The sequence below is a fragment of the Monomorium pharaonis genome, chromosome 7 (genome assembly GCF_013373865.1).
Source record: "Monomorium pharaonis isolate MP-MQ-018 chromosome 7, ASM1337386v2, whole genome shotgun sequence".
In the NCBI taxonomy this organism is placed as follows: domain Eukaryota; kingdom Metazoa; phylum Arthropoda; class Insecta; order Hymenoptera; family Formicidae; genus Monomorium; species Monomorium pharaonis.
Genome location: NC_050473.1, coordinates 8837387 through 9958353, shown reverse-complemented (window position 1 = coordinate 9958353; position 1120967 = coordinate 8837387). Strand labels below are relative to the sequence as shown.

The 1120967-nt window shown below is 43.5% G+C and overlaps 28 protein-coding genes and 5 long non-coding RNA genes across 96 annotated transcripts in view; 17 read left to right on the top strand and 16 right to left on the bottom strand.

The window, feature by feature from the left end:
- LOC105837793 (disintegrin and metalloproteinase domain-containing protein 10) overlaps positions 1-67883 on the top strand; it is a 101368-nt gene extending 33485 nt beyond the window's left edge. The window contains exons 2-15 of one of the 3 annotated variants that reach the window (XM_028188779.2): positions 53165-53428; positions 57490-57684; positions 61928-62229; positions 63284-63430; positions 63519-63667; positions 63745-63979; positions 64065-64239; positions 64365-64533; positions 64629-64806; positions 64885-65118; positions 65206-65322; positions 65394-65558; positions 65674-65806; positions 66594-67883. In XM_028188779.2, the coding sequence (XP_028044580.2) occupies positions 53165-53428; positions 57490-57684; positions 61928-62229; positions 63284-63430; positions 63519-63667; positions 63745-63979; positions 64065-64239; positions 64365-64533; positions 64629-64806; positions 64885-65118; positions 65206-65322; positions 65394-65558; positions 65674-65806; positions 66594-66757 (2627 nt within the window). In that variant the 3' untranslated portion in view covers positions 66758-67883. The remainder of the gene's footprint in view (positions 1-53164; positions 53429-57489; positions 57685-61927; positions 62230-63283; positions 63431-63518; positions 63668-63744; positions 63980-64064; positions 64240-64364; positions 64534-64628; positions 64807-64884; positions 65119-65205; positions 65323-65393; positions 65559-65673; positions 65807-66593) is intronic. The other 2 variants (XM_028188781.2, XM_028188780.2) reach the window with 2 other exon arrangements.
- Positions 897-6417, bottom strand: LOC118646551. Its single transcript, XR_004964089.1, has 2 exons — positions 6297-6417; positions 897-5971 (listed from the first exon to the last, which is right to left on the bottom strand). It is a non-coding gene; the product is annotated as an uncharacterized LOC118646551 (long non-coding RNA).
- Positions 7686-14137, top strand: LOC118646550. Its single transcript, XR_004964088.1, has 2 exons — positions 7686-7816; positions 9782-14137. It is a non-coding gene; the product is annotated as an uncharacterized LOC118646550 (long non-coding RNA).
- A 3025-nt stretch (positions 67884-70908) lies between the features above and the next one.
- Positions 70909-75871, bottom strand: LOC105837794 (membrane-associated protein Hem). The gene is made up of 2 exons (XM_012682876.3): positions 75722-75871; positions 70909-75642 (listed from the first exon to the last, which is right to left on the bottom strand). The coding sequence occupies exon 2, from the start codon at positions 75483-75485 to the stop codon at positions 72117-72119; it is 3369 nt and encodes a 1122-aa protein (XP_012538330.1). The 5' UTR covers positions 75486-75642; positions 75722-75871; the 3' UTR covers positions 70909-72116.
- Positions 75872-146015: 70144 nt separating this feature from the next.
- On the top strand, positions 146016-715146 carry LOC105835899 (CUGBP Elav-like family member 4). Of its 28 annotated transcripts, XM_036289663.1 has the most exons (14): positions 196450-197307; positions 291244-291416; positions 620085-620133; positions 626119-626190; positions 628915-629040; positions 668738-668817; positions 680974-681114; positions 681666-681795; positions 684326-684493; positions 685267-685371; positions 688928-689005; positions 693754-693912; positions 695607-695792; positions 696030-697372. In XM_036289663.1, exons 5-13 carry the CDS (start codon positions 628935-628937, stop codon positions 695732-695734), a joined length of 1095 nt encoding a protein of 364 aa, XP_036145556.1. In that variant the 5' UTR covers positions 196450-197307; positions 291244-291416; positions 620085-620133; positions 626119-626190; positions 628915-628934; the 3' UTR covers positions 695735-695792; positions 696030-697372. The 28 variants fall into 28 exon arrangements, with proteins under 28 accessions (XP_028050958.1, XP_028050969.1, XP_036145545.1 ...); XM_028195157.2 differs by lacking the exons at positions 196450-197307; positions 291244-291416; positions 626119-626190 and adding exons at positions 146016-147443; positions 191207-191289 and having other exon boundaries at positions 696030-697215; XM_028195159.2 differs by lacking the exon at positions 626119-626190 and having other exon boundaries at positions 196448-197307.
- On the top strand, positions 281461-285489 carry LOC105836930 (protein yellow). Its single transcript, XM_012681320.3, has 3 exons — positions 281461-282368; positions 282550-282956; positions 283293-285489. Exons 1-3 carry the CDS (start codon positions 282021-282023, stop codon positions 283774-283776), a joined length of 1239 nt encoding a protein of 412 aa, XP_012536774.1. The 5' UTR covers positions 281461-282020; the 3' UTR covers positions 283777-285489.
- Positions 715147-715479: 333 nt separating the features above from the next.
- Positions 715480-716039, bottom strand: LOC105835903 (E3 ubiquitin-protein ligase RNF181). Its single transcript, XM_012679560.3, has 2 exons — positions 715737-716039; positions 715480-715614 (listed from the first exon to the last, which is right to left on the bottom strand). Exons 1-2 carry the CDS (start codon positions 716037-716039, stop codon positions 715480-715482), a joined length of 438 nt encoding a protein of 145 aa, XP_012535014.2.
- LOC105835902 (carboxypeptidase Q-like) lies at positions 715888-719843 on the top strand. 2 transcript variants are annotated; one of them, XM_012679559.3, is made up of 7 exons: positions 715888-716396; positions 717805-718162; positions 718245-718395; positions 718484-718733; positions 718796-719036; positions 719137-719319; positions 719519-719843. In XM_012679559.3, exons 2-7 carry the CDS (start codon positions 717825-717827, stop codon positions 719787-719789), a joined length of 1434 nt encoding a protein of 477 aa, XP_012535013.2. In that variant the 5' UTR covers positions 715888-716396; positions 717805-717824; the 3' UTR covers positions 719790-719843. The 2 variants fall into 2 exon arrangements, with proteins under 2 accessions (XP_012535013.2, XP_012535012.2); XM_012679558.3 differs by lacking the exon at positions 715888-716396 and adding an exon at positions 716451-716978.
- On the bottom strand, positions 719838-746073 carry LOC105835901 (protein unc-80 homolog). 3 transcript variants are annotated; one of them, XM_012679557.3, is made up of 50 exons: positions 745658-746073; positions 745453-745555; positions 745311-745359; positions 744077-744103; positions 743617-743637; positions 743300-743445; positions 743051-743198; positions 742737-742968; positions 742487-742560; positions 742322-742411; positions 742169-742246; positions 741956-742101; positions 741394-741651; positions 741078-741253; positions 740827-740990; positions 740434-740579; positions 739477-739506; positions 738114-738243; positions 737657-737848; positions 737455-737596; positions 736929-737312; positions 736368-736800; positions 735783-735906; positions 735504-735696; positions 735285-735426; positions 735052-735161; positions 734526-734716; positions 734230-734445; positions 734005-734140; positions 733652-733921; positions 733073-733327; positions 732426-732912; positions 730762-731401; positions 730334-730514; positions 730089-730270; positions 729761-730009; positions 729391-729664; positions 729004-729308; positions 728243-728668; positions 727926-728144; positions 727689-727834; positions 727277-727589; positions 726712-727032; positions 726350-726626; positions 726071-726274; positions 725603-725947; positions 725187-725453; positions 724888-724989; positions 721198-721346; positions 719838-720976 (listed from the first exon to the last, which is right to left on the bottom strand). In XM_012679557.3, the coding sequence occupies exons 2-50, from the start codon at positions 745536-745538 to the stop codon at positions 720389-720391; spliced, it is 10464 nt and encodes a 3487-aa protein (XP_012535011.2). In that variant the 5' UTR covers positions 745539-745555; positions 745658-746073; the 3' UTR covers positions 719838-720388. The 3 variants fall into 3 exon arrangements, with proteins under 3 accessions (XP_012535011.2, XP_036145541.1, XP_036145542.1); XM_036289648.1 differs by lacking the exon at positions 739477-739506; XM_036289649.1 differs by lacking the exons at positions 742322-742411; positions 742487-742560; positions 742737-742968; ... (5 more) ...; positions 745453-745555; positions 745658-746073 and having other exon boundaries at positions 742155-742246.
- Positions 746074-746232: 159 nt separating this feature from the next.
- Positions 746233-752097, top strand: LOC105835908. Of its 2 annotated transcripts, none has more exons than XM_036289670.1 (3): positions 746233-746435; positions 750639-750853; positions 751357-752097. In XM_036289670.1, exons 1-3 carry the CDS (start codon positions 746378-746380, stop codon positions 752074-752076), a joined length of 993 nt encoding a protein of 330 aa, XP_036145563.1. In that variant the 5' UTR covers positions 746233-746377; the 3' UTR covers positions 752077-752097. The 2 variants fall into 2 exon arrangements, with proteins under 2 accessions (XP_036145563.1, XP_012535020.2); XM_012679566.3 differs by lacking the exon at positions 746233-746435 and adding an exon at positions 750295-750406.
- A 585-nt stretch (positions 752098-752682) lies between these two features.
- On the top strand, positions 752683-756652 carry LOC105835909 (myosin light chain alkali). 2 transcript variants are annotated; one of them, XM_012679568.3, is made up of 6 exons: positions 752683-752800; positions 752982-753009; positions 754055-754363; positions 754779-754865; positions 755202-755271; positions 756190-756652. In XM_012679568.3, exons 1-5 carry the CDS (start codon positions 752798-752800, stop codon positions 755231-755233), a joined length of 459 nt encoding a protein of 152 aa, XP_012535022.1. In that variant the 5' UTR covers positions 752683-752797; the 3' UTR covers positions 755234-755271; positions 756190-756652. The 2 variants fall into 2 exon arrangements, with proteins under 2 accessions (XP_012535022.1, XP_012535021.1); XM_012679567.3 differs by lacking the exon at positions 755202-755271.
- Positions 756434-758142, bottom strand: LOC118646549. The gene is made up of 2 exons (XR_004964087.1): positions 757423-758142; positions 756434-757329 (listed from the first exon to the last, which is right to left on the bottom strand). It is a non-coding gene; the product is annotated as an uncharacterized LOC118646549 (long non-coding RNA).
- Positions 758142-787865, top strand: LOC105835904 (microtubule-associated protein tau). 2 transcript variants are annotated; one of them, XM_012679561.3, is made up of 12 exons: positions 758142-758228; positions 768006-770423; positions 770496-770616; positions 777297-777430; positions 778831-780664; positions 781113-781147; positions 781242-781353; positions 782077-782285; positions 782460-782645; positions 783666-783707; positions 784340-784501; positions 785555-787865. In XM_012679561.3, exons 4-12 carry the CDS (start codon positions 777368-777370, stop codon positions 785630-785632), a joined length of 2721 nt encoding a protein of 906 aa, XP_012535015.1. In that variant the 5' UTR covers positions 758142-758228; positions 768006-770423; positions 770496-770616; positions 777297-777367; the 3' UTR covers positions 785633-787865. The 2 variants fall into 2 exon arrangements, with proteins under 2 accessions (XP_012535015.1, XP_012535016.1); XM_012679562.3 differs by lacking the exons at positions 758142-758228; positions 768006-770423; positions 770496-770616; positions 783666-783707.
- Positions 787866-788370: 505 nt separating this feature from the next.
- On the top strand, positions 788371-790443 carry LOC105835906 (proteoglycan 4). Its single transcript, XM_036289671.1, has one exon. The coding sequence runs from the start codon at positions 789052-789054 to the stop codon at positions 789505-789507; it is 456 nt and encodes a 151-aa protein (XP_036145564.1). The 5' UTR covers positions 788371-789051; the 3' UTR covers positions 789508-790443.
- LOC105835905 (cyclin-dependent kinase 2) lies at positions 790415-794149 on the bottom strand. The gene is made up of 5 exons (XM_012679563.3): positions 793591-794149; positions 791404-791599; positions 791048-791320; positions 790761-790964; positions 790415-790676 (listed from the first exon to the last, which is right to left on the bottom strand). The coding sequence occupies exons 1-5, from the start codon at positions 793704-793706 to the stop codon at positions 790566-790568; spliced, it is 900 nt and encodes a 299-aa protein (XP_012535017.1). The 5' UTR covers positions 793707-794149; the 3' UTR covers positions 790415-790565.
- An 8825-nt stretch (positions 794150-802974) lies between these two features.
- On the bottom strand, positions 802975-808444 carry LOC105830317 (tetraspanin-13). 2 transcript variants are annotated; one of them, XR_001138564.3, is made up of 7 exons: positions 808130-808441; positions 807364-807531; positions 807089-807187; positions 806894-807004; positions 806693-806827; positions 806345-806472; positions 802975-806100 (listed from the first exon to the last, which is right to left on the bottom strand). XR_001138564.3 is itself a non-coding variant. In XM_012669565.3 (6 exons), exons 1-6 carry the CDS (start codon positions 808187-808189, stop codon positions 806002-806004), a joined length of 672 nt encoding a protein of 223 aa, XP_012525019.1. In that variant the 5' UTR covers positions 808190-808444; the 3' UTR covers positions 802975-806001. The 2 variants fall into 2 exon arrangements, 1 of the variants encoding a protein (XP_012525019.1); XM_012669565.3 differs by lacking the exon at positions 806345-806472 and having other exon boundaries at positions 808130-808444.
- A 1032-nt stretch (positions 808445-809476) lies between these two features.
- Positions 809477-819275, top strand: LOC105830316 (facilitated trehalose transporter Tret1). The gene is made up of 4 exons (XM_012669564.3): positions 809477-813104; positions 813901-813976; positions 814572-815933; positions 816019-819275. The coding sequence occupies exons 2-4, from the start codon at positions 813925-813927 to the stop codon at positions 816078-816080; spliced, it is 1476 nt and encodes a 491-aa protein (XP_012525018.1). The 5' UTR covers positions 809477-813104; positions 813901-813924; the 3' UTR covers positions 816081-819275.
- Positions 818912-847452, bottom strand: LOC105830314 (putative uncharacterized protein DDB_G0288537). Its single transcript, XM_012669563.3, has 5 exons — positions 846983-847452; positions 843020-844949; positions 842174-842435; positions 838121-838431; positions 818912-824380 (listed from the first exon to the last, which is right to left on the bottom strand). Exons 2-5 carry the CDS (start codon positions 843534-843536, stop codon positions 824301-824303), a joined length of 1170 nt encoding a protein of 389 aa, XP_012525017.3. The 5' UTR covers positions 843537-844949; positions 846983-847452; the 3' UTR covers positions 818912-824300.
- Positions 847453-849568: 2116 nt separating this feature from the next.
- On the bottom strand, positions 849569-856966 carry LOC105836618 (urea transporter 1). 2 transcript variants are annotated; one of them, XM_028188740.2, is made up of 10 exons: positions 856068-856966; positions 855182-855304; positions 854641-854760; positions 854146-854297; positions 853320-853467; positions 851787-851894; positions 851085-851232; positions 850642-850826; positions 850385-850546; positions 849569-849813 (listed from the first exon to the last, which is right to left on the bottom strand). In XM_028188740.2, the coding sequence occupies exons 1-10, from the start codon at positions 856104-856106 to the stop codon at positions 849745-849747; spliced, it is 1254 nt and encodes a 417-aa protein (XP_028044541.1). In that variant the 5' UTR covers positions 856107-856966; the 3' UTR covers positions 849569-849744. The 2 variants fall into 2 exon arrangements, with proteins under 2 accessions (XP_028044541.1, XP_028044542.1); XM_028188741.2 differs by lacking the exons at positions 850642-850826; positions 851085-851232.
- Positions 856967-857098: 132 nt separating this feature from the next.
- Positions 857099-860608, bottom strand: LOC105836617 (DNA replication licensing factor Mcm6). The gene is made up of 11 exons (XM_012680780.3): positions 860467-860608; positions 860191-860334; positions 859850-860114; positions 859563-859765; positions 859288-859486; positions 858679-859206; positions 858311-858616; positions 857907-858240; positions 857718-857843; positions 857482-857621; positions 857099-857401 (listed from the first exon to the last, which is right to left on the bottom strand). Exons 1-11 carry the CDS (start codon positions 860556-860558, stop codon positions 857288-857290), a joined length of 2451 nt encoding a protein of 816 aa, XP_012536234.1. The 5' UTR covers positions 860559-860608; the 3' UTR covers positions 857099-857287.
- A 1281-nt stretch (positions 860609-861889) lies between these two features.
- On the top strand, positions 861890-863820 carry LOC105836619. Its single transcript, XM_012680782.3, has 3 exons — positions 861890-861968; positions 862593-862861; positions 863240-863820. Exons 1-3 carry the CDS (start codon positions 861933-861935, stop codon positions 863784-863786), a joined length of 852 nt encoding a protein of 283 aa, XP_012536236.1. The 5' UTR covers positions 861890-861932; the 3' UTR covers positions 863787-863820.
- On the bottom strand, positions 862791-898417 carry LOC118646433. Of its 2 annotated transcripts, XR_004964011.1 has the most exons (4): positions 897942-898417; positions 897719-897874; positions 864671-864820; positions 862791-862876 (listed from the first exon to the last, which is right to left on the bottom strand). It is a non-coding gene; the product is annotated as an uncharacterized LOC118646433 (long non-coding RNA). The 2 variants fall into 2 exon arrangements; XR_004964010.1 differs by lacking the exon at positions 862791-862876 and having other exon boundaries at positions 863813-864820.
- Positions 898418-898520: 103 nt separating this feature from the next.
- LOC105831332 (collagen alpha chain CG42342) lies at positions 898521-1048051 on the top strand. 16 transcript variants are annotated; one of them, XM_036289317.1, is made up of 26 exons: positions 898522-899905; positions 998683-998762; positions 1000338-1000373; positions 1001706-1001741; positions 1007050-1007121; positions 1009251-1009337; positions 1010245-1010298; positions 1016479-1016658; positions 1018248-1018353; positions 1022312-1022400; positions 1027961-1028087; positions 1029795-1029883; positions 1030832-1030921; positions 1031007-1031051; positions 1032154-1032180; positions 1032354-1032389; positions 1032878-1032982; positions 1033722-1033766; positions 1035458-1035520; positions 1042104-1042130; positions 1042399-1042452; positions 1043119-1043145; positions 1044740-1044775; positions 1046203-1046337; positions 1046888-1047159; positions 1047865-1048051. In XM_036289317.1, exons 1-25 carry the CDS (start codon positions 899536-899538, stop codon positions 1047008-1047010), a joined length of 2139 nt encoding a protein of 712 aa, XP_036145210.1. In that variant the 5' UTR covers positions 898522-899535; the 3' UTR covers positions 1047011-1047159; positions 1047865-1048051. The 16 variants fall into 16 exon arrangements, with proteins under 16 accessions (XP_036145213.1, XP_036145216.1, XP_036145210.1 ...); XM_036289316.1 differs by having other exon boundaries at positions 1046885-1047159; XM_036289320.1 differs by lacking the exon at positions 1000338-1000373 and having other exon boundaries at positions 898521-899905; positions 1046885-1047159.
- On the bottom strand, positions 941148-966418 carry LOC118646434. The gene is made up of 2 exons (XR_004964012.1): positions 962232-966418; positions 941148-962116 (listed from the first exon to the last, which is right to left on the bottom strand). It is a non-coding gene; the product is annotated as an uncharacterized LOC118646434 (long non-coding RNA).
- Positions 974288-1052674, bottom strand: LOC105831336 (putative peptidyl-tRNA hydrolase PTRHD1). 6 transcript variants are annotated; one of them, XM_036289314.1, is made up of 4 exons: positions 1051704-1052653; positions 1050792-1051024; positions 1040779-1040916; positions 1009685-1010089 (listed from the first exon to the last, which is right to left on the bottom strand). In XM_036289314.1, the coding sequence occupies exons 2-4, from the start codon at positions 1050975-1050977 to the stop codon at positions 1009991-1009993; spliced, it is 423 nt and encodes a 140-aa protein (XP_036145207.1). In that variant the 5' UTR covers positions 1050978-1051024; positions 1051704-1052653; the 3' UTR covers positions 1009685-1009990. The 6 variants fall into 6 exon arrangements, 5 of the variants coding, with proteins under 5 accessions (XP_036145206.1, XP_036145207.1, XP_012526846.2 ...); XM_012671392.3 differs by lacking the exons at positions 1009685-1010089; positions 1051704-1052653 and adding an exon at positions 1018360-1019235 and having other exon boundaries at positions 1050792-1051689; XM_036289315.1 differs by lacking the exons at positions 1009685-1010089; positions 1051704-1052653 and adding an exon at positions 1024724-1027738 and having other exon boundaries at positions 1050792-1051689.
- Positions 1052675-1052677: 3 nt separating this feature from the next.
- Positions 1052678-1057593, top strand: LOC105831335 (peroxiredoxin 1). The gene is made up of 4 exons (XM_012671391.3): positions 1052678-1052805; positions 1056192-1056347; positions 1056780-1057088; positions 1057245-1057593. Exons 2-4 carry the CDS (start codon positions 1056214-1056216, stop codon positions 1057387-1057389), a joined length of 588 nt encoding a protein of 195 aa, XP_012526845.1. The 5' UTR covers positions 1052678-1052805; positions 1056192-1056213; the 3' UTR covers positions 1057390-1057593.
- A 151-nt stretch (positions 1057594-1057744) lies between these two features.
- LOC105831334 (synaptic vesicle glycoprotein 2B) lies at positions 1057745-1061974 on the top strand. The gene is made up of 8 exons (XM_036289332.1): positions 1057745-1058806; positions 1059123-1059244; positions 1059748-1059986; positions 1060307-1060470; positions 1060828-1061072; positions 1061355-1061514; positions 1061647-1061762; positions 1061825-1061974. The coding sequence occupies exons 1-8, from the start codon at positions 1058646-1058648 to the stop codon at positions 1061881-1061883; spliced, it is 1266 nt and encodes a 421-aa protein (XP_036145225.1). The 5' UTR covers positions 1057745-1058645; the 3' UTR covers positions 1061884-1061974.
- Positions 1061975-1062282: 308 nt separating this feature from the next.
- On the top strand, positions 1062283-1077156 carry LOC105831337. Of its 3 annotated transcripts, none has more exons than XM_036289311.1 (13): positions 1062283-1065665; positions 1066335-1066486; positions 1067595-1067873; positions 1068262-1068421; positions 1070570-1070910; positions 1071409-1071728; positions 1071916-1072148; positions 1072229-1072402; positions 1072617-1073160; positions 1073245-1073318; positions 1073448-1073527; positions 1073806-1074064; positions 1074484-1077156. In XM_036289311.1, exons 1-13 carry the CDS (start codon positions 1064588-1064590, stop codon positions 1076526-1076528), a joined length of 5739 nt encoding a protein of 1912 aa, XP_036145204.1. In that variant the 5' UTR covers positions 1062283-1064587; the 3' UTR covers positions 1076529-1077156. The 3 variants fall into 3 exon arrangements, with proteins under 3 accessions (XP_036145204.1, XP_036145203.1, XP_012526849.2); XM_036289310.1 differs by having other exon boundaries at positions 1070510-1070910; positions 1071916-1072139; XM_012671395.3 differs by having other exon boundaries at positions 1070510-1070910.
- On the bottom strand, positions 1068620-1070499 carry LOC114255708. The gene has a single exon (XM_028195071.2). It carries the CDS (start codon positions 1069444-1069446, stop codon positions 1068970-1068972), a length of 477 nt encoding a protein of 158 aa, XP_028050872.1. The 5' UTR covers positions 1069447-1070499; the 3' UTR covers positions 1068620-1068969.
- Positions 1077157-1078040: 884 nt separating the features above from the next.
- LOC105831331 lies at positions 1078041-1084542 on the bottom strand. The gene has a single exon (XM_036289333.1). It carries the CDS (start codon positions 1083516-1083518, stop codon positions 1082643-1082645), a length of 876 nt encoding a protein of 291 aa, XP_036145226.1. The 5' UTR covers positions 1083519-1084542; the 3' UTR covers positions 1078041-1082642.
- A 9536-nt stretch (positions 1084543-1094078) lies between these two features.
- On the top strand, positions 1094079-1095669 carry LOC105838414 (POU domain, class 4, transcription factor 1-like). The gene is made up of 2 exons (XM_012683958.1): positions 1094079-1094169; positions 1095248-1095669. The coding sequence occupies exons 1-2, from the start codon at positions 1094079-1094081 to the stop codon at positions 1095667-1095669; spliced, it is 513 nt and encodes a 170-aa protein (XP_012539412.1).
- A 17290-nt stretch (positions 1095670-1112959) lies between these two features.
- LOC105838425 (WD40 repeat-containing protein SMU1) lies at positions 1112960-1116629 on the bottom strand. The gene is made up of 8 exons (XM_012683977.3): positions 1116302-1116629; positions 1116155-1116221; positions 1115935-1116078; positions 1115495-1115609; positions 1114771-1115413; positions 1114586-1114687; positions 1114163-1114499; positions 1112960-1114091 (listed from the first exon to the last, which is right to left on the bottom strand). Exons 1-8 carry the CDS (start codon positions 1116325-1116327, stop codon positions 1113993-1113995), a joined length of 1533 nt encoding a protein of 510 aa, XP_012539431.1. The 5' UTR covers positions 1116328-1116629; the 3' UTR covers positions 1112960-1113992.
- A 30-nt stretch (positions 1116630-1116659) lies between these two features.
- Positions 1116660-1120967, top strand: part of LOC105838424 (adhesion G protein-coupled receptor A3) — an 8207-nt gene continuing 3899 nt past the window's right edge. The window contains exons 1-12 of one of the 4 annotated variants that reach the window (XM_012683974.3): positions 1116660-1116812; positions 1117092-1117306; positions 1117409-1117552; positions 1117636-1117707; positions 1117801-1117872; positions 1117986-1118057; positions 1118437-1118520; positions 1118600-1118929; positions 1119187-1119323; positions 1119392-1120246; positions 1120321-1120567; positions 1120660-1120953. In XM_012683974.3, coding sequence (XP_012539428.2) covers positions 1117116-1117306; positions 1117409-1117552; positions 1117636-1117707; positions 1117801-1117872; positions 1117986-1118057; positions 1118437-1118520; positions 1118600-1118929; positions 1119187-1119323; positions 1119392-1120246; positions 1120321-1120567; positions 1120660-1120953 — 2498 coding nt within the window. In that variant the 5' untranslated portion in view covers positions 1116660-1116812; positions 1117092-1117115. Of the gene's footprint in view, positions 1117307-1117408; positions 1117553-1117635; positions 1117708-1117800; positions 1117873-1117985; positions 1118058-1118436; positions 1118521-1118599; positions 1118930-1119186; positions 1119324-1119391; positions 1120247-1120320; positions 1120568-1120659; positions 1120954-1120967 lie in introns of all 4 variants that reach the window. The other 3 variants (XM_012683975.3, XM_028189067.2, XM_036289367.1) reach the window with 3 other exon arrangements.

Sequence of the window (1120967 nt, the reverse complement as noted above, 5' to 3'; positions counted from 1 at the left end):
AGATTTTATGCTGTTTTTTAAACTTGATAATATAACATATCAATGAGTTGTAATTCACCTAACGGTCTGCGTCGGATCTTAATTAATGATGGATATAATTCTTTTTACTAAATTTAATTTTCTTAGCTTTATTTTAAATATAGATATGGACGCGTACAATAATTTTCTAAAGAGTTCCGGTGATATAATTAATTAAAACATTTTTTAAACAACTGTCGATATTCGACCAGCATCTCATGTCTAGACCTATAAATACAAGTTTTCCATCAAGATAGTTGTTGAAAAATACTTTCTAAATTTTTTAAATTAATTAATTTTGTCTATCTGAGATGCCAGTTACACCAAATCCACGTGCGCAGACGTATACGCATATATACGTATGTTTTGTAACAAAAAATTTTTTTAAATTAATTTAATCATCAGAACTATTGACGTCTTTAAACGATAGAACTCTATAGATTTAGTCTTCTCTGTTCTGTGGTCGTATATTCGAAATACAGTGAGATGCTATTATGTGATTTTGGAAGTTAGCATCTCATTTATAAAAATTTAATTAAAATAAATTTAACGGAACTATTGTTGAAACCTATCGAGAACTGTAGAACTATGCTGGATGCAAATAATTCTGCAGTATTTTTATGAGATGCTAAACTTTGAAATGCTAACTTCACACACGTCAATTCGACCGAGGCATATGGTATTATTCTTCGCAATAACAAAATGATTTACAACTCATTGATATGTTTAACATATTACGGTCGGTTAGAAACAATGTACTAATATTGTTGATAATATAAATTTTATTTTATTTTATTCTTTATTACTTTGACTTGTGGAACTTATTATTGTTCGAAATTGTATTTTTGAATTTAAAAAATTTTTGGAAATACTTGCTATTATTATTTTGTAGTTTTTAATTGTTGACTTAATTTCTGGAATTGACAATGAGAGATTATCCAACTTTGATATGCAATTCTATGCTTTTAGAAGATTGTAAGCATCTAAGATCACATATCTTCTTGCAAGTACTACACTATTTAGGATACCAAGCAAATTTATTCGTCTGAGATTGAAACATTTAGTAAACCAACTCCAATTGAGCACGCAGATTTGTATTCATAGCAGGCAATGCGAATTTCTTTCTCGTTGGGGTAACGTTTTACTGCGCGTTTTTACGACAAGATATAACGCGGATTACAAATCGTAAACGGAGAATAGTGGGCTTCTTCCGTTACGTGCTTCTTGGGAATCGCGTATGTCTATTACTTACTTGAAAAAGAAGAATAATAATTTAGTATTTTGTGTGCGTGTGTGTGAATATGTGTTAAAAAACTGTATTAATTTCCTTTATTTTCTATTGTTTTATTTCCATGATTGAGCATTCGACGAGAGATTTTAGAGTTTATATTCAGGAAATTATTAATTAATATTTTGGTAAATTGTAAAGGTTTCCAGCTTTTACAGAAAATTTTATAAATTATCTTGCTACGTCGGTAGACTTTAAACTACACATTTTATGAACTTTCCTGTATCTAACGTAATAAGTTTGAGAAAGTATTTAACGACGGGTCAGTAGAATAGAGTCAGTTGCGGCCTCTATTTACTTCACCACTTTAAGCTCGCCGACGTGCAACGGTCGCCAATACGACGTTCGTAAAAGAGCAATGTTAGTAGTCTATACGAGACCTGTAGCTTAATTTATAGTTTCGAAGGTTGGAGATGTTTAAAACGTATCTTTTCCGTGCATCGTAAAATAAGAATTCGTAAAGGAGAAATATTGAGATGAGTATCGAATATATATTTTCCATTTTAAATAACAATTTTTTTTATTTATATAGCTAATTTGCAAAATATTATTTGACAATTTCTCATGATTCAAAACTTATCGTTGTTCCGACATTTTTTTATTAAATTATTGAAACTACGAAAAATTAAATTAACGAAAATAAAAATCCTTTATATTTAAGGATAATTTTATCAGATTTTGTAAGAAAGGTTTTTTTTTCCTAAGAATTAAATATTTCGATTATTTGATAAGCTCTTGCTACGCAAGGGTAGGATTTACCTTTGAGTAGAGAACCGTAGATTAAATCTATTAGACTGTCTTGATTTGATCGACGGAAGTGAAGCCGCGATACTCTGCATGGTGCGAGGTTTCGTTAGAACGGCGATCATGTTTTCTCTGATGTTTCTTTTGCAAAGTCTGTTTGATACATAAATTGTTTTTTTATCTTTATGCTTTATTTTTTTATATTTATCTTTTTCTCTTGCTCCACTCTTGCAATAATTGCAAATATGGAAATAGGACATAAAAATAGAATATACGACTAAAAATAGAATATAAGAAAATGGATATTGAACGGGGATCGAGTATAGACGCGAAATCAGCGAATTGATTAATTTCTACGGGATAAAGGTCTATTCTGTATTAATATTCGACTAAATTTCCGGAAAGATTCTCTATTTATTTAATATCTTTGGTTAGAAATCTCTGTGTTTGTTTAATATTGAAGCAGGGGCTTTTTTTTATCGAGAACGGAGAGAAAGAATTTTTGGCAACTAGATTTTTGGTGCGCTATTTAATTCGGATCAGGAAGTCGTAAGAAACAGTAGTGCTGATAGTTGGCACAAACATCATGTCGAAATAACAAATAAATCAGGCTGAATTGCAAGCCTGATCGACTTGCTCTTAATTCAATCTAATTTTACCTTTTAATTCACAAGTTTTTTCCGGATTCTATTTTTTACAAAGGAAATTATGCGTTAAATAGAATTGCATAGCTTTGGAATTAGTTCTTTATAACACACAGAAGATAAATTAAAAGATAGTTAATTTGTAAAAATAACTATTCTTGAAGTAGACATATTTATTATTAGATTAATTAAGTTAGAAATTGAATTGTGTCTTTTTTCGTAATGAGATTACTAGAACGGAATTCTGCGCAAGCTGGCTAATTGCCATATTAATGGAAAATCGTAAGTAACAGGAGTAATATAATAGACTCAAACATCGCTAATTCTATTATCGACTTTATCGGAAACGAGTTCGGGAAGTCTATGGAAACTAAATGGCTCTCTGACTGAAGTGCGACCGCACGATCGAGTTACTTGATTTTAATGACATGTAACAAATGTAAAAAAAGATCTCTGTTTTATTTTAGTATTATTAACTATTTCCGATCACCGAGTTGTTCGATATATTTGAAAGTTTGAAAAACTGTTGTAGAAAAAAACATGTTTAAATACTATAACGATAGATAAAAGGATGAATGTTTTAGAAGGAATGGGACAAAAATGTTGAACAAGATTTCAAGTGTTTTCAAGATTTATGAATCTTTATTTAGAAAGCGGAAATGTCAACATCTGTACATTAAAATGAACATTATTGTTTTCTTACCTTGAATGTACCGCATCCTGAAACTATTTCCTATTATTTCCGTTCTTAAACTAAAATTTAATTATTACTATCACAAATGGGACGAGATTTGTTAATGAATTTAATTTTAATCTATTAAATTTGTGTGATATATATTCTTCTATATAACTTTAAAATGCTTATTTTATAACTAGTAATAAGTAACATATAATAATAAAAAAAGTTTTCAAAATCGTTAGTTGCAATATTGTAATGTTTTGAAGTTGTAAAATACAAGAAGGATACAAGAAAAATATAAGGATAAGGTTTCGAGTGATTTTTTTATTCATGTCGACACGAGAAAGGATGGTTTGTAATGATTTAATGAATGGCCAAATAATGGTGGCCAATTAAAGTCGGCCGTTGGACATGGGATCAAATGTTGTCGAACACGACCATCAAGGATCAACAAATCCTTCCACGGCTTACCGTAGCTTACGACTTTAGACCGTCGTATTAATCTCAAACAACCGTCCCTAGTGCGCCTCAGAGGCGGCATGAATATGTATGCGCGGCACATAACCAGGTCCTCCGTCGAGTGGCGAATAGTGAGTGGTTCCCTGCTTCCAAACCGAAGCAGAAGGATCAACGGGCTAAATTGCAGACATCGACTGCGCTGATTAGGTGGGATCTGGTCGAAGTGACCAACTCTGCGTTCCACGCAAATGTTGATCGCGTTAGAACCAGTCTGATTGTCTCGCCGCTCGGCCGCCGTCCAAGTATGCCAAACTTTAGACAACTCGAAATTGGCCCTAATCTCGGTCATTTGAATCAATACCGTTATAACGAACCAAATATTGTAAAGCCCTTCGCACGACAGATTGTGTGTCCCGCAGAATACATTATAATAATTCTAGAGACGCGATTGTGTATGTGTATTTTAAATGGACTGTATATTTATCGTTAAAATTGGACGTATCAGCATATTTTGTATCACTTTTTTAAATAGGTTTATCGATTTAATTTAAAAAATTTCGTGATTTATGTATCAACGAGATTTATATTCAATTTATATTCGATGCTGCTATAGTTCTATTTTTGTTTTGTTTGATGTGTTTTTAAGTTTTCAATTCTCGCTGATTTGCAATAAATAAACTTGTAAAAAGTGAGCTTACAAAATTCCATTCAATATTTATTTTGTTTGGAAACACGGTTATACATTTGACCAAAATTTTTTCGTGCGACAAGACAGGCAATTATTTTTTACCTAATGTCATTTGAAGCGGCAAAAGCATAAACTGCATGTAGAAACGTAGCGATTGAAATAAAATACCTTTTTAACATGTCTCGTCTGACCGAGAACATTACGCCTTACTGAAAAAGGGAGAAGTTACCTTAAATGTTTAGCAGTCACGCTACGTCCTTAAACAATTCTATTTCGTTCAATCACAGAGTAGTAAATCTCGAAGCAGCCTTCCCACTGGGTTGCATAATTCGGGATCGATTTACTGTCGTGAGATGACTGGCATTAGCCACAGGACATAATTCACGGGCACTCCCCTACCAGGATCATCAGGCTAGTCAGGCACTTCAGCTTAGATTTCTGCCTATATCTATGTCGGATGCCTAATAATCTCGCGCACGGTAGACGTCGATCATTATTTATCGGAGTTTATCGTGTCTCTGGAAATGTCCGCGATCCGTTTTCTGTCAGAGATTATCACCTATAACTATCACATTAAGTTAAAATGATTTATCAGATTTGTCAATAATTTTTTGCTAATGTTATACATTTATTACGAATGTTAACAACCACTAATCTTCCATGTAAAAATTTAGTTTTTCTTATTAAGATAAATTATTTATTATATTCTGTTGTTGCATCTTTTTTCATTTGGTTTTGTTGTTTGCACGGTTAATATGCTTTGGATTTATACTTGCATCTTTATCAGATGTATTATTTTGTTCTAGCAGATTTCTTTAAACCAAATTGTCAAATTTTTGCAGCAATACTTTCCTCGCAATTCCAAGATATCGGATTGCAAAATATATGCCAGTAGCGTACATTCGTATTATCGTATCGAAGGTGGTAGAAAAAGAGGAACGTTGCACAGTTTCGGAAAATCACTTGGGCATATAGATTGCGAGAACACAGAAAGGCGGGAAAGGGTATTTTCCGCTCGATTTCTTTCGCGGCTTTATCGATTCCCTGCTTCCTCTCGCGGAAGAAACACAGGCGCGCATTTGGCCGTGTTTTAAGAGTTCGTTCAACATCGTTTTAATAAGTCTCCCAAACGCCTTATAACTGTGGGGAGAGAAGAGGACGATGGTGGTTTGCGTTTGGCAATGGTTCAAGATGGAGACCGTGCTGTTAATGGCGCAAACACCGTGGTAGCATTATGAATAATGGGCCCGGCTTTCTCGGTACGCCTTGGAACAAACGTAAATGCAAAAAGATGCACGTCGTTGCATAAGGATGCTGCTGTCGGCTCTCGGAGAAACGCGACCATAAGTCAGGGTATCCTTGGTACGTTGGGATTCGACGTGCGAAGCGCTCCCGGAAGGTATTACGAATTTTCCGTTGGTGATATAACATATGCATTCGATGCTCTCTTCCTACAGAGAAAAATAGCTTTTAATGTAATGAAAAATTTGGTACACGCTGGTATTTAAAATACCTGTCTTGAGTTTTGCGATACTAAATATTAATCCTTGTAATACTCAAACACATGCACACAAACTAATAAAATTCTTTCGTTATTAATGAAATTATTTTTTATTATTTAATAAGAATTTTATTAGTTTTTGTTACAATATCTTGAAGGAAAATACAGAACAAAGCGATATTATCTTGAGAAATAAATGCGCAAATTTTTTCCTTACGATATATCGAAATTGTTAGTCAAATTCTATGAATATTATTATCGCAAGCAAACGTTACACTCTAGCCGATGTCCCTTTCCTCCTCTCAGCAAGGAGAGGTTTTGCGGCGTCAGGGATAAAGCCAGCCAATATACACTCAGCAGTCCGCGATTTTGGAGCATGTCTGGCACTCGCGATAGAACTTATCTCCTCTTTATGCGCTGCTGTGTAGATTGTAGCAGAATTTTGTCACCTTTCGCCAGATTCCACCGGAATTTCCTCTCGCCGTTCTATATCTTTTTCCCTCGTCGTCGTTCTCCTCCCCCGACATTTCGCTCCACCCTTTGCGCGGAGTGAACTCTCAAAGCATTCCTTTCTCCGCCTCTGTCCATCTTGTCCGGCGCTTTGTCATCCAGCTCAGCTCGGCTCGGGCATTCGAGCGAGAGCTTTGACCGCTCCTGGAATTCCTTATCGTTCGTTAATTCGCTAACAGTGTCGGTTGGTTATCGGCTTCCTTTCTTCCCCGCGTCGATTCTGAATACATTCCAGTTGGAAAAGCGCGACGAAAAGCCGAACGCGCGATTCGTTCGCGGTCCACCCCTTGGATCTTCTCTTTGGGCTTGCGGGGTTTATCTAGCGCGTTCCGGTTTTATGTGCAATTGGCGACGAGCCAGCGAGATGCACTCTCTGTTCTAAACGCCACACGTTGGTAGAGTGCTTCTGCCTAGGAAACAAAGGCTCTCGCTTTTTGAAGTGCGTCTTTGTTTCCTCGGTGGCAGAGAATCGCGTCATGCCTAAGCCCTACGTTCGATTATTGGTAACGGACGACTTTTTCTATTCATATTAAAATAAGTTGTTGTCGTACATGCCTCTCAAAGTGAAATTCATGCTTCCTTCCACCCGTCGTACCGGCTGTCATCCAAATTTTTCGCCGTGCGTGAAATTCCTTTCGCGCGCAGCCGCGAGCGCCGTGCCACGACCTGATTTCGCGCTCGCATCTAGGTCGTACACTTTAACTTGACGAAGCGGGTTATATCGCGAATTATACGCAGCACCGTTTCACAATTGACAATCATGCCGTACCAGCCAACTAATAAGCATAGATGGCACCCCTCTCGACTCTGTACAGTGATTTCAGCGCGTTATGGAAGTAGTGGAGATCGCGGTTAAGTCTTTCTACGATTGTTCATGTAGTCGCAGTAATGGATAATTGGCCGGGTCAAACGAGGAAGAGTTGAGAGAGTTTATTCCGGGAGGCATTGTCCTAAAGTCGTACGACTGGCGGATGATGGTTGATATAATTGGTATAAGCATCAAAATTTCGTTTGTCGCGCGATTCTGCTCGTGACGTCTGTCGGGGGATTATTCCGCGTTGATACGGACGACTGTCTCAGTCGAGATTTGATCTCCTTGCGATCCGAGAGAACACGAGCGCTTTGTGAGGGAGGAAAGACGTGATTAGACCGCGTAGCTCTGCAAGAGAGATCTAAGGAAGAGATCGGTGTGTAGACGCTACGCCACGAGAAAGAGCCTTGGTATCGTCCAATTCCTGACGTATGCAACCACCTTGATGGATCCACCCTTTGCGCTTCAACCCAGGTAACTGCCTGGGGCCGCGTATGCGCAAAGCCTTTACCCGAATTGGGTAACCACCTCGTATGTAGGTGGCGAGGGTTTCGTAAATCATGAGTGTTCCACGCGTGACGTCAATGTGTAGCGGCGGCGATGTCTGGAATGTTAATGTGTCATGTGTCCAACCGCAAACCTTTGAAACTTCTATATGACTATTTTGCTTTGAGACATTGTTTTACGATCTTAAAAGATGAAATCTTTTTTTCAAGAGTTTTAATTGCTCGTCTTTTATTCGTGTTTATTTTTGCAACGTTTTATATCTGACATCATTGCATAGTTGTGTTCCTTCACGCGTGAAAGCTCGTAGAGTACTTCCATATCTAATGGACGAGTAAACGATCGATACGCGACTCGATACGCGACTCGATAAGCGAGTCGGAAACGAACGGTAGCGGCTCTGTCTGCTGGTATCGATATGTGCCGGGATTTAACGTCGAGTCCGAACGACCAAAAATCGTCCTTGCCTGGACCCGGCATCGGGTTAGGATTTCCGCGCGTAATACATCAACCTTTATTATGCCGGCGCCGAATATCCATCGGTTATGTCAGAGCCGTGAAGTTTTATTTTTCATCGCGTGTCGTATTTTTCCTCTCCGTTCGTTTCGCTACGCTCGATCGAACGCGTCTGTTTTTACGCAGAAATGAAGTTATGAATCGTATTATGAGTCATCGGCGATGAGATAATGCAATAGCAGCATTTGATTTCTGTTACTTGATTTTCCATTGACGAGAATTCCATCTATCAGTTTTCATGCGAAACTTGTTTGTTACATTGAATACGATCAAGAGCCAAGCCTACACGTTTTTGTAATTATCTCTATGAATTTAAAACGAGACAAAATGTTTATATGATAATCGAGGTATGACAACGCTTTTCGAGAATTAAGAATTATTAATAGATGAAATTAAAATTTATTTTTTGTTTAATTGAGTGTAAAATGCATTCCGAAAAACATTCTCCGCTTATTTCTTAATCGGTATATTTATCCGTCAATATTATAGCTTGGCATTAGTCTTATAATAGCTGTATTTGCACAAAAATTTTAGCGTTTGCGAGTATTATTGTTTATTCAAGTTTCTATAAATCCAATTATCGTTTCTTTTTTTGCGCCAATTACCAAGTTATTTTTATATCTGCTGTTTTTGTCTCGTTATAATTTATTCACGTGCGACTTGTCGGGGTCCGTGGTGAACGCGATTTAGCGAGCTTTCATCGATATACCGCGTACCGTAAGTGTAGTCTGCGCGAAAGTACCATGTACGCTGAGTGCTGCGACGTCGTCGGTCTTCCACGCTTCGTCGTCGCCGTCGTCTTCGTCGAATTAGCCGTGCACGAGCGACCATAAGTGAGCCGCGAACATAGCACTGCGAACGAAGCAAAGCAAGTCACCTTTCGCTGTCGTTCTCCGGTAACCCGTTTAATTTCCTGAGTTAATGCGCGACTGACTGCCTGCGCGATGCTCGCGATTACAGCCGCCGTAATGCATCTCGTGCAGACGTTGCGTCTCTTCCGCAGGGAGATATAGGAAAGCTGTCTTGAAAAAGGCGATCCTTTTATTTATCGCTGACGTTCCGAATGATCTTGAAAATAATAGAATTTTCCTCCTGAAATCAATAGTAAATTAATAAATTGATATTAAATTTACATTGTGAATAAATAAATATCTATAAAAGTAATTTTGTAGATCAATTAGGTACGTAGACATTCGCCATTTTATCCTCCGGTCATCCTCGTGACTGTCTCGATAATATTCGTTTGACACTCAGACGATGCTTGCTTATCATTGGCACTCAAGTAATACTCTCAGTCTGCGGGATAACTGCGCGAATGATTATTCATGCCGTGACGTCACCGCAAGGGTTATCTACGGTGTAACGATGGTGGTCGGTGAACCGAAGGCGGGTATGTTTTATGCAAGCGATTGATTTTAGCTTTGCATTACGGGGGTGACTGTGGGAGGAAAGCCGAGGAAGAACGATGGGAGGCGAGTCCATTGTGGGACTGGCGAGAATCGAACGGATAAAACGAGGAAAAGCCGAAGGCTCGAAGAGATGCTGCGGAAAAAACCTATCAGAGTGATTTGTATCCTGTGCAAAATTGATATTCTCGTTCTTCTTTATATTAAAATTAAGTATCTATTGAATTATATATTTATATAGAATTTTTAATTTATCAATTATATTCGTTTTCTATATTATATTAAACCCCTATAATTCATTCATTTTTCATTTATTTTGCTTAAACATCACTTCATGCACAATATATATGTTTACATTTACGATGCCTAGCAGGTCTTTTTACTATGTATCCAGTCTTTATTTTATTCAGATGGCACATGTGACATATCTCATTTTAACGAGATGCCGAGGAATGTGTCTGGCACCATTAACGTCACGGGACAAAAATACGGGCTTTGACGTATAACTTATAATTACGCAAACAGATTTCTTTGCTTTCAATTTCAGGAAAACAAGCTTACGACAGGCCGGGCGTAAACTTTTTCGCTGTATATATGTAATTAGATGCTCGCTCGGTAAGCTCTTGTTGTTTTTGATAATGCTAAAGACCGAGATAATTAGTACAACACGTATAACGAGCCCCCGGTTGTTACGACGAATGGTGTCTTGGGCTACGTCGCGATAGTCCTGGTTGGCCGGCGGCCAAGCTTAACTGGGGTAAGAAGCGGGTTTTGCGTCACCAGGACTCTTCTCTTTGCGACGTTCCGCACGTTTCGCTTTTCGCCCCTGGAAATCTAACACGCAGCAAGCCATTGTGTCTACGTCACCTCTTTGGAAGTGTTCGACGAGAGGCAGGCGTAAAAACTGGCGTAGACTCGGTCGACCATTGAATCCGATAAGGGACTAGGGAAATCCGATAGGGGTTGTGGTGACACATTTTACGCGATTAACTCTAGACAATAACCATTGGATTTATTATATATGACAATAATATATAGAGCTATCAAAAATATAATAGATATATTAAAAAATTATTATTATATGGGTCAAGCAACAGGAAAAGAATTAATGTGATTAAATGGTAGTCAAGTAAATAAAGTTAATAATATAACTCTTATATTGCTTTAAAAATAAAATTGGCTAAATTTTTTATTATGTCAATTAAATTGAAGTGCACTTGAAATTAATGAAATTCAGATCGATAAAAAATTAAAATATTTTTATATTAAAAAAAATACCCTTCTCTCAATCATGAATAAACTGAGGGGTCAATTTCGGCCTTGTTTCGCAAGTTCCATTGTTTATCGACGAGATAAAACCGATGAGATATACGTTTTTTTAATGAGGATACGAGAGAGCGTGTTTTGCGAATAGAAGTGTATCTGAAAACGTCGAGAACTTACACACTACTTTCGCACTCTCGATGACTAGCTCATCGGAGCCAATAGTTCTCGCGACACATTTCGGTTTTCTGGAATTGCCGAACAAGAAGGGAAGACGGAAGCTCTACCATCAATTAATCAGACGTCGGTGCGGTGTTTGTGCGCCTATCTGCCGACGGCCTCGTTGGGATTTGCACTTGAATGCCCATGAATAATCATACGAGGGCATGATCGATCGCCCGTGAATCAGACACGACGACGGCTTCCGTCGTCGTTCCGATTCATCGCCGATTTGACATGACGGCGTCTCTGTCCATGATGGTGCATCGATCCCCCGTACGCTGTAAAGAGAACGCATTATTCCTTTTCTGATTTTCCAGTCTCGCCGTTACACACGCGATCCGTGCTTTGTGCTGTTGATGTAACATACTGATTCAATTTCCATAATTTGAATCGTTTACTCGAAATTATATTGCAATTTATAGATTTAACCGTAGATGTGATTATATGTAGTGGGACGGGGTATAAGAAGAGGGTGATAGAGAGTCGAGAAAGGGAGGGAGGGAGGTGTTAATTGTGAGGCTGCAGATGGCCAGGGCGTGCAGGGCTAAAGAGATATCCTATGTATAGAAAATATGTATATTTTGAAGAGACTGCAAATCCCGAGGGGACGCAGTATAATAAATATCTATCTATAGATTTAACCACCAATTGTCCATAATTGACAAGCAATTGATTTTTTTTTAATTAACGAAGAAATTAATGGCTCTTATGGACTTGTTATTAAAAAAATTGTAATTATTTAATATTTATTTATTATCTGCAAATCTTTATACAGTTATTAATTTTTGATTTTTGGAAAATGTATTGTTACACGAAGATTTTAAGTTTTATTGTAATTTACATTTAAATATTAGTTTTCCATAATTTCTGACGATAAAATTAATGGTTTAGTAAAAAATGGACTATATTCGATATTCATTTATTATTAGAGAATCTGTATAAAATAATGACTGTTGATTTGATTTTTGAAAAATAATTGCGTTGTTACCTGAAGATTTAAATTTTCACATTTTTGTCTTTAGTAACTTTATTATTTAATGAGCATTGAATTTATCGTCATATTTGCTGAAATGTTGCGTAAGATACATCACATTATATATTGTACCGAGAATCTTGTTACGTGACGAAATTGCGAGCCGGAATTGTTCTTTTACTTACTTTACAGCCTGCCACGCATGTTTGTTCGTACTTTTCTCATGTCACACGAACGGAAAGTCGGCGAGCTCCGGCAAATTGAATTACTTCGCGTTTACTCAGGCGTCTCGGCAAACTTCTTGAGGAGGAGGTGAAAGTCTTTTCTTCGTTCTACGTGAGTTTTCTCGTTCACGCGCCCTCCCCTGCCGTTTAGCGTCACGGCATTTTTAATGATCGCGCGGTAAAACGAAGGTAAACTTCGACTCGTAAATGGCAATTCTCGTATCCAAGCCGTGCGTGCGACGCACCTTCGTGAATTACCGAAAGTTCCACCCCTTCCAACGTCGTCTCCCCCATCGCTCGTATTTTGCGATACAATCAGGCGAACGCAATGTTGACTCCGCGTTTAATTTCAGACATTCGCGTGTCCGTGTTGTTTAATGAGCGAGAATTAATCGGCGCTTGAATTTCCGGTCATGTTGCATTAATTGAAGGGTTATTCTGCCACCAAATAACATCGAGCTCTGCGTTGCATGGATTGAGAATTAAAAACTTCTCTGCCTGTATTATATGACAAGCACACCAAGTACGAGAAATATCATAATTTTTCCTACTTTCTCTTTTATTTATATAAATTATATGCAATACATTTCGCGTATTGATTTTTTTAATTCTTTGCAAGTGCTGAGCATTATTTAAAGAATTTTTTTAAACATATCGCTATTTGATTAAACATTTTCAGATAATTTCTATTCAATTTTTGGAAGATGAATCAGTATAAACGCACGTTTGACGTCAAAGGAATGTGTGATTTTGCTTTGTCATTTAGCAACTGAAGTTTAAATTTTAATTTATTTCTTTATCATTCAATTTGCAGTTTCATGAAACTCACGAAGTTTGATCGTTGATTCGAAAAATCGGCGATATACATGTGCGCAGGTATATCTGCGAGCATTGAACGGTATCGAGAGAAATGTTCGTTCTCCCTGTCAGATTTTTCAGAAAATGTAGCACGCGAGATAGAACGAGTGAGCGTACAACCGTGGATGCCAATCGCGTGGGGCTCGAAATGTCGACGTCGACTAAACTTCTCGACAATAGGGACCAGCGAGTGAAATGGAAAATTTTTGAAGATCACGACACGTCGAGAGCTGACGCTCCTGTGTATCGAAGTGTCGTCGGAATGTGACCTGAATCTCGGGATGCGCTTGACACACTTCCGTTGCCAATCCCGCGCTTCGTCGCCTTTACGCGAACTTCATCGGGCAGATCGTTCGATCTTCATGCGAGCTTTCGTGCGAGACGGGAACATGACGAAGTGGTTTCACCTCGACAAATTCGCAAGCTTGTGTCGGAAACGCCACACTCGGAAATTTGCTGTCAGCTGTCGCGGGTGCCTAGCCATGACATCGAAATAGTACCAAAGTACGAAGGTATGCATTTAGAAAAGCACATAAAGGACGGGTGAATCCGCGCTGGCATCTGAAAGCTGAATCTTTCCCTTGAACTTGCTTGAACTTACTACACAGTTGATAACAGCTATAAGGTATTCTTAATAGTATCAGTATAGATGAAAGAAAATTTCTAGCGAGGGAGAGGAGAGGAAAGTCCTGATCGAACAACATTATTGTCGAATGTGCTTAAAGTAATTTGGAATCGGAACGAATGTTAAGAATAAGAGAAATATAAAGGATGGTGCAACGCGAATGAGTAATAAGAGTACGACGGGAATAAAAGAGGGATAAGTCCATAAAAATTGTAAAACGGAAAAGACAACACTATGGTGGGATATGGTGCTAAGGGAAGCGAAGTCGTGCGCGGTTATGTTAGAACGAGAATACCCCACGAATTGCATGGCGCTTCTGCTCGTCCGTCATTGTTACGGCTTAATTAAGGAGCGCCATGATCCTTGGAAATCCCGAATTACCGGAAGATTGCGGAAGTATTTCCCAATTAGTCGGCGTGTAGAGAGGCGTGTCGGGAAAGAATTATCACGAACACGGCATCATCCCGCCGCCGCCGCGCCGGTGAAATTTCGCGCAAAACGATCTCGGCTGCTTTCAACCGTCTGGCAAAATACAATGCCGAGTTATATTACATTCGACTTAGCGGATTGTTTGACGAATCAGGAAAGTTTAGAGCGAAATTAAGGCCGTGTAAAATCTCCGTTTCTAATTAAAACTTTTGATATTGTGCCGAGTCGTCGTATTGAAAGTAAGAGCATTATCGTAAGCAAGAACTCAGTCGCTAATTCGATACAAAAGCGATATAACAAACGGAGGAAGAGTTGAATTGAAGATGCGAATGTCGTGTTTCGAGGGAAAACATTCTTGAACAACTAAAAACGATGGTCGCTTAATTGTTCTTTTGTAAAAGAGTTTTATTATATTTGGAACTATATATATTATTCGGACTATATATATTAATTTATGTTCTAACAATATATGTGTATTGATAGACACATTTAAACGAATTATAAATAATCTTATACATGAAACAACGAGGATATCTATATTCACAATTACTGTTTCATAAAAGATAAAGAGCCACTGAAAATTGGATTAGCCATCTGATAGGAGTTCCAATATTGGAACATCCGATATTATCGGCATTACTTTCTGAGTATTCTCATATTTTACATTATTAACAGCATACTTTAACGAATACTTTACATTTTTAAAGGTAAATAATTAATATTGGATAAATTAAGAGTGACTTAAGAATAAGTTACGGGCACATTTATTTAAACTAGGAACAATTTTGAATTAAAAAATTAAATTTTAATTTTAATTTTAATTTTACTAGACATTTTATGCAGATAAATGTAGAGTAAAAAAAATATTTATGTGCATAACTATAAGCATTTCTTTGCTTCTTTGTTTAAACATTTGTTTAAAGAATTTGTCTGAGAAGTTTTAATATTGAAATCTAAATTTTGTACAATAAACAGAAATTCGCCACTTAAAGTACGGCTTAATTATAATAATTAAATATCGGTACTTTTGGACTTACAATTAGAGAGTGCATTACCATTACAATGTATAACTGTCTTTTTACTTATTCAACATGGTCTACACGCTATTGTCTCTAAAACCTAACTTCGATATTATTTCACATAGTTCTGGAAGCTAGGCTGAAGCGAAACGAGTCTAACTACGGGCCAACTACTGCTTCTACTATACTAATATCATTGGCATATGTCTCTATCGCTGCAACCTGTTTTCAAGCTTCTCGAACTTTATAATGGTTGCATATTCCTCGCATGTTTCTGCGCAAATGTCCGACAGGGGATTAGATTCGAGTATATGCGGACAATAGATAGAGCAGTAACAAGCAGTTAAATTAGAAATTTCATAATCATCGTAATTGGTTTTGACATATGAGTTCCAATTCTAATTATGAATAATGAAGAAACATTTTAATGAATAAACATTCCTTTTGTGACTCAAGAGTTTTAAGAAACATTAAGATTTATTATACTTTATTAATACTATTGTATATAATATCGTTATAATAATAAATTTTTGAATTTGAAAATTTGTGACTTGCTTATTTTTTAAAATTGTTATAGTTTAGTTATTGCAACATTTCTAGAAACTTGTAGTTTTTTTATTATCTCTGGTATTCTTGTGATTGTGTATGCGATTATTATCATACCATGCACGCAAATAGTTGCTGTAGTAATTTATACAGTGAAACTTGAAGTCGCACGTTACTAATCTCAGTAGTTTAAACGTGCGCTTGGTCCGACGTAAGAGGTGCCTTAGAGTTACTGTGCTTAACTGATTCGGAGGAAAGCGACTCTCAAATGGCACCGAAGTGAATAACAATTAACAAGCCAGGTGCGCCCGACTGACTTCTATGCGCGGCTCCTATTTGCAGACCGTACGAAGATACGTTTAGCTCGTGCCATTTCACGTGCCGCCTTCATTTCCATGTGCAAATAATATTTCGAGCCAATTTCCACGAGGCGAGAAAGGGATTCTAGCTGGTGCAAATATCTATGCGCATCGATCCATTTCGAAAAGGGGGAGGAAGGGAGGAAGAACAAAATGTTACGCGAACGACTCGCAATTACTCCATTTTTATATCAGTTTTTAATTATTGTTTGAGGGTGATTGGTTTTCGATATATTTCTTTTTAATCTATGAGTAATTAAAAAAATTGTGAAGGCCTATTGCTCGATAAATTTGAATTCGAACGTCTCCCCGGGGAAAACCTAAGTTATAAAATAATCCATTATTAAAAAGTTGTAATAAATTTAGTTAGTTATAATAAGTGACTAATTTACAACAGTTTATTGTTCTATTTCGAATGTTTAGACAAATTTAATTAAAGTTTTTAGTTTCTTAAATGTTAAAAAAATATTGTTATCATGTTCTACTCACGAAAGTTTTTCTTACCAGAATCTACATATACTTCTTATTTGGTAATGTATTTTAATGTATACAATTTAGTGAATTTGGAATTTGCATAGAATGATTGCGTTTATTAATTTCCACTAAGGAAATATTGTTTTGAGCTTTATCTGAGGACATGTTTTTGAAGTTCGAAATCCTACTGTATATTAAGCTGCTTGGAGTTGCAAGATTGATGCATTCTCTCAAACTTAGAAGCGTCTAATTCAAGCTTGCAGCTAGTTTGTCAAAGTTACAACTCACCTTTGTCACTTAACATGAAACTATTTCCGCAAGATAATAAGCACAGATGTAGGTCGATAGTTTGCTGAGACCGAATACAGAAGTTTCGCTGTGCTCTCTTCTCTTTTTCCTTCCAAATACGAGATACCTCTTCCGTCGGGCGATATCGTACCTCCGCCTGACACGTCCTTTCCTTACACGAGTTTTATTACACCCTAGTGCACACGCATTCGCCAATGTACTTGATTTACGTTTCGTTTCCACGAGAATTCTCACTGCAAACGGTCTGTCTGAGACTAGCCGTCTGGCGCAAATATATATATATATATATATATATATATATATATATATATATATAGTATATAGTGTGGCACTGGAGCAGTCGCGGTGTCCACTAAATCCACACACGTTCGAAACTGAATCGCACCAAACTTGTCGATTGGATTCGCTCTCGGTAGTCTTATTCGCAACGGCGCCTTCCGTAGCGACGTCGCTTATAAAACACGGAATTATGCTAATTTCGATACCGATATGTCGAATGTAACAGGGCCGCCGCGATCTTTTTGCTCTACGCGAAAACGCGGGAGGGAAGCTTTGGAAAGAAATGGAAATACGTAATCCCGAGGTAATCCCGAGAGAATTTCCGCGACAATATCTATGCAAAATGTAACTTTAAGTAATGTCATCTCTTACAATTGGATTCTCTTAAATAGACCGGCCGATCCCCGAGGGAGGTTCCTCCGGCTTTCGGACCCTACGACCCTTCGCGCGAACGTCTTATGAATCCCTTTCCTTCTATTCACATCGGTGATAGCGTAGGTCGGATTACGGATAGTGCGGGAAGCAGAAATGAGAATATGTGAAATGCATAATCAAACCTTGCAAATTGCATCTAGCGACGGCCACATTTTCGAGTCGAGTTCGACGAGGTCGTTTACCCTTTGAAATTCATTAAGGCAAACCATATCAACTATCGTACGAAGTAAGAACGACGAAGTTGTGCAAGTAGGGTTTTATAATAAAATATATGTGATTATATATTTTGCTAAATCTAAATTTTAACTAACGTAACTAATTTTATGTATTGAATATTTTATTGAAATTTAAGAATTAAGCAGAAAATGACACAATTATAACAAGGAAAAAAAATATGTATAAAGCATTAATAAGACTTAGCCCAACAAATTTAATTTCTATATATGGAATAGTTAATTGTCGTTCTTGCATAATAACGATGGCTTTGTTGTACAATCTTGTTTGCTGACTATATCTTCATTCGCGGCGTTATATTCACCACTGCGAAGCTATTACTCACGGAGGAATCTTTCGCGCATTTTCTTTGAAACTTTTCTGCCTTGCAGCTCCATTGCACGTGCCGAACAAACTTAGTTCGGAAAAGTTCTTCCGTCGAGTAATAAGGAAAGGGCAGAGTAATAAGGAATAAACCGCGAGATTTTGTCGTTTGCGAAATATTCAGAATTGATCCTCGACGATTATGCATTGCGAAATTTTAGACGAAATTTCAAGTGTCAGTGGAAATACTAACGAAATTATTTTTGTCTTTTGTTTCAGGTGAGTTTCTCTCTTTCGCTACATCTTTCTCTTTAAACTTCCAAAGCTGTTGAAGAAGTTAGTACGTGGTTAAGGTACGACTTGGCTGCTATATCTTTTCATTTTTCAGCAATTTATTCCTTACGTTAGTTTCTAATTAAAAAAAAAAAGAACAGTCAATATCTGAAGCACATTAGTTATGCTTTAGCATACCAGCATGCGTCAATTTGGGAAGCGCCCTTTTTCACGAAGTCGTATAGCGTGGCAAGAAATAAATTGTCGAGTTTAGTTCCGCATTGAAAATCAGACGAAGTTTTATTCAAGATTTTGAACGAGGAAATTGCACGACAATTTCGCGACATCGTGAGGAAATTTCGCGAGTGCGTTTCAATATCTCGCCGTTGCGGCTTCTAGAACGCTCGCAGCTGTGTCCTAAAACTCGATAGTCGGCCACAAACGTGCCTGAGAGGCGGATGCATTTCCTCACATGTCCGCCCGTTTACTTCTAAACATAAACACACGTATGATAGTTGTACATAATTGCGCTAAGTTACTTAAGAGTAGTAGCCTAGTAGTATTAATAACGCAGTCGACGTATGGCGTAAACTAAACACAGTGTTTCGTTTGAGTAGAACGTACAGCTTTATCTTCCGCGATAGTATTTTTTTGATCTTTTTGACAATAAAATTATTTCTAACGCGTTACAACTATTTGCATACATCTATATTTTCAGTGACGTATGAATATTTAATTTCTTAGTGAAAATTTAATCCTAAAGAATAATGTTTCTCCGTTGGCCGTTTCTGAAGATTAAACTTTTTTTTATTTCTGATAAAAAGACCATCGTGATTGATTCATTGTAGATAATGCTGATCGAGAGAGACAGGTGCTCGCGGAATGGTCGACGAATTGCCGGTCGATTCGAGCCAATATATTACAGTGTGTGCCGAGCTCGTAGACGTATTCATATACGCTCGACGTTCGATACACTATTGATATTCAGATTCCACGAAGGATATCGAGAAGCCGCTTCTCTCTTGGTAAGTAAGCCGATTGGCAGCGAACCGTCAAGCATCCGCATCGTCTACCAATCAGCTTACGTCGAGGCATCGTACAACCACACGTACGCGTGCATTCACATATCCTGCTCTCGTGTCCGGGATCGTCCTAAGACTATCCTAGCACTTCGTTGTATATCGCGCAAACGAAGGCGGCTTTAAAGAAACCAGGCAGGATATTTGTAGCCCGCGAGCACGTGCTGCGAAGGTGTTCGAGCAAGTTCACAACGGTTTGATTCGATAAGCCATAAGCCAATAAACCGCGGACTCAAAAGATCGAACTCTTTAAGGCGAGTGTGAAAGAGCGAGCGATAAATAAGGTCGCGGAAAAGGGAGGAAACCGAGGTTCGCGAAGTTCTAACGGTGTACCGTCAAGTCATTGGCCGTTAGCGAACGAGACACGTGTTGGAAAATGGCAAGCGGGCTGCATTATTCCCAAGCTTCCAGCGAGTCTGGAGCCATTAGCAACGCTAATTTTCCCTATATTTACTCGCAGCCATAGTAAAGAGTGAAGTTACCCTTTGAACATGTGCGCGAACGCGCAACATTCGCTCTTAGACGCGGTTACGATGTACACGCGCAGAGACGAAGTCCGTTTTCCGCGCCTAATATCATGAAATATTACAATGGGTAGTAAGTGAAGAGTATTAAACCTCTGTTCAGTCAATATTTTACTTACTTTATGCATCTATATAGTTTATTCGCGTACTGTTATATTTTATTACGAAAAAATTCTTAGATAATGCAACGATGACTCGAAATATGAATACAGTTAAAAAATAACTACAAAGTTTTGAGAATAACATACGTTATGTGCAATCAAAATATAGATTAGTTAATCCATTAATTGACTAATTTGCGGATTATTCTGAACGTCAGTATTCTTTTTCCTTTTAATCAGCATTATTCACAATGTATCAAATTTATATAATCACGTTATCAGAAATATATATATAAAAGAACTTTAATCTTTTCGAGGAGAGAATCATATTTTTCAAGATTAAATTTCTCAGTAAGAAAATATGAATAAATTATGTAAAGTAAAATAATATGATATTACTGCAAGCACATAGACATTCATTGTGCTCTTGAAGGCCCTGTACTTTACTCGTCTGTAATATTTGTGATGTTTCGTAGAAGATTCCCTCGAGAATGGGTTTCATTTCTTTTCGTGTAAACCTAATCGCGCGCGCGGAGACAGAGCGGATACATAAACACGTGTAGTTTGCACGCTACCGTCTTGCCATTCGATGGCGCAGAATTTTGCATAGACGTGCGAGATGCAAGGGGAAAGGCCAGGGTGAAGAGAGGGTTGTGGGATACGCCTGTTGTAACGTAAAACACCTCCCGTAATATATGTGTACGGAAGTGCAGGATGCTCGTCTGCGCTCGGGCTGCACGAGCGCTCAGCTATTATCGCTCCGAGCTCCTTGCTGCGCTCAATACTCGGGAGATGTAATTACGAGGTCGGAGGACAAAAGAGAGCAAAGAAAGAGAGAAAGAAGAGAGTTTGTCTGCCTCGCCGATAGCCGAAACTCTCTCTCTCTCTCTCTCTCTCTCTCTCTCTCTCTCTCTCTCTCTCTCTCTCTCTCTCTCTCTCTCTCTCTCTCTTTCTCTCTCTCTCTCTCTCTCTCTCTCTCTCTCTCTTTCTCTCTCTGTCTCTCTTCGTGCGCCAGATCAACATTGTGTTCTCGACGAGAAGTGCTTCGACTGCGTTTTCTCCTATTTGCCGCGGCTGCGGTAGAATGCCCCCGGATGGGGAGTGTTGTCCGTATTGCACGTTGGAGCAGGAGTATTCGAGACTTTTCTTTTCCATCTGCCTTTTGGTGGCATTCAAATATGAACGGAACTCTGAGGAAGCGGTGCATCTCCGGTTAATTAACGGGGCCGCGTCCGATGTTTATTTTACGTGAAACCGCCGCGTTGCATTCTCGTCGGCTCCATTGAACGCCCGATTCTCGTCCTCGGACCGTGCGGATCATATTTCTCTTAAATGCTCGGTACTTAACGCGTCGCGCCAATGCAAGATTTATGCGGCCGCGTCCGATTCCATTCGTGCGCTCTCTTTCTCTCTCTCTCTCTTTCTCTCTCTCGCTCTCGGCTCTTTCCGCTCTGGCAATTACCGCCGGGTTTGCCCCAGAGAATGTCCCAGTGAAAATCCCCCGTTCTCGTCAGACTTGCCTCGGGAGCAGCTGCGCGATGGTCAGCCTCGCGGAGGAAATGAACTGGCAAAAGCCGGCCGTATCTCTTGAGGCGGCATCACGTTTTTTTCGAAAATATCCGGTCGATTAATGTACTGTCGGACAGCACGATTCTTTGGAATTACAGATGTAATAAGTCGAATTAGATATTTATAGTGAGATAACAATTTCAGATTCACGAAAATCGGACAAAAAATTTTATATATTATATAAATTGTGATTAAAATTGTTTTTTTTTCCAAAATTTGTTTAATTATTTTGACTATATATATATATATATATATATTTGTCTTGACGTTGATAGATTCATCTAGTCTAACGCGAGAAAAATCTTCGGTAATTTTTCTACAATCTAGCATCCACTGGGCGAACACCGGGAAAAGGAAGGACGAAGCGCATGTGACATGGGAATTTTCTAAAAATTGATGTCTCGAGAAGAGCATGGCTATACAAAACCCATCGCAGGCCCGAACAACGCGGTAACGTCGTTTGCATAGCACCGTCGCGCGTCTGGCACGATAATGTGCAGCATCTTGCAACGCAATCGTCGGAGCCATTCTCTCTCTCTCTTTCTCTCTTCTCCCCCCCCCCCTTCTGTCTCTCTCATCTCGTTCAAGAAAGAGTCGCACGCTCCTGGTTCTCTTCTCTTTCACCCTCTTGTGATAACATCTCTCATTTATCAAGACGACGCTGCATCGTTGTGCAACGACCGCGCCTTAACGTCTTCCGCGCCTTCTCCTCTCCCTGCTCGCGACTTTCAAGCGTCATCCTCGTCTTACCTATCGGAGGGTGGAACCTCGGCGGAGGATCGGGGGTACTTTTGCTTGAGCTTCGCAAAATACACCACCGAGACAGATTCTCCCGAGAGCGCGAGCACTCGCGTGAACTCGCGAAACACACTTGCGCGAAATTGCTGTGATTTAAAGTGTCGCGCCAAGTGGCGTTGCGTCGAATGCCCGCCTCGAAAGCGTTAATTATTAACTTTCCGTTTGCGTACTTTGCTGAAGTAAACAACGATTAGCGAGTAATAACCGGACTTTCCGAAGGTAAAATGCAAGGCGGAGAGTTTCTTCATTTTGCGGACTTTATAGAGTCGATAGTTTTATTTATTTGTAATGAAGTTAGTCATTAGAGTGTTTCACTTGTACAGAAGTAGGTATTATGAAATTTTTAATTTAGTTGTTTTTTAATTTAGTACTTTTATTATATATATAAAAGAGTACAGTAGGTCATTTATTTTTTGCGTGATATGCACCCAACATTTTCTTTCTCTTTCTCGCATACATGCATAAAAATAAAATTGATTTTGATTGATCAAGTATTTTAATAAAATAATATAGCGAATATCCCATTGAGCTTGGATTAAACATGAAATGTTATAGAGCGTTATAGAAAATTGAACATTGGCGTTTATATTAACGAAAGGAATTTAACGTGTTTTTTATATTTAATTACAAGCTATAATCGTATTTAAAAAATATACGAATGCTGATAACGTAAATTTTATTAGGAACACGATGTAATCGAGGTGCATAATGTGACCCGATAAGAGAATCGGGTATCGGAAAGGAACGTACATGTACACGATATATGTCATATAGGAATTTTAAAGTACATAGTTGAACTAGCCTAGGCCAATAAAAGTGTATTGAAGTTCTACCGAGTTGCATGAGCTGCCGACAAAAGAGGATGCAAATGACGAGAATTTCTGAAAGAAGTAGGTCGCAACCCGCCGAGTTAGGGGATAGTCGAGGAAGAGATGAGCCGAAAGTTACGTCGACAGAAATGAAATCCGCAAAATAAGTATTATATAAATAGACGCGTGATTGAAATACGTATCCTTGGGCAGTAAGTTTGTGCTTGGTTTAAAGATTCTTTCGTTTCGGTATCGATATTAAACATGTTTTCCATGTTTGAGAAGAAATCTGTACAAATCGCAAGATAGTTCTGAAGTTACGTTTATAGACGCATTTTTATTGCAGTTTATATGGAAAAACCTACACAATGTTATTTATATCAGGTAAAATGTACTAATAATGTAAATATATAGTATATATATTTTTTTAATTTTGTTTTATCGGACCTGAATTTAATCGCTCAACTTACGCTTTTTAGATATGATACAATTGAATATAAAAATATTTTGGATAATTAAAATTTCTTGTAATTTAACAGTAGATGAACGTGGACATTATACTTTTGATATTTGCATTAATTTACATAGTGCTAATAAGATTTATGCTGTGTACGCGACACTTACGTTTGCGTGAGAAACGAATGTAGGTAGTTGTCAACCTATCACAGGTACACGTGCATTGTGGAGGGTTAATGAACCGATATAATCGAATTCAGCACGCGTCACACTGTTGCTAACCGCACGAGTTTCACACCCTCGCGCAATATACATACGTATAACTGCCCAGATTTTCTTCGAATCGATGAAGATGCAGTTGCTTTCTCACCATAAATTGCTCCCAGCTGGTTCATGTATAGAGTTTGTTACGTTTCTACTCGGTTGCTCTTTTCTCTCCTTCTACTTTCACCCCGGACCTTTTTCTCTCTCTCTCTCTCTCTCTCTCTGTCTTATTCTTTCTCGGTTGCTTTCCGTTTCCCCACGTTCTCGTCCTCGCTCTCTAGAGCACCCTACTTTTTTTGTCGAAAAATCGAATGCGACCCTGCACGTGACGTGCTTTCGAAGCCGCGATAAATTCCTTTACGAGCCTCCCTGGCCGTGGCCACCATTAACTCCCTCGTCTACGTTCGATTATGTCGACATTCCGCGCGGGATAAAAATCCACGTGCGAGAAGAAAGAAAGGCTTTTAAAACTCCGCCGTAAGGAACGGAATTAAATGAATTTCTCTCGAGAATGCGATATAAAAAAAAATTTTATGTCAATACTCGCGCAGGTAATGTCTCGATGGAAGGATATTACGGCGTTGGCCGCGCACGCCAAGTCTGAATCTCCTTCCATGTCGTTTATTGCAGGAGTCATGTCACATTATGGGTTTTAGGCTTGGTGAGCACAAGAGAGATTTTACCGTAAGACGAATTAACAGACCACTCAAGATTGATTCTTTCGGTCAAGACCGATTCTTAACGCTAGCCTTAACTCAGCAATAAATTACTCTTTCCATCAGGTGCTGTAACAAAACTGATGATTGATTATATGTATATTCGAAATTACGTGGTACAAAAGATCGAAACAATATATTGATGAATGGCATAAAAACTAAACGGCAATTAAAAATGTGTTTTAGTCTACATCTCGATCAATTTTTTTTAAATCAATTGTTACTTGGCAATTAAATTGTCGTATTGCAGAAAGAGATTTATGAATCCATGAATTTTTTTTACATCAAATAACAATCGACTACCAGTTTTATCGGGACTGCTATTTCGAGAGAAAGAGAGACGTGATACATATGAACAAAATATTCCTGTCGTTCTGCTTCTGCGAACATGTAATTTTAAGTTAGCCGCGATAAGTATCGCCGACATTTGTTATTTTCCGCGCCATCTAATTCTGGCGTGTATAAAAGTCATTCGTATCTAGCATGCCCAGACCTCGGGATTTCCAGGAGATACAATCTGCACCGACTCGGTACGAACAAATAATTATATTGCGCGCTTGTGGCTAAATTACATCCAACTTCTCTCGAGCAGGCTCGCCTCTGCACGTCCCTTGCCAACGCGTTAAACAATCTGAATTGCATTGCAACTACTGTCTAGTCTACCGTAGTCGGTGTGCGAGTATCCTTCACTGGAGACCGACTCACAAAGCGATTCGCATCGGACTCCAGGGGTCGTCGTTAGGATTCTCGGTTGACGGTCCCTGCGCTACAATCGGAATCTCTTGATCGGGTGTGCGTATCTCAGGAAAGCGGATTCCCGAAATGTGCGAGCCGCATATGCGAGAGAGTCCTTTAGCCGGACATCTGATCGACATTAACGAAACAACGCAATGCGTGTATGTCGCTCCCTCCTCTCTCTCTTCTCTTTCTCGTCTCTGTCTTGTTCTCCTTTGCTCTCTCTCTCTCTCTCTCTCTCTCCCCCTCGCGCGCGCACGTTATCGATTACTCGCAGAGGGGTTATCACCCCTGCCGGGTGCGCTTGCTTGCACAGGCCAGTGCACACGCCTGTGCCGATCACGCGCGCCAGCGTGTCCGTGAAATTACAATGGCCGACACTATGCCTACGGGCTGTATGACGATGGTACGTGGCTCTTCGCCGAACGCCATCGATAACGATGTCAAATTAAATGAAGCGTGCGATCATTTTGTCCCGGTGATCTCCCACCGACGTCGTCGTTCGCGCAGTAGTAGCACATTTACCTCGGCATGACTTATTTTAACGCGCGAACCTCCTCCCTCCAGATTAAATCCGCACGAGCAGACATCTCGTCGCGATCTCGTTTTATTATGAAATTTCATATCCTCTTGCATACGTAATAAATGACGAAAGTCCGAATTTTATAACCGAGCGGAGTCGTATGTTCGGTGCCGTTTGTGCAACGACAGAGTGCGACGATGCGATTGCACTGAACGGATTGACGAGCGTGTAAATACATCATACAGATGGTGTTTTATATGTAATATTTTCTGATTTATTATCTATACCGTTCATCCCGAAAGCGAAGCGAGTGATATATGCTTCAAGAAATGAATTTACACACGCGGCGCGAGACAAGTTTCGATATATACATATTAATTTAGTTATATTACGACATGAACTTTTTATAACGCGGTTTACATCAGATTCGTAAACGTCTCCCAAATCTCCGTCAAACAAATCAATAATCATTCTTAAAATTGATAAAACAATATTAAGCAGGAGTCGAGATATATTCAGTTACAATCGATACGTTCAATTTGCCGTGTGGATCTGTAATATTCGATACCGGAGAACGCGCGTAACTGGACACTCCATTTTGCAGATCCACCAAGTCGCGCACACTCGCGTTCCTCGATAACAGCGTTAAATTAAACGATACACAATGATGCTCGTCAAACGCATAAAATTTATTTCGTACTCGATCATAAATGGCTCTCCGACGATTTATTCAAGCGTTTCCCAAATCGCACACGAAATATTGTGCCGTAATAATTTTATTCGATGACTCTATTATTTCAGCATTAATTATTGTTCGCTTTATTGTTGCCCCACTTATGCATGTGTGTCATTCTCCAAACAATAATCAAAGGGATCCTTCAGATTATTAATGCCTTTGATTTTTTTATGTGTTATGAAACATATATTACCGCTATGGATGTAAATTACGCATAGAAATTACAGAAGGTAAATATTATGTTAATTACTAAATATTGACATAAACATGCTTTCAAGCAGCTGTGTTGCTTATAATTATTTTTAAGATATATGTGAAAGAGAATAATAATTTATTGTAGTTAATTATAATTATAAATATTACGGGGAGAGACCGGGAGAGACGGGAAGAGACGAGGAGAGGCGGGGAGAGACCGGGAGAGACGAGGAGAGGTGGGGAGAGACCGGGAGAGACTGGGAGAGACGGGGAGAGACGGGTAGAGACCGGGAGAGACGGGGAGAGACGGATAGAGACCAGGAAAGACGGGGAGAAACGGGAGAGACCGGGAGAGGTGAAGAATGTTTTTATTGTGTTTAAATTAAGGTAATAAGAAAAATAAAGATGGCTGTTATTTTATTGAAAAAAAAAAGGAACTTATTTAAAACAGTCTTTTGAATGGATTTATAAATCCATGGCAGCTTTTAGAAAAAAAAGTTAGAAGTACGTGAATAAATGAATATTAGATTTTTTAAAGATAGATAAATGCTTATTCAAAAATAAAATAAAAAGAGCAACAGTAAAGCAAGGCTCTTGGAAGTTAAACAACAAAAGCAAAGAAAATTCGAAAAAAACGTAGCATAAGAATAGAGAGCTACAGCAACGCGTGACAGGCCATAGCTAGTTATAATTATAAATATTATTCACAGTGTGTACATCTTTGTATAAATAATGAAGACAATTATTTTTAGCATATTATAAAATTTATTAAGAACTATAGTTTGGCGCAAATGCTTGTGTAGTACATTAAAACACATTAGTATACATTTTATCGCAAAATTACACGCCACGCAATATTTATCAATGTATATATTACATGTTAAATTATTACTTATTTATTCATCTAATGTATACCGCTGATATTTCGGGCAGATCGGATAAATACTTTAACCGCGTTATGCACATTCTACATCATATTTCGCGTAATTATTCGGCATCAACGTTTTGCATTGACGAGTTTTTCACAAAATTCCCGACACGAAATATCTCATTTCCGTCGATGTGCTCGTCGAGTATCTCGTCATACTATCGTAATGTGTGACATAAAATCGAACGATATCGAAATTAAGCAAATATTTGCAGTTTGATGTAGATTTGTAATAAATTTGTAATGACCCGATCAATCTAAGGATGAATATTATCGACAAGTGTACACGATATCACCTATATTCGCGAAAAATGACATTTGAGACAATACAAAAAAAAATTGGGTGATATTTTCCCATTTAATTGTGTATTTTATATTATATAGATTTATATTATAAGATAAATATTGTGGCATGCTTTTATAAAATAGATATTTTTTATTTTTTGTATTATCTTGTATTTGCAATTTTATTGAAATACCTGCAGAGTATGTGCGTAAAATCGTAAATTACGAGAGCAAATCATGCGAATTAAACGTTAATATAACTTATAAAGTCTGAAACGGATTTAATTTATATGAAATTATTATTTAAAAACGATTTTAAAACCAAGTATTACTCGCTACATGTTTTAGAATTGAAATTATGTATCCACGCTGACGTTATTATTACATTTTATACTATCGGAAAATGGTTAGTGGAGCTAAATACAATTGATAACACAGGCTAGTGAGAGTAAACAGGCTAACTGAATGCAAAATAAATTATAAAAGTTTAACTTTATTAATTACAGAACACTTTGACTCGTTTAAAGTCAGCGATCAAAATCTTACGAAAATTCTTCTAGTCTGATATTGAATTATTTTGGGGTTACAAAAATTAGCTTGTTATTTCAATTTATTATTCGAAAAATACAATTCTTCTAAATATTGTCGCATTCGATAGATAGCGTCGATCTCGTATTTTCCTCGTATAAATTATGGAGCATTCGTTCTATTTGTGTTAACGTGGGAATATTGTTTCTTTTTTTCTTTTTATGGCGTGCATAAGTGTCTATATCTAGCGAATGTATCTGCATAAATGAGACTGGACGATGTACGCGCGCGTCGAACTCGTTGTAAACGTGTTTTAATGGTGCGACCCCGACACGTTCGTGAGTTTACTTTGGCCTTATATTCTAGCGCTTCATGGGATTCCCGTACGCGCCTTTCATCCCTGCAGTTACATCGTAAACCTCCGTACGTTCGCCATACTCGCCGGCTCTCCTCGCTTCTCTCAAATAGCATTCTCCTCACGGTTTGCTCAGCATACATCCCTTCCGCGAGGGCGAGCGAGTAGACGCGTGCACGGTAGCATACTGCTCGGCAGACTGTATACCTTCGCGTTCCTACATACGACCATTATGTTATAAATAACTTGACCCATAACTTTTACGCAGAGGTATTCGTGAAACTGCCGATACCTCGAGTCTCCTAGCGCATATCTAAGTCGTACGATTGCAAAAATTTGCCGTATATACGACGTACGTGGTATTTCAGACAGAAATAGTAGATCGAGCGGATTAATGTTGCGGAATAGAAGAATAAACGCTGTACTACTTGAGTGATAAATAGTATTTAAACATGCACAGCCAATTTTTTTTATACAATCGCGACTAAAGAATGGAAACGGCGCGCAGCGTCATAGATAATTGACAAACCGAGAGAATTCGATTTTTCCGGCAATTTAATAAAGAAAGAATTCAAGATCTATATTATTTATTTGTTTTTATTTGAGAGAATTGCTTGAGAACCAAAAGTTTGTACTGCGATATCTCATTTTCAACTAAAAGAGAGAAATGTTGGAAAACACATTTTTAATGAAACACGTATGACAGAAATCTCTCTCTTAATTGAACATTATTTATTAAAAACACGAGATTGTTGCAATACAATTTCGCATTTCGGCGTTCGAGAATTTAAACAAATTTGTTTTTTTTTTTAACGAACCTATTTTGATTATTTTTAAATCATTGATTAATATTAGGTTTCAAGCATTTTTCAGTTATAAAAATAAACTTACTTCTTGTACTCATATAAACGGAACATGACTTTATTCTCAAGTTTCTGCAAGAGGCGTGGTATTTTTTAATATTTCACAAACCGCGGGTTTTTGTTTTCTTTTTTTTTAATGAAACACGCCGTTTTCCGCTGGATGTGCCTTTTTCCAGTCCGTGGAGAATGGTGGTTGAGGTTTCCGTAGTCGACGGTAAGCGATACATCTCGGGGGACCGTAAGAAGACATAATCGTGTTTTGCTACTCGGCAGCCGCGCCCTTTTCATCCCCCTTTAACCTCCCTCCCCTTGCATTTATAATATTCTCGCAAGCGCCCTTAACATGAATGCATTACAGACTCGCTCAAATTATCGTCGCGTTTCCCAGCACTCAGTCTCGCTCGTTTCGCTTTTTTCCGACGTAATTCCCATCATTTTGCGCGTAAATTCCTCTTCTGACTTTTCCTCATTCGTTTCTCGTTCGGCATTTAAGAATGAGTGAATAACTGATTTTTTTTTGTAGTCGAATCGCTTTAGCGCGAATCAAGTTCGAGTAAAAGGGACTTGTCTAGATCTTTACGTCTAAAAAGTTTTCTTGTTCTTATTTTTTATTGAATTCTTATTATAAAAATTAAAAAAAATATTTTTTAAGATACAAGGTATTAAAAATTGAAACGATATTATAGATAGTTACATCTCTATATATAAATATATAACTATGATATACACATATTATAAGTATATATTAATATATTATATTATTTCTGTAATAAGTAATATATTATTTTTGTTTATTTATAAACTTGTTAGTCTCTCTTTTGACAGTTAAAATGATTGGCACGAACGACTCTAAATTTATTTAGGTCAGGTGTCATTTAATGTGCTAAAAAAAAAATAAAATAAAATAGAAAGGACAAAGGTGAGAGAATAATATGCTACACATCACAGACAGCTGTTTGGAATTTTCGTCACTAAAAACGCCGTCCCGCTTAAAATACCAAAGTCATGCAATTTACACTTAACTTCTCTGAATCGCTATATAAATCTTCATAAATTCGATTCGCGATAAATCTCGAATATACTGACAGTAACACGTGCCATGATGGCGTAAACACGTCTGATAGTTCAGCGTCTCGTGTTTCAACATCGTTACGTTATAGTGACGCGGGTGCACGTCTCGTAGTCAAATTTCACGTGACTAAGGAGATTGGGAAGCTTTCGCGCCGTCAATCTTCACTGTACGCGCAGAGGTTGAACCTACTTGCGCGCGGAATTTGACAGCGAAGTCGTACGCAACGTAATGACGCGAGCGAGCGCAAGATGCGGCTCGGGGTTGCGCCACGACAGTAGCATCCGACATGCCAGTCGCGATGGGACGGATATCGATCTTCCAGCCTCCGTGGGTTTCTTGCTCCCAGACACCGCGGCAGGAGACGTGTATCGATCGAGAAACGCGGCGCATATCTCGTGGGCGACCCGCGAAAACGGCACGGGGTGTACTCCCCGCCGAGATAAATTGCATCTCGCGTAGATATGTATTCGGAGGTATTACCTATCGGGTGACGTTAACTTCGTTATCAAGGCGAATGGTCGAATTTCATAAAGCCTCGCAATCCCAGTGTATTGTCACTTATCAGATGGCGAGGGCGGGAGGGAGAAGCGAGGATGAGCGAAACTGGAGAGCCAGTGTCGAAATTAAAATTCATTTCTGGTAACCCCTGGCAACGAGTACGCGCGAATAGATTCCATCTCCACTGTGTTTCATCCCCCCCCCCCTATCTTTGCGCGGCGTCCGTTTATATCTCCTGTCTCCGACTTCTAAAAGCTGAAAATTGACTTTTGTAGCTGTCGGGCCGCGATGAATCAATCTTCCTCTCTGATTTCTCTTCGTAGTCGATTTCGATTTTCACTTTAGAGTTGAACTTTCAGTGTAATAGTATTGTTGTTTTCTAAAATCGGCCCTAGCGACGACGGCTTTAATTGGAGAAAGGTGATCGTTCATTCGGTCGTTGTTGTCTCTGTGCTTCTCGTCGGGGCACGTACGGATCAGATATAGGATATAGAACTGCAGATATAGAACGTGACAGAGAGCCCCAGGCATTTTTTAATTTGTCATCGATTGACACGTGCAAAAAAAGTCCTGATATTTGCCACGTTCATTTCGAATTGTCGAAATTCTAACTCCGTTGTTATATCAGTAACACTTCAGTAAATTTTGTCCCTTAATCACCGACATTAGAGATTAAAATGAAAAAGCTATTCCTCTCGTGAGAGTTATTGGAAAACTATAATTTATATTGGAAATGTTTATAATATTTTATTAAAATATTATTTATGAAGTAAAAATCTGTTAAATTAATTGAATAATTTTAAATGGAAAATTTTAATTTTAACTTTTGGATTAAATATATAATTTCGTTATTAATTAATTTATCTTTTAGCTGCAGTATTAATTGCGTTAAATATTTTATTTTAGAAACATTATTTTCCACTTAGAACTCGATTATTTACATCACAAAAACATGCTATTTTGCACTGTAAGATAGATCGAAATAGAGGAGATGTATGACGCTGAAACTGGCCGCCCGTCGAACGATGCCAGGGGCGTAGCGGAGGCGCAATTGGGGGTTCCTTCTTCGCGCTCTCCTTGTAAATTTCGCTCACGACGGATATACTTCATTTTGGTTTCTGATATTGTTAGCAACCTCTACAAAAAATCCCGCCCTCCTCTGACCCCGCCGAGATATATAAATGGGAGGAAATTGCCCCAAAACACGTAAAAATCCAATTTTTTTAGTTCTTTTACTTAAAATACCTTTTGTGCCACGACGGATGCACTTGATTTTGGTTTGTGATATTGCTGGCAACCTCTACAAAAAATCCCGCCCTCCTCTGACCCCGCCGAGATATATAAATGGGAGGAAATTGCCCCAAAACACGTAAAAATCCAATTTTTTTAGTTCTTTTACTTAAAATACCGTTTGTGCCACGACGGATGCATTTGATTTTGGTTTGTGATATTGCTGGCAACCTCTACAAAAAACCTCTACAAAAATTTTTTGTAGAGGTTGTCAGCAATATCACAAACCAAAATCAAGTGCATCCGCCGTGGCACAAAAGGTATTTTCAGTAAAAGAACCAAAAAAATTGGATTTTTACGTGTTTTGGGGCAATTTCCCCCCATTTATATATCCCGGTGGGGTCAGAGGAGGGCGGGATTTTTTGTAGAGGTTGCCAGCAATATCACAAACCAAAATCAAATGCATCCGTCGTGGCACAAACGGTATTTTAAGTAAAAGAACTAAAAAAATTGGATTTTTACGTGTTTTGGGGCAATTTCCTCCCATTTATATATCTCGGCGGGGTCAGAGGAGGGCGGGATTTTTTGTAGAGGTTGCCAGCAATATCACAAACCAAAATCAAATGCATCCGTCGTGGCACAAACGGTATTTTAAGTAAAAGAACTAAAAAAATTGGATTTTTACGTGTTTTGGGGCAATTTCCTCCCATTTATATATCTCGGCGGGGTCAGAGGAGGGCGGGATTTTTTGTAGAGGTTGCCAGTAATATCACAAACCAAAATCAAGTGCATCCGTCGTGGCACAAAAGGTATTTTAGTTATCAGAACTACGAAAATTGAATTTAGAGGTGTTTTGGGGCAATTTTTCCTAATTTAACTATCCTGGCGGGGTCAGAGGAGGGCGGGATTTTTTGTAGAGGTTGCCAGCAATATCAGAAACCAAAATCAAGTGCATTCGTCGCGGCACAAAAGGTATTTTAAGTAAAAGAACTAAAAAAAATTGGATTTTTACGTGTTTTGAGGCAATTTCCCCCCATTTATATATCCTGGCGGGGTCAGAGAAGGGCGGGATTTTTTGTAGAGGTTGCCAGCAATATCAGAAACCAAAATCAAGTGCATCCGTCGTGGCACAAAAGGTATTTTAAGTAAAAGAACTAAAAAAATTGGATTTTTACGCGTTTTGGGGCAATTTCCTCCCATTTATATATCTCGGCGGGGTCAGAGGAGGGCGGGATTTTTTGTAGAGGTTGCCAGCAATATCACAAACCAAAATCAAGTACATCCGTCGTGGCACAAAAGGTATTTTAGTTATCAGAACTACGAAAATAGAATTTAGAGGTGTTTTGGGGCAATTTTTCCTAATTTAACTATCCTGGCGGGGTCAGAGGAGGGCGGGATTTTTTGTAGAGGTTGCCAGGAATATCACAAACCAAAATCAAGTGCATCCGTCGTGGCACAAAAGGTATTTTAGTTATCAGAACTACGAAAATAGAATTTAGAGGTGTTTTGGGGCAATTTTTCCTAATTTAACTATCCTGGCGGGGTCAGAGGAGGGCGGGATTTTTTGTAGAGGTTGACAGCAATATCAGAAACCAAAATCAAGTGCATCCGTCGTGGCACAAAAGGTATTTTAAGTAAAAGAACTAAAAAAATGGGATTTTTACGTGTTTTGGGGCAATTTCCCCCATTTATATATCCCGGCGGGGTCAGAGGAGGGCGGGATTTTTTGTAGAGGTTGCCAGCAATATCACAAACCAAAATCAAGTGCATCCGTCGTGGCACAAAAGGTATTTTAAGTAAAAGAACTAAAAAAATTGGATTTTTACGTGTTTTGGGGCAATTTCCTCCCATTTATATATCTCGGCGGGGTCAGAGGAGGGCGGGATTTTTTGTAGAGGTTGCTAACAATATCAGAAACCAAAATGAAGTATATCCGTCGTGAGCGAAATTTACAAGGAGAGCGCGAAGAAGGAACCCCCAATTGCGCCTCCGCTACGCCCCTGGCATCGTTCGACGGGCGGCCAGTTTCAGCGTCATAGGAGATGTATAAATTACATAGTTCGGTTTCAACAGTTTCAAATGGCTGGGAATTACCAGCGTCGACAGACGTTACACTAGAAGTTACTGCTTTTAAAGAGATAAGTGCACATACGATTGCAAAGCGCAAATCTATTTTGTGAAAAAGCTATCGTTGCGACAATAGAAATCAGAGCAATTGAAATTTCAATATGCAAACTGAAAAAAAAAAGAACGAAAACCTTGTCATCAGAAAATTCAGTTTGCTGTCCGTCATTCCGTGACAAAGTGAAAATGAGTTGACGGAAAAAAATTCTTTTTGCTGAAGATAAAATAGAAATGCGGATGTGTTGTGAAACCATATGATCGGCTCTTGTGTTTTTTTTACACAAGTGTTATATGCCTACATCTCGCTAATCTTGGGACATTTCGTGTAAGCGTTTATTTGCTTTTAATTAAACGCGGCTGAAGTTCAATTGACGCGAAACCGCAGACATTTGTTACATAGACGCTAACCGTACGGTTTGTGTTTCACGATGCAGCTAGTGGTGCGTTTGATAATCTTCCCTGATGTTTCGTTCCCTCTCGCTAATGACGCGTACTCAGGATTGTTACTCAGCGAGATTACGAAATTCAGATTATTTGTTGTTGAGGGATGAATCCGTCGCGTCATATGTCAAATATCCGGGAGACTTTTTCGCCGCGGTAATCTGCGCGATCAACGAGGCAAGTCGTTGCCGTTTTCCGTCAAGGATCTTTACTTTTCACGGCGATCGCGGAACGCCTCTGAAAGTTGATCACGTAATTTTCCACCTTTACACAGGCGGAAAACCAAAGAGTGAAAAGTTTCACACGTGCTCGCCGAACTTGTAATCACGTAACTTTTCTCGGCGCGATAAAGTTTGATTGGCGCTTGAAGCTGTCAGAGAAGTGAAAAGTAACACTTCCTCTGGAATTATCGGTTTTCCTTAGAATTTTGTTTCTCCGCGATTGCGTAACCGACGCAGCAGTCAGCTGATAGGAGTTGAGCGAAGCTTATCGTCCAAGTTTCCGGAATCTCTTTTAATTTAGAACACAAAATATTTGACGGACTATTTTGCTTTTCGAACATTCGCGTTCTTTTCTACTGAGACATTTTATCGCGGAGATAGATCATCGATGTAAATTTTGTAGCAGCGATCGCAGAATCCGTCTGGTAGCTAAAGGATCGGTTAATTCAGATACTGAAAGCAACAGACTGGATGTAACTTGGCGCAATAAGGAAAAAAGCGTAAATCTAAAAGTAATTTTCTTTGACGTGAATTCCTGCTTTCTCGAGAACGAAGAGGCAGAGCGTTTCTTCAGCTTTATTGTAACTCTTTACGTCATGGAATGTCAAACGATAGACCTCGCTGTTCAAAGTGCATTTAAAGTACTCAGTCATAAAAGCGCGAAAATGCAATCGCACTCGAGTCGAAATTTTACGAGTGACATCAGGTCCGCGGCAAACTTTTGTCTGTGTACCACGCTCGGTGAAAGATTTCTTACGAGGGAGATCGATTACTTGGAATAGAATTTTATTATTCCGGTCTTTATGCCGGGTCCGTTTGCTTTTATTGTTTAGAACGGAAATGCGACATGGCGACTTACATTTATTGTCAGCGAGGTAAAGCAAAAAGGAGACGGAAATCGAGAACTTGCTGTTTGTAGTCCTTTGCTTGTACTTGTTGTTGTTTCTTCGGTTTTTCACGGCCAGAAATTTCATCACCTATCGCGTCGGCTTTCTTCGTGTTTTCACCGTATTTCAAAGAGCAACTATAAAGATCTATCTGCCTTAGAAGAACTAGATAGAAGAATTTATATAAGATGTCATAATACTACCGTTATTTACCGGTCTTCTAACGTTATGTGTGCGAGGATATAGGTTTATGCCTGGGAAATATATAACGTTACATGAAAGTACTATTCTTTTTTCTGTATGAGAATAAAAGTCATATTCTCAGAGATGAAAAATTAACTCGCTTAAAATACGAGACATGAAAAAATTATGAGGATTATCAGTGACTTAATGCTTTCTTTTTATTCTCATGATGTTGCGATTACGGAAAAGAAGCGGAATAATTGATGGAATGACATGCGCTTGGATTTAATAAATATGTTATTTTTTCGTTTAACAATTTAATTGCATACATTACACGATACATTAGTGACTTTTTTAATCTGCAATTTTTATATATTTTTTTGTTTTCGTCTAGTTGATGATTAATATTCAAAAAGTATAAATTTTTAAATTGTGTGACAGTTTTTATCTGCACGTTTAAAAGCTTTTAATTAGAATCGCTAACTTATCTCACACGCCAGCCTTAATCAATTTAATCGAGATACGTAGTCGTTTCACGGGCTGCGAGTCGGTTATATTTTTCGGCTGCAAACCCCTGCTTCACGTTCTCTCACTTCCGCCGGTAATCCGGACTAAGTGCGCCGCCGTCGACAATGTAGCCCTCGAAAAGCATTTCCTGGTATTAGCACAACGCACTCACGAATGCACAGGGTACGGACGGCCAGGTGCTCAAAGGTTAAGAAGGAGTAGCTCGCGTGCGAACAAGGGCGCGCGATGCGGTCCCTTAATTCTCATCGGTAACGAGGGAGGTGTGCGCGATTTTCAAGCCCGGCGTCGCCGCGAATTAACGATCCTTTACGTTTAAGTAACCGTTAATCCGTCAAGGTGCGAAACCGCTACGCTCGCCGATCCCACGGATTTTCCGATCTTACGGTAGAGGCTTACGGTATAGATCGCGCCTGGATCTGGAAAGCGCAAGTGTTGGAAAGCGAATGCGCTCGACATCACAATTTCATGCATTTTATCGTTTTCTTTTTATCGTAGGAGACGTGACGCTTTGTTCATTAACGTTTGATCAAGTTTCTCTAAAAAATAATTACGCGTCAAAAGTCAGCGTGTGAAAAAAGGCAGCGCGAAAACGAGCGCGAAGTAAGTTTGAGGGCGGGAAAGGTTCATTAAACATTTATTCCAAGTCTGGCTTCACAGATGTAATTGCACACAAGCGTATCGTGCGAGCGGCCACGTCTAACAGCAGTTCCGCTTCGTATTGTCTGTAATCGGCTAATGAATTTACATCCCACGCGTTTCGCGTAAAATCTCGTGCGAGGGTGTAATGCGATCATCGACCGTCTAGTTCTGGCTAATGGTGTTGCGAGTTCAAAGTACATCCGTGCCTGTGTTGCTCTGCCGATGGCGGTATAATTGCATTTCCTTCGTGGAAAGCTGCCTCTGTAGGCGATAAGTCGTTAACACGTGTCGGTGAGCGAGGCCCAATACACGTGGAGATTCAAGCCTGTTTTATTGCGAGATGCAAATAACAATAAGCCAGTCGTGCAAAACAACCGGTAACTCTTTCACAGCTATCGATGATTGCGATGAAATATATGCTCGATTAATCTTTTATCGTATAAAGGACGATGACGGAAGGAAGAAAAGCTGGCGTATATAAAATCTGCTCCGTGAAACGACATTATGAAAGATAGATGGTAAATTTAAAATAGCTTTTTCATATCTTTTTATAGCATTTTGTAAACTTTCCGCGTTTCTTTTTATAAAGCTCCTCCTACATTGGATATTTTCTTTCAGTTATAAACATCGCGTAGGAGCTTCGTCAAAGAATATCTAAAATCAAATGGAAGATATCGGGGCTCTTCTCGTTTTAGTTAACTCGGCCGCCTCTACCATTGAAACCAATCGACAATGTTTCACGTTTCCGTCGGGCGTGCTATTTATAGTCCGAGGAAAACGCGCGACGTCTCTGATAAACCCGGTACACGTACGGTCACGATTTACGTTGAGAAGAAAAGTAATGTCCGTCGGATTAACGCCCGGCGACCGAGCTGCAGAATAAATATCGTTTGTTGAGCAGCACACGTACGCGAGGCTAATCGACGTTATTCGCGTATATCGAGCGGCCGAGTGCATCGATTCTTTCGTGATGAATGTGACGCCGCAGATGGCCGGATACCAGCGTCCACCGCTGGGATGCTGGGCAGCAGATTTAATCGTTGCACGTACGTACGTCCTACCACTCGCGCCCGTTATACGCGACGGGGAAATATTTTCGTAATAAAAGTTTGACCTTTAGTCACGCGCCCGCGATAAACTGCACCGTTACGTATCGTTACGCGGAACGACTGGCGGTAATGCCGCTTCTAAATTTTTTGATCCGACGTACGCCTCCAAAGGTGAGCTTTCACAATACGGACTTCAATTTCAGCGATCCTTTTGACGAGGTTAAATTTTCTTAAAGATAATTTCTCGCCTTCCTTTTCAGCATCTCGTTTCCTTCCGAGCGTTGAACTTTTTCCACGTTAAGATATTCATATGTGTCGTTTCGGGGATATCGGGGGATATCAAAACTTTTCTTTTACGAATGTCGATGCGCGGCGAAGTTTCGAATTGCATCTGCGAGCTGTCCGATCCCTGAATTAATTCATGGGTTTTTATTTTTCGAATACTTTTGCGGTCCTCCGTAGTTCTTTCAATATTTTACTCTGACAAATGTAATATCGCGTCGCTCTCTCGCCTACGTTTAGCAGTTCGGCGAACGCTTGTTATTTCTTTATGCCACATAACTGTCCTCTCGCTCGTCCTTGTTTTCCCGATATCGTGACAACTGTGCCCCGTCTGCTCACGTTGTCGCGTCACGGCTCCCACTTGTTTGCCGTTGCCATATCGGATAATCGATAGAGCTGGGCAAGCACTTCAGGGAGCCAAAAGTGACATCCCGCGAACCGTGTCCAAAACTAGTTTCCGCCCGTGTCTCGTTCGTACGGCAATTTACATCGACTACTTACATCAACCGGCTTCCGGTAGCGATGGAGTCTTCCGCGCAACACGCGAGGAGAGTGGAAAAATGCACGGATAATACTCGCGCCTTCAGCGACGTGATTAAGGGATTAAATCCTCGAAGCTTCGCAAGAAGCACGACGCTAATCCTCTCGACGACGTCGGGCGAGCCCGCAAGCCATAAATTCCAGTACGGCGTTCCGGTTACGCGATTGCCTCGCGCAGATTTCGTCGGTTACGATGCAACCCCGTCGCGAAACGGGCGTTTGTTTCCGATAAAATCTGACATTTATAGTTATAAACTCCAATAAATATTGAAGCCCGTGTGTATACATGGATTCATGACATACCGATACATTAAAGGTATGTATTAACGCGAAGGCGGAGCGTGGCCCTTCTTTTTTTTATTCATTTTCTTCGGCATTTTCTTTCCGACGTCAACGCGAGATGACGTTTGTGGGCCAACGGACAGCGGTCCGTGCGAAAAATTCACGGGCAATATTAAAATAACGTCACGTGCCCCCCCTTGTCGATGATTTATGTCGGCAGCGAGGAGCCGAACGGAAAAGGGCTCTTTCTCTCTGTCTCTCTTTTTCACATTGCCGTCTGGCCATTTGCAGAGAGGGAAGCAACCGTGAAAGGCGATAAATCTTGCGTGCGTCTCTCGTCGCGATGCTTCTGCCAGAACAGCACGCATGTTATCTCGCGTTTTTGCGAGCCGAAGCAAGGACCATCGGCGGGGAGGCAGGGGGGGGAATGTATGGTCGAAGTTGCACTCGGCGTTATTTATCGTCAAGCGAATGAGCGCGACTACAGCCCCCTTGATCCACTTTGGTGATATGTTGTAGTCGACAGATATGTTGCGGCTAATTCCTGATATCGTACGATAACGTTAACATTGCAGCTTTAAGGCAGCTTAAATTGTGTTTGAAAGATACGCTACATTACGAGGTGGTTTAAGAAATTATTTATCTCTCGCAGGGATGACTGAGCCGCAAAGTCATTTGGATTTAGGGAACCCCCAGACTAAACACATTGCGGATATTCACATCACCCATATGTTCATGATAAAGACTTTAGGGATAATGATTTCGAGATACGATCTGAGAATTTAAGAACAGTACAAAAAATAAAGAATATATAAAACATTAAATTAAAAAATTAAACAAATATATTTATTAATTAAATACAGTAGAGAATTTAAATTTTTGTTTAAATTCGTTGAGCAGAATAAAGTTATATATTTTTTCATTTATATCCCTTAATTAAGAAACAATTTAAAAAATTTATTTATTAAATAAAACAGAAGAGAAAATAAGAAATTAATTTTGTTAATTATGGTTTTTTTACACAAAGCATATTTCTAAAAAAATTGATAAAGAATTTCATGGTAGAAAGGTGCAGAAAGAGTTAATGATGAACTCTTTAATGAATTATTAACGAATCGTGCTTTTACTTTATTAACGATCAAATGATTAATGTTTATTATATGTCCCGTACGGTATTTTACATGGTATAAATAGCTTTTACCTGTCAAACGTGAAACATAAATGAATTACATTGCCGCTGTATTTCAGCATTTTCGGAACAAGTAGCGTGGACGTTATTACATATTGGGAAAATGTGGGTCATACCGGACGCGTATTTGGAAATTTCGAAAGGATAATATCATTGAAACGCAATTTTGCGGACATCCCGTTTTACTAAATCTCATTTGCAGAGAGAAATAAAGAGAGAGAGAGAGAGAGAGAGAGAGAGAGAGAGAGAGAGAGAGAGAGAGAGAGAGAGAAAGCGGAACATTTAATGGCGATAACAAAAACATGGAAACGCATACTTTGATATATTCTTCTTATTTCATTAACGTGGACGATGAATTAGGTTTTTCTACGTAGTTTTACCTTAAAAGAAAAGCCATTGCGGTCGCGGTTTCGCATGCGCACGCGTGTGCAACGTCAAAGAATCGGTATGCCACACGAACTACATCGGTAACTTTGAGAACTCGTTTTATACGTACGTCACCGACTACACGCAGAAGAAAATTGAATGCACTTCCGGAACATCGGGCATTACTTGTGACGTGCACGTCTCTTTTGTCTTCCCTCTGCGTAGCTTTTACGACGGACATTTGAAGTTTATGTAACGGTTTGTCAGCTGCGAGGACTCGCTACCTTGCGAAACACGTTCGCGAACATCGTAAATTGTTCGAGTTTTAATTGCGACAACGGTAATGATTGTTATTCGCGAGTTTATTAAAACGACCGTCTCGCGGATGTTGGCTTCTCATACATAAAAAGAACATTCAGTGCACACGCAACAAATTATTTTCCATTGTTTCCATTGTTTGAATTAAGTTCATTAGTATCTTGCGTAATTTGCAACATTGAAAATATATGAAACTATATATACTTTATTCTCTTCAGCATATAACAGCCAAGAAGGGGGGAAATATATGAAACTACTTATTTTTATTTTAAAATTATTTATTGGAAAAAATAATATTCTACATGTGATACAGAGTGAGATACATCTGATCGATACGAGGTAAGGTTCAGTTTTGTGCTACATTGTTTGCTTCAGCGGCAATTAATGGGAGAAAAAGGAAAATTTCTCGCACTTATCCGACCGTAACATTAATTAGCGGACTAATGTTAAACTTGTGTTTCTAAACTAATTCAATTAAAGCTCTTCTATAGCCATACTTTGCGCTCCTTACCAAACAACGATAGAGTTTAAGCATAACTCGCGCAACTCTCTTACTGAAACTTGCAAAATCTTGCCGGTATATAATTTTAGACTGATACTATATAAAAATTTATACATTTTTAAAATAATAGTAGTTAAAAGCTGCGTTTTATATTTTTTCATCGAATTATACTAATTTCGTAATTTTTACACACTTTTTTATTTTATTTTTATATTTCAAATTTTGAGATTTTAATTTTTACTTCTATTTTAATTAATCAAAATAATGAGAAAAATAATTATGAGTGTATGTTTGTAAAGAATAAAAATTGTATCTTAATCGGCAAAAAGAGATGTTCACATTTTTATAGATTATTATATACAGCGGTAATCGTAAATGTATAATACATAGCTTTCTATTTATTAGAAATTTTGATAGAAGAATATTGCTACATACTCTGTCATTCGATATTTCTGGTGTATTAAGTTAGCCCCCACACATTAAAATTTGGTAATTCTGATGTGTTTTCATTTCATTTTAAAAAGATAGAGTTCTCTGTAGTTTAGAAAAAAGAGTTCTGTTGATTAACAGTCGGAAATCAAAAAAATGGGGTTCAAACTTTTTTTTTATCTAAATTTTTTTATTCGTCGAGCACTCTTCGAAATAAGCAAAATAACAATAGAAACATCTCAGAACTATTGTATCTTAAAATCAAATTTTTAACAATTTTTACTTTTTTTTAAAAATCAAAATTTTGTTAATGCTTCAGAAACTCTAGATAATTGCAAAATGAAGCTATTGAACCATTTAGAACTATTTGATCTGAAATTTCGATAAGAAGTTAGCACCCCATTTTTTGATTTCCGACTGTTAATCAACAGAACTCTTTATCTCTTTAAAATAAAACAGGGACTCATATTAGAACTATCGAATTTGAATGTGTGGGGGCTAACTTAACACACGCATATCCTTAGATATATACGTAAGCGCACGAGACAGTTTATATTTGGTTGTAAAGTTAATACCAGATCGGTGCCGCAAGCCTAAAGAGGCCGGCATTAATCGGCGGTTCTCGGGTTTCTGCTCGCGCGAAAGTATTATCCTCTCGAGCCTCTATATCGAGGGAGTGCGCGAACAGTTGGCTAAATAGTTAAATTAGATAATGGAGCTAGACAGGGTCGGCACGTGAAATTGGGTCAATTGATTCCTCCTCCACCGTCGTTACGGTCTCTCAGTTAACGCGCTGGATCTATCAAATCCTCCGTGTCCGATGATGCAAATCCATTCTGCATGATATCGGGATCACTTCCGTGGCAGAATCGAATCTGTAGGTTAAGAATTAATTCTCTCCAAGATTTATTTAGACTGTTTGTCTAGGTTATTGTTCGAAACGTTCAAAAACGTTCTTTTCGCTCGAACAGTTCCAATCCCCAGTTGTTCATAATTCAAGTTTGATAAGTAATCAATCGTAATTACGCTCGAGTATTTGGAACGGGAACGTGGACGTATAATTTGCTGTACTTGTATCAGTGGACACTTAATGAATTAAAGCGAATATGTACGTATATTTAAACAGAAAGTAATTGCAAATATCGACTGAGCGAAAAAATGCTCGTGAGGAAAAGTTATTCCTACGGGTCAGCTTGCTCGTGCTCTTTCACTAACTGTCGTGTGCTTTTTTTTTTATTTACACGAAGTTCGCCGTGAACTTCGTGCCAGATGTACTGTCCATCGTTCGTACTATGCGCCAACGCTGCGATATATAATAATGACAAATACTATCGTCCGTCCTACTTTTCGAAGTGACGCTCGCGCTTCCGTAAATTCTGAGTTCGTGCGCCCGGGGCAAATCCCTTCCTTATCCCTGTGCGACGGCGCTTAAATTCTTGACGATACGAATTTCAAGAGCGCGAGGGGCGAGCGGGGGGAAAGGAGGAGATTGTCTTCCATTTTACTTACACGAGATCCTCTTACGACGGGAATCAACACGTAGATCGGGGGAAAACGCGCGCGCGGCGTAGCAGCAGCGGTTGCAAGAAGAAAAGACATTCCACGGGCGCCCCTCGTGGGGCTGATCGAACGTGTACCGAGTCAACCCTATTTTCGCCCCTCGAGTCACGAGGTGGTAAATCCTCGGTCCCCCGGGCGAACTTCGGTAAACATCGACGTTAACTTAGAGGAGAGAAGCGGGCGACAGAGCGAGAGGGTGGATAACGCAGGGTCCTCGCGAGACGAGGCGAGGCGAGACGAATCTTATCCGTGGCGGATCTGATGGGAATTAACGTGATCGAACGTGTGGAGGGGGAGATACGTATCGACACTTTACCACATCGCACTGGTTTCGCGAAAACATCCCGTCGTTGTTTTTACGACAGTGTAGATCTTGAATCGCGGATACGGCGAGAACGGACTTTTGCAGGGAAGTGTTTTTGTGACTGATCCCGATGCGAGATTACAGTGTTTGAAGATATTTCAAAAATGCACGGTGTACTCGTGTTCACAGTAACATATACTCTTGAAAGAATCACGAGACGTTTGAGGAAAATTAATTGAAAGTGGAGCATTAACACGATTTTTTTCGAGGTAGAAATTATCGTCATTTGGCTTTTCTGAAGTTGTACGTTTTATTTTTTAGAAAATAATCTTTGAAAACTTTCAGTTTTTTTTTTTTGAAATTGTCATTTCTCGCATTTTTCTTTATTTTGCATTATCAGGATGTGTGCACTTATCTTGCGAGGTAACAAATTCGGTTGTGCCACGTAACTCTGCAATAAGTGCAGGATAAGTTGGGAAACCGTCGCCGTGAATTCACGGCGCAGTCGAGAGATGGGTAGTCATGCTCTATAAACTCTCTAGTTCCATTAATTAGGTCTCGAACTTTTTATAAGCTTGTTACATCCGATCGATGAGTGTTTACCAAGACGCTAAAGTGATCTGGAGTAGTGTCCGGAATTATCTGACAAGTATATAAATCACTGTCTCTCCCGGGGAAGTTGCAACTGTATATACAAAACACTCTATCTTCGTTTAACTTTCAGGACGTTGATAGGCACTTTTTTGTCTGTAATATTTGTTGCGATAGAGAAATGCACGCAAGTCAGACAAACAAATTTGGGTCGCGTAAGCGTTGCATTGCCGCGAAACTTTCGTTCTATAATATGGAAATCCTTCGTGACGGCGAAATCGCTATAAACAATTAGCAAGCGTCTCGCGTTACACATACTTTATGGCGCTGGTATTACTACGGAGACCTGTTACAATGCATCACATTGCGCTCCATTTCCCCGCGGAGCGATCACGCGATCGTTATATTTAAATGCGAGCGAAACGTGGCGCTTTGCAGGCACTAAAAGTTTTCGAAACGCTCAAGTTCAGGAGCTTAGGAGTTAGTTTAATTTTCCTACGCGGTTTCACTCGTCCGCCGCATTGTTTGAAACTATTTCGAGAATAATACTAATTACACGCGCGCAACCGTTCCGTCGCGTTACACCGTATCTGCGGTATCTGTTAGTAATTCTCTTGACTCTCCTCCTGCTACGTCTGCACCAGAACGAGGACTAAAGAGACTCAGCTGTGAGTTTCTATTTCGCTTTGGAGACTATCGTTCTAAAAGTGGCTACTTCCACCATTGTATGTTAGATTGCAGGCTCCTGCAATTTACATGCGTTGTTAGTTAATCAGTAGAACGTACACATTTACAATTTAGATTTCGCACGCCCGACACCTAAAGTGAATTATTTATACTTACATTGTTACCGAATCATTTTTAATGGATATTAATTAAAATTAGTATGTAGTTACTAATTAATATTTAATATTTAGTTACGAAAACTCTCTTAGTTTAGAGAACGCGGAGCATCTCTGAATTTATCTAATTTAATTTTATATGCAATTTTGATTAAATTTGGCGATGCATAACGTAGATAGTTTAATTAAATTCAATTTAATAATATTTTGTATTTCTCTCTGTTCTTGATATATATTCTGATTAAAATTTATCATGTTAGCATCATCGATCGTTACTTTGACAAGCGTTGTGAAATTAGACTAGACTTTATAATCGATACTCTATCTGGTCCTCGTCCTGTCTGCGATTCTAACGGTTATACTCCTTTCTCCGGAGAGCTTCGCCTTCCTTCCGGAAAACTGTCCCGTTTTTTCGTTTCTGCAAACACGACGCGCATGCGGGCGCATGAAATTGATCGCGAACGAGTCATGTGTCCATCGTATGTGCTCATAAACCATGCAACGAGAGATCCATCGGTCCGTGACGAGTCACGCCCTTCTTTCTATTCCCGGCCCTTTGCGCTACGTTGTTGTTTCCTGTGTGAATGCAGCAGCGGCTACCGGAAGCTAGTTCCTCTCCGCGGGAAAGGGAAGGGGATATAAAACGCGCCATGTCGATAGATCGACGCCAGACGCGATTTGGCAGGAAGTATATACCGAAGATGCATAAATTCGAATTCGTTGGCCTTTATTTGGTTTTTATGGTATGTTCTTCCTCTACCTCCTCCTCCCCCTCCCCCCTTTACCGCGAAAGAGAATGGAAATTGAGTTTTTCATGCTCCTCGTTCAACTTTCTCTATGAAATATTCGGTGTCATTCGTCATTGCCAAGTGGCACTTGGGATTGATGCAGTCAGCCAGGAACTCCGATGTGTTCGAAACGATTGTTCGTAGTTCGAATGAATTCGATTCGGTGACGTGTTAACGAGGAATTTAAACAATAGCTTGAAATTATTTCTCTCTGCAGCTCTCACCCGCAGAGATTTCTTTATCATCAATATATATGCATGACCTGGCGTTCACGAATAATATTCAGAAAGAGTTAGCCGAGATGTACGATTGCTAGAAGTATTGGTATATTACTTGATAAATTATACCTGTTGGATCAGTCACTCGACTGTCAGAGTTGAATTCCAAGACTTGGTGTTTGCGCAGCACAGCATTCAACTCGGTTAACGAAAATCCGATTGCGAAATTGCCGACTTTCCCTCGTGCAAGCGACGGGGATAATAATCGCGATGTGCGGCTTTAACGTACGAAGAGTCGGGCTTGAGTGAGCTTAAAAATATTATCCCCTAAGAAGAGAGAGAGAGAGAGAGAGGGAGAGAGGAAGAGAGAGATGCGGCGATAAAAGGTGAAAATTGAATTCCACGCGCTCTCGGCTTAATTTCATCGTCTACATTGCATGAACGCCATTCGGCGTTTAAAGCTAGTCATTTTAATTGTCGCGTTACGAGCGGCGAGCCCGGACAAGATCATGGCGGGAGAAAAAGCGAGGGAAGAGGACGATCACGGTGAACCTGAAACGACAGTGGGGCGCGGTTATTTCACGGTAATACTACTGCACTGTGCCGAGATGCAATTTCACTTTGAGGTATTTCAAATCGCCGGGACTTTTCCCACTCTCCGAGACGCCGCGCACTCCCCTTCCCGCATGCCGGAGGTGGGCGCAATGTCGCGTTCCGGAAATGAAATCCTTCCGAAACTGGTCGGAGCAGCGGATCAAGGGGATCCCGAGCAGCTTGGAAACTGCTCGGTCGTCGCTTCTATCGTCCGTCTGAAAGCACACGCGGGCTGACCGACCGCGAAAGAGTATCATTCTCTCGCCGCATCCGGTGTCCCGCTATTATTGTTTGGCCGTAGAACCCTAGAAATCCCCGTTGCACCCGTCGCGTCCGTAGCACGCGATGTTCATTAGTGAGATTGAACATTAGCGGAAAGCGGAAAGTACGGATTGCACATCGACGAAATCCTTGATTCTCCGATAGACATACAGTATCGTAACCGAGGTTTCAATTCCGAGTCAATAATGAGTCGGTTTCCCCCCCGCTGCACGGCAATGTCTCGTATGACCCACGACATATAAACGCATACTTGCGTATAAAGGGAGAGACATTTGATTGCGCTCCACTTCATCCTAATAGCGACGCGGTGGAGAGTGTACATGCTTCCCGAAACGCGCGATAGTGCAAAAGCGACGTGGAGCTGCTGGATATTTACGCCCATGGAACGTCAAAGAGCATAATGGCACGTGCGCTGACCCGTTTGCCTCAATAACCACATCTGATACCGCGTTACCTTGAGATTTAATTCTGCTCCGACGTAACGAATGTGACGATCTTCGCGATCACTGCCTGCAACCACTGCGAATTCTGTATATTGTACAATTCTAAAATTGCGCAAAAGCAAAACAAGCCGCAAAACTGAGATAATTTCGTAGATACGTTTTCAAAGTATGGAGACATTGTTAGATTGTTGCACGAAATTATTAGATTGTCGCGAGTTAAAAAGTTATTAAAAGAAATATATGGAACGATCATTATATAAAAGTTTTTGTGTGGAAAAATTATTATTACACAAACTGATTCGCAAAGAAGCTTTTCGTGGAGCGTAGAATAAAAAAAATTTAATTTTGGTAAAATTAAATGTAAAATTGTACGTTGATTTATATCAGAGGCATACAATGGGTTATTTCGAGACTCAAAATATATTAGAGAATTAAACAACGCTTTTGTCGCGCTATACGAGAGAGAACGCCGGCAACGAGAGAGGATTGATGGTTCCCGCCGGGTAGCCACAATTTACATTTTTGTTCTCGGTCCCGCGGCACCTTCATCTTCGTATCCAAATATCATGGCGCTCCGAGGAACGTTTTCGATGCAATTCGCGCGAAAGAAGACACCAGCGCAGAAAATTGCGGGTTAGAATGAGGGGCGGGCTATCGCTCCTCGTTTTCCGATATTGCCCCTCCACTCTCTTCAGAATATTGCTTTTCGTTTTTTCTCCTCGGCGCCAACATTAAAGTAGTTGCAAAACCGACCGACGTCCCTATCGTTCCAGGCTGAGTTTTGTCGTCCTCCCGTGGCTGAAGTTATTTTTTCAATGTTGAAATATTGAAAATGTTCGTCAGGTCGTTATTAAAACACAATTAAAACTTGGATAAAGCGATAAATATTGCTCGAGGAAGTTGCTCGCAATTATAGAAGTGAATTTTATTTAGGAACCGGCTCGTTCTAAATTCATCACCGATCCACATCGATAAATCGAGGATGTCTAATTGTAAGTAAAAACTCTACCGAGTTTTAATTTCACCGTTATACACATTTCGAATATTGATTATTTAACGTAGCGAGTGGAAATAACGGCTATTTTTCAATTTGTTTCTTACATTTATCAGCTTGGACATAAAAAGATTTTTTTCTAGCTGATTTAATTTCCTCGACAGCTTGTAAACCGAGTTTGCATCGAACGCTTTATTCATGTACTATATCCTCTTGAAAATGAATAGAATTACAACGGCGGATGAAATTACATTGAAGCGCGGTAATGACTCTTCATTTCGTAATGTCTCTTTGTTTCTGGGCACGGGATTATGCGGGACGTTACATTTTTCACCTTGTTCGATTTTTGTATTGCGCTACAAACAAACGAAATAGGTTTGACTGTGTGTCTGTCGCCTGGGCCCATCGGACATTTGATCGTACGGTATAGAAGCGAAAGGTGAGAAGATTTATTTCGGATATACCAGCTAAAGTCACATTTGGCAAAGCGTCTCTTGTGCGCAACTGCATTTTAATTTTACTTAATCCTGTCAACGGATATATACGTAATTTTATCAGAAAAACGATTGCAGGCGGAATTTTATTTTCATTGTTACGCAGAATGCGAAACTATTACATTTTATCGCACATTCAAAATATCATCCGTTCGTTACGTATTAATGGAGGTATGTATACATATTTTTTGCGCCGAAAAGATGTAGAGGCGCATTTGATTTATTTCTTCGCGTTACAACTGGCAGAATTTTCACGCTCTGAGATAAACCAGTAACGTTATACGAACGCGTATCGATCCACCTCCCGCTACAATGCATAAAAAGGTACGTCGTCGCAGTCTGTCTCATGCATCATATGCGTCCCTGCAGCTTTAGATGTCGATACGTTTTCATGTTTCGTTTCGAATCCTTCTATTCATTCGAGAGCGGATGGAAATGTGGAAGCGAGTCACGCATCTCGTTTCCCGAGTTTTTATTTGATGCCGGGTATTCGCCGAAATATATACGAGATTTAGTAGCGAGGCAGAATTTATTATTACTTAACGAATCTCACGATTCTGTTTGGTAATAATATAATTACGATATTGTTTTAACATTGAAAATTAACTTAGCGCTTAACGAATCCAATGTAAATAGATCATAAAGAATATGATTCTTCTCCATTCACACGAACACATTAATGTAATTTTAATCTGAAGCTTAATTATCGAGACGTTATAAAAACTTTTGTAATTATCTTAATATTGTTAAAGTTATAAAGTTGTATCGGTGGCACACATTCATTTATTACAATAATTGCATTGCTATAAATTGAGAAACAAAAAGTGGGATTAAAGTTTCATTAAGGAACAATTAGTTTTACATTTATTAAAAAATATAATTTTGTTTTTGATTCTCGTACCTTGATAAATGTCGTGTACGTGATATATTAACAACGTGATATTGAACATATATAAGTTTGATAATAGGTTTTTAAAAATATTTCAATATATTATTAGACAATTAAAGAGATCATTATTATTTCATTAATTACATACTGAACTGACCCAATTTTATTATTATATAACAAATGAACAATAAAATACTTCTTTTAACGAATGAGATGGATAGACGGTTGGTTGATAACGCTTTCTTTTGCTGTTCAGTTTCATGTTTTCTCCGATGGCTTGATTCGGCGGATAAAGACGAGAGTCCTAGGCGAGAGTGGACAATCAGCTTATTTCGAGCTTACCGCGTAAAATTCCTCTTTGTTCCGATACCACTAAGAGTGAAACTTAGAGAGCCTTAACATTTCTTTGTCTCCTTTTTTTTAACTTCTCTGCACTCGAAGCTAAATAAAGTACATCCCGCTTTTTATAAAAATCAATTTTTCTACTCGCAATATTACGTGGAAGCGAAATATCTCGAAAAATATAATTTAGCTACATTATCATTGCAGTATCGGAGTTTCTTTTGATGTCCGTAATTGTAGCACTAAATACATTTCAAAGATGTCATTTTAGTATTATAAAATAAGTGGATGGAGAGAGAAACGATATTCTTGTGCCTAATAAGACGCTATAATTGTACCTCTGAAACGTGCAATGCACTCTTGCATAAGCACTTTTATGATCTCTCAGATACTGAATGCAACATCACGTAATTCCGCAGCGCATAATGAGATTAAATGCCTGACATCAAGATAAAAATGCCGATCGTAAAACAGTTTCATTTCCTTTTACCTTTCTCTCTGGACACATAAATTACTTTCCTCTTGACTCTTCGTAAATTTTTCACGATATTTATGAAATGGTTCTCTTCGTGAATAAAAATTACATCGAACGAATATCGAGTTTCTGGAATAATGAAATGCTTTGTAACTGCGTGTCGTGTAAACATCATAAAGGAAAGAATAATCTATTCCCGTAAAAATAATATGTAAATCTCATGTCGCGCGTAACAGCGAAATTTGCCGCTCCGAATGGAATGTCTTCATTTAGCGCGACGTTAATTGTTCGACACTGCAAATAGGCTCGAAGGCATTAAGAACTTTGAGAATTACGCGCCTCATTTGTCACGATCGGCCTTAAAAGTTACGCAGTCTGATATCGGGCTTACTCATTTGCGCGATTGCACTTATCGTGAATGCGAGGCGGCGGCGGCGGCGGCGGCGCGTCTCGTACGTACGGCGTAATGCGAGGTGTTCGCGAGGCGCGCGCGCCCGCGCGCGCTCTTTAGTAATCGACTAAATGACGCGACGAGGAAAGTGCATTTTTGTCCTCCATAATATTCATACACCACTACAACGACGTTGTTCCGAGAGTAACGCTCTTGCGCCGGAGAGTAACGCGCATCTCGCGGAAAGCGTTTGGGATTCTGGACGGCGGGAGTGCCGGCGCGCACCACCCTCGCACCACCCCGACGGATACGCGAGGCCTGGGCGAGATTATGGCAGCTCTTTACGTATAGCGGTGGCCGTCGCTCTCTCTTTTGTCACGCACGGTTACGCCAGATTTTTTTTCACGGGACAAAATTCGCCTGATATAAATTCATGTTGCGCTTTCGGAAATTACAAGCGATATTAACTCTCCACGGAAGGGAGGAGAGGAACCGTCGCTCCGCGGCTCATTCTCCACGGGATACTTTGTCTCGTTAACATAATTAACGAGGAGCTGTGCAATTCGTGGGGCAATCTCTGGAGAGCTTTTCCGTTCGTTTGGCAGCATGTCGATCGGATCATTCCGTTTTTATCGCCGATATGAGCCGACCTGGGACGTGTTAGGGGAAAAGAGGTCCATCTCTCTCTCTCTCTCTCTCGCCGCTGTTGGGCAAACTCATATGAGGTCCACGTAAATCCGCGTGATGTATTCTGAATTATTCGATCGACTTGATTACGCGAATGTCTCAGGAGTTTCCGACAGTTTTCCTGCAAGTTTGAGTTCAGCCAACCATTATTTACTTGCGATAACTTGAGACTTATTTCTTAAAATAAAATATAACTCGTTATTTGGAGTTTAAAGGAAATGCTTGACATCTGCGACATCCTGCATATATATTTATTTATAGCAATTATTTCTGAATTCATCTACGTTCGGATTCTATAACGAGCTTTCGAATCCTTAGGCTATTTAATATTCTACTGTGACAAGTCGGAATTCGAAATTGGATGAAGTTTAATTTAACGCTTAATTTGTGGAGCTTTGGCGTCATTATAAAATTTATTATAATTTTGTTGCAGCTCGTCGACTGAACGAGTACATTCGTCACTACGAAACGCTGTCATATCCCGTCGAGGAGGTCCACCGAAGTCACCTGAGGGCGAAGAGGTCGATCAACCGCGACACCACCGTGACGTTAAAGTTTCGCGCGCACGGCAAGGACTTCCACATCCGATTAAAGCGGGACTTGACCACCTTTAGCAACAACTTAATCATTGAAGGATCCAGAGGGGAGAGACATTACGATTCTGACGTGTCTCACGTTTATCAGGGCAACCTAGTCGGTACGTCTTATGACAAGTCAAGTATCTACATGAGATAATTTCGAATAAATCACATTTGCTTTACCCTATTCATTATATCTATTTCTATTTTTGAATAACATGCAATTAAAGAGTAACGCAACGGAAATGTCTCAACGTTGTAAATGACTTATATAAAACATGGTACATTGAAAATATCTCGAGATCTTATTTTAAATAAGAAGATTAAAACAGAATGAAATATTTTGTAACTTTATGATATATATTTTTATTTGATTACAAAAAAGTTTCCAGGAATCTCCGTGCTCGATTCGATTTTATTGTTTTAATGAGACAGAATCAAGATTGATTGTGCTGGCAATTTCTACTGACATTTCTGTAAATTTAACATTGCGATTTTATTTTTATGTGACCTATCGAAACAGATCATATATGACCGTGCAACGTTACAATATATTCATTATCGGCCGTGTTAAAATTGCACGCCATCTGTGATTAATTTATCTGTTGTTTTCTTCTATTCAGTGATTTGTATTCGCAATACATTTCTTAGTACAGCATTTTCCAACTATTTTTATAATATTTGTCGTTGAAAGGAAACACAGATATTCAAAGATATATTGTCTATGTACTATAATGCCAGAGGCTTGTAACTTGAACATACATACATGTATGCTCGATGCACTTTACCAAATATAGTACTACGACATGTACTATTATGATATCAAGTCGGCAATCTCCTCGCTGCTCCATATATTCGTATAAATGATGCCTGTAAATGTAAAGCTACATAGAATCGATCGGCAGCGATCGTTCGGACTTTCTGTCTGCTCGCGAGAGGCTCACACGTAGACACTGACTTAAAATTGTATGAGTTTCTGTGTTTATACACGTAGTCGCAACATCCTCGGAAAATATTTATTGCGGGAGAAATGGCGGCATTTGTTTCTGCAAAAGTAATAGACTGCATGCGCGCCGAATGAAAGCAACAAAAGCCACGTGAAGAACTCGAGATCGTAAATATCGAAACGCTGATTTTACAAATTATGAGCTTTAATATTTACTTGCCATGTAACTTGAATATTTATTTGCTATTGTAACATTCATAAGTTCATTTTGTAACAGTACACACATAAAATGGAGATACAACATAAGAAAATGTAACATGGAAAACATTTGTCGTCGAAATTTAAATTAAAGCATAATAGAATATGATTATGTGGCAAATTACCGCGCGCGGGTAGATTAAACGATATTATTATTTTTTTATTTTTTTATATCAAGCAAAGTTAATTTTAATGGAGTTTTGACGTTACACTTAGAATTAATAAGATGTTTATTATTCTAAAGTTTATTATTCTAAAGTTGCAACGAAACATGGAATCTAATCAAATCCCGTTGAAGGAAAGCCGTCTTTAAATCCATTGCAGAATACCTTGGTAGAAGTTCAACGTTATCCTTACGAGACACTCTGCATATTCAAAGAACTTTCGTCAAAATAAACTAAATTTAACAGAAGTAGAGGGAAGTGCTCTCAACTGTACAAACAAAGAGCTATACTTAAATTTATAACCGCGGCACACTCAGCGGCCTGTCCGCGTTCGTTTCGTTGTCAGTACGCATTCTGGTTGCATTCTATATTATGTACAGAGCCTCGACGATGTGATACCATTTCTTTGTACCGCTTCCCGATGCCAGGTGTGGCATGCAAAAGTGCGTGTCAACGTAGATACAAAGTGAAACCTTTAAATTGTCCAATCAAATAATTTATGGCAGTTCAGCAAGCAACGTTTGGATTATGAATCTCAGCGGAAAACGATTTATTTATCATTTCGTATCACGATTTTCCGCGACTTGTTCACAGCTCCGGTTTCCATCGGTTAACATCACGAAGAGGCATATTTCAATTTTATAGGGGGATTGAAGGAATCCCGAGTCGTGAGCTTAGCTATACGAACACTTCTTTACTGCTTCGAAGTATAATTTTCGTGAAACTTGTAAACAATTTTATGATTTAAACGAAAGAAATTCAGATTTGTCTTACTCGTATACGTACTTCAAATTTTTCGAAAAACAAAAAAATTATGCAGTTTTAATTTAAACCGGAGTATTTAAGATTTCTTTAATTAATTTTTAATTTTAGAAAAGTTATTTTTAAAAAAAACTTTCTTTTTTTTTGTATCGTAGAAGGCTCTATAGATATGTAATTTATTAAACATTCTAATAATTTTTAAACGTATTTTCGTATATATGAAAGGTTAAAGAATAATGTTAGTATCAGAAATGTGTATGTATGTGTGCACTTGTGAAAAAGAAACTCTAGGATGACGTTAGAGATTGTCTGAAATGTTTTCCGTATCGGAAGCGAAAGATTCCTTTTACTCTCGCATCAAAAGGAATTTTCAATTGTGATAAGCTTGGCTGTGCGGACGACTCCGCTTTCCTACGATCTATTATCTAAAGGAGAAAAGGAATGTCTGTGCGAAACGCTTCCTGAATATTCTCTCTATTATTGCCATTTATTCGCTATCTGCAATACGCTGAGGTTTTGTCCTGCGCTTTTAATGATTCAATACTATCTTTTCATGTCGAGCGCGTTAGTCGAAAATGTGTCGCAAAATATTTTCCCAACATAATACGTGACGGAGATACGATTCTAACATTTCCTTTAGAACCAAATGTATTTTTGTCGACGAACGTGGCTCCTTTGCACAAAGGAAAATAAAATATTCATTGCACGTTTTATTGAAGAAATTTTCAAATCGGATGACATAACTGTGGGAGAATCTGAATTCTTAAACTTCGCGGATGATTGGCAAAAAGGCATTCCGTTTTTCCATTACATTATCTTCTTTGATATATTAGTTTTACGATATCATTTATATTATGAAAGTTAGCAGGTTCTTACGGAAAATCTAAAAAATTATATGGGTATAACATTTAAATACATACGTTTAAAATATGTTATGCATTTTCAAGAAAATTAAAAATGAATAGTGAGAAATGATTATATTAAGATGAAGAACAATTATCAACAATTATCAATTATAAATAGAAGAAACAAAATTTTATTTAAAAATTGTGGAACAAATTGATTGACAAACAAATAATAGAATTTAATTTTTTATTAAAAAAACCGTTGCTAGAATAATTTTTGTTTAATTTAAACGTGAATTAATTTAAATTAAATTTTATAAAGTTTTTTTATTGTAATGTAAAAATTTTGATATTATGCAGAGTAACTCGTAATTTTTTAAATTTTAGATGAAGAAATCGGTACAAATCATGTATATGCGAAATATTCCCTTACTACAGAGAACATTGTGCGTGTACTACATTTACATACTTATAAATTTTTTAACGCTACGATTAAATCAGGTTTCTATTTTGTCCTGCTTAATTTTAAAAATTTTTTATTTTTGCCAAAAGATAAAAATATACATGCACGTTATTAATTTTCCTACGTGTTTCTCGGTTAAGCGAATAAATTAGACAGCGAGACAGCAGGAGCAAGTTGCTGCGTAAGCCAGCAGTTTTCTGGTGCAAAAAGTTTTGCCGAGAGACGAAGTTTCCACCATCGTCGATACTTTTTCAAGTGAAGCGAGAGTCACATTCGTTTGAACATGGTTTCTTACTCGCATGTGCATTTATCCAAATTATCCGTATTATTTCTGTAATTTTTTGTGCTTTATTCGTAATAGAACACGCATAGAAAAGAAACACAAAAAGAACTTTTTTTTTCAATTTGATTTTAATATTATTTTTTAGAAGATGTAATATATTTATGTAATATATCTTATATATTTAGAGGTTAACACATAATTCTTTAAAGATCCATAAATTTTAATTTAACACATTAGACAGATATATATATATATATATATATATATCGATCTAATATCTAACTTGTTATTAAATAGAAATTTATTTTTTGTTACGTATTATATCTTTATTCGTTATACTCTTTAAATAAGAGGATAAATTTGTGCTCTTGAAGATTTATCGGCAGAATTAAGATGAAAAAAAATGTCTGCAGATATTCTCGACACGCATCTGATCAGGAATATATCTTCCGCTTTCAGGCGAACCTGGTAGCCACGTGTTCGGAAGTGTCAGTGATGGAGTCTTCCACGGGAAGATAGTATCACCGAAAAGTGGTGCGTGGTACGTGGAAAGGGCGCATTACTATTTTCCGCCGCATGAGATAAACGAGACATTGCATTCTGTGATCTATCACGAGAATGACGTCGGTGATCCGTACGTGGATGTTCGACAAGGTAAGATGTAAAAAAAAAGGAATTTCTTTTTTTCTCTACTGATATTATTTCTCAATACTAAAATATTCTCGACTCTTTTTTCACTGATTTATTTTAACAATACACGTTTATTATAAAATATTCAGTTTTAATGAAGCTAGAATTACTTGAATGCAAAACTAAAAGAAACATTTTAATCTTTAAGTTATCTTTTTAAATATGAAAAAACTTACAGTATATTAATTTTCATGAGATTCTGCCATGCTTTTTTTTAATACCATCATTTAATACTATTGCATTTTGTGAAGAAAATTTATAATAAATATTTTTCCGTTATTTTTGTTATTACACTTTAAAAGTTTTCGATTAACTTAGTTAGCTTATTTATATTCGTAAATTTACAGACGCTAACATAAATTGTGCATTGGTCTTGAGTCGCGAAAGTTTGTTTGATATCTGATCGAAACAACTTGTGTAATGACTTCGAACAAAGCTGCAAGCTTCATTATGCACACGAAGAAGCAACGTATACTTAATATTCGTTCGAAGAAAATGATAAATTTAGATTGGAAACGATTTAGTTAACTACCGGTTGCGGTAATAATTGTTATGTCCGTCGTGCATGAAAGATTTACTAATTATAAGGCGGCCGCGCGTCCGAGAACGTTTTAGAACGCTCGTTTGAACATGCTGTTCAATACGAAGACCTCGAAGTGGCGCCTATACGACATCGTGCACCTTCACTTTCCACCCTTTTGTCACGCGATGTCTATCTTCTGGTCTCTTCTCGGAACATCTTCCGCTTTTTTCCTTTAGCGATCGTTCTTAAAATTACGTTCATCCATTCGTCCTAATGAAAGGGTCGATTAATTCAGGATAATAAAAGAGTTCTTTCATAGACGTGTTAATTAGCCTTCTGTTGCATTCCGAGAGTAAACACAAAGTTGTACATGCATCACGTATAATTTTGTTATTATTTACGCATTGATTTATTGAGATATATTCTAATTTTATAAAGTTTCTCCAGCAAAGTACTGTATTTTGAAAATAAAATCTTCACTCAGACAAAATTTGTCAAAGAATTAGCATATTCAGAATTGCCAAACTCTTCCTTGTGTATACGCTTGTGTATGCGGCGGAAACGAAGCAGCGACTAGCGTAAGATTGTGCCGTTTGAGCGTGGCTATGGATATCGGAAAGTCCATGCACCATTTAGTAGAGTATCGTATAGTAGGGAGGAAAGTAGTCCATTCGGATAAGTGCGCGGGGTGGAATTGCCCAGAGTGCATCTCGTCCTGAATCGGGCGTGGATGCTACACGGACGGCCAGCGGATTTCGTGCTGCGCAATCCACGGTCGTCACCGTGCTCGGCAGTAGCATAAACGTTGAAATAAACAGGCCGGTGTATTGCGTGTAATATTTATCGCGCCGCTCACCCATGCATGCTGCGTGGACCGAATCTCTCGTTGTGTTTACTCTCCGGAAACACGTTCAACGTTATGAGTTTGCTACATTTATTGGAGCATTGCGCACGATGACACGAAGGAGATCGGAGTGGAGTGGAGCGAAGTGTTCTTTACATTCTCGGATCGACCCTCTCCCGGGGCGCGATGCATTATTAGATAGATAGTAATAAAAATCAACGCGAGAATATCATAGGAAGAAAGAGCGTGAAAAAGTATTTTTTTTTTTTTAATATAAAAAAGTAAAATCATAATTCATGAGAAGGATTGAATCTTTCTTAACGATTCTTGGATCGCGTGTGAACCTTGAATGGCACAGAAATGTATCGTCCGAATGTTGACGAGTGGAACACGCGTCAGGAAAAATGAGCAGTACGGTCGATCAGTCGTCCCGTCGGCGTTTCTTTCATTTCCACGTCATGAAATGTCTATTAACGGTAGCACGTAGGCGGCGATAATAGACAGCAATAGCACAGACAGCCAATATCGTCACGCCTGAAACGCCGAGTCATTAAAGCTCGTGGCTTATGGTTAACCATCCAATAAAGCCGACAGTCACGATTATCTCGCTGTATCAGCAGCGATGTTATTGATTCGCGTACTTATGCGATTTCGGAAGATGAATTAAGACTGTCTGTAAAAGGATACGACATTAATCTTAATTCAGCAATCAAACGTCAGTAGCCAATCAAACAAAAAAAATGACTCTTTTTGTTTTATATAAATAACATATAAAATGTTCTACTAAGAAAAGAAGTCAATAACTCTGTAATATGTCAAGCAAGTCGCAGAAATAAAAGCTTTTCACTCTACTTTTACTTGGAACGAGTTTATGGAGCTTGTGTCATTTACGATTAAAATTACATAAAAGTAGTGAAAGTTAGAAAAAAAGGTTAAAAAAATTCACAATTTAATTAATAGCTCTTCCTAGCTTTTAAAAAGGAAGAGGTAAGAAACGCTGCAAATTCGTTAGCAAATTCTCGATACTGAGTGAAGAAGTTTTTATATTCGGAATTATCGATCTGAAATCGTGCAAATTGATTTCCGATGAGCTGCGTTCTCGTACGCATATGTAGATATTTTCGTGGGTAACAACGTTGTCATATACCACGATACAGCACCCGGGAGACCGCGACAAGGTCGCCATTAGTCGCCGCATTATGTCCATATATTCGCTTCACGCAGATACCTCGAGCGTATTGCCAGGAATTGTGCCAATGATTAAGCCGCGTACGCCACTGTTTCGGTGACAACACGACTCACGCGATGCAGATTGCATGGTACGTGACCTGGCTTCCGCGTCGTTATTACGCGCTCTGTATTCCCATGCAAAGACACTTTAGAATATAGACTTCGGCCTACCTACAGGGGAACTCGAAGCGCATGTATTCCGGTCCCATCGATGATGTAAGACTCCCACGTGGCCCGTGGATGTTTCGAGTTCCACGACCAGATTCAGAATTAATGGCAATGAACTTTGCCATTAATTAGGAACCTTGTGGCGCTTCCTGGTTTACGATTCACGCTCCCAGATTTTCATCTACTACAGTTCAGGAAGCAGAAATACCATTGGCCTCTATTATTATCCTATTTCCCATTAGGGTCGATTTAATCTACGAATAAATAGGAATATCTCAACATATCAAAATTAATATTAATCTTTATCATTCTTTTTAATTATTTAAAACTAATTCTAAAAATTAAAAATTTTTGTAATAACAAGTAAAAGGCAGATCAAGTAAAAACTGAACTTTTACTCTCTCTCTCTCTCTCTCTCTCTTTCTCTCTCTGTCTTTCTTGTTGCAAATTTTCTTCAGAAAATTTATTAAAACAAGATTTATTATTATAACTAGCTATGCCCTGCCACGCGTTGCTGTGGCTCTCTATTCTTATGCTACGTTTTTTTCAAATTTTTTTTGCTTTCGTTGTTTAACTTGCAAGAGCCTTGCTTTACTGTTGCTCTCTTTATTTTATTTTTGAATAAGCATTTATCTATCTTTAATAAATCTAATATTTATTTATTCACGTACTTCTAACTTTTTTTCTAAAAGCTGCCATGGATTTAGAAATCCATTCAAAAGACTGTTTTAAATAAGTTCTTTTTTTTTCAATAAAATAACAGCCATCTTTATTTTTCTTATTACTTTAATTTAAACACAATAGAAACATTCTTCGCCTCTCCCGGTCTCTCCCGTTTCTCCCCGTCTCTCCTGGTCTCTCTCCGTCTCTCCCCGTCTCTCCCGGTCTCACCCCGTCTCTCCCGGTCTCACCCCGGCTCTCCCGGTCTCTACACGTCTCTCCTGGTCTTTCCCCGTCTCTTCCCGTCTCTACTCGTCTCTCCCGGTCTCTCCCCGTTTCTCTCCGTCTCTCCCGGTCTCTTCCCGTCTCTCCCGGTCTCTCCCTGTCTCTCCCGGTCTTTCCCCGTCTCTCCCCGTCTCAATGTGTCAAAATTTCAATAATATTAATGAAAAACTATTTTTTACACTTAAATTATGATCATCATTTTTGAAACACCGGTATATTCAAAATCAAACCCCATAAGAACACTTCCGGTTACGAATGCAACGTTGTGTCAAAATTTCAAAGCAATCAGTGAAAAACTTACGGAGATCTTAGATGAGGAACAAACATTTACATTTTTATTTATATAGATAAATATTAAAAATAATATATTTAAATAATAAGTTTGCTGGATTTTATTTTAATTCAAGGAAATGAGTTTATTTTCAAAATTGTGTTTCAGCGTAACATACAATACTATGTTTTAATTGAAATGATGTCGAATGATTTTTTTTTCTCAGGTGACGGCGGTGGATGTGGCATTACTAATAGTGACGTAGTAGAGTGGATGGAAATGGTGCAGAATTCCGCTCTACCAGATGAATCGCCTAAGACAGTCCCGTCAACAAACCAGAAGGAGCCAAAACCAAATGTTGCACCTTGGGATGGCGATACCCGGGAGGCTCCAGAGCATAAGTACACTAGAGAAGCTAATGAACCTAGTCATCGCAGGCCACGAAGAGCAACCAGGTCGAAAGAAAACAACACTTGCTCACTCTTCATACAAACGGATCCTCTTATATGGAGGCACATCTCTGAACAGGTACGTTTGAAATTTCTTTTAAGTTTATAGTTTTTATAATTGCAAAATTGCTGGAAAAGGAAAACATTTATTAAATTTATTTAAAATTTATTTAATTAAACATTTTTTATTTATGCTACTTCTTAAGCTATTTTAAAGCTACATTTAAAATTATTATTAAACAAAATTGTTTATCTTTTTAATTATATGTTTTAAGAATATATATTTAAATACAATTTATATTTTAGCCAAAATATAAGAGATATTTCTTATTATTTCTTTTATTTTATTAAGCTTATAATTAACCTTACAAAATTTTTTATGTACGGAAAATGAAAATAATTAAATTTGAAATACATTATTTTGTCTTACACACACAAACACACATTTTCATGATGTATTTATTTTGTGAAGTTAAAAATTGAATCTTTGTTTCCTACACTTTACCTTTTAATTTATTCAGTGATAAAAGTAAAATCCACAAAAAACTAATATTTGTAATTACGTAAAAAAAAAAAGTAAAGGTAGAATAACAGATTGTTAGAACGAATGACCCAATTCTCGCTGGCAATTTGTAACTAGGGAATGCCAGTATTTCCTTACACAATAGAGAAATACCTCGAATACCGACCGTTCTCTTCCTATGGTCACATTCATATGCGTTTTCGTCGGCAGCACGGTCAGTGCAATTCCCCTTTGCATTTTCTCAACAAACTAGACACCATCCGCATTCCGTTCTTCACAAAAAGAATATTCCTATCCTCGTGCATCCTATGTTCCGGCTTTGATATCGCCGTACGCTCGCATAGAGCGCGTTTCACCGAAAGCAATTATAATGATTTTTTAGAATTTTTTTCAAGCTTTTTTTTAAAAAAAGCTCGTAAAGAGTTCTGTTTATAAAAACATTTAAAAAGATATTAACATTTATAAAATACATTCGTATATTAAATTTTATTAAATGCAATCGTTATATACAGTTTTCATAAGACAGTTTCAATATTTAAAATTAGAAGCTGTTCAATGTTGGAAATTAAAAATTGTATATCATATCCAATGTTCGTGTTTGTATTCGCAGCTGCATCACGACGTGGAAAAAACCAGGGAGGAAATATTGTCCTTGATCGCACACCACGTCACCGCCGTGAATTACATCTACAGGGACACGAAATTCGATGGTAGGACGGAGCATAGAAACATCAAGTTCGAGGTTCAACGAATAAAGGTAATGGCATTGCGCCGAAAATAGCACTTGCCACCGATGTGTGAATGCTCGCTCGCCAAACTGATACATTTGCTATATCTGATAACAGATCGATGACGAGACGGCGTGCACGCCTCAACAGCCATACAGCGAACCGAACCCTTTCTGTTTGGAGAACATTGACGTTAGCAACTTTCTGAATCTCCATTCTCTCTCGAATCACGAGGACTTCTGCCTCGCCTACGTTTTCACCTACAGGTAAACGGAGTAATCAAATATCGCACTCTGTTCGTTTACGGCTACTTCGGAAACGTTATTTTATGTTTTGTCGATAGGGACTTTACTGGTGGTACTCTCGGTCTCGCCTGGGTCGCTTCCGCGTCTGGCGCGTCCGGTGGTATCTGCGAAAAATTCAAGACTTATACTGAGACCGTGTCCGGGCTGTATCAATCCACTAAGAGATCCCTCAATACCGGCATCATAACTTTCGTAAATTACAACAGCCGTGTGCCGCCTAAAGTGTCACAGCTGACTCTGGCGCATGAGATAGGTCATAACTTCGGATCACCGGTAAGGCGGAAGAAAAAATACATTTTTCTATAGTCACACGTGTTCAGAACGCAGAGATAACGATAACAATCACCTTTTTTTCCAGCACGATTTTCCGCCGGAATGCAGACCGGGGGGCTTGGACGGTAATTACATTATGTTCGCCTCGGCGACGAGCGGAAATCGACCGAACAACAGCAAGTTTTCAAAGTGCAGCATTGGCAATATCAGCAACGTCCTAGATGCTATCGAGGATAATAAGAAGAGGAACTGTTTTACTGGTATTTTTAAATCACATATTTCTTTTGCTGCAATAATCCTCAGAACGAAATAAATGAGAAATAGAAAGAAACGTTCTAATATTTTTCACTTGCTTGACAAAATTTATTGTATTTATTATTTACAGGAGCGTTTTGTGGAAATAAAATTGTCGAGGCTGGCGAGGAGTGTGACTGCGGATATGACGACAACGAGTGCGTGGACAAGTGCTGCTATCCCAGACAGGTGTCTGAGCTGGATAAGATTAAGAATGACACCGCGAAAGGTTGCCATAGGAAATACGGGACTCAATGCAGGTACGCAATGTGTGCAAGTAAAACGCGACTGAATGCGATATTAACCAGTTCTTCCTCGATTTATATTCCTCACGAATGAAATTATGCGTTTGCAGTCCTAGTCAAGGACCCTGTTGTTCGAGTGAAACGTGCCAGTTTGTGCCCCTCTCCCATCGAGTTCAGTGCAGGGCCGAATCAGACTGTAGTTACAATTCTACATGCAATGGAAAGTCCTCCGAATGCCCATCGCCGTTACCAAAAGCCAACAAGACTAGATGCAATGAAGGCACTCAAGTAATCGCACTTTATTATTCTGTGAATTGTACGATTTAACGGCCGTTGACATTGGTTTTAACAATGCGTTATTTACAGTTGTGCATCAACGGGGAGTGCACAGGATCCATTTGTTTGGAGTGGAATCTGACAGAGTGCTTTTTAACGAGCAACATCATACCGAACATCGACAAGCGAAAGCTCTGCGAATTAGCCTGTCAAAATGGGACTGATGCATCAACATGTCGTGGGACGAGCGAGTTTGCACACATGGTGGGATTGCCCGAGGGTGGAATGAGTCTCAGACCTGGTTCACCTTGCGATAATTTTCAGGTAAATTCTATGTAAGAATAAAATTGTTTATGGAGTATACAGATTCTTACATTTTTTGGAAGTAACATAGAATTTTTTTTTCTTTAGGGTTATTGCGATGTTTTCTTGAAATGCCGAGCCGTTGATACGGAAGGACCGCTTGCGAGATTGAAAAACCTGTTGTTCAATAAAGAAACTTTATCGTCGGTAGCGCAATGGATAACTGTAAGTGTGGCCATTTTGTGATTTCTCTTCTCTGTGTTATCTATTAATGTTGTTTGTGTTATTTGTTTTAGGAATTTTGGTGGGCGGTGTTATTAATGGGTATAGCTTTCATCATATTTATGGGACTGTTTATCAAGTGCTGTGCTGTGCACATTCCTTCTACTAATCCCAAAAAGCCACCTGCGAGGCGTATCAGTGATACATTAACAAGACCGATGAATACTCTTAGAAGAATGGTAAGAAGATATCAATTACATTTACATATAGAAGTTTGCTTGTATCGTAATTTGAAATAAAATATATTTGGAAGGTCTAATTTTCTTGTTTTATTACTTGTAATTTTTATTACAGCGACATCCGCACGGTGGTGGTGGAGCTGGGCCAAGGAGTATACCACCAAGAGGTCCAAGTCAAGGTGGACATGGAACGCGTGGACCCTCTCATGGTTATGGAGAGGGTAGAGGTGCTCAATATTATCCAAAAGGTGAATTAGTTTATTTAAACCTAGTTTATTTAAACTTTCACGCATTTCTCGTTGCTTGAGTTTAACTCCTATGCTTAAACATCAATCAACACATTTCATATGTATATCAAAAAATGTGTTCATTCTAGTATAAAAAAACAATTATTAATTCGGATTAAACTCAAGTTAACGTTGTCCGCGTTTTCTCGTTCCTTGTGTAACCCGCAATTACATCAGTGTCTTTTCCTGTTTGCATCTTCCTCGCATTGACGCGCATCTATGACTACCTGATACTATCGTTCTATGATCTGCAGAGGTGAGCCTGGGGCCTATATTCTTATGCTTAACAGGAGCAAATTCACGAATATGAATATCATTATCATATTCAATGGAACGTAGCTTTTTCTCATTACCATTTATAATAGAAGAATCTAAATATTCATAAAATTCTTGTATTTGCTCCTAGCTCATTGTTCATGGCATTACACTGGATGCTAGCTAAAATACTTTTTTTTTCTTATTCATATATTAGAGCCGAACTCTTCCTTTCTGATGTTCATATCATTAACTATCTCGCTTCTAAATTATAGGTTTTCCAGAATAATATTATTAACTCGAATAACAAAAGTAGCATGCGAAAAATATTCAGAAAAGATAGAGATCACGGCAATCATTTTTCCTTATTCGTTGTATTTTATTTGATTGTATCTTCTACATTCTACACAGTGGCAGCAATCCTTTATCCCTGCATATCCAATGGTTATTTTTGGTTACGCGTTTTGTTTCATTGCCGAACATTTTTCTAAAGCAGGATATCGCTCGGTTCCCACAGCTAGTGCGCCACCAAGTAGCGGGTCAGCAGACAATTACGGGCGTTCCAATCACCCAGAGCTGTATGCCGGCGCCTATTCGGGCTCCGGCGGAGGTGGGAGGAGCACAGCATATGAGATGAGACATCACAACAAGGTGTGACGATCCTAGGATGTCGTCAAGGACGAGGACCATCAATCGCGGCGTTGTACCACGAGTCGTTGTGTAGAACGATTGCCAAAATCGAAGAGAACCGATCCACTCCACGTAAGGGATGCAACGATAACCGAGGTCGAAGCAATAATGACGAGTTACAGCACAATGGTCGAACAGATTGAGAGGTCCGGCGATATATACTCTTTTATCTGAGTTATGTAGAATTCATATAAAGAGACACGCGTAGATACAAAGAAAGTATGCATCGGTGATCAAATCGATCTCTCATTTTGTATCGATTTAGTAGATGTAATTTCGCGGAAATAAACGTTACGAACGACGACTCGAAAGATTGACCAGAATCACGATGACGTATATTGTAGAATATATTACGGAAATCGTGAATACCGAGAATTTTATATGTAATCTTTTTTATGTAGCACCAATGCCGCGTCTTTCGTGTTGTCGTTCAAAAAACTCGTCGCATGATCAAATTTTAGAATGCTTCGCCAATGATGGTGATATTGTTATATGATCAAAGTAATTTAAATCGATCCAACGTGATTCATTTCGCTTTAATAATTGACGCTGTACTCGCAGAGTGACAAACGCGGCGATGTTATAAAGGAAAGCGTGTCGCATCTTTGTCTCTCGCCACTACGAAGACTTAAGGCCAAGATCGTATGGTCTTTGTGTGACGGCGTCCCTCGAGATGTCGATATTCTGTGCATGTCGCTCTCGAAAGTTAGATTAAGAGAATCTCTAAGACCTTGTTTGTTAGAAATCAAATAAGTTTAACGTGGGAAATTGGCAATAAGACAATATGTCCTTTGGTAAACAGCGCATGTAAATGAGCTTTCCAAAGGCGGCTTGTACTCATATTCTATTTATCGACGAGTATAGAATAAAAAATCGTCTTTTTAATCAGATCAAAATTTTATCGTGGAACAATAATGATTTAATTTAGTTTTAAAACTTGATGTGCGATTAAATTTCAGTAGATGCACCGTGATAGAAAATTGGACTAGAAAATTGGAACTATCGCGTATAAAGTATCACCAGATACACACCGTTATGTTTATTCGCAATTTCATTACCTAAAATATTTTTTTAACTGCTTTCTGGAGCGAAATGACACCCTACCATTACCAAACCATCACAGGTCATTTACTTGATCTCTGTACCATTGTAGAATAATATAATTAACGATATGTATTATTCTTATACTAATTTGTATATTAGCCAATTTTAAAGTAAAGTTATGCAAGATTACGAAGGATGTAAAAGCAGCAAGAACAAAATGATGCGTTTCTAGCGATTATTCCATTAATTATTACATGGACAAAGATGATATTGATTATTAAACTATGCTGATTATTATTATTAATTAGTTACATCTTGCAGATGATAATTTATCTCCGCCTATTGCGAATGTTATAAGTTATATTTAATTAAAAAACGAGTTTTATAATATGCTATATTAAGTCGAGGGCTGCACCGTAAACACGCAATTATGCGTATAGCGGACCAAAGATGAGCCCTCTTATCGAAACGCGCGCGAACATGTTACATTATATATATATATATATATATATATATATATATATATATATATATAATACACATGGGCTCACACACGTGCACAGCTGCATACTCGTAAGCGAGATCGGTTCTTATCCTCGAGGTGAATCGTATCTGGTGCTCAAACCGTTGTCGATACGATTAATGCACTTCCCTTCTCCGAAACGCCAAATCTGAACAAACGACTGAGTTCTTTTTCGCTTGTCCTTATCGACGTCTTTATGCAACAGGTAACGTCGAGATTGATGTCCGTTCCTGTTCGTAATATATTCCATTAAAAATGAATAATTACGCGAATATATGCGCTAGTTAAATTAGCGATAACAAATCGAATTGTCTCAGAAAAAAGTTGTGTGCTAGAAATTAAATTTATTTCTTTTTATCTAATTATTATAGGTTTTATGATTTTTTAAAATTACTTTTACAATTCATTTTTTTTAATGTAACGAACAAATGCAATTTTTGCAATATGAGATTAAAAGCAGATTTGTTTTGCAACGTTTCGTCAATTTCCTTATAATTATTATATAAAATCGTTTATATAGCAGAATATTTATCTTTTAAACTTCAGTGCAGATAAAATATTAATGATATACAAATCTATATATTATTTTTAATTATAAACAAATTAAAATTGTTTAAAAATTTAGCATTGATCAATCTTTATTTTTCAGTCATGCAAAAATTCGTAGAGTATAAATAACAGAAATTCAATCGCATTTTCAAATATCAATTGGTGTGATCAATATGTCTCTGTGTCTGTCCGCGATTGAATTATAGCCTCTGCGTTGTAACTTTAAGACTGTGTTTTACCTAGGCAGAAAGTTGGATATAGGGATGCAGGAAACGAAACGAGGAGGTGCCAGCAAAGACGCTAAATACGAGTTTGCGGATCGTGTGGAAATGTACAATAGATGCAATGTGATTAATAGGTGGATCATGCCAGGTTTTGTGAGGAAAAAGCGAAGGAATTACAAGAAAAATGGGACGGAAAGTAAAAGTTTTTTGGGCGCGTGCGAAGAAATATTGTGAGTGACTGCGAAAAAGATAGACCGCGAGTGTGTATATCTGTGTAAATATACTGATATTATAAAATGATTATATAACCATAACAGATGGTAAAGCGAATACAAAAAATACTTGTTTTTATATCAGATCTGTATTATAGCGAAATATTATTCTGTATTTTGTAATCAGAACGGAAGTTTAGGGATGACGTGCGAGTGTCTGTACGTGCGTGTAATCGAGCCTCTAAGTTTTAAGTATGAGTTTCTTTGGCGATCCACCATGGACCGGGGAAATCCGTACGATTATCGTTATTTAGGAAATTTTGAGATTTTTTGCGTATAGGTGCAAAAAAATTGCGTTTGACCCCATTCACAGCCGCTCATAACATTATTAAACGATTTAGTCTGTTTTTATGCGAGCAATCCGTGACGATCTTTTACTGCCAACGAACGTAGCTAGGTGCAATTCCAATTTTCGATTAATTTTAATGCGTTATGTATAATGCATCGCTAGAAATGTTTTTTGCCAATGAATATAAATTACGGTCTTCTAAGTGTATGATAGTGTAAATGCTTTAGAGAGTCAGATAAGACTTTTTATACATCGTTTTTAAATTTTCTTTTACGCAGAAGAGGAAAGAAGCTTTTTTCGTGTGTTAATGAAAAAGTGCGAAATAACGTCGTTCGAGAAAATCTTTGTCACTTCGTTCCGAGCCACTGCCATTTGACGAGCAATCTCGAGGTAGTTAGAAGTGTTAGAACTTGCCTTCGGAACGAGTTGACGTCCTAATCGAACAGTTATCGATGCGCAAAAACTACTTTTGCTTCCATTTCACTGCCACTACCATTTCGAACGACTGAACCATTATGATCAAAGATCGCGGGTACAAATTCGTACGCGAGTACCGGAGTATTCAAAGTATATAATGGAGTATTCAAAGATAAAATAGATAGCAATGCCTTGTTACGTTCCAAAAAAGCCTAAAGAGCGAGCGTGGAATGGGGTCAGGGTGTAGTTACTAGTTGACAATGAAGTCGCTTGCGCGCGAAAAAAATTAATAAGAGATAAGAATAAATTCTCCTTCATCATTTGTCCCAGACCTCTAACTACATATGCTTAAGCTTATTCGTTTTCGCGGCATCTGGATTAAGATGCGATTTCAATCCCCCTTCTTGTGGTAAATGAACTTCCTCTACGTGTTCGTTGCAGTAGCGCAACGCGTCAAGTCGTCGTTATATATCTTGTTGATAACGAGAGTTAAATCTTCGAAGGCCATCGCGATTGGTATGTACTGTATATTGTGTACCGATCTTAATCCAGAACCGCAATACTATGACGCGATGCACACACAACACACTACTCTATCACTTGTACATAATGTTATAGAAGGAAAGAACAAAAAGAAAATCGAAGATTATATTTTTTCTATCGATCCAAAAACGTGGTGACCTATCAACATCGTGCATCCGGGATTATTTAAGCGTAATTTTATGCTCTTTTGTACCAAATTACCTTCGCGAACGAATCGTTTCCTTCTTCTCCCCGAGAGAAATCGTAAGTTTTTTTTATTTTTTTTTTTTTATTTAGAGCGTTACTTGGATATCACCGAACACCAAGTAGCCCTTACGTTCGTGCCGTATCTCTATTTTTAGTCGATGATGCGTTTCTGAGATGTATCTCTTTATTGTAAATTATTATAACCGAGCATGATACTGACCAATCGCTGAACGTAGCTTCAGACCACCACTCTCTCTTTTCCCAAAATGTCTAGAATGCGGCGAGTGTTTTAAGGATATTATAAATAAAAAAATTATGATTGTGAATATCTCTTGTGTTAATGTGATTAAAAGAGAACAAAACATTGTAAAGAATTAAATAAAGCATACATTTTACATTTACTTGCGTGTAATCTCTGGATCTGATATGATAGGGATCGTAAAGATTATGTCATTTTGTACACATAATTTTATTTGTTATATAAACTATTGTAAAAGAGTTATAATTGTACATTAAAAAGTCATAGTGGGTAAATGACGACCTACTGTGTGATACATGAATATCGCAATCGTTAGCTTGAAGTCATGGGAGTCTTACATCATGCATCCCTGTGCAATAGAAAAATTCTTTGACATAAGATATAATACTCGATTGGAATTCAAGATATGCAATTATGTTAGTAACGAATATTTCGAGTCGGATGTCAAATGTAATTGAGAGAATACTGTACATTACAAAAAATGCATATTATATATCACTTTGAGTTGTGAAAATTCGCGAGACCAATTGCCCGTCAATTATAATTTTCCTTGATAAGGAATAAAGATTTTTACAAAGGCAAAATAGAATTATGCGATATCTATTTCACAATAAACAGATTTCAATACGTGATGCGCGTTTTTTGCCACAAGCAACGTAAGGAAATGGCTAAAATGCATTATGCAATGCCACAAACTTGTACTGTTGAAATATCGAGAAATAACTTTTCGATAACTTTACCAACCTTTTGAACAATCGTATGCATTTACCACTCTTTCATATTTTTGCTCATATTTTGCTTGTACTTTTTCACACACACACGCACATGCGCACGCGCATACATACACAGAGCGATACTAACCGAAAACTAATCCCATCCGGAAAGTTATCGCACGGACAAGCGACATATAAAGCAAAGTCATGATTGCCCCCGATGTTACAAGTAGACGTAAAAAAGTGGCCCTGAGTGGCAAGTTATAAATGCAGCACCCTGTTCTCACTCGCAATTTTGTCCTTAAATTTACGGCTGCGAATGCTCGAGCTTATACACATCGTGATATGCATTGCGTATCAGTGCGTACGGGAAACAACTTTCCAGTAAGTCCATCGTCAGGAATGGCGATTCTTGAACTATCTGATCGAGCAGAAGATACACGGATTCTCTGTTTCGAGTTGTCTCCTTGTCCACTTCTTGGCCTAATCTTAACAAGCTTGACGAGGCCAGAGCGAGAAATTCCTTCATCCTATCTTCTATATCGTTCTGTCCGCAAATCGTGAATAACGCTCCGAATATATTGTTTATTGCCGTTGCCATGCAATGTATGTTGTTGGAGTGGCCCTCGAGCGACGCTCTGTAAAAGGAGTTATCGTTCCGAGCCAATTTCGGAATGGAGACCGCCACGAAGACCATCAGCAGGCAAACGAGCAGGTGCTCGTCCTCGTCGACCTCAGCTTTTTGATTTCGTAGTGCGGTTGTCAAAGTGGGATCGACCTTGCAGGTCAAACCTGCAGCCGACGTCATTTCGGAAACGACTCGCATAGGATCGCCGGATGGCAAATGATGTCTGAAGTCCAATATAGAGCTCAGCAAAAACGGTATACGTTCCTCTAGCACGTCGACCAGTGCCGACTGTGACAATTGTCGGAAGCTGAGAATTACGCCTATTATAGTAACTCGTTGAAGAACGTTGTCCACATGTTGCAACTTCTTGAACTGCTCCTTCATCACCTCCGGCTTGTCGAAATTCGTTCTCAGAGCGATCAACACGTCCTTGTTGCCAGCCACCAGTTTTTTCAACTGTTGCACCTGGCTGGCGATGTGCCACATCAGATTTTCGTTCAACATCTTCATACCATACGGTCCTATTAATTCCGCCAATGACCTTAGCTCGTTAATATCGGAGAATTCTTCGGCATTGAAAGGTATGGCACCTTCGACCGACAAGCTAACGAATGCCCGCTGATTCGCCGAATAACAAATATTACCGGCGCTAACTCGCCTCAGCAGAACGTCCGAATACCATTGCGTGTACAGTGCGGCTATAGTCTTATCACCGTGACTATCCAGTTCCTGCGTTTGTTGCAATAAGGCGTTATTAAAGACGCGTGTGATATCTATATGCACGTAATTTTCGATGGTCTGAAGGACGTTCATGTAAGATCTGACGCTGACAAAGAGCTCTGACGGTTTAGCTATCTCACTGGTATCCGGATTGTACATGACCATTCCTACTAGCGCCCTAGCGAATCGCGACTCTAGATGTTGATGCAGATACTCTCTCGGCGCGAACGTGTACTCCCAGACATTAATAGTGGGACAATAATTAATAGCATAGCATAGCTCAGTGAGAGCCATGTGCAACTTGTCCATCGTTGTTAACTCCTCCCGGGTCTTCCGGTAGCTCTCTATACCAGGCTTATGAATCTCGTACATATTCTTCTTATTCTTATCTTTTTTCTTCCGATTAACAACTTGTGAAATTAACAGAGCGCAATGTTTCGGTAATAGTTTGTCGCCCATGTTACATTGCTCGTCGCAAATAGTCGTGATAATGTTCTTAGCTTCTTTAGCCATCTCATCCAGAAACATGTTGACGACGGACAGGCTTCTTTCGCGAATGTGATGACGCTCCTCCGGACAGAGCTCGTGAGTGCAACTCTGGAAGTGGCTGCATATGAGCGGGAAGGCGACGATGTATCGATTCTGAGCAGGAAACTCGAGACACATGTGAAACTGATCCTCGAATATCTTGCTATAGAAGCAGAAAATGGACAAGTCAGACGTTTCGACCAACATCTCATCCAAATTGTCCACCATTTTCGCGTGGAAGATTACTGTGTCCATGAAGGAGGCTAATTCTCTATTATCAGCCAGATTCATATTGCATTTCGCGATAGACATGTAGGCCTGCAGCCTATACCAATCCAGTCGGAAGGCACGGAAATCAAACAATTCATTATCCTCGACCTGCTTCACGGTCAGACTAGCTATAGTTGAACACATATCACTAAGAATAGCTCCCTCGTCCTCTGGGCAGACTGGGAGATTCTGTATCATCTGGTGTAGAGCAGGGGCGTCAAATCCCGCAAGAAACTGGACGTAATACCTTTGAAGCACTTGAGAATATTTCTTTACTAGTGCTCGCAATTCCTCGCAATGGAAGAGCAATTCCGGCAGCTGACGGTCCACCAGATCCTCGCCACCTCGTCCCTTGCTTTTACCTTGAGTAGGCGGATTGTCTCCATGCCTCAGCAGCCATAGTACCTCGTCTCTCGCATGGGAAAGGCCCATCAACACTAGTAGCGCCTTCGGTCCGAGAAGACCAGGCTGATCTGTCAAAATTAAACCTAATTCTTTCAGTGCAGTCCTCAAGAATTTTCTTCTCTCCCTGTGCCTGTAACCAGCCTTTTGTACTGCCTGATTGTAACATTCCTTTACCTCCGACACTCTCTTGCCATAGCCTTTCATACTCTCAAAGAAGGTTTGAATATACTGGTGTATGTAGATTACCTCGTCTCTAAACAACGCCAATACCCAACCAGATTCAAGAGCAGTGATCCACAGTTTGCTTGGCTGCTCTTGACTCAAGAACGTGTGGCAGAGTGTAAATCCAAGTATCACCCATCTTTCGATTCTATCCAGACTCAACGTTTCGCAGGACATTGTATCCGTCGCCGCTGCTTTTAGTATCTGGCCAGGACTGCCAACGAGACTCAGCTTTTGATCGGCCCTCCACGTGTCGGCGGACAAGTTTCTACCAGGATACACAGGCCACAATGAAGTCAGGGCGTTCTTCAGCAATTTGGAGTGTGGCACAAATTCTTCGGAAAGTTTTTTCAATGGAGCATCGTAATCCATGATCATCTGACCTAAACGAGGGAAGCTAGGATCTGATTGACTGTGCACCATCTCGTGAGCCGCGTTGAAGAGTCCCAGCACCGCCTTGCGATCCTCGACTCGTGACAAGAGAATCATCAGGCTGACATACGTGATCACGAGATCCAAGTATCCTTTGGTCAAGTCGAAATTGATTGTGATATCCATGTGGACGCCGCACGCATCCATAGTAGTCAGAAGCTCGCACACGTTGTCCTTGAAATCCAACAGGTCGACAAACGTGTAGTAGTACAATGACAGAGACTTAATAATTTCATTACGTATATTCATGATGGTCTGCAGACCCTTTATGTCGATGTTGGGAAACTTCCTGACGATCGTCTTGATGGAGCCCTCCAGCGCCTTGTCGGAGAGGAAGGCGGGCTTCGATTTGGCGTCGCCGCATGCCTTTTTGATATTGTAGATTCGTGTCAGCATACCTGTACCCCTGTCGTTCAGGATGATCAGCTTCTCGGCCAGCTTCTGCTGGCTCGGCACGATGGGTCGGGCCATGGCCGCGGCGTTTGCTCGATCGTGATCCTCTCACGCGATCGACATCACCTGTCAACTGTGTTGTTGATTAAATGCGAGTGACAGCGATCCCTCGGACCCCACCCCTGGAAGCAGGTAATTTATCCCACCGGATGTGCCGAGTGTTTCCTCTGATTACCTGCAACGAGAAACGGCAGTTGTTTCACGCGTTCTCGGAACAGCGCGGGCACCTTTGTTCTACGATCCGCGTTACTCACCTTGCCGTCGCGATTACATGTTGCACGCGAATCGCAATCGTAATACAACAGGCCGAGGCACAGCTCCTCTCTTTCTCTCTCCCTTTTTGTATGGCACCCGTGCTGTGCTCCGAGACACAGCGCATACCGCGTGCAGTTGGCGCTATCGGCGGGCGCAGCAGTCGTACCAACGTGACGGACGCGGACTCCCACTCATCTATTAAGTGCAGGTGGCGCCTCGGGCAGTGGATTTGAAATCGCAGTGTGCGTTGAGCGAGGGAAGTTTCGCTCGTTCTCGGCGAGTGTGTATTTCCGTATATTTGCATCTGCATGTAGTGTGCGTAGCTGCGAAAAGTGCCATTTCGGATGACGAATCGACGACGAGTCGGATTACCGTTGGAGACGACATGGATCGAGCCTTGGATGTGAACGAGCTCTGGATTACCGAGACCGGACCGATCTGCGACGGAGCGACTGTACGTCGTAGCCGACACGTCATCTTTTCACTCGCGATGCGGCGAATTTCCTCGATTTTCATCGGTAAGTGTTTACGTATTTGCATACTCATTTATTTATTTCAAATCGATAATTGACGATTAAGCAAACGAAGTACATATCGTCGCGATCAAATATTCCGAAATTTATGACCGAATATCAAATATGGCAGTCCTCCGAACGAGAAGTTCGGAGTCCCGATGTCCGATTTGCATCGGCCTCTTCGCGAGTAATGTTCCAATAATCGCGGGTATGACGTACATTTGCATGAGGTAGCGAGAATTTCGCGGTGCAGCATATCGAGACTGTAAGGAGCAGAATTGGAATTACGCGATATTGAATCATTTTTCTGTGGCGGCAAAGCTGTGGAATTTAAAGTTTTTGTATGGGAATGATTTCCCTAATTTATCTTATACTTATGAAATAAATAGACTTTGTAAAGTTATACGTGTTTACTAATATCAAGCTTACAAAAGAATAAATAATTTCTTTTTTTAATAAACAACATTCCTTTTTTTAGTATCTAAGAAACATAAATTGCTTGAAATTAGTTTGATAACAAATAAATAAAGAAACTAGAAAATAACTAAAAATGGGGAATAAATCGCAAGGGCTGCCACAGTACTCCCTCCCCAGCGACGTTCTACGTTGCGAAACGAACTTTCTTCTTGGGACCACAGTATGTTCTTAAAGGTCGAGAAGGCAAAACTGAAGGAATGGATGAAGTGGCAGGAAAAGAAACAGCAAGATGATCCAGAGGAATTTCCTTGGGTAAAAAGGCTGGTTTGAGACGTTCCGTGGAGACGTTAACAATTTTACCTGCAATATCAATAGTAAAAAGGTATTCATTAACACGTTTAACAACACGAAAAGGGCCAGAATAAGGTGGTTGAAGTGATTTCTTTAAACAATCTTCTCTGAGCCAAACATGAGAACAATCAGACAAAGCAGGATGATGAAAAGGAGTAGTTTTACAATGATGAGCAGTAGGTCTGGATTTAATCAATCTCATATGTTCTCTATGTTTTTCAATAAAAATTTCAGGATCCGCAGGCAAATCTTCATCAATGAAAAATTCTCCAGGTAAACGAAGAGTAGATCCATAAAGCATTTCAGCAGGAGAAGCTTGTAAATCTTCTTTAAAACAAGTCCGAAGTCCAAGTAAAACGGAGGGTAAAACTTCAATCCAATTATTCTTAGCATGACACATGATAGCACTCTTCAAGGTACGATGCCATCTTTCCAGAATTCCATTAGAAGCAGGATGATAAGCAGAAGTTCTGACACGCTCACAGCCAATAAGATTAGTAAGAGCTTTAAATAAAGCAGCTTCAAATTGAGGACCTTGGTCCGTAGTGACTGTAAATGGAGCACCGTATCTTGCAACCCAGTGTGAATAAAAGGCCGTAGAAACAATATCAGCAGTGACTTCAGATAAAGGAACAGCTTCAGGCCATCTGGAGAACCGATCAATCATAGTAAGACAATACCGAAAACCTTGACAGACAGGAAGAGGTCCAATTAAATCAAGATGTATATGTTGAAAACGTTGATCTGGAACAGAAATCTTGACAGGTAAATTTTTGTTATGTCTTGAAATCTTGGAACGCTGACAAGAAAGACAAGATCTTGACCATTCTTTAATGTCTTTTTTAATTGAAGGCCAAACAAATTTTTGTTGAATTTGTTTTAAAGTCGCTCTACCACTAGGATGAGCCAAACCGTGAACAATATCAAAAATTCTTCTTCGTAAACGTAAAGGAACATAAGGACGAATATTCTCAGTGGAACAATCACAAAATATAGGTGAAATTGAACCAGTAAGAATTAATTTTTGTAGCTTAAGAGAAGAATTGTTAAAAAGAGATTTAAGTTCTTCATCTTCCTTTTGACAGTTAGCAAGATCTTCAAGAGAAACAATGACAGGCAAAGAAATAGCATTAATTCTTGAAAATAAATCAGCAACAATATTATCTCTTCCAGAAATATGTCTGATGTCAGTGGAAAATTGTGCAATAAAATCCAGTTGACGAATTTGCCGAGGAGAAGCTTTATCCATCTTCTGATGAAAGGCAAATATTAAAGGTTTATGATCTGTTTGAATAATAAATTCACGTCCTTCAAGAAGATATCTGAAATGTTTAATAGCAGAATAAATACTAAGAAGCTCTCTATCATAAGTGCTATAATTACATTGAGTATCATTTAATTTTTTAGAGAAAAAGGCAATCGGTTTGGAAATCCCATCAATAATTTGTTCCAAGGCCGCTCCAATAGCAAAATCAGAAGCATCACAAGAAAGAATAAGAGGAACTGCAGGAACAGGATGAGTCAAAGTAGTAATCTTGGTAAGTTCTTCTTTACAAAAACGAAAAGCTTCCTCCGCTTCAGGTGTCCAAATAATTAGTCTTCTATCACGCTTCTTACTGTCCTTTAAATAATCTGTCAAAATAGCTTGATGTTTAGCAGCATCTTTTAAACACCGGCGATAGAAATTAATGACTCCTAAAAATCTTCGTAAGTCTAGAAATGTTTTAGGCTTTTTAAAATCAATAATAGCTTTAATTTTCTCTGTTGTAGGCTTGATTCCTTGATTAGAAATTAAAAAGCCAAGAAAGGAAATTTCAGACTGGCCAAAAAGACTTTTTGATAAATTAATAGTCATACCAAACTGTTTAAGACGAGAGAAAAGAATTTCAAGATGTTCAAAGTGTTCTTCAACATTATTAGAGGCTATTAAAATGTCATCTAAATAGCAAAAACAGAAGTCTAAGCCAGCAAGAATAATATTCATAAGACGTTGAAAAGTCTGAGCAGCATTACATAGTCCGAAAGGCATGACAAGAAATTCAAAAAGACCGAAAGGAGTGGTTACAGCCGTCTTAGGTATATCTTCAGCAGCAACAGGAACTTGATAATAAGCCTTGACCAAGTCAATTTTAGAAAATATATTCTTACCATGTAATCCCATTGTTAAATCTTGAATATGTGGGAGAGGGTAACGGTCAGGAACAGTAATAGCATTAAGAGCACGATAATCTCCACAAAGTCTCCAGGAATTATCATTTTTAGGGACCATGTGCAGTGGAGAAGACCAACAGCTACTAGAAGGCCTACAAATACCTTGCTCAATCATAAGGTTAAATTCTTCACGAGCAAATTTAAGCTTCTCAGGAGAAAGTCTTCGTGGAGTAACAGAAATAGGAGGTCCTCTTGTAACAATATGATGTTCAACTTGATGTAACTTGTTGGAAGTCAAAGGTGCAAAATGCGTTAATTCAGGAAATCTTGCAAGGATTTTATGGTAAGGTGAGTCAGGAGAAGTAGTGCAAATCGACAAGTGATTAACATTAGACAGTTTCCCTTTAAATGACAATCCAGTAACACTGTCTAAAAGTTTTTTATTCTTGATGTCGATTAAAATCCCGTAATGACTCAAAAAGTCAGCTCCTAAAATAGGACGTTGAATATCCGCGACACAAAATTTCCATTTAAAATTTCTGCGCAGTCCAAGATTTAAAACTAAGGTTTTAACTCCATAGGTATTAATCCTGGATCCATTAGCAGCAAACAGTTTAAAAGATGAAGAAGATTGAGAAAACTGAGCTAATCTTTTAGGAATCAATGAAATGTCAGCTCCGGTATCGACAAGAAAATTGAGTAATGAAGTTTTATCAGTAACAATGAGGCGACTACAAGGTAAACCGTCACAATCTGCCTCATGACTCAACGGCAAAATCAGTTTTCCGGATTTGCAGTAAAAGCTTTAGACATAGCACAAGGTATTGTACATTTTTGAGCTTTATCACCAAATTTCTTATGATAAAAACAAGTAGGCACTTTATCAGATTTATCAGATTTATCAGATTTATCAGATTTATCATTCTTGAAATACTTATTCCGAGAATTTGATCTAAATCTCTTGTTATAATTAAATCTAGATCTCGATCTGCTTCTATAGCGTTTAACTTCTAAAGCGGAAATTCTACGCTCCAAATCAGCTAAACTAGAGGAACCAGATTCAGGTGTAGAAGTTACAGCGGCAATTTGTAAGCCCGAATCTCTCTCCAAAATTTTATCAGCTAATTCAGCAAGCTTGATTAAAGGAGCTTCATCAACAACAGCTAAAGTAGCTTGAACTCTAAGAGGTAATCTTTGAAGCCAGATCGAATGGAGAATATTCTCAGAAATAGCATTTCCAGCTAATTGTTTAAGTTCTCGAAGCAATTCCGTCGGCTTTTTATCATTTAATTCAATTCCAGCTAATAATTGACGTAACCTTTTCTCCTCAGAATCAGAAAATCGATTTATAAGTACATTTTTTAAATAAAGATATTTATCTCGCTCTGGAGGATTTTCAACGATCTCAGCAACAGCTACTAAAGCTTGTTCATCAAGGTGACGTATAACCGAATTATATTTAACATCATCAGAACGAATTCTATATATTAAAAATTCACTTTCCAATTGAGCAAACCAAAGTTTCGGTTTGGAAATCCCATCAATAATTTGTTCCAAGGCCGCTCCAATAGCAAAATCAGAAGCATCACAAGAAAGAATAAGAGGAACTGCAGGAACAGGATGAGTCAAAGTAGTAATCTTGGTAAGTTCTTCTTTACAAAAACGAAAAGCTTCCTCCGCTTCAGGTGTCCAAATAATTAGTCTTCTATCACGCTTCTTACTGTCCTTTAAATAATCTGTCAAAATAGCTTGATGTTTAGCAGCATCTTTTAAACACCGGCGATAGAAATTAATGACTCCTAAAAATCTTCGTAAGTCTAGAAATGTTTTAGGCTTTTTAAAATCAATAATAGCTTTAATTTTCTCTGTTGTAGGCTTGATTCCTTGATTAGAAATTAAAAAGCCAAGAAAGGAAATTTCAGACTGGCCAAAAAGACTTTTTGATAAATTAATAGTCATACCAAACTGTTTAAGACGAGAGAAAAGAATTTCAAGATGTTCAAAGTGTTCTTCAACATTATTAGAGGCTATTAAAATGTCATCTAAATAGCAAAAACAGAAGTCTAAGCCAGCAAGAATAATATTCATAAGACGTTGAAAAGTCTGAGCAGCATTACATAGTCCGAAAGGCATGACAAGAAATTCAAAAAGACCGAAAGGAGTGGTTACAGCCGTCTTAGGTATATCTTCAGCAGCAACAGGAACTTGATAATAAGCCTTGACCAAGTCAATTTTAGAAAATATATTCTTACCATGTAATCCCATTGTTAAATCTTGAATATGTGGGAGAGGGTAACGGTCAGGAACAGTAATAGCATTAAGAGCACGATAATCTCCACAAAGTCTCCAGGAATTATCATTTTTAGGGACCATGTGCAGTGGAGAAGACCAACAGCTACTAGAAGGCCTACAAATACCTTGCTCAATCATAAGGTTAAATTCTTCACGAGCAAATTTAAGCTTCTCAGGAGAAAGTCTTCGTGGAGTAACAGAAATAGGAGGTCCTCTTGTAACAATATGATGTTCAACTTGATGTAACTTGTTGGAAGTCAAAGGTGCAAAATGCGTTAATTCAGGAAATCTTGCAAGGATTTTATGGTAAGGTGAGTCAGGAGAAGTAGTGCAAATCGACAAGTGATTAACATTAGACAGTTTCCCTTTAAATGACAATCCAGTAACACTGTCTAAAAGTTTTTTATTCTTGATGTCGATTAAAATCCCGTAATGACTCAAAAAGTCAGCTCCTAAAATAGGACGTTGAATATCCGCGACACAAAATTTCCATTTAAAATTTCTGCGCAGTCCAAGATTTAAAACTAAGGTTTTAACTCCATAGGTATTAATCCTGGATCCATTAGCAGCAAACAGTTTAAAAGATGAAGAAGATTGAGAAAACTGAGCTAATCTTTTAGGAATCAATGAAATGTCAGCTCCGGTATCGACAAGAAAATTGAGTAATGAAGTTTTATCAGTAACAATGAGGCGACTACAAGGTAAACCGTCACAATCTGCCTCATGACTCAACGGCAAAATCAGTTTTCCGGATTTGCAGTAAAAGCTTTAGACATAGCACAAGGTATTGTACATTTTTGAGCTTTATCACCAAATTTCTTATGATAAAAACAAGTAGGCACTTTATCAGATTTATCAGATTTATCAGATTTATCAGATTTATCATTCTTGAAATACTTATTCCGAGAATTTGATCTAAATCTCTTGTTATAATTAAATCTAGATCTCGATCTGCTTCTATAGCGTTTAACTTCTAAAGCGGAAATTCTACGCTCCACCGATTGCCTTTTTCTCTAAAAAATTAAATGATACTCAATGTAATTATAGCACTTATGATAGAGAGCTTCTTAGTATTTATTCTGCTATTAAACATTTCAGATATCTTCTTGAAGGACGTGAATTTATTATTCAAACAGATCATAAACCTTTAATATTTGCCTTTCATCAGAAGATGGATAAAGCTTCTCCTCGGCAAATTCGTCAACTGGATTTTATTGCACAATTTTCCACTGACATCAGACATATTTCTGGAAGAGATAATATTGTTGCTGATTTATTTTCAAGAATTAATGCTATTTCTTTGCCTGTCATTGTTTCTCTTGAAGATCTTGCTAACTGTCAAAAGGAAGATGAAGAACTTAAATCTCTTTTTAACAATTCTTCTCTTAAGCTACAAAAATTAATTCTTACTGGTTCAATTTCACCTATATTTTGTGATTGTTCCACTGAGAATATTCGTCCTTATGTTCCTTTACGTTTACGAAGAAGAATTTTTGATATTGTTCACGGTTTGGCTCATCCTAGTGGTAGAGCGACTTTAAAACAAATTCAACAAAAATTTGTTTGGCCTTCAATTAAAAAAGACATTAAAGAATGGTCAAGATCTTGTCTTTCTTGTCAGCGTTCCAAGATTTCAAGACATAACAAAAATTTACCTGTCAAGATTTCTGTTCCAGATCAACGTTTTCAACATATACATCTTGATTTAATTGGACCTCTTCCTGTCTGTCAAGGTTTTCGGTATTGTCTTACTATGATTGATCGGTTCTCCAGATGGCCTGAAGCTGTTCCTTTATCTGAAGTCACTGCTGATATTGTTTCTACGGCCTTTTATTCACACTGGGTTGCAAGATACGGTGCTCCATTTACAGTCACTACGGACCAAGGTCCTCAATTTGAAGCTGCTTTATTTAAAGCTCTTACTAATCTTATTGGCTGTGAGCGTGTCAGAACTTCTGCTTATCATCCTGCTTCTAATGGAATTCTGGAAAGATGGCATCGTACCTTGAAGAGTGCTATCATGTGTCATGCTAAGAATAATTGGATTGAAGTTTTACCCTCCGTTTTACTTGGACTTCGGACTTGTTTTAAAGAAGATTTACAAGCTTCTCCTGCTGAAATGCTTTATGGATCTACTCTTCGTTTACCTGGAGAATTTTTCATTGATGAAGATTTGCCTGCGGATCCTGAAATTTTTATTGAAAAACATAGAGAACATATGAGATTGATTAAATCCAGACCTACTGCTCATCATTGTAAAACTACTCCTTTTCATCATCCTGCTTTGTCTGATTGTTCTCATGTTTGGCTCAGAGAAGATTGTTTAAAGAAATCACTTCAACCACCTTATTCTGGCCCTTTTCGTGTTGTTAAACGTGTTAATGAATACCTTTTTACTATTGATATTGCAGGTAAAATTGTTAACGTCTCCACGGAACGTCTCAAACCAGCCTTTTTACCCAAGGAAATTCCTCTGGATCATCTTGCTGTTTCTTTTCCTGCCACTTCATCCATTCCTTCAGTTTTGCCTTCTCGACCTTTAAGAACATACTGTGGTCCCAAGAAGAAAGTTCGTTTCGCAACGTAGAACGTCGCTGGGGAGGGAGTACTGTGGCAGCCCTTGCGATTTATTCCCCATTTTTAGTTATTTTCTAGTTTCTTTATTTATTTGTTATCAAACTAATTTCAAGCAATTTATGTTTCTTAGATACTAAAAAAAGGAATGTTGTTTATTAAAAAAAGAAATTATTTATTCTTTTGTAAGCTTGATATTAGTAAACACGTATAACTTTACAAAGTCTATTTATTTCATAAGTATAAGATAAATTAGGGAAATCATTCCCATAACTGGGGCTGCCACATTTGCTTTGTCGCTGGCGCCATCTGCCGGTGACACTTGAATTATCTCCTCTTACCACTATGGGTAATTTACCAACCTGTCAACAGAATGTTTCATAAATGGATTTGTGTGCGGTGTGCGAGCAACTGAATTTTTAAATATATTTTTAAACATTACTATTTATGGAATAGATGGCATTTCTTCATACAAGTTACATGATGTGAAATCATTTAAAATAGAATATTCATTAAATTATTTAAAGACAGTAATGCTTTTTAAAAATACAAGAGACGCGATTTAAAAATGAAACACATATTTTATTCATATTATTTATTTATACAGAAAATGTGTACAAAGAATGAATATATGAAAAACTATAAAAGATTATATTTATTTGCTACAACAACGTGACTAAAAAAGAATTTATTTTTCAATTATTTGAAATAAAAAAAGAGAATTTTAATGAGAATTCAATACTGAGAAAAGATTTAATAATATTTTTATTTCTGTAAAATTAATAAACTAAATTGTTACATTAAAATTGCATTTATGAATAAAAAGCAATAAAATTTTAATAATTTGAAACATTTAAACTGGAAAATTTCATTGTTTAAATTATTTGCTGTTGTAGCAAATAAACGATGTAAATTTAATATTACATATATCAGCGTAGAATCGAAGTTCGCATAAATATAGCTTTTGAAGAATGACATTATTTTGATTACAGACGTAAATTATTTAAAATGATCGCAGAAGGATTATCAGCGAAGAAAATTTGCGCAATGTTGGCATCGATATGAATCCATAACAAATGTGAAAGAGTGAAAGAAATACATATAGCGTTGCAGCACAGTTTCACGAAATCTAAAGTTAAAGATCGTTTCTTTACTTTGCGGAGTGATTGATAATCCCGAATAGCCGTACATAACTTAGTATTTACAGAGAGAGAGAAAGAGAGAGAAAGAGAGAGAGAAAGAGATAAGATATTATTCTCGTACGCAGTGTAGGATACTTTGCGGGATAGTATCGGGCGAGTAACCCGGAAACCGATATCTGTCATACGTCGGGGAAAACGGCGCTTAGTCAGGCAAAAAGTCCTCCGCTATCTAGATGTATGATAATGGATATAATCCTTCGGGTACCTTATCTCTTATGAGCGTTATTCGTTTATGAGCGCTTTTGGATACCGTTCAATTCTCGTCTCGTCTTCTTTCTCGCCGCCCTCGATCGAATCTCTCTCCCTCTCCCCCTTTCCTTCCTCCTCTCTCGTTGGCTCGGTTTCACTTCTTTCCCATTTTTCATTAGCACAATCAAACTGGCCGTACGCGGAGAAACAATAGCTTCTTGCCGGTCTTCGCCATGGGCGTTTCTCCGCGTGGAAAAAAAGCGTATAGATTATCGACCGACAGAGAGGGGCTTGGCCACTGTGTTTACCCTCTCGTTCGCTTTTCTCGGACGTAAAGGGAAAGAGAACAGAGAGAGAGAGGGGGGGGGGAGGGGAGAGAACGGTTCTTCTAGCTAGGTTTCTCCAGCAAGCGCTTCTGTTGACTGCGAATTCGTAATTGTTTCCTGCTAGGAGGAGGAGAAGGAGGGGAAGGAGGAGAAGGAGGAGGAGGCCAGGTGGAGTGACTAACGACCAATTTCCTTCGGCAGACGAGTCATTCCCCGGTATGATCGATCCGATTATCGCTCGGTGTGCTCGTCCTCGCGATTTCGAGCCGCGTACATCACGACGATTTCCTCTTTCATCTTTGCGAATCGTCAGTCGCACCTCGACGACGAAATCCCGCGTCTTCCTGGAAAAAAAAAATCCGCGCATTTTATTCCCAAAATAACGCGGGATTTTACTCGGGGTTTTACTCGATAAATCGGAATCAGCTCGAAGATTTAGTAAGGATTAAAACTTAGTGATGTGTCTATTATGCGGTTTAATACCTTGAGTAATGCCCCATTGAACAGCGCATCGATTTAGAATCGTGCATGAAGACTGGAAAAAGAACCAGCTATTTTATCTGTGCTATTTGTCATTAAAATTACATTATATATTGCCCTTTTTTAAATCTCGGAATCATAATATTGGCTGTGATATTTGTCTCGTGCAAGAGTATAACAAGTTCCCTAGCTTTGTGTCGCGGCAAGAAAGATCCCGGAGTTTAACGCGGCGAAAAAAAAAATCAGCCACGAGAATATCGCGAGTACCACAGTAAGAGTTAATGATATTAAAGTAACTGAAACGTAAGAGAGTTAATGTGATATTATGCTGAAGTACGTCCGTCTATATAGACTTAAACACGTAACCACGAAGATGTCCAACAGTTGCGTTTCCTAACGACGTATCTGGGGTAAAGGGGAGGCAATTGGGGCGGCTTTAATTATCTCGCGGGCTTCCTAACGTGCAATTAATTCCGAATGCGGTTTAGTTTAGCGAACGAAGAGCAAACAATGTATTACGCCCTAGGCCGTCTAAACGTAGATGGTTACCGCGGAATTGAGGGGACTGGAGGGGATCGGCGGGGGTTAGAGGGGTCGCTTAAGAGGCAATGGGGATAGCGTTAGGCCACTTTACGCAAATAGCATGGATCCTGCAGATAGTGCATACTTCCTGTAACGCGCTACCGCCATACGTATACCCCTTCGTTTACTCGTCTTTCCACCCCCGTCCCTCGCGCCCTTTTCACGGTTTTCCGTTCCCCTCTCACAGCCGCGAATGCGAGGTTAATGCTCCATGAACTTGTGATTGTTTTCAATGTGAAAGCCCACATCGTTTTAGCGAAGGCGTGTTTGCATCAATTTCGCATACATCACACATGTGCCATTATTCTATTCCAGTCAGCGACGTAATTGGAGTCTGTTCATAATTAGAAGAAAAAAATATTTTGACTTTTTTTCCAAATAAATGATTCGTGCATCTTAAGAGTCGTGTTTTTATAAAAAATTTCAACAGTTTGAATTTTCTCTCTCTCTCTCTTTTATTTAAGCCATAGAGAGATCGAAGATTTCTTTGCGAGATTTTATACACGGATCGAAAATTCAATTCGCCGCTCGTGAGAGTGAATTTTTTTTCGAAACGAGGCCGAGCATCGGAAGGTAACTCGTAGCAGAAGGGAACCAAACGTAATTAACTCTGCTAGTGTATTACGAATCAATAGCGTATATTGGATACGTCCTATTGGCATGTATTTGTACGCTGCATGCTATTACGTATCCCCCGCAAGCGATATATATATATGTGTGTGTGTATATATATATATATATATATATATATATATGTAATATGTTGACAATCAAGATTGAAAATGTTGCATATCTCAATTAATGTTCGAGCGATAATTGAGAGTATCAAAACACTTTTCTGCCAATGTATTAATTGCGGTGCTAATAATCAAAGGGAATTTGCATCCACAGTTCATTCGCAAAACAACGAGAATAAATGTTACTATCAAAAAATTACGATAGAATTACAGAGGGTGCAATAAATTCTACAATCTTTTCTTTTCTTTTCTGTTCTCATAATTAATGATTGTAAAATTTTTTTTCTGAGAGTTAGTGATAAATCATCTCATAGAATTTTATATACAGAACTCGTTGCACTCGGTATTCTACTGCAAAACAGGTTTCTTATTTGTCATTTTTCAAGTTAACGTTAATTGATCCTTTCGTTTTGTCAAGTCAAAAATGTTTGAATATTAATGAATATGAATTTCACTGGTTTACCAAAAATTTCCAGAGTAAAGGAAAACTCGACAAATCTAATAAAGCAAAGTAGAAATATGCAAATCGGTAAACGACTAGATAATAACCAGACTCAAAAATGTACAAAATGCATAATGTAAAGCAAAACTTAGTAGTATAAATTCGAAAAGAAAGTAGACAGAGACTATTTCCACTAAAACTCACTAGAGAGAGATAGAGTAAAGGACGAAAAGGATAAAGGGAAGCAGAGGGAGAGAGAGAGAGAGAGAGAGAGAGAGAGAGAATAGTTCGCGCGAAGCGAATGACTGTGATTCGTCCAATTATCGGTTGGCACCAAAAGTGCTGGGTCTGGCTCGCCTGCCAAATGGGAAATAGCCGGCGAACTGCAGAGGCAAGCTATAGCTGTAGTTATGGACCTACGGACTCTGCGCGCGGACTGTATGGATCCCCCCTTTCTCTCTTTTCCTTTCTCTCTGTCTCTCTCTCTTTTCGTACGATATGGACTTCCATGGTACGGAGGCTGCCGGACGATGTAAACGGCAATCGCCGAAAGATAATTTTGCCCCGTAGGATTCGACGATTTTCTGCCGGGATGACTTCGTGAGAGAGCTCGCGCGCTCGCGAACGGAAACCCGAAGGAATTGTAAAAATCCAATCGGAATTAGGACGTCGCACGGCGAGCTATCGGTTTCTCAAATTGCGTTTGAATATTCGTGTAACGCGGCGGGACGGCGGTTACTAAAAAATCGGGAAGCCGTATCGATAATCGATACATGAAGCTAATCAATTCTGGCTGACTCGATATTGCCCCTGCTACGCGAAGCAACGTGAATACGACGATAACAGACCGCTGGTTCGGTCATGTCATCCGTAAGAAAATCAGCTTCGCGGAATGTAACGATATCAAAATAGGACGGTTAATATTTTATGCGGCCGAACACTGTCCGAGTAAAAATTGGATGCCGATCTGACGGCTCCGTCGTGTGCGGGAGGCTAATCGGAGTTTTAATTTCAGACTTAATTATTCATGAATTTAAACCGCATACACCGAAACTCCGTTTTCCACCTATTTGAAATACATAATTCGCGAAAGCGGCGCTTTAAAATTTAAATATTGTCAAGCTAAAACCAGCCGTTTTACCATTTTAATTCTGTATTCATAACATAACGTTATATAACGTGTGTCGTATCGACCTCGTCGCGTTAATATTCAACGGGTGTCGTAGAAAATACCATGCCATCGGTAGACGCAGCGGTCATCGATATATAGGTGGTGCATTCGCAAAATCGCGAACAGCCGGTTTGGACTTTGCCGGTCAATCGCCCGTCGTCGCCGTCGTCGTCGTTCCTTCTTTCGTTGCGCGTTCACGCTCGACTTAGCGCGCCCCGAGACTGGTAAATGACGTCATTAACGAGGGCTAAAGTGCTGACGCGTCGAGACTAACCCCAACCTTTGACCCCCAGTTTACCCCCCCCCTCCGCCGTCCAGTTTCCCTCCACAGCCCTTCGAGATCGATGCGTCGATTTCCGATGCCCCGTACCGTCGTCGTAAAGTTGGATAGAACCTTGCCGAACATTCTGCGCGGCGAACGGGTCAAAGGAACCTCGATCGCATAATATATCTCCATCTCTGGGATAAGTACGCGTTTTATCAACCTCACGTATCTCACTCTCTTCGTACCCTATACAAAAACAGTTAATATATCGAGAATGGCGCGCGGCCGCCGTTGTGCCTGACATTAACGCGCCAAATATATCGAGAGAGAGAAAGGGTGAGGAGGAGGGAGAGGGGGAGGGGTGGGGAAAAAATTCGCGTCGAGCGGAAAGTATTTACGAGCTTATGCTAATATTGAGATATCTGGCGTAGCAATATCAGGGATATATCTCGGGCTTATATCGCCCGTCGCCGCCTCGCTCTTCTTTATGCTAATCCATCAATTTAACCCGATGGATATATCGCAGTTTCATTTTTGGGACATCGCGGATTATTATGATTCGCTCGTCGTATATCATGAGCGTCGCTTTTTTTTTTTACTTATTTATTGATTCGTGACCTTATTTCGTGCCCCAACGAACATATCCCTCCCTCTACCTCCCTCTCTCTCGGCGACACCGCTGTATTTGGAATTTTTCAGAGATAAAACTACGCGAGCGGATTATGATGGATCTTGAGAGAAGTAACGCGGTAAATAACTGTTACGGTGTACGCGCGGTTTTTCGTAATATAAGAGCGAATCCTCGCACAAGTAACCCCAGCCTCGCGTGTTACGCGTACATATAATTACGTATTCCGTTACACATATGCGCGCAACAGGATGAGTTCGTTAGAATTTCATACGCTTCGAAAGATTCCCCGGGATTATGCGCGAATTCGATGTTCGCGCAGCGGAGATGTGTTGGTGCGCCGGATCCCGACAGTCCTGACGGAAGGGGGGGGGGGCGGGAAATTACTCCCTGAATTATAAATACCGACAGGGCGGATTAAGGGAAACGGATTACATGCTCGCTACGTAGTATCTCGTGATTCCTTATCTTTCGCGGGATCTTTCATTTTGTGGCCCGGCACGGTCGAAAGGCGCGGTGGTTTGCGTTATTCGGATGTTCCAACACGCGGACGAACTTGAATCGTGCACGCCTCCTTAATAGTTCTTTAATTGATCTTCAAATGCGCGCGCACGCGATGGACTTTGGATTTTCAAAAGACGAACGTCTCTTCCCGCGCGAAGAAGGGAGAAGGAGAGAGAGAGGAGAGAGAGAGAGAGAGAGAGAGGGCCCGCGACCCCCCGTATAATTTAACGGGCGTACACGATATAATCCGCGCGTAGCGTGAACCGTTCACCGTGCAGCTCTGTACAGATACTGGGAATGGTAATTGGTGAGGTAGGTATGCAGATACGCGCCACATGTATTCTGGATGCGACGGGGGTAACGGGCGGCGGGCGAGTCGCACTAATATACTCGCACGTGTTAGCGATCGTGTCCCCAGGATTTGATTGTCCGTGTTGCCTGGAGAATTATCGAGCCCGCTGGATTCCGCCGCGGCATTTGCAAGTGGAAGTGCGCGCGCTACGATTCAGAAACATTGCCCGCGTTGTCGGGCGCGGCAGGAGGATATGCCGTGTGTGATTGTTTCCCACAGTTGCCAAGTTATATGCGCGTTAACTGTAAAAGGAGCACACAGCTGGTGTGACGAGCGTATTGTGATAGTCGACCATGATTGTCGAGTCGTTATGCGTCGCGCTATATTATAGTCAGTGCCTGGGAGAACATTCGATAGTAACTCGAGACAATGGATGACAAAATAGGTTGTGATAATTTTGAATTGTAATATTCGTTTGTATAATAATCAGTCTTACGGTATAATTTCTTATGCATATATTCTCACGGCCGATATGTATTTTTTGGTATTAATTTTTAATAATAATTTAAGATATTAATTTCTATCGGTAGTATGGTACAAAGATGGTAAGTAAATACTATTTTAAATTGTGCTAACAATAGCAAATCTTGCATGGAATAAATTTCTTTTTTACAAATTTTACATGTTGAAGATATATTTTAACGCTTTCCTAAGCCCGTGCACAGTTTAAACGGGGTGCTTAAACAGAAGAAACAAAGCCAAATAAAATGGTAATTAAAGGCTCGGCACTGGAAGTGTTAACATAATTCTTGCGATGTGTTTTATACTAGAGAAACCACAAAAATAGGTATAGGAGTCTAATTAAAGAGACATAGATTATATGTAATTAATTTTTAATGCTATATGGCACGGTGATAAAATTGATAGAAATTACGATATTCATTAAAACACGGGCAAAGTAGATTAATAACCAGGTGATTCATTTGATCGTCAAAACGCAGAATTAGGAATAAAGGGAGAAACCATTCGCAGAATTCGTACGACCGTAAACAGCGTAAATTCGCGGCGGTTTTCTTAACTGGTCACAGGCAAGTAATTCGAGTGAAACATCGTCGATCATAGCGGCGCCGTCTCCGGCATTAAAGTCCGCTGGCCACATTGGGAACAGTATTCGCTTTTACGAATGGCGCTCGTGATCGCCGCGCGACCTGCTGTCTCGCTAGTAAAAATACTTTCAAGGAAATGAAATTGATATAAAAGACGGATTGTAATGGGGACACTATAAAACACCATCTCCCCCTTGCCTTCATCTACATACGATGCTGCGCGCGCTTCTCGCTTCAGCCCAGGGTTACTGGGCAGGATATCGCTTGTTGCCGTGCCGAACGCGTTCACGATATCACTCTCATAAATGTACATGCATGGAACTTTGTACCGGCTAGTAGATTGCAATCTAATATGAAACTTTTCTCGTTAATCTTAAAGGGCAAGTTAATTTTCTGCCTATACGTGGCTTATGTCCGTTTCGTTGATGAGAATATTGATACTCATATTCACATAAAAAGAAACATGTTAAGTTTTAAAAAGCTCTCCTATGCGTTTTAATTAAAAAAAAGGGACGCGTTACGAGTTTACATTTATTCCATCTCGATCATGCTGTTATAATTGAAAATTCTGTATCGGTTTTGTAACCAAGTTTCACTTTGTGTTATAATCGCTTAGGAAACATATATATTGTAATTGAGAAAATTACTTTTTAAATTTTCAATGATTTGACTGATTATTTGACAGAAACTTGTACGCATTAATTCTTATTCGAATAATAAACGGAGTTTGCATTGTTTGCAAAGGAAAAAAAATTATTTGTGGAGATGAAAGGGTTTCACGCGTAGGAAGACTATACAATACCTATAGGGTCGATTGAAAATTCCCTAAGCTGTCTTTACATTATTCGCCCTTCGCCTAGGCCGGAGAAATATGCTCGCGTACGGCACGTGGACCGCGACTGTATTCGGGAGGGGTGTGTGAGCGCCGGTCACGTATTTATGAGCATTTTCTACGCCGTCTGACTTTAAATTAAGTCTCGCATTTCGAGACACTCCGGGTTAATTCTATGACGCATGAATACTTCAACGGTGCGTCCTCGTTGGAAGCAGCCTGGCTCAGGTTTAGTTTGCGGTCTTTCTCGCCGACTATGACCGTGGATGGAATAACGAGAAAGGAGAGCCCCGAGTCACATTTGAATTAGGGCGTGGTTATTTTTATAAAGTTAACCATGCATTCTGCAACAGAAAAATTAATACTCCTCCTCCTCCCCTCTTTCCCCAGTCGTTTCCAAAAGATCCTCTTACGTATTCACGACCGTTAGAAAATCGAAAATCTACTTCATCTTAATATAGTTAGTACAGAAATATTTAATTTTGAAACTCTAAATGATATCCGATACACTGGATTAGTGCAATATTTACAACGTCGTCGATAAGTTATACGAGGAATGTGAATATATAAGGTTTAATTACTCCAATTAATTAGTTTAACTGCGCTGCTTGATTGTCATCTATCACGCGATATATTGTTCGCAAACGGCGTGAAAGAAAAAAACATACACCTTGGTTTCCGTTGCACGGACATACGTACACCGATATCCTTGCCGATACGATTCTACGCGAAGGGAATAAGCCATCGGCGTTAGCGACCGTGTAATTATTTCGGCTGAGTACTTGGAATAATTAATGTAATTTCTACCGTTACCGCGAGCGGTACTTAATGCAATTATAATCATCAATTAATCATTACTCCACTAATGCTCGATCAATAACTACGGCGGCGCTTCGTGTCCGCCGCGCGGTCCGCGTTCACGCAAAATTAATCTCCGAAGAGTGCTATCGTTGCAATTGGCCGCTGATATTACATACGCGTGCCGCTATAAAGCGTCAGCGGCTCGTTATAAATCACCATCTAATGAAAACTCGCGTTAAATACTCCCATGTTGATTATTAATTGACGTGTAAACAGGAGCCGCGCGCGTCCAAATCGTCCGACGACAACCTCGACGATTTCAATTCGTGTCTATGAATAATACGGGGTGCGACTATTATCGCGGGATCGCGGATTTCCTCGACGATTTCTTTTAGCGAGAGCGGATGAAGTCGTCGCGGTTTTCGCAGAACACGGAATCTGCGCTCGGGGGTCGTTGTCGCGGGGGAGGCAACGGTCCAAGACGAACCACGCGCGCGATCCACGGAGGAGGGTTGCCGCGACACGCCGCGTTCTGCGAATGATGTATTGGAAGTAACTGCAGCCAATAAAAATCAAGCGCTTTCGCTGGCCCGCGTGATTTGTGGCCGATAAATCAAAAGGAACCGCGGCGCTTCTTACGCGCGCCGTTCAAGCGGAAACGCACGGAAGCGGGTTCGATTCGGGCACTCGCGTTTTCATCCTTAATCCGCGCGCAAAGAAAAACTTGCCATTTGTAGTATCAGCTCGATCCAGCATATACGCGTTCCTCTTTCAGTTTTCTTAATTCCAGACCTCTGATTTCCTTTTCGTCAGACACTTTTCAACCTGGTGATATTTATATGTTTATTTATTACGTTATATATTCGTTAATTACGTTACGAAACGTTAATTACAGCACGAAAATGAGGTTTGACAATTCCGTTATAATTATTGATGAATAATTAATATCGGCGCATACATATTCATGAAGTCGGTAGACCATCCTTATTATATCACAGAGTTCTGAAGAAATCAGGTCCACGCTCGAGATACAGACGAAAGAGAAACGTATTAGCATCGATTGGCACTAATTAGATAAATTAATTCAGATATATACATTCGCGCGATACTCCGGGAAACCGGAGGGTTGTCTCTAAATCCGATGGTGATAGAATAGGAGTTTCGCTCGTTTGTATAATATTCACAAGTTCCTACAATCGAGGTGTCTCGTTGCAACTACGTCGTCGCGGGTCCGTCTGGCAGCGCGGCACGATGAATCATTTGATTACCGGAAAACTTATGATTTCTACTCTCAGCGGAAGGCAATTTACAAGATTGGTGGCCCGGCGCTATAATGCGATAGCGTCGGTACCGCTTCGGGGAAAGCGACGGCCGGTATATGGCCGAAGCTCGTAGGGCGTAGAGAACGAGAGAGAGTGAGAGAGAGAGAGAGAGAGAGAGAAGAGGCTCGCTTCGGAAGAGAAAGTGCAGCGCGGAGTGAGGCTGACGAGGGGGGGGGGGGAGAGAAGGGATGAGATGGGGCCACGGGGTGCCTCCTGCTCGCTGTTTGTGTTTTTAATTTTCCCGGGCCGTTTTGTATGCAGATATCTAGCGTAATTTATCCGAGAGCGGTGGCGGGAGGGGGGTGGGGGAGAAGGGAGGAAGGGGATGACGGAGGAGTGTACGTGTGGCGAGTAGCCAGAGCCTCGGCCGTGTACCGGCCGGCCTGTGTTGACGAGGTTTTCGCCACTACCACTGTAGTTGAAAACTTGATGGAATCTTCCGCTCTTCCACGTCGCCGCGATACAGGCGCAAAACGTTTTCGGCAGCTCGCCGCGTCCGAAAATGATCGATGCGAAAAATTTGCGGCACGGGCAGCGGGCAATCTCCTTTCCACCTTTTTTTTTTCCTTCTTTAAATCAGTATTTTCATTACCCCCGTGACAGTTATCAACGTCGTTTATTCTTACGGGTTGGTTCGTATTAAATGAAAGGAATAACTCTGTCAAAGTTACCTGTTAAAATGTCTTTTTCGCTAAATGTCATTAAATCTTCTAAATTTATCTAAAGCAACGTGTCACCTGGTTATCATTGAGGTTTCTTAAAATTGTCATATTAATATCTTTCTCTCTCTCTCTCTTCTTCATGCGATTTGTCACTTATCACACGACCGATCGTGCGATATTATTTTCGTTTGCCGAAAGATGTATTGGCAAAACGAGACGACAGGTCTATATGCGCCGTGCAAATTAGCAGGTGGAAAAATAACGTCAGAAATGATAAATCAGTGGAAGTCAGACAGAAATTTTGGATAAATTCGTTAACGATGGTTCGATTAGGCAGTCGAGATAAATGGCTGGCTTTCTTGTTAAATCGATGCTCATTATTCTTCTTTTCTTCCTTTGCACAGTTTCTTTAACCGGCACTTAAATTTAGCTCTATCATAATAGACCCTTTCCGGCAGTAATTACATTTAGGTGGTTCAGACGATCGACAAGCGGATCGAGATCCCGAAATATCGAGAGTCAGCCTAATTTGCGACATTAGCGAGAGCGTTTCATCAATTTCATAAATCGGCTGCATAAAGAAAAACGTTTGGCTCGTGGTTTCGGTCACAAATCAACGGCAACGCGTTGCCGGGCGAACGAGGACGGAATCGATATCCGGTACACACATACACACACACACACACAGTTTTGCCGTGCGATACTATAATTCCCTCGGGAGAGCGGCCGCGATCGTATTTGCAAAGGGGCAAGCTCCTAATACCCACCTACGGACGAGACCGGCTTACCCGCCTGAACGAGGACGACGGCTCGGAATGGTTTTTCTCCGGATTGGCGAAGACACCGGCGTGGCACGTAGGAAACACCCTGCCCCTTCGGTGCTCCCCGAAGGCGCTTTCCAAGAGTAAGAACTTAATTATCTGCGAAACAATAGCGGCGAATTATGATTATTACCCTCCGAGAGACGGGTCTTACGGGCGAGCCAGGGCAGGCCAGCAACGGGTTGCGCTCTGTATCCGCGGTGATAAAAGTTGCGAGAGCGTAAATAGGGAGATCCGGTCCCGTTTTTCCAAGGTCCCTCCGTGAGCGGAATCACGAGCTACGCCACCGATGAGCCTTTGTCGTCGTCTACCGTTGATCCTGCCGGCCTTCCCTTCCTCCTCTCTCGCTCGCTCGCTCGACGGCTGCGGGATAAGCTGCAAAGATATTCTGTTTTAAGCCCAATCTATATTCGCTCTTGGCTGACATTCCGTCGCTAAGTGGATTTCCATCTTGCCGGAAATTATAAATTACCTCTTACCGTTGAATGACGTCGCGATTCTACGTATATCACGCTATTACGCTAACATCGACTACCTTCGAATTCTTAATTAAGGGATTTAGCTTGATGAAAAAAGACGTACGTTATACATCCACGTCCTGAAACTTCTTGAATATCGATCCCTCATCTGAGACGAGTGTCACAGCAGTCCTGAGACGTCAAGAAATTGTGTGCTCGATAATTCATATCGCGTGGAGGTCGCGTCATCGCGAGCTCTCTGTTTACCACAATCGCGAAAGGGGCGATCTCGTCGCGATAACAGCGACGACGATAATCGATATCGAATCCGCGGATCTACCAGGCCGGGGATCGGCTGAAATCCGGAATCGAGGCACCGGCTCTGCTCCGCGCTAGACGTTATCTTAATCGAGTCCCGCGGTAACTTTTAACGAGTTCGCCGTTGCAGCGCGACGCGCCGGGATAAGAAGCGCGACGCGAGAGACTTGTTTACGAAACCGGCGCGGCGTCGATGCGCCATCGTTGATGTAAATGAAACTCCACGAGAGATTGGTTCCGAGAAGAGAGAAGAAAAGAGAGAAAGAAAGAGAGAGAGAGAGAGAGAGAGCTCATCCGTTTAAGCGGCGGCGGCGGCGTCGTTCGTGCGTGAGGTATCGCTCGACAGGGATCGACTCGAGGCAACCATCTCGGAGGCGGCTGGTCTCGTGGCTGCCTGCAGGAAAATATGATAATGCTCGTGGCGACGACAAGACGGATGGCCCTTCGCGCGATTCCCGCGCCGGTCGTCCCGCTGATTGGTCGTTGAGCCGCGAATTCGGTCGAAACGAATCTTCGGGAAACGGTCCTCTGCGCGCGCGAGCGGCGCTTTTTCCGCGGCGTATCAGCGGCCCGGCTCGTATTTCATCCCTCGGTTGCCTGCCTCTGTTTTTCTGTCTGTTGACTGCGGTGCTCTCTTAAGCGTCGAGCATCGAGAAGCGATAATTCTCGAGAGAAATCGGAACTCGCGGAAGAAGCCCCCTCCCCTTTTCCTTCCTTTTTCGGCGAGGAGGCGAATTGATGAACGAGAGCGATCGACGGACTCTCGAATTCCGCCGCGTTTGCGCAAATAGGATTATTTTTGTTTGCGGCGGCGGAGAGAGGGAGAGGGAGAGAGAGAGAGAGAGAAAAGTCCGGTGGCCCTCCGTGATCGATGGAATCTCGCGGGATCTCTGCGGAGCGCGCCGAGTTTTTAAACGTCGCATCATGAAGGAACGTCAAGTCGCGCGAAATATATTGTTACACACATCAACGAAACTTTTGCACCGCATTATTATTATCTTACGTTCCCGCACGGGGCGGCATCATCAATTTCTTCCGTTAGACAACTTCTCTGACAAGTTGCTGAAGCAAACATCTCATCGCTTAGGTTCCTCATTCTTCGGTCGTTTAGTGAGATTACCATTTTTCGTTTGCGACAAGAAACGGGCTGAGCGCGTGATCAGCGGCACGTTAACGTTGTATTGTGAGCGCGGGAGCACACCATTCCACAAAAATGTCATATCTTTCTAACTGAAACGCAAAAAAATTGAGAATCTAATTCTTTTTTTATTATTAAATAATACACAATGAGATTGCTTCTTCTATTTTGAATGGATATCTTGCTGCATTTTTTAATACGAGTTTCTTTTAGCGATTTGCATGCCCTTGTGCACTTAACTAAATCTTTAACGATACGTACTGATATCGCATTATTAAAAATTCCAGCTACCATCCAGTAGTTTCAACGAGAGCACACGAGGGTGGTTATCGTTGGCTAATTGGCTTTGGCAATCTTGGGAGAGACGAACGATAATCGATATCCAGGGCTAAACCACGGTTAAGCTATCGATGTCGTGAACTCTAAATCAGTCTTATTTCACGGTATTCGCACGGTCTCGGAAGTTCCGTACCGAGCCTGCAGTATATACGAAGAGCGGCCGCGGTCTGTGGAGGTGTACCCTCACCTCGTGTAGCTTCCCAAAGTTTCGTGCACCACGGGAGCCTGCGAATCGCTGACCCGACGGCGTCGCCGCGGGATTTCAATTAATCCCCTGTCCCTTTCCCCCTCCGCGAAAAGCAATCGTGCTATCCCTTTGCCCTCATTGATCCATCCTTAACCTCCCATTCATTCGCTCCGTCCGCTCCGCCCACTCGCGAAGTTACAACTCGGTTATCCGAATCGGCCGGCGCGGTCTTAATTTGCGCCTTTGAGTCACCGGCGCGCCGCGCCGCGACGGCCGCCGTCTAATTGAGAAAATCCGACGCGTCGCGCAAACGCAAACGCAATTATCGCCATGCGGTCCGACGCGCGGCGCAATAAACGCCGTTCCCGCTAAGGTAAACAGCATAAGGGAGATTTACCGACGAGACGCCACGACCCGCGAAGCTAGTAAACGTTCCCTTCCGGACTAGATAATGGATTATATATACGAGAGGTTTTTTTTTTTTATACCGGTCGTTCGATGGCATCAACGACGTTATTCACGTATTATTCGATGCACCGTCGCGTTCCATTTTACGCCCTGCATTTCTCTCTCTCTCTCTCTCTCTCTCTCTCCTTGTCTTTCTCTCTCACTCTCGTGAAAATACGTCTTCATTTACGCTATCGTAACTTTTTAATGGCCGCTCGGCGAGTGGTCGCGCGGTATTTGGTGTACGAGCGCGCTGCATCGTTCCGTCGCTGCGAATATGCATCTCCGTTACGTACCAAATGCGAGATATTACTGGAGAATCGAGGCTAATGGGTGACCCAGTCACAGGGCTACTTCAGTAGGGATTACTGGCTGATGACATAATACGCCGTTCGACAATTGAATCGGATGATCCCTCGATGATAATGGATATTGCCTCTTTACAAAGAGCATCTCGGCAATCGCGTATTTTTTTCCTCCTCGAAAGCGTAGCACTTAGTAGAAGTTAACTTAAAGAAGAACGTCGCTTGTTCTACAGTCGGATATTCAGCGCTAAAGTTAAATTACGTTACGAGCTATTAAGAGGATTTTCCTTCCGTTAATTACAAGCAGAATTCATACTTAAAATTTTTGGCTTAATTTGTAATATAAAGCTCTCTCTCTCTCTCTCTCTCTTTCTCTCTCTTCGCATTTATCGTCTACTCGCACGTTCTACTTATTTTATGATCTTAATAATTTCTTATTCAAAAAGATGCAAGAGGAAGATGTTAGCCCAAGTATACTTCTTTGGAAGTAGAAGCGTAATTTTACGCAGCTGTGGTGAATTTAGCACGACAGCGAGATCGTACATCGTACCTTTTTTGGAACAGCAATTGTCGTAAACTTTTTTAACATTAATGAGCGCGATATACCATGAAAAACCGAGCGTCACACGCTGCGGCAAAAGCGAACAGAGGCACATAAAGACTGGAAATAATTAACATCGCTGGGAGAATGAGAGAGAAAGAGAGAAAGGGTGATAGATAGAGAGAGAAAACACAGAGAGAGGGAGTGAGTTGGAAGACCACAAATTGAAATTTGCGTGCGACTGAATTCGCGCTCGCGCGTATTCGCACCAGATTTTTCATCAATTCATGACACGTATGTACGGCCGTCCGTTCCGCGATCGATGCCTATTAATACTCGAGGGTGATTCGACGTCCGGTCGCTAGAACGACATCGAGCATGTTTGGCATCGATTATTGATTTTATCATGCGGCGGTAATGACAAGCGCCGGACAGGCGCGACGCCGCCTTGTTGCGAATGGTCCTGCTGCGCGAACGACCGCGAACGATGTTCGACGATCCGCGTATAACGGGTCGCATAATGCGCGCAACCCCATTCGTCGCATCCATCTTCGACCGGCCCAGATATAGACGGGCGTGCGTCGCAGTCTCGCACGTTGTTGCGTTAATTCCGCGTCGTCCCCCCGCCGATGATACAGCGTGCGACGATCGCGCGTAACCGCGTCGAATTATCGTCGTCGAGCGAGGCGAACGCGCGCGCGATAAAAACGACGCGCCGCTCTTCCTACCTTAATTTAAAAGCGACATGAGTTTACGCGGAAGTTAATTAATCGCCCGACGTGGAATTTCCCGGTCGACGGGGGAAACAGTCTTTTCGCGCGGATCATCGAGTGGCTGACGGCGACATGCGAATGCCGGCAAGAAAACGAGAAAGAAAACGGGAGATAGGCGGGAATAAATAACACGATCGGGACGGGGAGGAGCACGTCATTATATTCATTAGTGCTCGTCCAAGCAGATAAAAGTTACCGGATATAATGGTGCTCCGCGTTATTAATGATCCCCCCGGTAATCTCTCCGCCTCTTTCCTATCCTACCCTCCTCCCTCGGCCTACCTACGCCCACGACCGAACTTCCTCCCGTATATATTCGCAGCCCCCGAATTTGTTTGAAACCCCATCCTGCGCCGGCATTAAGGTCCGCTCGATTCATTCGGGCTATTATCCTTAACTGCATTCCAGCGGCCACACGAGCCACCGTTTTCCGGGATTGTTTCAATCCTGATATTTTCTGGATATCTTCCCGTACATGCAAACACGGAAGAGGGAAAAATTTATTTACACTTTTATTTTTGCACGAGGACACGAGCGCCTATGTATCAATTGTTAAGACATAGATTTCCCGTATGCAAGACCGAAACAATCTCAGTATGTCGTAACTTTATACACGCACATTTAGTTATTTATTTACAAGTACGTGAAGAGTTTTAAAAATTTAAATATTCTGAAATAAGATTTCTTGTAATTTTACCTTCCTATAAAATATAAAATTACTAAATTTCATAAATGTATCATTTTATCTTGAAAATAATATTCTCAACATTGTTAAAATTACCAATGGGCTTAAAATATACGCGCTTCTCGCACATTATTCCTTTGAATTTACAATAGAGGAATCGTTAGTAGATTTCTTTTTTTTTTTTAAATTTCTTATTCATCGTTTTACTCATGCGACATTGGTATCGCACGATAATTCGTCTCATTTTTGTGCAATTCAGGGGACGGCAGAATAGAGCAGGATATCGTCAAATGGAAATGCAAGTCGTGGATAGGATAACGCGATGTTAATTAAGAAACATAGCAACGGACCGCGTCTTGTCGATCTCATTCGGCATCTGCCTCACGTTTCGTATTGCTCCTGGAGAGTTCTGAATATCTTCGTTACTCGCAGACACTTCCCAGCCCTCGTCCCATCCGGCGGCAGCAGTCGAAGACGAATGATTTTCGTCCTCTATTCCGGGAGGGAGAGAGGAGTCGATCGCGCCGCCGCCGCGTGCGCACCATTAGCATAATCACGCATCTTTGTAAAGTTGGCGAAAATCTCCCAGGTAACGGTCGACAGCTGTAGATAAATGGCCCTTCTTGAGATCTCGGGGACCATTCGTTCCTTCATTCGAACGGCCTATATACCGGCGAGCGCCGCTATTGTAGCGACGAATGGGCGTCGTAAAGAGTTTAACAACGCCGCGTCGAGAACAGAAAGTTTCCCTTAAGACCCTTACGGAATCGTTAACTGCGCGTATTTTAGAGTAGTTGTGAAGACAGTGACATAGGGAGTGACCAGCGGAATTGGAATCAATGCTCAATGAGATCGGCGAGATCAAAGACACGTTAATATTTAGTTTGCTACGTATGTATTAAACACATATCTTACGACACGTTAAATCTTTGATTAATAACTCGTAAATAATTGCTTCAACAGATTATTACACAATAAATACTTTTTTTTTTCAATAATTAATATGGATATGATTATAAGGTATATAGAATTTATAAGCGTTATCAAAACCTTTTACGCTGATATATGCGCGGATAAAAACATGAAATAAGAAATATAATATCTGAAAGATAAAGTGTAACGTAAAAGAAGCTCGAGATTCCTCGGGCATAAAACGTTCGGGAACGTGGACGATATCGTTTCCAATACTTTGCGCGGACTACGGTTGAAATCCGTTTAGAAGTTAGAAAACTTTGCTCCCTCCGCCTTCTCGCCTCGCAACGTCGCCCGGAAGTCGCGCCGGCGAAAGAACAGAAGGGCACCCCCGGAAAAACGAATATTTATCCAAATGGATAGACGCGAGCAAGGATCGTAACTACTGCGGAGCTGTCCTCCGTAGATAACTCCATGGCTAGGCACCCACCAGCAGTCGCGGGCACAGACACATTCGTATTACTTAGCTCGGCGATAAACTCACCCCTGAGACCTGTAAACCCCTAACTCCCTCCCGATGGTCCAACCTGCATTTTCGCCAGCATTAAACTGCCTGATTTGTCGACTTGAGTACAGACTTCCGGAGTTGGCCTCTATTATCCTCTGGGTCCATCGAGACCGGAGGAGGATCTGCATACACATAATGATACTCGAGCTCCTTCGATATAAATAATTTTGTTTCAAAGGGCCCGACAAACGGGTAAACGCTTATTTAAAAAATTTAACAGTCGCACAGTAACAAAATTATAAATTTTGTAAACCACTCCGACTGCAAAATATAAAATTTAATTTGTATTATGATTTAACGATACGGCAGAGTTGATATGTTATTAAATTTATTAAATGTCAATAAGTGACAATATATTATTAAATGTCAACTCTTCGATGTTACGAGTCATTAATCAGTTGATTGTCATCGCGTGCGATTTATTTAAAATCCTCCACGGAATATCCGGTGCTCGGTTCATTAGCGGTTCTTCGCGAAGCGTCGAATGGTCACTATATTGAATGCGTCCGTGCGTGTTCATTTCGCAACTTAATTGGACCAACGGGGAGATCCCGCGGACTCTTGTGCGGTGCTCCCGAGGTTGTTGCTGCGTGCAGTCGTTATTCTCGCGCCGACCTCTTTCCCCCCCCCCTTTTTTTTTAATAACAAAACGTACGTTGCCTGTGAAAAAAAGTGCGCCGCTTCTCGGAGTTGGACGCGTTGAAAGCATTCGGAGCGACGAGCGTAGGTCGATCGCTGCCGGACGTTGTAGCGAATTACGGGAAGGGGGGGGGGCGACATTTTATCAATTTACGAGAAAAATCCGATTTGCGTCACGCGTGACGCGATGCTGTGCGTGTTGGCGGAGGGACAAAGAGAGACAGAGGGTGGGAGGACGGAAGGAGAGGAAAAAGAGGAGAACGGGAAAGAGGATCGCAGAGAGAGAGAGGGGGGGGGAGGGGAGTAGGCGATGGAGAGTACGCGGCTAACGAGTGCTCGATTGTAAATAACTGCTGCAGATTGCCAGCCGGAATGCTGACCGATCGATCGTTGCCGCGTATCCGATCTTCCGCGAAAGTGTATGTATATATCGGGAATGAGATTGCCACATATACCCGCGGACACGCCAGGTGCGTGTGGATTTGAGTCAATGCGCTTTCGAGCAAAATCTCAGGGGAGGCCGTCGCTGCGTGGTAAATAAAATTACGTGACAGCTTTTTCACATATATCTTTATTATTCCGACGAAATGACAGACAATAAATTACACGTTGTATCGATCGAGCATTCTTACCGTTTTGAACACTTTTGGTGAACTATCGAACAACAAATCATTGGGAGGTTTACTCTTGTTAATTAATAAACCGTGCTGTTCGATAGTTCCCTGTTATACGCCATGTTACGCAATATACATGAAACGCAAGGCATTAAAGGGTATTATCCCAAAGTACGATAATTAATTAGCGCGATAAATTGATCTGACCGGATATTATCATATAATATCTTATAATTTTAATTTTGAATAACTGAACTTTATTATTCGTCGAATTTGTATCTGCCATCGATACAAATTGTCCGATTTTAATCAGCAAAATTTCCACGACAGTTGAAATATTTTGCTGAATAATGTTTGCGATATTACTTAATTTGTGCACGCGCGTATATTCGCGGATCGGGCGGGAACGTTTCGAACGGCGACGCCCGGGGTGCCGCGGGTTCGAAGACTCGCGCGAGAGTGGTGGGCATCGCGACGCTGTGCAACGGACGGACCGGGCCGCCGAGACGCCGTGTGGCGTGATACGTGATGTACGAGACGCCCGTTATACGTGGGCGCATATACGCAGGATTCCGGGCGATATACGTCGGTTCATTACAGGAACGGTGCGCGCGACGCTAATGTGACATCAATTATGCGCCAATAACATAACAATACATAACACGTCGCATTGCTTGCATAACAATGCGCCGTGACCTCCCCTTTCCCCCCGCGCCCCGCCACCGGCCCGGCCCGGTACCCGGTTGCCCTACGATTGGTACCCGCATATCCTTCTATTGTGCATCGTGTACGGCCGATTGCCGCGCGTAATACGCCGTGTAATTCTGTCGTCGCGATATTACATTAACGTCGGGTCGCGCGACGGCCCGAGTTTTCGACCACGGCAGCACGGCTTACCCTACGCGTCCGATCCTGCGCGCGCTGTATTATACAACGCGTCGCGATCGTGCGCGAGGTCGTGCATTATTCCACGTTAAATGCGCCCGCTTTTGCATGACCATATACGACGAAATGGGCAATTCATCGTTGCATTCGAGAGGAGATGGCGAGAGAAAAGAGGAACGCACGGGTCATTATAAAGTAATGTATCTTTGTGCGCCGCTGGAATAAATCGATAGACAGACGGATAAACAGAGGCATTTATTTATATCGGTATTAATTGTATATATACGTGAATCGCGAACGAAATTCGCCTGTTGTTATCGCTTCGATTATCACGGCGTTTTTCGAAAATGATTATTTTCGAGGTGACTTTTAGAACGAAACGAGGGGGAAAAAAAAGCGACCTCCAAGGCCTGATTGAAAGCCATCATCGAAATGCAATTTTCGATCGCATGGTGTTCGCGCCGCTACAAGTGCACCCGAGATAGCGATCAATAGGAAATTGTTTTTCCGTGTTTGCTATCGACCGATCAGTGCGCGGGTGATTAAATTAAAATGGTTAATCCGATAGCGACAATAAAGTGGTCGGGAGTATCGAGATACAACATGCACGATCGCGCGATTTTGCGTCATTAATACCATATTTGTTGCCGTTGCAGCGACTACCACGCGTGTTCATCCCCAAAAGAAGATATTGCAATTATTTAGCTATCCCGAACTTTGTAAAAATCGACGATAAATCAGTCGTTGCATTTCGCAATAAATTTATTGTTACTTGATGGAAATTGTCAGTACGTCAATCTGTTTCTCATTGATCATAAAATGTTAAAGAAATGTTCTAATTTTATCTTTTAATATTTCAATAGTTTCAAATATTTATATATATGTATACATTTTTTTATATATATGAAAATATTAGAGACATCTTTTGCTAACGACATTTTCTCTTATTTTTCAGGTTTGGAGATTTCAGCTCGGAGATCTTTTGACTGCAGATAATAAGGTAAGAGGAAAATCTTATTTTATCGCTTTTGTAACGATTCGTTGCTCCTTGCCGTCGGGGAGAATCGTTCGCGGGTTGTGGCTCGTTAGCTTAGCTGCCCGCGGACGCGATTCGTTTGTGATCCGATAATCCGCTCGCAGCTCTGGCATGTGCGCGCACGGGGCCATTCATTATGTAGGACCTGTCAAATGGCCCCGACCGCGAAGCTGCTAAAAGGACCTTCGGTATGAGGCGCAGGGTGTACTCGTTTCTGTCGAGTTTGCGTTACTCGCTGGCGCTTGCGGTGGTTCGGCGTTGCGGTCGCGATTCGATGCCCATTCGGCCGCCCCCGTTTCGGTTTGCTTTGGAAATGACCCAAGCACTCTGTACGAAAAGCCCTCGAACCGGAAAGGCAAACCCCGTCTACCGTGGCGTCGCGTCGCGCTGGGCCGGACCGCGGACGGCCGTGGTGCGTAACGTCTTTCGGTGCCGCCCTGGATCACAGGACGGGGCGGCCGAAATCGAACCGTTCTCGCGCGGTGGGTTGTTTTCGCGAGATCGCGACGAATATTTTCATCGTCGTCGCGCACAAACGGGCATTCGCGTCGTGCGTTAAAGCTCGTAGACGAAAACATCCTCGCGGCGATTGACGGGAAATGAATTTGGTATGGTATCTCTTCGCTGTTTGTTTGTACTACGTGTATACGCTCGAACCACTTGTAAAAGAGTGATTTATAGTCGCCGAACATGGATCGAATCATTGAAAACTTGAGCATATATATTTATACGCGCGATGGAGAGATAAGTTGTTCTATGTTTCTGATAAATTTTTTAACGTTAACTTTGTTACATATTTTTGAAAAATTTGAGCGATACATCATTTAACTAATATCGAAGTCTCTCTCCTAAAATCAGTCCACGCATTGTGATTATTGTTTGAATATATTTTGAGGGAAATATTTTAAAACAACTTCTCTAAGACAGCATTGTGACATAAAAATATATTTAATTTAACAAAATCTGATATCTCTGTATGCTATTGTTCTTTTATAGTACACGAAAGACAAGTGTAAATGATGACAAAAATATGCATTTGAATTATACGTCGTAGCTTTCACATAGACGACGTAGGTTGTACTGAAATCGAGCGTACCGTGAACCCGGTGTAGCGTTTAGCGTATGTTCACACGAGCGAGCGAACGAGAGAGAGCCTTTATGGCGAAACGAAGAATCGGAGTAGATGGCAGGGAAAGAGTGAGCATGTAGAGATGGCATAGGAAACGAGGGAAGTGGCCGCGCGCAAAGAGGGAAGGGACGGACGCGGGGGTTACACAGGGAGCGAGGGTTGTTATTGCAGATTGCGTGGGGTGTGGAGGGGAGGAGGAGGAGGGCGAGCGAGGCAATACTGGAACCGAACGAGAACCACCGCCCGGGTGCAGGTCGGGGCACCGCTCTTTCGTTCGCTGATGCAGGTCTCTCAATAACGAAAATCTATACGGTTTCATTTGTCTGCTAGGCACGACTTTATTTGCGAATCGCCGAGGAGGAGTTCGGCGACCGGTCGCGGCTCGCGCCGCTGCACACTGCGGGCGAAATCGGTAATCCGGACGGACAAAAGCCCGAAAATAAAATTTCACGCCGCGATGAAAAATTTCTCCCCCTCCCCCTCCTCCCCTTTCCCTCTCGGCTAACCTTGCTGGCGCCCGCCGCGCCGAGAGAGGCCGCGCTGAAATACCTAGAGTTTTATGATGCGGCCCCCAATCAATAGGATAAAATGGCGTATATAAATTCTCATTGGTGGAAACTGCGTTTCCAGCTCTGTACGTACATGCATAAACGCAGCGCGGAATATTTTTATTACAACAAATTGCCGCAGTGCGCGTATCGACAACTGTTACAGAAACATGATGACACTTGTGTTAGACTCATGTCCAAATAAAAAGGAGGATTTATATGGAAAAATACGGTTTATTAAAAAAAAAAAAAAATAGTATATTGCGATAAAGCTTACGTACCGTGTAGCGCGTGTAAAATATATATTTTTTTCCTTTTTTTCTAAAAAATTGAATATTCCATAGTGTTCGCGTAGTCAATACCTTTTGCCTTTTTGCAAACATACGGTACAAGGGCGAATTATTGAATAACCACCTCTCGATGACTTTTAATATTGGATAGTCTTTTCTTCGGCGTACACGTGATCGGGTTAAACGCGCAATCGTGCCGCTACAATCGAATCGTTAGCCCGGCCGTTAATGAACACCAACTGACGTTGCTCATATTTTATTTAATAGCCGAAATGGCAGGCGCTGCAGGCAGTCGAACGGCGTTTTGTAACGAGCAATAACGGGCGAGGCATGGTTCGGAACGACGTATCAGACGATAGATGCGTAATATAGGCGCGGATTATTGCGTCCTGCATGCGTACAGTCGCGGCGCAATATAAAACGTCCGCGTAGGCCTGCAATTAATTAAATAATTAATGGATTATACCGCCGTGTCCGCGACGGCACAAGTCGACGTTACAAGTCGATTGCGATTTCAAATCGGAACACGAGTGCGGGGTTTACTCCTTCAAGGTAGAAAAAATATACATACGAGCTGTTGAGTTATACAATGCAGAGCTATACAATTCCGTTCCGCATGATAGTTTTATATGAGCGAATAAAAAGATATCGCATCGAACGACATTGGATGTTTAACGATAATTTCTAATTTGATCCCAGCGAAAGAGAGAGAGAGAGAGAGAAAGGGAAAGAGTAGATATCCCGGCAAAGAAGCGAAGAGCGTATCGAAGACTCGATAAATTTCGATTCACGTGCCGATACCGCGGCTTCTAAGTGTTCGGAGCGCACGTGCCGTAGCCGATACACATATCGCATGCACGCACACGTAACTGTGTGTGCACGTAGCGGACGCGCCACACCGCGGCGAGCGTAATCGCGTACATACGCACACGTTAGTTCCCTTTACTGCACTCTATTCGGTTCTATTCGGTGTTTACGGCTGAAAGCATTAACGGAGAAAGAGCGGAGGTGTGTGTGTGTGTGTGTGTGTGGGTGTGGGTGATGGCAAGAGAGATAGAGATGAGAAGGATAGAGAGAGAGAGAGAGAGAGAGAGAGAGAGAGAGAGAGAGAGAGAGAAGGAGGGAGGAGAGGGGTAGAGGCAGGGAGAATCGCATTATTGCAACTCGCTCGACCGAGCCCCGCCGCTACCCACTACCCCAGCTGCCGTTGCTGTACCAGGGTGTACAGACCCCCCCGAGCCTGGTTCTAGCTCCGAACCAATAAGGTCATTTTTCTCCTGTATAATCCAGCCAACCGGCAAACCGGGTATCCCGTTTGCGCCGAGTTAACGCAGAGTTAATAGCCGGCCCATAATGTATCGAAGCACCAGGAATATTAAGGGATTATGGCGGCGCGCACGGCCGCCCCGCCAAGTCAGCGAGGCAAGACCGACGTATACTTTTCGGGCCGCGTTTTTTTCGCCCTACTTTTCCCGGCTTTACGTAGCCGACTTGAAAGTTTAAGAGAAAAACGATAACGTGAAAGCCGGTCGTGGACGGTCCTGGACTGCCGATCGTAGTGTACACGGGACTGATACGATAATGGCAGTTTCTTCCGGAAAAAAACGTGCAGGCCGGCGATATATCGCGTTTTCGAGGATATCGCAAGGTACTTTGTTCAGGTACTTAAAAACCGTTGTTTGCCTAATTCTTAACAATATTTCTTTTATCTGATTTTTCTAAGCAAAATTGTGACACGTATCTGAATAATTATATAAATAATAAATAACAACAATATATTTGAAAGTAATATATATATATTTTTTTGTTTTAAGAAATACAAAACATGATATTATTTAAAAAATTCCTTTAATTGATTAAATAAAAAAAAAGAACAACATTCTCTTATCTTCCGTTCATAAATCTGCCAACCGGGATGAATATCGCAGACCGCTCAAATTGATTACAAATGAAGTGCATTTCTCTGGAGAGAAATATATCGCAATAATATTATGTAAAAATCGTCGGTGACATTTTAGAGCGCGGTGTCTACGACGGCGGGAGACAGTCTAATCCGGAAAAGAGAAGTGGCTCGCCGGTACTTGCGGTGCGGGTAATGTTGTTTTAAGCGCGGCACTTACCACAGCGACAAATAATCATTAGGCAGAATTCAGGGGCTCGCTGGGAGATTTGGGGAGGAAGGTGAAAGCTCGCGGCTAGTAAATACCCTTCGTTTTCCCGTTGTCGCTCGGAGGCCTCTCGCCATCCGCGCTCGCGCGGATAGCCTATCCCTAAGCCAGATTATCCCCCTCCGCCGAGAGATCGTCGAAATATATTTTCGCCTGTACATACATGCATCTCGACTCTCAAATATATCGGTCAGCCGAGCTTGCATCAACGACGAATATGCATCGCGAATGTGTACCGAGTCGCGCAGAAACGTCACGTGAATACTGTATTAAACGCAACGGAAGTGGAAGGACGATACTCGAGAAGTTATTTCGAAATTCTACATGGGATACTTTAACTGAGAATCGTTTATCTTGGAAGTGGGACCGGTTAAATTTTGAGAACGGGGTGCGTTCTCTCCGGGTAAGATGCCGATATTGGCGACACACCAATTCTCGATGAATTTCCAAAATTTATTTTGTACTATTTTTAAACGGTTCACCTCACATGCCAAGAGCTTCACCGAGAAGATGCCAATTCTTCAATTGCATTTCTCCCTTCATTTTTATTTATAGTCGAGTTTAGCTATCTATTTATTAACTTTTGTAGTGTACGATAGAAAATACACGCATTGGGATAAATAAATTTTCATTGTCAATCGCTGTGGTCAATTGGTTTGACGAGGAAGCGCCGCGGTTTTTCTTTTATGACGATACCTAGAATAAATAATTACGTTTAATCTTTCGGAAACTCCGTTTCCCCGTTTATAATTCACCGGCTGCGCACCCGGAGAATCGCGTCAGCGATTTAGTATCATACGTGTTAACGCGGTGCCCTTGCCGCATCGGGAGCGAGAGAAAGAGACGAAGGACCGAGAGGAAGAAAAAGAGAGAAAGAGCGAGCGAGTTGATACACGAGGGGCGCGAGTTTTATAAACTGGAATGAATGCGCGGGCTCGAATGCAAACTGCGGGCTCGGGCGAGGTCGCGGGGTCAAGGGTTGGAGGTTTATCTTCCCGCAGTTGCGAAGCGATACGCCCGCCATTGAAGTTGCAGCGGCATGCGGGCTGGCGGACGGCGGTACGGGGGAGTATGTGGAGCGCAGGGCACTCCCAGGGTGTTACAAGTCGGGATCCGGGGCAGATTGCGTCACTCACAACGCGGGACAGACGCGGACTGCCGCGCGCTACTGCGCGATTATACACGGCCGCGCGATTTTCGTGGATCGCGGTTGTTATCCCCGTGCTAAAGCGGATATTGAATGAAACGGCAACGTTCATCCGGTTGTCTTAGGACGACGCCGAGTTGAGTGATGATTCCGCCGCGTTCCGCGGCACCCTCGCATCCGGAAAGCATAATTGGAACGAGTTCGCCGTGTTTTAACTATGAGTCTTTCCCTCGCTTCCCCTCCTCTCCCCCGCGGTTCCCGCTGTTCTCGCGTTCTCGTTCATTAATTGGTATTCGGGCAATAATCGTATCGATACGCTCAAATGAGCAGGACACACGGACTTGGGCGGAAATCGGTGTAGAAATGAAAAAACTCCGTGTAATTAGAATCGCGCGCCCGCTCCTTGCGCACCGGGCCAGGGAAATTGGCGTTTCTTTCTCCACCGTTATCCGCGCTATCTGGAATTAATATTCGCTATGGGGCGCAATTTACAATTTGCATATTACATCGAATATTATGTGACCACTGCGACTTTTCAAGGCGCGCGTGTGCTCGCAATTATCGAAATAATATGCGGTTCAACAATTTCGTGATCTATACAACGCGCGATATCGCGCTACGCCCCCGCCCCCCTACGCCTCATGTAATTACATTGAATTTAATTAAATATACGCAGCGCGTGTTTCTTCGTTAGGACAGGGTGCATGCACATCGCATGTTGCGCGGTAATAGCGATGGTGTAAACGAATAGAGCTCGTATTATTGTTAAAGTTTATTTACGTAGAAACGTTTCCAAACGATACATAATTGTTCACGTACAATATTGGCAGCAATCTTCACCTATCTCAATCGTGTTACATTATACACGTTTTATAATCTAATTGATTCATACATTAATGAGTTTACTAATTATCATATTAAACCGCGGGTTAAAAATTCTGTCGATATTATTGATTTAAAATACACATTGCATTTTATTGCACTTTGCTATATATCCTCACTGCTACATTGGAAATTTCTATCGGTTTCATGGCTTGCCGATTATCGATGTGCCTTATATTAGCACTTCGTAAAGCGCGCGCGAAGCCGCGCACGTGGGGGAGACTTAAGAGACGCAACGATCGCCGCTAAACTTTGCAAGGAAATTAAACCGATAGCCCGACGCGGACGCCGGGGCTCATTTGCATCAATTACTGACCCCCGAAGTTTCTTCTACGGCGAATTAGCCGCCGGGGAGCGCGTCGAATGCGAGATAAAAGGAAGAAGAGGTGGCGGCGGGACCTATTAAAATAAAGGAGAAAAACAAGTTTCGAGATAGTTGCGTTACGAGCGACGGGGGACGCATAACGATCCGTGCTCGGCGGTCGGCTGAGTTACGTCGCCCGCCGGGAAGTTATGCTCTCTGCTTATCTTCCGAATTCCGCGCTTGTCCTGCAGGACGTATCCCTTGGTGCTTCCAACGTCGGCGGACCTGGCGAAGCGTCGCGCCGCTCCTGATAACCCTCGATAGAGAGTATCGTGAATCACGGTGAACGGCGGAATTGCTTGCCTTTTCTCTTCGTTTTAAAAAAGAAAAGAAGAATTCAATTAGAATACTTACAGCGGGACATTTTCTATTGGACGCAGTTGTAAGGGGTAAATAATGTTTGTAAGTCATCGCAAAGAAATTCTGTTACATTCCGTTTATTAATTAAAGAGATAAGGTTTATTGTAGCTAACTGTTAATTTCAATTAAAAGAATCTTTATTATTTTAATTTTACATTTATACTTCATTCATATGCGCATGCTACCTTCATTTTACACTTTGCTTCTGCTGTATGTATTTAAGTGCAGGAATTTATTTGTTCAAGAACAAATGCGTTCTCATTACTTGTTATTCTTTACTTGACTTTTATTTGATATTAAAAAATATGAAACATTTTTACATTATTATAACAATAAAAGCACCACGTAAGAGAGCCAGCGCAGCTGATTAACTTATGTTTAACGATTGTTCTTTTGTTTGTCGGAAAAATCGTAACGAATGTCAGATTTCGAGGGCGCATTCGCGGTTCGCGTCGGTGGCGATTCACAGCATCCCGCTCGTCGGCGTTTAACGCCGAGTTCATTGATACGATCGACGCGCGCGGGCGAGCGATTAATGAAAGCGGCTGCTAGCTATAGCAGTCGTCTGGTCGAAACGCGTTTGGTATACGATGGAAACGTGGATCAGTGGAAACGGGGATCGTAAAGAGAGGCTCGCGCGGCAGACGCGGGGGTGCGCACACGGCTATAACATGTCGCGGGAGAGGGCAGCATAGAGAGAGAGAGAGAGAGAGAGAGAGAGTAAGAGAGAGAGAGAGAGAAAGAGGGAGAGGGAGGGAGGGAAGGAGAGACAAGAGGAGGAAAAAAAAGAAAAACGCGAAACGAGCGGCTGAATTCCGCGCTGCAGCCTCGTCGTCGGTGACCGTAGCCGCGCGGATATTGTTGGACATTCCTCGGGTCGTGCGAATGCGGTCATCTGAATGCCGGGCGCGTAAACCACGCCGAATGGCCCCGCGAGTCTGGGTCGTGCGGAAAGGGCAGGGACCACGGGGAGGGTAGAAGCGGAGGACGAGGACGACGAGCAGGGTGGTTAGGCGCGGGATACAGAGGAACGAACTGAAGAGAGAGAGAGAGAGAGAGAGAGAGAGAGAGAGAGAGAGAGAGAGAGAGAGAGAGCCGGTCGGTCGTATCGTGGAAAATCTACCCACCGCTGCCGCAGCTATGCCGCCAAATCGCGTTCGCGCTATTTTAATTAATCGCCGCCGTCCGGGATGCTGATTCTCGCGAGCGAGCAAATAACGATCGAATGTTTTCCGACGGCTCAAAGCGATCGGAGTGGAGAAACCAGCCGTCGCGGGAACATCATCAACGACTTAATTAAATTAGCGGAATTTCTCTGTGGAATATATACTTTTTTCATTATGAAAATACTTACATAAATGACTATCGCTCGTGAAAATATCGATTTTAAAAAAACTTGAGTAATTAAGAGGCCAAGAGGATTTAATTTAATTAACAGAAATTAATTTTTATACCGAATTTTTTATAAGGTGCACAATTATTGGAAACAAAAAGCTTATTAAACCACAAAATGATCGTGCACCATTTTTTTTTGCGTTAAAATACGCTTGCAGCGGGCAACAATTGAATCTTTTATGCGTTTATGTGAAAGATCTAGGTGCGCGATAACTATCCTCGGCTCGACTGCCCTGCCTTCCTATAATCCAGGCGTTATCCCGCAGCGGAGGCACGCCGTGTACACGGATATCGCCGAAGCGCACGGGACGCAACGTAACGAGACACGTCCGACATTTAACGGATCCAAGATATCCCCGTCGAATGCTTCAATCAAGGTCCGGCTATGGCGGCGGCGGGGGGAGAGCGGGCCGTGGGCTTTATACGTCATTCAAGCGAATATACACCGGTGTGTACCTGCAACCGCCAGTAGGTTTAATCAAACACACGGGCGTAGCCGGTGTAGCACGGAAGGGTGCGGCCGATCGCGCTATTGAAACGGATGCCGGTCGCCGCCGCCATCGTCGTTGCCAGGAGTATTTCGTTAGCGCGGCAATTGAAAAATACGAGACGAAGAAAAAGCGTAAAATCGTGCCTGCGCAGCTAGTTATTCGAATGTAAAAAGAATTCGATTCGGTATCATATGTTGTATGTAGATCTTGCTCGCGTGTCAGAGAAATCGGCTGCGATTGGAAAGAATTATTATCGTATTAATATTTTGATCCATATTCAGAACGTGCTTTGAATATGTTAGCCCGCTTTTCCGCTGTTCTATCTTGGAATGACGAAAAATCATTATAAATGCTAATACTCTATTCACTGAATATCGAAAATTTGGACTTTTTTAAATTTCAGATTTCTTTTTCAAATAATCAGGAATTAGCAACGAAACGTAAATACAACTTCATATTTTATGACATGTAAAACCTAATCTTACAACTAGCTGAAAATGTAGTCTTTAACACAAAATAATTTTCTTGCATAAATATTAATTTTGATACTGATTTTTAATTATGCCAAAATGAAAAATATCTTATTGCGACAGAGTAAATTCATCGGTGGAATAAATTTTGCGTTTTTTTTAACCAATAAGTTATTAACCATTTAACGTTTAGTAAATATTGCATGACCGTATAAAACAAAAGTACCAAATGGATTTACTAATGCACCAATTTCGATTGCAAGAACCAATTAAATTCTGGACGTGCTTAGTTTCAACAATGCGAAATGTATTTTAAAAAAGTACAGCGTTTTCATTAACCACCACTTTAGCGAATTGCAGCAAAATGTATGGTATTCACGGTATAAAATTTTTATAAACGACTGTTTCAGTTTTTACATTTGAAAATGTGGTCTCTCTCGCGCTTTTCTCTCTCTCTCTCTCTCTCTCTTCTCATTTTTCAAGCTTTATTATTTATTTTTCGCATTTAGAGGTATAACAAATAAATATATGTATCTACAGATAGTATCGATATCGTATTAAATTATTCGTAAATCGTGATCATTATCGGCTCGATTATCATCCGTTGTTATCTCGCGTCGAACGAGAATCGTAAATTCCTGCCGTAAATATCTCCAGAATGATTTCTGGTCCCGTCACTAAGTGGGTGGATCGGTTCGATTTCTACCACGCCAGCTATGATCTCCGGCTTAATTACAAGCCCATGGTTTATAGCATGGAACAGGCGGGTCAACGTTTCTGACGTGTTACGACACTTCGATAAACGCTTTAGCGTTTCTACCATAACGTGTTACACGCGGCCCTGGTCCTTGCACAAGTCGATACGTGCAACGTTCGTACGGCCTCTCGTTCCTTCGATTTTCGATTGGCAGAGTCGTAAAGCATCATATACAGTTTCGATACACGTCGTTCAAAAATTTGTTTCGTTACGCACAGCAGATGTATTTTCATATTATCTTATATATATCTGGCACTTTTAGAAATTTTACATTTCTATATATCAAAAACATTTTTGACACTTAATTGCCAGAATTCATTTTGAAACATATAAAAGAAATCAGAATTCTATCAATTTATATTTTAAAAATACAGATTGTCAATTTTCCACGGAGGTTTTCACAGTAAAGTTCTATATATTTTCGGATCATATGACATTTATTGTGAGCTGAATTTAAGAATTATATCGACATGGACTCATATCCAAAACGATATGACGGCTTGAAAGGTACGAGACCAAGAATTCCGCGGAAGAGTCTGGCACTTTATCGCGATGTAACCACGTGGGCGTGTACGATATCAGACGTCTAACACCGCACGTGATTACTGTCATAAAAATTTATACGCGTCGTCCATCGGGCATCGGCGACGGTGCACGATACTTGTGTAATAAAGTGAAAACGACCGTCCGAGATTTCGCGAAGGAAATAAATCGGCAACGGGCTAGAACTTGGGAGACGATCGCTCTTTCGTACTTCTCAGTCACCCGTTGAGCCCGCCCGGGGGCCGCGTATATCGCGAAAGTCTTCTGGAAACGATCCCGCAAGTCGTAAACAACCCCGGAGCTCGTCTAGCCTTCCAGATATATGACGTAATATTTTTGTGCGTGACAGATCCCGCGGGCATTTCTACGGCCATCGATCGGGGTCTATACGCAGGGCGCTTACACGCAACGGTTTCTCCGCGTCGCTTCTCAATCTGAGCAGAAACGTAGGCGAGATTATTTTTGTTACGCGAGGGAAATTATTCAGAAATGATTCTGGATACACGTCTCGAAGCTGTCACTCGTAAAAAATTATTTCTACGACCGTTCGGTCGTTTTCAACGAGTTCTTTCGTCTTGTGAAATTTTTACATTATTCTAACTATTCTGGAATACCAGCATGGCATGATAATTAAGCGATATCTAAGTGAATGAAATAGCCGATTTGTTTGTATTTATATTTTGACATCGAGGAGAATGGTCAAGGACTGAAAAGACGTGAGGGTACTAAACTTAAGGAACGGCTTGGTCACAGGAGAGTAAACAGGAAACGGCTGCCGTCGCGGCAGTATATGCCGGTAACAAGATATTGACACTGGCCGATAATGGCTGTTGGGCTAGCTGACGGGCGCAACTTGGCCGAAAAGCCGACCGGCGACTTGAGAAAATGGGGTTGAAATTGGTGAGAGGCCTCTCTCCTTCCTTTCCCCTACCGCCCCTCTCTCTCTTTTTTTTTCCTCTCTTTCCTCTCTCGGGAATAGCGAGCTATCGTTCGGTGCTCCTTCAAGATACTTTTCCGCTCCAGAAATCGTCGCCATCGATTGGTTCTCGGTATCGCAATGTCGACTAACTGGCGACACGTTCCCACAAGATTGGAGTATTCGATTATATGTGTTACCGCGAACAAAAAATCGATTGTGTAATTTCAACGGATTTTTTTGCCGTTTTTTTAAAGCGCTCGTAACTGAATTTGCGATAAAATGGCTATCCTACACATTTTGCTCTGTGGTTGGTAGATATTCAAAATATTGCATTTGACATTTTACAAAGATTTGAAATGACGTGTAATATTTGTAACATTTGTTTGTAACATTCTCACGAAAACATATTGGGTGAAATAAAATTCTTGATTTAGCTTAATTTTTGAAGTGAAAAACAAAAGACAATTTTTTACTATTTGGTCTTCTTTGCGATTCACGTCAAGAAGTATTTGTACCTTGTACAAAGTTATATTGTGTGCAAAGTACGATGCCGAGTGGAGTGTAATATAATTGGAAACTTAACACGCGCGAGACGGACCGGCTTGTTCAATTCCACGATGTTCATATTCGAGTGAAACGTGCTGCATTTCGGAGGAACACGATCTTTTCTCCGGGAATATCGAATAATCCAGGACACATCTGCCGGTTGAGCCGATATCCGTCTTTGTCCCCGCAATAGTTGCCATGTGATTTATACGCTAGAATATTGGCTCCAAGATGGCGTTACATCTACAGTGATGGATCGGCACGTTTTCTGGTACAATCGCCACGCAAAATCACGACTTCCAAGTTGTTTCGCTTATTTCCAATGTACTGCAGCGTGAATTATTCAGTACCCTGTCGTTTATCCCCCCTCTCTCCCCCCCTTCCTACGTTCCCTTCTTCTGTCGTTGGAGTTTCCTAAAAAATACATACCACGTACCAGAGGGATTTTTCAAACGACTTTCAAGATGACGAAATTATGTCGCAGAAATTACGAGGGAGAGGAAGAGAGCTGTCGTTTGATAAAATAGTCTGGCTCCTTCTCCGCTCACTTCTTGTCGAACGAACAGATAGGTCGTCGTCGTCGTGTCCCACTCGAACGAGACAATATTGATGTGCGATGAGTTCAAGAGGTCCGGAGCAGGCACCATGGAACAACTTGCTCACCGCCGAGTGGACGAGTGTCCTCTCGTTTTTCGAGTGGAGATAAATGCGGCGGGGGTCAGTTCCGGTTTTAAGACCGATTTCATCAACGAGGACTGCCGGTAGCATTCTTAATGGAAACGTCAGACGGTGATCCCCAAAGCTACCGCAATCGCATCTGAATCCCCCTTTCCCTCCCCCCCCCTCGTCTTTCACCCTCGGTAGCATCGTCTTGGAATAGATCAAGCTGATAAATCTATCGTACCATCGTGCTAATCGCTTCGTATTATTCGTACTGTGAGTTATCACGATCGAGAAGCTACATTTATCAAGGGTGCGCATCGCGCGATCTTATTGTTATTCTAAAGCGTTGTCTCGCGGCTTGAAGCTTACACAAATATACGGCGTTACATAGTTGGAGTTTCATACATGTTTCATCTTTAATACATAACTATGCCTGGGGAGTAGTGGCGCATGCCTCGTCTAGTAGGCCCCTCGCGAAAATAATACTGCTATGCGCCGAGCAGCAGCAGCAGCAGCAGCAACAGCAGCAGCAGCAGCAGCCAGTAACAACGGGTGCAACTTTGTGCACGTGGCTGCCAACGGCGGCGCGAGATATGTCCGGGGCGCACGCCTTTCGTGAGAGTGCCGCATTTGCAAGACGAAACGGTTTCATTTCCTGGAATCCATTTTAGCGCCTCGCCTTCTGACAGGGTATTAGTAGTACATAGCTAACCCAGAACGAGCCGATTATACGCGCGTGAGCACCGGTGTCTCGTTTGTCGTCTTTGTAGTAGCTGCTATTTTCTCCGCCGGTAATGCCCTCGCGCTGCAGTTTCGAATGCATCGATCTTTAATTGCCATGCGTCCCGCATCGTATTGCGATAGTTAGGTGTTGTAACGGACTTATTGCTGAACCTCCTTTTCGCTATTAATTGCATACCGTAGCATTTACGTGCTGTTTACTTTTCAAGTTCGTAGTATGAATGAATATTTAGTTAAATGTAGCAATTAAGGCTTATTTAGTTGCAGCTGGATCTTAATGCTCTTTCTCGTGCCATTTTATATATACTGTTTTAAAACACAGTTTTAAAACAACAAGTTGAGAATAGTAATATTAAATATACAATTTTTAATAATCATCATATTAATGATGCTAATTAAGAACTCTTCTAAATACTGCAAAGAATTTGTTGCAAATGATAACAGTTTAACTTGTCTTACTGTTGTTTAAATCTCCTCAAGAGCGAAATTCGCCCTAATAGATAAACGGATAAATTAAAATAGTGCAAATAGGCTGCTAATATCACAGAGATATGAACTTAGTCTTACTAATGTTATTTCATCTCGCAGCATGAATGTTGCACAGAGAAATCTTGCTACACGTAGGTAATTTTGTGATTTCTCGACGCAATAAAAGCGAGAAACGGCTCGCGATAAGTTGGCGATATGGAATCCTCAATAGCAAACGTTTAATGTAAGCTCGTTAAAATTAGCATAAACCTGTTAGCCAAAATATACGTCGCGGTAAACGCCTCGTTGGTATTTTTTTTTCCATTGCAATTTTACCCTACTGACAGAAAGATCTGCGTTTTTTCCTCCCTTCGCGAGCAAAACATCGCGGTTGCGGCACCGCCCTGACGCTGCGGGACACGCAGCGAGTCCTCGTATTTTATGCAGTTCACCGCGAAAGCGACTGGCGCACGGCTATAAACCGTAATGTATTAGCAGGGAAATGTAAATTGAGCGCAAAACCACGGCTCGAAACAATGCTTTTAGTCATGGACGGGGTAGGTAGGGGCGTCGGCCGAAGAGCGGGCCCGCGCGCGCGACGCCGGCTACTTCGTAAATTAACATTAACCCATTATAAATAAACGGTAACTCAAATTAATGCTAATGCCGTATCCACGCATTTAAGCCGATAGCGCTGGATGCTAGCTGGCCTGGCTAGCGCGACGTATCGTATCCCACGCGCGTATCAATTGCCGATCGATTGAGACTCATCGGGTGTACTTCGTGCTTTATGCAGAATGTACCTGGCAACGCCATATTTGATCTCTCGACTGACAAACGTCAGCCAAGATATTAAGATCGCACTAATGAGAATGCATTTCGGTTCAACAATGTTTCATTACTTAACACTTGCAAATTGGAAAGTTTCGCGCAATCCAATCTCAGATTGGGAAATAGGTGATAAGATCTTGTGCATTATTTAAATTCAAATGGATTTTACTTTATAGAAGTTTAATTCTAACTTTCTGATCGAGATACTTAACGTTGAAAATGTAGAAGTTACGTAAAGAAAGTGGCGCGAAACGAAAGTTTTGTTAAGAAGATATTAGCACTAAATTTATTAGCCCTGTAGCTGGTACGGATTTTAACGTGCTCGTTAAATATAAAGGACGCGCGTCTGAGTTGTTTCAAGCTCGCAGTCGGTCCTGATATCGGCCGTGTCATGCGTATTTTTACATGGCACTTCACAGCAATTACGGGGGGGGGGGAGGGAGGGGGGAATGATGGAAGCTCGCATCAAATTGACGAGAAGGAATTGGGCGCATACGAGACGCGCGGTGGTAAACGTGAGACGGGAGCGTGTGATATCGAATTTCGATACTAAGACGATTCGGGTGTCGTCATCGCCGGCAACGCTTTCGTATCTGACACGCTGCCTCGGTTCATTATACGGCGACGCTGGCGGCAGGGTGAGAAATGAGGAAAAAGGGAAGAGGACGGCGAAGGGAACGGAAGGGAGGGGGAGGGAGGGGAGGAGAGAGAAAGGAGAGAAAGCTGCAAAAGGACAGATACGCGGGAGGAAGCGAAGATGAGGGCCGAGTACGGGACAAGGATGGCGAAGAAGGGAACGAGAAAGAGAGAAATAGATCGAAGGCACGAGATATGTTATCTGAATTCAAAGCAGACGTTGTAACAATGTTTCGCTTTTGCCACCGCGTGCATAATACAGCTGGGTTTCGAATGCGGGGACATACGAGCATGCATGCAGTCGGATCGCTGGTGGCGTCGCGTCGGTTTGCCGTGATATTAAGAACGGCGGCGATAAAAGAGACAGAACGCAACATGTGGCAACGTGTTACTCGGTTGTCATCTCCCCCGATAATTTTCTTTCTACTTTCTCTTATTAAATAACATCTTTCGTCTACTCTCGCACTGTCTGCTACGTAAGGAAAGAATTACTGGATGTGATATTTCGAGTAACGTCAGCTTTTGCAGAAGCTCACGCGTCGTATTGAATAATTCGCCCTAAAGCGGAAATATAATTTTATACCGCTGTAAGTTTCTAAGAATGTCGAATGTACTCGAGGACGTACTTGAGCAAAGATTATTCGTCGGGTTTTATTCTCTCTCTCTCTCTCTCTCTCTTCTTACGCGTATTCATCTGCGTATCCAACTTGCGTCCGCGTCTTCTGGCGTTAATCCAGTTTCCACTCGTGGCGAATGCAGCCTCGCGAACGAGTTTGTCAGTGAAACGGTGCACTATTAAATCCTAACTGCGTTCGCGAGAGCGTGCAGGGCAGCAATGCGCAGTGAATGCACACATTGAATAAATTAGAGAGCTGGATAAACACACGAGAATCAGCATCAACGTCCTCTTCCCCCCGCGATAGAGAGAACAGCGCGCGCCACCCCTATCTCTGGCCACCCCTCCGCCAGTCGCCTCTTCGTTTAGTCGTTTGCAACGACGTGCCGTTTTCGTCATTGTTGTGCCGGAATGAAAGCGGCAAACGCGCGTTTCTCATTCTACTTCCACTATTCTGGATATAGAGGCACGTCGTAAAACGCATAGAATTGCTCATCCGCGCGCGTGTCTCTCTCTCTCTCTCTCTCCCTCTCTCTTTCTCTTCGTACGAATCTTCCGCTGCGTTCAGCATCATTTTTAAGAAACAACAGTATTATCCGGCTGTTGTGTACAGTTTGTTCGACACACGCGGTGTATTTAGGCTACAAACACGGTGCGCAAACACGGAGTTTGGGTTATACGTGCATAAATACGATGTGTGCGAAATACATACACAGAAGATTTACAATGCATGTGAATCGGGCGTTTTGATTAACGACGAAAACAGCGATGCGTCAGTCGGGCGTGCGGGGTAATTTCTCAAAGCGATTATCCGCCCGCAGGTCGCGACGCTCTGCTCCTGATGAGACTGTACCTCACGGCGGTCCATAGTATTTAGACCGTGGCCTAACCCGCTACAGGTCCCGGCTACAGGGAGAGACAGGGGCGGAGGGGATGGCAGCACAATGTAATTAATAGGGAGCACAATGGCTGTCTTGTGGAGACCGGGACGGATGGGGGTGGTTATACGGAGGCAGGCGGCTGTGGAGCGGCCGCCAAGTAACGCGAGGGGTGGTCGTAATGCGTGCTGACGGATGCCGGTTGAGGGAGGCGACGTCTCCTGCGTGGCGGTGACTTCTGGGTCACAATAGGGTGCTCCTCTTCTGCACATTGTGCATGGCGACGTGCGCGCAAATGTGTACGTACGTCAGGCATCCCGCGTATTTGTTTCGCGTGGAAAACAAGCCCTCGCAGTTCCTCGCCATCGTCCGCTTCCGTTTCCCCTTGTCCCATCGGAACCGCGTTTCGTCTTGCGTCACGTAACCGTTACGTCAGTTTACCTGAGAGAGCTTACGCGAATTTTTTTTCTTTCGATCGGAAAAACCGACGTTCTTTTATAATATAAAGATTATATACGGCGAGGCATGAAAAAGGACGAAAAAAAAAAATTCTCTCTCACTTAAAACTTTGTGATAAATCCAGTTTTCCGAGACGTCATTCACTAACTGATTTTACTTTACTTACTGTTATCGACAGTCCAAACATGGTAAGCTGTAAAAAGCTTTTTTTACATTCTAGCAACCAGTTTGAGCGTCCTACAAACTTATTTTGACGATCTAACGAGGATTATTTTCAGATCTACCTATCTAGTTGAATTTTTTAACACTTGAGCAAAATCGCTCTTCTCATGTAGTTCTGAAAAATCGTCTTCCCCCTTCCTCTTTCTCTTTCTTTCTCTCGGCCAATATTTTTCAAAGAATATCATTTACGATAGACAAGATTTATAGAGGTTGCAAATTTTCTATATATACACACCACGGATGCTCCCTCCGCGTGTAAGAGACTTGCATGTTTTACATTCGTGTCAAATCTTCACATGTCGCGTATCAAGTTATCGCGTTGCCATGCGCTGAACACATAACTCGAGCACGCGACTTGCATCTTCGCTTCTTCGATACGCGCGCGCTTACGGATTCAGGCATCGCGCCTGTGTGTCTTATCGGCGTGCCGCGTTTCGGTTCTCAGTACTTATCGCGGTCACCGGTACACGGTCTACGAGCGTTATCTCCAAACCGGAATTAACCAGGCGGTGCCGATGTATCCTGTTCGTGCCAAAACAACTCGGATGGCTCGGCTGATGCTCTCTCTCTCGCCCTCCCTCCCCGCCCCTAATGGTAATTCTAAGCACGGGCCGAGCTTCCCACACGGCAGTTCCTCAAAGTCTCGGATAGCTGCTGTGCCCTCGCGCCAAGACGAATGTGTAGCGCGATGCGCGCACGAACCACCTCTTCGGTGGTTGTCGCATCCCTCCGCGTCCTCCCTGAGAGCCGCTGCGGTCTATAACGGCTAAGCGTGCACGACTGAGCACGGATAAATGATTCAGAGTTTTAGAAATATGGAAAGTGGAGTGGAGTCAGGTAGATAGGTGGATAGGTCAGAAAACGCGGAGACGGAACGGAATACAGGGGGTTCGGAGATAGGTGTCTGCATGCCTATCGAGGTAGGCGCGCGATTGCCAAGAGTGCTATCTCTCTCTCTCTCTCTCTTTTTCTCTCTTCTTGGATACGACTCTCGAATACGTGTGTACACTTCGCTACCCGACAGTGGTGGTCATCTCCCCTTCATTCACGAGGAATTCGCGACACCCTGTCTTTTTCGGCCGAAATCAGCTCGTGAAATATGCTCGGTTGCTACGCGATCGTACAGATATCGTTGCGATTCACGGCCGGTCGGATCTATTCTCGATTTGTAAACCGGGCGATATTCGGTACTGAATACGGAACTGGGGAATTGTATGGCCCGATGTATCTCACCATCGCCGCCGAATATAACGAAATTTCGCGACGGGCCAACGATTTTGACTAATGGGCAGGAAATTGCCGGGTACTCTTCATAAATCAGAGAGTCTAGACTTCGATTATGCGGTGAAACGTTGAGTGCGAGTCGCTTTATTGATCGCGCTCACATCGATCGACGAAGTTGTTATCGCGTTATAAACAGGCGGCGCAATCGGAACGCAACGATATGTTCAACCTATGATTGAAAGCATGGTCGGGTGTGCAGCATCTAAATATCATTGCTGGAAAATATCACCGATTTATTATTGACGAGGAAAATCTTTTCGTGTCTTTATACATGTATTAATTCAAATAATTACAAAAAAAATCTCGATTTAATAATTGTTTATCATATTTAAATTTTCGTTTCTATTCTGTAACTCATTTTGCGGTCCGTTATCCTTTAAACAAGAAGGGATAATGAGTGGGAGAAATCACGGCTGGCCCGGCTCTTGCTATTATGTTAATTTCGTTTTCCCCGAGAGAATAAATTTTCTTTCAATTTATACCAACGCTGCCTGGCCTGGTTATGACCGACCCAGTTTACTGCGGCAGGATGATATTCCGGCGTTGAGCGCCTTCGCCTCAGTCTGATCCGAGGCTCACCAAACTTACTCATATCACGCTTTCCATCGTAGCCCTTGTATGTACTTATATACGGGGCTTGCGCCCTATACCGGCCGGTCATTTACCGAATTCGGTGTAAGGGTGGGCGTGGAAGCGATCGGAAATTAGGAACCATGTGGCGAGAGTCCCGAGTGTCGGAATTTCAAAACGTTCCGACAACTCGCCGAGCCCTGGAAAGAATGTGAAACTCGCTCGAACTTTACACATACATGTTCGTGTATGCGCGCGCGCCTACATGTGTACGTATATCTATGCACATAGATGTATGTGTAGGTAACGCAAAGGGAAAGAAGGGAAAGGTAATGCCTAGCGAAAAATCTGTACTCGATATGAGGGTTTCGGGAGCGACGCGTTTCTATATTATTTATATCGTAGCGAACAGAAATACGAAGGATCAAATAATTTGGGGGAAAAAAAATAAAGAAGAAACAATAAAGCGGATTATCAATAATGAAAAAATAATTATATCTACATTTACAGTATGTTTATGATGTTCCGTAGTTTGTCAGATGTTGCCTGAAAAAGATGCGATAATGCCTGTAGAGTAAGCGCCGCTCTGATTTATTATTCATAATTCAATGCATAATTCAGTGCATAACCGAAAAACATCGTCAGCCCTGTATTTAGCCTCTGTAGGAGGCGGTCAACAATGATGTCACGCTTCCATTATGGAAATATCCGCTCTAGCCCAATTTTGTTTTCAGTAAGCAACGCTCGACATTTAATCAGTTTCAGCCAAATGTTGTGTAACCGTGTAATGCACGTAACGAAATTCTGATAGTACCCACGGGTGCACTTTTATTTGCAGTTTACGTTATCGAAATAGAGAAAATCAATTTATAATGCCGACGGCGGTTATAGACTGCGTACACGGATTTCCCCACACAATTATATCACGTTACGTTAATTTTACTACAGCCTACAATTAATAGGGGTATTGCAAATTTAATCAATCACTGCATTATAAACTTCCCAGCCGTCTGGCCTGTTACGCATATAAGAATGGCTCTCGCCGGCGAAAATAGCGGAAACGCGCGGGGTCGGGCATTTTAATCATAGAAAATTTATATTAATGGTTTATACGCCATAATTGGTATATTTCATAATTCGCCGACGATGCGGTCGGGTGCGGTCTGACCTGACGTGGGAGAGCCGCGAATCTCTCTTTTCTCTTTCTCTTTCTCGCTTTTTCTCTCTCCAAAAATCAAAACCGCTCTGTTGTCGCACACCGCTCACTGGGTGGTTGCCCTTTTTTTTTCGGCGAAATAACGTTAATTGATTGGTAATCGCTCGCGCGTGGGTCGCTACGTCATCAAGAATGCATAAATATTTGTTGTTCGGGTGCGGCGGGCAGGAACGCCGTTAAATGCCGCCGTCATATTGTGGCCGTACGGTTATTAAAGCGCGCGCGAATGCCGCGCGAATTCGTGGCAGCTTTATTCGAATAATTTTCAAGTGGCCCGGGTATGTATATATGCATTGGCGGGCACGACCGGTTGGAGCGGAAATTTAAATCCGGATGCGTAAGGGCGGCATGCGTTAAAATGTCGCCGGGCGTTTGTAAAAAATTATCCAACTATATTCATTGTTTTAATTCTTGGCGTGCGCGAAATCGCAATCTGCGTGATGTACGAATAAATTGCGGCCGCGCGCGCGCGTACAGCTTTGGAGTTTATTTAATTTGATTTCACGCGGAAAAAAAAATGCCGTAATCGCATACGCGAATGCTCGCGTAACGTGAATTTTCCCCCCATGTGTATTTTTCGACGAGCGATAAAATCACGCGGCCGTAACACATCGAATTCTATGGCTCGGGAAATTGGGATCGGCCCGGCTTTACAGCACGTTCTTGCGAGTAAACCGAAAGAATTACCCGCGCGATACACGTGTACGCCTGTCCTGGGAAACGCGCCGCTGCATTCGAGTTATCGCGCCGGCGTTGGCTCTGTCGCGATTGTTTTCGGTTCGGGTGCCAAGACTGTAGTCGCGCGACCAGGCGCGCGAGTGCCTCCTTTCCTCCCTCCTTGCTTCCCCCCTTCTCATATTTTTTTTCTTCTCCTCGTTGATTTACCGCCGGTAATCCCGTTAAGAGGCCACCGTCGTCGATTTACGACTCGTCGAATGTTCTAATTCACTTTTCCGTCCCCCACCGCCGCGCTTTGCGATCTCTCGCGCGGGATGCGTGCTCTGCCGATATACATCTCGCGTTACTCGCGAACGCGCGCGCCCACGGACCCGCTCTGAAAACTCATCGCCCTGTGGCGCGCGATCGTTTCCGTCTTTCCGTGGGTTATATGTGCGCACGTGTGTGTTGTACGGACAGGGAGCGACGGACGAAGGCGAGCGCGCCCGGTAATTGATTGGCTCTAATCCCACACTCTCGTGAGCATCGGCAGTTCCGGTGTAATGCGGCTTTACGACTTTCGCGATACGCCGCCGTTGAGCCTAGCCTACTGCTCTCGAGAGCGGAGCTCTCGGTCGGATGCGAATCGAGGTAAACGCGATACGAGAACGGGGCGAGGGAGACGAATTACGTCATTTTAATCAATTATTAAACTTGTCGGAAGAAACGGCGGTCGTCCCCGCCTGTTTCATCCGAGAATCCCGGAGCTATCTACCGGGATGTTAAACTTACGGACACTGCCTTTATTTCGATGCATTCAAACGATTCGCACAACCTCATAAAATCGTAATCAAGTTGATGGAATCAATTTGCAAACATCGCGAATTGTACAATGGTGACGACGCGAGCTTCATGTTTTATTTCGTATGATGACAGACAGACGATATGTGGTGGATGGTTATTTGCTAAAGTCTCAATCACAAAATATATTTAAGCGACATGAACGACGCGTATTGCGTTCCATTTTGTAAGCATGCGCGTGTTACTCGGGGTCAAGCTACATTACAGTGATAACGAGAGAGCTACCTCGGTGCGGAAGAGCTGATGGAAGCAGTTTCGAGTCAGATCCTCGTGAAACCTAGGGACGACTACACGCAAAACATTAAGTTGCATCACAGCTGAAGATTTCCCACTTAAAAAACTATTCCTTGTTGGAAAGCCGACGTAACAAATAATCTTGACTAATTCTGTCTTAATTGGTTTTTTCCAGATCGATAAACTATTTCTTTTACTTTTACTCGAAAAGCGTTTTGAAATGACTCGTTATGTAGAATCGAAGACTCGAAGATGTCTTGAGTTCTACATCAATTTATATTTTAATACGATAATTTTTTATTTTTTTTTATACATAAAATTTTTTTATGTCAGTAAATTCAAAGTAGTTGAATCAAGCTTATGTATAACACGCAGTAAAATTTTTTCCTGCAAAATCTTAGAAATAAATTTGAAATTACTCATTAAAATAATTAAAATAGAAAAGAAATTATTTTCGTGTTGGTTTAGCTTTGCATATCTTTTGTGTTTAAAGAAATAATTTCAAATAGAAGCCGAGAAGAAAGCGACAAAGCAACAAATAATTTTTGAAACGTCGCTAGCGAGTAGCATCTTGCTGAATATGTTTGCTAATGTTTGGCGCTAATCCGGTAAATCCCATGGCACCCTCGCGCATTAAAACCGACCTTAGATGAGCCCCGAGATGGCGAAGGAAGAGAGAACGAAGGGTTACGAGAGGTTAGTCGTTAGCTTCGACGGGAAAGAGAGAAGCGGAGGGAGAAAGAGAAGAGAAAGGGGAGAGGACGGGCTTACGGCGGAGCGGAAAGGGCGTTAGATGAAAGAACGGTTTTGCAAAGGGTGGGTTGCGTGGAAACGCTACTTGGCGATGAGGCTAATATGCATGCGCTCGACCCGGCCAAAGTTCACTTAGATCGCATTGCATTGCATTACGCGGTATTACAACGGTGCTCCGTCTTGTACGGTGCGACCGACCGGTGGAGCAGGGGGGGTGAAACAGGTGAGGTGAGGAAGGGAACGGGACCACCGGTGACCTCGTGCGTCCCTTGTCACCATCCTGCGTCCCGCTCCTCCACCGCGTCCAGGGATCCTTTGACCTTTACGTTCTCTCGATGTGGCCAACGTCGTCCCGTTTCTCGAACGGCAAAGGGGCAACGCATGCTTAATAATTTACGCGACACAAGTGGCCCGGAACTTTACCGTGAGTTATGTCATACTTGCCCATGCATTCTCGCGCGCGTGGACACAGGATCGTGTCTCGGCACATACGCGCACACCCACGAAGTTGGCCAATACCGGCTAGGTGATACCGTTTACCGTGTGTGTGTGTGTGTGTGTGTGTGTGTGTGTGTGTGTCGGAGAGAACTGCCAAGGTAACAGCATCCTACGTGCGTGAATTATTGCATGTAGGCTTTCTAGGGCATATGCGCCTCTGATATCGTAGAGTTATATTTTTCGGGTGCCTTTCTCGCGCGTTGAACGTGGCGGAGAAGCCGCCGCTGGGACACGTTGGGGAGGTTGGCTGGTATAAACCGCGGATATACACCATGTAATACTATGACGACGAGAGTAGGCCCCGCGGAGTGTGTCGGCGTAAATCATGCGTGACTTAACTCGCTTTCAACGTATATATCGGGCGGTGAAAAAAGCGGACCGCGGGCTTAAAGTCCGTAATTCCGCTACACGAAAACCGAGCTCCCGAAAACGTTGCAGTCTCTGACGGTCCGAGAGAATACGTCAGATATACATACTCCCGATACGAAGAGAACGCCGTGATTAATTCCCCGGCGAGAGTACTTTTCTCTGAAAAACGGCTGCGTTCCATCTCCCATTTCTGGAAACTGTTAGTTCCCTTTCGCATTGCTCGATTCGTGTGTGTATCGGTTTGCGTAAAACCAATAAAACGTTCTGTATACACGGTGTCTAATTTTCAAACAATTTCTTCTAGACGCGTGGATTTTTAGAAATTTACTTCTCAACTTGCAGGATAAACGTCATCATGCTTATTATATTACAAATCTCGATTAATTAATTTCTGAGACTATAATAAGTTACATTTTTCATTATATATGGATTTCCAGAAAGTCATTCTTTATTTTTAATTGATCTTTAACAGAGTTTAAGTTGATTTTCAAATATATAAAAAGTTATATAAAACTAAGTAATGTACAGTTTGTTAAAATTTTTTGAACTTTGATCAAGAAATTCGTCAAATAAAAGCTTAGTGATTTCGAGACACCATGTATAGGAGCACCGATGATCCCGCTCGCACTTTTTGTCCTAATCGTAACATTATCTACGGACCATAGCGCACTTTTTGCAGATCACATTTCGCATCTCCGCCGTTCGGTGAGAAATTCGTACACTTTCGGGCAATTTCCTCGCTACTATAAATCAACGTCGACGTCGTCGAGTTTATCGCGTGTACGTTGAGCGTTGTCGATGTCGAACATTCTTCGCACCTTTTTCGCCATGGTTTCATTATAGCGAAAAATATAAATCAATAAGATTTACAGGCGGAGTCGCTGCATGTTACATCGAGCGACACGTCATTGATCCTCCAATATTTCGAGATTGACGTTAGCCAAGCTTGTCCCGATGTCAGCGGAATCTCGGCAAGCTTTCCAAACTGCGTGCAATTTTTCATGAAAATACAGTTGAGTCGTGTAACAAAATTACGTTACGCATTAATAATTCCTTTCGGTTTATAATATTTAGTGTGATATTATAAACCGAAAGGAAATAAAGTGACATAAATGAAATTCGTACTCATAGAGCAATTGAATTAGCATTATAATTCTATCAATAATGATTTTTTTAACTTCCTGATATCTCCGTTTGGTGTATCAGAACACGAAATTTTTGAGGACATATTAATTAATAATAAGGGATAATGCAATTTCAACTGGAAATAGAATCTATTGTAACTATATTGAACAGATTAGCACAAAATTTTATTAAGTTTTACAAAAATTATCGGATTTTTTAAATACTATACTCGTTTTAAGATGCCTCTCAATATCATTCTCAGTATTTCAATTGAATTGAACGTAAAGGGGATTAAAATCATTCGCGGAAAGATGCTTGTTTCGTGGCTCTTCATCTCGATTCACTCTCGCGACAGCGTTTCAGCTTCGACGAGCAAGCAAGATAGCTTTTCAAACGGAAACAAAGAGCTACTTCACCCGGTTGGATGAACGCTATGAACGTAACGCTTGGCCAAACTATTGTACTGATCGCATTTTTTCCGAGAGATGGGAAACGATGTTTTCTTTTCACCCTCCTTTTCCCTCCAAACCTGCATTAACCTCGCCTACCCTCGTTTTCTCCTTAGAGAGGAATAGGATCGATAAGCGTGAAGCCTGCACATATGTTCTAACTAAATTCGGAGATACGTGCGCCCGATGTTACTTCTCATGTGTATACATGCAGACACCAAATTCCTGGCAACAATGGCGGCAGCGCCCCGTTGCAGCGAGGACCCGTGATGTTTAAATGCAGGTGTTTTGCATCGCGGATGTTCGCATTTATAGATATCAGCCCACGGCTGGTTGGTAGTCGTCGTTTCAACGAGGCTGAATATTGTAACGTAGGAAATGGAACGAAAAAGCTTGTCGTGGAAAAAAGCCGGCCGTACCACGCGTGTTCCAGCGGCGCAACGTTCAGAGACTCGGATAAATAGACCGTCGCGTAGCTTTGTATTCGGTGGAATGTTTTTGATTTTAATACAGCGAATAAAGTCACGGATTTCGATTTCGCATATATATATATATATATATATATATATATATATATATATATACACACACACACACACACACACACACATACATATATGTATATAACATACACATATATACGCTTTCGCGTGCAGAAATTGAGGGTCATTCACACAGACATACGCGTACGTGCGCGCGCGCGCGAGAGTCATTAATGAGACGTGCACGTTCACACGTACTTGTTCAAGTGTGCGTGCTTACTAGAGGGTCGGTTTAGTACGATGCGATCGAGTATCGCACGAGGCGATGACTCAGCTCGCCAACCCCCGTAAGACAGGGGACCATTATGCCAGGTACCCTTTCCAGCGCTGTTATGGCAAAAGCAGCGCCCATAAAAGCAGCGTAACGCCGATTGTTGTGATATATATTTTATCGAACGTGAGGAGTTGGAAAAGGATCATGCAAACGCATTGACTTCCTGCATTTTATTGATCAGCATATATTGCTTCCAATTAGTATGCCACTGTACCTTTTCCTAGAACCATATCTTTTATATATATATATATATATATATATATATATATATATATATACACAAATAAAGACATTGCTTTAAGAAAGAGTTTAAAATTTTCTACTTTAAGTAATTTTAACAACAATTGTCTTTTCCCGTTTGAAAATTGTAATCCTTAAATTTTATTGTATCCTTTTTACCTTTCTTAGAAAGGCCATCTCTGATAACACCTTGCTCGATGATCGTCGCCAGATCGGCATGATTAGCAAATCCGTTCTGGATCCAGAATCCAATTTCAATGCGAATTCGGGTGAATGGGGCATCAGAGATTAAGGGCGGTTCGTGAAAATGGATGGTGCACATGCTGCTAGGGATGGTGGGTAGGCTAATAAGAGGGAGCAAAGACGCCCTCGCATCGCAAGGTCTCAGCACAAGGGGAAATGTGCCCCCTCGAGCATCGAGATGGGGTGACGTAGGCGTCGTAGGGGTGGCACGCAGGCCAGGAGGGGTGGAACGGGTGTGTGTGTACGTGTGTATGTGTAAGTAATTTCCCCGTGGACGATGGCGTCAGGGTGCGCGGTGCCGATCAGGCCGAGGGTCGTTCAACCATCAGTGTTGTCTCGTGTCTCGTGCAGCGTGTCGTAGTTTCTATTCTCTCGTGATCGTGAACTCTTGTCGTACTTGTGATCGTTTAGTTTAGGATATCATCTAGGTAGGACGGCCACGCGGACCGTCACAGTCGCCGATGTGAACTATCGGCAAACGCGGCGGAAGTAATCTGCGCAACTGCCACCGGGCAGAGAGAGAGAGAAAGAGAGAGAGAGAAAGAGAGATATTCGACGTGATAAACTGGGTCTCGGAAAGTAGATCAACTACGTATACGAAATTAAGAATTAAAGGGGAAGCGCTTGGACAACTACGCGCGCGGGAGTCGTGCTACGAGTTATCGCTGTCTCGCTTTTACGGAAGTTTCGCGATAAAATCACTGCGCGTTTGGCTGATGTTGCAAAATTGCACGGTGGCGGCTGGCGAGACATATATTTTTGCCGTCGCATCTAAAGGAAAACGTATAAAAGTGTCTGTGTTGTTTTGTAAGAGGGTGGCATTGTCATCGGCTTCTTCTGTTTCTGTGGTCGTTAATTTGTTATCGGGTATATTACGTTACGCGTATCTCCGGACTGGTGACGTCGCGGAATCCCGTGCGACATCGAATACGGAAAACCTTCTGTTACCGTTACAAGCGATATGTCCAGCGATACTGGCAGTGTGCTCGTCGAATGACCGCGTGGCGTTCGTGCACATGCGCGCACGTGAAATCGTCTATCTGTAAGCTCCGATCAGCTGTAGGCAAATGCGTGTATGTTAATACACACGCGCACATGAAGATCGCTCTGCGTATCGCTTGAGTCCACAACATCGTAATGCAATGAATTCATCGTCGATAATGGCTTAAGCGAATTCGATCGTATCTGCGCTTTTTATTCCGTGTGGACATTCATAGTGCTTCGGGACAAACACGTATCGTCGCGTATCTAATGCATACAAGTGGTATCTTCAACAGTTTGTTGAACCATCTCGTTATGCCACGTTGCAAAATTCATTAATCGTTGCGTGCGCGTTATTGGACTTCCTTCCTTTCTTCGGCTTTTCCTCCTGTGTTTTTGCTCTCTTTCTCTCTCTCTCTCTCTCTCTCTCTCTCTCTCTCTCTCTCTCTCTCTCGTTCTTGTTAAGTATTTGCTTTCTTGCGCGCTCTCCGCATTAGCCGTTCTCCACCCTCTTTACGGTGGTTCTATCTCGTTTCTGCGTCCCTCTCTCCTTCTCCCTCGTCCCCACGCCACGCTCTGCTTTCCGTTCCTTACGCTATCGTGTATTTTTTATCGAGCTCTTGATTAAAACCACCCTACCGACCGCCCGTTAGCTCCTCGCCGCTCTTCGTGACTACCGTTTTCGGCGAATAACGCCACCGTTTCACGACAACCTTCCACTCCCTCGAAGACGAGAGTTAACGACTACCTCCGTGACGGTTAGTGCCCCTCCCCCTTTCCTTCCTCGGCCCCTTCACGTGTCAAGTACTCACTGGCTCCGTCGCGGTCGTGCTTTATGCGCGTGGCGATAAGTAATCAACGAGCGCCACGTCGCTCGAGGCCACGTGGGTGATCGGTGTCCGCCTTTGAGGGCGAAAGGAAAAAAGAGCGAGGCGAGTGATCCGAGTGCGTTTGAAAGGCAAAATTTGCGATAGGCGAGGTGACTTGGTAAAACTTCATCTCGCTCAAGCTGAGAAATGCTGATACCGGTGTCGACGTCGCCAGCCTCGTCCTCAAGCAACGGCGAGGGCGCCATCAAGCTCTTCGTCGGGCAAATACCACGTCATCTCGAAGAGGACGCGCTCCGTCCGATGTTCGAGGAATTTGGCAAGATTTACGAATTTACCGTCCTTAAGGATAAATACACGGGAATACACAAGGGTAAAGTAGAATTTGTTGCGTAAATAAATTACCGCGCCTCCTCTTCCTTATCAAAATGACTTATCAATTTTTATTCATGCACGAAATGTCCGTCCTTCTGGAAATCGAGTGAACGCCAGCGCGATAATAGGCGAAAAAAAAATTTTTTTTTGTTTCGAAAGAAATATCAGCGACGTAGAAAAATTTTTACTCCGGTTCTTACGTCCGGTTTTAGCGGTGGGAAACTATTAGGGGACACCCGCGTTTCAGCGAGATGTCATTTACCGGCGGCGCGACGTCGCGCGCTAACGTTACAAAATTATTTTTACGAAGCACCGCAGTCGCCAGCCACTAAATCCAAGCGGCCGGGCGCTCATTAATTTTTCAGCCGCGCAAGAACACGTAGAACTCGTTGCGCCGAGTGAAGCGTAATTCCGACGGTAACGATGAGGCAAGCGACGGCACCCTCGGCGGCTTTCGAAGCGCGACCGAGAGATTAATCAGGATTTATTCTTTTGTCCCCCGCGACGTGGTGTATGGCGTCCGGGGGCCGCGGTCAGGGTCGCGTAGAGAAGAGAGAGAGAGAGAGAGAGAGAGGAGAAGGGAGGGACGCGCGAAGGGGCTGTATAGCGGAAGGGAAGTCAGGAAGGGAAGGGATCGTGTGGGTGCGAGAGCGTGCTAAGCCGCGGCGAAACAATAAATTTCGCGGGCATTCACGTCGATCGCCGAGAGGATGAGCCGACGTCGACGATCGACGGCCTTTGTTGGTCGACCGTAAGCCATCCTCCCCGCGCCCCTTTGATCGGCTCTGCCGTCGGTGCAACACCCTACCGCGCGCCGTTTCCTCCTCCCCGTTCTCGGTCGCCTCTCATCCGTCCCCCCCCCTCCCCCCCTCCCCCCGCGCGCAATCCAGACGTCCACGGATCTGATACAATGAGACAGCGCTCGCGGACGCGTTTCGGGCTGTTTCCGCGGCGGAAACTTGTCCCGGAAACGGGGAAACTTTAACACCGACGTGCCCGGTTACCAGTCACAGCCTCTTCTCGGGAACGGGCTATCCAACGCCACCATTCGATCCCCGGTGCTCGAATTACGACAGGAGCGTGTTACGCGATACCATCGTGTGACGCCGGCGAAGAGGTGCGGGCAGGGCGTGAGCGATACGCGCAAAAGAACGGAGAGAGAGAGAGAGAGAGAGAGAGACGCCAGAGGAGGAAAAGCTTTACCGTCGCCGCGCCCGGTATTACGGATACGGTTGGGATTTTAGAGGGGTATTTGGAAAAATGAGACAACGCGCTTCGAGACGCGCGCTCGAATCGTCTTCATGAATTGTACATCAGTCGGAAAGCCGAGCGCGCCGCCGGGGGCGATTCCGCGCGGGAAATTTGGTCCCGGCGGTCCGCCTTCGTTATTCCGCAGCCGATTTTGTAATGGAGAAGTCATGTTATTCGATACTTATCAATAATGGAGGACGCGCGCGATATCGCGGCGAAAATTTCAAACGCTACTTGTCCACGTAGCCGTATAAAGCTTAGCACTCGGGATGCGGCTGCCGCATAAAAATTCGCGGTTAGAAATTCGCCGGTCCTGGAAATAACGGTAGACTTTTGCTCCCCGGGCCGCCGACGTAGCCCTTCGGCGGCCTCCGTTTATTTAATTTGCAGGAAAAATGGCCGCAATCCGCTTGCCTGACCGTAGCGTCAGACCGAAGGGGGGAGGGAGGATGGAAACGTAGGTATTTTACAATAAATATCCGGCCGATAAGCTGCACACAATCCCGGCGCACCATAGGGGGAGGAGGGGGGCTGAGCGCATTTTTATTTTTGTAGGCATGCGGAATTTATGGTTGACGAATGGTCGTTCGAGTTTTTGCCTGGAAATAGCTCGTTAATCTTTCGAATTATCCTCCCTTCCAACTTCGCCGCGCCGCCGCCGCCGCCGCCGCTCGATGTCCACGACTTTCCGTTGTTTCCCGACGGAAAAATCGAGGAAAATTCTGAACGACATGTGCATTACAAAATTCCGTTAAGACGCTATGCATATATTTTCTAATAATGTAAAATTAATTGAAACAGTATTTTTTCTAGAGGTAGAGATTTTCACGGCGGAAAAGCCGAAAGTAATTTTAAGCTGAAAATTATAATCTTTTTCAGATTTTGTAATTTATTTTATAATCGTGATCGTCAAATCAAACCGTTGGCTTTTTAATTAACTTTATTCCGCGTTTTAAGGCGTGTCGCTCAGTAATACTAATTAAATTGCAACTGTGCAGATATATCCTTTAGGAATAAATACTTTTGATGGTCACGGGAAAGTTTTGCACCGAAACATATCGCCGAACCAGCGTATATCGATCTGGCTCACATTCGGTGGAACAAACGGTAGGCGAGGGGAATGATTTTATCAACGTCGAATCAAATGCATTCGCTCGCATTGACGCACGTCCACTAAATCAAATAATCCGTGTCTACATATATCATGCGGACTTAAATCTGCACGGATACGAATCAACTGCACTGCAGTCTCAGTAATTTTGAAAATATGTTGCTGGAAATTTGTATTGCTACAGTGCTACGCGAGATAATATTCATCGTTAAAAAATAAAACGAATGTGCATAGTTGTTTGCGTGATATTATAATAATATTCGTATGTACACACCGTGAATTGACTCGTGGACTAATTTATTTATGTGCCTCGTAATTAGAAAGTTGTAATTGCAAGATTATTTCGATTAATTAGCGAATAACAAGATAAATAATTTAGCAGGGTTTAATATAATAGCTATATAAATTTCAAAATTATTTGTCTGCAACTCTCTAAACTCAACTCTAAAGTTTAATTTCTAATGGCTGATCGGACGTACTCGTATATATGTACGACATTTATAATAAACGGCAAGATGCGCAATCGCAAAAATCGTTGAACGTTGTTGGATGGTGCGTTACATAGTTGTTCCTTAACGACCGTCTGCGAGCGGCGCGGGAAAGTTTTCTTTTTGTTTCAACCTTTCACGGGAGCACCGCGGCACGAAAGTGGGAGGGCGCGAAGGGACGAGGAGAGGCCGGGCCGAGTTAGGGAAAAGGTAATGCTCGACGGTGACGAGGCTGCAACCGACACGGCAGTCTCGCAGTTTCGAAACAGCTCTCCAATTTTAATGAGACCCGTCTATTTCCCCGCGATTCTGTCTCCGTGTTACGGCTTACCTTTGTGTAATTATATTTTGATTCCCCCAGCTGTGCGCGCCGCGTCTCTCCCCGGCTCGCCTCGTTCTCTTACTACCGTCGTCTCTTATCTACCGTCCGCGCCTCGTACACCCGCGGATTTCCAGCTTCTCGTTATTGTTATCAATTTATGCCTCCTATTTAGTCCTCCCTCCCTCCCCCCCCCCCCGTCGTTTCTCTCTCGCTCGCGCCATCCCAAACGCAAGCAAACGTTACGTTCATTTCGCAACGGTGCCATTGTTCGCTCGCTGTCTCGAGACACAGTGACCTACCCTCGGTCTAGTTACTCTCCTTCACCTCGCTCTTTTTGTGGCACGTTCGTCCTTGGATTGAATTACGACTGGGAGTAAATAAAAAATAAAAAAAAAAACCAAAGAAGAAAAGGGAAAAGTACCGCTCCACCTTCGTCGACGAGAATCCGTTTTGCATCTTCTTTATTCCGGTGGCCGCTCCATTGGCCGCCACTTCGGCATCCGTACTTAATTACTGGGTAGTTACGATACTTGGGTGACCTCTCGTCGTCGGTATTCGAGAGGCGTTCCCGTCGTTTCTGTTCTCCCTTGTCCCGCTGCCAGCGTTGCTGTACGTACTAATGAGCGCGCTGAATTGTAGCTCCGAAGGCGAATAAGGAAATAATTCAGTTGTTTCGCCACAATCACGGATATTCGCGCAATTCGTATTACGACTCATTCGCGATTTATTAATCAAGTTACGTATTTTGCCGTGAAAGATCGCTCGGCTAGCTCCGCCCGGGATAAAATCGCGCGATCTCACGATTTACCGTAATCTTTAAAGAGGAAAGCGCTTGGTTCCCAGAGTGGTCAATAGATGAAGATTTCGGTGTTACTGGCAATTCAATGAGGATTCAACAAAATGGGCGCATTTTCTTTCAATTACGAGTACCTCGTCCACGGGGAGAATTTAAAGAGGATGCATTTGAAAGAGAGGAGAGAGAGAGAGAGAGAGAGAGAGAGAGAGAGAGAGAGAGAGAGAGAGAGAGAGATTCGCAGATATATATAGTATATCGATTCGAGTGATAACTACGAGTTTAACTCTCGCGAATGGTTTGCTCGTTTCAGCGTATTTAACAGCAGAGCGTACCAGAGGGCTCAGCTGCCGGGGTGGTTGGCACATGGGGACCATGGCACACGCCATTACAATGGCAACCAGCCCCCACCACCGCGACCCTTCCGCAATCTCCCTTCTCCCTCTTTCTCCTTTTGTCTTTCCCTTTCTCTCTCTGTCTCTCTTTCTCCCTCTCGTTCTCTCAGGCGCGAGGTACACGAGGGCTGTCCGTTCGTCTGTCGGTCTCCCCCGTCGCGTGCACGGACGTATGTTATCCTACTTTTTTGCCGCAGGCTCTCTACATCCGTCTCTCTTTCCGTCCTGTCCGACCGATCGATCGAGAGCACATACATCGCACTCTCGCTCATTGGGAATTGGTGAGATCATACGACAATGTTAGCGTTCATGATGAAACGTTTTATCCGCTTGTCACGTGAAAATCTGTCGACGATATTCTTTGCATGATCAAACGATTCTTATCTGCGCGGAAACTAATGCACGATATAGCGTGTAATACTACGTAAATATTAGAGAGTTGGAATAAAACAAGATTTTATTATGATTACCGAAGCTGGATTCAAAACGAAAGTTTAATATGGAACAACATACTTATAATAAAATCACATTTTTTGCGTGACAATTTTATCCATTATAATTACGAGAATACGAAGAAGAAAAGAATATAATGCCTAACATTCTTTTATCGTCGCATCGCGCTTCACTTCCGCTATGCTTCTACTCTACATATTGATAGTCTCTTGTCCTGTGTGGACATATGAAGAATACGAAAATCCATTGAGAATATAATATGCGAATAGGTTGTTCCGACGTAAACATCAGGTGAGAGAAAGAAAGGAAAGGAGCGAGGAAGCCGAGTGCCCGAGATGGTGGAGTGGGTTATGGGCGAACACTCGCGTAAGAAGGATTTGCACGATAGAAGGGGAAAGACGCTGGGGAAATAAGGTAATACCTGCGGCTTTGTCTCGATCGGGGGCAAGGAGAGTCGCTGTAAAGGAAAATACGGGGGATAAGTAGTGCTGCCTTTCTCTTCTTTCTCTCTTTCTGTCCTTTTCATTCCTCCCTCTCCCCCGCTCCTGGTCTTTCGTTATTACATCGAAAGGAGAGCAGACAGGCCGCACGGCTATTGCGCTGGTATCAAACTAAAATTACGCTCTCGCACGGCACGGAGGAGGGAAGAAGTTCAGGCCGCCCGCCGAAGCCGCCCGCCGGAAAATTCCGGGCCGTCGAACGCGAAGAATGGGAATTCCCATCGAGGCAGCGACGGGAGGTAGGATCTCGAGATGGGAAGCATAACCTGCCGCTGCATTTCCCGCCGTTCGTTGTTCCGGCGGACGCAAAATCCGCGCGCATTGCGGTTGCCAGCGGTACCGTCAGGATTCATTCGCAAGGGAACGGGAACTTTTTAGGGGTTTTTGTTGCATTCAAAACATCTTTTACCTTGAAAATTATTCTTATTTCGATAAGCTTGTACATACAGGTACAATAACATCTTGGATTGTTGAGAACAAAAATAATTAATCATTGAAAGATGAAAAGTAGTTCTTTCTGCATTTCATATAAAAACTTTGCATATATATACATATTTCATAAATATATATATATATATATATGAAAGAATGAATTAATACATACATATACAGTATCTAATATAGTTTTCCAAAAGTAAAAACTAAAATCCATTTTTCCATAAAAGGTTTAGGAATCATAAGCAATCATACTCTGTTACAATAAAACAAATAACAATTTTTATTTATATAAAATATTTTTACATATGCCATAGCGCAAAACGATAAAAGAAACTTTTTCGCTCCTGTACGACACAGGCCAGCGTTATGTGCAGATTAAAATATGTACTGAACTTTTTCCGTGCGCAGCTTTTTTTTTAAGTACCAAATAATGTTTACTGTAATTTGTATTTCAGAAATACGATGTTATCGCGTTTTTGCGCAAAACCAACGAACACTCTCGCCGTTCACTGCACGAACAACGGCTATATTTGTACGTGGTTAAACCTTAAACGTGATAATCACTGCCTACCGAAATTATTTTATACGATGCACGCGAACGGCCGAATTTTCATGCGCAACTTAAATATTAGCGTCGTCGTTTTAGGTTCGCACACACAAAGTGATTTATAGCTTAGTGCATGATATAATTGAGACTGTAGGAGGAACGTCGTACCTTCCCCGGTAGCAAGAGTCTTTTACTCCCTCGTCGCCGTCTATATTCACTCTTCAGTTTAGGACGTGCCTCCCTCTCCTTCCTCTCGCAGTCTAATGTCTTAATCTTCCGTGTGTGAAGAATTGGGCCGGGCCAAATGAAATTTGCATAGTCGTTACCAGCCCGCCTTTACCGAGGGATAGTTCCGTAGAACCGCCCCAAGCTCTCTTTTGGCTTTGAGAAAAGAAGAAGACTAGTACAATGATCCGTTTGATTGCTTAAGATAACATTCTCTCTTTCTCGTCGGTGATCCGAATCTTCAATAAGGAAAACTTTAAGAAGAACTGCACATTTTCATGACGCGCGTGTACCGCATGTAAGAGACAACGCAAGGATATAAGTGTATAAAGAAAATCACAATTTTTCCCTGGTCCATTCTTAATGCGATTACTAGAAAAAGAAGATCTTAATTTTGCATATTGTGGTTCCATGTTCCGACAGGCGATAATAAATATTTGCCATTCAATCGAATCAATCAAATTTAAGTTGCGATAAAAGTACGTGTCGCCTTACTACAAGGCGTCGTACGCTGCGGTTCTCCGAGCAAATAAATTATGTATGTGGCGAGCGCGCCAAGCGTTTCTGGATTTCCAAGTTATATCCAATGCGATAACGCGGATAAAGGACGTCACGGGGCTCTCGATCGATCTTTAATAAGCGCTCTGTTCCGCGGATAAAGATTCAGAGTAGTGTATTGCTAGGGGAAGCCATCGCGTTGTTGGAGCACACGGTAAAGGAGAATGTTGAGGGGGGGAGGGGGATGGGGGTAAAACGTAGAACGTGTTGGCTAGGTCAGGAGGTTTAGGAGCTACGGAACCGATAAGGGTCTGCCAGGCATGCTCGTTAACGACTATGTAAATTGACGGGTCTATTTATTCTAACCATCGTTATCGAAAGCGCTAGATGAAGAAATCAGAGGCCGGTAGTACGGGCCGTCGCTTCGCCGACGCTACAATCAATTACACCGATATTGCATTAAAGCGCGATTATGCCGCAATGAGAGTTTATTATTCGCGATCAAAAATATCGGATTAATTTTTGTAAACTCTTTCCTCCCTCCTTTCCCCCTCCCCTCCCCGCCTCGTTGACTGCTGCGTTTCCGTCGTTGTCGATAATATACGCGTCTCACGCCAAGCAAAATCGCAAATAAATTTAGTGCCGGCAAAATAGCTTTCTCGATAGGTACTCGATAAGAGAGTAGAAGGGAGAGAGACAGCACGGGCGCTATCATAACGCGCTGTCCAACCATTTTATTGCAATGCTAAAGTAGGTATTGATCCGAATCTAGGAGAATCACGAACTAAGGTGCTCGACGACCATCGATCCGTCGTGGGGGGATGAGATGAAGGGGGAAGGGGAGGAGGGTAATCATTTTCCGTGTCCTCCTGCTCTTCCTCCTCCTCCTCCTTCTCGTTCCCTTCCGTCGGTTATCCGAATTGGGTTCGAGGGGGTCTCGTAGCAAAGTTGGGACTAGGAGAGGACACAAACACCTCCGTTCGGGCTGCGAGGAGGAGGAGGAGGAGGAGGAAGAGGAGAAGGGTTCAGTAGGGCCTCCGCTAGCGAGGAGAGGCGAAGAAGATTGAAGGAGGAAGAAGAGGAGGAAAAGAGAGGAAGCGAGAACACCCCATGTCTCTCTCTCTCTCTCTCTCTCTCTCTCTCTCTCTCTCTCTCTCTCTCTCTCTCTCTCTCTCTCGCTCTCTCTCGCTCGCTCGCTCCCCCTTTCTCTCTCGCGCGCGCGCTCCCTCCCGCTTTCGAACGAGAGGATGCATGAGAGACTGCTCCAGACCGTGGAGAGCGGAGAGAGGGTGCTGCCTTGGGGTTCATTATTCAGGGCTATTGATTTCCATCCACCTCCTACCATCAGCCCGCCCAACGCCACCGGCGACCGTGAATGAGGGAGAAAGAGGGATTGAGCGATGGAGATGGAACGAGAGCGAGATTGACGGGTGGCTGTTCTCTCTTGCGAGCTTCCTATCTCTCTTTCTTTTCCTTCCTTAGACCCTCAACATTTCTGCTCCCAGCATGCTGCGTCAACCCACATACTGACTGACATCTGTTTAAATCGAGCTGCTCGCTCATGACGAGCCTGCGTCTTATAATATCGGTACGTTGCTTGTGGCGTCCCGATTTAATTCGTTTATCGATTGGACATTACCTCGGTAAGATCAATTTTGAAGTGGAAAATGGAAATCTGGGAACAAGTAATTGAATTTAATGCACGTAATTTTATTTTAAACATCAGATATCTACATAAAAATGAAATATAATTTGCGATTTATATGAATTTGATTAAGCACAATATGAAAAAAAAACCATCTGTGATATATATATATATATATATATATATATATATATCACAAATATAATTTTAATAGAAATTTAATTTTAAATATGTAATTTAATTAATATATGATAATAATATTACAATAGTATTAATATAATAACAGTATAATAATAATAATTGAAATATGTCGGAATGATTTTCTATACGAATCGCTTGTCGAAAATTTCTAATAGATGCGGCTCGACAATTGTCGCATAAATATAAGTGTCAAAAATCCATGTAGGATAATATTTAGTACCAAATATTCGCCTCTTTTTCTCTTTCTCTTCTGAAATTGTCTACTTTTGCAAATTCTCGCGGAGTCATCTTTGCCGATCCTTCATCTCGGATTCGGACTTCTCCGTCGTTTCCTATGGAGTTGACGGAGTTGGAGAAGAAACTTCTACCAAAACTTTCCACCCATAACGGCGGTCCGATAGGGCTCCCAAGCTTTCTCTTCGGAATTTCATGCCGTGGGTTTCCTGTTTGTGGAGGATCAGTTTGAGGATCATGGATAATACCGCAAGACCAACGGCCAATCGGTTTTATCCCTTTGTTTTCAAATCAGTATGGATAAAATATCGCGTTGTCCGCCCGACAAGAAGTTCGTGCTTTATCGTTCCCGATGATATACGTTATTAAATCTTTTCATTAAATGTATTTCATTCATAATATATACGCGGTCATTTTAACATCATGGTACATTTACAATGAATGATTATTAATTGACGCGAGGATGACAAAAATAATTGCATAACATACGAAATGATTTAATATTAATACATGAACTGTTTTATTAATAATCGCATAAAGTTATAGTCATATATAATTTTTATCGCTCAATAAATTTCGGCGCTTTTACCTTATTCATTTATCTAAAAATAAGATTATATTTATTATTTGTCACATTTATCTTTTTCTCTCTCTCTCTCTCTCTCTCTCTCTCTGTCAAACACATTTTAATAATAAGTTATTAGAATAATTAGACTGAAACGGAATGTACTCGCTGACATGTCTGAGAACATTCCGCTTTTACTACTTACATCAAATAGAATTATGAATTCGTGAAGCTTCCGACAGTTTCATTATTATATATTGAACATTTCATAGATATTTCTGCATCCTGTTAATTTATGATATCTGTATATTGTTTATTAGAATTTGTTTTGTAATTATATATATAAATATTTTTATGACTAATATATAATAAATGTATTGTGCAGCTTACTATCTCTTTACTGTAGAAAGTAATTTCGACTTGTCTTGATTGTGTGACACATTAATGTGTTTACATATCTTGTTTTTTTTATCGTACTGTTCGTATTAGTACTTGTACGTCCCGAAGACCATAAATTACATCTGAATCGCATGCAAGATCAGGCACACTTGAGATTACGATATGCACGTGTTACAATCAATTACTAGTCACAGCGTTCTCGTTTTTCTGTCTCGAAATTGATCCAGTATGCGGAAGCAGCAGCACGGGTTTGTTCTCTTTGACCGTGCCCAACGTGACGTAACGTAAAACCCCATTAGGTGTTAGCTCCTCCGTAGACGGTTAAACCGTTACTCCGTTCGTAGGTGGAACGAGTCGCGCCGATGGTATTGGTAGATGAGATATATACGTAGTCAGTACTGACGAGAAAGAGAGCGAGTGAGCGAGCGAGCAAGAGAGAAAGAGAAAGAGAGAGAGAAAGAGAGAGAGAGTGAGAGGGAGGGAGGGGGAGGGAGAGAGAGAGAGAGAGAGAGAAAGAGAAGCACACTGGCGCGCAGGGTTGTACTGGCACTGTGTGTGCCTATAGGGATTGCAGCCGCCGCGGGCGCCGGCGCGAAACCGTCGCTCGCGAGACCACCTCCGCGTGGTGGGCTCATGACGTCAGCTATTCTCAGTGTGCGGAGAGCGACCGCAGTGTACACCATCTCCACGTTTTGGTAAAGGAAGCGGCGTCGTTTGCCGGAGTGCACGAGTTGTATATCGTCGTTGATCGTACACGACGATCAGCTGAGACACGCAGCTTGTTGTAGCTTTCTCATTATCCCCCCTCCCCCCTCTCATTCCTCTCCGTCGTCGTCATCATCCTCCGTTTCGTGATCCGGAGGGATCTGCGGACGATACCTGGACACGTTACGAGGATCCCGGTGAGAGAGGACGCGTCGTCGTCGCCGCCAGCCGCCAGCAGCCGCTTCGACGAAAACCCGCGCGATTTTCTTCCCGCGGCTGGCCCGGCGTCCGCACGTCACTCTGCTCCGAAGTGACGCGGACCTTTCTCCTTGATGTGTACGACGACGACGACGAGGCGGAGGACGGTCGGTAGCCACGCGAACGACGCTCTCGCCGGCGGTATCAGTGTCTCAGAGTCGAGTGACACCTAGCACGAGGAGCATTCGTTGCGGGGACAACGGGGTGGCGAGTTATTGCGAAACGGTGAAATTTCCCCCGCGTACCGGTGGTGGTGGTGTTATTGATGTTTCGCTCGTGACGTTGGTGTTGAAAACGTAACGAGTACTGACCACGCGCGCGCGCGACGTCGCTGTACCTCTCTGAATTCGAACCGCGAGCTTACGATTCAGTGTGCTGTTTTTTTTCCCCCCTCTTCGTTTCAAGACACGAGATTCGCTCCTTAATCCGGGGCTGCTCCGCGCGTGATTAACTCGTCGTTTTCGCAGGGCCCAGGCCGAGGCCCGGTTCTCAGGATCTCGGGGATCGGGGACACGTGGAGTTGGATCGGATCGCTCTTAGCTCACGTGGTCGTCGGACTGCGTGCCGGCGGCGCTCGTGGTCGTGCTACCCTCGCGTACACTCCGCGCGTAGATTTAGTTTAGACACGTCGGCCGTGTGTGATTCGCACGCGAGTAAGTAGAATTCCCCTCGCGCCTCCGTGACTCCGGTACTCGATATTCATGGTGCCTCTGGGCATCACGCTCGACGTTAATTCGCACGTGAACGTGAACTATATCCGGTGAGTGTTCGCTAATTGTGTCGAGGACAGGCGTGTTTCGTTTGTGCGCGACGACGACGACGACGACGACGACGACGACGACGACGACGACGACGACGCGTTTTCCGTTCCGCCGTCGACGAACGAAGCGTACATGTCGCGAATAGAAGGAGAGGGATGACGACGCACGACCATCGCGACCATTCCGTCGAAGGGGACAACGTGGACACGTTGGAAGCGAACGACTCGTGAGCGCGACTGTGTGACCACGACTGTGTGAGAGGAGAGACACGGGCGGCTCACTCGTCGGCTTACGACTCTTCGTGGGACTTCCGAGATCCGCTGGTACGCGGAATCAACCAGGCAGCGTGGAGCGCTCGGCGATTGTGTGGCCGCGCGCCGCGGACCTCTATCTCTATCAGCCAGGTATCGAGAACGTAGTCCAAAAAAGATTCCATTGGCGGTCTATGCGCGCGACACACGCGTCATTTTCATTAATTTCCGTAAAGTCTAGGTGCAGTCCCTATAGAGATAGAGTTGTATTATTTTCATGTAATTATAGGTACAGCTTCTAATAGTTTTTAAAATAAGAACACACATGTACACGCTGTTTATAAAATTATGAAGAGCAAAGCTTCTTCATATCTAATTGTCTAGTAGAATTAGTGTGTGATTAACAATTAGGCGATCCGTAATGGCATGTGCCTTTTAAATTACTCGTAAAGTATTTTGTTACTCTGCTTCCTTCAGTAGAATCAGTAGAAATGCTTGGGTCTACGTGCCCGAAATGGCAGTGGGATGTTATTTTTCCGCGGGAAGAGCTACTTTGCATCGCTCGCTGTATATCTATTTATGAAGGGCGCGAAGGATGGAAATGAAAAGGGATAAGTTATTGCGTAGATACTTGACACGATTTATGCTCCGTGGGCTAGCCTCGTTTTAATATCCGCCGGCTCGCACGAATTTTACATTTTCTACCTCCACAATTTTACATGACGGCGCGAGCCTCGAAAAAAGATGGCGAAGAACTTCTCGCGGTATGTCGGCCCATTCTTCAGTGACTGCAGCTGCGAGCTTTCGCCGCTTCGCGGGTGCATTCTTGCACCGCCGTCTGCGGGAGCATATTCCAAGTATGCTCAATAAGATTCATATCCGGTGACAAAGGGTGTGCTATTTTTCCGTGACATTGCATGCTTTGAACGTTTTTGAGCGAAACGCGTATTTTTCACGAGTCCGGGGCGTAATGCACGGGTATGTCTTACGACGATAATGAATTTTGCCAATATTATTTTACGAACAACGTTATTACGTGGATGTTCCGTTTGTAAAAATAAGATTTTCAGCAAAACTAATCCTGACGATATTCTAATGGTATATATCAGTGGTATATTTCCATATTTCGCGTAAATACTGTGGGCATAAAATTCGTGCTCCGAAAGGGAAATGGCTAAGTGGGAGAGCTGGGAAAAGTTTAAAGGTTACAGATTTTCGGTCAGATTGAGCAACGTGGTAAGCTATCTTCTTCGGTGCTTCCGAGCAGTGGTGGCGGGAGGTTTACGGATTTCCGAAGGAGCTATATATATATATATATATACATCCTCGCGGTGGAAATTGCAGGATAGGAACGAGAGAATCGGTTCGGCAGCGGTCGATTAAATTTTCGCGTTTTTTCGTCGCGTCGTGTACACTCGGCGCCCGGTGCTACTTGAGTTTTGGTTTTGGCAGCCACCAAAAGTGTTTCCTTATATTTGCAATCGAGGCAGGTTACAGCCTGACCCGAATCCTTAAGCCAGACCGCGGTCACGGGATGCCTCGGTGAGCAGGCACGTAGTAACCTACACGCCAGGCTGTGCCAGGAGCGTCTTCCTTCCTTCCTCCTTTTTCCGCTGTTCGGTTTATTCCATTCTTTCCCATGGCCCCTCGTCTGAAACTTTGCCTCCGAAACGGCCCGCTCCTCACTCTACGCTTCGCTAGAATACTCGATATAAAAGCGGTCGAATCTAGATATTATATGAGCCAAAGGAAAGTTTGAAGCAAGTATGGAATAAGCGTATCGAATGAAAATTCTGCACCCGCCGATATTGTCTCCCCGTATCAAAATTCGCTCTTTCCCCGCTACTTCAAATATTTCCGCGAGAAATGAGGAGCTCTTATTTAAATGGGACTTGACGTTGTACTCTTTAACATCACATTGTTCTCTAGCATTTTACAGCAAATATATATCGGATTCGTTATTTTTACGAAATCTTTAGACTTTTACAAAATATCAAATAACGTGCTTTACCACAGAGAAAATCTCATTCGTATTATCCCCCTGTTCTATCCTCTCTCTAGTTGGTTTTTTTTTTTTTGTAACGTAACATATCCCGCCGCAATACTTGAAGGGGTCTTCAGTATTCCGGACGCATTTCCGACGCGATGTTGGTAAAGAGTCGCACTTGTTGGCGTCCAGGGACATAGAGACATTGGACATGGAACACCGAAGAGCCGGTAGAGAAAAGGTAGTAGTGGTAGAGGGCGAGGATCGCACTCGGAGGGACACTGGAAAGCGAAGCGAGTGTGCGGTGGTCAGCCTGGAGGGTCTCTTGGGAGATTTCTGGACCGCAGTCCTAAATCAGGTTTCATTCCCCTGGCGAGTCTCTGGCACCTCGGAACCCTTTCTCTCTTCCTTTCTCGCCTCTTCCCCCCCCCCTCTCTCTCTCTCTCTCTCTCTCTCTCTCACGTTGAACGTGCTCGCGATATATCGAACAAAGCGTACTCGCTGCAACTGTTTCTTTTTTCTAAGTCTGACAATTTTCCTCTACGTGTCGAGTGGCGTCAAGCGTGGAAGACGAAGCATAACCCGATCCGAAGAAATGCTCAAACATCACGACGTAGATTCGACGATCAGTCTTCTACTATTTCGACTCAATTTTTCGAAATGGACCAAGAAGAACGTTCATTCTCGCGGACTAGCTTCGCGGTCGTGGTATTATCTCGCGTGTGAACGTGTAAAGTCGAAGGTAATGAGAACTATCGCTATATAGCGGGGGATGATTGTTCGACCGGGAGATCTGTACTAGGCACATGCATTATCACAAACGATATCGCGGTAGCGCAGGCGTGGGTTACATACACACACACACACACACACACACACACACCAACGCAACACGTTCGAAGACACGTGCGCGTAATAAGATAGCGAGAACACGCTCGGATCCGAGACATTGCAGGAACGAAGGGAGGTAATTTCTCGTCTTGTGCAAATAACTTCCTCAATCTTCCTCGGTCTTATCGACAGCTTTGCAGAAGGTGGAATTAATCCCGCGCCGCATTTATAAATTCCCCAGGAATTAATAATAATTTGCAGAATTACTTTTGCATGTCTTCTCTTTATTATCACACGTAGTTACGTACATGCACGAACAAATGATACTTTATGGCTGGCGCTAATTAAATTAAAAATATTTAACAGATTAAATTAATTGAAATAATACATGCGTCGGGACATACAAATTAATTAAATTATTTATATCGCACGTATATCTGCGAGCGCAGAGTTGAGAGGCGGAGATAGCAATTTTCGAAACTCGCAGAACAATCCTTGGCACGCGTGTGTCAAAATGTTTCACGTGCGCTCGCAAAGTGCCGCCGTCATACATTCGCGGGCACGAGGGGGGGAACCGAGGATCCGCCTTTGTACTATTACGGCCGGGACATTACAGAAAGAGATACTCGCGCTTTCTCTGTGCTCCGTATGCAACGACTACGACGACGACGACGACGACGACGACTACGAGGAGGACGACGACGGCGACCTACGCCGTTACGCCCATAAACATAGATCAAGCTCAACAATGGCCCGCCGGTAAACGTATTGACATTTTATACTTCCCACCGGGCGCGCTGACTGGTCGCCTCCGCGTACCGTCGGTGTGTTACTCAAACTGCGATACCAGGACAAACTGCAGGATACGCTGTCCTCGCCGCGATTCTACGCACGACGAGATGCTAATGGACGAGAACGATACGGCGGGCAGATTTATGAATCGGTCGCGATCGAAGGCGAGCTCGAAGTGTGTCGTTAGTTTACGGATTCGCGACTCGCGGAAATCGAGATCGGAACGGGCGAAATAAAACTGCAACTCTGTAACAAGATAAACTGACGTCCCGCTTCTGGACGACGTATACATGTACTTTCCGTTCGATCTTTTTAATATTTCTCAACGTCAAATATTCAAGGCACATATTTTTTTTCAAGTCGTAAATTTTTCTCGCGACAGTATCGTGTGTTTACTATTTGTTAATCATTTACTCAATTTACCCGCGCCCGTCTGTAAAAGCTCGTGTAATCTCAATTGGGCATTCCGTGCTATTATTTTGCGTAAGCGGCGCTAAATCAGATTGATGGCCGATAATCCCCGTGCCTCTCTCGACGCAAGGGAAGATACCTCGCTGAACGCTTGTTAACCCGATTCTAAACCATATGGCTGATATTGGGTTAATATGGTGAAAGTTCGCGGAGGGAACTTCTCATAGAAGTGTGTTACGGGAACAGCGACGTCTGTACGTAACGCTGCGTTCTACTTAGGGCACGTGATATTAAAGCGAGTAGATAAGGGCTGCGCATAGTCAGACGCGGCGCATGTTTCTGCGCGACGTGCGTCGCCTCATTCATCTTTTTCTTCTTCTTGCCGGGTTTTTTCCCAGTCACGTCATATTGTCTTTGTAAAACTTTCATTTCTCAGATGTCACACACGGTTGTCATATGTTCGCAATATATCTCTGCGACGACACTTCGATGACATTTCGAAAGAAAATTCAAGCGTTATCTATTTTCCATTCGGGGAATAAAGTCTGTTACAAGCGAATATTCATTAGGGCTGCCATCCCTCTCGCGCGTAATTTTAAATAATCACGCGAAATGTTACTTGGGCGCCAATATGTTGCGAATGTTAGCGCAAGATTGCGTCATTATAAACCTCCCTTAATCTCGCACGGAAGGAAAGGTAACCTGCGCTAGAGCGGAGGGTTAAATATTTATCACAGTCACGCGCACCGCATTATTCACGCTAGACCTTCGGGCATGGTGTTACTTCTTTGATAGACTTAATTTAGAAATAACAGGATTCCAACTCACGAATGTTTAGGAAACACTCTTTAATCGATCATTTTACTCGCGCGAGAGTGCGTTATCCACGAGATGCATCTCCTTGCTCTGTTTAATACGGTATTTTCTTTCTTACACTTTTTTTTTTCACACAAGAAACATTTTTTATATAAAGATTTTAAGATATCGCGCACGCTCGCGACAGCGTCAGCAGAGGGATGGAAAAACGGATGAACGAAGGGTTGCGAAAAGCTCTTATCCGTGTAGACACGAACGCGAGAGAGCTCTCACACATCAAAAGCAATTTGTATGATTATACGCATGATACCTTGAATGCACCTTAATCAAATATGATATACTACGTCGCCTACGTGAAATGAGGGGAAGGATGTCGCGGGAAGGATCGACGCGCGCGTGTTTAAACGCAGCGAAAAATTTTCCTCTCACCCGATCCAACGTGATGCACTGTATATAACGCCACAAAGAAATCACGTTGCCCTTTAACGTTACGAAAAGCACGAAAAATTGCATCCTCCAAGTACTGTATTTGCATTCTATTACCATTTCTTAAAGAGAGAGAGAGAGAGAGAGAGGGAGAGAGGGAGAGAGAAAATTTCTCTTAGTGGAAACAAGTATTACATTGGTTTCTCGATGCAAATATTTGAAAATACGTAAAGTGATATTTGTCGCAAGTCGCTTGATTTATGATATTGTTCACGATACTATCTTCATTCGGAAAACATGAATTGCTAAACGCGGAAAAGATGCGAGGATTACGAAAGTTTTTGTCAGCTGCCTCTTGTTATTCGCGATAAAGGAGGAGCATTTGTGTTGCCGTTTATTTCGGCAGGATTTGATAAAAATCTAACCAATGCGTTACGATAGAATAATGCCTGGAATTTTTGGGATAACGTATCGCGTATTATACCGGGACCGGCTGTAAAACTGTGACAACGGCAGGTGACGGAGGAAAGTTTTCTTCACGCCGTGTGGCCCTTCAGCTGTTCACGTCGGATCCGTTTACGCCGGTCGGGGAAAATGTTTTCGAATACCACAAGTTGGAATAGGCTGCCGTCGACGGTGGAAACGGTGCCAAAATCTCAAGAGAAACGCCGCCCGCGTTTCCCTCCTGCCTTTGGCTCGACGTATCCTCCCTTTCCGACCGCCTCTCACCTCGCCTCGCCCCGCTCGGCCTCGCCTCGCTTTGTTATGTTAATTGTTTCAAACTCGGGGCATCATCGCTACGTTTATTTTCCATTCTCGTCGCCTTCCTGCCTCCCTTCCGCGCGGCACACACTCGCCGGCCTCCGCCGGCACAAAGCCTCGTTTTCGTCCTGGGCTATTGAGCCACGAAGAATACGCCCTTTGTTGAGCAACATCCTCCTTTCGGATATCACTTCTGATGGTCGTTTAATCATATTTTATTCCCCAAGGAAATACCGCCCTTTATATTTTATCGGAATGTAATGTATCTTGGATTTCACGTTTATATTTGGCTCGCGCGATATAAAACGCGTGAATTCGAAATCACTTTGTGCGCCGCCGCGATATACAGATGGTAGGGTTGCGTACGAAAAGGCACAAGATTGTATAAATCGTATTCGCGCAAACACTTCAGATTCCAATCTGATCCCTTTGTTTGACTGCAAATGCGGTTTTTTTCTGTTCTTTTTTTTTCCTCATTCGTTTGGAATTGTCACGGTGGCGCACCCGCGGCACTCTATATATTTTAATGCCCACTCTCTGGAATGCGGATGAAACAGTTATTACAGTTTTAATTAAACGAAAATCATATCATTCCATACATACTTGATAGTAGTCCAGTTGCTGTGGGACCCGCTGATGCATTCAGCGTGTAGCTGCCATAGCGCGCCGCTCAACATCCCCGATGGTTTTCTGTTTCAAATATTGTATGGCTACTATCCTTCGGGAGGTCACCGCTGCCAACTTTCGTAGCGGCTCGGCGAGGATCGTTGGTACGCAATTTTTGTTCTCCGTTTGCAACGGGAACGGTCAGTTTAAATGAACGCGCGAGAAGCGCGTTATTGGATACGAAAAATATTAAGCGTGCCGCATTCATTATAAGATGTATGTCCCATTGAAATTCTCATATGTCGTAGGGTAATATTCATGGCAAACCGCAAGTATTGAAGGAATTTTGTATGTAGCATTCTGGAATATTTTATGTACGCAAAATATGCCGGCAATGGGTCTTTCATCTTTGAATAGGCATACCTCGATATCTTTACGTATAGGAAGGCCTCGGCCGCGGTATGTGGAGTACGGGAGGTATTTACGTTACGGCCATAAATTCAAACGACGTCTCAAAACGAGGTTAGAAATACGTTAGAGACCGTTTTCACATGCATACCGTTTTTCCTCTCGTGCGTAAAACCGACTGAACTATTTTCCTTCGATTCTAAAAGCCGTTGGTTTATTTCAAACGATATTGTAGAAGACCGAAGTTGGACTTAAAAATATTAGAAATATTAATCGGACAACGTGGATATGACGGTAATATTGTAAACAAGCTTTAGTATTTAGAACTTGCGAGTTTGGGCTTCCGAGATATATTATCGGCATGAAACTTAGAGATGGCTAAACAAGATCCTTTGTTACGAGGACGTAAGATTTAATAGCCCTGCGACCAGACGAGGCTAGGACTCACGTCCTGTGTTCTCACGTTGTAGCTTGTGTTCGGTAGCCGCGTTATTTAGCAAGATACACCAAACCCAGGTGCGCTTGTTCCTGTTGCTCGTCTCGTTAATTCGAATTCTGGCTTCTTGGACGAAACTGTGCCGTAATTTGAAAGCTTCGTAACGGGCTTGCGGAGCCTTAGTAAGGTGTAGTATTCGGTCAGTCGGCTTCCTCACAGTCTTCTCGCAAGGTCACGTTGTCTCTCTTCGGCTTCTCTTCCTTCGGATCGTCTTTGCCTCTCTCTCTCTCTCTTGTTTTCGAAGAGTAAGGGAGATGGATAGAGCGAGCAGCTCCTTTGGTCTTTCCCGTAAGGGACGACCGCAGGATCTCGGGCGGACTATCGACTTGGTTTAGGATCTGCCTGTGCGGGAGAAGGGCAAAGGAAGACCAGGGTTTGGTTGGTAGTCTGATGTTGTGTAACGGACGGCCTGGCTAACACCAAAGATGTCAGCACAGCATAATATTATCCGGGATGCCTCACAGTTCGGAATTTACTCCGAAATACATAAGCTGGTGGTTAGCTAATACCGGCGCCTCCTCGACCTTTACATCCTAGAAGTTGCTTACTCGTGTTAGGGGGAGAGGAGAAAATAGTCTACCCTCTCGATATTCGCCCATCTCTTGCATAATTGATCACGACGGCATAGCGAAAACAGCTCGGCGAAACTTTCGTGACCGGTCGCGACGTTACGTGTCGTATGGGACTTAGTGCGTATCGTGAAGGATGTAATATTGATCCTTTCTATTCAGTTCAAGCCGGAATTGCCGTTCCGTCGCGAGAAATGTAATCGGTCCTGTATATCCGCCCTGTCCCCCCATCCATAGGTAGGCTGGCAGAGGTGTTAGGATAAAACTGCGAATTATTGGAAAGCGGGAATGCGGGTTTGTTTCGAAGCGACGTGTCGGGCGTAAGAGTGCACGCAGGACGTATTATCTCGCCCGCAGTTCAATAGAATGGACCGAAACAAAGGGGGCCACCGGGCAAAATAATGCCGACGTTCAGGGGACCAGGAACTAACTGAGAAAAGGGATCTTGGTGCCATTGTGTGTACGGGCGCATAGATATTTATAGATGGCAAACGCGCGTGTTGGTAAACGCGTGAGACCGTGTGAGTGGAAAATGAGAAGGACTACGTGAGGGTGCTACCCACAAGGAGTGGAAACAATGGTAGAAATAAAATGAAGCTTAGGACCCGGAATAGGGAGCAATTGCGAAGTAGAGAGAGAGAGAGAGAGGGAGCTTGAAGATCGGAACGTGCTTTTATTCGAGATAACACGAGAAGGAAATAGAGCCGGAGTTAAATGAAAGGAGGCGAAAGCTAGAGCCGCGAAAAACAAAACTCTCGACTCCCTCTTTGATTTTTCTTTTATCGCGACTAAACTAGATATTACCTTTGAGACGAAGGGAGCGAAGAATAACGCGAGTAACAACTTTTTAATTCATCAAGTCGGATATAATGAGCAACATGCCATCCATTGTACAGCGCGCATCGATTGTATGAATTGAATCGTTACCCTCGAACATTAGTTAGGAATCAAGGTGTGCGGCTGCAAGTGGCGAACACGGTTTACGTGCCGTGGCGCTTTGCTTTCAATTCCACTTTCAAACTTTTCCACCCGCCACACGCCGCTCTCAAACAAACCGTACCGAACCGCCTATTTGTTTCTCGTCGGGACACGACATTCGTGCGGCATGTTTTAATGCGGCAAGGAGATATTCTCGGACACGCACGCGTTCGACTTTATTATCATTGTCAGCGCATGTTGCGATACTTCGCACACCATCATCGGAATTTCGATGACGGAGCTTCCATTCGCGAATAATAGAAATTTGTTTATTATAGATCTCTTATTATCTTATCATCGGGGCATTCGAAAAATAAGTAATCACGGCAAGCTGATGCTTATCTGCTCTCATTGTTATCTTAGAATAGAAAGTTTTATTTCAGTACAATTAAGTTAAAAGAACATTGATGATTGCGCAAAGACACGAGGAGATAGAATAAACGCGAGAACACGTGCAGAAGTAAAGCCGGACGACGACCCCGGTCACCCCATATAAGCTATCCTCCTCCTCCTCCTCCTCCTCTTTCCCCCCTGCCCACGTCACTGACATAACCATCCTTGGCTCCGATCAATCTGGCGTCTGCTCTGCCATCGTCGCCTTTGGCTTCCACTATGTGCTACTCTGCGTCCGACCGAGGCAAGTACCCGTCGTACATCAATGTGTCTCGAACCCACTATGATGATCAACTGTCAAAATCGGTAATCTGCAAGCGGCGTTCCTATCCGTCCACGAAATCGATGACGGATGTTAGGGTCGGCCAAAGATATTACTAAGGACATCCGTATATAAGCGACCGAGATATGCAGATAGATTGCTGTGTAGGTCTGGCGACATCGACTTAATCATCTTCGACAGCGCTTCATCGAGATATATTACCCACGAATGTGAAGTCAATATGTTTTTTGTTTAGTTTAACGATATGCGTGTTACAAAAACACACTGGTCGTGCAAAATAAAAAATTCTACATCTTTCAGTCTTCTGTGTTTTAAGTGTTTTTTTTTCTAATTATTTTTCTTAAAATTTGTTTTACGTACAAATACGATACAATACAAGTGACAGAATTTTTCTCTGTGATCTCTTGCGAAACGCTATTTGAACTGTCTATCAGATGGAAACGAGACCACGATTAAACCGCAGAGAACGTCGTACGTTTTCCATTAGGAACCTCTATCGTCCGCAATGCTTCGATAATGTCTTCGAAGTGCGATCGTTCATTTTCTCGGGGCGCGCGGGTCAGATATTCGATAAAAATTCGTCCGATCCCGTGTGAGTGCGGCCGCGTGCAGTTTGCTAGCACGATAGCGCGATTTCATACGCGTTTGCAGTTGGTGCGAGGCCAGACCGACGTCGGGGAAAGGTTGGCTGGCCAGCCAGCCCGGCCTGCCGCAGTTGGCCATCCGTGAAGCGGCAGTTCGCTTTTTGGCCGGTGCGACCGGACAGAAATGTTGTTTAGCTTGATTGAACTTTCGCGGTACCGGAGGGTTGACTTTCAAAGCAACGGGGCGCAGTTGCTGTCTGTACTGCCACCGCCTATCCACCTGCACAAACCTCTCTGGCCTCTTCTCTACCGTCCGCTCTGCATCCGGTCTTGTCTTCTTACTCTTTTTGCCGCACGCGCATTTTGGAAATCACCCCGCAACAACCGCGCAATTCTCTTGATGTCCTTGCAGGATTGATTACACAACAGCGTTTTCCAATTTCTCTTTACTGTGAATATCTTTCATCGCATAGGAAGCCAGTAACATTATTCTGTAATCTTTCTCTATTTTAATTGGCATATATTTGATAGAATTAACGGTAAATAAAACTATTTATAGTGTAATTTGATCATAAATCTTTACTGAAAAAAAAAATAATATATTCAATAATATATGTTATTGCGGGCTGCCAATTATAGATATACTCAATACAATAATATATGCTATTGCAGTATCAACATTGTACTTGCATTAATAGCAAATATTATTGTATTGAGTATTTTATGTAGTTGGCAATTACATATGTTATTGACTATATTTTTTTTCTGTGTATATACATACGTTTTATATGTTTAATGACTTATAATTAATCAGATTGTATATTCTTTGTTCGAGTAAATTTCTTATTTTCCTTTAATTAAGAAAACTTGATTAACGTGATATTATATCTACACCTGTAACTTTACGAAAACATTATTGCCAAGTACATTTCTTATTTTTATTTCTTTCCGAAAATCTGGGATTATAACATCTTGCTAAAATGAAGTCTGGAATTGCAAAGCGCCCTTCCATGAGCACGTAGCATCCACTATGGCCAGACTTCTCGATCCTTCATACGTGAATCGCATAAAGGGTGGCGATGAGATCGGGATGAAGTTCGCCAAAAGCATCAGAGAGATAGATTCTCCGGGAGGCTCGATATTACTTGCACACTTTACGCATACGAAGTAATCCGTACGCGTGGAGGCGGCATATTGAGCGAGCGCGTCATCCCTCTCTCCTTACTCGCTGGGGCCACAGAGAGATCTCGTCTCGGAGAAGATCTTGTCTCGGTTTACTAAGAAGCGAAGCTATGGTAATCTTTGTCGCTAATACTATTTATCCGGACCACGCGATTCGCCCGGTGCGGTGGCGTCCGCCTCTTGGCGGGCGATGCGTTAACGCAAACGACACGGAGACGCGGCTCGCCAAGATCAACGGCATTCATATTGAACGAGGCGCAGGTTCTGAATATTCATGCCACCGTGTAGGGCGAACGTCGTCAGGCGACAAGGTTGAGACGACGAGAGGGAGGGGGAGGGGGAGGGAGGAGAAAGGCAGACTTAGCCATCGCCGTGCAGAAGGGTAAAACGCGCCTTAATGCCTCGGTGATGTGAGCAAAACATGCCGCGTGGTTGTTACTCATACGACGCAAAGGATTCGCGTTCTACAACATCGTATACAGGGTGGCTGATGCGGCGATGCGATAATCTTTAGCATTCGCCTCGTCCTGGGAGGGAAGTCGAATTGGATGCCGTTCGAATTAATTAAATAATAATTGTTCTTCTCCTAGTTTACCTGACACTTGTTGTACTGTTTTCTCAAGCAGAGCTGGGTGACGTTGCACATCTTCCGTTTCATCGATCGAGTGATTATCTCGTTTAGATACATTATTAGCTGTTATAAAAGCAACATTTATCAGATTAGCATTTTATCGCAATCGCTGTACTCGATATATTCTATGCATATGTAAATAATTAGCAGATTCGATCTGAAACAATGGATGCACCCTTCGCGTGTCGTACACGTCGCCTTGCATGTACGTCCTGCTATCGCGGAAGGGGAAGGGAAGGGAGCGAAATTATCTATTGATTTTGAATGGGTGGCCACTATGGCGGATTAGGCTGACCAGCAGGTTGTGGTGATTGAGGCTGTGTCTGGCCTTCTGCCCCGGCCGTCCGCCAGCTTTATCATGCGCTCCCACCATTGGCGCGGAACACGTGTAATCAGCCGCCGATCAGCCAAACATGAGGGCCAAGCCGGCCGCATATTATTTTGTGGTCGGCCGCGGCTTACGAGTAGACGCGAGAAAAATTTATAGCCCCGGGGAGGAGGGATCCGCTGGAAGAGAACAGCGGGCCGCGATCAAATATCCCGGCAAAACTTCAAGTTTTCCCGGGGTCGAGTTAGATTAAGTTGGAAACATATGGATACTCTATATGAAACTTTGTTACACGCGAGCACTTTAATCAGGAACTTTATCGAGCGAAAACGTGCCTCCCCACAAAATTGATCGCGCCGAAGATCAGGTCTCGTCGTCGCGATCTGTCAAATATTAATCAAAATAGAATTGTATACAGAAACCTTGCAAATGATTTCTCTACAGTTTATCCTAATGTATTTTACATATATTATATAAATATAAATTTTAATTTGGCAATCCGTAGGCAATTTATGGAAACGCGTCACGCAAAGTCTCATCAATTTTCTGACTGACTGATACATTTTAATCAAGTCAAAATTGTCCGGATAGATCGATTTTAAGATGGTGGAAGAAATCGCGGGGGCGGAGAAATGCAGCCGGGGATGTCGCGAAATCGTCCGGGAACGGAAAACGCGATCGGAGACGCGAAGTCACAGCGCCGCGAACAAACCGCACGTGAGATAAACGTTTCCCCCGCCGTGCCCGGGGACTGTCCGCTGATTTATTGGGCAAATTAAAGAACTTTCCAGTCGGCATTCCTAACCCTTCTCGCACTTGTTCTACAAAGTGGCTCTAATTAAAAGACTATAAAGAGTCAGCCGCCACACGTAACAGTGGCGGCGAAAGCTCACGTACGGTAGACACAGGAGGGTTCGATGGGGCAGAGAGCGGGGAGGAGTGTGGGGTGCCTGGGCGAGCATGAACGTTTCTTTCATGTCTGACCGTCGGTGTAACGCGCTCGGATGGAAGGGTTGTTTAAGGGTAGAGCGGCGGGTAGCGCGGATTCCCAACTCGCAGATACGATATAACGAGGAGGGAGTGGCGGGACGCGCGGGTGATGCCACGAGCAGACTGCGCGCACGTTAGCCGGACTCTCCAATTATTTTTACGTCGGTTTGCGAGTAACGACTGTATAACAGGATTCTATTGTTTAACCGTTAATTTTTGCGGCGTGCGACCCGTTGGGAGTTTTCGAGCGACGGCGGCACGCGAGGCATGCTGTTAACTCGGAACGTTTCCTCCCCTAAATCCTAAATCTCTTTCGCCGTTATGCCAGTCGTGGGATATTCGCCATCCCCCTCCTCCTCCTCCTGCCCCTCTCCACTACACGGTATATTTCCAAGATAATTCGTTCGCAGAGCGTATCCCGAGCCTTCCGCGAGCTCACCCAGTGTGGCGTATATCTTCCCTTTTTGCGGGAAACACGTCAGCGAAAAAAAAGGTTTCATAATTCTTAATTCGGTTATCGGGGATCGATATGGGAAAGTGCCATATCTTGTAATGCGTCAGCGCGAGAACAGGGCTGAAAGCTGTCTCATTACAGTTTTATTCGCGCGTCCGCAATCACAAAAAAAAAAAAAATCCGTACGCTGTACAAAAATAATCTGATTGGTGCAGTGTTTTCAAACTACACATAAAAATATAAATTTCTTAATACCCTTGTTATTATCAATATTCTTATTTCTATCATAAAATTTCCACCCGATATAAACAAAACAAAAATACTGTAATTAATTGATTATACTGTAGACCTAAACGATCATTAGATATGAATGGTAATATATGAGGTATAATTGATATAGCGACCTAAAATTTGCAGACGTGTTCTTGCATGAATTTGAAGCCGATAGCTTCTTAGAGGAGCTATCAATAATATCTAAACCAGCTTCCTGTAAATCAAGATATAATGAGATAAGGAAGAATCAATTTCTGTTTTGTGTCTAATTTTACTTTATTGTTGTTGTAATTATACAAGAATATTACAAAATGAAAAGCGACTTGTCGTATTTTTGCTACGAAAACATCAATTCTTAAACAATCGAGGAATTCATCCAAAAATATAATGGTAGTTCAGTTACATCTTGAAGACGACATTACACCGCGACGTTGATCGAAAATGTTGTATCCTGTAGAAACGCGCCGGCGTTGCGACGCTTTTAAGGGCAGCGATCCGACGCCTTCCTCTTTAATGAGACGAGCGACAGGGCTGTGCGCAGAAGAGGGATAGGAAGATGTTCTCTCGGTCGCCCATGTCCCGTGGGGTAGGTTGATGCTGCGTATACCTACTATCTCCTTTCGGGAGCGCCGGGGGAGATGGAACGAGATGGAACAGTCACGACGAGACGGGGACGGGACGAGGCGCGTTGGTTCGAATAAGAGACAGATCTATAGCACAGGGGTCTCGCCGGGGATGAGGGAGGAAAGCAAGCAGGCACACGGGCAAGGAAGCAAGGCAGGCAGGCAGGCAGGCAGGCAGGCAGGCAAGCAAGCAAGCAGGCAGGCAAGGCAAGCAAGGCAAGCAAGGCAGGCTTGCGAAACGTTACCTATAGCAGTAGGCCGTGGCTGTATTGATCAAGACGAGGCGGGACGGCGGAGCCTCCCTACGCCTCTATTTCCGTTGTTGGCCCTGTTCTTGCCTCTCCTCGCGCCTACGAGGAGGAGGGTCTTGTTCCTTCGATCCCCTGTTCCACGCTGCCCTTCTTTTCTTTGGTACTGACCGCAACCTCCGCACTTCCATCGCTTGGGGCGAAACGCCGCCATCACCGATACCAACAGTGGGCAATCTCTCACGATCAACATCAGCGACCGGGGTGGTCTTCTAAAAATCTACTCGTTTTCAGACGCTTAAGTCGCGGGAGAAGGCGAGTGCGGCTCTCTGGCACTCTGTTTTTCCTCGTCACATCGATTTTTCTCGCTCTTGTGTATTCATGCCGTGAATAATTTACAGGGATAATTTTGTAGCGATTTCTTTCCGAGTCGCACCTTCCATTTGATTGCTTAGGTCCTTGAGTCAAGTTTGATGTTTCCGCGTCATTGCGCCGTTTCAGAAGCCTATTATTTATAGATGACCTGTTCAGATAAAGGATCTTCGGTCCGATGCGTCTCCAGCAGAGTGGAGTTTATCAATTTGTCACGCGGAAGAAAGAAGAACGCGCACATATATTTAAAAAATTGCTTTTACAAATTTTATTTTATAATAATTGTATGTCCTGCTGGGTGCAACGAACTTTTCGATGGATATTCTTCCACGTACATACACGTTGGCTTTCTAATATGTAACCATGTATAGATATAAAGAAGCGCGCAGTTTCGTACAAGCATATAGAATGAGCAGCTGTTGCAAGCTCTCGATTCTCTTAACCGAGAGCTATTTTACTCTCAGTTTTCTGCGCTTTGTCGTATCTCATATTTCCTTAAATTCCCTCAGAGCTTCATAAGAATTCGGCCATACGGCAGCTCGCGTATCGCAATCCTCCTTTCGAGACGAGCCGACGAACGAGCGAAACATCTGTTCCGCGGCATTTTATACGTTTTGCGATTACAATCCGCGAATATTTTTGCGGAGGTATATACCGCGCCGGAGCTGCTCGTACAAACTATGATTAAAGCACACGCGTCGAGCATTTCGCGGACACCTATTTCTAGCTACGGTTCAGCCAGCACATCGCGGACTAGGTACGTGTGTGTACATAGTTTTAGCCGGACTTTCCCAGGGAAATACCAGAAAATTTTATTTCGCCCGGTGTCGTGGCAGGCATAAACGGTCACGGTAACGAAAAAAAGAAAAGAACAAATGTACACGGACATCCCGTCGGAGTACCGACCTGGTGCGAACGAACGAGTTTACGTTTCAGCCGTCGCGGATCGAGTAAATGTAGGGAAAGATGAGGGATTGCGGTTTTCGGGTTGGATCTCTCTCAAACTATAGAGAAAACGGGGGGAGGGGGAGGAGGGGAGAAGGGCCGAGGATGGTCGAGGAGGAGGATTCGAGGGGACAGACGACTGCCGTTTGAGGGTGGCGGAAAAAATTTGACGTGTGTCCGTGCGCGCGTGGAAGCGCGCGGGCGCGCGCGCACGGATGCTGCGCCGGCACGTATATTTATGCGATACATTACGTATTCGGGTAAATGACACGTGGCTTGATTTACCGCCGCGTCGGGATACGGCGGCGGAATAAAACGCGCGCGAGCGGCTGGCTCGCTCGCCGCGTGACTCCTGAGTAATGCACCTCTCGCGCAACGTCGACGCGCACGCGCGTCACGCTATCTGCATTTTAATCGTCTGGTTCCGTCGCTAATTAATCACGGCCGCGCGACGCCGGTGCGTTCGCGGTGTATTTTTCGTCGCGATTTATTTACCCGCGCGCGGGGACGAATTATGCCGCCTTATGATCTCGACCGCTGTTCTCTCCGGTTGGCGCGCGCGTTGCCGTGGAGTCTTTTTGCGAGAGGGATGGATGGGGAGAATGGGGAAGCGCATTCGGCGGCCGAAAATGCTGGTGCTACATCTGCTTTGGCAATTGCTAATATGCCATGTTTATATTTTACACATCTGTTGCATTGTTCCGCGTCGGCCATTTGTTAACATAAATGTATTTCCATTGCGATATTTTACCAGCGCCTTTTTTCACCGTGACGAACAAAATCGCGACGATTACGGGAAATAATCACGACCGACCGTAAATAAAAGTTGCTGCGAGGTATTACGCGTTACACAATGGCAGGAATAAAGCGCGTATCTTTTTTAATTTCACCGAATACAACGCGGTAATCGGAGAACATTGTACCTGCATGACCGCAGCGTTGATGAGTTGCGCTATCAGCCTGCATTTTGCTGGAGATGTAATCTGTAATAGCGATAACAGTAATAATTTGCAGAATCCCAATGTTAGCTAGTCCATATCACAGAAATTAATGAGCAACAATCGTGATTTCAAACGGTAATTAGATAGGCAAATTGAAACGCTGCAAATGCTACGTGGGGCATATATTTTGTATTTTCGTGTGCAGGTAAGCGGAACGTTTTACATACTAGGCACAATACGCAATTAATCTTCCGCGCGACAGTAAAACAATGCATTTAAGGGCTAGAAGATATTTCATCGCTCTTGTTCCTGGAATTCAGCTGTCTCTTTAGCCATGCAATTCCGGATCTAGTTCAAAAGTGTGGCGTCACGTCGCGAGATTGTAGTGGCTCACTTTGAACAGTGAACATGGATCACGATATAGCATGCACCAGTTTTTACGACGGACGTATTTAAACGTCGAAAGTTTCGTCCGGAATACGCACCCGGTTTAATTTCCTCTCGCCTTTCAGCCCTTAAAACTCGCAAACTGACGGCCACGTCTAATTGATGTAGTTTTTATCGACTTACGCACGCCTCAAGCGCCGTGGCGTTATTCATTCAATGCTTTTCGAGAAACGAGGGCTGAAAGAAACCGCGAATCGTTTACCGGCTTCCACGGTATGCGTTTTCGCACCCCCATTCTATTCTCGCCGTTTTCTGAATACTTTCTACTTAACGAAATCAATACGCTAAAGTGACTCAACTAGCACGAAGAGAAAAGTAAGTTGTTATAGAGTTTCTCAAGGCTATCAAGTGTACATGTTCAATTCGCAAACTTCTGAATATAAATAAATTACGAGAAAACACAAATTCCCGATGCAAGAATATATATTTGTCCGCATGTAAAATACATATTATAGATATGCTGAAAAAAGAATTGGCGATATACGCAGATGTAATTAGTTTTTAGAAGTTTAAATTTGTTAAAAAAAAAAAGCGTTTATAAATTTCGCAGTTTCTATCTTATATTAGAATATATGCCTCAGCTTTTTCGCACAATCGTTAATTTTTATATTCTCAGAGAGAATTACAGCCAAGCTTACATTAAGCGAGTCACGTGTCAGAATTTTTATCATGCAACATAGGATGAGAGGCGAGGTAAGATGAGAGTGGTCGCCGGAAGTCTATTGCTCCGTGAGAGACCAAAGCGGAGGCCAGAGATAGCGAGATAGAAGGAACTCCTTAGGAAGAGTAGTCCGCTTCCCCGCGATCCAGACAAATGCACTCCAGTTGTTTTCCCCGGGTTCGTTCCGCGTTCGGTCTTTATCAAATCTCCTCTCCCGTAGCCGCGCGCTTTAGGGTCGGGGGCTTTCCGCAGTTTGGAAAACGTGGCCGATAAGGTCCCCCCTCGCTCGTGACGAAAAAAGGACGGAAGGACGGGGGAAGCGGACCGTGCCCGGGGGCGGGAGAAGCCACGATAAATACTTTCCACCACGTCGCAAAACAGAACGGGAGAGAAGCGATGAGGGCGTGGATGACGATAGTAGTCCGCGGGGGCGAAGTGCGAGCGAAGCGAAAGAGGGGGAGGGCAGGAGAGCGAGCTTCTTCACATCTCTCCGCTCGCAGCGGAGTCGAAAGTTTCCACTCTGAAGGAAACTCGAGTAGTTTCACCGATCGAGAGGCACTCTACTTGTGCGTTCGCCTTCTCTCTTTCTCTCTCTCTCTCTCCCTTTCTCTTTGCGAAGATGCTCTCGCGCCAGTTAAAATCGCACTTCTTTTAGTGGCCGAATATTTAATTGAGGCACTTTGCTACAATTAAATAGTTTTAACACGTACGTCGAAGATATATATTAGGTATTTATATCTGGAACGTGTATAGAGAATAAATAAATGATTAATCTGTCACGTTGACGGACTATTGGCAAAATATATACTGTATACAAGTGAGAAATTAATTTTAGTTACGACTTTAATTTTTACGAATCGCCTCAACTTTTACATCCACTTTAAGTATGAATTATACATGCACTGCAATGCTTCATACATTAAGGCCACATTAAGGAACGAAAGGGAAGGTTGTTGATTTACGGATTTTTCGCGACGTGCACATTATTTCATAACTGTACCTTCGCACGAAGGGGGAGAGAGGGAACTTAGCTACGGCTAGCAACGGAGTGAAGTGCAGACTGCGGGAAAAGGAAGTAAGAAGAGAGGAAAGAAGTAGCGGGAGTAGCTCCTAGCAGACTGGCGCGAGGATGAAGCTGTCCCAACGGAGGGGGTGCGGAATATCGTCTCGGTCCTAGCTCTCTCTCTCTCTCTCTCTCTCTCTCTCTCTCTCTCTCTCTCTCTCTATCTCTCTATCTCTCTCTCTTTCTCGCTGCCGCGAGCGCAGCTGCCGTACTTTTAATATTGTTCTACCAGACTTAAAATATGAGACTGCGCCACAACTCCGGCCTCGTTGCAGGCCTTCGAGGTCCGTTTCCGTCCTCCGGTCCAATCCTCCTTATGAAGAGGGCGACGCAGCGCCGGGTCCGGTAATCTACTTGCGCGTAATAGCTTCGAAAAATCTCTCCTCCACCTAACTCGCGACTACCGAGAAATTACGTAGCAGCAATAATCACTAATTACCGAAGAACTTTCTCCGGAGGGGTCTCCTTATTAAACAGCGAGTTTCATTTATCTCCCGGAGGGGAGGGGAAAATGGGCGATCGCCGGCACGGATACGGCGCGGCGCGTACGTTTCCCTCTTTTTGTTACACCGTTGTACGTCGCACCGACGATAACAACTGTATCTCGTGTTGTTTGTAGCCGTCGCGAATCTGCGCGAAGTATCGCGTTCCCGTTATTGAACGCAAGCGCTGACCACTCGGAATTCCGCGAAACTCCGTGAGTGTCAACGCTCAAGTTTGTTTCCAACGTCAATACATTTATCAAGGATATTTTCGCGACCGACCGCAATTCTCAGCATTCGGATCGGTCATTCTTTTTTCCGGCTGATAAAAAAACAGAGGATCTGTGCGGCGCAAAAAAAGCCAGTAGTAGGACGTATTTGTGGCACGCCGAGTGCGCGCCCGGGGCATGAAGTACAACCTGTTTGTTTCGATACGTCCGAACTGCCGTTTGTCTTAATTGTTTACCAAATTTGCTTTAGACCGTGGCACCGCTCTGTCACTCGCCTCGAATTCCCAGCTTCCTTTCTCTCTCTCTCTCTCTCTCTGTATCGACTGCCGGCCCGCGGATTTGTTTGTTCGCAAAGTTCCGGCGCATTACATCAGAGGTGTCCGCCATGGTCCTGCGATTCCGCCGCCGCTCGCGAATTCCTACGTTCGCAACTTCGTAGACGCGCAACACACGCGTATACACATACGTATATACGTATATAATACACATCTCTGTATCTGTGCCGCATCTGCACACTTCACGGAGATCTCTCGCCGAGGTGACTACCGGTCCGACAAGATGCATCGCTCTTCTTTCCGACCGCCGTCGCGCGGATACCAGCGCGGATAGTTTCCGCTCTATATTTTATCGTTATTTTGAAATTCAAAGAGCCGCGGCGTTCCTCCCGAAATTCGAGCCGCGCGGACCCGACTCGCACTTTGAAATTTTAACTCGCACTCGTGCTCGCGCGTACTTGGTGCAGACATTGTCGTCCTCATTCCACTTCAAATGGTGTCTTTCGCGGGTAATAGGACCGGCTCTCTACGGCATGCTATTATTTTATTAGTTACCCTGCGCGCTCGTTCTCCTTATTATAAGTTTTATCATTTAGGATACACCGTCGCGAAACGTGACGGTGAGTTTATGACTCGCAATATCCCTGAAATTCATATGCCGAACGTCCCGAAATGTATACAGAGATCTAGTAGAAGGAATTAATACACGAAATAGTAGCTATACAAACTCCGAATCGACTGGGCGGGCATAAAATGTAGTCCGTTGGAACTCCAAAGTTGTAACTCTAGATGATACTCCGAGGGTTAATATTACATGAAGATTAATATTACGCGTACCAAACTTGACATGAGTCTTAGAATAATTCCCGGCTATTGGGAGAGTAAAAAATTACGAATCACTTGTTCTGACAATATCTTTACTTGATATGTTACAAAATCTACCTTATAACATTTATCTCATAAACGAATAGCACACACTGCTGAAAAAAATTTGCCGTTTTATAATACTTAAACTTTTTAACGGTCGTAAAAATGTATGATAACGCGCGTACTTAAACGCTCTTGTTAAAAATAAATGTATCGTCATCGAATATTAATGTCCTATCGAAGACTCTCGACACAAATGCAACGAAGATCGATGTCGCAGGTTTACTACGCAAACAGGGTTGGCGCCTGCCTCTGCTGCCCGACAAGAGGATCGAAAATCCCCCGATAAAACGCGTTCGCGAAATATTCTGTGTCGCGACACAAACGAAATGCAAATGGCCAGGCTACGCGTCGCACAGACGTTTGGCAACACTGTTTGGGTTTCGTCCGAGGGGTGGTTTTGGCAGTCGGTAGGTGAACATAGAGGGTGTATACAAGACAGATAGAGCCACGAGGACGTGGCTCGAAAGGGAGAGAAAGAAGAAGAGAAAGAGAGAGAGAGAGAGAGAGAGGCCGAGAGAGGACGAGACAGACCGAATGAATGAACATGGACGTGAGGAAAGAGGGAGAGAAAGAGAAAACGAACGAAGGGGAGATGAGGGGCGAGTAAAGGGGAGGGAGCGAGATGAGAGGCAGGCCGCATTGGGTCGTTGTACCACGTCCCGTCCGTCAACACCTTGCCGCCCTCGGCCGGGCGAAACTATAAAATACACGCGACATAACCCACACCGCCGCACTTTTTGGTACAGCGGACGCGACGTTATATCCCGAGCCGATCGGCTACGCTGCCGACTACGCTCCTTCGCTCGGACTTTCGTCGCGTTCGATTCACGCCGTTCCCTTCGAAATCCCTCGTGTTTCCGGATACCGGACCATGATGATTCACGCATTCGGCATACGCATACGGCGGCGTCGATAACACCGTCCGGCTAACTGCCGGATAGTGGATTTACGATGAGTTCCAGATGATTATCTCTTCGCCGCGTTCGGCGTCGCGCGACCGGAATTACTACCCGCCGCTTCGCATTCGCACGCTAATTGAAACGATCCCGGCCCCGCGCCACCGGGATTCAAGCAATTTCCGCGGACGCGTTATTTCACCAAGTAGAATGGAGGTCGCGACGACAGCTCGAGAGGAACTTTCGCCGCGACGCAGCCGCCGCCGCCGCCGCCGTCGCCAATTCCGGGGAGTAATTATAAGTTGGTCGAGAAGAGACGTGGAGAGACACGCGGGGGAGGGGACGGGGAACGAGCTGGTCAAACACGCGGTCCGTTCTGTCCATTCCATTTTTATTAATTGTTTCTAATATCTCGGCGCGTCCGATATACATTTTGCGTGTAAATCCGCGGCCTCGTGCGATACCTGCGCGCGGCTCCAGTTCGTATGGGGTCGTCGCGGGGTGAAAAGGTCGGCATCCACAACCGAGGGGCACGTCGGACCTACAAAATGGGGAGTACGTGTTTTACGACCCATGTAAATCCTCGTGTCTCCGTGTATTTGTTGTTTAATTTAGATGTTTTCTACTTCGCGCCAGTATATTCGCCATATGGCCCATAGTGCTTCTCTCCCGTGGCGCAAACTCGTTGAATGCAGGCCGCTGCAATTAGTCTTTTCAACGCGATAGCTATTGTATATACAGGGAAATTGCGTATGTTGCTACTGATATGTAGCAACTGCTTCTTGAATTGTTTCTTAAATTGTTTGACAGGCTAAAGAACGTAACGAGCGAGTATCATAAGGAATATGAAACATCTATGATGGCAATAACGTATAATTTTTCTCTCTAAAACTGTAAGGCAATCGTAGGTATTAAGCTGTTGCCAAACGGGAGAAAGTCAGAATTGCAGAAATTGCCCGAGTAATAATATATCGGCCGGATGTAACGGCGCGGTATTCAACATTTGCGATTTCCGCGGAGACCAGCAGTGTAGAGACCGGTGGTCTATCGCTGTTGACAAACGAAGGAAGGCTAGGTCGAGACGTCGAATAGGATTTAGACGATCTGAGGATGAAATGGCATCGAGGGTTGGTCCCCGCCCGAGGAAATAACGTCGGCAGCCCGCCGAATGGCAAACGCTACACAGGAGAGAGCGTGGTAGCACAATCAGGCTTGATGCCAAACAGTTCTAGCCACTCCCAACCGGTTCCACCCGTGGGATTGGTTGGCAATTACAAGATGTGCGATAATCCGCAGACTTGGCAGCGGGCGCCGCTTGCGTTAACCCACCAAGATTAACACTTACCTACACGTAACTCTTGGCTCCCGCTTGGCTGCCGCTTGCCTCTGCCTCTTGTTTCTTCGTCACCAAACGCCGCGCCCGTTTCGCCCTCTTATGGATATTAATAACGTATCTTCCTGTACCTCTAAGAGTATTACACCGAGGTGTAGGACCAGCAAGAACCAAGTTTCTCGACCTCACAAAGAAACCACCTGTCTACCGTAATTTTCTACGCATCCGGAGGGAAGCCGGAGAAAATTGCATAAGTTTCGCATCGTGAAGCGTTAATTGCGATTTTCGTCTCGCTCACGATGTTTCATATCGCAGCTCGCGTCAACACGATGTATCTCCAGCAAACTCCGTAGAAAGAATCTTCGATATATATTCCGAAAAGAAAGTTTATTACAATAAGATAAGCAATCCACGGTATTTTACAAGTACACAATTGAATAAGGCACGTATAGTTTCTATATTTTCATGCGACATTTAAAGCGTCCCGCATCGATTTCAACCGTTATCAGGCTCCATGAAGCTGCAGGCTTCCGCGGAGGTGCTCTACGTAACTCAACCAGAGGAGAACTACCGGGGGATTAAAGTTGCTCTGGCAAAAGTCCCTGAATCTTGCGGACTATGTCGGCCGACCCTCAGCAGCAGAACTTAGATTTATGCCGCGAAACCCTTGGAATTACCGAATCGAGGATTTATTTCTCTTTTCGCTCCCGTTCGCTTTCCTCACCTTCGCGTATAGGTGGAACGCATCCCGCGAAGGCAGAAACGCAGAGAGTAGTAAAGTGCAAGTTAATATACATTTCTCTCTCTCTCTCTCTCTCTCTCTCTCTCTCTTTCCTTTCCGTCTTTCTCTCTAAATTATCAGACAATAGCGCGATAATAATTCTCAACTGAAGTCAAGCTTATCTCGACTATTGTTGTCTTTTCTGATACCCTAAGCCATTTTCACCGGGATACGAGAGGTACATGCGATACGACTATTATATCGGTGTGAAGCCAGAGAGACTCATAATCGTTACCACCATTTCCGAGCGTATCAGCGATAACTAAAGAAGAACTTTTAAAGCCTGAAATCCGGAAAGCGGTTTCTGCTGTTTGGCAGCGAAGATAACCGGTTTCTAATTGTGGATTTGCAGTTTCATTTAGCTATTGATTTCCCGCGTTAAGGCCAATGGGAAGGTACTGCGTTATATCGTGTAACCGCATTTGGTGACGTTACATTAGTCCCGTAACAGACAGACCGTGGTTAAATGTCTACTCGACCGGAAGTCAGATAGCAGATTGTCATGTATAGCGCTATAAGCCGTGATTAATTTCCATCCGAGAAACTGTAAGAACTTAAGCGCTTGCATTAACCATCCTATCTTTATCTTCGATTTAAATTAAATCGAATAATCTATCGTGCGTTCCGTGCGAATAAAGTACAATCGTTCGTTAGATTCTCAAATTTTTTTCTGAAATCAGTTCGTGCAATTTTTTTTTAATCCCCGTGATTTCTTCAAAGTGAAATACAATTTGTATCAATTTACTCGTGCATACGAATTTTTTCTGTTCTCCAAACATTAATTGCGTGCTTTTAAAATGGATAACGGTGGTCTGAGGCTGAGGGACGAGGGGGGAAAAAAGCGGACGAGTAACGAGCGCGGAAGGTAGTCTGACGGTACTTTTTACACTTGTCGCACACATCGGGCGTGGTGCTTCGCGAGCCGCGCGACTGCAGGAAACGTTTACGACTAATGCAGACGACCACGTTAGACACCTTAAAGGTTAGCATGCACGTGAGCCATTCGTCGAAGCGTGGCTAACAAGGTGTACCTGCGGCGCGACGCTCGTAAACGGAAACTGTGCCACGGCGACACTTGGAACGCGGTTTAAATTCTATCGGTCGGTGCACGGCAAGAGATGCAAAATATTCAGGGCCTTTCGCTAAATACATGGCGTCGCTCGTCTGCCTCATGAGGATAGAACATTGCAGAATGTCAGAAGAAGCATGATAGATACAGACAGGTAGCTAGGTATTACGAATCTCTGTGGCCCCCTGTCTCTCTTTCTCTCTCTCTCTCTCTCTCTCTCTCTCTTTCTCTCTTCCTACCGTTCTCCGTTAATTTATGCGCGTGCACACCTAATTAAAATGAGAGCGCGAATGGCACTCGCCCTGGTGCATCTGTGTTATCATAACGGCTTGCGCCAGTTTTCCGCTGCTTCACTCGATCGCGAGTTTGCTCGCGGATCTTAGGCAACTGCTCTCTCCTGCCACTTCTCGCTCTTATCTCCCATCCTCTTATCCTCATGTCGCGATAGTTGGAAGATTCCGAAAGACGAGTCGAGCAAATGGAAGACCCTGCAAACGGGGGAAGCGCAAGATGTTGATTTGCGACTAGAAATTTTAACCTGTTATCTCAACGATTCAAAATTGTTTCTTAAAAAAAAAGAAGATTCTGAAAAGATGGTTATTAGATATAGTGATGTAACATTTTAATTCTTGTAATTTTAAGCAGTAATGTAAATACATTTCCATAAATCGATTATTCTGCACTGATAGAAAAGAATGCTTAACTCAAATAAATATTCATTATATTCGAATAGTACCAATAATATATTTTATAGAAAATCAATAATACTTATTTAAAATAAGTAATACTTTCTGTAATTTAGAAAATATTTCTTATTTGAAATAAATATTATTTATTTTCTATAAAATATGTTATTGGTACTATTCAAATATAATGAATATTTACTTGAGTTAAGCATTCTTTTCTGTCAGTGTGCTATATAATAAAAATACTAATATTTAATAATGGACATTTAGTCATCGCACATGTTTAATTTGTAGACATAATAAATTGCAAAATTAAATCTCTCGTTTTTATTCTCTCCACGAAAAAAAGCATTCGATGTCTCTTCGACGCGGACATTGTGATTATCATTCGATATCGAGAAATTGTCGCCACTTCGTCGGGGTTCCCATTGTCATGGAAATGGATTTACCGTCCGTGAAAGAGGGAAAGAAGCCCGTCTCGCGCTTAAGTTCTATCAACAAGGCGGAAAGTCTAACGCCGTCACCGTCGCCGTAACTGACCGAGAGATAGAGCACGCGCGATGCTCTAACGAGATACAGTCATTAGGCGTATTTAGTTTACGAACGTAGCCGGGGCTTCGGAGGAGCGTCCGATGGGCAAAAATTCAATAGACCTCCAAGCGATAGAACACGGCTCGCTGGCGCTGTTAAACGGTCCTCCACTCACGTAATGCTTCGCCACTTATAACCGGCGGAAAATGTAGAAGAGAAAGAAGGAGATTGGACAGCCAGATATTATATAAGTTTTATAACCGGGCCGAGCACCCCTCATGAACGCCCTTCTATCTTCCCGCTGCCGGGAGCGTTGTTGTTTTTGATTTGCGGCGAGACATTCATTATCGTCGATAACTGTTACGAATTTATTTCCAGATAATTTCGAAAAATTTGTGATTATATTATAAATTAAATGTGACATTTGATTGGAGGTTATACTGTCTGGATGGAAATACATATAACTCGCATTCTTCTTATTTAGTTTCATTGAGATCAAAAGTTGTTTTCAAGGAGAAAACTAATTTGAATTTTCAATTTTAAATATTGGAATTTAAAAGAGAGTGAAGCTCAACCCAAGAGAGAGAAAGTACACCAATTACATATAAAAATGTAAAATCCTATATTTCGATATCTCAAGAAAACATGACGTTAGCGGAACCGTTCTGCTGGCTGTACATAAATGAAATAATACACTTGCCGCTCGCAAACTTTTCGCACAATGTCATCTCGATTGGACCTACACCCTCTGGCTCGCCCGGGGGATCGTGAGCGCGACGTCGCGCTCGCCCTACATATATATATCGCTTCACTTTCCTTTTTCTATTCGATTTTCCCTCCGCTCCACTTTCGCAGTTACCGAGCGTGCACGTAACCACGGGCCGGTAATTTGCGAAAGTACGAACGTCTGCTCAGGGTGGAGGGACGACTCGCGGAATATAAGAACGCGGGACTTGTTGCTGGTTCCAAGAGGCAGCCCGGAGTCCCGCAATATACCGGAGGAATTCGATGGTTTATTGGCTTTCCTTGGACGTGGTAGAACAACGGGCGGAAGAAGAGGGAAGAGAAACGACGGCGGGCGGAAGGAGCGGCGAAAAAGAAAGAGAAATGGCAGCGGGAGAAACGGGAAAGGAGAGAAGGAGGATAGAGAGGGAGAGAAGGAACGGCGCGAGGAAGAGAACGTAGAAGAAGCGAGAGACTGGTTGCTATAGACCACAGCGTCGGCTTGTTTATGGGAGTGTCGATGCGCACCATCTGCTCAAAAAGACTTGTTGTTCTAAATGTGTACACTTCGCGTGCACCCCCGATGTGCACGGGCCAGTTGGCACAACGAAATCACCGATCGTATCTCACGCCGCTCTTCTACGTTTCGGTCAGGTAGAGCGCACAGGTCACCGCTCTCTCATTTTTCGACAAACGCCGAGTCGAGGGGGAAACCTCGTCTCGCAACGACGATTAACTTGTCGTCGCGGCTATTCCGGGACTACAAATTTCGCTTCGAAGGCAGATTTCATGCGCCGATTACGAAAAATGTTTATCCTCTCCTCTCGTTTCCCCAACTGCGAACGCGGATTGCGCGTTCAAGCGTGTTTGTGCCAACATCGGACGTGTATAATTGCCGTTAAGAAACCTTAAAAGTAACCGGGCATGTTAAGCCTACAAGCGGGTAATATAAATTGCATTTCTCCGACTGCTTTTGTCGACGTCGTCAGTTCTCCACGTCGAGGGGTAACTTGACGTTTTCATAGTGAGAGCCTCGGGCGCGTTCGGATACAGGCAAGTCCATTCTCGTGGTCGAGCCTGGCGGTTGACGGCAAACGCTCAAACCGTGCCACGCGCGCCTCCGGCGGCGGCGATGGTGGTGTTCCACCCTCCGGGGAAAACAAAGAAGGCTCTAAACAGCAGGTTTGGGTAGAGAGGAGTTTCCAGCGAGCGCCTCGCGCACAATGGCACAGTTAGGGTTACAAGCTTCTTGACGAGTTGCCAAGTCGCGTCGTTGACGGCGAGCCCTCTCCTTTGTCGCCGTCGCCAGTTAGACGTTGCGCGACGGTGACGATCGCTCCTGCGATCGAGCGAGCGAGCGAGCAAGCTACGACGACGACGCGGCGCGGCGGCGGCGTCGACGTCGGGCGTCGTCGTCGCCTTCGACGGCACAAAGTACCCGCTTCCCTTCTGCCTCCTTGGCGAACCAACCACCCGACGACCGCACGTCGGCGTTTGATCCGCTGGCCGGAATTGAAACGGAGCCAATGAATCTGCCGAGCGGGATTGCGACCCGGGAGAAATCAAACCTAGGGGATACCGCCTCGTCCGAGGCGCTTATTCCTTTTCTTGTCTCGCCAGGGGGAGGAAAAAGTTTGCCGACCGAGAGCAATGGGAAGATATATCTTCTTCGATGAGGCGGATTTAAGTACCTTTATTTTCTTTGCTCCTGCGACGGCATTTCTCGTCGGCTTTCACACAGTTCACGCAATTTGTACTGTACGTATCATATATATATATATCGAGAAAACTTGGAATTCTCAGAGAATTTCTTTTTTGATTCCTTGAAAATTATGGATTTCTCTTGGAATTTTACTCTAAATTTCAATTCTATTTTTTCTTTCTGATAAACTAATTTCCTTGATTATTTTTTCTTGAATTTAATTATTTTATTATTTTATTACGTTGCGAATTTTGTATTTCCAAACTATAATAGATTCCTATATTGCGGACAGATCGTTATATGCCATTGCACGATTATGAAACATTAAAAGATATAAAAAAACAAAAATATCTTAAAAAATTCTCTAATCTTACTTGGAATTTTTAATAAAGTCCTTGGAAAATTCTCAAGGAATTCTCTTACAAAATTTGAGTAAATACTCTAGTATCGTACGATCGTATGCTTTGTATCTGATGTAAAGCGAATAAAAGAGGGAGATACACTAAGAGAGGAAAACTACCACTTTTCGAGATTACTAAAATCGTTTTATAAAAGCGACCTACTTGGATAAGATACAATATGATGCATTTGGCCCTATCGAGTATTCGATGAAGTCATCCTATTTTTACACTTGCTACTTGCTACCTTGTCATCTTTTGACCTCGATATGTAACAGTCAATTTCATGGACGTTAAGAAATAATTAAGATATATCGTTATCGATATGCAAAAGAGCAGCGACACCGCCAACGCGAGTTGGAATTCCGCGGCGGTATTTCAGTCGTGAATTATCGAAATTGCACTTTAAGTCGAATCTGATTACACTGGGAGAAAGGAGAGGGGAGGGGGGTGGGAGGTAAGCCGAAGCCCGAGCGATTCCGGAAAACGTGTCCGCTTTACCTTGTTGAGATCTCGCGCCGCCGCAAAAAGAGAATCCCGGCGGTTTATACCCACACGAAGAGGCTCGGGAACACACAACGGCTACACGTACGCTGCGGATGCGGTCACGCGGACATAGGTATATGTACACACGTCTACATGAAGGTACCTGCGGACAGATGCCGGAATGGAAGTCGAGCTTTGGGAAAGCCGCGCACGTAGCCGCGGGGGATAGAGGCGGCCGTAGGTTGGCTTGGCAATGATCGCCACCCGGTGACTGTGCCAGCCATTAACGGACACGTGTCTCTATCTGGTCCTTGCGCTAGAATCGCGAGATTTATCGCCCGGAACGACACGTCGCGCCGCCGAAAACTCGAGTGTATTTTTATCACGCGTCATCGATCGTTCGCGTGTTAGTTTCTAGTCGACTCGTAACGCGCGCAACCCAGTTGATCGTATTTAGAGACTTGCGCCGTTTCGTTGAACGTAAGACACTTGCTGTGCGACAACCCGCGATGTTTTCCCCCTCGAGGGGTTGACTCACCGGGCGCTTCTCATGTGAGTCCTCGAATAGATTGAGTTTATCTTTAATTATCGTTAAACGGTACCATTTCTCTCAAGTACAAGAGACATCTGCGTATTCTCCGCCCACTCCCTCTTTCGATCTAACTCTAGTACAAGATCTACTGGAGCAGCAGATGTTTCCCAAGTGTCTAATGAAGTTACTTTCTTCCACGGTGTTTCAGTATATTACACACGCTTGCGTAGAAGGAATTATTTCGTGCATTTTTTGAAAAATTTCCACGATACCGTATGTCAAATCGCGAATGGATCCTCCTATTTTGCGAGGCGAACGAATTGTGAAATTTGTAGTGGCAGATATGTTCTTTTAAACGGGGCAGGGCTATTAGTAGCATACGTTGCCAAATCTCCGTCAATCACATAAGTTTCCTCGAACCGCACGGCCGCAATCAATATCGTTGGCAATATCAGTTTCAAAGGATACAATCGTATCGGCAAACTTATTGTTATCGCGATAACAGCGTCGCGCTCTCGACTACGCTGGCGGTTTAATGTTATGCGTTCGCAAATAACGGCGCGATTCATTTTAGTGGCAGGACTCCCCCCCCCCCCCCCCCCCCCGCAGTGGTTTGTCAATGGTTCGATAGCGACGTCGGCGCTCGGCTGTTCCGGTCATTAAAACTTGATCCATCGAACTATTTGTCCGTCCGTACATGCTGCAATCCCGAAAGTCTCGTTTTTCACGATATCGCCTCCCCGACGTGGCTCTCGTTCACATTTTTTATGCGGTCGCCTATACATCATCGTAACGGTGAAAGCGAAGCGCGACAGATAATTCACGTGAATCCGGGACAGCGCTCGTAAAGCTGATAAAAGTGGCAGAATGACTTATTTTAATTGAAACGTTCGTAATCATTGCGCGATTGATCTGTGTATACGAGCGCGACACGGAACAAATGGCCATAATATCACGTCTCGTAATAATTGTATCGGAGCAAAAATATCGACAAATTGAACAAAACATAATTCAACTTTGTCGATCGATTTTTTTTTAATAAAAAAAAAACTCGGATTATACTAATTTTATGTTTTGTAATTGTGTGTATTTTTTTTAGAGTAATGAACTTTTAGAGTAAAATGAACTTAGAGTAAAATGAACTTTTGATTGTAAACTGCATTGACCAAAAATAACATCGATATCTGAATAGCAAAATGACGTCACGAGAATTAATTTGTACGATACGTTTTAAAGTGAAATTTGCGGTTTCTATTTCTAGGTCTCGCTATTCCCTTCCTCGTGGCCTCTTTCTCTCTTCGTACGAGTTTTCGTTAGCGATACGAGTCGAACATGCTCGATACTATTGTGGCTTTTATTGTCATGCAAAAGTTCGAGCTTATGCTCGATGTGGAGCAATTCAGCAGTCGGTTGGACACAATAGACCGGACAGTCGGCCCGGTACAAAATATGCAAATTCGGCCGACGTCGGGGCCGGCCTGACAAAAACAATAAACGCGAACGATTGCATGTGTTCATACATCGATGGATTCATAAAAATATCCATACGAACACGGGCATGGATAGAGAGAGAGAGAGAGAGAGAGACGAGAATGGCGGTCGGGATGGGCCAAAGAGGAAAGAGAAAACGCCACACGGTGCGAGAGTGGAAGTACAATATTATTTAGCCGCAGTGTGAAACCGTCCGTCCGTTACATTCTCGTACGGATTGATTACTAGGCGAATTTGCGAGAGACAACGTGGCGTTTTCCTATTATCCAATAGAAATATAGCGATGGAGATGCTTTTACGATCTGCGCGCAATATTTTTCACCGTAGACATGCGAGTAATTTGAATGTTTATTCAAACATGAAACCAACGTTATAAACACAGAATCTTTAAACTTTCCCGTTTGTAACTTTCAGGTGAAACTTTTTTGTAGTTTAATGGCGCCCTTTTTCAGACTTGCTCTCCAAACCGTCTTTATCTTGACGTTCTATTTAGGCCACACTTTTCCAAAAGTGTCTGCCTAAGGCACACTTGCTCCAATTTTTGTCTCTCCGAGACGCAGTTTAACTGTTCGTTTTTCTCTGAACTTTTTTAACGTTCTTTTAAACTTTTCTTTCAATCTGCTAAAGATTTTATCGTTTCCAGACGATATATGCTGGCAAAAATTTACTTTTTGTATTATTAATGTCTTTAGCAAGTTACTGTATAAAAGATTAACTGAATAGATAGCCTAACAGATTTAATAGCAAGGTCTTTGCTGGATCACACAATTATCTTTATCTCAATTTAGCATGAAATTATAAGCTAATTAAAAAGAGCTGAAAACAATTGTAAAAAGAAGGCATTTAATTCAATTCTGTTTTAAAGAAATCAATTTTTTTCTATTCGACGCGTATACATCAGCGGTGTATTGATATCCAATGGAATGTGCGATAGATAGATCCTGTTAGAAGCATTTGACCATTTGTTCCATCAAGTGCGCCGAACCTATCTTTACCTTATCTCGTCGAAAATCACCACCGCCACAAATCGCGTGACGGGCGAGAAACGTTCGACGAGAACGCCCGAGTGAATTCCGAGGATGCAACTACCCTCGCAGCGACGGGCGGGAATAAAAATGGCGCAGATTGGGGAGCGGATAGAGAGAAGCGAATCGTTGCCGGGTCCCACAGGCCGATTTGACGGCTACGTTCCCTTGATGTTTCATCCGTCCGCACTGCTGCATCCTCCCTCTCGCCACTTCGGCCATTTGCTACCGTCGCTTGTAAATATGAGCGGTTCTTCATTCGGACAGAGAGCAATAGCCCTAACAACGTCTTCCTGCCATCGCGCCCGAATGCCCGTTCAGCGCGACGGCGGTTTCCCTCCGTTAGGGAATGTACCGTCATTCCTTTCCTCCGGGGCGGTAGACTGCGGGGAAGGAGAGAAGCGGTGGACGAAGAAAGGGACGCGCGGCGCGAGAGAGAACGAGCGAGAAGGGAAAGTCCCCCCCGGCAATCAACGTCTATGGCGCCGCGCCATCGTTCTTCCCATTTTACGTGGTGTCGTAAAAGATGCTTGTTACGAGCGGCGAACGGACAAAATGACGGATCGTAATAAGTTCTCGTTCGGCCGACGGCGCGGCATTAGGCTCGGTCCGTCTCGTCAAGGTCCGAGACAACGACGGTCGTAAACGGCCGGGATAACCGAAAGATGATAACGAATTTTGCGAATATCATTCGGCCGTTCGGTTGTTACGTCTTGCTGTATTGACTGAATGATACACAAGTGAGTCACGCGTGCAGTCTCGCGTATAACGTACTAGTCGCGGTAGCTTATACGTATGATGTGTCACGATCTGAACATGCGCCAGCTGTGTCCGTTACATTTTAACTCGAGTTTAAAGCTCGCGCATTAAGTGAATTCTCGCAGTTTTAATCATTAGACACTTTTAACGTCGCGAGCCTGATTTATTTTCCATCCGTTTCTTCGCGGCTAGACAAATTGCAGCGTAATAAAGTTTTATAGCACGCCTCGGTTGCGTGCGGTTCCTTCCACGGGCATACGTATACACGCGCCTATAAGGATATGCGGCGTCCGTTGCTTGTGTGTCCGTATAAATTGCCGAGCTCACTTAGCCGGCCAAATTTATTCCAATCCCGTAATCCACGCCTATTCATATAGATGCAAATCGGAGAAACGTGTGCCAAATTCGTACGCATCCTTCTGGAAACGAGATATCTCGTGGGGCGAAGGGGGAGGATAGCCTACCCGTAGTCCACTGTACGGGCCGTGCCGAGAAATGAATTAATCCTTGCTGGGAGGAAAGAGGGCCGGGGAGAAAAGCGCGACCCGAGTAGGAGCCGGGGTGTAATACAACGCATTGTCACGGTGTCCCCACCGGCAACCGGCATTCGGCTTTCGAACATACACCACGCGAAACATTACGCGACGTATACTGGCTCATCCTGGCCATCGTGAATTATTAAATGCCCGAATTAAATGCCGCGCCCGGTCATTAAACTGACATAAGTCACAGTTGCGTTCCACGCCGATGAAATATTAAGCCGGAATTCTACAACGACGAATACATCACGGGCGGCTCTATTATATCCGCAATATCCGTCAGTTTGCGATCTTCCATGTTACTTTGCGCTATGCAAACATTACATACTACGTGTAACGTTCCTCTAAACGTCTGCGTTTGTAGAAGGAGGTAGTGATATATGTATTTTTTTCGATAATTTTCTAAAAATTATATCATCTCGTCTACATCTCAATTTCTTTCAATTAATCTGATATTTACACCAGACATTGGAAAGTCCAACGAATTGCCTGTAAGGCACATTTCCATCGACACGCGGTAGGCGCAACTCAAGACGTCTAGGGAAATGAAGCTATGCGGGTCGGACCCGTTTCATCTTCCTGCAAATAATTTAATCCTGGCTAAGTACATATTTATGTCTGCACATAGGTAACGCGTAGGTAGCGAAGGGCCGTAGGTATATAGTCGAAATACATGGCCTAAGACCATATGCTCGTTCTTCTACATAGCAGAACGCCGCGTCACGCGGCTTGGCGTCATTAAAATTAATAAATGCATTTTTAAAAAGCTTAATTAAAAAGGCAGCAGAAATAAGTTCCAATTTTAATACCAATCGATTTATTTCGTTAAAAGAAAAATTCTTTGTTCGAGAACCATTCGTGATGTTGAAGGTCTCTTTTCTCCTTCGTCTCACTTCTCGTCTCCTTCGTTTCTCTTATCGTCTCCCTCTTCTTCCATGACGATATACTGTGCGGGCAAAGTAGTTGAAATTGGACGTGGCAGTGCATCCAAGACGCTTCTGAATATCCGAGGAGTTTCCTCGGAGATTTTCCGGGCACAGTATTTAATTTGGTCGTTGTGAGAAGAGGCAGCGGACGGGTAGCAAAGGGCGGAAAGGTGAAGAGGAAGGAAAATGGAGAAATACGAGAGATGGAGAAAGATAAGAAATCGGTAGAGAGGAGAGGCTAAAAGAAGGTAGAAGGAGAAAGAGCGAAAGGTCTTACTTGCGACGAAAACGCTTCGGCAAGGTAGCCCTTACGGAGACTTAATAACTTTGTAGGTGGACTATTTTTACATTTCTACCATTCGTGACTTTCAAAACCCAGATTTAAAGTAAGCGTCGCTGCCTGAGCGCCGCGCTTTGAATAAAAATTGCCTTCAATGGAGCATTTTACGTTAATGCTCTGCTCTCTCCGAAACGTATTTATAATGAAGAAAACGGGGCGAAGAAAGCCGAGCAGAAATGCTGAGGGAGCCGAAGGCCAGCAGTGATTTATTAGTGACTATAATAGAGTTAATTACATGAAACTATTGATATTTAAAAAATCATAGACTCTGGATTCTGCAGGGATGACTGATCCGCACAGTCATTTGAGTTTAGCGAACCCACGGACCCGAGCTCACTACACTGCGGACATACGTACACATTTACACTCATACTCATACACTCGTACATATACATACAGTTTTGTGAATATTAATGTAATGGACATTTGAGAGAAAATAATATTATTTTTATTCTCCTTAGCTTAACTTCTAAGTTAGAAATAGGAATTAAGAAATAAAAGTCATTTATATTTTATAGCGAATAAAGCTTAATTTTTTTTAGAATCTTATTTAAAATTCTGAATTTCTTCTTCTGTTCATGATAAATATTAATATTTATAATAATAATCATATATAATCTTACTCATATTTTATGTTATTTTTTTTAGATATCTCGTTTATTTTACAAATAAATTTTACAAATAAACCAGGGCAAGGGAACGATATAAGAAACTCTTGTCACTCGAGGCGCTCTTAATAATTTTCGTAACATGATTCAGTAGAATCGTCGATTTGGTTATTGATTGACTGAAATGTCCGGTCTATTTCTATCCACTGTGGGTCGAAAGCATTTCTCAAAGGCCGACAATCTTTGACCGAGTTCCGCCTTTGATCGGATCCGGAACAGAGGTTTGCGACAAGAACGATTTCACAGGTCGTATGACACTGTATGACACAGTCCCTATGAAGAACCGTATCAATAGAGAGGTATGGTAAAGTTAGGTAAAACGTTAGGCATGCGAGTTCTTTTCAAGCAGGAAAATGTCAAATAGGAGAATATCTCTACTCGCCGTTCGTGATTTTGAGAAATCGTGCCGGAGAACTTCGATTAATCCCCTTTGATTCGACTTTTACGACGCCTTTCTTCGCGAATGTCGCGGTAGACAGTTGTCGCGTAGGTCGACGGCACAGAATACCACAGAACGGGGTTCGTCGTTCCGTTTCCGTGCGACTACTTCACTTATGCGCACTCGTCGGCTTTATGGACCGAGACTTTCGTGGTTACAGTAGCACGAGGTCGTCTTCTTTCTCGCTTCCTTTTCCCTCGTCCTCGCGAGGGAAACTTCAAAACCGTTCCGACGTTACGAGGCTAACTTTTGCCAAGTGCCGAGGAGAATAGAATTAACTCGACGTCTGATAATAGCGCGGTTGCTAATCGCCGGGAACGACCGACAAAGACGAAATAGGAACCGAATGAATATTCATTCGCGTTCAGCGACGCAGAAGTCACTGAGCGTGTGGTCTCGTAATATATGCATTCGCGACGTACGCTTCTCGGTTCGAACCACGGCCCGACATAGAACGCGGCAAGCGTCGTCTCGTGAATCGGACGGATGATCACCTTCTTGAAATAGCAAATACCCCTCGCCGCTATAGTCGGCCAAGCGGATACAACAGGCGCGGCGGATACAACGAGAGGGGACGGGAGAGGAGAGGATAACCTGCTGTTATCGATGTATTCCAAAAATTCCCGTTTTCAACGCAGAGGTATGTCCGGTGTGTTGACGATAAACGCCGATACACTCCGCGGACGAAACCTTTCGCAGAGAGGGGGAGAAAGAGAGAGAGAGAGAGAGAGAGAAAGAGAGAGAGAACGGGTACTACCTAGCCGCGGTTATTTGCATATTTCAATTTCCTCTCGGCGCAACACCGAGGGGGGTGTCGTCGACGTGCGGCTGAAATACACGAATGCTGAAATTCTCTCACACACATTTGCTCTTCTCTCTCTCTCTCTCTCTCTCTCTCTCTCTCTCTCTCTCTCTCTTGCTCTCTCCATCTTTCCATGTTCGCGCGCGTGTACCATTATCTATGTGTGTGCGCGCACGACGGTGTGTCGCGCGAAGATCCAACGGAGAAAATTCCGTTGTCATGGACAACCATTACCACGCCGGGATATCGCGAGTGTAAGTACACACACTGGCACAGAGGGCTCTTTCGTGACGTGTTGGTGTATAAAGTCACGATACGCTTGCACACACATACCCCGGTGCGTGTGTGTATGTGTGTGTGTACCGTCAGTTAGAAACGCTTCTCGTTCCACCGCTGCGGCTATATTACCTGCGTCCCTATTATAAAAGTCATTTCGCAGGACACTCTTCCCTGTCCATTGTACCGGTGCATTTCAATTTTCGCCCAAGATGCAAATTCCACCTCTGCGTGGTTCCCGGCAAGCCGGTCCCGACGCTGGGACGACTTCCGTATACTATAACGGGTGATGTGTGGGTGCGGCCGGTGGGTGAGTCTGCCGGAGGCTCGTTTCGTTTCAATTCATTAGGAGGACCGTAAAATCCTCATTCCTGGACTGCCTAGTACCTGGTTAAGAGCAATTTGGTTGGCGCGACGCGCTCTTTCTTCGACTCCGCGGTCGGGAAACTTTTCATTCTTGTTCACCGTGTCACTTGGGAGCTTTTACTTTCCAATTTTCGACAAGCAGCGCCGGCATGATTCCAGGGTTAAAAGAGTTCGCTCTAGACACCGTCAGATTAAACTTTCACGCGCGTTTCTTTTCACTTTGAAATTTTCAGCTTGCGACAATACGTGCGACTTAATTCGAAACCAAATACTGTGCTCTACTATTCTCTTCTTCGCAGATTTCTCATAAATGTTAATTAATTTCTATTTATAAAGTGCATTACACACACACATGACGGCAGAAAAGGTCTAACAGACGTGTGGAACATCAATAATCGATGTCGAATTATCCCCTTCGAAAGACGCGGGAAAACAAATTGGATTCTTTTTTCGCAGTATTCGAGTTTGCTCGACGTGGACTCGCAAAGCCACCCTTCCTCGAAAGGTACAGCCCGATATAGGGCATCGGCGGGCACATTCGACGAGAGGACAAGAGAGGCGACTGTCGAGAAGTGAGAGAAAGAGAGAAAAAGAGAGAGATCTCGTTGTATCGATCGGCGTCATAAAATCCATTTTATGACTTGGACGCTGTCCAGTGACTGGTGTATTAGCCGTCGCATTGCCTCGCAAATAAAACGCTCTTCTACTCTTGAACCCCCTTTAACCACCTCGCCGTCGACGTCGGACGATGCCATCAACTCTCGTTTGTATCTCTCATCTTGCTCTCTCTTTCTCTTTATCTATACGTCTCGCTCACCCTTTCGCAATACACGTCGGCAGGTTTATGGGCAAAAACTCACAAGCTAGACGGCCCTCCTTCACGGTCTCGTACCTCTCGGAAGGGTTTTGCCAGCCTCCTCGCATACGGTCCACGCGAAAAGAACCACTTGATTATCTACCTGCGTCCTCCATGCCTGTCCGACGACGTATCCGTCCCCACTCGAATCAGCGTAAAACAGTCTATAATCCGGCTCCATTAGATTTGCATGGGCGTATGTGTGTGTGTCCCCGTCGTGTACGTCTCAAGACAAATGAAAGCTTCGCTCCGGATCGTAGCGAATCTGTAACGATGACCTTTTCGCGTATAATGCATGGCACTTTTCCTCGCGTGTTTAAACAATAGGTCCGTCGCTACATGCATTCCCGATTCACTTACATATTGTTACACAAACAATAATAACCGCATTGTGCACAATAATCAATACCGGCAGAGATTTCGCGGAGTCATTGTGAAACTTTAACTTTATAATAATTTTGTACATAAATTAAGCACAAGAGGTATTATAATATTACGAAATATATTATAACATATAATATATTCTGTATTTTGTCGCATTATTCTTGCAATTTTATACTAGAAAGTCTTTTTACATTTTATTATGTTCTATCTCTGGGAGAAAAAGGTACGGTTATAACTCACTTTTGGGTCTACGGATAAGTAATCAAATTATTTGGATTGCTCGTAACCTAATTTTACGTTTATTTTTTCAAATTAACCCTGTATATCTAAAAATTGCAATTAACTATTCTAACCGTTTTAAATATTTTTAAATTATACTAGTCAAATCTCTCAATTAGTTCCGTCGATATCTAGCTACGCAAAGATAATTTTATTTAAGTGGTAGTATAACTTTAAGTAGTATAACTAATTAAAATATTAAGTTACTTAACTACAACAAAAACCGTATCAACGTAGTAACGCGAAAGAAAAGTGGATCGTGTTGCAATAATCATCCTCGCAAATTGCGCATCAAAGCTCAGCGAGGCCCGCGAGGAGTCGCTCGTGATAATTAATTTCAATTGAATTAATTAGATTTGCCCAGGGAAAAGCGCCTACGGGATGTGCGAATCACATCGGAAATGCCGTGTACGTTCGACACTCGAACGGTTTAACCTCGATCCTTTTTGTCTTATATCTTCGTGAAGAAAACTTAACGACAAGACCTAACTTCTATGCCACACTGCATTTGCCGCAGCTTATCGCACATCGTTGTTCGCGACTCGCATATTCGTACGCGTAAGCCTGAATACGACAAAACTTCTCCCATACACGCAAGTGACTATGCGCATACCCGATGACAAGCTGTTTCATTATCTAGAATCAGCGAATTGTTCGCTACACTACCGAATGTATAACTGCTTCATCTGCAATTTGCACGAGGCGGCCGCACCGCCACTCGACGCTTCGCTGTCAGGCTAATCGTAAGCCTTATCGTAATTGCCTATGCTATGCCGCTAGACGCGACATGACTACGTCGAGGAGAAGGCGTGTCAGAATTGCAGTATAATCGTTACCTCTCGTCGCGTTAATTACCTTGCACACAGCTAGAAACCTGAATTTATTTGGAACGATGGATTTTCCCCCCGAGTCCTTTAAACATTCCAACGACTTAATCCAATTGTATTCAAACATTTTGTTATCTGGAAGGCAGTAGTGAAACTAAATTAACTCTTCTTGTATTTTCGACTGGGACGATATCCGGATTGTCCCAGTTCGAAAATAGATACCTCAAAAGCGGCAAGCCTCTTTGATAGCGGAGTAAACAGTAAATTCCCAAAGTCAAACTTGTACGTCAAACTCGCCGGGAACTGTTTACCGCGTTTACAAATGCATATACACATATATATATATCCATTCGTGTACCCAAAGTGGCTCATTTTCCCTGAGTGGACTGTATTGCGTCACTCGCTCGCGCGCTCGTTCGCTCGTAGATTGAATTTAACCCCCCTAAAAAAAAAAAGGACAAAAGCGAGCGGGGAGAGATTCATGGGGAACGCGCGAGAAAACGATTGTCCCTGTTCTTGTCGCGCGTCGCCGGGAGCTAATTCATCCTCGGGAGGCCCGCGGGGCTTGCGATTTGCCGTCGCGACCCAAGTTTTCTATTCCCAGGGCTGGCAGACCGGGACTCGCAGAATAGGGGAGAGCCACGCGAGCCCAGTCCCCAATGCAATTAAGATAAGCGCGACCGCGATGTTTATAAATATTTTCGGACACTTCCGAAATAGCGGGAGCGCGGATTACGGGCGCGTGTATTCCCGTATCTGAACGTCGAGTAGTAGCCTGCGTCGTGACCGGCCGCAGGCTACTATGGTGAACTTTCGACTACCACGGGCGCTTGGTTCTCTCTCCCTCTCTCTCTCTCTCTCTCTCTTTCTCGTTCCTTCGGCGAGGTCAGCCTTTAGGATACACGCGGACTTATCCCAGGGTTAGGTTGGACGTCCTACGTGCGAATGAGGCATTCCTACTGCTAGGAGATAACCGCGCGAGTTCTGGACGCGTGCGACGTGCCGCATGAAAAATTACGAGTGCGCGCAGAGAGCGCATCTCTCGCGCCTCTCTTGCTTCCTCGTTTGCGCGACGTGATTCCTCGGGGTGAGAAAGACCTCTCCGGAAGAGAGGAAAAGAGAAAGATAGCGCATATTCTCCCGCCACGTCGTCGTGAAACTGCGCCGTCGAAGTCCTCTCGCGTGAGATTAAAACGTCTCAAGTATCACGCCGTAAACCAGTATGGCTCGGAATTTAAGTTCCCTTCGCGGAGTCTCGCGGAGTACGAGACATAGTAAACAGTATGTCAATGATGTCGATAGTTTTTGTACCAATCAAATAGTTTCTCAAATAATTCATAAAATTAAACAGAGTGGAGATTGTGTACGTGTTGAATGCTAAACTTAATTAATTTTATAACAATCGAAATGTATTATTACGTGTAATAACGTAACGAGCGATGTGCCTTCAGTCGACGCGGTAATTCTTAGCAAGTGAGACGTTCGCGTGTAATATATTGGCATGAATTAAGATGGAAATGGAGTATGCGAATGGATTCTCCGCACGTGAGTATATTTAATGAATTTAATGAATTCCGTAAGTGACAGAATCGCGCTGATAGAGTCGTGTCATAAATATTTGCGCAATCTCGGCCCTCCGCTCTACTGAACTCTACTCTGTCCGCGGCTCTTGAGCTACGCGTGCCTGCTTACATCCATCTCCGTATGTTGAGATAGTCAAATGGTGATCAGATAGGACCGAGAGGCCCTTTGAATAAATTCTCAGACCGATAGGAAGGCGGTCCCAAGGGGTTTGCTCGACAGTGCGATAGCCGATAATGGTCTGGTTCAGGCACCGTCCAATATTCTCGGGTTAATTACCATCGTTTTAACCCGCCGCGATATCGACGCTATTTCTTAAACCGAGTGTGGTCTACAAGAATTAATTTCGCAGATACGGATTTTTATCTTACGATTTTATCTTTACATTGCCGTAATATTACGCCGTGAATTCTAATTGACGTCTCATTACTTGGGATGACAACAGTTATTCACGTACATTCGTCGTCTTCGAATTAAATCGAAATGTAACAGGTATATTACGTCGCGGTAATAATTTTCATCGAAATTGTGACCCGATTATTGATCTTGATAAGAGACGGTATACTTTGTGTAAATTATAAGCCTGTGTATAATTTAACGCTAACGGATAAGCGGCATATGAACTTTTGAAGTGCGACTAATACAAGGCTATTTATATCAGCCACGAGATAACCACTGAGGCCTGATTCTAGAGTGTTGCGCGAGCGCTGGGTTGCGTGAGCGCGACGTCAGCGGGTTGTGTGGGTGGGTTGCTTCCGTCGCTGCATCGATATTACTATCTGACGAAGATGATAGCGTGGCGGACTCTAAAACATAACGTGTTCCGCGGGGCGCGCGATTAAGCGACGTGTTTTACGAGTGGCGGGCATATCGCGCGTGGGAATCGAAACGCGCGCGCGTCGCGTGGTGGGTGATGAATTCCCCGGGGGTGTCCCTGCAGAAATTATTCTTCCGCTGTTGACAAAATCAATGGCCGAAATCTCGGCGGACGGGTTTTTTGACCGGGACGGTCGGCCGTATGCGCACGAGTCGTCGTCGTCGTCGTCGTCATCGTCGTCATCGGTGGGCAAAGAGAGAAAGAGAGAGAGAGAGAGAGAGAGAGAGAGAGAGAGAGAGAGAGAGAGAGAGAGAACGCGTCAGGTTTATTTTCGCGCGTGACAAACGCAAGACTTGAAAGAATCCGGTCGATTCGCGACTGCGTGAGATCCGTACATTTCCGGGGAAAAGCGGAGGGGGCGCAATCCGAGGGGGTAACTCGCTCCGCTTCGGTCCTCGTGTTCCCGCGCGGGTCCTCGTGCGTCATAAAGATTGCGGCGTGTAAAAGTTTCGCGAATATGTGTGCGCACGGCCGCGACCGGCAATTACGCAGCGAGAACTTTCCACCGGCCTGTCTAATTACGATAACACATTGGCTCGCGTCACGTAATTGCGGCGCGCCGCCGCCGCGAGCACGACGGGAGAGATCGCGTTATCCGCGATCGACCTTAGACTCGGCGCGCCGAGGTGCCGGGGTGTAAAACTTTTATTTCGACGGATCTCAACTATGCCATCTGTGTAAAAAGCTTTTTCGCTTTATGTCGCGCTACCGGCCGATAAAGCTCGCCTCTCTCGCACAAGCACGCCGTCGTAATATTCCCCCTAAGTGATTACCCCGAATTCTCGCGTGTCCGCGCGTGTGTCGCGACCTTCGTGATAAAGGGGTGAACGTAAAAAGAAAAAGTCCCCTCCGCGGATGCTAGTCGTATACGCCGCGGATCTAATCTTTACAAGAGAGATAAGACTTGTAATTTTCTTCTGTTTTCAGGCTGTGCGTTCCTCACCTACTACAGCCGTGACAGCGCAATCAGCGCCCAGAACGCTCTGCATGAGAAGCGGACTTTACCAGGGGTGAGTGTTTACACACGTTTACCGCAAGCGGTTTACCTACTTTTCGACCAATTATATTCCATTAATGCCACCTCATTCCGTGTCGTGTGTCGCCCACTCCTCCGCGCAAATCTTATCTCGCTTAATAAGCGCTCCCTCGTTAGTCCACCATGCTGCGAGCGTGCGCAGGCCTGGGGAGTGGAGCGTTCCGAAGAGGCGATATATTTTTCTTAATCGTCGAGTTCCATCGACGCGCGGCGTATGCTACGCCGTCTCGAATACGGATGGTGTACATACGCGTAACCCAAAATTTCGCGGGGCATTATATACGAATTATATTCCGCGATACGCGTGAATTAGCCGTCGAGAGCTGACGCCGACGCTGCGTTCGTTTTGCAGCGGGACCGTTGGAGCGGCTCCAAGTTTGCGGGCGAGACTTCGAAATATCGATTTATTTAGTCTGCGATTTCCGTCCATACTCCCTCCCCCGCATGGGAATGGTGCCTCATGGAGTATACGCGCGACGGATGTTGCAATTTTTAATCGAGACGTGTTTCGCGGGATGCTGTGCAAAAAGGAGCGTACGCGCGCGACAGTAAGGGATACTTATCGCCGTATGCCCGGCATTTCTCCGACTAATTTCGGCGATTCGAAATATTAAAATGGCTCGACGTGACGAGTTAATCTCTTAACGCCGTTTAGGGGGAACGAAGGGAGACGGTTGGGTGAAGGGAAGGAGCGCGATCGCGGGGGATGGCACTGACGCGGCGAGTCCGCGATGTATCATCAGACTTTCCGTGCAGGATTCCCTACACAAATCCCAGGACCGGATACACACGCATTCTCATACCGTTCCCCGGTAGCACGAGAATTCTCCGCGTTTCTGTCGCGGATGCAACAAAGGAGGGAAGTCGGTTACTCAGGGATACGAGAAATATCGAAGATACGATGCGTAGGTCACAATCGTAGGATCCGAACACCGCGTGTTCTTTCTTTCTCTTTCATCCCTCCATATTTATGGCGAGTAATGTCGTAAATAACGCTGGACGTACACACGGGCGTTATCCCCGGAGTCTGAGTTGCTAACTCGACGTGCTAGCTCTCCCCCTCGTACAATGTTAGAAAGTTACGATATCTTCGGGACGTTCGAGATATTTTCACCGGACATTTATCGGGGTCCGTAGCACGTGATGGTCGGCCTAAAAATACATCGATGCTCCTTTTCCTTCGTGTAATATGATTGATCGCGATTATATCTCTCTTAGGCATACTTTTACATGCTTTTTATAGATAAAGCCTTTCGTGTTGCCTAAAAGTCTCTCGAAAGCCTGCATGGGTTAGGTTGCCGAAATTTTCTATCGATCGTGGCCCCGGAGGCCGAGCCGCGGCATCGCCGGCACTGAATGCTGCTTAACTGCCAGAGCGGTGCCAACACGCCCCTTCCCATTATCCGAGCTACCCCTTGGAAGTCCGTAGCGAGTACTGGCGTTATGTTTCGTTAATCTATCCCCGAAACAACGCTGCTACGGTCTTGGCACGGCTGCCAGCGGAAATCGTTTTAAATGTTATGCCGAGGGATGCGCGCCGGGCGAAGGGCACGGTTGAGTTATGACTTTATGAAGAGGCAGAGAGACGCACGTACGCGCGTACGGGGTGCTCTTTTTTTTTTCTGCCCTCCTCTCCTTTTGCATGCACGCGTGGTTTCCGCGTGTTGGCCGCCCGCGAGATATATCTGAAAAAAATCTGCACGTCCGATTCCCGTGATATATGCGTCGCGGCGAAACCGCTCCGTCCGAAATTGCGCGGTTTAGTCCACAATCCGACGACAGAAATATATATCGGTTTTTTGTTGCGTTAACTTTGAACTCCGATAGTTGGGGTTTTTGCAGTGCCATGCCGTTCGATAACGTATCTTTCAATTAAAATTAGCTAAAATAGAAGATTTTTGCAAGTTTGTAATTCTCGATTGTTTTTTTATAAAATAATGTTGCAAAATGTTGTGTTGTTATAATTTTCATAGAGGCGAATCTCTCCGCACACATTTGTCAAGAACTTTCTATAATTTATTTCAATTATTCGTAAATTTTGGGGCACAATGTATAATATGTAAAGCAGGTTAATGTAAGCTAAAGATTTTTTTATTTTATATTTATTTTATTTGTTTATATATTTATCTATTTTTTTTATTTATACTAATTAAAAAAAAATTGTTGGGAAAGAGATTCTCCAAGATTCGTTTAGACGCGCCATGCAAAATTTGCTATCGCGATATTAAACTAACTAACGCATGTATGAACAGCTGGCCATTGATTGTCATACCATTGGCATGTATTCATCCTGTCACGTTTACCGCCGTCTCGATAAGATAAGGCAGCCTAGAATGATATTTAAACAGATGCTCGACGCACGGGGGCTTGCGTATTTCACTTTGATCAATCGAGTCTAGGATCCGTCAGTTTTCGCTATTCACATTACGCTAATTCGAACTCGTCGCGAGCCTTGTAGAGAGATTGCAATCTCAGCGTGAAGTTGCATAAAGTTACGTAACGTAGCGCTCGCGCTATGTATGCATAAGTCGCGTCAGCCCGATCACATTAAAACACTTCGGCCGAGAACGCGACAGTTATGCAAATCTTAATCTAGCATTTACATTCACCGGGGTGGTTTTACGAGCCGTTCCACGGCAGGACGGCAGGGTGGTTCCACCGAGATGTCGATTTCATTCATTGGCGCGGCTCCTCTAAACGCGACTAAACACCCGCGTCGGCGCGATATGTACGTACGCGCGCGTATTTACGATGCACGCGCTCGTTTGCCAATCGGACCTCTAGAGCCCACAACCCAGTCGTAATATCCGGCTATACCTGAGGCCATAACTCGGTCGGGCAGCGGACCCTTCATAAACACACAGATCCCGAAGCCCGAGCTGCTGCGCAAGCAATAACAATGCCGCCGGTCAGCATCGTCTATACTTAGCTCGCGCGCTCACTGCGGAAGCGATCGTTGCACGTGCGCACGCGCCCGTTCACGCGCACGCGAGAAACAGAAAGTATTCGGGCTCACTGCCCTCCTCCCCCGCTTCCGACCCCCTCCCCCCCCAGTTTCCGTAATACTTCCAGCGCGACTTGACGTGGCGTGTCAAACTTGTTGCTATACATATACGTCCGATGATTCAGATCCCCCGTTCCTTCCTTGAAACGCTAAATTTAATGGCGCGCACGTATCGCCGCTTCGACTTTCTTGCGCGGCACTGTAAACCTCACCGCCGTATTTATCAACAACATCGTCATTAAGCGAACTGCATGTAAAATAACTATTGCGTCACTCGGCGTCGTCGAAAATTCTCTCTCTTTCGTTCTTTTTGCGGAAAGAGGAAGGCGATTCGCTTAATGTTCGGTCTAGATCTAAATGCACGTTGCAGTTAACCGACTTTATTTTGCTTTCTATTTTATTTCCCTCTCGGCTTCATTTGCTGCACCGAATCCGTATAGAAATATCCGAATCTTTTTGCTGCGGTAAAGCCTTCCAGATTTAATTCTTGTTTATTTGCTTTGCCACGCAAGCCACGCCTGAAACTCGGCCGTCGTGTTGGTCTAGGCAGCCCCAACATTAACAGATCGCCAGATGTTCGCTGGTATCTCGCGGGCGACAGAAAAATTCGTATACGTTACAGCTCGTAGATAGGGATTCGATGTTATAATCTCGGAATCCCTCTGTCCCTCTTTCTCGACGATATTCCGACGAATGGAGAGATGGCTGCACATTTTGAGGAGGGGGCTATAAAAAAGATCGATCGAAATGGCAAATTGGTATCATAAGAATCGTCGAAATGAAAATGCAATTTTGAGGCATCGCGCGAGGCGTCATGCTGCACGCGGAAAGTAATGTTCCGCCTTGCGCGTAATCGCTTGGCAGCGGTTCCCTCGTGAGAATTGAAAAAATGCATTAAAGCTCACGTCTGCTTTCCGGCCGCTGCTGCTGGAGACCTTCGTTTTCTGTGTTGAAATCATGAGGGAGGGAGACAGAGAGAGAAAGAGAGGAAGAGAGAAGGAGCTTAAGTGGCGAGGACGTCGAGGTGACGCGATAAGGAACGTTGAAATTCAGACGGATGAATTGCGGGTGACAAATTGGCGGGCCGATTTACGAGGGTGTAATTGGCGGTGTCGCGCCATGAGGTTTACGCCCGAGGGTACCGTGAGCAAAGAAACGTAGGCGCGGCGAACGAAAGGAATAAGGTTGTGGAGAAACGGCGGGAAAAGGAAGGGGGAAAGGGAACGGAGTTCGCACGGATTTGCATGAGGCGAGCGATACTCGCGCGTGCAAAACTCGACGGTGGAGCCCGAAAAAAAAAGGGGAGGGGGAGGAAAAACGACGACGGTCGGGTGAGCTCGTGAACGCGAAGGCCCAAAGAAAAGAACGGAGCTGTCCGAACTCGTGCATTGTTTGCATTCCCTCCTAACGAAGTTTTTGCAGCTGCAGCCCTCGTGCACCTGCGCCGCGCGCACTTGCATTCAATGACGTTTTCAACGATTTCAGTCACTCCGAGCGTCCACCGTCATGCATAATTCACTGTCCGCGAGCGACGTGATGATAAAAGTGGCGATTTTTTCTCCCGATTTGGCCCCTATTGCCGCCTTGGTTTGCACAGAGCCAAAGAAATAATAATATACCGTCGCGTTAATTTTTTGTATTGCGCCACGTATATATTTTTCATTTCATAAGCCATGTACCTTTGCCGTTTCGTGACACAGTAGAATGGGGATTCATCTTTGCAGTGAAAATAGATTTATAATCCGTTAACAAAGTATATTAAAAGTAGCTATTATATTTTGCGTACGCGGCGCAGAGTCTCGTCGTCGGATCGTCGTTATGTAATTGTCGCTTAACTATCACGTGCCGAGAGAGTTGAAACGAGGTCTCAGTCGCTACCATCAAACAATTACGCGGATCTCGCTGCGCGCCGTGGCGACGGGGGTCGTTTTCGCGGGGGCGAAAGATATCGAGATGAGAGAAGACGAAAGAGAGAGAGAGAGAGAGAGAGAGAAGAGACGAAGACGGAGAAACGCGCTAGGAGGGATGGAATGGAAATGGTAGGGGACTGAAACCCGAAGGAGGGGGGGAGTCACTCCCGAGGAGAAGCACAAGCCGAGTGGCGACGCCTCAGTGACCGAGCTTACTCTCCCTTGTGCTTTCGTTCGCAAGCGCGGCCCGTCGGATTCTCGTTTCCTCCGTGTTACACACGCGGTCACCTACACCTACGCTCGAACGTGCACACGTACACGTACACCCTCGCGTTTTACCCCTCTGTGTTCCCCTGTCTACGTAACACAGAGCCGCGCGCACACACAGAGCCGTCCGCCGTTTTCCTACCTACCCTCGTGGTCGCCTCGTGGACCTTCCCTTTCGACTTCCGCAATACAGCCCTGAGAGCAGTTACGCGCGCCCTTCGGTTGTCGTTCGTCTTCCCCGTTCTTTCTCTCCCTCGTGTTCGTGCATTAAATTGTTACGTCCAACACTTATCGAGAAACTATCTCTATCTGGCCCGACGAGAGGAAAAAAAATTTGGAATTTGAAATTTTTTGACAACTTCGTATACTTGGCTTACGCTGGATTAACATGATGATTCTAATGCGCCAAAAATGTCACGTGTGCCGTTCGTGCCGACTACCAAGAACGAAAGTGCTTTAATTCATTAATGAATATCGCACGCGTCTTTTGTGATATAGTGATTAGAGTGTTATATTTAACATTCTACATGATTGATATCCTACCAAAAGTCATTGTTAGACCTTTGAGTGAAGTTATGCAGTGATATCATACTACAACATTAAGTTCGTGATTATGTATTAGAAGAGGGAATTTGTGAAAATTACGCATACTGAGCTGCAGTGACCGTTTACGGTCCGTCGAGTTTTATCTCTACGTGTAATCTCTGGAATTAGTGCTGCGTTATTTGCTATTCGGTTTATACATCGCAACAACATGGTCGACTTCATCGCCTATCCGGAGATCTCCTATCTCTACGATGAATTTATGATGGTACGATAAGCTTCTCTTTTAATTTTACAGGTACCCATTTAGAAAGAAAGACCATAGGTAGTACGTTGCAAAATATCACACATCCCGTTTAATTATACATTTGAAATATTATTATTATTAATGATCACGGAATTACATCAGCCGCTAATTATTCACATCCACCCTGTGTAACAGCTGCAACTCGTTTGCCTTCTATGGCTCATTCGGAGGCTATTAATCGTACAAGAGCTATTCTACCTCTAATATGAAACCATCAGGCTAATATATTATTAACTGTACTAAATAGAATCGTCACATTATATATCTCTAAACATAGATATTAATTTCTACTTTCAATAGAAATAACGTAAATCGATTCTACCTAGTTACCGTTTATATCTTTCTAAAGCCAACAACGCAAATGAACAATTTACGCAATTATTCATGTTCATCGGAGAAAATTATTTTACTCATGTTTGTTCACGCTTGCTCATAGATTCGACTTCAAGATATAAACAACCTTATTTTTCATTTCTTAATATTGACACGGGGAAAATAATTGGAAAACGTTATAAATCATTAATAAAGTTTTATTTTATTTCTTGCAGTTTTAAAGCTAATCTATAATATGTACATATATGCAGAGAAAGAAAGAATTAATTTAAGAAATTAATTTATTTTTTTATTTTTTATCTAGATCTATTAATAAAAAGATTTTGAACAAAATTTTCAATAAATACGATAATTTCACAATACGATACTTTGTTGCTTCAAACTTGATCACTTATCTTAATTAATGGAGTTAATCTTTGCAAAAAGTGGGAAAATATTTTTTAAAGGGAATTAGGAAATGCGCGTGAAATTGGCGTCTTCAGGTGAAGCACGAGGGCGGATTTTTCATTGTTCTTCATTCTAAGCCGTGAGACAACATCTCACAATGACCTTACAAGGTAATTAATCGTTCGTACGACGACGGCATAAAAGATTCACCTACATCTCCAGAGGAAAGTCACGATGTTCTCCCACTCTGTACCACGTGATAGCGAACGTGGAAACGTGTCGAGGGAGGTGAGGGTAGTGGGAAGGGTGAACCCTCACCACCAAGTGGAACTACTTTACGGGAATATCACTTTGATCCGACGCTTAATGAACGATGGACCGAGCTCGGTAAGAGTACCCAGACTGAATTTAATTAGGGCTCTTAACTTGCCGGGTCGAGAGCTTGACGGAATCCCGTACAGGTCCCGATGCGTGCGACAGAGACTGTCGCGGTAACGGCCGGGGTGGTGCGAGGGGGTTTCGGTAAAAAGCTCGGATGGAATACGGCGGTGCGTACGGGCGCGCCCCTCGGCATGGGAATGGAAGGAAGGCTTTTTGCTTTGAGAACGACGGAGCAGATCCGTCACGCTGATGACGACGTCGACAATTCGAATCGAGCCGATTGTCATGCAAATCACGGAACGGAACGGCCCGTTATTGACTCGCGACGGCCGGTCTCGTCGCTCTCCCGCGATTTGCGTTCTCGTCTCCTGAAGAGAGTAGGGAGGAAACCACCGAACCACCCGCCGTCGTCGTCAGTCGACGGGAGTCACACAGCCGCTTTTCCGCTGGCGCGACGGTGCGAACGTAGCGGGTAATTACCCCGGGCTGAGCTAGTAATTAGAAGGAGGGAACGGCTCTGCCACAACGGACCAGATAGGAAAATTGAAACAACGTCGGCGTGACGGCGAAGTAGGCTATCGGGAGGATCTGATCTCGATGACCGGGATTGTCCGCGCGATTTCACGGCGCTTTGATCGTTTGCTCGCGGAAAATCGCTTTCGCTGACGTATACGCGGGGCCTTTTAATTTACCTCCCCCGAGATAAACAGATCGTTCCGTGCGATATTTTCATGCCAGCGCGATTTCTATTTTTCTATACCGAAACAGTTATGTTGATGCGAGCGTAACTGCGCGGAAGAATTACTTGGCAAATTGGTAATTTTATTTATTTATTTTAAATACGCATCAGCGTAAAAACGACACTTTCAGCCAGGCAATTTCATGCCGGCGCGATTTCTACTTTTTATACCGAAACAATTATGTTGATGCGAACGTAATTAGAGTGAAAGAATTATCGTTGCCCCGCGGCAAATTTGTAATTTTATTTATTCTAAATACGCATTAGTGTAAATGGATGTTTATTCCCGTGGCACGGAATAATTTCGCGGTACGCGTTCTGCCTTTCCATTTTCCGATATCGCGCGCGAAGATGAGAGAATCCAAAAACCACAAAGATTATCACAGAAACTAGTAGATACGTCGCGGAAACGTCTCTCTCTCTCTCTCTCTCTCTCTCTCTCTCTCTCTCTCTCTCTCTCCCCCTTTACTTGACTTGTCTCTTTCGGTTTTTCCTTTCTTCCCGACTTATCGTCGCAATTTCTAATATTGCCGGCGACGTTCTCGGAGTGCCTCGGAGACAGGCGCGGACGAGCGCGAAACGGAAATTGAATGCGCCCCCCTCGGCGGAAAAATAATGTCCCAGTTTTAGAAGTTTGATCAGGCGGGGAGCTCGTTTCGCCGCGAGATCACGACGACGAAACCGAGATCGTCGACGTGGTACAGAACACAGCTCGTTCAACACGGATCGACCTTTTTTTTTTTTATACCACGGTGAACGTGCATGGCGCGCGATGCGGCAGCGCATCTCTCTCCTGCTTGCACCACTTGCGTGCGCCACGGCGGCGGCGGCTCGATCTCTCTTTCTCTCTCTCTCTCTCTCCGTGGAAATTGAGAAAACTTTATTTGCCCCGACGCGGTCGTGGAAAACATCGGGGAACGCGAGAAATAGGAATTGCGCGAGCGAACCACCTTACATCTACCCATCGTTTGCCGGGGCGAACAAGGACGCGCCCCTCGTGGCCAGTCCCGGTGTCGAACTTATTTCCACGCTGCGATATACCGTAAGGTAGTAAACCGTTCCGCACGGGAAGTAGGGGAATTCCGTCTGACACGAAGATAGCACGAAGAAATAGAAAGGAGAGCGAAGCCGCGAGTTGTTACTTTCGTGAGGATTAGGGCGGTTAAGGTAAATGAAATTAAATTGACTTGGTGGGAAAGGCGGCTGCTTCATAAATTTCTTTCAACGTGAAATGTGAGGAATAAAATGTTGATATTATTGAAATATAATTACAGTAAAGTTCGCCGGCGAGAGGTCGCGATTTCAATACGCTTCTTTGCGGAACTTGGCGCGAAAGGAGAAACTTGTATACACTTGGGTGGTACGTGGCGCACGGTATGTTGGACGTGGAGGTGTATAGGCAGCTACGAAATTCGCGCTGCGAATACCTAAAAATAGTCGAAGATCGTGCAAACACTCGAGGCACCATTAGCCGTTACTATTTCCAGACAGCCGCTCTTTAAACAGCAGAAGTATTGGAGGAAATATCGGCGAGATTTCGGCGGAAATATCAGCCGGGCTAACTTTCTTTGCTCACCGGCGTTACCATATTTCCGACCGATTTCCCCATCCCCATCCATGTACCGTCCATTTACTTAAATCATTTCGCGATTGCTCCGTCGGCACGTGTCTAATATAAATATTTACGCCGGCCCCAGCCAGCCGGGCTGACATCACGTTCATTTTAGGTTTTCCGACAAAGATCGACTCGCCCGCTCTCAATTCCTCTCGGCTTGGCTAAAATTACCCCGTGGGTAAACGTCATCGTGTAGATAAAGGTACTATCGTGAAGTTACGAGTACATTGTCTCGGATCCACGTGTGTGTTGGTAATACCTGCTTTCCGCGGGCCAACAAGGAACTAAACGTTGTTGTAGTTCCTTGTTGTATTTCATTTAATGGACTTCACCTATCGCGCAGCGCAACTGTCAGTCGAAATGAGGTCAACGGAGCCTCGTGATCCTGTGACGTATACAAGTCAATATAGAGTCAACTTTTTTTTCGTTACGTAATTTACACGCGGGCTTATCGGATTTTTCACAGCCTCCGTCCTCGTTCGCTCGCTTATGCACGGACGAAAAAAAAAAAAACAAAAAAACTGTAGTCATGAAGCGTAGTAGGCGCGAGAGGAGCAAGTGCTAGGAAAATATTCTGGGCTTTTCCAGTGAGTTTTATCAGCGATAGGTCGGCCCGCTTTTACGCGCTAGAGCATGGAAAGAGTGTCCTTCCTCCAGTGCGTTCAGGTATTGTCGACGGTATCTCGACCGGGCAGTGGGCAGGCTTTGTGTTTCTGCCCCAGTTTCCGCCGACCATGCACAGGCAGTACGGGTTTGGTAGTCCAGTGCATTATAGCGAGGGAGGCGAAGGGCCGGGCCATAAAACATTTACGCGTTTTACATGTGTGTCCCGTGTGCTCGGGCGCGCACGTCGCGTTAGGCACGTGTGAGAGAGTGTGTTGCCACCTTGAGTTAAAAATATCCGATATATATCGCGCAACGCCGGTTGTATACGGTTGATTTTCCGTTCGAACGTGGAACCACAAAGCGCGCGCGGTTTTGCGCTTTACGAGACTTTCAGCATCCGCCTCGCGCGCGCGAGGCTCGGTTCCGCTGCGTGCCTCGATCGATCGCCCCGCGCCTACGCTCGCAACACATCGCACGATACATTCTTCTCCAGTTTCGCTGCCATGATACGGTTTGGCTTTCGTAAGAGAATCATTAAATACCGCTGTCCAAATCTGAAACAAGAAACATTTTTCCCCTCTTGACTCTTGTTCTGTCTTAAAAGAGTACAGACACTTAATTAAATTAGAAGTCGGAAATTTTACTTTTATAGACACAAGATTAATTCTTAAATTATTAGCAAGGAGAAAAAAATTGAAACATTAATCATGTCTTTTTGAAATATTTATATATTTTATTACAGAAAATTAAAATGAGAAAAATATGTTCGGTAACTATACAATACAATACTTGCAAGCTCAATTATTTAAAAATCAATGTTAGTTAAGCGAGTATACAGAGTGTTCCAAAACCACTGAATGTTCTTTTATGTATGCTATATGTATATGTATATGTAACGTAGACGAGTATTACTTTGGCGATACGCATTTGCGCGAGTAAATCGGGGCTGAAATTGCTTACTTCTAACGTCTTTGCCCAGGTAGATTCTAGAAGTTCGTTCATTTATATCTAGTTGGTGTAGAAAGCGCTGTCGGTCCAGTCGTTTTGGGCACCGAAACCCCAGGGAGAAAGAAAAAGAGAGAGTTCTCTTTGGTCGCATTCAACTGACATTAGCGTCACGCTCAGCAGCAAAGGAGACGGAAGTCGAACGTGAGAAAGAGAACGTGGGCGTGAAAGGGAAAGAAGAAGGAAGCCCTTTCTATCTCTACGTAGGAAGGCTGAAGTTTGTAACTCCATTCGGCTGAAAGGGTCGCGGGGGGCATAATTCTGGTAGAGAGGCTATGACGAGCCAGCCAAGTTGGCCACCTCCAGGAGACGCCTCAAAGACTCTTCCGCTAATTTGATGATCCTCCAAAGACCTGGGCTGCAATCTGCCGCTCGGCTCGTGCTCCTTCAGACGTGGACTTCAGCCGGTCTCGCTACGTCACTCTAACCCGGAGGGAATGGTTCTCTCCGAGGAGCTAAGCGTTGGATCTCTTCACCTTTCTCACCTACACCCCTTAACCTCCATCTCTGTCCGCAGTTAAATGGACAGTTCGTATTGTGCGTATGAAATGTATATTACAGCAGGCTCGTTAAACTTACATTTGTTCCCATCTACGAAAGCTAGCGGGAAAGAGTTACGTAATCTTTAAGACTTTTGGAGAAAGAGAGAAAGGATTCGAAATATATATATATATATATATATATATATATATATATATATATATACCGTGTTAAATTTGAAAATAGATTATATCGATGATTGACGGCAGAAGATCGCAGAGCAAATATGAATAAGGTCATATGAATTTAATTAAATTATTCAGAGATTGAATACGTTATTGTCGGAATATGGCGCACACAGATTACTTGCTAATAACTGACGGAGTCATCAGTCATAAGTAAAAAAGAAAAAAATGATTATACGGAGAATAATTGTACAGATATCAAGAGTTGTTCCGCTAATCTTAAGGAAGACCATTAATATATCCGTGCGAGTAATTAAGTTTTTCTTTGCTCTTTAATGGAATTACATTGCACGAAACGTTTTTGCAATGGTGTACGGCAGAAACTATCTGTGCTTTCCAAAGAACCCCTCTTCTGCAGCTCGTACGGTCTTACACGTATTGAATGTCTCGTGCGAGCTGCTTAATTCCGTGGGCAATTCGTTCGGGGTCTCGTACTACGGGGATTACGGGAGATCTGATGAGTTCCTCGGGTAGGGTTTCGGCGCGACTCGCCGTAGAGAGAAGAGCCGGGAGAACCTTCCAGAGATTCCAGAGAAGAAAGGGAGGAGTAGCGAGGGCGAAGTAGGCGGCACAGAGGGCCAGGAGAGAAGCTGGGTCAGCGTCACCGGAGTGTATAATTGGCTTGATTGTCGGGTTCTAATCTGGTTCTGCTTCTGCCCCCTGTCGGAGTGGGACGTGTCCAGCCTGCTGCTGGTGGCGTAGAAGGGTCCGGGAAATACGAGCAATGTGGCCCGCTTTTCTGGTCCGTTTCCTTATTTGTAATACGTTCTCCTTCGGGTTAACATCGAGTTAATCTACAACATGCCACGCTACCGTCCACTCGACTAATGGATCAAGGAAAAGGTTTCTCCTCGAGAACCGAGGCCACGCCACGGACAAAGAAAGCTCGCGCATTATACGTAAAAAAATTAGAAAACTAATTGAAAGCCCAGGCGGTTGCGTCAGAGAATGTTATCGCGGTAATGAATCATGACAAGTCATAAAACTGAATTACGGCATCCCTCGCAATTAGGCGACGAGGCATAAACAAGCTTCCTGGCAACGTTGAAAGCGACGTCGCGCAATCGTTCTATGTGCCTTTATAATTTTTGCGATTCTATCGCCGCGGACATTTACGACTACATTGTACGAGCGCTACGAGCAACGAGTGCTTATTGAAAAATTCAGAACATGCGTCACGTCTGTGAAAAATAGCCACCGTATTTTTGCTGCGTAAAAAAATATGAGCAGTAGTTATTATCAATATTTTACTGAAGAAGTTTATATTATCACCGTAAACATAAAATCATGATTAGCACTACTTTATACTAAAGACATTATTTTACGATCTTTTTAACTCTCTGTAAACTCATCTTCTATTAAACGACGTTAGTTGTTAATAGAAAAGAAAGAAATTATATTAAATTTTTATTATCGCTTGACTAGTAGTAACGCGTTCTATATTTTCACTTTCATATTTTGAGATTTATGTTGAAATTAATATTATCGTTTATGTAATTTCGCACTGAAGTCCGTCTACGGGTTTGTACTTAAGATCAACGAACATTCTCTGTTAATATATGATTTTCCAGTATCGTTAAGTTTGCTTTGTACGAACTTAGATAGATCCGAGAGATGAGCCCCGGGGAGTCCGTTGCCGCTGCATAAAGTAGGGATTGGAATTGAGGATAATGAAGCAGCATCGATGGCTAAGATAAATAGTGGCTAAGACGCGCCCGGGGGCATTCCGCAAGGTATACATTCTCCTCGCGAGATAGTTACGTGATAATGAGGAAAATGGCCAAGGGTGGCTTAAGACGAGGCTTGTGCCGCAGACGAGGAGATATTTTCGGAGACCGACCCGGAAATTGCCTGTCCAATTGAATCGCAAACAATATGAAAATTTGTTCGAGAGTTTTGATTATACAAAGGAGGCTACGGTAGACGTTGGCAAAAGCGGGAAAGTGGGAGGACAAAGAGGACGCGGACACATTCCACGGCGGCGGAGCGAGGCGGGGAGTCTTAGAGGCGCGCGGAAACAATGGGCGACCATCAGACTTGCAAAGCGGGATCGCATTTTTACTTTCAAATTAAATTATTTTCTCCGTTTCGTGTACGATTAATGCTCTTCAAATCCCAAGTACTTTTAATCGTCGAGCTCTTTCATTGATATTAGGCCATTAGTCGTTACGTTCATAGACGACAAATTATCTCGCTCGTTCATTTAGTTTTTAATAAAATTCCGTATTGAATTAAATTGTGTAAAGTGAAGATATATATGTAACAAGAATCGATACATATTTCTTTTATCAAACAGACAACCTATATGTACGTAGAAAACGCAACAACAGAATTTTTTTTCATCCACACATATCTACGCAGAATTTAAAAAAATTAATGTTGTGATTAATAAAATTTGATATTATCAAATATATTCGCGTAATGTTGTTGATAGCCAACAAATTATTTATTTATTTATGCATTATGTATTATTTATTCTGACATGAATTATTTATGTTGAATGCAATATTATGCAGTTATCCCTGAAATGCTAATATGCTTCGTTGTAAAATTTAAATTCTTTTAGAATGAAAATTTGTTGTACATTTCGGTGAAACAACAATTTGGTAATAATAATTTCGTAGTATTTGTTTCTCGACATTCGTTGTAGAACTTTTTATTTTATACATCCTAAAGAAACAAAAAAAACCGATTTTGTATTCGATTTGAATCTTAGAAATTGTCTACGAAAATAGCCCCCTATCTCGCGAGGCAGGATCAGGTGTTGCAAATAATTCCATTTCGAAGTCGAGAGAGGTGACGTAATCGCGCGAGTCTGATCGAAGTGGCATAAAATCGATGGCGCGTTCGAAAAGGCGAGGAGACTGACGTGCGAAGATACCGCCGATGTACCCGCTTGTGCGCGTAGCGCACCATTCACGGACGCGCGAGTGTATGACGACCGCGTTATTACAGCGGTATCGAGAATACATGCGGTATATGAAATGTAAAAGGGCTTTCGGAGGCGGGCAGAGGCGGGCAGCCTCCGCGCGTCTCGCTCGCGCGCGAGCCTCTAGGGAAACTGGGTCGCGTATATTTCGAGAATTGTCCCTTATCTCTCCCACGGCGCGTAGCCACGAATTCGTTTCCCCATGAATTTCAATCGAGTCAATCGTGTCGCGTCGATGCCCATTGACGCCACCGTTACGTACGTACGTCGCCGCAGGAGTTGACTTTAAATTCCCCGTGACGATCGACCGCGCGACAGCGCGGCTCCTTTGTGACGCGGATCGGCTAGGAAATGAGAAACGTCGGGAAGAAAGGGAACGGTCCGCGTATTGTTCTTTTTCCTTTTTTAAAAGATACATTGCTTTTTAAAGGGGCGACGCGAAAGCGCCGCACGGTAATGCGACGCTTACGAGCAAGTAAGTGCTGGTATTAATATTGAAACTCAAAACGCTGCCGCGTGCGTTGTGCGCGCAAGACCCCGGCTAAAAGGCGAGCTTTGTACCTCGATACAGGGTTTTCCTTTATGTATGCCGCAGTCAATATTACACACGCTAAATGCGAGCACGAACCCGCTTTATTTTATCATGCATTTTGATCAGACCAAAGCTTCAATTTCGGCCAGGGAAATAATAATTGATCCATTATGTTGTCCCAATTATTTATCATATCGATCGTTTAGATTTGCTTTCTTTTAAACCATTGCATCTGTATTCTTTCCTTTTTTTTTGGTTTTTGTTTCCAAATTGCAAATGTTTACCTTTGTTTTATTTTACGTACAGAAAAAATATAACAGATGAGCGAAAAGAGCAATCCTTTTAATTTACTGAAATTGCGCGGCAACGTTTCGTTGAAATCGTTCGCAACGTGCGATTTTTGAAACAATTTTGACGGACGCGAGACTTTTTATCGGATCGACCCACGCGCGTCACGATAAAGTGGCGTACATATTAAAAAATCAAAACACCGAGGGACGATGGAACGACTGTCAAGATGCAAAAAAGCGATACAGAGGACCGCGGGTTTATCCGGATGCGCGGACGCGAATCGATGGCGACAACTTTGTGTCCCGTGGACCATTCGAGCTCCCTCATCCGCCAGGCGCGTCGAGCGTGCGTGTGCGCCCGTGTGCATGCGTCCACGACACGGAGATACGGCCGCTCACGCGTGCTAAACGCGCTCATCGCGCACGTAGCGCGTGAACGTGCGCACAAACAGCCCCACGAGAAGCTAGCGCGAGTTGAGTGTGTAGGTGAAAGGAGAGAGACCGAAAATGAGAACGAACCGTTTGAAACGAGACAGATAGAAATAAAACAGAGAGAGAGAGAGAAATTAAGAGGGGTGGACGAGAGAGAGAGGGTGGCTGGTCGAACGCAGGAAGAAGAGGAGGGAGGGAGAGAGAGAGAGAGAGAGAGGGAGAGAGAGAGAGAGAGAGAGGCAACATAATGCGCGCGGTATACCGCGGCACTTCCGAATTACTCCTGCAAAATCTCCCCGCGTATTTGCATTCCCCGCGGCGAGCACAGACAGAAATTAATTGCGTACTTGCGCGGGCGACAATGAAACGTCGTTGTGCGCCGGAAATCAAAGGACGATATCCCGGAAGCCTCATCGCCAAAATTTCATTTCCAGCCAACTCGATTGAATCCGAATGTACGCGCGGCGATCACGCAGGCCCAAGGCTCGTAACAGAGAGATGAATTAGAAACATGTCAAGCAACGCCGTTTTGATACTAACTTTGGTTGAGTGAATTTCCTTTCTCCAGTTATATCATAGATAGGATAATTTAGGAAGGAAGGAGGAAATCCGTAAGTCAGCTTAGCTTAATCTAGATCCGTTCGTGCAACCGGAGCTTAATATACAATAGTTCTACCAATGATTCTACATGTCTCTATAACCACTGTCCAATTGTATAACAATAGCCGAACGACAACGAATAAGTCAATTTAAGTTACTAGTAGTAGAATTTTCCAAAATCTGCTGTCACCTCTTAAATCATATTTTTTCTCTTTATATATTGCCATTATTTTTGACATCTTTTCAGTTTTTCAGTGTAATATTGAATGTTGATATTGACATAAAGGAATGTAAACGAATATTTATTAAGCACGTGGCAAAAATAGTTCTGCTAAAGTATTTAAAAATTTAGCTGAATACAGGTATGAAAATAATTTGTGTTACGTCACAAGAATACTCATGTGCAAAAACTTGTGCATGAACGTCGTTCATAATTATTTTGACAGTTTAGCAAAATTGTTTTTAGATCTGTATTTACATAAATTTTTAAATACTGTCGCAACATTGTTCTTCTTATTTTGCTGTTCACACAACTAAACTGAGAATTTTAATTCAACCGTCTACATTGATAACTGGCATATTTATCACTTCGAAGTAGATTCACGCGGTCGTATTCTTGCATTAATTAATTTTGATCGTTAACCATCCTTTTTGCTGTAGATGCTAAAATTGGCAAGTGTTGTATTCCGCAATAAGGCGCGAACGCAAGCTCACCACTACGAAGTACAGCAGCAGGTCGTTAATATCGTGAATAAGCGTTATCTCGCACGACACAATGTGACAAATCGTGCCCGGTTTTGCCGTTGTAGTGGCGTCGAATCACAACGACACAATGCGGAGTAGTTCTCGCGTACTGCGCGCGCGGTCTCAGCATATTCCGCTTCAACTCCTGACGAAGTTCTCGCTCTTAGGTAATTACTTGTCCTTGCGGAGGAGTTACACACCAGCCGTCAGATGTACAAGCAGCGTTACAATGATTGTTCAATCGGCTTAATCGCGGTCCCACAGTCGTGACCACGTGAATGATAGATTCAGGTAAATGCCTGAATATGTCTCCTTTCTATTCTCTTCAGAACTAATTTAAATCCGTTGCACGTATGTGTGCAAACTATTCTTGTAGATGGGCAAGATTCTCGTTATTGTAATACGCGTTTTACATGCAAAAAAGTATCTCGTGAAATATTCCAAGAATATGCGAAATTGACAATTTCACGATAATCGCGCGGAATACTTGTGAACTTTTGTACTTCTACTCTGAACATTTGATATCGACGCGGTGTGCCAACGATATTTTCTTACTTGCATTTTATCGCGTCCATCCTCTCGGCCCCAGCATGCCAGACGAGCCGGAGGGTATCCCCTTCGGCGACTTGTTTCGCGTAATTAAATCCGGGCAACCCGACGAGACGTCGGAGCTTGATAAATGAAGTGTTTCTCCAGGATAGAGTAGATCTCTTCTTCGTCGTGGCTGTGGCGAGCGAATAGAGGTCGACGAAGCAAGGGGTCATGTGAATATTGCAGGATCTCGCACCTCTCATCGCCCGTCGTCGGACTCTCGTCGACATATTATTTAGCATACATAGTCTGTGTAGTTCTCACTCTCTAGACTTTATGCTTTATGGGCAGGATCATTGCGTAATCGTTTTCTCTTCATTGTGACGAAGATTGTCATGTGCGGAAGTTACGATTTAATTTATTTATTCAAATGGCAATAGCGAACTCCAAAAAGTGTAATTGACGAGAAGATAAATATTATTGTATGGAAAAAGATTTTTTTACTAAAGTACCTAAAAATTTAGTAAATCTAGCTAAACCGTGTACACTGTAAAACATTTTTGTAAAGTTACAACTATACACAGAGAGAAAGATTTCTTTAGATTTAATAAACAGGTTTGTTCGGCTATTTTAAAGTATATATTTCTTTGTTTTAATAAATTTTAAACAGATTTCTTTAGATTTAATAAAATTTACTAGAAACAAAGAAATATATGCTTTAAAATAGTCGAACAAACCTATTTAGTAAATCGAAAGAAATCTTTCTCTCTGTGTAATAGTGAGTAATTTTAAGACCCACTATAACAGTTGTAAATTTTTACGTGTATATAATTTTGTATATAAATTTTGCAATAATTTCTTAATTTGTTTTTTTACATTTGTGTATATACACTGTAAACAAATTTATTACAAATTTAATTATGTTTACTTATTGCAAAATTATAGACACGCAAAAATTTACAACTAATATAATTGGTCTCAAAATTACCCACTAATATAGTTGTAATTTTACGCAAATTTTTTACAGTGTAGGTCTAAACTTGTGACTTTAAAAAATTTATAATAACGCTTCGTACGAATTTTTGTATTCATCGTACTATTACATTACGTATTACTATGACGCATGTTCGATACTCTGCGTATTATAGCGCGTCTACCACGTGTACGCGTCTCTAGCCAGTTTCACAAAGACAAATTTCAGCAGTAAACATGCCTGGATCACTGCCAGCCGTACTTTTTTGGGGCAGCTTTATCGCACTTCAGCTTATTCAGCCAACCTCAATTTTCAGAACAGGATTAATGATTCTCTTTATCCGTTACTTCCGCGATAAATAACGCGCGGCGACGTCAAAACAATGCGGGCGCGTATTTCTGAAATTATGGTAATTTTTTGCCGCGCGTAATTTACACGCCGAAAGGTTAATTAAGTAGCAACTCGTTAGAGCGCGAGCTCCGCGAGTGTTTTTCTCGTGAATAATAATTCCGGACTGTCGCCGTCAAACCGTCATCGGGCCCGCCTTTTTCCTTTTGATCGATAACCCCTCTGACCATTATGTTCGGATACGTTCGTACGGAGAGACGTAATTCGAAGGCTCCGCCATATCTCTTGCGCGCGGACATATTTCAGCGTCGTCGGTTCTCAACCCGTGCGGCCTATAATCCCGAAGGATTTGTCGTACACATGTTTCCGCGCAAACTGTCCTCGAAACGTTCGATAACCCTCCCCGGCAACGTGGGGGATCCATGGCGGCGGGAAGATCAATGTCGCGCGTTTGGTTGCGCGGAATGTCGGATGATTTCTGGTTGCACCTGAGACCGTCCGTGAAGTTCACGCTTGTCACGCCGCGTCGCGTGATGCATGCACACACGCCCGCACCTGATACAAAATTTCGCCATTTATATTCGATCGATATTCGCCTGATAGCCGCGGACAGATTACGCGTTCCGCGATTCGACCACCGAACCGTTCTCCCCCTCTTTCTCCCTCCCTCTCTTCTCTTTCTTCTCTCTCTCTCTCTCTCTCTCTCTCTCTCTCTCTCTCTCTCTCTCTCTCTTTCTCTCTCTCTTCCTCTCTTTCTCCCCTCTTTTTTTTTTTTACTAAACTCACCGTTATATCGGAAATATCGATCTCGTCTCTTCTGCGGATGTGTTGGAGCTGCGGGCCTACACGTAGAGCACGTCGCATCGCGAATCCAGACGTCACCATCGCTCTCATCCCGCGCCACCCCACCCCACCCCACCCCCTCGTGTCCCCTATCCCCCTTCTTTCAGCCAGTCCTCAGGGTTTTTGCGCGCCACCACGAAACGTAATATTTCCACCGGCCGCGTCCTGCCGGCTACCAATCTTCGCAGAAGCAATAATAGCGCACCGTTCGTCCGACTGTCCATTCGGACCACCCCCTCCCCCTCTCTCATCTCCCTCGCTCCGTTATTCCCTGCTATACATCGGTAGTCTCCCTTCCCTCCTCAACTTTTACCCGTTCAGTCGACGTCGCCGCGACCGGGGTTGGTGACGGAGACGAAGAAACGGCACAGGGAGAGGAAAAGGAGCGCCCCGTCCATTCTCCATGTGCCACCTCCTTCACCCTCTCTCGCCCTGTGTTTAGCATCGATATTTGCCTTGACAAAACGGAATCGCCTCTGCCATGCTGCTGCGAGTGGTGGCAACGCTCTCGGTGTTTGAACTATAGTAATTTGAGGCAGGCTAATGAAAGTGCTGCGCAAACAGCGTCGCGACGCCTCTCTCCGACGTCAAAGCCGAAACTTCCAGCCGACCATCGACGTTGTTTCCCCCGCGTCGTGACCCTTTCCATCGTCTCTCCCTTTTTCGGTCCTGTCGCCCCGCGCGAATTAAAACTTTTCCGTGGTCCGCCAATGCGTGTTTGCTCTTACGATGAAATGCCGTATTCAGTAACGCAGAAAGTATCGAGCCACTCGTAATTTTTATTGAACTGCGCACAGAAAAAAAAGGGTACGTCTGACTGCATCTCCACGTAATATAAAATTAAGCGTGGACGGAACATTAAACACACGCGCGTACACACATGTAATCCGTTTCAGCTTTTCATTATAATACGTACGAGAGGTAGCCGAGGTATTAATACATTGCTGCCATTATATGCGGTAGAATGCTTCCATAATGCATAAAACACCATGCAATTCATGCTTGATCGACCATTATACGCCACGCTTTGATATTGTATTACGTAAAGTACATATTTTTTGCAATGCTGGTTATTCTTTAGTAATATTATACATAGTATTGTACCGTAAATTTAATTTTAAATGAAAACGATAGAATATTGTAATATAAATTATGCTCAAATTAAATATAAAAAAAGACTATATTACATAAGTAACCAACGGTAAACGAGGATTGATAAGTTTAATTTTAATGTGTAAACGAAAAAAGCTAATTATATCGTTGTTACCATTTTAATTGATTACATATAATTGCATCCGTAATATCCGTATTGTCAGTGAATCTGTTTTATTAAATTGGATATTCTCTTTTTTTTTTATACATTAAAACTTTGCTTAGTGGTTTTTCATACAAATGGTTATTTGCGTTTTCTCACAAAGAGAGATGCGACGAGAAACAAATTCTAAGAGGATATTTATTTGAGGAGACTTGCGAGGAGAACTCTTGTCTGAATTCCAGAAGAAATGTTCGAAAGGGTGAACACTGTTTATTGGACGTTCGATTTTGAGACGAGCCCAGGAGGCGACGGCGACGAATAAAATGAAGCTGCGCGTACTTTTCCAAGATTTAGCTGTCGTGCACACGATTTGCCTCCTCGGTGTTACGCGAAGCCAGATAATCCGTGGATAGCGTGCTAATGCAAGTTTTGGCATCAACGCAAACGCTTCTTCTTCATTTTTGTCGGCGCTCCGCGACTTACTCCGCTGGCATATACCGGATTACAGTGGTATCCGGGCGAGGCGTTAATCTCGAGGAATATTTTGCGCGCGGCGTTTCCCCTTTCGCGCTACATCCGCGTCGCACTTCGCTCCTCGTAACTGTAACCTAATAAGACCGCCTGCCCCTGCGAATCCCCTGCTTTAGCTCGCACGGATCCGGCGCGACAAGTTCCAGCGCGCGGCGCAGTTTCGCAGTTGCCGAATGGTAATTTCAGCTAGTGCCGCTAATGCTGCTCGGATCCGCTCCACGGCCGCCTCTTCTTTTCGACGAGCACGAGACAGCGAGCAGCGCGCCAGCGAATTTATCGCCCGTCTCGTATCTCTACGAAGATTAAATTGCAGCTCCGTTGATTCTCGCGTCGGAACACGTCTTGACTCTCGACTTGAGGGTGATCCGGATCGAAGTTCACGGCGCTCTCGAGAAGACCGAAAATATCCTCGACGAGAGGGGGCTGCCTGTGGTCAAACGCGCGCGCGTCGTCGTCGCCGCCGCCGCCGCCATGTGGCTTCTGGTTTGTAGAGAGGATATAACGCCGCGATATCAGCGAGGTCGGCTTTCGCGCGCTATCTTCCCTTGTCATGGTACTCTCGAACTCGCAAGGCCCCGGCGAAATCGCAGAGACCCGATGGTTTCGTGAACTCGCTCGCCCTCGCGCGGCGGCAACTTTTACGTGTCGGGCACGAATCTCGACGTTCAACTTTGACTTTTCGCGCGGTTACACGGAAAGAAAGTTTCGCAAAAATTTTGAGAGCCATCGTACGAAGGTCCAATCTGATCCCCCGCGCGCGGTCTGCGTCGACGTGAAGTTAATGGTCGCCGATGAGAGCGCCTGGCGAAGCCAGCTTTTAACTTTCTTGTTTTTAACTACGTTGCCAGCGGCCGTAGCGTGAGTCACGAGGCGCACGCGTTTCATTACACGCCAACGATGTAGTTACAACGTTAGTTAGTTGTTATATGTCGTTAAGTCGTTATGGTCGCGACGATAATTATCGTACGTCGGCGAACAGAAGCGCGCGCGCGCGCGCGAAGAGGTTCTAGGATCGGACACTGGTCACAGTAGCCTTTGCTCCCTACGTACACGTTGTAAAAGAGCACCTCTCCTTTGCCTCCGTTCCCCTCCTCCATTGCCACCTTCCTCGCTACCCTCTTCTGTCGTAATTTCGAGATTTCCTGCGGCCGGCAGCAGATACCCCGTATTAATTCGGGGCGAGCTTTCGGGTCGTTTTAAACTTTACGATCCAGCTACAAAGATTGTCTTGACCGATAATTATATAGACGGGCGAAATTGTAAACCGCTATCGTGCGACATCCTTTGCAACACCGTCTCCGAGGAAGCTTTAGTATCTACCATCTTGAGAAAGGTGGGCGCGCAATCAGGGTTATCGCGATTTGATTTACCCTGATTCTCCGTTTGATATATCGTTGATTAGCTTTTGTTCAAGCTTCGTCCTATCGGTGCGCACTGCACACGAATTACAGTACACATCGATTGCTATCTGATACACAATTACACTTATCTGCAGGTCGAAATAAAATCGCACGAGAATCACACACCTTAAAATACACACAACGCGTAGACATTTTTATTTTATCCTTAAGAATCTCATAAATATAAAACCCAAACAAATATCCATTTTTTTTAATCTGAGCTGTGGCGTCAGATCATTCTTCATTAGTAACGTCACATCGCAAACAATCATTTTTCAGCAAAAATCAAACAGAAAATGGGAAATAAGTATAAATAATATAAAATTTTTACAAAGACTAAACAAGTACAGAGGTTTTTATTTATTTTTTTACGATGCCTCACAAAATATCGATTAAAGCACAAAATTTGGGGCTTACACCTATTATGTGCCTGGAAACGAATTACCATATTTATACAATGAACGGTTTACCTTTTAGACTTGTTTGGTTTTTGTAAAAAAATCCATCAATTGTTATCTAATATTTATTTTACATTTTTTAATTATTTTTGTAATACATAATAAAGGGGATTTTTGTAACAGCCATTGATTTAATACGCGGACAATGGCGCGCAACACGTACACGCGTACGCCACTCGTCTCGCGAAAGGTAAACCTCAATGAATTGGCGAGCGGCGAATACCAAACATCATTATCGAAATTGGCGGAGATTCTGAAAGTTATGTACGACATTCGCCGAATTCCCGTGCGTTGCGTAAAAGGCGAATCGCCATGTAGCGCGATCGCGGATTAATACATTTGCCGCGGCGGCTGAAATTCGGTCGATTATCAGGAATAACCGGCCCAACCATCGCGCTTCGGGCTCCAGAAATATTAGGAATGCTTCAGCCCTCCGCGCTCCGCGCTTCTATCTCATTCCAATCTACCACTTCCATTAGCCGGAAATGTAATGCAGCTATGTACAACTCTCCGCACGTAGATATTTCAAAGCGCAAAGCCGTGTATACGTGTGTTACATGCGTGTACCGCCGCGTACTCACGATAATTGTGCGTAAAATTTTTACACGTGCGGCCGTACAAAGATACGCGAGCGTCATCGAGCTCGCTTCTTCCGCTCCCCGTCCCCCCGTTTCCGATACGCGCTCTAGATATTCGACCGAGCTATTGTACTTGAGAAAGCTTTTAACTTCTCGGCGAGTCGAAAAAAAAGAACATCGTAGGGTCGTGAGCGAAAGTGGCGAGGAAAGCTGATTGTCATTGCACGATCGTAAACTCCTTTCAATCCTGAACGAAGCAGTAAAACTTGCTTGCGAGCGCGAGCACAGTTTCGTAGAATGTTTGAACGGCCATGAAACGTGGCGAAAGTTGCCACATAACTCAAAGGGCGAGCTACGAATGTAGTTGAAGACCGTGTAATGTAATTGCTGTTAATTCGACCGCGTCAAAGAAAAATCATGCCTCGTTAGAGACAATCCTTCTCATTAAAAGAGCTCAATCATCTGATAATTGAATAATTAATCATTCTCGTGCCCGCGTCGCGTTTGACAGGAGGGAAAACCTGACGTTCGCGCAGGATCGATGAGATCGATTTTCGCTAAAAATACAATCGCAAACTACTACCGCGGGCGCGGCATCTTTTCCTCCCAAATTGATTTCTTGTTGACTTCGACTACCGGCTACCGGTTAGAGATGCATCTTCGCATATATCTGCATACGTAAGTTACTTACGCGTGATGTAAATTCGGCGTAAGCGACCGACAGAGAGAATGGTCGGATCGCATTTACGTATTATCGGATCGCTGTTGGGTTAATGGAGTTTCCATGATCTTCGGGAGAGCAATGAAAGACGAAGGCCTGACGTTGCTGACACGGGTTACGCTTCTTTATCGCCTCTTTATCCGTTTTGACCCGGGGCAAGTGCCCCGAGCGACGTAAGGTTAGACAGGTTCTCGAAAATGATGGATGTCTCCCTTTCCTGCTCTCGTTTTGCGCAACCGCTCGCCTATGAGGGGGCCATAGCCTCAGCTGCAGCTAGTGCGAATTGATAGTTATTGATAGCACGCTATCCTGACTCCGGTGGGAGCTTGATCGATGTCATGCGCAGTAGCGCGTTCTAATTATGGTCAGGGCGCCTGCAATTACGGTGATCATCCTTCGTCCCTTCGTCCCTCTCCGACGATTATCCGCTAAGTGATGCCGTCGCCGGAGGTTCAGGGCCCTCCAATGACAAGGGAATAGAATTGTCTCTAGCGCGCGCGCGTCATAATCGAGATGCATTCCTCCCCCGTCCGTCGCGAGGTACACATGCTACTTGGTGATTGACGTGTTGTTCTAAGAACGATCGATTCGAGTTGACTCTTTCGCCGTGGTTGGCCGGAAAAATCGGACCACCCTCGGGTCCACGTCTGCGAGCTACTGGAGCGCTTGCTTATGAAGAGCGTTTGACATTTTAGAAATTCGGTATTGATCGACGAGCGACAGCGAAGACCAGATTAATCGCGGAGAAGAAGAGGGAGACGTGGAAATGGACGGAAGAAGAATGGCAGTCGCTGCCAGTCGGATGGGAATAGGACCCGGTAGTGTGTTTGCCGGCCAAATTACATCTGCATAATAGCTACGCGGTGGTGGGCTATCGATCCGTGAGCAGCGTCGCTTCGTCACATCAGCGTCGTGCATCTCGTGCGCGCCCGCATGCGGCGGGCATGGGCACATGCACAAGAATTAAATTTCATCCCGCGGTGGCGCGCCAAAATGGTTTTCGTAGATTAGAGGAACTCGGCCCTCTGCGCACTCGCACTCGCTCGCTCGTTCACTCGGCCGGAATCCGGCCGGCACAATAGATTGGTAAACAGATTTACGTCGAACGTAACTGTTAAGTTCTCGTATCTATCGGCACGAAATTGCTAGTCCTGTAAACCAAATTGACCGTTGCCGCGCGCGGAATAAAGGTTCTCGTGTGCTTTTTTCCCCCTCCCCTCCAACCCCCGTCTCTCCTCCTGCTTCCTATCTCTCCGGTCGTCTCTTTTTCTCTTCTACATTGCCCGTAAACGTGGCAATTTTTTCTGCATATTACTGTCAGCTTTGTATCGCAGCCAGATGGGGGATTTAAAGCGCGACCGTTGCCGGCGCAAATTAAATCTCCGTGCCGCCGTCGCCGCCGCCGCCGTCGCGCGACGATGTCCCAAAATGATTTTTCGTACGCTGGAAGAGAACGCTCTGTGTCGCCCTGCGTTGCGACATCAAAGGCCACAATCCGAACAGCGGGAGAACAGTGCGACGCGACGCGACGCGACGGTCTCCCGCGCGGTCCAAAATCACCGCGGAAAATGATGACGACGCGCGATGGACGCGCGCTAATCTAATTATATGACCATCCGCTCTCCCGCTCGCCCCCCCCCCCCCCCCCCGGCGCTAATAAAGGACGGCTTGCTTGCCGATCGTCCATCATGCCGCGATTGTTGTATTCATCGGTGATTAGGCGTGACTCGCCAGCGAAACGACCGTACGGCTAACGACCCGGGCTCACGTTGCGTCACGTCGTCACGCATGCACCTATATATGCATATTATTACGCGCGCTATATGCGTATTATGCGGCTCGCCACAATTTTCCGAACGTCGCGAACGCGAGTCGTGCCGAGGGAGCGGGCTCTATCTCGATTCCAGATTCCTCGCTATCCATGGGACGTTTAACGTTTCCACGTTTGCCGCGGACGCTTATGAATAATTTCGCGCCATTCGGATCACAGCATCGAATCACGAATCGGATCGTACGTGTGGAAGATTGGAGAGCGCCCTATTTTTACCTCATCGCCGTCGGCGGGGTGATCTGAGAAATTACGTTTGCGAATCGCAGTAAGTGGGGCGCAATTTACTGCAAACGCGCGACTCTGACTTTTCTCCTCTTTATTTCCCGGAGCCGGGTATGGTAATGGTTGTATTCTCCGTCGGGCGAATATCACGCACGTGTAGGATAAGGGTATTTCGATTCGCCGAATACGCAACCGGCAAAAATTCCTTTTCCTTTGCATAACATGACAAACGGTAAACAAAGCGTAAAACACGCTTCTCCGAGCTGGCAAGAATATACTCTATTTGTCACTGTCCAACCGGGGAAACTCCACGATCATTCTTCACGGGTTGTCGACGCGAGAGGAGGCGAGGTGGCGAGAGACGTGGGACGAGATGAGGGACGAAACGAAGGAAGGCGAGAGAGAGGGCTGGCGGATGGGTATCGGGGATCGTTCGGCGAGGAGGGTTGTGAGACGCGTAGCCTACAACAGCCGGATAAGGCGTTCCGCGGATTCGCAATAAACAACTATGTTCGTAATTACGCATACGGAACGCGGGCCGGACACGCACGGCGCGCCGCGGGTGGTGCCGTTGAATAATACATGCTGCATTAAAGTCGCATTACCTACACGTATGCGCGTGATCGGTACCGTTCAGTTGCATGACCCGTGGAATTTTATACTCCGGGGCACCGCCGCCCCCGGGGTTTGTCTCGCCCGCGCACCACGTCTGACGTATCGGTCGTCGTAAAAACGACGCCTCTCTCCCCCCCCCCCCCCGATACATCGACCGCGCGTGGTTTCCATCATCGTGCGCGCTGGCGTAAGCCTGTCGATGCTCGCGTCTCGCGTGATTATTTTTCCGGATGCAAACCAGAATCCCGTCGCGCCCGGTGGATGCGCGGTATTGTGCAACGAACCGGTCGTCGTATGCGACCGCTGTTGGATCTCTTTCATCAGTGTTCCCCCCCACCCCCTCTCAGTCCCTCGGAAATGGAACTGCGGGACATGACGATGTGTAAGTCGCAGACAAAGGAAACGCCGTAATGGGCGAGTTAAGTTGAAGCCTAGCTAGCTGGCAACAGGCCTTGATAAAATCTCCATAATGACTGCATTCGGAGTGGAATTACGCTTCTGTTTCCCCGAGGCCAAGGGACTCGGGCGGCGGAAAAGGAGGGATGTTGATGGGAACCGGGTGGTGTCTGCCATTTCATAATTATATCAAATTCACCAGCTCGATACGAATTGAATAATAACGACGATTCGTGGAAATGATAAATATTAAAGGCATTACAGGAGCAACATTTTTCGTAATGCAGTCGTCGTCTTAAATTTATTGTCTCTTATTAGTTGAGAATTAAAAGACGTTGCAATTTATATGGTACTATAATTTCTGTAAGACGATAATTAATGAATTCAGGAAACGAAGTAGCAAATAGGAAGCCCGCTCTTTTGTTTCGTTTGATAATTACTGCGACGACGCCTATCACGGAACTTTCCCCGCTGCCTCTATCCCATCGACCGCGAGACGTGTTGTACTCGGAAAAGCAATCGCGGAGTAATTCGCGATGGATGCGATTAATTTCTCCGAGCGAATAATAGGCGAGAGCTTGTGTTGCTATCTCGACTGGCGCAGACGATGGCCATTCATGCTAATCCTTCGGCGAGGCGAAGCTTTGGCAGTACTCCGCATGCGAAAGTCCCCGTCCACCATCCACCTATCCGCTCCCTTCTGTACCTTCTACCTTCGACTCCTCCGCATCACCCGTTGGAGCCCAATGATGCTAGACTATCGATCGTCACTTTCGGAGGATGGTAGAGACTTGAACTCGTATTAGAACTGTCGAGCATCAAGGGGAAGTGTCATTCCTGACATGAATGCGTCAATGCGGACTAATGATTATATACGGACAAATGCGTTCGTTTTATACATGAATATTTTTTTAGATTATTATAATCTTTACAAAGTCGTAAACAATTTACTTTCCTACTACTATAATATTATAAAACTAATTATAATTCTTGCAATATTTGAAGAATCAGTAATTTAACGCGGCAATTCGACATTTATTTTATTTGCATTGCAAAACATAAATATTTAAAGATATTCTTAAAAACTATATAGTTGCTTTATACATAAGGAAAAATTACTGAATACATATAGCATACCTCGATACTTTTATAAACTTTATTATACGTCTTAAATTAAATTTTATTACAATATATAATATTACAATATGCAATATATAATATTAATGTAAAACAAATAAATGATAATGGTAATTCTAATAATTGATATGACTAATGAGTGATATGCATAACGAAAAATATATCAAGTGCAACAATAAAACCAAATCTTATTTCGACGTTCTTATCTTTTTATTATTTATTACTAAATATTTAATCCTTTTAAAAATAAATTATTAATAAAATAAATATAAATAATTTTTTATAAATCTAATTATTTGAATTCGATACTTCCAAAAACGATACAACATTTGAGTTATATATTTACATTTAATGTTATTTTAATATGTTGAGAAACATGAGAATCATTACATTTAGCCTTGAAAATGCATTTCTCCGAATTAAATCCAGCAATTAAAGTGTATTATATTTCTATTGTTCTAGGATTATCTACCTGATTCGAGATTTTCTTAACCCTCGTTCTTGCACGTCTTGGCATTCGCCAAACGCTTGAATGCTCGTGATCGTTCACACGTTATGAATATCCTCGTCGGACCAATCACGCGTGCGTTTCCCTTCGCGTGCTTTCACGTTTGCTTGTTCTACCGCGAAATCCATCCCATCGTTTCACGAATCGCAGCAATTTTTCTCTAATCAAAAATAAATTCTAGTGGAAGAATCTAACGATATTATTTTATTAATCAAAGGATATCGCCTTAGATAACGTAAATGGTGTTTACAAGTTGAATATCACAGGCGATACTTTGGATTTCGATTGTCTCGCGATTAAGCGCGAAAACATGCCGCGAAATATCGCATGGAAAGATACGTAGACTACTTTGTTGGCCACTTTGCGAATGCCGCGCGGGGGAAGCGAAGGGAGAATAATGCGTGGAGTAAGAAGAAGACAGCGGACAAAAATCAGGATCAGAAGCAGAGGGTTGCGGGTACCGAGGTTCTTGGCACGGCCTCTCCTTCCGGAGTAAGGGTAAGGGAACAGCCGCCATCCATTACGGGCGGCTCATGACACCTCGAGAGATATATCGACTCACCGCATCCTCGAATTGAATCGAATGCCGCCGGCAAAAACACCAATGAGCAAAATAGAACATTGTGATCGATGCTTCGCCCGCCGAAATTTATCGGTGAATGAGTTACAGCGGCGGACTTGTATACTGCAGCAGCATTCTCGGCGATTCCGCCGATCCATTTTCCCTCCTGGCTACAAAAGTACCGACGATCCACCGACGTTACGGTAAATAGCTGTTTGAGACTGCGGATCGGATTCACGGTGAACACACATATACACACGTATACATATATGCCTGTACATATCCGTTGGAGTACCGGCACGATGTAGTAGGGCTGAAATCTTTCAGACCCTTCCCAACGATCTCGCGTTTCTCCCGCGCTTATTGTAAGTTTTTCCAGACACGTCGATCGTTGCTCAACGTAAACGAGGAAGGACTGTCGTTGGCGAAACCGTTTTTACTATACAATTCGAGACGTGCGAATCAAAGCCGGCGGGATTTTCCCCGTCAGATAGACGTATCGCTTTGCGCTAAGATTGGCTCTTGTCTAATACAAACGTCCGTACGGGGAAACGTGTATTTCGGCCCGGCGCGGCAGTTCGCGAAGCGAAGCTTCTCCTTTGTGAAAACTTCTCCGTCTCGTTCAAGGCGCCGGGGCTCTGCCTTGCTGGAGAGTTCTGAGCATTGGGCCGCCTCCATCGCCGCCGCTGCCTTCCGTTCTCCCGGCGTAATATTCGGGATTAGCCGGAACTAACGTACAAACAGAAGTTTCACTTTCAAACAGCGGGGCCGGGGCACAGTCGAGCAGTCGCGATGTGGCGTGGGGTTGTTGTCGGAAAGCCGTATTAGCAGCCTTGCGCGAGTGTAAACATCGCATAAATCCGCCATGCGCCTACCGACGCCGCCCGCTGCTTCCGCCCACCCCCCCTCCCCCCGCCGTTCTCGGTGCCCTTACGTTGCCTGCGCTTGCGAGTAACTGCAAATACCTCGTACGGCTTTGTAGATTACCGCGATGCCATTAACGAAAGAGAGTAGACCGGGATAATACTTCTCTCTCCGCGCGTTGCTTTGTGCGCGCCTGGAGGCGCGCGTCTCCTTCCCTCGCCCCCTCACCGCGAGGTGATATATTCTCTCATGTGGACCGTGTAATTTCTCTGTGGTTAACTATGCTCGTTATCGGCTCGCGAAACACCAGAAGGCGACGTCGCGCAGTTATCAGAATAATTTATCTGGATTTTCCGGCGAGCACAATAATCTCATTAGACAAACGAAATTTCCTAGCGGTAAGATCTCCGCGAGAAGACGTAGGTAGGTACAATCGATTTTACTCGGATTTCTCCTTACGTACCGTACGGAGACGCGTAGTACGAGCGTAGGCAACGTCGGGCAAGAGCCGTGGACCATGCCTACGTCCACGCCTAATTGAAAATTGAACTGTCTTATCTTCCCGTCATTCACTACCCATATCCTTTCGCTCATATTCTCCGTAACGTAGTCGCGACTGCCTTTCCGGCCTTCTAAATAACCATTTCCAGAGAGTGAATAGTTAATTTCCTAAAGTTTCAGCACGGCCGCCTGAATGCCGCATTGATTGGTACTCCAATCAGTTAGGGGTGAGCGTTAGCGGAGGGGAAGGGGGGGGAGGAGGAGGAGGAGGAGGAGGGAGAGGAAGAGGTCGTTCAGAATAGTCTAGGAGTGAAGGAAGGGGAGAATATAGAGGCGGCGGCGGAGGGCGATGGGATAGGGTAGGCAGCAGGGAGCGGTGGTGACGAAGGGAGTGAAGGATGCAGCCCGCTGTGGCGCTGAACCTTCCGGTGCGGGGCAACGGGGGATAGGGAACGGGTGAGGACGGAGCAAGGCGAAATTGAGTCTCCTAGAGGTGATTATCATTCGAAGTGGATCAGCCAAAGGTAGTGGCCTCATCCCCTTTGGCTCCGGCTTTCGCCTTTTTCTCCTACAACGATCGCTTGGAAAGATTGCCTTTATAAAATTCATTTTTAATGGAGTAGCCATAATCGCTATACGACGACGTCGCGATGAAATTGCGCGATAGGTACGTTTTACGTTCAGCGGGAGATAACGTATAATACCGCTGCACAAAACTGAAAAGTTTTCTCATGGCATCGCTCAAGAAGAATATCTTTGTTTAAGATCTATAATGTTTCTTCTTATTTTCATCATTTTTTTACAGAAATTAAAAGTATAATAGTTCTGGGATACCCTGATAATCAGTTTGTTCACGTTACATAATTGGCAATTTAGGGTACATATTGCAGTTCGTCGTCTAAAAGTTGATATCCAATTTCCGGAGAAACGAGACGAAATCAAGGTGAGACGCTTTCCCGCGCGAAAGATGACCTTCATTTGTTGCCGGTCCGCTAAATCTCCTCCGAGACGGAGGAAAAAGCTTCAATGCGGACGCTAAAAGCGTCCGTCCGATGTAACATCGTCCGCGACGTTTTCCCCGGGATATCTTGACCGATGATCGCCCGTGACGATTTGGTGTCGAGTCTGTTCGAGGAATTTTCGTAGCAAGGGGAGGAAAGGACGGACGACAACGACGATAGGGGAGCGCGAAAGAAGCGACGATTTGAGGCGCTGCCGGAAGAAATGGGTTGAGGAGGGAAATCCATCCGAAGCTTCCCAAGAATGTTAGAGCGATAAACTCCTGTCGGAGCCCGGGCGGTATCTCTTGCCGGCAGTACCTGCTGCAGGGAGGCGCAGGGCATCGCGCCAAACCAGTTTTAAATGCGCTCTTAAATTTCACCAACTTGCGACGAGCCGTAAACCATCTCGGCGGCTCTACTCGAGTTAGGCTGCTGCTCTTGTCGTATTTGGCCGGGCGAAGTACCCGCAGAGTTCCTCCGCGATGGGATCTGCCGACGGGATTCACCGCCCGTCGTCCTGCGGATTACGTACCACCCTAATCCTGATATCCAGATTTGATCTCTTTCCGTCTCGCTCCGGCGCCTCTCTCTTACCTCTTTCTCGTCTCTGACGCGCACCACCGTGTCTCCTCGTCGTCCTTTTTCCCCTCAGACTCGAGTCCTCAAGATGCCACAGTTCGGCGAGATCAACGAACGCGTTACCCCGATTCCCGCCTTGAGAATCTTTTAAGACGCCGGGGCGATCCTCCGTCTGTCTTGATGTTGCGCGATGTTAAAATAAAATATTTACGAGGCGAATCGTTTCACGTGAACCCCCGAGGAGGAGCCGCGCCAGTAAACGCTACACTTACGTCACGGAGGCCATTCAATCGCGTAAATTAATCCGTCTCGTTGGCTTCGTCGGCGATATGAGGAGAGGAGGAGCTGATTTAACAAGGTAGACAATCCCGATTTATCGCGACTGTGAAGATCGCCAGTTATGAAACGGCGTAATGAAATCCGCCCCGCGTATAAGTATATATGCGCGTCGTGTACGGGGCTGATGGTGGTGGTGATGCTGAGTCCCGTATGAGAGTGCGGTGTACATCTTAATGCCGCAGGCCCATAACAATAACCACCATGAAACGGGCGAGTAGCCTCGGCGGCAATAATACCGTCTGGGTTCTCCGCCTGCAACACCAGGCGGCAACGTACGCCGCCGGAGCTCTCCCGGATATCTCGAAGCAATTACCGGCTAAGAGACTGGGGCCTCGTTAAGGTAATAGTGTCCATTATCTCCGGACATAAGGGAAGAAGTAAACCAGACCCCGAGTCCACGGAGTCCAAATAATCAACGGTTCCCCCCCCCCCCCGCGAATAATCCGGCGTCTAGCGTTGTAGCTGTAATTTCTTCATTATCGAACAGAATTTGTTTATACATATGAAACATATATTGTATCTTATCTCGCACGCACGGAATGAAAGATACGTATAACAGGATTTACAATGGATAATATAGATGAATAATACATTTGCTTCTGCGAATTTCTCGAACGCCGCAAGTAACGAATGATGCTGTCACAGATAATTTTGTCGCCGCCGCGCTTCCCTGAACCTGAGACACCCTCATTGTTCGTAGCTCACGTCGTCAAGGCGATCGTTCACGCATTATCATAATCGCAATTGAACGGAATTCAATGAGGTGGATCGGACCCTAGATTCCGTTAATGGCACGAGCTCCGGGTGCCGTTTAGCTCCGGGCGATAGTAATGGGCTTGCATCGTGCTGCGGTTGGAATCGGAGGCGCCATCGAGCATCGACGGACCCACTCTTGTCGTTGTCGTAGTCGTCGTCCTTGTCATTGTCGTCGTGGTCGTCGTCGTCGTCGTCGTCGTGGTCGTCGTCGTCGTTCTCGTTCTCGTCGCCGTCGCATTTTACGGTGCAATCAAGCAACTAATGTCGAATAGATTACGCGCGGCGTCTGAAAGTAGAGCAGACTGACGGCGGTAACTAGAGAGGAGCGGGTCATGATTCGGCTGTGTCCCGCGCGTCGTTGCGCTGCCAGATGCGATTGTCTTTTATGCGACGAGGTTTGATCGCGCGTCTGCCTGAGAAGGCAAAGGAGTCTAGATAGAATAACGGCGCAGTCGTTCCAAGCTTTGGCTGGTTTAAGCTCCCAAAAGACCGGGTAATTAAATAGGAGCCATATTACCGCGACGCGCCGCAGAAAGCCGTCAACCACGAATGGCAGCCTGAGTTGTTACTCCGCGTCTCTCTTTTTAGCGAATAATTAGCAATAACCGTTCCAAATTTGGTCACGAAGCTTTTATAAATTTAATTAGTGTAAGAAATATTGAATTATTTATGCTGCATTGCGCGCTAAAATGGTGCACTCTTTAACAAAATAAAACTGATTATCACAAATCAATGGTAAAAAGAACAAAATGCAATTTATAAAATTTCGCGAAAAGTATCTGTAAAGCTCCATTTTCCCTCTCAAAAAAGGTTTGAAGCCTATAGATTTTGCTTTCACAAACCCGGTCGAGACTTTTTCTCAGCAATACTTCTGCTCCAAGTGGCATTATTTCCAAGTCGATTGTACAACACTGACTTTTTATCTTTTGAAGTTTTCTGCAATTTTTTTTAAACTTCAATTTTAAGATCATGCGAAATTCAAACAAATTGTTTTCAACTTTTGCTTGGAATCTTCTGAAAGCTTGAATCTATCGGCATTATTCCTAGTTATAAAAAGAAAACGTCAATTGGTCATTTCAAATTACGATAATTCGACGAAGAAAAATCGTATTATGAAAGACTCAATTTTTCAAGATGTATTTTAAAGAGAAGATCTTAAACTTTAAAAATTTTTCACTAAAATTGAAAACAAATTTTTTTCCCAACTCCTTGCATAATTTCAAAGTTGAAGTACTTTGTTAACTTTGCATTGATCGACTCGAAAATGATGCCGCAGAACAGCAGTACTGCTAAAGAAAAAAATTTAATAAGTTTGAAAGCAAACTTTTTAAGATGCTTCTTTGAAAATTTCTTTATGGTTGTTTCCTGCAAAATTATAAATCTGCAGAATTATATTTTAACTATATTTGAAAGATTCAAATCGTGCATTTCAAGAAAGTTACACTTTTCTTCTCCGTATAAAAACCTTGCAAAAACGAAAATCTATAATATCGAAATAAAAATTTGGAGAACAGATAATGAGAAAATTTCAATACAAAAAAACCATTTCAAAATCACTATCATTTCTCGTCTTCATTAGCTTCTACGTTTGTCAGGGTAGATACGAAAGAGATAAGAAAGAGTAAATGAGAGAGACAAGAAAATACAACGTGCATTCTTCTGCAGTAACGGCGAGAAATCGGAAGTGCTTCGTAAAGTCTCTCGGAGCGCGAATCCGCGCTACCTTGTTATGAAAAAGCTGAGAGCAGATGTCGCCTAATAGAGATATACATGCGCGTGCACACGGAGAGCAAGCATCGGTGGAAGAAGTTCGTCGGCAACTTGCATTCGATGCACTTGTTAGCGACTGTTCGTGATAGGAGCTGTACGAGGAAAAGATCGGGCCGTCTTGAGGATGGGAGAGGTGAGAGGAGACAACGTCTTGAAAAAGAAAAAGAGCAGCGACGGACGAGGAAGTGAGAAGATGGCACGTTCTCCGGAGGGAAATGGACGAGGGATGATGCAAGCGAAGAAGACAGCAATAAAGAGAGACAGAGGGAACAGACAGGAAGAGAGAGTGTGCTTAAGGAGACGAGAGAATTCGCGGGGAGAAAGGAGTTCTCGCTTTCTCTCTCGCTGCCTTTTTTCTCCGGCTATTCCAAGAGAGAAAGAGAGAGAGAGAGAGAGAGATAGAGAGAGAACCAGTGCGAAGAGGAGAGAACGGAAGAAGTGAGCGAACACACGAGCAGGGGGATGGCTGTTGCTGTTGCGGCCGCGGCATTACCTCCGCACCATTAACTCGCAAAACTTTCCGCTTGAATCTTGTTCTCGACTCGGCTCGTCTCCTCTCTACCTACCCTAACCGACCCGCCTTCCTTGCACGACCAAAAAGATCCGCGATTCCACCCGCCCCCTCCCCCCCTCCTCTGCTCTCCCATACTTTGCAAGTGCTACCAGACCGCTGCCGGACCACCGCCGAACCGCCGGCACTCGGTGCCGGTGTATCTGACTCCATTTCGAAGTTATCAACATAAATAGTGGCACTGTAAACGACCGTGGTCGAGCGTGCAGGCGCGGGGATGCTTTATGCTCGCCGCCATTAACGCCACGATACAACCACGCACGCGAATGTTCCCCCTTCTTTCTCTCTCTCTCTCTATCTCTTTCGTTCTCTCTCCTCCTTTCTCTCGTTCTCTCATCTCGCAACCGTGCTGCGCACGCCACCGAAGCAGAACGGACGAGAGACCGCGGTGCGCGCAGCTGGCCGAACTTTTCCAAGTTTTCGAGTGGCGCTTCCTTTGAGACAGGAAGAAATAACGTTTGCCAAAGTACTTTCTACAACGGCTGTGGAAGTCGATTCGCGCTCTAATTTATCGCACCGCGGACCGGGACCTGTAATAATCATTAGCCAAAATAGATCATATTCGCATTGGCATTGTGTCGAGAAGCTGTGCTGACTTTTATTCGTTATGTACTTGAAGATACAATCAAAAGCATTTTCGTTCTTTTCTCATCCGCACTAGTCCGCTGCGTTCGATTGAATCTACTTTAATATTTGATAATTAGTACTTTTATATGCATAGAAAAAAAAAAATATTCGGCTACACTGGTTTATACAATTTCGTTTTAATTCTAAATTTTTATTCTGAAAATTTAGATACGAAGAAGCATTTTAATTTTCAATTGCGAAATTAGCATTTCGATCCAGAGAGACTTTCTCTTCTTCTTCTTTCTCTCTTTTCTTTCCACAATCGTTTCTGATGGAAAAATCATAAGTAGTTACCGAGCGCAGAGATTTTTAAATATCCTCGCTAGTGCAAAGCCCGGATATACGATGGCGGAAGTAATCGTCGTCGATCGAAGTGGAAGATAATCCAACCGTGCGATCGATACGTGCCACTTTCACGGTACAGACAGTCGGCTGACTCGAAGATCGTCGTCGTGCCTCGAATAATCCAGGACCCCGGTATAGCCTTGGTTTTCCTTGAGATACGAATTCTGAGCCGCTATTCCGCCCTCGTCTCTCTCTTTTTCCCTCGTACCCGCCTCCTTTTTTCGCTCGCTCGTTCTCCTCACGGCACATCCTCCTATCTTCCCCCACGTTCGATCGGACCGGCTCTCTTGTTTATTCTCTGTTTAGCCTTCTTGCTCCCGCGAATCCATCCTATTTTCCGCCAGCGAAAGGATGATCCTCCTTCGTCGGCGCAACGATTGGAGATTAATTTGAAGCCATATGGAGCGTGATCACATTAGCTGGATCTTACCGGGTATTCTCGTAACGGAATTATCGACGTCTGTGTCTTATCCGAGGCTTATCTATTTATCGACGAATATCGGTCGACTATGGAAAGAGTTTCCATCGCGAGGTCTCGAATGCACGATGCTCCCGCGCGACGTGTATGTGCCACTGGAGGGCGGACGAGCAACGACTTCTCCCGCATATCCGTATGAAAAGAACGGTCCTACGTTTCACGATATTACTTCGTGCGAGCTCCGTCGCCGCGAAAGTAGTATTGCATATTCCGGAGCGTTTTACGGCGCATGACGGACTTCTCGTACCTCGTACCTCGCATTGTGCGTTGCACGATCCGGCTCTTCCGCGAGCTTTCATCTTTAAAAAAAAAAAAAAAAAAAAAAAGAGTAAGAGAGTTGGAGATCGATCTATGCCGAAAATATGGCATCGTGGAAAGGTAGGGCGAATGGAAGGAGCCGGGAAGACTCGAGTCGGGGAAATGTCTTCTTCCACGTCGCGGCGGAAACGAGGACGGCGGTAGCGGAGGACACCGCGGAATTGAAAAATAAGTTTACGTCGGACTGTACACGTGTTCTTTCACTTTTAGGAGTCATCAACCTTTATTGTGCCCCGTAGCGTCATAAAGTCGGACCCTCCTACTTTTACTTGTACTTTTGCCTTTGGGAGAGACGAACATTTGGGAGGGGGCTGCGCAGCGTGATTCCTTCGCCGAGTATTCTATCGAGTACAATATCTATACGATCCCGGGCAAAATGACGAACGATACGAGCGGAAAGATGAGACCAATCGCGCCGGGAGGAGCTCACCGTTTCTACGTTACAATCGAAGGAAACGGCGCTCGCCGTAGTGAGAGAAGTTTAAAACAAGTCCCATTCTCCCCCACGAACGCAGATCCCTCTAAGCTTCGCAAAACTCTCGTTATGCCGGCAGGAAATTCAATTTGTATATTTTGAAATAAAAATGAGCGACAAAAGAGGTACAAACAAAATCGCGCAAACTCAGGTAGCTTCGCGTCTTCATTAACGAGCTAATTTGCGAGGTAAATATAAACTTTCGATAATTATGTGTGTACCGTGGAAATATACATACATAGATTGATGCCGGGATTACTCTTCGCTTGCGAGGAGAGGACGGTACTCTTAGGTACTTTGTCGAGAGGGCACTAACTCGACGGCGGCGGGCTACATCCGCGCGAAACTACAAGCTACGTGCTTGTACTTTGAGCCTGCTCATACGGACGTTAATACCTCGGGGGATGGCAAACAGCTAGGTATCCTCGTGCAAGGACGACGCAAGGTGTATCGTATAGTTTCCGAGGCATGACCGCGCGAACTGCGAGGGCACTCGGGAACCGCAACCCGGGCCACGAAGACGAACCTCACCATTCCCGCCATTCCCGGCTATTATGTTGCCTCTAATTAATTTACGGGTGGTCCGCGGATGCCTGCCTGCTTTCTCAGTGTTTGACCATCCCGCCGCTTCCCCTTGCACGCGCGCGCGCGCGCGCCCTTTTTCTCCCTCGATAATTCAACTTCTCTCTGTGAGCACGCTCGTCGCGGCGCGCCGTGTCGTTTCGCCTCTCCGTTACGCTGTCTCTCACGCCGCAACGCAAAATGAAACGGCCGGCCAATTAACAATGCGAACACGACACCGTGGCACCGGGCGGCGCGCCACCCCCCCTAAGCCGAATTCGCCCGGCGGGGATCTGTTTCGCGTATATTTAAATTCCATTATTCATAATGCATGAGCGGCGCGAGGAGGAGCCGGCGGCGGCGGCGGCGGCGGCCTCGGCACTTTTTTTTTCCTCTCCCCCGGGTGAAGTCCCGAATTAAACAGCCGCGTCGCGGATCTCTGCAGGCGCTGTTTTTTGCAGGCGGGGTTTCCTACCACCACCCTTCTGTCACCCCTCCTGGCCCCTGCTGTGTGTTTCCCGTGCCTGCCCAAAATGGCAGGCGTCGTCGTCGTCGTCGCGGTGTTTTGCCTGTGCAGAGGCTCCGCGTGACTCGCCGCGAAAGTTCTCCGTTTTTCTGTTGGTGACTGCCGGCGCGCGATGCGGCCGATTTGCAAGCGTCGTACGCGGCCGGAATGCGCGAGCGCTAAGAGGCAAATCGAAAAAGGGGATTTTTGTCGAGGACGACGCGCGCAATTACGAAAGGAGAGCGGCCATTCGGATACGAGCGAGCGCAAGAAGTAAGAACGGTTTCATCGCGAGCGTTTCACGATTTCTTTCTCTCCTGATTTATTCCGGCTAAGCCGCCGTGTATAAAGCTCGGATTTACGAGATTTTTGTAAAAGTCGTGTCGAGCGTCTGGGCATTTGCTTATCTGCGCTCGCGGTGGTTGATCGCCACGCGGATATAGCGTATTTATGCAATTATGCGAGTACAGGGGACGAATCCCAGCAGTCGAAAGCCGCGTATCTCTTTAGTATGCACGCCGGTAGCTGTTTAACGCGTTTCGTAAAGATGATCGTGCATCGAATAAGTTCTCGACGACGATGTAGTTCGGCTACGACACCGTGCAATAGCAGGTGCAACGCGGATGCATGGAAATAAGGTCGTTCCGATGATGGTGCTCGACATGCCGCGGGAAATGGGTGGCCGTTACGACGCCGATTATCGGCCAGTTACGTTGAATTCTTCAGGAGCTCCGGTCCCCTTCGCGCTATCGAATGTCCGTGAACCTTGTCCGAGAGAACGGCTGAAATAACAATATACCGATCTGGGTAACGAGAAACCGATAGTATCGCGATGTGCCGTGCGCGGGGGGATCATACTAAATTCCACGGGGTTACCCCATTACCGTTCGCGATGGCGGTCCTTTATCGCAGGCTCGTCATTTTCGCGTTTCGAAGGACCTCGTCGCCCGGCGCGTAACTATTCGCCTTGCTTTTTATCGCTCTTATTTCCGGCAGTATCTTACGAGCGTCACGTGTGCCTTTATCTGGATATGAGTAAAGGACGCTTTCGAAAGCATCTGTCGCTCCCGTTATTTTCCGTTTTGGAAGATGACGCGCTCTCTCTCTCTCTCTCTCTCTCTCTCGTAATTTTATTTAAATTAAATTAGAGGCATTTACTATTCCTGCAATTAATACAATTTATATACTTATATATTTATATTTAAAGAATTGAAAATTAATATTGCACATTGCTTTATTATATACATTTATTCAATCGTTGATGATTATTACTAACAATAAATATTTTATGCTCATTAATTATAATTCATTTTTCTTTATGTGCCGCGATATCATCAGTGAAGAAGCATTTATCTGTCAGAATACAACTTTTCTAGATTTCAGTCTTACTGTAGAAACAGACACGCCGCTGTTTCTAATTTGAAGTGACTCAGAATACTATATCGCATGGCTATGAAAGTAAAATCCGGGAATATCGCAACGGACGAAGTGACTTCTCCCAAGACGCTTGGGACTGGCTTGAATTCCAGTATGGGGGAGTCCGCCGGGAAATGAGCCTCGACTCGACCCCCACTACTTCCAATTAAAAGTTACGCTGCTGTTGAATCAGAGTTAATGAAGGAAATAGAGAAACTACAGCACGGCCGACCCTGTCCCCCATCCTGGCCCTTCGCCCATCGTATCACGTTTCCGCTCATTGATTTCTTTTTTTCCCTCCACCTTCCTATCGCTACACTCCTTCTCGTTTCCTCTCTTCTCTTTCGACGGGAGAGAAATAAGAAACGAAAAGAAAACGTCTGGTGAGCGTCTGCGCGCTGCGTCGACACCGCGCAACAATCTTCGAAGTGTCGGCCATCAGATAAATAACGTAGTTCGACTTTCGCTTTCGACGAATTTTCTCTTTCCTCCTCTTTTTTTTTTCTTCTTGCAGTTAAAGTCTCCGTTATCCCACGAAGAAAAAAACTTTTATTGCCGAGTGTACCGACCGACCACCTTCGCGACCGCCTAACTTCCAGCACCTCCTCCACGGGATTTAATAGACCGACGATAAAGCTATTAGTCTTTATTAATTTCTAATTAGAGTGTAAAAGTTTAACGCTCTGAAAGTGGTCTTAAACTTCCTGGTGAACTGTACGTGCTGTCAGTGGTTTAGTATATGGCCGGTCATTTTTTTTAAGATTACTCCCGTCGTATCCGCGCGAGGCGGTTAATGCATGGAGGAAGGGAGAAAATCGACGGCATACTGACAAATGTGTTTTTAAAGTACGTTCCTCTTTTTTTTCGGAGATATAAGACGGATAAAAGCATTGATGGGTAATCTCAAATATTAGTTCGACTTTTCTGATATTTCTTCGCGCAGACTTTTGTTCTCCACGACGCTCCCTCTCCTCTCCCTCTCTCTCGACGTTCTCTCGGAGAAAAGAGGGAGAGAGAGAGAGAGAGAGAGAGAGGAGAAACTTGACTCAACCTTTTCCACTTTCAAGGAGTACGGTTCTTTCCTCCTACATCGTCGAAAGCCTCGGCGATTCTCTATTTATTTAATACAGCTGTGCTATCTACTAGGATTCGTCCAACCTTACTCCGTTCCCCGACCAACTTAGGAGATACGGCGGCAGACAACGCCCAAGGGTACGACTAACATCCACACAGAAGGAAGTCTTTTGTCGTTGCTGCTTTCTTATTTACCTCAGTCCAATTGTACCGGTAGCCGTGCATCAAATAACGTCGCGGATATATCAGGGCACGTCTGCCTTTTGACCGACGCCAAAAAAAATCAAATCCCCGCCGAGTCGCGGGTTAAATTTTCACGCTACGCTGGCGCCCGCCGCGCTCTCTCTCCTTTGTGCTAGGGTCGGAATCGTTGTTTGACTAGGTCAAAGGTACGTATGAATATACAGCAACAGTGAGAGATATCCTGCGCGAGCGATGTCTCCCTCGTGGCCAGATGGAAAGAATCTTCCTGACGATGTTTGTAGACGGTAGACTGTTTGCAGCTACTGCACGAGATGCGCTGTGATTGCTTCCTTTTTTTTTTTGCGTGTTCTACTCGGCGATGCATCGTAGTCGTACCGGGGAAAGACGCATAATGCGAAAAAGAAACCGCTAGAAATGAGCATGGAGCTTCGTGTATTATCTACCAAGAAAAATGGACTTTTTTTTCATGGACCTTTTATTCTTCTCAACAATAAAATCCTTATATTCCATTAAATTTCTCTTACGCGATACAACATTGATAAAATGTTAATCAGGCAAGAATAATTTCTTCTTTTTCACTTTTTATATTCTTACGATATTCGCCTGTCTGTAAATATAAATAATCAGCTTTTCGATTATAAATTACAGAGTTCATTTTTACAAATTGCGACATATGCATAAATATATTTCTCCTCCATAAACAATAATAAACGAGCAAAAAAATTAAAACTTTGACATGCCTTTTTTTATTTTGGAGTATATCCACGTCAATACGGTTACGCTTACGTAACAACGGATAATGAAATTATGAGTTCGTGATTGAACGAATAAATCCTTATTCAGAATTTTTCGGTCGATCTCGCGGGAAAATGATTGAGGTCGCGAATAAACTAAATAAATTTCGCGTTTAAAAGATGGAATTTGTAGTGGATTGTAACTCTCGATGTACGAGTAATCCAGATGGTAGAAAAGATTGAAGCTCTTCGTGCGGTATCAACGAGCTCGTTCAGAGAGAAAGAAAGATGGCAACGTGAGAGGAGGATAGGGAGAGGAATACGAAGAGGTAAAAGAGGTGAAGGATATCGGTAAACATCGTACATTCCTGGCTTTCCTTCCTTTTCGCCGTCGCTATGCAAGGGATTATTCCATAATCCAAATACTATAAATACCAGACTAGTTTCGCTGCGCTGCAACTCATCCCCCCTGGATAAGAGTCTTAAATAAATAGAGCGTGAATGTTGCTCCGTGTTGTTTGCTCTGCACGAACGGGAATCTTATCTACGGGGTTTTAATACGCTACACGTAGACACGGGTGGAAAAACGTAATGCGAGATCCTCGGGTTTAATTGTTGCCCTAAGCGCAAAATTGAGAACGTTAAGTGGAACAAGTAAATGGTACGGCGCTACCGCGCGTATACAAACGGAGCGAAATCAAGGAAATTTAGAAGATGGGAAGGTAGGATCTCTGCCTCTCTTCGCAAACCTCGCGCGTATCGCGATCGATTTCAATGATGACGAAGACGGAGGTACATCTTCATGGTAACTCGATATCGGCCGTCGAATTCGCTTTTCGTTCCGTCCATTATCCGATACCGTTTCGTCGCGGTTAAAGCTGAGTCAAGTGTTCGTTTTCACTGCTCCGCGCTAGTGTGAGTTTCTCATGGATATACATTTCGATTGCGTGCGCGGTTTTTCTAATTTGGCGCCCCTGTCTCAGTTCGCATAAACGCGCGTTCGTGATATTTTTCCGACAGGACTAACCGGTCAAAAGGGAGATACTTGAAATTTACAGGACACCAACGTATACGTATAAATTTCAATTCGTCGTGCAATTTTATCTTAACTCGAAATCCATTTGCAGTAATATTTAGGGGAAAAATTTTCTTCTTTTACTGCGAGGAAGCGTTACGATACGTATACACGGAAACGCAAGTAATTTGGCCTACTTTCACGCTGACGCTTTTTAAGAGTACTACTACTTCCCCACCTGAGACACGCGAGTAGCAATTTTATATCGCACAGATACTAAGTAATGTTTATGGGTCAGCGTGTTACTCCCATAAACGTATACAACCGTATACCTCCCGACGCGTGGGTTACCTCAGCCAAAAAGAGAAAAGAGGAAAAAAAGAATCGTTCCGGAGGCAGTAAATATCCGTAAAGTATGGTCTCATATTTTGAAAGGCGGAAGAAGCCACCGCTCTCGACGCTCCTCTCTCTCTCTCTCTCTTTCTCTCTTCCAGCTGCTACTGCTCGCGCCGTTCTCTTTTTCCACCCTCGAGAAACCAGCAACACCTCCTCCCCGGAATATAGACGCACACACCATGCTGAGAAAGTAGCCTTTAGCTCCGAACTGGATAATGTAGGTTCCGCCCGCGTACCATACCTGTAATATACTCGGGGCTCCGCGCGGCCGCTGGTTCACGATTTCCTACAAAGGCATCGTATTATTTAAAGCTCTTACTTCCATTCTTTGTCCACGGCATTTCCTATTCCCCGGGAGCTGCTCTCCGGGCTTATCGCTAATAATGTATGGCGCGGGCAAACAATGGCCATCAGCGCGCGCCGTGCTCGGGGTCGAATCGGTCACACGGCGCGTTCTTCTTCGTACCAAAAACCATTTCGCCCACCTTCCCGCTTCCTACCCCTCTTAGCGCCGCCGTCGTCGTCACGGCGACAAAGACCTCGAGGGAAAGCGCCGTGCAACATACATACACGGGATGCTCGCAGGAATTGCGATAAATTGCGACATCGGTCCGCGCCGAGATATATCTCATGTTCTTGCAAACGTCTGTGGACATTTGCGATGCGACCACGGTCGCTACGACGCGACGGGGGTAGATAGGTATTGCACGATTCGATTTTGCCGATCATCCCCCGTGTATCAAGGTAGACTCAGCCCTCGTGGGTCACCGCCAACACTAGGGCGAGGCATCCCTGCCAGTATCTGCAGCGGGCTGTAATTCGCCCAAGCTGCTGAGTACTCTCGATAATTCTGGAACGTGCGATGCATCGAATCTCAGTATGCGCGCACTAACAGGCATCTCTCTATGCAACTAGATAAACCTAGTTACACAAGCCCGGAATCTGCGGCATGTACAAATGCAGCCTGCATTCGAAGCGGCCTTGGGATACGTGATTTTTAGTCCACAAGACAACACAGCATCGGAATCGATAAGGGAATAGAATCGAATAGGAAAGTTTTCATGGAAAATTTATTATTCCGCGAAACACATTATTATTTTGCGACGAGTCCAGAAATTATCCGCCTACGCGCGGACAATTTGTTACGCGGGAAATCAATTGGAGCAATTTTTCTGCATCGTTGGCGAGCTCGCCATATCACTGCCGTCGCGGAGAAACTCGCCACACAGATATGATGCCTCTGGTCTGGTTTACCTTGTGTCTGGTGCTTTGTACACCATGAGTGCGCGCGCGCGCGCACGTGTGTACACATATCATTGAGTGTGACTCGAAATCGAAGCAAGGCTCTCCCTCGGACCGCGGACGTGACGCGGCGATGTAACGAATCGGCGAATATTTCCGGGTACGCTTTCCGCCCGCCGCGCCGTGGCTCCCCTACCGCGCGCCCGGTTATTTATTATTTATTATTATTAAGGCTTATCGCGGCGGATTATCTTCCGCTGATGCTACCCCCTCGTAATACGCTGCCATCAATTTTTCCGCGGCACCCGAGATAGCGGAGGGGCGCGCAACCCCGCTGATCGTACGATGCATATGCGATGTCCCTGATAAAAAGCGGAATACCTTCGAAACCCGTTTGCTTTTATTGAGACAGACTGCCGCTGCTGCCGGGCTGGTTTCGGATTTTCGAGCGCCGCACGCTCGTTTCCCGTACCGAAAGGGGGTGGGCAAACGAGGGGGAGGGGGAGCGGAGGAAAAAAAAACCTCGACGTACAATTGACATACCACACGAATGAATTCCGCCGAGTACCAAAAATTCGTGCTCTTGAAGCTGCGCGCGGCTGCCCCAAAAATAATGGAAACATTTATACGCGCGCGAGCGAAACGCGCTACGATAATATTTTCTAACTGTAAAAAATATATACGTGCAGAAAACCCGACGCGGCGGAACGAATATATATTACATTTACATTTTTTTTCCTGCGCTGCTATAAATAGTACCATTGTTGCATTATAATATTATGGCCGCCTAACGTACGTGTTATAATAATTTCGCCCGTGTTTATTTCGCGAGGAGCATACGGATCAGTGAGCTCTTGTCTCCTCTGCAGCAACGGACGGTCGTCCGAATTTGGAATTTGATTAAATGCCTCTTGCGTATATTTAAATACGCACTCGATACTTTCGTGCCAACTAGCATCGCATTATTGCTATTAGCAATTACTTAATTGCACGCTAATCGTCACGGAGCAATCCCCGGACAGTATTTTATGACTGACACGAGGCGAATGATGACTTTTTGCGATGTAATCTTGACGACGATAAAGCGATCAAAATTTATTTCAATTTATATTCCGCGTTTACAATAAATTCTTATTCTGTATGACATTTGCATATTTTCTCAACACAAGACAAATGCAGACGTGACACACGAAAAGTCTGAAGTATCAACTCTCTGATGTTATCGAAACTGAATACTTGTTTCATTTGTTTTGATCTTGCCTCGCGGTTATGCCAGAATATATAAAAAAAAAAAGAAAATTTCATCTCGTCATAAAAAGTTTGACCATGAGAAAAGCTATGTAACTTTTATGGTCAATCTTCCGGTGAAACATCGGATTGCTTTATTTTACGAGTTACAGATATCGTATCGTCCCAAGACTGAGAGAATAGTGCGCGAGGTCTCTTTCTCCTTCTTACGAAACTTCGCCATCTTATTTGTGATACAGCACTAAAGGAAAATTGTCAGTCATTTCGATCTCTTTCGAATTTCATGTTTGTACGCGTTAATATATCCAATCCAATAAATTTCGTTTGCCACGATAATGTCGCATGTTCGCTTCAAAAGTATTTTTCTCGTTCACGTATCAATTGATCGACGTGTCGCTTTTCCATCTTAATCAGACGTAATGAATATTCACGTGTCACGGCGCACTGTGATGTAAAACGTAAATACTCTACATTACATATTGATCACATGTCGCGCAAGCCTCGGGCACAATTTCTCAAATTTGCACGAAATGCGGTCTCTCTCCCAAGCAATGACGAAAAGGGGGAGAGAAGAAGGGGGAGCGATCGCTAAGGCGGTAAAAACCGAATTCGCCGAAGCCGATGGGATTTCACGGACTTTCCGTCGGCGCTATGATAACCGTGTTGGTTACCTTCTGCACCATCTAACGGTACATCCCAGGCACCAGGAACGGCGGGCAGGCGGAGAAAATCCAATTGGCAAATTCCTGAGCGTCACTGGACCGCGAAATGGGGTGGCGGGCGCGGCCCCTGCTACTTCCATCTCTCGGGGTAGCGATTGTGACGACGGTGGCAGTGGCGGTGCTAGATGCGAGAGAAGGGCTTATAAATTGCATACGATAACGCTATCCCGAAACTCCACCGCTCACGTGTGTCCAGCCAAGATTGCGCTTCGACCCCTTCAATTGATTTATTTAATGCCGCGGTTCGCCCCGTCGAAAGGATAGAAGGGAAAAAAAGAGAGGTGGCCGATAGATTGGAAAAGATTTCCTCGAGTTTTCTCGGATGATCCTCCGTTTCAACGGGAAGGATAAGTAGTTGCTCTACATACTCGATAAAACAAGATCGTATAAATCAAATAAGATATTCATACTAGAAAAAAAAAAAAGAGACGCGTACATTTTTTATATTATAACATGTATATTGTGGCGATACTTCCTCTCATAGTTTCTCATTGATATTACACGATCGAGTCAATTAGAGTCTATCACGTACACATCTTTGAATGTTCACTGCCGAAGCAAAAACTTCGATTGTTTCTGTCACGTCGCGTTTTATTCACAACATGGTGAGGGTTCCGGAGCCATTGTATCTTGCCGCGAGATGAAATTTGGCACGCTCTACGAATCTCCCTCCCCTCCCCCCCGAGCCGGCTAGGTGTCGACGAGCCTGTGTTGGTTCCGAAGGAAATATCAAGTGACAGCAAGATGGCAAGAGAGAGGCATCCGCGTCGTGGATTGGGCTGGATAGCTCACCCGCGCCGGGTCCATCTGGAACGGGCTTAAGAGTAACCTGCCGGACAGATTGGAGTTTCTTGGCCCCTTACCAAAGAAGAAAAGCGGAGAGTGGCGGGCGGACGGGAGTGTAGCAGTTGCTGTCGATGTCGGCGATAGTGCTGGCGTAGAAGATGGGCGGAGAGGAAGTAAGTGCGGGGGGAGGGGAGGGCAGGGTTGATAGCGTGGGAGGAGAGGGAGAAGAGACCGGTAGCACATGGCCCGGCGCCTACGTGCACGCCCGGTATCGTTTGGCCCTTGCGGCGACTGGGATCGACGTATTTACCTACATTGAATCTCTGCCAACCTACAATTACCGGTTACCCATCCTTCCACCCGTACGCTCGCCCACCCGCTCGTTCGTTCGACTCTACGCCTCTATGCCAAATTCACGAGACTCGCGTGATGCTAGGTCGATCTGCATAAAGTGTTCATTCGTGGAGTCGGGGTCGGCGAAAAGGACAGAACAAAACGCGACGATCCCCCAGCCTGCTGCTGCTGCTCGCTCGCTGAAAATTGACACACGTGGCCGCGCGCCGATTTTCCGAGAAGAACGAGATACCGGGAAGGAGGGGGAGGAAACCAGACAATGGCGGAAAGTAGATCCGAAACAAAAACGAGCACTCGATCGAAAACGCGAGTCATTTCCGCTGGATTAAATCTGTTCGGCCACTCAATGTAGATTATCGCGGAAGGATACCAGCGGTGAGGTATTAAAAACTTTTAAGCCACCTTTAATCCCAACGACGAGAATCATGACGAAAGAGAGCGTGGATATAACATACTCCGCCACGTTCGAATTAGGTTAGAGAATATCTGACTCGCGCAAGATTGAGAATCTCTTTCTCTTTTTTGCGTATGCGTACCGAGCTTTTACGGCCGGCGAGGGTGAGCCGCGAGAAGTCGAGCGCCGCGAAACGCCGGTGAACGCATTATCAACGCGTCGCCGATTTATCCGCACGAACGGGGCCGCGGAATTTCAACGCCTCGTTTTCGGTTTTATCGACAACCCGGGGTTACTCTCGTCGCGTTCGCGGCCGAACGACGAACGAGAACGCTAAACACGACGCAACAAAGCCACGCGCGCGTTATTCGTGTTCGAGTTCACTTCGTAATGCTAACGCGTTGACCTCGGTCAACCCCCAGCTCTGCCAGACCTCGCCACCGTTTCGGTGATGCCGGACGAGCTGGCGACCGCGGCGACGTCGGAGATTGAAACAAATATTTTACGAGGGCTCGAGAGTTACGCCGATAATAATTAAAAGGTGGTCCTGGCACGCTGTGTCCCCGGCTGTAAAGTCGGGCGCCAGATATTACCGTCCTTCCGACGACGGTGCAGCCTCGAGAGGCTTTGATGTCCGCGGCCTTCTTTCCACCAAGTCCTTGTGCTTCAATTATAGAACGACGAAAAGTCGGAAAAGTTCCAAGTCGGAGCGCGGCCGGGTGAGCTACAGCTTAAATAAATATGCTTGAGATTTTATTACCCGACGTATAGATGTTTTTATAAATTTATTATACGCCCGGATAATAATTTAGAGTTGGCGCGTGGCCCTTACAAATTCATAGTACACGTAGTAAATATTGAAGCGCATATGAATACCGAAACTTAATTAGTACGTTTGTATTTTACGCTTGACTGATACACGAATGAGAATCTAATGATCTGGCCACGGATATAGGTAAAGAAAACACACGTTGATCAAGTTTCTTCCGATTATCCCCTTTTGCATCGTGTTTTGCAACATGGAAATTTCCGCGGAATTGGGTTACGCCCTTGGAAATTGATAGAGCTTCACAAACTCATCATAGGTGGAAGGGTCTGATCTAAATTGTAGCGAAAATCCACCGAGAGCGTAGTGGTAGAACATCTACTAGGCCGACCGTCTACGGGTGACCTGGTTTAAAACTTTTTAGCCTTACTGCACATGAGTGCAGAAATAAAGACTTCTCCACATATTTTATAAATGTGAACGAGAGATTATAATAAGTATAGTTACCGCTATAGCTCATAGCTAACGTCACAGCTAACGTCAGAATGATTAAGTCTTTTTGTTTCGTAATTCTTTATCGCGGATTCTGTTTTATTTTTACATAAATCAAAGGCGAACGTTAATACGGTACACTTATTGTCATGAATTAGCGTTTAATGTGTTTAATGAATTAAAAATTGATTTTATTACATTTCTGTCTCGCGGGAGAATAAATTTGCGAAAGTTATCCGCGGGGACGAAAGCTGCCAGCCAGCCTGACAGCGACCACGAGTGCGATTGAATGTGCAGCAGAGTGATTCATCATGCATCTTCCGTCGTGCCTTGAACCTTACAGCGGAACCTTAAAGTCTCGCACAAACGACCTCACCTCGGCTTACCGCCGGGGACGTATCGTGCTGGTTCCAGTTATCGGGGATCATTTTCAGCCCCCGGGGGGGATCAGGCGAGAGCGAGGGGGCTTAAAGCGAAACGAATCGCCGTCGATACACCCCCATACGTGCACGAGAAACGGAATCCTTTTTGCCCGCGATACAAACGGATACGATCGCGGCCGGCTCGGCGCCCGGCCGGGCAGAGAGTTACGAAATTGCCGCAGAGACGGATTATTTCTCTTTGTTCCGCGCACGTTTCCGCGATAGCGTCGTTATCTCGGTGGCCGCGGAATAATCAGAGGGTAATACGTACGTGTATTAGCCGCAAATAGCCTCTCTTCGCGCGCATTTATCGTGCCGCTCTGTTTCGCCAGCTAATTCTTTTAGCCGTTCCATTCGCACGCCCGGAATATATATTACGTCTTCGTTTATTCCCATAAAATGGATTATTTCCTTTACAAACTGAATTCAGAACGCGGGGATCTAAATCTTTCGCAAATTAAAGCAGCAGTCAGAGAACGCGGCCCCGTGGCTTTATGAGCGCGTTCTCCCGGCGAATTCGTTTTATTCGATTCTACATCTTTCTAATGTAAAAACTTTATTCGACGGAAAAACCTCCGATTTTCGGTTACGAGTTCTTTTAGATAGCGTGATTCTGACTCCTCTGATTTTTAATTTGTAAACTTTACTGTGAGAACAGTAGGGAAAAGATTCGAATCCAAAAGGAGAAGAATATTTTTCCCTTCAAATAAATTTGACAGTCGTCTCTCAGTATAATAGGCACGGCGATAGGACTGTACGCGCACGTTGCACATATTCCGTCGAAAAGCCCCCGTTTCCGTACGGTCTGGAATACGTTAGTCGCGGAACAGATTGTCGTACTGTCGTGCAGTTGCGCCGCCGACATACGGAATTGTTCGTATTTGTCAGGAACCGACGACACGGTAGTTGCATGAAGAGGGCGGAGGGGAAAGGGGACGGGGGGGGGGGGCTCGTTTCGGATTGAAGCCAGCTTTGCCTTAAAGAACACGAATGGAGCCGCGGATTCGTACGGAATTTTAAATCGTCGGACCATGACGGCAGCGACGAGAAATAGTCACAACGACTGCGCGTAAAAAAAAAAAAAGTAGACGAAGGGGAAGAAGGAAGAGAGTTCCTTCGACGTTTCTCACCGAGAGATACGATTATCGGCGCGTACGGGGTAATTTCACCTCGCGGCGTCAGTTTGATACCGTCAGTTTATTTCCAGCGAGGACGTGTGCGCCGTGTCGTACGTGCCCGCGGTATCCACCCGTAAAACATCCCCGCGCGCTAGTATGTATACAGAAGTCATTTCCCCGGAGAATCCTGTTTATGATCACTCTCGAGTTATATACGTCGTATGAAGCATGCCACGTACTTTTTCAGGCGGCGCGGCGCGGCTCGGGGGCCCGCGAGACAGTCAAGACACACGAGGTAGACGCTCGAGTGTAGACCGCTCGCGCAACAACGTTGCAGTTAAAGCCTGGCTTGTAATCGCGCTCTAAAACAGTAGAACGATTCACCCCCGCAAGAGAGAGAGAGAGAGAAAGGGGAAGACCTCGCGAAACACGTACGGTCCGTGCGGAAAGTTATATCGGCGCGTTTATTAAATCGTCACCAGTTGCGCGTGGAAGTCCCGACGCGATCGCCGTGCCCGAAAAATCCGTCACTTTTACGACCGTCGGCGCCTTTTATCGATAAGTAGCTCATACGGGTGTATACGTGCCTCCCTCTCGTGCGCACCTCGCCCCATGGCAATACGAAGATGGGGCCCCGATCGGCGATACGCGAGGAAAACGGTACGTCTCCTGGGCAGGGAAGACGCTCGTGATTATTTAAACGGTTACGGGCCTTTCGGGCGATATAATTTCTTCAATATTTCAGCTCCCATTGGAGCGGGGCGCCGGCCGCTAAAAGACCACCCACCCACGGAGGTTGGCAGACTTCCACGTCGTCACCGCAAAACTCCTTCATCCGGGAGCGGCGCGGCACCAGTGATTTCGAGGAAACCGCACCATTTCGCATGCATAATACATTCTAATAGCCCGGGTACTTCCCCCCCCCCTCCTCCTCCCTCGCCCTCCCCCTTACCATTCGCAGCGTCGAATCAGCCACCGCGACTGAAAAGAAGCAACATGAAACGCGATCATTTCGCTCCCTTGTTCTCTCTCCGGCACGATAAACGGACTTTTCCACTGCCAACGTCGTCATCGGAATGTCCCTGATTCGCGACTACCCTTCGGCATTCTCGTCTTAATCCATATTATGCTGACGTTCGTCGGAAGTCCGTTCTGCCGCTGCATTGTACTTCCTTCGAAGTATACAGAGGAGACCGCCGTCTATCGATCACTCGCGCTCAAACCAGTTCTTAAAGACAGAGCAGTGAACGTCCACGTGTATTGCTTCCTAATCCCTTAATAGTCTTCCTTTCTCTCGATCGTTTTCTCCGGCGATAAACTGTAGAAGTAGGCTGTAAATAGCGGGCGGTTTGTCGCTGTCGCGTCTCGAGTTCCGTCGTACTTCGGCTCGAGATCCCTTACACGAGATAGGGCTTTGTGCACATCATTGAGGATTTCCCTCAGACGCGCTTTTCTCACATAGCCGTCGTTGGCATCAGCGTTACGTAAGGAAGAAAAATGTCACGCTTACAGTTTCCCGCGTATCCGCGCGTACGCGCCTCGCTAACTTTCATTCGAGAAAATTTTCAGCTGTTGGCTTAAATCTTTTAGAATCATGCCTAAAAGATACTATCAGGAAAATGAATAACGTACACGAAAGAGATTTTGCATATCAAGAAGCTGCGAGCAGTCTCTTTCCAAGAAAGTCAAATTTCATATCTGATTTTAGTCTTCAAAATGTCTCCAGCGTAGAAGTCGCGGGCGAACTTCACGGCGGAGGGATTGATCCGCTGTTAGCGACAGCGAGAAAATCCCTTCTTTAAACTTTTAATTGCAAAAAGGCGGCGCGCAAGGGAACAAATCATTCGCAGGGCCAGGAGAAGCGGCATAACAAGGAAAATCATACTAAAGTTTCTTTCCTCGAGTAGTCAGCTTTAAGCCTCACTCTTATTATTTGAAATTAAAATCTGTGCGAAGAGAGCGCCCGGCATTGCCGACCCTAGAAATTCGGTCGGTGCACTGATGAGGAGAGCCTGGATGAAAGAGGTTACTTGGTCGCCTGGAGGCTTAGTGTTTTTTATTATAAGAAAAAAAATATAGCTCGGAGGAACCTTCCTGGAACGGTCCTTTTGTGGCACTCGACACCTACCGTAGGAGAAAGAAAGAGCGAGCAATTCTTTCTCGCTACGATTGTTGCCTTTTGACAAAAGAGAGAGAGAGAGAGAGAGAGAGAGAGAGAGAGAGAGAGAGAGAGAGAGAGAGAGAGAGGAGGAACGCTAGTGTGAGAAAACGTGAACGACGTAGCGCAGGGTTGAAGGAATGGGAAACTTTTAATTGAATAGTAGGATGCCACGTCTCCCGCGATGTTGAAGCATACCAGCTGGAAAATCAATTGGATATCGGAGATTACGACGTGAGGGCTTTGCTGATACGACCTCGAGAGAAGAGGAGAGCGAGGAAGAAAGAAGGAGCTAGGGGAAGGGAAAAAGAGAGAGAGAGAGAGAGATGCTCTCGAGAGCCTTTCAGTTACCCGAAGGCTTCGGTCATTGATCCGCACATAAGGTACACAAGATGCCACAAATGCCTTAACACATGACGCTGCGCCAATTTTTAACCTCGCCTTGTATCAGAGAGCGCAGACTTGAGAACGATTCTTAGTGTATTAATTTCATTTCCTGAGATTCGTCTACCAAGAGCATTGCATTATTTCTCAATCTCATTTTTCACAGACTAAAAAATATATTAAGTGCAATTCGGTTGAAATTAGTTTTAAATTAAATGAAGTATCAAATTAAATTCAACTACTGTGACTAAGAATTACTTTTTTATTAATCTGTTATTTTACTTTCGAATGTCAAATAATCAAGCTGTCGAACTGTTTCATAAACTGTGTCGTTATTTATAAAATAACGGTATTTTAATGAACGTATTATTATTAAATTATTAAATAACGTATAAAATAACTAACATTCGTGATGTACACGCTCGGAGTACGCCAGAAATATATATTTTGCAGTTTGTCTGCTCAAGCATTCGTGGCACTTAGTGTACGTTGCTGACAACCATATTATTGACACTACAAACCTCTTCATCTCGGTAGAGGAAACGATCGGCCGCACATCTATACCACGGACATGCTTACTTCTCGCACGAATGATAATCGATATTTCCTCGTCGTGGCCCCCGACAAACGGTGTCGATAATACATCGGGAATCTGGGCGCGAGAAATAATACGGGGCGAAGTTATTTTCCACTCGAGCGAAAAACGGTCCGGTTCCAGAGATAAGCCACTCTAATTAGAGCTTCGTATTCGGCTGCACCAGCTGGTTAGGTACCGATACACCATCCGGCAAAATTGTAGAGCCCTTTTTCCGGATGAACGATCCGATTTGAATCTAAGGACAGCCCAAGTGTGCACACCGGTATATTATCAGTACGCGCTACGGGTCGGGTTATAGGGTGTCTGAAAACATTGCACGTCGCGGTGCTCGCGCTGGAGGCGGTTCAACACGTGCATCGTCCTCACGGGAGTCCCCGAGGAGAGTCGAAAAGATGCGACCATCGAGGAACGGAAGGAGCCGACGAGGGCGAAGACGAGGGAGAGACGGGCGGCGGTGGTGATGGCGGTCGCAGCAGACTAAGGTGGAGGGTGCTCCCGCGGGAATCCTCTAAATTTAATATAGAGTCAATTGGAGAGAACCTAATAAAATTGCTACCGCCCGAAGCTACAAGGCGGTCGGCTTTTCGTCCCCGATGGCGTCCCAAACGTCTGAGAAATCGCCGGAGATGCAGCGTTAAACATCGTCGCTGCAAATCGATCGAAAAGCATACCGCGGTGAGGAAGCTAAGTTTTTTTTTTTTTTTGTAAAATTGGCGCAAGTCCTGTTGATGTGCGAGGAACAATCGCGTACGTCGCCACTTCAAACTTTCGACAGGAGGAAAATGAGATTTCGTGTCGAGCGTCGTGTAAAAAGTAAAATCGAAATCCCGACAGAGTTGGGAAGATTTAATTCAGGGCATTTGCAAGTTGAGAATTTAGCCAGTGTCATTTTACATTTAGCTCGTTAGACACAACGTTTGCATCGAGTGGCCATTTGTTTCGAAATAACGTCGCGTCGCGGCGTCCGCCGCAAAGCGCGACTATCGTTAACCCTCATTAATTATTCGATGATACAAGCGCGTTAAATAAATTCCGTTTGTCTGTGTAACGCGACATGTATTATGCCGAAGGTAATACAAACCGTCGTACAAATTGTATTTTCAGGATTGTCCCCCTCCCCTCCTCTCTCCCAATGGGCCCCGCCATGATTATTATCACCGTGTACGACAACTGCAGAGTGCCAAATTAAAAAGCGCATTACATCGCGTCCTCGAATAGACGCGCCGCATGGTTTTGTACACGCTCGCGACATTTTCGTATCGCGGCGGTATAATTATTTCGCGTGTAATCATCGTAATATCGTGCATGACTACATGCAATTATTGCGCCGCGTGCGGACGCGATGTTAACAAATTTCAATTAGCGGATCCGTCACATTCCGCGCGGGAACAATAACATTATGCATTTTAAAGGCTCTTCCTCCTTTCTCCCTCCCCTTTTTTCCCTCCCCCTCTCGCATCCCCGGTGTTATTTCGAAAAGGGATTGGACTGCGTCTTGCTAAAAAATCTCGCGCGTTAGCGACGCCCGCTCATTTACATTCGGTTCACGGCGGATAATGAAACCAGGAGAAAAACCGACGGCGGTTTAACGGGAATCAGCCAGCGAATAATGAAACTGCTTAGTATTCTTAGCGCCCGGGGGCGGAGATGAAATAATTAAAACGAAACGGAAGATCGAAAGTTATGGAGCCGGCAAAGGGTGCTTTCTCTTTAAGCGAACTTCCACGTCATCCTGCGCGGGGGCATGACCCGGAGACCTCCTCTCTCCTAAAAGTTTTTTTTTTGTTTCCAATTATGGATTAAAGCGAAGCTCCTTCCGAAATATATGGAATATTTTCCTCCCGATAAAATATTTTCCTTTCCCTCGCGAAATTTAATTTACCGCACACATATGTAATATTTCCGATACCCGTGTCTGTATTTGCCGCGGCAGTCGCGCGCGGCTGCGGTCGAAATCACGGCGTGCCAATTTTTATGAATTATTTGTTTAAATAAAAGCAGCTATTTCGCAAAAATTTTCACTAAAAATACAGAGCTCCGCGCGCGGAACACATTCGAATTATTTAAAATTTACAAATAAATACGATATCCATCGCGTACCACTTCTGCCCGTGGAATATTTATGTTACGACGGATCCGCGAGTGCGCTTTGATACTGCCCGCGGCTCGTCCAAATGGACGAAAATATTTGCTCGGGGTCTGCACGGGGGCTCCCCAATGACGCGGCTATACTACGTACTACGATATTTTATTATATACGTAACGGCACTTCTTCCCCTAACCGGCGCGGCGCGGCGGCGGCGGCGGCGCACCGGTTCCTCGGGATTATTTATTCGGCAGATTTCCGCGGGGGTACGCGAATTCCGGCGAAACCGGATACCGCCTACGGTAATGCACCCGAGCCGACAGGCCGCGCGTGCGAGCGCAGGGAGGGGGAGGGTGGATGAAATAGAGCAAAAAAGGACTGAATAAAACACGAAATAGCAGTTAGCGAAGAAAAATACGTTGCACGGCGTTGGTACGTTGAGTTATTCTCTCTGTCACGAGTTCAAAGCTGCCAGAACGCCCGGCGGAACCCTTTGTGTTCGGCATCGAGAGAGGGAGGGAGAGGGAGAGGGAGAGAGAGAGAGAGAGAGAGAGAGAGAGAGAGAGAGAGAGAGAGAGAGAGAGAGTTTTTCCGTTGCGCCCGCGTCCCATATACTTCTACCTTTTTTCACGATCGGGGATTCCTCACTGTCGCGGATAACAAAGTTGCGCCGGGAACATCGTAGTAGTTACTACTCGCACGCGCGCGCACCGCGTTTGTACGGTATGGTATCGCGAAAAGTGCTTTGTGTCCGATACGCATCCAAGTATTATAACGTCTCTCTCTCTCTCTTTCTCTCTGGCAAAATACGGCTTTCGGCTTCCTTTTTACAGAAAAGCAACCGGTCATTGAGCGATTCAATTTATTTGTAAATAAAACATCTCGGGAGAGATATTTCTGTAGATGGAAAAGGCAGAACCTTTTTCTCTGCGCGCCTCTCCGTCGATATTTTAATCTAAAATTGATATAACAGAACTGCAAGTTTTTGCAGCGAGGATAAATATTTTATTTTTACAAGTTGTGGCGCGCTGATCTGAAATGTGCATTGCGAAGGTGGCCCGAGATCACAGTGTGTGGAGATGGTTTTACGACGTATTAACCCCCTTCCCTCCTCTCCCGCGTTTCCCCGGACTTATGCTCGGTTATCTCGTTTCCACCTGGACCTGAACAATGGCGTACGCAGCACGTCGTCTCCTATCTGGGAGCCAGTCTCTCGCGCGCATTATGACGCGCGCCCTGATCGATCAGAGTGCGTGTAGAATAGTCTGCGTGTTTCTCGGTTCGTTCGTTCACGGGGACGCTTGCATTCCCGACGCATTGCGTGTCCGACCGTACTAATCCGCCGCCCGTTACAACCCCTACTACCTCGACGATAAGCACGCTGACGCCCGCAACTTCGTGCAGCGCTCCTTGTCTACAACTAAAAATGCCCCGATGTGTCTTATCGTCGTGAAACATTACGTATTCCGATTCTCTCGCAGATTCGCTATCGGCCAGCGCTGGCGGTTTCTCGCTACACGGCGTAGAATATATTCTAACGCATCCAGCACGAATTAGTCGAAGGAATTCAAGGAATTCGAGTATTTATGGCGACTGGTGCAAGAAGGACGACTTATATTACAGTTTACATAAATTACATTTTACATAAATGATTTTTATTCCGTCGCTATACGCTTATTAAGTGCGTGCAATTGAATATTTAATAAACGGAGACAAATTAATTAACTTAATCAGCGTGTCATAGGAAAAACAGGTTTAATAACCGCGAACTCATTAGTGCGGAAAGGAAAACGCGAGGTCTAGCTGACGTTTTAATAAAAACGACGCGGATCGATCGCACGTAAGTGATCGCAGAATGAATTTAGAACACATTAGACACGCTATAAACCTTCACGTTCGCATCTCGTATATATTATACGGGAGCATGTATACTTGATAACCACATGCATAAGGCTATATGCGCATGCATGCCGCACAGTCGTTCCCCGTTTCTAAGATAACGAGCAACTTTTTTCCCAATTATTATTGCGCTAGGACGCGATAAGAAGATCTCCACTGACTTGGCTATTAGACCATTATCGTTCGAGATTACGCAGTATACGTACAGATTATGACTGGTTACATTGTCCACGTTCCGGGCTTACAAAAGCATCGACTCACCCTTGTGTGGGTCATGGGGCAACGATAATCGTTCCGATGGAACGGATAAGGTCTCCCGGAGAGTAGTACTTTCCCGTATTTGCGCGTATTTTTCGTCAATTATTTTTAACGTGCACGGAGAATGGAGAAACCAGCCCTATATTTGATACTCGCCCGTAATATTATTTGTAAATTTTCGCTTTTAGTACGCGAACGGTGAAACAACAGTGTGTATATAAACGCCGCCGCTTTTGTCTGCAATTCGAAACGTGAATAATGTTCTTTCCATTAGTTGGACCCATTATGCCGCACAAAACTATATGGAGTGTACATATTTCTCTCCTTTTTTGGTTGAACGCGTCGATATATGGGCGTTGCTCATATAAACCGCCCTTTCTCCCCCTACGTCCCCACCCAAGAGCGTAAATATACTTCACAAAGAGCTTCAAACCACACCGCCCGCCGAAAGTGACAAAGGCATTAAAAGAGCCATAAATTCAAATTAGCGGCCGATTTTACTCAATTTTCGCGAGGACCTGTTACATAACTTTTTGTTAACGGTGGTACGCAACCCCTACCACGATCGTTGCCATTCGCCCGACGTGTCCGAACCGTACCAACACACTCCCCGTACGCCCCCTCCGATGTATCGAGCCACCTTCCCCTTCGTCCCCGGTTTAATTACACATTACAGGCGTCGGCTGTACTATACTTTGTTGCCGGCAAATGCGCGAATAAATGTTCATAAATATGCACGAAGCCCCTGTATCGGGAAAGCATTTCGTTTACTGGCCGCCGCAAGATTATCAAGTTCGCGACTGAGGGGGGAAAGGGGGAAGCGCGCGATAATATTCTACCTTCTAATCCGAAATTCAGCGGTTTAAAATTATCCGCGATCATCGCGTAGACGTGGTATTTTCGGTATATCGCGATATTGCCGCGGGCTATGTGATTTACTTATCGAGAGCTAATTGACAAATGGATAACCGTTTTGAGGGTTTACCGTCACGATATACAATTTAACACCCCGAGGGATATCAATCGATTATTGGGGTTCACCGCAGCGAGCCTGCTTGATTTAATGCAACCAAAAATTTGCATATATAAAATCATATTAAAGATATTAATATTTTCTAATAAGAAACAATTTCTCTCATAGGGCCGTTCGACGTGAGTTACATTTTCGCGATAAAATCACCGGATCTGATATCACTGACGTTCACGTTTTCGGCGATAAAAATTCACAATTGAACGGATTTCAAGCCGGCGGCTGATCCGCAGCTATATGCCAGCGACGATTAAAGATATCATCGATTCATATCGCCGCTTGAATACGAAAGCAGCGTTTACGATATTTCTAATTTATGACGTTGCCTTTGCAATGGTAATGCCCGTGTAAATCGCGGCAATACGTATCGTATACCGGTTCATTCGGATTGTTCGGTAGGAGGGTATGGCTTAAATTCGGGGTTTACGGTTTCTCGGTACATAAATGATCGCACGGAGGACTTCAGGCCTGGCCTCTTCCTTCCTTCCTTCGTTCCTCCGTCCCGCACGTACTGGCTCTCCGCGAAAACCAAAGGGCGTCATACATTTTTGAATGCACTTACCTGAGTGCTCTTAAGTACCGCGCCCGGTATGCGCGCTGGTTTTATGCCGTATGAAATATGACAGAGCTAAAATGACATTTCCAATATTTCCGCGGCAACGAAGGCACGCAGTGTGCCGGGGAAATTTAAGTCAAGAATACCGTCTCTTTTCTCGCGAGAACGTATGTATGACCGCTCGCTATAGAACGTTATATTATATTTAAAATGTAATTGTATTATACTCAAGTTAGAATTGAAAATTGAAACCTAAAGGTCAGATGCAAACGAATCTTTTATACCGTATCTTATAATTTGATTTGCTGCGTAATTCAAAGTCTTTGCGATGGTAACTTGGGTTTGGCAAATTGCCGAATAATACCTTCGTCATTCGCTGGGGGAATTCAGAGACAGATTTAAAAGTTAAAATTAGGTTTTCAAAAGTATCATGGCACATGAAAATCCAGCGTACCCAAATCCAATTTAGATTTTACGATTTAATAATAGCAGATCATTCGTTATTTTAACCGAATAAAATAAACTCTATCTATATCCTGCATTTGCAAACTATTTCAATGGAATGAGCATTTTCACGATGTATTATAAATTTTTTTCAGGGATTTCTGTAGAACGTTTACGAGAATTTTCTAGGCTCCTAGTTTCTTTTCTGTAGAAGAACACCCTCGAATATATTTGATAACCTCTTATACTCTCGAGTACCTCGATGCTCGATTGATTATATGAAACGGAAATCTTATTATATGATTGGTCACGAACGTCTTATTATTTCTTTTCGTGTGGTTCCCTCTTGAAAGCAATATCTTGTCGCGCCGGTTGGTGTTACCGGCAAATGATTTGCGGTCCGGGGCACGGCACTTACGCGTTACACGTCCGTAATTCGCCAGCCGTGATGATTGTAACGTAGGCGGTGTACGTGCTACGTCGAGTATTGTTTACCGTTCGAATTGACATATGCGGCACGCAGTTACACCTGCGTGTTGCCGTTCTCGTTCGGAATACGAGCGACCGGACCGCGCCGCGCTCTGCGTCGCGGGTCAGACGCCGTGCGTCGCGTCGCGTCGCATCGCGTGCTCGCGTGCGCTTCATGCACGTATTATCGCCGACGCAACGCGCGAGAGAGAGAGGACAATAAGTATAATTATTATAAACCTGCCGGCGGCAGCGCGCGACCGCAAAATGCACCTCACGCCGAGTTGCACCGGGAATAGTTGCATGCACGTTAGAGGATAACACGTTTCGCGTTATAATCAAAGGGCGTGGCAGGAAGTTGCATATATCGAGATCACCGTCTGTCGATATTGCTACATTGCATTGAAAACACAGTAGATTTGTACATAATCCATGTTGTGAACAAGACGATTCGTTAGCGGGAGTACGAGTTGTTGCTGTTTGCCGCCAGCAAATTGTGTAGGTTTTAAGTGAAAATTGGCAACTACAGCTGCAGCAAATGACGAGATTAAATATTTTAATTATTTGCTGTAATTACGATATCTGTAAACGAATATTTACGACATTTCAATGACGCGTAATTGATGCGGATTAATTTGTAAGTGCGACACTCTATACAGTGGAAATAAAATACGTTTCCAGCGGCGGTTGTGGCTGTGACGTCATAACTTTAGATTTATTAGGCGAGTTATAAATCTACTTTCCACCGCAGAAGCGCGTTGGTATCCATCATGGCCAGTCAGGCTAAAGAAAACGTCGTTACATTGTAATAAATCCTTGTAAAATAAAAGTGTTCTTTGAACGCGTCATCAATCTTAGTAACGTCAGTTCTTAAACAGGGAAACGAATCAAAAGGACGGTATATAAGACATTCTTATTACCATTCTTATAATTCTTCAGAGAAAAGATCTGTCAGGTATCATAATGTTTTCACTGCATTATACGCACATTTCATGGAATTTTGTGTCTTTCGGAGAAATGTATCAGCGAGCGCGGTGATCAAGATTCCAAGATTCTAAGTACACTTTTTTTTTACGACATTAGCAGTTGTCGTAATCCATTCTTGTTGTTGTAGTAAAATTATTCGGTGATATCTCTCTCTCGCGATGGCTTCTGACATCAGACGAAAAGTTCGAAGATTTCTCTTGAGACTCAGCTGGATTCGTTCTCCCTATTGTACTCGTATTACCAGGTCTCCGGCGTAATATTCCGCCCTCAGTCCCTTTCGCCCTTCATTTTTGCTCCGACCTGCTTTCTATTCTGCCTTTGCTTGATCTTCAATGTTATCCTGACGTCATCGCGAGAAATAAAGCTCCCTCATCCTCCCCTCTCGATCTTCGAAGGTTCTGATTAAAAGCTTGCCGATATTACCATGTCGTGACGTAACTCGAAACTAAATTTAGTCTCGTTCGTCGTAGAAAACGGACAGACGGCGCGGTTGATAATGCCGTCTGTGGCCCCCATCGTTTGAGTGGAAAGTCTGGCCTTAAATTGCGCCTGGCTTAATTTTCATCTTGTTCGAGTAGCGCAACTGCGTTTCTAAGATTTTTTTTTCCTTTCTTTTTTGAAGGACACTTTCGCCACTTCCGAATCCAATTAAAATTTTTCGTTAATGTCAATTTACATGCGATTAAGAGTTGGCGTAATATTGACACATTGTTTTAGACATACGTAAATAAATTTATACAAGCACTTGAATATCTTTCAAATTTATACTAATTTGTTTTTCGTTTCCTCTGTTTCAGGTAAGCACAAAAATCCTATACGAACCGCGTTAGTACCAATATTTTGTTCCTTCGAAATAACTTGACGAGAATCATTTACGATTATTATCGCGAATTAATAAACACACTTGTAACATATGCTCGCGACAAGTAATTTATTTCCATTCTCGAAATCTGACATATTGGACTAAAAAACAAAATATATAAGCGAAATAAAAATCTGCTAGCACTGACATCGCGCGGAGAGGAACAAAACGGCGGTACCTAACGTACGATTTCAGTATGAAGGGAGTGCGCAACCCTTATCCGGGTGGCTCTCACGCGACAGCCAGCTAGTCCGCCGGCTGCGCCGTCGTTCGTAAAGGTGGGTGCACACGACTATGACAAAGTAAAGTATATTAAGCTCATCGGCATGCAGAATTCGCTCGGGCCGGCTTAATACGCGAACCGGGAAGCCCGGGTACATTTACCCTCCCCTACAACCCCCTCTTGCTACCTATCTCACTACCTAGCAGCAGCCCATCCACCGATGCCACCGACCTACGGTTCGCTGAAGTATCTGCCGCGGTGTCTGCAGGGTGCGTGCCTCTCGCGCTATCCTCCTCCACCTCCGTTCTCGACCCTCGAAGCTTCCGAAAGCCCGCCGTTACCCTCTCACCGACCCTTCTCGTCCCGCACGCCGCCTTCCCTCGCTTCACACAACCCGAACACCAGTCTTCTTCTCGAACCACCATCCTCCTCACGGCCCGCACACTTACGGCGAACTACGACGTGCCGCGGGAATACTATAATTCCCGTGGGCGGCCGTATCTTTTTCCCCGTAACACAACGCCGCGAAAAAGCGGCCGTGTCGCGCCGTGAATATTAACGAGTCCTGCGGGGGTGCACTGCGGCGACGTGTAGGGTGGCAGGACCTGCTCGGTTCCACGGTAGAGACTCGAAGGTTTCGAATGGAGAACCGAGGGAGGTTGGAGCGGGTTACTCCTGCGTATATCGTGTCTGACACGTGGCTACTTTTCATTTAAACTGATCTATTCTTTAATAATAATAATACAAAATGAGGAATGTGTATATCCTGAAGAAACTTGTATAATATATACATATGCACTGAGGAAAAAATGTTGTTAATTTGATTAAATTTTTCAACTTGTTTAATCAAGTTGTCTTTAACTGAAATACATAAAATACCTGAACTTTAATTTAACTATTTATATATTTGACTGAAATACATAAATAGTTGAATTGAAGAAATTTAATCAAGTTGAAAAATTTAATTAAATTAACAATTTGTTTTCTCAACGTAGAAATATAAATAATTCCTCGTTAATATAATTTTATTTCTTCTTTCGATAATCTCTTCCAAAATAATTTATCGTTTTTTTTTTATAATAAGAACTAGGACGCACTCAAAGACGTAATCACATTTCTTGAATAGAATTCGATTTCGATTTAAATCTAGAAGTCAATAGTCTCGGAAAACCGTCGAATCTCTTGTCGTCGTGCCTGTCAAAAATCCTTTCTGCAGTTTTAATGAGTTATCCATTGACACGAATAAAAGACCTCTTCGAATAATTAAAAGGAGGTCGAAGGGAGGAAACTCGAGATCAAAAAGTAGACGGAGGTAGGGCGTCAAGTATACGCGGACAACGGCGTCGCAAGCATATCCGCGTTAATAGGACGTGCTAGCATTTTAAAGTTTTCCCTCCGGACTGGGATCAAGAAGATGTGGAATCGCGGCATCGCGCCGCCGCCGCTGCGCTTATGTGATGTGTTGCCCGTCAATAGGTGAGCTATGGCGGGAAGAAAGTTTCGACTCGCCCTCTTTCCCACCCCCTCGCGGCACCCCATCTCACCCCGCAGCCGTCGCGTCCTCAGCCAGCTGCAGCCGTGGAAGTTTTAAGAGAAATGCGAAAGTTGGATAGAGAATGGATAGGGCAGAGTTATCTATCGATAGCACGAAATATCTCTATCACTCCTTTCTGCCTACTCTGCTACCGCCCTCCCAATTTTTCGCGACGCCGCCGCCACGACAGTCTCTCTCTCTCTCTTTCTGTCTCTCTTGCCTTCTTCCCGATGTAAGCGTGATTTTGCGTTTCAGAATCCGACACTGCATTCGCAACGCGATACGTCTTCCTTTGCATAATGATTTTCAGATGCGCGTTAGTATGTCGCGACGGTGAGATAAAAGAGACATTCTTTCGCATTGGGTTGGAAGTCCTACCCACGATTACGAGACATGTTATTTTTTAACGGGAAACGTGAAACTCTCATAAATGGGTGGTGCTTTCATCTCCTCTCTCACCCTGTCGCGCCTTCTTTCTCGCATGGTTTTGCCGCATTTCCCGAGAGAGCGCGGTCTCGATTGCTGCTTCTTTCCCCTTTCCTGCACCCGCCTTTTCCCGCACGTCACATCGTTCTTCTCGTCGTAGAAGCTCGACAACGAGCTCCTCTTCATAATGTCCTGGACGTTCTCGAGCGCATAGGCGCCTTCGGCCTCTCGGACGACATTTTCCCTTCACGGCTGCTGTCCGAAATTAATTGCCACTCCATTTTTATCGTCGTCTATTTATCCCGCCAGTTGCCGCCTCGTCCCTTGTCCCTCGACAACCGTCTCATTAATCAAGCCTTCTTCGTCGCCGCGGTGACGGTCTTCTGCCTCTATTCCTTCGCCGAAAGGATTCGTCGGCTAGGCGGAGCGCCGTGAGCTTGATTGATTATCGTCGCGGAATCGATTGATCCCGCACCGAGTTTGATGAACATTACCAGAAATCTCGTCAGGCGGGAGGAGTCGCAAATATTTCAATCATGTTGCGCAAATACGTTAAATTTTATATCCATTTATGGAAATCATATTATTCACGGGTGAACCGTAGCCCGAACTAAATTAATCGTGTGATCCGAATAAATAATATAGTCCATTTTAATACATCGTTATAAATTTATGTATCGCAATGTCGACAATGTGCCCGCAAAATTAACTTCTTGCTAATGTCCACGTTGCGCGCGTTTACAACGCGAATCAAATATTGAACGGTGTTAACAATCTATAACTATCGCAATTATCAGTAATTCAGTCAATCTCCTGTGCGCGATATAAAACGCGCGTCGTTCTCGTATAGCGCAAAATACCCGGCTCCTCTGGCGGCGGCGACGGCATCGGCCGAGGGATGAAGCGGTCCGGTGATTTTACGCACGGGAAATAAAAAAGAAAATTGCGGGGAGGCCGAGAATGTCCCTGGTACTCTACGCGTGGGGTCCCGCGGGGGGTCGTCGTACGGCGCGCGTGTATCGTTCCTATTTTCACGACACCATTAAAACTGTAACCTCGTCGGGCGTCCTGGCCAGCCTGGCCGAGAGTGAGAGAGAGAGAGAGAGAGGGAGAGAGAGAGCTCCTCTCATAACGCGTTATGATCCTGTCGGCGAGGGCTGATGCGTTTCCTAGGGGTCGCGACGTCTTTGTTACTGGTATTCGTGCGCTCCGCGTCGCCGCGCCGGTCGTTTTGCGAGGCTGGCAGGAAAAAGCGTGGACGTGGTGGTATAATGGTGCCGGTGGCTGGCGATGGTGGCTATGGCGATGGTGGTGGTGGTGATGGTGGTGGTGGTGGTTGCCTTGTCCGGGCATCGCGAGCCGGCATAATCACACGTACGCTTTCCGTTACTCCGCCACGTCCGCTTCTTGCTGCTGCCGCCGCCGACGACGACCTCCGTCCACCGTGTCGCGAACTTCGCTTTACGCCGCGTGCATTAATTATAACGTCGCGTTACACAGTCGCGTGGCACGCGCGAAGGAAATTGGCTCTCCGGCGCGCACAGTAAAAAGGAATTATGCCTCAACCACGTCCGCTGAAAACGTCATCGGCCATGACGAGGGCGAAGCGTGCTAATCGCACACGCAACTATCGTTAAACGACGTCTCGTTATCAACGCCATATGCGCTGTTCCGCATATTTCTCTCGCCACTCGATGATGATCGAGAGAAAACAAAATGTACCGATGACATTTGATTTACGTTACGGCTCGCGCCGCCCGTAAAAATTTCGACGAGGGTAGCGGCAACAAAGGTCGGTTCCATTTTCTCGAATCCGCACTGACAGCAGCGGGCGGGCAAGAGAAAACTGGAGGAGGCTGTAAGATGGATCCTCGAGACAAAGGACGAAATGGATATGGACAAAGGAACGTAATAGGAGGAAACTGTGGTGGAGGACGCCGCGGGAATGCCGTCGCCGCCGCGCGCCATCCTGAGACGCGACTTTGTTGGATTTATGGATTATAAAGAGAAGCAGGACGGCGGAGGTCTGCTTGTGACAACACGACAATGAGAGGACGGGAAAGAAGTGAGCGATAAAGCTGTCGTGGAAATGCATAATTTATACACCACGCCTCGTCCTGCCCCGAGTCCCTTCTTTCCTACCGCCGATCCTTTGCCTCGTAATAAATAATGCGGTACTTCTCGGAGGGACAGGCCCGACGGAAAAAGAGTGGCAAAAAGATCCATGTGTTGTTTGCTGGCTGTCGGACGCGCGAGTCACTAATTAATTAGACTCTGGCGCGCCGAGAGAATTTTGACAATTATATTCACTGCGCCAGGTAATCGATTCCCGAATGAAAATTAGCAGCGGTTATAACCGTATCATTGTAGCCAATTAAATATTATAAGCAGCTGAAAATTACATTATGTTCCAAAGATGTATAAGAAATTGCATTGCGATTAAATTTAATTCTCACTTGTGTTTCCCTCAAAAAGATCCGTAAATCATCTGTATAAATTATATATAAGAAGCGACATAAAATTTCCTCAGTTACAAAGCATTAATTTTCTTATTTTCTTTCAAATGTGACAGATTTATTTAATAAACCAGGGTTATTAAAATAATGTGGTTTCCACTGTCAACATCGTGCATTTAATTTTTCCGACCGACCACACATTAAGATCTGTACGTGTGTACCTCGCAATGCTGGGCTTATAAAGTCACGTCAATTCGAAATAAAATATAAAAGCGTAACCAGCGGAGCAGTCGATACAAAGCGGCACACATCGTCGCCTCATCGATGTATTCACGGGAAATCCGTAAATCTCGTTCCTCCTACGTTCCCTTTCATGCCGTTTTAGAAAACTCCTTTATCAGAAGGACCGTGAGGCTGCAATTCCTTTCGCTTCCCAGTGGCGTCGTAAAGGATTGCTACCGCGCGCAAAAGTTAGCGAAAGAGAGTGGAACAAGAAAGGGGCGGGTGGACGAAGGAGACGGGGACTCCCCTTTACGACGAGCAGAACCCCCCGAAGAAGTTGCGCGGCCTCTTCCTCCGGGGGGAACTGAAATTAGGTTTGCAAAGAGGTAAACATCAGCGGGACTGTACGTTTGCATAAACGGAAGGCGTTGCTCGCATGGGGGGCACGGTGACAAATGCTTGTCGCCGCCGTTGCCTCCGTCGCCGTCGACGTCGTTGTCGTCGTCGTCGTCGGCGTCGTCGTCGTCGTCGTCGCCGTCCTCGTCCTCGTCCTCTTCGTCTTCTTCTTCTTCTTATTCGTTCTACTCGTTCTCCCTTTTACTTATCCCTCTTCTTGGTCGTTGGGAGGTACTTCGCGTCGACCGCGCCGCAACTTTTGCGAGACGGAGTTTGTTTTTGCGCCATTAGGGCCACTTTGTTCGACTGTAGTAGAGCGACCCCATACCTCCGCAAATATTTCCACTCTGGTACCGTGGACACAAGGAAAACTAGGTAGAGCGTAAGAGGGACCGCGTATGATACGGGTCGACGATGTTATGCACATGTAGTAACGAGACGTGTGCTCCATACACCGGGATATAAATCGTCAGCTCGGAAGAAGGTTGTTAAATTCGGAGTTGCCGTTTCTTGCGGTAAGAAGTTCGCGGAGGTAGGAACGGTATCTTTACGACGTTGTGGTAAGAAAGTCACGGTAAACGCCTGCGCGTTGCCTTTGAAAGTGCAAGGCCAGAAATTAAGATAACAGGACAACGATGCAAGAATAAAAAGGACGGTACGATACGAGATTAAAAGTAGGTCCCGGCCATTAGAAAGTCTTGTACTTGCGTACTTGCCGTTTGATAAAGTTCTGCGGTCAAGTGGGAAAGGAAAGATTAAGCAAGCATATAATCGAGGCCGACGAATTAGCGTGGAGAAGGACCGAGGGTATGGAAATGTGGGTGGAGAAATGACGTGCAAAAATGCAAGTTGAGAGGAGAAGTAGCAGATCAAACGAAAGGGAGGGAAAAATGACGGAAGAGGAGGGACGACTTTGGCAGGAACCAAAGTGATGTTCACTTGTTCGAAAGCTGTTTCGAAGCGTATGCATACGCTCCAATAAGCAAGTCGAAAAGGCTGTGGGCTCGGTAAGCTGCTGTCATTAAAATGTTCCGCAAGATCGACTAGGTTCCGCGGTGGCGCGGGCTGTAGTAATGCTCTTTCTCGGTGTTTTTTCTCGCTTTCTCCGTGTTTCTCTCTGTCTTTATATATTTCTTTCTCTTTCCCCTCGCCATCCTCCTCGTCTCGCTTTCCCCGTCGTGCGTTTTATCTTCTCGTCATGATCGCGCAAGGAGAGACGTTGAGAACCCGACAGCGGGATGGGTGCGCTTGATGGACAGTGTATTGTGCTCCTTAATGATGCGTTCTCCAGCCGGCGTAAATCGTATACGTCGACGATGTCGACGACGACGCTCGACGCTCGACGCGTTATTGAAACGTGCATTTTAAGAAGAAAATTAAGCGCACTTATTTACTTGATTTGAAAATAATTTTGAAAGCGAAATGAATTGAAGCTCAGTTAATTGCAAACGATTTCCCAGAAAATTACATTTTATTAGCTTCCACTAGAAATATAGTGAGTATTAAAACTTGTGAAAATAGAACTTTTGTATCGACTATCTTTTTTTATCTCACGAGAGCGTATTTTTAATGTGAGAAAATTTATAATTCGAAATTTTACGTCATTAATCTACACTTAAATTCAGGTTTTAATATTTTCTTCTTCGAAAAATATGAATTCTACATGTAAAGCGAAAGTACATTTCTAATGGTTTAGCAACAAATATTTACAAACTTTTTTTGCTTCTGGCCACGGTCGAGCAAATTTCTTTGATTGAAAAGAGAAACTCATAACTTAACCGATTAGTAAATATCATCCAGTCCGTAAATGTGCTTAGCTTGCGATAACGTAACGTCATGCACAATGATGGACGAAATGCGAAAAGCATCTGTTCGTGACCGAATTATTGCCAAGGATGTCGTCCATCATTCAGGGAATATTTTTAGATGCGGTAACGCAGAGGGATACGTGCGGAAACTCGAAACATTTATTTTGCAGAATGATTAATGTCCCGGCTTGGGAAACGGGACAGTTGACGCAGTGCGGGGGTGCACTCGGAGACTGCGCTGTTTTACTGTAATTAGGGCCATATTCTTCAGGCTTTTTGTAAGATCGCTTAGATAGCCGGTGTCTTGAACCGAGCTCTTTGTTCCCTTTGAAACGTGCTTTTCCAATTATCAGTCTCAGTAATTTTGCCAAGCTTTCACGGTATTTTACTAGGCCATATCTTCGTTATAACGCTTGTAACCACAATGACCGATTTTGACCTGTTCGTATTCATGTTTAAAAAAATGTTAATTTGTCAAATATTAAAATCAACATATAAAGCTAATTAAATAACTCTCAAGTCCTCGCGGTCAATATTCAAAATAGTTACCATCGATAATGAGACATTGTTTTTAAATAATAATTATTTAATTTTTTTTTATCAAATAATGAACTGAAACTGTTAATTATCTTATTTTATTAATACAGGAAAATACGAATTAATATGTATAAAGCTCAACGATAATTTACTGAATGTTTAATAACTTCATGGCCTGATTTTAATACTTTCTCGACAAATTAAAACTTTTTAAAGTTTAGAATCAGATTCAGCAATTCAAAAACTACAAAAGACATATCGTTTTTACTTGCTCACTCCGAGAGCCAAAGTCAACTCATTTTATTCATTGTTCTTTTAGCAGTTATTATACAACAGAAACTTGGTTAGGCAAACCGCCCACTTGCGGTTATAATTAATCTTTTTCATGCAATTACTAGCGCGCGTACTACACAGTTCACCTTCGAGTTTAATATCTAAGTGAAAATCAGCCGTATCGTTTACAGCTGATTAAAGCCACGGCCTGCCGCAGCCGAACAAACACGCTTTCCATTCGGAGGCGCGGAGACGCACGCGAATGGCATTGTCCGTTAAATGAAAAGAAGACGGTAATGTATTCGAATCGCGCGGGGAAACGCAGTTTGGCTGGCCGGGATTTCGAGGATATTGTACGCGCGCGGAAGATTTCTCAGCACGGACCGCAATATTACCATAAAGCCGCCGCCACCGCGGTTATGCATAAGTATAATTTTTCTGGCGGCCGTTGCGCAGCTTACGAGCGCCGCGACGGCGGTCGCCGCGTCTCTAATTGGTCATGCGGCTAAACGTTGCATAAATTCGCAATAAAGCTACCGCGGAACCACGGGCCGTTTCACTCCCCCCCCCCCCCCGACCGTCCAAATTATCCGGGATTTCCTTCACGTGGCGCTAATGCTCGTTCGCCGTCACGGGATTGGCCGGTGGCGAGTTAACACGTGTAGAACACCGGAAGTGCGCCGGACGTCGTGGTCTCTCCGTGAAGAAACTCGTCCGGCGCCCTTGACTTGAGCGCCTCTTGTATAATGAACTTTCCAATCTTACTTAAACGATACGCGGCGATAAGAAAACGAAAACAAAAAAGATCGCGAGAGGGGAGGGAGGAGGATATATTTTTATTATTGCAAATTACCCGCGGAGATGTGAAAAGTACTACCATACACCTGGGGTTGATAGAATAATTGTAATAATTAAGAATTTTTCAGATCGATGCGTTTATGTGGTTTCGATACGCGATAAGCCGCGCGTCACGTGAGCGTTCGTGCGCGAAAGGGGCAATATTTAGAAGCGGCTATAAAAACGATAAAATCGACTTTCCTAAGCGTTACATAGTACAAAGCGTTCATTAAAGCTTTGTCCGGCCGGCCAATGTTTAACTTTTTCTCCAAGTTCATTAGGTCCTCCATTTTTCTTCCGGCTCTTTTCCCTCGCGTTCTTTGTCCGCCGACCTTATTTCTTTCTTTTACTTATACGACATTTTATGCTTTTGCCCTCCTCATCGTGGACTGCCCGCAAGTAGTACGAGAGTACGAGAATGGAAAAGGGTGGGCGGGGGGGAAAGGCAGGAGGGGGAGGGGGATCGAATGCCCAGGGCAGTGCTTCCCACGACGAGTGTCCTCGGTTTCTCTCGGTGTTCTTTGCCACTTCTCGGATCTCCTATCGGACACGATAGATCTTCGCTAATGGTTACTTTTCGGCGGGACAGACGTCTTCCCACCAATGTGATCTCCGACCGCAAGAACTCGATTCACTTTAATGACGACGTTGATTAAGTAAACGTATATCCTACGTAAGATACTTTACAGGTATCAGGGATATGTAATCACGTTGAAAGTATAAAGACGCACACATTTTTTTTTGCAAGCGATTCGTTGAAAAAAAAAATCCATTCGTACGGAAAGGGAAACAAAGGAAATTGATTTTGCAAGCGTACGTCGCTCGTTGCCTTTGCACGTCTGCTTCCTGGTTCGGCGCAAAGAATTATTCGGAAACGATAATTGCTCTATTGTATCGCGGAAAGACGATAGCGCTGCAAACATCGATCGATCGTGATCTAGACAATCACTCGGCATCGGATAGCGAAGCATCAGCATCAGATAGTCTACCGCGCTTCCAGCTAAAGCGTAATCACTTTCCTCATCGAACGCTCGTTCATCGACACACCACGACCGAGTACCGCTCGGTGCATAGGCCAAAGGACGGGATAGAGCTCCTCGTTGCCGCGCTGTAGAGATTAAACGGCATTGTCCGTGAAACGCCTCGTAGACAAAAGAAAATCGCGTTGAAACTAAACGTGGAGCTTCGTTTCTGCTGTTGATTTTTTTTTCTTGCGATAGTTTAATCGGTTATGGAGTTGCAGATGACATTCGTACATTTAAGGATATTTTGGCTCTACATTACCAGCTAAAAGTTATCCAAATTTAAAAAATGCAGGCTTCCTAAAGTTATTCTTTTTTTTTCCGAATCAAAGACAAAAAAATTTTACCGTGAATGCCCGAAAACAGACGCAGTGAAGAATTACTTGACATTAATTGAGAAATGAAGAGTTCTTCTTATTCATTTGCTATTTTAAAATTCTTTTAAAATTCTTTTAAGTGCACGAAAAAGACGATATCTGAAAAGCATATAAAAATTTAATGAAATGCAGATTTAAAAATAATTTTGTGGGACGCTCGAGTAAAATGAAAAAGTTGCAAAAAGTTTCTAGCAACCAATCTGAGCGGCTTATTTAATTATTTTAACTTAACAAGATTCTTGTAGATATTGGAATTTTTTTAAAAATAATCAGTATAGTTTATTTAATAGTCATTATTGAAAAACATTTTTTTTATACAGCGCATCTTAATTTAAGAAATTTTACATGACAGCACAGGATTTGTAACTAGACAATTTCGTAGACTACATTTGTATGTGATGGAGTGAAAATCAATTGATTTGCATTTATTATTATTCTCCAGTAATTTTTACTAGCACGTTTCATATGTTACTTGTTAATCTGTTCTTCCTTCTCCATCCTCTCAGAAAAGATTTCTGATACCAAGCAAAAAATATTCTTATCATACTTAATCTTATTATAATTTCATGTAGTATAAATACAAAATAAGATTAAGATTAAATCAAAATTTTCTATCTTTAGATCGGTCTCTTAAATGTAAAATATCATAAGATGGTCACAAATTTACTAAATCATTCTAAGAAAATTAATAAAGTGCATCAAAAGTCATTTTATTATTAGATTTAAGAACTTTCCATTTAAAAATAAAATATTCCTTCTTTAATAATAAATATGATTGGCGCTATATCGATCCTATTTTATAATAGATCGAAGAGTAATAGCATTAGGTCCAGAAATCTTTTCTATGGGTGCATGATAATCTCGCAGTTCCTATTTCATACGCAGTTGCAAGAAAGGGTAAAAGTTTCATAATCGTATCGACAAGTTAATGAACGCAGATTAAGTTCTTCAGAATTATGTCGCCAGATATGCGTCATTCGTGATAAACGTCCCAAGGTTGGAATGCGCCTCTCTTTAACGGCGTACATAAACGTTTCATTGACGTGTACATACGTTGGCTCGTATGCGGCACCATTGCGCTGGACATTGTTCATCCTACATACATACATTCCGATACCCGAATTCCAATTCACATTGATGCGCGATCGGCGAACACGCGCGCCACTGCGAAATGAAGTTCGATGCGACCTACTCTTATTGGTCCCTGTGACGTATCATCATCCCCCCCCTCCCCTTCCTCCTGAAACTTTCAATTATTCCACCAGACCGGGATTTAATATCGCGCGATAATGTCGTCGCGCGGACGAACGTTTACACGTGTGCACGGTAACGATAGCTGCTCCTCTCGCGAGAGGAGGGAGGGACACATACTTGGGAACGGGTTATTAAATTTTCACAGGAACGAGAGCAGTCTTAAATATCGATTTCGGTCCCGGTCCTTCCACCTTCCTCCGTTCTCTTCTCTTTTTCTCCGGTTCACAAGTTCTCTCCGATCCCCCCTTTCCCGCTTCGCTCGTTTAAAGTCTTCGCACAACGCTGTCTCGCCACCGTACGGCCTATCGACCGAACGCAGCATGATTAAACGGAAGACTTCCCGGGCGCTTCCCGACGAGATAGATATCTCACATTTTTTGAAATTCCATCGGTGACTACGAAATTAGTTCGTACGGGGAAAGAAAGGGAAGGGTGACGAACCGGTAGGAGCATTAATCTCTTGAGGACTTCGACAGTTGCTCCCGGCCGAAAGAAGGAAAGTCCTCGATCTTCGCTGATACTTGGGCTATTTGTTATCGTTCTGGCACGATCTTTTTCGTTCATTACGGCACGTAACAGCTACCGATCGAATTCCGAAATTCGGTATGGCTATGCCGTTCATCATGTTCCTGTCTCCATGAAGATTAATTCACTTCATTATCACGTCTGACGTATAATTTATGCGCGCGAAATTTTCCGCGTTGAAACGCCGAGGGGGGAGTGGGGAGGGGGGAAGGGGGAGGGCAATGCAGCTTATCGAACCAGCGTATGTTTATTATCCGCATTACGAAAACACGCTCCTTTGTAGCCTGCAAAAAAAATTCATAGCTCATCCACTTGTTAATTAAGCGCACCGTTGTGCATTTTCGCGTCTTACTGCGAGGGATATTTTGCAGCAGACAAACAGCCGGCTTGCGAGCCAAGTGCTTCTTTTTAATTTCGTTGTCTCGTCTCTTTTCACCGGGGCCGCGGCGACTGGCCATATCTACTCCTTGCAGCCGCCCCACTGCAGCGGGAAAGTGTGCTGGGCTAGCCGAGCCAGTAGAGTCGCAGCGTGAAAGAAGAATACACGCGAGCGTAAAGTAGGGTCGGGCTTTCATCCTCCCTTTGACGCGAGAGCTGCACAAAGAAATGGGCCAGGCCCGGGTCCGATGTCGCCCGAGGGCTAAGCAGATTACGTTAATAAATCCCTATATGGCGGGGGCGCGCACGTCCATTTTCCGCAGGATCCAAAACTGACGCATCCGGAGCGACCATTATGACGACCGTGTCTTTCCACGAGGTCGTACGTGCCTTCGACTTTCTTCGTGTCCCGCGCTTGACACGGGAAACGCTTTATGCCCGGCACAGTGCGCGAATTTCTGGTTGCCTCCTGTCTGTTGCGGGGTCACGTATTACGTGTGGGTTTCCGTAAATTCATTTGTTACGTGCTCGCGCGCGAGGAAGGTTTACAATTTTAGCTTAACAAACTCCCGGCAACGCGATAATATTGGACGTCTCTTACCTTTTTCACGCTTGTCACAATGTAGACCAGATGATATTCCGTTATTCCGTCCTCTAATAGCGGAGGAGCATCGTAATAACGGAATTATTATTCCCAATTACGCGTTTCTCGCTCTATTTACGTCACGGATGCAAAGTATTCTTATATTAAGTGACCCAACAATTACGCAAAATTATTTTATTAATCGAATTCGGTTAATGTTTCGAATTGTTACTCCGGAATGGAGACATAATTATATACACGCAGGCAACACAAGTTTTCACCTCGAAATATGTGTTACTGGAATATTACATTATTATTACATAGTATTCTCTCGTGCGAGAATCTGCTTAGTACAAAAACATCATACAGGATTAACCAACTGGCCGAAGCGGGAGCAAGGTCGTTGCATAAATTTACGAGGCACTCGCGAACGGAGTTTCTCCGTTGCTTTTCGTAAAGCCTTGAAAGTTATTACGCATTCTCTTACGAAACAGGCGTTTCCCAGGTTTAGTTATAAATGCATACAGCTCTTTTCACGCATATGCTACTCGCCGTAATTATGTAATTATGTGTACGTAATTATCTGCGCGAAAGTAGGATTTAATTATCTTTACGTTAGACAGGCAATTTAGGTCGGTCGCTTAAATCGAAAATAGGCGTGCTATCGCCACGAGTTGCTATTTTTTTAATGTTCTCAGCTTATTACTTATAATCCATAATTGTAATATGTGGCATATTGAAACGTTGTGACATTTTTCGCGATACACAAGCCGTTTTCACTGATAATCTCTGCGCAAATCTCGTGTGCGCAGAGTTAGTGTAGAAGACCAGGGGAGAGGCAGGGAGAGGTAGAGAGGCCGTGCACATCGAGTGTGCTTATCGCGTCGCTGCGCTTCATCGTGCTCTCGTTATATTCTCGATATAAGCTCGACCGCCGGCATTTCAATGGTTACATTATTGTCGACTGCCGAGCGTCAAAATATACATTGATTCCGTATGTGACACACAATAGGCATCGTGTTTCCCGTCAGTCCGCACGGCTCGCAGCCGTCTACCATTGCCGCGCAATCGACTAACTGTCAATCGATCGAGTTGGATTAAGATAATTTCGTTATCGGCTAGCAGGCCTTGGTGTCCGTCAGACAACGAGACCGGCTTTCTGATGAACGTTCGCTTGCTGAGGTAAACATTTTGTTCAACGTAGATAAAAATACAGAGATGAATATGGAATTGTTTTATTCAAACGTTTGCGGTAAAAAACTAGTCCGTTTGAAACATTAAGCTGTCCCGGCGTTAATCTTGTTTACTGGTAGATTAATGAACGTTGCAAGAACGTTGATTTTTGCTTATTTACAATTTTCGTTGTTTTTCTCTAAATTTGAACGTTGATCAAATAGAAACTGAAATGTAACTGTAAAGTTTTCATCTGAAATTCTAAAATTAACTCTCTAAAAAACTCTGTATAAGATAATATTTTTGAAATAAACTTTTTTAAGGTGCTCATATACCATCGTTATTAAATCTGACGTATCAATTTAAGATATTATTTCTAGTTTCAGTTTACACGATTACATTTTAACAAATCATATCAGCACAGAATTTATGAAACTGGAAAATATATTTAATAACCGACATAAAGTGATTAACACCAAGAGCTACTTTAACCGAAACATGTACTTCCTCTTATTTCTCTTAAAATTATTACGAAATTCCAACAGAGGTTCAAGAGCGAATACAGCTTTCTACACGTTTCTCATACATTAAAGGAACTTAAATTCCACTGCCACTTTCCACACGAGAGGTGCTCATTGTTCCCAGTCGATGTGCTCCGGCATTATGAATTCCCGATCTCGGGAACGTCCAAGTTTTACGGCACCTGGCAATAAAGAGCGTTAGCATAATCGCGTCGCCGCTAAATTCAGAAATCACGGTCTGGCTGGAATATTCAGTTTTATCGGTAGCGAAATCAGCACGCGAATACCGTGGCGAGAGAGCCACGGTGAGGACGTTTAAAGGGAAGACACGGAGAAGATCGGTCGAAGTCGAAGTCGACGAACGTCGCTGCGTCAACGATGCGGAAAGCTCGAGGTGAAATTTGGGTCAGCATCAAGGAACGAAAACGATCGTCAATATTTTTTCTCCGCGCGAGCGGCATCGCCTCCGTTCGGATCTCTTTTCTGATCCCTTCGAAGCCCTGTTTTCGCCAAGTCGAACGTCATCCACCTTATCGAGCCTCACCGTATGTCCTCGTTAGGGAAGGCAAAGTCGTTTGCCACAGCGAGCGACGTAAACCCTCCTCTGGAAAGGGTCGGAATCGACTACGACGAAAGTTGCTACCCCCTCCCCATCCCTGTCTCTTTTTTCCGACTCATCTCACTTCAGTTTTGTACGTTGATAAAAAAAAAAAAAAGAGGACAGCATTTGCAAAATGACTTCGGAAGGAATGCATCTGCGACCTGGGCTATTTGCTATTTAGCTGACTACTCGGCCTGAAAGCGCGATATCCGCTCTACGCGTCTTCGGTTTATCTCCCACTGTGCATATTTCACCTTCAGGTGTGCGCGTTGCCGCTCCGTGCAACACTTTCGCTTTCTTCTTCGATGGTGTGTCGAAAGAAGTGTCCGACTACTTGCGGCCCGTGCTACACACGTAGTCTAGTTCACATATTACGCAAACCGCCTTACCCGTTTTTCCCACCGTACGATGATAAATATCCGCTGCCTTTAAACTAGCCCGTCAGCTTTATGATCAGACCTGCCGTTTCGGCTTTCACGCTCGGAAGGCGCCGCGTATCGTGACACCTAATCGTAATATATCGATCACGCGGTTTAGCCTTTCGTGAAAACGTCAATATCGGCGGCCGGCAGTATTGAAGCAGAATTATTGGCATGCGAATATTCCGCGGGCACTACCTTATCATTGCGGTATTCCGTGGCCTCCCGTGAACATCGAAATTCTTTATGTCGCGTTTTTACAGCGCAGCATATCAGTCGTTCGGATATTTCCCGCTTACTGAATAAGCGCCCCTTTATGCTCGCGACTTAAAAACTGCATTAAAAACCTACTCAGACGACCAGAATTTCATAGTAACCGGTTGAGATTGAAATTGCATTTCTCATAAATTGGAAAAAGTAATGTATCTTTGATCAATATACATATAAAAGATTGCGCGTAAAGAAAAGTTAAGATATGATTTCATATTTTTATATTTATATTTTTAACGTTTCCTCATGTCATAAAATGTTTTATATAAAAAATTAACTTGAACAAATTTAATAATATAAAGACAATACAATTCCGTATTACAAATTCTTGTTAATCATAAATTTCAGATTAAGGCTACTTCATTTATACACTTAAACAATAAATTTTTCGTAGCAATATAGTTCTTTTTATTATTATTAAAATTGTAAATTATAAAATACTTTATATAAAATCAAACTGTAATTTATATTTCTTTTACTTTACAAATATTTAATATATAGTGTCATAGAATAATATAGTGGAAGAAATATAACAGATCGAGTAAGAATACTATCTTTTCTTATGTTACATTCTATTTGCGTTTTTGCTTCAATAAAAATGTGTTTTTACATAATGCCATCCGTTCTTCATTGCAAAACTCGATTTATCTCTTGCGTTCTTATCTTTTTTTTTTTTAAGAACGAAATTGGTTCATATTGCGTTTTGTGTTTTAGTTGTAAGATATATATTAATTTGTATAAGAATCAGTTTTCTTATTTAAAAATTAATCATTGAACTATTCGCGTCTCAAGATATCAATCTCTGTTTCGAGCGTGTCTCATTTGACTATAAATATGAAAAATCCTTGTTGCACGTGCCGGTCGAGCTTTAATAAAGAGCGATGCGCGACACTCGAAATACATTATTAAGCGGCTCACGATGTGTACAGGGTGCGTCACAGTGAATTTCGTCGTATTAAATGGGACTTTTTTGCCGGCACGTTTGGCAAGCCGAGACCAACCCTCCGTGTAATAACCGGTGCCGTGGCCAAGTCCCACGAGGGCGGTGAATAAGGGCCGCACCGTGGACTGACTTCGTAGTAGTTAGATCGCGCAAACTTTTCGTACCCTACTCGCGTAATTTTCGAAGTTACGTCGTCGGGCTGCCCGCGTAATTTCCACGGTGTATATTATAAGCCGTTCGTGACCCGACCCGCAATGTTTTTTAATTTTTCTTTCTCATACTTGAGGGGAACGAGACCGGCGCCCGCCCGAAATTACGTCATTCTCTCTCCTAGGCTGTAAACAAAGTTAATGAAGTAATACTTCCTAGATGAAAGCGGGATTATACGACCCTACTTGGTCATCTAGTTAATGAGAAACAAAATGAAAATCAAAAGTAAAAAAAAATACACACGGTAAAATTTATGCAATCGCGTATAAATTAAAAATACATTTTAGGGAGGCGAATAAAAAACGTATGCGTTCGTTGTCAACGTACCTCTTAAGATTGAAGCGTGATTAAAGGAATCTAAGTGAACAAGACCTTCCGCGTCGCTTTCTCGCCCCCACTCGCTCGCTTCGCTCTGTCTGCTTTTTAGAAGGGTAGTTTTGCTCGCCGCGCGCGTCGGAAGCGTATCTCGGTTTCCTCGGAGTCGCCCCGCTGCACACGGGGTCGGGAGAGCCACAGTTGTGCGGAGTGCCCCTTTATTTTCATTTTCGTTACTTCCCCGGCTGTTGGCGCTGTTTCTCCCTATATTTATCTAATAGCACCCCCGGACCCACGAAGTCGCCCCCGTCATCCCCTCTGGGCCGCCATCCTTTCGCCGCGCTTGCATACAGTCGGCCGCGCGTACTTTGCGCCTCCATTATACGGGCAGTTTCCCTCCCCGCTCTGGCGTGTCCTCGAAATAATTAAGAGTTCATTAAGCCAAGATTGATTGCTCTGTTTAGAGTCAGCCCGCGCCGCGACTCGAGCTCTCACCTCCTCTGCCGCTCGACTTGCGAATCCATGAATAGAAGACCGTTGTTTATCAACAGGCATTTCTCTCACATCGCATTTCTCTCCTCTTCGATTCTCGTCGTTTACATTGGACGCCTCGTAATGGATACGGAATATCGAATATATGAATTTAAGCCTCGTCGACAGTCGAATGACGACTTGTCGGGAGTAACTGTCGCGCATTTCGCATATTAGATCGCTCATTCGTGCGGTGTTTCGAGTTAAGCGTTTCACACAGACACTTGATATCAAGATTTTCTTTTTCTTTTTGAAGAAAGAAAAAGGTATCGCGTAACGCCGTGCGACATTATTATCTGATTCCGAGAGGGGTCGCGGATATATAACGCCGTAAAAACTTAATGGAAAAGGATTTTTTGAAGATGAGGCAAGGGCCGTCGCAGTCAAGTTAGACCTTTTCATCCATTTCCGTTTTACGGTAAAGAGGTCTGGAACGTCTCCGGGACGCCCTTAACAATACAAATGCTTGTCGTATTCTCGGCGGGATCCGCGCAAACGATGTCGCTTGGCATTATGAAAATACCGGCCCCGGGCAAAGTAAAGGGGCTCTCGCTGCGCTGTCGTTTCGGAGAGACACGAATTATATTGGAAACAGTTTCTAGCTGAGTCAGAGGCTCACGACTATAACGACTAACTACTCCGTTGGAGATTTCATGCCGGGAGAGCTGAATTTGCCGTGATGTTTATGTTAATATTTACGTATTTAATACAAACTGCGCGAAAGATTTGAAGATCGTTACTATTAATTACCCTGCCTCTCTCTCTCTCTCTCTCTCTCTCTCTCTCTGTTTCTTTCTCGCCGCTTTGTAACATTAATCTTTACGTCAGCGAGTAATTGAGCGAGATATTTAATTAATTTTCACGGAGGAGCGGAAAGTTATTACTTATGCGAACGACACGGACGCGCTTCACGGCGTCAAGCTTTATCCGCACGGAATCAAAATCGCGCGGCGCAGACCAAGTTTAATCGGCGAATCGCTAATCTAAGTTACCCGTCTTGCACGTCTTCTTACAAGTCACGCGCGCGAAATGACTGATTTAAGTATCCAGGCTCTCCCAGGCGGATTTGACAATAAGATCGAAGGAGAGGTTCGAAGGAAAGAATAGTTACCTCCGAAGACCGATTCCCATTACGGTTATTACTCGTCGTCCGGAGTAACAAGAACCCGGTAGATTGCCTCAAATCACCGACTGCGATCCGCCTAGCAATCAAGCCACCCCTCGCTTTTTCTCCATCCCATCCGATTCTAGCCTCCGAACTATAAGTTACCTCCGGAACTCATTATCGATCGTCGCCTCTCCCGTAACGAACTTTAAATCGATGATCGCGCCAACGAGATGTCCAGGCGCAAGAGAACTCGCGCCTCCCTAATCCACGAAACTTGCAAATTATATCGGGTCTCCCACGCGGCTGGAAAAATTCGCCAGCTAGGAGGTGTTTGCCTTTCTGCACCTAATTGCTCGAACTTTCCACTGTCGGAGAGTTTCTATGTTATATTTCTGCCCCGTCGCAATCTGTTACGCTAACAGAGCGTAATTGACTTTCTACTCAGGTGTAGATTAGAGTTATAAATACGAGGCGCGTATTCTCACCTTTTATTTTTTACTTACATTGATTTCCCGCTCGATCCTTGTTGTATGAAGATCGTTTTTCTTCCCCCCCCCCTCTCTCTCTCTCTCTCTCTTTTTTTCGCCGATTGGTGACGTGACTGCGGGTCGCGAAACGTGCCAATGTGAAGTATTATTTTTCGTCGACTCCTCTCGTCATTGGTGGCCGAGATATCATACAAACTGCAAATTGAAAACCGAGCCGAGCAATTTCGAGCAAGCGGCGAAGCGCCGACGATCGGCCGGCCTTTCCTTCTCACCTATACGTCTCCTACTTTCCCCTTTTTTTTTGAACCGCGCTTGAAAGCACGAAAAGCGAGCGGCGTATCGTATTTACACAGCCGGCAGCGACTCTGCTGACAGCCAGACAGCCGAGGGAAAGAGCAGCGACCATTGTGTTCTTCAGTGGGTCACATATGGGAACAGTCTGGACCGTGGTGGTGAGAACGAGAACAAACAGTTGTACACCAACTTGCTCGATTAAGGACGATTGAAACGAATCCCTTTTACCTACGGCGGGAGTATTTCACAGCGAGCTCGGCGAGCTTTACGTTTCGCGTTGGACGTTGCAAATCGACGGTTCACGGTAGGCCAAGGAAAAATGAGCGTGTCTGTAAATGTGCGCGTGCCTTATACTTTTCCACCGAATAAATTCAAACCTGTTTACCGCGAGTCGCGTTGGAACGAAACGCGAAACGAATTAAATCGTGTACGACACGGGCAAAAGGAGAGATACGTCGTGAGTGTCGCGGAAAATACAATCAGGCGAAGGTGATTATACGGCCGTGCCCTGCCGAGCATTCCGAGTGATTGATCGAGTATGCGAAATTGGAGCGGCTCGTTTGCCCATTGCGAATCAAAGGACACGTCCAACGCGTGACGCTGGTATATACCGTGACGCGGTAGCGTAATCGTAAACTCGCCGGACTCGATGTCCGCAAGTCGAGACAAGGAGCGGCAATTTACGATATGCGTTCGGCATGCGGCCACGCGCTTGTCAATCCGATATATCTTTCGAATCGTGGATTCAATTCGAGCGAATATCACGACGACGGTCGATCGGTCGGTCGGTCGGTCGGTGCTTCTGTACAATGCGCACGCCACGACGTACGAGAATACGACGCAAAGAAAGAACAGAAGTGCGCCGGTGTAGGAAAGCTCAGAAAAATACGCGAGACCATGGGTTACGGTGATAAATCACCCTCGATCTTACTCGGGAGATCTTTTCAGGTTCTTGTTAGCGAGACGTCGGTCCACGAGGACGGAGGGTATCCCGGGACGGAAAGGGGGGGGAGAGGGAAAAGCTGACGCTTAGAGGAGGGCGAGTTAAATCTAGCATAGGTACCCACCAAGCCTGACGATAAGATGCAGTTCTTCGCACGCAACAAAACACTACAAGATTCAGGTGACGCTACGGTAATCCTACTTGACTAACATGAGCTAAGCGTCGTCTGGCGGTTCGGAAGAAAAATTGCGGGTAGGAGTCCCCGCCGGTAGGATTTCCGTTTCTCTTCGAAAAAGTAAATTGCGGCCCATGCGCAGCCTAGCACTCCCGATAATTAAAGTGCCGTATTAGGAGCATCCGTTCAGAGGGAGGGGGGGTTGGACGACCGGGGAGGTCGAGGAGCGGGGAATGGGGCTGGACTAAACGGCTCTAATCCCTTTCCCCGATTGTCCTAACAACTTCGGCTCTATTTATTCTCATGAGTTTACTTAAGCCACGATCGAACGGGAACGCGGCGGTTTGGAAAGCGGGAGGGAAAATCGGGTTTAGGGATTCAGCGACCGTATAATACCGATCAGAGGGTAATCGGTCCTGCAAAAACGGTCCTCTATCTGCGAGTTCACGGTCCGATAAGTAGTCCGTGAAAATAAATTATTCGATGGGTGCTCGAAGTCGCGACGACTACGACGACGACGACGACGACGACGACGACGAACGAGGAGGCTCGACAATGACGACGACGACGACGGCGAGCGGCACGACGCACGATCGAGCGATCGTTGAAACGTGAAATATAATTTGCACGCGCATAACGTACCCGGCTATCGGAGGCAGTTAATTGTAATCTTCGGCACATAAACGCCCGAGTCCGTGCCGCGACTCATTATTACTCGGCTTTTACCTCCCGCGCTGCAATTCATATCGCACGCCCCTCTACGTGCCGGGGAAAACTTCCCCTTATCGTCCCTCCGCCTATCCTATCCGCCTATATTTTATTCCGGCCGGCTGTTTCAAGTTCTACATTTGACTCGCGCTCGCGCCGCGAAGCTGCGAATTCTCTCGGCTCGCCGCGAGTCTCGGACGCGTAACGATTTTCAATAGAGGCTGCAAATACCCCTATGTGTGCCATCGTCGTAGACGACACTGATGGAACTCGATGAATGTGCGGAAAATGTGGTATTGTCAACGCGTTCAATCGTCAACCCTCCCTCGCCGGCCGGTCCTCATTGACGATGCGCGCGAGACAGCGAGACTCGCGAACGAGAGTGGGCTAAAAACTTCTACGAAAACTAGGTAGGGTGTTATTATTATTTGGCAGAAACGCGCTCGGGTTGTGCTGCGTACAGGCAACGAGAAAGAGAGAGAGAGAGAGAGATAGAAAGTCGAGTGGAACCGGACTATTCGACGACAAGCAACAACGAGCCCCCGAAATCGAGGGGGAGCCAAAACCGACCCAGCTGTGGCATTCTAATGCGCCGCCTTTCGGAACTCGATTCGGTGAATTGCGTTATTCAAATTCGCGGCCCCCCCGACGCTATTTTTCCGACACGCCTCGCGAAAGCGCGCGTCTGCTGCGGGAAAAGGGATGAGAGACACGAGAACGTGGCAGATCGGCCACCAAATTACAGACAGTCGTTGGTAGTCCCCGCGAGAGAGAGAGAGAGAGAGAGAGAGAGAGAGAGAGAGAGAGAGAGAGAGAGAGAGAGAGAACGAGCGTGGACTCGACGACTTCTCGCATTTTTATCGCTATTGACGATCGCATTAAGGATGCCGGGGACGGGGGGGGGGAGGGGGGAAGACACGGGTACGCCGGGGGAGAAATTAGCGTCGGTGGATCGTACGACAAAACGGATGCGCGCGGAATATAATGAGGCCCCGCGTCGAGGCGGATGCGGCGAACGAAAGAGAGATTAAATATGCGTCTCTTCGAAACTCGGAGGGACGGGGAGGGAAAACGGGGAGGACAGGGTGGAGAAATGTGCCGTTTTGCGTACCGTACGTACGTATGCGACAGTACGTATCTCAGCGGCGGCGCACGTGTGCCGCGGACGCGCGCGTGGACACCGCGAATGTTTCATTTTCTCGGGATTAAGTAACCGCCGCGGCCGTTACGTGCATGCGCTCGCCGCTATTAACGATTTAATTAGCGTAAGTTTTCATCTCCCGGATTACGGCCCGAATAGCGGTGCACCGGCCTCCCCCTTCCCCCGGGAGGGACCGCGACGAGGTCCAGCGTCCGGGAAACGAGGGAGGGCACGAAGGAGAACGCCCGTTTTTCACCGAGGCAGCCGGCTTATTATTGCGTTTTCGCGGATTATGTTTCTCGGACCCGCGGCAATTTGCCGCTTGCGTGTAACGTAACGAGTCGAGAAGAGTGTCATTAATTTCGCGCGGCTCAAGGAACCAAGGAAGAAAACGGAAACGGCGCGAAATCGCCGCTCCGTCGAAAATGGACAAACAAAACATCGTAATTCAATCTCCGCCCCGCGGAAAGCGCTTCTCGATCTCTCGCCGCCTCGTTTCATCCGGAAACTGTAATCGACGTTAATCTCATTCCCATGTCCGAGTAATGAGCCGGGCTGTTTATACCTTTCGCTCGCTCCTCGAACTTTGTTATACTTTTTCTAACTGGCAAACGTTTGCCGTCGGTTCGCGCTCAATCGGCGCTCCTCCTCACGATTCCGGCATCAGCGTTTTTCATTCCGTTAAGTCTTTCGTTTGCTGTTTTGATTTAAGTAGTGAACTCCCGTTCCCCGATAAGAACGACGTCACGTCCGGTGAATCCAACAGACGTGCCCGTGACACCAAACTCGAGTGGATTGGTCGGCGGGTTAGCCGCCAGAGAGACAACCGCGACAGGCGTAGACGTGAGAGAAAGGGGTGGGGCGGGGGGGCGAGATCGAGAGGGGCCCCGGCGCGCGTACTGTGTGCTCTCCTCTCAAACTATTTATTCCGGCACAAATCGCATTACCAACTTCAACTGCAAAATTGACTTCGTCCAACTTTTACGGCGCCTCCGCCTTTACGTCCCTTCGACGCCACCCGCACGGTCAGAACTTCGACTTGTACGAGGGTTTACCAAACTCAGTTTAAGAAGAAGAAGAAGAAGAAGAACTGTTTCAGCCGTAGAAAGAGAGACGCATCTTGCGGGACTTTCCCTCCTTACCTCGTCGATATAAAATCGCACGACGCGAGCTTCTGGCAGGGGAATGGCAGTTTCGAAGTTCGACCCGTCAGGTATAACGAACGCGATAGCGTAATCGTTACATGTTGTTGTTCCCCCCTCATCGACCCCGGGAACAGAGCTGAATCTTCGAAATCTCGCACGCTGTTACGTTTCCACACACGCGAATCCTTCATCTTTCTGCGCCACTGTTCTAAATATTCATTCGACCTGGAACTTTCATTAACGAGCCTTTCCCATATACGTACGCTACATTTTTCCTTAAATTCCACTTAGGCTCCAGGTAATGCACAACTTCAATGACGTCCGTGCTCTCATTTCGCGCGCAAAATCAACTAGAACGTTATGATTACCGACGCTGAAAGTAAAAAAAAAAAAAAAAAAAAAAAAAGAAACACTCGCTTATGAGCTCGCGCTTCTCACTCCGGAATATTGCTATTAGGCGATCTAATTCGCTCGAATAGATTTGCCGCAGTCGGATAGAGGGAGACGGAGAGTGCGCGTTCGTGCTGCCCGTTCTCTTGCACTTTCCCGTTTCCCCCTTCTCGCTTTCATGCTCGAGGCAATTTCATTCGATTTCATGTGCACAAGTTTTACTGTGTATTCGCGCTTCAACTGATGCGTCCAATCGGAAATCCGGCAAATATACCGCGACCACGGCACCGCAATTCGACGGTTATCATCGCGTCGCGGGGAGGAGGGCGCACGGGGCCGTGATTAATCAAAACGATAAACTATTCCTTATTAATAAGCCTTAAAGCGGTTCGCGCCCGAAGAGTGGAGCTATAACTCACGACGGAACAGATACCTTCTGGGCTTCGCATTAAAATTGAAATTAGCCACCCATTTGTCTTCCCGTTTGGCTTAATCGTGACTAGCTAGGTGATTTATGGTTTTCACTTCTGCCGGGCGCGCGAGCGAGTGTAGTTTCTCCCCCCCCCCCCGGATACGGCGCAACGCGTAATGCAATTCAAACCCAAAAGCCGACGTAGAAAAAAAGAAGTTTGGGCGCGATGAAAAGCGTACAGGGGCTTACGGCCGACTGTGCTGTTGCGTGATCGCGCTATAACAGCTGTTGGAGAATAGTTTTGCTCAACTCGCGCGAGCGCAACTCCTTATTACATTCTTAACGCGCGTGGTCGTCCCGCGTGATATAATGCCATCGCGTTACATCAGCCCCATGCCGTGACACTGGCTACTCTGTTTATACGCCTCTACAATCAGTTTATTGCATTTTAATTGGTATTAATCGTTGTAAACTTAGCGCGAGAGAAGCTGAGGCGCTGCGTGTAGCCGGTATGCGGAATCGCAGTTAACACCGCGTTTTCTACGATCTCTATGAATATGCAAAGGAGATCTACTTGCACAAGGTAGCACAGGACGATCGATCGATAATAACAACGGTGACTAACATACTTTACGTATTGAGCATGCATATTCAAGTGGGCAAGGGCGTATTAAATTAAAGGAAGAATTAACTGGTAATAAAAAAAGAATATGTGACATTCGCAGTACACAAAACGCGCGTGTCAATTATAAGTCCATGAAACGGGCAACATCTGGTTGACGGTGACGTGAAAGTTTCGACGTATTGTCTCTCTCGCACACGTAAACTTCGGATATGAAATTTACAGAAAATCTCATTACATAGACACGCTCGTAATAGCTTTCGCAACGCGTTCGAGGAAATGCAACAAAGGTTCCTGGTTCTATATCAGGTAGACGTGCACTGTTTGCGAACACTTGCTCTAGTTTCCGATCACGCGGTGGCTAATGTGTGCGCTCAACCACATTCTGTATTTCATATTGATGTGCAGAACTTGATACCGCCGATTTGCGTAACAATCAGTATACAGAACATGTTTAAATAGATACGTAACGTATATAGTAAATCTCGCGTGCCCATAAAATATTGCGCGGCCTAACCTCAGGCTGTTAACATCATTCATTGGAAATTCTGCTTACTTAATGGACGTATTTACGTCTCTTTTTAGACTCATTGCCGCAACCATAAATTTTCACAGCTTTTCAAACGATTTTCAGACAATAACAGTAGTATACCAACCGTACATTATTGCGTACATTTTTGAAATTACGTGTATTTTATTATCGTTCGCAAAAAAAAATATAATCTCTTCTATTATATTTTTATTACTTATATATTTTTTACAATATACAGATTATATTACAATAATTATAACATTTTATAATTACAATCATATGACGTATATTCGAAAATATAGAATTTAAAAATCTATAGATTTTTCAAGTAAAAAAATATTCTCAAATGTGAGATATCGCAGATTTTCATCGGTCTTGTAAAGTTATTCATAATTTGCATGAGAGAAGGTCTCATTTTTTGAAGGAGACGCTTACTTATATGGTTACATAGTAAGTTGCAGCAGGAAGAAGCAAGCTCTGCTCTCTCGAGGTTCTTCTAGCTTCCTGATTATTCAACGAGTCATGTTACATGGTGTACCTGAAGTATATCCAGTTCAAGGTGAACCACACTCTCCGCCACCATAAATAGCGAAATCGGCGCGATATGGAGGGGAATCGTGACGTAGGCGAAGGTGGGGTCTGTCAGTCGCTGTCGAAAGAACCGATCTGTACTATTGCGGGAATAGGCATGTTCCGTTTCGTGATACAGTGGTCCCCCGGAGTGGTCGCGGACACGATCGAGACCCTGAGGATCGAAAGGGTCCCCGACGGCTGAAAACGCGTCGAAACGAATTAACGGTCAGTCGATCAGTGTCGCGGGCTAGGTCGTCGATAAGCCTTTTCGTTCGCATCATGGAATTGATTTGGGTGTTCGTTCTATTCATCGGGTTCGTACATCCGTCCCAGCCGTCGCACCTCCAAGTGGCTTACCAATGGAAATATCTCGATTGGGTTTGGCCAAATATACATCTGACGGGGAAAAACTATACCCTGGGCAATGCCTTCACACAAGACGTGGATATCGACAGACAGGGCCGCGTGTTCGTGACGAGTCCACAGTGGTTGGCTGGTGTGCCAATTAGTTTGTCCTTGGTGACTAAGGTGCCCGGTCCTGGTGGTCCTTTACTCGTACCGTATCCTAATTGGTCCTGGCATATATCGTTCAGTTGCGAGAGCATCGTATCTGTCTACAGATTGGCGGTAATTTTACAGTTGATATCAGGAATATTTAGATCCAAATTGTAGCACAAAAAAAAAATTTTGAATGCGCGACGCTCACGTCACTGTACGTTTCGTCTGTTCAAAATTTTTTCGCTATCAATTTGGTGTTAAATCTTGCAACGATAAGCGTAGGATTGATGGATTGGTACGTAATCTTTAGATCGATGAGTGTAATCGTTTATGGGTGGTCGATACCGGCAGAGTATCGATGAAAGCGGTCTGCCCCACGAAAATATTGATCTTCGATCTCGCTACGGATCGGCTGATCCATAAATATGTGGTGCCGGATGATCAAGTACTGTACGGGAAGGCAGCATTAGTTACGCCAATCGTCGACGTCGGAAAAACGTGTCTCGATACTTATCTCTACGTGGCGGACGTGGATCAAAATGGACTGGTGATTTATGACTTATATCGCGACCATTCCTGGCGAGTAAACAACACCCGTGGCAACGCGTTTGGCCCGGATGAGGATGCCATGAATATTACGATCGCCGGCGAGTGGTTCGATTTGACTGACGGTACGCTCGGTATGTCACTGTCGCCGTTTGGATACTTTAATCACAGGTACAAAATGCTAATTACTATTATTGCATCGATGCAGAGTATAGGAAATTCAATCGAAATTTATATTTATCTGATGTCGTTTTTTTTAAAACTATAAAAGCTCAACAAGTTGAATCCGAAAATCTTATTATTTGCTCAGCGTAATAAAATATAAAAAGATAAAAATCAATTTGGCCGCTTAAAGGTTTTTCTATATTTATGTAGCTTTTCTGTTTCTACATCGTCGAAAAGAATTTAGAAGAATTTCGTAGTATAAATACGACCGAAGCTTTTGCTACAAGTATGCTAATTGAGGAACAGTCGTTCGCCATCTGTCACGATGTTTACCACTTTCAGATATTTGTATTTTAACTCGCTCGCGAGCTACCATCAGAAGTTTACGGATACGTTTTCGTTGATCCAAAGCGAGTTCAGGGAGCCAGCAATATTTCAATCAAATTACAAACGCGCGAGCCAAGCGGGCGTACAGGCGACCTCCCGAAGAGGCGTAATATTTTTCCAATTGGTCCAATTAACTGCCATTGCCTGTTGGGACATCGGGAAACCATTTACTCCGGAGAACGTCGTGATAATAGCACAAGACGAGGAGACTCTGCAGTACGTGAGCGGCATTAAGGTGATCGCGAATAGAGCCGGCGAGGAAGAATTGTGGTTCAATACCAACAGACTTCAGAAGACGATAAACATGAGCCTCAAGCCGACGGAGACAAACTTCCGAATAATTAGAGGGAAGGTCGACGATATCATTCGGGGTACAAATTGCGAGCCGCATGGCGCGAGACCGGAAGCACCAGATACCGTCTTCTGGCGTCAAATATAACTTGCCGAGATACTTCTTGTACCTTTCATTACCTCACTTAAAACGCTTTCAAAGTGTTCCTGTATGTACATTTCACCTTGCCATTTAAATTTAATTTAACAAAGACTTTTTCATAAATAAACCAGCGCGTAATGGCGCGCCTTTACAAAATTCCATCGTGCTCTTCCTTCCGCGTCGGCTTTCGCGTCCAGAGATGGATTCGTAGCTAAAAGCGACGGATCGTTCGCGTATCCGCGCACAGCCGAATAGAAGGACGGAGTGGCAGCGGGCCCTGCGAATGACAGCTGGAGCGTGTAGCAATTTAGTTAACCGTTTCATTGCTGCCTTTTGAGATGTAACGATGAGGTCTGTCGGTGACACGAGCGCCGCCGCGAGCCCCGAATGTTTCGACAGGGTGGCTTGACGCCGTCAGTAACGGGGGGGGGGGGGCTGTCGAGTTCATAGCAGAGGAGGAGGAGCAGGCGCGGGAGGAAGAGGAGGAGGAGGAGGAGGAGGAGGAGGAGGAGGAAAGGGGGGGAGAAAACGACGCGACGAATTTCTTGTCGACGAAAGTTTTACCGGGCTTTTAGGTGTGCCGCCGCCGATTCCGCCGTTGGTGCCGGATTCGGAATAAATGCGCATTCACGGGGAATTGTTCGCGTTGCCTAGCCCTCCGGGATACCAATAGGGCGCGCGCAATTCCGGGAAATTCGTGTCACCTACTTCTCTTTCTACGGCGCGGTTCGGCGTGTGACTAATGGCGGCATATTCATGGCGCACCCTCCGCGACACCACCTCCGATCCTCCCTCTTACGATGCTCTGGCAGTTAACCTCAGACAACCCCTTCGTCGCGATAATATACGACGGCCCTTAAATTTTCGTTCCCCTCCGGCATGCTTGTTCGGCCTATCTCACCTCGTGGAGCAAGAGCACACTCTTCTTTCCGGAATATCCTCGGTCAAGCCTACGATTATTATTGCCAGGGAGAATCGATATTCTTTCTTTCTTTCCCCTCGGAACGTCCTATTACGTCCGATACGTAACGTAATGGGAGTGTTGTGAAAAATTGTTAATCGTTGATGAGATGTGAACGTGAGATATTGTGTTCTTGAGCTACGTCCGCGCGCGAGAGTACGTGTCTTCCTCCTCTTGAACGTATCGGCCCGTGTTTATCTTCACACCTCGTATGAATACTAATCGGTTACGGTTATGCTAAAATAGCGTATGCCGGTATGCGGAGCGCTCGTACGATAAAGCACACTTTCCGCGGCGTAATCGAGAGGCATGCCACCGCGATCGCGATCGTTACCTTAAGGGCAGAAATTACTTAAGGAGCGGTTACGGAGAGTACGCCACTAAAAAGTAAAGTCTCGCTGCGGCGCGTCCGCGTGTCCGCGACGGCGGTTGACGCGGAGAGGGGGCGTCTCAAATCGTTTTACGAGGATAGTTTTAAAACGACTTTACGAGGGTGGCTTGGAATTTTGAAATAAATTTGCATCAGTTTTAGTACCCCTGATATACATAACTACCGGTGTTTGGCACTGATACTTGCGCGTATACGGGCCTGAACGGCCCAGACCTCGGCGCTCGATATACATCGTGAAATACGTCTATCCTCTCGAAAAAAAAAAGACACGCGTATATGCTCTAGGTACTATTTCTTTTTTTTTTTATTACGCCCAGAACGACAGCCGCGCGACACGCGTTCACGCGATAGCTCGTCGATTCCCAAAGAGAAAAGATATCCGGCTTCGCGAAATCACGATTCTTATTATACATTATTATATATTATATACATTATCGTTGGTAGAATAGGATTTATTGAGATCATTAAATACTCCGTAGTTTACGTCGTCCCCTCCCCCAGCAATTTATTTTTTAGAAGGAAAAACTTTCTGACAGCTTTAAATAATCCTATTACTCCATAAAAAGAAAGTACAATATATCCGTCGGTGTTTCGATCAAGTTATGCGCAGAGCGTAACGCGAATAAGTGCGTCGCGGTACGTCGCGCAGCGGGGGCGTCGGTTCGTAATTCGACGGAACCGTGGCGTTCCGATGGAACGCCGGGCGAGAATTTCGGGCATCCACCTCGTCTTTATTAAGGCCGGCTCGTCTATAATTCATAGGATAGAGAGAGGGAGAGAGAGAGAAAGAGAGAGAGAGAGAGAGAGCGCTTAGCCCTAGGCCGTTCTGACAGCACTCGGACTCACCGGCCGCATAAACACACCGGCGTCTCGCGCAGGAGGTTCGTGCGCTCGCACGGCCGTGTGTGCCACGCATTGCGGCTGTCAGCCCTAGTCAACGTGTAATTTACTAGCTCATCCTCCCGTTCTCTCCCTTCGACACGATGCAGATGCAGTCGTCGGTTTTGGGGCCTCGGTCGGCGCGGCGGCGTCTGGACGGTCGCAGCAGCAACAGCAACAACATAACATCGTCAACAACGGCCGTCGTTACTGGTGCCGCCGCTGCTGCTGCTGCTGCTGCCGCGACTAGTTACGATGCAAATGGATAACGCCGCTGCACCAGCGGGTACTGCACCGTCCTCTGACCACTCGGAACCCGACGACCACAGGGCTGCTATAAACTAGCAGAGTACGCACTACGTTCTCCCGAAACGGCCAGAACTTTCGAGCTGTCGCGCCGAGATGATCGTCGAGATTATCTACCGCTCTCGCGTGTGAGCATTTCTCGCGAAATATTGGCAAACTTTTAAATCCCCTGTGTTTCTCTCTCTCTCTCTCTCTCTCTCTCTCTCTATCTGTTTCTCTCTTTCTCTCCCAATTCACATTCGTATTCTACGTCAATCCTTTATATCTCACGTGTCATATCAATGTACATCAGGAACTGTCAAAATTAACAGGGTTCTTGAAAAGCTATTTCCTCTACAATTATTATTCGCGTCGACTGGTTGACAATCCTACACTGAAAAAAAGTATGATATTCACGACTATAATTAGTAATAAAATAGTTATAATCAGAAATATTATTTTTATAGTAATGATATGCTTATATTGGCGGTTTATAATGATTGTTTCTTTTTTTATTATGGCAATCATAAGGTGCATAGATTAATATTGTGATTTTGAGAGCTTTAATATAGTTCAAACTGTAATTTATATTGTTGAATAACTATAAAAATATAACTGGGTCCAAAAATAACTATAAATTATGGTTACTGCAATTACATTTTTTCACGGTGTATAATTATTTTGATGATCTAAATAGCAAAAAAATATTTCTATATTTATAATAAGCTGAATTTTTAAACGCTTTAGCAAAAAAATCTTTCTTCCCGTGCATGAATTTTAATTACTCCTTTTTTACCTTTGATACTTTCATACAGAGAGAACGTGTTCGAGGTACAAATCAACTCATCCATCCATCTATCCACCTATTTGCCTTCAGTGCTGCGAGTTCTACTCACTCTCTCCTTCGGAATCTCGCAAATAGTTTGCTTCCTCTTACCGCACGTACCGGCGGCGTGCAACGCTCGGTCGAAATGTCGTTTGCCACGGGAACCGGTCTCTTACGTTCGCAACCGTTCGTTACCGTTAGTTCCGCCTGGCGTAGCGCGTTTCCAACGTAAACACGTATGTGTGCACGGTGCCGTAGAGCGAGCGAGCGAGAGAGAGAGACAGAGAGAGAGAGAGAGAGAGAGAGAGGAGGGGGGAGGAAAGAGAGAGGCCGGAGAGCGCGTTTTCGAAGGTGTGGCTGCTTTGCCTTCTGCCATTCGTTACCTTTGCACGCGTGTGCCTGTAGGTAGGAGTGCGACGGTTGTTTACGCTTTTGCAAATAACGAGGGCCGCCGTACACCGGCCGTGGGACATTTCACTTGGTTCCTTAGGCGTTCACGAGGCATTCGCGATACGCGACTGATCTCGCGCTCCGTTGAATATCACGCGGCGAGAACGAGGGACTAGTCATCATCGTTTTATAGTCGGCCCCCGAATAACTTTCGGTCTTCGCGCTAGTTACCGCGGCTTTTATCTCTCTTAGAGAGAAGAAAATAGACCCTCGCGCGTGCAATTAAAATAATTTGCGCCGCTTACAACGGAAAGTGTAACGACCAGCGAGAAGTTCGGAAGAGTTAATTTGTAAAACGGCCCATTCGGTTAAATTACGCGCCCGGATCTTTGTTGTAAAACTTCCTCTCCCGGTACGAAAATTGCCGGGTCATCGAGCGTGTATCACTTGTACATTCACTGCCAAAGCGCCATAATCTCGGCACGGCACGGCTTTAGAGCCCTTCCGCTCTACGACGGGGTAGAAGGATTCATGACGTGCAAGTATGAATGCATAACCCCCTACCGTGCCGCCCGCCAATTTTCGTACATCGATGTATCGTGAAAGGAACGATCGTTGTAGATCGTAATGAATAGCACGGTAGTGGAAATGTACTGGGTCAGGTGCAGGTACCAATGGAAGGATAGCTCGATGAATGTAGCTGGCGCAGCGCGGGGGGAGGAAGGTATAGGTGCAATCAGCGCGATGATAACCAGTATTACCGCCGTCTACCCATCCCAGGCCGCCGATCTCCGCGGCGTAATTCCCGAGGGTTCTATTTGCGACGAGAACAAGCGGCTAGTATGACGGCAATCCGGGGGATGATGTATTCAGTGTTATTTATTTCTAGCGATACCGAGAGCGATTGGCCGAGTGACAAAATAGAAATCAGTTCAGAATGCTCTCGGAAATTCGTGCTCTCAGTCAAGCTTTGTCCCTTCGGCTAGTCTATTCGTCGATAATCCTATTTTTCACGTAAATCGTATTGTAATATTCCTTTCGGGGACGAAAACATTAAAAGATCGCTCGCGCATTCTCTGGCACTAAAATGATTTATACGTCGTCGGATCTACATTTACTTCTCATTTCATAATTATGCCGTAATTATTATAGAATTTTACTTTAGCCTTACACAAAGGTAAAGAACCGCATTTGGTTATTTGCTTTTCACTCGCTTGCACGCGCACGGAAGATGGAAGCTTAAACTCACGAGTGAGTTTTCATCGAGAGGAAAACTAAGGAAGACGCGACTAACAGCTGGATGGAACTTTCTCACTGCGTGGCATACAAAGTAAACTTGCTAACGTTGTCTCTCACTCACTAACCCGCTTTTCTCTCGCCGTCCTCCTCTCCTTCTTTCGGATATTACCCTCTCCCATGCCACGTAATATTTCCGCCTATTCATATCCATACATTCGCCTCGCTGTGTGCGTATGCGCGAACCCATTTTTCGCGTTCCTCGAAAGTAATACAACCCTCTACTCCAGCAGGCACCCTATTTATTTCCGTACGAATTTTAGAAGGCAAACGGAAACAATGATTTTTAATAATACAGCTGTACGTGCTTGCAGAGACAGAGAAGGCAATCTTCTCTCGATTATATCAAATTTATTTCCATCGTAATAGTTTAACGTTCCAAAAACGTTCTAGTTATAATACAGATATCCATCTATTAACAAAGTATATTAAAGTTGCACAAGTACTTGTTAACCAGTAATCCCAATGAAATATTGATTTTATAGAACTAAATATTACATTAAGAATTCTATATATGATTAAGAAAAAAGTCATAGATTTTTAATCACTTGTTGAAATTAATCTCTGTTCGAAGTAAATATTAATTTTATAAACTACTACATAAATTACAATCTTTAAAAAAGTTTTGTTTTATCATTCCCTGAATAGAGGTCTATGTAATTGTAAATAATTAAAATAATTTACTTTTTTATTTTTATAAAATATAAATGCTATTCGACTTATTTATAAATTTGATTTATGAAGTTTGGAACCTGTCATCTCTACTTAGAGAGATACCACTAATTGCTGTATACTCGTTACAAGCGCACATCTGGTGCTATAATTATTTTGTTTTTCCTTCATTCGAAAAATGAATATGTTTTATCATACGGGCGAACATTATCGTTCAACTTATGCCGAGGCACGTTGCGACAATATTTAATCCCCTTACATCGTGAGGGAAACAAGGATTTTTACGATCTTTGCTTAAATACTCGGAGGTAATCGTGATACCTCGCTATCAGCACGCTGGAAACTAAGCATCGCGGAGCGGGATCTCTTTTTAGAATTAAACAAACCTCGTATGTATCGTCTCCTTACTAACCGCGATGAGAGCACAAGCTGCGGATCTCACGAACGCGTCTCTTACGTCACACACAATTTATTCGCTGACGTCGTTGCACGTGTTTCACGCTCGATGGAACGGCCACGTTGGTATAATTTTATAATTCGCGTTGCGAAAAATACAACAGCTTCCTCAACGTGCTACCCGCGTCCGGATCGTCGCGCGAAAATCGTTAATATATCACTTCATGACAAGCGCGCTCGCTCCTCAAGCAAGTGGAAGAGCTGAAGAAACTCCCGCAGTTGTTTCCGAACGAGAATCGGTCAGGTCGGGAATCGGTTGTTTTTATCAGTTGCGTGAGCGCCCTACGTATGAAAACTTCCATCCGCTCACGCCCCGTTTCCTGCCGCGAAGATGACGGCTAGATGGACGAAAGGGCGCGCGATGGAGGGGGGTGGTGAGGTAGGAGCCGGAGAGGAAGTTGTTGGACCATGTCGACTGCTTCCCAAGCCAGCCGAAGTGGACCTATCGACTCGAAACGAGTGTGCTCGACGTTAAAATCCCGGTCGCTGCTCCCGTTTCTAAGCCTCCCCCCTACCGACCGTCATCACTCTCTCTCTTTCTCTCTCTTCCTCTCACTTCGCCAACTTTCTGCCTTTCCTTCACGTACATAGCGCGCGCGTGCTCGTCTGCTCGCTCGTGTTAGACGTAAACGATGCAATAGGGGAGGGGAGGGGAGGGTGGACACGGTCCAGCAAATCCGAAATCCCCTTTTCCTCGATATAAAGCTTCGTCCCTTTTTTCGGCTTCGATCCTCCACATAGCGGGACTTCGCGCCGCTACTCTGTGAGCGAAGTATCGGAGCCACCGATAAAACCGAGTCGTAACAAACGAAATCGACACTGCCAGGTCAGACTCTCATACGTGAAGGCGCGCGACAACAGTAGAATTCAATTTCGAACTAGACGCTAACTTTGTCTGACGTACCTCGATCACTCTAAATGTCGAAGTTGGATCTACATATTTAGTACCGATTTTCGAAATTGACGTATCGATTCTGTATGAAGCTTACGGTTTGCTTCTTTTACTTGGAACGAAATTTTTGAGGAAGACGATACTACTTCCATTTCTTAAGTTTGACAACAGTATATACAGAAATTAGATATTTATTACAATTGTAATTATAAAATTAGAAGTAAATATTTTTACTTGGAACAGTGTGAATAAAATGTCGCGACGATATATCGTGTTAATTACCTGCAATTACGTTTCTCTGATCATCGCGAGATAATCGCAATGTACTGTTAACGAATGAATTGTATTAAACAACGCTTGCAGAGGAGATAGTCGGTAGAGACGGTATTTCTTCGCAGGGGAGTGACAATATTATTCTGTTTCAGGGTGTGACGGGCGACCGGCTGGCCGGGGGCGCCGCACACCTCCTCCACCTCTTCTTCTTCTTGCCACGACCACAACACACAATGTAACAACTACTACTACTACTACTACTACTACTACTACTACTACTACTAGTGTCGTCCGCGCGAACCACGTTCTCAATGTACTCGATGTGGTACGTCACCATACCCCTAATCGGTGTCTCTGAAGATGTGTCATTAAGTTTTAACATACACACACGTGCCTCTCACTTTTACGTTATATATCGTGTCACACAATTAGTATTTCTCGTTGATGTTTTTAATGGGAGAGCTCTGCAAGAGTCAAGATCTGCCTTCGCCCGCCTCATTGGGCGAACGTGGACCCGAGAGTGCTCTGTCTAATTGGCAATCTGGTCGGACTACTCGGTCGGGCATATTCTACACGCGGTATCCCGCAAATTTCGTGCTACAAAATTATCTCGACGAAATTCAATGTCGCGCTGTGGCAGAGGCATTCCTCGTGTGCACGTACGTATTCACGCGTCATTTTAACATTGTGTTATACGGTTTGTATTCTAGATATATACATATATATATTCATTCGTCACACAAACACACACACACATACACACACATATATATATATGTATTGGTGGATTATGTCTTCACTGTTCGCTGAATTCCGTTACAATGTGACTTGTGGTTGGTTAAGTTTCGTTGGTTTATCGATGTTCAATGTTGACTGCTATTGTTGGTTGTTAGGTGTTTAGTGGTCATTCTGTGTTGGTGCTCACCCTCCTCCCCTACCGACTATTCCTTGTATTCGCTGTCCCGGCGACGAGCACCTCACCCATTTCCTACAACGCAAATCCCTAAACTTGATGTTAGAAGTTACAATATCAAACTTGCCTGCCACCATCTTCTCCACAGACGGGCGACCTCCAGAACTTATTGATAGATAGGCGAATGGTAAGATTTCTACTATATTCACTGTTTCAATAAGCATGCTGTTATTCTTTACAGGGAAATTTGCATGATGCGACGTAATGCATTCGAATTTTCAATATCGCAACATCATTGACGATTTAATTTTCAAAGCACACAAGAGAATTTTGAATAAAGTGCCTTTTCAAATTGGCGGATAAGGCGAAAATCGAATACCGTTTCGCTTCACCGTAGAATTTAAATTGATTTAAAGGATACATATATAAATAAAAAAAAATATATATATATTATATATATAAATTTTATTCGACCTGATATATATCTATATACGTCAGGTCGAACAAGGTTTTTATGCCATACGCGCGAGAGAAATTTTTCTGAAAAATTATTTTCCATTCAGCAAAGCGCAGCTTAGGAATGACCGACATTTGATTAGAAAATAGTACGTACTATTTTTCTTCTGTGGCATGCACGTTTCACATTTTCTTTATATCTGTCGAACGTGTCTCCGAATATTGAAGACCTTGAGCACCGCGTTGCAAAATTTTATTTCATTCTTTGTGTCTCAATGCACATTTCAATAACAAGTTATTTTCTCTAGCTTATCTCTATCCGCGAAAATTTTAAATGGCAATTTTAACGTGATAGGGGCACCCTATGGTACAATAAATCGGCACGCTCATACGTAAACACTGTTGCACGTAAATGAGTCGATAATTAACGTTACGTGTAAATATTGTTCTCTAAATATGTTTTACATCTGTAATGATAATTAAGCCGAGAACTCGGTACACGTTTCGGCCATTCTTTTAATGAGCTTGGAAAACAGTAGCAAACACTGGTCCGATGGCGGGTTAATCTGCGGTTGAAACGCTTGAATTCTTAACGAGGACGAACCGAGAAGGGGCAAGAAAGAGAGACATACTTTTTAAAACAATTACACGAGTAGACAGCATGAAATTGGATGCTTCAACGTGAATGCTGGATTCACGTCTTTTTTTCTTTTACGCGATATGATATGCGAACTTGATAATACAAAAGATTACGTACGCTCTAACGATTACAATAAGCTAAAAAAAAAAAGAAAACATTGAAATATGATCTGACGTCTCCGGCTAAAAATCCGAACAAGACACGAGAATGTGCGCGCGCGACAAGACAAAAATATTTATTATACTTTCTTCCCATTTTGTTCAAGTTATGCGATCGATCGTAGCAAATTACGTTCCAAACTTCCCATTTCCTTCGGAACTGGTCGTCGGCACTTTATTCCATTTGATAGCGACAGCGAGCCGTGGCGAGCAAATGGCTCCTAACAACGACGTATGTGAGAAAGGGACGCAAGCTAGCCCGGAAGCATTTATTTGCCAGCGGGAGTTCCTCGTAGTTTTACAATGTGGTCGCGCGACGTTCCGCAAAGGCAGCTCGATTCCAGGCGCTCTCCCCCCACCCCGATAATATTAAAAAGTAATTGGATTGCGATCCGAATGATGGTTGTTGCCGATTCGGCCACGCCGGGGGCTACGTCGCCGAAGGAAGGGTGATGGAAATCGGCATCAAAGGGAAGGGGAGCGAGAGAGGGTAGGCAAAGGCGGGGGAATTCGCAGACCGGAATAATGGACAGTCGTTAAATTTAATTGGCACATAATTATCGGAAGTCCAAGCACCAAGCAGGTCGCCGCGCGCCACCAATCGTCGCGCAGCTCACCATTACTCGGGCTTTAATATCGAGGAAATTCACATGCGATAGAAGGGGAGAACATCCCATTTCGCCCGCACGTAGTAGTATTTGGTAGAGCATGCCCGGCGCTTGCGGTTTGTGCCGGCCTAACGAGTCCGGAATCGACCTGCCCTTCATCCGAAATCGCTTTTCCAGCGCCCCGCGGCTTGCGCTTCCTTCCTTTTTGCCCACCTGGCCTGGCCATCCGCGCGCGCGCGTCGAACCGCGCTCTCCCGCCGCTTTTATTTTCTTTCCGGCCGTACGAACGCGTCCGCGCGCGACTCCCCCTCGACTTCGAACATCCGCGTGACTAGATTGAATCTTCGTAGAATGTAATTTGTCTTGGACGCTTCTCGTGCTAGCATTTTGAGCTCGCTACTAAAAAATAAAACATTAAAATAAAACACTAAAAAATAAAAATGTATAATGACGTCAATGTATAATGTTTCGCAGCCTATAATAAACAAATAATTCTGTAAGTAATTATTAGTTTAGTTAGCAATTTTATCATCTAATAATATAATACCACCTTTTAGAGAATGAGCAAAAACAGCACGTGTAACGGAAAACAAAGAAATGAAGTAGATAAAACGAGTCAACGATTTACTTTCGGAAACGCGAACGATCATCTCGAAAGATCGGCACAAGAGATTCGCAAGATTCTCGCGGAGCGCTGAACAGGGCCGCTAGCTAAGAGCCATAAATATGAGATCGCTCGGACAAATTAATTTACTATCAATTAGCGGAGTAGCGTTTCGGCTACAGCTATCGGGGCGGACGGGAGGGCGCAGCCGTATACAACGTATAACGACAACTCGTGGCTCGGAGCTAAGCGGCGCGTCGGATTATACCACGATAATCATCGTGCGCGCCAATAAATAACCCCGTCGATATCATCTTTCATTTCGATAATTATTATTCGGCGTGGTGTTAATTAATTAAACGACTACTACTACTACTACCTGGAAGTAAGCGCCCTTCCTCCTCCCCGCGCCGGAGTGACAGCAGGTGGGCAGACGAGCCCCGTCCCCGCGCGTGCAAGCAGCCACGATCGCGCCAAGTGATAACTCCTCGAGCTCTCCGGCTAATTACCATCGATGAAAGAGCTATCTGTCGTCAAAAACACCAGCGAGAGCCGGTAAATGCACCCGCCGCGCCATTGTGATATTTTAGCGCGTGCACGGTTCCAAGCGCGCACGATTTCGCGCACAGCATGCCCACGCCGCCACGGTTTCGAGGTATCTAATTTTCATTCGGCGTTTTCAGCACCGTGCACATGAATACCGCGGCCGCGATATACCACGGTCGACGGGATACGCAACGAATATTCAACGTGGGTACGCACGCGGTAAACGAAATGTTATTTCTCCGCCGTCTCTCTGTTCAAATTATTGTTTCCTTTCCATTTCACACGAAATTAAAAGGTGACAGAGGGGGGACGTTTGTTCAATCTCATTAAAAATTAAGGGCGGCAAAATAGATATTTTTCAGACTTTTCGGATATTTTCCACGACTGACCTCCGAATATTCAAATTTACACTGCCGCGCCAATATAAAAAACGCAATTAAAAAATTTTATTCTCAATTTGGAACAAAGCCAGACTTGTTACGTGAGATTGTACAGCATTGTGTATTTTTCTGGTGGATCAAAGCGGTTTTTAAGAATAAAGTAATATATTTGCAGAATACTGCCAACTGTGAAACAAAAGATTCTGAAAATGATTCTTTCGAAATGCAAATCGTTCGGGACGTCAAAGACGCATGCGTGAGATGAAGCATGCACGGGGCAAATACTGGGACTCACGAACGCCGTGCCAAAAGTCGAGGGACGAGAGGGAGAGAAAGAGAGAGAGAGAGACAGCAGATAGGAGCACTTGTAATTTATTAATTTAATGCGTGACTTTTTGGGTCAGAATTGGTATCTGGGTGAAAGGTTCCTGGCGGCGTTCCCGGGTAAGAAAAAAAATATTCCTCCCTCTTTCCCCCCGTGCTCGCCGCGCGTGTTTCTACACACGTAGATGCTCGGTGTCCGCTCCGGTTGGAAGCGGACTCGTCGCAAACAAATAAATAAAGGCAGCATCCGCAGCGCAGCGTCGGGATAGTGCCGCTGAATATTTGATCGTTCTGCAGGACGTTACGTTGACCGAGTACTACCTGGTCATGGGGTTGCTCGGTCGCAGAGGGAACCGCGTTTTTCCCCCTTAACCCAGTATGAGAAGACGGAACGAAAAGGGGAAGTTTTATTGCTGTATTGTGCAAGCGTTCGGCCGGAGGGGAGAATTCCACCCTCGGGGCTGACGAGGTCCAGGTCTAGAAGCAGGCGCGCGCGTCGTTCCCCTTTATTACGTTTCGCACACCGCGAAATCTACGATCATCTAAATCTCGAGAATCTCGTCGACCTTCGCGTCGCGGCGTGTAATTGCGCGCTTGTCGTCACGCTTGATGGTTCAAAATAATGCCCGCACGAAACAACACCGGGCGGTTGCGCGGTACTGGATTCAGCGATGCAAATAGGCTCGATAACGCGTTGCAACGCGCGCGACAGAAATTCAATAGTCGATAGATACACTCACGATGGAATATCTCCGGTAAGGACTAGACTTTTGGTACGGCGTTGAATTGAATGAGTACGAGAAAGAGGAGAGGCCGGAGAGAGACAGAGCGATACCAGACACATCCTATAAAGAAAAGAAGCAGAGAGGAGAGATATGGAGAAGCGGTACGGTTATGAGGAGCCTGCGAGGCGTTGCGCTACTATTGAATTTAGCCGCACCGTGCTACGGATCCTCCACTCTCTCCCTCTCTCTCTCTCGCGTATACTCGTCGGGATTTGATTTACGCATAAAATATTCACGTTGCCCGAGATTTCGTTAGAGTTTCGAAGTTCCGGAACGCGCCGCCACCAGCTGCTGCTACTGCTGTTGCTGCTGCTGTTACCACCGTCGCTGCTGCTACTATCGTCGTCGCGTCGTTGTTGCTGTCGTAGCAGCGTTTGCAGCACAAACAGTGGATACGTAGCCGCGAGAAGAGTAGAGAACGACGTCGCGGGGTAGAGTCGAAATGGGGGAGAAAGGAAAAGAGAGATGCCATTAAGTATATATACGTAAGAGAAGATCTGCGGAGGACAGAGCAACGAAGCTAAGGGTAGGTATGATGCCGGACTGTTACGAGTCCGGGGCGCAGGAGGAGCCACGGCAGGATCCCTGGGTGGAATACCTGCCAGGAAAACTTTGCAGGCATCGAACGAAAAAAGAGCTACAAGTGCTGAAGAAGAGAGAAGGGCCAAGAGAGATTCTGCAGCCCCCGAGATCGCTTCTCTTGGCTCCCTGCCGCCTCCTCTTACCTTTTCCTTTCTTCTTGCGACCGTCCCTTTTTGTTTTCGTTCTATCACCCTGGTCCGTCGTGAAATCTAATAAATCAAGAAGCGGAGGGTATGGAAGTTTCACCGTTGCGATATTCGGAGAGACTTCGCGCGCGCGAGTCAAAGATAGTGGACCACGAGTTTAAGGCGTTTCTGATAACGAATTTCCACCCTGCCGTTGCGTTCTCTCCCCCCCTCTCTCTCTCTCTTTCTCGCTCTCTTTCTACTTCGTCCCTTCGCCCTTAGTGTTTTGCGGACGGTATCGTCTACGTAGAATCGAATCGACGTGTCTGTCGAGCGTTTCGAGTGTATTCGTATACAATGAGTGTTCCTCTTTCCTTGTTCCTCGCAATCTCCTTTTCGTCTGTGTATCAGCTCCTCTCTCTCTCTCTTTCTCTGTATCCTCGCACGCAGACACGGTCGCGTTCAGAAGCTCTTCTTCGTCCTGTACTTCCTCGCTGTCTCCATTGTGCCGGCGTTTCCACTTTCACTGGCATTAAGCCCTCCGAGAAATACATTCGGCCGCCAGGCGCGCGATTTCAGCTCACCCCCCGCGGACTTTTAGGGCGAGACGGCGAGGTGGATGGCTTTTTGGTGCTCGGGCAGCGACAACGAGAGAGAAAGAGAGAGAGAGAGGATGCGGAGATGTGTATGCTGAGATACTTAGCACAAGCCGTTACTTCACTACAGTCGATGCACAAAGTTACACAGCGCACTGCAATTCCGCGCAGTTTTGCGGAGTGCAAAATGGTCGGGAAAAACACTAAAAAAGATACCCTGAGGGTATCGCAGGGGGGGAAAAACATCGCACAGGGAGCACAGATTTGTCGAGGGCACGCTGCGCTGTTTCAATCGCGAAGCGAGTATACGCTCGTGACAATGCCGTGGCAGAAATGTTTCGCTCTCGCGGCCCGTATCATCGTTATAAAAACTACCGCCGAATGTTGTTCGACGATCCGATCGTTTTCCCGGAGAGCTGTGGCTGCTGCTGCGACGACCGTGTCATTTCACAACGCGCGTTGCGTTTGTACGCGCACACGCGCGATGTAATTGTAAAATATTTCATTTCATCCGACCGCGTTATTTTCCATGGAAAAATCCAATTTTACATCCTATTATTTCGCTTTATCCCGCTATTACTCGTTTCTCGCGAAAAATTCTCGCGTATAAAAACATTTTTGCCCGCGCGGACGTTCGTTATTCTCATACCGCAAATAACTCGCGGCGGTGAACATTGCGCGTTTCTACGTCGCTTATTTGTCATCGGCAAAGGGAGCTTGGGGCCCTGTCCGCTTTGGTAGCTCGATCCCTCGATCGAGAACACGTCGTTGCTCGCGGACCTGCACTTCCGGGATTACGCGAGACAGCGAGGGAGAGGGGGGGAGAGAACATCTCAGAGGGAATACGCGATAAAGGACGCTCGAGGAAAAATTTAGGAACACTCCGCTCTCGCGGGCCGTTACCTCGCGTTAAGCGCCGCGTGCAGACCTTCCGGGGCGGTCGTCGATGCGTCTCTGGTGCTCCTCGAGGAAGTTTCGCCGGAAGTCTCGAGAATTTATCCGGCCCGCCGCCCGTCTTCCGTCCGAAAACTTATCGGGGCGGGTGGGAGGCCGCGCATACACGTTGACCATGGATAATGCGAGCGCGATGGCAGAGGCCGTTAGCTTGCTCTATTGGGTACGAAGGACTCACGGCTCGAGGCTCCTCTTTATTCCATTTATTCCGTATACATAATATATCGTTTTGCGAGCGCGAGCGCGGCGGTGGGGCTTGCTCTCACTTCGCGTCCGTCAGCGCCCCGGTAGGTATTCTTATTTTTTTCGCTCGATTTAACGGGCCGCGCGATATAGAAAGGCTCCTCCCTCTTTTCGGCGTAGCCGCCGCGGGGCTTTTTATGCTTAAACGCTTCTTCGCGATCATCAATCTCCGCCCGTAACGAACGGCAGAAGAAACGGCTCCCCTAGAAGAACTGCGGCAGCGGCAGTTCGACGCTCCTCCTAATGAAGAACTTTCTTAATAAGAGAACGCCGCCCCGTGCACGCGCAACTTTTCCTCGATCGGATTGTCGGGGGACGTTAAACAATCGGCGGAGGAAATCTATATATTAACAGCACGTGTAATATTGCTGATAAAGTTGTGCTCTTCTTCCGCGAAAGCGGATTAATGCCTTCGATAACGGGTTTATCTACATGAACAGTAATTCGTATGAGTTCTGTTTATCACAAACTATTAATTTCACCGGGAACAGTTACGATGCCTCGCCCGGTGTCTTAACTTCTAACTTACAGTGTAGCAAGCCGTACACCAAGAAATTTATAGGTATATAAATTCAAGCTCCTTTCATGGGAAAGTTAGCAGGCACCTCTTGACCGGAAAGAACGGAGCGGAATGCCCGCGCCTTTTTCCGGCAGTGGCGAGCATTTTGACAGACGTAATACATGCTTGAGACCATTGCTTACCCGCGTGTATGAAAGAGAAGTTACGGAAAGAAGAGAGAGAAAGAGAGAAAGAGAAGGAAGGCGTACAAAATTTATCGAGATAAATAAAATATTAAACATTGGAGCAATCAAAAAACGATAACGAGACTTAACCAGATTAATGTAACAATAAACTAAAATAATTGTCTCGTAGAGCGTGTCAGACTGTATTCACTAAAAAATTGAATAAAAAGTAAGCGTCAGTGCGGTATAAAATAATTAACTCTATTGAAAAGAGTTGCATGAAAAGTAAACGTCAGTTGTACAAAATTATTTGCATCATGTTGTAGCGTGTATATCTCCCTATTGTTCGGTAAAGGGCTGCCATAGAATATGATAAATCTATCCGTTCTTCCTCTGTCTCTCTCTCAGAAAAAAAGAAGAAAGAGGGCTTAACTCGATGAAATCCGCGACAGCGAGGGCGATAGCCCGGGCTTTCGAGCATGTGCTTCATATAGAATATATACGTTCCGATAATGCACGCGATGGAACGTAATTCCCGTCGCGGTGGTGTGAGCTAGACGGGAGCGCTTCGGTTTCGCGGGGAGGGGGATGAAAATCGCATTCGGCTTGTTCGTCGCTCGCGCCTCGTATGGTCGGACACACCGGGGCGCGAAATTTAGGCGAATCCTCGCTGAATGGCCGGCCGGCGCCGCGCGGTATAGCGCGGATACGGCGCGTAATTACTTTATACGTTTATGGCGGCGACCCTTTCGTCGGGCCCCTTTTGTCGGTGCACCGTGTGATTTATCGCGGTAAACCTACCTACCGCGCCGCGCCGCGCCATCGCCATCGCGCGCTCGCTCTCACCCCGCGTTCTACCCGCCGCGGCGAGAATTTCCAAAGCTCGCGTGGCTCTCGCCCTAAGCGCCGGATCGTTTACTACGCCCGAATTTGTAACTAATTCAGGCGCTTCCGCTTCTAACGTGTATTACCTCGCCGAGGCATTCCGGACGGACAAGTAAAGTACACTCGTCTTTGCATCCTATATTGCACGTTTTCCCTCGCTCAATACTGATGTGTGCAAAAGTAATTTATAATCCGAATAAATAATTTCTAATTCGTTAGTATCCATCTACAATGTCCAACGTTTCACTTGCGGACAAATCAAAGACATATGAAAATTATAATACAAGACAAAAATAACTTAGATGGGACACATTTGGCAACCCTCCCCTACGAGCATTTTCATACGTGAACGGTATCACATCGAAGACTAATGGATCCAATAGCAGATGACGTAAAGCAATCATTGAACGGAAGCAAAAAGCATAGAAATTCTCTATAAATCATACGATAACCGAGGGTCCGTATTTGCATTCTCAAATACATCGGTGGCCTTTGAGCGAGCCTGCAGCATCGTGATCTCCGATGCTAAAATCGTGTTAATATTTGACAGGTATAATTCGGCTTTACGAGCGATGTAAATGCGTCGCACGTGCGCACATCGAGAATTATCGGAAATACTAGTAAACGCGGAATCGATGGCACGGCGATTTCAGCGAGTTCGCGGGGAGGAAGAGAGAGAGAGAGGGGGAGAGAGAGAGGATTTGCGCGCGGCATCATTTCGGTCATTGTTAGCGCCGCTTCGATCGGCGTTGATCGTCGCAAAATACGGGTTTGCAGTGCGAACTGATATATCTCAATTGTGCATAATACCGAGCTGAATACTGTTTCCCCGCCAGCATTTACAGTGTAACAGCGACGGCGTCGTATCACGCGGTTCGCGTTTTTGGCAAATGAAACGCATTATGCATGACACTATGCGCGAGTCGTCTGAAAAGTCACGCGATAATTATCTAGCCATTCTGACCCCACGTCAGATTTATGTCGCGATAATTTGAATATCAGGAGAAGTACAACGTAACGTACTATTCATGTATTCGAAACTTTTTATTTTTCGGGACTGGGACTTTGGACGACACCTTACACGGGGCGCTCCGTGTTAATGGTAGGACGTGAATACATCTGCATTAAAAAATGTGACACGGCATATTTTTACAATTTTTGCGGTTACGAAATATAAAACTCCTACGTATAGGAGCTGCATATATATTGACCTTCCTAAATAACACCGAATTTTTTACTCGTAGTTTCCTTTTTATTAATTTTTACATGCACACACTCGGTGTAAAAGTTTTATTTTTAAATTGAATATTCAATATTCAAGCAATATAATTAATCAACAAATTGTCACTGTATTTTTTTTTTTATTTAAAACATCCTGGAATATATTTCAGTATTTTTACAATAACTTCTACGAGTTTGCTGATGTAATTTTGAGAACAGTGCTATAGGGGGATTATAGTCAGTCTCTTTTAATGGATGTCCTTTGAAATAGGTGGAAATCGTAAGAAAAGAGAGGGAAAAGGTTTCTTTTGCTACCGTAATGGGCGGAGAACTTCGAGTTAGGACGACATCGGGGCTGCTTTAGAAGTGAAAAGACACACAGACCAAAAGATTCTGCTCCAGAACCTTTGGATGTCCCTTCTCTGTTAGATCCTGAATAGTTGCGGGTACAGATCCTTGCTATTTCTAAATGAAACCGGTTTTTCGATTCTGTCTTACCATCGACCCAGCTGTATCTTTCGTGTACTTCAAAAGCAAAAATATTTACTTGCTGGATGACAAATCTCAATGCAGCACATATACAAATACAAATGTATGTAATTCCTATCTCACTTGATTTATTTGAAAAGAATCAAATGCATTACAACGACGTGCAATAATTTTTTCAGATATATATTTCACAAATTAAAATTTAAAACAATACAAAAGATATTTTAATAATGTTCTTCAAATTCAATTGTTTTCGTTCAAAATATCGATATAAAGAAGAATTGAAAATATATGCAGTTTCCAAAATCAGTCCATTCTTTGTTTTTATCACTCTGACGCAAAGCATAAAAAATTTGACATTCTTCCGCGATTCTCTAAGTATCTCTTTCCGAAGACGCCGAATATCTTCGTTGCTGGATAATTCTGTTTCCCAAGGGAAACCCCTTGCAGCATTAGGCTGCCGGTCATACCTTGGCTCGAGGCGCAGAATGGGTTGCGTGGAGATGAGATCTCGGTAGTAAAGAGCGCAAGAGAGAGAAAGAGAGAATACAAGGGTAGAGACGTGGATAGAGAGACAGCTAGGGAGAAAGAGAGAGAGAGAGAGAGAGAGAGAGAGAGAGAGAGAGAGAGAGAGAGAGAGAGAGAGAGAGAGAGAGAGAGAGAGAGAGAGAGAGAGAGAGAAGCGGCAGCGAGAGGGAATTTCAGGGAGATGCGGAGGAGTGGATGTGGGTACAGACCGGCCATGTAAAGCGGAATGAATCTCGCAGCCGCACGTGGCTTGGCCGCGATCCACGCTATCCCGACCACTGCTCGCGTTCTGCAAGCTTTTTATGTCGGGAATTTAAATTAGATACAACTCTACTCTCTCCACCCGCAGCCACTGAAACTTGCGCCGCGCCTACCGAATCACCCAGGGAGAGATACTCCTTTATTTCACGGCACTTTATTCGACGGCGCCACGCAGCTCGTCTTCCTATTTAAAGAGAATCCCCAAAGTTTCCATCGCGCGGAAGCTATCGTGGCAAGCGTGCGAAAATAGTATCGATTTAACGAGATTTCCTATCCGGATGTTACAAATTTTACCTATATGCATCGTCGACGCTTTTCTTACCGAGCTCCGTATATATACATATCCTTGTTATACGCATATACACGTCTTCTCCCTCCTACGTAACCACTTTCTGGTATTGACGTGAATATCCATATTACTGGTATATATCTTATTAGCATAGAAGTGACAACAACGGCTGGATCAATATTCCTCTCTGTCAATGACACGTAATATATGCGGACTATACAGGACACTTGCGTAATACAATACCCATACGTGTGAGGATTTAAAGCGGACATAATAAAATAGTTTCGCTGTTTGTACATGACAGATTTATTATTCGTATCCCACGTACTGTAACAAGCTTAAAAACAGTTAGTGCGCGGAAACGACGAGAGATGGTTATGTAGTTTTTGCCATAACCGTCCCATGTACCTCGATCGTAGCGATTTGATTTTCTCGAGACAATTTTCTCGGACGGCTAGAATTAAATTAGATTTTGCCGTCTACGTTCGAAATTCAATGCGAGATACAATACGTGCGGTCGATTTAATAGGAATGCCAGAAAACTGAGAAGCCGGCGCGGCAACGTGACGGAGAGCAAGTAGATACGGCCGGCTGTATAGTCAGACCCGAATTTACACAGTGGCGAAGAGCCTCCGCTCCCCTTCCATTCTCTCTCTCTCTCTCTCTCTCTCTCTCTCTCTCTCTCTCTCGCGGTCGGCTCGCTCGGACCATCGTTAGACGACCGTTCAAGTTCCGGACGGTCGATACCGGTCGAATTCAACACGGTGCTAGATATCGAAGGTACCCTCTCGCCCCCGGGGAGAAGAGGGGATACGGGGGAGAGGTATCGGTTAGGCAGAGGCGTGCCAAAATGTGATTGCGGCAACATTGCGTCACCGCCACACCGGTCCCGGGATATCTTTGGAGGCTCGTCGTTGGAGAGGACGAAGTAGGATTCTCCTCCTTTCGAAAGCGTCGTTAGAGGCTGCTGGCACCGGGCCAATCACATCGACTAGCTACTGTGTATGTTCCACCCCGGTGCAATGTGCGCTACCTTCCTCCGCACACACCACTCTCCACGGCCCTCGGGGTCTGATCCAGCCTCGGTCTGGCCAGCGCGACGGCAGGGGAGGGGGGGATCGGGGGAAGGATATTCTCGTTTCTTGTTTGCACCTAACGCCCGACTACCCACGCACCGACTGCCCCTCTCTCCCCTTCGCAAACATCGATGTAGCCATCGATACATCGGAATATAACTGGGATATTACGTTCAGATAATCTTTGATATATTCGTTCTGGCCCTCGCGAGAGGTGGAGGAACGGACTTTCTTCCTCGACTGCTAAGTTTCGCAGATGAATCCGGGTAAAGATTTATTACTCGAATACGGCGCGATATTTCAATTGAACGATAAATCCGACCATCTTTTACGAGGTTGTTCAATTATATTTCGTATGCCGTATGATGATGCTGCACGAGGTGGGAATACATGTATTGCACGCGTGATATCTGAACGTTCCCTCGTGGGGTAAGTGCGAATATCTGCTTCGCGCGCATCGCAATTCTCGACATTTGCCACCTGTGATTCAGTTTCATTGGAAGAGAGAGAGAAAGAGAGAGAGAGAGAGAGAGAGAGAGAGAGAGAGAGAGAGAGAGAAGAGAAAGAGGGAAGAAGAGAAAGGGTAGCGAAAGCGCTGAACTCGAACTACGAGGAGTGAAGGGTGCGAGGTAAGGGAAGGAGTTAGTTAGCATACTAATTCCACCGAGGAAACACTTAAACGCATTATACAAGCTACTAATTACCGACATAATGAACCATCGCTAATCAACGAAAGAAATGCATCTCGCAATTACGATATGGAATGCGAATTTCAGACAGAATGCTGAAGTGGAAATATATCGATTCGGATGACCAAGCACATCGCGCGCTAGAGTTTCGCGTTCACGCTCACGTATTCTCGCTTTCGCGCGCGCGCCGGTGAAGAGAATTATATCAAAGAGCGATTTCGATCATTGGCATTCAATGGACGGACGAGCGCGTGAGATCCGGCGCGCGGCCGGGGGAAAAAAAGTTTAACGTATTAATTACGAAAAGTTCCACCCGGCTTTTCCTCTGCCTCGCAAACCGCGTTTTCTCTCCTTTTTCCTGGCTATCTCCTTCGTCTTTTTCGCCAACGAAGCGTATTGCATTACTTAATGCCGATGCCGGCACGGGCTGCCAGCTTTTATATATAACGAAGTGAAACGTTTGACGCCTCGTAAAAGGAGCGAGCCACCTAGCTTTTTTTCAATTTTGTCGAGAAGCCTCGTGACATTTGCGATGGTAAATTGTACCGAGCGAATGAGAAATGCAAAAGGAAGGTAAACGCGCGTCCATAAGCTTAAAAGTTAAAAGTTACACGTAAATCTAGCGAAATATTTTATCATTAATTTAACTATACATTTTTATTATATTTAAAAATATATTATTACTGAGATTATATAGTTCTTCGATATTGTAGCAAATTTTAATATATGTGCAATTAATTTCTCAGTTTCTTTTACGTTATGCAACTGTCGAGCTGCCTATTAAAATTCGTATCTTATAATCGTAATCAATATTAAGCAATTATCAAAATTATTATCAAAATATGCAAAAGTACGCTTTGAAAAGTCGAGAACTTTTTCGTATTTCTTTTATCTCTTCCTTTTCAGAATTTTTGTCTTTTTCTGTATTTTGAGATCCAAGCTTTAATTGATAGGATCTGACAACTAAGTACTACTCCACCGCGTTAAGTAGAATCTGTCAAACACTGGTCCGCCGGTCTGATCATGACTTCAATACGATCAGCAACGGGTTGCTGGGACGAGTGTAGAGAATGGGGGACGTGACTGGCTTACGAGGGGTGGCATTATGCCTAGACGAGCCGGGATCAACGGTATGGCACCAATCCCTAACCAGCCCCGTCCTACGAAGCACGTATATCGTTATGCTCATGACGCGGTGTAGCGGAGTCTATCTTCCTTAGATGTCTACGCGCACCATTATATTCGAGGGTTATATTTCGCAGTGAAATTTCTGTTCTTGTTTCCTCCGTACGAGCAAAAAGGAGATGCTTTTTGCTTCGACTTTTTATACAATTTTTAAATTGTACATAAATTATCATACTTATGTGAAATAAAATTATATAAATTACATAAATATATTATGTGGTCTACGTAATATATAATTGTAATTGTTTTTTAATCATTTAATGAAGTTAATGTATGTTAAATATTTATAACAGCAAATATTACGTTAATAATTATAATTAAAGAAATTGTTTTCTTATTTCCTAAATAAAAGTCTATAATTGCTTTAGTAATAAAATAATTATGATATATAAGTAAAGTTTTATTTATATGAATATAAAAATAAAATGCTATTCAACTTACGATCAATTCGATTTACGGCCGCAATCTCAGAACGTAGCTCCGTCATAGCAGAGGGATACCTGTAATTAAATCGTACGTATACTGTGTATAAATTATATAAATTAAAATATATAATACATTACGATTTGTACGGGAGATAAATATAAGTTGTAGCTCCCTAATGTGTTACACGTGCGTTTTAACGAACGATAAAATCCCAGTGTCGAATAAAGCCCATAGTGAAGTGATTTTCTTGGCAAAGGGCGCTAATGCGAGTTCCCCCGCGCGGGGATCACGTAACTTTCGCGATAAGTTACATATCTTTCCTGTGTAACAGTGCCGCTTGTAATTTGTCGTGAACGAAACGGACACGAGTGCACGGCTAACCTTCGGTACGTGTAAAGACGTCGTTTACATGCAAACAGCGTTCACCCGGTAACTGGCCCCGTAAAGAAGCGGCGCAAGATACGCCGTCCAATGGTAATTTCGATCTCGCAGATAGGAAGTTACAGCGCGAGCGGGCTGTAATTACTCCCGCGCTACCCCTCATACTTCGGCAACGTGTGTACCTACGTGCGAGCGGTCGGTGCTTTAACGTACGTACGTACGTACGTACACGTCGATTTCGTTGATAGCACGGCGCATACAGCCGGGGCGCCGCCGGCCGATTCGGCGTATCGCAGGGACAATACAACGGTAATTGCGAGAGGCGAACGAGATTAGGCGCGCGGAAAGTTTATGAAAGTTGGTTGGATGGTTCCCAACTTGCCAGTTAATAAAGTGCGGAGCGACAGTAGAGCGATATCAGTATTTAGTGTAATGCTCCTTCCCTCAGCGCCTTGAGCGCCTTAGCTCACGCGAAGAGTTTACGATGTAGAAATTCAGTCGAACGAGCATGTAGACAGTGATTAGACGTTAAATTGGTAATGTGCGGTTAATGCGGTTCGAGGTTCGCGCGGGCGTGTAATATAATCAGTTTTGGTTCTACGACCCGCTTGAACTTAAGCCCCTCCGGGTTGAAGTCATACTTAACGTTAAGTAATGAATATGCAGGTATAATGCCAAAGCGGATGGGAAGGGGCGCGGCCACCGTTGAGTTAACGAAACACGGCATAACGTGTAAAACATAATTATCAGTAAGACGTACGGGGTTGCATTATTCATGGGCCGGTTAGCCCGCTTTCAGCGTACGCCGCCGCGCACTGACAAAATTGCAGTCCTTACGACTCTATCCTGATAAAATAACACCGAAATGTAGGCCACGCGCGCAAATTAGATCTCTCCTCCCCCCCCATCGCCCATCCCCGAAATCTGCTGCTTTTGAATCTTTTCAACGGGTTCAAAACTACTTTGTTCAGCGCGCGCGAAGCGCACCTCATATTTCATTATAATAGAAAATTCTAGTAGCAATATTTCATCGCGCCGTACTACGCGTCAACAATTTGCCGGAACTTGATTGCGTTCGCATAGATTGACGCGTCAAATGGAATCCCGCGATAAATAAAGAAAGAACGGAGAAAAGGAGAAATACAAAATCGGCGAAAAGGGGAAATAATAATGATAACAAGAAATCGAAGATGCTGATCCATCTAAAACGATTTCGCAGGCGCTCAGCGATAATTTAGATGGATCGGCACTTTGAATTGTACCCGCTGCTTTACGTCTTCATCACGAATGCCGCACGTCCGATATCGTCGAGCGAAATATATAATTTCGAAACGCGATCCCGCAATTATAATCGAGAAGCTAATTTCCACGATAACAAGCGAATACAAAGATGGATTCGCAGCCCAATATCTTGCGTGCTACGAATCACAAGTAGGATGAGCCTGGTAGGTAGCTCAGGGAGAAATACGCAGTGCAGGGAGGCAACGGCGGTTCGTATGTTTTAGAAGATTAGTTGCCGAAGGGGTGTGTGGAAGGGGGAAGAGGTAAGAGGGAGAGGGAGAGAGGGAAAGAGGCCTCGAGTTGTTCTTGCTGCTAGAGATAATGGGGCCGGGCTGTCAGTCTGTTGGATAACATAATACTTGGACCTGTTTACACTAACCCCCGTTCTCGCACCGGCCCAACCCCGTTCTGTCTTCCCTTAATTAATACCACAAATGTGTAGGAGAAAGAGGAGGGGAAGAAGGGAGGGAGACGTGTATAACGGAATAAAGGAGAAATCAGTCAAACGAGGAGCAAGAATAAGTAAGCGAGAGGGAGAGAGAGAGAGAGAGAGAGAGAGAGAGAGAGAGAGAGGCGAGGAGAGAAGGGGGGACGAAGAAGGGCGGAAGGGAAGAGAAGAAGAGGAAGCGAGAGAGAAAGCCTCGGGCGTCCTAACCACCTAATGGAGCCTGCGCCATCGAGTTCATACTATTGGTTACATACCGCACTGTGTACCTGCGGCACTTTGAAAAGGGTTGGCCTCCTACATTGCGGCATAACGTATGCGCATACTCCATAAAATGCGCCGCGTTGCGTACACATCGAAAGCCATTAGCGGGAGGTGATGGCAAAATAATTGTAACGTTACAATGCGGTTTGTATTAATGAATCAAATTAATTTGATTGAGTCTTATGGAGATTGGTGACGAGATCTGCGCGCGCTGCGTACCGTTCGCTCGTGTAACTGTGAATATGGCTGGAACATGATGTCAAATTGTACGCCAATTAATTATTTATTATTTACGCCGGGGTTACGTGGATATAATTATTTGTCGACACGAAGTCGAGGTCAATTAATGATACGTGATTTTCATCAGCGGTACAACGTGACAAATGTCTAAAAAGCCAAATTCTACAAACTGTAATTTCCACGTGTAAAAGATTACGGCGAGTTCATTATTGCTTACAGCAATTACTTATCTCCACTTCACTTGCCTGACGCCGTAATCTTCGTAAGATTCAGCGCGCAATCTTCTTGTTTTCGTACTTAGAGAGAAGCCTTTTAAAGGAAGATTCCTTAACGGGCGAAGTTGACGTCGTTTCATTATGAGCCGTCGTCTGGAATCTCTGATGTGCCTGCCGCCTCCCAGCTCTTACTAGATATCACTTAATCGTCTGGTTCTATTGTTCCCTTAACCGCGAACGAGTTCCATTACAGTAGACACATCGTAATCGCTCACGAGGTGCGTCGCGTTCACAGCACAGATGAGCTGTTAACCGCGATGCCGGTCCATTGTTCGGTAATGAAGACTGATGACAGGATGTCAGCATGGCGCCGAATGAGCCTTATCCTGCGACAAGAAACCGTCGTCAGTTTATTAGACGTCGTTCGCGATAAACCTACATTCTTTGTTTGGCCGGCTCGTGACGAGCGATCCGCGACACGGCGGATTAATGAACTGGCGTCGCCCTTATAGGGATGGTCACGAAGATGCCTGATTACCTGTACCTCCATTGCACGAGGCGGGTCTTTGTCCCTTGCAAGCTTGCGCATTGTATTGTCAGATATGACCTCGTTGATTTCGTTCTCTCATTTACAATAATTAACTTGGCGTAAGTATAACCAAAATGCTTTTACCTATAAACGTCACGTATAAAAATCACGTATTCCAGACTAATTCTATCATGCCTGTCAACAAGTCACGTTCGAAATTCGTTTACACCATTGTACGTGTTTTTCGCATAATAATAATCTATATTACGTTGCGAGCGGTCCGTATTTCTATTGAGCCGTTACATCGTTATCGGTCTCAAGAATCAGTTTATAACAGATGGGCACAAAAAGGTTGTCATTCCTATTCTCGTCTATAAAAACACATATGTCAATAACTGAATATCGGACTTACATGTGAAAAATGAACGAGAAGGAAGCGCGCGCGCGCCGAGTATATGAGAGAAAAAATAACGGAAAAGAAAGTGGGACGAAAGTGAGTCTCGGTATAGAGAGAAATATACGTATCGATTCCCAATTCTCGATTGAATCTTCGGTAGAACGGAGCTTAAAACGTACATATGTGCGTGACACGGACGACGGTCACACAGAGAAAGAAAAGCGAGATAAAGCACGACAGTGGAAGATGGTAGATAGACGCAACTGATCAGAGAGAGCGGCTGTATAATCTGTCACGTTAATGCGACGGGGAAATTTCCCGTGGAATATACGTAGCTACGTACTTCACCTGAAAAGGGTACCATTCGCTCGGCAGTAATGGCCTAGGATTTTGAATGTCGCCAGCACGATAAGGAACGGAAAGGAAGCCATTATCGTGCTACGTGATCTTTGGCGTACGAGCGGAGCGTGCTCCTTAACCGTGCTCGCGCGCCGCCACCCCGGGGTTCTTATATTTCCGAAATATGCCGTGGACGTGGTCCGGTAAATCCGGCCCGGTAAAAGTCATGAGAAATTGGCCCCGTCTAAGTCTTATTAACGGCATATTTCACGGAGGAAAAATCCCCCTCCGCTTTGGAAGAGAGAAAGAGAGAGAGCTCGTTAAGATTTGTGAATTTCGCGTGCGATCGAAAGACGAGCGGACTGACTCTCGCGTACTATCTCTTACCACGCGAGACTGTAACGAGGGGTCGATCTATTCTCTCTCCCTCTCCCGACATTATTAATATTATATCTCGAAAACGTCAGGAAGAGAGAGAGAGAGGACGGAGATCGTTCGTGTGCTTTATCGCGGCCCCGCAGATCCCGCAGATAAACTTTCCATTTTCACGCCGGCCGGTCGTCCGGCCTGCACGTAAAGAAAAACCACGGCGATAAAAGCGCGCTATCCTGTATTCGGGTCGTCCATTATCGGGCCGGCACGTTATCGCGCCTTATATTTTTCCGAGATACGAGAGAGCGCGGGTGTCGTGCGTAATCACGGTACAGTGTGTCGCCGCGCGTCGTCCGCGCGAGAAAGAGCCCACGAGGGGCGAATTATCGGTCTACCGTAGGACGTTATCGCAGTTATCGTCGCGGCAGAGACGGACCCCCGTTTGCCTAATTACTCCGAGAGGGACCTTTTCCATAGCTATCCTACCCCCTCTCAATCGACATGGTGATGGTTCGCGGGACGGAGACTTGGAAAAGGTAAGAAAGGCCGGTTCGCGGTAGAGGTGTCGACGAGAGGGGCGCGGGGGCGAGGGGAAGAAGGGGATAAGGGAGCCGCTTTCATACCCGAAACGGAGTTGCCCGTTCGCAGCCATTCAACGAACTTGGGCAGTTGACTCTTTATGCGCAAAGTTTCCCGGCATTTCGATTTTATGTTAATTTCAATTCACTACGCCGAACTTGTAGTCGAAAGAGTGTGTTCATCGATGAGTCCTCGCGCGCGAGCGCGCACACACACACACAGCCGCGGAACGCTCGGCCAAGTTTATCCACGGCCATCGAATAGGAATCGACGAAATATCGTCTTCCCACCCTCCCTCGCCACGCTCCTTCCGTCCAATAGTCCGGATTGTAATTCCCTTTAAACGATTCCCCGCGAGCGTGACTCTCGATTCAATTCTGCCTCGCAGGTGAGCGCGCGAACGAGAGTATCCTGTAACCCAGATATGCGAGAGAGAGAGTTTCCAATATTCTGTCAAACTTATTTCGTATGACTGCGCGTATTCTTCCTTTTTATCGCTCGCGAAATAATTATCGCGATAACAAGTGATAGGGGGCGTGTCGTTGAAATCAAAGCAAGCTCGTTTTTTTTTTCAAATTAATAAAATCGAGGCCTTCGATGTTCATTGCTTGTCGTTAACTGTTTAAGTAGGATTTTCATGTGCAATATTTAACTGGCAATCGGTTTACGTGACAACGGTGTGCTCGCTGAAAATAAATATTTTATTCGCAAACCGCAGAAAAGATGTCTGACAGCCCTGTCAACAAAGGACAATTGCGATTTCAATTAAATTAATAACCGAATAACGTGTATTTGTTTCGAGATTATTAGGGAGATAAAACTTAAAATTGCTGCGTCGTTAAATAGACGTTCTTCTTTTTAAGCTCATTTAAACGTCACGCAATACTAATCAACACAGACGATCGTGATATTAAATCAAAAGAATAATTAAATAAAAACAAACTTGAAGATCCCGAAAGAGAAAGAGGGGGAGGGGTAAATGACAAGCTCGCGTGTCGAGTTGAAGAATTAATGAAGCGCCTGCTGTCATTAAAACTCGTAAAGGAGCGAATACAGGGTAGAGTCAGACGATTTTAAGTCGGGCATTCGCGTTCGTTCGACGCGTCTCCTTCTCCTTTCTTTTCCACGAAAGCGAGAGGACGCAGGAGAGGAAGATCGGAGGTGGTCGGCCGAGTTGCAAGTCATCGCGGGGTTATTATTTGCTCGTCTCTCGGAAGGCGAGTAGTCGGGAGAGAACCTCACCCCCTCCCCCCGCAAGAGTGAAATGGGGGGAGAGGAGAGAAGGGGGGGTGGCAGAAAGGGGGTGTATGCAAACAGCTGTGCGTGGCGGGCTTCTCACACCATTCATCCATCCATCCCTCGTAAAACCGGGCGACGCGAGAGGGATAGGCGGCTCGTTCCAAGGGTTTGACGGTAGTTCGAGGCAAAAGGGGTGGAGATCGCGGGACGCACGGAGCACAGCGACGGCGAGTGTAGTGCCGGTGCGACAGTGCGACCCTGAACTTGCCGCGAGTCGGTCGATACCAGGTTCACTGTCCTACCCTCCTGCATCCCATCCACCTCCGTCGCCGCCACCACCCGCATCTCATCTTTCTCTCTCTCTCTCTGTCCTTCTCTTCCTCTCCACCTACGCCTCCTCGTCTCTTTCTCGCCTCTTCCGATCCGAGAGTCGAAGGGGGGCACCATAAAACCCCAAGACGCTTTCCGCGAGGATCCCGTTACACGAGCCCTGGCTCTTAGCTCGGCGTTAACGAAAAGCGCGACCGAGCGTGAAGAGACACGGCCGCTTCGAGAGTCGCTCCTCGTCGCCGTGTGGCGGTGGTACCACTACACCCAGGATCGATACCTTGATATCCTGCCACCCTGTCTCTGTACTTGCACCCCGACGGTCTCTTGAATATTTTTCTTCCTCTCTTGCGCGCTCACCTCTCCTCGCTGGTTTTCACCCCAATTTCACGGAAACGAGATCCACGTTCTTCTTCGCTCGCGCTTCTCTCTCAGCCGCAACATTTTCTCGATTCCCTCCGCACCACTCTCCTTCTATCACCGCCTCTCTCTCTCTCTCTCCGTCCGTATGTTGTCGCTATATTTGGTGAATACGTAAATACAGCTGTTTTTGTTTCATTAATTTAATTGCAGTGGCAGTCATTAAGGAATTATGTGCGCCGACGGCGACGTAACGAGCTGTACGCGCTTTCGCAAATGCGGTACCGAGCGCTTTAAGAGGAAAAGAGCGAGGTTTTAATTAAAGAGTCCTCCCCCTCCTCCCCGTAATCGTCGGACAAACTAGCGCGGAGACAAAGTTTAGTACATTGCGAAGTTCGCGTATCGCGGATGTCGAACAGCGCAGCGGCTGTCTCCCCGCGACACGCCAGCGCGGCGAAATTTAATTAATTAAGGGACGGCGCTATTCGCGAGCGACGTCTTGTGTCACGCGTCGTGAAGTTTATACTGCGCTTCTCCGATACTTTCTAGTGGCTTTAAAGCCGCGCGAGAACTGGGTTACCCAAATATTAAACAACGCGATGTCGATAAGATTCAACCTCGCGCGCGCGCGCGAATTTATTCTCCGTTTAATACAAGCGCGCACATATTCATAACCATCACGTTGAAAGATCGATATTCTCCCCCCCCTCCCTCCCTTCACGTCCTCCCCCTCCTCTATATCTCTCTCCTCTTCTCGAGCCACTCGAAGTCACGTTGCTGTCGTTATCGTCGTCAACGAGATCCGGTCGTCGACGTCGCCGTCCCTTCGAACGGGTAAAGGACGAAGGGTCGAGCGGCTGAATGGCTACGCCATGTGCCGCGGCAGGGACCTGTCGCTTCGCGTAATACGCCGTCCATTGCTCTCCCCGTAATAGCACCCCGAGGAATTAGCGGTAACTACGATCACGTGTCGCTGAGCCTCAGCCGCGACTTGCTGCGTCCAGCTACGTGCCCGATAACCTCGGACTTCAAATCATGTCGATGAGGGCCGGCCTCGTCTCTTTCCCTGGCAACCGTCAGAGAGTTTATTCCCGCGAGCACGTATATCGACGCTTTCGACCCTGCACTCGTCGTGACTCGCCTGCGACTCTAGATCTTTACGTACGTTGCGTGTACAAAAAAAAAGCCGTAAAGAATTGCCGTGATGGATTACGGGTGAGGTAAAGTGTGCGTATTAGAGCGAGTCGAGAAAGTAAACGAAAGTGCGCTAGATTCAGTTAAAGAGAGAGAAAGAGAGAGAGAGAGAGAGAGAGAGATGTGTGTCGTTTGCAAAACGCTCCTCGTAGACCACTTTGGAGTCTATTTCACGGGACATGAATTATTTTCGAAGTATGTCACACCGTCGGCGACATACTTGCACGACGCAGAGTAATATAAAACCGCGTTCCTCTTTCGAAGTTTAAAATACTTAATTTATGAGACTTCAACGTGGCCGATAAAAATAGTTAGGGCGATCCGTGGCCCATTTTGCGAGAGAGAAGACGAGCCTCGCGGCAAACTTTTAGATCCGCTGATACTTTCAAATCGATGCTGAGGGCGAATAGGATTTAAGAGGTAACTGGGACAAAGCGCCGAAATTAGTGGCCGCTGCTCGGCGCTCAAGCACCAATTAAAAAACTGTTCATATTTAATTAAAGCATTTTTTTTTATCAGCTCTCCGACGTGTTGGTGTGTCCGCGAAAGATGTTACACTCGCGTTTTTGTTACGTCCAAGCGCAATTTCGTATATATCGACAAACGTGTTCGACACACATGTGTATCAAATAGACATTACCTCAACGCCGGATGACCGAACATACCTCTCTGCTATATTCTTCAAAAAGCCATTATAAAAACAAGCAGAATTTTGCAGATAATGATCAGCTTTCGAGCGAATTTTTTGAAAGGTGACATCTCGTTTTGCGCCTCGCCATCATGTATTTCCGAGGGAAAAATCGCGGGGAATGAATCCGGCACACGAATAGAGTACGTCTCTGAGTAATTGGACCCGTTTGCATCCCTCCGGGATTCACTTTTTAATCGTGTCAGTCGGCTCTCCTACCCACTTTTTTGCCTTCGTTAAATTTCGCCGCTCGCCATGAATATATACTGCAAATAAAAAATTTCGACGTGTAAACGGTACCGCGCGGTAAATGAGAGTACATGTACGAAAGAGAGATCCCCGGCTGGAAATATTCTAGTTCGTCTTAGCTGTTTCTCTTGAGGTAGGGCACCGGGAAATGTATCCGGAAAATCAGCGAATTCAGTTATAAAGCTCGCGCGCGCGGCTCGGTTATATAAAAACCGACGTTTGACGACTCTCTTCTTTCTGCATGAAAAACGGGACATGCATAATGCCGCCGTCCGTAATTGAATGATGGCGATAGCCGAACTTGGCACACACGGAAAGTGTTTTATATTGTATAATCCATCCTCGCGTTTGCGTTCGACAGACCGCGCGCGCGTTTCGCATTACGCTCAAAGTTTGCGATACCATTCATCTCCCTCCTCCCTTCTCTCCCGGCGAAGAATGAATATTTCACCGTTTAAGATCGCATTAACGTCACCCATCTATTACGATACCTTTGTAAAGCGAAGAGCCGTGTATACGAACGCCCTCCCCCCGACCCCTCCTCCGCCCGCGCGCGCCTATAGTATACGGAGTTTCGGAGTTCTCCCCTTGATTCTTCGTACCAAGATTTTACGTGATGATACACTTTTTTTTTTCTTCTCCGCGGCCGCGCACTTTCATCGTTTCTCTATCCAACGTTGTCGGGCCGATAATAAATCTACCGCAAAAGTAATGTGAGACCCGTGTTGCGCTCACCTATATATCGCGTATACCCCATTCAGACGTGTTGCCCTTACAGCGCTTCTGGGGTGGTAATGGCCCCCGCGAGTGTGTATACTCCACATATCAAGCTTCCCGTTCGCACACAGAGAGACGTGGGCTCTCGCCAAGCCGTGTAGCAGCTCGTCGCTGATCCGGTACGAGGGTCGTACCTCCTAGAGCGAACCACTCCGTGGTTCGCCTCCTTTCTCTTCGCTACGATACGCGTGGAAAAAAAAAACTTCTCCTCCCTTATTCATAAAGAAGCGCCGCGCTACTTGGATCAACTGAGATATGTGTGTGTGTTGGTTAACCATATTTCCCACGCACTTGTAGTTGGTGCGCACCTAGGACTAAGGTGACATATAACGATGACTAATAGCCGTTTCCCTCCGCCGGCGAGGGCTCATCAACCATGACTGGTGCCAAGTTGAGTGCCAACCGTATAAATGGATGTCGCGCATCGTGTACACGTGTCTGGCGAGACAAGATCGCCGCAGCTGGCTACACCGGCGACGGTAACTCACGAGCCGACGACGAAATGTACAATGGCATCGCAACATCGACGCGAATATATCGAACCGTGACGAAATGTTTATTCGCTCGCACTGTTCGCACACTATTCGAGATAGGCTAAACCGTCATCAATTATACAAAAGAATATTGCGTTAAGAAATTTATTCAACAAGATAAATGTGTGCATAAATTTGTAATTTTTTGTCATTTTCAACTAGAAATAGCCACCTTATTTTTTGCGTGAACGATCATCTAATGATTTTCACAACGCAGTTAAAAGTTATTACTATTACCGTTATAGATTATTATTTTATAATTTATTAATATCTAAGGATTACATTGTGTATATATATGTAATCAACATTTTCTAAAGAAGTAAGAAGAAACTAAGAAATTATTACACAAACGGAAGCAAATAAACTTGGTAAACTCAAATCTACAAAATACAGGGAAACTTTTCGTCATGATTACACGATGAATAACACGTAATGTTATTATAAATTTAAAGAATACAACATAATTTAAATACCTTAACGGCAATGATCGAAGAAATGCTGAGAATTAAACGGACTCAATGCGGACGGGCTCTAATGAAAAATGTCCTGGGCGCGCTTGGCGCGCCTCTCGCACCCCTATGGATATTAATCGCGAGACGGTGGTTCAATTATACTTCCAATCGTCCCTTTCCCGCGAACGACGATTCCACGACGATCAGCCCGTGAAATTATTGCATCCCGGTGCTATATCTATATTCGCCCTTCTTCTTTTCCGGTATTTGCCGGGACAAGCGGCGGAGAAAAGGCAGGAGGCCGGGAGCAAAAAAAAAAGAGAGAGAAATAAAGGAATCAGTACCGGCGAAGCGAAGCGAACGGAATATCGTCGGTCGTTGCAATCCTATTTCCTCTCTCGAGACTGCACAGATAGATAAAAATTAACTGTACTTCTAACGGCATAGTTTGTCGCGTGCGTTTCAAGTGTCACAGCTCATGCGTTATCCCGCATAAAACATCCCTTTATCTTCGGACGACCTGCCGTTACGTCAAACTGCAAACTTCGCGTATGGTACATCATGAATATAAGTATCCCTACCGTAAACGACGTAAACACAAAACTTATTCGCACGTCGCCCGCTTTTAGCGCCCGGCAATTTATGACTGAAGCCAAGGAATTACTTGTGGTGGCGATATGGTATCGCGCGTACAGAGAAACAAAGTTTCGCGCCCGGCGTATCAATTTTCAACGTAGCCCCCGACGATGTCAAAAGTATCTCTCGTATAAACGTGTCATGGGTGCAACCTGCCAGGTTTTTTGCCCGTTACGACATTCGTATACACCGCGTTCTCCAACGAGCACGACGACACGCCGTGACAGCGGGACCCGCTTTAAAATGCGGACGAGATAAATCGCGACGGACATTCGCACGCGCGCGCACACACACACACACACACACACACACACACATATCGCGCCTGGTGATTTGCTGGCAAAACCACCATGTCTCCTTGCACATCGTAGCCGTATGTACGCATAGGTGGTTCATGTATGTTCACACACGGGCGATGTATCGTGCCGAGCGAGCGAGCGGGCGAGCGAGCGACCGGCGCGGCGTATCAGAAATAATTACATGCAAATTATATGAATAAACATTGGAAATTTTCAGCGAATTTTCTCCTCCCTCCAGGCGATGGATCGCCCGCGTGCTTTTCTGCCGCCCGGCGTATTAAACCGGCGCCGCGATGCGATTGAAGGCATACCGGGTAGAAAACCGACGGCACAAAGTGCCCGGGGCGGTGTGAGTGCGTGCGTGCGTGCGTGAGCGCGAATCGGCACACGCGCACTTCGGCATATAATATCGCACAACGTAAACGGGGATGCAACGTAAACAATTTATACGAGCTCGGCGCAGCGTAGCGCAGCGCACAACGCGGCCGCGAAACTATACATATACATATATATAAATATATATATATGTATATATTTCAGTATCATTTTAATTTGCACACTCGGAATATTTTACCATCGCATTTGCATCCGCATTACAGCCGGCGCAATGTAATCTCGTCGATATTTTGCGCTGCGTCGCGAGAACGCCGCCGCTCCCTCTCTCTCTCTCTCTTTATATATATATACATCCGCCTTCCATTTTAATTATTTTCGCCCCGAAAGTAGATACCGCGGATACTCTCCTCTCCTTTAGGGGGAGAGGGTTTGATACCGGCGGCGGCTCGACGCGATGCGGTTCCGCGGAAAAGCGGGAAAGACGTAGATTTCCGAGCGAATATTTGCGCTCTTTATTCCCCGGGTCTGCTTACCGGGGAAACGGGGTGCCGGCGAATAATGGACGCGCGCGCGGCATGTGCACAAAGTACACGGATTCAACGTTTGGAACAATACGAGAAGCTCCGCCGGAGCGTATTTGCGTACTTTATAACAGTTTTGCGACGGGGAGAGCTAGGTAAATACCGATTTCGGCTACCGAACAAACTTAGAAAGTCAGAGTCGGCGAGTCATTTGCGGAGACGGGTGTTCCGCCGGAGTTATTTACCAGTAAATTTTTCCTCCTCCGATGAAGCGGGCAACATGGCAATTTATGCATGAACTTTTGCCCCGTAAGGCTGGAGGAGCTCAACATGCATAAGTTACTTTGGAAAGGCCACGATTAGCAACCGTGTAATTAGCGCTCTACTTCTGATGTAACCACTATTCCGTGAGAATATCCCTTCTCTCTTTCTCTCTCTCTCTCTCTTTCTCTCTCCCTTTCGCACGCGCGTGTTCTTCGAGCCATTGCGAGCAAGAACACATCGGTTCACATTACACCTAGTAATTTATTCGCGTCGGCTGGAGAGTTGATGAGATCGTTATTCAAAATATCTCAGTCCGTTACTTGCTATTCCTGAAATTTTGGTCGAGAACACACGATAACGGCGATCTTATTGCAAGCTCTCGGGGCGTTTCACAGCACCCTAATAATTCAGAAGGATTCCCGTCCGTCTCACCGCAATGCAGCGCGATTCCCCGAATCAATTCGCCTGTACCCGACCCGACCCCGAACACTTTCGACTCGATAGCAAATTTACATAATACGAGAGAAAAATACCGCTTTGAAAATCTAACGCTTCCCCCCCTCCCACCATCCACCGCGGTGTGTTTGCTATCGACGACTATCAAAATAATAGCGGTAAGAAATATTCGCGTACGTATGACGTATGCTCGCTGCTCATGCTACGGATTTGTACTATTTCCGAGTAGCCAGGGAGCAGCACCTCGACGCATCACGTGCTAGTTCCTTCCTCCGGCAGTGTGCGTACGTTAATTACGTACGAGCGGCACGGGGGCGTAACGCGGGGCGAATTAAGCTCGTCGAATAGCAGAATTCGTTAATGCCTCTCGCGTGAGGAAGATCGATTGGATTTACCTTGGTGCCACGCTAACGCAATCTCTTCGGGGCCTCGCCCGCCAACCATCTTTCCGCAGCCCCGCGCGCTTTGTTCCCGCCACTCTCTTGCCCTCGAAACTTCCTCGCACGAATTAACCCGCAGACCGGCTGCACGCGTGCAGTGAAAACCAGAAGCACATCTTGTCGTAACGAGGCGGAGCGGTTAGGTATAATGCTTGTAACTAGGCTCTCGCCCTCTGGCGTGTTTGTGGTGTGACGTCACAAAGTTACATTCTACGTGAGTCTAGGCTTACCGCTGCGTGTACGACCATGGTGAGGACTACAACTGCTGTTGCTGTTGCCTCCCATCGGGTAGGTGAGGGTAACGATAAGTCGTAGGAACTGTATCCTTTGGACCACGCGTTGCATTGTGACAGGTGACACTAATTACTTTCACATGCGGTTGTACTTTGGTCCGGATTCATTTCGATTGATCCACGTACATTGCTTACGTTACAAATGTGATTTGACTACAACTAAAGTGTCTGGTAAAAGTGTAATTTCTCTTTTATTATTTCCGCAAAGAAATGAAAATTGCCGCGAAGGAATTCTGTATGGCACAAAATAATTTTTCAATGCGCCGTATCGCACGAAAAATGTCGGGTTGAATCCGAGAAAGCTTCATGAATCCATTTGGTAATTCCAACTTTTTACATCAAGTCAACGCGAGAGAGCAAAGCAAATGGATGCAAAGCATCTCGTGGCAAAAACCAAATTAGATCCGACCAGCTAGCGCGCCGTTCTTGGAGTAAGAGAGACAGTTATTCGAGGGCAAATAATACCAATCTGCGGTGCACTTTATACATACATTATTTCTCTTATTGCGAAATCAGTAAAATTTAAGACACGAATAATTTTTCATTATGCTACGACAAATAATGCCTTAACGAAATTGAACAAATTAACAGTTTGGTCTGACGAGCGAAAGTAATTGATTAAATTTCGCTTCACTAAAATTCAAGTGTTATTTTTTGGGGGTTTATTAATTAACGGAATTTCATAAAGAGTTGCACTGCAAAGCCGGTAAAGTGAAACTCATATCAGTGCCGAGTGCCAGCAAAGTTTGCCAGAATAAGACAGCTGCTTTTCGACTGTAAACAACAATCATGAACGTCTTGACAAATATAATATGGCTTTAATCGCGATACAGGATACCCCCGCGAGCTTATTTATTGCACGCTCTTTGCCAGCTAGTTTTCTGCCACAATCTCAGCGCAAGCCTCGTGCAGAACTTCCGCGTCTTTCGTAATATCATGTGGACCATGTGATCAAGATACAAGACTTTCAATTCCACCCACTATCAATTATCTAGCGTCAAAGACAATCGTATCGAGCCGAATCTAATCTTCGCATGTTACATTTCTTTCGTAATCTTTAGATAACTTCGAGAAAAGTTTTCTGCTAACTCTGCTCAATATTACATTGCGATATGTCTGCGCGTCACACGAATAAAGGGAGAAAAAAAATTATTTTTTTTTTTAACGGACCATTAATTGTCGAGCCTTACGACTTAGCCCGCAAATATATCGTCGATTTTTGGTTTAGCTATTCCGCATTATGTCTAATATGTTCTTGGAACTGAAAACCCGAACTTTCTACCTCATAGATCTCGCGGGTAGACTGCATCGACCGTTATGGGAGAGGGGAAAATGGGAAGAAAAGGGAAGGTCGCCGTAATCCTTCGACTAGTCTGGTAGGGCGGATGGCTCCGAGCCCATTGGCGAGGAGCTCGGCATACCACGCGACGGTCCCCGCTCTCCCTGCCGTTTGTCATTACGGCTGGCCACATTTTATTTATAATAATTGGTTAGAAACAGTTACGCGGTTCCGACTTAAGGTAGGGAGCGCCCTCTCCCCGTTGAATTTATGAAGTCGAAGGCAGGGAGGGGAGATCCGAACCGAGCCAGGAGATTCTGGGGTGTCTTGGTCTTTTGGAGACAGTCCAGATGCGGCTACGCTTCCCCTCTCTTTCCCTCCCCGCTCCTTGGCCAACCCCCTCGAATAAGGGTTTGGCTATCTTACCACGAAGAGACAGATCGCGTCGCCCGCCGCCGCGCATAGCCGGAATGATAAACGAGCGCGATGTTGCTGTATAATCATGGCCCCGGGACACCGACCGGGGGGGGACATTCTCCACGTCCGACCTCGTGACGTGGGGAGGCGAGCCGCAAATGACGACGAGTACCCGATTGTCTCGAGTTTAGCCTCGCACCCTGCATCTTGTTGAACGAAAACTTTCGCGTGTATTTCGAGCTCCGGTAGACCCCGCCGTCTTTTTTTTACGCAAGTTCGTGTTTGTCTTTTAAGCAAACGAAACTATCATCGCGAGCGCATGTCGGAAACGCAAAATGGCGGAATGGAATTATCTCGATGTCCTTGAGGACTCACGACTCAAGGCAGCCGGCGCGGTGCAGCCGCATCGAACAGCCGCCATGATTCCGACTTTCCTCGACGGAGTTATCCCTCTCCCGTCCCTCCTCTTCCGGCGCACGCATTACCAATGTAAATCCCGGGGACCTCCTCTCTCTCTGACTTTTTGTCGTGCGAATCCTCGCAAATCGGTTTGAATACGTACGGCGTGTAAAGTGCAGAGCCAAGCCAAGTCTAGACACCTCAGCCGCGGCCATGGCTTTCCGATTCCCGGCTTTTCCTGCCCTCCCCCTCCCCCTTTAGGTTACAAGGGCCCACCCTCCCGACTTTTCGTTCCGCTCTCCGTCTTGATGTAGGGCGAGAACATTCACATAATTTCTCGCGACTTGATGCCAGAACGTTCTTCAGCCGACCAGCCCGACGAATTGTAGGCACCCTGCGACTACCACCACTATCGTCGCGACTGCTTCTCCACTGCTGCACCATCACCATCATCCGCACTGCCGACGGCAACGGCCAAGTCTCCGACGTTATTGCTGATCCTGGAGATTTATGGCGGACCTCCTGCACACATGGCGCTTTAATTATGTGTGCTGGTTAAAATGAATTGCCGAATATTTTATGCGACAGGAAACTGCCCCCTGGTCCCACCGACCCCTACAGCCTCTTTACACGTCGAATTTATCGCGCGGTATATTTATTATTGTGGCGATTATAGCGATTCATCGCCGTATAAGGATATTCGCGTAAGAATAAAGCGACTTGCTAAGACGAGTTATCTGTCCCACAGTTGCCGCTTCGTAACTCGCGCAGGCAATTCCGGAAAGGGATTTACGAATGACCTTCTGCTATATTCCACGTTAAGATGGCTCGCACCACGTGTCTCGTATCCCGTATAGCGACGCTCGCGCAATACATTTTCCGGGGCACACCTCGGCGCACGAAGAAGAAATCTCTTCTTCTTCCTTCCTCCGAGCGCGCGCGCGCGCGCGTACACGCGCTACATAAAGCTCGGCCGTAATTCCGGCCCCGGGTCTCCCACTGGCGTGATTTAAGCGCGGACCTACGGTTTTCGGTGTTTCGTCCTCTGACCTAGCCGTTTACGACTGCGAGGAGGGTTGGCTGCGTTCCCCTTAATCCGCAAAAGTCCCGCGAGTTAACCTACTTACGCGCGGATATCTAGATATCCGGGAATCACGCGGAAATTCGAAAACTGCTGAAGATTCGAGCGCACGCCGAGCCAAGATCTTATATCGGCCAGTTTTTCCTTGCCGTCCCCCTACAATGCGCGCTTTGCGAACGAGTGAATTTCCGGGGTTCACCGAGGGACGCATTAAATATACGTAAATGTAAGATCGCCGAGACTATCCGTGCGGACGCGCGTCAGGGATCGATTAATATTTAAGCGGACGAATTTTTCAATACGAGAAAGGCTCCCGGGTGGAATTTATCTTGTTAAAAACGCTCGCGTTCGTCGCGCGGAACGCGAGCGTACGGACGGACGTGCCCCTAATTGGAAATTTTAGCAAATCTACCGTGCGCTTTTTAACGCAGCGCCGCCGCTCATATTCATGTCTTTCGGGACGCATCGGCACCTGGGGCCGCCGTGCCCGGCCGCGCCCGGCTATCCATCGTGTCATCTCGCCGTTTCTCGCCACGCGACGACACTAATTGGATGATTCAATACCGCGGAAACGTGATCGGAAACGAGATCGGCCGGCCGTCACGATTCGTTACATGCAATTTTTCTACGTGAATACCTCGCGTCGCGATAACGAGGGAAAGAAAATCGCGGCTGCGAGTCCGACGAACCAACGGCGGAAGTGTCTTTATACATCCTCGGCTAATAACGTGAAACACACACACACACACACACAAATATATATATAAAATCATTGCTCCTTTCTTTTTTACAAAGTCACGTTCATGAATTGCTCTTCGCGACGCGCGGTTTCCGCGCGTGTAGAATAGTTATTTCTGCGAATGAATATGCGTTTTCATCCTAATTAGTGACATGAAAAAAAAATTCCTTTTCTTCGCGGGACTCGTCGTTCCGTCGAGTTGCTGCGCTTCAAGAGAGAGACGAGGCGGACGAAGGGAGGAAAATGGAATTCAGTAACGCTAATTTTGTAACTCGTGAATCCTCGGTCTAGTTAGATCGCCGCGGAAACACGGAGGGAAGGAAAGAAGCTCGTTTAAATAGCTAATCAGTTAATTAATGCTTCTGCGGAGTGATTTACTCGATCCGAAGAAATTCAGCGCGCGGGAGGATCGATAGCGAAGCGAAAAGTAGAAAGAGGACGACATATGCGAGGACCGGTGACGAGAGGTGGCGTTTGTGCAGGGGGGTATTAATATACCTTGCTTGTCGCCACTACGGGCCATGAATATGTAAACCCGCTTTGTGACGACGGGGAGACGATGCCTCGTCGTCGTAGACGATGCCTAACGTCGTTTCGCTGGCAGGGTTTGGACTTCGAGATAAGCGGCTTATAAGTATCGTTTGAAAATTCCTGCCCCGGCCCGGAACGATCCCGCGCTGTTTTTCACCGCGCTTTGTTTGCGCGGCAAGGGTGATTAATGCCTCGCGGTTATGGCTAACGGCCATTGCCGGGGCCATAATATATCTATTTACGCAAATTGCATAAGTCGTATATTACTCCTGACGCGATAAAACGTATATTATTATAGGGTAACATTGTGCGCCGGCTTCTATCGCGCGTTGTACCTTCGTAGTGCATGTACGGCTAGCGATAAGTAAAAAGCAAGTATATCTCTTTTCTCTATTAGAATTTACGAGAACCGGCTTAACTGTGACGACGCATACTCACACGCACATTGCCACATTACAGATTCACTTGATTAATAACGACAATTGTAATCTGACCAAAGATCTCTTTTTCTGTTTCAGGTAAGTCGTTCCACCAGTGCCGTTTCTGTTTTACATGGGAAAGGCAAAGGCAGCCACTGCCAATATTTTCACGTATAAAGAAGGTACCGATCGTTGTAGACATTGTAGATGGCTTCCAGCCAGTGGAGGGTTACTGGGTACTCGCGTTTCTTAAAGGAGTGTCCTCGAGCGATTGACTTCTTACGGTATTCAAGAGAGAATATATTTATTTCCCCGGTTTTTATACACACACCGCTACGACACAGATATCTTAATCTTATTCCTATCAAAGAGAGACGGTCGCGTTTTGCTTGTACAGCCCATATATTCCACGGTCTTTTGAAATAACTGCATTCGGAAACGCGAGTACCGAGCGCATCTAAATCTTGGAGTATACATCCCCGAAAAGACCGTATTTCTATGCTTTTAGCCCTTTGAGACTTTTGGACTAACGAACTCGTCGCTCGCAAACAACTCGCTTACGAAGCGTGCAACGTCTTGATGTCAGCTTCTTCTTCTTCCGATCTAAACATTTTGCGAATGATAGCTTTCAGACGATTATGATCCCTTCCTCGAATAGAGTACACTCTAAAGTTTAAAAGCACTCGGTTTTCTCAAATTTAGATTTTATTTCGCGTATGCACAAAGTCGTAATAATAACAGTAACTGTATGTTTAGTGCCACAATGCACCCATTTATTTTTCTACGTTTACAAACTGAAAAAAAAAGAGAAGTAACTTTACACGATGAAGACACGAAGGTGCATCCATAGCATATACCTCGCATAACCGGAAAGGGAAGGACACGACAGGGAGAAAGAGGGACGCATGTACACGTACTGCGCGAGTGTGTCGTACGTACATGCAAAACCCGTAAACCCCGCGCTTTATCCCGACGAAGGTGCGCTCCGGTGTTCTGCGATCGTTAATTTCGCTCGAGGAGAAATACCGTGGCCGTTACAAAAACCGCGAGCGATCCGGCCTCGGTCGAGCGCCCATGGAACTTTCCGGCGGAAGAGCAGGAAGGAAAAGGGAGTGATTGGGCCGCACGCGGAGTAAGCTCGAGCGAAAATGTCGAGAGAGAGAGAGAGAGAGAGAGAGAGAGAGAGAGAGAGAAAGAGGCTTCCGAAAGCTCCGTTAACTTATTTTACGCTGATCTCGGCGTTCTATTCGATTCGCCAGGTTGCCATCGCCACCGCCCGAAAATAACTTCTCCTCGTCTCGGCGCGAAAAGAGCGGTCGTGTATATGCATAGATTCTTACGGAAAGTGGCGATCTCAAAGAAGATTTTTAATAATATGTAAATCGCGGGTTCTACGTGTAATTGGATAATTTCGCAGTACATTTCGACACATCAAAATAGTGCGATTTAAATTATTTAAATCAAATGTAGAGCATATTTCATAATGCAGTAATTATGCACGAATGGTTCGTGAAAATTCGTCCATTTGGTAAGCGTACGCTTTAGTAAATGTATGTTACGTGGCATTCAAGTTTGATTTCGTTCCACGTAACTCAAAGTACTTTTCTTCTATCTCTTTCCGCCCTGTCCCCTCGAGCTAAGCTAAACTTTCGCGTGATAGGAGGAAGACTTCAACTGCGTTTTGTAGCAAAGCTTATACAGAGTATCATAGAGTTACAATTTTAATGACAAATTTCTCGTACAAACTAAACATTACGTTTCAGGATAAAAATGATTAAAAAAAACGTCGTTATTTCCTACAAGCTTTTAATATTTAGCGTGATATATTTTGGCAAAAGGCACTTTAACTATACGATTTTACGGATATTTGTTTGATCCTATTGATTTCAAAGAGTGTACGTGTGTGCACATTTATCGCCAACAGTAAAGTTAGGAAACTATCGGAAACTTGTAGAAACTGATTGGTGCTTACGAAAGCAAATAATGAATTTGCTCATTTAGGATAATTCAGGCTTTAAATTTGCACGTACATCTGTTTCTCGAAAGCGCTATCGTATTCCGCGACGAGCCGTGATGTGCCGCGGTAACGGGAAACGAAGAAACTCCCGCAGCAGCAGTCGGGGCGGCCACGAAATGTTTTCATTCCGAATCGGGAAACAATTTTAATTTACCAACCACTCGCCACCGCCCTCTCTCTCTCTCTCTCTCTCTCTCTCTCCCCAACTTTTTCTGCACTCGTCCTCTTCCGTTTGGTGCGGATGCCCACCCTCTACTCCCCGCCTGTTCATCCCCGCTCGCTCGCGGGTACAGAGGGTGAATAGCCATTCGTTGTAACGGCTTTGTTTCATTTAACAGACCGACCGTCGACCGTTTTCCCCTCAGGCCTTGCGAACCGTTTGCGCTGGCAGCTCGTTTAAAGCCAGGCTTTATTACTGATTACTGGAAAAATTGATGTCCACCGGCTAATGAACCCAATCTACCAGCGATCCCGTGTACGCGATACCGTTTCTATTCCAGCGAGCAGGCAATAATTCGCTCGGTCTGTATGCAAATCGAATATGTCAGCGATGTATGAACGGTTTGGGGGAAAAAAACTTGTAACAGAATTCAGCTGCGATATATCTGGCTGCCCTTTATTTTTTTGTTTTTGTTTTTTTAAATTTTACCGCCGGTCTTTGTACGCTTCGAAACTGCGTTTTTGTTCAGTGTTTAATCCTCTCGCGCCGTTGCTTTCTCTCTCTCTTCCCGCGAAACACCATAAAGAGCCGGCGCAATTATTAGAACGCTACTGATGCACAGGTTTCAACCACATATGGAACACTTCACTTTTCGCGCACGTAAAAGAATTACCTTACCAAGCTAACACGAGCGGCGGTATCGTAAACAGGCTTCGTTAATGTTCGAGACTTAAAGCGCGGCGACAGGCTTGCCTCCAAACAACGGCAGTAATGAGAAACTTTTAATTAAAACCTCGGTGAGTCCGAGGCAATCGCAAAGCGGAACAATGGAAGAAGAAATACGTCGTTAATGGAAATCTTTTTTTTATACGACGCGCGGCTTTGTCTTCGGCAGCGCAAAAAGTGCTGCGATTGTTAAAATCACCTCTGAAACGGAACGCGCTGTAAATTCCACGACTATTTGCCATTTTACAGCAGTCATAACTCCAGTCGCACGGCTAAAAATTGTTACGTTTGCATCTCGATACAGAGAATGAGGTGAAATTGCAATGAACGGGGAAGGAGAGGGGGGGTGGAAAAGGGGGGAGGCGCGCATTGTACAGGTCTGGCGTGCGTAATTAATTATAAGAGTTTGTGATGAACGAACAGACAGAGAATAGTATCGAAACACTCCGGAAGTCCCATCGGTTTTGTTGTTCAACGGCCAAAACCACGGGAATAGTTCGAAACCGCATTACACGTTGCACCGTGTGCATTTCATTCCGGTGAAAGAGGTCTGTTGTACGTGTCGGTGAGATTGATGAGGGACAAGGCCTGGGTAAACGCTAATGAAAAGATACAGTCCACACACAGTCCAATTAACTCTCATAAACGTTGCTCCTATTTTTTCCCCGCGAAACAACGAACAACATGCCGCGAACCGAAAATCACAGCGCTAATTTCATAATGATAAATAAATCCGCCGTTATTTCGTGCCGTTATTTCGAAATAAATTGTTTTTGCTAATGAAATGCTGTTTTTCTTTCGCAAGCTACAAATATAATTAAATAATCTCGCTGCTAACAATGCTTTTGTAACACAAGAGGGAGTGTTAGAGGTGTGTGAATATCTCGAAAGAGAGAGAGAGAGAGAGAGAGAGAGAGAGAGAGAGAGAGTTACAGTAAATAAAAACATTTTATTAATTTAATTGTTAACTCAAGTATTCGTGGCAGAAATATGAAAACAGGTAAACATTTTATTCGTTGTAATACTAATAAAAAAAGCATTGCTTTCTAAAATAATTTTATACATGACTTATCTAACTAGATTTATCAAAACGATGAAACCAAGAGATTTAACGATTAAAGACTGCTATATTTATCGAAAATGTGCGAATGTGTGACGAAAACTGCAACAGACATTTGAATTTTTTTTTAATCATTTCTTTCTCTCAATCCTTTTTCCATTTATTAGTTTACGCTTCGCCGAGACTCGATGAGAGCGCGAAAGCAGAAAAATCGGTGCTAACGGAACTAACCGAGGCAATTTGCGCTCTCATATACGCGTCGTACGCGTCGAAAATAATGAAGTCCAGCTTGTCGTCGCGGCTCTCGCATCGATAATGGTGAATATTTTATTGACCGAACACGACGCGACGCGGCGCCGGCGATCTGCAACGCCACGTCGGAAATTGTATCCGGCTCCGTCGAAACGGGAAAGAACGGATTTACCGTAATAAACTTCCGCCTCGTTCGCGCGATTGAATTTCGGTCACGGAACGCCGGATCTTCCACGCGCAAACGGCTAAAATTATTGATGACGTTTGCCGCGGCTGTTTAATGGAAGCCCGCACGCGCGCGCGCGCACGCTCTGCGGTTTCACGCGCGGAAAGAAACGGAAAGCAATTCATCAGAACCGAAGCACGCGAGCTGTGCACGGCAATGCGTATTACGTAATATCTGCGCTCGTACAAATATCTGCGCGCGCGCGCGCACCGTCTTGTCAAAATTTCGTAATATCGTCCCGATTACGGATGTTACGCTCGAGGTTTGCAATTCAGATCGCTCGAGCGATCCGTCTGGGGAGAGGTATGGAAACCGTCCGCTCTGTAAGATCATTCGAGAGTCGACACGATTCCTTACGTACGAGTATGTTCGACGTCGCCGCCCGGCAACGGCAAAGCGTCGGTACTTTGAGAGGCAAATTCTCGACCCACTCGGAAATACCGAGCATTCGCCAGAGGACACAAATCGGGGTTGTCTAATAAGGTCGTCCTGGCGCGCAAAGCCTGAGCGATGGAGCTCCTCCTAGGAACGTACGATGGAATACTGTAGAATTCGGGATTCGGCCTATCACTCTGCTTTTTATCGTGTAAAGAGGATGGCGCGAAGCTGTACCTCGATGCAACGGCGTAGAGACCGCGCTAAGGCTCGCAATATTTATTCGCCGGCGTCGATATTGCGACACGAGTAACGTCGTAAGCGTGAATGTTCGCCACGGCATTTATTGTCGCTCTGTCTTTCTGATTTGACATTCAAATTAAATTTTTCCTCGCGACAGATCGATACTGTTGAATTTATGACTATCAAGCAACAGCCACGGATGTATCGACAGTGCGCTGAGAGTGACTGTTAAGTTACAATCACAGAGAAGATGCATAAAATTTTACTTAAAATTTTGCTACTTGACATACGTTATTACGAACGTCTATTGCAAAAATGTTGGGGAGAAAAATCTAATAAATTCAATGTAATTTGATAAGCCATTAAAAAAGACTTGTGCGATTGAATTAAAAAATTTTTCGCGATTCGTCCAAAAAGTCAGCCTACCAAAGATTGTAAACATATTACGCGGCGGATTTTTCGCCAGTGCAATTCTCTCGATCCCTCGCTGTGCGCTCCACTGCGTCTAGAGCGATATCGAGAGGTAAGGGCGGATACGGAGCTTGCAGGAGTCAATCCACTTATTGGAATGCTTCGCGTCTCGTTCTCGCACCGTATCGTCTACGCTCACACACACACACACACATACACACGATAGCACTCGAGCTCGCTCCGATTCGATTTGTATTGTTGTCGAGCGCCGTTACGACTACGGCCGATGAAAACGACTCGCTGTCGATCGGTGACCGTGCATTTAAGGTACCTCGGCGCGTTAACGCACGCCGAGGTAGCCTGCCTGCACCCAATAACGCCGGTTTATTCCGCCGCATTCCGCGCACCCGTGAGATAAGCTGAAGCCGATGATCAACCGATTGCGCCCGCCTGATCTGAACAAGCGGGTACTATCTCGAGTCACCTAGACACGTAACGTAATTTCGCGTCAACGGGAAGCCTCTATCGCGCTCGCGATAATTCGATGAATAGCGCTCGTTCCAGGAAGAGAGAGAGAGAGAGAGATGGGGAGAGAGAGGGAGAAAGTTTTCATGCCGATAGCGCGCGAAGAAAATGGGAAACCGATCGATCCATCGATCTGCCCCTTATAAATGTTTCTCGCGGTATAAAGCATCGCGTGTAAACGTGCAAACGAGGCTGGTAATTCGAGCCAGGTAAATCGATTTAACAGGCTGTTTAAAAAGAAAATGGACAGTTAAGAAAATCAAAAGTTGCATACGTGCGACAGCAATTTCGCATACACGCTTATGGTAAATTTCATTTTCGTAAGTGTGCGGTAACCGTAAAAAAAATTCTACTGGACTAACTGGATTAAAGCTTCAGCGGCACCGAGTCGTCCGAGGGCGATCCTCACCGGTGGCGTGGCACGAGATTAATGCACATGGCCCCGCCGCCGCTTCCTGCTAATCATCGTAAAGTACACACGTCCGGGAAAAGCCGGCTACCTAGGTGCTCTAGCGGTGCTCTCTTAGATTTCACTTTGTAAGAATTACGAGCTTAATATAGTCTCTACGACGAGAGAGAGAGAGAGAGAGAGAGAGAGCACGGCGCGCCACGCTCGATCCATAGCGAATTAAAAAATGGACGCGCAGGCTCTTGAAGCGAGTGACGATAAAAAGTAATGAAAGTAGTAAAAGCCCTACGCCAGGGCTAGCGGGCGGCCGGGGGGGGGGGAGGGCTTGACTTCGTAGGTGGCACGACGCTGAATGGCGGTCGCCGGGAGAAACGGAAGGGACGGGACGTGGGCTGAGAGCTCTTTTGAGAGACAGCAAGCCTGGGGCTTGACCAAAAAGATCCAGCGTCCTCCCGTTCTCCCCTCTTTTCCACCGCCTTCCCGTTCTACCACGTTTTACCAGCACAAAGACGCCATAGTCGGTTCTATCTTACTGGTCGTTCCATTTCTGTGGACAACGTAATAACCACTTTCCGACGGCCGAAGGAATTATCCGGAACGACAATTGGACCCGCGCGTTACAAACGACGCGGAGAGTTTGCGTTCTTCTCCCGGGGACCAGAATTTCGCGAGAAAATACGACGGCCGAATCGAATAAGCTATTCCTCGGGCGAAGAATGCGCGGCGACGATACGTTTGTCGAATGCAGAAATAAATCCGCTTACCGCGTTAGCGCTTGATTTGCAGAGTAACGAAAGTCCATCGCTCTTTCATTGCTCCTACGTTTATCCCTTTGATCGTGATAAATTTGATTTTGCGCTCTCTCTCTCTCTCTCTCGTTTGATAATATCATCGCGGCGCAAGCCGAAGAAATATGTGTGAATTACGAAAGAGCATTCGCATTTCGCCCAGCCTCTAATCCTGGTCCAGCGGGCGACTCGTCGCATGTCGTATCAGGCGGCGCAACTGAATTATGAAACGTCAATCACGAGCCAGATGGAGTCGAGTGGTTGGAAAAAGAAGCGAAGAGATTGGAAAGGGAAGGAACGGGTCAATCGATACCTAGCCCAGACACGGGTGGGGAATAGACAGCCAAGTATTATCGCGGCCAAAAAGTTACGATGTGTATCGACGTTTCCATCTCGTTACAACTCCTCCTTACTTTTGGAAAAATTGAAAAAGGAGTGGATACCTGGCATCACCCGGGGTTTACTTCCTTGAATCCTTTAAAATATCCTGATCCTCTCTCGATTTGGAAAACGTGAAAAATGAAAAATTTTACAGACTACTTTATTTACATAGGAAGAATAGTTTCCTCGAAAGTATCTAAAAATTTTCCTGGATATAGAGTTGAAAATAATAAAAGGTCTATTCCTAGAAAAATGATATAGCCTTATCCTAATTATTTAAACATTATATTACCTTATTTCAAATCAGAATAAAATCTTTATAAAATACGTAATATATATATTTCTCTCAAGTGTTCACACGGTATTTTCTACACATATTCTTTTTAATTGAGCATCTATTTCTCAGATAATATTTTGGCTGTATAATATTTCTGCGAAATACAGAACACGTTATGATCGCACGGATTCAAGCGAGGGCTGTCGACAACTTTCCGGACGTGACACTTCGCCATTCTTCAAGTGTCAATTGTTCCTTGTACATACCGTGCCGTTTTGTAGACGAACAAATGCGTTCGCGGCGGACATTGTGTTTGTCCCCCCGGAGCTAACTAACAGATAGAAACGATAGGAAACACGCTAACGCAATAAATTACCCTCGGGAGTACGTGGTAGCGTACATTCTTTCTTGAAACGGCGAAAAAATTAACGGGCGGTAGAGTTGAGTGCGCCAGCGAAGTCACGAGTGATGTAGCGTTGATTGCGCCCGGCCGCGAGACGATAAGCTCGCGGCCCGCGAGAGCTCATTGATAATTCCGCGCCGTTGTACGTAAGTTACAGGCGCTGCCACACTGGCCGTGACCGGAAGCAAAACCGTGTAGGAATACTGTGGAATCGGTTGGGAGGAGCGGCTCGAGCCCGAGGGGGTTAAGGGGTTGGTAGGTGGGAAAAGGGTCGTCGGTCGGTCGCGACCGAGGGTCGCGCGCGAGGAGAAAGGAGAGGACCGGCGAAAAAAAAGGGGGAAAATAACAAAGCGCCGGTTGGTGCATATATTCTCGGTAAAAACTGCCGCGGCAGAAAGCGGATGCGGGGAAACCGACATCGTGGGGAGGGGCAGGACGATGGTAATCTTCCGGCTGATATTTTATGTGTGTCCTGCGAGCCGGGGCGCCCTACCGTTGCCCTCCTACGCGGTACACTCACCCTTTACCACTCTCCCCCGCTCTTTTTTTCGTTCCTTCCTTCGCTACTCTCCTTTATTTGCCTCCTCCTGAGTCGGGTCCATTGATTACCGCAGGTAATCACGAAATCAGGGGAGAAAAAGCGAAACGACGGTTTCTTTCGCGTGTTCCTTTCCGCGCGCGATATAAATAATTTGCCGTAAATCGTGCCGCTGCAAATCTTACACCGTTGCAAATAATCCGTCGCAAATCAAGTGCTCATCGTACCATAATCTCGCGACTGCGAGAAAGACAGAACAAAGACTGAAGTTAGACGATAACACGTCATTTGAAACAGTCATTTGTACGTTCAGTGAAAGCTGTAAGTTTTTTTTTTTCAAGGGTGGCAAGAATCATTGTTATCGAGTGGCGTTCCCCTTCCATCTAAAATTAATTATCGTTTCACTCTGGATCGCAAATCGCCCGACGAGAACACTTACCTTCGCAACGACGCACGTACAGCAAAGAGATATATCGCAGAAATTCGATAATTGTCGGGGAGGTGGAGAGCACGTGGGGGGAGGGCCGCTCTCGCGTGTGTTCTCGCTCGCCAACAGCGAGCGAACTTCGCGGGTAATGAATTTACGACGAGGAGCACTCTCGTGGACCACGTAGGGAATCAATAATGCGGTTAAATATTTCATGGATTTCGCGGAATGCGGCCGCCACCGCCGCTGCCGGTGTATGTACGGTCACGTCGCACCCATCTGTCGCGATCGGGCCAACTTCAATCGTTAATGGGAACAAACGGGCTCGCCGGCTGCTGCTGCGAGATAGAGAGAGAGAGAGAGAGAGAGAGTCGCCGCCGTGCGAATGACGTGGCCACCTCTTTCCCCTCTGTGTTTATGCGGGACCGTGTTGACGGCGCGCCCCGTCGCCACCTCTCTTCCTTCCTCCCACGCGTACACGCAATATTTACAAATTCCTGGCCGAAAATCGAGCACCGCGCGCGATATTCGCGATCCGCGTCGTGTCAAGCCAGAGCCTGATGTATGCGCAGATGCCGCCCGCGTGTGCAGCTTCCAATGGATGTGCGCTGGATGTGCTGGATGTGCGATTAGCACTCGAGCGCTGCTCGTACGCCCGCTCGACGAGTGGCACCGGCACCGGCATTGGCGTATCGCTCAAATTCCACGGAATTTCGATGCGGCGCGACGGTTTAATTAACGTTCTCCGTATCGACAAAAATGCCGATTGAAAATCCGAGATAGATTCGACATGTATCCGTCGTTTCGCGCGGCGGGCGATAATTGCGACGATAAATGCGAAAAATAAAGGAGATTTCTCTTATTTATTATTTTTTTTTACTACAAATAGAATTATCGGATCGAACGTTTCAATTTGGACGAGTTTCGAGTTGTCGACGAGTGTAAAATCCACGATCGGGGACAACACGAAAAAGTGTGTCACGCGGCAAATAATTTTACGAAATACGAAATCGATTTATTTAATTAAAAATATTATCCCTCCTTAATACGAATCGTGGTTAATACGAATGCTTGCGCGGAGAGCAACGACGAATGACGAAACGCCACTGGATTCATCAAGAAGCGCGGCGTGAGTAACGAGGGGGGTTTAACGGCTGAGACTAGTTGCATATTCATGTCCGACCTTTCTCTACCTTCGCGTTGCGCAACCACCGCCGATAACATCGCGGCTTTTACGCTGGATGGGCCGTCTTGGTTTTTTGTCGTTAAAAGCACTTAGCCTGCCCTTCGGTCGCAATTGCGTCTCTTCCGCGTGCTTTTCCTTCCGTGCGGCTTCCATCACGGCGTTAAGCTCTTACTTAACGGCCGTGCCTCGCGCGAGGCTCGGCCGCAAACAAAACGGCGGATCCGCCAGGACCTCTTTTTGGAAGACGTTGTAATTTAACGTTAACTCGTGTAACTCGTCCCCGCCGTTCAATCGTGCGGATTACGTCGCTCGTGCGAGTGTTACAGAGCGGCGTTCTCTCCGAGAAAATCACAAAGTGGAAGAAGAAGAACGAGAAGAGAAGAAGACGGAGGCCAAAATGACGAACGGCGATCCCCCCCCTCGCATTTTGCAAAGAAGCTTACTTTCGCGACTCACAATCAAGCCGGATTCGATAGCAGGTCCGGCCATTCGAAGTTTGCAATTTGGCACCGACGGGCAGGCGTATTAGCCGCGCGGAGTCGAGAGGTCGGCCGCAATTATTTAGGGGCTTTATCGTAACGCTGCTCTCTCTCTCTCTCTCTTTCTCTCTCTCCCTCCCTCTCTTTCGTTCGCTCTTTCCTTTTTTTTTCCACTCGAGACGAGCGAAAAAGAAAGGAACGCGCCGACTGAAACATGGGCCAGATAGGCGGGCTCGTCGCGTGCCGACGTACACTGCAGGCTCGCCCCTGCTTGTCTGCCCGCTATCCTCACGAAACTCTAAAGATTAACGACGAGAGGTGGCGCAAGACATAACCCATCCGCGCGTAAAAAGCTAATAAAACCTTTTTGCATTCGCCGGCGATATAAATTTACCGGCGTTCTCTCCGCGCTCGCGATAATGCTCGCCCCCTGTTGTTGCTCCCAGACACGCACAGCCTTGTATCGGTATCGCCGCAGGAACAAGATTTTAATAATCTAGCGACCGCAACGTCGTCTTCCATCTTCTTCCCGAGCCGCTCAAGACGTACCCTCCGCGACGGCAGCAATTTGCTCTTTCGCGCGATCGTTACGCGGGATAAAAAGTACCTCGGGAGATCCAATTGTTTTAAACGCTCGCAATGCGTGCGTATTAATTACCCGATTATACCCTAAGTGAATTAGAGGGACGCCGGAGTCTTTGTGTAATACCGCGCGGTCCGCGAGATATAACGGTTAGTCATTAATACGCGACACGTCTTAAGTAGCGAGAACGAGAGAGAGAGAGAGAGAGAGAGAGGATAACTTTTACGCGAAACTTCCTTACGTGAAAGTTCGGCCTAATGCCGCGTTTAAAGGGAGCGGCCGTTTCCTGAGCGCATATCCGCCGCCTCCAGGTAGGATCATTATCGCGGGCATAACGGCACGTTTGTGTTGTACAAGTGTTACGGTGGTTGCCTACCCACCGACTACGTCCAATGCGCCGCGGATCAGCAGAGAAACTACGGAACGTCGCCAAACGTTTGGTGGCGCAACGATAATTGCCGCGACGTGACGGCGCTGTTTCGTTTTATTGCCGCAGGCCCGGTAACGGTTTATTGAGGATTTACGTGGGCGCAATATATCTCGGAACGCGCGCTGATCCCTTCTCGTCCGTGCGTTTCTTTGCTCCCCCACGTAGTCCCGGGTAGGAGAGAGGGAGGTTTTTCGGCCGAAGGACATTTATTAAGGGTTATCGCGGCGTCACCGTGAAACGGAAAACGCGTATTGACAATCGAACGGAGTTCAGAAGTAATCTCCAATAATCCCCTTCTAGCGTACCCTTGCCCGCCCCCTCCCCCCTTTTGCCGTCCCCCCGGTCGCCCCTTACCGAAGGAGAAGCCGCGCACTAAAATCGACCGTCGGGGTTTACGACCGACGCTCGCATTTTCGTAAAATGGGTGCGGGCGCCTGTCATCGTGTTTCCCTCGCGGAATTAGCAGATCACTTATCTTAAACGGTCCCCTCATCGTGGTTGCATGTATAAGCTCCCTCGTATTACGGACGCGAAGATGCATGCAAGCAAGCAGTTAAAGATACTAGCGTATCGCGGCAGCTTAGGAAGAGCGGCGGAGTTCTCAAGAGTAGCATGCCATAAAGTTGCATTGTATCGTGTTTTCTAGCTGGATGGAAACCGTCAATAATTCGGCGTCCTTAACTCGTTGCCTCCCCCTCCCCCCTTTTCCCCCGTAAACAATCATCTGGGATGATTTCTATATCCTAGTTAAAAATCATTGCATATTATTGAGTGTTTTATAATTCAATTATCTAAAAACGTTATGCGTATAAATTTATTTACAGTTTTTAAAACGAGTAAAGAGTAGATATGGATTTTGCATCAGTAAAAAAAATTGGCTAACATGTTTTATTTTTTTTTTTCGACACTGGGATGTAAAAAAAACACTCCGAGTGTTTTCTCAAATTAACACAACTTGCGACAAAATTACTCGACGACACTGATCTGGTCATGCAATATCTATCTCGTGTAAGCGCCAATATTATATCCACGCGTCGCGTCGCCGTGACACGTCGATAATATAATATGGATGTACGGCAAATTTCACGAAAACTCGTGTATCGTTACTATCGCGTGTGCACGCACGCGAACGGATCGCGTTAGGAAGGTGTTCCAAGTGCCAACACACACATACACACACGCACACACAGAGGAGCCGGTTTTCTCCTCGTCTTCGCGTACGTGTGTCTCAAGGGTTGGCGAGTACGTGTACGTGCACGTGCACGTGTACATATATATATATATATATATATATATATACGTAACCTGCAGTCGCTTGAAATATTGCTCGTCGCTCCCTGGAAGATGTACGACGCGTTATTGTTGAAAGCATCGAAGCGAAAATTTCAGTGTCTGGATATATCCCCATGTTCCGCAGATTCGGCCCTATGGATACACCCTCGTCCCTCTTCATTCCGAAATACTGTGACATCCTCAAACCCCCATCCAATCTGGAGGGTGGATATAAATGTAAATAGAATGTCTGTACATCCGCGAGAAAGGCGGCTTTGCACAACGGCGTATCAAAGGCATTCTGGTTTTCGCTTCGGTTTGCGCGCAATCTTCGCTGCCGAAACGATTTCCTTTTTAGGTTTATTCCCTCTTATTACGGATTTTATTAAACGTTGCTAAAAGTAGGGAGAAATTGTCTGGAAATTTATTATTTTAAAACCAGATCTTTTTTCTATATCGTTTTGAGATAATATGCAAATTGCAAAAGCCTGTCTCTATACGTCTCCGTTCTCCGGGTTCTAGTCATATCGTAAAAATTTTTTATGAAAATTTTCAAACACATTTGACAAATTTCACGAATGAAACTATACCTTGTAATTCTCTCTCGTGAACAAAGCAATCGCGATAACAGATACGCCGGAAGAAAAATATTGAATGTACATTATGAATCTCGTATACATCTGCGCGCATATAAATGTTATCATACAAATAAAAAAAAAATAGCCGATTTCTCTGCCGAGCTTTATTTATGCGATTTAACGAAGCGCGCAGTTAATCGCGATATTTAAAGAAACTGATGCCGGGCAACGTTATCAACGTGCAACGCATCGTTGGAGTGAACGCGACAGCCCGATGCGCATCACGGCACGAAATATCGGTCAACTCTCGCGCCGGAAGTTGGGAAAACTCGGTGTGAAACGCAATTCCGAGTCTGCCGTGTATAATTACGCGCAATCGTTGGCACTTCCGCGTTCCGGCTCTCCGGCGTTTCGTTCGTTATCGCACGCGTTAGAGCGTTCGGCCGTGTAACATTTTAAACTGCATTTCGATGCATCGCCGTGGGAGAGAGAGAACGATGCAGGACGACCGGGCGACCAGGATGATGGATTTACCCGGGATTGCACCGCGCGATTCGACGTACTTATTTCTCTCCGGAGCCCCCGATATCCTATAACAGCTAAATCCATTTTGGTATTAGATTTCTTCGTATGCCTTTCATCGTGCCATTGATGGATTAAAGAAGAAGAGGTAGATTAGGGGAGCGAGGGGACGGTGAGGGGGAAGCGTCGAAAGAAGACAGCTTGGAACGTAGCCACGTTGCGACAAGACGCGGACTTAATACTTTGAGGATGGTGTCGTTCCGTCGTCGTGCTGGCGCGCTACTCTACCAGTCAGACTAAATCCGCTGGCTCGAAAAACTGCCTCGCCGTCGTCAGAGCTAGCGTACAAATACCATAGTTAATTAAAGTGAGAGATTCCAGAGGACGGTCTTGTTAGGCCAGACTTATCAAATAGAGAAATACGCTGGGGGTGACAAAAACGTCTGACGTCGAATAGTTTTTAATGAGCCAAGTAGTTGAAACTGTACATAAGAAAACGAAACGCCACGCGGACCTTCGCGAGTCGATTGCCAAGATTTCGAACGGGAGGAACGGGATCTTCTCGCTGGCGCGTGCATTGAAACGCCCGCGCGTGAAGAAAAAGTCCCATGAATGGGCACCGAATGCGAAACGAACGAGATGGTTAAGGCAAGTGCACTCTGCGCCCGGGCTAAGTGTTCGCTGAAAGAGGTACGAGGCGACGGGCGGAAAGTAGGGGATGAGTGTCCGACCCCGGGAGAGTAGACGCGAAGTTATGACTCTGCGAAACGCCGAGCCGGAACGAAAATTGTGATGAGTGTAGTGTGAAATATTTACACGCGAAGGACAATCCATCACCACCACCACCACCACCACCACCACCTACCTTCACCCTCGACGCGTTCACCATCGCCTGCCGACGCCGCCGCCGGCGCCTCCTTGCGCCTCCCGGTCTCGCGCGACTGTAGGAAACCTAGCCCAACCTACTTCACGCCTCCGCAACCTTCACACCTCGTAGAGTAGAGAGGAGTGCTCTTCATTTCTTGGCCTTCCTGTTCACCCCGCCGATATACTCCTCCCCCCCCCCCCCCTCCTTCCGTCTGTTTTCACGACACAACGACTCCCTGGCCTCAACAGCTCCCCATCTTCCGCGCTGATAACGACGAACGGCGCCGCTATGAGATAATGGGCATCCTTGCTTTCGCTCATCTCTTCGAAGCAAGGTCTTAGATGCCGAAGAGACTCTCGGAGTAACCTCAGTAGGCTAATTGAAAACTGTTGCCTAACGGTTGATGTCGCGCTGGCTCGACAAGCACGGATGTCGCACTCCATATAATGAAAATGATTATATAATAAGTTGTGTCGTCTTAATAAAATATTGCTGTAACAATATTAATATTTTAAAGTCGTTTTCGTGTTATTCGACACGTCGAAATTGCAACCATTAAAATAAGATATGATTCTTCGATAGCAATGGAAACTTTTATTTAACCGACATGATGTGAATATTGGTTTGAAAGTCATACACGGAATACGAGATCGGCGAAATCATTTTTCATCACCGTCGGTGGTAGCGCTTAAAATTCCGTCAGAAATTGATGGTCGCGAAAATGGCAGAGAGCGCCGCTGGGATAACACAAATATCGTTTATGAGTAACAGTATTAATTTTTACGATCGCTCGAATGGCGAACCGCGAAGTTGCCGGACGCTCTGTTAACCCCGTGTTGAACACGAGGACCGCGCGATCGTTATGATTATGTCTTGCAATTACGATTGTGCAACCGGCGTTTCGATAGAATAATTCGAATTTATATGTAAATTGAATTTAATGGTCGGTGCAATACAGATAACTCGGCGGCGTAGCATTGAGCGGCGGCGCACCGCCTCCTACCCGTGATTAACGACGCTGCATGGTAGTAATTTGACATTAGTGTCCGTGATGAAGGATCGAATTCGCGTTTACCATTGTTGCAGTCGATTCCGCGTATCAACTGTTGTATCCATCTATTTGCGTGTGACGGCGTGCCATGATTTACATCAATTAACATTTCAAAAATCAGATAACACGTGCATCGAGACGTACGGATACATATACATGAACGATCGTACGTAACTCGAATTGTAATTTGGCGAAGGAAACGGGACTGCTATCGTCGATCTTTGATACTCCGATGGATAAAAATAATTTTCAATTACGATACGTTTCGACACATATTTCAATCCAAGAACGTTATCCCACTGAGAAAAAGGCAGTTAAAATTTTATTTGTGAGATATAAATTTATTGTTTTACTAAAAAAAATCTTTATCTAAACATGGCAAAATAAAATTTTATTTCTAGCAATAAATCAATTAATTAGAAAATAAAATATATGTTTTACAAGCACATATATTTCGTCATCATAATCAAATTTTTTGTAATTAATAAATATCGGAGAAAACATAACAAGTAACATTTATTTGCTAATATTTCGAATATTATTTTATTTTTCAGTTAAAAAATCGCAATGTATTTGTACATTCTTACAAATTTCTAACAAAGATAAAGTTACGTTTTAAGTGATATCAAGTATGCAAAAAAATTCTCACGCACTGAAGAAAGTTGAGTAACGTTTTGTAGCGTACGTCTAATACATACAGGGTTAGGTTAGGTTGATAGTAACGATTCAGCTGTTATTCAACGATACATAAGGTTCCAGTGCAAACAGTCAGACTGCATGTGGTGCGGGAAGGTCTGGTTAATTACTCACCCCCATCCAGTCAGGCAGGGCAGGCAGGCTTCAGTGTGTTCCACCCACTGTTACCTCGAAGCCTTTCCCGTCCGAGCCCTGATGGATCACCCAGCCAGCCCGCCACCCACAGAATGGCCAACAATGGGTTTTTGTTTCTTTTTATTGGGAGTAGGCGGATAGGAAGCCGGTCAGAACAGAGTATTTGTCGCTATATAGCTCGTCCCTCACCCAACGACCCTCACGATTCGATTCGTCCCCTTGTTCTCCGACCGTCAAGTTCTTTAACCCGCTGGACCGAAATAGTGGTACACCCGCAGAGAAAGAGAACGATGAACGCCGGGAGAGGCCAGAGAGGCGATAATGGCTTTCACGGGGCTTTACACGAGTCGGGTGCTAGCAGCGCAAACTCGTAACACGCCGATGTAAAACTGCCCTGTCCTGGATTTGTAGAAGTTCTAAGACTCTGAAAATTCGATAGTTCCACGGGCCGATCGTTCGGTTGGAATTTTTATCCGGGATTCTCGCGCGATTGGAATTTCCACTATTATATTCGTTAATTAGTTCTTACGCTTTCAAATACAATATATGAGAAATATATAATTTTTTCATATATAATATAAAAGTGTACATATATATAATATAAAAGTGTACCTAATAGTTTTAGAAATAACTGCACTAAATCTATTACCGAGAAACTACGTACTGAGCTAACCACGAATATGTATTTCATTACAACTTGGATTTTGAGGTCTCTCATATAATTGCTCATATAAAAGTTCGACAGAAAGTTGAATCTTTTTTTTTTTACAGATGTCGTAAAATTTTTTACATCAGCAAAGTAATCGCGTCACACGAATGAATGCCTGATACTGGATATTTCAATTAATACAGAAGAGTGAGCAAATCAGCTACTTCGAGAATTAAATCGCATGGATTAAAGTTATGCGGATGACGTCTCTCATTATACCGTAATACGAAAGAGCACGGGGACCAGACGAATTTCTGAAACTGTTCCCGCAGGAAATCGATATGCTAATGCCGTGCCTTAAGTAATGAGAACCCCCGTAAGGTGAGAGGCCCTTCCAGAAGTGGACGAACGGTCGCGGAAGGAGGAACGAATGGGTAGAGATCCGAGGAGAAACCCGACCGAGGGTGATTAATCTTGGACACGGAGAGCTTAGGTGTTGGAGTTTGGGATACTGTAGTACAGACTGGAGGTCGTGGTCACCGGCGATTCACCTCGACATTTCCTCGCGCAAAATCTCGGAAACTTTTCGCATAGTTTACGCCGACATCACCGAATAATCAACAAATAACCATACAAGTTGCAAATAGTTAGTTATCGGAAGAACGTTGAAAACACGGCGGCATGAAAGATCACGTTTAATTCATCTTCCATGTTTCATATATCTTTTCATTTCTTAGATTTGCCTATAAAATGACATTGGCTTTAGAGCAACAGTGATAATCGAAACGATTCGGCCTGTTAACTAAACTCCAAACTTATCGTCCGAGTCCTAATTGAATTTGTCCTCTTGGACCGCGTCGCCATGTTGCGGTAATGTTGGCAGTTCTCGACGCCAGGCCTCTAAGGTATGCCAAGGGCTTCGCTTATTATAATGGCTACGAAATTTGCATAATGGATACATATGCACGCTCGGAGAGGTCTCCTCGACCTTACCGCTCACTCTCGTGCAGGGGCGGCGGGGGCGGAGGTCTGCCGACTCCGCGAAACGTCTTAGTTGTTAGTTGTTGCCCGCTGTACGTGTCCTATGCAAAGTTATGCCCCATTGTGCAAGCCCGCTAAGATCCAGACTCCTAAGCTGGAGTATACGGCAGCGGGGGCTGTAACTCTTGCAAAAGAGTACTGATTAACTTACGAAAGTCACGAATGGGCTCCGCCCCCTGCCGCGAGAGGGTCGCGGATGGGCACGTTTTGCTCGCTGTTCTTTACAGGTTACATGGGCGGCACCGGCTCTCTCTCGCATCATAGTTATTCTTTAGCGGGACGTTTTTGCATCACTTTGCATGTTCAAGGATGCTAAAGTTCCCTTGTCGTATCTAGTGCGCCGTAAAGAAAAGTCATTGCGTCACTTCGGGCACGCGGCGGTATAAAGTAGCGTTCCATCACTGCTATTCCTGCCGCACCGACTCGTTCTTTTCTTTCCGCATATTGCTCTTTCCGGTCTGAATACAGCTACGTATTAGCGTAAAAGCATTATTTCCAAAGATTTGCAAGACCTGGAAACGTGACAATTAAAAATCGCGCGTGGCATCGAGAGTGTAATAATTTCGTAAAAAAAAAATCTTGTCATAAAAATAAATATCTTGTACGCAATTGACAGTATCTTTCAAGTATCACTATAAACGTGCATATTTACGCTGCATCGAGCGACGAATCTTCCCGTAAGCAGTCGCCACCGTCATAATTTCGCTGATTAACACGACGAAATTACAAGCAACCGCGTTGACCTACTTAAATATACGTCAGCAGGTGCGACAGCAGTTACGTCTCGAGACGGCGTTATCGACCCCCGAGAACAGTTAAAGGAAGGCATCCCTGCATGTATCACCGCGCGACTCAGACAAAGCTCCGCAATTAACTCACCGAGCCCCATGCGCCCGCGGCGGTTAAGACGAACTATCGGATGAGGGGCAACGAGGAAGTGGCTCTTGTATCAAATCGCACGTTCCCCGTGAGTAATCGCTGTTATTCCTAGACAATTTTCCCCGTCCCGACTGTACGTGACACGTTCGCTCGAAGGGTTCTCCGCGAAATTGCCGCTAATTCGTTTGTCTTACTGCGAAAAGTGCCTCTCGCATCGGGGAGACGGTCGTCAGCTGCGCGCACGTTTGGTCGCATAATATTGCCGCCGTTGCTCCCCCTTTCCCTGCTTTCCTTTTCGAAAGATAACACGGAGCGCTCGAGCACCGTCTACGGATAATTTCGTAAATGTTAGTACATGTAATAATTACGACAGGTGGTTATTAATTATGTGCCGAACTTAATTTGCCTTAGCCCGAAGCGCGTGCACGTGATAAAATGGTAGGTGAATATAGTCTGTACCGCGCGACATAACTTAAATTCAACACTAATTGCAGCCCCCAATTAGTTACATGCGCGCACTATAAATTATGATAATATATGGATGCGAGAGACAATGTATTTGACCGGGTTGAATACATAACCGGTTTCTGCCCTCGGCCTCCCCGTTGCCCTCGCCGGATCGCTGCTATTCGCGTCCACGCGTCTAACGTGTAATAAAACCGCAGTATCCGCGGATAGATAGCGAAACAGATATACGCGAAAGAGAGAAGGCACTGAAAGAAGAGTATGTGTTGTGTGAGAAGAAAAGCGAACACAGGGCGAAACAGAGATGGCGTTAGGGAGAGAAAGAGAAAGACAGAGGGGCCGTTACACCAGCGACTCCTGAAACCGGCAGCTCTCTGTGCCATCGGTGCTTTCTGACGCAACATAATGTGACGACTATTGTGCTAAAGTTAGCGGCGGTGGGTTATTCAGCGACGGCATTTCCATGCAAAGCTTCCCGGATGAAGCCCAGACAGAGAAGAGTAGCCGCGGGTGCCGCGCAGACCTCTCCGTATCCTGATCGTCCTCTAACTGCACTTCGCCGTCGGCCCTTTCTACCCGCCCTCTTTACGGTCGGGACCCCTCATCTTCCTACATCCACCTGCTCTATCTTCTACCGTCGCATCCCGGTCCCGGTGTCATCCCCTTTCGCTCGTTGCCTTGCTACCGTCGCTACGCGCCACGGAGCCTACATTCTACTCTCATTGTGCGCCGAGCTTATCCATGGCCACCCGCGCGATTCTCACATTTTGATAACGAACGAACGTGAAACATTTTCTCTAGTGTTTTTTTTTTAAATCGCCTTTTCTTTCACCGCTTCGTTGGAAAACATTCGAATTAGACATCAATGCCCGCGCCACTATCAAAAGAGACAAAAATTCTACTGCGAGAAACACGATTCTTATCATTAAAATAGAAATAGCCATGTGGTGGTATAATAATAATTAAAGTGTGAAAAATTTCTTGTATGAAAAAAATGTTTTACACAAGAAATCATTACATTGCTCTCTTTCTCTCTTAAAAAAATATTAGAAATTGTAGCTTGACGTTTTACATAATACTTAATATCTTTCACTAATAACAAATTAATTTATTAACAAGTTTTTTATTACAGCAACATGCAAAGATACGATTTTAGAAATCGGTCGCCTAAATTGTACCTGTAAATCTCTTAAATCGTTTTTTAAAAGTATCGAATTAACGAATAAAAATAATTAAAAATACAAGAAATTATTAATTAAAAAAAATATTTTATTAATAATTTATTAAAAAATATATAATGAATGTAAAATATTCTGTTGTATAATAAGCCGTTTTTCGTAAAAATAATAAAACTTTAATATAAAATTATTTTGATTATATTACTATAAATTACTAAATAAATTAAAAATTGACATCAATTAGTCATGATATTTTTTTCAAGTGTTGTTAGTACGCATAAAATAAACTAAAAATCTATTAAATTTGTCGTGTCTCATTTACTTTATATTACCTTACTTTATATTAAAAGCTGTTTACATTAAGTAAAAGTATAAAATATTCATAAAGTAGATCGGTATGGATCAACTCTCTTCTGGGCAAAATATAAGTTTATGCTATTCATTCGCTTCGTTTTTCATTGAGTGATTGCGTGCAAGTTGGGATCGTCCTCAACGGCTGAAAAGAGGTGACGAGAAAAAAATACTAATGGAACGCGGGGAAATGATTAAACTAAATGCGCGGAGATGTTAATGGGGTAAGCAGCGTGTAATTGAACGCGAGACATGGGAATACCCGGCCATAGCCGCAGCTTTATTTCTTACTCAATGGGCGACGCAGACAGCAATTCCCAGAGAAATACGTTCCACTTTCGCGAAGTCAAGGCCGTTAATGCAAACCACCAAACTGCTAGAACGCTCCTTTCCTGCAGCTTAATCACTTAAGTTCCGCCTTTATCAGCCGTGTTTCGACGAACTCCGCGAGGTAGTGAAACTTAGATCTCTATATCGGTAAACTATAGCCGAATGCATCTTCTCTCTGTAAGATATACTTATCCGCAGCAGGGAGATAGAAAGGAGGAGGGAGGCAAAGAGCGAGAGAGAGAGAGAGAGAGAGAGAGAACGGAGAGTAATGAATAGAAGCTTTCTGACCGTCCCTATGACGGACCGTTTTGTAGCGCAACAGATAACGCAACGAACAAACAATCAAAGACAGAGATGTCATGAATAAAACGGAGCTAGTCGCTTCGCCTTTCACAACGCGCAGCCCTGAAACGAAATTCTCCCATACTCCGTTGTCCTATCAATGAATAAATTATTTTGATAACCTGTAGCAAACACGCACAACGCACGCCGAGTTGCAACCCCGCGTCCGCGGGACTACCCTGCATTATAATCACATATAATAATGTTCATATCTGTTCTAATTATACTCCATATTACGCATGAAATTTCAAACATCAAATAAATAATAAATGAGCGCGTCCGACAGCATGAATTACAATATAAATTGCGCCTACGGTAATGAACGTTACAATGCGCCGTTAATAATCGAACCGACGGCGGCGAACGGAGGAGAAGACCTGCGAAATTTGGGGGAGAAAGAGAGAGGGAGGGTTATCGAAGCGGAACGACCTGACACGAGACTTTGACGAATTTTTCGTGCCCCGCAGGAGAAATATTGCTTCGCGTGATTCTTATAATATATCCTCGAACGGAAACGCGGTGCTGAATCCTCACGCCGCTCATCGTCGTCATCGTCGTCGTCGTCGTCGTCGTCGTCGTCGTCGTCGTCGTCGTCGTCGTCATCGCACACGCGAACAATCGTGCGGGCCGATAAATAATAAAAGCTCGGAGACCTCGGGAGCGATTTTTCACATATCTTCGCTCGTATTCCGCGGACCGACGGCAGCGGCGGGTGTTGCTGGCTGGTAGATGGGAGAAAGTCGAATAGGGGATTTTCCTTGGGGATACTTCCAATATCCTGGGAGGAGTACGTATATCCATACACGCGCGCCTCTTTCAACCCACGAATTTTATTAACGTATCGACGACGGCGGCGGCGAGAGGTGTGGAGCGGATTTAAGGGGCCCTTTCCTCCCCCGCGCGCGCTACCAGGCGGATGGGGTGCGGGCGTGAGTTGGGAGCCTCGCGCCGCATAATGTATAACATCATCTTTTACGATATCTCTTTCTGGAGCGCGCCGGGGTATAGGTAATGCACGGTATTGTATTTTGCGATTGCATTTTCAGAGACGTCCGCCTGCGCTTTGAATATAAAGTGGCTCGACCGAGAGCGAGGTGCGCTTGTTTCACGTGCGGCAGCGTGCGCCCCTCGCGCTGTACCAAATAGATATGGTGCTACTACTGGCAACTGCGCCAGACTGGCGCGGTAACCATCCGTTATTATCGCGCTCAGAGTCGGTAGATACTTCTCGAGAGTGTTGCGATCGGAAGTTACTTTTGCGACGCTATCCCAGGCTAAATCGTCCCGTCGATTTCTGTACGTCGAGCCTTTTGTCGTAAAACAGTCGTACTCGCGCACAACCACATAAGACGTAATGTGAATATATAGACTAGTTCCAGCATTAATATTAATTGATATATATACATATATAGTATATATGTAAGGTTTAATAAAATATTGTTTTCATGTGTAATAAATTCTTAAAGCTTTGCCGCGTTTAAATTTAACACGCGATATTTCAATGGAAACGGAGAGCTTACGAGAAATATGACTGCACAATATGCGGTTACAAAGGGAAGAGTGAACTCGTGAAAGGTTTTCGATTTGCCGATTGATAGCGTACGTCTCTCTGCGGTTATACCGCAAATCCTCTCGTTTCAAGGAACAAGGAGGTGGAGTCGTTCCGCGCGGCGATGGCCATGGTTCCACTCGCGTAAAAATGGGAATGGTAATAGTTGGAAGCGCCGAAGGGTGAGGGACGGCGCTTAAGGGACGGGCGAGGTATGGGGAAGGCGGGGGAGGGGGGGGGAGGAAGGGGGCATTTCCGTGATAAATTAATCGTCGATTTCCGACGATTACAATTTGGTATGCTTCCAAATCGCTCGCACCCTTTTTGCGGCGGTGAATTTTAGCCGTGTGCATTTTTCATCCGGCGCGTTGCGGCTCTCAAAAAGAGGATATCCATCTTCCCTAGAGGCTGCCGGCCCTCCAACGGTATCCCAACCGTATAACCTACCTCCGCAACCGTCTTTCTCTACCTTTCTTTCCCGTCGTTCCCTTCCCCCTCTGTTTCTCGCCACCCACCGCGCCCGGCTGCCGCCCCGGCCGAGACTGGCTCGCTTCCAAAAATATTATAAAATTCCCAATTACGTGGCATAGATTGGCGAGGTAAATTGCCCCTGGTGCGCGGCGGGCGGCAAGACGGCGGTCACTCCCCCTCGTCCTGTGCCCCGACGTCGCCGCTACCCTCCGTCGCTGTCCCTGTGTCCCGGTCGACCCCGGCGACCGAATCGTACAGGGAACCGGATTCTCCGCTCCTCTCCAATCGGTAATCCATTACCGTGACGCGATTGGGTAATTGCAGGTGAGGGGCCTATCCAGAGACGTGCCCTCCGACCGCTGCCTTCGTCCGCCTCGATCCTCCTCGGGCCGGAGGAGGCTTCACCCCACGAAATTCAGGGTCCCGACCCTCTCTCCGCCCGGTCGATACTCCCTCTAATTAAACACCGGGGGCACAATGACAAATCTACCTTGTAACCCGGCTCCGTCGCTGGTTGCGACAGCGAATACCGCCGCGCCCGCGCCGTGCCGGTCGGTGGCAACGGCGACCGACCCATGCCGGCCCAGGAATCCAGTAATTCGGTTAATCTAAGGTTGGTTGTTGCGAAACGCGACTTGGAATAAATCACTCGTCCCTTGACTGCTGTAGTCCTCCCGGAACCGAGGAGGAGCGAGGTGGAATAAACCGAGAACAGAGCAACGTCCTCCCCGCTTAAGCATCACGCCGCCGAGAGATAAACTTATCTTCATTGTACGTGGACACTTTGATAGTATAACAGATTACCCCTCCGATACTTAAGTTTTATCAAACTTCTCCCTATCGTCTTGCCACATAAATACTACGTTATCGTTTTCTTAATTAAGCTGTAGTAGGTATTCCGTAGTAGTATTCTCGAGTTTTAATGTTTCGCCACACCGTCACGGCGATATTCGCCGGCGATTGATACAGCATTCCGGATAATTCCGTGACTGGGCACGTCATTATGGTGATAAGAGGCAATTTACATTTCTATATTTTCCCTCTCGCCGCGATCCATTCGCGGTCACGCCATTTCGTAGACCAAGGCACTGAAATTCTGCCGGATCGTTACTCAGGCCCGATCTGACAGGTATAAAGCGAGAAGCAGAGCGAACAACCTCATCGGTGGTCAGACGTACTCGTAGCCTGTCGCCATTAATATAGGGCTCGCTTCTATGATATGGAGTCGCGTAATTAAGTATCATCCATTTTCCATACGAGTGTGTTAATCTACTGTACCGCCATATACATACGTACTTTCGATTTTGTTTTTCTCAACTTTAATTATGCCGAAAAACTATTGCCGAGTCCGCAGATTAGTATTGATTTTTTTTAGAATTATTTCCACAATCCTTTTTTTTTTTATAAAAAACTATAACTATAGAAACTACTACAATACCGAGATACTATGTGAAAGTAAGACCCGTAAAAAAAGCATATTTTTCGATTTAACCCCGACATTGTTCTGCGGCCGGGTCGATAAATAGCTCGCGTAAAAGAGGGATAACTTTTTAACGACCGAATTAACTTCGTTCTTCGTTTTGACGTAAACACCATAAAAAGAGCCAAACCCATAAAAATTATATTTACGATGCTTCAACGAATCTCTATTGTCTATCAGTTCCTTGCGTAAAACGAGGACGTTATTTTCTAGGGTATCAAAGTTCTCATTTGCTTGTCTTCGTATCTCTCACCGCCTTCAAAAAAATCTGTAGTCCTTCTTTTTGCTTAATTTAATGCTGATGTTTCAATTATAAAAATTTAATTAACCATTTTAATCCTCATCATTATTTATCTCTAACGCTCCAAGCAGAAGACCCTTTTGTAGGACAAATCTCAAAGTATGACGTTATAAAAAATGCATAAAAAAATTAATGACATAGAAGTACAAGCTAATTTTCTCCCTCCATCCGATTTGTAGAGCGCGTATGACGCTCGTAGCGCGTACATCTTCGTCGAGCGCGGTTCGGCGTTTAGAGAAAAATTTAGCTTGCTCGAATAAAAAAACTCGTCCTGGCCGAGACTCGAAGGATACTCCACCTTAGGAGTCATCGCGCACCTGGTGCAGACCCGCGATATATCCGGCAAAACATAGCCTTCGAAGTTCCCGCTGGGCTTTGCCGCTCCTGAAGTTGGACCGTTCGGAGACTCGTAAACACATAGGACGCACCTGGGACTCGATGTCTTTACCGATAATGCGACGCCTATACACGCGGTACCATAACTCACAATTCTAAATATTTAACGCGCGGCTGCTCGCTTCGCCCTTCGGTCCCTGTGTTTCTCCCTTTCCGGCGACGCGAGTGCGTTTCGCTTACATATACGTATGTATTCGTTTCCCGAGTCAACAGCGGGGTGCATTGAATTATGGACAGACCAATCTTCCGTCGGGTGGGCAGTAAACGTAGCTCTAAATTTCGTCGAGTATTACGTAGACATAATATGTGGAGAATGTGAGCAATTTGATTATGATTTAACCTAAATTATCATCGAGAAAGACTAGATACAGAAGCCTTATTCGGCAAACAATCCGTTTCATATAAAGTACCGTTATATTTGTCATTTAATCGCAAACAAAATAGGAGAAGTACTTAAACTGTCATGTGTTGTATAATTAAATTTTAATATCTTTAAATCGTTAGAGAATGTGTGTGTTTTATCTAACTACTATTTTTTAGTTTGATTCAATTTTATTACTTTATATAAATTTTGGTTGCAATTTTCGATATTTAGTAAAAATAAATTGATAGTAATATATATATATATATATATATATATATATATATATATATATATATGAGTTTACTATACGCTGCGGAAAATTCTTGTTAGCGAAAATTTGAAATACTCGTATCTAAGTGACTTCTTTTCTGCAAGTTGTTTTTTAACTTTCGTTAAACTCGCGTTAAACTTCACCGTCTTAATGTCGCGTGTCCGAGACATCTCCGGCTCTCGTCGTGTGCGAGAGACTCGTCGGGTTACTCGAACTGGACGAACGTCTCTGGAACACGTCGCGCTCTCTCGAGCTAATCGTTATTTTGCGTGGACAGTACGGGTGATCGATGCGAGGTACGGGTCGAGAAGGGCGCGCGACGCGCGGAGGGTGGAATAAGGGCGGCGCTCGACGCGCGAGGGGGGTAAAATCAATGATGGCCTCTTGAAAATTTCACCAGTCAAAACGGCAGAAATAGTCGTCGCTCTGCCCTCGCGCGCCGTTTTAAAGGAGCGACGCCGACGCCGCCGTCGCCGCCGCCGCATCCCGACTTCTTTTCGAGCGCGGGCGTGCGCTCGAAAATTTATAAATTTCTATAATATATTGACGCGCCGGCACCGGCGGAGGAGTTCCGGCCAATTTCTGCATACGTGTCTTTCCGTGCCGCACGTACACACTCGCGCATGCCTACGTACGTACGGAGCGTGCGAAGTCACGGATAGATTTCAAATATGCAGAGATTGTTCCTCGAAATGGAGTGCAGCTGCGACCCCGAGGGGTGTCGCGAATCGGGGTAAAAAATGGATGGGAAACGAACGCGGCGAGGGAGAGGAGTAAAGGTATCGGTTGTCGCGCAGCAACATGTGTTAACGTATTCACCGAGCGCGATGTGCAACAATGTTTTTCCCTTGGCGAAACAGAAAATATGAATTATGTTCGAATTATGAAGAGATCTGCTCTCGCTCTCTTTCTCTGTCTCTCTCTCTCTCTTTTTCTGTCTGCAACTAACACACGCGTTTGCTATTTATTTTATTGGATACGCTGGTATTTTTTACCCGTTATTTTCACAGATTTTTTTTATACTGCACAAGAGATATTTTAAACAAACATTTCAAAATATAAAAAAGGATATTTTTATTAGAAATTAATACAGTTTCGATAATTTTATTTCCAGTAATTAAGTATTATAAAACTGAAGAGCAAATGCTACACTTAATTTCTAACAGATTCATTTTAATTTTTATACATAATTAAATATATGTGTATATAATTATTCTTTGAAAAGTATTTAATATTAAATAGTAAAAAATTGATGAATCTCTTCTTATAACGTCTTCAAAAATATTCTTTTATTAAGATATTGTCTGGTAGATATTGTCTAATAAAGTAATTTATAAATTGTTGAATTCAGAACATAATTCAATTTTTGAAAGTAAAAATTAAATCAGATATATAAGACAGATGAACTTGTGTCTGGTCGAGCCAGTTAGAAGATCCATATAAAGATGTTCATATATCCCGACCTCGAAACTTCGCGTCGTATATAGCAATCGCAAAGTGGAAAACTTCGAGTCGCATTAGACGAGTCACCGAGGGGCTTGAGGAAGATAGTGATCGATTTCGTTTTACATCGAAGACTGTCGAGCGTCTCGCGCCGAATTTCAATGTAACGGAGCTCTATAAAAGTCGAGCGAAAGTCGGGTTGTTTGCTCAGAACTATCCGTAATGACATCCGATAAATCAAAGGCGCGCTTCAATCTATGTATGACGCGTTACGGGATCGTAGCTTATCGCGGTGTGGTATATTTTCACAGTTTATTTCTTTCGCGCGAAATGCGTCCAAGCGCCGTAGAATCTCGCATTGTTGTCGCACAGAATCACGGAAACGTCTAGTGCTAGACCGGTCGCCGTCAGAATCGTTCGCTTTTCAACGGGAATTATCGGACCACGGTGAATGTAATCCGTGTAACTATCCCCCAGAGAATGAGAATGCAATCGAGCACTTACTGGGTTTCGCTCTGGCTGCTGCTCCTGCAGGATGGAGCAGGAAAATGGCACGACTGTCGCTAACCGCCATCGGCACTCGTACACATCCGTGCTTATCTACGTCTGTACGAGTAAGCGTATGTATGTACGTGTGTATGTGTCTGCCGCAAGGGTGAAAGACTGCGAGAAGGGTCAAGCAATGACGATCGCCAGGGGTGCTCCCGTCGCACTTTTCCGACTCATTTTCTCCGCCGATATCTCCCGTCTCCGTTCGTGCTCGTAAATGTGAACGGCCCTTAGGCGTCGGTGTGTCTGTCGTTACCGCGAGCATAACGGAGGACGAGCGGTAACGATGGCGGAGACGAGAATCCGAGGAGAGAAAGAGAGAGGGAAAGAGAGAGAAAAAAAGTAGAACGAACGACGTTATCGTGATCCCCGGCGATCGACATTTTACGACTGACCCTAACGCGTGTCCGATATGACGAATAACGTCGCTCGATGGCCGCTAAAACGTTAGCGTGTGTGCTAGTATCGTCTAGCTGTTCCGTTTTCCAAGGAGCCTCCATTGAGCCTCTTCTTGTGAACGCCGAAAATCATGTCATGCGAGTTGCGCCACTCTCATTTCGATTATTGACGAGATTGTAAATATGTTCTCGGATGAGAACAAGATTAACAAATTCTTTTAGTTTTTAATTTCAAACAATTGCTCTTACATTAAAAAAAAGAATTTCCTAAAGAAAAGATATAAAAGTGATATTATATTAAAAGCGAAAATATCCTATAACGTATGCATCTTTATTACAGATTTAATTCAGTAAAATGTTTTAATAAATCTTTCCTTAAAAAACATTTCAATGCATCATAGAGATTTCATTCAATAACTCGATTCATGAATTCTGAAGAATCACTCAAGATAAAAAAAAATTTGGAATTGCAGAAAGAGAAAATTTATTGATCGTTACTTATTCGTTCAAATAAATTCTTGATTATCGCGAAAATAATACTGTCATGTATCTTGAATTCATTTTTCGTTGCTATTGTTAAAGATTGTCTCTTGTGAATTAATCCGCGTAAACTCTCTTAAATTTCTTTCATTAGACTTCGAGATCAAAATTTTTATTAAGCTTTTTTAAATATACGAGATACCTTACTGTCTACACTGCCATTATATCAGCCACTTACTAATACGAGTGGAATTTTCTCTCTAAAAGGACAATAAAATTGTTTTTTCTCGCTCTTACTGCTTGTTTCTCTTTTTATTCCTCGGAGGAAGGAAAGCGACACGCTGAGTAGATATACTATCCAATAGCATTGTTCGCACTTGCTTCAGCTTCCCAGCGCTCTTTATTTCTTATTTATACTCGCGCTCACAGATTGTAACAGCGCAATTACAATGAAAGCGCAGTTGTGATAGTGCACTGCGATCGATTCGCCCGGCGGTGTAACAATGCTACGTACACATCTGTAACGCGTATGAAAGAGTTATAAAAATAACTCTGGCAAAACATCATTCCGGACAGCCTCCGAAATGTAAAATGGGTCGTGGGAAGAGAATCGCGGTCCCTTGCGAGCAGTAACGCCCGCGCGTCACCTCTTTCTCTCGTTGTCGCGAAAGAAAAAAGGGCGTGATACATTCCTAATGAGATCCTCCATCGAAAAAGCGGATTAATTGAATTATTCATTGAAAAGTCTCGGTCATGTAAATGAGATATAATGACGGCACAGTTTCCCATTCGATTTAATCGCGTGAAGTCGATTCCATCATCAATTGGCGCGTACGCCAATTTCATTCTTGACACGTGTAATGTACTTTTCCAAAGCACATCGGTATCCTTTTATTTTTTGCTCGCATTCACCAATACACACTCCTCTGTTCAATGTCATTTTTGTCTCGTTCGCAAATCACGGCGGTATAAATTAATATCTTGGCGCGCAATATACATCGAATCATAAAGATGTTGCAAAGTTGTACGTTAATGCGGACATAAATGCAGATATAATTTCATAAAACAAACTATATCTCGATTACGTGGTGAAAATATAAATATTTTATCACTTACTTATTAAAAATAAATCGCTTTAGCATATCGAAGAAATGTGTCAGTTAGAAATTGCGAATCAAATCGTGACGTATAATATCAGTTATTTCTGACTCATTCAAAATTAAATATTAAGATATAGGAGACGATTTTAGACTTAAAATTAATAAATTATATTCGATACGGATAATTCACGTGTCACGTTATAAGCTGATTTTTTATTTGTAATGTAGCTCTATGAATAGATTCTAATATTTCTGTTAACGGTTTTTTTCTGATTTATAGATTAACGTTTAAACTTTGTCCAGATAAAATATGTATTGTGCATATATATCTTATGACAAAAATATTACATTGCACATAAACACACTTATTGGATATAAAACATAGACGGTCATTTTTTATCACATATCATCCATTTTTCATAGAATTATAGCATTTTAAAAATCGAGCGCAAATGTGCCACACATAAAAGAATACCGCATATATTTTTGCACATTATTTCACATCTGCGAAAACCAATATAGTATCAAGTATTTTAAAATATGCTAACATCGTCAGTGATCACGATTGCAATCAATAGCTTTGCGTAGAAAAATCGCAACGCAATGATTTTGACTTCGTTCGAAAACTGAAACTCTAGTATTTCTAATAAGAATACATTCACTCATTTCATTCACTTAATTTGTGAGATACTATCGGTTAATTACAAAAATAAAATGTAATGTTGCGTTTCAAAATTGAACCATCGTTTAAAGTAAACATCATGATTTATTCAAATTAATTTATAATTATTTTTCATGTCGCAATTTTGTGTCTCAATAAAATTTCCAAACGATTTTAAATAAATAATAAAGATAAAATTGTTAATTATAATTACATGAGTACTAATCAGCATAATAAAACATGGAACTTGACTCGGAATTCATAATGTTGATTGTACGTGTTAAACATCTAAATTAACAAAAACTTCAAAGTTCAGTTTTGAAATACATTAACGCTTTAATTACTGAGATGCACTCAGTACATGATATTTAATTTCTCTGTTAAATAATTAATGTTTATAAATACATAATGCAAGTTAGAAAAAATATTTGAGTAAAAATTCTACAGATATGTTATACTACTAGTCTGACTGCGAAAAAGAATTCTGGTTGAACAGCGCTTGTTATTGGCGGATGAGTTTTAGCGGCACGCTAAGCATTGCACTGTTCCCTACTCAAACGTTTAATATGCGTTCTGCTCTAGATCATTAACGATTTCAGCATGCTACCGCGAGTATAGATAGCTTCCACAATATTCTTGTCGCGCATATTTGGCTTGTATATTCGTATTCGTATACGCACAAACGAATACATATATACTTTTACATATGTCGAAAATTAGGGACTCTGTTTCCTCCTTTCATTCTCAATTATTCGCTATTTTCATAACTCATAAAACACCGAACTAATTATTGCAACAAACTTTGAAATACTCGTCAGTTAGTGGATTATAAAACGTATGAAATGATTTGGTAATTATTGTAAAAAAAAAACGAGGATTTGATGAGAAAGTAATCTCGGTGATCGATTGCCTTCTTGCATAATTAAGGGGCATAAATAAAGCTGAGCTTCAGCTCGTTCTCTCGCTCCGTTTCTATCAAACATGTTTTATTCTTAAAAGTTTTTCCTTTCCACTATTCGTCAAATATTTATTACACTATCACTTACAAAAACGTGTGTATATGGTGTATGTAAATGTCCGCAATGTATTGAGCTCGTGGATTCGCTAAGCCCAAATGACTGTGCGGATCAGTCATCCCTGTGGGACAATCGATCGTGAGAAAGCCAGGGATTCGTGTCGCCCTCTCTATGCGATGGTAGGTAACGGAGCAGGAAGGGGTGCTCAGCTGGAAGTCGCAGAGGGTGGCCTTGAACCACGACCGGATATCCTGCGCAACGTCATCGTCCGTCGACAAAGACGTTGACCTCGGAATATTATTTTCTCCGGAGCCGTGCAAGCTGCCAAGCATGTATCGTATATTTAATGCTCGGTTAATCACATGAATGCTTTATCATTTATATTCTCTTTATTATTTTTTGCAATAATCTGTTTAAATTTTTTTTCAAAACTGTAATCACGTATTTTGATTGTGTCAGCAGAAATCTTATTAAAAGAGATATAATTGAAAAAGCAAAAAATATTTAAAAGATTCACTTCACACAGAGAGAAAGATTTCTTTAAATTTAATAAACTGCTTTGTTCGAATTTTTCAAAGCACATATTTTTTTGTTTTAATAAATTTTACATAGATTTCTTTAGATTTAATAAAATTTATTAGAAACAAAGAAATATATGCTTTGAAATAGTCGGACAAAACGGTTTATTAAATCTAAAGAAATCTTTCTCTCTGTACATAATCGTCTGAAATTTTGATTTTACTACACAGCTAAGTATTGTAATATATAATTGAGATCAATTTAAATTTCTGAAAACGAGCAGCTTCAGATATATAATTTGCCGGAAGATCGATGTAACAGCCCTGCGAATAATTTGACTTATTTTTAATATTATCATTTATAGCACTGTTCTGGAGTTGTATTGATATGTTTTATTTAGAAAAATATATATATTTTTTAGAAAATTATTGCATTCATATATGTATTCATCCATAAACTTAACAAATTATATACAACATAATATATACTTTGTCCGTTCTGTTCAGTATAAAAATTTCATTGAATTTTGCAAAGAAAAAATAAAATTTTGCAATGTTTAATGAAACCTAAAGTTGATGAACACTGAATGATAAGGGGTTCCAAGCTTTCCTCAGGGGTGGCGCCACGAGATGCAAGCTCCAAAGCTTTCGCTGCAAGCACAGCTTCAGCATCAGAGATGCTGCCGTCTACCGGACGTTGGAGTGCGGCTCTCCGAATAAGCGCTGGTTAACAATGACCAATATTTCCGGCCACGTTACGAACGTTACCTTCAGTCGAGTGAATCATTTAGAAGATAAAATAATAAAGCTTATTTAGTAAAAAAAAGCTGATTCGTTAGTTTTTTATCGAGATATCGAGATGTCTGTATCTCAATTAAGATCATCAATCGAGAAAAATATATCGCACACAAGATAGCAGAAAATTAAAAATCGTGCTTGTGCCTGCGGCATAAATTTTTAATATCTGTTTTTTTCAATCGTGACGTGAAAGTTCCAATTTGCACGAATTGTCCGCCATATCGATCTTGAACTGGTATTTAAACGCGGACGTCTCTAATCTGGTCGCTTTTCGACAATGTGCCGCTTTTTAATCGTTCACCGATGGACGAAACACAGCCTGTACAACGTGGGTGGTGAGATTTATTCGCATTTATTCTCCCGTCCGATCGCCTTGATCTTACGCTTCAAAAGACCCCGCTTTGCTCGAGCGGCGAGCGCTTTGCAATTATAAAAAGGTCCGCCCTCCTTTCGCCCTTGCCCCTTCAGTCCCACCCTTTCCCCACTTAGTACTTTCGTTTTTTTTCCTCCCTTCCTTCTCTTTTTTGTCTCCCTTTCTCTGTCTTTCCTCCGCGACGACAAGCTCAGAGCGAGCAATTGCTCGAGGATGGAAAACCGTTCGGTATACGGCGGCGGAAGCGACGGAAGGGACGGCAGGGAATTAAAGGGAGAAAGGGTTGCTGAACTTCTAGCCCCGTTCCTTCTTCGTTATCTGTTTGGGCCGGACGCGCAGGCTTTTTAATTACGCGGCTAACTAATGAGCGAAATTCCTTACTTTCGAATCGCGAGGATGCAAGGTGGTACCCGTGCGATTAATTCGGCATACCGAGAATGCAACTGTTCCGAAAGGAGAGCACGAAGTAATTTGTCTTTTCGCTCCTCTTTTTCTTTTATAATAAAAAGAGGCGACACCAAGAATCGTGACGTCGGTATTTTGGTAGTTCAGCGACAGTTCGTACATATCTTATAAATTGTTAGAAGTACATTCCACATAATTATAATTTAGGTAACAGTATCAAAGATTTATCGGGTTAATTAACATTTAAAAAATTAAAAGATGAGAAAGTAGTAATTATAACGTTCAGCCGCATTTAAAGAAATGTAGGCATGACATGTTTCATACGACCGAAATAAATAACTTCCCTTTCCCTTATTCCCTCGCTTTGTCTCTGTCCGCCCTATGGCATACCCCTTTTCTAGGTACCTAACTGCCGCGTCTCTGAGTAATTGCGATTTAACTGGATGCAGGTAGGAGAAAGGACGACCGCAGGACCGAGGACCGCATTAAGTGCAGGAAAGAGTGAAATCGCAATTAATTACGTTCAACCCTTCTCGTTGTCGCCGGTGTCCGCCGAAAGGTTGGTCAGAGATGTGCGGAGAAGCAGAGAGGCGGCAAGCCGGAAAGTCCAATAGCTTAAATGCTCTTATAAGCCCATCGAATCTTTTGCAAAAGCTAACCGAAGCTGCCCTTTCTCTTATTTTCTTACTTTCTATTTTTAGAAAATCGTGAAGTCATGTTCGAAGCTCGGTGTAATTTGATTTGGGATTTTGCCGATAAAATGTAAGAAATATCGATAGAACAAAACCGCTGATAAAATTAAATACCACGCTAAGAAAAAAAATTTTGTTAATTTGACAAAATTTTCTAACTAAATTAAAATGTTGTCAGTTCAAGAATTTATGCATTTAACTTAAATGCACAAATTTCTATTCAAGATTTATATAGTTAATTGAAATATATAAATACTTGAATAGACAAAATTTAATTCAGTTGAAAAATTTAGTCAAATTAACATTTTTTTCTCAGTGCATGAAAAACACAATGTTAACAAGGAATAAAATAAGATTTCAATTAGATAATCTTTACGTCAGTATATATTTACAATAATTATAAGAACAATATTACAATATTGTTCTTTCATATGCAATTTTTTCTCTTTTAATTGAATAATTTAATATTCATCTTGACACGATACTCTTATCTTTTGAATTTTTGTTCTAGAAGAAATTCATAGAAAAAGTACACTCACGCGTCCAAAAGTCGATAGCAACTACCTTCCGTTTGATCTCGATAGCTCGTGATTAATCAGCGCGTGTGAAGTCGTTTTGCCGGCGGTGATTGGGTGGTTTACTTTGAAGAACCTTTCCACGGTTGTCGACGATGAATACGGCGGGATAGCAATTAAAGGGTTAAAAGGTCCGCGAGAACGCCCTGCACTATGCAATATAGCTCGTAGGCGCGACTCCCTTGCAGGACCTTCAAAGTATAGAGCGAGGCTAACTTCAATTCCATCGCAATCCGCTTACAGCCCCACGTAGAGCTGGTTCTATTCGTACTACAGAAGTAAAGGGGGATGAAATACTGCCGCATGGAAAAGCCCTAGAGGATCGTACAATCGGTAGGCCTGCCAGCAATTTGATCGCGCCGGATGAAGATTCTTTTCCTTTTATCGACCATAATATTGACGCGACATTATTCCATCAATAGGCACGGATTCCATCTCTATTCCTATAAGTAACTCCCGTTTTAATAACCGTCCGCGCTATCCCAATAGGTTTTGCGACCACTGCGCTGCATTAGTTAAAAGTTTATCGGGAGGTTAAATTTGTCGGAACGGCCCTTCATCAAGGGTATATTATTTTTCATCAACACGTAAACCCATTTTCGCGTGCGACGAGGAATTACTTTGAAATTCAAGTAAAATTTAGGTGCACACGACCCATATAACAGAAAACGCTTTCCAAGTAATCCCCTGTGCCTGTAGCGAGTCACGTACACCCTTACCAACGATCCTGTGTACCAAAATTTATTAAGCCGCGTTCGCGATCGATTCCAGGAAAGTTGACGCAAATACAGGCCGTGAATTATAACTTACAATAAAGTATTAATTTTCGGGTTACGTAAACAAAATCGGGAGTTTAATATGCAAAAGTATTCATATCTAAATTTATTTTCATGCTTTATATGTAGCAATTGAACGGAATTACAAATATCGTCATTGAAAGATTTATTGAAAAATATAATAGTCAGTTATTTAAAATGCCTCACGAAATACCAACAGTTGCTGCCTGTAATGTACTTAGAATTTATGCAATGAAAACGATAATTAATGCTAAATCACATTGTTGGGCTTTAACGTTGTATAGGGTAACAAGAACGCTGTGATCCTCAAATAAACATTGACTAATATTATGCACGAGCACATGCAAAAATGGTAATATTCGTTATCAAAGATTCCTCTGCTTTCCATGAACAATTAGTTCGAAGCTTCATTTCATCTCTCATCGTTTAGTTAAATAAAAATAAAATTAGAAAATATATATTTATACTTTTTTTCGCTTTTAAATATATTTTTCTCATCTCACATTTGAACTTTACACATTAATAGAAACCTGTTGCAATACATTTCTACCTCGTACGCTAAGTACAATCCTAAGTAAGTTTGCGACTTGCAATGTGTTAGAAGTCACTTTTCTTCGTGAATAATTACGCGTTACGACATGAGAAAATGTCGCGTTACAGGCCGATCGATTATTTTGTTAAAGGAACACGTTACACGAGGCTATAATTTTGGAGTATCGAATGGAGCGTGGGATGCCGCACGGACGGATGATCGATATATCTGTTGATGTGTTATCGTTTCTGACGACCACTTCGGACCCTACCTTGATCGCGCAGGGTCTCCTGACCATCCCTCTTCCACCTTCTTCCATCTTCCGTCCTCCTTCGACGCGCTCTCCCCGTCAACGTGCGTCCCTCTCACTTTCTCTCTCCTTTCCACCCCATCGTTCTCGCGTTACCGCGCTCTCTTCCACCCTCCACGCTCTCTATCTCCATCCATCTCTTTCCGTTTCTCTACACAGCTTTGAGCGCCACCCCGCGTTTCCATAGCGATAGGTAAATGGAATCCGTAGTGAAGCCGTTGCCATGGGGATTCGCTCCACAGCCTCACCTCGACTCACCTTACCTCACCTCGCCGTCCGTGCTTTAGCCTCTCATCCCGCTTGCTCCTTCGACCTGATCAAAACGCGGCTGAAGGCTAGTAGGCATCGTCTCCGGCATCGGGCATGAGCAACGGCGCACCGCGTAAAGTCTTTGTCTTTCACTTCTTCTTCTTCTTCCTCCTTCTCTTCCAGACAGTTGGACGCCTTTCTAACGACGCGACGTACTCATCCGGAAGAAACAACGGTGGAACTTTATTCCACCGCCGTGACGGCCGTTGTTCCTTCCACCTGTAGAAAAAAAGGGGGTATAAGCAACGCGATGTAAACGCGTCGTGCTTCTTTCCGCCCTTGCCGCACGTCGAACCTATTACGGTGCCGCCTCATGAAAGAGACATGAACCGATCGTTCGTGTAGCGGCCCGAATAGAGCGTCGTGTGTCACGTGTGTTGACACGAGTACGCTCAAGCGCACGGTGGACTCGCGACGTAACGATTTATGTGAGACACATTCGGATTGGAACGAAAAGCTCGTGGAGAAGTTTCAAATTTGTTGTATAATTTCAGAGTACTGTTGTGCATTTTCTAAGTGGCAAGCACTTCGTACAAAAAAAATTGAGAATAAAACTTTTTAGAGTTATATTGCATATATATTTTTTTTAATCGATTTACCTTATATACATTATTTTATACTTGATATCTGTATTTTGAATTATCAAAATCAATAAGAATTCATCATCGTAACGTACGTGATTTCGTTTGCTGTCGAACTGACTCGGAAGAAACCATAATTATCTTGTACCTTTCACGGTGAAAAATTAATCGGGGTTATTACCTAAGCGCACATCTGCCTCTAACGCACACTTTGCCATTAGCGACAGGATTAATGAGCGGAGATGTGTCCTAGGTGAGGCACAATAGCACCGGCAATTTTTTCCTTAGACTGTAATTACGCGTGTTCTTAATGAGGGGAGCTTGTTGGCCCGGAAGTAACAATGAGGGGGAGAATCTGCTCCTGTGTCAGATGTTTATACGACGTACGGCGGAAAGGTGAGAATCAGGTTCTCCTACGTCGCGCATAGCGGCGACGTGTTCGTATAGTGCCTAGTCGAGTACGTTGCTGGTACATCGTGTCGAAGTTAGACTGCGGGAATTAGTTGTGCGCGGCTCCCTAACGACATGACGTACACCGCAGCCAATTAGGAGTTTGAGTCGATAAATTACGCGTTTCTCGAGATACGATTATACGCCGGTGACAGCGTTAATTGCCAATTCCAGGTCGCGAATCTGTCGCGCCGTATATTGCGTTAGGAAAGCAACCTAACTGGAATCTTCCGACAACGTGACGACCATCTAGCGCTACGCGAAAACAAGATTCACGAGAGGCGAATCATTATACCAGATTGGATTTATCTCAACACGCACGTTGCTCGTAAACGCCGCGCACCGACAGTGCTGATACGCACAAAGAAAGAAATTTTATTGGCTTTTTATTTTATCAATCGGCACGGCCGACGTATAAAACGCGTAAAAAGCACCAGATCGGCAAAAGGTTCGATATCGACGCCCACACTCTTGCACAATTCTCGCGAAAGACACGTTGTAAGTGCTCGGCACTCTGTATAATTCGCAGGCAGTATTCGCTTCAGTGGCGTGCGCGTTCTGTGGTACCCTCGGCAACTTTACTCATTAGCAATAATTTGATTTGGAACTCCATTAACCATTAAACGCTGCCTGAACGACGAAGTGGATACGCGCGCCATTTCATCGTCATTCACTTGAATAAGTTAAACTTCTTTAATGAACGCAATGATTTCTATCGACGCGTGGATACCGATGAAACTATCGAAATCATTGTCCACGGGTGTTAACAAAAAAAAAAAAAGAATTAAAAAATCCAAAATAAATTCACAAAAGAATCAATATTTGCGGTTAACGATATTTGAAGATAATTACGCTACCTATTAAAAAATGGACGAAACGTACCGAGACACATCGTAAAAGATAATTATGTACTTTGTATGCATAAATTCAGAATTGTTTTTCCTCATCGCTCTTCTCCTTTTTATCCTAGATTCACGATCTTGTCGATTTCTTCTTCGCCTTTTCATTACTACGATTCTACCCTTTAATTCTCACATCGTCAATTTACATGGCGGTACATGCAGTTTAACTATAGTTACGCATTGTACAATGCCGTACATGGTGCCGTTAATTAGAGACACATAAAAACCGAAGTTTCGAGTATACCGCGCTGGAGCTACTATTCGTAGTATAAGAAACGTGAAGCTTGCGTAAAGTAGTGCCTAGTAAAAAACTTGAGCGAAATTTTTGCTCCAAATGATTAAAACCAGAATTATTTACGTGATCAGCAATAACGTTTTTCTCTCTGTTTACTTGTAATTGACAAAAATCTTTCATTGTACATAATCAAAAATTCGTCAGCATCCTGACGTCTTATCGTCTAAGAAATCTTTAATCTAAATTCATCGAGAAATTTATGGAGATTGAGATACCTTGTTACTGTTACCCGATATATGTTCCTGAATGATCAAAGACGATTAGACGATCAGAGCTTCACTACATGTACGTCTAATTCCACCGAACTCATTGCGAACTCTACATAAGCAGCTTAGCCTTATTATCGACGTAGAATTATAATTAACAGGCCCTTCTCTAGGAAATCTGCCTGGAGGATCGACGTAACTGCTGCAGACGCAGTAGACGTATTGTATATTGTACGCAGTGACGGTTTCGCTGCGCCACGTGCACGTGAAACACATTGATACCTTATAGGTAAATGCAATGCCGTCTTCTTCGCAGTTTCGATTCCACGATCGTATCCCGAATTGGGTCAGGCATGCGTGCAAACGGATTATCTGTTGGAGCGGAAAATATTAGTCGCGCAAGCGGCATGCGAGAATCCGTCGCCTACGCGAATTTCTTCCTCACGTATTCTAGTCTACGTATTTAACACACATTCGTGAGAAATGTATTGGCTCGTTTCTCCCCAGATATCCGTCATTATTTAATCAATTACAAATCTGTTAAATGTTATTTAATCAATTACAATATCTGTTAAATGTCATTAAATTTTGGACTATCCTGCTTGATAATATTCAAGCGATATTTTTATATTAACATTTAATATTACATACTAATACTGCAAAGGCATTAACGTAATAAAACTTTTTAATGATTTGTATATGCGGTGATAAAATTTTAATCGCCGTGTTAAATTATGGGAATGTCAGTTACACTTTGATTCGTCGTAGTATGATTGTGCCGCTAAAATGGAACGTTTGACCTGCTCATTAAGACAACTTCTGGGCCGTGAAGTGCCTGAGCAAAGCGCAGAACTTTGATCGTCTTCGAGTAGAGAGAACTCGTAACCGCAGCAGCCGGAGAACCGACACGGTTACACGCGCTAATCAAAACGATAATGAGATGTCGAGCCATGATTAACATCTCACCTTTACGTCTACCATCTTTTTCCAATACTTAATGAAAGCTCACGCCTTCCTTCTTTAAACGACTTTTATTCTTCAGCGCTACTATCCTTCATTGAGGTAGCGTTAATTACCATCACATTAAAAAAATTTCTCTTATAACAGAACAGTTATACCTCTAGTGCAATTTATGGGCTTATTTACGTAATTAACAATAAAAATTAAATATCTCATATAACCAACTAGCATTATTAATTAAGAAATAAATAAAATAACGAGCTCGGTAATGCAATGCAATAAATATTAAGAATACGGGTCAATATGAGCTGGTGTTGTTTTTCTATTAAATTATAATTTATTAATAATTAAAAAAAAAACAAATATAAACCGAACTCTGAAACTAATACGCATTATAATAATAAACATTAAATTGAACCTTCGAAACGTTTCGATTATACTAAGTCCTCATCAGTTGATAAAATTAAATACGATTGTACAAATTATTTAATATCTAGAATTAACTATGGATTAACAATAAACATTAGTATACGAACGTATCGCCTGTGAATAAGTCAGCCAAAAAAGTTACATGGAATAATTTATTATATACAAAAAACGCAATGCTAATACATATTATGTCGAGTGATAATATTTTTTTCCCGTTTGCTGACAAGAAAAACGTATAGTCCAACCGGATTATTTCTCATTCTATAGCAAGAAATACGTGGAGTCAAACCGTAAAGTCGTGAGGATAATCCCGATCAAAATTAATACAGTAGTCATAAGATTTGTGTAAAACTCTAATATAATCACAAAATACGATCTATGCGTTATGTGAAGATTATGACAAACAAGCGAAGTGTATAAAGAATAAAAACCAGAAAACATACTTGCAATTATTACAGGCGATGTTGTACAAAACATCAGAATATTGTAAATTAGTACAGTAGTCATAAGATCATTTTTTCTATGTAATTTTTTTGGCTGATTTATCCACAAGCGATACGTCCGTACACTAATGTTAATTGTTAATTTATAGTTAACTCCTAGATATTAAATAATTTGTATCGTATTTAATTTTATTAACTAATGAGGACTTAGTATAATCGAAACGTTTCAAAGATTCAATTTAATTATAATTTATTATTATAATGCGTATTAGTCTCAGTTTATATTTGTTTCGGTTTATATTTGTATTCTTTTTAATTATTAATAAATTACAATTTAATAGAAAAACAACACTAGCTCGTATTGACCTGTTCTCGATATTTATTGCATAACATTATTAATATCATAAATATCTTCCAGATTTGCTAATTTTAATTTCATATTTTTCCTGTTTCAGGTGAGTATTCGCTATAAATTTACACAAGCTTGGCGGACAAATATACTCATAAAATTTTAAGCTTCTGATTTCCTGGTAAGTAATAACAATAATTGCTTAGTTTGCTAATTGGAAGCATGTTTAAACGGTTTAAAAAAAAAGTTAATATCAAAATAGCAATTAAATTAATAACTACGTCCACATGAATGCGAACGAATGAAATATTAACATAGTACGAACAAATGATGAGAACAAATAAAGTTCTCTTATTATACTCATAAATTTTAATTTTATTGTAAAAATATCTAAGAGAGCACACACATATTATTAAAAATATTACGCAAATTGTAATAATAATAAATTCTTTTAAATATTAAAATCATATTGATGAATTTCTCGTTCTATTCGAGTTAAATGTGCTGCATTTAATATTATAACGCAAAAATTAAGATAATTAATATAACAAAAAAGTAATATAATATCATTTTAATTTTATAGATATCTATAAATTAAAATTAATTTTCATATATTAATAAAATTCTTTGTAAGAAGAGATTATATCTTCTTAAATAAAGTGTTTTTAATTTATAATTTAAAATAAGAATTCTAAATTACATTACTAATAACAAAGATTGAAAAAAACTACAAAATTTTACAAATGATTAATTGATATTATATACTAATATATTATAATTGATTTGTAATTATTAATTTGCATTTAATAATCGCATCCTTATTAAATACATAATTAATGAGAATAGTTTAACGATGAGATCCATCAATGTGTAACAGTCCGTGATGCGTAATTCTTTTATAATCTTGGATATTGGGGGTGGCTATGCGCGAAATTTGCATAAAGCGCATTAAAGCATTTCCACGGATGGCTCAGCAATAATCACGACGTAATCCTCATGGTTCTAGATGCACTAGATTCACTAGTAATCGATTGATTTCGCCGTGATCGGCTTAAATACTACGTTAATCACTCTAGCGAAATGCTGTTGTGCGAGGAATTGTTATGTAAGACATGTTTATCCTATAGGTAAACAAATATGTTGCTTCTGCAGTAGGCGTTTGTAGATTCGAATAGCGTTTAAAAATAATATGCATATGAATCTCTCCAAGCTTTTACGCCTTAGCTATTATCATTATTAATCTGTTATCATTGCTACAAGAAATAACTTTATATCTTCTGTTTATACATTTTGATTTACATGTGCATGTTATGTAAACAATTGTAAATTATTGCTTCAAATACAATTTTGCATTTAATATTTGCGTTAAGCTAACTGTAGAACAGAATTTAAGTAGTATTCAGGTATTTCATGAAACGTTTCTGTCTCGTGCTTGTGCATTTTCCACAAGCGTCGTATGGATCTGTAATATGCGCGTATGAACGATAAACTTGTACACGCGACACGAATTATAGCTCCATTGAGAAAAGCAAACATTCCGCGTCAAGTAATATGTAAAATGCGCTATGATTAAATGTGTTTTTTACGTGAATTATGTTAAATCGCGGTCATATAACTTCAGCTTATGTAATCGGTTACGCGGAAGGTATTAAAATATGAAATAGTGCGCTCAGATATATGTATATCCGCTCGTCGTCGATATTTTCTTTTTGACATGACAGCGAACCGGAAAACTGGTTTTACGATCTCGAAGGGCGACCCAGACGAGAGAGAGAAAGAGAGAGAAAGAGAAATGGGAACCCCCTCTCCGAATTATCCGTTTTGAAATTGTCTGTACGTCAGCCTAGAGGACGTATCGATTACACGGTGTCCGAATTATCTTGAGGGGCAAGGATCCGGGGGTTGCGCGGGATTTGGATTGGGGTAGACATACCCCACGGCTAGCGTGTCACCACTTTAATTACATCCATCCTGCGCAGTGCCCTCCCCGTACGCTCCCGTACCCTGTGGCTCTCGTCAAACCGTTACCGAGCTATTTTCCGTGTAACACAACCTCTCTGAAACACTCGCGTTCCGGTATTTACGTACGCTTATACACTCCACTTTCATATATTTCCTGAAGGGTAAATATTTAGCAGAAAAAAAGGGAAAAAAGGAAATACTTCTCAATATTATTCCGCAGCTTATATTCACCTTTGCAAGATTTTAATTGAAGGTACGAGCGATTTAATAAAAAGCACGACTTTTTCCCCAACGAAAAGTTACGAAACGCACAAAAATTGTATTTTACAACGCGTATATTACCATTCATGTTACAGATCATAACATTTTAGAAATACAACAGTGTCTTATATTTATTATATTTTATTTTCAAACTTTTTGCAAGCGAGTTGTCATATAGAAAGTTATTTGATTCAAGAAAGATTTAGAACAAAAGAATATTTCAAGATAGAAATATAATACGTTTTTGTTGATACTATTTCTTTGATAAAATCAAATACTTTACTTTTTAAAAAGCTCGATCCTAATGGAGAGACTATTTCATTTTTTGAGAAATTTTCCTTTATCAGCTCATCTAAATTTCGGCATAATCAGCCTTCATTTTTCTTAGGAAACAATTTTGACGAACGATAAACTCTCCACTGCAAAACATGTCTCTACAATGCACGAGTTCATGATCAAATGTAAACCATGATTTTCGTGCATATTGAGTAAAAATAGTTCGCTGTCTCGTTGCGCACATTCCCTTCGCTCATTCCCCTCTTGGCCCACCTGCCATATTCTATCCCTCTCGTCACGTTCACGAATAATTCAAGCATTTCGTTACATCCGTGCATGATTGGCCGATTTCGATATTAAATGCAAGCGAGCAAATACTCGTTCCACAGCCCACTCGACATACCCATCTCTATCGATCTCCCTTCTTTCTTTTTGCTCATACCGCTCCATCCCGGCCGGACTCGGCTGTTTCACGCTACTCGGCTCTTTCATTCGCGCACCGCTCTCATTTCGCGTATTAATTGGAAACAACTCCAAAATGATACCGGACGCGATGCTTTATGCGCGTAAATATTCCAGTTGGAATTTAATATCGACCGTGGTCCTTCTCTGCAAAGTGTAAAAATACCACGATTATCCTCTCGCGCTACAGGATATAGATCCACATCGAATAGGCGCGTAACTACATTTATTTTCAATATTTATAACCCGTTTCCGATTCCGATTTTGATAGTAGCCCTTTTTGAAATTCAGAATTATGCTCGGCTAAAGAGTAAATTTTTGCCTCTTCAAATATTGTTTTATCCTTGCTTGTTCGATAAAAGAATTCTCACAAATTAAAAGTCTATTTTGCATAATAAATTATAAATCCAATAAGGTACTATTTTTAAAAGTGAAATAAGACAAATTAAATATTTAATTAACACAATTAAAAGTAATTTTACTTTTCTAAACATTTAGTAAATGTAATCAAATTTGGTAATGTTTGCTAAGTATTTAAAAAAGTAAAATTAAATTTTTCAGTGCACATTACTATCTCCGTCAAGAGTAATCGCATTCCATTCGAACGTAAAACAGACGACGTACCGATACGTTAGGTATGTCTTCGAACTTAGTTTCGAATTCGGAACTGGATTCGTGGCGGGGCATCGAACTGCGGTCTCTCTTCGACGCATCTTCCCTTTGGAGTTGCGAGCCGAGTCGAACACGAAACTACGTTGTTAGAGAAACTTTCCTTGCTAGTTAGCCGACGCCTTTCTCGGGCTCCTCGCAACCCTTTTGCGCGGCATAATTGAGTGTCACCTAGACATAACAAATGGACCCAACGAGGAGGAGACGGAAAGATGTGTAGGGAAAGATGGGAAACACGACGGTTTCAGTCTTCACTGTCGGAAGCTTGCCCTATGGCACCGCCGTCGCATGGGTCAAGTTACTTGTGACTCGTTTCTGATTAATGGACGTACTTGTTTAACATGCTAGACTCGGGTCACGTTTGTCCACCGAATGTCCGTGTTAATGTCCACACTGAAATGTTAACCGCTGATGTTGAGATACGGTGAGCTCGTCCAAGTATTTTGGGAGATCATTTCGATCGTATCCATCAATTACATTCAATACACTGTCTTTCCTTTTCAGATTATATTTGCCCGTTTATTTCAAAGATAAAGACTTTCCCTTAGTTAGATTTTCGAAACTTTAAATAATACTTAAATAAAATCTACCGTAGATCTCTTTGTCCTTTTATTTTTATTCTTGTTACTATCACGAGGTATAGAATAATGAAATCGCCTTACTGATGTTGATTACTGTGTTTTACTACAATTTTGTAATAATCTTCGAATGAAACGTAGTTTTATTACATGTAAAATTCGCTACGCAAAAAGTTTGCTCCCTAAAACGAGTCCTAAGATTCAGGTCGGCACACACAATCTTCGCTCACTTACTTAAATAAACTTTTCAACACTCTGTAAGACGCATCCGCGCATGAAAATGTTAATAAGGCAAGTTTTAACGAGCCCGAAGCTCGTCTCAATCTGACCAATCGGAATTTTGTGCTTCTCGCTTTGTACTATTCGCTTATTACATATTTTGGTTAATGTAAGCAATATCTTTTTATTATTATTAACGATTTCATAAAATTACGTTCAATTTGCAATTAAAAAGCTTTTTGCGCCATCCGTAGCTTATCCTTCTTTCACAATGTGTTTATGATTTACTAAATACTTCTAATAGTAATTAGAATAACAATGCATACGCGTCGCGATTTAATTAAATTCATTACATTATTAACATTAATATCACAATTATCGTTGAAGTTTGTAATAGCTAGTATTATTCAATTTAGTAGTTATTCATGACTATAACGAATGCTATCAAACGGAAATCAGCGAGTTGAATAGAGGACGAATCGTCCGCTACACTTGCATTACTCCCTGGGATTAAAAAGGCCAGGCTTTCGGAATTAAAAATCCTTGGATTCCCGAACGGTTCCCGCATCCCTCCTCCCTCCTCGCCCACCCACTTGCCACTTTTATTGGCCCCTCGAGCTAAAGGATGGATATTGCATTATCCGCTCAAACAAACCCCGGACGGCTTCAGTCGGCTAGCTTAAAGGTGAACCAACTCCGGGTTCAGTCAAAGTCGATAATAGTCGCCGCTGAGGTGTGCTGGGTTAGGAAGGTGGAAAAGGTTGAGGACGGAAGGAGGATCCGGAGGGTGTGATAAAGTCGTTATACAGGCGACACCTGCCCCCCTGCCACCCCTGCGCCCATCCACCTATACGTCTCCTCTCCCACCCCCACCTCCGGTTCACTCCTCACTCCTCAACCTCTCCTTTAGTCCCTCTTCATCCTCCCTATTACGGGCACAATGTTAAAGGGACTCCCGACGAGATTGAATTTGCTAACGGAAAACGCGAGTGAGTGAAACGTATTTGCTTTTTATCCCTCACTCCATTGAGAAGTCCTGCACTCCTTCCCCGTGCCCGTTTCCCGCCGGCTCTGCCGTTCCTGAAGATCCCGTTTCTCTTCTCCGTCCGTTCCCTCCCGCCGATCGACCACCTTCCGCCCCCTCCTCCCCCTACTTCCTTTCCCTCTTTTTCGCCCTCCCCTCAGCCCGCGAACCGATGTGACTACCCTTCCGTACCAGGTCTCCGGATCAACTCCCTCCACCGTTCTTCTTCGCACGTCTCGGCACATTTGTCCAACGTTAAGGAAGTGACTCGCCGTCGAAATCCCACGGAGCTGATGCGTCCTGGCACGTTCTGGAAACTGATGTGATGTGAGATTTTTCCGAAGTATTTCCTTCTCCACCGAGAGAACGATGCCTCCCCGATCATATGATAGACGTTAAATTATTAGCCGCTTTGAGGATTTTAACTGTCGCGGTTCTTTTCTTTTTCAATGACCCGACTTTTTCGTTGTTACTACACGCGGTAATGAAATGAAAGTGGCGGCGTTACTTCAGCGTATTCAAAGATACGATCTTTCGCTGATATCAAATCGCAAGCCATTTTTCTTCTACGTTAGTAAAGACAAGCGTTAGACAGCAAGTTAGACGGCAAGAATGTCCGTGACTCGTGCCACGTTCATTAGCCTTGCTATTTACGGCAGAGTATACACATCGTAAAGCGCGCGTCGAGTTTCTTTACTGTCTAAGCCCCGCTTCCTCGCCTCGCTAAAACGTGCTTCCATATAACGTTATATGGATTCTCTTACCACATGTTATGACATACCACTGTGCAAGATTTAATTACTTTGCACAGTGTATTTAGCGACGTCGAGTGAAATTAATTTATCGTGATTGTACGCTAGGGTCACTTGTAGATGATAGCAGCTGGGGGTTATCAAATGTTGATTCTTGTACAAATAACGTACGGTTCGACAACAGCGGTTTCATTCTATAAAGTGGCTTATCTATGGTAGTTAAAATACATTTAGAATTTTGCGTATCTCGAAATTATTATATTATTAGTAGCAATAGTTTTGTTAAAAATAAAATAGACAAATTCAGATTTCAATGTTTCTTTTTATTATTGCATCAAAGATATCTTGGAAAAAGATACTGCTTTCATTGAAACCAGCAAGATGTGTCGTTTGTGAATGCAAAGTTCTCTGTCGTAAACATGCGTTTAATCAGATCCGCGGCTACGGCGATCAACACCGAAAAGGTGACGACACCGAATGTCGCATTTCCACTTTCTTTCCTCCGCAGCAAGAAGCCACTCGCCCAGAGAGGGGTGAGGGAAAGGTATGGGATGAGACCTTTGAGAGTGCAACACGCGAAATCCTGAAACCCGTCCTGAGTGCAGGATATATACAGGAAAGGGTGGTTAGAGCGGGTGGTAGGCTGCGCGCGCTGGGACCGCATGCGGCAGTCCCTCACTCTCTTCGCGTTCTGATGCGTCAAGTGCATCTCGCCCCCAACCCTCCGCGTCCAATCCATCCTTTCCCCGCAGTACCTTCCACCACCTCCTTCACCTGGACTCTACCCACCTCTCTTCTTCCGTCCCCGGTCCTCCCTCTTTCAACCCTTCGCCTATCAGGCGTCGCCAACAGGTCAATAGCGCAAGTAGGTCACGTCTGTACCCGCCGACGACGCTGCCGCCACCGACGACGACAACGACGACGACGACGACGACGACGACGACGACGACGGCGACGGCGACGACGACGGCGACGAGGTCGACGACGACGACGACAACATCGAATGCACTTTCGCGCTCGGTGCTACTTGTCTTCCAGGAGAAGACAAAGGAGAGAGTGAGAATGTGCGATCCGAAACACGTGGCATCGTGAACAGAAGCATAGAGTATTATCGTTTACCGATGCGATCGACACGTGGCTATACGGCCAAGGCGTCTAATTGCATATTACTCCGTTGAAGCAATATCGAATATCGCGATAAGACACGTGCTATAATGACCCTGGCGATTCTCTCTCGCAATTGAGAATCATGACGGCGGACGGATCTCGCCAATTGTACGTTTCGCTCGGCTTCACTCGACCCGAACGTCGATGTGACTAATTGGCACGGGGAAGCGAATGTTCCGCGCGCCAGCGAAGGGAAAATAGCACGCGGGAGAGCGAAGGAGGGAGCGATCTAAGGAAACGGCTCTGCCGACCGGACCCCAAGTTTTTCGCGAGTAGTGCTGCCGTCTCTACACGGTAGCACGTAACAAGTTGAAATCGCGTCTGCTCGAGCACGGCCACGCTCCGCCCCAGACATGCACTCATTGGCGATGGCCTGCGTCGGCCTAGTGCCGCGGCCTATACCAGAACCCGGGTTGGAAAATGCGGGGGTCGTGGGTCGTGCCGGAGCACGGATTTCTGGCACGATGCCGCGTCGTCGCGCTCGTACGGGCAACAGTTATTCGCCGCTCCGAGTGCTGCGATATCCTGCCGCCGGAGCCAGGGGCTGGAACACGACGAGCCGCGAGGCACCTCCGTCGCTTCGGAGAGAGTTTATCCGCGGCGAAGGAATTTAACGCCTTCCGATCCCCCGATCAATTGAACGCGATACCGAAACTCAAATGTCCAAAGTTGGAAAGAGATGCGCCAAGCACTGTAGATAACGGCATTGAAATTTACGTCGTATTGATCGTGCATGCTCTCTGCATGCTATGCTTATTTGTATTTAAACGAGGTTTTAAATTAGCTTGTTCGCTAGTAGCTACCGGCTATTCACCGGCTGAGTCCTTTGCGCTATGCATGCGGAATTAATGAAATCACCAGTAGATTGTCATGCAGATTTGCGATGCGAAAGATATCGGTGTTGTTTCTCGTTTCGTTTTGCGCATTAAAAAGAATACTAATAAATTCGAAATATTTTGACGCTAATTGTTATTACACGATATCGTTATTACACAACTTTAACCAATTGTATGCTATATTTTTTAATAAAACATCAATCAACTTAAATCACACGGACCTGCGTCTTCATTCAGTTAGCTTTCTTTAAACGCGATTTATCGTTTACTATTTATTTTCTTAGCCGATTTAGTGACGAAAAATGTCTCGTATAGAACGGAGAAACGCGTGAGAAATTTTTGTCATCATTAAGGACGGTAATACCGTCTTTCGCCTTTTTCAGCGCACGTTCGAATTGCATTCGAAACAATACCATATTGAAAGAAGAAAATGTCTCTCTTTCTCTCCCACTCGTCTCGTTCTCATGTAAATCTTTGTTTGCTCGCAGAGGAAGATATAAAAGGAACCTATTCTACGATGGAGGACTCGTCCTTAGAATCTTCCTCCGTCTGTCTGTAAATTTTACGGCATCTCGCTCCTCTTGAATATTCGTAGAGTTTTCCACAGGACTTACAGATACTTAAATCTTTATTTGCCTCCCAGGGGAAAATGATCTTCCTACAACGCTATCAGCCGGGTGAAAATCTATCTGACTGCGTGTTTTAACGTGACATTAATATTCCAATACGTTTGGGGAGGGGGGAGGGGCGGCATCGTGATTTACCCTCCGGCACGCGACACGTTGCAGATTGTAATGGAGACGGAAATGGCATGTGTCAGCAATACGAGTCGTACATTTGCGTATTTGTTACTGTTACGCAAAATCTCGATTGGCAACTTGTTTCTATTTCGCGTCGCGAGTATCAATCTTCGCCGCCGTCTTAATGATTCTACGTGTCTAGCTCCCGCGCGCGGAATGGCGCGAATAGCCATCGCTCTTTCGCTCCGTAGAGTATAAGACGCGCCGAAGCAAGAACGCGTTCTTCGAGAACTCGCAAGGGCGGTTCTCTCGGATGAAAGAAGCAATGGAAGTATGTGTGTGTGTGTGTGTGTGTGTGTGTGTGTGTGTGGGTGTTAATTAAAGGCCGCCGAGCGCGAAAAGTTCTCGCGCGTTTTTTGACCGCGCGTCACGACCGTAACTCGGTTCTCCGTCACGGGGTTATCCGGGGTTACGCCGACGCGGCCTCCCCGTGTGCACATGCACACGCGTCACATCAACGCGCGCGCGATGCACATAATGACGGTGGTGCGAGCAGGTACATATAACCCGGAGTGCGCGCGTCACGTACGCGCGCGGTTCTGGTACATATGTACATATGTAGCCGCCTCGCGTACCTACTAGATGCACACTGCTCTCGCTCTCGTACTGCCAGGCAGAATTCCGCTCGGCCCTATTACCTTCGATTTGTCAGCTGGCTGCAGACGATAACGCATTTCCCTGGTTCGTCCCATCTCTCACCCTTTCCCTGGCTGGCTTTATACCACCCGCACACAGTCTCCGTTCTCTCTTTCTGTCGCGCGCACCGCACCACTCCCTCCTACCTCTTCATTTACACGGCCACCCTTTCTCCCCCCCCTCGCTTCCTCCTTCCCCCCGTGGCACCGCGCCGCTCTCTTTCCCTTCCTCTATCGCATTTACTCTTCTCTTTCTGCGTATGGCCATGTGCGCACTATGCAGCGGAGTAATGGTTTTCGTTATTGAATTACCATCAACTGCAAATTTCATTTTATTTTGGGAAAGTGCTGATACACACGCACGCACGCCACGACCGTGCACCGCCAAGACGAAATGAAATTTGTCAGGCTGTTTATCGCGTGATCGTTGTGTCCGATGTAGAAGGTTTTTTTTTTTTTGACATTAAAGGCCGCGACTGACAAGCAGTAGCTGCCGTTGTGACACGTTCGCAAAGCTTCTATTACCATTATTCTCCGTATGTACATAAAAGTGGGAAATAATATAGTCTTACTGGCCCATTAGCGGAACCCTTAGCGATCGAGTTCGTCGATGTTATGCATTCCATTTTTTGCGATCGCTCCGGTTACCCTTCGTTAAATTCACGGCCACTCGAGGGAGCGGCAGGGGGGGGGGGGTGCGAGGCTTCCGGAAGAAAGGATTGGCAGCCGCCGAAGCGTTCGCCGCGCGACGATCTCGACGAATAAGAAGCTTTCTCAAAACATTTGATTTGAATAATAAATCCTTATCAGAGAGATAGAGGAAGGGCCGCGCGCAAGATCCAATTACTGCAGGGCGATGAATACCTATTCCAGGATAGTCTCTCTCAGTTTCTCTCTCTCTCCTCTTCCTCCTTACTTTCTCACTACTCCTCCCGTCTTCTCTTCGTTATTATTCTCTTTGCTTTCACCATCCAACTGCTATCAGTACTTCCTCCCCCTCGCTTCTTCCTTCTTCGTAGCGAGAGACGCCTCGCGGTTTCCACAATTTTCCCCCGGGCAATATGTGTCATTTACATTACGCGTAGTACACACAGGTGGGAGAAATGGCATTCCGTGCGCTTGCATTCAGCGTGCATCAAACGTCTCTTTCCGTAGGCCTTGGTAGATATATCTTCTCCTTTAGCAGTTTAGCCGATTAGAGCATCAACCGAGATAATGGCCGATCGAGTCAAAAGAGAAAGACGCTCGGTGCACATTGTGATTACACAAGTTGATGTGTGCGTACACATCTCATTTCGCAATTTATAAGATATATTAAATGGATAAAACTTTATTTATTAGTTAACTACTTTATTTATTACTTAATCACAAATAATTATTTATATGCAGCAATATATGGAAAAGCGAAACAGTAGCGAAATAATTTATTACCGGAATATCGAAATGAAGGAAATTCCTCCGTCTGTCCGATGAAACGTACACCGGAGCAATTTATGTAGAAGCGGGCCATGATTGAGATGCCGCATCGTCGTCGACGGAACATTTCGAGTTCCGCGGCAAAGTTCTCACGAGGCTCGCGTATACAGCAGCGTCAGGCCTTTCGAGTAACACGACGGGATAAGGAGAGACGCGAAGACACTAGCGGAGGGACGTTCCCGAAGTTATCGAAGGGGGCGCATTCACGTCTCATAGAGTCATAGAATGTAATGAATTACTGTTTGCCGAACAATGCCGGTAGGTGCTTCCGGAGCGAGTAGGATAAACTGATTTACCGTTCGTGTAGACGTCACCGCGCTGGCGAGGGACCGAGCCAGGAAGGGCGGAGGAACAAGAAGTGGAGAAAAAAGGAGGACACGAGGAAGAGGCGAGTTCTACTGCGAGTGCCGCACGTACATAGAAACATATATACGTACGTATAGATATACGTATAGTTTATTAAAGTTCGGTTACCTCTCTCGCCGTGCTCTCCGTGCCCGCCGCCGTGCCGTCCGTCCCTTATCTATTTTCTACATTAGAGAAGACTTCGAGTTATGTGACTGTCGAAAGTCGAAACTACTTCCGCGTAGGAGTTCGGGCTCGCCATGCGAGAGCGCCAGTTTCTTTTCTTGGAAGTGTGCCCGAGCCAGCTTTTTCGGGCTCCGCGAATCTGCGCGTAAACCGATGGGGATCGTTACTTCGGGAGATTTCGGACGAAGTGATAAAGTACGTAGCGGAGCGTTCCGTTCTGACGGTAACCGTAACGAGAAAATCTTCCGCTAAATTTTCCATTTCCATTTACGCGAGACGATTTAGATCTGTCGATGTCGACTTATGTCATTCATAGAGAAGAGTATCGCTGTCTCAGTAAGGCACACGCGTTAGTGCAGTGATATATTCGCGCTTTTGTGTTCCAGAATCCCTCGTGAATCGACGACTGGCAGTTTTATGACGGATTTTCAAAAACGGGAGCTTTGTTCGCTGCATTAGATATTATTGAAGTATACAACGTGAAAACTAGGAGCAATAAAAAGAGTGCAAACGAACAAGTGAAGGGTCAAAGATAAGAGAAAAAGAGAAAGAGAGAGAGAGAGAGAGAGAGAGAGAGAGAAATGAGTAAAGAAGGTGGAAAGAAGGGTGAAACGAGAGAGTTCGTAATAAACCTCTTGGGCTAGTTTCCGAAGCGAAGAAGAGCCAGCAGCTATCTTATTTTTCCCTCTCGTCTACCTTGCCTCTTCCGCGTTCAAAAGGCTTTCTGTTACGCGCACGCTAGTATACACGTGTTCATCTTACTTCGACTATTTATGAAGGCTCGAATGGCGTCGAAAAGCAATTTAATATTAGCGAACGAGCGCATTTTATCGCAAGATAATTAATGCGGCTGCCTTTCGCGATATTGAAGATTTTACTCTTATTTTACACACAACTCTATTCTCTATTTACAAGCGTCTAATAAGATTGGATTTAACTGTAGATAATATTTAACGATAAATTTACTTTGATAAATTAATACCAGTATGATAATTTTCGTCACCGGAAGTCATCTGTTTTCATCCACATTACAACCTTGACCATTTATTGCGCTGTCGAACACTATTAAACGGTCATATTGTCCACACGACGGTCCAACATGAAGGTCCGGTGCCAAAGATAAAATCAATATTACGTCGGTCATGAAATACGAGCGTCACGTGATACAGCGGCCCCTTACACATGATCTCTATGGTCATATCATGCTACAACGTATTCCTCTAGACTAGATGTGTACAATGTTACCGGCCCCTCAATGCAGCTGCAATATTATCCACGAAATCCCATAGCTTTCGAACTTCTCCTATACGCCGAATATATCGACCTTCGAGCGATAGCTGTAACCCTTGATAGGGTCCAGGTGCGAGAATCAAAGCGCGATGTATCGTGGCATAGAAAATGCATCAAGATGCTGCTGAGCGGTGCATCAAGTTGGAAACATCGCGCCGACATTGATAATGAATACAGCAAGTTTAAGTAAACGGCGAGCCCTAGCCCAAGGGAATCGCTGGCTCGTTGAGAAGATAATAGCACGGACTCGAGGTAGCGAAGAATATGATGGAAGGACCATTAAACAAAAGCAAGCTAGTGCGGCGCGCTGCAAACAAAACGCGAATAAGAAACTAGGAGGAATGGTCTTCTCGACATAAATAACCAGAAACAACAGAGACCGTAATTAAGAGGAGCATTCCGCGAGAAGCGAACGAAAATTTGTTAGTGACGCTAAAGTCGTCGCGCGACAAGCGACGCTCACGCTTGCGAATACCAACGATATTGCAAATAACGATAGTAGTGTCTTCGTTTCTAACAAAGAATCAAAGTGAGAATCTATGTTAGAAAGATATATACACCGAAAAAAATTTTCCTCTTATTTCTACAATTTTTTTTTCTAAAACAAGCGCCAAGAGATTTTTCTTTACTTTAGAGAAAATTCTCTTAAAAAGATTTGTAGTAAATGCTCTTAATTTTAATAAGGATACATTCACAAGATTATAAGATTTATTCTAGAACTGATTTTTCACAAATATAAGAGGAAAATTAAACTTTATTAAAACACAATGTTTTCTGTCAATTTATAAAAACAAAAAAACTAATAAAAATTATAAATATAATCTTTAAAACATCAACGACGCCAAGTACATAAAGAATCGTGCTGCATGACGCAAACTTCACTGCGCTAATGTCACTCTGCTACTAAGCTTTATCTGGAATTTAGCTATCAAATTCACTTTCAGTTAAAATATTTCAGAAACTAAAATCAAAATAAAAAATTTAATAGCAATTTTATTATAGAATATTGATGTGAGCTTTCGATTGCGACCAGTCCGCGATTAAAATTGGTACATCAACCCGTTTAACCAATTTTTAAATAGATGTTTAATAAAATTTAATAAAATAAAATAAAAAGTTTAATAAAATAAATTTAAGCCTTTTTTAAAATATACTTGGCTAACTGTATTAATCTCAAATTTATTTTGGAAAGTACGCGTTTATGTACTTGGCGTATCTTTTTTACCTTTTTAAGGTTTTTTGATGGGATTTATTTTGTCTGAGATAATAAGTTAGTTCTTCCAACCACTTTTTATTACCGTTACAGCATCGAACGCTAAATTACAGCTTATGCTATATATAATAACATAAAACATTCTTAGTTCCAAAAGATATTGCAAAAAAAATAGAAAAGAAAAATACTTTCTTATTCATTAAGAATATGTGTTAAAATCTTCGAAAGTATACGATTCTCTTATTTTAAGAGTTCAATGATATTACTTTACATTTTATATGTATGGTAATGTCTTCGAACGAACGCGAAATCTGAAACAATGATTTATCCAATTGTAATTGCATCTATCATACGTTCGGCGTTGCATCATGTTACATTGTATCATGCACACAACTGTTCACAACATTTGAATTCCTCTGAAAATGGTAGACGTGTACGCACGCGAATATTCAGTGTGCGCCCGCTTAGCGAGAGCTACGTCAAACTCGGTTTACAAACTGCCTCTCTGCGCGCTGCCGCGATCCGCACCGAATTTTTCGGACGTGTATTACTTCCGTATCAATCTGTTCTTACGCTCCCGTAAGTGGTGCGACGAGTTTTATGCTTTACGTGGACGGAATGGGGCGCGCGGCGCCACGCCGCGTTCAACGGCGGCGCGGCCGGAATAAAGGGGAAATTTGTAAAATGACGCGTTGTGTGCGAGCAGTATTGCGAGCGAGCTCGAGGATTGAATGAGAAGCCCCGCCAAGGAAAACGACGTCAAACAACGAAAACATGAAGAAGGAGGAAAGCAATCCGCATGACTGAAGCCGTAACCATGGCGATACCAGCCCCGCGATGCCTTCGGAGGAAATATTGAATCCTCTTCTATTACCCCCTTGCAAAATAGTTCGCGGCGAATGCATCTAGATGCACCCCTGTCGCGGCTTGTTGCATCACATGCCATGGAATATCCGCGCGCCCGCCGTCGTTTTTCCGCGCGAGGATCTTGCGCGAATTTGCACCGAGAATGCCAGCGAGTTGTGCAAATCCTGCAGGGCAATAAGCGGACAATAGCATAATGGCCCGGATTTCGAAAGCGCAAAACATCTTTGATATTGATTTTTCACCTGAAAATAAAGCTTTAACGGCAGAAACATTTTATCTCCCAAATAACAGTATTTCAGTTTAATATTAACACAGGACAGAAGTAATTTTTTTTTTTTTCCGGTGGAAATAACTGCAATAGGAAATAGATTTTGACGAGCGATAGAAAATACATTTCGACACAACGGCAGACTAATCGAATGTCCAAAGCAGCGTATCGAATTCAGGTGTTAAATTTCGTTCTGCCGACAAAGGGAAAATAAAATGGCGTTTTCCCTACAAATTGCCGATTATAACGATCAAGTATTATTTTTCGCGAATGAGGAACTTGGTAAGATCCGCCTCGAAAGCTGCAATAATAAAGTATAGTGTGAGAATTTCAATGCTGATGGTAAAAGCATCGTTGAAAGTCTGTACGCTGAAATGACCGAGCGTTCGTTCTTCCTTGTGGACAGTCATAATATTATCTGACACAGCACTGCCTCATTTCCATTTGCATGTTTCATTATCCAGCTCGATGACCCGCAGGCGCAAAACCATCCAGTCAGAAAAGTAAAAAGAATCCGCTTTCCCGAGTAATCAAGAGTATCAGAACGCGAGCGCCGGCAGAAATGTTTTTCTCGTTAACGAGTTCGTTAGACCAATCAACGTGCTTACATTTATTTGAGATTCCAACTTTTCAGGCGTACACAATTTTTGACGAAATCAAAGGAGGTGGTGCACGCAGCGAAATTTTCAACTCCGAACTCCGAAACTCTTGTATACCCGCGTCGCGTGAATGGCACGCCATAACGGGAATTTGCGCACTCGTTAGAGTCGTGAAAAGTACGACAGGACGTGAAATTTTGGCAACGTTTCAGGGCAGCTTGTCTAAAACGATGCATATGAGAACAATGTATATCGTGGCTTTGACGTGGCGTACTGCCACGGGCGAATACGTTATGTAATATGCAATAGTTATGTAACGAAACAATTAACAGTCAATTCTCCATTCGCGGATTGCCTTCTACATACGTAGCAGTCGCGCTTGTGAATGAATGAACCGCAGCCTTTGTAGCCTTATATTTTGCCATGATATACCGTTAACTACCGACATACACAGTTTGTAAAGTGCTTTTTACAATTACAACACGTGCATACTTTTTTTTGGGGGGGGGGGACCGCTTTCTCCTCCTCCCCTTCCGCTCTCGTCTTCCTGTCTGCGCTGTAAAAAGTCGCCCGACTTGTAGACGGTGCATCAGTCTAAATTGATAGATTCCTACCCACGAAGATCTCGAAGAGGAGCGAGAGGGGCGAGAAAGAGAGAGAGAGGGATGGCGAAAAGAGGCAGAAATGCGGAATAGAAGAGAGAGGAAAAATTGCGGAGCCTTCAATCAGAGGCAGTGCCGTCCTTTAAACCCATGACGGGGGGTTTAACCCGGGAGTAGTTATTGGCTAATCTGCTTCTGACAATGCAACAAGAGCAACGAAAAAGAGAGACAGAGGACGCGCAAACCCCGCTGCCATCGTCGAGCACGTCGTCGGGACGACCATGGGGCGGTCGGTTGGATAGCATTATAACCCTCAGGCTATATCCTAAAAGTTATCTGAAAATTTCATTTACGACGAGGGAGTTAATAAATGTAAATATTAGCCGTAGAAGCAGTTTGACGGGAACTACCACTACCGCTACCGGAGGGGGAGGCTGGCGGTGGCTGCTCTAAAACCAACCGAGGGTAGGCAACGCACCGGCGGTGATGTAGCGGAGGAGGTTACACTTTGAGTTCATTAAAGTGCGTATCGACCCGCGAACGGTGGCCTGATAGAAAAAAAAAAAGTGAAAAATCACATTCCAGCCGTTTTTTTCCCCCCGGAACTCTGTCATCCGCCGAATGGAGTATCCAATGGGAACGAATGCAACGGTTAGCGAACACACTTCGAGGCGAAAACATTCGGCAAAGGCAGCACGCGACGCGACGGTGCAGCGAGGTAAATTCATTTCGCAATTCGCGTCATCTTCCACTCTTCGAGTTCGCGAGCGCAACGTTTTTGCGAATATTTCTTTTCATACCGGTAACCTAGGTGTTTTTCGCTATGTCGAAATAACAAGCAAGGACTGCCGTTGAGTATAAATTAAATGTAAATACGACGGAAAATGGAGAGCAAATACCGTGCCGCTGTTCCAAAACAACAATGCGGCTTAGAGGATGGGACCCTAGGTTGTGAAAAGGAGAACAGAATGAAAGAGAACACGGTGGCGTAAGAGGCCGGCGGGCGAGGCAGGCAGGCAGGCAGGCGGGAGGGCAGAAGGGGATATCGTAGGCGGGGGTTGAGTACCTGTCGAGAAATACCCAATAGATAAAATCGATAACGGCAGCTTTCAGCGGGCGTTCTACGAGAATCCAGAAATTTTAGTCGACCTAGAGCGCAGTTTCGTTATACTCTTGGCGAAGTATCGAAGAATTTCCATATTAAATATCGGACGCTGCACAAACATTAATTGAAAGATACCGCCACCCCCGCGATATCCGACGCGGCGGAGAGAGAGAAAGAGAGAGAGAGAGAGAGAGAGAGAGATTCGACAAACGCGCGCGCGGGGAGTCTTGCGAAATGAAGCGGTCAGCGTAAATGTATATCGCGATATACGCGACGCACGTTTTTAAATATACAACGTTTAACGCTTTGCCGTAAAAATGCCGTCTAAATATCACGCGACATCTCTTCCGCAACCCCCACGTCCCGCCTGCCAGCTCCGTTTATACTTTACAAGCGCGAGCCCGAACTTTTCGTTTATTATTCTTTCCACTTTTTTTCGCAACAAAATAAATGAAACGCGAGCGCGCAGTCGGTGCTGACTGGCGCGGCGAATATTTCGCGGTGGCTCGCGACGACGGATGTTTTACCGCTGATGAAGTAACAAGTTAAGGAGGAGTAACTCGATACACCGCGCAAACACACGTACGTTACCGCGTCGGCTTCTTATTTTACATGAAACGACTTCCCTTTGACAAGAAAATTTCTTCCACCGGAGGAGCGCGGCTTCCATTTTTCGCAGATCAATCGTACACCCCCGATTGCTCCGACAACTTGTACGACTGCACCTCCCACCGTTCGCATCTCGTTTGGCGAACGGTCTTTTTCGCTTCATCTGTCTCACATATACCGTCGATCCGATACAGCGATTCCGGGACGATTCATCGGTCGACGATGCGTCGAAATTGCCTTTCTTAAACTCGAACCGATTAGACCCGCGCGTCAGTCCGTGAAATCACCCTCTGCGGCGGTGAGTCGCAAGATCGTGGGGGTTGCTCGGGATAGTTGGGTAAGGTTAATCTCTGGCATTTCGCGCTGTGTATAGTCTTGAAAGGGAGAGAAAGGAAAGGGGGAGAACATACGTACGGGAGCCGCGGATGGTCTCTTGTGATCGGGATAGTATCCCGCTGCGAAAATGACCCGTCATTCACAGCCTCCGTAGGACCTGAAACCTCCTCCTCGGGGGCACGATCGAGCGCCCGAGCGTTCAAATAATCTGCCCCTGATCGACACTCGTTCTACCGTTTATACCCATCTATCCGTAAAGGTAATGTCGGAAATGGCGATCGGTGACATTTGCGTGATCCACGCGGCCGTGGGATGCCGAGGGGACGTCGGGGAGAGTGGGGGGGACGCTGAATTTCAGCATGATTACGGTTTTCAAGCGCGACATATCGAGATAGTTGACGCGATAACACGCGAATGCGAATCGGAGGCATTCGTAAATGATGGATCATTCTTTCCGAAATCTCGTCCTCTCTCACCGGTTGCCGGTTGCATGCACGTCCATCCATCATGTTATCTTCTGTAATGGATATGCATCTTCGCGCGGGTAATGAATAACATGTCGAGCATATATGAGTTTTCTCATTGTGGATGACAAAACGTGTTTTGCCATCGGTCACACCGGATGATTATTAATTACGGAGATTATTTAATAATGATTTTTCCTTGATTGATTTTAAAAACATTAGCACGTCCGGGAGTAAAAATTATTATCTTAAATCCGCATTATAATGACGTTCGTTAAAATGCAGTACCCTTTTTTTTTTTTCGGGGATTCGCCCGTAGGATGGGCGTCAAGGGTTAATGGCGACTGTCCCGCCGCAAACCTGCGCGCGATAAACCCTTTCTCGCTCGAAGTCGTTACGTCCGCCATACATCATGTGGAACGAGTTTACTTCATGCCGTAACGCCTACGCTGAAATGATTTTATGGCGCGATTCATTTTCGGCCAAAACGCACGTTCTCCAAAAATCCCTGATTTCCGTGCAGCGGAGTTATTCTCTTTTCCACGTGCAAACGGTCGGGCTTAACATTTTACAGTACGAATAAATCTAAGAGCTTAAAATAAAAATACCACGGCACTCGTATTACGCTAGCGTGCTGGCAATGCTACGCGTATGCGAAATAAAGATGACGTGCTTTGAATTTTTTTGCCTGATCTCGAATCCATACGAGCACAAATTGCGTATTGGTGTTCATACATAAAATATAATAATAACAATAATAATAATAATCCGATAAATGTTTAATCGAAAAAATTGTATTCTCGACATAAGAGAACTGTATACTTTGCAAGCCCTCTTAATATATATTTTTAATGGATAAGAGTATGTTTGTCTTTTGATGAATATCGTTTAAACTAAAAGCTAATCTACAAAATGTTCTTTGCTTTATTATATTTTTTGTTTTTTGCCTATTGCCTTTTTACTCTTCGTGCACTACTTTCGATAATCGTGTTTCTTGTCACACATGTTTCTCTCTTTCGTAGTTCGTCAATTTTTATCTTGCCAATTTCGCTAAAATATTGTGCGAAGAAGCAAAAAAGACAATGGAAAAACACAAAGTAAAAAGCACATTGTAGATTAGCTTAAAAAATATAGTCTTTACATATATTCGTGGAAAATCATTCGTAGAGTAAATCCTATACAATCTCATTATTCTATGCAATCTCAATATTAATCTATTTTTGTCTCTGAAATTAAGAAAATCCTCTCGGTGTGTATTTTAGAAGAGTGTCTTAATAATAAGCATCCTGACTGTCCGAGGGTTCTTTAAAAATGTTACAAAGCGGAAACCAGAGATAAGTGAAATTTGAAATTTCGTATATCGTGCCTTTTCGTTTAGCCACGTATTCTTGGATCGTAAAGTTTCATGGCGGCCGCCCGGACCCTCCTTGCCTCGTATACGTAAGAAAGTGTCGCGAGCACTTGGAACGATAGCGCGTACGAGGCTCTTCGGCGTCGATTCACTCGGAGGTCGAGATTTTAAGGGTCGAAACGACTCGGGATCGCTCGTTCGAGGATCCTTATCCTCGATACGGCGGAACGATTCCGGATGACTGGACGGGCGATCAAGGTTCTCGAGAGGGGCGGAGGAAAGGGGGGGGGGGGGAAGTTGAGAGAGGCGCCGTAAGAATTCTCTCTCGTAGACACGGGGAGTCGGTGAAATTGTACCCCAACATACCCCGGCGTTACGATAATGGCGGCAAACACTCTCGCTCACGGACCATTAGTCAAAAATGTTCGGATTCGTTGCCGCGCTGTCGTCGTCGCGATGCAAGGGCAACCGCGGCGAAAGGTGGCACCGTGGGGATGGGATCGGTGTATCCGGACAATAGCGTAGTAACCGTTCTATTCTACTCTCAGGCAGCTGCAATCACTAGCGATTTGCTTCTGTTCCACGAAACAATTTTCCCTCCGGCCCGAGACAATGGCCCATGCTAGTATTTTTTAATCTACATTTGCATTAGATTCATCTGTACAACTACGTTGAAACGAGCGATTCAATGAGCATTTATTATTTAATATCGTCGTTCTTTTTACGACCGATAATAATGCCTTGTATCGTTCAAGTATGAGCGGAAAATAAACGTGCTTGATATCTGGATGAATAAAATTTTAGCATATCTCCCTTTTTCCTATATCTTTTTATGGAAATACGAATATTTGAGTATTGCATTATTTCTGTTTTTATGCGATGGCAACCGCTCGGCTCTGACGCTCGATAATGGACGATTACGAGAGAATACCGAATAATGGACGCAGGATCAAGTACCGGCGTACCTTATGAACTCTCAAAGCGGTACATGGCACGAACGTATGTTTGTAGCGTCCCATACATATGTAGTCGTCCGCAAAAGTTTCCTCGTTTGCCCGCCACTTTGCCGGTGCACACGTACTAATCCGTTACTCGTAATTAGAGTCGGATTGCCAATGGTTTAATCCCTCAATGTCAGTGTCCGCTTCGGTGGGAGAAAAGGATGGGTAGAGGAAGAGCGAAGAAGAGAAAGATAGCGAAAGGAAGTGAAAATGGAAGAGAGAAAGAGAGAGAGAGAGAGAGAGAGAGAGAGAGAGAGAGAGAGAGAGAGACGAAAGGAGTTATCACGAGGGAGTAGACCGAAAGGTACACGCAGTATGAAGGGAAACTGCCATTGCAACCTCCTTCGCTCCCCGGCCGACACTTTGAGTAATAAGATTAGGAGGCGTCTCTACTCAGTCCGAGCAGGCGAGATAACGTCATTGCGAACCAAATGGACCGAGATATAGATAAGGGATAATTAGGAGAAAAGAGACAGACGGCATGGAAACTGGATGAAGAGAAAATGAGAAAGAGAAGAGAGGGGAGAGGTAAAGGAAGGAAAGGGAAAGAGAAAATGAGAGAGACAGCAACCCGAGACCGAGGTGGCACAAGGATGACGTCGGACATTTATTACTACGGATTTTACAATGAGAGCTTCTCCTTCATCCCCGTTCATCGCGAAAGTTTCGTGTGCGCTTCGTGCAATCATAGTTGATCTACACCCATATTCTCGAACGATATTCAAAACTGTGTAGCAACATTGTATATAGTTGTACATTACGAAGATCAGAATTACTAATTTGTCAAATACACAACATGTTGTAATAATATTATATGCGTTCACATTTAGATTCTACTTAACTTGGCATTCTTTACAATGTTTATTATTTTAATTAAAAAATATGTCTCATCAGGTCTCTTAAGATAAAAAAAGAATGTAATTTTAATTTTATTTAGACAAATAATAAAATTAAAATTATATATTTTGTTTTACTTAAATAATTTTAACATAATATCACAGTTGAACAAAACAATTTAGGCTTCTAAAAGCAATATCATTTCATTTTCTAAAAATTTAATCTGGCTATAAATGGTCCTATTTTTATTTAAATCAAATAAAATCAAAGTTAAAACAACAAAGGAATATAAGATAACTAACAAAGCTCTTTGTAAAAGTTTTTGAACCGCTTATAGCTTTGAGACAGTTTTCACAGTTTGCGCTATTTTTTTATCCGTGCAATCTGTTGCTACCATTTCAAAAATTTCCGTAAGGATAAATAGTTAAATTGTAGATTAAAACTAAGAAAATATTTCGTACTCGTTGTTCACATTAATTTAAATAATTTAAAAAAGATAATATTACTTTTATCTATGATAAAAATGGGGATACATTATAATCTAGATAAGGAGAAGGCTATATAGATAACATCAAATATTAGTGAGATTTTCTATTTACTGTAAAAATCGCGGAAATTTTTCAAGCGCGCAAAGTAATAAAGTATTTTTCAAACTTTGTCCAGTCAGCTTAGAGTCTGCTGTAACGCTACGACAATATAATAAAATAGATTCGACATACAGCTTTTCGGCATCGCATCGGTCTCATCAACGGTGGACGGCATGCATAGGAGATATCGCGTCATTAAATCGCATTTGCATATCACTGATCCGGTGAATAGAGGTCCTGCCATGGCTCGCTGGAGCCAATTAAAATTGACAGCGCTGGCATCCGAAACTCTCTCTCTCTCTCTCTTTCTCTCTCTCTTTCTCTCTATCCCTTTCTCTTTTTTTTCTCTCCCGCGTGTGGCGTACAAGCGAACGCGCGTGTTATCGGCGCGCTACAGTGATCGGCAGCTTGAACGGGTACTCGCGGGAGTTGAAGCGCGTGGCGAGCCACCACCGCTTCGATATATCGGACTAGGCTGCGTCGTAAAAATAAAAAAAAAAAAGAAAAAAAAAGAAGCGTGGCTAACCCAACCGAGCGATCCGTCGTAAACACGGCGCTGCTGCGCCAGAAATGGCGGGACATAAAGAAAGAGCAAATAATCATGCGTGATGCTGCATGCATCAACGTCCACCGCGTAACGCGCGTTGTCATCACGTAAGCTCTCCTTATGTGAAGTCACGCGTGACCACGCGCGCGCGTGCGTTTTGTCCCGTTCTCCCTTTTCTCTCCTCTTCATTAACCGTCCGCTTCGATGTGTAAACAGGAACGATGACAAATCGCGGATTCGCGGTCCTTCACCATCAATTATCCCTCGCGGCGGCGAAAGCTCTCCGGGGCAGGTGCCCGGCGCAGTCCAATCAGTTTTAGCACAACTCGCTTAGGATTACTCGCTCCGTTATCTCTCGACCTCCACGTTTTCTTTTGACGTCCCGTTGCCTCCTCCTACCCCGCCGCCTTCTCCTTGACGGCGCAGTTTGCTCCGTTTTCCCCGCGTGTTACTCATGGCTCACTACCTCCAGACAAACATAACGAGGCACATACCGAGCTTCCACCCTCGCGTTCTCCGCCTCCGCGCCGCGTCACTCCTTCGCCGAGCGAGGGTGGAAGATACATATAAAGTGCAATATCGATATCCATATCGAGATATTCCCAATATCGCCGTGAGTATATCGAGTGTAGCACGACGTGGGAGGATGCCTGTTTGGACGTTGCGCGATACGCGCGTCGTTGTTATACGTCGATGTGGTTCGTACGGGGCGCGTTATATACCCGTCCCCGAGTATATACGAAGTCGTGTCCCGACTCCCGCGGAGAAAGCTCGGTTTGACGAAAGCAAGAATAAAAGAAGAACCTATAGTTCCTAAACCCCACCCCTCTACGCTAGACACGGTATCCCGATCGACTGCGATTGACTCCCTTGTTCGCGTGTGTGCAAACAGCCGGTCTATGCGCTCCTATCCGCTCGATCGCGTTATAACGAAAGAGATATTTGAATCGAAACGAAATCATAATGGTTAAGCGCGAAGGTGACAGTCGAATTAAAGGGATTGAAAAAGACCGTCCCTGTGAGCGTTCTACACGTTTTTATGTAAAACCGGCATTGAATCCTAGCGGAGCGAGTGACTCTCCTTCTTTTGCCTCAACCTCGACCATTGAATCGATTAAAGGGTGGTACCGGGCCGGAGAGAAGCGGCGTTACCTTTCGAAGTAACGGATCATTAGCATCTCCTCCCCCATTTAATTTAGATTAGCGGTGCTCGGGGGGAAAGGGGGGAGGAGAAGGAGGGGGATATAAGAGAGCCGGCGATATCCGACCGAATTTCCATCGGTTCTACCCCCGTTTTAGCCGGGGAGGGAGGGGGCGCGCGAGGAAGAGAAAAACTACGTTCGCGTAACACTTTGTTTCGCCGGCGCGCATAATATCATGTAGATGCGTCGTGTCGTTTCGCCACGAATGGAAATTCGCCCGTTTCACGGGGCGGGACAGGAGGGAAAAGTGTTTCGATAGAAATTCACCGACGTGTGTCGCGCTAGCGGGGCGTAGCCGACCGCGCCGGGACGTCGCGACGCTGCGTTAGAAATCGTTTCCATGCGGCGATAGCGTGCACCGTACGAATCGTATAGAACGAGATAAGCAAACGCGCGAACAACGGAAGTATTTTCTCCCCACGGTCTGAAGGATAGTTCCGAGTTGGAATATTCCTTCTCCAAGGACTCGCTTGTCCGAAGGGAACGAACGCGATATTCTCGGCGTGATGTAAAAAAAAAAAAAGGAAGATCATCGTCGAACACGCAGAAGTTCAATCAAGGACGAAATTTAATTGCGCTATATGGTGAGGAGAAGTAGATATACATGCGCGCACGCATGCTACGGATGCACGTCGTGCGAGCGCATTGCAACAACCGCCCGATCAATAACGTTTGCGCTCGCCGAAAATCGTCCGTTAAAAGGGACCGGCGGGGAAAAACGGCAGTGACAATTAATTAATACGGAATGTGTCCGGCATCGCAGTATCGAATGTGATTATCATAATGCACCTTAATTCGATGAACGTCCGGCCCGAAACGGGTCGCGCGTAATTGCACAAACATGGAATATCAAAGCCGGTTTGCCGGCACATGCGTGCTACGCGTGTCGCCGTGCCGCATATCCGTCCGTTTCTCTCTCTTTCTCTCTCTCTCTCTCTCTCTCGTGCGCGCGTTCGTCGGTATGCGTGCGTCCACATCGCGATTGAAGTATTTTCCGCGTATCTCCGAAAAAGAAAAAAAAAAAAAAAAAACGATCGACGTCCGACCGCAAAAACCAGTCGCGCAGTCGCGTGGACGCGACGGTTTTCCATCCCATCCTCTTTCATCCCTCGTCAATTGATCGATACGATCTGTGCCATGTCATATTTCCCGCTTCTTCCGATTTTTCTTCCCTTTTTTTTTCCACCCGCGGACCGACGACGGTTTTTCACTCCCGCGTCGCCGCGTAATTGACAAAGGTATTCGCGCGATTTTGCGAATCAATGAGCGCCAGCGCCGCCGTGCTCCATTACCCTCTCTAATTGTATGTCGCGATTTTCCTCCAGCAGACGTTTATTTGATCTTTTTTGTCAGCAATTAGGATTTATCCTACATTAACGTCGAATTATCCGAACAATCGTATCGAAATTCCGCGCGACCCCGACGTGGCAAATGGGTTGTAATTTGCAAATTACGTGTAACACAATCAGCCAAGCGAAATGAGTCCCTTACCATCTTGCGAAGGATTCGTCACAAATTAGTTGGAGCTACGAAACTTCTCGCGTATGAAGAACACGCGCGAAATATAGAGTAGCTGCGGGTACATTAAACTTGTAGGTAACTCTCCCTTCGCGCCACTTGCTTAAAAATCGTAATTCTTCTTATTTGTCCCAATTTAATTCGCTAAGGAAAATTAATTGGCTTTTCACGCAAAAATGAGAAACGAGTTAGTGTTCGAAGAAGTAGAACATTAAAACTTATTCGAGATCTTAATCTGGCAAACAAGATCCGTCAACATGCAAGATGTAGACGAGAAAATAGAAGTTGACGCCGGCGCTGGGTGTCGTCGGGAGGTTTGGCAAGCGGGGCGTGAGATGAAACCTGGAAATTCGAAATTCTAGCTGGGGACACTCGCAAGGAGAGAAGTTTGCGAAGGAGTTGTTTACGCGGAGTTCCCCCTCGTTGGTAACCTTTCGCGGCGCAAGGGTTGGCAAAGCCTTGCCTCGGGGTGCTGTAAAATACCGGTTAAACGTTGTCGCTACGTTAAAATTCTAGGCTCTGAATTTGCGTACTCGGTGGTTTTCGCAGGAAAGCAGGATGCAGAATTTCTATATTTCATTCGAAGGTATATACATACATATAGGACGTATAAGAGCCCTCTCACTCTCTCTCTCTCCAGAGATGTCATGATACTTTGATGCATTTGCAGTTGCTCAATATTTCGGGGCATTTCAGGAAGCGTACCGGACGTCACTTAATTTCATCATTTGCGTTTATAGCAGGCGCACAAGCGGCTTTTAATTATACTCGACCCTCCGGAAAATTAAGAATTCGACGCAATAAATAACCTTTTAATCAGTGGATTCTTCACTATCCACCTTTACGGAGAAGAGAGAGAGAGAGAGAGAGAGAGAGAGAGAGAGAGAGAGAGAGAGAGAGAGAGAGAGAGGAAGGTAGAGCGCAAATTAGCGACGGGGCTGCGCTATCTTTTCGCTATTATCTTAACCCCTTTTCTCTCTCGAATTTATCGCCCCTAGCAATTAATTGCTGGGGTCGATTCGTACTCACGCTCTTACCAGTACAATGGTCGTCATCAAGAATAATGTGAGCGAATATAAATTAATAGTGATATCAAAAAAAAACATCACATGTTCTAATAAAATAAAATAAATTTAAATCGACATTAAATTGCTAATTTAATTAACTTCATATTTACGAAATATACAAAAATAATTTAGATTATATCACAAGCTTCCAACATCTTAAACGTAAATGTGCTCGTGTCTTTGTAGCTTGAAGGAAAGGGTTGGCTCTCTTATACAATAACCAGGGTTCTTTAGAATCGTATTCCCCTCATAGTCGTTGCGCATTGTCTCACATCCTTTGCTAAAGAGGCGGGATTGTGTCAGCTCCAGCAGCCTCTACTCTTCCGCACGTCCCTTTGTCCTTTGCTCGACCTCCTATACTGCTTTATACCAATCTCTCTCTCTCTCTCTCTCTCTCTCTCTCTCTCTCTCTCTCTCTCTCTCTCTCTCTCTCTCTCTCTCTCTCTCTCTCTCTCTCTCTCCCCCTCTCCTTGTCGAGTACATCATAATTTTATCCTCGCATGTCTTCTTCATTTTCAATTACGAGTATTTCGATGTCTTTTGTCGATAACTGCGGACTGCGAATACAACTAGCCACTTTCACCGCGTTTGACGGGAAGCATTTCCATAGCAATTATGTAATTACGACAAATTCAGATACTGGTAATGCATATCGAAGCAAAATTAATTTAATTGCTTTCTAGATATTCGCAGGAATTAATTCACGATAATTTGATTATTTCTCACACGGGGTTTGTTAGCGATATTAAAAATTTAATCATACACTTCACTCTATGTTAACGATATCAATTATATTCAACTAATGATATCGATTTTCTAATTTTACGCTCTAAAAGCGCTTTTATATAAAACAGATATATAAGTATATATGATCAACGCAGGTTAAGAAAATACATTTCTGGGGGGGGAGGGAGGGGGAAAGAAAACCGGTCGCCGTTTCCCGTTTCCGCCGTTCCGTCTCATCTATTTTTCGCCGGTTTTCGCACGGAGCCAGCATTTTCCATTACGATTCCGATAAATTAATTTTCAGCTGCGCGCACACCTTGCTACCGGTATTGGGCCGTCGTCGTCGTCGACGACGACGACGACGACGACGACGAAAAAGGAGGCGACGTCTTATACGTGCCATTTATACTCTTTACGGGCAGCGTCAGTCTGCGGGGGTTGTAAGATGCAGCCCCTCCTCTTCCCTTCGTGCCCCGCGATCTCCGGGTTCTCCCTCCACTCTTTACTTCAGCCCGCACTCGTCCTTCCGTGATGCGAGAGGAATTTTAAATCCAGTCCTCCAGCATTGATGAATCCGCTTTACCCGGAAATTGTTCCCATACGTCTCCACGGGGCGAGTTTCCTCCCCGCACCACGAAAACCACACGGGGCAGGTTTTCCGTCGCTCGTACGCGGAGGAGCCACGGACGAGCGACGCCACGTCTCGGATCAATCAAATTATTCACCAAAAATTTTCCACCATGCTTCACCCCACGGGACAAGGTATTTTTCATACCTGAACAGATCGCTCGTCCTTTCGCGGTCGAAATACTTCTATCCGAAGGAATCATCGTATGGACGAGTGAGAATGAAAAAGCGGAATTTTCCAGGCGTTTGGCAGCCAGCTGCGTTCGTCGTGGTTGCATTTTTCAGGAATGCATACCCGGATGTTTCCGGGACAGCCCAAGGTTCATGTTCCGCGACGTATGTGTGTGTTACATCGTAAACAACTGTAGGGACCAGACGCGAAATTTCTTTACCCAAGCTGGAGGAAGGAAGGAAGGAAGGAAGGCTGTCTCGCGCGCGCGCCTCTAGCTTTTCTCCCATTCCTTTCTCACCCGGAATGATGAAACCGAGTCTACGTCCGCGACGATCGCCCGGTCGAGAATGTATCAAACGTGAATAATGTCAGCTGGGTCGTGGAAACGCAACCGGGCTCGAGCGCGGACATTCACAATAGAGGATTATGCCATTGAAGTATTATAATGACGTCGTGCGGCCGCATAATACGTAACATGCGAAGAGGAATTACGCGACGTGGAATGAATAGGGTATAATCGGCGTGCGGGGGAAGGCGAAGGTTAATGGTATTATGCAAATCGTATTACCCGAGACATTGTGAATATTTCACAAAGTAACGGAATACAACACGAATGTGAATTTTTCCACGGAGTTTAATGGATTCGATGATACCCGTACGTATTGTTGCATGCACATGCGACGAAAAAGAACTGCGAATAACTAATATACAATATCCACGAGAGAGAGTAAATTGCACCGACCGGATGTGATATTAATCTTTCGCGTGCATGTCGCCTTAGCGAATGAAATATAACTTTACACGCCATTGGAGAAAAATATGGCAATAATATAACGAATAACATGACGAAAAACCCGCTAAGTATAAAAAAGTATTACATCACCTGCCACCAATCTTTTGATTTATGCCCCATGTACCCCATCACGTAGTAATAAATTATTTTCGTATCAAAAAACGTTATTTATATACCGCGACGTTAATCATAACTAGTTGAACTAATGCAACATTGGCGAAGATGAATAGCGTCTCTATTCTCTTTACGTGCATGCCGCTCGAAGGACTTCGTCCATTTAACGTGATGGAAGTTCGCTGATAACTGAAAGAGAACATGTGGTAGGGAACTGGGAACCGTGTGCCCTGCGAATGTCCTACAGCGGCCGCGAATGTGTGGACTATGTACAGGACGGTCAAAGTTGGCAATTCTTCGGCAAGTTCCAGAGGAAGTCTCCAACAAGCCCTACCTGCTTTCGGAGGCTGTCCCCTACCCTTACCCTTCGTACACTGTCTGTTCGTGCTTCGCGTTTTCGCACTGGCCGCGACCACATCAAAGCGACCGTTGGACGAGCTTTGAGCACGATACGCCGTGCCCTGCCTAGCTTTGTGACACCGCAGCCAATATAGTCGGGCGTCCGTTATTACCGAGCTACCATTCAATATCCTTAATTAAATTCGGAAGCTTATTCACTGCGGTTAATTACGGTTTCGTTCGAGCGGACCCGCACGTCGGGCGTCGTTAAACAAGACCTTCCTACTGGGACACAAAGCAAAAAGCCCTCGGGAATCAGGTCTAGCTTGCCGTTCGAAGACCGCTCGGTTATTTGTAATCGGGGCTTTCGTGCCGCGACAGAATGCCGGCCTCGATCGGTGGCTAACGCGGAAGCGCACCCGATTACGTACGGCGATCGCTTGTAAGGTTGAGGTGAAGGAAGTTATGGCCACTAATTGTAAGCACGGAGTCTGATTAATGGCGCGAGCAGTATAACACGGAGGGTGGATTGTTTGGAAATATACGTCTGCATATTAATTTCAATGTGATTTACGTGGTCGCCTCGAAGTCAGTTTACTCGAAACACCTCTTTATGTATTGTACAATATTGAGCTGCATTTCCCGCTTTCGTAGCATCACCGCCGTAAGTTTTTGCCTTATCAACATATTTTATGAAAAAATGTACAATTTTTTCTTGTACAAAATCTATTGCACAATATCAAATCGCGTAAACAAAATTCTTTACTGACAATGAGTTTCTTGTGCCTTGATATTTTGAAATAAATATTGTAGATAAGATATTGTTAGCAATGCAATACGAAACATTCTCTAGCAAAGAAGCGTTCTATATAGAAGTAAAATAAAGTAGAGATGTATGAATAAAAAAAGGAAAGAGAGAGAGAGAGAGAGAGAGAATGCTTCCTTAAGACCGGTTCAAGTTTAAAGTTCTCAAAATCGGTCTATGCTGCTTTCATCGAAACAGACTGTTCGTGAAAAGAGGATTTTCCAGATGACTTTGCATGCAGTTGAATGTATTGTGTACACCAGTATTGTGACATTGCGTTGGCCGGATTGCGTTCAGAGATCCGCAATAATAAGAACAACTTCTCCAAGATGAATAATGCACCTATCGCAACATTACCATAACTGTAGATTTTCTAAATCCTTATGAGCGCCTAAAGTGTCGCGTACTAAAGATTTATAGAAAGATCACAAAGATGTCCTTATATGCGGATTAAAGTTACGTTTAAGATCGTTTCGTGTCGCGGCGCTGATCGATACTGTCGATAGAAGATCTACTTTCAATCCGTCACATCATCGCAGTCTTCGCTGCCTCCGGCTCTTCATTCGCATCTCCTGAGAAAATTTCCAATTACCTTTATTGTAGAAGTGACAGGAAAGGACCAGACTGCGTCACATTCTCCTACAGGATTACCCCGGATGCTTGCTCCTCGCTTTGTCTCCGACTCTCGGATCCAACTTCCGTTCTCGAGCCCTTGGCGAGAATACGGAAGGAGAGAAGACAGGAAGGGAAAGGTGAGGCGAGGGAGGGAGGAGAGTGTTCGCTGGAGATTCGAAGGTGGAAATGAACTGCCGGCATCAACAACCTTAGTAATGACGCGGCTCCCCTGTCTGAGTCTATCTTCGCTGCGCCGCTCATTCCCGAGCGTCATTCCCAGACAATGGTCGCACTTGAAGCCGCCAGCTCGACGACAAAATGATAGTTTGGACAGCTTGCTAAATGAGATGCTCCATTTCCCGATCCTTCTCAACTTTCCGAAAATCGAAGCGCTCTATTTTTCGTTCGCGGCGGGGTGTAACACGCGGTACTTCGGAACGAATAGACTTTTATCAGATTCGAATCTGACGCCGTTGTTCACTGCTCCTTCTTTCCCACGATGCTTAAATCTTTCACGTTTGCCAATGAAGCTCGAGATATATATCAAAACTTTATAATAAAATAAAATGTGATTACGTTTAATTTGTAATTGTAATCATAAAAATAGAGTTTTATATTTTTAAACCAATATTGTAATTACATTTTATTTCATTAGATAAATTACAATTAAAAGAACTTTTCTCTCTTTCTTTCGATAGCAGCACAAAATATATTCGAAAAAATTAAACGCTTTTATATTATTAAGATTATCTCTCTCTCTCTCTCTTTCTCTCTCTCTCCCTCTCCCTATCTTCCTCTCCTCTCTATTTGCGAGTTGATAAGCATTATCTCCGTGTTTGAAATCCGCCATTTCCGTAGAGCAGACCGTAAAGCGGTGTCGTCCTCTTGCGCTAATGATCGTAGATGTGCCAGCGGAAAGTCCAGTTCGCGATCTCCATTCAACGCAACGGCACCGTCTGATCCAGACGGACCGGCTAAACATCCACGAGGACTCGTTATGGTCTCCTACCTAAGTTGGCAATTATTCCATCCCAAGGGGATCCGCGGTATTTCCCGTGCCGGATTCGACAAATGCACGGTCTCGCGCAACGAATAAACGGAGGATTATAGTTAATGACGATCCATGGTATTGTACGCCAATGATGAAGGGCCGCATAAGCGGCTTTCAGTCTCGCGTCCATGTACGCAGCTATGGCAACGGCTCTCGCGTGCCTCCTTGACCCCATGGGAGATCTCAAATATCACCCAATATTAAAACCGGCCGCTCTTTCAAGCTCGTTATTTATGTTTCATCAAGGATAAAATGTTACGTTGTTTAGAGATCCACGGATAAATAACAGTTTTTGCACGACAAGCGGATACTAATTAGCAACTGATTAGACACGTAATTGGTTGTAGTTTTTATTTATACGCAACTTGAAAAATAACGCATCTTTACATTCATATAATCTAAATTAAATTACCATTAAATTTATTATTTTAATAAACAATAATATATGTTATTATTAATGATTATTGTATTAATAACTCTTCTATGCTTTTGACTCTAGTTGTAACAATATGGAAAACACACACACACACACATTGAAACAGTAAATGTAGTCTACAGTTGTCAATTAAAAGTAAAATAGGATGTGTGCTAAAAAGCAATGCGAAAGACTTTGCTAGTTCGAAGGGCCTGATGTAGCAACGGACATAAAAACAGGGCTGCTTTGAATGGCGGGCACTTACTTAGGCAAATGCCTGCTATTCGGATTAAGTATTTGTTCTAAAAGCTAAGAGGGGAGGGCGTCGGAGGGAAGGACGGCGGCGTGGGGATGAACCGTAAGGGTGGCGACCGGGAGGATAGCGGCGGAAAACAATGGGTGGCAAAGAGGGCTGTAAAATCTCTCTACCCTCAGCGCACGGTGAAAACCGGAAAATTTAGTGAAATTTACTTCTTACGCGCGCATCAAACGGAAACATTGGATTTCCGGGGATGCTGGTACGGTGTTACGATACAACAGCGAAAATCGTGGTTTACTGCCCGCCACTTCATCCGATAATGCAAGAACGATATGCTTCAAATCCGTTATATTGCGCATTATGTATTATTCATATAAGTGCTATTCACGTAGATTCGGGGGCTTTAGGATATATATTGCAACCGCAGTATCATCAGGTACCAATTTCCACATTTTCCTATGCAATTACTAGCCGATGTGTCACGAAATTATTACTTAACGGAAAAAAGGTAAATCTATTGTGCTTCGTGCATAACATAATTAAAGAAAAAAAATACAGCTTATTGATTTAATGTGTCTCACATGGATCGAGGAATCTTTGACAGACAAGAATAAGCCGTCACCAATTATAGAAAAAGAAAGACTATCCTGTCTGATTGAAAGTAACTGGAGGAGGGGTAGGGAGCTCGTTAAAGCGCTTGCATAACCAATGCCTCGAAGAAAGATTGCGACTCGGTAATTAATTCCGAAACTTGATCGAAGATGAACAGAGCTTCGTTTTCCATTATAATTCCGGTGGTATCTTGCAAATATTAACCAATGTACTTTAAAGACAAGTTGATCATGGCAAGTGCTGTCACTATACACTCTTCTTGCTTTGTGGACAACAATAAAAAAGTCGTCAATGAATGCAGCAACAATGGTGAATAATAATGATGATTTTGCAGTTGTCGTTCTGAATACTGTTACATTTATTAAAATACGGGAGATAATAAATAACGTAATTAATCTCTTTGTGTAGTGGAATAAATTATACGCGGTTTCTCTGCCATAAATTGCAAATCGCAAAGCCTACAAACTATTTGACGTCCTTAATTTTTTGAATACTCCGTCTTTTGTTGGCCATTTGTGTATCCCTATACTGTCTGCAATATTTTCTAAACACTATCGTAATACTCGCGATCTACGATCGGTGTTTCGAAATCGATCGCATGCACTATCGCGGTTCTAAATACAATATCAGGCTCCATAAAACAGGTGTAAAGTTGTTTGACCGTCCATTCGATCCGTTGGTGTTTGAAGGACGTAACCATAGGAGCCCGAATTGCAAAGATAAGGTGGGGTAGCAGGAAGGAACGAGGGGATGAGTCCACAACCGGATCTTCGAACCAACGACAGGAGTAGGATTGACCCGTACAGCTTCGTAGGGCACGAACTTTATAGGTTGTAAAATTGTAAATCCTCGCTCAAGCGCCACGTAAGAGGTTCCCGGATATCATGGTCATTAGAACAAAACAGTCGAATGTTACTGGAGCTTTAAAGCGCGCGGCTGTATAATTGGCAAACGACACAAAATTAATTGTTCAGTTGAAATAAAAGAGGAATATATTTGAGAGCAGACGGAGAACATTAAAATTGTTTGTGGCTAAGAAATTGATGTCAAGTTTAAGTACCTCTATAAATGAAGATCTTATCGTAAAAGAATTTTAGGGGGAAAGGATTCATGTTGAGAAAATTGTTTAGTTTAATTTTAAGAGCGCACAGACATTGGTTTTACGGCAGAGCAGATTTTGTCTTTTATCTTTCTCACATATATAGCTATGACAGTAATCAATTATACACTATAGCAATCAACTGACAAGCTGATTATCAATAGCAGATAACTTTACATGCAAATTATTTTGTTAATAACAATTTTAATAATTATATCGCCTAAAAAGAACTATTAAATTTAATGTAAATTTAAATTTGAAAAACAAGTTTATCTATGTCCTTTTTTATTGGAAAAATGGAAATAATATAATTAATTTTTTTTTACATATTTTATTTAACAATAAGTTTTCTTTCGTGTTTTTACAATAAAAATAGAAAAAAGATATTTGTTATAAAATATGTATAAGATAGGAAAAATTTGTATTTTTAAAACTTAATAAGAACAAAATTATTAATAGCTAATAGTTAAATTAATTTGTTATAATTAATTAATAAAATGTTTTTTCCTCTTTTCTTCTAATAAAATAAACTTTTAAAAACATTTGAGTGTTCTACAGTTTGATCATCCATTTTTCCAGGAGTTAAATATATGTAAATTGGTACGAGAAAATAACTCCAGGTTTTTTTCCACGTCATAAGTACTTAACCAAAATAAGGATTGATGTAATATATATTTTATATTACAAAGGATATTCCTTGCAGCATATTTAATGAAAAATGCGTTCATTATCATTTGCTTCATTCTTGTAATAACGCGCCAATTTTATCTTAATCTATCATAGTCTATCCATTTATATTTATTGATAAAACGACAGCAAAAGAGGGTAATAGGAGTTCATCGTGGGTGGACTTCAAGGCTTTTTCCCTTCTTATTTTTTATCGCGCTTCGGTTGGGTAAAAATAGAGCTGCCTAGCGTTAGGAAGCAGTTGCGAATAAAGGATAAGGAGCGAAAGGGATGAAGCAGAAGAGAAAGCAGCAGCGGGACAAGAGGCGACGGAAGCAGGGGGGGGGGCGAGGGAGGTAGTATGGGGGGACGAGAAAACCGCGGAGAGGCATCGATAAATCAATGGAATATGGTAATGCCGCACAATTTCAATAATTTAAATATGTATGAAGGAAAATGGAACAATCTGGAAGGCAGGGATCTGCCGGAGTGTGGTACACTGAATCGCGCCTAATGAGACGCCTCCGGTCCCAAGAGAGGGGGTGATTTCGTCTCTACTCGTCGCACGTTAGTTTTCTCCCCTTCCTCCCCCTCCCCGATCTTTATTTCCAGCTCGCGAATCTCGCCGAAACAGACGGTATGCTGAAGGGACAGGGAGGAGGGGGGGGGGATGTCCCGGCGCTTGTAGGATGTTACCGCGTTCCGGTAAATAAAATAAATTCCGAATATATATGTATATATGTACATGGCTTGCCGCGAAATGTCGCGGAAAGAGCTCGTCGCGTAGCGCCTCGTTACTTCGCGCCGCGCTGTCGTCAGACGACAGACGACGACAACGACGACGACGACCTTGCGTCTTGACGGGTTTGAAAGACGCGTTGTCTCTCCTCCGGGATATCTTCATCCGGAATTGGTTTTCCCGCCCGTAGATGCAGGATCGCGCGCGGTGGATGCGGCGCAGGGAAAACGAAGACGGAAGGCAGGAGTTGAAAAAGCAAAGCGGGCGTTTCGAGGTGGCGCGCGCGCGCGCGCGATTACGGTCCGAGGGAGAAAGCGAGCTTGCGGAAAACTTCAATTTTCAGATCTATGAAAACGTTTTTCGCGAGAGCGCGAATCTTCTCGACAAAAGTAAGCGCGTGTTTCGGATATCCCGCCGCCCGTGTTTCTTCCGCGTGTGTTCCGCCTTGGCATCTCGACAAACGCGCGCATCCGTTTGAAAGCGATATCGCGAAAACACACGCGGGGCTCGATCGCGTTATTTTTGACACTTTCAAGGAACGCATTCGTGAACCGTTTCGCCTCCTCGCATCCTCGACGTTTACGCACCTCTTCCTGATTACACTGAGTTTGCTCGCGTCGTAACGCGAGCCGATATCGACGACAGAATTGATGCGATTGACACAAAGGGAAACAAGAAATAAAAAAACTGTGTCGAGTGAGATAATTGCTCGCGGTATTCGAAGATAATTGCTTGCGGATACACAGGTGTAGATCCCAAAACCGGAACACTGCCATCAAGGGCGTCTGATCGATTCTGGTCAATCAGAATGATTGGTCCGTCATCGATGGTGAGACCGCGAGAAACGGATTTGATTTCCGAAATGGTACAATAGCTTTACAATCAGATTGCGGTTCTCCAGCTTCGCGTGTATGCAGCGAGGCCGAGAGCCCTTCTCGTTTCGTGTACAGCCGCGTATGGCATCCATAGAAATGATACGCGCGCAAAACGGGCGGATATCGAATTTTATGAAAATGAAAACCGCAGTCGGCGCACCGGACCACCCCCACCGGGGCGGAACGTTCTTGCCTGAGGTGTAAGTCTGCAGCAGGAAAGGGGGGAGGAAATGTGCGAATGCACGATTGCTGCAGCAAACTAGTTAAAATTAATAGGAGCTTTTTGTGTAACGCCGCCGCTCCATTACGAAGACGTTGCTCCGACGCGGCGACCATTTTTATTATTTCTGCTAACAAAGTCTCACCATTCCTTCGCGGACGTTATCAGTGGGAGTTTATCGAATCGACGCTCCGTAATTACATGACTATTCGTCGTCCAAATATCGGATTACCTGTATTCCTTGTACTTTCATGTTATTTTTCACACGTAACTTCAGAGACACCTTCCGACCAACGTTTTCTCAAACACACACCAGATTTTAATCACGGTGAGTGCGAGGTAAAAAGGAGGAGGGTGGTCCCCTCAATAGAGATGGTAAACAGCGAACAATAAAGAAACGAGAAGAATCCCGCGTACGTGTGTGTGTGTGCAGATACTCGCTTGTCACACATATGCAAGGCGCGATCGACTCGCGGCCGACTCGTTCTGTTGCGCCGCTCGCTTCGTGTGTTCCTTCATATAATTATTTACAGGTCACGTATTTAAAAGGACGCCCCTCGTGAGTGCACCCCGTGTCGTTGCAACGAGGGCGAACGTACACGGGAGATACGTACGTTTCCGTCTCCGGCCTTCATGAGTTTCCGCCGTGGTTGCGGCTTCGCCTTTAATTGCAAACGTGATTCGTAGCCGGAGGGAACATCAGCTAGCTTTGTTCAGAATGAGAACGTCTCTGAAAGCACCCTTATGGTATGTATCAGAAAATCGCAATTTGACGCAATTAGCATTTTCAATGGCTCTTTATTCGCGTGTTTGAATTTTGCTTTTCTCTCGTGCTCAGGTAAGGACGCAACTATAAATTAAGTATGCGGTGTACACGATACTCAATTATCAACGGAAGACCGAGCATACTCTTGAATATACCACACTTTTGATCTCTATTGTTTAGTAGTAAATCGCACAGAAAAAAAGAATCTTGTTATTTTGACAATATCTTTAGTTTCAAAATGAAAATCTTGAAATTAGATTATATTGCGTTAAATCAATAAAAATTACTTGAATGGAGATTTATTTTAAGATTTTATATTGTAGTTTAATCAACAAGAAAATGATATTCTTGTTATTTAAGAATAATTTTCTTGAATGGAAAGGAAAAAATGTTGAATAGAAAATACTGTATGCTCAAATCGAAGATTATAATTTTCTTAGAATAAAATTATTAAAATCATTATATTATATTGTTAAAATAACAATTATAGAATTGAAATAAGACTATAACATTGTTGAAATTCAAGATTTTCAAATTTTTCTAACATTATATATTGTTGCATATATATGAAACAATAAACGCGCTCATATGAGTACGTAAAAGTTAATTTGACACTTGTTTTTTTTTTGTGCGAGTGAATAATTCATTTACGAAGTGTAAAATTAACATGCTACGCGTGCATAAAGATGTAAATCTGTTTTTAAAATAAATTATTACTTATCGACATAGATTATAAATCGATCTAGCACAGTGGTATATTAGGAGGTATATTCCGGTGTTCTCGAAGAAGCGAAGAAAGATATTGACAAATCGAGAGATACTTCGCAAGTAAGGAAGACAGTTGTAAGAAGGGGGTGAAACGATTTCTCGACGCGCAAATGGGCTCTGGCTTAAATTAGCATTCCCGACAGGATTCTTCCGCGTTCTACAAGCTCGCCGACGAATGCGTCATTCTTTTCGACTATCCGAAACTAATTTGAGGAGTGGGGGTTAAGTAATTTAAACGTAGCGTAGAGCAATTAGAAGGGCGCCTCCGCGCTGGCGGGTAGTCGGGGGTGATTTAGGGATACGATCTCTCGAGAGCGAAGAATAAGAGAGAGGGTCGGCTATAGCGTGCATGCCAGGTGTATAAGGCGAATAAGGAAGGAGAAAAGGGGTGTCGTGGGATGGGCAAAGGCGGGAGCGTTTGTGGACGAGAGGAGGGGGAGGCACAACGGGGAGGTGAAAGGGATTCTAGGCACAGGTAACTTCTGGCAAGTTGGCCCGCGCCAGCCGAGCCAACGAAGGAGAAGAGGGCGATGGGTCTGAAATATACGCGGGAGGATGCGGAATTTATGTGTAGCCACACCTGGTTAGTGCTTACATGCGAAATAGTCTCATAAATTTCCATACGCGAGCCGCCAGGGTTTAAATTCTGCTCGTGCCGAAAGCTCGGAATATTGGTTAACGTATTGCCGCCGAAATCTGACTTTCGTCGTGTACGCCGAGATCGATGACGCGATTCAAGTATGCTGGCTCGCGACGTTCACGTCGTCCACGTCGCTAAGTTTGCGGGCGAACGGCAGGAATCTCTCCCCAGTGCGAGGAGAGGGTAGGCGTAAAAATTACTACCGTTTCCCACGATGTATTCGCGAATGTTAGCCACGAGACAAAGAATTTTCCATGCGAATCGATCGAATCCGCGAGAATTCTCCCCCGTGTAGCAAGTTCGGCGGTAGTAGTTTTAGCGATGCGCATAAGTACACATAATTTCGTATAAACTAGTTGGTTTTGGCGGAAGTTTCGCGCGAACTCAAGGAACTGAATGACGTAACTCTCTCTACATGGCCACAGGTGCACTTAACTACGTAACATTCTGCATGTTTAATTTTTTCTTGCTTTCTTCGTGCGCGCGTGCACAAGCTGGCAACCCGACGGTCTGGCGAACGTGATCTGATCCGCCATGTGACAATCTTTTATTCGTCACGCAGAACAGACGGCGAGGTTGGAAAAAAGCGAAAATGTCCATCTGTACGAATTCTCTACTATGAGGTGTATTCATTAAATCTCTTTTAATTCTTCTAATATTTGTATGTAATAAACTTCCGCTTATTGTAAAAAACAATAATTGATCGATCGATATATATTTATTGCGCGTATCTATAATTTAAATATTAATTTAATTATTATCCTACAAATCATTTATCATTTTCCTCTATAAAAAAATATACAGAATTTAAATAATAAAATATTTTTAGATAAATTTACCGTTATTAGAGTACTTAAAAAAAAAATAATTTAAATAGAAAATTCATTATGTTACATTTCAGTCAGGGATAGACATTTTTATCTGCTTTTGTTGAAATTTAACAGCTTGATCAACTTATCATTTTATTATACAATTAAACTTGGGAAGAGAGGTCCGTTATACCAGCGGGAAAAAAAGAAAATCGTTGAAAACAGTCGGACGCAATGAAACATGCAACGAGGTCTGGACCCGACGTGAGATCTGTCGATCGCTGTCACGGCACGAGGACGCGTCGACGACGACGAGGACGAAGAAGAGTTGGAGAGGATAGCGTGATTGTGCGGTCAGCAGCAGCGATCAATGCCTCTGCATATAGAGCACACGCGCGCGGAATCCGATAACATCGCACCCTTTCCATCGACTTCTCACCCGCAAAGACATCCCGGCATGATTTCAGCGCAACAGAAAGTGCCGCATTAAAATACATTAATTGCAGCAACTCGACCGCGTTTCGCAGCCAATCATTTTGCTGCGCCGTTCATCGTCAGGGCGAAATTTACGTTACATTACGATATATTTCAAGTACTCTGAAGCTGAAATCTCAGAATCCCGCGATCTATTTTTTTTCTGGTCATCCGCCTCGTACGTCAAATACCGAAATTGCATTACTGTCCGAGAACAGCCGTGCGTACATATAGGGAACCGCAAAACAGTGCGGGACAACCGGCGCGACGACGGTAGCTGTGTGGGTGCACTCTCAAGCAACGATTGTTCCGCGTGGTAGGGAGGGATCCGCTTTATTGGAGAGTGTTGCTATCGACAGCTTCGCGCCGTTAGGTTGGTTGGTAGGTTGGTAGGTAGATATACCTCGGGCTCGCTCCGCTGCATTTTCTCTGTTATCGTTGTAGGGGCTCCGAGCGAAGCCGTGCGGACAATGGCGGATCCCCGTGGCGGACGGCGAGAGAAAGTAAAAATTAACGAGAATTCAAGCTCGGCCGGAGCCATTGAAAAATTGCCCGGTGCCGCACGCGGTACGCGGGTGCGAGACTAGGGTTTGAGACTTGTTGGCGGGAGTATTTTTTTCCGTCGGCTCGCCCCGCGCCGCCCCTCGTCCTTCGCATCACACGGTCCTCCATCCCTCGATCTCTCTCTCTCTCTCTCTTCCTCCCCGTATATATACCCTTATCTGTGTCGCGACCGAGCCGCATTCCCGCGTCGCGCTCCGTATAGTCCTCCGTCGCCTTTCGTCGTTGTGCCAAACTCCACCGTAGAACACGCTCGCGCCTTTTCTCGCACCGTCTCGTGCATTCTCTCCTCTCGCTCGTCCATTATCCGACATCCGTCCTCCCGCGTTGCGTGCAGATCGCAATCTCACTTCATTGCCGGAACTGCGAGCACGGATATCTCGACGGGCAAACAACATTTACGGTTGATAGCGGTACTATTTTTCGTCACACAAAACATCAACCGCGACGGTAAAACTTGGACGTTTAAAACCGCGAGAAGTGCTCTTTCTTTTTTTTTAATTTTCAAGACGGAATTTCCGAGACGAAGGCGAGCGTAACGGCGATCGTAATCGAGACACGTTGTAGTCAGCCGATCCAATTGATTAATGGTACTACCGAAGGAAGCGAGAAATGCGCGCGCGCACGTATCATTCGTCATCGATATATGTACGCGTTATAACATGTAGAGTATTCGCGAGATAAGAATTCGATCGAGTGAGCTAATGGAACAAAACTGGGAGTTATTGCTAGACCCGCAGGAAAAACTGCGTTAGGATGATTGATGAAGTGGGTGAAGTTAAAATGGAAGTAACTGTCAGAACCTTGAATTCCGCAAAGTTAAAGTAGAAGTTATCGCGGATGATTTTGTTTCGCGTTCACGCGCGGGCGCGGAAAACTTAAGTGAAATACTTTCTGGAATCTTTCTTGCGCGAGATCGGGGGCCAACAAATTCCCATTAGAACCGCGGGGTCCACAGTATCATTATTTTACTGCCACCTCTCCATCGATCGTACGTACTGGATTTCGCCGTTTCCACGTTCGGACGTTCACTCGCCGAGGATGATTGCGTGTTCTGGCGAAAGGTTGTTCATTTCGATTCAACACAAGAACCGTTTCCGCCCGCAAAGTCCCGAGGTATCGCCTAATTTTAAGACGCGTCACAAAGCCGATAGGAAGTACGCGCCTGCAGCTTAAACATTTATCAAACTGCGGCATGCAGCGGCTACCGTGATTTCCCGAGATATTTCGGAAGATCACGAGGGAGTGGGAGAATGCAAAAGACCACGCCGCATCCGCTCGAGTGCAGCTCGCCGGTTGATCTTGCATACAATATCTCCTGCCGTTTACTCTTCTTATTATGCCGGCCGATCGATCGTGCCGGTGCGAGCACCCGGGCTCGGGGTAAGACGACTTGGGTATATACGAGGGTAGCGGGTAAGGCGAACGCGAGGGCGAGAGAGAGAGAGAGAGAGAGAGAGAGAGAGAGAGAGGAAGGGAGAAGGGGGGCAAAGAAGACGCGGGAAAGGGGACGGTTTGTAGCTCGAAGGGTAAGCCTGTCCGTAGGACTAGCGGCACGTCCTCCCCGGGGAATCCGGCGTATCTGCTCCGCGGCACGGGCAAACACGTCGGGGATGAAGGAAGTCTGGCTTCCATTTCGCGCAAGGCGCGCCGCAGCGAGGCGAGGTAAATATTGATACAGATCGAACATCTAATCGCTCCGTCCCGCCCGTTTACCAACGCAGCATCCATATATACACCGGATCCCGCGTGAGCGCTTCCCGCACTCGCGCGCGCACGCGCCCCGCGCCGAGTCCGCGCGTGCAACGCGAGTTCCTGAGCCACGCGTGAAGCGAGGTCGTGATTGATGGAATCGGAGGGTACACGGCGGGGATGTACGAACCGAGGTTCGCGTTGCGACAATACGTTCGTCACGCATTGTCGTTCGCGCGATCCCTAAGGACACGATTGGAAACCCCGTTGAATCTAAAGATAAGCGGAGACGACGCCTACATGGACGCGCGCGCGCGCGCCTTTTGTTATTGCGTACAATCGCGACGATGAACGGAGCCGGCGAGTGAATTCAGCCGATCGGAAATTAACGTCCAATTGTGCAAACTACTTGAATTTATTTCGCCAATTTAAGGTACATTGAACGAATAATTACGATGTAGATAACAGGTTTTTATTTCCGTCGGAAGAAATTGGAGAAATTACGGAAAAATTCTCAAGAAGTATTTTTATCAAGTTGCAAAATTATCAGCATGACTATCAGCATCCGCTTATTTCTACGAATATTTATTTTGTATTCGTATTTTGTCATTATTACGCCACGAAAATTGATACTAACATTTACGGCACGCATTGATATTCGAGTTTATTGGCGGGATCGACGAATGTCATGATCAAATCAGGGTTGCGGCAAAAATATATGAGAAGACTGGTTATTAATTTGGATCAGTGTAATCGACCTCCGGGCATTAAATCACATCTAATATAGAATTTCCGTTATCGTTGTTTAATTAATTTCGACCGACGTAATTAGACTAACGCTTGCCGCGTTTAATGATTGCAATCTGGGAATTCCGTTATATATACGTGATCGTCAATTCTACCGTGATCGTCGCGCGGGCAGAAATTTCATCTCCGTGCGAAAGAAATACGCGACTCGGCAACGGCACTTTCGCGACGGATAGGTATAATCGGCCGCCTTGTCTGACCAGCGTTCCACTTTTTCCACTCGCTGGTACACCCTTCTGGTCCGCGAATCTCATAATGCACGCATGATTGGGCAACTTTGTCAGCGAGATACCGTGCCGCGCGAGCCAGTGGTCGCGCGCGCGCGCGCGCGCGCGCTCATACGAGCGCGCATTGCCCGAAATGCTTCACTTCAGGGACTCGGGGGAAATCATGTATGAAGTTCCTCTGTTTCCATTCCCTTTCCACCGGTCCCTTTCTATCTCCACTCTCTCACTCCTCATCCGATTCTCTTGCCGGAAATTTCGTTTCATGACGTACAATCCGGCCGAGCGATGAAAAGGCCGAATAGAATAGGAAGACCGAGCGGAGCGAACAACAATCGAATGAAAACGAACCACAGATGTCAGATGTGACTGAGAGATCCCTCCCAAATTGGTTCCTCCTTTCACTTAACTTGGTAAATCTCTCTTCATCCGGTCGTATTGAGCGTTAATCGATAGAAATTTCGATGCAGGCCCGTGCGCGGTACACGTTGACGTGTGCGGCGTGCATGGGAATTTGAGAAATTAAACCCGCGACGAAAGCCAGCGATGTGTAAAAGTTTCGTTTTGCAACCTGCGGATATTACGATATTTTTTTCCCCCGTTATTACTGGTAACGAGTCCATTAGCAAAGCTGTTAATGGATGCGCTTTCCGGCCCCGGATAACTGAGACTAAAGCCATTTCATTTCTGTTTCTTTGCAAACGTGAAATAAATTCACGGCAACAACAGCCCGGCGGAGCGATTTGCGCGTTTTTAATTTCCTTACGAGTCCTAAAAGCAATTATGAAAGTGAAGGAACGCGAGATAAGACGCCGCGTTGAGGCACAATATTGAGTACGACCGGTAAACAGAAAAAGCTGGAAAAAAAAAAGAATAATACACAGCTAATATTTTTTTCTGAAAAGGCAAAACGGCGCATGCCGATGCGCCTGTACTATCAAAGAGGTGCGATAGTGACACGTCGCTCTGAAAGCGTCGAGAGCGAGCGAAAGAGACGGGAAGGGAAATATTGAAAGAGATATGTAGCAGCGAAAAAGCTTGCACGAGTCAAGGTGCAAAAGCCAACGATAAATTGTGATTTGCCGTCTCACTAGACGCAGCAGCATATTTATAGCGCGGCGATCAAAGTAAAAGTTGGCTGTCGAGGCTGCGCGCTTTATGACACGACGACGACGATGACGACGCCGTCGTGTGATATTCACCATTTCCGTGGATCCTGAAGTGACAACGAACGTGGCCCACGTGTGCGTTTGTCAGGAACGATCGGGGCCCCCCGAGCCCAGTGTCCATCTTTCATTGTTATCGCTAATGGAGGAACTTCTGCTGCCGCCAGAGCACTCACTCTCAAGTCCGCCTTTACGTACCGAAGAAAGGGGCGAGTCTCGAGGAGAAGGGAAGAAGGCGCGACGGCGACGAGACAGATTCGCCGCGAGAAAAGGAGGAGGCGGAAAGGAAAGCTCGAGAAACGGTGAAAGAGTAAGAAAGAGCAGAACAGGAAAAGAGAACAAGAAAGAGAGAAAGAGAGAAAGAAAACGGAGACGGAGAACGAGATCAATGTACGAAGTGGATACGCGACTTCTCCGTGAGTTCGAATCGGAAGATGTGGACCTTGCCGGCAGCTCTTATCTGGCCCACATTTTAAAACTTGGAACTTCAACGATCTACGGCTCGGTTCGTGCGGATAATGGTGGCGTGTGACGCGAATCTTTCAGCTCGAATCTCCCCCTCGCGCACCCCATTTTGCGCGCGCGAAAGAAATTTCCACGTTGCTTCCCGGAGTCTCCTCCGAGTGCACTCTCGTCCGCACACGGGGAGATGCCAGATGACTTCTTTTTTTTTTCCACCCCTAGACATGTTATGACTCTGTCAACGGTAGTAAATAAATACGCGCGCAAAAAAATACGTTGCGCGTCGAATAACGGTGAGGATAATAAATAGCCGCTGTATGTATACACGCCTGAGATAAATTATCGAAACTCTTCTCTTTCACTGTACGTCATTTCAATGAAATATGTATGTGTATGTGCGGGGAAATGTACGAGCGTATATGTGCGGCGATGTAAAATTCTTGGTAAAGTTAGTCACGGGGATCTATGATTTTAGTTTTCCTAGTACGTCTTGACTCCAAAACTTAGAGCTATATCCGTTTCATTGATATTCGCAAAGTTTCGACGTTAATAAAATTAAAAGGGAGATTCAAATGTTTCATTGTCCAACAGTGAATAATACATTTTTTATCCGAATCCCCCAGAAATGTTTCCCGTTCTCGATCTAACGCAGAGAAATTGTACTGCGCTCGTTTCGCAAAATCTCGTTACGAAATGGAATTCAAAAAGAAATTTCTATTAATCTTTCGCGGAACGACATTGATTTCAGGACATCATTTTATACGTTCATATATATAAATCAAAACAACTATGCCTCTGTTATTCTCTCTTGCTATTGATGTTTACATTTCACTTCTCCATCAAGATTTATCGATTTACTATCAAAAAAAAAAGCAATTTATTTTTAATTTCACAATTTACATCGGGGAATTAAAAGCATGCAATCATCTACACGTTCCATTATAATTAATTGCAATTTTCAAATTCGTCACGTATGAAGTTCAGTCTAATAATACGCCTTGATGAGATAGGAACATTATTTTGCAAGATATGATGTTCTTAGAAACGAGATGAGTCTAAGGTCAGAGAGAAAGATATACCTGAAATTCGTCGTCCACAAGTGCGCCACTGAAAAACCGTAATACTCGGTTCGCGTCGTACTTTGTGCGTAAATATATCACGGACATGTCAACAAGCCGGTGCTATTCCAATAGTCCGAGGAAGCTTAACCCGGTTTCTCTGAAATTCTCTTCTATCCACCCACGTAAGTAGACGAGAATCGCAAAAATAAATATTTTTTTCATTTGCCATTTCCTCCGGCACTTCCGGTTAGATTCCGACGGGCCGTGTCGGCACTTTGCTACCTAGGGACCCATTGATGGTATTATGCCAATTAGCGTAATTAGTCTGGTAGCGTATCGGCGTTTCATTTTAAGCCTTCTGAAGCGCGATGAGACCGGTTTCTCTCTCTCTCTCTCTCTCTCTCCGGTGGCGGTCTTTCATGTCGGTTTGTTACTTGCACTACAGTTCGCGATTCCATTGAATCTGTCTACGGGGTAGATATAGCGTCGCACTTAAATCCGATTTATCCGATAAATCTCGTATCAGTCGCGCTCCTTGCGTAGGTTTCCGTCCTCCTAGCATCCGACCGAAGACCCCGTTGATCCTCGCCTTACTTTCGAATTAGCTGGGCGATCCACCGGGACCACAGGCGGATCAGTTTAGATGGCTGTGTAAACTTGGAACGATGCAAAAGCAGAAAGGATAGCGGGCTATCGAGAGACGCAGAAATATCACGTCTCTCTCAGTGACGTTGCCGGATACAGCGTGAAAAATCTTTTGTGAAGCTGCATAAAGCTCCGGTACCACGGTTGCCACGGTAACGACAGAGAAAGAGCGAGAGAGAGAGAGAGAGAGACTCGTGTAGTTTTGCAGTATTGTAGTATCATATTTCAACGTTTCCACGATGCTTCCGAGCTAGACTTTTATCTTATTATGCATCGAAAAATGTTTTTTTAATTGCTTCTTACAAGTTGAATAAGGTTGGTATTTACCTTCACCGCGTAACGGGAAGCAAGTTTGGTACTGTAAACTGTGTCGATGAAAAAGAAAAAAGGGAAATGACATAGGATGTTAAAAGTAGCGCGCAACGGGAAATGCTCGAGTCTCTCGGTCGGATCGGCCGGGCGATATTGAGCGCCTTGAGAGACGAATCTTCGACATCCCCCGAGAACGTCCGTGCGGATTAACCATGCCGTGCCGTATATAATACCGCGCACGGTTTCGAGGCTAAGAGGTGGTACTGTCCCGAGCATGGATGGGAGTACTCAAGATGCTAGGCCACGTCGAGCTCCTTCATATAGCCTCCATAATCAACTGCATACCGCAGTGTTACCAAGCGCCAGTAGTAGAACTACGCTTGCTCTTGGCATATGAATGCCATCTGTAGATACCGCGGGCATTATCCACCGTTATAGTCCGGAGACTATTGGTCGACGCAAACGTCACTTAATACGCACTTCACTGTTACGTATATTAATACGTACGACGGTTGCCAATCGCGTGTATCGCGTACAAATTAATGACTTTTTTGTGTTAACGGTACGTGTCAAAGGTAGCAACTGTTTTTTTTTTTTTTTTTTTGAGCAAATTTCCTAAAGTTATCTTAACCGCTACGTCATCGAAGAATGCTGCGTCACCCGCGCGTATCATTTCTGTATATATATCTCGGAAATTGGTATGCTTTGTCACGCCAAGTCGCGAGATTCCGATAGATGGTTAGATAAGAGAAAGACGGTGAAAGCTGCGGGCGGACAGGAGACGAGTGAGCACGGTGCTGAAGCCTGAAAATCAATTACCAATCACGCCTTTGGGCAAAGCCTCAACGCCTCGTGTTCGTCCAACGGTATATAATAGGAGAGCTACGGTGTCGTGTTCTGACACACCAAGTGAATACCAGGTTTCTCACGACATCGATCTACTAAAATTCCAGAGACGGTTTACTGCGCTTGAAGTGACACGAGGAAATCCCCAAGTCACGTATCAATAACTGAAGGTTATTTTAATTGAATATTTAATTGATATTTAGAATATTAAAGTCAAATTAATATACTTTACGAGAGGATAATTACATCAAGTAATATCGTATTGATTGTAAGCGGATATGTGCACGCAAATTGCTCATGCGGATAATTTATCAATTATTTTTAATCCATCTGGTTGAATTTATTTAATTATGTTGCACTATCATTAATAATCGTACTATTACGGTATTAATGAATCAAAATAATAAAGTTACAATATTTTATTAATTACAATATTTTATATCAGTATATTACGATTTTTCGATAGCCTTGGATTAAAAATAGATATTTTTTTAAAGCCACTCACCAATTCTCGAACATCGATATAAATTTATTAATGGTATATAGGTATCAATGTCTCGCAGTTTACAAGATAATATCACAGATCGATCGTTATGTTCCGCATTCGCAGAAAGATTCCGAGATGAATAATCCGCCTCTTGTCGCGCATAAAAAGTAGACGGCGGGAAAAGAGGAGGGGGGGGGGGGAGAACGCTGGGACAGATCTGAAGTGAAAAGGGCGCCGAAGGAAGGCGCGGGGGATTCGGTCGTGATAGAAGGTGACCTACTTTCTTATGAATTTGATTCGCGATATTACGTTTCGCTTGTCACGGGGCAGTGATTAACCCGCTCGCCTCGGGCAACGATTTCAATGAGCAGTTCCACATTCAATTGGCAGGACGAGATTCCTCCTTCCATCCTTCTATTTTTCATAGTTCCTCATTGGATTAATGTCATGTCTCGCTGTGAAATTGTGAGCGAATTGCGATCCGCGATTCATTGTGCATCAAGCAGAAGTGCACGAAAGCGATAATAACCATCAAAGACTATTTAAAAGATTGCTTCATGCGATCGAAAGAGGCCGACAGCCGTGTGATTGATGTTTCCTTGCTAATACCGTTACGTATTATAGCTATCTTTTATTCTCCAAGCTTTTTAATGCTGCTTATTTGAATACGTTCATATATGGAAAATCACATTTTCTTTTTTCTTGTAATTCAATTTGGATCGAAATAAAATTGTAATTTATATATGTCATATGTTTCCCCTGACTTTTATCTTATGACGATCGCTTAAATTAAAACAATGTTATAATAATACCTAACCAATGACAATCATATTTAAGTATATAAAATAGCAATATCGAAATAAAAACTGCTGCTGAACCACCATAAAAATTCGTACACAAAATTTTATTCTCTAAAGACTAAACTTTGAAAATCTTCTTAATTCAGATATTTTTAATAAATGAAAATATAGTTTTTTTTCTGAAATATCCTTTGAAACTAAGAATACATTTTTTTTAAATGAATTTCTGGACAATGATATTCTGTTTTATTTAGTGTGTTTGCAACAATTATATCGTTATAATTTAACGTAGCTAGTGCAGTGAATGAAACGATAATAAAAAGTGGATTAAAGAATTCATTTTATATTATTTATTTCTTAATCCTTATAATCATTTTGTTTCCGCATGCGTGGAGAACAATATAAAAGGTTTAAAATTTAAGTTTTATATTTTTTTCATATTTGTGAAAAATCTGTACAGTAAATTCTATTTTTTTAAATCTCATCTTTTACATACATCCTTATAAAAATGAGAAATAGATACTATAATTTTTCCTGTAAAAAATTAAAGTCAAGTCAATCCTTTTAGGTGTCTATTTTAGTAGACTGCTATAAAAGTAAAAGGGAAATTCTTAAATTGAAAATAAAATTTTTTAGTACATAGCTACAACTGAGAATGTTAGCTATTTTATTCGGCAGAGTGTCGAATTAAAGTTACGTAAAATTGCGCAAAATTCACATATTCTAATATAAGAACCAAGTATTTATCTTCGATATCATAAATATCAGAGAGAAAGAGAGAGAGAAAGAGCGTCTAATGAATGCCGAAGAAAACGGCTACGCAAGATCCTGATGGACGCCCAAAACAACTCAGCCTCCGACAATTCGAACTGAGCAGGGAGGAGAAGAGGAGAGGAGACAGGGGGAGGCAGGAAGAAGGCGCGCAAGAAGAGGGAGAGATACAGCCCCGGGAAATGATTATAAATGAAGCCATCCACCCGCTCCGCTCCGACTCGAGACCGCGCAGCGGCGGCGGAATTCGCCCGGCCGGGACGACAAAGTAAGAAGAATTGAAGACGATGTCAAAAATAAGAGAAGCGTATTTACAACGGTGTGAAATTGGACTGCTAGCCCGCGAGAGAAATGAGGGTCGCCGACTGTGCCGGGAAAATGATATTGTGTGTTACGGGGCTGTATCGCGAAAACGACGCGACAGCGCGGCGGCGGCGGCGACGACGGCGGCTGCTGCTGCTGCTGCGGTGGTCTTTCCCTTTGCTTGAATTTACAGCGCACAGGACGCAACTGCCACTTGGTATTTATTGTCCGCAGGTCGCTTACCGACCAACGCGAGCGTAATTAAGCCGCGAGAGTGTTCGCGCTCGCGCAACGTCATTTACCTCGCACGCGCGGCATTGTGTGCACGAAATATCGTCTTACAGATAACTCCGTCTACCTTTCTTCGCAATATCTCCGGGAGGGAGGAAACGCCGCGTGCCGCCGCGTTGCTGCGCGCGCGCGCTCGCGAGATGCTTTTTAATTTATCGAAAAGGAGCGCGTGTCGAATCGTTCGTACATACCATATATCTGATGGAAGAGGGAGGTTGGACAGATATTGATTATCGAGTAAATTGTAACCCGGTATATCTTACTTTTCCATCAACGCAAAACTATCCGAGTCCGCCCTTCTCTTAAGAAGGATTTCCAAGATTTACGGAAATTAGATGTCAATTCTTCACAAAGAGTCCTTTCCTAAATTCTCCCTCTCTCCAGAAAGACGCGGGAATATATATATATATATATATAAAACTGTCGCTCGCAACGGATCCATCCTCCGCGCGCGGATTTTAAGCAAAATAATCCTATATCGATCGTAAACCGCATTCTCCGATCAAACTATCGGGCGACCATTAGTAACTGCACTCCATTTGATAAACGTACAAATGGCTCGCACACAATTTACAGACGCCGTGTCCCATACAAATCGTATCGGTGCTTTATAGCTAGCAGATTACATCGGTTTATATATTATAAACAGTTGGAAACGTGCGATTGAATTTGCAAAATACGCCCACGGACACACAGATTACATCCGTCAGTCGACTGTAGCGGAAAATAGAGCCGCGTGGAGCCGGTTTGCGCCCTGATTATGAAATGATGTGGCCGAAGGGCGGGGTCGCCCTGCTCTCGCTCGTCGGATATCTGCGTACGATGGCAACTGCCTACATCCATTGCGGCGTCAGCGCCGGCCGCAACAACGCAAATGCAAATTTATTGTTATTCGATTATTCAATTCGTAGCCGCGTACTTCGCTCGGACGTTAATACCATATAATGCCGCCGTGGTCTCTCTATAACTGCGCTATTGCCGGAAACATTGAAATGATATACCCCCCTCCCCTCCCCCCTCCGCCCCACGCAGCTCCGGTCTTAAGTCGCGATCACGTTCGCGCGCGGGGGAATAATTTATTACACCAAAATATACTCTCTCTCTCTCTCTCTCTCTCTCTTTCTCTAAAATTATCGGCGGGACGGTAAACGCACGATGTAACGAGATTTATCGCGGTGCGCAAAACACGCTCGATTAGAGTTACCTTGTCATCCCACCTCACCCCCGCGCACGTCACATCGCGCACGTGTGTTGAGAGTCATGCAGTCGTGATTAATTGCCGAAATGACATTGTGGAAAAGTGACGTGGGATATTCTTGGAGCGCTCGGCTTTTGGCGATTTGAACGAGATCGGGAGCGGGCTCGATTTCCCGCTATCCCACTGTTCGCCCTCCTTCCTCCCCCTCCCCCCTTCCGGAACGTTTCATCTCCGGAACCTCCACTCGTAAAGTACGGAGCTGATAAGAAAAGCGGCTTACGCTACTTCTAATTTTCCCGCCGGCTCGGCAAATATTATGCATACACCGTGAATCTATGTCTCCCCGAGAGGATGATGTATTGCCGACCTCGACCTCCGTTGAAACTTATACCCCGGGTAGATGGCGGATGGCGAAGGGCGAAGGGAGGATAGGAAGAAACACGAAGAGGCCGCGCTACAGCGCCGTGCGTCTTCGGAAGAGGGGGGGGAGAGAGAGAGAGAGAGATGCGGGGAGGACGGACGGCCGACGTGGAGGGAACGTATTTCGTGTCTGGTTAAATTTCACGGAACGATGGATGGGACGCGTGTAGCTGTATGCAACCTGCAGCCATCTTTTAACCAATACTCCCGATACACGTACGCGGCCCCCAAAAGATTCCCGACTTTAGAAAACTCGACGCGCGGAATTTTACAAGCGAGTTACGTCGATCGTTCAGAATCTGCCGTCGAGGCGGTGCCCGGGCATTCTTTTTTCACTTTCCTCTTTTAATACATGTATTTTGCGCATTTGACGAAATTCTCTTTAGCATATATCGATGCAGAATTTACTCGATCGTCCGCGACATTTTGCGAAAGTGAAAGTAAAAGTTGATTGCGCGTAAAACTTGTATCAAGCTCGCGGCGCGAAGGGGAAACAGCGGACGGAAATGAGAAAGGGGACCGCCATTGAAAATTAAGTCTGTGCTGGATCGAAAAATTGGGTGCTTCCAGAAGAAGTCTCCCAAGTATCGCGCTCGTGTATGGATCGCGCCACCCGAATCTCAAGAAAGTCTTTACTAAGTTAGTCGGGGCGTTGCGCCCGGGGTATGGGGCGGAAGTTATGAAGTGCGAGCATCCGTGGCGTGGCGTAGCACTGCTTTATAAACGACTTTTCGTGCGAAGTTTACCGGCATTCATCACCGACGACTTGCCCACACCACCCTCGGCCGACCGACCCGCCTCCACCATCCACCCACGACATCAGCTTCACGGCGGCCGGCCGAAACAGCGTGCGAATAGAAAGGCGAAGGCGGAGCGCGGCGATGGCTAAGTTTCGAGATAGTCTTTCCTGTTTCAAGTAAAATTACATTCCCAAAATCGGGAAGCTACAAACTTTGCGGCAACAATTCGACCTCCATAAAGGAGAATATTAATATATGAAACCAATGGGATTTTGAAGCACTTCTATCCGAAAGCTAGGATATTAATACGTTCCACGCGTTTTACTCGTAAAATTAAACCAAGGAAAACAGAAAGATTTGTAATAGCGAAACAGCTCGGTAAGCCTTGACTCGTTGATGCAAGCACACAGAGATGAATTGAATGCGAAATCTTTTTTTGTCAAACTATTTATATTATGTTTATAAAATGTAATTTTCAAAATTACAAAATATTAATATATGAACCTGCTGCAGCCTTACGTTGGAAATCTGTGATTTTGCAGAGATAACTCTAGAATGAATAAAGATATTGAGATATACTTTTTAATTAAAAAATATTAAATTTTCTATAGAACGAACCACAGTCTATTACATGCCGTTACTTGTTTACATTTTGTGCGAATGAAAAGGATTTCTTTGATTTCTTGCCACTAATTTTTTTTCTAGATTGTTTATTCTAGCTTCTCTGAAAATATCATTTGATTCAGTTAAATGTCAACGATCACCCACATTTTTTGCAAAGCCACGATTTAATTCACAATCAAGCTTCATGTTAATACTTTGCAACTTTAAAAATAGCTTTTTAATGTATAGCTCACGAAATGACTTTCTATTCACTTCATTTCTATGTTAACGAATCAAAGCTTTTGCAAGCACGTAAACCTTTCTAGTTCCTTTAAATAATATTTTCTTTTTGAAACTTTCCAGATATTTATGATATTTCATTTTAATTCAAATCGTAAAATGAAAACTTTGCTATCTTTTAATTTCTCTACTCAATCGTCTTAATTTTGTAAGTACGATAACAAAATGTTGTATTTCTTCACTTATTAGGCGTATGATATAAATACATTTCTAAAACCTATCAAGGAATTTAACGACAAAGACAAATTCCTCTCTGAAATTGTTAAATCAGTTCGAGCGGACGACATCGCTTTGGCGCATTTTGCGAGAGTAATACGAGCGAGCGGGTCTGCGCCCGAGTCAAAGTCGCGCGCGTATGATTAAATTAACATCGTTTAGGCTGTTTGTCGAATATGCGTAATACGCGCGCGTGCGCGCACAGATGGGCCATAGTACGCTTGGAAACGATACCGCAGATAGAAATTTGAAGGCAGGTGGCACGAGGGTGGATTAGCACTGATGTAGCGGAAGAGAAGGGAGGGGGAGGGGAGGGAATGGAAGGGCGGCAGGTCGGTTTGAAAGCACGTACCAAATCTCGGATAATTCGGTCTAATTTGTTCGCAGTTAGATTGGAGCGCCAGGAATTATTCAGAGCCTCAAATTGTTGGCGGTTAAGCGAGGCTCGCAAAACTGGTAGCCGGTCCTGTAGATGCAGCATTGCGACTGCGGGAGGGATAGCGGTGGGGGAGGGAAAAGGTCGAGTGGAGGTCGAAGCGCTGTCGATGAGGTCGCGGGCAGAGATGGGGGCGGTGAGGTGGAGAAGGGTATGAGGAATCGTCCGGTTAAACTCAATCCAAAATTGACCGTATTATTATATGTCCTAACCAGGCGCGGAGGGTTAGACCGCATCGCGCGCTTCCCCGTGCCCTTGCCTCCTCGCGTAATCCCTTCCTCCTCCCCCCTCTTTCCCTTCCCACCGACCAGCCGCCGTCGCACTCGCGTTACGAGGTGGAGATGGAACGGCCGGAGAGGTTTCGGCAAACGCGGAACCTCGGCCTCGACATCCGCGGAAACTACATGCGAATTGCAACAGAAAGCTGCCGCGCCAAATTATTTCCGACCACAGGCCACGACCGTTGATAATTTAATTACCGTGGCAATTCCCGCGGCGACGTGGCCCTTCAGTGCGTACGGATACGTTGTCGCGCTGGGGTAACACGTAGACCTCCGAAAATGAGGACCCGGCCTCTTCGTTCTCCCCCTCGTCGAGTTGGCGCGCCACGGACGATATTTTGAATTTCTCTTTCTCCCTCCGACGCGAAATTCAGTTCGAGTTCGATTAATCCGCGAGCGGGATAATCACAGAAACCCTTCGCGCCAAATTCGATTGGTGCAATTGAACCCGAGATAATGAATATCATCAGGGATAAATGGACCCGGTGTCTTACGCCCGCAGTGAGCTATTCCCGCTATCCGGCTATTAAATTCGACGGATCGCACCGACGGTGTACAATGTCCGGTCGTAAATCGTTGTCCGTCCGAGGTGTCAATTTTTCATCGGTCATCAATCGTCTCGCTTCTCTCACTTAGGTGCGCGCGTTTTCGGTGACCCTCTATCAGTAATGTTATAAATCGTAAAACGATCGCGTTTCTCCTCGCAGCGGCGAGAGCCGCGTTTGTGCCATGCAAAATTGCGCGCAGCTTTAGAAATAAAAAAAGAGGGGTGCAAAAAAGAACGAGTAGGTATCCTTCGTAAAACTTTGAATATAAACCTAGAATCCGAGGGCGCCTCGCGTCGATTTATTCGCGTGTTTGTTCACGGTAGGGAAAGTTTCGCGGTTTGTCAGCGCTTTTAGATTAAGGGCAGAGAAGAGGAGAGGAGAAAAAGAGAGAGAGAGAGAGACAGAGATAGGGGAGAAAGACAGCGGCGAGGGAGCATCGAAGCCTCATAAAGTGCTTACAAATTCCTTCGCTCGGTATGCCCGCGTTTCATCTTTCAACGATAGAAGCCACTTCTGAGTTACGTTCGAGGAGCCAATGGATTCAACATACGTTAGGATAAAAGTTTGCGGGAACGATGAAACTGCGGATAATTAAGAATCTGATACTTGTACTCTGTTAATGATTACGGACTACTGTTCCCGTTCACAATTTGTAATTTACGCAATTAAATTTTAAACCGAGCGCTCACATTCAATTCTCAGAGCAGACGCTGCACAAAGTACACGTAAAGATCCGCGATATAAAGCGCAAGGGAGTAAATCAATTCGCGCTTTGGTGAAGATAATCCTTTTGTACTTGAACGCACTTTCCGCTTCGCGGAACAGTAGCCATGAAAAAAGGCGATGCCACCGTCGGATGAAAAGCCTTTATGAGTCGTGTAACACAGCGCGCGCGCGATTCCAATTTCCAATCTAGCGACTTCGCTAAACGGCGATGGAAGGAATCCTTTCGACGACGATTCTCTCATTGGCAATGTGATAGCCGAGCGCGGATGGAGAATCGGCAACTCGTTTCGAAACTCAGGCAGGAGTTTGCCCTCCTCGCCTTCTTATTCTTCAACGGCGTCCTTACTTCGACCACTCGACCAAAGAGCGGCACGCGAAAGCGGAGAAGGTCCTGTCGCGTTTCAGGAGAATGTTCGCGTACCGCGCGCGAACATTCCGGGATATTGATTAAACTCTACGTTTCGCCAAGTTTCTGTCGGGAACAATTTTAGACGCGTCGCCTTTCAGCGTTGCAGACCCGCTGCGAATTCTCGATTTCGTGAGTCTTCGGTCCATCCCGAAGCTCGCACGAGCGACGTGTGTGTCGCGCGTGTGCATGTCCCACTCGCTTTTGTTGATCGAACCTGGATCGAGATAATTAATTCGAACGGTCACATTCCGTCACGAGCGAGGCTGCGCGAATACGCGAACGTCGCGGTATGAAACATTTGGCTATATTTGCGCCGCGCATTTCGACAGAGGGGAGTCGAAATGAGCACACACATAAATAACGGCGTTTCGCTTTTTGTAAAATCTGATAAAAGAGCGAAACGCATAAAAAAACTGATGTATATGTATGTGTGTACGCGTGTGTTGGATCGTCCTCGTGTTTTTTTCATAAACCCGTGCTCGCGGACGCTGCTTTTTGATTCAAGTGTTGCGAGGGTTGTTTCCTATTGCCGGACTACCTCTGTCTTCCCTTTTTCCTCCCACCGTGTAACGTCGTAGCGTGGACGATGAATTCGCGAACGGAACGAGATACGTTTCAATTTGGATTCATGATATCCTAGTCTCCTTCGCTTTACGGCGTAGCCGAGTCCCTGACAACCGATAAAACCTGAAGTCATAACTCGCATGCAACGCGCCGCATGCGAAAATGAACGGCGAAGGGGGGTTGCTTTTTAGAAACACACACGTCGACTACTATTCGTAATCTCGTTGAAAGCCGGCGGTCATTTTAGAAACGAGCGGCGCAGTAACGTTAGTTCGATTACGATTCGGCTACGGACCGTGTTTTATCTCGAATCTCACCTCTCCCCGTATCCCTCGTGGCCGCGAAAGTTTGCCGTGTGACGATGGGAAAAAAAGACGCGGTAAACTTGCGGTAAACTAATATCCCCAAAATTTGATTCCTCTCGGGAGATGGACTTAGCCGAAAACCAAACTTTTATATTTGCTCCTATCGTCCAACTATGTCGCAATCAACACGATTTTCAGGTCACTATTTTTTAAATATAGCAATAAATATCGATCTTATTAAAAGTAAAAAATACAGAACGGATTTCAATAATGTAAAGGATATAAATGCCGATATAAAAATAATTCGAATCGCAGCTTGTCTGTAGTGGTGAGAAGAGAGCATCATCTTTTTCCCTCGAAAGGAGAAAGTAATGCGTGGAATCGGACGCGTCTGCGTGAGACGTAGGGTTTAACTACGTTTCCAGACGTGCTCCAGGTGCCCGATACTGCATAGGTCGTTTGTCAGTATAGACTTTACTACACCAATAAAGCCAATGACTGCCCCGTATCTATTCGGATACACGGTATCCTGCATTTTCTCTCTCCTATCCCGCGTCCTTTCGGCTGTTCTTTCGTCAGTAGTAATATGGTCGATTGTTCTGACATTCGTCACGATTTCGCCGTTGCAACCGTTCAAAATTAACGATTTTGAAGACACTCGGAAGAAGGTGGCTGCTCGAAATTACATGAACATTGACACGACGATACGCTTGAAAAATATAGAATTGTTAAACTAAAACGAAAACTAAAATATAAAACCTAAAAAAATATTATAGAGGAGCGCATAAATTTCAATATACATATAGAGATAAATGCGTTTTTTTTTTTCACGCTAACAAATATCTCTTTTGTGTAATAATATTTCATATATATTTTTTTGTTAAACGTACAAACGTACAAAGAAACAAAGATGAGCATGGCGCGCATTCCATTTTTCCCCCTATGTGTTACTTTAGCGCGCGAAGGTTTCGAGGGAAACAAAGTGCTGCTGAAAATTTTTCAACCGCTATTACGACGCTGGCGAAGCCGGACGCGGCGATGAAATTCAAGCGAGCGTTTAGGTCGAAATTTACATTAGCAATCTACTAAGGATATTTCCGCCTCGCCTTTTAATATAATTTTACCCACGCTGCGAAGCGCAATGTCGAGAATTTCCCACGTTGCTTGCGCTCGCAGGTCGCCGCGGCGCGATTAAGGGTGAGATAAAGAATTTTTCGAGGCAATGCTTTATGACGCAAACGGCATGCCGCAAATGTTTCATTTGAAATTTAAAGACTCGCCTGTAATTCGTTTACGAAGACGCAGATGCAATTTGTATAATTAGAAATAAACGCAACAATGCGCAGCGCGCGTTCGCGTACGAAAAAAAAAGTGGGGGGGGGGGTAGAAACATCGAGAACACCCTCGCAACATTTCCACGCGCTTACAGTAATATTGGCGAGAAAGGTAAAATTGGAGATACTTTGGCTATTCCGCAACTTACACGTTTCAGATCTCACGCGAAGGTGTTGTAGCCTTTCGCCATTTACATGCGTATTACCTTCTTTTACACACGCGTTACCCACTTGCAGCGAAAGCGCAGGTGTGTCTTATGAGACACACGGACGTCCACGAGCATCGAAGTTTCCACTTGCGCAGCGTCATCGTTCCTAAATAGAGCGTGCGGATTTCTTTCTCTTCGACTGCACGTATCCCCAGATGCGCGGCTAATCCCGAAGCAGTGGACTCTCCGCCGAATTTCCCTGCGAGCTTGCAACTGCCGCAAAACGTTTTCCGACAAATTCGCATCTTCCTTCGGCCGGACGGAAAACGGAAAAGCGCGTTTTCGGCTTAACGACGTTAACGAAAACGCGCGTAGCTGTAACAAAACTGAATTCCAGGGCGAGTTCCTATTCTCCGCAAGTTGGGGGAGAAAAAACGGTGACGACCAACCAGTTTTATAACGGACTGTCGAGCTTTCCCGAAATTGATTTTTCTCCGCTGTTACAGCTGCTGGCGCTCGCGTACACCCCCTTCGCATGCACCCCCGCGTTTCCACCGTTACTTTTATGTCATGGCCGCGCGCTGAATTTCCAGCAAGGGTTGTAAATCGAATAATCAAAACGTCAGAACCTTCCTACGTTGGAACACCGCGACCGTTTTGTACGCGGGTTTTTAGCCGATAAAAGCACGATATTCTGCTGGCGAAAATAGCGACAAGTGGCAGACTTCTTGAGAAAAAAAATGGGACGCAAAAGAGAAAAAAGGGACGGGAAGTTGCAAACGCGCGTGTCGTGTAGGAGGAACATATGAATATATTGTTTCCAACGTTCGGCGAAATCGCGCGATACCCGACGATGAACGCATCCGAATAATATAAATCATCCTCGAGTAATGCGAGCCGTCTTCTGACCAACACACACACACACACACACACACACACAGCGGAACGTGTCAGAGTAAGAAAATACACGATCTCGCAGACCCCCTCTGCTAGGTGGATTCCTTACCTTTCTACGAAAACGAGTTACCGTATCCTCACGTTCCGCCGCCAAAAGGTATTGCGGTATTTTGTATTCAAAGCAAGTGCGAAATATCATAAATCGTTCGATTGTGAATCGTCGAGATAACTTAACATCCGAAGCGTTTCAAACCGCCCGACTACTTTTCTTCGCTTAGTTAGCTGGACTTGTCACAAAAATACTACATACCTACGAATTATTGCAATTTTCCAATAAGTATTATCAGCATTTGTTACACCAACGACATAATTTAAAAACTAGCATTTTTTATTTGCTGGATTAAGAAAAGAGAATTCGCTGCGTTTAGTAAATTATTGATACTTTTACTTCTCTACAATCAGTAAATTAAATCGTTATCTTACATTAAAAAAAAATATTACAAAATTTTAATGATTAAAAAACATTCAAAACGGAAAGTTTTGTTTTTTATGTTATGTCATTGTTGTTGTAAATAAACAATGCGTACTTTTAACGTATCGGTATGTATGTGGTTAAATTTTTATGTAAATATCAACATACATCTAATATTATCTTTTTAAAAAATAAATATCCGTGTATGTATTTTTTAAACAAATTTATTATTTTTTTATAGCTTTTCTATATTTTTTCTAGTTTAAATTAATCTAATTATTCATTCAGAAACTTAATGTAAACAAATAAAAAATTATATAGTATTGAACAAAAATTATTACATTTCTATACACAAAATCGATAGATAAAGTTTTGACTAGAAGTGTGTACATATAATAATGCATTGAAATTTTCGCTACGCATAAAAAGATTACTGATACAATAATAAAATAATCTTAAAAACATTTTTTAATGGATGTAGTAGGATTGAAAAACTAAAAAGTAAAGTGAATTAATATACTGATTTTACTTTCTAATATGCGGTTTCCATGATTCTTTATCATAATTCTATCGGTATTCATTCATATTCTAATATTCAAGAGATACTCGGTAGACCTCTAATCGACGTTTTTTGGGACTGAGCAGGTTGAAGAAATGGGATGGTGAAAGAGACGACGCGCAGACGATAAAAACCAGCGCAATATCTATGGTGCGCCGATAACTCACCGCGCCTGTCGCTCCAGGTACACGTGCATCATGTGACTTCTGCACCTTCGTGGCGCAGATGCGCGAGGCTGTGCGGGAACGTGTGTGTATGTGTGTGTGTGTGTGTGTGTGTGTACACGCGGAGAAGCAACAAGAGCACGTGGTTCCTCCGAAAAAAAAGATGGAATTGTTCGTCCATAAATTTATGCTGGTTCGCAAGAAACATTTCCCTCGTTTCTTCTCAAACCCATTCTCCATTTCCTGTATTCGTGTATTTTTTTTCCTCTCATGCTGTCTTCCTTTTTGGCAATCGAAAGCGGAACGAGAGACACTTTAATGAAATTATGCTTAAACATGGCACTGATCTTGTAATCAATAGTCTTGTTTAATTGAAATCTCTGTTCATAACGATCGACTGCCCACAGGGGCGTGCAGAAACCGAGATTACGACTCTGATATTTATCCGTCGACGATTTCGATCTTCCGTTCAGCTCGCAGCATTACATTCGACATCAAAGCGCGCTTGTCGGCGCCGGTCGCTGAGCATTTCGCGTGCGGCATTTCAAACTTCAAATGGCCGAGAAATCCAATGCGAAAAGGGGATTTCGCCGGTAATCCGGAGGTGCGTCGGAAACAGGGACGAAAACCGATTTTGCGAAACGGCCGGACAAAGGAAAAACGGCCACGTTGAAACTCCTTTATCTATCCAAGCCAATTTGTACGAATTTATTTCCGGCGATGTCATACGACGCGAGATGCACGAGGGGTGACGCAGCAACAGCTGTCCAGCTGCGCGCGTTCGGACAAATCCGAGGCGAGGCGAGTGGCCCGGAATTGGAAGAAGCGCGGCGCCGGAAATCTCGTCCGCGGCAAGGAACAGCATCAGAACAACCCTTCTCTTTCTCTCTCCTCTCGCACGGGCTAGCCTACGTGGGTTTCCCGGAACGTTGGAGCGTACGCGGGACGGCGTGCCGTTCGCCGAATCGCGCGGCGGATATCGGAATAGCAATAATAATCAATTGTCCATGTAAAAGCCTCGACAAGTTACATGATCGGGAAATAACTGAAATCAATTCGCCGGACGCGCCGGGCGGCCGGCGCGCGTCCAACTGCACGTAGCCAGGCGTGAGTCCGCGGAAGGGTAGGGAAAGGGGACAGACAGGGTGACCAGGGAGAAACCCGATGGTGGGTTGCACGGTCGGTGCACTACGGGTCGTAAAATGCATCTGCCCTGCCGCCCGCCACCAGCAACGGCTTTTATTGCGTCACACTCTCCCCGCCCAGAGAACTTCTCTCTCTCTCTCTCTCTCTCTCTCTCTCTCTCTCTCTCTCTCTCTCTCTCTCTCTCTCTCTCTCTCTCTCTCTCTCTTTCTCTCTTCGTTCTCGCGACTCGCCAGATCGCCTCTTGCTCTTCTGGTGTCTCTCCCCTGCGTCCTTCCTGCTGTTCTCTCTCGTTCTCGTGTCACCCTCTCCCTCCGCCTGGCCGCCCCACCGATTCGACGAAAAAACAACAACGGCAACTGATTTATAACCCCCGTACACTCGTTAAACTGATTCGATAGATTTTACTGCGCTTACGCCGATTTCTTCTCTCTGTCTCATTCTCCATGTCTCCCCTCTTCGCGTTTCCACCCCTTTTCGTTTTCCTCTCCGTCCTTCAGCCTGCGCGCCACTTTTATTCTCGCAGCTTCCCGCAATTTTTTTCTCATTCCTTCTGCCTTCGTCCACTCAAGGTTTACAGCCGGACTTACATCATTCAGACGAGTTTACACGTGCCGCCGACATTCCGCACGAGGGCATTATCGTACGTAGCGATCCGTGACACGGTCCGTGACCCCTTTGGACTTGAGCTTCCGTGGTATTTCTCTTGGTATTCCATGGTCATGTGTTACCTCGCATTTTTGAAAGTCCGCTCAGTCAGAGTTAGTGTCGTTTCGACGAATGGAACGGTCACCGTTATTTAAGTACGTGCTCAGTGAAATGCGCCATGAATCTCTCGCTTAGAGCATTAGGACTCGGCTATTAGAAACTAGCTTTCCGATATTTGTTTTAAAAATCAAGATCAGTGATAGGTGACAAATACTCGATTAAAAGAAAAAAAGGAAACTGCTTACTTACTACAAAGCTATAAAAAAAAAAAAAAAAAAAACATTACATCTCTTTAACATGAAATAAATTATTTTTTATGAAAATTCACAAAAGCATATGCTGAGCCAGATTGTACGATGTATATGGCGATTGCAAGCGGATTACGGAAAACAGCAGGCCTAGATAAAGCGTCTGCGAAGGGGCGTGACGGCGTTCAAAAGCGCACGAGCGAGATCAAAGGTGCGCGAGAGCGAAACCGAAGAGTTTAAACCGCGCCACTTATTCAGCACTTCGTCATTGTCCTCTCCAGCCCTCGCGTGTTCTTCTGTTTACCTTGTTCGTTGCACCCCCGGAGGGTTATCAGCGGTAACGTGTAGGCTCTTGTAGTGAAAAATGAAGGGTATCGGGAGCTACCCCTACAAAGGTACCTGCTAAGCGAGGGATGAGAACGCGTTTCCGAGTGAAAGGAAAGAGTGCGTGCGCGATATTAACGGGGTAAAACGCTACACGTGTATTCCGATTGCGAATACGAGGAGGCAAACGTAACAACATCAAAGTGGACCGATTACCGACATTACCTTCACGTTGATCGCAACGCCATGAAAAAAAATCTTTACTTCCAGTTCGGGAAGGAAGGAGAAGGATTTCACTTTACGTACCAGCCATGCAGTTATCGTTTCGGGAATACCGCGTAGTCTGGAGAACAGTGATTAAGGCGGCGCGCGTAAAGTGCAGCTGTTAATAAAATGTTAGGTAGATGAGGTAAATGAGTTAAGACTTTACGGTCAATAAATTATATAAGCTTTCATTATACGACCCGCTGCCTGCGGTTAAATCCAGTCTTTATTCCCTCTTTCATTCGATCGTAGCTCTGTGTGCCCCGAAAGCACTTAAATTTAAGCAGGAAAATTAACGTATTGATTGGCGACTGATACTGTCGCGGTGTCCGTGGGGCAACGAAAAAGAGTCGTCGAAAAATCGACAGATTTGCCGCGAGAATCGCGATAAGAAATCGGCGGAAAGCACTGGCGGAACTTACGCGATTTAATAACGTGAGACTTGTTCTCGATGTACTTGCCCAGGGTTGGATAACTCGCCCTAGTTCGAAAGCCCTGCGGTACTTAAACTCAAAGCACACATCGAGAGGTATTTGAAAAGTTTTCCAACAATTAGGATTAGCTGGGGTATATTCCCGCCGACCTATAGATTCTGGGTGAACGTAGCCATAAAGCACGGAACTCCGGGTGGTCGGGGCAGAAGGGAAAACGGAGGAGGAACGAAAACGGGGCAAGAAGAAGCGACCGAGGGGAGGAAACTCCGGTTGTAGGAGCTTGCGGCGAACTTCACCAGCGGCGATACACATTAGATACCAAGTTCTTACAGCTATACCCTCGGGCAAGAATCGCGCCAATATGAAGTACGGACGCGCGATAATGCTGTCTGAATACATACGATTGTACGTCGTAGATCCCTCGAAGTGTATCCGTGCACGTTTACTTTTTTTTTGCCTCTTCCTCTCCTCATCCCCGTGTTTTAAATAGTGCGTATTGGTTCGTCACTCTATCTCTTTCTCTCTGTTTGTCTCCCTGCCTCTTTCTTTCTCTCTCATTCTCGTCGACAGATCACGTCTCGCTCAGGGCGCAATTTTATTTGCTGTAACCTGCGAGTCACATCTCCGTGAAGTAATTTTCAGGCTGTCGTGAAGTTTTCAGCCTGTAATATTACTTCCAGAAGACGTTACGCCTTAATACCTGGGTAAGCAGGAAAACACAGCCACGGTGTTGAACGAGATTTCATGATTATTAAACTTCTGCGCCCCGACGTCCGATATTAAGCATGGATTACAGGATACGGAGCATAATTAAAGCATTGCAAACTCGACGGATTAACGTGCACGAAATACTTAATATTTAATGCAATTAATAGACGTTCTCTAAATTTCAGTAATGTCGAAAAAAAAATGCGCGCGACAATAGTAAAAATTATTCGTGCATATGACAAATCGTTTCACTGATTCTGATAAATAGATAATTTATTGCACAAGAGAGATCGTAAATGCAAATCTCGCGACGTCGTTGATGATCGTCTTCCAAGTTTTTTTTTTTCAACCTTTACACATAAGTCGTTCAACCGTACGTTCGAAGTAAAGCGGGCGTACGGCTTCTTTACGGATATGCATTTCCGGTAAATCTATTTGAAAACCATATCTGCTTCCCCCGACTGACACTTGGCGTGAAATCGAAAGTCTGTTTATATTACGGTTAAGAATTTATTGCGAAAGTATACACGCGCGTATTTGCGAAGCTGTCGCAAACGATGTGGATCTAGCGAGCGGCAAACGCGAGAGAACGTGCGAATTCGGTGAGACACGCAAGAATGTATCGATCTGCCCTGACATACCAGTCGGCCGCGAGATCTCTAAGGGCGACAACGGCTGGCATTTCGCACCTCGTGGAACGCCTTCAAATCTTCTTGCACGACGACTTTCATCGACCGATTTCATATTCGGCTACGTGAATAACATATTTCCTCCGAACATTTGTTGATGAAGATAAAAATGTTACAAGGAAAAATATTTTTGGAAGGAAAATCTATATTGTAAAAAATAAAGGATTTTTAAATTACCTGTATACATTTCTTTTCTTCCCTGTGTGTCGATCGGTAAATTACAATTCTTTACAATTGCGACATTTAAAATTAGAAATCATTACGCAAGCGTTACAATTTCCGAAGTTTGCGATTCTACGACTCTCCTTGCAAGAGCGATGTTTACGTGGAAAAAGAATCTGGAATGAGGAATGAACAGCTTTTGTTAAGCACCGGCAAAGCCGTGGTGTCAAGAGCGGGGGGGGGGGGGGAATTCTCTGGCGCGGCGCGGGTATTTGCGAATGCAAGTGAAAGGAACATTACGGTGCGTGATTGCCGTTTTATTAGACAAAGGGCGAGAACTGAACGCAGACTTACTCCTATTAACGTCTCTTTATCACCAGGCATTACATTGGAGGGAAATGAAAAGCCACGCGGACCCTCAAGTGCTGGCAGGGTCTTTTCGTAGACAATCTAAATTGTCATTGTACATCTTACGACAGCTACGAACGATTACTACTTCCCGCCGTGCAGTTTGATAATTATCGAAAATGTTCAACTGTTTGCCTAAGCGAATGAATATTTAATGAACAACTTTTTATAAGCGCTCAGTAAATATAATCAAATTTTAATATATTTTATGTAAACAATTATTAAAAGTTTCTCGCGTATCCTTTGAGAATTTAAAATAATTTTTTTACTCTATACGAAAACGTCTAAGTGCTAAAAAGAAGTTTTGAATAGTTGGCATTTAAAATTAAGAGCTTTCTCCTAAATTAAATATCGCGATGTATAACTAGATAAGATCATCTTTAATCAAGTTCAAATTTTTATAGAATCATACGATATGTTATTAACTCTTGCTTGTTCATATTTGCTTTTCACTATGGCTTGTAAATAACTTTCGGGATGGACATGCGCGTCATGAATAAACAAAAACATGATGTATATTTGAAATCCGAACGCTATACTATTTTATGTGGTAATATAAAAATAACTTTTTCAAGATTCATATTACCTAGAATAACGGAATACAAATCCATCGGTTCTACGTACGTTCATTATCTATACAATGACGTTATTTTGTTTTATTATTGTCGCATTTTCATGATGAATTATTTAATAGCATGAAATTACATACGCGGCGACTGTCCTTCCTTCTCGGTAGGGAAAATTGTAGCTATATATTATTCAATTACACGATTGTACTCTTTTTTCCCCGTCCATAATAAACCCATGGTAATATACTAAAACAGTAATTTTCCCTCCCTAAATAGGAGTATTTTACTAGTAAATAATCCGAGACATTCGCGTCTCGGTTCGTCGTAGTAATTTTACAAATTACGCGCTCTTGTAATGGCGTGGAAGAATATTTGAAATTCAGTAATGAGTTGCGTATAAAGCGCAGTTTTTTTTAAACATCTTAGGACGTTCCTGTTCCATTCATTCATTCAATATTCACTCAAAGTCCCTTAGACTGTGCGCTTCCGTCCTTTCCATCTTCCATCTCGATTTGTCCCCAATCCCACGGTATCACGGGCGCCCGGCACCATCGGCGGCATCAGCGACGAGCAAGAAGCAATGGCCCTGTGATGGTGGGCAATTTAAATATCTTCTCTCTCGTCGGAAAAAAGATTATTATTCGAGGTGAAGTTGACAGCTACATCATATTCCAATATCGAACTCAAGGGGGTCGAGATGCGACGTCGTACTTACGAAGTACTTCGTCGCACCGTATATTCATCCCTCTTCCTGGTGTAGGCTAATATTGATGGCTCTAAGTGAAATACATTAAAGTTTTTGAATTTCATTAGAAGTCCCCTGCGCGCGTGCGCGCGCGCGCGCACCGGAACCGTACCCTGATGGCGGGTGACATTTATGGAGAATCACGCGTCACCGCGAAATCGAATAACAGCACGAATGACACGCTTCGTCAAGTGTCAGATGAGTATGTTTTCCGTTCGCCTGACTCTCTAATGCGCACGGGGGCCTGAATCGAAGATTGGCTGGTAAAACTTAAGTAAAAACGAAGAACAAAAAATCCGTATCGCGAAATTCTTCCTAGTTCCTGTAGTTATCGCGCGTCTCAATTACTCGTGAACTTGATGCAAATTAAAAATTATTTCAACACGCACGCAGGTAGGATCTCAGCGGTTTCCCGTGATATCCCGCAGGCGTACTACAAATAGCCGCAGCAGTGCAGTCACGTACGTCACGCGTCTGGAAAGTAATTTAAAACTTGGTGGTGTTATCGCGCAACGCGCCTCACCAGACGATGTTTGACTTGAGAGAGCTTACGGTTAAGTCTCGGTATGTAATAACACGCATGCACGTTGCCGCCCCCTTCCTAAAGTTTGTAACGAGCGCGCGACGTACGTAGGGCTCATATTCCTTTGGTTGCCTCCGTACCCACTCCGCTTTCCGCGCCCCGTCGTCGTCATCCGCACGCCTCTTCTTCCGCCGCCTTCCTTACTTCTTTCCTGGCGAGCGCACCGCTGTATTGCGGATCGACCCTTTCGCGTTCTCACACATCCCCCCAGCTCTGTTTTCACTCTCCTCGCCTCTACTTACCCCCTGCGCGACGGAGGTCGGATACTGCGAGAAAACTTTGGTGGCGCGTTCAACTTGACGCAATATCTGTGCGGGGTCTCGTATAACGTAAACAACGTGTCAGTATCCGCTGCGACATGTATACGGTGGCTTCCACTTAAACCACGCCGCCGTACGTATATTCACGCACGATGCACGTTAAATAAATATATGTTTAAAAAAATTGCGCAGACTGCATGTGCGACCGGATTTTGCGAGATTTTGCTTTTGTAACTAAACCTACGCTTGTTATTCTGGACAGAGCTCGCGGAATGATATATATTATACGAATAATTCGATCAAATGTTATATTTTTATTGCATTTGTTATCTGTAAAAATTATTAATATATTGACGCATTAAATTAAGGCATCAATCCGCAAGTAAAAAAAGAACGAATATTACTGTGTATAATTATTTTCTTCTTATTAAGAATACGCAGTTAAAGCGATTATCGATTTATCGAGGATTTGAATGAAAGCTATAGGGGTGCTAGTTTCACAGTGTAGTGGCAGTAAGAGATAAGCCAGAAAAAAGGGGAGGAAAAGAGAGACAGGTCTAGAGCGGAAAAGAAGTAAAAGAACGTGTCGCGACTGACAGGTCATTTTCCAGAGCCGAGCACCCTCTCGTCGGGTGCGACTTTGGTTCTCGCTCTTCATACCTGCCTGCCTTCGTCTCTCTCTCCTCTCGTGCCTGCTCTAAGGATCACGGCGGCTATCCTAAACTCCCATCTGCTGATTCTCCAGGCAATCCTCGATATCTCGTTTGCCGAGTTCGAATTCGCAATGACGCGCCTATACAACCGCACCAATATCTAATTTGATCTCGCTCGTGAAATGCCATCCATCCGCATGCGAGCAAGCGAAGAACGGGGAAGGAGGAGGGAAAGGGAGAGAAAGAGAAAGGCAGAGAGGGAGAGAGAGGGAGAGAGAGATTGGGGAGCTGTCGGCACATACTGCGTTATGCTGGTAAAATTTCAACGTTTCGCTCTATCGCTGCGCTCAAGGTATTCCTCGAATCTGCTCCTCGTGTTACTTAGCACGCGCACGCGAGATCATAATTAATTGCGGAATTCGCATGAGTGAGTATCCTTGATGCAATCGAAATGATACAGCCTCGGGGAGAAATAGGAGCGCGAGTGGAGCAGTCGATACAACCAACCGCAACACTGAGCGACAGCGCTGAGAGCATTCATTTATTACGCTTGCACGACTAATTGTTTATTTATTTCGAATGAGTCGGTATCACGTTGTAAATGGCCATTTGACACGTTGACAGATGATTCGCTGCAAGTCGCGAGTTAAATAATGCAGAATAAAATATTGATTGACTGGCAACATGTTGACAATATCACATTTCATAAAATCATCCGCCTGCAAAGTATTGCGCGTGGAATTAGCGATGTGTAAAATTTCACGTTTCTATTAAATGGCATCGTGTACGCGCGACAATTTTTTCTTAAACTGTTTTTCCAAATCTCGAAAGGAGTTTATTTCGACTGCGAGGCGCCGGCTGATTTATACGAGCAATATTTCACCGCGTCCTATCGCCCGTGAAAATGTTTGGATTTTGATTACCACATGATTGAGATCTGAAGTTATATATAGAAGGAAGGTACTGAAACCGTGACGTTGATGTTGAGGAATGAACAAGATTCATCAAACCGCATCCGGCGAACGATGAAGGTTCGCCTCGGCTTGATTTCCGCTCGGCTGCTCATTGATATTCACGCTAATCACACGACGTTATCGATGTTGATGTATTTTGCCTTAAGGTTTTCCTCCTTTTTATTCGGCAAGGAGATTGCGGGAGATAAACTCTTCGTGAAATATGCGCCTATTAATCATGCGTAAGTAGAGTAATTTATCGCGTTGGTAATGTAACAAAATACTGTATTTAATTTGTATAATACATCACGTAAGTACGGCGTAAATGAAACATCCATTACGAAGGAAATGTATTTAGCGTAATACTGATGTTTCGAATTCCATTTGATTTGTATAAACGTCACAGGGGATTAATCAAAGTGTGTAATAGTATGGAGACCGCTTGTAATATGTAGCGCCGCGTTGCGAGATTGAAAGCGAAATATAATGTATTTTCATGACGTATATTTTATCTACTTTTTTAATGCTTTAGTGTTCACGACGTAACGGGAATCAAAAAATCATTTAAAAGATTTTAAAAAAGAGAAATATCGTGGACGCCGGCATTTATAACGAAACGATGGAATTATAAAATTTCATATGAGATGTGTAAATTGTTTTAACCAATAAAAAGTACAAATAGACAGTCGTTGGTTTCCAACCATGCGTATTTTATAATCTCCTTCTTATCAGCATATCCACCGAATTCACTTAAATTTAACGACGATTACGCGCCAGTGCTTCTTCTGCAAAATGGACTTGCGAGATACGTTTCGCGGTACAGCGAGTCCCCGTTTCGCTCGAAAAAGCCACAATGGGTGCGTTCAATCGCTTAAGTGCAGGTCGTGGTTTGTCCGCCTGCCTGCAAGTGAAAGGGCGGTATTCAAGTTTTCTTACTGCGACGAATGTATACGTAGGTACTGGACGTTACATAACTAATGAATTGTACATCGGTGCTTACGTAACTTGCAGGCGTGCAACTAAAGCAGAGGCAATAACAAAAAGCGAGAGTGAGAGAGAGAGAGAGGGAGAGAAAGAGAGGGAGACTGGAAACGGAGGGTGAAGCTCAACGAATGCGCTGCATGAATAACATGCATTTATGCAGTGCCGACGCAATATGTAAGGAGTCCTTCTCTCCTTATCCGCGAAGGACCAAGAAAACGCAGCGGTACCTCCATATTTTAGGGAGACCCGACAAAGTGCTCGATCCACGCCCCACTTCCCTTTCTCGTAGTCCATGCATTTATGCAATAACGTAATAATTTCGCGCCTACGCCCGTGCGACATCACGCTCAATTTCCCGCGTCCTCCTCAATCTCTGGCCCGACACGTATATATACAACATACACCGCGCGCTTATATTTATCGTTTATTCACAAATTTCATCTTATTCGCTCTAAGTGACATATATATTGACATATGTAGATTTTAAAAAAAGGGAAATTAGTTCGCGAAAGAAAGTAATAACGCGACGGATCTCCCTCGGTATTGAAAAGATGAATTTGATCGATGTGAAAGTCTACTCCTCGCACAAGCGCAAAATCCGAAAGCTACGTTCGAAAGATAATTATCTCGGGCAGATATACGATGGCTATAAACGTAAACGATTATGGACGTGCTTACTGAGACGCGACCAAGTTGCTCCACACTGAGATTCCCGACTATCACTCCTCCGTGTACCATACTCAACTGCTTAAGTTATGTGTGGCGGTTCCTGTGGTTTCTGGCCGCTCACTGGAGTTTACACTAGCAAGGGCGCTGCTCCTTTAACGGTATCAAGGCGCGATAGCACGTGCCATGGAACACTATCCTACCGATTGTTCAACGGGCTGATACGACTCTGCATTGCATATTTGTGTGTGTGTGTGTGTGTGTGTGTGTGTGTGTGTGTGTGTGTGTGTGTAAATTATATTTTTCATCAATGGCGCCGCCGGGAATCTACATTTCATCATATTTTAATTCCCGCGTGTTCGTTCCAGCAAATTTTAATAAATATGGCACATTTATAATTAACGCGATCTCCAGACGAAACGTTAATGAATTTTACTTTGCCCGCGGGGCGCATGAAAATTGTAACGATATTTCATTGTTACGAGATGACCAATTACATAACGCGAATCCGCGATTTGCTGCCGATTAAATGTCATTTTCCGGAGGGTAAAAAAAGGGTGCACGAGGAGAATAGTAACAGAGGCAGAGCTTCTCGTTAAGATCCGCTTCCGGATCGGGAACTTTGCCATCTTAACCACTCAGACCTCGGCCAGTGGGTCGGGAGAGCGCCGAAGCTGTGTCGGCGCAAGAATCACGGCTCAAATCAGAGTAATTCCGCGTTTATCCGATTGGAAGGTGATTTTAAAACTTGCCACTTACCATTCCAGAAAGTCGGTCCCGCGGTAATGACTTGTGGAGTACTTCGGGAAGAAGATGACAATGATCCTATTTACCTCTCGATCGACGAACGGTACGCTAATCCCTTTACGTTACTTCGATCACGAGAACCTAGAAAATATACCACGCTATACGTATATAAAAAAAAAAAGAAGGAGAACGCGTATCGGCCGTACGACTGCGGAATTGGCTATTAAGCACAATTAAATTTTCGTTGGAAATGCCGTTTCGACAAACAAGATTTTATTGACTTTTAATCGTTATATGCGAAGCGTAAAGATAATTGGCAATATTTTGCGTTAACATCGGTATTTCGACCGTACCTATCAATATTGCTTTAATCATCGGCGCATTTGTAAAACGGGGGATGAATAACCCGATCGACGTTAATTATATCTAGTGCATCGCTGAAAAGAATAGTTAAAAAAAAAAATGATTGCACCCTCCCAAACCAAGCCGACGCGGCACGCGCGCACCCCGACAGGTTTAAATTACATTCCGCTTCGCTTCTTTCGAAGATACATTTTATAAACGCATGAGAGTCGACGAGTACTTTATTGGAAATATTCACTTTGAACGCTCTCCCCTCCCCTCCTACAAGCCAATTTTGCTCCGGACGAATGAGGGAGCAGGAATAAAATTTTGGCGATTACGGGTATACATCGGAGTTAAAAATTCTCGGCTTTGCGCGAAATACTATGTTTAATTGAGGCTGCGTACAAAATATTTCTGTTATGCGCGTGGCGTTTACTCTGACGATATACGGAAGTGCATTGTGCCACGCGCGCTCGCACGTGTGTACACGATCGGGGGCAAAATGTGTAAATGTCCCTGTGAAATATTTACATGTATTTTGCGCCGACTCGCGTCGAATATTTAATTTTCTCCTTACGCCCCTCGCGTTTATTAAAATTGATAATTCCAGCGAAATCCTCGCAAATATTTGTCGAATTTTGTACATCAATGTATCCAATATTAACTCGTAATCCGCGCTAATACCGAAATTCGAGGTTTTCGCCTAACCAACCGGCACATTACACGGTTCGTCTTCTCACATAGTCACTGATAGGCCTCCCCGGGCGCTGATAGGGAATTGAAATTCTTTGGCTTTCCACCAGAAATTCCACCTAAAAAGAGAGAGAGAGAGAGAGAGAGAGGGGAGAAAGAGAGGGCAGGAGAAAGGGAGAGAACACAGCGGATGGTGCGTCAAGGCGCGTAATTCTCTTAGCTGTAGTTCGCGCGTAATCTACGCTCCAAAGTCGCTCTCAATCAGCGCCACGCGGCCTATAATTCAATATATCGAACCCTTATCCAGACGGCCTAACTTCAGCCCACCTGCGTGCTCTCGTCTTCGACTCCTATATCCGAAAGCTCGGCCACTCCACGCACGGCGCGTCGAAATGATACGCCCGGAATCTCTTGAAGGAAAAGAAAGAAACAAGAAGGAACGCACCTAGCACTTTTTGTCTCTCCGCCAGAAGGATTCCATTCGGTGACGGTGGGAAAGGGGTTTCGAGCGTCCTCGTGAAACGTCGCTTGGAGCAGAAGGGGATGAACGGAGTTACCCTTCCATCGGCGTTGCGCCTCTTAGCCCGTAATTGAATAACGTGTCTCGAGGTACCAACTGGGATCTGGGTAGCGTGATATAGTGGGATACGACCTTCGTCCGCACCTCGGCGACTTCAATCTTTTCCTCCACTCTCTCTATCTCTCTCTTGTTCTTCCCACCTCCGACACCCCTGCTCTCGTTCGATCCGATACACGATGAAAGATTGCTCAGCGGATAAGTTCCGTATCGTTTTAGGCTAGATCCCGAGAGTTTAGTCCGTAATCGTCCGCCCCCTCTCCCGTTTCCATTCCCGTTCCATGTCCACTTCTTCCTCTCCCCCTCTCTCGCTCCTTCCCCTCTTTCAAGAAGATCGATCGAAACGCCTAGGCTCGCGTACGCGCTCGCGAACTGCGCTGCCGGAAAAATGATATCCGCGCGCTTCCGTGCAGGAAGTCGGATGATGTATACGAGTCGAACCTTTAAAATATTCGCGGTGTCGGTCAGAAGCACGTACATTCTTACTTGTCGCGGGTAAATAATGCGACGTGATAAACGGAGCCTGGATTAATGCCGCGTCGAAAAAAAAAACAAAAAAAAAACAAGGGCAGATCGCGGCGGCGGCGCGTCGCAAGCTTTATTTCGTGGAGAACGCCCTCCACCCCCGCGACACCACGTAAAATAAGTAATGTCGGCGTGTCCGCGCATCTCATAAGCATCCGCGGATCTCCTCGCGAGCAAAAGGTAAGGCGGATCTAATATATCGACACCATTACCGGGATTATTACCAGCAAAAATTGGAGCCGACACGTCACCGTTATTTGGCGCCGTACGTATTTTTTATATGCGAGGTAAACGGAAAAAAAAAAAAAATCTGCATGTCGACGAAACATTTAATAACGTCCGACCGAGTCGATGGGCACGAAAACATTTCTATTGATTAATACGTATTTGATCAGCGTTTTAATGGTGCGTATAAAACTGATATATACGACGTGAAAAACTGCAAAACCATACCGCACCGAATACGGTGGTCCGTCATCGTGATCCGAATGACATTTTCCCAAAGTACACTTTCCGTAGTTAAGAGTAAGTGATCCGGAAAAGCATTTCGGGTAACGCGTAAGCCTGGAAACTTTGCACCGTTTCCAATATGACGTAAAAGGTCTTTCAAAGCATCGTAGCGTCGTCACGCCTTTGGCACTTGCGCCGTATAGTAAATTTCAAGTATCATCGAGCCAGTGGCTTGAGGTAAATTTAACTGCCCAGTTAGAAACCACAGTTGGAAACCTATATATTTGGCCATATATTTAAATGTCTAAAATGTTTGAAAAGGTTGAAAAAAGTGTCCCGCAATACACACTATTGTGATTTATTTCTTTTTTAATGTTATATCAAACAACAATGTATTAAGTCAGCTTAATAAACTTTTTATATTAACTAATAATTCTAATAAACTGTCAGATCGATAAAAAAAGATTTGACAATATCAAAGATGATTTTCAATTAAACACAAATGAAAAATATACTATTGTACACGTTTACACGACGCAATTATAACGCACAAATTAATGGTACAAGCGACACGGCAATAAGAGAATACGATGTAATCGAAAATCTAACGAGGATATCAGATATTTCCAATGTCTTCCGAAAGTATGCTTCCAAATTGAGAATACAGGATACTCATTTCCTATATTTTGCGGACTCTTACTTTGTACGTAGGAAATCTTACGTTTCTAGGAATAAGCTTCGAATCGAGATGTGATCGCAGAAAGATCTATATATTCAGAATAGCTGGTACGGTGCATTGGTGCGCCGTAAAATCGCCAGATTCGAAAAGATCGCCCACGGGTGGGCGTTCAGGATGGAAGAAAGCGAGACCTTTCCTCTGAAAAATAAGAGGGACGAGCAATGTAAAGAGAAAGAGCGGGCGGAAACACGGACGGAGGATACTGCACGCGCGGTACAAATATTCGTAGGTGCGGAGAAACAATCTGGAATACGGTCGGTGCGATACGGGACGAGGTCTGAAGGGGGGGGGAGGGGGGGGCAAGGCGCCCGAGTATAGGAATCGGAAGCGAGTAAAGAAAGGGGCTACGGAAAGTGTAGTCTAGAAACTTTATCCACTTTGCATGCTGATGGTCACAGATTCGGGAAGACAAAATGGCGCGCGGTAGCAAAGGGTAGAACGAAAAGAGGAAGAGAGGAAAAAGGAGAGAGCGAGAGAGCGAGAGAAAGAGAGAGAGTGGCTGGTGAGCGCGCGGATCGCGATTCACACAAAATCGATTCTCTTTGTGCCTCATCCTCCCGCTGCCGCGCGCCACCGCCTCTGTGCCTTCCGCCCACTCCTTCCCTTGTCCCTTACTCTCTCTTACTCTCTCCAAACTTTGTAGCCAATTTACGAGCGACCAAGTCAGCGCCCTTCGATTTTACGCTAATCCGATGCCGATGTCGTGCCGTAGACGAGGCAAACCTCTCCCTTTACGCCGAGCAGGGACCGAAGGGGATTTCATTTTCCGCGGTCCGTGCCATTCCTTTCCCAGCAGGTCTGTTTCAAGGTAACCAACCACTTCCCTTCACCCTCCTCTGCTCTCGGTACTCGGCACTCTCTATCGTTGCTGTTTCTTTGCGCTCTCCTCGCCTTCCGCTCATCCCGCTTGTACGCTGTTCTCTGTCTCTCTCTCTCTCTCTCTCCCTCTTCTTTTCTTTTCTCTGTTCTCCTCTCTACCACGATCTTGTCTCTCGTAACTCAGCCCTGACGAGCATCCGCGGTCGTTCGAGAAGGTAATGGGGTTTACCGGGGAGAACCGGCGGTACATTTCATCCGGTGTGGCCGATCGAGTTACAGAATTAAGTTCAGCCGTACCGGAATAACGACCATGCCTCTCATTCCCTCTTCTCTTCGCCGCTCGAGCTGCTCTTCCATTTCCGCCCGGTTTCGTGACCAGGCAAAAGAACGATTCGAAACTACGATAACGATTTAAGAAAAAATACTCTCGTTTCAATCGATTCCCCGTGTCGTTTGCGTCAACTGCGAAACGCGCGATAAGACTCAGCTTTATGACAGTCATCCTCTCGACTGAAAAGTTGTCGAGAAATCGAGCTTCGATTCAGGGACTAATGTCCCGATAGATTACGGAAGAGGATCCGCGCTCCAAGTTCAAGCACGAGGCGACGATAAAAGAATGGACGGGTCGTTATATCCGGATCGTTTCGACCTCCTGATAAATTTTTCCTGATAGAAATAAATTTTAATCATCCACCGGGGAGTCACGCCGCGCCATCGACGATACGAGCGAAACGAGCGCGGCAACGAGCGGCAATAACGCTCCCGCGGGGGTGAATGTATTATCCGATTACCCGCACGCTCGTAATTGTCCCTTAAACTTGTAAAATTCCTCAATTTTTACATCACGATCGGCGCGACCCGCGCGGCGATCGATTACGTTTACGAGTCGCTCGACTACGAACGCGAGTTTACAGCGCGAACAGCTGCACAAAAGCCTGCCATACGATCTTCCGGGATACGTCAACGATCAGTCGCGGGCGTCTTGACTGCCAATAACGGAGACATTCTGTCCACCTAAAAATTGAAATTCGAGGCGGTCGTATAAACCGGCGTGCGGACGACTTTGCGATGCAGATACGTATTCCCGATCGTGCTATATCCGGTGACGACCTGGCGCTGGCGGGAGGAGATGAAGGCGATCACAGAGAGAAGGAAGGAAAGGGGAGAAGAGAGAGGAATAAGAAACGGAAGAAGTAGACGACCGCCTCTTAAGGAGACGAGTTGAAAGGTGCCAAAAAGCTCGTAAAAAAAATCGAAGGGATCATAAACGTCCTGTGTTGAGAGTAGAGCGTGCGCAGGATGTTGAAAATTTTGGAAAAACGTCCGGATCTCTCTCTCTCTCTCCTCGCGGTAAACGCGACCTGCCGATGCTCCGATTCTGAAAGTCGGCTCGAGTGCAATCCGGGGAAAAAAAATTGAAATTCCTGAGGAGAAAAATGCGGGAACATATTCAAACGAGCATGCAAGAGTCAGCTGTCATTCCCGTGATTGCACGTCCGTCAGTCATCAGGAGCGGAATGCGCCATTCTCGCAACGCAGTCCGCCCGTTCAACGTCCCACGGCACGACGGAAGGGTTCATTAATTTTCGACGATGACGCTACAGTTTCTTCCGCGTCGGCGAGGCTGACACTCGATATCGGGCGGGCAGGCGGACGTTCGACACGCTATATGCGTTCGGGATTCATCCTTGCCACGCCGAATTTCGCGCTCGCGAGGAGCCACGGGGCGCGTCACCCTTATCAAAAATGTCATTGCGACAATCGTCCGCGCTAATGGGATCTCGAGTGGGCTCGATTAACATTAATAGGCGGCGTTGCTTCAGCGAAAATGTTGTCAATTTTCAGACGAAGACAAATCGCGTTTCACGCGTGTATCGTGCGCGCACACACGGTGCGAATGCGCGGCGAATTATGAAACGCACGTTGTCTTCGAATTCGTAAAACTTTGTACCGTGAAAACCGAAAGCCGATTCACAGCTAGCTCCTCGTCTAGTATCTCACTTCTGCATCGTGCCCGCGATTGGCTTGCACCCGAGAGAGAAGGAGAGACCGAGAGGGAGGAAAATGGAGTAAATCGGAGCGAGAGACGATTGTGGTGGTAGTCGCGCCGCACAGTTGTAACCGTGTCGCGCACGAACGAGTCCGGTAGGTTCTAAATGGCGAGACGATGGATATATCTGCGTATCGGAAAGCGTAGGGGAGGGAAAGCTACCCCCTTTATTGCTTCGCGTATGGAGTCGTAAACAATGCGCCCATATGAAACAATGTTACGGCGTTACCGCGAAACTGCGCGAGGATTGCTCGAGTGTTTCCCAGCAGCTTCCAGCGTCACCGTACGGCTCCTCTCTTTCTCCCTGTCTCTCTCTCTCTCTCTCTCTCACACCTCAGGGATACGAGGGATGTCTACACCGCCACGGCGGAGCTTCAGTTACGAAAAACAATGCCCGATGACACGATGAAAACCGTGAGAAACGTCGACTCTCGTTGACGATGTTGTTTTTTTTTTTCCCGACCCCTTTCGCTCCCTCGCTGCCAACCACGTTCGCGTGAACGCGAAAATTATTTCGCACCTACGGAGAAATACACGTTGAAACGCATTAATGTTTTTATGACGCCGGGTATGCGAGGAGTTCAGATCTAAAAGTTTCGTTTGATTCTCTGTATGAAAATCTCCCATATTATATTTCTTTAAATCAATCAATATGTCACTGTAAGAATATCGAACAAGATCTATCAGGAGATAAAATTATATTGAATAATAATTCTAAAACACGGCAATAATTTGATAGATTATTAGACAAACGAAATAAAGTAGTATTAGTAATTATGGCGTTTTTTAATAATGTAGCAATATTGCTATAAGCATTCCATGAATCAATCGGGAAATACAGGTAATTTGATGGAAAATCAAGCGATGAAAAAAATATAAATATTATGTAATAAATGTTACTGTGAGTTATACCACAGCTGGTGCATGTATAAAATATTTAAATTAAACATTTAATTGCTTCTTTTTGAAGTCGCTTTTGATCCTCTCGCATTTTACGCTGGCAAAATTATATCTCGAAAGTATTAGAATACATCCCACTCGCGCCGCACGGTCGAGTGAGTATTTCCTGCGTTAATAGGATCCCATGGCAACAGAGATGAGTATTCCTCGGTATGCTTCTAGCCCACCCTTCGCCACCCTTAGCCGCCCTTCGCGCCCCTCTGCCTCTCTTACCCTCGACCTAATTATGTTTATGCCACGTGACCTCCTTCTCTCTGAGGGACGATAGGCGGGACATACCTCGTCGGGCTCGCGCGTCCACAAATTACGTTACAAAGGAACCCTAATTAGTTGCATAATTGTAACATTAGTCGAGCAAGCTCGTAGTAAAAATGTCTATTAAATTAATGACTCTAAGATGCGGCTTGTGCGCCGTAGCTCATCGTAAAGCGACGAGTACGTACTGGCTACGTATGTCTTGTTCCACTTTGTTGCATTATTGAACGGAATTCGAGCAATTTGATCGATCTAATCGCGCGCACTCGGTGTTGGTAATCAACGAAACAGCACATATTATGAAGTTACAAAACACGCGTTTTTAGAATAATCCCCAATTGAAAATTCGATTATATTGAATATTAAATAGAAAAGGCGTTAATAATAAAAAGCAATTTTTAACAAGAAAATTAGACGGAATTTGTGTCTGAATTGCTGCTAAGACACAACCCTAAGCATAAAAAAATATTCAGCTAATGAATTAAAACGGTTAAATCCGAGAATATGATGTTCGAGAAATTCTTTCACAAAGATGTCTATTCTAATCTGCCTGAGATGCAAGGAAAAGGGAGGAGAAAGGAAGAAAGAAGAGGGGGGGGGGGAAGAGAGATAGCAATTACGATGTAACGATTGCCCCGACGTGCTCGGTCGTGTACATCTGCACGTAATACGAATACGGAACAGACCCGTCTCGCGGACTCCTCCTCGCGGAATAGAGCCCTTCGTACTTCTCAAAGCGGTTTCATAACGCAGAAAAAGCGGGAAAATACACGATTGCGCGTACATGAAATTGAGTTTAAAAATGTTTGATGTTGATTGTAGGTAATTCAATCAGAGTGTAGCGAGTAATGAGACGGAAGCGGGGCTAAAATCCAGCTCGCTCGCTCGGGCAAACGTTCGCTCGCCAACCGCCGTCCTTCGCCCTCACCATCCCCCTCCAGCCCCAATCCAACCATCTCAACCGTACCCTTCCGCGCTCCTGCCGCGTTTCCATCTACCCCTCGATTCCCGACTTTCCACTCTCAAGTTCGTTCCGTGAATATGAATTAAGTTGATACGATTTGGAGCACGCGGATGCAAGAGTAGGTAAGCAAGAACCATTATATCAAGGCAAATTGTCCAGCGGCGGTTTGCCTGAAATGGATCAGAGTGCAGCGTACCGGAAAGAAGGGGAGTGTGGCTTTATTCCGAGGCTACCGAGCGGCCTATCTCATCGGTGATTGCGATCCATACAAAACAGCCGTGCGACACGAACGTTTTCTACTTACTTTCTTAAAGCGATCAAAACCCCTCTTATAATAATAAATGGATAATTCCTTTTCTTTTTGTGATTGAAACAAAGATACGATTGGGGGTATTAATTTCTCTAATAATTTTATTAGAAATCGCATTGAACAGTTGACAAAATAATTTTAATCGTTTTTTAATTACATATCCTATCTCCGTTGTAATTAACGTGTTAAGAGATGATTCCTAATCTAGTGCGGGCACGATTGTTGCGAAACTGCGGAAAATCTCGCGCACGCTTGTATCTCTGGGAAGCATTGATTTCGAATACGCGTGCGGATTCTGTCACAAAGGCTGGTTTCGGAATTAAATTATTGCATCTGCGCGGCCTGTTCATTGGAATCCATAATGGCGGAATTGAATCGCTTTCCCGAGAGCGCGATTGATTCGCCGAAACGAAGCACTAATCAAAATTAATTCCCATTATTTCGTTAATGACACCGTGCGTCGCGCTGCTCGTCACGCTTGCAAGCTCGATTTGGTGCGAATTAAAGATAATTAAGAACGTATTTATGCCGGAGGTAGAATTCCACCCCTCCCCCCCATCTCCGCCGTGAAAAAGAAGGAATCGATTCTGTAACCTTTCTGTTTCTTTATCGTCGTAAATTGCTCCGTTTTTTCCATTTGCGGGAGAAATTTTCTTCGAAGCGGAGAATATCGCAATTAACTGGAAGATCGATATCGTGACTATGCCCACAAAGTGCCTAAGTATTTTTTTATCCCCCCAACGACGATTGCTAAAGGCAGTACGATAAAATCGTCTATACGTAAAGCGCTTTTACGATGAAGCAATAAAAGCCCATTTTCTCTTCAATTTAAAGCCTATACCTACTTGTAATAATTAGCATACGTAACTTTACAATACGTCGTAGTTGCCAGGACGATAAGTCCATTAATAAGGTATATTTCGCAGTCTCCAAGCCCTCGTGGGTGGAGAAGAGCCATATGTTATCGACATACAGAAATGGTCCATCCTGTATGCGAATGCATCCAAAGCAATTCATCCACCGTACATGGAAATCTCATTAGTCCCAGATACATATAACGCCGCGGCATGCCTAATGGTTGAGTTCGTATCAAGCCATAGGACAGACGCTTTACTCGGAACTTGATCGTGTCGATGTTCATAATGCGTAAGCCGTGATGTGCTGCGTTTCCCATAACGCATAATAACCATCGTAGCGTACAAAATTGCCGCAATCAATACGCGATCCAACTGCCACGACTGGATCGTGCGTCGGCTTGTTTCGGTTTGATTTCTCTAGGAATGCAAAATTTATCGCGGACAGAATCGCATAATCGTCTTAATCAGATACTGTGTGGTGTTTTCGGTTAAAAAAAAAAAATTAATGGTGGATCTCAATCTGCGATCATCGAAGAGATCAAAGTAATCGTCAAGGTGATCTCCATTGTGATCACCAAAAGAGAATTTGCGTCATTGGTAAGGAATGTAGGTACACAACAATGTTCCCCTCTCCCTCTTCACTTTGATGATGGATACTTAATGGGAAGAAGGAAGAAAGAATGGGGGGGGAGGGGGGAGAGGGCACAGTGAGACACGGCGACGGCATGCGTTACGCAACGACGAGGCAAGTAGCGGGTGAGCAGGCGTGCAGGGAGGTGAACAGGAGGGGGAGGGGAGGCAGGGACTTCATTATAACCTCATCTCTTCCCAGGGAGTGCATTCGAATTGAAAAACGCGCAGGCTTGTTTTGAGGTACGGTTACCGTGACAACGCACGTATACACACCAACACGCGCGCGCTCACTTTCCCTCCGCCTTTCACCCCGCACAGTCTCTCTCTGTCACTCTCTCTTTCTCTCTCTCATATCTTTCTACCCTTCCGTTATTCTCTGTTTTGCTCTCGTCCTTGCTCTCTCTCTCTCTCTCTCTCTCTCTCTCTCTCTCTCTCTCTCTCTCTCTCTCTCTCTCTCTCTCTCTCTCTCTCTCGCTCACTCGCTCACTCACTCACACACACTCTCACAACCTGTATACGCCGTCGGCGTATATCGGACGTAGGCGAGGAGCGGCACTCGCGCGGGGGAGAACGAGGACGCGCACCGAGAGCAAGAGGGGCTGCGAGAACGAGGGGTAGATGGTTGCGCATGGGGAGAGTGGGGTGAACACGGAGCGGCGCGGGGTGACGCAAGGGCGGCAGCGAAACGCGGGCATCGGCGAAGCAGTCACTATGACAACGGTGACAGGCGAGGTGTTAGTGCGCATCCGTGACCACGCCTACGTCACGACGCCGTGACGTCAGAGCGTCGACGGCAACGGCGCCAGCCGCCGACGAGGAACGTGGTGTACACAGCTCTCGCAGCCGGCACTAGCGAAGAAGAGAGAGGACGGCTGCCGCCTGTTGCTACTTCGCTACACGCTCCAAGGGTGGGCAACCCCCCTCGCGACTCACCTCGGCTGCCGCGCTTGTCTCCCTCTCGCGCGTACCTCCGCCACGAGGCGAATTCTCTCCCGCAACCCCACGCGGTAACCCACCCGAGCGCGCGCTTCATCTCTTCCCTCCTCTCATCCGCCAGCGTTGTCTCTTTCCTACTCGTATCGCAGTCTCACCCTCTCCTCCCTTTCTCACTCTCTCTCTCTCTCTCTCTCTCTCTCTCTTCCCCGTTCACCATTGCCGCCGCTACCCTACCACCGGGTTTCCAGCCACCGGCACCCCCCTAGAACCCCTTACCCTCCGCCGAGCACCCTCCCGCGCGCGTTACCAGCCAGCAGCGATCCCCACGGCCACGACCGAGAGCCGAGACCGACCGAGAGTTGTCGGCTCTCCGCCAGTCAGCCATCCGACTCGCCGCCACGCCACGCCACGCCGCGCGCAGCGTGTGTTTCTCTGCATCGCGTTTCAAAAGCCTGCGAGCGTGAGAAGCCTTATCGCGCGTCCCTCGTACCGTAAATCATCGGCGAGGCGCAATCTCGCGCGGCAACCCCTCTAAGGGTTCCGCCTGGTTAATCATCGCACATCTTTCCGTCACGGTGACCGACAATACCGTGCGCGGGACGACAATACCACAGAGACAGAGAGACAGAAAGAGAAAGGGAGAATCTACGACGACGTGTTGAGGGGAGGGAGGGGGGTTGAACGAAAAAAAGTTCGAGGTACGGTTGCGCAGCGCGCGTCGTTTGTTTCCACATCCCGAAAGAGAGAGAGAGAGAGAGAGAGAGAAAGATCGGAAAGAGCAAGACCGGATACGGACGTGCAGCGGCGGGTGGACGATACCGCGCGGCCACGCGTATGCGTACGGCACGCGCGCAAGTGCACGGGCGCTCATCGGTAACACTTAGGGAAGCAGCCTAAGTGTGGTCGCCGGCACACGTGCCAGTGTGACACACGACCGGCGGGGGTGCGACGCGGGACGATTCGAGCGAGAAAGCAGCACCACACACGTTCGAGAGACACGCTGGTTCGCAGCAACGCAGCCGGGTTTTGGCGCCACGGTCTATTCGGAGAACGGTCTATGGATCATAGGTTAGATCAAATTAACATCATATTATCAAGTCGCGAGATACCTAGCGCGGTAGACGCGATAACGCGATGGTGCGACGCCGTAAGGGATTTCACGATGGGATTGCGGGTGGTCAGGGTAACAGTGAGAAAGAGTGAGAGAGCGAGAGAGAAAGAGAGAGAAGGGGGGAGGAGTGAGAACGAGTGAAAGAGAGACACGCGACGATCGAGCGCGCAGCACACGTACACCAGGGCGCGATGCGGCCGTGGTCGACTCGACTCGACAAGTCGGCGAGTGGCGCGTGCTGGTAACCTGTTGCCGCCGCCGTGAACGAGACTCCCGAAGCCGGTAATCGCGAGCTTAAGGATACATTACCGCGCGGCTACCTAAACGGGATGATATCGCGTCGCCGGTTACCAGAACGAATGAACAGGGTGCGTTACGGAAGGGGTAGGATTCGCGAAAATCGAAACGTCGTGGCGAACAGCGGGGTTGCGGAGTCGCGTCATTACACGCTAATTGACTGACCTCTGTGCTTGTCGACGAGAATAAAAGGGACGCGCGAAGCCTCCACGAGAGATCGGTCTGGCAATACGATACCAGTAGTAATAGAAGGAGTTTAGAAAAACGGTACCGGTTACGTTTACCTACTCGAATTTCCTCCTCGGCTCTCTCGCTTTACAAAGTTTACTTTCGCGAACAAGATGTTTATCGAAAAACTTCAATTTCAAACTTTATATTTATTTATTAAAAACCTCAATGGTGGAAGTAGAACCATCTACTAACTCGCAATTCGCGAAATGCTGTTTCTCTAAACTATAAACGAGCTATTGACGGTGTATACATTCGATGAATTACGTTTACGTAAAAGTAACACAATTTTGCAGTGTGTGTGTAAGTAGTTAGACGTTAACGTACCACACGTGCGTAATAACACATTTCACTTTAATTTTACGTTAGATGCGAAATCAGTTGAAATGTTAACTTTCAGTGGAACTACTCGAATGAAGACGAGAGCATCGAATGGATAAACGAGGTCAGAATAGAGCAAAAAGTAGGCAATGCGAATATCTAGGTCATCTATCGCGGTTCTTCTGCGAATGAAAAATTTACAAGTCACCGTCTGGAATACATTTGCATAGAATTCCGTAGAATTCGTTTGTTCAATATCTGTTTTGAATATATTAATAACGAATTTCATGGGTGCCAGAATCCCTCCTTCTCGTGCATATTCACGTAGCTATTAAGTTTCTTGAAATGCGAGTGCCGCAGTTTCTAATATAAAACCATTTCTTTGTTAACAAATTAACACACTTTGAAAGTAGACTTTTTTATAAGTCACTGCCAAATTAACCAGCCGGAAAATATTGCAAAATACGAATTTACCTATATTTGACTACCTATAATTTACCTATATTTTTTTTACATAGCCGATTTAGTTAAGCATGTACCTTTCCTTTACATAAAAAATAATTGTCAGTATATATCTTCAAAATTATATTCAATCGTCCACGCGCAATCATTTACGAATATCGTCAATCCGTATGAAGGACATCTAAGTCTTAGTTTACTGTTAATAAATTATGCCATCTATCTCTTCGAAGTTTACAGAAAAAGTTGACACAATTTTCATCACGTATATATCACGATATAAGAAGTTTCAAAATACAAGACTTCGAGTCACTCGTAATCTGACTATATATCGTGAAAATGTGTTTGAGCGATAAATTTCTTGCTTTTCTGAAATGAAATGATAACCGCGTTTGTCCGTTTTATGCTCGATAAAACGTGCACGCGCGGTTACAGCGGCAGTGAGCTTTATGTACAGGGGAATTAGATTTCAAAGACTCTCCCGTCGCACCATTTCGAACGAAAGGTATTTATTACCAAAGTAAGCGTCGTGTGCCGTGTCATTTTCAACAAATAAAATTTTTCACGCAGATATCGCGCACAAAGTAACAGAAAGACGACACCATTGGTACGTGAAACTTTACTTACAGAGTTACCGTAATCCACGTAGAAAACACACGCCACGCGTTATTCATCGTGCCATACGATCTGTCTGATTTTTGTTGTGACATCGCATGTTTATTTGAGATTGTTAGACATTGATGTTTACAGCAATAGTGCCCGTAAATAATAAAATTATTTTCTTTGCCTGCATAAGATTTCCGCCGTGATATTACTTATCGAGATGCGGCGACAAATAACTTTTTAAAGTACCGCCAATCGCGATGCGATTCAGTTTTCTATCTGTCGATATGAAAATATTTGTCGATGGCAGTAAATTCATTAAATTGCGGTTTAACGGGGGCGAGCGAGCTCCGTATAAGTTTTCAGGAAGCGTGTGACATTAGCTTCGGGGGCGTACCGAAGAATGTGGAATGAGGTTGGAAAGTGGGGTACGTGAAGAAGGACCCGAGAGCCCCGACGCGCCGCGCGCGATATACGATATATATCTTTGGACGAGGCTACGTGACCGGAATCCCGAGGAGGTTAAAGTTGGATTTGTAACGTATTTTTCGCCGACGTGGAAATACCTATCGAGTTGGCGCGCCGCGTGCAACGGCGTCCCGTAATTTCCGTCCTGGGGATCCTCCTCTCGATTGACACGGGGGAAGGAAAGATTTACGCGTTGAAAAGACCCAGGCGATGCGGCGCGCACACGCAGGATCATTCGCACTACTTGTCCACATACATTGGAAATGCTTTCAAAATTCTCGGTTTGTCCCTTCCCGCCTGAGACGTTTTTCAATTTCGCTAATGTGTTGTCCCCGTTGTCCGCGAAAAGTCACGTATCGGCGTACATAATGATCACATCGATTTATATTCTCCTCGAAATTATGCGCCGCATGTCCGTTACAGTGTCCCTGTGCGCCGAGAGCGCGGCCTTCGAGAATGCCACCGGTGAATTTTCGATTTCCTCAATTTCCTCGGTTTCCTCGACGGTCGCCGGCAGCCTTTTTTGATCGCGCGTATAAAACTCCCCGTCCGGCGTTTCATCTCACCCGGCGTTCGTTTCCCCGCGCGCGACCGCCGCATACCCCCGAAAGTTTATCCAACGGTGCAGTCTCCCAGCGGTGTTGCATTTGTCGAGATGCAACGCGATTCCGAGCAAGATAAATGAAGCTCGCTCCCTCGTTGTTTCTTCAGGACGAATGTGAAAGAGGGCGAGAGCCCATAAAATGCGCATTCGTTGAAATATGTTCCTCGGTGTTACGCTGACAAAGACTCTTTACATAAATTGCGACAGACGTATCACCCTGGCGATATCTCAGCATTATTTAATTTAACAATCCGCTAATCGGACCCTTCAATGGCATCCCTTAGTTAGGCATTACCTTCATCTAGATTTTAGCTACATTCACGTTACATAATGTGTAAATATTATTTGTAACTTGTAGACGCATATGAATAAATGAACCAAAATGTTAACGACACGACAATAAAGGCACGCTCGATAGAAATTTACTTTATATTTGTGCGATACTGAAACGCTTGCAGATATAGACGGTACATTCTGATAACCTGGCTCATACAAAGCTAATCAGATATAATGCATTACGCTAACGTGCGTTGCGACAGGATACAGAGGTCTTGTACGATGCAATACCAGAGAATGGAGCAGGGCGCCATAGATACTGGAACCGGGCTGAATTATACTCCGTTATGTTTGTGCCTTTATAGGTGCTGCTTACCGGAGAGCGCTCGCAACGCTCACTGTACTCCCTGGTACTCAATATGCCCGGTACGCGTGCGTTCTAATCGAATAGAGCTTCAATCGGAAACGGGATAACAACGGTACCTCCGCGATACGCCCGGCGCGATATATTTTTTTTAGAACGCGAAGTGATCAAAGCGGAGGTTTGTAAATACGCGGGGTTACCGAAGCAACAAGCAACCGACCGCCCCGCGGTAAAATGGAATTGATCCAGTTTATCGCGCCCTTAGAAACCAGCGCGAGTCCGCGAATCGCATCCACTACTTGCCGCGTTATACGAGATACCCTTTTTATTATCGCGAGTTCGATACCGCGGCAGCGCTGCTCATAAACGCTGCGCGGTAAGGAAGACTCCCAGCGACCGATGTTTATGCCTTTATTGCTAATATCGTTGTTCACGCTCGATTGTTCTCCGCGGTCGTATCGCATCGTTCGCGAAAGCGGAGCCACTGTCGCGCATTGATATTTCACGGTTCCTCTTTACGGCCTATGGCTCCAAGGTGCTTTGCGGATAAGAATCTTCGGAATTTTAGGGTTCATCAAAACTGATAAATTTTCCCATCAACTTGATTACATTTGAAGGTTGCTTTTATTAGTATACGTAAAGATCGTATCTTTTTTCATAAATCTATTTAAAAATAAATAAATAAAATATATAAATTGAAGTATTAAAATGATAGACGTACGACTTCATTGTCATTCAAATTATGTGAAATTTCATAAGAAACAGCAAGTATGGAATAACAGTTGCTACATTATTTAGATAATAAGTATGCCAAGCAATATGCAAAGTATACTTAGCATAGTGCTCAAAATCTTTGGTTCTCTGTAATGCAACATAATTAACGTCGTTCAACAAATTAACGATTTTGTTCTTTTTTTACAGGTAAGTGTCACGGCTCGTGCCCAATGATACTCCCGATACGTAAGTTATTAAAGTTATGTTAGTTACGTAGTCACCATTTCATTGTTTAACAAGAGGTAATAATCAGGTAGGGTAGTGCGAAGGTGGAGGAGGAAAATGCAATTCACTTTGTAATAAAAATGGAAATTAACACGGACTACGTGGACGGAAAACAAGGCTAACCTCCTCCGCCAGTAGCTCAGAGGGTAACGCGAAAGCTTGAATAAACAAACTCACCCCTCCGCTACGCCGCTTGCCACCCTCTTTGCCGTCTCCATCAGTCTCAAGGCATGGGCCAAAGGACGTTGTTATGATTGCTAATGGAAAACTATCCAATTCAAAGAACAAAGTGAAGTAACGAGTTACTTTACCACCGCACGAATACACTGACTGGGGGCTGTGAAACTTTCGGAGCGGGGTGGCGGACGGGGAGAAAATAGCACGGTTTGTTAACGTTAGCAATGAGAGTGGCGAAAGATCATGGACGGACAAAAGCCGCTTTATTCGTCGCAAATAGATCGCAATATCGAAAGAGTTGAAATTCACACGAAATAAACATTAAGCATATAAAATATAAAATTTCCCAAACGTAACGTTTTCGAGTAATCTCATTCTGCATTAATGCGTTCTTTGACAATAGAGCAACGGCGCAGAGCAGTATCGGGTAGCCTTAGTCCTCTCTCTCATCTTGCGAATGGAAATGAGTGGATCTTCGCGCGCGCTCGATCTCTCCTTTCGTCGTGCGGCTGCGTCAGGACACTATTAGGGTACGAATCTCCGTCACGAACCGAATCACAAGATACGCTTCCCCCCTCCCTGATCTTCGTGCTCTCGGTATGCGAGCGGCAATTCCACGACGATATATTCACATACCGGATACTTTTATCGTACCTCGTTCCGAGATAAACGCCGCATCTTATTCATAATTCTCCGTCTCTTTTCCGTAGTTGCCCGGGCATATCCCGGGATTTAAGGCATGCCCACGTCGCGTTCCACTTGGCGTCCGTGCGCGCTGCAAATACGATCCTAAAAGGAATCGCTTTTAAAGAGGATATTTCTATCGGGGGGAGGTATAAGCGCCCAGCCGTTTACGTATTCATAGAGGTGGAACGAATGCGTGTAACTTTATTAAAGGCGAGTAGCGCTTCCCCGATCTGCCGCTCCGCCCTTGCGAAAAATAAAATTCGTAAAGTTCAACGGGCGTGCAAAGAGCCCGCCGATGGGTGTCCTTGCTCGCGCGACGAAGGAAGGAGATAGAAAAAGCGAAGGAGATTGTATATAAACGCGGCGCGGAAATCACTACGACGACGAGAGGAACCTCTCCGGAGCCGGGATGGTTCTTAAAACTGACCATATTTTGGTGATATTGTCCATATATGAAAGAGACTCGATCTAGCCTCTCCGCCATCCAGCCAGGGACATTCCATCTCGCGAAGACCTCCCTTTATCCCGGCGTAAGCTAGAAATATCCTCAGTTTTATCATTTCAGACCTGGTCTTCATTTTATACGTTCCTGGCTCGTTCGTCCCCGCGTCCCTCCCCCCCACCCCGGTGCTCCCTTAGCCTCTTTACGGACCACGGGAATGAGTCGTAGCCGGCAGCTTTTCCCCAAGAGGGGACCACGCACGAGAGTGTTTGTAGCCGCTCGCGTCCTCGTCCTTCTGAGTATACGACGACAGTAGTTTCCGCTCGTCCCTTCCCCCCTTTCTTTTCTTTTCTCTTCTCTTCAACGACAACTTTTTCCGTCTTGCACTAGTAGTGCGTCTAACTCTTCTTTCTTGCTTCTCTTGCCCCCCCCCCCTCTCTCTCTTTCTCTATCAATTCGCAAACCTTTCCAATAAATCGAGAATATAATGTGTTCCAGAGCACTTGCCAATAGGATGAAATGGACAGCCGGAAGGCTCGACTGCATACTCGAATCAATATTGTCAGATTGATGCTACCGATAAGAATGGGGGATTACGACTCGTGATTGCGAACGCCCGAATGTGTACTACGTCACCATACCGTTTTCAGTAACATTACAAGAATTTTACGCTGTTATGAATATTTCGAACCAAGAGAAATTATCGCACAAATAAATGCCAAAATTCATTAAAAATAACGAATATTCGATCTTAAAACTCGAGTTAAATTTTTGGACATTCACACGTACGGACTATCTAAAAAATAAATGCTTTGTGTGCAGTAAGATGCAAGTTTCTTAAACTGTATGGGTACGTGTACAGCACAGTTTGCTATCCCTTCAGGATACTTGTCAATACTGTCCAATTTCGCGGGATACTACGTGCTTCCTCTTTCAATATCTGCCACGTCGCACACTGCTAAGTATCTAGAACCGACAGTGAATTGGTATTACCAGACGTCCGACACTTTAACACTTGCAACACGCTTTGTCTCCTTCGACTCGGCGGTTCTGATCGATCGATCGCTATCGTCCGCGCCACCCAGGCATCCAAGGACTTTTGCCAACCTATTTCAGAGCACTGCAGATTGGTCCGGCACGCAATTACCATACTCCGATCTATTGCCCATCTCATCCCCCCCCCCTCTCTCTCTCTCTCTCTCTCTCTCTCTCTCTCTCTCTCTCTCTCTCTCTCTCTCTCTCGCTCGCTCGCTCGTGGAATAGGCAACCGGGCCGGATACCTTCCGGTTCGTTCACCGATAGCCCACGGTTAAACGCTGCCACCTTCCATTACCGTTATTGCCTAACGTCATTCACTAATCCATCTACCGAGCCGGGCCGCCGATCGATCGCCGACCGTAAAAATCGTGGTCGCCGTGAACAGGTACGTACTATACTCGATTTTATTACCACGAGCAAAGTCGACACTTTTACGGGCTCGACTATTTACAAGTCTCGACTCTACATCATATCATGTATATGACATCGCGTCTGGTAGGGAAATATATCAAAAGATAGATGGCTTTTGATAAAGCGTTGATGGATAGTGATTAGTCATCAGCATTAGCGACAGATTTAGAGTGTCGTTCGTATAAATAGCTCGCTGCAATTTTTATCGCTGCTAACATTATGTATTGATTAGTTGCTACGCTAATTGCACAACGGATATTTCGAGAGTACTTTGTTTGAATAAAATTATCAATTCAATTTTATATTACAAGAAGCTCAGATTTATATATTATTTTTAGCGCCTCGCGTTGAACTCGCGTCTAATGAAGCGGGAAAAATTATTTCCGATTTTGCATTTCTTCACCCTTAACCTGAAAAAAATCCTGCATAGAAATTCTCGTAACAACACAGAGCGCGACACTACAGACGATGTTAGTCAAGTTCGCGAGAGTACACGCGGGAGGAAAACGACAAACAAATGCAAGACGCAATGGTAGTGGCGGTCGAAAAAAGCAGCGACAGGCGGGTGTAACGGAAGGGTTTACCGGGTGTAGTCGAACCGGGGAAAAGGAAAGGAAGGGAGATGAGAGGGTGGAATGGAGATAGCTGCTTTCTCTTTACGCTCCGGCGGCTCAGCATCCGCAATGGTGGCACGCCAGTCGGATCTTCTTTACGAGTATTACGGTTGCGCCACGGACGCGTCACAGGAAAGAGATCGCGGCCCTCGTCGGCGCGGGGATTCGCTCCACTTTTTTAATCCCGGAATTGTATTTATGCGCGTACAATGGCACTTCCCTGTCCCATTACTTCTCCACTGTCCAGCGCCCGCTCGTCCGTCCGTCCGTCCGTCCGTCCGTCCTCTTCGAAAGGAGACTCTTGTGACCGTGCTCGAATTTTCGACGCGCATTGTTTCGGAATTCACGCGTCGCACGACGAAATAAAGGGATTTTATCGATAGTGTCGCTCGCGCGTTCTATTGTTCTACGTCAGAAGAGCGCCACCGATCGCACATAAATGTCCTTCTTTTTGCGTATCCGTCTAAATAAGCTGCGACAGAAACGTCTATAAAATTCTTAACAGCAGTTTCATAAGAAAGACCTTTGTCATCAAATATATCTGTCTTTTTAAGGACAATGTAATATACGTATATAAACTCTTCTTCTGCCAGTGCCATTTCATAAGACTGCAAGAATTGTATAGAAAAGCCAAAATTATAAATTATATAAATTAACGTTTTTTATTTTAAGAGAAACTTAGATTTATATTATTTCTAACATTACTATTATGGAGACAATTGCGTTAATTAATCATTTTGGCCAAAAATAAATAATTAAATAGAGACAAGAAGAGAGACTGTCATTTCAAAGTATTGTCGACGTTGTTACATTTGATATAGAAAGAGTGTCGTCGGATACATTTCATCTAAGGTCTAAGCTCCAATGTTTAGGAGGCGACAAGAAAAAGCGGAGATTCGAAAAAGAAGGAAATAGAGAGAGGGGAGAAGACAAGCGGGCGTTCGTTTCCCGCATTCTAATTTCAAGGAAGCTCTAAAGCGTCCGTTTATATTTCCCAGTGGTGTCCAGAGGGTGGCAAGGGAAAGCGACGCTAGAAATGGGCAAGTCAAACGTCAGCTTGACTCAGCGGTTTGGCCGCAGTCGGCGCTCTCGCGAGTGCACGCACTCACGCGTGCATGCGCGAGAAGGAAAAAAAGAGGAGAGACCGCGTCTTTATCGATATCTACAAGGCTCTTTCGACGGAAGGCTTCCACCTCCGTCTCTTTCGTTCCGCAATATCGCGGTCGCGTCACTTTCGAGTCTACGCTCATATACGACCAGTCGCGCGTTATACGGCAGGTGCTAAATAAATTTTCAAAGGTTACTGCTGCCGCTTCCGCGAGGAAACGCAGTCTCGACCCGCAATAGCCTCTCCCCGGCGGAGTTATGCCAGCTCAGGTATCGATGCATCCATCCCTCGCGCGTCACGTTTTCACCCTGTCCCGCTCCTCGTCCCTCCTCGTCGCCATTCGTGATACACGTGGTAATCTATTATTAAGGACCGCGAGCGCCGCAAAGAGAGAAGTTTACGAGGCGATGTAAAATACGCGAGAGATTCTACAATCATAAAGGGGCAAAAATACCTTCCTCTTTTTCTCCTTTCCTCTCCCCTCTCCGCCCCCCCCCCTCCGCGGTCCGCTTCATGGCCTTTCCGTTTTTATACCTCTCCTTCTCTCGCTCACCTTTTCCACGGCGCTCGTCGTTGAACCAGATAAAACTATAACTTTTGCCGGAGCGTTCGGTGCCACATCATCGGCGAGCTTTCGCGTCGCTTTACGATGAAACAGGCGGGTTGCTGCGAACACGGGAGGTCGAGACATCCCGGAGATGGTAGGGAGGAACGCGTAGAGACGGGGGCGCTTTTAAAAGCACCTCCTTTAAAAACCCCCTACGCGGAATCGCTCCTGGAAAATCCGCCGTTGCGCTGCGCGCCAGCCTAATCTGGCCCGGGGCGCAAGATCGTAAATCCTCCTACGTCAAACGCGAGTCTGTGGAAGAGAGGAGATCGGAGGTACGCAGGTGCGCGGATTGTCTCGATGAATCTTTCGCGATAGGGCGCATAAAGCGCCCACAACCTTGGCTACAAATAAAATCGTCTCGCCGTTCTGCCCCGTGATGTTTTCTTTTATAACTCCCCCGGCGTGGGCGAGGCTCGACAAACGCGAAAGCGGAGATTTTGCATAATGAAAAAGAGGGGGATTATTTTTTTTTTAAAAAGACCACGCACACCCTTGCGTGTGCACGCAATTATCTCCGCTACATTATATTCATCATTGAATATTATATCATGTATTCTCTCGATTACCGCGCCCTGTGCTTTATGACTAATCCAACTCATAATTATATGTTTATTATTTACGTTGTGCCCGTCAATATTTGATAAAAGTGATTGTATACGTGGTGTATGTAATCGGTAGTGGCACGGTAAATAGAAAATAATTTCGTGATGAACGTACGTGTATCCACGGGGAGGCTCAAACATCATCCGATCGTACACTCTTCTTGCGGATTTAATAACTCCAAGTTTAATTAACTATCGAAACTCGACCGATCGATTTCCCCGGAGTTCTTCCGTCGAGGATACACTTTGCTTTTGATCCCGGTCTTCTCCCGTCATCCAACTCGGTCCAGAACCATCGACGGAGGTCCATAATCCCCGGAGACTAAGGATTCCATCCTCCTACCCTGCGCCCGGCCCTCGCTGTTTCAGCGCTGGCGAAGAATGACGAAGGTCGACAAAATTCTTTCGCCTATACGCTGTCCACTTGCGACTTATCCTCCCCCTCCCCCCCAACCCCGTAGTTTTTAACGACGGAAGGCGCCACCGAATATTGAACCGCTCGACCGGAATTACTCCGCCCAATCTCGCGTGTCATCGGCACGACGACGTGCTAGAGAAAACCGAGAGAAAAAGGAGCAATAAGAGAGAAGGAGCAGATACGGCAGATAATACGACGATCCGCGTGACTTTTAGAGAAACTTCGCCGCCGAAAGTTTTTGGCACTTTTAGGTACCGTTGCGCGCGCCGATGTCGTTCGAAAAATCGCATGCCCCGCGGCTTCTCTCGCTAGCAGAAACTACTAACGAGAGAGAAGAGCGAAAGAGAAATGGACGAAAAAATGTCAGGGAAGAGTAAGCAAGCATCACCGTCCATCGGAACACGTCGGGGCTGAAAGTGTCAGAAAGATTTGCTAAGGATTTCTCGTCGAAAAAGAAAAAACGTACGGATTGCATATTTTTGTCACGCAAAAGTAATTGTTTAAAATTTGCATTGCAAAGTAATCAAACAAAAATAAAACAATGCCATTTATTTTCTGAGATACTATACATTAAAAGAAAGCAAATAAATTCGCGGGAAAGCCTAAAAAGTTTAGTATTGAAATTACAAGATTAAAAAAAACATTTTGCCTTTAATTGCAGCATTAATCTTACAAACATTAAGCGTACATCTGTACCGATACATCATTCATTAATTGTAATACAAAATTATATTTCTCATTGTCAGTATCAGTAACCGATTTATTATTCCTTCGCGAGGACCCACCAGACGTAAGTAGATGAATATCCGAAAGAAAGTTGGCTATACAGTTCGGGGCCATTGCGGGCGTGAAGTTTCCTAAGGGGAGGACATTTTAATTACCGACTTCCCATTCACCGGCAGTATACACCCGGGGCTACACCTGCTCCTAGCACTTGTGCCTTTGCCACCATAGTACGACCTCGCGCCATTTGTCTCTCAAGTTTATATATAAAGCCGATCGTCCACCCTCGCCTCCTCGCAACGGTATACCGGTTCAAAGGCTGGACGGCGCGCTTCAGATCGGAAACTACGGGCGACAGAGATTGACTGGACTTCAATAAAGCTCTTGCCGAAGTGCCAGGCAAGATGGTCGTGGAGAGTGATGAGGATGGTACTATGTCGGCGTCGCTAAACTGCCGAGTAGCCCCCACGATAGCTTTACGGTACATTCGATTCAGGCGCCTCGATAAAACGCGCCCACTTTGATCGAGATGCCCATATACATATATATAATATATATGTATATAGTCGAGCGTAACCGATTGAGCTATAGTGCGCCGCTACGAAGATAAACGAAGCTAAAGAAGCATGTGCTACTCTACCTCTCCTAATAGCTTATAATATTTAACATCTCATGATGGATTTGATTTACGCGTGATGGCTTAGTAGTAACATTTTTCTAATTAAGCACGATGAAATATCATCGCAGGGCGGAAGAATGAAGAATACCCGGTGGGTTTAATCATTGTTATATCTTGCTTTTATTTAACGAGCACAAAGCTGCGTGTGCACGATAAGAAGGAAACGAGATTATATTTAAAGAATAAAAATTAGTTTATATATAGGAATCGCGACGGGGGATGCCGGGCACGCGTAACGGTGTGTTAGAACGCCATCCTTTGAACTAATGAGCCCGTGTCTAATAAAGGGTGGCATTTGTACAAATTAATAGCCCCCCAATGAGCACGGAGGACAGCGTGACTATGCGACGGGAAGGACACAATGCGTCTTCCCCTCGGATTCGCGAGGGTTCCCGGACGACTGTCCGCGATAATCAAGACTAACAGCTCTGGCTGATCCTTCAACCTTCTTCGTCACCACCTCCCGAACCTCCGGCACTCTATATCTCAATTTGTATCACAATAACGTCACTTTAGCGCGGCGCCAACGTCCGCCATCTGCTCGCTTTCTTTTATTATCGCCAAGTCTCTTTCGCTTTCCTCCCTCGAAGCGAGCCGGATGTTTTCGCCGTCTGGACGAATTCGTGCTCGTGGCGCGTATCGAAACACCCAGACGAGAGGATGCAGTGTCCGCAAAACGACGTATTTTGCCGACCACGACACCCGCGGGAGTAATACGAATCGTTCGGGCAATTGCGAGTATGAAGGTTCCTTCAGAGAGATATAAAAGCGAATCGAGGATCGCCGTGGGATACGTAAACAGAATGCAGATTCTCCGCTGTTGTTTATAAACGCGAAGAGAAAACCCGAAAGAGGCATCGCCGCGCTATTATCAAATGGATGTAGGCGAAAGTACGCGGGTAGAGTTATGCGCGAACATGGGCTAACAGCGTTCCCCGGATTGTCAGAAGGTCTTGGTGGCTTAGTGTGGAAACCAGAATTAAGACTCGGCGACTGTGTGCAAGATGTTATAAATGAAAAGCTTTATGTACGAAGTCTCGAAGTGCCATTAAATTAAACGGTACTTGGAAAGTTCTTACATAAAACCCTCTAACTGCCCCCACCTCGATTAATAGACACGCATTAGGAACCACCGCCGTTTTCACGAGGTTGGCCTCACGTACACGGGGAGGGAAATGCAGATCGTCCGCGCGACTACGGATCCGCTGCTAATCTTAGGACGCAAACTGCCACCACGTGCGCGCGCGCGCGCGCGCAAGTGTCATTCAGATCGATTCTGTTCATTAACTCGCAAGAGCGACGCAACACGACGCGACGCGGTGAAAATCGCGGAACGCTTGATGATAATGAGTCTCGTTGATTAAAAGCCTCGCATTTTCGCGCCCATTCACGAATCACCGTGTCGCTAATGGGATTGGAAACAGTGACTGACGCCGAGTTGGGGTGTGGAATTGGTTTGGCCGTCCGTTTGCACGTTGGCCCTCTCACGCTCCTCTCTCCCCCCCTCGCCCTCTTTCTCTCCATCGCTCCGGCGTCCCTGTCCATCTCCGCAAAGCGTACGTTTTCAATTTCGTGCTTGAGCCTTAATACCTCGAACAGTCTCTTCAAAAGCCATCCTTCGCGGCTAACGAAAGTGCTGATTTCACGCGCGCCAAGCTCCGCGCAAAATTTATTTCGCACAAATAATCCATCTGGTAAACCTCTTTAGCATACCCGCGAATTTTATGTCGCTGCAAATGGAAACTTAAGCCAGATTACTTTTCACGTTTTGCAGGACTGCGTGTCCGCTTACGAGTGTTACATGGCATTAATGACAGCGGAATGTAGAAAGAAAAACGCGCGGGAAAGAGCGTTCTAATAAATTCACATAGAAATATCGTATTAAGATATTTTTACCATGTAAAATAATGTTCCGCCATATTCCATGATACAAGAAATGTGCCGCGCTGATAATTGGACATTTTGATTGGCAAAAAAATCTTAGTGTTTCACCGATCGGTCAAAGAATTTAGCATTACATATTATAACCCTGTGAATCAATAATGTGCACGCGGTAAATATTATGTATGCCATTATGTACTTTTGATAGCAAACGATAACGTTGTTCGACTGTCGCTGATATTGTCGTGTGACTCGATACACGAATGCACGATAGATTTAGTGCGGGCGGGCTCGGTAAATTTTTGCAAAAGTGAAGAGTTAGCTATGCGTTACTTTTGGGTGTGATTGCGGAGATACGCGGAATCTATAATTTCCGTGTACACGATCTGGCCGATATTAATATGCAATCAATATGGACCCACGCATATTCTGCCGTCATGCCCTCATTACGTTAGTGACGATGTGCTATTCGCCGATCATATTACGAAATAAATGAGCATGAAACGCTGTGATATGGAATATGGACCGCCACCAATATTTACATAATTGTAGTAATTTCGGTTCGCAGTATTTATCGGAAATTGCGATCATTAGAAAATTTCCAGGTAGAAATAAGAACCATAATTGCAAATTGTGTATCACGTACGTATGTATTCGCGATTCAATTTGCGCATATTTATATATTTTACTACGATACGTTGATGGACGAAACCCCGAAGGGTTGGTCGACGCTGTTTTTTAAAAATCTTGCACGCGAAATAGATTCACGAAAACGTATAGCGAAATTTATATATCAATTCAAAGAAAAATATCTGCTTTCGACCACAAAAAGCAGATTACAAAAACACAACGAACGCATTTTACTTGCCTCACGTTCCGCCTGGATTTAATCGAACATTACGTTCCCTTCGAATATGCTCCCAGTACGATAAAATAATAATAAATAGGAGGGAAGTTGAAGTTGTAAGAAAATCGGGAATGGAATGCTCGCCGAGCTACGATATACAATGCCGGCCTGATATTGAAGTTTCAAGAAGCGTAGCAGCCGCTCCGAGCACTTCACATTTGGCAAAGGAGAGGGAGACTCGAGGAACAATACATGGCTCACTGTCAACAAAACGTCGTCCAGCATTCCCAGGACAATCTCTTCGCTCGCCTGGTACCTCCGCCGTTCGCCCCGGCGTAAAATCGATCTCGTTAAAACTTTCCGAGGCGGACGCACCAGTTTCGAAAACTTTTGCGAGATGATGCGGGATAAGGAAGACGAAAGACGTGTCAGGATATATAGGGAGGGACAGTGTGCCGGTAAAGGGATATAAAATCGGGATCTCACAATAGACTGATTCGTCCTGAGTGCGCGAGTGTGAGTTCCCGACTCGATTTTGGATTAAGGGCAAAATCACGACAGCAGTTTCCCCACTGTCTCTTTAGACGCGCGCACAATCTCATCTCTCTCTCTCTCCCTCTCTCTTTGCTGCTAATCATTCAGCCCGCCGTGGCGGCTCCATTAACGTAATTGTCACGAGATTTCGCCCGTAAAGTCGGATGGTACCGCGATACAAGGAAGCAACTCCCGGCGAAAGCTGTGGAATGCACGCGAGATGTGAAACTTTGGGCCAGTATGCGAGCCGTATTGAAATGTTGTAACTCTCGTGCTTACGGCGGGGCTTGTAAGATGTAATTTCCTCGGGGATTCGCCGTGCGAAGCTTGGCGAGCGCGGTCGGTAGCACGTTGGACGTTTTAAATCACCGCGCCGATTCGCACGAATAATCATAATTCGGCGCCCGGTCTGCAAATGAAATTTTATCACGACCTGTCACACTGTTGATCACGCGATTGTCAACGGAGGGCTTGGTCCGCCGCGTCCCATCCTGAAAAATTATATGACAACCCGTCTCGAATAGCGCGCGCCCGCGCTATAAAATCGGCCGGAACAAAAGGGCTCGAATGGAATTAATATCTGACGGCGCCCACCGGGCTGTAAAATCGAAACTCCGATTACCGGTGATCGTAACGCGAATTTCGACTCGTTTATTGGAATCGCGCGGATCGACGCGCTATCCCCGGCGCATCGAAAAATTCGCCGAGCTTCACGAGTCCGTGTAATTATCTTGACCGAATTATTCGCTCCATAATCCGACCTACGCACCATTTGTACAAAAAAAAAAAACGAAAAAAAAAACAATAGATATGTCGCTCCCCGTTGAAAATAGTAATCCGAATGATGTAATTTAAGTCGGCGAGATAATCATTCGCCATCGCGCCAGGTGCATGAACGGAGGCAAAGGCGATTTAGGAACGGTAATTGGCACGAAAGAGCGCGCGCGCGCGTTAGCTGGAAACGAATTTGATTTGCAAATTTGGGTAAATTCCCCACACTTCCTCGCGAACCAGTCCCATCTCCTTGTTTCTCGCTGGTACTCGCGCGCGGCGACGTACGGCGGCGGCGACGACGACGGCGGCGTCCTTCATTGCGCGCGCCTCGCCCTGCAGGACGCAGGGATCCCGCGGAGACACGCGGCCGAGAAAAGGCGCGCCGCCGCATGAATTTTAATTTCGCCCCGCCTCGTCGCCGGCGGTCGCGCGATGTACTCGGGACGACGTAACGAGCAGCTAAAGTTTTTCGAGGAAAAATTAAAAGTTTCACCGTCGCGTTCGTTCGCCATCGCGTCGCGCCTCTGACCGCGCCGCCGTCCGCAGCGACACGACGCGATGCGACGCGACGTTCCCCCTCTCGTCGGTTGACAAGCCCTCGCTCCTGCAGGTACGCGAGTATCTCACTGCACCTTAATATCTCGCTAGGTAATTACGCCGACAAAGTCACTCACAGGGAGCGATTTCCAAGTGGATGTGGAAAGCTGATTTATTGCTCGAAATATTGCGATCCAACAATCACTTTGATTACAATCGTCGCGTGTAATTTATTCATATATTCCAGAATGAAGCGAATATAAAATATGAATATAAGATATTTATAAGTTAAAAAGATCATTTATTAGTGCTTTGAAATACTAAATTCTTTATGACTATAATTTCTTCCCACTCACATTCATATATATTTTTTGTTTATTTCTTGGAATATCTCTTAAAACTTTATTTTTTGAAAGTAATTAATTAGCAATTATTAATAATAAACAGATTGTATTAATTATAAATATATGGTTTTGTTGTTAATAAGTTTATAATTACTATAATTTTATTTTTTTTTAATACTAATAAAAATATTCTCTGTGCGAATACTTTTTACACTCATTTCATATAATCTATACGTATTATATAATAATTTTTTAAGCATCAATTTTAAAAAATAAAATGTAAGATGACTTTTGTTCAATTAAAATAGTCATTTGTAATTCCAGAAATTCAAGATTACTAGAAAAATATTGATTAGGTCAAAAGTAATATAACATTCCTTTCATTCTTGGTTTTTACTTTTCGTGAGAATAATTTACTTGAAATCGATTTAAGTTCTTTAACAGTTTAACAGTGACGTCAATATTTTATCTAGATTTTATTTTATTTTTCATATAATGAAAACGGCGAAGGGTGTTTGTCGGTGGAGCACGCGTGTCTCCATTCAGCGATGAAATTTTCAATTCGGCGACTTTACGCAAGAGCGTCAAGAGAAGCGGAGAGGCGGATAGAGGTAACGGGGGAGCGAGAGAAGGGGGGGAGAAAAAGAGCACGCGACGTAAAAGACTTTTGATGTCGGACCCGCGCAATCTGGTCGCGTCTACGAGGAGACGGAAGCGCGGTCGTTCGCTCGCGCGGACGGAAGGAGGCGAGCAGATTTGCAAGCCAGATTGAAATTTTGAAATTTAAATCTTGCCGGGACTTAAGCTTAAAAAGTCCGCGGCCTCCCGCGGGAGGAGAGACGGCCGGGGAGAGGGGGAGGATGTAGGTATTCGAGTGCGGGCAAGGTTCTTGCTAATTGTCGGATAATTTCGTCGGAGCCGGAGAAATTCAGAGAGATCAAACGGTGCTTGACACGGCGGCGGAGCGTGTTGCACGCGCGAGCTCGGATGCTGGGAGCGTTTCATTTCCAGATTCATATGCATCACAATGTATGAATCGTGCTTCCGAGTACCATACGAGGGATTGATTAGATGCAGGAACATTGCAGAGTTAATTTTCGATGAAGATACCTCGTTACATTTTATTTGCGAATTCTTCGCGTACCGTTCAACGACTGGCAGGTAACATAAGAGAAATTTTTCAAATGTTTCGTACGCGCAATTGACTAAATTAGTATCCGAAGCGAGCGCAAAATAAAAAAAAAACGGATTATGTTTAACAAATGTTGAGGATATCCCGAGATTGTACGCTCTTCTGATATTTGGAGTAAAGTTCGCGTACGCTTTAAAACCGCAAAGATGACAGAGCACTCTGCTCTAATTAGTGAAAGACAAATGATTTTCGAATCTGAATTATTTTAAATTCACTTTTCTACACAAGTTAATTTCGCTGTAATTAATTCGAAAGATTGATTACAATTTCACAAATACAATTAGAAAACAAAAACAATGAAGAAAAATAAATATGCACAATATTCGGTGAGAAATTATCAAAGTTAAAAGACACGAAAATATTTCGAATACGCAGGAGCTCAGAAGCTGGAAACAATGCAACGTGCATAAAGCATAAAGCTGTTTGCGAGCGCAAATAATGTTACGTGGAATACTCGACGAAGAAAATAAACGTATTATTGTCAATTTCTGAAAATATTCCGCAAGAGGTGCAGGATATAGAGGGAGGCGTTCTTTCCCTCATAAACTCGCCGTTATTCGTTTCGTTTCAACTTCGTTCCGAGTTTTCATTGGGGTCCGTGCAGACGTAGGGCTTGAATTTTACACCGGCGGGAAGTCCGGGTAATTGGAATCACAGGCGGAAATTGATACCACAATAACAATGTTGATGACATGCACTCGATAGCCGACGTCTCCTTGAGGGAGAACGGAACGGAACAAAGAAGAGGGAGGCATGGGATAGGGCGAGGTAGGAGCGGAGGGCGCTCAGACGAGGTACCGACGACTCCCTCAAAGCGTCGTAGGAAGGAAGTCAATTCGCCCAGAAGCGTCTTATTTAAAAGTTTGTATCGGGCGGAGGAGGAAAGAGGAGAAAGAGAGAGAGAGAGAGAGAAGGAAAGAACGAGAGAAAAGACATGCTTCTGCGAGAGCGAAAGGCGGACGAAGATGCTGCGCAGCTAAATTGTCCGTGAAGAGCTCGAGGGCGAGAAAGAAGTGCCAAAGATTCAGTAATTTATCTGTGACCATCTAGAGGAAAGGGGGGAAAAAATGAGGAATGAATCGAGCCTTAATGAAAAGTCATTCACCGATCTGCCTCGCGTCTTTTTCCCCCGGGGACCCCTTATTCTTCACAAAATTCGCCGAACTCAAGAGTTTGCGCGAAGTACCAATCGCAATTATCGAACAGTCACCTATTCTTTGGGAGAGTGTTTTTATTATCGTTGCGTAATCATTAGAAATAAAAATCGCGCGCCGCTTCGCCGATAGCGTTTCCGATAAAATATTCGGCTTGTTTGTCTTATGCCACTTAAGCTAACAAAGAAATAAAAATTTAGGTGTTATTGCGCTGAAAGCTTTCGCAAACACGTAGCCTCTGTACACAAGCGTTTCACGTTCCGGCTAATTCAATTGAAATCGCGCCAAGTGTGACGTAAACAATGGTAGCGATGGAGCCAATATTTCTCTCCGCCTCGTGTAAAAAAGTCAGCAGGTTACCATCGACGACAGACTGTTTCCAACGGCTCTTAATTACGATATTCCGTGCGCGGAAACTATATTGACCCTTTGAAAATCAACGAAACCGACACACATACAAGAAGAAGCTCGCGCTCACGTACAACCGTAGTGATTCGTACATGTAATTCGTAGTCGTAGTGTTTCACTCTTATTTACTACACGTCCAGCTAGCACTGGTGAAAAGGCGCAATCAAGATTTCTCGCTGCGTGTAACTAAACACGTAGTGACATGTGCATCATCGCGCCGCGTGTGTCGTTTCATCTTATTTCGTATCCTCGTTTGCGCCGCGTGTAGCCGCCGCTTTATCGTTAGAAATTGCTCAAAATAATTTTACGTAATAACATTTACGACAAAAGCGCTACCTTTATCAAGTGCTCGGAAAAAAATATGACGGAGGTTCTGCGTTTCATGTTTTCGTTCGGAAATCACGAAAGGATAATTTGTGGCGCGCTGCCATTTGCTTTCTGCACAATTAAAATTTCGACGTTGATTCAGTTTTTAAAAATTATATAAAATTAGATTCTGAAGAGTAACGAGTATACGTTTCTTTATTCTAACGCCAGGAAAGAAAAAACCTAGTAAAAAAAAAAGAGAGAAACCATTGATATAGTATTGTCAGAAGATATATTTTCGCGGTTCGAGCGAGAGCGTCGTGATTTCATCGACGACGTTCGTATGCCGGCATTGAGATTCCGACGAGCGCGTCGCGAAACGAAATTATGGCTATGCGAGGGACCACCGATAGATTCGCGCAACCTCGATGAGTTTTCAGAAATGGACAGGTTGGCGCACAGGTTCGTCCACAAAGTCCTTGATAACGACGCCAAAGATATAGAAGATGCCCGCAAGCTTGTAGGCCGGGTCGGGTAACGAGAGAAACTGCGGCGCTCATTTAGCCGTGTTTGTTCTTGCCCGTCCTTTCCCAAGGGCCACGGCGGTTGGGGGGACCGCGTCGATGTTGTGACTTAATTATACCCCATTCAGAGGCGTGTCCCTTGCACAAACTGCGCCTGCAGTACCTGATGTACTGGTCGACATGGTGACCATGTAGCCAAGAGCTACGTTCGGCAAAAGTATGTTTTATGCGTTGAATATGTGCAGAATGTTTCAGAGTGTTTCCGATCTGCATTTTAATGACGTGCTTTCTCTGCAAGATAAAATTCATTTTCCGCAGTCTAAAACGACGAATCGCAAGACATTTCAAGCTACATGTGACTCGGAAAAAAAAAACTTTCTTAAATTTCAAACAATTTTCATCGTTACATATTTTGCATATTTTAGAGCTATACATTATTAATAAAACCTTTATTAATAGTAGAAAGTTCTTTTGTTAATATTAGAACTTTAATATGTAAATTTACTCTGTCATATTTAATTATACATTAATTTAATTGTAACAGTAATACTAAAACAAGATATAAATTATGATGATAATCGAAAAAATTGTTCAAGATATTTTTCCTGCGCGTTTCTCTGTGAAATATTTCACATATCGCAACTGAGTGCGATAAGAGTAAAACAATAAGTGGCAATTTGAAGGCACCCCTAACGATAAGTATCTCGTTATGTGGGAGTTATGATGGATTTAATACAACGTAGCGTCGTATCGACAACGCCCATGTCGTTGGCATATGAAATAACGATGATGATAACTGACAAGGAAATCCTATTTAGGGACTCTGTACGTATTCCGATAATGATAAGTTGTCAAGCGATTTGAACGTATTTATGTTACAGTATTGTATTTCAATGGAACAAAATAATGCAACGCAAATTGTCTAAGCAGCAGTACTCGATAACGAGATAGCCTTTTTGAGAACTTCTAAGATAAACGATTATATTCACAAAACCGAGTAATTTTACAGAGTAACTTTACACTTTATTTTTATTCTGTTATTTAGTTTCACACACGCGCGTGTTTGTTTTTTATGCTTGTAATTGTCGCACGTATTTCATAGTTGTTATATAATTACGCCGATTTGCACGTAATCGTGAAATTAGAGGTAACATCTGCAATCTCGTCTCGCTGGAAAGATCTAGAAAGTTTGAAGAGAGGCTCCAGCAATAATTTAGACACGAGAACCGAGAGCCTGAAGACATAAGAGTCTACCAACGATTCAGACAGGCGCATTAGCTCTCACAATTTCGTTTCGCGTATCTTGTACGTAGCATCGAAAATCTGGCGCGGGGCATTTCGCCGTGCAGATAGGCGGCGCCTTACTTCGCGCATTAGTCACGTCGAGAACACTTAATTGCTCGCGATTATGAAGGCTGGGGAATGTGGAGCATAGCGACTGTAATCGTTTGTAAAAGTCAAGGGGCTAAATTGCTCAAAGCGCGAACTCGAAATGCGCGTACGCCAAATAAGGGGATTCGAACGGGTTGCTGCAATGGGCTTCTCCCGCGCGGGAAGGCATTTATTATAAGCGGACGGAAAGAAGTTTTAAATATCTCAGATATCCGCGACGCCGTGGAATGCTATTCGGGTAAGTAATCGCGTAGCTCTGCTGCCTTAGGTTTCACAAAGTCAACCTATACTGGAGCAGATCAAATTGTTCGAGGCGGACAATGGAACAGAAAGTTTGGTTCTCTCTACTTCTTTGTCTTCCCTGAAAAAGCTTTCTTCTCTCGGCTCCTTTCTTTCTGAGAGGTTTCGTCAATTAGCTAATTCTTTCGGCGCACCGGCTCTTTTTTTTTTACGACCGACCTTCTATTCCTTTTAACCCGCCCGAGCACAAAGGCCAAAACTCCGTCGAACTTGGAAAAGATATGTACGCGCGCATGTCATAGTACGTGAGTATGGCAGAGAGAGAGAGGGAGAGAGAGAGAGAGAGAGAGAGAGAGAGAGAGAGAGAGAGAGAGAGGGAGAGAGAGAGAGAGAGAGAGAGAGAGAGAGAGAGAGAGAGAGAGAAAGAGAGAGAGAGAAAGCTTATGTAACAAACTTGCGTAACAAGCTCGACGTATTTCAACGCTTCGCCGCGCGTTTAAGTCTCTATAAATGAATAAGATTTTCTCCAATGGTATAAACTTATTAAAAGTGAAGAATTTCTAATTACGCAGATTTGATTTAATCTTCCGTACAATGGAGGTAAAAGCATTTATATTATATCAATTAAGCTTCTTTCTCTGTATCTTAAACAACGAAATTTTTATTTATCACGCAATATTCGTGCTTATCGCACAGTCTGTGGAAGAAGGACTTGGCGAAGAAATGTTTAATATCATCGACATTGACGAAGAACTACCGCTGTTCGCGTTTAAATATTTTATTTCGTATACATTCGCAATATTGTAGCGCTTTTCCTAAAGCAATTTCCAGGCTTACGTATGCAATATGTGCAGACTCGCTTCCTACGAGCCGTCGACACAGTGGCAGTTCTATTCCTCCTCTTAACAAATAAATAAATCACCTTGGGGGTCCAGCTGATTTATGTGGCGGAGTTTCAACCGTTTTGCTCGGTAATATTCCATCATGCCGGATGCGGGTAGAAACTCGTATGACTCGCGACAGGAAAACCGAAAACGTAATCGCGCAAATTGCGGTGCTTTCCACACCCGTGGTACGTATGTCAGGGCTCTGCGGCAAGCTGGCCAGACGTTTTTGCCCGCATGCGTATTTCCCCGTGCGAGAGAGCGTGTGCGTTTCCGACTTGCCCACGTGTTGATTTTCGTTCATGGGTAAATAAAGGGATTTCGTTCGCGGCGCTCGTACCGCGTCTGCTATTTTGAAGATATTTTTCGCAGTCGTTTCGGCAAGTATTATTTTAACAGGAGAGGACCAATAAAAACGCCCATGCCGCGTCTCAGTAGCATGCAGCAGAAATCAGTAGAGACACGTAGTATAACTACGGTGCATCCGATATATCCAAATCTAGAAACATATACATCGGAAGAGAGAGAGAGACGCAGAAAATTTCGAGTTTAAAGCGCTTGAGAAATTACCGCGAACGAATATAATATTATCTACCACCTTATCGCGGTCGTATTTTTCCTAAAATTCCAAGTCACAGCGATTGATTTTTCCACGTGCCATCAAAATTCTAGCAACGTCGGGGATAGCCCAGACTTTGCAGAGGTTACACAGAAGATATCGGCTTTCACGAGCAACGTGACGGATCTTTCCTTCGTCTATCGAGCGAAGGAGGGCGAGAGAAAATCTTGCGATCCGGCGATACGGCGGAATATTCGACGTAACACGTCCAGAACGGTGTCGGGGTGTAGGAAGAGGAAGAGACGGCGAGGAGGGTGACGCGGTAAAGCGGCTGCCAATAACGCGCGCGCGCGCGCGCAAGAGAGAGAGAGAGAGAGAGAGAGAGAGAGAGAGAGAGAGAGAGACCTTTGTGTGTGGGCCGAAGGTACGAGGCGTCGAGGCATCGCATAGCATCGTTCCGTACACCCCTTACGTCGCGATCGCCTCGCCAACCCCTCGGCAAGAGATGGCTGTGCACGCTCTCTCACTCGACTGCCTTCTCTCCAGCATGGCGAAGGCTCGAAAGGGCATCAAAGAAAAAGCCGAACGCCGCTCCGTGCTGGTGCCACCATTTGATTTGCGCGAAATCGCGAAGGGACTACGAGCGATAATGTCTACCAACAGCTGCGTGTGCAAAGCCGTTTCGCGGAAATTGCTCCGCGGGATGAAAAGATTCGTTCGCACTCGCACGAGGGCGAGGGCGTGCTTCGATTGACTTCTTGATGTAACCCACGCGAACGATACGTCTATTGAGAAGACGGAAAAAAGCCGGACGTAAACGAGACAAATGTCAACCCCGTGCGACACGGCGAAGACACGTGAATAGCACGCGACTACATTTTTGATACAGATATCAGCATTTCAATCGGCAGTCGATGGAAAGCGAGAGAGGGCACAAAGTCTCGAAAGCAATTTAAGGTCCGGGAATTTTCTTTTGACCCGCGGACACTGTTCGCTTCGCAGGGGCTCGCAGAGCAGGGACAGGACGCGGTCCCATCTAGCCTTCCCCTTTTTCATTTTCCCGGTAGCCACGTCGTGGCTCTGCCAGATTAAAAACTAAAAGTTCGCTGGGTGCGTTAGTGCGGCAAATAATTGAAAGAGTTTTTTAACGGGATGTGTCTCTTTCCCCTTTCCCGAGAACGTCGGCTTCCTCGGCGGCGGCGGCGGCGTCGCTTTCGCTTCCGCTTTCTGTCTTCGGTCGTCCGCTCTCGCCGCTATACGGCGAAACGACTGCAGAAGGAAGAAACCCTTGAGCCGGAGCGCGCAGCGCTTTTTAAAACGATGTAATTGTTAATTTGGAGACGAAATACAATTTCGCGACGCGAAGTTCCCCGCTCGTTCAAAGGAGAAGAACGCAGAGCTCGGACAATGAGGAAGAAAGTACGAGAAGGACGAAAATGAGCACCAACGACTTGGAAGGGCGAGAACGAGGGAGCGGGTGCTTGGCGCAAAGGCGACAAAGACACCACCATTATTTCGAGAACGATAGTCAATTTAAATTAACAGTGCTAGAGAGGAAGGCGACCCTTTCTCTCTCTCTCTCTCTCTCTCTCTCTCTCTGACGCGCGCGCGCCTAAGTATTTTAGCGTACGTTAGATATCGCACTTTGTCCAGATATTAATAATAACATGTTGCTCGATACACGCGCGACAGCATAAAAATAATCGACATTCTTCTTTCGGCTTGAAATGCACTAGCCTAGAGATACACAGGCGTATATACACATGCCCTCGGATAGATCGATTTCGCTATTTGGTTATCCGGACAGCTTCGGAATCCGGGCGGTACCCGTGGGACAACTGAAATGGGATCACGGTGGCTCGCTTTGAAAAGAGAGAGAGAGAGAGAGCGAGAGAGAGGGGGAGAGTAGGGGAGGGACGAAAGTTGGGACGATTTCATGAATCACAAATGAGGGACGAAATGACATTAAACTCGCGGACTTTCGCACGTACAACCAGCAGTGGATCGAGCCACGTAAGGCGGTGCGTCGCGACGCAAAAAGGGAAGAGCAGCGCGATATCATCTCGCGTAAAAGCACCCTTACGGCGTTATCAGCGTTTACGATAGCTGTTTTGTCGCTAAATGTGCATTGAAACGAATGTGCCATTATCCTCACGCTAATTCAGCCTTATGTTCTTTGTTCCAGGTAAGTTCGGTAATCGTGCCACTGGGAGTACTTTCGGAATCCCGTCACTTTGGTGTCCTTAGTGTCGGCAGGGGGGTGGGTGAGTTTTCGCGCGATGTATCGCCGACTCCTTTGCACCCACATTAACAGAGATTTCTCTAAATAAATACGCGCGAAAGTGGTAGATAAGGGCCCACTTGGCAAACTTAATTTGGAAGAAACTTTCGAGAATGAACGGTATTGAAATTTAAGTCTCGTCTTGTATCACTTTGCATAAAATCGTAGAAGTAGAATGTTATTCCACAATTTCGGTAACTAGGTCAAAATTTAATATGGAGACTCGCAACGATAAATTTCGCAGAATTCGTAGTTTCAGCGGAAATCTTCCCACGAAAATGTATCCTTCGTGCTTCTATGTATTATATTATTGCGCGTAATTATAGTAAATTTCGTTTGTATCACGAAGATATCCGAAGTAGAATAAAAAAACCGTAAAATTTCGATGTCCCTTATCCGTACGAGTAACGCTAACGTATGTTCCAAATGCGCTAAAGAGACAGTAAAACAATTTTATACGGCTGCTAAAGCTTTGAAATAGATAAAAATACGCCCTGGCGAAAACCTACCCTACCGCACGTGCGAATACACACAGCTATTTTCTTTTATGTTCTGTATATCATATAATAAAATACACATACATTATACAAAATTCCACAATTTGTATCTGTATTATTTTGCTTCCTTTTATTGTTTTGTTACATCCCGACACTCCTCCTCTCCATTTAAAACCTGATAATACTCTTTCGGAAGTTATTTTTATTTAAAAGTTTAAGCTAATCGTCTCTTTACGAGAAAATAACCCTTTATTTTTTTTATTTCTGGAATTAACTTCTCGTGGTCCATCGAAATAAATAGAAAGGCGGCAAACGGATGTTTTTATTCGCGGCAAGGCGTCATGTCCGAGACTGTTCGCCCTGCGACGAATAATTCACGGGGCAGCCTAAGCAAATACTTATCGATACCCCCTGTATTTTCCTATCGCGACGATCAGTTCGCGCCCTATTCCCCGGTTAACGTAGCCCGTGCGATTTCCGCCTTTCGGTCATTCGTCCCTGTCGTGAATTTAGCGCTATCTTTAGATGCGTGTGACCGATAGTCAATGACCGGTCCATTGGTCGACGCTTCAACTTTGCTCGATAGCACAATGGATCCATTTAACCTATGGTTAGTCGTCTACTTGAAATCGTCGTCCCTTCCGCGCACCCGAACCGCAGAAATGTTTGCATTTACCAGAGCTAGGTTGTGTATGTTCCCGGTAAAAGCTTTTGGGGTTGTTCGAAGTGTCGATTCGTTATTATCACAGCATCCAGAAGAGAGAGAGAGAGAGAGAGAGAGAAAGAGAGAGAGAGAGAGAGAGAGAGAGAGAGAGAGAGAGAGGCGCTAGTTTCGTGATATTCATCGCGATTCAATATAGACTCTATCTCCGAATAAATCTGTAATTTGTTGGCCATGGGTCGCGCTTAGGGAAAACCCTTTAATCTTCACGTTCCATTTTCCGAATATTCCATTAGATTTCTCTCTCTCTTTCTCTTTCTCTCTCTCTCTCTTTTTCTCCGTCGTTTCTCTATCGTCGCTCTCTCTATCCGTTGCCGATTCTCTTTTTTTCGTCTCCACTTTCCGTCATGCCCGGCGGCTTCGGCAGCGCCTTCACGCGTCACTCCGTAGCACGAGGATTTGCGGTTGCCACGACAATTGATTTACACGCAGACACGCGTCCGCATTTCACCGACACACACACGCGTATGTGTATGTGTGTGTATGTGTGTGCGCGCGCGCGCGCACGTAGCGAGTATATAGAACGATGTAGCCCAGCATCTCCGGTCCGGGGAATCACCCTCTCTGTCGATCGTATACAATCCGTAATTGTTGTTCCACCCCGTTGCTTTAGCCGAAGATTACAACACGATCTTTCAGGGAATTGGGATTCCCGGCCGCCGCCGCCGCCGCCGCCGCCGCCTCCGCCGTCGCATCCGATGAGAATCGAATCGGACCTGTCGTTGTCGCGCCGGAATCCGATTGGACGACAGGAGAGAGACCAGGAATAATAGATGTAGCTAACGCAATGCGATTTGGTAAGCGGCGGCGATTTCGATTCCGGGGAAACGCGGAAAACTGTAATATCTGAAATCCGGCGGACGACGAATAAACCATGGCCGCCCGCGTGTTTCTTAGTGATATTTTTAAAACGCACGAGCGCGAACAAAATCGCGGAAAACGCGTTTCAACACAAGAAAAGAATAACGAAAACTCGATAGGGAGGGGAGAAGCACGCGGTCTCTTGTGACGTGCGGAGATGAGATACGACACGTTTTCCGCGAGTGGCATCGAAAGAGAAAATAATATCATGTTACACACGTGTTTCACACGAAGAACCGGGTAAGGGAGGGGAGGCAGAGAACTCGCGAGCGGTCGAGCGGGCGAAATATGAAACTATGAAGTCGAGTCGGTGGCGGGAGGAGAGCGCCGGTGGCATTACTGTCATTACACTTTGCCTTCTACCCGGGTATCTATTTCTGGCTGCAATCGATTAATCGAACGAGACTTAAGTACGGCTCTGGCCGCACCTGGTGCTCGTCCATCACCGGGCGGCGGCGGCGGCGGCGGCGCAACGTTTCATTTATGTATACACGGGTAGCCGGCCCTCGTGAGGAGAAAACTTTCCTTCTTTCAGCGCGCGCGGCGGTACCCCGCGTTCGTTAATAATCGATTATGAAAGATGACGGTTCCTCGTATCGACTCGACGGCGCGCCCGTTCTCTCTCTCTCTCTCTCTCGCGCGCGCGCGCACGCTCTCGCAAAACTTATTGTTTTAAAGAAACTTTAAATTTATCGCAAACTCTCCTCTCTCGCCGCGGGTGCGGGCGCGTTGGAAATAATCCCTCATTCATCATCCGGGGCGCGTAAGGCGTAAGGCGCGCGCGTCCGGACGGACGGACAAGGGAGACGAGAGAAAGGAGGGGGACAGGGTAGCGGAGATGAGGGTGCGAGGGCGCGCGCGAAGGGTGCGAGAGGGCGCGCGGTGGTGTGGAACTAGGAGCTTTTACACGAGCGCTAAGCCGTGATTAGTTGTTGCGGGTACGAAAGGGTAATCTGTTGTTCCGGGATTTTTATTACTTCGCGCCGAGCTCGGCCGCGCGCGCTTTCGGTGTAAATACGCGCGCGTTACTTTCCACCGGCGGTAGCCGACCGACAAACGTGCCGGCCAAAGTTGCCGCTAAAACGGATGCTGCTAACGGGGAAGATGGATACCGCCGCCGGCCGTGTATTACGGCCTCGAAACTATGCAGCTCGTAAAGATCGCGTTACTTCGGCGATAACGTGTTTCCGGCCGGCATCGACGAGAAATAATAACATCGGCGCAGATACGTCGTATCGAAATATTATACCGCGGATCTTCGAGAGACGCATCGACTCCTCGCCTTCCGATCTGCCGGATAACGAAATGGGGGAGGAGGGGAGAGGAGAGGAGAAGAAAACCGCCTCTTTTCGATACCGGTACGCCCTGAAATACCGTCTGTTAGCAGTCTCACGTTTTGCGCGTCCGGGAAGTAAATCACGGTAAGTGGGTGAGAAGGACCCTAACGCGAAGGACCCCGAGGAGCAAGTAGGAGGGTATCGGAGGTTATCGTCGCTATATCACGCTCGGGTCGTCCGTGAGATACCCAAGCTGCTCTGGTACCGGGACTTTATTGCAGGGCAAGCCAATTATAGCTCCGTGGCGCTCCAGCGAGCACGATGTATCGAGTACTTCTGGGCAAGTACCAGTCTCGACAATAGAGACTGAATGAGGATATATGACATCGCTTATACACATCATTTATTCATGTAATAGTTGAGAAAGACAGAAACACAAAAAATTATTGTTCAGCCGGTATAAAAACCGCATGAAAACACATCTGTCGCAATATTGTCTTGTTTTTTTTTCTTTTTTTTTTACGCGAAAATCAAGTTCATTCAGCATTTGATATTTAATTAGTAATCGATTTAAATAATTGATTAATGAAATGCGCATTTAAATATTCTTAAGCGATATAATTTTATAGGATAATTCATCTCTCTGCTCCTCGAGGGAAGTTTGTTTTGGAACCTGTCTACTTTTGGGAATTCATCTCCGAACAATTTCGAGCAGCCCTAAGGTTTATGCAGCCCCTAACAGCGAAACTCACCCCGAACTCGTCCCTCGTGCTCGGCAAACGCCACAAGAAGCAGCAATAAACGTCAGGCCTCCGCGGTAATTAAAACTAAAGATCCGTGGCGCGAAAACGAAAAACAACAGTTGCCGAGAGCCGGTAAGACACAACGCGCGAGAAAGAATAACGGAAGATAGAGAGTAAGCTGCTATGGGAGACGATTGCAGGCGAAATCGGAATTTAGTTCTTTGAGATAGGATTAGGAACAAAATGTAACGTAATTGAAAGAAATCTACTTGTGGAGCTTTAACGGTTTCGCGTTAACGAATTTATAGCCTAATATCGGGAACACGCAGAGATCCATTAAAATGTGTGCGAAGCAAAAAGAAAAAGGGAATGGAGATATTTAACAATATAGTAACCATGTAACTCATACAAGTCGTATTATAACGTCTCTTTCTTTTCTTCCCTTTCTCTCTCTTTCATTCATCTCCTATCTCTTATTTCGCAATCCCGCAAATATGTTGTCGGTAGAAAGTTAGTCGCGATCTTTGTTTTAATAAAGGCGGATGGAATGAAAGTGAGTATAAAACTTGGGGAGTTAAGAACTTTGCTCGTTCCCTTTCACGGCGATTTGGTACAAAGAAACATTAAAATTTTTTTTTTAGCTCTGCTTCAAACCGGTCGCTTTTGCGGATTTTAATGGGCTTCTGCCTTCGACTCGCTTGGCATCCGTTCTCCGGTTCTAACGTAGAGCAATGACGAGAACGGAAAGGGAACGACGAAGAGAGGGATGGAAGGGAAAGTAGCAAGGGGGTGGAAAGCTACGTTAACAACACGAAAGAGCCCTGGATCCCTTTGCATTTATATGGAGTAACCTTACGGGGCCGAACAGTCAACTCGGGTCTGCCGCGTGCGCGCGCTAAAAGGAAACTTAAGAAACATAAAGTAACTTCGCCTTTCCGCTCTTTCCTTTCTTCTACGTGTTTCCCGCCGTTCGTCTGTCAGCAGTCTCTCGTGTTTTACCTACCTACGCGGGGCAACCATTTGCACAAAGCTTTCCGGATTGCATTATGACGCGAGAGCGTTACTTAGTACCGCGCAACATACAAACTTTAAAGATGTGCAATTATTCCGTTTCCGCTATTGTATATTACACAACCATCATTTCCATACTCTCAACACGTATACATTTGGAGAATTTGCAAGTAAAAGTGTCGAGTGAACTTTAGGTTTGTCTCAACGAATTTTTTAATCGGTCTGAAATTAGTCATCTTTCAAAGGATATAATTCTCTTAGACTTTTAAAATTTATTATTTAGATTTCTTTTTTAATTATTAAAATGTTTGTTATAAAATTGTCTAAGATATTTTTCGCACGAAGGATTCGACGTTTCTCTTATTAGCACAGAGTACAGCATTCAAATGCATTATTCTCCTTATAATACTCGACAGGATGTCCTATCTGCGATAGTGGTTTCTTCGAGTTTAACAGTAAGAAATTCTTGCCACCCCTCGTATATGCGGAGAGATCAGAAAGTTACGCTGGAGAAACACTGATGAACATTTAAGTGGAAACTAGAACCATCGAGAGACACAAGACACCAAGATGAGACGCGGGGGAAAGTGGGGGGGAGGGGGGGGGTAGATGAAAAGCGCGCGACCGAGAAAGTGAGACGGGGGAAGAAGCCGGAGAAGTGGAGGAACGCGAGTATGGATACAAAATCAAGTCTGGCGCGGAAACATGTGATTCGCCGCTGCTAATCTGCATGCCGAGTCGAGAACGTGACGCCATTGAATATTTAAGCCGGCCGAAGTGAGAGAGCACCCTCGCGCGCTGCAGCAGCAACAGCGACGGCTTCTGTCGTCGCGCGGTAGTGGTGCACCCTCCGTTACTCTCTCCGGCGGAGGTTTGCTTCGGTCCCAGTACCCGGCGCACCATCTCCAACCCCCTCCCCCTCTCTCCCCTCCCGTTCTTCGTCTTCGCGAGTAAGAGGCGAGCAAGCCTCGAGACTTCCTGGTTTTCACATGCAAATGTAACCTAACATAGCGAAGCCGTTTGCAGCGTCGACGGTTGCGCGCGCGTACGAGATCGCGTTTGTATGGGTTCTGCGAATGTAGCGCAGATTCCTATCTGCGTGTACGTGTGAGCACGAGCCTCGCATGTGAGGTACTGCGCGACGGGTATTCTCCGACATTACCGGTAAGAGGGAACTTCAGCGGCGAGAGAATCCTCAATGACGAAGACCAGCATCTCTCATCCCGGAACCTTCGTGAAAAGAGACAGGAGAGAAGAGAGAAAGAGAAACTTCTCTCGCAAAGGTGGATCTTTTGAAAAAGATACATCATCTTTGGTACTCTCTCCTTCTCTCTCTCTCGCTCTCTGACAATTGTATTTTAAGTGGTCTCAATAGGTATGCGGCGGCTCACGTTTTTACTAGGTTCTAATTAATTCCTGAGCATGGGTAGGCACAAAAGGTTCTCCGGACTGAAACGTCACCGTGACGGCTTTTATTGCTCTTTAATTAATGCCATCCGTGAAGTAGAAGGAGTTTAGTTGAAAGAGAACACCGAGGGCTCTAGAGCAAACAGAAAACATTCTTTGTACGTGTGCCCTATATATCAGATTATTTTTACTTAGACGTTCGATGTGCGCGATAAGAAGCGGAGCTCGTTAAAGCGCACCAAAGGACGCTAGTAAGATAAAGATCGATGCGGATGCAGAGAGATGCGGCGCTTATTGGCTCACGTTCACCGTTCGAAATATCGATTCTTTCGTAAATTCACGATATCGCCGTGGCGATAATCGATTCGAAGGCCAAGGAAAACGAAGATAAGCCGCGAAGATTGACGTTACCGCGGCGAAACAGAAAAGACGGGAGAGAATCGACGTAGCTTTGATGGTCGTGCCGTCAATTTGAATACCGATGAAATTCCTATTTCCGGGACGGAAAGCAGAGGAGAAGGCTCGAGAGAGCGGACCAGTACGCGAAGCGTTGTTTTTCGTCGATAAATTCGACGATGGAATCGAACGAGATGGTCGTCCTCGTCCTCGTCCTCGTCCTCGCCGTCGTCGTCGTCGTCGTCTGCTCTCGACTCGAGGGCTCGCGGCGTGACGGTCGCCATCGTAACTCGAACACGGTCGTAAAAGCGCTTACGCGACGTTACGTCCGGATTGAGTGCAGCGTGCTGATGCAGAAGAAATAGGAAATGAGGGAGGACGGCTGAAGGCTGAAGCCTTTCTCTCGCCCGAGCACCGCTTCCGTAGTTAGTCGTTTCATAATTGATCGATGCGCGACCCGCGATCACCTATCTCGTGAATCTGATACCGTCAGGGTAGCAGAAAGACGCCAAACGATTCCCGGCGGATCGTACAATCGAACCGAATCGTTTATTTATAACGGCCTTTATAACTCATCCCCGCGCGCGAAGTATTCGCTGAACTGTCCCGAACAGAATTGCTCTCTCGCCCGCCGCCGTTGCTACTGCCCGCGGTAAAACCACGTTTCGCGCGAAAGCCGCCGCGCGTACGTTTCACCGGCGAAAATAGCGGATGTCCCGGTCAAACGATCGGGGATTACAGGCAGGGAACCGCGGATGGATTGACGCGCGGTATCATGCGCGCGGCGCGATTCGAGCGTGGAATTATACGCGTATGCGAAAGTTCTCGAAACGTTGTAAATGCGCGCGAGGTATCACGGCTCGCCGTTTCCGCGTGTATGCATTTGGCCGCGTTTTTTCCAGGTCGTGTAAAGAGCATCGTGCAGCTATTGTCGACTATCCGCCGGTATTTCTTCGGACACGAGCGAAATCGCGATTCCGCCAGCAAGATCTTTCGACAAGGGAAAAACAAGCAGTAACGATGGTCGGAAATGGGAACGCTTCTGCTTAGCTCGAATGTAGCGGCGAGCTAATCGAAATGTCGCGGTTATCGAGTAGAAATCCGGATGCGTTGCGAATCAAGCGCGTAATTCGTCAAATGAGGCAAAGAGCACCGAGACTAGGAAACCCGCGTTCTTAGAGACGCAGCGGAAAACCATGAGACCCGAAATCATGAGATGGAAGGTCTATAGAGATAAACGGTGAAGGGGAGGGGAGAGGGTGGCAGCAGGGGAGGAGAGATAGGACTCTAATCTGCGCGCGGAATATCTGAAGGAGAATTCGCCAAGGACCAGAATGCCATGGAGAAGTGTCTCGCGAGCTGTGAAAATTTATTAAATATTTCTAGCGTATTTCATTTCATTATCTTTCTCGCCGGTGCCTCGCATTCCTCGGAGGACATTCGAGCGACTACCGGCGGCGGCAGTATTACTATCTATAATGAAATTAGTACGCGAGTACTGTCGTCGTTCCAACATGTACTCGTTACATAATTTACAACGTTGTAAATTTCCCGAGCCACGTCATTATCTACATGTATTACAATTGTTGTCGTTTGGAGAGCCTGTTGTATAATGTTTTCGTTATGATCGCGATCTATGTCATATTATAAATTTGTAATTATATTAACACAAATTCTCTCAAACGTTCAACAACAAATCATAGATTGGACGATAAAGCCGTCAAACAAGGGACTATAGATTATATATATATATATATATATATATATATAAAAATAAAGAAATATATAGAAAGTGGAAAACGCGTTGTTTGATTAAAATTGGAGTTCTCGGATCGGCAAAGTAGCATATGAAGATAGGTCGTTGGGTCGGTGTGCCGGCGACCTCGTAGCGCGTTCCACGGCGGAGCTGCCCCCGACGTAGAAGGCCTCTGCAACCTCCGTGTAAAATTAAACCTCTCCTTGAAGCCGGAGCCGGATTTATACGATGGCTAAATATGAGCCGGCACCGTCGCCATTCTCAGGGACCGTCACCCCTTTTCCGTAAGGGGCGGTGTTGGCGGCGATGTCGGGCGAGCTCCGCCGCTTTCGTACGGCGTGCGCGCGAAGGGGATAATTTGTGAACGACGTGGAATTGCTGGGAAATAGGAGACGAGAGACTCTATGTATATAGGGTATACTATATAGCACGCAACCTTCGTCCTCTCGTGCCTCGCATCTGCCCACTTCGGTATTAATGAGAAGATGTGAGGGAACTGTTCGCTCTTAGATGTGCGAGCAGTATGGAAGAAAGAACGACGTGATAGATAGATAGAGAGGAACGATAGAAGCCGAGAGAAGATAGTAATAAGAGAATGCAGGTAGAGCGAGATGGGGTAGAAAATACGTGGCAAGGGGGCGCAAAGGATGTACGAAGAGATCGGAAGTCGTGCAAGCGTTGCGTGAGACATGAAGATAGCACGTAGCGCGCGTCAATGCCATTGCCTGTCGATTTACATCCGATATGTTCCAATATACCGACTTGACTTGCGCGAGCGCGCCGCGGTAGCTGAGGGTTCATTCTTCGCGGTTCCGCCTCCCCGGGAATCCTGGGATGATACGCGAGACCAGATTCGCTACGATAACCCGATTCGTCTCATCTCATCCGATGCGTAATGACGTAAGTCGAGGTCGTGGAACGTAACGATGCGAAACGCGAGAGACGATGCTTATGAATAATTCAACGAGCGCGGCGCGCCGCGGAGGCTCGTGCACGACTATCCCCGCAAATACAGGCGGTGTACTATTTGCCGCGCAATTAGCTTCGGAACATCCTGATCATTGCTTTCCGACTATTCGAGGTATTTGTACGCTAATCACGGACGGATACGCCTATATGAGCATTCGCGAAGGGCATACAATCTAGGATACCGGGATACTCTTGGATTCCTCTGATTTATCATCCAATATTTGAGTGCGGAGCTTTTCAATCAGGGTCCAGGGTTTACACAACAGCCCGCGGCTCCGTTCGACTTGATTCAATGGCATAGCCGAAGCCGTGCAGACGGAAGTGGAGACAAACAACCCCCGCTAACTATCTTTGTCCCTTCTTCCCTTTTCTTCGCCGGTTTCGCCCGCCGACGCGCACCTCCAATCCGTTCTGCCTCAATCGCGGACTTACGGAGCTTCTCAGCGCGCTCGAGTCGAAAAATCACGCGGTGGAGGAGAGCACGGAACGCAATCATTATCTTTTGTCATATGAAATGCGGTAGGAAGTGGAAAAACTTCTCCGCGAAAAGAGAATTCTTCAAAGGAATGGAATAAATATTTCATGTTTCTCATAAAAAGCACCAGTAGAGAGGAGACGTAACGATCAGAGTATCGGCTTTGTTCGATCTTCGTGGAAGTTACGCGGTTAATGGAAAACTCACCTCTTAAGTCTGATAATATGTACATACCTGTATACATGCGTGTATGTTACAGCGTGTCTATGGCGAAATTTTCCCGACGAGAGTATGTTGTGCCACGTGCGTTTAAAAAGGTACCGGCGATAACTTGCGAGAATGATACTCAAATGCGCGTGCACCTGCAACGTTACACACAAAACGCACACACATTACACACGGGATATCTCGTCCCATGTAAGCACCGAGGGAAAAGGGAATACGGACGTCAAAATATATGGCGCCGCATGACAGCGCCGCAAAAAATAAGGGGGAATATGATAGTTGTGTAGCCTGCTATTTCAGAGACGAGCGACGCAGCGGGAAATGACGCCGCCGCCGCCGACGACGGCGACGACGATGACGACGACGACGACGACGACGACGACGAGCGGGAAGGAGGAAGATGTACGGGGGTGACAGGACAGTTGGAACGGTGTCGCGTCGTTGTTCCTCGACCGAACAAAGACAGAGAAGATGAGGAGTGAAAGGGACGCAGACAAGGAGGGAGGGGAGAAGGGCGGGGGTGAAATGCGCGACAACAAGGGACTCTCTCTCGTTTCTGGGTGTGATGTATCCCGCTACTATTCTGTAGGATAAGATCTCCGTGCGCGCACACGTGTACAAGTAACGGCGCTGTAACTATGTCGAATGTCTAGGGATGCACACGTACGCAAATTTCACAAACGAGGCTACCTGCCGCGAAAATACGGGGGAGGGCTCGCTCGCGCGGAGGCGTAGTCCTCGGCGCCGTCTCACGGATTTATTTAGCCTGGTTAATATCTAACGACCCTCAAATTAAAGGGGAAGATATTTTCATGGCGACTAGTCGAAGGGTATTAGGCAGGGACGAGGATTTAATCCGCTTGACGTGCCCAAATCGTGTAATGTAATTAATAATTGCGGCGGATTTACGGGGAATTGCGAGTTTCGAAATTAAATTCATGCAAACACAGAAATATTTTCTGGAAAGGGAAGTAGAATCACGTGGAAGGTCGTAACGGTCCCGGCAGGAAAAATGAAATGCGAGAGGGGGTCGGTGTCGTACTCTCGTACAGATAATATTGAATATCAAAGCTTATTCGTGCACGCGAGAGATAAACGCTTTCCCGTAGCTTTCAACGGTTTCGATGATCTCGACTTCGAATCTCTCGTCAGCGTAACGGGTTCTCGCCCGTTACACGGCGGACGTATCCTCGGTTTATCGGCTGCACGCTTTCCATTATAATTCTCATTCTGGGATCGAAAAATTTCATTTTACCTCCGTAAATAATGTTTCAGTAATATCGGGCGCCAGCGTCGACGTCGGACTTGCATTATTATCAATCACAGTGGCAGCGCCGGGCTGCGAGCAAGTCGTGCACATAGACGTGCGCATACACACGCGCGCACATATACACGCGTGTACACATATAATACTCTCTCACTCACACACGTCGTCGCGCGCTCTTCTATCGCCGCGTTCGTCGGCGCGTGAATAAGTAATCAGAGCCTGATGAAAAGTGTCGCCGCCGCGGGAATTTATGGGCATCGGGTGCGCGACCCGGAAGTGTCAACTTTCCAGCGTCACACTGTATGGAGGTAGTCGGAGGTGGTATGATCAAACGCGAAATTTCCGGTAGCGTCCACCGTGAAAAACGCGACTTGACGTGACCGATGACGTTTAACAATGGATTATAAAAACTCCATTACTCATCTACTTGCACGTCGAAATTTTCCGACAGCGTCTCCCTTCCCTGCGACACCGACGCTTCCCCCGGTGTTGACGAATAAGCGTTAAGCGCTTGTGCGGGAATAGACCGTAATTAAAAAGAGAGGAGGAGGGTTATCAAAAGGGAAGGTGAACGGCGAATGAAACGTCGCGTCGGCGACGTTATTCCGGTATTTGTCCCTGCGGAGAGACGCTGCAATCTCCTGTTGCTGCTGCGTCCCACGTCCGTAACCATTTCGAGATCCCGTCTCACCGAGAAATTAAGAAGCGCCATTAAGGCGCGCGGTCGCTCGCTGAAACGGACGTTACCTTGCGACGTTACGGAGGTGCGCGTAGTAGACCCCATCGGCGCCGTAGGTCCCTCGCTAAAAAGTACAAAGGTTGACATAGAAATACTCTTAGCTTCAAAGGGAAACGAGAGTGACTGGAAGCGGCATCTCGGTAGAGAAGACAAGGGGAGAAGAAGAAAAGAGAACGAAAGAGAAAGAAAGAGAGAAGCTGAGATAAAGGGGGTTCTTTTAATAACGGTCCGGACCGGCGTTACCGGGCCTCGCGAAGCTAGTGCTTTCTTAAGGCGGCTGGTAAAGTGCCCTTGGTACAGTGCTGCCGGCAATATCTTCCGATTACGGTTAAGTAAAGACCCAGCCTTAACTTTCCACCTAACCAGGGTATTCGCTTTCTCCCCCGTTTCTTCCCCCCTCCCGCCACCCTGCCCGAAGAGTGTCTAGACTCCGCTAAATCCGATAAGACAACCGTGCGCAGCTCTACAGTCAAAATTGCAATCAAGCAACTATCTTAAACGGGGCCACGAAGATTTGACGCGGAGAAAGCAATCGATCCACAAAGACGGTACATTATATTCCCGGTATCGATTAAGATAGTCGCGCCGAGATTTTATTGAATTATCGAAAGAGCGCCGGCAGTTAGCCGACCTAATTGGCGTCTCGGTCGGGTAAATTCGCACACTTGTTGCCGAATTAACGCGTTTAATTCACATTGACGAGAACGGTTCGAGGAAAAAAGGGAGGGGAAAAAAAAACAACGACGGGGAATATATCGAGCGGGGAACGCCGCGATAGCATTTTCATGAATCGAGAGTCCTCCTCCTTCTCCTCCTCCTCTCGGCTCCATTCGAGACGTGCCGGGAGGTGTGCGGCATCCGAAAAGAGTAGCGGTAATTTATTCTAATTGAATGAAGTACGGCCATTAATAAGCAATCCACGATGCCTATCCGAAGGCAGCTCCCGTTTCTCCGGTCGACGGGAGGGTAGTAAGCTATTTTCTCCATATTCTTCCCACCGCATTGTTTCTGTCTCTTCTTTCCCTTTTTTTCCCTCCCTACCACTCGTTTCACCCCTTCTCGGTTTTCGCCGTTGCCGCTCGAGCGACGGAGAAGAGCGCAAGAGGGAGGGGAGAGGATGGAAACGAGCGCGCGAGGTGGCGGATCTTAATAGCACTTATTACTCTCGTCGGAGGCTTTCTGATATATTTCCTCTATTTTTCGCCCGCGGGGAAATCAGGCGCGTAATAGTGTATAATTAGTTATATGGTCCCTCCGTAGCTCAGCCCGGTGTATTATGCACGATCAAAGTGACAGAGTGGCGCGTAGCCTGCAAGTGAATGCGGCCATACCTCATTAGCCGCGTACGCAGAAAATTGGGACGATATGTCTGGAATTTCCGAGGGCGGAACGCGCGGTATCCGTCATAGTTTCGACGCCTCGTTAAATTGTACTCCGCCAACGTTTTCGACATGGCGTAACGCGAGTTCAATATATATTAACCGTTTGAAGTTACATTTCATTATATTAGATTCGCCGAAATATCACGCGGCAAATTCGCCGATGGTGCGCGCACATAGGCGTACATGCGCGTGTACATCAAAGGAATAAATAACACTGGATAATTGCAGAGCAAAACGAATGGAAAACGAACGGTTCATTAATATATTTCGCAAAGTCGTTTATTCGACGATTCTTTGCGTGCCAAAGCTCGCGATTTGTGTGCAATTGCGATTTTTATTTACCGTCATTGCTAATCGATAGAGAGCACACGGCCATAGTTTCAGTTTTGCTTGCTACATTTCATTCTTCCGCGAGGTGTAAGTGAGCTATCACGACAGGACGGAAGGACGTGAAGAAACATAGAGGAGGATTTCGAGACGGAGGGGCCTCGAGAAGGAGGCGAAAATCTGTACGAGGACAAGGGATAATCGCGACTAGACGTGGAGTCCGGGCTGACGCGCGGGATTGGACACGTAATATCATCGTTTTCGGTTATCTGCCGCGAGAGAGAAGATAGGAGGCGGTCGTGCGGAGGCGACTCAATGGAGGAAAGAGGCATCTTATCGAAAGAGAGAGAGAGAGAGAGAGAGAGGCTTGCCGGGAGAAACGTGTGGACTGAAGGGGTTCGAAGTTGGTGGGCGGGCGGATTTGCGGGAGTCCCGGTTCCCAAGGGACTCCCTCAATTGCCTCGTCCTGCAATTATACGTTTGAGCGGAGCTACTATCTCCGTTAATGTGCCGGACTCTGAACTCGGGGAGTCCAAGCAAGGCCAACTAGCTAGAGGTATCGGTGTGGCGAGAGCACACCACCAATACCGTCACCGTTGATGCTGCCGCCACCGCGAAATATTGCCCGTTACACCACGACCCGAGGACCAAATGTGTATTTAGTTATATAGACCCTTTGATTCTGCGCTATCTCGATTACCGGCGGGTGTGTGCGCCGCAATTTTCAAGCAGTATCGTAGTACTTCCGAGCGTGCGCCGGACGCCGCGCGCCGGTGCGTCGTCGTCGGTGTGGAAATACGTCGCCGGAGAACGTGAGATTTTAACGCTATCGCAAACGGAAACGCTTCCTTCGCTGCAAGCATCTTAGGTTTAAACGCGACATTCAAGTATAACGCTCGTTGTATTGTTTCCGATGCAAGAAACACGATGATAAATCTTGAGTTTTAATTCTTGAATGCTATTTATATATTTTTTTTTATTAACACTACTTTGGATAAAAATTTACCCATAAAATTAACAGCCTTTTTTACTTTTAGGTTGCATGGTATTAAGATAATTGAACTCTTTTAACGTAAACAAAATTTTGTTAAACGTTATTTTAAAGTATTAAAATATTAATAACAAAAATTTGAATTTGCACTTTGAAAATTTAACCCAGTGACATTTCAAAGTTGAACAATGTTTAGCTCTTCCCGGGATTAGAAATGTATTTAGTTACAAAGTTCCTTTTTTGTTTCTTCCGTATAATTTACGTTCTAGAACTACAATTATCGATTTCGTATCGACGAAGCGATATCATATCGCGTAAGTATGCCGGGGAATATATATTTCTGCCGAGTTATTATTACCTATGTATATCTCCGCTAGGAATAAAGCGGCGAGTACAAGTTCCACGAGGCAGGTTGATAAAAATTAACGGTCTCCCGTGAAAGAATTAACGACGGAAAGAGAGAAAAACCGTAAGGCGAGGAAAAAAAGGCGCCGCGCTTTAAGCGCTAATTAGGACGGCCAACAGATTATATTAATTCCCCTGCCGTAACGAAGGTTGTTAAAATCGTGACAAAAATGAGAGCGGGAAAAATAATGTGCGTATTTCTCGCCGCCTGAGCTGAACTCATCCGATACCGGGGGGGCGTTCTCCCTGCATATGGATACATCGTCCTCCTGCTGGATTGAGATAACATAATAACCGCATTCACGCGGGAGGCGCTAGCTACCACTTCTAGGATACATCGGGATTGGAAAGGATAAAATATCATCTTAGTTACTGTTGCCGCAAGGCAACGTCTCGTATAATGTACTGTCTGACACTCGATAACGGAATTGAAAAATTGCGGTAAGTAGATCCGCCCTCTTCAACTGCTCATGATGGTTTAATTCTTATTTACTTTAAAAATTTATATTGAAAGTATAATTATTTTTACTCGCTGTGTTATCACAGTTTCGTGTATCTCAGCGCTTAGTGAGCAGACGGTGAATATTACTTTAAAACGATTCATAAAATGACTAAATATCTTAGAACGCCGAGAAATCCAAATTGTAAGATTGGCTCGCGTGAAAGACTTTGTAAGATATCGAATTTTCCCCTTATTAGACCGAATTTTTTTATCGTGCAACACATTTCCGTTCCTGGACAATAGCGTCATTGATCGCAAAGAATCAAATCATAATTCGCTCGATAATTATATTTTTAACTAATCCACGTAATACACTTTCTAGAAGCAATTTCTATCTAATTCTAATTCCTATTTCGCTGCTAGACATTTCATCGGGGTTGCAACTAGCTAACTAAAAATGTGGAATAACGTGTACATTATGAGAATGAGTTTTAAGGGAATTGGAAAGTTCCGAACGCGCGTGCCACCAGAACGTGTGCGCGCTGACAGGAGTTCGCACCGCTGAGTGACACGCGGCATAACTTGCAATTTGGTAACGGCAGGTGCTCCGGTCACGTTAAACCGCAGTTTAATTACTGTACCCGCGCGAATTGGCTCGCTGGCGGCGCTGTCACGTGCAACGCCGTGCAAATTGATCTCGGCGGTCTTCCGTTAGGCGCACTGGACCCCACAAGCCATCGGGATAAGATTCCTCTATCGGAATCGCCGTTACAAGACGGACCGTCGATACTTCTGAAATTCCACGGCAAACGGAAGGCGCTACGCGTGTCAATTTTCAAATATAATATTTCAAAAATAAACTGCCACCGTATAAAGTTTGAAAGCATCAATAAAAATTTATATGCAATGTATGAAAAATAAAAGAATTTTTATAAAAACCATTTATATTAAATTCTTACATTAATGTAATAATTGTGCAATTTTTAGGTTTCAAAATTTTTTGCAAACAAAGTCACACCTGATTAATTTTAAGCGATTCAGATCAACAACAAATTTGGTACATTTGCAGAAATGATTAGAAGATACACGTTATAATTTCACGACTTTTCTGACATATAATGTAAAAAATCAAACTATAGTATACAATACAGGTGTACGGTCGGAAGGGAATTATGCAAAAGGGCGGCGAGGATTCTGTACCGCGTGCATTCGATGAATTAACAAATACCCTTCCAACCGTGTAATGTGTATTTATCATTATTAAACTTGTCCCTACCCGCGCGTGGCAAGCTTTTTCTCCAATTCTCTCCCCCTTCGCTGTTTAATAATGATTTAACGCGGTTTTTGGACGGAAATAAAATTATTATTATCATCATCGTAATTATCGTTGTTGCGGTTCGAATGATTCGACGATTCATCGAAATATAAATTTCATGTCTTTTAATCGGCTTGCGCATATATTACAAGAAAATAAGTAATATCAAAAATGTGAAAATCATCATTTAGCATGTAAATTGAAGAATAATTACCTTACGAAATAACATTTTATGCGATATAAATATGCGATATAAAAAATTCTTTTGAAAAAGTAAGCTGCTTGCGAGATATTAAATTTCTATCATTTTACAAAAAACTAAATTTGTGTTTTAAAGCCTGCGCATATTCATATTTAATCGAAGGCAACCGTTACGCGCACGGTAATGCACGCAATGTATACACGTTCTCCTCGCGTCGTAAACAAAATAATCAGCAAAACGTCATGTTTTAGCAACTCCCATTACTAAGCCGCTATAACCACGTAGCGATGTGAATGAATATATACGCCTGGTATTAGTGCTTGCAACCAACAAACGAAGCCCGAGAAAGCTGCTCGTTATTATATAACGAGAGCTCGTTATAACGTTGAAAACCATCGCGAAATTGGGTATAACTTCTGCTTCAACTTGCGAGATAGGCGCCGAAGTTGGTGGAAGCGTTGCATTCCCCAAGACTTTTGATGTTAACAACTGAATTAATTACTATATAATGCAATGTAAATTAAGATGACTTGAAGACTAGGATATATTTTTTAAAAATATATTGTTATATAAAGATAATTTCCAGTAGCGCTGAAAACAGCGTTTCGTTTATTTCCGGAAATCAAAACGATCTAGTAAACGTTTGATAGAAAAATCGGATAAAGGTTACTATTCGTGGTTGCAAGAATTAAGAAATCTAGTGGAGACGATCACGTAATACAAATAAAGAGGTGCACGCTCGTCAAAGTCACCGCCGTATTTTTTTTTCTCCCTGGTTGGTACGTGAGAAAAGAGTGACGGACAGACGGAGAAACAGCGAGACGCAAGTTTAATTATGGAACTGGCACTAAAAACTTCAGGCTGGCAAAAAAGGTGTGTTACCGCACGTGCCCGCGATTCGTTCCGACAAACGTACGAGGGAGGAAAGAAGACAGAGAGGAGAGAGAGGGGGGGGGGAGAGAGAAAGAGAGAAAAAGAAAAAGAGAGAAAGACAGAAAGAGGACCGAAACGGTAGAAGAGAGAAGTGCGGGGGGAAGGAACTCTTTTTAAAACGTTTGCATCTCTGACAGAGGGTGCAATTCTGCGTGGAGGTTTCGCCGTTTTCATTCCCGGCGCAGGCGTTGCCAAGTGTCAATGCCCCTAATGGCGTTCAGGAAAGCTTTCAATGCTTTTAATTATTTCCATCTTTTTTTTCCTTCGGCTCGACTTCAAAGAGTACTCGATCGACCGTCCCCACGCCTCGGCTCCGGCAACTTCAACCCCCTTTCCCCCGCCCGTCCCCGTTCATCGGCGTCCATCGACGGCGATCCTCCGACTTCGAGCCGGGCCGACCGTTTAAAAAGTAAAAAGGGAGGGCAGAACCCGCGCTCGGCGTTGACGATAATTGGCTGTTGGAATAGCTGCAGCTGATAACTTAATTATGAAATTCCTATCTCATTTCATCGCTCTCGTACCTCCGCGAATTCCACCTTGGCGAGTGTCAGATACTTTTCGTATTGAAACGGTTGGCAGGCACGTCTCGGAAAGAAACAATTTATAAACTTCAACGAGCGAGCAACAGAACTGATCGAAACGCAGACGGATAATCTTAACGAGAATGCAGTTGAGGTGCTGTATAATAAGTACTTCAAATGGAACATAGCGCGAGCAGTTGCATAAACAAGTGCACGTGTCAGAACTACGTTTCGCTGTAGTTATTGAGGTATGCTCAACTAGGTTGACCCGGAACTTACATAGGTCGCATGTCCTCCATTTACAAGCTACAAGTTAAAAATATTTTATTCAAAGAGTCCGTCAATCCACCTGCAAATTACCCTTCTTCAGAACAATGTACGCGTCTCTACGAATGGCTGCGATAAGCTGTCATTATGCAAAGCTGTCCACCGTTCGTAATTTCTTTGTCTGTCGGCAACAGGCCACTATTACTGCGTACAATGCACGAAGGTCTTGAGCTACCGTCTTCGTTGAATGAGCGGGGGTCAATCGTTCCCAAACGTTTCCTCATCGCCGACCGTTCCTCGACTAAGTTTTGCAAAAGGAGGTACGTCGACTAGGGGGGGGCGAACCCCCAGAAGAATCGGCATGAAAGGCAGCGTCGGCAATCGGCATCGAGAGCCGGGAACGGTGGTGCGTGGGCAACCGCCAAACTTAGTTAAAAACTTTGCAGTCAGCTCGGAATTCCAAGCTCGCTTTCTCGAGCGCAACTCGCGAGCAAGAACGAGAGAGGAAGAAAGACACGTAGAAATCTAAGAAGGCGAAGGCTACACAGCTGTCTTTTTCTTTCGCCTTTCTGAGAGAGAGAAAGAGAGAGAGAGAGAGAGCGCGCGCTCGCCGTTCTATACGTGCCGCTGGGAAACTATTTCCAAATTTTCAAGCGATTCTAAAGTCGATGGCGTGCCGATGCCTGTTCGACGAGGTCTTAAGGAGACCCGCGGAATCGGCAGTTATCCTTTAGCACGCCTCCCAAACGGCACGACCGACTGCCGCTCGTCTGGATAGCGGCATAAAGCGCGTGCCCCGAATGCGAAACACGCGACGACCTGCACGCCCGTAAATTATAAGGGCAGTAAAACTCGCAATATGACATTACCGAGTTGTTGTTAGAACCGCGATAGATATCGTCGCGCGTTAATAACGTCGTGCAGCTACGAGAGATCACGCTACCTTGGTGGTTCCAGTCGTCGTGCGTCTCGCAAGTGGCGAGAATGGGGTGTGTCTTTGCTCACCACGATTTCATTGATAATAAGTCGTGAACTTTTTTGCGGGTTTTGACGCGAGAAAGCGAGTATACGACAAAACGACGACGACGACGACGACGACCGCTCGCGAAACGGAATACGATATCGTAAACGTCCTGCACTTTTAATGCGATAAAATCAGAGAGAGGTACAATATAATGCGGATAAGAAAACGGTGAAAAACAAGGAGAAGTAATTTCTCTCGATGGTCTAGCGCGAAATCGCGGCGTACGTACTTTCGGAGGCGCAATTCCTCCTTGGCATTATCGCACTCGCCATTAATCTCGATCATAAACGATCCGCGATCTCCGCGGCGCGATGCAACTGCGCGCCGTAACCGCTTTAACGTCGTGAACCCACGACGCTCTAATCCTCGGGCATAAAACTCGTCGACCGTCGAGCGTCGTACAGTCGCGATTATGCCGCGGTCGTTAGTAAGTCATTTCGTGTCACGGGGACGTCGCCTCCGGAGCGATTCGAGGAACGGCAAAAATGTTTTCGCCGTGGCTCTGGATCTGCGGCCGAGCCGAGACAAGGGGGAAAATAAAAACGACGAGCGGCGACGAGAAAGAGAGAAACGGGGGAGAAGGGCAAAGGTGAATGCCGATATAGTATATCGGATATACGACCGAGCCCGCACACTCGGGGCCATCGAGCACCGTAAACGACGGCGATAATAACAGTTGCAGCTTTATCGTCACGTTCCGTTAATGGAGGCTGAATCGGAAATATCATCGCCGCCCTGCCCTTTTCCTCTCCCTCCCGTCCGCCCCTTCATCCCACCGCCGTTGAATCGTTCTACGACGCTCGCAAAATCCGAGACGTGCCCTACGAGCGTTTTGAGAGACTCTCGCGCCGAGAAAAACATAACTTCGATCCCGAGGCGTTTACAAACAGCCCCTTAAAAATCACCCTTTCCCAATTTTTCTCTCCCTTCGCTGGGATTTTTTTCACTTTTCCGTAAGACGCTCCTTTGTACCTTTACTCGATTATTCTACGACGCGGACAACGGCGGAAATTAAATCACAGAAACGTCACCGGTACGCTTCGCCTCTACGTTAATTAATTTCGGTCATAGAACTGTGCGAACATAGCGCGAAATCGCTCGTGACGTACCTATAAGACGCATTACTTTGCTACTTATCGACCTCTTCACCGACCTCAATACCGATTATTATTACTGAACTGAGCGGCGGTCTTATCTTTTTAGGAAAATAAGCGCATTCTTCTCGGCGTAATTAGATTCCACTACGCGCGACATTCGTCCGAAATTATACAATTCACAGTAAAAGTGTTTTTAGCTAATTATTCCAATTAACCTTTTTTTTTTTTTTTATAAAAATGCAATGGAATCAATCTTGTTTTAAGATTGTCATCGAGAAAATATTTGTTGTATAACTGTTGTATAACCGTTGAAAGAAAAAAAACTGAAAATTGAACTGTCGATTGTCTTAGCAGTACAGAATCAGATACGTGAATAAACTTATTACTTTCTCACATTATACGATCGAGAAAACAGTCACGCCCATTGATCCTTGCGAAACTTTACGGAGACTTTTTGTTCGCGAACGAACTATTCAGCGAAATCTTGGAGCTAAACTTCCCGCGACGCGTTTTCGGGGGCAAATCTGTTCTCCTCGAGACAAGGCGAACACGCGCATCGAGGAGAGAAGAGGGGGATACACACGAAAGAGAGAGAGAGGGAGAGACAGAAGGAGAGGAACAGAGGAGCAGAAGCTGGAGCACGCCTCCGCCGTACCTTTCAATTTGCGAGGCAATATTTTCGGCGTACGCCGGCTGAGCTCGGTGTTTTATAAGGTCGTTACCAAGGTTGCGCTAATCTTCACCCTAGCCGCAAGCTTCTGGCAAAGTGCCCGCTAGGAAAATATTGTTCCGCCAGTCTTATCCGACTTGTATCTCTCGGATGGAGACCTTCGTACGAGAAGAGCCCCCCCCCCCCCCCGTCGGCCGCCCGTACGTACGTGCGAACGTAAACGCGGGAAATTTCATATTCTCAAAGTGAGGAATTTACTGTTGCGCCAGAAATCCGAGTGCGGAAATACCGCAGGGAGAAACAGGGCTCCCGGGGGAGGAGGGCGGCTACGAAACACGAATACCACGGTTATCCCCCTTTCGCGAATGCATATTCGCATCCGCGTCACGCATCGAGACTCCAATGCTGACTTCATCGCGCGACGTACGTCGTCGGCGAGGCACAAATTAAACTTCCGTTTTTAGCTCGGAAAATGAGTGGGATCTCGGGCGAAACACGGCGACAAATTTCGCTCGCCACTGAAGAACGATATACTTCAACGTAACTTTCTCGTGCGCTTTTTTTAACCGCGTTACTGCTAAAATCCCGCAATCTAGATTTTACCGCAAATTTAAGTGGATTGTCACGTGACGTTTCACTTCTTCGATTATTCCCCGGGGGGTTTTTCCCTTATTAACGAAGCGCGTAACAATTACTTGAGGAATGAAAAAGGGCAAAAAGCCGCGGGTGTTAGGTCGCATTTACGCCGTAAGCCGTAGGCGTAGGCTGGGACGGAGCGCGATGGAGAATCCTGAGGTTCGCCGGGCATCTCCTACGTCTCTCGTGGTCTCTCGAATCAGTTATACGACCCATGAAAGAAGACTTTATCCCACTGGCAATTAGTTGCATCCATAATGAGATCCCGTAAAACTCGTAAATCCTAAATGGGATTAAAGGGAGCCTCGATAATGTTAGAGTCCACCCGTTCTCCGATACGATCTTGGAGATAAATGACTGTACCTTCTTTTTTTTTTCCAGTCGAAATCGCTTTTTGTTATCCCGCGCGGAAAAATCCCACGCGCGATATTCGATGCCCGATAAATTTGGTATTTCCGCACGTATAATGAAATTTCCGGACCCCGACGCTTGCTGATCGCGCGCAGCTGGGAGCTTAATGATCGTGGACATCCCGCAAACATCACGTACTCCGAAATACGCGAACGTGACCGCAACACCAAACGTGATCGCGATTTCTCCCTACGCGCTGGCCAAGCTGGCGAGGGAGAGCGACTTTAAGGGCGGGAAGAGGGGGGAGGACGGAAGGGAGATTACCCTCAAACACAGCCAAATAAATATAAAGGTTGGTGGTCATCTTGGCATAGCGCTCCCACGAGAAAAAGGTACGTTGTAGATATGAAGCTTTTGTGTGTAGCCCGCGTAGAACAGATCCACGCTGTAACGAAATGGTTTCTTCGAGATAATAACCGTAGTTACATGATGAGCACCGAGGAAAAAAAAAGATTCTTCGAATCAGTCTTCCCTGGCGTTGCTCGTCCCTCTCGAAGTCGCGATCTCGCCTCGAAAGAAAGAAACGGAGTCGGCGTTCCCCAACCCCTCGCGCTCGTAAATGCAACCGCTGCCGTTATCGCGTGGGGCGCTAGGGGGGGGGGGAGGAAAGTGCAGGGTCTGTGAAAGTAGGGGCTATGATATCCAGTGCGCGCGGAAACTCGTTCCGAGCAAAGAGTGGGATTTACCGGCGGAATAAGGAATATTCCGGGTTCTTACGAGTCTGAAATGGGCGGCTAGACGTAACGCCAATAAAGAAAATATGGCGTTTGCTGGGATCGCACGCGTTGTACGCGTCTCTCTGGCCGTCCCCTTTTCCGCGTACAGGGGCTACAGGTACATCTCGAGATTTCTGTGAAAGAACGACCACTAAATGTGTTACAGCTGAATTTATTTGTGCAGGAGAGCTTTGCGTGTTCGAAAATAAATTTCCACGCGTACAACGTGCGCGTCTTCTCCGCGCTGCTGCGGTTTATCGTTACGTCAGCGTCGCCGTGTTAGAGTTTCGCTCTATCGTATTTTTATCCATACGAGAGTTTTCCATAACGCGAATGCGAAATGATTACGTATTAAAGTAGCGCGGTGGAGAGGGATGCGTGCTTCGCACGTGAAGTATCGCGCCGTAGTACGTATTTCTTCCGGCGCTCCGCGAGACGCGTGCGTCGCGATATAAATTATGCAAGACGTATGCTCAGACGGATGGCGAAGGTATTGTAGGTTGTCGACAAAGTTTAAGCATCCCCGTCTGCTTGGGCAGGCAGTCCGCCTGGCCGGGAGCCTGAGACTTCGAAAGCCAGCGGCACGCCCGCGGTCGACTTTTTGCACGGCTATTGCAACAGTTGGCCCCTTTAAGGCTATCCGAGAGTACACTCGACCACGACTTCTCCTTTTAACGCTCCTTATAAGCGGTTCTTCGACTCAAAGGTCGTGTTAGTACTTCAACTAACTGATCGCGTATGTAGTTTCGCCGAGATATATCACGCTGTCAAATAAATTTTGTTATATCGATACAATACGATACAATTTGATAATTATAAATTAATTTAGTACTTCTATCTTTGCATCGAAAGAATTGCATTCTCAAATTAAGAATTTGTTTCATATTTTACAGTAGTCTCCTCTAAAATAGGCACTAAAAAGTTATTTTCTTAATTTCAGAAAGTGTAATGTATGTGAACAAGACGCGGTTATTTGGAGGGAGGAGGGAAGAAAGGCCAATAGCGCTAGAGACAAATGGAATCTCAGTTGTATCAGTAAAGTCAGTCTGAGTTTAACCGCTAGAGTCCACCAATAATAGGATGGCCGTGGTTAAATGCCTTAAATTTGTGGCCACTACATAATTTGAAATTAAATTCGATCAAAACAAGCAAAAACAAAAATAAGAAAATGCAAAAAATACTACAGTCGCATAAAAATTTTTCGGGCCAGATTTATTCACAAAAGGTTGCGTTAAATTATAGTTGAAGGAGGGAGCAAAGCCGATTTACATGCTTGCCCGCTCGGTTCCTTTTGCCCTAAAAGAAAAAAATTGAAAAAAAGTTAGACCACTTAGTCAAAGAAAGAATTATCGAATCTGTCGAAACAAACGAGTGGGCAACTACAGTAGTTGCTGCGATAAAACCAAAATTAAGACGAAATTGTCAGAATGAATAGTATGGCAAGAGTATGGCTAAGATAGATTTTTTTTACAAATATGGAAGAAAATGTAATTTTAAAATATTAAACCTTATTAGAATGCTTTTCGAAGGTTAAATATAAAAAAAACCAAACTAATAAAAATGATAAATACTGATCTTTAACATGTATATGTTATTTGAAACGATTAGGTCTTACAATTAGACGATTAAGTTACATACGTACGCAATATACAGTCAAAAGAATGTAATTTTCCAGAAGTTCGTTAAATAGAATATATTCTTAATTTCCAGGAGTATTCCAGAAAGAATATATTCTCATTGATTAAGTGATATAGACTTGAAAATATTATTCTCTTATTTTGAGAATACAATTTCTTCGGAGTATTGCATTTTTCATATCGAAATAACAGGTATGTTAGGTAGTTTGAATAGTCGTATTTGCGCGAGAAGTGCTATAATTCGGACCTCGTAACTTATAAACTTGTGCTGCAAGAATGGTCGTTTCTGTTCGACCCTAACTACTTAACTACTAATCAATATTGCATGCAGCGTGTCAGTTATATGCATTCCATCGAATCGTTAGATATCAAATATTAATTATGCGTGCAATAATTTTACATAATCTCTTAATTAAATCTGCGAAAACACCAATCCAGATTTTTAATTTCGGAAATCTCAGTACGTGAAAACAATATGTTTGAATTTTCAAGAAGTATTAATCATTTAAAAAATAATTTAAAAATAAACAAAACTATAAAAAATGCAACGTATATTTAAATTATTTAGAGATAATCTTTAGAAATTGTAATTCATAAATTATATGTATATTTTGAAAATATAATTATTTGAAAAATTTAGCATCTTTGATCTTGCAAATATAAAAGATTTGCGTGTTATATTATGTCATGGTCGTCGTATAATTCGAATGGCACGCTTAGAACTTTCTCTCTTTCTCCTGTTTTCATCGTTTATTGCTCTCTCGCTCAGTAGTGAGAGTCTGGCTCGGGACTAACCGACTCATTCATTGCCTAGTTTAACAGCAGTTTGCCCTGAATATTCATAGCTGGCCTCATCCCGGCGGCCCGTGTAAATATCACTCGAAAAGTTCAACGGTTCCTTAGTTCTGACAGTAAGAGTCGTTCTGCGCGTGTATCTTATTAATACAAAATGAGTCTCGCGCGGAGCACGTGGTAGAGGGGAATCATTTCGAGCTATTCTGTCGTCCGATAGAAAAACGAATTTTTATTCAGCACGAATTTACGTCCCTCAACGGTTTGCCTGATAATCCGATACGGAAAATCATTCGCAATTGTGCGACTTCGGTAACGGCGAAACGTATCATCAGAGAGCCGATAAACAAACTAGCCGCGCGCTAAATTGCCAGCGGCAAATTGTGCTCCAAACTGTGTCCATACCTAGTAATCACGCGTGCAATCGTATCGGAAGTAATTACAATGTGCAATGCGATCGTAGGCAATTTTTCCTGTGTAAAAAAGAGCCGGGTACGGGACCACCCGGGACTGATGCGACAATTTCCGTTCGCGCCGCGGTCGCCGGTCGCTCGTCGCGTCGTCACACTCGGCTCTCTCTCTCTCTCTCCCTTTTTCTCTCTTTCTCTCCAACTCATTTGAGATGCACTGCCGCAAAGCGCGTAGCACGCGCGCGGCCAATGCGAATCCAATATCGGAAAACAATTTTTCTCGGGGAAGAATTTTAGCGCGGCTTTTCAAGACTTCGGACCTTACTGGCTCGTGCTGTGTGGCGGCACCACCCTCCCCCTCCCCATTCTACCCTTCCTTCGCCCGACCCTTATTCTCTATCCTTTCCGCCATCGCCAGCATCCATCCCCAGCTCTTGTCCTGCTTCTGTGTATGTGTCGTACCGGCCCATTTTCTCCGTACCACCTTTAAACCGCGCTCGTTTCTCGCAATAAAAGAGTGCCCGCGGTCTTTCGCCGTGACTTACGGCCGTGCCGGTAATAACGATAAACGTTAATGTCGCTTTGTCGTTGCGAGCGCGAGCTATTGGGGATTAATCGGTTCGTTAAATTCTTTTTTCTTTTTGTCCGTGCCGTTTGAAATCGGCGTCGAAAGATACGCCTCCCTTTCCCTCTTCTACCCATTACGAATCTGAGAATAACGAGCCGCGTTATTGTATCGCACATATGAAAACGCGAGGCGCGTTACCGCGAGGGGCATTACCGGCAACGTGATATTGCGACGCGAAAATTGCGTAGGGCTTTATTGAAATATAATTAATTAGCGTGTGAATCAAAGGGAACTGGCGGGGCACCGAGGGTGGGCGAGAGAGCGGCGGCTCGAACGAAGCGTCTAGTTAGAACGGTCGCTGAAAGTTAGCCCGAGTTTCGTCTCGACGCAGGAAGCTGCCCATGAAGCACACTCGTTTATAACGGACCGGGGAAACAAAATTAAATTGTAATTGCACCACGTATACAATGGCGCGGACCATCTAGGTAAGCACCCTGCCGACGACAACTAATTACATTTAGGTACCTCACTTTTACCATGACGCGGAGTAATTGCCTCGGGTAGTCATAATGAAAAAGTATCGATTGTGCGCCCGCGTTACCGCGCTCGCGAGGAGGAGACCTGTACCTTTCGTCACACCCGCGTTTAATGCACAACTCTTGCAGTCCTTTAGCAACCCTCGCGTTTCCTTCTTTTTTTTTTACGTCCTACGACGCGTATTACAAATTAACGACATCTGCACTATGTGCATTTGTAATGAACGTACTGAATATGCGAAGAAGCGTTAACGCGAGATAGTTGCATGCGTTTATTCCTGCGTTTAGCAACATTAACTGTTCTGTTTTTTTTTCACGTTAATTGCACCTAGTTAATTAATCATCTTTAAAACTCCATTGTTTTCTCTACGATATTACACAACGGAAAATTTTTTTATCGTTGGTTAAAATATCAGGCTCTGAAAATATCAGACTGATTTTTTAATGTGGCCGGTTAACTAATATAGCTAGATTTTTTGCTGTTCAATTGGCCTTTCAGAGAAAAATACATCTAATAGTCAACGAATAATGACGAAAGTTCTTACTGCAATTTACGTAATTACAGTGTTTAATCTGTTTATGCAACTTTATCACAACGTAATTAGCAATCTTGTTTGTAAGATATTTGAAAAAACACAAAAAAATTAAATTTATATAAACTTATATAATGATATTTTTCGAAGATTGAGAAAGAAAATGTAGAAAACATTTTTATATTAGAATTTTTATAAGGCGGAATGGATATCGAAAATTTGCGGGAATGAAAGGAAGAAAGTCTGCGTTGAAACTCTTTCCAAGAGTCTGGGCGAACGATGAGAGTAAAAACCGGTACTTAGCGAAGTTAACTAGAGTGCAGTGCCGTTTACGTATGCAGAAAATGGTAGACTTGTCCGGTTCGCTGGGAGTCGGAAGAAGAATCCGACCTGCAGGGAAAAGAGGCCAGAGGTAAAGCGAAAGTCCGAGTGGAAGAGGGAAAAGTCGGAAAAAGATGGACAGAGAGAGAGAGAGAGAGAGAGAGAGAGAGAGAGAGAGAGAGAGAGAAAGAGAGAGAAGAAGGGAGGGAAGACAGCGAGAAGGAGAGAAAAGCGCAGTTTAAGTGCTCGCTCGAGTGAGAAGGCGTCGGTACAGAGACAAGGCGCTAATGAAATAGTCGGTTATGTTTTAAGTACTACTGCTTAATGTACATTCCACGTCGTTTCGCGGCAGCGGACCGAAAGTTCCGGTTTAACTTGCCCCGGCTGCTTCTGCTCAGGCAATCGCGAAAATTCGAGCTCGCGAACGGGGCGAGATTATCACGGGGAATCCTCAGGTTTCCGCGCTTTTTTTAATAAAGCCATTTGAGTTAGATATTTAAGAAAATACGCCCAATTGGAGATTGGATCGTGAATCCAGAATTGTTTTTCCCGTACGTCAACCTCACCCCTATAAAGATATAGGTAAACGCTGATGATTGTCAACTGAAATGCAGTTCGAGTCAAGTGAGCTCAACTTTAATCGATTTTCGCATAATCGCGTTACATCCATCTTTCCATCGTTTAACTTACACACAAAGGAACGGATCGAATTAGTCCCATAAGGGCGTTAAACCACCGCAAAAAGTTATGAAGCGTAACACGAGGCTTAACTCGTGGCAGCTTAAGGGGTTAATAAGATATTTAGTTTACTAACATTTGGACGGAGCCAAGGGTTTATGCGGGGCTAGCGAGAGCCACCCGTGGTCTAAGAGACTTAGAAGCTAGCGGTCACCCCTTGAGTGCATTCTCCTGTTCCGCAGTGTCTACCGACGCTTTAGGCTTTCAAGATCATTAATTTAAGGCGCCGGCGCCCGCCGCCGCCGCCGTCGCCGCCGCAGGCACTGCAAGGCACTGAATTCTCGATGCTTTCTAGAGGAAGACTCGAAGCAGCAGGACGGAAAAGAAGCAGACGAGAGGGAAAGAATTCCCAAACTCGCTTAGTGTTTATCGATCGTTCTCAATTGGCTAAAAGCACTCCTCGCAATGCGCAGATTAATAATAAGTGTCTCGTGACTGATTTATTACGTTCTTACAATTTAATTCGAATGGATCGGTTTTATTTTTTAATGATTGTACAGTTTGGGTGTTAAAAAAAAACATATATTTTCAAGTTACGTGACCATCGATTTGCGGAGCATGAAAGTCGTAGACTCGTAAGAAATGCGAGAGAAATGGCAAGGACGAATATCGATCGCAATACGTCTGGCTAGCTGAGAAGCGAGGACAGCTGGACTTTCGGGATGTTCGAGGAGGCGAGCGCTATTTGCGGGATAATGCGAGATTGAAGGAATAAGGACCAGGGTAGAAGGACACGAAAGGTAAGCTGCAGACGGAAGTGGTTATATGGCCGAACCGGTGGCTGGGGACGAAGAAGCGAAATGGCGAATGGCAACCGGAGAGTAGTGGACAGGGGGAAGCGGCGGGAGGAGAGGGAAGACGGAGGGGACAAAGTCGTGTGGGACATTTAAGGCCGTTGGTGTTACGAATGCACGCGATGCTTGCTTAGATTCACCTTGTTGAATATTACATGGAGGGACGCCACGCAATCTTGCCTACGGCTCAATCTCAGCGTTGTTAGACTTGATCAGAGCGAGCTAATCACAGCCGGAAACGCAAAGATCTTCATGGCGGATTCGTGATAAGGGGGAATTAAGCTAATAAGTTTTTGCGGAATTCTATTTTCGTAATGATAATCGGAAGCCTGATTGTCGCAGCACGAAGCGTTAAAAGATTACGATCAATCGGAGGGGATGTCGTATACGTATCTTGGGCAGTTGCACGTTCCGAACCCTTGCCGCAGAAGGGATCGAGGGAGAGAAAGACGTGTTCTCGTTATACCGGCCGGATTTGATTGCGCGGTCCGCATGAAATTTGCCCGGCGGACTTTCGATCGGTATAACGAAGCCGGGCAATAACGCGCTGTGTGCGCAACTACGCAATATGTCACACGGTCTGTAAATAACACGCCCATATTTTTCGGCAAAAAATTCAATTTTTTAGTTAACGTAAATACAATCATTCTGCGAAACGTGCTGGAGCGTAATATAATAAAATATGCAAGGATCGAAATCGAAATCGTCGATGGCTCTCGCTTCTGCGGGAAACGTTGCGGAATTACGCGATCGATGTACGCTCGTACGTTTTCTCATTTCGCGAAGGGCGACCGCATTGTTCTCGAAGTGAGTCGCCAAGACTCGAGACGATACAACGTAACATTTTCGTTTTGCGCCATGACGACGGTTGGGCGGCGAGGAAGTAAATCAATCAATCCGCTGAATGGCCCATTCTTCCTCCCCCTACCGTCACCCCTAACCGGCAATACCACCCTTCCGACTGCAGCCATTCATCGAGATACACTCCGGCATTCATGATATTCCGCACGATTGCGGGAGATTGAGGTGACTCGGAGATGGAAGAGCCACACCACCGCTCTCTCCTCTTCCTTCCTCCCTCTCCCTCTCTCTCTCTCTCGCTCTCCGCGCCATCAACCTTCTTGCCGCTTCCCAAGGAAGCCGTCGTTGCGGAGACGGAATTAGCATCTCCATTAGTCGCGAGGACATAATGCGATATTACCGGAGGTACAGGAGGCTACCGGAGAGGAAGTGAGACAATGGTCCGCCATGTTACTCGTCGTACCCACAGTAAGACCCCGGTATCTATCGGTCGGCTTTGGTCTTCGAATCTTCTAATACCCGGCCGAAGGAAGCCCGGGAATGCCGTAAACAGTTCTAGCTCTTAAAGTTTCTTATAAGTTATATTTATGTTGGACGTAAGAAGAAAAAAATGATTGACTAAAATTGAAATTGGCAAAACATGAAACAATTTCATTTGCTTCAAAGCGTTTAATCTTCCTTTCGGTCCCGCAGCTTTTGCACGCGAAACGTTTTGATACGAGCAATTACGAACGAAAACGATGCGAATGCATTCCTCGAATACGTAAATACACAGTTCCTCCTCGCGGCCGGCGCAACACGTTACGTGGATTCGCGTTCTTTTTTTTTTCCGCCGTATGAAACACCATCTCTCCCGAGGGAAAGCGAATCGTTGCAGTACCCTTGAATACCATGAAGTACATTTCCCGCGTACATCCCTCTCTGCCTTAACCCACCTCGCTACCTAACCAACCCTTCCGAAGCGAGCGAGCGCGCGGTGTGCGTAATTATTTCGCAATTTACTACCCTTCGCAGGATGTAGATTTAAAACAGCCCGTATTTATTGTACTCACTCGGTAAGACGGGACACCCGAGGGAACGGTAAGCTGCCGCTCTCGTACGCGCAAACGTACGCCGGGATGCCTCCTCGTATAACAATGTTCTCCCCGGGATCTTGCATGTGAGAAAAAATAAGATACACACCCGGAGTGCAATAATCTCCAGCCTCCGAGCGCTCGCCGAAAATTGTCCTCGTTATTGTAAACAACTAGGTTCCCATGGTGTCCGTTCGTGCGCGAGGCGCCTCGCGCGGGAGGAGAAAATAGCCTTCCCGACCGCGTTGCGGTAATCAGCCTTGCTGTTTCCGCCAAACGCACAAGGGGGAGACCGGAGAGATCTCCGATAATTATCGTCCGTGCAACCGCTTTTTCTTCCGCGCGCGCACGCTGGGTAATGTCGAGACATTAGGGGTAGATAGGTACATATATATATATATATATATATATAGGTGGGCCGGACTTGGCTCCGTGCACCGGGCACTAGAGACGATTCGGCGTGTGCAATGGCTCGTAACGCCGCGCGCAGCGAGAACGCACGGGATCCGCCTCGCCGACGCGAGAGGCTGGAGATCCGGAGCTTGGCCGGCAGCCAAGCGCCGCTTTACTTTACTCGTGACTTTCGCGTGTGGAAAGCGCGGGGCGCCGGAGAGAAAGAGCAAAGTACACACCGGCACAGATATATCGATGTTCTCGGGGTGGGGGAGGGAAAAAAAATTGTCGCGTGACTGAATATCTCCGCGTAACTGCGACTACGCTAAATTTGCTCCGCCGATCGGAGCGAAACTTGCGTTTCGTCGGGCGAACATCAATCTCATATCCAATAGAAATATTTTCCCGTTTTAGCCGTGTTTCCTTTTTGTTAGTGAAAATTGCATTGATTCGCATTGAAAAGTCAGTGAGATTAAACAAAGACCAAACATTAATGAAACAATAATGGATTTTTTTTTTAAATAAAAGCATCGCGAGTAAAGTAAAAGTATAAAATGAGACTTTGTATTAACTGGAGAACTTCTTATTGTTTATGATAAGCTGTAAAATACCGTTTTTGTAGTTAGCACAAGGAGTAGAGCGTTCTCAATTAAGCAACTTGTTCTCAATTAAGTAGCTGCCTGTACGTTATATTGGCGATCGTTACGGAAAGTTCTGTTTATTAAGAAAAAATCGCGAAGGAAGGCGGCTTTAAAATTATCTTTTGTTCTCTCCCTGATCTACTTAAAAATAAATATCGAAGCCGAGCTTAACGAGAGGAGTGTATATCTCGCGCGGCGTGGACTGGGAAGAGAGAGACGGAGGAAGAAGAAAGCGGAGGGCGTAATCCTTCGGTTCGACAGTCTCAGAAGCTGGCGGACCGGACTTCTCTCCTTCGTATTATATGGTTCTTTTACGGAGCGGGCAGTCCGTTTCTGCGGATAAGAGAATCAAGCCGGGTACATACAACACAGCGCTGCAGAGAAAAGGTTAACGGCGCTTTAATTGGCCGGGCGCATCGCCCCGAGTTAGGAAACGGGAACTAATCCAACGTGAACCGGGCGAGCTTGACCAAGAAAATGCCCCATGGTCACTAACGTCAGGCACAGACGCGCAACCTCTCTGCACTCCGCGTCCCCGTACGTCCGTCCTCCTCCCTCCTACCCCATGCGCTTTCCGTTTCTCCCATTGCTTTCACTGCGAACACCCAGCATACAGACACGCTCGGGCGAAATCGTTTCTTCTGCTTTACGGTTTTAATAAATCTCCGCGAGGTAATTCGCGGTGGGTCGGGACGGACATTAAACTCACTACTTCCCTGAGTTCCCCGCTCACTCGATTCGCCTTCCCTCCCTCTTCCCGTGCTGGGATATCCTATACGATACGGCTGGAGACCGATCCGATAGGGATTAATAGCGGAGATGGGACGTTACAGTGTGCATGCGAGTAACAAATACGCATAAACGGAGTAGAGATAAATAGTGCCCGCTCTCAAGACTTTATCCGAGCACTTCGAAGGATTAATTTGCAGCATTTCCGAACGATTTTATTTAATCGTTTTATATTACCACTGTCGTATAATTCCGGAAATTGAAAATCGTGAATGTTGATACAAATATGTAGCAGACGTAAATTTTCAAATCATTGGTGTGACTGAATGTTACAAAAAATATCGTATAGTTTTCATACTTGGGTATTTAATTTGGTTTACAGATCAATTTTTATCTCTCAAGTAAAAATATTTTTTCATAATTAATATATAATTAATAGATTGAAACAATTTTATTAAAATTCTATATGCATATACGTATGTATGGCATACATAAGAAATGCTCTCCTTTTAGTCCATGAGATGAGAACACCATGAAAGAACTTTAATAAAAGCTTTACGTTCTTAAAAATGCCAGTCCTTGTCTCGTTTTTTTTCTCCTTTCTTAAATTTTACCCTTTATCTAAGTTATAACCTCGTAAATTTTATAATATTAAAATTTCCCAAATAACTTTATCAATATATGTTATATTCTTAAAAAAACAATTTTTTTTAATTTTATGAAAAAATAAAAAACAATAAATAGTTTTTACTCAATTTGAAAACAATTTCGCCGTTTTGTTTAAACAATCTGTAATTTATATCTTATTGTATTAAAAAAAACTGCCAATCAATAATCAAATTAATCAATGTTATCAATATTAAGAATTAAGAACATAAACACTAACGCCAATAACACAAAAAAATCAAGACAAAAGAGAAAATCTGATCAAATAAATCATTAATAAACTCAGAATTCAGTTACGCGGACATAACCAGAAATAAAAACACCCAAGTAAGCAAAGTGACAGAATACATGTACCAATAACGCGATAAACAATGTAATGACTAAAATTAAAAATAATATAACAAAATTAGAAAAAACCAGAAAACTTTTGTCTTCGCCTCAAGGGTATACTCTTGTAAGTCTATTAAGTATTTTAATTTTATTATATTTAATTGTTACTCAGCCGCTCAATAAGTGATACCATGAAAAAAACACGGTAAAGGAAATAAAGTATTATTTAAAACCCCGGACGCACATAATTGTCCCGGACAAATTTTTAACGCTTTCAAAAATTCCCCCGGACGTCTCCGAATGCCCTAAAAAAAAGGACAGTGTCCGAGAGAAAGAGGACGAATGGCAACCTTACGCATACACAATGTAGCTATACGCGCAAAGAAAACAAACAAATACCGCGAATCAAATTACCACCGTTATAAAATATTTAACGTTGGGTAAATGCCGAATATTTTGGTTCCTAGCAATTCAAATTGATGTTGATAAATGGACCATTATAAAATATAAAATTATCACTCGTTTGGAGAATGTCAAATTAAAATTTACATTATTTTGATCAAAGAGGTATTAAATAATGTTATTATAAAATTGTGTGGTTTGCAATAAAATAAAAAATAAAATAAAAGATTGTTAAACATAGCGACTTTTTGTTTCCCTTTTTTCTTTTGTTCATTACAATCCACAAATTCGCTCTCACGTTTCAAATTTTTTTGAAAAAATGTAATAATAAGTTATAGTTTATTCATAATTTTTTAACTATAAAATAAAAACTTTATTATTCAAATCTATTTAAAATTTAAAATTTAAAATTAGATTAAATAATTCTTTTTAAGTAAATTGATCAATTTCTTTATCAAAATCTTTATCAAAAGAAAAAATAACATAATTTTACGTAACACGTTAAAATTTATAAATAACGTATTAATAATTAATTTGCCAATATGTTACGTGATTTTGCAATATGGCACCTTTATCTATACATAAGGAGTCAAAAGATAAAGTTAGCAATTAAAATCGATTCCTTTAGTTATAAAAATTGATAATAAGTAACAGATCGTCGGTACATACATATTTAATTGATTTGAGTTACGATACACAATATTGTGAGCTAACTTGAATCATATATAACTTAAAAAACTGTAATTAATTTAATATTATTAATAAACTATCACAATTTCGATCTTAGGATCCTCAATTTTGATTTCCTGAATACGCTTGATTAAATTAATACTTAGAGGATACTCCACGTACACGTGCCCCCTTCCTCTCGCTAAGCCCAACGTGGAAGACGAGCTTTTGGCAAAACGTGCGGGATTAGCGTCAATCTTCTACAGCATGTTCGTGCTGGCGTGCCATATTTTCGGCTTTGAATTTCCGTTCCTCGCGAGTGACGCGCGCTTTAATCATTGGTCGATCGCGGCGAGCAATCTTCGTCGAGCGTGGGTTGTTTGTCGAGCAAAATTCTCGTCGCGGCGCACGCACCCGCGTTTCACACTTCCCCGGCTATCTTAACTCCGCCGCCAAAGAAATCCGCTGTGTTGCGGTAATGTTAATCGAACATTAATCTCAGAGAGAATTCCATTTATCGGAGATACTCGCGGCTAAATTTATCGCGCGCGACATTGCAACACGTCCGATTGCTCGTTGGCGCCCGTACGACGAATCAAAGGGTGAAGAGAGGAGGAAAAACAAGAGGAGGAGAATATCGCGTCTCGTCTCGCACGCGTCGCGGAAGGAAGCAATTCGCCGTGACGTCACGCACTGGGCGAGCGCCACGGGGGTCACCGATCTAAGCGCAGGGACTCGGGACCGTTGTAATTCTTCCTCGAGATAATTTCGTATAATACTGTGTTACTCACCATACGTGCTGAATCGAGGAACGGAGGTGCTTGCGATCCCCAGACACTTTGGGCGCCTCCTCGCACTGCTACAACGCCTTTCGGACGAGTCAAACATTGGCGAAGGACGGCGAGCGTCGTAGATGCGTCGTATATCCCTCGCTACGTGCGTCCCGTACGAAGAAACACACGCACTCGTATCTCCGTGAACACCCGGACACTTGTCGCGACACGTCCGACACTTCGTCCGCGTTCGTACGACGAATCGAAGGGCGAACGAGGAGGAGAGAGCCCCCCCGCGTACCGCATCGCTCGCGTCGAAGAAGGAACTAACTCACTGTGACGTCACGCACTGGCCAAACGCCACGGGGGTCACCGATCTAAGCGCACGGACTCGCGAACGTTGTAACCTCTCTACGAAGTAATTCCGCGACGCTGCGTTACTCACGATACGCACTGAATCGAGAAACAGAGGGTACCTGCGATCCCCAGACACTTTCGACACCTCCTCGCGCTTTAACAACACATTTCGGACGAATCGAACATTCACGAAGGACGCCGGGCGTCTCGTAGACGCGTCGTATCCCTCGCTACGTGCGTCCCGAACGAAGAAATACACGCACTTGTATCCCCGCGAGTGTCCGGACGCTTGTCGCGACACGTTCGACACTTCGTCCGCGTTCGCACGACAAATCGAAGAGCGGAGGAGGAGGAGGGTGCCGCGCGTCCCACCTCGCTCGCGTCGTGGAAGAAACTAATCGCCGTGACGTCACGCACTGCTCACGGTCGCGAGCGCTGCGGGGGTCAACGGTCTAAACACAAGGACTCACGGCCGTCGTAACTCTTCCTCGAAATAATACCGCGATGCGGTGTCACTCGCGATACTCGCTGAATCGGGAAACAGAGGTGCCTGCGATTGCTTTAACGAACCCGAGCATGTCAGTCGACCGGCATCGAATTTACGCCGCTGCCGCGCAAAGGCACAGGCGTTACGGTAAATGAAAGTTTAATCTGCATATCGATGCTGTCAGTAACATTTTGCGGGGCAATACGTCTATCAGTCATTAATTCATAGTGACTTTCACTGCTGCTGCATTATTAATGTACGAATGCGCGGCCTCAATACGTATACTCTAATGGCATTAGATGCAATATACATATAGTATTGGTCCACTTTTCTAGTCGATAATATTTTGCTCTTTTTTCTTTCCAGGTGAGTTTTCCAGTCATATGTCTCGAAGCTACTTCATATTTACGGTACCTGAAAGCGATGGGTAAGAGCAATATAAAAATAGTGCCGATGTCGGTTGTTTAGAGAATCCTCTTTTTTTTTCGCCGAATCCCAAAAGAAAAACCCTACACGCGCTCATCTTATAAATCTCGTAATTCGTGATCGCAATGATCCTTCGGGATGGAAATAGAAATTATGATGTTTGAGTTTCAAGCTTAATAATAAGCTAATAAACTGTCTCGTGAAGTATATACGCGTGTATACATGTATATATAATCGTGTTGTACGGACAAACTCTTTTAAAGATACGGGAAAAGTTTAAAAGTTTAGCGAACGCCGCGTATAACGTAACTCGCGATATTTTTCATTCTGTTTACGGCAGTGGAGTTGTCAGGCATAATGGCGTAATCGTTTGTCAAAGTCGAACGAGGGGAGGGGGGGGAGGGAGGGGTCTCTTCGCTCTCGTGAAACATAAATCCCGTGATTTACAAAAGTGACACGTAATACGGACGGAGGAAATGGCGATTTATACATAATCCGGAACGCAATTTTCCGTACATCAACGAAAACTTTTCCCGTTCCCCGCTTTTCTCCGAATGAGAGCGGAAGGAGTAGAGAATACTCTCTCTCTCTCTCTCTCTCTGCGGTGCTCTCCTCAAAGAGAAGTGGATACAATCGTGATTTTAGCGAGGTCCACGAGGCAACATAATAAAAGTCTTATTCCAGCGGAATAAGAATCCGCCTGTATCTTATTGCATTCGACGACATTTCATTACGGCGGCTCGGAACGATGGCGTCGCAGGGCGTACGGCAAATAAATGCGAATTATTCTGATACCGGATGGGACCCTCTGCCACGCCGAGAGGGTCGGTCGGCGCCGGGTAAGGAGCGTAGCGGGCGTAGGAAGCGTAGATCGGCTCTCGAGAATGAGAACGACTGACTGCGAGGGGTAGTTTGTAGCCCGGGGGTACCGTTCGCAAAACGGAGGTGGAACGAAGAGGATATCACGAGAGAGGGAGGGAGATACGGAGACGATAACTCGATCGGACATCCCGAGGCGGACGATGCGATGCAATAGTTTGTATCCGGTGGAGGGTGAGCCACCTCCAATCTTGGCCACGAAGCGCCGCCGCTTAAACAGCCACGACAGAAGCCATTACTTACTCCCTCGTAGCCCGTGGCGCTGCGGAAGAAGAGCACCTACTCGAATTATTTTCACGGATTCGATCGCGCTCACCGTCTTCGACTAATACGCGTTTCATACATATGTACACACACACATATATATATTTTTTTTCTTCTGGAGACAATCAAAGGATCGTAAATGTTATTTAGATTAATGTGCGTTATTGCATAATGAAGGCAATTAAATGCTAGCTTGCCTGCTGTCTAATGATAATGAATTCGGTAGTTTATTGATCGCGTTTAACGTTTAACGCAAGTCGCCGAGATGTTCGACGTTATAGTCCCGCCGGCTGTAACGACACGAGGGACGTGGGCATTTAACATTCAACGCGTATGATTAGGCAGTCTGGCGGCGCACAGAGAATACGCTCTCTGCCGGGAGGGCGGGCGGAAACTTCGGAATGAATTATGTAAGGCAAAGTACTTCATTCGTCTTGCTCTTGTTATTTGGTGGGTGTAGTTAAACTCCGCGTATTACCGCGTCTGAAATATCGCCCGTAATTTTTAAGGCGAACGTGCCACCGACTGTACCACACCCCCCTCTTGCCGCCGCCGCCGTCGCCGGTTGTTATTCCGTCGCCTCCGTTTGTAGAACATACCGACGTCGTCGCCGGTACGACGCCGTGGCCCCTCGAAACGACGTTGAAATTTCACGGAGGACAAGCCACGTGCGTCTCGTGACAATGCCGCCAAGCGAGGGAACGGTGCCGAGGAAGTATTGAGTTCTCAAAACCGTCAGGTTATCCCGACGGATTGATCCAAAAATTGATGGCGATAATTTACAACGCACGCGAGCGTAATTGAATTAACATGTGTCATATGTAAAATGTGTCATTCGGTTCCCGCTTCGCTTTAGAACGTAACATTCCAAGGTCCAGTAAATCTCTACCATAGTAGTAGACCGCATGGTGCGCACCAAAGTTCCGGGCAAGTTGTTAACCATTCTAACCGCGAGATCGCGCGAAACTGGAGAGCTTTCGCCTACTTATCACGAGTATTAATCCTCTCGTATGCACTGCGGATGATCTCAAAGCAGTTTCGAGTACATTCGAGCACGAGTACGGTATATATCTCACGGGCGGATCTGTGTGAGAACTCAAACGAAGATTGACAGCCGCGTTGGCTGGCTGTCTGTACGAGCTATCCTCCTATTTTAGCGGTTCGCGATAAAACGTTTACGGAAGGAGGAGTGACCGTAAGAGAAAACTATCTCTCACCTGTCAAGGCACGTGAGAGGAGGAAGCGAGAGTAACGTCGAAAAACCAACGTGCGGAACCAGCGAGAAACAGATTTGTCGCGAGACAGAGAAGGAGGGAGGAAGAGAGAGAGAGAGAGAGAGAGAGAGAGAGAGAGAGAGAGAGAGAGAGAGAGAGAGAGAGAGAGAGAGAGAAGAGCAGCACGTAGAGGCGAACACCGATGTTAAGCCGCTCATCTGACGAACATTACACGAGCTTACCGGACCGCGTCTCGGCCGGACTGCACCGAGAAATTTGCTCGTTGAACACGCGGCGGATAATACGTACGTATGTACGCGGTACACAACAGGTAACTGGTTATTGCATCCCCATGCATCCTTGGATAACTCTATTCGGGCGACCTCCGTCCTGAGAGACCTCCGACCTGTCTTAAACCACGGCAAAGCGGATGTGTTTCCAGCGAAAGACGACACAGTGCAAAGCCGCGCCGTGAGATACCGTAGAACCGAACGGTAACCGCTCAACCGTGAGCTCGGATGACTACGGGTTTTCACGCTAAATAAGGAAACTGCTGCTGCGGTACGATACGCGTGGTTCTCTTGGCAGGATGTTGAGGATAAAATACAAGGATGTATCGTATGTACGATGCACGACGTACGACAGAGCAACGTCAGCGTGTAATTGTACGTCTATAACTCAAAACATAAAAAGAAAAGAAAAATAGAAAAACCTAAACAAACTTTTGCGAGGGAGAAAGCTCAATAGAATGTTTGCAAATATAATAAACATCGGTTAAACAGATCTTACGAGATGTAAAGGATCGGTCTTTAATAAATTACTAAGGTAGACGCGTCCCGGAAAGCCTGGAAATTGGTGTCCAGCTCCCTCTTGCATAACCGCGTTCTCTATTTCGGGAGACAACCTTCCAGCGCGCGCTTGAAAGTCGCATCGGGCGAGACATTCCGTTTACATCAGCCTAAAAGGTTTCGCCCGGCGGAATAATTAGGAAAGCCGCGACGAAGATTTAGGTAGACATTTAGGTGCCGGTGAGACGGCGACGGTTTAAAGCGCGGCGGCGGTGGTGGGCGACGCGTCACGCGGACGTCGAGACGCTGCAAACGCCGGTTAATCGTCTTGGTTATACGCCCGGCATACCCGGACGGTAGAAAGCGCGGATTTAATTAAAACTAGTAGCCCACGGCGAACATATTTTCCGAGAGAGGATACGCCCTCCTCGTACTCCTCGTTACACGGGCGGAGAGAGAGAACTCGGTGGGCGTTTCGGTTCCGGCATTCCGCGCAATGCCGCCGGCCTTTTTCCGCCGAGGAGATGAGAAAATGTACAAAGTGCGTCCGAATTCAGAATACGAAGTAGGATGAATGGAATCTCCGCGATGGGCAAGCGCGGGGACCCGACACTCCGCGCCGCGGCGCGGCGATAAATTATTTATTAAGGGCGCGCGGAGGCAACGACGCTATGCCCAACTGCGATGTTAATCAGGGGGGAGAGGAGGGAAAAAACAAAGCAAAAATGCGTTCGTTCGTGCGATACACGCGCTTCTGTGATCCGAAGCTCTCGATTCATACAATTCGCCGTTACGAGCGCATAATTGCTGTATGGAATATAATATCGGGACTGCATAGTCATAATTAGGGCCAGCCTGAATGCTCGCAATTCAGGTAATAATGCTATTGATTGAGAAGAACCATTACGCATGTATATCGCGTGTAGTTATTAATGTACGTTAAATGCACCCGGATACAAGCATCTACGTGTATTAATTAGTTCCCGTGTAATCGCAAATGTACACACGCTTATGCGTCCATTCAGTCTACAAAACCTATACACCTCTATTGATCCATCGGTTACACGAAACCGACGAGCATTCTTCCTCGTCCATCGTGTCGTTCCGATTCAACGCTATCGCGCGATTGGATGGACTACTCGCCGAAGTTCCACACAAAGCGCCGATATTCCTCGCAATTAAGTGGACGACAATTAAATAAATGAGAGAGAGAGAGAGAGAGAGAGAGAGAGAGAGAGAGAGAGAGAGGGATCGCGCGCACGATCGATGTTGTAATTCGAGCCGGCCATTTTAACAGCTAAACCACCTTGGCATATTGCGTATCTCTGCGTCGACGAATTAGCGGATACATTCCGCGACCTTCCCGTAAACGTTTTACGGGGCCGCCACGGATAGGTCGAAATGGATGCACGCGCAATCAAGAACTTGCACACGCTGCCCGACGGGGTCCCGCGTAAATGACAATTTACAACGTAAAACCCTCCCGCCCGAGGGCCTCACGAGGTCCCGTGCGAAAGGGGGTTTTCGCCATCCTCCCGGGGAAGCTTCGAGGGATAGTATACGGGACGCGGCGCATCCCTCGAGATGCGCTGATACGTCCGATCGCCGTGAAACGTGAGCCATACCGCGCGGCATAAAAGTAAAGGATCCCACCACCTCACGGTGTCGGCGTCGCGGTAACACGTAACGCATGAAATCGCTAGGAGAGAGCGACATAAACGCGCCCGGTCGTGCCCGTTTATCGCTTCGTTCCGCGGAGACGTGAATGACGCGCACCGGACGGCGCGATTGCGCGGCCCCGTGAATATGTGATACGGGCAACGGGAGACGGGGCAATAATGGTAAGAATAATGCGATGCGCGGGCAGTAACAGCCGGTGGAAACGTACGATCGATTATAAACCCTAGCCCGGCGATTCGACTCCGACGTCGACGCTCATCGTCGGTTTTACGCACGTTTTACGTATGTTTGGGGACAGATTAAGCAGACCGGTTTACGGTTTACGATCCTCTCGAATCGGACCTTCGTCCAACCCACGGATAAATAATTTAACCAGATCGGATCGACGGACGGAGGTTAAAGGAGTTTTAGTGTTCGAATGTAAACGAAATCCGACGTGATAGTCGGTGCATGATTTAAAGCGCCGATGCGGTGGGCTAAGGACACTAGAAGACTCGAAGACTTCACCTCGGATGATCGAAGAGAGTTTTATCGAGACGGGGTGTGGAAGCTACTTCGAAAGCTCAAAAAACTGGAGTAAAGTTTTATCTGATGCGAGATTTCCCGCAGTTGTAACGATTATTTGATAATCTCTTTTTATGATAATGCGGACAATTTCGACGACCGTTCTTTTTCTTTTTTGTAGTCGCTTAGCGTTACCATTTCACTCCCATTGGCTCAAATAAACGTTATTCGCGATCTCAAGATTTTTTACTGCCGTTGCTCGAATGCCATATTTTAGAAAATCGAACGTCTACGCAAAATACACGAATTGGATCAGAATATGAAAATCAATAACGCTCTGCTTTGCACATCGTGCCAATTATTATAAAAGACACAATACTTTATAAACATATTTTTGTAATTTGCCGCGGATAGAACAGAGAAAAAGGCTGTAACGTAGATCAGACGGATTTTGTTTATCGATCCATAATGCAGCTGTCAATTGTATTTTACTGTAGAATAATACTACTTTTTATCGAGATATCCTCAAAAGGAGCAAAAGGAGAAACATTTGTTTGCGCATATTCAAAAGTCTGAAGGGATGAACGATGGGGGACTTCGGGGACGGCGTCCTGTATAATTTTCAACTTTGTACATTCAAATTCGGACGTTGTTACGACGAAAGCGTGAGAGAGCCCGCCGGTATACACACCGCGATTTTTTTCCCAGAATGTTTTTGCGCGATATTCCCTCGCGATACGATTAAAATCACTCCCTTTGTACTGGGCGGGCGTGTGCACTTATACAAATCGAACGAACGTCCACCGCACACGGACGCGAGGTATATACCTCTAATGCCGGGTAGCGCGACGTATTTCCATGACGAGAGACCGCGCGCCGCCTCCGGTACTTTCCGTCCCGACAGATCAATTTCCATCGCGATATCCCCGATCAGCCTGCCCTCTCCGACGACGAAGGCCCGCAGGCCGGACAATCGAAAACCTAGCCCGGGGGTGTACGCGGATTTCTCGTTTCACGGCGCCGACGTCTGCGTTCGACGACGCCGCCGTGTTTTCGTTGTCCCCGCGGACGTCCGCACGTCTGTTTGACCACTTCGGTCTCCACGGCCTCACGGAGATATCCTGACCCTACTCCTTTCCCAGGTATCCGCGATCTCTCCCCCTTCCCCCCTTCTCTCCGTGCGTCTCTCGCATACGATCGTGCACGTGTACGTGTGCGAGATCGAGTATACGCGCGCGCGCGCGCGCGAGCTCGCTCATACTGTGTGTACAGATGTGTATATACAATATATATATGTATGTTGTGTACATATGTACGTCTGTATCTATATGCACGTAGGTATACGCCTCCGCCTCCGTGAGACCGTCCCTCCGGTGTCAGTTGCGCGTGTTTGCTATGCTCGCCCAGGCATGTTTCCAACTAAACTAACCCCGCCACGCCTCGTCGGATCGACGACGCCGCTGCGGCGAGGCGCGCCGCCCCGAATCGAGTCGTTCTCGAGACCTGCGGATACCCGCGCTGTAACGACGTGGACGAGTCCGTCCGTCCACCGGATAAAATTAAGGAAATTTGTGTGCCCCCGCTAAAAGCAGGAACGAGTTCAAAGGAACGGGCTCTCGGCCGACGTAAATATCGCTTATCCGATGCTAATTTATACCGGATATAAAATTGCCCTATTAATTATAGTAGATTTTTAAGTGACGAGACAACAAATTGAGTTCGATTTAAAGTACGTTTCGTGCGGCTGAAAGAGAAATCTCAGAAAGCGCAACGTCGGCGGTGGTGTCCTACCAAAGACAAGGAGCGATAACTCCGGTGATCTCCCCAACTGACGACGGGGTTAACCGAGCGTCACTCGGCAGCCTTCGAGCTTGCTTTTACATTTGCATTCGACCGTCCGTCCGGTCGGTCCTTTGCCCGTGCTTAATTCGAGCAGAAAGTAGTCGAGCGAACCCGTAGTGTACAGGGACTCATAATTTCTGCTCGACGGCGCCTTCAAAGACGTGGAGAAACGTAATAACGTGGGGGAAACGGGAGGAAGAGGGGAGGGGGAGAGAGAGAGAGAGCGAGATGGAAAAACGGGAGCGAGGAGAAAGGGAAGAGCGCGCTGGAGAAAGAGCGATCGAGAGAAAGAGGGAAATGAGGGTCAGAGCGAGACAGGGGCAGATACGGAGAAATGGTTGAAATCGTGACCAAACCGCTGCTTTGATATACTTTATATAGTCCCTGCTCCAGAGGAAAGAGAGGTCGGGGCCACTTTGATTACCAGATGATATACTGAAAGTCCGCGACGAAATGGCGATTCGCCCGGGCAAGTCGAGGGATGCGTCCAACCATAAAGACTTCCGCGAAGAGTCTTGCGCACAAGCGTACATTTTGTTATTTTGTTACATTCATATCAAAGAAAACATTTGTATTGCAATTAATACTGTGTACAATAAAGGTGTGATTTACTCAACGTTTCGACATATTTTTCTAAATATCTTCCCGAGATTATATCGAGGTATGAATAGAGATGCGACATTTAATAAGAGAGATATCGTTACAATTAAATTATAAAGTGAATCAGATTTTTGTGATTACTTAGCGATAGTGAACGTCACAAAATTGTATATCGTTGCTGGCAGAATTTGTTTATGATCGTTTAATAAATATATGTATAATATTTTGTTAAAAATTATTAAATACAAAATGCAAAAAATAACTCTGGTTGTAGCAATCAGTTTGAGAATCCTTGCTTTAAATGGAAACGTGACGACAGTGAAAATTTCGAGCGACTGGAAAGGTGAAGAGGATAATTCGAAGCGGAACGCATTTGCCGTTAAATTTACGCAAGCCTCATTCGGCTAACTCGGCGCGTCCAAGTAGAAACCTTATTAACACCGTGAATCGTTTCCACATAATCAAAAGTTGGGAAACAGTAAACGCGATTACCGCGCGACCGGGGAGAGGGTGGGGGCTGAAGAGCGATGAAGTTGGAAAATGTTGTTGCGCGAGAGGTTGATAGGGTAATGAGCTTTCGCGAAAATTTTTATCAATTATGACGTTAGAGTTCGTCGCAAGCTCGTGCAACAGAAATGTTGAGCCTCGGCGGTTCGCTCGGACGGCCACAATGCCGATCGTCGACGTGGTGCATTATCGAGTTTGCCGGATCGGGTGGAGAGGGCGGAAAAAACGGATAATTCTCGTCAGAAGTAGCCATTAACTTCGTGACTGAGAAATTGGCCCGGGGCAACGTCGTAATGTCTCGCGACCGAGAGCGGACGAAGAGCCGGTGTTGGCTGCCTCCGCCGCGAACGTGCAGCCAATTACCGGTGCCCGGGCATGAAATAACTGCATTATCTCTGTGGAAGCGGCTGCTACCGCCCCTTCACGGCCACCCTACTCCTGCCAACCTACATCGACCTACGCTCTGCCTTGCCTGTCTACCGCCTGCAGCCTGCCTGCCTGTCTATGCCAACTCGGTTCGCCCTCTTCCGTTCGCGAACCGCCGAAAATTATGTTGCCTGAAATTTCGATAAAACGGGATTCGGTTCGAGCCGACATTAGATTGAATTTGCCGAGTTATAGTGCTCGAGGACGGAAAGAAACTTTTCGGGGCTCGGGGAACGGCTTGCCCGGGATTTGAAATGACCCACGTTTACCGTGCAGCCTGGTGACTCCCTCATCCTTTTAGTCTGTTCTCTCTTTCTCTCCCACCTTCTTTAGCACAGCCATCCTCTTTTTTCCCTTCACCTACACATTTTCCTGTCCGATTCGTGTGTCTGTCTCTCTCGCCCGCCCAACTCGTTGCCACCGAACTAAATCGGGTCGCCCAAACCCCAACGGGATTTCGAGGTATACTGTGTATACGCGGCGATCTCTCCCTTTGCTTCTGCCGCGATCTTGGGCAACGAAGTTCGCGTGAAGCGAAGGGAAAAGAAACGAGACGTGGGGGCAGGCAATACCCAGGTGCTTGCGAATACGTGAGCGTCACAGTTTCTGACGTCCAAAGGCAACGGCGATGTCCGATGTCGTGTCAGATCTGCCCGAATCAGAAAGATATTTCCCAAGGCGGGGCAACGTGTGGCTATCCTTTACGATTGATTTATTTCGACACCTAAACCTCGTCTCGAAACTAATCATACGTGATATGCGATATTGAGTCGTCACGTGCGGTCGTCGTGAGGTAATAATTCGGTAACTATGAATCTTCCTCGAAGAAGTGGTGTACGGTTTGCGTGTACGTAATATTGCAGGATGCGGGCGCAGTTGTCGCGAAGTTATAGGGTAAAAGCATACAAATGACTATGGTTCTACGGTTAGCTACGTGTCGTAGTTATTCCGAGACAAGGATCGCGTTTATCGTGCGTGCGTAGCCACGTCGTCACACAGCGAAATTCAAGGCAAGCTGCAACACGGAACAGACACGTTTGCGAGATTGCGCAACGTGCGATTGCTGTCATGTAAGTTTCTCGTGATGTCACCTTCCAAATCGGACGTCCGGGGACGACGGCGGTGAAACGCGATACCGATGGCGTTTAATGTCATCATCGCACGGCGCGGTGGCATCGACATCGACGAGCGACGCGGAAGACGGACGTGCTGCTGCGCGACACGACGACGTGGAGGGAAGAGTGAAACGCATTCCGCGCTCGTAAGCGATGTCAAATAACTTTCGAAGGGAGCGAAGGAACGAACGGACGGTTAGGAACGGAGGAAAGTAAATAAAAGGCCATTCCGATTGGGCGATCAATTACATCGGGCCTGCATTATTCATGGGGGGGTTGGGTGCAGGCCGCAGAAAGCTCCGCGTCTCTCCTCTCTCTTCCTCCCTTGGCGGAATCAGACCGTAGACCGAAAGAGAGTGAGGAGGAAAGCAGGGGGTTGAGACGAAAGTGAAGAGAGAGAGAGAGAGAGGGGCGCGTGTATTTGCATCGACAATCACAGCCACCAGGCTATCACTCGGGGGGTTTCTACTTCGAACAGTTACAGGTTTATTCCGAATAATTTGAAAAATTAACCGACGACGGACGATCAGACCGTGGATCCAAATGGCGTATCGTCATCTGCAAAATCGCGCGCTTCGAATACTCGATAACATCTCAAGTGGAATCCCATGTTTCCGGAGTTTCCGCGACTAAACTTCGCGACGTTTCGATATTCGTATTCAAGGGGGAGTGCTTCAGAACTCGCGGGTTCACGCAAAACAGACTTGTCTTATTATTCACTTTGGATAGAAACGCAGCAGATTAAACGAACAAACAAGATAAATTTTTCTATCAACCACTCGTGTGATTCGGCAAATTAAACTCGTCGGCGGAATAGTATCGCGCTCACGAATCTTGACGTTGCCTAGAACGGTAGTATTCGTCCCTGGCCTAAATCTCTCGTGGATTCATCTGGATTACTCCATGGAGAAACTGGCATCTCTAAGCTATTAAAATATAGCTCGGGTGAGGCCGCGCGGTTGATTATATATATTTACAAAATACATAAGCAGTTGCGAAACTTCGTTTGGCGTTATTAAGCGGCAGGCTCGGTCGAGATTACGTTTAGTAGCGATTTGGCAGCGGGTAATATCCCGTTATAAAAATACAGACGGTTTAATCCCCCGTGCCGTGTCCGGTATATAATACATAGTTACGACGTCTTCGATATTATTCATCCCAGTTATTGAGCTCACCGCTGTATTCTCGCTTCTCTTCGTCCCTCCCTCGTCCCTCCTTCACCCACCCCTCTCTCTTTCTCTCTCTCTCTTCTCTCGTCTCCCGCTGGTGCTCGCGCGGATATTATTCGTTGTCGATATTGGAATTCCGCGTTCTATCCCGGTTGGTTCGCTTTATATAACGTTCAAATAAGGAAATTATAGTTTGCCCCGTCACTTCAAAGGAAGGAAGGAAGTGTTTTCTTAAGAATTTCAGACGTTATATGTGAAATTTTGCTAGGGGCAGGAAGCAATTAATGAAAAGATATCGCCATTTGCGATGATCGAGATGAGATCGAGGTGCAATGTGATGAGTAAAATATAAAATTAATAACGCGAAGAGATAGATAGATAAATGAGAGAGAGAGAGAGAAAGACAGAGAAATACAAATACGAGATCAATGTTAACACAGTTAAATAGTGAAATTTGTTTTTGTACATGTGAATTGCGGGAAACACCCTTCAACGCCGCTTTATTTGCGGTGCTATATCGGTTGATGTATGCGCGCCGTGAGAACAGCGGCGAAATTTATGGACGACGCGCGCTTACAGAATGGCAGTACGTCGACGCGGGACGAAGTTGGCCTCTTTTCGCGAAGCCGTCGATGTCCCGAGCCACCCTTTAGCGATTGTCTCGTCCGAGAGGCCATTACCTCGGATAACAAATGCTAAGTGTTTCTCCCGCTATACCCGGGATACTTCGGGAAAATTGAAGCAAAGTAACATTGCACGTTCTCAATATGCGACTCGAGCTGATAGTATATGCATGTGTTTATGCGGAAAAAGAGTAAAAGCGCGTATCGAACGGTGAAATGTTTTTTTTTTTATTTCCTCTCGAATATTGGCTTAAACAATTCAGACTTGTGAATTAAACGATACCAATTTATATTTGCAAATATCTGAAACTCTATTAGAATTTAACAAACGAGACATTTGTTTCTTTAAAACGATTATTAAAAAGTTAATTGAATTATTCCGTTTCCTTTTTCCCTTCTATATCAACTTTGAAAGAGTATTAAATATCATCTTCAAAAATAAACAATGTCTGTTTCAAAAGTATCGATTTGTACTTCTCGGATACTATACTTTTATTTAAATTTTATTCTCATTCGTTCGTTCATGTTGAACTATTTCGAAAAAAAAAAAAGAAAATCTTTCTCTTCTCTCCTTTTCCCTTTGACCTCTTGCTATCGAGTGAACAATATCCTCCACATAATATGGCTTTAGTGTCTCATGCTTTTACTCTTCGTTCGCTGGTCTGATAATGGAGAGTGACAGATCCTTTGATGATGTCTGGGGGAAAAAAGGTGGAGAAAACGCGTACAAGAATGGTACTTTGGTAACTTTTCAGCTGTCGACGATGACAATGCTCTGTCGAAGCAGAAGGAAAAAGCTAGTTACAATAGAGAACTCTTCATAATACTATCTTTAAAAAGCGAAATGTAATAAATTTAAACGCGATATTGCGACATCTCGGCAAACGCAGCTCGGTAAAATTTTTCGTAAGGTGAATCAAAAGTTCTCAAAAAGATTGAGCACCCAATTTGCTATTCCAGTTACATGCGGGTACAATTTAATAATTCTTTGGCCCTTTATTCATCTATTACGTAACGTTTAACGAGATTACCGGAGCAACGGAGAAATCAGCTTGTTTCCGCACAAAACTCGGAGTACGGGGCAATATAATTCCCGGCGCGTACGCGTGGAGATGCGGCCGAGCCCTGACGGAGTATGATGTTCGATCTCGATAGTGAAAGCGGGGAAGGCATGAAAAAAAAAAAACGACACACAGACACCGACGGTGTAGACGACGGGGTCGACTTCTGAAGGCCAAGCAAAACGCTCCGAGCACCAAGACGTCGCTCTCCCGCGGCATGCAGTTGTACGTAGAGAAGCACCCGACCCAAAACCATCCCTAGATACACGTACGCTTAAGTAATTTAATTAGAGCAACTCCGGTCTGGAGACGTGACTCCGTCTCTTTGGTCTGAGCTCTCTACAAAGAGAAAGAGAGAGAGAGAGAGAGAGAGAGAAAAGGGACGAGAGACTGCTATGATGGATAGAGAAGGTCGCGCAGACGGTCGGAAGATGAGAAGAGAGCGGGATAAGTGTAAGGACGAGGAGAGAGACGACCGAGAGACGCGGAGATATACGTGCCGAGTCTCGCGTGTGTTAGGTGAGAGAAGAGAAGTCTTGGTAGAAACACCGCGCGGGCGTCACGATAGCATTGCTCCCGGTTCGTGACCTCGGAGTTTCCCCAAAGGCTCGACGACAACCGTGTCACCCCCTCGCGGCCTGTACGTTGTCGCGACGAGCATGGAATACGTTAAAAGAATGATGAAGAGACCATATTATGCTCGCGAGCGGTGAGATCAACGCGTCGCACGATCTTCTTGGTCTGCGCGTTCGCATATTACGTGTAGGCGTGTCACTTCGAGCGGGACAAAAAAAGCGGGGCAGGATATTAATATCATACGAATCGAGACATCACATTTCGCGATCAGCCTGTATTATTCCTTCATAGTCCGCTCGCGTCACATTTCGCGGATTCTTCCACGACGACATGTACATCCGGACCGGAATCGAAATAATAACGCACAATTGCGATCCGCTTTCAGGGATATCATTTTGCCTGACGTACATGAAAAATATATACGACTGACCTTTCGTGAATGAAACGACACGGCAACGGTTTTAAGTTTCGTCGGCCTATGGCTAGGTGTATTAATTGAAAGTCAATATTAGCGGACGAGTTGCGCAGCGAGAGCAACGTTGGTGCGGCCAGCGTTATAACGGTGCGGCCTGATTACGTAAATGTTGTCACCTCGTCATTAGCCGTCGTGGCTGTGTGCGGAATATAGACGCGGGAGCATAAATTGAATCGCGCGCGGGCCCGGAATCGCGAAAGTGAATCTCGTCGCCACGTAACCGCCAAATCTCGAGCACGAATCGAATTACTCCCCGACAAATCGTGATTTAACAGGGCTTGCAGATCTATTACTCGTACGTGGAATGAAAGGTTCAACCGCGCCGCGCAGGGCCGCGCCGCACGCGAGGCTCGGTCCCGACCCTACCTCAGGGCCTTCCCAGCTCGTGCTCGGCATTTCCCACGGCACGTGACCGCACTCTTTCCATCGTGAAGGACGGAAAATGGACACCCGTATCCTTACGCTCGTCCCTCTCTTCCCCCGGTATACGGTTAACTATTTAATATTGCATTAAGCTCGCGCGCGTATTCTCTTTGGCACTTTTGGAAACGCCACTAAGAAGAGAGCCGCGCGGAAGGGTACAATTTAGCCGGAGGAGACCAATTTCGCCCTCCAGCGACGGAAACGTATTCAACGATTTTCGAATTTCAAACCAGATCCCTCCGGCCACTCCTCTTACGTAACCCCTTGAAAGCCCGGTCCAATAAACGTCCAATAAAAGCGGGCGCGATTTGAAATAACGATTATATACCTCCTCGGCGATTTTACGAGACCGACGTTGCGCCACGTTCCAACGACCGTATCGGTCGTATATATACAGTCGGTAGGGATTCACGAGGCATCCGAACGTATACGGACCGGCGCGATACTTGTTCTCTTTTTTCTCTCTCTCTTTCTCTCTCTCTCTGCCCCCCTTCCCCCTCCCTCGGTTTCAGCAGCTCGCAAAACGACGCGATCCATTTTTCTCCGCGGATAGACAAACGCATCTTAGATAACTGGGTGGCAAAGCATGTAACGCGCGCACGCCGCTCGCTGGCATTGCCGGATGATAAATACAATCTCGCGCGCAGTAAACCCGGGCTGCTTTATCGGCAGCCATTTAGACAATGAAGATAGTATTTTTCTCGCGGTTTTATACTGTATATCAACCTCTCCCCTCCCCCGTCCTTCCGTTTTGCTCGCGACGAGACGGCGGTGCAACATGCGAGATATCTCGGCACGCCATCATAACAGAGATCCGCGGGGAGGAAGGGAGAAAAAGGAGAATGTGGAGAAGGCAGGTGCGCCAAAGGAGAAATCGAGAGGGCACAAGTACATGAATGCGAGAAAAACGGCGGATTTCTATTTCAGTCGCGCGAAAGAGAAACGTAACAATCGCATTGGCATTGTAATGGATGTGGGGTTACTTACACCTTTCGCCGGAAAACGTCTCGCGTTTGCCGCTCTCTAAATTATAAATCTACCGTTCCGTGAATAAATTTGTCGCCGCGCGTTAACAATTCACGAGTCGGCGTGTCGCCGCGCCGCGTCGCGCGCGAGAGAGAGAGAGAGACAGCTCGCTTCGTTAATGACGAGATGATCTCACGGGACCGCCGTCAACCGTCGATGAATTACCAAATCGTGATGACCCCTCGTCGCGTGCGCGCGCGAGTTGTAATCCCGTAAACCGAGAACGTCACAGAGAGTCTCGTGAAAACGCATTTGGCCACATTTGCCCGTGGCGGTCTCGCGAACGCGACAAAGGGAATTTGCGACACAATTTCCGCGATTGTTACAATCGCGTCCTGCAATTGAAGTCGGCACGATGCCGACGATCGATCGCGCCGATACGCAGAGTGTCGCTGCGCCGGAGAATTTCAGAGCGCCGCCGTCGGCCCGATATACACCGAGCGACCAATAATAATCATCTCGTAATATTTATCGTCACGGTACGTCCCCCACCGCGATCGATGCCCTGACTTATTGTCCTGGAGCGCATCCAGGTCGGCTGACAGATTGCTATAACACCGCCGAGACCTCGACCGTGATTCCAATTTGGCCGTGAGGCCAATACGTGGGTGCCAATAATTCTCTACACCGCGATACTTAATATCGCATCGGAGAGAGAAACGCGAAGGAAAGAGATATCATATTTCACCCGTTTCTGTCATGTAAATCACGTCCCGTTTTTGCATAAGACTGCATAACGTACGGTACGTGATGTACAACGTAATGTCAAACGTGCCGCAACTTTCATGCGAACGCGACGCGGGTGCTCTCCTCTAAAGTTATTAATGTTATATTAACAAAAAAAAAAAAAAAAAAGATGATATTCTACGATATCAACTTTGCGCATTAAACTAGAGCTCTGGAAAAGTTTACGCTTTATCGTCGATTTATCATTCGGGCATCTCTGACTCTCCGGCTTTGACATCCGTCTCTGGCGATTAAATCGAAATACCGAGCCGTCATCTGGCCGCGTCGTCGTACCAGCAGCGTTGAAATTAAGCCGCGACGCATTTAATGTGTCATTAAGGCTGGCCTACAAATTTTCTCCCAGCGGAAACACGCCGCTATTTAATCGCCGGTCGTTTCGAGGGTTGACGCTACACCCTTTTTTATTGGTTAATCAAGCGAGTTCTCGAATATTTTCAATAAAATTTATGTCATTAAGAGAGATGAGGAGATAGAAACCCTGCGGGCAGGCAAACTCTTAGACCTTTTCTTCCTCTTATTACAAGCCCCCCCCCCCAGCTTTCATTCCCGCCGCTCGGATGACACCAATTATAAGAGGAAAAAAAAATATAGATGAAGGAACGTTGTTCCCGGTGTTACGACTTGTCGTAAGTCGAGTTTTACGACTTTATGCTACGTGTTCGTCGAGTCGAGTTCCAATTCGTTGTCCCCAACCCCTTGATCCCACGGACATCGCGCGCAAGACCTCCCAGGATCCACGAGAGGATCCGCGCTCGGACGTTGACGAGATTGGCTATAAATTTATTTGCTCTTTTAAACGTGATATTGTTTTATTGCTGGATAAAGCGAACGGGCAATCTTATGTTTCTACGTCTAGTTCACGTTACATCTCCGGAGGATGTGTCTCATGTTATTGAAGGCAGAGACTATCTTCCAAACGTAAGTGCTTCCGAACCATGTGCACACACACACATACACACACACACACACATATACTGTCGCAAAGAAGAGAACAAAATACGATGTCATAAAAAGGCAACGTTACGGACTAACCGGGTTTTAGAATTATTACACAGAGGTTGTAAACTGTCGAATTAAAAATCAAATTATTTCCTTTTCTTTTTCATCTATTTACGCACGCGCGTTGTCGCACGGCGCGTCAGGATATCGGCTTAGTCGATTACCTGGCTGGGCCGGAAGTGTGTGCGCGCGAGCCCTACCTACCTACCTACCTACCGGCAAGGGCGGCACGAACTTTATAATTGCGTTATTGTTTAGAAGTTTGGATTTTATCGAACTTGTCGAACTAGCGTCGTAGTTGATTACCGGCGCTGCGAGTAACCGCCTCCATTAGAGGCGTTTCCCACATCAGGGCGCTTTCTGTGTAAGCAGACTTTTCATCAAACTTAATTATCGTTGACTCGTCGGCAGACTGATCAGCGCCGCTTCGCTCAGGGAGAACGAGGCTAATAGGAATTAAACAAAATTAAATTAACCTTCGCGTTACATACGTATGCCGATGGCACCGGCGCGGGCGCGGGCGGTCCGCGCCGCACATGAAACGACGATTATTAATGTTTCACTCAGTCGCGTATATATTACATTGTTAATCAAATAACACAACCAATGCAGAGGCGTATGGAAATTCACAAAGGAGACTACATTCTATAATATTTAATAAACGTAACAATATGATGCGCGTGCGTTCCAAAGTTATTAGTTTCACTGTCACGCTGCATGCGTTGCTTTGATCGCGTTATAACGGACAATATATTAGATAAAATTACGTCACAGAAACTTTATCAGAGCGGTATCCAATATTTAATATGACACATTACGATATATTTCCTAGCGTTTGTTGAAATTTCATGTGGAGCTTGCAATTGTGCGTGAAATATTAAAGCGGCATTCGCGTAAAATCCTCATAGAGAAGTACTCTGTCTCTCTCTCTCTCTCTCTCTCTCTTTGCTATTTTATATTTCACATCAATTTCTGCGTTGTAGCTGCTATTAAAAATTAATTAATGACCGATGATTATATGTCAGTGGTATGCGAAACGTCGTTTGTCACGCGCGATTTCCAAAAATAATTCCTGTCATACGTAGCTTAATATAATTCGACATTCGACCGGCACACGATTGACAAATTAAAACTTGAGTAGATATCGATTCGACAAATTGCGTCCAACTGAACGTTATCGTTTCAAAAAGCGCGATCGCCCGCGGACTCGTCACCGTCGTCTTTACTTTTATCGTCGATAAATGAAACTTTGTTAATTAGGAGCAAGTCGTTTGGTAATGCCAGTAACTAATTGGCACCTAGGGCATAAGCCGGACGTGAAGCAGTCTCGCGCTCGGGCTAAACTCCAGCAGATTGTTACCGAAGCGAACAAGCCTCTATGTGTTTAGGAGCGAACATTATAGACACGCTTGATCATGCACGGCTTCTTGAAACTTTACAAGCTGCCGGTACTAATTAAGTGTTATCCGAGCTTTACAAGTATCAGTTAACAAAAATGGAAAGTGTCCGCGGCAATTGTTATTTACACTTTTTTTTTACTCGATACATAAAATCTCTTTACAAATTAAATACGCGCGTAATGGCATTACACGTAGGTCACGTTCAGCTCGAATTTACTTCATTTATCGCGTCGCGCGGAGATTCGCGAAATTGCGTTTTCGTTAATACCGACCGCGCGATGTAATAAAACAACGATAGACGCGTGCAGTGGCGAACGTGTTAACGTAAAAGTCGTAAAAAACAACGCGGTAGAAAAGGAGCAAAGCTTACCAGGACCAAAGGGGGACGACGCTTTAACGGCACCATAAATTCCCGCGGTCATCTTCCGTCTCGCAGCTCCGGATAAGCGTTCCTGTAAAACACGAATGAGGTAAGCTCGCGCACTCTGTACAAATTAACCCGTTAACCCATTTGCTTTTTGCCCCGCCTCCCCCGACACGAATTGTCGGATCTTCTATTCAAGGTCTCCCCTAAATCCGCCGTGCAAGACCTCCGCGCGCGCGTGCGAGATCAGTCGCATCCCCCTCCCTCTCCGTTTGCGCGATAAACTCCCTGTCGTACAGAGCGTTATCGCGACGTGCACATTCACACAGTACCTCTCGTGGCGCAGTCCGAGGCGCAAATTCCATTAAGCGTCGCGCGCGTTTTCCGAATTAATTGCCCGGAGTAGATACAGACGCTCTCGGGAACACATAACGCCGCGCGACGCTAACGTTTCAATTATACACCGTCCTCCGCACACTTGGCCCGATCGGTCGGGCTAAATCGGCCGATAATCCGCTGGCAGAGCGCACTGTATGGCTCCTCGGCGGGTCGGGAGAATTGAAATTAAGCCGATACGAGGTCCGCGTTATCAAGATTTAAACAAATCCACAGCTCAAGTGACTGATCGCTCGCAACAGGTGGGACATGTTCTCTCCAGGCAGGTGGAGGCACCGCCGTCAGGCTGAGCCAGAAGCTTTGGCTCGGGTTAGCGTGCCAAGAACCCGCCCACTTTCGGGCCGCAACCTCAAACTCCTCGTTGAGCAAGCCGATATTGTAATTGCCCGTGCTACCCAAGTGGCCTAAGATTGATGAGGTGGAAGGCAAGTTAGTCGGAGCGTGGCAAATGCGAGCTGACTGTGATCCCGAAACCAGAAAGCGTATTTCGCGTCTCCGCCTAAACCGTTTGTCATCCGGCCTGGCACTCGCGGGGGAAGAGGGCCTCGTAATTTCCTTTCCGCCGCCGAGCTTTTTCCCGTCGAATACTTTTGCCTCGTTCGGAAAAACCGCTGACAAATCACTATTAGCCCTGTGTCGCGGGTATATGCTCGTGGATAGTCGTACCGATTCTGGAAAGGCTTCACGGTGGTGAAGACGGTAAAGCGGTAAAAGCGATACCGCTTTTAACGTTACGACTTTAGATTACGGCTTATCTCTATAAGGACAAGCTCACGCGCGTCAATTTGTGTTCCACTTTACGTTTCTCTATCGTTCCGAAACGCGCGGGCCAGCGCATTCGAAATGCCGTCTCACACGCGCACTACCAACTCGCGATGCTATCAACTCCGTGCCGACGCGATTTTCCATCTCGCGGTAATATCCGTTCACCACTTAAACAAATCGCACTCGCTTGCGGATACGAAAAATTCACCGCGCGCTCTTTATCACCCCCCCCCCCCTCTCCCACTCTTCCCCACCCTCTCTTTGTTGTATAATACTCAAAGTTCACCGTTCTCTTTACCGCAACCTCAAAGAATCTCTCGGACCGAAAGGCGCGAGGAATGCCGTCCCGAAGTGCATTATTAAGAGCTATCAGGAAATTTCTCGCCCGACAACGGAAAGTGGAGGCAAAGACGCGACGCGAAACTTCGTCGGACCCGCAATTTCCACAGAATCGTCGCCGATCTAACAAACAACTCTTTCCTCCGCTTACGCTCCGCTCGTCTTCGCCACCGTCGCCGTGACCTACCACCCCCCGATCGTCTTTCTCCTTTCACCCTACCCCGTGTGGCCGTTTCTCTCGCTCGTTATCTTCCACGCTCGATTGGACGGAGCGTTTATTGTTTCAAGCGAGAGAGCGCTCCACGAGCGAAATGTTTTCCCGGTCGTCTCGCGCGTCGTCTAGCCGCTTAAGTACAAACAACCCTCAGAGCCCCGCGGTCCGAAGTTAGGTATACGACTAGCGGGGCAGGAAGTGATTTGGAGAGTCGCCAGGGAGCATCTAGGCCGCACTGAATCATTCCGGCTGTCCCCCGCTGCCCCCCGCGCATACGCAGCCACCCCCTCGGGGAGGCAACGTCGCAAAACTGCGATAAAGAAGTTGCAAATCACCGGCGAGATGGTCGCGCCCGACGCTTCCGTCGTTTCACCAGTCCGGCCGAAACTTCTGCACGATGATTTCTTTCGTCAGGATCGTCGTCCCAGCGAGTAGCTCTACCTTCTCCTCCTCCTACCACTCACCGATGCACCGGATTTACTGCCCTCTGTGAATTCCGTGCCGCCGCGCCGTTACTTTTTTCTTGTTGTCGCGTCTTTATCGCCATAGACAGATGAATTTTGTCGACGAAAAATGATTATTCTTTTCGCGAGGAAATAAAGTTCGAAAATAGACGTATATATACACGTCATAAAATAATTTTCTCGAAATTGCTTTCACTGGTGATTTAATCTTTTAACAGAGAACAGGGTCTCGGCCAAGAAACTTGTTAGATAATCCAAACATTTCCACACAACCGAAAACAACAGTTTCACCATCGCGAATCCGTCCAAGACAAGAGGAAAGTACGACGGCGGCAACAAAGGTTGCCGTCGAGGGTTGTAAGTTAAAACGGGGCGACAGAAGGAATCCACGTTAGCTGCCGAAGGAAGAAGGCGACAAAGGAATAGCCGGCAATCGTAAACAAACTTTCAGGTTTATCGAGCGAGGCATTGTTGGCTAAAGGCGCTGCAAATATTTGATAGCCGCTGCTCCTTCTACAAAACAGAGACAGAAGCCAGCACGGGGCCAGGGAGAACGCGGCATCTCCGCCCCTTTCAACTTCGCTATTCCCGGGGCCCCCCTCCCTCCACCCCCCGACGACTTCGTCATTCCCCGTTTTCAGCTCGACTACCACGACAAGTCGTCCTTCGCGTTGCATCGTTCACCGTTGCCCTCTTTCTATTTCGACAACAACGGCAGCGCCGGGCGTCGTTATCCGGGAACTTTTAACGCAGCTGCTCGCGCGCATCCCCGCTAACAATTCGCTTTTAAAAAAAAAGTTATCATTTATTGGTCGCGCGACATCACCGTCGCCGTCATGTATTTTTTTTTCTTCGCGACGCGACGCGACGCGTGTTCTTGCACTCGCTACCATTTTATATCTTCGAAAGCGGGAAGCTTCAGATAAAGACTGCCTTTCGTAGACTAGCTTCATCGGTGAAACTTGGTCGGTCTTTTGAAATTGTCGTTCCGGGCCACTCCGAGAAAAGCAGTTTGCTTATATCACTGCCAGTAAAAAAACGCATCCATTCTGCTGTGTTAGATATGTAAGCTATTTGAATAATTTTTCGAGCGGTATTCTGGCATTCCGTACTCTTCTTCTATAAAAAAAAGAAAAAAAAGAAAAAAAAGAAAAAAAAAGAAAAAGAGAGTAGAAGTGACACGTCCACGAAGCAAAAGGTTTTGAGTGAATCGTAAAATCATTCGCATTTTACAAGCGAAAAATTTATTACTCTACATATTGATAATGTCAATTGCAAATTACTCGTAATATACATTTTGTTTTAGTAGGACGTTAATAAAAAAAATAAATTATTTAATATTAATATATTATTACGAGAACCATAAGAATTATTCTTACAATGAATGTAAATGACACTAGAACCTCTCATGTCTGTTCTTTATATTGCTGATAAAGCATTTCAATGTTCTCTTCCCCGGGTAACGTTATCTAATCGACAGACTTCTTTTTACGATTGTTCTCGAGTACCTATCTCGTTGCGGCTGATCCAAGCGAAAAGTTTCGCGGAACAAAAGAAGTCGCGCGGGAGAGACTAGTTGGTAACAGTGTTAGCGGTTCAATTTGCGATTAATCGAGTTCGGCAAGTCTGTTTGAACGGTACGGCCAAACACAACGAATAATCCCGAACTATAACTCGGACGTCGAAATACCGCATAATGAAAGTACTGTCTGCCGTTACGGTACCATTACGGTACTTTCGCAATTAATATTCTCTCCGATTATTGTCACGGTAGTAAAATGAGCTGGCTAATTGATTCCTCTTCGAATAAAGGGATACTGCAGTGTTCGTTGTACACGTGCGCATCAAAACGTTGGATAACAGGGAAGTACTATTATCCGGCATTCCAGGAAGAACAGATGAGAAAGCGGTCACAGCGCGCTCGCGAGTACCGTGTATAGTTAGTTTTACGTTCGTACAGAGATTGCGCGCGAGCAGAGAGAAAAAAGATACGACGAAGAGGCGGAAGACAAGGAGAGAGAGAGAGAGAAGGGATGAGGGGAGGGGAAAGAGCACAGTAAAGCCAGACTAAAAAATAGAGAGAAAAGTGTATATGGATGGAGAAGTGCAAACGAGTAGGAATTTTCAGCGGGCGAAAGTCTCTTCGAAAACGCGCACGGTCCCTGCAGGCCGTTTTCAGCGTCGGGTTAATTATACCACCCCGCGTGAGAAGCGGAAAGAGCGTAAAAAAAAGAGGACCCGGCCGGGCAGCACACATTAAACGTGAATTAAACGTCGAGATTTCCGTTTCTCCGCAGCGAGTAAGGGATGACGGCGGTGGCCCAGCTCGGCGTTCTCTCTCTCTCTCTTTCATCTTTTTTTTTTTTAGACTTCCCCGCGTCCCTAGGGGCTTGACTTTAGTTGCGCGCCAGTGTTCATTCGATTTTAGAATCTTCATAAAAAAAAAAAAAGAAGTAAAAACCGAGAAAGAAGACGGCGAAGTTTCTAGTGGAAATACGATAATCTATGGCGTCATAATTTTTATCGAGTTAAACTCGTTGAGGCTATAGTTAAAGGGAATGACGATAAGACGGTCGACGTGAAATTACCACTTTTTATCTCGCCTCAAGTTATTTTCTTAAAAAAAAAAGTAGCGCAAAAGTCCAAATTATATTATGCGTGTACTTCTAACGGCGATACTTACAACCTGCTACCGACACGCGCAACAAAGGGGAGCTAATCGCAGAAAATGTTTAATTTCACATCCCACGATTAGCTTGTGAATTAATGTTCCTTTGAGAACTCGTCTTGAACCCGAACCCTCCGTAGCAGTAACCTCTCCCCCCCCCCCCCAAACTTGGGATCCGAGGAAACCTTGCCACCGTCACGAACTGACGGAATGGATTGAAGAGGGTGAGAGCGGTAATGAAAGGAAAGGGGGAAGAAGGAGGGAATATGACGGCACAGCGTTTAATTTTAATTGCGGTTCTCTTCGAGAATCCTTAGGAAAGACCCTCCGCTCTCGGGAACACAAACTTGACCGCTTGTGTATCGCTTATGCAACGCCATAATTTATTTGTTCTCTCTCTCTCTCTCTCTCTCTCTCGTATTTGATTACTCCTACCCGTAGTTTAGGGAGGTTACGTATTGCTCGTTATGCGAATGGATATAATCAATGTTAATTGGAGTTATCTTAGAATTACGGACAGTCAATAATCTAATATTGTGTTCTGTAACTCGTTTTCCAATCTTGCCACTAATTTCTGAAAATTCACTTCAAGTTTTAAGTCAGATTCAGATTATGAATACAAAATTAATAACAAAAAAAAATATTATATTTTCGCTACACGAGAGATCTTTTAGTTGAAGGGAAAACGGCGTCACGTCGGGATCTAAGATGCGTCCGGAAACAATCGCAAGTAATCCTTACTTGCCAGACAACGTAAGTGCCACCCGATATCGAGAGAATGGACGCGCATCTGAGGAAAATGGAGCACAGCAAGAACGAGGGGATAAAATAATTGAGGCAACGGTGAAACAAGGGCTGCCTGGCTCGACTGCCTTTTACCTTCGTTCGTTCGTTCGATCAAAATTCCCACCTTGAAAGAAAGACGAGAACGGGAAGCCTGAAATCATGCGTCTGGTAATGAGGAATCTCCTTGGATCGTTGTACAACTCCCTGCTTAAATAGGATCGACCGGGCTTTCGGAAGTGATGAGAAACGAAAAGAAGAACGAGAGGTGGAGAAAATACACCGCAGATGAAAAAACGGAACAATCTAACAAAATCTTTACCACTATACGATATTATCTAATTAATAAATAAACAAATACAATCTCACACAAGCACGTCACAAGACAATTTAAAAATCATTATCTCGCATTGTTACCGTAACGCAAAAGAAATAAGAAGTTGAAATTTGCAAGAATAAAACGGCCGAACTCTTTCTCCGGTATTTTCTATGCCGGATACATATTCACACCCATCTTTCATCGTCGACCCATGCGTAGGTACGTTCCCCTTTGTACTTTCGCTGGAGGCCCATCTCCTCTCTTTTCCACGGAACGTACAATAAATTCCCGCGGACATTGGTATGCGATCGACGCCTCCGGGGTTCCTTGGTCCCTACTACGCTCTCTTGCGCGTCGTAAGAACACCGGGGTTAAGAGGGGTGCGCGACTTTGCTAGGAAAAAAATTCTTTCGGTGTCAAGGCGACACGATTCAGCCGAGGGGTTCACGTGTCGCGTTCCTCAAGAAATTGTGCACCGACCCGAGATATTCGTTAGGCCTTTTCACTTCTCATTTCGCGCTTTGCACGCTCCCTCACAACGCAATATCGAAGTCGATAAAGGGCAAGGAATGAAAGAAATCTGATGACGAAAGTTACCTCTTCATAAAGATTTCGTGGCAAATGTTACGAAAGATACTTCGTCATAAAGATACTTTTTTCAAAATAGGATAAAGTTGATGCGGAAAGATTATGCATTTACTCATCTTCGCTTAAAACAAAACAAAAAAGATTAACCTCGGGGATTGAACGTAGAAAGCTAAAATAAATGTCAGTGGAGTACTACGTTGTACGAAGCATCGCATCGGCGCAAAAACCTGTCGCGATCAAGAGCGATTAAATTTATAATGGGCGAGGCAATAATTACGATATGTACGAGAGAGCATCGAGCGCGAGACAGTAACGTCGACAGCTTTCTTTCGGTAAATCGATACCTTCCGTTACGCGCTGTAAACTCCCACGGGTGGCGAGCTTCTGCTCGCCCGACAGTTTCTAATTACGCGTTGCGCCGGTCAAGATAGTATCTGCGAGGATAATTATATAATACTGCATATTCCATCATGCGTGCAGCGGGTGGCCGGAGTGTGTTTGAGGTGGTGAGGCGTGCTGATGACAGACAGGGTGTGCGGGTCCGATAGCGATAGCATCCCTTGTATCGTGCCGGACGATGGGCCGGTGCGCGCCTCTCTCTCTCTCTCTTCCTCGTCCTCCCTTCAGGAACCATCGTCGCGTCCGCCCTCCTCCTCATCCATCATGTCGACAGCTTCGTTATGACCACACACTGACTGTGCGCCCGTCACCTCTTGGATCCTTTCGCACGGCTGGATCTATGATGCCCTGCTGTTCCGCATAAAGGTTCCTATCATCGGCTATACCCGCCGAGAGAGATCCGGGCTGTTCCGAAACTCTCGTGCTCTCGAGAGGGACGTTAAATTACATCCTCTCCACGCGTCCAAGTTCATATCTCGCGTTCATATACCGCAGGAAGAATGCAGATGTACGAAAACGTTAATCGACTCGCTCCACTTACGTACGTTACTGCAGAAACGATAATAATTATTCGAAGCGAATAAATACCATAATACTGAAGGAAACTACTCTCTAACAACCAGTAAAAGCTGAATTGATTGGAATAAACGTTGGAGTAGCGCGCAGCACCGCGAATACATTTCGTTCCCTTGCGATCCTATTCGGCAGCAGCCCTCGCTGCGCGACGTAATGTCGTCGGTGACGTTCGATCGCGCGGAGGTGGCGTGTCGCGTCGCACAAATTGCGACTGTATTATACGCACGCGGACGGCGCGGCGCGCACTAGCAACGTCAGCGAGGCGTCAGTATCCACGGTGCCGGCGCAGCGTGGCGTATGCGACGTGCGGCGAACAGTCACATCGCGGTGGTCTGAGCGGGAATGCTACGTGCGACACGATGATGCGTTTCGATGGTCGACCGGTCAAGGGGTCGCGTGACACCGGAGCCAGCCAGCCAGCCTGCCAGCCTGCCTGCCTGCCTGCCTGCCGCTGATACACACGAGAATCTGAAGTATTTTTCTCCCATTCCACTCGGTCCGCCGCCTCCCTCTCCCCCTTCCCCGCGTTACATACTCTTTCTCTCTCTCCCCCCCTGCCGACTATCAAATTAACAAAGGGGAATATCAAATTAAATTACGCTCGTAGCGTGGCGCGCGGCGCGCTTCGGTGGACGACGCGACAGGTGCAACGGGGCGTCAAATATTCAGCGGACAGCTATTTCCCTTAATACACCCCCGCGCACGCACGCGCGCGCGCGCGCGCGTGTGTGTACGCGCACCGCGTGCTTTGCGCTAATTGTAATAAAGAGGATTGCCATTAATCCGGGGCGGCGAGACAAAACTTGAGTGAAATTCCGCTTGCGGGTATCGACGAGAGAGGAGAAGGGACGCTCGCTCTCCCGCTTCCGACACGCTGCATCCGCGCGCGCGCGCGCGTATCGTGCATATCGCTTGTACGTATTGCATATATCGCACTCTCGCTATTGTTCGTCGCGTTGAACAAGGGAACGAATATCGCGCATGTGTATTAAATATAATGAAAAATTGCGGGCATTCATAGCGCGACAAATCCCCGGCATACCTGGCTGATTAGTCGCGCTTTGATTCTGGAACGCGGTTTCCATCGCGGACGCGCGCGAGCATTCCGCGTGAAATCGCATCGCGAGAATATGGTTCGCGACAAAAAAGCGCCTTTCGCGGGGTATTAATTCAGCCGGCCGACTACATTGGCGGCACATTTCTTTTTTTTTCGGCTTCCTTTTTTGCCGGTCCTCTTTACACGCTCTCTCTCTCTCTCTCTCTCTCTCTCTCTCTCTCTCTCTCTCTCTCTCTCTCTCTCTCTCTCTCTCTCTCTCTCTCTTTCTCTCTCTCTCAACTGTAAATTCTTGCGTGCCGCGCACGCTTTCCACGCGTGTATTTCCCACCATCTCGTTTCGCTACCATTTTTCTCTTTTTTCCACCCCTGCCTCTCCTTTTTCGGCGCAAACATAATGAATATTGACAAACCATCTCTCCCCCTTCCCTCCCCTCTCTGCCTTCCTCTTCCTCCTCTTTCCGCCTCTCCAATTCTCTCTCTTCTTTCAGCGCTGGAGGGTGCGTCGTACACGGAAAGCAGAAACAAATAGGATGAGACGTAGGGAGGGGTAGCTGGTATCCTCCATCCCTTCGCGGATACCAGCTCCACTCGGTACCATTGCCCAAGGCACAATGCGTCCCCGTCGTGTACCTCTCTCCTCTTCCCTTCCTTTCCTCCTTTCCATCCTCCTCTCTGTACTCTAATTCTCTCTATCTGTCTATCTTTCTCCGACTCGACGCAATCGAGTTGCTTCGGAAATATATTAGTTGGGATTCGCGGAACGGCGGAAAGCGAGGCGATACGGCGCCCTACCCTTTTCCTCGCGCCCTTTCCCCTCTCCACCCCTCCCGTACCCGCTTGATGCGATTTTCACGTGCGGCGGTGGCGAGGAAATTACAGTGAAAGCGCGAGAATTCGCTTTCGTCGAAATTTCGAGAATACCCGCCGATACCACTTCACTTTTTCCCTCCCGCTCCACGTTCCTATCTACCATTCCCATCTCTACCTCCTTTCTTCCGGTTTCAGACACAATTTGTATGTCTTCGGGACCGAATATCTTCCTCGGATCTAAAATGCCTGTCTAAAACGCGAAAGTGTCTCTCTTACGTTTTTTTTTCTCCCCCCTCCCTCGCATATGCTCGCCGCTGTTTTCGCAAAGTTCTCAAATTCTTTTTGAACAGCGTTCATACATTATCCGACATCCAAAACAACTTTAAACTATCGTAGAGGAGGATTCTAAATAGAGTTTGCCTAACCAAAAAAAAAAACCTTAAATTAACGTTGAAAAAAATTCGATACTACGTTCAAAGCACGAAAGAGGGAGAGAAAGAGAAGGAACCGGAGAACTCACCGTTCGCGCAAAAAAAAGCGGTGCTTTCTTCCGTTCTTTCTTTCGGGACGACGTCGTACTTACTCGCTGCGAAATCACAGACCGCACTTACCGCTTCCTACTATGGTGCACATTGCCGCGCGTGTGTAACTCAGCAGCACCCCGGTTTACACAGGCACCTACTCACATACGCTCACTCACTCACACACACACACACACATATATACATACGTACACAAAGACATTTCTACATCGGCGTAAGCGCGCGTTTCTTGCGGGCGCGAGCAAAAAGTAACGCTCGCGTCAGCTCCTTCCTTTTTACAGCCCTCGGAGGTTAGACTCATTACGAAACGTTACGTGCGCAAACCCGCGCGACCGTACATCGCGGGGATATATATAAGCGATGAACGTACCTACCTACCTACCTACCTACCTAACCTATCCGCGTCTGTACGCCGCCCGCGCTATGTGGAATTTAACGTCTGTGTACACGAACGCCGTTTGGAAAGTCGGCGGCAGCCGCAGATACTCCTGTTTGCCTTCTGCGCGCTCGAGAACGCGTACGGTTGACCTCTCCGCCGCTCTCGCAGAAAAAGTGTTTCCCCACCGTCTTTACCTTTACGCCGCGCGAATCGGCGTCGGACGTACGGGCCGACGTAATCGTTCGACCGGCGATGATGAACGGTCGCGGGGAAGGCGCCTGATTCGCAGGACAAAGATTGATTGTACAGCGGCGGCGGCGGCGGCGGCAGCGTGCGAAGCTTTCCTGCTGTCCCGCGTTTCACGGCAGATGACGAGATACACTCGCGGTCATGTGATTGAAGAGGGTAGGATCGATCGTACGAGGAGGGTACGTGTTTCTTTCGCGCGTTTTTTTTTCTCGCCCTCCCCTCTCGCCGCAAAGAGCGATTAGGCAAAGGTACGAGCAAAACATTCGCGCTCGATCGCCCGAATGGTGTATCGACAGCGCAATTTACAGGAAACAAAATAATTTGCGTATTACTCGAATAACTGATGGAACTGTAACTGTTCTATAATTGATGGTCGTAAATTCGCTCTATTCGCGGCATAAATTACGGACGGCCCACGTAAATGAAAATCAGAAATCGACAGAAGCTAAACAAGCGAATAATCTTGGAGAAACTGATTGGAAAAAGAAGGCTTTCGCTTTTCGCATGAATATAGTAACTTGCGTATCTATCGTTAACGTTTGTCATCTTTTGTTTCCCAATAAAATTATTATTGTAAGCACATCTGTTATCACGCCCTAACGCTCTTGACAATCGGCATCGTAAAGTGCAGTAAAGAAATTCACTCGCAGAAATCATTTAACGGCGAAATATTGTCATTTATTTTAATGGCGTTATATACTAAATGGGACTTCTTCGGGGAAGATTGAAAACGACGAATTCGTGTGCCGCTTTACGATTATTGTGACGCTAAGTGCAAGCTTGCGAGACATTCTGGAGGCGAGTATTCGCGCGCCCAGGAGAACTACACCTAGACTTCAATAGATCGGCGGAGGCGAGGGCGGTCGTTGTCGTCGTCGACGGCGGGATTTTGGTATTCGGTGGGTGCGCGACGTTCACTTTTCGTTCTCGAGCGCGTCGCCGCTCCATCCCCCTCCGCGAAACAAGAATGACACGAAGAATCGTCTTATTCGAGCGAGAGAACACGACGACGAGGAAACTTCTTCTCACGCGTTCCCGAGCGACAATAAGGGTCTTTGCCGGCTCCAGCATCAGTTTCTATTTAGTTACGCTCTCTCTGCGAAGGCGTGTCGAAGTAAGAGTAACCGGGAGAGACGGAGCGGAGGAGGGGGGAGGGGAGGGGGAGAGGAAGGGGAGAAAGGGAGAGGCGCGACGCGAGATGCTTCGCAAAAGTTTCCCCGAGGAAAGCTGTTCGCCTCTAACAATTTCAAAGGGGGAACATCCTTCCTGAGAAATGATTGCACTAAACTTCGACGTCTTAGGTGGAAATAATTACAGACACACAGGAGGCACCGGGCTATTACGCCATATTGATCGACACGTCGATGGGAAACGGGTAGGTAAGAGCAGATTCGACGCGATAACGCCGTCAAATGTAAGGATCTCTGTTAATCTGATTTGCTGGAACGCAACGGCGAGGAAACGTAACACGCGATACACGACGAAACGTCGTCGGTCGGTGCGGCGCGCTTCGAAAACTTCACGGTGAGGAATCGAATCCGCCGTCGGCGGGCGGGTAATCGCGTCGCGAAAATTGTAACGTAACATGGCACTTAACGGCACTTGTTGCAAATTCGTCAAACTTATATTAGCGTCTCGTCGACGGTAACTAAAACGTCGCGTACGTATTTAAAGCGTTATTTTACATTTACAGCTCGACGACCACGCGTACGAATTACGACGCCTGACATTGTGCGCGCGTGCGTGCGTGTGCGGATTTCACTGTCTCTTTCCCTTTCCTTCCTTCTTTTCCGCTATCCATTATCATTTCTCTCTCTGTGCACTTTCATTATACCCGCTGTCTTTCTCGGCGCGCTAAACATGTCTTGTAAGCATTTTACGATCGGCACGATGCGCGCACGCACGCACGCACGCACACACACACACGCTTAGACCCCGCCCAGCGTTCCCCGTATTCTCTTAACACGAAGCAGAGTATGCGGCCGCGTGGTTTACGTGCATCCATAAAAGTAACACCACGTAGCAAGAGATATACGCCATTTTCTTGTCACACACCGGGCACCCCCCTTAACCAGTATCGAAATATCGTGATAAAATGCGCCGCGCCCCTCCAGCTGACACTCCTGCTACCGTTTGCATGAAATTTTCATGCAAGCTGAAATGCAACGGACAGTCAGAAAGGAACAGTCCGCCGCGAAACGGCTTTTATCCCTCTGCGAACGTCGTTCATCAGCGAGAATCGACCGCGTATCGCTGTTTTCAATTCGACGGCTCGAGTTCCGCTCAACTACCGGTGAAGAAAAGTTCAAACATGTTCAAATAATGCTTAACAATGAATAAATATATATAAATTTCGTGTAACATGATAAATATATTTAGGAGGATCTCATGTATAATAACAAAATTATCTACGTTTTACGTATTATAAATATTACTCTTACGTCCAAGATTTTTACTTACAGAATTGAGAACGGTTGGAAACGATAACAAATTGTTTTGCTTTGGCTCTTACTTTTTTTGTAATTCTTTTATTACAATATCACAGTAAGATTGCGTATATAAAACAGATGACAGATTTACAAGAACCAACGTAGTACTTTCCATAGAAATTAAAGTATCTGTAATAATTACGCTTGATGAAGCGTCGAACTCGCAACGAACAGGGTCTCATCGAGCTCTAATACAATCGCCAATTCGCCCCAGATGATATTTACTTCCTTTGATTCCTGTCAGATCGGCAACTCCGATGTAGGTATTATCGAGCGTAAACCACCGGGTCCGGACTAGCCTCTCTCTAACGGTACGTCGGTACACATTAATTAGGCTTAGGCTCGCGAGGTAGGTTTAATTACTTTCGCCAGATCAGAGCCGAACTAGATTCCTGTCGGAAGAGAGGAGGGAGGGGAGAGAGAGAGGGGTAGGCAAAGTACCAGGGATATAGGGAGAAATATATACGTGTACAACGTATACGTGCGAGAGTGCTGCGTGTGTGCGTACACAGCGAGAGAGGAATCGGAGGAGGCAGATGACGAGGGGGAAGAGGAGGAGGAGGAGGAGGAAGAGGAGGAGGTGGAGGAGGAGGAATGGAGACACGACGCGACGGTTAGCGGATATGAATCGCATGAGCGGCTGAGCCATTGTAAACACGCGTGTAACAGGGTCTCATCCCGGCTGACCTGGCAGCTCGAGCCCGGACCTCGCCGACGCCAATATCGCAGGTGCCGATTTAGGGAGCCAGTCGTACCGAGAGAGGCATACCGATCTCTTGCGGCCGACGCCCGGCGCCGCGGCCTGCTTGCTTGTTACCATTTGCGACGCGCTGCCGACGCTTTCCGTTCTCCGTTCACCACTCAGCTTCGCCATCGTCGCCGCACCCTCCCGTTTCCCCCTGCCCACCGAGCGAGATCGCACGTTGTAATCGCGTCCGCGTTGGTTACTCACGGTTCGGCAACCGCTGTAATTTGCGTACATTGATTAAATTGACGAGTGGAATGAGAAACGTACGAGAGCGGACGAGAGAAAGAGAGAGAGAGAGAGAGAGAGAGAGAGAGAGGCCAGGCGAGGGTGAGGGTGACGGCAACAACGCGGGCCGGCAACAAGGCTGGGGGGAGGAAACGAGAGGCCACCCGGACGAGGAGTGGATTTTAGAGGCCGGTACCGCGTTACCGGGGGCCCGCCGACAAATTAAAACTTGCCAATCAAACGCGAATATCTGTGCAACTTGATAGTAACTTTAATTAAAATCGCTAGTGATGAAGATCCGCGTCGAGGCCGCGCAGATAGCGAGGTGGAGGCGCACACGCTGCTGGTTACTCCGGGGAGTTTTATTTCACGCGCTAAATCCGGCGCGTAGACGCTTTGTCGTCAAAGAGCGCGCCGCTCTCATCGCCCGTCGTCGAGCAATCGATTATACACGCCCTACCGTCAGCGTTTGGCGAATACAAATAAATTAAATGCAGTTTATTTTGAAATCACGCCAGTCGTCAACGGCTCGACCAATGTGTCGATAAATTATAAATTATTTCGACTAAACGACGATAGAGGAAAGAGTGACATCGAGAGGAAAGATACCGTCGCGAGTGCCGACTCGGACGTAATATACGTCAACGGCGACAGATCCAAAGGGACCCGGGAAAGCGAGCAGGGAAGAGACAGAGAGCCGAAAGAGAAAGAGCGCGGGGACGGAGACGGCGGAGGGAAGTAGGATCGTGATATTCCTCCGTGAGGTTAATAATAGAGGCTTCTTGAGCGTGTACACAATAGAAGACACTCTGTCTGCTCGCATTTGATCCCAGTAACGAGCCGTGCGGCGAGCCGTGAGAAAATGCGCGGAGGAGATCCGAGAGGCGAGAAAGGAGCCGAGCGGTGGCGGGCGTCGTCGCCAAGGTGACGATTCTTCTACATATATACACATACAGAGAGAGAGAGAGAGAGAGAGAGAGAGAGAGAGAGAGAGAGAGAGAGAGAGAGAGAGAGAGAGAGAGAGAGAGAGAAAGACCCCGGACGTATCGGGGGCGACATTAATTATGATATTTAATCCCGTGGATACCGGGACGCGGCACCCATTGTTCGGCCAGCGCGAGAACAGGTGCAGACTGTGACACGCCGGTGTCGCCCCGTCTTTTTTCTCCCTCGCATTTTTTTTTTTTTTTTTTTCGTTCCTTTCTCTCAAACCCGGTAAGCTCGCGTTCTCCCCATCGCGCGCGAGCTTCCCGCTTTCTCCTCTCTCCTCCCCTCTCACCCCACATTTTTCTGCCGATTACGTTTTGCGAATCCATCGAGGTGCCGCCCGTCCGGTAGATATTGTTCCGCCGGAGGGAAAAGTCGCCTCGGGAACTTGTCCTCGAAGGATTGACTCCGCGCGATTGCGAACGCCCTACGCCGTCTGTCAAAAGGAGCTCCGATCGAGCGCGAATAATTTCTCTCGCTTGTCCGAAGACTCGTCGAACTTCCATTGGTGAAAGGCTGCTATCTAAGGAATCTCTCCTCTCTCGACGAAGAATATTTTGCAGAAAAAAAAAAATATATATTCCTTTGAAGTATATCGTCTGTCCCATGTACCTCATCAAAGAATGCGTTCCATATCGCCAAGCAGCGCGCGTATCAATCGCAAGTTTTATCGATAAAAAAAAGGGTATATTCACGTATATTACGATCGTAATAATCTCAGTTGACTGTTACTGATTCGGAAAATGCTTTGCAAGATATTACAGTATTCTTTTGTTCTCCGCGCGATTAATAAGTAGTAACGATTGGCATTAGTCAGGCGCGCTCGATATCACAGACGGTAAGGGAAAAACGTTCGCCCTTAGTTAAGAACTTGCAATTTATAAACCGTTAGAAATATATATTAAACAATAATTCGATTTTTTTCTTCTAAAAGAATAAATATAGAAAACAATCGGTACGATATTGAACGATTGAAACGATTATTTTGAAAATACCGTCTTGTGCTGTTTCGATTGAAATCCAATTCCAGCGGATTTTCGCTTTGCTTTCCGAACGTTGTCGCAAAATATTCTTTCACGTATCGCGCAAAAGAATACGCAATATCGATTAAGAAGTCATTCGGGAAGCTGCATTGTAATGGGCGGGTCCAGTCAGAAGCGACGGAAACTGTATTCCTTGGGCGAAACTACTCGGCGGAACTGCCGCAACAGGACTGCATCCAATCGCCGGTTGAATGTCCGCAATTCCGGACGCCATTAGGCGGCTTATTATTTCGTTTTCCCGGGGCGGTATCGCGCGACACTAGCTTCACTCCGAAGGGACCGTTATCCGGGTTACGCGACGCCCGAGATCTGACCGGCATTGTGTATCTGCGCCGGGAGAAAGAATGTAATCGAAAACAACTACAAAGCCAAGCTCCGGCGAGCTGTTTAAAGAAAGAAAGTCGTTTCCAAGGCATTCCATCGTCGCGGCCTAAGAGGACGGAGAGGCGCGGAAATAAATAAAATTCCCTGGACGAGAAAACTAATTATATCGTAACGTAGTATAACGATCGGTTCTTTTATCCCTCTATTACGCCCCATCAAGACACTCCTCTTCGCAAAATCCCAACGCCGATAGCAAGTGGCATATTCGTCTTCGCGTTGTTTCTGGCCATCATTAGATTTGTACTCCTGAATAAATTGCGTGGAATAATCCGGTCCGGAGAGAGAGAAAGCTCTTATATCCTAATTTACGCAGCAATGGCGCGGCGGCGAGGTAAGCCAGAACCATCGGTAAGAATTCCTTTCTTCGCAATGGTACCTGTCATCCCCACCCGTGTTTTTATTACGCTATTACCATCGGCCGCCGCGTCCAACCGTAAAATATGTTTTGTACGGCGCGGTGATGAACGGTGGCAGAAGAAAGCGAGAGAGAAAGCGAGCGTGTGGGTCTCCGCAGCAGTCGTTCGCGCGGTAGGAGGGATACGAAGGCTTTTGCCTCGGCTCCGTGGGATGGAGAACCTACTACTACCCTATGGCGGTACCCTGGCTGCTGCGAGGTCGCGACCACAATCTCTATAATGGACTCGCTAAAGTGTATCCAGAATCTAGGTTCTGCGAGAAAACGGGACGGAGAATGGAGGGGAACAGACCCTTTCCGTTCGTAGCCGCACGCTACGGACGCTGCATTATAATCGCGCCCCGACCTCTACTTCTCGCTCCCCCTCCCTCCTCACACGCCACCTTCCCGGTTGCATTTTATTCACAATGTACCCGCATACGAGCCTGCACAATCGCGAATAAGGCGATAAGATGCCCCCGCGTAAATCCCCACGTATATAGCTAAACATGCATGAACCTCTCGCGGCTGCGCTCGCGTCTAACGTTACAAGGGGAGCTTCGGAACGACTTCCAGTGAGAGATACGGTCATTTATTTCCGCGTTCAACGGGCACGATCGGGCGCGTTCAAGGGTGTTAAATCATTTCGAGAGGCGGATTTGCAATGAAAATTATCGATGCACGAATTGAGAAGAAAACTGTAAGAATTTGTGATTTAATACATTGTAATTTTGTAATAAAAAATTATCCTTCTTCGATAATGTCGACTGTGTAGATTAATTTGCATTTCACGTGATCGTCGTATATCTCGGTTCTGAATGCCAAAAAGAATTTGTTTTATTGCACACGGTATCGGCGAGTCAAAGCAAAATGCCAAAAAGAAAAACTTTCGTCGCAAGAACGACATTTTTTACTTCGCAACCGGAGCAATGTTGATGCCTGCTTCTTGCTATGTATACGTGTATCAGCTTCACCATTATTCTGCTGTCGATCCCTGACAAGATAGATGGTGCCTTGATATAAGTGCAGCATCGCGTCCTCCTAGTTGGTGCGTCCGTACGAGAAATATGGTTGCTAAGTGATCGATAAGTGTACGGACCGTGATGCCCGGCCATATGTTATGTTTTCGCCAACGTCCGTTCTTGTTTTCATTTTTCTTACCTTTCTCTTCGATAATAACGTCTATATTCTCCGAGGCATTTCTGGCGCGTTACAGATATAGGTGTATATATATCCACGGATATATAAAAATAAATCAAATATACCTTTCATGTTATGATCAAATCACATGTTATGATCAATGGTGTATATCTTGGAATGTTGTTATTACGTCGTTATATTTAATAAAATATATCCGGATTTCGGATCTACGAGAGAGTTTTACCTTCATATTTATCGTCGTGTGGGAAATTTTCCAGTTAAACTTTGCTACGCTTTGCAACGTTCTCTTTTAAAACCGAATATCAACCGCCAAGAGACAATGTCTTGAACCGCCGGGCCCGACAGTTGACTCCGCCGTTTGTTATTCTCCGATCGCATAGACAAATTCGATTTCCCAAAGTTCCGAACTAGCAAGAAGCATTCGTCACTGCGAATCTAAATTCGACCAAGTTTTTTCGTGCCGCTGCACAATGACCTCATCCGAACGTCGCGTGACGTCTGGTAAAGTTTGGAATAAAGAAGACGATAGGCGGGAAAAGAGCGAAAAGGCGGAGAGGGGAATAGACGCGGGCAAGAAGTAGATTGATTCCTAGCCCTGTCCCCCGAAGACAATTTGTACTCGACCTCGTACTCCACGATCGTCTCTTTCGTTCGCTCGTGAGCGGGAAGTAAAGCCCGGCTCTTTTTTTTCCATCTGGGGCAACCACCCCTCGTCCTCACCGCACCGCAAGTCCATCGCTCGTTTCGTCTCGTACGAAAGTCGGGTACGGGTGAAATCGTGGGATCAACCGGGAGAGACGCTTCACTCCTCTCACTCTCTTCCCTCCGTCACCCTCCCTCCACCTTCCCCTCGTGGACCTACGAGACGGCACATCGCGAGACTTACCCTCCGACACCGCGGTCATTAATCACTCGACGGTCTCGTGTTGCTCCGTCACCGTGGCTCTGAAAACGGTGGCTTCTTCATCCCGATCTGGATGATCAAACTCGCCGCCGAAATGGTAAAACGGAAGAAGAGAATCGAGCGCAATCTGCCTAAGTGATCCCGGCCCGGCTTTCCCGATGATGCCATCGCATCTGTCGCGATAATTTGATATGTAAATACAGCAGCATCCCCTTGAAACGCGGCGTACGAAATGTTGTTTCGCTTCCCTCGCGTCACGCGTGTGTTACCATATTTCCCTAGATATTGTTGGATTTTCGTAATTGTAAATCCCGTCATTCGTAATAACAATATGGTACAAGTGCATCGATAGAATAAACTGTTCGTAATACCTTAAAAGAAACTTCAAGTCCTCGTGGAGACGAAAGTGCAACGCGCAATTGCGGAAATAGTGTTGTAAAATCGAGAGTATCCAACCTTTAAAAGTGTAATAAAATGTAATAAAGAAAGTCGAGTAGAGTAAGGCACAGTAAAATCCTACATTAACAATATCGTATTTTAAAGCGTCGAACGTTCTGCCGATAGCCGTTTCTACCGCTATTCGATACTAATATCGAAAGTATTATATCGAGAAAAGGCATATGAGAGGCAAGATATCAAACGCCAAGTGGCTCAGAAAATAATTTTCATTAATTGACAGCTAACGCGTCATTATTCCTAAAGCGTTTAACAACCGCGAAAGTCGGCGAATACGTGTCAAGAGTTGGCGGAGATTTCATATCCCGCTGATAATGGATTCTGGAAGATGGGAATTCGAACAATGGGGACCTCGTACTTTTAACGAGACATGATTTTAACCCGGCGCAACGATACGAATAAAACGCGAGATATCGACTGGTGATCATAAAGGAAAGAAAGGACCTTCCATTTCGGTCGAAACAGGCCATTACTCGAAACTTGCCCCGCCCTCGAAAGCACAAAGTCGCCGGCGAGCACAGCATATCCTTCCGCGTGAGGAAAAGAGAAAGACCAGAAGAAGCGGAGGAAGCTCCGGCGGATTAATTAAGTCTCTCCTAACGGTGTAGACTTCGCTGTCGACTTTTCTTATCCTCGTACCCATGGCCCCTCCCCCTCCCCATCATCCGAAACCGCTTCTCCCCCCCTGCCGTTCCTTTCTGCGCACGTCGATGATTTTCCTTTTCTTTCTCCTCTCTTTCTCTCTCTCTGCTTTTTTTTCCCTCGACTTCGTTGCTCCTCCATTTAGCTGTTCCAGGACTCGGACCCTCCAATTTCGCGCCACCGCCTTTCGAGCATTTAATATTTAATTCGAGCACGCGAAAGGAAAGCGACGGAGTTTCCCGGCTTCAGGCCAGCCGGCTATAACGGATGGAGCAGGAGCGTCGCCGTCGCGGACTGCTCTATATGCCGCACGCCGCTTCCTAACGTCGTCTTTAACGAGTCGACAAGTACCTTCGCCAAGTCACCTCGCGCGCCCCGTCGCTTCTTAGGCCGGTAGGCGCACTTTGCATTCCAAGAAGCATCCCGATGAGAGGAGGAAGAGGAAAGGGGGGAGAGGAACGAGCGAGTACCGTCGAGCAGTCGTCAGTCGAATGACGTCAGGGAGTTTGAAGGATCGATTCTGAATTCCGACTCCCTTTCGGATCCCGCAGCGAGGGCGTGTTCTCCCTTTTGCAAAATCGCGCGATATTATCACCGGACCGGTTGGGGAGTTAATTTCATTACAGATACAATTGGCTGATACGTGAACCTCTCGCAAATGAACATTGATAATCTGCTGAGTGGCGCAGTTTTCGAAACTCCGAGCGCGTAATTGACGAACATTATTTATCGTATCAAAGCAATTCCCCATTAATATATGCAAAAAGAACAAAATGCGTTTGCTCGCATTATTCAAATTTTAAAAAATAAACCGTTTCGTACCTTTGATTTCGCATGTACGATTTTAAGATAACCAATTACATTTATTATACCCCGGGATGATCTTGCGATAATGGAAGCGATATCGATCTCGTAGACTTTTCAACTAACACACCTTCCTCTCTCGATATCGAGAAACTCCGCGGGAAAGCGTAGTTGGAGTGGCTGATGAAAATAATCAGATGCGTTTAAGAAAACGGCGAGCTCTCTCATTGACGATTGCTCCTCCGGCAAGGAGTCGACCGTAAGAATCCCGGAGCGAGCCGGTTTCATTCTCGCGCTCGCGCGTAAAAATCCATCGCTTCTCTCGCCTCCTTCTCTCTTTCTCTTTCCCTCTCGCGTTTTATTCTTTACCTTCACACGACCTTTGGACCCTCGACGATTCACGGGAAAGCTTTACGAGAATCAGGCGAAGAAACTCGGCGAGCTCGCGACCCTCGAGCTTTAACAGACGTACTTTCATTAACGCCTCGACGGTCTGCGAGAGCTCGCCGCGCTTGCTCTCTTTCTCTCGCTTGAAGAGGTGTCGAGGAGGAAACATTTCGTGGCGAATCGACGCTCAGAAATTAAACACGCCGCGTCCCGTTTACGCGAACAACGGTCCGTTAAAGAACGGACGATTTTCAACGCGCGATGTTAATTTCATGCGCCGTTGAACAGCGTAAAACTAACCGATCCGTCCGCGTAAACACGCTCGTACGGAGCGGCACGAAATTACTTTGACGATTTTATCGTCCGACAGCCATAAGAGATATATATATATATATATACGTGATAAAATTGAAAATTCTCAATCGCGATGGATGAATCTGAACGTAACCGCCATCTCCTTCGGCGTTAACGAAAACAAATATTCGCCGGGGACGTCGGCGCCCGGTAAGAGGATCACCGGCACTTTGTAATAATGATTCGTGCGAAATCGACGTAATCCCTTATGTAATATCCCAGCTGTCGCGACCGAAGTGTTAAAATTCCTGCGTCCCAGCCAGTGTACCCAGCCAGCCGTAGCCCGACGCCGGAAACTTCATACATTTTCCATGGTCCGCTGATTCCCGGATTCACCAACGCGCATTATCGCGCTGATGGCGGCTACTTCCACTCCATCTCTGTACATCGCGCACCCCTCTCCCCCGCCCTCAGCTCCCTCCACCCCTCCCCCCCTCGTCTGCCAACGCGCCGGTGTCTTTGTCCTCATATTTCCAAATCCGATGCTTCGGAGAAGGGAAAAAACGGGTAAAAACCATTCGGACGGTGCTTTATTTCGCGGTATAATATCAGAAGCGTATTCCGGACCCGGTGCAGCGACGATAAAATATCCTAGTAATTCTAACGCAAACCATTTGGGATTTTCATTTAATCACCGCCCGTCAAACATTTCCACGCGAAGAAGAAAAAAAAATAAGATTTGTTTTAGTTGCCTCTCATTCGCGTTGATTTCATCAACAATACTGCGTTTCATTACAAAATGACGAATATTTTCTCATTAACGATCGTCGAGCAATTATCGAAAGCATGCAGTAAAATTTCAACGGGTTTAATTTTCGATGTAAAAATATGCCTTGCGTCGACAATCATCCGATTTGCAAAATAGAGGGTCGTTTTCTTGTCGCGTCGTCATTTAAATTCATCGATATTATATCGATTTTAATCATCGTTATTCAATAGTAACCGGAATACTGTAATGACCTCGTAATGCTAATAAAGTTCAGGAAGTTTATGAACTTCCAGACCGGTCGTGCCGTCGTTTTCCCAGTGGAAGAGTGCTACACTCAATTAAACTTGCTCGAAATCAAGGCTGGGACCAGCCGGCCGCACCGGCATCAGCGCGATGGCACATCTCATTCGTAAATTCGCTTTTTGCGCGCAGCGTGACGCGAATAATTTTCCAGCGACCCTTTGCGCCGTCGGTCTCTTCCTCCCTCGCACCCTCCGAGCTCGGATCGATATTTGTAATTTATCATTTGTATGCAGCGCGATAGAGAGCAACCGACGTGGAGACCGCCGCCGATGCGGCCGCTTCAAGGAGAAATGATCCGCCGATGTCCTTCGAGTACTCCGCAGGGAACGAGGCGTGAAAAGCATAGGACGAAGGAAGAGAGAAGAGAGAGAGAGACCAGGATGCGAAAGACGGAAATTTCTGTTTCACGTATCTGGAAATCGCGAGGAATGCGCCACGGTTTTCTGTCTTTGCCCAGGCAAAAAAAAGGGGAGCTTAATTTCATTAGCCATTCGCATCGAGACAATGCCACGTATTCGGGGAACATCTACGCGGTACCAAGGGGCGAATTAAATAAACGCGCTTGGGGAAGATATCCAGAGCACCGGTCGCTATTCGAGGGAAATGCATCCGGCGCATCTCTGAATTCCCCGAATATCGGTCGCCGACCCTTTCACGTATTGTTCGACGTCGCACACGTTCCGCGTACCCGGCGTACTTAGATGTTGACATTTTAATTGGCAAGCCTACACCATCTTCGCGCGGACAAATTGATATGAGGCTTTGTTTCTTTTAATTTTAAACGCGCTCCAAAGCAAATGGTGCGCGTAAGCCCTCCGTAAACCGTCGCTACCGTTGCTCCATCGCGCACAGTAACGCAAACACTAATCTCGAGAGGTGTGTTCATTTCGGTACACATTACGCTCGTCCACGCGACTAACGAATATAACGTTATCGTGCAGGCGACGCAAGTAGCGAATACGCTTATCGCGAGACGTGGAGCGGTTTCGCGCTCAATGTGGCCCGACGACTAAATCGAGACATCGTCGCGAACACGACACGGACGGGCACACGTGTACGTTTCTCCTTTCGGTGTCTCGAGAGCTTGAACACTCTCGTCGCTCAATTTGTATGTTAATTCGCGAGTGTTTGTCGGGCAGCGGTCCGCTTAATAATGTCATGTTTATTCAGCGATGATATCGCTGTGGGCGCCGGCCGTGGCGCGCGGCACACTCGCAATCGGTGTCACCGGCTACTCGCACCTTTCGCGCAAACGCGGGAGGGGGGCGGGGGAGGGCGGGAGTGAGAAAAAAAAAAACGTCGGCCCATAATTATATCCCCCTTTTCACCCTCGCGCCACGCAACACACCATCGCCAGGCGGTTTCGTACAAAAATCGCCGCGCCGCTAGTTCTCGTTTGCATAAATACGGCACAATGTCGCCGTACGTACACAACTACACATACGGGGAGAGATAAAAAGTCACGCACGAGAGAAGTAAGAATAATGGCGGCAGCCGCCACGGATCTAAAGCGAGCCGGCAATATGACAAAACACGAGAATGATATTTATTTAATTGCCGGACGTTACGCGCTCGTTAAACGCATTAGCGGCCGTAAGTCGCGGCAATGCGCGCGGTCGACCGCGCACGCACGCGGCGTTAAATTCTGCTAGCGGAAAATCGGAGAGAGGGGGGGGGGGAAGGAGAGGGAGGGTAGTGGCTTCATTTCGCGACTTCATCAATTTTTATTAGGATCACGAACACGCGCGCGCGTTCGTTTATATTCCCGCATCGGAGGCGAACGAACAAGCGCCTAAAATTCGATCAAATGAACATTCATATAGAGTGGCGACTGCGACGCAACGAGAGTATCTATATTTATTACTATCGCGTGTATATACGTACGTACGTACGTACCGCGTCGAAACCGGTACATTAAATCGAGCAAAAATGCCTTACGACTGAATCGAATTCGATCCTCGGCGCGTTCAACCTTACCATTCTCTCTCTCTCTCTCTCTCTCGGATCGATGGCACCGATGATCAGAGGAAAATCGTAGCCGGAGGTACGGTTTCTCGGAGGTACAGCAGAAGCGGATGGTGCGTCGTTCGCTTCCCGCAAACAATCCAGCGGGCGTTCGACCAATCCCAAAGCATTCCGGATCCCTTTTTTATACTCGAGCGTAAACCCGCCTGATCTAGAGCGGAACCAATGAACTCTATCCGGCGCATCACTCCTACCAATCTACTTCCCCCGCAGCTATCAAAGCAGGATTCTCTCCTTTCCCTCGCATCCGAGCGCGAGCTCTGTCTGCCTGCCTGCCTGCCTGCCTACCGGCAGCACCCTCTTTCGCGTTTACACACGCAAGAGAGGGTGGTAGGTACTCGAGCGAGTCGAATTACCCGACGGGCGCGTCGGGCTTCTGGTACCGCAGGCTTCAATCCATTCGTCGCTACGGCCACCCACCACCCTACGCTTTTCCGCCGCCCTCGCTCTCTTTCTCGTCCCCGGCGAGAGAACACAGCCGCCGAATGCGAGCCGCTGAATGTCCGCGGTACGCGCTCTTGTGCGCGAGCGACCACCCGTAAAAATGCGAAAAACAAGACACCGCCGTATATTGGATTCCGCAATTCCGCAGCGACGCGTCGCCGTCCGGTTGCGCCATCCGCGCAACAATTACCCGCCTCGCCGTCCAATGGGACCGAAGTTACTTCCGTCGCTTGAAATTCCGTGTTGTATGACGGTAATTATGGCAATCCACGCGCACGCGAGGGACCGACCATGTAAATAATATAATACACAGAGATACATTTATTATGTAGACGTTACCGTATTGCTGTCGACTTCCGTGGAAGAATAATGGAAGAGAATGATCGATCGACCACTCAATAATGCACATGTCCACGACTGACATTAACGAACAAAAAGTGTTTCTTAAGGTGACGCGCTCGACGATCGACCATGAAACGGATCAATGACATCCTCTACTCATTGTAACGAGATTTTCTCTCTCTCTCTCTCTCTCTCTCTCTCTCTCTGTCTCTCTTGATTCGTTCAAAGATGAATCAGCAATCTTTCAAAAAGTATAGCGAGGCCTTGACATTTGTAGCTCAGCAATATAAAAGAAATCGGCAATCGTCCATTAGTTTTAATATTAAAGAACCTCTCTTTCTCTCTCTTTCCCGGCAGAGTTCATTAAATTTGTCGCGTTCCGTTTTCGCTGATTAATATATCGCGTGACAGTGTGGATCGAACGAAAATTCTCGACGCCTTTAATTACCGACGGCAATAAGTAATTTTCACAACGGCACACGGAACGCATAATAAGGCGACTAAGTTACCGTTAGCGTAACGCAACTTCGACGGATATGTGTTATCGTAAAATATACGACGTTACTCGTCATTACAAGTTTGTAGAATGCGTTGAGTTAATTAGCGAGGACTTTGTCGCCCGCCCGTTCGCTCGCTACCTCTTCTATGAATCTTCGAGGCCACGGTGCGGAAACATGAAAGGAACGAGCACGATGGAAGGATAGCTGATGACTAAGGACACTTTGTCCCGAAGTTTCGTCGACCATCCGGCAAATCGCCGCTCCATCCGCCCGCTTGCTTTCTCTCGTTACATAGAGATCAAGCCGAAACGGTTATATATTCATTAACCCTCCGCTAGTTTTATTTTATTTCTCGCGCCGCAGGGACTTGGTTCTACCGTTGGGCAATCCCCTCCCCCCCCCTCCCCCCCGGTTGGTTGGCGGCAGCGGTTTATGTCGGTGGACCGTATTATAAAGCTCTTCATTACACTAACTCGAGCCGGATCTCCGTAAGGAGAGATAGGTACCCATTCGTCCCTTTTTATCCTCTTCTTTCATTCGCGCTCTCGTCGCCGTCGTCGTCGTCACCTAAAAGGAAACGAGCCCGGGCTCCGCGGCTCAAGGCGAGAAATCCTTGATTAGTTCGCCCGGCCCGGTCTCCCCCTCCTTCCTGCCACCTTTCTCTTCTCGGAAGAGATACGATCTTCTCGCGAATTTCTGAAGTATCATGTTTCCTTTCGTCTCGCCCCCGTGAGACTCGATCCTTTGATTCTCCGAGAGCCTTTCAGCACCAACTCCTGCAAAAGCTCACTACGTACGGCGACGTTGGCGCGACGTGGGTTGTATATATGACGGTTTAATTACATTCCACGCTCGCCGAAATGAAAAAGAAGTCACACGTATCCCGATTACGGCACAAGTCACGATCGAACACTGTTTAATATCATTATATGTATTTTTATCTATCTATCTATCTTGCTAAAGAAGCTCGACACTGTTTTAAATGTTGAGGAATTCATAGACTGCCGCTCTCGTCTACATGTAGCAAGAATGTTTTCACTTATTCGCGGCCCCGAAATACAGGGACGTAACGTCTTTTCACCCGCCTCCGCGATCGCGAACACCTTCCCTCGATTTCTTCGATTCCTTCTCTCTTTCTCCGCTTTCGATATTATTCAAACACACACAAAGGTCCTCTATGTATTTCTTTCTTTGCCGGCGTGGCACAGCCATCGCGTCTCACACATAAGTTCGACGTCGGCGTCTCGACCAGCGTGTCGACCTAGTCGCGGGGCTGCCGCAGTTGATTTCAATCCACCGTTTCTCCCCGTCCCCTCCCCCCCCCAGCAGTCGTTCTCGAGCTACCAACCCTTATTCCTATCCGGGGGAGATTTCAATGGAAAGTTATAGGAAATTCACGGTGGCGGCGACAAGAGCCGTCGGTGTCGGTGAGAGTCAAACTGGTAACGTCTGCGGACCATTGTCGAGCACGCCTAGCTGCCGACAGTCGAATGCCGACATTCGACACTGGCAGACGACAACGACAACGACGACGACAACGACAGCGATGACGGGGACGGCGCCGAGGACGACATATTGTATGATTGTGAGGAGAGATGGTGAGGAACGCGGAGGACCGTGTTGCGCTAACCGAGAGCCATAATCCAAGATTAGAACGCGCTCGACCAGCTACCTGCTTGAACGAAGGAATACAACGAGTATAACCGCAACGTGATAGCAAGTTCACAATCTTGCTGATCCTCCCATTACTCTAACTGATGACCTATTCCTTTCATCTGTTACATTGTTATAACGTGACTCAATATATACAATGTTTGCAAAAATCTTTTCTCTGGCTTAACCATTTCCGCTATGTCTATCTCGTGATTCGGGGTTAAAGGCGAATTTCTTTGTGCACATTGAAGTAACTTGTTCTAAATATTACGTTAGAATGCGACAAAGTGTCGAGCATAAAGGCGAAACCGTGGTTCGTTAATTTCACCTCTCAAGAAATTCAGTTTAAGCCGATCGGGGGAGCGTATTTCCTCCGTATAACGATGCATTGTTGAATTAATGAAAATTCATTCTTCGCCAATAATTATGCTCTCGCGGGCGTTCCGAGCGTGAACCAGCGCACCGGCGGAAACCGATCAACGGTCGGAGGGGGGGACAGCGGGGGTGCTGAGCCATAAGGATATGCAATCAAGCCCAAAGTAAGCGAGTTAATTTACGTGGAGTGTGCACTCTCGCCACGAAACTTGCTCTCGTGCACGGCGTTAGTAGAGATACTCCGCCGTTGGAGAAGTTGTACCATCGAGATGTTACCGCGCTCATGAGAGAGCGAGAGAAATTGAGAAGGGTGGGTAAAGGAGAGTTTGGCAAGGGTGGTGGGCATGTGGGGGAAGAAAGAGAGAGAGAGAGAGAGAGAGAGAGAAAGAGCGGAGGAGAGTGTGAGAGGCGGACCGCGCACCCTCTGTCATCTTTCCCTTACTGCGGCGTACTTTCGCCGTTGGTTCCCTCCGCAAGGCGACAGGGAGTACCACCAAGATGCCTCGAAACTACGCGCTTCACCTTACCCCCCCCCCCATTCCCTGCCTACTCCGTGCCCTCTCGAACTATCGCAGTAACTAGCAGTGCCTGTAATAGCGTCGCGCTTCCACCGTAAAGTGACGTCTTTCGAAACCCAATTCAGGAACCCAGTCGCTTCTAATGGGGCTCCGATATTACGAGAGTAGTGCCGCGCACTGATTCCTCGAGCACCGAAATCACCGGGGTGGAGCTCCCTTCGCCACGCGCGCGCTGTAAGTCTCGCTAGAAATTCGAATCGACAAGCCACGAAGAGCCCGACCCTTACGGGGAGAATCCGCGACTGAGTTATTATATCTTTATTCATACAACAGTTCAGGCTACGTCCCGTTTAAATTATATCTTTCCTTTATGCAATACATGAAATAGAGACTCGCTTTTTTTTTAAGAAAAAAGAAAACATAATCAGGATGTTTATTTAAATTTTGTAAAAGAATTCCCGGAACTCTCCCGGAATTTTATTCAAAATTCCAAGTAAGATAACAAAATATTTCAATATAGCTTTGAAATAAATTTATTTTATTATTAGACTTTTTAATGTTCCTTAATTATACAATCACAAAGAAAAACCTCTTAGAAATATTATGAATATTAAACTTCAGAAAGTACTAAAAGGAAATAACATGAAATAAACATGTAACGATCTGTCTACGGTGCAACGCCAATTATTCATTGTTCATTATCAAGAAAAAAAATTGTCACAGAAACAATTTCGTAAAAAAAGATAGAATTTAAATTTAAAAATAAAATTCCAAAAATTTATCTGTGTGCAAATATTAATAAAATCCTATGAAAATTCATTTCAATGGTAAAAAATAAATTGCCTCAAAATTCCAGTTTCTGATTTTTCCTGGTAAACACTATTATAATATGTGAAATATATTTGCATGATTTACCATGTATATAGTAGTCACTTTATATTTCAAAAATTCTAAATCTATATTAGAATGAGAGAAAGAAAAAGAGAGAGCTCTTAATATATACTTTTTTTTAGATACAAAATACAATTAAATTCCCTCCGCAAGGCGACAGGGAGTATCAAGATGCCTCGAAACTACGCGCTTCACCTTACCTCCCATTCCCTGCCTACTCCGCACCCTCTCGATAAACAAACTTGAACTAAAACTTAGGAAATAATACAAAGTTTGCAACCTAAATTAATTACACATGTATATATATAAAAATACAGATGTCATCAAAGTCGTGATTTATTTCATTTTACAAAAGTGTTTAAAAATGTACTGCAATAAGCGCAATGAGATTAACAAATGATTGTTGACATCACACAGGAGATAAGAATCATTTCCAAATTTGAATCTTGATAATCTTATTTCATTAAGAATTGCATCATGTTTGAAATTGTACTACTTTAGCTGTACCATCTACAGTTTACTATAATTCTAATTACAAACTCCATACAAAGTTCATTTTCACGACTTTCATATTATAAAATAATATCAAAAGTGCAATAGCCCTAAGTTTGAAATATTACATGCATATGGAATTATTAGTCGCTAACATCCTTCTTCTCTTTATGTAGAATTAATGAGTCTTATAGATTGTGTACCTAAGATTATACGCCATTTACGCGATTGAATTATTAAGCGCACAAACTCCCGGCGCGGGAAGAGCTCGTGGATTCATTAATTTTTAGAGGCTAACTGCGGCACAAAGCGGTAAAGTAAGAATCGAGAGAGCGAGGGATGTTTTGCGCGCGATTGCATTTACCGCGTACGTAGCAACAACCACACCGTAGCGAAGAGGCAGGCAGGCAAGCAGGCCTGAATGAAAGCCTGGTACTCCGTGTGCTTAGCACTCATCCTCGAGTGGCTCGCAGTACGCGGAACTCCATCTCGCCGACTCTCCATCTCGAAACGCGCGCTACACCCTATAATACACCGACCGGTCCCGCCATCAGCTGCAGCCCCCATGGCACAAACATCCGACCGCACGGCACTAAACAATAAACTATTTCCCTCGTGTACTCTCAACTAGCTACAGTCGTGTTTATCTGGGACGTGCAGTCTCTTCATTATCCACCGACGTAGCTCGCGTCGAAGTTCCGAATGTTTCGAAGGGATCGGAAGAGAAGACATAGAACATTGTCCTTCACGACTGTGTTAGAATCGACGTAGACAAAACGTTTCGAAAGCTGTATTCTAATGGCGAAAGTTGGCACAATGTTCTTCTCTACCTTTTACTTCGGCACTGAAATTTACAACTTTAAGAACAACTATCGATAAGAAATACGGAGAATTAAATATCGAAACTATTTTACATAAGATAAGATATAAGTAATTTTACGGGAATACTAAAAAATGTTTTCTTTCGTTTGTTTCAGGTAAGTTGGCAAGAAATAACTAACAATCGTGTCAGGACGAACCGAAATAGAAAGCCGTGTGATAGAAAGTGTCAAGGTTTGAAATCATTATCTTTTTTTAAATATTAAATTTTAGAAACAATCTATTCCATTGCTTCAATAGATAATTGTCTTCAATATTCAATAGATAATGCTTTTTCGGAAATAGTAATTCTCTTTCTAAATAGTAACGCGTTAATTGCAAAATCAAAATTATTTAATTTCCCATACCTTAACATAGTTTTAAATAGGATAAATTAGAGTATGATGGCCGTATGAAACAAATGGCCAATGGCCATAATTTCTCCAATAATTGCTAAATAGTGTGTTCTTATAATTATTTTCACAGGTAGTCGATATTTACTGTAGTTTACGTATGCGTATACTATTCGAAATAACAATATTGTGGACATTGTATCACGTTTTTACTTTTAACTGCCTACAAAGTTTTCAATGTATTCATTAAAAATTGCAATAACGTAGAATAAATTACAATTGAGCCGTTACAATTAACGTTAGACACATAGCAAAGGTATGTAAATTGAAATGTATAATTATAACTTTTATTTCCTTTTCTATTTTTTTTTAACAAACACTATGAATATCTTTCTCTCACAGTTTGAGTAAAATGGCCCATGACTTTTTTCGGGGTAAGTGTTTATGTATATATTTTACAAAAAAAAAATGCAAATTAAATTGCACACCTAATATTTTAAATATAATACTATGACCATCTTTTTCCTAAGTAAAAGATGGTCAATGTTTACGTTTCAATATTTTAATAATAAAAAATTTTTATTGAGTATTTTCTTTTTAATGTCGATAGTGTTACATACTTTAAGCTTCAGTAAAGTGATATACCAAATGCAATTAGAAAATATAATATTTAAAATGAAAGTACGTTTTTTGCATTTAAAAAAACCATACCCATCATACTAGAGTTTATCCTATAATCATATAGACGAGATATTTTCAAGATGGATATACAAGTTTACGAGTATTCTCGTTTTAATATTCGATTATCGTTCTTTTCGCGCGACTATGTCTAATTACAGCATTCCCCAACCACAGTTCTAAGTTAGTAATCGGAGACACTGCATTTAGCTCAAGTTCATTAATTACAAAGCCGTGTAGAAATTTCGCGAACGTTTCCGGAATACGTTCCGTGACTCGGCGACCACTTCATCCATTATCCCAAGGACAAATTTGTTTTCCGATATAAATGCAGATACTGCCGACAAGGGAGTAAGAGGTATGCCGAAGGATCAAAGTCGGCGCATTACAAAGCGCGTTCGGGATAACTTGATGATTAATGAACGCGATTCGTTAAAAATCTTAAGATAATCACCAATGACAGTTATTCTTCGCATTGTTAGTATTATGACGATTATTAAAATTCAAACTAATTAATGTTAAATGCCAGCAATCGTCGCGACAGGTGCCTCTTTCTCCATCTTCTCACTTATACGGATCTATTTTCCACGCGCTCTCGAAGCACGAAAGATCAAATGCATCCTTGCATTCGCGCAGAAGGGAAGACCACATCCCCCGAAACTTCCTGGAAAATCACGAGCGACGACCGTATAACCATCGCCGAAATCGCAACGGTTATACAATCGTATGCAGACTCACTTTGAGAAAGGCGCCGCGAGATTGAACGCGGAAAACAGCTTACGCGGAGAGGTAAAGTGCGCGCTAGGAAGCCATTATTGCGGGGATTCGGAATATGGGGTATGATTATTAAGTGAGAACCGCCTCTCGCGGGAAGACGATTACGCGGTCTCCGCGATAATAGCCGCTTGAATGGGCTTCATTAAGACTTCAGGACGGCCCGCGTCTTGCGCGTGGCACACTCACGCGTGGTACGCACACACGCGCGTTCTATGTAAAAGCCTTTTACATATGTACACACGCATACGGAAACTTTCTCGTCCGCCAGTTCACGCAGCCGCCGCCGCCGACGACGACGACGACGACAACGGCGTAGCTCCTATGAATGTTTAAATGGCCCGACCCTTTCCCTGAGCTGCACAGGCAGGTAGCTCGCACCAGCTGTGGGCTTCGACGGTAACGAGATTACTGCGTCAACGCGAACGAACAGCTAACCTTTTCAGGATATAGGCGACAATATAGCAGTACCATGCACAACGTGCAGTTTAATACAAAAGGGATGCGTGACGTAATGCGACCAGAAGCGCGAGAATCGATAAGAAATCGATACAATTAAAAAATTTCCAAACGAAAGACTACTACCGATAAATACTTAATTTCGATAAAGATACTGGATTTCATAGCAATATTCATGAAAAATTATTTGCAAATTTAAACGGCTAAATTTAGTGCATTAAATAAATACGTATAATGCATACGATGGAATATAACATACTACAATACGCATTATGAAAGCGTTCTTTGAGCCTAGAAATAGAAAACGCTTCTTCAGCCAGACACAATATCGATACCGAACATCTTGCATAAAATGAGTTCTATTTCGAACAGACCGACGTCAGATGATAGTATACACATACAGTAATAGTGGAGCTGTTTTATGTAACTGAAATGTGCTAATGAAATAATATCTAAAATCTATATACTTACTTGAAAAGGGAAACGGTATATCATCTGCAGATGAGCGTTTTAGTCCGGAGTGGCTAATGGCGACGATATATAACCCGGCATAGGATCGAAACGCTGGAGAATAGGCAGGAACGGAGCAATTGCATACAGAACTAACTCCACTCCACGGAGGCCGCTTTAACGGCGCATCACTTATGTATCGCGCGGCCTCCGACTTACAAAGCGATCCCCTGAGATTTGCAGCAACAGCACCAGCCACCGCCGCCGTCGTCGCCCGCGCCGCCGCCGCCCGCGTTTAGCTGCACTACTAAAAAGAACAACATGTCCCGAGTTATCGTCGCTACGTGTGGATCTTACGTATGATGCACCTGTTGAACGGCATTTTAATGACACTCTGTCGGAATATTGTTTATTTAACAGTCTCAAGTTCAGTTTCACGTTGGTGAGATTTAAGGAAGCTAACAAAATGGACTATATTTTTATTAGGCACAATTCAAATTCTCGTTTATGATAAATAGTATTACTATACAATTTAAAATCATTTCTAATATTTTCATCAAATATTTTTCTTTGTTGTTGTTTAACAAAAGTGTATGTCGAACAACAAAATTTACAAAAAATAAAAGCAGAAAAAATATGGAAATTATTGCAGAAACGTAGCCGTTCGTTTTTATGCAATTTATAAATCGTGAAAAAATTAGCAATAACAGCGATGTAAAAAAAAAACATTTCACCATGTTAATTAGCACGAAAGATGCAGACAATTGAAACTCGATTAAAACAAAGGGGCTCGCGCTAATGCACGAACGTTGAAAAGGATTTGAACTGCACAGAAGGTATCACACTCCAGGGCAGAGGATATTCAGAAATATCCTTTCCCAATTATCCAGGCCGCGTCAGATTTGGCTTTTCAGACCAGACTTGGTCAAATTGGGACGTGACATCGAACCACGTCGACCGATTAACTAAACGAAATTCCCTCGACAAAACCGATCAGAGAAGAGCGGCTCTCATTGGTTCATAATAAATTGGAGGGCGTTTCAACGTGTCCAACTCTATCTGTGCACGGGACGTCACAATCAAACCGATTTTTTTTTTGTCTCTTTCAACAACGAGACAGCGATCCTTTTCTCTCGCACAAGCGACTTCATTGTTACCGATGAACGATCGTACTCGTATCCATTCTGCGCTCAAGTATGCTACGCGTATGTCATGTCTCTTCCACCGCAAATTTTGAAATCTCGCTGTACACCGATTTATCGTTTTTGCCAATAATGCAAGAGTGTCGGGGCGCTTATTATTCGTTCGCAGAGTATCGATCCGCGGACTCGTAACTCACGCGTGGTGAACCACGGAAAAGCCATGCCGCGATGCAATATTCGCGTAACCCTCCTGTTTCGCATAAATGTTTATTCAGCTGCAAAAGAATCTCTCGATTTGCTACGACAGAACGGTAACCGCAACGCTAATAGCGCCGACATGCACATGTTCCATTCGCGTATAAAACTTCAACGTTGTTCGACAAAATCTGTCCTCGAATTTTCGTGACCAGGAAAGAGAGAGGGAGGAAAGGATGTGTACCGCTCCAAGCAGCGGCCGCATCGGACGCAATTTCCAAATTGAGCCCGAACTCGGTGCAAGCAAGGCGGACACGACGCAGGTTTCACCGGCAGGCTTGGCAGGGAAGTAAACTCTAACTCAATCGACGACGGTTTAGGAAGTTTAACTAGAGCTAGCTATCAACGTCCGTCCGAAACCCCGTCTGCGCGACGCTGTCCAAGGAAGTTCCGCGATATACATGCAGATTACAAAAAAAAGGGCAGTTAATAGTCTCGTAGAGATCCGTACAAGAAAAAAAAAAATCAGCCGGATATGAATTCTACAAATCGATCCGCGAATCGAAAGGTCGCGGCGCCCCCGTTACGATATCACGTGACAATTCGGAAATAATCGCAGGTTTCTTCGTATCGATCGGTGTAACGCGGTGTTATTAACGAGTTAATAGTAGTAGAGCCGTGTGTACGGGTAATTGCTGTCTTTAATTATTTCGACCTATTACATGACGTCAAGCCGAAGTGCCGAGGCCTTCGCTATACGTGACGTTGCCTGAAACCGCAACCGTGTTAGTTCACATTCAATATGGATCGCGCATATCGCGGTTGTCTTCCATAAAATGCAGCGCGCAATGTCCCCGACTAATTTCGGCACACAATTTTAGGAACAGTCACGTAATGAAATTTCATGAAAATTCGACAAAGTTTCCGTTGAAATTCCCAAACGCGTGATATCGCACGTCAAGTATTCGAAAACTGTCAGTGAAAATCGCAAAACTCGAAATTTCATTTAAAAAAGAGCGCACTATGAAGATCAACGATGGAGGGGATGCTGCTTTACTACCCCGAGGATGAACTACGATATGAAATAGGTTAGCGTCCCGTAAAGAGAACGCGACAGAGACACAGAAGCAATTTTACCGCGCAGTAGAATTCATATACTCACCTGCGGACGTATAAAAGCGCGACGGGTGAAGCGAGCCGAGGCGCTTTCCGAATAGCGCGCGCACCGTATAAAAGAAAAGTAACATGATTGAACTGTAATGACGGTACTTTCGCGGTACGCGTGGCAGGGCAAACGAAAGAGGAGAAAGAGAGAGAGAGAGAGAGAGAGAGAGAGAGAGAGAGAGAGAGAGAGAGAGCGTAGTCTCGAAATAAAATTGCAAGGAAAGATAACAAAAGGGTAAACGCCATCAAAGGAAAGAAGGCGACTTTCATATCTCCCCGTGCGCTTCTTCGTAAAATTACGTCGAAATAAGGCGAAACGCGCGTGCGCACGATGCTCAGGCACCGAGTCAACGTCAATGACGATCGCATTCGTCAAAAAGAGAATTTTTAATAATTCCCGACGCGAGTATCCAAGGTACGGCGTGTATACACGTTGTTTACGTGCGCGGAGAGAAAAATACATTTTCTGTAAAGGACGGAGAGGTGGACGCAGTGACGTTTACGAAGCGGAGTTTATTTCGTAAAGGGAATCTACCTCGCATTTCCTCGCCTGCCACGGAGACATTTGCGAAGCGCGCGACCTTTTCTTTGGTCTTTGCAAGGTGGAAACCGTCTGGCCCCATATATGTGTGTACGTGCACGTAAACGTATATACGGTCTGCGCAAGGGAAAGGCGTGTGTGTACACCTGACTGTTTGTGGCACCTCCTACCTGTACCTTCTTTGAGCAAGGCAAGTCGTTATGAAATAAGGCCATCATCCCTCCCTGCCTTTCTCCACCTCGTTCCCCGAGAGTGTCCTCGCGCGCGCACACGTGCGCAAACGTTCGCATACCAAGCTCTTTTATCTCATACGCCTCTCTCGAGCCCCTACTTACGAGCACTTAGAAGGTGTTCACCGACTACGCTTAATACCCATGTGCCTGCTAAAGCCTTCCGTTCCCTTTCGAAGACGGGTTTGAGAGCAGAGGTCGCCTCGACATGCTCCCTTGGAAGAAATTCGATTTAGCAATCCGTCTCGTCGTCTCTTACGACGCTCCGACATTTTGCAATTTTGCTGCCTTCCCTTTTTGCACGGAGACGGAAAGGACACCGCGCATAACGACGACTGCGAGCTACTACTCCGCGTCCCGAAAGCACTCGACACAGTCCAGCGACAAAAGCTGCGCGCATAGCAACGGCGACTTGTAAAATTGTCTCGATCGGAGGGCGTTCCTCCGATGGAAAAGCGGATTCAGCAGCGCCGCTTCGCAGATATCCCCCCGGACGTCGTCTTCGTGTTCGCGATCGCCGCTCTCGATCGGAGCTCCCGGAGCTTTAATCGCGACCAACTCGTCCCCGTTATTCCGGTAAAGCGCTTTTTAAGTCGCCAATCTTCCGTAGCAACCTGTAGCTGTAGGGGGTCGAGCGCTTGGCTGGCGTGTCTACTGCACTTCGGGGTAGTGAGTGCCCCTCGAGCCTCCTCGCAACACGCAACACTCAACTTAATGAGAAGAGAGACCGAACCCGCACTCTCCATCTAACCTCAAGCCACTTCGAAACGACCCGGCCGTCAGTATTCGATGCTACTTCGGCCCAAAGTAACTAAGATATACGCCCGTTGCACAGTGTTATTTTCCACATGCAAATGAACGTGGCATATTGAATTAGTCGAAATTAAATGCAAAATCAGTCGTAGTCACGAAATGATAAAACTCATATTTTAAATATTTTAAATATTCGTGCACGAATACGTTTAATCCGGGATTAAATTTTCCATAATTAAATCCTATGTTAATGACTTCGTATTAAAACTTATTGGTGTTTATCGCGTAAATCGGAATGCGATATCGGAATATGCATTGTTATCGCAAATGAAGGTTTTTCAAGCAATAAACGGTTTATAGCGATTATTACAGCGATTACATCCGATAATTTGGAATTTGCAGCTTTTCGAGAGATTTGAGAGCCGAGTGTGTTATGCGAACGCCGCTGACGAGCACCGTTCAAATTACAGGACACGTTCGCCGACGTTCCGCGTAATACGACGCACGAGAGCGGTATAATATTGATTAGTAATTACAGCACGTAGAATCAGAGCGTAGCTTGGATAGGCGCGGATTGCCGGTTGGTATATGGACCACTTGTTGGCGCCGCGCCACCGTGCTTCGAATTCAAGACCAGGTAACATCAAGAGAGGAACTTGTGCGAAGCAAACTCGCTCTTGGCAAAGTCGAGATTTTCGAGTGCCACCGATCGTAAAAAGCTGCGAGATTTCAATTAAATGGAACATTACGAAACGTCAATACAATGAAACAAAGTATTCGCGAAAGAATCGTAACAGCGAATTTGCGTATCGAAAAATTCTATTATAACGAAAGTTATGCAAGGCGCTTATACGTCGATCGTAATTTTTTTGTATCGTGTACACAATGCATCTAACTATAATAAATCATCCTTCTTTTTTAACATTTTTTATAAATATTCCTTATTACACCTGTAATTATTCCCTATTAATAATGCAAACAAAAAATAAATATCTTTCTCAATCATGTAAAATGTGCTCGACTAATTATTTACAAAATTATTTCTTTCATTTCGTATACATTTCGAAATTCCAAATAACGATAAATCATGAAACGTCAGCGAATGATGCTGCCGCGAGCACCTGAGCCAAGAAAACCTCTCTGGCAGTCTCTCCAATGCTCACAGAAGTACGTAAGCGGGTACTATAACGTGCGAAAGGACGACAATGCTGCAACTGGAAACGATGACTCATTCTGTCACACGGAAGCAATTTGTCAAGACTTCCGTTGGCGTCGCCCCGAGAAGGAACCCGGGCGGACCTTCCAAAGAAACACTCTACGAATGCAACAGGCGACATGAAACTACGTATTATATTTACGTAGGCCTACAACATGTAAAGCGTGAGCTTGTTCGCCCGTACACGTTACAGATTCAAGGCTCTTTCGCGCTCTCAGTCCCTCTTTCTCTCTTTCCCTCGCTCTATGCTGTTCGACCTCACTCTGATAGCGTGGTAGCAACTGGTGGTTGCACCGGCGTGTCGTGCCAGCGACACCACTTGCATCGTTTCGTTCCGTTTGTTCTCAAATAGAGAGAAAATCCGAGAGGATAAGCGCACAGCCTTGGCTATGGTCCAAGGCCGGTCTTGTCGAATTCTGCGGCTACGATCGTCGCTGCGACCGACGTAAGGCCGCACGTCGTTATCCATATACGGTGGCCCGGCCAATTTATTCGGACGAACGAGAAAGGGGAAACAAAAGCCTGTTGTTCCCTCGTTCATATAGCCTCTATGAAAAATGAAATCTGCCGCAACACACACAGAATCTTTCAGAGATTCGTGCCGAATAGGAAGAACCAAAGAGAGTACAAAGTTAGAATTACTTGACGCTGATGAATAAATGCAAACGTTGATAAACAAATTAGTTTCAGACAAACGTACGCATGATATACACACGCGAATAAACAAATGCAAATGCAAAACGTTGATAAACAAATTTTAGTTTCAGACAAACGTACGCATGATATACACACGCGAATAAAAGCGAATAATTGAAGCGATAAGACGCGTACAGCAATAACTCTCTCTCTCTCAGATCTTCTGTGTGGAGTTGCGAATGAAGATAACTCCGGCTATATATCCGTAGATAGGTGAAGGCACCACCATGTGCCATGCCGCCCTCTTATCCTCGAAAAGGCTTCCTCTACATACATAAATGATGTGGATTCTCGAAAGGGCCACCCGCGGTCTACGGCCAACGTTTCGCCCGCTCTGCGGCCCTTCTCCGCTCGGCCCTCGGCCCCGAGTCAGAACCACATCAATAATGCACTAGCTGTAAGAACGCACTAAACATCCACGATCTGCCATTAGTATTCCCGGGGGATCCCAAATGGTGTATCAGTGTCTCACGGACCCTACCGCTTTCTCACTCCGCGTGCCTCGATCTCGGTCCCGCGGTACAATGTATTTTAATAATGCCCTTCAGTTGCGCCACCCCCGGCCTGTAAATACGTTTCTCTTGTAGGTTCGCGATATTTATCATGTATTCAAACTCTGCTGACGCAGAGTTATAACAAGCAGAGAGACTCCTTTTTTTATTCCTTCACGAGGACGTATAATGATTTTCGTTACTCGCGAAATATGAGAATAATAAGCCGCACGGTAACGTGGCATAAAGACATATACGTGTTTATACACGAGGTATGTGATAACGGATAATATAATTATAACGCGCGTGGTTGGCCACGCGCGGAAATTGTAGAGCGGCGGGAAAACGTTTCGCGGAGAGAGAGAGAGCTCTCCTCTCGCGAGAACCTGGTAAACAAATTTCCTTGGCACGTTTCTGCAGGGATCTTTATTTAACGAACGGATTAAGCGACAGAGCAGCGAGGTAAACAGCGGCGCTTCGTAGCTCTGTCTTTACCACTTACTTCCGCCAGTCACAGCAGTGCACCTCACGACGCCTACTACCTTTTCGCCTCGTCGCGCCACTGTATACCGCGCGCGTTTGCATTATCCCAGCGCGATGTTTCCGCGACTGTTACTCGATAATTCACGGTAACGGATGGAAATTTAACAGAGGGAGGGGGGGGGAACAACGATGATTTTAGCAACTGTAAATCTAATCGCGCGAATATTCGTTTCTCAAGTATCAACGTTGATATTTTCTGCTCTCCTAGCACCGGTGTTACGTCGTTGCAGGATTTCATCAAAAATTTTTTTCCCCGCTACTACCGTTTGCAAAAATAATAAAACTTGGCAGCGAGGATATTTTTACCAGAGAGTATTGCACATATTTCGCCAGAGAGAAGACAGAATTTTGTAACTGCTGTCGCGAAACGTACCTGATATACTTTCCGTGAAATGCGGCGAACTTTCTCACTGTTCTCTCCCAGTTGGCGCTACACGAAACAGCAATGGGAATTTTACCCTGGACAACGGTCGCGAGGACAAATCGTACGTCCGCTTGACAAATGGAAAAATGCGGCTTTCGATATCGTCGCGGGACAGCGCCGATTCCAATCTGACTCGAATTGAATCGCGCGAGGAGGAAACCAAATAGGAAATGCAGTCGAAAACGACAAATGACTCGTTTAATTTCAAGTACCGAGATAAAGCGCTTCCAACTTGAACTTGACCCACTTCTGCTTCCTTCAATCGAACGAGACGATTACTTATATCAGCATTCCCGTTTATCTAAAACCGGTTTCGTGAAGTAACTCCATTAACTCGCGTTATTTTGATTGAGTAATATTCCAAAAAGGAGCAAAAGGAAGCACCAACCGGGGTTAAATAAATCGATCGTTAGGCGATCATTTTGTCTGGTGGACGTGGCAAATTATTTGCGTAACGCGATGATAGCGAGAAACGCGAAACGAACGCAGAAGGAGGAGGAAGGGAGATGGAAGGGGTCTAGGAAGCAATTACTCACGTCCGATTGAATTATTTACCGATCGATAATCGGAATACTACGACGCAGCCGGTGCCCGCAAAGAAGGGCACCCTAGAAAGTTGCCGATGCCGGATTATTAAATTCCTTAAGACCCCATTGCGAATACCTAGTCGGGAATCGATACATTCACTGAATATCTCAGACACGAAGAACGCCTGCCGGCCCTGGCCATCCCAGAACGGATGCGACGGAAGCGAACCCGCTGCCATCAACGAAATGCGTCTTGCTTTTCTCTTTTTCGAGATCGCACAAACAATTTCGTCAGCCATCCGCGCGGAGACTTTAATTTAATAATTCTCGACGTTGCGAGCGAATTCGTCTCTCTCTCTCTCTCTCTCTTGCTCTGGGTAAATTTATCTCTCTCTTTCGAATGCGCGCGCTCGCGCGTCGTATTTTAAATACGCATTTGAAAATTAGCCGAGAAACATCGACGCGGAACGCGCACATATCGGGATTAACGAAACGGTATCGGAAACGCGATGTACAAATTTATTCTGCCCGACATTATCCCACATGTAACGGAGCATGTCGAGGCAGTCAGTGTGCTGTATAATTAAATCTGCATCATCAATAAATGTACAGATGGACGGTCAAATACGTGTGTCGCAGTAACAACGTCCTATTAATTCGGACCCGCGCGTTACGTATTCAGCTCGGTAAAGGTCGCGCTCGTCAATAATCTCGCCTTATTACAACGGCAGAGAGAGACGTCGTCTCGCTGGGAACATCCAAATACGTCGTTCGATCAGATCGACGAGGGGGAAGTTTCTCAAAGTCGTGCCCACGGCGATCCGCAATATAGCGCGCGCGGACTCTCTTTGCACTTTCGCACAGTGAATATCCGTTCCATTGTCGTCGAGAGCGGAGCTTTGATCGAAAACACCCGAGGGTGAGTCAAGGCGTTTGAGAAGCCTCTTCCGTGATAGCACGAGTGGTAGAAAATACACCGCCTCAAGCTGGCAATATTGTACGGAATGACATAATCAACGTGCCCGATTCTCACGGATGCTTAAACGGGAATTTAATGAAGTCACTTACGGCGCATCTTTTCTTCAACTTGTTGCTACGGCGCGATATACGTTTCGTATAATTTCTCACGTAATTACACAAACTTTCATCGCGATCTCTCTTTTTTTTCCTCGTAACTATGGGCGCGGGGAAGAGGAGTGTATAGCTTATGGAGAAGTTTCCAGAGAAGAAGCCAGCGTAACAAGTGGCTTAATCTCCACTGGTGTTCCATTATTCTATACATCCTACGCGCGTGAAATACGGACCTGCGCGATATCGTAACTCATATATATATATTTTTTTTTTACTTTTCTCAATGCGAAGACAGAAATAAACAGGTTATCATCGCGAGAGGGAAATCTCCGGAGAGGTGACAGCCCCGCGAGAGAACGAGAAAGTTGATACAATTCCGACGCGCGATCTCCTACCAACGAGAAATATCGCCACTCCGGATATTCTCGAGTTTATTACCACACGCGTCTACCGAGACGCCGAGCACGATATCCGAAATTGGATAAGAGAGGAGGACACGGGTAAACACGAGGAATCGTTTAACGTCCTCCATCGCTTCGATTGTTCCTCGCCGCTGTTCACGAATTACCGTCAGCGATCTGAAATGCTAAGTTTACCTCGACAGTAACGTCACCGCGCCAACGATATTTTATGTCGCACTCGGCCGTCTTCGTTCGAAATTGCTTCACTAAAATTGCTTCGCTTGGGCAAATAAAATAAAGTAGGTATAATTTTTAACGTGCATTCTTCCCAAGCAAAATAAATTAGAAAAGACTTTTTTTTAGAAAATACCTTTGCAAAAAAAACTTGTTTTAAATCTTATGTTCGTAAAAAAAAAAAATCTTGATATCGCTTTCTCAGAGAGAGAGAAAAAGACTAATTTGTGAGAGTCATCAGGTGGAATAATTAAGAAATATAACTTCCAACGAAATCTTACACAGAGATAGCAAAATCAAAGCGACGACGTATTTCGATATCCTGTCGGCAGCTTTGACTTTGTCCAACGTGTTGCAGAGGGAGGAAGGGAGGGAGGGAAAGAGAGAGAGAGAGAAAGAGAGAGAGTAAAGAGAAAAGTTTTGACGTCGTAGTCGGCAAATCAAATGGCCGTGGGTGAAAAGGCGCCGGAAAGGAGAGATCGGTGTAACGAACTTCGCTAACGGGATTAACAGCCTAAATCCTTCCCCCGGTCCCTTCTCCCTTCTAGTGCGCCTAGGTAGTCGTAGGGTTAAGGTTTAATTACACGGCTTCATCCCTTAAGCTCAACGATTCGCGGACGGATCGATGAAATTTCATTTGGGACGGGTGTGGCGCATACGTTTAACATAAATGTCATATTACAGATATAACTATATGCACAGGCAACATACATTTTTCAAAAAAGCGCTAAGTAAACCATCACATATTGACGCAACGTTTGCACGAGTTAATGCAACGTGTACTTTGCCGTAACGCCCCCGAACGCAAAGAAAACGACGGCCATATATAAAATGAAAGTCAGAGGTCACACGACGAACTGGGATCTGGGAGCGACATTCTGGTCGCGACAAACCACGTCGTAAAGCCAGCTAACTCAGTTTGCTCCGGTACACGTTCATAGAAGGGCAACTCGATGGTGGGCAGCGCGCGCGTACACGGTATAAGGTACACCCTTGATTGTGGTATTCATGCGCGATTAACTCGGCCGAAACTCAAACTACCTTCGGATTTGTCGGCGGACTCGGTCCGTAGGTGGGTGCGACCTCGAGAAGCGGGCTATCGGCCGAAGAGTATCGTGAAGTTCGGTGCCGATAATGGAATCGAGACTGGTCGCGCGGCTGGCCGAGTACCAGAAGGGGAGGAAGAGGGGAGGGGGGGGGGAAGTAAGAGGCTGTCGCCGGTAAAAGCGGATTGTGCGCGCGATACCTTCCATTAAAACTTAAAATTAATTCCGGCCCAACGGCGACGGTCGGCCACGAGGCGCGAGGAGGAGGGAAGCGGAGAAACGACGACCGGCGCGGCGGCGCCGCGCGACATCGCGCCAACTCCATCGCGTGCGCGCGTATATCCAATCCAACTACGCAAATTCCCTCTAAAACCCGCGCCGCACTTTCGGAAACCCCGACGTCGCCGTCATCGACGTCGTCGCATGCTGCCGAAACCGCCCCGTTGCCGTCTATACGCGCACATAAGAGGGATGTAACAATGCAATTACGCGTCGCATAAGCCGGCGACGAAATTACGCTTTAATCCACGGTGTTCCGTTCTCGGTCGAGACAGCCCTTCGGTTTCGCCCGCCCGCTGGTTCTCCACCTCTTCCGCCAGGCGAAATCGTTTGCCTCGCTGCGTGTGACGCGAGCATATTCTTCCGCCGCCGCCGCCGCCGCCGTCGCTATCCGCGCGAATTTTGCAAACTAGTCGCCGCAACGTACAATCGTATCCGACCGCTGTGATACCGTAACGAAGCTAATTCACCGTCGTTACAACACTGTCGACGAGGCTTTTCGCCTCGGGGCGCCGCGCGGCAAAGGACCGCCGCGAATTCCGCGAATTGCCCCGGTATCGTTCGTCAAAGGGGGGAAGGGAACGACACGCTGAAACTCGTTCGCGGGAGAGCATGTAGCCTGCATCGAAGGGACTAAGCTGGAGAAACGAACGTTGCTCGCGGGATTAGAAAAAAAAAACAAAAAAAAACGTTACTTTGATCAAGCGTCGAAATGCACGCGGAAAAGATTACGTGACGTGTACGGTGCAATCGTTGGAATCGTGAAAGGGTATCGGTGCAAATGTAACAGTCAAACCGCAATATTTTCCAATGAACAAAATTGATAGCCGACTAAAAACGCTAGGATAACAATAGCAGGTAATTTAAACCTCCATACAATCATTAAACAAGATTTATTATTAATTTTGAGTAATACAAGCGCGCCAACCATATATACGAGCTTCGTTATAATTAAACCTTATATTTGATATCCATAAACATCCCATTTTAATATAAAAAAATATAAATATACGAAATTTATTATTAACCAAAGCGCGCGCTGTAGAAGTTAATATATTTCCATTACATAATAATGGAATGTTACTGTTAAACTAAGGGTAGAAAGAGAAATATCGAATACCAGCTGAACAAATATATTTCCGAAAAATTTTATATATGCATCCCGCTTTGATGATATTGCTCGTAGCGTCAAACCAATCTTCCGTAATTAATCATGGTTATAATGAATTTGGCAGCAATGCAGCCAATGTGTAACGAACGCGAGCCTCTCTCAAAGGCAACTATTGTGCGCTCGGAAAATATTGTGCGAAATATACCAAAGTTGTTATTTGAGTTTTGTTTTCAGCGAAATTTTAGGGGTATGGCAAATAAATCCATTAAATAAAATTCAAGGGAGAAGGCAAGAGCAATATCGCGTTAATTACATTTTTCTCTATTCTTCTATTTGCGACCGGGCATAGAGATAATTTGCCATTCTTTGCAGATCGGAAGGTATAATTGGCAAGATAAATGTTATCAATCGCCATTAATAATCGCCTCGGCGAAACAAGGCTGAAAGTGCGATGACAACTCTATAATGAATTTCAATACAGATGTCCATAGACCGCAAGTCTTTTATGAGTTCCAAGTTATTTTCAATGTATCGACGACGCGAACAATCCACGAGATAATTTCGACCGCAATTAGTCAGGCGGCAGCCCTTTTATCACGTCGAGGAACAATTGATCGCAAACCACGGTAGAAATGGTAGTCGGTAATAAACAGACGGCCCGTCGACACGCGCGCGCGGCTCCGTTCAAGTGAATTTACACTATCCACCCTCGATAATTGCCTCACCGTGAAACACCAAAAATGAATACGAAACGCGAATGTTTTTGTACGAAAGCGTAACGTTGGAAATATTCTGTCAAGCACGGCTCGGCGCATCCCCCGGACGTTTATGATTTTTCCTAACGAATCCGAAGATCGCCGCCGGCGTTTCGGTTATTAATTACCGGCGAACAGCAAGATGGACGTGTTAGGCTAATTAGAAATCGAGATCTTTGAGTAACGATATTAAAAATTGATTGAAAATGCGTAATTTTTTTGTCGCTCTGCAAAGTAAACATCAACGTATCAGAAACGGTAAAACGAGTTCTATTTTGCAAGTGTAATTACATGCAAGCGTGACTCCATCAATTTTTTAAACTAATCGACGTGTGTGCGTCAGATTTTTAACGAAATTAAATGCGTACACACATTTCAAGATCGCTTCACGAAATTTAATTATCACGCATTCGTTAAATGATTCATATGCATGCGCATTAAATTCAATGCCCGCGTTTTTAATACGGTGTATCAACGCGCGTGGAGTGGCGGGCGAGTACGGGAAACGCGATATCGCATTGATTCTGTACCAAATATTAAATTTTAATCAGACTGTCGATCTTCCGATCAAAAAATTGTTCTCCCTGTCAGGATGTAAAATAATGAAACGTACACGAAATATTTTGATTAAAATTTCGTCGTCAAAAAGTTTTCATTGAAATAGACTCAGGTTCTACAGAGAAAGAGTTAAATTACATATAGTAGTTTACGAAAAATGATCGGAATATGGATATACGGATATTTTGTATATGCTGCATATATCTAGTTGCACAAAGTTATACGATATACAATATATCGTGTATATGAAAAATGGCAAGTCGAACAATGAATTGTCCTTATCCATTATCTGGCTGTATAATCAAATTTCTTGCAATGTTTAATCGAATGTGCGTAGAATCTTAAAAATCTTCGAAGTATACGTATCACATTCAACGGCACGCATGAAACGTACGATTATTAAAATTACAAGCGCGCAGTTATTCACATGGTGAGCCTAAAAAATCGTGCACGTGTCTAGTGAATTTTTTTATTTTAATTGAAACTAGTTGGATCATTCAATTACTTGATAACTAGAGGGGGAAGATGTACTATTACGTTTTAATTGTGCCAACTTAGGGGACTTCGTTAACGTGGGGCGGCTGCAATTACGTCGGCAGGTACCACCCTGCTGCGAACCAGAGAGAAGGGGAAGGACATTTTTCCATTACGCTGAACCTACGGCGCCTGAATTGTAATAACGAGCAGGAGGGAAATAAATTAATGAAAAATATATTAAAAGTTGAGACCGTACCGTGACGCAATAGAACGAGGCATTACAGCTTGTTTCGCAGTTTACGAAGTAACCAGTAAAGACGAGGGAGAGAGAGCCTTCCAGGAAATATATTCGTTAACTATTTTTCCTTTACTTCAAACGTAGAGCTGCCGCGCGCGCGCGCGCATTTAGCGAGGATGAAATTAACGAAGGATTCCATTAGCGTAAATCCATCAAATGCTAATTGCAATACACACTTGCGCCTACCGTTTCAATAATGTACAAAGAAAGAAAGAAAGAAAAAGAAAGAAATATATGCATCTGCATATACACCGACGTTGCAGTAACTGCAAAATTTAATGATTAGTCTCTTAAGTGAATTACACATGCATATAGAGCTAGAGTCGTGCGATGTCCTGCAGGAAGTAGCTTCCATTAAACTAACTGACAGTAAAATTATGTTTGCTTTAATACTCCTCTGTACAACCAACCTCGCATACGCGGCGTGTCACAGGTGAAAAAGAATAAAAGTAAAATGAAGCGTAAACTTTACAGCAAAAAACATTTTTTTTTTCTAAAAATATCTAAAAATTTAGTTAGATACAGATTGGAAAATAAATGGGACATGAAAAAAATTAGAATAGTCAAACATGATGAAAAAACCTACAGTTTTTATAATCCAACAATCAATTTAAATGTCCTATACAATTACTTTGGTGGCCCAACAATCTCGTTTTCAGATCTATATCTGTTAAGTTTTTAGATATTCTATTAAAATCGTTCTTTCCGCATGTACATATCAGAAATCAAATTAAGAAAAATATTGTTTCTTTCGATGATTGAAATCTCGATAGTTCTCAAGCCATAAATAATTGAAATTCATGAGTTCATGAGAATTAAGCTCGGAATTACAGACAACGAAATGTTATTACTCGTTTCATAAATTTCATAAAGAAGGCAATGTAATTTGTATACGCAGCACTCGGAAAGCTATTTAAAATTGAATATTAAAAGTTGCGAAACAAGATAACGGCCAATCGAAATATTCACTTAAAACAGATTGATTTCGAATTAATCGTGGAATTTGTAATCACGAGCGGAATGTATTATATATGTAGTCCCATGTATATGAAACCATGACGGACGAGTACCGGTTCCGAGGAAGGAAACTTTCAAGTTTGAACAATTAAGACGATAACGCAGCAACGGTAGGCGGCTTCCCATTGCGTTTTAGTCCTCTTCGGCGTTCCGTAACGATACCTTGGGGCAAAGTTACCATCACTTCGAGCCGTCTATGGGTTAATCCGGCAGTCCGCCATTTGGACCGTAAAGGCATAAAGCTTTCTTGTCTTGGAGCGAAGACTCGTCTTTCGAATCCCAATGGCATAAAGGATGCAGCCGCGCGTAATACACAAATTGCGCCCTATCTTCAAAACGTTGCCGGTACTGGTAATTTTACGTGCATCGAAATTGACGCATTTTACGGCAGAAAATCCGAGGGGACAAATATTCGATTAATATTAACGCGAGGGTTCAGGTAAATTATTAAAATATTAAAATTCTCATTCAATTGATAATAAAATTCCAAAATGATGAAAAAGTATCGCAACAAAATGGGAACAAGTTGTGCCATTGTTTTTATATGCCATTGACGATTACGTGCAGTAGTACGAACAGGTGTTATCGCTACGAAACACCGGACACGTATTCCAACGAGCCACGCACATCTGCTTTTTATACGTCTTTAATGCTACGCGTGTGTAACGTGGCGCTAATAAAAATTATATTGTCCATGACCTCTGACATAACGTACTCGTCTCTCCTCTTGGACAGTGTTCGCGTGCGAGACAATGTACGTCGAAAAAAGGTACGCTCTATCACGCGATCAGGCACACCGATCCATGTGTTCAACACTGTCAGGCCGAGTTCGAACTCCTTGTTAAAACTTTGCCCTCGCCTCTTTCTTTTTCCACTCTGTCTCTCTCTTTTTCCTCTCTTTCTCTCCCGGTGCCGTCTCTCAGGTCGATAATCGTCGAGCACCGATCACGGCGAGCGAGATATAAATGTCCTTCTTTATCGGGCTCTCGAAATCCCCAGCAGCTCCCGTCGTGTCTCGCGATACTTCCCGCCGCCCTTATCCTCCTCCCCTCCGCCCCTTTCCTTTCTTTCGTTCCCGTCCAAAACTTAATACCCTCGAGTCTGAAAGGCTTAATCTCTCCGCTATTACTCGTTCTTTTCCCTCGTCATCCATTAAAGCGAGCCAGGACGGCTCCCGACGGTTCGGACGGACGTTCGAGAGGAGAGAGGCTGATACCTCGAAATCGATGGAACTAATATATCCGCGGAATCAGTCACTGCACGCGTGTGCGTCAGCGTAACGACGGTAACAGCCCGCTGCGAACCACCGAGCGGGATGAAGAAGCGAAAGGGAAAAAAAAAGGGGAGAGGGGGAGAGGAAGTAGCGAGGCGGAGTCGGGAAACGAAATAGCGAAAGAAAGAAGGACAGAAGAGACGGGGGATAGAGGTATTAAGGAATTGAATCGCGGGAATCGCCTGCGGTGCTGCGCCGCCGGACGGAGGTCGCGTAGTTTCGAGGTATCGCCTCCGCTGCGTTCCGGCTATCGCTCATGGTACGCCTCGCTGAACGAGAGACCATCGCCGGCGATCCGCCTCCGCGTCCTCACCTCCCCTTTACCTCTTCCTCCCTGCGGCGCTCACGAAGAACACCGCCGACATATTGGACGGGCAACAGCGAGCTTCGAAGGCCGTAGGTTGCCGCGGGGCTTCCGCGTTGCGGTCATCCATCACGTCGTCATTACGGCGTAGCCTGGCGCTCGATGCCTCGGGCTTCACGCCCGATCGGCGCGAAGAAAGCCTCCTCTCCCCCCCGCCCCTTAGCCCCTTAACGCCCACGCCGGTGCTTTTTCTTTATCGCGCTACGGAAAATGCGTGGAAACTGTTGTAAGGGCCAGTAGTAATGATTCGTCGAAACTAAATTGCTATCCAACGAATTAACACTAAAAGGTCTGGTTTATTTCCCCCGCGTTTCTTCCTTTCACCGTTCGATCTCTCCCCCCCCTCCCTCCCGCATTATTCACGCTCTGAATGCAGGATATCGAGATAAAGAAATAGATATGCGAGGTAAATCATGGCCTCTAATGTCCCGCCGACGTGCGCGGTGTTGAACAGACGCACAAATCTCGGAACTAGAAACCGTGTCACGAGCTACGTGACGGAGCTCTCCCGTGAGCTCCTATCGTGGCGGGATCATAGTCGAATCACGCCAACAGAATGTGCCAATCTCGACGCTCCCATGGGCAACGGTATCGCGGCGCCTTTCATTTAAGGCATAACGCAAACGCGCTTACCGGACGGCCGGGGCAAACGCGATAAAGAGAGAAAACGCCGGGCACAACCCGGCGTTATTCCCTTTCCCTCCCGCGTCTTACTCTCGCGACTGTTGAAACTGTTGTAAGAGAGAAGTATTATTATCCGGGGAAATCTGGCGGCGTCCCCTCGAGATGTCAGATCGGTCACGTTCGGATGGAAACGCGGCGAAAGTTTCTCCACCCCCGCTTCGTGACCCCACGAGAAGCTGACCGAGAAAGGGACAACACAGAAGCGCGAAGAGGAGGAAAAACGGATAGTCCACACTCTCGCTTTGCATCAATCGTAAGACGTGCGGGGAGGAAAAGGCAAAACGTTCGCCGGAGATGAGAAAGGGAGAGAGAGAGGGAGAGAGGGAGAGAGAGAGAGAGAGAGAGAGAGAGAGAGAGAGAGAGAGAGAGAAAGAGAGAGGGTGAGACAGAAAGATGACGAGAGAGTATCCGGGCAGAAGCGCTCGCGACGTCGACGGAGGATTATCTCCGCGAGCGTCTTTGAGAAAAGGTCGAAGGTGGAAGGGTGGACGGACGGGGCGGCGATCGATAAGGTTATTTTCAAAACGTTCATTATTAGCGCGCAGTGGTAATATCGTAGACGTGCGCGCGCGACGGTGGAGAACTTTATAAACGTGATATACACGTATATCATGTGCACAGGCAAGAGTAATGAAGAGAATCCATACTCCGCGCCCCGCCCTCCCCTCTCCGGGGCTTTGTTTCTTAATCCGAAGATAAAACAGGGACACGACTGCGTGCGCGAGTGAAATGGAGCGAACATCAAGATAAAGTAGCTCGTATTTCCTTAGAGTAAGAAGGATCGAATGCGCTATAAAATCCGGCCAGAGTCGGAAGCACCGGAGGCGAAGCGGCTCTTCCACCTTCGAGAGACATTGCGAGGGTTACTGCGACGAAAACCGGACCGTTTCAGCCGGTTAGACGAATGGAGATTTAAATAAATTTCGTCCCATTTTTTTTCACAAGCGTGCCTGTACCTTCCGGAAAGGACTTTGAAGGGAAGGAAGGCATTTTATTTGCTATTTTCAATATCCTCTAACTAAATATTGAAAATATTATTACCAGAAAGCTATACCACGATTATGAATATTCAAGAACAATTTATGTAAATTAGGAACTTAAAACAATTGCGTCGTCAAACAAATAATTGACTATGCATTGAATATGCATTAAAAAAGTTTGGTAATAATAGTCAAGCCTACGCTGAAAAAGAATTTGATAATAGCTACCAAAGTGAAGTAAATCCAATTAAATATTTAGTTAATACAACCATAAATTTATTATAATAATTATATTAATAGTAAACAAACTGACTAAATATTACTAAATATTTAATTACATTAATCCAACATTTAATTAAAATTATTTCACCAAACTTGTTTAGTATTTTCAAACTTTTTTTTCAGTGTAGTAAGCATTCACAAAATAATGAACCATTTACAAATTACATTATAAGAGTAAGCTTTAAAATATAAAGACAAATATTTAAAAGACAAATTAGATTGAATTAAAAAAAAATTATGCATGAGGATACAGATTAAAATTTCGTTCGAATCAAATGTGTTACGCGATCTCCATAATATGAAAAAATTATGAATTACATGTATCAAATGAGTTTAATTATTGTGTTGCGTGTTCGGAGCGCGTGAAAATGTTTATTTAGACGAAAGCTACTAAATTATTACAAATGCAGCAGACGTGCACTTTCGCGATGCACTTTTGTAGTTCGCTTTTGAGTCCCGATTGAATTATGCGTGAACAGCGACGTCACGAGAGCGCAGTATACGTGACTTACAATAATTAGTACGAACAATCGGCGTCGTTTGCCGGCGCGCCTAACGGCACGTGGTGCATTCACGCGACAGATACGAGCGCCGGGGCGTCAATCGCAAAGCCTATTGGATTCGAAGCTGGCGCGTAAACGCGGCCTAATAAAATTTAGGTACCCGCGCGCAAAACGTCAACCAGATTCGTCACGTCGCAACCATGTTGAACGTGCCCTCGGACAGTAATGCAAAATCAAAACTGGGAAGGGCGCGGGGCGTGATCGAGCAATCGGGGGAAAACAATGCTGTTGCTCGCACGGATCAACGAATTTCGTGCCGTCTTTGTAGGCCTTCCTTTGTTCTCGCATTAAGCCACTGGGAATACACCGCGGAGCGGAGCTATGAGAAGCAAACAAGGGTGGCAAGACTAGCGAACCGAGAGTGGCCCCACGCTAATAAAAAAAAAATAAACAAAAAGCATAGCGAGATGTAAAGAGAGGAATCGTGTTGCGGCCTCGATAACGCAAGTATGCGTTATCAAACATTTATTCGCGCGCGTTAAAAGGTCAGTTTCCGCCGACGTTGCATATTGGGCGTGTGCATCTCTAGCGCGGAATTATTGAAGGATGCAATTCCACTGAAAAATTTGCGATATAGTATTTAATACCTTTTTTTACATATATAAACTGGCGCATTCTTTGCGGGTGATAAAAATCTAGTGTGATAGAGGAAGCTACGTATATATACGCGCGATAAAATTGTGCCATATTACATATACGAGAAAGAAACGCGTAGGATATGAACTCGATTCAGTGACACTGCAATTATGGTTGGTCGCTCTCGCCTCTTTCCGCATTGACCGTCTGGCTGTGCGACTTCCGGCCAGGTGGGCGAAACTTGTTTCTATTTTTACGTGCCGTGCCACCGAGCTCATACGCATTGTCGCTTCGAACGGCACGAAATATCGAGTATCACTCTCTCCCTCCCTCTCTCTCTCTCTCTCTCTCTCTTTCTCTGCCCCATCCGCGTTTCGCTTTTGATGGAACGTACGTCGGCGGTAACAATGGAGAATAAAAAGAACACGTGCAGTTTTGTGCGTGGTACTTTTGATGTTTATTCCGGTATTCCGGGATGATGGAAGACTACACGTCGGATCGAGTTAATTCAGCATAGCCTAGAAACGTAATGATAATGTATTACGTTTCTTCGTGCACACCACACGCGTACACCGAAAGTTTATTTTTTTAATTCGCTGGCATTGTTCTATCTCATCACGAATTCGTGCAAATATATCCTAACGCGCGCGGCAAATGTGTGCCGTATACAATACAGACGCACATCGAGGCAGCAGCAAGATTCCAGGGCGTTTACGTGCAAGTACATGAGCTACCCCGCTATAATGATACTGCCAGTTATGTAAGAGTAATGCGATTAATAAGCACGGATGGATTACGATGCGATCCTACACGAGCGCCGACCGTTAATCATTATAACGAGGGCGCGTTTCCCGAATTAATTACCAGAATTTCAGTTCCTCAATACCGCTTACAAAGATTAAACAAGATACGCATCGCGAGAACGATCACGACATGTGAAAAAGCGATGAAAAATTTTGATATTCACAAATCCTCGATTATTTGTGTTCCCATTGAATCATTTAATTATTAATCGTTACTTTAGAATTCAGCAAACAGTTTATAATGTTAATCAATATGGTTATTTATCTAGATTATAAATAATCGCAGAAGGCAAACAAAGTGTTTTCCTGTTTATTTTATATTCATGAATAAATAATCGATTTATTGCGAAAACTGTAACGTTATTGCGTATAGGTGCGGCCATGTAAATTAACGTTAATATAAATTAACAATTCATGTAATGCACATTTCAGCGGAGGCTAATCCTGTTATTTTGGAGATACGGGTGAAAGAAGAATTCAAACTGAAATTTGAATAGCGCGATAAATACAGAAATATAAATCTTTAAAGGCTTACTTCCGCGCGTTTGTCAGATATGTGTGTGCGTTTGATGACGTAACGTCTCATATGGGGATAACGGTATGCCTGGATCTTGAAGAGGAATGCCGATGTGTTGCGGTCAGTAGTCACGTTCGCCCTTAATATTACTCCCTTAAGTCCACGGGCCGCACGCTCACAATTAAGAGCGCCCACGGCTAAGTCGGAATCGTCTCACGTGCTCGGTTTTTAGAGAAAACCTCCTCCGAGCCCGTTCGTGAGAAAGGATAGGATTATTGAGAGTCGCATTAATATAGATCGATCTTCGCCGCTAAAAGATATGCTTTCTAATTAATGGCATTATCGATTTTACCCGTAAAATTGCCATTTACGATGAGACGTGAATGATTAATTAGTGCTCGATATTCCGTAAAATCACATTATAATACGATTAAATCGTTAAATTATTTATTAAAGGGCGAGTTGGCGTAAAATTAGAGAGAAAGAAATTAATAATGAATTGCGCGTGTCGAAGATACGAAGCGACGCGCACAGGTGGAGATACTTAAATTTAATTTTATTAAAGCCTTATAAGGGAGAATTCAATATTGACGCGCCATGTATGTATGAGAAGGGGGGAAGATGGTGTGTGAATCGGATACTTTGACGACGATTTTACGTAAGCATTTGCTATTTTGACGACTTCTCGCTATTTTGAGCCGTTTGTCAAAGTTTTACATGATCTATTGTATATTTTGACAACGTAAACACATATAAATAAAATGGCTACATTGACGACATTGTAAATTTTGACGACCGTACATAAACTTTTACGTAATTTCATTATTTTAATAAGAATATTTTAATAATATTGTTATGTGCGGGAGTATTAATAAATATCGCAATTATACATTATTGCTAGTAAAATTTTAACGTCCGATCACATTGCAAACGACAAAATTTTTCCCACTAAAATTTTGTCGCTTATATACGATCTCGCAGCACTGCTGACTGCCGAAACTGAGATGGGTGTCGACACGGCTATGTGTTGATGTCGATACGATCCCGCAGCACTGCTGACTGCCGAAACTGAGGCGAGCGTCGGTCCGGCTATGTTGATGTATGATCCCTCGTACACATTGCAATGGAAACGCTAAAATTTTGCGCGCCTAGACTTTAATCGCCTATATCTCGACAATGAATGACTTTGTCATGAAAATTATTGACGCTTAATAAAAACTATTATATTTCTTCTAATCGGTGTTATAAAGAGATAAACGCATTACAAAAAAGTGTTGTTATAATATTCGTTTCATATAAAGTCGTCATTCTACCATAATATATATTATTGTACTATATATTATTGTATTATAACTTTGTACTGTCGTCGAAGTAGCCTATTTACCTTAATATATATTTACTAGTGTATACATGGTTATACATATTTACTAGTTATTAAATATCAGCAACATTAATATACATACATCAGAATGTTAGTGTATCCTAATGTATACAATAAAATATGGTAGTTCTTGGTATCGTCAAAATAACCAATTCACACACACGCACGCACACACACACAAAGTATGCAGGATGTCAAGAACTAATATCACAAAAATATAAAAACTTTTTCATACAGAGTGTTCTCTTGATGTAACTTGCACAAGAGATAATTACTCTACAAATCTTTGGATCGCAGATAAGCTTAATTAATTTTCAATGATAACATCTTTAATATCAACGAGATCAATGCTAATAATACTCACAATATCGGGAGAAAAAGAGATCGGAAATGAGAGAGACAAGAAAGAGATATTGATACCGTAGATAAAAGTAATTATCCCCGCACGTTTTCACTTTCGGTCCTTGTTGAATCGACAACGCGAAAACGATCGAGTTTTACATCTGTGACACACGTACAATTCGAGAGTGCAGTTCGAGCTCTATTTACGGGCCTCTGAGACGCGCACTTTATTAAATCGCGCATCATTTAGCACGGTCGTTCAATTAATTCCTACACGCAGCGACGCACACCGAGAGGACAAACGGTATTTCGCTCGCGCGTTGTGTTTCGCTAATAAAATCTGAATTTACGATCTTGCACATCACGCGCCGCGTTATCTGGTTTTCCGAACCACTACGGCACAAAATGATGTGTTCCAGTATTGTGCCGTAGCGTTAAGCGCAACGGGAAAGCGCGATAATTGTTTCCAAATGACAACGGTGGCCGTCCGCAAATGACGGTTGTGAATATCGATGCATACACGGGTCTCTGTCGTAGAGAGGCAGAGAAAGAGAGAGAGAGAGAGAGAGAGAGAAAGAAAGAGAGAGAGAGAGAGAATACGTAAATACACACTGCATCTGCCTGCCTGCAAAAGATACGCCACGGGGCAAACATGGTCCTCTGCGTTCGTCAGAGAATTAATCGGCGATCGTATATGTAAACGTTCATTACAGTCAAATTTAATGTAATTTAATGTAATCTAACCTTTCTTATTTTGAGATCGCTTGCACATTTACGATTTCAATAATATAATTTCATATTTTATGAAATATGCTCTGAAATATATATCTTATCAGTAATGAAATATCTACATAAAATGCTTGATATATAATACGGATATGGATTCATAATAAAGTCTCACTGTGCGAATTAAATTACTTAACAATTTGAGAGCAAATAAAATATTTTATCTTATTTCTTGTTTAAAAAAAAAACAGGATGCGTTTTTTAACTTCCGCATTGTCGACGCACGTCTTAAATCATCGTAGAATATGCTTACGTATGTACGAAAAACTAGTCGCAGATTTGCTGAAGCCACGTATTTCGGCCGGAGATAGCCGGCGGAGAGGAGGCAGCAGCCAAGTCCTCAGCGGCGTTATCATAACTAACGGCTTCATCTGCATAATTATCCGAGGAAAGTACGTTACTTAGCCGTCTACGGCAGGCCGTGCCTCGCTACAGAGCGCCGAGACGCCTGGATTCCGGGATACCGTGGTACCCGGTCCGAACCCGGGACGAGAGCCTGTCTCCTCGGGAATGAAACCAATTACTCGGTGACCCCCTCGGGCCAGTACGTTTCGCCAGAGCAAAAGAGAAAGAGGGATTGACACAGGCGCGGAGGAAGAGAAATTGCACGGTAACGCGAGAGGGAATGAGCGGGTGGGACGCGAAGGAACGCAGCTATACGTGAAAAAGATCGCGAGTGCGTGCGATCTAAAGTAGAACGAGCAAAAAAAGATCGCGAGTGCGTGCGATCTAAAGTAGAACGAGCAAAAAAAGTTCGCGAGAACAGCCGGGAGATTCAGAAAGAACACATTATCCTTCGTTGGTTAAGATAATTAAATGTGTGAGATAACCATTATAACTGTCCTAGGGAGATTCGCATTGATTTGCAATATTCGATGTCTAATGCAAGTGTGGAAAGAGTTGCGAGCGCATAATCGAATAACGTCTGAAACTCGAAGAGTCTAAATCGTTATAAAACTGGCTATAAGTATGCCAGGCAAATCCTTTAATCCTTATAACTTCTTTAAATCCCCGAAATGTCCGGCGCATGAGCAACTTGCAAACTCAACAATTCCTAAACGTCGCTAACGGCGGAACTGGAAGAGCAGGCAGAGAGGAAAATATATAGAAGAAACGAGGGGCGAGGTATCAGACCACGATAATTGACCTTCTTTTGCTCTGTTCCGGTTTCTGCACGCTGATACAGTCAGCACTCGAATGTTTCGGATCGATGTTATCCGGCAGTTCCGGGTGAAGGTTGGAGGAAGGTCGAGGTTCTCCCCCATGCGAATTGTGCTCGTTTCCATCCCCCTTTACTCGCGCTCCTCTATATTCCTCGCCCTCGGGGGTGGAAATGGGAAACCCTCGAAATATCTGGGCGCGAGTATCTACCCCCGCGCGTCAGGTAGAAAGAGAGACCGTCCGAGGAAGAGGGCAACTACAATACGAGGCAGAATAGAGATAGAGATGAGCAAAGGGGCGAGAAAGGGAAGAAAGTCCTTCCCGAAAACAGTTTCTTCGCCGACGCGATTCCGAAAAGCGACTGCTGGAGGGATGGGCGACGGAGTCTTAAAGACGGGGTGGAGGAAAACCAACCTGCCTATCGGGATTATTAGAGTCGTTATTTTTCTCGAAAACGACGTCTCTCGCGTTTCCCTCCCTGAGGAGATCATAATAGCGTTCAGGTACGATTTTCTTGAGCGACCCGAACGCTTCGGGTATCATTACATCGCGAGCAACCCTTTAAGCCGATCGTAATTCTGCCCCCGATCATCATTTGGCTTTAAGGCATGGACCTCTTTTTCATAACGTAATCTGACTAACATAGTAGGTATATATACGTCGCGATAAATCGAGTAGAATCACGACGTCCAAGGGATACATTCTCGAGATTCATACACCGTTATATAATCCGGCGCATTAAACGCTTGTAAGAAACTGGCTAATATACACGGTGGGATAAAAGTATAATTTCGCGATAGGATCGCTACGTGCGTGACGTAGGAAGCGAATGTGGTGCAAAGGGTAGGACGAGATGAGAAAGAGAGAGAGAGAGAAAATGGATAGCGGCATCATGGGGGAGCGTACGGTGCTTGGGAAAGTGGCCGTGGGGGGGAAAGCGAGAAAAGAGCCGGAGGAAAAAGCGCGCCTGTTCGCAAGCGATAAGCCAGCCCATAGAACTCGGCCTCGGCCATTCTCAACTGCCTTCGGCTTCTCCTTCCGTCTAGGACGGAAAACCTTCGGGATCGCCTTTTCCCGACATCCTTTACGATTCTCAATGTGGCAAATGCCTGGCCCAGATCCACCGGACCAATCCCGACCCGATTGCGCGGGACTTTAATATGAATTGCCTCCTGATGGCGACGTGTCCTCGTGGGAGGACGGCACGTCGATACTTAGAATTATCGGTCCGACGCCGGCGACGCTTGGCATGACGTCGCGATGTCGCGTAGCGTAACGTCTGGTCGATCATTGAAATACGCGATGTCCTCGCGCAACGGAAGTGACGCTCCTGTTTGTCATCGAAAGGGATTGGCCCTTCCGCAAACGCGTTTAAATGCGTCAGTCGCATCCTTCGGAACCCTTCCCGCCGTGAAGATTGCGCGAGAGATTGCGCGTAGAAAATATTAGCAAATTTTACAGCGTTGCTTATGGAAATCTCCGCTGCGCGGGAATAACGTCGCTTTATTACATTTCGTATTTCGTGCGCAAGCAGAATTTTCATTTCCTTTCGTCCTAATACGCGCGGAAGTTCTATTTATGCATAGGTCGCGCGCAACGTGTGCCTACATTTACATTTATATGCTTCCATCAAACGCGCTTGAATGTTACAGCGGTAACAACTTTCGCAAGGACTTCCCAAGTTGCGCATATCGGTATACCGTTCGCCGTTCACCATTGCACGTTAAGAGCGTTGCACACCACGAAGATACACGCCGCACGCGCGCGCGCGCGCGCGCGCTATCCTCCCCAAACGATACGTCGTTGCCGCGGACTACACTCGTAAAGAGAACTGCTGTCGCTGCTGACTCGACTGGATTAGAAATGGTAACTAAGCCGCGATATTGCTAAACAAACGGGACTAGGGAACGAGTCGCCATCGAAATTACGATGCCGCCGTAGCGGTGGACCTTATCATACCGGGTCAAACGTAACGTGCCATCGTATTCGCCAACTTTCCCACCGTAACATCGGAAAGACATCGAGGCAAATTTATTTTATCATTCACTCCTATCTATAAACTCCGTGATAAATGGTTATCAAAAATGTACAGTCAAATTTGAAAACCACATTTCATACTTCCCTTCTTTAAAATATCTTTTCCTTTTCTGAATGAAAAGAAGAAAATGAAATTAACTTAATCATTTCTGCGAAACTGTCACAGAATTTAATTAAAAATTTATTATTAAAAGTATTAATATTAATTTAACATCAATGTACCTTTGCAATACATTAATAAAGAAAAATCCAGGTAAAATTACATTCATGTTAACTTATTCTTTGAATTCGTGAAAGGAACGGTTTGTCACAATTTGTTTCTAAATCGATTCGTAGAGATTCGTGGCTCACGATACATTGACTAGCACGGGCCTTCCAAAATATCCGCGCGTTCGCAATTCGCGAAAAATCTGAGGAATCTTTCTCGCGACGGCGTTGAGAGATCGTCTCGACAGCCGTTTGGCGAGTTCGCCAGTTTACGATCGCAACGTCAGACGATGCGACGCACCCTCGGTGCGCCCCGCACCTCAACGTGATACACCACCTCTACGAGGCATCCCTTATGCGCCATCGATATTTATGGGCCCATCTACATATTGCCAAACATATTGAGCCTCGGCAAATGGCCGCGGGCACGCGCGAAACTCCTGAATATTCAAGCAGGTAACGAAGCAAAGTTCGTTTGCGTTAGCGCCTGCTCGAGGCACTGATACACCTCCGGGTCATCAAGCAGTGCCTTATTACCTGATTGCATATTGAGCAGAGATGGAATTATCTTACAGTGTACAGTTACGCGCGCGTGTTCGCACATCAGAATCGATTTAAGATCCGCCAGAGAGGAGAGCCATCACTTCCGTATAAATTTCAAAAATCTCGTTAAACTATATGCTTAGAAGTAGATGCTTCTAATCCTAGTAAGATCTCAATCTCTTCGCGGATATTACGCAAGTTGTGTGAAATACTTTTTAGAAATGCCAGTGTATCCAACGTGTCTTATCGTAATAAATGATGAGGGCGTCGTTTCCTTGAAACGACGCTTCTTTCATTCAAACGATTTATATCTCGCAAAGTAAATTCAAAAGGATTTGGAAATAACTCGTCGATCGTCGGACGGCGGCCTTGGTCTATCCAAGATTCCATAAGAACCGGCTTGTCTTAGCCCCGCTATAAAGCAGAAGAGACCAAGTACCGCGTTTATCACTTCTGACTCGAGTCGAAAAGTATATCGACGAGACGAACCCACTTTCCTAGATTAATCTAAGATAAATGTCGCTACCGGGAGGAAACGGCGCGAACAATTTTATTGTACTGAACGAAACGAGGAAGCTACAGAAAGAGAAAGGCAGCAAATCGTTCGTTGAAATCGCCTATCTTCGGTCTGTAATTCGCACCCATTCGTTCATCTGTACTATGGTAGTTGTAGTTTCTCTTAAATGAGCTGAAAGGAGGTCACGGAATAATTCAAAGATATAGTCGACGCGCGCGTACGCAACGATTACAATGTAAATTGCTTAAAAGGATATTCTAGAGTGCAAAAAAATTTGCCAATTTTTGAGAATGTTTTTTAAAAAACTACTAAACGTATTTTCTTACTTCTCTTGAACATTTACTTGTACATAGAAAATATCTACAAATTATTGAATAATATGTAAATTTAAAAACAAACACATTTTTTTAAGTTGCCTGACATGATTTTTCAGAAATTACTGAAGCTATCGGCTTCAACTTTTCCATACATCTATGCAAAATATATGTCTATTTATTACATAAAACTAGGATAAATAAACAGTATTACATATTATTAAAGTAATGCGATTTAAAAAAAACAAGTATAAATTTTTTAACAAAGTCAATTGACTTTAACTTGCATAAAAAATCATTTATAGATATCTTAACTTATAAATAATCCAACACATATGTGTACAAATAAATGTGTAGAAAAGCATTATAAGTGCAGTTATTTCCTTTAAAAAAATTTTTTTTTAATAAGATCACTCTATCGCACTCTAGACTAGGAGTACTCTCTTAAAGTGACATTTGAAAATGCTAAGACGAGACAGATTTCTAATATAAAGAAACAAAAACGAGGAAAGAGAATGTAGCAGATATAAAATCCGAGGGAAAATGAAAAAATTCAGTGACAGATACAGAAAATGGCTATGGGATAGGATTAATCCATTCCTCCTATAAATGCCCGGAAGCATCCAAATAAAACGGCTTGAACGCCAACGTGCGCGCGAGCACGTACAGAGGGATTATTAATAATGACGCGGGCAGATGCACTTCCTGGAATACACAGCGGGAACCACTGCGGGAAATGCGTCCAACCAGCCGGTGCGGCAATATTTGCTGGTTTCGCTCCTGAAACACACGCACGTAGCGAGAAACAGGGAGAATAGAGTTGGGGCGTCGAAAGTTTTCTGTATCGCTCGTCCGCTTTTCTTTCTTGCGCTCGTGCTCCCACGACGACGTCAACGACGAGTACGTCGACGACGACGACGACGGACACAACTACCATCGCACCAAGGACGACAGAGTTAACGGACGAGAGAAGTTTCGGGGGAAAGTCGTCGCGCGACACCTCGCGCGCGAAAATATTGCCGGGTATCCATCTTGGACCCTCATCAAGAGTGGTCTCCGAGGGGTCTCCTCCAGTCGTTACGGCCTGTCACGTTGGGTCACTCAAGGGTCAACGGCACCCGGAGGAGCTCTAGCGAAGCTCGTCGGTCATCCGCCGGGTGGAGTTATGGCGCCGCTCACCGCCGGTCGTTGTTTTCGCAATTCGCCTTTAATACGTCTCCGGGCGCCGCCATTATCGCCCAGTGCCGTTTGCAAATTGCACATGTACCGTTGCTTGTGTACGGCTGTATAAATGCCGCGGACAACTGTACGCGACTCGTTGTCATGGTTAAATATGGCCGCAGCTTGCATCGCGTTACGCAACAGCGGTTCTGTTGCGTGCATTGCCGTCGCTATTAAGGCCTCGCAACCGGCCAGCAAACGTCAGTTTCCAGAATCATGGCGCCGCTACGATTTAACCGGATTACCGCGGTGCCGAGATCAATTCCGGTGTGCGCGATCTGCAGGAAACCTTTGAACACGCCTCTCTCTCTCTCTCTCTCTCTCGCTCGCTCGATTTACTCCTTGCCTCTCGACGCAAGTTGAAAGAAATTCAGCACGGCGGCGTTGATATTATTTAATGTGAAGTACAAAGTTGAATTTATTCACGCAAACTCGAAAAGAAAGTTGGCGCGCGAGCACAGCAACCGAAACTGCAAACTTGGAGAGCGACTGGATGGTGTATCTCGCTACGATCTTCGCTCTCTCGGTAAATCAAAGTAAGACTCAGGCTCGAGTTGTTTACCGACAATTTCATGCCTTATCAAGTTTTGCATCGCACAAAACAAACAAGCGCAAGATGTACAAATGTGAACTTTCTTGCCGCATCGCGACGGTTCTCGATAAACTGATATCTCGAAATGTCTCTTTCTCCGAAAGCGAGAAAGCGCGAAATAAGCGCGGCTGTGGAATCTGCGTTAATACCACACACACATACGCGGGCACGTACTCCCCGATCGAAGCCCGCGCGTCCTTCCTGTTTGACAGAAAAAAAAATTGTGAGGCCTATAGTGTCGTGGGTGCGGTAACGAGGGAGGAGGGAGAGCGCGATGCGAAGCACGCGGCGGCGGCGGAGAAGAAAAATATAGCGCACTGCCAGCCTCGATCACTCGACTCTCCGCCGCGCACCGGCATTAAAAGCTTTCGCTGATTTTACGCTTTGATTTCGCCCGGGTGATCGAGGGGCTACCCGCTGTACAACACGTACACTTTGACAGAAAGTTCAACCGCGCTCGCCGACCTCGATTCACCGGCGTCAACGTCCCGGTCAAGCTCTCTCTCTCTCTTTCTCTCTCTCTCGCCGAAGAACTTGACGAAAGCGCCCTACCATCGTGTAACTCCCCCAGTTTCCCCCCCGGCCAGAAAGCAGCCTGCCTGCTGCCTCGACCCTTCGCTCTCTCGGTCCTCTTCAGCATCGGCGACGCGTTACCCGTACACTCCTCTCCTCTGGGCTACCCTCCCGTCGTTCGATCCTCGACACTCACACTCCCCACTGCCCGCGGCGGCGGCGGTGGTGGCGGACCAATGTGTTTTCGAGCGACCCGTCCGCTCACAAAGTGGACGAATCGATATATCGCAGCACGCAGCGCGCACTGCGCTACGGGAAAGTGGATTTCGATAACCTCGTGACGCTCTATTGCATTTTTATTCAGTTTCACGGGCATTAAGCGACAACCTGATTACGGCGGCGCGGGCACGGGCGCGCGCAGTGGATGGAACGGCAAAGTGACTCGGCAGGGAAAAAAAGGACGTTATAGAGAAACGCGGGTATGAGAACGCGGCGCGCTATGAAAACAGAGCGAAGAGAGAGAGAATCGGATTATAAGCGCCTTCCTTTCCGCGAGAGAGCGAGAGAGAGAGAGAGAGAGAGAGAGAGTACCCACGCGCAGTCATAACAATTATACTCTCTCGTCCGCGCGAGTCCCCGGTACGAAATTTTACGTTTTGCGCGATCAACAGCGGGAGCTGTTACATAACTAATCGTAGGACGTTAATCCGCGATAAAACTTGCATCGACCTGACGCTCGCTCGGATTACAATCGCACGTACGAATGTACAATTAATAGTTAAAATTGGCGCGGGCGTTAAACGTGATTAACACGCGGCATTGTTATAGTTATGGTTAAGAGGGATTCCCCGCTCCTTCGAGAAGGCCAACTTCGGCGTAACTCGCGAACCACCGGCAAGTAACCGTCGTCGTTACTTGACGATAAAGTTCGAGCTGCGATAACCGCCGTGGAATTTAGCGGTATCTAAACCGACCAGAACTAACGCGTCGCGACGACGAAGTCGATGTGGTTGCGGGTCGCAGTTTTCGTTCGGAAATTCCGCGAATCTATTACACCCAAGGGTATTACCGCCTTGGGGGTGTTGTAACCGACGTCGTAACGATCGGCGATAGTTATCGCGAGGTAAACAAAAGGACGCGCCGGCGGTCTTATAAGCTGATGTATGTCGCTCGTACAGCGTTCGTACGAGTAACGAAGAAAAGATGGTGTGCTGATAGAAAGAACAGACGGTGGACGAGAGAGGAAGAAGAGACGGACGGTATATAGGTACATGCCTGCAGCGAGAGTAGAACGGGGAGGTCATAAGAGGAGGTGGCAAGGGCATAAGAGAGAGAATAGGTAGCGCGAGGTAGATGAAGATGCGAGAGGGAGGAGGAGGGGTAAATATTACATAAGATAGTCTCTCTCTCTCTCTCCCCTCCTTTCCTTCTACCGTAGATGTGTCCCTCCACAGTCGATATCAGTTGCCCTCGATACGTACACACACCACTCTAACTCTAGCGTCGTCCCTCTCGCATCGTTCCACGGAAACCTCCACCTCCGCACAAAGTCTATCTTCTCGACCATCATCGCGTCCCGGTCTTCTCTTCTCTACGCGGAGTGGACGCGAGCGCAGAGGCATTGCCGTCCAACACTCCACGGGAAGAAGACCGACCGGAGATACCTTAATTTGTCTCCTGCGAGTTAAAGCGACAGTCTGCGATGTATTGTCTCTCGCGCTTGAAACCCCCGAGTCTTTCCGAGCGCTCGCGAAATTAGATGTAACGCGCGAGACCTTAATTTTAGACCGCGCGCGCGCGTTGTGGAGCGTGAAGAAAAGCGAGCGCATTACGGCCGTGGCCGCACAGACACAAAGCGCGAAATATGCTTACAAAAGAATCTGTTCGCGTCGGAAGACGCGCATCTACCTACCCCGGCGGGATACAAGGAGGCTAAAAGCCGGCGGCCACTGTATCGCGTGGGGCGCATCCTTTGTACCCGCGCGATCGTTTCGCGGTCCCGTCGACAATAGTTCGCATGAATTTTCACCGAATCTTCAACTTTTTCAATTTACCGCCAGACCCGTTTCTGGTATATATAACTTGATAACGTGTTATAATTATGTCGGCACATCTATGACGTGAATATGCAATACGGTCGACTTTATACGAACACTCGCAAAGTCGGCGCGTAACTGTAATCTACTTATGCTAGCTCATGCATGAAGTTAATATACAAGGTTGTTGGCTTTGTACTTAGTCTGTGAACCTGTACACGCATAAAGAGATTAATTTCAAAGTCTAGGCGCATTACAAACGTTTATGTCGCATATTCCGCATGGCTCCGTAATAAATGCTTTTTTTATAAATATTATGATATTATACGTCTAAACACATTAACGATAGCGCTGCGGTATAGTATCCTTTGCATTATAGATACAAATTGATGATTGCGATATTATCAAATATCTCTTGTAAATTTCGTGACAGAAATAATCACTGATAAATGAATCTATGTAGCAATCACCACATATTTAAGTTACACGCGTGTATATTTTTTTTTTAATGCTGAGAGCGCTTCTCATAGATATTAATTTCAAAATATACGCACATTGCGTGCACACGCAGATGTTGCAGTTTCATATACTTTGCATGTGAAAGTATTGCGTTCTGACCTTTGGGCGAACAAAGAAGACATTTTATATTCAAGTCTTTCCTCCGTTTACAATATTAAAATGCTACGATAGCGTTAGAACGTAAAAGACTAGTGCACATTCTCATATAGCTGAAGAAGAAACTAATATACTTCGCTTGGCACCAGAAAGACTAAAGATGCGCCGGGCTATACATCGAACTTTCTCCTCATATGCGACGTTGCTTGCTACGCGATATTTTTATCCACAGATTTCTGTCTCTCTCTCTCTTTCTCTCTCTTTTCGTATATTTTTTAATATTTATAATTTGTATTATTTCAAGCGTTTAAATTATTAATATAAAAACAGCTCGTTAATAATTGCGCAGCAATCGTTAGCAAGACTTCAAAATATATTTGTAACTTTAATCATTCTCCACTGAAACATTCGTATTGATTAAAAATGATTGTTCTTAGTTTTATATATATATATATATATATATATATATATATATATATGAATAAGCGTATATATTTATCTGTATTCAACTCGACAATTTGAAATAAAAATTGCAGCTAGATGATATACATTTTTTTTTCCACAGTCTCTTTCACCTCGCTTTTTCCCCGCCGTTACCGGAGTTTACCCCGTTTCCGGATTTTCCTCTGTATAAAACACTTCCATCGCGGCTTTGTCACGCGGCTGGGCCTCGCAGCGTTAATTTGTCGTTACCTCACAGTCAGGCGTTTGTCAGTGACAGCCGGACACAGGGGTGGCATTGTCGAGGTCGCGTGGCCGAGGGGTTGCGCCGCGAGGGTAGCCGGCAGCGAGGAACGCTAGCGTGTATCGTCTTTCTTGCTGACGGGGGATGAAAAGGGGGAATATGTCGACGAGTTTGTGAGCCCGATCGCGCCGCGGATGAGATCGCGCGTGCGACACACGGTGAAGGGAGGTTTTCGAGCTCGGTGGTCAGTGTACCGGAACCCTCAGGGAAGAAAAAAGGAGTCCGAGATGATGCCGTCGACGACGGTGGTACAGGCGACGACGACGGCGATCGCAAGTAGTTGTAGTCGTCGTAGGTAGTGTAATAGTGATAATGGTGGTGGTGGTGGTGGTGGTGGTGGTGGTAGTGACGAAGGTGGTGGTGGTAGCGATGGTGGCGGGTATACGCCTTGCGCCGTTCCCGCGCTGAATTATTGAGACACCACCAGATCGATGTCACAAAAGGAAAACGGCTGTGCGGCTTGAAATGACGGGCTTTCGCGTCGCTCATACATTATGCACGCGGCCGCTTCTGCCCGGTGGCCTGCGCACGTATATTCGTGCGCTAACGTACAAAAAAAAAACTAACCCTCCCCTGGAGAAGTTTGAGAGCCGCGTCCCTTCTGAGTTTCTCATGCGATTATGTCGCGTTATTGCCTGTAAAGTGAAAAAAAATGCGAGAGACCCGCCGCACACCCGAGGTCAGGACCTTCGTTAGAAGGTCCCTGCCTTCGTTTCGTTCAATGCGCATTCCCAAGTGTAAAGCAACACAATGCGACTGTGCAAATGAGCTATTTTGTACGGTGACTATTACGCTGTTATTATACCTTATCGCGTACCACGAATCGGAGCTAATTAGAGTTTATAAAAAATTCGCTCGACTCAGTTATCAGTGAAAGAAATAATTCAATTACCCGTCATTCTCAAAATTTTACAAAATCTCAAACTAGATTGTAAAATATATTTTCTTAAGAAACATTAATTAAAAAAAAAAGTTTAGCTTCGTGTAAGATTAATGTTTTCCAACTTATATTTAAAGAGATTCAATTTAATATTCATTTTTAGACAAAAATATAATGCAGATTTAAGAATTAAACATTTTATAAACTTAATGCTAAGTAAATTTTTGTGTAGCATTATATCAAATTATCTTAAAAAATTGTTCAAAGTAAGTTTCAATTTATCAAGGGGAACCAATTACTTTACTTTAGCTCATACTAAAGTATTCCAATACTTTAACCAAGGCTACAGAGTAATGAAAACAAATAAAAGCAGCGTGCATGCATAACGCAACCGAATAAAAGTATGAACAACTTATGTCACGACACTAGGGAGGGAAATTTGGAAATTATCGATTTTTCATCTAACTCGTTGAACTGTGAGACATAATAAACCATATACGTTAGTGCGCACCGTTAGCAGGGGTAACATGTTGCGCAATTTATATACACGGATGTGCCCGATCGATTGGCCTCGTTTGTCACTTCGATAAAAACAACAGAAGAATCTAGAGTAAATATCGAGACGCAAATTTTCGTATGGCGTACATACGTTTTTCTACCGTAATGGCCAATTATGTAGTCGATCCTTCCAGTTCAGGCATTAACTACTTATAGTATCATCAATTATATCGATGATAATTGATATTAATGATCGTGTACACATTTATGTACGTACCCGGTAATAACTAGTCACATCGAACGTAACTAACGGCTAATACTTCATTCGACAACTTTATTTTACGCATTGTCGAATATTATTGCTAAAATAACTACTTTGAGGGGAAAAGGTAGATTATAAAATTGTCTATCGCGTAAAGCCTTCTCCATCGAACGACACCGTGACGTCACTGAATCGATAGTAGCGATTACTCTTCGTAAACTCCGGAGCACGGTAAACAAAGCCTACGCCTTCCAATTTAACACACACTACTTTTATCTACAATTTTCTTAACCGTGTCGGTAGAGAGTGTGGACAATGCAATATCGCGTAACATCGGTTTATCTATCCGATCGATGTCCGCCTGAAAAGGAGGAAAATGAAAAAAACAAACATTAACGGCGCATCCGACTGATCGCGAACGACATTTCACGAAATGAATAAACAGAGCCTTATATTTATTTTTATATATAACGTGCATGTACCTTACATTGTAGACCATTTGCACGAACCTATTTCACACAGAATTCGTCAAACATAAAAATAAACGCGTAAATAGATTATTGAATTTATCGATTCAATACACTACAGAAATTAAAAAATAACAAGAGAACACAATGCAATGTGTGTGTGAAATATTTAATCAAAAATTATCGGCGATAGATGGTTGCAAAAGCGTGAAGAAGTAATATATCGTTCAATATCTCGCAAATTTTATTTAATGCGTCTCCTCCGAAGTTTCGTATTGTCATCGTGCTGCCAAGACCTGCCCGATGTTAAAAATTGAAAGAGCAACGAGGAACGAAAGTGGGATAATACAAAGGTGGAAGTAGCGTGCGCCACAAAGTTCTCTCGAAGGGAGAAACGAGGCAGGGCGGAAAGGGTCGAGGCGAAACGAAACGTTTCTTTGTCCTCCCCTCGTAGCAGTTACATAATTCCATTATTTATAGCCAATATCCAGTGGAGATAGGGGAATGAAAGGAGAAGAACGAAGCTGCGGCTTAGCCTAATTAATTTACGAAGTATCTGCGCGTCCAATCGTTTCGATGAGGGAAATAGAATTTCTGAAAAATCTCTTACGCCACGCCGGCGTAACCTTGCGTAAAACATTTAAACGGAAAATATTTTTCATTGTTAAAAAAAATTGATACGAAATATATTGAACGACTTAAATATACGCATCTACGGTGAAAGTAAATGTAAGAAAGATGGATGTCGGAGATTGAACATCGATATGAGTCGAGGTCATTGTACCTCGCACAGCCTGACTTTTAATACACCTGGCCTGCTCTCCCCTTCTTCCCTTCGTCCTTTCGAACTACCCCTCGTTGCAATTGTAATGTATCTAGCAATTTTCTCCCCTTCTCCCTAGCGAGGCACCGCGCCATGACTTCCACAATGTTCTTTCCGCACAACAAAATCAATCGCTACAATAATCATCGTCGTATCTTGAGAATTCTCAATAAACTTTTGGACTTTTAGCCATCAAATATAATCATATTCTAGAGGTAAAAACAGTTAAGATTTACTTTCGAGTTTCTATCCGATCAGGCAGATACCTGAAAGCCGGCGTCACACATGGCATGCACATTACGTCGTATACTTTTTTTGTTATTCAAAAGCTTGAACCGAAAGGTACGAAAATGAGAGATCGATTGCGAGATCGAACGAGATAACGAGCAGAATATCGTCAACAGTAAAAACGAAAGTCGGACGAGCGGTCCGACTTGCGATAACCGGCGAAACTCGAGTCCCCGTAATCCGGCCTATCTCCATTTTTATTATCAAATATATTTAACCAATAGCTATAACATCTCGCGCTGTTAATTTCATAATACTTTACCATCCTGGATTATCCTGCAATACTAAATCAAAGAAGATTCTTGTCGATAAATCAAATTCCATAAAAGCTACGTTGAGACTGTCGATTAGTAATATAATTTCCTTGAAATGTTCTCCACACAGAGTAAACAAAAAAAAATTATTGTCCTGTGTCATTAAACGTCTTAAATATAATTTAAAATCTTAAATATAAATCTCTAAATATATATTGCGTGATTTTTACGCGAAATTGTATTACATTCGATTCGAAATCACATTATATCCGTGGAAAAAGTTGAGTCGCTCTCATGAGTTGCTAAGAGGGTTGCTCCCAAGCCAGAGTCTGCAAAACGCACGGCATGCTCCTGAGCTGCTGACTAGGCCGAAGTATTTACCTAGCGGCGAAGGGTGAAGATGGACGCGCACGGGGAAAGGAAGCAAGTGAAAGTTCGTAAGGAAAACTCCAACGAACCAGGCCACGTTGCTTTTTGATGACTTCGGCGAAGTTCGCCCCGGGACGATGAGGTCTGGGAAAGACTTCGAAACTCGAACGTCGATATGGAAAGTGCGGGAGCCCGGATGTTATGGATTACGCGATCAATCTCGTGCGAAAATGGCGAAAAGTTCGCGGCCCATGAAGCGTGCAAGAAAGAAAGAGAGGGCAAAAAAGTTTCGCCGTTTCATTCGCCTGTTCCGACGTCCGTGCATCCGCTGAGATCACTTTTTACGCCTGCTATTGTGGCAAGATTGATTTCATAAATTCGCGATGAGCTCTACAAGACGAATGATGTGCCGATAGGCTGGCGCTGTATCCGAGGAGGTATCAACTCCATTATATCTGAATGTCGTGCGTTACTTTAATAGAAATTTTAGCCGAATATAGCTATGAGCCATTTAGACAACCAGGTAGGATCGTTTAGATAACCGCGAATTTCTATAATGGAAATCTCGACGCCTTTCTCAATCAAGATTTTTGTTCGCGATAAAAAAATTTCGTGATGTCATATACAAACTTTATTCGTTAATATTTTGTGTGTATATGTATGTTAACTATAAGATGAATCTGTAAAATCCATGTTTATACTCTTGTATTAATTTAAGAAAATTTTGTGGCGTAATCACACGCGATCTATTATAACCATGACGCTATAGTAGTTTTTACCCAAAAACAAATAATTTCATAGAAATTTTGTAGAATTTTCAGGAGAGTAAACGAGTTTCAAGTACCAAACCATATGTTCATGTACACTTTCTATTTCTCCGGGAAATAACACAGATGGCATGATTCTTTTTAGCTATCAAAATAACTAGCTGATTGCGTGCGCCTGCTCGAATGTAAGCGCAACAGGGAAGGGAGCAAAGCGCGATGCCATCAGTTACCCTACTGAAACTCGGTCGCTTTTTCATTTCTTACGCAAGACTGATCAATCACGGGCCAACCCACTTTTGAATGATCCCTTTTGATTACACAAAAGAGACACTATATATATATGTGCAATATTTAATTTTCTAAGAATTGCAATTTCAATTGCGCACAAAGAAGCTTCGAAAAATTCATCCTTGATTGTATATGTAAGATGCAAAACAAGAACGAGAGCACGTAGCAAAAAAAAAATAAAAATAAAAGTATACGGACGAAGGAAAGTTCTTGGTGAGCGATGGAAAGAATCATTAGGCAAAGGAGAGGTAGGAACCGGCGAGAAAAGAAGAAACGTAATAAGGCCAATACGAAGAATGTTGAAGAGTCACGGAGCGAAGGGTCTTCGGGCAACGTAGAATACGGGCTGCGAGTTGGTAGAAAGGGTCGCTAATCGCGGACTCTCTGATACTGGGAGACCGGGTAAGAGGCTCCCTCGCGGGTTGCTATGGAGAGGGTTGCTCCGGAGTCCACGATCGCATCTCTCTACCCTAGCCTGTGGCTTCTTTATAAACGCATACCGCGTATGAATAATATCACCGCCCCGGATATACGTATCGCGATAACGTCCGCGATCAGATTTCGCCGTATTCTCGAGAGAGCACTGTTTCAACTTCCGCGATATCAATATCACCCTTGAGAACATTAAAATCTACTTCCATCGCATTCGTATCTCGGCATTATTACCTTTTATATGATACCGCGTGCGCGCAATAACCGTCCCGCGATCAAATCACATCCGCGCTAAAGACGACCGATATGTATTCATCATTGAGAAATTTCGATAACCGTTGATCGAGCACGTTACTCATTCTTTCGGATTCATGCATCAAAAAAAAGGTAAAAACAGAAGATGGAGAGTCAGAATCGGTACAGCGCCATGTTATAAGTCATGTTTGATGAAAGACGAGTGAACGTCTCGTCGGAGTTGATCGAGAATCATCTGATACTTTGTTAGATCCATCGATTTTGAACTGTCAAGTAATATAATAACTTTAATATTAAGCGTATTAATAATTTCAATTTTTTTTTGTATATAGAGAAAAAGATAAAAAATAAAGCTTTATATAATAAATATTATATATTCAACCTTTTAATTTTAAAAAACATAATCTCAGTCAAAGTAACTGCTTGATAAGGAAAAGGTCTAGGTTCCCAGCAGTATCGAGGAGCGATTTCGTATTTTACAATGTAAATATGTCTCTTGCTTTATAATAACTTTCACCTCGATCGTACGAATGCTAAACTCGCACCCTAGCTGCGATCCAATGTACGCTGCCATTACACTGGCAATAATGAAAATTCGTTTGCCGATTGGCACGTAGAGTATCGCAGCAATACTGCCAATAAAAACGAAACACAGCCTTCGTAGAATGGATCGCACATTAAACGGCCACCCGATGGCGACCAGTCTATCGCCATTCGTTTACCTCCTACTACGGAAAATAACGCGAGAGAGAGAGAGAGAGAGAGAGAGAGAGAATCTTTCGCGCAATATACCTCGCCACGATCGCAGGTACTTCGTTAAAGCCAAGCCCATAGTCGGCGACCATTCGTCGTCGCGCCTCATCCCTGATGCAAAAGCGACCGAGCCGCGATCCAAATCCGCCATTATCGGAACTCTTGCCGCCTCGGTAGGTACCTACTCGTGAAATCGTCGATGATAGAATGAAAGGAGGATAGATAAAAAGAGAAGAAAAAGAGGAGGCATACGTGAACGGAGCAGAGAAGAGTGGATAGAGAAAGGAGAGGGGGGGGGAAGAGGGAAAGGGAGATCGGTCGAGAGAGGGACAGATATAGAACCGGCCGTAACGTCGGAAGAGCCGGCAGCAATTTCCGGTGGCTTTTGTGCGCTCTTTAAAAACGCGAACTGCGGATGATGCCCGTAGGAAGGGGTGGTACGGGCGAGAGAGGGCTCGGCAGAGAGAGTTTCGCGAATGTACGTACGAGTGGTCCTTCTGGACCAACAAATCCCCGAGGCGGAAGGAGGGAGCGAAGTCGAGAGGTTAACTGCGGGTCCCTTCGCGTTTCTCCATCTCCTCTCTCCATTCGCATGTTTTATTTTGCCCCCTTTCGAGCGATGTTCGTTCAGATTCGAAATGCATCTCCTTACGCTTAAGCGCTCGGCAAAGATAAATTTTCGCATGAATAGTAGGATTAAACCGGATCTCATACGTCGCTCACGAACATTTCATCTAGCTCCATCAAGGGTTGATTCTCCCTTCGCAAGAGATAACGTCCGACGGTGACCTAATTTCATCGTCGAAACGCACGAGCACCTCGTAATACCTTGAATGCCAAATTCTGCGGTATATAGAGCTGCGATCCTTTTATTTGCGCCTTTCACTTTTTTAAATATAATTTGCTCGTTTTTTTCGAAAGAAGAACAGCTCACAGCGCCGAGTATTCTGTACTAATAGATATCGTCCTATCTCAATCTCGCGGAACAAACGTAAGCCTCGAAGAACGTTTCCCCATTACGGCTTCGATCTAGAACAGATCCCCACCTACTCCCCATCGTTTCCCCAAGGATGCGTAGTACGTAAGTGTATACGGTACACGCATATATACGTCTTTCCCAGAGTTGGAATCCCGATCCTTAGTACCTTCGGAAGCCTCAGCTCCTCTCGTGTCCTGGTTTTTTTTCTTTCTTTTTTTTTATTCTTTGAGGCCTGCAAGCTTAGAAACCCTGGAAACGCGCTCGTTTGATTGGCCGAATGTTACGGGGTTCCGTCAATATAGGACGATAGAAAAGGACACAACACCGAGAAAGACTACGATATCACGAAAGATAGAGAGCTATGAGAAAAGGGGCTACGAGAAAATGCGTAAGGTGGAAAAGAGATAAAGGGACAGAAAAAAGAAAAAGGAGAGAGTAAGAGAGAGAGAGAGAGAGAGATGTAGCGTATATCGGCTGCTCCGAGGGTGCGTGGGCTTCCTCGCAAAGGGTGCGTAGCGTTTGGAGAGGGGGACGCACGTAGGGGATAAGAGGGAGACTTACGAAGGGTAAGAGGAGCATGGAGGGTGGAAAAGGAGGCGGGGGCAGGCGAGGACAGAAGAGGTGGAGGAGGGGGATAGTGGTCGAGAGGGTGTGGGTAGTGGGGGATGAAAGGGAGAAAACTAGAGGGTGCGTGTAGGCCTGGAGAATCAGTCGCGGGCGAGCTGCGTTCGGGGTTTTATCTATAGCTCTGTCCCCTCTGTTCCCTTTGCTCTCATTGTCGCGCCCGCTCGCTCGCTCGCTCGTGTCCTTCCTGTACGCACACGTGTGGCACACGCCGAACCCCGCGTACCTACCGGCGAGGCGCTACACGCGACTACCGCGATATCCGCCGCTACAGTGTGATCGCTTGGCTTTCTCGGAGAAGAGACGAACGACGAAAAGGAGACTCGAGCATTCTCGTTGGAATTTATTTGGCGCCGATATACGGTATCGCGAATGCGCTAACAGTACCGATCCGGGATCCAGGAATTCGAGAGTGGCGCGAGATACAACAACGTGTGCTCTGTCGACAATCTCCTCGTTTCGTGCTGTGATAATTTCGTGACGCGTGTCGATCACGATCGACGATTGCGCGACCTTTCGTTGTTGTGCGCTCGCGAAGAGCGGAAGTTTGCAAAGTTCGCGGATTCGCGTGTCCGCGAGATACCACACACGACCACCCACGCGCGCGCTTAATTGTTGTTCACCAATGGTTCATATTCTGGAAGTGGTATCGTCGCGTCGGAACGACCTGCAGATGGTGAGTGTTGCGCTTGCGCGGATAGTTTTAAATCTCCCCCGGCTCCTGTTCCTCTCCTTCGCCCCTGCGGGGAGGGAGGGGGGGAGTAGCAAAGCCTCTTGCACGTGTCGCGCGGGCGAAGATGTGTGTACACATTAAACATTCGTCGCGTCGCATCGGGAGGCTGCCTGCCGAGATCCTTCCGACGACGGATCGATCGATCGGCGCCGCGGATCGCGAGACGGGATTAGGCTCGTGAATGTCGGATTTCTTCCCCGGGGCCCCGGCGACGTTCGTGCGCATCTCTCTCTCTCTCTCTCTCTCTCGAACTCGATCGTGATGCGTGCATCGAGATTCAAGTCACGTAGTCGCTTTCGACGTACGATTCGCGCGCGCGGAAATGTACATGTGAGGATCGTAAAAGCGGAGGAGGAGAGAAATGACGTCGTCTTTGACGGGCACGCGTGTAAATGCATATGATACCCCGCGAGTTTACGACCCTCCGGCCGATTTCCAGCGGATCTCGCGCACCACGTTCCTGCTGCACCCGCCGTTTTCCTCCCTCCTATCGATGCGTTATCGCGCAGTCCTTTCACGCGCTCAAAGTCGTAAAAGTTACTCTCTCGCTCGCTTGTTTACGCGCGGCTATTTCTAGCGAGTCCTGACGTGGTGTGCGTGCGCGGGCGCGGACGCGGATGTAACGCATACCTATCCATATGTCGCGCGGCGGCTTCTGCATGCGTAACGTTTACAATAACGCCCTCGTCACGCCGGTTCTCCCGCTTCCCTTCCCCTCGCGCGCGCCAGCGCCCTATGCATAACATTAGCAGCAGCCAGCCGCGTACTGCACACGCGAGCGACATACGCGTGGAATCGCGCGCGCATACGTCGAGACACGCGAGCAGCTGTTCGACACCGCGGGCGTGTCTGTATTCGGTTACTCAGCGGTTTGGGGAACGGAGGGGAGTTCGAGTTCCTTTTTTTTTCCTGCAATTTTTACTCCGTACAATAAAACGCGTCGTTTCTAATGTTGCGGCGCATCCGCCTTCGAAGAATCTATCGATTCTACGTGCGCGTCTCGGGAACGAATTAACCGGAGCGCGTTCATTAAGTAGAGTGATACTTGCCGATGCACGAGGTATATTTCGAGTGCGATTAAAAAGCGGAGGAAAACGGAACGAGATAAGATTAATTACCGCGCACGAGATGAGATCGTGGTTAATGGCGCTATTCGTATGTGACACGTTTCGGTTATCGCCCGCGAAAGAATGACAATCTGATCGACAAAAATATTCATGGATATTTTAAATCTCGTCGTCGACCCGTCCGTCTCCGCTGTCAATCGTAGATCTTCGTATATCATCACGTACACACCGTCTCTCTGTGTTTATAAACGCGAAATCGTTGGACGATTGTATCGGAAATTCTCCATTGCCGTAGCACATGACGAGTTCTCACGAGACGCTCACGGGTTGGGTGTTTATGCAGAGGACGCGCATCAATTAATGCGCCGGCACACGTGAATGTGCTGGTGCATAACGTCGTCGGTAATGTGGCCCGCCACGCGTTTTGCATGGCACATCAATCCTAAATCCGGATGCTGGCCCATTGCCAATAATAAACCGGATCGTACGCGCCGGCAGACGGCGAACGAATGCCCGGACTCAACATCTGGACGCGAATGTAATCCACGACGTGACGTCGATTAAAATTCGCGATGACCAAATTCAAATGCAGAAGGTTTATCATTGGATTAGTCGCTGTAATCGTTGCGCCACCCCTACCCTTATCCCAACGCAGAACTGACGGGGGCTTTGCGTTTCGACAAATGCATTTCATCGATCACGACGAAATTGGGATTTCGTTGGGATTCCGCGTGGGACCGACCGTAATTTGAAACAACGACGTTGAAATTCGAAGATTCTGACGATCACGTGCATTGTTAGCTTTTCGCCAAGTTCGTGATTCTCTTTGACCTTCTTCTCCCTTGCCCCCTGGCTTTAAATTTTCGTCGAAAATCTTGGCGTTTTCTTGGATCGCGTCTTCCAAGGTGTAACTATATTATCCCGAACGATCCGCGTGATGTCGGGGTTTCTTAGGAGCGACGCGAATATTTGCCGGGATCATGTAGAAGCAATGAAGTTTCGACGTTGTTACGACTGTAACCCCCGCCAAATGGGCGACGATCGAAGCCCGGAATGGCGGTACGTGACAACGGAACCGCGTCAAAGAGCGCTGTAAACCGTTGGGGGGGCAATCGCATCCCGCCTCGCGATTTTCCGAACGTTTGTCCAGCCGACTGGCACATCGACAACGCCCCGGCGCTCGCTACCGCAGAGCCGTGAAATAGAGAGGCGTATAACGTTTGACATTTAATGCGCGCCGAAGCATTGGCTTAGATTACAATCGGTGAACGACGAGTGGCCTCGGCGGGGGAGCGCGAAAGCTCACTCGACTCGAATGCTCTTTCGGCGGGGGAGGGTATAGTCGGCGCTCAAATATTTGTAGAGCGTTAGGGAAAAAACTGATGGACCTGAATAAAATAAAAAAAAGAGAGAGGAATTGAATAGGTGGGAAAGCGAATGCTTTATACTTCGTACAGGTATATACGGTCGTGTAATCGTGTAAAAAAAAAAAAAAAAAAATTTCGCTGGCCGCATACGTCAGAGTATGGTTACGAAACTGCGAAAAAAGCACAACGTAATTCCCGTTTCGAGAGAACGCGTTACTTTGCCGCGATATCGTAACCCGACAACACACTGTAAAGAGATACAGGGACAGCGATACGCCTGGCAATCGCGCGTTCGATTTCTACTTGCGTCTGAATTTTAGAGCGATATCCCGGAAAAACACGGCCAACACCGACCACCATGGAATTGGTTTTCTGAAAACTTGCGTTTTTTATTTAACGGGCAACGGTGCAAACGTGATCATCGACGTTCAAAGTGCAACATTCAAAATAGAAACGTTACATGTTCCCGTTAAAGACAAAATTTGTTCCGCAACACGTGTTCCTTTACCAAAACAATTGGCGAATAAATAAGACATTGCGTACAACATTATCGTATGTACAAAATTGTAAACAAAAAAAAAACAGAAACTTTCATGTTTCTTTTAAAAATATTCTATTTAATCAATATATATAAAAAATTGTAAAAAATATATGATTCAAATTATTTTAAGTAGTAGGGCTCTAAGTTTTTTATCCGGAATCTAAAATGAACTGTTCGTCAGAAATGAAAAAAACATTTCGAAATTCGTGGTCTGTAGCATTTTTTAAGGGGTTATTTTTAGTGAACTGATCGATCAATTGATTCTTGCTGCGCGTAATCATATCCGCATTACTTTGAGCTCGCATGGTTCGCATAGCGGGCGTCGCCGTTATATGGGATGATGTTCAATTACATTGTTCCCGACAATAAAACGCGAATCCTATTTATAATCACGAACAGCCGAGCCCCGGCAGGCGCCGGCCGTGTCGGGGGTGCAGGTGCACATTTATTTATTCTGCGCCGAATAGCAACCTGGGCTCCAATGCGCGAGTTATCAGTCTGCCGGAGACGCATTGTTTGACCGCGTCAAAAAGTGACGCCAATAACGCGCTAAGCGCACGATACTGCCGACAAATTCACACGGAAATTGGACGAAATACGGGTATGAACGGAACAATGGAATAGCTCTCTCGTGATCGACCAACTCTGTCGCGGATTTTAAACGAAACGTACGTTAGAAAAAAAAAGCACGGGTCCATTTCGAAGAGCCAGTTTCGGCCGGCAACAAATAAAACGTCAAATATCAATTGTCAAATCGGCGGAATTAATTACAGATTGCAATTAATTTGTCAATTAGATGACGGCCGGAATCCATTTAGATGTAATCTGCTTGCTGGCAGTTCATCCTCTTTCCGCGTACCCTCTGCTTTGGTATCTGCCGCGCAGCATCCGCGTGGTACACACAGAGAGAGAGAAAGAGAGAGAGAGGGGGGGGAGAGAGAGGGAGGCATTCGCTTCGAAGCAGTCGACAAATTAGCCGTATTAACGGGCACGACCGCGAACGCAGATTTCGCACAGTTAGCATGCAGTTTCTCCACTTGATATCCACGCAAAGGATTATTCTAGTTAACTCGAACCAGACGCTCTCGCGAGCGCGCAACTGTACTAATAAGAATAACTGAATTACGTAACGAAAATGTCGAGAGCTCACGGCCGAACTTTGACGATTTTCGCGTTCGGTTGATGAATCGAAAAAGTTAAGTCGAGCTCAACGATCAAGGATCGGTGATATTCGGCAACATTCGGAGCATGCATAAAAACAAATGACAAACAATTCCGCGAAAGAGAAATTGCAGATATATCTATAGTCTGTTATAGATTCGAGAATTAACTTGCCGATCGGTATTAACTTGCCGAATGGGTAATCAAGTAATGAATACATCGCCAGCAAAGACCGTACATATATAAATCATGGCGGGGAGAATGCCGGGGGCTACAGGGCGAGCCCTTATCTCCAATCAGTACATTGATTGCACGCAGGCAGGTCAAATACCAGTAGCGCCACTCGATAGCTCGGCCCTAGCACGATAGCTTATTCAATTTCCGAAACGGCATTCACCATTCAATTCGGCGGCTATCAGCCTGCGCCCATCCCCTATCTAGGTTTTGCGTGGCTCTCTAGAAAGCCACGTCTCGTCCCAAAAGAAAAGTTTATCAATGAGTATATAAATTGATATCACGATTCCGCTGGCAAAAGGGGGTCGGCTCGGTATTTTTTACAAAAGCGCCATCGCGCGGAACCTCGAATTTCGAGGTCTCGTCTCGTCGTGGAAAAATATTCTCCCCTACGCGACAAGTGTGTCGGTCGCTAATTCGATAAGACAAAGTTCTAGCGCGAGTACAAGGTGGTATTATCATTCGGAGCATTTGCCGCGCGCGTGGCTATCATTCAGCATCTACCGAGCGGTAGTAGCGAAGCTGCGCACTTTCCCGCAGTGTACATAGATAATCGAGCTTAATTAATTGCTCGTGATGCGCGCTCGGGGCTCAGCAAACACATTTACTTATTACCATCCATCTTGAGCGGTGCCTCTCAAGGGGATCGATTTTCCAAGTGTACGCGGCTGATGACACAAATTGCCAAAGGGTCGACGCTCGATCGTAACGCGATCGTTAAATAGAGGCGCGGCGGCGGCGGTTTTTTTCCCCCCCGGTGATCTCTCGAAACGAGAGCGGCACGACGGCGTCCCGTTGAACAAAAAAAAAAAAAAAAGCGTACTTAATTACCCAGCTTCCTCCGGTAGCCGATTCCAAAAAGGACGAGAGTTAATCGCGGACCCAAAACGACTTTTATGCATGAGGCGGCCTGAAACTATCTGTCTTCGCTCGTCCGTTTTGCATATAATGCGTGCGGCGCGTGCGATGGTCCTCTCCACGTGTGTTAGCTTTAATCTAAAATTCCTTTGCGAGGATAACGCGCGTCGACATATTCAACAACCAGCGTCGCTACCAATTAGTAAGCGGAAAGTATCAGCTTTCAATTTTAATAACGCTTCCCTCCCGCAACATTCATCGCGCCTTTTCACACTTTCACACTCTCATAAATCGCAAATAGCGGCACCATTTTAATAATAAAGTAGCGCAAGGTCTCTTCAAACGACAGAGAGCTAACGTACATCGCGGAGACGTGATGCGATACCCGTGGCACCCTGCCAAATGACATATCACCCCACTGCTCGAATTGAGCGGGGCGCAACAACGAGAGATTACGCGGTAGTTAATAGTCGGCCACGTTAATCGGCTACGTCTTGTCGCCGAAGAACAGTCTACACCGGCGGAAATCTCGCTCATCTGATCGTTATTGACTGGTACAGATCCCTCGGGTCGCGTAAGAGACATTTACACGATACATTCAACGTTAAACTCGTCCGGAGAGACAAGAGCGGGAGACGGAGCGTCGTATCTCAGTTCCGGTATCTATACGGACACCGGGTTCCCCTGACAACGAGGCAACAACAAACGCCTAATGGCCAGTTCTCGACTCAAAGTTTAATTTCCTGACCAGCGGACAGTGCTTAAAGTGACCTTCTCCCCCTCTCCCCCCTTCTCTTCACCTCTATCTTCCTCTTCCTCTCCCTCCTCTTCCTCCTCCACCGCCGTTTTCCCCCCTCGCTGTCTTGCTTGTCGTCACGACCGCTTTCTCTCCTTCTGTCGTCCCTCGCGCACGCCGGTCTCCGGGAATCGCGACCGGACGTACAGCCGCCGCTATGAAATATTAAAGAGTTAATGGCGACCCTCTTCACAGAGTCGCGAGTAATTACCGCCTGACAGTCCGCGTATCGCCAGATTAATCGATAGCGCGGAGAGTTTGATCCCCCCCGAGACGCCATTAATTGCTCGTACGTTCGGGAGACGATGCAATCTCTCGCTCTCGTTTTCCTTCCCCTCCGAGGACCCCTTCTCCAATCACGAGTTTTCTGTTCCTTCGTGACTCCCTTATACAGCCACGATGATGATGCGACGCCGTTGAAACGTTTCTTCCACCACGAGGGACTTGCAGGCGGCAATAGCGTAGTACGGTTGTTGCGTTATATCGATCTCGGAGAGGAGAGCTTCATGAACCCGGAACATCCATGCTCGCTCGTTTGACATATACATATACATACATCGTATAATGTCTACGTGATCGTGGCACTGACCCCGACCGTAACGTCGCTCCTCTCTTTGTGCCCGATATGCATACGCGCAGAAAAAGTTTCGGGGTTGCCGAGCACGTTCTCACCCTACCGCATATCGCGCATCTTACCCTCCCGTAATTCTTATGTTAGAGATAATAAAAATAAAAGAAATGGCAAGTCAGAAGACAAATGGTTGCAATGCCCAGTTGTGCACGTTAAAAACCAGATTCCTGTGAGCCTCGTTTACATATTGTCACATACCTTTTAGTCATTCATTCCGATTGAAGCTATATGCGTCCGTGTGTACGTTAATGGAAATAAAAAACGTTATAATGAGTAAAATCAAAATAGTCGGGACAGATAGTAACGTGACAATGATATATTATATCCTTTAACTTTTCATCTTGGTTCGTTTTATGACTGTACTCTTATACACGATGTGTCTTTCTTGATATTGTGTGCACACTCGCGTTTGCATATTACAAATATTTGAAGCGTAAAATCATGTCACCGGTAAACCGTAAGGTTCTTGCAGCTCTTGCGTCTGTGGCAAGTATTCAGTGATCCTCGGAGGAAAATTGGTCAGAGAGAAAGGATCTGCAAGGCCAGCAGTAGGATAATACCGCAGTTGGAAGCGGCATTCGCGCCAACGGAGACACGGAAGTGGCGGAAAGTAGGGGGATGAGGAAGGGGTGTATTGTGCAAAGAGTTCAAGACCGAGCGAAGTCGATAGAAGGAACGAGAAAGCGTGCGTGATGGACGGAGAGGGAACGAGGAAGGCGGGAGGAATGGAAACTGGGATCGAAGTACGGTCCTGTGTCCCCCCCCCCCCCCACGTCATGAATCATGCATCCTCATCCCCTCAGGAGCGAACTGGAACGCGCTGCGGCGGTGCGACCCGTCCGAGAAATAAACAATGTTATTTGTTCGTTGGGATCCCGACCCATCCACAGCGGTCCAAAGGACTTCTAGCAGGACCGCGGCGGAAGGACGAGTGGCGGGTTCCGTGCTTTCGTAACCCACAACCGTGGGATGAGGAATACTCCGGCTACTCTCTCCCTCTCCCTCGCCCTCTTCGTCCTTTCTAGAGCGCTTCTGTCACTCGTTCCATCTCGTTCCATCTTGTCTCTACTATCGCGCGAGCGCGGGCGCACTCTGACAGCCAGAACTGTCAACGGCAGAGGAAGCTCTCGCAAACCACTGATGGTGTTTGAACGGGGCCGAAGTGACGCGAAGGACGAGCGCATACATGCCGGACAAATAACGATACTTCCGCTTTCTCGACAAACTGGATATTCCTGTTCTCTCCTTCCCTTTCCTTCCCCTTCCTCCCCCCCCCCCTCCCTCCTCGCGCATGCCGGTTTCGTCCTTCGTCGCCATGAGCTTTCGTACTTCTTGCTCTACTTCCATCCTCTCAGAAAGGATAAAAGTAGAAATAGAAAGACCGCGCGGACTGTCTGTAAATATAAGAAATATCGTAGGAAGACCAGAGAAACGCCTTATTGCGAGACGACTAATGTGTCGTTATTATTTCTGTTGCAGATGAACCGTCCTATTCAAGTGAAGCCAGCGGACAGTGAAAACCGCGGAGGTAAGAACAAGCAATCGATCTAATATATATCTCGATATTAAGAAAATATGTCGTTAATATAATTATGACGAGGAATATAAAAATTCTTATATCTAATTCAAAATATCATTAAATTTAAGCAATTACTAAGCAATTATTAAAGGGAATCGTAACGCTCTTAAAGTAACTTTTCCATTTTTACTGTCCACAATATTTCCATTCTTATACACCGTACAAGTTTAAAAAGACTCGGTACGTCGCAAGACATTGTAATCACACATATTTCGAGTGCTCAGCGAACGACAGCGAACAATTAAATATCTCACGTGCGATACGTGACGAGTCAATTATAAGTTTCTGGAAAGCATATATACTGTTTGCGATAATGAAACTCAAATCATTTCCATAAATACTTCAATACGTTGATTTTAACTAATTCAGAAATCTCGCAAGGGTCTACATCAAAATCGATTAATGCAAATTTATTGAAAAAAAAAATTTGGTTTTTTTTCTGAAACGATTTTATTCCCTTATCGTCGATAAATAAAATGAGAGATGACACCTTTTAAAAACCGCCAGACAATCTCGACGTTCCTGCAAGAAACATTGGGAGGGGAGAGTTTATGTTTTACCGGTTAGATCGCGACTGCATCCTCGGATTGCGACGCTCTGTTTTCGATCTACCGCATTTCCCGCGTGAATGAGCTTAATGATGCGTTTCGCGTGGGGGTTATGGAGACGCAAAATTGGCGAGCCGAGTTAAAGGTCGTTGTCGCGGATGCTAGACGAGAGCTCATTCCGTGAGATGTCTTGGCTCGCGCCTTCCAGCCGAGCTCCGGGGCACATTTAAGGATTTGTCTCGGGAAATTAGATTCTCGCCTGACTTGCAGCCTCGTTGCATCCCCGCTTTCTGCAGATTCTTCCCTCGCTCCCTCCCCTTCCTCACTTTCACCTCCTCCGCCCCCCCCCCCCTCGGCAATCCCCATGCCACCCACACCCGTCTCGATTCCCTTCGGCGTATCAACGCCTCGTCGTTCTCCTCGTCGGAGAATATCCCGTCTGGCCTTAGCCCCGGGTACTTTTCGCCGGGAGTTCGCTCCCATTGTCGCGTCAGGATACCGTGGGGACCAAGAATTGGACCTTTGTCGCCGGAGCTAAGTGTTAACGCGCCCTTCGCGTCCTCTTTCCTTCGACTTTCCTCGAGCGGAAGCGACAGAGGAATTAACTTTCGGGAAATTATCGTCTCGCTGAACGATGCAGACAAAGCGAACGTTTTGTTTGACATTACGCGGTTCGGCGTGGGTAACATCCAAATCGCTTTTTATTTTTTACATGCCAAATGGTAATTAATCTACCGATTAATTGTTGTCAATAACTATAAAAGCTACGTTTGTTGCGTAATTAATAAACCAGACCACACAAAAAGAGAAATGTATTTGTTGACTAGTTTTTTATTATTTTTTTTTAAGTATGAAATCAATTTTAAATTATTATACTAAATAATAAATCTAATTAAACTTCTAAATTTAATTCGTTCAATAATTTCTTTCTTTGAATAGATATTCAATGTTTTTATATAACAAATAGATATATTATTCAGAAATTAAACAAAAACTAGCTGTAATTAAAACTCAATCGTTAAAATAAGACAAGGTCAAATGACGCGAACACCAACATACATTTTTCCTTCTAGCAAACAAATTTTAATCGAATATTCTATACTTATGGAATTTTCATTCAAATAAACATTGCAGTAAATAACAGTGTTTCATAAGCGCCTTTGTAATTTTCATGTTTCTCCGACACGTTGCTCGTAAGTGAACTAACTTCGCGAATACTCTGACACATCGTAAAATGAAACTGCAGTTACAAATCCAGTGAGTAAGTTCGCGCTTGCCTTACGTACCCCGTCATCCGTCGTTCTTCTTCGTAAGAAGTAGTACGAAGACGGACTCTTATAATCCGCGAGGATTTCTCTCGGACGGGTTTAAGACCAGTCCACGTCACGTCAGCTGAGCCGAACTTGGCAGCGACGCGAGAAGGCGGCCGTGGGTCCCCCTCCTGCCCTTGCTCCTTTTCCCCAACCCGATATTCCGGGATACGTTTATCTACGACGAAGAGGTAGCGGTAGGGCGAGTGATGGCGGTGGGAGCAAGATGGCTCGCTGAGGGATCGAAACTTATCTACTTGCTCAACTAGCTCCGGTACAGCAGCACCCACCCTTATCCAGTCGTAGAAACTTGGACCGAGCCTGAGTTGGCGGGCCAACTTCCGCGCGAGATACGCATTTCTCAAATCTGTTCTCGTCGCTGTAAACTTAATTCCGGCTGCTACTATCGCGCGCGCGGGAGAGCCTCACCATCGACATGCGTGAAAAATGTTTCGGGAAGGAGCTTCGTCGTCGGGAATCTCGAATGGTTTTCGCCGAGATCCTTTCGAGGTAAATGCATCCCCCTCCTCCCCGACGATGCACCGCCGCGATAAGAACCGGGAAGGATAAGTGCACCGCTCGTGCGAGTTACGCTCGTAAAATTCCAGCCGATCCATTGCGGAAGATAGTGCGTTTATGAACGGTCATTGTTCGCGCATTTCGACACGCGTATCTATCTAAGACAACGTACAATCTATAAACGTTAGCAAGGATTTAAGATAGTGTCAAATTCAACATAAAATATCTTTCAAACTGTTTGTACGGTTTGCCATAAAATTCGCGGACGGATTTATCGCACAAACATATTTCGCGATATCTCGCGCGTACAAGTTGCTCGGGGCGCGCGCGCCACGCGATACGAGAAGCGAATACGAGTCGGAACAAGCCGACGCTGTTTTCACACGTCGAACGTTTCAACGTCGTATCGTCTCACGATTAAAGCCTGATTTATCTTTTGTAGCGATAATGTAGGACGTTACTTTGCGGGGTCGCAGTTCGAGTACCAGAGTCGTTAATAGAAATCTATAAAATGATGTAATTAAACCGCACGTCGGGGACTACAAAACGCAGGTTCATTCCTTGAAACAATAAAACTATTCCCGAATGGAAGAGAGAAGAGATCAGAGTACTTACTTTTTTCATAAGAATCGTGCATTTTCAGTTACCATTGATTTCGCTTACCAAGACTGTGTACATATAACTTTCTTCTTACATGTTTGTGAAATCATGAAGAAACGATTATGACATATTCGATCTATTTGTGACAACTTAGAGCGATTCGATTCAATTTAAATCCGTTTTCAGATCGAGATGAAATTCTTAGAATCCATTTATGCGATCAAGATAGAATTTATATACGGATTAAAGCGAAAAATGAGTTACCGCTGACGAGAGGTATCTCCGAGTGACCTAAATGCGCGGGTCGAATTGTTGCCGGGTAGTAATCCCGTAATATCGTTAATTGTGCGACGCGATCAAATGCCGGGGGTTAGTGAAACGTAACACGTCTTCGAGATAGTTTAATTCCGATGGACGTTAATGTATCGGATGGCACGGGTCGGTCTTGACATTCTGAAGCAGATTATGCGTAACATCAGACCGGTAATTACGCGAGCGAGGATTTGCCACGGTCTCGTGCGTTAGACCGGCGAATAACATGACGTCATTAACATCTGTATCGCGTCGAGAAACCCGATGAGGGTCACGTCAACGGGCATGAAGGATCATAAAGATCGGTGCCGGAACGGTTGTTAAGGCTGAGGCGATTAGAGAGGGATGGTGAAGGACAAAGAGAGAGAGAGGAGCGAGATGCGCGAAGAAGATGAAGTGGCGGCGGAAACCATCTTGTACGATCGGGTACGCGACGGAGGATAGACATCGGCGATGCCGATGAGGGTAGTGGAGGCGGCTCGACGGTGTTGTCGAAGTTCAGTAACCTCCCTGATTGAACTCTCTCTCTGCGACTACGTGGAGATACAGCGTCTCTACATAGGTATATACTCTGCGCCGCAGAAGCAACGCGGCGGCACCGTGCTCAGGATCACTCCTGCATCCGCGTCAAGCCGAGGCTTTGTGGGGCCGCACGGAGGCAGGCGACCGGAGATTACAATGGCATCTCCTCCAGATTAGCATATGAATTACGATCCCCCTCATCTACTCCCCTTCGCCGCCCCCGTGCCTTCTTCCGCGTATCCCGGTCTAACGCCCTGCGCGATCTCCCTCGATCTCTTCCTTCGCATTTCTGTATCTCTCTCTCTCTCTCTCTCTCTCTCTCTCTCTTCTCTCTCATATGTACCGCTTTCCTACTTTATCTTGGTGTGCTCCTTGCGTTGGAGTCCTGCCCACCTTCGTCGGAAGGAAGGACTTCGGAGTAGTTGCCGGGAACGCTGTCCCTGGTGCGGCGCGGACTTTGCGAATGGTAACGAAGGGGGCCCCAACGACTCTTAGCCTTCGGGAATTCCCGGACGAGCTTCCCTGCTATTTACATGCATCGGAAGCGACGCCGGGAGCTTCGACGATGGCGCTCGCCGAACGGATGGAACAGTATCGATCGGTTACGACCCGCCTCCAAAGATAAATACCATATTTTTAATTAAATCGTGGCTCCGATGGATACGAGTTATATTTGCCGAGATGCTTTATAGAAATTAACGTATGGGCCGAATTGAACGCGAGTGCGAATGGATGAACGAAGAATGAAAAAGCGTCAGATTTTTGCGCAAGATACTGTTTTACAACGCTCGCAATCACGAGATTAGGGATCTCCCGGTTTTTTTTATATTTAAATAACAATACCGGCCAAATAATGTATTCATAAACATATGGAATAGATCGGCGGACGTGTGTGGTCACGCGATTGGAAGGAAACACGAGGCGAGCACGAGCGCGAGCGGGGACTCATTAAAAACGATGGTCAATCGACAATTTGTCTCTCGATTATCTGAAGCCTCGTCATACATACGCGGGGTGTCCTACCGTTATCCTACCGTGACGCAAAATTTATGACCCGCGGCCACCGCGGCGATAAGCGAATGTCAACATGACGGCGCCATCGCCAGCTGTAAAATTCCACGTAATTAATAAAATTGGCTCTCGGGACAAGGTGTGCACAGGGAAGATACGGCGCGGGCGCGAAGAGGAAGCCTACCCCCCACCCCTCCCGCGTGCGCGCGCGACAACTCTGTAGAGAAAACGAGCCGATGATTATCAGCACGCGGTCGTGATGGTTGGTACACGCGGTGTACATTTTTTATCGTGCAGTCTATCGCGCCGCCGGCGCGAGTATGAATTTTATACGACGAACGTGTTATCGCAGCTCATTACAACGAATTATCTGTGGTTCGTTACATAGTGACTCTTACACACGATTGATATGGAATACCTAACGCCGTTAAAGGCACACCGCAGTGTATACACTGCGCAAAATAAAATTGTTTTCCCCCATACTTATGTACAATACGAGAGAGATAATATGCTTCCAGCGTATGAGTTTCGAATCTTGTTATTACCTGTGCCATTGATATTTCGTAATAGTTTAATTCCGGCGATTATTAAACTGATTGCATAATATCCACGACTAATATTATATTATGAAAATTAGGTTACTATAATTACGATATCTAATTGCTCTGTTAAAATCGAAAATATCTGTACTTGATATTTAACATAACGGAATATACATTTTAATGAGATTTAATAGTTACTACGTAAATGAATTCAATGTAGTACCTAAAAACCGATTAGTAATAACAATCAATTATAAAATGAATTTACAAAAGAGAAGCTTTCGCTCAATGTAGCTTTTAAACGCATAGATTCTTTCAAACACGATGTTCTTGTTACTGATCATATTTTTTTTTTTTATAATCTGATAGGTCGTATCGTATTCATCACGCAGAAGATCCAATCAAAAGAAATGTCCTGTACTGTGCGAGTATACGAAAGAAACGCACGAGTACAATTTGCAGTTGGGCGAGGCTAAGATCGAATTGAATCTTGCGAGGATTCATATAGACAACGAATGGTGCAATTTTTTGGGTCCAATGCCATTTCTTTGTTTCTGTTCTGTATTCCAGAGTGCATGATGGACGACGGGAGCGCCTGTGCCATCTTCTGGAAGTAGGAAGCACCGGTTTCGGCCGCTGAAGGTAACTTCGACTTCCAGGAGATAGCTAGCTTCCTTCCAGTACCTCTATTCTTCTTCTCCGCAAATTGGCAGAAAGAGTACTCCCCCCAACCTCCCCCCACAATGAAATGAGAACAAAATGAATAAGGAAAGAGAAACGGGTCCAACTACCCAGCCCCCCCCACCCCCCAATTCTCTTCCGCCAACATCACGCCAACACCGCTGATTCAGCCAGCACAGCCCGCCGCAAAGTTCATTTTGCTGCTCGCTAGTGTTTGAACCACCGAACTCCAGCATTCCCTCACGAATCACTATCCCTTAGCCCGACTTAGTGCAGCCGGTGCGCATATCCATCCGCCGGGGAGGCTAAATTTACACAAAGTGTTCGTCCAAATTTCGCAAAAAAAAAAAAAAAGGTTTCAAATTTCTCGAAGCTTTCGGCACACGCGCGCGACTCATTAGGACTCATTAGGACTTTCGCGTACGTTTAGGTCATGGGATTCGTGTGCACGTCTACAGTTCGGCTCTGAATTGGCACAAACAATTGGCTCGAAATTCAAAAGCTCAATTTCCCCGAACACGATTTCGAAAATCAAAATCACTGACAAAATTCTCGAGATGCTCGCAGCTGAAAATTTAATCGTGATAATTCGCACGCTCTTCCGGTAGCGCGCACTGCTTATCCGCGCGATGGAAATTCTATTATTGCTATTGGGCTCCTCAGTCTCGCCATCCCCTTCTCATCCGTCTCTCATCCGGCACGATACGCAACGTTTTACGCATTACAGAAGGTATTATAGACAGTGTTGTGCGTACCCACATGCGTGACTGAAACCTGTAGCCGTAAACCTGTCGTTCGTGTTTCTTTTTTTTTTTGCTCTGTTTATTACGCACCGCCGTTACATCACACTATTGAAGCCTCGTTGAAGCCAACGAGGCGTGCGTGGCGTGGACGCTCTTAGAATTCTACAGACCGGCACAATAGACCGAAAGTGATGTGAATATATGAGAAAATCGCGGTCTTAGAGCGTCTACCGACCGTACGACAGCAACGACCCTTTGCTCCGAGTACCGAGTTTATTGTACGTTTCTAAGTCCATAGTCCCGTCTCGTCTTTACATTCCCGAAACCCCTGTCTAATCGCATATCCATATTCGTATGGACAAAACCATTTGATCGTACATATTATATATATATATATAAAAATATTATATATATATACATATACCGCTCTTTACAGCTATGATCATATAATAGTGGCTCGCTCGTTGGATGTGTTGTCTCGTTCGTTGTCAATGTGTTTTTTATCACCTCTGTACATATTTTCTGATTATGATATAATATATGTGAGCTACGTTTATCTTATTGTATTACCTAGATTTGATTCTATATATATATATTATATATATGACAATTTATATGACATCCCTATCTCTCAACAGTCGACCGAACCACTTTCCAACCTGCCATGTTCCGTTTCCAGTTCAATTAAAATTCTCTCCTGTATTATCCTACTAATTGTGAATCTCGCACAGCCATGGTCGTGTTTTATACTGTTTGATATTACACGAGGACACACATACGTACACACATACGCATCCATGCGCGCTAATATTACATTCTGTGCAGATATTTCTAAACTTGTCGCTAATTTGTTCAAAATTTGATTCGCGATACTTAACTACACCCATTTTAGAATAAATCTAGCTTTACACAATCTTGCTTAGTCTGAAATACTTTTGAAAGCGAAATTCATTAAAACTTTTTGTCAAACTTCTGAGTTTCTAAAGCTGCATCCATCTTAAAAGTAAGCGAAACGGAAATCTAAATGTTTTTTTTTTTCTTGAAAATCTTGAAAAATTCTTAAACCCGAATATCGTCAGAAATATAATAAAATCACATTTTTAAATAAAAAAATATCAGTTTTTCTTTATATTCAACTTTTCGCGCATAACTTAGAAATAGCTGCAGAATATAATAAGTATTCATTGTTAACTTGTCTAGCGGTGATCCATTTCGAGAATACATTGTTTTCTGTCCGTTAAAATTAGCGGTTTTTACCGGAATTGTTTCTTCACACCTGTAAAAAAAAAATCGAAAAAAATCATCGACTCGACACGGATCACCGTCGGGAGTGTTAGCCATAATTGGATCGCTTAATATCCTATCTGATTTTATCGTGATTTCGTGTGTCATTCGTTTTTCGGTTTCAATATACTTGTTATAATATCGAATGTAGATTCAACATTGGTAAAATTATTTTTCTCGTCTCTATTACTACGATTTCCGTCCCTCTTAAACGTCCGTTTTCATTGTTACATATGTATGTTATATTGTTATCGGTATATGATAATTGTTCCCGTGGTTGTTCTCGGTTACTATTGTCGCACAGAAAACATACGTGTAACTCGTACACACACATTTACACTTGTGCGGTTTTCAATGCTACTAGATGTACACGTTGACGTAATGACGAGTGTAATCGTGCGCGTCGAAAGTACCGTACACACAGATATGTCTACGTTTTTATATATATATATATATATCTATATATCCCTATCTCCCCCTCCCTTTAGGATGGTGGATGCTGGTGTAACCGTGTAACTTTGTCGTTCTCGGTGTTAGCCGCAAGATCTTCTCTTTAACGCCTATAACGCTTAGCTCGCATACAGAACTAACTAACGTTGTTCTTTCTTTTTTTTTCTCTGTTCCCTCTATTTCGCAACGCGCCGTCGTCGACCCGCAGACAGAAAGCTGTTCGTTGGTATGTTAAGCAAGCAACAAACTGAAGACGATGTGCGACAGCTGTTTACTACCTTCGGTTCAATAGAGGAGTGCACCATCCTCCGTGGACCCGACGGAAGCAGCAGAGGTGAGTGCCCATTGCCAACTTTTTACACGAATATAGATATTTCATAACTATTGCATGATCATGTACGTATGTGTGAAAACAAGATGCAAATAATTAATTTTCACCTACAAGCTTCTTCGAAATAATATCTTCTCGAAATAGCTACAAAATACTTAAGTATAGTCTTTCTATCTCAGTTTATCGATAGAGATTTGTAGGAAATTCACAAAAAAAAAAAAACAAGCGTGAGAATCGCAAATATTGCAACCAACGAGCTATCATAAAAGATCGCCGATAAAGGAATTTAAAAATAGCATCCTTCAGTCCCTGAAGAATTAAACACGAAAATCGTATTCTCTCTAGTACTAAATGTACCGTAACGTGGTGCGCGTATATTTTTATGTCGTGGGATAAAAGCATAGGCACATTGTCCATAAAAATACGAGTATCTGTGCAATTTTTAGATGCAGGGCGGGATACTCTTTACTGCACGATCATTTTACTTCGCGTCTTCGCCGCGCATTACCTCTTCCACTCGTACGATTTTAATCCTTCAAAAATCAAGGAATCCGAATAACAATCCGAAGTAAAAGCTTGCGTAATTTCAACGCTGTTGTTTCATTTTCTTCTTAAAAATAAATTTCATGATATGCATAGAATATACAAAATGCTAATTGCAATTTTAGTTTCTGTCAACATTTAATTATAAATGTTTAAATGGCAACTAGAACATTACAGATTTGCTAAAATAAAATTTATTTGAATTAAACAAATAAATCGAGTTTCTACAATCTGTCTGCATCGAAGGGTGATATTAAAAAAATCTCTACATCTTTACGTCACGTATTCATTAACATTTTGCTTTAAAAAATGTACCTATACAAAATAATCGAAAGAAATAAGAAAAGAGGTAGTGTAGTAACCTTGGACACTTAATACATCAATATCTGAGAGAGAGAGAGAGAGCCACAAAGCTCATAATCCGCGGCGTCTTCAGGCGTTTTCATTGAACGATGAAGCGAGCAGAGAGACTCTCCGGGGCACCTGGTTTTCAGAGGAGTTAGGGGCGAACGGACTCCGCGAAATTAATCACAAGATGAGGCAGCAAAAAGAGGGGGAGAGAGGAAGGAAGGAAGGGAGGGAGGGAGAAAGAGAGAGAGAGAGAGAACGACTATCTCAAAGAAGGCAATTGCCTCGACCAGACATTACGAGAAGGAAAAAAAAAAGAGACAGAGGCTCACCGCCCGACGATGATGCACGACTAAACCCAGGCGGAAGGATATAATCGCGACGGCATTTGAATATCCGCTCGCGCTGTAAACAGCACAGAAGGGTAGGTAGGCGGCGAGGGATGGATGTAATTCGGGCGGGGATAACTGGCAGAATGGCGGACGAAAAGTGGGTGCGGAGCTGCAGTCGGACGAAGCGGCGAGAGCAATAATTTCCGGTGGACGAGGCGGCGAAATTTAAATATTTTCATTCAAGAGTGAAGACTTCGCGATGCGTCTTCACTCGGTAGGCAACACGAAGGGGGGGGGGGAGGGAGAGGGTAGTAGCAACGAGCTACGGAAGAGGTGATCGAAGAAAATGCAAAAGCAAGAGGGACCAGCGGAAAGGAAAAAGGAAGAAAGAGTGAGAGAGCAGAGTCGAGAGATAGGGCAAACCAAAGGGAGGGGGAGAGACTGAAGAAATAAGGAAACGGGTAGAAAGGGCGCGGGTAGGCAGGCGCGAATGTAATTAAATTCCACTTTGAAGTGAAACTCACTTTCAGCAGTTAATAAGATTTTGATTCGCAGTCGGTGACGTAACGCAGCGCGCCCATCGTCTTTGGCAGGTAGGCGCGCGGTGTTCGCTCGCGACGACGAAGAAGAAGAAGGCGACGGGGACGCCGGGGGGGGGGGGGGCGGAGAAGTAACGGAAGTAGTATGCGAGAGAGAAGAGCTTTACAATGTGCGAGGTCTGTGCTCCTTCGCTTCCAGCAAAGACCAAGCCCACCCGCCGGGTCCTCTCTCGGCTTCTACCGTTGCGTCGGAGCTCCGGTTCTTTGTCGAAAGCCAGGACGACGATGTTGCGCCGGCTTTCCGAGCTCTTTAATTAAAATTACACGGGCGCGCGCAGCACGACGACAGTTTCCAACCGGTAGTCGGTTTATCACGTAGAATGCATTCGCGATTACCCGCCGAGAATCTCAGGTATGTCGGCCCCGACAATTACAATACCTTTGACGAAATGAAGCACGCGAGGTCTGAACGCAATCTCGAGCTTAATCTCCGCTTCGCAGAAAGTTAACCTTCCGACGTTAGATTAGGCAGGGTCGATCGGCGGCGACCATTGGGACGTTAACCACACGGCGGCCGCGTCCGTTTCTCCAAACGAGTTCCAATTCCGAGCACTCACGCGCCGCACGCCTAGAACGCGAATCTTCCAGAGATAATTCCGCCGTAATTACCAACCGCGACATTCGTCCCTGGACGTTGATATCAGAACAAAGTTACTCGGTGGGGGATGGATGTACCCGCCGTGGAATTCATACGCAAGCGGCAGTACGTATTCGCTTTAGTAATTGAAAGTTATGTCGCTATATGTTATGTGCACGTGTTGAAAATACTGACGATAAAAAATTGTACCTTTTCGAATCGTACGGATTTAATAATTAAAGTTATTGCAGCACAAAAAGGATGCTTCATCTACATGTAACGAGTGTTACACGCGGTAAAAATCATGCTTTATGAAAAATATACGGTTCGGCATAATTGCATTAATTATTATATCGTATACCTAAAAATTAATCGATGGTTTTATTATAACTGAAATCACCTTTGTAAGTTTTTTGCTAATTAAACATTGTTAATTGTCCAATAATTTATCCGCCCGCGCTGTGCCGCGGAGATGAAAAAGTAAAGTCTAGTAAACTGTATAAAACCATCACCGATTTGTCCCTATATATAGCAGTTTTGTCGTCGCGCCTGGGAAAAAGTTCAGTTATTACAGCCATTTTTCGAACGTTACAATTTTTCATACTCCTCCACGCCGTGTATGATCGAATCACTCCGTCAACGGTCTCGCCAATCACCAATCAGCGATTACCGATACAAATCTCGCGTATCGTTTGCCGTTACCTGTATATGCACGCGCACAAGCAAGGCCGCGCGTATTGAAACAAACGGCAGCGCGTGCAGAGAAAAGCCGAGCCGTCCGGATGATCAAACAGACGGAATTACTACGTACAAATCGTAGGACGCGGATGATTGGATTACTGCGCGCGCGGAGGAGGCGACGCGGCGAGGGTGGCGGCGGCGGCGAGAGAGATGGGAGGACATGGCCAAACGTAAGGGGGGAGTGAAGGGGTTGATGGAGTAGTAACGCACAGGTAACGCGCCCCCCAGTGTGCGTGCACGCGCGCACACACAGTGCGTTTCGTAAATGCGCGTTAATCTGCCTATACCGAGTACATTTGCGGCGGGCGGGCGGTACCGCCCATCGAACCATCGAATTTTCGTTTCCTCCGCCAAGACTCTGTCTATGTACGTGTACGTGTGTTTGCTATTCCACGAGAAAGCACACGTATATTGTATACATTTGGCTGCGATGTTGTACGTGTACATGCGCGCGAACAGGCACACGCGAGTATCGACCGGCGCGACGGCGCGGAGCCTCGGAGCGATTTTAACTTTTACCTGAACTTTACATTGTGTTTACGGTGGCCGCTGATGTGATCTCGACGAGCGAGCGCCGAAGGGCGTCGCAGTCGCGGGCGAATTTATCATCGCGCGGATGGATTTCGAAGTTGCGCGTTTGTGCGAGAAAAGAAAACGCGCGCGCCCGCGTTCCACACAGATAACGGGGTCCCCGTCCGTATGATTGTGTGCCAAAATCCTTCGAATTACGCACTCGCGCGCGAATTCGTCCCTCGTGTTACGGGGGGGTTGAGGGGGTTTCGGAGGAGATAACGTATCTCACCGCGTATGCGATCGTCGCGCACGTGTGACGCGTGGTCGCACGCACATGCGCTCGCATGCATTTCATATACGACAAAGCCTGAACCCCCGTGATCCCCCGAGGCTCGCAATAATTATAAAACTACATACGCGGGCACAGTCGACCGAGCGACCCTCGGATTGAGCTGGCTCTGAAATCGCTGCCCCGAAGGTTCGCGACTCACCCTCGTGTTTTTAGAGAGCTACTCAAATTTTCGTCTCCCTTCCTTCAAGTCTTTGTATCTCCCTCTATCGTTGTTTATCTGTTCTTTTGCAAGGGATAACTTAAAAATATGCGAGGCCAATTTTCAAAAATCGACGTTTTCATGTAACGCGTATGTAATTAAACTTTTGTCAGTAAAGATTTCTTTTTTTTTTTCCAATTGGATCTGGTAAAAACACCATCGTTTTCATATAATCAAAGAAAGACCTCATCTCGCAAACCCGAAACCAAAACGATTAATTTCCCGTTTCGCAGAGTTTGATGTTTCTTCTCTATTTGCATGCGAAAATAAATTCCGCGTGCTTCCGGCTACTCGATTTGCGTTCTTCGATTCGAGTCAACAGCGATCTTTAATCGCGCATCGCGAATACGCACCACACGGCCGTGCGGGTCGACGTCGATGGAATATCAATGTTTGCTCGAAAAAGCGAAGAATAAACCGTAGGGCGAATTTATCAGTGTGCTTCGAAAATAGAGGTCGGGCTCCGATAAAATAACCACTACGTAAATACTGCCGATGCGTGCATGTATACGGCGCTGATGTCGCCGATCCGAAAATGAAATTGATACGCGCGACCAAGACGCGTGCCACACATCATCGTGCAGTTCGACAGTGAAATTGATATCCGAGTATTTTTCTCGCAACCTTATCTTCGAGCCAGAGAAGATATTAAAGCTCGAGGCTGGTCCCGTAAAACCGGAAACACTCCCGGGTTTTTCGTTTTTAATGCAGGTTAATAACCAGAATTGAACGGAAAAATCGAGTGCGTGATAAAAATCATGACAAATTCCGATTTTTACCGTCTCGGACTTTATTTAATGAAATAAACTGACAAAAACTGATAAAAAGAACTAATATAAGGACTGATATAAAATACATTTTTGCTTTAATTGGTAAATCATATACTATGTAGTTTAAAAAGAACGACACCTTATAATAAACTGATAATAAAAAACCCGATTGGCTCTGTTAATTTTTGTTTCTTATCATAATAAACAGACGGTGTAAAATTGATTAAAAGTCGACTTATGTGGTTATAAATCGACTTAGAAGTACTTACATTGGCTGACTTAGAAGTAACTTACATTGGCTGACTGACAGCCGACTATAGTCGAGACATTTGTCAGCTGTTAGTCAATTATACGTTCGTATTCAGTCTGACTTCAAAGTTGCTTTTAAACTTTTTCTGCTGACAGTTGACTTCGTGACAGAAATCACGCCCATATAGAAATATTACATATATGATTCAGCACAAGTGATAAGCCATCTTTGTGAATAACTATTATATAAATATTGTTATATAAAAGAGATTTTTTAACAAGTTAAAGATTGTAAGTTTATAATAATTTTGTTACAAAGTTTGAATTTGAAAAACTTTTTAGCGGAAAAATATTAATATTTTATAATTTTAATTTTTTAATGTAGCGGTCGTATTCACGACCACTAGGCAATTTCGTCGTTCGTCTGCATCTTCGACTAGCGTTAACTATTAATCTTAACTTGAATTCGAAACAATATTACACGCAAGAAATCGTAGTTGGATATTTCTTTATTTCTATAATATTTATTAAACTCTCTAATGTTTTTTATTTAAAAAATTTCTTCACCAACTGAATTTAAATATTGCGAAGAATAATATAAAATAATTTTCGATAAATTTTAACATTTTTAATAAAAGAAAGATCAATTTTTGCCATTCTCTTTCAAAAAATATTGATAAAAATTGATTTTTACTATTGGTATAAATTTTATTTTGAAAGTGAAATAGACTTGAGATTTAGTATAAAGCTTTAATATAAAGTGATTGTCGAGAAAAATATATATATATAAAATTACAATAGATTATTTGAAAATTACATGTAAAAGTTATTGGATTCTGTATTACTACTTACTCGTCAGTCGCTTCGACATCTTATACCGTCCCAAGTTTCCGAACGTTGAAAGAGGGAGACCGATCGTCGTTGATGTTTCCAACAGAACGCGGCACTAAATCATAACGATGCCGCGGAATCACCGAAAATCCAGACGAAGCGGCAGGGGCTTGGATGCAGACACGCGAGTCCGGACGGTAAATCACGGGCAGCCTCCTCGTCGAGTGGCTGTCGGAGAGTCCTGGTGCCAGCTCGTCGTACGGAGCATTTATTAATCGCTCAGCTCCTAAATCCCGTGGCGCAGCTGGGCTCGAAATGTTTGTACGTATTGCAAAGTAAAGCGCGAGAGGGGACACGCCGAGTCCTCCGGGAGAGGATTAGGTCGGACATATTGAGAGCTTCCACCCGAGAGCACCCTCCTTCGCAGGGTAGAGCGGCGCCGGAAGGTGGTGGCGATGCTGAAACCAAGAAGATGGTGGTTTTACCGCTATAAATATTGACCGGTTATCTCAACTTAATGTGCAATCCAATTTTTTACAGCGGGGAAATTTAATATTCGTAATTTTGTACACTGCGCCTCGGAAGTGCGATGCAGAAACGCTACGTTTGTATTCTACAATTTGCATCGCGTCGGTAATAAGTGAAATTATTAATGGAATTTGCCGCATGTGATAACTGCACGGTCCTGCAGGATAATGAGGACCGACAAGTTTATAGCCTAGCGATAATGAGGATGTACCCGTAAAGCGCAGGATATTTTTCCTATAATCCCCGCGACACGGTAATACGCCGCGCCTGCTGCAATAATGGAGGCGTACGCTCCGTGTGCGTGTCGAAGATAAAGGACGCAAATTGTGCGCGCGTATTAAGGCACGATACACGCCCGCGAGCGCGGACGGGCACGGTGCAAGTGACAGCCGAACGATTAATCGTCGATAACCATCGCTCGTTTAATGCCCCATCATAAAATGCTAGGCTGAGGAAATTATTGATTCGTCATATTTCCCGTCAGCAATATCGTTAACGCGGCCATCGGCAATCTCTTTACGTCGCTGCAGCCAAAAACGGCGTAGCGCCATCGAAAATGATCGGAAATGATTTTGCGCGCGGACGGCACACCGAAATACGAGTGTTGTAATCGGCGAACTGGAGCGGCGATTTAAAGGGCGGCGCTATCACCACGACGATAAATCGCACCGAACACAAACGTACTGAGAAAACAACCGATTATACGCCGCTGCTCGTGTTTAATCCCTAAACACTCGTTTCTAGTCAATGAAACGCGTGCACCAACGGATCGGCTGCAAGAACATATTGACATAGAACGTTCAGTAGCTTGCTAATTGCAGAAATATCATGTGTTTTTAGTTGTCCCTCTCCCCCCCCTCCCCATCCCCCAATGATAACTCACTTATTCGCGCGAGATTGCTAATCGAATATGTTTGTAGCGACACATCAGAGGCTTTAAGTTTGCATAAAGCGATAGACGGTTATGTTGGTACTTGGATGTTAAAACTGAGTAAATTAGCATCTTCCCCCCCCTCGCCGCCGCATCCGTTAAAGTGAGATCTTGAAGCGAACGATATAATGTTTCTCTGTAATTGCATTGTTCGCACAGTAACTCGCGAACTCATGATCTATTGTATTTCTCTCGTGCCCGGGGGTGGTTAAATGTTACATAATGCCACCCGATAGTTAGCGCGGCCGGGGCTGCGAGTACCAAATACCGCGTTTTGCGAGTCCCGGCGACAAAAGAGGATCGGGAATACCGGCGCGCAATGTTATTACGACTTAATGCACGGAATTGTTTCTCCAGTTTGAATAATCGTATCGCGCTTACGGCACACGGTTGCGCAATCGTGACGCACACAGAGTAGCACAACACGTGGCTCGGTTGCCATCGCAGAGAGAGAGAGAGAGAGAGAGAGAGAATAAAAGAGAGGGGGAGTGTTTGTTTCATCGTGGCGGCGTTACCTCGACGAGCGTACCTTCCCACGTCTCGCGGTACATAGAAGGGCCCCGCCGCGCCGCTCAGAATATATACTTTGTTCCATTATTCATAAACATTTTATAATCTTCTTAGCGCGGTGAATTATTGCCGTTCGCGCAATTGAAATAATGCGGACTCCGCGTTAAGGGGCGGCCCAGTTGAGATCGCGTACGCACAGCCGGGAGGGAACGTAACTCCGACAGGGGCCGGGAGCGAGCGAGCCGGGGAAGAAGTGACGCGGTTCTGTTCTGACGGAGGGTGGCGGAGAGGGTTGCGCGGCAACGAGAATAGAACGAGTTCGTTCGTTGAAGTGGCGTTGAAATGTTTCGAAGCGAGGGAAAAATAATTGGACGAAGAGCTCCATCGTCGTTCCCCTCTTCCCCCTGGGACATAACGGTGGTAAGGTGGTAGAGTTTGAGAGAAAGCTGCGTGGGGGAAGGAGGAGGAGGAGGGGGAGGGGGACAGGAACAACACAGTGCGTCGCTTCGACGACGGCGACGACGGAGATGACGACCGACATCGCGTCTCCCTAAGAACTCGAGGATCCGAGTTCCTTTTTTTAGATTCCTCGTTACCGACAAATCTTCCATCACCTTTCAAGATGGGTGGCGTTTATCTGATAAGAAAAGTTGAAAGAATAGCGAGAGGAGGAGGCTATCGCCGATAAACTTTCGATCGTCGTAACTCGGTTGTGGGGTCGCACATCGGCTGACGGAAATTGCGCGATCGGAGTTACGTGTGCCGTACGCTCTTATTCCGGCCGCGTGCGGTTACATTCCCGACGTGTAACTGATCCCCGTGCTTTACTAACGGATGATGCTGGAATAAGAGTTACCGAAACGATATCCTCCCCGGTGTAATTCGGTGCTGCGTAGATTGCAGCATGGCGATATGTGTGTGTGTGTGTGTGCGCGTGTGTGTGCGCACCATATATATTATATACATATATATGACCACGCCTCGTCGGAGCTCTGCCTGATCTCTCTATTACGGGTCGGATTAGCTAGTTATGAAACTCGACCGAGGCTCGGCGAGCGGTGATGAAGCGTGTTGGGAAAGTTTCCGCCGGGACGAGATCGGGGCGTAGGATACGCCGCGCTGGTGGAGTTGCGCGGAATAAGCGATCAGGGCGCTTCCGTTGCATTCGACATATCGAGCATCGCAGGCCGCGCGCGCCGCATCGGCAACGTACCATTCCACGCGTCATCTGGCGTGATCGTTAATCCTGGATGTCGAGCAAGACGATAATCCCGGAGACAACGGGGTTATAAGCCACTACAACGATCGTTTCCGTCGGGCCTACGAGGTCCTTCATCTATCGCTCTTCACCTGTCGATAATACGCGTCGGACAAACGGAAAAAAGAAAAGGAAAGAATGGAAAAAAAAAAAATAAAAGGTAGGACGTGCCTCCCCGCACGCCCCGTCGGTCGCCCGTCCACGAGCGTAATGATGCACGTAATGTACCCAGCCGTGGCTGAATCGTTTAACGCGCGGATAAGCAGCGGTATTTCCATTACGTGAGAAACATAGGCTGACTCGTCGTTACGAGTTTCATAGTGCATTTACAGCGAGGGTTGGCAGAGAGATCGGGCGCGCATCGGCCGCAATAGGGGGACACAGTAGGGTGCGTCGATACTTCGGGCGCGCACGAGAGGGGCTGTATAAAACGAGGGAGACGGCGGTATAAACCGGTCGGCGGCGGTAAGCATGGGGGAGGGAGAGAAAAAGAGAGAGAGAAAGAGAGAACGGTTCGTAAAATTCCTCGTTACGATTACGACGTGGTCGTTGCCGTATACGCCGACGATCACGTCTCGCGACGCGAAGATACGAGATGGATTATTAAATTTCTAGTGCCGCGTGCGTGTGCCGCGTTATGAATTTCCTCCCCTTCCCTCCCCTTCTGCCTCTTCCCGGAGGCTCGATCGCCCTGCGAAAATCTTGGGGAAAAAAGCTCACCGCGACTACAATCTGTTTACGAATCGCGTAAAAATGCGAGATGCATATGGAATCGTTAGGAGCATGTCCGAGGTACCCGTAATCGCGTTATACGATTTCAATAGAGCGCCGTTGCAAGAAATACATCTGATCAAATTGTTTCCTGACGAGAGATACTGTATAAATAACCTGAATTGCTAAATGAGAAAGATACAGCAAAATACTCAGTAAGTAATAAAACTCGCGAATGTATGTGAATGTGTATGCCATATTTATTGCTAATCGATTGTGTCGACGTTTTGCATTATCGAAAATTCAAATAAACGATTTAAAAAATAATGTCAAAAAGAGAGATAAAATTTAAATTTAAATGTAAAATTTTTTAAATTTTCCCGAGTTCCAATAAAATTCCATGAAAATTCCAGGTTTTTTCTGATAGCATATACACGCTTCGGTCATTTTTTTATTTTAAAAAACCTATAAAATCTTGTACGTGTATATGTCGCCGTTTTTGCATGTTTTTGATTTATCCGCGAAAGATCTGGGTCGGTGTTAACGTAAGAATGATTGCAAATTGAAAAGCAATAAAGTATTCGTAGCTACGGCATTGCTGCGTCGTATTGCGAAAAAAAAGGTACGGCGGCACACTTCGTACAAACGAGAAGTCACAAATCGCGCGGTGAATGAGATCAGATAAAAAAAAAAAAAAGAGGAAGAAATATAAGAAGATAGAATCGTGCGACTACATTGTCTTGTCCCGTGTGAATTTCTGCGTCGTGCGGATGACAAACCGTCGGGTTTGCTATGACAGCATGGAAATATAACTGTTACAGCGGCATTATCGACATTGTGATAAAAGCAAACGAGGCGTCAGTACACGTTACTCGCAAGAAGACCTGCTTTACAAAACTTGCTTGTAACTGATTATACGGTTACAAGCACGGCCGTACTTGATGTCATGTCGATGATCACGACGCGAACACGAGGGCGATGAGGCTAGTAATGGATTATTAAATCTCTTCCCATGCTACTTTACGACACAGTTCTGCAATGCCCCACAACCTGTAAAGGCTACGAAAACGTCGTTTTCCTCTTAACGGCTTTCTAGAGTCTCGACCGGTATATATAGTATAGCTAGTTATTATTAATAATGCCGTTACCAGTTCTCTGGGAGATTTAATATTAACACTGCTCTTATACTGTTCTTTCATCACGATTATGTCGCGATATTTCTGCCGCTTCACGTTCAACTTACGACAATGGAGTTATAATTGTTATGGCTTGTGTCGGTTAAATCTCTGTCCGTCATAAATTTTTATGTCGCTGAATTATTACACTCCGATCTGGTTCGGCGTGCTTTATGTACGTAAGTCATCCGTAAAATCATGAAGAATCGTTATTGAGCGTTGCGCGAATTTTACCAATCTTGCTGCGGGCTCAGATTCGAATACGTCGAATAGCTTTTTACGATCAATATGCAACATCGTAAACCGGATGGAAATCCCGTAAACATTCGCTAGTAACTTGCGCAATATTATTTCGTGCGGCATGATACGAATATAGCATTATTCGATATAATATTAAATTCATAATACCGACGCGACATTCTATGATCGAGAATGACGAAAGGGGCACGAAATCGTGATAATTTACAGATCGAGTAATTTTTTACAGATTAGTCTACTTTTCGTAAAAAAAAAAAAAAAAGACTTGCGAATCGCCAAGTCGCGTCGCAATGGATCGGATATGAAGGTTTTGGACAGACGTGAGGGAAATTGAGGAAGGTTGAGAGTGGGAAAGAGGATGCTGCTTTAGAGCGGTCTGTTAAGCTGCCCACCATGGGTTATTCGATAACACACAGCCACGAGCTGCCGAAGGGACGAGGCGTCGAATCGGGATGGGTAATGCACGAATGCGAAGGTTTATGGGCAATATGGTATATTTACGGTTGACGGGCAAAAGCCGTCGTATGGAGGCTAACAGAAGGGGACCGAGGTATCCTCTCTCGCGCGCGCTTTTCCTTCTCTCCCGTCATCTCTGCGAGCCACGTCGAGTGAAAAGCTCGCGGATATTGACGAAGAAGGCTCCCACCACACACGTGCAATATTCTCTCCCCCTCCCCCCTCCGCCCTCGGTGGAGGATATTGACGCGGTGTCAGGCAGGCAACCAAGGAGTTGCGAGACGACCCCCGAGGATCTTACGACAACCGCGTGCTTCCTTACGGCCTTCGTGAACCAGAAGACGGTAATCGCATTAATATAAAGACGGTAAATCTTGATGCGCACAATGGCGGCTTGATGCCGCCTTGTACCATGCCAACAAAGACACGTTGCTTCCCGATTGTTGTTGCTTACAACCTCAACAATAGGGGAACGCCATGTCACAGTGATCAACGAGATTGCAAGCGAGGCCGATGCTTGCTGGCCATAATTCGTGTGAACGACCGGTAGACAGAGGGACCTAACTTTTAATAACGGCTTCGATGGAGTTCTTTAATCCGGTTGATCGGGTCTGGAAATATCGCGAGTAAGAAAGAAAGGTGCCGGACTTCGGATATCGCGCCAACTTCGTCGTCCGTTCGCGAAACTTCATAACGCCCTGAGCGAAATCCGCCTCCCGCAAAAACCAATTAAAAACCGAATTACGTCTTAACCTCTCCCCCTGGAGATACCATTTAGCTGCCACTTCCGCCCCGAAGCTGCATGTAGCTAACCCGATGAAAGGTGCGAAGAATTATATTCAGCGTAGAGCACGGACTTCACGGCGGATAGTTTAACCTTCCATCTTCTTCACTTGTATGTGCGTATGTGTATTTGTAGTAGTAATTCTTTTGTTCCCTTTCAGCAGATAATATAAATCAGATGGTCGTCTCATACCCTAACTTATCTTATAGGTAGATAAATGAACATTTTTTTGGCAGGTTGTTGAAAAATAGTCAGCAAAATTAATAGTCATTTTTCATGTGTATTGAGAATAGAATCGTGCTTTCGTTGAAGTACTTTAGTTTTGTGAAAGGTCCGCGAAAGGTTAAAGCAAATTCTACTCAAACATATCGTATCATCGAAACTTCGATATCGAATGTGTTTGTCGTTAAATATCAAGTTTGCCGTTTGCTACATTTATTCGTCAATTGCTGTTGATGTTTCGACTTTCAGTTACGCAAGCACGTACTCGATATAATTATCGGTGCGCGAGTTTCTATCAAACGAGACTGCCTCGCTAGATGAAGTATCGTCGCGAGATTAAAACTCGAAAAATTTTACGCGATCGACCGGGAAATGGGGAAGAGGAGGCGCCACTCTTTTTCATTTCGGCGCGATTTTGACGGACGACGATGCGTACTTTTAGCGAGGTTTGTACCTTGAGGTGCGAAACCGCCCGTCGTTGTTTACGCATGTTTACGAATGCAAAGTGTTTGCGCGCATTGTGTGCGGATCCCGCGTGTGCAACGCGTGAGCGCGGCCGCGGCGTTCAATGGGACCTGGGCGTGCGTGTCGCGAAAGGGTAGCGAGAGGAGGGCTGCTCTGCTCCTGCATGTGCACGAGAGGGTGTTAGCACACTTGGCGAGCTGCCATTTAGAGAGCTGGAAACAACGGGATGAGGGTCCGCCGTTCTTCCCTCGCCGCATGGCGTTTCGCAGCGGCGCACACCCCTTACAAACGGATGTGGAGAAAAGACGGCGATGGGCGGTTTCTTTCCCTCTTTTGGTTGGCTCGCCTCCTTTGTAAATACATTAAAAGGGAAGACGCGAACGAGCGAGCGAGCGAGCGAGCGAGTCATCTCTCTCCGCGCGTTTAAAGTCCACTTTTCAAAAATATTGACACTCTTTTGTACGATTCCTCTCTCAGACAAAGTCCTACTAATTTAACTGTCTTCCATTCTTTAAACATTACGAAGAGCGAGTGTGTTTAACGTCGGTGTATTTAACCGTCGAGTATTAACACGTGGACCTGCGTGGACCTGTGTGCACCCTCGGATATACGAGCGGAGCTTAAATTAACGGAAAAAAAAAAAAAAAAAAAAACTTTTATATGAGCAATTAATATTTTAATTTTGTAATTAACGTATAACGACAAAGCGCAAACCTGAAAATGTATCAAAAGAGAACGGAATATTTAATGCCCCTGCCAAATATCCCGGCCGGCGCGCACACCCTCCGTAAAATGTATATTACATTTTAAGTCTGCAGTAGTCCGATAAACGACATTACCGGTAATGTAATATGTATAAAAACGTCGGATACATAACGAGATGCTGACGCGAATCATGGGATTTTGTAATATCAAGCGCTTTTTCGCTCTCACCCGCGCGTCGGCGTCTCTTTTCCCCTTCCAACGTGCGTATATCAGCGAAATCACGCTGGCGCGCTGCAACCGAGGAACGACACGGCCAAAATAGTTTTTCGTCGCGTATAATCCAGTGCGATTGTCATCGGCCGCGACACATAGCCGGACGTTGACACATTTCGCTCTTGTGGGACGCGTGACGTTCCCACAGATGAACGCGTCGGTAACACGCGCGCATCCCGGCGCGCTTTATTCCGCCCGACAATGAGGTCCGGTCTTATCGATTCGTTAACGATGTCGCTGACGTTGCCGACAAAGGAACAATACCTGGGCGTCGCGCCGTATTGCGAAAGTAAGGCTGACACGCGCATTAGCGTAACGTTTTACCGTCGGCGCGGCACCTCATTTTGGAATTTTCATGAAAATCTTTATGCACCCCATGTAGGAATTTCGCATGTGATTACATTTAATCTTAGTCAGTACACATTTTCAGACAATCACTAAGAAGGGTCAGTTGGTGTTTTAATGAAGATCAGGATGTGCATGCTTATTTTCTTTCACTTCTGCTTTTTCGATTAGCAACAATAAAAAATCAGTACGTAAAGGACGAAATGAGCGACAACAAAATGAACATTTTCGTGATAGCAAATATCTCACGTCACACGGCAATCTTGGCAAAACGTTAAAATTGGAGAGAAAATATCGAGGTCTATTGAATTTCTAATCCTTCTCAAAAAAGCTAAAAGCTAAAAATTGTTCTCAACCTTTTTACAAATATCACAAGCGAAGGTTTCAGGGTGTCCAGCATACTTAGCAAAAAAAATTTTCTGACTCTTTTCTCTGAGTTTTTCAGAATCTAAACTTAATTTTTCCTTAACTTTTTAGTATCTATTTTTTAAAAGCATAATTATTCATAATGCACATATTAATTAATATTTGCTTAAATCAATATGGTTTCTTCAATATATTAACTAATAAACATATTTAATATCTCCGCACTTGGAATTCTATTCAAAAAAACAATTTACGGACAGAAACTCCTTATACAAGCTTAACTGTTTAAAAAGAAGATTAGCAAACATGCTTAGAACTAAATTAGAACTAAACGACGCATATAGAACTCTGAACAAAACTATATACATATAATATGTATAATATTAACAACATTTTATCAAGAACTTTACCAAATAGTACATATTGTAGGTTTTTTCGCGGACACGCAAGAGAAGAATATGGTACTAAAAAAAATCAGAAATTGGAAAAGAAATAAAAATGGCTCAAAGAAAAAAAAACAACAAAAAAAATAATAAATCTGTGTATATAGCGCAAGTTGTGAAATTGTGGGAAGACACGCGGAAATAAAAAGTTGGATGATTTCACTAAAATCTCGCCCGCTAACCGTGTTGCCGCCGTAATCTTGCCGGGTCGTTTCTTTCTCAGCTACTCATTTTCTTCACGTCGCCGACAGCTGCTAATGCAATATGTTCGTGCTCGCGAAAACATATGCGTCCGTGGTATACCGCGAAACAATTTCTGTGGCCACCGATGCAACGAATTCCGCCGGTACTTTCGTCTGTATCTGAAAGCGGTAGGTGTGACAGCCCTCCCCCCCCCCTCTCTCTCTCTCTCTCTCTCTCTTCCGTCTCCCTCTTCTCTTTATCACGTTATTATTTACGTTAACGCCCGAGAACGTTGCCCGAGACAGGTTGAAACACAAAAGGCCGTCGGGTTAATAGCGAACATGGCCATGGCAAATCTCTATGTGGCGATGCATTTCGAGCGATCGATACGAATTACTTTGTAAGCACCTGCTACGTCGACTACACAGTCCAGCGTGTTGCTGAATTATTTTATTGTTTGTGAATTTGGCTAATAATTACAACATTAATAATCGATAAGGATTGAACGTTTGGACATCTATAAAATCTTGAAAATAATACAGAAAATTGGGCATTTTATACTCAATGCTACGATTAAAAGATATTCAGGACAAGATCTCCAATTTTCACTGTATTTCTTTCACGTTATTTATTCTGATGTACCAGCTGTATGATAATTAAATATGGCCAGAATAAAATTACACACACGTAAAATTATATTATATAAAAATATTATAACATATAAATATTATCTAAGTTAATAGTAAATTATGTATTATTTGATTAATAAAATTGTAGTCGACTTTGAAAATCCAATTTGAATTTGAAAGATATTAAAATGATAAAGTGATATGTTGGTCGTTATGACGAGCGATGTATCGAACTATTTGTTTTGATCAAGATTCTTCTTCGTTGCTTACAAGAAGAAGAGTTAAAAGATAAACTGCAAAAGAGAATCAATAAATTATATTACCTTACACTACATTAAATAATACACTACATTAAAAAAGATGTGCTGTACAATATAGAATAAAGGATTCTTTTAAAAAATCACTTCTTCCGAATCTTCCGTAGAGAAATGATAAAGAAATTATGACGGAAAAAAAATGAAACGTACAGAACGATCGTTTTTGTTACAATTCACATTTCCGAGCCACCCGGTATACGCTTACGTGGCACGAAATTTCACCCTAAAGCTAGTCACCCCAACATGGATAGTGCGGCAAGTAGTTATGTTTGAAACTCATTCACCACATTGATTTTCTTTCTCGACCCTTCGTCCTCATCCCCGAAGTCCCATTCGACGGGAAACTTGTCGCTGACCCGAAAAATACCGATCCCCACATTTTCGGCGAACAGGTTGGACGTTCTAATTGGCTTTTACATATCTGCGATATATAAATTAAATATATAAATTTCAGATTTCGCATTTTAGCGGTAACGATTAAGTTAAGTTATAATTTTCATTATAATAATCACGATACTGGTACCAGCTCACGGATACTGTTTTCGGAGAATTATTTTGATTTACTCCGCGCACATCTCGATAAACAGCATCGGGCGATCAATCATCGTTGTCCGAAAAGAAGTGCAAATCTATTCACCGAATGTACATGATGCATTTAATGTATCGAGAGGATTCGACATTTCGGCTCTGACCTTAGGCAGTGCACCCAAATCCCGCACGCGAGCACATTCCGAGGGTGAATGGCGAGAAGGGCGATATAAATAACGACTCGCGTGACAGATTTATTTAAATCGCACGTTATATCGCACGGACCTTTCATTGAGGGCTCGTCAAACTAGATCTCGTATCCCATCCCCCCGGGTCACGCGAGGCGTGCGAGGCGCGATAAGGATCCGTATCGCGTCAACTGAACCGCTCCCTCCGGCTGCAAGCATGCTCTGTCAAATTCAACGAGATCAGGATCAAATGGATCTTTCGAAAGATATATATATATATATATATATATGCAAATATAGAACGTTCGAACCCTGCGCGACTGTACTTCTTTCCCATCACTATATCGATAGGGTTGATCTGATCTTGTCATTATCGGGAAGAAGACCAACATAAATCTAACAATAAGTAATCAACGGTGTAAGCTTACAATAAAGTTGAATTATGATGGGAGAACGTATTGCCTAGAGAATATTTTTCTTTGAGGTCTATTGACAAATATCAAGATAGCTCTCTCGCGAACACGAGGTGGAACAAAGGTACCTTGTACTTAATCGGGATACAAAGTGTGATGAGCAAGCGAGCGAATGAGCACGATAATCGTATTAGCATAGTAATTTCTCAACTTCGCGCTTCATAAATTCATGGATTCAATAGGATCGGACGAGAAGAAAATAAATAAATGGAAATCGATGAATAAATTATTAGAGAGCCGGTAGTGTATGTAAATTTGCCGAGCTGTAATTTCTCTCTATTTAGATATTAGAGATGAATTACGTGTATCATTCTCTCCCGAGGACTCTCTTAATATTATTTCAGTAATTATCTCTCCCGCGCAAGATCGCGATCAATTAACAAATACACTTTTATGGGCGATCTATTCGTCGAGGGAGTGACGGGGGATCATTTCCATTTTTTGCTCGTCAACTACAAGCGCGATTCTCGCGTGACACGTAACCGAAATGTGTTACGAGCGACATCGCGCGACAACGGTACAGGGCCATCTCTGTCGGTGTCGGATGACGATGCGCGCCGTCGAGAGATTTATCGTTTATTGAAATTGTCGCGGCATAGAGTGCGGGCGCGGATCACAGTTATTTCGCATTATAGGATATCCCGTGGCATCGCCGCGAAGAGAGGGGTTCGAGCGGGGGAGGGTGAGTAGGCGCCATCGGCGACGGAGACGGTCCACTACGTGACACGTTCACGAATCGCGACATTAATATTAAACGCTCCTTTATTTTCTTTTACGCCCCACTTCCCCGACCCCCGACCGCGCGACGTCGCTCGCGAATTTTAACGAGACCCTCCCGGCGACTCCCCGCTCCCTCTCCTCATCCGTGAAAATTCACCCTCCCGCATCACGCCCCGTACCCTCTCGCCCCTCTTGGTTCCCGGGATCCCGCACGCTCTTACGGGTTCACGCTCGGGTTTCCGTGCACGATTTACGTCGCGGAGCCGCCGCTCGCAGCGCGGCGGAGAATTTTATGACGACTTCGTGCAGTCTCTATATTTGAGTCCCTCCAATACGCGCCACCCCTCGAATTGATCACGTTTTTGGGATGGTGTATATATACCGCCGTCGCCGGGGAATATTGAGAGAGGCGGACAATCCCGGCCTTCGGGCGACCGCTCGTTAAAGTCCGATGCCGGGTCAGTGATTTCAAGGCGCGCAACATGGAACGCATCTCGCCGAGGAGAGCAGCCTCGTTCCTTCGCGGCGAAAGGGTCCTTTTGCCGCCCACGGTTTTTTTTTTTTTTCCTCGGCTATATCGATTACGCGATAATAATAATGAAACGTGTTACGGTCTCAGATTGATTAGAGTTTCTACTCGATTAAACGACGATATTTCTACCGCAGACAATTTTTCTTTCTCGTTAAACCGAGAATCGCAATTATCCAATTTCTAAAAATGTTTCAGCGCATTGTGCATTATTTATAAATTAAAGTTTATAATTAATATAAACACGTTTTCTCAAAAGCTTCCTTACGTTATATCTAAAAATTAAAAAAAAATATATAAAAGAACTTAGACATGTGTTGTATTATGTTTAAAAAATACATACGTTCAAAGATAAAATTAAATTGATTCTTCCTGCGATTCGAATTCAGTGCAAACTCCGATTTCGGCTGACAATTCTTTCCGATGTCCTGATCACGGTTTAGTAATTACGGACTCACTAATTGTTAAATGTTTAAACAAAAAAATTCTGAAATTTAATGCTACCTTTGTAACTGTCGAAACGGAACGTGGCGCGCCGTGAAAATCGCGACCCATTATTGCGCCGTGATTCTATTAGGCGTTTCCCGGTTCGCGTGCGAAAATCGTGTTTTTAATTCTCCCCCCGATAAATCGGTCGTAGCTAAACAAGTATTAACATTCCCGCGTGGCCAGTACCGAGACCGCGGCGATCAGCCGCGGTTTTGTGGCGACCGTGGTTGACAGTGCAGTGCAAAGAGAGGAAAAAAAAAGAACAGCGAAAGAGACCGCGAAAATACGAAAAAAAAGAGAGCGAGCAACGATTGACGGATGAACGGGTGAAAAGTCGAGACCTCTAATGCGATTAACGAACGTTAAATCGGAACCGTTCCTTTTAGGACGCTCGTGTCGCTTATTCGTAGGAAAACGTTTTTTTCCCGACTCCTCCATCTTTCTACGCTTTCTATCTCCTGTCATCCTCCCGTCACCACATACACTACATACCCGAACAATGTAACAAAGGCACGCGAGAGGGAGAAATCGTATTCACCGCCGCCTGTTCCGCGAGGGGTGAAAGGGGGACGCAAGTCGAAACGTAGCACGTCGACAAATTTGATTTGTCTGTCGGAGGGTGGGACGATATTATTTCGGGCTAAAGCGCGAGAGCAAAATGCCTCGAGGGTCGCGATGAAAGATCAATATTCGAAATCCGGGTAATCATACTATCATAGTAATCACAGACCGAAATCGGGGTTCGATTGAAGCTGCTGAAGAATGAAAATGGTCTTCTTCGCGACAATCATTACAACGGTTGACAAGATTACGGCGCGATACGCTTTGCGACTTCTAGTGAAACTTCAATATTTGCCAACTATGATTACATCCTGTATCAGCAAATTCTATTTTGACTTCAAGTTTCTCGTACCCCAAGTTTGAGCTCAAATATTGAATATAGTATATATTTAATGGATACGCATTAAAATGTAGTTTGTATAGGGTGCAAATAGTTTGCACGAAAATGTAAATACTCCGAGCAAAGGTATAATCAACAGATAGACAAATGCATTTGTCATTGATTCGGGAAAACCTTGTATAATAACAATAGCTGTTCATGTAAAGTTGAAATTATAAAAATTTAATTGTTAAGAATAATTATCAAGAATATCAGACGCAGAGTAATTCGCAAAAATGTATGACGAAATTTCTATTCAAGTGAAATTGAACGAAATTGATCGGACACACAGCAAGGCAAAATTCTTCAGGTTGAACGTCCGCGGATAACAGTGCCGTTCAACACGAAAAAAAAAAAGCGCGAAAGCTTTTTGTTTGCGTGTACACGAGTCGCTAGTTAAAAGAGAACTCATCGCCTGATAAAAGTCAGCGGTGTCTACCGGATACCGGAGTGTGGTGGAACATCAGGAGAGGAAAAAGAGCGGGGGTTGAGAAAGGAGGAGGCCGGCGGGGGAGGGGGATGCGGGAAAGTGGTCGAGTATAAGGGAGAATCTCCGGACTAATTAAATAACTAGCAAAGTCACCTAGCAACTTGGCACCTCGGCCCAGTCCATCCCACTTTCCAAGTCCGCGGCGTTTTCTTACTGCCGGCTTCTGTGTTTCTAGCTGTCTCTGCTGGTCCCCTTTCTTCCACCTCTGTCTCCCTCCTCCCCGTCGCGTCGCCTTTCCCGCCAGCAACGTCACCTCGTTATTTAATTAAACTTCGCGGGAGCAGCCCCGTAGAGTCGCTTGATACCGAAGCACGTACCTTGTCATCGTCCATTTTCGCAGTATCTTACATTTTCAACCGCCAGTTTTGTCTGCCTTTTGCGGCTTGTACCGCCACCGTCCGCGGAAAATGCACGGAATTTTGAGATACCATCTATGCGGACGTCGCATTACCAGGATAATTCCTTCAGAAACTAAATCGCGCGTGGCTCGCGCGACAATCGGGCGAAAGTTTTGCCCGCACTATTAAACGAATTATATTCCACGCTTGAATTTCCTAGGAAATTCGGGTCCAACTTGCACGCGGCAAGAATATAACGCGACTGCTAATTAAATGCAAAATTCTGTCGTTTCAGTCTTCTTTTAACGAATTAACTTTTTAATTCTCGAAAGATAAATAAAATGAAGATAGAATTATACGTCTGCAACGGAATGGAAAAAGAACGATCGGGAAAGAAAAGAATAGAGAAAGTTTTCCGACAAGAAAAACAAATAGATTCTTCGTGGATAATGCATTAATTGTCCAAATAAATTATGCATTAAGAAAATAAATTACATCTTCCCGTTTGTATTACGCGATAATTTAAACATAATATAGTAATGTACATAATTTCTAAAATGCCGAATAAATACTAATGTAATGTCCTATTAATATTCTGCACAGACTGCTCAAAATTTTGTGAAAATTTCTTTTCTCTGAAAAACTAAAAGCACTGTAATTAATAACACGTTTAAAATACAATTTTTTTTAAATAAACAGCCATACAAATACTTTTTAGAGAAAAATGTCTTCTAGAGAAGATAAGAATCATTGAAAAGTTTTTTATACTAAAAGTATATCGTAACCCGAATGTGGGTAGAAAAGGTGTCGGGAAACAACACACATGCCGTATGCCAAGTGTTAACTCTCCGAACACTAACGTTCTCCCCCTCTGGTCACCCGAATACCAAAACGATCTAGTCCCGGCCCTTGCTGACCATTCAGCATTATAAAGGGCTCAAATATTGATTCGACTGGCAATTATGAGTGGTTTTTCACCGGTCTCCGCGAGCGTACCCTTCGGCCTTGTTTCCCCGAGATCGCTTAATTACGGGATGTTTGCGTTTCTCAAAATTAAACTCCTGCCGGTCGAGATAGCGCATCGTGGCAGCCCTCAGGGTAGTCTAAACAAATTTGCGTGAAACGAGAGGGCGCGGGTCAATACCGATCGTGATTTTCTATTGGTTCGATACCGCGCGACGTAAGCTCGTCGTGCGCATCGTTCGATAAAGGCGGATTTACCATCTCTTCCTCCTCCTCCTCGTCGTTTCTGTCACGCTCCAATTCGACCCGTTACACCGAGTACTCGAGACGTCTTTGAAAATCGCTACAGAAAACTCGGGGAAATCGTCTAGCGGACGATTAGAATGCAGAAACGTTCGCCGATGCGCGAAATATTTACCGATCGAGATGCTATCTCGAAGGAATAGGATGGATTTGTAGGGCGGAATGGTAAAATTTTTTTTTCTCCCTTAGAAACGGGAGCTCTCTCAAAAGAGCGAGAAAATATCTCGCGAAACGATCTTTTATTCGAGCTTGAACGTCATCGTGCGCGAGCGCGAGCAATCCGCCGCATTTCGGACATCGATCTCGCTCCGCCCCGTCGGGTTACTTCTGTAACAAAGTAGCGCGAGGTGACAATTCCCCGCGTTTTCGCAATTACGGAAGTCGTTTAATAGCCCAGTTTCCAACAGTCTGGAAATTCGTTTCCGCTCGCGACGAAAGGAGTAGTAGTAGTCTCAAAGGAGGAAGTTATTGTCGGCGCGCTCGAGGGGTGCGGTTGAGAAACTTAACTTCCCATAGCGTATATCATGGGAGGCGCGAGAGAATGAGAAAGAAAGAGAGAGAGAGAAAGAGAGAGGTAGGAAGAAACAGAACGGGGGAAGTATGAGACGAGAGAGGAGTTTCTTCGACGATCCCCCGCGGTTTATTTTCGCGGCGGTAAATTAACGGCTCGTGGCTATAGGCTACCCCCGGGGACTATTTCGCGAGCGGTGCTATAACGGCGCGCCCGGTGATTCTGCACCGAAAATTAGCGAGAGATGAAACACTCGGACGGGCAAACGTGCGGCAAGTCGACAAACATTTTCTCCTGCCGCGCTTTGTTAATTACGATTAAAGAACATCCGAGGCGAGGTAAATTAAAAAGGACAACGGAGAATTGTCGGCGCAACATTTCCGCCGGTCTATTCGCGATTCACTTCGCGTGGCGTGGTGAACCAAGTATTTCTATATTGAAATTTAATATAAATCAGTACGATTCGCTACATTCGCGTATAGTATCGGTACGATTTTCCCTCCCGGTAGCGTCGCATCTGGCGGTGTCCGCCACGCGCGGCGTCATTTCTTTCCCGCCTATGTGTGCCGGGTGTCTTCTCAGAATTTCTCGAGACAATGTAAAAAGGAAATACAAAAAGACGAAAGCGCAAAGGGATCCGACGGTGTGTTTACGCGAGAAAATTCCGGTCACGTACGGTACTTCCGTTTCGCTCTCGACGGACGTCTCTCGAGAGCGAACATTTACCCATGCAAATTTTTAGTTATGGCTGAAGCACGCGAAGGGGGACGCGCTTTTAACGCCCGGTAATCCCTGCTTCGCCGTTAAATAAACAATTTTCCTTCACGTCGCGCTTTGGCGAAAATGCGTCCGGGGGAAAAAGAGGGAGGAGGGAAAGTGCGCATATGAAGTTGCCGATAACATGCCGCTCCTATAAAACGAAAGTACGTGTAACGACACGATGCGAGAGAGAGAGAGAGAGAGAGAAAGAGAGAGAGACTCTTTCTGTATAAATTTTCATCTCCGTGTGGCGAAATACTTTCGCGTAATTGCCACGAAATCTCGATAATTGCAACTTCTATTGCCGCGGGAAAGCAGTCTATTAGTTACAAAATGGTAGAAATTAGAAGTACTTTCCCTATCGTAACTCGAGAGGGAAGGGCGGGGTGGATTTTCTTCTCGTTATTCATAATAGAGTTAAAGATGTGAGCATTATTCACGTACTTGCTCTAGGAATGCACTTAAAAAGGATTAAGATATATTGTGTAAGCATGAACCACGCACTTATAAAGGATTAGAGATATATTTCTTAATGTTTTAAAAATATATATTTTCCATTAGCTTTGTTTAAAAAAATATTTTACATTGTTTTTCTCTGAATGTATGAAATTTCCTTTTTCTTTAGTAAACATAATGCGACGTTTTGACCTTATAAATAAGGCAACCCGCGACAGTGGCAGTACTCTAAGTTCTCTCGGAATATTTGCATCTTGAATTAGACGTAGTATTATAAGTAACAAAGTATTATAACGAATAGTAACAATAAAAGTTTTTTTTACATCAAGAGAAACTCGCAGTCGCAAGCAAGCGCTCACTTTCAATATACTAGGTAACAAAATGATTGAAATATCAGATTCAAGAAGAGAATTGAAAAACCAAATGGCAAAAATAAAAATAAACGGACACGCAAATTAAATTCCGTCCGTAAGTAATAAGTGAAGAGACCTTTAAACCAGAAGTCTCCATAAAAAAACCACAATAAAATAATGCAACTAATTCCTGAATTTGATGGAAATAATGTCGAAACTTATACAAACCACATCCAAACAGCCGTAAAACGATTGTCGAAATGATATGAACACGAATTGCTTTCCTGTAACATTGTTGCGCAGAGACTCACGAGAAGAGCAAAAAACTCAATCGGAACAGATCATACGCCAAATTTCCCACAATTTAATGAAAAACTAAGATCTTTATACGGCAAAGCACAGAATCAAAACAAAATAAAGAAACAAATTAAAGAACACCAATATTTAAAAAAGGATAGAAAAAAGACCCAAATAACTACAGGGGATGCAAACTAATAAACAAATTTAAAAAATTAATAACGTATAAATTATTTTCTAGTACCTTGATATTAAGCTATCTAGCCACCCGTAATTTTTTTTGGCTGGGGCAAACAAAATTTTTTATCACCAAAAGCTAGCAAATAATTGACAAAATATATTAGACCCATTTATAATCATATTTATGCCAATTAGCGAAGATTAGAATTAATCCCAGCGAAAAGAATTGGTAAATATAAACTATTAAAACGAACCTATCCTGATTATAAAGTAGGTATTAAAGGCGTCCCTCTCCGACAAGGAAAACGAATAGATTCCCCATGGGAAGTCGCCTTTTCCTATACATGCCCCCCGTCCCTCTCCCTCCCTCTCTCGTTTCCACCGGAGTTGCTGCCGGAAAGGCACCGGGAGCTTACCGGGGGCTTAACTCGGTGACAGGATGATTGCTGGTATTATCGGAATTACCTCAGGGCGAATTGCGCCGCACGCCCGTAACGAACTCGCAATATCGCGAAAATCGTGCGTTAACCCCTTCACCAGGCGGTCCCGCCTAAGTCCCTTAAGGCCGCGGAATCGAGGATTCCCTAACGGTCGTGCCGATACTCCGTGCTGCTGCTGCTGCTACACAGACGGCTAACGATAAAGCGGAAATCCCGCGGAATATTGAATACGAGGGCGATCTTCGATAGAAGACGAAAACGTGCTTGGAACTCTCTCTCTCTCTCTCTCTCTCTCTTTCGTTTCCACGCGTATTTAGGATGAAGCGCGGGGAGAAGAAGAGTGGAAAAAAAGGGAGGAACGCTCCTGCGAGTGAGGGGGAGACAAACCAAATGTCGTTATCGAAATGGCCGTTTCTGGTTTTGTTCCCAATCGCCGTCACGAAATCAGCGGCGGTACTTTATTTTACGATGTAAATTACTTAATTGGGTATCGATGCGAATAACCACGAAACGGCTTACGCGAGGGCGAATCTCCTCGCATTGAACGTCCGCGAATAACAGCGCTGAAGAATGCGAAAGCTTGGAATTCATCGCTAAAAGTCAACGATATCTTCCGAATATGATGGAAAGAAAAAAGAGGGGGCGAGAGGTCGAGAAAGAAGAAGGGCGGAACGTGAATGTGATCGAGTATAAAAAGGATATCTTGACTAATTAAATAAATCCTTAAAAATATAAGCAATTAAAGATTACAGCAAGTGAATTCAGATTACCGGATTTCCTATCCGGAGCTAAACTCAGCTGAGACGCGAAGCAACTTCTTTTACAAAATTGAATAAACACCTTGGTAATTATCACGTAATTACATATTAATAATTGATATAATTAATTATTAATTATATTAATTAGTTTATTAATTAATAAGCAAAAATTAATATTAATAATTAAATTATAAATTAACAAGTTAACATTAAATTAACAAGTGTTAGGTAATTTTAATTTAATGATAAGCAATGATATTTTTAATTCTAAAAGTTGTGGAAACTGCGAGGCACACACATATGTGAAGTTAACATCTCATAAAAATACTGCAGAATTACTTGCATCCAGCATAGTTCTACAGTTCTTAATAGGTTTCAACAATAGTTCCGTTGAATTACCTATTTTAATTAAATTTTTATAAATGAGATGCTAACTTCCAAAATCACATAATAGCATCTCACCGTATTTCAAATATACGATCACAGAGAAGACTAAATCTATAGAGTTCTATCGTTTAAAGACGTCCTGTCAATAGTTCTGATGATTAAATTAATTAAAAAAAATTTTTTGTTACAAAACATACGTATATATGCGTATACGTCTGCGCACGTGGATTTGGTGTAACTGGCATTTCAGATAGACAAAATTAATTGATTTAAAAAATTTAGAAAGTATTTTTCAACAACTATCTTGATGGAAAACTTGTATTTATAGGTCTAGACATGAGATGCTGGTCGAATATCGACAGTTCTATTTATTTTAACGCAGTTCTCATATAGTTCCGGACGCGTACAATAATTTTCTAAAAAGTCATTAATTAATTTAATCATCAGAACTATTGATAGGACGTCTCTAAACGATAGAACTATAGATTTAGTCTTCTCTGTGGTCGTATATTCGAAATACGGTGAGATGCTATTATGTGATTTTGGAAGTTAGCGTCTCATTTATAAAAATTTAATTAAAATAGGTAATTCAACGGAACTAGTGTTGGAACCTATCAAGAACTGTAGAACTATGCTGGATGCAAGTAATTCTGCAGTATTTTTATGAGATGCTAAACTTTGAGATGCTAACTTCACACGTGAGGCACACGATATTGACGTTTGTACTGATATATTTATTAGGATTCGCAACTCTTACAATAATTTACATAAAAATAAAAAAGCAACAATCGAAGAAATTCCAACCCAAAAGTGCAAAATCAAGTATTTGTTGCTTCAAAAGTATTAAAAAATTTCGGAAAAACAAAATTGTTTTAATAATACCGCTTTGACGAACATTAGGTACGTGACACGAATAACTACGGTACGATAAAAAATAGATTTTGTTACTCGAATGATCGCGGTCATAAAATTTTCTATGGACAATGTCCTTTCAAGATTTGCAACATCAATTTTGTCGCTCGACTCTAAATAGGGATAAATGAACAATTTGTATACCCGGGCGCCACGGGCATGGATAAATTGTTTATTTACTCTCACTTAAAGTCAAGCGACAAAATCGAGGATTGCAAATCTAAAAAAGGTATTGTTCACAGAAAATTTTAAGATCGTTATCATTCGAGTAACGAAATAATTTTTATCGTACCATAACTATTTATGTCACGTACCTAATGTTCGTCAAAGCGGTATTATTTAAACAAACTTTGTTTTTCTGAAATTTGTTAACGCTATCTCGCGGCAACAAATTCAAGCGTAATCAATTTTTTAATTCTATATTGGTTTTCTTTTGTATGTTGAGGCCAGAACCTTTGTCAAGCTGGCCCCCCCAGTACATAAAAAAATATATTCAAAATGCTCAAATTGAAGAAATGAATACATCAGAATTTATTGCTATTTTGTTGTTCTACGATAGTGCAAAAACATTTTGGAAATGTAACATTTTTTAGGAGACACCTGTATACCAACACTAAGCAAATACAGGTATATCTAAGACAATGTTATAATTACAAAATGTTTTCGTGCTATCTTAGAGCAACAAAATAGCAACATTCTGGTATATTCATTTTTTTTATTTAACCACTCTGAATATATTTTTTATTATGGGAAGAGGGCTAGCTTGATGGCAAGTAGGCCTCACTTCTTTCAAACATCATTTCCTGCCAAACGGCTTGAATGACAAAATTTGGAATAGGGCAACAAATTAACTACAAAGAAGCACTAAATTTTTACACATGTGCGGAATTTTTTTATGCTGATGAGGAAGCTAACTTGATAGGAACATGGGTATCTTGCTCTCCGAATCCTCGATTCCGAGACGTGTACGGATTGTCGAGGTGCTTTGCGCTTTAGTTAAATTGATAGATAACAAATTTATTATTCTGCAAAACGAATTTATTAAAAGAACTCAATGAATTTTGTCATACTTTACGATACTTCAAGTCAGACTAAAAAAAAATGAATAGCTTCGAACTATATGGAAGAACGCTTTTTAATAAACAATAAAAATTGACTCGATAATTCGATTCAATTGCCGGCGTGGAAAACAATTAAGACAGGTCGACCAGTGAAAAGTTTTGAGGAATAAGACGAGACAAGAGACAAGACCAAAACTCACCAACGGTTGTCGCCGTCGTCCAGCCACCGCCGTCGCCGCCGTCGCCGCCGTCGCTGTCGCCGTCGTCGTTCCCATCGTCCCCGTCGTCGTCCCGTCGTCGTATCCATGGCACTCACTACACTCGCGATTCGATTACGCACTTCGGTTACAGTGTATAATGTAACGCGAACACTCGCCCGTTATTTAGAACCGCGCTTCCAACGAGACACAAAATCATGGCGGCGACGCGACACTCGCGCGAAGCACCTCCCGAATTCGCGTCCTGTGTGTTCGACAGAGACGAATCGCAACACTGAAATGAAAATCCCGACGGTATGATTCGATCGCGAACTCGCTTATCGTCAAGAAACGCGTGATGCGTATCGAGAGAAGACGGGGAAAGCATCACGACCCGACGCGAGCGCGGCCGACCACTGACTACGCACGGAACGGCGGACGCGAAACCAACCTCAAAAAACCTCACGCTCGTGTTGTCGCGATGCGACTGAGGCTTCGAAGCCCCCCGTTTGCCGATTTTCCTAATCTTGAAGATAGTGGGGACAAAATTAAGGAGGAGCTAGTAGCCGGATTGGCTGCTTTGCAAACCGGCAGTTCGAGGAAATGAAAAAAAACCTAACTCGCCACACGTACCTCGTACAAGGTCGCAGCGACGAGAAAAAAAACTCGTAACAAGCATCGGGACTCGACATCAAACCGCGTGCCGAACATTTTCCAAGAAGTTTCGATCGTAAAACCATCACTGTCTTTTCGACTTGACAACAATAAAGCATCCCGACGCGGATTCCGAGAAACGATTAGCCGCAGTGAAACCTCGATATCTTAATCTCAAAAACACAAGCGGACAAGCAAGCGGACCCTACGCGATTCGCGGATCGTCGACGGACTTGGCCAATCACTGCGTGCGCTAGCGTTACTAGATGGGGTCCAACACAAGGGGGGGACGGAAGGGGAAGGAAGGTCTTCGCATGAGCGCCTATGAAGTGTATGTGCCTATGATGTGTTGTACGAGAAGACTGAGTGAGTATTAGTGAGAGTGGAAGGCAGGGAAGAAATTGATGTATCGTATTGGCCTCGCCATGTTGGGGCCAAATGTGTAAATACGAATGCGAAGATCTTTTCCTTCCCTTCCCGTCGTTCATCTACAGACCTTGGTGCAGCGGAATCAGACTTTTTTAGGGGAAAAAATTGATAATTAAGACAGGTACGTTTGCCACTCGCAAAAAACTGGGGGTCATTGCAAAATTACGGATTGAAGCGAGGAAAAAGTAGTTTTTTGCTTGCGCCTCGTAACCTAAAAACGAAATGCAAAAAAGTTTTAAATAAAAGTTATAGCTATTAAGTAGATCCACAATAATAAATTTGGATCATTAATATCGGTTGATTAGTTTGGTTGTGAAGTGGAAAAAATCATGAAAAATTGCCGTTTCTTAAATTAATTGTTTATAACTTTCTTAAAAATTAACTCGTGCTTATCTTAATCTACGCACATTAATTGTGCTTTACGCAGAGTCAAATGTGAGTTACCAATTTTTTCCCTAAAAAAATATAATTTCGCTGGACTAACGGGGACGAATTTACTATCAGTTCTTCCAAGTCACGCTTTTTAAAATGCCGAATAGATAGGCCTGTTCTTTTTAGCTGCACTGGCTGCACTGCTACACTAGTGCAACAAGTTAAAGTAAGATAAATTTATTTTTTTTCATTCTAACTTACTGCACTAGTGCAGCAGTGCACCGAAAAAGAACAGACCAATTGTATCGGTGTCACAGTCACAAACGAGCACTAAGATGTTACTAACTTCATTCGCCCTCGATTTTCGTGTATTTCTCGTGTGATATCGAGTGAAAAATTTTACTCCTACTTTTGATCTCGATTAGATCATTTACGCCTGATACTTGGAATATTCAAATAGACCTCTTTTTGAATCTATTTATTACAATAGAGTCGGTGTAATTTTGCCGAAAGCCTTCTTCTAACCTCGAAATAAAAACTTTCAATAATTACCATTTTAAGGTATGAAATAGGAACTCGATTCTCATAATTAAAACTTATAACCATGATTATAATTTTTTAGAATCTATATTTATATTCATTCTATAAAACAAAAGTTGAAAACAGAATTAATTGTTTATTTTACATTTATTTTTAAGTATAAATGATTTATACATTACAAATGAATTTAGATTAAATAAAGATTATATTCTTTTTTTAATTTTGAATATTATATATTTCTCTGTCGAAATATTAAAATCATATATATTGACAATTTTATAACTGAATTACTTTTTTCTGTTCAATTTTTCTGTTATCTAACTTATAAAAAATTTACATTGTTTGCTTATGAATGTCAATATGAAAAAGATTTGTATCAATACATGTTTATGTAAATCTTGTAACGTGATCTTGAAACTGCACAATCCTGGTTAAAAGTAGGAAAATAATTCTTGTGTTTATTTTTTAAAGATTGCGTGGATTAATAGAGCGCCTAGGCGATTGTCTGTTATTCGATTCGATGTAACTGACAATGAAACAAATGGTGATTTGGAAGGGTAAGAAGTGCTTCGGCGAATGTGTATCAAGGTACGAATATATCGTTCAGGAAATAAAGAACTGCCCGTGAATGTGAACAATACAAGGCAGGTTCGACATTGCTGAAATTATAACGACGAAACAGTAGATAAGAATTATTTGTGTACCACGAGAGAGAAATAGTATCAAGTGATATTATCGAATGTGAAACAGGACACATTTCTAAATTCGGAGTACCCGCAGGTATGTCTTTCATACATATATTTCTTAAAATATTGAAACATATTTCAGTCAAGTTTTAAATGTCTCTCCAACACACTTTAGACGGTCTGTAACTTGTATCAGAGTTCAAAAGAATATTGGATTCTATTTATATAATTTATTTGTACAAAAATGAAGAAACAAAAGGAATTAAAATACAATTTGACAAATTAAAACGCATGTATAATATATATATATATTGATTGATTGAATTTTATTTAGCTTTCTATGCTACTTGCAATTTATTCAATTGCGTTTCTCCCATATCTATCAGTAGAGACCAGGAGAGACCGGGAGAGACGGGGAGAGACCGGTAGAGACAGGGAGAGACGGGGAAAGACGGGGAGAGACCGGGAGAGACGGGGAGAGACGGGAGAGACGTGGAGAGACGGGGAGAGACCGGGAGAGACGGGTAAAGACGGGGAGAGACGGGGAGAGACCGGGAGAGACGGGGACAGACCGGGAGAGACAGGGAGAGATGGGGAGAGACGGGGAGAGACCGGGCGAGACGGAAGAGACGGGGAGAGACGGGGAGAGACCGGGAGAGACGGGTAAAGACGGGGAGAGACGGGGAAAGACCGGGAGAGACCGGGAGAGACGGGTAAAGACGGGGAGAGACGGGGAAAGACCGGGAGAGACCGGAAGAGACCGGGAGAGATGAGGAGCGACGGGGAGAGACCGGGAGAGACGGGGAGAAACCAGGAGAGACCGGGAGAGACGGGGAGAGACAGGGAGAGACCGGGAGAGATGGGGAGAGACGGGGATTGATTGATTGAAGTTTATTTAGCTTTCTCTTTTATATATATAAAGAATAAATAAATATATATATATATATATATATATATATATATATTATATATAGAGAGAGAGAGAGAGAGAGAGAGAGAGAGAGAGAGAGAGAGAGAGAGAGAGAGAGAGAAAGAGAGATACAAAGCTTTGTAACGATGGAAACTTTGGTAAACTTTGACCAAAGAGTTAAACTCTATACTACTTTGTACTTTATACATAGATAAAACTAAATTGAATACGAAATTCTTTTGTAGGCTATTTATGCTATATATTATCAAAACTATTTTTAGAAACTATTTTTAAAGTTACAAGATATTAGCACAGGAAAAGAGTAATACAAGTTTAAATCGTAAAATCAAACTTTGTTGGACAATATCGTTACAATTAATTGTAGGGTAATCTTGGCTAGAATTTCCATGTATCTCGTTATTGTTATGTATAATGATCATTACAGATAATGATCCTTCGTCGAATAAAAGAAAACGTGTACGGAGAGGATAATTGAGAAAATAATTCAAATATCGTGTAGCGTGCCTTAAATTTAACAATTAAGGATACTTGTTTTTTCCCCCTTGGATTCCCATTAAAAGAGAGACAACTAATTTTATGCGCGGCTCGGCTGACTGAGTCGCGACATTCCTCGAATGTAGGACGAGGGACCTTCCGGTCGAAAATTTATCTTCCCGTAATAACACCGGTGGCACTGGCGCTTTCCGGGTGTGTCACGCCCGGTAACGGTTCGTGTACGTGCCCGTGTCTCTTTGTCTTCCGCCTTCTTTCTCTGCACGCCCTCCGTGCATCCCTCCGGGAACGCGGCCGTGTCCGCATTATAATGGCATTACGTGTCCTCACATTACACTTGCTGTCCCAGCTCGTAATACACATTTCTCCCCACGTTCCGCCGCTATCCCTCCCCATGCCGAGTCTTATTTTTTTCTCCTCGGATACGTCCGTCCCGGATATATCCTACATCGTGATTCGGTGCAGTATTTACAGAACCTCGTACGGGAAGGTGTCGTGTGAAACACACCATCGAAAAATTGAGTTAGGAATGAAATGGCACGACCGAATAAAATGTCAGCCACCGCAATAGCGTCCGTCCAATAAAGTTCCGTTAATAATATCGTATTGTAGTTTGTTTTTTTTTTTCACCATTTAAAAAGGGACGGTATATAAGGATTGTATTTTTATTCGTAACTCTCGACATTTGAAATAAAGTTTTTTTTTTCCAGAAAAATTAACTAAAAAATTGTATGATTAATCAGTAAATGTTTTTACTCGAATGTACGAATGATTAAAAATACAAATCTTGCTAGAATCATTTTGCAAGTAATGTTGATTAAACTTCAATTTCATACACTGCAAGGGAATCGTTTAAATTTCTCTTCGTCATTTTCTTTTGGAATTCGGGAAATATATTTTTACATGATCTGTCGAATTTTTCTGCTTGTCTGAAAGTTTTGCTACTTTCCCTGTGCCTGTGGCGGTCCTCTTGTTCTTCTGGTTCGTTTCGTCCCTGCGCAACCTCGGTATCCCATTTCGCAAATATAAAAAGGGCCGACATACACGAGAGTTTAGTAACTTTGTCAGCGTTTTTAATGCTCACCCCTTTTTCGTTCCGACTCCCGACTACGGCGCGCTTGTTTCACTCAGCTTGTATCTAGGACCCAATAGACCTAGCCGACCAAACACTTTGTGAAACCTGCAGCCGTAGCAATTACCATGTAAAATTTGTGCTCTATTTCCACGGAATTTAATAGCTTTGTTAATGAAATGAACTTGTCGGTGGCATTCGTATTTTCGTATTCGATCCCTAATCGATACAGGCAATAGTCGCCAGACTGTTCGCTTCATGAAACGTGAAAACTTTCATGCAACGATAATTTATTCCCAGACTACAAACGAAAGTAATAAAACAGATATGACATAACATTTGTTTCTATTTCGAAACGAATGAATAAAATGTTGCTAACAATGTACGTACATGTGACTTCTATATCGATATAGAATATCTAACGTATCCAAAATGAAAATGAATAGTTAGTTAATTTGCACCCGTCTAAAAAGATGTAAATTTCATTAAGTGCGAAGCGCAAACAGAATGGTTCAAATGTGTCACGAAGTAGTAACGTCAGAGTTTCACGCTACGGGCTCACGTTCGATATCAAATCCCATTTGACCTATACTGCCTGGTCGCACCCTAACATTTCGCAAAGTCGTTAATAATTTTTTTTAGCAAGTCCCTTATTTCAACACTTCATGCCATTAGCAAAATAGTCGAAACTCCACCCAGTAGCTGCGTGTAGCCGGAAATGTACATACATATTCTTTCATCCCCGTGACACGAATCTATCCGGTTTGACCGGACATCTCTCTCTCTCTCTCTCTCTCTCTCTCTCTCTCTCTCTCTCTCTCTCTCTCTCTCTCTCTCTCTCTCTCTCTCTCTCTCTTTCTCTATGTGTGTGTGTGTTTGCGCGAAGATAAAATAAAAAATACTCCGCTTTTTAATCATAAAATGAGAGATGCGTCACTCTCGTGGGCATTGTATACCGAAATTTTCGAAGAGGCCGACTTGGGAGTGAAATGAAAATTTACATTACTGACAGATATTATCATATGCAAACTCAATTGTGTATCGATGCATACTTGACATGATTATTATAAATAATTGTTATATCAATTATTAACGATCCTGTATTTGCGCTTGATTTGTTTGTGCGTATTAATCGTATAACTTCCGGTGTTATACGGAATATCATATCAATGTTAATTGGCAAATGATCATATTAGCTTTCACGTCTGCTTGTATTTATTTATGTTAAAATATCTAATATATTTATAAAATATTACGTACTTAACAAATACGTTATTGTAATACATTTTGTAACACATAGCGTAATGAATTCCTCATGCGTCCACCCCTAGCAATTACATATCAAAAGAAACCTAAGAAAAACAGATGTTTGCCAGCGACTTTTACAATCACGTCGCAAAAATTGACGCGCGAGGCGCGCGTATCGAGGGGTCTATATTCAAATCGCTCTCTTTCATCAGCAACGGTAACAGATGTTCGTCCCCCATCGATCACAACGATTCTATTTTCGAGCTGACGCTTCTTTCGGAGTGCCGGCTACGCGCCTGGATAAAAGATCTATCGATCGGCGGTATAGCGCCTTCACGTAAGCGTAGCGAAATAATTACTCTCTAATGAGGCCCTCTAACGCCGAGGCGAACTCAAACGCAAGAGCGCGGCATTTTTTCGAACTTAGTTCGCGGCTTGATTTAATTATCAACTGTTGATTAATGAAGCGTACAACTTCCGCCAAGTTTTACTCGCGGAAACGAGTATAAGAAGATCGATCGCTAAACGCGCTATACACCTCGCCTTGACTCGCTATCGAGCGGCAAGCTCGTCAAACGAGTTAACACACCCGTACCATATGGCCACGAATCGTTTATAGTAAAGCAAAAGTGAAGCCTAATGGCGCGACACAGTTACAATGTTAAAGAATAATTGAATAAGCGATTACAAAGTGGGGGATTGAATGCAAGTTGTCTCTTGCCCGCTCGACATTGTCGTCGTCACGACGCGCGTAATAAATATTTCATTCCCGCCGCGGAGCCGCTTGAATTTAGAACGAGCGTTTGTACGTCGAAAACTGTCGGGAAAGTAGGATGTTTTGCCAGCAAAGGGGTTTCTAGCTCGCGTGTCGATCGCTCTTATGCCGTTCCGTCATCGAGACCGAATACTTGGGTAACTTCGTAGCGTTCAATTACATCGCGGCCTTAATAGGATCGAATTACTTTAAGCGCAACGCCCCGAGCGAGCAAACTCGCGACGACATCTGAGCGGCATCGAGGAAGAATACGTGCACGAAGTACACGCGAGTGGTCGTGGCATTGCCCGTGTCGTAGTAGTAGTCGTAGTGGTAGTCGCTCGGCGTGATGACGATGGCTGCGGGATAAACTTAGGCATGTTTGCCGAGCAATCAAATATATGAGTGGAAAGTCTCGTGGGCGCTATCGATCGGGGGGCGATCCAAGTCCCGGCGATGATGGCGCACGAGGGGCGGTTGAATCGGAGGCAAAAGAATTCAGGACGAAAACGCGGGTGCGGGAGAAGCCCACGAAACTCAACTCACCCCCCACTCATCCCCTCTCCCCTCGTGAACGAAGGGCCAGCGCTTGATTATATCCACTGTTTGTCACTGAAATGACTGTCGTTATTCGTATCGCGGCAGCACAAAAGGACGGCATTAAATATAGTCTTCGAGTCGACAGAAAAAAATCCGTCTACTCGCAGATTAGTCGTAGCTATTGTTGTACACGTATTGCCATCGTTCCGCGATATAAACCCTGTGATATCTATGAATATAAATCTTTTCTACACATCTTTATTCACAATTCAAATAATTGACCAATGATCAATAAAATATATAACTATATATAAATTTTTTTGAAATATAAATTTATCTCTTATTAACGAGAAACTTTTGAGTTTATTTCTCCTGCAATTTTTACGTTTATTTGGGAAACAAAACAACATGAATGTATCAATTTATAAAAATCTGCACAGTTTTTACATTTTCCAAATGAAAAATATTAATATTAAATATTTTCTGCGAATTGTTTATTACTTTATTATAAAACGTGCAATATGCCTTTGATGCATGCAAAAATAGTCAAAAAACACAGCTATTGCCATAATATATTGATCCACATACGTTCAACATGTATGTATATGTATATTCGCGCGATCTCACTTGAATTTATGTAAAATTTTGCGAAATTCGAGTTCTTTATTTTCGCGCGAGCCTGCATACCCGTCGATGTGAAAAACGTTGTAGAAAAATCTCAAGTGCGCATCGTTTTCGAGAGATCCGTGGGACGGGAAAGACGGGGGAGGAACGCTTTCTGAAAGCTCCTGCGAATTCTTACGTTCGCATACGTCTCTCTAGGATCTACAAGATTCCATCCGACAAGGGAGTTCTCTGTATATTTGCCCGATATCGGTTCTTCAGAAATTTTCGGCCATTTTTCCGCCTCGAATTCCCTCGCGAAGCGCACGATGATCGCGAATAATTGTCTGCTCGAATCCTGCAAATTAATGCGATAAAAGGGAAATGGTATTATCGAGTTTGCTGATCGAATTAATTCATTACGTATTAATCTGTTTAGTATTATGCGAATTGCAAGTGTGCGTTTGCGTGCACGCATTAACAGTGGTCTCTCGATCCTGGTTAAATATTCGAGTTTTCGAGATTCAAAGGCCTGATTAATGTAGCGGCATGAGGTTGACATGGCGACATTATCATCGCTACAATGGACGCCAGGTGTTCCAGACAGGATGGGCCAGAGAGGCAAGGAGTATAATGCCGTCAAGCAACGCCACTTAATGAGCTGCCGGGAACAAAGCCGGGAAGAACCGCTTTGTCATTTTTTTTCCCGTGCTCCAATTACTTAGCGTTTTAGAACAGTTGTACGTGATTATCTTTTCTTTACTCCGCTTCATCTAACACACCTCAAAATGCACGGAGTTCCTTCACGGGGATCATTGATTTGCGCGAATGAAACAATATACGCGCTGCGTAACTTTTTTTTCTTTACATCGAGTGCGGAACGTAACGTACATACATTCACGATATTATCTTGTATAATACATCATAAAGTTTTGAGACGCGGTATCGATCGGAAGTCTAAAATTGTTCGCTTATTCGGACTTCCTTGTGTCACATCGTTCGAACGAGGGACGGGAGGTTTCGGAACTGGATGTCGAAGACGAGGGCTGCTGAGATCGGAGGAAGGTCCAGGGCTTAGGAAAGAGACGGGCGGGTACGTTATCTTGTCGTACTTCAGCAAGTACGGGGGGACGGGCGTCCTCTTTTCGCCCTAATTCCCTTCAATCCCTGATCCGTCCTATCCCCCAGAAGCATATCGCAATCGAGTTTCGTTTATTTTTCAAGAGGCGCCCGTTCGACAGAAATTGGCGAGTATATTGGACGATATTCGATCTACTCGAAAAGATTAATCTCATTTTTTAAAAGCGTTACCGCGTTACGCAAGTAACGCTTGCGCGGTTCAAACTCGCAATGTGTTTTCAGTCGACTCCCCGACTTTAACGTAGTTACGTTAAATTTAATTATTACTTTCATCGATCGAGTATTTCACGTGGCGAAAAACTCGAGGCGTCGATCGAATCAATTTTGCCGGCTATAAAACTCGGCTTTTTCCCCCCCCGAAAAAAAAAAAGCAAGCAAATGGACCGATACGATATCACCTGCTATCGGCATAAAATATCGTTTGGATATCGCCATATGACGCGACCTCAATGCACAAGCGGGAAACTCCTCCAAGTTTTCTTCGGCGGTAACATCGAGAGCTTTATTTTCGAGCAAGTCCGTTTCGACAGATCGAACGCGACGATCCAGTGGATTATCCCGTTTATACGACGCGCGCGCAGGAGATGAAAACAATTGTCGGGATATCGTTTCCCTCGCGACGATACAAATAGTTATTGCACGAAACCGCGATCACCGTCGTCTCGGATTACGAGCCGCGTTGTCCGCGCGCGGTAAACATCTTTTATTAAAGTGCACGTTGTGCGCTCCGCTGGCGCGTCAATTTTTCAAAGAGCCCCTGAGCTCTTTGTCTTCGCCGCCGTCTCCATCTAACTACCGGCGATGAGCGCACGTGGCAGGTGAGTAGGAGAGCGAGCGATTAATCGTTCCATCATCTCGTCGCGGACGGCCTCGCTCCTCGACAATGGCGGAAACGGAAACCTCCCCCCCTTTCGCGTCGCGCGGATCACTCGTGAAGATAAAACGGATAAAACTATTTTCTCTCCCCCTTTCCGGGTTTCGAGTACGCCGCGAAATTTTCGTGACGAAAAAAGAAAGACGTTACGAGTTCTACTTAACCCTTTGTTTCCCTATAGCTTCTATCTTGACGAAGAAAATAGGTTCAGTTTTTGATAAGCGCATTTGCGTGTGCGCGTGTGTGTGTGTGTGTGTGTACAATAGTAGAAAATACGTCTTTTATAAGTAAAAATTTATCTTTTCGATACTTAAATAAAGATGCTGATACTTTTATGACGTATAATGTACTTTTAAAGTTATACTAATACAGAGAATAAGCGACATTTTCGATCTTTCAGAGATGTGGTAATACAAACTAAAGAAAATTTGATATGATATTTCTCATTAAATTAATAATACTCTCCTCTTTATGTTTCAGGCTGTGCCTTCGTGAAACTTTCGTCGCACCAAGAAGCACTGGCAGCAATAAACTCTCTACACGGTAGCCAAACTATGCCGGTGAGTATCCGTAACGTGTAATATTACAACAACGAGCATCGATCGACCCCTTCACTCTCGGAGTGCGCGTTTATTTTTTTATCTTTCGATCCGCCTCTTCAGCCGATGACCGCCAGTCATCGTGTTCACGGACGCCGGCGCGTATTTACGCTCGGAAAATGTCACGTACGCGATATTAACGGAAAGGAGGGTAAATATTCATAGAAGCGCTACACTGGACGAAGGGGGGCTGATATGAATATCGAGGATAGGGATGCGCGCCATGGCCGGGCAGCGGATGGCCGTCTTCCGTTAACGGCGAAGGGGGAGCGAGGGGAAGAGTAACTGGTAAGCTGGTGGTTGTGGAGATCGGACCGGGTAGCCGTAGCAATGGCTGTCGTGCCTGCAAACACCCCAGTAATGACTGGCCAAACAGAAATCTGCATAACACTTGGAGAAGCGCCGCTCGCCTCCTTCCCTCCGCAGCCCTCCGGAGAGAAGAGCGTCCCTCGGTCTCCGTCAAACCGCCGAACTTTCTCGGCTTAGGGTCGGACCAGGAATTCCCAGTTGTAATTGAATTGTCAGTGAGTTCCGTCCGGGATTCCACCTGCTGATTGGCGAAACTTTGCAAAGCCGCTCGCCGGACCCCCCCTCCCCCCCCCCCCGATTGTCCTTGTCGGCGTTATTGCCTATCGACCGCCGCTCACGCTGACATGCATTGACGCGCCTAAGGGAGTTTGTGTCTCAGACAATTATTAGACGATGTACAATTAAGATCGTGGTGAAGATTTACATTGAACTGTCGCCTCTACGTTGTTCGAGTATCTTAGAATCTAGAAGTTGATCATTATCGCCGGTCACGGGAGGCTGCCATTGAGAGACGGAAATTTCTACGAGCATGACATTAAGAGAATTTGAAAAAAAAAATCGAAAGAACCGAGCAGTGAAACATATAAATATATTATTAATCATCCGAGGTCAAATATTTCTGATGGTAAAAAAAAAGTCTAGGTACCCTGCCTATTTTCTTACGAGCTCTCCTGAGAATCTGACACGAGTATGAAATATGAGACTGTATCGTCTTATCACCTTTCATCAAAACTACTACAAAAGACTAACAGGATTCATCATATCTCACGTCCATGTACGTCGCGCGAAGGGAAGCTCCGTCCCGCTTTTGATATTTGACGGGGGATTCGCGGTTCACGTCATGCATTAAACGCGTGTACGTGCGTTGGGGTGAAATCGCGTGGGTGGTAGTGCGGAATGGTTACGTGAATATTACTCGTTACAACCCTCTAATCTAATAGCCGAATACATGGGCAGAAGACGGAGCAGGGGGACCGACTTCAGAACCACGACTATTTGCCCACGAAAGAGGCGCGCGCGTGCGCGCGCTGGCCGTAATATGCAGATTGCTTAATTATCGCAACGAATTATGCAAATCTCGACGTCGATGTTACGAGATTTCGCAGCGCAGCCGTGACCGGAGGGATGGGAAGTGAGGGGACGAAAGCAGCGGCGAGTGTTGGGGTTAACGCTTTCGCCAAAACGCCGACCTTCGACCCTGAACTATTCGACCCAGAAGAGATTCGAAAGGCACGTTGTTGCGTTCTGCACGGGCGGCTTAATTATTGCGGCGAATTATGCAGATCCCGAAACGAAATGAAATTTCGCACGACGTGGGCGAGGAACGGCGACGAGGGAGAAAGCTGTTCGTCAAACGGTTTAATGCGAGTGAGTGTTGTCCGAGACAGAAATGAAAACTCCATTTTTTTTTGTCTGCTTTGTTAATATGGTGGTAACAAAGAATGCGATTTAATCGATCGGTTTCATATTAATCTGGCGAAACTTAAAAATTGTACGTTTCTATTTCGTTGCTATTTTTAAAAACAGCACAAGGCAATAACACAAGTACGCAGTAGTAATAAAACGCTCTTACGCTCTTTCCGGTCAATCAATAAATCTTTCGCAGAAAACAATCGCTGCGTCGCGTCGCCAAGTTATGGAGCCCCAAGAGTAATTCGACTTAACTATGTTCGTTCTAGTTTCCTCTGACCCGGCGCGGCAAGATCAACCCCTTCCAATTTTCCCTCTCTCCTATCAGACCCGCCGATCTATATAGGCACGTATGTGCGCGCATAAAAATAACGGGTATACGTACGGTCGCACACGTACGTCATTTCGCGTGTGTGTCCTCTGCTTTCAGCCACTCGAACACGTCGACACCCTCGGTCACGAAACTGCATTACGAACGCAACATCTCGGCTCATACCTACGAAATGAGATATTGATTTGCAATCTGATACTGTAATACGCGACGACGCGCTGTCGGCCTGCAGACGACGTACTAGCTCGTAGCGGAAGCGTGAAATCGTAACACCTTATGAAACCCACATGATGTGTAGATATATACACTACGTTAACCACTTTTTTAAGCGAGAGCGTTAAAGTTGATTTTTTTCCTCACTTTTTTCTTACGAGGAGTCTAATTCGCAGCAGCTTTTAAATTTCAGCTTCGTGGTATTGTATAATTTAATCAATTTTATTTCACTTATATTGTATGATTATAATGTACGGTATTTTGGTCACAGTGAAACCGTTGCGAAGTTCGAACAGATGTTAGCAAAACGAAGAACGCAAAACAAAACGTGTTATTACTTATGTTGACGGCGCGATGTATTCTAACGTTCCTCTCGCATTTCTCGCCAACAGACGATTTTCCTATCACGATCAAACTGTCAGTGCCGTCGCAAAATTTGGTCCCACAACTTTTAAGGACAATTATAAATAATAATTGATATAAATTGAAGAATTGTATGAGTTTGCAGCGTTATACTCTTACATAATTTTGAAAATATATTTATATATTATTATGACATGTACACACAATACATATATTTTATTACGTATATCTCGTAAATCGGTCGGGACAATTGTTATTATATTATTACGCAAGTAGCATAAACATAATTTATAACTGATGTGTTACAGTTACATAAATATACTGCTTAAAAATTGTGATAGATTGTACACGTTTTCCATTAAAAACGCAATATTTTTAATAGATAGCGATGTATGTAGCCGCGAGAGATTAATATTACAGCACTTTCGCTGACAAAAAACATTACCGTAAAACTTCTCCACTGGCAACACACATGCATATATATTTTATTTCGTTTTCACATGTGGAATAATACGATTTATGCCCCTCGGATCGACGCATTTATGCGTCACGCGGCAGGCAATATTTCTTCGGCCGCTCAATATTTCAGCCGATTTTCACAATTCGTCGTGCGAGGACATTACACGAGAAGTTTTTAATTTCTAACAATACCGAGACGTTTATACGCCGGTAGTACCAACACTTTTTCCCCGATTTCACGGCCCGTATAATGTGGTTTACGCTTCTCGCGGCGACGTCTCCCCCCGCTCTTGCTCGCAGAGCAATATTTCTCCAGCAGCTCGATGTGTTCCCGGATTTCGCCATTCTCTCCTCGTGGCTTTAAATCCTTTTTTTTTTTTTTAAATAAACGCTTTAACAGAAAAATAATTTTACCATCTCGGAGCGTGTAAATCCCTGTTCGCGGGGTCAACTGGTTCACCAAGCTAATGCTTTATAAAATATTACAGAGAAATTTCCATTGACCTGATGACATTAAAAACCACGATTCCGTCATGCGAAATGTCGAGCTAATGCGGTTTTACTCTTTCGTACCAAGGATTAGATTCTCTCTACTCGCGTCTCGGTAATCTATCACGTTCTGGATGCACACGCAATCCTGTATCAGCTGCGTAAGAGTATTATACCTCCGAGCTCCGAAATTTTTTCGCGTGCTTTTTTTGTTTGATCGCATCGATCCACAGGCTGTTTATACGTCTCGAATCAGAGGCGCATTCGTGCATCACGCAACGGGCAATATTTCTCTGCAGGCTCTCAATATTTTCACGCTCATCGCGAGCGCCGACGCTCACTGTTTCTCCCTTCCTCTCATATTTCTCTTACATTGTGTGTTTGCGCGTGTCAACGTAGCGGTATGCGACTGGGCCTCACGTAGTTATGCTTTCCGAAGCGTGTGACATTTCTTGTCACGCCTCGCGAACCCTCCAACGCGCACCGAGAGATCTTCCCCTCGCATATATCTTCCGGAAATGCCTCGTAATAAAAGGCAAAAACCGCGTGAAGTGTTTCGTCGCTGCGCACCAAAACAACGTCCCGCTGGTCCTATTTGCGTAACTTGGGCGTACCGCCGATTGTTGCGATCTTCTCGCGGCAAAGTGAGAAATGTGAGACAATTTTATCTTGTCTGCAAAAATTTTGCAATTTGAAGTACATAACTAGTTCAAGCAATGTCGAGCGGGAACGTAACAAGGAAAGAAATTTGTGATCAGCCAGATATTTAACAGTTTGAAATATGTATATTAATTTTAACACGTTGAATATCATGCAAAATGTTACAATAGATTGCGCAATCTTTTTAGTCAAACATCACGAGAGGAATCGGAAATCCGTGCGGCATTCAATGTGTTAAATTGGATTCCAAATAGACAGGAATTCATCGTATAGAGTTCCATAGAATACGATGGTCAATTGAAGTTATTCCGAACTTCAACGAGTACAGAATCAAAGTTGAATGCCTACGAGCGATGCGCAAGAATATGCGCGTTTCTCGATTGGAACGAGGAAAATTGAACGGTGGAATTCGAGGCTTGTCGAGGAAGGCTTTTGATTGGACATTGACGCAAGCGATTAGGTACGCAAATTAAAAAAAAAAATCTTTGTTAAGAGAGAGATATTTGCGGATCTGGACATAACGTGAACGTAACGAGGACTCTTCCATCTCCGGTCGGATGTTGCTTTTCTCATCCGGTGTAGCGTGCGCGCGCGCGCGCGGAAAGTGGATGGAAGGAAATTGTCTCTGCATTAACGGAGGCTCGGAAACTGCTTCCAACATTTAATTAAAGACATTCCCTGAGTAATTCCCTTGGCGGCCTCGTAATTGCATTGCTTTTATCTCCAGTACAACTGTTACTTGTTTGGCGGGTCGCCTTTCGCGTGTATCGGGAGTCAGAAGAAGCACTGGGCCTGAATCTGGCGCGGCAAGATGGAGAGAGAAGGAGAATGGATGACCGTAGAAAAGAAGCGCGATCGACCGTGAGAGCCCGGGAGCCCATCAGCAAAATCCCGTCCTTAGTGCAGGATTCGAAGCGATTATTCGTACGATAAGGCTCTTGTCGTGATTCCTCATTGTGCGCCGACTTCCCCTCCGTTACAAGGTGGTATCGTCGAATCGATACGAACGTATCCGGCACGAGAAACGCCACGTTCTTGATAGAGACATTCCGTCAACAAAGCAAGGCGATGTTAATGTTAATAATTGATTTCCGCGTACATTCACAAGCGCGCCGATTTCAGCGGATCTCGATAAAGGTAGTCGTTTGTTCTATGTCTTCACTGCAATACTAATAGGACAAATCTAGCTGGCTCGGAAGATACAGACATGCAAATACAGAGATAGATGTTTATTCTATTTTAGAATAAAAAATCTCTTCTTTTAAAAATATAAGATATATTAAAAATGAGTATTAAAAGATAGAAAATAAGAGTAAAATAAAAGCCACTGTGCAATATAAATAAGACGAAGGAACAATGAGAGATAGGAGCAATAAGAATAAACAGAAAATTCAAAAGAGATGACAAGAATTCTACTTACACAATTGTTTAAAAAGTCAGAGAAAGGAATAATTATTTGAAATACAATAACATTGTTATAATTAATTTTGAACATAATACACGCAAAATATGATTATAATATCGTAAATGTAACATATGTAACATGTAGCGTCTTTATTTGCATTTCTGAATTTCTTTTTTAAATAATTTTCTTCTCAACTGCTTCTTTCCATATTTTGCGATCTCTAATGTTTTTTAATCCTTATCTCTTATTATACATACACATATATATGCGTGTCATAATAAAAGTATACATTAAACATTTGTAGAATATAAAATACAGATCAGTTCGCATATTACCATGTTCATTTTTCGTGGAGTCCCAGCATTTTGAAAACCTAGTGCGCACCGTCATACATGAAAAAATTCCGTGCGTATTTAATTTTACATGTTTATTTTACACCTACGTTATGCAAAAAAAAAACAAGTGTGAAGTATGCATGTGTAGTACTTTTTTGTAAGTACTTTGAAATACGATATGTCGTCGTTGCCATGAACGCATGAGCGCTCCCAATCGAAATCGCGGAACGATATAACTGTCAATATCTTCGCGTAGAAAAATGAGAGCGGGATGATCTCGACGTTCCTTGAAAGTTGAAGGTTTAGCTTTTCTATCAAGTACAAAATTATTTATCTTAGATTATTAATTTATAAGATATCGCCATTGATTAGGAAAGTAAAATTAATTTTTTTCTTTAGGCTCACATTGTTTTATGATTAAAAAAAAATATCTATAAAATTAATATTTGTAAATAAATATTACAAGGAAAAAAAGCACAAATATTCCAGCAAAATTTTACATTTAATTATATCTTGTGTAATTTCTTCATAAAAAAAATTTGACGTGAAAATATAACACTTGTTACTGCCGGAGAGTTCTGGCCACGTCCGGTCGGAGAGAACGTTCGTTCAAAGGATTAAATTGTCTCGTTTCTCGTTCTGCTGCAGGTCGGTCCTTTACGAGCACAGGTACTCGAAATCTTTCAATGTTATTAATTTGATAACAGTGATAGATTTCAAGTTTTACACACGTCACGGTTTTCCAATTAGTTATTTTTCATCGATGTTTAAAATGCTCGTAGAAGCGGCTTGTAATTCGTGCGATACGTGGATAAATTGAACCGCTCGCTCTCGTATTTCGATTCGTCAGAGAATCACATGGATGAAGGGCAATCGGCGTTCCGGCCAGTCTTGCGGTCCCGGTTAAATCTATTGAAATTACCGTCTAGCGGATTGGCAAGTGTGATGGTGCGGCTAACGTGAGAGCCTCCAATCAGCAGGTAATTGCTTCATTCCGCTGGCAAGGCCTTCCCAATATTGTGGCCCTCTGAGCTAAGCTCCGACATCGAGACGTTGCCCCCGAGTACCCCGGGGTAGAGATGTCGCTAACTTTTACTTTAGAGCTCTCGATTGATCCACGGCTGATATCTCCGGTTAATGAGAGGAGTGCCGAGAGACGGCAACGAGCACAGATTTAAAGAGCATCAATCGTCTACGACGGGGGTCTCCGCGGGCGACAAACCCGAATTCGATCAGACAACGACGGATGAAACATCAAACGTGGCGTACCTCCGACGTTCCGTCGGCTCACGAAATCGCAATGAAAGAAAAAGCGCGTGCGGTTTAATATCGACCTTTTTAAAGGGGCAACTTTAATGGAAGGGCGACACGTAGGACAGACATAACGAGCAAGGGGAGGGAAGCAGCGGTAGCGGCGGCGGCGGCGGCGGCGGCTTCAAACGTTCTCCGCATGATACCCCCGGCTCTCGGGAGGACGGCTTTTCCTTTCCGCGTGCAGTTCAGAACGTTGGATCGGAATTAATGAACCGTAATCCCCCAATAATGAGGCTTCGGCTTCACTGGCTCCGATACGACCTCGTCGATCCTCCCCTCGACCGCGCCGCGCCGCGCCACGCCACCACGTTCCAACCTCATCTCCTCCCCATGCCGTACACGTGCGCGCCGGCGTACATATGTGCTCGCGTAAATGTCACATACACCTGATGGGCGCCTACGCTGTACCTGCGTGTGGCGCACAAGGCCTCTCCGAGAGCTCGAGACTGTCGACGCGAGACAAATTATCTTTCCGACGATGCACGCGTCGATGCCGTTCACCAGCGGCGTGTAACCAGCGTGGCTCGATGATTTTTCTCGCACGAAAGAGCGTAACGCGCACACGCGTCGATAGACATACCCGTGGGTTCGTGCATCCCTGAAAATTCGACGTTTCGAATTTTTCATCGTTTTTGTTCCCTGCGTCAACGCTGACCTCGAACTCGTTGATATTTAGAGCGTGCTTGAAGTGACGCGGTTAGTTAAACAGTTTCTCGTGCGCAGTAAGGACTTTTGCCGATGCTGCAATTAACTTTCAATGAAAATGTTTCGGCAAACTGTCCGTGAAATGAAGAAATATACAGACATGACAAGACCGCCGTTCCCTTTTCAACGGAGTCGTGTAAGTAGGTCCCTGCGAAGAATGCGAATTCCAATTTGGCGTTCTTTCGGTTCCCTTCTGGATCTAGTAAGATTACATCCGGGAAAAGAACGAAAGGATTTATATGTGTGCGAGAAGGAGGTAAGACTTCTTTGTAAAACTACATTACACATCTTTTGACTGCTTTCCTTAAGGCTGCGCAAAACATTTAAGTACGCGGACGTACTTCGAATATAAAATATTACCGAGTTCCCTACCTAAGTAATTTACGTCGTTTACCAAAACGAGTTGGCGAGTAAACAGATTTTTAGACAAATTCAATATTGCAGCGTCGAAAATAAATTGGCGTTTAAAAAAACGCAAAGATATCATAGCGTTTCACAGTTTCGCGAAGCTTCGGAGGGTGTATACGCGCGGACTGCGTATACAGCTGAAAGGCAAAAGGGGGAGGGGTATCGCAAAACTCCCGATATTAGTTGTATAGTTAGAGTAACACGGAAAGTTACATCCACTCCTGGAAACTTTTATGGCTTTGTATACCGCGAGCCCCCGTCGCTGATTTTCTCGCGACGCTCGCGGTTATACGCGCGTTTGACCCCGTTCGAGCGTATCCGACCGCAAACGGAACTTTTAATAATCGCCCGATGCGGAGTGCCCGAGCCCTTCAGCGCTCCGGCAAATACAAAACGCGCGCCGCGGCGCGTGTCCGCCGCACGCGTTGCCGAGGGTGAAATTGCGGATTTAAAAGAATCAAAGGGAGAGGGATGATGATTATCGCAAACCGCGCGTATCTCGGAGTAATCTTCCGAGTCTCCGACCTTGTGTCGCGTATTATCGTACCGCGTCGCCCGTTACAACCCGCTGCAGCCGCGAGTTTCGCAAGGTACGCGGTATTATCGAAACGCGACGAGAGACGCCGAACGTCTTTGTTCGCTCTCTCGCTCCCCGTGCGGCATATTCCGAAAATTAGCGAAAGTTCGCTCCTACGAGAGCGAGACGGCCCGCTCGCATTACACATTTGCGCGAAGTCTGTGTACAGTAGCGGGAAAACGCGACAGGGAAGGCTCTTTCTCTTTTTATAAAAGCCCGTACGCTTTCGCGTGATTTTGTTTGCCGCGCCAACACTCACTCGGGATCGAAACGACCGACGACGTAGGAGGGGAAAAAAAAAAAGGAAAAATATTTTAAAAAAGAATGAAAGCAAAATTCGGCACGGCGACACGAGCGAGTGTTTCTGACAGCGTCGATTGGCGTCGCACAAAATCACTCCCCCTCTTTCATTTTAGGCGAGCATTTAACGCACATAGAGCACACAGACCGACGCGCACGTGCATTACGTTGAGAACGTCAGGCCGGACTGCCGGTTTAACTACGTGCGCGTGTTGAAAAGGTTTCGTCGGGGATTGTCTTTGAAATCACCGAGGCCCGATCGATCTAATAGGGAACGGGACGCGATGTATCACAAGGTGACGTTCCGTGGAAATCTGTCAGGCGGATATATCGCGTTACCGGTCCGACTCCGACTGTGTCCCCGTCGTTAAATTACAAGCAATTGCACCAGCCAACGTATGCGCTTCGCTGATGAATAACGGCCTCGGGCCTTTTGTCGAGAATTGCCGCAGGGTGAAGACAGTCCGACCGATTATCGATATACGCTCCAGTTGTCGTCAATGCAATAACAGACGCGAACGCACAGGATCGTACTTTTCTTTACGAGCTTTTTTATTCCATTGTCTATTCCATTTTTAGGGTATACATTTTGTGACGTGGCAGTTACGCTAGTAACTGTAAAGTAACGGAGATCAGCGTTCCTCCCCCGTCGCAGGCTGCGTATTCGCGCCGGACGGGAAACGCGAGACGAGCGGGAGGTCTCCCGGGGGAATCGCGAGGCGAGCGTAGAATATTTCACTTTAAGTTTCTTTGCTTTTTCGGTGTTATTGTTAACGCGACGGGCATCTTGCCGCGCGAGCACGAGGAGTTCGGCTGCGGAAGGGGAGAGCGGGGCAGCCAGGAAGGAATTTCGCCGGGCGAGCTCGCAGAGCGACGGCAGCCGAGGGCCGAGGAGTAGGCGAGGTAGAGAGGATCCCTCCCACGAGAAGAGAAGGGCGAAAAAGGGCGTCGCGGGGCACGTCGAAGGAAGTCGGCAGAAAATGGAGATTGCACGGGGGTTTGTCGCACATCCCTGCGGCCGCAGGACTGCGCGCCCTGTCGTGATTGGGGCAACACCTTAGTGAGGGGTCATGGTGACTCATGGTGTCGATCGCGGATCGACCATGATCCTTCGTGCTCTTTGCGTGCATAAATGCGGCGAAGTAGATCGTGGCCCGGTGCTTTGGAGGGGCGATTTCTCGTTGTCGGCAGGCGGACCCGCGAGAAGAGAGCCAGACAGGAGAGCCTGGAGGACGGGAGAGCGACTGGAACGCTTCCCAGGAGACCGGCGAGGTGGCCCTTCACACTCGTGACAAGTTCTAAAGTCACCGGCCAGCGAGGCGGCCGCGCTCTCGCTCTAGTTTTGAGAATTTTACATGCAACTTTTATGCACCTTTTCAATTATTCTAGATTAAATTTAGTTTTTTTTTTTTTAAAGCTCTAATTTAATATATCTAATATTTTTAAATATTTGATTAAAATTCTATCGTTATAGTTATTTTCAGCTATATTTTTATATCTATTTTTAATTGATTTAAATTTTGGTGCCGTGTTATTGAACAATTTAATTCGATTAACGTACTAGCACTATTACGAGTTTTAATAACGGTTAACACTTTTGTGATATGGAGATTGATTGTTTCAAGAATTTTTGGAAAATAAACGTATTTATTTATTTAATAAACTTATTTTAATATGTTCATATGAATTCTCATTGCGTAACAATTTCTGTGTGCGATACGAGATTTTTGCGTGTAAGAGGATGGATCGTTTATCACGGTAGCATCGATTTAATGTCAATGCATAAAAGATGGAATCAGTAAACGTCGTATCAACATAAAAGTTATATCTAAAGTCGTAAAATCTCAAAACTAATCGGAAAGAATTATATCAATACTTTTACGTGATATAGATACGGTCTCTCATCATTTTAGACTTTCTGAAGAGGAACGTTGACGTGAGACAAAGTCAGAAAGCTTTACAAAAAGAGGGAAATGAGAAGAGGTGGCACGCGAATAAAGCGCACGAAAAAGCGCGCCATGCAAAGTCGCGTGACCGAAGCTAGAAGTCTCGTTACGCAAGTTGTAACACTACAAACGTTACATAAACTCAGAATCGCCCAGCCAGCATTTGCATTGATGACGTGAATATAATGTATCACCGGGAGCTCGAATGCCGAGCTTTTCTCCGCAGCCACAATGGCCACTGACCACCTGTTGCCTTTCCATTTATATTTTAGACATCGTGAGAACGTCATCGCCTTACATATCCTCGCAAGTATCTCGAAAGAGAAGTAATCTTTTTTTTCATGCGTAAGGACCGTGAATTACTTATTTGTCTTATACTCTTTTTATGATTATATTTATATACTCCTTCATATCTGGCAAGCATTAATATAAGGTACCATTTTGATTCTTGTGCAATAAATTTGATATATTGCTTTATATTGAACATTTTTTTGATAATTATGATTACATAATCATTAAATTCGAATAGAATTATTAATGTTGAAATGGAAAGCTTTATGTGGTTTTTAATTATAATTCGACAATTTCTGTTCATGTTACATGAAAGATTGATTTAATTAAATCATTTACTTCTACCTTTTATCTATCAAATTAAATTTTATGATAGACACTCTATCATAAGATATAGTCTTATAAAATAAAAATTTTCAATTACTCGTTTACTTATAAAATATTTTTTTCATACTTAGTCATAATACATGTTATAAATAAGAGTTTGAGGAAACTGCTAAAATGTACATTGTAATTCTTGTAATATCGTAAAATTGCATTGTACCATAAAAATTCTGGCGTTATAAAAGTGAAAAATTAACAATTTGCATTATCTGTTGCAGGGTGCGTCATCCAGCATAGTGGTAAAATTCGCAGACACTGATAAAGAGAGACAGATAAGACGCATGCAGCAAATGGCCGGGAACATGAGCATCCTTAACCCCTTCTTCAATCATTTCGGCGCTTACAACGCTTACGCTCAGGTGGGTCGTGTTACCGTTAATGGCTCTCGCGTTACCGCATTACCGCCTTGTTGTCCTCGTTACCACGACTCACAATCTGCGCTGGTTTGTCCCTCATTACTCTCGGAAACGATCGGCCGAAACTCGATGCTGTCGCGTTAACGGGATGCAGAAAGGTCCCTCACAATCACCTTTCGTGGTTTAATTTTTCCTAAGCTTCTGACCAGCAACAAGATAAATCATTTTGAAGTTATATTTATACTATTAAAATTATAAATTTAAATTAAATTAATATAATGAATCATTATATTTTCATTTAAAAATACGTGGTGTAATATAATATATTCATCCAATGATTTCAGGCAAAAAAGCGATCGTGCTGTATCCCTTTTTTTCATTAAATTGAAATTGAAATTTTTCTTCTAACAAAAGAGACATAGTTCTATTGCACGAAAAATCATGTGCTGTTTAATTCTGTTTACTAAGCTAATAAAAAAAAGGGAAACAAATATATGTATATATGTGATTCGATGAAGTACGTTTTTTCTGACAATGATATTCTCTTTATGTAGCAGCAAGCAGCGCTTATGGCAGCCGCAACTGCACAAGGAACGTACATCAATCCAATGACCGCGTTGGCAGCTGGACAATTACCGCATACATTGAACGGCATGCCAAATCCCGTGGTCCCACCAACTTCTGGTAAGCCTACATCTAAAAAAAAAATTAGAATTGTAGATATCTCATGACATGCAAATATTCGCGAGAAAAGAACTTATTTGTCATATCTGAAACATTATTATATTCTTCAAGGATAAAATTTGAATTGAATTGAACTAAACTTTATCTTGGAAACTTGTAACCTAAAGAATATCTATATGCATAATGTTGTTATAAATTGCATTCTTTGCTTGCGAATATATTATTACATATACATGCCATTCTTTTATTGTGTATTAACGTTATTTTTTAAAAATATGTTTATGTAGGTATATTTGAAGACTTTACAATATTTTTGTTTAATCAGGAAGTGTTTATTCAAGTGTTAAATTGATATAAAATATTGAGCTATAATGAAAATATGATGTATATATCTTGCTAATATTGATAAACGTTTGTTATTTTAATAACAATTTACGAAAATCACGTGGAAAACATTTTCCAATTTAGGTTAATCAATTCCAAGTTAATCAACTAACAGCACCAATCCGATGAAACGTACATTTTACCGAAAAGGAAAGAAGCACTCGAGGGCACACGAATTATCCGCCATCAATTCGATGGCCATCCGATTTCAGTAATATAAAACATATCTCCCGTTCGGTCGTCCCCTTTTTTCCTGGTCCGTTTCTCTTATAGTTTCCATGGATTCTCGCGACGGACAAGGCATACAGTCGGTTCCCTTATAACCGACTCGTAAATCAATACAACATTTTCATCGAACGTGACTCAAGCGAGAGTTATTGCCGGTACCGCGAAACTTTATCGAAAGCTCATTGCAGAGCGAGAAGGAAACTAAAGAAGAAACGCTTCTCGCTTTTCTTTCCTCACACCTTTCTTTTCCCTTTTCCTTCTCACTTGGCATGGCGATGCAAGAAACAGCGGGGAGAGATCGAAGTGCCGTAAGAGAAGTAAAGTAAGCGCGGAAATCGGCTCCGTTATACGTCGAGTCTCGTCGAGCGGAAGGTAATACCGTTTGATAGGGAAATAATATTTTATTTCTCCGAGCCCCCTGGCTCCATCGCGTTCGTCCGCTTTACCCCGCACTGAAGATTACCACTGCCGTAGCAGCGAGCTTTTATTTCCGACGAAACGATGGCGTAACCACAAACTCCGTGTATACAGGGTGGCAGGTAGATCTGCGTGCTCTCGGCAATCGTTCTGTAAATGTAATCTTGGCGATAATCGACTACATTTCGAAGCACAATACGAAATAGACGCCGAAATCCTTTGATAGCATAAAATTCCAAATAAAATTATTTTAATTAAAAAAATATATACTTTAAAGGGAGAAAAATATATCGTTTATAAACATTGTCTTGAAGCAGCTTCGTTGCCGTTTTATGAAATTCAAATCACGCGAAGTTTAATGAAGTAACCCCGGTTACGTGAGCCACCGCATCGTCGAACGGTATTATGCAAGTCGCTGCAAGTCTCATTCTGTGTAGAAACCGCTTGACCTGCATGCCCAACCGAATCGACAATACCGAAGCGTATATGTCGCACAGTCACGGGAGTTTAAGTTTACGACGTATCGTCATACCCGATGCACGTAACCGACTACGAGCGGCGATGTGAGCGCATGCGGCGTAATCCAAGTGTTATCGAGGCGCATCGAGATTCTTCTCCATCCCTATCTTCCATCTTTCGCAGCCGTAGACCCGATTCCCGTAGTATTAAAGCGTCGGTGTTTACTTCTCGTTATCCCGCAGCCAATCATAACGTGTTATCTCTTAAAAAAAAAACAAAAGAACTTTTGAGTTTATCTTGCATCGAACGAGAGACTATTGAGATGCTTGTTATAAAATCAAAAAGAAATTCCATTTGATTAAATTCACAAAGACATTGATGTTATCGTGTGCCCCTGACTGCGCATTTCCCATAGTTATACGTGATAACTCGATAGAAATAATAGATGTCGTCCAAACATAATTATGTCTCATTACCTACGCCGAGTCATATTGACGTGACACCAAACGTTGGTCAACGGCGCGATCAATGCGTTATTAGCGCAACGCAAGGCTTTGATCGCTGATCCGAATCGCACCGTTGACACAGACGGGAGGCAAACTATTATCGATAAACACAACCTTTTCGTGTAAACTAAAATCGTAATTCAAGAACAAGCAGTATAATTGCAGTAACGCTGCGTCGCCAAAGTCACATGACACGCGCAAGTGAAGCGTGAAAAAGAGAAAATTTAACGCTCTTCAATCGGAACTATAGCTTCACGATATTAAGATTCTTAACTAAGGTCTATGACATTAATCATGGACGGTTCGTAGTTCGTTCGATCTCTCTCAAACGTTGTGCAACGTACACGGATCGTCAACCACGTTTCCCCACGATCGACCAGTTTACGCTATATTTATCGCAAAAAAAGTGAGAATAAACGAGGAAAAAAAAAGAGAGGAAAATCAGAGATTGCCTTCCCGATCGGGTGCTTCGCGCGTAAAGGACAATCGTGGTTGGTGTTGAAAGTGCAAGAGGGTAACCAGTGTGTACTGATCAGGTTTGCTCGTAGGTACCGGCACAGGGCAACCGGTTAACGGGGCACTACCGTCGTTACCGTCGCCAACGATGCCCAATTTTAACATGGCCGCTCAAACGCCGAACGGCCAGCCGGCAGGCTCGGATCCAGGTGTCTACACCAACGGAATACCGCAGACTTATGCGGGACGTGAGTATCAACTCAGGCGCAGCGCGCCGCCCCTGCGCAATACCCGGCCAATCGGCGGCGGACTTTATTATTCCACGGGGATGTAAATAACTTTGCGCAGGCCAAGTACCATGCCAAGTACGCCGGGCGGTACTCGCGCGTCACACTTCCGCCGTACTTCGGTGAGAAAGCACCGTTATATTCGTTGGCGTTTATTTATTTGCGAGGAGAGCTGGAATTAACGGCGACATCCATACGCGTGAAAGATCTAGCACCGGTGTTTCGCAGGCTCATGCTAAAATTAAGCGAGATTTACGTTCACGCAAGAGCGCTCATACTCTAGCAATGAACAATTGAATTTGTAAACAGCAAATGAGTGTTAACGTTTAAAAGTTTATTGAGGTCTTTTCTCTTTATATACATTTTTTATCATTCTCGGAGCTTTCCAGACTGAGCCTCGGCTTTTACATTTGACAAGAAATTGCGCCAGAAAATTAACGTTATAAATGTAAACGTCTAGATATTGATCGAGCTAAGTCTGTACAAAGTTGATAAAAGGTCATTTAAATCGAGACTTGCGTAAAGGACAATGAATTTCACGATGTATAATCATTTCTATAGTCAATCCTTCGTTAATCTTCGTCCCTTATCGCCATTCGGGTAGTCATTACTAGCCTCGGTATATAGTCGGTGGAAATATCGAGCGGTATCGATTGGCCTATACTGGGTATTGCGACAGGGGCCTCTAGGCTAGGCCCCTCTCCCCGATAAGAGCTGAGCTTACTGAAGTGTAGATGCCCTCCATCTGTCCATTCCAGCGCAGGGGTTGGCCAACGGGGAGGCGGCACTTCAGCATGCCGCCGCGTATCCTGGAATGCAGGCTTATGCTGGAGTGGCCGGTAAGTGTTTCCCTAGCTTCAATTTTTATCTCTCTACGGCTTGTCAAGGTGCTGTCTACCCTGTCCGTGTCTTCCGTGCAATGACTGTAGCGCGTTTCGTCCATCCAGCTCCACCCAAGCAGACTCACGGCTATTAATATCGACGTAACGTAAAATTAACGTGAGACGTATGCGAGACGATTTACGTTCGTCCCTTTAGAGTTTGTTTGTTCTGAATCGAACAAATAATTTCGCGTAAATGACGACTGTAGCTGTTAAATTTATCACAATTTGACGTCGGTCGATTATGAATTATACGAAGGGAATTATAACGACAGAGTACGCAAATTCTTTCCTCCTTAAAATCATGCAATTTACGTACGTGTATTTTAGCGTCGTTCCGTATTAGTTTACGTTTCGCATTATCGCGGCGCTCGCGGCATTAGTTTCAACGCGTACGTGCTAGACAACGCTTTGCGTACTCATCTCGCCCGGATGTTGCCTATCGCGATCTCGCGAGCGGGAGACGAGAAACCACGTGCGCGCGGCCGTGAGAGATGGGTCGGAGATCGTCTGTATATGTAAAGGGAAAAATGCATCAGAGAACGTCCAACGTTTACGTGCTTTTATCCGGGCGCCGTCGGAGCACTTACCTGCGGAAAAATTCGATTTCGCTGATCGCGTTGCTGGTTGTTTGCATGCAACTATGTCCGCATGCGTATACACACCGTACTACATGTACACGTCATACATAATCGTGTACGCGTCAACGTTTCGTTCTCTATAATGCTTCTGCTATGGTGCTACGATGTACTTCGATGTCCTTCTAAATGTACTTCGTGTACATATATTATATTGTAGTTTTACACGTTTACACGTTTCCTCCCGTGCATGCTCCCTCCACTGACGCCAACGGCGAATTACATTCGCCATCGACCGTCGACGTTGCAGCGTCAAAGTGCAACGCATCGGCGCAAATTATGATCCAATAAAGCCCGGGAAAATGGATGATCTCGTTTCACGGATAATCAGTGTCTCGATGGACCTATACTTCTATTACATTCCAATCACTCTTGGTAACGGCTGGATGTTTAACAAATTTTGCGTTTACGCCGCCCGATCGGATATCGTGGTGCGCTCGTCGGACGCGGAAAGTACAGCCGGGGAACTAGTAAAAAGAATCGGGGGGGAAGAAAGAGGGATTCCCACTTACTCTCGCCGATCGATTCCCACTCTCGTGTCTCTCAACGTGTCTCCGCTCTCCGCCATCGGACGGAAACTCAACAAATTCGAGTCACAACAAACCTAGCGCGCGGACACCGCCATTCGTATTTACCGAGAACTCAAAAGCGGTATATTTTTTTCTATGTATTTTTGGCCAGTGTACACATACGCCATCGAGATCAGCGAGTGGAAAAAAAGCAATCCCGGAATAACGGCGTACCTCTATCTGAGCGTGACGCGGCCCCGACGTATGATGGCGTATTTATTTCATACGCCAAACGTTGATCCATCGCGCACCGGCGGTGGGCGGGGGGGGGGGTGGGAGAGGGGAAGGGCAGGGGGGACCTCGGGTAACGTCAATCGGAATATATTAAAGCGATGTTTGCACGGAAATAATTAATTCCGGGGTGAAAATTCGCCTCTGCCGACCTGAGAGCGTAACTCGCGCGCGCACGCTCCGCCTATCCGTCATAAACAGGTATCAATCACGAGCATTTTAAATATTTATCAAGCTATAATTAATAACGACGTACTTGCTTTCTGCCTCGTCGCGTGTAGCGAACGGTATAATGCTGGCTCGCGCGCGTTTGTAGCGAGATCCAAATTTACAGACTAACCAATTGTCATCAAACGTACGATCGCATTGCGAATTAAAATATAACCGGCACTTGTGTTTAATGTGAAATATTTCGCGTTTCGATTCCCGTTGATCAAAAGTGATATTAATATCTTCATTCATTCCACGGCTGTTTTTTCCTCCCCCTCTAATTTTGTAAAATATCATATTACGACAGAATTCTAGTGAATTTTAAAAATAAAATCTTGTTATTTTAGAATCCTATTGTGCATCGAGTGATCGTTAATAATGTATTGACGTGTCAACATTAATACAAGGTGTTATAAAATTTCATCAAAAAGCTCGTTATAATGAGATCTCCTGTGTCGATTCGTTGTAACATAATATGAAGTAAACGCCATTACGATAACGTCTCTTGAATTTCAGAGCCCTACATCGTACGAATCGTATGTCCTTTCTCTGAAATCCTCCGTTTTAGCGTCGTTTGTCTCGGGACGTTCCTTTCTCTCGATTGCTTAAATATTTAATTTCGCAAATTGCAACGGGATATTCCGTGCATAGACGACTTTTGCTGCATCATTGCGCTAAGAAGGCGTTTCCCATTTTAATGAGGCACGTCGTTTCAAGAATCGGCTTTGAAGGGATATCTGATGTCGGCTAATGACGCACCGGATGCAACGCCGCATTTTCGCAGGCTCTCTGCCGACGGTTTCGCGTACAAAAGTATCGTGTTGAAAGTCGCACGGGTGCGGTGAGAACGTTGAGAGACGAATACCCTTGTCGGCAGAAGCGCCGTGATGAATGCCGCCCGGAAATCGCCTGTACGAGACGAGCTTTCGTATCAGCGAGTCGCTTCCCGCCCGCTTTTACCACCGACAGGGCAAACAGGCCACTCGGCTAGAAGCGCGATTTCCATATTTCGCGTTAACGATGAGATTATGCGGGATCTCGCCCAGAAATAACAGAAAATTTTACGAGGGAGATCAGCACATTTGTTATATTTATCGGCACTTCTCGTAACAGCGTTGACATTTGCCTTGATAATCAAGCCGACACACGGGCGTAATGTTTTTGAATTAATAAAGTTCACTTGATTCGAGTAAATGTTATATTGAAATTAAAGTGCCCAATTCTCAAGAGGCATTTCAATGCGACCAGAGAATTCATCATCAATATCGAGACCCCGGAGTAATTCGCATAATACGAATTGCATCCAGAGAAATGACGTAGAAATGTGACGCAGAAATGAATTCGCGTTCTTTACGTTTAATATCCTCTTAAACGTTGGTGCTTTGACCTTTCCTCCCTCTTCTCTCTTCTCCCCCCGCCCCTTATCGCGACGAATCTTCGGCAAGTCGCAAGAATAAATGGTCGCGTCCGATTTACGTTGTCCCCCGACGTTTCTGAAACCCACGGTCATAAATTACGCCGTTGTAATCTGTCTAGCGATGGCAACGCAATTTCTGTTGAATCTGTTGACGTTTATTGGACTGTTCGGCTTTTATTACTGTCATCGTCCATTATGTATGCGCTATCGCTGCATTGAATTACGACGCCTATATTCGTTCGGCGGTCACCGCCGGTTGCGCGCTGACGCTGGGCTCTTACCGTCGACGGCCGATCTGGCGGATCGCAGTCTGCGGACGAGGGGAAAGGACGAAAAAAAAAAAAAAAAAAAGAGGGTTTATGTGTGGGGACGGGGACGGATAGGCAGTGGCACGCACAGATCTAGATGTGGACAGATCATGATGTACTTGTTATTTGTTATTGTCGCAGCTTACCCCGCCGTCTACGGCCAGTTTCCTCAGGCTATTCCTCAGCCGATGACCGCGGTGGCACCCACGCAGAGGGAAGGTAAGTACAACACGCTCATCAACGTCTAACTGTTGACTGTAAACACGAACGTCTGTAGACCTGAGATTGTAGACCCACGTCCCGTACACACGTCCAGACACGAATTATCCATCGTCGGCGCCCAACGAGGTGCAAGACGGAGCTTCGACGTCTTCCGAATGCCGCCGCCCGTCCCGCGTATAAATTGCACATCTCGCAACAAACCAAGCGACGTCGCGTCGCGAGACTCTCGATTATGCGAGAAAAAGTGAGATATCTGAGCAGATCGATCCAGAGCGCTTCGTGTTCCGTTTCGTTCCTCGCGTCATTTTTGATAATGCAATAATGCACGGTTACCAAAAAAAAAAAAAGAACACTGTTCTTTACTTTTGTCATCTCGAACATCGCGAATATTCGGCAGGTTCCGTTTTCGTCGAAAGAAGATCGTTGCTTCAAAGACGGAAGTTTTAATTCGATAATTTTAGTCATTCCGGTCTGTATAGTCGGACGGAAGCCGCATGGAAATACAATGAATTGAGAAGCGTCAGTCCGAATAAAAGAAGAACGCGGTCGATGAAGGAAACAGCGAGCCTCGCCTGTCAAATATATCGGCGCGGGCTTAGTCATTTACTGTGCCATCTTTTGTGCGGAATGAGACTGAAGGAGAGCCGAAGACAGGGAAAAAGTCGACCAGGCAGGTCCGGGGTTAGGGGAGGGTTGAGCGAGCCAGCGCCTAATTGCAATTAACAACTCGCCATTATTAGAATATACGACGCCTCGCAATGAGATAATGCAAATAAAACGAAAGTTTTAATTACTTTGCCGCTACGCCCGCCGGCGATCCGTTGTTACATCGCAGGATAATGGAAAGTTTACCGCGACAGCGCTACCCCGCCTCCGTTTTATCCGGCCTCAACCCTCTGCTCCGACCGCTACGTCCGCCCCTCCCCTCCCCCTCTATCCCTCCCCTCTCACTCGTCTTACCCGTTCCCATTTTCATTCTGCCTGATCTTTTCGTCTCGTCGATACGTTCTGACGTTTTTCCCATGCGTCGCGATTAAATCGTGAAACGGTATACGGAGAAGAGTAAAAGAAATTTTTAATCTTTATTTACCGTACGCGAAGACAAATATTTCGTGTACGTATGCCAACGTGTATTTCTCTCATCCCTTTTCTTGGATAAAGGAAATTAAATAACAGGTTAATGTTTTCGGATGTGAACTCTACGAGATGAAATCACCTATAACAATCACCTAATCACCTAATCGTAAGCGATTTGCTTCTTGTCAAACAATTTATAAGATCAATACTTTTGATTTGCTGCCAAAGCATTATAATGTATGTAGAGCTGTATACATGTTCACTCTTATGATATGAATTTAAACTATCTACATAATTGAAATGACAAATATGTTTTATCTGTTTTCATTTTTTTCTCTCTTACTTTCTCTCTCTCTATCTCTCTCTTTCTCTTTCTTTCTCTGTGTATAAGTGTAAAATAAACTGTCAAGAACACAAATAGTTTCTAAAGTTTTTTTTTTTTCCTTTAAAAAGTGCAACGTTTATCATATTGCTGACTTTCTGGAAAACTTTTGTGTTAGATACAAGTTTTGTGAAAATAAAGAAAAAGTGTGTGTGCAGACACTTTATCTTTTGGAGAAACTTATGTTAGATGTCAAAGTCGTTAGGCGTGCCGCAATATCGGACGGAACCCAAGGGAGCTGAAGGGGAATCGACGTTATATTGTCATCATTGCATGACAGTGGTATCGATCTATTATTGACTGTCGCTTCGCGAGTTTACCCTTGCTCCGTGTTACTTTAAGTCCTTTACTTTAACTCCTTGATCGTTGTTCTGGGTGTTCTACGTTTTTACACGATGTTTTTCGGTGTTCGTATATATACATTTCTTCTATCTAACCGTGACTGTGTCATAATATCTTTAACGTTGTGCGGATAGCTCTCTCCTCTCCCTTCCTTTATCTTTTTTAAAATCTTTTTTTTTACGTCAGCGTATATCTCGGATGTTCGTCATTAATTCGGTGTTTCGCCGTTGCACTCGATGTCAGTGGCTGTTCTCGGTGTTGCGCTGTCGACCAATGTTTGGTTGTTGCTTCGCTACGAGACGGTGATACGTGCATTGCGAGATTTTGTGGTATACCAGAAATCTATACCAGAAATCTATACCAGAAATCAACACGAATCCGTTTCGCGATCGGCGACACTTGCGAAAAGAAATCAATAGTTACGGTTACAGTTACGTAAACAAAATAATTTGATTTTGCATTAAAAAAAACTCAAATTCGTGTAACGTTGAATAAAAGCGATACTTAGATTGATAAAAATATTCTTCTGCGTATAACTTTTGTGTACATATTTTCCCCAAATATATATGTAAAGTTGCGTAATATTTTAGTTAATTGAAATTATCCAATTTGACAGACATCGGATGGTACGGGAAAAAGAGAGATTCGCGAATTTGAGCGTCTTGATGCGTCATGTAGCCGTTTTGCCATCACTTTTCGACAAAAGTAGACGTAGAAGTAGACAAGGTAGTCGTTCTCATTAAATTCGCGTGCACGTACGGCGTGTATGCCAATTAGAGAGGCGAAAACCAATTTCAGGATCAACGATCGCGCGCGCGGCACGACGACGGGCTTTAATTTATGGCTCGTTCTTCGTGATTTCGTCGTCCACCGCAATTCCCCTCCGTGCTCTCCCCAGTCGGAACCGGAAACCCGTCGACACTCGTGCTAATTTGGGTTTCGCGTGACAGCCACGATCGAGTTATTACCAGGACGAAGTCGTTTCGCGTAAGAGAGGGAGAGAGTTTGTCACTCTTTGCGTAAACCGCAGGACAGGTTTGTGATTTCTCGAGGCGCTAAGTACCCAACAACATTAATTCATAATTGACGGAAAAGTTTGTATTAAATCGGCGTAACTTTTGCTCGCGGTATATCACCGTTTACACATCAAACATTCTTTGACCGCTGCTACACAAAGAATTTTCCAATCCGCGCACGAATTACTTTGCAAATTCAGATAGTATGAATTACATGGCATCTAGCGGGAAAAACATGTAGAGTAATATGCTCGAGGATAGGAAAGTTTTATCCTTTTGAATCTCAGAATCAAGTTTTGCGACTCGAAACGAACTTTTGCAAACGTTGATCGCGGTACGCTATTTTCGACAACTGCAATTAAAGTTTTACCCTCGGACAATCGACGAAAATCACCTCCGAATCGGATGAAAATATCCTCGTAAAACCGCCGTAAAATTTTGTCTGTGTCGCATTAATTCTTAAACTTTGCCGGGATTCGCGATGATAATCTTATCGACCAGCAAATATGTTCAACGAGTCATACGGTGTTATCGTTGAGCAGCGACATGCCGGAAGTCGTAATCGGGCTGAAAATGGACAATTATGCTCTGCGATGATTCGACCGGCATACTCCGACGGGTTCCCGGAGGAATCTTTCCGCAAAAGATCCTTCGGGTAGAGGCGAACAGGTCGCGATGAGTAGCACCCTAAAAGTTGAGTGGCAGCCATCTCATTACTTAAATGCATCCGTTAGTCGGGAGGAAGCTCTGGCCAAGAGAGCAGAAGTTTCCACGGTCATAATCGCTGCTAATTGACGTCGGAGTTATAAAGTTCAGTGAAATTAGCTAAATCCTTATTTGGACTGCCGTTGTTCCGCCGGGTAGTCTACCCTCGCTTCGCCTCTACCCTCGGGATTTTCTTCACCGGCCTAAATTAAACCTCGATGTCTTTTGACATTTTAACACCGGAAGTCGAAAAGGAGACCAACTTAAACGGTCGGAGAGTAGGGTAGGATAATCAATTATACAAAAATCAAATTACAAACAAGGTACGGAAATACGTAAAATTTTTTAATGTAATTTTAGAATCTGGATCGTGACACATTAGCTTTCAGGATAATTGCATTGCATTTATATATCATTAACATTTGTGTATCACATTAAACTCGCTTATAACAAATATAATGTAATATGGACAAGAAGAGTTGTGTTGTGCGTGCGCAAAAGAGTTTCCGCGCAGGGTGACGGCAAACTTGTACCATTTAGAATGCTCATGTAGAAAATGTAAAGCGACGGATTATCGTGTCTGGCGAAAATACGGGAGGTATCGCACCATCGTAATCAGTGTCATCACTATCATCGTCACCACCATCCATACCCATTTCACTCATTTCAGCATCCATCACCTCATCCATCATTGTGTTGTAAATCCCAGTGTTGTGTGTGTATATTTGAAAGTATAAATACTCAACGTTATTTGAACCGGGAGATTTCTATCAAGAGTCACGAAACAATGTTCGTGACGTTTTCTAATCGTTTTGCTCTCAACATTTGGTCATTTTCATATCACTTTCTGTCATTCACTCGCAGTCTATTTAACTTTTCGCTTGATTCATGCTCACGTCATTTCGCATCATTCGTGGAAGACAAAATCATGATATATGTCATCATCATTTCGCACTCGGGCGGACAAGAGAAATTGTATTCAAGAATCGATCGCAGATTCACCTTCATTCATCAAAGTAAATGAAAGACGATTTCAGACGAGAAAGAAAGCAATCAGAAAGAAAATCAGCACCCGCTGGTGACCTCGCTAACGGGTTGAAGCTTTCATATCATGCGGAATCATTTATATTTGCGAAGGACAAAGCTCATCCAGAACTAACATTCTAACTTGAGTATTATACTTCAAGTTTAGATGTTTAGATGTGCTCTGATTTATATGGTAGGATGCTCTATCTCAGGACCCGAGGGCTGCAACCTGTTCATCTACCACCTGCCCCAGGAGTTCGGTGATGGCGAGCTCATGCAGATGTTCCTCCCGTTTGGCAACGTCATCTCCTCCAAAGTCTTCATCGATCGGGCGACCAACCAGAGTAAATGCTTTGGTAAGTGCGACGGTAACTGCGGACAAATTTCAGAGCGACAACGAAAGACAACGGTACGTTCCACCTGATGTACCATGGATCTTTAACAGTCACGCCAGGTTGGAGCACGTCAACATTTCGATGCCAATCGACAGCATGGAAGCGGATATAAGTTCATAAATTTTAATATTTCTCTTTTTTACGTTGCGCAATGTGATTTTATAATATTTATGATGAAAGTTACAGCAAAGAACAATGTTTGGAAAAATAATTAAAATACTCGTGTAATTACACGGATGTACATATTATTACTAAAATATTTTAATATTTAAATTTTTACTTTGAATCGTATACTGGACGTCAAAAATATTGTATAATCACGACGTGCATGGATATGTCTGTGATTATTATTATGACTTTTGATCACATGCTACAGTGCTCTAAATGACTCTACACGTTTCCAATCAGAATGGTGGATTAATCATGGAAATTTAATTCGTCTCGTTCGTATTAGCGGACGGACCGGGCAGACTGAATATGAATGCCGTTTCAATGGAACCGGAATCAAACTGCGCAGTTCTTTTTTAGAGACTATGCAGAGAGGACCGAAACAGAGAATGCGGATAAAAGCCGCTGGCGTTCCTTTGATTAATCGTATCCGAGAGTATGAGGATACAGATAATTGGACGATTCCATTCGCGTTCGTTCGGTCCTCGGTCTGTCTTCGCATTCGTCCACATGCGATTCATACATTTTGCATCCGTGTATTTTGTCTCCTCCTGTGTTTCAGAGGCTCGTCATTCCCTCTCCAAAAAAAGAAGGCAGGCTCTCAACGACGCGTCATAATTATGCCCGCAGCGGGAAAAAATATGCGGAAGTTTGTGTCCCTTTGAAGGCATTTTCCTCGCCGCGATCAATTTAACGAAAGGACTCTTTGACGCAACAGTTTCTGCCGAGGATTCGCGCTGTATAATTATAATCATCGCGATTGAGAGAACATTTTCTCTTACATGAGTTTTTTTCAATGTATCGTGTGATGCAATACGTTTTGATACAGTTTATCCCTTCTTCATAATAAAATCTTCCGTCGACGGTGGACGAAAGGGGGTTATAAAATAATTATTTGGTTTTAAAATAAAAGTAATTTGTGGAATAAATAACCGTGAGTAGGTAGACGATGAAAAACGAGAGATTCAGATTATCATAATGTCGAAACTAAAATGAAATTCAACGCTAACGGTCAAAATTGGCTTAAATCGAAAGCGATCGCGATCACTTTTTGAAAACTTTTCCTTTAAAGATCTTTGTGTACATGCCCTTACGAAATAACTTAAGTAATATCCAGTCTGCGAACGAAAACCTTTTATTCTTCACGGAAGATCTGATTCGCCTAAATTGCTGTTAATTTCCAAATAATCTTCAAAATATAGCAGCTGTTCAAACAACTGCTTTCTCTAAAATTATATTTTTTAAATTATATATTTTCTTATGTAACTATGTTGTTTTAAAAACTGAATTGCTATTTTGTTGTATTATATTTATTGTATTATTACATTTATATTAATAATCAATGTCTTTAAATATTTGACATCTTTTCTTACGATTATATGCATCAATAAATGAAGATTATACTTTTACATGATATCAAAAGGAGATTTTCATGAGGGACGAAAAATCTATTACACACTGCAGGATTCAACGTTCGGTATTTTCAGGTTTCGTGTCGTTCGATAATCCAGCGAGCGCGCAAACAGCGATCCAAGCGATGAACGGCTTCCAGATAGGGATGAAACGATTAAAAGTCCAATTGAAGAGGCCCAAGGACGCCAGCCGGCCATACTAACCCACGTCCTAGCCTAGAAAATCTGGACGAGTCGCGCCCTATGCCAGAGTATTAAAGAGTAAGTTTTTCTTCTCGTGAAAAAAAAAGACATTTTTTGCATTTGTGCGGCGTTTTTCTTTTAGTTGCGATAAAATTATTGGTTTTAAAATAGCGATATCGACATAATTTTTATTTATAATTCTGCATTAAGTAAGCAAAAGCGCTATTAAGTTTGTAAAAAAGAACGCGGTAAATAACTTTATCGTTCAATCATTCAAATCGGAGATTTACACGGTATCGTCGCTCTGAATTGCAGGTATCGTCCGAGAAACGTGAACTCGATGGACGCTCGACGATCAGGAGTGATGAGTTGAATCACCGTTACAACGCTCTCCGCCGTAACAACTTAGTATACTAGCTAGTTAATTCATTAGAGGATAAAAATTTAGAGGTCAGTAGGACAGCGACGGCTTCAACGTCGTTGAAGTTCGTGCGGCGGCGGCGAAGAGGCGAATGCGATGAAGGATGTTCTGCGCTGAACCCAGGCTCCAAAAGGAAAAGCCGAAAAGAGAAGAGGACGCGAGGCACGCTGAGACGACGTTTCCCAGATGTTCGGATAACCGGAATTCCGTCGATAGGACTTTCTCTTGTCTTCTTTTCGTCTACTCCCACTAAAGCAACAATCTGCATGTTCTTTTCATCCTCCGCGAGTTTAGTCTCTGGTCCCTACTGCCAGGTGAGAGATTACGTTCGAGCTCGAGGACGAGGGCGCGAATGGACACGGAGCGTGCGACGAAACCTTTTGTGAACATCTCTCGAGGATTCGATCATCCCGGAAGCACTGGAAGTATTTAAACTGACTCACGTCGTCCGGATGTACACGGCGACGATATTCCGCTATAGTTACACGCGCGAGTCACAAATATCGCGCGCCCCGCGACGATCGTCCAGCATTAAAACCGACAATAGCTAAAATCGCGAAATATCCCGTCGATAAAACGCCTCTAGAGACGTCTCGTCGTGTTCGTTGCGACTAGTCCGATGATGCACAGCGCGGAAAAGATGCCACGGCAGAGGAGAAATTCGCCGAGCTCGGCCGGACATCTGGCCAGATTGATCCTCGGCGGAGCTCTCGACGAGGACGGATCATCGTGTCCGTCGGCCGGACACAAAACAACCTCCGATGATCATCGTAGTACGAGAGGCCGACGAACTTTTTGTACCGCACTTAGCGAGCGATATAGTCGTCGCGATCAAGAACCCCGCGCGTGTCATCCCCTTCGATGATGACAACGACGACGACGACGGGATGGATAATAATCTCCGCGCGACTGACGAAAGTAGGATAAAACACAGGCTCGTCCCCGAAGACGCGGACGAGGTCCGATATCTCTCTCCCAAAAAGACAAATGTCAATCATATGCTATACAGGGTGCTCGTCTGACGAAACGCGTCTGAAAACGTTGAAAAAATAGAAAAAAGACAAAAATGTAAAAAAAAAAGAGAGAGAGAAAAACAGAGAATTAAGCGGCGAACATGGGCTCAGCGCCGGTCCGACATCCCAGCCGGATATCGGGTTCTCCTTAACGTTTAAGGTTTAAACACGTACGATGCGCTGTAGATTTTATATACTGCAGATAGAGGAGTGAGAGAGTGAAAGAGAGAGAAAGGAAGTGTGTGCGTGAAGAGGAGTTTGCGCACGTCGTGCTGCGCGTCGAGGAGGAAGCGAGAAAAGTCCTGTCCTACTCGTGCGTGCCCGCACGGTGCTCGTCCTCCGCGACTAATAGTTCTTATTACTACCTATGGTTATGGTGATTATCATTATAATTATCGCTAAGTAAGTGACGCGCGAGTTTCCGGCCGAAAGTATAATCTACTCCGTTGTGTGGTTCCTGCGTGAACATCGAGAGAGGAAATCGCGTGTGAGGGCGCGATTGCCCCGCCCGTCCCGCCATCGATCCCGCGGCTCCGGTCCGATTTACGGATCGACGATCAACTTTGCCTGATCGGTTAAGCATCGCCCGAGAAATGTCAGCCAGGCTGTGATTGTCCAGACGATGACGATGTCGCCAATGATAGTCCTCTTTAAGTTTTGTTTAGTAATGACGCTGTCTTCTGTTGTTGTTGTTGAAATAGGAAGAAATAGGAAGAAGCGCGAGGGAAAAACCAAAGAAAATATGATAGAGTAATAACAATTATGTAAAATGCAATATTTATCCTAGAATCGCTTGCCGTCTTTCTTTAGACTACGATGCAGAAAGGGGAACAAACAGGAAACTAGGGAATAATATTTTTTTACGTTTGGTTTTATTTTTTAAGTGTAATAAGGATAAGTTTAGGGATGAATTATGGGGGCTCTGATTGTCGTGCAATGATTTAATTGATTATATGCTTTATTCTCGATGTTGGCCGGGACTCTAAAACCGATGACAGATTTGAACTTATCTTTTTCATAGAAGAGGACCGCGCGCTGCCGGACGCGAGTTCGGTATGCCCAATCGATCAATCATGTGTGTTCATGCGGAATTCCTGTGACTGAAATAGACAAAACATTGAGCATTTCGCGTGCGATGCCCGGTCGGATACGCAGAGTGTCTCGAGCGAGTTCGCGAAAGAAAACCAAAGAACAGGGAGAAGGAGGGGCGAGGGAGGGGAAGATGGGAGAAACAGGAGAACAGACCGAATATATAAAATACGCGTAGGATAGGTGATAGGGTAGGCGAGCGATGGAGCGGAGAGGAAAACTCTGATCCAGCAGAAATAATCATCCAAAGTACCAACACATATATATGTATATATATATATGATAAATATTATATATATAATATGATATATATTATATATATAAAATATAATATTATATGCGTACGCATACATACACATTTACGTACGTGATGTGTGTACATGCGTATATGTGCATCGATATGAAAGGAAATCGACTTAGTAAATTATTTTAGTTTTAGCTAAATCAACATCTAATAAATTATTACGCGGAGCACACGCAGGGAGGGGGAACGAGTTTAGTGAGACGAGAAATTGCTTGGTCCGGCGCGCTGCCACGGCTACTTTACGTTTATATTTATTGCATTATATACAGATACACACGTACATATACATATACATATATTTATATACATATGTACCTATGTTTTTGGACGAGCAAGAATCTTCTCGTTTTATAATCCGCTCCGCGAATTTGTTGCTCGTCCGAATATGCAACGCGCGCGATACGCGTGTTCGCGCGACGCACGTGCGCAATTAACGGACACTCAGTGTACGTGGCTCACGCACGTGCGCGTGTGTAATCATGCGTGCACACGTGTGTACGTACGAGGCTAATTATACGACGAAGAGAAAAGCGCTTGGAGAAGGACTTGCTAGTTACGAATTGACTATATATATATATGTGTGTATATATATATATATATTCCTATACACATATATATACACATATATATATATATATACCAAATAATGCTAAAATGACAAAGATGAAGGGAATAATAATGATAACAATTATTTATGGTACATATACATAACTTATACATTACAGTAACGTAAACATACACATATATTCTTGTCATTTTTAGAAGGTTAAATTTATATAATATATACATATATACATATGTATATATATATATATATATGAAAAAGGGGGAAGCTATTAACGACGTCGGGCGTAGTTGACTTAACAACAGGAGACTCGCGGACATTTATAGGATGCGCGAAAGTTCATCGTGATATTATCGGCAAGATCGTAGATAAATCTTTGCCGCGCCGCACACTCCAACTCGTGCACGGATGCGAAGTGGAAATGAGCAGCCACAATCTCGTTAATCGTCCATGCATAAATCTCTCTCTTTTAAAGTTTTTGATAGCATTCTTTGAAGAAAGATAGAATAAAATACAATATAAAATATAATAGAAGATAATACGAAGAATTTTATTTTAATATAAATAATTATGAGATATTCTTCATTGTAAAATAATTTTTCATGTAAAACATTTAATTTTTCGTAGACTGGCTATCACAATAATATTGTAACATTGTTGAATTTGAGAGTATTTAAATTTATCTCAACAATCGTGTCGAGATAGCACGCCTCAATTTAAATTCGAAAAACGTGATATAAAATACGCAATGTCTTTTTAACAATCGCGCGGTACTGTTTTTGTTCTTCTCGTGATTTCAATTTGAGCTAACGGGTAATCGCCGTGGAAACCACATATGTGCACACGCGGAGGTGTCTATAAATCCTTCACGCATGCATAAATATAATTAGAGAGCGCGATCAGCCTGCGTGCCGGTCTATGCCAAAACTGTGCGCGCCTGCAGGATGAGATTATCGCCTCCGCGAGCGGACATTTCGTTTCTCACGGATGATCGTCAAGAGTTCTGTGGTACACGTGCACGGGGTCTGTGTGACGTACTTGCGCGAGATACGGTTGCAAGATGAATGAATCGGATCGGATCGGAATGGATTAGGCGCTCGTCTACGATTCTCCTTGTCCGTGGATAGATACGTCGGTCCGATCGCGTAGATTGAGTCGGACGGTTTCCGTCCCTCCGGGTGATTCTCCATCGAGACCGTAATCACGCGGGAGTGGCGCATGCTCGTTCAAACAGCGAAGTTGCCACGGTTTTTCTTTCAACTGGATCGCGTTCGTTCTACAATTACATCGTCTCGCAATCGACGAGAGACGCGCGGAAATTAGGTGATGAAGTAGGGAAAATCTTTGCCACGTCTCGTAGCGATGGGATCCGAGGGATATGTTCTCTGTTCCCCATCGATTTTCGATACGGTTAGGATATCCGGTTTTATCGGGATGCTTTCTGCGTTTGAATGTCTCGCGCGAGCCGCGGTAGATCCCGAATAGTTCGATTCTTCCGTGGAATTATTCGAACGTGTTCTTCGCTCTCGTGAGGCGTGCAAATTTCAGGGAGCGAGTGAGAGAGAGAGAGAGAGAGAGAGAGAGAGAAAAGTGAAGCACGAGATTACCTTCGAGCGAGAAGCTCCAACGAAATCCATTTGAAAGAAATCGCAAACCGACACGACGCAGAGTGGACGTCCGAAGATAGAAATTCAGAAAAAAAGGTGGTGTCAGATCGCTCACATGAGTACTTGTAGACACACGCGCATCGCGCGAATCTCCTCTCATGTGCACATATACACACAATCACACACACACACAGACACACACACACACAAACAACACACACGTACACACACATTAAGAGACACGTATACTGGAGATGCTTCTATGCAAGCACCAACTGATAATATCACTACAATCTAAGCTTTTTAAAGTCTAAACAGTACTATTAGCGAATATCAAGGAACACAACCTACCCTAATAGATACCGTAATGGATAACGATATAGATACATATATAAATATAAATAATATACATATATAAATATATAAATACGAAGTTAACGGCTATTGTAACAAAAAAATACAACTATTTTATCCAAACAAAGTTTTTGCTACAACCGAAGTAGTGTGCATCTCGCTATAAAGTAAATGAGACTTAAACTAAAAGAAAAAAGGATATTCTTAGCTCTAAGGAAAAATAATAATATGATAATAGTGTAATCCGTGAGGATCGGCTTTCAATTTATTTTTACATAACGTGATTGTAATGCTGAGACGAATTCGATGCTCGCAATTAAATGTTCTGAATTCTGGGAGGCGACGTGCACCCGCACGCAAAATCCCAGACGTCAGAATGCACCGCGTCCGAGAGAATCGGGTACGCGATTCTCGTATCAATTCGAGGCGTCCAATCCACCGCGTAAATTCATTTGCATCAACTAAGCGAAGATTGTCGATTACACGGGTCGGTTGCCAAATGAAAATCGATACTCCGAATAGTCTGGGATGCACATACACTTTGTCTGGGATGCAAACGGATTCCCGCGGTTTCTCGATATCGAGTGAATATCTATCCAAATTTAGCACGGAGACACGATGAACTACAAGAATAACACGAAAAATAGAGAACAGGATATAATGTACAATAAGATAATAATCGTAAGCATTAATCGATTAGAAAACAAGTAGTTGACGGTTAAAACAAACGAGAATTATATGTTTCCTACAAGCTCGGCGCGATGAACAAATCTGTCGCATAAATATCTGTGCTCCGCATTGAAATATAGCATATGATTGCGTTCTCCTGCTTATTTTTTTCGACGTTCTCGTATCTTATTCGATCAATTCATCGTGTCTCCGAACAACGCAAATCACGAATTCGATGTCGACACGAACGTCCGTCAATCTCGCGCCGCGAATCTCGGCTGGCGTCCCGCGAACGAACGACGAGCACGCGATTGGATATGTGTGTGTGCTGTTTTCGTAATTCCTAATTCATCGCGACTCGCCAAGAGCGGCGAGAGGGCAGCGCGTGGTGTCGATATTTCGCGGTCGGTTGCCGTTGTACGCGCGCGAGGTAGACACGATAAAAAGGAAGACGAGAAAATTCCACGCTCTCTCGCTCCGAGAGAAGGGAACGAACATCGGACACACCAGCAGCAGTAGCACCCGTCACCGCACCAACACGAAGAAAACAGCCAAAAAACCTATCAACCCTCACGACACCGCTACGCCGCGTTGTTACCAAGTCCCAATTAGACGTAGTAGAAACGTAAATTGGAATCAAGTCACGCGCGCCGCGATGCGATCCGGCAGCCGTGGTGTCGGTGATACTAGGAAACAGGGTATGTTTTTTGCAATTATTTGCGTAAACTTGTAAAAAAAAAAAAGGGTGGAGTTAACGAGTAATAAATACATCTTCACGTATACACGCAGGACACGCACTCGCACAAAACCCAAACATACACACACGCACACACACACGTACACACAGGAGAATCTCACGTACATACATGCAGATTCGCGCACGCATATGTACACAGGGGGGTATCGCAAACACGCGCCAATCCACGAGGGAATCCACGAGTGTCGCGCATGATGAAACACAGACACCGAGAGAGGCGAGCGGGGCTGAGACGCTTAACCGAGGCCGCTGATCGCAACTGCTCGTACTAAATGATGATACGAGTAAAAACTCTAAAAGCTCACTGTGTGTGTGTGTGTATCGTCGTCGTCGTACAGACTTTTCAAGCGCGAAACGTTAGAGAACTCGTCGCGGATTCGGGGGTGAGTTTCATCGTCACGGTTTGAGAACGAAGCCGAGAGTTTTTCAGCGGGCCGTCCTAGTATCGCGCGTATTGCCGATGGAGCCTTAAGTTTCCTTGTCCCCCGCGGAGGTGCGCGTTCGCCGCCGGAATCCGTTCGTTCTCGCGGTGCCGAAAAAAAGGGGAAAAAAAAACCAAAAAAAAAAGGGAAAAAGAAAAACGTCCGTATTTTGCGGGGTACACCCGCAGGACGCCGCGGGCACCGCCGTCGTCGGGAACACGTCGCGTTTCTCCGGTGAGTACAACCACCCCCTCGTTCTTCCTTCCTTGTAATTCCCGCGTAATTCTCTCCTCTTCTTGCAATTCGCTTCTTCTCTCCTCCCCACCACCTCCCGTCTATCTCGCTTCGACGTCGCGATCGCTTCGTCGCCATCCTCCTCCCTCCCTCCACAAGGTTTTTTTCGATAATCGACGGGAAGGGGGGGTGGGGGGCAAACGTACGGGCCGCGACGACACGCTAGCTATAACTCGCCGACGTTCAGGGCGACCGATGTCAATTCTTTCAGGTACGCTTACGCGCTGTTACATGACGAGAGCGACCGAAAATTCGCATTTTTCTGTCCTTTTTGCTTTCGACGTGACGAAACGCGCGCTAATGTGACTAATGTATAGGCGCGCGGGGATCCGAAACTGAGCCATCGTACCTTCGCCGCGCGTCATCGCGAAATCGCGCGCACGTCCTCGCGAGAGGGTCCGTTCTCACGCGGTGTTATCATCCCGTGCCTCTCTACCCGGCCACTACTTCGATCGACTTACCCGGGACCAATCGTTCCTTATCAATCCCAAAGAACAGTGCGTTTCCTAGTTATGCTATGCAACACGCGCGAGAAATCATTTAGGTGACGCGAAAATCAACGCAGCCAGTCCGGATTACAGCGAAGTGTGTAATTTTCTCCTTGAAGGCATTGGCTTTCCTTTCCCATTCTCGCTTTCCTCCCTTCCCCCTCCGCCCTCTCCCTACTTCTCGGAGTAGATACGCGAGCCCGCCTTGGACCAACGACACGCGAGATGACGAGCGCGCGGGAGAACGAGGCTTTTCTGCGCCGCGCTTATGATGCGAACGACGAATTTTAACGATGGGGAAGCAACTTTATATTTCTAGAACACTAGAAACTCTTAACGTGTAACGAGCTTAACTTAGTGCGCTGATATACTTTGTAACACGAACTTTCCCCGATTTTCAAAGAGTCTTTTCTTTCTTGTAAAGCGAATGAGATAACGCGTTCGTTAAACGAGCGCGTGTACCTTTGCACAGATTGGGATCCATCGGCTCATCTGTATACCGTTCGCTGTCGTTGAGAAAAGCGGGACGGTACGGATAACGTGACTTGGTGCTTTCTTCTCGCTCGCGTTCGCCGAGTGAGTGAGAGTTATCCTACTCCTATTCTTCAAATCCCCGATCTGTCGTTTTCAAAATTCGCACTCTTTCTCTTTATTCAGTTGAACGATTGCTTCTGTACTGATACTTGTATACGTTGCCACGTCTTCATTAAAAAGTTATTCTACTTCGATGAATTGAAAAAAAAAAAATAAGAATTGAGACAATCGCGTATTGAGACCAGAGGCGCGCACAAAACGTCTCCACTTCAGGCGTTCGAGCTTGATAATTTATATCGCCTAGGATCGACATTCTTTTAAACAAAGTGGAAACAAATGAAATTCGAAGAATGGAAAAAAAGTGAGTCTGAATTAAGCTCATCAAGCTTGCCAGACTCAAGATTTCTTTAATTACTACATTTAATGTTTCTGGAAATTTCGAAATAATGGTATTACAAAACACGAACACACGCAAACGTACGACATTGATCAGTGATACACTAATCATTGCGGACGCGAATCAAATTCGGATTACGAAACCCTCTCGTTCACATTACGAATTCACATAAAAATTAATATATGCATTTTGCTCCTAACAATGACTGAATGAGATTTGTAGAAACTTAAGTGAAGAATATAGGTCATAAATGACAGATAGACACGTGATAGACAACTGAATCTCGATATTTGATTGACATGAATTACGTATCACGTATCGCAAAGGTAGAGGCTTGCCTATTCTGCGATTTACAATCTGGACCTTTGGCTACTCTCATCTGCGGTTAGCTAATTAACAATTTGCAGTTCGCAATCCGAATCCAATTCGCGTTCGCAATGCGTAGTCTGTTACGAGCTATACGTGTACACGTTGTTGTTTCGAAATTTCAATTTCCAGAAACATCGACTGTATTGATTGAAGAAATTTTGTATCTATATTGAGCTTTGAATCAGACTCGAGTTTAAAAAGCTCGAGCATAAAGCCCGCGACACATTACTCATTGCGAATACGGATCGGATTCAAATTGCAAACTGCCAATTATTAATTAGCCAATCAGATAAAAGCAACAAAAAATCCGGATTATAAATCGCAAAATAGGTGCTCTTTTTTTTGCAGTACGCAATTCATGCTAATGAATATTGAGTCGATAATTAGAAACAAAAAGCATATATTCATTTTTTTTTAACTCTTAGTATAAACAGAGAATCCAGGGAGATTCAATGAATCTTGATAACATGCGCAGTAAATCAAGTTTATATTAAAAGTTCGAGAGTCAAAAGCCTGCAAGGTGGAGACATTTTATACGCCTCTAATTGAGACACGTGAGAGAAAGCAGCGCAATCTCTATTTATTTGTAAGTCGATAATAGAATCTCGAATATCTTTCTACCAATATTTTTACAGAAAACAAAAAATTTCTTAAACACAATTGAATAAAATTTTTCCAAAATTAAGGAAAAAATTACTGAAGTTTAATAACGATTTTTGCAATTGCTCGTTCTAAAGACTTTTCCATGTGTCTTAGTATATTCGTCCAATTCTTCGATTATTCTCAAACTTGTTTCATTTCCGCCGAATCTGAATTCGCCGAAATTATTTCTGAATTTGAAAGCATAACGATGAAACGTCATCGATATCTTGCGATTATTAATAACGCTCTAGTATGCGAGGATCAGAAAGAAATGTAGTTGCGTAGTAAAAAATGTCGATTCGTGGCGATGATACGATATTATCTTCCCAATTACTTTTTATGTTCATCCAACGAGAAGATAAAGGATCGACAAAACTCATTCGAGATTATACCTGCATTGCGAAAGAAGAAGCATTATCTTAATTTCTAACGAAGATTTAGAATGAGTGACAACAAGCAACGCAAAACCGAGAATTCAACAGTAGTGGACATAGCGATATTCCACAACTCCATTCAGAAATATGTCATTTTTATTTAATCTTTAATACTTTTGAAACGTACATCGAAGCTGAGCGAGCTTGACGAAATAATCATAAACGATTAGAAGGCCGTACGTCACGAATCGATTGTAAAAAGCCGTTATAGTTCTTTGCGTTAGAGAGTTTACAAAAACGTATCGAGAAGAGAAAAGCCACGGATGTTAGAGCAAGGAACGCGTAACTAAGAACGCAAGTAGGGCTTGTGGTACGTAGTTCTTACGAGATGCTGGATAGCGGTTTGAAAAGATTCGCATATAGCGTAGTTTTATATAGCGAGCCATCTCTTTTTAGGCGTATAAGAAAATGGATATATACATAATGATTATATGACTATCGCTAACGCGCGTACGTGTTAGAACTAAACACACTATAATCATCTGTCACGAGAGTAGAATTTACACACGAATCACACACTGGTCACAGCGCTAAAAGTGCGTCACCCTCTTACATGCTCGATATATACGTATGCATACGTATGTCGAGTCTGTGTACATATATAAATACATATAAATAGCACACTTTCGAGATATGAACAATACGCTAGCTCGAGAGGAAACTCGACCGAAAGACACAAGCGTGAAAAATCGGCAGAACGACACAGCGCGGAACTACAGAGAAAGAGAGCAAGTGGATGTGCGTGTATGCGACGTACGCGTGTAATGAACGAGAGCGAGGCGGATAATATGACGTAGTGAGCGAGGGGGGGGGGGCACGAAGGTTTAAGGATTACTCTTACAGACAGAACATATTTTAAATAATTAATCGCCAAAAGACAAGTTTTTAACTTTAATCTCGTAGCGCATAAGATCAAGACATAATTTAACGTATATTATAATATATACATACTATACATAATATATAAAATATATAATATAATGATTGAAAGTCGACTCTAAAATTAAATTTAAATCGAGAGTACATGGGAAGGCATAAGAGTTCTTGCCAACGGTTACGTACAGGTAAAAAAAAAAAAACCTCGTATAACGACGGATCTCTAGAAGGTGAGGACGAAACGGGGGACGGGAAACGCGAGTGACGAAGCCTCGAGTCATCGCGCTCGAAGATCGGCAGTCCCGAGAATTTCCGTCGATATGAAGCCCACAATTTGGATATATTTCTTCTCGTCCTAATTCTAAAATCTTTGTGCAATTATTATTGCAATTGTAAGACGTCACGTCCGCACTTTTATCGTACGCGATGAGCATTGCGTGTTCTGCGCGCAGCAGAGACCGGAAGTTCGATGGACGTAAGAGGATTTCGGAAAGAGATTCTCTTTCTCTCTCTCTCTTTCTTTAGAATAAAAAATATTCTTTTATAAATATTTATTAATCGTTATAATTCTCGTCGTTTTACATTGCCGATTCGAGAGATCAGATCTACCGAAAATTATTGACATTTTTTCCGCCGGGTAAACGTCCACCGGACATCCGTTGCTGTGCGTGCGTCGAAGAAATAGTATGTAAAACTAGAATCGTCAACTGCGAGAGGTTGCGTATCAGGGACGAAAAAGCTTATAGCGTCGAAATTTTTTTGTGGAGAGTGAACGCATTTTTTTTCCTTCTAACGCGCTTAATTGCGGATAAGAGTAAGGATAACGTTTTTGTTATCGGGATAATCCGTTCCCGGTCCTTATGCCAATGACACTTAGGTAGCACGCGAGAATAGAACGCCTCGAATTTCTATTCGTCATCAGTGAGTTACGAGACCGTTTGACGAGGGCTTGCTAGCCAGTAACGAGCGACATGTAGTTTCCGCTTTCCGTTCGAGGTCTCGTTTCCGATTAGCGTGAGGGTAGGAATAATTGTGCCAACATCAATTCTTCCAAATTTATCGCCGTTTTGTGCACACGTGCGCGAACAGCGAGATAATGTCATGTCATGCTCTTCGATGCTCTTCTTCGACGCATGGCCAACACTGCGCTCTCATAATTTCTCTCTCGACACGATACAACCACTCGTTCGTGTCACCGCGTTTTACGATCGAATTCTCTTCTAATTTCTGCATTAAATTATCTCGACATAATTTGTTGCACATCCGAAACAAGAGCGCAAGGGACTTGATTGCAATTAGAATTGATATTTTTTCCTCGCAAGCTGACTCAATAATGAGAGAACAAAGTCGAGCCGGAATTGAGGGAAATTATAATGCATCGCTTCGGCGCCTGCTCGGAATGCAACAGTTGGCTAACAAGTGGTCTCTTTCGCGCGAGATGCGGTATGATAACGTGCGAACGGCCGACGAAATAAAATACGACGCCCTTTCAAAATGATACTCTGGTCGAAGTTTTCCCATTGACAGTCTTCATTGTCCCCCCGTCGAAAATTTTGAGTTGCTCTGTCATTGACTGAGAATTCAATGCTAACGTGATCGATACTCATTTTCCGGACAGCAGCAATTATATCACAAACTGTATCGTAATAACATAGAAAAAAAATATGACAAGATACAACAAAATTTTACACTAAGTTTGTATTGCTTTACTTAAAGATTTGAAAGTTTAATTCTTATGAGCATTTTTCTCGAGAAGAAATAGATACATTTTTTTAAGGATATAAACATAATAAGCTCGGAATTAGTACTTAATGAGAATACAAAATGTACAATTTTACAAATTGTACTGTGAAGCTCGTTTTAACCACAAGTGTGCTCTTTTATATTCCAACGATCCTTGAAACCTAACTGACACAAGAAAGGAAGGCGCGGAAGTTTTGAATGTTCAACAGAAAATCGACGCGACGAGAGAGAGACGCCTTAGAATCTCGCTCTTAATTTTTCACCGCGGTTCCGGACGACGTTGGCCGATCGGAGTTGCATACCGGTGATCTGAACGCCCGCACATGATACGCGCACTCTCCAGTCGTTGAAACGATTCCCACGATCAATGCTGAAGCATGCCGCAACGCTGTGATCCTACGATTTTAATAAACGCCTGTATCCTCGAAAGCTGTTCTCGAAACGATTACTATATTACGATCGCGCGATTACTCTTTCGAATCCCAAAGGTATCTCTAGTCGAGTCAAAACGTTTAGTGAAACCGACCAACGCTTGGTACAGCGATTGTTTGTGCCGCGATTATTTATTTGCCTGATTATATTTATGCCGATTCGTATTTATTACGTTGGCTTATAGTTTCCCGCATTTCTCGTAACGATGCGCTTTTCCTATTTACTTGAGATGTTATATAATACTGTTGCGAATATTATACTTGTTAAATGTCTCCGTGATAAGCGAACCGACGACAGTTGCCCGTAGCGAGTTGCCTGTTGCTGAAGAACGGAATTGTTTCACAGACCCAGATTGTACCGTCCAGGCGAGAGTAGTGTCAAACATCGGTGATATCGTTCCAGCGGACGGTTTATCTATCCACGTAGTAGTTTATCTATTCACACAATGTAGTTTATTTTTTTTTGAGAATTTTTTAAAAGATATATAAATATTCAAGAAGATGAACATTATGCGTTCTCTGAAATAATTGTTCATATACCAAAATTACATTTAACATCTATAAACAAATCTTAATAAAACTCTACGTCTACATTTAAATACATTCTTTTTACATTGAACGATATTTTATTTCACTTTCATTCCTTTTAGTTCAGTTTTAATCTTCAATGTTCGATTACGTCGATGGATGAACCATTTCCAGGCAACGCGAGTAAAAAAAAAAACGATGTATAACGATTCCTCGCACGCGTTAGCCGTTTATCGTTGTCGACGACGGGTCATAAGCCGCCAAGGCTCAATAGCGATCGGCAACGATCGATCCGGCAATTGTCGTTTGTTTTGGGAGACATGTAAGTCTTAATCGTACTAAAATCACGACGGTGCGCGGCGTCATTCGCGCATCGCGAGACTGACTTTAACGCTCGCTTGCAGGAATTTTGGAAACAGTGCAATTATGACTTAAGAGTCTGCGGATCTAGTCAGAATGGGGAAGGGGATGGGGGGGAAATCGGGGAGAAGGGCGCGCGGAATTTCTAGCGATCTCTAGTCAGGACACGTCGTTTTCGAGTCCCATTCGAGAGAATGTCGATCGTATCGGACATCATGGACACGTCCGCGCGCGAGCAAATCTTTAAAAATAATTGCTATATAAAAAAAATTATATATATACAGATATATACATATATATAGTTTAGGTATCCTTACGAAAGTGCAAAGGGACAGCTAATATATATATATATTGTGCGGCGGTCAGTGTGTGAAAAGGAGTGCGTGACGATGCGGTCGGTGCTTTATCGAGACGGTGCGCGTAAAGACGACGCGGATGCCCAACGCATACTGGTATACTTGTACAACACGGTCCATTACGCACGTCCCCTCTTGTTTTTTTTTTTTTTCACCGTGCTTACGGCAACGGATGGAAGGCTGCGTTTTATTTTATCTGCTACCCTCCTCGCACGCGGCATGTCCGATCGACGATGTCGAGTTACGACGGCGTTTTCACTTGCGTTTCTCGGATTTGGATTTGCTTTCGACCGCCGTAGATCACTCTGAGGACGATCCGACTGTATCCCGTACTCGAGGCTAAGAGTGTAGAATTTTCTAACTGTACTTACGACTATATAACATCTAACCTGTATATTTTTACATATTGAATATAGGGAAGCGAAATTGACGGGTTGACAGGAATAGGCGCGGGTGAGAGTCGAGTATATAAATATATATATATAAATATATATATATATATATATATTAAAGTACGCGAATAGCATAGAGCCGAATAACACGTACACTCATACACGAACTTAATATAAACTTGATAAAATAAAATACGCATAAAACTCATACACACGTACACATATACATACGCATACTTAGGCACGACATGATAAGTATCGTCGAGCCTTGAGCGAGAAAGATATTATACAGATCGTAAGGGATGAGATCAGTTTTATTGTTGATTTCGGCGTGACATACAATAAAATTTTGTAATCGGCGGCCCTGGGGCTTGCGCTTTCGCGCCCGGGGCCCGAGAACGTTGCGTAGTATAATCAAACCCCGACGTAACAATGCGAGTTTTTCCTCGATCAGACTCGGGGCGACTCTCGGGAGCGATCGGGATCGCCGAGAGCGCGTGAACGAGACCGGGGCACGAGAGAAATCAGCGTGCCGATAATCCGGAGATCGGGAGGGAGGGGGGATGAGCGCAAATGTCTCTCGGCGATCTTGAGAATGCACTACGATACTCGCCGCAGTAAGTCGGAAGAAGATATCTGTACATAAGAAAAAAACTACAACATAGCACAGGGTGTACGTACATGCCGGTGCACACGTAATGTCCTATATAGCGGAAGTACTAACTATGATAGCGTATGAAAATAATAAGACGTTCGCAGAGCAGGCCAGGCGCTTGGTGATGAAGGTGCATCGCCCCTTTTCCCCTTCACGACGAATCTCGCCCTCGCAGGTACGATCTTCAAAATGAAATTGAGAGAGAGAGAGAGAGAGAGAGAGAGAGAGAGAGAGAGAGAGAGAAACCGTGCCCTACGGCATAGTAATGGAAATCATTTACGATCGCTACGCTCGCATCTTCAAATCAGATGACAAATTGGACCGAAACATGCAACGCGACGTAAACAAGAAAGGAAAAAGAAAGAAGGTGAGAAGGAAGTAGCGAAAATATTCGGGCACGCAAATTGGATCCAAGTTGTGTTTTCTATTCCTGTTGTTTAAGAGTAACTCTCGCCGATAATAATGCAGGGAATGTGCATTAATAGCTTAATTGATCTAGTCGAAGTATATTGTCATTTTATTATTCGGTTGTTTTGATTATGTGTTGTTTACGACAAGGCATAAAGATGCTCTGCTAAGTTTTGTACGCGCAACACTATAGACTAGATTTTTATTTTAATACGGTAATTTATTCTAGTGCAGGATATGTTAAAGAACAAAGTTTTTTTAGTTAGCAATGAAACAAAGGATTCACCCTAATAACTATTTATTACGAATAGAACAGTATTAACATTGGATACGTTGTAAGCGAATGTGCAAAATTTATGAGTTGACCGACTGAATAGACGAGATGGTTGATTTATTGCTATTAAGATTATTATTGTTTGATTATTATTGTATTATTATTATCACTATTATCAATGCTGCTGTCGCTATTATCGCAAATATTATTACAATTATTAATATCCGGCCAATGGCAATTATTATAATAATTTCGTGACGAATTGAAAATCGGACGACTGGATCGGACGCAAAAAAAAATGAAACTTTATAAAAGATTCGTGCGGAAAGGCGACGACTCGTTCGTAAAAAGTTTATTCAATTCGATTCGGTTGCGAGCGTACGCCGAGAGAACGATAGACGACCGATGCCACGTAGATCAAAAGTAATAGATAAAACGGTAGTTGCGCGAGATGCGACAGTTATTAGCATATCAGCGTGTTGAGCTTAGAGAGGCGCGCGGAACAATGAGACCACGCGTGATAATAATATTACCAGTAGTGTATGTATGCGTTTAGAGAGGAAACGAGAGAAAGAGAGAAGTACGTACAACGCGCGGATGTTTCGGAGACGCGAGAGACGTTGCACCTGAAAATGCGTTCCTCTGTCAGTATTAAAAACGCGATGTCATCGACACTGTTGTGAATTATCGATTATTATTATCAAAAACATTACGATTATATACATATTATTATTATACCATCATGCTGTGTAAGAGACGAATAAAATATCGTTATTGTCTCTATACTAATGCAACGTGTTAACGTTGGATTAGCATAGCATTGCTGTCTATGCATTTTTCACTTTGAAATTTAACTATCCTTAAGATTCAAAATATCAAATTGCACCGATCATTTAATATATACTAAACGAGCCTAGAGAGCAACTAAGTGCAGGAGTATGACGTCGGTACATAAAATGAATTGACAGAGAGACGTTCCGGCATAGGAACTTTCGTATATTGCTGCGTAAAAGAGGATATCGTGCAGTGTCGGTGGTATCGAATGTCGTGAGGACGAAGTTGTAATTTTGTAGCGAAAAGAGCGAACAGAACGCTTGTGTTCGATCGAAATCTCCGAAGATTCGCTCCGAAGCTTTTGACGGCAGAATTTTTCGTCAAAAGTACGAGAATCGCAGTTGTGACGTGTTTTTGACGTTTACGGTGTTAGAGGCACGTATTCGAGAGGTTACGACGGATTATTCACCGCGCAGCGAACGTCGAGAAATTCTGCCGACGCCTGTAGAATAAATAGTTATTTATAAAGTCACTGTATCGAGGGCGAGAGCTATAAGGTACGAGAGGCGGAGTGAGGGATGGAGGCGCGAGGGGCGCGATGCAGAGGTGGGAATAGCGTGCGAACGGAAGATATGCCATTTTGAATTATTATTTTCATAAGGAACGTGTAATATAAAATATATAATATATATATAATATATAAATATATATAAATATATATATCAATATGGACGAATTAACAGCATCATCGGGACTTATGATCGCGACGATGATGATGGTTAATATTATTATTATTGCTATTATTATGGTTATTGATTACGATTATTATGGAATGACGATTATTATTATAACGAGAAAAAGAAGCTAATGCATTATATAAAAGAAATAAAAGTAATTATACACTTAACACTTACGTTAGGAAGCTAGATACATACATTTGATGCAAGCGAGAAAATGGAGTAATCCATGCGTTCGACGAAAAGTCTGTAATTAACATGAAAAAAAAAAAAAATTAACGTCGTACATTTCTATATCATGGTAGAACACGGGGACGTATATAAAGGACTAATATTTTTTAGCGAACGTCGCGGATATCTGCATTTCGTCAAAAATCATGGAATACGAAATGGTCAAGTCGATAAGATAAAAAGAAACGTTAAATATCATTGATCTGTATAAATCTGTCCTTCATATATATTTCTGTTGAGATGATATATTACGTTAAATTGATTCCGACGCGTCGTCGTGTCGAATCTAAAACCATGTATCGATCGGACGGAAAAAGGGTCTCCCGACGTTTGCATTTTACGCGCCACGGACGTGTTCCCGTATTCGAACATAAAACTATAATGATTTGTTTCACATGTTCGTTTATCTTACGTGAACGCCGAGCCGAAAGTTCTGTACGACGTACATTATCTCACTTGAAGCTCGCATACAGATTACATAACTAGCTATTACGGACATGGCCATTAGCAGAGAAGTGTATCATTCAAGATAGTTTATCATTAAAGAAACGGTAATCATCATAGATATATTAACGACATTATTTATATTATTACGCATATTATATATAAATAATTGATAACATACTAACCCCCTCTAGGGTGAAGTATTGCGAGGGGGGGAGGGAGGGCAAAGGGGGAAAACTACGAAAGGGTCGTATCCAAGTGGGCGCGACGGCGGCGGTGCGTCGTTTTTTTCGGGATGTCACCGATACGAGAGTGAAAAAAAAAAAGAGATAGTTAAACAAACCGCCAATTACATTAACTTCGACAGTACTATTATTTGTATATGCCGAACGATTATGCCGTTTTCAGCGCAACATATTTTGGCAATTCTCTTTGGTGATATGGTTCATAGCGATCGTGTTTTGGTGAGAAAGAGACAGAGCGAAAGCGAGAGAGAATGAGAGAATGAGAGAATGAGCGAGCAAGAGGGAGAGAGAAAGAAAGAGAGAGAGGAAGAGAGGGAGAGAAAGGGAGAATGGCAGAGGGAAAAAGAAAGAGAGAGAGAGAATGTGACATAGAGTGACAGAAGACGAAGAGACCGGAGAGAGGGAGAGAAAGAGAGAATAAAAGAATAAACCAAACGAACAAAATAAAAATCAGAAGTTTCTATACTTTTTACGGAGATTGTTATAGTCTAAGCGCACACTGATCAAGGCATTCGTCGCTCGGCAAAAAACATAATACAATTATTAATATAAAATTTATAACAGAAATAAAAATAAATGAAGTTAATAAATATGTACACTGTATAATAAACATTATTTCCTATTAATAATTCATGTCTCTTTATTCAATTGTCTTCCGCACCACAAATAAGAAGAAATATCAGTTAAGTATTTCAGATCATATATTATACATATACAAAATGTACATATATTTTATTTTTTTATTAATTTTTTATTACGAGAGACATTTTCTTTGATAAATAAGTTTTCATACAACATACAGTTTTATTTGTCGTACAATCGCTGACTATCTTTCCAACTATCAATAATTTAGATCTCATAGCTAACAAATGATGTGAATATTTTTAATTAATAATTCTTAACTTACAGGACATAAAATAAAAAACATTTTTTAAGTTAAAATGATACATTATTACGTAAACATAGAATTATGTAATGATTTCAAATCCTTTTCTCTTTCTACCGCTCGTTGTTTCTCTTTCCTATACATTTCATAGTCTTCATCGTCTGTTGGTAATTCGTATCGGCAAAGTGGACATGAATTAGTCTGAAAATACAATGTTTTAAATAAAGTGCATGTCAAATCATTGCGCATTTTAATATTGATTATTATTTTTATAACATCAATGCAATTTTTACATTATTTTGTTTATACTATATTACTCTCACCTTTTCTAACCACGGTAAGATACACTCTTGATGAAACATATGACGACAAGGCATTGACTTTGCTTTACTGTCTGTCTCGAATTCCTTCAGGCAAACCGGACATTGCTTAGTTTCACCGGATTCAATCTTAATTTCCGGTAAATTAGCTACCGCGTCCTTCGACGCTGGCGGTGGAAGTTCCGTTTCTCCAACCAATTCCCACATGCCCAAATCCCGCAGGAACCGTGCCATTTGAATCAGGTGGTTCGGCGTTTCTCCGTCACCTAGAGGCGTCCAGCCCATCTCCGTAAAATAATCGGACATGTTGTTGAAATCGCTTGACAAAAGAGTCTGCTTCGCGGATAAAAGAAATGACAAAATCGATCGCATGCAACGTCCACCTTTATCGTGATGAATATGATAACTTCACTTTTATCTTCAGTATCGACGATCAGATGATCCGTTTCGTGGACATCTTTGCAAGATGTAGAACTATCACTGCACAACTCTGCGCAACTGCGCGCCAGTACGAGTCTATTGAAAATCACGAGTCACAGTGAAAACGAACAGTCACAGTTTGGAGCACAGAATAAGAGGACGTTAGAGAGTATTCGCTTAGCTAAAACATTGGAGCGGAGGTCGCCGCAACTAGGTTGTGTATTTGCTAGTGCTATATTAATCGTAAGTATAAAATCAATGTTTTGAGTTTTAAATTGATAGATATTAAAGGGGTTTAATATGTATATGTGTTTAGATGCAAAGGAGGGTGCATACTATAATAACATTTTTAAAAAACTTTTTTTCTTTTCATTCCTGAATGATTCTTCGCTAGCTACCGTAGTTTGATAAAGTAACTTTCTGAACAATAATTTTCTTGACATCACCCTATCATATGTACGATGATGCCAATCAATTTTTTAACACTAATCTGTTTTCTTTTATCTATTTAATTTGCATTTTCTAATTGCAACTTTGAACTTGAATTTAAAATACAATTATATTAAAATATATCAATTTAAATACATATATTTTGAAAACCGTCTTATAATAGGCAAAATAGCTTTACGATCATTAAATCGTGAGGATAACTTTGAAATCTGATTTATCAACATTATCATATATTCAACGACTGTTTGAGCAATCGTTAAAACTCATGTGATTTGTGAATTAGTATCATTTCACTGTGCTACGCGAGACCACCTTTACAAAATATTTTGTTATATGTGCGTATTTATAGTGTGTACGTTGTGACTAGCATATCTGGTAAGAATATTTCATTAAAAGTTGTATCGGAAGTAACAAAAAGTATTAATAATATAAATTATAATTACGTTTAATTAAGACATTTTTCTTAAAATTTAATTTATTAAAAAATATTTTTTTATAACAAATATATGTTACATATCATGTTTTTAAGAATAGAATTACAGTTTAATTATATTTGAAACATTTATAATATGTCTCGGTTTAAATTAATGTAATCTTTGCATAGAATAAATTTTTGCGAATTAGAACATATGTTTTTGATATTTTATTATTGAGTGCTATTATAAAGTATTATTTTGTAAGATAGTTTTTATTATTTTATACAAAAATAACTTATTATTTCAAGTTTTGATAGTTTTTGGAAAATTATACATCTATAATTTAATTCAAATTTTTGCTATTTTAATTTAATTGTTAAAGTGTTTTACGAAATTAATAGTAACGTTGTAAATTCGTAATTTACAGTGTTAATTGTTAACTAAATATAGATGATATTATAGTATACTTCGTATACTATATTAATATAAAATGGAATAAATTACATATAGCATTAAAAAATTTGAATTCCATTCTGATAAAGATATAACGTATAATACATATTTGGAATAAAAGATCAATATAATTTAAACAAGTGATCTTGAATCTGTACATCTGTACAATATAATACTGTAACACGTAACAATTATTGACAGAAACAACCGCGCTTATTGAGTGTACGTTTATCATTATCGCGATCAGATATCATAATTAGCAATGTGTTGTACAGATTGTAATATTTAACCTTGTTCAATGTAATTTTCATAATACGCAATTCGTAACACAGGAAACCGGCGTTCAACGATAATGTGGTTTAACGCAGAGAGCGTTATCTTCATGTGTCTGCTGTGCGTCCAGTCGATGATAGCACAACATACCGAAGATACTTGTTATCTACCCAATAACTTAATTGAAGAGATAGACTCTTATGCGCCAACAGTGCAGCGAATAATTAACGAAAGTATACATGGCTCATTCAAGGGTGTCACATGGCAAAGTTTGGCGACGTTTGTTGATAAGTTTGGCCCAAGGTTTACCGGTACCCAAGTTCTTGAAGATGCTATTGATTATGTATTGAATAAGTCGATCAGTTTAGGTTTAGATAATGTTCACGGCGAACCGGCCACTGTACCACATTGGGTCAGGTACGATTCTTTAAATATTCATCAAAATTATATAATTTTAAAATAAAATACAATTATGATGAATGTAATAATGAATATTTAGAGGCTCGGAATCTGCGACACTTTTGCAACCACGGCGGAAAGATTTGCCATTACTGGGACTGGGTTACAGTATTGGTACTCCGGCAGAAGGCATAACTGCTAATGCTGTGGTAGTGAATAGCTTTGCAGAACTTAAAAAGAGAGCGAAAGAGGTAAATTAAATGAATAAAAGAGCAAAGTGTCTTACGCAACGCACGCTCTTGTCCATAATAATAATGAAGTAACTTATAAATGTATCAGATCCCCGGGAAGATCGTTGTATACAATCAAAAGTTTGTCTCGTATGGAGAGACCGTAAAATACAGAAGCTCGGGGGCCTCGAGAGCCGCGGAATTGGGAGCCGTAGCTGCCTTGATCAGATCGGTAACACCATTTTCATTGTATACTCCGCACACCGGTATGATGAGCTACGCAGAGAATGTTACGAAAATCCCAGCTGCTTGTATAACTGTCGAAGATGCGACTCTCTTGGGAAGAATAGCAGATCGAGGTAACGAAGCATCTCTCGAGATCTTCGTCGCACAGATATCTAACGTTATTACTTTTGTCTAGGCGAAACGATAGTGATAAACTTGAAAATGGAAGCGAAACAATATCCCGATACTCAGTCGCGAAACGTTATAGCGGATATCACCGGCTCTAGCGCGCCCGAGAAGGCAGTCGTCGTTTCTGGACACATAGACAGTTGGGATGTTGGAGAAGGAGCGCTGGATGACGGAGGTGGTATTTTTATATCTTGGAACGCATTAAAATTGCTGAAACATCTCGGCATCCGAGCGCGAAGAACGATAAGGTAGCTCAAAATATTTCGAAATATGTAATTTAAATATAAAATTATCCTCTACAGGCGTTTCATTATACAACTAATTATTTAATTCATAATTATATTCCAGAATGATAATGTGGACTGCCGAGGAACTTGGCCTTGTCGGAGCGGAGCAGTATATACGAAATCACACTCCGGAAAATGGAAATATGCAATTCGTGATGGAATCTGATTACGGCACTTTCGCGCCTGTGGGTCTCGAATTCTCCGGAAACGAAATGGTCCAATGTATACTTCAAAGAATAATGAAGTTAGTTTTCTCTTATAGATCATGTTGCTATAATATTTCTACATTTTTGTCTGATTTGTATTTGCTGTAACTTAAAACTTAATTTTTTTACTTTCAAGTTATTACTTGTATTCTGAAAATTTTTGAAATTTAAAAAACATTTGCTATATTTTTACAGTTTATTATCTTACAAAATAACAGGATTTTTTTGTATTTTTAGATTGTTAACTCCTTTGGGTGACATGCAACTGAAGAGCCCATGCACATCGCCTGATGTATCGTTCTGGATAAATGCTGGCGTACCAGGTGGCGGTCTTTTGAATAGAAACGAAAAATACTTCTATTATCATCATACGAACGCGGACACGATACTGGCAGAAAATCCGAAAGCTCTGGATATGAATACAGCCCTGTTTGCAGCAGTATCATATGTTCTAGCAGATATCAGTGTGGATCTGCCTCGACATAATTGCACTAGCGTGTCATGTTGAAATTAATGTAATATGCGACGATGGATATGTAAATCACATCAAATTGTGTATTCATAGAGTATTTTTATTTCAAATATGCCTGTATATACAATCACAGCATATAAACGATTAGGCCTACTGCAATGCCTAGTCTAAGCTCTTCAAAAGCATCGAAATCCACGTGACCGAACAAGCTAGTTTTTATCAGTTCGAATCAATTCCGATTTGATCTCTCTGCTTGCTTTTAATGAGTTTATTAAAAGACTTTTCAAAGACTATTCAAAATATACTATATCGCGGCTATCTCGCAAAAATTCTGTGAACAAAACGTATGTGTTCCATGGTTCAGTTATCGAGACATATACACGATTGCACATTTACGACTTGCAAAATAAATTGCATTAGTATAAAAATCTGTCTCGCATGCCGAATTACAGTGGAACACATACGTCTCACACGGAGGATGTAAGAGATAAATAAGTTTAATGATCTTATATAATCCTCCATATATATCAATTCCGATATTTAAACATTAATTTTAAATGACCAATAATGTTAAAATTCATGCTTGTCAAGTTGATTATATTAAATTATCAGTCTCAATCAATGGATTTTGCGATTTATATTAGTGTATCTTCGTCCTGATTTGGAAAGACCATCAATAGAGAATGCTGGGAGGTCGTTCTCTGGCTCGAAGTTAACAGAGCGGTTTTCTCGCCTCCGCTGCCATTAATCGAGCAATCCGGAGAACTGCCATCGAAGGCTATGTAATTGGTAGTCGTGCTGCTCGTGGATGGCAAGTCCGGCGATGCTAAAGGCGGCGCCTGGCCCGAACGAGAATTGGCGCCGTTTAATGACACGATCTGCATACTGTACGATTCACGGTATCCGGAAGTGCTGGATGTGTCTTCGTCCCAGGACACATCTGACACCTGAGGATGCACGTGATGGTGATGAAAATGATGACAATGATGATGCTGATGCGCCGCTCCGTGAAATTGTTGCTGGTCCGCAGGCACGTTGGAGTTTTTATCTCCGTCCGATTTGCGAATTGAGAGACTTCGCTTGGAACGTACGGACGAGGAATTAGATGGGATGTTAGACGACGACTGATCCACCGCCGACGACGTCTGTGCTGTCGCTTTCGGTTGGGTGGTTGATTGTTCCGCGATGGCCGCGTCTGGCTGTTCCAACTTCGTCTGCGTCGTCTGAAAGATAGTATTCTATGTCTACAAGGTACATTCGTAGTTTAATATACTATAAATAGTTAATTAAATTGAAAATAAAAATACATGATGTGAGTACAGTGAGGATTGTCGTGAAGCTGTATGCAAAACTGAGAAATTCTGTAACGCAGTATAACAATTCGATAACTTTTGAGATTGGAAACACTGAAAGTACATAAATGTATATACGTAAATGTTATCACCTCAATGTGACTCTTTCGACTTTTTCTTAAGCGGAAGGTCTTCTTGCTTTGGCCCATAGAACGTTGTAAGCGAGGCCTGTCGGTACGTAATTCTCCGGAACTGTCTTCGGTCGGACTGCTTGGACTTAGCGGGCCCGTCACCGTCTCCCCTGGCGGGACAGTCGACGATCACACATGTCGCGTCTACCGTCTTATTCACGAATTCTACTCTACGATCCATCTACTCATGCTCCTCTTTCGAAGTGTATGATTCAAGATTGTTTTTAAAGTGCGCAGGGGAAATATTTTACACCCGCGTCCCGTATTTGATGTAACATGGCATCATGTACATCTAGTGTAAAATATGATCTTTCACGATTATAAATATACTTGTTGAATCATTGAACATTCTTGTGAATCTTAATGTAATTTCGAGTACGAGTAGAAATTGTATAGAAAATTACAGGGTGCATTTCCTTTGAGATTGAGTAACATTTAGATTATTAATTCGAAAATAAAATATTTCGAATTTTATATTTCGTGAGTATATATAACATTGATATTTGAGAGATTAAAATGTTTCCATGCTCGTAAAAACACGAGTATTCAAAAAATTAGACATTAATTAAAAAGTATTACTGTACAGAAAATGTCTTATAAAAATTGCATGATGATGAAGAAAGATTTCACTGTAGAAATACCGCATGTAAGTTGTATGTTAAAAATTAGATCATATTAATTAATATTCTAAAAAATGTTACAGTATCTGTTACGTGCATGCAAGATTGTATTTGCAAATAAAATCATTTTAATATTGCTTTAGAAAAGCGATAGCGTAAAACTATTGCAATCAATTACGAGATTACATATGCACGTATGTTACATATCCGCGTATAAGATATAAATATTTATGTCAGGAAAATTACATATAAAACTTTTTGCAAACTAATAAAAATTAATTAAATGTGAAAAAAATAGAAATGCTTATCACGTTATGTGTTAAACATAAGGTTTGAATATTTCTAAAATAATTCCGGAAATATAATTTCTTTATTTTCTCTATTTTCTAGCAATAATAATAATAATGTAAATAATAACAGCTTGTACTAGTTAATGGATAAAATGCAATGCTATGCTATATAACTAATTTTTCTTGTCTTTTCTTAATAAACTAATTAAATTGAAGTGCAACTTAATAAATATAATATTTATACAGTTTTTATTTCATGCAAAAACTTTACTAAATTTACAAAATCTAAACTATGAATTTATTTCTATTTAATTTAACTTCTAGATAATCTCTAATATATCAATAAAGAATAATATATAATGTGCAGATATACAAAATGGATGAACAATGCAACTAAAATAGATGTAAAAAATAAGAGAAATATTTTCTACAATCTTGCATTTTAAATTTCTGTTCAAAGCTCTCTTTCGTAAAAACGCGATAATAATATTGAAAAAAAGATTATAGTTTGTACAATATGTCAACATTATTGCAAAAAAAAAAAACAGATGAATTAAACAAATTTAATAAAAATCTATTTTGTAAAAGTTATAATTCTAAATTATAATTCTAAATTCTAAATGTTTTTAAAGTCAAACTTTTGATTGGTCAATTTAATAGAAAAGCTTTTAATTCTTGAAACCGGAAAATTATGAGAAAGCTCAACATTCCCAAAATAAATTTATTTAATTCGCCTATTTTTGTGGCAATATTTAGATACTGTACCATGTTGGAGGAAGGGGATGGAGTCTTCCAAGAGACATATTAATAAATATATTGTAGCTAAAGCGGGGACTGAGGGATTTACCTGATGAGTTTCTAAACTCTACGGAAGAGACAAAGCGCAGCTTTGGCGCCTTTTGGTGAGGTAAGATATAATGAAGTTTAACATGGTTACGTTCATCGCTAGTAGAAGATGATTGGAATCTATCTGAAACATGCCACATCGAACGTCTAATATGAGGGGGAGGGACAAGTAAGACAGACCACGACATAGTAATCATCGTCGATACGTTGTTCACGATCGTACATCGTGTCGATGTTGCACACTTCGAGCCTAAGTCTCGGGAACATTGATTAAATGTGATGCGATATGATGTAATGTCTTAATGATTTTGTCATTGGAAATGAAGTTGCCTGAATTTGTAGCTCAAGAACTTATGTGCGATTCCGCGTACAAAATTGTATGAGTTTCAAAATGACATTGTTTTCATATGTTGATCCCATAATTTTGTAACTTGTGGTTTAACTCGGTAAAAATGATTGCAAATGTGAATTTCGATGAGACAAAATATTAACACGATATTAACATACGCACGACGTAGTTACGTGCATTGCTGTAAACACCTGTACGATGTTGCTTCGATTAGAAAAGATGTATTAAATAGTAGTACACCATATTATAAGAAGATTGTTAAAACAAGCAATAAGAGGACAAAGAATTCAAAAATGGAAGACTTTTGTGTGATTTGAATAATTAATCAATATTAAAATGTTGAGTGTATCCTTCGAGTTAAGAAGACTGCTGAAATTGAGTGTGTCAATATAGAATTGTCAATACCGATAGATGTCGTCGTTGTGATAACTGTGAAAACAATTAATGACAGTTAGTTTCGTGCTGTCGAATATAAAGGGAGAAAGCGACAGAACATCGAAGCAACTACGTAGTAGAGAGTGACTACGCAACGATTAATAGGGTACCAACTGTTGGACATTACCATTGTCTAAATACTGCTATGTAATAAGTTCCTTATGAGTTTGCATATAAAACGTGATAGAGGAGACGATAATAGATATTAGTGTACTAAAAGAAAGTACCGTGAAATGAGATTGCACACTCTACAGCTTTTAGAGACCGTTATATCATTAAAATAATTCTATAAAGTTTTGTACTTGTCAAATTTTATATTTTAATTACATCGTATTTGATTAGTTTCGTTGAGATCGCATATTTTTAATCAATCTCGTTTCATGGTGACAGTGGATTAAGGAGCCAATAAGAAGTGGACGAAGACCGAGGTAGGCGACGAGCGATCGAGGAATGATCAAAATTACAAAAAAAGTGATAAGCGTGAGAGGGGCATACACCAGCAGGATATATATTATAGATCGTGTTAGAATTGACTGAGTTGTAGAATCGGTCCGCTTACCTCCGTTCCCTAGCTAGCAATGGAAGCAACGTAATGATCAATGTGTCAATAATACGACCAGGAGAGAAAGAGAGAGAAAGAGAAAGAGAGAGAGAGAGAAAGAAAGAGAGGCGCGAACGACTTATGCCTTAAAACGACGCCTTAAATGATATGCGATTAATCGGGGGATCTTTTCCCGATGATGTGGACGACATTGCTATCGTCCGAGACGAGAATTCTCTAAACTCTTCAAGTTGCAAGCCTCGCTGTAAAGGGGAAAATGAAGTGAAGACAATTGTGTAAGAATCGCGCGAGAAACCACGAGCGTAAGGAAGAGAATCATTGCTAAAAGAAAGAAAACGACAGAAAGAAAGAGAGAGAAAGAGAGATACAGACTGTTGGCAGTGGTCTATAGACAATGGCTCGATCCAACTGTGGTAGCGGTCAGCGATTCTTCGTACTGACTGCGCGTACGACAAATAATGAAACGTATGCGAGAGGCTTGCAGTCGCATCGATCGTAATCGACAGTTCGGGATTTTTCTTTATAGGATTCTCGAAAGTGATGGAATACCTGTCGTTGTCGACGGCTGCTCGACACAGGCTTCGCCGGTCTCTTTCGATTCGCTCACTTCACGCAGAGTAGCAGATCCAGCGCAGGTACTCGATACTGATCCTGCAGTAAGGAAAAAAAAAACTACGTAGGGAAAAAGACAATAAAATAGCGACAATGCATAATGCATTGTACTTAACGTAGCATATTTTTAAATTTTATTCTAAATAGGTTTGCCGTAATATCTACTATCATGTTTTTGGGGTAATTATATTAGTTTATATAATGAGAAAAACGCAAAGAAGTCAATAGTGTAATACCACCAATACGAGTGCCGTTCGGTGGTGCTGTTACTTGAGTAGAATGCGTTGTTTTAACAGTGCTCGTGTTGGATTGGGTCGAATGAGATTGAACTGCTGTGGAATGAGACACTGGCGTCTCAGCGGGCGTACGATTGTGAGCTCTCGAGCCCAAATCACCGGTCAGAAGATCCATAAGCAAAGATGGCCTCTGAGTACGCGGTTGTCCCTCTGTCACTGAATGCCCAATATCAACCACGCTTCTCTTAGGTTCCGGTAGCATCTCATCTGCATGTAAAAATTTCAATTAATTAAGTTAAACGCATGTGCTTTCTGTTACAAAATAATTAGAATAAGTTCGGTAAAGATAATTAGGAGAAAAGATTAGAGTTGCTCCAGCGCTGTATAAGTTTTTTTACAGTTGTTAGAACACTAACCGCATTTTCGATTTTCAATTTCCTGCTTCAGATTCTTTAACTCGTGAATGAGATCCATCAGCAGCGCACCCCGCGATTTTGGCACGGTGCTCCCATTGATCTTCTCGCGTATGATGGTGTGCATGTTTCGTTCGTGCTCAGATATCGGCGCTTGCCCGATCTTGTAAACGATAAACGGAAGCATTTGAATGTACAAGGCTGTGCGGTGGGTCACGATAAATTCTATGAAATCCCAGAGATGCGTGGAAGCTTCATTGCGCTTATTCAGAAGACGCATTGCGCGTAGAATTACTCGCCATTCGGTTCTCAGTTCGGTTTCAAAACATATCGTCATTATCTTAAGCGCTGAAATCAGATTGGGTAACAAATACTGCGTACAGAATGTTCACATAATGGTAATTTCATTTAAAAAAACATATAACCATTTCTTTTCCAATTATCAATGTGCTTTCTTTATATAAATCTTACCAAGGAAAGCGACCTGGTATAATGTTAACGATGTTTTCGTTAGAGCCTTTGGATCCCTTGCGGTGAATGTTATACTACCGGTCCTTGTATCCGTCGGTGGTCTCTGCATCGTCAGTGGTATCGGTTTTGCACCCGGCGGCCAAAGCGCGTTCAACACGGTCGTTAGAGCGAAAGAGATGTCCGATTGCTTCAGTTTCGGTACGTCTGAAGACATGACATTCAAGATAACACTCGTTCGTAGATGTCATTCCCCTGAACTGCATATAATCTGTTATGTACCTTTCCTTCCAGTTCCAACGCGCAGAAACAGCGGTATCAGCAAGTTCAAAAGTGCATTCTCCGTGCGTGTTTGAGTAGCGAACATGTTCTGACCACCGAGAACATTTTCCAAGGAATATCCTTCGCCATACGATATCACGTGTAGAGCAATCAGACGCAACACCGTCGAGCAAAAGTGTGGAGGCGGAAGTGGAGCAGCTGTAGGCAGCTTGCTCATTAAAGCAGCTGTAGAAGCCGAAGTTAAATCTTCAGATAGATTGTCTCCGACGATTAAAGCCTAAAAAGATTAACGATAATTAAGATTAAAATTCGATTAAATTAAGATAGATTTGAATGCCGGGAGAAACAATTCTGATGTCTACCTGACAAGTAGATAACAACGTTTTTAAATACTGAAAATGCGCGATGTATGGAGATTTCGCCAGAGTTTCGTACACTCCTCTCAAAAGATCACTGGCAGCGGCCCAATCGGTATTCCGTCTAATCGATGGTTTTTTGTGTATTTTACTGAACGTTTTGTCCAATCTTCTGAGAATGAGCGTCAACGCTGGTCTCATTTCGTCGGCCGCCCATTCGGTTGAAGGAAGAATATCGTTCATGTATCGTTTGAGACCACGGCAACCCATAGTGACCGGATCGTACGGGGAGATCTTCAGAAGACTATGAGCGATATCAGCCAGACGCTAGTATATAGTAATAGTAAAAGTTATTTTCGGTTTAAATACTTTTATATAAATCTGTTATAGTAATAAAAAAATTTTATTTTATTAAAGTTAAAGATAAAATATTCGCAATACTTTATTATTTATTAAATGCATTATCTAAAAGTTAATTAAACATTACAAGAGAGAAAAAAAGAAAAACAGAAAGAGAGAGAGTATATGCTAGATAAATAAAAAGAATATAAATAGAAAATTGCCAATTTACCACATGACATTTTGAATCCAGTAACTCGATAGTCTTTCCGTCTTGAGATTTCTTATTGAGTTCTACTAAACGAATGGAACAACGCGCGACGAAATCTCCGACCATATTTAATAAGGTATCGCGCGGTCTTCTAAACTCGTTCTTATGGAAATCTTCGTCCCGATCGTAAAAATGTCGAGCTTTCGAATGCTCTATGTACTTCGTGTGAGTGTCTTCTTCGAAATCAAAACCCGGTGAGTACGGACCTTTGCCGTAATTTCTTTGACTAGAACCCTTATGTTCGGGACTCGATTTTTGCGGACCATTATAATACCTACGAGAATTAATGAGATATTAATTTTATTAAATAGTATTGGAGTAAAGAAGCGAGAAATTATAAGACAAGTAAACTGTAACTAAATTTAATTCGTACTTTGTCAATGCTTCGGAATTATTGACTAATGTTCTAACTGCAATCGCTAATTGATTTATTATCTCCTTCTCCGTTTTGCCTTCTTTATTGTACGTGGGTAACTGAATCTGCTGAACGTAACATGGCAGTATCGCTTCCAATATTGTCTGTAAAAATGCAACGTGTATTACACACTATATAATATAAAAATTAACAACATAAAAACAATATAAAACGATATTATATCAGATATCTTACCAGCATCTGTTGGCCTCTGATTGAGTCAGGGGCATAAGCTATCACCATTACACAGAGAGATATACAGTCAAGTACGTCAACCATTTCATTTTCATCATGGTAACAAAAATCTATCGCTTTCAAAGGCTTCTCTTCTTTCACTAATTCTCCTATATTAAGTGGATCCGGTGACGGCGTTTCCAAACTCAATAATAAGTTAAATAGGCATGTTGCTGGAACCTGAACAATATTACGCAATCAATATTATTTTTTTATGAATATTTCTAGATATGTATTTTTATATTTATTGATAAGTAAATGAGAGAGGAAAAACAAACTTTATGAGCCTCGCCATGGACGCTGACCATATCCGTATCCAATATGGTGGAAACACTGCCAAACATCTGTAGAATAAAGGGTTTACGATTCATGAGATAAAATTGTTTAACGGCATATTCAACAGTGGTCGTCACGAGTTTATTCGTCTGGTGCGTCGAGTACAGCTGCAATAAGGTCGGCATGATCAGCAAGTAACCGTTTGTCGAGAAGATATTTTTGAAATTATGCGCAGCGTTTATGTAGGTTGCCACGACGTAGCGTAGAATGCAGGAATCTTCGCTGTGAAGAATCACGGCTCCATTCAGAACATTCAGGAAGAGATGTATATCACCAGAATATGCAAAATTTCCGGCCATGGCCTCAAACATGCGCGCGATCAGTCTGACCCACATAAATTTATGCATTACATCCAGCCCAAGTAGTTCCTAAAATCAAAGAATGAATTTTTTAATTTATTTATGCACAGAAAGAAAGATTTCTTTAGATTTAATAAACAGTTTTGTTTGACTATTCCAAAGCATATATTTCATTGATTTAAATAAATTTTATACAGATTTCTTTAGATTTAATAAAATTTATTAGAAACAAAGAAATATATTCTTCGAACAAAATAGTTTATTGATTTTAAAGGAATCTTTCTCTCTCTTTGTGAGGGAGAATACTTTAAACGAATATATGTATTATTTATTTTACATTTTGATTTATCACGTACTCTAATATAAATTTTCAAATGTGAATGAAAGGCTTAAAAAATACATACTCTTCCAATTTCGCCCCCTTTGTACAGATCCAAATCTGCTTCCAGGGCTTTTCGTGGGAATGAAGGTAGCTTCATAAGCTCTTCGTGAAGAAACACGACTCTTTGCACTACCATGTCAACATTCTTCAGAATCGCCCAGGTTAAGAGCACCTTTCCTATTTCTACGAATTTATGCATTAATTCCTGCCGTTGCAACGCATTGAATGCATCCTCCGGCTTCATGTGGACAAGTTCAATTTGCGGGAATTGGGACCTCTTGAAGAAATAGTAGTCCCTAACGTACGACGATGGATTGTGTATTTGATCTGCAAATTAATAAAAAGTTTTAGTGACGGGATAAAATATTATTGCACAATAAAGATAAGCTAAATAAAATAAAATACTCACGTGTTTTATAATCTACGAGAAAATACTCGTGCTGCTTCGATTCTTCAACGCCAAAAAAGTCCAAAGACTCTCGAAGTATTTGACAAAATTGCGTGTCCTCTTGGACCGGAAATTGCGAGGGTATTTCTCCGGCATCAGGATCCTGTGGGCCGTGAACGATTATCTTTTTTGCTGACGGAACATTCGCCGTTAGTAGGATTGACGCATCACATTGTTCCTTCCGCAAGATTTGCTTTAGATCTTTAAACATAATGCCGTGTACGCTGTGCACCACCTGATGTCAAAAAAATCATCATCAGCAGTTCTGTATTAACAAAGTAATAATACTCGCAAAAAAGATGATAAAAAAAAAATATTGAAGATGTTTTACCATCCATAGGATTGACAATGCGGTTCCAATTAATTTTTGGCCTTCCTCGTGCGGAGTACGCACATAAAACATGACATATCCAATAATATAATTGTACAAGGCAAACGCAGCCTGTTGTGGCAATTTTGGCACGAATCTGATAAGATGTCTCAAAATTTTGAACATCAGCTCTTGCTTCTCTCTCGTGAGACGCTCCAGTACGTACCGAAGAAACAAAGCGCTATCCTCTACCAGGCAACTCCAGATTACCTAATATAAGATAAATTAACATGATTAATATTATTAACAAAATGTAGGATTACGGCCTAAAAGTTTATTTTATTTATACCTGATATGCCACTTCGTATACCGCGTTTCCATCGTCGGAGACTGCAGGATCATCCAAGAGATTAATAATTTGAACGATCGCTGAACACAATGACGAAGGAAACAACGAGAGAGCTGACTGACTGTGATGTGCTTGAGTGTTTCTTGGTACAGTATCAGCTGCATCTTCATCTCCTACATTACCTTCATTAAAAAGGAGAGAAATATTGCAAGAAACAAATAAATAAAAATGGATTGTACACATACCTTCATCGTGATCATCTCCCACTGGGCTGGGCTCATAAGCGGCTTGTACAGTGATCGGTATTGTTGTGATTAAAAAATTTTCCCTTTCCTCCCGCTTCTTGTCATCCTGTGCCTGAAGAGCCCTCGTGATCAATTCGGTTTGCTGCTTCTTTCGTGTTTTCGTTGCGGTCACTAAAGATCTCTAAAGTAAGAAACAAATACAATCAATTAATTTTCAGTATGAAAAAAAATGTAAAATTATTTCAACCAAAGGTTATTTTAATTATATTTGTATTTAATAATTTTAAGGCTAAATGGCGGGCACACTGTTATTTATAAAACAACGTTAAATAAAACATATTAATTTTAATTTAGTAACGTTTAATACAGTGTGTGCTTATGCCGACATAAATATCTCTATTCAAATTTTTTTACATGTATTTACTCACATGATGTTCCTGATTGATAGTGACTTCTTCCATTTTAGTTTTGACCTGGGGCATCCAGGGTGGATCGACTACCGGTAAGGATTCTATTCCAATCTTTGGCGAAGGTAAAGTAAATTCTATTCCTGGCGGAGGTACTTTGAAAGTTAAATGAGCTGCCTCTTCCATCCGTGGCCATACTTGATATCGTAATTTCCACAGAACTTGAAATCGCAAAATTGCATTGATGCGCACACTAGTATTATTGTGCTGAAGACCTTTATGCATCAGATCGCTGGCCTGGTTCGGCGCTCGTACGGCCGATATTATAAAAAGTGCTGCAGCCGATGCGGCGACTTCTTGATTAGATTCTAATAAGAGCTCCCATGCGACTGGCAGCACTTCCACAAACAAATCTTCCGTCATGACAACTGCCCCTTTGATTAAAGTGGCCAAAGGTGCATGGAAAGCGTCCTTCACTTGAGTTTTTATGTATTTCAAGACCGGTGGCGGATCTCTATCTTTATCTTCTTCAATATCGTATTTCGTTGTGGTCCTTCTCAGAGACTCCTTGCCCCTTTCAGAGTCCTGCTCTGCGAGATCCTTTGAGGAATCCCTTTGAGTTAATCGACCGGATTGAGAACCATCTAGATTTTTCTCTATTCTGTAGAAATATTCATTAAATTAGCATCAGATGTAATTTAAAAGAAAATATTTTATAATTGAGCTGCAATTTTTAATAATTATATATCTGTACACTTACAGGAGTATTTAATATGTAATATTTTATTAATTTTACTTAAAAGACATTTATTTAATCTATATAAATAAAAATGTTTGTTCCTCATCTAAGATCTCCGTAAGTTTTTCACCGATTGTTTTGAAATTTTGACACAACGTTGCATTCATAACCGGAAGTGTTCTTATGGGGTCTGATTTTGGAAATACCGTATGTTTCAAAAATGATGACCATAATTTAAGTGTAAAAAATAATTTTTCATTAATATTATTGAAATTTTGACACATTGAGACTGGGACAGACGGGTAGAGATGGGGAGAGACGGGGAGAGACCGGGAGAGGCGGGGAGAGACGGGGAGAGACGGAGAGAAACGGGGAGAGACCGGGAGAGACGGGGAGAGACTGAAAGAGACTGGGAGAGACGGGGAGAGATCGGGAGAGACGAGGAGAGACCGGGAGAGACGGGGAGAGACGGGGAGAGACGGGGAGAGACGGGGAGAGACCGGGAGAGACGGGGAGAGACGAGTAGAGACGGGGAGAGACGGGAGAGACCGGGAGAGGCGAAGAATGTTTCTATTGTGTTTAAATTAAGGTAATAAGGTAATAAGAAAAATAAAGATAGCTGTTATTTTATTGAAAAAAAGGAACTTATTTAAAACATTCTTTTGAATGGATTTCTAAATCCATGGCAGCTTTTAGAAAAAAAAGTTAGAAGTACGTGAATGAATGAATATTAGATTTATTAAAGATAGATAAATGCTTATTCAAAAATAAAATAAAAAGAGCAACAGTCAAGCAAGGCTCTTGAAAGTTAAACCACGAAAGCAAAGAAAATTTGAAAAAAACGTAGCATAAGAATAGAGAGCCACAGCAACGCGTGGCAGGGCATAGCTAGTATTTAATAAATATTTATTCAATTAACAAATAATAAATATAAAATTTAAATTACTTGTATTTGCGTCCCACGCTGTCTTTCCTTCGAATAGGCGACACCTGTGTGCTAGTTTGATCAGACACTTTGCGGCTGCGTTTGTCCTTTTTGTCATCTTTTTTATCAGTATCAATGTCTAACAGACCTGTGCCGTTTAGTATACCAAATTCCTCTCCGTAAATCTTCTTTACCGATTTTATTAATCTACTGCTAGCGCGCATTTGTCGTCGGTGGCAAAAGGGATGGCAAAAGTTTTGATGGGAGCAATAAAAATTAAAGGAATTGGCGAATTGCGCGAGCACCTTCATCCATGGAAAATTCTTGTTGGTCTCGTCGGTTTCGTTGCTGTCGCTTGGACTCTCCGGTGGTTGATCGTCACTGAGAATGCCCGGCGATTCATCGCCACTGACTTCACCGCCGACACCGGGTTCGGACGTGTCACTTCTGTCGGAGAGCGAGCTTACTTTTCTCTTGGATTGAATCGAATCGGCACGTTTTACTGTATCTATGGAACGTAACATTATTAAAAAATTAATTTTGCATTTAAACAATATTAATCTACAATTTTTTAAAAATTAGTTGAAAAGTTAACAATAATTATGACGTCTTTTACAAGACAAGGATTATAAATAAATTTATACTACTTTGTGTATTTTAATACTTACATGCTTCGCATTCCGTATCCTTGCCCTCCTTGGTATTGCGACGAAGTTTAAGGCTTCTTTTTTTAAACGAGCCGGTCGCAGCTCCAGCAGTACTGCGACGAAGAAGGAATGGTCTAGTTTGAGGTGCCTGCACTCTCTTTGCTTTTTCCTTTTCAATATTTTGGGCTTCCTCACCTTGAACCGTAACATTCGATTTGCTGCTTCCCTCGGATTCATTATCGGGTTCGTAGAGGACAAAACTGATTTTGCGCTCCGCTATAAAATAAAGTTATATTTTTGCCTGTCAGATACGTGGTCACCCGTCTTCGAAATACGGTTATTTTATTTGAAATAACGCTCTCGTTGTAATTAAGGTGAGCTAGGGCAAGTGCATATCCAAAAATTCAAAGTTTCTGTTTACTCTTCTCCCACAAACTTCCCCAAATTTTTATGCATTGTAACTTTGGCAACATGACATTCAAATTGTAACTTTATAAATGCATAAGGTCATTTTTAGAAGAAAAAAAAAATTTAGGAGAAAAAAATCACACTTTAAAAAATTTTGTTTGATGGCTTACTTGCCCCTGCATTTAAACTAACCAATAACTTCACGATCGCCAGCTATGGATTGAAGACTCTGCGCGGACGCCTGTGAGTGACCCATGGACGACAAAGCTACACTCCATCGTCGATTCGCTTCACGACTGTACATTCTTTCCCAAGGCGGGGGACGTTCTTTCGTCAACAGTTTACTCGACTTCGGCAAAGTTTGGTAAGTCTCTCTCAGAAAGGCTGTCACCTCCATCAGCAGAACGCAAGCGACGAGGCGTAACGCGAACGGACATTGGGATCCATAATTATTTATGCTTGCTGAAAGTTATTCAATCTTAATTACATTCCTGGCTGTTGAATTGATTTTCTGGGATCTTAAAAAACCACGAGATTAATATTACCGTCATCTAGAAAATCTTCCTCCTCATCTTCCAGAATTAGATCTCTTTGTTTGCTCTCGTCGGATACTATGCTGGTTATCTGCTCGACATTTTGCTTATCCTCGGCCATAAACTCCTCCAAGCGTGCTCCTATAGCCTGTTTTAATTACAATCTCGTATATTTTATTCTGTCAAAAAAATTTTCCGTCGACAAAGAAGAGATGTCGGTTGCTCAATTAGAAGTACCTCTGCCCATTGATAAAATAATTTTCCCGCGGTGCGTTGTAGAACATGAACGCGTCTAAGCGCGGTGGAGGCGTTCCGATTATTTATCGGCACAGACGGTCGAAACATGGGAAAATTGTGCTTCATCCACGCCGGCCAGTGGCCCTTGTTGCACTGGTGCACCAAATGCGCGCATTCCAGTATCAGACAAGCGCGAGAGACCACCGGCGCGTATGGCTGTAATCGCATAATTAAGTATCTTCGATTTCTATGGCGCTTCACACAAATATAGGGTTAAAATACAAGGTAATCATTACGAGGTCCAGAAGCGACCCCATTAGATGGGGATCGGGAACAGATCCTGGTTGGCAGGTCTCCAGGAGGAAGGAGAATCGTAGCATTCCTTCAAACACCGCGTAGCGTGGTACCAATCTTCTCTCCTTCAGTACAACGAACTCGGATTCTCTGCAAGCCTCGCCGAGCTCCATGGAATTCTTCCGACTGAAATCTAATCAGAAACAGATGCATGCCTCGACGATGAAGAAATATTCGCCGTTTGATAGCAAAGAAATGATTTACACGTATGCACTGAGAAAAGAAAGCTGTTAATTTGATTAAATTTTTTAATTTGATTAAATTTCTTCAATTTAACTATTTATGTATTTCAATCAAATATATAAATACTTAAATTGAAGTTCAATTATTTCATGTGTTTAAGTTAATTGCACAAATACTTGAACTGAAGAAATTTAATTAAGTTGAAAAATTTATTCAAACATTTTTTTCTCAGTGTGATATATACAAAAAAAAATCAATTTGCGTAAAATGTAAATCTACTCTTACAATTTCCAGGCGTCTCCTCCATGCTTTCCTTCTTCTTGCTCTTTCCGAAACCGATTTTATTCAATTGATCCTCCATCCGACGTTTCGCCTTTTGCAGAGTTACACCAACCCTAGAAGAGGATCGCGCGTATCTCAACATAGCAATCTATGATTACTTTTTGCTTCTCGAAGTAACAGATTAATTCATGTTAGGCGCGCAACAGCAAGTTAATTACTTTAAATAGACGACTTACCCGCGACCGGTTCGCGACGCGCTGCGATGATGGCCGTAATGGAAGCTGGGCTGTCTAACAAAGCTACCATCTGTGGGCGACTCGCTACTTTCATGGCTATCAGTGGAATCGGTCCGACTGTACTCCTTCCGGAACCAATTAACTAAAACCGATCGAAACGATTCGGTATAATGCGTCACAGTACGTCGTAAATGATGAATGACGTTTCCTGCCGCTCACCGATACCGCCAATTTGAAATCGCGTCGACTTCCGGGGTCCCAGGGAAGGCTCGCCGATACCCAAGTTACGCTCGCTCTGCCTGGGTGTCAATACGTGGTGCTTTTTGCGCAGATTACCCAACGGACTTTGACTGATCTTCACGTTCTCCTCGCTCAATTCCGTCTCGAGGAGACTCTGCAAATTCGAGCCCGCCTACCCAGTTAAACCCTTTTAATACTGTACAGAATGCACGGAGAGCGATGTAATTATTATACGATTGTTTTAATTGTAATATTTACAGCACATGTAGACGACGTGCTCCTTTTCTTGAAGAGAAACTTGCGCGTGCCTCTGTCGTCAACGGTATAACACGTGTCTCCTCCTATATCCGCGTGTTCCTCTAAATCAGATTGATGGATATGTCTGGAAATTAATAAATATGTAAAAAATCGTAAAAAAAGTTCTTTAAAAAGTGTTTATTCGTTTCGCAGCAAAAGTATATTTTCTAATAAAATTATTTGGTTGAAGGATTTCTTACAAAAAAATAAACAAATTTACTTTTTCAAATTTATGATGTCACATCGTGAACAATTTTTTTCTAGAATCAAACAGAACACGAGAGATATAAATATAAATAGAGAGTAAATATAATATATCCTTAAAACAAGTTAAAACATTTTTTTTTAATAGATCCTTAAAATATTAATTAAAGTTATATCTTTGTGTACTTATTACATATCTGGAAAATAATTACTATATGTATATAATGGACGATTTAAAGAAGAGGAGAATTTTTCAAAAAATTAAATTTTCTTAGATTTTTTAAATTAATTTTTGTAGAAAATTACTTTATTATTGAAACATGTTTCTATTTATCCATAAACCTTATGACACGTGTTGTCTGCAAGTTGCTGTTATATCGTTTATTCGGTCGATCCGTGGAGTCCAGGATTCCGCTTAGAGCGACCCGTCGGAAAATGCCACCGTGCGCCTCCTTGACGTATGTCATGAACTGTCGCACGTCGCAGTAGAGGTTGATGTTCTCTTGCGCCTTCAGCTGCTTCGTGGAATTGATGAGGCGCGTGACCAAGACCTTGAAGACGCAGGCCATGATCTGCCCCTCGATACCGCGCGTCCCGTAACCGCCGGCATTGTACGACGTCGCGACGCCACTCGCCGTCGCGTTCCCGCCGCTTCCGCTCGAGGCACCGACTCCACTTCCGCCGGTTCCAGAGCTGATCATACCGGCGCCGAAGTTCGTCGCGTACCCACTCTGAGTGGCCACGTCCGGTGATTTTCCCGACATTCTTTTCTGATCTAAGAAGAGAAAAAACATTTCTTAGCATAAAGTAAAAAAATATATTTTTTCCATGATATATCAAAGAGAATTATTTTCAAGTCATGTGTGCGTAATGTTTTTATTTAATTGAATTAAATTTACTTACTAAGAGGCGACAGTAATGAACACGGATCGACGCAGTAGCCAACGTACGCGTGAAAGAAGTCCATGATTTCCGTTAACGGTTGCTCTCGCATCATCGTACGCAGGAATCGTGAGAATAAACGAGAACTGGCGCGATGCAATTTTGTGAGAATAGTTTGGCCCTGGGAGCGACAAATATCAGCCTGAGGTCCGCGCACTCCATCCAGACAACCGTGTGGGCAGCCTAGATGCCTCAGTACCCTGACCACGCAATTCATAAGGAGATTGTGAGCGGTCGGCTTGCCTTTGCCACCCGAATCGTATAACCTGCGTTCCTGATGTAATTCCGTTGGGGAATCCTGCTTCTTTCCTGTTTCCGACTTATTGTCGATCCCTGTACCAGATCCTACACGAGAAGTAAGATTTACTTTGAACGTGAATGAAATCTTTTACTTTACTTTTGTAAAGTAAGAAAAGTAGAAAATAAGAAAAATTTATATCTTTAAATTGCATTCTAAATAATTATATAATTAATCCGATTTCATTACCTGCATTACTGCCAATGGCTTCCTCTCGAAGGCAATACTTCATCACCCCCATGTCCATTAAGAGTTCCATCAGGTTCAATATAATCTCGCAGACTCGCGGCGTGCAGGCGGTATTATCTCGCAAAGCAATAAAGTGTATCGCCTGGATGATGAAATACACGTGTCAAAGATTTGTTAAAATACAATCATATTTTGCTATTACCTTCAAGACGACTTGCAGATCAATATCGCCTTCTTTGGTGATGTAACACCCGGAGCCCGGGGCCTCCGGCACTTCGTCGCTCATGTAAGTGATGTTAGAATCCGTCTGGGATCTCGTGAGACTGGGTTTCCTCTCGGAACATAAACGAGCACCTTGGACACTAATGACATCTAATTGACTGTCGATGGATCCCTGAAGAGAAAATAATCAGGTACTCAAAGAAAAATTAAATGAAAGTTATTATAATAATAAATATTAATTAAACTGTATTTTACACACACACACACACACACACACACACACACACACACACACACACACACACACACACACACACACACACACACACACACACACACACACACATATATATATATAATATATAATGACAAATAAATTAAAGATACAATTCTGTCTTTATGTTACCGTACTTTGCACAAATTGCGGGTTTCTTTACCTGACGCTTCATGTAATCGGGGGATGGGGTTGGCGTGTGTTCCGTGACTGTGATAATAGGGTTCGGAGCTGTGTAGGACTGACTGTAAAACCGACTCTGCTTCCTCTCGATACGAGTATCACCGACGTACCTACAAAACAGCATAGATCAGAAATCCAATTCGACGATGTTATCTCGAATATCCTCATGCCACTTGCCAACGTGAGCCCTAATCAAGCACTACAGTCTTGTCTTTATGATCTCGATCTACGATCGTACGCCTGTCATTCCGTTGACACATGCACGATGATTTTTAACAAACTTTTCGTATCAACGTTGCCCCTACAGTAACAATCAGTAAGCTTTACAGATCAAAAATCAATAGAATTAGAATAAATAATTAAAAAAAAAAGACATTAAAATAATTTTATACGAATAAAAAAAGAAAGTTTTAGAAAAATTAATTGAATATTAAAAATTCTGCACTTGCATAAGTAATTAAAATTAATGTTTATAAAAGATAAAGTGTAAGATTAATAAACATCTTGATTTTCTTTTGTAAATATATGTGAGAAAAATTGAAAAATATTAAAGTGCTATAAATTTTCAATTATTACGTTAATTTATTTGAAAAAAATTAGAAAAAACAAGAAAGAGATTTTATATTTGTTTGTCGAGAAACGAAAAATATATCAATTCTCGTAATAATTTTAAATTAAAAGATTAAGGGCAACGTTATTCGATTTTTGATGTATTTCTATATACAACATGCATAAAAATATGTAAAACAAAATGTTTCTACAATATAATCTTCTGATTTATATATATCTCTTAGGATTGCTGGAATATGAAGCAATAGATTACAAAAGCAAAACATATAGGGGAACTTTTTAACTCTGATAATGGATTTTAATTAGTGCGATATAATTTTAATGTAGTGTAACATTATAGATACTTAAAAATTATTTTAAAATGTGATACTAGAGTAAAGATATTATAAAGAAAAATTTGATTTTAGGGAAATTAGAAAATTATCATTTTAATAATTTAAAAAATGGAAGGAGAAAGAATGAGAAAGAGAACGATTCTTTGATGTATCGTATAGAATCAATAAAACAAATTATTATAGAAGGATCAAAGTTATTACATAACAGAAAAGGTTGCTAAAAAATTGTTATAGATAAAAGATTTGTCAATGATATATGGAGGCGGGTTTGGTGATGTGCCTCATGTGCCTTCACGAATTCTTGCTGACGTGCCGATGCGACTGAATTTCGATGTGTTATTAAGGGGTAAAAGTGCGCCCTACCGAAAGCAGGAAGCTCGTAAAAGAAGCGTGTGAACCGAGCTGCAGTACTTCTTCCGAATGACGTTGATGACTTACCCTCCCGCGGTCAGCTCGTTAATCAAGCAGCTGAGCACGAGTTCGGGGTGAAAGGGCGAACGAGAGAGAGAAAAGAGACACACACAGAGAAAGACCATTACGCATAAGTATTACGATAGGCTTATCAATATTTAAGCGCTGGATTAATTGTCGAAGAACATGAACTACATTCTTAGACCATATATCAGGCCAATTACATCTAGCTTCCAATACATAGCATTAATTGCTTCAATTAAGACACATTGTCACTATTTTAAAAAAAAAAAAGGAAACATTAGACTGTATTTAATTCTAAACAATTTGTACTATAAATCACTGGAATTATAAATAAATCTATAAATTATGAATTATTCGATTTTTGTAATCAAAAACATCGTTCAAGATTGTCAATGTTGGATTAAACTTTTTTAAATAAAATTTTAAATTTAATTTTACATTCTTCACAAATAAATTACAATTGAAATATATTAAAATTTAAAATTAGTATGTATTGTATGTACATATAAGTTTTTTCTGTATCCAACACTGATTCTCTTCTGTATCTGTAAAAAATTCTTGCTCTAAACGTTTGTCTCTTATTACATACAGCCTAAGCACAACTACGTCCCTCTTGGCTATTATTGTTATCACACAGTTAAGATATAGATGTAATTGTAATTTCTTAAACTATATAATATATAGTCTATAAAAATATGTTTGCACGTAAATACGAGCCATATAGTTATCTCTTAAGTCGTTTTATTTATTGAGAATTGAGAACGCATAAAATCACGTAATATTATTTTTTTGTAGCAAAAGTGATATAAAAATTCTAGTAATGAATAATACAACGAGAATAACAACAAAATGCGCTTATTCACGTACAAGTGAAAAAAAATTGCAAGTTAAAGAGAGGAAGATCTTATACTGTCGAAATTCTCTATTGCTTTCTTCTCAAATAAAGCCAACAGCGCCTACCTTAAACTCGGCATACTCTTCCCTTTGATTAGATTTGTAGGATGCTTCATGTAATCAACATCCTTTGCCTCAAAAATCTTTGAACTGGCCGAAGTTCGTCTCGAAGTCAAATGATCTTCTCCAGTATCAAGACTGGTATGACGTTCCTAGGAATCGATGTTACAAGCGAATATTAATACGATATATTAGCAATGGTCTTTTTAACTTTTAAGTAAGCATTTAAAGCAACAATTTAAAGATATTAGAAGAACTGTATAATAAATTTAGCAGAATGGAACCTGATGAGACTTATGCACAAATGTAAAATAAATAACAACAAAATGCGCTTATTCACGTACAAGTGAAATAATTGTCATCGGTGTTATCGTATAATTAAAATACTTGGTCAGTTACCTGCTCAAATAACATCTTGGGTTCTTCCTGGTCAATCTTTTCAAGTGCCTTCTCCGATTTCGAGAGAAGCTTTGTTTCCACAAAGGCCTTCAGATCGGCCATCTTCATGCGTTTTTTTGTTTTCTCGCTGGCGCGTCTGGTATGTCTGGATTCGCCTTCTTGGGCTTTGCGTGTGTAATAGTTCTAAAAATGCGACCAAGTCTACACGGAGGAAGAGGAAGGATCTGTTTTGAGATGATGAGAATGCGTACCCGTTGTCAAAGAGGCATCGCGCGTATCCGGCACCTCTATAAAGTCCTTCATGACATCTTTCTTCTTGCTCTCGGGGCTCTGATAAAACGAGACTTCAATTTTTGGTATGGGCAACGAGTTGCTCCGGCGACGCGGCATTTGTTGTACCGAAGTTTCTTCATTGATTCTTCGTAATCTACAACGTATTTCAAAAACCATATATTTATCCAAATAACAACGATATTTATTTTGAAATATTGGAATTATATTCTGTATATTAAAATATTGTGTGCTAACAAGGTAACGTTGATTCCAAACTTATATTAGATAACTGACCGATAGTAGAAGAATTGAAGAGCCCAGTAAACCCCTTCCTCTTGCCACTGAGGTACGAACAGGCATCTCAAAGCGGCCACATCGAGAAAGGTTGCCGCACGAACATCCGAATCGACGACTGTAGAACCGGTAGTGTGCTCGGCTGCAGTTGTGTCAGCAGATTGACGTTGTACCGAGAAACTTCCGCGCGTTTTCGAAGTCTCCTGCGCTTCCTTCTCCGCTTTAGAAATCTTATCTTCTTTTTCCTTATCCGTACCTCTAATCAGGAAGGCATTTAGATAGATTTAGATTTAGATATGTAATTAAAATGTGCTCAGAAATAAAAAATGCTTTATAACAAATATCGGTTACATTGGCAAACTAACGCCACTAATTGCATAATTGCAGGCTACTAAACAAATAATTCAATAAGTAAATACTAGATATACTACAAAAAGTTATAATATATATCTACAAGCGTTAATATCACCTTTTCCTCTACAGAAGCTCTTTTTCTTTTCATAATCTTATTTTTAATTGCAAATGAATAAAATAAAGGTTGTAATTTTGAAATTTAACTGACCCGGTTTTCGTAGCTCTTCCGTGATACTGTTTGCACGTATCCAATCCAGAAATTGCCGTGACTTGTTCTATCGTAAACTGTTCTATCGTTGATCTCGATGAGGTGGTTGTCCTGCCCATCGCGACGTGAAAGATACTGGCCTCGCCCTGCGGTAGCCACAAAAATGTTATTTGCTCTGCGCTCAGTCTCGAGACATTACCTCGTACAACTCACTGCGAATATGGTTGAAACTTCTTTTACCCCATCAAGCATTCTCTCCGATTCACTCAAAGATGGTAATCTGAATATTACCTAGTACAATAAAAGTTGTGTTATTAAGCGAATAATTTGCGATTATGAAAATCATATCGCACACTATAAATTTACCACGTGCTCGTCCTCCGCGCCGGAGCTTTCCTCGGGGATCGTTTCCGGGAAAATCGTGTCTTTCGGTGACGACAGCCAGGTACTTTGTTGCTGTTATTATTTTTACTGTTACTTTCCGTTTGCAATTAAAAAACTTTAATAATCTTATTTGATTGCGAAACTTACATCATCGTCAGTTGCTCTTGAAGGTGGCGGAGCACTTTGGTCCGAAGTCGATTGGCTAGGTGGACTTTCGACATCTAAATAACGTTTGATCAAAAAACAGGAGTAACAACATGAAAAAAAATATATATCAGATTAAATATGACGACTATATATTAATCGACAAATATTAATAGATATTTTATAATGTAATTTATAAAAACATATATTATAAATATATAGAATTCCATTTAATTAATCCAAGTGATCTCACTTCCTCCAACAAAAACGTCATCCGACAACATGTGATGTTTAGCGGATTTGAAAGACTGGCTCCAATAAATGCGCGGTTTTGCACGACAATGCGCTGTGAAGCAAGTTGCATCTGGATGTCGGCATTCGTACATGGCGGACCATACTTTCAGGCCGTTCTCTAGTCGTAAATTCGTCTTGAAATCAATGTCCTTTAAGTGATTGCACAGAGGTGCAAATAGATAGACAAAGAGCTGGATCAAGAGAGAGACATCATCATTTTCGTAATCTGCGTTTTATTAAACCGCGCAGATAAACAAGATTTTAATAACTTACAGTCATAGTAGGTATCGGAAACAAGTAGAAAAAAGGATTCGATGGATCGGTCTCGTTCTCCATACATTCTTCAGCTGAATCCAAAAGTATCCAGTGAAGAATATAAAGAAGAGTCGTTTCCATCGTGCCAAGGCTCTGAAAATCCTTCCTGAAAGATTAACAGTAATAATTGAGTTGTGTGAAAATTTAAAAAAGCAATCTAAAGATTATGTGCTACTTTATATGCTACTTATCCGTAGTATGACTCACTTATTGTGCAAGAGACTGGCCGTAGCATGAAGGACGTAAGGAAGAGCGGCTTGAATCAAACGCCAACGTGGCACACTTCTCAATATCTCGCTCAATGAGGGTGTCAAATCATTGTGGATATCCTGCACCAAAACTCTTTCAAGGCACTACGGAAAAGAGAAACTTTAATAGCTTTACTATTCTTTATAATTACTAACTGCAAATTTATCAAAACAGCTATGTGTGTAAAATATTTCAACTTTATTTAAATAAAGTATATTATATTAATAACTAATTCTATGACACTTTCTTATATTTTAAAAAGAACATATACTGACCGTACACGCTTCCTTCATTTCCTATGCGAGCATTTTGGGAATCAACAGACAATATTAATCAAAATGAGAAAAAAGTTATCATGAAATATATATAAATAAAATAAAATAAACAAATTATAAATTAGACTAATAATTTTTTATAACAGGCTACAAGCAAAGCTGAATGAAACGTCATTATATTTAATAAATGATAAATTATGTAAGATTACTCAATGCAGAGTTTTTTTAATCGTGATGCATATTAAAATGTATTAGATATTGTAATTTTATTTTAGTGCTGCATAATTAATGCGATATCTACACTCGTTTTGTACTTTTGTCTAATCATCCTAAAGGGAGAACTAACATGCGAGAAACGCGAGGGTGGCAAAATCCGGAGGATACAAAACATTGGACACGAAAGCAGTGTAATTGTTGTTTGTATCTCACAGGCAGATATTAAACGGGTGAGCCAACTTACATGATGGCCTGGCGCGTGTTGACAGAACTGCAGGTAACACGTGGAGGCGGCCGCGTGGAGAGGACATTTTGTTAGTGAGAGTAAAGCAGGTATTGCGTAACGTAGGATCGACAAACGGAAAAAATTATATGCACTGTATTAAATCCCTAATTGGTTTCGTATAAAATCAGATAAGGACCAATGTAGACTCTTAAGATTTAACGCAAATTAAAAATATACGGAATAATTAGAAAAATAAGTATAAAATAGAATGCAAAATATGTCCATCGAATATGTACAAGTATCGAATGTAAGAAAGTATTTTGATTTAATTTAAAGAGTAAAAATAAACAAAAACTATTTATAATAAATGTGAAACAATAAGATTTTAGATTCTTCATTTATTATTTGTAAATAGTCTATAAATTTATAAATATGTATATGATGTAAAAGCAAAATATATATTATAAATAAATTATGAATAAATATAAAATTGTAAATTAATCAGAGTTAAGTAGTAATTAGTTTTAAAAAATTAAAAGTTAATAAAATTAAAAATAACTTTAAACTTAATTTAGTTTATTTTAAATAATTCAGAATTTAACTTAAGTTAACTTAATCTTAATGTAACTTTGAATGTAATTAAAATAATTTATAATTTATAAGCCATTAACTTTAATTTAACTTAAAAAATATATTAATTTATCCAACTCTCGCAATTAATATAAATATTTTCATGTTGTTTTGAAAGGGTGATAAGTATTATGACATTGTGATAACTATCTTTATGAGTTATTATCTTTTAAGACATATTGAAGCCACAAAATATAATAAGTATTACTTTGGTGGACATATGAAGCAAGCTTTGAACAAAGAGCACACAATTATTTTTACAAAGACGATTACGGAAAGCAGAAATCGGAAAGAAGGGAAGTTCTTTCTCACGGTAAGCTTAAAGCGATTTTATATTTACAAAAATATCCGTTTGACCGGATTGATGTTTCAGAATCGATAATGTTAGAAATACGTATTAACTATATATATCGAGAAGAAGCGATTGGTGTTTCGTTGGACCGACTGTAACGAAGTTTGCTCGCAATATTGAATGTATTTTTTTCGTTATACGTTTTATAATTATATATTGTGATTGATTTATTTGTCTTTAATAATAAAGTCTTTAATAATTTTTATTACTTTTATTTATTACTTAATTATTACTTTTGCAGTTTAAATAGAATATTGAGTCAGTTGTTACCGTGCAAGATGCTTCGTGAAGTTTTCCTAGCTTGGCTCGAATAAATGGTCTGAAAAATAATAGAATAATGTTTATTTTAAAATAAAGATATAAACATCTTACTGTCATTTCAGGAAATAATAATTCTATGTAATTAGCCGACCTTATGTGACGCCAAAGGAACATCTGAACCGGAATAGGCAAAGGATACTCCTGCGTTCCTGCATCCAAGGATCGTCGTTTATCCATGATTGCTCCAGATGTTACTAAAATATTTCGAGATCGCGAATGACAAAATTGAACTCAATTAATCAAACACGTATAATTAGTCGAATCGTTAGTGCTGCCATCGCTACCACGTGTCTCACCTTGCAGAACGGATTCTTCCAGCTTCAACCCCTAATACGCATATGTCTTGCACACACCCTCGGTACAGTTAACAACACTCATCGGCCGGAGCTGGATCAATCCTCGATTAGGGAACGTCAAAGCCGTACGTTCACAAGAATCGAGAAACAAGATAAAAACAATCTCGTCTTTCCACGCAAGATTCACGCGCTCTTCTCTCTCTTAAGTAAAATTCGTTCCACGAAAAGGTGCGATTATCGCGCAATATTATCGTCGCGTGTTGGACGCAGCCGCCGGAAAGCTCCGACGCCGGGTGTGACGTCGTCGAAGAGTAGCGCCGCACCGAGAAGAGAGAGCGTATCACGTGCTATTCGGCCTAGTAACACACTTCCGTCATTCCCCGTGGATACCCCGCGCGACACGGGTGTGCACCCCGGCGCCGGGATAGCGTGGAACTGAAGGGACGACGCGGTCTACGCGCCCGCACGTCCTCGCGGGAAGGATAGTTGAATGCGCGTGCGACTCTCGGAAAATCCAATGCGCCGGTCGTTCCATCGATCAGCCCAGGAATCTGCCGCTGGACCACCCCTGCGGGAGGCGAGCCACCCCCTCGGAGCGCGCCCGCGTTGCGCCGCGTCGCGTCACGTTCCTATCAACCCATTTACCTACCTAGCCCATCTAGCCATTTATTCGAGCAGCGCCCGATATAACGATGGGCGAGGCCATCTTCCTGCGGAGCAATGACTGGCGAAGAACGCGCAATTTACCCTTCCCGTAATTTACCCTTCGTGTTACAGGGTGTGTACCGTTGGATCATGATAGATTGAGCCGGGGGATAACAACTGATAATCATTAATATTTTTTATTACTTATTACTAAGGCAATGCAGTTTTTGCGTCGTAAAGGTTGGTTAAAGCCATCCACGGTGTAAAGTGTATATACGATAGCGTTAAAAAATGAAGACATCAAAGATAATAAAAGACTTTTACATGAGATTGATTTTAAATAGCGATATATTCTTAGGTATACATATTGGAATTTAATTAACGACTCTGCTTTAAAATGATTTACCACCACTTCAGTCTGTAATATCTTCGGCATGCTTATGTGTGTCAAGATGATCTTCGGCGAGTTTTTTGTCGAGAAAATTCTCAACGTTCTTTAACGTCATATCCAACTCGAACACGATTTCTCGTCCGTACGTCATTACTTCGCCTGTTTTTGAAGTCTCTGCAGGATTTACCGGACTGATTTCTATACAAATTTCTATGTTATCCTTCCTCGCCTCTTCGTTTATTGCTTTACAAACATCGCGCCACAATTCTTTCTCATCAGGATGAAGAACTTCGACAAATTTTCGAAAATTTTTCCAGTCCATGTCTCTATTGTTATCCAGAACTTTACGATAAAGTGGCGAGATCTCTCTATGCTTACTTTCCCTAAAAACAATTTGTCGTACGATTTTTATGGTTGAATTATTTGCAAACTTGTCAGAAGAAATGGCAGTCGTATTGTCCTGAAAAATCTTGACGGAATTTTTGGACTTATTCAGCTCCAGGCTTGGTATACTTATAAAGTTATCTTGCCTTTTAATCACGCAATTCTTATCTTCTGATAATTTGAACAACTTAGTTGGAATACAATCATATTCACAAATGTCTGTTAGCTGATTGTCTATTTTGTAACGCTTATTAGAATAAGCAAATGCGGCGTCCGCGGATTTAGAATGCAATAATTTCTCATTATTTAACATGTTTGTTAAATATTTTTTGTAAAAGAATGTCGAATCTTTATCCGACGATACAATTGTTTTGATTAAGTGACAAATTTTCCTTCGCGTTTCTGGTGATAATCGAACTAGGACATTCGAGTCATGTGTACATAGCTCGTCTGTCGATTCTTTTGCCTTACCAGAATGTCTGTCTTTTGCAATTTGAGCCCTGACATGTCGAGCGATATCTAGAGAGGGTCTTGACGAAGCTAATTTGCGACCTCGAGGAATGTCTTCGTCGTCTGTGTTATTTATCTCATATTTCCTCTCCAAAGATCCGTATATCGAATTGTCAACGGATGACGAACTAATGATAGTAGCATTACTTTCCTCTTTTTGCTTCGAGAGAGCGCAATCCTCAAGAGAATCCTTTTCCATATAGTTAGACCGAATGCCAGGCTTCATTTTTTCTGTCGTGTGAGAACATTGCGAGATCTTTGTAGAGATATTTACTTTATTGTTATCTATTCTCGGCATCGATAGATATTCTTCTAAAGGTAGTTGGAGCAGACGTCCTGAATCATCAAACAACCAAAATCCTGCGTCACGTTGTGGACAATCTTCTCGACTGCCATACAAAACGGAACTCCGTTCGTTTCTCACGTCATCCGGGCGAGTGTAGCGCCTTTCTTGCAATTTGGAAAAAAGTTCGTCTTCTTTTTTGTCTAATTCCGTAAATTGGCCACGTGCCAAATATTTTACAGTATCGAGAACCGGATAAATATCGCCATGGTTGTCGAGCATTTGTTGCGAAGCTTGGATCGTTTGCGGGATACTAGAACATCGATTTTTTGTCAATAAATCATTGATTTGCGATTTAAATTCATATGAAATCTCTCTCACGACTTCTTCTTTATTAATGCTAGTGTGCGCTTTTGATTCATTACCAGTGTTATTTTGTGCAACACTATTACATTCATACTTATTATTCTTTTTCTCCATTTCCAAATCCGCAAATAACTTTTTAGCATTATTAACAGGACAAAATCGATTTTTAATCGTGTTATTAATGTCGGCTTTTGTAATGGAAATGCTATTAGTTTTGTTTGGGCTTTCAATATGTCTTTTTATTATAAAAGAGGGTTTATTAGTTGGCAATAATTTCGTTTCTTTCAATTTGTCTTTATATTCAGTTTGATTACTCACTTTAGAACCATTAATTTTCAATTGAGCATTATTTATTAAATCTAAAGGATTTATTAAATTTTCAAATTTTTTGTTATTTTGATCATTATTAATACAATGGCGTTCAGTTATGATCTCATCATCGTGCTTAATTTTTATTTTATTTCTTTTAATTTTTTCGGGATACGATTTTACATAACTTATTACTCCGCAACGTTCACATTTGTGCAAAGAGATATCTTTTAAAAGAAAGTCCTCCAATTGCTTATCGTGACGTTGAGCTAATAAACATTGCAATGCTCGCGAAATCTCGCTACAACAATTATTAGTCAGTGTAGAAACTTGAGAATCAGAATCAGTAATAAAATCGAGGATTTTATGAACTGCTCTTAGCTCGATGAAAGGTGCATCCAATGCGTTATTCATATCTCTACATGGTTGAGAATCTTTATTTATGTTGGTCTGCATTTCTTTCTTATTTTCATGTACAGAAATCTGTTGTCTATCCGACTTAAAAGAGTTCTGCGAATAATTATGATTTAATTTTTGACAGACAGACGATAAAGATGTAATTTTTGACTTTTCAGCATTTTTATATATGTTCTCTTTCCTTTTATTTTCAACAAATGGAAGACAAAAATCTTTACTTTCTTTTTCACTTATAGTACTTAAAGTTTTCGTCGAAAGTGCAATTGTAGCATTTGAAGAAATAGTTTGAGATGTAATCGATGGGGCTATCGTTACCTCCCATGAATCATTGTAATCCATATTCGATGATATGCAATAAAAGGATCTTTTCGATACATTTTTTTCTATATCAATGTCTCTAGGAGAAAATAGATTTATCATTTTTATGTTTTATATATTATATTTTTGACAAATAACTATTACATATATCAAGTAAAGTAGTTTTATTACCAGTTATGTTGCATACTTATCCGTTAGCCTGAAAATGAGCTACGAAAAATGATGCATTTTTATTGATGCAGTACTTTTATTTTAATTAAATTTAGATTATTAACACTCAATTATAATATATTACAAGATATTCTTATATGCATATGCGCATATATGTATTATATAACATGTGTGTGTGCCCAGGTTACAAATAAAGTTTGATAAGATTAATGTGAAATTAGCCATTTAAATATCTCGCTCATAAAAATTTCACGCGGTCTTTACAAACACTAATAAGATTGAACTAAATAGAACTAAATATAATAATAAAACTACTAAGAGAACTAAATATAATTATAAATTAGTTTTAAGAAAAATAGCATCTTTTAAAGCAAATCTTGATGCTTGGTAATATTTTTCTATTAATTATTACATATATTTTTTAGTTTTATGATTTGCTGATGTAGTTATCAGATTTGAAACGCAATTATAAACTGCAATCAACAGTAATATCTTTTAAATTAATTTGATCGTCAAATTTAATAATGATGCTACAAGCATTAAAACATGTTAAGAACTTATTGCAAACATTAACACCCTAACTAAATTTACAAATTTTAATGACATTTTTGTGTCTTTTCATTATTGACGATAATTTGAAACAAAAATGCTTGAGGAATTATTGAATTTTCTATAAAAATATTGAATACACAAGTGTGTCACCTGTTATACAATGGACAAAGCACAATCTACACGAGAGATTGAAAACTGATGCCTGTGAATAATCGGATCTGATCGATATCTACACTCGCGCAAATATAACAAGTGACTGTTTAACGTCCCGTCAGAAACGGCGTATGAAAGAGGTTGCCTTTTGCGAGAATGCCTCAAATCATGGCAGAGGCGTTCGCGAGAGGACTGCTAGACAAGATAATGGTAGAAGTTCTGGACGTTGTAGATCGCGACGCAGAGGATGGTAAGGTGCAAGCTCGTCTGCATATGTAGTGAATACAACGGCGGGTTGAATAGGGAACGTTGTTGTTCGCGCGTACGATGTTGTTCATTGATAAACGCCGTTTCACGATGTCCCGCAGCAACACGGTTTTCAGTTGCGATTGACACGCGCCTCGCGAAGATAACTGCGCACAGACGCCGTATAATTATCTCTATTAAACGCAAACAATATATACGATGAACCCTGTTATTAGGAAAATCCTGGGAACAGCACGTCAATGAGGAAACAGGCGATGCTCGGCCCGATCAGGGATATGTACACGGTACACCGCAGGCAGACGAACATATACACATAAATTATAGCAAGGCCGAGGAGATAGCATTGATCGCGAAGATAGTTCGCGATTTGCGCGACATACGGATCGGAGATTCGCCTTATGTACTTCCGCCTTCATTGTTGGAGAAACAGGTAATTGGATGTAGCTACACAAAAGATAATAAACTTCCTGAGAGACGTAACTATTATAATCTATTATAATCAATTGCAGAAATCATTATTTTTTTTAATTTTTTAGGAAAAGGGCAAGGCATAGGTGATAATGAAAATACAAAAGACTTATAATTATAATACAATTTTTAATAAGTCAAAAACTACAGCATTAAATTTGTTTACTTGAAGTCTTTGAAATAATTCACTTCTATCAATTACAATAACAATCTCCATTTTTCAATATTAAAACATTAAAGAAAGTTTTTTTTTTTTTTTTTAATGAAATTCTATAAAACATAAATTAAAGCCAAGTATACATTTATTTTCTCTCAGGTGGTTCTAGGTGAGCCGTGCAGCGTGATTGCAGGGCACTCACGTGCGAGAGTCTTGCATGTGCAACGCGCTCGCGGTTCACTCTAGTGCTGCGATGTTAGGATAAGAAGGTTTACTCACGAGACACGCGTCTGTCGTCGCTCAAACAGGTGAAATGCAACGACGATGCGCCGCTCACGAATCCGACAACCGATGTCGTCGAAACTCAGCTCACGACCCGAGGTCAAGGCGACACGCATCAGATTGTACACGCAGAGGTCTTCGAGTCGCCGGCTGAGTCGACGGAGCCGGTGAGATTGATTCGAAGGAAGAAGGAGAGCGAAGCGGCCAACGAGGCGACCAACGTGTCCGTCGGTCTCATACACCAGTTAATCGAGGATCTGGAGGACAAGACGATTCCGGTCTGCTCCGAAGACAATACTCCTTCAGACTCGGTCAGTAAGGAACACATTGCCACTTGGGAGGAGAAAGAAGAGCAATTCGTTAGGACTATCGAGAGCAATGCTGGAGGCAGACACGATACTACAACGAGCATTCTTCGGGATAGCAAATCGATTGGCCGCTTCCGTGTCATCGAGCTAAAGCACGATGAGGAACTGAAGTCTCACTCGAGTCAACACGTAGGGTCCTCAAGGGAAGTCGACCTCGAGGAAGTTCAACTCGAGAAACGCGGCGCGAACTCGTTATCGTCGTTAAAACCATCGCGCGATGAAGACACCAGGACCGTGGATCAGATACTACCTATCGACGACGCAGAGAAGCGAAAAACGTTCGGCGAAGCGACGGCGAAGAAGAAGAAGAAGAAAGGCTTTGGCAGCCGACTGAGGAAACTCTTCCGCGCCGCCTTCGGCCGCCGTCGGAAGAATTGATGCTGAGTTCCGGAGGGAATCCCTACCTCGCGATCTACGTCAAACGGTTCCCGTTCGTTCGCTCATATAGCAGCTTTTTAGCCGTGGATTTTTTTAGAGGGGAAACAGGTCCACGAATGCACAGCGAATAAAAATAACCGACCGGAGCATAGTCAACCCGGTCGCGGGTCTCCGCAGCTTTGGCATTCATTCGATTTCGCGATGCGTGAATCAGAGTCTTTACATACATTCCTAGATGATAATCGCAAGTGTTGTATACAAATCCGCAAAATTCGGTAAAATATACATGATGATCTCCCATATAATGCGTTTTTATGATATAGCTCGAGCGATTTAGTTTAGAGATCGATAATCAATAAAAAGGTTGAGTTTCGCCGGCTTTCGAAGGCCGAATGTGTATTTTTGCACGATGCAGATCTGGCAATCTGACATAGGAATGCCTTCGTCGTCGAAGTCCCATTTATTGCAGCAGTAAGAGGCGTTCGCAGACTCTCTCGCCTCTCCTCGCTTCTCGAACTGTTTTTGGACCGCGGCGTTGCCATGCCCCGTCGCCGTCGGTCCGGACCGAAACCTCTTCTCGTAGATCTGGACCTCAGCATCATTCGAGGGTGTCCTCGTAGCGCCATCTGTAAAAATAAAATGTGTAATTTTGGTAACATCGGGTACCACTTCTGGTTCAAGCTTCGTTCAGTCAACATCCACCAGCACCAGACGATCGACAATGGTAAGTCTCAATATCCAGCTTTTTTTTTCGTTCGCGATTGAAAGAATACTTCTTGACAGCTTCTTGTAAATGACAGGCTTCTTGCAAATTTAATAGATTACAGTTAAATTACTTTTATAAATTAGTAGTATAACGTTAAAATAAAAAGTTTTAATATAATAAAACATTTTTTGTATTTCAGGCAGACCTCGGCAGCAAGGATGTTGAAAGTGAGTAAAACAATCTTCAAATAGTTTTCTTATATTTTTGCCGGGTTCCATACAAATTGTAGAAAAATAATGAAGATTAATTAAACAATTTACATCGCAGTTAGTGAAGCTGTAAGTGATTTCTATATATAACTTTGTAGAGTTGTGAGTCACGCTATTAGAAAAAAGTGAATAAAGTTTTAACAGAAAATGTAAAATTTCTACTATTATCAAAATCAACTGTAAAGTGCGCCAGTCATATCACTTTATTAATTAGTTACATGAATAATATTAAAGTAACATATACAAAATTTTAATATAAAATAAGATTACAGTTTTTCTATGTTTTTAACAGCAGTTAAGGAATAAATAATCTTTTTTACTAAATGTAACTGTTTTATTTTGTGATCATTAGGTTATATATATTTAACGAAATATTTAAAAGATTTGAAAAATATTGGCAGAAACATTTTCTTTTTTTTTTTCTTTTAACATTATAAAAACAAATTATCTTCTACAAAAGAATTATTTCTATTAATTTAAAGAGAGAGAAAGCCGAAGATTCTACTTTGCATTTAAAGTTTGATTTTTTTTCTAAACAATTATTTTTTTATTAAATATAATTTCTTTATTAATTATAATTCGCGAATTCTTCAGCGCAACGTGTGCCATTTTAAACATTACATAATACAGCTACGTGGATACGATCGTTCTGTAGCGCGTCAAAAATAGGTTGTAGGCTGTTCTTATATGGTTCGGCGGGGGGTAATCTGACCCATTCCACCACCGACTTCTTCAATCAGCGGTGGGGCTTACCGCCTCTCCCAAAATAGAAGAATATTTTTAAAAAGAGGTACGCACGCGGTACTCCATGCTTGCGACTGGCATTAACCCAAATTTCGCGTTTTGCGTGTTTAAAAGCGAAATCAAACACCTACGACCAATAATGGCAAGCTACATAGCGAGATTCTGCTTAATCACGAGGTGATCCTCTTATCGAGAATGTCCGATGAAGATATGTCGTAGCTAGAAAAATGAATAAGAAAGCATTCCTTTTGTTAAAAAGGGGCAGAATTCGCCTTCTCCATTTACGACGATGACGGCACGAACGTCATCGATGCGGTTAATCTTGGCAACGTCCTTCGCGCGTTGAACTTGAACCCCACGAACGCCACTATCGAGAAGTTGGGAGGCACGAAGAAGAAGGGCGAAAAGAAAATGAAACTGGACGAATTTCTGCCTATCTTCAGCCAATGCAAAAAGGACAAGGAACAGGGATGCTTCGAGGACTTCCTCGAGTGTTTGAAGCTGTATGATAAACAGGAAAATGGAATGATGCTCAGCGCGGAATTGTCTCACACACTTCTGTCACTTGGTACGATTAGTTCTCTCTTTTCTTTTATCAATAATTACTTAATATATACATATATACAAAATTATTTAAAATTTATTTTTCTATTTTTATTTAAATATATATAATTGTATAATTATTACATATTATATATTATATAGTATAATCTCATAATATAATCTTTTTTAATGGATAATCCATTTATATTAGTCTTAGTATTTTTGTGTTTTGTTTATGTTACAAACGATGAATATTCCAGACAGCGTACAAATATAGAATGTTTAAAAGACGTCAAAAAACATTTTAAAGATTTATTTTTAGACAATGTATACAATTAATATTAACTCATGCATTAAATACTAGCTTTCAAGAGATTTAATATATAAGTGTTGTAACTGTAAAGGAACCAAATTAATATAAGCGTTTGTTATGTTCTCAGGTGAACGTCTCACTGACGTGGAATGCGAAACGGTACTGAAGGATTGCATGGATCCAGAAGACGAAGATGGTTTCATCCCCTATGCTCGTAAGTGTCGGTTTGTTTGGCACGATCCCGGATACCGTGAATGCATCCCCCGAGATAGCCGAAGAGTGGTTAAATCACCTGCATCACATTCACGTAGAATACGTTAGTTTGAGAGAAAAGAAACCGTTGAAATTCCTATTCTTCACAAGGCCCCTAAATTTCGTTAGAACTAGAAAGTATATATCCCCCTCCCCCTTGTAAATAATGTACAGTAGAGGAATTCCCTTCGATTTGTAATATGATCCTCCGGTAACTTTCGGCAACGTGAAGAGGTTCCCCGGACTCGATTGTTCCCTCTCCATCCGTTTGACGCTTCCACATTTTTGTGTTTCGCAGCCTTCTTGAAGAAGATGATGGTGCTGTTGTAAGCGGTCGCGAGGTGTTACCGAGACAATGATCATCCATTGTGAGTACATCCTGCAGCACAGCTCCATGATTGTCCACTATTTCTTCATCTACCTCTTGTTTATCTATCTGTTTCTCTCTCTCTCTCTTTCTCTCTCTTTACCTCTCTCTTTATTTGTATCTATTAACATTGTCTCGTTCGCGTTTTCTCTCTGAGCATATTCCAGAGTTTCTAGGACGCAACGTTGCAGCTCAACAGGGATGCTGGAAATCGATAACCCGCTTCTCGCGCAGAAACATGTACGAAGGTTTTGCCCGCGCGCGAGGTCAATGACCTGGCGAGATCGTCGAAGCAAATTACACGGAATAAAATTAATCAATAGAAAGATGTTTACAAAGAATTATTATAAAAATGAAACTAAAAAAATATATGTTAAACGAAATTTTTTTTCTACAACTTGTAATATGCTTTTAATTTAATTCGTATTTTATTCGGATATCTTAATTTTTTAATTCTCTTTAAAAAGACGAATAATTAGATATAAAATTTTATTTTCGCATTTTATATTAATTACTGTATAAACTATATTCCGTACGTATAGTACTTCTATATTACGAAAGCAGTTTTTAATAATATTCAAATTCTTGTACTTCTCTGCGCGAATTATTAATGCTTTCTATACATTTACATATATCTATCGCTTCTTACATATTTTAATATTTTTTCTTACAACTTTAACTTACACTTTGCTATTAAGAAAACTGTACATGGCAGCACAAAATCGACCACTGGCTGCTATTTAAATTTAACTAAACCGTTCTTTTCCTTTTCAGTTTTTATAAACTAATTTCTTATCTATGGCTTGAAATATTATCTACATATGTTTATCTCTTTTACAAGAACATGCTTATTTACTCGTCAATGTCTCGCGATTTTTCTGCGTAGAGAAAAATATTAATTATTCTATTTTATTCGCAGCGTTCCTTCGTAGACTGTGTGAGAGGGCGGCGGCAACAGAAGACAACGAATAGTAGGATGACACATCGGTCCGCCAAGTTCCACGTCGACGATGGACATATTCGCCATATTCGCTCATCATATTCACCATTTTTCTCATCTTCCCGCACAGATCCATTGACATAAATAGCGATACGATCCTGAAATCAACAATGTCAAGGCGTCATCGGCGTTTCGTCGAAAGAAAAGCAAGAAAGAAGGAAGATCGACGAACATCGAGGAAAAGAAAAGCGACTCGAATGCACGCAACATTGTTATTTAACTTAATTTCACACAACACAAAGTGTTTATATCAAATTTACGGAATGCAAATATCTCAATACAATACTGTACAAAGTCAGATAAAAAAACGTTATTAATTTACTTCTTATTGTTACTGTAATAAATCGCTCCTCTCGAATCAACGGAGAGGATTAAAAAAGTCTGTCACGCATTGTCATCTTGAAAAATATCCCGGTGCGCGTACTGCGTTTTCTTTTCATGTTATTTAGTTCTCTCGTTTAATACAATATTTGTATTAAACGAGATCGCAAGCTTCAGTGACACAAAATACTTTAACACGGTGACAACATATAATACGTCGCGAAGACCATCAGATTAACATAGATTCCTTGTTCGCTGGCATATAACTCCATCTATTTTTGTCTGACTGACATTTTCTTGCTCTACTTAAGCAACCGCGTGAGAAACACAACAAGGCTGTCACTGCCGAAATCTATTTATTATAGAAGCTGCGTCGTCACGCTGTATTATGAACGCGATAATAGTGCAATCACCATCTTCCCTAGACTTTAATCACACGTTATGCAATACCGCCATTAATCGTATGTAGAAGTAGAGAGATGTTCGCCCTTTTTTATTTCGATTTTTTGTATGAACCACTCGCTAAATCGGAATTGGTGTATTATTCATTGTCTTTCAATGATTTTAGAGCGCAGTTCTCTAATCGGTATATCAATGTCGTATTATCATCAATGACTGTTATATGGTAAAGAAGTTATATTTAATTACATTTAATAGCTGAAATCAGTAAGATCTCATTGATATCGCGCGATGTCAATAATTATAATTTAATTGAAAATTCAAGTCGAGTATAAAGAACTGAAATCGATAAAACAAGCAGCTTTAGTTTAATTGATAAAACAGTAAGTTTAATTAAATGAAAGTCACGTGAAATTCGAAATAGTGACTAACGACAAATTAGATCTCGAATCGTAAATTCTTGATTATTCCCGCGTAATGCGACTCGCACGTTTAGATCGAGGTCGAGCATATCCGCGTCGAGATCTCCGGATGCGTGGCACGCATCTCACGCACTGCGTGATTCGATCCGTGATAAGTCGCGCGGTTTAAACGCGGATTTCAATCGCGCGTAAGATTCTCTCTCTCTCTCTCTCTCTCTCTCTCCTTCCCCTCTCCCTCCCATCGTCATCGTACCTGGCTGATGACGAGGAGCGCGTTTGTTGTGGGTGGACGGACACGACGGCGCGTCCGTTCGTACGCGCTCGGCAGGCTCCGCTTACAGGGACAGAGGCAGGCGTGGGGCCACGGCTTGGTCCCGGCGAGCCGGCGGCGACAGTCGGTTCAAACGCGTCGGTTCAAGCGCTGCGCGTCTCTCGCGCGCGTCCCCTCTACCCTCCCCCCAGTGTGCGGTGTGTTATCATCGTCTGCTCGTCTCGCGCGTAATCCTTGAGTCGTCCGCCTCATCTCGCGTATAATATACGTGTGCGTCGGAAATCGGCGGGTCTGGCTACGGCGCGATCGGCGCAAACGTGCGCAAAGCGCGCGCGCGCGTGAGGAGCGAAGTGCGCTCGAGTGCGGAGGCGGTCGCGGGAAGGAGGGAAAATCCTCCTCGGAGCGGTTTCCCCGGAGAGACGACCAACCGCCTAGAGAGATCCTCCCGCTTAGATTAAGGATGACGGACGTCCAGGTGAACCCGGGCAAGGACGTCGCCGGCGGCAGGTTGCAGCAGAGCGAGGCGTCCGCGGCGCAGCAAACAGGTTGGTCCCATATTCGCGTACGGTTCCTCCTCCTCCATCTCCTCCTCGCACGCTTGTTTTCGCGACAACAGCCTTGAGAACCCCGACGTCCGTGGTCCACCGCCACGGTGGTTCGGAGCGAGCAGCGCGCGCGCGCCCTCCGCCATTTTCATCCGACCTGCGATCAGATAGAGAGGATCTGATCTCGCGGAAAAATCTCGGGCCTCGTCGCGTCTCGCGATTGTCCTCCCCTTTCCCCCCGCGATGCTGATCTTCTCACGCGATTTATTGAAACGAGCTGCGCGTCTGTGAAAACGGCGTCCCGATCCGTCGCGCGGGCGCGGTTCGCGACGCGCACCAGGGGATGACGCAGATTGACAGGCGACTCATTTTCACCCTCTTTCGGGGAGAGTTCGGATGTTCGCTCAAACTGAGACTTGAACGTGTAACTTAAATGTATAACGTTGCATTGGATTTCTTTTCGGGAATTACAATTATCTTAAAAGCGATGGAGACTCGCTAAAAAATGTATCCCTGCGTTACAGCATCCATTAGCTTTCTAGAAATCTCGACGGGCAGCTTCTCCTCGAACTCACCACATCGCTTTATGACAGCAAAATATTGATATATATATTGAACAAGAACCTTTTTACGAAAATATTAACAGTGATATTAATCCATTTCTACTTCTTACTCTCGTTAATAATTTATTGCGCACCTCTTTGTCAATTTTTACGTTGTTTACCACATGTTACAATTTTTATTTTGCTGCATCGTGTGCGTAATACGCATATAATAGTGTTCATTTGCAATAATTACATCGCGAAACAATTACATTATGGGAATAGCTCGTATTTACTTTTAAGTTTGAATTATCACCACAGTCTCTCGAGTCTTGATTAAACGAGAATTTTGTGGTTTGTCGAGATAATATATTAGCATTATTTGAATTTGCGTATTGAAAGTGTCGAGTAAAACAATAAATAATGCACGCTGAAAGTCAATTTTGTCATTTATCTCTTGACCAGAGTCAAGTATTTCCAGTCAAAAAGACGTATCAGTATACAAAAGGTGCTTTTGTCGGAAACAACATCGCAAATGTTTATATATATATGTAAAATTAATTTTGCAATATTATTTATAAATGTCAAAGTTTTTACCGACTCCTTCCTGAAATGTTACAAAAAATATTTTCATTGATAAGAGAGGAAAAATGTGACACGTAGAACAGGCTTGCGATACATTTTATTGCAGAATTGCATGCACTATATGCAACATATATATATATTTAAATATACAAACGCTGAATATTTTCTCGATTGTGCTCGTAGTTAGTTGCATCTATTTATGATTACGGACCCTTGCTTACGAGTCGCGCACGCGAAACATTGTAAAATATTACGCGGGCTCTGAGCGCGCCTGTCAGCATTAATTATCGAAGAGATCCGAATGCAGGGCCGCATGGGAACCGGCAAGGAGTATCATTACGGGACGCTTGCATAGATTTATGAGGAAGACTGTACGGTGGCCTCAACGTCTCGGGGGCATTATACTCGAGGCGATGAGAAAATCCAGCGTGTAACGCAGAACCGTACGACTGGGAAGCTTTTTTAACCGCCACTTTAATCTTAGAGCCGCACTTGCGCGCAATTGGCTTCTCTTCTCCGCCGACGGAATCAATCACGATACGGAAATCATTATGCGCGACCGTGGGAAAAAAAATATTCGTCTTTTGTTTATTACTGGGTCGACGCCACGCTACGGAGAAGTTTCGACAGCAGTCTCGCGTCTGTATCGCTGCACTTGGCACAGTTGTATCTCTGTAATGCACAAACTCACTCTTCGAAGCTCTCTCTCTCTCTCTCTCTTTCTGCTATTTAAAATGAGACTTGGTTGACATTTGGCATTTCAAATAGCAATAACAACGGCGAGGAAATTAAAGCGGTAGAAAAAGTTATTTGCTTTAAAAATTTCAAACCGTCACAGACCGTCAAATAGTCTAACAGTTTGCTGTGAATCAGGACCGACCTGCATCAAATAGATCCTCAAGGCCTCGACGATGAGTAATGATCGCACGCGAGCGATCGCCAGGCTCTTTCCGCCAGTCGCGGCCGATTTTCTGCTCGTAGTACCGGAGAGTATACCGTAACTCGTCGACTTATCGCTATGGAAACTTTTAATACGAGGTCACGATAAGAGAAATCGAAGACTCGGATCATCGAACTTCAACGTGAGAGGATCGTCTAGGTTCGGGCTCTTCGCGGCAAACGGAGCAGAAAAATCGACGCACGTGAAGAGGATCGGCCAATTAGGAAATTGATGAGCGTCAACGAGCTAACGATGTTTCGTGGGCGTGTAATTGCCGGAATTGGCGGGACTCGCCTCCGATGGCACGATCGCAGTGTCATTTTAATCGGAGTGTCGCAGTATTCTCGAATGGGAAGACGCCTTGGACGGCCGCTGCTTGCCATATCCGCCACTTCCGGATCATGATCGGATTCAGAGGGGATTTCGCAGTTGTTTCGATCATCATACGGATATAACGTTAATATCTTTGATCAAATGGAAACTTTTCTAATTTTTTCAAAAATGTGATTACGCTCATCCTGCAAAAAAAAATGAATAAAATTACTCAAGTTCATTTTATTCCAATGTTTACCATCATTTAAAAGTAATTTAAAGGATCGAGTCACGATAACATTACGGAGATACAATCGCTATGCAATCTCAATCCGCGTGGCGGACGCTAATCTGACGTTGGGATCAGTTCGGCGCACTGTTTATTTGGTTGAAACGGATTCTCTCCTGCTAGTCACTACACTTGAGATTAATGGCTCGTAACCAGGCGACGCGACGCGAGAACTCACACAGTGGAGTTACGTGAATACTTAACGTTACGTGAGTACGCGGCCAAGGTTCTGCTCGTTACCCACGTCCCGCTTCGGGCCCTAACGCCGGTCATTACGCGCGTCAAACACTATATTCGCCAACTCCAGCTCGTCAATCAGCGCCTACGTTTCTTTCTACGCAAATATAACAGCTGCTCCTCTTATTTATCTTCGATGCAGCTTTCCATTAATAAATCCCTCCTTCTCCCTGGATTTGCCTCTGGCAAAATATTCAAGATGAAAAGTGGAGTACCTGTTGCAAAAACCGCGATGGAATCCCATCGATATTCAATACCGTTCAATTTTACGCGTGCACCGCTGAATAAATCCGCGGTACGTAGCGAGAGGCATGCGATGGACGTCGGTTGATTCTCGTGGCACGCGCGCTTCGAGCACGCTACCGATAATTACACGACCTCGGTGGAGGCGCAGATGAAAAAGACTCGAGCAAACTCGGAGATTATGCCTCGCACGGCGCGCGCGGTATCGACCAAACTCTTCGACGAAACGTCGCAACGAAACTGCCGCAAATTACGAAACGCGGGTATGTAGTCGGTCCCATTAGCGGGATCGTCTCCGTTGGCAGTCGTTCGCATTCGAGGTTCAGCGACCGGGCTCCCGTGCCGCGAAAAGAACGGCCGGCACCTATTCAGCATCGACGATTGTCTCGTCGGAAAGGGAGGAAGGGCCTACTTTCCAAGTGGAGCCCTGTCGCCTAAGCGTCACGTTCAAGAGAACTCGGCCAAGCGACACTCTAGTTAATGGTGTCAATATCCGACTTGAGCATGGCACGGCGCTTAACGCTTAAAGTTAAAACGCCAGATATTTACGTGTTTCGTAACGGGAAGCATTCTAGAAAATGAGCTAATATGAGGATACCTTCTCGGGCGCTTCATTTAAATTGCAGATTAAAAATGTAACCTCTTGGTTCGAAAGTGCAAATAATTTACATAATTTGCTGCTAGCTCTTGCTATATAGTAAAAATGAATGCCATATAAGAAAGGCTATTTATAGAAGACGACTTATTTGCGGTAGAAAAGATTAGAAAATATGTACAATTTGTTCGTATACCTGTCGACCCAATCGCGACTGGGGACTTATTTGCGGTAGAGAAGATTAGAAAATATGTACAGCTCGTATAGCTGTCAACTTAATCGCGGTTAATGGTATTTTTACAGCAAATAATTGTCGATTGCGTGAAACACTTTACTGTTACGTTACAATCAAGGACGTACACATCGATCATGTCTATCTACCTGTAAACGCGCGAAATGCGTCGCGATAACAGTTCGAACGTACACGGTGAACGATTACGTCAGCTTTAAAATTATATCGCGCGACATAATCGTCGGAATCATTCGCACAGACAAACGAGCATCCAACAGATGAAATACCTCTCGTAACGTGTACTGATCTTGTCAATGAGTGTCACAATATATCAAAATTCGCATAACTTGAGAAAAATTATACAGCTACTTTCGACAATACATTGTTTTACTTGCGACACTGCAACGCGTTTATGATATATGACAAAAATTTCTCTTATATATGCTTTAAATTATTCAAGAAAATTATGTAAATAATAATATATAACTGATTTTGTTTAAACGATAAAAAATGTATTACTTGTTAAAGGGAAAATTTATTAGAAAGACGAGAAATAAAATTTTAAGAAATTTAAATTGACAGTGTAAACAAGACTGTATCATAAATATAACATTCTTATGAATATATGGAATAATATAACAGTATCGTAACTAGTAATGTGACGTCATTTAGACTAACTTTGGTCACGATAATCGATGATGTCATATCTCGTGAATATGAGTTGTAAGTGGCTGAGAACACTGGTCATTTAGGTTTCACGACTTCAGACAGACATGTAATGGTTTTGTATTTAATATTCATAATGTGGACGACTATGTAAGAAATGAGGAAGTTACAAAACAGCCAGTCAAGCAACATGTTTTTCTAGAGATTATATATTTGTATCACGAAAAGAAATACTCGTATGAAATATGCACAATACGTATACATCATTTTGTTGAATATTAAAATGAATCTCAAGCGTACAATACGATTAACTGTTATCATAAAACAAACCGAAAAGCTGAAGTTTACAGAATTTTAATTTGTGTTAGCGTGCTTACTCATTTATATATTCATTTTAAAAAAGCATTAATATATATTTATTTGTTTACAAAATATTTTATTTATTTTAAATACTACTGATTTTTTTATATTTTTTCATACACAGCAACATAAATAAATTTAGGCATAGTTATGTAAATATATCTCATGCACAGAAAAAGAATGTCTTTTTAGGAATTATTTTTATTTTTGAAATGTTAAATATTGTAATGAGATTCTACAGCGATTCTGCAAACAGACATAACTTGTTTACATGAAGAATTTTGAATAAATTAAAGAAATATATTGTTGTTATACAATAATAACTTTTATGAGTTAAAGAGAAAAAATATCGGATAGAAAATAACAATACTTTTAAACAAAGACTTAAAAAACTTTTAATATTATTGTTATTATTAAAACTATTGTATATTATACCTTTCAGATGACTAATGTAATACTGAAATAAAAATATGTAATAATTTGCTTAATATATAAGCAAATATATTATTTTTTGTTTCTATATAAAACAATAATTGTCAAGTAAAATATATTAGGTTTAATTCGATATTGTTTCTTTCTATGCACGTACTTGTGCAAAATATAATTTAACAGATTTTTCATCTGAATGGCAATCATTTTGGAACCCAATTAAAACATAATCTTATCTTTATCTCGAACAAACTTGCGTGCAAACTTAGCGTGTAAGCTTCAGGAAAGCAAACTTTTCTTGCATCGAAAGTGTGCAGTTTGTTGGCGTGAATATGCCCTTCCGCAGCGCGTGTCTCGGTGAGGGTAAACCGAGAAAGGGAGCGCATAGTCGTACAAAGGCTTGGGTAAAGGGCGAGGGTAGAAGCTGTACGAGGGGTTTGATGGTAGTAGAGACGCGGGAATCGATAATAAAACGGCGCGGCGACGCGCAGCATCCATGTTACGGCATAGTCGGTTGCGTCGCCTTGACGTTTAAAGGTTTGTTGGATTGCGCCCCTTTTAGAGAATGGGAAGGAGACGCAATTTCAAATCAGCAATTGAAGCAACTCCGACGCGAAGACATGTACTGATGATAAAATTTAAGCCCCTTTAAGAATCACTTGTGTGTTTACGCAAACATTATCGCGCCGGAAAAAAAACACTTGGATAAGATAAAGTCTGAAAAGTGATTTGTGACACTTAAATCTGTTCTCACATTTCTCGCGAGGTATTCACTCGGGACATAAATTGAGATAGAGGAATCCTTGCGATTATCGCGAAGACCCTCCGGAACGAAGGAGGATTTGCAGCCCGTATCGTGTGACACGTGAAATTACTAATTGGCCTATCGCTCAATGATTCGACGTCGTTCGTAATGCGTTTAATAAGACGAGACAGTAAAGCGACAGTGATCGCCTTTAATTTGCTTGAAAGGATCGGTGGGACACACCCGTGGCAATCGTCATTATTGTACGTCTCGAGATGTCGAGGCGTGACCGATTGCCTGTGTGGGATTGCCAATATCGCCTTACCGATAATTTTACGACGAGCGGCTAATGGACCAGATCGTCGTTGTTCCGAGCGCCTAATTGTTCATGCCTTACTGGCGCAACAAACTTGGCGGCGCGAGCTACCTACAATGTTAAACAAAAAACACTCTCTCAATTAACAATCGTTGTTATCCTCGATCGAATCACGTTTTTGTGCAGACGTGGACGAGTGCGTGCACGTTACTTTATTAAGAGCGTGACGAAATTACAAGATTACGAAGCTATTTCCCGTTTACATTTTTTTTTCAAAAAAAAAAAAACCTTTACTCGTATTCACGAACGTGGTACTATGATGCTAAAATAAACGAATAGAAATTAAAAAATTCGGAATTATTTATTAATTATTTATTTATTACAATTATTAATTTTGGATATAAATAATGATAAAAGTTAAATCATAATTACGCTCTTTTTGCACGTTTCAAAACTTTTTATCTACCAGAGATCGGAATAATAACTTTGGAAGATAATCACATGTTAAATGTAACGCTGCATCCGGATTGCCTTCGTGTTTAGGCAAGATAACCAGATTCGTGCTGAGGAATCTAAATGCGGGTAGAAAGAGAAAGAGACGAAAAAAAGCGCGTGTGTGAGTGCGTGCGTCTGTGCGTGAGTGATTGCATGACTGCGTCTCTATCGAATCCAACGGCTTTAAACAGGTATCTACCGGTCTACCGGTTCACGCGCCAAGAATAGCAGCGTGTCACCTTTTCGTTATCCACCGACTAATTCCGTGCAATATAGATATAGAGTCCTACTTACTGACCGTCTATTTTACAGCCGACCACTGCTATTTGTCCGCTTAAAACGTAAAGTTCACGGTTTAATTTAAATTTTGTTTAGTTTAGAAAATGCCGTTGGATATAAGTATATTAGCAATGTAGTTTAGAAATTTGTCTATCTAGAAAAAAAATGTATATTATGTACTATAAATTCTTATCCGAAAAAAAAGAAGGCGCCTACGCCTATAAAATTGTCACGCGTGCTGAGAATAGAAAAAGATCGCAGTCACAACCATCAGTGCTCTAGATATTTGTGCAAACGATCTGACGTAATGTTGCAACATCTAATCAATTTATTTTTTATTTAAAGAAGAAATTTTCTATTTTACGAGAGAGGAAAATCTACAAGCGCAAAATTATATAAGTTTTAAAAATAGTATATGTATATATAATAAATCAATATATGAAATGTGAGGATATTAGATACACCGCGAAAGCGCATTAGGGCTGCGCAATGTTCATGTTTGTCGATCCGCTGAGGGAAGCCTAAACATGATGCAGATATCATTTTTACAGTCCACCCTGGCTTACCATGTAATAAATATCTATGACGAGCTTTGCGGCCACACGGCGTTCACGGGGATAAGAGACAGACAAAACTATCGATTCTCATCGATATAAGAGACTGGCCACTGGGCACGTTTTAAGAGGGAACCTTGCAGGGCTTCCGCCGGGGTGGATTAATGCTCTTCCAGTGAACACACAAGGCTGCTCCAGAGCTCTTATACGCGAAAGGAAGAATTAGTTTGTGTCTTCCTTTATTTTCATCTCTCTTGAAACAAATTAACGCGCATTTTGAACGAAGCTATATACGAGGAAGGCTGCGATTCACAGCAAAAGAGATTTATTTTAAATAGAAGAAATATATAATTGTTTACTTATGAAATTTAATCATCAATTACATTTTATTATCAAATATTTCTACAAAATATTTTTAATAAAAAGATATTTTTTAATTACAAATAATGTAGGTATGCGATAAAATTTCATTCTAATACATAAATTTTATATATTTCTGTAAAGATAAAATAGTTTGATTTGTTTCGTACAAGAGAATAATTGACTTGACGCGCACATTTTGGTGCTTCAGGTAACTGGGATGTAAAGCTCTTGATAAGCGAAAGCTTTACACTCTGTCGGTATCATGTCACCCGCTCTGCTCGACTGGTATGTGTTTTAAACATTTGAGCTTATCACAAAAGCTTGTGCTTTCCTACTGAAGAAATTCCCTTATTGATCTAGCTTCACCCTACCGACCGTATATTAATTCAATTATACCATACGTGGGTTTGATCACTGAAAATCAATTTCAGGAGAAAAAAAGTATTGCAAAATTAATTTCATGTAAACTGTATGAATATTGATAATTAAAGTTCCATACGATTGCACGAAAGCGCGAATACAGAAATTGAATTTCGAAATTGTCAGAAAAATTACATTTCCCAGAAATTTATAGTACATAATGTAAATAAAAAATGTTACCAAGTGGAACATAAGCTACAATCTCAGTTATTAAATTATATATTTTATATAAATTTATAATATTATAATAATTTTAAATGACAAGTATGTATAAATAGACAGTAATAGAATTTGTAGTTGTTAAAGGAATCATAATTCACATTTTGCTGCCACTTCGTGTTTGCTTTGCGCCTCATCTCACATTTGTTTGAATTCGTGCTACTATTAATTGCAAGCGATCGATTCTGCGTGACAGGCTAATGCAGGCCAGCAGTGGAAATTTCAAACGATCGTTCATCGGTGACGACGTTGGCTGTCATGCAATCGGAGGGCTAAATCGTCCATATGGCGAAATTCTTGTTTCTTGTTATTCATACATCACCGACAGGCACCGATTTATTATTACAGCTTGTCTCCGTAAAACATTTCAGCGTGCACATATTTCAATCAGGTCGATATTTATTATATAAGAAATTAGAATTTCCGCTTTATCTTGGACAAAAACATTTTTCCATTGGAAATTAATATCTATAGCTTTTAAATATTTATATTATATTAATAAAGCAGTATTCAAGATCATTTGTTAGCACCTAATAACAGCTAATGTCACTTAGAAAGGCCATTACTTATATTGCTCGTCATATACAAATATACAATGCATATGATGATAGGAAAATTACGAATATGTGAATTTTCTGCGTGTCATTGGGTCACTATAACTATATGCGTTGCAACAATTATATAGTACATTGTAGATAAACGATTTCGTACTAGCATTTTCACTCCTGCCGTGTGCACGGCATCGATTTCTTAACGGCGGCGTTAACCATTATACCAATTTCGCATAGTGCTTAACAGCCGTCAAATTCCACACTGGCGCGTCTCGATAATTTCACGGCGACCTAGCAAAAGCAATTCGTAACCCTCGTGCAATCGATTTTGCATGCCGCCTTTCGTTATCGCCGACCATCTGCCAATCGCGATAATAAATCTGAAAAATTCTTTCTTTTTTCCAGGTAAGGGCAGCAGAATTACGTCCGAGCACCCTCAGGGGCGTCAGCGCGCAAGCGAACACCGAAGCAAAGTCTCGACTCCCTCAAGAAAATGGATAGCACATCTATTTCCCACTTCCTTTCGTCTCTCCGCGGAGAGGAAACGCACCGATCGATCTCGCGAACGGCACGTCCCGCCGACGAGATGCGGCGACTCCGAGACGCGACTGCACTCGTCGGGGTCGGTCTGCTCGTGCGATAGCATCGTGGCCGAGGCATCCACGGCGAGGGGCTGGTAACCGCCGGATGAATGGCCGAACTGTTTTCAGATCGGAGAAAAGTTCGGCCTTCGCGCGAGCGAATAGCGATCTGCCGTGCGATAACTCTGAGACGAGGTAATACGAGGCGCGAGATGAGCGATTGACTGAGGAAAGCTGCGCCAACAACGTCTCGCGAATGCGTCGAAAGCGGCTCGAGGCGCCGTCAATCGCATTCACGCCTCAAAGAGGCTTTTCCGCGCCGGCATAATCGGCTTTTATCGTCAAACCGCGCCGGAATATTTGCAATCGCGTCGTTTCATTTGCATTCTAAGACCCGCTTCGAGAAACTACGACAGAATAATCAAACTTAATAATAGACCCGTAGTGAAATTTTATACAACTGATCGGTGTATGGAAATTTTCACGCTAAAATGCTTTTAGGTCTAGTTGAGATATTTCATAAAAAGGAGAAAGCTGTCTGACTTAATTGATTTTGAATTGTTGAAATTACATCCAGTATTGCGTACAAATATTTCACGATGATGCTTCTAGCATTTAAGAAAAACGTCGAATTATTATAAAAGAAATAACATATTTTTTTAATATTAATATGCGAATTAAGGTTTTCTGACATCGAATTACATTAAATCGTATCTTTTAATTAACAACATAAACGAAGAATTTCCAACAAAAATCAAACAATATAGTAAACGTCATTGTTGGAACAGGAAAGTGCGCGGAGTTCTCAGATTCTCTCCCTTCTGAATGAGCTCCTCCCACCCCGAACGTACTAAAACAGCCGTGCCCGCGACGCATTAAGGTAATAACAGCGGAATTGAAATGACCGCGTGCAAGGGTGCGTCTCTGACTTTGTTCACGCTAGCAAATATTACGTGCGAGAGATAAACTGAACACCAAGACCTGGCTCGGCACGAAAGGGGGCGGCGGTAATTGAGACGGGGCAGGTCGAGGTGTATTGGTGAGCTCCGTAGAGACATCGGAAAATGACGGGAACTACACTCTCACCTCGCGATCATCGAACGATCAAGTGATCGAACAAAAGGTGTAGTTTGTATTTGAAAGGAGCCTTTATCTCCTTACTGGTAAGCATCGGAGCGACGACGTCTGTAGTTCGTTGGACCGCGTCCCAATCGTTAAAAATTTGGCACGCTTGCTCTATCGAGAATCCGCAGCGGCCGGGGGTGTGCAGGTCGCGGTGAACGTCCCCCGGAAGGAACGGCACGTATAATCTTCCGCAAAACGAACGTTGCTGATTCTGCCAAAGTGTCTCGCAGCCGTACAGTCGCGTGTCTCTTGCTCAAGCCTTAAATAAATAAAGGAAAATAAATATCAATAGAGTTCCGGCACACATATGACATTCTCGCGACGTAGACATCACATAGGCTCGCCAAATCTTTTTGGCACCCCTTGGATGCAGGTATCTGTATTGTAGGACCGCGTCGTCTCGAAAAACTGCGTGGAAAAGCCAATTACGTGGCAAAAGGGAGCGGGCGGGGGGAGGGGGGGCACGCGCGAGACGTACATAATTTATCGATAGATTGTCTCTGTCTCGCGGATCCGCCTTGTACATAGAGCAGACTGGCATGGTCGAGTGGTAGTGCGCAGGGTAAGGTTGAGTCCGGCTGGGCGTTGGAGCGCAGGAGCAGAGGAAACGGCAGGACGGCAAACGGACGGCAGCGGCCTGACCGAGCGAGCTCCGGTTACGTTCTTTGCCGAGGAGGCTCTCCCGCAGGGTATCGCGCGCGCGAGCGTAGTGACTCACGAGCCGGCGTAAGTCGAGGTAGGCTCGACGAAAGTGAAACCGACGACACCAGGTAAGCCGAACGCTTTCCAAACGGGGCCGGGCCGCGACGTCGTCGACGAAAAGCCCAACAAGAGCTCCTCTCTGCGTCTCTGTCCGCATTTCAATCGCCGTTTTGCGCGTCTGAAAAAAATCGTCACGGGACGAGAAATCGGTTTTTGTCCGCGAACTCCGCCTCGTCGCTCCCTCCTTCGACGGGACATTTTGATTTTAATTGTCGGCCGCCCGGATGTACGGACGCTCAAGGCGCGATGATGATGTCTTTGACCGGGTAATTAAGCGCAACAGTTAAAGAGCTTCATTCGAGAGTTCGAAAGCCGGACGACACGTTGAATAACGGCAGCCGTGCGTTACTTTCCGGTTCGTAAATGACGTTAAATGACGCAGACGATCTCTGCCTGCGCCCGAAAATTAATTGAGCTCGTGTTTTAGACCCCCAAGTAGCCACGCGTTAAAAGTGACGTAAGCGTGTATCGTGTACGAGCGCAGGAGAGATAGTCATTGGAGTAACGCAAGAGCCGCGCTGTCACACAGTCGCCGTTCAATCATCGTGGTAATTATCAATGTAGTCGATCTGTGTCTCCATCAAAGAAACATCACTTGTGCAACTCGTAGACCTTGCTGCTCGATAAATTGTTCCTGTACTGAAAAAAAAATTTACTAGATTGAAATAAATATTCTTTCAATTAGTACCAAGCAGAAGTTTTATAAAAAATAAGTAATATTGATTTCAAATAAGATAATATTTTATATAATTTAGAAAATATCTTATTTGAAATAAATATTGTTTATTTTTTACAAAACTTGTGCTTGGTACTATTTGAAAAGAATATTTATTTCAATCTAATAAATTTTTTTTTCAGTGTAATGGGCCGCTGTACACGACGATACAAATTAATAGTTCAATCACACATCGTAGCAGTATATAGTCATGTTACGCACGTAGAATATTAAGCATCGTACACGCGTACAGTAGTACTGTTGCGTCGGCTAATTAGTGTAAAAGATTGTTTTCTTTATACTTCACTTTTACAGGTGTGTTAAGCAATATGACGAAAACTGTATTTCAAAGTCGCTTGCAAATTTCTATGAGATTTTGGTGTGGCTGTTTCTTTCTTATATCGGTTATTTAATTACGTATTTAAAGACACAGCATTTACTATGGAAACTAACGATAACTCTCGTAGTTTCAGAAACTCTCAGCGGCGAAAGTTTCTTGAAAATTAGGAATGGGTAGACTATGGCCGGTGCTGAGAATTCTCAATTATAAAAGTTGGAAATTTATTTGGCTTTAAACATCCATCTGTAACTTGTATTTTGTTCCAACAAAGCTTTAAATAATTTGATTTTTCTACATAATAATAATAACTATAATAATTATTAAAATCAAAATGGAAATAATGATGAAGAAAAAATACAGATTGTAAGAAAAATATTAATCCGAAGAAATAATAATAGAAAGCAGTATGTTTGTGACGAAAACACGCGTATTAATTAATTAAAAATGCAGATTGGTATCTTTTATGTCTGATAAGATGACACTTTATGTAAGGAGCGTAAAGTAGCCTCCCTCGTTTCTCCGTCAAATAAAAAAGCTTGGCTCGATAAAAGGGTCTTAAATCATTACGGAGACACCACGATAAAGGGCTGTACCAGGTGTGTCTACGAGCAGAATTTATTTCGAAAGCCGATCGCATCATTGATTATCGACCAGTACCAGTCTCTCCGTTGGCACTCGAACCCTTTTCAATTCGGCACTTCTTTCGTGACTTAGACGGCACGTACGCCGTATCGTCACTATCGCCACCTCGAGATCGTTCGGCCATCTCCGTTTCTCTGTTTTTTTTTAATCAAGAAATAAATTCTGTCACAACTTCTCACAACTGTCGAGTATCAGAAATGAAGGCGCGATGTCTCTGGCCTTCCAAGGAACGATTACTCACGGAAGATCTTAATCAGGCTGAGTTTTATATTACTTCCATTCGTTTTCTATCGCTTCAGTGCCGTCATTTTTTGCCGGCTTACTTCTTTCAAATATCCAGGGAACGATATTTCAAGTGTGACATATCGCCGTGGTATAATTCTTGCCGGAATTCATCAGCTTGAAACATTAATGTACTCTTTCCTATCCACGTGAATCTCATTGGCGAAACGCTCGTAAGGCGGGTAAATGGGTTAACATCCAGGAAGCGTTGCATGTTATCGATAAACTGACGCACGTGACAATTGCACGTCGCGGGTCTGCCGCAGGTGATTCGAAGATGCTCCTGCGTGATAAACCCACGTCGCTATAAACCGTACCTACAAACTATATCTGATGAAGCACCCGCCCGTCATCGTTGTTATCTGTCGTTACCCCCGACATGTCCTTTTGTTTTGCCAAGGCATCGCTCGTAAATTCCCAGCAACAATCCATGCAACTCTCAATTTTCCCTTACGAGCAAAGGTACGAATTCGTGCGATTTTTCACCCCCACGTCGCTGAAACGTACTACGTGCTTGCCTTAGTCATCAAATCTAACTGTACCGGTTGTGTGCGCAATGTTGCACAAACAGGTACAAAAAGTTATAATTAATTGAGCCATCCCCGAGAGTATGATTCAGCATAAAATAGCTCGACGTGAAACGCGAACATAAAGTGTAATTTATTATACAAAATGTGTCGCGCTCTTACGTCATCGCATTTTCATTTCAGCGTAACCCAAATTCCATATTTTTCTACTCCTATACGTTATCTCTGTACTACGAGCGCTATTTATAGAACATAGATAAACGTCCTACGTTGTGCGAACGAAGAATAATTTCTCTCATTGTTAGTAGCAATTAGTGCAATGGGTTCCGATCGCGTTCAGCGATGACACCGAAAGTGAATTTAAAGGGGAATGACGCGAGCGAAGTTTTACAAGCTTCTTTTTCTTCGTTCTTTTTTTTTTGTCGCCTCGGGAGGAAACCTCCCAGTAGAAAATTGCATCGTATTACTTGCCATTCGATGACCTGAATGTAGGTCTCACTGAATTACAGGCATTGCGTGAGCTCGGTATCGATCGCGTGTAATCGACAAAAAATCAAAATTAGCGCATGCATGTCTCACGCGCGAAACGTCCTCCTTCACGAAGAAAACAAGAGAATGGCACATCGCTGACAATAACAAAGTTGATTCGTGTCTAGCATTCCGGGATACACCGAACTAATTTCTCTCTCTCTCTCTCTCTCTCTCTCTCTCTCTCTCTCTCTCATCGCGTATTTTAACCGATTTGAGCAATAAAATTTTCGGCAAGTAGAATCTATAGTGGAATTCTTTGCCGTTTATTTACATTAATGTCACACGTGGCGATAAAATCTTTTTAATGTCATTTGGCATTAATTTTAAGTAATAATGTAATAAGATAATAGAATTTAATAAGATATAATAGATTTTACTTTCCTTAAAATTAATTATTTAATTAAGAATAAATGAATCTAAATATTGCGTGATCGTTATTATCTTTAAGTGATTAAATTATTAAGTTGTTAAGTTATTAAATGTATTAAAAAGATGTTATCACAATTTTTTTCTTTAATTATAAGTGTCCTTTAGTCATATTTAATATGCCATACTTGCAAAAATTTTTAATTTTTTAGTAAAATTATTATAGCGTTACGAATTATACAGATCATGAGACTTATATCATCGATTAATTTAACGATCAATTGCGCAATTGGCAACAACGTGCAAGACTCAACCTTCCACCTTTGCTGAAATCCCATTTTCCTCAACTTTGGTGCTAATAGGTGGGCTGTGCTACTTCGTATCGCATCCATGATCGCTTCTTTAATTAAAAACCGGAGTTGCGCATCACGTTAAAATCGAGGCCGATTTGATCACACGGGCGTCGGCGGGTTCATCTTCCCTTCGGGGAGTCCACCGCCCTTGTTTAAACGCGTCAACTTAGTCATATTACATGACGCATCCCGTGTGTGCACACGTGAACGACGGAGTCGAACACGCTCACCGGGTCGGATCAATAACTCCAGGAATGGGCACTTGCCGGCTGGCAAAGCGCTGCTCTGTACGGAGTAGCCTGTTTCTGGTCTTCCAGTCGGAAACGAAAGCGGAAGTGACCGACGTGCTTAGGATTTCCAGGCAGACGTACTCTCGCGTGAATTCACAAACTTGAAACGATCGCGTCTTATTCAAGAAATAACTCGAATTTTACTTCACCCCAAAAAATGAGACGATCAAGCAAACTTTATGGCAAAATTTTTTAATTATTAACACTTATACGCATTTTAAACTTGCAGTTTTGCTTGCACTTTGTCGATCTTTAAATTATATATATCTTAAGTAACAGAAAAGTAAAATTAAAATTACTAAAATTATTAAATATAATTACAATGATTGCATTAGCATCATATTTACTGGATTGTCTTATTGCTATATGTAATACATTTTAGCAAGAACATTCGTATATAATTTAAGAGTGTACATTTGATAAGATATACTGTAACATCTGAAAATTCTCTGTGTGATTTGCTCCAATATGAATTCGATAAAATGTATTATAAAAACGTTGAAGAGATTTTCTGATAATATACTTTCCGATCTAAATTTTTAGAATGTACAGTAATCACGATTGCCGTAAAGCAAGATACACAGTTTGACAGAATGAATTGCTTTCGCTAGTGCAGTTATTTCTAACGATCCGATATATTACTCTCGCCACGTGTTCGCCGTGATAGAGTTCGCATGAAGTTCCCACCATGTATTATAGATTCCTCCCGCCTAATAATATGGGTAAGAGAAGAAATAACAATGTATCTTGGAATATTTTTTCGAAATCTTCGTATTTTTTAGAAAAAGATTTAAAAAGGGTCCAAAAAAGAAAATTAAATAAAGTCACGTAAATCAGATTAATGAAGAATAATGCTGAAATGCCTAAGAGGTTTTCGCGAGATTAAATGTAACTAAAATTCTACGCAATACACGTAATGTATAATATGTTGGGCCTCTTTTCATTTAAATTTGATATCATTGGGCACTCAGACCATCATACTTGATGCGTGCGAAATGTTATTTTAAGGTTTCTTTCGTGTCTCCGACGGATTTAATTACTAGCAACCACAGTGACGTGATTAATGTGAGTAATTTGATCCACCTTGATATCACATACTGTAAATTGAAAGTGAAATTCATAGCCACGCGTTTCTTGAAAGCTTTTATCTCCGTCAACAAAATATTTCAACTCCCTAGAGAAAATCATTTTTACTGGAATTTATTTCTAGAATCTGACGACACCCTCGGATCTACGCTTGTGTGTGTCTTTTTTATTAATCTATATTGATTTAAATAAATGTTTCCGTTTACGCGATGGAAGATGTACTGATATACAATCTACGATAAATATCGCGAAATAACGTTCCACATATTTACACGACAAAAAACCTTTACTTCGGGAAAAAGGTCAATGCCGAATCCAAATGCACATTCGAGGCTGACGTTCTACAATGATGTTACAGCACAGTGATTAATGGGCAATGAGACTAATATAGGAGAAATTGGAACGATACATAAAATATAAAAGAATGAATAGAATCGATACGTTTTCAATCTGGCGGTTGTAAGGAATAATTGTTGTAAGGAGTAATTGTTAGGGCCGCTCAAGGAACGTTGCTCCTGTTATCGTTCCTGAGTACGGAGTCTTCTTCGTCTCGCAGAGTAATTTTACTCACCAAGGTTAATCGACGTCGATCCACAGCAATACGATCTGTTTCGCCATTCCGCGCCAGTAATCGTTCGCGTGTCTTCCTCCGTTTACGTTCAACTCTCAACCACTTTTACCTTCTGTTTCTTACGGTCTACGGCGGCCAAAATCACGCTTATAGTACGCAGTTAGACATGACATATCGTACATTCGAAGAATTGTTCGATAAACTTAATATTTGATAACCGATCGTTCGTTCCTAATGTTCCTAAGAATAACCTGAAAGAAATTTTTTTTATATTTAGAGAGTATTTTGATTTTCATTTATTTCTATCTCGAATGTTAACGTTTGTAATTAATAATATTTTAATATTGTAATTCTAAATTTAAAAAGAGGAACTGATTTAATAAATTTTGCAAATTTTGTTTATTACATCGTAAAAAGCTCGTTTAATTTAAAAGAAATTTAAGAAAATTCTTTTTTTAGAGTAAAAAGGCGAAATATTTTTCATTATTATTTAAACTCCAAACATTTCCATTAATACATATTTTGTCCTCTTCCTTTTCTTAATATTGTTATTACATTGTTGAACTGAAGTATTTAATTGAATGGCGCACACGTCTGTTCAGTGATAGAGTATTTGCACTTGTAAAACACCGTTGGTAACTGCTATCGGTTTGATTGCTGTAATCTCATCGTCGGCACGTAATATCTGTAGCACGTAATATCTGTGGTAGAAAGCAGATGATAATTCATAATTGAAGGCTATCGTCATTGCACGCATTGTAGGACTATACTAAACATCTATAACTATTAAATATTTACATCATATTTCGGGTATGAATTATATATATTCACAGCATTTAAATATCAGAGCCTTTAAAATATTCTGATATAAACATCATTAAAATAATTTTTCTGAAATGATGATTTGAGAAGATGATCTAAATAATTACACTATACATACACCTAGTAAAATATATCATATCATTTTGTTCCATTAGCTTTTCCAGCAAATTTTATATTAATTATTAATTTTAATTTTAAATAATTAATCAACTATGTAACTAAAATTTATTAAATTTTGTGTCAATAAAAGATTAACTTATTTGTTAAACGCAAATAAAATTATATATTGTGTGCGTAAGTATTTATATATATATATATATAATATTATGAAAATAATACAATTTTTTAGATTATCTAAAATCCGGTCTGATTTATTAATTAAAAATGTTCTATTTACATAAACATTTATAATATAATCATAAAATTGTTCTTTTCACGTTTTTTCCATGATTGACAAAAAAGTTAACGTTGGAGCTACTCTCCATTAGCTCTCTTTTGATAAAATGTACTTTCTTCTCGGCACATCTTCGCCGCTTTTTATCACGCGCGTAAAATCGTAATGCAGTCTGTTTGGTAGTACAAGACAAGGGTAGTCCTCGTCCGACACGCTGCGACATTTATTCACCATAGTAGCGGCATTGTTGTCGTTCGTTTGGTTCGTGAACATTCACGAAGACCTGTTGGTCACATGTTTACGCAACAGGTTTACGGGGAACCATATTGTTCAAGGCGTGATTGAGGTAGATCCTATAAGAGTACGCGAAAGAAATCGATATGGACTCGCAGGGAACCACGAACAGTGTGGCCGAATCTGCTTCGGCCCACGGAGAAACTATGGTAAGCAACATAGAAGCTACATAGATCAATCGAAACGTATTCAATGATCATTAATAAAGACTTTAATAATAACGACAGAAATTATATTTTTATTCTAATTCTATATTTATTGAGTGAGATATATCTAAATCTAAATTAATAAGTAACTTTGATCTTGTCGCGGGTAAAAAATTTCTTTGGAAGAATAATGCGAATCTTGCCTGCAAACGTAACGTCGGTGCTCGTAGCACCCCTCGAAGCGAATGAATCGCGATGGAAGAAGTCGTTCGTGGCTCGATCCCATAATGAGCCGAAAGTAAAACGGTGGCAGGCACGGTGGAAACAGCATGACGAGACGTCACCGACCCGCATTATCAAAAGATCGATAAACTCAGGGCCACTATTTCACGAATTTCGACTCCAGTTCGCGACTATAACTCTCCCGCGGTTTTCTACATTGTTATCGTAGTACGTTTATATGTTTTACTGTCGTGCGGATTAGCCCGCAACACGAAATGTCGCGTTGGAAACTAACGAAATTGAATTGTGAAAACACTGACTGATAGCGAACAGTCACTAACATACGGTGCTAAGAAGTCGCCATTCGAAATTGACAACAAGAAATGATTTTGTACCTCGAAAGTTGACGGTTACAGGATGACGCAGAAAATTGAATCAACGTCTGTAATCTTGCAATTTCAATGGCTGCATAACAAAAAGATTGACGAGACTAAGGTCAAGGTTAATACTGTCGATCACAATTTGCTCCAATAATTCTCGATTTCGTTTCTTCATGTGCCAATGTCGCTCGAAATTAGGATAGGGATTGTAATCACGTTGTAAATGCTTTCGGTGCCAAACCGCGCGTTTCAGGTTTGACTATATCAACTTAAAATATTATAATTACATTTAAATTGCTGGAGGAGATAAAATATCAACATTTAAACAGAGGCGCAGAAAACTTGGAATAAATTTAATATATGTTGTTTTGTTCTACCTTCAAGCAGAAATAGGAACAGATAACTGAATTTACACTTTGATTCCAGAAACAAACATAATTTGTTGTATAATTTTTCACGACAATGAAAACATGTCTGTTGGTTTAAACTAATGATGCATACGTTGATGCATAGCATTAAAAATTTACTTTATCAAACCATGACATTCTCAATTCTAACTTTTTATAAACTAAACTATGTAATACCGCGGCCATAAAAATAATGTGTTTGATTAGGGCGAACTAAATTACACTAGTCTGATATATTACTAAATTGGAAAATGTAAAATATTTAGTAACTAACTTTTCAAAGATAAAAAAGCTTACATTGTAACGCGAATATATTCAAGTTGACTTATAACAGACTCACCGATGAGCACAGATTTCCGCACAGATGTACGCGACACTTGCTGTTCTTCCGCAGGTGAAGCCAAACGTTCCCTTACCACCGCAAGGATTTCAGGCGCGACCGCAAGGTCCACCTCCGTCTCCTAGAAATTCGATAAATAATGGTCCCGTAGGCGCACCTCGACCAGGACCACCATTACGGCGATTGGACAGCCGTTCTTCTCTAGGTCCGCCGCCAGCCTCGGGTCAGTTCGTTCAGCTTAGGCCTTACGGTCCACCGAGGCCACCGGGGGGCTCTTTCCCACCAAGGTCACCGCAGCCTGGCCAGTTGCCCTTGCAGAATCCACTACCATCCCCGCATCAACGTTTCGTGTATTCCCCGGGGATTCGAGGTCCTCCGCCGCAAGGAGCAGGAGGTCAACGGCCACCCTTCGTCGTTAATCAACAGGCGTATCAGGTGCAGCAGCAGCAGCAGCAGCAACAACAGCAACAACAGAATCCACGATTTCAGCGCCCAGACGTCACACCTCCTCAGAACGAACCACGACGACCCAGTCAAGAATCCGTATTCCCGCGACCGTTGCTGAGAAATGACTCGTTGTTGAGTCTGCAACGACAGCAGCTTTTGTCAAACGAGGAGATCAAGCAACCAACCCGACCGCGCATTGTCATCGAGAAGATGGCGGATATTAATGAGACCGGCGTTGATAAACCGGAGGGTTATCTGCAGAGAAAGAAGTCCGACGTACGCGAAAACGGCGAGAACGACGACGACGACGATGTCGTGATGGATGACAAGAAGTCGCCGCGACACGATGGCAGTGGTGCCCCCGAGGGACTGGTGAACGGCTCTAAATCGCCTTCAATCCCGAAGAAACTCGATGAGACTGGTGGACCTGCGAGCCGGCCGGGAACGGCTACCGTCGAGGATAAAGTAGAAAAAATGGAGAACAAGCGAGACGTACCCTCAAGGCCAATTTCTGCTAACGATGATGACACGGCGACGCTCATTTCTCAAAGTGGCCTACCTTCCGCAGTAAATAACGATAAGGAAGAAAAAAGGGAAGAGCAATTCACTGGTGGACCGCCATCGAGCAAAGAGATCAACGAAATGAAACAGTCCAGTAGTCCATACAATGACAACAACGCACTCGAGAACGTCGAACAGAGTTTGAAGACTCCCTCGAAATCTTCGGACAATTCGCGATCTGCCACTCCGTCTTATCTGAACGCGCCTCAGAACGCGGAACAAGACGGGAATTCAGATAAATCGCGTTCCAGTACTCCAGCCCGACTGGAACCGCCTGGAAACGCGGAACAGGAATCGAGAACACCGGAGTCGAAGTCGCCAGATAAGTCGCGTGCGAGTACCCCAGGTTCGCAGTTGGCGCCGCCGTCCCCGAATGCGGAGAGAGAGCCGGAAGCCGCGGCGAGAACGCCCAACAGGTCACGCTCGGGTACACCTCGAACTGGAATGGAATCGGGCAACGACGAGGCCTCTACGGAGCTGAACAAACCCTCCGAGAATCCGCCTCGCGACAAATCCGCCGACAACACTCTGCGGGTGAAAGACTCCAGCAGACCAGCGTCGTCGCTGAGTTCGACGAGCGACGCAGGCGGCAAATCACCGAGATCACCGAGATCGCCCGAGGGTGTAAGGGGCTTCGACAACGGGCAAGAGAGAACGCTGTCCGCCGGTGGTAGTCCCCGATTATCGAATTCACCGAAATCGTCGGCTGATAGCAAGAAACAGACAGACGACGAGATGAAGATAACGTCCATCGTCGAAGGCGGCACCGATGAAAAAGCGGACAAGACATCGGCAGCGATGTCGAAGCCCACCACTCTAACAGTTAAAACACCACGCACGCAAACACTGGATCGCGAGAAGAAAACTGCGGAGAAAAAAGGTCCTTGCGTGCGAGCACGCAGATTGAATAAAATGAAACAGATCCTCATTTGCTTCACAAATATTAATTTGCGATTTTGTTTGCAATCACTCATGCTTCTTAAGAATTCAAGAGGAGCTATATTTCCCAATCCCTTCATCCTCTGCAAAAATTCGATACAATAAGACGATTGTAAAATCAATTTATCAAACAGGGAAATTTATTTCTCTCGTTAGAATATTAAAAATTAAATCTTGTATTCTTAGATCTTTTATTATTAAAATAAAAAGATATATATTTTAACACATTTATTTAAAATAAATTAATGGCTTCACAAAGAACTGAACCAATCCGATTCTATATTCAAGACTCTTGAGACTTTGCTTCGGTGCAGTACTGACGTATGCATGTTTTCAATTGATGTAATTATTTAATTACAGTGTAATAATATTTTGTTTTCTTTTAACAGCGATCCAAAACGGTAGAGCAAGAGAAGTTAGCGGGGTAAATATCTTAAATTACATATTTGTATTTTCCTTCTATTCTCTTACACATCAGAAATATTTCCTTCCGATAAACTGAAATTTGTTTCAAATAGGCAAGGAGTACGAATGGAGATTCCGACAAAAGATCGAACGCTGGATCGCCTACGAAATCCGCTAAATCATTACCGCGAACTCCCGACACACCTACCGCGCAAGAGAAAAAAAGTAAGGATTCCTTGTTTCATATTGGTGTAGGAACGGATCGATCTATGAGGCATCTGAGTCGAATAAGATCTATATAGTACTAAAAGGCCCGCTTTTACATTTACTACTTACAAATTTTGCGCTTTACACTTATAGTATATACTTAAAAAATGAGTCATAGGAAGTAGTAAAGAGGGGCCAAAGAATTAGGATCGATAGCAGTGCGTCACGTTTAGTGCAATAAAAACTTTTAACAAAGTGTATAAGTCATTTTTATAAATATATATATCACAGATTTTTTTAAGACAAAACTTTTTATTTATTTAAGAATACGTTATTTGAAAGATATATTTTATGTTTGTGATTAAGATAGAATTTTTATTCTCTTAATTTATTTTAATATATATCTACAATAAAAATATATTGTAGGTTTCTAAAAAAAAAAAAAAAAAAAAAAATAAAATAAAATAAATCAGGTGAATCCTATTTCGACTAAGATACCTTATTTTTCGTAATCAAAATCTAATATACACTGTATCGATACCAAAGCATTTGATTACTATTCCGATATCCTTAACGTTAGTCCTCATTTCATATAAATATAATTGCATCTCTTTTACATCGCTGAGAAATCGGACTGAATGCCATAGAAAAAATTAGAGTAAGGACAATGTTTAAAAAAGCCAGTAATAATACATTAATGTAACGTACGTCCAAACAATCATGTGTCTTTTAATCTTGCAGAGCTGCCGATGAATAAAGTTCAAGTCGGCGCCGCGCCTTCCCCGAACTTGAAGACTGTACGATCGAAGATCGGTTCTTTAGACAACGCGAGTTACAAGCCGGGCGGTGGTAAAGTAAAAATTGAGAACAGAAAGGTCGACTTCAGCAAAGCGCAACCGAAGATCGCCGCGAAGAATGAGAAATACGCGCCCAGTGGTGGCGACAAAAAGGTTGATCCCTTTCGTCCCCGGTATTGAATTATAATAATCCTATAAAAAGCTTTTTCACGTTTCTTATCTGTGTTTTTTCTTTTCAATTTTTGTTAAATATCAAAGATAATATCGAAAATGAAAGGATTGAGAAATGATCGAACATTACAAATGTCATTGAATTTTCAATCACAGATCTCCCAAGTGAAACTTCAATGGAATGCCAAGTCCAAAGTGGGCTCCTTGGAAAACGCAACTTACAAACCGGGCGGCGGTGACAAGAAGATCGAAACAGTAAAACTCGACTTCAAGGACAAGGCAAAATCAAAAGTCGGATCCAAAGATAATGAGAAGCATGTTCCTGGCGGTGGCACCGTCAAGGTGAGAATTGGATTATACATTTGCAACTTATAACTAGTTTAAAACCGTTAAAAATAGTTTTTATTATATAAACTAATTATATACATTTTCTAGTTTACTAATCAATCTATTTTTTTTTTAATCTTATGTATAAGCAATATTGAATGAGAATCTTAGTTAAATTAAAATTCTTAGTTTTGATTATCATTGTTTTCTTGATTCTAACGATGCTTTAATTAATAGCACGGTCATGTCATTTTCTGCATCAAGCAATTAATCCTGAAAAGACTTATTAATCTATTGCATGCATTTACATGTATGCATTTGCATTCACATTTATATTGTTAATATTTTTTTTGATGTTTCATAATTAATTGAACGAAGGAGTAACTAAAATATGTATTTACCCATTTCCATAGAAAGTCATTATATAAGTTCCTATCTTCACATAAATATTACTTTTTCACGATTTATAACTTATTTATGACAGAAGCTTAATTGGCATAGCATTCATTATAAATGCAATGCTCGCTTCGTTCATTTTATGTCACAAAAATATTCAAGATAATTACCCAATAATACGCTAGTTCAAATTTTATTGCATGCGGAATGCTGGCTTAGTTATTAAAATTTATATATACATATATATTATATATACATATACATATATGTTGTACATACATATATATCCCGAACAAAGTTATTAGCCAGAACAAAGTTATCTTGAATTAGAAGAATGATGATCCAGCAGGAGAACAGCTATACACGTATTTAGGTTTTTAAGTAAAGTTAATAATTTTAAGTTGCGACCCTCGAAGCCATTCAATTTGAAATTATTAACTTTACTTTACGACGGCCCGAAATTTCTAGCGAAGAGAAACTTCGTTGGTCAAACTCAGCATCGTTAATTTCCATTAAAACCCGAAACTTAAACAGTCATTGTCATAGGAAGCCGTAAAACCCAATTGTGCAGCTAATTTGTACACGCATGTGTTGTCTATTGTCATTATTAACAAGCCATTGTTATTTCTTGATGTTCAGTCCGCAACTTCGCCAAAAACACCGAAGGAAACGAAGAACAACGTGAGTATATCATACAGCTAACGAAGTGACGTGCTAATCACATGTCGTTTTCTTTCTGTCCTCCACTCTCCTTCTTATTATAGTCTTCGTCTTCCGATCACGACATCATGATTGAAATAAATTTCTCGTACTTCGTTAAAATCGCGGAGGTAAAATTAGTACAATAAAGTTCCATCACATGTACGGCTGCATATATCGCGTACATCGATATCGCCGCACGGGAAATCACCATTTATAATCAGCATGATAGATCAACGAGTTTACCTCTACGATTTACGAGATACGAAAATATGCTTATCATCACTTTGCAATAAAAGTTCTATCTATATCGCCGGATATAGACGTGAGTAAGTAAAATGTACGATGGATGGGAAATTTTAGCATGTACATATTCCTGCATGTTTCCAAATTTGTTTAGATTCTAGATCAATCGTTACATTTATTACCGAGCTTGTAAATTTAATTTTATTGACGAACGGATACTGTAACAAATAATATTCTATTAGCGCTTATTCGTAAGAAAAACAGGGAAATATTTCTATTTTTAACTTTTTAAATTTTCACTTTTCTCTGCTTATCAAATAAAATTTTATTAACAAATGAATAATATGGTTCGTCGTTCATTTTCTCAGATCCCGACGCAAAAAATAGACATCAAGGCCGAAAGCAAAATCGGTTCATTGGATAACGTGAAGCACAAGCCGGGGGGTGGCGACAAAAAGATTTTCAACGACAAAGATTATCTGCGGCAGGCGAGTTCTAACGTTGAGAGCGTGAACGGCAGCGGGTCTCAGGTATGTTCTGTCTCAAAACTAAAAGTCTTGAGAATAATCTCATCTCACGAAAGTTTTCTTTTACGAAACACTCTTTTGAGAAACACATCGCAAGTCACAACGACGAAACGTTTTCTAATCTAATAACATTATTTCTCGAGATTTTTCGCATTAAATATCTGCACCTACGTGCTTAAACACGCGTTGCATGCGTATATTTGCAATGCCATACACAGCACATTAAAATATTTGCCGCATTTGTAGATAAATAACATGTCAAAAATAAATATATATCGATGAAATAATCGATTCGAAATATCGTGTGTTGCCTCGGATTAGAAATTTTTTAGTATATTTTTCGATAAGCTTGATTTCCGCATTATAAAAATTTATAAGTAAAATGTTTTATAATAATTTTGAAAATACAAAATTGAGAAAACTTTTACATAAAATTTAGCGGGACAAAATAATATCATTCATTAATAATACTCATTTTTTGCATTATTCAAATCCAGAAATGCGAGTACGACTCCTCTACTTTTTATGTCACGTATCTATCGACTTAAACTATTTCTACTGGTTGTTACCTTCGCAAAAATGCGTTTAACGTGATTACGCAATTACGGTCTCCACATCACAGACATTAGGAATCATTACCCTTTCGCCATAGATTAAACCTAATCAGAATGCAATTGTCTTTTTATTTTTTTTTAACTTAATTTGCAAGAAAAGAAAAAAAACTAAAGAAACAATTTATAATTATTATTAAAGTTAATCGATGTTGAATCAATTCTAAATCTATAAATGCAGTATTATTACGAATTGTGCGCAACTAATCAAGATAAACTGCATGAAACAAAAATTTATTTTATGGCAAAGTCTATGAGAAAGTCATTTGAATTATTAGAATAACGTTTGATTGAACATTATTGGTGTTAGCCTGTCGCACAGCCTGTGAGAGGGTTAACGTGCATTGAAAGAAGGACACTTATTTATCTATATATATTTTACTCAGTCGATTTGCTCAGTTCGCAAGGATGCTGCAGGCTTAATCCTGATATCTTGTGCCCGCAGAGCCCCGTGCCCTCCGGCGCCGATTCCGGCAAGAATGGCCTGCCAGCCTCGGACGAGAACCTGAACCAGGAATGCTAGGTCATGAAAAGTCGGCCGATAGACCCGCTTTAATTATAATCATTTGCATGTGATTAATCACGTTTATCCATCTATCCCCCCCCCCTTTGGAGGACGTACGAGCGCTGTCCTCGCGCGATCGGGAGAAACAGATCGAGGCGTATGTATGAAACACCTCGACAAAATAAAACAAGGAGCAATCGATATCTCGCGTCTACGCAAGCGATAAAATTTGCGCGGCGGACGAATTAAATCGACGAGCGGGACAATATACGTTATCACGTTGGTTTGTTTTATCGAGTATCTACAAGCGCGAGGCTCCCGCGTATCTCACCGCGCGCGGATTCACAACGGTTTTAGTTATCTTTAAAGAGATAAAATTGCCGAAATACATCATGCGTGACAACACACCCTCTGTCCACGTAAAACACATATTTACGTAATTATGTAAGTACGCAATAAGTAAAGCACGGAAGAGAAAGGAGCAAAAGAACTGAGGAAAATATTTCACTTTACTTGAATATAATAGGTGAAGAAAAAAATTTGGGGAAATATAATTTCCACGCGCATGGAAGCTCTTTGCCTTTTTAAGCGATAACTTTCTCTAATCGGGGATTATAGACTGTAATCCTGTCACGGCTCGTCTTTGCAATTTTTTAAATCATGGTAACGACGTTTCTCATGCGCCCAAGTTACATGGATGTTAACATTTGCGAACTATTTCGACTTTTGATACGCATTTGTGCCATAATCGACATTATCGGTGTATTATGAACTGTAATTTAGCTTTTCCATATACGCAAATTTAAATCTGTTTTATTGCATCATAATACGACATAATCGCTTAAGAAGTTAAGCCAACGATGCGCGTGAAGGCAACAAACGTATCGATGGAGAGAACGAAGCAAATTATAAATGTCTTCGAATCCCTTATCGTCGATTCTGTAGACGACACGAGTGTAACGTCATAATTTAATTTTTAATTGTCGCTAATCGTATTGATAATTTTGCAAAAATTGCAAAACTGTGTCTATTATGATTATATAATTTATCTAGCCAGCATCTTATTCGCTTTCGCATACGTAGGAGTTTCCAATGAAAGTACAAAAGTCACACATCTCCGTGCGTAAATCATTGTAAACGTGTGCACCGAAGGAAGTATCGTCGCGTCCTCTTAGGGGGAATATACATTAGACAAGCGCGCGTACATTAATTTCCGCATGAGGAGGTCACAACAATCCCTCGACATCGTACGTTGCATTTCATCGGAGTCACATCGTCGGAGGGGAGCGACAACCCGAAATAGTCGAATCACGAACGATGCGCAGTTTGTCGTTCGTGTGCGAGCGATTTTCGATTTCCGAGGAAACGGAAGCACTACGCGGGCAGCAATCTCGATCGACACGGACGGGTAGTTAGGGGGCCCGAGCGTTACAACTGGCGTCGATCAATCGTGGATAACTTGGTGCTTAGCGCACCGTATCCGCATCGCAGGATCGCGCGGAAGGCTCGCGAGGTCGTTGTACATCTCGAAACTTTGCGCGCGGATTTAGCAGTCATTCGGGATTACGCTCGGTGCAGCGCGAAAGACACGGGAGAAGAAAATTTTCAGTAGAGCCGTGTGACGCGCAGGTGATCCGCGTTCACGCGAGATACCCGTCAGATACATCGGAACAGAACATACAAGGCATTCGTAAACCTTATTGTAGATACGTAATCGACACACACACACACAACACATACACATTGCATCCCATGAATACATACACAAAATAACACGAAAAGGAGCATCGGGAGATGATGGAGTGTCCGTCAACGAAAGGGAGAGATCGATGCGATGGAGAATGCGTGCACGCGGCCACGCCAAAAATAAAAATCTCTCACTTACGTCACTACACTACCTTAGGTACCTCGTGCAATTTACACATCGCTAAAAAGAGAGGGGAAAAAGAACAGAGAGAAAGAAAGAGAAAGATAGAGAGAGAGAGAAAGAGAGAGAGAGAGAGGGGAGATATATAACACATTATTTACACTGTATTGCTTCCACGTGGATTATTAAGAGATAATTTGATTCAATTAACGTACTGCGATATTTCACGAAGAGAATGATAATTAACGTTTAGATCCTTGTAATTGTCACAAGTTACCACTTCGTACGAACGCAATAGTGTAACGGCGCGCCCGCAGCGCGTCCTGGATATAGGATCGCTTTGGAGAGGCATTACACACAATAATATTTTCGTTTTTAAATTTACACCCGTTCTTTTTTTTCGTCTCTCAACACCCGAACGCATCCTTCCCCGATTTTCTTCGATGAGGAAGAAACAGCTGCATTCCTTTTTATCTTTATAAGAATTTATCTTTATTCATCTTTATAAAAATATATGTAGAATCTAATTACTCTTTATATTGTATAAACACTAGAAACAACATGTGCAGCAAAAGATATGTGTAATTAATCGTCGTTACGCGATAGGTAACATCCAGGAGCAAAATTCTTTGATTATATTTATTTTAAGGGGCCACCCGTCTAATCTCTAATCTATTTAAATTTTTAATTTATTAATATTATAAGCGCAATATTGTTCAAAAAAAATAAAAGAATTAAAAGTGATTTATACTATTTATAAATATTAAAATTTCTACTTTCAGATTTTTCAGAATCAGGCGTTGAATTCTTTTCTGTTGAAAAACATAAAAGAATGAATGTAAATGAAATTTTTAAGATTAGATCTATTAAGATTAATTCCTTTTCATGTAACATTTGGGCTATAACACGCTCAGATTTATGCCGTCTCAAGTACTAGAAGCTCTTTCTGTAAGTCTGTCAGTTGAAAATTAACTACTTTGTGCAAGATTTACAGTATGAAGATTTAGTATGTAGGCACGACCCTGAAACTGATTCCTGCTGCAGTTTAGCACGAACGGTACCGGCAAACACGAATAGCTCCTCATCCTTCCTTATCGATACCCGTATCTACTAGAACGTATTTAGAAAACTTGCCATCCCTTAAAAAGGATAATACGCACAGCGTGTACTTCACCCTCACGTGCAATTCACTCAAGGTCCGCAAAGCATCGCTACCATTCACCGCCTGCCAATCAAGGTCAGTTTGCACATATTATGTAACAAAAAGGGTGCATCGAGTATTATAGCTCCCTAAATGATCGATGATGACAAGTACTAGATGCACCTAAAAATATATTACTCATTTTACTCCATCATTGAATACATTTAGAAATAAAATGATCGTTGCGATTCTCTCTAGATCCGGACTTCCGTAAGGGATGATTCAAAAGATGATTCAAAAATCAGTGATGAGATACCTCAGCCTCAACCGCCACCCTCGACGCCGACCAAAGCCCGTGGCGTCGTGTCACCCTCGTCCGTCGTGACCCCTCAGGCCGTTAAAAGCGGACTGGCCAGATCTCCGGAAGCCATGACGCCCAGAAGGCAACTCACGCAGGAACCGGGGGGTTCGACCCTCGCAAACGGGCGCACGTCCAAATCACCCTCGCCAGACGTGACAAACAACAAGGGCAGCACGCCGAAGGGTCGCTCACCGAGGAGATCGCCAACTTCCCCGCGTCCACCCAGCAGCCTGCGCGTTAGAGCCGCTGACGACAAGTCCCTCCCTGGCACATCTAGGAAAACGTCTCCCGGTACACCTAGGAAAACATCTCCCGGTACACCTAGGAAAATATCCCCCGGCACACCTAATAGAATATCTCCCGCAACCCCGAGACAAACGCCGTCCCCCAAGGAGCTGCGTCTTCCGAAACTCGCGCCTTCGCCAATATCTCAAGAAGCAAATCCGGTTGTCGAAACTCACTCAAAAATCACTTTACCTAAGTTAATCGAGCCGTCCTCGAAATCCAATCGAACGACGTATTAAAGCTATTGAATCAAAAACACGACGGACTTTCTAGCACTTCGGTACAGAGCTACAAACTCCTCACTGATTCTCATTTGCAACTAATGTGAAGTTGAGTTTTTCTCCACAAAAATTTGAAACTCAATTCATAATTCGTAATTTATAAATAAAAAAACTGTTGATGACAAATGAAGAACTATTATATAAAAGAAAATCTAGAGCATCCTGTTCATCTCACATGAAAGTGCAAATTAATTACAGTAACTTAGAAAAAATAACGATAGAAAAGTTAAACTATACTTGCTAGATCAGATTGTCTTCATTTTATTAATCTAATCTTAAGTAAAAATAAACTTTTTTATTCTAGGATTAATTTCAACTAAATGAATAAAAAAATTAGCTTGAGAATAAAATAAAAATTCGAGATGAAAAATAGAACAGGGACTTTCTTCGCAAGTCTTAATTTTTCAATTAAACCTATAACTTCTAACTTCATATCTTTGATATGATAGGTTTAGTGGAAACTTTATGGATGCTAACAACGTATATTGCTGTTCATAAAAAATCAAAAATTAATATTGTGTTATCTTTATGTTACAAATGATTATATCGTGTTTCTAAGGTCATAAAGAAAATTGATCAATTTCTATTATTTCTTGATATTTGAACATTAATATAGGCATAAATTGCTTGTTTTTTTTTCAAGTTTTTAATTGTTTATGAATTAATGAAAATTAATGACTTACATCTATATTAATGCTACGCACAGTTTTCAAAAATATATATAAATAAAAGATATAAAATATATTACGCAATATACATATAATTATTAAAATAAATATATCTGTATGTCTGAATGGGAAACTGGTGTGATGGAGGACATGGAAGATAATATCAACAAATGAAAAATTAATATATGTGAGATTTATAGAAATAATAAAAATATATATATTTAGACTATATAGCATTTTTGAACACACTCGCAGTATAAAGTTATTTTCATCCAAAATTACTTGGCATTTAAATTTCATGTAAAACTCTATAAAAATACAATAGCTTAAACGGCTATAAAATCTACGTCAGTTTTTCTTTGGCAGTGGAGGTGGAATTAATTTGAGCCCAGTAAAATACGAGTGAGTTAATCCTTTTTTTGCCGTTATCCTCTGATTAGGATCGTATGTCAGCATTTTCTAAAAAAAAAAATAAAACAAAATATAAATGTACAAAAAAGTGCTCGCGCACTTTCGTAGGGTAGACGCTGAACTTTCCCTTACTGAGAGTAAGTCTTTGGCATCGTCGTCGAAACTAGGTAAGGCGTCGCTTATGTTAGACGCCTCCCATCTTGGGAATCTGGACGTGTAATCCGGAAGCTGTGACACCCCCGGCCAGATCGTTTCATCCGGCGTGCCGAGCATGCGAAATATCCTAAATAACTGATCTATTTCGGAGTCTCCGGGAAATAGAGCCCTCCTGGTTGCCTACAAAGATCATGTCATTTCGCAGAAATCCGCTGTTATATCCCTGGTAGACTCGGGTAAACTGTCGCGCAATTTTCACGTACCATTTCCGCGAATATACAACCGAGACTCCATATGTCCAGTGCGCAGGTATACAACTTGGTTCCTAAAAGAACCTCCGGTGCGCGATACCAAAGCGTGACGACCTCGTGCGTGTAAGTGCGAACGGGCACGCCGATCATTCTGGCCAATCCGAAGTCGGCCAGTTTAATGTGACCCTCTCGATCTATCAGTAAATTCTGCGGCTTTAAGTCTCTGTGCAATATACAACGGAGGTGGCAAAAGGAAATTGCTTTCAGCAATTGATTGAGGTAGCTCTGTAACACAAACCATCCCGTTCGTTTGAGAGACCCACGTATATACGCGTCCTTGCGAAATGCGGCTGAAAGATCCGCATTACCTTGACGAGAGCTGGCTCTAGGCCCCCCTTAACGGAGTCTAGCAACTTTTTCAGGTCCTGCTGTAGAAATTCAAACACAAGGTACAGATGATTGTCGCCGTCTACGACATCGAACAACTGTATGATGTTTGGATGAGCGAGGTCTTTTAATAATGATATCTCTCGAATGGCGGTAGATGGAACGCCTTCCCTTTCCCTGATTTAAAGTAGCACTAATTAATTAGTTAAAGCAAAATTCAGCGAACCTGATAAATAAAAAAATTACATGTAGAAAAGTTTTCCGCTCTTTTTTTCTAACGAGATTTTTCGCTTGAAAAGTTTACCTATAAATATCTTACAGGTATCTTACAAACATGTACAATATAACATTGAAGACATTAAAATTGCATCGGAGGTGGGACGACAAATATAATATAATAATATAATATAATATAAAAGCAATTCTGTTAACGAAATTGCTTTTATATTATAGTATTTTCATTGAAGGTAACATTTTTCTTTGGGTGTACAGAGATTAATCTCTCACTCAAGGAAAAATGTTATCTTCAATGAAAACATAATATTGCAGGATATATATATATATATACACAGGAAAAAAATGTAATATAGCCAATAACATATGTGATTGCGGGCTGCCAACTACATAAAATACTCAATACAATAATATTTGCTATTAATGCAAGTACAATGTTGGTACTGCAATAGTATATATTATTGTATTGAGCATATCTGTAATTGGCAGCCCGCAATAACATATATTATTTAATATATTACTTTTTTTCAGTGTATGTGTGTGTGTGTGTGTGTGTGTGTGTGTGTGTGTGTGTGTGTGTGTGTGTGTGTGTGTGTGTGTGTGTGTGTGTACATATATATACACACACATATAAAATAAGTATACATATATCCATTCACAAAGATTTTATGTAAAAAATAATCCTGGCTAAACACATCTTATTAAATTAATAATACAGTGTATTAAATAAAAAATACCAAATCAAAAACCAGGCGAGCATGGCACAATGGGACAAGCTGAATAATGTGGTGCTACGAAAATTAGTGTAACGTGGCCCCCGCAGATTCAGCTGACCCCAATATGCAGATTGTTAGCAGTGTGTTAGCAGTGTGCACAAGCAAAAGCCCAGCTGATATTGCAGTTCTGCAAAACTCATCATTTTTAACATATATGGATAATTAATTAACGGCCGAATTAATATTGAATTAATTTCGTAAAGTCGGATAAGTCAACAGTGTGTATCTTAATTAAACATTCGCGGAGGAAGAGGGGGCGATTTTAGCTGTTAAATTTAAAAGGGTACACCATTAAAAATATAATACGCCATTAAATTATTCTGATAATTCTTTTACCCCTAAGTAACAAAATTAATGACCCATTGTTAAAATTAAAAAAAAATTAGCAAACGTGATTTCTTGTAAAAATAATTCAAATATTCTTGCACCTACAAGTTTCTCAATTAGCGTTTCATTTTCAAATAAACATCATATTTGTAAGTAGATAATATATTTTATTAAATAAAAGATTATAGCGTCGAAAAAGAATAGATATGAATATATAGTATGTATAGCTAATATATAATATATAAATAGCTATGGAAATTACATTCCAAACTAGATTAATAAAAGCTTAATAATCATATGTTACACGAATCTACATATAAACAATTAAACATATTAAAAAATATATATATGTATTTTCCATTAAGAAGCACAATTGGTTAAATTAAAAGTTAGTAATAATATTAATATATTTATTATGTGATATTAAATATATGAGATGAAAAGAAAGGGAAAAAAAGTACTTTTTGGATTGCTACTGTTCTCTTGATGTATCTTATAACGACAAAACGACAAGGATATAATAAAAGAAATTTTTTGAAAAATAATTGACACTTGACTGAAGGAATGATTTTCTCTTTACATCGTTTAATACTTTAATACTTAATTTCATCCAGATCAGAGTTTCTGATAGCAAAATTATCGTACAGATTCTTTCAGAAACAAAGTTTCGTCTAGCTCCAGTGTTCATCTGAAAACGCACTTCCTGGTTCGCGTTTGGCAGAGTGACACCGTCAACGAGCGAGACACAGAAGGAAAAAAAGAGAGAAAGAGAAGGCAGAGAAGCGAGATTCTTTTTGTTTCCCAGAAACAAATTAACGAGGCGGCACATACGTCTCTAGACGGATTTTCTTGAGCGCCACCAGCTTCCCAGTGATCTTGTCCCGGGCTTTGTAGACCACCCCGTACGTTCCTTCCCCTATCTTCTCAATTTTCACGAAGTTGTCCATAACCTCAACGTTGCCGCGCTCGTCGTCGTCGCCAGCGTGGGTCCGGGGACGCCGCTCCTCGGCCGCGCCTTCCCTGACCTTCTCCACGGTCGACGCCGTTGTTGATGCGTTTCGCCCGAGGGTCGTCGGCGCGCCGGAACGTCGAGAAACACAATCGGCCGTCCCGGGCCGTTTTATCGCCCGCTTGTTTATCAACAGTATCAACACCGTCGAGGAGCTAGATGTTCGCGCGCGCACTCGCCATTTTTATTTTTTTAGGAGGGATGGTGAGAGGAATCGATAGCGTGAATCGATGGACTTGCGAGATGGTCGTCAACCCGCGTTAAATAATCGACTACGTAACGCGAGGTGAAAAAACCTCTTTTAAATATTAATGTAATTGTAAAGCAAAGAAGAACCTGAGGGCGATTATCGCGTCGTTTTAGGTGTGTTTTCATCCATCAGCGCCTCTATGTGCACAAAATGTGCACATTGAACTACGTAGTCAAATATCTACGAATCCCGTAGGTAATGTGCATGACTTTTTGGGTCTCTTCTATGCTATGTCCACGTTTATTTGGTTCTGTTTCATGCTATACCCGTAAATTTTGCAATTATATGCATTCATATTTTAAATCTGTTTTATGCAAATGTGCATAATCGTGTTCTATAAATGTGCAATACCACATATACATGATATAAATTCAATTAATTGATTTGATAAAAATTCACTCACCGACTGCTGCCGCTGCTCCTGCTGCTGATGCTGCTGCTGCTACTGCTACATTCCTTTGCCGCTTTCTGCTGACATCAGCCTGCTATTCTCGAACCGCACATTAATAACGATCGCCCGATACTTTATTCGGCAATCCCGATATTATGGATAATATATCACACACGAGTAAAACGTAAACTGCGCGTGAAAATTTCACTTGGCGCTGGTGTTGTGTTGAGAGTGTCGTCGCGCTAGCAAACGACACGCGAGCCATGTGAGATCGTATTATGTAATGCGGAGTCTACAATGGCAGCAGGAGTAATAAAGTAGGAATAAGAAGTAAGAAATATGATTTGAAATGAGATTTGCCCATTTCGTTTACTCCCGGTTTTTAATTGGTCAATTGTTACTCTTACTCCTTACTCCATTACTTCTGCTGCCATTGTAGACCCCGCATAAGAGATCATATTCATGTGTAAAGCGCGGCATCGTGCGTTTGCCTTCGGTTTCGAGTGAAGTGTTCGCGTGCACGTTCGAGTGCAATTAAGTGTTTGCTCGAAAGAGATACGTTTGGTAGAATATCGCGAGTGCCAATTAAGTGAAGCGTTACTAGTCGTGCGAGCATACGAAATACAAAATTCTCGAAATGAATTTGTCTCCGTTCGTACGTTGTATCTCGGCGCGTAATTTTCATTCAAACAGTTTTCTCCCCGCTTTCCTCAGCCTGCGTTTCCGCGGAGTTACGTGACGTCACGACAGTTTCGTGCCATGTTGATTTTCGTTTCGGGCATAGTTTTCGTGGGCGCGTATTCGCTCGAGGAGGGTACGCAATCCGTTCGATAGAATGTCGATCGTGCCAATAATAAAACTTTACTAGTCGTTGCGCAATCATACAGAGATACAAAACTCTAGGAGCGAATTGATTTACTTCTGTTTAGTGTGCCTCGATTCTTGGCGCTTTTTTCGAGTTTCGTTTCGTGAAGTTACACATCATACCACTGTTTTAAGTTCTAATTGTAAGTAAATTTGTTTTCATGTGAACGAAAATAGTGATTGAATAGGATTCCTCGAAAATCGCGTTCGGTTTATTTGATTTTAAGTGCAAACGCTTGTCCAAAGTTTTTTCCGTCATCGAAAAAAAGCGAGGTTTCCGCTTCGATGCTTCGGATAATCGCTTCTCGGAAATCGTTGAGACTCCGAGACGCTTGTCCGAAGTTTTTTCTGTCGTCAAAAAAAAGCGAGGCGCCACTCAGGCGCCAGTCCCCTCGACGAATTCCGAGAAACGATTACCCGAAGCATCGAAGCGGAAACTTCTCGGAAATCGACGATTTCCAAGAAGCGATTATCTCTCCTTTTCTGCAAAATCCCGAGTCCGGCGACTCACGGTAGCCAATCAGCTACTAGCTCCGCCTACTATTCTCTCCTTCCCTCTTTCAAACGCTTCAACGGTTCCGGGCAGTCCGCGCGGACTGAGCTCAGTTGCCTGACGAGAGGGGGTCGGTGGGTCAGTTGTATCGCGAAGCTTCGGGAGTGAACATGTACGCTGCTCGTCTATCGAAAAAGAATATCGCGATCGCCTCGTGTGTGTGTGTGTGAGTGTGTGTGTGTGTGTGTGGTGTGAAGTGCATCGTCATTGCCTTCCTCAGGATTATCGCTGCTTCAGGATTATCTTCGCCGTTGCCTCCCTCTCTACTTCAGGACGATCGCTGTGGACCGCTGCGAACGAAAGCAGTAAGTACATTATTTTAGTAATACTTTTGTCTGCCCGTCCACAGCGCGTCATTATCTAGTTATCTAGTACACATACTCCAACAGATAGTTGAAAAATTTTTTTACTCGCATACTCGCGATCTTAAAATTTTACGATCACATTCATGCGAGTAACAAAATCTTTCGACTATTTGTTGGGATATAATGTTCCAGATAATGGCGCATGGCCCCGAGGTACACGTTTTACTAACAGTTTCATTAAACAAATATTTTTCTACATTTTTTTATTCCGACCGTCGGCACCGCATTCGCGAGAGGCGTGAAATCCAAACAGTATCGGTTATTTTTTTGATAGTTCTCAATAGTTCTCGCACAGTTTCGACCTATTTTATACGTTCCAATAACAATTGCGTCAATTATTTATATTTTAATAATTTTCCATTCCGACTCCTGTCACTGCATTCAGCAGAGGTATGAGGTGCAAACAGATTCCGACAGGAGTCGGAATGAAAAATTGTTAAAAAATAATTAATTGACGGAATTGTTATTGAAACCTATGAAATAAATCGAAACTGTGCGAGAACTATTGAGAACTGTCAGAAAAGTGATCAAAACTGTTTGCACTTTACGCGTCTCGCGAATACTGTGCCGACGGTAGGAGAAAAAATTCGATAATTATTCTAATGACAGTTTTCGCTAATTCTCACATAGCCCCGACCATTTCCATGCGCGTTCTAATAAATAATTTTATTAATTAATTATTTAAAAAAATTTTTTTCTCCTGCCGTCGGCACAGTATTCGCGAGACGCGCTAAGTGCAAACAGTTTCGATCACTTTTTTTACAGTTCTCAATAGTTCTCGCACAGTTTCGACCTATTTTATACGTTCCAATAACAATTGCGTCAATTATTTATTTTTTAATAATTTTCCATTCTGACTCCTGTCACTGCATTCAGCAAAGGTATGAGGTGCAAACAGATTCCGACAGGAGTCGGAATGGAAAATTGTTAAAAAATAATTAATTGACGGAATTGTTATTCAAACGCATGAAATAGGTCGAAACTGTGCAAGAACTATTGAGAACTGTCAAAAAAAAGTGATCAAAACTGTTTGCACTTTACGCGTCTCGCAAATACTGTGCCGACGGTCAGAGAAAAAATTTTTGAAAAATAATTAATTAACAAAATTATTTATTAAAACGCATGGAAATGGGCGGGGCTATGTGAGAACTAGCGAAAACTGTCATTAGAATAATTATCGAATTTTTTCTCCTACCGTCGACACAGTATTCGCGAGACGCGTAAAGTGCAAACAGTTTTGATCACTTTTTTTACAGTTCTCAATAGTTCTCGCACAGTTTCGACCTATTTCATACATTCCAATAACAATTCCGTCAATTATTTATTTTTCAATAATTTTTCATTCCGACTTCTGTCACTGCATTCAGCAGAGGTATGATATGCAAACAGAGTCAATCATTATTACTACAATAGTTTTCGCTAGTTCTCACATAGCCCCAACCATTTCCATGCGTCCTAATAAATAATTTTATTAATTAATTATTTAAAAAAATTTTTTTCTCTTGCCGACGGCACAGTATTCGCGCAAAGTGCAAACAGTTTCGATCACTTTTTTTACAGTTCTCAATAGTTTTCGCACAGTTTTGATCTATTTTATGCGTTTTAATAACAATGCGGTTAATTAATTATTTTTTAACAATTTTTCATTCCGACTCCTGTCTGCATTCAGCAGAGATATGAGGTGCAAACAGATTTCGACGAAAGTCGGAATGGAAAATTGTTAAAAAATAATTAATTGACGGAATTGTTATTAAAACGCATGGAATAAATCGGAACTATGCGAGAACTATTGAGAATTGTCAAAAAATAATCGAAATTGTTTGCACTTTATCTCTCGCGAATGCGGTGCCGACGGCAGGAAAAAAAAATTTTGAACAATAATTAATTAACAAAATTATTTATTAGAACGCATGGAAATGGTCGGGGCTATGTGAGAAGTAGTGAAAACTGTCGTTAGAATAATGATTAAATCTGTTTGCACCTCATACTTCTGCTGAATGCAGTGACAGGAGTCGGAATGGAAAATTGTTAAAAAATAATTAATTGACGGAATTGTTATTGAAACCTATGAAATAAATTGAAACTGTGTGAGAACTATTGCGAACTGTCAGAAAAGTGATCAAAACTGTTTGCACTTTACGCGTCTCGCGAATACTGTGCCGACGGTAGGAGAAAAAATTCGATAATTATTCTAATGACAGTTTTCGCTAATTCTCACATAGCCCCGACCATTTTCATGCGCGTTCTAATAAATAATTTTATTAATTAATTATTTTTAAAAATTTTTTTCTTCTGCCGTCGGCTAAGTATTCGCGAGACGCGCAAAGTGCAAACAGTTTCGATCACTTTTTTTACAGTTCTCAATAGTTCTCGCACAGTTTCGATCTATTTTATACGTTTCAATAACAATTCCGTCAATTATTTATTTTTCAATAATTTTCCATTCCAACTCCTGTCACTGCATTCAGCAGAGGTATGAGGTGCAAACAGATTCCGACAGGAGTCGGAGTGGAAAATTGTTAAAAAATAATTAATTGACAGAATTGTTATTCAAACGCATGAAATAGGTCGAAACTGTGCGAGAACTATTGAGAACTGTCAGAAAAGAGATCGAAACTCTGCACTTTACGCGTCTCGCGAATACTTAGCCGACGGTCAGAGAAAAAATTTTTGAAAAATAATTAATTAACAAAATTATTTATTAAAACGCATGGAAATGGGCGGGGCTATGTGAAAACTAGCGAAAACTGTCGTAGGAATAATAATCGATTCTGTTTGCATTTCATACCTTTGCTGAATGCAGTGACAGGAGTCGGAATGGAAAATTGTTAAAAAATAATTAATTAACGGAATTGTTATTGAAACCTATGAAATAAATCGAAACTGTGCGAGAACTATTGCGAACTGTCAGAAAAGTGATCAAAACTGTTTGCACTTTACGCGTCTCGCGAATACTGTGTCGACGGTAAGAGAAAAAATTCGATAATTATTCTAATGACAGTTTTCGCTAATTCTCACATAGCCCCGACCATTTCCATGCGCGTTTTAATAAATAATTTTATTAATTAATTATTTTTTAAAATTTTTTTCTCCTGTCGTCGGCTATGTATTCGCGAGACGCGCAAAGTGCAAACAGTTTCGATCACTTTTTTTACAGTTCTCAATAGTTCTCGCACAGTTTCGACCTATTTCATACGTTCCAATAACAATTCTGTCAATTATTTATTTTTCAATAATTTTCCATTCCGACTTTTGTCACTGCAATCAGCAGAGGTATGAGATGCAAACAGAGTCAATCATTATTACTACAATAGTTTTCGCTAGTTCTCACATAGCCCCGACCATGCGTCCTAATAAATAATTTTATTAATTAATTATTAAAAAAATTTTTTTTCTCTTGCCGACGGCACAGTATTCGCGCAAAGTGCAAACAGTTTCGATCACTTTTTCTACAGTTCTCAATAGTTCTCGCACAGTTTCGACCTATTTCATGTGTTTAATAAATGATTTTGTTGATTAATTATTTTTAAAAATTTTTTTCGCTTACCGTCGGCACAGTATTCGCGAGACGCGTAAAGTACAAGCAGTTCCGATCCTTTTTCTAACAGTTTTCAATAGTTCTCGCACAGTTTCGACCTATTTCATGTGTTTAATAAATGATTTTGTTGATTAATTATTTTAAAAAATTTTTTTTGCTTACCGTCGGCACAGTATTCGCGAGACGCGTAAAGTGCAGAGTTTCGATCTCTTTTCTGACAGTTCTCAATAGTTCTCGCACAGTTTCGACCTATTTCATGCGTTTGAATAACAATTCCATCAACTAAATTATTTTTTAACAATTTTCCATTCCGACTTTTGTCACTGCAATCAGCAGAGGTATGAGATGCAAACAGAGTCAATCATTATTACTACAATAGTTTTCGCTAGTTCTCACATAGCCCCGACCATGCGTCCTAATAAATAATTTTATTAATTAATTATTAAAAAAATTTTTTTTCTCTTGCCGACGGCACAGTATTCGCGCAAAGTGCAAACAGTTTCGATCACTTTTTCTACAGTTCTCAATAGTTCTCGCACAGTTTCGACCTATTTCATGTGTTTAATAAATGATTTTGTTGATTAATTATTTTTAAAAATTTTTTTCGCTTACCGTCGGCACAGTATTCGCGAGACGCGTAAAGTACAAGCAGTTCCGATCCTTTTTCTAACAGTTTTCAATAGTTCTCGCACAGTTTTGACCTATTTCATGTGTTTAATAAATGATTTTGTTGATTAATTATTTTAAAAAATTTTTTTTGCTTACCGTCGGCACAGTATTCGCGAGACGCGTAAAGTGCAGAGTTTCGATCTCTTTTCTGACAGTTCTCAATAGTTCTCGCACAGTTTCGACCTATTTCATGCGTTTGAATAACAATTCCATCAACTAAATTATTTTTTAACAATTTTCCATTTCGACTTCTGTCACTGCATTCAGCAGAGATATTAGATACAAACAGTTTCGATCACTTTTCTGACAGTTCTTAATAGTTCTCGCACAGTTTCGACCTATTTCATGCGAATGGCTGTTTTACATTTCGTTTTCCTTTACTAAATATAATTTGACAAATTAGTTTATCAATGTTCTATTAAAAATGACTCAATAATTAATCATTTTTTAAATCAATAAATTTAAATACCTTTAGATGTACTTGTATTAATATTCACATTTTTATTATTGTCCGTAGAATTTGAATTTATCAGTTAATTTATCAATTAATTTTACTCTTATATTTTTTTTATTTGGACCATTTGCAAACCGCTCGTATGCATATGTAGTCTATAATATATTTTCCAAAATAAACATTATTTCATTACTCGTATTAATTTTAATTATTAAATTTTAAAACTAAATAAGTAAATTTTATTAATGTGCGGTTCGATTCGAAATAGCAGGATGATGTCAGCAGAAAGCGGCATCTATGGAGCGACTCGGTATTCCGGAAAGGAATGTAGCAGTAGCAGCAGCAGCAGCAGCAGCAGCAGGAGCAACGACAGCAATCGGTGAGTGAATTTTTATCATGTTTATGTGGAACAAAATGATATGTGATAAAAGTGATGCGAGATAAAATATTGGTTCTGTTCCTTGCTATATCTGTACAGTGTCAGTATTGCACATTTTCATAAAACAGATTTAAAATATGAATGCATATAATTGTAAAATTTACGGGTTAGCATGAAACAGAACCAAATAAACGTGGACATAGAAGAGACCCAAAAAGTTATGCACATTACCTACGGGATTCATAGATATTTGACTATGTAGTTCAATGTGCACATTTTGTGCACATAGAGGCGCTGATGGATGAAAACACACCTAAAACGACGCGATGACCGCTCTCAGGTTCCTCTTTGATGTAAAGTAAATAATCTTCATCGAGCCTAATAATCGTTTTAAAAAATCATTAAGAAATCATGCATTTCTTATTTTGGTGAGAATGTTCTCACATTTTTTACGTAAATTTTAAAATTACTGTACAAGTTGACAATTTCTTTAAAAAATTTGTTAGCTTTTTTATACAAAAAAACACTTTTTAAAAATATTGTGAATTCAAGTCATGATAGTGTGTATAAAGGCTCTTGGTATTAACTTAATACGAGTTAATGTAATGAAATGTTGATAGAGCCAAAGCTAGTTAGTGTTTGTTATATATTTCTTCTACAGAAAAATTTCAGTAGAAACGTTTCGGCCATTCTCAGTGTGTAATAATATTCATCTAATATGTGATTAAAAATTCTGTTCTGCTTAAGGTATAGCGAGACATTTGTTGTTCCTTCCCATTTTACAATATCGCTGTTAAATAGTGAGAGTGATTTTTATGTATCCGTGGAAGTCCTTGGTTTACTTTCTTTATTTATGTATGTCATTATTCGTCTTTATAACTTGTCAGTGTTCCTACTTATTCCCACATGTTTGTGAAGTAGGAAGTAGGAACATTGTGGGAAGTAGGAACACTGACAAGTTATAAAGACGAACAATGACATACATAAATAAAGAAAGTAAACCAAGAACTTCCATGGATACATAGGAATCACTCTCACTATTTAACAGCAATATTGTGCACCTTAAGCATAGGACAGAATTTTTAATCATGTATTAGATGAATATTATTACACACTGAGGATGGCTGAAGAAAATGTGCCGAAACGTTTGTACTGAGATTTTTCTGTAGAAGAAATATATTATATAGCAAACACCAACTAGTTTTGGCTCTATCAACAAATATTGTGAAGTCAACATCTATTCTAGAATTCTCCATATAGGTACTCATGAGAACTCTGAAATGTACTAAATTTTATTCTATAATTTTTTATAGTCTTATAAAGTCTGAAAAAAAGTCAAAGGATGAAAAACTTTAGAATTCACATATAAATTCTAAAGAAAGATATAAACTTTCTCAGTATTTTTAAAGTACCAATTTATATAAAAATTTTGAAAGTTTGAGGGGATATAGATTAACTTTAAACGATTCTTTATTTTTTCTAATTCTTAGAACTAAAAAAAGATAAAAAGTAAATTACCGAGATTAGAGTTAATTTACATTAGTAGAAATGGACATAAGACATTCATTTTGTTAATAAAACTTCACTTTGCCATGCCAAATTACAAGACAAAAATTCAAATAATCTTTTTATATATCCACTCGTTAAAAAAAAGATTTTTAACAATATTTCTATGACCATGAAATTAATGAAATATAAACAATTATTGCTAGAAAAATTACACTCAAAAAAGTAAATCGATGGTTGTTTCGTGAATTTGGTATATTTTTAATAGGCGCATCTCTCGATTTCGATTGTGTTCAAGAGATACTTCCACCAACATTAAATACATACATAACATCCGAGCCGCCATCTATTTATTATCGCAATCGCGTTACACGAGAGTTCTAACACTTAAGACTCTATTGCTCATAATCGTTTAGCCCTCGATATTTCTTCGGCGCCATGCATACATAATATGCTTCGCTATCTCGTAACTAAAATTCTTTAAATCCTCATGCTTAACATATTCGAGATTGTTTGTCGTCTGTTGCGGAATGCGCGAATATCGGACTTAAACGTCGTACTCTCGAAACTCGATAAATTTCGAATCTTCGGGTTAGGCGATGCCTCGAATTCTTTGGAGATGATATACATGACATATCGCCCTTTGCACTTTCTATCTTTCACCGCCCAACACTCAATTATATATATACGTTTCTATTTTATTTTAACTTTAGGTGTGATGATGTAACACGCGATTACAAAGAATGAATCTACAGAACTGAATTGGGACATTCGGTGAGCAGATAAATTGAATATAATTCGAATATGATCTCTGATGTGTACAGTACATGATTTCCGTCACCTAGGATTGTCGAATACTCAAACCTCCTTCCACATATCAGATTTTGATTTTGAGAGATTCCTCTCTCACACGCACGCACATTATACATATAATATAATCGGGCGCAGCTTACGTCGTTCCATCTTTCAGTATAATAACACACATAATAACTTGCGTGTGAATCACTCCCACGTGCATGTCTCGATTGTTCTTACCTCTCAGGACATACGTACAGTAGGTTAAGTCTAATTATGAATGGATACGTATTTTCTTTTTAGGTAAAAATATGTATATAGGAATTACACTACCGTATATATATAATATATATATATATATATATATATATATATATTCTCGTACGAGTTTTCTATTCCGTGCACGTGCAAAGTACATATGGTACATACACGTTTTCTACCAAAGCCGGGGGAGAGAGGCGCATAAAAAAAATTGGAATGTTTGCGTGATTTTATCTCATACGCTTACGTCGGAAGATATATCCACGGGTTATTTTCCACTATTCGTAAAACGTGACTGGCATAACTTCGTGAATTTGCGCGAACTCGCACCGTTCGTTGGAACGATATTGGAAAATTTGTGAAAGCAACATATTCCACAAATAAAAAAAAAATCATCAAACGTGCGACGTCAAACTACAATTTTATCATTCAATAACAAATTCCATTTTGTTCAATTTTTGTTCTATTGTATTCTTAGAATTTAAACACGATAAAGCAACAAGTTCAATTCGTTATTGAACATCGAAGACGTGATATAATTGTAATAAAATATCTTAACACATGCTTTTTTCAAACAAAGAGACTCTCGGAAACATAACTACAACGAGATTCGTCCCATCTGCGTCTCACGCGACGGGATTGGATAGAAAATATGCTATATTCTCTAATACCTAGAATATAGGGCACGATGTAAACGTACAATATTTTCATGCACATTAATTCACAACACTGTGTCTCTTGTAACGAGTTTTACCTATCTTATGCAAATCTTGTCCGAAAAAACCTGGAAGGATATTATCTCACAAGTCATTAAACAAATGTCATCTTTCATTACGAATAAAATACAATTTTCGCTCCCATTAAATGCGATCATGTTCAGTAATATTTGATAAGATGATCTAAATACTTCCCTTTCAACTCCTCCTTACGACCACAAAAGCTTAAAAGCGTACGAGAACTCATTAAAAACCCTGCAAAAAAGCGAGACTATTAGTTTTTTAATAACTTCCCACCAGGTTGTTTAGGACGTCTTATATTCAGCTTATTATGCGTAAATTTTCTCAAAATGTATAATCAGCATAGAATTTAATTTCAAGCAAAGCACTCGCATTGAATATTTTTGGTGGATGAAACTTGAAATACGATAGATTTTATATTATCTTGTTGACGGCATTATCATAACATAAATAATTCGATGGTTATACGCTTCAAGTATAACTTCTTATCATGTGAGTCTCTATCACGCGATATCATAAGCAAGTGTATGAAAGCTGTCGAAAGCAAGCCAAGTTTCATCCAAGTTAGATATCATTTGTTGTGAGAGTATATTACAATTTCTCTTCCGATTATTTTGATTTACAATTTCTTAAACAGAAATCACACATCGTAACGCTGTAGAACATTTTAAAATATAAAAAAGAACCTCTTTGCAGAGACATAAAAATATTATAAAGTTATCTAAAAGTACTCAAAGATGATATGACAGAATTTTTCTTCAGGAAGATATAAATTTCTAGGTATAATTAAATATAATTATATATCTAATGATTCACTTGTAGAGATGGGAGAAAAATATGATTGACAAGATCGTAGATGTTATCTATACTTTTACCATGATAAACTACATTCTCTCATGAAAATATATTTAAAAAAATGGATATCACTGCATATATACCGGTTTTTTCGTTATTTTCGATATCTTTTAGAATAGCTTTAAATGTTGTAGTTTATCCGTATTGTGGAACCAAACGATACAATTATGACACTACTATTTTTCACATCGCCAACTTCCATTATCGTCAAGGACGTGTTGAAGAAAATAATGCAACGAAATTTATACTTACGCGATGTTTTCTGTCACTAGACTACAAGGCGCATTGAGGCTTGTTATGAGTGTTCTAAGTATATGACTAGAGCACAGTTCAATTATTTGTCTAACTCATTCTAAAATCTATGATTGCCCAGTTAAAAAATGTATTAACTTCTGTCACTATTGAGCATGTATAATTAAAAAGATTTAGAGAATTAAAAGAAAAAGTTTGAAACTTAAATCTTGGAAAATATGTCGCATAACACATATCCAGGCAATCAAAATTAAAATTAATTACAGATATTTGTCCCCTCTTCATATCGACCAAAATACATATCGTACGTATAATACGAGTAAAAAGAAAGATTATTGATTTTCTATTCGAATGTATCGCTAAATCAATATAAATAATTGTGCTGTGGAAAAATGGCTCTTGCAGCTTTTTCTTGTGGATCTAATTGATTACGATAATGTCTTGCCATGAAAGCTGCAATCACCTGAAAACGTTTAAATTCATATAAGGTCCGGATAGGGAAATCCGAAGAAAAGAAGAACGAGAAAACACAAAAGTTGCGAATCTTTCTATCGTGTCAATCGCTGCATGTTATGTACCGCACATAATTTATATGTTTTTAGAATATCAATTGTGAATGAACATTAGCGAGTGAATCGGTAATCGCTATACAATGCTAAACAAGAGAAAAGATCAAAAGACCACAACCGACATATGAAGCCACCCACCATCTGTTAGGAGGATCGTATGAAGTGACAGAGGACATGGCGATGGTGTTAGACTAGAGAAAAGCACTAGGATTAGCTCGTGGATCTTTCTGGTTCCGGTACCTCACGGTCAACCATACACCAACAAACTGTAATCGGGCACACGTGTTAGCATTAGCAAAAAAAAAATGAGAGTATTTTCATTGCAATCGGTGATTTCGCGATATGGAATATAGTGCACTCTTTCGGTTAGATAAACAGTCTTGATATTAAAATTAAATAAGTCATATTCTGTGCAATATTTAACATCGTATCCTGTACAGTTGTGCAATATATGAAAAATGATTGTCATTACTCGTGGAATCTTACCTCTGTAAAACTAAAGAATAATCCTATACTGCCGCATAATTTGAACGCATAGTCAATGGTGGACTGCAACTTGTGCATACACGTTGGACAAGGTGGACAAGACTGACCGATATCGACGGATTGACAACACACTTTCTGTAAAAGAAATTTCAATTATTTGGACAACCGTAACGTGCGTGCAGTTTTTATCCTGCAACTTACATTGACATCATCGCAAGGTACACTTGGATCATCGGTAGTGCTATTAAATCCACAGCAGTTAAAGGTAGTTTGAACTTTTGCCCTTAAGTCAGGTCCGACGTGTCTCCAGCCCTGGACACAATTATTAAATATCTCATTCTGTAGATACGATATGTAATCGCAATGTCTTGTGGAGGGGGGAAGGGGGGAAATTACCTGTTCTGCAAGCTGTTCTTGTTGCTTAGTATTGACAGCAAGGCAGGCGCAGGCGATGCTGAATTGAATCAGGAACAAAAGGAACAAAATAAGCATGTACTGTAAAATGCAGTTAAGGAAGCGTACATTTATTACATTTAGCAAGAATATCATTTCATATTAAGACATTTAATAAGACAATAAAGAATTTTGAAGTATCTAGAAAAAAATATGCAGAATATATTTATGATATCGATAGTCGCAATGATAAACTATAATGGCTAAGAAAAGGATACGAAGAACAGCAAGACCTGATGGTGTTTAACAGCACCGATCAGGCCCAGTATAGAAATGAGGAACAGGATCACCCCGCATGCCAAAATACCACCTATAATAGGTAGATTCGTCACTAAGGCGGATGCCCTTCCATACACAGCAACTCCTATCAATATAAAGGCAACAACCTGCAAGAGAACAGACAGTGAATTAAAATGTAAAATGCGTTCAAACGTTCTCTAAAGCGTAATATGCAAAATTAGCTCTATCTACGACAAAACGGCCAGATGTGAGGCTGACAACACAGACTTGCGCGCATAATCCGAGTGCGCCAGTTGTCAGTTAATCTCGCGCGAAGGTGAGACAAGAGCAAAACAGCTGACAGAAACGCGTCAAAGAGCGTTGATAAGATTGACAATAAGTCGCATACGCAATCCCGTCGCACGGAAAGGACGGAGGTAGAGAAGGACGAGGAGAAGGGGAGGAGAGAGAGAGCCAGCACAATCGACCAGCACGTATGCTAGTGATAGGCTGGCGTGACAATTATGCAATGTTCGACGCCGTAAACATCAGGACGAAGTCGAAACGACGAAACGCGCGGTTCTCCGTCGAACGGGAAAGAAAGAAAGAGAGAGTGAGTGAGAGAGAGAGAGAGAGAGAGAGAACGAAGAGAGGGAAGCGTCGATTGATAACAGCCTTCGACCAGTTCAACCGATAAACATCACTCGGAGAGAGCGAGAAGGAACGAAATGGACGGGGCGAGAGAGGAAACATCTGTCTACTCACGATGTAGAGGATGTTGAGTGCTGTCAGCGCATTTTTCGAGCACGTAAAACCGCCGCACATCTTCAACCGTGTCCGTCCGTCCGTCCGTTCGTCGCTCGCTGGCTCCGTCAACGACGACGACGCCTGCCTGCGGTCGCGGCGATTCGCACCGAGGGCAGAGACCCGGGTTACTCGGGTTCGGCCACTTCACAGCTACGGGAAGGCAGTTATCGCGGGGATCAGTTTATGCGCTCCGATTTTCTCGCACGAACTCCGAGAGATGATCGACACGCGCGACAACAACGACACGCAACGGCAGACGACTCGCTCGCGACTGCCCGCGATGGCGAACGAGGCGCGATGATGATGGCGGCGATGGTCGACGGCGCGCTCGATAGATTGCGAGTGTCACGCGCGAAACACGAACGTGTCGGCGAAAGAAAGAGAGAGAGAGAGAGAGAGGCGCGGCGCGCGCCCGGGAGGAATTCGGAACAACTGCGAAATTTCCGTGTTGCGAGAGATTTCGGACCGTTCGATCGAGACCCGCGGGACCCGCTGACGTCCCGCGTTCCGAACGATCCTTTCGTCCCTCCGCGTTTTATTCGTAACAATGGGGTTGTAACTCTCTCGTAACAATACGACATTGTAACTCTTCAACGCCGCTCGAAAAGAATTGATTCATCGAGCGATGACGAAAATGGGAATTTGTAATTTAGTTTGAATATCTGGGCTCTCTTGTCTTTTTCTTTGAAAAAAAAAAGAATAGATTCTCTTGGGTCGAGTTACAGGTCCAAGGCCAGCTCCAATATCGGTCGTTGACGTTTATTTTATATCTTCACCACACCTATTTCTTCACTGCGAACTAAGAGGGGAGCATATTTCCGCTCCCTTTGTTTTCCGTTTTGTTATGGAGATATTAGAGGCGCCCGTGAGATAAAATGTTCGAATTTATTTCGTTTGTTACCGCTGACAAACGTCGCCGAACGTCGTAAATATGTCACATCGCACCGCTCGCGTGGATTAAACGTTAACGACGTGAACGCTTGGCCCAGATAACGCATAAATACTTTTCGTATTTGACTGCAGTTTCCTGCCACCGCCGGCGTATTGCATTTTTCTCTATATGACTTTGAAATGCCCAGCCTTGCCCGCTTCGTTCAAATAAAATACTGTCACGTACATCGCGCGAGCGACATGGCGTTATTTTTTTTTTCAAACGAAACATCATGACAATTTTACTTTCAAATTTATTACGAAATAATAATTACCAATTTAGTTAGTTATCAGTAAATTTTTTAAGTTATGATTGTAATGAAGTAATTAATATATGGAAGATATCTTTCTATATACGTAAAAGAAAAATATATGCAATTTTCCATTACCCCAATACGTAAGAGAAATGAACAAAAATTTGATAGCTTTATGCAGTGGCTGAAGCAGTTTTTCTGATGCAAATATAGGTTGACACCTGACAGTTTAGTATCAATAGATTATTATTAGCTAATATAATTTATTGTAATATAATTGTATTATAATTGTAATTTGTTTTATTCCAGTTCATAAATCTACTACATCCTTTTTTTCCAAATCTATTTTTTATCTGATTTAATCTAATAAAAAATTATTAAATCTCTAATTAAAAGTGATTATTCTGCGTCATAGAAAATTCCACAATATTAAATGTTAAACATTTATTAGACTTTGTATTTAATAATAAGCCTGTTTTGCGAAAACGCGCAATTTTCCGCAATCTAATTACGGCCGATAAGGGGTTTCCGTTTTGAACTTGAGATGCACCACGTTTGCATGCATATGTGTAAAGCGCATATTTGCTCAAGAAATTATCAAGGTTTCAGGGCGCGATAACGTAACATTGTGCGTCTGATTTGAAGGAGGAGAAAAGATTCTGCGCAGGAGTTTATAAACAACAATCATTCTTGCGAAAGCGCATTGTATGATTCGCACAAAAATATTATGATCTCCCTCTATATGTATCTCAGGCTATTGTCCGAATGAATCACGAAGTGGATCACGAGATAAGTTACGATTGTACAATGATATAGGAAGAAGAAAGGAGATGGGGAGGTAGAGAAAGTATAAAAAGAAATAATTAAAGGAAGAGAATGGAATCGTAGAAGATATCGTAACATCTTGAGGTCATCCAAGAGACTCTCTTACAATTTCGTTTTTACTGTTATAAAATTATCAATACCAAAACTAACAGGAAAACATTCGATCTCTAAAAAAGAAGGTATCTTTAGATGCATGTGTTACTTGAGACTTTTGTGTAAAATAAAATGGCGACTTTCTATGCTATTTTAACAATTCGATAATACACGATAGCGCGCTTTTATTATAATTCACGATACAGCCTATAAAGTGAAAATTTATTTCCCTTTCGTGCAAGCAGAATGTAAACAACGGTTTAAAAAATGCGCATTACAAAAAATTAATGATCGCCCTTTTTTGTTCCCGTTGTTGTCCACTGTTATCGTCCATTATTCATGACAGTTCCAAAGAGAAAGAGAGAGAGCGTTGTTTCCAAGGGAGACTATTATATCACAGCTGGCGATGCTGTAAAGTGATTAATTACTTATATCAATAAGCTTGTAATGTTATTGCACGTTCGTTACTGGCATTAACCAGCAGCAACAAAAAGGCATTATTTATAAATAACCCTAGGTGCGTATAGGATTTTCTCTCTTTAATTAATATAAGACATTAATCCTATTATCTGTATAACGAATATAAATACGCGATTATCACGTTTTTGCAATTTGCTATGAAAACTTACTCGATCGATGTTTAACGTAACTAAATAATACAAAATATTGCAATATATATTTAATCTTTCTTGTATAAATATTGCTACATTCGAATTAATTGAAATGACATTTAAATGTCAGACAGTGGCAAGCATGGTGTTAATGTCTCTTTTATTCCTTCAAAATGTTATGACAGCGTAGAGTATTATAGTTAGTCAAAAATTATTATTATATTATTATTATACAGTCGTAATATTTAGTCGTTATCCTTGATAGGAACGTATGTAATTTTTCTAAAAATCCATCCAATACTAGTATTATTGTATTCTTATTAGATATAATAATATTCTCTACATTGAAAAATCAGTGAAATTTTATTAATTTTAGTGTTATGTTTATATTTTTATGCAGAAAACTAAATTACATGCATAAATGAGACATTTTTTACATACTTGCAGTGTACTTGACAAAAATAAAATAACATTAGAATGTTAGTCTACTCCTAAAAAAGATAAATATAAAATCAATAGTCGAATTTATCGAAATGTTGTCATCGCTTTACAGTGACGCTAATTGGTTCTCTTGCTAAGCTAACTTCGTGAGAGGCTGTCATCGCCGAATTAACAAATAATTTGTAATGGTTATCTGTACAATTATCATTGCAATTTATTTTTTAAGTAAAAAGTAAAAAATAAAAAGCTAAACAGCGTCTGCAAAGTGCGCATGATGTCTAATATGTTAAAAACCGCCATTGTACTTTAGAGTAAATGAAGCGCTTACACACCTGGACTGTTAATAAATAATATATTTTTTACCGTCATTGTCTTTCGAGATGGTCTTCGTATTTGTACATTTTGGCACAAATCGCAGAAGCAATTGCCGAAAGAATTATTCATTTTGCTTTCCTAAACAACGGGTTCCAACTAACCGCTACCAACCAACAGACAGTAAACAACGACCTCTAAATAAAGTTTGTTCATAATTAATCAAATATTTATATATACTGGATATTTGTTATCATTACAAATTATTCATGTTTGCCTTAATTAAACGGAGCGCTTCCGCTCCTCGATTGTTAATAAATAACTTTTTTTTGCACAAATCGCAGAAATGGTTGCCGAAAGAATTATTCAATTTGCTTTTCTAAACAACGAGTTGCCAACTAACCGCCTCTAACCAACCACACTTAATCAATCGCTACCAATAGCCAGCAAACAACGACCTCCAAATAAAATTTGTTCACAATTAATTAAATAATTATATATACTAGGTATTCGTTATAATTATAATTTACTCATGTGCGCCTGACTACTTTGAATTAAACTGACCGCTTCTGAACTTGGATTGTTAAAAAATAATGTTCTTTCTAATGTCATTAAGAATTTTCCTCGCATTTTACTTTATTAATAATGAGACATGAAATCGATAGCCGAATCTATCGAAATGTTACTTTTTCGCGACGCTGATCGGTTTGCTGTTGCATTAATTTGAGGTGAAAGGTTGTCACCGCGGTGTTAGCAAATAATAATTTGTATAGTTGATTATCTATCATCATTATCATTACAATTTATTTTTAAAAAGTAAAAAATAAAAAATAAAATGCTAAATAGCGCGCGCGAAGCGCTATGGCGTTTATGGCGTCTAGTAATTATTCACATCATTCACAAAATGCGTGATATTTCTGCCAGCTAGGACGCGCGCATTTCTAATTTTACTAACTTATCGTACAATGGAGTAGAGAGATGCGGTATCATTTCGTACCAAGTACACATAGCGATACAATGATCCCGCGTGATATTTGATATTGCCTCTTTGAAATGCGTGTTAATTGCACAACTCGAAGGATTACATCGTGCCTTTATTATGTCTTCATGTTAATTGGGTTACCTTAAGACCTTCGTCGCCGTCTCGAATAATGAAAAGCACGCGCAATGGCTTGCAAATGGCACGTGCACAGAGAAATGATTGATGTTTATTCTACCTGTCCTTCGTCCGAACTAACTTACTAGTAATAAGCAAACAGTCTCAAGTGGGAACGAGTGGGGACAGCGACAGATTTGACACGAATCGCTGATAAGGAAAGCGCTGATAAAGTGACATATATAATCTACGGCGCCATGAATGCGTTGTTATTCCATCTGAAATGCATTAAAATCCGGGTGTCGTTAGGCTGTGGTGGAGATACCTGGTCATCTTTCCTGGTAGCATCAGCGCGCTTTATCGCTATCTCTGTAAGCACAATATCAATTAAAATTTAATTATTTAACCTAGGAGTTAATCATACAAGCATTAACATAAATTCATACAAATCCCATACAAATAACGTAAGGACAGTAGTTAAATTAGACTCTTAGTTTGTAAGATTTACTGTAAACATGACATTGTAAATTATATTGTTCTATTACAAATATTGGCAAATTATTTTGGTCTCCTTTGCTCCAAACTTTTTATATAAAATAATAAAATATATATTTTGTAGAACAAATTATAATAGAATATATAATTAAATTTTATACAATAAAACTTTGTTTCATTCAAATATATATATTGGGAAACAAAATAGTTTCAATAACCGAGTAACTTAGATAATAAATACTCACTAGCTTTTCCTTTTACAGTATTTATAATTTATAATTTCGACAAAAATATTTTACGTTAGAAACTAACGTTACTGAAAGTTTCAGAAAATAAACATTGAAAAAAGAAATCGGAATCTCATCAAGATGTTTCGTGCTAGTTATTATATGTGTTAATGTTATTTGTAGATAATGTTGTGTAAATTACAACTGCTAGTGTCTCGTGTGCACACTAATTTTAAAACAATTATAATTAAATATATATTATATATTTAATTCATTAACACATACAAACAGTTAATATATTTTATTTAAAAAACGTGACTTGCAAAGTTCTTTAAATCATTAAGGTGTCGCGAATCAATTTAATTTCAACACGATCGCGTCTATACTCTCTTTATAATAATCAAATTCTGATTCTTTTTCTTCGCAAAAATTTCTTTTTCTTCAGTTTTTCGATAAGAAGACATAAAAGATGAAGCAATCCCATGTTAAACGGTGGCCTCAATATTTAGCATCGATTACAGGTAAATAAATCTAAATTACTTTAAAGAAACTTTTTAAATGAAAAATAATATAAGTAATTTAAAATAAAAGCTTTCTGTTAATAATTTGAAACTTTGAAAACACTTTACTAATAAAGATTTATTATCTACTTATTCTACTTCATTAATTCTACTTAACTAATTTAAAACAACTTTAGAAAAATTATCAAGAATAAAAACGTTTCCATTTATGATGTCTACTATTGATAATGATAGCCTCATAAGTGCAATTATCATAAATTAAACACAAATCTTGATAATTTCGGAGTCAAAAGTGTACAGAGTCCGAAGCACAAGAATTGAATCCTTCATCAAGCATTCAGTTAAATCAGAATTTATATCGTAAAGGCTACCTTTGTTTATTACAGTTATATAGAATGATATAATTTCTTTTACAACTTATATTTACATTTTCTACGCTTAAATAATAATTTATTTGACTATTTTATATTATCTAGAAAAAATTATATAATTAATCTTTAAATCTATTTTATAATCTATTTTGTTATCCCTATATATCTATTTTTTTTTATTCAACATAAGTCATGATTTATTTATCCCTTCGATTTTACTGTAGCTACCTTATCACTGGCACTTACCGGATCTCACATAGGCTGGACGTCACCTACCTTGCCAATATTGAAATCCTCCGATTCCCATGTCCCGATAACGTCCGACGACGCTTCCTGGATCGCTTCTTTCTATCTTTTGGGCACCATTCCCGGATGCATTATAGCGGCCATCATCGTAGACCAACTAGGTCGAAAAATGAGCCTGATACTAGGCGCCGTACCTCTGAGTCTTTCATTCGTTCTGATCATCATAGCGTGGAATCCCTATGTTCTTTACGCCGCTCGCATTATCGCCGGTATCGGCCAGGGAATAGCGTACGTCGTCTGCCCAATGTACATCGGGGAGATCGCCGATAAAGAAATCAGGGGTACCCTCGGCTCCTTCTTCAAGCTAATGGTGACCTTCGGAGAATTATACGCTCACGCGATCGGCCCGTTTGTCTCTTACGAATGGCTCGGTTATAGTTGTCTGCTGATCGCGTTGTTATTCTTTATAACCTTCCCCTGGATGCCCGAGTCGCCGTATTACTTGCTGATGAAAAATCGTCAAAAGAGAGCGATGATGAATCTGAAACGTTTAAAGCGCGGCGTTTCTGACGATCAACTGGATACGGATATGGAACAGATGCAGAAGATAGTCGTCCGCGATCTCAGTAATCGCGGGCGATTCCAGGATCTGTTCGGTACGTCCGGCAATCGACGCGCCGTCCTCATCAGCGTAGGCTTGCAGTTCGTCCTGCAGTTCAGCGGTATCGTCGCGATCGAGTCGTACACACAGGAGATCCTCGAGGAGGGCGACGCGGGCCTGCCTGCGAGCATGTCTGTCATCCTGATGAGCGTGCTCCAATTGATCGCCGGTATCGGAGCGGTGCTCTTAGTCGACAAACTCGGTAGACGGCCGTTACTCATCACCACCACTTTTCTAGCTGGAATCACGCTGACCGTCGCCGGCGTCTTCTATTTCGTAAAATTCCAATTTGGAGTTGACACGACCGGATACGGCTGGCTGCTTCACTCCTCCGTGATATTCTACGAGTTGATCATCGCTCTGGGCCTGAATCCACTGCCCTACCTGATGCTGGGCGAGCTGTTCCCGACGAATGTCAAGGGTGCTGCCGTGTCCTTGACCACTCTGATGTCCGCATTGCTGGCCTTCATCGTCTCCAAGATGTATCAAGTAATCTCCGACAACTGGGGAGTGTACGCGTCCTTCGGTTGGTTCGCCATTAGCAGCTACCTCGGCGTAATCTTCATTGTGCTGATCGTCCCCGAAACCAAAGGCAAGTCGCTATTGGAAATTCAAGAGGAGCTTCACTGCAAACAAAAGAAGAAAAAGAGCAGCGCGAAGGAGAAGCAGATCCAAATAAGTACGATCGCTTAGGTCGATAGGTGCAAGTAATGCCGCGATACTTATGAAGAATTCAGGCATTCACAATAATTTTTAAACGATAGAAATAAGCGATGCACGTTTCCTGGATTACGGGACATTCGACAGGAAACCTCGAGCCGGCTGAGCATCCTGCCGGTTACGTTCGGACCGCTCGTAAAAACGAACGAGAGACTCATATCCAACGATCAACGGTAAGATCAATTATAATATGTGAATTGCCGCTTCGATAAGATGTAAATGAAACTAATACAGAGAGAAAGATTTCTTTAGATTTTATAATAAACAGTTTTGTTTGACTATTCCAAAGCATATATTGCTTTGTTTTTAATAAATTTTATCAAATCTAAAAAATATGTATAATTTATTAAAAACAAGAAATGTATACTTTGGAATAGTTGAACAAAATTGTTTATTAAAGCTAAAGAAATCTTTCTCTCTGCGTACGGTGCTGCTTGTAAACTTTAAACGGAACACGTTATCGTTTGCAGAATTTAAATTTAAACAAACTGTTCTCGTTTGTAACGATCGTCCGAATGAACCGGAGAATATTTTCTGTCGATGGATTTATGCATTTCTTTCATAGAAGAAATTCAAAAGAAAATTTTAAGAATCTCTATGTTGCTAGTTGCAGAGTCCCTTGCGTTTTGATTTGAGTCTATTATTATGAAAGTGTTTTTTTTTTTATTTTCTACACTTTATTGCAACTTTATTGAAGCTAAATGGAATTTTAATAGCAATTTAATTATTAGAATATGGAGGAAAGATTCTTTAGAAAGAAATTAGTTTACATAAGATTTTAGTTTCTAAGAAAGGGCCCTTATATTCCATTGAAGAATGGCACTTCGGTTGAAGCAACATAAGATCGTCAAAAGAGCATTTTCCCGATCGAGATATCGTACGACGCTATAATTAGAGAGAAGCTTGTGACGCATATTTGTTTAGATTTGTATACATTTGCATTTTAAATGCGCAAGTAGGAGCTTGTCACTTGTGCAAACGTTACATTAATTCGAGAATAATCTCAATTCAAATACCTCAACTGAAAAACGCGTGGATTATGCAGAATTTGACAGGGGGGATAATGACATAAATTTTGCGCCATTATTCTTTGTTATCATTAGCAACACGTGAAACTCGAGCCTTTTATTTAGACACAATGCGCACAAATCGAGCGGAAGATTTTAGCGTACACAACAGATACGGAACCGGCAACGGTTAATGACGGTCTGTTATTGAAGTGTATTTCATGTGTCAAAAAACACACACACACACACAAAATGTGTTCTCCAAAAGCCGATCATTCAACCGCTGCGTTCGCCGAACGTTTATTCTACAGCAATTGTACAGGCGATTCGTTCGTTTGCCGTGTGTCGGCTTTGGAAACGTTCGTATCTCGATCGGGCAAAAATCTCGGTGAGGGCGAAGGAATCTCGGCCGAGAATAATGCGAATTTACAGTGTCCGGTGGTTTCCGAAGTACCGTTTCAGAAGAATCGTTCCTTCGGGAGCCATCGTGCATCCAACGTGCGTTAGCTAGGGCCCCAAGAGCAATCTTGCATGACCATCTTTTTTTTCCCTTTTAGGCAGGGTTAAACTGAAGCTTGAGACTGATAGTTTTTAATTAATCGTAAAGTAGTTATTGGTCGCTATGGCCGAGCTCCGAACAGGCAGAAAGGTTTTTCAGCTGAAAATTTCATAGAAAACAATCTATCGCTTTTGATTCCACGTGATACATATCCTTCGTGATTAAGATATTCTTGAATAATTTTGCTTCAACTTGAATTGAACTCGAAGACTCCGAGTATAAAAAGAGTGCAAGAAAGAGTAATAAATTTAAAATAAAAAGCAAAGTACAAGAAGAATAACGGATATAAAATGAAAAAGTGAAATAATGGAGCATAGAGAATCTCTGGAGAGAAGCGAAAGAGAGAAGAAAAGAAAACAGCAAACCCGTCCTGTTCGGCGCGACCCCCACGGCGATTAGGAACATCTTTCTTATCCCTTTAAGGCAGGGTGCAAAACAGCACACGATTACGATTAAACGTTATCGAAGAATAGCGCGTGTGAACCGCGCGTACCACGGCGTACGCGCGCACGCCTATTGGCCCTGATGCGAGGATGATCTAGACAGAGCACTGTGGCATGACTACTAACTTAATATATCCCTTTCAGGCAGGGTGAGAGACATACGTACGTTATAGAAATAGCTTCGGCGTAGAATATAACTGGCCCGTTATTAGAGTTAAAGAAAACACGCACACGCGTTCCGCACATGCGTTATAAATTCACCCGGAGTATCCGGGTCGCGTGCTCTCGTGCGTAAATGCGTGCGCCAATAATAAATGGTCGTCTGGCCGACCGTGGAAAATTCCGATTTCATAATCGAATAGCCGTGTGTCTCGGCAACCCCCCCCCCCCCGCAGAGAGAAGGGTTTATTCTTGCTCTCCCTGCCGACGCGATCCACCTGTTACGTACACTGAAGAACCGTGTAAGCCGTGTTTGACAAGTAAACAAGTCTGAAAGCGCATGAATGAGCACTGCGTTTAGTTACAGAAATAATTCGCGGACTGCCGGTCATTCGCCTTTATCATCACGGCTACGCGGTGCGCGCCGGGGGCACGTTATACTCGATAAGTTTACATCTTAACTCAAGAGTGTCAAGTATGTTCGCGCTATTGCATGACTCTCTACACGTCCCTTTCAGGCAGGGTTCAAATGCTAATCGAACTCCACCACCGACCTCACAGATTTCTACAATGTAGAAGTTTGCAATAAACGTTGACAAATAAAGAAACTCACCGTTTTGATCAGCAGTTGTACATTGCGTCAGCCCTTTTCTTCTCGTACTCCCTACTCAACAATTCCGCGAGATTTCTCCTTTTTCCCCGGCCCCTCCCGGTCTTTTCTCCCCTTTCAGAATCGTTTCGGCAGGAGGTCAGTAAAGAGGCGGTCGCAAACCGGACAACTAGTACGTATATTTTTGCATTATAATAATCTCGTAATACATAAACGTTATTACAATATAGAAACATAAATTTTTGTTTTATAATATCTCATCCATTTTGTAACATCTCTCACAACGCCTCGCTATGATACACACCTCGTGGTCGAGATTATTATATTACTGCTACAATCCCTGGCGTAAAATCTCGTCAGCATGCCCGGAATACACCATTCGCGTGACTCTTTTCCTTGAATAAAACACGCGTGCCTCGCGTAAGAGAGCGACAAGATGAAACTTGCACACACAGCTTTTTATCCCGCTTATTATTTAACGTTACGCACGTCGCCCAATTTTACCGGGGGGGAAAAAAAAAAACACACGCACACACAGATTTATCCGCGTGCATATTTTATAATTGTATTCAGACCGCAAAACAGCGGTTCCTCGTTTAATATGCATTGCTTTAAAGAGATTATTCTCGCGTAATAAAAAAACACGAGGGAAATGAGCGTTTTGAGAACTGGGCTTCTTAGCACTGAATACTGAAAGGGGTTCTGGCGCAATAGAAGCAGAGTAGAAAGTAAAGCGCGAGGACAGACCTATTCTTCAGACCTCGCGGAAAAGAATTATGCGGACGCTCTTTCTGCATCCTTAATTTAGGCGTCATTATCTACACGAAGTCGCGTGGAAACGCTCGGGAAAATTTCGCTCAGAGTAGGTAGATTTTCATTCAAAGTCTCTTTCGAGAAATTCGATAATATTGAGCTGTGTGCCTCTTCTACACTCGCGAATCTCTTGATCGCAGTTGAACTGTAGACAAAGTTTTTTTAAGGTAAAATTTTGTACGTTTTATCGGTGCCTCATCTCTCTCTCTCTCTCTCTTTCTCTCTCTTCTTTTTTATTGCGAACACATTTTTTTGCCGGCGAACGCGTGCAGTCGCCGGCGCAATATCGAAGCTTACGAAGGTAAGAAGCAATGTGAAGCACGGGAGTCATTTCTACTCCACGGTCCCGAGCGATCAACGATCGGAAAACAATCCGCTTACTCCCCCGTGAGTGGAGAGCTGGTAGCTCGTGTAAAACGAGTCGTTCCGCGGGTCGTTGCGACACGCGGAAAGTGCCCTTTCCTTCCCTCTTGTAAAAAAGTCGCGCACACGAGCGATAACGTATCCGGCACTATGATTGTCGAACTGTGAACTGGAGCGTGTACACGCACGCACGCACGTACAGGTTTGGCACACGCATCTCGTACCTCGGGGGCTTAAAACTTTAATTGCGATCGACCTTCTTTTGGGAAAGGGGATCGTCGTCGTCGTCGCTAATCGTCACGCGATGCCAAGTCGGCGGCGATCGTATCATTATCCTCGGTGGTATCATAGTGTCGTAAGAAATAAAAACGCGACCAGCGCAAATATGTATACACATATATATATATATATATATATATATATATATATATATATATATGTATGTATATATATATATCTTTTTCCTCTCGGTTTGTTTTTCCTCGAAGTCTCTAACGTCCACTATACGCGCGAACACTCGTCGAGCTCGTTTAGCCCTCGTGGGATATCTTCGAGACTCATGTACCCGGGATAAGGTGCAACGAGCGCGCGAGAATACTAAGCTATTTATTAGCTCGCTTGTTAAACGGATCTCCCGCATTAGGCCAAGTGATCTTCAAGCGTATGCGAAAAAGAAGAGTGAAGACTCGCCGCGAGAGACAGGGTCGCTCATCAGTGAAAAAAAAGGGTCCTCGTCACGCGACGTGACGTCTACCAGGTGTGGCCCTAGAAATTAGTGGTTATAAGGTAAAAAAGGGAGATATATCTTTATAGAAAAAGGTTCTTCTTTACGCAACGTGTAGCGCGAATTATTGTGTGCCTCCGAGTCGCCGAGTCGATCGGCGACCTAGAACTATGGCCGAGGTATTTTCCGGCGAGAGATCTACGGCCGTGAGCTGCTTTAAGACTACGTTAACAAAGCTTGTCGGCGAAATCGACTGCGCCTCCGAACGCCGATTTTATCTAGGAAAAAAAAAAGCCCGACGTATACGCCCGAAAAAATCGCTCGATAATCTCTAATTATTTACGCTCTTATGCGATACAAATCGCGAAAGATAGATCGGCGACTACGTTTTGCCGATTGATTGTGCGACGCAAGCGAGCCTGTCTAACCGATTTCGTTTCCCTTCCACTGACGGTCGTCCCATGTGTACGATCAGTCGATCGATCAAGCTCTGCATCGTCGGCCCCGTCGTTCGTTAGATAGAGCAAAGGACATATCAAACGCGCGATCGGCTAAGATACAATACAAAGATTTCTTGTACGCGGTGTGAAACATAATAGTTTTTTTTTTTCAGGACGGTTGTCTTTAGAATAGACAGCGAAAATACGGAGCGAAATACGCAGAGACGCGCTGTATAATTCGGCACGTAAGACAGAGGGAAATTGACGAGTCGAAGAGGGTTTTGGTCGAAAGACGAAGAAAATTAATTCTTCTTGCTCCTCTCGCCTGCGATCGATCTGTCGCGCGATCGTAACATTTCGAGGGATGCTTGGTATACCCTTACATTCGACGTATACGTGTGAGCCTGGTAACAAGTAGTCAATGAAAATTCTAAAATTCGCCCGTTCCTCCTTTTCGTCTCCCTAATAAGCGCTCGATAATTTTCCGCGTCGCATTAATTTTACATTTTCTTTTCTCGCGGAGGCGGCATTAGGGACTAATGTGTCGCTATACATACATGCGCGTGTAAACTCCGACAGTATTTATAGATCGATTATCGTGCATTATCTCTCACTGTCGGATAGAAAAAAAGTCTTGCCCGTCGTAGCGATCGCGCTAGCGAAACTTCGCAGTGATTCGAAACCACGGGCCGAGCTCCACTCGGAAAACCGATACGCTCCGAATTAAAATCACTTTACGCGGGGATATCACATTCATTTCCACGTTCATGCGGAAAGATAAATAAAAATGGCATATACGGCGGTGACTGTGTTTACATTTTAATGCGCTGCGCGCTTCAAGCGCTAAAAAAACACAGTGCGATAAATGTCATAGTTTTGAAAGAAAATAATGTTCATATATAAATCCGAACGATTCAATTTACCCGGTGTATTCGACGCGAGAAAAGCTTTTGTGAACGAGAGAAATTTTCACGAAATTCCTATAAATTTCTTTCAACTTTGGCGATATTGAAGTTCGACCCCGTTGTGTCACCGAGAACTTTTGTGTTGCTAAATGTGACGGTTATTTTTCAGCACAAACCAGATTGTATCTATCGGTGTATAACCGGTATCCATATGTATGAAAAACTATATTTTATTTTATCGAGGTATATCACTGACCCTTTTACTGGCCCACGAGATGTCGTGTGTTGCAGACATTAATTTTGACCTGACGTTTCAAATTGAAATAATTTCAATCACGAACAAACAAGTAGAACAAACGCGAAACGATAAAATTTGATGTTAAAAATTTAAAATATTTTCACCGCGAGTAACGATTAAAAATAATGAACATTGGACTGTGTGCAGAAATTTAATAAATTTATATAGAATATAAATTTCATGGATTTCGCTATCGGATATTGTTTAATTGCGAAATATAAGATTTATAGAATCGAATTATGCTCGACATACATTTTCCATGGTCGCGGGAAAGGATTGCGGAATAAATGTATCGGAAAAAAAATTTTTACTGAATCGCCGTCATCATAGCGAAAAATATCCGATAAAACTTTAAGCAATTAGTCACAAAGCGAAACGGGAAATTGCATCGACGGTGTAGCGGAGAATGAAGCTAAATAAAAATACTTCGGCTGCGAAGCGTGAATTATAAAATCCTTACGTGTACAATAATGTCACAGTCACAAATACACACGTACAATTTAATAGCCGATCATCAGTACTCCATTTCTTTTCACCTCTCTTTTCTCCGCGTCGCGCGATCTCGGCGGGTATCTTTTATGACAATTTATTTTACAATTGACAACAACAAATTTGGCCCTTATCGCGATTATCCTCCCGACGTGCGTAACTACAAACGATTGTTAATAACGAATGTTTCTTTATGTACAGCTTTATTCTACACGCACGAAAAGCCTACCGGGGCCGTCGTCGGCGCGAGGAATCGGCGGGAATCCCCGAGAGCCCCCGTTCGTTGAGCTCGTTTCCTTTCTCGTCCTGGAAGACATGTAAAAAAAGCACCGAGGACCATCCCACGTCCTACGTCGGTCTTGTCCGAATGTCCGATACGATTTCTCGCGGGCCCGCTAATAAAACCCGTGAAGCTCGTTGACACTCACGCGAATTGATGCTCGCGATTCGGATCACGTTCAGCCACTCGCATCCGAAGGAAGCAAATAGACGAGAGAAGGTCTCGCCTACCGGCCGATTTCTTCACCGACAGACGGACGGTCAAGTGCCGCGTCTATGGTACGGCACGTCCCCTCGCGTGACTTCTTCTAAATCGTTTCTTCGTTGTTGACGTTTCGGTGTGCGACCTACAGTCGGAAATAAAATGCGCAACGAAACTGCGCGAACTCTCGTCAAAGATCGTAATCGCGCTTCCTGAAGAGTTACGGCTCGCTTCCACGCAGGCCATACGCCCTTAATCTTGATCGCTCAATCGCTTCGCGATTCACTATGACAGATCACGCATGCCAGACCGAATGAGATGAACGATTACCAGGACTGTACAAGACATTAGAAATTGCTAATTCAATGCGCATTTATTTGATCAAACAAACATTTTACTGTTGAGTTTAAGTTACCACGTTAGATCTCGATGGTTAATTTGGCCAAACTTCACCGATAACTAAGCAGATTGTATTCTGCCTTTGTGTTTCTCTAATCGGAGCGAGTCCTTATTGACCAAGCTTGCTGGAATTGAGGGCACCTAGTCTGCGTCGATGCGAAATGTATATGTGTACCAATGCGACGTTTTCGAACAACGCGGCAACAATACAATTGACGATGCGACACGGTATGTCGCGGACTTTTCGCTGTACACAAACACACACACACATATATATACACACATACATATGTATATGTATATATATATATTTATATATTTATTTATATACATAGGGACGCGTCCGTCGCGTTAAAACGCTGCGATACACCTAATCAGCGTGCTGCTGATCCGAGACCTGTCGATTTTTCTCACCGTCGCGTCGCCTCGGAATTTCTCCCCTGAATCTCCGGACGTCACCATCAAAGCGAAAACGCATTGGCGACGTGTTGATTCCTGAACGACGTAAGCACGTTTGCCCGCCGTCGTCGTCGTAAGATGTGTCGTCGTGGTGAGACACTTCGTGTCACGTAGCCGAAGCGAATCGAGATAGACGGACGAGCGATGCCATTTCCGTCCGGAAGAATTCACTCCGTCTTAGGGAGGCGCCGTGACGTTTTCGGGCACGGAAATGTCTCTGTTCAGGGAGTTCAGCAGCTCCTCGTTCTCCTTCCGCACTGAAACGACAATAGAGCACCGGTGAGTAAAGTGAAAAACTCAAACTTATCTTCTCAGAGATATATGAGACACAGAGCTAGTATCTTCTCGCGCCCCCGTTTCATTTTCCGTGATACGAGCGAACGACGACTATGCAGATTTACGTTACTTTCCCTCCCACGCCGGGAGAGATTTTTCGCCGTATCTTCGACGGCGGATTAAATTTAATCGCTCGCGAATCAGAAGTGGCGCAAAACTTAAAATTAGTCCAATCGAGCGTTGCGGCGGAACTGTATTACAGAAGTTAATCCGCGAGCAAAGTAAATTAACTGCAAAGAAAAGTCATTTAGCTCAAAATAACGATAAAGGACAGGGAGGGTTGTTGTTAGCGAGCTTCGATCGACTATATACGGCAAACGCAAATTTCCGAGTAAATCTCGGTAAATCTAATGGACGCCATTCGACCATTCTATGATTCGGAGTTAGTAGTAGCCAAACTTTCAGGTGTTTCGTGATTTACAATTGCTCTCGGTCGGCTCCTGGCCGGACGCAGGACTCAGGAAGCTGCTGTGCGTCAAAGTGATCACCACCACCAGCACCGAGGCCGCCAGGAGGAAGATAAAGGTCCCCAGAACGATCATGGCGATCCGCCGATGACGTCTCGCTTGCTCGAGCTGCTCAGTGTCCTCTATTATCTTCCGCGTCTGCTTCACGTCCGCCTTCGTCGGATGGACGGACTCCTTTCGAGCAGGTGCTGCTGCGGCGCTTGCCCTTCGTGGCCTGGTTTTCTTGCTAACGCTGGCTCTTCTATCATCCCCTGAAGTTTCACGTCGTTGTCACGTATTAATGTTAAAGGGTTTCCCGTCCGCCCGGGAATTGATCGACAGAAGCGATAATCTTCTTTATGGATGCTTCGAGAAACGCGATATGTCTTTAATATATTCGAGCTACGGACGTCGCATGAAAAGTCGAGAAAGTTGTGAAACTCGAGTACTTTATCCGACTATATTTTGATGTCGAGAAAAGACATGAAATATGAACTGCTTAAGATAAAAGCAATATTGATTCGAAGATAATTATAGTTCAATCTTAATTAATTAATTGGTTTTAATTAATTAGTTATCAGAAATAAAACATTTTTTTCCTATTCGTTCACCTTCCAACTATCGCCTACCTAAAGGTGTCGGTCTGCTGCAGCTGTTCGCTCTCGAGCGATTCGACTGCGAGCTGGAGCGTCTGCTGGACCGCTGATCGACGTCTAAATTGGAGCATCTGGATCGCCTCGGAGTGCTCGTCTGAGAGCACAAGAGATTAGGAGAGGGCGACCTGTCGCCGGGCTCAAGGAGATAAAGACCGGGACGATCGTCCAGCTGGAAGCCCAGACTGTCTGGGGTGGGCGGATACAGACTGGAACGATGACCTATCCGCGCAACATCCGATTCGCCGGATAGCGCGTAAACATCCTTGGCACGGCTGTGAAATCCCGACGACAAGTCCTGGCCGGTTGCCGCGGCGAAATCGTCCACGTAAAGGATAATCCTTTCGCACGACGCGGCACTCGGCCGTCGATTCCGATCGTCCCGATGATTAATGTCCATGGCGGGCGAACTAATGGCCCCGAGAACGCGTCGAGAAGTTCCAAGTATCGTTCCTCATCGTCACATTTCGCCTCGCGTTTATTTGACTGGGGGAACATTCACACCAAGGGATGGATTTTTCCGCGAGGGAATTGTAAGTCTGACACTTATGAAATGACCGATCCATAACCCGTCGCATTATCGATGATGCATATCGCACCTTCGAGGATCGCCGTTATCCATCACCTTGTCCCCGTAGAATCGAAGACTCGCCATCGTTGAAGCACTGTTATCAATGCGGAGAATAATTATTTATTTCTCGAAATAACGAATTGATTTCGCGTCAGAAACTTTTAGTAGTATTCCTCGCCGTTGGCTTTACGCGAAGAGATTTTTATGGAGAGTAAGTGTGATAAATAACTAGAAAGCTATTTATATCGCGTCGTAAAGGGTGATTAAAGTAGATCGACCGCGATTTTCGCGTATTCCCATCTCAGGATAGAACACACACACACACACACATACACACACACACACTCTCTCTCTCTCTCTCTCTTTCGCGCGCGCGCTTGCTTTCGCGTTTAATCGCGACCGCAATGAGCTCGAGGGGGGCCACGTTGTCTTCCATCCATGAACGTCAGCGAACGGCATGCGAATATTCTTGCAAGAATGCCGCATAAGCGCTTTCCGTACATGTTTACAGAATGCTTCGCATTATATTCGTCAGCGAATTATTCGACCCTATCTGCGATCGCATCTTAGCAAGGGAAAAATCTAGAAGTATTTAATTATCCGTAGATTTTTCTGCGATTTAACATGTAACTGAATCTTCTGAATATCTTTTGGTACAAATATTGTTTCAACTAATATCAACATCGTTTATTTCAATATTAAGCCCTATAAAATTTGATGCGAATATGAAAGTTAACAATAATAATCGTTTTAAAGCTGTTTAAAAAGTTTGATGGAATCAACTTTGAAATCCTTTATAATGAGATGAAACTGTGTAATTAGAATGCGGTTAACGAGAATAACGTTCTTGGCCTTGATTTTCAAAGACTTTAAACCCGAAGACCTAGTATTATTAATTACTTTTGACATAACGTTACATTGCGCAGATTTCTTATTATAACAAACCTGTCAGAAGGGCAAACGTTGGCGCAATCGAGACGACTACGCCCGATTCTAATTGTTACATACACTACTTATTACTATTAAACGCATCAAACATCGGAAAGTCGGAAAAATCTATTACACTGAAAAAAACTTTTTTCGATTAACTTTTTCAACTTTAATTTCTTCAGTTCAAATATTTATGTATTTCAGATAAATATATAAATACTTTAATTAAAATTCAAATATTTTATGTAGTTTAAGTTAAGATTTGGTCAAATAAAAACTTTTTTTTCTCAATGTAGAGCAGCGACTCTCGCACGCGACCAAGTGTAACGTTGCCGAAATTTTTTTATTCCTCCCGTGCTTATTTTTACGCTGAGAGAATATGGGTGCTGTTGATGAAATTATCCCTAGTTTACGATGGCGGGTAATGACGCAAACACTGCGCAACGGTAATCTTGAGAACTTAATTATAGAGAAGAAACAAAAGTTCTCACAGAAGAAGAACAAGAAGAAGAAGGAGAAGGATGAGGAGGAGGAGGAGAAAGAGGAGGATGGCTAAAAACGTCGTCGATCCACGTGGTGGACGTCACCCTTGAGTTTATTGCGACGCGTATTTTTAGCGACGTGGATCCAACAGGCACCGCCGCTCTCTCTTACCCCGCGGTCCCAAATCTGCCCCGACGCGCGTACGCAGATGCGTACGCGCACGCACACACATATTTCCACGTGTATGCCGATAAATATACTCGGCTAAATATTTAGAGAACTCCGCGCCACCCACACGATTGGCGGCTGAAAACGTGTGGAGCGAAGATGACGATCGATCTCTCGGCCGTCCCTTGGCAGAGGTCCCTCGGCAATGTGAATTCGACGGACACCCCCGAACGACGGGCCCGCGCTCCCGTACGATGGATGGGAAACGACGTAAAACGACAGCCTCAATGGCGCGGCCGACGTCGATTTTTCTCCTGCCGGCGCGAAATCTATCGCGGAGCGAAGTGCCCTTAACGATGGTTACGGCTTCGATTTACCGCGCGCGTATCGCGGTCATGGGAATGGGAAATTGGGTATCCGGAAACGGAAACTAAGTGCAATGGTACCGAATTCCTTTTGTCTCGCTCTCTCTCGCTCTCTCTCTCTCTTTCTCCCGGCTCCTCAATCACCCTTGAATGAATTGCTTAAAATCGAATGAAAGTACCGCACTCGGTAAGACCGGGCAATAAAAGGATTTATAGACATTTCGGGCCAGAAAGACTTTTGCGGGGTGTGTGTGACAAATTGTTCGCGCGATCGCATTCGAGAGACCGTAAATGTGATTTCACTTCATTCCTCGTATCCGGCGTACTTTTCACGTCGTCGTCGGCATATGCGACGTTTGAGATTGGCTCCGGCATTTCGCGCGGCTGAATTTCCCCCCCATTGATTCGTCGTCTCGTCGCGCTACGCCAGGCATCGGTAATCGATGGCGCTCTCGCGCCGCCGCCGGTTACAGATGTTAACACATACGAAATGTTATGAAGGACCTAATAACGACCGGGATGTTGGAGAAGCGCGGAAGAGCGAATGACAGGCGTAACAGGTGATACAGGCACTTACAGTGTCGCCGGAACTGCGGATGCTGCGCATCCGCGCAGCTTGCTAGCGGCAGTGCTCCATTAATTTCCCCAACCACACACTCATATCTATCGATGTCAGATCTATGTAATTCGGGTCGCATACAGAATATTTCGGAAATGTAAAGTATAGCAACACCGTTGACAATTTCAATGAAGATGTGCAATATTTCTCGAGCAATTTCTCCTTCAAGTACTTAAATTTATTTAATATGAATAAATGTAAATATGCTATTGGGAAATTGTGACAACTTTTAACTTTACTTTTTCTGAGCTAAAAAAATATCATGAATAGTTTCTCTTTTTATATCCATGTGAAAAAAATGTTCTAAAACTAAATCATTTAATTTAGCTTTGATAGTCGATTTCAAGGCGACGAGTATTTAACTTGACCTTTAGAGGGAAAATGATTCTCCTAGATAATTTTAAACAGTAAAAATGCTGAATCAGCTTGAAAGAAGATGAATCACATTTACTTTCACGACCGTCCGAAAACCAAGAATAATATATCAAGATATATGCGTGATTAATTAATGTATGATTTAGCTTTTGCGTAATTAATGAGTAAGATATTGTAATTTTAATGTAATAGTAAAAAGAAGTTTAAAAACTTAAATAAATGTTATTTTTATCGATCTCTTTCATACTTTCAAAAATTAAAATGCATATATTGCAAAGTGACATACTATATTAACGCACTTTTTCATAGCGCAACTGGAATAGCTTTTTTCGTATACTTATACTTTTAATAAAATATTTATCGTAAAAGAAAGATCGATATATTTCACGAACACGAGATTTGAGATTCTTTAAATTCTTAACAATTTTCGAATGAGAAACATACGAATAATCCGAGCTCAGCCGACTTTCTACCTTGGTGCAATAACTGAGAACTAATATTTGGAACTCGCGAACCGGAGCGAGAATATTCCGAAAGAAGTGATTTCTATCCGAATAAATGGAACGCGCGCGCATATTGCCTCGCCGCCATTTCTTCGTGGTGAAAAAGTGCTTTTAAAAGTACTGACAAATGAGATGCGGGAGACGTTAAATTTCCTGACCTATGTTATTCCAATCGTTGTTATAGCTGCGGCACATTTTAGCCTCCCCCTCTTCCCGCCTCCGTCGTAATTATCCCGCGAAAGAAGAAGATTGCCGTAGACAATGTTTTGACAGACCGTACGTTGAATGATGCCAATGAGAAAATAATCACCGCGCTTTTTTTTTCTCTCGCGCGCGAAGACAACGCGAGACACGAAATTATTCCTGCCTTATTTACGCCATGCGCGTTTATTTGCACAGGGCGAGAATTCCACCTTCCAAAATATTCAGTCTGTTAAGCCACCCAGATATCGACGGGATCGACGAGCGTAAAACGCCTTCTCTGAGATTCATGCATCTCAATTAGACCGCAATCAAAAGCAACTCGAGGCTTTGACCGCAAACTTTGAAGTTTGAGTAAACCAACGGCCACGCATTGCCAAAGGAGGCAGCATATGTTTCGACACACACAGTTCCTGCGCTGTTCCTGATTTCACGCGGAGGGGAAATATTATCGCGAAACAACGACGGATACGCCGACGACCAAGGGAACGAATAACACTTCTCGCGAGCCGGAGGAGTCTGAATAAACTAAATCTCGCCACGGGACGATGGATTTGCGATCGTGCGTCAGAGATGAGACTGCCCTTTCGCTCGAGTATCATATCTTGCAGACGAATCGAGATATAAAAAAAACGAGGAAATAAACTGAGATGAGAAACGGTGATGATTGCATGCATTCGGACGTCAGCATTTCCATTCCGAGAAACAGAAGGGATAAATTTAAAATTATCGAGTTTGACACTCGAGCGTATCGTTGAAAATCGGGAAAACAAGTTCTATAACGCGCAATAAGTTCGGCGCTTCCAAGTCGGAACTGCGTACCAGTGAAATATTCGTACTTTCTTTCTAAATATAAATTATTTAGATCAATACATAATACATTTCTACAATTCTCCTGCGAGATTCGTCGCGACTAAATTTATACGGCATTTTTTTTTATCTGTCCTGAAAGCTTTGCGCGTGAGAGATTAAGTTTTTAATTTTAAATCCGCGTGTTTTCCTCCCGACGAGAGATTTATGCTCTATTGCCGTTTACTTTATTGACCTGTTATGCAAAACGATGCTATCCAATCTAATTTCAGCGCGAGTTTCTACTTCGGTTTGGCTGTCAGAATTAACGAGAGAACGGTAATGCAATTCCACAAGAGTGATCGTTTTCGCCGTCACTTTGTCAAAATCGCGATTGGCACGCGATGATCAAACGCGCGGTACAACTGCCAGTAATATTCTTCCCGTCGGCATTTTACGATTATTAATCCGGCGGCTCTAGGAAAGGAAGCGAAGGCTAAACAAGGATTACCGAAATTCCTTTACCGAAATTGCACCGCGGTGCAGCAGAAATATATTCCCCCTCGCATCTTTCGCGGAAGTAGATATCGCGGAATGTTCTCTGTTCCTTCAGTTATCGCGGGGGCGAGGAGGTATACAGAAGAGTATCCATCACGATGATACATCGCGTCTTTGCCTGCGCGTTCTGCGAGCGTGGAGGTAACAAGCAGTGCGCGCAGTGAGACAATGAGCTGTCAAGGTGTCGCGCACCAATTTACCGCACGGATCGATCATAAACCGGCGAAGTGTCGAGGCGGCGTCTGGGAAGCGGTCTCTCCCGAAACTCTCGGCTTAACGGACTATGCCGTGTGGCTATGTCCAGTGGCAAGTCAATGACGGGCCGTCGCGAGCTGCCGAAAGCTGTCGCGGAGTTGTGCCTGTTCTCACGGTTAATAATAAACGAGCGGAAAAAATCGACCGCGGCCTCGAGGAAATCGACCCTGTTGCGGCGCGAAGCGTCGCGTTTTGACGTCAGTATGCACACAGCGAGGCGCCGAAACGAGATCTCCCGGTAGGGAAACGTGTCGCCCGTCTGCGGCATGCGGGAAAGTTGCACGACAAACGGAAAGTTTATACCGCTCGCCAACATCGATTTCGCCAAGTGACACACATGTACGGAATTAGTCGTTGTTTAATGGCGCCGCCGTGGGCGTCAGTTTCTCTAAGTGTAAATGAGATTTTCGTTACCGCGACGAATGCATTTCCGAGAAGCTCGCGCGAGCAATTTAAAGAATCCGCGCGCCGAGGAGAGGGACACGCGAGCTTTCAAATTACAATGGGAGGTATTTATGACCCGCGCGGCCTTTAATCCGCCGAAACGCGAAAGAAGTTAAATCCAGAACGCGGTTTCGCGGATTTGCCTTCGGACGTTCGGCCGGGACACATTCGGCCGAAAATGATGTAAACTCCGCTTCGGAGGCTCTAATGCGTTCGCACTTGTGTGTACGGTCCGTGAATCAAAATCCAGAGATAAATCTGATATATAAAGGTTCAATCTGATTCCGCGAAATAATGTAATAATACACATGCTCGCGTTAAATTTCACTCTTCAAATGCATATGGACTATCCCACACCGCGAGTTATAATATTCCATATTACTGTACATACTATTGCATTCGAAACTGGCATAATATCAAATTTCTCATTCGCGAAATAAACGATTCCCTTTTTCATATCGACGAGTTATTATGTCGCGATAATTTCTCTGTAACCTACAGACTCGCAAAGTAAATATGTATATCTTATAAAAAATATATTTTATAAGAGTAAAAATAAAAGAACTAAAAAAAATCCATACCACTTAAATTATTTATTATTATATTTCCTACTCAGTACTAATTTATATGCAAATGAACGTTGAAAATATCAGTTTGATGTTTCCCATATCTATTATAAAAATGTTTAAATTTCCACCAATCACAAATTAATTTATTATAACAAAATTTATGTGGTTAAGGAACTTGATAGAATTTATAAAAATATCGATTTAAGCTTTGTAATAATTACAAATATGTACTGTAAATATAAAATAGTTTACAATAAAATTTATGAAGATACAAAGGTTTAGTGTAAAATTGCATATAATTACTACGTTATTATTAGCTATAAATTGATAAAAAAATTATCACGAATTGTACCTGATTTTTTTACTGTTGTTAACACATACAACGGTAATCTATTAAATCTGTTAAATTTTTTGTCTATATTATTCATTTTTTTCATTTTACTTCATATTTTCTTCACTAAACGTTGTTGTTAAGTAAAAATATAAAATTTTAAAGAGGTATACGGAAAAAACTAATACGTTATTAGCAATTCGTATTTTAATTAAAAATGTGCGCATTCATCAGTCAGCTCGAAAACCCAAAATACTCTTGCGGGAACATAAATGATCATCATTTCAGAGACGATGACAACGCGTCAATCCCTCGTGACGCGCCGAATGTAGTTCATGTCTACAATGCCCGCATTGGGCGACGCATAGGTGTCAACTGATCACGCATGACGACGCAGCGGCCCGCGTATTGTCGCATCTTCCCGAGTTATGCAAATACCGGACGCATATAATTTGCGCGGTAGATGTCATCTCCTAACTACACAAGATCGATACACAGCTGCTTTCCGATATTACCGAGGCGCACTATGCGCAAGTATAATATGGCTGGCGGCATATTACTCGCGTTACGACCTTGTGAAGTAAGCCACGGTACCTTTTAAAAATTTTACCAGTCCCCGCCCGGTTCCGCCGTCTCACTTGCTCCCCCTTCTCCGTTTTTCCATCCCCTCCCCGTGACAGCGAAATAAAAAATTCACGTACTTTCGTAGTGCAATTTTACGCGGCAACGCGATGTAAAAGCAATGCCGCATTAGCGCTTTCAGAGTCACAACGTTGACTTTAATACGCGCGGTTTCGAACGAGGAATAAATGCGAAATATCATTTGCCGTTTAATGTATATGTATAAGTTTCCCGGTGGCTGTTAACTGGGAGCTGGAAATTCGGCGTGCGGATTTCCACCGAGTGTGGGAAATGTATGAAGCGCGGGGATTATGGACTTCTGTTCGAGCATTGACTCAAAAGGATTTAGCATACAATTGGCAGGTGGAAGTAATTAAAGACCGCTAATTGATTGATCACTCGATACGTTGCGCGCGATTGACGGGGAAATGATCGTAATGAATCAAACGCAGCAGTTGTGGGTGTAACCAAACGTCAGCAATGACGATTGCTCTATATTCGTACCCTTTAATGACGTGCTACGTCAAAATCGAACGGTGGCGAAAATCAACCGCCGTGTTTAGGCCTGACCTGATTCTCGCCGTGAGCGCGAAACGATGTAAACTCGATGCTGTAAAGCGCCGAAATGGGACGCCTTCCGTGAAATTTGCGCGCGGAAAGTCATCTCGCGAATTTAAGATCAATATTCCCGATAATTTTGTCCGATCGTGTTGTAGCTATTATAGGCATTCAACAATTATCTTTCGCCGTTCCGTGAAAGTCAGAAGAAGCGGAAATTGAGTTTGCTTTGAAACTCCATTAGATTAATTCGTTTCTTTTCTATGAACGGAATAAATTTATTTGCAAAATGTATGTGTATTCTAAAAAAAAGTATCATGTACGAGATTTATATATCAAAAGATACGTAGGATGCTTAAAAAAGCCAAATATAAATTCAAGAACGTTCAAGTTAAAAGTATAAAAGCATAAATTACTTGATATTTATTACGGTAGAGAGAGAGCGTATATCTTTTGCAAAATGTTAACCTTATAATTTTACTTAATTCAATCATGACGTAACGGTATATTTATTAGACGACTGAATATTACCTTCGAAACTGAGGAATATAAAAGCTTCGGAGCGACGAGGAAAATATATATTTAATTAAAATGCTGTCAATATTGACGTCGACAAAGGCAGACGCAAAGAAACTTCGCATTTGGTGCGAATCAATACGGTACCATTTTTGCAAATAATTCCACGCTTGAGCACAAGACAACATTCGATACATCTAACTACTGAAACCCGGCGTTTTGCAAAAATTCGGTTATATGTAAAAATAATTAATCGATTATATACATATATATATATATATATATATATATATATATATATATAATACATGTACATAAATGTTATTTATACGTATATGTAAATAACATTTGCAGATAATTAAAATCTACAGTAAACTTGATTTTATTATGAATGCGATATGCATATATCACTGGATATATTTGTACAACAAATTAATAATTTTTCTGTTTACAACGTACGCATAGTTGACATGAAGATTAACAATTCTGATGTTTTGCGGAAAATTAATAAGCTTTGTTTAATAACAGTACTATTATCGAAGAAAAATACACTCACAGTTACAAAAAAAAAAAATGTTGAAGCTGCCTAAGTGATAAAAGTATAGGTGAAAGAATAAAAACACGTAAAAACCTATTTTCACACAGCCTTGCACGATGCTTGAAAAATTATTTTCGCGCATGATTTAAAATCACTCTGTGATAATCGCGGTTTATCTCTGAGAGTTTATTAGCTTCGATGTTAAATATTATGGAACGTTTGCGCCGTGGATGATCATCAAACGAAAGATTAATAATCTCATCTCCTTGGATCAATAATACCGCAACGCTTCTGACCTACCGCACAGGATGACATCCGCTTCCGCAAATCTCTCGACATAGAAACATCGTTTGAACCGTGTAAGTTTCCAGTATCGACTCTGACTTGTTGATTTCGCACGCGATGGTATATTTATACAACGTCATCCGCACTTTGATGCGTTCTATCGAAAACGGATATTTCTGATAGTCGGCAAAAGTTTTAAAAAAAATTCAAATTTCAATATATTTAAACAGAATCGAGGTAAAGCGCAAGGCAAATTCAAAAAAGTATTATGGTAAATATATAAAAATCGTTATCAGAGCAACAGGATTTTTTTTTAAGACAAGCATGAGAAGAAATACCCTTTTTCTTGGTTAACGATCTCGATGTTTAATATTTCCGTATCAATTATTAAATACATTTTTTAGTATTTCTATAAACTGCGTGTCGTCGAACTTAAAATGCAAGATAAAATTAGAAATAATATATCTCAAGTTAAATTCTAGTCAATTTAAGTTTTTTAATATCACCAGAATAAATTATATTATAGAACTGTTCAGAATGAATTCAGGTCGGAATTATTCTGTTTTCTTTAAAGTGAATTCGATTTGGACTAGTATGCATTGATGCACATTATAAAGCCGTACAAATATATGTACAAAAATCAACGTAAAAATATGTGTTTAATATAAATTTATAAACGAATTAAAGAAATACTCAATATATTTTATTCTGTTGTTTAATAAAATATATGTTTTATATATGAATTAGTCAGATTAGTGTACGGCAACTTTAACGCGTACTAGTATAATCCGATCAAATTCACTATTAGAAAACACAATAGAGATTCAGAGAATAATTGAATAATTCCAACCGAAATCCATTCCAAACTATTCTATAATAAATACTTGTCCTGAATATCCATCTCCACACACACACACACACACACACACACAATCAAATAGCAAGATATTCAGAAGCTTTATCTGAACAATAATTAATCTCTATGGCACTGTTTATTTTGCATAACGGTCGCTAGTGTCAGTCGCTAGTGATTTAACGGCCGTTAGGCGATTAAAAAATCTCGAAGCGTTAAAATCGCGTAGCCTTCGGACGATTTCATGGAAAGCGCCGTTTTATTTTTGCCTTACTGCTCCCGCGAGCACGGATGTCCAGGAAATTGTTTCCTCTCAAGGAGAACTGACAGTTAACTCCTGTAGTCCCGCTCCAACAATTTCACATTCGCGCGAGGGAGAAGCGCGGCCGCCGGAGATGTAGAAACCGGTCGAAACTTTAATACCATTTCTCCCGTAATGGATTCGTAATCCCCGATCGGACCACGACCGCAACGGGGAGGTCACCGACGGAACTGTAATCCCCGCGTTACACCGCGGGGTAACATCCTGGTTGCCCGCGGCACTCGGTCGTCGCTAGAGGATCGACGACACTGCGCGGATACACACGGTCGTCGCGCGAAGACAACGCGCACTTGTCGAAAGAGAATCTCGGCAAGCTCCCTCTCTCTCTCTCTCTCGAGCGCGAAACGGACGAGTGCGAGCTTCAAGGTGGCTTAGCTGCGGAAATCCGACGGCTGACTGGAGGATTTGCAGACGCGCGCCTTTAATTTAGAAACGCGGACCGCCCTCGACCTCGCACGCTGCACGGCGGTTTATTTGCGCCGGTGGAAATTTCGCGTGTACCGCACGTACGTGTGTACGTCTTACGACTTGCGGCAAGTGCTTTCGTGTTGGACATGCGACATTCAGGAATGTCGTCGCTCGTCGTTGCACGTGAAGCTACCAGCTAATTGCTCGACGCCTCCTCCGCGCACCTCCTCGACTTGGAAAAGCTTTGGTTTGGAGACCCATCGACGGTACCTAGCGTACGCGGTTTTGTGGCTTTCAGGAAGGAAGCGACGCAAACGTCCACCACGAAACCGCTAACGACGGTAACCGAATCATTATCGCATCGGAATTAGCCTGGCAATTACCGTAACCGAAACTATCGAACGACTAGCCTTGTGCCGCTTCACGCGGCTAATGTCGAAGATATTAACTTCATCGTAATTAATTTTATAATACTATACGCACTAAAATTGGTGCTTGATAAAAATAAGAAAATTTAGACATTTTTTACATTTTATCTTTTTTAATCGTGTACGATACAAAGAATAATTATATATGTATTATAAGAGTATGTAGATGCAAATTGTAAATAATAACGATATAATAATAAGAAAACGCTTCTTCAGAGGGAGTATCAATCTGTACAAGAGAGAAGACAGTTCCTTATAAGATGGGAGATGTGATTAGAGGAGATTAATCTCAAATCTCTCAAATTCGCAAGAACTTGGCAATGCACTTAATCGGATCTATTTAAGCGACAATATCGTTTCTCCGGTACAACAGGATTTTATAATAAAGATTAAATAGTTAATGCCTTGCAACCTCATCCGGAGGTTACTACCCCCCGGGACCGGGGTTTTGCATATTTCAACGTCGGTAATCTGGCATGATTTTCTCCCACGTTCTCAAACATATATAAATCCGCGCTACTATTTAGCTCCTATTTTCAGACCCATCGCGTCAACCACTGGATGGCTTTCCGCGCGTGAAAAGTCCGTAGTGCGTAATAAATCGCATGCTTTATTACGTTCTAATAAAATCGCCGGGAAATAAACGTGTTTATCGAGCGGAACGCTTTCAAAGAGATCTTCTCGAATATCCTTTTCGCAAATTTATTGGAAGAAGCGGAAGAAATGGAAAAGAAGCCAGCGCGGTTATCTCCGAAATACATAACAAAGCGAGGACAATAAGAAAATATCGTTAAATACAGTTTGCATTAAACGCGCAACGCTCGGTTTTCACTCGATTAAAGACGATGGATTCGTCATTGCGATCGACTTACCCATGTCGTCAATTATAGGCGCCATTCGCAGCGTAACACCGACCAGGAGCAAGGACATGGCGAGCAAAAGACAAGCGGTCGCGACGATCGTCCATCGTGCACGAGGCGGGAGTTCCTCCGGATCGACGAGTTCCTCTTCCGGACCGACGACGGGATCGATCTTGCGCCGTTTACGTTTGCGCTTTCTTCGCGGTCGGTGATACCTTCCCTGAGACTGGTCCACCTTCTCCGGTCCGCTCAGAGTCTCCTCCTCCTCCAGCTCGTCGGCTACGTTCAACGCCACGTAGTCGTCATCGTCGTAATGAATTTTTCTGAAAAAAAAAGAAAGAAAAAATCGGGGATTCAGAAAAGATTCTTCTCCGTCAATAAAAATTTGCTGGTCGAGTGAGCAACGATTTGTTTTGAAACAGCGCACGCAAAAAACTGCACCAGTAATATACCGAGTTATTATTGTTTTTCACAATGGAAGTTATTGCTATTGTCCATCGAATCGTTACTCTCGATCAATACCGTTTCGGAAATGAAACGTGCCGGTACTTCGACTGCGTCTGACGTTTAATTTAAATTGAAAAATAACATTTTTCTTGCTCGTCTCGTGCAGACATTCGAAAATAGACTTTACTTGATTAAATTGTTTAATAATAGAAAACAAATGTCAATATAAATTTACAAACTGTCGAAACAGTTGCCTTTAAAAAAAAAAGATTGTTTAAATAAAAATCTATTTCTAATTTAACTAATTTCGTCTTTTCTTAGGCTCCCTATGCAATGAGATTTCATATTAGTTTTCTGAAAAGGCGTCCCGGGTCGATATGGCATCGTTAATTAAAATCTACATTTATTCGCACTTCGTTCGCAATCCGAGCAGTGAAACACGATTTCTGACTCTGGTACTGATTGTAAGGGTTTGAAAAAGGGCGAGCGACGAACAAGTATCGATCATCGTGGTACCTGTATTGTTCGTGAAACTCGAGAAGTTACTATTTGCGCGAATGCCGGTGACTGAAAGGCCGACGTTCATTATTATGTACCGCATATCCTCAATAGAGATTTGGAATTAGGAACGTTACTCCATTTTTGATCGAGGAAGGAAAGTTGAACGGCACAGGAAGAATAGAAGTTTGCAAAAATCAGGCATGTTTTTGCTGAAAAACTACACATAAATGCATGAAAATGATGAAGCTACATCTTCATTATTATTTAAGCCTTGAAACTACTTAAAGCCAGAACTGGGTGATTTTCCGAAAAAAAACTAACGAATAAATAAAAAAGTTTTATTTATAAACAGAAATTGTTTTGTTCTAATAAAAATTTAGTCGTCTATCTCGAATAAAACGTATAATCGTATATTACTAATAATATTTTATTCAAATTGTAAATTTTAATTTAAATAAAATATTATTTGAGATAGACAAATAAATTTTTATTTAAATAAAACGTTTTATTTTATTTATGAACAAAATTTTATTCTTTTATTCTTTATTCGTTACACTTATTCATAAAATAAAAAATTATCCTATTTCGATTAATTTAATTACTTCAGGTTGAATTTGGGCAGTAAAAAGTATTTCTTATTATATATTAGAATATTCTGCATATATTGTATCTGTATTGACAATTTTATTTGCAATTTTTGAATTTCGATCTTTTCTTGTATATAATAATACTAATACAAGAAGACAGTGTAAATAATAAATAATAAAATAGAAATTAAAACATAATGGGAATAATGAATAATATGAATAATGAACGCAAGTAATGAATAACAAATGATGCGTAGTAATACAAATGACAAATAATGTGAATAATGAATAATGTAAGCAATGAATTCAATTTTAAATAAAAGCTAAATGAAAAATTATTCGAATAGTGCCCAATTCTCTGCTAGAAACTAAAATTCAAAATTAATGAATTTTAATTGGACATAGTGTTATGGAAAAATGTAGACCGCGAATAAGTCTTTGCGATACTAATACGGAAAATATTCAACAAAAAAATGGTTAAAAATGTATTGATAAAAATAACAATAGCGTGTGATAGAGCTATGTATAGTTTTGCTGACGTATGAAAGGTAATACAGAGCGTCAAGCAAGGTGCTCGATGAATTTGCGGTAAAACTATTCAACTCGCTCTCTAGTATACATTGAAAAGCTCGGTAACGTACGGAAAAGCGGACCGGCAATTCGATATACGTTCACCGTGCCCAACGAGAAGCAGACCCCGATATCGAGCTGGACAAAGAACAATCGTTGCACTATCTACGTCACACACACGAAGGCCGTCACGTGCACTCTGAGTATAATTTTAGAAAATGCCGCTGGAATAGGACGGAAAAGTGGAAAAACGATAACCGAGGTGTCGGGGAGTATTGTGGAGGGCTAGATGAAATTCGAAGTAGTGATAACAGCCGGCGTATGGTCGGACAATGGCGATTCACGTCGGTCTGGCATATTATCGCCGTTTGCACGCTTACCGTCGCATCTGCTAAGAGAAATTATATACTTTCCGGAATATATGAATACACGTCTTCGCGTCATCCTGCTGTTATGCGGCGATAAAGTTAATTCTTGGGCATTATAAATATATTATATCCAAAGTTCATCTATTAATAACAAGTGTATCGAGAGAAACGCGAAAAGCTTATAAATAGAAGCCTCTACCAACGGTGACAGGATATTCAATTAAGAGGAGATATTCGATATAAAGAGAGAAAAGTAAATTGATATACTAGTAGATTTAACCGTATCGAGAAAGAGAGATCGTATCAAGTAGTAAACGTCGATGTTGAATCAGTCGCACTGTCAGCTATTTTCTCGCGCAAAAAGAAAAATGTTTCAATTAATATTGTGACATATCGGACAGTTATTTAATAACTGTCAAAATACGTTATCTTGCCATGTTACATGTATATCTAGGGCGCGCTTGTCATTACGTTACATATTTAATAAATAATACAGATAATAAGTACAATTTAATAATATAATTTAAAAATTGAAAAAATATTTCTCGTTTTCCAATAAATTTATATTAATCTCATAAATATAAAATTACATTAATTTCTGAAAAGAGTTACACCAAATCTAACTAGTTTAATGTACTTTTATCTGCGATACGAGAAATGTACACTTGTGAGAATTTATTAATAAAAAATTATTTCTAAAAATAAAGCTATGATAGGTATAAAATGGTAGATGGACCAAGAGATTTCAGTCGATCGATCAATACGGGACAGTTATATATGAGGGATCTTTTTTCCCCACATCGAGTACTTGAAAGTTGTTGACTGCACTTGTGTAATTTTAGAAATCGTGTCGCCAAATTAACGATGAGAAAAAAGGAACACGGAACGGATGACGCGATGACACCTTTTCATGATCGCTAATCGCCGCCGGCTATCTTCTCAGTTTCATTACACGCTCCAACGGCGGGTTCGTCCTTTGTCACCGAGGTGGGTTTCAGCCGCCAAATCGTTTGCCGAGAGCGGCATGTGACGGAGGCGCGCACACCACGCACCACGCTGACCCAGTTCCACCGGGTGCGCTAGCTCATGTCGAAACCGTATCTTTCTCCCTCGCACTCTCTCTCTCTCTCTCTCTCTCTCTCTCTCTCTCTCTCTCTCTCGTGTCTCGTGGTCGGCCGATCGAATATGAAAGAAGAACGAGAGTCGCGGCAACACTCCAGGCGACCCCGTAAACGAGAAGACGAAAACTCGCGAGCGCGGAGGAGAGTTTGCTACGGATCGCAGCTTTGCCGAGACCGTAAACGCGAAAACTATGCCAAAGTGCACGCGAAGATTTCCTGAGATGCTCCGAATTTCCACGAGAGAGGATAAGTTGATTCCGGTAGAATTTAAAGTCGATTTGTTTCCTCTAGCGGAGGCGTTTTCGCCGCAACGTCCTAATTCCCGGCGTTAAGAGACGCTTCGACGATATGACTCGATTTTGAAAAAAAAAAATATCTTATTGATTCTGCGAAGTTACTTTCATTGAAAGTTGTATCCCGGCGGCGTTGTTATCGTCGCTGGGTTCAATTTTGTATTTGACAAGTACTCACAATTGAGCTGCGCTTTGAGAAAAGTAGCAGGCACTTCGGTGCAGCCGCGGATATTCGCAGGAGTCGCCGAGGACTTCTTTAGCCCTTTCGAAATTTATTAGGGCCACGTCTTGATCGCCGTCGATGCCGAGCAGCTCGAAGCGCGAATCGAGGCCGGCGTGAACGTCTTGGACGACGCCTTGAAGAACATTTGGGCTCCTCGAATGCCTGCGCTTCTTTCGAGGGCTTCGAGGACTTTCGGAGGCTCTTCTCCGTCCCCTTCCTAACGAACGAAGAGACCACGATTAGCAAGTGTCACTTAGCCCTGATCAATATTCGATTTTGCGAATGCTTTTCTTACTTTTATGCTTCACCCTGACTCTAGGTATCTTGTATTTATTATAATATTATGTATATTCTAGTCTAAATGTATATTTTACTTTTTAAATCAGATTTTCGCTTGGGGATGAGTAAATTCACTACACTGAGAGAGAAAAAAAATAGTTGCAGTAACTAATCGTTATAATTTATAGGTATTTTTCGACCCGACCATATTTTTATAATTATTCAACAATATAAATTATAGTTTGTTTAACACTTTATTAAAGTTTTCATAATCATAATATTGGTATATGCAATTTGTGCTAAAGTTACCATTAACTAAAATGAAGATTATACTCGCAAATATAACACATTTTTTTCAGTGTAATACCTTACTCGGAATGCTTACATAACGAAATAAGTTTTTATCAATATACTCATAAATTTTTGTTAATATTTAAAGCATGGAGAAAGCTTGTGTTCTCGCGTTTGTCGATTGAAAGGATCCAAATTGATTATCGCTAATTACGTTATCGGTTCACTTACCATTAGTTAACTTGTGCTGAGAATGATCCGTCGCGCTATTGAGGTAATCACTGCCGCAGGGCGCGGAGTCATGACGTCTGCGACGATGGCGGTGGTGGTGCTGCTGCTGCTGCTGCTGCTGTTGCTGATGATGATGATGATGATGATGATGCTGGCCCTTCTTCTTATTGTATTGCTGCTGCTGCTGTTGCTGCTGCGAATGATGATGGTGATGGTGATGATGATGATGGTGATGGTTCAGGGAGGAGGAGGCCGTCGAGGTCGAGGTCAATCTAGGTCGGCGCGGGCTGGCGGGCGCGCTGCCGGAACGTCGGCTGAGCGTCGACGACGCTTTCATCGCCTCCACCTTCGTTTCCACCAGGGCGGCGAGGACCGCTTCGAGACGCGCCACATCCATGCCACCGCCGCCGCTTCCGCCGCCACCGCCGCCGCCGCTGACGCCGCCGACGCCGCCATCGTCCGTCGACACCGCCTTGTCGGCGACGTCGGAAGTCGACGGCGTCACCGTCACCGTCATCTCTTCGCCTGCCTTCACCGTCACATCGCCAGCCTCATCGGCGGCGATCGTGGCGACGTTACCGCGATCGGTTGTTTCGGTGCGGGAACGATCGGCCCGCTGCCGAAATGATCACAAGCCCTCCTCCTTCCGTCCCTTCGCCACTCCCGCAGCGCTCCTGTTGTCCGCTGACGACAGCTCCTGCAGGAAGCGCGACAGCATCAAGCCGATCGCCGGATCTGATGATAAGAGGGGTGGGAGAGAACGCGGGAGAGAGCCGCGACGTTGTTTATCCCCTTTCGGTTTCGGGTTTCCTTATCGCCCGGTTACTTTCGCCCCGACGCCGCTCTGCCGGTCGCACCGTTCATTAATCTTCCGCGGGATTTCCGGGCGAAGCTACTAACGATCTTCTTCCCCGGGTAACGGTTAACAGCTACAAACCGCATAAAAGCCGCTGGTAATCACCGCCCTTCCAATACGTCCGCATTAGCGGCCGGGTGCTTCTTGCACCGACGCCCGGTGCGAGGGAAATTGTCTATCCTCTCTGTTTCCTCACCGTGTCGAAAACCGTGAGAGACGTCTGTCCCTATTTCTCTCGTGTGCCGCTAAACGACGTGCGCGTTTCGCGTAGACACCTCGATACTTGGGCGAGCATTCCGCTGGCATTATCTGACAGTTTCATTGGCGCGATCGGCGGGAGAGATAAAGTATCGATGAATCCTCATTCGATCCGATGTCTCGCGCCTCTCGTCGCCGCGGATCCGAAGTCGCGGGCGGTTGATGATGTGACTGCACGCACGCCCGATTAGCTCGCTCCCTCGGGCGTGCTCGCCCTCGTCAGGAAGGAATCCGGATTCCTTCTGCTGCCCGGAGCCAATCGATGTTCGGCGAACCGTCCTCGGTCAGCTTCGCGATGCGAGGATTCTTCTTAGCCGGATTCGCGCTCCATTATCGGCGACGGCCGTGCATTATCTGATGGCAAATATCAGATGATTCGCCGTGCCCGACGAGGCGGATGATTCCCCGCGGTTGCCGTAAATTTCTATCAGCGGCCCCGCCGGCGCCCGCGTTTCCATCATACGCGAGTATCTCTTCCACAAGTGTCCGCTTTACGGGATGATTAATCGGACCCACTGTTCGCGCAGATGTGCACGCGCGGATGTGTTGAAAGTATAGACGAGAAATACTTGATGTTACTGTGCTCGCCGGTGCTGTCGTTGTGCTTCGCGTCTCTCAGTCTCTCATCGCGAAGTCTTTAAGTGTCCGTTACACTGCTGTCGTATCCTTCCAGTGGCTACACTTTTATTAAAGATAATTTTCAATCTTCAATCTTCTAGAGATAATCCTCTTCGCCTATCGATCTTTCAAGATCGGTTGCGGCATCCGATGCTCTTTCTCAACCCTCCCCGAAAAGAACTTGAAGTCCTTCCAACCCTTTAAATCACCAGAAACACGCGTTTGTTAATGCACAACCCTCGCAGACGTTATCGCGTGTTTTTGCAAGTACAAAATCGCGCTCGTGACGATGTTACTGAAATATCTGACCGATTCTTTACATCAAGACGCTGCCGTCAGAGCTGCCCAAAGCAGCAGTGATGGATCGACTGGTCGACCTCTCGAAACATAATCGGAATCGCATCGTGGGTACTCGTTTCTGCTCGAGCGATTTCCCACAGCCCGTGCCGACTACCCACGTAGCTAATGACCCCGTTCCTCCGTGCGACGCAATGCGAAGGGTGGTCGAAACACGCAGCCATGCCCGCCTAGAATGCGGTATACGAGGAATCGCGGGGAAATAATATATCTCGAGTAATTGGGATCGGAAGACTTCCAATACTGAAATCTCTGAGCGACGAGATTTCAGGGGATAATCGGTTATTAATAAACCGAGATTTTCTAGATTCCCATTCGTGAATTCCGAAACAAATTTTTGGATTTTTTTTTCCTGAGATAATAACGTGTTGAGAATTAAAAATTGTTAACAATCTCGAGATGTCTGTATAATTGAATTATTATACTGCATAAATAGATTCTTGAGCACCCTGCACGGCGTCGAACAACACGTTGAATGTTATTGAAGAGCGTTCTCAACGATAAATCTATTTTATTGACTATTTCGACAGATTAATTCCCAATAATATAATTGAATTGGGTTTGATAAAGGCCACAGATTTAAGAAGATATATTGCACACGAGCACAAAAATTTTGATGCCTCGGCTTTTCTCAGTAAGAAATATAAATTGTTAAAATAAAATAACAGAGAATGTTTTAATTTATAATATAATTTTTTTTTATGGAAAAATTTTCATAAACTTTTTCAATTTTAACAAAATAGAAAAGAACTCTTTTAGAGAACTCTTTAGCTAATTTAAATGCGGTGAGAGAAGGGTGAAATTTCTCTTGTCATAAAAAACGGTAAACGATGGAGCGAATAAAGTGGCTCGTTGTCAAGCATCATCGCTCTAGCCTCTAGCGTCAAAGCACCTAAAGGACTCGGTCGGCTAGCGCAACCGATGAACATCAATACGCTTTGGCAGCCGATTGACCATAAAGCCATCCGATAGTACGTGGATATGCCGAGGATGTTGGGCTATGTGGGGACTTTCCCGCGCTTTGAGCCATCCGATGATCCTGCGCGATTTCGTCTATCGCAAGCCATATTTGCGAATACGCAAAAGTGCGACAGCTGACCCGGACTTTAAAACTACCCCTCGGCTACATCGAAACGTCGTCCGAATATATTCGCTAGGTTCACCATGACGTAGTATCCAATTTGCTCACGTCGTCCCTAATTTTTTCGAGCGATTCTTCTACCGTGGATCCCAAACACCTCACTGTGTCCCTTCGGGGAATAGGGTAGAAGATGTGTAGCTATCTCGAAGGTAGTCATGATATTTCGTAAGCGGGAAGAGGCGTCGAAACAAAGCGTACACGAGGGGGTAGCCGAATGTAGTACACAAAAAGAGCGACAGTAAGATATGATATAGAGCCGCAGGAAAATGAGATATCGCGAACACAAATACGTTGTTTCACGTCCTTGAGAGATCTCTTTATGCGAAAGAACTTTTGAAAGTATGTATGTACAAAAGTTTCGCACTACAGTAAAAAGATACAGAAGAAGAGCGACCTCAAAAACCATATAGTGAGAACGTCACGAGCGCGAGTTTGATTATTAAATCTTTTTTATAAAGAGAGAAAGAAAGAGTAGAATATCTATCGAAAGGGAGAGTGATGTATCAACAAATAAATAGGGAGACAGACAGAGAGAGAGAGAGAGAGAGAGAGAGAGAGAGAGAGAGAGAGAGAGAGAGAGAGAGAGAGAGAGAGAGAGAGAGAGAGAGAGCAAAAAAGAAAGACAGAAATTGAAGCAAAGTATAATAGATCTCTCTCAAGCGAACGTGAGTACTTGCTGTCACACACAAACACAAACACTATTACTCTGTTGTCCTAAGACAATACTACTCACTACTCGCGACTCTTCTGTACACAATTACTGGCAACGCTACATTACTCCTCTACTATCTCTCGCGGATGCTGACCAGAGGTCCGCGGCTAGCTCCTCTCGTGCGCCTAATGCGGGAGGTCGTGACGCTTCTAGGCACCCCGTGCACCCTCGCGCGGCACGGGCGCGAGGGTTGATCGAGCTATTAGCGTGCCACGCGGGATGGCTACGTCACGCTGCTGGCTGCACCACGCTGGCTGCCACTGTGATCGGCAGCACCCTCGGCGAGCATACGCGCACACACACACGTACATGCGGATGGCACACGGTGGCGCGCACCCCCGTCACGGAGGGATGTCGCGTGCGCGGGTGCTAGCGTTCGCCCGAGTACTGGGGTAGCGTCGCGGAATGGACAGGGTTGGCGGCGGGCAGGTAGCCGATCTAGCAGGGATGCGTTCAGCCCTACCCCTTCCTGCCGACGCCGCCACTACCACCACCACCACCACCACCAGCACTAACAACGTCGGCGCCGTCGTCACCACCGACGGACGATTCTTCTCCCTTCTCCTGGCTGGAGCTGGACCCTGAGGGTGCCAACGAACCGAGATGTTTATCCTTTAAAGTCCTTACAACCCTTACTCGCACGCGCTTTTTATTCTGCACGCGAACGCGCCAGTTTCAGCAGCTTGGAAATGTAGGTTTGTGTGCTAGTTAATCCGACAGAGGCGGTATATCGTTCCATAAATTGCGCAGTCTCTCTCTCTCTCTCTCTCTCTCTCACTCTCCTTCTCTGTGGATTAGAAATATTCAAAGCCGAACTAAAAAAGGATGGCAGCTCTTAAAATACCCCGGAATCAATAGCTTTTACAGTATAAAAAGCTATCGAGTAAAATCTTTCAAATCGCATTTTAATAATACAGAGAGATTGCAGTGCACAATTAATAATGTTAATATTCAAATAAATTTTATAATTCAGTTAAACTTTAATTTGCAGCTTAATTATCAATATATATCGTACTGTCCTGCTATTAGCAAGTGAGTGAGTTCATGCACCAAATTAAAATGATTGGCCTTTAATTACTCCCGAAATGGCAAACTGCGTACTGGCAAACCGCAAATTACCGGCATTAATGTTAATATACTATCTACGCATAATTATCTACGTGAAACTGTCCATTGCATTAGGTTTCGCAGAGGAAAAGCCGACTTTGCGGAGGGGCATCTGGACCCTGTATTAAACCGGGCTTATCGAGGTATAAATCATTTTATTACTTGCTACAACAGCGCAGTTACGGTTACGTTATAAAGATAGATCGTGATACCCGCTGTACTAGACGAAGGTAAAATTCTACAATTTAACAACGTCGTAACACGTTATAGTGCATTCTCGACAATAAGATTGAGTAAATCTCGAATAACTCAAATCGCAAATTAAATCTAAAAAAGAAATGATGCCGAAGTAACGATACGCGTTAGGAGTAACGATCGCGCGAGAGGCCAGAAATCTCGCTCCACTTTTCTTCATTAGCTCCCCTTTCTTTCAAGAACGAGGGTGAATTGTTGTTCCCGCACGAACAGTAAAGCTTCTCGCTAGTTTGATTAGGTCGGCCGGAGGGCGTCGCGAGGAAAGCCCCCTCGGGCTGGCCTCGTTCTTGTTGAAATGTCCTCGGGACGAATTTCTCTCACAGATTGCTCAGTCCATTCGCTTTGGAACAGTTCCAATCGGGACTTCCAATTCTCTTCTTCATGAGCGGAATTTCGTTTGCCTTACATTCTGCGACAGCTTATCTCTGTGCGAGTGTGAGAATAAAAATCCAGCGGCAGTAAGCAGTTGAGCTTCATGTGACTCCCCTAATGTAATTTCACTTCTTCAGAAAGTCCTGCGATCGTATATATTTTATAACCCGTAGACAAGCGAAAACGTCGAAATAAATTTCATCGATCGACCTGTAGCTTCGGCAATAAAGGCGCCCCGTCGAAAAAATCCCCTTCCACCAGAACAAGCCTTTATATATCATCTTCTCCCTCCCAGTGTTTCAGATCGCCCACGTGAGACGATTAGCACGTATGCCATTATCTGAAAACGCGGCGAAGTATCTTGGAATCAGAAGCGTTCTTAGGACGTTAACGCAGATTGCATACTAAAAAGGAGAGCGTACGTGCGTGGCTTGAAAAATTGGTTCTTTTCTTTAAAATGGAATTGTCCAGCAAATTAATATTACGTTTCTTTTATAATTTTCTAATTACAGTAAAATAACTTTCTATGTATAAGTCTGTCTTCCTAAATTTTTCACCTCATATTTAGCGTCAGTTTTAACACATTATCTTTGTTGCTGACTTATAAAAAATATTGCGTAGAACAGATTAGTTATGTCTAGCTATCATTCTTCTATCTATAATACAAATTTGATTCCTATTAGAGCATCCACTGATGCCTGAAAGACGTGTACATTCACAAGTTTCACAAGGCTAACTTTATCTATTCCGCATGAGTAAATCGACGGAAAGTATTTTCCTTTCCTTCTCGAGAAGACACAGATGGTAAACTCGGTTATTGGATTGACGTTACTTATAATTAAGTGGAAGGTTATTCTCAGAAATATACGGCGATTCAATCCAGCTAAATCATTAATTATTAATCGAGCATAAATACACCACTTGTATAAATATTTAAAAAAGGTAGGAGATTATTTTAAACGATTAAGACGATACGTTTAAAATTACCTCCTATTACGTAATAGTAAACTTTGAATAATTACATATTACTTAAGGAGAAGGATAAGCCGTTAATTATCCGACGAGGTTGGCTTCCTTTCATTCCCAGTGACGAGCTGAAGTTCTTCCGCAGCAACTTCCTGTACAACAATGCACAAATTGAAACAACACATTCTAAATATCTGGACATTTAATCTAATTTTACATCACTTGTAATAAAAAAGAATAATTATATTCATAATTATTTCATGTAGTATTTAAATTTTAATAATATTTTTAAATTTGCTCTTGCCAGCTCATTTATTATTCATCAATTATAATCATTAATTATAATCATAATATTACAAATTCGAGCGCCGACAATTCTATCTTTTTCTTCAGCCTACGAATCATCAGGTAGACAATTCAACGCACAAGCTGAGAGTAGGGCAGAAATCAATTTCCGTCCTTCTTGTAGGGCGTGGTTTTGATGGGTCCTGAGAGCTATCTTATCACCGGAGAAGTTTCAGTCACAAATCAGATTTGGACAGAACGGAATTCGATATAAGTCGATGATAAAGTACGCCGTTTATCCCGACCTCTATCATCGCGAATATAAAATTTTATGTCTAAAGTTTAGACAAAAGGAAAAGATCTGGCGAGAAAGAGAGAGAGAGAAAGAGAGAGAGAGGGGGAGGGGAGGGAGAAAGCGTATGAAATCGGAAGACGCACCTCACGAAATGCCGCGCGTCGGGCGAGATAACGATGACGCTCTTTCTCGGGGAAGGTGATCGATACGGGCGACGGAAACGTTGGATCTTCCTTGCCTTCGCTCAATTTTAGAAACAACGAAGTCGCCGTCACGTACGGCAGCGTCAGCACCGGTAGCTGCGCCTGAAATATTAATATAAAATGTTAAAAGCTCGCAAGAGAGAGAAAGAGAGACACACATTGCGAATTAATCGAGTAGAAGAGTGGCATCGGTTTACTTTTACAAATATCGATTCCATGGCGTACTGCAGAAGTGTAGTGTAAATAATTGCCATGATAGTGGCGACGGCTGTTTGACCGTTCAGCACCAACAGATTTCCTCCCAAAGCGGCCCCAGTCAAGAGACTGTTGTACCCCCATAACCCGCCGTAGATCCGATGCCTGTCCGCTCCGAGCTCCAAGCCTACCCGGAAAATTTATGACGGTGATAATTTATCCTCCTCACGCTTTTATCTTGAAACAATTACGCTCCTGCTTCTCGCCCCTGCGAGAGAATTCACGTCACGAAGCTTAATCGCTCTCCACTACGCCCCATTAAACGTACATTTTAATTGTGCAACGAGATCAACGATTCTCTCTTATCTCTCCTCTTTTTCTTTTTTCCTCCATATATCTTTTTCTGTCTCTATGTACAGGTGTCGCATAAAAATTATTTAAATACCTGCGAGTGTCCCGCAGAGAGCGCCGAAGTACGAAAACGCGGTCGAGATAGGAGAGTATATCAACATCGCGAGATACATGACGCAGCCAACGATCACATTATCGACCCCGAGCAGCTGTGACGCGGACACAACGCTGCCTCGTACAAGCTGAAACACGATTTAACTTTGAGCACAAGCAAACAGATTGATATCTCCATTTATATACCTTTCCCGGGCATCCCTCGAGCAACAACAGTACGGATATATTTATTTCCATTTTACATTTGTACGCCTCGCAAACGCACAGTTATTCCGAGAAGCTACGAACGAGACTCTGTCGCGGCAACTATCTCTCTCAATATTGTTACAATATTCAAATAAATCTGAGTTTACGAGTATCTTTCCATCTGAATGACTGTACCAGTGTGTAGTGAGCCCAATGTAGCGAGAGACGCGAACGATAAAAATTGTTTGCATGAAGTTGAAAAAAGTTTGCCGAGGTGCCCGGTGCAGCAAGACTTGACTATAATGTACAGGCATATTTGCAATTGGAAAAGTAATCGCAGTTTCTCTCTCGTTCTCTCTCTCTCTCTCTCTCTTTAAGCACGAAACTATGTAACTAACGAAGCCTCGTGGCACTTCTTGAGACCCTCGAGACGTTAATATATGCGAAAGTCAAGAGAATATAAAGTTTCAAAAAGTAGAACATGAGTAAGCCCTACCATTCCCCAGTCGATGTAAGCGCTGCTCGCATTCTGCTCGTGTAAGAGACCGGCGTCGTCCGTTGTCGTCATCATCGTCGTCGTCGTCGTCTCACTTGTTGCATTGTGCTGAAAACAATGCGAGAGTCTTGCACAATAACCCGTGCATAGTGATAGAGAAAATGCATGTAGTCACTCGACGCGAAGGTTCAAACTATTTTACGATAAAATATGCCTCGCGGACGAGTAATTTATGTTGCGCCAAGCGCATCGAGTTCCGTCGTAAATTTTTGTAACAGAGGAGGAGGAGACTTGTTGTAGGTGAGAAAAAAAACGGGCACACTTTTTTTTCCATGCACAGCTGCGATTTTTGCAAATTGCTTTATTCACGACCTCGGTATCACCCCGCGCTTGAGAATCACGAAATTTGACTACGTGAGAGCGTATGCAAAGTTGATTTTTTCGCGTTATCGCGAGGATGCAGCGCGGCCAGCGGAAATAATGGCACGCTCTCGCGCACGACGTATACACAAGTTAATATATTTACATATACGCGAAGGAGGGAGCCGCCCAACTGAGCAATATTTTCAAATATTCCACTATTGTGGCGCGCTATTTGCTAACGGGAAAGAGTCTGTGCGAAAAAGAGAAACGCCGGAAAGAACTTGCCCAATATTTAACCGTAACAAACAACCGGCGACTAGTTAGGGCGAAATAAATCCGTGCCGAGATAAGTTATCGTCGACGGAGTTGTTCGCGCTGGAGTTTGATCAATACGAAGGAAAGCCACGCTCCGACCCACGGAGGATAGCATTCTCCCTCTCGCGAAGGCACGTCAAATATGTATGGTCTGAATACTGAGAGCGCTTTTCCAAGCGAATTTTATTCCAAGCGCCGTGGCCTACGCCCTATTCTCATCAAATTTACTCCCTCCCACTCTCACTTTCTTGTTCGGGATCGACACTCTAAAAATTGTGATTTTGTCTCAATCGCTCATTTCTCGTTGTTTCATATAAGGGTGAAACTTATCAAATAAAATGCTTCCGGCACGTTTCGTAAATCTTATATTTTATACAGTTTTCTTCTCATTCATTGAATTATACACTGAGAAAAAAATGTTAATTTGACTAAATTTTTCAACTTGATTAAATTTCTTCAGTTTAAGTATTTAAGCATTTAACTTATAAATACATAAAATACTTGAACTTCAATTTAACTATTTATATATTTGACTAAAATACATAAATAGTTGAATTGAAGAAATTTAATTAAGTTAAAAAATTTAATCAAATTAACAACTTTTTTTTCTCCGTGTACGTATATTTAAGATTATTAAATATTATTATGACATAAATTCTATTATTAGCTTCGACTGCTTTGAGCAAAAAGGCTGTTTACCGATAATTTACAAGATTAAAACTGTATTTCAAGAGAGATTTGTTTATTCCATTCTAAATTTATTGTATTTTTTAATATAAATTATTTTTATTAAAATTCGCACTTAGTTCTAAGCAATAGCATGATTTATTAAAAATGTATATAAAGTCAATTTACCATTTCAAACACTGGATCCACAGACTTGGCCACCATGTCCGCGCCATTCTGCGTTGAGAGGGCGAAAATCAACGCAAACTCCACCAAGTTAAATGGCCACGCTATGCATGGGAATTTATCGCTTCTCAGGGACCGCGAGAGATAAACACTGGAAAACATTAACCAGGAACTGCACGCTGTTGAAATTCGCGAAACGTTACCGCACCTAGCCGCAACGCGGGTGATGAGTGAACTCCGGCTAACTCCGGATAATCCGATTTGTCGCATAATCTACCATCGCGAATTATTCCAGATATCTTCTTGCTTGAGTCTCAAATCGAAACTGTCACGGTGCGTTTCGCGTTTATAGTTTCTACACGCCTCGAGTTGTCTGAACTCGTAACGTGTTATTCATGCAACACTCGATCAATTCATAAAGTTTCAGCTTAAAGCACATTATTATGCGTGCAACTATTATACAAAATATAATGTATGTTATTCTCTCTGACAATATAACACAGTTATCAACATCAATTTACATTAATTTGCGTATATTTTGGCTTAATTAAATGTCATCACATCGCCACCAAGATGTTATTTATAAATCAATAATTGTTTATTATTTTACTCTCATACCTGTATCGGCACTATAATCTGTTTATCCGAACATTGTTCCCGAAAGCGTATTTATCGTTTATCATGTCTGCGTATTATAGCTATGTATGGTACTTCGAGGTCATTTAATTGTAAAATTTACGACAATTAAAGTATCGCGTTATATTTACGGCTCATTACATCGTGTAATATTTTTCAAATACACCGTGGAACGTAAGATAATCGAACGTACCTGAATATTGTCGCCAGGAACACGAGCAGGAAACTGAAGGCATCGAAGCTTCCATAAATCTGCGGTATCAGAATATACGATATCGCTCCGACCAGAACGGGATTGAAGGTGCTTATTCCATTTTCTATGATTTCGTCAGGTTCTCGTATGAGCTGCAAAAGAAGACGAAGGGTCCTTAAATTAATCGCGGAGGAAGTTTCGCAGCGAAAATTTTCGCGCTGGCACCCTCCTCGGGTCAGCTACGGTGCCAGCAGCGAAAAGAGGTGCCGCATTGCAGTGATTTTTCCCCGTGTGCACGCAAACGGTCCATTAGGTTCGAAAGAGATGAAAAAGAGATAGCGAGCATTCGTCACGACGCGTTCGTCGTTTATGAATAACGAGGGTGGAAAACGAGCGTCTGTCTCTTGAGCGCAATGCGGCAAAAAGTGTATATTGTATCTTTTTGACAAAGAAATAGACCGCTTGACACCGCGGCTAATAATTAATAAAACATACCACGGACAGTAAGAGGCCAAGGCCGGCAGTGGCTGCAGACAACGCCAATGTACCTGGAGTTACCGCAGCCAAGGTAACTATTATCAGCAGCCCGCTGAGAGGATTATTCGCAAAAACTGTCTGCAACGTTAATTAAAGCCCATCGACGTTAATTAAAGATATGCACGGCGATTCCGGTGCGACATTATAATGCAACGCGCAAAAAAATAATCCGAGATCTTACCGCTGTAACAAATATCGGATTATCTTTATCATAAAGATTCTTCGGCGCAACTTTCATAAAACGGCATATAACATTTTTTTTTTTAATCATGAAATAACAAAATAATTTTCTTGTAAAAATGTAATATAATTTCTTAATTCTTTTATTAATACGGATTGCGAAAAATGTTTCCATCTTTTGAATTTGTAATAATACATCAAATGTCGTGAATATTTTTAATTATTCCTTTATTAATTTCTTTAAAAAAAAAGTATAGATTACGCAAGTCATAATATTATGTCAAATTATATATGCGATATATTAGATTTTATTATTCACCTGTCCGAATCCACGTAGAAAAGCATCAAGTAATTGTACCGCGTGCCAAAGTCGTCGCCTCTTGTGCGCAAAGAATTCCTTCAAAATCGCGAAGTCTCCTACGAACGCTACCCATGTTTTTTCCTATCAAATCATATTATCTCTTACATATACTTTTGCATAATCTATCTATATATATGATAATACTGAAGGAGACGGTCTACCTTACAGATTTGGTTAAAACTTAACAATATTGTGTTTTTTTTCCGTAGAACACGAATCTGGCGTCGCCAGAACAGAAAAAAGCGTCGCTCTGCCCGCGAGACGAGATATTAATAATTAAAATTCACTATTTGACAGTTATGAAACCTGTCATACCGACGAAATGTTGTGACTGAACATTGTCCCGTGGCCATATATGCGCATAAAGAGAAATAATATATTCTCAGAAAACGCGTGGACGACCGTCTCTTTCAGTATTACCATATATATTCGCAAAATTTCAATAGACGATAGTGTATCGTGATGTTTTTTTTTCCTTTATTAAGTTCCAATTTAAACTATTAAAAATAAAAAAATGCGATTTATGAAACAGACACAATTATAGTAATATACACAATTAAAATATAAACGAGTTTTCAGTAAAGGACTACACTAATTTATATTAAAAAATAAATATGAATAAAGCGTAAAAGGCGAAATAAAATTCTTTCACTATTATGAAAACAATCAGTAATTTTGCGGGTACTTTCCATATGACGTCGTATCACTGGGTACACAAACAATTAAAAATTATCAAGAGAGATCAATGGCAATCTAGAAAGCTATTACTTATAAAATTATGTCACCGATAATTTCGCACATCACATCCAAATATAACATATATTAGATTTGAAGTAACACTCACTTGTCGTAATTCTACTGGTAGCTCTTTCGTAGAAATCATCGCGCGTAACGACAAATAGTATCAAAATCGCATGTCAGAGTGACGTTCTTAGTTACTACATCCAACATCCCCACCATACACAGTTAACACATTTGCAGCATATTCGTGTACATTTAAAGAGCAATAAAAGCACGTGTTACATCCCGTCGCATTAAAACTGCAAACATTGATAAATGTAGCACAGTCTGGCGATCATATACACACGCCAATCTCTATAAATGATTAAACTTCAATATAAATTATTATGAATTATAAGACAAGACTTTAAAGATTATGATTTAAACAACTTTTTTCATAAACTAATTACATGAATATGTTTAATGGATACTTTCCGTTTAGCGTCGTTCTATTTTTGTTACTCATTGAATACAAAAAAAATAATGCTTGTGTCAACTTACGTCAATAAATAGGAAACGAGCAAGCTCAGTGTGAATTTTAAAACGTAAAAACACTGTGTTTATAATCCTTATTTTTTAAATGCATTTAGCCTTTCTTTTCATATCATAATTAAAAGAACGATCCGAACATACCGAAGCTACTGAAACCACTGTCAATTTAAACATTCGATTTAGGACAGATGGTTTTACTTTCTAATGTATGTGTTAATTAACGCACCATAGTAAACCACGATGCGTTAATTATCATAACTTATACTATGTTAATTAGTGTGTTCTTGAAATAGATACAAATTAAGACTGTGTTGTGTTTTTTACGATAACTACAATCAATAAAGAGTATATTATGTTGAAGTAAATAATAGTTATTTATTATTTTAAACTTTTATAAAAAAAATAGAAAATAGAACACTAAACAACACATATTTTTGTTAAAAATAATATTGCCTATATCTCGACACATGTCGTCAGATGATTTATTGTTCTACTTTATGTATAAGCAATATATGAGGTCACCGAAAACAAATTGTTTGCGTCCCCTCCTCCGCATTAAGAGTTTAAGTAAATTATAAGGAATAAATAAATACTCTTTAAAAATGCTATAAAAATGTCTTTTTATCACCGCGTCATAATGATTGAAAATTCCGTAATGCTTATAACATTTACAGAATTTGGGTAAAAAAATATGGCATTAATAAGATAAAGAAGTATTTTTAAAACGCTACAATCTTTTGTATAAAATAATAAATGACGTTTTTTCACCTCAAGGCACTTCAATTCTTAAAATTAAATATCCATGACATAATTGGGATGAACAACGAGTAAAGGATCTTCATCTTCTTCGTCTTCTTTACCTCTGCTTTTTAAGCTGGTTGTTGTTAGAGGTATTATAATTTGATCCTAAAGGAGTAAAATTGTACAATACAATATTTTAAAATATAAATGTGCCAGGCATAAAATATATGAAAATAAATACATACATGGTATGTAAGCCTATCAATAATCTTTTCAATAAAATTTTTCCGGTCTAGTAATTCTTCTTCTGAATCTAGTTGATCTTGAATCTTATCAAGATACCAGGCAATTAATTCAGATTTCCGTATGCCACCCTTACTGTCACCTATTTAAAAAATATTAATTTTTAATAGATGTGTATACATATAATAAAAGAACGATAGTGTATTTATTTTTATTGTTAATATAGTAGTAAAAATACCTTCGCTTTCAACACGACTTTCCTCGCTTCTCATATACAGAACTAACATATTCGACAAATTCTTATATTCCTCAAAAGACATGGTTAATTTTTTCTTTGGTGGTTCGCGTGATGTTTCATTAGGTGCTAAACAAATACAAGCAAAGATAATAAGCACATACATTATACAAAAAAATTATGTGAACTTACGTGATGAAGGTGCGTCATCATGATGGTTTCCTGCGTTAAGTGCTGCCATAAGCGGTGGCGGCTCATCAATGTCCATTCCTAAGTTTGCATCGTTCATGCCTTCCTCGAGATCTACGTCCGGCTGTTCTACCGTAATTATACTCTTCTGTAGCAATCGTTTAGCTTCTTTGACATGTTTCACTGTTACTTCGTCCAAGCATTCTATTTTTGCTAATGCTTCGGATAATCTAATCATGCTCTCCAACTGTCTTACGGTGACTCTCCATTTTCCCGCTCCACTGCCCGTTCTTTGTCTGAGAGCTGTGTAATTTTCGACCAAAAGCTCAGCAGCTTCCTTTAACAAAAAATTATGAAATTAAATATAATTTGATATCCCCAAATTATAATTCATTTTAATATATTACCTGATTTAAAATGGGTTTAAACTGTTTAGCAAAATTAATGTATCTCATAATCTCATCCTGTTGGTATACCACTTGAATATCATTCAAATTATCACAATGCAAATCTATGATTCTCTTGGCAATCGCGTTGTCGACAATTTCATTACACTCGTCCAACACTACAAAGAACAAATCGAATCTCGACATAATGGGTGCGGTTAATTGTACATTTTGTTGCAATGATTTTCTCCTGTCGTATCGTCCGCCGATGGGATTCGCCGCTGCTAGTATAGAGGTGCGAGCGTTCAAAGTTGCTCTTACACCGGCCTAAAAATGCAAACTCTAGTATAAAAAATTCTCTGCCCATATTATATAAATTTTTTATTTACTTTAGTTATCGAAATTGTTTGCTGTTCCATAGCTTCGTGAATTGCGACCTGATCCTTTGGATCCATCTTATCGAATTCATCAATGCAGCAGATGCCATGATCCGCGAGCATCAACGCCCCAGCTTCTATAACGAAATCCGAGGATTCTTCATCTCGCACTACCGCGGCCGTCAAACCAGCTGCGCTCGATGCCTTTCCGGACGTGTAAACTGCCCTGGGCGAGATATCTGTTACGCATTTGAGGAACTGCGACTTTGCAGTACTGGGATCGCCGACGATGCAAACGTTGATATCTCCTCTTAGTGACGTGCCTTCCTCTGTAGTTTTTGCTACACCTCCAAAGAACATTAGCGTAATCCCCTTCTTAATTTCGTCGTTGCCGTGTACAGCGGGAAACAGGCTGGAAACTATGTTTGTGTACAGATTTTTGTCACGACTCATCTCATAAATGCGATTCCACTCTGCTTCTGTCATTCGTTTCTTCATCGCTTCTTGTGAAATTTCTTCCATTGTATCTGTACCTCCAAACTAGTAATATAAAATTTAAAAAAAATATTTTGTTAAAAAACTGACATGCATATTTTATTTCATGTTATTGAGTCTACTTACCCTTGCGCTTGTGTTAGTAACGCTGCAGGCGAGAAATGCCATTTTATATGTCAGTTCCCTAACACCAAGTGCTTTAAGGCCAGTTACACCTTCCCTCTGCTCATTAGCCCTGTTTCTTGGACCAACTTCTGCTTTGGCACTTGGTAAAGCTAATGCTCCTACATCTGGCACTACAATAAGGGATCCTGTAAAATCATATCTGTAAAAATAAGAATAGTTTTATCAACATGTTTACAATATTAATCATCAAAACGTAAAAATATTTCTAAACTTACCTGTCACCAGCTTGCACCATCTCAACTATCTCAGATCTCAGAATAATTTCAAGAGAGCGAGGTATAGAACCTCGAGGAAGTTCAGCTTGCGTTTCTTGAATCCTTACTTTTTGGAAGTCGACAAATATGGAATTGTCCACATCCAGCAGAAAACGACGTCTGTTGCTACATACTGGATTAGAACAGATTGTTGGATTTGTAAACTGAAAACAATGAAAACCAAATGAATTTAACCAAAAGTTAATCATATCTTATATATGTATATTCAAATTTTAATATGTATTTACCTTAAATTGTTGCTCCACATTTTTAATATACGCGTTACAGTCCATACAAATAAATGTGCCAAGGACTAACTCTGGATGAACAGGATGTGTTCGTACCACCTGTCCAGATATACGAGTTAAAGTACCCAACAGCGATGTGTTCAGCTCCCTTAATTTATGTCTAATAGGTACTTCGATAAAACTGACATAACATTCCTTATCTTTCTGTAAGTTTCCCACATCTTTAACAAAGTTGCTTACTGCCTGACATAAAAATGGATATACCCTGTGTATAACGAAAAAAATATTTATTTGTATTTCTCCTAAATAAGGAAAAAGTAAATAGTGATCATTTATACAACCTGTAGTATTCTTCGACTATAGTTGTAGCCAGCATTTGATTATACGTTTCTGTATCTTCAAAAGACACTTCTAATGTACAGCGTTCCGGACTGATAAGCTCTTTAGCTGGTTCCAGATATTTAACAACATCAAATTCCTTAAATCTGTAATATAAAACAATAAATAAGAAGAATAATATTATTAATTTTCAACTTTAGTTCGAATAAATCGAGATAAGCAGAATGAATCTGAAAACTTTCAATGTTGAGTATATAAAAACCTATAAACAAAATTACCTCTCCAGGAAATCTTGGAACAATTTTTGACATTTGACCCCGATCTCATCTCGTACGTGTGCTCGAGCAGCTTGTTGGGGAGCAGCATCCATTTTTTCAATAAATAATAAGAAATCACGTTATATATGTATTCAGAAAAGTACAAATTAATTGAAATCGACATCAAACATAAAGGCGATGAAAATTTGGCGGGAAGACAAGCCTTAAGCGCGTTCTCAGAAATCTGACGTTTCGATTAAGGCGAACACTTATGTTGTTCGTCCAAAACGTTATTTCATGTTAGAATATTGTATTGGCTAAAACGAGAAAGGAAACCAAAGCTGACACAAGCAATTTCCGAACCAATTCTGCGCTGGACACGTTTAGATGCCCTAAAAATTTTAGCCTGGAACCTGACCACTAGCGCCTCTATGTGCACACATGTATACATTGAACTACGTAGTCATGCAACGAATATTTTCAACAGGTAACAGCTCTCTTCGATTTGGCCCACAATAAAGTTTTTTCAAAAATGCTCTCAGAACTTAAAAATTAAAAAATAAGATGTACTATAGAACATAAATTGTTAGCCCTAAAATAATCCTATAATCGTTATTTTCGTAAAACATTACACTGAATCGAAGTAAAAAACGTATCAGCGATCGATCGAAGAAGAAAGGAATTACATATCATACAAAGATCACTTGTGATCCCTCTGAAATTTTATTTATTTTGCCTGTTCAGAGAGCACAATACCGACCGTAATGTTGCGCACTCTAGAAGACAAATTTAAATTAAAATGAAGCTCGAATGAGTCGCCATTTTGTCGGTTCTATTTATCTTTGAACGAAACAGAAATTAATCTTCTATCTTTACTTTTCATTAATTTATCATACAATTTTTGCAAAATTATATCAATCGATGATTGACTTTCACGTAATTTTTCTTAAAACTTATATTTCTGTCAACTTTTTTGTCGATTAAAACTATCGATCGTTTACTAATAATCATTATTGCTTTGATGTGGCCTTACTTTTATTTTTTTTTTCTTCCACGTAAGAAACGTATTCTTCCGAGTGATGAAAGGTGTTTTCTGTAAATCCGAAAGTGCATCCGCAACACGACAAAAGAGTTGTTTCAATTGTTGTTTCCACATTATAAAACGAAACGACGAAAGAAATTTAAATGAAGAAGAATTCTTATTCGTCATGCAGAATTCGTCTTACGACTGTCTTCTCAAAGACAAAAGGAAAGTTTCTAATAACGCTTCGCAATCCGCGTGAATAGCGCGTGTACCGGTCTTGACACAGGAAAGGGGGGAAAGCGTAGAAATCTCCGTGTAAAGAACAGAGACGGGAGTAACATCGCTCTACGCATTTCCTGGCCCGGACAAGACTTGGCTCTTAAGCAAACGCGACGGCACGCTGTATAAATGGCACGCGAAGTGCGTGCCGCCGTTTTAGTCCTTTTTACGAAATAGAAGGAGGATGGTCGCCGCCAAGAAAATCGGCATTGTCTGTCTGGTAACGAGAGTTCCGAAAACATCTTAAGTTATTACGCTCCGCGATTCGATGCGTTTCCGTTCGAACGAAACTGCGTGTGGTGTTAATATGTCAGATTAAATATATATGAGTTTAAACACAGAACAACAGATACCGCGCGTAAAATACACTGTAAAGTTATATGAACAATAAATAATAATTATATATTTGTAACAAATATTTTTCATTAATGAAGAATATAATTTACTACGATAAAAATTATATAAAATAATAATTATACACATTTTCGTTAAATTGCATAATTTTATATTTATTGTTGATATAATTTTAGAAAAATGTTTACAGTGTGTACATTTTAATGTGACGCCAATCGACGCCGACTGCATTTACATTATCGATAGCAGTGTGATTTTTTTCTTATCGCGAAATAAAAATCCTGAAGTAGGTTGGATACTCTCGAAATTTGCTATCGGTGCCGTGAACTTGGCTCATACATTTTCGCTCGGAGTGCTTAGGTGCATCGACCCTGGTCCTAAAACGAGTCTGGCGCTGTGCCGTCGAATAACGGAGCGGCATGCGATGGGAATGCGTTTTCGGAAGACAGTGCGAATACGGCTAACAGACATACCCCTTGCCTAAATGTAGGTGACACGCGTCTGCCTGACGAGTGCCATACTGGTGGCCAAGGCATCCTTGGATCCGACGAACGTACCGCGTTTGAGGCACAGTTATCTGCCAGTTGTGAGCTCACCACTTCCAAAACATCCGAATCATCAATACGACGATCGTGCGATCGGCAGCGATCTGGAGAAGATAGCGTCCTCCAAAGAACCACAGGCGGAGCGTCCAATGGGACTTCAAACCGCCTCGACTTTGAATAATCGCAGGCAGAAATCGCAAACGGATCCTCAGAGGTATTAAAATAATTTCTAAATTATGAAAAAAAAAGCAAATATATTTATGCATAACATGTTCGTAATTTTGAACAATCTTAAAACAGAAATCCTCTTTTCTCTCAATAAGATTCTTTGATCACTGTTATCGATTTTCCCTTATCAAAACGATTGTCATAAAATTTCAATTTTTAGCAATAAACTTTTTGACAAGAAAACCGTAAAACTTTCAAATCAAATTTATATATATAATTAAAAATTATTTCAATTCTATGTTACTGACTTTTTAAACATATTTATTTATTAATCTCATTTTGATATAAGAAATCTTGCAGTATCTTTCTTTCTTAAAAAAAAAATATGCATATTACACTATATTTTATTCTTTAATACTCGAAGGTTCCCTACGGAAATTCGTCAGGACGACGTTTGGCTTTTGACGAAAATACCAAACGCGTCTCCGTCACCGTTGACGACGACGACGACGACGACGACTACGACGTCGCCGACGTCGACGACGTTATCAAAACCTCGAGATACTCGGGAATATCATCGCCATGTACCTCAACGATTCGCGTATCAGGACGTTGAAGTACACGACGGATATCTAACGCACGAGCTGGATGACAATAAACTGCCGTATCGCGGAAAAGTTGAGACAGCAGCGTTTTACCGTCGAGATCCGCAAGACATAACGGCGGCGATCAAGGCCCTCGATCGCTTCCTGAGTCGTACTTTAAACGACGATGGCTACAATAGCAAGGTACATCCGCCGCCCAATCCCGTTCTGGCCCTCGTCTTGTCCCGGTACGGGCGTTACGTGCCCGGACCGCGAAACCCTCGCGTATACGCGTATTTGGCGGCGAACAATATCCACAACCATCAACCCTTTGGCAAGTACAAATACGAATTCGACGAGGAGCCGATTTACGTGACGGGGGGATAGTGCATGTATAACAAATATTAACTTACGTTTGATAATACATAACAATGTAAACAAATATATGACAATAAAATTATGATAATTGGTTAACTTCGCGAGAATTTTATCTTTAGAACGGACATTTGAAAGTGTGACAAATATAAAGCCAGGCAAGGTGTATTCATTGGAAAATGTAGTGATGACGATTGATAAGCGAGCAAAATATTTTTTACGCGTTGTCGTCGTGCTCTCCGAAAATCTCCGGAAAATAAGTTCCACGAGAATTTCTCACAGTTCGCAAAATATTGGATGCTATCTGGTCGAAGACTGTTATTGCCCGTAAGCTATCGCACCTAATTCATATAACATTCCCGACTCTCGACTTTATCTCGAGCCGCATAAATCTGAATGCTATCTCAATTCTTCCGCGGAGGAAAGAAAAAGACACAGATGTATATGTATACATTTATATCCTTAAAGAGGAGGAATCGATTTTAACTTCGGCAACAATTGTGTTCGGCAAAATCCGCGAAAATCGTAAAACGGCGATAAATATATACGAGAGAGGAAGTACAAATTAGCACAACGGTTCGTGAGCACTTGCGTTTTCTAGGCGTGGGCCGAGGTTCATCAGGCGGTTTGTTTTTCCTCTTCGGTACGCTCGGTAACTTATAAAAATATTCCCCCGCGCCTATTCCCCGTTGCCGCCCACAATGTAATTTGTCCCATAGCCATTCACAAAGGCATAACGACGCCCATCAAGGCCCCCGGCCGCTTCCTGCGCGGGACCCTGAACGACCGTAGCGGTTCTCTCTAGCTCCGTAACGCAAACTGCGTCCTCCCGTCGTCGGTCAGCCTCGCATTAAACGTTTGCTGACCGCGCTCAAACACAGATGGTACGTACCTACCTATCCACGTACATTACGTTTTATTTGCTGGCGCAATCGGCGGAATCGATCTTCTTTGAGAAGCCTGGCGAAATTTAAAGAGCGATTGCACGATAGCGTTGCGATTTTCTTCTTCTTCTTCTTCTTCTTCTTCTCCGTGTGACAGCTGCGCTGTAATTAAACAGAACGAACCTTTAGAAAAGGCGGCATTAAAAAGATCCTTAACTCACTGTCATCTGACGGTTAATCGATACCGCCCGCCGAATTTATGCTCGAACCTATTCACAATCGGATTTTACGGCGGGTTAATTGCAGTAGTTGGGGAATCCGCGCTCGGAGAAACTCCGGTTAAGCGGTAAACTACTGCTCTCTCGTTACACCTTTCTGTCTCACCGCCGCCCGGTCTCCGGAATAGATGCTCCCCTCCGTTCGACTTCATTTGTCTAAACCGCGAGTGCGGATGCGCTCTCTCTCTCTCTCTCTCTCCCTCTCCTCGCGCCGAGGAGGACAGGCTCCGCAATTACAAAACAATTAACGATTATTCCTAATTCAATAACACATCGTCGGTAACGAGTTGATTAGTCGCGTAAACATCCTTCGCCGAGCTAACCGTCGCGGAAGGGCGAAATTTGCAGGCGTATGAAGATAAATAGACGATTTCTCCCCGCGCATGTAACTCAACCCGCACATCAAATTTCACCCTTGACGCGGGATGTAACTGTGCAAACTCACCTAAAACACACATCGCAATTAATATTCTAGACCTATTGTATATAAATATTCAAATATACATTACGCCCGGATACGAGAATCTATCCGTTTCCACAAGATTATCCTATGAATAAATTTTGAATTAGACCGTGAATATGATATATATATATATATATATATTATATGTATGTATACCTCCGGACATACGTTATCCGGATGTATTGCAGCCTTCCCCCATTTGCATTGGCGAGTTTTAGTCAATAAATATAAATACATATATTGTGTGTGACACGCGTTATACATACGCATATTACATGCATAATATGTATGTATACGCGTTCAGTCGCCACATACATACGTCTTCATTTGCATTGCTGATACAGGTAATAAATTCGGACGCGGGGGATACGCGGGGATCGCTCAGCTATAACACGCGTCCGACAAGCGCTGTAAACGAACGTGTAACGAAATTACGAAATGCGTTTTGAAGGAGCACGATTCGCGGCGGGACAGCGAGAAGGGGCGAGGGGGGGAGATACCGCGAATTCGGCGGCGGTCAGGGTTTTCGTAGGAGGACGTTTCAATCTCGCCGTTCAAAGTCGAGTTCGCCACGGAGGGATCATAAAACCGTCTCGATCGAGGATCTTAAGTGGCGCTTGATTGCCTCTCGTCTCCGCTAGGAGAGCATATTGTCGGAAAATTGTGTTTTCCGCGTTGGTTCGCCATTCCGTTTCTTCTTCGGGATTTACGGTAGCGAAATCGTCGATGGGCCAACTTAATAACTTTGGACCGGACATACGTATACACCGGTACGCCGTACACGACGCCACTCGAGATTAGCCGCCGCGCGCTCAGACCTTCCTCCGGCCGTGATACCTTTCCATTCTCTTCGAGGGGTAGCTTGCATCCTTATTGGATTATCCGTCCGTTATCGATTCGATACGATTCGACGTGAAAGAGATTTAGACGAGGTCGTCGAACCCCGAAGAGAAAAGAGTACCGGGGCCGTACTGGACGTACGGCGCGAAAAGATTTCGAATTATAGATCTGTACTATCGCGCGAACGACAGCGAGAGGATCCCCGAGACGACACGCGTCCCCGTGTCTGCCCTCGGCGAGTGCGGCCTGCGCCCCGCAAACGTCCTTGCATTATTTAAATCATACGGCGACGATGAATATTTTATGCTGAAAGTCGAGAGCGCAACAACGGGGCGGCGGACACGCGCGGGCATACGCGCGGAATCGCAAACGAGAGAGAGAAAGAGAGAGAGAGAGAGAGAGAGAGAGAGAGAGGGGGGGTGGAGGGGTAACTCCGTCACGTTCCGCCGCGTTGAATTTCGCGCATCCCTCTTCTTTTAATAGTCAGAACGATATCTGAGAGCAGAATGGATAAAACGGTTCATTCATCATTCCGGGCGGGAGACGCGCAAATTTCCTCACGTTTCTTTTCCATCCCTGTAATTCCCTCCCTCCTCCCCTCGCCTGCGCTTGCTCTCCTTTAGGCACTCCCCGTGTTAGAACAGCCACGGGCTATATGCGTGTTCCGCCCGCAACTTCGGGGGGAGAAAGGAAGAGGAGGAGGAGACTCAAATCAAACTGATGGAAAAAAGGCTACGGTAAAAAGCAGCGGGAATAAAATGTGAGAAATACGTTTCCTCGAGGCGATACGATTCATTTTGCCGATCCAGCCTTGCTTTCGCGGCGCGGTCGCGAGAAAGAAAATGAAACGAGTTGCGAGGGGAGAGAGAGAAAAAGAGAGAGGCTTGCGAAGGCATATGATATTAACCCGTCACGTTGAATTCTCTTTTTGTTCTTTGAAACTTTCTCCTCGCAACCTGGATCTATCTAATTCACTCGGCGCTATATACTTTAAATCACAGCTAATCACAACACGACGGTGAATATTTAACATTTCCTAATTATTAATTCTTATTATATGATTTTATTATTTTTAGGGTACCTTTTAATTTAATTTAATTTAATTTTATTATTTTTAGGGTACCGTTTTCAAATTAGATATCGTTACTCGCTATTCAATTACGCACAGAAAGTTTTATCAAAGTATTCAAAGATATAGTTAGACAGATCTGGAAATAATTTTGTTGAGCTATTAAAATAATTATGTAAGTTACTCAAAGTTAATTATTCAAATGTCAAAACTTTTTATTCATCGTGTTTAAGCGTCATAATACATAATTATTTTGATAGCCGAACAAAATTTTTATATATACACTCTGCATAATTAAATTTTTTAATTAATATGTAGCTAAAGATACTTCAGCGAAATCGTTGCTTCAAAAAATATATACTTTAATATAACGTATATTTGTCTAGAACGTAACATCACTGTATTTCACCATCGAATCTGGGCGTCCTTATCTCGCAATGCGAGCAACAATACTTTAACGGTGAACTCTTGAGTACAGACTGCGTTCCAGGTATCAGCACCATGTTGGCGCCTTATCAAATTCTCATACGAAGCTCCAGGGAATGGCGAGGAATGACGGAGCACAAAGCACCGAACGAGATACGCGTACGGCACATCCATACCTACTACCTACTTGCTGCCAATACCGATCAATTCCGCGCATCAGTTTACCTTTTCCCTCCTTTCTCTCTCGTTCTCTCAATCGGGAGAATGATGACCATTGAAATTTCGATCGAGAGACTCCGATACATTCGGTGGCTTTTCGATTCGCATGAACGACGTCCGATTTGTTTCCGAGTCGCGCATTTCATTTCTCTCGTTTGCCACGCCGGTTACCATGTATGAATGTGATATGTGCATCGCACGCCTGTGTGACCATCAGGGCCGGTTTAAGACCATCTCCGTTACCGCAACTACAAAGAATCACGGACAAAGAAAATGCGCGAAGAAGTTTAACTACTTGAACCTTTATGCGGAATCATTCTTCCACGCGTGCTTCTTGTTATTCTCTACGCATGGCAAATTATACATTTCCCAAATTTACGTTGTTTTTCTAAGTACAAATTTTCCAGTCAAAAAGATTTAATTTTTCCTCAATACTATCTTAATTATATATAATTTTCGGACCCAAGTTTTCTGCGATTACTTATTAGATAAGATACAATACAATTAGTTTAAAGTAAAAAAATTATCTTGTCTCAAAATTTCTCTATTTCTAAACATTTATAATTTAAACATAATTATTGTCTCGATATTTCTGTTAAAGAGAGACAATCTATAAATTGAAACAAAATGCGATAGTAATTTGTAAATGGCCTTTGGGATGTGTCTACACAGAAAAAGTGTCTATCTTCAACTGTTGTCTCGCAAGGGGTTTCGAAATAATCTCGAATATCCCTGACGTACCCTCGTGTTTTTCAGCCTCCATCGAGAAACTGAAATGACCAATAAATACGAAAAACAAAGAGCGACTCATCGAATAAACCAACGATTTTTTAACACTGAACTTCCACGCATAGGCATCTGATTGACAATTCGCGTCGGCTTGCCCGATGCATTGACGTGTATCCAATCGGTGCGCAGTGAGAATAACAGATCTGTCTAAACAGCACGACAATGTTCGCTTTTTTCCCGATGAAAAACAGCTGAAACGTTCGTCGTTTTTTCCGCAGAATTTTTCGACTGTCCATTTGTCGATATTGCGGCTGTCTTTCGAACTGAAGAGCTTGAGGTGTGTTAAGTAGAGCTCTATATAAAATTGCTCTCAATTCCGAAATAGCAATTGATACGTGAAATTGTCGTAAGTAATCACTATATCAAAAATGTTTCTAATCGAGTCAAATAATAACATATATCATACATTAAAATAATTTAACTTTAAAATATAATTAAAATCGAGAGAAGAAGAACGATCATAACAAGATCTTAGTACACTTTTCAGATAATTTTCTTATATTTTGTAGCTTTTTGAAATTGCACGCCGTTATTTTCAATCTTGAAACGCAGTTCTTAAATTGAAGCAGAAAGAGTAACATTAAATTTGTACTCAATTAATAATATTGATATTAATAAATTCTTAATAATGTATATAAAAATCGTATAAAAAATATTATTGAGCGTTAAAATCTTGTTATGACTGTTTATTGGTCTTGATTTTAATTGTGTTATACACATGTATCACAATCTTATTCCAATTACTGTTTAAAATATCAGCTTTAAACCACGGACTACTTGTTAATTATAACGCGTCTGTTAATACTGCAATTACTTTTGGAACTAAAGTACAATAAAATAGGTATTACATCTCATAATGTAATAATAAATAGTTATTGCACGCTCTGAAATGGATTCCCTCAACCGCGAGACAATGTATGTATAATTACACAAATTATCATTAAACCGTAAATATAATGTTATGCATGTAGTGCATAATATGACGCAATATGGGACAAAATATGTCAACAGTAATAAAGAAGTTGTGAAATTACATTACAAATATTCTCATAGAATCTCATCAGACATCGCCGTATTGCAAAATTGCGATGACGTAACAAATCTAAACTGTAGCATATGAGAAGAGCAGAGTTCATTTACCCCATACATGTGCGTGAAAACGCCGCGTTATTAAAGTTTACGCGCTCGATCGCGACCTTTGTCACTCTTCCTCCTTCACGAGACGTACATAATTCCAACGAAGCGCGTACTATAATTGCCGATGCGGAGGAGAGTGGAGACAGACCGTCGAGATTCCGCGCGTGACACAGCCGAGAAGCCACTCGGTTTTAACGCGGACACGCTAAACCGAGTGTACATGCCGGGCTCAATTGCGAGGGTGGTGAAAAGTACTCCGCGCACCGAAGGTGTTGCGAGAGAGTAGGTGTTCGGGGGTTCCCTAGCAGCGGTGAAGAGTATCGTCGGCTTCTTCCGTGGTTGCGGTCACGACAACCAAGTCGCGGTTCACCGAAAGGGAGAGAAAGGGAGAGGAAGAGAGAGAAGAGAGACGCACACGCACCCCGAGCTCTCCGTAATTGCTCCCGTGTTTATAATTGTTGCGCTCTCCTCCGTCGCTCCTTTGTGAGGACCGGCTCTCTCGAGGTTTGCCTCCCCTTCCTCCGGTCGCCCTCGCGCGCACCGCCGACCGCCACTCCGCCACCGGCTGGCTGAAACCAACCCTCGAGATATACGAGTTCGCGAGACACCGAGCGAGATGGAAAATTAGTCCACGGACGCAGTAAACGGTGGCCCGTACCGTCGTCCCTTCACGTGGGTGGTTTAGCGCCGACGAAAAAGTCGCCTCGGGGGACAAGTGCGCGCTCGCACTTTATTCCCTTTTTGCAGTATTTCGTACCTCTTAAGACGTTGCACGTTTCTTCTTGCGTCGCTGCGAATACACGGTAAAAATTAATGCCGCTGTGGATGAATTTATATTCGTATTTTAATCGTTTCTTCCCGTAAACTTAAACGAGTTAATCTTTAAAACTGAAAATCCTATCAGCGATTTCAGGCATAAAGAAACACATTGTAAAAATGAATTGTTATAAATTACATAAAATTTGTAGAAAGAAAACTGGTCACGTCAATCGATTCTACTAAGAAAAGTTACTAAAGGAAACCGTATAATTTTTTCTTAATAATAAATTGTTTCTATTTTATGCAAACAGATAACTTGGAATCGGTAATGACAGACTGCTAGAGATTATAGACTATTTTTCTAAAAATAATTAATTAACAGAAGTTACGAGAGAGAGAGAGAGAGAGAAAGAGACAGAGAATAAAGACCACAATAAATGTAGTCCAATAAAGGTTGCGAGCGTGGAATATTTCGCGGCTCTCGGATCTGCCAGGTCTCGGAGTTAACGGGCGGCGCTCCCATGGAATTTCCGACGGGCGCGAATTTATCTGTCTCGACGCGCGCGACGCAGTGAGTTACATCAAGATTTATAACGGCGTCGTGCCGGGGGACCTTCGAAGACGTCGGACGTCGACGCCTATTTATTCGGCAGGACCGACAAAATACGCGCCTTGTTGCCGTTCACCTCCGGGTTTCCTGTTCCCTCGCGATCCGATCGAGAGCCGGACCGGCGGCGGCGCGGCGTTCGTACCGTGTCGGAACCGGCCGCAGGAACCACTTATATTCGTGTTTATTACATCGAGAGGTGACGTCACTTCCTGAGGAAGGGAGGACGCAATAACTTCATCATCGTGTCCCACAGACGCGGCGATGGTGGCGGTGAATCTCTCCCACCCCCCCTCCCTATTGAATAGAGCCGAATGGATTCACGCATTGGTCTCTCTTCCTCGCTTCCTCTCTCAGTCTTCCGCCGCTTCCTCTTCACCCTCATCTTCCTCCCCCGTCTCGCTCTCCCTCTCTTAGCCGGTCGTCAAGCTCTATCCTCCGCTTTATGCGCGGCTTCGAGAATTCGCTTCGAGAGCCCCGATATACCGACTGCCTTTGACTCGAGCAGCGAGAAGAAGAGCGTCGCTGTCGTTCAAAAGACGTTGGGCGAAAGTCGATGTCGCCGAATGAAAAACGCCGGGGCTGGCTTCCGCCGGACGGGGAAAATGTATAGGGGAGGAACAGCGGAGGACGGAACCGCAGATGGCGAGCTGCGAATTCGCCGCTCTACTCCTCGCACTTTGCATAAGAACGATCGGCCGCTCTTTTCGCCAGTTTCTTCCATCGCCCTCTTCCGCTACTGTCGTAACTTTTTTGTGCTTTCATTTCGCGCAGCTGCATGGGAACATCTTTCTCGTGACACCCGATAACTTCCATCGTGTTGCGATTCAGCGAGAGATAGAGAATGACAGAGAGAGTGAAACGAGCGCCGTCGAAACACGTGACGTTACACTTAACACCTATATCTGATATTAAAATATATATTGAAATATTTCCTAAATGTACATTACATATTTTCGCACTTAAAATACAGTCCTGATATATAAGTCGTTGACTTAACAAATTTGCACGTATTTCTCTTTCCGGTAATTCTAATAAGATAATAAAAAATGCGGTATTAAAGTAATATACTGTAAAATGCATCTTCGTTCTTTCATTTCTTTCGTAATACCGAGAGATTTCTAATACAAATCTTTCAAATGCGAATGTAGCCCGGTATCCTTCTACATCAAAGGTTCTTACGGTAACACGTAAAGGTGACTTCTTCGTAGAGATATACGGGCGTGAAACGGCACCGCACAGTCTTGGTAATCTACCGCTTCGCTGGTCCCAAGCGCGCCGGTTCCACCCTCTTCTTTCAGATGTAAATGCATTTCCGAGAGAGAGAGAGAGAGAGAAAGAAAGAGAGAGATCGAATCGCGCGGACTCACGTAAAAGGGAAAATAGCACAGTCACTCCATCATCATTTCTCGTCATGACGCGCTACTCGGTTCACCGTGTGCTGCATCCAGAGCTGATGGCGTATGCACATCGTAAGACAATTTGTTTACGACTGTATCCAAAAGCTTTCGCGAGATTCGGCAAGAACATCCCCCGATCCATGGTGCCGTGAGGGTTGTCTGCACGCTCGCCCCGTGCAGACGCCTCGCTAAATTGATAATTAGATAATTAGATCTTCCGGCATCTGGCGAATGTAAAGATCTCTCGCGCACGTGAGGACCGCTCATTTTCAAATTAGACGGCCGCTTTAGTGCCTTCTGTGGCGCGAGAATCTCGAGTGGAAGGATCCGAGAGAGGTGCTCACCGGCTAAATCATGGTCTTCATTTTACTTCCGGAGCGAGCAACTTGCGCGCTTGTGTAATAGCTTCTCATATAACAGCCTCGCCAGACCCGCCAGCGCGTCGCGCCACGGGGACTCGGTATAATTTTCACCTAAGGCGTGGCTAGGGTGTAGGATTGTCCAGATCCGTGGCGGTCATGTCGTATTCGCATAATAATGGCCGCATTAAAACCAGTTGAGAATGGGACTCTGCGGAGCTCCGACGATCTTAAAATTCCGCTCGAAAGCTCAAAGATTGCACGCAAGTGTAAAATGGAGTGTCTTTCATAGCTTCATTGAATCGCGCGATTCGTCTCACAGAAGGCTGTCGAGTCACTTTCTACCGCTCTCCTTAAGAGAAAAAAAAACCCCCCCTCGACTCCTGAACGAGAGAACGACGGGCTTCCGGTGAGTTATCAGGCTCGCTTCCGTTTACCTCTCTATTAATATTTCTGTACTAGGCAGTAACTCTCTTAATAGCCGGAGAGCGTCATCGTTACTCTCACACCGAGTCACTATATATTTCCTAAGGGACGGGAGATTTTAACTTCCATCACCGATTTACCCTCGAGTCCCGGCTCCCCGGGCTGTATTCGACTCCTGGACCCGACGATAATGCTATTTAACGTGTCGTACCGGCGCGAGTGCAAAGTGTCGTACCATTACGGAGCACGGACGCGGCGCTCCATTAAGCAACGCATACGTTCCTCGCTCGTGTGTATATGTTGCCTCGAGATAGGAAAGGGAGCGGAGCGGTATCAACGATATACCGGGGGAGGTCGACGGCGATGGTAGCGGCGGCAACATTCGGTGGCGGCAAACAACAACTGCGCCTTTAATTAAACCGAAAGAGCGACGTGTATTGTCATTCCGCGCGACGACATGGCGTCGCATTGTGCCGAAGCCGCGGCCAGTTATACCAGTTACCGGCCGGAAGGGAGGGAAGGAGAGAGGAAAGAGCTCGACCTCGTGGAACGTGCTCTCGCGAGAAAATTCGCGCCCATTCCGTTCCATTCGCACGCGCGAGACACTCACCCCGCCACGGCAAAAACGGGCAAAACCCGACGTAACGAGATCTTCCGCTCGGATTGCACGCGGCGGGAGACGAGACGCTTCGCTCTCCCCGTTCACTCGCTCGCTCGCTCGTCGTCGTCGTCGTCGTCCGCTCGTCTCTCCCTCGGCCTCCCCGTCTAACGTCCGTCCGCTCCGTCGCGTCCTTTCGCTTCAATTCGCCAGCCCCGGTGTCGGGCCAGCGCCATTAATTGACAGTCGTCGGTTTAATCGCTACTTAATTACTTCGCAGCCGGCGAAGAAGCGTCTAATTATCAGACGCCTGTTCCCCGTCTTATCCCCCGGCTCGTTTGGAGAGATGAGGTGCCGATGCCTGGGCGCGACGCTTAAGCATAATTCGCTGTCCGTCAGTACACGCTTCTTGCGACGGAAACGTACAAATTAACGTCGCGCACCGGTAATTCGGGGCGGGTAACGTGGAAAGGACTAATACGCTCGAGGCAGCAAAGTAGACGCTCTTACGGAATCGTAAAGGAGTTAAATGTAAAAAAGTACGTTTCTCTCTTAGAAGAGCTTAGCTCAAATGTTAATATCTTAACCTTTCGTCCTCGCGGTTTTCTCCTCCGTCCGCAAAACCGCCGGAGAAAATTTCAGAATTTTCTCCTGCCTTAAATATGTATGTACGTGTACTTCCTCGCATTCACGTTGATGAAGATACAAATTGTCCTAGAAAATTTAAACTTTAATTCCGAAACTATTAAAACGTCGCGATACACGAGGATCCTTTTAAAAATCCTCACGCAAAAGAAAATGCCATTAAGAAAAAATTAGTCTCGCGTCTCTCTCTCTCTCTTTCTCTCTCTCTCTCCGTGCACTCTCGGAGAGAGCTGTGCTCTCTCGTGCAATTCGTTGTCGCCTTGAAACCTCTCGCGAAGAGGGGAAACTAGCGCGACGAAACTAGACGAAACGAGATTACCTCCGCTCGTCGAAGAGAGCGAGCGCTATATTGCAAATAAAAAAGCGACGTTCTTTGACGTTCCGCCCCTCGCCCCTCTTTTTTTTTTTTTTTTTTTCGTCGCGTAATAACGACGCGCTCGGACGTCCGGTTCCAGGCAGATACCGATCTCGGTGTTAGCAAGACCGAGTGCAGCGCGCGCGAGAAGCGGCATCATCAGCTGCAGCGGCCCGTGTCAATCGTCACGTGTGACTAGCCGCGAGACTCATTTCCGCGCACAAATGGCAATGAAAATTGAGCTGGCAGAAATTACACGGATATTACACATCGCAACGGCCCCGCCGTTCCTCGCGGGACTCGAAAATACGATTTCTATGAAACGGCCAAACGAGTCTACGAGAAGAAAATTGTGTGGAGGTTCGCGTTTGACCCACGTCCGCGCCGATCTCTTCCCTCGCGCGTCTCCCCCCCCCCCCCGCCTTCCGTCCGAGAGAGTCGGTTGGCTCTCGTCATTAGGACTTTACAACCCCCGACGTGAACTCTCCGGAGGGGCGAAAAGAGGGCAGGGAGGCAGCTCCGGACGGCCAAAACGTGCTGGGAATCGCAACTTTTTCCCGGCATCTGTCGGCCGGAGACGGAAGAGGGATGCGCGCGAATTTAAAGCGCCCGTTATACTTTCTACGCGAAACGCGAGCCACCCGCGTATCCCTCCTCCCCCTCCTCCTTCCCACCCTCCCCGTGCACGTTCTCGTGCGCGCGAGGGGGAGGGGGAGGACTCGCTCTAAACGAGTAAACGAAATCGTGTGCCAGGCGAATAAATTTCCGAGGCGCTCTAATCACGTTGCCGCTCAAACGCGCTTACGAATGGGCGAATTACCATCCGTCGGATTACCGCTCTCGAAAAACTTTTCCCTCACACACGCTTAACTCAACAGTTTTGCACCAACCAGATTTTACACGGATAATTATACGGGCTTTAGTTTCGGCGAGGGTTTAAACGAAGAAACGCAGCGGCGCGTACGTATACGTATTCGCGTCGCGACCCGGCCAACTTCGGTCAATTATGTCCGGATTTAATAATAATTATTGCCTCGAGGAGCTTAGTAAATTTTGCCTTCATCCCCGGATAAATCGCCTCCCTTTTTCCAGCACAAAAGAACGGCGCGTAGCGACGTGGTAGGTTCTCGCGACGGCCAATCGCGCGCCGCTCGCGATTCGATTATGCTAATACGTCGCGACGCCGCGGATTCGCCGCAAGATTGCCGTTAACTTCTTAATAGCGCTTGCTCGCCGATTATCCGCGAAGGGATGAATCTCGGGCGGACCGGGCGAGCGGGAACGTCGCGCTACAATTTAATCGTTCCCACGTCCTGGGAACGATTCGTCGACTTTCGCCGTTCCCCCTTCTCGTTCTCACTCTCTCGCGGGCGTGCAATTGCTTTCTATCCATGGTTTCCTCGCTAGAAAATAGTTCGTTCTCGGTTCAACGAATTTCCCTTTATCCCGGGCGACGGCCAACGTCGTTCGCGTTCACGGGCAACAAAAAAGGATGCTCCTGCGCGTCGTAATTTCCGTTCGCGAGGTCGCGCTTCGGGATTTCACCGCGCGGATTAAAGGAGGAGCCGGTAGACGACATTTTAAATTCTCGATCCTCCTTTCTCCACGCGTTCTCATTACGCGCGTCTGTTAAAAATTCGAGGAAATTGTTTATTAATCCTTTTGACGCGGCCCGTTTTACTCCGCGCCTTTTAATCTACACCTTAATAAAGAAAGTAGTAATTAACGTTGCTAGAGCGCGCGCGCGTTTGATAGTTCCTTCAAGCCGCAATAAAACAAACAAAATCTTATACTCGCGTATGGTCGTACGAGAGGTGCCCATGAGGGGAACGTGGCCGTAAAAGAGTAATTTGCGCCAAGTGTAAGGCTGAATATAAAGACACAACTAACTCGGCGTCGACTTTCCGTTGAAACATTTGTCTCTTTCTATGTATATATGTATGGTAATAACTCTGTACATTAAAAAAAACATTTGGTTATAATAATCCAGCCTTGGTTAAAGTTATCCAGCGCTCTGGTAAAATAGTTTCAACTAAACATAAGGTAAATATAACAAGATAATGTAATTATAACAAAATGTTTACCATTATTATTAAATGTTTTGTTAATATTATTATAATTTTGTTATTATTACTATATTTATTTATAACAACCAAATATTTCAACAATATCATTACTAAATAATTTTACAAATTTACCAAGGATTTTTTTTCAGTGTGTACTCTTTTACAAACACACAGTCGCATATAAAATTAATCCAAATCCAAACTTATACAATCCATAATATTACGATTTTCTCTTTTAAGAAGACGGAGAATTGCGGCTTTGTAATTTTACCCTCCTCCAATATCAACTTCATCGAAATAGAAAAAAAAACTCTTATTTAAACATTCAGTTCCATTTGCGCGCGAATAAAAAGACATCGTAATCCGCGCGTTTAAAGCGATGAGTGTAAAGTGAACACGAAGCATCCTCCATCCCCCGCTAATCCGCGTTATGAAAAATGGCACCCTATTACGAGGATTAATGCCACCGCGGATTCGAAGACTCAAGTGGAAATTGAATTCTCTGATAGCCCCGATAGATATCGTGACGAAGCCATCTAAATCTGCCCGCTGTTTGTGCATTATGCGCGTCCACACGGCGAAAGGGGTGGCCGTTCCCCCCTTCTCCCCGACGATCCATTTGACGTATTCTTCCCCGCGCATTCACCGTTGCTGGCTCGCGGGGCAATATTTTCCCCGATCTATTTATATTTCAACTAGCTCGCCCTTTGTTGGGAATAAAAATATATACCTTGTGTTAATGTCGCGAAAAAGAGTCTTGCGGGGAGGGAAGGGAATTAGAGAGGCACGGGCAGCACGCGCGAGCGGAAATGCAAATAGTGAAAAAGCGGAAGACGCGCTTCGCAAATGCGGCACGCGCGCGGTTAATGGATATCTGAGATACACCCCCCGATACACGAGAGCATCGCAATATTTCATCGTTTACTCGTCAATATTGAACGGCGCGTTTGTGTATCAATGAAACGGCTCGTTTGCTTTTCACTTTCGCGCGGGAGGAGTGGTTCCGAGGGGGAGGAACGAGACAGGTTCACGCGGACCGCGTCGGCAGCACGCGTGCTGGGAACGCGATCGAGCGAACGCAAAACTCCATCCTTACCGTCCCTGCCACGGAGAATGCCATAGGCCACGTCCGCGATAAATCGCGATAAATCCCTCGGCACCGGCCGCGAGCCGTAAATCGTAGCTCGCGTTGATCGATCGCACGCGCGCGCTGTCCGCGAAAGACGCAAAGACGCGTTTATTTCGCGCGCGTTTCGCGAAAGTAGGTCAGACTATTGGGGCCGACTGGCGCGTCCGCCGCGATTTGTATTAGTATTTTCAGGGGAGAGACAGCGAAAAAAAAAATATATATATATATATACGCTGCGCACACTCGTAATCCCCCGTTTACAGCGGCGCGTTTACATTTCCGCGCGTTTTTACAGCGCGACCGATTTGAATGCCGAATGAATATTCACGCGGCGAGCACCGCGTGAATATTCACAATCGCGGAAAAAAATCGCCACGTTAATACAACGGGGAGAGAGAGGAGGGGGGGGGGGAGGGGAGGTACGCTCTATTAGAATTAAATTTCCAACCTTCTCCCCTGTGTGTGCTACGGACGCGCGCGCTGTAAACACGTTAATGAGAGGACTCGCGAGTTTATTACTACCCCGCGCGAATCGCCCGGCCCGTTAATTACAATAAAATCCAGGGGCGAAGGGAGGGGCGCGGGGATACGAATTAAATTTGATGTCATTATCCCCACCACCGCACGACGGGCGTTCCGTCGATAGTTAACAGTTAACACGAAATTTATACCGCGTATGTTACAGGACTAATTATAATTCGGCAACGTAATCTATATCTTACCAGCCTTAATTTAACTACCGCCAGCTCGGCGCGCAGCACACGTAGCTATAGTAGAACAAACTGAAACTTATTAACTCTACTCGAGGTACCCGAAGATGCTCAGGTCGGTTCACGTGATGTAGTCTGCCGCCAAGCCTCCTGCGATTTTCTGAACTATCTTCCGTAGCGCTTCGCATTTACACGACAGACTCGTTAAAACTGAGATAATGCGTTTCTCGCCGGGAGTGAGGTGTCTCGTGTATATTCCGAGGCGGAGAAACTCAGCTTCCGCACGTCATTCCCGGGATCCCGTTGATGATCTTGTTACTACGTTTATGGCGCGTGGATGCCACACCAAAATGTCGCGGAAAATCTGTTCTATATGAATACACTGGAATCCGCCTGTACTTTCGCTACTCCAGTTACAAGTAGCTATGTGCTTCTCCGTCGCATTCTAAAGTAATTTAAGCCGCAATTTAAATTCCTGCGACTGCGCCGATACGTCTGGTAGCCGATCTTTGGCCTTCCATCTTCAAGTGGAACGAAACGGCTTTTTTAAGGCGCTTATAAAATCTTCATTATATTGGACGATTAAAATTACGAATAACTTGATCTATTAATTCTAGCTTCTGTCTATAATCAAGTTTCAAGTTCAAAATCCATTTGAACCGAGATATACCACCTTCTCTTACTCTGTGTTCTTCACACAAACTAATATTCAACTTGTTATTGTAAAAATATTAACTAAATCAATAAAGAAAGTGACATTCTTTTTCCTGTATATTAAAAAATAACTATTACGTAATTAATAGAATTTGTATGGAAACAGAGAACGTACACAATGTTGCTGTGCCCTATAGCCAGATAGAGCTAATCGTGCGTGTCGAATTTCGCAATAATCGCAAGTGACTGCAACGACGGAAGGCGAGACGGTCGCGCGAAGGAGAGAAATTCCACGGCTGCGAGGGAGAGAACCGTGTGCGAGGTGTTGGATAACGTATGAGCCATTACCTCGGGGACCTGTAACTCGATGCGACCGGTAAACGTCGTCGTGACGTGCCCGCGACAACGCGTACGTGATCCTACGCGTAACCGTAGGTCTCATTGATCGGCCGTTGGCCGTTGTTCGACATTGTGCGGCGTGTAACCATTACAAAACGAATGCAACCGTTCCGCGTACTATACGTACGCCTCGCAAGCGAACGATGTCTTTTATTCATCTGGGAATCGATCGGGGGGAATACGCACCCGCAGTGAGATTTCTGCTGAAAGTATTAATGCAAATCACTTGTTTTAAGCGCAAAGATAAACGACGCGAAGGAAAGTAAGTAAAATAATTTCAAGAAGAGATCTGCATTATTTTTTTCTAAAGTGTCAAATCTTAAAATATATACAATAAGAAAAAATAAATAAATGAATGATGGACCTTCGAAATATAAAATAGATAGGAAATTAAGGCAATGAGAGTCAAGCGCTGTAGGTGATGCCCATATGTTAATAATTCTATACAATTTTTGTGATTACCAACGAACATTGTTAATCACAAAAATTGTATAGAATCATTAATGCGCATCACCTACAGCGCTTGACTCTCTCATTGCCTTAATTTCCTATCTATTTAATAAGAAAACAGTTGTTAACTTTACTAAATTTTTCAACTCGATTAAATTTCTTCAGTTTAAATATTTATGTACTTCAGCTAAATATATGAGTATACTTAAATAAAAATTTCAATACTTTATGTATTTAAGTTAAGTACTTAAATGCTTCAACTAAGGAAATTTAATCAAGTTAAAAAATTTACTCAAATTAACATCATTTCTTTCTCAGTATAATTATCCAAATAAAGTTTTATATACGGAGAAGCAGAATTTGCGAGTAACGTAATTTTCGCAAGCTCCTTTTGCGTAAAGAACGACAGATGTGAATGTTCGTGATAAATATTTAACGATTCGAGTGTCGCATTAAGGTCTATTTCAGAAAATATCAATGTACAATAAGAAAAACATGAAAAACAAAATTAGAGAAAGAGGCGACGATAGTTACGCACGACGTTGAAGCGAAAGTTGTGGAGTTGGAAATTATCATTTCTGAGTCATACGTACTACAGTGTAAAGGAAAGGCTGCCTTATAAACTCCGAGAGACCTTGCTAAACCCTATTTGCATATGTTTCTGTGTGTTTCAACGATGTTACATACATTCTCGCTAAGTCCGTTCTGCATAACAATAGACAACACGAGAATACCGGTTGAGTTATATAAAATATATGAGGGAGTAACGTTATGCCGTATATTGCGTTATATTTTCATCGATTATCTCCCATGAATTATGTGTTTTACTGAGCCCCTGCCTAAGTGCCGATGTCATTTTGCACCGCGATATAACATCGTGAATCCGACATACACACTTTCACGTTCGAGAGTCGTTCACAGCATCACGCGAAGCGCGCATTAAAGCACACTTGGAACAATCGTATTATTGTCGAGCATTACATGTCGGCTATCCGAGACCTCCGCGTCGAGATCTTTTAAACTCGCGCTTCCGCCTCCGTTTTCCACGGTCATTCTATGGTCAAGTAGGAAGAGGGTCAGAAAAAGTTAGATTTATTGCATCTCTCGAAAGATATTCTTAGAAATGAAGAAAATGTACTGTATATATATAACGTAAGTAAACACGATAAGTAAAGTTATATAAAATAAGATAAAGACGTACTTAGATTTATATTTGTAATTGTTAAATAAAACAATAAATGAGTCACGTTTCAAAAATGAGATTCAGAATAAAGTTTCATATCTTGAAACCTTAGACAGTTCAATAATTACGATTTAATTAAAAATCAATTAAAGATGTATAAGAAAATTATAAAAAGCGGAATAAAGTAACGAGTGAATTTCATTATTAAACGTCTTGTGATATAAAATCAAGTTATTGATAAATACACAAATGGCTAGAGAGGCTATGAAAAATTAGAACTTGCCTATATTATAAGAATATATTTAATTAATATTCATTAATGTTTTTGTTGCACAAATTAAAAACGTGTCTTGAGACATAGCTTTATCTTATTTTCGTCTTAATAATTATCTACTTAATTTTATCCACATAACGACAAATACCACTTGTAACACAAACAATATGTTTTACACAAATTTTCGCGTGGATCTATTATCCCTTGATAAATTCAAAAATAATAATTTACTCATCATGATTATCCGATGTTTTCCAGACCTCCTCTTCCTCCTCTCGTTCAAATTTGTTTGTTCAATACAACACACGCAAAAACACAGTTAATTACAATCGCGCGTAGTAATCACTGAAATAAAATGGCATGACACTACATGGCACTTCCAACGTTAATCGCCACGTTACGTGCACTTTGCTATCGTATATTACTATTGGAAGTTTAATCTATAAATAAAAATAAGTACAAAGCTCTAATAATTATGATAATTGCGAATTATCATAAGCAAATTAATTATCACAAATTAGCATAAGTATCCTAAGAGAAACTGTATCAGCCATATAAATAAAATAATAATTTATATTTTGTCATTTCGAGTCCTACAAGAAAGAAATAAATTGCGATATTACTTTTTTTGTAGCCAATACATTTACAATCGTCAATCAAGAGCATTAATTAATATCACATTGATAGTGGCTAATTGTTTTTAAAAAGAAAAAGAAATAATCGTATTTAGTGTCCTCTTGTATTTTTGTCGAGATTGCGTTGCGGTCGAGATTGTGATTGCTCGTGCCCATTACCTGTCTGCTTCGTCGGACGAACAATAGTACGATGCACAGTGACCCTGACAAAATAAACATCAAGGCCAGACGCAGTCTAGCCTTGCACGAAATATTTTATGTGTAACAAAGTGAATGTAAATAAAATATACTTTCTCATTTCAAATCAATTATCAATACACGATCGATATTAACACGGTCTTTTGTTACTCAATTCGTGAATTATTTTCGCGTTATCGATTTCAATATGATAATTTAAAATGACAATTAAAACCACAATACGGGAGATATCCAAATTCCAGCGTTATTAAAGAGATCATTATCGGGCATATTGTGAAACAACGATTTATAATTCTCGTTCTTCTTTATTGTATTTCTAATTAAATCGTATTTTGAGTCTCACATCAAATAAATGACTCGCGGAAAATAATTGCTAATAAGCATACATCGATATGCAAATCCCTAATCGCACGAACTTAATCGTTTATAATCGAGTAATAAATGCTGATAATCATTAAAGTGATAACATTTGGTATTTTCGAGTACTTGAGCATTTTTCGAGACGCGATGTAAGCAACAAAGGCCACAGAATATTCAACGCATGATAAAACAAACGTACGTTGAGTATTCAATTTTTTCAATTAATGTTCGATAAACAAATCGTCATTGCGTACCGCAATAATATGAGTGTTGGACAAGTAAAATCGAGTGCGCAGTAAAAAAACAAGAGACAAAATGAAGAACGGGCATTCTAAATGAAAAGGAAAACTTTGAAGAATAGAAAATGAATATTCAAGATGTTTTCGCAATTGCTTCTCTTATGTAGGACATGGAAAAGAGAATCTTAACGATTAGCGATATTTACTAGCGCCTCGTTGAGAAGCCTGGCGCGAGATAAGCCGGCGAAGTAACCGCAGCTTCCGATTATACATTCGAAGTACTACCTCAATCCGCCGGTGTGACCACAAACGGATACTTTGTAACGCTTTTTAAGATACGGACGAGGGTCGTTAACGGGGAATCGTATACGGAACAAAGTATCTCAGAGGGAGGGAGGGAGAAAGAGAGAAAGAGAAAGAGACGCGCCGCTCGATTTTCTCGATGCGTCGTCGTACACGATGTACTCTCGCGGCCCTCTCGCGTACATGTCCACGTGTAATGGGGCTTAAACCAATTCCGCCTTGCTCTCGCACAAAGTACTCAGGCCGGAGCCGTCTGTGCCACCCACTTAAAGCGTCGCGCGGCCGTCCGATGTGCAGCGGCGAACGATCGCCACGGCAATTCCCGGCTAATGGCACTGCGGCGACGTGGAAAGGCGATGCATCGTGTGCACACACAACATACATACGTACCGTGTAACATACCGGACGGACGGACGGACGGACGGACGGACGGACGACGACGTGCCGATATAAAGTCGTCTTCAAAGCGCCGCCATATGGTACTCAATTCGCACCGGAATCGATAACGCGCGGTACAGGCGATAACCAGTTTCTCTCTCTCTCTCTTACCCTCGTCCTCCTGTCTTTCTCGGTTTCTCTCGTTTCGGCAACGTAAATCGACAACGTTCCGTCAAATTTTCACGTTCGCCATCAAGTTACGCGACTACGTAATGCGCTTTTATGTAAAAATATATATAGATACTTCGGCGAGAGATATTCGGAGCTGGAGGAATCGCGAGAGACAGTTAGCTCGGTCGCCAATAAATTTTACGTCTAGAGATTTTGCGTCTAAAAAAAAAAGGGTCAGTTCTCGATCGTTAGTACATTATGTGTAATAAATTTTATCTTCAGGAAGTTTTACTGGAGTTCGATCAGGGTCGACGTAAACTTTTGGCGAAGCCGCGTGTGCGCTAAAAATAATTCGCCGGGAGAAATCCTCGTAAAGAGAAGTGAAAACAGTCGTAACATTTTTCACGGACTTTAACCAAGTAAAATAACATAATATATGTCACGTTTTAATGTATGTATACACAGATAAAGTAATATAAATTTAAAAAAATATAAGAGGATCTGAATACTTGCTTTTATTTTTTAGAAACGCGAAAAGGTGTCACTACTTTATGAAGGCCCGTAGTTTTTTTAACGTTAGATGTTCAGAAGTGACGCAATATGTATTATAATTGTACCGGAACAATGACGCTGAGGTTGAGAACCAATATGTCACATTGTCCATTCCGGCGTTAATAATCTTGTATCAATAATTGGCGTGATAAATTGCGGTAATGGATGAATCGTCTGGATTGTAATATACGTTAAATTGACCTATTTGTCGCAATTTCGCCGCGCGCGGCAATTTGCGGGAGAGCATTAATCGCGTGCCGGCGATACCTTTGTCGTTTGAGTTACGTTATACATGTCTGTGTGTGTGTGTGTATGTGTGTGTGTGTGTCTCGTGCCAGAATCTTGCGAAGCGACGTACGTTGGAACGGACGTATGCGGCTACGAAAATGCGTTTTCTAAATCCCCTCCCGTGAAATATGACGTTCAAACGATACGTGTATGCTCTCCGGTATTTTCTCGTGCAGAATGTTTTTAAGTCATTCTTTCTAGTAAATGTCAGACGCGTGACAGCAATGCAGAGAACGCGAAATCCTTGTGTCGCGCGACACGATATCTAAAACGACGGGACTCGTAAATTATTTCGCGTTGCGTACGCAGACAAAAAAAAAGCGTCTTCCCGCATCTTTCTACGTTTTTGGTTTCTCCGTAAACAAAGCTCCTTGTACATCCACAGAAAAGATTTCTGGACTTAATGCTATTACTTATCGATCTATCATAAAATTAGGGTCGGTATAATGCCAATCATATTTATTATCAAATAAGGAATATTTTATTCTTAAATAGAAAGTTCTTGAAATCTAGAATCAAATGATACTATCTTATTAATTTTCTTAGAATAATTTAGTAAATTTATGACAATCTTATGATGTTCTACATTTAAGAATAGACCGTTCTGAAGATAGAGATTTCTGATTTAATCTTAATCTTGTTTTATTTTTATACTACACAAGGTTGTAATAAGATTAAATATGTCAAGAATATTTTTTGTCTTGGTATCAGAAATCCTTTCTAGAGGATAAAAAGTCTTCGTTTAGTCATTTAATAATAATAATTCTCCATCTATCCCACTCGTCATTAGGAGCTGCTGTATATATTCATTAATTCATATACGTCGTCACTAATTATTCCTCTTAGTCATCCATTTAGCGGGCCCGATAGCTCATCGACAGCCATTCATTCGATCCTATCTGAAATTCTTATCTAAAGTCCCCGGGTCTAAAATTCTATATCGTGACCGCGTCGACCACGTCGGCGTGGAGAAACTGCCCGCTGTTACGATTTAACCCCGTCCCATCGTCGTCGTCGTCGACGAGTAGGTGGCACACAGGCGGTGTGGTGACTAACAGGCGGAGTAACGGCCGGTCGTCAACGGGAAACACAGATCCCGCGTACGCGATAACGTGCAACGAAAGGCGACGACGACGTTATACAGCAACGTGACGCCCAGATAGAGCCCCTGGCCAGACCACGCGAGAGTTTCTATTCCCGGCGCGAGACGCGACAAACTATGCGCGCGCCGCGTTAATGCGAAAAAGGCTGCACAACTTTTCAACCCCTTTCCGCCACCGACCGACGCCAGAGGCGGCGACTCGCGATTTTTCTACCTTTCGCCTTCGTTCGCGTCCGAGCGAGAAAATCGCAGTTGCTGTCATAAATATCTTCTATATCGAAGGGCTGACTTTGCTTCCTTCTTTTTATGTTCACTGCGGGAAAACTGTTCGAGAAACGTTATTAAATTGCGTCGGGTATAAATGCGTTTTAATATATTTAGTATCAGAGCTTCTCGACCTTCGAGGCTCTTAGCATGAAATAGTTTTTAAATGAGTTTTCTTCCCCTATCAAGATGTAACAGGGTATAAGAGCCCTTACATCGTCGTCTCGCGGGATGTGCATGTCTATGCAACATACGCCTTTGGTTCCGACACGCTTCTAAACTCCGGGAAATTGTTCCTCGCACGAAGTCCGCGTCATTTTCAAGAAACTTCCGCGAAGCTCTTAGGTTTATATTTAAACCCTTCCTCGCGACATGTCGCGGTAGCTCGAGCGAGCTTCACAGCTTACGGCATGTTAAGCTGCCTTTTTTTTTTTTTTTTTTTTTAGAAATTACTACAGAGAGAGAAAGTGACATGGAACTATAACGCATACGACACATTGTAATTAAGTTACGTCCACATAAATCAATACATAACGGACAATAAAATTTCAACCAAGTTTTTGTTAAATAAAGTTTCATGAAATTATGGAACAAAATCTCATTCTATAATTCGTATTATTTAAATTTAAATCGACTTTATATTTCAGAGAGGTCTACATTTTTTATCAAACTTTAATTAGACATTTAGAATTAATTAACTTTTTGCAAAGGAAACTTGATCGAAGATTATTTATTAAAATTAACGAGATCGAAAATCTTAATTTTTCAGATAAGATTTAATTCCTCGTACAAAATAGTTTATTACGAGAGAGATGAGAATTTTAACGTTCGTATAAATGTAGAATGAGGGTATGTCGCACGACACACACACACACACACGCGCGCGCGCGCGCGACCAAATCGTTTCTCACAAAGAAATAAAAAATAGAGCGACGACAAAACTCGTTCGGCGCGAGTTTTATCATCAAACATATCCGTCCGCGAGGGAACGGTTGTAAACGGGCGATATCTCGATTATTATCGCAGCGAATGCGAGAGCGACGCCTTGATTATTGTTTCGACGCTAGACCCCGAGACTAGGGTCTCTCTCTCGCGGCGACGGATCAGGGTGTTAGCGTTAACGCTCGGAAGACGATATCTCGCAGATGTTTACGAGAGTGGCTTCGTCAGGCGAGTCGGGTGCTTGACCCAAATCGACCGAGGCACTTCGACTTGCCCAGCACGAGTCGGACCGGGCCGACGGACTCCTCGTTCGAATGGCTGTTTATTTCACTTGCCCCCTTTTTTCGCGAGCGCTCGAGACGTTCTCGACGCGATAAATCCCGGGAGCGAGGAGCAATAGAAAGCTCGCATTGTACAGGATGCCCCTTCGACCAATCGCGCAAATTTCCAAGCGGCAGATAATGGAGTTCGAGGTAAAAAGAATGGCGGTTGTTCGACAGTCGAGGAATGAATAGTCCTCGAGCTGTCAGCGATTGGAAATTACGGCTGGGCGGAATGGAGACTTAACCGGTGTGTGAAGGTTCCGGAATAAATGAAGTCTTAATCTCTCGAGGCGACTTTAATCGCGCAAACAAGAAGCGCCGCGTAAGGGATGGGGGTAAACAAAAAAAAAAAAAAAAACAATAAAAAAGAGAAATTTCCTTACAACGGCCGTAGCGCCATTAAAAACGTGTATAATAAACAGTCGGAAATTATAATAATAGTCTCTTACCGGGCTTTCCAGCCGGGAGAGAAAATTCAATCTCGAGTTTCTCAAATAATCTAAACGTGAATTACGCTATTCGGGACACACCTTTGTGGAGGAAACAACTGGAGCGGGACAATTACGACTTTGGAACTCGAGAACTCGAGAAAGGGGTGAGCGAGAAGCACCTAATTATCGTAAATTGCTTCGTGGTATCCGTTTTCTGACCCGTAACAGTAAGTTCTGATAATAAAGCGCGCGTAAAGGCAGGAAACCACGAAACCTCGGTCCAAGTCCCCGCGAAGTATCTTGAATATCTAATGCTCAGCAATATCTATCATTTTGACGAGCGATCGCTTTGATGACTCGACGGTCGACGTTATATACCCGAAGAGAAACGAGCGCCCCGGTAATTCGTAGCACCGGAACGAAGACGAGAGCGAGGAGTATTCGGGACGTGCCGATGGTAATCTCCTTAATTTCGTAACCGCCGTCAGCTGTTTTTAAGATTGCCACTCGGCGAACACGACGGCGGCGGCCGGCAGGAAAGAAGGAGAAATAGCGAGAATACGATTCCGTGGAAGTAAAACTTGGAATGGCAATGGCGTACGCGTCACGTTGCATCGTTTATTCTTCTCCGTTGTAATTGTTCCACCGTCGGCAATACTTTAAACTTGACGTGAGAAGGAGGAGAGAAGGAACGAAGTAAAGGGCGACGTACGCTGTCTCCCGTAAAAGCGACGGAAAGCCACCTCGGCTATACGGATCGACTATCGCGACGGTTAATTTCTCGAATTTGCAAATCCAGGCGGAGACCTCGTTGTTTCTCACGACACGTGGAACGATATGCAACGGGTTTGAAACGCGGCAACTTTCGGTATATCACGTTTTCTTACCTCCGACAATGTGACCATGTGCCGTCTGCGAAGAAATCGGAGACTCGGTGCGCGCCCGGAGGGTGTGTGTGGAGTTTCCGCCGAGAGAGAGAGAGAGAGAGAGAGGGGGGGGGGGGATACTCCTCGTCTCGCTTTCCACCGCATTCAACTTTAAAGCCGTTTTTCTCGAAAACTCGATTCCGGCGAGTACGCCATTGGTATTCCGAGGGGGCTATTCGCTTATCCTCGTCCCTCCGGGCCTTTATCCGGGAAGCGTCTGGTCTCCCCTCTCTCTCTCTCTCTCTCTCTCTCTCTCTCTCCCTTCTCTCTCTCTCTCTCTCCCTCTCCCTCTTCCCCGTCCGAGTTGATCCGAGTTCGGAAGCACCAAGTCGCCGCCGTGCGCGCACACGCTCCTTGTCCGGCCAATAACGACGATGACGAGACCCCCTCGTTGCGCCTCTTCATCCGCGACCGGTCGTACGGAGAGGGAAGTATCCACTTGTCCTGTCACCCTAGCATTAGCCGCGTCGCCCGCCGCCTATCGTTCGCACGAAAATAAACAATCGTGCTGTTCGCGCCGCGCCGGAGCTGTGCATGTGATCCGAGAGGATCTTCCTTCCGCCACCTCCCGCTCCTTCCTCTACTGTCAAAGGAAGAAATGAAAAAGGGGGTGGAAAAACTCTTTCCGCAAATTCCTTCCGCTCTTAACACGTCGCGTATATTCGCGCAGAGTTTATTTTTCATACTTTTAAACTTTGTATAAATGGATGGAGCGCGTCACTTCGCGCATACGTTGCAGCTTCATCCGTAATCGAACGCAAATGTATTTTTACATATTCGCGCGTCAAAAAGCAATAAATTTAAAACGTAGTCATTTTCGTGCGGATACATATATTTTCGAGAATAAAAATGTCTCTTGTTAAGTCCTTTTATCAAAACCGAACGTGAAATGCTAAAAGTGCAACAGTGTAATTGAAAACCAGAGATCGAAAACACATCGTATGCAAAAATCTTTGTTGTAATTCTCCCTCTCTCTCTTTTTATTTTGAAAAGGTTATTTAATAAAACATTTTTCCGTCCGTCTGTTCTTTCATCATTTTATCACCACGTCCGCCGTCGAAAGGATTACGCTGGCTGGTGCTGACTCGCGGAAAACTCGGCTATCAAACACGAAATTGCATTTACTCTCGGGCACTCATGATACCGCGTCGTCAGATCCCGCAATCGACGTGGCGATCGACGTGGTCGTCGTGGTCGTCGTAAAATCAAATGAAGCGATCGAGAAATCCCGTTTCCCCGCCTTTGTGCGATCCCGTCTCGCACGGCGATGTGCGTATATTTCGTTGTCGTACGTATTTTATTTCCCGCCCCGCGGCCCATTGGCTGAGGAGCGAGTGAAAAACGACGGGGGGAAAAAAAAGAAAAAAAAGGGGGGAGGGGAATTGTCCCTCCGATACGCCGGGGCAACCAATCGTGAGGCGCGCGTGCCCGACGTTTAACGCCCGCAACGTTGTAAAATGACAACCAAACGACCGTGTTAAATAACGAAGGGAGAGAATTCCGATAAAACGCCGCAAACACGCGGCGATCTGTGTTTGTCACTGATTTTCGAAGGGGATATTTGTTCCCGGCGATCGCGCGGCGATCTCTGTAAACGGTCGCGCAGCGAAAATCATTTAGCGCTCCCAGCGAATATTTCTTCCACCCCGGTGAACCACAGCGCCGAGATTCCGAGTACCATCGCGATATCTCCGAAGATAACGGATAAGTGAATAATAAAGGGGAATCACAGATAATACTGGTAATGGCGATGAAAAAGGAGAAGCTGGGTGAAACGGCGGGTCACAGAGATCGTCGCGATTCTAACGGGAAATTAATACATCGCGCTTGCAGTTCGTATTTCTCTGCGCTCGTCGTCATGAATATAAAGCCGGAGGCGGGAGGGTGAATCCGACGACGACGACGACGACGCGGAGGTCGGCGACGAGGATTGAGTTTCGGCGAGTGCGTCGGCCTTCTACGGTGTGTAACGAACGAGTCTTTTCTGCCGAGCGGAATACAAACTGCGCATTGACTCCATTCCCCGCGCCGACCACCCTCGCGCTCTCTCGGCACGTGCAGACACCCTCACGGGGGTTGGATTCGGGATTCACCTCTTCCCCCCTCCCCCCGCCCCCGAAATGAGAGACCACTTCAGCGCGACGAACGTGTCCGCTTTCCCCGCGCGTCGCTACCCTGTTCCCCTCGATCATCCCTTCCGTCGTTGCGCGTCCTCCCTCCCCCTCCCCCCCTTCCCTACCGCGGCGCTTCCGTCGTCCGCGCGAGGGGCACGAGCGAGCGAGCGAGCGGCGCGGAAGCGCGGGCAGGTCGTCACCGGCTGCGCCTCGCTTCCTGTGCAGGCGGGAGAGCGAACGCGCGCGCGACATAATGCAACTGGTATACACACGTACCGCGCCCCATGCAACGCGATGACCAGCGTGCCGTGAAGAGGGCATCGGCCGCGATGATTTTTTAATCGCGCGCGGCGCACGCTGCTGGCGGCACCCGCTCTCTCTCCCCCCTTTCCCCCGCCCATACGAAAAACGCGCGTACCACAGCGACTCTCAACGATAACGTTATTTTTATTGCGTGCCGCCCGACGCCGAGGTTTTTCACCCCTGATTTCACCCCGATCTTCACGCGTCACGTGGGGTGGGCATCGTGAATTGCCCATTACCACGGGTCATAATGCCGCTCGTTAGAGCGCACAACCGGAAAGATCACGGTCCTGAATGCAAAACGGAAGGGCATGCGGAGCGAACGCGTAATCTACATGTTATCTACATGTTTCCTTAGCGAGTGATTGATTTCGCTGATTCAATGTTTTAACAACTCTCTCTCGCACGTAGTGCAAATAAACGGGGAAATATTTGTCTACTTTCGCATCACGATGCACTGCCGCAATTTCCATCGCGCAAACGCGATGCCGATTCCCATCTCCGTTGTGTGTAATCTGGCGCGGACTTTAGAAACAGAGAGATAGAGCAGGAGAGCTGTGGGGGGGGAGGGAGGGGGAGGGAAAAAAATAAAATGAAATAAAATACAAGAGGCGAGAGATAAGAAGGCAGAAGCCAGGAGAGCAGTCGGGGAAGTAAGAGATGGGAATTAATGGGAGAGGGCCAAGGAATTCCATGTTCGCCGGCTGTTTCCTGTCGAGGAGTCGTGTACGAGACGTTTCGGAAATCCAGAGATTAGCGCGGCGAGAGAGCGGTAAGAGGATGACTCCGCCGCTCGAGCAATTTGTCCGTACTTAAGACCGCTGGTCCGGTCGCGCGAGATAAAAGAAGCATGCTGGAGGCATTAAGTGCGTGTGTAAGCAAGTGTGTTACAGCAGCGACGGCGGCGGCGGCGGCGGCGACGCGCACACGAAGAGACGTATCGACGTCGTCGTCGGGAGGAATGTCCTTATCCGCGGAACGACGACGGCACCGACGATCGCGCCGATGTCTGGGAAAATGAGGGACGAGCACGTCGAGGAGCAGGAGGGTGTGTCACCCCCTCCCCCCTCCCGACCCCGAGTGAATTCGGTGAGACGACGATAGGAGATTGGAATGCGGCGCGTGCAGTGCGTCGAAAACGTGCCGCCGCCGCCGCCGCGGCGCTTTCTTTCCCGGGCGCACAAATGCCTTTCTCTTTCTCCTCCGCCTCTCGCGCCGATGGGACTCGCGTTACGGTCGTATAAAAGATGTTCGCTCTGACAAGGACTTATCTCGACGGCTGCATGTCAATTAGCAGGATTAATTGGACGCATTACGAGACCTCCTCGAAAACTCTTCTTTCAGCGTATCCAGCATATACGTCTCTGATATTGATAATTATAACGTTCTTAATTTATTCTAATTACAATGTTTCCTTTTTCCGTTCGCGTGGAATGAAATATTTTCAAGGCTGAATAACTTTTCCAAACGTTCGCGCGGTATCGGTGTCTTCCTCTCTGTCGTTTCTGTCCTTTACATATTTTTCTTGCATTAGCTTTTACAATTTCGGAAAGCGCGTATATCACACGAGATCTCTCTCCCCTTTATCTCTTCGACGATTTAGCGTAATTTTCGCGCCGGGATATGTCGTTGCTGCTCCTTTAATCGGTTTTATCCGCGTGATTTAGGCTCGCGCGCGCATTCAATTAATAACCGGAAGCGCACGGCCGCGCTCTTCACGTCTAAGTGACGAGCACTCGTTCTGACACGACGTTGACTGACGCCCATCGATAACGATTACCGCGGTGGACATTCGTACAAATAGCGGAATCACCGGCCCTCGTGCCGTATCGATTCGCCTCTCGCGACGCCGATTTCCTCGCACACGCCGGCCGGCCGGCCCGGCCGGCATTCGATTCGATTCGATTTAGCGAGCGTGCACGGGGCGAGCGCTCCAGGATGTAGTCTATAATCACTTCCTCTGCCTAGCCAGCCGATTGGGTGGTAGTGGCAGTGAGGGGTCGTACTCGTATCCGCCTCGCCGTGTACGTATGTACACAACGGCGGGGATACGATCGATTCCGCCGATCAATGTTCCCTGATACAGGGTGTCTGGTAATTGCTGCCAGCGGTGGTGGTGGTGATGGTGGTGGCGGCGCACAGTGGGCTAGAATTGGCTTTTTTCGTTCAAAATGGTCTAGAGACCTCAATATTTAACCAAATAAAACAAATTTTTTTTTAAATTACTCGTGAAAAGGTACCAAAGAAGACTGTCTGAGCCGATTTTCAATTAATTTCATCCCTCAGGGCATACAACCTTATATTCTCATTGATAATGGCAACACATAAAGCGGTAACTTTTACCTGCAAAACCTCACGTATGAGCTCAGTGACATCGAAACAATACAAACTCACATTACAGCAATGACTGCATGACTTCATGATTTTATGTAATCAAAATAAAAAGTATAATAAATTATACTTGTAGCTTAGTACGACTCGAATCAGCTACACTTGAGATGAAAAGTGTACCCAGAATGTACCACGAGAAGGCTTCCAGTTTACATTCCATGGTTTTTGGTTTGTTTGTAATTTTAATTTTTTACATTTTTGTAATTAAAAAAATTTTTTAAATTAATTTTGATTCAAAAATCTTTAATTAATTTTTTATGTTTTTTGTATTTTAATTTTTTGTTTTGATTTGTACATCAGTTTTCAAATTAAGATAACTTTGCATTTTTAACTTGTAATAGAATAATAAAGATTGCTTAATGTTTACTCTCCATATGTATCTTCATGTATGTATCTTGATCTCTGAAGACCTCATAAAAAAGTTATTTGTTTCCTCGGATCCTTATATAGCAAGTTTAAGAATTCAATGGCACAAAAAGCCTAAAAATATTGATCCGAAAGCACAGGATCTACTGGACTTGTATTAATTCAAAATTCAGTATTAATTCAAAAACAAAAAAATTTACAAAAATAAAAAAATTAAATTTGCAAAAAGAAAAAAAAACAAAACCCCATGGAATGTAAACTCGAAGCCTCCTCGTAGCACATTCTAGGTACATTTTTCATCCTAAGTGTAGCTGATTCAAGTCGTACTAAGTTATAAGTATAATTTATTATATTTTTTATTTCGATTACATAAAGTCATGAAGTCATGCAGTCATTGTTGTAATGTAAGTTTGTATTGTTTTGATGTCACTGAGTCCATACGTGAGGTTTTGCAGGTAAAAGTTACCGTTTTATGTGTTGTCATTATCACGTAATGGTATTTTGTATTATTCAATGAGAATATGGGGTTGTATGCCCTGAGGGATGAAATTGGTTAAAAATCGGCTCAGACAGTCTTTTTTGGTACCTTTTTACGAGTAATTAAAAAAAAAATTTGTTCTATTTGGTTAAATATTGAGGTCTCTAGACCATTTTGAACGAAAAAAGTCAATTCTGGCCCACTGTGCGGCGGTGGCGGCGGTGCAACCTCAGACGGCACCGAATAGCCCTATAGGTAATCTTGGATAGCCGCCCGGATTTCGGGATACTTAATGTTCGCTGTTACCGCGGGTACGAGTTCGAATTGATACGAGCACGAGTACCTGTGCGCACGGAGAAGGAGAGACAACCGCGTTAACTGATTATGAAGCGGCACAACAAAAGTAGAACAGGTCAATGTCCCGCATTACACGCGGCGGAACGAATAAAAAGTGTAAGTCTAAATGGTACGTATGCCTGAAGTATGTAAAGTATTTTACGTGTCAAGGACTTTGCGTGTGTAAGGTTCTCTCTCTCTCTCTCTCTCTCTCTCTCTTGTATAACGCTCGCCTGAATAACAGCTTCGTTACACCGCCGATTTATACGCGCTTGAATTAAACGACCGCCCGAGGTCTCGGGGAAGATACTGCGAGGAGGACCCACAGTGCGAAATACCCTCGCGTTCGAATTAAACGAATTAAGCTTCTGCATGCGCAAGGAGCTCACAAGGGCGACGGACCTGAACGTACGAAGCGAGCGTGGCCGGGAATTCGCATGGTCGTGGCCCAAGGCATCGTGTGCTACCTCATTCATGTACCGTCTCTAATTAATAGTTACTAAAGGACTAAGTGCCGGGAGAATATTATCCTGTCGCGAGGCAGGACGTACCAATTGTCCGGCAGCGATAGACGCGCCGTAAACGAATTGAAAAAGATGCACCGTGAGGTAGAAACGGGAGCGAGGGAACACTCCTTTTTGTTTTTTACCCGCAACTCGGGAACGACGGGATGGGAGATGTTCCGTTATTGTATTTACGAGGGGCAAGAAAACTTGTAAAGCTCAATATTTCAAAACTTCAGAGTTTATCTCCGCGATCTCTCTAATAATGCGGTCGAACAAAACGTCAGTTCTGAAACGAGATGGGAAATGCCCGTAAAGATGTCAGACAATGTCGAAAGAGCGTCAGCTGTGTGTTCCAGCATTGAAAGAGTTGGAGAGAGATATTACAATAATATGAAACCGAGCTCACAGATCCGGACCGTCCGCCGCTCCGTTCGCGACCCTCCACTCGAAGACTGTCAAAACAAATATCGTTTTCGAGATGAGGTTACTCCCGTGCGATGAAATGTGAGTTTAATATTATTCTTTGACAGTAAAAAAAAAAAAAAATCTCACTTTTAATGGCACAAGATGTGTAAACGCATAGCGAAATCACGTGTACCCGCCGTGTACAAAAAATTTATCGTTTACAATGAAATATATCGAAAAGAACATTCCGTAAAAAAAAAATCCAACAACGATAAAAATGTTTCAATTAAAATTTCGTAGAGTTATAGAGAGTAGAGAATTTGGTTGTGAAGGAACGTTGTCATTTCAGAGTTGTAGTTTCGTCGACGGGCGAGTTAAATGAATGCATGAAGCACTCTTTTCGTCGCGCGGGCTGGTTTATCTTTCCTTTCAGGGGATCCTGCATAAGAAGGTAAACACTCTGATTCGATAAAACTCGCGGGATAGAGACCGTCGCTCGAGACCCTGTTCCTTATTTAGAATTTGCGCGATCGAAGTCGAGACTGTACAAAGACTATAAGCGGTTGCATACATTTCTAATTCATCGTACCGTTCCATATCGAGACGGCGAACAACGGAAGAAGATAAATTGGCAATAATTCTATCCTATTGAATCGAGAGTACGATTTAGAAGCTGATTCTGTATTCTGCACTCAAATGCGAGAGAAAGAGAGAGGGAGATTTTTATTTGCTGACTTTTTATTTAATAATTAACTTCCAAACGTCGATTTCGATGTAAGTTGATGTTCTCGCTAATTCAAATTGCCGTGTTAGTTTCATACCGAAGTTCCTTGATATTTTCACTTTTAATCTCGTGAAGAATTTCAATGCGCAAAAATATTCAAAAACTTACTACATTAAGATATTTTTAATCTAGAAAAGTACGTTTACGAAAATACACGGTATCTCTAGTTAATTTCATTAACTAGACACTAAGGAGTAAAACTCTTTGCAAACATTAACATTATAACTTGGTTTTAAAATTTTTCCCCGAGATAATATTAAATGCTCTTTAAAATACTAATGACTTTAATAAGGAATATTATTATGAATATTATTATGAACGACTGCAAAAACGATTTCTCTCTAAAAGGAATATCTTTAAATATGTATCTAAAAATTCGTGCATTTTTCTTCGTTTTTACATAATAATGATTCCCTCATAAAAAAATATATATATTAAAAGAGAAAATCTTTTAGAAGTAATAATAAGACTTTTATTATTATTCATTATTAGTCTGTGTTTTTCAAAAATTACGACACTATTATAGTCGATGCCATTTTTAGAAATAAAAATTTAAGATAATATAAAAATATATTTTAATAGTATTCAAACTTATTCCTAGAAAAAAATTTTGTAATATATTTGAAAAGAATAAAAAACCTTTTCCACAACATATAATAACATATTAATATACATATAGAGAGAGACCTAAAAATTTATCAGACTGGTAAAATATCTCGAAAACGAGATATTAGAATATATCACTTTTTACGATCTAATCTTCTAATTATTCTGTATATAAAAGTTTCAAGATAGAGTTGTCAAAAAATTAACAGTTTGCGAAATATTTTATACTTTATGTCGAAGTATATATACAAAAATAAAATACATGCAATATTTTCTAAACTATCGTTAATTTTTCGATAACATTACCTTAATATTTTTACAAGCAGAATAATTAGAGAAATCTTAGTACGCAAAAAAATTATATAATTAGAAAAATGATGATTGTTGTATAACGTTGAAAAATAGACGTAAAAAATTAATTTACCATCGTTTGCCCTTCCCTCCTCTCCTTCAGAAATGTTGCGTATAACATCTTTTTCCGTATGACATCTTTTTCTCAACCGTCTTGTTTTCGAGACATTTTGTATTTTAGTCGGACACTTTTTGCTCATTCCGTATAACCTATAAGAAAAGTAAATATCTACGAAGACGCATGAATGTCACGAACGCTAAATATGCAAGCATATAAGAAAACATAGGTTAGGTACCTGAGTGTCAACAATGAAGATAGGGGAATGCATCATATTCGTGGAACTGGCTGACGGGCGTACGGGACAAAAAACAATCTCCCGATGTTAAAGCCGTTTACGTGCGTACGAAAGCGGAATCCTCCGGTGTGTAATCCGAGTGGATAATGGACATGAACGGAGATAAATGTGGGATGAGGAACTGAAAGAGGCGCATTTCATGTCTATTTCCTCCTCTCTCTCTTTCTCTTCCGTGTTCTTGCTTCTCACTCGTTCTCCCTTCGCGCATTGTCGAATCTCGCTTTGGGGCCGGCGAAAAAACGGAGGTGGCGAGTGCTGCTCCGCAAAATGAAACGCGGGAGTGCGTGCGGAATGGAAGCGGCCAGTTTTTCCACGCTGGTCGAACGGTTGCCGTTTACGTCGGTCGGTGCGTGTACGCGCGTGCACGTTCGGCGGGCCGTTAGAGCGAAGTGGTTGCGCGGCGAGCGAGGCGCGCGCGACGCGCCGCGCCGCCGAGGCGGCCCGAGTACGGCCGAGCGCGGCCGAACCGACGAACCCTCTGTCCTCTCGCGGCGCAGTGTCGCCCCACCACATCCAGTCGTACCGCGAATGTTACACCGTGCGCTACGTGTGCGCGCTGCCCCGTGCTTTTCTCCCTCGTAACGGCGACGTGCTGCCGAGGTCCGAGAACGCGTAGTAGAGCTAGCGTTTCGTTTTGTCACGCGGCACTCGTCGCCGGCGCCTCGTCCTCTCTTTCTCTCTCTCTTTCTTTCTCTCTCTCTCTCTCTCTCTGTCTCTTTCTCTGCTCTTTTGTCACTGTCGAAAATCTTGTTCTTTCTTCGAGCGACCGCCGTGAAGTTTGCCGTCGGTGGACGGCGCGTTCTCGTCCCGTTCGCGTCGGCGAAGGGAGAAGGAAGACGGCGACAGCAAGCCGTACGGAAGGGAAGAGGAAGGAAAGCAGCGGGAGCAGCGGCACGAGGTGACGACCGACGCCCGTCGTTGTCATCGTCCGGTGTGTGAAAAAGTGCGCGGGTCCGCGACGGTATAGCGCATAACCGCGGAAGGAACGCGCGCGGCAAACTTCATACGAAACGTGCGCGCGCGCGCGCGCGCGTGCAGCAGCACCGCGCGTGTCGTCATTGGTCGCGTTTTGCGTCGCGGAGATCGGAGCGTCGAAATCGGAGTGGTAAATCGGCGGCGGGAGCAAGTCGTCAACGTTATTCCAAGGGGGGCGAGCGGAGGGCGAGGATGCGTTTCTCCGGATGGACGATGACGCCGCGACGTCTGTAACGGAAGGTCGTCGCCGACGCCGTTACCGCTCGGTCGGGTAAGAGCATCGCCATCGCGGTCGCCGCCGCCGCCGCCGCCGCCGCCGCCGCCGCCGCCGCCGCTGTATTTACTATCAACCGTCCCTCCACGCGAAAGTCCGTCGCGACGGTGTATCGACGTGCAACGCAACGCGTTGGGTTATGACGCGTCGCGGCGCCGCTTAGGGACGCTCGTCAAGCGCTCGTAACCGGAGCCCGGGGCTCGGTAGTCGTGCGTGCGTGCGTGCGTGCGTGCGTGCGTGCGTGCGTGCCTGTCCCGACGACCGCAGCACGAGACAGCGACAGCGATGAAGAACGAGCCGTCGAGCCCGGGAACGGGCGGCAGCAAGGGCACCAGCTCGTCGTCGCCGTCCTGCCTGGAGGCGTCGATGCCGCGTAAGTTCCGCGACGCGGGGACCGCCGGCCTCAATTGGGCACTCTGCGCCCTCTGTCTGGCCAGTTTCGCCGTGTCCGGTGTGCTCTTCTACCGCGAGCTCGGCCTCGAGGCCAGGATCGCGAGCCTCGAGTCGCGCCTACGGATCGTGCAGGAGTCCCCGCTCTCGGTCGACGTTCTCGTGCAGAGGGTCAAGACGGAGATGCTGCAGACGCAACAACGGCTCGAGCCCGGCGCGGTCTTCAGGCCCAAACGTGACATCTCCGAGTGCAACTGTCCTCCAGGTAAGTGCCACCTCCCGTCGCATTGAATCTTTTTTTCTTTTGTTCGCGCTGTTGGCATCTCGAGGCCATTTCACGTTTCCGTAGTCGTAATTGCAAAAAATTGAGCAATACGATTGGTTAACTCGGTTACTGATTTGAGCAATATGATTGGTCGAAATCTTACGATTACGATTACGGAAATGTACGTGCAATGGCCTTTACTGATGGCGACTGACATAGCGGATTTACCGATCACTGATCGACGTACGCTCGTACGAAATGCTGATTAATTTTTGACGTGAGTAATTAACGTAATTACGAATGGTTTTACGGGATCTCGATGCAGTGAGTCGTTGCAACACTGCGTAATCTAGTAGAGAAATTTTTGAATTAATTTCTAAAATTAATTCAATTACAAATACGTGTCTTTTTTTTAATTGCCGCGAGTTGCATGTTGTTGTAAATATATATATATATACAATTTTGAAATTAAATAATCATTTTCCAAGGGAAATAATTAAAATAGATAATGGCGTCTGGAATTTCACGCGTCGCTTACCTGAAAATAATGCGAACGAATTAATTGCGCAACGCGCATCCTCGCGAAGAGGCGCGAAATTTCTAAATCAGCAGCGACTGTTTCCCCCCGAAAATGAATTGTTGTTCGATGTTACGTCCAAACGTCGAGATATCGCCCCGCGAATTATCATAATTTCTTCATTCAGTTATACGTTATTTCATTCGGTTGAGCGTGAGAATGCCCGATGATGGTATCGACGAATTGACGCGTCAGTGAAATGTTAATCGCTACATATAAATAATTTACAGCGACTCCTGCAATTACGGTAACGCGAGGTGTCCGCGTGTTCGTTACCGGCGAATCCGACGTCACGTCGGAAAGAACTCTTGTTCCCAAGAATCCCTGTACTGTAGACGTCGAAAATCTGTTTCCTTCCCCTCCCACCGTGTAAAGAGGATAGAGCGAGGGGAACTTTTGCGATCGTCGTAAATCGAGTTTCTCGCGAACACCTCGCGAAAAAGGGGTGTCGTCGCGTAAGCTCCTCCCTTCCCGGTTCGTCGAAAAGACAGAGCGTAACTCGTAAACGTTACGCTCTCCTGTTTTTTTTTCCAGCACTAAAATCAACTTTTTTATTGTACCGATGAAAAAAAGAGACACGCAACGTTTTTCACGATTAACGGAATCGAGATTCGCGGGTTACATCCGCGAAATACCGCGCTCTGACGGCGTCTCGCGCTACTTATCCCTTTTGATCGCGACGAGAAAGAGGTTCTAAAGAGTCAGGAAATTACATATTACGTAGTTTCTCTGAATCAAGCCGGAGCGGGTGGAAAGCTACTTTGTTATCAAATTGCCCCGCGAACGTTGCGAATTAGCCGACTGTAGAAAAAAAAAAACATTATCCCTTTGTCCCCCTCCCGACCTCTTGATATCGTATATCGTGCATTTACATTTTTATTACCGCGCTAGACACGGTAATTCCATTTTGCCCACTCGACGTCGCGTCTCACACATCGCATTTTGCGCAAAGCGCAAAGCGTTGCGCCGCAGAGCTTTGCCCGTCGCGTCTTCTGTTTGAAACTCCGTTCTGCACCGAGCGATTCTCTCCGCAAACTCTCCTGCTTTACGCTCCGCGGCTTGCTTGCTTCCCTCCCTCCCCCTCTTTCTCTCTCTCTTTCTCCCGACTCTTATTCATGCCGTGAGCAAAGTAGCAAAAGGGCAAAACGCAAAAGCCGCAACCCTGCCAGAAGAAGCCGCGGACGGAGTCACCTCGCGACCTACCGAAACGCGCGTTAGAATAAAATATGAAAAGGAGAATTCGCCGTCGCGAGAATAGAAGGAGATAGATTCTGGGTCATCGCGCACGATGATTTCGAGTTATGCACTCGCGTCGTTTATTCATTCATTCCGGTCGAGTGCCGAGAGAGAAGGGAGCAAATGTCAACTCGTGCACTTTGAGGAAAGAGTACAGCGAAGGCGCTCCTTCCTGCATTCCTGCCTCGACATTCCATTCGCGCGATGACACGTGACGATCGTCGCGTACATCGCGTGTCGTCACTCGGCTAATGAACACAGCCGAAGAAAGAAAGGAGGGGAAAAAAAAAGCTCGTCCGTCGTGTTGACTCGGTGAAATCGAGGCTTTGTATATGCGGGGCCTCTTCCTGTCATTAAGACTGTCGCGCGATTGCTTCATTGCAGCTTTCATCTAGTCGTCGCAATCCTCTTGGCTCGAGGAGCTCAATAGCTGTTACGGTAATCGCGCCGTGCTACCCGCATCACGATAATAACATCGCATACGCATCGTCGGTTGTGCAGGGCGACGTTGAAAAAAAAAAAAGTAATAAAACAAATATTTATTTTATTATAAATACCCGCGTTTCGGAGCAATCTACGTGTTTACACGCGCCACGAATATTTGATAGCAACGAATTAATGCATGGGTAAATATTGATATAAAAATGTCTCGCATATTTTTATAATAGCGAAAACAAAGCGCCTTTCTTTCTCAATAATACATTGTATTTTTTTCCCCCGCGTTAGACACGCAAAACAACGTTTAATCGCCGAAATTTTACACGGGAGAGAAGACACCGCATCCTCCTTCTTCCCTCGCCCCTCTCCCCTAGCTGCTAGCGGTTTGCTTTATAACGAAAGAGCAGCCGGAAATTCGTGGAAAACCCCTGTGTTTTAGAAACCTGCAAACCATCGCGAAATCATCGAACTGGCGGGAAGGCGAAATTTACGATTATAAAATGCAACTTCAGCCCTTCGTGGCTCGCGGCGAGTCTGCATGGTGCAAACGATGATGTTAGCCACCGAGGATCATTAAGAGTCATTTTGCGATATAGCGATTCATCCTCTCCGCGAGATTCGCGATTTTCAACTGTCGGAGAGGTATCGACCACCTTTATTTCTCCTCTCCCTCCCCCCCCCCCCCTCGCTGGTCCTTTCGCCCACAGCCGCGCAGACGAAAAAGCATTCGCGGAGTAGGTAGCTCGCTAATTGCAATAATTACTCCATTGTCGGACGTCGGTCTCTCTTTCTCTCTCTCTCTCTCTCTCTCTCAGCGTCCGAGGTAGGAACTATTTTCCGGCGAAGTACGGTCGGGACGGAAACGGAAGCGCGTATACAGTAGTGGAGGAGGGGTGGAGGAGGAGCAGGGGAACTGCCGACCGGATTAATTCCGCGCTTCGTTCCCGCTCGCAGTCCGCCCGCCGCTATCTCTCGTCCGACTCTCCCTCTTCTCTCCTTTATTTTCTTCCTCTTTTTTTTTTCCTTGTTCTGTCGGTAGCCCCGTACCTTTCCCTTATCGCGCGTCCACGGCACAACGAGCAACAAAGGGAGAGAGAGAGAGAGAGAGAGAGAGAGAGAGAGAGAGAGAGAGAGAGAGAGAGAGAGAGAGAGAGAGAGAGAGAGAGAGAGAGGGAGAGCCAAACTCAGGGTTGACTCTCGCGACGGCGTCCCGAAATTGAGACGTGCGAGCTGACGCACCGGCATCATAAATCTTTGCCTTCTCCCTCGTAGCTCGTGACGGAGGGCGTCCGTATCTATCGTATCCCTCCTCCCTTTCGGCCCCTCTACGTGCGGAGAACTCGGGCGAACCGAAGGCGAACCTACTCTCGCTCTTCTCTCTCTCTCTCTCTCTCTCTCTCTCGTAGAATCGCAAATTCTGATGCGCGAAACGGTCGTTGGGAATCGCCGAACTTCGAGGACGCGAAATTTCCTCGAAACGAAGATCTATTTATATTTTATTCGCGCGAGAGAGACGCGGGAAATGCGACGACGACGCGCCATCGACTCCTCCCGTCGAGAGCGCGAGCTACCTTGGAGACGCGATATATTTTTTGCCATTGGGAATCTCTCTCTCTCTCTCTCTCTCTCTCTCTCTCTCTCTATACCTCTTTTCGCATGTAAAACGCATGCAATTTCGGTCGCGTGAAATACCATCGCGAGTCGAAGTGGCATTCCCCACAGAGCATCAGGTCTGTTTTTTGCCGCTCGACTTTTTTGTGCGCGTTCCCGTCATGTGGTGTAATTTTAACGCAGCGGCAGCGCGAACGTCGAATTGGCTCGTTTCGAAAACTGTGAGAAATGACGCCTGTCTTACTTTTTTTCCCCGACCAGAAAAAAACAGGTCTTCTGTCATGGAAATTTTATCGCGGTGTGTCGCGCGCGATATATCGGAGCGGAACGACGTGTTCGGCACAGTTACAAGTATCGTTAATTGTCCCGTACGACGAGAGCGTCGCGTCGGTTTTTACGTAACGCAATCGGACCCGCGGGGCGCACCTCTCTCGGAGGCCGCACACTCGCTTATCGCCGATTCCACTCGGAAATCGCTGTTGGCCACTTACGTTGCCCCGTGCTATCGGCGGGGTGAAAGCTGGTGTAATGCGATTGACCGTGTGACAAACGACGCGTGGTCGGGTGCCATCGCGATCGAATCGTCAGGACGAATAGGCGACGAGGGGAAGAAGATGCGAGAGGACGAATCCTCCCTCTCCGGTGAAAAGGGCACCGTCGCGCGTCGGTAAGAAACGACGTGGTGGTTCCGAACGAACGCGACGCCGCATACTTCTCGTTATATCCGGGCGTTTTTCCACGCCTCGGGGAAATCGATGGGCGTCCGAGGACTTCTCTCTCTCTCTCTCTCTCTCTCTCTCTTTCACCCCCGCGAACGACAGTACGCGTAGTCGGGGGATCTGCCGTTAATTCGCTCCATTTGAAATCGAATCGAAAGCTATTCCACAGATAGATTACCTTCGTATGCAGCCCGTACGCTCGAAAGAATGTTGAATAGAGGGGAATAGAATCGTTAGAGCGAACACACCGCGCGCTTTGTCCCGCGTAGCCGCGCCGAGGAATCGAGAGCGATCATGTTGCATCCCGGGAATTTTTGGTTTCTGTACTTCATTACACAGCACCGGGCGTAACCCTTTACCATTCGAGATCCTTTTTTTTTCCATTAAGAATCAATACGGCCCATTAAAAGGCGCATCGCTCGACAAATGGAAGTGAAAGGCGGAATTTGTGCGGGTACGATAATCCTTCCTCGACAGTCGGGCGGCCAGGAGGGAGAAGGAGAGGCTTCATCTTACACATAAAATCGACGAATAATGCATCGCCAATTGGCATCGAAATTTGATGCCCGTTTCTTTCGCTGTTTCATGACTTTTTATAATTTCTGGGTATCGAATGTCTCGGTTACCCGGTTGCATGCTGAATTCCGCGGACGCGAAAATAATTTATGAGGAATTAATCGGCGGAGAAGAGGGAGAGGGTGATTCTGCAAACGCGATCGCATCGAAATCGTTGGAAACTTTAATCGCTTATAATGGAAAAGTTATCAGTATTTTATTATTAATACACAGCCTCTCTCTCTCTCTCTCCTACCTAATAAGCCTTCGCTTAATACCCCGAAATAACTTGACTCGAGATGCTCGGAATACGGTAAGTATTCGTGAGTGCAGGCAAGAGTATATATATAGATACTATATCAATATACATCACGAACATCGGAATTTCCCCTAACGTATACGTTACATAATCGATGCGCGATGTCGTACGTCGTCACGGGGGGGGGGGGGGAGGGCGAAGTGGAGCGAGGAGATCTAACGTGGATTGCACGTAGAAAGATCAAGGTCGATTAGCCGATCGCTCGTTCTCGGATGTCCCGGAGAAATTGATGGTCGCTCGCAAACTACATTCGATGAAACGCCTACTCCGGTTCATGCCGCTCGGTCCATGCATGCGCTTCCACTCTCTCCCTCCTCTCTCTCTCTCCACTTTCAACCAAATTGCCATCTATCTCTCGGTAGATGCGCGGGAAGGAGGAGAATGATGCATTGTCTCAGGCAGTGTACAGGTAGCATGCACCAGCCAGGCAGTCAGCCACCAGGAATATGGACGTCTTCCTGTAGCTTACCCTAATAGAAATTAAACTTGCAGTATCTCGCTGACCGGAGATCTTCGGACCGTTTATCATAGAAAACGCGACGTGGAATTATGTTTCCTTCGGGTAAGGCGGAGGCGAGAGACGCGCGCGGAGTTAATTCCACCTCCATTGTGTCTTACGGGGGGGGGGGGGATAGGGCAACGCACGGAGTCGTCCAACGTTCGTTCGTTCGTGTAAATAAGGCAGATATATCCGGCATCTATATAATTACGTAAAAGGGGGGATGTGGTATTACAATGACAAACGACGGGATTCGCGCCAACTTCCGCCAGTCAGTATAAATTATTATCCTTCGATGAAGTTGAAGTCGATTTTTCCACGACGAGAATACCGCGACAATTTATAGTTCTTTCGAGTTAAAGGCGATCGGCGATTCAAACTTCTTTCGGGGGAGAAGGTAGAACAGAGACGGGCGCGGAAAACTCATTCTTCGGTAACATTAAAGCCGAACTTTACCACGGCGGAATCTTAATTTGCGGCTTAATTAGAAAAGACTTCTAACGTTGTAAACTCGTTAAATCAAATTTCCGTTAGGAGGAAAATTCCATTCTAAATTGTTCCGCGCAGATTCTGCGAAGAAAGGGAGAAGGGGAAGGAACGTCGATGGTCGTGCCGGCGCGTCTCCTATTTTATTTTTATATATTTTTACGTTAATATGAAGCGCATGCACCACGTGCAGGTATAGACGAATCTTTTGTCGGACTTGTTAGATATCAACTTCGTGTATCGCGCGAGGAGAACACACGTCCCCGTCTCGTCGATCGAACGTGCACCGCATACCGGATCGCCGTCGCGTCGCGACGGTAAAAAGAAATCGAAATCAAGAGGAGAAGGGAAGAGAGTTGTCCCGACAACAACTCCCACGTCGCGGAACGGGGAGAGGAGGCGTTTTCTTCCGTCTGGTTACAAGACTCGTTTGTGCGCGCCCGCTTGTGGAGCCAAATTACCAACTACTACACTCCGAAAGTACACTTTGCGTCGCGGAAAGGATGGGGGCGACACGCTACTACTATGTAACGCGTACCACCACTCACCTGGATAGAGAGGAATATGGGGGTAGAGTTACGTAATGCGTCTTTGCCGGCGTACTTTCAACATGTTATGTCTCGGCGCGAGGGATCTATCCGAAATAACACGTCAAAGGTATTTTGCCTTCCTCCCCCCCGTCGCCCCCACTCTCTTTCTCTCTCGTGAAATTTCCCGAAACTGTTTATTGAAAATTAGCGTAATAAAGAAATTCTAACTACGACACACGAAATGTGTTTGACACGCGCGGGAATTTTCCGAATTTTGCACGATGCAGCTGTGCGGAATAATTTAATATTGAAATAAAAGCTGCGTAATAATCATATCCATTGATGAATACATACATAATAAATGCGTTATAAAAGCTTGTGATACTACCGGTCGCGCGATTGCGGTAATTGTAGACTTTATCCTTTAAATGAAACTTTAAATGAAATTTTTGTCGACTACTTTTCTAATACTTATGGTGTTGCTACGGGGAAAAAGGAATTAGCGGAAGAAATGGTATCGCATTAGCTTTTTCTCAACCAGATTGCGAAGTAGCTTATAACCGAGTCCTCTGAGTATGAAGTCACCGCCGAGTTTAATGGCTCCTTGATACCCTTTCTTATTTCTCTACACGTACTTCTTGGCGTCTCTCTCCCCCTTCCCCGCTCTCCCTTCTCACTTTTATCACGCCGATAAAGAAATCATTTATTCATTAATTCTTTTTTAGTTTAAGCAAAATATTGCTCGGAAATTCCAACGGGGGGTGTAAACGGAGGAGCGAGCGCGTGCTTACAATTTATGCATGACTCGATACTTGAACAAACTTTGCAAAGTGTGGACTCGTTCCCCAAAACTCCCCGTCTATCGCGACTGAATTACCGTCATCTTTAATCCGCAATGAGTTCGCGCGCGACGTCGACTAGGCGAGGGTGACACGTCGTGGCGAGAAGCCTACCCTCCTTCTCATCCCTATCGTCGAAACTGCAACAAATTGAATTCCGTGTTCGGTAACGCGCGCACGAGAGAGAGAGAGAGAGAGAGAGAGAGAGAGAGAGAGAGAGAGAGAGAGTGGTATATGTTATACATTGGCTCGTGAAAGTTGGCAAGCGGGTTGGCGCGATTTACGATTGGCGCACGTGTGTCGGAGACGAGATTGGGGGAGGGGGAGGGGGTGGAAGTTTATACCGGCGAACCGCTCGCGCGCCATCCGACAAAACTTATTACCGCGCTCTCGGGTCGCTCACGGCACGGGGGAGGCCCTGCCCTTGTTTCGCGAGAGTTTCGCGGCGTGTGTCACATTTACCGGCATTTCGTTCTGCTTTTTTCCTCTCCTCGTTCTCGCCGGAACGTGCTCGCCCGGCGGAAACGCGCTCGCTCGCGTTCGAAGGTCGCGATCGATTTCGCCAACGGGGCGTGTCTCCTCCGGTTGGTGAGCTTTTGCACTTTGCGATAGATTCGAACGAGTCTTCCGTTAAATATTTGGACAATGAGGAAGGAAGAGCGCTTTCTTTTGAAGTCCCGGGCAGAAGGCTCGAACCTCAAGACGAGAAGCCTCGAACGTGCGAGATATCGAAATTAAAGATTGCGATGGTAGAGAGACGCAATAGTATAGTGATTCAATCAATTGTTCGAGCTCCTCGAAGATAGTGATTGCCGGTAAATAAGGAACGAAAGAAAGAAAGAAGCTGCACATTTATTGTTTCAATTTCTTAAGAAACTTTAGATAATAAGATTTTTGTTCTTCCCATTTAATTCCGAACGCACTTTTTGTTAATCGGTTAGCGTACAGTTCGAGTCGGAGATATTTAATATTGGATATATAAAAGTTGCATTCGACAAAATGAAAATTAATGGTTCGCTGGAGTAGTCGCGTAATAATTCAACTTAAAGTTCGTCTCTCCAAAATTTGTACGAGAACACAACTGTGCCATCATTACGCGCATTTCCCGTAATATTTACATAATTGCTAGGGATAACGTTAGAAACCGATATGGCGGAAGGGAAAAAGAATGTTAATTGGACGATAAATATGTCGAGCTGTCCGGTATAGTTTTGAAAATATGTTCCTGCTACTGGCGTGTACAGATGGATGAGCTTTTACCGAATTAACAGTCCCGATAAATTCCGGGGGTGCACGATAAATAACGCTTTGGATCGTCCGACGTGACGAGCGAATTCCGACGCAGCCGGAATTCGTCTCCGAGCGATCGGTACTATCGTTTCTCGTATCGACAACTTCGGTTAACGGACGGCCTCCGATTAACCCGGCCTCGGTTAACTAATGACACCCGTTGGAAACGGGCTCCCGGGTTTCTCCCCCCCCTCCCCCTCTGCACGTCTCCTTCTCTCTTTTTCTCTGTGGATTCTCTCGCCGGGATTTTACGACGCGCCAGTCGGCAGAAAGAAATAATACGCGCATCAAGAATTTTATGATTGCAATTAATTTTAATACCGCGTCGTTGAACCTCTCGCACGCATACCCCCTTGTTGCATGAGAAGCACGCGGAAGCTTGATTCGCTTTGTACAATTATTTCAAACGCGCGATCGTCCAGCCTTGTTTGAGCTGTAAAAATTGCCGTCAAAATATCTGTATAAAATACCGAAACTGGGTCAAAATCGAGCGAAAAAACTTGTTAATATCTCGTATTACGCGCAGCTCTATTTCCGACAGTTATGGATGCATTGTAAAGTTAGAAAATACTCATATATATTTTACGTGTTTTGCATATAACGTCCGTATTAAAATAAACGGGACGTAATTCAGGCTATCGTGCTTACACTCGTTCGAGGTATTTGTGTAATAAATCTGTGCAATAATTGCTCTGATAAATACCGTGAAAAAGCAGCATTTAAATATTTACTTTATTTTGGTAATACTAATTAATTCTCGCTTGATTTGCGACATATTTGATCAGCTGCTATTTTGAAATTATTTTGGTTGCAGTATTCATTTTATGTCATTACAAATTAAATTTTGATCAATGGAGGAGAAATACTTAAGAAGTAGAATGTTTAATTCACTCAAACTAAGTCTGAACTGAATTCAATTTTTAAATGTGACTTCTAATTGTTCCACATTTTGATTCAATAATAAATTAATAGCATTTTCCTTTATTAATCTTAACGCGTCAGATGTTTTTAATCGTTTTATTAGATTAAAGATATATATACATATATATATATCCTATTTGTCTTGGACAAAGATTGTTTCCTTTCATCGGAAACTGGAACTTTGCAGGACATCCTTTCAAACCGCTGATAGAAATGAATTAGATTTCAATGTTGACCGATCGAGAAATCAGAAGTAGGATATTCCTTTAACTATTCATGCAAACTAAATTTGAAGTGATTCAATTTCCTTTAATACCATCTTTATGACGAGAATTGTGCTCGTTAATTCTTCAAATAATTTGACTCCATGATGCAGCTTATTCGTATAGGAATCGTATGATTATTTACTCGATCACTTCGTATGGAATTCTATAGCCACTGTACGTAGCCACTAAATGTATTCCGCTTCTTTGGGTGGTTTGTTTGAAAATATCTCCTTGCATTCGTATTGCGCATTTATTCTATCAGCATTACCACAAGATAAATAGTACTACGAGTTCCTAAGCTCGTAAGCGACTGCCTAAGTGCGAGATAGGTTTTACATAACTAAATGTAAATGATATGCGCATTACTACGTACGTGTGTGTGTGTGTGTGTGTATGTGTTATAACGTAACCTGCCCACATTCTGCATTCATCCAGAGAGCAAATTACGTTTAACCATACGTTCAGCATCGCGTTCCGACTGATTCGCGTGCGGCTCTTGCTGCACTTGTGTCCTCTCTGCTGCCCTTACGACTCCGTACGGGAGTAAAGGTCGCGACAAATGGTAAACTAAAGGTTAACAGACTCCTTCTCGCTCTCGTTCGGCAGACGTAGGACTTCCTATCGTATCGACGACCTCGGTTAATCCGTTTCGCCGTTGGTTAACCCTCTACCTCTCGGTATTCTATTTTACTACTGCTCTTTCGGGTTAAATCTGAGTTAAAATCAACGAATCCGCGTTAGGACCACTCGTACCTCTTCTTCAGAGGGTTAGTTTGAGGTCGACCGTCGTTCGCTCGGGATGCATTTACTGTGATTCCATTCGTACATTACAAAGGAGCGGCTCGCGTTCCCGACTGTGAAACGGGAAAACGCGCGGGAAGGTTGGAATGCGAGGGAAGAAAGCTGCTGATGTGTTACAGAGGTCGGATCGCAGAGGGCGAGGAGTTGATGCGTTCCCTAACCGAATTTCAAGTCGACTTTTCCTCGACGAAAATCGAATCAGGAGAGGCATCTTTACGCATAAAATATCCGTAATACGTAAAATTCGGTTTTAGAATTACATTTATTTCCCCTTCATTGATGGAAAAATCCCAATTGATCAGAACGTTCCGTCTTCTCGTCAATCCGTTTCCGTCAGGGTATCCTTGGGATTGAAACCTTTTGCCCCTTTTGTTTTCTTGGGAAAAATCGATTATCGTCCCTTTTGCCGATACCCTAACTTCTGCGATTCACCCCGTACCTGAGAACGCCTACCAGCGAAAGGAAAAGGATGCCGAAGAGGTGATGGGGAGGGGGGGGGAGGGCGAGACGTAGGGGAGACGAGAGAACGGCCGGGAGGAAACACTCCGCTCGGAAGTCGTTGAATTTGCATGAATCGCAGCCGGTTGTTACGTTTCAATGCCCGCTTGCCTTCCGCTCGCTTAAATGTCGTTTAATTAGTCGGAACGACGGCTGAAGGGCGACGGTACTCTCGCGTACAGACGGCACTCCGTTCGTCGGCCGCGAGAGTCGCGAACGCGAGTAAGTGCATTGGAGATGCGAGCCGCTCGTAAGGCCGCTGCAGGGTAGGAAGAGCCGTCTCTAACGACAATTACGCGACTGCTCGAGTCAATCGACAGAATCATTAAACGGTGCGTGCTAATAAGATCCCACTCGTTTTTTGCGTCCCTGACGAGACAAGAAAATCGAAACGTGATGAATTCGATAATAAGTATTTATCGTGCAATATTATGCGCGTGATTTTGTCATATCTTTTTTGATTATATGTAAAATGGAAAATGGCGTGTGAAATACTTTTCTGTAAATATTCTATATACTTGCGAAGAGGTTTCGTGCATAATCTTACGTTTGCGTCGTATTTTTTTAAAAGACTAGTGTGTTTTTGAAGCATATAATTGACATAGATATGCTTAATAAATTGAATTTCCAATTGTCTTTTCCGAATGGTATATACGAAAGGTTTCAGCAATCTAGCGGTTAAATTTTTATGACTTCCTCATTTATTCACAAATGGAATTGAAGCAGGGATAAATTGGTATTTTTATCATGCGGAGCAAATATAGAGATGATAGTGCTTCGACATTTCCATTAGGTGAAATAATGCATTTCGTGTTTTGCACCGAGATACTCGGTGTCTCTCTTTATCACCGAGATACTGTGAGTCGGCTAAAATAATTCTGACGTAAATTAGAAACTATATTGATGTGCCAGTCAATCTATTCGCGAGAAATAGATTTATTTTGCCGCTTTAAATTATATTAATAATTAATAATATAATTTTGCTGGATTATGCGAGTCTGGAACACGAATGACGCGAAATAAACGGCCTGATAACGAAGCGAAACGAGAATTCGCCGCGATATAAACGTCGTTTCGTCGGGATTCGGCAACTCATTTAGTCCGTGAATTTATTCTCTCTATATGCGCTTTAAACTTGCCACGCGAATATACGCTTATGCGCAAAATCGAGGGCGAGAGCAAATCGGTGAGGCGTAAAATAAAAATTTCTGGTTACGAGAGATTTATATTTATTACTTTATAATAAATAGAGACAGCATAGGGATGAGAACATCTAAAGAGAACGGGATGTGCAATGGTAAAAGTAATTACGACAATGTGATAACGCGTTGTGTTAGGCGTTATATTAGAATTTTTCCGAGGGGGCGATTAGCTTTGACAATCAACGGATGAACATGAGAGAGAAACGTCTAGCATGATGCATTGGTATGCGTCGAACGAGCGCGGCACAATTAGAGATGAATCGTACGCGGATTTCCGGGCAGCGAGAACGATCCGGTAATGTTTCTCTCTGATCGAGCACAAAACCACTGTAAATACCACATTGCTGTAAATATCATGTACGAGGTATCGCGGGAGAAATTTTGATTCGGAGAAATATTATGATATATTAAATAGAGAGGTCGAATGAATGCAGACGTGGAGCTTTCGTAAAGTTGCAAAAGTTGAAATTGGATACTTAAAAATTACTTTATGCTGTAAAATCAAATAGTGATGGAGGCACGGAGACACAAAGCTGTCTAAAAATGTAACTGGATACAATCAGAAAATAACTTTGAACAAAATAATTATTTAAAATATTCAAGGATGGTGAGTAACTGCAAAAATTTTGCGATTATTTTGAACGTTCTAATATTATTTTAAAATTCTAAAAAAAAATTTACTAAATTATGTATAATACATTTTCTAAATTATAGAAAATATTATCTTGTTTGAAATAAATATTATTTATTTTTTCTTCTAAAGTTCTGCATGGTACTATTTGAAAAAATATTTATTTTAATGTAGTAAATTTTTTTTCAGTGTAGAATCTAACAAAGTTATTTACAGATTAGTATCTAGTTAAGTTTTTTCGTGAGCTAATACAAATATAGTTTAATATTTATGTCTCTTTTCCTATTACCCACAGTACATTTCTTATTTTGATAATCACATTTTGATGACTATTCTCTCTGACTTGTATGTACGTGCTTTTGCGCGACTCCTCTCGCATCAAGTCGCTGTGAAACCAGGGAGCGCTTAGGAAAATGTGGCACGACGGCTTTTCGGTATTCCGTGCGAATACACGCCCAGCATACATATATAGGATTAGTGTGCATAGAAATTTTGGCGTCATACCCGTAATGATAACGTGTTAGGGACTAATGCGCAAACCAATCCGCGACGAAAATCAGTTCGCCGTTACGAAAGCGCGCAATCAATAAGGTAATGAATCGCGAGCTGCACTTGGTGACACGATAACCGATGCCCTTTCGCGAAAACGATAATGACGCTTGGATGATGTTTGCTGGGTACTCCCGTTAATTGCGGCACGATATCGATCGCGCCTAAAATACAGCAATGTCCTGGAACTCACTTTGTGAATTCTCTATGTCTGACCTGGAAATTTTTTAACAATGAAATCCAGATAATGTTACTTGCCTCCAGATAATGTTTACTCGAAAGCGAAGAATTTACAAGAATTTGAGTTTCAAGTATGGATTGATGTTATCACATTTTTCTATTCTCTTAATTGAAAAATCTTCAAACTCGAAAATAATTCAAGTGTAACTTTTTAATATAAGATTCAGTGATTAATTATATGCTTTAAATGGAAAAGGATTATCTTTTATCTTTCTGGGCGAAGATATTGATTTTGAACTAATCGAAATTTTAATGCGTGACAAACGAAACGATAGTTCTTGTACACCCAGTAGATGGGCACAATGTGATACCGACACGTTGTTTTGCGGTTTATAAAATCGCAGAACGCGTGGAAATGGTCGCGCATGCAAGTCAAATCAGAATTTAACCGGTGCGGTCGCCTCTGTGCACGCCGTTTGTCGTTAATTCCGGCGTTGCAATTAGCTCATTTATGACAGCCGCATGTGAAAGCGAGATGTAATCGTCCGAGTTGCCCGCGTCGCTTGCGTGTCGCCACGGCTGCAGTGAATGCGTCGTCACTGTCAATTGGGATCTTCCTGACCTTACTGAAGTCAATGCAGGAGTGTTTAAAGTTTAAACGATGCCATAATATACGGTATCCCGTTGCAAGCGGATGTTCTTTCATCTACAGATTCTTTGAATTCAATTTGTGCCGCGGAGAGAGAGATACACACGAGAGCGAGAGTAGGCTTTGCTTTGCGGAAACGTTCTATATTAAGGCACTTGAGCGTCACTTCTGCGGAAGTAACGAGAGGATTATTCCAAGTTTGAATTAACCAAAAGACGATTTATTTATTTTTTATTGATATAATTACGGTAATTTGAAACGTTCCGGGCGATCTCTCTCTCTCTCTCTCTCTCTTTCTCTCTCTTTCTCTCTACCGTTCCAAAACAATCGTTATTCTTCCATGTCCGGGAAACGTGCGCGTTCAGCATCGAAACCCGAGGATCGTTTTCTCGATTCCGCGACGACGAATCCGAAAGCTCAGCGAATTTCAGCGGCGCGAATTATTATCGGAGTCGGTGAGACAAATGTTTCCTTCGGGCCGCGTTTCCTCGGTCGGGCGGTATCTAGACAGGCTATCTTTCCACTGTCTCGGGTAACGCAACCCCGAAGGCATAACAGTTTCCTCGGCGCGATAACGACGAGACGAGACGAGACGAGACGAGGAGAGTGGGGTACCGAGGAATACACACGATGTTGCGCCCGCTGACAGGACCTAGCGTGCAATAGACCGTCCGTGCAATCGCGCACTATTCATCGATCATCAGGGACGGCGGATCGTTTCTATGGCTACGCCGCAATCGATCGATCGGCCGTTCGACGCTATTATATGCACGCCGCGAATCCGTTTCTGTGTTCCGCGCGCCGCAACTGTACCTTGGAATTCATTGGTGAGATGGCACGCTGTCTTGAACGGTATTTAGTACTACAGGAATACAGGTGCAAAATATTGGGAGCACGGAATGCAATCTCGAGGATGAATAATATCTCAGAATGACGTTGCCGCGCGCAGGGCATTGCCTCCCGTCATTCCCGTACTTTCCGTAATTTACTTGGAAATTCTACACGATTAATTTCTCGATTGAACATTGATATTAATCTCCTTAATACGCAAAATTTTACATTGCAATGATTGAATAGAGAAACAATTATATTAGAATAAACTGCATTTTTAATTTAAATATTTTTTTCTCTCGGCTTGGTTTTTTTTTATCGATCATAAATCAAATAAAATCTTTTTATTTTCTAAATTGGTTAAGATACTCATACATAAGGAAAATGATAATAAATTTGAAACTTTGCATATATCTCGTACATATAGCCAATAGTCTTTTGCGTTATGTAAGTCGTACTTCGGACAACATTTGACCCCTGCAGTAATATATGGCACACGTAATTGGAAATTAAGCGAGGCATGGCTGGCGGTTACGAGTGTTTACCGACGCATATACTCCATACCGATGCAAAACTCCATGGAGAGCGAAATAACACGTCTCATTGTACTCGATCGCGTGGAAAGGCAGTTTTGATCGATGCCTGATAGCCGGACTCGAGAGCTATTATGATAATTCGAGATCTCGAACAGCGGTTAGATAGACATCTCAATGGGGCGCAATCAATTAATTTGCGTACCGCAAAGACTCGTTGAAAACAAATAACGTGTCGTGTCGCATTTCATCATAGCTTCACGTAAAACCGTGATTTGGTTTGCGGCCGTTTCTTGCGTGACTCGCTTCTGCGCCAAGTATCTTTCTACGCGAACGCTAACATCATGTAATTTGAAACTTTAACTTGCAATTTACTGATAAGCGTCACGAGTGCCAAGCCCAATTAATTTGCATACTGCAAAAATCAACATGGCAAATGTAACAAGTTGCCTCGTTTGACCGTAGTTTGTGCTTGAATTGTTGATAAAGTTGATAATGTTGATATTATTATATTAAAATTTAGATTGCGCTTCGTGCACGGGCTTCCACGAGCAGTTGCAAAATATAAGTTTAATTAATTCATACCATATTAATCTAAAGATTATAAAGTCGTGCTCCAGACCTGCATTCGCACCGATAAGTAAGATCTACATAATTAGTCCTGAGTTGCGTTGAAAACCTGACCTTAATCCAAATCCATCGGGCGATAGTGAATAACTCTTTTATTGCTGATCGGATCGGCGCACGTAACGGCAGACCGAAAATGAATCTTCAACCGGGCGAGTGGCCGAATACGTTCGCGAATATATTTAGGATATGCAATATACACCGTTTCGCGACCGGCGCGGCGCGCGGCGATACGGGGGATAAAAATCAAGCCGGACCCAAGCCCCAAGCTGGCCTGCCACGGCATTATTTCATCAGGATTCCACCCGCGGTGATTGTTGGACTCACGGTCATTGTTCGGGACTTCGCCTTCCCTGCAGCTGCAGCTCGCGAAATGCATACCTCGATAGAGAGAGGGATGAGCGGCTACCGCATCGGCATGCAGGCCGCACACAGACGCGCGCTTAGGTATGACGCGCATGTTGTATATCTCAGGCATTGTGCATTAATACACGTCGCGTTTCAGCGGCACAATTTTGAACGTATCGCACACGGGGGCCACTAATACTAGAATCAACGAATGTCAACCTACAAGAGAACCGAGAGCCGAGTGTTATAAATCCTGCGGCTTCGCCGCAGAACTTTGCCCGCCGTTCAATTTTATTTTAAGTCATATAATTCGCTTTTCTTAGTCTTGCTGTTCCGCAGCATTCCAAATACATTCGCCAACGCACGTATTCGGCTTCCCATCGGCCGCATAAAGATTTATTTTCACCATATCATTTCATGTAACAATAATGTTACAATACAACAAGAAGCGTTTATATTATATCATAGGTAAACAAAGGTATAGGCTGACTGATGAGCGTAATTAAGAGTATATGTAAGTTACAAAGTCTTACGTAACTTGGCGAGGTTGATATTAACAGGCTACACATATTTACACGTATTATCTCTACACTGTGTTAGTTTTATATTAACTCGAGCGTCGAGCCGCAAAAGAACAAAGCAACGACAATATTCTACCCTCACGGCTCGGAGTTAATGGCAAAGTAATCCTACGCGACACACCCTTATTTTAAACACACCCTTTCTTTGAGGGGTCTTAACCCTTCGGGGCATAATGCTCTGTTTTATGGCAGGTTACTTTCAGTTATATTCATTCGTCCATCTTGCCGTATGAAAAGCCGACATTTTTTTAAGTAAAAGCGAAAGCGAAAAGCCATTTAATGCGTTGGGCTAAATAACAGAATAATTTAGCGAATTAATTAGAATTTACACGTGTGGTTACAATATTTGATGATTAATCTCGCCTGCAAACATTCGGTATTTAGTTACAAAACCATGTATTATTAATTATGCGTTCCTGGAAAATATGATTATTAAATTATATCTAAATGAAATACATATCGGCGTATAATATGCATTCTTTAATGTAATTTCGTAAAGCGTCAAGCACTCTTTAATGCAACTTACAAGTTTATAATTTATAAAGCATAAATGATAGTTATGACAATCCCATTTAACTTAATGGAAGATACAAAGTAGTTAACCTTGAAAGCCTCTTTACAACAACTGTTTGCTAGGACCCGAAGAACATACATACGAGATAAGCCTGTACCTAAGATAAAGAAACTCATTACCAGAATCAGGCAGTCACACTTAACGTTAGATACGAATACGAAATGTACCGAACGATAGGAAACTTCCCTTGAGAAATGTTCCACGTGCATGTGCACCTTATCCCCATCGCCCGTCCAACCCCTTTTATTCCCGATTTAGCCGCGTCGTTCCCCCGTCGTCGTCGCTCGCTCGACAGGTATTCGAACGTGTCTGCGTGCACACTATCGCCGGATCGCGTCAGCCGGTTGACACACAGATATATCGCGATGGATGAACTTGCGAACGCGATGACTCATCATCGGATTCGCGGACGCGCGAATAATGCGGCTACCTGAGCGCGGGCGTCGCGTCGCGTCGACGCCTACGCGTCGCGTGTTGAACGACGTATCGCGGATCCATCGTACATCCGCGTGAGCGAGCGACAAATTTGCATGACCAGATCCCTGTCCAAACGAGGCTGTCCGGTTCGGACGATCGCGCTCGGAATCGAACGAGCCTCGAAATTGAACGGGCGAGCGAGCTGGAAGGACGGACGCTTTCGCGAGGAGCCGCGCCACGGCGCATTAGAACGACACATCGCTTCCGAGGAGATAAAGCGTAAAGCGAGAAAGATTTACGACCGCGCACGGAGCCGGTATATATCTCACTTTGATCGCCGAGTGAAAATAAAGCGTCATCCGCTCGCGGGAGTTATTAGGGTAATATCAAGCAAGGTCCTCCTCTCGAGATATAGAGGATGGCGGCGAAGGAAAAAAAAAAGGGGAAGGCGACGTGAAAAGGCGGCGTTTAATCATATCTTTCACTAAGATAAGATTGCTCCTAGATTCCTCAAAGGATTTGCAGTTAAGAGAGAATGTACGATCCGTCTTTCGTTTTCCTTATTCATCTCGATTAAGGCACGCAGGGGCGTCCAGCGCTCTTTATCCTCAAAAACCTTTAATATCCGAAGAATTGATAATAATACCGTTTTTAACGAGAGAAAGAGGGGAGATGCACGCACGGAGTACAGTTAGATGTTACAGATTTACGACGGAAAAGTACGGGGGGGGGTGGAAGAGGACCGTGATGTCGGCGACGTCGACGTGTAATTTCAGGCGCGCGCGCGCGACCGCGTTATTTTAACAACGAGGCAAACGTCAAATCATGTGGAATTAACTTGCGCCGGTGAAAGCTGCGCGAGCGATAATAGAAACATATTTCCTGTCGATCATTTCCGCGGACAAGTCCGCGAAATCGTGGATAAAATTCGTTGCGCGCCGTGATGTCGCGTGCGTGGCGGTTTAGCGGCGGAGTATAAATTCGGACTGCGACTCTCTCTCTGGAAAGCGGCGGACAGCCCGATATCAGGTTTGAATATTTTCGCATTAACAACCGAAATACCTCCGGCGTCCTGGTTGGCGCGCGTTTTTCGGCGATGTCGATAATATTATCTGGCCGTCGGCAACCCGGTCCGGGATATCGGAAAATACGAAATCCAACGCGAATATCATTGTGCTATAGTGTATTTAATCAGATCTACATATATGTATGTATTACGGTGATTTCCGTAAATAGAGAGCGAGAGAGGGAGGGCGAAATTTCCCACAAGCTATTTAATGAGGGAGCCGGGGCGATTATCGTCGCCACTTTCATCGCGATTCCGTGAACTCCAAGGCGATTAATCGACGAGGGCTGCGAAACGGTAGTTGTCGAGCACGCGGGTAGTCCGCTGCTGCTGCTGCTGCTGCTGCTGCTGCTGCTGAGGGCACTAAAACTATTCTCGACCACGCGCTACGAGGGATAATTCACTTTACGGAAACCTAGTGGTTCACGGATGCTTATATCCGGCAAAATAGCCGGCGATGCGATTCCGATGTGTCCGGCGGCTAAAACTCGGTCATTGCATTCCGGAAATGTATGGTCCAGATTGCATGGACCGCAGCTGCCTCGCTCTTCCGTAAAATTGTAGAAAACACGCGGTTCGTCGGGCTCGAATTTACAACGATTCGGAATTTAAAAAAAAAGCGACAAACTCACGTTCTCGAAACTTAGAAAGAGGATCGATGGAAAGTTGTAAAACCGCGACAGAGATTGTCTCTCAGCGAGAAGCATAATGTTCTTTATTCGTATTATAAAATTTCTTGGCTTTTTACTTATTGTTACATAATAATCAATCGTATATTTAAATAATTTTATAATTTAAGGAAATATTAGGAGATTGTTCATATTTTGCAGAGATAGATACATATCTGAATAGATATATGACACAGATACGTATCTTAAAGTAAAAGAGTTGTGATCACTTTTCGCGGTTTGAAAACGATATATGAATACAATGAAACTCAAGTCATCTGATTTAATGTGACGTCAGAGGAAGTCTCGCGGGTCTCACGAATTCTACGGCATGACTTCGACAAATTCGAATAATAAGCGGTCGAAATCGAGAGATTGCCGGAGGGGCCGACAATAAGAATGAGGAAAAGAGAGATCGAGAGGGAGATACGAATCCGAGAGGGTGAGTTCTCGCGGGGGACAAATGGAGAAACGCGTCACGTGTAAACGCATCGATCCTCTCGTTGGCGGAGCGGCTTGTGTACGTATGGCCTGTTACGCACCCGGCCTTCTTTAACGAGCTCTCATTATCGCTAGATTATCGTACAAGAGGATTTGACGTCGTAACAGGCAGCAATGAATCCATTGACCACCGCCGACGAACTAATGACGGCCCCGTCATTCATCGGCAATCGACGGCGTGCGAGCGCGTAGGTGCCTCCACGCGCCCCCACGGCCTTTGTCTCTTGATTCTCATCGCGCGTTTAACGCTAAACGCGCCTGGTATGTTGTGTGTGTGTGTGTGTGTGTGTGTGTGTGTGTTCTCTCGTCTCACGTTCATCTCTCTCGAAACGAACGCTAGCCCCGTGTCTGGCAAATCGCAATGGAATTCGAAGAAGGGAAACATTATCGTTGTTATTTTTTTTAGTCATAAATAAGAATTTAAGTGAAAAAAAAATAGCGAAACGCGAATAATTGGGCTTTTCGGTCGGACTGGCACGTATGCGACACTAGCCGACTCTTGCGTCACGTTTTATCGAACGTGGTCTTTGTACCGGGCGGATAAAACTGGGGATTGTATGACACCGCATTTAGCAGTACGCGCAATGCCAAATGAAAATGAGAACGCACACCTTTGGTTAACCTAATCGTTTATCATTAAATATACCCGTTTCATTGTCGATTCCCGTTCTATGAAATTGTGCACTTTCGTACGCGCTCAGATAATTATATTTCGACATAAAATGGAGCGTTGAAAGAGACAAGAACGTCCAAGGTTTATTCCTCCCTTTTTTTTTTCTTATTCTGTCAAACCTCGACCGTTGTGACGAGCATATTGTGTCCCCGATGGCCGTCGTAGCAGACGTACGACACAATATCCTTCGGCGCGACATTGCGCCGATTTAACACTCGATGAGCATACGCCCGAGATAATCGATCGTCGGATCGCCGCGCGGCTTATTGGGACGTCGTCGTCGGGTTGGGTCGCGGGAAATACTCAACGTGACAAGGCCTCGCCCGTCGGCTTCTCCTCTCTGGGAACGCGCTCGGGGGGGATCGCAAATGATCTTCGGGATAATGAACGAATTGAACGCCTATATAAACCGGGGCGGAATATACACTCCGTTCAATAAAGTTATCCGTCATCTAGCAATCAATAAATACATTGTCGCATAAATTGCCGTGAGAGTAATAGCCACGGTGAGGCGGTTGAATGATGGGATTTAAGCGGCGCGCGCGCGCGCGGGATTAAAGTAAACGCGTTGCCTCGAATTATAAATCATTTTTACGCGCTAATGTCCCCGCGCTCTATGGAAGAGCGTTGTTCGCGAGGCACGTGAGACGAAAAAAGTATATAATACGCGTCGGTTGCAGCGTCGTGATTGATTAACGGTGTGGCAACCGTGTTGAAACAATAGCGCGCGTAATATTGACGAAAAGTCGCGCCGCACGTATATTTCCCCGAAAACGCTCGATTAATTGTTTTAAAGCCGCGCAAAAATCAAATTGCAACCCCACGTTTCCGAGTCGCGCGCCTGTCCCGTTAACGCCATCGATAGCACGAGTATCGGAGTAAACCATGGAAAACCATCCTCGGATATACGCGGTGCCATTTAAACGGGTAATTTATGAAAGTGGCGTGATATAGGCAAGGATCGCTCTTCTCGCCGGGCCTCGACGACGTCGGCGTCGGCGGCGGGCGCTTACGAGTTATGAATTCCGAGAGTTCGCTTAACTCTTCCGATATCGCGCGAGATGCACGGGACGTTGAGTTCTTTATAGGGATATCCGAGTCCGATAAAGCGCGGATATCTCGTAAAAGATGCACCGTGCGCGTACGCGATACATATTGCATTCGAGGGATGGGGAGGGAAAGGGCGCGCGCGCGCGCGCGCACGGTACGTTTTGCGAATCTCTCGTAAATCTCCCGTTCGCTATTTATCGAGATTTATTCACCCAAACACTCGGCGCGTCGTCGCCGCCGCGATATGGCCCGCGAGAGAGTATCAAAGAGGAATTTTCGCCGCTCGCGCGCGCGCTACCGCGATCTTTGTCTACATCGGGGACCATAAGTTACGCGTTCTGCAAAGCGAGAGTTCTACTGCCGATGAAATACGGAAGTACGAACGGAGGGGGGGAGGGGGGTCTTCGATACAGTTCTTCCTCCAGTTTTCCGTGACTTACCACGGTGAATAAAGTCAAGTGTCTTCTGATTTATTGGTACGATCTTACAGACTGGAAAAATGTTACAAGGTATGTTAAAATATACTGCGATCATAATATATTAATACATTAATAACGAGGTTTATGATCTCCTTTGTGATCAAGAGCACAGAATTACAGAGAAATTATTATACCCAGGTAGAGAAGAATGTCTACAAAGAGCTTTATTAATAAATAAATAGGGAATGAGATATAGAGGATATAACAGGGAGAAAACAATCCCTCTCTTTCTTCTTTTACATTTTATGTAAAAAAAAAAATTTCATCACGAAACTGTTAGGTAATATACATAATTCGTATGTTTCCTTTCTTTTCGTATTATCACACGCATTTTCACGCGAAGAGCAGATGGAAGAACTCCGTTGCTGCTTCATTTTACGCGGCGCGCAGATGGGAAAATAAAACTCGCTTTTTATTCTATCTACCAGCTACATTCAACATCCCGATGAATGTTAAACCGGTGTTCGCCGATCGCCATGTTGAGCATTCGCATAGCGGCGGAATATTCTCTCTCTCTCTCTCTTTCTCTCTCTCTCTCTCTCTCTCTCTCTCTCTCTCTCTCTCTCTCTCTCTCTCTCTCTCTCTCTCTCTCTCCGAGACTACGGACGAGTAACGAGCTGCAACTTGACTCGAGTTGCACACTCCTCCCCGCCCTCCCGCTACCCTTTCCCTCAGCAACTAATGTATGTAACGTCAGGTCCATCGTTATACTCGCGAGGGATCATTAGTGCGAGAAGAAGGCGAGAAGTGTGCGAGTTTGTACAACTTAGGGCGAATTTACGCGCTTCACTATTGGCAGCCGTTGCGTTAAATAATTTATTTAACATTCGGAGGAAGCGAATCGTGTAAACGATGTTTCCGCAAAAGTAGCGGCATCGCATTTTCTGCCTTTGCTTTATAAAGTATGTAACGTAATACTTTCCCCTCTTGCATCTACGGAATCATTTAAAAATAGACTACTTTTGCTGAGCAAGAATCTGATTTTATCATTCTTTTCTCCCGGCTTTCTACAAAATCACTTTTGTATCTATTTAAACGACTGTTACCTGATGAAACTTCGGTAAAAATAGAGTCTACTCCGAAACGAGGACCGAGATTCCATTCATATCCGGAGCTTAGTTTTTAACGTTATGTACATTTGCAATTGCTTATGAAAGTTCACGTATCTAATTATTCTATTTCGGATAACTAAGCTGACACGATGGCCCGGTTTGATTTTATACAGACGAGTCGTTGCATTTTCAAGGATATCTTAATGAATTCTGTGAGAGGAGATATCTGGAGTATTTAAAAATCAAGAAATGATTGAAGATGGCAGAGATCCGCTGCACTGGCGGACTTGCTAAATGAACATCGTCAAGTTGCGAGAAGTATGTCGAGTGCAGTCGCGCTTTTCGTACGCTTAACGGCCCCATCGTGTCTCATATCTCCGGCGCGCAGTATGATGGATAGGAGAGCACGCGATTAGCAGCTCGCTGTCGCGCCTTCTCGAACGAGAACGTCCTTCATTAGACAAAACCGGGTTGTCAAACAGATAGGAATATCTCGATCGAGAGACTTTAGATATGTTTTTTTAAGGCCTTATAATTTAGAATTTTATTAAAGATGGATCGCTTTTAGAATCTGTAGACTTAATTCTCGAGGTGATTTGCTTTGACACGTTTATTTAATATCTCCGTGGTTTTTATGTGTCCCGATATCTTGGTAGATGATTATGAGTGAAATAATCTGATTGCGAATTTCTCATTGCCTTAAATATATGAACGGTAAAATAAACTGATAAATAAATTATTATTATACTAAATACATTGAAGAAAAAGTTTGATAATAGTCATGCTTAAGTGATTATTAAGCTTTAAGTTATTAAGTTTCAGTGAAATAATTTCATTAAATTCGGTCAATATAACCAAATATTTGTACAGTAATATTTAGTAATTATTTAGTAACTTTAGTAATCGATTGATTTGGTTACTATTAATATAATTATTACTAAACACATGTTACTAAATATTTGATTATATAAAAAATTTTTTTGTAATATTTTAATCGTAAACAAGAAACAGAATAAAATCCAATTAAAGAAACAAAGATGCATCTGCGAGGAAGTTAGGACGCGTGTTTAGAATCAAGCGTTACTCGATTTTCTCCGTTCAACTCAAATTCCTCCACGAAAAGGTCACCCCCGGAGAGCAAAACTTTTAAGTTGCCCCTTCCTCGAGGAATCTGTATTCGCAGTTTCATTATCGAGAGATCCGTCTCCTCGGAGACCCAAATTCTAAGCGTCCTATCGAGTCACTCAATTTTTAGGAGGTCATCGGAGAATTTTATCGGGAATCGTTTTTGAAGAATGAAACTTTTGACTGGATTCTCGTTAATAGCCACTCCCCGCATAGAAATTTTACTTTCGCGGAATCATCAAACGCGTCGAACGATAAAACTCTCAAGTGTAGACTACACGGAAAGAACAATTTTGCCACATTATCCAAAAACTTAGCACTTGAATACAGACTTGAAAATGATTTTATCAGACTATCGAAATAATTATGTAGGACGCTCAAACTTGTTAGAATATTGAACTTTTCTGCATCATTGTTCATTATTCACTGGAAAAGAGATTTGATAATTTCGATTAAATATCGAGTAAAATAATGTCAATTAAATACCAAGCGTAATAGTAAAACTGTTTGATAATATTTGCTAAATAGTTACAAAAGTAAAATTATTTTTAATTATACTAATCGGTTATTTAATTCTTTTTATTATTTTTACAGCATTTTAACATATTGTGCAAAATATTGTTGAACTTTTTTTTAGTATGTTTGAACATCCTTCATAATTATTTCAATGGTTCGACAAAATATTATTTTTAGATCTAGCTAAATTTCTAGACACTCTTACAAAATCTTTCTGAGTAAACTCTTTGTCATACAAACTTTTTTTACGGCAAAACAATGCGTTTTAAAAAGATCAGATAGTATTATCGCGCGAGCTTACGTTTCGTCACGTCATGTTACATTCTGCACGTAGCGATAATATTGGTTTTCTGGAATTAATATAAAAACGTCGAAATTGAGCAACCGTGTAATTTGTGTCTGCAGTTTGAATTATTTAATATAGATTTAAATAATGCATTTTATCGAAATTGCATGATATTGGTGATCGACGCGTGTGATATTACATCATGTAATGCCTTTTATTATTTTCCCGATGCGATTCACGCATTTCGAAAAATGCCGCGTCACGCCACGTATATACTACTTTAACACTCTCGACGCGAGAGATATACATTGCAGCGTTCGACCGAGCGGGGAGGGGGAGGAAAAAAAAAGACGCATACCGATGAGTATCAGCGCATAAAACGGGAGGAACAGGAATAAATTGGAGATTAAATGGGAGATACAACGGGCGATAACTTTATTAACGCTATTACACGTAATATAATGTTACGCCTTATCTTTATACGCGTCAAATTCTTTCCCTTTTTTACAACGGGCGTGTCCGGGAGGGGACTTGGATTCGACGCTAAATACCAATACGAAGTACCAATCCGCATGCGTATCAATGGATCTTCCGTCGAGCCGAGAGTTTAGACTCGGAATACCGGCGGCCGTATTCCATTACACGTTCTACAGCTAAATACACTGTAGCGCGGCGTTTATTTGCATTCTACTTTCACCGTTTTCCGTACTTTTTTTTTCCCCTCTCCCCCGCCCTTGCCGCGAGCGAATTTCAGGCCCACACTTTCTCCGCCCGCCTCTCTTGCAATCTGTTGGTTTTGCACGCGCGCACACACCCCCGTCCCCGTCGGCGGGATTTAATTTAAACGAATTCCGGCGAATCACGAAGGTCGACGTTCGTAACGCGGTATATTGCCATTCCTGAGCGGCACGTCGGGGAGAGAGCACGATCAAACGCGGGAACGAGACGTGCCCTCGCCCGTGCGGACTCGGAGCGGAGCGGCGCGACGCGGCGAGCTTATCTGCGATTTCTGCCGCGTTCTCTCTCTCTCTCTCTCTCTCTCTCTCTCTCTCTCTCTCTCTCTCTCTCTCTCTCTCTCTCTCTCTCTCTCTCTCTCTCTCTTTCAGCGGCGCCTAAAGGATAAACGTCGCGCTAAGAAGGTCGCCCGGGAGAAAAGAGAGAAAAATGGAGGATACGACGGGGAAGCGTCGCGATCGTGTCGCGCGGGGCGAACGAGAGGAGGGAATGCACGGAATGCCGGGGATTCTTATCGAGACTTTGCGCACGATTTATCGGTTTAATTAGAAAACGCTCCGCGTATTAAAACGCTCAAGCCGCGAGTGTTTGCCGTGTTGTCAGCGAAATCTCGGTACATTGTAGTTAACGGGTAGTTAACGGGAGGAAACACGTCTCGTAATGATCTTTGAGAAAAAGGCTCCAAATTTTATCGAAATGCAACGCTTGTCAGATTGCAATTAGATGATGTGAGTGAAATAAATAAACGTACAATTAAATAAATAGATTAATAGATAAAGTTTAAGACCGCTTTCAAAGAAGTAAGAAAAAAAATGGCGATTTTTTTTTTACTTATGAGTGAAGAGAAATCTCGCCTAAAAAGAGCTTAATGAACTCGAGGCGAGGCGAGGCGTTGAATTTCACCGTGTCGCAATGTTAAGGTTAAGGGTAAACGCGCGCGCGCCCACACACATACACACACACACATACACAGTCGATTAACGGACGCGCTTGCAAGTGGGGGCAGGAAAGCGCGCGCTCTCTTTTCGCGTCGTATTTCCGTTCTGGCATGCCTTCGTAAACGCGACACGCACGCACACGAGCGCGCGATGTGGAGCACGTGCTTAAAGCCGAGACTTTTTCGACGATGCGGCGGCATCTGTCAGCGGATGGTATCCGTAGAAATAAAATAAACTTGCCGCTCGCGCTGGGAGGGAATGCGAAGTGAATGTGGTGGATGGGGAGAGGAACGGGAAAAGCGCGCGACACACGATGAAAGCGCAGGAAGGAAGGAAGGAAGGAAACGAGGAAGGAAGGAAGGAAGGAAGGAAGGAAGGGAGGAAGGGAGGAATGGGAAAAGCGCGACACACACATAGAATCGAGGATACCTTCGCCTGTCCACCCCTCCCGCGCCTGTGTGTTCTCTTTCCCTTCGACCAACCCTCGAGATTCTCTCATCGACCCTCCGCTTCTGCACCCTCTCCGGTATACGAGAACACGCCGAGATTTCCGCGTCGAAAAAGACGCGTGATATACGGCACGGCGCGAGCGGCGTTTTGCTCGTTCGAACGCGAACGTACGCCGTCACGCGCGAACAAAACGATCCGCGAAAGAGTATAATTCAGTCGACTATAAACCGCGCGCGGCAGAATTTCCGCCCGGTTTGGCCGGGGGGGGGGGGGGGGGGCTACGGACATTTTTAACCTTTAAACGGCATGAAATATATTTCGGGATAGAGAGAGAGGGAGAGAGCGTAATGCACGCGCGAACTATGGGCGCGGGGCATCGTGCTGTTGTTGTACGCCACGAATAACAGGCTCGCGCATTGTGCGCGCTCATTTCGCGGAAGATATTTTTTTAAATTAAATATGGTTACCTGCATGAATTCGCGTAATTGCAAAAAATTGCGGATACTTCCGCGAAATTTTTCACGACGTTTTAAACTGTTGTTGCATTTCTCGCGTTTTGATATTTGCCGCTAAAAATATGAATTGCGATAATCCTGAATTTACGTAAATTTCAACGCCATTAAACACGAACGCGGGTAATGATAGTAATGGTCGCGTTGCAGGACGATATTGATTACCAACGTGTGATTGAAATTTACATCGAAATCCGTCGAACTTCGAAAATTACAACGTATCACGGCAGTTTATATTTGTCGGTTTTGAGCAATTTTAGAAATATCTGCACACGTATGTTCAGAAAAACTGTCAGTTATTTCGAAAATTGCAAAGAATCAGTTTTTCACGTTATCTCTTTTATTTCTCTATAATCCTTTCGATCGGGCAACCTGACTTTAACGTAGCAGACGAACCATTCCGATATTCGAGTAGATTCAACAGGATCGCTGAAAAGGAATCCTATTATTGTTCACTTCTATGCACATCTTGCTCTCACGATTATCCCGTTACGCACGATGGAGGAAGGGATGGCGAGCAAATGCGAAACAAGTTCGGGAATTTGTCTTCTTTTTCGCAAGATACATAGCTTTCTGCGTCCAAACTACGAAACCTTGTAAACATCTTCAAAAGCGGTGCTAACTGTGATTTATATTCATGAAGTAATTTGCAGGCATCCACAGTTTTGAAAGATTATTTTGCGTTGTATATTAACAACGAATTCGCGCTTTCCTTCTTGCCACTATTGCGGTTTTAAAAGTTTTCATCGTGTTAATAATCACGTAAAATAAGAAGACGGAAAACAAAAAATATAAAACTGCTTGATATAATGTCTCGAGATTTTTTAATCAATTAGTGTCATTTTTGCAACGACAAGCAATAGCATGAACAAATATGACGACTGCATTACATGGAATATTTTATCACGTGTTAAAAAAGTTTCAAGAGTCGAATTTTCTGATTTGAAAAAATTAATGCATATTTTTTCTTCAGATAATTATAGTAGTCTAATTTTTTATTTCTTCGTAGCCAATTTTCCTCGTGTTATTTTCCTGAAAGATATGACATTTTAATTTATGTCTTTTATACCACACGCTAAAGATTTCCAGATTTTACAGTGACACTCGTGTAAGTCCCGTAAAACTTGTCGCCTCGTTCGAAAAACGTCGTCCCGGTTTCGTCTCTCGCTTCGCGTTTTTCCGGTTACCTCAAGCGGATCCGTGCACGCACACGCACACACACACACACACACACACACACACACACACACACACACACACACACACACACACACACACAGACGCGACGGCCAAAGTAATCTGGTCACGTGCGTGCGTGTAGGTATATCGACGCCGAGCGATAAGACTTGCGAGCGAGATCATTCGCTTCGGCTTAAGCTTCCAGGCTTAAGTCCGCCTTCCTCCGCCTTCCTGGGACGGGTTATATTGCCGGCACTTTATTTCGGAGGACCTTCGTCCTCGACGTTATCGCACCGGGATCCAGCTTGACTATCGATCGCGCGCCCGTCGGGACTCCTCCTCGCTTTCGTCCTGCCCTCGTCCTGCCTCTTCGCAAGGCCGTCTCTCCTCGGGCGCGCAATCCTTTCTGTGGTGTGTGCATACACTTTCGCGTTACACACACACACACACACACACACACACACACACACACACACACACACACACACACACAAACACACACACACACACACACACACACACACACACACACACACACATACATACACACACATATACACGCGCGCGCGTATGCCCGAGAGACCGGATTAAGCGAATCAGGGTTTGGTGGATTGAATTTAATATGGTGATTACGTCCGACGAAAATGCGCGTCCTGTCTTCCCTTGAAGAAACTCGGAGGGGAAAAGCACCTCGCGTGGAACTCGCGCTAGCGGCGGTGTCAGCTTAATTCAAGCGGAAGACAACAAGAAATTACGATTTAATCCTTTGTGATGCAAAGCAATTGGCGCGGAATTTAAATAAACATCGAGTAACTTGTGTCTCACATTAAAATATTGTAATTTTACTTAATTATATTTAATGTAACAATTTTGCGGAACTACGTTATTTTGCGCTTAGGAAGAGACAAGCAATTTTCATATATTAAACATTTATAAGTGTTCTGGGAAATTTTCGAGAATTTTATTTAACAATTTGATATAAAAAAAAATAAGTAAACTCGTAAGTCTCAAGTAAGTACTCGATTCCACGCGGTGGAATCCGCTTTTCCTTGCGTAATACAGAAACGTTTAGATATGTCCAGGATGAATATAATTACTCTAATTATCAGATTATCGGCAGGATTCTATTTACGAGATAATTGGGGACACGTGCTTACTTAATTAAGCTCTGGCTAATTGACAATTTGAATTTTTCAGTGCATTTTAGTGCCGCTTTCTTTTGTAACGTAAGCACGTACATGCAAAGTATATCACTTAATGCTTGACTATCATAAATGATTAAGTGGTAGCGATTTATGTCAGTACGTCCCGCGGTTTTTAATGGATCGTACTACGGCTCCAATTAAAGTACCTCGATAAATCACCGTAAGATAATTCTACAGGTATTAGAGATATATTACCGCGTCGTTACCTCGTATCAAATGAGATCGTTACATTTCCACTAATTGCATCGTAGCAGTTCTTATTCTCAATATTTCTGGTGTATTCGCATACACATCACGTGTACCTATAAAATCTAAATAATTGTCAGGCTGTACTTTTGCCGAAATTTAATTAAATGTCAGCCAATTTAAATAAATTATCCATATCGATTTTCGAATATACGCGCGTCGGTGGAGGAAATTTTCTCGATATATATTTTATGTTTATTTTATCTTTAATTATTATCGTGAAACATTTTTACGAATATTTTTCTACGTGTGTCCCCTTTTTCTCATATCATATATTGTTGCTTTAAGAGTAATTACAATTTATTCGGGTGTTGAACAAATCATCTGATTACTTTGAATTGCCGAAAAGGGAAAAAAACATTTACGATTATTCGTGTCGATTTCTTCTACAAAAATTAGAATCCGATAACCGATCTCGCGGTCGTGTAATTGTCGATTCGAGTAGAAACAAGCGGCAACAAATTGGCCGCACTTTGCCAGCCGAGATCATCAGCATTCGCGGCAGCCTTTTTACCAAAACTTATTCGCTTTGTGAAGTTTCTCTGTTTCTTCGGCAACGGGTGCGCGCACACACCAGCTCCGCAAACCGGCCTTTCCTTCGTTAAGGCTTGCCGAGCGTGCCTCCTCGAGGCTCCGCCATCGTTCGCCTCGAATCGTAAACGTAATTTAACTTGCGTCGCGCCTCGAAACCCCGAAGCGGGCGAGAGAAAAGGAGGCGTGTAGAGAAAGGGATGAGAGAGAACGACAGAGAGAGAGAGAGAGAGAGAGAGGACGGGGGGAGGGGAGGACAAGAGAAAGAGAGAGCTTCTCTCTGGCCGCATCTTGCGGGAACTTTGCCTCGAACCTGGATACTATCGGGTAAGATACCTACGCAACTACCTGTTGTGCATAATTTACGTGCCTCATCGTCCGGCGGGCGACTTAACGACGCGATTCCATGTTAAACTCCGCCGAAATCAGCTTACTCGCTTCTCCCGTGCGACGGGAGTCGATTGTCACCAGACTCCGCCGCGAGTCTGGAATCGATGTTCTCCTATCCGCCTCTCATCCCGCACCGAGACACGTAATCGTCTCGATTGCGAACAATCGACGAATCCCGAATCACATCAAGCAGGCGTCGGATTTGAGTATGACGCTTGAACGCCCACGTCAGTATTTTCCGCCCGGTTACACAATTTGTGTCGAAAACCTTGTCTGATAACTTGCGATCGGTTGTGACATAAGTTTTCATGTATTATTTATGAAACAGCTCTTGCCGTTCTCTTTCGAAATACTTGGCACTTTGAGGTTTTTATCTTCCCGATGTTCAAAATATCCAAAGTTTCGGTGCATAATATTATTTAAATTCAATTACGTTTTAGTATCTTTCTTTTTAATCGTAATATGACAAGTACTTTGAGAATGCGATGTTTTAGAGTAGAAAAATTAGCAATTTTTGTTTATATCAATAATTCCATAAATTTTCTATCTAAAAAAGTCTTGTTTTGGAAAAAAAATACTATATGTAAAAAAGACAACGTGACTATGTATATTGCAATGATGTAATCAACGACCGAGTTCGACTGACGTCCTGCTAGATTTCGTTCGCACAAAAACAGCAGTCGAGAGATATCTTGAGAGCCGCCTCACGACAAGTTTCAGTTAGAGATTGAGTTGCAACGAGATTTCGAACCGTCGATTCCATCACCTCCATTAAAGGTGTCGGAACACTTGATCTTTATACTGTGTATTTGATAGAGACAGTTGTTTTAAGAGATCCCAAGGATACGCGCGTTATACATATAAAGCGAGTGAGAATCCTCCGGAGGACGCTATTGCGGCTAACTTGCTCTGTCGCTCGTGATATCGCGCAGCATCCATCCGGATGTGTGCCGAACAACGCCCGGCGCGAGAGCGAACTAGAACTACGACGTCCGGGAACCCAATCCCGCTAAACTTGGCCGAACTCGATTTCGTCGGGCCGCGACGTTACAGAATCGAGTGACTTGACACTCGGACGGACGGAAACTTCGTTTCCATTTTCAGTTCGACACCGTACTATCGGTGGCACATTCATGCAACGAGCCCGCGTATATGTCGACTTGCCACATCATACGCGGCGATTTAATTGCTTTTTACAATCTATGGAATATGTATATTTCCCACTTAAATGGGAACGAGTTTAAAAGTTTAAGAGAAAATTAACCGTCTTGTCTCCAAAAATTTGTGGGGGTCGGTTTTTTTTAATGTTCCTATTTTATGCTTAAGGAGTCTAATAACCTTTTATTGATTGTTTTTCCATTGCTTTTCGAAATGTGCGGCAACATATACGTTGTATATTCGAAATAATAAAAACTCATAGTTAATTCGTTTTATTCGAAATCGTTCGTTCACTTAATTACAATTTTATGTTTCCAACATTTTTCTGTGGATGAAACATTATATTTAATATTTACATGAAATTCTAATATTTACGCGAAAAATGTTTGATCCTAAAATTTGTATTATCTACATTTATCGAGCAAATATTTTGCGATAAAGTGAGAGAGAAAGAGAGAGAGAGGAGAGGCATGACGTGTATTATTGGATCATGTTAAATGCCATCAAATGCGTCGATCGAATACGGGTTATTTTTTTAACAAAATGCTGTCTATTTTAAATCGCCTGCGTTATATGAAAATATTTTTCGTATTCAATTGAAGATTAAAAACGATCTGCACGTGTTTCGCTGAATCTACGAAGTAGATTCCGCAGGCTCTAATAACTTCGCTTGTAAATTAAATCGTTTCTTGATCGAAATGTTTCTCCTCGCAATCATGGAAACTGCAGCGCTGGACGGTCAGACTTGACCAAATTCGGTTTGGCGAGACGAATGCGCGCCGTAGAAACATTACGACGTTTCAGCACGGGCGGCTGCCGTCGAGGTCGTTCCGAATTGGAGTTCAATTGGAGATTGACCCCTCCAGCGCGATACTTCTGTAATTACATTTCGCATTCCTCGGCGTTACGAGCGACCCAACGAGCGCCGAAACGAGCGCGACAACGCTCTCGGTCGGCGGGACCGGTTTCCGTTCCTCGGTTAGCTCGCAAGTGTTCGCGTCGTGCAACACGCGCATTGCTTTCAATTAAAATGGCCAGTATATAATAAACATTAGTGCCTTCGCCCGATTAGAGTTTTGACCAATGAAAGTTAAACTAACGTCCAGAATAGAAGCTACGCTTGCTAGACGCTTCGTACGTTGTGTTGTTAATGTAGAAAAGTATTAATTTGGAAAAAAAGAGTGCAAAATATATATTATTTTAAATGATCATATGACATACTTGGGAAATGCAATTCGACAACGTGAGATATGTTTATATTACCATTGACGTACGTGGAATCTTATCTTATGCACGCTTAATTATGTTTTATATTTATATATTTATTTTAATCTCTTTCTTATTTTGTAAGAATTTAACGCTTGCTTATTAAATCGCAATTTGTTTTATATCTCCTGTATTCCTCCTTTGATATCATTCAGCTCGACTTTCTCTTGATTAAAAACGAGTAACATAATCTCATATAAATCTCTTGACATGGCAGAGTTGAGTTTGCAGTGAAACGACTTTTTCGTTAGCCAATTAATCTTCCTGTACACGCGTCTTTTGCCGCTGTTTTATTTTATTTGTTCACTCCGTTATTTATTTACTGATCGTGTTATTCCACGCGACAAATTAAACACGACATATGGAAGCATATTAAAAAATTATTATATCAATTAATCTAATTAATTGAAATGTAGCAAAAATAAAGATAGCAGGAAGGAGGAAAGCTGTTTGTACAATATTTTTGATACAATATTCTACAGATTCATCAATAATGATGCGTAGGCGAGTGGCGCTTTCTCTTAGAACTGGGCGTGGTTTCTTCGAGTCGAAGCGTTGAATGAGGTATGATGTGTTCGAATTTATTCGTCGACGCTTGACCTACTATCGATGATCGCAATTATTCTCTTAAATCCCGAAAGTTTGTTGCCAAGAGGATAATATGGACTAAATCCGCCTTTTTGAGAGTAGATCTTAAACTTCAACTATTATATCCGCCGAACAGAAGATTTTGAAACTGTCCAAAACGTCATGCTTCTCCTCTAATGTAGATAACTTTTATCTATAATTATCTTGCCCGGTTCTACCTCGTAGATTGCCTTGTCGTTATGACCAGGAAAAAATTGTCTCGAAAATGAGGGAATTAAAAATGTCTAAAATTACCCGAACGTGTTGCCGAACCCTTTAAAAAGGGCCCTTAAGAAGAAATAGCAAAGCCCTCTTGCACCCGTTTCATCGAAGCGGGCTATTTGTCGATTATATACGGAGTGTCGAATTTCCGTGTAATGGACCTAATAGTAACCCGAATGTCCCCGGGAAAGGGCGCGTCGGGCGGTAGGTAGGCGCCTAATTTTCGAGGCTTGGTCAGGCCCCACCCGCGTGTCATCTTGAAACGGGTCCGTGCCTAATGAGACAAGATGGCAAGCCGCCCCTCGCTCGCCGGGCGACACAGAGTTTACTCGTATAGAAGGCAAACTACGAGGGAAATATGGGCAGTCGAGAGTGAACGGCTAGGCGAAGGTAGAAACATATTGAGGTGAAAGAGAGAGAGAGAGAGAGGCGAGGTGTAAAAAAGGAGATGCAGAGGAAGTAAAGTAGCCGCTGGCTGGTTCGAGAGGTCGGAGGGTAACGGCATAGCAGGTAGAAACGAATACAAAGAAAGAGAAGGGAAACGTATTCTGTAGGTGCTCTTGAATTAACAAGTTGTAAGTCTCTTATGCCTTATAATGAGACATGGAGATTACGGGGAAAATATTTGCCCGACGAACACAATTACTTATGCGCTGCAACAAATAATAATAATAATAATAATATTCTTTATCGAAGTACATAAGACAAGACGCTCCTGTAAGAGGCTACAGGAAAAGCTGTAGTACCAAGAATAATTGAAGCGTTGAAGAAACTAGCCGAGACTAAATCGAGATCTCTGCAAACTTGAAGCGTCCATTCTCTTTATACATATTTCATTCTATTCTATTCGAAAAATAAAGAATTAATTGACGTTTCTACACAGAAAACTCGCAGCACTTGTTACACAATACAATAGTTTGTTACGAAAAACAATCCTTTTGACGACTCGTTTATAAAGAACGACAGTAGTTTTTGCGCTGTAGACAATTAAAAAAGCATTTTCTTGACCGAGTCGACTCTCTACTTGAACCTTTTATCATAAACATTTTGTAAATTGCGAAAAAATAACGATTTCTACGGTGAAAAGAGCAAAAATGTAGACGGGATGGAGATGGGAATAAAAAAGGAACGCATTAAAGAGGTAAGACATACGAAGAGAAGAATAGAACGTATGTACCTGAATGCGTCTCGCAAAGCTGATTCGGCGCGGACGAGCCGAGGAGGAGGCCTCGCGGCTTTCCATCGGAGATACCTGATAAGGATATTCGCGGAGAAGAGTGTCGGCGTGTCCCTTCCGACTGCGACTCGTGGAAATCGGATCCTTATCGCGGATTGCAGCGCGAAGCATCGTGGCCGGGGCGTTTCGCCGATGAGCGGCGCGCGCCGATAAGATCTTCGGTTAAGTGATTTTTCGCCTCGGCGAAGAAATCCTGCCGAGTCGCCGAGTTCGCGGTTGGAATTCGTTCCGATCGAGATACCGATCGGCGGCGAGTACCGAGGCTCGCGACGGGACAGGACGGGAGACGAAGGGGTTGCGCGGGACACCCCGCCTCGCATCGATCCGACTGTCGAACGACCGGGGAAGGGAGTAAAGGGAGGAAGGGGGGCCGGAAAACAGTCGCGCGATCTCGCCCTTATCCCGCCATTTATCGGCCGATTCGCGCGATAATGCTAATGCGCGCGTTTTCAACCCTTCCTGCGCGTTCGCGTTGGCGCATTTCTCTCACGGGAGACCCGACGGCGTTATTAGTTGGACTCGAGGGGACGAGGATCTCCGCAGTTTGGATAATTGCCACGATTACACGTCACCATTTCGTCTTTCGTCGAATGCGAAAGATCGCCTCGGAGAGAGAAAGTCAGTGGCCGTTGAAGACGCCAAGTCGGAAAATATTCTTGGGGAATATTCTTCTCCGGGAATATCGTCGGGACGCGCTCTGAGAGATATTCGTTTCAAACATTTTAGATATCTCTGCCATTCCGTAGAATCAGTTGCAACGTAAATTCTCCTCTGAATAGGATATATACTTAAATTGGCAAAACGTACTAACAAGTTCGATTTCTTGAATGACTGATAGTATTCGCCTTCACAATCATTCCGATTTACTATCTTTACTCGTATCTTTTTCTTTTCAAACGAATTTACGAGCGTTTATTTTCCGCGTCCGTTCGAATAAACGACTAAATAAATTGACAGCATTTTTCTTCTCAAATCTCATTCTCAAAAAAATAATCGTTAAAACGTTTCTCGAGAATAATTTTGTTCTCGATCTAAATTCTTTCATCACCGTCCAACCATCTTACCCGGAGAAAAAAAAAAGAAAAGAAACGGGTCCGTTGCCCTTAATAGCGTTGGGAAAACACTTTCGGGACGTCGATCGCGCGCGCGCGTGCATCGTCCGGCGAGAAGCGGTCCGCGACGATTACCTGGGATTTCGAAACGGGCTTTCACGCCGTCCTGTGTCGAAGATAGAGAGATTATGGAAGCGCGCGCGGCGTGCGAGAGCCGTGAGTGTGAGGGCAGAGAGAGAGAGAGAGAGAGAGAGAGAGAGAGAGAGAGAGAGAGAGTGGATAATGTTTAGGGATCAAATCCCCCCGAAAGCTATAATAAATTAGCGTCCTGTGGTGGTGGAGAAGGTACTATCGACCCGCTCGCCGCGGTCGAGAGATATCTAGGCATCGTGGAACACGTAACTATCGAGCGGAGAGAGGCTCTCGTAGCTGGTGTGTGCTAGCGACGATCGAGATACCGCGCGGGGCATGGAATTACCAACGGAACCGATAACAGCGAATTAAATCTCGGGGTATTATAACGGCGAGTTTACCGGGAGTTACTTCCCCTTTTACGGCCGGAACCGGCGCGCAGGACAAAAGATAAAAGTGAAGTCTTAAGCGGCGGATTTTTATACGCCTGCCTCGCGCCAGGCCCTTGGGTTCATCGTGGCGCTTTCTTATCGAGATTTTTCTCTTTCCCTCTTTTCCCGCGGACAACGAAACATTGCGCTGGGCTGTATACAAAGGAACGAGACTTTTATTTGATTTACAACCGGGAATTATCACTGAGGAACTTTAATGAAAATATCTTGCGATTTAGGAATTAGCAAATATAAAACGGGCTGTTATTTACCGCCTCTTTGTGTAATTACGGTTGGAAAATTTAATTTACTTTGGTCTGCCTTTTAAATTCACAATCACGGGATTGAAGCATCGCTCAATTTTCTTTTTTGATTTTTTTTTTCTACAAGAATATATCAGAATGTAAAATAATAGCTACGATTAAGAAATCTCACGATCTCTCGGTTATAATAAGAACGTGCGAGCTATATGTGATTAAATATACACGATACGAGTGACATTAATAACCGCATAATTTATCAGACGCAGCCGCGCACTATGCACGCCCGCGGTCAATAATTATAAATTGATCTCGTTACACCGAATAAGGCCATTTAACTCGACGGCGCGAAAAGAAAGGAACAGTATGTCTTCTTAAGTGGACAAAACGAGAAGGTTCGATCACGAAATCGGCGAAAGAGAGTGTCGTGCAGCCCGTTACATACAACCAGTCGGCTTGCTCCTTTTTTCTTTTGCTTTCTTTTCTCTCTCTCTCTCTTTTTTTTACCGGATCGGGGACGTGCAAAAGGCAGATTTAAGGTGGGTCCATTCGATGGCGGCGGGGTGCGACCACAGGGCGACGAAATTATACGGTGCCGGGGCCGATCCTCCGCGTAATACCACGTTATTACGTTGAGATTATTATTATAGACTGCCTATTAGCCGCTTAATCCGATCGAACGCTTTGTAACGCGCTCTAGGCCGCGTTCCCCGCTTAATACGACGATTCCGTGTTGTATACGATATATACAGGGTGTTTGATAATTGGCGCTACACAACAGTTGATTCCTTCATCTCGCGGGGCGGATGGGCTAAGCCGATCTGCAAGAGGATAACTTCCCTCGCATAAACAGTTGCGCGTTTCGGTAATTCTCAGCTCTCAAGTTGTTGTACGCGGGGCTCATTAATATAACTATCGCACTTGAACCTGTGCGCCGCTTGTTTTAAACGATAAGTAATTGAAACGATGCAGAATGCGTTAACAATTAAAGGAGTGGAGTTGCAATTTGCTCGCGTCTACATTGTATTACACGATACCAATTGTGAGCACATTCTTGTGATAAATAACTATGCACATAATTTGAACCGCAGGTATTATACGATTGTAAATGAAAATACGGTTGAAAAGAGCTGCTCTTGTAAATCAGTTTATTTTGCGTTGAAAAATAGGTGTGCTTTTTTTGTCGTTAATTATCAAGCACCCTGTATGTAATGTAACACATACGGCACACCACGCACGTAGCAGGCGCTTGTCGGACAATCGATTATGAGTGGCCATCGGTCGAATTCATCGCGATCGAACGCGCGTGCCCTAACCGGAGTAGCACGGCTCTTCTCGATATGAAATCAAACATTTATCTGGAAGGGATCTGCAAGCGGTCATCGCAAGATTTAAATAATTTCATTCTGTATTCAGCGCGCAACAAAGGAGGTTGATTCCGCAGTTTCGACGAGAAGTGACCCGTTATTAATTCGAACTAAATTAAATTGTGTTCTTTATGCGAAGGTCGACGCTTCGTCTAAAAGAGAATTATGGAGATAAGACAAGAAAACCGATGCGAAATTCAGTTAGATACAGAAAGGCAGTTCAGAAAGACACAGAGACAAAGGGATTCAACTTCAATTGAGGATATAATCTAGCAGTTTCAACGGGAAAAGATCAATTAATAGAATAAAAGATACGGGAGCGTAATGCGGAGTATCGAGGAGACTTTGTTAAAATGCTAATTTATAATTGCTAATTTGTCGTAAGACCGCGGAGGCGGTTTGTTTCGAGCCACGGAATATTTAATGACGTTCACAGCGTGTGTAGCTGCAGGAAAGGACGATACGTCCCAAGGAGTACGTCCCCTCTTCGAAGACGTTTATCATTCCCCGTTGATCGCGCCGCGCTTGATAACATTTCCTCTTTCCTCTGCCATGATCGAAATTTGTATTATTATCTCTACAATATGCGATATCTGAATGCGCCCCGGGCGAAATCGAAGTTTTATTTATTCTTATTTGATTGTCGCACTTTATTGGGTAATAACTCGAATTATATGTCGCATTTTATTGAATGATCCCTTCGGGACATTTGCGCGAGGTGTTAATCAGTAATAGCTAGTCTGTCAGTGCTTATCATTATCATCGACACGGTGGCTATTGATTAGGTAACAATGCAGACAAATATACATTCGTACTTCATAAATACATGTATCTGCTGCATACATTAATAAATGCGAGATGAAACTTTTATGAGTAGTTTATTCCACGGAATAGGCTCCGCATATTCCCAAAAGCCGTCTTTTATATAGTTTTAATATCTGATGAAAATAATTATATCTTAAATAGTGCTTAGACAAAAAATAAAGTAAAATAAATATAATAATGTCCAAAGTATATATAATGTCCAAAGAAATATAATTAAATAATTAAAAATGTTATATTTTTGTGTAAATTTATGTTTATAAAGTGCTTCGGCTGATTTGGCGAAATTTTCTCATCATTAGGAATCAAGCTGCCGATGAATAAATAAAGAGATAGCCGCATACTCAAGCGATTGTATATTTTTTTTTTTTTTCGCAAAAGCGAGGCGAGCAAGCGACGAAGATATACAGTTATGATTTACTTGCGAATGTCCCGGGGACGACTTTGCGACGAATATGCAAACCGCGGGTGCCTCAGTAAAAGGCAAAAATACGAGCGGCGTAAGAAATACGGGACCGAGTGGTGAGCGATGTTCGTCCCGAGGAACATAAAGCTACAGGAAGCATAGAGTGCGAATAAAAGGGGACGAAAATATGCCGGGAAATCCGAGACGATTTACCGGGAACCGACTCTCGGGCGCGGTTTTCGCCGGCTTGAGAAACTATCGTTTTACGTTGCCTCGAGAGCACGAGCGAATACGGAGGTATTGCGCCCGCCAGAAATCGTCGTGATGATTTACGTTCTTGCGCATCGAACAAGAATATTTTGTAACTCGTGCGGGAGACGCACGTGAACGGAATAGAAAATGCACGAGAGTAGTATATATCGTAGATATATTTGGATAAAATACACCCGAAATATGTCACATTAATTGAGCGATTCGAATCCAATATTTTATCTTTGAACCATGCACATACTTGTTTAATTAAATTAATATACTTATTAATTTAATTATGCGATAAGATTGACCGCGTGGGAGTTTTAAACGGAATAATATGGTAGAGGCTTTTTTTATTTCAAGTTTCCGATACATGCTTATGATTAGTTCCGAGAGATTTGACAAGAAATATTTTAATCAGTCGGAAATGCTCGCGCGTATTACTGTCACGTGTGATTAATTCTTTTCAAGATAAATTTTACATCGTAGCGAAGCAGGCGCTCTCGCGCTTCACATGTGTGTGACAACCTCCGAGATTTACGATAAGGTATATAATCGGGCTCGTCTTCCTCGTCGGTGCGGCGTCAGCGCTGATCCAGAAGTTGACATAGTATTACAAAAGAAAAATTGTCCCTTCTAACCACTTTGTAAAATCGATCATACCATCTGCCCCGACAATGTAAGGACTATTCTCATGCAAAGTGACTCACGACGTCGCAATTTCGAGAGATAGAGGGAGAGAGAGAGAGAGAGAGAGATCCGCGCCATCGTTACCATCGTCTGCCGGTGTGCGATCGCCGTTCCCGGGCTTCTTCTTCCGTTCTTGTGCCTGCTCCTCCTTTCCTCCGTTTCTTGCGCCTCCTCCACTCGACGACGACGGCGACGACGTCGCCACCGAGGGATTTGGCGCCGCATGCTTTCCGTAAGTAGGCGGGATGATGGTGTACAGGTCGAAGACCGTTCCCGTCCGACGGGAATGTTCCTCGTCGATGCCTGCCTTCGTGGCTCATTGCCCCGGTCTCAACTGCCCGTATGTTATCATCCTCGCATACATTTATACAACCGTGCGCGACGCGGAGAACGACGGCCGTGTGTATCTAATCTCGTGGCGATCGCGTCGGCGAGGATCGAGTAAGCGGCTACTCTCGTTTTTCCCAGGCGAGAGAGGCGCCGAGGCTTGGCGCTCGCGTCATCCCCCTCCCCCGCGTTATAATATATGCCGGCCGAGTAAATACTATTGCGGGATAAATTTAGTTTCGCGAGACGTCTAACGATTCCGGAGACATGACTCGGGCGCGCTCGCTTCGCATCTTCTTCGAATATCGTTCGGCCGCGACGCGGAGCATCGCAATGGATGCGTCGAGGGAAACTTGTTCATAAAACGGAGCATTACGTCGCCCAGGCAAATAAGGAAATATTTTAGCGGAGAAACCCGTCCCGCAACCGAATATCTCTTTGCATCTTTATCAAGATCCTTCCCCCTCCCCTTTTCCCTGCGCGACGTCGAATATATTGCCGTCCGGGCATTTGAGCGTGTCTCGTAAGATACTCGTTTGTCCCTGCGGTTAATCGAGAACACAATGCAAGCGTGACGAGCGTGCACGCTGCCCAGGCCGATCTGCTTCGGTACGGTCCACCGCGTAACCTCAATTTTCGTTGGTCACGCCGGATGCCTTTCGGGAGAGACACGGGAGAATTACTCAGGAGGGATACCTATTACGGGCCAGCCGTAGTCCGTCGCCCCTATCAGGGACAGATAGCGCGGGCATTATTCCTGAAATAGGTTTCGGCGGCGTGGGCGCCGCGCCGGCGCGACCAATGTAACGTACTCTGTTGTATGCACCTGAACGGCGATAGAAACGGAGGGAACCGCCACCACCCGTGCGATTTACGAGCGCCGGGGCTCGTGTGGCGATTCAAAGCAGGAGCAGCAGCAGCCGGGTCCTAACGGGGCTTACAAATTTGCATCTTCTGTCGGGATAGAGCGAGCGGTACAATGATGATGGGCCCCTTGAGCGACTCGAAACCCACGTTTATATTGTGTCCGCGGGAGGCGGTAGCAATCTAGTCCGGCTGCAATTCTCTCGATCTTTTTCGCCCGTGCGAAACGAACGAGCCGGAAATATTCGCGGAATGAATTTTCATCGATCTTGATGGTTTAATCGAATCTCCCCCCGATTTTCATTTCTACCCTTTCCGATCCCTCGGAAATTTAATACCCGCGTTTATTATGCTATTGCAACACGCGTTTCGCGCGCGTATATCTATTTTTTTATGCTCCCCTTAGAAAAGACGAGTTGTGTATTGCAAAACGACGGTTAATTTATTCACAAAGTTCAACAATATCGCCGCATCTCTCGACGCTCTGTAACTATTGTAACGTGTCCCGTAATTGATCACGTTAAATAATTTCCTGCTCACGGCAGTAAAAATTTTTCTCGAAAAACCTTTCGCGGTTGCAAAAAAAAAAAGCTCGAGAGAGAGAGAGAGAGAGCCGGGGAGAGTATCTTTTAAATGGGCACTTGTAGGTAACGTTGTGTCGCACAGCGTGTAGGAAAAATGCCGAAAGTTACCCCATCTCCCCGGGCAATTTTGACTGAGTTACGGTGCTGTAAAGTTTGCGGCTTATCATTCATAAATTTACGAGTGAGCGCATCGGAGTGAGCGGCACAACGGGGGAGGACAAACAAGTGCAAAGTAGGACGCGCTCGCGGTTTTTACACGGGTGTAATGTATCTGTTTCATATTTTCTTCATATCTGCCATCGTTGTGGTACGTCATCCGTATTTGTTCCGCTTGCGCGGAAACAAAACTGATCGGAGTAACTTTCTCGTATACAATAATAAACGCTTGAAAACAATAGAATTAGCAACTTGGTTGAATTTTCCACCGTTTTATTTACAATTTCGCGGAAATATCTCCCGTACTCTCCCGCCACATCTACTTCGCTCAACGGGATTGTTAACTTTCTGTTTGTTATTAGCGGGAACATTCCTGGGGTAATTGCTTTTTCGTAGATCATTATCCATTATCGCTTTTGTTCTTTCTCGCGAGCCGGTGGCTCGTACGATTCTGTTAAAATTGAGCGGGGATTCTCTTTTCCGCGCGCGCGTCGTTTTCGATAAAAGTATCGCGGGAGGAACGCTATTGTTTCTTGGCACGTACAGAAATATATAAAACGTACTGGGATACCTCCGTGCGTGGGAAGTGGGTATACCTATCTGCAATCGTAAATCAGACGTCGGTGACACGGCGCACAGGGCGCAACGCTCTAATCTATTCGAGACGATAGACATAGAGCCGCGCGTCTCTATATACGTAATCCGGCGCCGGTGGTTTGGCTATTTATAGAAAGGGAGAAAAAAAATGGCCCGTGTCGATATATCGATTCATGCCGGGCTTTTCTCCCCGTCTTGAGCTCACCTCGTCGTATCTCACGCGGCGACGAGTGCTTTTAGTCGCTTCGACGAGACCGCGTGCTGTCGCTGAATTTCAATATAACGGGGAATGTTATCCGGTATGCAGGTAGAAAAATTTGCTTCTGCATCGTACACGATAACATCCCCCGCGTCCCCGCTACCCTTTGGAGGACACGTCACTCTTGATCTTCGCGTGATCGAGTTCGTTTGGATGTTTCTCCGCGATTTAAATGCGATTTGCGCAATAAAAGCTGTTCTCCTCCTCTCTTTTCATTCCATCCCATCGTTCGCAGAACAACCGAACACCGAAATCGAATAAAGCCAATGATGAAATGCCTGGAGAGTGTGAAAACGAGAAAAAAAAACCCGCAGAACGTTTCGTGAGAAATTAGCTTTTTTAAATTTACAATATTACGTCTGTGATAAAAACGTTTTATTTGCCAATTGTGTAACCACGGAATTGTCTAAGTTAAATCCTTTTTCTCCCCGTGGATAAAGATGCACATCACGAAGATGGGAAAGAAACAGACGTTTAACACGCGACTCATTCAACTTCACTATAGATGGTGAGCCGCGTAATTAAAATAAAAAATGCTGCGTGACGCGATACAGAGGAGTTTCAACTCGGTAACTGCCGTCGCGTTGGCGGTTTTTTTTTTTTAATTCACGATGAGGCGAAAAATGTGTCTCGCCGTTGCGTTATCTCGGTACAAGGGGACACTTTGTTAGCGTTAACTACTACCGCTACTTTTTCACGTTCCGCGAGAGACGGATAATTAAAATGAAAATTTTATAGCGAGCGTCCCTTTTAATACGTCTCTAGCGGCGAACATTCCAAAAGAACATATACTCGAACTCGTAATTCGCATAGAAATAGAAATTTACGTTTTAATAGAAATTTCCGCGCTTTAATTCGTTCCCTGTGTGCACCCTGTGCACTCGTCGGGAGATACTGCATACTTTGCTTTCGCTTTCTCTCTCTCTCTCTCTCTCTCTCTCTCTCTCTCTCTCTCTCTCTCTCTCTCTCTTCGTATCTTAACGCTCGCGCCATGTGACGTGAGAAAATTCGAGAAAGCTTTTCCGGTATGTCGAATCCCTTTTACATGGAATCTCTTTCTCGGAAGTCGGCATTATAGAACATACCTTGCTGCATAGTCGTGTCCTATCGGCACTTCATGTTCCATGATTCCATGGCGCTTGGATGCAGGATATTGCATAGTGGAAAATTAGCATTCCGTGTTATTACAACTATTAAAGGGCTATTTTTGATGAATTAACGGATGCCTGATAATTGGACTTATAATCAATTTCATTAGCATCGGTTAATTTCAATTATAACCTGATTGTTTGTTTGGAATTGAATGACCCTCAACTTCAGAGAATCTAATTAGAGTTGAAAATTCTAATATGAAAATATGAGGTCATAATAATGACTGAATTTTATATCAAAGTTGGTCTCAATTATATTTTATATTCTCATGTGCGTTCTATTATCTTTAAATTTTAGATTTAAAATTATGGTATTAGAGTATCGGTTTTTTATTAATTTTTATATATTTCTTAACATCATATGTGATATTGTTTATTTTGTTTTCTACTGCTTATATGCATGAAACTATCAGTATAAGTAAATTACTTATTAATTTAACAAATAACAAATTTTAACTATTACATTTACAAGTTATTTCAGCCTTTTTTTACACTTATTTGTATGACTAATTAATTTTTCTATTAAAAAAAATCTAATTTTACTTTTTAATTGTCTTTGTTTAGTAATCAGAAAAATACTCTATTCCGAGAATAATAAAATTGCACGATTTTAACAAATTAAGAATTTAAGATCAGTTATTACATTTTCTGCGGCAATTTAATTCCATTTACTTAGTGCAGTCGCGCAATTTTGCTTTCATAATGTAAATTTATTGAAATAGAAAAAAGAAATAAAAGGAATAACTTTTTGCTCTTTAAATTAACATTTAATTGAAGATAAATTTTAAATTTTTGTAAAAGAAGCATTTGAAGAATATTCTGCGTAAATTAGTATTATAAAATATTAGATTTATATAATATTTTGATTGGAATACTAGAGATCCATAATAATATTTTTACATGACAATATATATAGTCGGCAGGCACGTGGCCTTGGTTTTTGTTTTTTATGGAGTAGCGTGATGCTGTGTACAAGGTTCATTGCCACATCATCATTCGTACAAAGACCTTCGAGCGGACAGGTAACTGTTACGCATTACTCTTCGAAACGCGATGAATACTCGCTAACGGCAAATTTCGTAAAGTTACTTCGCGTTTCGTGCGCGGGATAATGCACGGAACGAGATGAAATTGAATGACTTAAGTAGAGGAAAGCGTACACGTCGCAAGTGTAAAGTGTCGCCCGATTGTCGCACACCGATGACTATTTCGGTCGCGTTCAGTTGTAATTAAACGCGTTTTCGCGCGTGTGCGTGCACATGTACAACCAGAGAGGAAGAGTAGGAGACACGTGTATTTGAAATTTCAAGGAACCATAAAATATTGATCAGTCAGTCAGAATCGCGATATGGTATTTGATTATAAATATCTATGTATAGAAACCAAAATCTGAGCGATAGAAACTAATTTCAGTATCAGCTCAGCTGTAAAATTCTACAATAGATAACAGATCGATAAACATTTTACAAATTCTACAATAGATAACACATATGTAAACGTATTTATGGATACATGCGAATTCTGCGCCATATAATTGGTTAATTTTAATTGCGCTTAACTCGAAAATGATTACATCCTCGACATTCTCGTACGGATATTTTCGACTCTAATTAACCTACAACCTACAAGGCTGTTAAAGTATCGTGCGAATATCCTGCGTATGAAAGCGTCAAGATTGGATGGGTAAAGTGATTAATGTAATATCGCTCGTACAATTAATTCACGTTTATAATTAATTCAATTAACGATATCCCGGAAAATTTCGACGATGTAAGATCACACGATCAAGTCGATTTTACGTCTATCATTTCAATTTCTTTCTCGGTCCCCCTTCCGTTCATTCGTACGATACGGGACGCTATTCCTTTATCGGTGCGTGTGCGACTGCCTCGGTAATACTACCTACGTCTCTCGGGCAATCTCGTGCCGGCGCGTCGGGGTAAAAAGGGAGACGTGAATCAGAGAATGCCAGATTCCACGCGCGGGGTGGCAGCGTGACCCGCCGCCGCGAACGAGAAGGAAGGTCGAAGGTGCGCGACCGGCACGGCAGGAAATTGGTTTCGTTTGTGAAATTCTTCGAGTGGAAGGTACCTCGCTCACCCTTCGTCATCTTTCTCACACTCGCCGGCTGTGGGGGTCGGTCTGCCCTCGCCGCGCCGGGATCGGGAACTTGTCGCGATCGGGGGTGGTTCGGGAGCTCGACAACGGAGCTGGGTATTGCCCGCGCGCAGCCTTACCTCGCCAGCCTATTCACCGATCGGCTGGTACAGTTGTATAACAGGCAAACTACCTTTAACAATCCTTCAAGAGGATTGTCCTTTAGAATCGCGTCTCTTTTGCCGTAGATAAGGAGGATAATGCCGGGAAAAGGAGAATGAGACTGTAACGAAGCGTCCGCATATATACAGCCCCGATTTAAATCTCGGACGGAAGAAAAAGCGGCGAAACAATGCAATCAAGTTGAATTCGTAATAGGAAATCGGTTTCCAATTCTCCTAATTATCAAAGTAAGAATTATATTTCATGTAAATGGATTAAAAATTGATATCGTGGCACGCCTCGTTTGGCCTCGCGATCGATAATGAGGGCCCGAAGGGACGTGAGGATATAATGCGTTTAGCGATTTAGCGAGCACTAGCTGAATTTTTCGCGGACGGTTAATTAGCAAAAACGACCGAACCGCGCTGATTGCGCGCGCCGGACAGAGAATTATTCGTTGACGAAGCGACGCTCGCGAATTACGCCGTTGAATAATTCGGAGGGTTTTTAGGAAGAGAGAGAGAGAGAGAGAGAGAAAGAGAGAGATCCATGCGCGGAGGGAGGGAGGGTTTGACGAGGTACGTCGCTCGCGTGAAACTTTTGTAATTTGCGTCGCGACGCCAAGCGGAACAACGAGCTCAGTAATCAGGCGAACGCGATTAATTTCGATAATCTTTTCGATTTTGCGCGAACTTTTGAGGGGAGGGGGAGGGAGATCAGCAGTACTTTTTTTTTAATCAACGCGAACGGTCCGCGTTACGTTCCGTCGTAATCGTAAATATTCGCGTGCGAAACCGTAAAACGCGTCACACGACGCGATGCAACAAATCTTTGGAGTTCGCCCGTTTCTCCCGTTTCTCTCGTATCGCATTTGCGATCGTGTTACAGCAGTTATACGATATTATTTGCCGGTAATACCTCGTAATACCGTGCCTCTCGACGAGATAAGCGCGGCAAATTTGTTACTGACGAATCACGTGTGTGCCGGCACGTAAGGCACTATACTCGGGCCCATTATGTGCTTTGGCGTAATAAGCCACTAAGCGCGTGAACGCGCGCGCCGAGAGCTAAGCCAAGCCCGGCGAGGAACGTATATATAACCCGAGCAAAAAGCGTTTGTACGGTATACACGCGCAGCCTCGCGACGAAATAGCGAAAGAGCTCGTTCGCTGCGAATGCAAATGTCGATACGATACGTTTATACGTTCTCGCCCGCCACCGGAAGCGTCGTAAAAGAAAAAAGTACGCGCGTTTCGTACGCAGGCAGTTCCCTCGGCTCATTCGTTCTCTCCTTTGTCAGTAATAAACGCCGCGACGTGCGGCTGCACCGACGACCAGTCGGCAGAGAGAGAAAGAGAGAGAGAGAGAGTGATCCCCTCGGAATGATTAAAGACCCGACGTTCGGGAAGGATGCGCCGCGAGATTAACGTCGATTTAGACGATTTTGCACGCCGACGACATTAATCTAGTTAAAATATCGATGCGGGCGACTGACGCTGCCCGTTTCCGCCACACTCCGACACCCGGGGACCGAGGTGTTTAGCATAATAAATCCGGGGAGCTCCCTGGATCGTCTCTCCTCCTCGTGCACCGGCTCAATGACCGGCTTCCGGTTTCGCGGGGCGATTTGTCGTTTACGCTCGATGATCGAATTCGCTTCGTTACCGAGCCACGAGCGCGTATCGTCATGCGCTGCCGAGTTGCGGGGATTTGTCTGCCGATGAATAGCCGGGTCAATCGTTCGTCTCGCGAACGATTCAATTGTTGCTATGTCAGTAACTTGTTGGTTTGATTGCGTAAAGAAGCGTTTGGAGTCGGGTCTTCTTTAGTGGAAGATTCGGTAGACGTTACCTTCTTTCATTTGTGGTGGGAATATAAAGAGACATATATTGGTTGTAACATTTATAAATTAAAAAACATTTTAATTACAATCCCGAGCGCATAATAGTTTTCGTTCAGAAGCATTGCGAAATTTTACACCGAGGGAAAAGGTAAAATAGTAGCAAGTAAATGTTACTCGTGACGTTATTTTTCGTTCGATATTTATTGATCGTATAAAAAGTTGATTATAATGGCAAATTATATATTTTTGTGAAATTCTCATTTGTCTTGCTAATCGATTTATCTGCTGGGAGTAAAAATTTTATTTTAACGCATTTAAATGAAGATTTATTTCAGCAAGATAAATTTTGCTGAAATAAATTTTCAAATATTTTTTTGTCTCAATGTATAAATATATAATATAAGTAAATTTATTCTTCTATTATATTTTTTCTAAATTATCACAAAGCGGATTTGCCCTCGCTATTTATCCATGATTGCATCGAGCAATTTACATTGCATCACTCGCGATATTTCGTACCTATTCTCCGTATGAGGCTTTATAATCATCGCTTTACGAGCACATGCAGATAATCGTCGTTCTTGCTTTCCTCATTCGATCACGATCAGCTTGTGAGTCGTGTCGTCACCCACGCGCTCGTACAGCATCCTCGATCGGCACGCTCGTCGCGTATTTATCCAGACGAAAGCCGTGGGTTGCTAGTATCCGTGTAGAAAAAGCAATTTCGGGGGGAATCTTTCAGACGCGCGTTCGCGCGGCAAAAAGAGGAACAAAGAGAAGAAAGAGAAACGAGCAAACGCGGGATGAAAGTCAACGAACCGTAGGGAGGAATCGGCCTCTTCCTCCCTCGCGCGGGAATCCCATACGTTTATCGGTGCGATCGCACGTAGGCGCCCAACGACCGATTATCGTGTTTCCTCCCCGGTTTGGGATTGATTCTACTTGGAATGAATTACGGGTCGAATCGTTACGGTAATGGCCGGCTTCGACGTCGCGGTCACGGAGAGCCATTACGTTAATTACACGCGACGTCGTTACTTGCCGCGACTTCCCTCATTCCGAGCGACGACGCGACGAAATTTTCGTCGTACGTTAACTCCTCCACTTTATTCACCGCCATTTCCCGTGTGGGAATCGCCGCGAGATTACGATGACGTTCGCAGATCGACTTTCACGACGGGTATTATGCTCTCTCTCTTTCTCTCTCTCTCTCTCTCTCTCTCTCTCGGCTGCATCGGACGGTCGAAGTTCAATTCCCGCGGCGGTTGTCTGTTTAGAGACCGGACGATTTGGATCGTGCTCTCTGGCGCAATCAATGCGTCAATTAACTTTCAAATAATAGCCCGTATACAAATAATAGGTCGCGATCCCCTTTTAACTAGTCATATCTCGTTGCGTATCATTAAGTGAATAATAGCAAACGCCACGTCATGTTATTCGAGCCGGTTGCAATGGTGTATTATATTTATACGTATATCGTGTATCCCAGTTATTAAAACCGTTCTCATAAAAAAATGTTTTACTTTGATATTTGTAATATTCCGAGTCTCACATACGTACGCCGTCAATTGTACGTAGTCAGCCGTAAGTCTCGAGATCCGTTATAACGAGTTAAATAAAATTATTAAACAGAAGAAATAACTGAATTATATTTTGAATGTTGTATAAGCTATAATTAGTTTTTTTTCTATAAAATTCTTCTATAACATATATTTTTTATCGTGAAAGTTATGAAAATATGTTTGCAATATTACGAAACGAACGTAAATTGGGAAGAGTTTGATAAACGATAGTCAAGCTTAGTGAAATAATTTCGAATAAATATTTGACTATGTTAATTATCATCTAGGCTTGATTATTATTACGAAACTCTTTTTCCAGTGTAGTGTAAAAACGAAACATGGCACGGAAGAAACATGGCACGTTGGCAATATCCATGTTGTAGATTAAGGGATAATCCTTAACGGGCTGTGCAAGCAGTTACAATCGACGCGGGTCGCGTCTGCCGCGTATCAAGACATTAAAATGGAACGTTTATCTGCGTTATCCGCGCGATTACTCCCCCGGGGAAGGGGGTGCGCGACGCGGTTTCGCATTCCGCCGAAATTCTGGATTATTTAACGCCGCGCGCCGTGCACTGCAAAGCATATCCTCTTTATATATAAAGGACATGTATATTTTATAACGGAATATACAATATTAGAACGGATTTCTTACGTGTCCATTTTACTTAAGCGTGACTGGCGCAATTCTTAATGTGACATTTTATCTATGTATGACAATGTCTTTTATATAAATAGGACTGAAAATAATTATTATAGAATAGACGTTAAACCGGACATTATAAAGGATGTGGTCCGGACATTATAAAGGATGTGGTCCGTCATGTATATTAAAGCGGACGAAATAAACAAAACTATGCTGGCAACGCAATATGGCGCGAGCGGTAGCGATAGCTTTGTCGTTCACTGTTACAACAGTCTGTTAGCTTGTCTGCTTTGACGGCCGTTCTCTTCGCAGTTGTGATGAGTGTTTTTGTTGCTAATTGTTGGTGCTAGTTGTGGATGTCGATCGGCGCGGTGGCCGTCGCGGTGGGTATGCGGCATGTGATTGCGAATTTGGGTTGCTTCCCGAGGATGGTGACGCGGGTGTGTGCTCCTCTTGCGGGCATTATTCGCCTATGAGCGTGTGAGAAAAGAAGCACACGTTTGCGTTGTCATCCGCGGGAGACAACTCAAATTCGTCGCGGTCGCATGCCGTGCATTTGCCGCGGTGGTTGCCTCGTCGATCAGTGCCCGTGTTGGCACCAACGGTTAGCAATAGAGATGTTTATTGCAACTGAGGGGAGGGCAGCCGTTAGGGCGGACATTAGTCCGTTCTATTTATGAAGGACATTAAAGACAATGTCCTGCATATATAATTCCGTTTTAATTTCACACTTATCTAAAGTGGAAAAAAAGTCATTTTTTTCCATTATAGTTTCGCGGAATTTAGAGCGGATGTGTTTTGCAGTGTGGTCTCCGAGCGGCCACTTCCGGAAAATTAACCGCCAGGGCCGAGACCGGTCCTCGTTACATTAAAGCATGAAAGCCAGGCCGTTTATAAGGGATCTACCGCTTTATGCGCGCTCCGCGGTGCCAGCATTCTTTTACGCTTTCGTGTTTCCTCGGTGCAGTGACCTTAACATCGTTGTCGTCGTCACCGACGTTGTCGTCGTCCTCCTCCTCGTCGTCGTCGTCGTCGTCGTCGTCGTCGTCGTTGTCGTTGTGATCGTCGTCCCTCTGGTGCACCACGCTGCTGTTGCAGGTACACACTGCAGCAACTTGCAATGCGGCGCATGCAAATGCCCCGGGTCCCCGTCGTCGTCGTCGTCGTCGTGTCGTCGCGACAACCGCAAACCCCTCGCCGCAAGATGTTGCTTGTCCCGCAGAGAAAAGTACGCGATCGCGTCCCGCGGATATTAAGGAAACTTTTTACGAAATGACATTTACACGCGACGACTCTCTGACTTTTACGAACGTAAGTCGGATATTGCTTCCGTGGTTTTGACGCGCTGTATTACGGCGCGCCAAGATGAAAATTCGACTTCGCTAGTGAAAATTACATTTAATTTTCACATCATCTTACTCTCGGTGACAGATCATACGTCTTCTGCGACTTGTTCTTTAGAAAAATAAATCAACATCATATATCAGGAGGAAGAAATGTCGTGTTATTAAAATAAAAACATTCTTGACTATACTATTTAAAAACTGTGTCACACACGCGAAAGAATGGAATGGTCATTACTCAAAGCTCAACATGTTTAATCGATGAAATAATAAACTGTGATTGACGATGTTCACCTGTTCCGCCGTATAAAAAAAAAAAAAATAAAACAAATTTCTCTAAACAGCAGACTAAATATTGTCGCGGAGATTACTCTGGCAAAATGCTTGGCGGCCAGAGATGAAGGATTGTTGTGAGAAAAAAAAACGAGATCGGTCACCCGGTAAAAATAAAGCGAGGCGCGAGGCGCTGAAAATAAACCGGTTGCACGACGGCGAGTTAATTGCGCGGGAGATTAATCGCACGCTGGAAAACAAGGTCTTTTCGCCGCTGCCGATCGGCTTCGCTTCCTCTCCCACGGACACCTTACCTGGATAAGTGCTTCCTCGATAGACGTTGCGAGACACCGCGGCATCCGAGCCGGCGTCGGGTCGGAATGCCGTCTCTGACGTTAAGCGGCTTAAAGACGCGGTGTCTGTATGCAGATCACCGCGTGCATCGCTATTGTCCTCCGAAAGCCAAATGTTTAGCCGGAAGATGCTGCGCGCCGCCGAGCTGTAGCGCCGCCAAGGATTCCCTCCCACGCTCGTGTTTGCTCGCCCGGAGCACTTCCATCCCGGAGCTCTTTTAAATCCGCGACGACGGCGCGGGTCTTCAAAGCGCGCGAGAAACAGCTAACGCAACGAAGACAAACGGAGCACCGCGTGCACGTTGAACGAATTAATTAGGTCGGAGGATTAGTTGTTTCTGGATTCTGTCTTTTTCTCGCCGAGATCGACCGTTGACGCGTCAACTTTTCGTCTCGACATCTCTAGCCGTTTCTCGAGATCGAGCTGCACGGCTGCCTGATTACTCTTCGAGTTCCGATACGCGAGGGAAAATATGTACAGAGTCGACATTTTGAAAAAACTTTTACCCGGGACTTTGTCAAGAGATGGAGGATCTTTGAGAGTTATTTTATTCGTGTACAAATATATCGAAAACAAATCGTCTCGCTAAATATTTATTTTATTGTAGGCAATTTTTTTTTCATTTACCGCAAGCGTCATAAAGCATGTACGACGTGACGTGAAAGCGCGAGACGCTTACGGCTCTAAACTTGCGTATAAAATGGTCGTATAACAAACTGCATATATCACTTCAAAGGATCACACAAGTGTCACTCGGTGTCTCTCTGGCCGCTTTTAGACCACCGTCGCTGCCAGAGCCACGGACTCGTCATTTCGAGGGGAAAAGGGGGTTAGACAACGTTGCCGGCGCGGGCACGTCGAGATGAATGTTACGCTCGCGCGGATTGTAGCCGGGCGCATACAAATGTTCGGATTCGTTCCGCGCCGTTGCCGCGAACGCGCGGACGACAACCGGACGGACGGTTGTAAGGCGTTACACGTCGCGCGGGTTTCCCCGCGCTTATACGCGCTCCCGGGGGAGGGGAGGGGGGATTTACCGTGATCGCGGAAATTCACCGTGGACACTCGCGCGGCGCGGTATAGAAGCGAGGCAAGAATAACTGGACGTCCTTTTTATGGAAACGAGATGGCCGTATCTCAAAACTGAGGCACGGCGTTCTAAAGTTCCTCCCCGGGGAGAATTATGGGACAGTACTCTCTCCAGGCCACGTGAATAATTTACAGGAACCGTAACGTGAGCCTCGGTCCACTTGAGAATTCAACCGTTGGGTTTTAAATCCGCGGGTACACTTGTGCTTAAGGAATCGTTATGGAAGATTTAAAAAGAGATAGTTTGGGAAAGATTGGGAGACGATCGAAAAATCACTGCGGCTTTCTGAAAGCGCGCTGTTTGATGCAATAGTCTGAAAATTGAGGCAAACCGTTTGGAAATAGGTGGTAAACGTCCACGGCGGTGTCGAGAGTAACGAGGAATGGACGAGGCGATCGAATAGAAAGTCAATTATCTCCACGCTGGAATCCCTTTCTCTACCGATCTATCCTCTAGCTCCAATCGCTAGAGATATTAGAACCTATCGTCCGCAATGCAATTACGATAAACTCGACAAAGAAATAGAGATAGGTAACTCAATCAGCTTGGATACGTCTTGCCTACGTTAAATCGGCTCGACATATCTATTCAACGTTAGATGTGACGTATGATATATAGCGAACATAATACGCTCCGTTGGATATCGCCGGGATCTTTCATTAAGAGAAGCTAATCGAAATCGAATGTTCCTTTGTTATCTCGGTAAATATTTTTCTTACGATCTTATTGTTTTTTTTTTTTATCAGTCTTACAATCAATTTTTTTATTAGTCTTTCCTTTCACGCTTTTCGATTATTTTGATTATTTCATTTATCCGCCACAACTCTCTCCGTTTTTTAAATCGCGATGTTGCAAATGCGATCCCGGTGTTTCCTCCCCCTTACGGTGCACAAGTTTGCGAGTTTCGCGAGATAGAGCTGGACATACGCCAAAACATCCCGTCGTCGACGGGACTTTCTACATCGAGTTGACGGACGGTATATCAAGACGACTACTCGTCAGCTATTATTCACGACCACCCGTAACCAGCAAACACGAAAGCACATGTCTGCCGCTCCGAAACCAGTTTTGGACCTGTCATTGTAACTTATTGTTCTCACGACAAGGAGAACCAATTTTAAAGCTGTTGACGTAACCGAAACGACACTTGTTTCCTCTTTAATCGTAGCAATGTTCGGGAGATGTCATTTATCATATCTAACTGAATGTAATTAAGTATAAATATAGAAATGCCTGAGTGAATTGTGAACGGTGGACAGATAAACAAGTGTTTATTTTATCTACCGTAAGAATATTCTTTGTAAAAATCCCATTTTAATTTAGGATTTCCAGCCGATAGTTATCACTAAGAGGGATCGTAAATATCGCGTGATAGGGAGACCGCGTGTAGTCGACGAGGGCTTAATCGCGCGTAAACTTTCTTCCTGCCTCACGCGATGCGGCTGCATCATCTCTCTCTCTCCTTCTCCCTCTCACTCGCTCGCGTATTTCCGTACAGGAAGGCGAGAAGGGGGAAACCCGAGAAAATGTACGCGGGAGTATACGGAGGAGGCGGAAGGACGACTCGGGAAGCTCGACGCTTTATTCCGGAGTCCGCCGCCTCTGCCGTCGATGCCGCGGCAAAGTCATCCGCTTACACGACGATATTGTATTTACTCGCGAAACTAACTGCAAACTAGCGCGAACGCCGGCGAAACTTCGTTAGAACGGTAGCACGTGCTGCTGCCGCCGCCACCGTCGCCGTCGCCGTCGCCGTCGCCGCGAAGCCGCGATACCGCGGACGAACGGATGGGTGCACGCGGAGTGCGGAAACTCCGCCGCTCGTGGAACATCGTTCCGCCCCGCGCCGCTCGTCCCCGCCGGATAATTAAAACTTTCCGCGCGAGCGTAATTCCCACGAACGACGCGCGCCCCGTTGTTCCGCAGCCTCCTTATCGCGCGGGCCGGCCATTTAGCAGCGAGACCCGAAATTGTGACTGTTGTACACCGAGAGTCGTACAGAGTCTTTCCACCCCCCTCTTCATCCCCCTCCTCCAGCACTTCTCCGCGAGACGTGGTGAAAGAACCACGTATACGTACCACTCCCAGGTCGGCCGTTTCGTCTCGGAACTTGAGATTCCGGATCGAGTTTCCTCCCGTTTCGCGTTCGTACACACGATTTAACAGCAGAAGCTGTTTGCCTCTTACAACTCGTAGATTTCTCTTTAGTACATCTGCAACTTTGGAATTTATTTTTTTTTTTTTTGTAGCTCTGCAGATTTATCACCTCTTGTAAATGCGTAAATGGTATTTTATGTATATTCGCGGTGCTAATAATAATTTAGCGCGTTTATCCCTACGGGAGTAATCGACGGTGCGCCAGATCCTGGGCGATGTTTCCCCCCCTCCTCCTCCCCCCCCCCGATAAGCGTTTCTCTCGTTTCGCGCTCTCGTCGGGATTATTACCGCCTTCTCGTCGGGTCCGTCGTTACCTGTCTCTTCGCGACCTATTAAGCCCCCGCCGTAGCCGGAGGTTACAAATTCGTATTCCCTCAGAGGAGGCTAAGTAACGGGGCGCGTGAATTAATTACGCGTCCGCCTTGTGTATCGACGGCCGACGCGCGACGTGGTACCTGTCCCCTCCACCTCCCCCTTTCCTCCTCCCTCGTTACAGACAAGAGAACCGTCTCGGAGACGACGACGAGAGACGCGACGAAAATTTATTTACCTAATTAAGCGAAGCTGGTCGCGACGAGACGCCGCCGGGCATATCGGGCGGTCGCGCGCGCGGGTGCTGCAGCTTTCACGGATTAATTCGGGGGACACGTCCCGCCGAAGGCGATCGTATACCTCGTTAAACGAAAAGCATTGCGATGGTAAAAGGGACACAGAGAGAGAGACGGTGGAAAAGAAAGGCGGAGGGCGGTTTCTCTCCGTGAGGGAACGGATAAAACGGATACAAACCTGTCCGGTCGACTAATGCGCGTCTTCTCTCTCTCTCTCTCTCTCTCTCTCTCTCTCTCTCTCTCTTGTAGTCCGTGATGGATCGATAACGATCGGTCTTACCGCGCGTGAACCTTGAAGAAAAATCGCAGTGACGACGACGATTGCGACAGCGCGAAAGAGGGGGAAAAAAAGACCGCCGCCGACACAGTGGCATTTGCATAGGTACATACACATACCTATAAACCGACGTGGACTTTATATTATCGCAATCGCGATTCGCGCGCGCGGCATCCGTTTCCCGCACGGTAAATACCGGGACCGTGTCGGCCGGTTCATTATTTGCGTATAAGCGCATCGCCATTTCTCTCTCTCTCTCTCTTTCTCTCTCCTACTTTTTCGTTTTGCCCGTTAATTTCCGTCGCGGCGATAAGTCTCCGCATACGTGTAAAAATACACCGGGAGGCGTTTCCCGGCTGCGCTGGACATCACGCATGCATCTCGCGCGGATTCGTTTAAAATGCGCGAGTACATCAAGGGCGCCGCGAAAACGCCGCTACGGGATAATTTCCGTTGTTTATGCGTTTATTATGCGTTCGCGTTTGGTTCGTTCTTTTTGCGAATAAAACGCAACGCCGTCGCGCGGACATCATACCGAGACACCACTCGCCTCGAAAGTTAGAAACGCTTTTACAAGCGTTGTAGAAATTAAATGCGTATTAATTTGTACTCGCGATGCGCGAAATTGGCTCTCCAACGTCATATAATTCGACCTAATTTTCGCAGCAAAATCCTTATTATTTTACATTTGATCGAAATGAGAAATTAATCAGGGAAAAAACAAATATTAATTCTCAGAGCGTCATTTCCTCGGCAGCGTAATTCACGTTTTGTATCTTCTTGCATTTCTATTTGGTTCTTACAGAGAAACGAGCACGCTAAACGATGTAAATGAAAATTAATTGGATAACAGAGTTGTGGTATTTCTGCGCTAATTTGGCCGCCTAGTTTATCATTTTCGAAAGAAGCCCGCTGACTGCACTCAATTTAAACAAAAGTTAATTAAACAGGAAAACCGATATCGTTGCCTCGGTTTTAATGTGACTGGCTTGCTCTCTCACGCCCCGGGAAACTGGTGGAAGTTAATGCAATTATTGGGTTCCGCGTTATCACACACAGCTTGGGAAAATCGCGAACCTCCCTCACGAAACTAGCGGTCGCGAGCGAGCGAGCGGCGGCGAGGGCGGGGGGGGGGGGGAGACGGGCGGAATATCGCCGGCTGTGACCGCTCGCGAGCGTTCGTTCGCCCCCGTATTTAAGCGCCATGTCAGCGATTTAGGACGGAGGAGGTAGAAAAAGAGACGAAGAAGGCGCACGTCGGCACTTTTGCGCTCGCGAACGGCATGCCGCACGTGGCCACATGCGGTTCGGAGCGGTGCAATGCGGCGCGGCGCAGTTTAACAGCTCGCGCAACCGGCCATAACCGAGAGCTCACGTACGGATATTTTCCGCGGGGCTCGTTCGATTCGTCGCGCTCGGTCGCGTTCGCGATGTCGTACACGTACGCGTATTACGACTCGCGTTACAATCAGTTTGGTTCGTGACGAGGACTTCCTCGATCGGCTTTCGTAGCGAGCGAGCCACCGATCGATCGTTACCGAGCGCGCACATGATTGCGGTGATAGCTGCCATCTCGAAAATTGCCGACGCGAAATCGAGCACGGGGATTAGGTGAGAGGACTGAAAGAAAAAATTGCATCTTTACAAAGATTACATTAAGAATTTATTATTATTTGATATCGATTTTCTTCACATGCGTCTAAATGTTTCACATTTTTATTTTTACTTCTTGTCGCACACATATAGAATTTTTTACTCTTATTATACTTGTTAATTATAGATACAACCATAAAAGTTCATAAATTTTTCTTGCGATAATATGCAAGCGAGAATAATTAGGATGCATTATGTACGACTTACGAGTATTATTTTCTCTTTTTGAAACGTGTACTAAATACATGGTCTGTGAAGAAATTTGCGTTCATTAGAACGAAGGCTGAAAGATCTGTTGGTAATGATGATTAACTGTCGTCTCGTTTATTTGATGCGTGATTAAATTTCGCTGCAAACTCGAGTTAAGCTCTCGCAATAACCGGTCCATTCGTGTCGCGCGAAATTCTCCAGATGTTGAAAGACCCGACTGCTAGCAACTGTCGAGCCCAAAGCACGTTATCAACTTGGTGAGGCTAAATGCAGAGTTATTGTCCTGCGAAAGAAGAGGACGAATTATACGAGGGATGTGCGACGGTGGTTCTTTGCATACGTATAGGAGAAAGAGAAAAAGAGAGAGAGAGAGAGAGAGAGAGAGAGAGAGAGAGAGAGAGAGAGAGAACGGATACTGTGGCGGTGGCGCTTATCTGCGGAATTTATTACGCTGTTTCCGGCGGCGTTACAGGACCTTAAACCGCCGGCGTTCGATGTTAAGTGACTTTGCGGGATTTTCAATGTAACGCCCGCGCGCGTGTAGAAACGGCCTCGAACGGAGGGTGGTGTGCAGGAGCAGATATTACGACGACTCTGAAAGGGCGCGACACGGGGCGTGCTCGTAACGCAGAATCGAGATAATCCGCGCCGAAGTTACGAGCGCGAGACCAACACCGTCGTCGATTCCTGCTTGCACGCCGATTCTGACGAAAGTGCCGTTTCCGGGTCGGACAATTTTTCGATCGATCGTCGAATTATTTTACAAAACGAGTTTTATAATACTTCCAGTTAGTGTAGAAATCGTTTTGCACTTTTATTATTAAGAATTTAATCTTAAAAAGACATTCGACATCCGCGATAAACGTGTATCGAGATAGAATCCTGAGAAATGAGAAAGAAGAATTTATTATTTAAATTTTACTCATTTATTATGCAACATCTTGTACATACAATGAAAAATTACTGTGTAAATAATAGTGACAAGCGCCGTCGGGTCTCTTCATCATTATTACGTTACACGGGCGCGCTTTTCCGTGGTTTTCCCCGCCAACATGGAACGAAATACTGTTCAGGAAATTACTCTTATCTTGGCAACGTCTCTTCTCTGTAACCAAAAGCCATTTTCTCGGGCTCGGTAAAACGGACGGAGCGATTACTTAATAGAAATCGTGGACAAATGGAGACGGAGGCATCTTGGATAGATGCTAAGGACAGCGAACGCACACACTGAGCAAACTGACCTTGCCTCGTCATTCTCATTTGCAAATTTGTAAAAAAAATCTCAATCGCGTGTGGATTAATTAGCGCCGCGCGCGATGATTTCAGAGAGAGAAATGCAAACTTGGATCCGATTCGTCTCCGGTTTCTCGCGTCGTTATTCTCGTCCTCATTCTCGTCGTCTCGCGACAGACGTAGCGCCATTTCCTAAACACTCAAATTCCTCCTTGTCTATCTTCAGTCTCCCTCCTTTCCGGGTGTTCCGAACATCTCGGATTTCTGTTTCTCTGCCGTCTGAGTTATAGGCGCTCACGTCAGTTCGACTGTGTCGGAGCGCTCGCCAGTTTCTCTCAGGGGTGGGATATATATATATTAGCATCTTTTATTAGGTGCCGCGGCAGGCGTGTCAAACAAATCCGCTCGTTCCCCCGGGAGGGATGACTTATCCTCGCGGTTATTCAGGCCTACGAGCGTTCAATATATTTCAGACAATCCCATGCATTGACACATTTTTATATACACGCTCGTGAGCGATAGTACGACAAACATCTGGAAAAAAAAATAGAGATATGATACAGTTTAATTCAAGAGTAAAAAGAATAAAGGGGTAAAAACCAGATTCATACACATTTTTGATATAGTACAGGCAGAAGCCAAACTTCACCTTTTATTTATATTCCTCGATAAAAAAAAAAGTTCACTCATGCTCAGCAGTCATCCTTTATACACGTCTATGTATATACATTTTATTGTATTCGAGACACTCGTGATGGCGCCGCGGGAGGCGCCGTTCGTTCGTTTGTTCGGCGCGACGCTCGTAAACCCTGAAATATATGTGTTACCGCCGCCTTGGCACTTCACGGCCTCGCGATGCCACAAACGTCACCTTCACGTGTCGCCACGTTAACCGTTCTCTCGCGGGTCGTTAAGGCTAATGAAACGTCCGAGGATCGTGATCGGGAGGTGCCGAGGACGGAGGAATCGAGGGTGCGTTTATAACTGTTTGCGAAGCTACAAACAGTCACGGCAGTTGCGATAACTCGATTTGCCACCTATGTGACAATACATAATATACCTGAGGAAAAACGTACGTCAGGCCAAATGCGAAATGACAGAGTCCCCTTGGCTTAATCGAAGCTTAATTGAATTGAAGGATCCCAGGCTCGAACTTGGATGCTTGGAAGTTTCAACAAACATACGGCTGGAAGTTTAACAAATATTTGGTCGAATAACCCAACTACGTAATTGACTGAAGACATTTTCGTTTAACTAATTTTCCAAGGTATAAATGAGACATAAAGTAAATTACTTCCACGCTATTAAACGTTTTGTTTTATGAGATTATACTTGAAATTATCACGTAAACCAGCGAGGATGCAAAATAACGTGATGCTCTCTCATAATGTGCGTCCCATTAAAAATATTTAGCGTGCATATAACATTAAACGAGCTCCCTTGAAGATTAGAGCGCGCACTCTCTCTCTCTCTCTCTCTCTTTCTCTTTCGCTTTATCTTCCTTATATTAAGTTATTCTCGCTGAAATAAGGTTTTCTGGACGACTAACAGCGGCGGCAAGTAGTATAACTAAACGAATGCAGCAACGATATAAAAATTTGCACGGATACGCGTCTGCGGCTCTTATTTCGACGTGGTGGACCCCCAGATCCTTAGAAGCAGTTTTAAAAGTTGCACGCCATGCGCCCCACGGAAGGTTAAAATGAGATTAAACCCGATCGATGCGCGTCGCTCGCGTAAAGTGCAGCGTGAACACACCGCTGCGGGCGTCGTATTGCAAGGCACTAGACACGGTGTGTAGCTTCGTAGGTCGGCCACGTAGTAGAGCTCGCGCAACAACGAGAGCACTTACTCGTTTCTCCTCCGACGAGACGAGTTGAAATTCCCCTACCGTCGGCTATACACACCCATGTTCCGTATCCAACGCCGAACTCACTTATACGCGCGCGCGCGCGCGCGCTTCTACCGAGGACCAACTGCGCGAACTCTCGCGTTGGATTGAGAATAATTTGTTATAACAATAGCAGTGGCTGTCAGAGTCAGGATTAATAAATGTGTGTGTGTGCGCGGGCGCGCGCGCACACAACTTTTTCCCTATTATTACAATTTCATTATTGCGATTTTTGTTGCAATTCTTGTTGTTACAATCGCGTACCACAAGATAGATATTCACGTTTCTTTTTTACTTTGCCTTATAATTCACTTGCTAGAGGAAAATGCAGGATTATTATTCGTTGGTGAAATTCCGGTCTTTCGCTGCCAAGATCTACGCGCGTGCACGACTCCGAGGCATATGATTCCGCCTTGGCGAAATTCTCCCTGTATCGAGGTCGGGAGGCGGGTGCGCGCGTACGCAAAGTCAAGAGCGATTGTAAGCACATCAAAGACGGCGTCTTATTAAAGGCGGAAAGGGGAAAAAAAAGGGGGGGGGAAACAGAGCGGCGCGGCGGGAGCAAACGGCTCTTTTTCCCGTGACTTGCTTGAGCTTCTGGTTTCGCCGCGAACGCACTCACGCACGAACGCTCCTTCGAATTATACGCGGGCCAGACGGTATGTGGAACGTAGCGATCCATCAGGTGTTTTAACGTTTAGGGCTGCCTCCAGCTGGAAAACAGCAACGGCAATCGAAACTTTTATTAATTTTACGTAGGGTTTGTGTTCCAAGCGATCGTCTACTAGTCTACTTTATCGCGTGTCGGCCGCACACATGCCTCTGTTTTCAAGTTGGGAGGGTATTGCTTGTTTCAATTTCTCCCTTTTTCCAATCGAAGGTTTGTACATTCCGCGCATGTCGCTACTGTAGCAGATATTTCTCTGATATTAGCTCTCAGATATTTTCGAGGAATTTTATTTTCCCCACGTGTCGGGGTACTTTTGCGAAGATTGTTACAGAACGCTTGTATCGCATTTTCTCGCCGATGGAATAAACGTGTATTTTAATGCTCGCGACAACTCCTGCGTCCTCGCACAGTCGCGATCGGAACACTTTCAGATTTTTATTACCTTGAAAGGGAGTTAAAGAGTCAACACGCGGAAGACAGACTGCGGCTATAATTTCAGCCCGAAATCTCGCAAGGGTGGAGCCACGGAGGAGGAGAGGGGGTAGAGTTAAACGCGTGCGAAACGTTCGTTCCATTACTTTAATGGCGGTGCTTAGAGCGGCTTCGGATAAAGACGCGGAGGCGCATCATTGCGCGCCCGCCCCTACCTTATTTAACTTGGCCTTTGCGCAGCTCGCGCCGCCGCCGCGCACCGTAATCTGCATATTTTCTATTAAATCAGCCCGCCACGTCGCAGCAACTTTATTACTCCCCGTAGTTTGTCCCTTGTATTTCGTACTGTTCTAAAGCGCGCAAACTTTGCGACTCGTTCCACGTTCGAGCGAGCGTTCGTTGCTCGTTCAAGGACATAATAAATTGCATCCATCTATATAGCGTGTATCGTCTCTCCGTCTTCCGTCATCTCCATTCGCGTCGCGCCGTCTCCTCCTCCTCCTCCTTCTCCTCCCCCTGCTTCTCTTTGCCGACATGCTCGTGTTATATCGTCTACCGACGCTGATTAAGATGTCGATCTTGTATCCGCCGTCGTAATAGCGGATAGAAATACTTGAAGCGGAGTATGGACAACATGGACAATATGGCATACGTAATTCGCGTTGCTATGCCTCGCTCCATCATATAAGATAACGTCCGAACATTATAAGCGAGCATTATCCTATCAATTCAAATCAAGAAAGGTCGATGGACGGTCATAGCGAGTTCTTCATGCTGAAATAATGTTTCTTATGCGATTTTACATGTATTTCTTTAACTCTTTGAACTTTGTGCCGGTACTTTCGGTCTCAAACACGGCTTTTATATTGAATCAGAAAAGTAATATCACAGTATTAAATAGACAATCAATTTAATAATACTGTTAACGAGTAATCTATAAGATCCTCTAAAAATGTAAAACATTATCAGATTAATTGATCAATTTATTGATGCAATTTAATTATTGTACAGATAATTATTATACAATTATAACGATTAATTGCATAACTGAAGCAATGAAAATTATATAAATGTTACTTTTAGTTTATTAACATGATAATTTTCCTATGAATAATTTTATATTTTACGGCTAAGACACATGGTATCTAAAAAACGATTCTAATTCATATTGACTTATTATCCTCTGAGTATCAATTAGTTTAGTTAATGTCATACAAAATGAGGCCACATTTTGCTAAGTGCTAAAGTGCTAAGTTCCCCTCGACTTTGGTATTCGCGATTCGTAATCCGGACGATCTAATAAATGGTGCGACGCGTGCTCCCTTTCACCAAGTAACCGCGAACTAATTTCTGCCAGTCCGTCGAGAAAATCGCATCTGGCTTTTTCGGGGTTAATGGCTATCTCGAGTGTCGGGAGGGTGAACTTTCTTCACGAAGGGTGCGAGATGGCTTCCCGCAGGAAGATAAACGGTCGACGACTATGGATCGGGAAGAAAATGCGTGTTTGGGTTCTAACCAAAGTTGCGAGTCCCAGGATCCTTTATGGACGATATTATTTTCGAGAGAGATTGCTGACTCCATCACTATCGAAACTATATTGTAATATCTGTCCACAATGTACTTTTATCCTATTCTTTTTCTCGCGATATAATGTCCGACATTAACACGACTTTTTTAAAATAATGAAATGAAAAGTATGAAACATACTACGAGGCTCGTGCTTAAAATGTAATAAGAACGAGGGATTAACTATCAAGAAATGCACTTTTAACGCTTTAAAAATTTTCCAATTATATGAAATTTCAATCAAAAGACGCTATTTATAACATTAAATACATAGTAATATACAGACAAATTTTGTATATGATTATACATTATTATGCAAGAAATATTTTGTTTCAAATTGTAAAAATTTTGTCTTGGAAGATTTCACCATGCTGCGTGATAATTTTTAAACAATTTGCAAAATGTCTTTTGTGTATATATTTTCAAAATTTCTATCGTTACATAATGTAGCTGAAGCTAGCAGCCAAACGTCGAGCGGCCAGGACCGAACGTCATATAGGCGTTTCCAGCAGGCACCATTCAATCAAACGTTAAAAATTCCCTGATTATAAGATTTTTAATGTACTTTGAAAAATTTGCATAGGGTTTAGTTATTATAATACATAATTGATTATTTGCGACAAGACTTGTAATTTACCAATTGTTATAAATTATTTAAACTCATTTTTATCTTTTCTACGCCTCACGCCTAAACACAAGATACGATTTCCTCCAAATTTGGCTGGAAATATCTTGTCGTAACGTACAATCGACTGATCGATCATTCGCGAGAGGACGTGCAAATTCCTAATTGTTATAAACATTTGAAAAATTGATTTTTATCGTTTTTTGCTTCTCACGTCTAAACGCGAAATACGATTTGCACCAAATTTGGCTGGAAATATCTTGTCCTAACGCACAATCAACTGATCAGTCATTCGCGATTGTTATTAATTGTTTAATAGTTTTTTAAATTGTTAATTACGTTTGTCAGATGAACACAAGGAACGCCTATGATAAAATTTGTACCGAATTTTGCGGTGAACTGAAAAATTTTTTCCGTGTGTCATATGATTAATTTTCTTTATAAAATAGGCGTACGCAACGTTTAACATTATTAATGTTTACATAACTAATATGATTCCTCTCTGCATAATTGCGGTATTCCTTCACCGAGATCTCTGGGGGATCTTCAGCTTCAGAAATTCCGCTAATTGCTTATGTAGACAGTTCGGATACGACGCACGGCGCAGCCTCCGCAGTTGTTTGCAGAGAACACGATGCTTTCAACACGCGAATGTGTGTGTGTGTGTGTGTGTGTGTGTGTGTGTGTGTGTGTGTGTGTGTGTGTGTGTGTGCGTGTGTGTATGAGAGAGAAAGAGAGAGAGAGAGAGAGAGAAACGCGCGACTAGCTTCGTTGTCGGAGACAACGACGGACTCCCGGTTGACAGGATCTTCCGCAAACGGCGGCGTTTTCCACGCTGGAAGCAGGAAATGGTAGAACCAGAAGATCCCTCCCCCATCTCTTCTTCAGGAGGGTAGTGCACACGCTAGGAAAGAAAAACACGTACTGAAAAAAGGAACAACGGTGGGCAAGCGAGCTGCTCACCCGGGGGAATATGGAACGAATAACGCGTTTCACGATAAAGCCGGCAGCAGCATGAAAGTAAGAATAAATGATATACAGCTGCGGTGTATATACGGCGCGATAGCTGGGAAACGTGTTGGGCGTGTGGGGAAATTTACAGTGGCGAGACCGATAACGAGGGATGAGGGGCGAGGGAAGGAGAGGTCAGTCGCGCGCGAGGATCGTCGCGCGGCACATACGTACCGTTATTATTTATCCTCCATTATTCCCAATTTATCATTGCTGCGGATTATTCTGGCCTCGCTGTTTGTCGACGCCGCGCCGCCGCCGCCGGACAAATGTTGCGTCCGCGGTAATTTCACCTGTCCGGCGCGGTAAATAAGCCGCTTTGATTTTCAACCGGAACAATCGGTCGGTTTTACACGATTGTCCTCAATCGTTTAACTTTTGATGACTTTAGGTTCTCGATCGAGCCACTCCTCCGCTCTCCGCGCTTTCGCGAGTTCGCGGCTGTTATTAGCACGAGTAAAGAAGAACCGCGGCCTGCGTTGACTACTAATTAGTATAACGACCAATCGTGATAATTATCTTTCCGAGAAGCGATAGCTCTCCTTTCTTCTCCCCCTCTCCCCCGTTATTTCTCCTATAATTCTTCGCGCTTCTTCTTAAGAATATTATTCGCGCTCGTATCTTCCGAGTAACGATGGTAGCATAGTGTAGGAATTCAAATTGTCTTATTATATGCATCGTCGCTATCTAGGCTAATTCCAATTAACTCTCACCATATACCCAGATTAGCTTAAACTCAAAGTAACCCGCAGCTGTGAAGAATTTAAGCCGCCCTCGAACTGCCGCTGTTCAGTTCAGACGTCTAATTCTCCAGCGGCCCGAATTTGGACTTTAAGCTCCGCTTAAAGTATAGATAGAGACGGCGCGGTTCGCCGTCGCTAAAATCGCATTTATGCAGAATGCCTCCCGCCTCCCGGAAGCTGCGAACGCGAAGTGAGTGAGCAGGGGGATTTTAAAGAGAGAAGAACGGCGCGAAAAAGCATTGGGGAGAGTGGCCGGGCGGGGGAAAAGTAAGCGATAGCACATGGCCGCCTCGTAAATATCTTCTTACGCTCATGAAAATTAATCGGTCGACGGAATCCGGTATATGGCCGTAAAACAACGGCGAGACGCGAGCTTTCCTGTCCGAGCCTCAAGTCGGAACGCCCCCTAAAAACAACATTCTTCTTCCGTTGAGCGCGCGTAGTAGGAACGATCACGTTTTGTGTATCGCGCCGCTGAGAGCTTTGCTCGCGACTTAAATTTAGAGCGTGGAATGTTTCCACGTGGCTAACGACGATGTCACGAGTCGCACGTTTAGCGCGACTTAATGTTGCGTGAAGCTTCAGAAAGCGAGAAAAACGTTCAGTACAGAACGTCTGATTAGATTAGAGGCAAACCTCTTTTTTCCTCGAGGCGCAACTAGGCGAGAAATACACCTTGTCTTTGTACGAATGGATTTATAAGCAAAATAAAAAGAATGTAAGAAATTTTGAAACCGACAAATTTAACTGATAAAAATTTATCAGTTAATAATTTTAATAATTTTAACAGTTTTCTCGAAATCTGCTTATACGTATCGCTTCAAGATAAGCGATTCGCGAAAGAGAGTCTGAAAAACGATATTAATTATAATATTTTGCCTTTGATTGAATATCCAACAGGTAACCTCTAATGCAATTAACTCGCGATTTAATAAAATCATTTATTCCACTATAATTCGAATGCGATAATAAGCAGGTAACCGCAACGTGTCCCGACTGTATAATTGAATATGCCGCAATTATATTTTACGAGGGAACAGCCATTGGTCAAGAAGCCGATATTAAAATAATAATCGATCTCCGGTAGAAAGACAGCGGAGACTTGAAATAATAATAATAACATCGACGTATTACGGATCTAGAATTTCGTAAAAAAAAAAAGTACTCGTACACACGCGACACTGCGTCGAATATACAACTTTGCTACGGTGGTAAATTGTAGGTTAGTACATTAAGTGGAACATTTTCATATTCAGGATAATAGTAATTACGACGAGTAATTTAATGAATCGTGTCCAACGATATTATTCATTCCTCGACCGAGGTTCTACGCGGCGTTATTTGCATTCTTTTTTTCTAACTGTGAGTTCGGAATATTCATATAAACGCTTGAAAAGACACTGGACGGTGACGCCGAGTAATAAGATTTCGCAGGAAATCACATCGAAGAGGGCGGGAATATAAAATCGCACTCAGAATTAACGTGGAAAAACGTAGTCGCAGCAATAAGAGCGACCCCCGAGTAAATATATACATAGCGTTTCTATCATATTAAATCCTAATGACAGATGGCGGCCAGATGGAAATCAATTTATAAGACGATTAAATATCTCGGCAAATAGATCTTAAAATGTCAGAAAGTAAAAATCTGTCTTCTCGGAGGAAGGAAATGGAATTTTTCTATCTACTTGCGTTCTCAAAACTCAAATTGATGGCGCGACTTAAATTCCTCGGCTAACGTATTACTAAAGTGATACGAATTTCACTCTGATATGAACGAAAAGGTAGAACTGTATAGAGAGAGAGAGAGAGAGAGAGAGAGAGAGAGCGACCGAGAGGGAATAAGAGAAATACAAAGGAGACGTCGATGAAGGAAACGAAGAGAGACGTACTTGGTTTCGTGAACGGCCTCGGGCTCTCGTCTGCGACGGGGTATAATTTCACGACAAGAAATTGGTACCTGCCGGTGCACAATTAAGATCACCGGTAATGTAAACGGATCGCATAGCTCCCTTCGTCTGTCGCATTTTATCGGGTATAATAATTACTCTATTATGCTTGCGCGTTCGCAAACCCGCGCGAGCAATCGTCTCTACGTTTCGCGGTGCATGTGTTTGCCGACGTGATTTCGAGTGTAGCGCACTCGACGCACTTAACATTTACGTACCTTGTTTCGTATGCGTAGATAATATGAAATCGAGCGCGAGAGTCGTTAGCGTGGAATAGAGAATTGTATAATAATTGTGTATAGGAATAGTTTGCGCGACACACTCGTTCATGCAGCGCCCGATCCGTCTCTGAAATTTCCATGTGCGCGGCTTTACGTCATGGCGATATATTCCCTGGTTTTTACCATAAAAAATGTCGCGTCTGTAAAAAGAAATATTTTTCAGTGGCACACTCTGTAAGCCGGTGCTTCAATCAAAACCGTGTTCCCGCATGTTTGAATTTTAAAATAGAACAAGAGATATCCCATCCCCGGTTTAATGTTAATCCTATACCTAACATGAGCATGTGACTTCACGGTAACATCGTATATATTTGAATTTTATTTTCAGCTTTTCCAATTCGGCGATTCAAGTCGTCGACTTGGAAGTAAAAGAAAGAAAATGTTACGCATGTACATATATCAGATATAGAGAGCCGTACCGCCGATAATCGAATACCTTGAGAAAGATTCTGCTATCGGAAATAGAAATGCGAGCGTACAATTTTTCACAATGATAAAATACGATTAGGGCGTAATTCTCGTAACGAACTGCGGCGATAAAAGTACCGCGAATAAAATTTTTCTAAAGGAAAACCTTCAATTATTTTACGATCAATGTGTAGCAATTTTTCAAAATTATTCTCATTTTTTAAAATTATTGATCTCTTAATCAACCAGAGTCTGGAATTTTTCCCTTTTAAAATTTATGCCGCACATTGTTATGTATTTTTAATACTTTTGCATAGTAATTATAATTCCTCTACGCGATTCGATTTAGTTAACTTTACTTGGAAATAATTGAATGGGATGTAATTCTTAATTTGCGAAAACAGTTTTGTCATTTTAAATGGATATAATGTGTATTTTTTGCGACCGAGCGGTTATACGTCGATCAAATAGGCGTCGAGGCATATCGGTATAGATTTTTCGCCGGTTCTAATCGGATCGTATGATGAACGCGCACATGAGTATACATCTAGGCTGTACGGATTTACCAGGGAAATACATCAATCGACGCGCTATTCGGGAGTTTGCATACTCGTCGAGACGATTAAACCTACAAATCGAGAAGCGACAGAGACGTAATTGCTTTTCGCTGTGGGATCGACGCTACATATTTGTCCAGCCTAATTAGGTTTTCCAAATGCGCGACGCGCGAATTGCGGGCCAACGTTACATTCTATTATCCGTTGATGTCCGGGAAGTTGGTCGGTTCAATCATAGTCAATGCAGATAGTGTAATGAAGAGTACACACAATCGCGAGATAGCGTCCACTTCGTAGCATTAAATCGTTTATCAGACAGGGAAGTTATTAATTATCGGCGAAAATTAAAATGAAAGTGCGAAAAATTTATTAAAAAATTTTTTTTTACATGTCGACATATTTTCATCAAGGAAGCAGCTATGGGTGCAGACATACGTGACTTTGTTTTCTTATTATGCATTGAAATTAAATTTTAATATGTAGATTGACATGAAGATGTATTTAATATTTCTTAGCAAATGGAAAGGCTAATAAGGAAGAAGGAACGAAGCAGAGAGTTAAAAAGGATTATCGAGAACGTGCCACAGTGCAGTCGCGGGATGAACGGTCGCGACGGAAAGTCAATGGGAGAAAACGACAAAAAATATTAAAAACGTCGCGTAATTATACGCTTCGTATTGCGACAAAGCACGCTCGCGACAAAGAAACGGCAAAGAGCAAACAAAACTATTAAAGACCTTCGCGTCGCTAGCGATTTTGACGGAAGACCGGATACAGAAACACACGGGAAAGTAAAGAGAATATTAAAATCCCACGGGATTCCGTTGGATCAGAACGCGTAGGAAAGTTGAGCAATTACTCGGCAAACACACCGCAGAATCAATTCGATTTGTCGCAGTTCGTCTCGTCTAGCGACGTTTGATTCCAATAACGTATAGACTTGACGTTTTACGCTTGCGAATGCCCATAATATCATTCTTAATAAAAAAAAAGAAAAAGTCTTTGCAATCTTTGCTTATAAATTAATATATAAAAATTGATATGAATAATTAAAAAAGTATAAAGTGTATATATTTTTAGAATGATTGCTTATATCTTTGTGCAATTAAATAGAATTAAAAGATATAAAAAAAAGGTATAACTTTTCGCGAGTAAGCATCCGTGATTCCGTCGTGTCTCGTGCGGCCGCGCGCTTCGCATGCTAACGGGCTCCGCTACGATAAACTCGCTCGTGTAATAAGCGACACGCAGGAGACATCCGCCTCTTATTTTCTAACCGCCTAATTGCACGTAATAGCACTTTCGCGGACATTTCACGTATCAGCCGCGTCTCTTAATCGCGCGGCACCTCCCGCGACAAAGCCGTCGACATTTTCCTGTCCGCCACTTCGTGTAATGCAGCCTGATTTTCATCGCGTCTCCATTGAGCGAGGTAAACATACGCGTGGGTTGAGCTCGGCACGATCTGGTAGAAATGAAAAAAAAAAAATAACGAAAGTCGGGGTTTTAAAACGGACAGAATTAATCAAAATTAAAAAAATGTTTAATTTGAGGATAACAGCATAAAATTTTTTTGATATGAGAATTAATATAAAAAATTAAATGCTTTTGTTCCGCGCAGAACATCAGCGCTATTACGATTGGAACAAATAGACAGGATGAAAACGAAATTTAACGGGAACATCCCTGAGTGATTAAACTAACGACAAACCTCCGTAACACCTCGAATTTAGTGGAAATCATTAAAGAACATTCTCATCGAAATTCGATATAATCCAGAAGGATTTCAGACGATCTGCTTTTCATGGGAGGCCAATTAGCGGCAACCTGGAGTCGATCATTGGTCTCTCTCGCCGTTCTGTCTTAAGTGCGCGGGCACTTTCTCGAACGCGCCGTTCTCAGGCTCGCGGCCTGTACCGTTCCCCAGACAAATGACTCATTATTGAGCCATCGCGAAAACGGTACAGCAGCGATCGAAGTTCCGTTCCGCCCACGATCGATGAACGACGCCCCGCGTCGAAATGCCGCGCTTTTGCGCGCCTACGCGCCATACGTTGCAGACCCGCCGCATACCGCAATATTTTGCAGCTTCTCTCTTCGTCGTTACTGGTAATGTGCGTGCCTGGCACACGATGGCCTGTGTTACGATTCATTGGTAGCCCTCGAGATCTCGCACATTCTCCGGTTCTCGCGCGACCGTAATCCGACAGCGGCGGTCATACATATAGACACTTAACGGACAAAATGGACTTTCATCGACGGCAATTTCGTCGTGAATGCTCGTCCGTCGTTCTAATCTAACTTCACAACGGGAAGTATAACTCTCCTTTTGTGTACATTGAAACGTATTTGTCTTCTCTCACTCTACATTGCTTTTATTTTACGTACGCTAAGAAAAAAGTTGTTAATTTGACTAAATTTTCAACTTGATTAGATTTTGATTTAAATATTTATGCGTCAATTTTATGTTTCAGTTAAATTGTATAAGCTGTTTGTAATGTATAATTTTATTAATCTCGCGTCTGTGAGTTTTATCTTTTTATAATCGGGCTGCCGAGTCAGATCGACGCACGTTGTGTCTTGCCGGTCGTTCCGCCATACTGCTTCACTGTCGTCTTCTCTCCCGCGCCCTCTCTCGAGTCCTCGCACGAGGCCTCTCGCCCATACACGAACAGACCCACATACGCACGGACAGACTCATACAAAAGCTTCAGACGTGTAACTCGCTTACAGATTCGGCCAGTCCTGACCCGCAGGCCGTCCTCGGCCGTGTACATGTTAATCATCCTCCTCGCTTTCATGGTTCGTCTCGCTATCGGTTCTTTTCCACGGACGCATATTAGCAGGCTCCCACACGCCTTGATACGGTCTTTGAGTCACCTGATGACCATCTACGTCCGCTACAACGTATCGGTTATTACGTAACTTTTTAATGACTTTATAGGGCCCTCGAAACTGCGGAATCAACTTGTGTGGGGTACCAGGTGTGCTCTCAAAGTTCCGTACCATCACAGAATCACCTTCAGCATACTCGTGCGGTTTCTTTCGCTTCTTGTCAACATAGGTTTTGTTATATTCCTGAGCCTTACAAATTTGCATCTTAGCTGCGTTTCTAATTACATCTAAATCGCGTGTGTCATTCTGAGACTGACTTTCGAGGTATTCTCGCACATTATCCGCAGGTTTCATACGCTGATTTGTACCAAACAGTAGGTGACTAGGCGTATCCCCAGTGGATTTATGGGGTACGTTGTTCAACGCGTATTCGATTTGTGGTAACACCTTATACCAATTTTTCCGGTCTCTACTATCAACTAGTTTAGCCAACATAGGCTGTATAACTCGGTTCACGCGCTCAGCCTGGCCATTAGCTTGAGGCGAAGCTGTCGCTACCTTTATGTGTTTAATGTCGTGATCCAATATAAAATTGTCGAACTCCTTTGAACAAAAACATCTCCCGCGATCAGAGATTATAGTTGTTGGGCTACTATAGTTATAGAAGTACTGTTCCAAGCAATTTGTAGCTTCCTGACTCGAGGTCGACTTGGTGGCGTATAATTTGACGAATTTCGTAAAAGCATCCACGACTACTAACACATGCTTCTTTGGGGAATCTTTCACTACCGGACCAAAGTGATCAATATGAAGCACTTCAAAAGGTCGACCTTCCTTGGGAATTGCTTGTAACATTCCTTCCCTTTTTCCCGACTTTGGAGAGTACGCAATACACTTTAGACAATTCGCGATATGCGTTCCGACTTTACTTCGAATTTTTGGAAACCAATAGTTCCGGTTAATCATTTCGCACACCTTATCTATCCCCATATGTCCTAACTCATTGTGATACTTATACAGAAGGCTCGCTTCCATACTACTAGGCACAACGAACAACAGCTTTCCTTCCTTTTTTCGATATACAATACCATTTCGCATCTCGTATAACTTATCTTCGGTTTTTTCTAGCTTAGACTGCAACTCCTTAATGCTGGCGTCCTGACTCTGACTCACTGATAAATTAAATTCAAGAGTATTATCCTCGACGACATAAACAAAATAGCATCTGCTCAAACAATCTACATGACTCATCCTCGTTCCCTTACGATGCTCTACTGTATAGTCGAACTCTTGCAACTCCAAGGCCCACCTAGAAATACGTGGGTTAATGTCCCTTTTGTCCAGGGTCAGCTTTAAAGATTGGCAGTCCGTAACAATTTTAAACTTCACACCATGCAAATACACCCGAAATCTTCGCAACGCATATACTATTGCTAGTGTCTCCAGCTCGAAACTATGGTATCTACTTTCGGTTTCCGTTGTTCTCTTTGAGTAATAGAAAATGGGGTGTAACTTTAGGTCTTGCTTTTTCTGGAACAAAATCGCGCCGAATCCATGAGAGCTAGCGTCACAATGCAGTTCCGTGCTATCTCGTGGATTGTAAATGGATAGGATAGGAGTAGAAGCCAGCTTAGCCTTCAATTCTTCAAACGCCCTCAATTGGCACTCCTTAAACTCAAAAGCAACATCTTTCTTCAACAAATCATAAAGGGGTTTAGCTATCAAGGAAAACCTCTCAATAAACTTTCTAAAGTAAGAGCATAGTCCTACAAACCCTCGTACTTCTCTGACGTTCTTAGGCACAGGAAAGTTAAGTATGGCTTCGACTCCTTCCTTCGTCGGACTTATGCCCTTTTCCGAAATGATGTAGCCTAAATACTCTACCCTAGTGTATACAAACTTACATTTGTCTATTCTTAATTCTAGCAGGTTATTGACTAATACCCGAAACACTTTGCGCAATACACAGAGATGATGTTCAATAGTAGATGTCGCAATCATAAAGTCATCCATGTAGACCACCAGGTCACCTGAATCAATAAATTCACGTAAAACGTCATTAATGAATTTTTGAAATCTTAAAGGGGCCGTTTTAAGCCCGAACGGCATTTTTTCACACTCGTATTGCCCTAACGGCGTCACGAACGACGTGTATTTAATTGACTCTTTCGCGATTTTTATATGGTGGAAGCCATCCTTAAGATCGAGTAAAGTAAAGTACTTCTTATCCGCTAAGACGTCTAGCTGATCCTCGATCAAAGGCATAGGATAATTACTACGCAGTAGGTACTTGTTCAGCACGCGGTAATCGATACACATTCTATGTTCTCCGTTTTTCTTTTTGACTAAAACTATAGGTGATGAATACTCAGATTCACTAACCCTAATTACCTTTCTTTTAAGTAATTTATCTAACAAATCTCGCAAAACCTCTTTCTCTGTCCATGATAAACGTCTAGGCATGACAGAGAAGGGTTGGTGTTCTTTTAACTCTAGCTTTAATTCCGCGTTTACCACTGGAGCTTCAGGACGCTCTGGCCTTACGTACTCCTTCTCATAAATTTCGCGTATCTCGGTTTGTACAGTTATTGGCAATTCCGGGTTGACGTTCAACGCATGGGACGGTTGATCCCTTTCGTCAGATACATCGATACTTAAAATTTCTTCCACACATGCCTCCAATTGATCCTGGCGCTTTTGCAGAGTGTAACCTAGCGATCGCAGCGCATCACGTCCCAGAATTACTGTCGGCTTCATAGTATCGTTCGGGACTACCAACAGGGTAGTCTCGTCCTTAGTTGTACCATCACAGGACATTCTCGCTCTTACAGCACCTAAAATTCTTAGTTGAGAATTATTGATTCCACAAAATCGGGTACTTAACCCTTCCGCATTTCGCATAATATTATGGGGTACAGACTTTATTTTGATAAAACTTACGGCGCTTCCGGTATCGAATAACGAATCAAGTTCTAAACTCACGCAATTAGGTTCGTTTGACAGTTCGTACTTTACGTTCCGTATATAGTTGTCTCCTTCTGAAGACATAACCTCTACGTTTGACACTTGCTCCTTGGTCTCTGATTTCTCCTGGGTTGCGGCGGCTTTACAATTCTTCGAGATGTGGCCCTGAGCACCGCAGCTAAAGCAGGCACCTTGCTCCCTTTTCGGCTGCCTGCAATTCCTTGCCAGGTGTCCTAGACTGTTGCAGTTGTAGCAGCGAATGACCCCTCTCGCCGCCTTATCGTCGTCTGTGCCGCTAGCCTTATCATCTTTGGCAATGGAATTATTCGACTTCTTCTTGATAACGGGAACATTTGGTCCGGTCTTCTGTCGCATCGTGATTTTTTCAAAGGCCTCCAGTAAACTTTCTTTGGACTTGAGCTTTTGAATACGAGCTTGGTCCCTCAGTGTAGTATCGGGTATCCCTTCTATAATATATTCCACGACGTCTTCTTCTTCTACAGGAACCTTATTCGCCAAAATTACTTTGTCGTGGAGATATTCGCTGAATGATTCTCCATGCTTCCATATGCGCTTCTCAAACTCCTTCCTGAGGACCATCTTGCTAACCTTGTGTCGAAACATACTCTTCATTTCCGCCAGCAGCTGTTCTAAAGACATCTCTAAAAATTCAGATTTCGAGAATAGCCAGTCAAGCGCTTTACCTTTGAGCCTTGAGCCAATCAATAATCTCGTTGCTTTATCATCTAGCGCATACGTTGCTTTGAGCAGCCTCAGTTGACGCTCCCATCGATCAAAGTCTACGTCTGTTCCGCTGAAAGGTGGTAATAACTCGGCGACCGAATTGATATTTACCCTGGGCCTAGAGTTAGCTTCTACCTCTTCTGACCCGGAAGGCACAACAGGTGTGGACACATCTCGCAGGTTAGCACTTCGCATCATATCCAGTTCCCGACGGACGATTTCCAACTCTCGCTCCATCAGGCGCCTCTCTCTCTCACGTATCTCCAACTCACGCATCAGGATGGTGGTACATTCGGTAGGGTTCGGTCCTCCTGCTTCGTTTCCGTCCCCTAACCTCTCTGCACCTTGCGTATGTTGCTGTTCGTCGTGAGGATTCCCCTTCCTCACCTTGTTCATCCATGCCCCGGACGGATCTGCGGCTTTCAATCTCTCGATCAACTCATTCTTGGACCCGTTCGTCGAGCAGTTCATCTCGCGCAGCACGCCTTTTAGTTCTACCACCGTAAGACTGTTCGGGTCCATAATGGCGGTTTCTCACTGACACAACTTTCTTTGAGAATGTACTTTATCTCTTTCGCACGTAAACCCTCCTTGTAACGTCTCTGATCTCTTCGAAACGCTCGCGATGCACACAGCAGACTCGCAAAGCACACAGTCGACACGCACGAGACACGCCGTCCTCGATGCACACAGCAACGGCACGTAACGCCCGCGTTCTAGAAGTTTCTCTCTCCTTCTCGCAACTTCTCTTTGAGTCTCCGCTGGCACACAGCTCCCACGGATTCGCCGAATTTTTAAAACGCTTGCGACGCACACAGCAGACTCGCAAAGCACACAGTTGACACGCACGAGACACGCCGTCCTCGATGCACACAGCAACGACGCGTCACGCCCGCGTTCTAGAAGTTTCTCTCTTCTTCGTAACGATTTCCTTCGAACATCCGCTGGCACACAGCTCCCACGGACTCGCCGAACTGTTTCGATCACGCAGCTCAGATCCCACTTCTGAGAACTGTAATGTATAATTTTATTAATCTCGCGTCTGTGAGTTTTATCTTTTTATAATCGGGCTGCCGAGTCAGATCGACGCACGTTGTGTCTTGCCGGTCGTTCCGCCATACTGCTTCACTGTCGTCTTCTCTCCCGCGCCCTCTCTCGAGTCCTCGCACGAGGCCTCTCGCCCATACACGAACAGACCCACATACGCACGGACAGACTCATACAAAAGCTTCAGACGTGTAACTCGCTTACAGATTGTTTGCGTGCACGTGTCAAGTAAACCTGAATGTTCGATCGAAATCTACGGGAATCGAATCAACTAGATTTGATTACGATTATTCGTTAATTCTACGTATTATTTCGATACTCCCGGTATTTACGGCTATGCGAAATGATCCTCGAAATGTTTGCGTTCGCGTAAAATTTTATTTCAGTTTTTACGGCTAAAAATTATTGACGTTAAAATAGCATTTGGCAATTTTCAAGTAAATTCGTCGTGTCGAGAACGTCCGTACTCATATTCCGATATCGGTATTTTACGGATATCCATATATTTGTAAAATGAACCTTTAAAGTAAACATTAAAATACTTTATTTGCGTGCGATAGCCGTTTGAACCGGCCATCGCACTTTCGAGCGGCAACGGGATAAAGTTGGCCCGCAAATGTTGATCATGACTTAACACGGTAATGTTCGATCTTTACGTATCTTACAGTCAACATCACGTGGCGTACGTACACGTTTGCTCGAGTAAGTATTTCATCGCGAAACGACGTCATGGCAGTTGGCCAGAAGCACCGACCGAACGCCTTTAACGTGGCGAATATATATTTTTTAAAGCTCCTCAAGTCCCTCCTCTCTTCTCTCTCGTACCCGCTTCTCCTTCTTTTTCCGCAAGGCTCACCGCAGCGACATACGAACGTTGCCGTAGGCGTCTCCGGCGCGATGTCCTCTTCTCTAAGAAGTTACATGTTTGCGCTCGCGTATCTTTGAACGCTTCGCCGTGTGTTTACCGGAGATAGTACATTTACCGTGGAAACGTTTTTGGTAAATATGTAAATTCGGATTCTCGTCTTTGCCTCTCGAGAAGCCGCATTTTTAGTCAATCGACAAAATCTTTCAGCACAATTCTCGTCGCGAATAATTGAGTATTAATCCGTTTATTATGCAGTTGCTACAGCTCAATTTATTATGCAGTTTGCTACAGCTCTCAAAATGTTTTTTTATCGACTGATTCTTAAGCTTATCTATATAATTAATCTAGCGCTTTACAAAAAAAAGGAGTTTTATTTTTACAATTGTTTTATCTATCATTGTAGCAAAGGAATTTTTAATAATTTTTGTACCAATTAAATGATATAATTTGATTTCGAGAATTTGATCAAGAATCAAATTGAATGTAAGATGTTCTAGAAATCAGGGTTTCTAATCTTAATTAACTTAATAAGTTTTATTTTAATATAATCGTATATATCTTTACCATAATAAAACTGGGTTAAGTTTTTTGGGAAAATGAGGGTTTTGCAAATTTTACTGCAAATGTTCAACATTTTACACACATATTACGAAAATAATACACTTATAGATATCTGTAAATGAAAATTACAGTTTTTTATCGCTTGTATCTTCAATGTTAGACTTGCATCACTTAACTAAACGCGATCCCATCTGTGAGATCTCGCAAGGTTTCGTGGTTTGTAGAGTCGCTTTTGGAGCACGTCAAGCAGGCGGGTTAAAATGCTTTGCTCATTAACCAGTCCTGCGTTAATTCACCTGCCGTTGTTTGCGACGACCACAAGAGGGAGATAAAACGGAGAGAAAGCGGCGAACAGAGGGAGAGAGAGAAATACTATTTATTACAAACTCTAAATCCTGACTAAATCCCTCGGGAGCTAACACCGGGGTAAATAAACATTATTTGAATACAAAAGCAATATGTCAAAGTAACAATATAGATGCCTTTTAAGTTTTTTAAATAAAAATGTCACGTTTCTTAAATATAAATAACACAAGCAGCTCGCATACATAAATTCAATAAATTTCAATATTAAGTAAGCCATTCTATCCGACAGTTTTGTAGCACCGAATATTGATAGTTACATATATTTTTCAAAAAGACATAATGAAATTTTTCATAAGATCTCCCGTTAGAACGTTGCAAAGTCTCATCAGTTTAGCCCGAACGGGGGCCGTAAGAATACTATCATTTTCTATTTTCCCTTGACGCGGAGCAGCTTGGGGAAACGCTGAGGTCAGCGAGGGTGGGAAAGGTGGAAGGGCCGGTGTGCTGCGCGTCCGCCTTTATTTGAATTTCCTGGCCGTCCTGGAAGGAACGTCGATTCTGAGCCGCGCAAGTTAGCCTTTATCTACTCGTCACACCGGGTAAGCAGGCGGTCCACGTGGATGCCCTTTCACGCGCTCGTGTGCGCCTCCTCTCGAAAAACCCTCCCGTCTTTCGACCAGTCCGCCTAATAAACGTATATCCACCTAGCCGAGCGTGGTTCCCTCGCCTGGAACTCGAGACTCCAAGGCTCAAGTCAGACGCATAAATAGCGACTTCTCTCCTCTCGCCTCTTCGTGCCACTCTCGCCGTCTTCTCTTTTCTTCTCTTCTTCGCCACTTCGAGACATCCTTTTGCCATGTTGTCTTGCCCGCGTCCCGCCCCTCTTCCCCGCGAATACGGTTCCATGTATCCGTAACTTCGCACCTCGTACCATTCGTGCCTCCCGGCCTTTTGCGCTGCCTAAGCCATTTCTCGCTTGTCGCGATCGTCGTTGACACCGCCAGTGCAAACTGCTTCTACGAAAGCGCCCGTTTCCGTGACGAGTGACTTGTTCCGGAAAACGGCAAATGTTGAAACTGAGAAGAAGACACATATAACTGTGAAATATAGCTGTAAATTATGCGCATTGAGAGGACAGAAAGGCGATTACTCGCATCCAACATATTTAAGAAACCAACTAATAGCTTTACTGCAGGAAACAACGTAAATGATAATCCTCTTATTATTAACGCGCTGTTAGTTGCGTGAATTAATTTTATGCAGGCGCAGGAAAATGCGCAAGCCGGTGGAATCTTATCGTTTTAAATACGTCGCTCCTATTGACTCTGAATAATTTAGCCGCGACACAGTTAAAACCGCCGGATCGGTTTGCATTGATTGCAAGGACGGGGATTGAAATCGAAAACGCGAAAATAGATTTGAGATATTAATAGCAAGGAATTTAATCACATGATGTACCATTGAGATACCAGAAAAGATGGATAAGAGAAATACGAGATAGAGAGAACGTAATCCAGCCGGAGAGATTATCCCGAGCCCTCTGCGGCATTGTATTACCGCGCACAATGCATTTTGCGAAATTGAAAGACTCTCGGAAGTGAACGTGAATGGAGGTATACTGCTGTACCGAATGTACTGTGCCACGTGGAGCGGATTTAATAGGCTCTAGCTAACGAAGAGTAAAACATTACCGAGATTAATATTCATCTCCAGACTTTATCTCGCGCGACGTACAATACTATTTCGCTGCTAAGAAAAGGTATATCGAGATTTCGTGTTTATCAGTACAAATGCAAATGTGTTCCTCAGTCTGCCTCGCGCTTGCCATATCGACTTCTTATCGGCGATCGTTTAATTTATCATTATAAGTTTCTTTCAACCAAGTTTTTTGGCTCTTAGTTTTTATTATGATACATTTAGAATTCCACGTTCTCATTTTACTTTTTGTCAGTTAATTACGTAAATGCGATTGCACGTACGCAGCCTAGTAATTCTATTGTGAAAAGATTTTGCCTAGATGAAACAGATACGTCGCTTCATGACGGGCGAATATAACGACATGCATAATATTCAAATCCACCGGTCGTGCTCGCGTTACGCGTTGGTTAAGGCGCGGATTATTTCCGACGTTTATCGCGATGCATTAATGTAAAGCGTATATCAGATAAGATGTCCTACACGTCGCGCGGGAGTGAAAATCTCGATGTATCGCGAGCGCACAATTTGACAGACGACATGGCTTAGCTTTGTATATTGAAGTACCATTAAATCTTCCAATTAGTGTCTCGCAATAACCGCGGTAGGGACTCGAGGTGTCGTATTTTCCAGCCCTTAGAAACGTCGCCCGCTTTCTCTCTCTCTTTCTCTCTCTCTCTCTCTCTCTCTCTCTCTCTCTCTCTCTCTCTCTCTCTCTCTCTCTCTCTTTCTGATCTTGTTCTCTCTCTGTACCATTAATAAAAACAATATTACAAGGAATCTACAAGAATAATATTAAACAAATGATCATTTTTTCCCACTTGTTATGTCAAAGTGATTCTGTGTCGCATCTTCGTACAACCGTGAGTACCAGGTGCACATTAACGGAAACTCGAAACGAAAGCGCTCAAACGGCGCTCGTATTTATCATCCGATCGAGGAAAAAGGGGAGAGAATTCGCCAAGTACAGCTGAAACTCTCGCGATCGTTATCGATCTTGACAACACAGGCTTGATGCCTCGATACCGTAGGAAACGATCAACGTGGGAGAGCGAGCGCGATCGGCCTTGGGGCGGACGCGCGTGTAATCGGAAATCCCACCGGCACGGAATCCACGGGATAACGAGTTCATTGTCGTCGACGGCGTAAATCTCGCGTGAAAAGAACACACGATAAAGCACCGCCCACGTGGTCGTATGTGCGGCTGTAGCGATGGGACCGATACCCTCGCGCGTGACATTACCGGGCTTGTACGGTACCGTGGGTCGAAAACGCTCGAGTATTCTGTTTGATTCAGAGCAATCTCCATATTAAACTGGTATTATCACGCTACGAAATTTGGAATAAATAAATAAATACCTCGCGCACTTATTCCGATAGCGTTATACAGAGATTTTTTTTTAGATAAGGTTAAATAAAAGTGTGTCTTGTGTTTTGTTTCCGTTAACATTTTTATTATTAATTACAAATGAATAATATTAGGAACGTCAATAAATAAATAACGTTGACAATAAGGTGGAATGATTTGATTTATTAGAACTTTGCAAGGAAGGCTCGAGGGCCATTACTACTTACGGGGCGCCTACGTGATTCCGTTAGCCAGTATTTCAGAAAGAGACCGGAGAGGCAGAAGGGCGGATCTGGATACGGGCGTGTAGGGTTCGCCTTGCGCGAGCGGAGAAGGGCACGGAAATGTGTTTTCCTCCCGGTGGAAGTTATCCTCTGTATAGAGGAGAAGATTTCTATAGAAAGGCGAGAAATGATGGTAGTTGGGACGTAATTGTCCAACTGTTACGCCAGGAAGACTGATTAACGAAGCAATTTTCAACAGTTTGGTTATTAATAATGATGACGCCTTTGACTAACTTCGACAATTTCGTAGCAGAAACGCAAAATCGGAAGACTTGATCTGACTTATGATCAGAGCGCAGCCTTGAAAGTTTAGATATAAGCGAAGACATGATTAAATCTCACATGTCTCACAAATATTTCACAGTAACTTGACTATGCAGAGCCAAGAATTCTTATAAAAATTCAGCAATTTTTGTAAGAATTTACGATATAAAATATTCTAATAATATATAACTAATTAAAATATGAAATAATATATATGAAATATTATTATTAAATACAAAAATATGAAAACATTATATAACATCTGAATGAATCAATAGCCAAATATTTTTTTATAACGTTACTTTTTATAATATTCAAAATAATCTGCCTTATAAATATCTTAAAGTATTTTTAAAAATTGTAATCAAATTTTAATATCATAAAGAAAATACATTTAAGATCAATAAGAATAAGTTTCGTGTAAATGTCCGAATATAGAGACATGTTCGATCACTTGGATATTTATTTCAAATATTATAATTAAGGATATAAATCAAGCATTATATAAACGTAAACTTATTAAGATAATTTTAATATTTTAAATGATTACATATGTATTACGTATTATTTAAAATAATTTTAAATTTAAGACAATATAAAGTCTGCTCATAATTCTCTTCGGTGTTTTAGAAAATGTTCTCTAGATGGAAAAAAATCATTTATAATATTAGACGGCGCTATAACAAAGTACTAAATAAAAAGTCTAGACATTTATCGTCGTTATTTATAATACGCTCCTCGAAATCATCCTGAGAGCTCGCAGAGTTTAAAATAGATTTCACGTGAAGGAATCTAAACCGCGATTCGCCAAACGTATCGAGTTTCATGTCATGATATCTTTTCCCAGCTGGACAGTTATAAGTTCGAGCGAATTATATCGATGTGATAGCATGCTTCCCCGAAGGTTCCTCGAAGAGAGCTGCAGCGAGCTCTCTTCGCACGGGTACAGCCGAGAAGAGGAAAGTAGAGAAAAAGAGATAGAGGAGAGTCTCGGGTTTCGGGACGGAGAGATGATGGTCCGTCGAGAATGAAAGCGAGGCGTAGCGAAACAATTCAAAGAAGAAAGATGGATAATAAGACACGGAGTGGACGACTCCTCATTGTGTAGCTCGCCGCGTGCGGTCCGACGGGACCCCCTGTTGCTCGCCGCGCCGGATTCCGCTTGGGAGCCGGGCAGAAGGCACCGAAATTTGTGTCCTGGATTGTAAGTTATGGTTTTACGAGCCACATTGCGGAGATGGATCCGGTCCTGTGCGGAGATCGCGCTTCCGCTCGCGTTCCCACTGCTTTTTCCCTCCCCACGTGATTTCCGACCTCTTCGGACTCGACAATCATTCATCGCCACGAATTACGTATACCGTTTTAAGAAGAGAGTAAGCAAAAAAGGCATATATCTCGAATATGATTATGTTTAATCATATTTGATAAATTCGTTGCTGGAACGAGAAACCGCGTTTAATGACTATAAAATGGCATTCTCTCTCTTTTTTTTTTTTTAACGCGGGTAATTATCTTGTTCATCGTTTAACGATTCATTATTCTTTGGCTTTGAATAATGGTCCATCAGGAATGGACCGTGTAAACTTGCTGTTGTATTGCCCCATAGCGTTAAACAGTTATTGATTATACCTTTTTCGCGTTCCCGTCGCGCGTAATGCTTTGCGTCGAATAATATGTCAGCAATTTTACGGCACTATGCAAAAACAGGTCCGCGAACGCGCGTCGGTTTATGGGGCGATATGTGTCCGCGCGTTTCGGCTTTATATCTCATTTTAAGATCGTATATCTCGGCATGACGCTGTTTATGGACCAGCCGATACCAATGCGCCCGTAATTGCGGGTCCATCATCCCGTCTATTCAACTTTGCATCGTTGCGCCTCGCTATTTGCTTGTTTAGTTGACGGTTTCGATTACTAAACTTTAATTAAAAAAAAAAAAAATGTGTCGAAGCAAAATGCAGTATTGCCTTTAATTAGACTGAATTTCAATAATTTGATTTATAACTTTTTTATTAATTAAATAAAATGTATAAGTTAATTTAATTAAATTGAATTTATAAATTAAACTCCACAGGCAATCTAGGTCATTTTTGAAACACGCGCAATTTTATTTTCACAAATTTTACTAAATAAATTTTAATTTTTATTAAATAAAAGTATTAACTTTCTTTTTCAATTAATTATTTTGTAATATAGCAAAGATGTTGAAAAGTATTCCTGAATTTTTCTAGCTTTTTTGAAAGCCTACAAGAATAAAGAACTAGACAAAGGAAATTCCGATTGCCTATGGAATAAAAATGTGATTGGCCCACGGAGGGTTAAATATTTATTAACTTTTTATATGAAGTTTTTATCAGATGAAATTTTCTGTATAGTTATAATGAATAATATTCTCATATTTAACGTAAATTAAATATGGAAGAGACACATGAAATATATTATCAATTAACAGGTTTGTATCACGATCACGTTTCTACTAATACGACGGTATAGCAACTCGCTTGATACAGGTTTTTATCAGTCGCCTCACGAATATTTTGCACACAATACAGTCATTAAGCTTTTAAATCGCGCCGCATACATTTTCGTCACGTGTCGACAATTTTACGGACGTTGCATCGTTAATAGCCGTTGTCATCCTTGAAATTCCGCTTCCGCCGAGGATTCTGTCGATTCATCTTCATAGGTTCAAGCGAAACCAGTTTAGTCTTACAACTAGGATTTTATCGCGGCGTTTTTCTGAAATTTTGTTTTCTGTCACGGTCTACTATTACCTAGCGATTACGAGGAGAAAGCTTTCGGCCATTTATGTCGCAAATATCGTCGTCGTGATACGCCCATTAAGCGCTTTATCGTAGTTGAGATACGGCGCTGAGAAGGCGATCTCTTCTTCTCTACTGCGCCGCTGTCTGCCGCGGAATCCAGCGCCTTTAAACTTCGAAAACCCCGCCCTGGATATAAATCCTCGTTTAGAAAGTCTCTATAAGATATGTCTACTCCATCGCTATTAATTCCCTATGTGAATATAAATATGTACTATACATTTTCGCGCAGTCGTGTAATCCCCTAGGATCAAGATTCGAACTATTATATATATTTACGTGCAGGATTAAAAAGATAGGTCGAGTATTATCCACATGTCACAACTAGGAGAACCATTAAAAAACTACCATTGAAAAAAGTATATTTGGTATATATGCTTGTGACTATATAATTGAATGTGAAAATAATTATAGTCAGAAACTCCATTTTTTTGTAGTTATTATTTAAATATTATAATGTTAGTAATAACAATATGCAGTGTGCCATACTAAAAACAAATAGTTGCAATTATCATAATTTCAATATGTAATTGTTACCAAAAATAATTATAAATTATAAGTAATTTTTGGTGTGTTGCACATTTATATTAGCAGTAACGATTATAAAAAGAAAATTTCTTGCTATTGTTTTAACATTTAATTGTAATCGTTAATACTTTTCTCTCAGTGTGGCATGTGATACACGAATGTCTGTTTTCGTCCCTTAGTTAAAAATCCAGATAAAATCGATCTCTAATAAAAAAATTCTCGAAAATTTGATGTTTAAATTCTAGGAGTAAACAGGGATACAAAAGAGGCCGTTATCTTTTGTTCCTCGATTATTGAAATTTTGGATATTGCACGTCACGAGGCACTGTGAGGCCGTTCAGCCATCTGCCCGTTGCAAATCACTGCACTCTTGGATGCTCCCGCCTTTAATCGAGCCCCTGCGAAGCTAGTCAAAGTCCATGCAATCCACAAACGCGATAGATAAACGGAGAGCTTGCAGCGTTTCGGTAGCGGGATTGCCGACACGGTCGCAACGAGCCCTGCGGAACCTCGGCTGGCTCCCTCGCGCCCGGGGGTCTCTACGCCGTGGTACGGCGGTATTCATCGTCAGCGGACGACGCGTATGATTTAGAGGGAGGGCCGCGGGACTACCGCTGCGCCTGCGGGGCCCCGCAGAAAACGCTTCTCCCCACGGTGAATTCCTGTCCTACTAGTAGTCGACGCTGAAGAATACCCCGCGCTGATTGGAACGCAGTTATCGCTAAAGTACGATGTTTGCATCTGGGAGAGAAGCGACTGCTTGATCACTATACTTTTTCCGGCATGCGAAGCTTTCAACTCTAATCAGATTATGTTACATTCGCCATGAGAGAAAAAGAACGATTCCTTCAAATTATTGTCAAGCCTCACTGAGGAAGATTACATTGCGAGATTATTTAATTTCTCTTTAAATTATCGTTGTATTAAGAGTTTCTCTTCTTAATTAAATGCTGGATTATGGTAGTGATAACGTTTGCCTGACGCGTTTGCAAATGCATCTTTTTTTACCAGGTTGGATCAATCGTTCGTACATACGCAATATGAATACGATATACGTATGTATGTATGTAGTATATCTTTATAAAGTTTTCCAATTTGTGAAAGCAATTTCCGTATCTTCCAAGGTTGCTTACGTCTGTTCTAGACTTCAGCAACGAATAAGATATCTTGTAACGTACAACTTAGATACACTGAAACAAGATATGTCCTTCCCGAACTTTAAAGTTAATTTTACCGTACGGTATCAATAAATTTCCTTATCGCATCGAACTTCCAAAGGCTAAATTTCAAAACGTCTCCTATCTCAAATTTTCCCAGTGCAGATTATTCCACAGGGATAACCACAGGGTCCACGCAGTTGTTTGGCGTTAGCGAACCGGAACTCAATACATTGCGGATATTCACATACACTTACGCACGTTACATACGTACGTTTTCGTTATCGTGAGCGCGATAATGCGATAAATATTTGAGGAAAAGCGGAAGCAAGTTGCAACCTAATTTAAGAATAGAAACCTGAATTCCTCGTATACATGTTTAATACGGAGAGAGATAGCGCGAAGCTGAAGTTCATTTCTTATTTATCTTTTAATTGAAAAGAAGGAAAAGTCGGAAATAACGTCGGACGGAGAGCTCTGGAAGAAGAGAGTGCATCTTCGCGAGACGGTAGGTCGTTGCAGGATAGGGTAGTACACATCGGGGAGTACTGATTATGTATCTCAATCATGGGAAACTACCGGGGCGGGAATCGGAGCTCGGCGGTTCGGTATAACCGTACTGCCCCGCGGCCGCGACATGTGAGGTCCCTGTGCTCTCTCTCTTTCTCTCTCTCTCTCTCTCTCTCTTTCTCGTCTTGCCCGCCGGCTTGCTTGCCTGCCTGCCTGCCTGCCTGCTTGCTTGCTTGCTTGCCTGTCTACTCGCCTGCTTTTCTGTCTGTCGTGCCTACTCTCTCCCGTGTCGACAGAGTCTCTCAACTATCTCTCGGAAGCTTAGAGAGTCCGGTTACACCATACCTCTTGATTGGCCTCGAGAGTCTAAATATAAAAGCAAAACCTAAGGTCGATCGAAGTAATTTTGCCACGTGGCTAAGTGAACTAACGATCGGTTTATCCTTTAATGATGAGCCTAATGATAATTACAAAGTCATTTCGGAGCGTTCTTGTTTAGTCGATATCACTTCATAAAACCTGATTATTCGTTATTGTAAAGGATTTCTCTCAAAGTAAGAAGTACAAATTTGTACTTTTTTGTCTTGTAATTAAAATTTATACAATATGTGACGTGAAAATTGATTTGTGTTAAAGAAATTCTTAAACATAAAAAATATTCAGATAAATCTGCTGTTGTTTTCGCAAGAAACGAATGTGTCATTTACAGCCTTTTCTTCGTATCTTTTATTTAACGACAGTAACAATTGCGTGCGTCCTTAGCGTGCTTCTTATCTCGTAGCGGTAACTTTACCCGGTCTCCTCGATCAAACGCTCTGCGAGCTATGCGCGTATTCACCGCATTTGTTAAACGCACGTTTGGAGAACGCACGTTGTTTTTCGATAGCGTCACGAGAAAGAGGGACAGCGAGAGAGAGGCGATTGGGGGCACGTAATGGATTTTATGACCGACGCGCGCGCCGGAAAAAAAAAGCAGAAAAAAACCAGGAGCATCGAAAACACCGCGTATAAATCTGGCATATTCGGTTGTCGCGACGCGGCCAGGCGCATCGGCGTCGAGTCTTGCAATTCGGCATCAATGCCGAAACTCCCCTCTCGTATGCCCCTCGTTGTAGTGCATCGCCGGGAGATAAACCCTAGTGTTGCGTTGTGGAATCGCGGTGCTGCTCGATTACGAAGACGATATTTCTCGTTCGAAGAGATGCAGATAGTGGAAACTCCAACTCCCGGCCGGTCGCGTTAGAGCTTGTCAGCGGTGGCTCGATATAATTGCGGAAGTGCATCGAAGGGGAGAGTGCGATACCGTGCAACAAAGTTTGTTTGTCCTGTTTCTCTTGTTGAAAATTGGAACAAAACGTACGGTTCACGTCGCTTGCAAAATTAGTCCGAGCCCAATTCACGTCTGATTTGCTACCGCTCTAATTTGATTTGCAACGTAAGCGCCAGCTTCCATATGTACGGTTAAAACCAAGTTGGGATTAATTAATTGTTTGTTTCACATCGCGGATAACGTGTATGAAAAAAGCGTTTTATGAGTTAATATTTATTGATGGATTTACGTCACAAAAATTTTGTAACGCGTTTATTATAAAAAAAAAAAAAAACTAGGAAAATAACAATCAAAATTCTACCGTGAAATATATATATACCGTACCGCATTTTTTTGGAACGCAAACGTCGGGTTACAAGTGATCCGATTAAAAAAAAAATTATATGATCTTGAGGATTCGAGTTGTAGCCAATTTGTTTCATAGCGTTTTTTTGTTTTATTCCGCTCGCGATCGCACGCATCTTGCGCATCAAATATCGCCTCACTCGTATATTTTCGACGTCGCAGAGAACGCAAAAACAAATTGATTTGATGGAAAAGATGGACAATTCTCGCTTAGTCACCCTCGCGGTGGCGGGTAATATAAACGCGTCGCGGATAAAAGCGAGGAGGCGAAGGGGTGAGGCCGAGGGGAACCGATGTTGATTTTGATCGTGCGGGTTCCGCAAGAAACGCGAACGGCGGAAGGGTAATTATTTTCTTTGGCTATCGACGGCTCTCTCCGCGCCGTCGGCTTCCGCTAAATACACTCCCGGGAGTTCCCCTCCCCCTCCCCTTCCTCCACCGACCGACGAGCATGGTTCGCAAATACGGTCGCGGCGAGTAATTGCTTTTTAACAACCCGCGTCCGACAAAGGTAATTAACTCCTCGGAAATGCGCGGGTTTCAGGGAGACGACGGGGAACGCACGAAAGTCGCATCGTAACGACTGTTTCCCCGACGGAGATGCACCGGGATGCGGCGCCCGCGAAAGTTTAGGGAAAAAGGAGGAGAATAAACGTCACGCGGGTAAAGTGAACGTTTCGCGAAAATAAATTTCGCGGAGGTGTAAGGGGGGCTCGCGAAGGGGATGCACTAAACGAGTTTGTTTCGGCGCGTGATGCAGGAGGGGTGAAAAAAAAAACTGGAGATGCGCTCGAGACGCATCGCTCGAGACTTCAACGAAATATTTAGACAGCTTATACTTAGACAGCTGGGCGTAATGAAGACACCGCCGCTCTTTTGAAACCCGCGCGCGAGAGTTTCGTAATTGTGGACAGCTGTCACATTCAGAAATGTATTGGCTTTTTTCGACGAAAAATTGGAGCCGATAAATCCGTTTAGCTCTTTTTTTTTTTTTACGCGTCATCTAAACTGCATTTGGCGCGCGTATCAATCGATGAATTGCCACGCGCGGAACGCTAAATGACCTGAAAACAAACTGTCATAGGCCAGCGCATTCTTTTTTATTATATTTGCGTTAGATTTATTTAAACCATTTAATGTTTTATCATACGCGATATTGATATAGAACATATAAATATCACTCTTGCCGTATGGCGGGAATTTATCAGAGCAAAGTTTCGCAAAATTCTGCCGCATTCTTTTTTTCCAAGATAAATCTCATCGTTATAGCACTTGACTGATATGTCACTTTCGTCTGAGCCTTTAGTGCGTAAATCGACTTGAATTCAGAACATTTCTACATTAATTATAACGACGATATTGATTGCTGTGCGTTAGCATATTATAAGTGAAACAAGGAATATTCGGGATTGAAAGCGCGCGGCGATGATTAATCAATCCTTTAGTGAACCGATCCTAGTTCTGAATTATAGCCCTGGTTATTACGCGGGAGGGGCGAGGAAGAAAAAAATGAAGCTAATCAGCGTCAGTCGATCCTGATGCACGGGTCCCGGTTCAGTAGTCATCCTTGCGTCCTGTTCCGTGGACCGTGGGGGAATTCGGTCGATTCCTTTTCCTTTCGAACGCTCGCGGAGAAAGGGGCCGCCGAGAGCGCGTCTCACCGGCGCCTAATAGAAAAGGAGGAAATCCCGCGGAAAATGCGCCTGTCGGTGAAACGGGTTCCCAGCGTGTACCCGGGGCTTTACGGCCGCCCACCGCCACCGCGATCATTTTCCAGCCGCGTGACTCTATTTTGCGGAACGAGCGCGCGGCGTGTCGTTAATGCGGCGGTGCGCGTTGTATACATGGGGGTCTCTTCCTTGTCTATCTCTCTCTCTTTCTCTCTTCCCTCGGAACTTTGCCAAAACGTCGCGTTAATCTCGTTCTTATTCACGCGAGAGATTCCAAGAGGGTTGACAACATCGGAGACCGCGAGAAAAGAGAGGAACGCCTTGTCCCGCCGTAGAGCGAGAGATGGAGGTTTCCTCCCCGTGTCCCGTGTGCTCGCAACAACGCCGTTGTGTCCCGAAGTATTTCAGTCGCGTCTAGACTGCGCGCGTTATTTCCCGTGCGCGTTATTTCTCTACTTTATTTTCTTTCTCCGCCGGCGCGCCGTTCTCGCGACGCGGCCTCACCTCGCGCATCCCACCTTTATTCGGTACGTTCGTGCGCGAATCGCCCGGCGAAAAGGTGAAGATACGCCGAATTACCGTGCAATTGGGCAGCTATGCCGGCGGAATCGCACGTATGCGAACTATCTCGGTGCCGGCGAAATGCATAAACGCGAACGGCGGCATTCTACGGCCCGATTCGAGCGGGAAATGTCCTGTAAACGCACGCTGCAATTCAGCCTTGCTTGTAAGGGTACAAGGTATTGCGTCGTCGCGCGATAGCTTTTAAATGAGCGACGCAACTCGAAAAGTATGAGAGATATTTTTTTAACAAGTGTATATGTCGAATTTAGTTTAATATCCTAAAGATTTCTGTCGAAACATTCTTTTTTTTCTGCGCCTCTCTTTAAATGACAACTATTTGCTGGAATTTTACTTACTTCAAGGAAAGCTTTTGAAATATGTCATTGCTCGTTATAATGCATTAGTTCAATTTTTTTAATATTAAATATTTTCTGTAAATTGCAATTAATAAATAATTAAGTTTAAGAAAATGAAGGCTTCATTAGACGCTCGCGAGAGTTTTAACTTTGTGAACGCTTCCGGGGAACGGGAATTCACCGTTAACGAAACGCGAAAGATTTATTCTGTTTACACGGGAGCTTATTTTAGAGCTTTCTTTAATTTTAAAGCGACAGCTGTTACTCTTCGCCCTCCTCCCCTTGTTCCCCCGGGCGTATCCGCTCGCACCGCAACCCGCTCGACACGATGGCCGCGTCGCGGGCCGCAAAGTTCGTTTTGGTCGTTTCTTGCCGAGCCGCGAGCGGCGGCAGCGATCGGCGATGTCCGCCATCCTCGCAAACTTTCCTCGTTATACCCCGGGTATTCGCGACAAGTACAAGTATTCGGGGCGTCGAGGCGGCGAGGGCACCCGTCATCTGCGCGGTCTGATGAGAACCGCGGGGTGGCGAAAACTTGCTGCGCCGAGAGAATAGCACGTGGGGCGTGTAGCTGAGAGTGAGAGTGAGAGAGAGAGAGAGAGAGAGAGAGAGAGAGAGAGAGAGAGAGAGAGAGAGAGAGAGAGAGAGAGAGAGAGAGAGAGAGAGAGAGAGAGAGAGAGAGGAAGCAAGAGGGAGCTGGGGGAGTCCCTCGTCTCTTTTTTACCTCGATACTGATCGACATCGATCGATCGTTGCCTCGCCGTCGTCGTCGGCTTCTTCGTCCCGTTTCTTCGCGCCTGCCTCCGCTTCTTCCTCCCGATGCCGGAGCATTACCGAACGCTCGCGCTCGTCGCTTCTTATCGCCGGAGGAACTGGATATCGTGTTACATAACAAAAAGCGAATCGCCGAGTTCGACGAGAGTGACATGCCAATTTTTCAAAGTAGAACAGCGTATTTTTATCGCTCTCGTACATTCATTAGTATGAGTAGTTTATCCGGAATCGCGAAGACACCGTAGACATCGGAAATCTACAAGGCATTCTATCTCAAAAATTTTCATACATATATACGTAACTAAAAACCAACATTTTTTACAAACGTTTCTTAATAATTGAAAAGCATCGTGTGTCGAATATTATTATTGAAATAACTCGTTCGCGTTGATGAATTCATTTAATATAGCGCCTCTCGCGAGCTTATAGCCTCGCAAATCCGTGTCGGATTTAAAAGTGGCACATGTACCGCACTTATATAATTTTGATAAAGCCGCCTGTCGGATATCCAGTAGCCGCAGCGCGCATCTTTCGCCTTCTTCGCCGCGGTAATCCTCGAAAGGGCCGTGCTTCTCGACGTGCGGCGGGATTATGCCATCTGCCTTTTCTGACTTTTTATTCGGAGATACGAGATACACACCGTTACGGTCTTTCTTTCTTTCTTTCTCTCTCTCTTTCTCTTCTCTTGAGACGTACACGTCCGTACGCGTCCGCCAGCTGCCGGCGAGAAGTACGCGCGATCGGCACGTACGTCGTTATTTCTACACACCGTCGTGGATTACAGTCGAGGTGTAACTGTCAGGGCGGATTATCCGGAATTGCTGCGAAACGCTACGGGCGATCGTACTGACAGTTTCGTGTCTATTAAATGGAGTGTGCTCATATCCATCCCTCGAGAGAGACAGGAGTTGGACGCTCCGATGAATTTTCACGGTCAAACAATCAGTTTGTGCGATAATACTGTAATCGTTCTTTGTCAATTTAGCAATTGGCAATTAAATGACATTCTTATTAATATTAATTAATTTGTAATATCGATCAGTTTCATAACAAATTAATTATTCGTTTTTTCGTTAATTTGTACTTATACCATTGCGATAAAAGCGTCGCTCTTTCGTGAGATTTTAAGATCTAGTAAAGTTAAAACGCACAACGAGATATTTCCTTTCTTCAAAATTTTATAAAATTCAATTAGCCTTTAAATTAAAATTTTAATGAAATATATAATCCATCTTAAATTTTAAACAATAACATCTGTTCTAAAATTTAATAGATATTTTATATATTATATATATAAAATGTAATTATATTTTAAATTAATCTAGATTTGTTTATATTTTTTATTATCTGGGAAGAGTCAAGTACAAATTATTCAAGATTCATGTCCATGAAGAAAACTTGTACAAACGAAACGGAAATAGGCTACGTAAATAAAAGCTATCAGCTGACATTTGCTTGCAAGTATACCGACACTTCAACTAAAAAAAAAACAACTTTTCGGGCAACTTTTTCCTTGCGCAGTTTCACACGTTATCGCCCTAAGCTCTTCAATTGTAAAAAAAATCGGGCAAAAGTTACTATCCACTGCGGAGTGATGCGCTTCAGCCCCGCGGGCGGCTTCAGTTCGCGGCTTCCCTCTCTGGAGGATATGACGTCATCCCCTGCTTGCCGGTGGCGATAAATGGAAAATAAAAGGAGAACCGCTTGTCGCGCCCTTGTCCGAGCGACCAGCAGCCCCGGGAATAAATCACGATCGAATTGTTCTCCGAGAGAGAAAGAGAGAGGGGTGGGGGAACAGAGAGAGGGTTCCCCGACCCTGAACGTCAGGCAAGTCCCTGCCGGAAATTAGAATAACGTGAACGACGAGAGACAAGCTGCAGCAGCATCCCACCCCCTCAGGCGGTGCATTCGTATCACCGTGGAAATGCAAGTCCAACTGCGTCCATTTGCTATGATTTATAACAATTTCCAATTTGGTCGCTAAAATATGCGGCTTCTGCGGCTTCAGAGGTACGAAGCACTTTTAATTAAGTTGCAAATTACGGTCGCAACGTTCCCACAAATCAAAAGACGCGACACATCTTTTCCGTCTCTTTGTTTATTTCATTTTTGAATAAGCCGCTATCTACTGTGTTGTGCTTAAAAAAAAAAAAAAGTGTCTCTTATATTCGCGAACTGCGAGCTAGTCCGACTGTAACGATTCATTAAAGGTGCCTCCATGCTATTCGGTAGGAAAAACGATGTAGATGTGATTTTCTTTTTTTATGATATTGTTTAACCACGACGGGTCGAACGTTGGAACGTAGCCGTTGTACGGTATATTTCCATTCCATTTCATTGCGCTCGTCGAAACAGGGTAAGCCCCCGGATTTTCGTTTTTCCAAGTAATGAAGCCGAAAGGGCGATACGTACGCGTACGGGCGTAACGTCCACTGCCGAAGAGCCATGTCAAATAAAATGAAAAACAATCAAATGTCAAATAAAAGAATTAGCCCCGTTATATTTCGTGCCGCGAAGCTGGTCGATCAGATTTTCGCCTGCACGCCGCGCATTCTCGTTTTCCCCCTCGATTTTCGGAAATCCTTCCAGCGGTCGGGAACGACGATGTAATTTCATTACGCGTCAAATCTATCGGTCTTTTCGCCCATTCACTTCGACCCGCCGGCATTCGCGCGCCGAGGGGTGGTCCGCCGTTACCGGATGCCCTTTCATCACGCAACCGCGCGGGAATAAAGTTAGGATAATGATAGATTTGTCTGAACGTCCAGTGCTACATACATATGATTACGAAACTACGTAACGTAGAAAATGGAAACGTTACGAAATACCGTCTCGAAATAGAAAACCAGAAGCGACTGGGTAAAATTAAACGGACCAGACGGAATGTAAATGAATATATAACGATATTAATAGTGGAAAAGCCGTAGATGACAATAATTATAGTAAACTGCAGGCTTTTGCAAACTTACGTAAAACCCATCTTTAGAGGATATGAAAAAGGAAGGGAGGGGGAGTAAATTGATTTTTTTTTTATTTATATCATTTTATTTCTCTTACTTTATAATATTTGTATTGAATATAATTTTATAAATCTAGTATGAAGATGCTTAACTTCCTATTTCTGTTGATGACAACTTTGACGCCGATGTGAATTGTCTTCATGTACAAGAAATTTCATAATTGCAGTTATAAATTTTCGGGATTCGTCAGAAATTGGCTTGCGACTTGTTAATGAGTCGCAACCCATTTTAGGAATCCTTGGTCTATTGTTTCGAATTTATCCCTAAGTATCTAAGAGATATTGAGCGGTGCCGGGGCATCCCACATAACTACCGGCCACGTTTATCCGCAGGCGCAATCCAGAAAACTCATTTTCACCGCGATGCTAACACTTCGTTAGCGATAATGCTCGGGCTGTATAGGGTGTCCATTACGTGGTGATTTTCTGAGCGATTGGTCACAGAACGAAAGTTCTTTTTCGTAAGCTTCAATACTCTCCCAGAATCTTTAAATGAGCATTCACAAGAATGGCTTCGTCTAAAGTGAGCTCATTCTTGCTCCGAAGCAACGATTTGAGGATTCTGTAAAAATACGCTCTTATCTAAAATCGAAACTGCACTCAACCGTGCAGATTTAAATTGTGTCACGTAGCCGGCGAATAATTGGAGTTTCGAATGCCGAGAAATTTTTGTGCACTTTGAAGCGTGAAACACGCGAGGTGGATAGTTCGCTTAGACCGAGAAGCCAAACGACCTGTTTAAAGAGTTAAACAAGCTCGGCTCTTCAACGTAGTTGTAAGACAAGTTAGAAACAGCTATGTCCCCGGTATATATTTTTCATGCTCGGCAACCGAAACTGTGTTGTCTCGTCGAGAGAGAGAAAGAGAAAAGAGAGAGAGAGAGAGAGAGAGAGAGAGAGAGAGAGAGAGAGAGAGAGAGAATTGAAAGTGTTTCAGGTATACGTACGACTTCATAGTCTTCTTGTTTGTGTTTCAGGTCCACCCGGTGAGCCGGGTCCACCCGGAAAGAGGGGCAAGAAAGGGAAAAAGGGCGATCCCGGGGAGCCCGGTGCGCCGGTGAGTACCTCCCTTGCCGATGCTTCGGTATCGCGCGGGGCACACCGTACATAATTATATACAAACTCTCCAGTATATATTAGTGCACCGATACGTCGCACGTGCAACTGTGTGTGCGCGAGTGTGTTTATTAGGGAGTGCAGTAGCGCAGCTCCATGCATGAAATAGTAGTTAACGGTACGCGTTATATTACCTCCCTTTCCTTCCACCCCCCCCCCCCAACCCGTCCCCGTTTTCTGGACCCGAGAAGAGTACTGGCGCGGTGTGACTAATGTAAGCGGGTACGCGTGTTGAGACGAGAATTGAAGACATTCCGCGCGCGGCGGCGGACGCTCTTCTAAACCGTAAAGTTTAAAGAACGAGCTGAGTGCTACCGTGTATTAATCATGGTGTGCGTTATAAACTCCATTTTTCTTCGGGGAAATCAATTTTTCTTTCCACCTAAGGAAGCGGGAGTTTGTTAGACTCCGCTCCTGCGGGCGTGTCTTTTCAATTCAGCGCGAGTGCTATCGAAAAGTTTTTCGCGTAATTACGTCGAAATCGAAAAATGCAGCTACATTCCAATTGCAGAGGAAACCTTCGTATTCGGTGTTTAAATTCGTACTTTTCTGTTTAGCTGCTTCCTCTCCCTCCCGTGAAGAAATATATCGATGTCGGATGACTCGGCGATTAAAACGCGAAGTTGCAATACAACTTGTTGTTGCTACCGGCGGAGAAATAAATTAATATTAATCCCACTCGCGCGCGATACCAACTTACATTATGTCAAGGCGTAATTAATTGGCTACAAAGTTATGCATACGTACAGACAACTTATTCACAGTTTGTTTTATCCCAGTGCAAAAACTCGAGGTCCGTCACTCTCTCCTTAACTTTAATTTTATTGTTGAACTTTACGTTTACTTTTTTTATTTTTTTCTCCTCGGCATAAATGTTCCGCCGAATTAAATTTCCAAATTACAAGAAATAATGGATTTAGAGAGTCGGGCCGTATATTACCTGCCGAACTTAATCATCGACGTCGAAAATTTGTGGCCGTCGCGACGAACGGGTTCACTCTCTCTCTCTCTCTCTCTCTCTCTCTCACTGGCTGCAGCGTCGTGGGTGTTCCAGAAGCGCGCGATCGGATTTCCCTTGCGATTGCTGATCGAGCGAGCGCATCGTCGCGTAATCAAAGATCGGATTGGCGGAACACACCGGGCAGAAACGGGACGGGGGAGGAAGGGAGGGGAACGGAGATCGGCACGCTCGTATGCGTGCGCGCGCGCGTGCTTATACGCCCGTGGAATATCTAATTGGCCGGAATAATTATCGACGGACGGCAGTGTATACGGGATCTTTACACAGCCGGGATACGTATACACGCGTGTGTATACGTACGTACGCGACCGAAGCCGATAATATCGCGGGCACGATCGGCCGGCCCGCGAAATAATCGCTTTTGCATGCGCGCGAGAGAGTACCCTGAGTAAAGTTTCCCCCGTTTCCCCTCTCTCTTCTCCCCTTCGCCCCCGCCCCCTCTCTCCTGCCTCCTCGTGTAAACGAGTTTTTAATTTTTTATACCCCTTCTTACAGGGTGTGGCCGGGACGCCGGGCAAGAACGGTTTTCCGGTATATTATTTTTTATTTTCTTTCTCCACAACACTCTCCTTCTCGCTTTTCTCTCTCTTTCTCTCTTTGCGTACGTCTGCATGTCTGTCTCATGTCCTCATATGTTTGCATTCGTTTCTATATGACTCTTTTTTTCCTGCCTCTTTCTCGCTGTCGCGTTTCTCGAAACACCATGAACTCTCACCATACTATGTGCATCGAACATAACAGCCATTAAGTACCATTAATGCGTATCATGTAGCCGCCGATGTGCGATTATTGCTCGTTTGACCTGCTTCTCTATCCGCGAGCTCTTGATCCTCTTCTCGGTGCGAGCTATCTCTATCTTTTTTTTTTTTTTTTTATCGTGTATCTCGCGCGATTCATGCGCGCGATCGAAGCGCGAAATCGGACTCCGGCATTCTCGCCTGCAACACTGTATCGCGCGTCGCTTTGACGACTGAAGGTGCAACTGTTATACGAGTCTCGAGGAGAAAACGGGTTAATTGCATTCTTCGCCCGTTGCGAGTATCACTTCTCATTTTAATTGCTGGCAATCTTGAGCCGGCTATCAGCCGTTTCCAATTTACCAGGTATCAAGTTATTCATTTCCGATGCTGCCGTAATTGCCGAATGAAAATTCGCGATCGATCCATCTACACAAAAATTAAATAAATATCTCGAGAGCATTCGCCTTGCCAAAAAGGTTCTTTGTAACAGAATTCACATTGTATCGGAAAGCAAAACGGCTCTGCGGGAAATTAATCTTTTATAATGTTGCATACGCGATTTGTAAAGTTTGATCAATTGATAAAGAGTGCCGTTTCCGCTTATTTAAATTGCATGCAATCAAAAATATGTAAATTAGCTATGAGAAAATAACTGACGTTTATCTGTCGATTCTGATTAATCACGGGGTGGCAGCCCGTTATATCGAAAGAAATTCCGTATAAATTGGCGCAGTGGTGAAACACCAATTTCGAGATATGACCCCGGTATATGAAATATGAAAGGTTGCCCCATCAGGATCGAAGCTGCGCGCGAGATGAAACATTCACGTGTGCCGAATAAATTTTCTATTAAAAGCGCTTCCTCGCGACTCTCGCGAATGTACGCGGTATCACACGTCACTGAGGATCATGCGAATGTGCACTTTTGTCGCGCCTGGAAGCATAACGGGCGGGCTCATCATCACGGTTCTGGTTTGTCGCGCCCGCCCGTGTTTATTACATGTTACATACACATGGAATGAGATCTCCAAGGGCCCCTCGCTCGGCCCGCACGCAATTTTTCACTTTTCTTCGTTACGGACGCGTGAGCGACGACTGGCATTCACTGGCGGTGTTCTTTCAGGGACCAATCGGCTTGGACGGGCCCAAAGGTGATCCGGTAAGTTCACCGCATAATTTACATTTTAATTCCGCCATGACGTTACAAGCGTGCGAAATTAATTGCTTCGCAAAAAAAAAAAGAAAGAGACACGAGAGAGGCAATATTTTATTTCGCGACGCTTAACGTTCTGAGAATATTATTATTTAATAGAATAATATGGTCATATGAACGTGAGGGAGCTTTAATCATAACATATTTCATGCGGCCGGGAACCTGTTTTACCGAAATTTATGCTTAGGCGAGGTGTCGCCGTAATAAATCCGATAATTTCTTCTTTTTATCGCGATCGCGCACAGGTATGTCCATGCAGCCGCTGTGTGTGTACGTTGATTTATGAAACTTTTAAGCATTTTATTTCGCAAAGTCGACCGGCACGAAAACAAACGCGAGAAACTGCAAAACAATAACTCTTTTATTAAATATATACGAGATATTTCTGAAATTTCTTGACTCAACTGTCGATATCGGCCGATTGTTCATACATATTTTAATCGGCACGATATCAAATTAGATGTCCTTTCTAGACTTTCTGTCCTATTTGCGCACGAGATTTTCTGTCTTATTTGTGAAACGGGGACGCTTAAGGCATTTTTAGAAATGTCTCACACTGTTCTCAAATGGGAGATTGACAATTTATTTAAATCGCGTGTCTCTCTTTCTCTCTTTTTAGTCAATTTAGTTAAATAAGTAGTTGTATATACAATGTGTGTGTGTGTATATATACACACACACACACACACACACACACACACACACACACATTATTATATATTATATACGTAACGTTGATAGTCACGTATTACGAGGGGGAACCTTCCGTCGGAAAGGACGACGATCAGGAAAGCAACGAAGTCGAACGTTCGAAATGACGGACGTAAAGATAATGACATAAGAAAAAGAGAAGGACGGAGAGAATTTTGATATCGAGTTTCCGTCAAACGCAGCTGTTCCTAAAAGGATGAAACTTCCGGTCTACTTCGCGTCGTATTTCGGTAGGAATTCGGAATTAGGATATTTAGTCTTCCAGATACGAGACTCGCGATCGGTGCTCGCAATCTACGATTACAGGAACGCGTTTAGGTATCAAATTGCTCCGGCCTCCGTGTCGCTCCGACTTTTCTCACTCTTTGCCCCCTTTTTCTTGTTCGCAACAGCTGACGTATGTTAAATAAACGAATTAGTCGCAAAAATGCAGGATGATCAATCATACGGGTGATACATTCGATGTATATTCCATACATTTTGCTATCGGACTCAGTTTTTGACGGACACGAGTCGGACAAGCATGCAAACATATCGAATGAAAACGTATCGAAGTTTAAAATCAAATGGAACATTACGGGGATTCGATATGCAGATATTTTCACTGGCATTTATACGGATACGAATTGCGAAAATATTGACTAATCGAGAAAATCATTATTGTCTTATTGTTGCTCTGATAGCGTGCAAATTGGTTAAATAAAGTATTCCTTTCTGGTATTTTTATACTCACATATGCCCAGCGTATTGGTAAAAACACATACGGTATTAAAGTTGCAATATTGATTTACATTGGTTTACAGGCGCCGATTTTTTTTTCAGCTATACGCAATTCTTAATGTAAAAATAGTATTGGAGAAAATCACCGTTAATTTCACCTATGAATATATTTACGTGGCGAAAAGAGCTTCAATTCAATCAAAAAGGATTTATAAAAGCGACCCTATATATAGCGACGTTATTGCATAATGTAGTTATCGTAGGATTATTAAATTAAATTACTGAGCTTTCGCAAACAAAATAATTTATTAGAATCCGTTACATCGGTTACATTAAATTTAATACATTTTATAACATACGATTATTTCGCAGTTAAAGCCATCGTGATTTATTAAGACAGCTCCATATCCTTAGTCAATTGTAGCGTAACGGTATGTAGCGACGTTATTGCAGGGTCAACAAATTACACAGCTTTCGCAAACAAAGGTAATTTATTAGAAAAAATCCAGTATACAAATTTATATTTATATTCTTTTATAACATTCGACCATTTCGCGGTTAGAATTATCGTGATTCGTTAATGGAACTCCACATCCTTGGTCGTGGTTGTAGCGTAGCGGCGGTCAAATGGGATTGGAAGATGAATCGGATTTTAAATTGAAGATTTGCTCGCTCACTTGCACTCACTTACTCTATTAACTTCGACGTTCGTCGGGAAGCAGTCACTCGTCTCTCTCTCTGCGCTCGATCGTTATATTTTTCCCGAGATGCGAGTCCTTTAACTCTCCAATCCGATTCGCCATTCGAATCTATTCATCAGCTGGTCTGCTATCGCCTCCTTTTCACGGTAAACGAACGGCAAGGCTGTTCCGTTCATCATCCGTAACACGTGTAACCAGTTCATAGGTAATGGCGACGTGTCCTCGGCGAGAAAATGGACGTGCGGATATCGGAGCGACGGGAGCGCGGATTGATTATTCCGCATTCCTTGCCTCGCCGTCTTATCATATATTTGTCTAGCCGTTGCACATGCAGGTCGACCTTGCGTGCGCACGCGAGAGACGTCATTGCGCTTTTGAAGCTCCCAGCCCCCGACGACGGGAGACCCGGGTCTCTGCAGTATTCGCGCGAGCGGTAAGACGAGAGGAACCATCGCCTAACGGAATACGTAAATTCACCTATTAGGATACGTAGAAGTTCCATAGTCTGTGCGGTTCGCTCCGACGACCCGTCCTGGCACACGAGATGCTTGCGCGAGGCTCGTGCTTAGGGTCCTCGCATTATATCCCCCGTATGTAACATCTCTCGTGTATGTGTGTGCGTGTATATGCGTGACTCAGGTGGTTATGCAAGGTCCTCGTGACACGCAAAGTCTTTTCGCATGACAGGCCCTTGTGTGCGCGTCGGTGGCTCTTTGTGGCCACCTAGTTTGCCTTACCGTAGAGAGAGAGAGAGAGAGAGAAAGAGAGCATAGCCTCTGTCTCGCTATCCGTGTACACACACACCACGTGCCCGGTCGATCGCGTATACGTTTGATGTCGCGCAGGATGGCGCGGAATTACTGCTATTTTCCTTAATTACAGACGCTACGTGATTAATTAAGAGATCCGACGACACGCTGGTAACAATTGTTTTCATTCACGACCGGATTAAAAAGAAGGCTGTAACTTCTTATTTATTATTTGAACTCGCGAGCGGACCTTAATTGAACATTGTCATAATTTGAGGCACGCAGCCACCGCGAAGTGCGCCGCGAAGCGTGCTAAGAAATAGACGAAGATTGCGTCTTAATTGAATACAGTAATTTGAGGTGCACGCACCAAGGTGTCGCGCGCTAAGGAGTAGAAAGGGATTGCGTCCGACAAGACTTTCATTAGAGAAAAATCGGGGGAGGTTTTTTTTTTTCCTTTCGAGGAATTCACGGACGTTGATTTCGGAACGCCACGTACCGTTCCGGCGAGAATACATCGTACACGTGAGGACGTGTCGTATGGTAGAACGCTGACGTGACTGGATCTCAGTTGCGGTAAGGTACAAACGACAGAGCAAACAGATAGCGGGGAAATGTGTCCGAGAAGAAGAGGAAACGTGTGCGATTGAAAAAGAGAGACACACGGCGATGAGGGGTGAGGGAAGGGAGAGAGCAATAAGTGCATTGCAAATATCGCGAGTTGTTTGTTCTGTCGATGGCCGGGAAGAAAGGAGACCCCGCGCACGATCGGCTCCTTCCTCTCTCGCGTGCGCCGCCTCCTCTCTTTGCTCTCGGACCGGGCGTTTTCTTTTTAAACGAGTGTGGCAAACGAGTGTGTACACAGTCGCCGGGCGACCAATACCCCTCGCCCAGCCCAGCGTACTAAGGGTATTCCGAGATTCGAATAACGAATCTCCGGCGTTTATATCGGATTTCGTGCAAATAGTCGTGGCGCGCGGGTTATACAGCGGGTAGATAGGTAGGTAGCAGTGGCGGCTCCGCAATTTGCCTCGGGATCGCGGAGTTTACTCTTCCCCTCCTCCCCTTTGCTCCGGAGGGGGACAAGATCCGGCGCGCAAACACACACAGGTTTATCTTCTTTGGAAAATTTACAACGGCGCTGCCCGCGCACTGCGACCTGACCCGAACGCGATTTTGACCCTCGCGCTGCATGGACTCGCCTTTGCGCGTCCGCGGGTTTTCGAGGTCCGATATTTTATGCGGGCCTCTTACAGATACGTTAACATACGCAAAAGGGATACGCCACGATAATACAGTTCTCGTGCGTCGATACGGTATACGTAGAAATGGAGCCGAATAAACGCGGTGGAATGGGAATGATTCGGCTTTTTACGATTTTCGAGCTTTTGATCGGATCGGATTGGATATTCTCTCTCTCTCTCCCCCTCTCTCGGAACATCACATACTGTAGATTAAATCTGTGATCCTAGCGCAGTACTTTATACACGATAAAAAAATATGCGAGATTTGATTTAAATTCTAAAATCTTCTCTTACTTTAAGGTGATTCGTCTAACAATTTTTTTTTCTTTTTTTTTGGTTCTGGTTATCAAGAGATACAATTGCTTTCGAATCTATATCGGCATGAATTGTAGCGAGTATTTACGTCTATTAAGTTATTGATATAAGTAATTGTGTTTGTAAAGTTAAGGTTTGTATAGTTAAGGACTAATTGTGTTGCGTGAAGTTAAGGTAGTTAGAGAGACTAATTATGTGTGTTTTTATGAAGAATAATTTACGACGAGATTAAAGTGCGAAGACTCGCACGCGCATCTAACTTCTCTCCTCGCAGATTTTAGCGGCGAAAATTATTCGAAAGAAAGTCTCGTTTAATTTAATAGCTGGAATCTGCAGAAACCGTCTCCGTACGGACGGTTTCGAGCTCTACGGCCATCGGGTATCTCGGAAAACGGAACGAGAGCGCGCGTCAGAATTCTTAATTAAAGCCGAAAGTGATTCAGCACGCAAAGTTGATGTGAAAACGAAATCCCGAGAGCGCATCTAACATTTAACGTGGATCAGAGGGAGAGGGGAAACTCTCTCTCTCTCTCTCTCTCTTTTTTTTTTAAATATCTGAAATTGCGCGTAAAAACTCGAAAGAATTGCAGTTTTCTCTCGTAGTTTTACAGCTCGCCTACAAATCACAGGGGGTGACGTTCAACGAGGGCCATCCCGAAAACGGGAGGCATTTGATCGCGGTATAGTTATGACATAACAGAGAAAGAGAGAAGGCCCTCATTCTTGAGAAAGCCCACGTTGTTCATTCTGTTTTATCGTGTCGCCGTTATTACTCTCTGTAACGTATAATACAGCGTTTCTCCTTTGTTCGCAGGGCCGACCGGGCGACAAGGGGCAGAAGGGCGAGCTGGGCAGCCCCGGATTCGACGTCTTGTCCGCAGTGAAGGTATCTAAGCTACGCTATCCCGGCGCGGAAGAGCAAAGCAATATCCGCCGGCGTGACACTCGTAACGCGAAAATGCGTACCGTACGCTCTCTCATTTCTCGCCCTGCAACCTCCGTGTCGCCGTCCTTCAGAGAGCAATCTCGTAAAGCCCCGTGTGTACCACGCAGGGCGTGTGTACCATCGTCGACGCGCGCGCACGCAGAGCCCATCAGGAGAAAAAGAGAGAGAGGGCGAGAAGAAGAATACGGGATAAATCCTGAAGGGATGGCGGAAGGTGCACGGGCGGAAGAAAGAGAGAAACGATATTTTCATCGCGCGTAAAGCTGCAAATCCCATTTTACGTGGTAAAAGTGCACTCGAGCGGGAACGTTATTAACGCCTTCTCGATCGCGTCGCCGTGAAGCGTCAAAGGACCGACGATTAATCGAATGAATTACACGGATTTCGTGATTTCAGCCCGAAGAATTTCGAAAAAAGAAAAAAAAAGAAAAATATCGGGAGCGAGTCGAGGCGAAGAAATTAGTGTCACGCGCAGAGGGAGAGAGCTTCCCTTTGACGCGCGCGATCCGGAGTTGAAGTAGAAGAGGACTCTTATCCGAATCCCTTCGGGAAATCATATAACCGAAGCTCTCGCTGGATGGCCTAATTCGCCACCGCGTTTATCCCGTGATAATTAAATCTCAGCCCGCGCGAAACCGAGATTTGTACAATCGCCAAAGCACCTGAAATAACATTTTCACGCAGCGGCAATCCCGCGCCGTATAGCGGGGACTCGCTCTATCTATTTAATTCGTCGCTTCTTCTTCTTCTTCTTCTTTTTTTTTTTTTTTTTTTTTTTTTTTTTTAAATCGATACGAGGAGGACTTTTCTTCATTCCGCTCGAGCGCACTTGCGCGCGTCGTCGATCGCGCGCGATTTCTTTCACGGAGTGTCACGCGACAAGAGGGCACTTCCTCCTCTCGTCGTTGTCGTCGTCGGGCTCGAGAAACCTAGCCAGAGCTTCGCCCTGGAGAAGTCGAGCGATATCGTCCGTCGATTTCATCACGAGAACGAGCGCGCGCGCGCGCACGCGCTCGCTCGCTCGCGTTTGTCCGTGCTCATGCATATGCATATACGTTCCTCGTGTCCAGGGCGAAATCACCGAGGCTTCCGCGTTCTCTCGATGCAACAAGCGCGTGTGTCCGGTGTATCGATCAACGCGTTTGCCGCGCGACGGCGAGCACATCACGCGCGCGGAGTCCGTGCGCGACGAAATCCCAGAGACGCACGACAGCTGAAGGAGATTACAATTCGAAGGTTATCAAGACCTTTGCCAAAAACTGATTTTGAATCGATCTGGGCAACAGGCATGCAAATTTGAGATATTAATCCTCCGCTGACTACCTAGATTTTTTCTATTCTTTAAATTCGAACATGTGGAAAAAAGTGAAAAATCTTTTGAGTCACATAATTGTACAATTATATTTCTAAATGTTAAAAAAGTATATACTTAGAATTTTTACCAGAGCCCCAAAATTATTTGGAAGACTTAGGTAGTCCTTTCCAATTGGGAGGCCATTAATAAATTTTATTGTCGAGTACAAAATTGAACGCTCTCAGAAGTGCGAACGAAATTTGACATTTTATTCTATAGAAGGAGGGAATAAATTCGTATCGCATGGTGCAGACATTTGTCAATTAAATAACGGCGAGATTAAGGTTATATCCGTCCAGGAAAAAAATCGCGCCAGCTGTTGCGCGCGATTTGTCGTCGTGAAACTCGTCCTGCACGACGAGCGTTCCGCAACGTTCGAAAAAACGAACGTTCCGTCGCACGCCATCCGTCAAAATCCAGACGGCGGCGCGGGACCGACGTCCCGATTGCCTTAGCCCCGGTGTCAACACACCGGGGGCGCGCGAGAGAGAGAGAGAGAAAAAAATAAAAAGATCGATCTCTCTCGCGCGTTGTCGCGCCTCTTTCCCGCACGCGGACTCCGCCTGTCGTGAAAAAAAAAAAAAACGAAATTTCACGTAAAAAAAAAATCTGTTTCGCGCTCGCCCGTCGCTGGCCGCCAACAGCCAACAGCAACACGCGACACATCACAGTACGAGAATGAATAAATAAACCTTGCCTTTTTTCTCGCCTACGGGTCAATGCACAGGGATTGGGGTTAAAGAGGTCGGTGACGACGCTCCGCGGCGGGACGCTCGGCTACGCGGAAATCGTCGCTCTCAAGGTAAACCGGCCTCCTCCTCCTCGGAAGTCGCGACACGCTTCTCGGTGTCGCGATCCGGACGGACGTCCTCCAATCCCACACCCCCCTTCCCACCCCCTGCAATCGCCACCCCGCTGTCTGTCATCCGTCATCTCGTCATTTGTCCAACGTTTGTCCCGTAGTCGTCGTCGCTTCTTCTCTTCTTCTTTTCATCCGTCGTCCTCACTGCGTCCTCACTTTCCCGCCTCCGCTACGTTATACCACCTGTGTGTCAGTTTTTTTTTTTTTTGTGTGTGTCCACGCGTCGTCGCACACAACCCGGATGCGCGACAGGCCGGATCACGTCGTCCAGTTGTTCTTTAGCTAGTCGTTGCCTCGTGCGGTGCTTTCGGTGTAGCGTTCTCTCGTTGGTTTATACGAAACAAAGCGCGTCGTCGATGCTCGATCGGATCTCTGGGTCTCCAGCTTCTCTCACCGCCGATCATCGATCCCTCGATTTTAATATGCTGTCAGAATTTGTCTCACGGCATACTCATATGATAAGATAATTGCGTGTAAATGTATATCGCGCATCGCGCGATTAAGATCGAGCGATAATGAGAGACTGCCGGAACGAACGGCCATCGGTGACGCACTTTTTCATCTTTGGTTTTTGGTTGGTAATGGTGTTTACTTTAAGTTACAGTATTTAGGTATATCTCTGGGCATGTCTTGGATTCGGAAGAGCAGTGAGATACGAGAACCTCCCCGTCTCCCCATCCATCCGTTCCCCCCTGAAAACAAAAAAAATCGACGTGAATCCCCGCCCCGATACGTTTCCCGCCCCCCCGATATCGGAAGCCCCATATGCCCCCATGCCCCCTTTCCCCCCCCCCCGTTTGTCTTGTAGCGATTTGGTTTTTTACCCGTAGTGTTGACCTACTTTTAGGACCTTCAGGAGAAAGGGGTTAATATCTCAGCGCAGAACATCATACCACTGAAAGTAAGTGCGCCTGCTTTTCGGGAGTTCCCCCTATTTCCTTCCACCCTCGTTCCCTCGACGAACGGTGCTCAATTCGAGTTTTGCTTGCAACAGAATGCTCTTTTATAAATTTAAGATTGTACATCAAAATCGCTGTTACCGAATAAATTTTCCACAAGTGTCTGCATTCTATTACCTTCAAGGCACGAAACTTTTCAAGCCACGTTGGCGTAATTTGAAAATTTAACAAAAAAAAAAAAAAGGAAGAATATACCGAGATACCGCGGATTAATTTAAATATTTTTGAAACTTGCCTTTTGTTTATTCATACTTTCCCAAGGACACTTAAACGCCACCGGGATCATTCTAAATTCGTTGGTGAAAGTAGAAAATGCGCCGCTGAAACGAGCTGTCGCGCCGCAAAGAAGTTGCAAAAGTTTGCCAACCTCGGAGGAATCCCCGGGGCGATTTAATTCCCTCTTTCTCCGAGATTGCAAACTTGGTTCTCGCCCGCCTGCCGGCCCTCGTCGCGACAGCCGGAAGTTGTCCGAGAGGGTTTATTTATCGGTCGGATAACCGATACGCGCCCTTGATCGCATATACCGGGGATTTTGTCGCCCGTCGTCGTCGTCGCGGTCGTCGCGGCTTCACGCTGAGCACCGTTCGTCCGAGGGAAATGGACGAGGCGCGAACACGGCGGAGGGAAGTTTCCGAGCAGTTGTAACTCTCGGAAGAGATCGCAGCGGCAACACCCGGCGATCGGGTCGAATCATCCCCGCTGTGCTCGCGCCGGTATCGACATTCGCGAGGTCCGTTATAGACCTTTACAACATACCCTTTTACTTTACGGTTCGATACCTCCGTTCTTTCGCTCCCTCCCCCCTTCCCCTCTCCCCCCCCCCCCTCTCACCTTGCTCTCTCTTTCTCTTTATTCTACTCTTTTTACCCGGGGGTCGTGTATACAAGATACACCGTGTGCCTCTTAGTACACCATCCCGGCAATCGATTGTTTCGATACGCGAAAGGAAAGACCGCTCGAAAATCCGCGGAGGGAGGATTATAAATCCTCTCGCGAAGGGCAGACACAGCATCTCGGCTCGGCTGCGGCTACCGCTGCTGCTGTTGCTGCTCGTCGAATTCGTATTCCTCGAAAGATCACGGAGACGCGGTCGATAGCGGAGTGTGCCAACAGCACCGATATATTCTATACCCTTTCGGAGTAAGAGATGGAACCGGTTCCCCCTCGCGCGTCTCGTACATCCGCTCCGCGCTGTAGTGCTTTGACTTGGCGCGGCTTCGCCACGAGCGCCGTTTGAGTTTCAAAGGGGATATCGAGACGCGTCGCTTTATCAAATTCCGAAGGCGGAAGATTTTTAGAATTACAGTTTCACGACGTGGAAATTTTCAGAGTTAAATTTATAGATCGGAGAATCCTTAGATACTTAGATACGCGGACGAAGAAATTTCCAACTTCAGTTTTGCGATGAAAAGGAACAAGATCCGAATTTTGTAATACGAATAATCTTTCGCTCGAGATGTGATAAATCTATGCGACAATCGAATTGTCTATTTTTAACTAAAGTCTTGCGCGATCTTTGTGTTAATATTTCTTGCGTTATTTAAAATTAGAATATGTTCAATTAGTTGTGTTTTTCACGTGTCGGTCTACGTTCTCTTATTATTATTTATATCTATTTTTAATGCATAACATGTAAAATACATTCACAATAATAAGTAAAATTTGAGTAATGTAAATTTTGATGAAATACCGTAACAATGACAGAATTTTCGAGTTTTACTTGGTGGAATACGTATTATAATCACAATTACTATCGACGACATTGCCCGAATAAATCTTCGCGATGATTGAGCTTCGCATCATTCGACGCGACGTACAGGGAGCAAAAAGGTGTCGATTCTGGAAAAACAAAAAAAAACCACGTGAGAAAAAAAAACGTCCGAAACTCACCAACGCCTCTGCGAGAGGGAATTTTTACGCGAGAGGCGCAGATTACGTGGTCGCGTAGCCGCGAAAAAATCCCGGCGGGGAAACGCGCGTGCGAGGAAAAAAAAAAGGGAAAGCTCTACGCTGGCGTACATACATAAGGCGCGAGTAAAAAATGCACGACCCCTCCTCCCCACCCCCGTCGCCGCACCCGTCGTCCCGCATGCCGATGCGAAAATCGCACCACGCGCCCCTGCAGACGAGGCGCGTGCGTGCATGCATTGCATGATACTATTTTGTAACATCTGCAGTCTATTCTGTTCTCTTTCTCTCTCTCTTTCTCTCTCTCTCTCTTTTTCTCTATGGCGTAGTGCGATGGGTATGTATGCGTGTGTTATTCGCCTACGCGTGTAGGTGCGCACCGCGTGGTGTGTCCACCCGCTGGATGAATGCGCGGGCGATTTATAGCGCGTAGGTGGTGTCCGTAGACTTGCCTGTGATCGTATCGCAGTCGCATGATCGCACGATGATGGTGTATTGATGTAGCTGTCGAGAATGAGTGAGTAACTGCCGATTCTCCGACGGGCGTTGGTCAAACCCGAATATTCGATGTAGACTCGATTATCGATCATGGAGACGTTTATATCCCGATAGTTCGCGTCGAATCGCGTCCGCGTTAGAGAGCAGCATTATGGGGAAAGAGTATGGGAGGCGGTTGCACCGAGAGTCGTGATTTGCGAGAACAAAAGCTTTCTTCAAGAAGACGCTGCTGCGGAAAGTGTAGAGGAAGTTTATCAATGAACACTTTGTTTTTTGATAGTATTTCTTAAAGAAAAACTAAAAGTAAAACTTTGAAAACATAAATGTAGATTAAAAAGTATTTTCTATCAAATGCTATAGTCTTTTTTTTTATAATACTGTTTTATTTTATAATAATTAATATTTCCGCAACATAAAAAATAAACGTGTGAGAAATTGGACTCCAATACGGTAGAGTATAATAGGCTACATTTCTCTTTTTTCCCCATTAATATAAGTTATTTGTATAAAATATTTACATGTCTGTGAATCTTCCTAGGCAATTTTTTGTCAATTATACAAGTACTTTATGCTTCCGCAAGACGTAACATGTAGCGGACTATTAATTCGTTTTTGATAAATTTTATATAGAAAGAAGCCACGAGTGTATGATTAATGGATTTTTATTTCCTTAATTATCTAAGCAGGTCATGCTTTCATCAGTTATGTTAATACAGTGCAATTTAATTTCCATGAAATAAGGGGGTGCATTTGAAGATCTGTGGCAGTATTGACGATTTTTCTCTACTGCTGAAAGAGAAACGCGCTTAATATATTTCAATAGAATCGCAATGCCGCGGACGCGATTGTGAGCATCGATAGAGACGCTTTTGAAGATACAAGCGCGTTGTTAATATATTTACATGAAAATGCACGAGCGCCTGACACAATGGCAGTTATAATGTATAAAGGTAACGCAAATAATAAATGACAATAGCGCGACCGCGGAATATTGGAAAGGGTGATTAGCTATAATGAGCCAAATTTCCTTTCTCTGACGAGAATATAACTAAATTTACGTTCGAGGATTCAATAACGAGTAACGTTAATCACAATTATATTGTTAAAGAACTTAGATTATATTTAAGTATTTATGGAATGCGAGAAGTTTGTGAATTTTTCATGCGCTCTCCTTTCTCGCGTCGAAGATTCCGCGGAAATAAAATTATGATGAAATACTCTACGGTTTAATTAGTAATCATATCAATGGCAAAGTCCATTGAGTAAATTAATATTTGTTATATTACAATTGAAAAGAATTTCATTTAACTAATTTCTTTAAAAATATACAATATGTCGCATATATAATTTTTGTACATATAACTTTTTAATTCTGTTTTACAGCAACAGAGAAAAATTTGAACATTTTTAGATATGATAGAATTCTCATATTTGCCCACTTGCATGAATATATTCAGACCTATTTAATTACGGCTCTCGGTGCCTCAGGCCTCCATCAGTTCCGGCAAATGCGCCGGGAGAGAAATTAAAAAATAGGCTGCGCCGAAGTTATTCTATCTTCTCTCTCTCTCTCTCTTTTCTCTCTCTCTCTCTCTCTCTTTCTCTCTCTTTATTTTTCAACCATGAAACATGTGACCCTCGCGCAAAATGCCCGCCACGACCGCGTATATCTCCGAAAACGCGTCTCGACGGGCTATTTCGGTTGAGTTTTCATACGCGAGGCACCTGCGCCCACGGGATTTGTGTACGTGCGTATATGGTATGTACGTCCGGCGCATGCATGTCGCGTGCTGTCGTAGACTTCCTCTAAACGTTGCGTTGCTCGTACGTTCTGTACCTCTGCCTGGGCATGTGTGTGTGTGTGTGTGTGCGCGCGCGCGCGCATATGTGGTGTACGCACCCCGAACGACGATCCATCGTTATTTGTCCCGGCCATCGTCCGGTCGTGGGGGTGCGTCGCGATCGCGCATTGCATGCGTATGCTGCTGCTCGTTTATGTGGTCGAGTCGCGACGCGCGTTATCGCACACCTCGTATCGTCTTCCCCGCGCGTTGTCTCTCCCGCGAGCGCATTTAAACACGTGTTCTCCGTGCGCGCGTTTGCTACGGGGGGGGTGGTTGCTCGATAGGGGGGGGGGGGGTAAGGGGAGACTCCGCTGATGTGTCTCTCCGGTCGTGACAGAAATTAATTGCTCGCTCGTACATACGCGGGGGGCTGTCTCATCGCCGCTGGAAAATGCTGTTTCAATAGCCGGGGCCTTCGACGAACCGCGGCATTCATCGTCCCGAATGCGTTTGATGAAGGGTCTAATTAATATTTGACCCGAGAGAGAGCCACGCGTATACCATATAGTATTCCGCACGTGACACGTACTGTGACAGCGATATTTTTTCGTCATATAACGCGCCGCGCGCTAAGCATTAATTATTAAACATAAAACTCTAGTCCTCGGGTACGGTTTAGCGGAATTTTAATTTGATAGGAATTTGAAAATATTTACGATTTTATATATATAATATTATTGAGGTATTTAATTTGGTGAAAAATTGGACGAATCCTTTTTCCCGACAAGAGAAAAATTCTGTTTAAATTCTATCCGATGATAGTAAAATCGTGTAAAATCAAGAATTAATTAAACGCTTTTACAAGGATCTCCCATTGCGTGAAAGTAATTAAAAATATAATCAAAACTTATCTCTCTTTTTCACCTTACCTATTCCACTCTTTCTGTTTCGTTAAATTACTTTACTTTCAGTATAACTGCCAATAACTGCGGAAGAAAAGATAAAACTTGTTCGCTTAAAGATATTTCAAAATTGCCTTCGAACTTATCGTACCGCGATTTTAACTCCGGATCCGGACAATGGACAGCGTCTTTTAACGGCTCCCGGCACGTCGGAAAGTTTTCTACATTATGTTGAAAACGATCGCGTGAAAGTATCTATGGGAGAAAGAAACGATCCTAAAGGCCATCACGGGGAGGGATGTTCCTTCAACAGGGTCCGATTACACCTCGAGCATCTTTCGGCGTCTTTCTTCTTACAAGAGAGAGATAATAAAAAATTTTCTCGCGCTAAACGAAAACTCATCTTCGCTCGCCTTATCGCGCCGTCGAAGCGGCTCCGCGCGACGTAATACGATAATATGGTTAAAAAAAAAGGTTCATCCCGTATAACTTGCTGTTGTTACTCGCCGCCAATCGTGAAAATCCGCGCGAAGAGCAACCTCGTACCCCCCCGCGCGCGCGCCGAGATCTTTCTCGTTTCCATGCACCGTTCTCTCGCGAGTTCTCCTTTTTCCTGCGTCCACCCGCCAGTCCACCTGCTTCTCCCTTCTCTGTCTCTCTCTCTCTCTCCCCTTTCTGTCTATCTATAGCTCTCTCTCTGTTTTTCTTTCTTTCTCTGTCTGTCTCTCTTTGTCTTTCGCTCTGGACACTTTACTAACTCTTCGTCTGTCTTTATCTCTCTGACTTTGTCTTTCGTTCTCTCGCTCTTCTATCTACTTCTTTTTAATGTTTCGCTGTCCTCATACGCTCACCGGAGAGATCGTACACATACGGCTCTCCCTCTTTGTGACCCCTGCCCCTTTTCTCTTCCCCTCGTCGATCCTTCGTCAGTCCGTGGCACAAACCGACGAGTACCGAGAGACACTCTTGTGTCGAGGGCTCTCGCCGGAGAGAAAAGCCGTAACGACGTAACGCTCTTGGGACGTAACAGGGAGAGCCGGGTGAACCCGGGCCGCCGGGACCACCCGGTCCGCCAGGAGCCGAGGGTCTTCCCGGACACGAGGGCAGACAGGGGATTCCAGGCGAGGTTGGCTCACCAGGGGAGAAGGGCCCGCCCGGGCCGATCGGACCCATCGGCCCGACGGGCACGTCAGGACCTGCAGGTCCCAAGGTGAGTCCGAGAGATTAATTCACGCTGTATCTCCGGTTACACGTCGGTCAACCCCGTCGTGTCGCCTTTGGGACATCGAGGTATCGAATGTCATCCATTTCCCTAGATTTCAAGGGCTTTTCTTGGTCAGCGATCCTCCTCGTGGCGTGACAGGTGCGTCGCGCCACAAAAGGGGTGAAAATGGCATTCTCTTGGTGGAGAACGCAACGTCGACATTAAAAAGATGAGGGAATAAACGATATATATATATATAAATAAATAATAGATTATTCTATATGTCCCTTTTAAAAATATAAGTATTAGAATATTGTAAAAAAGTATCCTATAAGAAATTTTTTTTTAATCCTATTAAAATTCGTAAATCTCATTTTCGCATCCATTTTGCATGTGATGATAATTTCTAAACAGGAGGGAAAAGTTAATGAAAGTAATTAAATTGCAGCATGAAAATAGGAAAGATAATGAAGACACTGAAATTATCTCCCAAATAATAATATAATGAATAATTCTCAACATAATAATAATAATAATAATTAAAAGCGTGCGTTAAAAAGGATTTGTAATTATCCCGGGATTAAAGAAATGAAGAACGTGTATAATGTAAAAATTGAATTCTTTTGCGTAAAACATACTATGTTTACAAGAATAATATAAATATATATTATTGTCATATAAATACATTATATCATATCGTTACACAATTTATTTCCATTACCGGTCCGCCGATATCCAGATTGATAATACGAAATTTAAACTTAACTTTATTTACCCAATAGAAATTATAAAGCGTGATATCACGCATAATCGCGGGCTCGCGTATTTCGATATACCAAACATCCGATACCGTGTTCAAAATTCCGCAGGGAGTGATTTAATATTACGGATGTATCACCGCAGGTAACCACGTTATACCGTGGAATTATGTAATGATTACGGGCCGCGCGCTTTCAAGTACGTGGTTTGAAACAAATCCGGCTAATCTCGTGGGATTTTGAATTTCTCTCAAATTTCAACGGCGTTCTCAATTTCGCTTAATCGCGCGCGATGAATCTTTCAATTCAGTTCAGGCGCAAAGACGAAAGGAATATGCGGCAAATTCCTCCGAAAAAAGAATCTGTTTGCATTCAAGCAAGTAAGCAAGCTCACATATAGAGCTTGAAAAAAAAGCGCAGCGTTACGATAGATATTATATACTTTAATATTGCGCCATTCAAGAGGTTACGTAACCAATAATTATTAATCGAGTACAACAGAGCGATTACAGAACAATGGAGTATTAATTACGTCCGGCGCATTGTTAATTTAATCCAACTATAATTAATTACATTCGAAAGCACGTTCCTGCATATTAATTACCGACGCTTGATACTCCCGTGATAAAGGATCATCAAACGCTATCCATTTAGAAAAGTGTTCTTTTAATTAACTTGTCGTATATAACGCGTAACCGTTGCGAGAAAGGAGCGTGACAGTTTTAACTTTTCAGGAAATAATTATTGTAATGAAGCGAGAATTATAAGAGGAGGAGCTTCATTACAAAAAAATACATAATAAATGTCGAGGGATGATCGAAAGTTTGTTTTCGGCAGGGTGACAAGGGTGACAAGGGCGATCGGGGCTTCACAACGACCTTGAAGGGCGAGCAGTTTGCAACTGGAGTATTCGAAGGCCCACCTGGTCCACCAGGACCACCTGGTAAGCATACAAACGAGATAATCTGCATACGAAATAAACGATTAAACATTACACGTCAATTGCATTCCCGAGAGGAATACGAGAACGGCGTCACGGTAACTTTCTACGAATCGTCTATGCAAATTATTTATTTCGTTTTATTTCAATCCGATGTCGCAGCTTTTCTTAATTGCATCAGGAGATCGTGAGACCGTGCATTTTTTTTTTTTACTTTTTATTTGTTATTCGCATGTTTCGTTACGTTTACTTTTCATTTTCTCGACAGTACTTTGCATTTCTAGTGTGTCGTACACGTTTCATTATAAAGTCACTCTCCATTTTCTACTTATTTAACATGTTAATTTCGACACGCTATAATTTTCCGCTCTGCAATTCCGTCCGTGGATTGTTTGGACGGACAGCGCGCGATCGAGGGATCGTTAGTATATCGTGATGCGCGAAAAGGATTAAGTCGGTCGTGCGTGAATTGCTCGAGATCGATGCGGCACGCGAATCCGCGAATATCCCCGCGCGCATCCGGCGAAGGAAACGCGGAAACGTTTGACGCGCGGAAATCTCGACTCCTTGGATGATCGTGCGGGTTCCTCGAGAGGGCGATCGCACCTCTCTCTCTCGCTGCTGTACGCGGTGGGCGTACACGCATGCTGCGTCTCGTCGCTGTGTAGTAATGTATGCGGCCGCGAGCAAATCTTTCTTTGCCATTCGCGCGGGCCTCCTGCCCCTTTTTTTTTTCTCCCGTCTCGTGCGGACGTTAACCCTTCAGGAGTTGAGCGTCCTCGAGGAGCACCGTCCCAAAAAAACTGCGCTACACATTTACGTGCACCGCGCGGTGATATCATGAGAAATTCGTAGAGGGAGGTCGCCAGCATCGACGTAAGTTTCCTTTAAAGCGAAAACGAAACATTTATTAATGCTGATAAAAATATGATGTTAGAAGTAAAAACTTGTAATTTGTTTATCTGTAGTTTTCTTTAAAAAAAATTTTTTGTAATGCGAAAATAATCTTATAATTTTCTTTTTGCAAATTATTGAGGACTTTCCTTTACTTATAATAGATTGTCGTGAAAATTATCTTACAGAAATCAATTAAAAGACAAATTTTTGGTGGTAAAAGGAAAGATGTAAACATTATTTAAACACGTTAAAATAATGTTGTGCGTAACATTACTTCAAAATTAAGATCACGTAATTCGACAGTAACTAGGACGTGATAAAAGCAAAATTTAAGGAAAATTTAAAGAATTCGGAAGTAAATCTTGGTTATGCAGAAAATTGACTTAGATTCGTCATACAATCCGAATTTAGTGGGGCTGAGATATTTAGTAACGGTAATGCGATAAGGATGTGGCCGACGTGGAAACTCCATGAAATATTCGCCGGGGAAAAAAATCGCGTCTAAGTGCAAAGAGAAATCTGTAGCCATGTCGCGACAATTCCGAGAGACTTTCTGCGTGTAAAAGATTCAGCCCTGCTTAAAATTACAAGACAAGAGACACCACGCGCAACGCTCCTCGTGAATAGTGCAGAGGGTAATAAATGCGCAGTCCTGAGGCAGCGCCGAGCGGAAGCTGAGGCGTATCTCGTCGCGTGTGTGCGCGCGCGAGGAAGACGAACGGGCGTGACTCTGCCGGCTTAAAAAATTCCGACCCTCCTTCACGCCAATATCTCACGACTCGGTCGTTCGTCAACGTTCGTACCTGCGCCACCCTCCGCCGTACGATCGTACGCGCGACGAGACTGCGAGAAAATGATTTACGATCGCGGACGCGTATTCAAAATCCGTTCTTGCTACTCGTAAACGACCATTTACTGCGCGCACCGTGTGTTGACCGTGATACCGTCGAATATATATTGGCAACAGCATCGCCGAGTATCAGTTACCTGCCTCGCGACATGATTGATCCGCGAGTGAAACTCCGTGATTGTAATTGAGTGAGAACCGTCGGGAAAAGGGGAAACACCGAAACAGTTTTAACCTCGTTACGAAACCTTTTATTTAATTTAAGGAGACTGTCGATAAACGATCGTTGCACGAAAATTGCACGATTCTTGCAATTAAATGTAATATGTGTTTCGTGGTTTCCGAAAGAGGTTTTTATTCGAATTGGTTTAATCGCTTTTACGCTTGAAGATAATACTTCGAGATAAAATGTTTCATTCTAATGAAGAATAAACTAAAGATGAACGGATTAAATTCCCCCTTTTTTTTTGTAGACCAAATTTTAGATGAGATTGCTTCGCGCGTCGATTTATCTTACCGTTGCAAGAACATAATGTAACTTTGATAAGAGATAGCACCGACGATATGATCGCGTCGTGAGCAACGCCGCGCGGAAAGCACGGATAGCAATTGCGCGTCCGATGCATTCGGCAGAACGAAATTACGCGAACGCTAATCCGTCTTTATACCGTTGCGCGACGACAGCGGGAGAATCAAGGACGGGTAACAACGTTTCCGGGCATTATACATGCGCGCCTGACAGAATTAATTTAGCCACATACAAATCCGTCTCGCAATTTCATGGCACGAACTGCAACAAGCGGCGGAGTCGCGGAAACTCGCTACTGTCGATATTGCACAAAGTCGTATTTTAGAATCAACGACGCGCGCCATACGGTGTATTTACCCTGCTCGGCGCTGATTCGCCTGCATGATCCTCGCATTTCGCGTTTTGCGCGCGTGGAAATTTTTGCAGTTCGCAAAATTCGTGACTTTTATGGTACGAATAACACGCAGGAAGGGCAGAGCTCGCGCTTTGGAAAGATTTATAGGTGCGGCAATATTACTCAATTAAACGATGATAAGTAATGACAAATTAAAAGCAAATCAATATGAGTGCCAAGGACGAGCAAACATTAAGTGGATTATAAATAAATGAACAATTAATATATTAACAAAGTTATAATAAATCGTGTTACATGCATAAATCAACGGAACAAGTTTCAGTTTCGCTTAAGCTCTCATCGGTCACTAAATTAATCGATAGTTTAAAATCCAACGTAATATAGATACATTAATATAAAATAAATAACGGTAAAATGTAGGCTGTCCAAATGCTTGTCATTTCAAGATCAAAATGAAGATTAAAAGGGAGATGAGAAGAATAGGGTGAATTTTTTTTATACATCGTGTTATGTAATTTGTCGATATATCGATTATTATTTATTTATAACACTTTATTTTATATTTGCTTGTCCTTGGTCCTTATACTGCAGATTGTTCTTAATTTATTATAACATCGAGCTGGATTTATATATATATTATGTGTAAAGATAAATAAATTTTTGATTCAAAGAAGTTTATTGAATAACAGAAAATAGAATATAATTTATGATTTAACTTAATATTGAATTAATGTAAATTTGACAGAGAGAAAATATTCTCTAATCGGTATTACATCGGTATCGCGTTACGACAAATGTATTACTGGCGAGCAAATGAAAGAAAATCCTATTATGCAGATATAGAAATTCCTTTGTCATGTGACATCGATCGTTCTCGCTGCGACATATACGTGTTAGCTGTCAATTCTGTCTGAGAACCGTAGACGGGCTGAATGAGAATTTCATTAATAAAAAGAAATAAAAATTGAACGCGTCGCTACAAATGAATTCCGCACTGAACGCTTGACAGACCGCAATTCCGATTCTTAGCCGCTCATTTCCGATTGACAATAAATGGAATTCGAGTTTACGTCGCGGCATTTTAGCCGATCGCGTTACTAAAGAAAAAAAAAATTTCCTTAACTCGCAATAACTCGTCGTTTTGCGTTTCAAAATTGCCGCGTTCTCTTGGCGTTCAGATACATCTTATACTTCCGCGAAATTTCGTTCACGCGTGAATCTTCGAAGAGATCACCATCGATCTCGGAAATTCCGCGCGGCTCGTTCGAACGTGCGTGCGGACGGGCCAGCGTGGTGTGCGGGCACCATGTCTCATCTTATCCACGGCACGCAGGATCCCCGGGCGAGAAGGGAGAAGTGGGCCCGACAGGACCGCCCGGCATGCCCGGCGAGAAGGGCGCTCGGGGAAAGCAAGGGAAGAGGGTAAGCTTCAGCGAGGTCCTCCGACCGCCGCCGACCATCGTACCAAAGCAACCCCCATACGACCTCATTCATCCCACCCGTCCCCTATCCGGCCGTCCGTCCATTCGTCCGACCGATCCCGTTATCCGTTGATTGAATCCGAACGTAGCGGAAAGCAAAAAGAAATTTAAAAAAAAAAGGAAAAAAAAGAAAGAAAGGAACGATCCGTCCAATCTGTTCCCCGATATCCTGTATCCCCTTGAACGCCCCCCTCCGATTGCATCCTGTGTCCCGCGCATGCTGTGTGCATGCTTTTGCATGGTAGCAAAATACATGGTAGGAATACACACTGACGTCCCTCGGACGCTGATAACCGCATGCCTCTTGACTTTGGATGTCAACCGTAGACTGTAGATCTCTTATGTGCGTGGCATGATGACGTAACCGTGATGGCTTTCTTCCGCGTGGGATACAAGCTGTTTTTTACAACACACGCCTCTCCAGTCTGTATCTATATTTAGGTACACGTGAACCGAGCTGTGTTTAGCGTCAGCGAAGTTTCGGTCGCGCGCGGCGTCCTGGATTGCCTGATTTGTTATTCCCGATTACGTCGCTCTTAATTCCGCGTTGTAATTGGAGGAGCGGATCTCGCGTCGCGTTCACGTTATCGATTTCATCGTATTTCGTTTGTTTGCCCACACTTTTGGAAAATGCTAATCGACCTCCGATTTCAGAAATTATAAAAAAAAATTTAATTATCCCTCGATTTTTTGCCCAATGACAATTTGACGAGTTTCAGCATTAATTATTCCGGTAGACTTGAAGTTAGAAATCGCATTCGACCCTTTCCTCCTCCGACGAGGGAATTCAATATTCGATCCCTTTTTTTTACCGATTAAATAATTCCCCGCAGTCCCGAAGATAACAAAACGCCGTGATTCCGCGCGAAAAACCTGTCGGACTTGTCTTTTTTTCGTCCTCGCACCTTTTCGCCTTCTTGGTTTCTCACGCCCTACTTTCGTGCATCGCCGACGTCTCGCGCTTTTCCCGCGGAATATTAGATTTTGTAATCCTCGAGATCTCCCCTCCCCTGCCTCCCCCTCGAAAACGAGCGCGACTCCGCGTCGCGCGCTGCCGAGAGACGCTTCGGGCCGCAAAAGCGCACGGCGCGCCGCGTGCACAGAGCACGGGCACGGCACGGCACCTACCTCACGCAGTCACGCGAGCATGAGCACGTACGTCACCCCACGTCACATTTGCATCGTCGAATAAACTGCAGCCGAACAGAGCATCGTCACTCGGTTACGGTCACGGGCCGAGGAAAGTTCCACGCCGTGAGGCGATTTGTAATCCCGCGTTGCCGCGCGAGGTTGTTTGGCAGCCTCGAACGTGGAACGTGGATACGCGCGAGGAGGCGACGACGAAAGAACGTACGGCAAGGCGAGAATTTCCTTCATTCGGTTTTACATCTCGAATTTGGAAAAAGAGGTACGTAGGGAGCGATCTGTCCCTCTCTCGTTTGAGTGTCAAATGCAATGTAATAAATGTAACGTATTTCTAATTCACGGTGTAAATTGACGATTTTTTTATGCTGTCCCGTAGAATCGTATATTTTGTATTGTTATTTATTATTCGGCAGCGTTGCTGTATCGCTCTTATCGTCATTCGCGAAACTGTGGTATAACGCAACAGTGTACTTCCCTCTTTCTACGCGCGATATTTGCTTTCTTTCGCCTCCTTCGAGAACTTTTCTCGCTCGCCCGTGTCCGTCCTCGGAATTGCATACGTACCCCGAGCGACTGTCGGGACTCGCCTGTCCAATTAAAAAAAAAAAAGGCGGGGAAAAAAGAACAACTGCATAAAAAGTGAAAAGAGAAAAAAGTAGAATAGCAGGCAAGAACGGGAAAAGAAAGCAGATAGAAAAAAAAAAGAAAGAAACGTTGGTGGCAGCAAATAACACGTACCTATATATCGCGGTATCCGGGGCTTCCCCTCGGATTCTCCCTCTTCTCATCTCTCTTAACTCTCTCTTTCTCTCTATTTCTTTCTTTCTTTCTTTCTTTGTTTTTCTCTCGTTTTTACTCTTCGCGCGAACGTCGAGACATCGATCGTCTCCACGCATTCGCGCGCATCACCACCGGCACCATTCGCGAAACCGCAGACTGTGAGCTGGCAAACAAACAAGCAAGCAAGCAAGCGAGCGAACGAGCGAACAGGGGGTGGTGGGCTTAAAGCGCTCTCCTTCCGGCCGAATTACACGTCTACGCGCCTAACACCTGTAAACTAGCGCGCCTAAGAGCTTGGCGTGCGACCGTACCACTACTCTTTCGGGTCCATCGTAAGTATACTCGTAGATCTTGCCGAGCGATCGTATAACTCTCGCCCGACGGCTATATTGCAAACGGCGACCACACGCGGCGGTGTCGGCGTCGGCGTCCGCACAGATGTTTTCGCTCGACGCGAGGTTTTTCACCGCGAATGTCGATTGAACACCCCGGTGGAATTGAGATACGCGCGCAACGCATTTTAATTAATAGTGAAGTTAAGGCGAAATATTCTTGCCTCGTTGGCTCGCCCATCTATCCGTCCATCGAGCCATTGACGCGACGTGTGAACTTCCACGAACTTCCTGCGAACGTTCGGTGGTGGTTGCATCGAACATTTATGAAACACTTCGGCATGATCGCTCTGACCGTAAGTGACCGTGGCACTTAACGTGTTTGAAATTGTTAACTGGAACGTGATACGAAATGTAATTTTATTTAATTTATGAAGTTAGTTACTCTGTGGCGTTGCGAGGAATATTAGCTTCTCAAGGTTTCCTCATTTCGTGCCGAGTCATGCGGTTTAACATAAGTACTTTTAATTAAGCTCGGCATGTAGAGGAGAAGTGGGAACTTAGTATTCTAAAAAAATGTTAATATATTAATGAAGATGAAATAGAATTTGTTATGATCTAGCAAAGAATATATTGTTCTATTAAATCTTTATTTTTTATTTTATTGTACCGCATTAAAAAATTTTTTTTGCTAATTATAATAATTGAGCACTACGTGAATTGGTAAAAATTTTCTATGGAATAATTGTACAATAAGCTGTTGTTCTACGAAACGAAATTTCATCTAAATTAACGATATTAATTTTCAAACCTGTCCATTTGATATACATATTTAATGTGAAAATATGTTTTTTTGCTGTAATGTGTGAAACTCAGCCTGTCCAGTTTACACGTTTACAGCAAAAAGGTACTCCGTTATTTAGAAGTTATTAAATTCTCTAGGTATTTTATTTTATTTTATTTTCGTAGATTTTTACAGCGAGAGCTGGTTTTTACAGCGAAATGGCTAGTAAAGTCAATGGGCATTCTTTTGACGATTTTGCCACGTGTAATGTTAAAAGCATGACACATTTTAAGCTAGCGAGTAAAAAAAGAATAAATATTTCCACGAATTTTATATCTCCCAATGGAAAAATACGTAATAACGCATAGACTGAACCGAATCAAGACCCGAATACAGACTAAGTGACTTTACTAAAATTTTACCGTGTTAGAGATAACAAAATATTAGTTTGTTTTTACCTCTTTTTACGCGAAATTAAAACTTCCAAACTGTTCTTAACGTGCGATTGTCATTTCTTTCTGCGATTAATATAATGAAATAAATTTCGCGAGCGACGTGGAGATGTGCATCTGTGCAGGAAACGCGACTGAACGCGAAATTTACGCAAATCTTGCAAGCCGGTCCTTACGGACGACGCGGTTTCGGACGCTGAGAATTACCCTTCGAAGCAACTTCGGCAGTTTCGCTGCAGTTTCGCGGTCGAACCACGACGGTAAACTCGCGGATACACGTGTCCGCCCGCGATACTTACCTCCGGCTCACCGAACCGTAAAATTCGCCATTCGACCACAAAGCAAGCTCGCTCGCAACTTTGGCCGTCCGCTCGATTTGCTTCTCTAACGAGACGCGAAGCCGGGATACTCGTCCCGGATGCGCCGCGTGCGTCCCGATTGCAAAGCCGCGGCCGAGTATATGTCTAACTACAGCTAACGTATATGGCACGGGGTGCACAAAATCTTTCTAAAAATATCTTGAAGACGGATCCTCGAACAACATCTAGAGTTTATCTCCTTCGAAAGTTTCGCAATTTTCAATTTCTAATTTAATATTTTGTTAGTGCAATATTCGGAAATTTCTGAAACATGGGAAAACTAATCTTTTTCTTTATTTTTCTTTGCTAAGAAAAATTGGACTTTAAATTTGACGAAGGATCCCCTAAGATATTTTTTATTGGATCACCGCACCGTGTAGATCCGCGTTCGCCACTGTCCTCTTTGGGATGACAGGAGCGATATCGAGCGCTTTTGATGTGCGTGCGTGCGTGCGTGCGTGCGTGTGTGTGTGTATTATATTTGAATACGTTATGTACCTAGTTAGTGAGTAGTGATCCTCGGTGCGTAGTGTAACGTAGCTTGTGTAACTAATTTGTGTTTATGTAGCGAGTAACACCACCCCACTACTTCTCCCGCGTGTATCGGTTCGATTCACTAATCACTAATAACTACTGCTACTACTACTACTACTACCCCCCGGCTTGTTGTTGTGTTGAGGCTCTCGCAACCCTATCGACCGGCGATCGCAAGCGCCTACAGGCTGTCGCGTAAGTATTCAAGATCCTATCAAAGTATGTAGCTTACACTGTCGCGACCATGGTGTTTTCTCTTTCTCTCTTTCTCTCTCCTTATGCTCTCATTTTACGCGCGATATTAATATTTTTATCTACTTTTATTTAATACTGTTTTTTTTCTGTCGGTCCTATTCCTTGTTTGTCCCCTCTCTTTTTCTCTCGCGCAACATTTCTTGTATTTTCGACGAACCGCATTTACAATTATCACTTAAATTTTATAAAGAACTATATTGTTATATTAATTTGTTAATAATATTAAGAGATATAAATCACATACCACATACTACATTTTAATGAATGTAAACTGAAAATTTTTTATTGCTGTGTAAATGTAAACGGAATTGCCAATACATAATAAGTCAAAATTTATGAGACACCTTTTTGCCTTTTGCGAACAAGAAAGGATCCTATTAAGTACAGTAGGACTGGCTCTACAGGTTGTAATTATGAGGAGAGACTATAAATCATAGATATTATCATAGCACGGGAGAGAAAGAGACGTACTAGTAGTCCTTTATTTTCTACTAAATTTGGACCCTAACTAACGAAACCTCCAGTAGTCGCATGAGTAGTCGTTGTCTACGTCACGAGGTAAATATTGATTTGTTCAGAACGCGAGTGTGTTTAATTGTGTTGTTGTAAAAGTAGCTGGACGATCTTGATTCTTTACCTAAAAAAAAAAATTCCGATTTTATTATACAGATATCGCATGTGAAGATAAATTTAATGGGCATAAAGTATCAAGATCGACCAAATTAATCGACGTAGATCTCGAAATGCCATCCTCTCCTCCTCTCCCTCCTCTCTGAAAGAAGACAGATTAACGCTGAAAAAGATATTGACAGCGCACATGGAGGACCTGGTTGGATCTGACCTTGCAGTGTCATTGTAGGCTTTCAAGGGTGAGAGCGGTTTGGCATTGGCGAGGGGTGCCCCCGGCCTGCCGGGTCCGAAGGGTGAGCCCGGCGAACGGGGTTACCGGGGCGAAAAGGGCACCACGGGAGACGCGGGTTCACCAGGTAGATTACCACGAAAGCCATTCTACCGCGGCGGGAAAATTGCCGGTAAAGGACGGAGCATGAGCGCCGGAAAAGAAAAAGAACGATCGTGTGTCCGCTCCCCTATTCCTCGTGGGGTATCCTCCCACGAAGAATACGCGGTTTCTCTCTCGTGTACCTTCGGCCGCGCCTCTCTCCGTCTCCGTGCACCCGCGCGAAAAAATTCGAAAATTATGGAGATTCGTGTAATCTCTTCCAGGACGATGGTGTTGGCAGCAGTAGCCATCACGTCCTCCTTTCAAAAAGCAACCCACGATCGATGACGATTAATGCCGTCAAACAAATTTTCGTTTGAGTTTCTCATTTCTAAGTTTTTTATGTTCTTTTTTTTTAATTTCCCTTTTTTTTGTCTCTCTTGAGTTTTGAAGAATTAACATCCTAGGGAGTCTAAAAAAAAAATTACGTGTATTTCATTTCTTCTAGAAACATAGGCAAGCGAATATTCGTCGTACACGGTTCGTTTAACTTTACCGAATTGTCAATGGCGCTCCGCACCTTCTCTCGAATATTTTTGCATGTAATCTTATGGAAGAATAACATTTCATAATGTCGTAGTATATATGCTAAATGAACGTGATATTAGAGGATCCTGTTTTTCCATTTGTGATTATGCAAACATACGGAGAGCAATGCGGGTCCACTGAACACGCGGGCGCAAGATCAGTTCAGGTTTCTTGTTTAACTTTCCGAAGATATGTAATAGCGGAACAATTTGAAAAGTTCTCTCGCGAAAACTTGAAAACGAGCCCCGCGCGCGTCGGCGTCGGCCGCCGGGGAAAGAATTCGAAGGCTGCTCTCGATTCTCTTCCGTAACGCGCGCCAGCTTCGCCTTCCGTGAAAGAAAATTTTTTTTAATCAAAAGTTAATAGCGACGAATTCGCTCGGTGGGAAATTAAATATTAATCCGCTCGGCATCGAATTGGACATTTAATTAAACGTTTGTTTTCCAAAAGGGTCATCGGGCCGATCGATATTTATCATTATAACGATGATGTGAATATTATCGAACGTTATTACATTTAGCGGTAAACGAGGGATTGTCGGTGCGATCGTCTTTTTGATTAATGCTTTTCACGACGTCAATCAAAGTATCGGTAGTGTATACAAATGGTATTAATGCGTGATTGACAATATTTTATATATTGACTGCCGATTAAAACCACCGTACAAACTAAATACATATGTTCAAGCACGCGAGCTTCGTCAATGTAAAGATACATCATTGATCAACCGGACTTTTTGTAACCTTTAGCCTTATAGTAGCTAGGCAATCGATTTACTTAAAAGGCTCCATTATTTTTTATTATTATTAGGAACATTCGACGCGCGTATTTAAGGGTTTCCGATACTTAGATCAACACTAAATATCGAGTATCCGCGGGGTGTTTCTCGGATGAGCCATTCTACCGAGACACAATAAACACGCCGGAAGTATTCCCGGCACGGGGAAAACGCCCGGGGGTGAAATGAGAAGTTGCAGGCGGAAAAAAGACGACGGAAGGAAGGCGAAGCGCGGGCAATGCGCGCGCGGGGGTTGGTTTCTTGCAACACGCGCGCGTTTACGGGATTGCGGGGAACGCCATCGATCGCGCTCCCGCGCGCGAATTAATCTAACTTCGGCGTGGCCAAGCAAACCGGACGGCTCACGGCCGGCAAATTCTCTTTCAGGGCCTAAGGGAGAGTCGGGACTGCAGGGCTTGCCGGGGCTCAACGGAACCGACGGCGAGCCTGGTATCCAAGGACCCCCCGGATTACCGGTAAGTGAAACGCAAATGAGAAATGGTTCCCCCCCCCCCTCCCCAAAATCTCCCACGCTCTTAACGGAAGCGTAATATTCCTAGGAAACGTGCCACCGTGTTTTACAAAGGTGGCGCAAATTTAATATCCCTCCCGTCGACGGACTTTTGCATAATGTCACAAGCATATTTTACGTTGCAACGATTGTTGAATCAAGTTGAGAAAATGCGATGGAGAAACTGCCGAGAGTTGTAGGGAAATGAATTCGTAGCATATTACGTAGCATGGTTCGTCGTATATTTTCCGACGAATTCAAAACTTAACGTTTCTTTCTCTAGCATCAACAACACCTTTCAAATAATTGATATATTTTAACGTTACCAAAATGATGAGTTCATTGTTATGTTAAGCTTCCTCGACAGGATAACGCAGACGCTCCAAAATTTAACAACAGCATCAACGAAATCTTTCACATAATTGATATATTTTAACATTACCAGAAAATATGTGAGAGCATTATCATGTAAAGCTCTTTTATTACAGATTCCCTCATGTTCCATCGGTAATACATAATAACCGCGTATTTTGAAGATTGGCTCGAATATCGTTATTGTGCTGTGTTTCCGCGCAACCCTGCTATCTAATAAATGTTGTCTAAATAGAAATCGAAAAAGTATTCAGCGCATTATTATTCCAGGAAGGATACATCCGATAATATCTCAAATATCATAATATTCGTCCAGTATTGATATCTTCATTGCTAACAGAGCTTTCAATACATAATACTTGTAATATAATATTAATGCAGCTCTGAATACTGATATAATTTTACGAGCGTAGTGTTGGATCAATTAACGTGCAAGCACCGTGTTACGTAATACGCGATGAATTTTTTTTACGGAATTAAGGAAGACTGTAAACCTGTAGCACATTTTATGTACGTGACGCTCGTCTGTCTGTCCTTTCAGGGAATATCCGGACCTAAAGGTGAAAAGGGTGACTATGGCGACATTGGTCCCCCCGGCCTTATGGGACCTCCGGGTCTACCTGGCCCACCGGTACGTAAATTGCTCTTAAACGCCCATCATTTCGACGACCCTTCTTATCGTAAATATTTCGTCTTATGTGTCTACTTGTTGACAGGGCTATCCTGGGCTGAAAGGCGAAAAGGGAGAAAAAGGTGAATCGGTGAGTGCTTGTCAAATTTTTTACAATTTATTAAATTACATTCATTCAGCTGCATTTCGCTATTCCGAAAATTAACGTGATATCAATAATTAATTTCTCTGCTCAGTAAAGAGAAAATGAAAGACTAACTAATATAATACAAGACTGATAAAAGGCTGGATAATGATACATAGGAAAAAATTGTATCAGGTGAACTACACTGCAGATCGAAAGCTTGGAAACTCTTGCAATTTTCTCGCATCTCAAAGTTATATAAACAAAAAGTTCTCTATGAAATATCTCTATGAAAAAATCGTGCAAAAAAATTTTAAAGCTTAAAAAGTTTACTTTAAACTACTTTTACGTTAAATTTTGTTCGATGATGTTTCATCAAACTATAACGCTTCAAAGTAAAATTAAAATATTTAAAAAATATCATTTTTCGATTTACTTAATTTAAGAACAAAATATCGTAGAGACAAAATTAAAACGTAGAATTAGCTTTGCTCTTTAAAACGCTTTGCGTTTTGAAAATTTTTCAATGACTTTTTTCATCAAAATATTGAACTTTTCGAGGGATGCGATAAAATCACAAGCGTATCAGTCTGCTATATATAGTGAAAAAAATATAAGGAATGACATATATACAGATATATGGGATTTATATAAAAATCTTTATTCAATATTTTTTTACTCGTATATCATTTTTAACTACATTTTTATTATTTTACCTTTTTAATATCGCGACTGTGTATCGATATTGCGTATGCAGTAATCGTATTTCATGTGATCTCACCGGAGCGATTTCGCAAAAATTAGTTTCATTCAGGGTTCAATAAATTTAAGCAAGATTCTATTATCGAAGAATAATACCGGTATATCCTTGATGGCCGATCGTTCGATGAACGTACAGCTGCCGCGATTTTCAATCGATCACGAAGCCGCCGCATCTTCCGCAGATGCCATCGTATTTTCGTTACAATGGGTTCCGATCGATCGCGAGCTCCGGTGCGATCGCGATAGCGCGGAAACTGCGATTTCCACGCAGGCGTGTGTTCACGCAGAGTCTCACGATAAAATGAATTTCTTTTCATGGCTGGACGTCGACCTTACCACCCAATAGAAGTACAAAAAGCTCAGGCGAAGACAGGTACGTGACAGTTTGTATCCGAGATATCTTCGTGTCTTCATCCCTCCTCGATCGCGTGACAAAAGAATTATCCGCGATCGAAGAGGGATGTGCGAAAGAGAATCCTCGATGTTGCGTGTAATGTGATATTAATGTAATATCTATGAACACGACGAATGCGCGTTTGTTCGCAGGGAGACGGCACGTTCGAGATGAACGCCGGGGAAGTGGTAAGTTTCGCACGAAAAACAGTTACATGATATACGCGTGGTAATGTCCGGTTTGTACAAAAAAAAAAAAAAGTTACAGCAGATAATATCGCTTCGCTTCCGTGTTTTCTGTTCAAACGGGTTTTTAAATTTTCGATCGCGTCGTCATTGCGACATCGACTTTGCGTTATGTGCCGCGTTTTATGTAGTTACGCAACCCTTTACGGCACGATTTATGGGGATTATAAAACGATTCATCCGAAGCTGTAAAAATTGTCGACCGAAACGTGTTTTTTTTTTCCTCCTCCCTTCTCGTTTTTATGATACATTTATCCGTCGGAATTTTTCAAACAAAAAAATGCATTACATTTATTTCTTTGGTCATTATAATCGATTATAAGATCTACAATGGCTTTAGTCTCATTTTTAGTCTGATTTGCTGTGGAGAAACTCTTCCTCATTGGTGAGTGCCGATTTCGTTTTTAATTCGTGGCATTGTCGATGCGTAGATAATGGGCCCGCCCGGACCCCCAGGACCCGCTGGTACTCCCGGACTACAGGGCCCACCCGGCATCAAGGGTGACAGAGGACACGACGGCGCCAAGGGCGATCCTGTCAGTAACCATTATTCATCTATGTTGTCCGCGCGTTATATAGAATATAAAAAAAACATAGTTACACGCGTTCGAGTTCGCGCGATGGAAAACGAATGTTGATCCCCCCCCCCCCTCTCTCTCTCTCTCTCTCTCTCTCTCTCTCTCTCTTTTTCTCTCTCTCTCTCTTTCTCTCTCCGAGACTGCAGACATCGAATAACAAAATCGATCTGTTTGCGTCGCTCCATTTTGTGCGCGAAACCATCGCGAAAAATTTTTTATACATCATCTGTAGCTTTATATTTTTATTTATCTCCGTTATACTATCACTGGATTTGGGAAAGGGGGGGCGTAATGGGTATAGAGACCGGTTACGTTAGCAATAATGAATAAATGAGTTTTTTCACGTTATAAGTTTAGCTCGTGTGCTGTGCGGACAAAAAAAATTGCAATACGCCGACTAACGTGATAAAACAAATTCATTCTTTCCGATATTTTAATTTCCTATCTAATATCTCTCTCTCTTTTTTTTATATCTCCCGACGATATTAAAAGTAAATTACGAATCGATAAAAGCATGCCTCGGATACGCCTAGTTGAGAACCCTTCGCGATTAAGATCGAGTCCACGATGTGACTCTCGTGAGGCGTGAAGCTATTCACGCCGGTGATCTTGAAGATCACCTTTTTGCGTGCGCGACACCATCGTGATGCGGACAAGCCCGTTCTCACGCGCCGCTCTTTCTTTTTTCACGTTACAGGGAGAAAAGGGTGCCAAAGGGGATCCTGGTCCGATGGGACTGCCCGTACGTATTTTCTCTCCAGATTACACACAGCATGCGCACACGCACACACGTACACGCGTGCACACGTGTAGCTTTTAAGCGCGCTTTAAAAAAGGAAACGCGGATCAGGGTGTTTACTGCCCGGGGAAACCCGGGAAAACCTGAAACTTTCAGGGAATTTATTTTTCATCCTTGAAAATCATGGATTTTTATGGGATTTTATTAGTAATCAGGGAAAATTTTTTGGAAGTTTACTTTTGAATTAAAATTTTATCTCTCCCTTTTTTAAATAGCAAATTTGTTTCTTTAAACAGTTTTTCTTCGATAATGCAAAATCAATGAGCTAATATAAAGATGATATCTACATCCACAGGTACATTTTCTTATGACTCGCGAGTTGGTGTAAAAAAAAATTAGTGACAACGGAAGATAATACATTGTTTTAAATTGGAGTTACGTTTTAATCGTATTTCATGTTTTAATTTGGAATTCTGGTGAATCTAGATCCGTGTTATTGCAGAGTTATATGTCGTTATATGTCATATTTAATTTATATTAATCTTTTTTAATATTAATCTCTTTTAATCTCGCAAATTTAATATTTAAAACTTAAATGCTTTTTCATTAATTAAGAAATATTAAAAGATGATACAATTAATTTACTTCTAAACTGAATTAAAAATTTCTCTAATTTTATCTGAGAGATTTTGAATAACATTTCCGGAAAATAAATCTGGAAACTTTGAGGGATTTTATTCTTTTACAAAATTTGAGTAAACACCCTGCGGATACACAGGACGCACAAAGACGAATAGAACGCAGACGGGATCCCCGGAACGGTCTCGGGGGAGGAAAAAACGTCCTGTGTCCTTCGTTTTTTTCTGCAAAAATCGTATTCCGAAAATTCCGAACGTTACGTTACTAGCGTTAATATCCCTTTCGGTCCATTTCGTGAGTTTACTGCAATTTATTGATTCACAATATTTTTCGCGCGAAAACAAGAAAATACATTCAGGTAAATGAAAATACATTTACCAGTTTATTTTATATCAATACGCCCGATATGTGTTATCATTCATTTGGTACAACAATGGCATAACTCAAAAACAGTATTCTTTCACTTGTCCGCAAAGAAAAGAGAATTCTCACGGCAACTTAAACAGAAACCTAATTAAACCGATACTTTTATTCTTCTACAATCAAATCGTTACATCAAAATTGTATTAAAAAATTACAAATTTCAATTATTCAAAACATTGACAACCGAAAGCTTTTTGAGCCGTGCCGCTGATGTAGCAAGGTGTGATATGAAATTTCTTTCTCCATCCTGACAACGGGAAACCTAGGAGGACTGAAAGGGTCATAGGTCGTTGTATTGTGGCACGTGGTATAATTAACGAATTGGATATCCTTTATCGGCAGAACGAAGTAGGTACACACGAGAAAGAAAGACGGGAGGAGGCGTGCGCACAATGTTACGAAGGTATACGCAATCTCTCTGCATGACAAAAGAATATACGAATATACGAACGTGTTAGCCTGCATTATCCTCCTCCTTCGCGAGCAGCGGGGAGAGGTCGCGCGCTTGTTGACCACCACCTGCGATACCCTGCAGCTGCGCGCGGGGTCGCAAAAAAAAAAAAAAAAAAAAAACCGCGTCGAATCGCTGGCAAGACGTGATGCTGATGGCCGTTCTGTCTATCTACTTTCAGGGCCCCATGGGACTGAGGGGAGAGTCCGGAAAGCCCGGGGATTCCGGGAAACCTGGCCCCATGGTAAGAACGCGGACCTCCCGCTCCTAACGTCATCGTAACTTGGCGTCGCCGCCGCCGTTGCCAACGCCGCCGCCGCCGCCGCGGAATATTCGCTGATAAGCCGCTGATAAGTGCGTTCACATAAAATCGCGCGACGCAGCGCCGCGCCTGGCGAGCGTGCCTCTCGATCGCCTCTCGAGTAACGCTTACTCCTGTGCGTGTGTACATACAAAAGAAAAAAAAAAGGGGGGGGCATAGGGTAAGAGAGGGAGCGTTGCGACGAGCGCGGCCGTCGCGAGTGGCGATTCGAGAGGAGGCGAGCGGACGCCTTTGGTAGGATACAGCCCGCTTCCGCCGCCGCCGCCGTCGACGACGACTGTCGTTTGATGCGTGTCCAGATCGATAGAATTGCAATCGCGAGGCGAGTCTTAGCTCCCGAAGCGCCCGGCTGTCGAGTTCTCCGAGACGGGAATTCTCGAGTACGACCGGATCAGATTCAGGAGACTCGTGAATATCCTCACTTCGATGCGGCCGAGGTCGCTCACGCTTTTCCCCCATCTCGACGTCGGGAAGTGGTGTACGCGTGTATCGCTCCGCTCCGAAAGAATACGCGTTTCTTCGCCGCGCGACACTTCGCTCTCGAGAACGTGATCCAGGAACGAGGCTTCCCCGTAGCCCGTGCTGTTCGTGATGTTTCACCGCGTGTGCAGTAAATTCGTCGACGTCGGGCGGAGTACGAGAACGCGGAAGGAACGTCTTCCATGGTATAAGAACTCGTCGGAGTTGGCCACGAGGTGGAAGCTACTGCCGGTATTCGGAACGAAGTTCTGTACCGAAGGGCTGTTCGGCTACCGTCAGAAATTATTTTAGAAAATGGATTCCTGGACGAGTTTTGAAAGGCGTATTTTCGAATTGCGGAACGTTTCCCCGATAAATTAAGTTGCTCTGAAATTAGTCGGCTGAAAAAGAAAAATTGCGGTTCGTCAAAAAAGTCGTTTATCATCTTCCCCGAGATCGTCCCTGTATATTCGGTGCCGCGAACGTCGGCGGAGCCGCTTATTTTTTTGCAAAGGAGCCCCAGCAGATCCGAAACGAGGAAGAACGAGGAGGAAACAAAGAGTTCGCGATAGCGCGCGTTTTAACGGATTCGGTTTTACGTCACTTTCGAAATAAGCAGCTGCACGCACTCGGTCCGCGCGTCAACGCGCACCGCCACTATCCGTCCTCTTAACTTACTCTACATGCGTCGGCTCGATGATAGCGAATCCCGCACGCGCCGAAGATCAAGTTCTCGGAGAGTACTCGGAGAGTTTGCTAGATCTAGGAAGGATACGAACTTCGCCGTCCCGTTAAATCTTGTATCGTCGGCGTATACGAAAAGAAAAAGCGTACGGACGCCGCGTTCTCCGAACAAGCCACTAGTGTAAGCGTGCAATGGTTTTTCTCGATCTTATCGGATGATACGTGAAGACACGGCGCCTTTAGTTTGTCGCATCTGTTGCCGCATCTGGGACTAAAAATAGTATACGACGATTACTTTATCGCATATTATGTACGAAATATTCGTAAGCGTTGTTTGATAGTTTCGCCGTTGTTTTATCCTCCACGGATCGCATTCGACTAATTTGCGTAGTAAGTTTTGTATAAGACTTGAAGGGCCGTGCTCTCTCAAGTTAGGATATTCAATTTTTATTTAGAATGAAGTATGTTTTATAAACAAGTAAGAGAAAAAAAAAATATTAGACGAAGGTGCAGTTACTCTAAAAAGAGGTTTTATTTTCGTCTGAGATAATTTGGACGAGCCTCGAGAAACAATTTTCAGTCTGTCCCTTGTCTGGCAAAATCTACTTTTCCGTTGTGCCTCTCCTGAGAATAATTCAGTCGGCTTGTACTTAACGAAAGCTCGCTCTCGCAGGCACCTAATAATAACCCAGCCATTTATCATTATTCCTCTTCGTTTTACATTTCTTCGTAGCATTCCAGTCGCATTTCACGAACCATCAAGAATTCCGCACGGTTACGTGGGGAATTCTGCAAGATATATTGATGAAGAGGAAGGGGGGGGGGGAGGAAAAAAAGGGGAAAGAACCGGAAGGGAATAAAAATTAAGACTCCCCCCGATCATATCGCTATTGTACTAAATTGTGACGTCAAAAGCGAGAAATCGGAAGTGGATCCTTTCTCCCGCGCGGTAGAAAGAGAGAGATTGAAGCACAAATATAAAAGTGAAATTTATATCGACGTGAATAGGGGTATCGCGTGAAAAATTTTTCCTGATTACTCGTTGCTGGCGTCAGGATGGTCGCTTCGCATATCAGGAACATCGATAACGTCTCTCATCTCTCAACGCTGCTCGATCCGATGGAACGACGCGAACGTTGATAAGAAGAGCGCGATTTGATTAACAATTAAACTCGCTAAAAGCGGCTTCTCCCTCGCGCAGAACAGCTGGATGCGTTTTAAATCATCGCTTGCATATAGCTTGCATAAAGAAGCAGCAGTCGAGGCGTGGCAAACGAGAGAAAGAAATAGGAAGGAGGGGGGGGGGGAGGAGGATGGCGGGAAAGGTCGGGGTGTATTCGGTGTGTTCCCCTTACACATTCGGCAAAGCCAACCTTTTACGAGAGTCGTGGGAAACGTTGGTGATATCGTGAGCATCGGTCGCGGAGAAAATTTCACGTTTTCGCCGAACAGTAGTAAAACCGTTTCCGGGACTGGCCGTCACGAATAACAAGTAGATACACCCACCCCTCCGTCTCTTTCTCTCTCTCTTTCTCTCTCCTTCTTTCTCTCTCTTTCTCTCCGCCTGCTTTTTCGCTACTATTCCGTCGGGTACACTAACGTGCTATCGATAGTCCGCGATATTTTCCTCGCGGAAACTACTAACGTAGACTGAGAAACACGGGTGCGTGACGTTTCCGTCAATAATAAAGTCGATACGACGTGCTCGTTGGCGATAAACTAGACGTCAACCACACATGAGAGCTCGCGTGGACGCGATTTAACGTTTACGATAGTCAATAATTTCGACAGGCGTTTCTCGGCGATGTGGTCGACAAATTCGAAGTTAACAAGCCCAAGTTATTCTTTTGGCAAAAAGTGTTTCGCGAACACGCTGACGGAAACGTGGAGGGAAGGTATTTCGATATCGTGAGTTACGTTCCTCGGGAATCGCACGATACCACACGCGAGATGTAATTATCGGTAATCACTCGGCCTAAGAGGGATCTTACTCGAAGTACAAGTACGAGATGCCCTATCGAGATGCATATCTCCAAAGACGACGTTTGGTGTCTGGGAAAGTCGGAAGGTACTAATCGCTTCCCGCGGAGGATGATCGACGGATGATGTGCGGTTACACGGAAATTGATTTACAACTCAAAATTATCCTTTTAAACTGTAAAAATTGATAACAAAATTATATTAGTAAATTCGCGTGTCGAGAAATACGGTGTCGTGTCGCGTCGAGAATACAGCAATTTGCTGATCGTTAAGATCAACTTCCGTGCGCCATCGATCGATCGGCGCACCATCCTCGGCGGTCTAAAAATACAAGGAAGCAAGAAGAATCGCAGTGAAAAGAATGTACAGTGTAGAATAGAAACGGGTGCGCTTCTCAGTGCCGCGCCGTCACAATCGATGTATACCATACCGGACTGTACGAGCGGCGGATACTACTTCTAACAACCCTATCCCCTGTGTACACCCCGATAAATTAACGCAGACTTAGTCTTAAGAGGATAACTGGACAAGAGAGAGACTGCGCGAGAAGGCGAAATCCGCGAAGCTCCGTCGAACACTCCGCCGCCAGTTCTCCTGATGTACGTGTAAAGAGAGTTTACGATGATATGTGCCCCACATATACAAATATATATATATATTTAATACACGAGCACGAACACACGTCATATATGTATACAAAAAAAAAAAAAACGCTCACACGTATAACGCGCGCGCGCGAGCACGTGCATATACACGACGAAGAAACGAGATTATGCGTGAAACGAGAAACGCAGTCGCGTCGAGATGCGCAAGTCGAGAGAGATGTGTGTATATATATATAAATATACGGGGCGATTCTCTCTCTTTCTCTCTCTCTCTCTCTCTCTTTCATTCACTCACTAAATCCTGTCGACGAACGACGTACGATCTCTTCGGGGCTTTCTCATTTTTATTAGGTACCCTTGCTCGACGGGGAAGCTGCGGAGTATAAAATCGATATGGAAATCGCGCCTGTAATTATCGATCTTGCAGGAGAATGTCTACGTTTGTTTTAAGTCGTTCGACATGCAGCCGCCCCCTCCCCCCTTGACGAAATTTCAGTGTGGCGCGGGCTACTCGCGCGAGCGAGAGTGCCCATTAAAAAGTTCCGTTTTAGTGCTCCGGATAGATCACGAAAGTTCGCCGATGAAACTCGGGGAAAACGCGCTGTATACTCATTTGTATGTGTATGTCTGTAAATGTAAGTACAAGTAAAAGGTGCATATACACACGTAACTGCGTGTCGTGTGCTGGTATATATGCACACACACACACACACACACACGCACACATACACAGACGCACAGGTTGTCACGTCGTGTCGAGAAGGCCTCCTCTTGCTGCTAGGGATTCGTTGCCGGGATTTCCGCCCTTGACTTGAAAATTTGACGGGATCTAATTACGATGTCTCCTGACAGTCGAGATTAAAGGCTTTCTTCGAATTAAAACTCTTGCACTCCTGGCTTTTTTTTTCAGCTAATTTTTTTCAGCTAATTTAAAACGAGTTTCGCCTTAACGAAAATTTCAACTTTACTTGCCAAATATTTGATCGAATTTTCCTGCCCGAGCGAAAGTCGACTGCGCGAGCGAGTTCGCGAAGGAGCCCATAATTGGAGGGAATGTTCCGGTAGACACAGAAGACACTCTGTGTGTGCACACGTATGCATATATGTACAGATATATATATATATACGTACATGATATATATACGCGCACACGAATTCCCCAGGCGCGTATGTGTGTGTCTGTATGTGTGTGTGTGTGTGTGTGTGTGCGCGTGCGTTAATTGTTAAGGCGGCGCTCCTCTTAAGCCGATCAACTTAAGGCGACCTAATTGAATGCGTATGTGAATACTGACTCTAACAACAGTTTTGTTTTACATTGTCCCGATTAATAAACAGAATGTGCATGTGCCTGTGTCCTTTGCTTCTAAAAACTGCCTACCAAATTAATGCTTTCACACACGGTAATCCAAGTAACATATATATATATATATATAAATATACAATCAGAGATACCTGCTTCTTTGCATTGTGCTCCGACTGTTTTGCGATCCGGATAACGAGTCTCTCTCTTTCTTTCTCTCTCTCTCTCTTTCTCCCTCCCTCTGTGCTCTGCCCTCCGTTCTTCCGTGAGCTCTCTGTCTGCATTTGCATCTGTTTGCAAGTTGCAATGGAAAACGATTAAAGACAAGGAAGGAAGGAAGGGAACAACTAAAAATTAACACGTGTTAATTTGCTGCGACCACGACGGTGGCGTTAATCGGCGGATCGTTCAGGCCGGCGATTAATCTTGCTACCTTTAGAAGTAAGATCGAAAGGAAGAGAAAAGAAAAATAGAGGATAACCACAAAGACGCGGCAAGCGTCGACGCTTTCGGTACGAAGTACGCTCGTTTTTTTTTTCTCTCAACTTTGCTCAAGCTCCTTGCTTTACCTTCCACGACGCCGACCGCCCTCGATTGTCAGTCTGTACCTCTCTCTTTCTCTCTTTCTTTCTCTCTCCCTCTCCCTCTCTCTTTCTCTCTCTCTCGGTGTTGGGATTAATTTTAGTAATACGAAAACGGGGACGAAGATTAACTTGCGACGACGAGTCGAAGATGAGTTTCGCAGTTGAAACAAACCCGGAAAGAGAACGGAAACTAAACGGATGTAATTCGTAACACACCGAGTGAGAGAGCTCTACTCGCGGAAGAAATGTTTGCACATCGTTTTTTTTTTTTTATTTAAGGGCGGAAATGGCTCGAAACTTTCACCATCTCGAAATTATATATATATAATAAATCCGCAGTTACACCTCAAATATTTACTGGAGGACGGAGGATATTCGTAGTAGTAACAAGTGCGCGAGCACAGAATCCAATAGAAATGCAATTTCGTAACAACGAAAACCGATCGAATATCCTCGTCCGAATATATCTCTACCGACACATCAAGCGCGATATAGCGCGACTATAACTTAATTTGAAAATCCGAATGAGAGAATTTCGAAACTTGATCGCGCGCGCGCGCGCGCACGCAGGGGAAGCTGCGACGGGGTGTGTAACGCAGCTATATATGTATATTTATATAACGAAACAGCGGCGCTGTGCAAATATTCTTTCTCGCCGAGCCGGCGGAAATTTTCGTGCAAATCGATCGCATCGACGCGACGGGAATTAAAACGAGGACCGAGCCTGAAACACTCGAGGGCGTAGCGACGGTGTCAAAAGGGCGATCTCTAATAATAAAAGTTCCCCTCCGCGACATAGTTTTTAAGTCGGCTGTCGAGACAATATTACACGCTCGATATTAACGATGGGCGATCTACGCCGTGTATCTGACGAGGTTTCCTCTACCTTTCAGGGAGCACCAGGATTAGACGGCATGAAGGTGAGCGATCCACGGGATAACCCCGTTTTTCAGTATTAACATTACCTATCTCGGACACGCTCTATTTTCGCTCTCGGTGTCTCTCTCGTCTCGTCTCGCGGTATCCGAAATACGTAATCAAATCGGCCGGAATTAGACCGAGTCGAGGAAAAAAAAAGGAGTCGCCAAAGAGCACGTTTCCTTCGCAACCTCGTTGGCTTTTTCCTTACGACGAGAGCGAGCTGCCGAGTTGCCAAAATCTCGTCCGTCATGTTGTTCGTAATTTCAGGGCGCGCAGGGCGAACCAGGAACGAAGGGAGAAAGGGGAGACCCGGGATTGCCTGTAAGTCCTAACGCTTCATCAAGTATTTATCGACCGTCGAATCTGATCCGTCTAACGCGCGATATTCGCCCATCGTTCGGTTTGCTGTTCGTATTTATCAAGAATTCTTAGATATATATATATATATATATATATACACATACATATATATATATATATCAAGATTTACCGAGTATTATCCCGAGGCAATCTTGCCCTTCATCAAACAATAATTTTCCGGTTCCGCGGTCGGATCGTTCGCGAGGCGTTCTCGATAAATATTTTACAGATAGATTTCTCCCTCTCCCTCTCTCTCTCTTTACACATTTAAAGTCGATCTCCGCGGCAATCGAATTCCTTGACAAATAAGACCGCGGATGAAATCTCCCACGAAGCAAAGTCTCTCCCATTCGCGACGTGGAGAGACACGCGCGGATTATCTCGTCGTCCCCCCCCCCCCTCTCCCCTCCTCCCGCGAATTCTCGATCAAATGTCAATCCCGTGATTCTCATCGATCCTGCCCTCCCCTCAATCTCCGTTTCACCTGTCCTCCCGAGTATCGTGATCGCCGCGCGAACACGTATACCGCGATCGTGCCGTGTCCGAGGAACGGCGTCAAGTCAACCCGCTGACTCGATTACGTCTCACCGTCGTCACGCTAACGAGTCGATCTGTGTTTGTCCCCAGGGTACCGACGGGATTCCCGGCGCGGAGGTACAGTTGGCTTTCGATTATCACTCGTCCTCCGGCGCGACTGCGACACAGTCTGACACGGTCTGACCAGCCCGGGGTAACGACGACACATTCCGCCTGATCTACCCCGGGGACTGTCTCGGGAAAAAAAAAGAAAAAAAAAAGAAATCGAAAAAAAGAGTCCTCTCTCTTTGCCTTTCTCCGTCCGATTTCGAAGAGAACGGAGCAGCGTCTTGCGCCTTTCTCCCTCTTTCGTTCGGAATCTACATTCTCTTTTTTTTTTCTTTTCGGCATACTGCATATTCAGTAGTAAAGCATATCACGATCTACGCAGATTCTTTTTTTTTTTTTATTTAAGCTGTCAGTATTTCAGTATTTAAATTCGGAACGTTCAGCTATTTATTCGGCACAATCGAATTCAGACGCGCTCGATTTCGAATTTTATAATCTTCGCGCGCTCAATAATGTTTGGCCTTTGCGGCGCAAAGAGGACTAGGTCACTCGATATAGTATATTGTTTACGCCAATCTGCCGCGGGCAAGTAGTCTGTTGAACCGATTTAAGAAACTAGGTAAAGGCCCCAATCACTTCGGCGCGTGTGCGATCGAAGTTAGAGGGAATCGCACACGACGCGCGCGACCAAAATTTACAGCCGAATTATAACGGAGGGAGAAACGCGCAACTCCCTCGTGCTTCTCTCTCTCTCTCTCTCTCGCTCTCTATCTGGAGTATCCGGAAGGATGCTCGAGCAGTGCTCGTGTGACCGCTCGATGCGCACCAATGCGGGGAGCGTATAAACGGAACGACATACTCTCGTATGTACCCTCGAATGCACAGGAAGGCATTTGAAGGAGGATAATCCCTTTCACCTCTGAACATACGACGGCTATATTTCGAACCGCACGCCGCCCGACATTTTTATTTAAGCGGAGATTTAAGGCATCCCTCTTCTTTAGCAGGAGGATGCACAGCTAAATTAAAAGGGCACGGGCCTGTTGATGTATCGTGGGACAATATTAGAGAGTTGCTGATACATCTTGTCCAGATCCTTTATTTTTTTTTCCTCAAGCTGCAATTCTAGAAATTCTCAATCGAGATATTTATGCAAATAAATGCGCGCGAGTCTACAGCCGGCGAAATTCTAATTGGTCGGAAAGTCAAACTGAATCTAAAACGGCGAAGGCACTTTGTGCCCGTGCGTCCCACCCTCGCTGGGTATCGGTGCCGTTTATTGACATCGGATATTCTCGGTTTATTGACGTCTCTCGTCGGAGGGAAGAGCAATAACCAAGTGATCCACTCGAAATGCCGTGCCCGTGGTTCCGGCCGCGGAATCGATATGCCACCCCTTTTCCACCCCTTACGGGGGCCCGATAGGTTGACGGTAACGGAAAAGCTGCCGTTCTCCCTTTCCTCTCTCTCTCTCTCTCTCTCTCTTTCTGATCGATATAACGTATCGTACGACATCGCGGTCACACGCGGCACCCTTCCTCGAGCACCCCTTCCGTACTTCAAAACGTTGCTTTCTCTGGAACGACCGTGCGTCTCGCGCGCGCAAAACGACGGCCAGCCGTTTACCGAATAAATTCCTTTTGACCGTGTTCACCAATTCCAGGGACCGAAGGGAGAGAAAGGTGCCAAAGGCGAATCTGTGAGTATTGACTTAATTCGAGTAATTCACGTTTATCGACGCGCGTGCTCCGCCGCACTCCTCGGAGTTATACACTTTTTTTTTCCTGTTTTCTTAATCTCTCTATCTCTCAGTCTATCGGTCTATCTCTATTTCTCTCGCGGGGATGCGAAAGCGAACGCGCGCGATCAGACTGCCCGCTTTACCGAGATTGTTTGCCGAGCGAAAAGTGACGTAACCGGGACGAGATGCCGCTCTCGTCCTGCTAACGGATGTACAATCAATCCTACGCCACGTATCCTGGCGAGTTAACGAACGCTCCCGCGCGTAATATACCCGGAGGTGCCGCGCATTAGTCGATTAGTTTACCTTACCGCCAAAATCATCAAGATGTCGAACCGACTGACGCGCGCGGGCGAAATTAATTACCATCGTTGGTTGAGCCAACGACGGTCGGGAACTTCGCTTGATTAGCTCGGGCGACATTTCGAACCCCCCCGGACCGCGGGGATCGATACGCGCGTCGTTTCGTATCGAGTCTCGTGGCTGTTCTCGAACCCGCGAAAACAGATCGTCACGCGTTCGTGGCCCGTCCTTTCGCATCCTCGTGCTTATCTTTTATTCACTAATGCTGCAAGCACCGTCGGTGGGACGCGCCTCCAACGGTGTCGCCGTCGCCGTCGTCGTCGTCGTCGTCGTCGTCGTCGTCGTCGACGAGGAGACTGCGAAATCTCCGCGAAGCTACAAGGTCACAAAAAAATAGGAAGCGGAGGAAGCTGCATAGTTGCATAGGAAACACGAACGAAAATATATCTCATACATACCTCCGTTCCCACCACCAAGTTCCCTATCACAAGACTAACACACTTTGCGCGTGACATAGAAATTTGTAAATATATACATATGTATATTATATGCTGCCACCACCGTTCCGTTAAAGCGCATAGTGACATTAGTGACGAGGCGCGAGTAATGTTAGAGATACGCTAACATTAAACGCTCGAGAGACGAAGCGCCAAGTGGGAGCGCTGTCGCCGTCGCCTTTTTTTCTCTCTGTCTCTCTCTCTCTCTCTCTCTCTCCCTCTCTCTCTTTCTCTTTATTTCTCTCTCTTTAGGCAATCATCTCGGCTTGGATGACAGAAAAGCTCGTGCCTCGGCGATCCGGTAATTACAGTGAATTAAGTCAAAAGGGCACGGCCGAGGAGCGAAAGGCCTTCGTAGTGTAATTATCAATTAAAATCTGTTATAATTAAACCTGTGCGACCCGCGCGACAGGCTCACCTTCGCTCTTTGTACTCGTCGGGGGTATTGTGCACCGGATCGATCAAGTACTATAATGCATAATCCAACAATATTATGCCTGGCCTTATTTGCACGTCGCGTACGTACTTGCATCGGGTGCTTCGCGCTGTCAGAGGTAGATGATGCATTTTCGCGTGTGCGCGCAGGGGCCGCCTGGTAAACGCGGCAGGAAAGGCGACAAGGGCAACAAGGGAGATCAAGGTGTTCCAGGATTGGATGCCCCGTGTCCGCTGGGACCGGACGGACTCCCCTTACCGGGCTGCGGCTGGAGACCACCGCAGGTAATCGATGGCTTTATTTTGTTTCGGAGTTCGCGGGTATAAAAGTTTATGCCGTCGTATATAATCCCGTCGTTCGCGTCGAGCGAGGGTGAATTAACGAAGAGCGGCAAGACATATTATCGGTGAGATATTTCAGATCGTAACGATAATTTATCGATGGCACAGCTGTAGTATGCAACTCTCGATAAGATTAACAGTCGCTTTCGCAAGGAGAATTAACACGCACAGGTGCTCCCCGTCGGACGCCAATTATTTTGTAGTTCGATTAGAGATACAGAACGAAGGGATGCCTTCCGTGGATTTTGTATTAATCGATTAATTGAGCTTCCGCGCGTATTATTCAGCAAAACCGTACCTTCTGCAGCGAACAAAAACCACGGATCCGCGCTCTTCGCTAGTTATTGTGTGTGCGGGGGGGGGGGGGGAGGAGGGTTATAATAATAACGCAGACTAATAGTCCACTAACGAACGCGGGATAAAGGAGGCTAGAGGGGGAGAGTAAAAAAGTGGTGTCGGGGTACGCTTGGATTCTGGTGTGTGTGCTTAGCAGGATATCACGAGCACGTCCACGCCGGCGAACGAGGGTCCCGAGCCCGCGGAGACGGATTACGAGGAGCCGGAGGACGAGTACGAGGACTATACGGACCCGAACGGGAACCTAGCCGAGCAATAATGCTCGTTTTTGTGCGCCGCCCGATAATAACTACCGACAACTACCACCAATACCAACACCACCATCATCATCATCACCATCACTACCACCACCACTGCCACCCTCATCACTCGTCTCACCCCGTCTTCTCCCAAACTAACGTGGTCCCGGTAATTGCGATTCCCGTGTTAATACTAACGCAATACGATGCTCGCTGCCGACAGCTTGGTCTCGCATCGAGATCCTATTTGCGCTCGCTGCTTCCTAATGCGATACCTATTGGTTGCGATACCGAGGACGCGACGCTGCTTAATGTATGCGCTTGATGCCTAGCGGAATTTGTCATGCGAGTAGAATTGCCAGAATCTATCGCAGATCTATACCCCTTAGGTATATCCTTTACATTTTTTATCTGCCATACTAACTTATTCATGAACTTTCACGTTACACGTTATTTATCTCCATGGTCAAACAACGGATCTTTAAGTTCTATTAACTATTATAGAAATGCACGTGTATGTAACTATATTAAATCTACTGTTTGTAAATAGAGAAATTAATGAGAGCATTGCTTAACAACTCGTTTCTAACTTATGGTTTCATCTATCTGTTCACGTACCACCCGTTCCGCTTGCGCGCTCTGTGTTTCTCTCCTTCACACACCGATCTTCTGTACATCCCGCGAGATTCAAGCTGGCCAAGGCTCTCGAAAAGATTTTCTAGAAATCTAATGCAGCTTCTGTGTCTTGCGCCCGTTGGACGCGTCGAGACGATTTCATCCGGGAATAAATGAGCTTGCTTGTGCGAAGAATAATAACAATTCCCGTTCACAAAAGGAAACGATCGATGACGCGCCTTTCCGTTTTGCTTTGCAGCCGAGGATCAACATCCTGCGCCAGTGGCTGGAGGAGGAGGCGGAGAAGGAGGACGGGGAGGAGGAGGAGAACGAGCGGCAGTGATGTTGCAAGGACAATAGCGCATTTTTTTCATAAGGACTTCTGTATATCCTCCCGTTCCCGCCTCCGTCTCGTTGCGACCGCGTTTTATGAAAAAGAAAAGAAACAAAAAATATATATATATATACATATTATATATATATACGCCAAAATAATCATCTTGCCATCGAGAGTGTTGTAAATATGTGTACTTACAGTGTCTAGCGTCCGCAGTGCGTGTACATAAAGTAATTAGAGCTTACTGCGAATCTACGATCGTGTCGCGACGACGTCGATCGGCCGGTACGGTTACGGCCCATTAGACATCGCATACTACAATACAATACAATATAATACATACGCACATATATATAATACGTGCATGCATACGACAAAGGTATACGGTGACGGATCCGGCGGAGATCGATTGACCTCCGGTATTCGTGCGCAAGAAGAAGGGACGGGGAAAAGAGAGAGAGAGAGAGAGAGAGAGAGGGAGAGGGAGGACTCCTCTTCCGGGTGAACTCACGACGACGATCCTCGTCGCGCGGAAGAAAGAAGCGTCGTCGCGTCCATCCAGGACATCGCGAGGACACACGCTTCGGGACACAAACGGACGAAGGGGATAATCCGGGAGAAGAATCGCAGTGCGGAGAGGAGCGCGCGAAGAGGATCTTCGTATCTCGTGGATGGATCGAGCGTGACGAAGCGAGAGGATGGGGGAAGGAGACTCGAATCCCGCTCGACGAGCCGCGGAAAGGACCGGGAGACACACACTCTCTCTCTCTCTCTCTCTCTCTCTTTCTCTTCTCTCTCTCTCTCTCTCTCTCTCTTTCTCTTTCCATTCGGATTTGAAGGAGTCATGAGAGCGAGGAGAGCGGGAAAAATCGCGACGACGGGATTAGCTCTTTAGCCGCGGCCTGGAGCGCGCTAGTCTCGAGTCATCTTCCTCTTACGTTTTTTTCCCCCATCTTTTAAACGAAATTTCTTCTATTTTTCCGCGTGAGCGTAGAGGACTTGTCCGTGTCGAGATTCCTTGAAAAACTCCCCGCGTTTCATCACGCGGTTCGCGCGGTCAGGTCGCCGTTTCGGCTAATCCCGCGGGAGAGACTTACGGAGGAGCTTCGCCGTACTTTTTACAGGCGAAGAAGCCCGGCAGACTCGCACAGATGAAAGAGAGAGAGAGAGAGAGGAAACTTTTTGATACGATTAGCTGATTAGTGGCGCGCCGTCCCGCTAGGTTACTCCCGTCTAGATTAGAATCGTGCGAGAAAAGATAAAAAAAAGAAGGGGAAGGGGAGGCAGAACTCGTCCGTCGTCCATCCTGACGAATGGTAGAATAAAAATCGAATGCGTATGTCTTCTCGGTGTCTGAAAAATATCGGACTGTGCCACGGCGACGTCTCGCAGCTCTGTGTTCTTCTCTCTTTTTCCTCCATCTTCCTCGGATACTCGCAGCCCCGTTTCCTTCACGCGCGCGCAAATATTTTCCATACGTCGAGGCGACGACGTCGCGCTCGTGGGGAGAGAGAGAAAAAAAAGAAGGGAAAAACGAGGAAGATAAAGAAGACAGAGCCAGAGGTGTTGCCCGTTGCAGTATCGACGTTCAGAGACGCGATATGCTTATCTCCGGCGCATTGATCTTCCCTCCTCCTCTCACTCGAACAGAGTAAAATAAATATAAACGGCATTCTCCTCCGCGTGAGTTAGTTATTTGTCTCGGCGCGGGTCCCGGAGAGTCGTATCTTGTCTGTAGAGCCTCTCGGAGCTCTGTCGGATCTTTCGGTTATCGCGATATTCGATCCACTCGGCCGCGCAATCTCGCATGTGTGTTTTGCCCGATTAAGAGTTTTCGGTGACCCCTTTTCGGCTAGAGACGGCTAGATTCTTTCAGAAGCGCGGCCCCGAGAGGATTAACCCTTAAGACATCATGCAAAAAGAGGTATCTACGTGACACGATCACGAGCGTCTCGCATCCGATCACTTCATTTAAAAGGAATTTCTAAAAAAAAAAAAGTCACGAATATACCTTCGAGTGTCCAGCACAGCTGTGCTCCATTTTGAAAGATAAAAAATCCTAAAATGTAAATAAGTACAATAGAAAATGATTGGACACGAGTTACACGTGATCGTGGCTCGAAGGGTAGATGGTTTTTTTTTTTTGGATTCGGTGTAACGTAGGGAGGCAACTCCACGAGACGTTCCGTGTCCTTTATCGTATCGGCATTTATTGCGGTTTACATATCCCGTCATGTTTTGAGCAACTTGAACTTCTTGAAGTACGGCTGCACCACGTCCTTGGGGTAGGGCTTCGTCGCCAGGCACGTCGCGATGTTCTCGGGCTGTTCCACCCACAGCTTGTACTGAATGCCGTCGTCACCCAGTTTCGCGCACAGCGCCTCAAGGCCGGCTTCATCGGCCTATTATTCATACCTCGTGATTTCTGGCCGCTTCGCTCGGGGTGGCACGAGAACGATTTGTCTCGGCGAACCGTGCATTCTTACGGCGATCGAAATATTTTCACACGCACACGCGGAATAACAATTTAATCCTGCTTGTTCCTGTACATTATTATACCGTTTGAGAGAGCCGATGCGTTCAGAAAAATATTCTACAAATAAAAATTTTCATGAAAATCCTGTCACATTAACAGACGAAGTTATCAAGTGCGACGAAAAAAAATTTTTTAATTGAGAATCCGTACTTTTTTTCGCTTCTTCTTAATTTAAAAGAAGAATATCGAGTACAAATTATAGAACAGAATGAAAAAAAGGTGAACGTAATCCGAAAACGGAATCGGCAGGATTAAAGTTGATTCTCCCTGTGCACGCATCCCCCGGCGCGTAGCGGACGCCGCCGATACTCACTTCGAGGACCACCTTGTGCATGTTGTCCAAGTCTGCGAGGTAGGCCTGCGTGTGGGCGTCACTGTAGAAGAGATGGGTAACGGCGGTGCACGCGTGACACGCCTGGGCGACCACGGCGCCCAGCGGCCACCCCATTGTCCTCGCGAGATCTCCCCGCACCACCACGTACTGAATTAGCCCGGACATAATTTACGGCGAGCGAAGAGAGAGAGGATCCGTCTACCTAGACACTCCTTGGGGGGGAAAAAAAGAAAAACAATCTCAAGGCGGAGTCTTCGGGAAGAACGGAGGAGAAAGGGCGCGCGAGAAGAGGAAGAATAAATAAAAAAATCCACCCTCCCCCTTCATCCCTCCCAGGTTTCGATTAATTATTATTAGTAAGTGCCAAAAAGTATATATTATCATTCTTACTACAGATAAGAGGTATAACGCACACGCAGATGTATTCGCGCGTGTTATTTATGTATCGGAAAAAAAAAAAACATTGTGTATCCCCGCCCGGGATCTTTTCGCGCGCGCGCGCGCGAAACAATTAAATAATGTTCGCTACAAGCATCGTTCCTTCGATGTCGCGGCATAAAACGGCGAAAGATGTATTATTTATACAGATTGTTGTTAATTAAAGACAAATAACGCCTGAAATAATTAGCACGTACGACACATTATGATTTACGAGACGGCGATTTATTCACACCCCGACTCTTGTTCTTCTCTTTGCTGTCTTTTATTATTATTATCATTATCATCAAGTTTTCCTTCATTAGCATCTTTTTACGTGAAATGATTGCGGCGCGTTACAGATAAAACGCGCTAATTCATGTAAGGAGAAAGGAAAACAGACGGGTTTTTAAAAATACAAAATAGAAACAAATTAAATAAAGAACTGCACGGCGACGGGAAAGCAGAACTTACCTTTGAGCGATAACTGAGTTTCCGGTAACAGTAGCGTCCGCCGAGAGGTTAGCTGCCGTTAACCGCACGAGAAATACAATATTTCTTCGAACGATACAAAATCCCGGAGAGCACGCGATTAGAAAACGTAATCGTACGCGATCTGACTGTGATCGAGTAAATTCCGAGTAAAAGTGACTAACTCTACTGCAATTGTTTTAACGTATACATGCCACCGCATCTGTGCCGCCGTCTGCCCGATACTCTCTCGGTAGGTAAACATCAGTGCGGCCAACCTGAGAAGATTCATTCTCCCAGCTCTCCCGCGGCACCAGACGTTCTCGCGTTTCATACGTCGACCGAAGGAAGTTAATCTAGAGATTTTTTTTTTTAACCTAATGATTTAATTTTTTTTATTTCTCTGAAAAGAATAGAAAAAGGTCACCAATACTGGCTCATCATACTTTGTTTTTGAGACGTAAAACAAATGCAAGTGTCTTTTATCAGACAATTCTTATAATGTTTCATATTTTGTAATGACAAATAAACGTCTGAGAAATCCCCAAAACTAACGTGATAGGCTAATACAGTTTCCTTCTCTTTTTCTTTAACATAAATCATTTATACAAAATATTTACCAATGGTTAATTAATTTATGTAAGGTTTTCTAAGAAATAAACTTTTGCACGAATATTTATTAAATTTTTTTAAATTATATAGTACATACAAAGATTTCATTTAATTCGTAATTTCATTGAATTTGTAAATATTATGTACTACAAAACGATTTTACATAATTAATCGAAAGCAAACATAAATAAAACTTTTAAACTAATAAGAAAATTGTATTCAATTTTCGCGGGCGTTCGAAAAAAAAGGAAAAAGAAGCGAACCGGGTGCACAAAGTGCAAACGAACATATTCCCAAGTTCACGTGGTGGAACGGAAGCTGACCGCTAGATGTCGCGACGATCCCCCGACGCTGCTCGACTTGTTCGCGCGTATATATATGCAGCGGTCGATACCAAAAGGTTCTCAGAGACCGGTCGCCGGCGAGTTCCCGTTTCCTTCTCGTTCGTTCTCATTGCGCCTTTCGCAGTTTTCTACGAGGAAGCCCACACCAGGTAACCGTCACCATTTCCAAATCGCTAGTCCACCGCATGTCGCGATTTCCGACGGAATCGACATTTCGCGAGCGACGCGGACGACGCCGTTGTGAGATCCGCCCCAGTTGCCGGGCGGCCTTCTTTTGTTCCGAAACTAACGGTCGAAATCTAGCGACATCGTCGAACGACGACACCCCGGCGTAGCCATAACGTGTTATTTTGATCGAAGCTCGGCGGGAGGGTCGTGAAAATGACTTACGTAATTCGGAAGTTCCGCCCTCCTACGCATGGTACAGTTTCGCGATCCTATGTGACGTGAATTGCGCTCTATTTCACGAGACCACCGAAGGTCATCGAAAGAGAGAGAGAGAGAAAGAGAGGATGAGAAGTAGGGACGGAGAGAATTCGAGATTGTCACTATTCGCGTGTTGTGACGAAACGAGTCGTTTGCTCCTCCCGTCGAAACGGCAACGCAATTAATCTCGAGGGAACCCGATCGTCCACTCTGAACGAGTATCACCGGCGGCGAGATTTCGGTAGAAGGTTCGGGAAGGACACGTGTACCATTTTTATCGACTTTGCCTTGAAAAAAATAAACCGAAAGCAACGCTGTAATCCCGCCGTGGAATTGCACGTCGCATCGTTTCCGTTCATGATCAAAATTATCTTCAAATCGTCCCCACCCCGTAATAAATTTATCTCATTTGCAAGCCTATTGTAGGGCACACGAGGAGGAACGTTGGACATTAGAATTTTAAAATCAGCTTTTTTAGAGCATACAACGCACAACGGATACGAATAAGACGTGAGGCACAAATAAATATGTCGCAAACAGCGTAACGTATTATTTAATTTAGAATGTTCAATGAAGAAACTGATTTTAAATCTCCAATTTCCATTCTTAATATTCCGATATATTCCTACATTTTGGAGGACCTAACTCTTAAAGTGTCGTTATCTTTTTTTTTTTAGCGGCGGGTTTTCTATCGTATATATTAAACCGCAACGATGTAAGCGATAACGAAACTGACGTCGAGAGTCACAGAATAAATGTATATCTTCCTCTTTTTTTTGTAGTTTTTTTTAACAAATCGGAAGAATTTAGAATTCTCGCGGCGAGTTGCGACGCTATCGTTTTTCTTAGAAACATTTACGTAACAGAACCGACATCGATATGGAATTCATGACTTATCTTTTTTTCTTTTGAGATTTCCGCTTTCGATCGTTGCACAAATTAACGCAATTTGACTCACTCCCGGCGTTCCACGGAACGGTGATTCAATGTCAATTGCGAGCTCGCCGGCACGCATTGCGTATGGATTTATGCGCGGTAATCTCCGTCAGCTGTAACGTATAGTGAGTTACCGAAACAATTACCAGCAGATTAGCCGCATTGTCTCTCGTGAGAATTTTTCATAGCGCTGTTATAGGAAACAATTGTAAATGTCTAATGAGATTTTAACGGAGATTCTAACGTGGAGAGAGCAACGAGTCGATTTTGAAATTAAATATCCGATTACACGTTACATTACGTATAAATTTATTATATTAATTTTCGTAATGAATTTTAATGTCACATTAATTTTGGTACTAAATATAATTACACGTTGTATTGTATGCAGTGCAATCGATTACATTTACACAGTTACATTGTAATATTTATTACATTGTTTACTCTCGAGAAAGAAATGTTTGATTTTAAGATATTAAAAAAATATTTTATTTCCATTTTTTTAAATACTTAAAAATGTTTTAGTGTTGAACGGTACAGATTAAAAATTAAAAACAGGCCTTATTCTTTAAATTACTTCAACCAGAGTTTAATTAGCGACATTCAGTAAAAGAGTTTTTGTGTAAAACGAATTCTTCTGTTCGGCATTGTGTCGGTTAAACGCCGGTTTAAAGTAATATTTCAATACGTCGAAGTGCGAGAAAAGATAATTGCCTCCAAACTCTAAGCGTCAAACAAAGTTTTAACATTGTTTAGCGCACACGTGTTGTTATGATTCAATACGACTCTTCGTTGCATACAGGAGCAAAAATTTATATTCCGCGGAACTAGACTTCTTTACGATTTTCTTTTTTCTTCAAGCTGAAATATATGGAATGCAAGGTTGCGGTTGTCGTCGAGTGCGCCATCACAGACGGAATTACGGAGCTCGTGGAACGGAGTCGTCTAACAAAGGAAAGTTCCGCCATAATGCGAGGTCGTCCGAGCGATTAGGCGAAGTGTCCCTTTCAGTACCTCTGCGCGAAGCCACTTTACAAACGTAGCTTTTCCTCGCGCGACTCCTTTGTACGTTTGTCGTTCCTTTCTTTCCCCCTTTTATTATTATTATTATTATTATTATAAAACCTCGGCTTACATACATATGCCTTGACCGTTGCGCAATCCCACCTGGCGTCCCAATTCAATCGATTCCTCGTATCGATTTCCCCACCGGAAAATACTGAATCCAATTTCCCGGCAGGCATCACATCCTAACTGTTGCGCTATCGAAATTTAGGAATTGTCGAGTTAATCCTTAGTATTAATTTATGCAAATCACGCGGAAAGTTCCATGCGGAATAAAAAAAAAAAAAAAATTTGGTGCCAGAGATACCGCGTCACCGATTGATAATAAAACTATTTATGCATTAGCTATTTATAAAGTTCACTTTATACATCTTCGTATCTTTCTCCGAGATTCGTTAAAATTTATTTACCTGCCACCGACAAATAAATTCGGCATGCGTTATCAATCAATTCCGAATTCGTCGTTAATTCCTGCGTCATCGGTCATCGCATTTCTCTCGTTCGCGTTTCATTTGTCCCGTCCCCGTTGCGATTGACATTTTAATATTTATTGGCTTGTCATCCGCATAACCAACAGAGAGATAACGGCGTGCCGTGCGCGTGCGAACAGCGGCACGGTATAATGGTGTGATAAAAGTCGATACACGCCAAATACACGCGGGGATCTTTACATAAGTTATCGTTAAACAAACGTTTAGCCAAGTTGACGGCGCTTATCGCGCAAACCCACTCGCGTGCTAAGTGCTGACCTAACGTCGTTGATTACACTTGCGAATTATTTAATCTTAAGTACGTCGGCGAGACGTAAGATATACATCTTTTTCGCTATCTATGTATGGCCCGTGAAATGCTTATCGTCGCGCGGTCCGCAGAAACTCGCGCATACTTCCGGATTTCAAGGCCGCATCCTCGCCGAGAACAGGTGACAACGGCTGATGCTAATCGCTCGGATTCCCCGCGCGATAACGAAGGAAGCTCCGAATGGGCCATCGAAATTCTCACGTTCATGTCATAGACGTGGATTCGTTGCGAAGCTTGCGAGAGTAGAGATTTTTTGTACAATGATTCATTGGAAATGAGACATTGATAATTGTATTCTCGGTTGCAGCGATAAAACGACAAAAGCAGCCATGCCAGTGCCTCAGCTCCAGAAACCGGCGCCCGCTTTCTCCGGCACCGCCGTCGTGAACGGACAATTCAAGGAAATCAAGCTCTCCGACTACAAGGGCAAATATGTTGTGCTCTTCTTCTACCCGTTGGACTTGTAAGCACATTGCTCTCGTATCTTTTCATAGGCGGGATATAACGAGACGGAGTTATGAAATTCTCGATTGCTGTTACACAAGAAGTGCTGTTGTTTAGCATCTACAAGTACAAGTACACTCGACTCTCAGCACAATACATTTGAAACGATAACAAAGAAAGATACGTGTTCTATATTCTGAGAGAGAAAGCAGATCCACGTTTTAAAATCTACACTGCTAGTCTACGTCAAGCGATTTGTATTTTGTTTATCTTAATTATAATAATTGATTGATAAATTTATCAAGGGAATACTTGAATTCCGAGAGATTTATATTTGTGGAGAATAAAATGTTAAAAAGTTCGTTGTCTCAAAGATTTCGGATGAATAATAAATAGGCAATTTAGATAGTAGGCTGTCACGGGCCGTGATTGCATAATTCTTTTGCCGCAGTACTTTCGTATGCCCGACGGAGATCGTCGCTTTCTCCGACCGGGCGAAGGAGTTCACCGACATCGGCTGCCATGTGATCGCCGCGTCCACCGATTCTCACTTCAGCCATCTCGCCTGGGTGAACACTCCGCGCAAGCAAGGCGGCCTCGGTGAGATGAATATCCCTCTTTTGGCGGACAAGAGCTGCAAGATCGCCCGCGACTACGGTGTGCTCGACGAAGAATCGGGAATTCCCTTCCGTGGGCTTTTTATCATCGACGATAAGCAAAACTTGCGCCAGGTCACCATCAACGACTTGCCCGTGGGAAGGTGAGCATGTTTGATTATTAAAATTGTAGACATTCATAAAAATTTCTTTTGCGTGTATAAATTCCTTCAGAATATATTTTTGAAAGTATTGATCACTGAGTATGATATTGATATTGCCGATAATTCTAATGACTTTATCTTGCAAATTAATTGCAGATCTGTGGACGAGACTTTGCGTCTGGTTCAAGCATTCCAATTCACCGACAAGCACGGCGAGGTTTGTCCAGCCGGTTGGAAACCCGGCAAGAAGACCATGAAGCCCGACGTTGTCGGCTCTCTGGAGTACTTCAAGGATCAATAGACAATAAATTTGTATCAATCTCTCTTTATACTTACTGTTAAGTGCACTCATGTGCACGTGTGTTTATACTCTTTTGCTGCGTACATACTCTACGAGTTTGACACATTCTGTTTCCTACTTAGCATAGTTAGATATACATATCGTGCGATCTTCATACTGAAACATCCGTTTTTAAGTTTAATAAACGGATTTATTTTCTACATATTTTTAAAGAATGTTTTATTACTGAACAAGAATGTTTTATTATTTCATACACGAATCATGAATCATTTGATATCAATACATCAGAATTGCACGTAATTGGCGATACACATCAATCATGATAACGAGTATCGATACGATTAGAAAGTACTGAATGAGCTCAGTGGCACGGAAATCTCGATAGGGAAAATCCTGAATGATTTGAACAGTACTAAAGTCCATGTTGATTCAAATTCAGGTCATTAGCATCTTGTATTCAATGAGTTCTAACAGCCCTAATTATTAATATTTTTTAATTTTTATTTTTCTTTACTCTTCTATTATTATATGTAATTTATAGTAATGTAAAGTCAAAAAATCTGCAAGAGTCAAATTGGCAAATTGCAGAGAACTTCATTTTACGTTCACTATTTGATAATAACCTAATCTACGTTGTTGCGATAAGATTGTCACTATAGCTTCTTCACGTGGCATGAGTGACGATTGCGAAACTGCAATAGCTGAAACAGGTAAGAAGTGAAAAAAATCGACAAAACGAACTGCGTTCTTTCAAAAACTTTATTATTTCAATCTTCATATTAATTATATTTCGGGATGGAAGAAACCTGACTGTAGCGACACAATATGATGTAACTTTGACATTGTATAATAATTATAATATATTTGCATTTGAGAATTAAGATTTCCTAGTTAGAAAAATATCTAAAAGTATATTTTACAAATGCAGGATGGGGTATCTGGCATTATTTCATCGTCACAATATGCGGCTTACTGTCGCTTGCGGAAGCAAGCTCTTCTCTAACTGTTCCCATTATAGCACCGCTATTAGCGTGCGATTTAAAGCTCAATAGAGACCAGGCCACGATGCCCATCGCTACTGTTAATTTCGGTATAAAAAATATATTAAATTACTATCTTAGTGAATCTCGTAACATAATAAAATGTTAATTATAAGATATTAAAATATCTTATAATTTACATCTAGAGAGTCTATGCATAAAAACTGAAATTTATCACGAAGGTTTTATAAATTTTTTAATATTGATCACGTAGGAATGGCAGTAGGTGCCTTTCTATTTGGAACCATGTCAGACATTGCGGGTCGTAAAAAATTGATCCCGGTTATTATGGGCATCATATTTTGTGCCTCCGCTATTCTTTCTTTCGCCCAAGCTAATTTCTTGATAAACTTATCAGTATTCTTGTTAGGACTGGGGTAAGTTTCTATCCTTTCATAAGGAAAATTGATACAACTTAAAAAATTTTATGATGAATTAAAATAATAAATGCGTGCGTGATACATTCACATGTTGGACACATTTGTTAATTTTCTGTTTGCTTGTTACATTAACGTTTATGTTTCATATTTGCAATTCCATTGATCATTTCTGATCACAATTATTTACTTTTCTATGTACGAAAAATATCGTGAATAATCAAATCAAAGTCATATATAATTACACGACAGTGAAAGCGCACATTTAATTTATTATGTAATAATTGCCTTGTTGACGTAGAATTGATATTTGCAGAGTGGCCGGGAATAATATTGTTCTAAGAGTTTATTTCATCGAGTGCCTACCGATGAGAAAGAGAGGAACTTATTTAGCTGTAATCGACATGTTTTGGATGGTCGGCTATTTATCAGCCTTAGGTAATTAAATGATTTTACAAAATAATTCTTTATATAATATTAAATTTATTAAATTTTATGCTCTTTGATCATAATTTTAATTTAATATAATAATTTAGTCTTTCTGTTAAACATTTTATTTCTCTAATATTAAAATTTCGGTTATGGGACGCGTTAAAATTCCATTACAATGAATATAACGGCCAAGCTAAACATTTATGTAAATTATTTTTAAATAAATTATTTTGTAATATCTTTATTTATTTAAAAAATAAAACAACTTTTAAAGATAATCTTATTTTAACATCAACACATTTTAACGTAAATGAAATTTAACAACATTAAGAAAAATTGAGTTATAAATTAATTAAAAAAGAAGCTAATCGATCTATATTTAATCTTGTTCAGTAACAATTGTTTAATGACTGATGTTTGAGTCGCGAAATATTTAAATTTTTAACAATTTTCTCTTGGAGAGAAACATTGTATAGAAAAATTTCAGAGCTACTCCTTTGTTCGAAAAGGCGTTTCCTGGTCCATGATGCCATCCGTCGTACGCATGTTGGGCAAACAATTCCGGCCGAGTTCCTGGCGCGTACTCGCCCTTGTCTGTGGCACGCCGAGCCTGGTGATCGCCTGCATCTCGGCTCTCCTACCGCCGAGTCCTCGGTATTTGTTGCACCGTCGACGAACGAGACAAGCGCTCACGGTTCTTCAACAGATGTACGCCATCAATAATTCGAAGCACGCCGATACCTATCCGGTACTGCGACCCGACGCGCTCTGTCAAAAATATTGTTATTTCCTAGTCCATTTCCAGTTCTCATCTGCTATCGCTCGAGTCTTGATTTTATAGCTCGGTTTGTGGGAAAAAAATGAAAGACGAGCATGAGCAAATGTAGGACAATATAGATAAAAATAGGAAATTTATAATCACAAAAAAAACTTTATTTATAGTTATATGAAAAATGTATATCTTAATTGATTATGTCGCAAATAAATAATCATTTTTCCGCGCTTTTTACAATTGATTTATTGATTTTTTCTAAATTTCTTGTTTCGTAATCGTTTTCCATGTTTCAGATTAGGGATTTAGAAGACTGCGTACGTGCAGACGACGAGGATGAAGCTGACGGTATTCAACGGTACTTCACGAAAACCTGGGAACGACTTCACAGGATACGCAAGCCTCCGTACAAACGTGTGACACTATACGGAATATTGGGATGCCTTCTGCACTTTCCCGGGTAATAAAGAAAGTGTCTGCGCTAAGCTACTTTGGCGAAAATTTTTCTCAGAATTTTTATACGATTCGGAACGCTTTTCAGAAATATTGAAAAAAATTTACATCTCTTCTCAGAATTTTTTTATATATGTGAATTCTACCATATTCTAAGATAAAAAAGAACTTAAGAACTTTTATCAAAAGTTATAAAATTATATACAGAAATTCTGAAATTTATATAAAAATTCTGAGGAAAGATGTAGATCTTGGTATTTCTGAAAGTGTTCCAATGCGCATAAAAATTCTGTGAAAAATTTTGACCAGGGTATATCCATCTCTCCGATTACAAGGAGACTCGACAATGGCAACGATGTTTAAGATTCGCTTGGCTCGCTCTGTGGAACACGCACATTCTCCAGGAAATGGAAAACGATCATGTCGCAATAAGCGGGAACGGCACGTGTAAAGTCGACGTCCAGAGTATGGTGCTGGATTTTTTACGAAACTGCGACGAGGTGAACGGGACCCGTTTCGGGCTGCTCTCATTATTATCGCTGGGCTACGTGTTGGGAGAGACGTTGCTGATCATTGGAATCGATGTCATTGGCAGAAGGCCGTATTTAAGTGAGCGTTTAAACGGCCGCCAAGGATCGTTATCGCTATTAAGACCAAGATGCAAAGTGCATCATTAAACTGAATCTCTTATCGTCTGAATTTTTTACCCGAGATATTTTTCTAAAATTCACAGTTTCTAAATTATCAATTGACTTAAAATTGTTTTTTTATAATCGTAAAGATATACTACTTTGATATTTTTTAAATATAAAATAATACGATAGCTTTTAGTGTGTAGTATATATAAAAATAATATATTTAGTTTAAAAGGATCTCTCTGATTGAGTACAGTATTTTCGGGACTGGTGGGTGGCGTGGCCTCGCTCATACTTATTCTTCGATTGCACCACGCGATTCGTGTAACTCTCTCGTTGATTTTCCTGGCCGCTTACGCTATCGGGCGCACGACGACGTGCGTCTTGCTGCTGGAAAATTATCCCACCGCTCTGAGGTAGGTCGCGCAAAACGGTACGGCCGGCACGTCCTACGGCTAATCTTAGACCATCAGACGCGTTTTCGGGAATCAAATGTTTGCGGACGCGCGACGGTATAAAAATCTCATAGTTTCTGGTACCGGTTCCAGGGGCACGATGATGGGTCTGACGAGGATACTTCCCCACTTGACGGTTTTCGCATTGCAGCTCTTCCTGAGGACGACCTGCCTGCTGAGTATTATCGTCGCGTCGATCAGCTTGATGGGTACGAATAAATTTTGCCGTTTACTTTATAATCTGCTGTAATAAATATCGAATATCTCGCAGGCGCGTCGATCGTGATGCTGCTGGTGCCCGATTTAACCAGATTACCGATGAAAGAATAGTTTACACTTTCGGATATAACAGAGAAGATGTACTTTCTAGAACCACGATTGTATTCTTCTCGAATAAAAAAATCCCATTACGTGCACTTTCCTTTCCTGCGTCTAATTCATTTGTCATTTTTTAATTATGGATTTTTATGAAATTTTATTGATATTTAGAAACATAATGGATTTTTCCTTTTAAACTCTAAGTCTCTTTCTGACAATATTGTTTTCTTGATAATGCAAAATCGATTAGCAATAATTATGGTATACACATCTATATATTTTTTGTACGACTCGTAAAATTTTTATAAAAATATTATTGACAATAGAAGACAATACATCGTTGTAAATTAATATTGTATTTTACCTTTTGAATTTCGTTTTTTTTTTTTTATTGGATAGCACGTTTAGTTTATATTATTGTCATTTCTTGATAATTATATGATTAGAAACATTAATACAAAAAAATAATCTTAGTTATATAAAATTTCTAGAAAATCCTAGAATTTTCTGGAAATTTTTAAATAAAATTTTGAATACAATCGCTATCCTTTAATTCTTTGATCAGGCTTCTTATAAAATTCATATACGGAATGATGATCGAGTTCCTAGAAATTACGCTACAAGTCATCGGTTTTTACACGAAATTTGGCATTTGAAATCTTTATATCATTTCTTATCATTTCTATATTTCAAAATTTTTCCAAGTTGTGGTATAATTTCATAACATTTTAAACAATTTTTCATAGATTTTTTAATCTAAATTCTTGTACAAATTATCAATAAGATTCTTTTTCACTAGAACGGCGTTGAAGAACTCGTTAAATCGCAGTTATTCCCCCCCTTTCAAAACTCGAAGCAACAGTTTGACATCCCGCCGAGCGGCTCTCGAGCCGCCGCTCTCGCGAGAAGGAGATCTTATTCTACATTCTCCTAATGGACCCACAATTCTTAGCGATCGCGAGGTTCTCTCGCCGTAGGGTTCTATCGCGCGGCGAAAGTAGCACGGGGCGAGCTTTATGATCGGTAGCGTCATTCCGCGGCGCTTATAAATAAGGACCGCACGGTCTCTCGCGCCTTTCCACCGTCTTCCCGTCTATTTTCGACGGGAACAGGAAGAGCGCTCTCGCACGCGAGCGGTCGCGCATGCCCGCCTACTCCCGTCTCTCGACGCGGCGGCGGCGTCGCGACGCCTTTGCAACTCGTGCGTGTACTCAATACACGCACACGGGCATCCGCCGTAAATACGTACGGCGAATGCTCGTCACCGAAAATAATTCGGCGCGCTATCGCCGAAGTCTCGAAGCGCGCGGCGCCCGACGAGCTTCTCGCGCTCTCTCGCGCGGCGAAGAGGCGACCTCGCGAGGTCGCGCGAACGGATTCCCGTCGCCTCGCAGAGGCGAGGGCGAAAAGGCGATCGAGAGTGCGCCGGGAACGCGAATCTGTGGTTTCCTCTCCCGCGTCGGTGATCCAAATACTAAAATAATAAGAGGGAAGGAAGGCGCGTCGTTCTCGCGTTTGGACGTAATCGCGAAGCACCGATTAATCGAAACGCTCCGTCGAGAGTCTTTCAATACCCTGGTTACCAAACCATTGGTGTACTGGTGAATGGTGAAGAAGTAGCGTAATTCCAGTTTGTGTCGGAAACAAAAAGACTTGGCAATTTTGTAAGGAAGAACTTGGAAAATATAATTTAAGAGTAAAAATAAAAAAGTAGGAATATTCAGGATGCAACATCGTTTTCCTCTTCCTATCCGGATGAACTGGCGTGGAAGACGTTCAGGCGGTTCGTAACAAAGGAGTCGTGCTCCGCGGAAAACAAAGAGATACTTAAATAGGCGACACTCGACATATCGCAGCAAGTGTTTCACGCTACGATGAGAGCTGGTGAATCGTTCTTTTAAATACATCGAACCACGTTCGTTCGAGACAGAAAGGAAACTAGAATAAAGAAGAAACTTGATGAAGTAATCATATATGAAGATTGTAGATGGCGATCGAGGGTCTCAGCGCCAGATAAATAAATAGAGAAATTGACATTTGTTCTTTTGTACTTTTTGTGCTTTTCCGGTTCTTACGGTGCAAGAAGAAAAGTGCGGAGAAACGACTTTAGAGTGCACATTCGCGCCCATTACCGCAGGCGCGCGTTCTCGCTTCCCATAATATTTATACGATCGGATGTTTACGGGAGGAATCAACACTTCGCTTGTACCATCAATTTATAGATCGCATTTCCGTTTACCGGAGCATACAGAAACAAATCCGACAAGGAACATTTATTATGGTACAAACATTTGGACAAAGGTATTCGGACCTCTTCCAAATACCAGTGGCATAAAAGAATCTTTTAAAATCGAAGAAGCTCGATACGCGCGTAATGGTGATGAAATAAAGAAAATCACCTTAATAAAATCGAAACTTTGATCTTCCCTTTTCGGCTAAAGCAGAATATAAAATGAAATTATATAATAAATTAGAACAATAAAAGCGTTTGAATCGGAGAAGATATTCGACAGACATCAAAGTCGCTGGAATTTTATGGACAGCATAACCGCACGTAACGACGACAAGTTACGGCGCCGTCGTTTCGGTAAAACCGCATAAAAGATGACAGCGTCGTTAAACTGCCATGATTGTCGTTCGTTAAATATCGCCCGTCACGGAGTTCCGCGGAGTGTCTAGATCTCGCGCGTCATCCCCGCTCAGCAGATCGTGTCCGATGGCGAAGGATAATGCCCGGCCGGCCGAGGAATCCGGTGCGTACGAGGCCGAGAGGAAGACCGGTGACAGGTCGGCGAGCCGGTCGCGAGATCAAAGAGGAGGCCCCAGGGTCAAGGACAAGCTCGAGGAGGGTCGGCTTCCGACCCCGCCCCCGGATCCTCAGTGTTGCCCGCCGGTCGCGCGGGATCATCGCTCGGCGGTGACGTCGGCCCGCGCCGGAGGACCGGAAGACGAGGAGGAGGATCTCGCGGCCTACCTCGGCGAGCTCGGCGCGTCGCCGTTCGAGGGCCACTCGTTCGACTACGACACCACCCCGAACTCTATGACCTCGGCGACGGGGGGCGACGCGACCCCGCACTTCACCGAGGAGGCGTTCGAGCACCTGGACCGGCTGTGCGCGCTGACGGAGCAGATCCTGGAGCTGCGTACGCGCAGCTCCGAGCACTTCCGGCGCGTGCGGAACCTGGAGCGCGTGAAGGTGCAGCGGAACGCCGACCGGCGGCTGGAGATCGCTCTGGCGAACGGCGAGGAGCTGCATCATGACTTCCTCGACGAGGACACCGGCTTCGCGGAGTCGTTGCTGGACGCGATGCTCTCCAACTGCCGGGACGTCGCGTCCTCGACGCCGAGGAGGAGCGAGCGTTCGAGCGTCATGCGATCGTCGGCGTCGTCGTCGTCGTCGTCGAGACAGCGAAGCCGATCGCTCGTGCCGGCCGAGCAGAATCTCGGCTCGCGTCTCGTCGAGCGAACGGGCGAGGCGGACAAGCGCGACGTCAGGAACGCGAGCCGCAACGGTGGCCCGAAGGTGAGCAAGTGGACCAGGGTGAAGGCGGCCTTCAGGTGGGAGCGCGCGTGCACCAACGATCTCGCGGACATCGCGGAATCGGACACGCCGGCGATCACGTCGTCGTCGCCGCCGACGACGACGAGGTACCTGCGTATCCCGGACGCGACCACCGCCGGAAGCTGGAGCACCGGATCGGCGCTGTCGCCCTGCACCAGCGAAGTCTCCAGCCCGTCCACGCCGATCGGTAGAGTGTCGTCCGCGTCGTCGTCCAACGACGAGGTGTTTGACGGTGAGAACGTGCTAACATTCACCGCACTGAGAAAACATGTTAAGTTGACTAAATTTTTCAATTTGATTAAATATCTTCGATCAAGTATTTATGTATTTAACATTATGGAAATACGTCAAATACTTGGACTTTATTTTAAATATTTATATATATAGTTGACTAAAATATACATAAATATTTGAATTAAAGAAAAATCAAGTTTTAAAAATTTAGTCATATTACAACTTTTTTTTGCCCAGTGTGTTTTCATAAAGCGCCCTGAAGTGGACGCTACATTATACATTCATTAATTCAAAGGCAATTTCCTGTAGGATAAAAATTTCGAAACTAATGTCGGAGTCTCGTTTTAAGATTAAGGATATTCATGGACCAGAATTGTAAATTGATAATTATAAAAGCTTCTGATTAGCTGTAAGCAGATTTTTGCTTAATTAAGAATTATATAGATATTTTGAGAGAATGAACTTAATCTTAAATTTAATAAAATAAGTTTGATAAATAATGTATTAAAAATTTGATCCAACTACGATGCGGTATACTTGTGTCTCCTTTCGTCAAAATATTACAAGGTATAATAGCAGAATTATCTCTCTGTAGATCTACAATAATCAATAATTTCGAGTGTACAGAGTAGAGAAAGATTATCCTGCTAATAATACATCTTTTTAGATTCGCGCAAAAATATCATGAACTATCCGGACCGACAATCACCTTTCATGAAGGATGATAAAAAAAAGGACGATTCAGATCGGTATGGTCGATTGCTCGATCGCGACACTTCCGTCACGGAGAGTGCTGATTCCATAGAATTTTCTAGTGAGGTAATATTAAAATAGGGAAAATCCCTTTATTTAATTTTAACAGACTGCAAATGTATAAATTTTATTTACAAAGATTTTGGTAATAATAATTATTTTAAACATCGAAACAATTTCAATTAAATGTTTGATTAATATAACCAAATAATTAGTAAATATAATAATAATAACCAATCGATTCCCGAAACAATTATCAAACGATTATTATATGTTATTAAATATTTGGTAATATTAATTAATTAAATGGAAACTGCTTCATCAAAGCTTCATCAAAGTAATTGTTATCTAGAGTTAATTATTATTATTATTATTAAACTCTTTTTTTTTTTAATGTATGTACGCAATTGCCAGCGTTTCGCTGTCACGACGGCGAGAGTAGCTAGTTCGATAAGAACGTCTCGCGAAATTCCTTTTCCGCGACACGAGTGGCGGCGTACATACAAGTGCCGACTTAAAAATATCCACGGCAACGTGCACGACCGCGCCCGTAGAATTTCTTTGATCGCGCATCACGAGCGTATCCGTTAACAGACAGACAGTTCCATTCTGAAACAAATGTTCACGTCGAGACAGTCCCTAAATCGCACTCGTACATCTGTAACTGAGATTTCTCGATATTAATAATTATCTCGATTATTAAATCGAAGATTTTACGACTTTGCAATTAAACGCAAGTCTCACAATTGATGTGCTGGAATATTTTTTATTTTTTTAAAAGCATAAAATGTTTTGATTGCTTTTCATTTAAGATTTTTTTTGGCATATACTTTAGACATAGATTAATATCTAATAAACGGGCATTGTCTGTTAATGATTATTATTATACTCATAAATGTGCAGAATTAAAGTTGAAATATTAGCAAGAAAATGTTACTTTGACATTTTCTTTGATGGTTATTAATTATACAAAAAATTCATATATTTATTTGCCGGTTAGAGGAACACAGTTTTATTTCACCGTATTAAAACAAAGATGTACTTTAGCGAGATAAATTAATGCCACAAAAATAAATATTTAAATATCTTTTTCTTTGTACTCTGTTTTTATTCAAAGGAAAGGGGCGATAGTATTTTAATTTTTTGCGTGAAATTTTTGCGTTCTCTTAAGCAGGCAAACCGCGTTAAACCACTGATTCGCATTATATCGGACGCGGACGCGACAATGCACGCTGCAGGCGGAAGCGGGAAAGAGCCGGAAGCGTCGCCGGCGAAGAGACCGATGCCGACTCTGACGATCACGATACCGTCGAACGAGGAGGAAATGAGAAGTCTGTCATCCCCGGAATCGATGTCTCCTCTTCCGTCGAGCGCGCAGGATTCCGGCGGAAGCTCGCCGCAACGTCCCAGAGTGCGGCCGGACGTTTTGAGCCTGAAGGAATTCAAACGACAGGTTATTGGAGTGATTTTAGACAAATGCCTGCACTCGCTGTCCCGTATTTTCATATTTGCCGTCGTCACCCTTATAAATATAGACCCCGATCGTCGCGTCGAGGAGAAGCTGAGACTCCGCGGCGTTCGCCGATGCTAAAACGGAATTTCTTTCTTTCCTTCTGCCCTCAACGGCACGCGTTTGGGGAAGGGGGGGGGGGACGTCGTGTCGCCGCGGCATTTGGGCGAAACGCGCCCGTATTTGTCAATGAGAAAAATTAACGCTGTAAATAACGTTTCCCCTCCCTTGGATTCCGCGACGAAAAAACGCTTCCTCTTGCCAAAACGGGTAGATCGTCACGGACGCCGACGGCCGTGACACGTAGAATATGTGCGATGTTTGCTTCCAGTATTCGACGATCGAGGAAGCGGTAACGCCAACGCCAAAGATACAACAGCAGCAAGATTCGAAATGGAACAAGGTCAGGCGCGCCTTTCTGACAAACTCCACCTTCAGCGTTCCACCGAGCCCGATTAGAGCGGCCGCGGCGCAATCGTTCGCGAACGATGGTGAGAAACGATTTAATGTGAAGCTTTCCAGAATACGCATCGCGTTAAATAGCTCATACGTATACACATTTCGTAAACCCAAAGTTAACATTATACCAATCGCTAAAGATGATGCAGAAAAGCCGATTCGCATATTCAGTTTAATTATAGACCTTTTAAAAGACTGAGGAAATTTTTCGGATTTTAAAATCCCGTAGTTTCGCGCCCAGTAGATTTTATTCCCGCGACGCCCTTTACACTTTTCCACCACAAATCTTCCATAAATCTTCAGTCCCGAGGAAACATTATGTGCGCCCGTATCCAATCACAAAGGCGCGCGAAGATAAACGATCCTGTTACGCATTTATTTCTCAAGTTTGAAACAGCCGGCGTCGACTTTTACGAATTATTCAACAATTATTGAAGATACCGTCTGAATAATCGATTGAGCGAAATGATTAAATAAAAGTTTATTTGCTTTTGTTTTATTTATCAATTTAAGAATCATACTTCTAGAGAGTTAACAGCTCGCTTATGTTGCCCGCCTATCTCTCAATTCCTCGCTTTCTTCACGACTTGCTCGACTTCCTCAGCTGGACGATACACTTCTGCAGATACCTTAAGAAATCGGCCGCTTTTTGACAGTTGACCTGTATCGCTTCCTGCACCGTCGTTTCGTGCGCTCTCAGAACCGTCTCGCGAAACTTGACGATCTCCTTGAGTTTAAGACGCGCCTCCTCGTTCATCCGATCGAGCATCCTCGCGGCCTCCTCCGTCTGTACCTTCGTGCATTTCGCGAAATCGTAAGGAAGATTGTGCTTGCGACACGCGACGAGATTTTTCTCCGCGCTCTCGACGCGGGTCGACACGTCGCCACGCAATTTCTCCAGCATAGACGCTATGCGCTTCTCGTTCAGACCGATCGCCCGCTCCAGAGCGTCGAAGGATCGTCTTATCTCGCTGTCCAGCAGCAACGTCTCCTTTCGCATCCAGTTACCGTAAGAAACGTCCAACTTGGCTATTTCGTCGAGCTTTCTCGTCGTCATCTCGAGGAGGCTCTCCAATTGAGTCGTACGAGCGACCCTGACGTTATCCAAACGACTCTTTATGTCGTTTGCAATCAATTGGGACTCATTGTCCACGAAGTTTATCAGATCTTTAATATGTAGCTTTAGGGATTGTCGCGCCTTCAAATAATCGTCACCGACTATAGCTGCTTTGCACTAAAATTTATTGCGCTTTACAAATTTTTACTTTCATAAATAATAATATTGCTATATACGTTAAATATTCTGAGAACATTTTTATAAACAGATTTTACAAAACAGTCGTTATTAAATAATTAAATACTTGTGTTGCGGTGTCTCAATTTTTGATATTGATAATTTAAGGGTTGATTAAATTCTTTTTAATGAAACAAAATTACTTTATTCGCATTTAACCTGTTTTTATTTGGAAAGCGTTTGTTTAAAAATAGAGTAAAATGAACTTGCGATTTACCTTAGTCTTAGGTTTGGGAAACAACTTTTTCAACCAGAGTTGTAGAAACGATGGCTTCGGGCATTGTTCGAGCTTCTTTCGGTACTGTTCGAGAGTTTTATTTTCTGGCCACTCAATAAATTTACCATTTCGTGACACTTTTTTACTGAAGTGAAGAATGGGCAATGAATTTCTCGTAACATTATTCAGAATTTGACAGGCTACTTGAAAATTTTTTGGCAACATGCCACTCGCACATGTGTAACATGTTGCTCTTGTCAAAACAAAATAAAAATGTGCATACGTGACAAACAAAAGACGCCGGTCTGATTTTAAAGAAAGAAGTGTTAAAGTGCATTCAATGCAAATTACCTATTACCAAACATTACGACTATAATAAAAGATTATCGAGAATGTAAACATTTTTGTGAATAGCTTACGCTTATCGTTTAATGCATCAGCAGCTGTCATTAAGCTCCCGTATGTAAGCTCTTTCTAGCTTTCTAGCTTTAAGCTTCGCCTGGGAAGCACGACAAATCCGAAAGAATCGCGAAGATATCTCTTTAACTCTTCCGCATGCTTGTTACGCGCTTCTCATCGCCGCATAAAGTGTCTTCGTTGTAAACGCAGATACGCGCCGAGCTCGCAGCTGTAGCGAAAGCGTCGAGGATCTCGGTAAAACCGTTGCAGGTACCAACAGTAATAACAACAACGACAACAACAACGGCAGCTATCGTCGGGAGGCACGCAGGGATTACCAGGCGCTGCGGGAGAAGTTCGGCGCCGAGTTTCAGCGGAAGCTGATCGAGTGGGAGCGACTGAAGGGCCCGCAGAACGCCGTACGGAACGGGCTGCCGTTGAACGAGGAGCGGCTCGCGCCCGAGTTCCGGAAGAAGCTGCAGGACTGGAAACGTGCGAAGAAGGGTCGCCGGTCCAGCGTGGCCATCGAGCAGCAGCGGGTCAGCCGCCGACGGTTGACCGACTGGCAGCTCTGGCGCACCTCCTCGAAGCCCGAGTCCAGGTGTTACGGCGTACGTTGATCTCGCGAGCAATCGCGTAAAGAGTAATAAGTGTCTCGAGGAAGAAGAGGGCTACTCTTCCCCCCCCCTGTCTCTCTCTCTCTAAATTAGTTTCTCATTGATTTGCAATGCTATAATTGTAATTATTAGTGTGCATTTACTGTCGTTTGGTAATTTCGACTATCAGAATTAATATGTTATTACTGGAAGACAGCAGATTTATTTTATTGATTGATAAATTATAAATACAGAGCACTGAAATCAGTGTATTTTTATTTCACTTTAGAAAGGTTGAATTAAGGCCGTGTGAATCTTGCAAAATTCGGGACTAATTGTTATAATTCCTTTTTTTATTACAAGTCCTCTAATTAACAATCAACGTTCGGAAACTACTAATCGACAACTTTGGTCGATTAGGAGACCGTTTCTGTCACAAGAGACGCATATCTTAATCCCTTTCGAATTCGCAACGCTGTGAAATATATTTTCGACATTTTTCGCGCACGATAGAAAAATCAGAGCTCGATCGGCTCGCGCGGCAGCTGCGCGAGCATCGGCAGCGCGGGCAGCTTCGGCAGCGACGGGAAGCAGCATCTCTGCGAGGATTTCATCAAGAGGATGGAGGCGTGGAGGAGGATGAGCGAGGCCGCGTGTCGAGGCGGCGAGAGACCGAAATCGCCGACGACTAATCGCGTCGCCGTGTCTGAGATCGACGAAACGGAGTTTCTCGCTCTGGAAAAGCTCCTTCTGCTGTTCGGCCAGAGGACCAGGAAGGAACTGCGAGAGAGTGACGCGAGGCAGCTGAACGATTGCTTCGATGGCGATTCGAGGTAAACGGAAGCTTATCGGAAGTTGCAATGAAAGTGAAAGGCATAATTTTTAGATTTAGCGATCACACACCGATGTGAATAATAGATCGCTTTTTCAATACTCGATATTTTCAATATTGTTTTGTTAAATAAAATAGCAGACGTTGCGTGTGCTTCGTACGAACTGAGCCTTTCGCTTGATTTCAAGATTCATGGCTGCATCTCGAGGCGTAAACTGCGGCAACGAAGTGTTGATTCGCACGTCCGTCGGCTCCTACCGTTTCGAGGGTATATCTCGAGAATTTACGAGGAAGCTGTACGACTGGGAGAAATACCGCGGGATATCGCCGAGGTCCTCCACGTTCCGCCTCTTGGCCCCGGGCTATACGCCATTCAAGCAAGACTCGAACGGAGCTACACTGGCAGAGACAAGTACGACGAGTAAGATTAAGTAACTTAACGGAAAAAGAAAAGAATTCGATATTTCGATGGCTGCTGGAGTACTGTTATTATAATTGCAGGCAAGAGTCACGCATTCCACTGGACCCTAAAGCGATCCAAGTCCGACGGCAGCGTCTTCGAAGGTAGCCTTCGTGACGAATCGTTCACCCTACGTCGCTCCGCGAGTCTCCAATCTCTCACCTCCGCAGACAAGCTTGAGGACGACACTCGGATGGACGTCTTACCGGTATCCAGTAAGTATAGCATTTTACTAGTAAACACTCCGAATCGTCTTCAGTGTTGTAACATTCTCTAACCAATCGCAATCTAATGCGAAATCGTGATTTTGTATTGTTTGTTGTTTACAATAATTTTATAACGTATTTCACTTCCGTTTATTCGTGTTTTAGTTTGTTCAAATCCATTTCCGATTAATTATTAATAATTTTGTCCATTTATTTGTTGCAGATAATGCACAGAGGATCAAAGATCCCGAGGACACGGCGGTGGAAGACTCCGAGCCCGAGGCGATGATCGTCGACATCGAGGACGTTATCGAGGAGACCGCCAGCCCCTTGACGGGGGTGCAACCCCATCAGACGCCGGTGTACTCCGTCGCGGCCAGCGAGACCACCAGCATCGCCGTGCCTCTGGGCACAGTCACCTCGAGCCACGAGCCCTCGCCGGTGTTTTTGGTTAAAGCCGAGGAGGACGAAGTCTGCGAACGATGGAACGGCGGGAAGCACGGCCCAAGGGAAGCCTTCTCGAACGAGAACAGCCCGAGTCCGGAATATTTTCCGGTATCCGAGGACTGGTGCGAAAGAGCGACGTCTTTGGACGAGGAGGATAAGCCGAGCTGGGAGTCGACCTGGCGCAGGGAGGACGACGGCTCCGCGGGATGGGCCGAGAGAAAGCGACGCTCGATCCCGGATTCCAACGATTCTGTGAAGTCCGATCGCTCGGTCGGATGGAATCGTGACATCTGGGACGAGTCGGGCGACGAAACGAACAGGTAAACCCGCGAATGTTTTTTTTTTTCTCAAAACGTCTCTTTATTCTTTGAGAATCGTGTGAAGAATCGATGATGCATTTTCAGAGATTCGCTGGGACTCGAATTGCCTTCTACACCTGTCTGCGAAAGTAACGATGCAAGGAAACAAGATTCTCTCGGTAAAATATCCAGGATGTTAATCTTTTTTTTTGAGTCTTTAACAATTAATTATTTCTTTTCCCATATTTCGCAATGTTTCCCAACTTAAAGATATATTACTTTCCCTATTTTTCGATAATCTATTTTAGAAAGTGATAACGTCGGGTCTACGAACTTTGCGAAGAGTCTCGGAACCTCATCAACGGCTTCGAATGCGGAAGAACTTCTGGTACATTTAAAGTTACAATTCAATTTTTCAATCTTTAATCTTACTTTAACGTATTTAACTTTCGCACGCTGCCGTTTACCTAACTTTAATTATATCTCGCGCGAAGCATGAAGGTGTATATAAAGTAACAAATTTAAAAGAGATAAAGCTACTTCTCGCTATCGCTAGTCAAGATTCGCAAGACACTCGAGTCACTGCGGCTTGAGGCTCAAACTTTTTGGAGAAAAGTAAGTTTTATCATAGAGCAATTGAAATTAGAGTCCTGTCGGTACAACCAGGACCCACCGCACACGTGCAAGGGGTTGGACGAGACGCGTGAGGAGAAGCTCCAGGATCTCGCGGATGAATCATCGAACAACGAGCGCACGAGCGAGGCAAGGGGTCTCCAAGACGACGAAGACGACGAGAGGGCCAAAGAACGGAGGGAGATAATTCTCAACGCGGATTTTTGCGCTTATCAATTAACAAGTACGGTACCATTGCGGGAACGCTGCGATTCCGAGGAAACCTTATCGAAATTGTCAAATTTAAATTCAGGTAAGACCTATATTTCTCTTCAATTTTATAATCTTTATTTTTATTTTTATTTTCCTTTAAGGGGATCCTAAAGCAAATCATCGATATTTGTTTTATTAAAAAATATCTTTGAATAGACTTTACAGAATTACAAATCTTTCACAATCAAGTGACGCACAAGTAACGAACAAAAAGAAATTTTTAACGCATTAACAATTTTTTTTAATTACAAAAAATATATATTTTATTATTAACATGAAATCGCTCTTTCGTTCTTTTCATTTCATTTTCTTTTCATGCGTACTTTGATTGTGTAAAAAAAATTGAAACTTTAAAAAGCCAATTCAAAGATATTTTCTAATTAAAAGATCTCGATAATTTGCTTTAGGAATCCCCTTGTATTTATTTTTAACAAGAATCTTATTATTCCTCTGACGCAGATGATAAAGATGTGTCGGAGTGCCGCGGCTTTGACAGCGAAAGCGAGGCTTCGGCGCATTACGAGAGTTGCGGTTCGCCCGAGTTGCAGACCGACGCGGATCGGCACTACGAAATTCTCACGTTCAAAACCGACACGTGCTGCGACACGGCGGACAATCGCCTGTACGAGCCAGTCGATTGCCAGGAAATTCGCGGCACGTCCTACGACGGCAGAAGCATAAACTGCGCGAGGCAGGTTTCCTCGTTGTCGAGATTACCGGAAACTCCGAGAGGTCTCCTCAGCAATTCGACGGTGCAGACAACCCCTGTGACAGTCTCCGGTAGCAATGAAGCGCGCCGCTTGGAGAGAATTCTTATCAACGAGGAGACCCTGAACAAGGTAATCGTTCCCACGGCGTGCGCGGAAAGCGGCACGAAACCTGCGGCGAGAACTCGGAATCGTTTCGCAAGTGTTAATCTCCCTGATGAGACCGCGGCCGTCAACAACCACACGTCTAAACGAATAATTCGCGACCATCAGGTCGAGTGCGCTAAGAAGGACGGTCCTTCAACTAGAAACGTGTTCGTGAAGACGAAGCGCATGATCTTCGGCCCGTTCCGTCGCTCGGAAGACCGACCGTCCTCGAGAAAGCAGAGCGACAGCTCCATCAACGGTCGACCTCCACGTTCGTCGAAATCCAAGAGCAAGTCGAGATCGGCGTCGCCGAAATCGTGCCGGCAGGACGCTCTGTTGCGGGTATCGTTGTCGCTGCCGTGGCCCCTGCGCTCCGCGTCGAAGAACGGCGAGACACCCTCCGAAAGCGAATCCAGAAGAGGCTCAGGGAGCAAGGCGGAAGATGCGACAGCAACGCAGGAGAAAATCTCACCACGCGAAGAGAGCAGCGTGGAAAGTAAGAGACTAAACAGACAGCCAAGTAATAAAGAATCACCGCCAATCTCTGAGCAACTAGAGAAATCAAAGCCAACGATGCTCGAGCGGAATGAAAGCGCACGTCGAGTACGAGACGAGCTTAAACGCAATCAAACGCGAGATGATGATGATGATGATGACGAACACGACCAAGTCAAGAGTAGTCAGGTGCAATTTGAAGGGAGGCGTGACCCGGGGCGAAACCGCAGTCAGAGACGAGAGGAAGTCCGGCGAGAGGAGATGAAGTTCGGAAACCGGAAGCAGGAGGACGAGGCAAGGCGGCAAGACGAGAATCACGCGCGATACGACGCGGTACCGTCCGACCTGATGCACAAGCTCAGGATACTCTCGGACGCCGCGGCGAAGAGGGAAGGTCGAGCGACAGAATCCTCCGCGGCGATCACCAGTTTGGAGTCGCGCTCCTCCAGGATACGGCGCGCCAAGGAGAGCTTCCTGTCGCGGCGGGGCGGTCCCTTCTGCCGCTCGACGATGGAACTGACGGACGTCAATTTCGAAGATCCCTGGAGACGAACGTCAACAACTCGGATAGACAAATCGGGTTCGCACGAGGTCGTAGCGGCCACTTCGAATTCGGAAGGCGCGAGAAATTGTACGAAAGCGACGACGTTGAGAACCGTGGAAAACGAAGTCGCGTCCCTTGTCCCAGGCGAGGAGATCAAGATCGACGATCAGGCTCGCCGGGAAGGAGATCAGGCGGTCGACGTTGCCGACGTTCGAGCGGATTCCCTGGTGAAGTCGGCGAGCGCCGGCATGATCAACGTGGATCCCGACGCGTTCGATCGGCTGGGCACGGTCGATCGCGGGTGCGAGTCTCTGCCGAGGGCGATTGCGAAGCGCCGCGACTCCACCTCGAGCCCGCTGGCGAAGATCGTCGGCAAACTGAAGCTTTCGCGGTTGATCCGCGCCCGGAACGTCGACGGCGGCGGCGGCGGCGGCGGCGGCGGCAGCATGAGCACGATCACGACGTTGTGCAGGCAGAGTCTGTTGATCGATATGCGAAACGATCGCGGAAATCGACGAGGTAACGATGAAGAGGAGACTGGGAATGGTCCGGAGGATGATACCGATGACGACGATTATTCGGATGGATCTTCAAAAACGATTCACGAATGAATCCGTTTCTCTAAGAATCGAGAGATTATTTATGCCATATTCCAGATGTCTGTGAATTTTTTAAAAGCTCTTTCTTAGGTTTGCTTTGACCTTATAACAATGACAAGTAATCTACAAGCTAATTAGAAAGTAACATGTAATTAAATGTCTTAAAAGTTGCATTTGTTAATTAAATCGTGTTTGCTACAATAGAGAGAATAATACGTTTAATTTTATGATTATGATATGTCGTTAATTGACTAATAGTTAAAAAAAAAACTAAAATACAAAGCACACATTGTCGTGATGTCTAAGTTTCGTGCTTTTATTTTATTTATAAATTCTTCCTCCAATTGGAATTGAATTTAGTTAACTTATTTATTAACAAAACGTTAAAAAAGCTCGGATTAACGTAAATAAAACGTGAATTAAACCTCTTGGGAGTTGACAAGTAACAAAATACAATTTTACATATTCGTAACGACTATTTATAACAAAATATTTAAAATAAAGGGCAAGATATAGCTTCGCAGCAAAGTTATTATAATATAGTCTATTTCTGTATCAGTATCAGTTATCAGTATCAGTTAAAAATTCATTTAATCTCAACACGATTAATTCTGCGATTAAACTCAAGTTTTTGAAAGAAGGATTTGCGATTACTGATTATTATATATATTAAATCACGCGAGAAGTCGTACCTCTCCTCTAAACAACGCTCGCGCAAAAACACCGTAGCACCCGTTTCTCCTCCCGAATGGCAAACACAATGAGACGACGGTTACGGGTCCGGTGTTTGATTAAACGGGATTAATGTCCCCGGGGCGATCTCGAGTGGTGAGTGGTCGAGAGGGAGGGGGAGGCGAGCGCGTGTCGCGAGCGCGTGCCTCCCCAAAGTCGCCATGGCTCCGGTTCTCCCTCACCCCTTCGCCATGTCCCACGTGCGTGCGCCTTCCTGGGCCCGCTCCTCCGCTCCTCGGGCCGACCCCTCCGTCGCGGAAGCCCTTTCCGTCGCGTGGAACCGGGAGTGGATCGGAACCGTCGAACCGTCAAACTCGATCGTATTAAGCGGATTTCATTTGGCCTCCAAACGATCGTGCAAACAGACCACTCGGCGTCAGCAACTAGCTTTCGGCTCGCGCGGTATTGTGCAAAGCGTACCGGCGAACGTGCCATGAGAAGGATGTTGATCTCCGACGGAGATCGACGTCCCCTGGGATCACCGGGGGACGCGAACTCGCGTTTACGTTCTGCTGAGTTTTAATTTTCTTCTATACATACGCGCGTCTTTGATTTTCTTCCACGAGTTTATTCATGGTAATAATAATAACAACGATATGAGTCTACTCATGTTTAAATCAAAGTAGCATCGAAAGAATAATTTTTCAATTGAAAAATAATTATTAAAAGAATTTACATGACAATTTCGACAATATCGAAAATGATTACACAAAAAGAACGATTTTATTGAAGTGTCTAATTTAAAATTTATTATATAATTGTTGAGAGTCACGAATATAACGATAAAGGCGGTTTTTTTTTCCTATTGAAAGAAGGATATTTCACTACCTAAAAACTTTGAGAACAGTAGGAGAGCAATATTTTGGCCACATCTCGTGTATCCTTCGATACTTACAAGTTAGAGATAATCAAGGATCGAGGACATTAGAAAAAGATCACGAGATATTGTATCTTCTGGGGTGTGGGTCGCCGAGTACGCCGGCGGTTTGAAACACGTTGGGGGAAAAAACGATCGCAGGTACCTAGGGATCCTTCGCCGATTTACGATTTGAGACGCGCGCGAACGGTGCGGGATCATCGACGCGGGGCACAATGGGCGGTCGTGTTGCTCCTCGCCTTCCCCAGGATCGGGCTGGCCCCGTCTACCTGCGCCTATAATCCGGAAGCGTTCGCGGGAGCACGCACGAGCAGGCACGCTGTAAGAGATATTACATCTCGTGGGATCCCGCGATGTGATTTCGTATATGTATACATCACTCCGTACGAAAAGGAGAACATCGCTCCCCTTCCCTTTCTTCTTAGACAATACACGCGATCGACTTCCCGTCCTCGGACCACCCGGACGCCGACGCTGTGCGACGATTTTAGAGCGTCCCCGATGCGATACCTATTGAAAAGGGATCAGGGAATTACCCCTCTTGCATTCGTCGAGTTTAATTTTCTATTGCGCCCGTTTTATACGTTTATACGACGTTCGTGACTGACTCCTGCGTATGCGATTGAGAGAGTCGCTCCGTACATTTATTCATTTCCTGAGGTCTCTGCCTTGCAAAGCGGGCAACGTTTTCCCCGCTCGAACAAGTCCCGAGCGGGTTCATTGAATGTATTATATGCAGCAGACCCGAGCCTGAGCGAGCGGGACAGAAGGCATTCGCTGGTCGCGACTTGGTCCTCGCGCGGGCGAATGGCAGCGAGACGTCGCGGCCGGCGGCGAGGAGCGGCTGATTTATGTCCATCGTGGTCGGTACTACGAGTAATTCCGCCGCGACGGGTGCGCTAGTAAATGTATACGTTGTTTATCTTCTCCCACGTGGCCCGGTCTTATCCTAGCCACGTGTCTCGATGCCCCTCCGTTTCGACGAGATCGATTAACAGCGCGACAATATTTATATTGAGCGATTGCTTCGATTCTTCGACGTCAGGAAATGCTTCAAAAATATTACGCAATAAATATATATTTGATATGTGATTTGTGAGATGTGTATCGGAATTATATTCTTGAGATTCTACGAACGTTCAATAAATTGTTTTTTTTTTTTTTTTAATGTAATAAACAGAAATACTATCTTTACATGGAAAAAATTAGTATTGATTTAATAATCTTTATCTCATATATGTAAGCAATTACAATATGAAACCTTCTTTAAAAAGTTTGATAATTCTGAATTTTAGCAAAATATATTTTTACGTGTATACAAAATATGTATGCAAAATTCTTTTTGTCTGTTGAAGATTATCAAATTCTTTGAAGATTTTATATAAGATTTACTTCTATATGAGACATGATTGTAGATAGTGTCAAAAACTATTTTTTTCTGTGTAGTATTTTAAAAAGTTAAAAAAGTTCAGGGTCTTCCTTTAATCTTCAATTGATATGAGACTCTGCTTGAAGAGCAATTCCACATATCAAACGCAACGAAGCGCGCATTCCCGCCGCATATTTCGTCGCAATCCCTAATTCCAGTCACTTAGACATCTCATCCATAAATTACGGTTCAGTCTGCCCGGCTGTGTCCGCGAAGAAGAAAGGGGCTGAGGAGGAGACACACAGGTGCTGCGGTGGAATCGCTGACGCGGGCGGGTGGCTGCCGAATGCGCGGTCTGCACGAACAAATTTCGAACGGGCGATCGTGGCTATCGCCCGATCCAACCGCGAGATTGCAGCTTCCATCCCGACGCTTAATCCCCGCCGGTTCTGATCTCGCGCTCGATGCGGTAGCCCGATCCCGATCCCGATCCCGAGGACCGAGAAGATATTTCGGCGGCGTATGCGGCGCGCGCGTTAGACCGTCTCTCAAATAAAGCAATCTCCAAGATCAGACAACGACAGCGGTAGCGGTTTGTCCCTTTATCCGCCTCCCCTTCGTTTGCGCAACCCCTACCCGCCCGATCGCGAAAGCAGCCAAACACTGGTCGCCAGGCCGGACTTACCCTTTGTCAGAAAACGAAGCCCGCTGACAGCGCGAAGGTGGTAGTCGACTCCGTAGAATTAATTGCCTCGGGGAATATTTACGTTCTCTCGTCCAAAAGGAGGGGGGGGGGGAGGGATGTGGCCCCATCGTCTCTGTCTCCATCTCACTTCTTCTCGCGCGACGGTCCTCGGGGTCCCTCGGTATTCCTCCTCCTCTATCTCTCATCGTGGAGATCCTCGCGGTTAGATGCGATCGTAAATCGGGCGCTTCGCGACGGCCACTCACGGTAGCTTAATTGATGTTATCGCGGCCAGGACCGCAACGGAGACGAAGAAACGTTACACATGCCACGCGACGCAGCGCGAGACGCACGTAAAACGCATGCTCGCAGCCATAGTTAGCTTTTCCTGAATATTAAATTTTAATTAAAGTGCTCTGTAGCGCAGGGGAGAAATTTGAAAACACCATTAGAAAGATTAATTAGATCTTCGAGTCTCACGTTCATCGGACGTGCTGGTAATTTTAATCCTCAAAGTTTCTGGAATATTGAAAATAATTCTCATTCAATATCAGAATTTTCATATGCGCTCAACGTAATAATTCCTGCTGTAGCGGAATTGCATTTAAGCTTGTTAGCTTAGTTACAACGAATATGTGAAGTATGGGGGAGAAAATATTTTTATGATCGGCAACGTAATAAAGCAACATTGGCGAAACGCGCTCCTCCAGGAAAAGGGACGTTGCTGTGCAAGTTAACACTTGGGATTTACTTTTCTCGCCGTTCTGGTTGAAAAGGATGATCAAGCGCGGTGGTTTGCGCACGGAAGTTTGCTCTATTCCCCCCCAAATAGCGTTAAACGCGAAAAGGCGGAGGCACCTCTGTTACCACTGGAATACTGCGGTCGGTTTATGATGCTCTAGCGCTGTTTATTCAGACGCCCGTATCTCCTCTTTTATCGGTTGTCTCTAAACATTTCATATTTATCTAACTTTTGCGGTATCCAGAAGTTCGCGTTTACACGTTTCCTTGCTTGGAAGTCAAATTTTGTGAAATTAAAACAATCCGTTTCTTTAAATAATTAAGAACGCAAACTGCTTCAATCTCTTAAAATCCTTAATATAAATATAACCTCTCGCAATTGTTCTTTAAAATACTAGAATCTTGTCGCTGTATTAAATCATTGTAAAGTCATTTTTCATCTGCGAGAAGGAGGTGTTTTGTAGAAATCCCTCGTCATTCACCTCGACAAGTAAGTACTTCGCCGCGAGACAGGGCGCGTAACATTCATTAAATTTCGATAAACTAAATTTGAGAGCTCCATCCGCTGAAGGAAGGATAGGCTGAGGACGTGTAAAGTGCGCACGCTGGACGCGCCAGGAGAAGGAAAGGGAAGGAAGGAGTCATCGCCGCGAAGGAAGAAGTCTGCAGGTTCTCAAATTGCGATGAAACCGGGCACCGACGCGTCGCGCGGGTTTCATGTAACGACCGGACCACCGATGGTGGTGCTGCCCGTCTCTTTTGCTTCTTCGACGGATACTTCATCTATCCATCGACCCCGACGCACTGGCGAATTCTTGCTCCAGGGAGCTGCGTGCACGCACGAAAATTGGAGCGGTGCGAGTAAACAGGGACAAACGCGCATACCGAAAAATGACGATAACAGACGATGATTTGAAGGCACGTAAGGCATCGAGAAATAATTTCAGTTTCATATAATACTATGACAGATACTTAGAGGTCGGGAGTTTGTAAAACTATCGTAGAATACAGTTACTGTAGAATAGTTCGTTTTATTTTGTAAAAATACATATTGTTTTCAGTCTCGCAGGAAGTATATAACTATACGTTGTACTAAAAATAAATTATAGTGTACAGAGTTCAGCGGGCGATATGATACAGCGCTTAAGATTAAACTAACTTAATGAGCTATATGATACAAAATTTACAGGTCTATTTACAAACGTGTCGCTAATATCCTGTACGAGATCGCTATTATCGGCTATTATCACATTTTCCAGTATTATGCAGCTGTTATGAATATGAAATAGTTCTACGTTCATTTCCAAAAACGTTGAAACTTGCGCGTGTAGTATTGATAAATATTGTCGAGCATAATTTCAAAGAGACAGATAAAAATTGACGACAACAATTACCCATTCAACTTGTCAGTTACGTATACAATTTTTTAATTTAAAGGCACGTGTCTCAGATGCGTTAATATTAGCCGTAATAAATCATTATTCAAATTTCCGTATTAAACTTTGTCAGAATCTACCTCTACTGTTTTTTTCGATCTTTCTCATCAAGCAGTTTTCACGTAGCTTCGATCGCGGCGGTGACTAAAACATTGTCGAGGAAAGAACTCGCGAATTACGTGCTCGCGTTCGATCCCCAACTCTCGTTCGATCGGCTTCCGGTGTCGCGGCGAACGAACGCGCACTCTCTCCCCCCCGGCTTTCTACTTCCGCTTCCTCCTCATGCTCACTGCAGCAGGTCGTAAAGCGCGGTGATGTAGGATTGAGCCATCTGCAGCGTCTCGTATTTCGATAGCTGTCTATCGTTGCCCAGGGATGGTAGGTAGGCGCGCAGCCTGTCGAACGCCTTGTTCAGATTCTGCATCCGCCTCCTCTCGCGCGCGTTCGCCGCCAGCCGGCGTTTTCTCACGATCGTCGAGTTTACGTACTTGCCCCTTCTGCGGGGGTCGCGGCCGCCGGAGGTGACGTGCGCGTTCTCCGGATGGTCCGCGCCCCCGTCGCTGACCTCGTCCGCGTCCTCCTCGCTGTCGCCGTCCAACGTTCTGTCGCTGCTGGAATTGCTGACGATACTGCCGTGACAGGATCGCGCCTTCTCGGCGTCCAGGCTGTTGATCGTCTCCTCGGTGTCCTCGCGTTCGCCGTCCAGGTTGATTATCTCCTCGGCCATGAGGTGATGGTCCATCGTGTCGACGCGCAGCCGCTTGTTCCCCATGTTGCTCAGACCGATCATCGATGATCCCCTCTTCGCCGCGCTCCTCTTATCCTTGATAGCCGTGCCCAGCAGCCGATACGTCGGCGGCGCGCTGTTCACCGTCTCCGGCTCCGAGGAGATCGACAACGTGGTGGCCGGGCTGACGGAGCGCAGACTGGCGGTGGGACTCGGGGTGTGCCAGCCGTCGCTGCAGTTGCTGCTGTCGTAGACGAGGCTCTGCGGCACGGCGAGGGTGCTGACGGGCGGCAGGCCGACGGAGACGGTCGAGGACTTGCACGTCGTCGTCTTCGCGTAACTCGGCAGGTCCAGGTACGCGCAGGCAGGCACGAGCGGCTCGTCCTCGCGCGGCGGGAACATGTATCCGTAACGGAACATCTCCTGCAGTTCCATAGCAGGATCTGCGCCGGGAACGATGCACGCGCGCGCGACGAAGACTCCACGAAGGGGAGCGAGGAAGGATTCGGCTTTTCTCCTCCCGCTCCTCGGAAAAAAATGATCCTTTCACTGAAACTTCGCACTTAATTCTCGATGGGGAACGGAGACGTCGCCTCCCCCTCTTCTTCCGGGGCTTCGATTCCCTTCTCGAGATCGCGACTGGGATTGTCGAGCGAGACGCCAATGAGCACCGGTAGTATCGGGACTCGATGATCAGTTCAGGATGGGTTCGGATGACTTTCTCGCGCGTCGGTCGATACACAGTCGAGTCGAGTCACAGGGTAGTTCTGAAGTCGGATGGACCAGCGCCGGGATATTTATGCGTTCGCGGAGCGAGGCACCCTCGTGTAGCACGTGCCGGGCCACCAATCGTGGCCGAGCCTGGTTCCCCACTTTGCGATGGTACCGGGGCCCCGGAGCCGGCCGGGCCGGGGTACGCGAGCGGGGGCCGCAACAGGTGGCCCGGCGCCTCCGTTGTACACGCACGATCCTCTCGCACATGGAGCCGCGTAGCCATTAAAGTCATAGCGCACAAAAAGATGTAAGCAGAGGAACTTGAGTAGCGAGAATGAAGCGAGGAATCGCGGCCAGCATGCTCGAAGACGAATTAAGTTAGGTCGGATTGATTTGCTCAAGTTCCACTTCCTCGCGCTCATAGAAAAAAGTTAATCTTAAATCTACAATCGTTGTCTGATTTTGGAATTTTGAATTGTTTTCTACACAAGTTCTTAGTAGTATAGTATGCCAGGAAATTCAATCATAACTGTAGAACATTTCCGCTATCACGATTTGTCAGCTATAATATAAAAATACAGTAGAATTAAAGCACATTTTGCTGCCATGACCGCCTATTCGTTTTTTTTACTACGTAATGAGCAAGAATTCAACGGACATGAGTTACTTACATAAAGAATTTTATATAGTTTTATAAAAATTATATATTTTTTATTTTTTAATAATAATTTTTATTAATTAAAGAAAATATTGGGTAACAAATATCAAAATTTTTAAATAATTAATTAAAATCCTTTAATACTATTACTAAAATAATATGCTCTTTAAATGACTATTATAATATTGAAATAAAAATATAGTGTTTCCGAAATTTAAGACTACCAAACTCTTTAAAGGTTTTATATTCTTACTTATATAACATAATTGTTAAATTGATAATATTATAAATATTTTTTTCTGCGTATAAAATTAAATTTTTCCTGAGCTCTTTGCCACGCGCATATTATTATAAATGACGATGACAACGAGGACGGCACCCTTCTCGTAATAATGTTTGCTGCGTGCTGCCAAGGCACTTTATCATTCTACGGTTCTTGTGCCATCTCAAGCGCAACACCGGAAAATCGCCCTTTAACATGTGCGCAAGGGAGAATACGCATGTCGCGGTCAGGTACAACGGACACTCGCGGCAGGTGGAGAATATTGTATTAAGTATTGCAATTGGATCACCTTATAAATTTTATATAATTATATATATTTAATAATATGTAATTTGTCAGAATGTAAGAGATGTCGTAAAAGCGAGTTGAAAGATGATAGATTGAAAATTCTGATGGATTTCCGTGATTAATATTCCAGATAGCTTATTCATTTATTGTAAATGTCGCATATTACATTAGTAGAAATCTTGCAACAGTCGAGCACAATCTACTAGTTTTCTAATATCATTAATTCTAATATCATTATGTAGTAAAAAAAAACGAATAGGTGGTCATGGCAGGAAAATGTGCTTTAATTCTACTGTATTTTTATATTATAGCTGACAAATCGTGATGGCGGAAATGTTCTACGGTCATGATTGAATTTGCTGGCATACTGTTGGCATATACTTCTAGCATTTTGCTATTTGGAATATCATACTGAGTCGATATTTCGCGCTGATAGATTAACCCTAAGAACTTGTGTAGAAAACAATTCAATCTTTAAATATAATCTGAAGAAAGTTCGAGACCTTTCAAAACTTTCCCGAATGCATCCGTTCGAGAGCCACGTGAACCGGGGAGATGGACAGATTTGGGTCACCCGCTTTCCCGAGATAAAAACGGATCGCATCTGCACAAAAGGGTGCAAATACTTTAAGGGCGTAAGGTCCAGTTACATCTTTACTCGCTCAATTAGCGAAAACAGGTAGGATAAGGTTTGCGGCGACCGCGACACGGTGGTCCGTGGCAACCCGATCTCTGTCATTCCTCGCTCCGAGCTCGCAGCCGTCTTGGATTTCGGAGATCGCCTCACAGCCGCCCGAAAATTCTTCCTAAGTAGTCGGAACGATAATCCTCTGCTTAAAAACCACCTACCGTATTTTTTCGGCGAGGACGCCCGTGCAAAATACGAACGCGCGCGACTTCGCGACTCAACGTGCGATTTGCGTGTTTCTTTACAACAAAAAAAAAAGGAAAACATGGAAAGAACTATCTAGGCAAACGTAAAAGAAGATATTTTCGATTTTTGCAATTTCACACTTCCCAAATTATTAAAATTATAATTCCCACAAGGATACAAAATTACCAACATTTTAGATAGTGCAATGTTTCTTTGCTTATTTGTACACCGAGAAAAAAAATAGTTATAGGAACCATAATTATAGTTATTTTTGGACTTAATCATTTTTTATAGTTATTCGACAATATAAATTACAGTTTGTTAAAACTGTATTGAATTTCTCATAATCATAATATTGGTTTATACAACTTATAATATTGTTGTCATAATCAAAATAAAGATTTTAATATATTAAGTTGTACCATAAAACCATCACTATAAAATTATAGTTAGTATTACAACTTTATAGCATATTTAATTATAATCAAAAATATAATTTTTATATTAATAATTACTATAAAAATTATATTCCTAACTATAATTAAATGTTTTACTATACAATTAGTCACAAATATCAAATTTCTTCTCAGCGTAAGTTTTACATATATATGTTTTAAAAGCTGTAAAACTTAAAAATTATCATACATTATTAACGATAGATGTTTAAAGTTATTTGAACGACTTCAAGAAATATCAAAATGTCTTCCGAGTTCTTCAAAATGTTTTTATAGATAGCTCGTTACGCGGATAATGGTGCTACGAGATTTTTCTTACGTCGCGTCTCCCCCCCACCCCCTTTCGGGTTTCCAATATCCCGCGCGAGATATTCTCGCTTTTTTTCCGTTCATCAGGCGCAATTTAAAAATTGATCGCTTTCATCTATTATCATCTCGTTCCACGGATGGAATTGTGGCGGAACCAATAATTAGGACGGCGAAGCGTAAGTCTGGCCTACCTGCCTCTCTGCCCTTGCCCTAATCCACCTATACATATATGTATAACTCCACCTTTTACCTTTGTATCTACCTGCCCGTGACGTCGGAGTTGCACGCTCAACCCACTCATTCCGCCGCGTGTCTGGACTCCTCGACTTGACCAGAAACTCGCCGACGCAATCGGAACGAACGGAGATAACGCATTTATCAAGAAACTTTTCTGAAGAACCGAAATTACACGGTTCATAATTTGATTTTCACGATTTGTACAGATGTAAATCGAGCAAGCAAACCTGTGGGATAAAAATGCTTTATTGTAACTTGAAATAATCGAAATTCCAAGTTACATGACAATCTTTAATATTATTGTGAAAAAACATACATATGTTAAAAAATGCGAAATAAATCCAAAACGTATCGTCGATAAAATAAAGATTGAATGCGTATTGCTGGGGATATAAAAAAAAACGTGAGAAGAGACAGATAATTTGTTTTGCAAGAAAGTCACTTTGAGAAAAGAGGACACGCCACTTCGGTAATGAGCGTGAAATTAGGTAACGCGGGGTCCGATGGGGAGGACTGCGAGTCGCGGCGAAGAAGAAAGGAGGCGAAGGAAGAGAAACTGCGCGCGCGAGGCGGTCCGCGGCGCGGGGTGGATCCGCCATCGGGATACGCCCTGGGCGTGAGCCGAGTAATTAAATACAAAGTGAACTCATTTGTGGAGCTCGGTGGCAAATAACATGTTACCCGGCAACTAGCGGTAATTTATGAGAGCGCCGTATGAGCGGCGATCCGGCCCTCCACGAAGATTTCCCATCCCCCGCTCGTTTTGTGTTAGCGCGTCTATCCCCGCTGTGGGGTTCGATGAATATGCATTCACAGATAGAGACGTGAGCTTTCGCGGACTGGACGAGGGCTATTTTTCGGGGGGCTGGAGATACTTATATTCGGAGGGAAACGCCATTTCACTCCACCCCCTCGACGACGATCTTCGTTCGCCGCTTCGGTCGATTGACCTTTCCCTCATCTTTCTCTCTCGCTACAACCGCACGTCGTTTCATCAATAATTCATTGAAGCCAACGTTGCTGATAGATATGTTCTCCATTAGATCGAGAGAAGCGAGCAATTAACCCAAAATCATTATTGCTACCTTCCGAGAACGGATTGCCGTCCCTCATAACTTGCAACTCGCTCATTCGCCGACAAACTTCCGATTTTAGGTAATCCTTAAAATTTCGAGAGCACCAGGGGAATGTTAAAAAGATAAATAACGTTTAATGCATTCCGCACACTTTTCTCGGAAATTAAACTCATGTATCAAATCATTTTTTGTCTACACTGAACGAAGAAAATAGCTGCAGTAATTATAATTTATGTTTATTTTTGGACCCAGCCATACTTTTAGTTATTCAATAATCTAAAATATAATTTGTTTAAATTATAGTAAAATTTTTATAATCATGATATTGATCTATACAATATGATATGGTTACTATAATGAAAATTTTAATATACTATAGTAAGCTGTACTAAAAAACAGTCATAATGATATTTTGACTGTAATTATTTTACTATTTGAGTCGCAAATATTATACATTTTTCCTTTTTAATTTACCTATAAAAGGATCATTGAAAAGAAGTATAGTTTTAAACAATACATCATAGGATTTCAAAAACACTATAGCCATTAATTATTATTAAAAAAACATCAGTCTGTTTCATGCACACATTTTACATATAATTATGTGTAATCATGTATCAATATATAAATTATGATTATATAAAAGATCCTTATAATGGCACAGTATAAATAATTTGTCGCCAGCATTCGTTATCTTTATTACAGTTTCTCTTTTTTAATTAAAGGGGGGGGGGGTGGGGAGCAGGTTCCTGCGTCTGTTGATGCGTCGGGTGATCCTCGACTCTGCTCTCGTGTCTACAGCCGGCCAGACAGGACTCGAACTAGAGGCTTGTTAGGAGAGTGCGTGCCGTGCAGATTCTGGGAATACAATTACCGCATTATACGGTTCCGCTTTTCAGATTCCTCATTTTGTCCTTACGGGTGAGAGAGCGCGGGCTACCATGCCGCCGCCGCCGTTTCGTTTCGTTTCGTTGTGTCTTGTTGCCCGGTGATTCTAAGCATGACGTGCGCTCCTCTATTCTGCCGGACGCGTGAAACATTTCTCAAACGAGGGCCCCCATCTCGCCGTAACGAAGGCCTGAAACGATCGCGACGATCGGCCCGCGGTGATTTCTACGTCTCGGAACGCCAGTCGATCCAATCGACGTTTCTGAGGATCGTAATGCACGCCGCACGATCCGCCCGTTGAATCGGCCGCTCATTGACGTCTCCATAATTTCATTCAGCTCCGGAGGAGCGCGCTCGTTATTTTCGAGCGTGGACATTCGAAGCCCACTCGAGCTGTTATTTGCGAAAGAATAAAGAACTCTTATTCCTGCTCGATTACCGAGTATTTAAGAATTATTTTGGTAATATAAATAGTTCCGTTTACTTTCGTTATCAAATAATTGAAAGTTAAGTGAATAATCAGTTTGTTTTCCTTCCTCTCGACGTGACGTACGCATCGCCCCGCAAAGAAATAGAGCGGCTTTTACGAGCTCCGATAGACACGCGTTCGTCGAAGCCATAAAGAAGCCGATTCCCCGACCGATCGGTACTCCATAGCTGACGGCAGCTAGCAACTAGCTTAGCGCTTTCGGTGGTCAACCGCGACGGTTAAAAGTCGTAACGACGTCACCATCATCACCACCACCGCCACGGGGGTGGGTTCTCTTCTTGTTTTGCGACTTTGTGCCCTTCCCTGAAATCTGGGGGGTCAATTAGCGATTACGTCGAACGAAATGGCATATCGGGGCGCGCGCAAATAACTAGGCGGCGCGCGTCGGCCGCGGCGCGATCAGACGCACCAAAAACCGCCGGGAAATCGTTCCCGGGGTAAAATGAAGTTATTGTCGATAATCGTCCGTCGTATTTCCGGAACAACGTAGATCCGCCGTCCGGCGATCCTCCTCTCGGTGGTCACCGCCTCTTTCGCCCGCCCAACACGGGGACGTTTAGAGAGACGTCGCGGTCTCGTTTCTAATAATGCCGCTCTCTCTCTCTCTCTCTCTCTGTTTTTTTCTCTCTTTCTCTTTTTCTGGTCGTTCGCCATACATAATATATATAATACAGCTATTGCTGACCCTTATACAATTTTCACAATCCTAAAAGTTTGTCAGCTTGATAGGAACCGGATTAGAACCTGGATTTATTACATTTTTTAAAAGTAATTATACAGTGGAAAAGTCAATTATGCAAGTCATCTGCCTGCAACAGACGGAGGAAAAAAAAACATTTTTTGTATATTAATCCATGGATATTAATGATAAAGAAATGATTCATTATAAGACGATCTGTAAGTAATTACCATTAGGATAATTGACATTCTACACATGCATAAACAACACTTAATTGTGGATGATAAGAGTCATCATCGCTAATGATTATATGTATATTAGATACGTGTGTTGAAAGGAAACTCTCGTATGCCGACGATGATGAGGGAAAGACAATGGGAAACGAAGGGTGCAATAAAAGAGAATGGTCCTTCGCGTCCGTAATTTCCTACGAATGATATAGAAGCAGGGTCACTTGCGAACCCCGTCGACTACCCTTACATTTTTTAACATTCATGAAACACGCGCGCTGGCGTCGTTAATCGGGTGTAATATATGTATTGTAATATGGTAACGATCGGCGTCGGGTCCGGGCCCGCCGCAGGAAGGTAGTCATAATTAACTTAAGCCTAATAGAGCGTTTAGTGGAGGCTGCTTTGGGGTAGGTCCATCGCATTAGCATAAATCATAGAGGCAAATTCCCGTGGCCCGTAGGCGAGCGCTAGTAGTTTATCATAGTTTAAAAATGAACGGGTTAGGACTGACGTCGCTGGTAATTACGACGGTGGATAATCTCTCGGTCTCTTTCCCGACGAATTTTCCACCGTGGCCGAGCGCGGACGCGTCAGACTTTTCCGAGCATCGTTCACTCATCGTCAGAGTGAATCGTACAATACTAAACATTGAAGTTTGAAAATACCGATTGTATTATCGATTTAAATATAATGGATTTAAAAGCATTGGAAAAATATAATAAAGTAATAAGATCCAAAATTTATTAAGATTTTAGATTAAATTCATAACGTGAAATATATGAACACCGGGAGAAAAAGAGTAGCATTTTCAACAAAAGCTATTTGTTGAAAATATTTTAACGGTAATTAAATATTTCGTTTTATGTAACAAAAAATTTAGTCGCTTCTGCAAATACGTAGAAATAAGAAAGATGTTTGTTCATAATAACTAAATAGTTTTTATTCGGTACTTTTTGTCATTTATCTAAAACGTGGCATTCGTTATAAGAAAAATTATTAGCTTTTGCCAGGGCATTTTTTCCTAGAAACTTTAGACATAAAGGTACTTAAGACATTTAGATTCTTCATCAGTTGCTCATCATAAATATTTATTTTCTTAGTCGTTTTAATCGGATCGGTTAGATTTAGTTTTGCGTAGTGCTTGGACGTTCGCCGGAATAAATTTTAGACCATCGTCGCACGCAAATGGTACTCGACGTAATAGAAGTGTAATAGCGCGGTAATGAGGCGCCCCGAAAGTACCATACGGTCCATCCGCCTTCAGCGATTCCTGCGCATCATAATAAGCGAAAAGAGAGAAAAAAAGGGGGGGGAGATCGAAGAGCGAAAAAGCGCTTATCCACTTTGTGCGTGAGCGGAGCGCGTCGTCTTCGATTGCGAGAGAACGCGAGGAAGACAGGTCAGCCGGGGGAAGACGGGTCGTCGACAACAGGATGCGCCACTGCTTAATATTCAAATATAAAAATTGAATATATAGTTACCGTTGATTGTCCCGCGCGGAACCTGTATGCCAAGTTTAATGTGCGCTAGCCGACTTGTGTGGTCCCGCACACAAAGATATATTATAGTTCGTCCACGGATCGACTTTGCATCGAGGTTTCGCGGACGATGCACGGCACAATTTTATCGGATGCACTTACCCCATTGGCCGCGATATTAATATTACGCAGGATGTAGAAGGAGATAAGCTACAAAAAAAAAACGAGAAGGATAGCTCTGAATTTAAAATTTGTGGAAGTCGCCGTTTGACTTTTCGCATGAAAGTCACGTGTTGTTTCTGAGCAGCGATTTGTATTATATGTTCTGAAGGATATTCCGAGCCTTTCTAAGGTTTTCACAGGACTGCCGTAGGATCTCCCGCTCGATTATCGCAAATTAGATTTGATTGCGCAACGGGAACGGTTGGGAGGAGAAAACTTCGACCCGGATCGTTCATCTCTCGATCGAGCCGCTCGAAACCGCGCGGGCGATAGCGCTGTATAGGAAGGGTTTTCAACCCTTGGCCGGTCGCATTAACACCCGAGGGGCCGATCGATTCCCAACCGCAGAGATTCACCTCGGTTTTCCCCCGAAAGCCATAAAAATAAATAAAATGCCCAGTTTTCGAGCCATAACGTTAACGTTGCCATATCGGACGAAACGCCCCGGTTTCCGAGCTTTGGGATAGTTTCGATCGATTCGGTCGTGGCGCGATCGAGTTGTGGGCAGGATATTTTTCCCACGGAGTCGGAATCCTTTCTAGATCGTCGGACGCGGACGCACATGTGCGTGCGTGCGTGCGTGCGTGCGTGCGTAAATTAAGAATTTCATTTTCCACTAGAAGACAAATGTTTTGCGAACAGGAAAGAAAACGAGAAATAAATAGTCATTTAATTTTCTCGAATATTACTACGAAAAGCAAAAAAAGGAAAAAAAAGAGCAAAGGAGAGGCTACAGTGGTGATTCACTGATGATCGGTTATTCATCGGTACGTCTGTCCTCTACCGAAGGAAGATTACCAAAACATCGCGACAATCTCATTTGCGTGAAGAGAGAGAGAGAGAGATTCTTTGTAGCAAATAAGCAAATTCGTGAGGCGATTTACACATCTATGCGATTTACACTAAATGTTTCTCCCTCACGTCCGGCACAATGCCAATAACGTTCCTGATTAGCGTCAATGACGGGATAAATGGCTAAACGTTTTAACTTGTCGGTCGGCCGTGTCGCACAATGATCGGCCGCCGCAGGCTGATTTTTAGCGATTTTTTCGACGAACCGACCGGTGCGCATATTCCGGTCGCCATAGAAATGCTAACGCGGCTTAGAACTATCAAAAGGACCGCGCTCTTCTGCCACAATGATACGGTGTCGTTCGGCGCGATGCGGCCATTGTGTTTATATGCCTCGCGTGCCATGCGACTTTTGCTCTCCCGCTCGGCCGCGCGAGAATGTTACAAAATTAGTGCGAGAAATTTGATTGCGGCCCGCCGTTGTCGCCCGGCGAGAAAACGAATGAGAGGATAAGCATATTCGAGAAAACGATATACAATTCTCTATGTGTGAATCTACCAATCGTCTCCGAAGGTCGTCGGCGAAGATCCGAAGACACGCTCGCGCGACCTAAACGAGGATCTAAAACGAAGAAGAAGAAGAAGAAGAAATAGAAGTAAAAGAAAAAGATAAGGTAGTTCGAGAAACTTGATTCTTCTTTTACGGGAGCCTGTGGAAAGGAAAGTGAATTTAATCAGTGCTTATATATAATTTTTCGTCGTTCTTAAACACGTAGCGTGTGCATAACTGTCTTAACTATCTTACAGATGGACGTGAATTCGTATAGGCAGAAGTATATTTCTTCTGATGCGAAAGCCAGAGTGTTTTGTGTAGAAAACGGATTTTCAGGCGACAACCGGATGAAGCGGAACAGCAATTACGGTGAAAAAAAAAAGAGAAAAGAGTCACGAGAAAGTTTATTCTGTGACGAGTACAAAGTATAATCGAGTACAATACACGGATTAAGTAGGAACACCACAATGTCGATCGATCGTGTAAACATGTTCCCCGACACGCTCGTCGTCGCGATTAATGCAAATCAGCGATTTTTCGGGCCTTAACACTTTTCGGACACGACGTGCCCTACGTCTACGAGCGTGCGATGCGCAACACGTGTGAGACAAACATGATTCCGTGCCGTAATTATCCCGACGCCACCGTAGTACCGTGACGGACTTCCTAACAACCCGGGCCGAGAGACGATTGTTCGAATCAAATTATCGCCCGGGGTCGGCACGCACGCCCGCGAAAATCGATAATCAATAATCTACTATGCGCTATGCGCGCCGGGATCGGATGCGTCTGCACGAAAATCGCCGCCGTTCCTGCACGAATCGCAAAGACCGCAGCCGGGGCCCTATGTCCCGCAGGTATGCATATATACACATGCATTCGTTGCATTTCCATAATTCAAAAGCGATCCCCCGTGCCGTTTAGCAAGACGCCGGGGATGCGGCGGCCTAATATCGCTCCCTGCCGAAAGCATTAGGTTGCATTTAGCATTTCTAGAAAAAATTAGAGGACTAAGACAAGAGACGCGAAATGTATGCGCAAATTAAAGGAAATCGTGTGCTGTCGTAATGTTTGTATCCGGCCTTCTCTGCGAGAATAATAATGACACGAAGGAGCCGCCGAGGAGCAAAAAGTTTCAATAATGAATTATTGAAATTCTTCACGATGCCTGTGTATACTTAAGCGTATAATAAAAAGTATCAAAGCTGTATTTTCTTACATTTTAATGTTTTGTCTGTGCTTTGATACGATTAACTTTGATATGATTATGTAATCCACAAAATGTATGTTCGAATGAGGAATTTTAAAAAGCGTACAATAAAACAATACGTAATGTAATAGGAAGAAGTAAAAATATTCTATTTTTAATTATTAAATAAATTTTAACTTTTCTTTATTGCTGCAATTTTTTTTTTAAGAATGTTTTGGCTAAAAGTTATCGAAAGTTATTTAGAAACTGCAAGCTTCTTGGATTAATTCTTCGAAAATTTTGATTGCAATCGTAAATTCCCGAATTTTGCTCTAAAACCAATTGCAAAGGGCAAAACGATGAATTTATTCTTACAAACGTTTTTACAATATAAATATAAATAAGGAGGTCACAAGTATCATATATAATAAGTTAACATTTATTACATTCAGCTTCAGGAAACGTAAAATTAAATTTGCTGCTTTTGCGAGAGATTGAGTTGAAAGTTGTCGTTATTCCAATACTTCGGCCACTAGATTTGAACTCCATCAGACATTTTGGAAAATTAGAAGCTTTTAAGAATCAGCAGGTGAAATACTGAATATTCAAAACGTAGAAACGTTACTTCAGGAATACGTTGTATCTCGCTTCGGAGGGTATATACCGTGCGCGATAGCAGGCGATCGGGCGAAAGCGAATCGGGCGAGAGAGACAGACAGGCATAACGAGAGTTTTGTGTCTTTAAGCACACGAAGGTGCCTCACCTCGCGTGTTCGTTAAGCGTGACGGTGCCGGCGGCGGTGGTGCGAACCGTGACGGCGGTGACGGTGGTGGTGGCGGCGGCGGCGATGGTGGTGGTGGCGACGGCAGTCAAGGGAACGATCGGAAGCAACTTAAGGGCGGGGAATCGGAATCGAGGACTAGCAGCACGCGCCAGCCACACGCCTCGAGTCCTCCTCGGGCCTCCTCACCTTCGTCCTGGGCTCAAGGAAACACGTACACCTGGGACAGTTGGCAAGCGGGAGACAGGAGGGCCCCGGGATCGTCTACTAGAACGAGCCTCCTCTCTTCGGGGAACCGACGAATCGAGTGTCGGCGGCGACGCGCGATACCAAACGATTACCAGTCGTGTCGCTCGTTACGAGATGCGGCCTCGGGAAAGGGCTAATTAAGTACTTCCGAGCTGCGTCTCCGATTGATCGCGGATCTGCGAATCGCGTCGTCCCCTTTGACCCCTTTCGTCAGTCGCGATCGTCCTGTGCTACTATTTTATTTTATACTTGTACATGTTACGTAAATACAATTCAAACAAATTAAGAGTACGCCTACGTCAAGGCGTGCAATCAACAGAGTCGGACTTAAAAAGATTTAACATTTTGCGTCGATGAATGCATTAATACCAAAGCTCGAGGTAGAATAGATTGGTGCGCTGTCGTTAATAAAAATCCCATCAGATGTTGTCTTATAACGTGGTAACGATCGGAGTCGGGTCGGGGAAATGGGCAGAATAAATGACGTGACGTCCTCCTACGTCTTCCACAAGATAATCTCCCGAGAGCGAGCGGATCCTCCATACGTCACGGGCGCGCGCGGCACCGCGTCCGCACATATGTAAAAATGCCTAATAGCGGAAACGGAGGACGCGGAGCACCAAAAAGTTTGGTGCTTACCTGGATTTCTTTTGGACGGTAGTTTGGCGGGCGCGGGTAGATTAAACCCTCGAAAGAGGGAAGCGGGTGCGGAGAGGCCTGCTGCTCGCCGTATGCTCTCCATATGGCCCCTGTCGTCCTCCCTCGACAGGGCCAACCCGTGCAGCGATCGCGCGCGCCTCGTCCTCTCTCTCTCACCCCCTCTTTTATATATATTATACACATATATCTCTTTATGTGTATATATGTTATGGCCTTTACCTTAATTCTCACTACCCTCGGAGACGACGGGGTTCGGGGGCCCATGCGGGGCCCATGCCGGTACGCGCACCCGTGGCTTAGAAGAAATCGTGCCGAATCATGACGCCGGAAATCATCCCGCGACGACAGTCGGAGTAGAAGATGAACCTCCCCCCCTCCTCCCCCTCCGAAAAGGGATGCGCTTTATCCCCGAACGTTCCCCTGCTTTTGTACGACGCTGACTCGAGGAGTGAGAGACCGAAGAATTTCGCAGCTGACTGACTTCTATATTTCTCGCGATATCACAATGGTACGATGCCGCCGTATTCGTACCAAGAAAACTCGTTAGGTTATTTTTTTTTTAACCCTCGAGAACACATTGAAGTAAGATTCTCCAGTGAGGGCGGAAGAACGTCAATGTCCTGTCTCGCGCCTCTCTCGGCGATGATGCCCTCACCTTCCACCAACACGGCACCGCTGTTCTCTGTATTATCTGAAATTGGACGGACGGACGGACGGACGGACGGACGGGTCGTGAGATTTATGAGAGCGGCCCAATTTAGGACGGGGGCCCTCGACGAGAGATCCGCGCGCGGGATAAACGCGCGAATTAACGATTTCATAAACCGGTAAAACCAACAAACGCCTCACGAGCGATTCGGAGCCGACGGCGCCGCCGCCGCCGCCGCCGCCGCCTCCGGATGTGGGCGGCGACGAGTTTTCGATAGCCCGACCGGACGTTTTATCGCGCGGTCCTCGTGAGAACCCCGTTTGAATTTCCGTTGGCGTTACACAAGAGCATCCGCGCGCACTTGCATTTCATTTCGAAGTCTTGATATCCTTTCTTCAATAAATTATTCCTGATGCAGCAAGCGAGCGCTGAAAATGACGTAGAGGTCATCGTAGAAATTTTGCCTAAGTGAAAAATTGAGTCGAATTAATTTAAATCGGTCGCTCTGTTCTATTTGTACGATTGTAACGTCGTGGCGAAATATCAGACGAAAACTGAAAAACAACTGAAGGAGAAATATAATTCGGATATCGAATATCAAACCGCGCGGGTTCGCAGCTTTCCCACAGGCTTTCCGAGGAGAAGGCTTTCCGGAAAGCAACCCGCGATAAACTCCCGATCGTTCTGCCGTCTCGTGTCTCCCGAGGCGACAAATAGCTCGAGATCTGGATCGCGTCGGGTGTCGGTGGAACCGGAGGACGAAAACAGCGAGAGGCTCGTGAGGTAGCGGAATTTCTCGTTTGGAAGAGACAAATACCCGGCTGATCCGATCCGCGATAAAGTCCGCGCGTTGAAATAGGTGCGAAGAGAGACCCCGGGACCCTACCGCCGGAGATCGTACGTCGTCGTCTCGGCACCGCCGTCCTTCGATCCTCTCGTTTTCTCCCGCGTTGCTCTTCACCCCTCCCTCCTGGGTTTTCGCCAGTATCGAAGGATACGATCAGATTACGATATTCCCGCCGCGGCAGCTCCGAAACTCGGAAGGGTGGAGAGAGAGAGAGAGAGAGAGAAATTTACAAGGATAGCACTTTCCTCACTTCGGAATATCTAGCGAAGTTCTCCTCGATCTATCCAGAAACGCATAGTTAATGAGTGGACGAAAAATACGCGTTTGGAAAATCCGAAGGCGGCGGGTCCCCCTTTTCGCCGGTTGTCCGTCATTAACAAACGTTCCGGCTGGTCGCGAAAAGAAAGGTTTCGGTGAAATACGATTAGTAGATAACACCTTTCAGATTACGCGTCGCTGCCTTCCGAGACGCACGCTTATTAATTGTTAGATCAAACCGATTGTTGAAGGTCCCGTTGCGCGTTCACATCCCGTGAGGAATTCCCTCGATTCTTGTCGATTACCGAAAGATATAAAAATTTCACAGATTGTTCTTTTAGTTGGTATTATATAGCCAGGATTCTTAATTATATAATGTATCTTCTTCAGATTTATTCGTGCCATTTTCTTTTTCATTTCCAAACATGTGCGTTGCGAAATTGAACAAATTAGTGACTTGATAACGGGAACTAAATGGACATTGATAATTCGTTTGATGGGTAAACGACTAACGACAAGAAAAGCAGTTTACTGTATCAATAACGCGGAGATCCGTTCGAGATAACCGTCGCTTGCCCGGACGATTCGTGTTGCGTCACGTCGTGATGATGTTTCCGAGGATCAAAGACAATGACGATGATCGGTGATGCCACCGATTTTTCTATCTATGAACAAGCGGCGTTACAGGTGTCGAACATTCCCGTTGGGACATCGGACACCGCGGGATCGTGTCGTACCTCACGTTCGGGCGTGTCACTCGGAATAGCCCGGGTGGTCCGGTCGGGCTTGTTTCGGGCCCTATCCGTACACGATCTCGGTTCGATGGCGACGATCGAAGGTTACTGACGCTTATTAAGCGGAGTGCGTAGATGCGGAGCGGACCGCGGCGATGAAATTCGGCCCTGTGTAATGCCGAGAAATTACACGCTTCGAAACGCGCGCCCGTCAAAAAAGTTAGTCACCTTATTTCTTCGGGAGAAATCAACGTTCCATCAGATTGTCGAATTATCCGCGGAAAGAATTATAGCTTTGCTAAAAATTTAACTGGACACGGATCTGAAGATAATTTTCGTTCGATCATCAAAATAATTCTGAAAGAAGCATAATGCTGCAAGAGATTTTGACATAATACTTTAGCACATTTTTTATGTAAAATCGAAAGAAACTGTGAATATAAAAAAAATATAGTATTTTATCATTGAATTTTAATGATTAAAGAATAATGCTTTATTACATGCTCCTAAAAATCTCAGCTTCGGAGATTTCAATATTATTACGTGTTTTTTGGATTTTGATATTTTGCTTGCAACGACCACAAATTAAATCTTCACCAAGAAACATATATTTCTAGCAGTCGATAAAAATAAACAATAATTTTCTCTCAAATAAAAATGCATTTTGTGAATAAAAAGGCAACAGAAGTATGTAACATGCAGTTATAAATACACGATGTAAAATTAATTTCTATCTTGAATGACTCGACGACAAATGTACGCTAAGATAAGAATCTCGCGCAAGTGCTACTTGAGATCAATCTCAAGTCGTCCGCGTTGCTTGATCGCGCGTACTCGCGTCATTCACTCTAAAGTAGATACGATTAATTACGTATTTACGGCTATAGGAGATAACGGTGAAGAAGTCCGTTAGCGTTAATAGTGGAAATATATCTTCGGACGGGTGTCAGTTCGTTGTCTTGGCTCGGGAAGAACGAGCGGCAGCATCTGTGCCGGCTCTTTCTGGCTGATCTTGAGCACGAACGACAGGTGCCTAAAGACTTTTATCGCGCTACGGCCTCGCGCGTTATGACTTCGTACGGCTTCGCGTCTGTCTCTGTGTTCGTACTCTCCTTGCTCGACTCGTGCGCGATGAGTCTCCTCTCTTTATGATCGTATTAAAAACAACTTCGTCTCTTTAGCAGGTAGCCCGAGAAGGAAGCTCGTCCTCGCGATGATCGACGACGAAAGCGTATCTTTTTGCAAGCGGAAGATACTCCGGTGAAGTGCAAGAACCTTTGAATACAAATCAAGGAGGCTTTTAATAAAAAATTAATATTATGATAATTAGTAACCATAAACGGAGAGAAGAATTTGCTAAAATATTAAAAAGTTTAACTAGATACAGAATTGAAAATAATTTTGTTGAATTATCAATTGTATCTAGCTAAGTTTTTGAGACAGATGACACAATTTCTTTCGTGTGTTTATGATGTCGAGATATAAAAATGTGTGCCTTAATAGATGCGAGACATCCTATTAGCGATACATACTTTATATATATTTTATTCAATTTTTCACCGGATGTCTTTCGATCGCAAGAAATTTTTGGAGTCCCCTTTGCATCCCTCTCGCCAATTCATTCTCCTTGACGTATATTGCTGACGTACGATTTAAGCAATTAAGAGATCCGTTCCGGAGATAAGCAAACGATTTGCCTGCTTCCGAAAGCTCATTGCGATCCGCGTGAGGGGGAGATGTTCTTTACAGCCTGCAGCACGATGCTCACGGTGCAGTCACGTCCGTCTCGCGGTTTCGCGCTGCAAAGCCGCAGCTCTCTTACGCGGTCACACGCATTGAGCCATCAAGTCAGAATATATTGAGGAAGAGGCGGTTCGCTTATTACAGACGGCACACTCGGCTCTTCCTCTCTCCTCCGCGGCCACAAATCAAATAACACTTTACCTTGACCGATAGCCAGAACACCTCGGCGGAAATAAGAGAGCGGCCGAGGCGCAGCTTTGCGTGTAAATGACACGCGCGTACGCGCAACGCTAATGCACGAAGCTTTTACGAGACGTCTCCGCCCTGCTCGTGTGGGAACGTGCTTTTCCTTTTGCGGAACAATTCGTTCGGAGCGAAGACACGCACCGCCATTAAAAACTTGTGTGACAAAATTAGAATTAAAAGTGGATACATTAGAAGGGATTTCCAGAATAGAGTCGGTAAATCAATAATTGTTGGAGAGTTGCGAAAAATGTCGAAATCAAGTTTCGTGAAATTAAATGCAATTATTAATTTTCTTGTACGCATCATGCATAATAAAATGATTCACGTCGATGTTGGCGTCAAAGTAGTTTAGTGGAAAGTAAATGCATTCTTCATATATTCATTTAAGAATTAAATTCATTATTATATTCAATAAAAAATTAGAAAATAAAATGAATAAAGGGGGAACAAATAAACAATCAACTCATTTCTCCTTTCACAAGAAATGGGTCGTGTTCTACATAAGTTTGGAAACCCCCGAAATTAGAACAGTGACGTGACAAATTAAAACTACGTTTTGCATTGTAAAAGGCAAATCCTTCGATTTGTGACGACCTCTCTTCTCGCACGCATCTCAAGCCGAAAGTATTACAAATCGTTAACCTCTTTATATAAAACATGTCTCGCGCGAAATGGCGCGCGATAATAATCGCGTTGATCGTTCACGGGGTTTCTAAAACGTAAACGAGGGATATCCTCGACGCGCGTGTTGCTGAAAACTTACTGTGATAAATAAGCCGAAATATCCTCTCGGAGCCTATATACGGAACCATCTTAAGCCGGCCGGCTATCCCTGGCGAGAGAGAGAGAGAGAGAGAGAGAGTTAAAGGCGCGCGCGAATTATACGCGGAACGGAGGGAGGTGGGATAAGCCGCTAAGGGAGAAAATTATCCCGTCAAGATATAAGGCGAAACGACGCGTCTCACGCACCGACGCGTCCGCCCACACCTCGCAACCTCGTTAAGGGGATCAACCTCAAAGGGGACCCCGCGATAAGCGGAGGTGACCCTGTCAGCGTTTTACCACCTTTAGCATCTTTACATTGTAATCCGGTAATTGCCGACCGGGAGGAGGTTGTCATAACGTTAACCAGGTTGGATCCTAACGAGATCTCGTTTCTCTTCGCCTCATCGCGTCGGGGAACAGCGAGTGCCCCGAAAAAGCCGCGGGAGGAAGGAGTTGTCGTGCCCGGTGAACACCCCATACCTGTCCTCCTTCGCGCCGCCTCTCCCTCCCCCTCTCCACCCTTTCCCCCGTCTGTCAATCACGCTCGCACCTCTTTTATGGTAAAAAACGTAATCGTGCATCGCACCGGCTCGACGTTAATTGCCTCTCGTTTCTTTATACATGGTCGTGCGGCCAGTTATCAATCTCAGCCTCGGCAGAAAGCGTATCACGCTTATGAGATTTCGTTGTTTGCTCGTCAAATTCTCTCGCCGTCTGTGCGTGTCTTCTCTAAATTTGTAACATTTTGAACGGCACATTCATTTTCCCTCGTTTGGCGCAAGACCCTCGAAGAGAAAGAGAGAAGAGAGAGAGAGAGAGAGAGAGAGATTCTGTCCTCTCTTCATTATCCTTCGTCTCTTCGATCGATCATAGTTCGCAGCTTTCCGCGTATTCGGGAGATCTTTCTTCGGAATACACGTTTTTTTCTTCCTGTTTATCTAGCGGATAAACGCGGTGGATCATTTGTCAGCGGAAGAATGGAGAACACGCCGCATAATATGCGTACATGATAATGCAAATTGCTCGCAGCATCTGCGCGCGCGTAACGGTATGCGACGACATTACGCGCGGGGATTACATCTCGGGTTTCTCGCGCGCGGCTAATTATCGCGATAGCAATGTTATTGGCCCGCGGGATTAAAAGCGGGCCACGTGCCATTTATCGCGTAACGACAAGCGAGCGCGGGGAGAGGAGGGGGGGGGGGGGCAAGCACACGGCGGCACGTGCATTGCGGTAACGCAGCTGCGTGTGGACGCGCAGCATCGCGGTCCACTTCATTTTCTCGACCGACCGTTACCCTATTCATCCTATTATGATAAGTACTTAAGAAAGAGAAAGGACGCCGCGCGTGCGTCATATTATTTTAATCTAATATACACGCGCGGATCGTACCTTTGCTTACTTTAGAATGAACTGTTCGAGATGAGAAGTTCCTGCTTTTCCGCATGTAACGGAGAAATTAACGGCTTATTTCTAGAATATGCAGGATATTATAATTAATTAATAATTTTAATATTATTATTATATATTATTATATAATTATTAATTAGGGGAGGAAGAATATTAATAATTAATAATCATAAAAAGGCGGTTTTCGTAGCTAGAGTGTTAAAAAATTTAACTGGATGTCTGAAAATAATTTTAAACTATTAAAATAATTATATAAACGACTTTAAAACATGATATGAATAAACTGCAAAAAGTTTTAACGTTCTAGCAATAAATTTTTTACATGTACTCTGGCCGTTTTGTTTGTTTCTACGTGAATATAATCGGGAACGAACAGGTACATTTCGCCGACGATCGGGCTTGACTGAAATTTGACAATCAACACGCAATAAATGTCGTGTTTGTAGCTGCAAAAAATATTGACATTATTCTTTTTCTCACATGGTCGTGTCTGCACGAGCTCGGTACATCCGATCGGACGCCGATCTGGCCCTAAATTCGCCGCTCGGGGCCCATCAATGTCCGAAAAACAAACAGCTCCTCCCCCTTCGTTATTTTATATACGCGCCCGAGCTCGATAATCAAATAACGTCGATTCGATCGAGCGCAGGATCCACATAATTAAAGAGTACACATAATTACGGCCTCCTTTTCAGCCCGGAGTGTATTAAGTTATTATTAGTTATTAGTTGCTTTATTAGATTAAGTAAGCATAGAGGCCGTGGGCCCCGAGCTTAAAATAATAACTCGCGTGTATAAGAGAAACTCTCCTCGCGAACGCTCATCACCTCCTTGTCGTTCAGCGGGTACTCTGTTCTCAGAGAACTCGATTCCAGAATTGCCATTTTGTCTAAAAGAATACAATTGAGCTCTTATCGCGAGATGTGGCATAAAAGTTTCTATTCCCTCCCAATTATTCTCTGCGTACGCGTGCCCACTTTATCCTGGCCAACGCATCGACGCTCCCGTGAGCTCCTATCGCAAATTTCCAAGGATCAATATTATTTCGCCTCACGGTGTTTCGAGGCGCAGCCGGGCGTAAAAGGGCGTCGGTAGCGGCGTTTGGGAATTCTATCCGGAATCCTTGCGATGCCTTTCCCGCGCGGAAGGCAGGAGGAAGAGGATTGTCGAATATCGACGGGGCGCGGGGGCCCCTAAAAAAAGAAATGAAGGAAAATAAACGGTGCCTCCACGCCTTCCCGGCGCGTCGACCGGACCGAAAAGGACAGAGGGACGGAAGGGGGAGAGAGGAGAGGGGGAGAGCTGCGAGATCGAGACGAAGGGTGCCCGCGCTCGAATCGATCCGATCCGCGCGATCCATCCCCGGAGCGGATCGCGCGATGGTGATGCCTCCTCGATTGTTACGAATTGTCTCGTGAAGGAGGGCCCCTCTACGTGTGTAAAGATCGCCCTCCGCCTCCTCCCCTTTCTTCCCGAGCGTGCCGTGGAGCTCGCCGTGACTCGAAGCACAACACTCGAGCGTCACGACGACGGACGACCGAAAAGAGAGTTCGATCGATTCTCCTTCGGGAATCTCTCTAGCGTGCCTATATATTTAGCATATCCCCCATAACTGACAGCATGTTATTTCACCAACAAATAATACGCAAGAACCATTGTGGATCCGGGGCAGGAGAGCACTCGAGCGCTCGAGAGCGCCCTTAAACGCTTTTAAATACGCGCGCGGGTTGCAGCGGGCGACCGGGTGACCGGGAGGAAGGGCCCCGTCGAGCGAACGGTAGAGGCGAGAGGGGGAGCGAGAGCCGGGGTGGAAGGGCTCGTGAGATAGGGCGACTGGTGATCCCCGACCGCGCGAGAGACCACGAGACCTGGCCTTTGGCTACCTGCTAAATTACTACTACGACCGACTGCAACGAAGAGGGACGCGACGATCTACCGACGACGTAGGAATACCTCTCTCCCGAGCCACCAATTATCGCGCGTCGATGGGGTCCGGTCTTGTACGCGTGGCCCGCCGCCACGGCTGTGTCTTCCTCCTCCCTTTCTCCTTAGAAAAAACGTCTCTATTGTATTTAACGGCGAATTATCCGCTGTAAAATACTTTCTTGATTAACACGTAACGTAAGAATAATTAAATATGTATGACAAGTTGATTTGAAAACTCGTGCTTCGTTAGATGAAACTTGTAACGCTCGTTTGACGACGGCATTGATACAATAAGAAGCGCGCGAGGAAACGAATTCTAAATTAAAACATCATTTCAATGCGGGAACTTGATTCGAGTTTGAAATTGGTTGGACAAACGTTGTAGCACAAGCTGAAGGTACGCTTACGAAGGCATCAACGTGAAAAATTAATCGCGCGCCATGCAATAATAATCTTCAGCCGCCTTCCGCGGAGAGCGGGCGATGAAAAAAAAAAAAATTACTTTGTGTACTGACCGCGTTTATGCGGAGCGCCGAGATTACGCCTCGCGGATCAAAAGGGTTGCGTGCTATCGATAAGCGGCGACCGGTTGAGTGTTTTGGTACGTGTCGCCCCGTCGAGACCCTCTTCGTCGCGGAGAGCTTGCACGGCCGGTGCAATAAGACCTCAAACAATATAACGCTTTGATCGAGCCCATAATGCTGGAAGTACCATTGACGCACTCCAGCAGCACAACGGATCGTTATAGCGTCCGCGTTTCTGGTACTCCTGGGCTGGAAAGGGAAAGGGAGAGAGAGAGAAATTCGGGGCTGAGCCTCCACGTTCACCCCCGCTCGCGTCTCTTCCTCCCTCTCGTATCTCCTTCCTCCCTCCGTTCCTTTCTCGAGATCCGCCCGTCCGTCCTTCCTTCCTTCCTCCTTCTACTCTCTTCGCAGCCTCGTCCTTCTCTCCCTTCACGCCGGTTCCCACGGTCTCCTCGACGTGAGGTAAAAGCACCACCGACGCACACGTGCGCGCTCCTATAATCGTAATTATACGAGAGTAGAGAAAACAACGGGGCCGTGCGCGCTCATAGCCCGCGCGCACTCGCTTCTCATCACGGTGCACGTGAACGACCGCCTTTCGCGTGTCAAACATTACTTAATCCGTCAATTGCAAGCGCGCTCGATCGCGATCGCACACTCGTCAGATCGCCAGACCTTTTTGTGCGGGAAAGAAAACTACTTGCTCCCTGACGAGATTGGCGCAAAGTATTGCCGGATGGATTTTTAGAAAAACATTCTAGATAAGATTACGTTTCCTCAATGTTTATAAGAGTGTACCTTTAGCGCGGCTTGATATCTATACGTCGTACAACGGATGTTACAATGTTCGGACTAACGTAATATATGTTTAGATAACAGCTGGACGTAGACCGGAGATGGACGCGTATATGAAACGCGTATTGACGTCCCGCCGTGAACGGCCACACTTCCGAAATGAATCACTCAGTGTGAGATGACGGCATGGGAGATGCATGCGCGTTTAATCGCAAGAAGCGACCGCGGTGGCATGAGTATAATTAATAACTAGGACGCGGGTGTAATAGACCGGTTTGAACCCCCGCGGCTCACGAGACGAGACGAGACGAGACGAGACTGACGGGCGTAAGACTCTCCCTTTCGTTTCTTGTCTGATGAAGTCGTCGGCAATTATATTACCGAGCAGCACTTTGAAGATACTGACGCGTCCAATTGTAAGTAGAAAAAAAAAACAGAGATTTCAGTTCGTATTGTAACATACTTAACATCACTTTGCTGAAATATCTACAATCACAATTTTTTTGTAGTAATATTAAAAAATAATATATTAATATCAATATATCAATATATGATGTATAGTTATGAAACACATTTCTCCAAACACAGAATGTTGAGAGTTTGTTTTATGTTGCATATTGACAAAATATTGAAATTTTTGCAGAAAAACTTGATTGGAAATAAAAATACATGTCAGTGATCACATTTTCGGGGGGAAAAAAAACCTGTGTTTGAAAAGATTCACTGGCCTGTTATCGACAAAATCAAATTAAAAAATCTAAATAAAATTGTAGTGGAATAACATATAAGAATAATTATTAATAATAATTATATAAAAATATGTATATATAAATCGACCTAAACTTTAAGCTCCTTCCTTCTCGCCGCTTCTATCATAACTTGTCTTGTACACCTCATTCATTTCTCATTTGTATATATTACGGATGATATATGAAGTAAATATAATAGAGCTCTTATTTCATCACCTCGTAAAGATATCGTCTTCCGAACTGTCCCCTACGCCTGCTCGGCTACCCGCGTGAAAGAAGTTTTCTCTCGCTCGTCCTTTCCGCTCGTAATCCGCACAAGTAGGACGAGATACGACGCGCCTAAAGTATCGCGTCACAATGAATAGGATTACTATTAGCGCCATTTAGCAGGCGTCACCCTTTGAGCACCACGGCCACGGTGTTTTATGTGTAATCCGACGCGCGCGTTTCCTTCTCTCTTTCTCGGCTCGTTATACTTCGCGCGTATATTTCACGAGATTAGAATTGTCAAAGCGCGCCTAATTCGCGCCGCGCCGCTGCGTTTTTCGTCGCTTCGCTTTCGTCCCTCGCTCGCCAAAGGAAAGAAGAAAGAAGAAAGAGAGAGAGAGAGAGCCCTCTCGGACCCATCTCTGCCGACCCTTCTCTCGCGTGTTCGATCGCGCGTTAACTGCGAACACGTGTAAGCCGATTATACGCGTACTCGTGGAGTCGAGTGTATAATCGAAAGATGAAATAGAGAACTCGATCTCTCCGCGCAGAAACTTCCCGCCGAGTCACCGGCACCATCGCACCGCCGCCGCCGGTTCGCACATTAATCGCCAAAGTCGGCGATTAAAGTCGCTCGCCAATCTAAACCTCATGCCACAAGTGCGTGTTTGTAAACCCTAGTATTTCGTATATTCGCCACCTAAAATAATAGGATATGCAAATAGGAGGAGAGTATCGAGTCTTTTTTTCTCACACCCGCACCTGTCCCGCTACACCAGTTCTACAATAATATTAGTTCAATATTATTCCCGCGCGGAGGGAATAGAGTCGTCGATTAGGCGGGCGAAATGCATGTAGCGAGAGATGACGTCTAGAGCCGATGATAGCTAAATATTTGTTCTCCTGTCGTTGCCATTGCCGTTCGGCCTGGAAGAACCGGTGCCGAGTCACGTCCTCTCTAAAGGGATTAACACGTAGACGAATGACCCTCGAGAGAGAGAGAGAGAGAGAGAGAGAGAGAGAGAGAGAGAGAGAGAGAGAGAGAACGATTGCAGTAGCCGAAAGATCGAAAATTGCAATGTTCGGTAGAAAAACGGGGAGCCACGGCAACAATTAAGGCTTCCGAAGACCGAAGTCATTGCTCTCCTTTCTCTCTCTCTCTTTCTTCCTCTCCTGCTCCCGTCCGGACCTACGTCGAAGACGGAAAAATTCCGCTTAATTGACGCCCCGGGGGAAAAAATTGATTTTCGGAATTTTCGAGGGGTCCGCCTCGGCTGAGAAAAGGACTCGGAATCGGTGTGGTGGCCCCGGAGGCCATTTCGGTGATTTGTAATGCCGCTTGAGAAAACCGCTGGCCTCGTTTGTGCGCGACTATCTGCCAAAGGGAAACCGATGAGAGGAGGGGAAAAATCTACCCGAGAGAGAATCGTAATAAAGGTCAGTGTCCGTCGGGGAAGTTACTAATTGAGGAATTGGGATTTTCGAGAGTAAAACGGCAAGTCGAGTCACTCCTCTTTGAGAGGAGTGGAACCAAAGCCTGGATGAATCTTCGCCTCGTTCGCCTACTTTGGTGTCGTCCTTATGTCGGACACAGGTAACGTTGGAAAGAGAGAGGGAGAGAGAGAGAGAGAGGATCGACGTCGTGATGCAGTTGTGCGACGCAGAATTTTCCCAAGCCTCAAACGAACACGGAGCGCCTCCTCGAAGCATCGGTAGCCTAGTGATTAAGGCGCCCTTCGAAACGAGGGGGTGGTGCCCGCGATCGAATCACTGGAGTTGCCGGCCCCGCGGTACGAGACAGTTACGAATGCTCTCGTTTGAAAAAGTTGACCGAGTTTCACACGGTCGCCGCACGATACACCCCTATAAGGAATGGAACACGATGAGCAATGAGTTCATTTAATCAAAGCGAGCGCCGGTGTAAAATTTTCTCATCGGAAAAAGTAAGGTAAACACGTGTAAACACGAAATACTACGGTTCTACCGCTCTTTATTAAGTTTACATTGTAAAATTGTTACCAAATTTTTTTTTTAAGATTAATAAGTAAGATTCGAGAGACTCATTGATTTAACTTTACAGCGCTCCAGACTTTTGGGATTCCTCCGAACTGACGCCGGTGATTTTCGTGAATCGTCGCCGGTATTAGCGGTGAATGCCGGCAGATTAGCCGGCGCCGAGAAGAATAGGCTCAAAGACGGGTGAAACAATCGCGCGCCCTATTTTGAAATGTTCGTGCATTGAAATCGTCGGGGTTATACAATGGATACGTTTTTCGTTGGCAGTCCGCGCGAGACAATGAGGCCCGCGCGAACGAGGCCGGCGCGGCGCAACGCGGGGACGAAGGTGAAAATGAAGGCCTATAGCTTAACAATGCGGCACCCTCCTGCGCGACCGAGTGGCCTCTTCGAGATCGAGAGCAAAAGTTTTCTCACACATGTCCGCGCTAATCCAATCGGCCGATCGATTTCCTCGATCGCGGCAGACAGGCGTGTTACGCCACGTCAAGTTGTTACCGATATTCGTAAACGAATCCTGGGGAAGAAAGGAAGGTTTCACAAGAAGAAGACCGCGGCTCTGTAATCCTCACTTCTAATTCTCGTTGGTGTTCGATTCTCTTTCTGAACAGCGGAAGAGGCTAAGATTGAACGAGATTGACAAGATCGATATTTCCCGATCGGAATACATCGGAAGGAAGCGAGATCGCCCGTTAAAATCGCCATTTAGGGCAAACGGTGCGTGCGTACGTAACGTGCAAGGGTAAATTACACGATGCATCGCGCACGATCGGCCGAACGGCCGCCCCACATTCCCTGAACGCTCGCCGGCCCCGGCGAATTTCGGCGCTCGCCCGGTCAGCCGGTTCCCAATGATTATCCACTTAAATCGTGAAGTCGCGAGCAATTATGTGGGGGTGCGAGGGTTAATTCGATAATTGCGTTATACTCCGTTCCGCGAGTAATTGCCACCTTTCCGCGAATGCAAATCCCTAACCCTCTCCCCGCCGCCGCGTTACCGCCGAAACCTTACCATCGTCGGCTCAACTACACACGACGATACCCCATTTAACCATTTTACTGTCTCGTTCGCTGAAGTCTCGCTGATTGCACAGTAATTAACGAAAAATCTGTCACTAATTTACTCTAACATAAATATATATTAATATGAAATTGTATTTTTATTCGTCGACCCCTTCGATCAATTCGCGAACGACTTGTGTATGAAAAAGTTTGTCACTTTCTTCGCTGTAGTTTTGTGATACTATAATTGAAATTTTACGAAGAGAAAAGATTACTTAATGTAATTTATAATAAAGAAACGAGGAGAACGAAATCAGTTATCTGTTCGCACGTCTACCGAATTCAGAACAGAGATCCTACAATTTGACTGCTTAGTCGATTCAAAGTCGATAAATTTTCTTCTCTTTGGCATCATTTGTCTCACGCATAACGTTACGTTGTAATCCGATTATCCTACAATTTCGTACGCTATATACTTCTCATGTATCTGTGAATCAATATCTGTGAATAGGAATTTCGCGCGCGCGTCAAATTGCGGCGGGAGCGTTCGGAGGATCAGAGAGAAGCGAATGGAGGAGAAGAACACGAGAACGAAAGAAGCACAGGAAGATGACGACGAAGAAGAGGAAGAAGGGGATGAAGAAAGAAGCGAATCGAATCGAGCGCGTTCGGCTGCAAGCGAAGGTTAAAAGAGGGGAGAAGCACGCGTCCGCCACGCTCCCCGTGCACACACCTGGGGCCAGTTGGCGAGCGAGAGGAAGGCCCTTCTACCATTGGGCCCACAAACCAAAATGTCCAATTATTAACAAATTATGATCGCGAAATTGGGGAGTCTTCCGGAAATACGGAAACGAGAAGCTAGGCGAGGAGCGGGGAATCCGCGGCCGTATCGCTAATATCATCGACGACGGAGCCCGCAAGATTCGCCTCAAGTTATTAAGATCGGTAATAAACAGCTTCTAATTACTGATAGACATGAGAATAAAATGGATGTTACAGTTTCAAAAAAATATATATATGGCAGATCGATTATACCGTTAAAAAGTGACTTATGCGCGCGTAGGAGTGAGAAGAGGTGCTTCTCTTACAGATTGATCCGATAACATTTGAAGGCACTCGTACGACATCACGTCGGAAGAAGCGAAATTAGTGGAGCGAATTTCCTTTTGCCGCCGAAAGAGGAATCAACCGTTCGTAGTTCCTCCCTTGCGATGGAGGGATTCGCCGCGTCTTTTTCCCCGGCGCTCTTTACCGGGGCACCTGCCTCGTCGCTCCCTCGTTGCATTTCGTTACGTAATCGCGCGTCGCACTCGATTCCCTTTTGCTCCAAGTTCGTTCTCTCGTCTATGTTCGATCGAAATATATTCGTTAATCCCATAATCGACGCGATTGTGTCACGCGCGTAAACTAAACCGCGTCTCTCCGATAGTTGCGCCGGTGTTGCGGTGCCGGTATAACATTAAAGAGTGGCATCTGGTTTTGCGGTACACGGCCGGCGTATATACAGTTAATTCGACCGTTCGAAAATCCTTTTACCGCACGTTGGAATATGATTACACGCATTTCACTCGGATACAAAACAGTCCCGCAGACACGCGGCGCGTTGCGCCTAATCGTTCCGAGCGTGCATCCTCGCGGTAGGTCTCAAACACAGACGCACGCAAAGTCGTTGATTATCCCGGCATAGACAGCCTCATTCGAGGTTTCTGAACTGTTTTCTTTGTGCTCTTATAACTCTTAGGTATATCGAGAGAGATATATCGCGGGGACATACAAAAAAATCAGTAAAAGTGTAGATATAAAGTATTTAAAAAACTGTTTCATTCTTGCTAAATTAGTTCACTTTCGCGTTTGTCTCCTTAACTTATTCAAAGCTAATTTTAGGTTTTGCATGATTAAAGTAATATTAGAATCGCCAAAGTAGCAAAGAGAATAAAAAATGTCAAAATGACTGTGATTGTTTCCAAAACTTAATCTTTAAAAGTGTATTTTCCGAAAATTTTCGTTTACTGCATTATGTAAATTATAAAATTGATGAATTTATTTTGCCCCTTTATTTCTCTTTTCTTTCAAATATATTTTTAAATAGTAAATGTTGGTTCTCATTTGAAATGTTAGTTCTAATTTTAAACTAAAAGATTAATAAATAAAATACAACAGTAAAAAATTTGATAACTGCTGTTAGAATTAGATTGCACTTGTTCTCATTACCAATAATTACGATAACTTTTGTATAACAATTCATAAGTAACATCAAAGAGCACGTAAAGATCGCCGGCGGTGCCAGGCATAACTACAAGGAAGAAAGATCGCCGATGAGACCAAGGTCCAACCGATAATTGGACCAACTTGGGCCAACTACACCGACAGGAAACTGGAGTATAAAGTGAAAAACTCCCAATGACATTAAAGTCGCATTAGCCAGGACTGAGAAGGAAGCGGAACGACTTTCCGGTCCATTTGTTTTCACGTGTGGATTACATGCCAAAAGGGCCGACAGTTCACGCGGTCTTTCTAATTCCGTTCTATGGAAAAATTCCGCCGATCTCGTATACTTGTGTCATCATAAATGACGGGTTCTATACCATTAGAAGACGACGAAATGAAGCGAAAAAAAAAACGCTTCATGTCCCAATAAAAAAACATTAATAAATTATGGAAAATTATCGAAACACATGTACAAAATATAAAAACAATTTTTTTCTCTTTACCAAACAAAATCAAAAGTTTTATCGTCTTGTGAAGATACTTAATATTAAAAACAAAAAATCTTGTGTAAGTTTCATCAAGAGATTTATACGAACAATAAATTGTTTTTATATGAAAAACAAATCCTGTTTTTCTCTTAAATAATTTCATCAGCTTTTATAAAAAAAAAATTTTTAATTAAACCAAGTATATAGATAAAATTAGAATTGCTTATATAGAATGTAAATAGAACTATTACGAGGTCCCTTATGTCATCGACAGCAGAAGCGAGGATCCCGTTTGAAGTAAGATTTTCGATCAGACCCATGTTCTGCGCATCGACTTGATTAATCGCCGTCCCGTCCGACCGGATACATTTTCGCGCATAAAGTTTTATAAAGATATTAACGAAAGGTTGCTTTCGGTAAGCGACCTTAAGCGGACGCGCGCAAAAAGGAGCAGCAGGTCGGTGCTGGTTTTGGCGCTGTCTAAGACGCCTGAGCCAACCACCGATCGTACGACCGATAACCCGGTTAACCCTACCAGTCTGTTATTATAATATTTGCCGAGCCGAAATATAGTGATTGCTTATTTGCTCGGGTCCAATTACGTTCAAGCGCGCGCCGGCTAATGGCCCGCGCTACGTGACGACGTGTAGGGAGATAGGTCCGAGAAGGAGGTGCACTTAGTTTCGAACCTGGCCAACCACCCACCCCGTATCCTATCTACCTGCCTCGGCTAACGTCGGCGACGCTATAACGATTAGGTTCGCACGATCAGATATAGACGAGCGTGTAATGTCTATTATTGCTCGCGAAGAACGCGTTACGTTGAATGCTTCAGCGATATCGACGATTTTTCCGTAAAAATCACGCTTTCTTTCCTTTCCTCATTAACGCGCTCGGTTCCTAACGAGAAATAGAACAAATTGAAGAAACGCGAAGAAAAGCAGTTTATAATTTCGGCATTTCAGGTGAGAAAATAGCCAGTCTTATTTCTTTTTCATTTTAAAAGTATTGAAATTATGTATATGTGCGTATTTGTTACATTGACCAGATAGTATTATGATAAAAGACTAAATGGATTATCTTACATAATATAACTAATCAAATTAATAAAATGAATTTTGGGAAGTAGTAATGGTCGCTGTAAAAATGCTATATTATAATATACGAAGACAATATTTTTTTTACATTCTCCATTCATATATAAAAAGAAATAAAAGTTTCTTGATATATATTTACGGCTTCCACAGTTTCAACAAACCATCCTCACTATAAGAACATAACAAATTTTGATGGGGATGATGTGCCAAACCGATGACATCCTTCTCGTGTATCTAAAAAGGCCGGGACGTTGTTTATCAAGATAAACAAATGTCATAACGAAGAAATTGTAAAAACTACTCACATTCAATGTCCTCTCGAGCTTTCCCGACGACGTGGAGAAACAGTAGAGCACGAGATCCTCACCGACGCAGTAGATAAATTCGCCACGCGGACTCACAACTGTAGTCACGAAGTCACCTCCCTCTCGTTTACCACTGGAAAACGATCTTACTATTTGTCCTTGCATATTCATAATCACTACAGTGTTAGAACGATTGCACACGACAAAGTGCTCCGGGTTTCGAGGAAGAAGATGTATGCTGTTCACCGTGAGATCAGCAGCTCCTAACGATTTGTAAGTGCCTATGCATTCGGTGGTTTTCAAACTCCAAATTTTCACTGTTCCGTCCGATGATGCGCTACAAAATAAAGAATGACTCTCGTTTTGCAAAAAAAAATAAATTATTAATTTCCCATTTTTGTCAAGAATGTTTGTGATAAATACCTAATTATATTGTGACCATCCGCAGAGAAAACGACTTCATTGACAAACGAGGTGTGACCGCGGAATTCCTTGAGTGTTTTCCCAGACTTAAGGCCGTGTATTCTGCGAAATTTATTCATCGCTGTTAATAATATTATACTTATTTTTAGAGGATATTCGAAATAATATAACTCTTTCTATTTTACCTTATAGTAGTATCGAACGAAGTCGACAATATTTGACTGTTATCTCTGCTAAACTGTAAGCAAGTCACACCCTTCGAGTGCGCCTTCTCGAATCTCCTCAAGCACTGTCCACTCTGTACCCTCCAGACCTTAATTTTACCATCTTGACCGCCACCTGCCAGCATCTCACTGTCACGACTGAACGACATCGACAGAACCGCCTGCTCCATCATCATAAAATTGTCTTGCGCCTGGTATTTTAAGTCCTTTCTGATTTTACCGGTTGTGAAGTTCCACACTTCGATAAAACCGTCCACTGAACCGGTCACTAGGTATTGGCCATCGGGCGAGAAACGCGCGCACTCCACGTGTGATTTCTGACCAAACTTGATTTGTTTCGATAGTTGCGTCGGGTACTTCTCGTCCTCCTGATCGCGAACTGCCGCTTTTCCTCGGAACAGATCTATCGTGGTGCCGGGAGGTAGTAGACCCTGATGCTGCTGCCACTTCAGCGCCTGTCCCAATAGAGCAAGCAATCTACTGGATGGTACTACCGATACTTCGCCGGCGAGGGCAGTGGCTATGTACGCTCTTCGTTTCTCCTTTGTGCTTCCGTCAGGATACGCCTCACGTGGATCAAAATATGAACGTGCAAGTAGATTCTCTACATAAAACATTATACAACAATTACAAAATAAAAAAAGAAATTTTGATCAAATAAGACATACACAAATATGATATATACCTAAGTGAATGTATCTCTCTGGTTCCTGTTGCTTCATCATGATCATGGGATCAGTCTGTCTCAATAAGGAACGTGCAGCACCTAATTCTCGTAGCTCAATTAATTCTAAAACAACCTAAATAATAAATTCTATAGATATCATCTTGTAAGAAAGTATAATAATGTATTACAAATCTTTCACTCAGATTTATCAAAAAACCAACAAAATTTTCTGAAATAATTAAAGACTATTACATTAACCTTATTCAGTATCTGAACTGAAAATCCATTTAATTTATTTTACTTTAAGAATTCTGTTTATTGAGATATTAAAATATACTTTATTTCAATTCTAAAAATATACTGTAATACATTATTTATTTTTAATATCTTTATAGTTAAAAAAATATTAATTAAGTGGGCCTTATTTAGCCTTTAAACATTATAGATTAATGTGTTACCTGTTCATACAAGTCTATAAGTTTCTTATCAGGTAGCTTTAATGACTGTATAGCTTTCAGAACGGTATCCCAATGGCCATTATTTATATCTGCCACAAATCCATCCACACTGTCCACAGTATTCAGCGATACCCCAGTTTCTTCCTACAAAGAAAATACATTGTTCAGAAGGCGAACGATAAGAACAATCTACCTCATTAAAATATCAAAGAGAAAATACCTGTAAAGTCTGCAGTGTCTTCACGAGGTTCGCCTCCTTGAGATACTGCTGTATCAATCGGATCACGCTGAAAAGCAAGAAAATTACGTTACACGATTCATATTTATTGAACAATTTATTGACGAACTCAAAAATCGTTTCACTCACTCGGCGGATTCAATTTCGATCGACATCTCCGGGTATCTCGCAATTCACACACGCAAAACGAACGTTTTCGTTTCGACGCTTCTAGAAAGGTTATATTCTAGATAGTCTCCGATGTCCGACGACGATGCGGTTGACCGCGCGTCCGCATCGCTTTTGAATGCGAAACGTGGAAGCGAGAGTAATCGCAGCCGCTCGAACGTAATGGGGTGTCGCGTTTGTGCTGGTTTGTACGGCCGCGTCTCCTTCGGGGAAAACAATCCCCCGTTAACAAAAAGTCAATCTGAATTTCGCTAGCACAAGAGCACAACACCGCGCATTACCTCGGCAAGTGCCGGCCGCTCTCGTCAGATAGCGTTACAAGAGAGCTCAACTCCGTGCTCCAGATTCTCCTCTCTACCTAGTCCATCCTGGTCCGCAGCGTCAATAACAGACGGGGGCTACGCAAATAAAATGTGGCTATTTAAAATCCATTCCGCCCGACAATGTGAGAGCCGCGACCTTTAATTGGGCCGTGAGTATCTCGGGACATCCCTCTTTCTCTTCCTCGCTCTCTCGTTTTTGTTGTGAAAAAATAGGCAAGCTCCAACAGCAGATCCGCGGTGTCCTCGCAGTGCATACATCTGTCGAGAGCGATGGCAAAGTATTTATCCCGTTTTACTTTTTTATTTTGTTAAAAAAGTCCTACCGTCTCTATTATTCGTTGTCTCAATTCGGAGACATTTAGGTCGTGGAGCAGTGCGCGTTGGGTAATCCAGTTTCAGTTTCAAGATGCAGACTTTTTGTCTTTTAGATTAACGGCCACCCTCTTTTAATCATGAAGGCCAGTGTTCTCCTGTTCGCTATTCTTTCGCTTCCAACATGGACCGGCGCGGTCGTGTGTCCGCAGCATTGTACGTGCAAGTCGGTTGGTGCTCAGGCAGAGTGGTTGCGTCTCAAGTGTGGTGACCGCTTGGAGGAAGTCAAGGATATAGATGTCAACAAAGTCAGCGTGGAACTTATACAACTGTAAGGTTCTCTCTTTCTCTCTCTCTCTCTCTCTCTCTCTCTCTCTCTCTTTCTGTATGTACTTTTTTTGTATACTTCTAATGACGGCCGAATCAATTGCAGAGACTTAAGCAAGAATGCCATTTATGCCATTCAAGCGGATGCTTTTGTGAACCTGACAAATCTTAGGAGGCTCGATTTATCGAAAAACAAGATTAATTCTATTGGCGAGGGTTGTTTCAATGGCTTGGAAAACTTGGAGCGATTGTAAGATCTTATGCATAAAGTAGAAATTATCTTTTTTAATTTGTCTCAGTCTTCTATAATTTCATAAAACCTTGCTATTTTAGGGATTTAAGCCAGAACCAGATATCAACAATAGACAGCTATGCGTTCAAGAAATTGTCGAACCTCAAGAGGCTGTAAGTCCAGAGTGAAAGATTGACATATAAATGTTTTTTTGTAAAGATATTTCTTTCCATCTTATGTATTTTTTTTGCTTTGTTTTGCTCTAGCGATTTGTCTGGAAATCAAATTACTGACCTGGCGCCATCCTTATTTCATGATTTGTTGACCTTAGATCGTTTGTAAGTTAAAGCTACATTTATTTACGCTAACAGATATTAATTTTATTAGCTTTTTATGTGCATATTATTGCATAGAAATATACTTTTTGTTATACAAATACCTGTCATTTTAGGAAATTAAATGGAAACAGCTTAACTACTTTGAAAGAAGGCATATTTCATGGTCTCAAGATGTTAAAGCAGCTGTGAGTAAAACCAATTTACACTTATTTCTTTTCCAGTGAAAAAAATTCTTAATAAGTTTTTATTTTTAAAAATTTTGTATATTTTAAATTAAAAAAAAAACACTTCTTTAGATTTTATAAGTTTTCTTCGAAAATTATAGAATAGGAAATTTAAAAATATTTTAGAGTTTACATATACAAAGAATTATACAAAAGACTTTTTCTCTGTATTTCTGAAGTCTTCCAATTTGTATAAAAATTCTGAAAAATTTTTTTAAAGTTATGAAGTTAAGTTATAAAAATGGTAAAAGATGCTGACATTTATGTATAAAAATTCTGAAAAATTTTGTGTATAAGAATTCTAAGAAAAATTTTGACGACAATTGATTATGTGTTTCAGGGACTTGTCTAATAATCCTTGGAAGTGTAACTGTGATCTGTACTGGTTTAGTAATTGGATCTACAATTCTTCAATTAAATTAAAGTAACATATATCATGTACCTCTGACTATCATAGCTTACTTACATCGATAGTTCTTTATACGTTTGATTTAATATTTCAGTCCAACACCCAAGTGTGCATCGCCAGCGCTCACCAAAGGGCAGCCATTGAAGAAACTGAAATTTCTAGAGGAGCTTCAATGTCAGTGGATAACGCCAGCAATTGAAATTCATCCGGTTCAAAACCAAGTGGTCTTCGCTGGGGATTCAATTACCTTGAAGTGCAGAGCACCCAGCATAACGGTGGACAAGACCGCCAGGCTGAATTGGTTGTGGAATCCCAATACTACCGCCAAAATCGTAGACTTAAATGCCTACAAAGATCCGCGGAAGAATTTACCCAACATTAAGATCGACAATAGGTATCTTTCGGACAATGGCATCGTTGACAGGTAACATAGAGTTTTTAAATTACTTTAATACTAGAATTGCCAATATTATGCACGTGTGTGTGTATGTGTATGTGTGCGCGCGCGCACACACACACAATTTTTATATTATTTGTATCATTAAACTTATTTGTACTATATTCACATATTTAAAAAATATTTTGTATGATGCAAAAAAAAAGAAAAAAAGAAAGAAATGATTAGTGGAGCCCTATTAATAATGTTACAAAATGTAATTATTATATCGTTTATGTTCACAGTGTTCTCAGTATAGTCCCGATCAAGGAAGAACATAACGGACAATGGAATTGTTTATTAGTTTCCGTAAACGGTAACAAGTCGAAAGCAGTTAGCGTCATCGTAATATCCGAGCATACGCGTTATTGCCCCTTAGCAGGTAATGAATCGAATTTTATAGGATTATAGAATAATAGAACCGCGTAACCATGTAATTCTTCTTTTTAGTAACGAGAAACAACAAAGGTATTTACACGTGGCCGAGAACGATAGTAGGATGGAAGGCGGAACTGCCGTGCGAAGGCAGTCGTCTGTCAGGCTTGATGCAAGCACCTTTAAAAGCTTTTTATCACTGTAACACGAGCGGTCAGTGGGAATATCTAAATACGGAAGCGTGTCCGTACATATCTCATACGACGAAAATCTTGGAGCAATTTTCGAAGGTTAATCTGTCCCTGACGAAAAGCAGTCTACTGGAAACGGCTAAGAGATTTAAAAATTATACGGGAAACGGATCGGTGAAGCTAACGGATCCGGTTGAAATCCATTTTATCGTACGGACTATAGAGAATTACGTAAACTTTTTAATAGATGAGAAAGAACTTGGAATTATGCTGATCGACATCGTCAGTTCGATGATGAAACTGCCAAAGGAGATGTTAAGGAGGGCGGAAATAAATTTCAAAGCTTGCACGAGACTGATCAGAGCGATCGAACGTATTACGGAATTTACACCGTCCATACAGTTGCACAAAAAATACATGGCTCTGGAAGAGTTTCGAGTCAAGCGCGACAGTTTCGGCGGATTAACGTGTACATGGTACACAAATATCGCTACGAATGCCGACTCAGACGCGAGATATCTGCACTGCACGACGATTAATAGGACGACGCCGATCAATACGAAGGATAAGGCGATAGAAGCTTCCATTCAGTTACCCGCCTCTCTACTACAACACTCGCCAGACGGTGCGACAGCTCAACAGCTTATGATATCTATGTATAGCGACAGTAGATTCTTTCCTAAAACCATTGTAAATGATAGCATGGATATATCAACATGTATCGTCAGCAGTAAATTAAGTGAGTATAATAACTGTAGCATGTAAAGTCTGTTATCTACGACCTCTTTAAATAATTGCGTAATTCTTTTACAGTTGGTACATCAATACGAAATCTGTCCGAACCAGTTTACGTTATGCTAAAAGCACCATTGTATCATTATAACGGGAAAAGGCCAAGACCAGTGGTATGGGACGAAACATTGAACAATGTGGGAGCATGGACCAGTGACGGATGCCAATTAACTAATCTATTAAATAATCTGATAGTTTTTCATTGTGACAGATTAGGATATTATGGACTTTTACAGGAGATTTCGCATTTTGATATGAACGGAAATAGGTATAAAGCTTTTTTCTACACCAGGGCTTTTCTAATATTTTCTTCGGATTTTTATTGAATTATCGTTCTATTATTAATGTATTCTCTTGCAGTTTGCATGGAGCGAAATTCAGGTATTCGCATCCCGCGATATATATCGGAAGTTTCGTGACGATAACTTGTTTGATGATCATGTCTGTGACATATATTATTTCCTATATGTCTATCACGATGCCTAAAAAGGCGAAACATTCCGTTGTCAATACTTGGTTCGCCATGGCACTTTTATCATTCTTATACAGCATTGGCATCCAGCAAACGGAGCACATGGAGATTTGTCAGGGTGTCGGACTCGTTTTACATTATTTGTCATTATGTTGTCTACTGTGGATGGCAGTATCCGCCAGGTAAGTACATTATA

Coding starts and splice junctions, on each gene's coding strand:
- LOC105835901 (XM_012679557.3), bottom strand. CDS start 745,538: ATGGATAAACGACGATCCTTGGATGCAGGAACGCAGGAGTATCCTTTG. Junction 725,454..725,602: donor AATTGAAAATCGAAAATGCG/GTTAGTGTTCTA, acceptor TTTTACATGCAG/ATGAGATGCTACCGGAACCT. Junction 721,347..724,887: donor GCAGCCGTCGACAACGACAG/GTATTCCATCAC, acceptor CTGTCCCGCCAG/GGGAGACGGTGACGGGCCCG.
- LOC105831336 (XM_036289313.1), bottom strand. CDS start 978,780: ATGGACCCGAACAGTCTTACGGTGGTAGAACTAAAAGGCGTGCTGCGC.
- LOC105830314 (XM_012669563.3), bottom strand. CDS start 843,536: ATGACGGTGACGGTGACGCCGTCGACTTCCGACGTCGCCGACAAGGCG. Junction 842,436..843,019: donor TCAGCACAAGTTAACTAATG/GTAAGTGAACCG, acceptor TTCGTTCGTTAG/GAAGGGGACGGAGAAGAGCC. Junction 838,432..842,173: donor TCTCAAAGCGCAGCTCAATT/GTGAGTACTTGT, acceptor TTTTTTTTTCAG/AAAAATTCATTACGACGATG.
- LOC105837794 (XM_012682876.3), bottom strand. CDS start 75,485: ATGGCCCGACCCATCGTGCCGAGCCAGCAGAAGCTGGCCGAGAAGCTG.
- LOC105835908 (XM_012679566.3), top strand. CDS start 750,313: ATGCCTCAAATCATGGCAGAGGCGTTCGCGAGAGGACTGCTAGACAAG. Junction 750,407..750,638: donor AGATCGCGACGCAGAGGATG/GTAAGGTGCAAG, acceptor CCCTGTTATTAG/GAAAATCCTGGGAACAGCAC. Junction 750,854..751,356: donor CTTCATTGTTGGAGAAACAG/GTAATTGGATGT, acceptor TCGCTCAAACAG/GTGAAATGCAACGACGATGC.
- LOC105836618 (XM_028188740.2), bottom strand. CDS start 856,106: ATGATTTCTACGAAAGAGCTACCAGTAGAATTACGACAA. Junction 854,298..854,640: donor TTGGCCTCTTACTGTCCGTG/GTATGTTTTATT, acceptor CTTCTTTTGCAG/CTCATACGAGAACCTGACGA. Junction 851,895..853,319: donor TGGATCCAGTGTTTGAAATG/GTAAATTGACTT, acceptor CATTGTTTTCAG/CACAATGCAACAAGTGAGAC.
- LOC105835903 (XM_012679560.3), bottom strand. CDS start 716,039: ATGTCCGATTATTTTACGGAGATGGGCTGGACGCCTCTAGGTGACGGA. Junction 715,615..715,736: donor TCTTACCGTGGTTAGAAAAG/GTGAGAGTAATA, acceptor TTGTATTTTCAG/ACTAATTCATGTCCACTTTG.
- LOC105838414 (XM_012683958.1), top strand. CDS start 1,094,079: ATGCGCGCCGGGATCGGATGCGTCTGCACGAAAATCGCCGCCGTTCCT. Junction 1,094,170..1,095,247: donor CGGGGCCCTATGTCCCGCAG/GTATGCATATAT, acceptor TGTGTCTTTAAG/CACACGAAGGTGCCTCACCT.
- LOC105835906 (XM_036289671.1), top strand. CDS start 789,052: ATGACGCCCAGAAGGCAACTCACGCAGGAACCGGGGGGTTCGACCCTC.
- LOC105835902 (XM_012679559.3), top strand. CDS start 717,825: ATGTGGTTTAACGCAGAGAGCGTTATCTTCATGTGTCTGCTGTGCGTC. Junction 718,396..718,483: donor TTAAAAAGAGAGCGAAAGAG/GTAAATTAAATG, acceptor TAAATGTATCAG/ATCCCCGGGAAGATCGTTGT. Junction 718,734..718,795: donor GGGAAGAATAGCAGATCGAG/GTAACGAAGCAT, acceptor ACTTTTGTCTAG/GCGAAACGATAGTGATAAAC.
- LOC105831332 (XM_036289316.1), top strand. CDS start 899,536: ATGAAGAACGAGCCGTCGAGCCCGGGAACGGGCGGCAGCAAGGGCACC. Junction 1,001,742..1,007,049: donor ACGGGCCCAAAGGTGATCCG/GTAAGTTCACCG, acceptor CTTTGTTCGCAG/GGCCGACCGGGCGACAAGGG. Junction 1,035,521..1,042,103: donor CCGGGAAACCTGGCCCCATG/GTAAGAACGCGG, acceptor TCTACCTTTCAG/GGAGCACCAGGATTAGACGG.
- LOC105836619 (XM_012680782.3), top strand. CDS start 861,933: ATGGTCGCCGCCAAGAAAATCGGCATTGTCTGTCTG. Junction 861,969..862,592: donor AAATCGGCATTGTCTGTCTG/GTAACGAGAGTT, acceptor GCCTAAATGTAG/GTGACACGCGTCTGCCTGAC. Junction 862,862..863,239: donor TCGCAAACGGATCCTCAGAG/GTATTAAAATAA, acceptor TAATACTCGAAG/GTTCCCTACGGAAATTCGTC.
- LOC105831337 (XM_012671395.3), top strand. CDS start 1,064,588: ATGGCGAAGGATAATGCCCGGCCGGCCGAGGAATCCGGTGCGTACGAG. Junction 1,073,319..1,073,447: donor AAGGAAACAAGATTCTCTCG/GTAAAATATCCA, acceptor AATCTATTTTAG/AAAGTGATAACGTCGGGTCT. Junction 1,074,065..1,074,483: donor ATTGTCAAATTTAAATTCAG/GTAAGACCTATA, acceptor CCTCTGACGCAG/ATGATAAAGATGTGTCGGAG.
- LOC114255708 (XM_028195071.2), bottom strand. CDS start 1,069,446: ATGACGACGAGAAAGCTCGACGAAATAGCCAAGTTGGACGTTTCTTAC.
- LOC105835909 (XM_012679567.3), top strand. Junction 753,010..754,054: donor CGGCAGCAAGGATGTTGAAA/GTGAGTAAAACA, acceptor TTTGTTAAAAAG/GGGCAGAATTCGCCTTCTCC. Junction 754,866..756,189: donor TGGTTTCATCCCCTATGCTC/GTAAGTGTCGGT, acceptor TTTTATTCGCAG/CGTTCCTTCGTAGACTGTGT.
- LOC105830316 (XM_012669564.3), top strand. CDS start 813,925: ATGAAGCAATCCCATGTTAAACGGTGGCCTCAATATTTAGCATCGATT. Junction 813,977..814,571: donor ATATTTAGCATCGATTACAG/GTAAATAAATCT, acceptor ATTTTACTGTAG/CTACCTTATCACTGGCACTT. Junction 815,934..816,018: donor GGAGAAGCAGATCCAAATAA/GTACGATCGCTT, acceptor TTTAAACGATAG/AAATAAGCGATGCACGTTTC.
- LOC105831334 (XM_036289332.1), top strand. CDS start 1,058,646: ATGGCAGTAGGTGCCTTTCTATTTGGAACCATGTCAGACATTGCGGGT. Junction 1,059,245..1,059,747: donor CGGCTATTTATCAGCCTTAG/GTAATTAAATGA, acceptor TTGTTCGAAAAG/GCGTTTCCTGGTCCATGATG. Junction 1,060,471..1,060,827: donor TGCCTTCTGCACTTTCCCGG/GTAATAAAGAAA, acceptor ACGATGTTTAAG/ATTCGCTTGGCTCGCTCTGT.
- LOC105835905 (XM_012679563.3), bottom strand. CDS start 793,706: ATGGACAACTTCGTGAAAATTGAGAAGATAGGGGAAGGAACGTACGGG. Junction 791,321..791,403: donor TAGAGCCAGCTCTCGTCAAG/GTAATGCGGATC, acceptor TTTGTGTTACAG/AGCTACCTCAATCAATTGCT. Junction 790,677..790,760: donor ATGCCAAAGACTTACTCTCA/GTAAGGGAAAGT, acceptor TTTTTTTTTTAG/AAAATGCTGACATACGATCC.
- LOC105830317 (XM_012669565.3), bottom strand. CDS start 808,189: ATGTGCGGCGGTTTTACGTGCTCGAAAAATGCGCTGACAGCACTCAAC. Junction 807,188..807,363: donor ATCAGGTCTTGCTGTTCTTC/GTATCCTTTTCT, acceptor TGCATTTTACAG/TACATGCTTATTTTGTTCCT. Junction 806,828..806,893: donor TACCTTGCGATGATGTCAAT/GTAAGTTGCAGG, acceptor TTTCTTTTACAG/AAAGTGTGTTGTCAATCCGT.
- LOC105835899 (XM_036289651.1), top strand. CDS start 197,251: ATGGTCGACTTCATCGCCTATCCGGAGATCTCCTATCTCTACGATGAA. Junction 620,134..628,914: donor GGACAGTGAAAACCGCGGAG/GTAAGAACAAGC, acceptor GTCGACCCGCAG/ACAGAAAGCTGTTCGTTGGT. Junction 629,041..668,737: donor ACCCGACGGAAGCAGCAGAG/GTGAGTGCCCAT, acceptor TTTATGTTTCAG/GCTGTGCCTTCGTGAAACTT.
- LOC105835904 (XM_012679561.3), top strand. CDS start 777,368: ATGGACTCGCAGGGAACCACGAACAGTGTGGCCGAATCTGCTTCGGCC. Junction 781,354..782,076: donor TACCGCGCAAGAGAAAAAAA/GTAAGGATTCCT, acceptor TTAATCTTGCAG/AGCTGCCGATGAATAAAGTT. Junction 784,502..785,554: donor TGAACGGCAGCGGGTCTCAG/GTATGTTCTGTC, acceptor TTGTGCCCGCAG/AGCCCCGTGCCCTCCGGCGC.
- LOC105836617 (XM_012680780.3), bottom strand. CDS start 860,558: ATGGATGCTGCTCCCCAACAAGCTGCTCGAGCACACGTACGAGATGAG. Junction 859,207..859,287: donor TTACTAACACAAGCGCAAGG/GTAAGTAGACTC, acceptor TTATATTACTAG/TTTGGAGGTACAGATACAAT. Junction 858,617..858,678: donor AAACAATTTCGATAACTAAA/GTAAATAAAAAA, acceptor TTGCATTTTTAG/GCCGGTGTAAGAGCAACTTT.
- LOC105831335 (XM_012671391.3), top strand. CDS start 1,056,214: ATGCCAGTGCCTCAGCTCCAGAAACCGGCGCCCGCTTTCTCCGGCACC. Junction 1,056,348..1,056,779: donor TTCTTCTACCCGTTGGACTT/GTAAGCACATTG, acceptor CTTTTGCCGCAG/TACTTTCGTATGCCCGACGG. Junction 1,057,089..1,057,244: donor AACGACTTGCCCGTGGGAAG/GTGAGCATGTTT, acceptor AATTAATTGCAG/ATCTGTGGACGAGACTTTGC.
- LOC105836930 (XM_012681320.3), top strand. CDS start 282,021: ATGGAATTGATTTGGGTGTTCGTTCTATTCATCGGGTTCGTACATCCG. Junction 282,369..282,549: donor TATCTGTCTACAGATTGGCG/GTAATTTTACAG, acceptor CGTAATCTTTAG/ATCGATGAGTGTAATCGTTT. Junction 282,957..283,292: donor TTTGGATACTTTAATCACAG/GTACAAAATGCT, acceptor TACCACTTTCAG/ATATTTGTATTTTAACTCGC.
- LOC105831331 (XM_036289333.1), bottom strand. CDS start 1,083,518: ATGGAACTGCAGGAGATGTTCCGTTACGGATACATGTTCCCGCCGCGC.
- LOC105838425 (XM_012683977.3), bottom strand. CDS start 1,116,327: ATGTCGATCGAAATTGAATCCGCCGA. Junction 1,115,414..1,115,494: donor AGAGAGATACATTCACTTAG/GTATATATCATA, acceptor TGTTTTATGTAG/AGAATCTACTTGCACGTTCA. Junction 1,114,500..1,114,585: donor GATGGTCACAATATAATTAG/GTATTTATCACA, acceptor TTTATTTTGTAG/CGCATCATCGGACGGAACAG.